Source organism: Triturus cristatus, chromosome 3_2 (genome assembly GCF_964204655.1).
Source record: "Triturus cristatus chromosome 3_2, aTriCri1.1, whole genome shotgun sequence".
In the NCBI taxonomy this organism is placed as follows: domain Eukaryota; kingdom Metazoa; phylum Chordata; class Amphibia; order Caudata; family Salamandridae; genus Triturus; species Triturus cristatus.
In genome coordinates, this window is record NC_140584.1 from 1236035574 (window position 1) to 1237189006 (window position 1153433).

The 1153433-nt window shown below is 46.6% G+C and overlaps 1 protein-coding gene and 1 pseudogene across 4 annotated transcripts; one reads left to right on the forward strand and one right to left on the reverse strand.

Moving 5' to 3' along the window:
• Positions 1-218671: 218671 nt before the first annotated feature.
• LOC146859552 (CD5 antigen-like) lies at positions 218672-940299 on the reverse strand. Of its 4 annotated transcripts, none has more exons than XM_085650250.1 (8): positions 940240-940299; positions 879893-879957; positions 839882-839932; positions 692062-692379; positions 439792-440106; positions 383532-383852; positions 350375-350407; positions 218672-219463 (listed from the first exon to the last, which is right to left on the reverse strand). In XM_085650250.1, exons 2-8 carry the CDS (start codon positions 879945-879947, stop codon positions 218934-218936), a joined length of 1623 nt encoding a protein of 540 aa, XP_085506376.1. In that variant the 5' UTR covers positions 879948-879957; positions 940240-940299; the 3' UTR covers positions 218672-218933. The 4 variants fall into 4 exon arrangements, with proteins under 4 accessions (XP_085506376.1, XP_085506375.1, XP_085506378.1 ...); XM_085650249.1 differs by lacking the exon at positions 940240-940299 and adding an exon at positions 926107-926214; XM_085650252.1 differs by lacking the exons at positions 383532-383852; positions 940240-940299 and adding an exon at positions 926107-926214.
• On the forward strand, positions 759213-759960 carry LOC146859553 (E3 SUMO-protein ligase KIAA1586-like; annotated as a pseudogene).
• Positions 940300-1153433: the final 213134 nt, after the last annotated feature.

Here is a 1153433-nt window from a genome sequence, read left to right on the forward strand (position 1 = left end):
AGGATGCAACGTACTTCATTCCTTCCTGGAATTTGGTGGTGATGGGGTCTTTGGTGAGGGAGAGGATGAGCTGGGTGCCATCGGTGTAGGATACTATGCTGAGGCTGTGCTTTCTGACTATAGCGGCACAGGGGCCATGTAGATGTTGAAGAGCATGGGGCTGGGTGACGATCCTTAGGATACCCCGCAGTTGATTTCCATGGGTTTGGAGAGAAAGGGTGGCAGTCTGATCCTTTGGGTTCTGCCAGTGAGGAAAGAGCGGAGCCAGTCGGGGGCGGTTCCTTGTATGCCAGTGTTGTGGAGTCTGGCGGTGAGTGGGAGGTGGGAGATGGTCTCGAAGGCAGCAGAGAGTTCGAATAGGATCAGGGCTGCGGTGTGTCCTTGTCCGAGGAAGATGTGGATGTTGTCTGTGGTGGAGAGGAGAGCGGTCTTGGTGCTGTGATTGCTGCAGAATCCAGATTGGGAGGGGTCCAGGATGGAGTTTTCTGCGATGATTTTTGTTAGTTCTCTCGTAGATTCCTTTCTTGAGATTATAGGTGGATAGCAGCCTAGCGAGCCATTGTTGAAACGTAGGGGTGGCTTGATCCAGCCAGGCTGAGGCAATCCAAATACACTATACCGCCATAGTTAAACAAGCATTTGCAATGCAATAGGTCTCGCATTTGTTGAAGTTGGGACTATTGGCATAGTAAACGGCAATGTTTTTAATTATGGTTTTTTGTTTGCAGTGGAGAGATTAAATAAAGAAAGAAAGTGCACACAATAACATATTATAAGCTTTTACAGCAACTGAACGGTAAAACTATGGCTATGTTAACCTGTGAATTTCAGGAAAGTGGCTAGCACCAACGAGGGGTTGGGCACATTGGGGTTTATGTTTCAGTACATACACATGCAAATGCACCATGACATGGTGTGTATGTTATTTTAATTGACCATTTAGGTGCAATGCAGATGACACACTTGGACAAATTAATAATAAATGCCTGGCGCTTAACTATACACTGAGGGTGTCGAAAGAATGAGTCAAGAGTGGTCATGTACGTGTGTCCAGCAAGTAGCTAAACAACTAAGCTACCCAAGGGCAGTATATATCACACACATGAGGCCTGCCTATCTTGTTTGCTCACATGCAAAAATGGTTGGCCATTCCTTATTATAGAAGCAGTGAAAATGATGGGAATTGGTGTATGGCGTGTTTTTTCTTTTTTATTCCACCAGCGTAAAGTTTCTGTAGTCTGGCCCCTGTTGCTGGTGGCACAGCTCATGTGATGCGCGAGTGTTGATATGGCCCTTTGGTGAAAGACCTGTAACTGATCCCTCAGTCATTGTATGTTAACAGTCTTATAGATGTGCACAACACAAGTGTGCGTACTATTAGCTAATGAGTGTGAACACTCACCCCACGTAGTACTACTGAAGCGACATTTGGTCTTTTGAACAACACAGGCGCATTGGTTATATGTTTGCAATCTTTCCAGTTTTACACTAAAGGATGTGCTGTGTGTAGTTGCCTTTCTACAAGGAAATTCGCGTATTTTTCAACAGAAAGGGTATGCCAAATCAATAAGATGTGATCAAAGAAATCTTTCTAGATGTGGCAAAAAAAATGATTCAGTTGCACACGAGGCAAAGAGAACAAAAGCAAACGCATATTTTAACCTTCAAAGCAATGCAGACTACACTTCATATTTTAATAGCAAAAGCCCCCTGTGCTGGTCCTTCTTCTATTTTCTTAGTGATTGGATTTTACATGCCAGAAATCCACTCTTGATTTCCATGCTTTATATACAAATAGCCCTTCCTTTTTTTCAGTCTGCCACTTGCCCCATGCATTTCTTATTCTTAAACAATCATCCCCAAATCCTCATTCCACTAAATAAGGGATTTCCTTTATAGCAAACCTGTCCGCCCTTCCACATGCCAGTAAAGTGTTTTTGATAAGGTGCTTCCAACCAAAATCGAACTAAAGGCTAATGATCTCATGACAAACTTCCCAACACTCCCTTGCTTACAAGATCGCATGTCAGATTTACTCCCTGCACTCTGTCATAATCATTTGTGCTCAACACGGCTCGAGTGGCCTCTTAACAACCATGAAAATAAACGGTTTAAGTTCCAGAATTCACTGACAAGATGTTACATTGGCCTCAAGGTGCATTCTACACCGGATAGATTGTAAACAAAGCAATTCAAACTGGGCGAACAGTCCATCTGAAAACTCATCGAGGCGGACTGAAATCTTGTGTACTAGGCTGCCCTGCCACAACATACATGCTGGCCCAAGTTTCTCATGTCGTAAGCCCCCTCATCCCCTCAACAACTTCATGTAAACTATCTGCTGTTCCAAGAGACGGCCCATGCCCTCTGACATCTGCGGCGGGAGCTGATAAAAGCCCTGACACCACCCCACCTCCCCCCGCTCCGCAACTCACACGAACCAGGCCCAAAAACACAGCTGTTCATAGATTGGGAGAAGGGGTTGGAGCCCAAGTCTGGCATGTGGCATATGTCATGGCATATGCCACAGCGTGCCACATTTTGTAAATATGTTGCTTGAGGTGTAATGGTGTTATAAACCCCCCAGCAAGGCTAGTTGATTATTTTAAAGATATCTCTACCATCTGGGTTTAATTAACAAAAATGTTACAAAACATTTGATATACAGAACATATGGGCCTTGAACCCTTGTCAAAAAGCATTCATAACCTCTGTTACCAACAGGTATACCATCTGTTTTCCTGAAGTAATCTTGAAGCCCAAAGCCTTTTTGTCCCATGCATTTCTTATTCTTATCCAATCATCCCTAAATTCTCATTCCACTAAATAAGGGATTTCTTTTATGGCAAACCTGTCCCCCCTTCCACATGCCACAACGTGCCATCAATGCCTGACATGCACTATGACTGAGGAGGCCATAATTCTCCCAGACACTGCTAGGGGGTGATTTACAAAGGCACAGCTTTCATTTGTGGAATTTAGAAAACAAATATAAAACAATAAAAAAAAAAGAGATTGCCCCCAGCCGGGGTTTGAACCCTGGTCAAAATGCAGTTGCAGCCTCTGTGAACTGAAACTGTACCATCTGTTTTACTAGCTGTATTTCTGCCCAAGGCTTTCTTATCATGGAAAAATTATGCTGGTCCTTCTTCTATTTTCATGGTGTTTGGATTTTACATGCCAGAAATCCACTCTTGATTTCCATGCTTTATATACAAATAGCCCTTCCTTTTTTTCAGTCTGCTACTTGCCCCATGCATTTCTTATTCTTACTCAATCATCCCCAAATTCTCATTCCACTAAATAAGTGATTTCTTTTATAGCAAACCTGTCCTCCACATGCCACATCATGCCATCAATGCCTGACATGCACTTTGACTAAGGAGGCCATAATTCTGCCAGACACTGCAAGGGGGTGATTTACAAAGGCACAGTTTTCATTTGTGGAATTTAGAAAACAAATATAAAAAAATCAATTTTCCCCAGCTGGGGTTTGAACCCTGGTCAAAATGCACCCCTAGTCCCTGTGAACTGCCCCTGTACCATCTGCCTATCTGGAAGCCTCACCTGCTCGAGGCTTTTTGATCATAAAAAGAGTGTGCTGGTCCTGTGTCTATTTTCATGTTGTTTTGATTTTACATGCCACAAATTCACACTTGCTTTTCATGTTTTATAAACAAATACTCCTCCCTCTGTTTCCCTCTGATACCAGCCCATAAATATATGTTTCTCACAAACTCTTTCTTTATAACTTCTGCCAAACCTTTACATGTATTTTAAATGCCTCAAGGACAATTACCTTTCCTCTCTTTCACTGTGCCACCAGTCCCCACCTTTTCAGTCTTAATATGTTTTTGCTTTTACTTTTCAAGTCCGTGAGCTGCAAAATTGTTATTAATTTTTCTCTATGCATTCTATACAATATGGTTTCTAAACATTTTCAATTATGTAAGAAAATCTCATTTGCAATATTCCACGGGTCAGTCTAGAACCCTGTATGACAATCAATCAGCTTTTTAGTTCCTGTATTTAGTCGAAAAGATTTTGTATGCAATAACATGACTGTAGTCCCTTTTCTATTTCAAGTAGTAGGGTAATTCAGTGATAGGCCCTCCTCTAAGCCATGCAACACCCCTGTTTAGCTTCAGTTCTTTTGTAAGGTTGTTTTCCAATATATTGCCATACAGTGGAATAATCTCCCTCATCAACTGTCCACTTCTACTAGCTTAACCAGTGAAATTTGCAGTTTGTGTCACTCATTCTGGGAGAATTGCTGACAGAAACAGGATTCTGACAAAGCCACTCCACATTTTGCCAGTAAGATAAGGTAAGCAGAAGCATGGGCTTGGATCAGAGGCTGTTTGGGTCTTAAAAATTACTGTCCAAAACCTTCCAAATCACCAAGTAGTTTCTGTGTAATATGTAATGTCCTAAATGTGATCCTATCAAAGACAGTTTATAAAACAAAAACTGAAATGTACTGGTCAGTGCTTAATTTAAGTTTATGGCATGAGGTGGTGCCTAAAGCCACTTTTTCTTTGGTTAAAGGGAAAATATTTTTAATTGGGCTTTGACCAAGATAGAAATGTGAAAATCCAAAGAAGGAAGAGAAATGCGGGAAAGAGTGAGAAAGAGAGAAAGCAAAAATCAAATTGTACCTGCAAAAGTGAGCATGAAGTGTATGTTGGTAGATGAAACAGACATGACTTATAGTTGGCAAAATCACTATAGTATGAAGAAAACCTTTGGCATTCTAGTTGCTTAGCAAGTATGCTTACATAAAAATACACAGATGAGAAGACATGGGTGCTCAGTCAGCGTAAATTAAGTATGACTACCAAACTCAATTGTTGTTTACTTCAGCTGTATTATGATGATACATGGTGCTGTACAGAAAATCATAAGGAGAGCACTAGCAGCAGCGCATAATTTGTAAAATACTGAGTGCTGGTAACCGCAACTTTTATGAGAAGCCAGTGTGACGTGCAATTAAAAGTTGGTGCGTCGAATACTAAAGCTGGTAGTCTTAACACTCATGATACATCTTTATTTCACTGACAGACATATATCTGCCCATTTATTTTACTCTTGCCTCTCCTGCGATTCCCCTTTGTGATGTTCTCATCTTTCTCTTTCTCCATCTTTCCCCTTTTTTTCCCTCTGTTCCCACTTGAAATGATAGATGTGGCAAAATAAGTGCTGGTCCCCAAAAATAAGTGCTAGTGCCTCACACCGGCAACCACCATCTCAATTGAAGCACTGACTGGTAGAAGGATAGTCTTCCTTTAGGTATTACACAACTATCATGGGGCAATGAATGATTGAGGAAAAGCAGCTCTCAAAAAGCAAGAGCTCTGTAATATACTGCCCATACATAGAACTTTATGGCATCTTACATTTTAAGGATGACACACAACAGTAGTTAGGCAGGTTTAGTATCTTATGTTGGCACACTTTGTAGTGCATGGACACGGATTTGCTAATCATTCACATTCATGATAAAGTGTGCGAATAATACACAATATATGAATGATTGCACACTTTGGTATTTTCCGAGCATTTGTATTCTACTTCCTATTTAACTCATTAAATCTAGATTGGCTGATTATTTATACCATGAGTTACGATTCTTGTCAACATATTTATGTAATTGTTTACATGTTTACAAGCCACATTCATATTGGAGCTTGTAATACTAAAGCAGCGCATTAAGATTCACACAAATACTGTCATGTTTGGAAATACAATTTCTGAAAATCAACTCTTTCGCAATAAATGCAGCATAAATACGTTTCACAGCTTGTTGTTTTCTTTGTTTAGAGTTGAAATACTATCAAGGTAAAAAATACATTGAGCTTGAGCTGAAATTCACAGGGGACAGGTGTATTAACTGACTGACTGACTGATTGTATTTAGCGCACTTATGCCGAGGCGTCTTGGCGCTAGGTAACCGAATCTGGGAGAGCACCGAGGTTGGCCTTGTAGGAAAAGCCTGGTTTTTATGGCCTTTCAAAAGACGGAACGTGAAGGCTGGAGACGGAGGGAGGACAGGGAGGGAGTTCCATAGTTTGGCTGCCAAGAGTGAAAAGCGTTTACCACCCCATCTCGCCCTCTTGATTTTAGTAGGATAGACCAGCCCGACGTCCGAAGACCGTAGACAACGCGCTGGAGTGTAGCGGGGGAATAGAGATTGAACATCTTCGGCCCCGCCTCCATAGAGGGTTTGTGTACAAGGCAGAGGGCCTTGAACTCAACCCGGCGTCTTACCGGAAGCCAGTGAAGTGATTTGATGCTCGCAGAGGTGGGATGGTGTTTCGGAAGGCCACATAGAACTCGGGCAGCAGCGTTTTGAAGAGATTGAAGTTTGGTCAGCTGTTTTACCCCTGTGCCCAAGTAGAGTGCATTACAATAGTCTATCCTTGATAGCATAAGAGCACCCACTAAAGTTTTCCTGAGGGGAGGCGGGATAAATGGGAGACATTAAGAAAGAAAGACAGTGTTGGAAATGGAGTCTCTAGTGTGCAGTGGTTTGCACCTGTCCAAGCAGAGACCATCACTCTAGTCAGGGTAGGGTGTTTACACTGCTAACATAACCCCTGCTCACCACCTTGGTAGTTTGGTGTGAGCAGTCACACTTATATCTGAGGAAATGTGTAAAGCATTTCTACATACAAACACAGTAGCACAGTGAAAACACTACGAAAGGACACCACACCAGTTGACAAAAATAACCAATATTTATCTGAATAAAACACCAAAAAGTAAAGATGTCACTTTTAAAAGGTTCCAAATCGTTCAGTGCATAGGAAACTATGTATGAGTCACTTTAAGCAGAAAGTACCTGTAATGGGCAAAAATCAAAACCGAAAACAGGCTCAGCTGAGGTGAAGCTGCTGGAGCAGAGTTTTCTGTTGAAAATGTATCGAGTTTTAAGCTCCAGTTCTGTTAATATGTTTTGACTAAAATCACTGATTTTAAAACTACTAATTATTAGTTTTGTTAAGAGTTTTGACTAATCAACATTACTAATGAGAAGAGACTACACGTGGGAAATGCATATATGTTGCTTAATAATACATGTGCGGTTTAACTAAATAAGTATCGTAAAAGTGCTATTTGTTTTGTGTTTGTGTGTTTTAAATAACGTGTGCTAATGCTTTATTGCGTTGCAGAAGGCTAGATAAGTACATACACATAAGGGTATTAGTGGGGTTTAACACTGTACAATCATTATGATGTGGTAACGTTGTTTTGTGTTTCTTTTGATTAAGATGGTCCGTTTTGGCCTAAAACAAGATGGCTGCCTTTTACAGCCTGCGCTCGAGTGATTGAATTTTGATGGGAGGCCTTGCTGAACATGGTCGAGAGTCACCTGACCACAGCTTCTGCCTGGGTGAAAGTTTTCCGTGAGGACAGCAGTTTTGGGAAAGATTCCAACTGTCCTTGAAGAAGGATAAAGCCACAATGAACAATGACCAGTCTGCGGTGGCTCTGCTAAGATATCAAGGAAGAGCATTTACAAAAGAAACATTTGCAAACTCGAGTTTCCTTCTTCCGTCTTTTTATTTTTGTGATTTTTCCTGAGCGGAGGTTTTCTAAATGTAACCAAGAGACTTCCTTTCCTGCTCGCTCTGCTCAGCGGCTCAACGGATATCTAACATTTGTTTGTTATTTTTTATTTGCTACTTTCCCTATAAATATGTTAGACTAGAGAGGGTCCAGGTTCATTCATTCGTTCGCTGGTTCATTCTTTCATCCCGTTTGGACGTTTCCTATGCTGAGGACGGCAGCTCGAGAGACTTTACCGAGAGTCCTGTCCTGACCCATTTAGCTAGAATAGGTAACTATGAGAATAACGATTTTGCTAATGATTGACTTTCCATTTGAATTTAATTTTAGATAAACAAGCATTGTTTGAATTCCAGTGTCGGGTGTTTATTCTTTGTCATTTATTGAGTTTCAAATGTATTTCTTATGTTTAAAATCATGACTCAAGGCAATGTCATTAAGGTCACATTGACCTCATTATAGATGCAGATTGGTTTAGGTTTTCTCTCCTATGTTCAGTGTGGATAGAGTAATAGAGTGAATTTAGTGTGATGGGCCCTAGCGTATGATGTGTGATTGCGCGTGTGACTGTAGATTTACTACGTCCGTGGAAGCAGGGAGAATTTAAATGCGCTGATCTGCAGCAAAGCGCAGTAAAAGCAAAGGATTGCATTGCTTCCTTACTCCCAGGGAAGGTGATGTCTCAGTTCCTTTCTGCCAGGGGATGTGATGTGTCAGTTTCTAACTGCAAAGCAGGGGAGATAATGCATTGGTTCCTCACCGTCAGGGAAGGTGATGTGTCTGTTCCTTACTGTCAGGGGAGGTGATGTGCCGAACACTGGATACACGGCCTCGGTTCCTTACTGCTGGGCCATGTTGATGAAGAACTTGGCTCATAGAGATGATGCATTGAAAATCAAGACACGCTGTGTCGATGTGGAAGAGCAGCATTGCATCGATATAACAGCTATAGCCGCGCAGCAGGGCCAGAGTCGGAGCGTGCACCACGGACATCTGTTATACGGTGCTCAGGATTCAGATTGCGGAGATCCTTTAGTAGCACGGTAGGCACTGCATCAATTCGTTGGCCGCACATCAGTGATACGCTGCTTTTTCAACCGCACCGTGGTGCTGCTGTGGAAAACCGACTGTTGAGAGTCCATGCATGGAATTTCTAGTTTCTTAGCAGCCAAACCACCTCCAAATGGCCCAAAAAGGGGAATTGGCACCCCTTGTCAGGTCAGAACTCCCAGCAGAGGAGTTCAGGGGCTACAAATGAAGTCTTTGATGACCCTGAGACTTCTTAACAGGAGGCAAGCATGCATAAGCCTTTGGAGAACCTTGGGAAGTAGGATGTAGAAAGAAAATGTCCTCTTAGTCCAGAAGCGTTCTGAAGTTATGGTGGAACAACTCCAGTACTTACGCCAGTTTCTACCTTTGAAGTAGGCAAACTTTAACAGAAAGTCTTTGTTGTGCACAGGACCCTACCTGGCTCCATACACACTACAGGGGATTGGAGACAGCTTTGTATGTGAACACACACAGTCCTATTCAGGTGTCATTGACAACTCCTTCCACCACTCTCGCTCAGGAAGACCTATCAGGCTGGTGATTGACCATCAACATATGCATATGAAGGGCACACCTCAACTCCCTTTGTGTGACAGTCTAGAGTGAATGCGCAAACAGCCCAACTGTCACCCTTCCTCAGAAGTGGATTCCACCCACAGGAACAGCCACACAATGTTAAAGCAAGAAAATATCCACGTTCTAAAAGAGGCATTTTCAAACGCACAATTTAAAAACCAAGTTCACTAAAAGATGTGTTTTTAAATTGACCCCAAACTCCAAAACTTGGTCTATTCTCAATGGTAAGTTACACTTGTACGTGGGTCGAAGGCATCTTCAATAGTAACTTATGTGACATATAGTCCTTGCAATAGTGAAAAAAGAAATCAGCAGTATTCACTTTCGGGACAAGTAAAACACTCCAATCCATGTCCTACCTTTCATCTACACTGCACCCTGCTCATTGGGCTACCTCGGCCCTACCTTAGGGGTGTCTTACATGTAATAAAAGGAAAGGTTTGGGCCTGGCAAGTGGGTACACTTGCCAGGTTGACATGGCAGTTCTAAATTGCACACACAGACACTGCAGTGACAGGTCAGAGACATGGCTGAAGGCCTACACATGTTGGTGGCACAATCAAGGCTGCAGGCCCACTGGTAGCATTTAATTTACAGGTCCTGGGCACACACAGTGTACTTTGATAGGGACTTACCAGTAATCAAATATGCCAATCACGGATAACCAATTACAGATACAATTTTACACAGGGAGCACTTGCACTTTAGCACTGGTCAGCAGTGATAAAGTCCCCAGAGTCCTAAGACCAGCAAAAATGAAGTCAGAAAAACCCTGGACTAAGGCAAAAGGTTTAGGGATAACCCTGCAAATAGGGCAGGTCCTACACACAGTGACTATTGGAATTAATTTACAAACATGCATTTATCACTAAAAAAAATGAACAAATCCTGAAGAGATGCAAATTATTTTTTGAAATACGTTGATTCCAGAATAGACAGAGTTAAAAATGTGGTTACTGGTTGACCGCAATGGAGCGTGGGCCTGTTGCAGTTCGGATTACTAAATTTCCCCCTGCTTCCACGGACAGAATGATTTCTCAGTCACACTCACATACACACATCATACGCTGGTGGGGCCCATAACACCAACATTCATTCTCTCAAACTATCCGTGCCTACAAAGGGACATCAAATCCCAACCACAACTGTTCTTTTTGATAGAGGAAAACCACTTCTTCCGAATGACCCTAACAATTCCTCCATCAAGAGGTTGATCGAATCATTTAGTTGTTATTTAGTTTAATGACACTTTTACTCTCAAACCAATCAATAAACATTTCAATGAAATAATCACCCGACACAGTAATTCAGATAATGATTTTCTTTTATCTAATTTAAATGCAGGTTAAATCTTAATAATGCAATATTATCTTTTGTCATATTTACCTGTTCTGGCTAAATGTCGTTCTCTAAGTCAGAACTGGTCCTCAATAAGTTCGTTAGAGTTTCCTATCATATAGAGTCACCGTCCACTCCGTCAGCATAGGGATCTCTGATCATCGATTCTCCGTCAGTAGCTTCTGCATAAAGTGGCGTCTAGCGAAGAGTAGCCTCTTCCCTCTCTAGTCTACTAATATTTATACTAAAATTTACATATTAAAGTTACATTTTCTCGTTTCCCAGGCCAACGATTGGCTGAATTCAAATACATCTCAATACATTAGGAAACATTTTCAAATTTTCCCATGTGGAAGAAGTCTCAAAGCAAATGTATGGGAAATACTAATCCATAGTCCTAAATGTATCAGTTCGTTGGAAACAGGTTGGGTTCGACAGTTCATATTTCCAAATAGCAACATTTGCTTCACGTTCAGGGGCATTGGCACCTCGCCCAGGGTAGTCTTCATGGGCATGGTCTGACAGGTCACACAAGGGACACGAGCGAAGTCAGTGCAGGCGCCTTTCTCCATTGTTCAAATGATGAAGTAATGTACTCTAGTTAGGTTTCAGTCGGCGGCCATCTTTTGGTAGGCCAGAATAGTCAACTTTAAGCAAAGAAACACAAAATCGTAATTAATACATAGAAATGATTAAAACAGTGTTAAACCCTTGCTAATACCCTTATGTGTGTGCATTTATCTAGCCATATGCAACATCCAAAGCCGTTAATGCTGGTTTATTTAAGCGCAAATCACATTAACACTACTCAAGCAACATTTATCGTTTTAATATGCATACAAACTTAGTTCACTTATTCATTTTGCCATGCAACGCATTCCCACGTGTATTCTTTCTGTTAATAAGGTTGGTTTAGTTCCTTCACATCATGCTATTAATGATTATAATTAATTATTAATCATTTTAATATAAACATATATAAAAGGATTGGGTATATAAAAAGAAAACATTTTACCCGCTCCATCAATCCCCCCTTTGGTGATTTTATCACCACAAACAAACCCACAAAAATCAATTTATTTCCCCTTTTATGGAAATTCGAAATGTTTTCTTGCTCAAATAAAATTCTGTTTCTCCTTCATCTTCTCTTTTTGTTTTGTCATACATACTCTCCTTCCATTCTTCCAATTCTATCTCGTTAAAATCCCTTTCTTGTTTCTTTTCCTTCTTTTTGATAATTTCTCGTCTAACTTTCTTTTTATTTCTTCTATGTCTGCAACACATACATCCTAATCTAAGTATTAATAATGTGAAAATCACACACGTTAATGGAAATAATATTTTCCCTAATATAGTACTACCTAATTTACCTAAGAAGGTTTTAATAGCAGCCATCATCATGCAGTTCGGTAATATTTTTAATATAAACCTTTAGATCTTTGCTTTCATCAGGAATGTAAGTGCAACAATGTTGAACTTTCAGCATTCCACAGACTCCATCCTCCTTTGCCAATAAGATATCAAGGGCAAGTAGATTTTGCATAATCTTAGCACGCATAGCAACCATTTCAGTATTTACCAAAAGAAATCCTCCAGCGGTGCTTGTTGACAAGCGATCCACTATGGTTGACAATTTCCGAATATTATTTGCATTCAAAGATATTCCCACTGCTGGTATCAAGGCTCCAAAAATATCACCTACAATTTCTAGCCAAGTTTCTCTTCTGCTACGCATTAGTAGGTTATGTGGTCCACTATTTTCTACTCTATCCATGTGAAAAATCTTTGGAAAGACCAGGCCAACATAACATGTGCCATACCAATGGTCGGGCAACCTGTAATAAGCCTTGTTCCCGCAAATATAGTACAGTCCAGGAAAAACTGGATCTTCTCCGCCTCTAAATCCCCATCCAGATGCAATAAAATATGTATCATGACACTCACTTGTCCCTTTATAATAATATTCATATTGGGATCTTTCCCTCATAATGCATAATTTGCCTTTCTGTGGTGAATCTATAGCTATTGTTGGTCTAGCATCACCCTTTGTCTCCTTTTTCCCATCTATTTCCCAAATGTATTCCCCTTCTTTACGTCCTTCTGCATTTTTATGTATTTTCAATCTCCTCTCTTCAACCATATCTAAAAATGTTTTCTCTTCTGTCTTCTAACTACAAGTTAAATTGTTCCTAAAAATATATTCTAAAGTTAGTTCTTTAGTCTCTATAAAAATCTCACCTAGTACATTAGCAGTTTTAGCTGGATTCAATTCATTATTCATGGGCAATTGTCCAAAAATGTTATCTATATTAGACAGATTATATTCTAATTTCCCTACTTGATAAAATATACTAGTTAAAACACTACAGGTTATTCCATAAGTTGCTGGAAGGTGATGATAAGTCACCCCTTCTGAAACAGAGGCAGGTAATTGCATACATACGTAGCAATCCCTTACATCCATTGTTCTTACATATTCATACAATAATTTTGAAAAAATATTGCTAGAAAAATTGTGCATATGCTCAGTGCTTGTTTTAAATGGAACTACCTTTTGTGAACTCTTCACTATGTTAGTCATATTCTCTGTATGTCCCTCTAATATATCTAAAGTTACTTTGAAAGAGATCAAAAGTGCGAGTACGCTCCAAAGAAGCATTAATAGTCCTGTACAACAACAACATGCCTTGCACCATCTTCTCATAAAGGTACATCTACTCTTGTTATCATCTATGTTAGCCATCTTGTTAAAATTGACCGTGTCTTTTGACTTAGCCTCTTCTACTCTGCTTCTTATAGTTTTCCTGCAAGAGCTAGGCCCTTATCAGGTGATCCAAATACTTCAATTTCTTATTCAATCCTTTTTATTTTCTACAAGGACCTTCTTGAAATCACTCAGCTTGGCCTCTCGTCGTTTTTCACTTCCTTCTCATCACCCACATACAGAATTTCCTGATCTTCCGCTTCTTCTCCGATATCGGATAGGATAACTCTCAGGATTTCCGCTGTTTCATCTTCCTTCAATACTTTCAGTAAAGCCTCCTCTGGATTTCCTTGACTATCTAACTCTTCTCCTTGTTCAGGCAGTGCCACGTACGTCCATTCAGGTGACTTATACTTCTGGTTTGGTTTTCTCGACCGTTTGTTTGCTTCAGACACTTCTGTCTCTCCCTCTTTTTCTCTGTGCTGACTTGTTACTTCATTCACTTGTTCAGCTTCTGAGGGTTTGACTCGTGTCAATCGATATCTCAATCTCTTTATTTTGTTTGGCCAAAGGTCTCCTTTAGCATTCCTTCTTGTTTTGCTGTCTTTACTGTTTCTTTCCTCGATCCAAGTTCTCTTCCTTATAACTCGACCCTCTGGTATTTCAGTTTCACTGTCTTCAGATTCTGTCTCGTTTGGTTTTTCTTTTTCAATAGTCTCTTTTTCCACCTGTGTTTGCCCTACTTCTGTCCCTCCTCGGGTCTCTGGCACGCAATCTTCCTGCTGACTACTCGTCCCTTCACCTAGCTGTGTGTTGCAGTTCCCTATAACTCCTCGGGGGTCTTCCGCAATCTGTCCCTCTCTCTCTGTGACTGTCCCTTCTTCTCCTTCCAGTATTTCCTCAGGTGGAACTTCTTCTACTCTTTCGTCTGGTGTAAATGTTACTTCTGACTGTACATTCTTTTCTTTTCTCTTCTTCTTTCTGTGCTCGCCACTGGCGTTTTGCTCGTCTCCAGACTCTGAACCATCTGATATCTGTAATCTCTTCCTCAGAATTTCTTCTCTTGGAGTTGGAACTAGTCTTGGCTCCTTTTCCCCCCTTTCAGGATTTTCTTTTGACTTTGCATACTCATTGCCTGAGTCATCACTCGATTCTGAATCATCGAAATATTCTTTTCCAATGCTATCTGCCGGATTTGGAACTCTCAAAGTGTGACTTGCATGGATCCAATTTTTCAGTCCAGCACACTTCACAGCGGTTGTTGTAGTCAATATAACTTGCCTTGGCCTTCCCCACCTTGGAACCAAGCAATTCCTTCTTCTTTGGACTTTTATTCTCCCCCAGTCACCTGGGCTCAGGTCATGAGCTGGTTTTCTTTCAAGGGTGGTGGCGTCCGCTCCAACCTGGTGAAACACAGAAAGGCCTTTACAGTAATCCAAAATCATGTCATCAGTTATTGTCATCAACTTGTTGACTGGAACAAATACGTGTCTCATGGCTCGTCCCATGATAATTTTGTGGGGACTCAAACCTGTAGTTCTGTCTGGAGTAGATCTAATTGTCATCAAGACTAGAGGCAAGACATCAGGCCATTTCATTCCTGTGGCTAAACACATTTTCCCTATTCTGTTTTTGATCGTACCATTTATTTGCTCAACCACACCAGAAGCCTCTGGTCGATAGGCACAATGTAGTTTTTGTTGTACACCCAATGCTTCACAAATCAATGCCATGATCTCATTGTAAAAGTGTCCACCTCTGTCTGATTCTATGGTTATTGGGAACCCGTATCTTGGGATGAATTCCCTCAACAAGAGCTTGGCCACTGTGATTCCATCATTTATTCTTGTTGGGTATGCCTCCACCCACCTGGAGAATAGACAAACTACCACCAGAACATACCTCAACTTGTTATAAGGGGGTATTTCAATGAAATCTATTTGCATTCTGGTGAAGGGTCCTCCCTCTCGGCCAATTGTGCCTAGGCTCACCACTGTTTTCCTTCCAGGATTGTACTGCTGACATGTCAGGCATCTTTGACAGAGACTCTCGGCAATCAACCTGAATTTTGCATTGTACCAGGTCTGCTTAAAAGCCCTTATCATGGCATCCCTTCCCAGATGTCCTTGGCCATGATACATCCGTGCCATGGTTGACATCATGCTATCAGGCATTACTGGTCTTCTATCCCGATAGACCCACACATGATCTTTCTCCCTTGGTGCACAACCTGCTTTTACCCACTGCTTCATTTCTTCATCTCCTGCTTCATCCTGCAACTGCCTTAGTTCTTCCCAAGTTCCCACCACGTTAGTAAACATTATGGAGCAAGAAAACATTTCCTTTTCCTTTGCCCTATTAATCGAATACAGATTTCGGGCACAGTACTGAGCCATGTCATTGGCATAACGATTCCCAGTAGTGATATAATCACTACCTTTACTATGAGGTGCACATTTTACCACTGACAGTTCCTTTGGCAACTGTATTGCTTCAAGCAATTTTCCCACCACTTCTGAATTCTTTATAGGAGTTCCACTTAAGGTCAGGAAACCTCTCTGCAGCCAAAGTTGGCCAAAATCGTGGACAAGTCCAAAGCAGTACTGGCTGTCTGTTATCACAGTCACTCTCACATTCTTCCCAATTTTGCATGCCCTTGTCAATGCCACTAATTTTGCTACTTGAGCGGATTTAACTCCTTTCAAGTGTGATGCTTCTATGACTGCAGTAACTGTGCATATAGCATAGGCCGCACTGAACAATCCTTCATCTGTTCTCAAGCACGACCCATCCACAAACAACACATAATCACTTTCTGGCAATGGTAAATCTTTTATGTCTGGTCGTGGTTTTGTGCAAAAGTCAAGCACATCCAAACAATCATGATCAACATCATCTCTTACCTCCACTCTTTCTGCATCAGGCAAAAGTGTAGCTGGATTCACATTCACACATCTTTCCAGACTCACATTGGTTGCACCTAGAATGACCTTCTCATACTTAGTCAGCCGACTATGTGACATGAACTGTGTTCGGCTCCTTGTCAAAAGGATTGCCACATTATGAGGTACGAACACTCCTACTGGATACCCCATCACAATTCCCTCACTCTGCTCTAGGCTTCGGCATGTAGCAGCTACTGCTTTCAGACATCCGGTCTGACCTACCGCCACTGGATCTAACAATGATGAAAAATATGCCACTGGTCTCCTTTGCCTTCCATGTTTCTCTATTAACACTGAGAGTGCACATCCATTTCTCTCACTGCAGTATAACTCAAATTCTTTCTCATAGTCTGGCATTCCCAGAGCTGGGGCTACGCAAAGACTGTTCTTTAACTGTCTAAATGCTGCCAATTCTTCTTTGTTCAGTTCAAGGGGGTCTTTAACCTCACTTTTCGTCAATTTTACCAATGGTTTGGCAATCAGGGAAAAGTTACTTATCCACTGACGACAGTAACCAACCATCCCTAGGAACATTCTCACCTCTCTTTGGGTCATTGGAGCTCTCATCCCTCTAATAATTCTGATCCTGTCTATGGTTACTTTTCTCAGCCCTTTTTCAATGGTATGACCCAAATATTGTACTTCTTTTTTACAGTATTGCAATTTTGTTGGAGATACCTTTAGTCCTCCATCTGCCAAATGATTCAATAAAGCTATTGTGTCTGTTTCACAAGCTTCGCGTGTTTTTGACGCCACCAATAGGTCGTCAATGTATTGAACCAAAACTGAATTTTCAGGCATGGTAAGACTTTCCAGAGATTTCTTTAGCAACTGATTGAAAATTGAGGGGCTCTTTGTGTACCCCTGTGGGATTCGGCACCATGCCAAAATACGCTCTCCAAACCGAAATGCAAAAATCGGCTGGCTGTCATGATGCAACGGAATGGAAAAGAAAGCATGACATAAATCAATTACTGTATACCATTCTGCATCATGGGGAATCTGATACAAAATCACTGATGGATTTGGAACAATGGGACAACATGACACAACAATTTTGTTAATCCTTCTCAAATCTTGCACAATCCTGAACTTCCCATTGGGCTTTTTCAGTCCCATTATAGGTGAGTTACATGGACTGCTCATTATTTCTCTCAACACTCCTTGTTGAATCATTTTCTCAATTAAAGGTGTCACTAGGCCTGGGCAAAATTTCCGTTCCGTTCGCGGAATTTGCGATAATTTGGCATTTCCGCGTTCCGCGGAGAGCGCGGAAATGTCAAAATTTCCGCATTCCGCAGCTTTGCGATAATTTGGTTCTTGCTCGCGCTGTAAAATAATACATTCTCGCTCGCGCGCGATCGCCTTACCTGAATCCCCGCGTTCGCCGACAAGTTTTCCCGATCCGGTCGCGTTCTCCATGAGATGTTGTATTGTTTTAGCCATTTGCGCTGTCTCGGGACAGTTCGCGTCCGCAGTGACGTCATGCGTCACGCGATCACGTCTTTCTTCTCACGATCATGCAACTGAAAACAAGATGGCCGCGCCCGCGAGCAACCGCAGGGGTAAGTTAGCGACCCGCAACCATGCAGAAAATATCGCGAACGGGCGGGAAAAAAACTTCCGCATCTTCGCGATATTTCCGCTTGTTTCCGGAGATTTTTAACATTTTCGCGATAATTTGCGAAAGTCTCTTTCGCAAATTCCGCCCACCCCTAGGTGTCACCCCTTCAATTATTTCCGGTGTCCGTCTATATAGGGGAATGTTTGGATAAACTACTCCTTCTTTCAGTGTAATCTTTACTGGATCAATATTTCTCATACGGCCTACATATTTTCCAGTAAAATCCCAGACTCCTGCCTTCTCTGACTGCTTCAATTCTTTGGGTAATTCATCTGGGTTAAATACTGCATAAGTTCCTTTAATTTCAGTTTCTTGGTTGGCTATTGTCATTTTATACAGTACATCCTCATCTGGTGTCTCAAATACTATTCCATCTGGAGTAGAGAATATGAGTCAATTCATTTTGCACAGTAGGTCCCTTCCTAACAGATTCACAGGACTAGTATCGCACACCATGAATCGGTGCATGTCTGTGAATTTCCATATTGTAACCTTTACCGGTTCGGTAAGGTAGGTCCTAATCTGGGTGTTTGACACACCAACTACTTGGATTGTTTCATCCGAGAGAGGAAGATTTTTCACATCTGCTGATCTGACAGTAGACCGCGTAGCTCCAGTGTCTACTAGAAAAGTAATGTTTTCATCAGTAACTTTCCCATCCACAAATGGTCCTGTCTGATCTATTTCAGGAGTTGCGCCAAGTAAGCACCCTTCTTCCTCTCTTCGGCACCGTCAATAAATCTCCTCTGACTCACTCTCGTCATTTCGCAGCCAATATTGTGACACAGCTCTTGCGCGTTGCGGTTTGTTTACCTGTTCTTCATTTTAGAATCCCGCTTCTTTGCTATATCTTTGGGTGTTTCTGCTTTGCGGTAATGGCGGTTTTGGCACCTGATTCTGTGGATTTACAGCCTTCTGCTGTTGCGGCGGGGGGCCACTCACCTCACACTGCACCTGTGGATTCAATGATGGATTTTCATTATTAATACTTGGTGGATATGTATACTCGGATTTCCAATGCCCTAACCTTCCACAATTGTGGCACGGAAACTTCTTTTTAGCTTCTTCTATATTACCCTTTCCTTTTCCTGGGCCAAATCTCGGTTTAATGCCTAGATTATTGGCTTGTTCAACCAGCTGAGCTTCCTGTCTCTCTGCGACTTTCACTTGAGCCCACATTGCCTTTTCTTTTAGTTTTCGCTGCTTTGCCTCAATCTCATCACTAAAGTATTTAGCATGCCTTAGGATCTAATCTATTTTCTTGCTCTGCCAGTCTACGGTATGCTGCTTTATCATTTCCTTAATTTCGGAAAGTAAACCATGCACAAATCTGTACACAAAATAACTTAGGTCCTTTTCTCCCAGATTGTCATCTCCACTAAACTGTTTGAAAGGTAATATTAGCCTTTCATAGTATGCGTGAACTGATTCTTTCGCTTCCTGATGTGTTCGATCTATTTTAACCCAGTCTGTTTCTTTGGGAGGCACTTTGTTTTTCAAAAACACCATAACTTGTTCATATTTCTTCATTACCTCAGGGTCTGGTGCTCCTGTTTTGAGATCTCTCGGGTTCTTTAGATGGCCAATCTATGACTATCTGTCAGGATCCCTAACGTGAGTTCCAAGACGAAGCGCAAGGGATTAAGTTCAAGAGGCGCTTTGGTGTGGAATAAGCTTTAATAGTCGAGTTGGTGGCATGCCCGCAATTCCAAGATGGCCGCTAAGGCGCTGGGGTCTGCGGTCTAGTTGTTAGGAAATTCAGAGAGACTGTGTGACGCGCGCACGCCTGAAGTATTGCACACTTCACTAAGACATTCCCTCAGAGAAGTCAGGTTCCGCGAGTGTTCCCAGTTTTGAAGTGAATTCTTTAGAGTAGAAGTTTTCTTGAGAGCAACCCTTGGTGAATCATTCTTAGACAAGAATCCGATACTTACCGAAGAAGAAAGGAAGACGCTTGGAATCCGAGAAGGACTACTTACCGGAGTCGAGTACGGAGTCACCTCGTCTCTTCAGAAAACGAGTGAAGACTTCAGCCGCGCCCTGAAAAAGAACAAGTAGAAAGCTAAGTGAATTATAGGAAGAATTTACAGGCACATTAATGTCAAATAATGTTTAGTGATGAAGAACCGCTAATAATAATTAAAGACTTACTGTCGTGAGCAGCGATAAGCGTTCAGAGTCCTGTAAGAGAAAAAGAGAACATTTATGAATATTGTGAAAAAGGCCTAGAGAGATGAAAAGACAACAAACAGACAAAGAAAAGTAAACTAGAGAAGAAACGAGATAGTCTCACCTGAGTTAACCCAACACAGTGATAACCTGAGGAGAGAAAACACAGGAAGAGATTATCAAAAAGACGACGGCTTAGAATATAAAAGAAAAAGCAGAATAAAGAAAAAACTACGAGAGGAAAGAGAAAGCTACCACTAAATTAAAACAACTGGTAGGTTTTAAAAAGAGAAAGAGTAGAAGCATAACACATAAAATATTGAAAAGTTTGACTAATAGATGCATGTTTTACAGATAAGTAGCAACAGCAATAACAAGAAAAGAAGAAGTCAGAGTCTGACAGGAAGAGCAGCACAAAGTTCAGGATTCTGGGTAGGTAGCGAACACACAGAGAAAAGAAAGGAAAAAGATACGATAGAGTAGAGAGGGAGAAATAATACATTTTTGTGTGTTTAGTTACCTTTAGGAGTCTTCAGTAGCAGACCGAAAGCACAAGAAGAATTCCAGATAGGAAACCAGAAGGTCCAAAACCAGTCTCTTCTTATTGTTTATTATTTTATCCATTTTCCCCCTTCCCCCTCACTAATCAGTTGGCGCCAAAGCATATCTTGGGGCCGAGTGGTTGGTAGGTGGAGTCGGGAAGCTAGCGACTTCTGTTCCTGTGCAAGACAACAGTAATCAGCGAGAAGCTTAATAATGCAATATTATCTTTTATCATATTTACCTATTCTGGCTAAATGTCGTTCTCTAAGTCAGAACTGGTCCTCAATAAGTTCGTTAGATGTTTCCTATCATATAGAGTCACCGTCCTCTCTGTCAGCATAGGGATCTCTGATCATCGATTCTCCGTCAGTAGCTTCTGCATAAAGTGGCGTCTAGCGAAGAGTAGCCTCTTCCCTCTCTAGTCTACTAATATTTATACTAAAATTTACATATTAAAGTCACATTTTCTCATTTCCCAGGCCGATGATTGGCTGAATTCAAATACATCTCAATACATTAGGAAACATTTTCAAATTTTCCCATGTGGAAGAAGTCTCAAAGCAAATGTATGGGAAATACTAATCCATAGTCCTAAATGTATCAGTTCGTTGGAAATAGGTTGGGTTCGACAGTTCATATTTCCAAATAGCAACATTTGCTTCACGTTCAGGGGCATTGGCACCTTGCCCAGGGTAGTCTTCATGGGCATGGTCTGACAGGTCACACAAGGGACACGAGCGAAGTCAGTGCAGGCGCCTTTCACCATTGTTCAAATGATGAAGTAATGTACTCTAGTTAGGTTTCAGTCGGCGGCCATCTTTTGGTAGGCCAGAATAGTCAACTTTAAGCAAAGAAACACAAAATCGTAATTAATACTTAGAAATGACTAAAACAGTGTTAAACCCTTGCTAATACCCTTATGTGTGTGCATTTATCTAGCCATATGCAACATCCAAAGCAGTTAATGCTGGTTTATTTAAGCGCAAATCACATTAACACTACTCAAGCAACATTTATCGTTTTAATATGCATACAAACTTAGTTCACTTAATTTTGCCATGCAACGCATTCCCACGTGTATTCTTTCTGTTAATAAGGTTGGTTTAGTTCCTTCACATCAAGCTATTAATTATTATAATTAATTATTAATCATTTTAATATAAACATATATAAATGGATTGGTTATATAAAAAGAAAACATTTTACCCGCTCCATCAAGCCGGCTACAGGGACCTCGTTAGGCCAACTGAACATAGTACTTTAAATCCTGGTGTTCATTGTGTGCGGCTTTGTTTTGCACGGCTTCACATTGTATGAAATCTGTTCTGATGAAGCCGTACAGCGATGCTTTGTTGGGCTTTGCTTTGCTCTCACTTAAATGAGGCTGGCAACTGTATGGCGAGGATTTGTGGAGCTTCGTGTCGCTCTGTGTTGTTTCTGATGGGCACCACACCTGAGCTGGTAGAATTCCTTCAGGTCTACTCCCAAGGAGACGCAGCGCCTGACAGCGGGGCAGTAAGCAGCAGCAGTACGCGAGTGGACTACAAGTCCCAGGAGCCTAAGGGGACTCACCTGCAATTCCGGTCCCGCCTCTTACCTGTTGGGGGCTATTTGAAGACCTCGCACCTCCCGATTCGCGGGAGACGCAGCGCCTGACAGCGGGGCAGTAAGCAGCAGCAGTACGCGAGTGGACTACAAGCCCCAGGAGCCTAAGGGGACTCACCTGCAATTCCGGTCCCGCCTCTTACCTGTTGGGGGCTATTTGAAGACCTCGCGCCTCCCGCTTCGCGGGAGACGCAGCGCCTGACAGCGGGCAGTAAGCAGCAGCAGTACGCGAGTGGACTACAAGCCCCAGGAACCTAAGGGGACTCACCTGCAATTCCGGTCCCGCCTCTCACGTGTCAAGGCATTGATAGAAAGCAGCCCCTTTATGCCACGCTGAACGCGCGCGGACGGCGCCGGACGAAGCCCGGACAAAGGGCGGGCCGTCTGTGGCCGTCCGGGGCCGAGGGAGGCCGGGCTGGGCCATGGACTTTGGTTCTGTGAGTTAAACGATCTGAGACTCCTTATGTGTTGTGCAATTGAGACACTTTGTGGGATTATTGCTTGTCCTCCTGTTGGAGTGATTATACTAGGTTTAATTTGACAATACTTTTTGGTGATATTCCTTTAGTTTGCTGTTATTAGCATCTGGTATATTCTTTACTGCTAGTCCTTATATGCCAAATCCGATTATGCCTATTAGCAAACAAGATAAAGTTATAGCTGGTTCGGGTCCAATTGACAACTATTTGGTTAAATTTGTTAGTAAAATTAACAATGATCGGAGAGCCTCACTTGGTAAAGGGAGTCCTCCCGCCCCTCTCGACTCCACATTTAGTCCCTCGACTGAAAGCCTAAGAGCCGATATAATAGGTTAGAGTAATAGGGTGGATACAATGGTGGAAGTGCAGGTTCACTCTGAGCCTTTAGAGGAACTTTTTGACACCTCCACTATTGATGTAGAGGAGGCCCTACCTATTTCTAGACCAGTAAGAGCTTGTAGGAAACATCAATATAAGCGGGGGGGTAAGCACACTAAAAAAAGAGGGGAAACTAACCACCAAGTTCTAAACAGTTCTGTCTCTGGATCTGTTTTGCAGGAAGAGAATAGTACAGCCAGTTTTAACTTATCACCAGAGCAGTTTGCCCTTTTGGTATGTACTATAGAAGCCAAATTTGAGACCAAGTTAGTTGAGCATACCCAATCTTTAGTACTCCAATTAGATTCTGTTAAATCAGAAGTTAAGAGGCTTGGTGATTTGCTAGAGAATCATTTGGCCACGATTGTAAGGGATAAGGTATTGGCTATGGGCTCTACTGGTGCCCCACGGGACGCAGCTCACACTACTAAGCAGTATCCCACCCAGCTTCCTATTGTAACAGAAATAGTCCCCCCCGACCCTACTCCATTAAATGGTTTACCTAAACAATCTTCTTCGGGCCAAGAGGAATTACTAAGTTTTAGACAGGGAAGAAATAATTGTTTTATTAATCTTCCCCCTGAATGTGCGCCATACGTGGTTGTGCTAACTAATGTGCCTATCCTTGATAGTCATACCGCACAGCCCCACGAGGAGTCGCACGAGTCCTTAAAAAATAAAACAGTGTCTTGGCTGAATAGAAAATGCTGCTTCCCGATAAGATTTTCAGATCAAATCTTATCCACTAGAAGGACTAACTGGGTTGGCCCGTCCCGTAAGACCTGTAATGGGGACTGTATAATTGTAAATTTCAAATATCCGCAACACGCGGCCACAGTTCTGCTACGTGCAGCTTCACTTGTCCACGAAGCAAATAATGTCTGTGCGCGCCCGCTGGGTTATTTTTATTCACATCTAATTAAACCCCCCCTGAATCACGCGAGACTCAGACCTTTCACCTTTAGTGAGTCCCAGATCCCTGTAGCCCCTGGAGTCTATAATGTTAATAACTATAGTGGGTTTGGTTCAAAGATCTCCACCCATAACAGATTTGGGGCACTTTCGGGCCTGGAGGCCTGTGACTGATGCGAAGACACGGTGGGGCAGGAAAGTGTTAGCTTGGTTAAACAGGGTCCCATAGAATTAGCACCGGTAACATTGAGTACTGGTACCCCACAACCCATCTTTATCTGTTCTCCTAATAGCACAGGGGAAAAGGTAAGAATGTTAAGCTGGAATATTGCGGGCTTGCGGACCAAAAAGAATGATAGTGGATGGCTAAATTTTGTGAAGCAATACGATATAGTAGCCTTGCAAGAGACTTGGGACAAGGTCTGTGATTTTTGGATTGACGGATATACATCCTACTTTGTTCCAGCCCTGAGATCGACAGCAGGGAGAGACAGAGGTGGTCTCATGTTTCTGATCTCAGTAACCATTACAGGAAGGATCAACAAGGTTGCATGTACTTCTCAGAACTGTCTTATACTGGAAGCTTGTTTGACAAATAATACCAAATTAATTCTTGTCAATTGCTAAAATTCACCGGAGGGGGAGTCCCCAAATGAGCATATTCTTTGGTTATCTAATTTTTTAGAATCTTATAAGGCAAATCAATCCACTTTTTGCTATTTTATTTTGATGGGTGATTTTAATGTGCATCTATGTAATCTTAATTGTCAATATAAAGATACTGATGGACCGGATTTCACAATCCCCCAACACTTTGAACATAATTCTAAGGGTGAAGCTCTGGAGACTCTGCTAGCCAATAATGAGTTGTATGAAGCTGGGTTTTTTGATAAGAGCAGCCGTGTTCCCACTTATCAAGCTAGGGATTGTGAATCCATTATAGATTATATATTCTTATCCCCAGGACTTTTAAGATATGTGTTTTTTTACAATGCTATTCGTTCTTCTTTTAGTGATCATAATCCGGTGGCAATAGTGCTTGATAACGAATTTTGTCTTAAGGGAAAAACTGTTCTGCCTCTTGCTCTAATGGATGTTAAAGCTAAAGACCAGGGAAGGAGGCTGAATTGGAGTAAGGTTACCCCTGGAGATTTTTATGATACACTCACTGCAAAGGTTGGTTCAGATTTAAACATATGTACAGACCCGCCATACTTGGGTGGAGAAGTAATTACGTCATTTGTAGCTATATGCCTCCAAGTGGCAAAAGAACTTACTATTAAGGGTCGAACTGTTAAAAATATTTCTGCACTTGGTTGGTTTGACCATAACTGTACCAAAGCCCATAAATTACTTAAAAAGGCTCTTAATGATAGTCCCAGGAATAAAGGGTTAGTTACTCAACTAAGGAAAGAGTATGCACAAGCAGTGCAGGCGCGGAAAAGGGAAATTAAGCAAGAAGCCTGGGCTGCTTTGTTGGATAAGGCTACTCTGAAAGATAGCTCCAAATTCTGGAAAATCATTAATACTCCTCTGTGATCTGGCTCGCAGAATTCTGTTTTAGAACTTAACATATCAGAAGAGGATTGGTTAAGCCATTTTGAAAAAATCTATGGGAGTAATCTTGAGCTGGATACCTTTGAGGTACCTACTTCTAATCCTCCGATGTCCCCTGTTATCTTTAATATTGAGGAGGTGAGAAAAGCGATTGAGGGAATGGCTGGCCGCAAGGCCCCAGGCCCAGATGGGGTGCCCTCGGACCTGTTTAAAGCCAACCCTGAGTACTGGGCAAAAATGTTGATGAATGTTTTTAATACTGTGGCTGTAGCTGCTCCCCCAGAGTCATGGTCCCGTTCGATCATAATCCCCGTGTTTAAGAAGGGCCAAAGGGGAGACCCCAGATGCTACAGACCCATATCCCTGTTGGATTCTTCTATTAAAATCCTAGGGAAGGTTATCTTAGGCAGGCTGACGAGCTGGACATCTGAGAAAAATATAATAACCGACGTTCAGTACGGATTTAGATTGGGACGGGGCACAGAGGATCAATGCCTTAATTTACATTTGATTGTCTCTAAATATACAAAATCCACAGGGGGCTTGATTTATCTAGGCTTTATGGACCTGTCCACGGCCTTTGACCTGGTCAACAGGTCAAAGCTATGGTCTATTTTACTGGATTTGGGACTTGACAGGCCCCTTGTGTACTTCCTGGCTGATTTACACAAAGACTTGAGTGCCTCTATAAGGATGACTCAGGCGGGAAAATGTACAGCTAGTTTTAAGTCTGGCAGAGGAGTGCGCCAAGGTTGCATTCTTGCACCTATGTTGTTTACATTGTATATAAATGCCTTGGAAGGAAAATTGTTATCGGCCACTCCTGAGGTATTCCTATACCTGTACTCCTCTACGCGGATGATGTAGTTTTACTGGCCCGGACACCTCTTGGGTTACAAAGATTACTGGATTCTTTTGGGGATTTTATGAATTCCATGGACCTCGTGGTTAATAATGGCAAATCACACATTATGTCATTGGGTAAGGGGAAAAAGAACCTTAAAACCTTCCATTGTAACGGTGAAGTCAATCAATCAATCAATCAAAGCATTTGTATAGCGCTGGGGGGGGGGGGGGTGCCATTACTGCTCGAACAGCCAGGTCTTCAGCTTCTTCCTGAAGGAGAGGTGGTCCTTGGTCAGGCGTAGGTCGGTCGGGAGGGAGTTCCAGGTCTTGGCAGCCAGGTAGGAGAAGGACCTCCCTCCTGTTGTCGCTCTTCGGATGCGCGGGACGGCGGCGAGGGCGTGGCTGGCTGATCGGAGGTGGCGTTTGGGAGCGTAGAAGTTGATTCGGTTGTTGAGGTAGATCAGGCCTTGGTCGTGGAGGGCTTTGTGTGCGTGGGTGAGGAGACGGAAGGTGATTCTTTTGTTGACGGGGAGCCAATGCAGGTCTCTCAGGTGTCCGGAGATGTGGCAGTTACGTGGGATGTCGAGGATGAGTCTGGCTGAGGCGTTCTGGATCCGCTGGAGTCTCTTCTGGAGCTTGGCGGTGGTCCCGGCGTAGAGGGCGTTGCCGTAGTCCAGTCGGCTGGTGAAAGTGTGAAAGTGTTCACATATCTGGGAGTTGTTTTTGATGATAAAGGTAGTTGGGGCCCGTAACTCTCTATTAAGGTGAATGCTGTCCGCAGTTCTTCAGCTGCAATATTGGGTTTCGCGAAAAGATTGGAAGGAAAACCATACGCAGCCATTTTAGCCATACATCAGGCTAAACCTGTTTCAATTGCTAGATATGGGGCTGTAATATGGGGACATATTAAATCTGACCCCATACAAAGAGAAGAAAATAAATTTTTACGTGCTCTTCTCGGCCTCCCTCAATCCACTGCGATCTTTTCGATCCATCTTGAGTTAGGGACAGGCTATATCCCAGATATTATAAAAATAGCGCCTATCCTGCTGTGGATCAGAATTTGGACAAACCCGAATCTTAAGTTGAATCATAGAATCCTGAAGGACTGTATCAATTTGGACAATATGAAGGAAATCGAGTGGCTGTCCTATATTACAATGTCGACTAAGAAAATTGGGCGGCCAGAGATTTTCACCAATCCTGAAGGTCTAAGTAAAGCCGACCTAAAATGGGTTAAAACAAATTTTAATAAGCACTGCGAAGTTGAGCGTGAATCCCAGGAGTTAAGTAAACCTACTGTAAGGGCTCACTTCTTGCTTATCATGTCTTTGACCATGCATCCATATTTGTCTATAGTTATGAATCCTTATCACAGATGGCTACTGACAAAATTTCGTTTTAACCAGATTCACTTAGTATTAAGTGATCTACAGGGTTGGTTTAGACCGGAAGATGAGGCCCCCTGTAAATGTGATGATTTTTCTCCCCAAGACACCACGCATTTTATGCTTTTTTGCCCTTTTTACCATGAAGCTAGGAAAAAGTTCATTTGCCCTATTTTGAAAGAGAAAGCTTTTGTTCAAATTAAACCTGCTTTATTGTTTCTTCAACTAATGGAATCCCCTGTAACCATGTTTTGTGTTGCTAGTTTTCTTGTGGCATCAATTAGGTCTATGAAGAAACGACAGGTGGCCACACAGGAGGAACTAAATTTGCTTTTATTATTGCTGACTGTGATATATTATTTTTAATAATGGAAACGTTTTAATGTTTTTAAATTGTTTTTATATATTTTGTATACTTTTCTGATTTTAAGTAATCGAATAAAGTGGATTTGATGATGATGATGATACTCCCAAGGATCTAGGACTGGAGTCCCACCACATGGTGCGCAGGGCTTACAGCAATCAGAGGATAGGTCCGGTTTCAAGTTCATCTCTGTCCCTGAGGCTAAGATTAGGAGGTCAGCCAACTAGCTCTAGTAGTCACTCTTGTGGTCCTGCTTTCAAGATGTAGATCAAGACATCTTCTCCAGAAGCAGGGCAACAGGCACCAGGGCAGCCGGGCAACAGAGTAGCAGTCCTTCTTGCAGAGCAGCACCGCAGTCTTTCTGACCTTTTCACAGATCCAGAGGTGTACTGAAGAGTTAGGTGTGAGGGTTCAATATTTATGTATGTTTCCCACTTTCAAGTTGGAAAAGTTTCTAGATAATTCCCTTTTCAAGTCCTTAAATTCTCAGCCTCTCCTGTCCTGCCTCCAAACTGGCTGCATGAACAATGCAGTGATGACACGTACTTTGGGGTCATTTACGATCCGATTCAGAAGGGATCCAAATTGGATTCGGGTTTGCTGAATCCGATTCAGAACCCTTGCTTCCGACCGAATTGTACACAGTTGCGAATCACCGATTACGATGCTCTGAATGCACAAATTGGTTACAAAAGGCCTTCGGAAAGGTCGACCCTTTCAGAGCCGATTCGTACAGCTCTATGCACACGGTTTCTGAGCGAGCGATTACGATGATCGATTCGGACAGCCGTTCCATTTGTTTTGCCAGAAATAAAACGGCTGTTGGAATCTGTCTTTGGGGGCCCGTGTCAGGCCCCTCTTAACCTGGGGCCATCCAAATCGGGCCCTTAGCGGTACCCATGGGTCCCTTCTTCCGAACCATGCACAGTGTGGCAGGCACCATGGGGTGCCCAACACAGGGTGCACAATTTTCCCCAGCCAACCCTTCCTTCAATGGGAGCCTGTGTTCTTGTTCGGAACAAAGGCTTCTATTGACGTCAATTGGAGTCCTGACCAAATGGTATCCAGAAGCATCCGGAGGCATCCAAATCGCTTGGTCGGCCTTCACCTATCTGAGTAGTCCGGAAAGCATTCCGTAACCAAATTGTTCGGAATGCTTTCAGGACAAGATTGTAATCGGCCCCTTTTTTGTGAAGGCAGGGCATAGTCTGTTTAGTTCCAAATGAGTCTGTGACCAGGTCCGTCCCCATCCTGCCAATTTGTGGCTCATCCTGGTTCACATAATCCCTCTATTGTGTGACTATCTGGGAGGAATAAACAAAGTCCAGCTGCCAACTACACCCATTTACATGGCCCAAGAGGAGGCAGCAGGCATCAAATTCTGCAGAAAAATGCTGTGTTTCGAAAAGTTAAAGACACACAGATGACAGACGGAATGCAGAGCGAATCGAACATTCTCTCCCAGTCAATAGATCTGGGTTAAATCCATTGTTCTTTTGCTCACTGTGCCACCCCAGTTTGTACCCATCCAAATGCAAATCAGTCTTGACCCTGTGCTTCATGGGAACAGTCCAGCATGAACTGCCAAGCCAGGTCCTCCCTGGACGAGAAACAAGCCTCCTGGGACCAGTTTCGGGGGTTTCACCCCTCATCAGCCAGGCTAGCTTGAAGCCAGTGGCACAGTGAGCCCAGGACCCACGTCTGGGCATAGCCGGTGCACTTAGGGTGAGCCAAAAGACACACAGATCATGGCGAACAGCTGGTAAATTGGCACGGGTAGGAGCCCAAGACCTCTAAGTCCTGTTGGTGTTGGGCAGGACGACCGTGGCCCAAGTACTCTGCTGTGGTGTAATCCAGACAACTGCACAAAGGGAGGCACTCCATTCTCGGATGTGGGTTGATGCTGTCACATGGCAAGGGCACGGTCTTGAGGTGAACCACAGCGTACTAGGCCCCTTGTGCCTGGACAGCATGGAAGCTGACATCGCGAACAAGACTGTGTTTCCGAAGCCCAGTAGGGTGAATAGGGGCAGTTGACAAGCCTCCGGAAGTCACTCTGGAGGCAATTCTTTGTGCCTTGCTTGCAGGGCAGATGTCAGTTGGCAGGAGGGCGGCCCCACAAAGCAGGACAACAGTTCCTGGGAATAGTCAGGCACAGCAAAGAGGCGATCCTTCCCACGCAGCAGCCTTTACTCTAGCAGAGTTTCGTGCAGGTCCAGTTGTGTCACACAGATGTGGGGTCAGGTCCCTATTATTATTCCCTGGTGCCCAGGTACTAGAAGGGAACAGAAGCTATTGGAGAGGGCTTTGAAGTTTTGGGGGTTCCCTGTTCCACCTGTCTTGTCTGAACTGACAAAGCAAAGTCGTTTCAGATGTGAGTGTGAATCACTAATCCCTCCTCTCAGCCCAAGAAGGCCATCAGTATGTTGATGTGGCAGCCCTTCCTGTATTTGGGGGAGTCTAGGGAGTATGCAAGTATAGGACTGCTACCCTGGGCCAGACGTGGATTGGGGCACACAGTTTATGGAAGGACAGAGAAATATCCACTTTCTGAAAGTGTCAATTCTGCCAGTAAGGGTAAAACCCAATGCACCAACAGGGAGGATTTCCCATGATGAATCTAACCATACCAAACATGATATATATCTACACCTTACTATGCAGGAGTTATCACTTAAAGGGATATAAGGGCATTTCTATGGTGGGGTCAGCACCACTGCAATGGCAGAGGCCTGATGCAGGATGCAGGTTTGCCAACGTCACCATATTTTAGGGGACAGCACCTGAACCTTAGCAGTGGTAAGGTACCCAGAGTCCTAAGTCCAACAAAACGGGATAGTCTAAAGTTGGAGGTGATAGGGCAAAAGTTAGTGGGAGACCAGCCTAAGGCTGATAGGTCTAACAAATTTCTCAGACACAAAACATGAAAAGTCTTACTCTTCCCAATCAAAAGTTAGCATTTATTACATGTAATAAGGCAACCCTATGTTATCCTTTAAAAGAGGTATGCCTCACAGTAATGAAAATTGATTTTAGGAGTTTTTTACTACCAGGACATGTAAAATGTAAAAGTACATATCCATCCTAGCAATTATAATGAACCCTCCCCTGTGGGCTATCTAGGGCCTACTTTATGGGTTATTTATATGCAATGAAAGGGGAGTTTAAGGGTAGACAGGGCTTATAAAACTGCAATCAGGCTGCAATGGAAGGCCTGGGACATGTTTTAAGAGGCTACTTAACTGAGTGGCACACTGAGAGCTGCAGGTCCTTGTAGCTAGAATGTGGATTTACCATCAAAATTAAACACAAGAGGCATTTGGCAAAAAAGGAAGAGTTGTTTTAATTAAACGCAGCAGCAAGAAGCAGCAGCAAAGTTGGGGTCTGAAGCACTCTGAAAGTACATTGGTGTTGGCCGTTATTTTATACATTTTACAACTTGTCATGAAGCAATTTGTACATTATTTTTTAACAGGAATTGCTGGACTAGTCACAGGACTGTATACTTGATCACCTGATAAGGAGTACAGCTGGGTCTCAACCTTGCATGGACACAATGCGGGCCAGTGGGTAACATGACGAGATGCCCATCACGGTAAGCGCATGTTCACTGTGTGCAGTGTAAATACGGTGTTCTGATTGGCTGAGTGTTCCTAACTACATGTGGCATTTAACTGTTTGTTTTTTTGGGAATTCGCATCCCTCCGGCCAAACAAATGCTATTGGGGCCAATCTTCTCAGACCTTTGTGGTGTTGCTACCTTCTGGCAGACTGATCGCGGTTGTCCCTGTTCAATCCTTTGTCTATGGGCTACGTGTCACACCACCTGTGATCTGTCATTCAGTTCATCCAGACCTTGGTCGCAGGGCCTTCCTGAACATGTATTTCTGACTCAGGGCTGATGGGGAGGTCATAATGGGTAGATTTGATGACAGCAATGTGAGTTTGCTGTTATACGTAAATATATCATGGCATACATTGGCATCGTATTTTTCTTTATTGACATTATCCTAGTAGCATTTCATTTACAGGCTTTAGGTATATGGTATACAAATTTACTAGTGAATTATCAGTAAATTAAATTTGACAATCAAGGGACTCCTGGCCTCTACCTAGCCAATAGAGCTAAAGGTCCCAGGAGTATCCATACCCACGTTTGTAGCAGTTCACTCAAATGTGGTTGTAGAGGCTACTTCTCTCCCACTGGGATTAGTGTCTGGTTTATAAGATGTACACAAGAGGGGGCAGACCAAGTGTTATCTACCTCTGCCTGTGACATGGTAAACCTCCTGGTAAACCTCCTGGAAGACTATTAGGATCAGAGGCGCAACCCAGGTGGTCATCCTGTTAAAGGCACAGAACACTTTCCCATGTACAAGGTATTTGCTTCCGCTTTGGGAGGAAGTTCACACTTCATCAAGGGGCTATTCAGCTCCTGGTTCGAAGCACATGCAAATGAGCTTCTAGAGGGTTTTTGTCAGGGAAGCTGTACTAAAGTACCTTTCCCAAAATTGTTGTCACTACTTTGACTTTACCAGTGAACTGACATTGTGATAATATTTTTGATAGTCCAAAAATAAACTTTGCAGCTGTTTCCTCTGCTGAGGTAACATGATTAAATGTAGTATTACATTACAATGCTTTCCCATGGAGCAGCTAACACTGCTAATGTAAAATATGGCTTTTGAGCCCTTTTCAACATAAGGTCATGTTTGAAAGGTAATGTTTACATGTCCTGACTTAAATTCATGCACACTGGCTAATGGGCATTACAGCCTAGTTAGGGGTGATATTTATATTTAAAAGGCATGGTTAGGCCTGTCAAGTGGGGTTATTCAGTTTGGAGTTAAAAAAATGTCCAGACAGGCTACAGTCGTAGGCCTGCTATTGTTTACAGTGCTACTGTAGTTGGGTGGAACAATGTGTGCTTCAGTCCAGTAGTGACATTTACCAAGGGCCCAGGAACACATTGTACCACATACTTGGGACTTATAGGTATGTTTTAAATTCTAATTTAGAGTACACCAATTCAATATATTTTAGAGGTCATAGCACATTCACAGATGCCTGCTTAGCAGAGTCCCCATACACAGAATAAAATAAAATAGTGCTGGACTGTGTCCTTTCTGCAGTGTCATATATTTTTGCCTTCCACATCCTTTTGCTCTTTTTTTTTCTGTCCTCATCTCACCAATAAGCTTCTGCACATCTTACAAAGCCGTTGTTTTCCAACTGTGCACCCTACGGCTTACCGCTCTTACTTAGGTCGACCAGACCGGCTCCATTTGATAGGAGATTGGTGTAATCATTGGACCGGCTATATTGATCTCAGGCCTCGACCCCAGCTCATAAGGGGCTGCCAGATATTTATCGGACTTTCCCCAGCTCCGTCCTGATCTAAACGAACCATAGCAAATATGGCTTTGAGCCAGTCTTTGCTCTACGGGGCAGAGGGTCTTTTCATTTCTTCCAGATCTCTCTCCAAGTAACACCAAGTATAGCAACAGCCCACTATAAATCTGAGAAGCATTCAGACTGAACAAACCATCATCACCAAAAAACACTAATGACAGGGTAACCTCGATGTTTACTTTGAAAATGCCACAGAGGATGTTTCCCACCCCCTTCCGAAAGGTTATTAATTTGGAGTATTCATATAAGATGTGGATGTCATTGTCATCGGGAGTCATACACCTGGGACATTTTGGGATAGGTAGTGGGGCGAACTTGGCTATCTTGGCCGGTGCGTAATAGTCTGTTGATAAAAAAAAAGTGGTTCTTCTTTAGGCTCACTGGTTTAATAAGTTTGTATAATAACTTCAAGGAGGGCTCAAACAGGGCATCTATGTTGGGCTCAAGGGGGGATTGATTCCAAACCGCGGACTTTGGTGGAAATTCCAGGTCTTCTACTTCTAAAAACTTATTATACCAAATAGAAATCTCTTTCTTTTTTGGATCCACCTATTTCGGGCAGTGCTCCGTTTCCCAATCTCCTCTTACATCCCCCTTTTCTGCTTCAAACCAGGAAACAAGTTGTAGGTACTTAAACCTGGAAAACCCTGTACCGATATTGGCCCTTAATGACTCCCAAGGATGGATCCCTTCTGCATCTAACAAGTCAGACCAGATGTTAATGCCTGCTTTCTTAATTGGTACAGCCAAACTATCCCTAAGACATGGAGGTGTTCCGGGGGAATCCCAAAATACCTCGGAGCCCCAAACTTGTATAAAAAGCCTTCTCCGCCTCCTCCACCCTCCGTCAGAGCCATTTTACCCAACAGCCTTCCCCACGCTGACTCCTCTGGTTTTAAGAGTAACATCCGGATGCCTTTGAATTGGAATGCGACTGAGTACCAGCCAATATCTTGAAGAGCCAAACCCCCTTTGATAAGCCTACGCCTCAACATCTTCCAAGACAACCTTACTCCCTTGTCTCCCCAAATAAAGCTCCCGATCTTACTCTGACCCTTACGAAGGCGGTCTATTTTCTTGATGACTTTATTCAAATTGATCAGGGGGATTTTTATCCAGATCTTTAACAATGTATATAACCAAATATCTGAACTCTTTGCTGGTTGTGCCCTCCCATTGGTCGATGTTCCAACACTTCATCTTGGTTTTTGAAGTGTTAGCTAAGTAGCCTGAGATGGAGCAAAATTCTTCCTGAAGGGCTTCGACCCGTGGGATAGCCGCCTCTGGGTTACTGGTGAATAACATTAAGTCGTCAGCGTACAGGGCTAGCTTACATCGATAAAGTTGAGACTTAAAAGAATGGATTGAGTCATCTAGTCTGATAGCTTGCGCTAATGGCTCTATGTAGATGTTAAACAGGAGGGGGTAAATAGGGCAACCCTGTCGAGTTCCCCTCTGGATGTTAAAGCTAGAGGTCAACATACCATTCAGGAGGATCCTAGCAGAGGCTCCTTGATAACATTTCCTCAAAGTTTGAATAAAAATGGGGCCAAAGTCCATTACCTCTAGTACTTCCCAGAGGTACACCCAGCAGTCACTGTCGAAGGCCTTGGCCGCATCCAAAGCGGTACAAAAGGGGGTGGTGATGGACGGAGCATCAGAACCAATCAAACACTCACACCCAGACAACAGATCTGGGTTTGATCAATCACCGTTCTTTATCCCACTCTGCCACCCCAGTTCAGACATGGCCATATGCAAATCAGTCTGACCCTGTGCCTCATGGGAACAGTCCAGCCGAACTGCCAAGCCATGCCTTCCCTGGACCGAGAACAAGCTTCCTAGGACCGGTTTCTGGCATTTCAGCCGTCTTCAGCCAGGATTGCTTGAATCCAGTGGCAAAGTGAGCAAGGGACTCACGTCTGAGCATACCCTGCCAACTTATGGCGAACAAAGCGGTACAGAAGGGGGTGGTGATGGACGGAGCATCAGGACCAATCAAACACTCACACCCAGTCAACAGATCTGGGTTTGATCCATCACCGTTCTTTAGCCCACTCTGCCACCCCAGTTCAGACATGGCCATATGCAAATCAGTTTGACCCTGTGCCTCATGGGAACAGTCCAGCCCGAACTGCCAAGCCATGCCTTCCCTGGACCGGGAACAAGCTTCCTAGGACCGGTTTCTGGCATTTCAGCCGTCTTCAGCCAGGCTTGCTTGAATCCAGTGGCAAAGTGAGCAAGGGACTCAAGTCTGAGCATACCCTGCCAACTTATGGCGAACAAAGCGGTACAAAAGGGGGTGGTGATGGACGGAGCATCAGAACCAATCAAACACTCACACCCAGTCAACAGATCTGGGTTTGATCCATCACCGTTCTTTAGCCCACTCTGCCACCCAGGTTCAGACATGGCCATATGCAAATCAGTCTGACCCTGTGCCTCATTGGAACAGTCCAACCCGAACTGCCAAGCCATGCCTTCCCTGGACCGGAAACAAGCTTCCTAGGACCGGTTTCTGGCATTTCAGCCGTCTTCAGCCAGGCTTGCTTGAATCCAGTGGCAAAGTGAGCAAGGGACTCACGTCTGAGCATACCCTGCCAACTTATGGCGAACAAAGTGGTACAAAAGGGGGTGGTGATGGACGGAGCATCAGAACCAATCAAACACTCACACCCAGTCAACAGATCTGGGTTTGATCCATCACCGTTCTTTAGCCCACTCTGCCACCCCAGTTCAGACATGGCCATATGCAAATCAGTCTGACCCTGTGCCTCATGGGAACAGTCCAGCCCGAACTGCCAAGCCATGCCTTCCCTGGACCGGAAACATCCTGGCTGAAGAGGGGTGAAACCCCGAAACCGGTCCTAGGATGCTTGTTTCCAGTCCAGGGAGGACCTGGCTTGGCAGTTCGGGCTGGACTGTACCCATGAGGCACAGGGTCAAGACTGATTTGCATACAGCTGGGTTCAAGCTGGAACGGCATGGTGAGCAAAAAAACGATGGATTTATGCCCAGATCTCTGTACTGGGGTGAATGTATGACATTGTTCTGCATTCTATCCATCACTGTGTTGTTTTTTTTTTTTTTTGCATTGGCCGCATCCAAGGCCACTATGGCCAGAATATCCGATCTTTCCACGGCCAACTTGATATTACCTATTAACAGTTGTGTCTGCTCCTGGATGTACCTCCCAGTTACGAAGCCCTTTTGATAGATGTGAACCAGGTTAGGGACCAATTTAGCCTCCCCGCCAAAATACCCATAATGATTTTATAACCGGCATTCAGTAGGGAGATTGGATGATAAGAGTCAGCTTTTAATGGGTCCTTTCCTGGTTTTAGAATCAATACGATGGTAGCCTCCTTCCATGACCTGGGGACTTGACCTGTTGGGCAGTATACTGAATTAAACATGGTACCCGGTACCGGTGTCAATTCCTCTGCTAGGAGTTTGTAAACTTCATTCGGGAGTGCATCCATTTTTGCTGGTTTTTTGTTTATACATTTCTATATTTGATCTTTGATCTCTTCAGGGGTGATAGGGGCATCTAAGATATCACGGCTATCATCCATTAGAGTTGGCAAAGATTTACTCCTCAGCCAAGTTTGTATTTGACCAAGGGAAGGGGCCAAGTCCTCTTTATAGAGGTCTGAAAAAAGGGAAAGCAGGCAGGCTTGCATGTCCTCAACACTACTTGACTTATCCCCATTGTTGTTTATTTTCAATTCATTAATGTTATTTTTGGAGCGCTCAGCTCTTGCTTTCCAGGCCAGTAAAGCGCCCACCTTCTCCCCATACTCAAAGTTTTACATACTCTTAGTGAGCCATTGTGCCCTGCAATTCTGGTCTAGTTTGCCCCTATACTCCTGCCTAGCGCCTTCAAGGTCACCCTGAACTTGTGTCAACTTTCCTGGGCTCTCCCTTGGCTAAGTCGATTCCTCTCATTCTCTAACTGCAGTATTCTCTCCTCGATGATATGTAGCACCCAGGCATCAGCCCTATTCTTAGAGCATATGAGGCCAAACGAAATCCATGGTCGTAGAGCCCATGTTTAATGAAATACATTCTAGGGAGGATAACTTAATGGCCTAAATGATCTCAGGATCCAACAACATGGCTCTATTAAGCATCCATCTAGGTTGTAACATATAAGTTTTACTATGGTAAGAAAAAAAATGGAGCATGGTCCGAAAGGTGACTGGGTAAAACTGAGATCCCTGTCAGGCCAACCAGAGTGGACCTATCAGTTAGAATGTAATCGATCCTAGACAATATTTTGTACTACTAAATGTAAATCCCTGAAGGTCTCCCCTCTTTGCCCTCCAGACGTCTACCAGGTCCAAGTCATGCAACAGGTTTTTCATTGCTCGACGGATTTGAGGTGCCCCTACGTAATGACTCTGATTAGACCTGTCTTTTAGGGGATCCAGGAGGATATTAAAATCACCACCTATGATCAGGGGGGTTTGCCGTCATTAATTTAGATTGTAACTTGCAGATATAAGTCGGGTCATCGACATTAGGTCCATAGAACAAGGCACAAACTAACTCTGAGCCTCCAAAGTCCAACTGTGCTACTATCCACCTCCCTGTCTGGTCAGTCTGCACAGATTTAATAGAACAAGAGATCCCCTGCTTTATCAGAATTGCAACACCTCTACTATTGATCGTCTGTTGTGAGGTACAATAACATTTTATACAGGGGACTCTAGAGAGGATTAAACGACTTTCTGCTGAACTTAAATGCGTTTCCTGCAAAATACAGATCTGAGCTGCGGAGAGTTTTAAATACTTTGGTATCAGCCTTTGCCTACGGGGGCATCTTAACCCGTACATTCCAGGAAATAAAGCTGACCTTGCTATCCTTTAATCAAGTACCTGCCATCGGCCTGCAAACCTTCGATGCCAACTAAACTGACCTTCCTTAAAATTGAAGTGAGATGAGTTTTCTATTTTTTATTTTACCCACTGCTCCCCACCCAGTGCACCCCTACCTTCTCCCTCCACCCTGTGACCCCTTTCCCCATGAGGAACCCGCCCTTCCAATAGGCTAAGCCTATTCGATCTCAGCTCCCTCGGGAATTATAGGAAATACTCAAATATAACAGTTAAATCTAGGGTCTTGTAGCCTAAGAGCTCCCATTACCTCAACGGCCACCCTCTCTACCCCTCAAATCCTTTTTGATTTTAACAATAAGGACATCTACCTCCTCGATTGTGCGGATCTGATGCATATGATTGTTCCACATTACGCAAAGTAATGTAGGAAACTTTAGCTGAGCCTTGGCCCCCAGGTTATTTAACTCCTCGAGCCTCTTCCACAGCTCCCACTGTTTTGTTGCAGTGATGTGGGAGATATTGTATCTTATATAGAAGGAGAAGGGGTTAAGACCCGCGGATGTTACGATGCCTTCCTTGAGAGCAGAGGATAACATTCGCTCCTTAAGAGAATATGACAAAAAGTTAACCAAGATATTCCTAGGTTTTTGCCTAGTTAAGTTCCTCTTGAAGGGGTCGCGGTGCACCCTTTGTATCTCCTGTACGAGATCTACGCTGTGTGAGTTCTTCAACACTGTCCCTTGTAATAAGGAGATCACAAACCCCTTTATGTCCGACCCCTCCAGAGCTTCAGGTACATTTAGAAGCCTTTATTTACATTTAATCTTCCTGGAGTGGTTCTCCAAATGTTCAAGGTCATCTTTAAGTTCTTTGTTCTGTGCCGATAGTTTTGCCAATTCCACTGAAGTAGTATGCATAGCTTCTTTAATTTTGCATCTGTTCTTATAGTGACTTCTTCCAGTTTCTGAGCCAGCACCTCGCAGGAAGCTTGAATGGCTGCCTGTTTTGCCTCTGAAACGGAAAATCTACTAGCCATTTCGGCCCTGTTCATCTCTGACACAGCGAACTTACTTTTCATCTTGTCCTTCAGGGCGAGTAGTATATCTGCCAATGAGCGTGTCATGGAGTCTGTAATTACACAATCATATTTGGCCTTAGAAGCATATTGCGGCGTTTCCTGGGTATCTTGAGTTGCCAAGACAGAAGATCTATTAGAAAGGCTCAGTGCTGGGTGAATGGCTGATGCACCATCAGGACTTATGGCTGGATATTCCAGAGGGGCAGGGTATCTTTGCCCCTTTGGGTTACTCTGCGGGACACTAAGCATTCCATCAGGTGCTGTGCTATTTCCGTCTGGAGGTTTACTTATGCCTACGACTGGGAAACTTAGTGACTTATGCACATCCACCGAAGGGCTGTCCTGACCAATGTGGAAATATGGATTTTTATGATCAGTTATGTCCCCTATCTTGGACCCCAACGGTTTCATGTATAAATCACAAGTACATGTATGTTCCCTCCAGTTCCAGTTATGAAGACGCAAACACTTGTGCGTCCACCGTCAACATGTCCTCTTTCAGATCCACCATGAATGGGCCGGATATTCTATTTCTAAGTATGAAAGGCCACCGGCTTTATATGGTTCATTTATCCCATTTTTCAGTCCAGGCGAGTAGGCCCTGATTCTGTCATCAAGCCTTTTCCTGCCTTCTGCCTCTGAGAGCTCCAGTCTGAGCCTGCATCTGTATCCATGAACTTTGTCCTCATTCTCTGCGCAGCTAACAGTGCCTGATCCAGCCCGTCGCCTGCCAAGAACTGTATTTCACCTTCAAGATTATCTCCTCCGTCCCTGCCCAATGCATTCCTGTCTAGTAGTTTAAGTAAACATCCTGCCAGCTACCGAGCAAAGGGCCCGGCTTCTCTGTCTTTATGCAAGTAATTCATAGCCCTGTTACCATGGAATATTCCTACCCCCTCGCATTTAGTGTAGACACTTAGACGCTTGTACACGCACTAGTCAGTATAGTCAGTATAGAATAAGATTCTATCCTAAGAGACCTCTCTTTTTGGATAACACAGTTCTTTAAACATAGGATGTTAGATATGATTTGGGATTAGGTTGACATAACCCCAGACTTTTGTCTCCACATGTAGAGCTAAATGTCAAGTCCCTTTCTCCCTCTAGTTGCACGTCTATCACACGTCATGCGACTGCGCACGCATCTCTGCCAAATATTTCTGCTGACATTGCAGGATTCTCCAGGTATCCACCCACACATGACAAATTACCCATTATCATCAAGTGGACGCCCACATGGACGCCCACCTTCACGCCTACTTACACGCCCACATGCTCTTATCTCATTCTCTCTTGCTCTCTTGCTTACGTACAATTGAGAAATGTATATATACTGTACTCTGTGAATAATGTTTTGAGAATATTGAGAATACTTTTCAGTCCCTTCCAGATCCTTTTTTGGTGATGGAAATATTCTCCCTTTGACTCGAGTTATTGGAATAAAGCCCTTTTAGAACCTGATACCACAGACTCAGCCTCTTGCTTTATGCATGATCTTATTGATATTATGAAATTATGAGAGCGTGATATTTTATTTACCACAGAATGGCGCCCGAACAGTTTAATCTCTTTCCCCACACGCCGGAGATGAAGGTCCAGTTTTGCCCCCTTCCATAGCCGTGATGGACTTCAAGCGCGCACGTCGCGGGTCTTCCCGCCAACTCCCTCAGGCCAACGAAAGGGACAGACTGCGACCAGGCATCCATACGAGGCGGTGAGGAACGCAGATTGTCCTACCCAGAGCCCACCTGCGAGAGAGCTGTGTCCGAGGTATACAGAGGCCCACCAGATTCCGAAGTTTCCGAAGTTTTCGAGTCGAGTCCAGTCCGGTCCAGTTCAGTTCAGTTCCGTTCCGAGGCCTTCCGTTCCGAGCTACCCGGTGAGTACCATTACTGGGGAGGCGTTCTGGAGTGCACATAAGTTGTGCCGATCCAGACGGGTTTGGGTACACAAATCCGGTCTGCACTGTTTTAGCAGTGTATCTGTACTGTTTAGCAGTATATCTAGTATATCAAGTATATAAATTCAGAATAATTTCCGTTAATGTCGAGAATTATGTTTTATGATTAAGTTTTCTTAGATCATCAATAGCATCGCTGTTCATTAAATGTTAAATGTTAAATGTATTGATATGTCCTGCATATTGTGGTATGAATGACTGTTCATTATTGTGTTTTATTGTATTAAGTTTGTTCAAAACCAAGTATCAGATCAGTTCTCAATATGCCGCTCTTTTCGAAACTAAGACAGATCACAACTAGAAAAGGGGTACTCGAAGAAGCTGTTCCCATTCCTCCTAGGGACACTCCAGGGTACTTCATGTATCATAAACATGGCCTAGACGCCATATTATTTCTTGACCTATGGGTAGACTACACTAAGGAATTACCAGAAAGTCAGAGGTGGCCCGCAGCTGGGACCTGGGATGCAGATTGCATCGTGAAAGTAGAGGAAGAATTATGGAAAAGGAAAGCTAGACAATTAACAGAAAGACGCCATTGAATTATGGCGAAAAGAATTGTATAGACGTACGGAAAAAGCACGTAGACAGGAAGAGAAGAGTAAGGAGAATTCAAATAAAGTTCGAGAAAATGTGTTAGTTGAGGAAGGTATCCGAGTAAAAGCAGAACAAGTAGATGGACAACGAAACACTCTTATGAAAGAGAAAATGTAGACCAGCTTGGAAGGATGCCATTGAGTTTTGGCGCAAGGAGTCACATAGTAGGTCAGAGTAAGTGTTTCACGAAGCAGAGAGGAGTAGACTGGAGTCTGGAAAAGCCAAGGAACAGATGTTACAGGAGATGTTACAGGAGTATACATATAATAATGATATAGTAGCCCGAAGGTTCTTGAACCACCCACCAATTGAACAGCGCATAGCTGGTGTTTACATGGTCCAACATTTGACTACGTTGTCAATAGGAAATTGAGAGGGGTGTAGCTAGAGAAGGAGCAACACCTGTGATTTGATGACACCCCTAATGTACAAAGTGCTAACGAAAAAGTAATTTTTGAATAGTTTAGCTAGAAAAGAAAAAAAAAAAAAAAAAAAAAAAGAATTGTGGGTATTTCGAATTTGCAAATTGTTCAAGAATACAGGTTTGTGTTCTTGGTGGTCCAGTGAGCCAATGTGCTGGGTCAAGTCGGTAAGATTATGACCCCCTGAGTGCAAATTGTATGTAAAAATAATTTTTCAATTGAGCGAATTATTGCAGTTTTTATGGAATTGAGTAGTCTTTTTGTCTTTGACAGCTTCAGAGTGAGGAGAAGGTGGGGGCTGTGTAGAGCAGTATGTGATACAGAAATCGGAGACAGATTCTGACCTTGTAGCCAGTGTAGGTGGGGGCCGGTGAGAGGAGCAGAACAGAGGCACTGCTTAGAAAGCTTCTCTGACATCGCATCTGTGTAATGCCTGCAGCCGGAACAACAAAAAAGTTGGCTGGCAGCCCAGGCTCAGGCCGCGCTGAGGGGCTATTTTTAACTTCTCTGATAAGACAGGGCAGCTGAGAAATGTAAGTCGAGAAAGATTCCCTTGTTCTATTCTGTGCAAAACGAGTGCCCCGAGGAAATGTCTATGGAGAAGATTTGTTTTATTTTTTAGAAAATGCTATATTGCTTCTGGCCAGAAAGTAAAATGTTGCTCTTGCTTGGAATTTTAAGGGCTATGTGCCTATATAAAAACGATTTTCAAATTCAGACATTTTTGAATTGTGGCCACAAGCTGCCACCAGTTGCATTGGATAAATGATCCAGTGGTTAAAAGTCTGTGAGGAGAGATGAGAGGTGCGTCTTCGTCTGGGACATTAGGGTACATTGTGTTGACGAAGATGCATAGCTCATTTTTATAAAAGAAAACAAACAGGTTTGTGTGTTCTTCGTTTTTGATTATTATTGCTGATTCTGTTTTTATAAAAGAAAACAAACAGGTTCGTGTGTTCTTCGTTTCTGATTATTATTGCTGATTCTGTGTGTCAGACTTGACACGGTGATTTCAGAGGGGGGTGTATAGGGCAGGTAAATGAATTATTGATTATAAGCCTGACAAATTAAGCAGGCCAGAATGTTCGCCTCTGAGCTGTAGGTACTGTAATTGCGCATCGCTGCTCATTTATATATGTTAGTGCAATTGTCTATGCTTTCTGTGCTTGGTATACTGATGGCTTGGCATATGTATTTTATATATGTTTTGTTTTTGTGTTGTATTGACCAGTCTGTTTAGCGTTTAATACCAAGTTCTCCTGTGCAAGTACAGAGATAGTCGTGACGACGGCGATCTTTGCACAGCGCTTGGCTGGAACTTGTTCACAATTACTAAATTTCACAGACGTGATATTACCTTTATCATGCTGTCAAAATAGCAGACAACACGTTATCAGTGTATGTCTAATTGGTGTTGGAGATGAATGAAATAAAAGGAAAAATTATGCAAGACTAAAATATTTTTCACATGACTGCCTTTCTCTTATAGACAGGCAGCCTCGGTCATATGTTTCCAGATTGGACATTAAGGAACAATTATGATCTGTACACTCGCATCTTAACTCTTGAAAGGCCTGTTTTAAATAAGGACTGCCACCACAGAGTGACAAATAAGGCTCGGTATTTAGGGTAATGAGAAAATATCTGACAGGATTTCCTTTTTAAAGTTTGCTTTAGTAAGCTCATTCTTGTAAGTGGTGGCCCCAAAAGTTGACTTGTTTTTAAATTAGGCTATTTATTGTATAGGTGGAAATTATTGCAAAATGACTGATTTCTTTAGCAGATAAATTATTAATTATCAACATTAACAACTGTTCTTAAACTTGGTTTTCCGAATATTTAGGTAATTTAGCATTCCTATTAGGGCCTACTAGCATTAATATTGACTTCAGGTTGGTGTAGGTTCATGTAATAGGGACATTTGCATATGAGATGTCATTTGGCCAGCTTATGAGCTAACACAATGAGGTTTGTACATTAATTTGAAGGATTTCTCGCCGTTTCAAATACGCTGTGTATCTCCTATAATTTTGCTTACGCCCAGTAGCTACACACAGGGATTAATAGTGTTGACAAGACACAGGGTTTGATAGTGTTTGACAGCAGTGAAATCTGTTTCAGATTTCCTCCTGTCAAAAAGGGGGGGAAGGAGGAGAATATTGGCTTTCTGCTGGCCCCTGAGGAGGTTCGCTTCCCGCTAGCCCCTTAAGAAATTAAGCCCCTTAGAAATTAGCCCCCTTAGAAATTAAGTCGAGGAAATAGGTATGGTGCTTTCCCCTTTTTCTCATGTTTTATTGTGATCTTTCAGGGGAATTAGTTGTGGGCACCGGAACGTATTCAATTGATTTCTGGTTTTTTCCCAGCCCAAGACACAAAAAGACTAAAGTCCTCAAGAACACACTGTGGCATTTGAAGAATTAAAGAGAGCTTTATGTCAAGCACCAGTTTTAGCAAACCCTGATTACAACAAATCGTTTATGCTTTTTGTGACAGAGCGGGATGGAACAGCACTATCTGTCCTAACACAAGATCATGCAGGAAAACACGAGCCCTGTGCTTATTTTTCTAGTACATTAGACCCAGTAGCACAGGCTTTGCCTGCGTGCCTAAAATCAGTTGCAGCAACGGCCTTAGCCATAAGACAAAGTGACTCGATAGTGCTGGGCCACCCTCTGACAGTACAAGTACCACACGCAGTAGAGGTTCTCTTGAACCGGACACAAACACAACACCTGACTGTAGCTAGACTGACAGGCTATGAGCCAACGTTATTTCAACCACACATAGAGATCAGACGATGCAACATACTGAATCCTGCTACCCTTTTGCCCTCCAGTACAGAAAGTGTTTCATCACACGACTGTGTTGAAGTAATACATACCGTGACTAAACCAAGACAAGACTTGACAGACGTTGCACTCCCAGACCCCGACCTAACACTATAAGTTGACGGCTCATGCATGAGGACAGGGGCGGGAGAATTAGTGGCAGCATATGCAGTGACTACTGATACTGTAATAATAGAGACTAAAAGAATAGACATATTGTCAGCACAAGCAGCAGAGCTCATCGCCCTGACACAAGCGTGCATAAGAGCTAAGCACCTGAGAGTAAACATTTACACCGATTCTCTGGCGAGAAAGAGGTTTCTTGACCTCTCATGGGGCCAAGATACAGCATGGCCCCCATATTCAAGCCCTACTGGAAGCAATACATTTACCAACAGCCATAGCTATCCTAAAATGTAAAGCACATACTAGAGCCACAGATACCATTTCCCAAGGCAATGATCTGGCAGACCGAACTGCTAAACAGACAGCTCAGACCCCACTAGACATGACAAAGTTACAGGTTCAATAAGTGTCCAAAGCCATGACAGTTAGGGATCCTTCCAAGGATGTACAAGACATACAGACACATGCTACTATGGACGAATTAAAGAAATGGTCGGAACAAGGAGGGGTACTGACTGATCAGGGTTGGATGAATAAGGGCAAATCCATATGGTTTCTTCCTGATTCTATGGTACAAGTGATTATAAATACCGCACATAGTCCTGCACACTTAGGAGAGAAAGCAATGATAGATAGCTTACAGAATATATGGTTCAACAAGCACCTGCGTGCAGCAGCGAAACAAAAGGTCAGAACATGTATGATCTGTTGCCAATTCAATCCAGGTAAAGGCATTCCGATGGAACAAGGTGGATTCCATCCACCTGACCACCCTTTTGAAGTGCTCCAAATGGATTATATCCAAATGAACAGATGTAGAGGTTACAAATATGTCCTGGTACTAATGAAGCAGGTGTCCCTTCTGTTAGGGTATACCTGGAAATTCCATTGTGTGCGACATCCTGAAGCAGCAGGCCTTGTAGAAAGACATAATCAGACATTAAAAATTTGCGCAGACAAAGGTGTAGATTGGATGGTAGCCCTGCCGGTTGCCCTCTTTTACATGCGAATGGTAGCTCATTCTAGAACAGGCTTATCTCCCTATGAAGTGGTCTTTGGTAGACCACCAAATATGTGGGGCACTCCAATGCCTAAAAGATTACTGATGCTGACAGATTACCTGGCTTCCTTGATGTCTGCACTACTCTCTTGTTGTTCGCAGGTTGCTGCCGCCTTCCCTGACAACACCCAGGTCAAAGAATACTCCATCGCTCCTGGATGAAAGGCGCCAAAGTCAGTGCTCTGGACCACGGGGACGGCCGTTAAAGTCAAAGTGCACCTTCACCACTCTTTTACAAAGGAAAAAGACTTTAAACTTGGATTTTGGATTTTGAACACCATTTTCTAGAGGAGACTCCCCAGAAGTTTCCACAAAGCTAAACTTTGATCTAAGAAGTCAGAACCCGTTTGATCAATTAAGTCCACTAGGTGGTGAAGCGGTTGAACATGTATTCTGGCTTGCATAAGATCTTGGACAATAATATTGATAAGAAAAAGCAAGATGTGCATCACGATAATATGTATCAGCTTAATACTACATGCTATTTTTCCTCCTATTGCCTCACTCTTATACTCCTCCACTAATGATACCATAAAGCACACATTTAGTGATCTGCCATCCTATGAGCTATCATATCGACTTGCCTTACGCAACAATACCTTTATTCAGATGCTGCACCATTCACATCTGACTAGCAATGCTACAGACTGCTGGGTCTGTGGCCGACTCCCCCCCTATCAGAACTATAAGGGAGTTTTGCCCCTCTTTCTCTATCCGTTCACACACAATGGCTCCTGTGGAGCATGGTTTAGTTTGATTAATTCCCTAGATTCGAATTCCGCAGTTTATCAAGACAACTGGGTATGGGGAAACCTGAACTTAGTTTTGCTTAAAGTCTGCTACCCTAACAAGGAGGGACTTCCCAAAAGAACAGGAACTGATCTAAGAAATGAAGTATATGGATTAGGTAATTTTACACTTAACCTCATGATCCTGAACGTTGAATCTGAAGCTACACCAATCTTGCCCGCCATGTCCGTATTCCCAGTAAAAGGGGAATTATGTATAAGAAAGAATGGCTCCATACACATGGGCCATAGTAAATGCACCACTGTAATAAAATTCAGTGATCAAGGCAAGTCTACATTTAGAGCTTCTCGTCATTCCTACTTTATATGTGGCCAGACCGCATATATACGCCTACCTCTAGATTGGGATGGTACCTGTTACATAGCATTCCTCCTACCACCTGTTTTCCTAGCTCCTCCTGATTATCATAGAAATACTCATTTAGTACACAATAGACAGCAGAGAGATCTCCCAATTGTCGATTACACTAAAACAGCATGGGAAAAATACACAGATTTCAATAAAGGTTTCTTTCCCTATATAGGTACAGTTACCAATAGTAAGCTGATACGTAGATTAACCAGAACCCTTGAAGCAGTAGTGAACGAAACTATTTCCGCCTTAGGCAATTTAACAGAAGAGCAGTCTGCTATGCGGATTGTTGTGCTTCAAAATAGTCTTGTCCTTGACGTTATCCTGGCCGATAGGGGCGGAGCTTGTAGGGTCATCAAATCAAGCTGTTGCATTTTTCATACCAGAAAATTCGCCATCTGTATATAAAGCCATAACTCGCCTTCATAAGATTGTAAGCCAGATACACCAGAATCCAGGCACCTGGACTTGGTCCGGTTGGTTTTGGAGTGTATTATCTACCTTTGGATGGAGGGTCCTATCCTTCCTAGGTATTGGCTTTCTCATACTATTCAGTTGCTGCTTATGCCTACAATGTGGACCAGCGATTTGTGGTCTGTGTGCCACATCGTGTATTCCACCACCAAGATTTCGTTCATCCCAGAAGAAAAAAGAAGAGCAAATGATGCTATATGAACAGATCAACGGATTGATGAAGATTGATATCTCTTAACGGGCAAGTAGGGGACAAGGAGGGAATGTGGAAATATGGATTTTTATGATCAGTTATGTCCCCTATCTTGGACCCCAACGGTTTCATGTATAAATCACAAGTACATGTATGTTCCCTCCAGTTCCAGTTATGAAGATGCAAACACTTGTGCGTCCACCGTCAACATGTCCTCTTTCAGATCCGCCATGAATGGGCCGGATATTCTATTTCTAAGTATGAAAGGCCACCGGCTTTATATGGTTCATTTATCCCATTTTTCAGTCCAGGCGAGTAGGCCCTGATTCTGTCATCAAGCCTTTTCCTGCCTTCTGCCTCTGAGAGCTCCAGTCTGAGCCTGCATCTGTATCCATGAACTTTGTCCTCATTCTCTGCGCAGCTAACAGTGCCTGATCCAGCCCGTCGCCTGCCAAGAACTGTATTTCACCTTCAAGATTATCTCCTCCGTCCCTGCCCAATGCATTCCTGTCTAGTAGTTTAAGTAAACATCCTGCCAGCTACCGAGCAAAGGGCCCGGCTTCTCTGTCTTTATGCAAGTAATTCATAGCCCTGTTACCATGGAATATTCCTACCCCCTCGCATTTAGTGTAGACACTTAGACGCTTGTACACGCACTAGTCAGTATAGTCAGTATAGAATAAGATTCTATCCTAAGAGACCTCTCTTTTTGGATAACACAGTTCTTTAAACATAGGATGTTAGATATGATTTGGGATTAGGTTGACATAACCCCAGACTTTTGTCTCCACATGTAGAGCTAAATGTCAAGTCCCTTTCTCCCTCTAGTTGCACGTCTATCACACGTCATGCGACTGCGCACGCATCTCTGCCAAATATTTCTGCTGACATTGCAGGATTCTCCAGGTATCCACCCACACATGACAAATTACCCATTATCATCAAGTGGACGCCCACATGGACGCCCACCTTCACGCCTACTTACACGCCCACATGCTCTTATCTCATTCTCTCTTGCTCTCTTGCTTACGTACAATTGAGAAATGTATATATACTGTACTCTGTGAATAATGTTTTGAGAATATTGAGAATACTTTTCAGTCCCTTCCAGATCCTTTTTTGGTGATGGAAATATTCTCCCTTTGACTCGAGTTATTGGAATAAAGCCCTTTTAGAACCTGATACCACAGACTCAGCCTCTTGCTTTATGCATGATCTTATTGATATTATGAAATTATGAGAGCGTGATATTTTATTTACCACACCAGCACTCTTTAAAGAATCACAGGCAGTGGTGTTTGATGAGGACATAACTTTGTAATATGTTTTCAGTGAAGGGGAGATTTTCACTTTTACAGGCGATGGCTTCTTGCCCCTACCCCTTCCCTTACCCTTACCAGCCTCTTTCCCCTTAGAGATAACTCCATCGTCTGTCGTATCCCCTCTCCGCTGATGCTGCTTAACTGATGCTCTGACACTCAGTGATAGCTGGGGAAACTCGGGGTAGCAGGATAGGCTGGGTGATATCAATGTTGAAGGAGGTATGTGCCACTCTTGCTCGCAAGGTATACATGTTAATTTTAGGTGGAGAGGCTCCCGCTTTCAATGTCTCACTTGTCTCCATACAGTTGAGGTGGGCCCCTCCCTCCGCCAGTAGCTTAGTAATTACAATAACCCTCTTGTGGTAGGGCAAAAGCACATTGCCGTTTAAACTGGCTGAAGAAAACGTGTGTCCCCTCTTAGCTTTGTCCAAGCTAACAGAGCTTGCGTACTCAAGAAAGATGTAACTCCAACTCCGATTCCGACTCCCTACCTGGGGGCCGGATTCTGCTGCCCGATCTTTATTGCTCCCAGAGCCAGTGCTAGTGGTGGCCCTGCCTCCGGCGATCCGGAGCTGGAAGCAGGCAGAATTCTGACGCTGCCGCTTCCGTGCGGCCTCCTCCCAACGCCAGTCACCTGTTCCCAGCAAGCTGCTGCAAGCATCCGGGTCCGTGGGCCCGTCGTGCTGGAAAAAAAGGAGCTCACCGCACACAGCACCCCTAAGGTACGAGTGGAGGGAGGGGGTAGCCTAGCTTCGATAAAGGGAGGTCGGGATTCCCGCGGCAAGACCCATCGAAGGACCCGAGGGAGCAGGACCGCGGCCGTGTATGTGACCTGCATGAACATAACACATTTTCAGAGGCCTTCCTACACCCACCGAGCTGACCATCTCCAACTAGATATGCCTGAGCCCTGTTGCTGGCATCTGCAGGAGTCAGTCAAGATCCTCAAGAGGTGCCTTCCAGGTAATAGAGTGTTTGCTAGCATTAGAGAGAGATCTTCCCTGTCTAAGTGAAAGATTTATCAGATTAACAGTGAAGCTTCGTAGAGCATAGCTGAGTAGTTTAGCTTCCACTTGAAGAATTCAACACATCTGACCCCAAGTGATGCAGAGCCCTGTAGAGCACCACTGCACAGCTGAAAGTGCATTAGCTTGTACTCCAATAGATGCAAAGCCGTGCAGCGCCATGCCATACCATCCCATCGGAAAGCTGGACCACAACAAGTGCAAACCGATGCAAGGTCCCACAGAGATGCCCCACTCCTGCCTGAGGGCTTAACTGGATCCGTCATCGATGGGTCTGAAGCCCTGTAATGCCATGAAACACACATCTGTATTGGATCTTAGACCAAGCAACATGAATCAATGCAAAGCAACTCCGCATAGAACTTGCATTATTGGCATATATTTTTGGGATATTAATGTCTATCAGACTTTTGGAAACAGAGCAATATCACAGCTTCCACTTATTTTTGTGAAATTGAATAATCGCATAACTAAAATAGAAAAAAACAAAGCTGTTTCTATTTGGACAAAAGTTTTACACATTCTCTGTGTCTCTGTGTCACATTCTCAGATAACTGACATTTTCCTTCAATTCCAGTATTATTGTTTTTTTAATGAGTACCACGTATAGTTCATATGGTTCAACTTCAAAGAAAACTTGTTTGTTTAAATACCAAATTGATGCAGTTTGGATGTCATTTATTTTGCTGCCTCTACAATACAGTCCAGGTACATATTCTCATGCTCATACTATATGGGAGAAACCAGTTCTTGCTATAATGATATGGTAAGATACATCAGAATTAAACATTATAAAAAATAACTTAAATGTTACGAAATTGATGATGGTACAGGCTTCAAAAATTGAACTTTGAGATTGAAATTAAGATTTTGTATACCGGCTATAACTTTGTACTCTTGAAATGGACACAACAAATCAAATATTGTTGTCTTTGTGTGTCAATCAGAGATAATTCAGTAATAACAAAGGCAGAGTATTTGTTTTCTCATTGTGCCGTAGGTTTATTTCGGTATTTTCCACCAATGACAGGATTAAGTGCCTTGAAAGAAGCTAGAAAAAGAATAATATGAACAATAATGCGTTATAACAATTACAATACAGATCATGTATATCTGGAGAACAAAAACTCTATGAAGGAGAAGACAGGTGTAAAGGAGAAGAGGGAGAGAACACCACTGCTGCAAATATTTGTGGTACTTCACCAGGTGAATGCTACTGTAAAGATCGTATGTTCTTACAGAACAAAGTATAGATTTTTGTAGTGGTTCAATAGGAATGACAAACATGAGCTCTCATGAGACATTAGATTTACCTCCAAGTGGCAGGCTGTAAATATCATGGACCTTACCAAGATATTCTCTCCAAGTCAGGAGGGCAGGAAGCAGCAGGGTAAATGCCACAGGGAACATCAGTGGGATAAAAAATCAACTACATGAATGAAATACAAAAGGTGTGCCAATAAAAATAAAGCTGTTAAAACACTGACCTGAAGTAACAGAGAGACCCAGGAACCTTAACTTAGGAAGTGTGTTGCTTGGCACCAAGTAATTCCAGCTGCTTTTACTCAAATACCACTGGAAGTGCCTGTCCCATCCTGTGACCTGAAAGGGAAATTCTTTTTGTTCCTTATGCTCTGCAGTATGTATTCCTTGGTCTCAGCCACCATAAGCATATTCTCAAATCTCTTCAACGTGGTCCTATTATTTTCTCTTTGTACATTTCTTTATATAACTATCAGATTCCTGATTAAGTGGCACTGTAAATCTACAAGGCTCCGACTTCTCCAAAAGTAGAGGTTCCCTTGGTGGCCAATTAACCAAGGAACCAATAGGTTTGAATTATGGTCATCCTGCACTATTAACTGCAGGGCGATTATCAATCATTTTCTATACCTATATTTGATGTATGACGCACCGTGGGTATGTGTAAGAAAAATGAATAATGGCCTGGATGGCCAGGGAGCAAATTCGCTGGTATCATGGCCATTAGGTTATTTTTATCAAGAAATAAACTACTGCTATGGCATTTTGTTTTTTTAGAATTGTTTTGGGGTGGAGTGAAGCTTTAATTATTGTGTCCACTGTGAAAAAGCAGTGCTATGAATGGTATCATCACTGTGGTTGCTCCCTTCACAGCTGACATAACCCCTTCAGGCAGTGAGGATCTCTCATTATGGTGGACATTTCTCTAGCTCTCTGGAAAACTGGTGGATCATTTGGCTTAATGATCTTCTGAAGATTAATCAGGATGGTAATTCAAAGGCTACATGGATTCTTTTAAAATACATGAGTTTTTATATGTTTGAACTGTAGTATGTTTTTGTCTCATATTGTTTTGTTGTATGTTTGAAGCAGTTACATTTGTATTGGCAGGGAGGTCCCGACTTAAAAGGTGCTATTGAGTGTAAAAGATTTACTGCATCACATTGGCCTCCGGGTCTTGACATAACATTTTAATATTTAATTCTTTATTTTGATTTTCACATTTATTTATTGCCCAGCACTACAGCTTTCCAGTTTTTTTATTTCATCATTATGTTAATTATCACGCATATTTGTTATAAGGATGGTAGAGAGGTAAATATTAATTATCTATCTTATTATTATCTCAATTAAAAGAAAAACTGAATGGACATGAAGTTCCAATTTTCAAGCAAACAGGAATTTTTCCTCAACTGCAGTGAAAGTGATTTTTGTCCTTATTGCCCAAAGAAAATAAAATGCACGGAACATCATCTTCTTACAAAGCACTAGAAATGGGCAACTCTTCTTACTACTGGATCTGAAGGTATTGTAAATTTTAATGTATATGTACAGAGCCTTACCAATGTCATGCTTGCAAGGAGAATGTCTTACACCAAACAAAAATGAGAATGCAGCATGGAGGACAACATTAGGTAGGAAGATCTGCGTAATTTCTGTGCATAAATAATAAAAGACAGAGCACGTTTACAAAGAGGAATATATTTATAATTTTTTTTCTGGGAGCAATTTTTGTAAACTTTGTAAATGACATCAGAGATTATGTGACATATGAGCAGATTCCAAAATTTAGCATCAAATGCAGTAGCTAGAGAATTCCATAGATACACTTTACTCTTCAAGTTCCAATTTTTATTACAGTTTGTTGATGAATTGGAAACAATACTAAGCAACTTAACTCTAATGATTGACTACTGTTAGCTGCAGTTTCAATAAAACATGTTTCCCAACCTACTCTTTCTAAGAATACAGGTTATATATAAAAATTCATAAAACATAATATGTTCAAAAAGGTCTTATATTGAAATCATGAGGTTCTGGTAATATTTAATATTCACTTGTCTATCTGGCTTTTGGTTTAAGATGTCAGAAGAACCCCAAAACATATGAAATGTAATACAAATTGATAAATGTGGAAAGGTAACATGACTCATGACAGATGAAGCCTAACTTTTTGAATGAAGCTCCTCAAATGCCATCCCAAAAATTTGGAACATATAACACTTTGTTTGTCTGCATGAATAGTTTAAGGCATTGCTCTTTTTGTGTTCATATGTTAAACAAAAATTTAAAGAGTGATTATGTTTGTGCAGCAAGATAAAATCAAATTGATGAGGCCTTCTGGTTCTTAGGAGGGTTGTTCCCCAAAGTGAAGTTGCTGTGAATGCAATGAGTGAGGTAGAAAATATTTTTAACTTGTATCACTGTAACTGTGATATGGTAATAAAATGAAGCTCTAATGGACAAGCAACAATACATTTGATTTTACACATGCACTAAATAATGTGTTATTGATGCACGTTTTTGCATCCCCAGCCAACTCCCTCAAACCTTTTTCAGCATACAGTATTAGTACAAAAGCTTAGTTGTGGCTTTATGGTGGTGCGACCTGTCTAGTCGTACCGGGCTCGAGAGTCAATGGAGCACCCTCTGCATAACATTCAGAACCGAGATAAGAACAGGCCGGAGAGATGTTTGTATGCATAGCATTTTTCAAGGGTTAGTTACAAAAGCATGATAAGTCTGGTGGTCACTACACTTGTTGGCGAGGTTTGTGGATAAAGGGTTTAATGTCCCTGCTATAAAGCACAGTATGCGACATGCAGATCAAAGACTTGTATTTTATGTAGATCAGCAACATCACCGAAACGTAAAAGATATGGTGCAACTCTGCTCTTTTTCAAGCAATGTAGCACACCAACTTTGTTTGTTATGCATTTAAACAATTTTATTAATCTGTCCCTTTGTTGCTCCACACAGTATGTTTAATGTAACTCCTAGCCATTGTATTCTCATTGGCTTGAGTACATTTTCCTATAAATTGATTTACACACTTGTATGGCTCATTATCGATTTATAATATGTTTTGAATGAAAAGCAGTTTGAAAATATAAATTTGGGATAAGTAGTGCTATAAAAAAATAAACGTCAGAAAGGGGCGAAAGAAAAAAGAGGGGCATCATTAGTGGATGGTTGTCAGGGAAATCCATGCAGAAGGAAGTCATGGGGTTGTGCTAAACCTAGGTAAGAGCGTCCCTACAAGAGCCATTTGCACCCTTTCCTGCACATGGTTCCTGTGTGTAGGAACTAGCTGTACAACACCAAAATATCCCCCCCATAGAGGCACAGAACTACATTTTGAGAGTTTGATGTCTTATAGACTACATGTTTTTTCATTTTTCTCTACAGATAAATACCTAATTCCATGTAATTGTCTACAATTACAATCCAGCTCATCTAGAAATCATTGGCACTGTCCTGTTTGTCTGATACTTATAACCCGTTCATTAATCTTCAAAGGCCATATGGATAAACAACAAGGTATGTTATTGTTTAATGATATGGATTATAGTTCTTGCTATAATGATATGGTAAGATACATCAGAATTAAACATTATAAAAAATAACTTAAATGTTACGAAATTGATGATGGTACAGGCTTCAAAAATTGAACTTTGAGATTGAAATTAAGATTTTGTATACCGGCTATAACTTTGTACTCTTGAAATGGACACAACAAATCAAATATTGTTGTCTTTGTGTGTCAATCAGAGATAATTCAGTAATAACAAAGGCAGAGTATTTGTTTTCTCATTGTGCCGTAGGTTTATTTCGGTATTTTCCACCAATGACAGGATTAAGTGCCTTGAAAGAAGCTAGAAAAAGAATAATATGAACAATAATGCGTTATAACAATTACAATACAGATCATGTATATCTGGAGAACAAAAACTCTATGAAGGAGAAGACAGGTGTAAAGGAGAAGAGGGAGAGAACACCACTGCTGCAAATATTTGTGGTACTTCACCAGGTGAATGCTACTGTAAAGATCGTATGTTCTTACAGAACAAAGTATAGATTTTTGTAGTGGTTCAATAGGAATGACAATCATGAGCTCTCATGAGACATTAGATTTACCTCCAAGTGGCAGGCTGTAAATATCATGGACCTTACCAAGATATTCTCTCCAAGTCAGGAGGGCAGGAAGCAGCAGGGTAAATGCCACAGGGAACATCAGTGGGATAAAAAATCAACTACATGAATGAAATACAAAAGGTGTGCCAATAAAAATAAAGCTGTTAAAACACTGACCTGAAGTAACAGAGAGACCCAGGAACCTTAACTTAGGAAGTGTGTTGCTTGGCACCAAGTAATTCCAGCTGCTTTTACTCAAATACCACTGGAAGTGCCTGTCCCATCCTGTGACCTGAAAGGGAAATTCTTTTTGTTCCTTATGCTCTGCAGTATGTATTCCTTGGTCTCAGCCACCATAAGCATATTCTCAAATCTCTTCAACGTGGTCCTATTATTTTCTCTTTGTACATTTCTTTATATAACTATCAGATTCCTGATTAAGTGGCACTGTAAATCTACAAGGCTCCGACTTCTCCAAAAGTAGAGGTTCCCTTGGTGGCCAATTAACCAAGGAACCAATAGGTTTGAATGATGGTCATCCTGCACTATTAACTGCAGGGCGATTATCAATCATTTTCTATACCTATATTTGATGTATGACGCACCGTGGGTATGTGTAAGAAAAATGAATAATGGCCTGGATGGCCAGGGAGCAAATTCGCTGGTATCATGGCCATTAGGTTATTTTTATCAAGAAATAAACTACTGCTATGGCATTTTGTTTTTTTAGAATTGTTTTGGGGTGGAGTGAAGCTTTAATTATTGTGTCCACTGTGAAAAAGCAGTGCTATGAATGGTATCATCACTGTGGTTGCTCCCTTCACAGCTGACATAACCCCTTCAGGCAGTGAGGATCTCTCATTATGGTGGACATTTATCTAGCTCTCTGGAAAACTGGTGGATCATTTGGCTTAATGATCTTCTGAAGATTAATCAGGATGGTAATTCAAAGGCTACATGGATTCTTTTAAAATACATGAGTTTTTATATGTTTGAACTGTAGTATGTTTTTGTCTCATATTGTTTTGTTGTATGTTTGAAGCAGTTACATTTGTATTGGCAGGGAGGTCCCGACTTAAAAGGTGCTATTGAGTGTAAAAGATTTACTGCATCACATTGGCCTCCGGGTCTTGACATCACATTTTAATATTTCATTCTTTATTTTGATTTTCACATTTATTTATTGTTCAGCACTACAGCTTTCCAGTTTTTTTATTTCATCATTATGTTAATTATCACGCATATTTGTTATAAGGATGGTAGAGAGGTAAATATTAATTATCTATCTTATTATTATCTCAATTAAAAGAAAAACTGAATGGACATGAAGTTCCAATTTTCAAGCAAACAGGAATTTTTCCTCAACTGCGGTGAAAGTGATTTTTGTCCTTATTGCCCAAAGAAAATAAAATGCACGGAACATCATCTTCTTACAAAGCACTAGAAATGGGCAACTCTTCTTACTACTGGATCTGAAGGTATTGTAAATTTTAATGTATATGTACAGAGCCTTACCAATGTCATGCTTGCAAGGAGAATGTCTTACACCAAACAAAAATGAGAATGCAGCATGGAGGACAACATTAGGTAGGAAGATCTGCGTAATTACTGTGCATAAATAATAAAAGACAGAGCACGTTTACAAAGAGGAATATATTTATAATTTTTTTTCTGGGAGCAATTTTTGTAAACTTTGTAAATGACATCAGAGATTATGTGACATATGAGCAGATTCCAAAATTTAGCATCAAATGCAGTAGCTAGAGAATTCCATAGATACACTTTACTCTTCAAGTTCCAATTTTTATTACAGTTTGTTGATGAATTGGAAACAATACTAAGCAACTTAACTCTAATGATTGACTACTGTTAGCTGCAGTTTCAATAAAACATGTTTCCCAACCTACTCTTTCTAAGAAGACAGGTTATATATAAAAATTCATAAAACATAATATGTTCAAAAAGGTCTTATATTGAAATCATGAGGTTCTGGTAATATTTAATATTCACTTGTCTATCTGGCTTTTGGTTTAAGATGTCAGAAGAACCCCAAAACATATGAAATGTAATACAAATTGATAAATGTGGAAAGGTAACATGACTCATGACAGATGAAGCATAACTTTTTGAATGAAGCTCCTCAAATGCCATCCTAAAAATTTGGAACATATATCACTTTGTTTGTCTGCATGAATAGTTTAAGGCATTGCTCTTTTTGTGTTCATATGTTAAACAAAAATTTAAAGAGTGATTATGTTTGTGCAGCAAGATAAAATCAAATTGATGAGGCCTTCTGGTTCTTAGGAGGGTTGTTCCCCAAAGTGAAGTTGCTGTGAATGCAATGAGTGAGGTAGAAAATATTTTTAACTTGTATCACTGTAACTGTGATATGGTAATAAAATGAAGCTCTAATGGACAAGCAACAATACATTTGATTTTACACATGCACTAAATAATGTGTTATTGATGCACGTTTTTGCATCCCCAGCCAACTCCCTCAAACCTTTTTCAGCATACAGTATTAGTACAAAAGCTTAGTTGTGGCTTTATGGTGGTGCGACCTGTCTAGTCGTACCGGGCTCGAGAGTCAATGGAGCACCCTCTGCATAACATGCAGAACCGAGATAAGAACAGGCCGGAGAGATGTTTGTATGCATAGCATTTTTCAAGGGTTAGTTACAAAAGCATGATAAGTCTGGTGGTCACTACACTTATTGGCGAGGTTTGTGGATAAAGGGTTTAATGTCCCTGCTATAAAGCACAGTATGCGACATGCAGATCAAAGACTTGTATTTTATGTAGATCAGCAACATCACCGAAACGTAAAAGATATGGTGCAACTCTGCTCTTTTTCAAGCAATGTAGCACACCAACTTTGTTTGTTATGCATTTAAACAATTTTATTAATCTGTCCCTTTGTTGCTCCACACAGTATGTTTAATGTAACTCCTAGCCATTGTATTCTCATTGGCTTGAGTACATTTTCCTATAAATTGATTTACACACTTGTATGGCTCATTATCGATTTATAATATGTTTTGAATGAAAAGCAGTTTGAAAATATAAATTTGGGATAAGTAGTGCTATAAAAAAATAAACGTCAGAAAGGGGCGAAAGAAAAAAGAGGGGCATCATTAGTGGATGGTTGTCAGGGAAATCCATGCAGAAGGAAGTCATGGGGTTGTGCTAAACCTAGGTAAGAGCGTCCCTACAAGAGCCATTTGCACCCTTTCCTGCACATGGTTCCTGTGTGTAGGAACTAGCTGTACAACACCAAAATATCCCCCCCATAGAGGCACAGAACTACATTTTGAGAGTTTGATGTCTTATAGACTACATGTTTTTTCATTTTTCTCTACAGATAAATACCTAATTCCATGTAATTGTCTACAATTACAATCCAGCTCATCTAGAAATCATTGGCACTGTCCTGTTTGTCTGATACTTATAACCCGTTCATTAATCTTCAAAGGCCATATGGATAAACAACAAGGTATGTTATTGTTTAATGATATGGATTATAGTTCTTGCTATAATGATATGGTAAGATACATCAGAATTAAACATTATAAAAAATAACTTAAATGTTACGAAATTGATGATGGTACAGGCTTCAAAAATTGAACTTTGAGATTGAAATTAAGATTTTGTATACCGGCTATAACTTTGTACTCTTGAAATGGACACAACAAATCAAATATTGTTGTCTAAGTGTGTCAATCAGAGATAATTCAGTAATAACAAAGGCAGAGTATTTGTTTTCTCATTGTGCCGTAGGTTTATTTCGGTATTTTCCACCAATGACAGGATTAAGTGCCTTGAAAGAAGCTAGAAAAAGAATAATATGAACAATAATGCGTTATAACAATTACAATACAGATCATGTATATCTGGAGAACAAAAACTCTATGAAGGAGAAGACAGGTGTAAAGGAGAAGAGGGAGAGAACACCACTGCTGCAAATATTTGTGGTACTTCACCAGGTGAATGCTACTGTAAAGATCGTATGTTCTTACAGAACAAAGTATAGATTTTTTCCATGTAATTGTCTACAATTACAATCCAGCTCATCTAGAAATCATTGGCACTGTCCTGTTTGTCTGATACTTATAACCCGTTCATTAACCCCTTCAGCGCTGCGGGAATTCCCCCGCGGTGCTGAAGGGTTCGAGCGCGGGCGGGCCCATGACGGAACAGTTCCGTCATGAGCACAGCGCAACCGATGCTCATGACGGAACCGTTCCGTCATTGGCATGGAAGGGGTTAATCTTCAAAGGCCATATGGATAAACAACAAGGTATGTTATTGTTTAATGATATGGATTTTAAAGGTAAAAAAAAAATGCATTATTAACTTCTTTTTTTCAGATTTTTGAAATACCCAATATGTTATAAATCTCATTTTTCTAAGCTCAAAGGCATGGTGTTAGTATGTGGTTCCAAAATATCTAAACTTTATTAACAAAAGGACTATACCAGTTCTCGGTACATGTTTATAACATTTCTTACTGCTGTGCTGAAAAAGTGAAATTAAATATGGTTAACAAAATACTTATCCTGTATAATGTTACTGATTTTCGGATCCAATTACTTTTTAGGTTATATAGTCAAAGAAAATCAGAATACCGAAGGCAAGATTTTTTTCGATTACTTTTTTTTAACTAATATTAAGAAAGGGTTATTTGATATAGTATGTAATGACAAGACAATATAATAATTTACTTTAATAGCTTTCCAAAATTATTTTATTCGTATTCAAAAAGGGTAAGCCACTAAATGGTCTAGTGGTATTTAAATGTATATTGCATATGTTCAGCAGCATATTAAAGTTGATGGCCATGCCAATAAATGTTTAGCTTTCAAATAACATTATTATCCTCTTTATTTTAGTGAAGGATATAAAGAAATTAGATCAACCACTTTAATTATTACCCACTGCTGGTGTGAGAAATTAGGATATTTCAAAATCAATAAAGTGTAGTATTTGCAGTTCCACGTTTGTAAATAATTCACCACTACGGCGTCATCAACAAAAATATTCACAGCATTTTTTTCAATTCCAGTGTATTGTGTGGATTGCAAAAATGGAATATATTTTATGCCCCGTTGTAAAAATGGAAAAAGAGCTCCTATTCATGTTCAAAAAACTATTTCTAAACAACAATACAATTGTGAAATTGCTCGCTGTAGGGAATTTATGGCAATGACTAGCCGCAGTGGTCACCCAGCACTCAAATGCTAACACCTAGAAATGGCCAAAAATGCTAAACCATTTCAATTTCCAAATGAACTTCAAGAGTCATCACTAAATCAAATGCTACAGAAAAATTTGATTTCTTTAACACGAAAAATCGAATGCAAAGAAATAATTGAATCTGCTTCAAAAGCAGGTGTTTGTGCAGTATATCCAGTGTTTCTTTCAGAACGTGGTTTTTCAGGAAGATTTGTATATTTTTCTGTATACACTGGCAAACAGGACTACTGGTGTCTTTTCTTAAGGACACGTGTTACTTTTGATATAAAATCAGGACAATGGCATTGCCAATGTAAGGGCAGCCACAAATCATGGATATGCACTCACAGATATCTTTCAATGTGGAGGATATTTCAAGAACGCCCCAGATTGTTACAAAATGAACTTTTAGAACAGGAAGAAACCAACATATTTAAAGAGGGCAGTTTTGATATTTCCAGTGACTCAGAGTTTGAAATGTCTCCAGCAGCACTCGTGGAAGTGAGTGAGTATCCACCAGACAAAAATCATGTTAGAAAAATGGTGGAATACATACATGCTAATAGGCGTATTCCAGAATACATTCCTGAAAAATTGACCATGGAAGACCCAAAAATTCCACAAACTTTCATTCCAATTGAAAAACATTGTCCTCACTGCCCTGGCCCCACACCCCATTACTGGGTGAACCTAAATTAATCTAAAAAATGCATTAGTGTACGGCATGTATAGGATTCATAAAGGTGAGTTTGAAATAACTGTGTTTTAATTACTGTCACCATAACTACCACTTCATGTTGTTTCACTAATTTGTAATATTTCTTGAATATATAGTTATGATTAGATTACTATTTGAAGTCTGTGAATTTGGCAGCTTTCATGAGGTGCTCAGCTTTCTAACAATCACATACAATAATGCGTATTGTGCATTCATCAATATTATGCCCTTATGTATAATTTTGGCTACCTTAATGTTTTCTCCTAGACCAATATATGATTTCCAACAGTAATAATTCTTCCACTAAAGGTTCATTGAGAAATGTTAGTGTATTCTAACCAAGTTCTCTCTCTCTGTTTTTATATTGTCAAGTACACATGTTAGTTTTAATTCTTTAATTGTATATAGTGTGTGAATTGCTTCATAATTGTCATCAATATCACAAGTTGCCTTTGATTACACAAATACCTACCTTAAACATTATATACTCCTGGTGTGATTTTATTTGTAGTTAAGGTCATTTACAAGTGTGAATTTATATTAAAAAAACAAACAAACATACAATTATAATCATAACGTGGTTTCCCATCTCCCCTGTGAATTGTGCCTAGTACAATCTAGGTAAGTTATTGAATTTTAGTTTATCATTTTATAGCCTTTTTGCATGTGAAATTTAACACATTGACATTGTTTTAGCAAACCTTTTGATTTTTATATATTTAAATAATAGGTATATTTTATAATGCTTTCTTTTCTTTCAAGGTACTAATGAGATGCACTGTACTGAGGCATATTTACCACAGAGTAAATTTGACTCCCAATTTACTGCTACTATGCAGTAAATCCAGTGGTGGTGAACAGTTCTCAAAAAGGTGGTGCTGGTCAGTGGCATGATGTCACTAAACTCATAGGCTGTTTAGAAAAACCATTCTGGTTAACAAAATTATCTAACAAATGATAAAATCCCCTGCAGTAGGAAAGTGTGGTAAGGCCTTCACATCCATCTTTGGAAAACGTTGACCCAATTGTGTATCTTGAAGAACATTTTTCACAATATAATGGTAAGTCATGAACACGTTTCATGGTATCTTTTGTTTCTTTATAGTGAGTACATTAAACATCAACTTTGTGTAGCAGTGAAATTTAGTCTAAATGGAAAGTCTTTGTTGTGATAACTTATATCTGTTTATTGGAAAGCTACGCATGGGAACTTTGATTGCTCCCATAAAAGAATTGACATAGATTCAAACAGAAAATTACTGGGCCATAAATAACATATTGATAATAAATGGAGTACGTTTGTTTCCCAGATGTTAGTTCCATTTTTAAATTGTATGAATGAACAAACATAGTATGAAAACTGGTTGTTTAAAGATATAGCCTTGTGCAAAATGTTATTTTGGAGCAAATACCCTTCAGACTATTTACTACTATGCTAGTACTCCAAACGATGGATGCAGGTGTGCCCTGTCTTCTTTTTTGTGCATCAGTGCAATAATTCTAAAGTAAGGTCCATAATATGGATCTTATGAACTTATCCAAAAGTCACAATGTTTGATAAACCACTGTCACTATAAAATCATAGTTTCATTAAAGAAAAGATTAGTGGCCATTTGGTACAGCAGAAGGGGTTTTTAACATACACTAATACACTCTTAACTTGGTGTAAGAAATCTCAAAACACATACAGTTACGTTAAATAATATTTGTATGGAAGGTGTTTTGCTTTAATTATCCCTATCCAAACATAAGAGTAATGAATATAATATGTTTTACATATAATCTAAAACTATTTTTTCTAAGCACTGTGATCCTGAAAACTACTATAGCAATTCTGGCTGATGAAACTGTGTAAACTATACAGAGACCATTCTTTGGTACTGTGCTCTATACAAAGTTAAGTGTGCCTATACACCACTTCTCAGAAAACACTATACCCCTCACAGAAAGTAAGATGAATACCACAAACAAAACTATTTTTCAATTAATTAGCAATAGGACACACGAAAACAAGGCGTAGCATAGCGCACCATGAACAGCTCTGCAGGCCCCTTTCTGCTATTTCTTATATTCATAGTCTAATTAGTTGTTTAATGTACTACAATATGCATCTTCAAATATTTTGTTTAAAGTATACAATCATGATCAGGCATATTTTAAAGGAGAAGATTGTGAAGACCTGCTTGGATGGATATTGTTAATATTTAACATCTGATTGTCATTGTGAGATGTCAAGGAGCAGTTGTATGTAGCCAGTCTGACCCGTAGTGGTGTTCTATATTACATTCCTATATAGGCCCATGACATGTGGCAGAGCTGTTTAGTTATTCCACGCCTGTTTAGTAGGTAATGGGTGGTTAATTGTTGCAGACTGGTTTAGTAATGGGGGAGGGACATGACCCCTAGCAGTTTCATTGTATGTGAATGTAAGAGTGTCAAGCAATGAAAGTGCATTTTTATACAGCCTGTATGACCTAAAATTGACTGACTAGACCGATGAGTCTATGGTATTAGTATTATTGTGAGTATATATCTTTTATTGTATTGCAAATGGATTTATATAGTACATTCTACAGCTGACATGGCTCTGTGGCTTTTTGGAATAGGCAGGACGCTGCTCGGTCATCTGGGCTAGTGCGGTTAATGATTGGCCCTCTCAGAAAATATCAAGAATGTGGTTTTATGGTATTTGCTACAGCCAAATCAACATACAATTCTACTGTGTGGACTTACTGCACTGTAAAGTAGCTCTTTTAAAATACCCAACGTGAAATAGGCAGAGCAGTATTTAATCATGTCATTCTGCTTCTTCAGAATAATAAAACAGGCCTAATTATCCTTACTAGCTCTTGTCTCTGTTACAAATCAGGGTTCATTGAGCTCTTAAATGCCCTTGTTCAAAACCTTTTTGGACCTATTATTTTTCATAGCCCATCTGTGTATCTATGATTGCAGTTTTCAATAGAATAATTGGTTTTTAAGATAGGGGTGTGTATAATAATTTATATATTATTTTTCCCCTGTGAATCAGGAATATATGTTTATGTAAAGATTTGTCCAATTTGTGCTAGCCCGGTCTGGTATCAAGAATATATGTCAGGATTTCACAATTTTAATGACAAGACATTTTTGACGATTCCTCCATGTGTTCTTATGACCTCGTCATTTCAGGTACTGTGTGTGTGTGTGTTTGTGTATATGTGTCCTTGTGTGTGCATGTGTGCCTCTGTGTATGTGTGTGTTTTTTCACTAGTTGATAATATTCGAAGGCTTCAACAAATACATGCTCATTTATTTAAATTTTACATTGTGAGGAGTAATACTATTTTTCAAAATTAATGGACGATTTAACTTTATAACAATTGTAGTGATTGCAATATGTTTACATATGCACTTAATTCACTGTGGACAGGATTCCCATCCTCTGACTCAACATTGGTACTCTATTGAAATTTCGATTTGGCCAAACTGTACATATGTTTAGTTCATCTGCTTATAGGTTTTATGATAATACTGAATATAGTAATTTTTGCCTCTGTAAAATTAGTCATTCAACATGTATAAAATGATTAGACACAATTTAACTACTTAAAATTTGATTCAGTTTAATGTTCTAAAAATCAATTTCTCTCTTGTTGCAGAATCATTTGTTTGTTATAAACATTCCCAGCAATATTATTACAAGCCAAATAGATTTAGAGCACTCTTTTATGAAAAAAATTAGGGGAAATTGATTGTGGTACTCAACTTTATTTTCTCTTTAATAAAGCAAAAGCATTAAGTTAGAAAGGCGTTTGGCAAATACTTCAAACCATGCTCATCAAGACGCTGATTGTTGTGTGTCATCAACCGTTAAAGATCAAAAAGTTCTTATTAGGAGGCAATAGTTTTATCTTTAATTCAAAGGCAAAAACCTTTGCATTATCCTTCAATATGTTGGTGAGGATGTGCGTGATAATTAATACATTTCATTACTTTTGTTTTATTTAATATTAAAGTGTGAAAGTCTGTGGTTACATTTAATAAAATATGAAAAATACTAACAGATTATGTTAGTAATATTCACAATGCTTTATACTCAATAGAACCACACAGCAATTGGACGTTTCTTAACTAGAATGGAAGATTTCATGGGGATGAAATTTCATCATGACACTCTTAGAAAGGCATTCTTTCATTTCTCAGCAATGAGGAAATATTCTTACGACTTCTATTGCATATTCTATTGGACACCATCCAGCAATTTTAGTTGGTGATGCAAACTGGAAGCTTTCATTTGATATTCCTAGTAAGTAATCATTTATTTTCCCAAAAGCCATTGTTAATAGTAAAAATTCTCAGTTCTTCCTATTTCTGGTATTCTATAATTTTCTGTGAAAGAAGCACTGTCAGTTATCTCTCTTCTGTTCTCTTCTGGGCACTACTCATGTTGACTGCCCGTATCAATTTGGCTATTTCTGTATCAATTTAAAAATGAAAGCAATAAAATTTGTTATCAAATACAATCAAACGGAATTTGCATTACAGATCATTGTTCAATTAATGGCTTGGTCATTCAATTTCATGCTACCTTTTTATTCTGCTCATTTAACATAGTTTTCTCTATTATTATTAAAGGCCAGCCTGCAATTTACATTGCATGTCATGCACGTTTCACCCAGGCAATAAAACTATATACATGGTCAGTTTATGGAGTGTGACTTGTGTACCTTAAAATATGCTCACTCATTTGTTGTTAATATTTATACTATGATTTTAAAGCTAGATAGAAACAAGATTTGGTGTTACAAGACATTTCACTTATCTAGAACTTTTCTTGTTTATGCTGAAATTCCAATTTTTAAGGAACACTTTGATCCTCATAAACATCTGATCCATTCCTTGTGAATTGACCTCACATAAATATAATGAATTCTACACTATTGGAGTTCATTTAAAGTGCAAAAACTACTAATAAATGAAACATTGAATATAATGTTCTAAATTTAGTCCCAGTTCATCTTTTGAAAAGACCCATACTGCATGATCAAAAAGAGGAGGAATTACAAGTAGACATTGAAAATTCTTGGCAAAAAACAAAGTACAGAATTATTGCTAGCGGCATTTGTGAAGGTAAGTATTTTCTTGTTTTAGTCTGATAAGATGCATATTTCAAACAACTACTTAGAATATAGTTTTCTCAAGATAAAGGTAGGATCTCTGCTGTTATTTTCAATAAGTGTTACTGTACCTGTCATAGCACAAGAACATGCATCCTATGCATTGGGCAACATTCACAAAGGCAAATCTCAATGTGAGATTCTCTGTACGCATACAGTGGTGCCTATGCATGTCCCATATATGTAAATTTCACACTAAATTTAATTTGTTAACTCTAGATAGAGTTGTATATTTACTGCTATGAATGTATTCCTTCTAACATAAGGGTCAAGTGATAGATATAACTTAAAATTCATCATACATTTACTACAATTCACTGTACAGGTGTATTTTGGACATTAACATGCAAACAGTAGTTCTATAGACAATAGGCAGAGTTATCAACTACTCTACGTAGAACTATGAATTGGTAAAACTAGGGAAACATGCATTTTCTAATGAAAAAAATGCGCACCTCACAAATAATTTTGGAGCAAATAAGAAGAGTGCACACCTTGGGCTACTGTGTCTTCCCTTTGTGATGCATAATGCGATGGAACCAGATATCTTAAACAGTGTGTATCCATGTTCAAGTATTGGTTTTAGCACACCTTGTGTTTTGATTACTATTCAAATGGGTTATTAGGACTTTTACATTGGAGAGGTGTATCTTTTATAATTTTTTTAAGTTTCAATTGATTCATTTGTTGTGTTTATATTTCTGAAATTAGATTTATATGAGGGTCTTTAATGTCCAAAGCTATATGTCCTTTATAAATATATAATTCTTTTTAATATTTTTGTTTTGTGTTAACGACAATGTGATTTAAAAGGGCATTTGTACTGCTGAAAGTTAATTGCCCATTTATTTTCATTTTAGTAGGTTCCACTATTACAAAAAAAATTTAGTACTACATGTTGTCGAATATATCATAGTCATTGCTACATTCCACCGTTCGAAGCCATTGTATCAACATCATTTCCTACACAGATGACACCCAGCTCATCATCACGCTTTCAGAAAAACCTCCACCAGCACCAGATACCACAAATGCTTGACGAGCATCACCGACTGTATAAAGACCAACTGCCTGAAGCTCATCATGGACAAGACAGAATTGGTGATATTGTGAAACAACAATTCCCAGTGGAATGAAACCTAGTGGCCTGTTGAACTTGTACCCACACCTCCACCAAAAGACCACCTCCATAATCTTGGCATCATCCTGGGTAGATAAATCACAATGAAATGCCAGATCAACACAGCCTCCTCCTCCCTCAGCTTCAACACCATGCACATGCACCGAAAGATCTTCCAATGGCTCGATGTACATACTAGGAAAAAGGCCATCCAAGCACTAGTCACCAGCTGGCTTTACTACGGCAACACACTCTACGCAGGAATCACCACCCAGCTCCTAAAGAGACTCTAGATGATCCAGAACTCAGTGTCCAGACTCATCCACAGACTTCCCAAATGGACCCATATCATCCACCACCTCAGGTACCTCCATTGACTACCATCGAAATGAGATACCAATTCAAGATGCTGATATATGCATATTAGGCCTTTACGACCAGGGACCAGCATGCATTATCAACCACCCTGAACTACCACCAGCCATCAAGCCACCTGCGCTTTGCCTCCATCACCCTTGCTTGCACTCCCGGCATCTGCTGAAGATGCATCAGAGGATGCTCCTTCTCTTACCTTGTTGCCACATCCTGGAATGGACTTTACTTCCATCACCGTACAGCACTCTTTCTCGTGGAATTCAGAAGGAAGTCAAAAATAGCTCTTCAACTGATTGCAGCATGATCCTAGTGCCTGGAGGCCCTCATGGTGATTAACCTTGCTCTAAAAATCCTGATTGATTAATTAATTGATTGATTGATTGATTTGTGCACATTTTTAAATTCATTTATAATAAGCACCACTGCAACAATTATTATTTTTAGCTCTTCTGTGGTCTTCTGTAGGATGCATTTCAGTTCTGTTATTATAACTATATCATTTTGAATAAAACTATTGCTATTTTGACTTTATCTTCTATATTATACCAAGATAATAACTTACTGGAGTTATAATAAACTTGAATCAATATGTTTGATTTGAATTATTTCTTATAAACCAAAAATAGTTTGTTTTATATTAAATATTTGTTATTGCCTACTAATGTTTCAGGAAATGACCAGAAAAACCCTTATTGTACACAACTGGACTACTCAAACGTTGTGCCTTGGGTGGGTAGTGCAACCAGGGTGGGCCCTAAAGTGCCAAAAAGTGAAGTGAAGAAATGGTTGCCATTGAGGTGCAGAGATGAAAATGTTAATAAAGAAAAAGACAAAACAATTAATGAAGATAAAATCCTGCTACTTCTGGAATCAACACAGTTATCAATTTAAATGTGTTATAGACTTTTCAAAGTCAGAGACTTGACATGTTGGTATAAATGGTTTATCAAAATCATTGATCATGCTGTATGGTATCATAATTTCCACAGTGTATGTTTTCATTTGTTTTTCCGATTTACTTACAAAGTAGGTAATACATATTGTAACAACTTTGTTTCAAGGGGTTCTTAGAAATGTATTGTTTCAAAGTTCATCTAAGTGCACTGTAGAACACTTTAAAATTATTTGTCTGGCACAACGAAGTCTAGATTGCTTTAAGGTGTTTGTAAAGAATACAGGATAATTGTATCTCTTACATGATTTCCATAGCTAATTAAATTATTTTATTAACCTGGTTTTAATCACAGGTTCAACTATGAGCTAATTAGTGCAATTGAGGGTCTAGCAGGTACAGCTCAGAAATGTTAAATGTAAAACTAGCCCCTTATGAAAAAATAAATACATGAACTGTAATTAGAAGATGCAGTGGTGGGAATGAGGTTTAAATTGTTAGTTAATAAAAATATTTCTTTATTTCAACAATACAAAAGTTATTTTCCATTTTACCTGTTATTTGATGACCACTGGAGGTAATAGTCACCGGGTTTCGTCTACAATTGTAAATCTAATTGAACATCTACACCCATTAAAGACTTAGGGCCTGAGTTATACATTGGTGGCAAGGGTATTTCATTGCAATGCAGACGGAGTTCTCTCCCTGTTACTATAGTGGTCCGCCCACCAAGTTTAATTGCTGTCAGACCATAAGTTTGGCCATGGCAAAGACTACTCTGTTTCTGCTATAGGCAAAACGTCTCCAACTGACCCGTGCAGTGAGGGCCGTTTGAGAACAGGCAACATGTCTGCCAGCACAATTTAGGTGGGCAGACATGTAGTGACTTTTTTTTACTGATGTTCATCGGCAGGTAAAACCAGGCGGTAAGGGAAAATAAACCATTATAATGCTTACCTCTGCCATGGGAGAAGACTCACACATTATAAGGGGAGTGTTCGATTTTTTATTTTTAAAAAGCAAATCCCACTTTAAATTTTCTTTTTGAAAATGAAAAAATGAATACTGTTAGCTACAGGGCTGTGTCATTGCCAGATAGCCCTGTAGCAAACTGTAAAATGCATTGGCAGTAACCACCATGAGTGTGCATCCTGCTAATGCCCCTATACATGACCAACTGCTTGGCAATCATGTGGGAATTAGGTTGTGGCCTCTCCACCATAGGGACAGAGTAATTTTTGTCTCCATGATGGATCCACGGGCTGTCCTCAGAGATATTACATACTTTCAGGTTATACTACTTTTTCTTAAGATGTTTGTTGTTAATAGGTTTTCAGGTTTATTCATGGAGGCTTAATTGACAAATGAAGAAATATTAGGGATTTCATGTGAAATGTGCATGTAGTGTACCCTACTCTCAATTTTAATTCTGATTATTAATTTGGAAGAATTTTGTTGATCCTCTGCATTGTGCCTTTACCATATTACATGTGTGTGTTATATGAAGGGGAGCTATGAGAAAGAGTACATCTATGTGTGCTCCACTCTGCAAAGGTCATATGCACAAGCAGATGTGGCTGCCACAATACTTGTCTGCCTTTTTCTTCTTCTGACCTTGGTGCGTTGCCAGTTTTTCAAATGACTTCATTTCTAAGCTAAATGTGCTTTTATCCAAACTGCATGTATGACGGCATAAAATTTACAATTTACAATTCAAGAAATACATCTTTGTTAATTGAACAATTCTTTTTGATTTTGTTCTATGTTGAACCAATGAAAATGTTGTGCATTTATTAATTACAATCTGAAGAGGATAAATGTAAGTGCAATGTGTTATAGGTTATATGTCTTTGGGACATATAAAAAGAGCAACCACATGTCTATGAACTCCTTAAAATATTTTAATTACAATTAGCTGTTATATTATGGTAGTTGGAGTTGATTTTCATTATTATAATCAGTCTTAACACACAGTATTTTCATAGGCTACAAATGATGGTACTGATTAATCCGTGCCAAAGTTTGGGTGTTTCTGGAATTGGATCACAATCAGATCTCATAAACAGGCTTCAAGAGCTTGTCCTCTATAAAGAAATTTACCCTAAGATGTTTACAAAACTACAGAAAACCGGAGATATGATATTGAAATGAAATACTTAAGTTGCAATTGTGTGATATAACCTCAGTATTATAAAACAATTGCGTTCGCATAGAATGATGGGAGAGTTTCCATGACATAAAGTTATATAATAATCAATTAACAGTCTGCGTTGGTGTGTTTCTGGTAATATTAATAATATATGCCAGTGTCAGCATTTTTTAATTTTAAATTTTACACTAATGCAATTGCTTTTGTTTTTTAATATCCACTTTTGGGAAACAATGGAATTTCAATTGATAACTTTACATGGTTTTCGTATACCTTTATTCAATTTCACTAGTGTCTAATATTCCCATTTAAAAACATCAATGTTAATTTCTGACAATATATAAGTACTTACAACTGATGTTGTTCACCCAATGTATAAAAAAAGTGACAACATCATCATATACAAATAATATATATGAGTTTCAAAAATATTTTTGCACTAATGCAAATAAGTAATCATTTATATGTATGAAAAGCTAAAAATGTGTTAATTCAAACTCTTTGAACAAATCTAAATCCACAATCCATAACAGCTTCTTCAAGATCAATCGGTGAAAAGACATCAATATTTCATTGATTCTCATATGGAAACAGTGTGAGTTGGTCATGCTACGTGTTCCTATCATAAACTCCAGTCATGACTTGACATCTGGCAAGTTTAAGAGAATAAGCAGCGCACATTTTTATTAGTAACACAAGGACCGATTCATCAGCAAAGTGGCGTATGTCTGATTTTTTTTTTGTAAATTCTTTTTATTAAACATCTTGCACGTTATGACAATAACTTTACATCTTTGCATCATACGAACTGCATTGTTACATCTTCAATATTGGCATTCCTGTATTTCTTGTCTTTCCCTCCTGTTCCTTCCTTGTTTGTTAGTCTTACAGTCTGTTAATCCCCATCCCCTTATGTGCAACCCATCTACTCTGCTGAGTCACTATCCTCTGAGTCTAGGTCATCAGACTAAGGGGGTTCACAAATATTCCCTCGGTACTCATTCCATCCACCCCAGACCTTCTCCCACTTTTTGGGGCACCTCCGATGAATGCATACTGACTTTTCTGCCATCATTGCCATGTCTTTATACCATTGAGCCAATGTGGGGCAGATACTGGATCCCCACAGTTGGGCAATGTTGCGCTTAGCGATCGTCATGCCCAGCGTCACCCAATCTTAAGCCATCGCAGTCAAATCTGTAGGTTCCCATATATTGAGTAGGCAGCACCTCGGGCTTGGAAGTGTCCCAATATGCGTGACCTGGGACATTGTACGCATTACCGCAGCCCAGGACCGCACTATCTCAGGGCATAACCAGACAGTGTGGTAAAATGTGCCTATCTCCCCGCACTGCCTGAGACAGAGCGGTGTGTCAGCCCTGTGTATTTTATGTAGAAGCTGTCTAGGGTAATAGGTACGATGCAGTATCTTTAGTTGGACTAGCCTCAATCTCGATGGGATTGCCGCCTCTCTAGGGGAGGCAAGCGCCTCCCTCCAGTCCGCCTCATCAATTTCCCCCAATTCGTGCTCCCATTTCACTTTGAGCGCAACCATTGGGTCCTTTCGGTTATTCACTATTTTCTTATATGTCAGTGAGATCGATCTCCTATGAAGGTGGTCCGTCAAGAATCTGTCCTCTAGTGGAGAGGCCTCTTCAGGCCTTGTGCCTCGCGGTATCAGGGACTGTAACGCATGCCGAACCTGCAGGTATCGGTAAAATTCCGTCTTGGCCATATCATACGTCTCCTGAAGATGAGCAAAGGAGACCACCTCACCCTTTCACCACAGGTTCCCCACTCTAGATATGCCAATCAGATCCCAGCCACAGAATCCCTTCATCCTTCCCAACTTCCCTAGTCACTTGGTCTCCCATAATGGCATCGCCAGTGTGACCACCCCGTCCGAGCCTAGTGTTTGTTGCGCCTCGTGCCTTATTTGCAGTGTGTGCCCTGTGGGCCCTGTACTAGTCCTTTGTAATTTTTTATTATATAGGGCACCCATTAATCCTGATGGTTCTAGCCTAAATGCAGGATCATCCCGTGGGATATGCAGCCACTGATTGACTGCGACCAGCTGAGAGGCCCAATAATAGATCTTCAGGTCCGGGAGGGCTATTCCGCCATCGTACCAACAGCTGGTGAGTTTCTGTTGAGCTATTCGAGGCGTTTTCCCGTCCCATAGCAGTGATGTGACCTCCGCCTTTACTGCCGTGAAGTATGCATCAGGAACCCGAAATGGCGTATTTTGCAAAGCATATAAAAACCGGGGGAGCGCCATCATTTTAAATAGGGCCGCTCGTCCCAGGAGCGTTAAGGGTAGGGTGCGCCAAACTTGACGTCTTTTTTGAACCGCGCCAGGGGCTGGTTCAGATTCCTTTCCATGAAAAGCGCACGGTCATGTGTCACAAACACTCCTAAATACTTAAAGCCCTCCGTGACTATTTGTAGTGGGCAGCCTCTCGGGAGCCGCGGCGGCGGGCCGTGGAGTATATATAGCAAAGACTTTCCCCAATTAATGGTGTATCCCGACATCCGGCCGTACGCGGCACAGATATCTAAGAGACAGTTAATGGACCATGCAGGGGACGTTGAGTATAGCAGTATATCATCCGCATATAGCAAAATGCGATCCTCCCAACCAGCGGCCCATCGCAACCCTCGTATTGAGAGGTCTTGCCTAATCCAAGCCGCCAAAGGCTCCAGGACCATCGCAAATAGGAGCGGTGACAGTGGGCAGCCCTGCCTGGTACCTCTACCCAATGGGAATTCATCCGATAAGTGGCCGTTTACTACAACCTGTGCCACCGGTTGCGTGTATAGCAAGCGTATCCATGCGCAGAGTTTTGGCCCAAACCCCATATGTTTAAGGACTGCAAATAGGAAGGGCCATTCCACCAGGTCGAAGGCCATCTGTGCATCTAACGATAGTATGACAGCGTCTTCTTCTATTGTTGCTTTATGCTCTATCACTCCGTGTACCCTTCTGAGATTCAGTGCTGTGTTGCGGTTGGGCATAAACCCAGATTGGTCTGGATGGATTATTGCCTCGAGATAGGGCTGTATCCTCGATGCCAGTGTCTTGGCAAGTATCTTTGCCTCCGCGTTGAGGAGGGAGATTGGTGTGTATGATCCGCACTTGTGCGGCGGTTTCCCTGTCTTATGTATCGCCACTATAGTGGCAAGTCGTTGCTCTTTGGGCAGTATTCCTCTATCCAAGCTTTCAGTGTACATGGCGAGGAGATGGGATGTTATCTGTGTACTTGCTAGCTTATAAAATTCCACTGGTATTCCATTGGGCCCTAGCGCCTTTCCTGCATGAAGTGCTCTAATGGCTTGCGTCAGTTCCTCTGTCGTAATGTCTGCCTCAAGTGCAGCCATTGCAGCTCCATCCAGCATGCGTATATCTCGTAGGAATGCTAAGTGTTCTGCCTCTATTTCTGTGGCCACCAGTGTATATATAGCCTCATAATGCTGTGCTAGTGCCTCTGCTATTAGGCGTGATGCCGTCACTAAGGTCCCATCCCTAGCTTCAATCTGGGTTACCCAGTTGCTCGCCCTTTCCCGCTTCCCAAGCCAGGCCAGGAGTCGTCCCACCTTATCCCCCTGCTCATAGATTGTATGTTGTGTCCTCGTCAGTTTAATTATAGCCTCTTCTCGTGTGTATGCCCTGTATTCCGTCTGCACCATATGGAAATCATGCAGCGTGTCGTCTGTAGTGTCCGTCGCCAGGGCCGTCTCCGCCCATAAAGGTTCTTCCTCTAAGTCATCTATGTGCTTTCGGTGGTCCCTCTGCTGCCCTACTATCAGTGACATGGCCTGCCCACGAACCACAGTCTTAAACACCTCCCACAACGTTATTGGAGAGGTGACCAAACCTGAATTTTCCTCAAAGTCTCTTTTTGTCACCTTAAGGAGGCCCTTTCTTATCACACGATTCTGGAGGTGTCCTGGCCTGATAGGGAACAGTCTTCGGGTCCGCAGAGTGCATGCAGCATATGTGACTAGAATCGGTGAGTGGTCTGATATGCCTCTGGGTAAATGTCTAATGTCTGTCATGCTCATCATCCATGTTGCCAATGTAAAAATATAGTCTATTCTAGAGAGACTGCGGTGGGCCCCCGAGTGAAAGGTGTATTGCCTCTCGGTTGGGTGCCTAACCCTCAGGCATCCAGCAGCCCAAGCGCTTGAGCAAAGTCTATAAGTCAGGCTGCACGGGTCCCGAGAGGGGTGCCGGTCCAGGGTTGTATCCATGGCGGCGTTAAAATCCCCACCAATTATCAAATCCCCCTCCGGAAGTGCCAGTAGTAGGTTCCCCAGATCTGTGAGTGCAGACTGGTGCAGCGCCGGGGGGATGTATACTGACACAATATTGTATGTTCTGCCCTCCCACTGGCCCGTGATGGCCGCAAACCTCCCCTGATCATCTTTGTGTGTCATCGTGACCGTCAAAGGGAAGCCTTTATTCAGGAGGATCCCAACCCCACGCGACCCTGAGGTGAATTCGGAGTGGACTACCATTTTATACCCCAGGCGATCTAATGCCTTGACTGCCGTGCCTTGCAGGTGCGAATCCTGAAGAAGTGCCACCGCCGGTCTCCGTCGTCTGAGGAATTGCATCACCAGCCCCCTTTTAATTTTTTCTCCCAATCCGTTAACATTCCAGGACATGACAGTCAATGGGGGCCCTCTTATTTGATCATCCTCTTGGTTTCTATCCGTTCTCTCGGTGGTGAACTAGGACTGTACCCTTTGCTATCCCTGTTGTGCCTACCACTATGCAGCTCGTAATTGCCTGTGTCACTACTGTGTCAAGAAGTGTCGCTCCTGTACAGAAACCCCCCCTCCGAGCCCCTTCTTAAACTGACCCCGACCCCTGTCCCCCCTCCCTGCCTCCCTGCCTGGCGGATGTGAAACTACCCTCCTCCCCAACTTAGCAGAGTGCTTTAACTCTCTACCCATGAACCTACTTGCAGGGGAAAAAGTCCCCCTCGGCCCCCCGATTCCCCTTTTCAAAAGAGTTTTATGTGGCTATGGCAGACACTTTGTGTCCAGTGGCCTTCGCCTATCGGGTCTCTGACAGTATACCTCACCAGCAGAAGGAGTCCACGCCTCTCTCTTCTGTAGCTGCCTCTGCTGGCCCCGTCCATTGTTTGCTGCTTTACTTCAACACTTGCAATCCTTTCCTGGACCTCTACGTAATATCGTATCTAGGCCCCATCAGTGTTTCAAGACTGCAGTCCTGTCTCCATATCCAGGGGTTACCCTTCAAAGTCTCCCTCCGTGTCGTGTCCAGATCTCTCCGCGACCGCCGGGCCACCCCCTTCTTCTCCTTGCTCTTCCTGTCGGGCCGACTGTCCGGGTCGTCTGTGCCCTTTCTTCTCCCATGCTCCCTTGTCTCTGGTAGGGCACCAACCCTCCAGCCACTCCTGCGCCTCCTTCGGGGTGGCAAAGAACCAGCTTTTGCCCTCCGCTTCCACCCGCAGCTTCGCCGGGTAAAGCATTGAGTATTTCAGTTCTCTACTTCGCAGTTCACGCTTGACCTCCGTGAAAGTGCACCGCTTCTTCGTGACTGCTTCTGTATAGTCCGGATAGAGGGTTACCACGCTGTTGTCCACCCGAATCGGTGGCCCCACTCGAGCGGCTTGCAGGATTGCGTCCCTGTCGTGAAAATTGAATATCCGTGCCAAGATCAGTCTCGGGGGAGCGCCCGTTCTTGGTCGACCCCCCGGCACCCGGTGTGCTCTTTCTACTGAGAAGAATCTCGAGAGTCTGCGGGGCTTTAGCTGGTCCTGGATCAGTCCCTCCACAAACAACTCAAGTGCCGGGCCTGTAACACTCTCTGGCACCCCAACCAAGCGCACGTTATTGCGTCTTGCGCGCCCTTCTTGGTCATCGATCTTTTCCAGCATCTGCTTGTTAGCCGCCTCGAGCTGCTGTACCTGCCTCTGGAGAGTCTGCGTATCCACTGACAGGACCGTTGTTGTGGCCTCAACTTCCGCCATTCTCGTTCCCAGTTTCGACATGTCAGCCCGAAGTAGCGTCACATCACAGGAAATAGTACCGATGGAGGCCTGCATCTGCTGCAAGGTGAGTATCACATCACGGAGCGTTATCTCCTTTTGCCCCTCCACCTCCGGGTCCTGTAGGGTTCCAGGCGTTGCCTCCGGCCCGCCATGCCGATCCTTGGTGGTGGCGTACTTGTCTATGCCGTTACTTTGCACCGTTTTGGGGCCCCTGCCACTCATGGCGTTGTTAAGAGCGCCGTGTGCGCGCTTCGCACCTCCGACCCACCTCTGGCGTCGCACCTTGGCCACCGCCAATCGCCTTCCGTTACCTTGGCCTTCACTCTGGGCAGAACAGACCGCAATCTGACTTCGTCACTGACGCTCAGCTCGCCACGGGGGGACCAGGCACTGGCCCCAACTAAGACCCCCTGGGTCCACCAGCCATCCTCCGCTATGGTCTCCACTGATTTCCCTCCACCAGCCCTTGTACAGTATTCAATCATCAGGCAGCGATGTCTCTCACCGTCCCCCTTCCTCTCTCCTCGGCGTGTCTATGACTGCTGCTGTTTTATTTGCACCTGGCCCTTCTCGTTCTGGCGTGGGGCCTTCACCTCCCCCGACGGGGGTCAAGCCATGGAGCCCCGTTCCGGCTGTCGCGTAGCTCCTCCTGTCAGAAGCTGTGTCGGAATTCCCACGGAGGCAGAACGCTGCTAGCTCCCAATGCCCACCTCCCGGAACGCACTGTTGAATACAATGGCTCCAGGCAGGGGGAAAGGGGAATGGGACAAGAAGAGACACTCGAGCTTTTCTGGACTCCTTTTCTTTCTGTTCTTGATATTGTTGTCTGGAGTACCTAATGCACAGAGGGAGAAATCACTTAACTCTTATGGACTCTAAATACCTGACTGCTTGTGTTCTCGCTTGTTGTTACCTTCCCTACCCAGGTTTGCTGGAGTTTGAGCTCCTCTTCTGATTCAGCTGACTACTTCTGACATGTGTTTCTATCAACCTAATGCACAAAGAAATATTATTCAGTCAGGTGATTACCTATTCCCTCCTCAGGTCTCTTACTCCTTCGCCTCCCCTTCTATTCTCTTACCTTGTGTAGTCTGACTGAATGATTATCAAGGGGGTTCTATAATTAGCGAAGACTGCTCTGCTCTTGGTGCTTAGTGGGATGATCGCAGAGTCTAAATGGACTATAGTTCTGCTTCTGGTGATGTAATCCACAGGCAATTCTTGGCATTCAAATGGAAGCGCGCAAAAAGGTAAGTAAAAGGAAAGTTTGGGAGGAGAGAATAGGGAAGAACGCAAGCGGGGGGATTCGAAGGGGGGAAGTTCGCCTGGCAGCGTGGTCTCTTACTTTCAGCAAATGAGTACCAGTTCTAGTCTTTTTACAGCTGACCTTACTTGTTTCTGGAAGTCTGGACTTGAATACTTAAACTCCCTCAAACTCGACGACTTTCCGCAGAGCAGAAGGGCTGCTAAGTTCTTCTGGAAATATTGCTGCTTCTTTCTCTTCAATCACTGAAGATTCTCGGACGCACTGTGAAGGAATATTCCTATATGACTGGAACTCGGAATTTCCCTCTTCACAATGCCTCTTCTGAGTTTACGAAAGAATTCGCCACTACCTGTGACGCACACTGGAATTCACTCAAAAACTACGGAGTTTACCCAAAACACAACTTCTCTCACTGAGGACTAAATTGAAGTGCGCATGAGAACGCTCTTCGCTGACGCACGAAACCTCATATCTCGCGAGATACCGTGTGTCAAACAGTACTTAAATTGTTCTGATGAGTCAAGCGGCCATCTTGAAATGGTGCGCTTGATCTCTAATAGGCATTTGTCCAAACATTACAGCAGGAGGGTTTAACCGTCACTCGAGATCTTTTCTGAGGCAAATTGAGGGTAGCGACGGTTCTTGCTTCCCTGACAGTACCCCCTCTCAAAGACCGATTTATCGGTCCTGGCTTTAATGGGTAACGCAAGTGAAACTGTTTAATTAGTCTTGGGGCATGCACATCTTTAGCTGGTACCCAGGTTCGTTCTTCTGGCCCATAACCCTTCCAGTCAATTAAATAGACTAACTGGCCTCTAACCCTCTTAGAGTCTAGTACCCCCTTTACCTCATATTCCAGGTGTTCTTTGATCTGTAAAGGGGGTGGCGGTTTGTCTACTCTGAGATTAGGAGCAGTCTTTTTTAAGAGGGACACATGAAAAACCGGGTGAATCCGCAACTGCTTGGGTAGCTTGAGTTTGCAGGTAACTGGACCCAGAACTTTTTCAATAGGAAATGGGCCTAAAAATCGAGGTTGAAATTTTCGATTTCCCTTCAATCCAAGATGTCGAGAAGATAACCACACAGAATCTCCCTTCTGATAAGGTGGGGCTTTTCTTCGATGTCGATCGGCCTGTTTCTTGTAACTTTCTTTTGCTTTCAACAGATTAGATTCCGCAGCCTTACGAGCAGAAGCCAAATCCATTAGCAAGTTACTAACTGCTGGAACTTCAAAATCTCCCTGATTACAAAAGGGGTTTGGATGTCTCCCAAAATTTAAAAAGAATGGTGAGTAACCTGTTGAAACGTTCTTGGCGTTGTTGTGTGCAAATTCCGCCATCCACAAAAAATCTGACCATTCACCACCCCGATCCAGAAGAAACAGACGCAGATACTGCTCTAGCTCTTGGTTTACTCTTTCAGTCTGGCCATCTGTCTCTGGGTGGTAGCTGGTAGAATGGCGGACTTCTACACCCAACCCTCGCATAAACGCCTTCCAAAAGTGGGATACAAATTGAGGGCCACGGTCTGAAATCAGGATCTTTGGAACCCCATGAATTTTTACAACATTTTCTCTGAAAAGCTTAGCCAACTCAGGGGCTGACGGGACTCCTTTTGCTGGGATAAAGTGGCTCATTTTGGTGAAGGTGTCTACCACTACTAATACTGTATCATAACCCTTACTCTGAGGAAGATCTACAATCAGGTCTAACGTGACCGTATGCCAGGGATGTTTTGCTGTGGGTAACGGTTGCAAGAACCCCTGAGGAGCCTGTCTACTGGATTTCCCTCTGGCACAGAGCCCACAAGACTCCACATATCTCCTGATCCGCGACCTCATGTCTGGCCACCAAAAATAGCGCTGGATTAAATCAATTGTCTTTAGAGTTCCTTTTCTTCCTTGCTTAAAGGCCCACGAACGGATCCTATCTGCATGGGTTCACTTTCTGCAGCTCCTCCTGGACCCTTACTCGTATCCGACCTTGCTCTGTCAAACCGGGGAAGGTTCCAGCGAAACTCTCTTGTTTTCCTTTCTCCTCTTCTTTCTGAACTTCGAAAGTCAATTTCCAGAACTAGATCTACCAACTCAGAGAATTCTGTGGGTCTGTTAGGAATCTGTGCCAGAGTATCCTTAATCTCATCTCGTAAACCCCGATAGAATAGGGCTGACCTTTTCTCCTCGGGCCAATTAGTTTCCACCAATAATTTATTAAATTGAGTTAGGTAAGTAAGAAGATCCCTGTTCCCTTGACGCAATTCTAACAACTCATTATCTGTAGCCTGGGATATTCTGCGTCTATCAAAAATCCTAAGGAATTCTGTCTTGAAACGTTCAAAATCATATAGGAAGGGGTCATCTCTGGAAACTAAAGGCATGGCCCAATTCGCTGCCTCACCCCCCAAATAGGATAGAATGAAGGCTACCCGTGACTGAGCATCAGGGAAAAGGGTGGAGCGACACATGAAATGCAAAGAACATTGGGTTAGAAAAAGTTGAGCCTTTTGAGGGTCTCCATGAAATCTTTCGGGAGGGGCTAGTGGAATCAAGGGGGAAACCGAATGAATTACTTGAGCTACAGTGTGTGGGTCTTGAGCTGGTTGGGCACTACCAGAAAAGGTCGAGGCGGGAAGTGTTCCAGTGGAAATCTCACTAACTCTCTGGGACAGTTGTGTGGTTTCCTGTCGGGAAATTAACAGCTCCTGTCTTAAATTCTTATTTTCTTCATTTAGGGCTCCTAATTCCCGTTGAATTCCCTCCAACATTTCCCCTAATGCCTTCAAACTAAAACCTTCAGCCATTCTGCCCAAGTGGGGAAATTAGGGCACTTCAATCTGTCAGAAGCTGTGTCGGAATTCCCACGGAGGCAGAACGCTGCTAGCTTCCAATGCCCACCTCCCGGAACGCACTGTTGAATACAATGGCTCCAGGCAGGGGGAAAGGGGAATGGGACAAGAAGAGACACTCGAGCTTTTCTGGACTCCTTTTCTTTCTGTTCTTGATATTGTTGTCTGGAGTACCTAATGCACAGAGGGAGAAATCACTTAACTCTTATGGACTCTAAATACCTGACTGCTTGTGTTCTCGCTTGTTGTTACCTTCCCTACCCAGGTTTGCTGGAGTTTGAGCTCCTCTTCTGATTCAGCTGACTACTTCTGACATGTGTTTCTATCAACCTAATGCACAAAGAAATATTATTCAGTCAGGTGATTACCTATTCCCTCCTCAGGTCTCTTACTCCTTCGCCTCCCCTTCTATTCTCTTACCTTGTGTAGTCTGACTGAATGATTATCAAGGGGGTTCTATAATTAGCGAAGACTGCTCTGCTCTTGGTGCTTAGTGGGATGATCGCAGAGTCTAAATGGACTATAGTTCTGCTTCTCGTGATGTAATCCACAGGCAATTCTTGGCATTCAAATGGAAGCGCGCAAAAAGGTAAGTAAAAGGAAAGTTTGGGAGGAGAGAATAGGGAAGAACGCAAGCGGGGGGATTCGAAGGGGGGAAGTTCGCCTGGCAGCGTGGTCTCTTACTTTCAGCAAATGAGTACCAGTTCTAGTCTTTTTACAGCTGACCTTACTTGTTTCTGGAAGTCTGGACTTGAATACTTAAACTCCCTCAAACTCGACGACTTTCCGCAGAGCAGGAGGGCTGCTAAGTTCTTCTGGAAATATTGCTGCTTCTTTCTCTTCAATCACTGAAGATTCTCGGACGCACTGTGAAGGAATATTCCTATATGACTGGAACTTGGAATTTCCCTCTTCACAATGCCTCTTCTGAGTTTACGAAAGAATTCGCCACTACCTGTGACGCACACTGGAATTCACTCAAAAACTACGGAGTTTACCCAAAACACAACTTCTCTCACTGAGGACTAAATTGAAGTGCGCATGAGAACGCTCTTCGCTGATGCACGAAACCTCATATCTCGCGAGATACCGTGTGTCAAACAGTACTTAAATTGTTCTGATGAGTCAAGCGGCCATCTTGAAATGGTGCGCTTGATCTCTAATAGGCATTTGTCCAAACATTACAGCAGGAGGGTTTAACCGTCACTCGAGATCTTTTCTGAGGCAAATTGAGGGTAGCGACGGTTCTTGCTTCCCTGACACCTCCGGCCCTAATCAGCGAGTCCCCTACCAACAGTCACAGATCCGGAGTGGCCAGGGCGTACCTCGAGGCCGGTCCCGCCCCCGCCACTCCACCGGGCGTCTCGCTTCCTCCCGACGTGCCCTCAGCCGGAGCTCTCCTCACGTTGCTGGCCGCAGCCGCTACTGCAGCCCCCAACTTCTCTCCCGAGGTTAGGCCATGTGCTTCGGTTTTCGGCAGTTTCCGGGTGCGCCGCGTTTCGCCGGTCGCGTCTTCCGATGCCGCTGGCTGCGCTACTTCTCCGCCGCCGCTTTTCTGCCGCCCACTACAGGATAAATGTCCGGATTTTCGGGGGTTATCTCGGCGCCCACGGGAGACTCCTTAGGCTGCGGCCATGTTCTTCGGTCGCCGACTGCACCGTATGTCTGATTTTTAAGTAAGTGTATATTATCTACACGGCGGTCGCCAGTAGATAGTTATAGTTAGGACCGAGTTCCCATAGAAAATCTCAAAATTCTATTTTGAATAACTTTGGCGCCGGTTGACTTATCTTCATGAATGTTTCAAAACGAATGGGGCGCTCTGCTCAGCTCCTACCCTGAAAGTCTCGGGGTGATTCGTCAAGCGGGGGCTGAGAAAAAAGGGGGGTCCCATAACGCGTTTTCCCCATGCATTTTCCCATAGGACCTTTATTCGAAGGTACAGCCCGAACGGCTGAACAGAATTACTTGAAATTTGGCAAAGAGGTAGTCCTCAGTTCAGACTGGTGCCTTTTGCTTAAATGGTGTAAATCCGTTCAGTAGTTCCTGAGAAAATCAAAAGTAAAATCACATATATATCTGGGTGCAGCCTAACCACACATCTCATCGTGAGATCTGAATGGCTGTCAGCACTTCATCCAAGAAGTGTTGTCAGCCATCTTGGGACCAATATACATGATAGCACATCATTAAAAAGCAGTTAATAGAAGGTTTTAAGACTTTAGGAATTGTGGTGTGTTCTAAGGTGATTTTACCATGTGGAGAGGTGTGGCTCACTGGTTAGAGGTGGCCGACCCGTAAGCAGAGAATCGGCCAGGGACCAGGGTTCAATTCCCGACGCGGCAGGGTCATGGACCAGGGTCAAAACGGACTCAATAATTCTCACCTCAGTACCTACTCTAACCAGGAACACACTTGGCAACTCTGGGCATTAAGCTTGCCTCATCTCTACAACGGCCCCCCCCAGACGCCGGGGATGCCTGGTTTCACCTTGGAGATACCCAGCAAGGGACCATCTCACAGGGAAAACCAGGACGGGTTCCCCAGCGGTCTTCAGCGCCAGGATACTCCATGGAGTCACAGTGCGCTTTACAAGTACACCCACATTTACATTTACATTTACATGTGAAAAAACCTTCTGCTGTGATATCATGAATCATGTTTGAGAGAAAACAATTTAGGACATGTGCTTTTTTCTGCTTCTGAAAACTATAAGGAAAATGTGTCAGACTTTTACAGTAATTATCACTTGCACAAAAATAGTAGTAAATGTGCTTTCAAATTGCCAATCAAATTTCGTTTTCTGCCTAGAATCACACCATGAGTCTCTGTACACATAGGAATTGTTCTCAGAGATTTAATTCGTGTTGGTTTTATTGTGTTTTTTACTTGTAGGAAAGGGGTAGATAGTATTATAAGATATGAATAGCTCAAAAAAATATAGTAATATATTTAAATTACATAAAGGTATTTTTTTTTAGTTTCTTTCAGGTATTGCTGAACAACAGTGAAATAAATCAAAGATGCCTATAAATTTAAGAAAGAGAAAAGAACAGAAAAAACATCTATATTTGAAGACAACTGGAGGACCCAAATTAGTTGAAGATCCTCATGTTGGAAAAAAGAAAATGTCTTCTGGTAAGCAGACTAAGGATTTTTTTAAAAATATCTTCAAGAAAAGAAAAAATTAAAAAAATGTCATGCTTCTCCTGTAAGCTTGTGATATTCTATTTTGTTCTCATGCTCCACTGGTAACATTAGCAAGCGATGTAAGGTAATTCCTTTTATATTATATGCTGCTAACCCAGTTGGAGCAGTAACAACACAAGACAAAGTTGAATCTGTTTTTTGCTGTAGGTAGCTTCTGATGACTTTAATTAGGAAACTTTTTCCAGTTCCAGCTTGTCCACTCACATGCATCCTGATTGGTTCAAATGATGTGCATGTGCACTCTTTATTTTCATGTAGTAATCCGTGATCAATTTTTTTTCTGACTTCTTCATAAATTTGTTGTTGTTCCTCATTCAGTTGTTGTTCCAAATTTGGTAAGTCTATTAAATCTTCTTGAGCTTGATTAATAGCTGTTTCCACTTCATTCATGGCTATTGCAGCTTCATTTTCTACAATTGGTTGTCCTAGGGGATCTTGACTGAGCGTTTCAGAACTTTGGCTGTCTTGAGAACTGTCTCTAGCTACTTCAGCTGCAATTGTTGCTTCCTGTTCAATTTCTTCATTTAACATTTGCACATAATTTATGAAAGTACTGCATTCAATCGTATCTTTACATGCATTGAATGAATCCTCATAGCTTTCAAATTCTCCAAGTAGTTCGTCCTCTGTACGCCATCTTTTAAACAGCTGTAAAAGTGCCAAGTAGTAAAATTCCTTTTTGTCAGTAGTGTCGCAACTCACCTTCCTATGATTAATCAAACTTCCTTTTGTTTGCTTCTCCAAACATCCTTCCTCACCAATGACTTTATATTTTCCATTTTTGATGTCTTCTGTGGCTTTCCGTGAAAAAATGTAGTTCTGCAGCACTTCATAGAGACACATGTTCTCAAGATGACAACTTCTTTTTGGGTAATACGTGTCCAACATGTTTGTTTTCAAAATATCTGTACTTTCCGGGTCGTTCTCGGCCAAATATTCAATTTCTGCAACAGATTTCAGTACCCGATTTCGCATTGTTGCAAGGCCTAAACTTACCCAAATTATTCTTCTGGATTTCGAGTACAGTCTTGCAGATGATAACCTATTGGAGCATTCGTAGGATCCAATTTCTCGATGCGATAACATCTTTAAACTGAAACTGTATAGTTTCTTACTGACAGTTTTCTCGTGAGAAATCTCTTCCCACATTTCCTTCAATTCCATTTTCTCAGATTTAGTAATGTACGATGTGACATACCGAGCAACAGCAATTGAATTGTCTGCCACATACTGAATATCCACATGGATAAAATGACTGGGTTGTAGTCATTTATATACTTTGACTCTTCTTTTCTTCTTAGGTTGTACGTATTTTTGGGAGATTTTCTTGTAATGGTATGTCGCACAGCTGACATAAAACTGTTGACTCTTCCTTTTGAAAGAACAGGTCGTGGAAATCCAAATCAACATTTTGTGTAGAATTTATCTTTACTCTTGTACTTCCGTCGACAGTATTTTCCACACCGATGACTTTGGAAACGTAAAACTTGGTCTTTTAACTTTTTCTCTTCTGTGCTTTTAGGTATAGCACATGTTGCATATTCTTCGATGAAACATAAAACTGCTTCATCAGCATCTGTTCCAAATTTTGGGGCATCCTTGATCCACAACACCATATGAATATGAGGAGCACCTCTTGCTTGGTACTCTTTTCTCCAAAAGAAATCCACAACTTCTCCAAGAGGTGGATTTTTTTTATTGCAGATGAAGGACATCATAGCCTCAAATCTATGATTGAAATATCTGCAAACATTAACCGGATCCAATGAGCACAGTTCTCCTGCTGTCTTGTATTCGATGTTTTTAATGTTTGAATTTGCCTCTCGTAGAAAATCCAGGAGATCATCCCAAGCGTACTCAGCCCAGCTTAGGGTGAGAAACCATATAGGAGTTCCTAAATTCCGTAACATGCACTTCAATTCTCCATGGCGTCGGTACCAATATTAATTCGTCCCACGCTGACAAGCCATCAGATTGATCAATTGTGATTCCAAATGATCATCTCGCTGCTGCACTTTGTTCATAAAATCCTTAGCAGACACATTATGTAGATGTACTCCACTTTTTAAAATGTGATTTACTGCATAAGATAGTGCAGACAAGTCACTTTCAAATAAAAGATGGAACAAATAAGGAATACTTTGACGAAATATGGGATCTTCTGCATATAATCTTATAGTCCGATACTCCGAAGCAGGAATCTGTACTGGACGTTCATCATATCGTCCACCTTCTCCTGTAGGAAACAGCTGGGGAAAACAACGAGCTTCCAAACTCTCCTCCCATACACTTACGGGAGTTCCTTTGGCTTTTTTCATCTGAAATAGATCAATGGTGTTTGCCATAACTTCTTTTGAATGAAGAGGATGGGTGCTGAAATGTTCATAAATTTCTTCTTCTTTTGACTTGTCCACTTTTTCAATTTGCCCAGTTGGTGTGTCTGTGTCTCCTACTAAATCTTCTTCATCTTCATCTATATAAATTGATTCATACCATTTATTATTCCTTTTCAAATATAAATTTGCTCTTTGTACTTTCCGTACATCTACCAGCTCCTGCCAAATTTTCTTACTCTTTGTAGGTACACCATTAACCAGAATAACTAATGGTTCAGTTTCCAAAGTATCTGTATCAATAGTTTCCATATTTTTTTTCAAATCCAACGGAAAATAGACAACTCTTCCTTTTAAACCTCTCTGTAAATCTGAAGGAGGTAATTTGCCTGTTTTTGGCTCCATACGTACTATGGTCTGGAACGGATGAACACATTGAATGAGTATAGACTCATACGTATTTAAATCAGAAAGTTCTGCAGGAACTTCAACCAATTCTAAATTATTATGTACAGCTCTAGCTGGCATTTTATTTTCTTCTAACTTGTTGTAACAGTATTTACAAATACGATGATCTTCACCCAAATCAAAACAATTTTCAAGAAATATATATGTTGCAAAATCCTTCCACTTATAATTATCTTCTTCTTCACTTTTTTTGTAGAGATCAACATTCCATGTTTGGATTTTATAATGGCTTCTCCGGCAACAAATACAAGTAATATTTGGTCTTTCATTAGAGATGATAGCAAATTTAGTTATTTGATCTTCAAATTTCTTATTTACTGAGGGTTCTACATTCTCTTCCACATTTTCCTCAATAACTGTTTCATTCCCTGCACTTTCTTGTTCCGGACCAAAGTAACTTAACTGAATTTCATCAGTAACCTTCTCAACATCTGATACAGTTCCACGGAACAGAGCCTTCTTCAACTCATTTAACTTTATTTCTGGACTTTTAGCAAAATACAATCTTCTCACAAATTTTCTAATTTCAGTATGATGAACTGCCAGCATCCTAAAATGGTGAAAAACACTTTGACAAACTTTTCTAGATAGACAAGCCAGAGAGTGTCCTTGCAAACCAGTATTCTCTCTCACTCTGCATGGATCTAGTCCTTGAAGCACCTTAATCTTCTGTTTAACACTCTTTTTACTATATTCTCTTAAAAACTCACGTAATTTATCAATAGATTCCTGTCGCAAAGTACAAATACTACTACAATTCCAAGTATACACTGGGGCTTTAGGACGTCTCCCCATAACCTCATCCGCAATCACTTCTTCCTCATTTCTTGGAACAATTTTCTCCTTTTCCATTATACAACCATCTTTTACTTCATAAGCTCGTCCAGTGGTGTCAACTGCATGCAGCAAACTATTACTTCGAAGATAACTCTCTTCATTAAAAAATGGTTCAGTACTTGAACTATGCATCCATTCTCCTAAAAACACTTTACAAAAGTTATTTCTTTTCACTACTGTTTTCTTTTTGCTTTGTAACTTCATTACAGTGACTATTTTTTCTAATGTACGCATCCTGTTCAAAATTAAAATGAATAGTTTTCTTTTTAATTCTAAAGCCTTAGCTACAATGGCTTCAATATCTTTTTTTCTCTTGTAAAATGTAGCTCTTTTCTTATATTTTTTCACATCCTTTAGCAAATTGCACATCACTCTTCTCTGAAACATTTTCCTACGGATCTCTTTAAATTCTGATTTTCTTTTCAAATCAATTTTTATTGCTTCTGCTTGTACATTAGCATTTAGTAAATTCTCACTATTGTCCTGTTGTTTTCTACTTGAAACAGTTTTTCCAATGGGGAAATTTTTTAAATTTTTCCTTTTTTTGAATATATTTTTAAAGAATTCCTTTGTCTGCTTACCAGAAGACTTTTTCTTTTTCCCAACATGAGCATCTTCAACTAACTTGGGTCCTCCAGTTGTCTTCAAATATACATGCTTTTTCTGTTGTTTTCGCTTTCTTGATTTTATAGGCATCTTATATTTCCTTCACTGCTCTGCAGCAATACCTGAAAGAAACTAAAAAAAATACCTTTTTGTAATTTAAATATATTACTATATTTGTTATGATCTTTTATAATCTTATAACACTATCTACCCCTTTCCTACAAGTGAAAAACACAACAAAACCGACACAAATTTAATCTCTAAGAACAATTCCTATGTGCACACAGACTCTTGGTGTGATTCTAGGCAGAACACGATATTTCATTTGCAATTCAAAAGCACACTTACTTTTTTTTTTTTGCAACTGTTAATTACTCTAACAGTCTGACACATTTTCTTTATAGTTTAGAGAGGCAGAAAAGAGCACATGTCCAAACAGCTTTTTCAGAGCATGTACATGTGTAACCTGGCTGACCGACTACACTCCAGCAAAGATAATGAGCCTTGGTGATGTTCAATGCATTAGCGTTCCTCACTCCTACCTAAAACACCACCCAGTGCTGATTAGTAAGCATGAGTGTACAGGAAAAACAGCTAGCTCTCCGCTAAGAGTGTGGTTCTGGAGACTGTCTACTGTCAGGTGCAAGAGAGACTTGAATGGACCCTTACATAACTGCTTAAACACTGTAAACATGTATGTAAGACTACATGTGTGGTAAGGGTTAATATGAGTTTTTAGCATGTAGCAACTACATGACCCATTGTAAGAGTGGAAGAACAATCTACCATGTTGATTTCAAATATGTTAGCAATTGCCTCTTATTTGAGATACTGTTTTGGGCTGAATGCTAACCATCACATTTCCAGAAAACAAACTTCCCCTTTCATACGAATGCAATTCTAAATGAAGCAGAGTGTCACAAAATAGATCTCTGAGAACAATTCCTGTGTGCTCACAGACTCATGGTGTGATTCTAAGCAGAAAACGAAATTTGCTTGCCAATTTCAAAGCACACTTACTACTGTTTTTTTCTGCAAGTGTTAAGTACTCTAACAGTCTGATACATTTTCATTACAGTTTTCAGATACAGATAACAGCACATGTGCAAACAGCTTTTTGAGACCATGAACATGTGTGACCTTGGTGACTGACTACACTCCAGCAAAATAAATCAGCCTTAGTGATGTTGAATGTATTAGCGTTACTCACTGCTACCTGAAACACCACTCACTTGTGAATACTAAGCATGATTCTACAGGATAAACTACTGTGTGTGTGCTAAGAGTCTGCTTATGCAGACTGTGTATTTTCAGTTACAAGACACATATGCATGGATACTTCCAAAAAGAACCAGAGTGACACGAAATACATCTCTGACAACAATTCCTGTGTGCTTACAGACTCATGCTGTGATTCTAGGTAGAAAATGAAATTTGCTTGCCAATTTCAAAGCACACTTACTACTGTTTTTTTCTGCAAGTGTTAAGTACTCTAACAGTCTGATACATTTTCATTACAGTTTTCAGAAACAGAAAAGAGCACATGTGTAAACAGCTTTTTGAGACCATGAACATGTGTGACCTTGGTGACTGACTACACTCCAGCAAAAGAAATCATCCTTAGTGATGTTGAATGTATTAGCGTTACTCACTGCTACCTGAAACACCACTCACTTGTGAATACTAAGCATGATTCTACAGGATAAACTGCTGGGTGTGTGCTAAGAGTCTGCTCACGCACACTGTGTATTTTCAGTTACAAGAGACATATGCATGTATACATCGAAAAAGAACCAGAGTGACACGAAATACATCTCTGACAACAATTCCTGTGTGCTCACAGACTCATGCTGTGATTCTAGGCAGAAAATGAAATGTGCTTGTCAATTTGAAAGCACACTTACTGCTGTTTTATTCTGCAAGTGATAAGTACTCTAATAGTCTGATACATTTTCATTACAGTTTTCAGAAACAGAAAACAGCACATGTGCAAACAGCTTTTTGAGACCATGAACATGTGTAACCTTGGTGACTGACTACACTCCAGCAAAAGAAATCAGCCTTAGTGATGTTGAATGTATTAGCGCTACTCACTGCTACCTGAAACACCACTCACTTGTGAATACTAAGCATGATTCTACAGGATAAACTGCTGGGTGTGTGCTAAGAGTCTGCTAATGCAGACTGTTTATTTTCAGTTACAAGAGACATATGCATGGATACATCCAAAAAGAACCAGAGTGACACGAAATACATCTCTGACAACAATTCCTGTGTGCTCACAGACTCATGCTGTGATTCTAGGCAGAAAATGAAATTTGCTTGCCAATTTCAAAGCACATTTACTACTGTTTTTTTCTGCAAGTGTTAAGTACTCTAACAGTCTGATACATTTTCATTACAGTTTTCAGAAACAGAAAAGAGCACATGTGTAAACAGATTTTTGAGACCATGAACATGTGTGACCTTGGTGACTGACTACACTCCAGCAAAAGAAATCATCCTTAGTGATGTTGAATGTATTAGCGTTACTCACTGCTACCTGAAACCCCACTCACTTGTGAATACTAAGCATGATTCTACAGGATAAACTGCTGGGTGTGTGCTAAGAGTCTGCTTATGCAGACTGTGTATTTTCAGTTGCAAGAGACATATTCATGCATGCATCCATAACAGCTTAAACATTGTAGTAATGTATGTAAAAGTACATGTGTGGCAAGGTTTAATTGCAGTTTTGTATATATATGACCAAGCTCAGCAATTGCATGATTAGAAGCAAAATCTGCAATATCAATTTCAAATGTGTTATCATTTGCCTCCCATTTGTGTCTTATTGATTTATGCTGAATGGAAACCATCATATTTACAAAAAGAAAGCTGTCCCTTTCCTACAAATGCCATTCTTACAGAACCGGACCATCACTATTAAAATCTCTAACAACAATTCCTGTGTGCACACAGACTCATGGGTTGATTCTAGGCACAAAACAGTATTCCTCAGTACCAGTACACCTTAACTTATGGTAAAAACACACTCCATAATATTTAACTAGTTAAAGACAGTTAAATATCTCCCAAACCACAAAATGTAAAACATAACTTTTAAAGAAGAATCACAATTCTAATATTTATATCAAAAATCACCACATACATCCTCTCTCAAACTCATATCTCACCTTTAAAATTAGTTAGTTGAGAAAGAAATGTGGCACTCAAACAGCAGACTATCAGAGTCAGAATATCAGAGCTCTACACCTCTCTCCTCTCTCCAGAACCAGTAAATGGCAATGTTTCCCTCTCTTTTTTCACACATATACATAGTAATTACAAATCTCAGTGCTTTCCACATTTTTTTCAAATGAAATCACACATTTCTATTGGTTGAAAACTTCAACCCTTTTCCAAATGTACCCTTCCCCCAACTTGACTTCTGCCTGCTACCATAGCAACAGCTCATGGAACACTGCTGTGAGGAGAGAGGTCAGAAGTTCAGCACACAATGTTTCAAATCCAAAGAGCAAGAGTGCTTCACCTGTCAAACCTAACAGCAAATCCAAATTAATTTTCTGTGGGAACACAATTTTCTGAACCAATACAAAACATGCTTCTAAAAATGTACACATACAGCCTACTTTTTACTGTAAAAAGATTTGAATCAGCCAATGAGTTATTTTTATTTAAAACAAATATGTATGTCTCCATTTTACAACTGTCTTTCATCTCATATTGCCATTCTACTGAAAGACACCTTCTGAGTGCATCCAGATCTCCTTGGAAGATGTTCACAGTATGGATTGTAGGTCACAGCTATGTCTTCTGGAGTGAAAAGTATGCAGAAAAAAGAGGTATGGTGAGAGACCTTGCTTTGCCAAATGTAGACATTAAATGGATTGGTCAGAGAGGGTTAAAGTGGCACCAATTATTGCCTTTGGTGAAAACCTTTCAACATCTCCCACAGCCTAACCTTATTATTGTGCACTGTGGTGGAAATGACCTAGGCACTTTAACTGGGGTAGGTCTGGAAATGCTTATTAAGGACACCTTTGTGCAATTGATGTCGCTTTTTCCTCAATCTGCCTTTGTATATTCTAACATATGCCAAAGGCAAAAGTGGAACTGGTCCAACCATTATTGTCCGCAGATTGACAAAGCAAGAAAGCACGTCAACAATCTATTTCTGCTTTCCTCAGAGACTATGGTATGGGTTCTATATACCACAACAACTTGCATTACAACATGCAAGGCATTTATAGAGGAGACGGTGTACATTTCACTGATGAAGGCAACAGAGTCTTCCTCTTGAACTTTAGACTCTGCATCGGTACTTACTTGTAGGTACCGAAAAACACTTCATAAACACAACGGCTCTTTTTAGAGCCCCCTAATATCTAAACACTTAAATTTGTTTTTTACTTCTATTTTTTTAATTGTTTTTTTCTACCATACCCGTACGGTAAGTTTACCGTTCGCGCACCCCGCGATTTTTAAAAAAAAATGATAAATTTATTTTTCATACTTTTATGACCTTCTTGGACCCCCTGACAAACGCAAGAGGGTCTGCAACTCTCTTCGTTGCCCCCTTTCCACGTTCTCCACCTTTGTTTATCAGTGTGAGACACACAAAATGGAGGCCGACACTTCCTGATTTCGACCGATTCGAATGTTTACAGTCATGTAACCACCAATCAGAATTAAGCTCGCGCACGGCAGCGTGCGCGTACGGTAAGCTTACCTTACGCGCTCGGAGCGCGCTTATAGATATATATATTGATTTAAATGCTATTTTCTCAGCAAATACTGAACACATTTACACCAGACCTGCAAAAGGCACTTCCCTGACCTGAGGACTACCTCTCTGCCAAATTTCAAGTAAATTCTGTTCAGCCGTTCGGGCTGTAGCTTGGACTAAAGGTCCTATGGAAAAATGCATGGGGAAAACACGTTTTGGGACCCCCCCTTTTTCTCAGCCCCCGCTTGACGAATCCCCCCGAGACTTTCAGGGTAGGAGCGGAGCGGAGTGCCCCACCTATTTTGAAAATTTCGCCAGGATTCGTCAATCGGCGCCAAAGTTATTCAAAATAGAATGTTGCGGATTTCCTATGGAAACACGGTCCTAACTATAACTACCTACTGGCGACCGCCAGTAGGTAATATATATATATATATATATATATATATATATAATTTTAAATTATACCTCTGGCAATATGTAAAGGTCAAATATGAATGATGAATACATTTGGCAGATGTACATCTATGTATGCATGAATTTTTTTCAAAAAGTAAATGTCATTTTTACAAAACAATTCAACATTTGGAGATAGATGATGAGCCTCATTTACAAGGATCTTGCGATGCTGGCACAGTGTGGTGGCCTATATTACTTTGCCAAGCAAATTCACGAAGCGTGGCTTTTCCTTACCTTGTAAATATGTTCTTCTTTCACGCATAATTCATGGGCCGTACCATGTTTGTTGCAGTGGATTTTCCCATGTTATATCCATGAATTCTAATGGATTTCCAGATTTACAAGGTTTCATAAACCTCGGAATGCGTCAGTTTTTATATGCCGCTCCACAGGAGGCACAGGAGTTCCCCAGCGAGGAGAATACCTTTGTTTCTCCTCATTGTGTCCTGTTTCAGCAACAACAGGAATTATCCCTGTGACACAGGCACCCTTGCACCATGGCGCAAGGGTGCCTGCGTTGGTGCACGACAACCAATTGTGCACTAGTGCTGTTAAAAGCACATGGATGCATTCTATTTATGTAAATATGATGCATCCATGTGCTTTTAAATGTTGCAAGAAAATGGTTTGCAGGGCTTGGTCATTTTGTTGTAATTTTGGCCCTGTTTATCAATCAGGAAAAAAGTTTATAATGTATGACCTTTAATTTGTAGGGTCTTTGCACCCATTGCTAACAACGATATGAACTTTTTCCTGCTCTGCAAACTACTACATCCCTTTAAAATCATTCTACTAGTTGAAAGTCCCCTACCTTCCACAATGAGGAAATTTATATAACACATATATTTAAACCATACTTGCGACATTTTCCATATTAATACATTTATGTGAGTGTTTATTAACATTGTCTAAACAATGAAAATGATTCTACACTTGCAAATAAATCCATTTGCTCAACCTAAAGCAAGGATTTTTTGGGTGGCATGATAATGTAAGTCAGGCTATTGTTCGTAGGTTCCGATTGTGTAAATCTTCACCTAATAGAATACAAAATGAAGCAACACATTTGCTGTGATCTTCTTGCTCAAATAAGTGTTATTCTAGATGATGTTATGCAGGTCTAACATCTTTAAGTTAATCCATGACCATTAAAATACAAATTGTACTTCATTCTATAGAAATGTATAAATGACGGTTGCATCTTAGCACAACGCTTGAATGCTCCAGGTATAATGTGTTTTTGTTCACTATTCATTATAAAGCCATGTTTTGTTAGTTTAAAACATTCTCCATCATAAATGTATATAATACTCATTCATAGAACTATTAATTGATGTATATGTTGTTAACATCTTATCACATAAAATTTGGAGCAGCCCCAAATGTGTTGTGTTTTCTTAATGCTGAAACAGTAATGAAGCAACACAAATTGTAATATGTGCTTCTTATTTTTCAGGAGGTGTTCTACACATGGGCTGCACACATTCCGTCATTTATTACAGTTCGCCACTGTGGTGGCAAGAATCTGCACGTGATCATGCAGATGGGCTGCTAGGTTTTTTATACCCACCATCAATCTATATATCTGATATTGCTGGTCAGGTTGCTAGACACACCAACAACCGAACAGAGCAAAAATTCTTTCAACCCTATGATGGAAGACTATGTGGAGCAACTGAGGAGAATATCCAGAAAGCCACAGAGAACACCCTGAAGATTGAAATTCCTTGGCTGAAAAATGTATTATCTAATGATCTAATGGAATCCATGAAAATGTCTGAGAAGGAATTTTATCAGAGACAGCATCCCATATCTGGCACACACGAACGATTGTCTTTGTATGATCGATTTCACGAACAGAATCAGAAAAGAGCAGAAGAAAAATTAAGGAGCATTGCTTTAACTCCAGACTTGCTTGGATACATAAACACTGCTGAGGCTGAGCAAGTGAATCGTGCTCTTGCTTCGAACCATTACTTTGTCTGCGATATGAAAGAGTTGCATTTCTTATTTTCAGTTCGTCTTCTATTTCATTTAAACAATGAAAAAATTAACAAAACATTTGAAAAGCAAATGAAGAAAATTACATCAGCCAATTTCACTGATGGAAAGATTGCACTTGAAGGAGCAGGTAAGATTTATAATAAAATTCTATTTTTACATGAGTTTATATTAATAAAACTATAAAAAATTACGTATGAACTATAATTCAACAGTCCCACATTACAATACTCATTAATGCGATTAACAATTCATACACTTGCTTTTTATTTACTTGAGAAGGTGTATTACTTTATAACATATATTTATAAAAACTACTTTTATTTGGTAGATGTAAAGGAGAACCACAGAAAGAAATCCATGAAGCTCATTAAAACTGAACTAAAGCAAGAGCTAACTCACAAACAAACATTGAAAGAGAATATGATTTACAGGTTTTCTCTTGGACATTTTCTGATCAATTCAAGTGATGAGGTGAATAGAAAAAGGAAGGTAGTATTTAAAAATTATTATATTTGATACTCTGCCGCAGGTATGATTGACTAATATTGATGAATTCTGGAATGATGCATTTCTTTTTTTTAAAACCAATGCTTATGATATAATCGAAAACCGCTTTTTGTAAATATGTTTCTACAAGAAAAATGATTATTAGTTGAAGTGGATGACTACTCACCTTATGATTAATCAGGGTATAACTCCCACTGTTATTAAAGTTACCAAATCTAAAACCCTTAATAGTTATGACACAGAACAGACAAGCTTAACTTAGAGCAATGTGTGAAGCATGTATTTGCACCAAAAGAGTAATATATTAAAAAGAAAACACAATAAAAATCAGATTCAGAAAGTACATTTTAATAAATACAATTACACTAAAATTTTAGCAGTCTATTTTTGGCAGCCATTAGACATGAATCTTTCCATTTCTTGGAAAAAAACACTACTTGTCAATGTGGAACAACTGGTAGTGGAACACTAAAAACGTACTCCTGATTTCAGGCTGCCCAAGATACTGGACAGTCGGATACAGAAACCAAGTTCAACATGGAAAGAGGTTTAATCTTGGGTCCTAGTCTCAAGAATGGAAGTCAAAATATTTCATCAGGGCAAGACAACAGGCTATATACAAAAAGGTTTCCACTATATAGGATAGCCATTAAACTAGATCTGCATGATGCGATTGGTTTATTCATGAAAAGCTCAGAGTGGAAAAATATCATTTTGCACCCAGAGAACTTTTCTAATTGCCAAATGCCTTTGCACCTTCACAAAATCAAGATTTCTGAATTGGTACTCATGCCTTTCTTCAGAGCTCAGAATCCTTCAGGTGGTAAGGCTGTGGATTGTGTCTGATGATGGCTCCAAGATGGCTCCAAGAAATTGGTCTCTGCATTATAAAGCTGAATCACATTTGATTTCGGTGAAAAGTTTTGAGCAAAAGAAGTTTTTTTCTTCAGCCCAACAGCAACACAACCTTGACGGATTAGCTTGGCAGTTTTGTCCTGGCACTCTAGAGTTCTTCCAGTCAAAATCATTGCTAAATCACAGGTTTTTATTTATGCAGTAGAAGTCTATTGATTCACTGCCAAAGCTTCCAGGACATCAGGTAAATCAATTGGGGTGCAAGAATCAATCCATCAGAGGCCACCAGCAGGGTCTAGATCATCTATGTATCTCCAAAAGCTGTAGGTAAAAGTAGATTTCATAAAAAGACAGGCTGTACGGTCTAGTAACAAGATGTGGGTAAATACTCTATACCTTTCATCAGAGAATAGTGGGCATAGTGAATCTATCCTAAAGAAAGGCACCAAGTTACAAAACAATAGTTTGTCTATAAAGAGTGAATATGTTTGTCTGATCTGTCATGGCCCTAATAAAACTCCCAATATCATTCATTACAAAAAAATCCATACAAGAAGATAGTCGAGTTAATGTTAAATTTCATACGGGGTGTAATGACCAAGAATGTGTTCAAACCGAAAAGAAGTCTCTGACACCCCAAAGTTGAATAAACCGCATGTGTAGATGTTTCTCAAAAAAATCCAACGTGGAGCATGCACTGTTTTAATGGAACATGGACATCATGTCAGTATTAAAGAACCAATCAATATTAGTTGAAATATGTCAAGAGAAGCACATCAATCTATCAATTTTACCCCTACATATAATAATTACTAACCACTTTGTCAGAGCACTCAACTAATGTAATGTGTCCGTTCATGGTGACGTGTTCATAAGGATCATATCAGTGTAACAACTTGCACCATAGATGTACTACTTATTAACCAACAATGGCAAAAGCAAACAGCAGCCAATACAGTACCACTTCATCAACCATTATCAACGTGTTGCACTGTAGGAGAGTCAGATAACAAAAATATGTTAGCCCTTATTCTAAAATATTTACAAGACATACACCAAACCACAATCTAACTCGAAAGAAATAACTTACGTCTTTCAAAATGGTTTGGCATGGTAGCACAGAGACCCTCAACCTGTCATGAAAGTAAAGACAGGCAGGAATAAACTATTTTAGATAGTTGCTGAAATCCATAACTTATAAACTGTCTAGCCCTACTTATGACTATAAGGTCACCATCTTGGGGTGTAGTGTTCACCTCTAAGGAAAATGGGAATCTCGGTTAACTTAAATTGTTGTCAGTCTTGGTATAGAAACAGCTGACAATTATAAAACATAAGACGTAGAGCAAATGTTCATGTGTATAAAACCAAGTCCCAAGCACACGTTGAAATCTGACAATGCAATAAATAACAGCAGTAGCTATTGTAAGTCACAATAGCTATATATACAGAAATCAAAGTTATTTCCTTGATCTTTTATTCCTTCTCATGAATTCTTCAAACTCGGATCTTTAAACCAACACGTATTTTGTCGCCTCAGTAATATGTACATGCAGATTTTTCATGGCTGTGCAGTTTTCTGTTTTAATTATTTGAAGTGTGGTGATAACTCCATCACACGCTGTCCTTCGGCGTGTGTTAAGCAGAAACGATGCGCTCTTCAATACTGGAGTTAGGTCACGTCTCAGAATTCCTGTAAATGTCCTGAGTCCACATGACGAGTTCTCGTGTATGAGCTTGAATTATGTTGTATTGTACCTTAGGCCACAGGATTTGGGGAGGCCGGTGGTTCTCTCCACCCTACAGCACCGTACTAATTGAGACTATTCAATCAATATTTACTGGATATACCCGCTCAGGCACCATTTCCCTATTACCCAAACCACCATTCCTTCCTGTGTGTACAAAACCGGTTTAAGATTACGCTGTAATGTCTGAAGTCTAATCTTGATCAATGGACCAATGAAATTTATTATTATCAGCATTTGTTAATCACATAGCTACCCGGAGGCATCCCAGCGCTACCAGCAACAGACAGGGCAGAAGCTAGGTGGTTTATGGGATGGTGTTATGGAACAACCAGGTTTTGAGGAGCTTCCAAAAGGGGGGATGGAGGGTCACTGAGAGAAGATGTGGAGGGAGAGTGTTCCGCAATCTATAAGTGTTATACTAAAAAGGAACTGCCAACACAACTTACCTCTGTAATTTTAGTGATTGAGGCTAAGTATAAATTAGCCGAGCAAAGGCATTACCTGGGACGGAAGAAAGTTATGAGAGAGCGATTAATTGGGGTCGCTTTCCCCCCAGAGGGACTTATGGGCTATGTAAAGAGATTGAAATGTAATCCATTTATTAATAGGCAGCCTGTGTAGGGTCTTCAAGGCCGGATTAGCGGAATGGATTTTTTTTAATATTAAGCAGCATCCATGCAGTAAAATTCGGCACAACTTGCAATTTGCTTATCGTTGACTTTGGGGACCCAAGATAGAGGGAGTTTCTGTAGACAGGCAGGAAAGGATCAGAGCTTGGATCATTATTCTCCTTGCCCTAACGGAAAGGAGAGGTAAGACTTTCTGAAGCAATCTGTTGCATTGTCTGCCATTTTTTCCCCCTGCTGCTGCCCCTGCAGCCCACCCCCTGACCCAGCCGAAGGCTCGCCTAAGGCAAGCCCGTCTGCGACCATCCGCGCCAGGACCACGCCCAGCACCAGACCCCTGGCCCCCGCGAGTGCCACAACCAACTCTGTTATGACGCCAACACCCTCTGCGCACTCAACACGGGCCAATCCTCTACCTGCTTCCAGGCCCCCCCGAAGTTCACCCACGGAACCTTCACCTGCCGAAACTGCAGCTACACCTGCCAGCACACATGGGTACATCCTGCACACCCCACCAAAGCAGACCACAACCACTCAGATGCATACTGCTCAACACCCACTCCGTCCACAGGCACACCGTCGAACTCTGGGACCTACTCGACTTATCCTCCCTGGACGTTGCTTTCCTGATGGAGACCTGGATGAACTCAACATTGACACCCGACATAGCCATAACCATCCCGGTTGGATACAAGATCACCCACAGGGACCTCACCAACAGATCAAGAGGAGGAATCGCCATCGTCCACAAAAACACCCTCAGAATCTCGACCAACACCAAAGACACCATAAGCACTGCCGAACACCTGCACTTTTCCGATCCATATTGATCCCAACACCACCCTTAGAGGAACACTCGTGTACAGACCCACCGGACCCAACCACAGTTCATCGACTCCATCACAGACACCATCAGCACGCACGCTCTGGCCCCCACTGCTTACATCCTCCTCAGAAACCTGAACTTCTACCTTGAGAACACCACTGATAGCAACTCCACCACACTACTAGACAACCTCGCCAACCTCAGCCTCAAACAGCTCATCACGACACCCACCCACTCCACCGAACACACGCTCGACCCAATTTTCTCTGCCAGCAGCAATGTCTCCATCAGCCACACCACTGAATTCCACTGGAATGACCACCGCTGCATCCACTACTCCTTCAAGAAAACCACCGCACACAACCACCAGCAAAGAATCCCCCACCGCAGCTGGAACAAGGTCACTGAAGACCAGCTAATCACCACCCTCGCCCGAGACCCACCGACCGACCACACCGACACCAACACAGCCACCCGCAACCTCAAGCAATGGATTGATGACTGCACCAACACTCTCGCCCCGATCAAGAAATCCACAGAAGACCCATCTGGTTCACCACCTACCTCTAGACATCCAAGCAGACCCGTCGAAAACTAGAGAAGAAATGGCGCCACGAGCAAACCCCAGATAACCATGCAGACCTCAAGAACGCCAGCCGCAGACACCACTAACTCATTCGTATGGCCAAAAAGACCTCCTTCAAGGAACGCATCAACAACAACGCACACAATAACAAAGAGCTCTTCAACATTAGGAAGGAACTCGCCAACTCCAGCTCCAACGACATCCCGCCGTCACAAGACCTATGTGACTCCCTAGCACCCTTCTTCCACTGCAAGATCACAGACATCCACAACAGCTTCAACACCCACACCTCCCCAACAGCAGCCGACACCACAGACTCACCGGCCCCCAGTCACACCGGCCGCCTGATCTCCTGGAACCACGTCAACGATGAAGACACCATCAAGACCATGAACACCATCCACTCCAGCTCACCATCTCAATGCTGCCCCCACCACATCTTCAACAAAGCGAGCTCCATCATCGCACCCCAACTCCGCAAGATCTTCAACAACTCATTCAAGACCGCCACCTTTCTGGAAAGCTGGAAACACGCAGAGATCAATGCCCTGCTCAAGAAAACCAATGCCGACCCAAAGGACCTCAAGAGCTTCAAGCTCATCTCCCTGCTCCCGTTCTCGGCGGAAGTCATCGAAAAGATTGTCAAAAGACAACTGACCCAATTCCTCAAAGAAAACAAAACGCTGGACTCATCCCAATCCGGATTCTGCAGCAACCATAGCACAGAAACCTCCCTCATCGCCGCCACCGACAACATCAGGGCCGTGCTGGACAACAGTGAAATCACAGCCCTCATCCTCGTGGACCTTCAGGCTGCCTTCGACACCCTTTGCACACGCCTCTACAACGCGGGGATCCACGACAAAGCCCTGGACTGGATCACCTTCTTCCTCACCGACAGAACCCAGAGAGTCCGCCTCCCACAAATTCTGATCCGAAGCCACCAAGATCACCTGCGGCGTACCCCAAGGATCATCCCTCAGCCCGACCCTCTTCAACGTCTACATGACACCACTCGCCAACATAGTCCGATCGTACGTCCACAACATAGTCGCGGATGACACCCGCCTGATCCTCTCCCTCACCAAAGACCCCACCAACGCCAAAAACTACTTCACGCAGGGATGAAGGCCGTCACCGAATGGATGAAGAGCAGTCACCTGAAATTGAACTGGAACAAGACGGTGGTCCTCATCCTCGGCTCCACCACTTCTGCCTGGGACGACTCCTGGTGGCCAGCTTTTCTGGGAGCCGCACCAACACCCACCAACCACACACACAACCTGGCGTTCATTCTGGACTCCTCTCTGTCAATGACCCAACAAGTCAAAGCCGTCTCCTCCTCCTGCTTCTACACCCTCTGTGTGCTTTGCAAGATCTACAGATGGATCTCCTTCGAAAACCTGGAATTTTCTGTCATCTAAAAAAGTCTGACCTAATAATAACCTAGTAAGTAGATCAGAATAATAGAATAATAATTCAGGGTTTTCTATCCCACTAAATAATACATCAACATTTTATAGTTTCAATTGTCAATGGTGCCACCTTTTGGGTCATGTTTCATCACCTCCACCACCTGCCAATTCATCTTGTCATTTGCGTGGCCTATTTCAGTGTCTAACCTGGGAGGCATCTTCCACTTTCCACTTGATCATGCTGCGGTATCGGCTTTTTCAACTCGCATATAACTGGCATATAACTCGCGCGCCCACAATCCACTGCTCATGACATCACATATTACATCACTCATGACATGGTCAGTGGCATCACTCATGACATCACTGATGACATCATCCTTGTGATAGAGTGGCGGTCGCGCAAGTTATAGTTATCTGAACTAACTATAACGGGGGAATTTCATTGTTTTTTTACGAGTGAAATGTCCACCTAACTATAACATGTGTGAAACCTATGGTTTTTTAAGTGAATTTGCAAGGTTTTTTAAATGATAATTCCTAACTATAACGTGTGTGAAACCTATGGTTTTTTAAGTGAATTTGTAAGTTTTTTTAAATGCTAAGTTATGTATGTATTATTATTATTATTTTTTTTAGTTTTTTCTCTGTGCGAGCACCGTGTGCGCACCGTGCGCGCACTTCGCGATTAAAAAAAAAAAAGTTTTTTCACCCTTCGGGGTCCTTTAGGTCCCCCCTGACAAAGGCTAGGGGGTCAGGAACTCTCTACCCTGCCCCCTTTTCACGTTCGCCACCTCTCTTTTTCACTCTCGCACCCAAAACAAACAAAATGGCAGCTGACACTTCCTGATTTCGACCGATTCGAACGTTGACTGACATGTAACCACCAATCAGAATTACGCTCGCGCACGTTAGGGTGCGCGCACTGTGCGCGCATGGTGCGTGCACGGTGCGCGGCTATAGATATTTATGTGCTTTAACTGCAATTTTCTCAGGAACTGCTGAACAGATTGACACCATATATGCAAAAGGCACATCCCTGACCTGAGGACTACCTCTCTGCCAAATTTCAAGTAATTCTGTTCAGCCGTTCGGGCTGTACCTTCGACTAAAGGTCCTATGGGAAAATGCATGGGGAAATGCGTTTAGGGACCCCCCTTTTTTCTCGGCCCCCGCTTGACGAATAACCCCGAGACTTTCAGGGTAGGAGCTGAGCAGAGCGCCCCATTAGTTTTGAAAATTTCGCGAGGATTCGTCAACCGGCGCCAAGGTTATTCAAAATAGAATTTTCAGATTTCCTATGGAAACACGGTCCTAACTATAACTATCTACTGGCGACCGCCACAAGATAATATATATATATATATATATATATATATATTATCCCGTACTTATCAGCCAAAAATAATCTGGCACACACTCCAAGTTGGTAAGTGCATTTATTTTGCTGTTATATGTCCATGACACGTTTTGGGCACCAATAATGGCCTTGATTACATGATATCAACATGTAGATGTTTCCATATTGGTACGTCTACACACCCCTCACATATGTATGTATGCATGTATCTTAACATTTATATGATTATGTTTCTGTATATTTGAGCATATATCTATTAGAATAAAACATGTTTTAAATACCCACTTCAATAAAAATTTGATAGTATAACTATCATTATCGATACTAGTTAGAAAAGCAACCTAAAATGTAATATTTAACTATTACATTTTATTCTGCAAGCGGAATTTCTGAAGACAATTTTAAATGATGATGTTGATGAAGAAAAAACATTAGCCCTAGCAGGAAACAGCCTAATAAATGTAAAGGGCTTGAGGAGCCTTTGTCCAATTAACATTCAAACGAACCACAGCCAGAAGACATAAGATGGATCAGAAAACTGGCTCACTGATGATGTAAGAACATTTTTTAACTATTGTACAAAGCACTGTGCTACTTACAGATAAACTGAAACATTATTAGATTAAATGTTATTATTTTAATGGAAATATCTTTACTTTCTAGGTGCTTAATGCACGGATTTATCAAATAGTTTCAGAGCAAAGAGATATAAGTGCATTTCATCAATTTTTTTCACTATAGTTATGTCCAACTTTAAAAAAACCTAATGAACATATAAGGGATAACATTAACGCTGCCGTACATTATAAGAATAATACAAGTCACCAAGATGTCCCATAACCATATAGAGGAACAATGCCAAAGGCCAAGTTCCTTTATAAAGTTAAGGAACTCCGAGGTCACTTGCAAAATACTTAGCAGGTATACAAGGGGGTACATTTTCACGTAAAATACATTGTCCCACCATCACCTTTCCCAAAAACCACTTAAAACATTGTTTCATAGTTCTTTTATATGAGCAAGCATGGTTGCAAAGATGAAGAATAGAAATTAAACTTGTAGTGCAAAATTAAACACATCAAAAAGCTGTTTGATATTTTTATTTTAAACAGATATTATCAACCGTGCAATACTTTTTTAAATATTGCAGTAGCTTAGAAAGTAGCTTAGAAAGTGAAGAAACATGCAAAAAAAAACTAGCCTTTCTCTTTCTAATCAGTGCAAAAAATATTCTGTCTGCTTGTCACTGTAAGCTTTTAAAAAAACAACAGATGAAACAAAAGCAATGGTCCTTTTCCTGCTTTAAACAGCTACTTTAATAATGCTCCAAGACCTGTTCTGCCTTTCGTCCCAGCTTCTACCTCTAGATATATGAGACAGACATATAAAGAGAGACATATATAGTCTGAGCTAGCAAAAAACTGGCAAAACAGATGTTATACAAAAACAAGATGGATGTAATGCTTGAATTATTCTCAGCCACTGGTAACTACTCGAGCCACATCACAGTACATCGTTATCGGTCCTCCCCGCACACTCTGTCACTGGACCAAAGCTATACCTGGCTGATGAGCCCCAACAAGAGCAAAACAAGTCCTAGGTTCTTGTGCTCCTGTTTAAGGAGTACTTACCAGGTCAGTTTGGTTTAGATTGTTTACATTCGAGCAGGGTCAAGACTGATTTGCATATGGCTTGGTCAAAAAAAGGTGAATGCTATACAAAGTAATCACCATTGGCTGAGATTAATTCATGCCTTTTAATCTGGGACATTTTGCACATAAGAAGCCAGTAGAGTTGCATAGGGCAACCTATTTGTGGTTTTCTTGCTTGGTGCCGAAAGTCTGATTTCTGTGTTGCTATGTCTCATTTAACAATTTTTATAGCAATTGATAACATTTTCTAATTTAATTGCACCTTTTTTTGTGATAATGGCATTTGACAATTGTTTACAAGTAATATTCCCCAACTCAGAAGACTATATTGGTCTATTACTATCGAACGTTGACTGACATGTAACCACCAATCAGAATTACGCTCGCGCACGTTAGGGTGCGCGCACTGTGCGCGCATGGTGCGTGCACGGTGCGCGGCTATAGATATTTATGTGCTTTAACTGCAATTTTCTCAGGAACTGCTGAACAGATTGACACCATATATGCAAAAGGCACATCCCTGACCTGAGGACTACCTCTCTGCCAAATTTCAAGTAATTCTCTTCAGCCGTTCGGGCTGTACCTTCGACTAAAGGTCCTATGGGAAAATGCATGGGGAAATGCGTTTAGGGACCCCCCTTTTTTCTCGGCCCCCGCTTGACGAATAACCCCGAGACTTTCAGGGTAGGAGCTGAGCAGAGCGCCCCATTATTTTTGAAAATTTCGCGAGGATTCGTCAACCGGCGCCAAGGTTATTCAAAATAGAATTTTCAGATTTCCTATGGAAACACGGTCCTAACTATAACTATCTACTGGCGACCGCCACAAGATAATATATATATATATATATATATTATCCCGTACTTATCAGCCAAAAATAATCTGGCACACACTCCAAGTTGGCAAGTGCATTTATTTTGCTGTTATATGTCCATGACACGTTTTGGGCACCAATAATGGCCTTGATTACATGATATCAATATGTAGATGTTTCCATATTGGTACGTCTACACACCCCTCACATATGTATGTATGCATGTATCTTAACATTTATATGATTATGTTTCTGTATATTTGAGCATATATCTATTAGAATAAAACATGTTTTAAAACCCACTTCAATAAAAATGTGATAGTATAACTATCATTATCGATACTAGTTAGAAAAGCAACCTAAAATGTAATATTTAACTATTACATTTTATTCTGCAAGCGGAATTTCTGAAGACAATTTTAAATGATGATGGTGATGAAGAAAAAACATTAGCCCTAGCAGGAAACAGCCCAATAAATGTAAAGGGCTTGAGGAGCCTTTGTCCACTTAACATTCAAACGAACCACAGCCAGAAGACTCAAGATGGATCAGAAAACTCGCTCACTGGTGATGTAAGAACATTTTTTAACTATTGTACAAAGCACTGTGCTACTTACGGATAAACTGAAACATTATTAGATTAAATGCTATTATTTTAATGGAAATATCTTTACTTTCTAGGTGCTTAATGCACGGATTTATCAAATAGTTTCAGAGCAAAGAGATATAAGTGCATTTCATCAATTTTTTTCACTATTGTTATGTCCAACTTTAAAAAAACCTAATGAACATATAAGGGATAACATTAACGCTGCCGTACATTATAAGAATAATACAAGTCACCAAGATGTCCCATAACCATATAGAGGAACAATGCCAAAGGCCAAGTTCCTTTATAAAGTTAAGGAACTCCGAGGTCACTTGCAAAATACTTAGCAGGTATACAAGGGGTACATTTTCACGTAAAATACATTGTCCCACCATCACCTTTCCCAAAAACCACTTAAAACATTGTTTCATAGTTCTTTTATATGAGCGAGCATGGTTGCAAAGATGAAGAATAGAAATTAAACTTGTAGTGCAAAATTAAACACATCAAAAAGCTGTTTGATGGGAGGAGCCTAGTGCGCAACCAAGATGGCCGCGTAGGTGCGAGGCTCCCGAGGACCTCCGCAACCTCCTACGTTTATCCTGTCTTCATCCTGAATCGGTTGAGGGGACTGTGTCGGTGAGCCTGAGCCGAGGTGGTACCCGTTTTCCGTTTTCGAATTGGACCCCGGGTGCCAGAGTGAGCACCGACTGAAGTTTGCGGCCTACTTCTCTCCTGACCCCAGATTCGAGTTTGGGGGCGACCCAGTGGCGAAGTGAACAACAACGGCGGGCTGGGCCTGGCAAGTCGCGTACCCCACACTTTCACTTTAGCTTTTTAGTCCCCTTGCCATTATCGCAAGTGGGATCACAGCGCTTCTTTGTGTTGGGGTGGCCTCGCTGGGAGACCCTGCCTGCCTGCCTGCGGTGGCCCGCTCTGCCGTCCTGGGGTGGCCCCCGAGGCTCTTGGCCTTGATTGCCTGCTCTCCGCTGTGTGGCTGGTGCGGGTGCGAGATACACGACGATGGCCACGAAGCAGGATGGGGATCGGTTGAAGGCCAAGTCGACCCGGCGTGGCACCGCACATCAGGCCAACGTCATGGACCGCTACACCCTCCCGAAGGGATCTCCCGGCGGATCGCACAATTCCTCCGAGTGCCCCCCGGATGCCCCGGATTTGCCTACGGATCTGACTTTGCAAGACGTCATGGGCGCCATTGCTGAGATGAAGACCTCGGTGGGCCAGCAATTCGACACTTTGGCACACAAACTCGACGCGGTCCTCATTGATGTCACCCTTGTGAGAGCTGATCTCTCCAAGACGAATGACCGGGTCGAATCCTTGGCCCACACCGCGTCGGGCCTCACGACTGAGGTAGCGGCCCTTCAAACGGAGGTGCACCGGCTCCGTCAGGCAAGTGCGCTCATGGATCGGCGCCTGGAGGACTCCGAGTGCCGGGCCCGGAGGAATAATATCCGTATCATCGGAGTACCCGAGGGACGGGAGGAGTCGGCGGCGGATCTCTTTGTGGAGGACCTGATCTCTACCCATCTCCAGACTCGAGGACTGAGTAAATTCTTTGCTGTGGAGAGGGCCCATAGAGTTCCCGGAGGCAGACCGAAGGTCGGAGCCCCTCCGCGGCCTCTTATTGCCCGTATTTTCAACTTTCGGGACAGGAATGCGATTTTGCAAGCTTCCAGACTGCAAGGGCCGATTAAGCTGGAGAACATGGAAGTGAACTTTTATCCTGATTTCACGCAGGCGGTCCAGAAGCAGAGACTGAGTTTCCTGGGCGTCAAGCGGCGGCTTCGAGGCATGAACTTAAAATACGCCATGCTCTTCCCGGCCAGGTTGCGGGTGGAGGCGGATGGTCGCACTCACTTTTTTGACCGTCCTGAAATGGCCGGGGACTGGCTGGACACTTTGTCTGGGGGTCATGGTCGGGATGGGGGGGGGACGGGAGGAGAGTGCCCACCGGACTGGGTCTGAGGTACTGACACGGGGGCTCACTCCGGATGATGCCACTTTCGGCCAAGCTTAGGGTCTTTTGTCTGTTGTGTTTTGTCTCCCCTCCATTGGAGGAGGTGCTGGGTCTCGAGGGGGTTCTCCTTCCTCCTCTAGGGGGTCTTAGTAGTTTAAATCACATAGGGGCGACAGGCACACTGCAAGTTGGGGGGGCTGTTTGGGCTCATGCAGGGGTGCAGGGAGGGGGGAGTTTTGTTGGGGCTGTTGGGTTGGGGTTGGGTATTGTTTATTTGTACCACAAGGCAGAAGTATTGTTGTGCTATTTCTAAAGTGCTCTCTGGGGGGCGATTGATCGATTTCGGCTATGATGGGGGGTAGGGGACTGAGTCTTTTGTCCTGGAATGTTAATGGACTGGGGGACAGGTTAAACGGGGGGTGGTCCTGCAGTTCCTAAAACGAATTTCACCAGATATAGTCTTTCTGCAGGAAACACACCTCATTGGAAACTCCTTTCGTGCCATGAACAGACGGGGCTATCGCCTTATGGCCCACTCGGGCTTCACGTCTGGTTCGAGGGGTGTGGGCATTATGGCTAAGACCTCGCTCCCGTTGGAAGTTGATGAGGTTCTCCATGATGACAGGGGAAGATACACGGTTCTGGTGGGTAGATTGGAGGGTAGAGTGATTGTTTTCGTTTCTGTTTATGTCCCGCCAGGGTTGCAAACGACTACTTTTGCGGATCTGGGGCGCCTCCTCCTTGGCCTTCCGGAGAGGATTCTAGTGGTTGGGGGGGATTTTAACGCTGTGGTTTCCGGGACTGAGGATCGTCACCCTCTTAGGGATCTCCCCCGTGCCCAAGCTTGGTTGTCCGGCCTCTTGGATACCTTGGGGCTGGTGGATTGTTGGCGGTTGAAACATCCTACGCAGATACAGTACACCTTTCATTCCGGGGCTCATGGCAGTCTTTCGAGACTTGATTACGTCCTGATACCAGCGGTACAGGCGGGGCGGGTTGGGGAGGTACGACATTTGGCGCGGGGTATTTCAGACCACTCCCCGCTCCTGTTGCACTTCGACATTGTCCCGAGGGGGGAGGGGAGGGTGGTCCCGATTAATCCCTGGTACCTGCGTGACCCCACAATTCGCGCAGATTTGGTTAAATCTCTTAAGCGATATTTTGAAGACAATGTGGGGTCTGTGTCGTCTGCGGTTTCTCTGTGGGAGGCGTTTAAGACGGTACTCCGGGGGGAGGCCCTGTCCCTTATTTCCCATTCCCGGAGGCGCGAGCGGGAGGAGGTGACCCGTATTGAAACTGAGATAACCGAGTTGGAGGGTGATTTGGAGTGTGGGGTGACAGACGACAAATTGCATGCTCTCCGACTCAAGCAGGCAGACTACAAGGCCCTCGTCACGGAGGCAGCCTGGGGCCTCAGTAGAGAGCAACAGGGGAGACTGTATGATGTGGGTGATAAGGCTGGTAAACTGATTGCGTGGCTGGATAAAAAGGAGAGAGCGAGTCGAGTTGTCCCGTCGATTGAGAAATTGGATGGTGTGTGTGTCACTGAACCAGGAGAAATTGTTGATTGCTTTGCAGAATATTTCCGTGGGGTGTATTCCCCGGTATCTTCCCGCTCGGAAGAGGATTCCCATGCCCTGCTTAAAGACATAGCGCTGCCTTCCCTTTCGGAGGAGGATAAAGTGTTGTTGGACGCGACCCCAACATCTGAGGAGATTGCCCTCGCCATACGTTCGGTCGCCTCCAGCAAGGCCATGGGTCCTAATGGCCTTCCCATCGAATTGTACAAACTACGACCGGATACGCTGGCGCCGCATCTCCGTGCTATGTTCCTCGCGGCCCGCTCGGCGGGTTCCCTCCTGCTGGACCAGCGTCTGGCCACTATCGTGGTTATTCATAAGGAGGGGAGGCCGCGGGATCGGGTCACGTCTTACAGGCCCATTTCGCTGTTGAATGCGGAACCCAAAATTCTCGCCAAGGTGCTGGCTAATCGGCTGGTTGGCGTGGTGTGCGATCTGATTCACCAGGACCAGTCCGGCTTTATCCCTCATCGCAACACCGCGCTCAACCTGCGGCGTTTGCATGGGGTGCTCGCGCGGGTCCTGTTCATACGAGAGCCGGCCATTTTGGCGTCCCTGGACGCCACTATGGCGTTCGACACGCTTGAGTGGCCATATATTTGGGCGACACTGGCTAAGTTTGGTTTTGGCCCGGGATTCATTGGTTGGGTGAAACTGTTATTCTCCGGACCGCTGGCGCAGGTGGCGGTGAACGGTAGAGTGTCGGCTCCGTTTGAGCTGGGCAGGGGCACGCGGCAGGGCTGCCCGCTATCGCCGCTCCTCTTCGCGCTTGCCTTGGAGCCCCTGGCAGAGTGGCTGCGGTGGCACCCTTCTATCCGTGGTCTCTGATGGACCCCCGAGTATGAGGATCGCATATCCCTTTACGCTGATGATATTCTTTTATACCTTGCTTCCCCGCGTAAATCGCTGATTGTACTAGTGGATGTTTTGCATTCATTTGGCCGCAACTCCGGCTTAGTCATCAACTGGGCTAAATCCTGTGTGTATGTCCTTTCCGGGGAGGCTCCTATCCTTCCGCGGGGTTGTCCTATCCAGATCGCTCCGCAGGGATTTAAGTACCTGGGTATCTTCATTACCCTGGACGCTGAGGCCCGATATAAACAGAACTTGCTCCCCCCCTCCAGCGCCTGAAGGAGGACGTGGCGCGTTGGAGGCGCTTGCCGCTCTCACCACTCGGCCGTGCGGCATTGTTTAAGATGATGTCGCTGCCACGTTTCCTATACGCTTTACAGAACACGATGGACGTTGTCCCGGCGCGCTACTTTCGCGGGGTGGAGAGTCTGCAGCGACGCCTGTTCTGGGAGGGTAGGCCGCGTATCGCCCTTGCAAAGCTGACGCTCCCGTGGTACGACGGGGGGGTCGCCCTCCCAGACATCAAACGATATTACTGGGCCTCCCAGCTGGCTGCTATAAACCACGGCCTTTATGGGCCCGCTCTTAACCCAGCCTTTGAAATGGATAAACTATTACTACCGGGTGGCGACATTAATCGGGCGCTTTATTCTAGATCGCTCGACGCACGTCTGACGGGCCCTACGCGGGTCGCGGTACGGGTATGGCACGCGGCAAACTCGGTGATGGGGTGGAAGGATCGGTTGACCCGGGCGACGCCGCTGTATGCATCTGAGCGGCTGGGCTCTCTGTGAACCTCGAAGGGCTTTGAGAAGTGGGACATGATAGGCATCAGCAAGGTGGGCGATCTCTGGACGAGGGGGGGATTCAAAACGTTCGATGTGCTGCAGACTGAATTCCAGTTGCAGGACAGGGAGTACTTTCGATATATCCAGGTCCGTCACGCGCTGTGCTCCGTATTCCCGGATGTTGCCTCCATCCCGGAGTATTCCCCTCTGGAAGATAGAGTGCTAGATGGGCATGTACCGGACGGCACGATTTCATTGATTTACAAAAAGCTCATCAACGATCGCTCGGGACTGCTGACTAGCCTTCGTGAGGTGTGGGTGGCCGATGGATTGGAACTGGATGACGAGGATTGGGTGTCTGCGGTGGCCTCCCCGAAAGAGGTGGCCATACCGGCTCGCCTTCGCTTCGTCCAGCTCAAGATACTCCATAGGGTGTATGTTACGGGGCCGGGTCTGATGCGTATGGGATATGCCGTGGATGGGTTGTGTAAGCGTGGGTGTGGTTCTTTAGGGACCTTCCTCCATATTTTGTGGGAATGCCCGGAGGTGGCGCGGTTCTGGCGTGATGTGCATGCGGTGTTGCAGGCGGTCACGCATGTGACGCTGCTTCCCGAGGCGAGGAGATGTCTGATAAATGTGTGGGAGCCGACTGACTACTCAGTGCCGCAGACGTGGTGGGTGACTCTGGGATATATGGTGGCCAAGCGTGACATTGCGCAATTGTGGGGTTCCCAGAGGTTGCCAACGGTCTCGGCGTGGAAAGACAACATGGATTGGTGTATGTTTCGGGAAAAGGTAGTGTATGTTGCGAGAGGTAAGCCTGGGAAATGGGTGAAAGTGTGGGGCCCCTGGAACGCCTACCGTGGCGGAATTTGTACCCCGCCGCTGACGCCTGATCTGGCACTGGCCCCGTCTCCTTAGTCTGCTTGTCGCCTTGGTTCTGGGCTTTGAGTCCACTTTGTCTCCTATCCCCCCCGCTATTCCTATGGATCGGTAGGGTCCTCCCCAGGGGAGCTCATACTGTTGCTTTGACTTTTGGCTGCCTTGTGGATTTGTTTGTCGTTTCTTATATAAAAATGGAACCGCCATGTGGGGGGTCCGGACGGTGTGGCCGCCAACGCTTCTTTCAACTCCTGTGACCTCTCTCATGCTGCAGCGACTGTTTACTGACTGTATTCTATGCTCTTACTGTTTGTTAGCGGCCGGCCCGAAGGTTGTAGGCCCATCTTTGTATATCTTTTGAATTCTGTAATAAAGGTTTCAAAAAAAAAAAAAAAAAAAGCTGTTTGATATTTTTATTTTAAACAGATATTATCAACCGTGCAATAATTTTTAAATATTGCAGTAGCTTAGAAAGTAGCTTAGAAAGTGAAGAAACATGCAAAAACAACTAGCCTTTCTCTTTCTAATCAGTGCAAAAAATATTCTGTCTGCTTGTCACTGTAAGCTTTTAAAAAAACAACAGATGAAACAAAAGCAATGGTCCTTTTCCTGCTTTAAACAGCTACTTTAATAATGCTCCAAGACCTGTTCTGCCTTTCGTCCCAGCTTCTACCTCTAGATATATGAGACAGACATATAAAGAGAGACATATATAGTCTGAGCTAGCAAAAAACTGGCAAAACAGATGTTATACAAAAACAAGATGGATGTAATGCTTGAATTATTCTCAGCCACTGGTAACTACTCGAGCCACATCACAGTACATCGTTATCGGTCCTCCCCGCACACTCTGTCACTGGACCAAAGCTATACCTGGCTGATGAGCCCCAACAAGAGCAAAACAAGTCCTAGGTTCTTGTGCTCCTGTTTAAGGAGTACTTACCAGGTCAGTTTGGTTTAGATTGTTTACATTCGAGCAGGGTCAAGACTGATTTGCATATGGCTTGGTCAAAAAAAGGTGAATGCTATCACCATTGGCTGAGATTAATTCATGCCTTTTAATCTGGGACATTTTGCACATAAGAAGCCAGTAGAGTGGCATAGGGCAACCTATTTGTGATTTTCTTGCTTGGTGCCGAAAGTCTGATTTCTGTGTTGCTATGTCTCATTTAACAATTTTTATAGCAATTGATAACATTTTCTAATTTAATTGCACCTTTTTTTGTGATAATGGCATTTGACAATTGTTTACAAGTAATATTCCCCAACTCAGAAGACTATATTGGTCTATTACTATAGACATAAGAATGCCTTTTTTACTTATATGAAAGAACAGATTTTAATATTACCATGGCCATGATCTTAACATAACTACTAAAAGCAGATAAGAGCAGCTCTTAAATAGACTTTGGAATTTAGAATCTAGTCTTCAAACTAACCAAAGAAAAGTAGCATAGCGGAGTAAAGTTTTGTGTCATACTGTATAATAATATACACTAACTTTGATAATGTTTGTATTTCCGTCCTCAAGATTCTCAAGTGTAAAACTGAAAACAGAAGAGCAAACTCTATATATATATATGGTGCAAAGCTATGGCAGTCTTCTCCAACAAGTAGCTCGTGAGCCAGTGGTGGCAACCCAGCTACTTGTAAATAGCTCTCCAGTATGGAACCCAGCCTACTAAATTTGAAGCTTTTGCTTGGTTGTTTCAATAAATATATACCAGTTTTGAAAACTGTGTATTTGAGATGCAAAGCTAATGTTTTTATGAATTTATAATAATAGTAGCTCAGGAAGATTTTCTTTGAACATAGGTAGCTCCTACAAAAGAAAAGGTTGAAGATACAGATTTTTGTAACTTTAAGATGTGACATTAAATATAAAGTGTTTTTAAAGTATCAAATTGCTAATTACATAGCATTTTTGTCTGTATAATAAATAACATTGGCTAGACTTCTATTTATTTATACCTGGATGTTTAATTTGTTGACATCTATTTGTTCAGTGCCTTTAAATGTCATGTATTCGGGTCAAATACAATAAATGATAGGAACTAAAACTTACTCCATTACTACAGGGTATATATAAATTATGGCAGAAATCAAGTGTCTTTTTGTTTTTTATAACTCAGTAATGTTTTCAAGCACATATGGGATCTTCAACAGTGGAAAATTGAATACTTAATAAAATGGAAACAGACAGACAGTGAGAGTTGTGGTGAATTTGTCTGCACTGTAAGTTTCAATAGAAATCTTTATTCATTGTCTAATATTAATTTCCATGGATAACCCACAACTGTTTTATTTTGTTTTTCAATTAATAGGCAGCTGATGTAGTCAGTCGTGGTATCTTAATGTCATCCGAAGAATTATCAGCGACTAATATGCAGCACCTAAGAAGATACCATGCTTCAAAACTCATGCTGATTCTTAGAAAACAGGTATGTTAATTCTTTAATCAATTAGATAATAAATACTAGTAAAATCTTTAAATTTTTTCCTAGTGAAATAAAAAAAAAATCATAATGAAATGGGTTAACATCATACATCCAATTATGATGTGGGCACACATATTATTTATTTAACTGATTATTGATCAATATTGATGTGCATTTTATGCGGCAAGGTGAAAATATGGACTCTCAGTTTGTGGAAAATACATGCAAAGGACATACTTGATGTAAGTTGGATGGTGGATATGAGATCATCAACTGTTCTCAGAAGTTATAAGCATATATGCTATTGTACTGTTACTCCTTACTTAGGAGAAACTGGCTCCATGCATCAGCTTGTCATGACAATACATTGTCATCCAATTTACCCTGCCATTATTTGTCCTTCTGTTACAATACAATTGGAAAACGTTATGACTGTAATTTTCTTTTTAAAACATGCATTTGTTCATCCAAATATGATAGTATTCAAATACAGCTGAATGTTTAAAGCCATGATGTGCACATATGTCAAGTCCACCTAAGACAATGTATCAAAGTAAAATGTCAACCTAAATCAACTTTTTATCTAACTGTAGCTCTGTCTGAGTTTGATGTTGTGGATTGTATGACAATCATCTGATTGTTACATCCACAACAGATTTAAAACAAAGTATCATACACAATTAATGAATTCCGTTACATTATGTCCAATTATTCCAGTTTTTTAGATGTGTTTAGATTATTTTGTGCCATGATTTATCAATTGTATGTTAGTATTTTATGTAGTTGCTTCTAAGTTAAATTAGCAAGCATTAATGTTGTTAATGTCTTACCTGAAAATTTTCATTTTCATAAAACCAATGAAGTAAAGTACTGCTATTTTGTTCAAACTCTAATCTTGACAGTCACACTTTCCTGAGACCGGTTCTTGAATTGTGTTGTGAATTCTTACTCAAATGTCAAAACATTTTCACATGCAAACATATAGCACATATGCATTTATGTCCGCATGTTGTGTTGCGCCATACGCAATTGGACTCACTATATTTTTTTACCATTAAAGAGAATACTTTGTCTTGGGCTGAAAACCATTTCCATGACAAACAACTATGAGAAAGTAAAGTGCATGCTTTCCTAAGTTCAACCTAGGTGCACAAATACCTTTGGGAAAATGGTCCTTATTCATGGTATTCATGGTGTAAATTACAGCTATGCAGTAACCTCACTGAACATAAACAATTGCAAGTATATTGTTCTTTTATAGGGCATTGAGAAGGAGAATGTAGCCTCAGTTTCCAAAGAGACTGGTCTGAACACTAAACAGTTAATGCAAAAAGAAGATACTGCAGGAGCAGAGCAAATTGTTGTCCAAAAAAGAGAGACAGGAAAGAGCCTAGTTTGTGGGATCAATGGCACAGAATGCATTGCAGCAAAAGAGCTGGTCTGCCTATACCAAGAGAGTGCTGATTTAAAAAAAAAAGTAAGTTAAGTCATGTCTGTTTATAATATAACTATATATTATATAAATATTAGTTTGTGACAGTGAGAAGTACTAGGATGTCTTCTAAAATCAAAACCTGCAACTAATTTAATAATTGTTTTTTACAGGGAAAGTTATGCAACTGAATCTATAGTGATCTTGTTTCATGTTATAAATAAATAGCAACTATCCTAAGCCGGAGAAAAATGAGAGCACACTTCAATTTTTTTTATTGACATTGTGATAATGCAAATAAGTACTTTTGCCTGGAGAAGTGATGCAAAAGATGCACTTTGTATTTTAAAAATTAACTTTTCACTGTTGTAAATGTCTTATCACAATATATTTGCATGAGCAGGTCACTATATCCCAAAGAACAAAAACTGGAATGGATAGAGTACGAAAAGTACAAACAGTGGTTACATTCTGATTGTGCAGATGTACCAACACCAGAACAGTTTGTGGACACTCCATTTTATTGCGGATGCCACAAAGAAGTTCCACTTGCATTGGACAGGTAAATATGCAGTTAAAAATTGAATATATGTATTTATTTGACCTGCTTCTTGAAAGGAAAGGTGCAAAACTATAAGCCACAGTAAACTTGGATGATAGATAAGGCAGTTTGTACTGCATATCTCCACATTTATATGTTATGAGTGATTCAAGTGATACCTTTACTGTTCCTATTACCAATTTTGCATGGGGGAATCCATAATAAATGATTAGGTGTAGATATATCTTGCTATATAATTGAACACCACATTGATGGAAATTATGAGCAGTTGAAAATTCGGCAAAGTAAATTGTGATACTTGAAATTCCCATCATTTGAAGGCCAATAGAAAGTCACCAGGTGAGGTTAAAGAAGGAACATTATGATAATTAGTTGAGGTTTAGAGGTCGGATGTTCTAGTAAGAGAAAAATATGCCAGAAGTTGATGATAAAACCTTTTAGCAATTACACTTGCTACATTTCCAAAAATGTAAATGGTTGCAAATATAAATTATTTGAAATTCCAGCAGCATTCCAGAATTACTGATATTAATCTGTAACTGACATACATTATATTGAGTATTCTTAGAATTCTTCATAGCTTTGAGAAACGTTATTCAAGAATTCACAATAAACTAGTCTTTATGAGATGATATTTCAAGCTTTTATAAGCAATAGAGCATTATGTAATTCACAAGTAAAAAACTATTATGTTTAAATTTAGTCACACAATTAGTGAATTTTTTTATAAAAAATGCACAAGAAGAACTTCAAAATGTCTGATGTTGTTAAATGCATTGTATTTATTGGTTTCTAATTTTTAAATTAGAGTCATAAATGAAAACATTTAAAAGAGTTTTTAAGAGTAAGGCATTACTGTTTTTTTATTATTCTGAATAAGTATTCCTTAAAAGAGTTATACATAGACTTTAATTACATTCAATGATTATGTTTTTAGAAAAATAGGTGAAAATGTCAGGCAATCAATTAATATGTAAATATTGATTTTTAGGCTAAATAAAAACCTGGAAGACAGAGGCATCGTGAATTTACTTACTGAAGATGAGATAAAGGCTTGTATCAAATAATGAGTATTTCTATGAATTTTCCATTTTGTGTGTTTAAAACATGTATTTCATAACACAAACGTACTGAATGGAACTACCTTCCTCATATTAATGTAATGTGTTCAAGAGCCATGACACATAAAAGGAGGTTGCATGCAGTTTGAAGATTAGTGAAAACATGGAAAAATCTTAACTGTATTATTTTCTATCCTCTTTGAAAACATTTTTTTAATAACAACATAATTTTTTAAGTGTTTATGTCCCTACTAGCCATTTATAGACTTCTTGTAAAATTCTCATTTCCTTAATTACATAGATTTCTCATAAGATTTTTTAACATGTTGACTGTGTTCTCTGGCTGAATTAAATATACTAAAACTCATGGTCCGGGTTCAACATGCAACCTTGGTGCGAATTAGTGGCAGAACATGTGGATAAGGGGTAATATAAACATGTAAATGACTCTTAAAAAAATCTAGGTCTGAGCTACGTGAAGAAACAAACATTTTCCTAAATAAGGAAATAATGTGAAGTACTTTGGTGAATGCTTTTATCAAAAAAGAGCATATTTCTGACCCATGATGTAAGAAACATAACGTACAACAAGACCCAGAGTTACTAAAGTTTGATGCAAACCCATGTTCAGCACTTACAGGTCTATTTAGAAACAGCATTTAGTAATATTACTATAGTACTACTAACAATCTATAAAATGCTATTTACAAACTTACTGTACACCTATCCTATATTTTCTGCTGTGGAGATCTCTGTCCAACTGCGGACCATCTGCATACGTAGGTATAAGTTAAAGTAGTAAATATGGAGGGTTTTGAGGGGAGGGGCTGGAAAATAGGGAACAGTTATGATTAAAGTGAGTGGGTTTGGGGAATAATGAGGGATTTACGGAGGGTCAAGAAATGTGAGTGATGGGTTTAGGAACCCACAAAAGAGTAAGACTATTTCTCTAAAAAAAATCACTTATGTAGTTACTACAGCCCAAAAGAGCTCCGAAACAGTAGGAAATCAGTCAATCTCAGAGATGAAATAAGTTCAGAACCACCCATGGTCAACAAATGATAATACAACACCCTCCTATACAAAATAAAGGTGATAGGAACTTAGATTAAAAAACCATGGGAAATCATCTTACATTAAGATAAATTAAAAGAAACAGTTACAAATTTAAATGAATACGTTTTAATTTGAAAGCTGACATGTAAAAATGTTACTTTTGTATATAATTATAGAATATGTTATTATGTATTTTCATGTACAAATTAATGTTACAGTATTTATTATTAAAATCAAATTACATTATTTATGATTTATTCTGTTCCTCCTCTTTAATAACTATTAAAGCACACAAAATCTTTCTTCTACATTAGGTGGAAATTGATTTTTTTCATTTAAAATTACCCAAAATTATTTAAATTTATTTTTGTTTAGATTATTATTATAGAGTTATATTAATGGTCTAAGATGATGTGAGAATTGAACATGGCTCTCTAGGAGTAGTTAGTTTGGAGTGTGTTAGAAATTGGGTTACTGGATGGCAAAAGTATGTGCACTGTACATGGAGTAACCACATTCATAGTCAGGGTAAGTCAGAAACACACTGTGGAATTAACCTGTGCTCAAACTCTGGTGGGTTGGGACAGAGCTGTCAGGTTTAACTTAAAAGGCAATATGTGATGTATTTGTGCTCCACATCAAACAGTAATACAGTTAAAACTCCTCCAAAAATCCACACAGTTAAGAAAAATAAAGACTATGGTCCCAATTCATATCTCGCTAGTAATGCCCTACGTACAACTCGGATCCATAGGGCTTTACGAGCAATTCGTGCAACTGGAGTCCAAACGAGCGAGTATGATGCATTCTTATGCTTACGGACTCGGTTTGCTCAGACTCCCATTGAAGTCTATGGGATCAATTATACTGGACGCGTGCACAGGCTCCCATAGCAAAAAGGGGTGAATGGGGAAAAACGTACACCCTGTGGTGGGCACCCCATGGTGCACACCACACTGTGCATGCATGGGAAGAGGGGACCCATGGGTAACCCCACATGTCTGAATCAGAGGGCTCCAAGTGACAGTAGGCCTTCTAAGGGCCCCAAAAGAATGGTTCCGGCAGATTTTTTGATCGCGACATACCGAAACGTGAAGGCTGTCCGAATCATGCATAGTACTTGCTCGCTCAGAAACAGAGTCCAAAGAGCTGTATGAAGCATTTGAGTACGAGTCATATGAACTGGATTGGGTTGGAAGATGATTCACTTGAAGCGTACTTGAACTTTGCATCGTACTTGGTCGTTCGGACCAGTCTACAAAGTGGTCGGGAAAAGGGCTACGAAACCGATCCGTTAAAGCCAAATCCGATTCCTAGGCCTTCCGAGCGAGATCGGTATCGACCCCTAAGTCAATGGATTAAACAAGATCAAAACATTAAAAAAACAAATGTGTAGCAGTCAAGGCATTAATTTTTAATGATTAAACGCAAAAATAGTGCTTAGAAGCAGTTATTGCCTAAAGAGATATTTGGTCATACCAGACAGGGACAAAGTTAAGAGTGCAGGCAGACTGCGATGGAGCATGGGTGGGAATCGGGGATCCACCTGGGCCTATTAAACAAAAGTACCTTAGTCCTTGGTTTGCATAGATAAAGAAGTGGGGTGCAGCCGAGCGATATGTCAGTGATCCCCACGCAGTTGTAGTGTTGCAAATCATGCTTCCATGCAATTGCGGTAAAGCATCAGTTCCATGAATGAGATGCCAGGTCTGAAGTGCAGTGGTTCTGAGTGTGATGCGCTGGGGTTTCTCCACTCTGTAAAGATGATTTGTCGATCTACTCCACACAGTGGCAGAGATGCATTGGTTCTGAAGTGGTGGTTCCGGAGGCGATGGGGAGGTTGCGAGTGCAATGCACTGACCTGGCTTCAACACAGCAGTAATGCATCACCCCAAAGCTCACTACAGGGGATGTGTTAGTTCTGATCAGTGCAACTGCCTCGATGCAAGGGTTTTTGTTGTTGTTGCAGCACTTTATGCTAACTTTTAAGAGCCCTGGACTGGGTTGATACCACTTAGACGTACAAATGTGATAACAGTTCCTAAAGAAAACAGTGCCGATATGGTCTACTGTGGGATGGGGAAGAGGTAGGGCAGAGGGAGAGTTGTGGGTGAGGTTCGAGGATGAAAATGTAGTGAAGACCAGATACTCCTGGATGGTACTAGAAGTGCCCTCACACACCCTTGCGTGTGCAAAGCATCATCATCGGGCGGTGCTCCTCGTGGGGGTGGCGCTGCAGTCCCTCACGGGCCCTCAGGAGGGCTCTCTGTTGGAGATCTTTTGATGGAGCCGCCGTAGTTGTTCGTGCGGGTGTGTGGGGTAGGAGAAAGACAGTGTCGTAGTAAAGCTAAAAAGACCTTGTGGTACCCTAACGGTTTATTGGTGGGTCCAGAGGATCTAATAAAAAATAACGAGGGATAGTGTATAATGACACTCTGAGTAGGGGAAAGCTGGATGTAAATAAGTCCCACTGCTCTCGTCCCGTTAGAGTGAGGGTTAAAATGAGAGAGAGGGTGTGAAAAGGGTGGTCAACATGTTTCGCGCTGCCCGCGGTCCCTAGTGGATCCTAGCGCTTCGTCAGGACCTAAGTGAAAATTAAATCATAAGGGGGAGGGGATTTAGGAAAAAAGGAGAGTAACCTATAATCCCAAAACATAGAAAAAAGGAAAACGGGTTATTCGTGTCCTTGGCGTCGAACCTGCAGGGAGAGGGAGAGAACAGAGAGGTTAAAAGACATGAGGGGCTTCTCTCGGACTGGGACTGAAGTATCGTACACCAGTGGGGAGAGCATTCCAGCCAAAATTGTGCTGGGGTGAGTGGTTGTACCACGTGTCAGGAAGGAGGCAGGGTAAGAGTACAACCGTGCCCAAATGGGGGTCGGAAGGAGACACAAATAAGCTCAATTCATAATGTGGAAGTAACAGATATCCATCCAAGTGAGGCATGCCACACTGGATGAGTTCATAGGAGTGAGGCTACACATGCTAGATGTGTCGTGAAACTATGGAAGGTCAAAGATACCACTTAGCACATCAAGACTTGCAGCAAGCACAGTCCAGGTGCTGTTTATTGGTTGAAAAGATGTCTTTGATATCTCTTATACTTCAGAAACTGGATGCAAGCCAACAAGCCCTTGGAGATACTTAGGCTCAGGGATGTTGAGATGCAGATCCAGTCCTTCTCACTCCCAGGCAAAAGGACAGCAGGCAGCAGGCAAAGACATCAAAGTAGTTCAGCAAACTGGCATTCCATCCAGCCGCAGCACAGTCTTCCTTTTTACTGATATCATGTCCTCAGTTCTAGAAGTGCTCTCTGTTGGTGGATTCACCACCTATACTCTGCTGGGCCTTAGAAGTGGGGAGACTACAAATAGATGCCTTTTAAGTCACTGCCTTTTTTGCCCTGTCTCCAGACTCAATAATTGCAGCCATTTGTGTGGGGTCAGTGCATATCGCTTTCAGGTTAAAGTGTCAGCACCTTGTTTTCATTCTGCCCGGGATAGGCCCTCAGGATGTGGATGACCTTTTAGTCACACCTATGCTCCCTTTGTTTGTAGCTGTCTAGAGGTAATGAAGAAAGCCAGCTGTCACCCACCCCAGACGTGTATGCAAAGACACATAGAAGGCACCAAATTGTTACAGTAAAAAAGTAACATTTTAGGAATTTCAGTTTAAAATCCATCTTCATCATAAGTTGTGTTTTTAAATTGTGATTCCAGAGAGACCTTAATTTGAGGTTCTCATCTCATCCCATTTTGAAATTATACTTTTGAAATGTAATAAAGCAATCCTAACTTATCCTATGGGAGAGATATGCCCTGCAGTAGTGAAACAAATTTAAGAGTATTACAGAAACTAAAAACTAAATATTTCCTACTTTTGAAATACACTGAACCCTGTCCATGGGCTGTCCAGGGCCTAATGTAGGGGTGACCTATGTGTATTAGGGAGGAAGCTTTGGATCAGGCAAGTGGGTTAACTTTCCATGTAAACATGGCAGTTTAAAACTGCACACACAGACTTTGCAGTGACAAGCATGACACATGTTTAAAGGGCTACTTATGTAGGTGGTACAATCAGTGCTGCAGGCCCACTAGAAAAATTAATTTACACGCCCTAGGCACATGTAGGACAATTTACTAGGAAATCATAAGTAAATTAAATATGCCAACTGTGGATAAGCCAATGTTGCCATGTTGTCAGTAAAGCACAGCTGCACGTTAGCACTGTTTATCATGGTTAAAGTACCCAGGCTACTAAAGACATCAAAAGCGAAGTCAGCAAAAACATGAACTCTGAAGGGAAAAGGCAGGCTAAACCATGCCAAGGATGTCAGGTCTAACAGTGTCCATAGTTAAAAAGAAGAGAAAGTAAGCAGACGTGAATGAAAGAAGGTATATTCACCCCAAACTTTTGTGAGTCCCTTGGCAAATAGTAGTTTCATAGCCTTAATTAGGTCTATTGAGCCCATCTCATAGTTCAATCATCGTTTTTGCCTTCCTAACTGGACACATATTTTGCCTTGGTCTGGTGAGGCCAAAACTCCTAATTCTCTCTAATATTGTTCCAACAATATAGGCTTGCCTGACAATAACTTAGGCACACACATTCAAAGACCCCAGTAGGCTAGCACATACATATAAGCAAGCATAGAAACAAATTAGAATGACACGCTCAATAACATACATGCTGGCTTACACTTATTACAGAAAGAGGTATATGTAGAAATGTGTCTCTACCTTAGTTTCATAATCATTTAAGAGTTACCTGCTGGGCAAAAGTGGTAAATACCTCCTTGTTGCATGTTGCAAAGGCAACAGGTAAGTGTAGGGTAAGGCTGTGGCACTTGTCATATTGTGGAAATCTTCAAAAGGGGTCAAGAGAGCTGCAGCTCTCTGTCTCCTAAAATCTGCTGGACATGATCATGAACAAAAGAACATTGAGTTAGGTGAAGGTCAGGGAAGGGCCAGAGATGGGCCGATATGAAATTGGAGGAGAATTGCCTTAGACTGGTCCCTTGAAACATCAAAAGAAATCTGAACCTGAGATTATAGAGGAAGGATTCTTGCAATGGTGAGTACAGGAATTGACATGCATCAGTAGCATCCTTTAAACGTGTCCCTCATAGAGCCCACCTGCTAACGTCACTGTTGTGACAATTTAAAGAATGTGTGAATATAGATTGGATAGATCTAGAGGACTCTGCAAAGAAAATGTCTGCCTTAGAGCGAGTTATGGCAAAATAACCCCTATTAGAATCACCAGCCATTCTTCGCCGGTGCCTTGAACCAACACCTAATGAACTTGCAAGATTGGGGTATCACTGAAGACAAACAAATAACAAGTATGTGCCACTGCCACGCTCCAATGCCCTTTAACTTCAAGGATCCCCACTGGGAGGATATTTGGCTATCGGCACATATTGTCAATCCCTTTCTCACCCCTTCTCAATGACTGAAGGGAACCACCCATAACAGACACATTGACAACATGTGCCAAATGTAAACAGATTTCTTATATAAATATATATTGTTGTATAATTCATGATCACTTTATGGGTGGTTTATGTGCAGACACCTGGCTTACCTCTGCCCAAAGACAAACTTAAAAGCAAAGGAGATGCAATTATCATCTTTTGTCAAGAAAGCCATGACATTATTATTGAAAAACAACAAAAGGTCATGAGTTAACTGTTGTGTTACAAAAATGTGTTTCTAGACTTATAGGAAAGGGAATGTGATTGGTGCAGCCACTCTTTCAGTGGCAAATGTGTATAACCATTCAAGACGTGTTAGAATTAGATATTTGGAGCGAGTGGGACCGAAAACAAGAGTTCAAAATAAATAGTTGGTGGAGCAAAGACCTGTACTAGGGTGCGCTTAGAAAGGAAGAGCAAACAACTAAGCTAGAAGCCCTAATATGGCTAGGGTTAGATAAAGTTGAAAGTCTTTCATCCAAGACGGGAGAGACAGGTATGGCGAGAACAGATACAAGCTAGTTTGTTACCTTGTAAGCATTGCATAGGCAGATTTGGACACCATAGCGGAATCAGGGTCTAAATGTTACGCATTAGGTGAAGTTGTAAACAGAGCAGATAGCAGAGCAGCCATCATCATCATCCAAAATAAGAAAACAAGAGAGAATCTAACCGATCAATGAGGTTGATAAATGACCTAAACATATTTTAGGCACTATGTAGATAGCATTTGTAAGACAAATAGGAGAATGATCACGAAGACACGGCAGTACTGGTTGCTAATGCCAGCTGAATTTTGAAAAGACTAGTTAAGCCATCAGTATAGTAATAGAATATGAAGGTACGACCCATGAAATAGGGTTAGTCAGAAAATATGAGAATGAAAGGGAATCACTCAGAAATTCAAACTGAGACAAGAGGTTAACAGGATAATGTATGCATACTTTTAGAAATCAATAGCAGGGGAGAAAGCAGTAACTAGTATGAAAATAACTTTAGGTAATAAATTAATTGAACTAAGCAGGTGAACCCAAAAGACATATTATTAGGAAGCCAATCTTAATCCATAAAGGTAATGGTTAGCTAACAGCATTAAATCTTTAGTGTACAATGCTTCTTGAAGAGTTTCATTATTTGCTTATAATCCAATTTTTATATTACATAAATGTGTGGAATTGGTACCGTAACTTTATGATTTTCATCTTTACTATATGGCAAAAGGAAATGAAATGACAAGCTATATAATAAAATACGCATTTTAAAACAAAATTAATACTGTCACAGATTAGACCTTTGTAGTTCCACTGATTTTTATTAAATTCCCATGTGGTACAAAATACATTGTAGGGTGCATCAACTGTCATACAGAATAAATTTAAGATACATTTGAGATATTACCGAATAATTCCATTAAGTTATATAATTGTTAATATAGTAACATACCCAGCAGGATGTCAACAAATAGCAACATTATTAGGGTGGGATTGGTATCTGGGTGTCTGGTGCAATTGTGTTGCTATTCCTTCAGCACAGTTTAGAAAAACAGGTACTCACTTATATTGAGTTACAACAACTTTAAAATGTATATATTAAACGTAAAAGTGACTTAACAGAAAAGATAAAGAGGACAATTGGAATATAGTTGCGACCACCATGGCTCAGGAGTGGGTGGGGTCAAATTTAACTTACCTGTACGCCGGCCGGGTCCAGCATCTTCTCTGCTCCTGCCTCCGGCAGAAACAGGAACCAAAAGCAGGCAGCCAGGCTCCCGCCAATAAACCAATCACAATACTGCAAGCAGCATTTCGATTGTTTCAGATGCCACCCAGCCAGCGGCTTATGGGGAGGCCATGTTCACCATGCAAGCTGCCTTGCAGCCTGCATGGAGCAGGGCAGAGTGCACATGACTAGTTTGGGTTGCCCCAGGGGGCCGACGAAACAGTCTTTGCAGACTAAGTAGTGCGCAGGCACACCGCTCCTCCCCTTCATTTTGCAGAGCAGTGCTACCAACACACCCACCCACAACCAAACATAAAATACTAATGACAGAAAGTCATTACCATTTTATGTTTCTGCTTCTTGCACTGCGAGAAAGCAGTAAGGCAAAGCTCCTCCTCCCTAGTGGAGGAGCCGCCTCTGTTAGAATAGGCGTACATTTTCATCAGGACTGATACACAAAACCTTTGCTATGATTATATGTAGACTATTATTGCAACACCCCTGGTTTACTCTTGAGTTAATGTATAAGTTGTTTTACTCCTAACATACTCCATGTGTGGGGAAGTCAAGAATACAAGAGGACATTTGATCATGATCTTTGTAGCTTGCGCTCATATTAAATAAAGATGATTCTTTACAAATCTTTTCAATAAGTAAAACGATGTAGAGATGACTGTAGTTAAAATGTATGAGGTTGGTTAGTTAAAGACAGCTGAAAACAAACATTTTGGACATTCTCAGCTACTTGCCATGTGATAATAAGGTCGAAGTTGAGAAACATTGATTTGCTAATTGGTGATTTGTCTTTTATCGTTAATAGGAACATGCAAACAATATTATCAAGGGCAAAAAGAAATCCAATCGAATGTTCCTTTTCTCAAACCCTACATTTATGCCAAAATTAAAACAAGAATTAAATAGGAGGATGACAATATTCAATGAAAATGATGCGATTAAAATATATTATTTATCAACCACACTTTGTAATTGATTCAGTAAATTAAACTATGTCGCTAATACCAAAACCGTTATATTATGATTATTTTTTATTGCAGGCAAGAAGTCTAATGGAACAAATTAAAAAAGTTCTACATTTTTCACTAAGTAGCCGAAAAACATCACTCATGATTGATGTATTATTACCAGAGGTGAGAGTTTACGTTAATGAAATAATCACTGCTTTTCTAAATAGTGATTTCTAATAATCAATTAATCAATCAATCAGTCATTTGTGAAGCACACTACATTGGTTGTTCTTCGGATGCCTGGGACGGTGGCGAGTGAGAGGTCGGCGGAGCGTAGCTGGCATTTGTAGAAGGAGAGCCGTCTGTTGAGGTAGGCTGGGCCGGTCTTGTGGAGTGCTTTGTGTGTGTGGATGAGGAGCTTGAAGGATATCCTCTTGTTGACGGGGAGCCAGTGCAGGTTTCTTAAGTGTGGGGTGATGTGGCCGTGTCGTGGTACATCGAGGATCAGTCATGCCGAGGCGTTTTGGATGCGTTGTAGTCGTTTGATGAGCTTGGTCGGGGCTCCCGCATAGAGGGCGTTTCCGTAGTCGAGTCTGCTGCTGACAAGGGCCTGGGTGACTGTCTTTCTTGTATCTGTCAGGATCCATCTGTAGATCTTGTGGAGCATGCAGAGGGTGTTGAAGCAGGAGGAGGAGATGGCGTTGACTTGCTTGGTCATAGAGAGCGTTGAGTCGAGGATGATTCCCAGGTTGTATGCATGGTCAGTGGGTGTCGGAGCTGCCCCCAGTGCCGTCGGCCACCAGGAGTCGTCCCAGGCTGAAGGGTTAGAGCCGAGGATGAGGACCTCCGTTTTGTCCGAGTTCAGCTTCAGACGGCTGATCTTCATCCAGTCGGTGACGGCCTTCATTCCTTCGTGGAGGTTGGCTTTGGTGGTGATGGGGTCCTAGGTGAGGGAGAGGATCAGTTGAGTGTCGTCGGTGTAGGAGATTATGTTGAGGTCGTGCTGTCGGGCGACGTCTGCGAGCGGATCCCTGGGGTACGCCGCAGATGATCTCGGATGCTTTGGAACGGAATGGGGGAGGCGAACGCTCTGGGTTCTGCAGGAGAGGAAGGAGGTGGTCCTTTCCAGAACCTTGTCTTGGATCCCTGCAGCGTGGAGGTGTGCATGTATTGTGCGGTGGCAGACGGTGTCGAAGGCGGCGGAGAGGTCTAAGAGGATGAGTGCTGCGGTCTCATTGTTGTCCAGCAGGGTCCTGATGTCGTCGGTGGCGGTGATGAGGGCAGTCTCGGTGCTGTGGTTGCTGTGGAACCCTGACTGGGAAGGGTCCAGGATATAAGAAATAAATACGTTCAAACTGCTTTTAACACTTTTTTGTGGCTAAGTATACAAACTATAAGTAAATACATATAAAATACAAATAATAAGGAGTTACATTATTAGCCCACACAAATGACAAATCAGTAGTGAATGAGTTGATTTTATGATTAGACATGTTAGATTTTATAGCACCATCATAACTAGCAGTCGTGTGAAAAAATTAACACATTAACATGAGGATTGCATTGCACCATCATCAGCATTGCCCAAATTGTGTATATTCTTATTTAGTGACAGAAATGTCATAAAAACTATCTAAGAAAACAATATTAATACAATGGGAAGATATTAACGACTGCAATTCAAATTAAGTACTGCAGATAATTACCATCTTTTCTGTGGTTCTCCCAAATGTAAATGTAAATGTAAATGTTGTAGACTTGTAAAGCGCACAGCTGCCCCAGCAACGGGGCGTCCCGGCGCTGTAGACCGCTGGGGAACCCGTCCTGGCTATCCCTGTGAGATGGTCCCTTTCTGGGTATCTCCAAGGTGAAACCAGGCATCCCCGGCGTCTGTGGGGGGCCGTTGTAGAGATGAGCCAAGCTTAATGCCCAGAGTTGCCGAGTGTGTTCCTGGTTAGAGTAGGTACCGAGGCGAGAATTATCGAGTCCGTTTTGACCCTGGTCCACGACCCTGCCGCGTCGGGAATTGAACCCTGGTCCCTGGCAGATTCTCTGCTTAGGGGTGTGCCGCCTGTAACCAGTGAGCCACACCTCTCCACAAATGTGTACCCAATGTCTTTTGCTGGATTTCAACCTATATGCACATTATCGCAACTTAAAAAACTAAATATCTGTGCTTTAATTTTTAACACATGTATATGAGTTTATCCTTAACTTAAAGGACTTATTTAACTTCCCTAAAAGGCTCTAGTATAGGGTTAGAAAATGAACCCAGGGCCTGGAAGTAAAATTCCACCCGTGGAATACTCTAAAGATTGTGCGATCCACGGATGGTCCTTAAAAAAATGATTTAGGCCTTCCATATATTGCCAGACTGTAGCAGCTTAAAATGTTTTCCATTACACGTCACTATAACCCTTTTGACAGGAAGAAAACCTAGTTTTTAAATATTGATAATTCACTTCTAAGTACATCTTGCTGCCCATATGGTAGGGTACTGGAATTTAAAAGTAGAATATGTGCAAAATAATATTGGCATAATCCGCCTGTGAGTGATAGGCATTTGAATCCCACATTGTTTAATTTATACATCTCCCCTTTAAATAGGCTGACATAGAGAGTTGGCCTTTGCATTATAAAATACTCAAACAATTCACAAATTGTAGACACCTTGATAGCTGAATCTACATCTGGGATTACTTTTCATGCATGTATGGTTTATGTGAACCAGGGGTTGTGAAAAAATGCCTTGAAATTTAATAGGGCTAAAACACAACTTCTGGCTTAGAACCTTTGTCAATAACTTAAAGTAGAAACTGGTGCACTTCCAAATTGCAAGGGGCTCCTACACCGGCACCTTCTGATGGAACACTATGGGCCATATTTAGGAAGCCAAATACTGGTCGGTAACGGCCGAAATTCGGTAAATATCCCGTTACCGACCGGTATTGAGGCACTTGAGATGTAGGTGGCTGATTTCTGGATTCGGTATTTACCGAATCGGAATTTTAAGAAATCGGTAAAATACCGATTCGGTAAATACAGAATCCAGAAATGCTATGTAGGGGGCACTCAAGTGAGTGCATAATTGGTGTCTGGATTCGTTATTTACCACCAACTACAAGTTGATGGTAAATGACGAATACCTTTAAAAAAGCATTTTTGTGAAATTTGTGAAGTGCCATGTGGCAGACATACATGCCCTTAGGGCATGTATGTGCGCCACATGTGCACACATGCACGAAACAGGGGTGCAACAGGGTGTCAATGTGACACCCTGCCACCCATGATAATGCCTCCCCTATTACCGATTCGGTATTTACCGAATCGGTATTAGTAACTGGCTTCCCATTCATTCCTATGGGCCTCCAGGCCCTTAGGAATCAATGGGAAGGGATGCATTATTACCGATTCGGTAAATACCGATTCATAAATACCGATATTTACCGAATCGGTAATGATTACCGATTAATTACCTACATACTATTTACCGATTCATAAATACCGAATCGGTAAAATTCGGTATTTATGAATCGGTAAATGTTATGCTACCTACATATGGCCCTATGTGTCTTCATTAACATTTAGGTCACTTTCTAAAAGCAAGTAAATGCAAATTTAGTGTGCTGTTTTTTCTTTTTGGGTTGTTAACATAGGTGTGAAACATAGTCCTACCATTCTTTCCCGGGTAGACTACTGTAATTCACTACATTTTTGGCTTCCTTCTTTAAAAATTTGGCCCTGCTTGCAACATGTTCAGAAAAGGGCAGTTACGATTCTGCTTGCTGTGAATTCAAACAACACGGTCACCCAGACATAGTCTACAGTTTACACTGTCTGTCATTAAATAAGATACATTCCAAACCGATCTTTAATATCTGCTGATGCTCTCCTACTTGATGTTTCTCAACTTAAGTATGCGCGTAAGGTGAGGAGATCATTTGCTTTTCTCACCTATAAGGTATATAATACCATTACACCTGCAGAGTGAGCCCAATCACCTACACATGTTTAAGTTCCTGAAAACTTGTATCTTCAAAGAAGTAGTTGTGTCTATCGTCCCAGGCATTCTTTACTGGGTATATGTTGGCGATAAAACATTTTCTCCACTAACAAGGCACCAGCAGAATCCTAGAAAATGTCAAAGTAAAGATGATATACTTTAATTTGTAACTATTGACAGGTAATTAGTACTAAATTCATGCAAAGATGTTCCATGTTTTTAAAAAAAAAACACAAATACATTGATAATACCTAATACATAGCAAATATTTATTTAAAGTAATCTATAGAAAGTTACCTGTTCCCTGTCTAAAACTCTGGGATGCTAATTTGCATTTGCTCTACAGCAGATGTCAAGCGACTCCTTGGTCTTTATAAACTGTGAAAACTGCTCCCAGTGCAGTAATAATGGCCTTGCTCTGTAGAGGTGTTGTTCTTCCCCTTACCGGAAGGCTAGTAGGGTTGGACCAAAAATGTACCTAACAAGTAAATGAACGGTGGAGCCTGGAGAAGGCTGCCCTTTGTCAACCAGCCACGTTTGCACAAATACAATGTTGGAGGGAATCTCATCCCTGTAATGGTTTAGAGTGAACACAAAGAAGAGTCATGCTGAGTTCCCTAACTAGCCCCATGTGTAGGTAAATAGGATCTGCACAAAGGAGGATGAATGAGAACAATCTCAAGCTCCATGCAGATAAGACCAAGAGCATGCTGTTTGGTAAAGCCTCTTCCATCTGGGCAGCTGATTGTTGGCCTCATCAACTGGGTGCCACTCCTATGCCCAATCAAGCACTAAAGAATCTTGGGATAAAACTAGACCAAACCTTAATTATGAGAGAGCAAATTATGGCCACCACTGGCTCATGTCACCACAACCTACGACTACTGTGCAGAATTTTCCCTTACCTCCCTATTTCCTCCCGGAGTACTTTTGTTCAGTCCATCGTAATCAGCAGACTGGATTATGGCAATGCCATGCTGTCAAACGTTAGCGAAACGCTGATCTCTAAACTTCAGGCTGTTGAAAATACGGCAGCGAGGCTTGTGATTAACTGCCCTTCTATCACTTCTTTGGAGCCGTTGCTGAAAGAACTATACTGGTTGCCCGGTTGCCTGTGAACAAACACTGTAATTTTAAAATATTGTGTCTCACATATAATGCCTTAAAGGGCAAAGGCCCACTTTATCTTCAGAAAATAATAAAAGCATATGCTCCCTCCTGTATTGCAAGATCTGGCTCGGAAGACCTGTTGTGGGTGCCCCCGCATTCGTTTAACACACAGCACTGGAAAGGCTTTTTCATATCTCACCCCTGTGTAATGGAAAAAGCTTCCTCTTCTTGTTCATTCATGTCCAAATTACTGTAAATTTAGGAAACAACTCAAAGCCCACTTATTTTAATCACCCTCATCGACTCTTGTTTTTGGTTCGTAACAGCGCCGAGATGCCCTAGGGTATCAAGTCAAATTAACATAACATCTTGAATTTTATTGTTAATGGGAGACAGAGAATGGCCACTGCAAAAATGGGACTTAGAAAACATTTGGACTTCCAGACCTCTGAAGGACTGGGACCTACCACCATAGCAAAACTCGTGAAAATGTGACCTTCCTGGCATGGAAAGTGTGTCCGATTCGTCCGGAAACAAGGGTTTCCGGATCTGATTCGGCAAACACAAATCCGATTCAGAGCCCTTGTGAACGACTTCAGAATTGGGCCCCTAGGCCCCATTTCCTGTTGGAGTTCTTGATGTCTCCGCCAAGGACCATAATATTTACCTTGCTCAGGTTGGCCTACAATAATTTATTCTTGTTGTAGATTTAAAGGGAATTCAATGCCCTTTGCAGGCCTATCGGATACAGGATAATTAGATGAACTATATAATGTGATATTTAAATATGTTGATTGTCAAAGTTTGGGGTGAATACTCAGCCCTGAAGTAATGTTATACCAATGCCACCTTTATAGAGAGAGAATAGACAGCAGCCTTGTATCCAACATCTGTTAGTAGGTCCCTGGTTAGATATTCAAGTGCCACCACCTACTTCAATTATGACCCAAATGGTGTTGAGAACGGAAAGGATTTCACTGAGTAACTGTGTTTGGAATTCCTCAATCTTTCAAATTAAACATAAAATTCTTCTTTAAACAACAATAAATGCGACAGTATATTCAATAAAACATACATATAAAAAAATGCATTGCTTGTCAATACAGTGATAGACATCAGGATAAGAGCTATAATATTATCTTCATTGCAGCAATTTTGCCCAAACCATTTTTGATAGAAAGAGATATTCTGTTTCTCCTCATCCCAGTTTTTAAGATCAGTGAGTGGATTGGATTCAATCCATTGAATCCTAGCCTGGGACTCATTTTAATCCAATATTAAAAGGGGCAATTGGGTGCTAATTACATGGATTGGCTCTGTGTTCCGTTTTAGAAAAAACGTGTAAGATAGAGCCTTCCCATGTGTCAGGGACAGAGCTCAATTGAAAGCAGGCGTTAAGTACTGGGTGTGACCAAAAGACCAAGAATTCTGTATCATATTTACAAACTAAGTTGGATGATGGTGCATCATTGGATGTAATTTTCTGATTGCTTAGATGGATAGTAAACAGGTAAAAAGATAATTTAAAGAAATGGAGGATGTAAGACAAGTAAAAAAAATTGACCTTCGTTGTTGTGTTATAAAAAAGAGGGCATCCCTCGACTTGAGTCTGATTGGTATTTGTATGCGGCAGGGAATTCATTGTAATAAAAATCAGTGTTTTTGTTCAGTAATTCATGTTCCATTTTTTCTGTCAGGGCTATTGATATCATCATGTTGATTTCTAAAATGACAGAATTTGTTGTGAGTGTAAATTAAGACCAATATTTGTGTAAAAAGTACCTCTTTGGAGCCTCTATATTTTTCTTGTAATTTTGTTTATCATTTGTACTAAATTATGTGCAAGTGCTTCATACCTGTGGCTTATTTACTATTGTTGTTTATCACTATTAACTGCACTCATTCCTTGTCTCAGTGAATCTGAGAACCAATTATTTCCTACTTGGGGTCTAAGTCATCCTATATGCTGGTCTGTGCTAGCTAGATTCTTTTTCAAGGAATTATGACACTCAGCCATATTAAATAAATGTAGATAAATGTATCCTGGCTATCAGGATGGTTCACAATCTAGGGTCAGGGTGGATTCCTACCAATGTTTACATTTATCAGGGACTAAGGAACCTTTTGATCATATTTAATCATAAAAACATTTCGTATTTCCAATATGTGGCTAATAAGCAACATATGGGATTTCACATGACATTGTGCAAGAATATGGAGGTGGTCAATGTTGTTACTCTGAACCACAGTACATTGAGAACAGAATTAATATAGTGAACATGAACCAAATATATAATCTTGTGTGGGCCAGCTACAGGGGTGAACAATTAAATGAGGGCTGCCATTTAAAGGAAAGGGATTCGAGGTGTGAAAGAGACCTACAATTTCCATGCCCTCTGTCTTATAATTTTTACTGGGGGATCCCCTATTTAATTATAAGTAGTAGCATGAGTGTAATCATTATAACATTTTCCCTTTATTTTTAAATACATTTAAATTAAAATCCACCGCTGTAATCAATGTTGCTCCAAGACATATGGTTTTCAATCTGTCGATATTCCTAAAAACAAATATTTAAATAAAATGTTGTGGACGCTTTCATAAATAGTTAGATTGACAATTATACTAATAAAATGTGGGATATTTTTCCTAATATACTACATTTATACAAAAAATCTGCTTTGAAATCAATTCAGAATTATTTTATTGTGTAATAGTGATATGGATAGCTGTAGATATGTAAATTGAAAAACTAGGTGGGGAGGGACCATGTTTACATGTCATTGTATCCAGGAAGAAGGTTTTATGGTAGCCATTTACGGCATGAGATTTTGTGCTACAAGTCTTATGCAAACATAAAATATACCAGTTTATTTAGAAGGAAATTATAGTGGGTTGTTGAGAAAATCTCCTTCGATCCGATGCATTGTAGGAGATTAAGGAATATGATAGTTGACTAGGTATATCTAAGAATTGATACACGTTAGTAGGAGTGTTGTTTGAGCTGATCCCCAAAAATGTTTATGAGCCACGGTCAACTTGTTATCAAAGCCTATGGAAATTAATATTGAATGTCTATGGTATGGGAAAAGGTTTGAGTCTCCTATTTTTCCAATTGATGCTGCAGGGGCCTAAATTAAAGATCTTGGTCTGTGTACAGTATTCCTAACAATGTATGGATATTTTTTACATTATTTGTACAGCACATCTATGCCATAAGTATGACCGTTTGTGATTAATGGCAACTTTTTCTTATTATGTTTGCAATGGCATAATGAAGTTAAATACTGCCTAAATCAGACTTCCGCAAACTATTGGATAATGGCAGCTTTAAATGCCACATTGTTAGTAATCATGGTATATTTGTGGCCATTTGTCACATCATTCTGGCTATTCTTGGAATAATAATGTCTATGACTGACATGTTGTGAAGGTTCCTAGCACTATGGTGTACATCCATTGAACAGTTGTGTCCCTGACAAAACAGTGGGCTTCCTTGCATAAAGTAGTCATATTTAGCATTATGGTAAGCAAATCTGGAATGTGATAAACAAAACCTGGTCAGGCTGAGCAGAATATTCCAATGAGATTCATTGGCATTAGGAGAATCACAAGGGGGCATGTAGGGGCTATGCTTGAAAAAAAATTTTGAAGTAAAAATTTAGTTTCCTTTTGAGACAGATTTTTTTTTATTTGAGTGTGTTTACCCATTATAAGAAGTTCATATATAAAAAAATAAAAGACATGCATTCTTCTTAAAAGGGCTAAAACTATGGGTTGATGTTTAGTCATCTTCTGTGATCAAGTGGCCAGAGTGAAAACGTGGGCATGTGATGCAGGAAAATGTGGTTATACACTTGCAGAGGGTATTGTAAAAATGTACATAAAAATAGACACAAATGAGTAAGCCCTTCTCTTTACAACACATACCATATAATTTGGCATTATTCATAAAACTGCAAATAATTCATTACATATCACCAAAATGAAATTTCAACTCAATCAATCAATCAATCATAGGCATTTATAAAGCGCACTACTCACCCGGAGGGTCTCAAGGCGCTAGGGGGGGGGGTCTGCTACTGCTCGAACAACCAGGTCTTGAGCTTCTTCCTGAAGGAGAGGTGGTCTTGGGTCAGGCGTAGGTCGGTGGGGAGGGCGTTCCAAGTCTTGGCGGCCAGGTGGGAGAAGGATCTTCCTCCTGTTGTCGCTCTGTGGATGCGGGGGACGGCTGCGAGGGCGTGACTGGTCGAGCGGAGGTGGCGTTTGGGAGCGTAGAAGTTGAGGCGGCTGTTGAGGTAGGTCGGGCCTTGGTTGTGTAGGGCTTTGTGTGCGTGGGTGAGGAGCCGGAAGGTGATTCTTTTGTTGATCGGGAGCCAGTGCAGGTCTCTCAGGTGTCTGGAGATGTGAGTTCGTCTGGGGACGTCGAGGATGCGTCTCGCCGAGGCGTTCTGGATCCGCTGGAGTCTCTTCTGGAGCTTGGCGGTGGTACCGGCGTAGAGGGCGTTGCCGTAGTCCAGTCGACTGGTGACGAGGGCCTGGGTGACCGTTTTCCTGGTCTCGGTGGGGATCCACCGGAAGATCTTACGTAGCATGCGCAGGATGTTGAAACAGGACGAGGAGACGGCGTTGACTTGTCTGGTCATGGAGAGGGAGGAGTCCAGGATGAAGCCCAGGTTTGCGTGCATGGTCTGTCGGTTTGGGTGCGTTGGCCAGGGCGGGGGTCCACCAGGAGTCGTCCCAGGCGGAGGGTGAGGAGCCCAGGATGAGGACTTCCGTCTTGTCTGTGTTCAGTTTCAGGCGGCTGGTCATCATCCACTCGGCCACGTTTTTCATCCCTTCGTGTAGGTTGGCTCTGGCGGTGGCGGGGTCGTTGGTCAGGGAGAGGATCAGCTGGGTGTCATCGGCGTAGGAGATGATGTTCAGGTTGTGTTGGCGTGCGATGGCCGCAAGGGGGCTCATGTAGACATTGAAGAGGGTGGGGCTGAGCGAGGAGCCCTGAGGGACGCCGCAGATGACTTCCGTGGCTTCTGATCTGAACGGGGGCAGGCGGACTCTCTGTGTCCTTCCGGTGAGGAAGGAGATGATCCATTCCAGTGCCTTCTCCTCGATCCTGACGTTGCTGAGGCGCTGCACTAGGGTGCGGTGGCAGACAGTGTCGAATGCCGCAGAGAGGTCCAGGAGGATGAGGGCCGCTGTTTCTCCGTTGTCCAGCAGGGTTCGGATGTCGTCGGTGGCAGCGATGAGGGCGGTCTCGGTGCTGTGGTTGGCCCGGAAGCCTGACTGGGAAGGGTCGAGGGAACCAGTCGTCTCGAGGAAGGCTGGCAGTTGCTTGTTGATGGTCTTCTCGATGACTTTGGCTGGAAACGGGAGGAGCGAGATGGGGCGGTAGTTCTTGAGTTCGGTGGGGTCCGCCGTTGGTTTCTTTAGTAGAGCGCTGAGTTCGGCGTGCTTCCAGCTCTCAGGGAAGGTGGCGGTCTCGAGGGAGGTGTTGATGATGTCCCGCAGGTGGGGTGCGATGACAGCGTCGGCCTTGTTGAAGATGTGGTGAGGGCAGGGGTCGGTTGGGGATCCGGAGTGGATGGAGTTCATCGTGCTGATGGTGTCTTCGAGGTTGATCGGTGTCCAGGCGTTGAGGGTGGTGGTGGGGGGCGTTGGTTTGGTCGTGGGGGGCGTTGGTTGTGTTCTGAAGCTGTTGTGTATGTCAGCGATCTTGTTGTGGAAGTAGGAGGCGAGGGAGTTGCAGAGGTCTTGCGATGGGGTGATGTCGTTGGTTCCGGCGTTGGGGTTGGAGAGCTCTCTGACGATGTTGAAGAGTTCCTTGCTGTTGTGTGCGTTGTTGTCCAGCCGGTCCTTGAATGCTGTTTTCTTGGTGGCGTGGATCAGTTGATGGTGCATTCGGGTGGCGAGCTTGAGGGTAGTCATGTTGTCCGGCGTTGGGTCTCTTCTCCAGGCTTTCTCGAGGGCTCGGCAGTTCTTCTTGGAGCTCTTGAGTTCGTCGGTGAACCACGGGGCCTTCTTGCTTCCTGGTCTGCTGGGCGGGGTCCTCAGAGGGGCGAGCTCGTCCGCGCAGGTGGAGATCCATTTCGTGAGGTTGTCGGCGGCTTGGCTGGGGTTCGGTGAGCTGGCGGGAGGGTGCTGGCTCAGGGATGCGGTGAGTTGTTCGGCTGTGATCTTGTTCCAGCTTCTTCGTGCAGCCTGTTGCTGGTGGTGGTGGACCGTGGTTCTTTTGAAGGTGAAGTGGATGCAGCTGTGGTCCGTCCAGTGGAGTCCAGTGGCGTGGCTGAAGGAGATGTCTTTGCTGGACGAGAAGACGGCGTCGAGTGTGTGTCCGGCGAGGTGGGTGGGGGTGGTCACCAGCTGCTTGAGTCCGAGGGTGGCGAGGTTGTCAAGCAGGGTGGTGGTGTTGCGGTCGTTGTTGTTCTCCAGGTGGAAGTTGATGTCCCCGAGGAGGATGTAGTCGGCAGAGGGGTGGGCGTGCGGGCTGATGAAGTCGGTGATGTCTTCGCTGAATTGAGTGCGTGGTCCCGGGGGTCGGTAGATCAGGGTGCCTCTGAGGGTGGTCTTGGGGTCGGTGTGGATCTGGAAGTGCAGGTGTTCGGCGGTTGTCAGGGTGTTGTCGGCGTTGGTCGAGATACAGATGGTGTCCCTGTGGATGATGGCGATGCCTCCTCCAGTCTGGTTGTCGCGGTCTCTCCGGATGATCTTGTAACCCTCTGGGATGGCGATGGCGATGTCGGGCGCTGAGGAGTCGTTCATCCAGGTTTCCGTGAGGAAGGCAACGTCAGGAGCTGTGGTGTCGAGGAGGTTCCAGAGTTGAACGGCGTGTCTGTGGACGGAGCGAGTGTTGAGCAGGATGCACTTGAGGTGGTTGCTGCTGGTGCTCGGCTTGGCGGGTGCTGGTATGGGGCAGGTCCGGATGCAGGTGAACTTGCAGGTGAGGCAGCTGAAGGGTCCGTGGGTGCGTCTCGGAGTGGCTCGGTAGCACCCGGGGGGTCGGCCGGTGTTGAGTGCATTGAGGGTGGCGGCATCGTAAGTCCGGCGGGTGGGGTGGCCTCTGCGGGGGCCAGGGGGTCTTGCGCTGGGCGCGGTCCAGGCACGGACGGGCGCAGACGGGCTTACCTTTGGCGCACCTTCGGCACTCAATCGGTGCTCCCGCTGTGCGCGTCCGCTGCGCGGTCGCTCTGGGGGCGTCATAAGAGGGGAGCCGGGAGGTAGGGTCTGCGGGGAGGCGGGGAGCGCGGGATCCAATCGGCGGGCGGGGGGGCGGGGTCTCGTGGGAAGCGGCGGGAACCTGGGGGCTCGGTGGTGGCTGGGGCGGCGCTCGGCGGCCCTGTGGCGGCTGGGGCGGCCCTGTGGTGGCTCAGGCGGCAGGCGGCAGCAGGAGGCCCAGCAGGTAAGGAGCAGGCGGGAGGTGTGGGGGCGACCAGGCCGAGGGCACAGTGGTCACACCTGGGGCAGAGGAGAGGGTCCCCTTAAGAGGGGAGCCGGGAGGGAGGGTCTGCGGGGAGGCGGGGGCGCGGGATCCAATCGGCGGGCGGGGGGGCGGGGTCTCGTGGGAAGCGGCGGGAACCTGGGGGCTCGGTGGCAGCTGGGGCAGCGCTCGGCGGCCCTGTGGTGGCTGGGGCGGCGCTCGGCGGCCCTGTGGTGGCTCAGGCGGCAGGCGGCAGCAGGAGGCCCAGCAGGTAAGGAGCAGGCGGGAGGTGTGGGGGCGATTAATAAACTCGAAATTAAAATTTGCTATTTAAAAATGTATGCACATAAACCTGAAAGAATGTAGGGTTTAACTCATCAGCGAAAAACTGTAAAACATTGAAAATTGAAATAACCATACATTTTTCAAGCGCAAACACAATAGGCAAACGGATATCCTTGTATGTTTAGATTGGGTAAAATCAGACAACTTGTAACACGTTCACAAATGTAGGTAGCAAGGGTAAAGATAATTATAAAAATGAGGTAAGACAACAAAAGATGAGCCATATTTACAATCCTAAATAGTTGTACATTTAACTGTGTGTTTTCGTATTACATGAAATAAAAATGTTTCCATGGAAAGAATAAAAGGTAAGCAGCTTATCATATTGGAAAATGCTCATTTAAAACATCAATTGCGAATCAAACTTTTGAAAATATAAAATAAGTGTACACACTACACACCTGACAATAAATCCATCTGATAAACGTACACTACTGAAAAATCAAATAACAGAGGACTGTAATTCTTTTTTTTTTTTTTTGTCCTCATACTGCCAAAAAAATAAGTCTTGATGGGATTCCTCCAATCAGTCCATGCCATCCTGTTTCCAGCCCTTAGGAGAGGCAGATGGAGAGAAAAAAAGGAGCTTTCCCTCCAAGATAGTACCGTTACCTTCTCCCACAACTGTTCACATCTCATGGGGCACCAGGATGTTACTTAGGAGGCCAGGACCGACGGTACATTGGTTTAATCATGGGACCCACTCTCAATGTCCCTGCAGTCTAATAGAGCTGCCCAAATCTTGCCTTTGCTTTTTTTATCGCAAGCCATATCTGATCCCTAACATAGATAATACTCTTCAAGCATTCAGCAAAGGTCGGGGGATTTCTGATTTCCATGCCCTGCAGATTTCCCTCCTTGCAAGAATTACCACATAGAACGCAAATTTGGAAGCAGATGCATTCATGAAGTCATCGTTCGGTAGACCGAAAAAGATCATACTAGGACTTACTTCTATCCGTTGATGCAGCACGGCTTCCACAAAATCACATAGCTCCATCCAATAATGTTTAATTCTTGAACATTCCATGAACATATGAATATCGTCGGCTGCAGGGTACTTACATCTAGGGCAGCTATATTCATTACCTGTCACTTTAGATAGCTTTTTTGGGGACCAGTAGACTCTGTAGGCGGTATACAGATGCAGTTAGTTTGACTATAGCAGGGGTCTCCAACCTTTTCTGTATTGAGAGCTACTTCAGCTCAAGGAAAGTCCTGTTGAGCTCCTCGCAAATTTTATCACTGTAAAATATTAACAGCACATGTAAACATTACACTATGACCACCCTAAGCAGGATGGTCACAGTGCCACCCAAGTATTCCAGGTGATAGTACCAGAAGAAATGCTAGGGAAACAATTATCAATATTAAATGCCCCCACCTGACTGATAAAGTAATTTTCAAATCTTCACATGCCTTGTGGCACAAAGGACATAACCACAGCAATAAGTCTCCTCAATTCAGCTTGACATATCTTTCAAGTATCAACTTTAAATGTGGTTTGGAATTGAAACCTTCATCAGCATATCAATTTCTGAAAATATACAGATTTTTCTATCACCACTTTCCATTTTGGGCAAACAAACTAAATTTTCCTGAAGAAAACCCTTGTTTTTTTTCATTTTTAGGAAATACATAGTCCGCAAACATCAGCTAGTCATTTTAATTGAGCACTCACCTGTACAAATGCCTCATATGGACAGACTGCTTCAAATGCTCAGGTATTACAGTCCTAATCCATGGCCCCATAGCACCGAGGACGACTGTATAATGCCAATAATGCCCACCAGTATAAATTGTGCCAAGTCTGGACACCATAAGGACCAGGATGGCCACCATATTATTAGTCATGGTCCTTATTATGCAAGGGGCAGCCACAATTATATCAGCGACACCTAAATATAGTGCAGTCATGCTCTTAATATGTCATTGATGGCTGCCAGTGTACCATAACTAGGGGTGGGCGGAATCTGCGAAATCCACTTTCGCAAATTATCGCAAAAATGTTCAATGTTTTTTTACCGCATGTTCGCGAGATTTTCTGCATGGTTGCGGCTCGCCAACTTACCCATGTGGTTGCTCGCGGGCGCGGCCATCTTGTTTTCAGTTGTCTCGCGGTGCATGATCGCGAGAAGAAAGACGTGATCGCGCGACGCATGACGTCACTGCGGGCGCGAACTGTCGCGAGACAGCGCAAATGGCTAAAAACAATACATCTCATGGAGAACGCGACCGGATCAAGAAAACTTGTCGGCGAACGCAGGGATTCAGGTAAGGCGATCGCGCACGCGCGAGAATGTATTATTTTACAGCGCAAGCAAGAAACAAATTATCGCCAAGCTGCAGAATGCGGAAATTTTGACATTTTCGCGCACTCCGCGGAACGCGAAAATGTCAAATTATCGCAATTTCCACGAACGGAACAACATTTTCGCCCAGGCCTAACCATAACTAGACCACGATTACCCAAAATAGTAAAGGATGGCCATAATTATGTCATTGGGACTATTATGCCATGAACTGACACAATTGTGCCACAGACAAAACCCATATTATGGGGGATAGCGAGTCCTTGACACCAGGTGTAGCGTACAAGAAGCAACAGTGTTTATAATGGATGCAAACATGGATGAATGCAGATGAGGCTCTTCATTTTCTCTGCTCAGGATCATAGCTTTCCTCAGCTCTTGGCTGCTCATGCACCCAACTGAAACATTTTCACTCTGACTCCTGAAGTCCCACACTTTAGTGGGTCAGCCCTGATTACTGCTCAGGCTACCACTGGCACTCTTCATTTATGGCCCCCTGTTCACACACATGGTGAAATTGATAGACCAGGGGACTACCACATGGCTAATCACCTTGTGACTTAGTCTGAGACTGGATAAAGCTGACCATGTGACAGACTCAATAGGCCGACACAGTGTGTGTTTGATTGTTAATATTAGCCCCTGCCATAGGCTGGTTGGCTAAAGATCTTCAGATGAGAAGTGCTGCCTTTTTTTAAATGCTGAGAGTCTCTTCATAGACTCTCTGAATGAGATACTGGGATTGACTTCACCTCTGAGAGCTACTTTGAGGGTACTAGCGAGCTACCAATAGCTCCCGAGCTACTTGTTGGAGACCCCTGGACTATAGCCTGCAACATAAGAAAAGAGTCAGACCATGTTTTATACACATCATTTACTCTGTCTCCAAATACTTCGCCCCACAGTCTCATGACTTCAGACTCCCCATCCTCGTCGGCTTCCAGGAGGGCCCAGTACCAAAACGAAACTTCCCTTTTTCATATGCCTGTTCTAGAAACTAGATCGAACTTCCAGTTTGCCTCCTCCTTGCACCAGGTCTGCGTCGCCCACCAGGAGGATAACTGATAAAACTTAAACCTTGTCAGTGACCCTCCAGTTAATCTGCTAAGCACCTCCCAACTTATTAACTTTGAGTCTTCTTGCAGGTCACCCCAGCGTCTTATACCTCCCATTTTTAGCGGCTGACAAAGTTGATCTTGTAAGCATTCCAGAGTGCCGGGGGAGTCCCAAACTGGAGCCTGAGCTGCATAATATGGAATTTTCATTTTTCTTCTAATATACATCCAATTCTTTAAAGCAGCCCCCAAAATCTTTAGTCAAACTTTTTTATAGAACTTCGGGTCTCCGTACTTATATAGAAATAAATCCTGCCCTTGCACCACATCCCTTGACATTGCCAGGAACAATATACCTAATGATGAAGAATCGGTTTTGTTAGCCAACATCCTAAAAAATGTTCAATGGAAAGCATAACAATAAGTGAGTAGGTCTGGTAGCGCTAACCCACCCACTGTAAGGCCTCTCCTTAGCTTTTTCCAAGCTATCCTGGGATTTTTCGTAGCCCAAATGAAGGTACCAATTTTACCTTGTAACTTAGCTATATCCTCTGCCCTAAATGGCAATGGGATTGAGTTATATAGGAAGGTAACTTTGGGCAAAATTATCATTTTGACAAGGTTAACCCTCCCATAGATGTTTAAAGGGAGGTTTGCCCATCGTGTTAATAAACTGACAACCTCTTTGGAGACCCTCTTCCAATTAACTTTGGGGATATCATCTAGATTCTGGGGCTAACTGAACCCCTAGGTACCTCATTTGACTTTTTACCCCCTCACTAGCAATGACTTGGTTCCATTCCATTATTTCTGTTTTTTCCTTATTTATTTTATACCCTGAAACTTCACCAAATGTTTCTGCCTCCTCAAATAACCTAGGTATTGCCTCTGCTGGATTTGATGTAAACAGAAGCAAGTCATCTGCATAAAGAGCAAGTTTTAGCTCTAACTCTGCGATCTTGAAAGGGTGAATGATAGGGTCTGTCCTAAGCCAACTGACAAACGGCTCAATGTACAGGTGGAATAAAAGTGGTGACAGGGGGCACCCCTGCCTAGCGCCTCTTGAGATAATAAACCAATCTGTCAGGGCCCCATTTACCAAAACCTTTGCTTTTGGGTTTATATATAGTAACTTCACCGCCTGGACAAAGTTGTTAGAAAAAACAAAGCTTTTTAATGTCTCCCATAGATATACCCAGTTGACCTGGTCGAAAGCCTTTGCGGCATCTATTGCTACGATCGTTAGAGGGACCTTCTTTGCTTCTGCTACATCTACTGCCCCCGTTACCTGAAAGGCAAGCTCATTTAGCTGTCTCCCAGGTATGAACCCTCTTTGATCTGGATGAACTATAGACTTAATAACTTTTGCCACCCTTGCTACCAATATTCCTGCAAAAACCTTATGATCTGAGTTTAATAAAGATATTGGTCTATAAGACTCAATCTTCTGTGGGTCTTTGTTTGGTTTTAAGATCAGAGTCACTGTTGCTTCTGCCCATGAACCTGGAGTACATTCCCCCTCTATGTATATTTTGTTAAACAGATTTCTTAACACTGGGACCACCTTATCTAAAATAGCTAAGTATACCTCAATTGGAAGCCCATATGGGCCTACATCCTTACCCCTGGACATTTTTTTAAATTTTGCTCGTCCGTAATACTGGCTTGCAAGGATGTCTTATATTCTTCTGTCAACTGAGGGAGAGTTATTAACTTTAACTATTCCTGGACTCCCTCTAGTCCTGATGTGGTGTCTTCCTTATACAGGTCCTTCATAAAAAGTCTAGCCTCCTCCCGGATTTTATCATCCTCATATATCAACACTCCAGACCCTCTTTGGATTAGGTTCTTTATCAGGTTCCTTGCCCTATCTATTTTTGCCTTCCAAGCTAATAGAGAGCTACATTTCTCTCCGTATGCAGAATGCTACAGCTTGCTAGCTTTCCACCTATCCATAAGTTTTTTTTATCTAAATTGGCTTGAAATTCTGCCTGTAAGCCCTCCAGCTCTTTTTCCAGACGTGATACTATACTCTGCCAATGATGCCTTCTGCAATTCTGTCTCTTTTTCCTTTATCTTAGTCATCTTATCTGTTTCTTCTTTTTTCAAAGCTTTCCTTTTACTTATCATTATCGAACAAAGTAACCCTCTTATATAAGCTTTGAAGGTCTCCCAGACTATCTGATCTTTAACTGTGCCAATGTTGAACTTAAAATACTCATCCGTTTTGTCTCCTAACTCCAATATCGCTAACATGGTCCTATCAAGAGTCCACCTTCTTTGAATCTCTTTTTGCTTAAACCCCAATGTCATTGCCACTGCTGAATGATCTGATACGATTGCAGGGATATGAGTTATTGACTCAACTTCTGAAAACATTGCCTGATCAACAAGAAAATAATGGATTCTCAAATGATGTTTATTCTTCTTACTGTAAAAGTTAAAATTCCTAGTTTTCCCATTCTTACATCTAAATATCGAGCAGTTTAAAATCTTTAATCCAACTTTTCATCGCAGCAGACATTTTTGGTGGGCTGTTGTATTTTGCTTTTGAGGTACGATCTATCTCTTTATTTAACACCAGGTTAAAGTCTCCCGCAATTATAATTGGTGCGGTCGTGTTCAGCAAACTAGCCTCTAGTTGTAAGAGCGCTCCTGGATTGTCTTCATTAGGCCCGTAATAAGCTACAAAGACTAAACGGATACCCCAGACTGTTAAGGTGGCTGCTAACCATCTCCCTGACTTATCTGTGTCTTGTTTTACTACTTTTATGCCTACATTACCTCTGATAATTAGAGCGACTCCCCTTGTAATACCTTTTTGGTCTGAGCAAAGCACCTCTTGGATCCATCTAACCTTACTGAAACCCTGTTTGCACTCATGTACTGTTCTTCAGGAATTCAATAAACCGTGACAACTTCCTCCTACTTCTGAATCCATTTACGTTCCAAGTTATTAATTTAACTTTATTTGGCCTGTTCATTTTCACCGCACCCTAAACTCTTCTCTCGCAACTCTAAAGCTTTAAGATTTGTATGAGGACTACATTTTTAATTTTTTCCCTCTTGCTCCCAACACCCTGTGATTTTAACGGATCGGAATCGGCACCAGAATATTATTAAACAATTCCAAAAAAGATATTCTTTTAATAAAGAATCAGAATCATATTGTACATCATTTTTTGGTTTGTGGAACATAGAAATGAAAATGACTACCATACGTGCAATTTTAAAAGTTGAATTCTACATCAACTACAATTTCATGTTATTACTAATTTAAACTGATATTAATTTAGAATGCACTTAATTGCTGTGTAGATGTTTGCGAAATGGCAGGAAAATAAATGTCATGTCTGTCAAAATTAAAAAGGACAACAAATTTAGTGGACTTTATGGGAAGAAACAGTTCAGGTAAAAGAAAATAAATATCTGTGATTTATCTTCGGGAAAAGAACATCTTTTGCATTACATATACCCAAAGTCTTGCCATATCTGTTACTGCTGGGTGTAGAACTCTCTATACGTTACACCTGACCCGCCTTTCAATATGATGAAATTGGTATATTGTAAATTGGCATATTTAATCTTACTTCTAAGCCCCTAGTCTTGTGCACAAAGTGTACCCAAGGCCTGCAAGTTAAATGTCACTGTTGGACTGTAGCACCGAGTGTACCATCCACTAAACTGATGGTGTTGAACAAGGCTTCGGGACTACCTGTAGAAATATTATGGTTGGGGAGCCTTACCTTGTAATATTATATTTATGCCCCAAAGATGGTCCTTGAATTCACAGTAATACTTCATTTTTTTGGTCCTAGTAAGTAGAGTGGCTAAAAGAAATCAGGCTTTACTAGAGGAACATGTAAATAACACAACTTGTAAGAAATTCAGCATCAATCTATATAAAGTAAGGGTAATATTATCTTAATGTAGAGACCAAAATTAATAGAATAGCATACTTATAATTTGAGTTATAGATTTTTAAAGCAATAGTAAATCAGTGCAGAAAAATACAAAGACAAAATAACATTGAAGTCAATTGCAAAATCCACTAGTGACAATAGGTCACTTGCAGGTCGAGTCAGCGGCGGCTCCTCCGCTGAAGCGGGACAGAGTCCCCCCACTGCTCGTTGAGCAGCGCAAAAAACAAAAAAGAAAATAGTAATAACTCAATGTTATTATCAGTTATTTTTCAGTGCAAACTAAGAGCCAGGTTAGGGTGGGCGGGGCTGGGCTGGGCTGTCAGAGCCAGTGGGAGGAGAAAAGATGTCTAACATTAGTGCACATGTCAGTTTGGCCAGCCAGGGGGAGAACGGTCCTAGTCTTCCAGGCACTGCCTGAGCAGCCAAACAGGAAGCTCAGACTAATCACGACGCTGATGTCTTGTTGGTGACAGCAGAGTTGTGATTGGCTTAGGGGAGTCTGGGAGCCTGTGTGCTTCTGTTCCGTGATGCCAAGAAGACAAGAAGAGAAGAGGATGGAGGAGAGGCAATGGCCGTACACAGTTTAGTATTTTTTCTTCCCCCCAACACCCCAGTTCCGCAGCAGCCGCCACTGGGTCGAGTTACTTGGAACCATGATAAATTTAAGGTCATGCGGGCACCAGGACTGGGACCAGGCCACAACAGTCAGCTACATTTTACATAGCCCCAGGTGCATAGTTGTCCTGGCGCTTCCTTGGTACAGAACAGTACCCTCTGTGTTACCCCTGATTTTACCGCTTACACGGAGCAGCAAGAAGCAAAATGCAAAAGCACAACAGGCACACAATGCTGATGTCGGATGTTGGTTGCACACTGTTCTCTGTAGATACAGCGTCATCTGTTCGGGTTGGTTTACAGATTGGTGACTAACATGTCTTGGCTGCAGTGAACACAATGAAAAGCTTCAGGAACCTCATTGGGTCAGTAACATAGTGGTGTGAAACTTTAGGGCAGGTGAGACAACATCTCCCACAATGCACTCGACCACCTTGTTTTGGGCAATCCCTCAGAGGGACCAATAGCAAAGAATTATTCTGAGTCAGTGAGTCTTTTTAAATGCAGTTTGTAGGGGAGTAGTTTTTCTAGTCCAGGGTAGACTGAGGGTTCGTCTGGCTTCCACAGGGCGGGGGTCATTCAATAAGTTCCAATTCTGTTGCCATTTGATTTTTGCTGGTGGGCAAAGTTCTGTTATAGGGAACACGGGTCTCCTCTTGGGCCTTTTAAAAGAAATCTTTTCAGATCTAAGTCTCTGGTGTCATGGGGGGTCCCTGAAATCCTAGATTTAGGGAATGTAGGGATGAGTGAGCTAGGAGCCAATGCGTAGCTAGCCTCTGCAGCTAGTCTGCCCTTGTAGTGACCTCATCCGGTGGTGGAGGTCACCTTTTCTACCCAGAAAACACTATTTCTGCCCTCCTAAAGATGAAAGAATTTAATTTTAGGTGTACATACCAGTTTGCCCAAATGAGAGGTATGGCCAGCCTTCATCTATGTGATTGCCTCCTGCATAGCTAATTTCCAAGCTTTCCCCCTTGCAAGTGCGCCTGGGGCAAGGGGAGTGTTCTTTCCTCCCAGATCCATATCAGAGGAGGTGCAGCCTTTGAAGCTCACTGCTCTGATGTGCCAATTCACTAGGCTGCTGTCTTAGCTACATCAGGCACGAGAAAGCGCGGGTTGGTCAGCCAAAGCACAGTAGAGCTGGGGGTAAACTCTAAGGTGCCACATGGGTGCTTGCCACATCACCCAGGGCACAAGAATTGTGTCCACGGTGAGAAGGCACTTTGTTTGATACCAAACATGACTTATTCTAGGGGCATCAAAAATGAAACAGCCAATCTTGATATGTCCGGTTGACAGCCCATGTTATCCTATTGACCGCTAACATATATGCTAATTTATAATGGGGAATGCTACTATAGGGACATATAGGCTTTCCCTTATTTGTTCACACCTTTAATATAATGCAACCTGATGCCTGGGCTGAGGGGTCCTACATTAAGGAGTGTCTTAGATACAGTAAAGGCTGTGTAGGTGACTGTGCCACACATTGTGAGGGCACAGTAGAGTTTGTGAAGTTTGCACTGCTTCTGCAATGACAGGCCTGCTGTCTTTAGTTTACATAGGTCACCCAGGGTGGCAAAAAATGTTCTGAAGCCCTGGTGACTCCTCTACTACTAATGCCCTGGGTACGCCGTGTACCATATGCTTGAAACTTATAAGGTGGTAAAATGTTTGCCAATTTGGGATTACCAAGTGGAAGATAGCAGTTTTAGGAGAGAGGACAGGCACTGGTGTATAGGCAGCAGCCTTTAGAGCAATGAGGGGGGTAACTATACAGAAAGCGGCACTTCCCTGCACTGCCATGATAGCCTCATTGTGGCAGTTTAAATATTACAGTTCAACCTATCAAAGTTACCCCTTTTTACCGGTCCGAACTTTCTTTCTAAATATTTACACCTCACGCCTATGAAGGCCATTCTGCCCATAAAAAAAGTGTATTGGCAGATTTTCATAAAAAATGCACACAACATAATGCAGCAAGAGAAGTTGCTGAGCTGTGATACAAGAATGGAAAAGAACAGAACAGTGCCACATTGCAAACATATGGCGCATTTCAGCTCCCTACCTACGCTGGTGAACTTGCACCAACTCAGGCAGACTTGCACCAGGATGCAAAGGTATATATTATGGGCAGTTGTTGTTTTTCTATAGGAAGGCATACCTCCCAGCAGAAAAACAATACTTAGAGGCATATTCCTTGTAATATGTGTGCTGCAGAATAAAGCACAAATGCAAAGAGGAAGTAACAAAGCAAAATGAAGCTTTTTCTCCCTGTTACTGCTCTGCCTGGCAGGTGCGCGATTGTCACTGTAAATCAGGTTTACTACCTTCAGTATTGCAGGAATGCGTTAGAATACAAGGGTGGGTGTGTGGGAATGCTCGTGGTCCACCCATTGTAAGGTCAGCCCTTCACAGTGTAGCCAATGAGATTGGCCCTTGAGTGGCTTTCAAATCTCAAATTGCATTTTAAAGTCTGAGCCAAAACTTCTAAGTGCTGTCCGTGAGGTCATGAGACACTTGGTTGACTTCTGCTGCAATCTCTGAAAAGTTGGGACAGAAAATGGCTTTGATTTTCCAGCCATAGGAGAACTGAGACCAACCATCTGAGCCAATCCCACAAGAGTGCGGCGTCACTGGGCTGAAGAATACGGTTTCTTGTGCAAGGAGCTTCTCTGCAGCAGCAAATCTGTTTCAGCTGGTCCTCTATGAGAAGGTATCCAGGCCCCAGGTTTCCAGACTCATCATCAGATAGAACCTTTAGCCTTGTCAGATGGATGATTCTGACCTCTGAGAAAAGAGACTTAGGGATTGATTATGAGTTTGGCAGATTTGTGGACCACCAAACCCACAGTGGCAGTGCAGTAAGCACCACACCAGTGGTCCGACTGCCGTATTACAAGTATAGCATTCAGCTCACCATAGGACTGCCACAACCACCAGGAATATGCAATCCCTAGGGGTTGATCAGTAGTCTGAGGGCCGCAATAAGCTGAAAGTACCACTGCAGCACCGCCAAGCATGTTACTAGTTTCCTCACATCCAACCTTTTCATGGTGGTGCGTCCCCCACAAAAATGGTGGCAGTGAGAAAACCTAGAGGGCCTTACAGGGCCCCCTGTTCCCACTGGGTCATGGGATGCAGACATGGGGGCACATGGTGTGCCCCCATTTCTGCATGCACTCCCTTTCCTGCAAAGCATGGACTTTACAGTATATGCCGTGAATGAAGGGGCGTTGGCATTGCCATTGCTAGGCCTTTTTTATAGGCACCACCGTGGCAATCGCAAAGGACCACCTGCCAGACTACAAGATAACTCTTAATCTTGCGGGTGGCCGCCGGTAATGTATGGCAGTGTGGGAGGGGGCTGGTGTGATGTCTTGCTCTCACACCACCAAACTCATAATCAGGCACTAAGTACAAACTTATAAATCTTGAACCGCCTAACAAAATTACTTGCACACAAAATTCTAACATCTCCCACCTAGGCCTTTTCCCTCCAAAACCAACAACTTCAGCAGGACCTCGTCCTAAAAACTATCTGGCTTCCAGAAAACTTCCTCAGGTATGGTCTGCAACCTTAGCACAGGCAAGGATCTCCACTTTCATTTCTAAGTCCTAAGGTAAAACCTTCAATCTGACTGTACCCATTTGCTATATCTGACTGCATTTTTTCTCAGTTAGCCTCAAATTACACCTAGGTCCAGGTCCCCCATGAACAGTCAATTATTCTTAACACACTTTCTTTTGAAAATATAATATCTCAGGTTCCCCTTATTGGTATTTCATTATTTAGAAGTAAATCTGTTTATTCAATTTTAAATTATATTTGCAGATTGGAGTTAGATTACTAGTGTGTTGTGTTTTAAACTTTTAAGTGTTTTGAATATTTTAAATGATTTACACATTTTCTGTAATTTAACAGTGTTTGCTCTGTGCTATATCTAGCAGGGGCTTAGTTTAGGTTTAAATTACTAAAATATGTTTGTGACTTTCTTACTTTGCTGACCTACCAACCACCCAAAAGTAATAATTGATTTTCTTACTGGTACCCTATGGGGTTCTTTTCTACACTACATTCCCTCACCCTGCTATGCAACTGCTGGATTCTCAGAGATGCATACAATCTCAGAGTTTGTAAAAGTTTAAAATAGACTGTTCTAAATAATGCCTAAACACACACCAGTGCATTGCAACTTTAAACTCTTCTGTAAAACAACAAAGAAGTTAGAAGCTTCAATACTTAAGCAAGAGCACATTACAGGCTCCTCAGAGTTCAGGGCTTACACCTGGAATGAAGTATTAGCATCCAGTCTAAAAAGATTATATTCAACCCATTTGGTGTCAGTGTCTTTCAGTGCAGAACAAATTATAAATAAAATGTTGCATGATGTTAGAACAAAACTAGAGTAAGATCCCTAAACTTTAAGGGCGCAATTTATAGTTTGATAGGCAGTAGTCTGTCAGTCAGGGTGGTGGAGGAAATTTCATAGGCCACTATGATGTACTACAGCACACCGGATTTAGAGTTACCCTCAAGCCCAGCAATGATTTTTGTACCTTCAGGGGAAAAGCTGTAACAATGGGTCCCATGACGGTACAAAAAGCTTTGTGAACAGCAGACATCATTTTTGACAGCCAGCTACCAAACTCCAAAAAGCTTTCGGGGCTCATGACGATGTTGGACAGAATCACTTCTGCCCGATACTGACTCAGTCATGGGACCTACCGACGCCCAGTCGTTGGCCCTGACCGCCCTATTATGATGCGAACAGACATTGTTCTGTTGCATTCCTATATTTTACTATGGGAGCATACCTTCCGGCCATAAACCGGCCATAGTAAAATGGGAGTTGCAGTTCATCCCTGCAGCCCATGGTAGGCAAATATAGGTGTTTTCTCAACCTCAAACGGGAGGCTGTGCACCAAAGGGGGCCCTGCTGGGGCACCCTAACACGCGTTTCAGCATGGTTTCCATCTCGGACAGACTAGCATGGAAACCATGTCGGAAACCATGATCGTAATCTCAAGGGCGGAAAGAGCCACACTTTAGTTTACAGGCCGCATTCCGACTGGCAGACAGGCTCTCCAAGCCAGTCGGGATAAACGGGCAGAGTCCATTTCGACCCCCTCCATCAAAATGAGGTGGTCGGAAAGAAATCCAAACGGCCCATTACGATGTGGCTCGCCTTCCGAGCTATATCGTAATGGGCCCCTTAGTGTCATGGCTACGGTGTTGTCGACCCGTCAGACCATATGCTAGTGAATAAAGTGACACAGATTACATTGTGGAACTTGACACAGACTTGTGCACCCAGAACCTTTTAATAGCAGTGTCACCTAACTGGTGATGCATGTGATGGACGGGTGTGGGTGTCAATAAAGCCGCTAAGGAACGGTAGCTAAGTTCTGTGTTCAGCAGAACACTACAATAGCTAAGTTACTAATATGTGATTTATCCTGTTTCATAGGATAACCTATCTTTCAAAGTCTCCCTTAGCTGTTGGGATCCGTGTGGCAGTGTTTCTGACCCAGAGACAGCCATGACCGGAGAGTTTGCAGTGGCTACGGTGGTGAGCGGCCTCGGAGGCCAAGTGGGCAAGAATCAGGTGGAGCCTTCTGGGCGGCAGCAGAGCTGAGAACGACGGGCGCAGCAGCGCCAGAGTGCTCCAAGGGTGGAAGGGCTGGCCAAGAGCAGAATTGGCTTCTGGTCTCTGGCCTGGCGTGTGTGTTGTGGCAGCAACAGCGTATATGTGACCGGGAGGTCCCCAGTAGTGACCCGGTAAGTGTTTTTGCTCATCTCCCCTCCACCCACCTTCTACATTGATTCTAGAGGTCGACCGGGCCACAGGGAGGGGGTGTCCCGCTGACTCACCGGGGGCCCGGAGTCGAGTGAATTGCCTGCTGGGGTCCGGACAGCCTGTGGGGGGCCATTGGGACTGTGCAGGGCTCAATTGGAGGTCCGTGGGCCGGCTCACGTGACCCTGCTTCCCGGCGGCTGTAGCATTGGGGCCTGCAGCATGGGGACTGGCACGGGAGCTGTTGGGCTCCACAAGCCATATATATCCACTCAGTGGAGGGACGCTGTGCCCTTTTTATGTACAATAGTGTTACGGCTTGAGCACTGGGATGTATTGCCCCTGACTGCAGGGGAAGAGCGCCATTGGAGGCACTAAATAGAGCCCTGTGCAGCAGTGAACAGCCCTGCATGGACATATGTGGTTCTTCTGACGGTGGCAAATAGTGAACCTGCGGCATGAAGGCGGCTTGTGATTGCTGGACCCCATATATGCTACTGACTTTTACCAAGCAAGGAGCCAGGTCAAGGCTTCATGCGCAATGTGGAACCCAGTGCGGGGGGTGAGATATTCTACCCTGGTCGGCTGGAGGCAGCGCTTGAGTGGACAGGGTGACACCGAGTAGGGGGGACACAACTGTCTGTGGAAGCAGACGGGTTAGCACTCGGGCGGCTTGTGGGCAGGAGGTCTCCACCCAAGTCCCGATATTCAAAGCAGCGACAGATATCGACAGCCAAGAGTGCAAGGGGGAAGATCTATGTGCCACAGGCTGTGCAGTTGTGGTTCGTATGGGAGGCCAGTCTGAGTGGTTATAGAATCGCCATCATGAGGGATAAGCTTCAAGATTGCACCATGACAAAAGATAAAACGGTAGGCAGAACTGCTAAGCACAGCATGCTGGACTGCTACACCGGAACATGGGCCTCGACAACCCACCAGGGAGGTACACAGGGAGGCATTCCAGACAATGCTGCATTCATGGCGACCATCACACAGTCCAGGGACACATTAGAAGAGAAGATTGGAGAGGTGGGCTCCGATGTCATGCTCCTAAGACAGGATCAGCGGAATGAGGGTGGAGCGCATTACTGAGACCGAGACCAGGGTCCAGGGTGTGGAGGATTCCATCACTACCTTGCAGAAAAAAGTTGCGTCACTGGAGACGATCACCAGGTGTCTGCCCTCGTGGGTGGAAGACGTGGAGGGGAGGGCCAGGAGAAAAAAACTACACTTTGTGGGATTCCATGAAGAATGTGAATGGGGGGACATGGAACAGTTCCTGACTAAGTGGCTTGCGGGCTGGCTTCCTCCATAGTTGTTGTCCTATTACTTTGTTGTTGAAAGGGCGCACAGGGACATGATGCAGAAGTCGCCCCCAGAAGCATGACCAAGGCCTGTCATTGCAAAGATTTTGAATTACCACAACAGGGACATGATTTTAAAGCAAGCCAGAATCAAAGAACCCCTGATGTTTGAAAACACTTGCATCCTCAAATTTCATGACTACACAAGACTAGTCCAGCAGAAGCGACAGTGATATATGGCAGCCAAGGCCCACCTTCGTGAGCTGAAACTTCCCTATGCATTGCTGTATCAAGCCAGGATGAGGGTGGTGTACCAATCCTGTATGCTATTCTTTGAGTCGCCAGAAGATGTAACTGGACGGATGAAACACTGAAGATCCGGCCCACACGCCGCTAAGGTTGGAATCAGATTCCTCATCCAGTGAGGTCATCCACAGCCCACCCAATCACAAAATCAAAGGAACTAGGAGGTTAAGATCTAGACGCCAATACTGCAGAGATCCCAACAGATCCACTTTGGTGCCCCGGCAGGGGTCTTCAGCCTCATAGGTACGTCAGGACTCTCACGGGTGGGAGACTGTTGGTGAAACTTGCTCAGCATGAGCAGGGACTAGTACCTTTGTTCGACTCTCAATAGTTAAGGGGAATGTCGGTTGACAATAGGCAGGTTATTGGGGAACCAATTGCGGGGGCGGGCACGGGGCTCCCATTGGCATCCGCAAGCCACCTACGCCGCGACAGATACTTCAGCAATTTTGAGGAATAGGGGGGGTTTGGAGGAAGTTGGGGTACATATGTTATATGTTTGCACTGCCTCACTGCTACTCATGGCAACTATTCGCACACTGGCTTATAGTTGTCCCACACATCAAAGTCACGAGACTTTAAGATGGTAGTCACTATAGATAGGGCGTGACTCCAGGTGGGGGACCTCCGAAGAGTGAGTTGGAACGTCAGAGGAGCACTAGATAAAGTCAAAAGAGGGGCTATACTCCAACAGGCCAAACGGTACCGAGCAGACATCCTAATGCTTCAGGAGACGCATTTAATGGGTACTACAGCATTGCGTCTCCTCCGCTATGGCTATGTTTAAGTGTACCACTCTGGCTTCACCAGGGGGTCCCGTGGGGTTGCAATTTTAGTTCATGGTAGTGTCTCATACCAGCATATCAAGACATGGACAGACATCCAGGGGAGATGCGTATTTATATGTATATGTTTTGAGTTGTCTCGCGGTGCATGATCGCGAGAAGAAAGACGTGATCGCGCGACGCATGACGTCACTGCGGGCGCGATCTGTCGCGAGACAGCGCAAATGGCTAAAAACAATCCAACATCTCATGGAGAACGCGACCGGATCAAGAAAACTTGTCGGCGAACGCAGGGATTCAGGTAAGGCGATCGCACGCACGCGAGAATGTATTATTTTACAGCGCGAGCAAGAAACAAATTATCGGCAAGCTGCGGAAAGCGGAAATTTTGACATTTTCGCGCTCTCCGCGAACGGAACGAAATTTTCGCCCAGGCCTAGTCAAGCGTCTAACGACCCTGTGGGCGGTTATACCGGAAGGATTAGCAATAGTAGGCATTGACTTGTGCTAGATGGCGTGCTAACATTAGAAAAGCGTAATTTACTATTCCAACTCCAGTCCACTTGACAGTAGGGAGGGTGTTGGGATAGTAAACTACACTATTTGTAATGTTAGCATGCCATCTAGCGCAAGTCGATGTAAAGACTTGCGTTGTAATGGCATCGCGTGGTTACATCGCGTTCGTTGTAACAACCGCGATGTAACAGCATCGCGGTGTACTGACTGCGATCTTAACGATGTTTCCATACCATACTGTATTTGGCGCCTTTACGCTAAGGTGGTATTCTAGGTGTGGAAACAGTCCCTCTGCGGGATGGGGTGGTGGAATAAGTTGACTTGGGAAACCCCACTGTGGCACAACGGTCATTTGCCGCAGCTAGCTGCGTTATCCGGATATCGAGGGTGGGATAATATACAAGTCTTCACATTAGGAGACGTATTGCGAGGCTTGGTTCTGAAATCCTTCCAAGATCTTCAACAAGAGTACCAGATGCCAAAAACTACATTTTATAAAAATCTTCAATTTTGGCACACGATTTATACCAGTATCTCAGGGTTAGAGGCTCTTCCCAAATTCAGTCAGATAGAAGACCAGTTGCAGGACCATAAAATCTTGAAGATCTATCAGTCACTGGTGACCAATAGCTCCACTACATTGGATAAACTTAGAGAAGCATGGGCTGGTGATCTTGGACAAATAGACGGAGATGATTGGATGGACAGACTGTCCTTCCCTAGGGGAGCAGCAATAGTAATACCGCTGCATCTTATTCAATTTAAATACCTTCACCGGGTTTACTATGCCAGGCTCAGGCTGTGGAGGGCGGGCCTAGAGTCATACCCTATATGCCTGAGGTGTGGTCAGGAGGAGGGGTCCCTAATACAGACTATTTGGTATTGTACAGTACTCACAAAATTTTGGAGACTGGTTCTGGCCTGTCTTGCAGAAGTGTTGGGGTGAGAGCTCCCCTCCTCAACAAGATTGACAATTTTACATATCATGGAGGGTATAGGAGGTAAAGTATAGAAGAGTCAGTTGTTATTGTTGGGGCTGACATTGGCTAAAAGGAATGTAGCAAGGCTGTGGAAGGCAACGGCCCCATTTTTTTTCTCGGCATGGAAAAATGGGCGTTTGAATTTTGCATGGGGTTAGAGATCCCTATATTCAAGGCCAGGGGTTGCCCAGAAAAGCACCCCAAAATCTGGAAAAGATGGGCAGACAACCAAGGCCTCAATTTGGACCCGGTGCCCCCAATTGATGCATATGTATCAATGTTGTTATGCGGGCCTCTTAGGTAAGGGACCAGCTATATGGTGATGGTGATGTATTTGTTGGGGTGAAATGAAATGCAGTAGTGGTTCAATGCATTTATGTTATATTCAAATTCAATTCAATTCAAATAATCTTTTTTCGGATACTTAATATTCATAAAAACACAGGTCACGTTAAAAACTTTTTCGATAAAAAATCAATAAATGACAATAAATAACAAGGACTTGTATATATAGCATAATCGGAATTATAAATATTCATATTGCAACCGAGCGGCAAATATATGAGCCGACCACTCCTTTAAGTGGCTCAGTTAATCTTGACAATAGCAGCATAGAGTAATAAGTGCAAATAACAAATTAAATTAATATGCGGGCAATCAGAAACAGACAAATAACAGCACAGCGTAATATGTTAAAATACTGTAAGAAAATAGCAGCATGAATATATTATATTAAAGTGCATACAGGTATTAGCTATATTTGATAAACCATAATATGCAGGGCAAAGATATCTACAAGATGCCACAAAACATTAGAAATTATGGTTCACAACAAGTAACAGCTAAATGTAATCATGTGAAATCTGATGTTTTTAAGGAGTGCTCATTGAAACGCGTGAGCGAACTGCCGCCTTCATAAAAGAGATTATTCTAAAGGTTAAGTCTACACTTTTAAGGTTAAGGATTTCCGTGTAGGCTATTCTGAAGTCAGCAATGGTAGTTGCCTTAAAAAAAGGGATAAAAAATTGTTTAGTATATTACAAATAAAAATCACAAAAAAATAAGAAGTGTAGCGTTGATTGGTTGCTCCGATTGCCACAGGGGCAAGGCATTTGCCCAAGGTTGGTATTAAAGCCTATAGGGAAGCACAATAGATATTTTAAGGTGCCTGCCCTGAGGCGGAACAGCAAGCTTCTCTCCCAGCGACTTAAATTCAGTAGGAGATAACTGGATGGCAAATGGCATGGAGGGCAGTTAGTAGATGCCAGGGACATATACCTTGTGACTGTTGGCTTAACAAGTTCCATATCGTACCTTAAATTACTATATTGATCATATAGGGCCTCTTGTAGAGTCTTTTTAGTTATGCCCTCCATATTGTTTGAGGTCAGGAAAATGTGATCAAGGTTCACGCTGATCAGACTATTTCTGACAGCGGACAGCCACAGTATGTCTCCTTCCTTGCTGCATTTGAGGCAATCCTTTATAATTTCTCTAGTTAGTGACGCTGCCGAATTTTGCCAAACGTTTAACCAAAATATGGCCGGACGGGACCTGATGTAATCCTCATTATAAGGCAGCTGTAATTCCTGATGGCAAATAAAATTTGGAGAAGAAATTGGGATCCCCAAAAGTTTTCGACAAAATAGATTTTCTTCTCCCTGGATAGTGCTACTTTTTGCATAGCCCAAAACTTCAGAGCCATAAGTAGCTAAAGGTATGCACTGTGCTTTATAAATTTTAAATATTGAGAGCACTACCTCAGTCTTTTTTGGTTGCGGTAGGCATAAAATTGAGTTAATCACCCTTAGAAATTTATTGCTACTATGGGCCAACCAATGTCTGAAAACATTTGTCCTAAGTACGGGAAAGTGCAAGTGCATAGAAGGCGTTCAGGTCCTGAGGTAATTGCGTGAATAAAGTGCTTTTTGGGGCTACAACACATTATAAACGATTTCTTAAAATTAGTGCAAAAATCAACAAAGCCTCTAACTAAAGCGTGAAGTGCATTTGGGGTGCGGCCCATTAGGACTGCATCATCTGCATATAGTAAAACGGGGAGTATATTGCCATGATTTTTGGAACATCGGGAGTAAGTTCCGATAAAACATTGTGCAAATCATTAATATATAGAATGAACAAGAGAGGGGCCAGTACGCACCCCTGCCTGACCCCTCTGACGATATTAATGTTCCCAGAGACCTCTCGCCTTGCCAATCCTCACCCGTGCTTTCAAGTCCCTGTGTTAAAAAGCTAAAAAATGCACTAAAACCTCATCCAACCCATACTTTAAAAGTACTGACCATAGACGTGACCTATTTGCAAAGTCAAAGGCTGAGGAGAGATCCGGGCTATGATATATTTACCGACAATCAGGTTAAGATTTAAACATTGTTCAACTGTTCCCAGTTTACTTCTGAACCCTAGCTGGCATTTATTTAAAATCTGTCCCTCCTCAGCCCAAGATCTCATTTTATTAAACAGGATCCTCCCAAGTATCTTAAGGGTGTTATCAATTAGGGAGATTGGTCTATAGCAGCTAGGGTTGGATCGGTCCCCTTTTTTAAAAATCGGGACGATAGTACTAGTAGACCATGTGCTTGGTATAAAAGTATTTGCTAAGTTGTTAAAAATATTAAGTAAAAGAGGCGCCCAGAACTCAGGTTTGTATTTAATGAGGTCACTGGTAAGCCACCGGGCCAGGTGCCTTATTACCCAATCTTTGGTCGATTGCATCCTCGACTTCTGTTATTGATATCTGGACGCGTGCTACATTCGAAAAATCCAAGGGCTCCTCACTCTGGGGGGGGGGACTGCATACATTTTAGAGAAATTAGCTTCCCAGGCCTCACTTGTTATATTACAACAGCTGCCCAAAAGTTGTTTCCATTGTTGAGACTAGCAGCGTAGGCAAGCTTGTCCCAGTGTTCTTTTAAGGCCTCCTCTTTCCGCTGCCTTATCACTTGTTTATAATGCTGTCTCAGGGATCCAACAAGGGTTGCATCCATGGGTACCGCGGCTAGTGCTAAACGAAGCTCTCTATTTGATCGAGAACATGCGTTAATAAACCATCAGGGATTCGAATTAGTGTTAGATACAAGCTTCGAAATTGATCGTTTGATACCAGCACATAGGTGGCAAAAAGCGTTGGCCTCCTCTGAGTTTGGATCATTAGACAACAGACAAATCTCAATAGAGGGTAAGTATGCGGTTATCATTTTGGAAAACAGTTTGCCATTATCAATGCCCTTCCAGACTATCCTCAAGTTTTCCATCGAGTGTGTTAAATTTCTTGCACCAGGCTCTTTAGTAAAAACAGGTCTGGGTGCAAACCTAATTGTTGTTAAAATAGGGTTGTGGTCGCCAAACACAGTGGGTAAAACCTCGGCTTGTACTACGACATCTTCTAACGAGGCAGAGATGAAGATGTAATCTATTGTCAAGGCGCAACCACAACCCCTATAAGTCGGAATGGGACTGTTGTTATGATTTATATTGGCAATATCAATCACATTCAGTAGATTGTGATTTAACAGATGATCCAGCAATTCTTTCCCTCTTTTACATGTGTGTGTGTCTGAAATTGGTGCTGTGACTACAACATTTGCCCTCACCATCTTAGCATTAAAATCAGCACCCAGGCAAATTCCTGCAAGCTTACCAGACTCAATTTGATTTTGTTAGGCAGAAACAAAATAAAGTAAATAAATATAATTCCTATTTGGTACATTTGTAAAATCATTATTATAAAAATTACTAAAACAAATTGAGATCTCTTGTGTGTAAATACAGCTTGAAAATTGTTGTCGTTTGTGGCAAGGATTTTGACACCACCACCTGAAGAGATATTGACCCATATAGAGAGACCGCCAGATGGGCGGCCTTGTTTGGGAGTGGGTACAATAATGTTAAAGCATTCAAACCCCTCCAAGTATAAGTCCATTGTTGCCCAAATTTCCTGAAACATGAGAATGTAGTATTTTCTGACTAAATTTGCCCAGTCTTCAGAACTTATTTTGAAAGCTAAGCCGGCGATGTTCCAGCTTAGAACACTCAGATTTGGGTCATGTGGTTCTATTGTGTCATGTTCTATAAAGGTGGTCTTTGGATCATGTAGTTGTAAAGTAGCAAGTACTAGACAATTGGGCATAGGTCTCTGGAGGATGTGTTCAGATGGTGTTCGAGTGGGCGGTAATCAATGCAAGCTATCCAAACCAGGCAGAGCAGAGAATCTGTAAAAATCTGTAGGCAAGACGAAAGTAGGTATGTTTGGCCCAGGGGTAGGTTTATAAAGGGTACCCAGGGGTAATGACCAAACAAGAGTGGGAATGATGTTGTTGAGTTCTTGTGTCATTAGTATTGATCTAGCTAAAGCTGGACGACGGAAGTTAATAACAACGTAATCTCCCTCTATGTTCTTTACTGAAGAGCCAACCCACCCTACCCTGCGCACCATTATGATATCACTTACATTTGTCACCTTAAAACCTTTTTGTTTAATTAGCCAATCGGCACTTTTATTACGCAGTTCTTACCATGTCTCGGTCTGATTTTTCCTTAAGGGTGGGAAGCCTGCTAAGACTAAGACATAGGGACAAGCAGCTGGAGGTAGGCTAAGGTTTTCTTTATTGGCCACCACAGACTCACTGGCATTATTCACAGAGGGGAATTTTGCTCTCTGGGTGTTGCTAACTAGAGTAGTATTGTTTGCACGGTTCGTGTTGGCAACATGGGTGACTGAGTAAACTGATTGGTGTGCATTATTTATAGCACTAGACGTTACTGGTTCGTTCTGTGCGCCGGTGGGTTTATGTGTCAAACATTCCCTTATTTTATAACAGGTGACACAATCACTAGGGGTACTAGTATAGGGGGGTTGTGTGAACGTCGACATTTGCTGTGGTAATTAGAGCTGGTTACGCTGGGTGCATTAGAAACCTGTGAATTGAGAGTCTCCCCCTGTTGTGAGGTCTGCTTATGGATGTTGTTATTAAAGCATGGTTAATTCACTAATGACTCTAAACGATCTAGGCGTTTCCAAAGAGCTGCAAAACTCTTATCAACAAGTGCTTTAATGCGTTCGTACACAGAGTCTGCTATAATGTCAATTGCAGTATCGCCAAGTTTGAAGCAAGATGAGGGGCCTATCAAGGGCTCAGTCTGGGTATAGGTAGATTGATTTGATGCTACAGATACTGTTAAGTCAACAGTGGCAGTGGTGTTAGTTGAGCTCAGAGCCGCAGGTACCACTGCGCCTTGGATCCATGAACTCAGGGCCGTACATTGTTTATTTGAACGAGGTGGTTGTTTTCTTTTGGTGCTCACAGGTTTGGTTAACTTCCTTTTTCTTTTTGCCCCGGTGACTACTGAATTTGGAGAGACATTCATATCAGATACGATGTCATTATTGCTTATTGCTCCAAGAAGATCACCGTCAGCGACAGCCCCATTGGCCCCGTTGACCCCGTTCCTTTCCTCATTGTGAGCAAATTCCAAAGTTTGAGTGTCCCTGACAAGAGTAGATGGCAAGCTTAGTGTCTGGGGCAGGCTGATACCATCACTGTCCACAATAAAGGGAGCAATCCGAGGAGTTGTGAGTCCCAATGACAGATGCCTCTCAGTTAGCTCTATCTCAGTGGCAACGATATTCACAGCTCTTTTCAGAATACTGTCTATAGCGTCTATAGCAGTAGAGGTACAAGAACTTGGTATAGTGGTGCGTTTTCCCTTAGCGTATTGCGCCTTTGCACGTAGTAATAATAAGAAAATGGATGACTCACCACAATGGATGGATAAGGGATGGTGCTTGTCAGAGGGGTGGCCCTGCCCGGCCTCCTTCGGGTGCAGACAGGCCCACCCTTGGCGCTGCGGAAGGCCCTGGGAGCTTTTCAAAGCGCTTCCTTGCGCACAGGCAACGCTGGCAGCAGCGCAACGGCACCACAGCCAGCAATGGATGCTGGGAAATGGAGTCCTTGCTCCCGTCCGTTCTGCTCACCACCACCACTGTCTCCCGGTCTGTTGCCCCCAACAGAGGGTGAAGCAAACTGCTGCAATTGGGCGTCTCACCAGCAAGAAGTCACGTGGCGTCAAATGCCTCCGGTGCACAAAGCCGGCGGAGCACAGCGCATCTGCCTTCTCTTTCGGGATGCCAGCTCAGGAGTAGAGGGCCCCTCTACACCTCCCCCACATCTCCACGGAGTTGGCCGCAGCACTCCTCAGGCCTTCAAACACAGCTCCTTATGCTGGGGCACTCCAGTCTGCCAGGGAGGGGGCGGTTGCCCTGTTTTTAGTCCAAAAGCTCCACTTTTGGGGCCTGACACAAGCAGACAGGCACCAGGACCCTCTCCACTCCCCTCGGTGCAGCAGCAGTGGGGGCTCTACATGGCTGGCATCAGGGAACTCATGGTTGTTCCTCCGGTGTGCACGATCGACACAGGGTGCCGCCGCAATAAAGTAAGGTTTAAAGTGGGCACACCTCCCGGGGGTGGCGTCCCTCTCCTTCTAACACTCTCGATATCCTTGGTGCTCGCAGGATATTACCGCTGCTGCCAGGGATGCCGTACCGATCACAGGGCGCGGCCGTACAACGCAACCCACGTCACCTGAGCGATCGCCGCAGTTTTGTCAGGGGTTGTGGTGGGGGACCACCTCACCGTCTCTTCTTCATGCCCCGCAAGCTCGGGTATTCACAAATTACCTTCTTTCCCCTACTCAAATGCTTCAGAGAGGGTTCAGCGCTCACTGGTCACCATTGGCTCTTCACTGGAGGACTCCGCCTGCGCAAGATTGGAGCACGGTGACACGCCACAATCCAGCGTGTACCGAGGCAGGATCTGAATGCAAAACGCTCTTCCGTCTGTGGTATTCAAAAATTTAATTCTCAGGGTAATATAACAAAGAACTTGGCAAAGAAGCTGAAATATGAAAAGACATCTTTATTAAACTCAAATGAGTGAGGCTACGTCACCCAGGAGCACCTAAAGCAACTGAATGAGGCAGCCTCCAGAATGGTCTTAGCTCAGACCTTTTATACCATTTATTATGCCCTAGACATACAAGGGAGTTGTACCAGTCACATTCCTAAGCAAATGAAAAAGCTAGAGAGGCAACATTATAATTACAGGGTTTCATAAAGGTTACAGTTGACAAAGGTAAAAAGCCGGACAAAACCAACATTCTTCTTTAGACAAGCTGGATAAACCCATAATAAAAATGGTCACCTCCCCATCGTAAATAGACCATAAAAGCAGGAACAGAAACAGATGAGAGGCAGGATAAGGGGTGTGTATGTGCATACCAAGCTTTACAATCTCCTGTTCTTTGATCTCTATCTGACCAGCTGCCTAACAAGGAACTGGCTCAATGAGGTCAGCTTCAGGCAACAGGGTCAGTTCACTCAGGTCATTCAAAAGTCAGCTAAAGTCATCAGCCTATGTGAGGGCAACCACAAAATGGCTGCTATGCTCAAAATGGAACCCATGGTTCAGAACAAAATCTCCAAATACACAGTGAATCCATCGGTGTACCATGACGAAAACACTCATGCATACCGCACTCATCATTTGCGGTTCGCTGATACCAAAATCGTCCTGATACGACGATGTTTATAATACGGGTCCAGAATTTTCAGTACCACAGACCCTCCTTTTGCCCTTACATAGGCAATAACCTAAACTCAGGTCAATCCGAATCCAAGTCTATATTCATCAGATCATAAAGATGTTGCTGGAGCAAAATCCTAGTACTTGGCAACTTTCTCTGGACAGGTCTCCTCGAACATGAAGAAGCACAAAGGCCACATATGGCAGGACAAAATAAGAAATACCTCTATCTGTAGTAGGTGGCATAAGATCACACACCCAACAATTAGTGATGTTCACTACTAACTGGTGTTGATGCAGAAGCTGTACAAAAGAATTGCTTACGAATTCTGATCTTCTAACCTGCTCATGTTCAGGAAAAGGGTGAAAAGAGTGCAAAGAAGCAGTAGTAGGAAAAGACATAGGTTGGGAAGTGGGTGCAGAAGTCAATTGAGTAGAGAAAAACGATCCCACCCATAAATGACAACGTCATGTTTAAAAAGACACTAGAAAACACGTTATTAAGAACATATAGACAACGGGAGAAAGTAGTGACCACTATTACAAATGAAATAATAATTTTTCACAACCCTAAGCAAAAAGCAAATCCTAAAATTATCTACTAACATTTTTAGGGCTCCTATGCATTTCAGTAATTTTTGTATGTTCAGGTGAAACAGTGGTGACCCCCATCAATGCTCTGAGGTGAAAAGGGGGTACTCTTCCACAGAAAATGGACTTTATTCTGCTTTTGCTAAACAGAATAGTACTTTAAAACAATGCCAGCAAAACAATCAGTCTCCTAACACTTAGTCTATACAATCACATGGAAACCTCTTGTGAAACTAACTATGCCCAGAGTCCGTTCAAAAAGCCTCTCTGGCAGGCTTCTATTGTCCATCAAATCTTCTTTTGTTGTTTTCTTTCGCATGGGCCTCTTCATTCAAGCCTTTCATGAGAAAAAGTACTGCTTAGTTGGAGTGCCCTCCTGGCAAACACCCACAGCTCACTCGAAAGTCTCAATGTCTCAAGGCAGTGCACCAGTGTCTCTCCTCTGCGGCAAACACTACAAATAATATGCTCTTCATTGGTCATGGGCACAGATCATCTTGTGCAGACCCGGGACCATTCTCAGGCTCCAACACTCATCATTCAGTGTCAGAGGACACTCAGGCTGATCTTTCATGGGCACCAGAATGTAGTGCCTTTTGTCAATCTTGGATCCGCCGGTGCACTGCACTTCCATTGGAGCAAAGGGAAAAAGGGGGGGGGGGTGTGGCCAAAAACTCAGGCCAAGGGGCTCAAGGGATTGCACACTGTCAGAGGTTACCAGCACATGACAGGCGCTCTTTTCACTGAAATTCTGGTTCTGTGGCAAAACCAGCTCCTCCTTCTTTTCTGATGGTGAACGCCTTCTGATGAAGCAAGTGCGATGCTTTAAACAGTTCATTGTATAACAAGGGGACTGCAAACAGGTGGCCCGCGATCTTCAAAGGAGTGGCCACACGCCATGGGATAATTTTGGTCTAGAATACACTGTCATTCTCAAAAAGCAATACAAATATAAAGGCAGTAGGCAAAACAGTGCCTCTAAGCTTTTCAATTGGGTTTCCGTGTGAGAGCCTCCATCGTCTAAGGCGAGAATTCTATCTAAATGGATGTCTTCACATATGGTGGCATTGTCTAATGGGGCAAACACATTTTTTTTTCTCAATGATTACATCTAGGTGTTCCTAAATTTCTTATCTAGAACATCTCAATAGAGAAATCACATGGTACAGATTATCATGGGCATGTAGAAACCTCCCTTTAAAACTGTGCATCAGGTGCACTTGTGTCAGGTGGCGAGAACCGGGAGCGCGCCGCCCGCATCACCGCCACGCAGGGGGAACTACGTTTCCCAGGACGCCCGGCAGAACACGCCCCACGTGTCCGGCGCCGAGCGCGACAGCGGTTAAAGCCGCCAACAAACAAACGAGCGGTGCCGATGATTCCTGCCAGTCCAGTTCGCACTCTTGTTCCGGAAGCAACGTTCCAGCCCCGCGTCCTCGGCCTCACCCTCGTCCTTGTATCCAGACTCTCCGACTCCAGCGGTGTTACCTCGCCGCCTTCTCTGACGCGAGGAAGACCGCGGGGAGCTCCCAAGCCTCAACGTTCCAGACTCCCGGGAAACACCATCGGTGCTCCTCTGCCCAAGGATTACCGTGTCCAGAGTAGTAGCGCGAAGGTGAAAACCTCGCCGGTGAGCCCCGACGCTGGTACGCGTCTGATAAAACCTTCCACGTTCCTGTTTTCTTCCCTCGCCCCTCTCAAGCGCTCCTCTGCCCACGGAGTTCCGGGTTCAGAGTAGCAGCGCGGACTGGTGCGCTCCTCTGCCCTTGGAGAACCGGGTCCAGAGTGTAAGCGCGAACTAGGGCGCTCCTCGGCCCATGGAGTTCCGGGTTTAGAGTAGCAGCGCCCGCTCCTTTTTCAGCACTGCACAACTGTGAGTACTGTTCTTTCCTTTAGCCTTCAGGGAGGCGATTTCTTCGTTCTTTTGGGAGTGACCCTGATCCGGGACGCGCTCTGGGGGGCATCAAGTACTGCCGTACAAGTGCTGGTCTTTGCTCCCAGTAGGCAGCGCCCCTCTGCCCTACCGGACCCATCCCAAGGGTCCGCCCTGGCTCTGCGGTAGTACATCAGTGCTAACCTCAACTTAGCTTCACGCAGGCCAGGCCGGAGAACCCTCAGTAACACGGATTGGAAGGTAGCAGGTGAGGAATCACTGCGAAGTGGGGGGGAGGCAACGAGTGGGTCACTACTGACGGGTGTCTTATGGTGTGCTTGTTTCGTTTCAGGTCCCTCTCCCAGCTGCTCCTTCCCTTCCTTCCCTCGCCCACCTGTCTCCATAGTCCGCGTGTGTTACACGTTCTCCGGACTGGGGACGGATGGGAGGTGGACCCCATTAAGCATCAGCGTCATCCTGAGGAGAGAATTCCCCGGCCATCGTGACAGAATCATCGGCCCACGAAATACCGCTCCTCCCGATCACGCTGTCATAGGGGATGACCACCTTAGAGGATGTGGTGGCGGCCCTGGCTCTTGTCCAGGGTGAACTAGCCGCCTCACGTCAGGAAACTGCTGCCCTACACTCCCGGATGGACCGTATCCAACGGAATCCCTTTGATGCCGGGATTATAGGCCCAGCCTCCACGCCCCAGGTAGTGGTAGAGATGCCCGCGTGTAACGTCCTGGCTTTCTCGGGGTTGGGACAAACAGACGACGGACCAGAGAAATGGAGGTTTAAGGATGATTTAATAAACAGATAAACAACTACAGACAACAAAGAATACCGGTACTGGAATCACCAGTTAAAGTACGATACCCATTCACAGCTCGTCTAACCATCCTCCGCATGCACACCGGACCCGGTATGCTCCAACGGAGGGCACAGTGCTAAGCAGTGGCCGACAATGCCACTCGACCGCTGTGAAGGGTAGTTCCAAGGTTGTGGAATCTACGGGGGGCACGTGGGAGTCACCCGGCCGGGCTCTCTACCACCTGGGAACAGCCGCTCTACCAGTATCCCCCAGAGTGCTGCCACAACACAAAGACGCTGGGAACACCTCCTGGTGTGCGTCTCTTGTATCCGGGTTTAAGTGATGATACCCAAGGTGGCGCAGAGAATGGATGGGAGCAGCCGCTCTACCTATCCCCGTTCTCCTACGAGTGTCGATGGCTAAGACGCGGAAACACCTCCTGGATAGCGTCTTAGCTCTAAGCGTGTGTTTACCCAAGGAACGAGGGTTGGGTGCTTCGGCTCGCACCAACCTCGTTTTCTCCAAATTGTCAGGCCGTTGGGAGCTTCGGCTCTACCAACGGGACTTGTGCCCAATGACGTTGAATACGGCTCTCAGAACGGGACAGGACACGGGCAGGAAGCACACGCCAGCACCTCTCCTCCGCTCCTTAGAATGTTCCTTCCGCCGCTCAACTCACCAACGGGTCCGTGTACCTCAACCAGGTACTCCGGCAAAGATCAGAATATCCGACGCCGAGTCCCAGTGATCTTCTCCTTAAGTAGTACTCTCAGCGTTGTATAACCATGACTTTTGAGTTGCATAACAGGAAAACTAGGCGTTACCCTTGGTGTTATGTAACCAGAACTCTTGAGTTGCATAACATGAAAACTAGGCGTTCCCCTTGGTGTTATGTAACCAGAACTCTTGAGTTGCATAACATGAAAACTAGGCGTTCCCCTTGGTGTTATGCAACCAGAACTCTTGAGTTGCATAACATGAAAACTAGGCGTTTCCCTTGGTGTTATGTAACCAGAACTCTTGAGTGGCAAAAGGCAATTGTTGCCGGAGGGAATTCTGGGAGTTGTAGTCCGCTCTCCTCCAAGCGCACCAGGTTCACGGAAGTGGCATCGTGGGAGGGAATCCATGTGCGGGAGGGGATTCCTGACAGTGCGAATGTTCCCCTGGCCCCTCCTGAACGGTTCCATGGGGATATACATAAAGTACAGGTCTTCATGACTCAGGTCCTCCTAAACTTCCACTGTAAGCCCAAGCTGTTTGCTACTAACCAGGCTAGGGTGGCGTTCCTCATCTCGTACCTGTCAGGAGAGGCGGCCCAATGGGCGGTTCCTATAGTCAGGAGGGACGACGCCCTGCTCTATGATTGGGATACGTTCCGTGAAGAGTTCGAGAAAACCTTCGACCGACGAGCCGACACCTTCTCCGCGGACCGTGATCTTCTCGACCTCAAACAGAGCAGTTCCGATTTTCTCGGATACCTCAACAGTTTCAGGAGGCTGGTAGCGGAAACAGACTGGCCTGAAGCAAAACAGTCAGCCATCTTTTACCGGGGATTGACGGAAGAATTGAAGGACGTCATTGCACAAATAGACCCCCAACCACGCACCTGTGCCGCGATGATGGAACTTGCCTCGCGGTTGGAATACCGCCTCCGGGAAAGGAAAGGAGACCATCGGAGAAAGGAAAGACCCCCTCCGTCCTCGGACCTGGCGCGAGCACCTGATCACGGGCAGGCCCGGCCCGAACCCATGGAGATAGGGGCAGTGAGAGCGTCCCTAACATCGAGTGAGAGAGATTACCGCCGGAAGCAGGGCCTCTGTCTGTACTGTGGCAAGAAAGGCCATTACCTCCGAGAATGTCCCGTTCGACCTAAGGTCGGGAGGCCTCGCGCAGGCCAAGCCGCGGCAGTGACGGGAGATGGGGAGGCGGGAAATGCCCAGGCTTGAAGGACCTCGAAGGGAAGCCTTCAAGCTACCACTCCATCCCTTCAGTGGAAGCAGATGCTGAGGCAGAGCCGGATCACTTCTTCCTCACGCTTCAAGTCGTGATAGATCATACCACTCGGACCATTCGGGCCATGATCGATTCTGGTGCCACAGGCTGCTTTTTGGACGAGACCGAAGCCCAGAAGTTGGGGGTCACTCTTCTCCCCAAACACACGCCTGAACTCGTCTATGCAGTAGACGGGAAAGAGTTGGACTCGGGGCCCATCCGTTATGTCACCCCAGCCCTCTGGATGACCATCGGGAAGACCCACGGCGAATGGTTGGCCTTGAACATCATCAAAGCTCCCCGGTGCAAGCTCATTCTGGGGCTACCCTGGCTAAGAAAACACGAGCCTACCATAGAGTGGTCCGCGAACACCATTTCCTTTTGCTCCACCTTTTGCCGTCAACACTGTGCGTTGCCCGAATCGCCACCAACCCCTCCGTTGGTCTCTCAGCAACATATCGCGACGGCAGCGGAGAAAGACGTGGTGCTCCCGGCATGATATAGCGCCTATTCGGACGTCTTCGACAAACGGAAGGCCGAAGAGCTGCCACCCCGAAGGGCATATGACTGTCGCATCGACCTGGAACCTGGAGCTGTCATACCCTGTTGCCGTGTCTATGCCCTCACAGGACCTGAAACGAGCCACCTCCGAGAGTACCTGGACACATACCTCGCGTTGGGTTTCATTCGCCCCTCTCGATCGCCCGCAGCCTCTCCGCTCTTCTTCATCCCGAAGGCCAACGGCGAGTTGCGCTGCTGCATTGACTATCGCGCGCTCAACGCAGTGACAATGAAGAATCAATACCCCTTGCCGTTGATCCCGGTGCTGCTCGAACAGGTCAGGGAGGCAGCCCTGTACACCAAGCTGGACCTACGTGGGGCGTACCACCTGGTTCGGATGAGAGAGGGGGACGAATGGAAGACGGCCTTCAAGACGCGGTATGGGTTATTCGAGTACCTCGTGATGCCCTTCGGGCTCTGCAACGCCCCTGCCGCCTTCCAGTTCTTCCTCAACGAGGCCTTAAGAGACTACCTGGATAAATCCGTCATAGTATACATCGACGACATCCTTATCTATTCGGCCAACTCGAAGGAACACGTCGTCCACGTGAGACAGGTCTTGCAAGCCCTCCGCGCGCACCGTTTATACTGCAAGCTCACGAAGTGTGAATTCCACGTGACGACAGTGGAATTCCTGGGCGTTCTCCTGACCCCCGCCGGACAAGTCATGTCGGATCGGAAAGTGCAAGCCGTGGTGAAGTGGCCGCCACCCACAACTGTCAAGGAAGTACAAAGCTTCCTCGGCTTCTCCAACTTCTACCGGCGCTTCATCCACCATTTCTCCCACCTGGTGGCACCTCTTACGCGACTGACTCGCAAAGGCGTTCCATTTTCCTGGCAACCCGAGACGCAGAGAGCGTTCGAGCAGCTCAAGACCGCATTCACCACCGCCCCGGTCCTACGCCACGCCAAACCTGAACTCCCGTTCATTGTGGAGGCGGACGCTTCTGACATCGCAGTCGGGGCGGTTCTGTCACAGAGACATCCAGACACCGGCCACCTCCATCCAGTGGCCTACTTGTCCCGAAAACTCAACCCCGCCGAAAAGAACTACACGATCGCCGAAAAAGAACTGCTGGCCATTCGGGAAGCCTTCCTGGAATGGAGACACTGGCTGAAGGGGGCGCAACACCAGGTAACGGTCTATACCGACCATCGCAACCTCCAGTTTTTGCGATCTGCTCGGCATCTCACCCCCAGACAACAACGGTGGATGCTCTTCTTCGCGGAGTACCACTTCCTCGTCACGTTCCGACCGGGAACCCAGAACCGAAAGGCGGATACCTTGTCCCGCCAAGGTATGGCCTGTCTCCCCATGGCAGACGCAGAACGAGCCATCATAACCCCCGACAAAGTGGTGGGGGGAGTGGAAACCGGATCGTTCCTCGACGAAGTGAAACGGGGTATCAGATCGTTCGCCTGGTCGTCCTGGTTGCGCAGCCACAGGGAGTGGCGTTTGTTGCAAGGCATCCCTCTGTGTGGATCCCGGGTTCTGGTCCCTACACTCCGCCTCCGAAAACTCGTGTTCGGCTGGTGTCACGACGCCCCCAGCGCCGGTCACATGGGTGGCTCCAAAACCCTGGAAAAGGTACTGCGACAGTTCTGGTGGCCATCGGTTCGGCCGGATATCTTGCGCTGGGTCAAGAACTGCACCGTCTGCGCCCAGATGAAAACCGACCACTGCAAGCAACAAGGCCTCCTGCGTCCATTACCAACCCCTATGACTCCGTGGGAAAAGATCTCCGTCGATTTCGTAGCGGGACTACCGAAAGATCAGAACTGCACGGCTATAGTGGTCGTCATCGATTACCTCACCAAAATGGGGCATTTCATCCCGTGCAAGCAAATACCCACAGCAGGTGCCTTGGCGAAACTCATGTTGAAGGACATCGTGAGGCTCCACGGCCTTCCCTTGGAGATCGTGTCGGACAGGGGGTCCCAATTCACCGCCCGCTTTTGGAAGGTCTGGTGCACCGAGCTGGGGATTCAATCATCCCTGTCCACCAGCTTTCATCCCCAATCCGATGGTAAAACCGAGCGCCTCAACCAAACCCTGAAGCAGTACCTCCGTTGCTATGTGAACAAAGCCACGGAAGCCTGGGTGGAGTGGTTATGGGTGGCTGAGATAGCTTACAACAGCACCGTCCATGCATCCACAAAACACACTCCCTTCTACCTCTCCTCTGGGTTTCACCCTCGTTTCACCCCTTTTTTGCTCCCTCGCTCTGGCGTCACTCTGCCCGATCTACAACACCAGCTCGCGCAGATACGCTCGACCCTCACAACGGCCCGCGAAAACCTCCGCTGAGCAAAAGACAGGTACAAGGCGCAGGCCGACAAGCACCGTAGGCCCAGTCCCGTGTACCATAAGGGGGATAAAGTATGGTTGTCCACAAAACACCTCGCCTTCAAAAAACCCAGTGTGTTCAACCCCAAGTTTATAGGCCCCTATGCTGTAGTTCGTCACGTCAACCCCGTGGCTGTGCAGCTCCGTCTCCCAGCACACATGCACATACACCCAGTGTTCCACGTCTCGTTGCTCAAACCCTCATTTTGTTCTGTGAAACGAGTCCCTCCTCCGGTTTGGGTGCAGCATGAGCGGGAGTACGTGGTGGAGAGGGTGCTGGACTCCAAGCTGGTGCGGGGCAGGGTGTGGTACCTCCTGGCGTGGAAGGGGTATGGTCCGGAAGAGCATTCCTGGGAGCCGGCGTCGACGGTCCACGCCCCCCGCCTGGTGGCTGCCTTCCACCGCCGTTGCCCCGAGAAGCCCTGTGCTCCTCGCGGCGCTTGACTCGGTGGGGAGGGGGGTCTACTGTCAGGTGGCGAGAACCGGGAGCGCGCCGCCCGCATCACCGCCACGCAGGGGGAACTACGTTTCCCAGGACGCCCGGCAGAACACGCCCCACGTGTCCGGCGCCGAGCGCGACAGCGGTTAAAGCCGCCAACAAACAAACGAGCGGTGCCGATGATTCCTGCCAGTCCAGTTCGCACTCTTGTTCCGGAAGCAACGTTCCAGCCCCGCGTCCTCGGCCTCACCCTCGTCCTTGTATCCAGACTCTCCGACTCCAGCAGTGTTACCTCGCCGCCTTCTCTGACGCGAGGAAGACCGCGGGGAGCTCCCAAGCCTCAACGTTCCAGACTCCCGGGAAACACCATCGGCGCTCCTCTGCCCAAGGATTACCGTGTCCAGAGTAGTAGCGCGAAGGTGAAAACCTCGCCGGTGAGCCCCGACGCTGGTACGCGTCTGATAAAACCTTCCACGTTCCTGTTTTCTTCCCTCGCCCCTCTCAAGCGCTCCTCTGCCCACGGAGTTCCGGGTTCAGAGTAGCAGCGCGGACTGGTGCGCTCCTCTGCCCTTGGAGAACCGGGTCCAGAGTGTAAGCGCGAACTAGGGCGCTCCTCGGCCCATGGAGTTCCGGGTTTAGAGTAGCAGCGCCCGCTCCTTTTTCAGCACTGCACAACTGTGAGTACTGTTCTTTCCTTTAGCCTTCAGGGAGGCGATTTCTTCGTTCTTTTGGGAGTGACCCTGATCCGGGACGCGCTCTGGGGGGCATCAAGTACTGCCGTACAAGTGCTGGTCTTTGCTCCCAGTAGGCAGCGCCCCTCTGCCCTACCGGACCCATCCCAAGGGTCCGCCCTGGCTCTGCGGTAGTACATCAGTGCTAACCTCAACTGAGCTTCACGCAGGCCAGGCCGGAGAACCCTCAGTAACACGGATTGGAAGGTAGCAGGTGAGGAATCACTGCGAAGTGGGGGGGAGGCAACGAGTGGGTCACTACTGACGGGTGTCTTATGGTGTGCTTGTTTCGTTTCAGGTCCCTCTCCCAGCTGCTCCTTCCCTTCCTTCCCTCGCCCACCTGTCTCCATAGTCCGCGTGTGTTACACGTTCTCCGGACTGGGGACGGATGGGAGGTGGACCCCATTAAGCATCAGCGTCATCCTGAGGAGATAATTCCCCGGCCATCGTGACAACTTGTGGTACACAGGCTAATGATCAAATGTGGAAACAAAAGACAAGAACTAGAGAGTCCTGATATTTGCATGATTAGAACACATCTGATCCCACCAAAAATTAAAGCAGCAGGAACAAAAGGGTAAAAAAAAAACACATTAAAAATAGGCATTGAAAATTCGTTATGTTCAAAAAGGTAAACGTAGGATATCTCCTATTGGGATGGAAAACTTGTCTTACTATAATATTGAGTCAGTTAACCAGTCTATCGCTACCCTGACAGTCAGGCTGGAAAACATTGAAGCAGGCCTAAGGCAAATTCTTGAAAACCAGTCTGGTCATACAAAAGGGAATTATACATAATATGGGGGTTCCTGGTACATCACTGCAGTCTGGAAGTGTGTACCTGAACAATACACCTACAATAATAAATGGGCTGACTGGTGAAAGGAATACGGAAAAGGGAATTGGAACTAGGATACAACAAAAATCCCCAATAACTAAGCATGATGCGACATCAGTCAGGGAAGAAGCAACAAAAGAAAAAAAATCTATAGGAAGAACAAGAATTTTACTTGGGTGATAGTCAGGCATGGGACACAACACCAAGAGTACGGGTGATACACAAAAGGCCAAAGTTACACAAATTTTAACTCTACCGTTGGCGACTACACCATATACGGTAATCCTGGGTAATGTTCCAGTTCCTTCTTCAGGGAAAAATGAAAACCTGGATTTTCTTTTAAGGAACAAAATCCATAGGCTACTTAGGAAGCAAAACATCATTAACTAATGTAATATAGAAATTAGGCCACCTTGAGTCACAGATATATAATTTCATCCTTAGGTCCAATCAAGGATACATAAATGTAGGGCTGCCTGTTCCTTTAAGGGAAGGGGCAGTAACGTGACTAACTGCAGGTGACACACTTCGATCCTGTATATCTCTTTTTATTTTCCTTCAATACCATTATAGCCAAATAGACATGCACTGGTGAAGTGTTGTCTCTCATGTTCACAGCATGAAATATCATTATCTGTGGAATTTAGTAACCAGAACAAGTTCAACCAACTGTTGCGTAGCGATGGGCATCGTCATGACCATCCCCTCACAACACAGGTAAACTTGTAATAGTATCAAAAGCAGCAACAGAAAAAACAAAAAAAAATAATAAAAACGCACAAAACGTCAAGCCATCAGATATACTTGCTGTATATCAAGAACAAGAAGCATAGACAAAACAATAGCATATGTGAATAAGCGGTGGCACACAGACACCATGTCATGTACTTTATGCACTGTAAACCTGCAGCCCAAAACCCAATATACGGGCCTGTTTAATTTGTCAGGTTTAAAATCCTTACCCTCCTTTGGACAGTAGATCACCAGGCAATGGAAATCCGCTGTCAAATATAACTTTACTGTCTCTCTTCTAACATACAGGACCAGCAAGAACAATTCATGATAGGACCAAATACACAAAAATAAATTTCCATTACTTATCTCTTACCCTCTTGTCAGTTACCTCGCAACATCAAGTCACCTTAGTTTTACCTTTCTAAAAGTAAAAATTGTTACACTGACACTTAATATTAATTTGGCACCTACAATTTCCACTGTGAAAAATAAGTCTTAATTGGCAATTCGTTCTCACTGAGGCATGTAGCCTTCAAAATTTTAGAAAAGGGCTGCATCTTATTTTCTGTCTAAGACTTAATGCAACACTTCGTTTTCTGTCAAATAAAAGAAACTAACAGGCATTATTTTTTTATTTTTTTTCGAGCCGAGACACAAATGTATCAGTTCTGTAGAGCATTTAACATGATGTTTGGACTTTGAAAGAAACCCTTTTTCTATATTTTTCCCTTTGGAATTAAGTTCTTTAGTTTTATTGATGTTCTTATGGAATAACCAGAAACCCCACTTTTAGAGGCCCGTAAGGTCATTCTGCATTCCACAGAGACAAGGCCCTAATTTAAAAGGTCATAAATGTCAACGTGACAGCCTACTCCATTGTTTACGGGAAAACTAAAGATAGCATCTCAGCAGCGTAACTTGAGCCAGCCTCTGCAGCTCTCCTAGCCCCCAGCTTCTGCCACTCTGAATTTGTCAAAGCCAGAAGGCCTTCCTAATTCCTCCTAACTTGCAATAATTCACTCTATTTTGAAAAATAATTTCTCCTTTTTAGGCGCTAACATTTTTTTATCTCTATTCCCAGATTATTAAACTACATTTACTGTGAATAATTCACAAAACTTAATAACACACATACCAGTTTTTAGAATAAATGCTTGTTGCAATCCTATGCAATGGTACACATTTCATCAACCTTAAATGAATGAACGTCTCAGTAGGCCCAGCTGAAGTTAGAACCTTCAACCCTGGTATTAAAACAAGCCTTTGTACTGGCACATTGACTCATTGAATCATAAGAAGGCACAACCTGTAAATATATATCAAACCTAAATGTATGCATTTACTGAAGCCTGAGACACTTTAAAAAGTACTCTGAATGGAAGAAAATGCAGTTTAAACAGTGTTTTTTACCCAAATTCGACTTTGATATTTTAGGCATTAAAAAATGAATATCCTACAATTTTCTTGCATAAAATGCATTACCAGAATGTCTATTACATAACCCATGAGTCAGGCTTTGGAAATAATAACGTATACTTTATAAAAATGAGCTTGTTTGCGCCTGCACCAAGGGAAAATTGTACACATGAATGCTTGTCATTTTAGTGATGCAACACAACTTAAATCAAATTTTAATGCTAGGAGGTCATAGTATGAGTATTAAGCTTTATAAATATTAAAAAACGATTTTGAAAAGCACTTATTTTTAAAAAAAAAAAAAATTTCCATGATTAATAATTTTCTTTAAAAACAAAAATCATTTTCTTTAAAAAAAAAACAATTATTAGTTTTTGTGATAATTCCACATATAAAAAGCAAGCTGCATCCCTTGCCTATCATTTTGGACACATTACCTCACAAGCCTAAGCACATAAGCCCAACTTGAAACGCGTCACATTTTTGCACCACTTTCATTTAAAAGGGCGGTTATATGCAAAATTCCACCCGTGTTTAACTGGGAAAGTGCTGGCTGAATGAACATTCCTATCAAATATACTGCAGCTGAAAAGTTTGCCTGTGAACATCTAATACAATGCATCTAAGAAAAACGCTGTAAATTTATTTATTTTTGCAAAAATAGATAATTTCGTTTTTGGGGCCTTATTTATATCTATTGAATGTGTTTTCTAATTTTATCCTTTAACCCCTTGTGTGCCCCGCCCTTTCCCCGCCCTGTTTCGGGCGTTGAATTAGCGGGCGGGGTTCATGACGAGATAGTCTCGTCATGGGCACAGCGCAACCGCGGCCCATGACGAGACCATCTCGTCATGGGCACTCAAGGGGTTAAGCATTTAACGGCAGTTTTGTATATGTGCACAATTGCTCATTCTATAAATTAAAGAGCAACATATAGCTATTTTAGCACATCACATGGTTCATTTCTGGATTTTTTTCTAAGTTTCTACTTAATATTAATTAACCAACATTTTACTTAACAGACTGAAAACATCAAGAAGACCCACAAACACACATTGAGCTCATTTCAGACATAAACAGAAAGGGGTCAAACACTCAGGACACAAACTACAGCGCGCTTTAGCCATTTTTCATAAATAGCGCCGTCGCAATTTACTTACAGAAGTTACACAAATAGGAAAAAAAAAAACACAAACAAAATAGACATTCAAACACACATTTTAACCCATAAGCCAACACTTAGGACAGAAACAAGGGACAGCCCACAGACTGTGCTTAAACCAAACCATTTGTTACTATTTGTCATATTTACAAGAAAAAAAACTTTTTTTTTCAATAGTTTTCTAAAAAGCTGCAAAAACAGCCTCACAGACCTTTATTTCCAAGAATAGAGGACCCATACTTTATTAAACGTGATGGGGCCCACGCCGTGTTTAAAATAGAGCTCATAAGTTGGAGTTCCAATCGGAGGTATCAGACATGAATCCTTCAATCGGGAATCCCTGTTGCAACAAAAAAACAAACCAAGTACCAAATTTGCTACGATTAGGCATCTTCGCTCACTAACCGAGCTTCAAACTTCAAGGGGCTATCTCTATCGATACACTCGTAAATGTACGAGACACTCGGTTTTTGAAAATCGCAATCTTCAAATAAAACTAAGGACCAATACTAAGAACCAATACTAAGGACCAAAGAACCAAATTAAGAACCACAATACAGAACCAAGAACCAAAAACTAAGAACCAAAGGAACAAAGAACTAAGGACTGGGAGCGACCCACTTATACTTCAACTAAAGCAGATGGAGAAAAAGTCTCTTCATTACCTGCCTACACAAATTGCAATTCGCGTATACAAACCTATACAAACCTATCAAAGCTATACCAAACAAATAGTTGTCCAAATTCTAATTGCCAAGTTCTAACTCCCAAGTTCTAAATGACCTAACAGTCTTTTTTTTAAAAAATTCTTGCGCTAAAAAACTTACGCCAACAAGGTTCTCAGTCAGGAGTGACATCTTTTGGAGAGTCAAAGTCAGAAACATCAGAGATATACTGGGCTGCAGAGACGAAGAATCCCCCAGAACCTCTGTGCACACAGTACCTGCTTAGTGAATTTCTGTCCTGCTCTCCCCAGTAGTTTTCTGTCCTCTGACAAGATCACTCCTCCAGATAGCCACTTCTGATGAGGCCCCGCGTTGGGTGCCAACTGTGGTATTCAAAAATTTCATTCTCAGGGTAATATAACAAAGAACTTGGCAAAGAAGCTGAAATATGAAAAGACATCTTTATTAAACTCAAATGAGTGTGGCTACGTCGCCCAGGAGCACCTAAAGCAACTGAATGAGGCAGCCTCCAGAATGGTCTTAGCTCAGAGCTTTTATACCATTTATTATGCCCTAGGCATACAAGGGAGTTGTACCAGTCACATTCCTAAACAAATGAAAAAGCTAGAGAGGCAACATTATAATTACAGGGTTTCATAAAGGTTACAGTTGACAAAGGTAAAAAGCCGGACAAAACCAACATTCTTCTTTAGACAAGCTGGATAAACCCATAATAAAAATGGTCACCTCCCCATTGTAAATAGACCATAAAAGCAGGAACAGAAACAGATGAGAGGCAGGATAAGGGGTGTGTATGTGCATACCAAACTTTACAATCTCCTGTTCTTTGATCTCTATCTGACCAGCTGCCTAACAAGGAACTGGCTCAACGAGGTCAGCTTCAGGCAACAGGGTCAGTTCACTCTGGTCATTCAAAAGTCAGCTAAAGTCATCAGCCTATGTGAGGGCAACCACAAAATGGCTGCTATGCTCAAAATGGAACCCATGGTTCAGAACGAAATCTCCAAATACACAGTGAATCCATCGGTGTAACATGACGAAAACACTTATGCATACCACACTCATCATTTGCGGTTCGCTGATACCAAAATCGTCATGATACGACGATGTTTATAATACGGGTCCAGAATTTTCAGTACCACACGTCCTCTCCCGAAAAGACCACAAACAGCAACACCGGAGGGAGAACACACCGCGTCCGGACCACCTCAGCACGTACAATGGACAGAGAGAAAGAACCTCTTAGGTAAGGGACCAGCTATATGGTGATGGAATCTATTTGTTGGGGTGGATTATGTGGTGGCAAATGAAATGCAGTAGTGGTTCAATGCGTTTATGTTATATTGCTTTAAAAAACTATGATAATGAAAATGTATAAACTAATTTTCAATGACAATAATTTGCAATGTCTATAATGACAGATGTTTCCTGGGTTAAGGGGCTCTGTACTGTACTTGACATTTGACATAATAAAATATGTTTTAAAAAAAAAAAAAAAAAACACTAATAATTGATATATTGTGGTCAGGGTTAACCCATTAATTTGGAGCCTTTGCTTATTTCTCAAAGTCTTGTATTACCCATGTGAAAGTGATGCCCTTGGAAATCACCAACTGGCACAGTGTGAGAGGTTTGTTACATGATTAGATACAAGAAAGCATGTCAGAAATATATTACATGTACTCGATTAGTGTGAACGAGATTGCTTTATTGGTGGAATGGTTTATAATGCTAAAGTTTGATAGAAGTAGACATCTGGGGCTAGTGGTAAAAAAATGAGTATTGGTTAGTTCTCTTTGAATCCTTAAAGAAAATTGAGCATTTGTGCCATGTAGGACAAAATCAGAATAGTAGGAAAAGCAGAAATCATGAAATAGGGTCTTTGTAGTGTCTTCCCAACCCAGTTACTAGCCAATGAATATGCCACACAGGGAGATTTATTAGTACACGTGCAACTGCAACTCACCATACTGAAACAGCGATCGATGCATTACGCTCTAACACAAACGTCACATTTCTAGGGAGACCTTCAGGACCAAAAGCGTTCCATCACTATTGACTTACAAGATACTGTAGTCTGTTCAAGTACATTTGGCTAGAATGTATGCACTATAAACTGCTAGATTTATGTAAAATGTAATTTATAATACAGCTTTTTGACCATCCGAGGGAGATCTGAGTTTTGTTTTGTGTAAGAAAACAAAATGCATGGGGCAAGTGCCAGAGTGAAAGACAGGAAGGGCTATTTGTATATAAAGCATGTAAATCAAGAGTGGATTTCTGGCATGTAAAATCCAAACACCATGAAAGAAGAAGGACCAGCACAACTTTTTATAGACAAAAAAGCCTCGGTGGGAGAAAGGTCCAGCATGCTAGATGGTACAGTGGTAACTAAAAGGGGTGATGAGTCCATTTTGACCAAGGGCATACCACAGCTGTGGAAAATCGAATTTTATTTTCAATTATTTTTTAAATTTCCACAAATGAAAGCTGTGCCTTTGTAAATCACCCCCTAGCAGTGTCTGGGAGAATTATGGCCTCCTTAGTCATAGTGCATGTCAGGCATTGATGGCATGCTGTGGCATGTGGAAGGGGGAACAGGTTTGCTATAAAGGAAATTCCTTATTTAGTGGAATGAGAATTTGGAGATGATTACTGTGCGACACCCCTTCTCTCTCCTCTTAATGGAGGTGATGACAGAAATGGCTGGGCGAGGGAAGTCCGCTACGGTGGAGTTCCACGCCTCCACGTAGCACCTGTGCCTGGTTCCCTTGCCCCTCCCTCTCCTTCCATGAGGCTGAGGCTGATGGCAGCGGTTGCGGCGGCGGTGGCGGCCAGAGGATTCTCTTCCTTCTATTAATACTGCGGCTCGTGCTACTTTGAAAAGAGCTTACCGAGTTGGTCGTGCTTTCTGGAATCAGCAGTGAATTTCTGCGTTGCTTTTGGAATTCGTTTCTACTCGAAGTTATCAGCACGGTGGCCTACCTTCTCCAATAACGCTGGTTCACACTTTTCAGGGAGAGAGCTGCTGATGCTGTAATTTTTTCTCGCCGACCCTGGTAAGGGATTTCTGTTGTCTTAAGCTGCTGTGATTGACTGATACTCTTCCTTACTGGGCACCTGTCCACGAAGATTTGCGCGAACTTTTCTCCTGCTGGTAATAGCTGGGCGGTATGACAGGACTACAAATCCCAGCATTCATTGTGAAGGATTATGAAAAAAGGATATGCGCAGTTATTTTTACTAGCAGTGAGTTAATTGATAGATAATTGTCTCTGCCTACGCTCCATCATTCGGACAGATTGTCAGTCCAGCCGGTTTGAGTTGTCTGCCCCGCTGCCGCAGCCTAATATCTTGCGCTGCAGCCGCTGTGGGGGTTAGTCTTTCGGTCTCTGGGCTGAATTCTGTATTTACTGCAACTCACAGTATTGTTGCCATCTATATTCGACGCTGATCAGATATACGCTGCTACCAGCCTTAATAATGGGCAAGCAACTGACGGCCAAGGCTAAAGCCAAAATACGACGCCAGCAGCTAAAGGAAAATTCCGTAAGGGCCAAGCGGGCTGGATCAGCCGCAGAGAGAGAAATCTCCTCTGTTGAAAATTCGGAGAGCTCAGGAGAAGGCGAGGACGCTCCCTCGGGCGGTAGCCCGATTCAAGTTCATCATCAGAATCCTTGTAAATCCGTTGTCAGTGCGGCAGAGGAGATAATTGAGTCACCCCTGGGGGGAATAGATACGGCCTTATTAGGATCAGAAGTTAAATTATCTGAGACAGTTTCGGCATCTAAAGAGGCTACGTTAGTCTCTGCTCTCAAGGTGTCTAAACAATTTCCGCTATTTGAGCGAAAAGGAGCAATATATGTCTCTACTAATACAGCTGGTTCTCAAGCAGTGTTATCAGGGGGTCCAACCCCTTCAATCCTCTCTACCTCTCCAATAGTTATTCCTCCCATCGAAAATTCTGCTTCAATTGGTGATCCAGGTTTCACAGACTCTCCACCTTTAAATTCAAGACTCACATCTCTCAGTGACAAAGATCCTTCGACTCTTCCCATTCGTACTCCTACGATTTTTTCCAGTGGGCTTACTTTGTCTCAGAGTCCGATTATGGGGATGGATACCGAGACCACTGGGGATTTTCAGATCTCAGTTAAGGATATGCTGAACTTGATTCTGCAAGAAATAAGAGAGATGAAGCAATTTCAAAAGATGGAAATGGAGGTGATCTGCAAGCGTCTGGACAACATTGAAGATTCAATGACCTCACTTTCAAATAGACTGCAGGAGTCTGAGACTAGAATTTCTGGGGTGGAGGACAATTTGACTATTATGCAGAAAGAGATCACCACTGCTTCTAAATTTTCTAAGGCTTTCGAATCCAAACTGGATGAATTAGAAAATTATAATAGAAGGTCAAACCTTCGAATAGTGGGTGTACCGGAGAATATCGAGGGGTCGGACATGACGAAATGGATCACTTCTTTTCTTTCTCAAGAGGTTGTCCCTGAGTTTAAGGGTGACTTAACAATCACTAGGGCGCATTGAGTTCCAGCTCGTCCATTCCCCCACTCTCCGTTTCCTCGAACTATTATTGTCAATTTTGCAGATGTTCGGGTTAAAGAAATGATCCTATCTCAGGCCTTCAAGCAAAGACAATTTCACGTCAATCCCACTACCAAGTGCCGGATTTTCTTTGATATGTCAGCCGCTGCTGCTAGACGGAGAAAAGACTTTGTAAAGATTCTTCAGTTATTTAAGGATAAAGGGGCCCAAGCATCGATTGCACAGCAATCAAAGTTAAAAGTTCTGATTAAGGGCAAATTTTACCTATTTACAGATGTTGATGAGGCACGTGAGATGCTTGATAAGTTGGTCCAGGGCTAGGCTAATGCTGGATTGCGATCTGATTTGCCTTGATGGTTACTGAAGATTTTTCTTTCTTTTCTTCTCTTTCTTCTTTTCTCTTTTCTTTGTGTATTATTACTTCGGGGGAGGGGGGTTGCGGGTGGGAGCTAGGGGTCATGGGGAACAGGGCGCACTACCAAGGCGCCCTTATGAGAGGGGTTAGTGCCATGTGGCCAGCGTGGGAGTAAGATATAGGTGTAGTACAGGGCCACGGGACTAGGGTTAGGGGGGCAGCACTTGGGTGGAGGGAAGAGCACCTGGGTGGGAAGGGGGGGGTGGGGGGCAAAAATGGAAAATGGAAATTCTTGTGGTTTGTGATACAAATATGTTGGCAAGAAGTTATTCTTAATAATTAATGTCTATTGGAGGGGTTAGAGTTATCTCTTTCAATGTTAAAGGATTGAATAATAAAAAAAAAATGCGCACTATCGAGCTTTGGATTAAAACAGAGCGCCCAGCAGTTGTGATGCTGCAAGAAACTCATATTTCTGTGGATAAAATTAACTCTTTTTCCATGTTTAAAAATTGGTCTTCATATCGTGGGTTCTCATGTGCTCAAGATTCTCAAAGGGGAGTCGCGCTTTTTATTAATCGCAATTTAGATGCAGAAATTATCCAGTTTGAAGATGGAGGAGCAGGGCGGTGGTGTTGGGCTACCTGCGTAATAAAAGACAGGAATAGGCCGATTACCTTTGTTAGTTATTATGCCCCAGTGGAAGATAGTGCCCCCATCTTTGAGGAGTTATTTCAATCACTACTATTGGTCAGGGGAGATATAGTTATAGGGGGGGATTTTAATATTCTTATTGATATAAAACTAGATTCTACTGGTCTCTTAAAGAAACAATCTAAACCAAAGTCATTAAGGTCCATTATGAAGAACTCCGCATTACTCGATCTTTGTGATCCATGGCGATTAAAATTCCCTCATAAACAAGAATTTACTTATTGGTTGGGAAGACATAGATCCTCCTCCCGTATTGATTTCTTTTTGGCCTCTAGTTTATTAAAATTTTCATATCAGAAATTTTTGCGTAATGGCTTTTCAGATCACGCAATGCTGGTAATCGAGTTTAAAGTAGGGGAAGAAATTAGGCCCCACCAGAGATGGATATTTAATAAAATGCACCTACAAGATAGTAATTGGGTTTCCTTTTTAAAATCGGAAATTGTTGATTTTATTGCCCGTAATTCATATACGGCTCCACTATATATTATCTGGGACTCACTAAATGCCTTTATTCGTGGTATCATCATCGGTAAAGACGCAGAAGAATGGCGTACTATTAAACAAACTAGGACCTTACTCTACCAAAGAATCTGCTCACTAACTCGGCTTCGACAATCCAATTTTTCTAGTCTCGCGCAAAAAAAATTAAATGAGGCCAAACGTGAACTTAGTACGCTTTTTGCTACACAGAGTGAACAGCAATTTCTTACACAATCTCAAAGGAGTTATGAGGAGAGTAATTTTTCTGGCAAACTCCTTGCGTGGCAGGCTAAGGAGCAAGCTGCTGCAAATTTAATTCGTACTTTGAAGTCTCCTACCACCTTGATAGACACATCACAGCCTGATGTCATTGGCACTATAATGCTCTCTCACTATAAACAGATATATAGTCATCATCAGGAAATAGACCATTCTAGTCTCTTAAATTTTTTTGCAAGATATGATATGCCTTCTCTATCTCGGGCAGACAGTGGAGCAATGATGCGCTTATTCTCAAAGTCAGAGCTGGAATTAGTGGTAAACAACCTCCCAATTGGCAAGGCCTGTGGCCCGGATGGCCTCCCTGCTGAATTTTTTAAGGTTTTCTTCTGCGCCTTTTCTGGTTTATTATTACAATTAGTTAATTATATGTTAATGGGTGGGCAAGTTCCAGATTCTTTCGGGGAGGGCACAGTTGTTAGTTTTCTCAAAAAAGGCAAAGATCCCAAAGATCCCAACTCATATAGGCCCATCACATTACTCAATACTGATTATAAGATCCTTACTAAATTATTATCAATACGTTTCAATCACATTGCCAAGGATCTTATTCACCCGGATCAGAATGGCTTTGTTGCAGGCCGACAATTAGCTACTAATACACATTTTCTTACTGAGGCTTTAGATTATTTTCAGACAAACAAAATTTCCGCTTTAATTCTATTATTAGACGCGGAAAAAGCTTTTGATTTGGTGGTATGGACAACTTTATTTGTTATTTTAAAGCACTTTGGAATTCCTCCACAGATTATTAGTTTAATTCAGAATTTGTACACGGGTGCCAAAGCCAATATAATTATTAATTCAGTTATGGTTGGTAAAGTATCGGTTCAGCGGGGCACCAGGCAAGGTTGCCCCCTGTCCCCTATTCTTTTTGCATTTTTTATTGAACCATTAGCCACAGCTATTCGGGAATCCATAAATATCTCTCCTCCTATTCCTTCTATGGCAAAAATCTAACTATATGCCGATGATATTTTACTACTGATTAAGTCGGATATTCGATCTCAAACTGCCGCTCTTCAGCTTTTCGAAGAATTTGAACATCTGGGTGGTTACGGAATTAATAAAAAAAAAACTGAAATATTAGTTTGTGGTGGGGGCGAGGTTGAGCTACACACTGATTTACTTGGCTGTATTATTTCAAGACCGAAGAGGTATTTAGGAGTTATGTATTCTGTTTCGGTTTCCGATCTAGTTATGTTGAATTTTGATCCTCTTCTACGCAAGGTTCAATCTTTATTTAGTAGATGGGACTCGCTGCCATTTTCCATCCTGGGGCGAGTGGCACTTATAAAGATGTCTATTCTTCCGTTATTTAATTTTTTATTTTCTGCCATTCCCTGTTTTTTGCCCAGCGTTTTTTTTTCAAAAGTACAATCATTATTCTCAGGCTTTATATGGGCAAAAAAAAATCCCAGGATAGCAATGCGGATTCTTTACGCCGATACGGAATTGGGAGGTTTAGCCGTACCCAATGTTAAAGATTACTATAGCGCATATTTTGCCCAATATTTAGAGCGAGTCAAATCTGGAATGTAGACCCCAACTGTGTTTATTAATTTTCTTTTTGACAGAATTTGTCATGAGGTTCAGATCCCATCTCCGCTACATATTCCTAAACTACCGAAACTTACTCGCTATAAGACGATGTTTTGGTTCTTTAAGCGTCTTGATGTCTTTCTCACAAGATATTCTCTCCCGCAATTTAATATTAGAACCCCCTTAAGAAATGCTCTCCTTTTTTTGGGAATGAAAATTGGAGTCGATATTGCACTACAATGGGCACGTCTGGGATTCCATTCTTTGTCAGATTTCTTAAGGGAGGTGACATGGCTGTTACCTGGAGAGATGCAGCTTATTATTCCAGGGAATTTCATGTTACTTGGCTCGTATGTTTCAATCTTTAAAACGTTGGTACAAGTGGAGCCAATAAGCATTGGTTCCTCCAATCAGCTATGGGACGATTTGTTTATAACTTCTAGGACGAGGAAGCCAGGGGTATGGAAAAGTTTTTTAGCACAATACACTGAGGACGATCTTAGCCAAAAAGCAATTAAAAAATGGCAAGAACAGGAGAATCACGTACTTACTATCAACACTTGGAAAATTTTAAATAAACTGAATTTTAGTGTTCTTCGAGGATCGAATTGGAAAGAATGCTATTCTTCAGTAAATGGCTTCTGTATCGTACTCCTGCTGCCATTGCTAAAATGTTTCCTAACACTACTGCCACCTGTTTTAGATGCCAGCAATATACTCCCGCAAACTGGTCCCACACTATAGCTTACTGTGTTAAAATTATGCCTTTTTGGAATGAGTTATTCGAATATTTGCAAAAGTATTGTGGGATTCTAATTACTTATAATGTTAAATTAATATTGTATGGATACGATTCCGATCTTGGCTTGACAGAACAGATGGTCAAACTAATATTTATTGCAATGGCAGTTGCAAGGTCATTGGTTTTGCAGAACTGGAAGTCAAATCAAGTTTCTCTTTTTAATGTCTGGCTCCAAAAAATTAGGAATGTTAGAAAGACTGAAATGCGATATGCACAGCGAATAGGTGGGATTATGAAGTTCAATAGAATTTGGAGTCTTTACTTTGAGTAATGGTCGATTTCCGCATTTCGTAAATTATTTTCTTCCTGTTACTCTGTATTTTTAATTTCTGCTTGCCAATTTATGTAAATTAGTTTCTTCATGCCATTTTTATATCTTTATTCTCTGTTCGCCAACTTATGTTATTGTTAAATCGTAACTCTGACACAAGAATTTCAATAAAAAAAAATAAATAAAAAAAAAGAGAATTTGGGGATGATTGAGTAAGAATAGGAAATGCATGGGGCAAGTGGCAGACTGAAAGAAAGGAAGGGCTATGTGTATATGAAGCATCGAAATCAAGAGTGAATGTGTCTCATGTAAAAGCAAAAGATCATGGAATTAAAAGTAGGACAGCACCCTTTTGTATGACAAAAACCCTTTTGGGGAAAGATTTCAATAGCAGAGCCCATGGTATAGTGGTAGATAACAGGGGCTATGTGTACCATTTCACACGGGTTGAATTCAAACCCCAACTGAGAATTTTTTTTTTTTATATTGTTTTTTATTATTATTTATTTATTTATCTTAGTAGAGTGAAAGATAGAGCTTTGAAAATTATTAACTGTCATTATCTCCAGTTAATCATGAAAGAGAATGTAAAAAATCTGTGGCACATGTAACATGAGCTGTGGCATATGCCACATGACAGAATGACACGTGTCACATGCCAGGAATGGGCTCCAACTCTTACTGGAGGCCAGCCCACATCACTGAATGTGTGTTGAGCCACGCGTTTTCTTTGCAGAATTAACTTTAAAATCAGAAGATACTGCTCTGTACTTGCACAACTTTTGTGCACGCTCGCGGGCAGCAAGCTCTGCCCGGTATCAGCTGTGCCTGGTATCAGCGGTGCCCGGTGTCAGTTCTGCCCGCTATCAGCTGTGCCCGGTGTCAGCTCTGCCCGGTGTCAGCTCTGCCCGGTGTCAGCTGTGCCCGGTACCAGCTGTGCCTGGGCAAGATAAAGGCCGAGCAGGATGGGGTGACACTGCGCTGTTCTCACCCTTTCCTGCTCTCTGGAGGCTCCTTTATTCCCTACAAATGCAGGCTGTGTCTCTGTGTCGACAGTCGCGGAGGCCCCAGGCCTTTAGAAGCAGGGTTCACCCAGGAATATTTACTGTTTGTGGCATCCCTGGCGCTGCTAAGCATGGATCCGGGGCATGTGTTATCCCTCTCAGGTATGTAGTTCTCCAATCTACGAACAGCTGTGTTTTTGGGCCTGGTTCGTGTGAGTTGCGGAGTGGGGGGAGGTGAGGTGGTGTCAGGGCTTTTATCAGCTCCCGCCGCAGATGTCAGAGGGCATGGGCCGTCTCTTGGAACAGCAGATAGTTTACATGAAGTAGTTGAGGGGATGAGGGGGCTTACGACATGAGAAACTTGGGCCAGCATGTATGTTGTGGCAGGGCAGCCTAGTACACAAGATTTCAGTCCGCCTCGATGAGTTTTCAGATGGACTGTTCGCCCAGTTTGAATTGCTTTGTTTACAATCTATCCGGTGTAGAATGCACCTTGAGGCCAATGTAACATCTTGTCAGTGAATTCTGGAACTTAAACCGTTTATTTTCATGGTTGTTAAGAGGCCACTCGAGCCGTGTTGAGCACAAATGATTATGACAGAGTGCAGGGAGTAAATCTGACATGCGATCTTGTAAGCAAGGGAGTGTTGGGAAGTTTGTCATGAGATCATTAGCCTTTAGCTCGATTTTGGTTGGAAGCACCTTATCAAAAACACTTTACTGGCATGTGGAAGGGCGGACAGGTTTGCTATAAAGGAAATCCCTTATTTAGTGGAATGAGGATTTGGGGATGATTGTTTAAGAATAAGAAATGCATGGGACAAGTGGCAGACTGAAAAAAAGGAAGGGCTATTTGTATTTAAAGCATGGAAATCAAGAATGGATTTCTGGCATGTAAAATCGAATCACTATGAAAATAGAAGAAGGACCAGCACAGGGGGCTTTTGCTATTAAAATATGAAGTGTAGTCTGCATTGCTTTGAAGGTTAAAATGTGCGTTTGATTTTGTTCTCTTTGCCTCGTGTGCAACTGAATCATTTTTTTTGCCACATCTAGAAAGATTTCTTTGATCACATCTTATTGATTTGGCATACCCTTTCTGTTGAAAAATACGCGAATTTCCTTGTAGAAAGGCAACTACACACAGCACATCCTTTAGTGTAAAACCGGAAAGATTGCAAACATATAACCAATGCGCCTGTGTTGTTCAAAAGACCAAATGTCGCTTCAGTAGTACTACGTGGGGTGAGTGTTCACACTCATTAGCTAATAGTACGCACACTTGTGTTGTGCACATCTATAAGACTGTTAACATACAATGACTGAGGGATCAGTTACAGGTCTTTCACCAAAGGGCCATATCAACACTCGCGCATCACATGAGCTGTGCCACCAGCAACAGGGGCCAGACTACAGAAACTTTACGCTGGTGGAATCAAAAAGAAAAAACACGCCATACACCAATTCCCATCATTTTCACTGCTTCTATAATAAGGAATGGCCAACCATTTTTGCATGTGAGCAAACAAGATAGGCAGGCCTCATGTGTGTGATATATACTGCCCTTGGGTAGCTTAGTTGTTTAGCTACTTGCTGGACACACGTACATGACCACTCTTGACTCATTCTTTCGACACCCTCAGTGTATAGTTAAGCGCCAGGCATTTATTATATATTTGTCCAAGTGTGTCATCTGCATTGCACCTAATTGGTCAATTAAAATAACATACACACCATGTCATGGTGCATTTGCATGTGTATGTACTGAAACATAAACCCCAATGTGCCCATCCCCTCGTTGGTGCTAGCCACTTTCCTGAGATTCACAGGTTAACATAGCCATTGTTTTACCGTTCAGTTGCTGTAAAAGCTTATAATATGTTATTGTGTGCACTTTCTTTCTTTATTTAATCTCTCCACTGCAAACAAAACAACATAATTACAAACATTGCCGTTTACTATGCCAATAGTCCCAACTTCAACAAATGCGAGACCTATTGCATTGCAAATGCTTGTTTAACTATGGTGGTATAGTGTATTTGGATTGCCTGAGCCTGGCTGGATCAAGCCACCCCTACATTTCAACAATGGCTCGCTAGGCTGCTATCCACCTATAATCTCAAGAAAGGAATCTACGAGAGAACTAACAAAAATCATTGCAGAAAACTCCATCCTGGACCCCTCCCAATCTGGATTCTGCAGCAATCACAGCACCAAGCCCGCTCTCCTCTCCACCACAGACAACATCAACATCTTCCTCGGACAAGGACACACCGCAGCCCTGATCCTACTTGAACTCTCTGCAGCCTTCGAGACCATCTCCCACCTCACACTCACCGCCAGACTCCACGACGCTGGCATACAAGGAACCGCCCGACTGTGCACTGGAGGCTAAGACCCCATGACTTGGTTACAAAATGTTATTGTCAAAATTCATCATTTGGAAATGTTTCTTAATTTTCATCCGTCTACCAAATTTATATAGATCTATTTTCAGATCACAAATATCACCGATACTGTTAGGGCCAAAACTCATCCCCTTAGTCAGAACAGATGGAGCATCATCTGAAAAACATTTGCCAGTCAAATTCACCACATTTATGTCATCTATTTCTTCTCGTTCCGCTCCTCTCCCTGAGCCCCCTCTCTTTCTCCTCATTGTTTTGCCACCGGTGCGGAGTGCCTGCTCTCTCTGTTGCCTTTCTTTATTCTCTGAACCTCTTGCAAAAAATGATTCTCGCTATTAGGAGCATTGTTAGAGCCCTCCCCCCTGTCTGACTCACTGCCACTGGTCAGCACAGTATCCAATGACGTGGAACTTGAACTGATTGTCCCTCCTTATGTCTCTGCTGATTGTCTTTAGGCACTAAAGGGCATAAGTATCAACATCTCCATTTGCGATTCTCAAATAGCGATTTTTTGAGAATCACTATTTGAGAATTGCAAAACGGGATGTATTTAAAAAATTGCAAAACTTTTGCGATTCCTTAAAATTCCTTAATTGCGATTAGCAAATTGCGAAATCGCAATTAAGGAATATCTTCCCATTCATTCCTATGAGCCAGGAGGCCCATAGCAATGAATGGGAAGTCCTTCTCAATTTGCGATTCGCTATTTGCTAATCGCAAATTGAGAATAATTTCAAAGGTGCAAGGGTGTCATGATGACACCCTGATGCACCCCTGAAATCAGCATCTGTGCACATATGGCGCACATACATGCCCTAAGGGCATGTATGTGCACCACATGGCACTTTGAAATATGCAAAAAAGTGCATATTTCAAAGAAATCGCAATTTACCACCAACTTGAAGTTGGTGGTAATTTGCGATTTCTTAAGGAGAAATCGCATAACTTGGGTACGTGTTACATTGCATTTAAGAAATCGCAATTTGCGATTTCTTCAATGCTTACGCAAACTTAAGAAATCGCAAATTTAGCGATTCCTTAAGATTGCGAGTCTGAAATGCCTCATACATCCCCTTTTGCGATTTTGTGTTCGCAAACGCTGTTTTTTTGCGATTTGCAGCATTTGCGAATACAAAATCGGTTGATACATATGCCCCCATGTGATCGTACTTCTTAGCTAAAATGAAGATCCTGCCGTTTAAATAATCTTGCTCATCCCTCCTTAGTTTTCTAGTTTTTCGCTGTTTAATGTCAGATAGATGACGTCATCGTATGTGGGTATTATTTGTGACCTTAAACCCCCGGAAATTCTCTTCACCTTTATGTATTGTTTTAAAGTAGCAGCGCCCCAACACTTGGAAATTTCACTCTTCCTCATCCTCTTCAACCTAATGAATTTCTCCCCTAGACCCTCTTGTCAAAGAGGCTGTCCACCCTGTGCTGACAAAGTTGTGGCATTGCTACCTGACACATTATTAAAAGGATCCTCTGCCTCTCTCTCCCTGTCCGTCCTTTCACTTGTAAAGGTTGTCATCGTGCCTCCTGGGCTGCCACCTATAGCACTTAATGATCTTTGAATGGGCAGTGGTATTGAGCTAGGTGAGAGGGCGCCACTCAGGAAAATCGCACTTATATTAATAGATCCTAAATTCTGGATGGTGCTGTAAGGTGAGGAGCCATTACAAAAATGGGGTGACCCAGTAAATTAAGGACCTGGGTAAAATCTTGGTACAAACGACAATGGTCCTAAATTAATGATTCATACAAAGTGGCAAAGGCACTTACATTAGTGAATTGATCTGCTAAGTCATGAGCTGGGGAAGAAAAACAATTATAGAAAGCTCACAATGTTCAATCTAACATTTGAATATAAACCACAACATCCAAAATATAAATCACCAAATCTTTACTTCATTTGGACAATTCAATTACAATTTTTAATACAGTGTTAGACTCAAGGTTGCTCCAGAGGGAACGTGCAATAGGTGCAAGTGCTAAAGAGTGAGTATAAGAGGAAAGGAATAATAGAGCATAGTTGTAAAAGATATTCTTTGGATTCACAGAGGTGACCGGTTTATAATTCACCGTCACGAACAAAACCTGGTCACGTACACAATTTACAGCAATTCATGTTACATAATTAATTAGAGACAATTCAATTGTCTGGCACGAAGAAAAATGGCGTGTCCCAGGTAGGAAGGGGGCGTCGACGTTTCGACCCGACTAGGGGGCCTGGAGGGAGATTTGAACCTCGCCCATGCGGGTCTTCATCAGGACCAGAAGGGCAACCTGAGTGACTCCTAGAAGCAAGAAAGTGCCTAGGGAAATTAAAAACAAAAGGGGTGATCAGGATGTTGGGCAGAGTTAAGATGAGTTATTGAAAGGGACCTGAAGGCCGCTTACCTGAATTATCAGGGGCCCGATATAGTTAGGGGCATGCGAGATAACAATTCCAGACGTCCCTCGTGATTTAGAGGTGGGTTGTCTGCAAAAATATATAATGTCACTTAACAAATGCGTCTCATTTCCAATATCAGATTGTCGGTAAGGAGGAGCAATAATTACCTGGGTTCTTCTCTCAACAGGGTATGAACCTCTTTAGTGGATCAGGTTCAGGGATGAACTGTCAATGAACAAGAGGAAGCATTAGCTTATCAAAAGGATGACAAGCAGGGTGACCGACTAAAAGAGTTGACGGAATTCAGGTAAAAGAATTTAGCCAAGGGGTATTCATCAATAAGTTGTATAGTTTGCCTCGTGTCCCTAAGGTAAGTTATGGTATCCTCAGCGATAGGTTTGAGAAATACGTCAATGTATTTGCACAATGGTTCCAGGATAGAACCAGAAGTTGTGGTTCTATCCTTTGATCCTGAAACTCATGTACTTGCGACCATGGATATAACTGCTCTTTATACTAACATCCCCCAACAGCCAGCACTCAGATGTATGGAATTAGCACTTAACACTAGATCTGCAACGCACCCAGTCCCGACTGAGTTCATTATTGCACTACTTGAAATTGCTATGACCAAAAATGTTTTCACTTTTCTGGGTCAGTTTTATATGCAAACCAAAGGTGTAGCGATGGGGGCAAGCTTTGCCCCAAATCTGGCTATTATCTATATGACCGAGTTTGAACATCGTTTTGTCCTGGGTGAATTGAACCCTTATTGGGATCGTATAGAATTGTGGCGTCGATACATCGACGATGTGGTCTTGATCTGGCGAGGCAGAGAGGAGGACCTTCAGAAATTCCATTTATGGTTGAATACATGTTCTACAGATATTCAATTCACCATTGAACATAACAGAGCAACCATCAATTTCCTGGACATTACTATAAAATCTGAGTCTGGCAAATTATACACTAGCCTTTACAGGAAGAGCAGTGAACGCAATACCCTATTGCGTTACTCTAGCCATCATCCCCGCAACCTCAGGGATAATCTACCCTTTGGACAATTCCTGAGGTTGCGTAGGAATTGTTCAAAAAAGGAAGACTTTTTCAATGAATCAGCGGGCCTCCTCGCTAGACTTGTCGAACGTGGCTACTCTGTGCGCCTTTTGAAAAAGGCACGGAAACGGGCCTGGCATAACCATAGAGAATTGCTTCTGACCCCCAAAACCAATGCTAAACCTAAAGAAGAAAGGCTGGTATGTGTAACCACATTTAACACAAAAAGCAACATCATTAAAAAGGCCATTAATCAGCACTGGCACCTTGTGTCTGATGAACTGGGCAGTATACCAACCCCACTTCATGCTTTTAAAAAAGGTAAGAACATAAGGGATCATTTGGTGAAATCCCTTTTACCCTTTTCCAAGACCCCCACTCAAACCACCTTATGGGGTATTCCGTTAGTCAGGGGACACTACAAATGTGGCTCATGTAAAGCCTGTCTTCTGACTAGGAACATTCAAGAATTTACTCATGATAACCAGACATATGTCCTTAATGAGCACAGCAACTGCAATACATCAGGAGTGATCTATGCGATTGTGTGCCCGTGTGAGTTGATGTATGTGGGACAGACAATCCAGAGGGTGAAATGCCGGATTCTGCAACATTGCAGCCGTATCCGTTGCAAGACACCGGGGGCCCCCCTGGTAGAACATTTTTTGAACGCTGAACACAATGCGGACAGTCTGAGGTGGTGGATTATTGAAAAAGTCAAGCCCAACCCCAGAGGGGGTGACTTCGCTGCTATCCTCAACAAACGTGAATGTAGGTGGATACATTCTTTGGACACAATTGCTAAAGGTTTGAACTCATTTGAGGAGATTACCAAACAAGTGGCCATTATCAACAGTAGATAATACATCTTCCTTCTTGCTGTATGAACCCAGGTTTTCCTACTTCTGCATATCCACATATGATTATTGGAGTTACCAGTATGACTGCATGTATACACACTTACTTTTTCTCCTGGATATGAGACTATGTAATTGGATGAAATGCTTTCACAATGTCGTTTTTGTTATTAATATATATTTTGTCCATCAAAAGTTTTTGGTATGTATTGTCATGTGACATACGTGCCTTGTCTATTGTTGCAGATGTTCATTGTATAAGAATATTTTAAATGTAATTATACGTGCCACACATGGTACGCTGAATTTAATTATATATATTGAGCCAACACACTATTCCTTAGGTTACTTTGATGTACAGCTATGGTACTATCCACGGAGCACCAAGCCGTTGCCTGCCAAACCACAATATAGTCTTTTTACTCTTTCCCCCGCGCATCTAAATATCACGTTGCCGGTTGCTCCGGTAACCGACGTCCTCGCGGTCCAGCGCGGAGTCAGCTACCTGCGCGTTGAGAGGTTTCTACACACCGATTCATTCGGCGTTTGGTAAATGGCTAAATTCTTTTACCTGAATTCCATCAACTCTTTTAGTCGGTCACCCTGCTTGTCATCCTTTTGATAAGCTAATGCTTCCTCTTGTTCATTGACAGTTCATCCCTGAACCTGATCAACTAAAGAGGTTCATACCCTGTTGAGAGAAGAACCCAGGTAATTATTGCTCCTCCTTACCGACAATCTGATATTGGAAATGAGACGCATTTGTTAAGTGACATTATATATTTTTGCAGACAACCCACCTCTAAATCACGAGGGACGTCTGGAATTGTTATCTCGCATGCCCCTAACTATATCGGGCCCCTGATAATTCAGGTAAGCGGCCTTCAGGTCCCTTTCAATAACTCATCTTAACTCTGCCCAACATCCTGATCACCCCTTTTGTTTTTAATTTCCCTAGGCACTTTCTTGCTTCTAGGAGTCACTCAGTTTGCCCTTCTGGTCCTGATGAAGACCCGCATGGGCGAGGTTCAAATCTGCCTCCAGGCCCCCTAGTCGGGTCGAAACGTCGACGCCCCCTTCCTACCTGGGACACGCCATTTTTCTTCGTGCCAGACAATTGAATTGTCTCTAATTAATTATGTAACATGAATTGCTGTAAATTGTGTACGTGACCAGGTTTTGTTCGTGATGGTGAATTATAAACCGTTCACCTCTGTGAATCCAAAGAATATCTTTTACAACTATGCTCTATTATTCCTTTCCTCTTATACTCACTCTTTAGCACTTGCACCTATTGCACGTTCCCTCTGGAGCAACCTTGAGTCTAACACTGTATTAAAAATTGTAATTGAATTGTCCAAATGAAGTAAAGATTTGGTGATTTATATTTTGGATGTTGTGGTTTATATTCAAATGTTAGATTGAACATTGTGAGCTTTCTATAATTGTTTTTCTTCCCCAGCTCATGACTTAGCAGATCAATTCACTAATGTAAGTGCCTTTGCCACTTTGTATGAATCATTAATTTAGGACCATTGTCGTAAAATTGTGGCAGAGGCCACTGAATACACAAAGGAAATTCTCAGCACACGTCTGTAGTGTCTCTAAACAATTATCTGCACATTGTACGCATAAATAATAACACAGTATTGTGAGTTTGTTGTATTTCTTTATTTATTCTTATGGTTTTTCTTCAGCCGACACGTTATTTGTCACATAGACTGGGAAATCGTCCTGCGACTTTCTCAAGGCTGCAAAAGACCGATGTAACACCATAAATACACTGATGTACATTATCACATTAGAAGTTCCCCATATCACGAGGTATAATTATACACCTCTACCCTGCGCCCAATGGGAACAGTCCAGCCCAAAATGCCAGGCCAGGTGAGCAAAAGAACGATGGATGTAACCCAGATCTTTTGACTGGGGGAGAATGTTTGATTTGTCGGCATTCCACCCAACATTTGTTTGCTGTAACACTTTTTGCCCTAAGTGGTATGGGTATGCCAAGGCATGGATCCCTTGCTCACTGTGCCACTGGATTCAAGCTAGTCTGGCTGATGAAGGGTGACATACCCTTAAACTGGTCCCATGATGCTTGTTTCCGGTCCAGGGAGGAACTGGCCTGGCAGTTCGGTCTGGACTGTTCCCATGGGGCACAGGGTCAAGACTGATTTGCATATGGCTGGGTCCAAACTGGGGTGGCATAGTGAGCAAAAGAACAATGGATTTACCCCAGATCTTTTGACTGGGGAATAATGTTTGATTTGTTGGCATTCCATCCATCATATGTTTGCTGTAACACTTTTCGCCCTAAGTGGGCTAGGTATGCCAAGACGTAGATCCCTTGCTGACTGTGCCACTGGATTCATGCTAGCCTGGCTGATGAAGGGTGACATACCCTGAAACCGGTCCGAGGATGCCTGTTTCCAGTCCAGGGAGGACCTGGCCTGCCAGTTTGGGCTGGACAAAGGAGATCCCTACTCGAAGCAGGCAGGGAAAGAGAATAAGCTGGCACCTGTAACAGCACACAGCAGTGCTAGCCTTGTGGGAGGTAAAGCATTAAAAACAGTAGAATGTAAATAAATGAAAAAAATGTATTAAGCGCAAATCTTCACCTGGAAGTGTCTCGGCGTTGTTCAACAGGACAAAGAGTGAGATACTAGAGGGTTGACTAGGATGGCGGGTGGACTTTGGTCTGCCCACAATCCATGTGGTACTGGGACCGGCAGCCAGATGTGCGGCAGTTCCACACCGCTAACTAGGATGCAACCGCCACCCTGGCGGTCGCATTCCGGATTGTTGACATTGCGGCAGGTGCTGCTTACAGCAGCGCCCGCCGCAAAGCCAAATTGCCATGGTGTGCATTCCCATGCACAACATTGCAGGCACCGCACAGTGCCTGCTACCTTGTGCATGGGAATGGAGGGGGGTGCCATGGGTACCCCGCACCCTCCTACCCCCTGGGGGCCGCAACATGCCCCCATTGCAAATCCCCACCAGCCTTTAAAACCCAGCATCCTAATATGCAGGCACCGCTACCATATTGAGGCCCAAGTCCGCCCGGCCGGCAATTTGAATGCATCCACCGCGATACCCCCGCCATTTTAATATGGCTGGGGTAAATTACTGTACGAAGGCAGGTGGCGATCCACCCGCCATCGTAATCAGCCCCTAGGCTCCTTATTTTATTCAAAGATCTGTGGATTCAAAGATTTCCTTAAGGCCTTGTTGCATGGTTGCTGGGGACATTGTCAAGATCACTAAGTTAGCATGAGCCCTGCAGCCATGATGTGGCTTTTGCGCACGTTACTACATGACTTTATTTAGCAAGCCTCTGTTTAGGCCTTTCACATGAGAACTGTCTGCTCTGTTCATTCTCTGCCTGTTCCTGGAGTTTAGTCTGAACATTGTGAGCAAGGTTGATAAACAATGCCCCTTGTTATTCTGGTCTGGTCAGACCCTAGCACCTAGACACAACATACCAATGCAGCTGCTGCTGAAAACGTGTATTTGGATTTATGGGAATGCATGTTTAGGTAACACACCTTTGGAGAGGTACCTTTCCAGGGAGAAGAGCAATACGAACCTGTGATGTAGACATACCATCTATGCTCTAAGGAATGGGGTCTGCTGACAAAGCCCAGAGATCTTGATGGTAAAATAATACTTCTTCTAAGCAAGGGGAGGGTTGAGAGATACAATAGTACATTCTCTATTGTCTTTTTATAATGACATCTCCCTTCATGATGTATGGCCGAGCTGCAATGCTAACTATTTCAGTGTTATGCATTTTTCTGCTTATTGTGGCTCGTATACTGCATATTGGAGAAGGTTAGTTGAAATAAATATTTTAAACTAGTTTTGTGTCTCTGTCAGATCTTATTGTGGACAGGTACGAGAGTGTGCGCAAAAAGGAGTGTCTTGTTATAATGATTCCTGAGAGATGTGGGAGTGTTGTGTTCTGGGGTGTCTCAGCATTGGCATCTCCGTATGAGTGTAGGAGAGCAGATGTTTATTATCAAAGAATGACATTAGCCATTGGTTGAGGACTTACTCCACCAGTTTTGCTTGAAAGGGAGCCTGGAGATGAGTCAAAAAATGTTCAGGTCTTTGGTATTGAGGTTAGCTTTTTGTAATAGAGGTAGAACTGAAGCTGATTTCCAAAGACCTGGAAAAGCTCCCTCTTTGAATAATACTACAAAGATGCTAGCTAGTTTGAGCGCTAAGGGTTCTATCGCCATATGTATTATCCTAGGAGGACAAGGATCTTGCGGGGAGCCTGATTTAATGGTTGGGATGAGTTTCTGTGTGCCGAGGAATCACAAAATTCTTGACTATTTGTTGCTGCATTATTAGTTACAGGAAGTGTAACTTGAAAAAGAGTTTTATTAGCATCACATGCCGATCTCATTTGTTCTATGTAGTATGCTGACTTTGTAGGTAGAAATTTTTTTTTGTGCTACATTAATTTAGCCATATAGATGGTTCTCTCTTCCGTTTCATAGTTTTCCCGCCACTTTAAGTCTAATCTATGACACTCTTGTCTCGATTCCTTAATAGTCTGACGATACAGTGGTTGAGATTTTTTTTAATTATAGACTTTGGTTTAATGGGGACTAAGGTGTCTAAAGTATCATGGACCCACTCCGTAAAGTTCTCTGCTATTCGATCTAGATCATCATATTTGGAGCTGAGTCTGTCAGCAGTGAATTTAAGTCTGAGCCAGGCTCTGTAAGAGTGTAGAGAATTTGCTGGACCCCGCCAACAATTTGTCCTGAGAGGACATCTGCCAGGTTAGTGTGCAGTGATCCTTCCAGCTTAATGGGATGGTTATTGGATCACAAATATATGGTTTGTTAGAAAAAAAAACATCTAGCATATGTCCTGCTTGGTAGGTAGGTCCTCTCATTTTTAACAACAGTCCAAGCCCATTCATGGACTCTGTAAGTCCGTTGGCTTCTAGATCTGAGCTGTTTTCCAAGTGCAAATTTAGATCACCCAAAACCTAAAAATTAGAGTTTGAGATGGGCGGTTCAAATAGGGTGCAAAGTCTGTCCACAAAACTAGTTCTAGGTCCTGGTCGACGATATACCAATAGACCATTGAAAGATTGTGTTTTAAAAAGTTCTATAGAAAACAGCTTTGAAACCGACCCTTGATTCTGGAGTGAAAGTCATGTGGAGGTGGTCAGGATTAGGCACCGCCCTTTTTTTCCCTTTGTCTGTCTAGGCGGACCATAATATACTCAAGGGGGACAGCAGGAGACATTACATTCAATCCTCCATTGTTCTCCCATAAAAAGAAGAAAACCCTAAATGACCATTTAGTTTGGGCCACTATAGGACATGACAAGTGCAGCCAGTGCAGCGTGTACCACACACACCTGAAAAGCATCCTCAGACCTTTATTGGTCATTGGATACGTCTGCCATTGACAGGACATGACAAGTGCAGCCAGTGCAGCGTGTACCACACTCACACCTGAAAAGCATCCTCAGACCTTTATTGATCATTGGATACGTCTGCCATTGACAGGACATGACAAGTGCAGCCAGTGCAGCGTGTACCCCATTCACACCTGAAAAGCATCCTCAGACCCTTATTGATCATTGGATACGTCTGCCATTGACAGGACATGACAAGTGCAGCCAGTGCATCGTGTACCCCATTCACACCTGAAAGGCATCCTCAGACCTTTATTGGTCATTGGTTACATCTGCCATTGACAGGACATGACAAGTGCAGTCAGTGCAGCGTGTACCTCACTCACACCTGAAAAGCATCCTCAGACCTTCATTGATCATTAGATACGTCTGCCATTGACAGGACATGACAAGGGCAGCCAGTGCAGCGTGTACCACACTCACACCTGAAAAGCATCCTCAGACCTTTATTGATCATTGGATACGTCTGCCATTGACAGGACATGACAAGTGCAGTCAGTGCAGCGTGTACCACACTCACACCTGAAAAGCATCCTCAGACCTTCATTGATCATTAGATACGTCTGCCATTGACAGGACATGACAAGGGCAGCCAGTGCAGCGTGTACCACACTCACACCTGAAAAGCATCCTCAGACCTTTATTGATCATTGGATACGTCTGCCATTGACAGGAGATGACAAGTGCAGCCAGTGCAGCATCTACCACACTCACACCTCAAAAGCATCCTCAGACCTTTATTGATCATTGGATACGTCTGCCATTGACAGGACATGACAAGTGCAGCCAGTGCATCGTGTACCCCATTCACACCTGAAAAGCATCCTCAGACCTTTATTGATCATTGGATACGTCTGCCATTGACAGGAGATGACAAGTGCAGCCAGTCTGCGTGTACCACACTCACACCTCAAAAGCATCCTCAGACCTTCATTGATCATTAGATACGTCTGCCATTGACAGGACATGACAAGTACAGCCAGTGCAGCGTGTACCACACACACCTGAAAAGCATCCTCAGACCTTTATTGATCATTGGATACGTCTGCCATTGACAGGAGATGACAAGTGCAGCCAGTGCAGCATCTACCACACTCACACCTCAAAAGCATCCTCAGACCTTTATTGATCATTGGATACGTCTGTCATTGACAGGACATGACAAGTGCAGCCAGTGCAGCGTGTACCTCACTCACACCTGAAAAGCATCCTCAGACCTTTATTGATCATTAGATACGTCTGCCATTGACAGGACACTACAATTGCAGCGTGTGCCAGTTTTGAATAGAATCTAAAGTCTTCTTAATATTTAATAACATTAAGATATTGCTTAAGAGTTTCTCTAACTGCAACACCTGTAACTTGAATTAGAGTAAAACTTGCCCATGTGGAAAGTTATCTATTTGCGAGAATACCAGAGAGTAGAGCTCCAGGTCCTTACAGCCCCTTTCACTATTGAAGGCCACACAGAGAACAATATAAGAGGGCAGGTTAACAAAATTGTAATACTACAAAAAAGAGGCGACAATCTGGAACAGCTGCTGAACAAGGAGGAGTTCAATTGGATCCTCCGAATGGACACGATGAGGACCGGTTTGAACCATCAAGCAGATTGGACAAATGTAATCGGAGTGTTCAAGTGTACGTGGAATGCCTCTTTATGTAGAGAAGGCTTTTCTCAGCCAATGAAGAGTGAGTTGCTAATATGAGTTTCATGGATCGTGATTTGGATTATGTAGTAGTTCCATGTGCCTTGTAATCTAATGGAATATATTGCTTTGTTTTTCATAGTTGGTCTTTTCCTTGTGTTTCCAAACCGTGATTGTATTTATGTTATCTCCATTCTGTAAACTCTTTGGTCCCTTCCTCGTGTATTTTATTCTCCATGGTATCCTTCCAAGATGGTGGCTGCCAATCCCATATCTTTCCATTCGGTCCTTTACTGTTTTTGCTAAACTCTTAGGAGAGAGTCTCTCTACTGATCATATGCAGCGGCTTACTGCATTTTCAATGCCCCTTTATAAATACAGCTCACCAATGGGACAGTCTTTGGACTTTCGGCAAACGAGGCAGTACGGCTCCTTTATTTTTGAGATTGATTTGTTGTGGTGCTCCAGCGCTGTACTTTTTAGGAAGACCCGCTCACGATGGCAATTCCAGCGTAACATACGGCGGAATCGCCTGCCCAATGCAGTTCATTCTGGACAGCCCATAAGATATCAATGGATATGCCTCGCAGGCCAGGACAGTGGCAGAAACATGCTTTAGCCTTTTGAAAGCTCTTGTTAGAAATGAGGGGGCTCTGGTTGACGCAGGTGTGAACCCACAACAAGCAGGGACCCTTTACTTCTTGTCAGGGCGAAGGATGACTCCCCAGAATAACCCCTGCTCACCCTCTAGGTGCGTGGCGCGAGCAGTCTAGGCTAAGTCTCAGGTGTACACGGTTAAGCAAATGCAATTACACATACAGTAAACCCCTTGCATGCACCACAAACGGACACCAATCAGGAAGTATATAAAAATAAGCTTTTATGTAGATTCAGCAGATTCAAATACAAGGCCCAGTAACGTTGAACTGATGGGGCCAAAATTCTTGGAAATACGGTCAAGTTCTCTTTGTTTTACGGAAAGTTCTTTAGGCGGGCACAAGGTAACTGTAGGCCTCAGCGCATTTCGTGCTGAGGCAGCGCCCAGGGAGCACACAGCAGATGACAGGGAAGTAAGAACGTTGCGGACCCTGGATCCGATGCGAGCTCGCGGTCGAGTTCGTAAGTACAGTACCTTGCTTCTTGACGTAATGGCGGGTGCGGGATTTCAGCGGCTCTTCGACAGAAGAGCGAGGCGGCGTCCGGGGCTCCCACACTTCACGAGGGTGTCTGATCTTCAGGCTCACGACAAGAGCAGGGTGTTGCAGGTGGCGGGTGAACAAAGCGGGGCAGCCGGGCACGCAGATGCGTCCGGGCCGTCCGAGGCTTGGAGATGCTCACAAACGCCGATTCCGGCGGGAGGGTGAAGGTGCACAGCGAGCCTCCAACGAGCGAGGTGACGGGGCAGCCCAGCACAGCGTAGGGGGAGCGGCTCCGATCGAGCGAGGCTCTTCCCAAGGCGGGGGCGGCTAAGCAGTCCTGGTCACGGCTCAAGGAGGGACTAGGGCACGAGGGTCACAGCTCCGGCGAGGGAAAGGACACCACAGTCCAGCAGCAGGCGAGTGAAGATCAGGTAGAGCCCAATGGTCCTGGGGCTCAGTTCAGGGGGCAAGCTCAGTTCCAAGCCCTTGGAGATCTTTTTGGAAAAGCACAAGTCTTGAAAGTAAAAGTAAAGTGAAAGTCTTCAGCAACTGTTTCTCTTCTCTCCCTTGGCAGCAAGGTCACCACTGCAGGCCAATCCCCCAGGATAGGGACAGTCTTCCTCCTACAGCTTTCCCGGTGCCTCCTCCTCAGGCAGAGATTCTTCTTGGTCAAAAGCGGATCTAGTTTCTCAGGAGCAGGGCTCCTCCATTTATACAGCAAATCTTTTGTTCTCCCAGGCCAGGGGGGCCCTTGCCTAGTTCAGTCCGGTTTCTGAGCACTTTGTTTACGCGATGCAGGCTTCTTCTTTCAGAGTGCAGGGCAGAGTCATCAGATGCTCCACAGGGGGCGGAGCCGGCATTGAGGTAGCAGAGCACTGTCCTATTCAGAGCCTAGGAGCACTCCTCCCACCCATCCACCTGTCGATCGTCCTATTCATTACCAGGCTACCTAGCCCTGCCCATCTGGGTTCCCCCAGCCCTGTCACTCATACCAGCCAGACATCAGATACACATCACGCAGAGGCGGCTGAAAGGTTTAGGCAAGCAAAGGCCAACTTTCTAAAAGCGGCTTTTGCAAACCCGGAATATTAAAATAAACCTTGCGAAAAGATGTACCTTACTATTCCGAGTTCAGGCATACTAAACTCGATCTTCTACCAGGTTCCCTGGGTCGGTTAGGATCATAGGGTGTAACAATCCAGGCCGCCCATACTGGCCTATGAGAACAGGGTAGCCTTGCAGTAGTGAACAACAAGATGGCCGTCATTCACTACTAGGACATGCCACGCATCCAGGCTTGTCCTACCTTAGGCTTACAACGCACCCTGCCCGTGGGCCTACCAGAGGGGTGACTAACATGCAGCTAAGGGAAGGTTTTAGGGACTGGCAAGTGTGGGCACTTGCCGGTCAGCATGTCAGTACCAGACTGCACGCAGGTTCTGCGATGGCAGACCTCAGACATAGTTTACCGGCCGCTTCTGTGGGTGGCACAACCAGTGCTGCAAGCCCACCAGCGGTGTTCGCATTTACATGCCCTGGCGCCCCTGGCGCACTTTACTGGGGTCTGACAGTAAATCAAACAATCCAATCATGGAATCCAACCAACATATACAATTTACATAGGGAGCACTCGCACCGCGACACTGGTTGGCAGTGGCACAGCGCGCTGAGCGGCCAACACCATAAAAACACATGAGGCACAGCGACAAAAAGAGGAAGGGAGACTCACGCCAAAGTGCCAGGTCTAACACGTGTCCCCTCCAGCTGAAAAGTGGGGAGAACTACCCTACCCCAGGGAGTTCCTCGTCACTAAGGCGGAAAAATCTGGACAGACCGTCAGCATTGGCGTGATCTGTACCAGGGCGATGTTCCACCGTGAAATCCATACCCTGTAGGGAAATGGACCACCTCAACAGCTTTGGATTCTCACCCCTCATATGCATCAACCATCTGAGGGGCCTGTGGTCCGTCTGAACCCGGAAGTGAGACCCAAACAAGTAGGGTCTTAGCTTCTTCAGCGCCCAGACCACAGCAAATGCCTCACGCTCAATAGCACTCCACCTTTGTTCCCGTGGAAGTAACCTCCTGCTAAGAAAGGCTACGGGTTGATCTAGGCCCTCCTCATTAATCTGTGAAAGAACAGCCCCCACACCATGCTCTGAAGCGTCTGTCTGAACGATAAACTCTTTGGAGAAGTTGGGAGCCAAGAGCACGGGCGCCGTGCACATAGCAGTTTTCAAGGCCTCAAAAGCTTTCTGACAGGTGTCAGTCCAAATCACTTTACTGGGCTGCTTCTTCGAAGTCAGCGCTGTCAAGGGGGCAACCATGTTGCCATACCCCTTGACAAACCTCCTGTAGTACCCGGTGAGACCTAGGAAGGCTCTCACCTCCGTCTGGGTTTTGGGCGCCTCCCAATTCAGGATGGTTTCTATCTTGGGCTGAAGGGGTGCCACCTGGCCACTCCCAACTTGGTGTCCCAAGTACACCACGGAACCCTGCCCGATCTGGCACTTACTCGCCTTGATCGTGAGGCCTGCCTTGCGCAGCGCCATCAACACTTCCCCGAGGTGACGCAAGTGTTCCTCCCAAGTGGAGCTGAACACTGCGATGTCATCCAGGTAGGCTGCACTGAACGAATCCAGCCCAGCCAACACCTGGTTGACCAATCTCTGGAAGGTGGCAGGGGCATTCTTCATCCCAAATGGCATAACCCAAGACTGGTAGTGCCCATCTGGGGTGGAAAATGCTGACCTCTCTTTGGCCCCCTCGGTCAAGGCGATCTGCCAATACCCAGATGTTAAATCAAACGTGCTGAGGTAGTTGGCAGCCCCTAGCCGATCGATGAGCTCATCAGCTCTGGGGATGGGGTGGGCGTCTGTCCTAGTGACCGAATTGAGTCCTCTGTAGTCCACACAGAACCGGAGTTCGGGTGTGGCTCCCGGCGCTGCAGCCTTTGGGACCAAGACCACGGGGCTGGCCCAAGGACTGCTAGAAGACTCAATTACCCCGAGTGCAAACATCTTGGAGACCTCCTCCTTGATGCATGTCCTCACCCTGTCAGTCACCCTGTAGGCCTTGTGCCGCACAGGTGGACTATCCCCAGTGTCCACATCATGGACGCACCAATCAGTGACACCAGGGACCAGGGAAAACAGGTCAGAAAACTGTCCCAGCAACTGGCGACAATCATTCTGTTGCTCAGGGGTCAGGGTGGAAGAGAGGATGACACCATCCACTGACCCATCTTGCTCCTTGGCTGACAGGAGGTCAGGAAGAGGTTCTGTCTCCTCTTCCATTCCAGCATCTGTTGCCAAGAGCATGCCCACTTGGGACCTCTCCAAGTGGGGCTTGAGGCGGTTGACATGTAGGACCCTTAAGGGGTTCCTAGGAGACTTCAGGTCCACCACGTAGGTAACAGGACTCTTGCGCTCCACCACCTCAAAGGGACCGGTACACTTATCCTGGAGCGCACACGGCTCCACGGGGGCCAAGACCCATACTTTCTGTCCAGGCTGAAGCTCTACCAGAGTGGCATTCTGGTCGTACCACCGCTTCATCTCCTCCTGGCTGGCTTCCAGATTTGCTTCAGCAAGTTGCCTGAATCGCCTAGTCTGATTCCTGAAGGCCAGCATGTAACTATATACATTCTGGGGAGGCTTCCTGGGAGATTGCTCCCAGCCTTCCTTGACCAGACTTAGAGGTCCTCTGACTGGGTGGCCATACAGAAGCTCAAAGGGACTGGACCCCAGAGACTTCTGTGGCACCTCACGGTAAGCGAAGAGAAGGCATGGTAAGAGGACGTCCCACTTACGCCTCATGGCTCCTTCTAGGCCCATTATCATGCCTTTGAGGGTTCGGTTGAATCTCTCAACCAACCCGTTTCCTTGGGGGTGGTAAGGGGTGGTGAACTTGTAGGTTACACCACACTCTTGCCACAGAGATTTCATGTACTTGGACATGAAATTGGTACCTCGGTCAGACACCACTTCTAGAGGGAATCCCACTCGGGAGAAAATTCCCATCAGTGCCCGTCCCACCACGGGGGCCGTCACTGTCCTTAGAGGAATGGCTTCCGGGTACCGGGTGGCATGGTCCACCAGGACCAGGATGAACCTATTGCCCATCGCTGTCCTGGGGTCCAGTGGCCCTACAATGTCAATCCCCACTCACTGGAATGGGGTACCGACCACAGGGAATGGCTGGAGTGGAGCCTTCTGCTTCCTTCCACTCTTTCCACTTGCCTGGCAAGTCTGGCATGTCCTGCAGTGAGTATCTGAACTCCTGCGCATTTGAGGCCAATAAAAGTGGGTGACAAGCCTTTCAAAGGTCTTGTCCTGCCCCAAATGCCCTGCCAATGGCACATCGTGAGCCAGCCCCAGTAGGAAGGCTCTGAAGTCCTGGGGTACCACCAGCGCACGGGCTGACCCAGGCTCAGCAACCTTAGGCTCTGTATATAGGAGGTCGTTCTCCCAGTAAACGAAATGTGATCCTGACTGATCACCTGCGGCCTGGTCTGCAGCCTGCTGCCGCATACCCACGAGAGAAGGGCACTCCTTCTGTGCCTTGCAAAAGTCCTCCCTGGTGGGACCCCCTTCCTGCTGCCAATGGGTCAGCTCCGGCAGGTCTCCCAGTTCAGCTATCTGCTCCCCTGTAGGCTCCAGGGCATCCCCCTCAAGGTCTGCTCCCTCCTGGACCGTGGGAACTTCAGGGGCCGGCTTCCCGCGCCCCTTGCTCCTTCTCTCTGAGGCCGGTTCCTGGGCCTCCCTCTCAGGCTCCAGGACCTCTTGAGTACCTCTACTGGCTGCCATGGACCGTGTGGTGACACACGCCCAATCCGGCATACCCAACATCTCCAGGTGAGCACTCCGCTCCACCTTAGCCCAAGGTGAGCTCTCCAAATCGTTCCCTAACAAACAGTCTACAGGCATGGCGGGCCTCACAGCTACCTGAAGAGTACCAGAGACCCCCCCCCACTCAAAGGGAACCTGAGCCACCTTGCAGTGTCTCTCTGTGTTGTCAGCGGCAACAACGGGATAGAATGCATTGGGGACCACCTGCTCCTGAGACACCAGGTGACACCTGACAGCTGTCACACTGGCTCCTGTATCTTTAAGAGCTTCCACTCTATGGCCATTTATGGTCACCCACTGCCTGTACTTCTTAGTGTTCTCAGGCAGCTGGGTTGGAGGGACCACTTCACGGTCTCCTAGCGAGACCAGGGACATTTCTGCGGGACCCCACCCACCTTGGACATCCCTCTCCTCCCCCAAGGCTACACTAGTCACCTGCCGGGATGGAGCACCAGTGGGTGCTGGTTTACCAAACAATGGACACTTTACATCAGAGGCAAAATGCCCCAAATTGTTACACCTGTAACATCTTACGGGCCCCTTTTGAACAGGAGGACCTGTCGGGGCCCCGGTCGGTTTCTGGGGTGGGGGAGGCTGAGAACCCTTCCCTTGGTTCCCTTGGGGACTATTTTGGGGCCCTTTTTGGAACTGCTTCTGTTTACCCCTGTCCCCCCCACTCTTCTGCTAGGGACCCTGCCCACCTTTGGCGGAATCTCCCACGGTACCCTTGTGGACCCTGGTACTGACCCAGCGGTCCGCCTCCTCAGCAAGCTTCCTAGGGTTAGTCAGCCTACTATCGATCAGGTGCTGGCGTAGCTCAGGAAAACAATTACTGGACAAGTGCTCCCATGCCATTAAATCAAGAAGCCCTTGATAATCATTCACCTTACTACCCTTTACCCAACCATCCAGCGCTCTGCAAAAGAAAGTCACATACTCCACATACGTACTATTGGGAATCTTAGTGCAACCCCTAAACCTCTGTCTATATAACTCAGGGGTCAACCCATACCTAGCCATCAATGCTTCCTTCATATGGGCATAAGAATTATGAACATCAGCAGGTAAATCTAACAGTGTGTCCCGCCCTTCACTCAGGAACCGTCCCCACAACCCCGCTCCCCAATCTTTCTCAGGGACCCGGTGGGAAGACATGGCTACCTCGTAGGCTCTGAACCACTGCCCGATGTCGTCATTCTTGAAGAACTCCTTCACTACATCCTTGGGAATATAAACTCTTGGTTCCGCCGGTACTGGCGGTGTGCTGCCACCAGAGGGATTAAGCTCCAAACTTTTTGCTTTCAGCTCCAGCTCCCTCAGCTTCATGTCATGCTCTAATTGTAGTTTCTTTTCTTCCATGGCTAGTCTTTGTTTTTCCATATCCATCTGCCCATGAAGTTTTGCCATCTCCACCTCGTGTGCCCGGGTTGCTGCCCTGTCTGCCAATTCTTCTGGCGACAGGCCTCTGCCAAACTCATGGACACTTTCTGGTGGAACCACTTCCACCTGATTCTCTGGTGCCTTTGACTCATACCAGGCCCTCAGCGCCTTCACGAATTGGGTCTTGTTTTTCAATCCAGTTTGGGCAATTCTGAACTTGGAGCAAAAACCTTTCAATTCTTCATTGCTATAATTCCGAAGTGCGCTTTCTTCCCAATCTATGTCCTCAAATCCAGAGATTATAGAAGCTGCCCTTCCAGCGGGAAGTGAACCAGGCATGGTTCTAACAACGGAGATTCTTGGCAAAACAAAAACAAATTCTAGTCTTGTGGCTTTGTTACTGGTCTGCTCTCACTACGTGGTGATCAGTGATTCACTATACGCAAACCACAAATGCAAATCCGTAAATCCTCACCGCTGCCACCAATGTTAGAAATGAGGGGGCTCTGGTTGACGCAGGTGTGAACCCACAACAAGCAGGGACCCTTTACTTCTTGTCAGGGCGAAGGATGACTCCCCAGAATAACCCCTGCTCACCCTCTAGGTGCGTGGCGCGAGCAGTCTAGGCTAAGTCTCAGGCGTACACGGTTAAGCAAATGCAATTACACATACAGTAAACCCCTTGCATGCACCACAAACGGACACCAATCAGGAAGTATATAAAAATAAGCTTTTATGTAGATTCAGCAGATTCAAATACAAGGCCCAGTAACGTTGAACTGATGGGGCCACAATTCTTGGAAATACGGTCAAGTTCTCTTTGTTTTACGGAAAGTTCTTTAGGCGGGCACAAGGTAACTGTAGGCCTCAGCGCACTTCGTGCTGAGGCAGCGCCCAGGGAGCACACAGCAGATGACAGGGAAGTAAGAACGTTGCGGACCCTGGATCCGATGCGAGCTCACGGTCGAGTTCGTAAGTACAGTACCTTGCTTCTTGACGCAATGGCGGGTGCGGGATTTCAGCGGCTCTTCGACAGAAGAGCGAGGCGGCGTCCGGGGCTCCCACACTTCACGAGGGTGTCTGATCTTCAGGCTCACGACAAGAGCGGGGTGTTGCAGGTGGCGGGTGAACAAAGCGGGGCAGCCGGGCACGCAGATGCGTCCGGGCCGTCCGAGGCTTGGAGATGCTCACAAACGCCGATTCCGGCGGGAGGGTGAAGGTGCACAGCGAGCCTCCAACGAGCGAGGTGACGGGGCAGCCCAGCACAGCGTAGGGGGAGCGGCTCCAATCGAGCGAGGCTCTTCCCAAGGCGGGGGTGGCTAAGCAGTCCTGGTCACGGCTCAAGGAGGGACTGGGGCACGAGGGTCACAGCTCCGGCGAGGGAAAGGACACCACAGTCCAGCAGCAGGCGAGTGAAGATCAGGTAGAGCCCAATGGTCCTGGGGCTCAGTTCAGGGGGCAAGCTCAGTTCCAAGCCCTTGGAGATCTTTTTGGAAAAGCACAAGTCTTGAAAGTAAAAGTAAAGTGAAAGTCTTCAGCAACAGTTTCTCTTCTCTCCCTTGGCAGCAAGGTCACCACTGCAGGCCAATCCCCCAGGATAGGGACAGTCTTCCTCCTACAGCTTTCCCGGTGCCTCCTCCTCAGGCAGAGATTCTTCTTGGTCAAAAGCGGATCTAGTTTCTCAGGAGCAGGGCTCCTCCATTTATACAGCAAATCTTTTGTCCTCCCAGGCCAGGGGGGCCCTTGCCTAGTTCAGTCCGGTTTCTGAGCACTTTGTTTACGCGATGCAGGCTTCTTCTTTCAGAGTGCAGGGCAGAGTCATCAGACGCTCCACAGGGGGCGGAGCCGGCATTGAGGTAGCAGAGCACTGTCCTATTCAGAGCCTAGGAGCACTCCTCCCACCCATCCACCTGTCGATCGTCCTATTCATTACCAGGCTACCTAGCCCTGCCCATCTGGGTTCCCCCAGCCCTGTCACTCATACCAGCCAGACATCAGATACACATCACGCAGAGGCGGCTGAAAGGTTTAGGCAAGCAAAGGCCAACTTTCTAAAAGCGGCATTTGCAAACCCGGAATATTAAAATAAACCTTGCGAAAAGATGTACCTTACTATTCCGAGTTCAGGCATACTAAACTCGATCTTCTACCAGGTTCCCTGGGTCGGTTAGGATCATAGGGTGTAACAATCCAGGCTGCCCATACTGGTCTATGAGAACAGGGTAGCCTTGCAGTAGTGAACAACAAGATGGCGGTCATTCACTACTAGGACATGCCACGCATCCAGGCTTGTCCTACCTTAGGCTTACAACGCACCCTGCCCGTGGGCCTACCAGAGGGGTGACTAACATGCAGCTAAGGGAAGGTTTTAGGGACTGGCAAGTGTGGGCACTTGCCGGTCAGCATGTCAGTACCAGACTGCACGCAGGTTCTGCGATGGCAGACCTCAGACATATTTTACCGGCCGCTTCTGTGGGTGGCACAACCAGTGCTGCAAGCCCACCAGCGGTGTTCGCATTTACATGCCCTGGCGCCCCTGGCGCACTTTACTGGGGTCTGACAGTAAATCAAACAATCCAATCATGGAATCCAACCAACATATACAATTTACATAGGGAGCACTCGCACCGCGACACTGGTTGGCAGTGGCACAGCGCGCTGAGCGGCCAACACCATAAAAACACATGAGGCACAGCGACAAAAAGAGGAAGGGAGACTCACGCCAAGGTGCCAGGTCTAACAGCTCTTAGGAAAACAATTCAGTGGCTCCCTATGGAAACCATAAAGACAATCATCCAAGGCTTTATGTTATCACGCCTGACTATGGGAATTCTCTTCTTCAGGAAAGTCCCTCCTACATTTTCTTTTTTTTTGCAGAGTTTTATATAGCGCAAACTTGACCCGAATCCGAATCAGGTATCAGCGCGCTTTACATAGCACCAGTTACGTTACATGAGGACACACATTCAATTTTTGTTAGGCACAGGGAGATTAAGTGATTTACCCAGAATCACAGGAGTGTTCAGCGTCATTACAGAGACTCAACCCAGTTCCCCAGGTCTGAGGTCGAGCGCCCTAGCCGTTAGGCCAACTCCTCTCCCCATCATAAAAAAGCTGCAACTCAAACGCTGTGGCCCAAGTTAGGTCTTCCCAATTAGGATTCAGTGTGTCCTGCCTTTGCTAAACTTCACTGGCTGCCAATATCCAAAAGAACACAATTTAAAGCGTTATGTATTGCTCACAAGCTAAAACATGCAACCAACACCAATATCTTTCAGCATCTCAGTTTCCCTTACAAAGGTGGCAGAGAGCAGAGATCTAACAACCTCTCCCTGTTAACGCTCCCCAGAATCAGGAGAGAAAGAAGTGGTGGTTGTTCCTTTGCATATCAGGTTGCAAATTCATGGAATTCCCTACCCCTTGGTCTGAGATGTAGATTGTGCTTTAGGAAAAAAGTGAAAACACATCTGTTTAAGTGAAATTGTATATGTCTCACTGGGTCCTATTAGTGCTGCGAAGCCCAGTCTTGGGTAGCTATGCACTCTACAAAATCCTAGCCATAGACCTGCTCTTTTTGTTTTTCTTATAACTTTACCTCCATTTATTTCTCTGCTTGGTTTCTCAATAATTTTCATTCATATATTGTGTCATGCATACTTGTCTTACTAGGAATAGGGATGGAATTAATTCCAGCCAAATTCGATCAATCGCTGCATAGCAGAATTTTCTCTTGTGCTCGGCTTCCGAATGGTAAGTTGCTGAGCACAATTGAGATTTGGCATCCCACAGTGTGATTTCCAGTCGCTAGGAAGACATCCAGAGATATTTTTGTAAGACAGGCATTCGTAGGCGGTCGTGATCATCCACGATCAAAAGGCTGCAGCTGGAGTAAAAAATCTACTTTAGTGAATTAACTTGAGTAGCTGCGCTCTCGAGCGCAAATTGCTGTGCCGTTGTGCTAAGTTTTCAACACAGAAAGCGCTACCGCTGCTAATTCGCAGCCCGAGCAGTGCAACGTGTCTATTTCTGCCCGTTGGTGGAACTTCACAGAATCTTGCAGAATTTTTATGTAACTCAACAGAATTCTGTGGAGTCAAATTCTACAAGTTCTACCCAGCCCTAACTATGACCTTTGAGATTTGGGGTTGCTCAGTTCTCCTAAGTGACTATTCACGTACAATTGTCAGACAACATTCATTCCAGAGACTATTCACCTGAATTTTTCCTCCTCTTTTTTCGAACAATGGGTGCCTCTGTCTTTTTTGGAAGCCTCTTTGCTCTTCCATCTGTAAGTACAATACTACACGTCCTGAATCTAACACTTTGACACTATGGGCCTAATTACAATGTCGAATGCTTTCAGACAGGCATTGTAGGTTCAAAGTCCCACCGCTGTCATTATAATACATTATAATACATTTAAACCGGCTGGGGAATCCGACACAGTTCCGACGACCTCAAGGAGCCTGTCGGCCAGACGGAAAGGCCTCATAATCCATTAAGGACAGCGTTTCTGCAGTTGGGATTATGATGGTACTTTCCCACAGCATGGAACTGCTGTCGGAAAGTGTCTTTGGATGGTGCAATTACAATGGGATTCAGCGAAGTGAACTGCAGCAAGGTCCGTCCATCCCAACTTATAATCTCCCTAAAGCCTACGGTAAATGGATAGCACTCATGACGCCTGTGGCCCATCGGTGTAGGAGTGCGTAGCCAGCATTGCCTTTGCCTGTGCTCTCTTCACCAGGTGCACAGTAAGAGAGATAGGTGGTGACGTGCAGCCCTCGCTAAACCCTAAGCAGAACCATACAAAAGACCAATGAAACGGCAACATGTTGGTAAAGAGGGCAACCTCTGTACTCCTTGACTGAGAGCTGAAACCAATGGATGTTTGATGGATGCTGATGGGGTGAGCTCTTCCCCTCTCTCGCACTGAGGGTGAATCAATGGATGTTTGATGGATGCTGATGGGGTGAGCTCTTGCCCTCTCTTGCACTGAGGGTGAATCAATGGATGTTTGATGGATGCTGATGGGGTGAGCTCTTCCCCTCTCTCGCACTGAGGGTAAATCAATGGATGTTTGATGGATGCTGATGGGATGAGCTCTTCCCCTCTCTCGCACTGAGGGTAAATCAATGGATGTTTGATGGATGCTGATGCGGTGAGCTCTTCCTCTCTCTCGCACTGAGGGTAAATCAATGGATGTTTGATAGATGCTGATGGAGTGAGCTCTTCCCCTCTCTGAGGGTGAATCAATGGATGTTTGATGGATGCTGATGGGATGAGCTCTTCCCCTCTCTCAGGGTGAATCAATGGATGTTTGATGGATGCTGATGGGGTGAGCTCTTCCCCTCTCTCGCACTGAGGGTAAATCAATGGATGTTTGATGGATGCTGATGGGTTGAGCTCTTCCCCTCTCTGAGGGTAAATCAATGGATGTTTGATGGATGCTCATGGGATGAGCTCTTCCCCTCTCTCACACTGAGGGTAAATCAATGGATGTTAGATGGATGCTGATGGGGTGAGCTCTTCCCCTCTCTCGCACTGAGGGTAAATCAATGGATGTTTGATGGATGCTGATGGGGTGAGCTCTTCCCCTCTCTGAGGGTGAATCAATGGATGTTTGATGGATGCTGATGGGGTGAGCTCCTCCCCTCTCTCGCACTGAGGGTAAATCAATGGATGTTAGATGGATGCTGATGGGGTGAGCTCTTCCCCTCTCTGAGGGTGAATAAATGGATGTTTGATGGCTGCTGATGGGATGAGCTCTTCCCCTCTCTTAGGGTGAATCAATGGATGTTTGATGGATGCTGATGGGGTGAGCTCTTCCCCTCTCTGAGGGTGAATCAATGGATGTTTGATGGATGCTGATGGGATGAGCTCTTCCCCTCTCTTGCACTGAGGGTAAATCAATGGATGTTTGATGGATGCTCATGGGGTGAGCTCTTCCCCTCTCTGAGGGTGAATCAATGGATGTTTGATGGATGCTGATGGGATGAGCTCTTCCCCTCTCTCGCACTGAGGGTAAATCAATGGATGTTTGATGGATGCTGATGGGGTGAGCTCTTCCCCTTTCTGAGGGTGAATCAATGGATGTTTGATGAATGCTGATGGGATGAGCTCTTCCCCTCTCTCGCACTGAGGGTAAATCAATGGATGTTTGATGGATGCTGATGGGGTGAGCTCTTCCCCTCTCTCGCACTGAGGGTAAATCAATGGATGTTTGATGGATGCTGATGGGGTGAGCTCTTCCCCTCTCTGAGGGTGAATCAATGGATGTTTGATGGATGCTGATGGGATGAGCTCTTCCCCTCTCTGAGGGTAAATCAATGGATGTTTGATGGATGCTGATAGGGTGAGCTATTCCCCTCTCTCGCACTGAGGGTAAATCAATGGATGTTTGATGGATGCTGATGGGGTGAGCTCTTCCCCCCTCTCGCACTGAGGGTAAATCAATGGATGTTTGATGGATGCTGATGGGATGAGCTCTTCCCCTCTCTGAGGGTGAATCAATGGATGTTTGATGGATGCTGATGGGGTGAGCTCCTCCCCTCTCTCGCATTGAGGGTAAATCAATGGATGTTTGATGGATGCTGATGGGGTGAGCTCTTCCCCTCTCTCGCACTGAGGGTGTGCACTCGCCCAAATAGATAAACCCATCTCATCCATAAGGGCTCAGTGATGTGAAGCACGGACTCATCCAGAACATTTCAGAGCCGGGAAGGGAGGCACCGCTATTGGCATCATTTGAAGATTTTAGCACCTACGTCATTGCAGGGTTCACTCCCAAAACAGTGCTGTCTAGTGGGCAGGATCTTGGTAGCTGGTCTCGTGTGACTGCCAACATGAGCAGGGGATTTTATCCCTCAAATAAATGGAAGTACAACTCGCGGAAGCCACTATGTCCTGCAGGTTACAGACCCGACTATGCAGCAGGTGTTTGACCCAGGTCACTGTTCTACCACCTTAAATTTTAGTGTTGAGCATAAAATGAAGAGATCTGTAGGACTGAAAGTGAGAGGCCTGAGAATATGGGAGGGGAGGAGCGAGTAATGTGAACAGACCTGCAAGCCATGTAAACTGGCACATAATTTATTTTAAAGATTCAAGTGGCAGAAAAAAATATATGTTAATTGTATACATTGTTTCATGCACTTCCAGCAGGTACCAGCAAACATGAGTTATTCAAATCCAAAATCCTGTGTCTTTACAAATGGAAACTGCTGCCTTGAAATACATCAACCAGTTCGGAACATGATTTTCAGCTTTTCTTCTGCTAAGGAAGTGAATTATAAAAATGATCAAAGATATACATTGACAGGCCTGCCCCTCTACAATTTAATTCAGCTCAATAGTTGAAGAATAGAAGATACAAACAAGAGGGTAGACCTTCTCTGTGAAGGTGGCTGTGTAGGTGAAGAGGTGCTCTTGGGTCTCAGCCCTGTAGAAGGACACCAGACCACCCTCGTAGTCCAGGTAAACTCCAATGTCTCTTACAAATGGCAGATGTTTCGCAAGGGTAACAGGCTTGGTGTGAATCGAGGGAATTAATAAATTGCGCTCCAAAACCCAGAAGCCATTCTCAGGCTCCATTAGGTGACTGAATTTATTTATAGTAGCAGACTCCGTGGCCACCCCTATCTGCCAAAATGTGTAAAATTCAGGTTGAACAAAGCGAGGGGGCACCGTCAGCTCCCAGTAATGCTTCCCAGAGGTGAAGCCCACAGTTCCTCTGGCACAACCCACACGCACATATGTCTCATCATTCTTGGTAATATGTTTTGAACTAGTGCGGCGCGTGACTCGCTTCCCATCTGCGGAGATGTTAAGTGAAGGATCAGCTGTGTTCGGATCCAGGAACAGAGATTCTGAGGAGGAAAAGAAAAGAGAAGGTTAATGTATATCAGTCAGTCTGTCCAGCTCTCCGCTCCTCCTGTCTTGTCTCTCTTCCCCAGTCTAAGCCCAACAGCTTCTTTCTGTCATCCATCCTTTCATCTCCCCACAATCCCTTCAGTATGTCCATCTGTAAACCCGTCTGCCCAACTCTCTTACTTCTTTGCTGCAGTTCAAATGAAAGAGATGCTTTTGAAGGACGTGTGTCCTGAAAGACCACCAGTGAGATGACAATGGGATCTGGAACTGTCCTCAGTCATGTCCTTGAAGACAAAGGGCCTCATGTATGGGATTTGGGCATAGGGCAGCATAGTAAGGTGCCTTTCTGTGCTGCCCTACTTCAGAGTGAAAGGCAGGAATGTACTGTATTTTTGCAACACAGTGCACTCCTGTCCTTTCTCCCTGCACTGGTGCCATTTTAATCAGCCTAGCACCATTATAGGCACCCATACACCATGGTGCAAGGGAGCCTGCTTTGCAGGCAGGATTGTGTTTGTGCAGGAAGAGGCACTTTTCTGCACAAAAACAATCCTACAAAGCGTTTTCCTCTTTCTATGTGTGCTGCACGATGAAGCACACATGAAGAAAATACGAGCAGAAATGAACATACTTCTCGTTACTCCTTACCTCTGGAGGCGTACGGAATTGGACTTGCCACTTCTCCAGGTTTACATGGTTTTCTAAATTTGGGAGAGTGTCAAAGTCAATAGGTGTTGCGTGGGAATTTTCACCACAACTCCCATAGAACGCCTCCCAGCCGCAGAGTAAGGCAACACAACAATTTGTGCTGCAACACCGTACTCATGATTTATGAGGCCTCTCAAAGTGACCCAGGGCAGCTTTGCATGGCTTCATAAATCTGACTCAAAGTCTTCAATCACGCATGTGCCACTTTACATGGCGCAAAAGTGATCATTACACAGCCCCAACCTATCTCCAGTTATACTGTGATCGAATGTGTCACTGTGATGTTTTCCTTGTTCAGAAACAAACTTCCTCTCTTTCAAGTCAACAATGAGTTATCAAGAGATCTCTGGGCACATCCAACCTGGGCCACCTCACTACTATCTCGACTTGGCTTCACAAAGAATTCAGAATAGGAACAAAGACTGTAGGAACTAGCAGGATGAATATGTCTAGAATTTCAGAAACACACTATTTTGAAACCACTGCTGAAAGGTCTCTATTGGTTCTTGTGGAGGTCAAATATTGTAAAGTCGATTAGGGGTGTAGGTCTACACCTAGTAATATTAACACAATAGGTCAATTTAGGCTCAATTTAAACCTGAGTTCAACCCCCGGTAGATGTAGCATAGCGCAGGCACGCTTAAATTTGGAGAACTGTTTATTAACAGCACAGAAAGAGTTGAAAACAGACCACAGTAAAAATCCCAGTCCAATTTATGAAAATAAAGAACATGTTAATGAGCAAATAGACACAAAATTGATAAACATATGATGTAGGACACTGCAGATAGAATTTGGTAATATTTTATTTGTTTCTGGTGCCAAAAAATGTAAAGCACCACCCGTAGATATTTGGTTGTGCAAGACCGGGTTCAAGTCAATAGTTACGTCCAACAGGGACGGAGCGTAGGTCGGATACAGGGAAGCGAGCAGTCCAGTAGACAATGTAACTTTCTAATTCAGTCTAAGGAATGGAAGGCAAAAAATCCCCGCAGGAGAAGGCAGCAGGCTATGAGCGAAATGGGGTTCATGAAGTCAGATAGCGATCAGACACAGTTACGGTGAAGCCATTTACTTTTGGCAGGAGGGCTAAGAGCCGCAGAAATTCAAAATCCACACCAAAGGAAGGTCACTCAAAGGCTGGATATTTTTGGTGCCTTCTGCTGGTGAAGATTTCTAACTTTATACTTCACATCATTTGCAGAAGTTAAGCTTCGTTCAGTGGAGCAAACCAGCAAGCTGAGTCCGTCCAGCAGTAGCCTCTGGTTTCTTTTATAATTGTTTTGAAAATGTTTTCAACTGTTCAGCTTTGTAGATCGTGATGGGGGCACGTCCAATCTTTGCCAGCCTAGGGTCCAGGAAGTTTTGGATACCACTTGAGGGGTTAGGACTCAATCTACTAGTAGCCACCAGCAGGGAACAGGGCAAATCCAGTTGATACTGGTCAGCTGGATTTAGCAGAAACTTGGCCTCCATGCAGCTTTTTTGCTCCTCAATGATAACAGGAGGTTAGCCAAGTAGCCCTTGAAGATCACGCATCAGTCCTGGAAACAAGTGAGAACAGGCCAAGCACATGGGGGTACAGTGGGTTCAGCCCACTTTCTGAAGTCCAGATTTCAACAGGTGTCTTTCTTCTTTTGTCTTCTACAGGTCCAGAGATGTTCCGAAGACGGTACCCAGAGTGTTGAGACAGAATATCAAGTGACATTCATTTTGTGTCAAGACTATCGTGATAGCAAAAGTCACACAATTGATGGATGGAATGCAGAACAAATCAAAACATTCACTTCCAGTCAAGAGATCTGGGTTAAATCCATCATTCTTTTGCTCACCATACCACCCCAGTTAAGACCTGGCCATATGCAAATCAGTCTTGACCCTGTGCCTCATGGGAACAGTCCAGCCCGAACTGCCAAGAATATTGTGATAATATCGAGGTAAGTAATATCGATGTCAAGAATAGAGAAAATAGATTTAGTTTGAAATATCTATATTAAAAATATTAATGTTATAGTTGTAAAGAATATCGATTTTTTTTTAGAAATGGTATTTAATATGTTGTAAGTGTTCTTTATTTTATTTTAATAATTTTTTTAGCAATTGCTAGTGTTGTATATTAATTATAATGTTAATAATAATATAATTTTTTGTAAAATATATTTTTTTGGAGCAGGATGTTGGGTTTATGCGGGGTAAGGGGGGAGTAGTTTTAAAAAAAATGGAATTAAATTTATCATTTTAAAATTATTTTATATGTAAATTTAAGAATGTTAACCGTTTTAGGAGCGGGAAATTGGGTTAATTTCCTGTTGCGGGCACTAGGCTTACCCACACAAGTGAGGTACCATTTTTCTCAGAAAACTTTGAGGAATGTGGGGTGGGTGAAATTTTGTGGATCCACGCAGATCCCAGAACTTTGCAGCACAGAAATGTGAGGAAAATATGTTTTTTTTAAACTAAGTTTGAGGTTTGCACGGGATTCTAGAGGCACACAAGTCACCCCATCCTGGATTCCCCTTGGTGTCTAGCTTTAAAAAATGTATAGGTTTGCTAGGTGAATGCACTGATGCAGACCTCAGCTGTGACTTTACTTACAGTAACAGGGCTGAATGATGACACACACTACTCTCAAACTCATAACATTAATATGGATGAAGATGTCTCAGTTTCACTGACTTACAACTTTGTGCAGACTGCAGACAGACAAGTAGTGTCTGTGCAGTAGTGCAACTATGCAGAGCTTAGCAGCTGTAACTTTACTTACAGTACAGGCTAAATGATGAATGATGGACGACAAAGGTATGGAAGCTGAAATGTATGATGGAATAGCCAGAGGAGATGGGCTAATGATAGATAGGCAGTGAGTGAGTCTTTAAACTCTGGATCCGGTCACGTGAGACTGACTGTGGGGGAGTGATTCATTTGCAGCTAACAATCAGAAAGTAATTAATTGGGCGACATGCTGTTGGCGATTGCTTGGATTTAGTTTGTTACCAAAAATAGTGAGCTGTGCTAAGGGGCCAACAATGTTTCCAAGAAACTTCCAGAGATTTGTTCACAACATGCTGTCACAATTTGATTTCATGTTGTTCTAATCCGAGAATTATGTTTATCCCAGCTATTCAACTGTTGCCTGTTTACAGGGGGGGTCAATACTTGTATTCTGAGTGCTCTTGCAGGCCTTATGCATTCACTGGAAGAACATCTTACGGTATGGGCTCAGGTTTAAAGGTTTCTGTGAGGAATGCTATGCTTACTCTTTGTAGCCTGAGACAAGCATTTGCCTTCATTAAATAAAAGTGCATTTGGCACATGTAGTGTGACACCAGAACAACATTAAAATTAGTATATAAGCCTAAATTCCAATTTAGTTCAATCGAAAACAACTTAACAACTACAAAGTCAGAAGTAAATCTGGTGTAGCGATCAGGCAGTATTAAAAAAAAATTACTTGTGTGTTTTGTAGTAAGTCTTGTTGCAGGGATTCTGCTCAGGAACAGAACTATGCTTGGGACCATAGGACATAGGTATGTAGGGACTGAGTCACCATACCACCTCCTTATCCTTGAGCCACCGTCCGACTAGATATAGTGTCTCACTTGCCCTCCTACTCATATCCAGAGGAACAAATACCACCAGCATCTACTTATAAAATACCACTGGCAGCTATCACAGTTGATGCGACCAAGGCCTTTGACCGGGTAAACTAGCTTTACCTCCAAAAAATCTTAAGGCTATCCAATTTAGGGGAGAATTTTTGTAGGGTAATATAATTATTGTATAAAAACCCTACAGCTAAAGTATTAGTAAATGGAAATATCTCAAGAGTTTTTAATATATATCGGGGCACGAGGCAAGGGTGTCTGTTATCTCCCCTCCTTTTCAATTTATACATTGAACCCCTAGCGGAGAAGATACGAAAACATGACAGTATACTCCCTTTTAAATTTCGGTGCTAGGAGAAAAAAGTAGGACTATACAATGATGACTGAGTGGTATACACCTCAGAGCTCAACACAGCATTACCGGTAGTGTATGAGCTGGCATCACAGTTTGGGCGGATCTCAGGATGTGAGATTAATGAGAGCAAAACGATCATAATGACTTGGAACATCAACTCACAACTGAAGTGTGTTAAAGAGGAAATGGAATACCTAGGTATCAAAATTGTCCAGAAAAAAGAACAAATCCCCGAAACTAACTTTCAGAAGATCAGCAAGGAAGTGGAGAAATTTCTACTTAGTTGGTCTTATCTCCCTTTGACAATTTATGGTAGAGTCAATCTTGTGAAAATGTCAATTCTCCCTAAGTTTACTTTCTTATTTCAGAATATGCCCATGGCTTTTAAGGAAGAATAGCTCAGAAAAGTTCAGTCAAAAACTACCAGCTTTATTTGGGCCCAAAAGGTGCTCGAATTTCGTGGTAAAAAACAAGAGGAGCAAAGAATCTAGTTCAACGATTTGTTCATTAGTAGAGCTTTAACTTCCCTTTTGAAGGCAAGTGTAGAGGGAATCAGTCTTGTATCCACTGGAAGAGAGTTCCAGATTCTCGGGGCGATGCCAGAGAATGTTCGATGGTAGGTTTTAAGGTTCTTAAATTTCTTTGGCTTGAGCAGCAGTGTGCTAGTGCTCCTTGTGGACTTGAAGCCACCAGAAAGTTCCAGCTTGTTTGTCAGGTAGAGTGGGGTGTTGAAGTGTAGTGCCCTATGGGTCATACAAGCGATCTTTAGTTGTATCCTTGCCTCAACGGGAAGCCAATTGAGCGATTTCATCTCCGGCGAGATGTGGTTGGTCTTCTTAGAACCCGTGATGAGTCTAGTAGCAGCATTCAGAGATGCTCTGATAGGGGCTAAACTGAGTTTTGACAGTCTGCCTTGAGTAGCACTGCCGTATTGTAGTCTAGAGATGACAAGGGCTTGCACCGCTGATTTAAGGTCCTCTTGGGGAAGGTAGGGTTTGAGTTTTCTTAGGATGCAAAGTTGGAAGTTAGATCCTTTGGTCGATGATCTGATGTGGTCTTGCATGTTTAGGTTTATGTCTAGCACAACTCCCAGTGATTTAGTGGAGTTAATGATGTGTGGTGAGCTGTTGAGTGCGGTGAGGTTACACAGATATTTCACCACAGTGGTGGTTTGCCTAATGGGTGCAATGAGGAGGAATTCTGTCTTGAGGGCATTTAATTTGAGATGGTTAGAGGTTAGCCAGTTTATGGTTTTGAGGAGGGTTCCGTTGAGAGATTTGATGTAATCGGGGGGAAGAGATTTTCATGTAGAGTTGAGTGTCATCCGCATACATGTGATATTGGATGTTGGAGGCTTTAAAAATTACAGTCAATGACTCAAGGAAAAGGTTAAAGAGTGTGGGGGAGAGTGAGGAACCTTGGGAGACACCAAGTGTGCAGGGACTAGGGTTGGATAAAGACTGGTTGGATTTGACTCTTTGTGCTCTGTTGTTGAGGAAAGAGAAAGACTATTTAAGGACCATGCCTGAGAGCCCCATCCTTCATTCTAAGAGTAGATTGTCATGTTTGACTGTGTCGAAAGCAGATGAGAGATTGAGCAGAATTAAAAGACAGGCTTCATTTTGGTCAAGTAAAGTGAGAGCGTTGTCCACTATGTGAGTGATGGCCGTTTCGGTGCTGTGGCCGGTACAGAAGCCCGATTGGAATAGGTCGAGAAGCTGGAATTGCTTAATGTGTTTGTGTAGTTGTTCCTGAACACATTTCTGCAGAAGTTTTGCCAGGGCGGGTATGTTTGTGATTGGTCGGTAGTTGTTCAGGTCAGCAGGGTCAGTCGAGGGTTTTTTGAGACTAGGAGCACTAGGCTGGCCTTCAGGCAGTCCGGGATCTCACCTTGAAGAAGTACAGCGTTGATGATCTTGAACCAGAGCGGTGCTAGTGAACCTATCATTTCTATGAAGAATTTGGGGTGGAGGGGGTCATTGAAGTGATTAGAGGGTATAAGGTTTGAGAGAATATTAAGGATGGTAATATCATTGAGGGGAGTGAATTGACTCTATGAGGCATTGGTTTTGAGGAAGAGACCATGAGGCGATGGCGAGGGCGAGGGCGAGGGTGTGGAGACAGAGGAGTCAAGAGATTGAGTACAGCAGACATAAGATCTGATTCAAATTTATTTGTCTTTACAAGGAAGAATTCTGCAACCGCTTCGCAGTTTGGTTGCGGGTGAGAGAGGTGCTGAGATTGGGTAGAGGTGTTGTTGGATTGTGATTTAATGAGCTCAAAAAGTCGTTTTGGGCAATTTTTGGCTTTGTCAAGTTGGTATTTGAAGAAGTTGGCTTTCATCATTCTAATGAGTTTGTTGTATCTACTCCTTTTGAGTCTTAGAGTTTTTAGAAGCTCCGTGGAGGGAGTGGATCTCCAATTGCGTTCAGCTAGTCTTAGGTTGCGTCTGTCCGCATTTAGTCTGTTATTGAACCAAGGTTTGTAGTCTTTTATGGGAATTCTTTATAGTTGAAGGGGGGGCGTATCATTCAAGGCAGCTAGCATGCGTTGTTATAATGTTCAGTGAGGTCGTGAACATTGTTCATGTTTCCAGGCATCAGAAGGGAGAAATTGCAGCGCTCTATGAGCTCATTAATGCTTATGTTATGGAGAGATCTTTTCCAGTGTTTTAGTTTTAGTGGTTGTGCACTTTTGTGGTTCCAGCTTTCAAGTATCAGGAAGTTGATATAATGACGGTCAGACCAGTCACAGGGTAGAATGGATTCAAGATGAATGGAGTTGGGGTTGGAGATGATTAGATCCAGTGTCTAAAGGCAGTGTCAGCCCAGGTTGGAGGAGATGGTTTCCATGATTTGTTCAATTAGATGGAGGTTATCACTTGGGGGTGGGAGAAGATGTGAAGGCTGCATAGGCGTCTGTGTGTGCTAGTGATATCTATGCATAGGTATTTACGGGATGAGAGATTAGCTGAGGGGGACTGTTTTATTGTTAGAGAGTTGCAGAAGATACAGGCTATGCCACCTCCTGTTTTCTTAACTCGGTTGAGTCTGATAATGTTGTGAATTGGGGGGACTAATAGGTCAAGGATAGGGCCAGAGGAGTCACTGAGCCATGTTTCTGTGAGGATAAGGAGGTCCAGTTCTTGGGCAAGGATGAGATCAGCAAGGTCTGTGGCATGTTTCACCACTGATCTGCAGTTAAGTAACATGCATTTCAGGTGTGCTTTGTGCATGGTGTCTGTGAGAGTGGGCTGTGTAGTGGGGATCTGCATGAGGCTATTAATGTTTATGGAGTTGGCATTGAGTCTGGGGGCTCTATGATGGTTGGGTGTTATGCTTTGGATAGGTTCCACATTACCAGGTTTAGGGAATGTTGCACTAGGGGCATTTAGTGGGGTTGTTTGTGAGGATCTAGCAGGGACTGAGATGGCCGAATGAGGAGAGGTGTACTCAAGAGGGAGGAGAGAATATCAAGTTCTGAAAATGGATTATTGGATCTAGCAGGTCTAGATGGGGCGTTAGGGTAGGGAGTGGTATTCCAAATCTGGGCAGGAGGTTTCGGCTGGATCATATGCGGGATCTCATGTGATGTCAAGTTGGAAGAAAGATGAGGGATCTCAAGTGTGGACATGTTGTAAGAGATATCAAGGGCTAGCTCTTTGGTGGACTTAAGGAGTTTTTGGATGACAGTTTTGAGAGTTAGAAGTTCCTGGTTTATTTTCTTGAACTTAGAAGCAGGATCTGAGTGTGGATAATGGGTCACGTGGAGGGGAGGCGGAGGCTTGTTCAGTGGGGAGGGCAGAGGGGAGACCAGGGAAGGTGAACAGGAGGGAATGGGGAAATCCGCTAGTGGAGAGTTCCATCTCCGATGTACGGGCGCACAAGGCGAGTGGGTGATGGAAGGAAGGTTAGGGGACGGGAGGTTGCAAGAGTTCCTGTTGGAAGCCCGCTGTCGAGTGAGGGAGTTATATAGGCAAGGGCTAGTGGGAGAGGGGGTGGTGTAAGTGTCGGAGAGGTGGACGGAGCGAGAGATAACAAATGCTCCGTGATCACTGGCAAACGTCTGGTCAGGTCGTGGGTGAGTTAGGGGAGCTTGGGGATGGAGAAGCTGTGGTCCTGTGTGTGTTGATCAGGGTAGGAGAGGCATTACTCAGGTTGTGGTCCATTAACGGTGGATCAGGGACCTCCAGAGACGGGGTAAGGGGAATTCCATACCTAGATTGAATAGGGGATTCGCTAGTGACCAAAGACTTTTTAAAGAGGGCAAATCATTAAAGATGTCCAGGTTGTGATCCGTGGGCTGAATTAGTATAGTCCCATTGTTGTAGATGGATATTGTTGCATTTGCTCTAAAAGTGGGAGACTTTGTAGCCAAAAGTCGCAGACCGTGAGGGAATTTTGTGGCCGAGGTGATTCTGAGTAGGGAGGGTAACATCAATCTCCACTGAGCTCTTCTTTTAGGTTAGAAGATCAGGTCACTTATAATATTAACTATTTTTGGACAGAGGTAGGGGTCAGAGATAAGGGTTTCCGGGTTGGTTTTGAGCAGTCTATGTTTCAGAGTTTTAGTCACATTTTTGGAGAGATTGGTTGGACTTTTTAAGTCTGGAGTACATACTGCGTAAGGGTGGTCATGGAGGAGAGAGCTTAGTAAACAAGGTAGGATTGAGCAGGAGTCCACAGAGTGATCCACACGGGTTCGTCTCTTCATGGTGCTATCAGTTCTAGAGAGAGAACAGAATTATTGGGGAATTGGAGTGAAGCAATCGACCCAGTTATTATAGTGAGGAGCGGGGTCGGCCGTTTACAGCCCTTAATATCCGGGAGCCTCCTATTGGAGAGATCAGGTCTATGCTGGATGGTGGTCATGTGCTAGGTCCCATTACAGTGTTCCGGATAGTGTGGTGCTGGGGTCATGAGTCAGGTCAGCTATAGAACTAATGAGCATGTGGCGGCCATTTTGGAGAGAGGGTACTTGAATAATGGTAGTGGGGTCAAACAAGCTACCAGTTAATTAGGAAAAACGCAGGGGTCGACCATTTAGAGAAGGTGTGGTGCTGAGGTCATAAGTCAGGTCAGCTATAGCACTAATGAGCAGGGGGTGTCCATTTTGGAAAGAGGGTACTTGAATAGTGGTAGTGGGGTCAAACAATCTACCAGTTAATCAAGATGAGCGCATGGGGCGGCCATCTTAGAGAGTGTGAGGAATCCTTAATAGAAGACAGGGTCATGCACTCTACCCAGATATTCCAGAGAGGCGGGGCGGCCATTTTAGAGATTTCAATAATGTAAGGAGATGGGGACCAGAAGCCCTTCATGGGGCACTTACCCCAACGTCAGCGAGTAGAGGGTAATTTCGAGGATGTGGCCAATAATATCCGATCCTCGGAGCAAGAGTAGACAGCTCTCTGCGTTGGAGATGCAAGATCCGTGATTCCTCAGTAGCAGAAGGCGGGAGTGATCGTGGGTACCATAGTCTCAATGCAGATGCCCAGGGCCCCACAGCACCTCTCGGTAGCGGCCGGAAGCACGCCCGGGGGCTGGGGGCTCAAGGAAGCATAGTTATACCGGCGTGGTGGCAGTAGTGGGCGGGGTCATCTGTGGGCACAGTGCTGTCTTTGTGACCCAGGGAATAAACACGGGAAGGGGCTGGGGGCTCAGAGTCTCGACATGTGTGGGGCAGAGGGAACACAGGGAGTGGAGTGTCGCAGGGATGTTCCAGGTGTCCATTCGGAATATGACCATTCGGTGTTGTGAGCGCTGACGGCCTCGGATCGCGGTGAGGGGTAGGGTCATGCTTGAGAGCATAGACCAAAAGCTGCCTCTTATGAGAAGCTGAGGGTCGGGCCGCATCTTGCTAGTCACTGAGTGATCCTCGGCCTCAGCTTCGATGTAGAGGAGCACAGGGGGAAAAAAGAAAATCCAGAGCTGCCCCATGCCTTGGGCAATGTATAGGGTCGAGGTAGAAGAAAGCAGTGACTGTCTCCAGACTGCCGAGAGTAGCAGGAAGTCAGCAGGTAGCTGTGTCACAGATGAGCCGGGATATCAGCGGGAGCCTGGGCCAAGAAGACTATAGAGTCAGGGAGATCAGCTCGGTTGGTGACCTACCTTGCCATGCCTGGCGAGGAGCTGCCCTGCTCCAGGAGCTACAGACTGACTGACCCAGTCGTAGGCCAATATGGTGGCGGATCTCAGTCACCGGGAGTCGGAAAGGAACGGGCAAATCCGTTGGGTTACTCCGTACAGCACAGGCAGGGTAGGAGCAGGCCGGCAGGGGACAACTCAACCTGCAGATTCGACTACGCCATGGCTGCCGCAGACCCAGGTCCCAGAGAGAGCTCCAGTCAACCGGCCCAAGTCGAGGTCCAGAGGGTGGCATCAAGGGAGACCCCAGAGCACAGGTTATCATCTTTTGTCAACTTGGGCAAATGAGGAAAAAAAAGAAAAAAAGAGGAACAAATGAATTGATACCCCAGAATACAACACTCCTGACCCTCTTAGGAATTGCAGTGGTAGGACACTCCCTTCCACTCACACACTCATACTCGTCCACAATAAGATATGAAAGAGACACTATATTTATTTAAACTATCATGCTCTGAAACGCAGTATACGTGCCACAATAAGAAAACAACTGCCTAGCAAAAATACCATCAGCATTGTCAATAAACCATAGATTAATAAAAGCCCTGTCATATTATACATACATATGGCTGGGCATACACTGGATCTTCTATTTTCTAAAATCAAGGATACCAACATCTCTGAGGTCACACCTCTGTCATGGACTGATCACTTCCTAAACTCCTTTTCCATTAACCTGCCAATTAAGCTAACAAAGGCGCCCACACCAACGACAACAACAAAAAGACCATGGAACCCTATTACCCCTGAGTTGTTTGCGTCTCATTTTCTGGCTTGCGACCAAAATATTGAGAAAACACTCTCTGCCCAGGCTGAGGCTGGACGTTTGCATAATGACATCCTTAAAGCATTGGACCTGTGTGCCCCTAGAGTAGTAAATAAATCTAGCAGGGAAATGCCATCTGAGAAATGGTATTCTTTAGAGCTAAAATTACAAAAAAAGGAGATGTAAAACCCTAGAACACAAGTTTAGACTATCAAAAGAAAACAATGATAGACTGCTCTACAACGAGGATTTAAAAATCTATCATAATTAAGCCTAGGCGAAAATTTTGTTCCGTTCGCGGAAATTGCGATAATTTGACATTTTTGCGTTCCGCGGAGAGCGCGAAAATGTCAAACTTTCCGCTTTCCGCAGCTTGGCGATAATTTGTTTCTTGCTCCCGCTGTAAAATAATACATTCTCGCGCGCGCGCGATCGCATTACCTGAATCCCTGCGTTCGCCGACAAGTTTTCTTGATCCGGTCGCGTTCTCCATGAGATGTTGGATTGTTTTTAGCCATTTGCGCTGTCTCGCGACAGTTCGCGCCCGCAGTGACGTCATGCGTTGCGCGATCACGTCTTTCTTCTCGCGATCATGCACCGCGAGACAACTCAAAACAAGATGGCCGCGCCCACGAGCAACCACATGGGTAAGTTGGCGACCCGCAACCATGCAGAAAATCTCGCGAACATGCCGTAAAAAAAATTCCGCATCTTCGCAATATTTCCGCTTGTTTGCGATAATTTTAAACATCTTCGCGATAATTTGCAAAAGTGGATTTCGCAAATTCCGCCCACCCCTAATCATAATGCCCTTCAAAGTGCAAAAAAACTCTATTATGCAAAAAGAATTGAAGATAATTGTAACTCTTCTAGAGAACTATATAAAATAGTGAAAGAACTCTTTAAACCAGCTGGTATGACCCACGCTATGACCCCTTCTGATGATAATTGCGAGATAATCACAACTTCCTCTTTGATAAAGTCACTAAAATGTGCTCCTCCTTCAATAGACAATTCACTGTCTATAAATCAGATCGCAAGACATCAGCACCACACCCCAAAGCACAGGCTGATTTAGGCCACCCGGCCCCTTTTTCAGAAGAAGAAGTTACAAAAGCTCCGGCCTCAGCTTATTTTCTCAAAACTTGCCTCTGTCCTGAGCCCACATGTCACTCGCATTTTTAATAAATTTCTAGACTCAGCATCCTCCCGGACACATGGAAAGAAACCACAGTGTTCCCTTTATTTACAAAAGCTGGTCTAGAACTTTACAACCCTGCTAGTTACCGGCCGATCTCTCAATTACCTTACCTGTCCAAGGTGTTGAAAAAACTGGTGAACAATCAGTGGGTAAACTTCCTTGAAACTAATGAATTACTAGACCCTTTCCAGACCGGCTTTAGAGCTAATAATAAAACAGAACCGACTCTACTTGCAGCATCAGATAACATCAGGACCTTGATAGATCAAGGGAAAGCCGCTGCACTGATCCTTCTGGAGCTAACAGCGGCTTTCAATACTGTTTCCCATGACCACCTGCTACATATTCTGTACAAAAAAGGAATATATTCAAAAGCCCTTCAGCGGTTCACCTCTTTTTTATCCAATAGAAGACAAAAAATCCAAATGGGCCACCACTCTTCAAGCTCACAAACTATCAAGCATGGAGTACCACAGGGGTCCTCTTTCAGCCCCACTCTCTTTAACATCTATGTCTCCTCCCTGGCGGAGAGCAGTAGGAAATGGGGTTTCAATAGTTGCTCTTACGCTGCAAATTGCCTTTGAAGACAGGCATGAAAATACCAAACACAACCTAATCAACTGTCTTACAGAAACAGCAACTTTGAAGATGGAACACAGCCTGAAACTAAGCGCAGAAAAGTCTGAGATCTCACTTTTTGGTGGAACACACTTAGGTGCCGATTAGGATCCTGGAAAAATTTTCCCCGTACGACTCGTATCCGGTCTTTTTACCGTTCGAATCGTACAAGTGCCGTACAAACTGCCAAGTACGATTCGCATGGGAAAAACTCCATACGAATCGCATTGGGAATAATTCCCCACACGTCCTCGGGTCGGAAAATGTGTCCGACACGTCCCCGGACGATTTACCGTACAAACGTGAAAATTGAAGTCCGACCGCGCAAGTACGATCCATCCCGTGCGTCCGATGTCACAACCGTATGGAGAAAACATCGTCCGCACCGAACTCCCATAGCAACCATGGAGACATGTGCCCACATACGCGCCGAACACCCCCCCAGCCCCCGTATGTACGCGCCAAACCACCCCCCCAGCCCCTGTATGTACGCGCCGAACCCCCCAGCCCCCGTATGTACGCGCCGAACACCCCCCCAGCCCCCGTATGTACGCGCCGAACCCCCCCAGCCCCCGTATGTACGCACCGAACACGCCTCCCAGCCCCCGTATGTACGCGCCGAACACCCCCCCAGCCCCCGTATGTACGCGCCGAACCCCCCGTGTATGTACACCCGTGTACGTACGAGTCGAACCCACACCCGTGTATGTATGGTGCGTACCCCCAGCACGTAGCGCTGGGGGTACGCACCGTACATACACGGGTGGGGGTTCGACTCGTACGTACACGGGTGTACATACACGGGTGGGGGTTCGACTCGTACGTACACGAGTGTACATACACGGGTGGGGGTTCAACTCGTACGTACACGGGTGTACATACACGGGTGGGGGTTCGACTCGTATGTACACAGGTGTACATACACGGGTGGGGGTTCAACTCGTACATACACGGGTGTACATACACGGGGGTTCGACTCGTACGTACACGGGTGTACATACACGGGTGGGGGTTCGACTCGTACGTACACGGGTGTACATACACGGGGGGGTTCGGCACGTACTCACGGGGGCTGGGGGGGGTACGGCGTGTACCGGGCCCACTAATCTGGTCGTTTCACGGCGTACTTCGCTTTTCCGGCACTTTTTGGGTGCCGTAAAAATATTGCCGTCCGGACTGCTGTCGGTTTGATTCGTACTTCCTGGGTCGTGAAACGCTGCCTGAAAGCGTCCCGACCTCAAGTCGGAGCATTCCCGGATCACATTCGTATGTATATTTTCATCGGTCGGTGTTTTGTACGACTCGTACGGAAATGGTGTTTCCGTGCGAATCGTACTTCCATGTTTGTAATGTTTTTGTCCCGGGTACGAGTCGGACGGAGAAAACGCTCCGACCGACGGTTCGTACCCGGTTTTTCCAGGATCCTAATCGGCACCTTAATCTAGGACAACACCTGGTGGCCCAAGGCTCTGGGGGCTGCCCCAGAACCCAAGTGAGTGGCAAAGTAATTGGGCATTCTCATTGACAATGCTCTAACAATGCAAGACCAAGTTCTAGCACTATGTGGAAAGAGCTTCGCTCTGTTGAAACTATTGCGTTTACTCTTTTCATGGATTCCCTTAAACTGTAGAAAATTGATTACTCAGTCACTACTTTCTAGCAGACTAGATTATGGGAACGCGCTCTATGTGGGCATGTCTGTCTACCTTTTCTACCGATTACAGGTGGGCCAGAATACTGCTGCTAGATTGATCTGCAACAAAAGCAAGTACAGCTCAGCATCTGAAAGTCTGAAAGAATTACACTGGCTGCCCATTTGCCAAAGGGCTAAGTTCAAACTCCTGTGCTACGCTCACAGAGCACTACATAAAACGGGCCCTCGAATCGTAGGAGATAACATTTAATTTTATATGCCCACACAAAATCTGGGATCCAGAGTAACTTTTTTAACATGCGAAGCTTGATAAAAACAAGTACTCAGCAATGCATGGACTTGGGATCTCATAGAGAGGGCACTATTGATGTTGATGCCACGGTTTTTTAATGTGGTTTGGGCTGAGAGGGGGGATAACTCCACAGGTCACCAATGCCCCAGTTGCTCATGAAAGGCAGGCCAAAAAATACAATCTCTGATTGGTCAGGGTTTAATTTAAGCTGCTTTGCCTTGAGCCAATTAAACACCTTTGTGAGACAAGATCTGATTCCACCCCCATCAAACTCTGAACCCCTGTCGCAGGTGAAGATCAGCTGCGTATCATCATCACATAAGATTATCTTAGTGCCAAAAAGAGTCTGGCTAAGGATGGAGCCCTGAGGGACTCCTACTTTCACACAGGGCATGCGGGACTCAAAAGGGGCATCCATATTTCCTAGTTTCTATTCTCCAGGAAGGATGCTCTCCATGCTAGTGCAGCACCCCCAATGCCTACGTTCCTCAGTCTATCGAGAAGTCTCTCATGTGGGACCATTTTGAACGCTGCCGACATGTCAAGTAATATGAGGATAGCTCTGCCCCCCCAGTTAAGCTGTTCTTTAAAGTGCTCCATCACTTCCAACAGAGCTATCTCAGTGCTGTAATTGGTCCTAAAGCCAGATTGAGTTATATGCAGTAGATTGTGAATTTCTGTATAATCCTAGAGTACCTTAGAGAGAGCCAGGAGGAGGGAGATAGGCCTTTGGTTTGCAGGAGCATTCGGGTCCTAGGACAATTTTTTACGGAGCGGCAGAATTTTTGCCTGCTTCCAAATGGACGGCACAATGCCGGTGGAGAGGGATGTGTTTATCACCTTAGTCACATGCTAAAAATGCTAACAATTTAGCAGGACATGCATCGACCGGAGACCCAGACTTAAGTCCCTTGAGATATGTAAGAGATTTGTCAAGTTGCACAGCCGGAAATTGTAATAGTGTCGGAGGTTGCTGGGGACCAGATTCTCTGCCCAGTATCTGATGTGGGGTCAGGACCTCCCTTGTATCCAAGGAAAAAGACTGTTCGATCATGATAATCGTATTGTGGAGGGATAGGGCCACCTGGCTGGTCCATTCAGCCGAGTGAGGAGATTCCCAAGCTGCCGCCTTCGGGAAGGTGAACGACTTCACTATGCTAAATATCTCCTTGCCCTTATTGCTAGCGATTTCAATCTTAGCCTGCAGATCCTGCTCAACTTAACTCCACTCACCAGAGATGGCTCACTCAGGACCATTGAGAGCATCCACTCCGGAGCCCCAATGGACCTTTGCCCAAATCACACCTTCCATAGTGCAGCCACCTCCATCGCTCCGAGCTTTGCCGCACCATAAACTGCTCCATCAAGATTGCCACCTTCCACGATGACTGGAGACACTCTGAGATCAACCCATCAGCTGACCCAACAGACCTCAAGAACTTCCGGCCCATTTTCCAGCTTCTCTTCCCAGCTAAGGTAATTGAGAAGGCCATCAATGCCCAACTCTCTGAGTTCATTGAAGGGAACCACATCCTGGACATCTCCCAATCCGGCTTCCGAAGCAACCACAGCACCGAGATTGCACTCATCCTGGGACCCACCCCCTCAGCCTGGGATGACTCCTGGTGGCCTACCGCACTGGGAACCCCCGACACCCCCATAGACCATGCACATATCCTCGGGATCATAATGGACTCCTCTCTCACAATGAATCTCCTGATCAACACTGTATCCTGATCTTGCTTCCACACACTCCCCACAGAATCCAGAAAGACGGTCACCCATGCACTCATCACCAGCAGACTAGACTACGGCAACACATTCTAAACCGGCATCACCCAGAAACTCCTCAGGAAACTACAGAATGTTCAAAACGCCTCAGCCAGACTAGTCCTCAAAATCCCCCACTGCATCCTCATTACTGCATACCTTTGAAAACTACACTGGCAACCAGGCAACATAAAAATCACCTTCAAGCTCCTCACACATGCCTACAAAGCTCTCTACGATGCAGGATCAGCATATCTGAACCACTGCCTCTCATGCCACTTACCCGCCAGACACCTTTGCTTTACCCAACTGGCCCTCGCAACCGTCCCATGGATCCACAAGCCAAAAACCAGAGGAAGATCCTTCTCCCACCTCACCACCAAGACCTGGAACAGCCTGCCTCCCCACCTCAGGCAATCCCTGTTGCTGACCCAATTCAGGAAGGATCTCAAGACCTGGCTCTTCGACTGAACTCCTGTGCCCAAGCAAATCAGCACCCCCCTCAGCACCTTGAGACCCTCATGGGTGAGTATCCGCGCTATATAAACCCCCAATTGACTGTTTGATAGTTTTCCTACCCATCAGTCTTCAAAATAGTCCATTAGGGGAGTTAATTTTGTTTCATTTGCTTGGTAGAAGGGACTTTCTATTAGTAGGTTGTAGTGGTTTGCTACTTCAGCGATGAGGACGTAGGCTAGGGCTAATAATCTTTTTTACTTGATCTGCAAAATTACTATTTGCTGCATATTCTCCACTTAAGGTAGACTTTTGTAGATTGCGTCATATACTTTGGTTAAAGTGATAGTAGAATCCTTGTATTGCTGTGTGGGGACACATTTTTAAAATTGCTTTTATCTTTGCATGCTCAAAGTCGATTATAATTTTTTGGGGGTAGTAATCATTAGTTTGTTCTTTAATTTGTGTTAGGAGTTCTATGTAAGTCATACATTTTGTATTAGATAGTAATGCGTATATAAAAGCAATATTGTTGTTGTGGTTTAGGACATATTTTAAATGTTGTCCCAGTTTTTGTACATTAGCAGGTGTGGCAAAGACACTCATTCTTTTTTCATGACTTTTGTTGTCATAAAGGAGGAACTATTCTTTTTTGTGTGTAATTGTGAATTCAGGTAGGATTCTGCTTCTCTAAATGTTTTTGGGGCTGGTGGTGTTTCGTGCAATTTGGCATTTTAGTATTGGGATGAAAGGCAAGTGACCAGTTACGTGCTCTGGGACATTGGTTAGATATCTTTTAATGTTTTCTAAAATGTCCCTGACTTCTATTTCAGTGACGTTGGGGGGTGGTTATGTTCTTTTACATTTATCACTGTGGTTTCCCTGGTTGTTGCCCTCCCATTGCAGGAATTAGAGTAGTATTTGGTACATTTCCAATGAATATGCTTAGATAATGTTCGTTCCTGGCTGTAAGTGTGGTCTGTGTAACAGAGCAAAAAGTTTCCCTTTTTGAGAGGATATGAATTTAGCCACTTCTGACATTTTCTGAGCTATATATAAGCATAAATTAATAAACATAATGGCTATATTTTCACTGTTACATTTTTATTACTTAAAACACTTACATATATGCTGTGTTTGTATTTTCTTCATTTTCTGTTAAGTCCTCTGTTGTTTTTTCCTGCTTTAATGTTCTGAGTGAAATGTTATTAAAGTTGAGTTTAGTTCAGGATAGTTAGTATTGAGCGGCTTTTCTTTTTAAGTTTATTTGAAATAATACTCGCTATTTTGGGTGGATACTTCTGTTTATTTATTGTAGTTTGAATATTTGCAGTTGGCGAGGACTGTAGAAAAGAGGAAAAAAGTCAGAAACCATTTATTTGTTTCATTTGTTAGGGCATTTAGCATTTAAGATTATTTAGCTACATTTTAAAATTAATTAGCAGTTATACTTTTTTTGTTTTATAGATGAATAGTTTATTTTCTTGCTTCAGTAATATGCCCAGTTTGTTTTCTCTGTTGTATTTCTTTTTGGTCAGATTTGTTAATTTAAGGTGTTTAAATCTGTAGAAAGGTGTAAACAAATGGGCATACATTTATTTATTTTATTTGGCATGCTTTACTGCTTTTTAGGTTGTTGAAGTGTAAAAGTTTTAAAGGTCTTCAGTTGTGGCAGCAATTCAGCAGAGTTTTGTCCTTTTCCAATCTTTGCAGGTTGTGAGGCAATTTTTTGTTAATTAATTGGCTTCTTTTATACTTGTTTTAATTAGTTGAATGTTTCTATTGGTTTTTGTTGTTTATGCTTTTATTTCATTGGTTGTTATAGCTTCTTTTTAATTAATTTGGCAGTTATGTGTGTAGTTAGAAAACACATTTATATGTGAGAAGCTGGGATTCAAGCCTGCATTATTTAGCTTAGAATCAGTAAGTTCTACTGAACTTAGGGTTGGGTAAGTCATGGGTATAGCACATCCTTTCTCTAACCTCAGAGAGTTTAGTTCCCACTTGGTTAGGTAGGTTCAAAACCACACCACACTTCGGGCCCGATTCCGTTGTAGGAAGGCCTCTGAATCAGCTTGGCTTTCCCGGATTCGATTCATAACCCTAGTTTCTGACCAAATTGTACACAGATCCAGAAAACCAAGTACGATGCAAAGATCGGGTACGCATCGACCAAATGGTTCTCGAACCAGATCCTGTCCGTACGACTCGTTTGTAGCTGAATCGTGCGGCACAATGGAGCCTGATTCCGACTAAGCGAGTATGATGCGCGATTCGGACAGCTGCATCGACTCGGTCTAAGCGAGATGAAACAGCTATTGGAATCGGACTTCGATGGGCGTAGCAGGCCCCCCTTAACCCGGGGCCCTCCAAATCTGTCATGGGGAGTGCCCATGGGTACCCCCCAATCCCAGCATGCACAGTGTGGCACCACAAGATGTACGCTTTTCCCCACCCACCCCTTTTTGCTATGGGAGCCTGTGTATGCGTACGGTATACAGGCTCCCATAGACTTTAATGGGAGTCAGAGCAAACCGAGTCAATGCTGGCTCAGCCTCCGTATCTTTATTGAGCAATGTTTCGGTTAGGAAGAGGATACCAGGTACCTCATCCTGGATTAATTCATAGACCTCAGCAAAGTGTTTTATGAGCGAGCAACAGTTTAGACTGAGGAATTTAAAAGTGGATGGGGAGAAGGTTTAGAGGTTACAGATACAATGGTTTTGAAACCGCAGTGTGTGCAATGGAAGGTGCCATGTGATGGGCCCAGTTCTAATTTACACATTGACTGATCCCTGTTCTGATGGAGACCAGGTCGTCCCATGAATAGGGCTGTCTTTGGGGGTACAGACAAGCAGCATGTCTTGCGTCTGGCGCCATCCAGGTGCGGGCAAGCGCAGACGGGCTTGCCTTTGGCGCACCGGTGGAGCGTCAGCGGCGTGTGCGCGCTATGGCCGGCTTAAAGTAGCTGGGGAGCACAACTGGCTCCTCCCAGTCTAGCTCCTGATTGGTTGGAGACCGCCAATCTGTGCTGTACCAGGCTGTAACGGGAAGCGGGAAGTGAAGTTAAAACAGAACAGCTAAAATATTATTAGACCCCGTAAATGATAAAACAATTCAAATGCAGGCAAAAAGCAGCAGAGAAGTGGCAGGTAAGATTCAACTATTAGCATTGAAGTCTGCGCATCCGCACTATGGCCGGCATAAAGTAGACATGGGGCACAACTGGCTCCTCCCGGTCTAGCTCCTGATTGGTTGGAGACCTACAATCAGCGCTGTGCATGACCGTAACGGGATGCAGGAAGTGAAGTCAACACACAACAGCTAAAATATCAATTAGACCCCGTAAACGATAAAAACATTAAAATGCAGGAAAGAAGCAGCAGAGAAGCAGCAGGTAAGGTTCAACTATTAACAATGAAGTCTGCGTGTCTGCGCTATGGCCGACATAAAGTAGCCGGGGGGCACAACTAGTTCCTTCCGGTTTAGCTCCTGATTGGTTGGAGACAGCCAATCAGCACTGTCCCCGGTTGTAACGGGAAGCCAGAAGTGAAGTTAACACACAACAGCTAAAATATCAATAAGACCCCGTAAATGATAAAAAAATTAAAATGCAGGCGAGAAGCAGCAGAGAAGGGGCAGGTATGGTTCAACTATTAGCAATGAAGTCTCAGTGGCAGCTATCTTGTGGCTCTCCTTTGCTGACAAAGGTAGAGATAAGCTCCTCACTGTTAGAGAAGAGGATGCTGATAATTATTCGGTTTTGAACAGTGCTCTCATTGGTGGGTTTGGCTTAACCACTGAACAATACAGCATTAAGTTCAGAGACACTCAGAAGACACAGACTCAGGACTGGGTAGATTTTGTGTATAGTGCCATTAAGGTTGCATGGCAGCAAAGTGCTTGACTACCACGGATTATACAGTTTGATTATGGGAAGCAGATCCTTAAGATTTGTCAGAACCATCTTTTGCATCAATACCTGGTGGACTCAAATCTGACTTCTCCCCAAGAATTGGGAAAGAAGGCCGATAAATGGGTCAGAACCAAAGTGAAGCAGATAAATCAGAACAGTGGTGGTTACCAGAAGAATCACAGGATAAGTGTCGGGATAAGAAAGAGTCTTCTCAAGGGCCCCAAAAATCTGCATCAGGGGGGGAGACACAATCCGCCAAGAAAGGCAAAAAGAAACCTTGGTGCAATATCTGAAAGGTAAAGACCCATTGGACAAAGGATACTGATTGTCCAAAGGCCAAGGAAACTACTACTACCACTGCCCCTAAGGCAACTGCACCCCCTAGCTCCAGTACAAGTGGTAGTACTGCAACCAAGGGATTAGTAGGGTTAACCTTGGGTTCTGAGATGGGTTAGTCAGGACTCCAGATCAGGCAGTTTTTGTCTGTGATGGTGGCATAGATCTTGCCACCTTGCTTGTCAGTCCCAGTAGTCTGGGCAAGTATAGGCAATAGCCTTTAATTAATGGAAAAGAGGCTATGAACTACAGGGACACAGGGGCCAGTGTCACAGTGGTGACAGAGAAAAATGTGTCTCCTGACTGGTTCATACTTGGACAAATGTACCAAGTGACTAGTACTAGCTATGTAAGGACTGACCATTCATTGGCAGTTGTGAATCTCAGCTGGGAGGGGTAACTGGACCTAAAAAGTTTGTGGTATCTTCAGACCTACCTGTAGATTGTTTGTTGGGCAATGATTTGGAAACAACAGGATGGTCTGAAGTTGAGTTCAGGACTCAGGCGGAAACATTTCCCATCTCTGCAAGTCACAAGCCAAACATCTTTCCACTGAACAGGCCTTGTATCCTCGTACAATGGACCAGGTGCCTTCCAAGAGAGGGAGCAGGAGGGGAAAGGCTGGGCCTTCCCCCCAGACTCAGAGTAGGGATCAGTCTCTTGAGGGAGATGATCTTAGCCCCTGTGAAGGAACTGCCCCAGATTAACTTGAGCCAGATCAGGTTGGGTTTTTGGGGCAGGAGGCCCTTCAGAGCAGATTTCAGTTTGGAGCAGCAAACCTGCCCCTCTCTTGAGCTCCTCGGATAGCAGGCTGCTGTTGAGGCTGCTGGGAATGCCAGTGCGTCAGTGCGTCCCATAGGATCTACTGCGATGATAGATGTCTTTACTCAGAGGGTAGAGACCACAAGGCTGGTACCACCAGGAGGTTGGTTATACCCCAGAAGTTTAGAGGTTTCCTACACACCCTTGCACATGACATTCCCCTGGCAGGAAACTTAGGGCAAAGCAAGACTAGGGACAGGCTTGTCCCTCACTTTCACTGGCCCCATATGTCTGAGGGCACACAGGAGTTTTGTTGCTCCTGTGCCACTTGCCAAGCTAGTGGCAAGTCAGGTGGCATCACAAAGGCCCCCTAATTCCACTACCAATGTTTGGGGTTCCCTTTGAGAGGGTTGGGATTGATATAATTGGTCTCATGAACTCTCCTACAGCATCTGGGCACAACTGTATTCCAGTAGTGGTGGACCATGCCACTAGATATCTAGAAGCTATTCCCCTTAGGACCACTACTGCTCCTGTGGTGGCAAGGGCCCTCTCAGGACTTTTTTACAGAGTGGGCTTCCCTAAGGAGGTCTTAGCTGACAGAGGTACAAACCTCATGTCAAGTTATATAACTGCAATGTGGAAAGAGTGTGGAGTTAATTACAAATTCACCACACCCTACCATCCTCAATGCAAGGCGTTAGTTGAAAGATTCAACAAGACCCTAAAGGGTATGATCATGGGCCTCCCAAACAAGCTTTGGCGAAAATTGGATGTCCTTCTACCCTGCCTTCTCTTTGCCTGCGACGAGGTCCTTCAGAAGGGGGTCGACTACAGCCCTTTTGAACTTCTGTTTGGGTATCCAGTTAGGAGTCCCTAGTTCTGGCTAAGGAGGGATGGGAGTTACCTCTCAAACCTTCCAAACAGGAAGTAGTGGACTATGTACTTGGTCTGCGCTCCCTCATGGCTGTATACAAGAAGAAGGCAAGCAAACTTCTAGAGGACAGCCAAGAATTGCAAAAAGCTTGGCATGACCAAAAGGCTGTCCTGAATGTTGACCAGCCAGGTCAAAAGGTGCGGGTGTTGAAGCCTGAGGCCCTAGCAGCTCTCCAGGACAAATGGAGTGGACCCCTCACCATACTTGAACAAAAGGGTGAGGTAATCTACCTGGTGGACCTTGGCCCTCTCAGAAGTCCCCATAGGGGACTTCATGTGAACAGGCTAAAGCCTTTTGTTGACAGGGCTGACATGGGCTTGCTCATTGCAACTGATGAGGGACAGGAGGATGAGAGTGACCCTCTCCCTGATCTCTTCTCACAGAACCCTGATGATTGATCATTATATGGAGTGGCCTTGGCAGGCAGCCTCTCTGATCAACAGCAGATTGATTGCAGGAAGGTCATCCATCAATTCAGGCATATGTTTTCTCTGACACCCAGTCAAACTACCTAATGTACCCATGAAGTGGACACAGGTGAGAGTCTACCTGTTAAGAATAACATCTACAGGCAGCCTGATCATGTCAGAAATTGCATCAGGACAGAGGTCCAAAAGATTCTGGAATTAGGAGTAACTGAGCCCTCAGATAGCCCTTGGGCTAGCCCAGTAGTCCTAGTACCTAAACCTCACGCCAAGGGTGGAAAAAGAGAGATGAGGTTTTGTGTAGACTGCAGGGGCCTCAATGCACTCACTAGGACTGATGTTCACCTAATTCCCAGGGTAGATGAGCTTATTGATAGTTTGGCCTCAGCCAAGTTTCTAAGCACATTTGACCTGACTGCTGGCTACTGGCAAATCAGACTAGCTGAGGATGCCAAACCAAAAACAGCATTTTCTACCCCGAGTGGGCATTATCGATTTATTATAATGCCCTTTGGCTTCAAGAGTGCACCTGCCATATTCCACAGGTTTGTGAACAAATTTCTCACAGGCCTGGAAGCCTATAGTGCAGCACATCTAGATGATGTAGCTGTCTTTAGCTCCATCTAGGAGGACCACCTGGTCCACCTGAATAATGTTCTGGAGGCTCTGCAGAAAGTAGGCCTCACTATCAAGGTAACTAAGTGCCAGATAGGGCAGAGCAAGGTTTTGCACCTGGGCAACCTTGTAGGTGGAGGCCAGGTTCAACCACTTGAGAGCAAAACCCAGACCATAATGGAATTGATTACTCTAACTACTTAGACTCAGATCAGAACTTTCTTGGGCCTGACTGGGTATTACAGAATATTTGTAAAAGGTTATGGATCCATTGTGACTCCATTGAATGACCTTACTTCCAAGAAAATGCCCACAAAGATTCAGTTGACAGCTAGCTGTCAAAAGGCATTTGATGATCTCAAGCAGGCCATGTGCACTGCTCCCATTCTGCAAAGTCCTGATTGTTCTAAAATGTTAATTGTGCAAACAGATGCATCTGAGGTGGGGGTAGGGTCTGTGTTGTCACCTTTATACAGAGGGCCAGGATCAGCCAGCAGCTTTTATCAGCAGAAGGTTGACCCCAGAGAGAAACGTTGGTCAGCTATTGAGAGGAAGGCCTTTGCTGCGGTCTGGGCCCTGAAGAAGTTGAGGCCATACTTGGTTGGCACTCACTTCATTTTTCAGACAGACCATAAGCCCCTCTTATGGCTTAAACAGATGAAGGGTGAAAACCCCAAACTTTTGAGACGGTCCATTTCCCTACAGGGGATGGATTATGCAGTGGAACATAGACCTGGGAGTAACCATGCCAACGAGGATGGACTATTAAAATATTTCCACTTAGAAAATGAAGAATCAACTGGGCAAGGTTAGTCACATCTCCTTATGTTTGGGGGGGTGGTTGTGTAGGAAAGTAGGATCTGCTTCTATGGTTACCTCCACTTTTTGCCTGGTGCTAAGCTGTTATTGGCTGTCTGACTGGGATCCTGCTAATCAGGACCCCAATCTATCTGCTTTCTCTGTAAATTATTATGTTCAGTACTTAGGTACACCCCAGATTGGATACTGGGGTACCGTTATCAGTCCCTAGGATATGTTACTAAAGTACCCAGGGCATAGGTACACCAGAGGTCCCCCATGGGCTTAAACATGCATTATGCCACCCATGGGAGACCATTTAAGATGGAACTAGATGGTTGCCATTGCAGCCCATGTAAGTTGGTGCTAGCACCACTTTCTAAAGATATAGGTTTCCTATATCTTGGATCCCTGCACTTAAAACCTATAAGTTACCCCTCTAGCACGCCTCTGCAATCCTGAAAGTAGGGTGATTGGGTCTAAGTGAGAAGGTGCCCCTGCATGAGCAGGACACCCCTACAGCCTACAGAGTCCATTCTCTCAGGTTGTCAGTGAAGCAGCCATATATTATATGGAGGGCACCACGTAATTACGCGATGACCATCTTGAAAGTGGCTGCAACGTATTCTATCATGTTTGGTATGAAACATGTTGGAATCATGATTCCAAACACTGGGAGAGCCCTCCGTTAGGCTCTCAGTCTCAGTCTCAGCCTTCCAGTCCTATGGTGAGCAAAAGAACGATGGATTTAACCCAGATCTATTGACTTGTGGTGAATGTTCGATTTGCTCTGCATTCCTTCCATCATCTGTGTGTCTTTTGCTTTTTCGCACTATGAGTGTCGGGTATGCCCAGACATGGGTCCCGGGCTCACTGTGCCACTGGATTCAAGCTAGCCTGGCTGATGAGGGGTGATGCCCTGAAATCGGTCCCAGGATACTTGTTTCCGGTCAAGGGAGGACCTGTCTTGGCAGTTCGGTCTGGACTGTTCCCATGAGACATAGGGTCAAGACTGATTTGCATACGGCTTGGTCTAAATTGCGGTAGCATGGTGAGTAAAAGAACAATGGATTTAACCCAGATCTATTGACTGGAGGTAAATGTTTGATTTGCTCTGCATTCCGTCCATCATCTGTGTGTCTTTTGCTTTCTAGTCCCGGACAGCACAACATTGTTGCTGCTGACCAGAGACACATTTCTGCCCTCCTGCTGCTGAGCCAAGCTTGAGCAGGGGAAGGCAGAACAATAGGTATCCTATCACAGGGAGGTGTGACCACCTCCCAGACAGGATTTAGTGTATTGGGGCTGGGTGGGAACGCTTGCCAGTGCCACCAAGTCTGCATAAGGGGCACATTTGGTTTCCCTGTGCATAGTCCAGTTTAAACCAGTCTTGGGCACCGTTGGCTCCCACTCTGTTGCGGAACTGGACAAAGGACATTGGAGTAACCTCCCCCCATCCAGACCCTCCTCTTGGAGGGTGCCCTGAATTGTCCCAACACTTTCCTTAGGGTACTTAAGGGCTAACCTGAGTGTAGGGCCCTAGATGCATCATGGGACAAGATTCAGATCAAACACCACTTCTTCTTTTACCGTCTGTGCACTCTAGACTTTGCTGGACTTTGTTTGGGCTCGACTTCGTCTTTCCTTCCAGTCTGCTGCATAATCTGTGCCTGTGCATGATACAGGAACCTTCCAAAGCCTGTGAAGCATCGAAGACACCTGAAGGAATCTCCCTTGAAGTGAAGGAGTCACTTTCCTGCATTCGCAGGCACCGCAACTAAGTTGACCGGCCTGCTCATCCTGGGCTCCTACGGACTCCAAAAGGTTCTGCAACACAAGTGGTGGTTTTCCACAGCTCTAGAGTCCTGACCTGCCATCTCACCAAGTTTGAGGCCAGTATCCCTTGCGGGGGCTGCAATAACCGAATCCCTGTGCACTGCATCCACTTGCAATTGCAAAGGTTTCTTGGCTTCCATCCAGCTAGATCTTTGGGCTCCAAGTAGCCCCAACCTAAAGCACCTCCAGAGACCAAAGTCTGTGTCCACATCACATCATGTGCACTGTGGCCTGCATCTTATGGTGAGCTGCTGGAGGTCCTCTTGTGACTCAAGTGCCTTCGGCCTGTGGCTCCTTTTGAGGGTCCCCTTTGTATCTTTTGGGCTCCCTTGATTGCTTGGAGCCTGGTCTGACCCGCCTGCATGTGGTGAGTCCCCTTGACCTTTCCGGTCCCGACATTGAACCTTCTTCAGCTTCTGCATTGGTTTCATTTGCCAAGGCTTGTTGGTTCTCCCGACGGACATCGACCCCTCAGCACTCAACATCCTTCATGGGACAGCTTGTGCATGGCTCCGGGTCTTCCTCAGCATCGCCTGGTCCTCACAGCTGCAGAGTCAAGTTCCTTGTCAACCATCCCGCAACACCCGACATCGGAGGGCATTCGTCTTCTAATTCTCCTGGTTACTCCTGAGTGACATAGACTCTGTCCCCTCTGCTTGTAGGTACCTCTCAACATGATCCAATCTTTGTATTCCACCAGACACTTTCTCCTTCCTCCACAGCGGCACTTTCCTGAAGTCCTCCTTTGGGTTCGATGGCGGTTTCTGACACCACTTCAGACGTTTGCACCCGGCTTCCTTGGTGTAGGTAACGTGGGTACTAGGGTATCCACGGGTGGGGTGGCTCACCAACATTCTGTTTTCCACAGGGTTTCTTCAGGGTCCACTGGAAAGGGTCCTTAATCCTTATGAATCCAACCGCGACTTACACGTTGAAGTGTACGGATCAGTCGTTCAAGTTCACACATGCTCTCCATGGGTTCCCTATCTACTTACCTTGGGTGGTTTTGTGAGTCCCCAGCAATTCTACATCCTCTCGACTTTGTCCTGACTCGAGTCGTGGTTCTTATACCACCAAGTCTTGAATATCATCTGAGGAATTCTCCTCCTTTTTCGCTGACAAAGCCAAAGCCTTAGAAAATGAACTTAGTGCCGCCACATACTCTCTACTCCTTCCTGACCTGCCTCCTCTCCCTGCACTGCCCCCACAGACTTCACCTAAAAATCAAGCACTCTGGACTGATTTCAAACTCTATGACGAAGACTCCGTCTCTATAATCCTATCGACCTTAAACCCGAACAACCATTTTAATGACCCTCTCCCCCAACTGTCTAGCGGCCGCCGCCCGGTCCATTATTCCTAGCTGGACTGCAATAATTAATGCCTCTCTGCGGCAGGGATCCATTCCTGACTCTCTGAAAGCCGGCCAAGTCCTACCCATTTTGAAAAAGCCATTGCTGGATCCAGCTTCCCCCGACAACTTCAGACCTATCTCCAACAGCCCTCTCTTAGCTAAAGTGTTGGAGAAATGTGTACAACAGCAACTAAGTCAACACATCAACAACTTCCGCCTACTTGATGACTTCTAATCTGGATTCAGACCCGTGCACAGCACCGAAACAACCATGCTCCACATTGTTGATGATGCTGTGCAAGCACTCGACCAAGGGAAAACTTGCCTCATAATCCTCCTAAATGTATCCTCAGCCTTCGACATGGTCGTCCATGTAAAACTACTCAAACGCCTCAAACTCAGGATGGGATTGGATGATTCTGTTCTAGTATGGTTCAGGTCCTTCCTCCAAAACCGATCACGGAGATTCCTAATCAACGGCAACCTATCGGCTCCCTCTCCGGTCACGATTGGAGTCCCTCAAGGACCAACCCTGTCCCCTACCCTCTTCATCCTTTACCTTGAACCTCTTGTCAAAGTTCTAAGCACATTAAATATCTCCTACCACATGTATGCTGATGACACTCAGATCTACATCAAAACCTCATCCCTCAAGGAGATTTTCTCCCTGAATAAGACCCTGAAAGTGAGTGTCCAATGGCTCGCCTCCAATCAACTCAAACTCAAAGCAAAGATAACTGAATTTCTCCTAATTTCCCCCCAAAAAAACAATCCAAAGATAGAGACATGGATTAAGGCTATCACAGCCTTAGATTACCCACCGACCATCGTGGACAAATCTCTGGGAATTACCCTGGACAGCAATTTGAACATGCGGGACCACATCAACGCGCTGGCCAAATCAGCCAGGTTTCACCTGAGCTACCTTAGGAAACTGAAACCCTTCCTCGACACTGCCGACCTAAAAATGGCAGTCCAAGCACTTGTCATCTCCAGACTGGAATATGGCTGCTCTACCCTCTCGGTTTTACCTAAGATCTTCCTGGCACCTTTAAAAGCCTGCCTCAACACTGCCACCAGACTTCTTACCAGCTCAAGAAAATTCAACCACATTTCTCCACACCTGAAAGCTTTGAACTGGCATCCTCTTGAGGCTAGAATACAGCTTAAACTGGCCTGCATCACACACAAGGGCTTATACTCAAACCCCCTGCTTATCTTGCACAGAAACTTGTGGTATCCAGAGGAATCAGAAACTCCTGATCCGCCAGAGACCTCCTGCTACAACCTGCATGCTTCCGGAAAAAAAATCCTTAAAATCGGGCTTCCTCTGGGGCCGCTCCAAGAATATGGAACTCTCTCTCGCCCGCCATCAGAACAATCCCGACTTTGGCATGCTTCAAAAAGGAAGCCAAAACCTTCCTTATGGGTAAATTCCTCGGTAAAATGTTGCCTCCAACCAGCACAGAGACCCTGATCAACTCCCGACTAGCGCCTCCCCTCGGATTACCTAGTCACCTCTCCTAGAAACTCGGGGACTTGTCTTGAGTAACTATAAAATGCAAACTGTACATACGTGTCCTCTATCCTTCATATATCCTGCACCCTGCCCCTCTTTACCTTTAGTATATTTTTGTGATTCCAAGCCTGTTGTACATTTCTATGATTCCTGTAAAGCGCTCTGATACCCTAACGGGTCAAGTTCGCACTCTATAAAACACAAAAATAAATAAAAACAACGTATTAGTATGTGATTTGCTCCCCCGCTGGGGTCCACTGTGTATTTTGTGCTATTTACTGTGTTTCTGTGCAAAGTATTGTGTGCATTGTGCATATCTTCGGGTAGAGATATTTCTATGTGTTAGAGAGTATTATATAATAAATACATATTTTTATAAAGTTACGTTTATGAAGTGGCTTCGTGGATGAAACACTCTTGCCTCAAGCTGAATGGCAAAAAAACAGAGCTGATGCTCCTGGGTAATACCTTCGGATTAGACCTCAAACACATCTGGCCCAATTGCCTGGGGCCTGTCCTGATTCCAAAGTCCAAGATAGAAAGCCTGGCATCTGCCTGGACAGTGCCCTTAATTTCAATGACCAAGCAGTAAGAGTAGCTGGAGCCTGTTTTGGCGCTATTAGACTACTTCGCAAGGTTCTCTCCCTCCTTCCAATGAGTGCAAGGAGGACCCTGATACAGGCCCTGCTCCTATCATGCTTGGACTACGGAAACTGTCTCTACCTTGGAGCACGGAAAGCAACTTTAAGGAAAGTCCAAGTTGCACAGAACTGTGCTGTTAGACTATTGCTGGGGGTGCCAAAAAAGAAGTCAGCCAAACCGGCCCTGAAGATGCTTCACTGGCTACCTGCCTCTGAAAGAGCTAAATTTAAGGCTCTATGCATAGCCCATAAGGCCTTTTGGGGTATCGGCCCGGCTATCAACAAACCTCTCATTACCCCTACTATCCTGGAAAATGCCTCCCCTCAACTAGTCTCCATCTTGCAGAGGGCTTATATTCCAATTCTTTTAGAGAAACCATGGATATTTCTACACCCTTAGCAATTTTGATAGTCTCCTTTAAGGACGCATTGCTCATAGCTAAAAGCTTTTGCCTTATTTGTTTTTCTTTGCACTGACAGACAAATTGGTCATGAATCAACTGATCAGTGAATCCCTCAAACTGACATGAAGCAGCTAACCTCCTTAGAACTGAAATGTATGCGTCTACATCTTCACCCTCACTTTGTTTTCGCTTGAAAACCGTTTGCCAAAGAACGATGAGACTAGGTTGTTTGTCGAATCTATTTTACATTTTCAGAATAGTCTCTTGGTACTCGTCCTCACCCTCAGTTTGTGGGATATCCGGTAGATGGACCTCCCCTCAAAACCAAGTGAATGAAGCAACAAGCACTTTTTCCATTCTAAACAAAATCTAGATGCCCCTATGGCCCCCAAATATGTCTCAAAGGCATCTAACCACACTTCCATCTTACTGGTGGTTCTCCTGGATTGTCTAGGAATGATGGTGGCGGTGTTACAGCATGCATAGTACACACAAGCAAAAAAAAACAATGAACTGGAAAAGGGTAAAAGGCAAAACTCTTTACAGGTGATGGAATTATTAGAGAGTGACTAACAGTGATCCGCTGTGTTCAAGAAGTAAAGTGAGTCAATAGTCGTTAGAACTATGTATTAGAAAAAACAAATATGAGGTGTGCGGATCACCGTGGTCCACAATACAAGTTTTGAGAGGAAGAAGAAAAAGAAATATACAAAGATGCACAAAAAAGTAAAGAAAAACTGTACTATGATGTGGTAAAAGTACAAAACCTTGGCAGATTGTCCAACATATATGGCCTCCGAAATAGCATTAAAATGATAATGTAAAGTGGAGTTCAAAGTGTGCACATCACTGACATGCAGAACTGGATCTGTCAAACCACATAAGTGTGCACATCACTGACATGCAGAACTGGATCTGTCAAACAACATAAGAGTGCACATCACTGACATGCAGAACTGGATCTGTCAAACAACATAAGAGTGCACATCACTGACATGCTGGATGATAGGAAGGTTGCCAATAAAGAGATGAGCAGCTTGAGGAAATTACTGATGAAGTTACAATGTAGTCCGATAGAGTGTGCACGTCACTAATGTGCTGCCCAAACATAAATGGCCACTGGGATTGGAATTACAGGCAGAGAATGTAGCAGACCTGAAAACGTCAATGTCTCGCGCAATGCTGGAGCGCAGAGTAAGGCACGAGGCAGCTAAAGATGTTGTGAGCGGTGCTCGAGTGCAGAGCGAAGCGCGAGGTAGCAAGCGATGACGTGAGTGAAACTTGAGCCCAATGCGAAGCATGAGGAGCACCACCATGGGACACCCAATAGCATAGAAAATAAACAGAAGTACCTGAAGGTATGGCCAGACTCAATCTGGGGACACAGAGGAGTCACAGTCTCTCCCGCAGGAAGAATAGTTTCGTTGAGACGGTGCGTGAGGTCACCCAGGGCCTTCGTGCTGGAAAACGAGGAGGAAGGCGTATACACAAGATCTCTCACTGGGAAGCGAGGAAGCAGTTGGAGATGAAATTGAGTGAGCTCAGTTTGTTGTGTTGTCGCAGGAAATGTAGAGACGTCAAAGCAGGATTCTGGTTGCTATGGGATGAACCGAAGAAAACAGCACACTGAAGGTTCGTCCATTCAGTGGTCCATGTCCTGCTTCTAATAATAAAATTAACCGTGAAGAGTTGTCCATTCTCATCCGCTTCACTTTTTCAACCATAGTCCTCCAATTCTCCTTTTAGAGCTTTTATTGCACAGCTACTGCTTCAAATTGACACCAACCATATTAGCAGTGCAGCCATATTCATCCATTCGGGTCAAACTTTACTTGGAATACTTCCCTGTCCAGCGATCATAATTTGCCATGTGGAGCATTTACTGTTCAGCCCTTTTCGAGACACATCAGCCGTGCAGAGTTACCTATCTGTTCTGCTTTGCAGTTTCTAAATACAGTCTTCGAATAAAAATTTGAGAAAATTCCACGTCTAGCGCACGTAAGAGAGCATGTTGCGTTAGCAGTCTAGTTGTTTCGAGACACGTGTGCATCCTCACTTCACTCACTTCCGGTGACACATGCACGCTGCGCGTTTCACCATATGTTCCCGCTCTAGTGCTCTAGTGTGAAGGTGTTCTCAATCTCCTCTCCCAGCCCCCGCCCAACTTAGTGTATATATACCTATGCATCGGGCACAATGGCGTTCATCACTATCCAGTGGATGCCGAAACAGGTTGATCAGCTGAGGAGCTCTGAGACAAAAGTAAGAACTTTCCATGTTTTACTATTGATAAGTGGTTAACGCTGTTATCACATCTCTTCCTTGCGCTGACTTGATTTTCATCCACGCTTAATTTTTCCTTCCTCTCTTTTTAAAACCTCTTCTCATAGAGTACCTAATAGGAGCTCTTCCCGCCCTGGATACGATTGACATGGAATTCTATGTCAGGACAGGAGGCTCCGATTATGCTTTCTCATTTCTTTATTAGAAATGCCCAGCAGCCAATCAGAACCGTTTGTGAAACGAAAAAACTACAGTACCCATGAGCACCAGGGTACCACGTGACCAACCATAGAGTCTCTCATATAAAAGATACTGTAGGAGAAAGTACGTCCTCTTTCTTTGCTGCTCCGCAGCCAGTTAAGTGCCTTTATTTATTTCTCTTGCTACTTTGTTGCATTATTCTTTGTTGCGATACCGCTTTGACGCGCTCGCTTGTATATTGACTTCTTGTTTGCTAACTTGAATTGCTACTTTGTTGCGCGCTGTCACACGCTGTTTTAGGTCTCCGCTCGGTTTCCTTTCATCGCGCGGTGCACATTCTGGGAGCGTGGTCGCACCTCCCGAGGTCAAGACGCTCGTCGGAGCGTCTGTGTACTTTCTTTTGGTGGAGTGGGAGTCCTGGGGCTGAGGAGCTCGCGCTAGCGCGCGAGCTTCTCTTTTCACATTAATTTTGAGGCGGCCGTTACCGCGCATGCGCGGCGGCCATTTTGTTTGTTTATGTTCGTGTTTTCACACGGAGCTTTGCCTGAATCGGATGTTTCTTCACACCGCTGCCCACAGCCTCAGATTTTCTTCAGCCCCGTCGACGCCCTTTGCTTATTCAAGGCTTGGGGCTGTATAATAACGCATAGGCACTGCCTAGAGTGACTGTCAGCAAGCCCTCCCTCCACAATTAATTTATTTATTTCTTTGGTCAGGTTTTTCTACCTTTCCCTGTGGCTTGCTGTGGGGTTTTTCACTCCCCCTGAATTGTGCCTTTGGCATATATATATATATTGACATTGGAGTGTCATTTTGTGGGCATTAATTTCACTTTACTGTGATACAAGAAAAAATGGAGGAGTATTTTGATGACGATGATTACTCCTTTGAGGATGATGGCTCTAGTTTCCTAGAGCAGGATTTAGTGGAGGCTCTGGACCAAGGAGTTCAGCACTCCGTTAATAAAGCCCTGGTCCACGCTATCAATCCTCTGAACCCTCATTTGACGAACTACGCCAAACAACAGGGTTGGTTGCCTTCTTCACGTTCTTCTAAGTCCCCAGTTAATCCGCATAGGTCGGATTTTAAACGACTGGCTAAATCTTTAGCCTCAGAAAAGGCTTCCTCCTTGCCATCGGTGGGCGCTTCTACCTCTGCTGGATGTCTGACTGACACTGAAGGTCCTCCTTCCTCTTCCTCGGACCAAGATGTTCCGCCACCATGCAAGAAGTCTCGTAAGGAGCTCCTTCTCACCCTCAGGTCCTTACCTTTGAACCTTCTGAACTTTATCACCCTCATTCGTCTTCCTGGCTTCCTTCTCCTGCGGTGGCGGACTATGTTCAGGCGCACATTCGACAGCCCTTTGAGAAGGATGTTAGGGCTCGCCTCCGCTCCGAGTGCCCTCGCCCGGATCTCGCTGATCACCTGGCAGACACTCCTGAGATTGATCCCACAATGCTTTCGTACCTAAAAAAATTCGCGAAGGATCCAAAGAAGGGTCTGGACAGATCCTGGCGTTCCTGTCAGGATAAAATGCTGGATTTATTGGGTCCCCTCTCCAAGATTCTTGATCTTGGCTTTCAAGCCAAGGAAGCTGCCTCCCTTGTAGATCCGGATGACCTCATAGAATGGGCTCAGAGGGCTATTTGCCAGTTAGGCAATGCAAATTGTGCGATTTCGAGTGAGCGCCGTCGCTCTATTCTTCTCAAAATTGATCCAAAGTTGGCGGAACTTTCTACTTCCGAATCTGGTCCAGTGGCTCAGGGTCTTTTATTCGGCCAGCCATTTCTTAAGGAACTAACAAAGTTTGTTGCGACCTTCAGCGGTCTGGATAAAGCTCAAGCTTCCATCAAGCGTGCACTTCGTCCGGTTTTTGCCAGGGCCGGACGACATAGGGGACGCTCGTTCGGCCGTGGCTCCCATAATCCCTCCCAGAGGGGTTATCAGTCCCAGAGAGGCAGTGGTCAGGAGTCAGGCTACAACTCCCGCTCAAACTTCTATCCTTCCCGCAAAGGGAGAGGTCAATTCCGGAAAGGCCGTTCCGGTGGAAACCAAGGTGCCTATCACGACTCTAACACCTCAGGTGAGTTTGATTCCTTTTTCCGAGGTGGTTCTGGGGGGCAGAATACGTTTTTTTCTCCAGAACTGGCGTCAAATCTCCAACGATGCTTGGGTTCTGCAAACTGTTCAAGGTTTCAAAATAGAATTCTATCAGACCCAACATCAATCCCTCCCTCCAACTCCTCTAAATTTTTCTCTTCAAGACCAAGGGTTTATCTCGGCGGAGATAGAATCCCTTCTCGCCAAAGGGGCTATTATTCCAACTATTCCCCACCCACAGGGGTTCATCAGCAATGTTTTCTTGGTTCAGAAAAAAGGGGGTGGCAATCGTCTGGTCCTCAATTTGAAAGATTTCAACGGAAGTGTCGTTTACAGACACTTCAAAATGGAGGGGATCCATCTTTTGCGCGATCTTCTTCGCGAGGGGGACTGGATGGTTCGGCTCGACCTCAAGGATGCGTATCTTTCGATTCCCATTTTCGAGCCTCATCGTCGTTTTCTTCAATTCAGTTGGCAGGGGATTTGGTACGAATACACGGTTCTCCCATTCGGCCTCTCGTCAGCACCTTGGTGCTTCACGAAACTTCTGAGGCCCATAGTAGAATGTCTGCGTGCTCGGGGTGTCCGCTTAATAATATATCTCGACGACATTCTTCTCATGGCGGACAGTCCCCTCACAGTCTTAACACACCTGGAGTGGTCTATCGACCTTTTACAATCCCTGGGTTTTCTAGTCAATCCTCAGAAATCTATCTTGAACCCTACGCAGGTGATCGAGTTTCTGGGTTTCCAGGTGAATTCCCTTTCCTGTCAACTTCTATTACCAAACCAAAAGATTCGGTACATCAAGAGGGAATTGAGGTCTGTTCTTTCCAGACAGACTTTGTCGTTGAGATCGTTAGCACGTGTTGTCGGTCTATTGGCGTCCTCCATTCAGGCGATATTCCCGGGCCCTCTGCACTACAGAGCACTTCAAAGGTTGAAGATTCGTCATCTCCAAAAAGGTCTTCGCTATTCAGATCTGATTCCTCTTTCCGAGGATGCGAAGAGCGAGATGCAATGGTGGTTAGACCACATGGAGGCCTGGAATGGACGAGCCCTGTTCGGCTCCTCTCCGGATCTGGTGATAGAATCCGATGCCAGTCTATGGGGTTGGGGAGCCCGGTGCGGTCCCATCTCGACAGGGGGTCGATGGTCCCCCCAGGAACTGTCTCTTCACATCAACTGTCTAGAGCTTCTAGCGGGTTCCTTTGCGATCCGGTGTTTCTCTCCTCTTCAGACCAATTGTTGTATTCTTCTCCGCATGGACAATGTTTCAGCGGTCCGGTATGTCAACAAGTTAGGGGGAACACGATCCAAGATTTTGGCGGAGATCGCCAAGGATTTTTGGCACTTCTGTCTTCAACAGAAGATCACAGTTATTGCCGAATATCTTCCCGGCTGTCGCAATCAGATTGCGGACTGGAACTCTCGCCATCTTCGCGACTTCAGCGATTGGCGCCTTCATCCGCACATTTTTCGCATTCTCCGTCGGACTTGGGGTCAATGTCACCTGGATCTGTTTGCGTCTCGCCTGAATACTCAGCTCCCTCTATTCTTCAGCTGGAGGCCGGATCTGAAAGCCCTATCCACAGATGCATTTCTTCAGACTTGGCCGCCCACTCTGTGTTACGCCTTTCCCCCGTTCATGATGATTCCCAGGGTTCTGGCCTACTCGAAACGCTTTCAAACAGAGCTAGTTCTCATTGCTCCGCTGTGGAGAGCTCAAGCGTGGTTCCCGGTTCTTCTGGAGATGTGTTGTGCGGTCCCGTTCCTTCTTACCCAGAAGTGGAATCTGTTGTTGGATCCCCTCGGCAATCCGCATCCCCTTGTTCTATCTGGCAATCTCCTTCTGTTGGCGTGGCGAATTTCGGGGATCGCTGGTCGCTCCCAGGCCTTTCATGCGACGCTTCCAAATTCATCAGTGACGCCTGGTCTCCCAGTACTCACAAACGATATAGAGCCTCATGGAAACGCTGGTGTGATTGGTGTGTTCAGCGGGAAGTTGATCCCGCTTCCGCAGATGTGGCTATGATTATTAATTTTCTAGCCTCTCTCGCTTCCTCTGGTTTGGCTTATCGCACGGTCAACAACTTCCGTTCCGCCATCTCCGCGGCTCATGTTCCTATCAATGGTAAACCTGCGGGTGAACACCCCTTAATTTCCAAATTGCTTAAGGGCATTCGTTTGGCGAATCCTCCGTGTCCTAAATATGTCTCGCTTTGGGATGTCTCCATTGTTTTGAAATTTTTGGAGGCTTGGCCTTCTAATTCATTGCTTTCCCGCAAGCAACTCTCTGCCAAATTGACTATGCTGTTATGTCTCGTTTCTTGCAAACGAGTTTCTGATGTGCGTGCGTTAGACTTAGCAGGTCGCAGTTTTACACCCGAGGGTGTCACTTTTCTTATTTCTAAACGCACCAAAACGGCTACCTCTTCGGTTACCTATCCTTCCTTTCCTCATCATCCCAACCTTTGCGTTGTTCAATGTGTCAAGGATTATGAGGTATGTACTGCCCCTTTACGTTCTGATACACAGGGTCAACTTCTTATTGCCTTGCAGAAACCTTTTCGTCCTGTTACTCCTGCTACTTTAGCTCGCTGGGTTAGATGGCTCTTGTCTGAGGCTGGAATTGATGTTTCCATTTTTGGTGCTCATTCGGCTCGCGGGGCTATGGCCTCTAAAGCGTTCTCGATGGGTGTTTCATTATTGGACATCATGAAAACCGCAGATTGGTCTTCTGACTCTATGTTCAAAACTTTTTATTACAAACCTATCGAACATATTGCTTCTGTAGTGGTGGATCAGCTTTGAACAAGCATAATCGGAGCCTCCTGTCCTGACATAGAATTAAAAAATTTGCAAACATTTGTGACAAGAATTTTCAATTCTATTAAGGACAAGGAGGCGAGGATTATCCCACCCAAAGTCATGATTGGTTCTCATGTTTTCAATGTTATAGTTGCATTTGATTTATGCTGATGCATTGGTTTCTCTCTCTTTTTACCCTCCCCTTTTTTATTGCCTTCACTCTCTTTATCGGATGAGTATTACGGCTGTACTTTCTTTTCAGGTTCTGACCCGAAATAGTGGCCCTACTGTTCCTCCTGCTTACTCCGCTTGTATGGTGTGCTGCCTCCTCTGTTCGGCGATTGCTGTGTTTCTAACGTCAGGGTGATCACCGGCTGTTGCTGATGGACTCTGTTACCTGGCATTCATCGTTTTTCCATTGGACTTCCTGTTTTCTGTGAACTGTTCCTTGCCAAAGAAAGAGGACGTACTTTCTCCTACAGTATCTTTTATATGAGAGACTCTATGGTTGGTCACGTGGTACCCTGGTGCTCATGGGTACTGTAGTTTTTTCGTTTCACAAACGGTTCTGATTGGCTGCTGGGCATTTCTAATAAAGAAATGAGAAAGCATAATCCTCGCCTCCTTGTCCTTAATAGAATTGAAAATTCTTGTCACGAATGTTTGCAAATTTGTAATTCTCGTGAAATTACATAATTACATACAGTAGCTTATTATTTCTGTCTTGTGCTAACGGATCGCCATATATTACAGCGTTTTCAGTCTCACGCATTATTGGGGGCAGTATTTAAACGCCCTTAGAATACGAGTGTGTTTTGCAATCCCTCACCCCGCCTTGTTTATTATTAGCAAACGTGGGTCTACCAAGCGCACACATGTTGCCTGCTCTCACTACGGCAGTGGTCTATTGATGCTGCATGTAGTCATGACCTGCGCACTCCACCAGCATGTTCACCAGCTTTACGAGCATGCAATGATTCCAATAACAATCGTGAATGATTTAATGAATGTTGTTACACGTTTGAGTGACACTGGCTGTGAATATAACCACAGGGGGAATAACCAAGGGGATAAAACTGTAATTTACACATCATGTTTTCTATGTTACATGTTGTATTGTTTTGTCAATTTTTTCTACCTGCAGGATATATATATTTTTTTACTATCGCTGAATCTCAAAGGTCAGTTGAACTTCGCGTGGGAAGCACACCTTAGCGAGTGTGTATATTTGCACTACACATGTGGTTTATTTTTACCACTCACTTCTTCACTCTTTCACACTATTCACTTATTTAATAAGTCCTGAAGAAAGCTCCAACATTTTTTTCAACCAAGCTGAAACATGTCGACCTGACCTAAGGATAATCCAGACGCACATTTATTGTTCTTTTAAATTATCCACTGCATTTTTTAAGCATACCATGGGCCACTGGGAATAAAGTATCATATAGTGAGTTTCCCATAGTGTTAGAAGGGCGCCCTCCGGGAGCCCGATGGTGTCGGACTGACCACCCCGAGGGCCACCGTTCCGTAGGCGAGTAGCCGAGCGCCGCTGAGGAGCCTCCTGGGCGAGGTCCTTCTCCTATGATCGTATCAGCCAAGCAACCCCACCACCACAAACGAACACAACCAGGGTATCAATTCTCATAAGTCTTTATCGGTAACCAACGCAGATTTCTGTGGTAATATTTACAGGTGGATTGAGGGATCCAAAAGAGTCTCAAAGTCTTGTAGGGATGGGGTAGCGGGACAGTCTCAGTATTAGCCTGGTACTGGAACACCCTGCGCCTAGCTCTCAATCCTCGAGCCGGGGGGTTCCGGGAGCCGGGACGTCGTCCGCAGGGCTCGGGGGATTACTGCGGTGAGGTCGAGCCGCGACAAGGTCAGCAGGGCTCCGATGGTTTACTTCTGCAAGGTCGAGCCGCGACGAGGTCAGCAGGGCTCCGATGGTTTACTTCTGCGAGGTAGAGCCGCGACGAGGTCAGCAGGGCTCCGAAGTTCCGTGAGGGTCTTCTTCTCAGCCAGGGGGGAGCCGCGACGCAGTCAGCAGGGCTCAGAGTTCCAAGTTCCAAGTAATGAGTCTTTCTCCGTAGGGTCAGCCGCGATCCGATCAGCAGGGCTCTCGACTCCAGGATACAACTGCCATCCTGGTTTGAGGCTGCCCCAGATATAGGTCTGGAACCCTTTGATGTCCGGACCTTTGCGCCTGGGGGGCGGAGGGGCCGGGATGGGAGAGGCCAGACACCCAGCGGGAGAGGCGCCAGCGCCCAGGAAGGCCAGAGGGCGATCGAAACCTGGCGTTGGGGGACGGTTGGGGGTCCCATCGAAACTCCCCTCCTCCGGGATCGGTGGAGTGGCCACTTGGTGCCCCCTGGCCGGATCTTGGTGCCTCGATGTCGGGGCTTCGCTGGGGCCGAGGCCGGGGCGAGCCGTGTCGTGTCGGCTGGTGCGGGTAGCAAAGTACAATCCGGAGGGACCCCGAAGGGTGGGGGCTGCCCCCGTCGGGTCGGGTAGGAAGGTTCGGGACCACGCCACGAGGCCGGGTCCAACACATAGGTATTTTTAATATTCACCACTTTCACTACTTCATCACACATAAAACAAACCAAAACCCGCTCCACTGTAATCAGGTGTCGCAGCACAGTTGGGTAGCATTCGGCTACCCAACTGGGAACCCAATGATGACGCATGACACCAACCAGGTTGGTGTGTGAGGTTCTTTTGAACAACCTCTGTGATGTTTTGACACCATACTTCAACATTATACATTCAGAAATAATGTCATTCAAAATATAGAAGAAGGAAAACTTGCTGTGGCTGGATGTAAAGGATGAATGGTGAAACATAACAAAGGAAATTTAATCAACCATCAAAAAGCTAAGCTGCCAAAATGCAGACAAAAAACAGTTTTTGGTAATTAGCCCTGTTACAGTTGTTTAAGCCATGGCAAACTGAAAGTGGGCTACTTGGAGAATTTGACTGTTATGAAGACTCATTCAACGCTGTCAAAGACAGCGTTGATTGCTCTGTGTTCCCAGTGTATCTTCAAATGTTGAGAGAAGAAATTGAACAAGAAGAAATAATTTCTGATGAAAATAGCAAGAGAGAGTTCTCATAATAGTCAAAGTTCAGCATCTGGAAGTCAAGATCCTCGTGGACAGCCAATCATTGAAAATGAAGCTGCATTAGTTATGAATAAGGTGGAGAATGGAATGCAGCAAGAAAGAGAGGAAACTGTGGATCTAGAACTACTAATACAGCAATTGAATGCATATCAGAAACACATTTTTGAAGAGATGAAAGGTAAAGTAGAACATGGATGTCTGCGTGAGAATAAAAAGTGTTCATGTTGTACATATAAACCAGTTCTATTGTACATAAGTGGTCAAGCTGGAACTGGAAAAGGCTTCTTGATTAAAGTACTGACAAGTTGCCTACAGAAGAGAACAGATTCCAATTTGTCGCGTGTAGTCACTACACCAACAGAGGTAGCTGCTCATAATGTTAAAGGAGTTACCCTTCATCAATTATGATTGCTGCCTGTATAACATGACAACAAATTATAATACAAAAAAGTATCTGCTGATGCTTGTCAGGAAGTGGTTAGAGTATTAAATAAATTAAAGCTACTAATTATTGATGAAGTCAGCATGGTGTCTAACCTAATGCTAGCTTTTATACATTTAAGAATGCAGCAAATATTAAAAACTGACTACGATGTAATATTTGGAGGAAAACACTAAGGGGCCGATTCCGATCCTGTAAAACCCGGGTACGAATCGTCGTATGGAGCGTATTCTCCGCACGACTCGTACCCGGGAAGTCCACCGTACAATGCAGCAAGTACGATCCGTACAGAAATACCATTTCTGTACGAATCGTACGAAAAACCGTACAGCAAAAAAATACCTACAAGTCTGATCCGGGACGGCGCGTACGCAACGTCCGTACGGAGTCAGGCAGCGTTTTACGGACCAGCAAGTACTATCCGTCCCTACGTCACTCCCCACGGCTTTTTTTTTACGGCAGCCAAAAACTCCCGGGAAATTGAGTACGACGCGAATACGGAGCACCGGTACGCGATGGACAGCCATGGACCCCATCCTACGTTTCTTCCCGGCCCTCCTAGCCTACGACCTGGTGCACCACAACCGCCCCGTACGCCGCAGAAGGTCAGAACAACCCCCAGGAGCAAAGGGGGGGCGAGGGGCAGGAAACATAACCCCTACCCAATTAAAAACATAATATATTCTGGACATATATTACCTCCAGGGTCTGGTCACTTGGGGGGGGCATCTCCAACAATCTCGGTGTCCCGCAACAATGGAAGTAGACGTGGACGTGTACCCCTACGGCAACACTACATTATTGATACGCACCATACAAACACATCCATAGCGTGGGTATGGTCCGTATCACCATAGTAGTGGTGTCTTAGGAGTACGCGTGGTACGGCCCGTACACGCGCTCTCAGAGCGGGTGTACGGTCCGTATCACGCGTACCCCTACGGCACCACTACAATAGTGATACGCACCGTACCCACACATCCAGAGCGTGGGTACGGTCCGTATCACTATTGTAGTGGTGACATAGGAGTACGCGTTGGACGGACCGTACACACGCAATCAGAGCGGGTGTACGGGCCGTATCACTATAGGAGTGGTGCCGTAGGAGTACGCATTGGAAAGACCATACACACGCTATCAGAGCGGGTCTACGTTCCGTACCATGCGTACTCCTACGGCACCACTACAATAGTGATAGTGACCGTACACACGCTCTCAGAGCGTGTGTATGGCCCGTACCACTATTGTATTGGGGCCTTAGGGGCACACGTGGTACGGGCCGTACACACCTTCTGAATGCGGGGGTACGATCCGTATCACACGTACCCCTATGGCACCAGTACACTTGGGACACAAGGCGTACACACGCCACAAATGGTGTTGTATGGCCTGGTGCAGCATATCACCATTATCTTGGTGTGTGTGGAGGTCAAGGAGAGCAGTGTACAGCACCAAGGGGGTGGGTGGGTGGGTGTGTGGCTGCATAGGATTCCCAGCAGTGGACAGACATGTGAGGGGTGGGTGCATATCACTCCCAGCAGTGGACAGACATATGTGGCTGGGTGCAGAGGACCCCCAGCAGTGGACAGATATATGTGGGTGGGTGCAGAGGACTCCCAGCAGTGGACAGACATATGTGGGTGGGTGCAGAGGACCCCCAGCAGTGGACAGACATGTGAGGGGTGGGTGCATATCACTCCCAGCAGTGGACAGACATATGTGGGTGGGTGCAGAGGACCCCCAGCAGTGGACAGACATATGTGGGTGGGTGCAGAGGACCCCCAGCAGTGGACAGACATGTGAGGGGTGGGTGCAGAGGACTCCCAGCAGTGGACAGACATATGTGGGTGGGTGCAGAGGACCCCCAGCAGTGGACAGACATGTGAGGGGTGGGTGCAGAGGACTCCCAGCAGTGGACAGACATATGTGGGTGGGTGCAGAGGACCCCCAGCAGTGGACAGACATATGAGGGGTGGTTGCAGAGGACCCCCAGCAGTGGACAGACATGTGAGGGGTGGGTGCATATCACTCCCAGCAGTGGACAGACATATGTGGGTGGGTGCAGAGGACCCCCTGCAGTGGACAGACATATGTGGGTGGGTGCAGAGGACCCCCAGCAGCGGACAGACCTGTGAGGGGTGGGTGCAGAGGACTCTCAGCAGTGGACAGACATATGTGGGTGGGTGCACAGGACCCCCAGCAGTGGACAGACATGTGAGGGGTGGGTGCAGAGGACCCCCAGCAGTGGACAGACATATGTGGGTGGGTGCAGAGGACCCCCAGCAGTGGACAGACATATGTGGGTGGGTGCAGAGGACCCCCAGCAGTGGACAGACATGTGAGGGGTGGGTGCAGAGGACTCCCAGCAGTGGACAGATATATGTGGGTGGGTGCAGAGGACCCCCAGCAGTGGACAGACATGTGAGGGGTGGGTGCAGAGGACTCCCATCAGTGGACAGACATATGTGGGTGGGTGCAGAGGATCCCCAGCAGTGGACAGACATGTGAGGGGTGGGTGCAGAGGACTCCCAGCAGTAGACAGACATATGTGGGTGGGTGCAGAGGATCCCCAGCAGTGGACAGACATATGAGGGGTGGGTGCAGAGGACCCCCAGCAGTGGACAGACATGTGAGGGGTGGGTGCAGAGGACTCCCAGCAGTGGACAGACATATGTGGGTGGGTGCAGAGGACCCCCAGCAGTGGACAAACATGTGAGGGGTGGGTGCATATCACTCCCAGCAGTGGACAGACATATCTGGGTGGGTGCAGAGGACCCCCAGCAGTGTACAGACATATGTGGGTGGGTGCAGAGGACCCCCAGCAGTGGACAGACATGTGAAGGGTGGGTGCAGAGGACTCCCAGCAGTGGACAGACATGTGAGGGGTGGGTGCAGAGGACCCCCAACAGTGGACAGACATACGTGGTTGGGTGCAGAGGACTCCCAGCAGTGGACAGACATGTGAGGGGTGGGTGCAGAGGACCCCCAGCAGTGGACAGACATGTGAGGGGTGGGTGCAGAGGACTCCCAGCAGTGGACAGACATGTGAGGGGTGGGTGCAGAGGACCCCCAGCAGTGGACAGACATGTGAGGGGTGGGTGCAGAGGACTCCCAGCAGTGGACAGACATATGTGGGTGGGTGCAGACGACCCCCAGCAGTGGACAGACATGTGAGGGGTGGGTGCAGAGGACTCCCAGCAGTGGACAGACATATGTGGGTGGGTGCAGAGGACCCCCAGCAGTGGATGGACATGTGAGGGGTGGGTGCAGAGGACTCCCAGCAGTGGACAGACATATGTGGGTGGGTCCAGAGGACCCCCAGCAGGGACAGACATATGAGGGGAGGGTGCAGAGAACCCCCAGCAGTAGACAGACATATGAGGGGTTGGTGCAGAGGACCCCCAGCAGTGGACAGAGACATGGGGGTGTGTATATCATTCGCATATGCCCACAACTCCATGGGTGTACGTACGCATCCCTGAGTTTTGACTATGATGATAGTGCCATAACAACACATCACTGACAGCAGTGTCCCACTCCCAGGAGGATGGATGTCTTTCCCCCACTGCATGACACATCGCATGTGGGTGTGAGGACAAATGACACATGCATACACACCCCTGGCGGATGCAGCACAATACACACACTGAGATCATGCCACAAGACTGTATAGTCATGTCACTGCCTACTAAACTAAGACAGCCAAAGGGAACACACATTGTCACGCACATCCCAGAAATGATAGGAATGTACAGGTGCTTGGCCAGCCTCCAAGATGTCACCTCTCATGGATGGAATAGGGTGAAGTTTCCACAGATACAATGCCCACAATTGTGAGTCAGGTGCCCAAATACACTGCAGAACAAGTACCATATGTGTGCTAGGCCGGGATTACACACATGCATAGTGCAGAAAAGGGAGGATTTCTCCATGAAGGCCTTTCAACATACTCAATACATGTTGGACCCGGCCTCGTGGCGTGGTCCCGAACCCTCCTACCTGACCCGATGGGGGCAGCCCCCACCCTTCGGGGTCCCTCCGGATTGTACTTTGCTACCCGCACCAGCCTACGCGACACGGCTCACCCCGGCCTCGGCCCCAGCGAAGCCCCGACATCGAGGCACCAAGATCCGGCCAGGGGGCACCAAGTGGCCACTCCACCGATCCCGGAGGAGGGGAGTTTCGATGGAACCCCCAACCGTCCCCCAACGCCTGGTTTCGATCACCCTCTGGCCTTCCTGGGCGCTGGCGCCTCTCCCACTGGGTGTCTGGCCTCTCCCATCCCCGCCCCTCCGCCCCCCAGGCGCAAGGGTCCGGACATCAAAGGGTTCCAGACCTATATCTGGGGCAGCCTCAAACCAGGACGGCAGTTGTATCCTGGAGTCGAGAGCCCTGCTGATCGGATCGCGGCTGACCCTACGGCGAAATACTCATTACTTGGAACTTGGAACTCTGAGCCCTGCTGACTGCGTCGCGGCTCCCCCCTTGCTGAGAAGAAGACCCTCACGGAACATCGGATCCCTGCTGACCTCGTCGTGGCTCGACCTCGCAGAAGTAAACCATCGGAGCCCTGCTGACCTCGTCGCGGCTCGACCTCGCAGAAGTAAACCATCGGAGCCCTGCTGACCTCGTCGCGGCTCGGCCTCGCAGAAGTAAACCATCGGAGCCCTGCTGACCTTGTCGCGGCTCGACCTCACCGCAGCAATCCCCCGAGCCCTGCGGACGACGTCCTGGCTCCCGGAACCCCCCGGCTCGAGGATTGAGAGCTAGGCGCAGGGTGTTCCAGTACCAGGCTAATACTGAGACTGTCCCGCTACCCCATCCCTACAAGACTTTGAAACTCTTTTGGATCCCTCGATCTACCTGTAAATATTACCACAGAAATCTGCCTTGGTTACCGATAAAGACTTATGAGAATTGATACCCTGGTTGTATCCCTTTGTGCTGGTGGGGTTGCTTGGCTGATACGATCATAGGAGAAGGACCTCGCCCAGGAGGCTTCTCAGCGGCGCTCGGCTACTCGCCTACGGAACGGTGGCCCTCGGGGTGGTCAGTCTGACACCATCGGGCTCCCGGAGGGCGCCCTTCTAACATTGGTGGCCAGCGGTGCGATCCGAGCCCGACGCAGATCGTACAGCGAGTAACTCACCCACTACCTACCTAGACACAAGGTAACCATGAACGACCAACAGACCACCCCAACCGCGAAGTTCCAACAAGAACGGTTGGAGGAATATACCCATAAGGAACTAAAACAGTTTTGTAAAGACAAAGGCATTGCGACCACCGGATTAAACACAAAAGAGGAACTGCAAAAAGCCCTAAAGACCTGGGTAGAGTCCAAAGCGGCCTCCCCCCAAACCGAAGAAAACCCGGTGCCAAACGTACACCGGCAACCAACCGCAGCCCCGGCAGAGGGGATAACAACCAGCATGGAGACCGGCCTCTCCCCGGAAGAGATACGAGAACGGGAGAGGGTCAGGACCCACGAGTTGGAGCTCGCCCGACTCCGCCTGGACGGCGAACTCCTACTAGCCGAAAAGAAATTGGCCCTAGAGCAACTGCGGCTGCAAGAAGAAATAGAGGAGAAAAAGCGGCACCGAGAACTGGAAGAGAGGAGGCTAACCCTCGAGCATGAGCGGGGCCTTAAAGAACTTGAAATCAAGTCCAGAAATGGAGAGACCGGCACCCCCAGAAACCGAGACACCCCTCCGCCGGCCGAGGCGAAAGTACATATCCCCAAGGATGTCGTCAAAGAGTACTACAAGAACGACGACATCCAGCAATGGTTCAAGGCCTACGAGGTAGCCATGACCGCCCATCGGGTACCCCGGAAAGATTGGGGTGCCGGCCTATGGGGACGGTTCCTCAGTGAAGGCAGAGACACCCTGCTACAGCTCCCAGATGCAGTGATGACCTCTTATGACCATATGAAGGAGGCCCTGCTCACCCGCTATGGGCTCACCCCAGAGATGTACCGCCAACGCTTCTGGGACTGCAAGAAGCTCCCCCATACCACCTGGGTGGAATACGTAGACTTTTTTAGCAGAGCCCTGGAAGGTTGGATCAAGGGCAGCAAGGTCACCCCCTACAAACAACTGTTCGACCTCATTGTATGGGAGGACCTCTCCAACTACTGCTTCACCGAGCAGAGACAGCACCTCCTCGACAGCAAGCTGACCGAGCCAAGGAAGCTCGCCGCCGAGGCCGATCGATGGGTGAACACCCGGGTCCCTCGGAACTCGATGGGGGAGTACCAACGGAACACCACAGGGCTCGAACAGGAACAGAGACTTTCCGGCGTGCCCAACCTGGAGTCCTCCCCAGGGACCGCCCTCGAACCGCACGTCCCCATCCCTCGCCCGAAGAGGGGCCCCCCCAGCCCGACCAGGGCCTCGACCGATGGTAATGTGCTACAACTGCCAACAGCCAAGGCACTATGCCAGTGACCCTACCTGCCCCGTGAACCGACGGGCGGGGACCACCGGGCCACCCCCCCGCCAGTTGGCGGCCGCTGCCCTGGGGGAAGGGGGAGAAGAGGAAGAGAACTACGACGCCGGGCCAACCGCGTGGGAACCCGCCGCCATGACATTGGTATGCCTGGGCAGCCGGGAAATGGTACCCCGGGCTCCCATCCCGAGCAACACCCAGAAGTACCAACAGTGGGTCACCATTAATGGACGCCGGGCCGAAGCCCTCCGATACACCGGAGCCAGCATGACAGCCGTCCGCTGCCACTTGATGACCCCCGAACAGATCTTGCCTAATGTACTGTGCCCCGTCCGGTCGGCAGACAACACTGAGAGCTTGTGCCAGATGGCCCAGATCCCCTTCGAGTGGGGGGGAGTGTCGGGCATGCTGAAGGTAACCGTCTGCGACGACGCCCCCGTGGACTGCCTCCTCGGGAACAACCTGGAAAGTTCCCCCTGGGCCCACGTCGAGCGCTGAGAGCATCTGGGGATGCTGGGACTGCCCGAGTGGGTCTGCGCAACCACCCGGTCCACGACCGCCCGGGCCACCCGATCGAGCGTAGAGGCTCCCCCCGAAGAGCCGGAGTGGCCCGAACCACCACCTCCCTCCGTCGAAGAAGAAGCCGACACCGAGGCCGGGCCGCCAGAACTCGCCCCGGACGATGTAGCCGCGCTCGGCGACCTCCCCGAACTCGCCCAATGGTGCCAAGAGGGTGGCCCCACAAGGGAGCAGTTCCACCAAGAACAGAAGACCTGCCCCTCCCTCGAAGGGACCCGACAGCAAGCAGCCGCCCAGGCCGCCCTAGACCAGACGGGGACCCACTGGGTCTATTGGGACAATGACCTCCTCTACAGCGAGCAGAAGACCGCAGAATTGGGGGCCAGCTGCGTGCTGGTGGTCCCCCTCAGATTCCGGGACTTCCCCCTCAATCTGGCGCATGATGTGCCCCTCGCCGGGCACCTGGGGCAGGACAAAACATACAGCCGCCTGGTGACTCACTTCTACTGTGGCCCCGAATGCGGAAGGACGTGGACAATCATTGCCGGACCTGCCCGACCTGCCAAGCCAGCGGGAAGAGCGGGGGCAGGGTCAAAGCCCATCTCCAGCCCTTTCCAATAGTCAACACCCCGTTCGAGCGAGTGGGGATAGACATCGTGGGGCCCCTGGACCCCCGAACCTCCCAAGGACATCGCTTCATCCTCGTCCTGGTCGACCATGCCACCCGATACCCCGAGGCCATCCCTCTCCGAACAGTGACGGCCCCCGTGGTGGGCTGGGCCTTGATGGGAATCTTCTCCAGAGTAGGTTTCCCCCGGGAGGTTGTGAGCGACCGAGGCACCAACTTTATCTCGAAGTATATGCGATCCCTGAAGCAACAGTGCGGGGTCACCTACAAATTCACCACCCCGTACCACCCCCAGGGGAACGGTCTAGTCAAACGATTTAACCGGACGTTGAAAGGAATGATCAAAGGCCTGGAGGAGCCCCTGAGACGCAAGTGGGACGTCCTGCTGCCCTGCCTCCTGTTTGCCTATCGAGAGGTCCCGCAAAAGTCTCTGGGGTTCAGCCCCTTCGAACTCTTGTACGGACACCCTGTCGGAGGCCCTCCCAGCCTGGTCAAGGAAGGCTGGGAGACCACCATCCAAGATGATCCCCCCGACGTCTACCGGTACCTCCTGACCCTGCGAAACCAAACACGGAAGTTCAGGGAACTGGCTGAAGCCAACCTCGAGGCCAGCCAGGAGGAGATGAAACGCTGGTATGACCAGAACGCCTCCTCCATCGAGTTCGAGCCAGGCCAGCAGGTCTGGGTCATGTCGCCCGTCGACCCCTGTACCCTCCAAGACAAGTGGACCGGGCCCTTCAAGGTGGTCGAGAAGAAAAGCCCCGTCACCTACCTGGTCGACCTGGAATCCCCCAGGAACCCCCTCCGGGTCCTCCACGCCAACAGGCTCAAACCCCACTTTGCCCGAACAGAACTTAGCCTGTTGATGGCTATGGACGATGGGGCCGAGGACGACTCCGAGCCCCTACCCGACCTCCTGAAAGCCTCCGAAAAGGACGGCTCCGTGGAGGGAGTCATCCTCTCCGCCACCCTGACTCCCGATCAGCACCGAGATTGTCAAGGACTGCTGCACCGCTTCGCTGCTCTCTTCTCCCTCACTCCCGGAGTCACCCGATGGTGCGTCCACGACGTCGACACCGGGGACAGATCCCCCGTGTGACACCGAGCCTACCGGGTCCCCGAGCGAGTGCGGGCCTGCATCCACACCGAGGTCGCCAAGATGTTGGCCCTGGGGGTCATCGAACCCTCCGACAGTCCCTGGGCCAGCCCTGTGGTCCTGGTGCCGAAAGCTGCCGCCCCCGGCACCACCCCGGAGCTCCGGTTTTGCGTGGACTATCGGGGATTGAATGCCGTCACCAAAACCGATGCCCATCCCATTCCTCGGGTGGATGAACTGATCGACTGCCTAGGAGCAGCCCGCTACCTTAGCACCTTCGACCTCACCGCCGGATACTGGCAGATCGGGCTCACCCCCGGCGCCCAAGAGCGTTCCGCTTTCTCCACCCCCGATGGCCATTACCACTTCTGCGTGATGCCCTTCGGCATGAAGAATGCCCCGGCGACCTTCCAGAGGCTGGTAAATAAGGTACTGGCCGGCCTAGAAGCTTTCAGCGCCGCCTACCTGGACGATATTGCGGTGTTCAGCAGCCACTGGGCCGAGCAGCTGAGGCACCTCGGGGAGGTCCTGACCGCCCTCCAAAAGGGCCGGACTTACCGTAAAAGCCAGCAAATGTCAGATAGGCCAAGGATCAGTAACCTATCTGGGACATCAAGTGGGGAGCGGCCATGTGGCTGTCAGGCGGCCTTCGAGACCCTCAAGACAGCGATGTGTACCGCTCCCGTGCTACAAGCCCCCGACTACAGCAAGGAGTTTGTGGTGCAGACGGATGCCTCGGAGTACGGAATCGGGGCTGTCTTGTCCCAAGTGAACTCTGAGGGGGTTGACCAGCCGGTGGCCTTCATCAGCCGGCGCCTGCTGCCCCGGGAGCAGAGATGGAGCACCATTGAACGGGAGGCCTTCGCCGTGGTGTGGGCGCTCAAGAAGCTCCGGCCCTACCTCTTTGGCACCCACTTTCGGGTCCAAACCGACCACCGACCCTTGCGGTGGTTAATGCAGATGAGAGGCGAGAACCCGAAGTTGTTGCGATGGTCCATCTCTCTGCAGGGGATGGACTTCACTGTAGACCATCGGCCCGGCAACGACCACGCCAACGCCGACGGCCTGTCTCGCTTCTTACGCCTCGGCGAGGAGAACCCCCAAGATGATGGGTGTCTCTCCCTTCCTTCAGCTGGGGGGACGCCTGTTGGACCCGGCCTCGTGGCGTGGTCCCGAACCCTCCTACCCGACCCGACGGGGGCAGCTCCCACCCTTCGGGGTCCCTCCGGATTGTACTTTGCTACCCGCACCAGCCTACGCGACACGGCTCGCCCCGGCCTCGGCCCCAGCGAAGCCCCGACATCGAGGCACCAAGATCCGGCCAGGGGGCACCAAGTGGCCACTCCACCGATCACGGAGGAGGGGAGTTTCGATGGGACCCCCAACCGTCCCCCAACGCCTGGTTTCGATCGCCCTCTGGCCTTCCTGGGCTCTGGCGCCTCTCCCGCTGGGTGTCTGGCCTCTCCCATCCCGGCCCCTCCGCCCCCCAGGCGCAAGGGTCCGGAAATCAAAGGGTTCCAGACCTATATCTGGGGCAGCCTCAAACCAGGACGGCAGTTGTATCCTGGAGTCGAGAGCCCTGCTGATCGGATCGCGGCTGACCCTACGGAGAAAGACTCATTACTTGGAATTTGGAACTCTGAGCCCTGCTGACTGCGTCGCGGCTCCCCCCTTGCTGAGAAGAAGACCCTCACGGAACATCGGAGCCCTGCTGACCTCGTCGCGGCTCGACCTCGCAGAAGTAAACCATCGGAGCCCTGCTGACCTCGTCGCGGCTCGACCTCGCAGAAGTAAACCATCGGAGCCCTGCTGACCTCGTCGCGGCTCGACCTCGCAGAAGTAAACCATCGGAGCCCTGCTGACCTCGTCGCGGCTCGACCTCACCGCAGCAATCCCCCGAGCCCTACGGACGACGTCCCGGCTCCCGGAACCCCCCGGCTCGAGGATTGAGAGCTAGGCGCAGGGTGTTCAAGTACCAGGCTAATACTGAGACTGTCCCGCTACCCCATCCCTACAAGACTTTGAAACTCTTTTGGATCCCTCGATCCACCTGTAAATATTACCACAGAAATCTGCCTTGGTTACCGATAAAGACTTATGAGAATTGATACCCTGGTTGTGTCCCTTTGTGGTGGTGGAGTTGCTTGGCTGATACGATCATAGGAGAAGGACCTCGCCCAGGAGGCTTCTCAGCGGCGCTCGGCTACTCGCCTACGGAACGGTGGCCCTCGGGGTGGTCAGTCCGACACCATCGGGCTCCCGGAGGGCACCCTTCTAACAATACACAAGTACAGTGAGTACCAAGGATGGCAGAGACGATGCAGCCGGAGACATTGCTGAGCAGGCATGGCCATAGTTGAAGGGATCCGTCACCAACAAAGGAAATGAAGACACAGGTCAGCACAACAATTGGGCAACTCTTTGCAGGGAAGATGTCAGGTGCCACAGAGGAAGGAACACTCCTTGGGACAATGTCTCAAAACCACAATAACACACACTACAAATGATTCTTGGCAGAGACCTTGTGATGGTACGCAGATACCATGGTCAACCTCATCACCATCAGACTAGAACATTTCTCAGAACAATAACACATTACCACCACACCAACTCCTGGAGCCTCAGATCCAAAATCAATAACTGAAATGTAATACTGTTCAAAGGAAAAAAAATGCTTTATTCACCATTAAAACAAAGGAACTGATAAGTCTATATACAAAGGCCAATGGCCAGTCCATCATATGAGTCCTTGGGGGGACACTGGGGCACATGTCTCCCCTAGCTTGCCTGCACACTGGAACCCTCAGATTTGTCGACCGGGGGGGGCATCATGTGGAGAAGGACCAGGCACCGCAGGGACAGGAGGGGGAAGGGTAGGTGGGGTGGGTGCAGGGCTGGACGTGTCCACCACAGGGGGTGAGGCAGCGCCGAAGGTGTTGGTGAGTTTGGTGCTGCACACTGCTGCAAGGGCATCCAGAGGAACCCCTGCACCCGAAGAAACACCAGGGACAACGGAGGGGGTTGGGGCGCAGGGATGGGGTGCAGCACTCCTGGGGGAGGGGGTGGACATGGGGGTGGACTCAAATCCCCTGCCCGGGGACTTCCTGGATCGCTTGCGGGGTGTTGTCACAGTGGGGGCAGGGGAGTCAAGGGGAGTGCTGGTGGAGGGACTGGGTTGTGAGGCATGCGTACTCAGACTGTGGGTGCATATATGGCTTTGTGCCCCAGACCCAGTGGGTGTGCCTATCTCCCCCTGAGTGTGCGTGTCAGGATGTGTGCGCTTGCCCTGTGTTGGTGGTGTGCTGGCTGTGTCTGGTGTGGTGCGTGCGTGGGAAGGTCTGTGTGTGCATGGGACAGGTATGGGAGAGGGAAGTGTGGATGGGCTGGGGTGGGGGGGGATGAAGCGCCACAGGAGAGACAATGCTACCGTCAGTGATGAGTCCATGGACTGCAGAAACCGGCGTTGGTCAGACATCGCTGCTGCCATGCCCTCCATGAACGACACCATCTGTGTCAGCAGTGTGGTGTGGCCATGGAGGACACGCAGCATCGATACCTGCACAACCTGCAACTGCCACTGGATGTCCACAGACTCCTCACTGAGGGCAGCAGGGGTGACAGGGGCAGGGGGTGGGGTGCCTGGACCAAAGGAGACATGCTGGTGGTCAGCACGGACAGAAGGGACCAGAGCAACTGGGAGGGCGGTGATGGGAATGGAGGAGGCGGGACCAGATGTAGTGCTGCTGCAAGGTGTAGTGGCAGCCTCTACCCCCTCGATGAGGTCAGCCTCGGACCCGTCTGCATCGTAGTTGATGTCGCCACCAGACAGGTCCTCTGACTGACTCTCCTTGCCATCCGTGCCACTGGCTCCCGATGACTCGCCAGCACTGGTGGCACTGGTGCTGGGTCCCTCCTCAAGGTCCGTGCTGGTGTCTCCCTCGGTTACCGATGATAATGCTGTGGGCAAGGTGAACATACAGAAAAACATCAGTCACCTGTATACATCTGACACATGAGTATCAAAACAATAGGTCACAGTGCATATCCAGCAATGCTTCATGAGTAACAGCTACATTACTCCGCACATTTGTAAGCCCTGGACTCCCCAGTTGGTAGACCCACCATGGCACTTAGACACAAGGAAAAATAGGACAAACCAGCCCAAAACTAGACAGAGAAATATACTGAGAAGCTACTGATTGGGAACAGGTGAGCACAGCAATACAATAAAGTCAGGCCACCTCTTGTTTACCCAGAAAGAAACACGAGTGCTGCACCACTGGCTGGAATCCCCACCTCCGGCCCGGAAGCCCCGCCTCCGGGCCGGAAGCTCCGCCTCCGGGCCGGAATTTCCGGCCCGAGTGCGGACGTAAAGTTAGTAGTCTTAAATCCATTCTGTGAATAGCAAAAGTAGTAAGTTTATTCTGTGAATCGCAAAAGTAGTAAGTTCATTCTGTGAATACCAGAAGTAGTAAGTGCATTCTGTGAATACCAAAATGGTACTAAGTTTAGGATTTTGTCTTAAGTTTGTTCTGTGAATCGGGCCCCATGTATTTAAACTATTGACACATGCTGCTACACACAAGCATTAAACCCTGCACAACATGACTGGGTCAATGCAGGTTGAGTCTCTGTCAAGCCAATTATTGCACACAGGTCAGACCTGGCAAGGAGACATAAGGTTTGGCCATGTAGGCCTTGCCCGCACGAACACCCCAGACCTGAGAAAATGTGAATGAGACAGATCAAGAAATGACACCTCTTAATCATTGATTCATGAATTTAGCAGAAATTTTACACAAATGTACTCCACATCACCTCGTGAGGCTGCCAACACATATATGTGCTAAACAACTATCAACAGATAGTTGTGAATAGACACACAGGCACTGCCCAGTGTGAGTATGCACAAGCCAAATGGGGTCTCCCTGTCCAGTGAACACATGTAGCACACTTTGGATAAATACTAATAAGGCCAGGGAACAATGCCACAGAGGCCAACCAATACTGAACACACAGAGAATGGGCACCGTGTTGGATGACACATATGATTACGAGGCAAGGGTGTCTCAGGGGACTGTCGTGGGCACACTGCTCCTTGTTCCTGGAATGATCTGACTGTAACATGAGCAACCGTCCTGGCACCATGCATATCTCCCACTCTTGCACATCATGTCTGAGGCCACAACATTGGTCTTGCATGCTGCAAGTTATTTCACAGGAAACCTCACACTCCTATGGTGAGACTCATCATCAGTGCCAACAAATATGGACCCTCAACTGAGTGAAGAGGACAGGGCACAGGCAAGATACCAACACCATGTCACAGACCACCTACACACAAATCAATGTGCACTTGGATTAACTGGCAGCCTAGATGACCATGTGCAATAGTGATTGCACACAGACCAGGGGACACATGTCAAGGAGGGGAAGGGATGAATAAGAGCACTGTTTGACTTTGGGTAACAGAATATGCACTGCACATATAAACCTTGGCAGTGTATACAGGCGACAGAGCACTCCCAAAAGCTGGTGACACACAACACAACAAACACACATGTACCTACCCGCTCCTTGCTGCTATCTCTCCTGTAACTGCCTATCCAGGCCAGGGAAGACCACCGCCAGGACAGGCTTCATGTGGGGGGTCAGGCGTCGGCGCCCGCCGTGGGGGCGTGGTGGTGAGAGCTCCAGCTGGACCCGGGCGATCCGCCGGGTCCAGCACCGGATATCCTGCTAGCGTTTGCGGACTTGGGCCAGGCGCCGACTGCAATCCCCCGCCGTCCTCACGGCCCTGACGATTCTCTTCCAGGTGACCCCCTTCTCGTAGGCAGTTACCTGTGAGGATGACAAAGGGAGACAACATCACTACACATGCTCCATGTCACAGAGACACACATTTTAACATCTTTGACATGTTGGACAGGGCATAGGATGCTGGCAAGGAATTCATTATTTCTCATATGTCCATTGGCCGCTGTGGAATCCCCAATGCACTACATGGCATTGAAAGTACACAGGTGGCAGGAGGGGGGCGACACACTCCCTGATCATGGCACACACTCTGCATCCCATGCAACACCAGGCTGATGGACAGCACCTCTAAGCAGTTACATGCCCTAGGCTACTGACACAACCTCAGCAGAGTCCACAGACACACACAGGCAGAGATTAATCATCGGCAATTGGCAACAGTGGATACAAACATCACTCTGCACATGTGCCACTTGCCTGTGGGTTGTCACAGGTGTCAGGCTACCTCATCAAGTCAGACACACAGCACGGCTTACCTCTCACATCATATGGGTAGAGCAGTTGCCTCCTCCATGCAGCTGTGGTGCAACACTTCACATACACACTCACCCACATGACAAGGAACATTCACACACATCAATGACCATGGGGCGTACACATCACTTGGACACTCTCACCACACCTCCACTCAACTCACACACATCTGTGGGTACAGTCACCTGTCACACCGGGGGACCACTGAATCACCTCAGGACAATAGGAAAAAAGGCACCAAGGATTTGCCAGGCTGAATGTGTCATGCACTATGCAGTGACTGTCACAGTAAGCACAATGCAAGTGAGGAGTGCACACCTGAACTACATCATGCTCTGCATGAGAGACATAAGCCTCCCCTTTCCCCTGAGACCCACTCTAAACAACATTGCATGTCTGTCACACCTGGACACAATGGCAGAGGTGACAGTCACAAAAAAGGTGCACAGTCAAAGGGACTGGAGTCAGCACTCACCTGTTCCCCTGGTCTCCCATACAGGCTGGGGTACTGTGGGAGGAGCACATCCAGCAGGGCCTCGTTCTCCTCCTGGGTGAATGGCTGTGCCCTCTCCACAGTCCTTGACATGGTGCCAGAGGAAACACAGACAGCAGCAGTGGTCGACAGTAAAGTTGTGCAGGCAAGTGCCCTCTCATGGGTTCTGCCTGACTCATATCTATCTTGCTGGTGGCTTTCATTTACAGGAGTACAGAGTGATTGGTCAGACTCATTTGCATCCTACGTTTCCTCTAATCCCTTTAAACATATACCAATTACAGGATTTTGCATGGTTCAAAATGTGTGCATTATAGCAAGGCAAAACACACTTTGCAACATTGTAATTTTTGGGCCAACTGACTCTTCCAGCCCACATGATGTGCCCCTTGCAACTTAAATCTCAGTATCCATGACAACCAGCATCCATTTTAGGCCTAATACTTGTCCAATATGTAGTTTTTGAGTAAAATAAACAAGTACGGTGCGTTTCACACATACCCGTACACCTACGGCACCACTACAAAAGTGATACGGACCGTACACACGCTCTCAGAGCGTGTGTACGGTCCGTATCACTATAGGACTGGTGCCGTAGGAGTACACGTGTGTGTACGGAGTGCACACACACGCGTACTCCTACGCACTACTCCTATAGTGATACGGACTGGACCCACGATGTGTGTATGGTCCGTACCACGTGTACACCTACGGCACCACTACAATAGTGATACAGACCATACACACGCTCTCAGCACGTGTGTACGGTCCGTATCACTATAGGAGTGGTGCCGTAGGAGTACGCGTGTGTACGGAGCGTACACACATGCGTACTCCTACGGAACCACTACAATAGTGATACGGACTGTACACACGCTCTGAGAGCGTGTCTACGGTTCGTATCACTATAGGAGTGGTGCCGTACATGTACGGGTATGTGTACGGAGCGTACACACACGCGTACTCCTACGGAACCACTACAATAGTGATACGGACCGTACACACGCTCTCAGAGCGTGTGTATGGTCCGTATCACTATAGGAGTGGTGCCATATGTGTACGGGTATGTGTACGGAGCGTACACACATGTGTACTCCTACGGAACCACTACAATAGTGATACGGACTGTACACAAGCTCTCAGAGCGTGTGTACGGTGCATTTCCTAGGCTTACACTGGTGATAGGATGCGCACACAATAGGAATGGAGGTATCAGACTCGCACAACGCTGTACATCAAGTCATTGTCATTGCAGACTTTTGTGTGCAGGGCCTAGGTGTGTCAGGCAGTGAAATTGCACATGTCTCCTCATGTAGTTGCACAATTGATGTGTGATGACCTGTGTACACATGTCATGTGGGATGGGGCACTATGTGGCACACTTCCTCTTCATACTTTGCACATGTGTGCCTGTAGTCCAAACGTGTCAAGCACAGCATCAATGGCATGGCACAGTCACCACCACCCGCAACTGTCCCCTGATACCTTGGACAGGGACACTACCAACTGACATTTCACGAGCAGCGTGCCCCGATGTGACTATGTCATGTGTGTGTCATGTGTTCCCATGAGCTTGCTGTTAGTGTTCCGTCAACTAAATCTGCTGTTGCTGCATCCAACATGTGTCTTTGTGGAGATGGGCATGGCACACATCTGCACACACCATGCCACATGTGGATTCCCACGTAAGCAGGGTGTGTATGCATCGGACATGACATTTTCACATGAGGACATATCAGCGTCGTATCAATGTCTGTGGTTTCTGTTTTCACGTGTACCCCTTCATTGCAATGTGTTTGATATGTACATTTGACATTCCATGTGACCTGTGCGTCGACGTCGAGGTTGCCGTCACCTGTCTGTATGAGATGACATCCTTTAAATGTCGCTATGTGGATGTATGTCACTCCTGTGATGTCTCGGGCTGTTCACTCAGACTGGCCCCAGGTCGTTTCAGGGCATGTCATGTCGACTTGCCAATCAACGGTTGTATCTTGTTTTTTGTATGAGTCTCACCAGGCTGGCATGTGTGTCCTGGATGTATTGCACAGACCAGACTCTGTTTTCATCTGATGTGAAGTAGCAGTTTAGCATGTGCTCTGTTCATTGACATTGATGATGTCATGCTCAAAATCTTCATTATTCTATTCCATTTTCTGCATGGCACCGCATGTCCTCCGACCAATGCCAGACTTGGGTGCCATGAGGGAACATGACTGCATCCGACGGTACAGATTCACACCACAGTTGATTGAGGACTTGACTGTCAAGCTGGCACCACACCTCCAACCGCGACACAGCTATCCTACTGTGCTGACCCCCAAGATGAAGGTGATGGCAGCCCTACATTTTTTTGCCACCGGTACGTTTCAATTCACCATAGCTGATGTTGGTGGCATGTCCAAGACAATGTTCAGCCGTGTCCTGCGTGATGTTTTGGCAGCCATGTTGGAGCACCTGGATTAATTAATCCATTTCCCTACTCCTGAGGAGGTGACATGTGTCAAGGGTGAATTCTATGCCCTGGGAGGGATGCCCCATGTCATTGGCTCCATTGATGGGACACATGTCGCTTTGGTACCACCACAGGCACAGGAGGTAGCCTATCGCAACCAGGTCAGCACACAATGCCCACATCATGAGGCGTAGCAGGGTGCCAGAAATGATGCTGCGGCTGCACAACGAACGAGCATGTCTTGTTGGTGGGTATACTCTGTTTGGCCTGTGTGTTGCGGTATATTTGGTTCATACGGCATCTCCTGAGCCACTTTTTGACATGATGTTTCCATGTAGGGGACTCTGGATATCCCAACATGCCATGGCTGCTGACACCTCTCCGCAACCCAAGATCAGCTGCAGATCACCGCTACAACAACGCACATGGGCAGACCAGGCGAGTGATTGAGAGAACTTTTGGACTCCTGAAGAGCCGATTCCGGTGCCTTCACAAGACAGGCGGGTCCCTCCCATATGCACCGGTGAAGGTCTGCCGAATCCTCCTTGTGTGCTGCATGCTGCACAACATGGCAGTGGAGAAGGCAGTGCCACTCATCCTGGATCCAGATGAGCAGGAACATCCACCCGTGGAGGATGAAGGGCTTGGTCACGAGGCAAGTGACGAGAGGAGGAGGAGGATATCCAGAGTCAGCTCATACGCAACTTCTTCTCATAATGGTGAGTCACTGGGTCTGAGGGTGCATGCTTGTATCCTTGGGTGGCATGTGTTTCAATGTGTGTGTGCAGCTGACTGTATGCTAAGTGACTTAGATGTGTGTTCTGATGTGTCACTCGAGTGAGGATGTCATTCCACACATTTTTGCAGAGACACTTTATTTAAAATTATCATGGGGACAACATTGCCAGGTTTAGTAAATGACCACGTATGCGTAGCAAAATCGTTGCGCTCACTTCTTGTGTGTCTGTCATTCACAGGTACTTGAGCATGTTGTCTGCTAGTGTCATCGTTGTCCTCCTGCTATTCCTCATGAGTATTGCAATGTGTGGTGAATCAGCATTCCATTCACGGACACAGGGATATGTCATTTTGGGTAAGGATTGAAGCAAGGCTTTTTTGTGGTGGTACATGTTTGGAGTGTGTGGGGACTGCTCCTGTGCATGTTGTGTTCACATGCATACATGTCGACTCACCATGGGGCACTCACATGTAGCATGACTCCCATGAATTGATAGTCACCCTTCCTGACAGTCATCTGTAATGGGTGTAGGATTCAGGTGAAGGCATCAATGTGTGTAAACATTCCCTCTGAAACCTATGGGATGCTACGGGTGGACATAGTGTGGGACATCCCCATAACAGGCTCAATGGGGAATTGCAGCCTCTCCGTGTGCAGCATGAGGTGTTTTGCTCATCCCCTTAACTTGTGTGCCAGTTAATTAGGATTTACAACATCCGTGTTGTGAAGGGGGTGTCCAGCGTAGGTCCCACATGTTCAGTCAATTGACCTGTGAGTCTGTTCACATAGATGCATTTCCCTTAGTGTGAGTTTGAGTAATAAAGGTGTTCCTCACACACATAAGTGCCTCATCTCTGTCAATGCAGGTCTCTTGCCACTTTGCATGCGTCATCTCTGGCATGGTTGTCAAAGATTGTGCCTATGAGTGTATGTGTATTTCGGACACATGCATGCAGTTCTTCATGTATAATGATCTCTATTTAGCATGGAGTCCATGTTTGTGTATGTATTTTTGCAGGTTGCTTACCCCAACAGTCCGGCCACGCCTGCTGAGTGTGTGTCTCCTGTGCGCAGCTGGGCCTTCTGTTTCCTGATCCTGTGTCAGTCATCTTTGGTGATTGTTCTTCCATTTCTCTGGGTGAGCCATGACTAACCTGACACTCCCTCCTTTACGTACGCCTGTTGCAATTGTTGTCCTTTCTGACCTCCTTGGCTCTGTGTGCTACTTTCAGCCTAGTTTCCAGTACATTGTGGAAATATGGATTTTTCTGGTCAGTTATGTCCCCTATCTTGGACCCCAACGGTTCTATGTGCATGTTACAAGTACATGTATGTTCCCTCCAGTTCCAGTTATGAAGACGCAAATACATGTGCGTCCACCGTTAACATGTCCTCTTTCAGATCCGCCATGAAAGGGCCGGATATTCCATTCCTAAGTACAAAAGGCCACCGCCTTTATATGGTTCACTTATGCTATTTTACAGTCCAGGCAAGTAGGCCCTGATTCTGTCATCAAGCTTTTCTTGCTTTCTGTCTCTGAAGCTCCAGTCCGAGCCTGCATCTGTGACCATGAACTTTGTCTCATTCCCTGCGCGGCTCACGAAGCCTGACATCAGCTTGCTGCCTGCCAAGAACTGTATTTCACCTTCGAAATTATCTGCTCCGATCCCTGCCCAATGCATTCCTGTCTAGTAGTTTAAGTAAACATTCTGCCAGCTACCGAGCAAAGGCCCGGCTTCTCTGTCTTCATGCAAGTAATTCATAGCCCTGTTACTATGGAAGATTCCTGCCCTCGCATCTAGTGTAGACACTTAGACGCTTGTACACGCACTAACAGTCAGTATAGTCAGTATAGAATAAGATTCTACTCTAAGAGACCTCTCTTTTGGATAACATAGTTCTTTAAACATAGGATGTTAGATATGATTTGGGATTAGGTTGACTTGACCCTCCAGACTTCTGTCGCCACATGTAGAGCTAAATGTCAAGTCCCCTTCACTCCCTAGTTGCACGTCAATCACACGTCATGCTGCTATGCGCGCATCTCTGCCAAGTATTTCTGCTGACATTGCGAAATTATTTCATAGGTCCACCCATATGTGACATCATAACCAATGACGTTTTCCTTGTTACTCCCAATTACGCCTTTTTTCAGCTACGCATGTGAAATGTTATCTTTGCTATCAATTGTTACGCCTCTCGCATTTACTTCACTGTAATGCCTATTGTATAAATGTGAATAATTAACAATAATGTATGTACTTCACTTCCTGAACCTTCGTGGTGATGGAACTTGGAGCAACCGATTATAATCGACCATTGGAATAAAGCCCATTCCGAACCTCTAATACCACGGATTCTGCCTCTTATTTACTGAGCTATTTTTGTTATGTTCTGTATCAAATTAAGTCCCGGTAATTAAATTATTTACCACATAAATGGCGCCCGAACAGGGACACTTTCTCATCTCACGCGCCGGTGGTGCGTTGCAGGCCCGGTCTCCTGCCACAGCTGGACGGACAACAACGCGTACCAGCAGGATTTCCTGTATCTCCCTCCGGTCAAGCGGGGGCGACTGAGGCTGCGATCAACACCCAGACGAGGCGGTGAGAAGTGCGAAGTATCCCGACCAGAGCCTAGCTGAGAGAGCAAGATCCGAGGTATACAGAGGCCCACCAGTTTCCGAAGTCCCAAGTCGAGTCCGGTTTCCGAAGTGTTCGAGTCGAGTCCAGTCCGGTTCAAGTTCAGTTCAGATCCGTTCCGAGGCCTTCCGTTCCGAGCTACCCGGTGAGTACCATTGCCGGGGAGGCGTTCTGACGTGCACATAGGTTGTGCCGGTCAAGACGGGTTTGGGTACACAAATCCGGTCTGCACTGTTTTAGCAGTGTATCTGTACTGTTTAGCAGTATATCTAGTATATCAAGTATATAAATTCAGAATAATTCAGTTAATGCCGAGTATTATGTTTAGTGACTAGTTTCTTAGATCATCATCATCATTGTTGCTCATTTAAATGTTAAATGTTAAATGTGTTAATACGTCCTACATATTGTGGTATGAATGACTGTTCATTATCGTGTTTTATTGTATTAAGTGTGTTCAATAATCAGGTATCAAATCAATTCTCAAAAAGGGGTACTCGAAGAAGCTGTTCCCATTCCACCTAGGGACACTCCAGGGTACTTTATGTATCATAAGCATGGCCTAGATGCCGTATTATTTCTTGATTTATGGGTGGACTGCACCAGGGATTTACCAGAAAGTCAGAGGTGGCCCGCAGTTGGGACATGGGATGCAGATTGCATCATGAGAGTGGAAGAAGAATTATGGAAAAAGATAGCCAGACAGTAACAGACAGATGCCATTGAATTATGGCGTAAAAGCCCGAGAAAACGTGTTAGTTGAGGAAGGTATACGAGTAAAAGCAGAACAAGTAGATGGACAACGAAACACTCTTATGAAAGAGAAAATGTAGACCAGCTTGGAAGGATGCCATTGAGTTTTGGCGCAAGGAGTCACATAGTAGGTCAGAGTAAGTGTTTCACGAAGCAGAGAGGAGTAGACTGGAGTCTGGAAAAGCCAAGGAACAGATGTTACAGGAGTAATTGGAGTAGGTAAAATGAGCGCAGGCTGACAGAGAAAGAAATACTGACGTTGCTGGTATTTATCCCGTCCTTTCAGAGGACCTAGCAAGAGTGGCCCCAGTAGAAAGACCAGTTAGAGTGCCACCGCAAGTACCGCAATACATATAATAATGATATAGTAGCCCGAAGGTTCTTGAGCCACCCACCAAATGAACAGCGCATGGCTGGTGTTTACATGGTCCAACATTTGACTACGTTGTCAATAGGAAATTGAGAGGGGTGTAGCTAGAGAAGGAGCAACACCTGTGATTTGATGACACCCCTAATGTACAAAGTGCTAACGAAAAAGTAATTGTTGAAAAGTTTAGCTTGAAAAAAAAAAAAAAAAAAAAAAAGAATTGTGGGTATTTCGAATTTGCAAATTGTTCAAGAATACAGGTTTGTGTTCTTGGTCGTCCAGTGAGCCAATGTGCTGGGTCAAGTCGGTGAGATTATGACCCCCTGAGTGCAAATTGTATGTAAAAATAATTTTTCAATTGGGCGAATTATTGCAGTTTTTATGGAATTGAGTAGTCTTTTTGTCTTTGACAGCTTCAGAGTGAGGAGAAGGTGGGGGCTGTGTAGAGCAGTATGTGATACAGAAATCGGAGACAGATTCTGACCTTGTAGCCAGCGTAGGTGGGGGCCGGTGAGAGGAGCAGAACAGAGGCACTGCTTAGAAAGCTTCTCTGACATCGCATCTGTGTAATGCCTGCAGCCGGAACAACAAAAAAAAAGTTGGCTGGCAGCCCAGGCTCAGGCCGCGCTGAGGGGCTATTTTTAGCTTCTCTGATAAGACAGGGCAGCTGAGAAATGTAAGTCGAGAAAGATTCCCTTGGTCTATTCTGTGCTAAACCAGTGCCCCGAGGAAATGTCTATGGAGAAGATTTGTTTTATTTTTTAGCAATTGTTATATTGCTTCTGGCCAGAAAGTAAAATGTTGCTCTTGCTTGGAATTTTAAGGGCTATGTGCCTATATAAAAACGATTTTCAAATTCAGACATTTTTGAATTGTGGCCACAAGCTGCCACCAGTTGCATTGGATAAATGATCCAGTGGTTAAAAGTCTGTGAGGAGAGATGAGAGGTGCGTCTTCGTCTGGGACATTAGGGTACATTGTGTTGACGAAGATGCATAGCTCATTTTTATAAAAGAAAACAAACAGGTTCGTGTGTTCTTCGTTTTTGATTATTATTGCTGATTCTGTTTTTATAAAAGAAAACAAACAGGTTCGTGTGTTCTTCGTTTTTGATTATTATTGCTGATTCTGTGTGTCAGACTTGACACGGTGATTTCAGATGGGGGTGTATAGGGCAGGTAAATGAATTATTGATTATAAGCCTGACAAATTAAGCAGGCCAGAATGTTCGCCTCTGAGCTGTAGGTACTGTAATTGCGCATCGCTGCTCATTTATATATGTTAGTGCAATTGTCTATGCTTTCTGTGCTTGGTATACTGATGGCTTGGCATATGTATTTTATATATGTTTTGTTTTTGTGTTGTATTGACCAGTCTGTTTAGCGTTTAATACCAAGTTCTCCTGTGCAAGTACAGAGATAGTCGTGACGACGGCGATCTTTGCACAGCGCTTGGCTGGAACTTGTTCACAATTACTAAATTTCACAGACGTGATATTACCTTTATCATGCTGTCAAAATAGCAGACAACACGTTATCAGTGTATGTCTAATTGGTGTTGGAGATGAATGAAATAAAAGGAAAAATTATGCAAGACTAAAATATTTTTCACATGACTGCCTTTCTCTTATAGACAGGCAGCCTCGGTCATATGTTTCCAGATTGGACATTAAGGAACAATTATGATCTGTGCACTCGCATCTTAACTCTTGAAAGGCCTGTTTTAAATAAGGACTGCCACCACAGAGTGACAAATAAGGCTCGGTATTTAGGGTAATGAGAAAATATCTGACAGGATTTCCTTTTTAAAGTTTGCTTTAGTAAGCTCATTCTTGTAAGTGGTGGCCCCAAAAGTTGACTTGTTTTTAAATTAGGCTATTTATTGTATAGGTGGAAATTATTGCAAAATGACTGATTTCTTTAGCAGATAAATTATTAATTATCAACATTAACAACTGTTCTTAAACTTGGTTTTCCGAATATTTAGGTAATTTAGCATTCCTATTAGGGCCTACTAGCATTAATATTGACTTCAGGTTGGTGTAGGTTCATGTAATAGGGACATTTGCATATGAGATGTCATTTGGCTAGCTTATGAGCTAACACAATGAGGTTTGTACATTAATTTGAAGGATTTCTCGCCGTTTCAAATACGCTGTGTATCTCCTATAATTTTGCTTACGCCCAGTAGCTACACACAGGGATTAATAGTGTTGACAAGACACAGGGTTTGATAGTGTTTGACAGCAGTGAAATCTGTTTCAGATTTCCTCCTGTCAAAAAGGGGGGGAAGGAGGAGAATATTGGCTTTCTGCTGGCCCCTGAGGAGGTTCGCTTCCCGCTAGCCCCTTAAGAAATTAAGCCCCTTAGAAATTAGCCCCCTTAGAAATTAAGTCGAGGAAATAGGTATGGTGCTTTCCCCTTTTTCTCATGTTTTATTGTGATCTTTCAGGGGAATTAGTTGTGGGCACCGGAACGTATTCAATTGATTTCTGGTTTTTTCCCAGCCCAAGACACAAAAAGACTAAAGTCCTCAAGAACACACTGTGGCATTTGAAGAATTAAAGAGAGCTTTATGTCAAGCACCAGTTTTAGCAAACCCTGATTACAACAAATCGTTTATGCTTTTTGTGACAGAGCGGGATGGAACAGCACTATCTATCCTAACACAAGATCATGCAGGAAAACACGAGCCCTGTGCTTATTTTTCTAGTACATTAGACCCAGTAGCACAGGCTTTGCCTGCGTGCCAAAAATCAGTTGCAGCAACGGCCTTAGCCATAAGACAAAGTGACTTGATAGTGCTGGGCCACCCTCTGACAGTACAAGTACCACACGCAGTAGAGGTTCTCTTGAACCGGACACAAACACAACACCTGACTGTAGCTAGACTGACAGGCTATGAGCCAACGTTATTTCAACCACACATAGAGATCAGACGATGCAACATACTGAATCCTGCTACCCTTTTGCCCTCCAGTACAGAAAGCGTTTCACCACACGACTGTGTTGAAGTAATACATACCGTGACTAAACCAAGACAAGACTTGACAGACGTTGCACTCCCAGACCCCGACCTAACACTATAAGTTGACGGCTCATGCATGAGGACAGGGGCGGGAGAATTAGTGGCAGCATATGCAGTGACTACTGATACTGTAATAATAGAGACTAAAAGAATAGACATATTGTCAGCACAAGCAGCAGAGCTCATCGCCCTGACACAAGCGTGCATAAGAGCTAAGCACCTGAGAGTAAACATTTACACCGATTCTCTGGCGAGAAAGAGGTTTCTTGACCTCTCATGGGGTCAAGATACAGCATGGCCCCATATTCAAGCCCTACTGGAAGCAATACATTTACCAACAGCCATAGCTATCCTAAAATGTAAAGCACATACTAGAGCCACAGATACCATTTCCCAAGGCAATGATCTGGCAGACCGAACAGCTAAACAGACAGCTCAGACCCCACTAGACATGACAAAGTTACAGGTTCAATAAGTGTCCAAAGCCATGACAGTTAGGGATCCTTCCAAGGATGTACAAGACATACAGACACATGCTACGATGGACGAATTAAAGAAATGGTCGGAACAAGGAGGGGTACTGACTGATCAGGGTTTCTTCCTGATTCAATGGTACAAGTGATTATAAATACTGCACTTAGTCCTGCACACTTAGGAGAGAAAGCAATGATAGATAGCTTACAGAATATATGGTTCAACAAGCACCTGCGTGCAGCAGCGAAACAAAAGGTCAGAACATGTATGATCTGTTGCCAATTCAATCCAGGTAAAGGCATTCCGATGGAACAAGGTGGATTCCATCCACCTGACCACCCTTTTGAAGTGCTCCAAATGGATTATATCCAAATGAACAGATGTAGAGGTTACAAATATGTCCTGGTACTAATGAAGCAGGTGTCCCTTCTGTTAGGGTATACCTGGAAATTCCATTGTGTGCGACATCCTGAAGCAGCAGGCCTTGTAGAAAGACATAAACAGACATTAAAAATTTGCGCAGACAAAGGTGTAGATTGGATGGTAGCCCTGCCGGTTGCCCTCTTTTTCATGCGAATGGTAGCTCATTCTAGAACAGGCTTATCTCCCTATGAAGTGGTCTTTGGTAGACCACCAAATATGTGGGGCACTCCAATGCCTAAAAGATAATAACATGCTGACAGATTACCTGGCTTCCTTGATGTCTGCACTACTCTCTTGTTGTTCGCAGGTTGCTGCCGCCTTCCCTGACAACACCCAGGTCAAAGAATACTCCATCGCTCCTGGATGGAAGGCGCCAAAGTCAGTGCTCTGGACCACGGGGACGGCCGTTAAAGTCAAAGTGCACCTTCACCACTCTTTTACAAAGGAAAAAGACTTTAAACTTGGATTTTGGATTTTGAACACCATTTTCTAGAGGAGACTCCCCAGAAGTTTCCACAAAGCTAAACTTTGATCTAAGAAGTCAGAACCCGTTTGATCAATTAAGTCCACTAGGTGGTGAAGCGGTTGAACATGTATTCTGGCTTGCATAAGATCTTGGACAATAACATTGATATAAAAAAAAAAAAAGAGAGCAAGATGTGCATCACGATAATATGTATCAGCTTAAAACTACATGCTATTTTTCCTCCTATTGCCTCACTCTTATACTCCTCCACTAATGATACCATAAAGCACACATTTAGTGATCTGCCATCCTATGAGCTATCATATCGACTTGCCTTACGCAACAATACCTTTATTCAGATGCTGCACCATTCACATCAGACTAGCAATGCTACAGACTGCTGGGTCTGTGGCCGACTCCCCCCCTATCAGAACTATAAGGGAGTTTTGCCCCTCTTTCTCTATCCGTTCACACACAATGGCTCCTGTGGAGCATGGTTTAGTTTGATTAATTCCCTAGATTCGAATTCCGCAGTTTATCAAGACAACTGGGTATGGGGAAACCTGAACTTAGTTTTGCTTAAAGTCTGCTACCCTAACAAGGAGGGACTTCCCAAAAGAACAGGAACTGATCTAAGAAATGAAGTATATGGATTAGGTAATTTTACACTTAACCTCATGATCCTGAACGTTGAATCTGAAGCTACACCAATCTTGCCCGCCATGTCCGTATTCCCAGTAAAAGGGGAATTATGTATAAGAAAGAATGGCTCCATACACATGGGCCATAGTAAATGCACCACTGTAATAAAATTCAGTGATCAAGGCAAGTCTACATTTAGAGCTTCTCGTCATTCCTACTTTATATGTGGCCAGACCGCATATATACGCCTACCTCTAGATTGGGATGGTACCTGTTACATAGCATTCCTCCTACCACCTGTTTTTCTAGCTCCTCCTGATTATCACAGAAATACTCATTTAGTACACAATAGAGAAAGGAGAGATCTCCCAATAGTCGATTACACTGAAACAGCATGGGAAAAATACACAGATTTCAATAAAGGTCTCTTTCCCTATATAGGTACAGTTACTAATAGTAAGTGTTGGACCCGGCCTCGCAGAACGGCCCTCCGTGCACCCGCACCACCGAAACCTGGTACCTGCAGCCCCAACCACCCGGCCCAGCCGGTCCTTCCTACCAGAACACCCGCACCCGGCCCGGACATCCTCGTCCATGGCCTCTCTCCTTTCGGCCACCCCGGGCCCGCATGCCCCCTTCATGCGTCCAGATGGCCGCCCGGCCCCAGCGCGACCCTGGCCTAGGGGCGCCACTCCGGCTGGAGGACATCACACTCCCAGGGGGATGAGAGAGGGAGGAGCAGTTTCTATCGCACCTCTGGACTCCCCTGGGACGATGGGTTTCGATCGGCCCTCCGGCCTCCCTGAGAGCTGGCTCCACGCCTGCTGGGTGTCTGGGACTCCTCCCGCCCCGGCCCTGAACGAGATCAAAAGACAATAGCAGGAAACCCCGACAAGCGACCCCCAGGTGACAAGACCCCTGCCTCCACCGACCCCGGACATCAAAGAGGGGTCGACCTATAACAAGGGGTGCTCTGGGTCGGTCCGGCAGATTCGACGCTGGAACAACGTAAGCCTGCTGAGTGACTCGCGGCTCCTGGAAGATCGTAACACCTCTGAACTTGCGTCTAAGCCTGCTGAGTGACTCGCGGCTCCTGGAAGATCGTAACACCTCTGAACTTGTGTCTAAGCCTGCTGAGTGACTCGCGGCTTCTGGAAGATCGTAACACCTCTGAACTTGTGCCTAAGCCTGCTGAGTGACTCGCGGCTCCTGGAAGATCGTAACACCTCCGACTTTGCGCCTAAGCCTGCTGAGTGACTCGCGGCTCCTGGAAGATCGTAACCTCTCCGAACTTGTGCCTAAGCCTGCTGAGAGACTCGCGGCTCCTTAAAGATCGTACTCCTCTGAACCCGTACCTGAGCCCGCTGAGTGACTCGCGGCTCCCCCAGACTCTCACGGTCCCGCCGGACCCCGACTACGACCCCGTATCCCCCGGCTCGAGGATTGTGAGCTGTGCGCCGGATACGTCCCTGCTTGAACTTTTGCCCAAGACTGTCCCGCTACCCCCCTACCTTTCCGAGACTCTTGAGCCTGTGCACATCTTGTACATATTTGCCGTGATAACCTACTTGATAAAGATTGTTTCTGAGAATAACCGGTGTGGTTACTCTGTGTCGTGTGGTGCCAGAAGGACGATCCTAGCTGCGAGATTCCTCCCCCTGGGGAGTCTCCCGCCAGTGCCCGGCTACGGTACTTCGAGGGCGGGTCTCAGGGTAGTCAGGACCCCCTTCCGGGCTCCTCTGAGGTCACCGTCTAACAGTAAGCTGATACGTAGATTAACCAGAACCCTTGAAGCAGTAGTGAACAAAACTATTTCCGCCTTAGGCAACTTAACAGAAGAGCAATCTGCTATGCGGATTGTTGTGCTTCAAAATCGTCTTGTCCTTGACGTCATGCTGGCCGATAGGGGCGGAGCTTGTAGGGTCATCGGATCAAGCTGCTGTGTATTCATACCAGAAAATTCGCCATCTGTATATAAAGCTATAACCCGCCTTCATAAGATTGTAAGCCAGATACACCAGAATCCAGGCACTTGGGCTTAGTCCGGTTGGTTTTGGAGCGTGTTATCAGCCTGGGGATGGAGAGTTCTATCCTTCCTAGGTATTGGCCTTCTCATACTATTCAGTTGCTGCTTATGCCTGCAATGTGGACCAGCGATTTGTGGTCTGTGTGCCACATCGTGCATTCCACATCAAGATTTTCGTTCAAAATCCCGGAAGAAGAAAGAAGAACAAATGATGCTATATGAACAGATCAATGGATTGATGAAGATTGATGTCTCTTGACGGGCAAGTAGGGGACAAGGAGGGAATGTGGAAATATGGATTTTTCTGGTCAGTTATGTCCCCTATCTTGGACCCCAACGGTTCTATGTGCATGTTACAAGTACATGTATGTTCCCTCCAGTTCCAGTTATGAAGACGCAAATACATGTGCGTCCACCGTTAACATGTCCTCTTTCAGATCCGCCATGAATGGGCCGGATATTCCATTCCTAAGTACAAAAGGCCACCGCCTTTATATGGTTCACTTATGCTATTTTACAGTCCAGGCAAGTAGGCCCTGATTCTGTCATCAAGCTTTTCTTGCTTTCTGTCTCTGAAGCTCCAGTCCGAGCCTGCATCTGTGACCATGAACTTTGTCACATTCCCTGCGCCGCTCACGAAGCCTGACATCAGCTTGCTGCCTGCCAAGAACTGTATTTCACCTTCGAAATTATCTGCTCCGATCCCTGCCCAATGCATTCTTGTCTAGTAGTTTAAGTAAACATTCTGCCAGCTACCGAGCAAAGGCCCGGCTTCTCTGTCTTCATGCAAGTAATTCATAGCCCTGTTACTATGGAAGATTCCTGCCCTCGCATCTAGTGTAGACACTTAGACGCTTGTACACGCACTAACAGTCAGTATAGTCAGTATAGAATAAGATTCTACTCTAAGAGACCTCTCTTTTGGATAACATAGTTCTTTAAACATAGGATGTTAGATATGATTTGGGATTAGGTTGACTTGACCCTCCAGACTTCTGTCGCCACATGTAGAGCTAAATGTCAAGTCCCCTTCACTCCCTAGTTGCACGTCAATCACACGTCATGCTGCTGTGCGCGCATCTCTGCCAAGTATTTCTGCTGACATTGCGAAATTATTTCATAGGTCCACCCATATGTGACATCATAACCAATGACGTTTTCCTTGTTACTCCCAATTACGCCTTTTTTCAGCTACGCATGTGAAATGTTATCTTTGCTATCAATTGTTACGCCTCTCGCATTTACTTCACTGTAATGCCTATTGTATAAAAGTGAATAATTAACAATAATGTATGTACTTCACTTCCTGAACCTTCGTGGTGATGGAACTTGGAGCAACCGATTATAATCGACCATTGGAATAAAGCCCATTCCGAACCTCTAATACCACGGATTCTGCCTCTTATTTACTGAGCTATTTTTGTTATGTTCTGTATCAAATTAAGTCCCGGTAATTAAATTATTTACCACAACATGCCACCTGTTGACCGACTTTCCTGTGACGAACATCAAGATTTACGCCACCTGTGACCAGGCACAGCTAGTGGACTCATACACGTCTAGCAGGACTATTGTGCACAGCTTTCAACACAAATAACCATCAGTGTCCTTACAAGCCGGGAAAACGGCACACACATTCATCACCATGTCATCAGCAAGGACAATTGGAGAGCCTTCAGACGGTGCAGAGGCAAACACAGCGCACAACGTCAAGGAGCTCTTCTGATTGTCAGTGAACTGACATCAGCTATACATCCACAAGACAGCCCACCCTTGCAAGGCTTAGCCAATTTCTTTCTTTTTTTTGTACCACTGCAAACTAATGGACATACACGCAAGCCTTGGCACATAGAGGCAGAACACACAATTATACGCGGGACCTACCACCCTCAGGTTTAGCACTTCCATCATAAGGAGATACAACACCCGGCTCATGTGCAACATCCACAGGGGATCTCCATCATGCCCCTTCCAAAACAACATCTCAACCACATCATTCCCCATCCTTGTAGCCCCCGTCCAGCACGTCCTGTATGTATCATTGGAGTTAGCCACATTCCATGGTAGATAGAGGCATGCAGTGACCCAGGCCCTTCGTAGCCAACGGACGGCAGGAACGTAGGCTCTCAAGGAACATCACCGTGCTTCCCTAGCCAGCAAATGTCATCATGAAGACAGGCGATGAGTGACTGACAGACTTCCTCCACGCAAAGAGCTCCAGGCAACCTGCACAAGGCCATCTTCCACTGTAATCACACCACTGCAACCGTCATCATTACCACCACCAACGACAACTTTGCGATGCTCAATAATGGTGAGGCCACCCCACTTGAGCTCTCCACAGCATTAGACACGATGTGCTCACACACTGTCAGCTCACACATCTCCAACACTGGTATCCCGGGTATGGACCCTGATGAAATCACCTCGTAGCTCACCAGCAAGGCCATGAAAGTGGGACTCATGCGTTACGCATGTAGTACAGTGGCGTCACCTGGCACATGGCCAAGGGCTCATCTCTCAGCTTGTCAATCTTCAATGTGTCCATGACCCCCCTCTCCACCATCAAATGCGCACACAACCTCATCATCATCTCGTATGCCATTGACAGCTAGCTGCTCCTCACCCTCAACAAAGACACAGCCATTGCCGGTTCAAAGCTTCAAGAAGGCATGTTGCCCGTTGGTGAATGGGTGAGCATCAGCCACATGAGGCTGGACTTGGCCAGGACTGAGGTAATCATCTGAGCATTGTCCCCTTACAGCTGGGTCAACTCCTTTTTTCCCACCCGCCAGGACACTGCACCAGCACCCAGTGGCCACGCACACAAGATGGTGTGCATCCTGTACTCGACGCTCCAAATTGCCATGCTACTCACCAGCATCTGTTCTTCATGCTGCAACACCCAATGCATGATGCACATGATCCACAGATAGATCCACTCCAAGGCAAGACAGACCGTCACCCAGGTCCACGACACCAGCTGTGTCAACTACAGCCACGCACCCTACAGAGCAAGTATAGTCAAACTCACGGCACAGGTGTCCACATCCAGGGTGCATCTGCACACCTCAGCTTCAACATCCTGTGCACCAGCCACATCAACGTCCACCTGAGATAGCTGCAAGGGATCACTGTGTGCTGCAGGATGACCTTCACACTCCTCACCCACACTCAGGAGGCAGTCCACAACCCCAGACCCCTAAATCAACCTTGTACGTCTGATATCCAAGACTCCGTTGGGCCAACTCTATGCATCCAAACTTGCCCTGGCCACCATTCTTCACATCCACAAGACTCCAGCATGAAGGAGATGGTTCTCCCACCTGGCCAAACATACCTGGGACTCCCTCCCCGGGAACCTGCACATGAGCCATGCCCTCTAGGCCTTCATCATACTCTTCTTAATTGGTCTGTCCGCACAGTATTGCAAGCCACCACTCAGCATCTTGAGGCCATCACAGGTGAGTGTTGGGCTCCCAGTCTGTATTGGATGATACATTGTGACCCATGTGTGTCCTGTACCGGACTCAGATCCCAGGGTATGGATGGCTGGAGTTAGTTCAACACTCAGGCATAGTTTGACATTTCCCCTCACGTATGTTGTGGACTAATGCAAAATGACAGCAACATCTAATAAAAATACTTTATTTTTTATTCTTGGTGGTGGGCGTGTTTTGATAGAAAAATATAAGGTGCTCTACCGGGTGCATGGCATCCAAAGTTCACAGGGGGAGATGGGATCCTTGCCATTTTAAGTCATCTGTGTCCAGACCACAGTGTTTGGAATCATTAGTCAGACTGTGACCAGCTAGTCCATGTGGCAGAGAATGTCATTGGATGAGGTGCTGCTGTTGCGCATGAAGGCCAGGTGCCAGGCCAGGTGACCTGGGAGATGTGGATGGTCCGCTGCCTCTCACGGTCTTTTCTGTGGATGACCCACCTTCCTCGGGGGACCCTCAGATGCAGGCCTTGCCGATGCTTGGGACGCTCGATCGGACGAATCCTCCTCCTCCTCCTCCCTCCTTGTGGCTGGTGTTAGTCTTCGCCTGGTGGCACAGGGAGGGTTGCCCATGTTGTCAGCAATCCTATGGAGTGAACGGCTTATGTCCGTTTGCACCGCCAGGAGCTCAGCCAGTCTTGCCTCCATCCGTCCTTGGTGTTGTTGTTGACTGGTGTGTTGCTCGGCCTGCTGATTCTTAATCTCTGTGAGGGTCTCCACTACCTGAATGATGGCCCTGGTGTCACGCCGGTATGCCTCCATGATGTTGCGTACGTGTGACATACCGGTCCCTTCAGCTGGCTGGTCAGGTTCTCGCCTCTGCCTGCCTCCACTCCCACCACCCCTGCCCACACGAGCCTGGCCTGCTGTTGTGGGCACATCGGGTCTACGGGACCCCTGAGGGCTAGCAGTTGCGGGGTTGTCTGCCTCCTCCTGGGTGCCCGGCGATCCTTGTCCCTCCAGGTCAGACTGGCTCAGTTGTTCAGTGCATGCAGGGGTCCTGGGTGTCTCCTGGGATGTGGCAGGAATGGGGGTGGTGGTTGGCACAGATGTACCTGAAGCAGGTGCTGCAGGGGCTTGGACACCAGAGGGTCCAGGTGGGTTGGGGTCGTCCGCGGAGTGTTGAGAGGTGTTGCTGCCAGTGGGATCAGGTTCCTCCCGAGCCTGGGACTGTGGTTCTTTCCCCCCATTGTTGGGGGCATATCCATGACGTTGCCCTGTGTGTGAGAGAGAGGCAATGTTAATGCTGTTTAATGTGACATCCATGTTTCATACATATTCACGTTGGCACAGTTCCTCCAGGTATTTGTATGTGCCTAGCATTCCCCTCAATGTTCACTTGTGGATGGGTATGTTGCAGGGGACAGATTGAAATATTCTCCAGAGCGTTTGACATGTCGATTTTGTGCTTGGATACTTCTTTGGCTATAGATTGATCTTGTTGTTTCACATGTCCATTGTGAGAGTGGGTAAATCCATTGGCTGACCCGAGGGTGTGTGCTTGTGTAAGGGGTGTGTGCTCATCCCTCAGCCCGACGCTGTTCAACATCTACATGGCCCCCCTCGCACAAGTGGGCAGCCACCCCAACCTCAACATCATCTCCTACGCTGACGACACCCAGCTCATCCTCTCCCTCACCAAGGACCCTCACACCGCCAAAACCAACATCCACGAGGGTATGAAGGCCATCGCAGACTGGATGAGGAGCAGCCATCTGAAGCTGAACTCGGACAAGACGGAGGTCATCATCCTCGGACTCACTCCCTCAGCCTAGGATGACTCCTGGTAGCCGACCACTCTGGGGACAGCACCGAAGACCACCGACCATGCACGCAACCTATGATTAATCCGCGATTCCTCCCTCTCCATATCCAAGCAGGTCAACGACGTCTCCTCCTCCTGCTACAACACCCTACGCACGCTCTGCCGAATCTACAAGAGGATCTCGATGTAAACAAGAAGAACAGTGCCACAGGCCCTCGTCAGCAGCAGACTGGACTACGGCAACACACTCTACGCAGGTCTCCCAGCCAAACACCAACGGCGGCTACAACGCATCCAAAACGCCTCCACACGACTGATCATCAACGCCCCCCACTGCAGCCACATCACGCCCCTTCTGAGAGACCTGCACTGGCTCCCCATCGACAAGAGGATCACCTTCAAGCTCCTCACCCACGCACACAAGGCACTCCACAACGCCGGACCAGCCTACCTGAACATCAGACTCAGCTTCTACACCCCCATCCTCCAGGTCCGCTCGGCCAGCCTCTCCCTCGCAGCTGTCCCCCGCATCCAAAGTACATCCGCCGGCAGAAGATCCATCTCCTACCTCGCCGCCAAGACCTGGAAAACCCTCCCAACCCACCTACAACAGAGCCAAGACCTACTTGGCTTCAGATGACTCCTCAAGACCTGGCTCTTCGAGCAGTAGCGGCACCCCTCCCCCTCAGCGCCTTGGGACCCTCACGGGTAAGTAACGCGCCTTACAAGTACCCTGATAGATTGATAGATTGATTGACGGTGCCTGCTGTTGGGTTTAGTGTGATTTGGCAGTGGGTCTCCCAAGTGGTGTATCAGTCCCCCCATGGAGCATGCTGCCATGTCAGTGATTGTGATTTCCTGTCCTAGATATCTGAGCTTGTTGTGTCTGTGTTTGAGTTTGCAGTGGTCACAGGAGGGCCTTGTGCTGCCTACATCAGGGCCAAGTGTCAGCTACCTTGTCAGTACTTAGCCAGGCCCTATGCATTGAGCATGGTGCATGTGTATGTACCTGGGCCATATGGGCTGAGGGCAATGGTGTCTGTTTCTGAGTTGTACAATGTGTTTTGTGACCCCCACCCTCCCGCATCCCGGACATCCAGTCTTGGGTTTGTGGTTTGTGCAGCCTGGGACATGGCATGGCCTTGCTTTGTGAATGGGGCATACACATGTTAGTGGCATGAGCGTTGTTTTTGAGTGTGGTTGTGTCCGGTGAGGGCTTGGGGTCATTGAGTGCATTTGGTGTAGTTGGGGTGTGGATGCCATTCCCCCCCATGTTACGTAAGTTGTTTGTGTACTCACCAGGCTCTGGAACTCCTTTGACTCTGTGTACTCCCACCGGCGGGAGCAGGGCCATCACCTTCTCCTCCCAGGGATTGTAATGTACCGGTCTGCAGGGCAGCCCACCTCCAGTGATGTTGCTCTGGGCGTAGGCTTCATTCATCTTCCTGTTGACTGTCCTGCGCAGATTGTACCACCTGGCTTGGCATTCATTCCTGGTCCTTCTGATGGGCGCAACAGCATTCACCCGATCGACGATCCTCTGCCACATGCGTGATTTTTCTGCTATGCTGGTCTGTCTGACCAATGTTCCAAAGAGCTGTGGCTCGACTCTGATGACTCCGCTGACAAGTATGTCCAGCTCCTCCCTTGTGAACTTTGGATTCTTGTCTGTGGGGATGGTGTGGGGTGAGGGTGTGGATGGTTGTGGGTGTGTGGGTGTGAATGTGAAGGTGTGTGTGTGAATGTGTAGATGGGGTATGTGTGAAGGAGTGTGTGTGAAGGTGTATATGTAAAGGTGTATGGGTGCAGTTGTTGGGGTGTGATCTGTATCTGCATTGAGTCTGTCGGTAAGGCTCTAGGTTTGTGTGTGAGGGCCATTTTTATTGGTCCATTTGTGGGTGTGCCTGAGTTTGAAATTGGTGTGGGTGTGTTTTAAGAGGTGGTTGTGAGTTTGGGCCTCTGTTTGCCTGTTTGGATGTGCCAGGTCAGTCATTTATATGTTTTTTCTCCTGTAGAGGTATTTTGCGGTGTTGTGCAAGTCGAATTGACCCTCCTTGTGCTGTTTTACAGTGTCCTGGTTCAATACGAGTCATTTTAGCGTATGTACGGTGCGTACAGACGCGATGCTGGTGTACGGGGCTGGGGTACGGTGCGTCCAAGTAGGGGGCTGGTGTATGGGGCTGGGGTACGACGTGTACAAGGACACGGCTGGTGTACGGGGCTGGGGTACGGCGCATACAAGGATGGGGCTGGGGTACAGGACTGGGGTACGCCACTTACAAGGATGGGGCTGGGGTACGGGGCTCAGGTACGGCGCGTACAAGTACGGGGCTGGGGAAGGGCGCGTACAAGTACAGGGCTAGGGTACGTCGCATCCAAGTACGGGGCTCAGGTACGGCCCATACAAGTACGGGGCTGGGGTATGGCGCATACGAGTACGGGGCTGGGGTACGGCGCCTCCAAGTATGGGGCTGGGGTACGAGGCTGAGGTCCGGCATGTACAAGTACAGGGCTGGGGTAGGGCGCGTCCAAGTACGGGGCTAGGGTACGGCGCGTCCAAGTACGGGGCTGGGGTACGGCACCTCCAAGTACGGGGCTGAGGTACGGGGCTGGGGTACGTCGCGTCCAAGTATGGGGCTGGGGTACGGGGCTGACATACGGGAGTGGTACGGTGCATACATACGGGTACGGGCGGCCATACGCGGGGAGGGGGGCTGTACGACTCGTATCCCGGGCACAGGTTTAACCGGGATACAAGTGGTACGGAGTTCGCTCCGTACGGGACTTTTTACATACGGTTGTGTATTGGGAAGGGTGGTACGGATCGTACTTGTGCGCTCGGACTTCAGTTTTACGTATTGTACGTAAAACAGTCCGGGGACGTCTCGTAGACATTTTCCCGACACGAGTCGTATGTATTTTTCACATACTTCACCGGTGGGACAGCACTTGTACGATTCATACGTGAAAATATACGGATACGAGTCTGTTGGACCCGGCCTCGCAGAACGGCCCTCCGTGCAACCGCACCACCGAAACCTGGTACCTGCAGCCCCAACCACCCGGCCCAGCCGGTCCTTCCTACCAGAACACCCGCACCCGGCCCGGACATCCTCGTCCATGGCCTCTCTCCTTTCGGCCACCCCGGGCCCGCATGCCCCCTTCATGCGTCAAGATGGCCGCCCGGCCCCAGCGTGACCCTGGCCTAGGGGCGCCACTCCGGCTGGAGGACATCACGCTTCCAGGGGGATGAGAGAGGGAGGAGCAGTTTCTATCGCACCTCTGGACTCCCCTGGGACGATGGGTTTCGATCGGCCCTCCGGCCTCCCTGAGAGCTGGCTCCACGCCTGCTGGGTGTCTGGGACTCCTCCCGCCCCGGCCCTGAACGAGATCAAAAGACAATAGCAGGAAACCCCGACAAGCGACCCCCAGGTGACAAGACCCCTGCCTCCACCGACCCCGGACATCAAAGAGGGGTCGACCTATAACAAGGGGTGCTCTGGGTCGGTCCGGCAGATTCGACGCTGGAACAACGTAAGCCTGCTGAGTGACTCGCGGCTCCTGGAAGATCGTAACACCTCTGAACTTGTGTCTAAGCCTGCTGAGTGACTCGCGGCTCCTGGAAGATCGTAACACCTCTGAACTTGTGCCTAAGCCTGCTGAGTGACTCGTGGCTCCTGGAAGATCGTAACACCTCCGAACTTGTGCCTAAGCCTGCTGAGTGACTCGCGGCTCCTGGAAGATCGTAACACCTCCGACTTTGCGCCTAAGCCTGCTGAGTGACTCGCGGCTCCTGGAAGATCGTAACATCTCTGAACTTGTGCCTAAGCCTGCTGAGAGACTCGCGGCTCCTTGAAGATCGTACACCTCTGAACCCGTACCTGAGCCCGCTGAGTGACTCGCGGCTCCCCCAGACTCTCACGGTCCCGCCGGACCCCGACTACGACCCCGTATCCCCCGGCTCGAGGATTGTGAGCTGTGCGCCGGATACGTCCCTGCTTGAACTTTTGCCAAAGACTGTCCCGCTACCCCCCTACCTTTCCGAGACTCTTGAGCCTGTGCACATCTTGTACATATTTGCCGTGATAACCTACTTGATAAAGATTGTTTCTGAGAATAACCGGTGTGGTTACTCTGTGTCGTGTGGTGCCAGAAGTACGATCCTAGCTGCGAGATTCCTCCCCCTGGGGAGTCTCCCGCCAGTGCCCGGCTACGATACTTCGAGGGCGGGTCTCAGGGTAGTCAGGACCCCCTTCCGGGCTCCTCTGAGGTCACCGTCTAACATTGGTGGCAAGCGACGGGATTCGGGCCCATCACCTAGAGATCGTACCGTGAACAACGGACGCACTACCGACAGGGATGGCAGAAGGAAGCGCCATGAGCCCCGCAGAAACCAACGCCAACAGGGTGTTCCAGGTGGAGCATCTAGAAGAATATACACACAAGGAGCTGAAGCAATTTTGCAAAGAACTTAAAATCGCTACCACTGGTCTCAACACGAAGGAAGATTTGCAGAAAGCACTGAAAACTTGGGTGGAGACCGGGGCCTCCCGCCCGGAAGGCACGGGGGAGCGCCCCGACGAAACCGAACCTCCCCAAAGTGAAAGCAGCAGCAATCAGGTGCGAGGAGGCGTACCAGACGGGGGCTTCTCCCCAGAAGAACTCGCGGACAGAGAGAGAAGCCGCAATCATGAACTAGAGCTGGCCAAACTCAAAATTGAGGGCGAATTGAAGTTAGCGGAAAAAAAGCTAGCGGTAGAACAAATGCGTGTACAAGGCGAACTGGAGGAGAAAAAGCTCCAACGGGAGCACGAAGGAAGGAAGCTCCAGCTGGAGCACGAACGCAGCTTAAAGGAACTCGAGCTCAAGGCCCGAAACGAGGAAGGGAGGCCCCCAAGTAACCAAGAGACGGCCTCCCCAGCGGAACAGAAGGTCCACATCCCGAAGGATGTGGTCAAGGAATATTATAAAAACGATGACATTCAGCAATGGTTTCGGGCCTACGAGGTCGCCATGACCTCCCATCGGATCCCGCAGAAGGACTGGGGGGCGGGGCTGTGGGGGCGGTTTCTGAGCGAAGGAAGGGACACCCTGCTCGACCTACCCCTCTCCCTGCAGACCTCCTACAGCCACATGAAAGAGGCTCTACTCACAAGATACGGCCTCACCCCAGAAATGTACCGTCAACGGTTCCGGGACTGCAGGAAGATCCCGGGCACCACCTGGGTGGAATATGTAAACTTTTTCAGTCGGGCCTTCGATGGGTGGACCAAGGGCAGCAAGGTCACCACCCTGGCCGAACTCACTGATCTCATGTTGTGGGAACATCTAGCTGCGAACTGCTTCGTAGAACTACGTCAGCATCTGCTGGACAGTAAGCTCACAGATCCCCGGAAGCTGGCTGTGGAGGCCGACCGCTGGACCAACACCCGGGTCTCCCGGGGCATGGTAGGAGAGTACCCCCGAACCAGTCAGGGACCACCCCGCCAGAGAGGAGGAGGGAACCAGGGAGGGCCGAGAGAGTCCCAGCCTAGCCCCCCCGAAGACACCACCTCCACCTTTCCCGGCGCCCCCTCCACCAGTAACCGGGCCCCCTGGGAAACGGGGACACCGGGTGACCGTCACATGTTTTCGCTGCCAGAAACCCGGGCACTACGCCAATGACCCAGAGTGCCCCATGGCCACCCAAGTCCCCCCGACGAGACAGATAGCCAACGTAGCCCTGGGGGAGGGGGTGGAGGAAGCCGAAGAGTGGGAACCCGCAGCAATGGCCCTAGTATCCCTGGGAGATAGGGAGATGATCCCTGGTAGCCTCCTCCCCTCCAACACCCAGAAGTATGGGCAGCTTGTCAAAATCAATGGCCACCAGGTAGAGGCCCTGCGAGACACCGGGGCCAGTATCACCGGTGTCCTCAGGCACCTAGTCCCCGAAGAGCAGATCCTCCCCAACGTCTTTTGCCCTGTAATATCCGCAGACAATAGAGAGAGCATGTGCCAGGTAGCCCTGGTGCCATTTGAGTGGGGAGGGGTGATAGGCAAACTCAAGGTGGCCGTAAGAACCTCCCAGCCGGTCGACTGCCTTTTAGGGAACGACCTAGAGAGTTCCCCATGGAAGCACGTAGAGCGTAAGGCCCACCTGGGAATGATGGGACTCCCCGAGTGGGTGTGCGCCACCACCCGATCTATGTCCGCCCGACTCACTCCCCAGAGGGAAGTCGAGAGCACCCCGATCGAAGAGATCAGAACAGTCCCCGCCGAGGGTCCTTCCGTCCCCCCATCAGAAGGGTCCGCCGCTAGCGATGAACCCACACCATTCGACCCTGACCCGGTCCCTGAGTTAGGCGATCTACCCGAGTTGGCCCAATGGCGCCACGAGGGCGGACCCACTCGGGAGGAGTTTTGCAGGGAGCAAGCCACTTGTCCTTCCCTGGTCGGGCTGCGGCGCCAAGCCGAGGGCCAAGCCGCAGGTGACCAGACCGGGACGCACCGAATATATTGGGAGAATAGCATCCTGTACAGTGAGCAGAAGTCGGTGGAGCTGGGATCTGGACGGGTACTGGTGGTACCCCTCCGCTTCCGAGATTTCCTCCTGGGTTTAGCCCACGACGTCCCCCTCGCGGGTCACCTGGGACAGGACAAGACTTACAACCGTCTTGTGACCCATTTTTACTGGCCTAAGATGAGAGCAGCGGTAGAGGCCCATTGCAAGTCCTGCCCCACGTGCCAGGCTAGTGGAAAGAGTGGAGGGAAACTCAAGGCTCCCCTCCAACCCTTCCCGGTCGTCAGTACCCCCTTCGAACGGGTCGGGATCGACATCGTGGGACCACTGGACCCCCCCACCTCCCAAGGCCACCGTTTTATCTTGGTCCTGGTGGACCACGCCACCCGCTACCCGGAGGCTATCCCCCTGCGCACCATTACGGCCCCTGTAGTGGGCCGGGCCCTGATGGGGATCTTTTCCAGGGTGGGGTTTCCCCGCGAGGTCGTGAGCGATCGCGGCACTAATTTTATCTCAAGGTATATGACGTCCCTGTGGCAACAATGTGGGGTGTCCTATAAGTTCACCACCCCGTACCATCCCCAAGGAAACGGCCTAGTAGAAAGGTTTAATAGGACTTTGAAAGGGATGATCGCTGGCCTAGAAGAACCCCTCCGGCGGAAGTGGGATGTCCTGCTCCCTTGCCTATTGTTCGCGTATAGAGAGGTCCCCCAGAAGTCCCTAGGATTCAGCCCGTTTGAGTTACTCTATGGGCACCCCGTCCGAGGTCCCCTCAGTTTGGTAAAGGAAGAGTGGGAGGCGGCACCCCAGACCACCCCCCGAGATGTGTTCCAATACGTCTTGGCCCTCCGGAACCAGACCAGGAAGTTCCGAGAACTGGCCGAGGCCAACCTGGAGGCGAGTCAAGAAGAGATGAAACGCTGGTACGACCAGAATGCCACTCTGGTTGAGTTCCAGCCGGGCCAGCAGGTGTGGGTCATGGCCCCCGTGAAGCCTGGCGCCCTCCAGGACCGATGGACTGGGCCTTACAAGGTGGTTGAGCGAAAGAGTCCAGTTACGTACTTGGTGGACGTCCAGTCGCCCCGGGACCCCCTCCGGGTCCTGCATGTGAACCGACTCAAGCCTCACTTCGTGCGGACAGAACTGAGCCTCCTGCTGGCCACCGATGACGGGGCCGAAGATGAGTCGGATCCCCTCCCGGACCTCCTGTGTGTCAAGGAGCAGGATGGCTCCGTGGAGGGAGTGAACCTTTCCCCAGCCCTCACTGCCCAGCAACAAGCGGACTGCCGCCAGCTCCTGAGACAATTTGCCGACCTCTTCTCTCTGACCCCCCGGGTCACCAACTGGTGTGTTCATGACGTGGACACCGGGGACAGCCCGCCGGTGAGACACCGAGCCTACCGGGTTCCTGACCGGGTCCGGTCCTGCATTCAAGATGAAGTCTCGAAGATGCTGACCCTGGGGGTGATTGAGCCCTCTGACAGTCCCTGGGCCAGCCCCGTGGTCCTGGTCCCGAAGGCAGCGGCCCCCGGTGTCGCCCCCGAGCTCCGATTCTGCGTGGATTACCGGGGGCTCAATGACGTTACCCGAGCCGATGCCCACCCCATTCCACGAGCCGACGAACTCATTGACCGACTAGGGGCAGCCCGGTTCCTCAGCACATTCGACCTCACCTGCGGATACTGGCAGATTGCGCTCACCGAAGGGGCCAAGGAGCGGTCCGCTTTCTCCACCCCCGACGGGCACTACCACTTCCGCGTGATGCCCTTCGGGATGAAAAATGCCCCGGCCACTTTCCAGCGACTGGTGAATAAGGTCCTGGCCGGGTTGGAACAGTTCAGCGCGGCATATCTAGACAATATCGCCGTCTTCAGTTCAGAGTGGAGTGAGCACCTCCAGCACCTCCGGAGGGTGCTAACCGCCCTGCGCCAGGCGGGCCTCACAGTAAAAGCTAGCAAGTGCCAGATCGGGCAAGGCTCCGTAGTCTACCTGGGGCACCGGGTCGGGAGCGGCCAGGTAGCCCCTCTACAGCCAAAGATCGACGCCATCCTGGCCTGGGAACCACCCATCACCCAGACGGAGGTCCGAGCCTTCCTGGGACTCACAGGATACTACCGACGCTTCATTCGGGGATATGGCAGCCTGGTCGGCCCTCTCACCGAACTCACATCTAAAAAGCAGCCAAAGAAGGTGCAGTGGACGGCTGCCTGCCAGGAGGCTTTCGATGCTCTAAAAAAGGCCATGTGCACTGCTCCCGTCCTCCAGGCTCCCGACTATGCCAAGGAGTTCCTAGTCCAGACCGATGCCTCCGAACATGGCATTGGGGCCGTCCTGTCCCAAGTGAATGACCAAGGCCTAGACCAGCCCGTCGCCTTCCTCAGTCGGCGGCTGCTGCCCCGAGAACAGAGGTGGAGCACCATAGAGCGCGAAGCCTTTGCCGTGGTCTGGGCACTCAAAAAGCTACGACCCTACCTGTTCGGCACGCATTTCAGAGTCCAAACTGACCATCGGCCCTTGCGGTGGCTCATGCAGATGCGAGGGGAAAACCCCAAGCTACTGCGGTGGTCAATCTCCCTCCAGGGGATGGATTTCACCGTAGAGCACCGCCCTGGTACGGACCACGCCAACGCTGACGGCCTCTCCCGGTTCTTCCGCCTCAGCGAAGAGAACCCCCCAAGATGATGGGCAGTTCTCTCCGGCTTTCAGCTGGGGGGGACGCGTGTTGGACCCGGCCTCGCAGAACGGCCCTCCGTGCAACCGCACCACCGAAACCTGGTACCTGCAGCCCCAACCACCCGGCCCAGCCGGTCCTTCCTACCAGAACACCCGCACCCGGCCCGGACATCCTCGTCCATGGCCTCTCTCCTTTCGGCCACCCCGGGCCCGCATGCCCCCTTCATGCGTCAAGATGGCCGCCCGGCCCCAGCGCGACCCTGGCCTAGGGGCGCCACTCCGGCTGGAGGACATCACGCTTCCAGGGGGATGAGAGAGGGAGGAGCAGTTTCTATCGCACCTCTGGACTCCCCTGGGACGATGGGTTTCGATCGGCCCTCCGGCCTCCCTGAGAGCTGGCTCCACGCCTGCTGGGTGTCTGGGACTCCTCCCGCCCCGGCCCTGAACGAGATCAAAAGACAATAGCAGGAAACCCCGACAAGCGACCCCCAGGTGACAAGACCCCTGCCTCCACCGACCCCGGACATCAAAGAGGGGTCGACCTATAACAAGGGGTGCTCTGGGTCGGTCCGGCAGATTCGACGCTGGAACAACGTAAGCCTGCTGAGTGACTCGCGGCTCCTGGAAGATCGTAACACCTCTGAACTTGTGTCTAAGCCTGCTGAGTGACTCGCGGCTCCTGGAAGATCGTAACACCTCTGAACTTGTGCCTAAGCCTGCTGAGTGACTCGCGGCTCCTGGAAGATCGTAACACCTCCGAACTTGTGCCTAAGCCTGCTGAGTGACTCGCGGCTCCTGGAAGATCGTAACACCTCCGACTTTGCGCCTAAGCCTGCTGAGTGACTCGCGGCTCCTGGAAGATCGTAACATCTCTGAACTTGTGCCTAAGCCTGCTGAGAGACTCGCGGCTCCTTGAAGATCGTACACCTCTGAACCCGTACCTGAGCCCGCTGAGTGACTCGCGGCTCCCCCAGACTCTCACGGTCCCGCCGGACCCCGACTACGACCCCGTATCCCCCGGCTCGAGGATTGTGAGCTGTGCGCCGGATACGTCCCTGCTTGAACTTTTGCCAAAGACTGTCCCGCTACCCCCCTACCTTTCCGAGACTCTTGAGCCTGTGCACATCTTGTACATATTTGCCGTGATAACCTACTTGATAAAGATTGTTTCTGAGAATAACCGGTGTGGTTACTCTGTGTCGTGTGGTGCCAGAAGTACGATCCTAGCTGCGAGATTCCTCCCCCTGGGGAGTCTCCCGCCAGTGCCCGGCTACGATACTTCGAGGGCGGGTCTCAGGGTAGTCAGGACCCCCTTCCGGGCTCCTCTGAGGTCACCGTCTAACAGAGTCGTACTGGAAGTTTTTTTTGACGGATCGGAATCGGCACCAAATTTGGATATCTGGGCATATGTAGTAATTTTGTTGTACCTTAGTATATATGTTTAAAAATAATAAACTTTTAGAAAACACTAACAATCACTGATGATGTCATCAGTGAAGTCATGAGTAATGTCACTGACCATGTCTTGAGTGATGTATTATGTGTGGTCATGAGCAGTGCATTGCAGGGGCGTGAGTTAAACTGTGAATTTCTCTGGCTTTCGAATGGTGAAACCTGAGGCTAACACTAACGTCTCTGTAACCTTTGTTTTTTTCAGTGAATTTCTAATTTTTTTTAAATGTATTTCCTAACTATTATGTCCCTGTAACCTTTGTTTTTTTTCTGTGAATTTCTAAGTTTTTATTATATGCTAATTCCTAACTATAATTTCCCTATAACCTTTGTTTTTTTCAGGGAATGTCTGTTGTTTTGTACCTAGAAGTCATGTTTGCCGAGTGGTGCAGAATGGGGGCTGGGCCTCTAACCAGCTATCAGGAATTGTACTGTGTAGGACTTACAGTAGGTAACAGGAGGGTTTCTTGGCCCCCAAGGTCCCTCAAGAGTAAAGTGGAGTTCATCCCCCTACCAGTAGTGCAGCATGAGCCGTGTTTACAGAGTGGTGGAGAAAGGGAACGTGGCCTCCGAAGACCGCTTAGCAATCCCTCCGTATGGGAATTATTGGAGGTAACAACTTATTGGAGGCACTCCGCGGAGCTTGCGGAGTACGGAAACTCCGCTTCGTGTAGTGCAGCATAGTTTTGTCCCCGCTCGCGATCGCTGTTGTTGATGGTTATCCGAGACATTGGCGTGAACTATGCTGCTGTAACTATTCGAATGCAGCTATTTATAGGGCAACATTCCAAACACTTCCTACTTTGAAAGAACATTGGGGCATATTATCAAGACAGGCTATACAATTATCGCTGCTGAAACAGCGATAATGGGCTTGATAATATGCTCTATGGAATTCCAATTGAAGCCCATGTTAGATTGGGGGGTGGGGTGTCTGGAGGGAATGTTCGTCAACCTAAACAAATGATGACAAGCTGTTTATTTATCCCAGCTAAAACCATGAAAGAGCTTTGATTGCCCAGGAAAGAACCACACGCTTTGGTTACTATCAGCTGGCAATCTTTTAATAAAGGGACCCTCTATAAATAAGGACTTAAATTAGCAACTTCCCTCATTTTTGTTTGCTTTTTGCCCTAAAATAAGAACTAGTCTTTTCAGGTTTGTTTCTGATATACCAAATACTGGTAATTATAACCTTTTCAGATATTCTATCCATCCTCTCAAAAGTTATGATGTCTGTTAAAAACATTCCGCTCTCTACCTTAAGTTTAAGGTTGACATGTTATTTTTATTCTAGAAAAGACTTATTAAACACATTTGTCTGTATACTTCCTGCAGTGGAGGAGCTGTTTATGACACTGCTCAAGGCCTACGCCTGAGGAGGGAAGCAGGTACAACTCTAGCCGAAGAGATGGCGATGAGTGCCAGAGAAACTACACAAAGCTGCAAAGTATCCGCTCTGGAGCACTACTCAGCATTGACTCTTCACAACACAATTATATGCGTTTCTGTACTATTTCACTGTTCTAGGTCTCTCCAGCCCAGATGAAGGCCCGTTGTTTTGACATCAGTGTTGAAACAGGATTATTACCATTTCTTAAAAATGCCATAGCGCACACTAAATAGCAGTTTCTCTCTTAATACTACAGTACATTTTTTCCAAATAGAACCAAGCCTCTTCAAAATCTAGTGACCCCAGGGTAACCCTCCAGGTGACCTCCCAGATTGCCACAGTCTCACTTCCCAGTAACAAAAGTCTAACACCCAGTAAATGCTGAGTCTCACTCTCCCACACACCCCACAGTGACAGATGTACGAGCACCCTTGCTCTGCAGCCAAAAAACCCATACTCTCTCAATCAGTGATCTTATAGTTTCATCTCTACTAATGCTATTGGTTCACTCTCTGGTAGTAATGTGATCGTCCCAGTTCTCAGTTAATAACTTTCAATCAATTTCCCCAGTGTTCACAGTCTCACCCACTAGTAACAAAGTATCACACCCACTGACCAAGGTCTCATTCCCTCCCACTCCCGTGACAAGTGACCGTGGTCTACCTCAATCTGTGGGAGTCCCATCCACCAAACTGACCACAGATTGTTGTTCTTGCACCTGTATGGTCAAAGTCCCACCCACTCCATGACCCTAGGATTTTGAGTTTTCGTCAGTGGCTATATTCTCACTTCACAAAACCCCCCAAAATATCTCCCGGATAAACACAAAATTGTACTCCAGTTTACCACTGCCTCACTCCCTAAATGGCCGTAGACTAACCACTCAGTGACCATAAAGTCTTACAACCATCCCTGGCAAGTGATGCATAAAGTGTCCCCCCACGACCAAACTTTCATTTGCCCACCCACTCACTGCTGCCGTCAGACCCTCAATTATCCAGCTTCACTTGCTGTTCACTCTACAGTGTAATAACCCGAAGTGACCCCATTCCCCTCTTTGCAGCCTCACCCCCACACTCACCCACAGCTCGCTGCCCCAGTTCATAGTCGCTCCTGGCTCCTCTGGAGGTGCGCTTGCCCGAGAATGACGTGCGTGGGTGCTCCGAAGATAACGACCTCCCGCTTCACATGGGGGTCGGCTGCTCACCACAATCTTCAGACTAAATCACGGAGACAAGAAGTGATTCCAGGGAAGAGTCACAGAGCCAGCAGGAACAGGCCCGGCCTACAGCCCGAAACCATGTCCATAACCGATGACCAGCCCTGCCCATTTGTCAAATCAAGGCCCCTGTAGTACTGGGCCCCACCCACCAACTAGACATCTCAGCAGGGCACGCTCATTTCATATCGACCCGCCCACATAGAGAAGGTAACATCAAACTCCGCCACTTAGTCCCAAAACCACAACAAGCATTTGCAATGCAATAGGACTTGCATTTACGCAAGACCTATTGCATTGGAAACGGGTGTGCAGGCGGGAAGGCACGAATGGGAGTGGGGCATCTAGGGGGGTGCTGAGAAGTCACAGACTGTGGGAGAGGGTGGGGGGGACAGGGAAGAAAATAGTGTTCGGAGTAAAGGGGCCAGTAACCATGGAAGGATACAAATGATGACATGGCCGTCATGAGGAGAGACTAACAAGCCTAAAATCAATCAGAAGGCAACATTTAGGACCTAAGCCAATGAAGAAGATGGGAAGAGTGTGGGCGGAGCTTCCACAGAGCTTCCACACTATACGGAATACTGCATGCCTCGTAAAGCGGCAGCGCATGCGCTGCAACGCTAGACTCGACCTAAAAATTACTATACTCCCCCGCATTTTATATATTTTCCAGGCGCTTTCCTTGACCACTCCTCCTAAAGCTATGTGAAACTTGCAATTAGAGATATATAACTTCTTGTGGAATGGCAAAAGATATCATCTCCATCAAGGGCTACTTCATCATCAGAAAAAGGACGAGCGCCTAGCGGTACCAATGGTGCTTCCATATTGTCAGGGGGGACTACTCTGTTTCCTGGTGGAATGGAGCCACCCAATTTTTGAAAAAAATTAAGGATCAAGCAGTTGCAGGCTCTAATATCTGGAAAGAGGTCTGGTTAGCATGTAAGCACAGAGCCAAGGGCATATACTCCTCCCGATCACTAGCTCCATGCTCAAAGTATGGCATTCGGTGGCGGAATGATTTGACGTCACTTCATTTCCGTCTTGGATGAAACCAGTTTGAGATAATCTGAATTTCCCTCCACGGCTGGCACTGGGAATGTTTTAACAGTGACATGAATGGGGTTGCAAATGAATGGGATCTCTCTTTGACCAGAATGGGCTTATGCCCTTTAATCAATTATAAGCTGACTACTCTCTTACAATGGCGGAGCATACTCAATATTTAAAGCTGAGGCACTGGGTGACCTCCTCTGAATATCAGACGGGTGAGGGCATCCTCTGACCCCTTTCGAGAAAAGGCTAGTGCTGTAAAAAGATGATAAACATCTCATATTTTTTCACAGAGTTCACCATTCAGCAAACAATAAGGCTTACAAGATCACCTCTAACTGGTATCTAACACCATATTGTATATATAGATGGTACTCAGGGTATTCTGGGAATTGCTCATGGGGGTGTGGAAGTCCAGGGACTCTCCTACATCTTTTATGGCATGTTTCGAAATGTACTACATTTTGGGACAAATGTCTCTCTGATGCTGACATTGCTTTTCACACCTCCATCCCTAGATGTTCTGCATACACTTTCTTAGGTGTGCCGAATCCTCAGACCTTTCCATTACGTTCCCTTCAGGGTAGTCAGATGGCACTGCCCCTAGGTGCTGCCCCCAGGTGTTGGCACCAAACTTCTCAGCACATTAAACCCACACTGATGCCAGTGTGGTATTTAATGAAAAATGCACAGAGAGGGCATATTAGAAAAGCCCCCTGAAAAATGACCTACCACTAGTGTCCAGGCTAAGTGGCTGCTTTCAGCTTCCACCACCAGACATGTTTCTGGACCCCTCGGTAGAGAGTCTGCCGCTCTCGGGGGACTGAAACATTGCAAATAGGTGCCACGGCTCCTCCCCCAGGATGGGCAGGGTCCACGAAGGGGAAGCTTCAAAGGCTTGTCACCTTTGTGAGCTTCTCCAGGCCACTTGCTGATTTCAGCTTCTGGTCCCCACTGGTTCTGACCCCCACTTTGGGTGGGAGAACCGGTGGGAAAAACAAGTGAGGAAGAGACGTGTGCCCACCTCTGCCAACTCCACCTCTCAGATGAGGAGGCGAGGTGAAGCACAACTCTCAGTCCCTGCCATCTTGCAGATGAGGGATGCATCCAACCAGGGAAAAGCTTATGCACCCCTCCCACTGGAGGGTGGCATAATAGGGGATATACCCACCCCAGAGAAGTGACCCATTGGTCCCAACCTTTTTACTTACCTGTAACACCCCTAAATATAGCATTTAGGGGCACCCCTGAACCATGCTTCCTTAGGCAAGAACCAACTACAAGAAAAGAAAAGAAGGACCAAACAGCCATGCCAAAGCAAACAAGATGAAGATGCCCATTGACTTGGCCCCAGCCCTACAGGTCTGTCTCCACCTTGAACCTGGTCCTGAGAAATCCCGGTGTGTCCTGCAGGCACCAACCTCGAAAACCCCGGAGGACCTGCATGCCTTCAACCACAAAGACTGTGTCTCCCGTGAACACCGGATTTGTTCATCAACAACCTCTGGCCCCGTCTGGAAACTGTGAATCCACACAACTCTGCACCCGCCATCTACGGCAGGACCTCGAGTGGGAAAACACAAGTAGGAGGTCTCCCCGGTGATCCTGACCTGAGATCTGGTGACCCCTGACCTGCCTCAAGCCTCCAGCCAACACCTACAGCCTCAAACCAGATGGTCTCCCCAACAGCAACCAGGAGCTGGTAAGAACATCCTACCCTAAAAGGCACCCCTGCACCCGATGCCTCACGGCCTTGGGTGGCCCAACCGACAGTGCATAACCTACCTCCAACAACCCAACTTACCTCTCCAAGTGGTGGTCGCACCCAGAAGACCTTCGTCCCCGAGACTGCAGTTCTTTTGCAAAGCTACAAGGCTTCCGACGCCAAAACAGCACGCTGCACCCGGCCTCCCCAGTGTCGCCGAGGGTGCAACTTTTGTGCTGGCCTAAACACCCATTTGCCCTGAGCTTAAGTCTAGGAGCTTTGCTCCCACAACCCAGTGGCCTGCTCGTCAGCAGCCACCAACCTGAGGCCCCCAATCACCCATTGGATAACATTGGGCCTCAGCACTCTGCACCCAGCCGCCCTAGTGCCGCTGAGGGTGTAACAGGAGTGCATCCTTCACCCTGAGCGATTCCTGAGTCTAACCTCAGAATACCAACTCCCACAACAAAGTACTTACCTTTAAATCAATAACACTTTTTCCTCCATAGGATAACATTGACTGTTTTTCTATGAAAAGTTTCTAAGTGTGAAGTTGGAAAACCCAAAGAAATTCTTTAAAATTGTACTAACTAACCAAAACTCTTTTACTTACCAGTTTACAGGAAATGTCCAAGTGCAGTATCTAGGCATACTGCACTGTGTAAGAAAAGTAATATCAAAAGTGACTTACCTGTAATTTTGCTAAAAATCCTATACAAAGTATATGTACTGTATCCTGAAAAGCATTGCATTATCGGTAACACTATTGTGATCAAATCAAAGTACATTTACCATTGCAATTCAAACTGTGTTAAATCTGTATATTTAATGCGAAGTAGTTATAACTTACCTGTGAAAAGCTTGTTTGGTTCTAGGAAATCAAATAAATAAAAGAGTATTTTTATACAAAAACAATTGGTCTCAAGTCTTTGAGTATGTAAATTAATTTGCTGACTGAGTGTGTACAGCAAATGCTTAACAATGTCCTCTGATAAAGCCTTACTGCTCGCCCGCACTACCACAAATAGAGAATAAGGTGCTATCTAACTTTACCTCTGCCTACCTTTGGGGTGCCACTGGACTCTGTGCACACTATACCTCACTTTCGTGTAGTATACACAGAGCCAGCTTCCTACACCAAGGAGTAGCCCCAGGAAGACCCATATCACGGGCACAGCATCACAAGCATCCTTCAATATCTTTAGCATCCTGTATCCCTTGCAAAAGTAGCACTAAATTGAAATGTATGTCTACATTTAGGGGGTGATGTGTATTTCACAGCTATTCTTGTTTTTTTTCCTCTGTTGAGGAAATCTAAGCATGCGTGCTGTATGTGTCTAATAATCTCCTATAACAGAAATAACACCAATGGCAACACATTCATCTTGATAGATCCTATGTGCCCCTGTCATGAAAGCACAACACTAAGGCAACTTTGTAAATTCCTCTAAATCTCCCACACCATTGTTAGGAAGGTTGCAATGTGGACCACAAGTATTTAATGGTTACTCTTACTACTTGGAAAGGGGAGTGTTCTTGTTCCCAACGCCAGACATCGGTTACTAAGATAAGACCAAAGCATTTAGACTTGACCACATTCAGCTTAAATCTTTGCACCTCACAAAGGCTTGTCAACCTTTCAGAAGGGGGTCTAGAGAGACTCTTGGGCCGGTCAGTAATCCTGATCCCTCACAAAGCCTTGTAAGTCTTTCAGAAGGAGGGTCTAGGGAGGCTCTTGGGCTGGTTGGTAATTTTGATCCATCACAGAGGCTTGTAAGTCTTTTCAAAGGGGGGTCTAGGCAGGCTTTTAGCCTGGTCGGAAATCTGCATCCTTCACAAAGTCTTATAAGTCTTTCGGAAGGAGGGGTCTAGGGAGGCTCCTGGTCTTGTAGATAATCCTGATCCTTCACAAAGGCTTGTGAGTCTTTCGGAATGGGAGTCTAGGGAGGATCATGGGCTGGTCAGTAGTCCTGATCCCTCACAAAGCTCGTAAGTCTTTCAGAAGGAGGGATCTAGGAAGTCTCTTGGGCTGATCAGAAATTCTGATTACTCATAAAGACTCGAAAGTCTTTCGGAAGGGGGTCCAGGGAGGCTCTTTGGCCTGTCGGTAAACCTGACACCACACAAAGGCGTGTAAGTCTTTTGGATGGCTGGTCTAGGGAGGCTCTTGGGCTGGTCGGTAAACCTGATCCCACACAAAGGCATGTAAGTCTTTTGGAAGGGGAGTCCAGGGAGGATCTTGGGCCGGTCGGCAATCCTCATCCCCGACAAAGGCTCCTACATCTTTTGGAAGGGAGTAAAATGAGGCTCTCTGTCCAGTCAGCAATTCTCACCCCCCACAAAGGTTCCAACGTCTTTTGGAATCGTGTCTCAGGAAGCTCTCAGACCGGTCGGCAATACTATTCCCCCACAAAGGCTCCGATGACTTTAGGAAGGGGGTGTAGGGAAGCTCTTGGGCCAGTCAGCAAACTTCTTCCCCCGCAAAGGCGTGTATGTATTTTGAAAGGGGGTCTAGGGAGGCTCTCTGGCCATGCGGTAATCCTGATCTACCCCAAAGACTCGTAAGTCTTTCATAGGTGGTCTAGGGAGTTTTTTGGGCGAGTTGGTAATCCTCATTCCCCACAAAGGCTCAAATGTTTTTCCAAAGGAGGTCTCAGGAGACTCTTGGGCCAGTTGGCAATCCTCATCCCGCACAAAGGCTTCTACATCTTTCGGAAGGGGGTCTAGGGAGGCTCTCGGGCGGGTCAGCAATCCTAATCCCCCACAAAGTCTCCTATGTCTTTTGGGAACGGGGTCTAGGGAGCATCTCGGGTGGGTCAGCAATACTAATCCCCCACAAAGTCTCATATATTTTTTGGAAAGGGGTCTAGGGAGGCTCTCAAGCTGGTCAGCAATCCAGACCCCTTGCAAAGGCTTGTCATTCTTTTGGAAGGGGGGGTCCAGGGAGGCTCTTGGGCAGGTCGGAATCCTGACCACTCACATAGGCTTATCATTCTTTCGGAAGGGGGATCCAGGGAGGCTCTGGTGCTTGTAGGTAACCTGATCCCTAATAAAGGCTCATTGGTCTTTCTTAAGGGGGGGTCTAGGGAGAATGTTGGGCTGGTCGGTAACCCTGATCCCTCACAAAGGCTTGTAAAACATTTGGAAGGGGGGTCTCGAGAGGATCTTGGGCTGGTCAGAAATCCTGACCACTCAAAAAGGAACCTCAGACTTTCATAAGGGGGTCTGGGGAGGCTTTTGGGCTGGTCAGTAATGTCAGTAATCCCTCACAGATGGTTGTAAACTTTTGGAAGGGGGTCTAGGGAGGCTCTTGGGCTGGTCGGTAATCCTGATCCCTCACAAAGGCTTGTCATTCTTTAGGAAAGGGGGGGTCAAGGGAGGTTCTTGAGCTGGTAGGTAACCTGATCCCACACAAAGGTTTGTCATTTTTTTGAAAGGGGGGTCCAGGAAAGCTCTTGGGCTAGTCGGTAATAGTAGTCCCTCACAAAGGCTCGTCAGTCTTTCTGAAGGGGGTCCAGGAGTGCTCTTGGGCTGGTCGGTAATCCTGGGCCTTCACATAGGCTCGTGCAACTTTTGGAAGGGGGGTTCAGGAAGACACTTGGGCTGGTTGGTAATCCTGACCCCTAACAAAGGCTTGTACATCTTTCAGAAGGGGACTCCAGGGAGGTTCTTTGGCTGGTCGGCAATCCTGATCACTAACAAAGGCTCGGTCTTTCAGAGCGGGGTCCAGGGAGGCTCTTGGGCTGGTCAGTAATCCTGAACCCTCGAAATGGCTCCTCAGTCTTTCAGAAGGGTGGTCCAGGGAGGCTCTTGGGCTGGTCGATAATCTTGACTGCTCACAAAGGTTTGACAGTCTTTCAGAAGGGGGATCGGGGGAAGCTCTTGGACTGGTCAGTAATCCTGACCCCTCACAAAGGCTTGTCAGGCTTTTGGAAGTGGGTTCCATGGAGGCTCTTGGGTTGGTCAGTAATCCTGATCCCTCATAAAGGTTTGTCAGTCTTTTGAAAGGGGGGTCCAGGTAGGCCCCTGGGATGTTCGGTAATCCTGATCCCTCACAAACGCTCAGAAGTATTTTGGAAGGGGGTCCAGGGAGGCTCTTGGGCTGATCAGCAATCCTCATCTCTCACAAAGGCTTGTAATTCTTTTGGAAGGCTGGTCTATGGAGGATCTTGGGCCAGTCGATAAACCTGATCCCTCACAAAGGCTTGTACGTCTATCAGGAGTAGGGTACAGGGAGGGTCTTGGGCTGGGCAGCAATCTGAATCCCTCAAAAAGGCTCAAAGATTTTCAATAGGGGGGTCTAGGGAGGCTCTTGGGTAGGGCGGCAATACACATACCTCACAAAGGCCCCCAAGTCATTCAGAAGGGGGTCTAGGGAGGATCTTGTGCCGGTCGGCAATCCTCATACCCCACAAAGCCTTGTATGTCTTTCGGAAGGGAGTCTAGGAAGGCTCTTGGTCAGGTCAGCAATCCTCATTCCTAACAAAGGCTTCTACATTTTTCGGACGGGGGTCAAGGGAGGCTCTAAGGCCAGTCGGCCCTCTAATACACCACAATGGCTCCTACGTCTTTTGGAATTGGGTCTAGGGAAGCTCTCAGGCCGGTCGGCAATCCTAATCCCCCACAAAGGCTCCTATGGTTTTAGCAAGGGGGTGTAGGGAGGCTCTTGGGCTGGTCGGCAATCCTCATCCCCCACAAAGACTCAAATGTCTTTGGAAGGGGGTCTAGGGAGGCTCACAGGCCGGACAGCAATTCTTTTCCCCCACAAAGGGTTGTACGTATTTTGGAAGGAGGTCTAGGGAGGCTCTCAGGCCGTTCGGTAATCCTGATCCCCCACAAAGGCTCATAAGTCTTTCAGAAGGGGGTCTAGGGAGGGTTTTGGGTGGATTGATATTCCTCATTCCCCACAAAGGCTCAAATGTTTTTTGTAATGAGGTCTAGGGAGGCTCATGGGCCGGTCTGCAATTCTCATTCCCCACAAAGGCTCAAACGTCTTTAGAAGGGGGTCTAGGGAAGCTCTCTGGCCAGTTGGCAATCCTTATCCCCCACAAAGGCTCTTACATCTTTCAGAAGGGGGTTTAGGGAGGCTCTCGGCGGGTCGGAAATCCTAATCCCCCACAAAGTCTCCTATGGCTTTTGGACTGGGATCTAGGAAGGCTCTTGGGCTGGTCGGCAATCATGACCCCTCAAAAAGGCTTGTCATTCTTTTGGAAGGGGGTCCAGGGAGGCTCTTGGGTTGGTTGGAAATCCTGACCACTCACAAAGGAACATCAGTCTTTCGTAAGGGGGTCTAGGGAGGCTTTTGGGATGATCGGTAATGTCAATAATCCTGATCCTCACAAAGGTTCATACATTTTTTGGAAGGGGGTTAAGGGAAGATATTGGGCTGGTCAGCAATCCTGATCCCTCACAAAGGCTTGTCATTCTTTTGGAAGGGAAGTCCAGGGAGGCTCTTAGGTTGGTCGGAAATCGTGACCACTCACACAAACTTGTCATTCTTTCAGAAGGGGGGTCAAGGGAGGCTCTTGGGTTGGAAGGTAACCTGATCCCTCACAAAGGTTTGCCAGTCTTTCAGAAGGGGTGTCCAGGGATGCTCTTGGGCTGGTCAGAAATCCTGATCCCTCACAAACGCTCCCATGTCTTTCGAAAGGGAGGTCCAGGGAGGCTCTTGAGCTGGTCGGCAATCCTGATCACTCAGAAAGGCTTGGCAGTCTTTCAGAATGGGGGTCGAGGGAGGCTCTTGGGCTGGTCGGAAATCCTGAGCACTCACAAAGGTTCATCAGTCTTTCAGAAGTGGGGTCCAGGAAGGTTCCTGGGCTTGTCGGTAATACTCTTCCCTCACAAAGGTTCATTAGTCTTTTGGAAGGGGGTCCAAGGAGGCTCTTGGGATGGTTGGTAATCCTAGTCCCTCACAAAGGCTCATACGACTTTTGGAAGGGGGGTCCAGGAAGACTCTTGGGCTGGTCGGTAATTCTGACCCCTCACAGAGGCTTGTACGTCTTTCAGAAGGGGAGCCAATGGATGCTCTTGGGCTGGTCGGCAATCCTGATCACTAACAAAGGGTCATCAGTCTTTAGAAGGGGGTCCAGGGGGGCTCTTGGGCTGGTCAGCAATCCTGATCCCTTGCAATGGCTCCTCAGTCTTTTGGAAGGGTGGTGCAGGGAGGCTCTTGGGCTGGTCGATAATCTCAACCCCTACCAAATGTTTGTAAGTATTTCAGAAGGAGGGTCCGGTGAAGCTGACCACTCACAAAGGAACATCAGTCTTTCGTAAGGGGGGTCTAGGGAGGCTTTTGGGCTGATCGGTAATGTCAATAATCCTGATCCCTCACAAAGGCTCATAACATTTTTGGAAGGGGGGTCTAGGGAGGATATTGGGCTGGTCGGTAATGCTGATCCCTCACAAAGGCTTGTCATTCTTTTGGAAGGGAAGTCCAGGGAGGCTCTTAGGCTGGTCAGAAATCGTGACCACTCACAAAGGCTTGTCATTCTTTTGGAAGGGGGTCCAGGGAGGCTCTTGGGTTGGTTGGAAATCCTGACCACTCACAAAGGAACATCAGTCTTTCGTAAGGGGGTCTAGGGAGGCTTTTGGGATGATCGGTAATGTCAATAATCCTGATCCTCACAAAGGTTCATACATTTTTTGGAAGGGGGTTAAGGGAGGATATTGGGCTGGTCAGCAATCCTGATCCCTCACAAAGGCTTGTCATTCTTTTGGAAGGGAAGTCCAGGGAGGCTCTTAGGTTGGTCGGAAATCGTGACCACTCACAAAAACTTGTCATTCTTTCAGAAGGGGGGTCAAGGGAGGCTCTTGGGTTGGAAGGTAACCTGATCCCTCACAAAGGTTTGCCAGTCTTTCGGAAGGGGTGTCCAGGGATGCTCTTGGGCTGGTCAGAAATCCTGATCCCTCACAAACGCTCCCATGTCTTTTGAAAGGGAGGTCCAGGGAGGCTCTTGAGCTGGTCGGCAATCCTGATCACTCAGAAAGGCTTGGCAGTCTTTCAGAATGGGGGTCGAGGGAGGCTCTTGGGCTGGTCGGAAATCCTGAGCACTCACAAAGGTTTGTCATTCTTTCAGAAGGGGGTTCAAGGGAGGCTCTTGGGCTGGTAGGTAACCTGATCCCATACAAAGGTACATCAGTCTTTCAGAAGTGGGGTCCAGGAAGGTTCCTGGGCTTGTCGGTAATACTCTTCCCTCACAAAGGTTCATTAGTCTTTTGGAAGGGGGTCCAAGGAGGCTCTTGGGATGGTTGGTAATCCTAGTCCCTCACAAAGGCTCATACGACTTTTGGAAGGGGGGTCCAGGAAGACTCTTGGGCTGGTCGGTAATTCTGACCCCTCACAGAGGCTTGTACGTCTTTCAGAAGGGGAGCCAATGGAGGCTCTTGGGCTGGTCGGCAATCCTGATCACTAACAAAGGGTCATCAGTCTTCAGAAGGGGGTCCAGGGGGGCTCTTGGGCTTTTCAGCAATCCTGATCCCTTGCAATGGCTCCTCAGTCTTTTGGAAGGGTGGTGCAGGGAGGCTCTTGGGCTGGTCGATAATCTCAACCCCTACCAAATGTTTGTAAGTATTTCAGAAGGAGGGTCCGGTGAAGCTGACCACTCACAAAGGAACATCAGTCTTTCGTAAGGGGGGTCTAGGGAGGCTTTTGGGCTGATCGGTAATGTCAATAATCCTGATCCCTCACAAAGGCTCATAACATTTTTGGAAGGGGGGTCTAGGGAGGATATTGGGCTGGTCGGTAATGCTGATCCCTCACAAAGGCTTGTCATTCTTTTGGAAGGGAAGTCCAGGGAGGCTCTTAGGCTGGTCGGAAATCGTGACCACTCCCAAAGGCTTGTCATTCTTTCAGAAGGGGGTCCAGGGAGGCTCTTGGGTTGGTTGGAAATCCTGACCACTCACAAAGGAACATCAGTCTTTTGTAAGGGGGTCTAGGGAGGCTTTTGGGATGATCGGTAATGTCAATAATCCTGATCCTCACAAAGGTTCATACATTTTTTGGAAGGGGGTTAAGGGAGGATATTCGGCTGGTCAACAATCCTGATCCCTCACAAAGGCTTGTCATTCTTTTGGAAGGGAAGTCCAGGGAGGCTCTTAGGTTGGTCGGAAATCGTGACCACTCACAAAAACTTGTCATTCTTTCAGAAGGGGGGTCAAGGGAGGCTCTTGGGTTGGAAGGTAACCTGATCCCTCACAAAGGTTTGCCAGTCTTTCGGAAGGGGTGTCCAGGGATGCTCTTGGGCTGGTCAGAAATCCTGATCCCTCACAAACGCTCCCATGTCTTTCGAAAGGGAGGTCCAGGGAGGCTCTTGAGCTGGTCGGCAATCCTGATCACTCAGAAAGGCTTGGCAGTCTTTCAGAATGGGGGTCGAGGGAGGCTCTTGGGCTGGTGGGAAATCCTGAGCACTCACAAAGGTTTGTCATTCTTTCAGAAGGGGGGTCAAGGGAGGCTCTTGGGCTGGTAGGTAACCTGATCCCAAACAAAGGTTCATCAGTCTTTCAGAAGTGGGGTCCAGGAAGGTTCCTGGGCTTGTCGGTAATACTCGTCCCTCACAAAGGTTCATTAGTCTTTTGGAAGGGGGTACAAGGAGGCTCTTGGGATGGTTGGTAATCCTTGTCCCTCACAAAGGCTCATACGACTTTTGGAAGGGGGGTCCAGGAAGATTCTTGGGCTGGTCGGTAATTCTGACCCCTCACAGAGGCTTGTACGTCTTTCAGAAGGGGAGCCAATGGAGGCTCTTGGGCTGGTCGGCAATCCTGATCACTAACAAAGGGTCATCAGTCTTTACAAGGGGGTCCAGGGGGGCTCTTGGGCTGGTCACCAATCCTGATCCCTTGCAATGGCTCCTCAGTCTTTTGGAAGGGTGGTGCAGGGAGGCTCTTGGGCTGGTCGATAATCTCAACCCCTACCAAATGTTTGTAAGTATTTCAGAAGGAGGGTCCGGGGAAGCTGACCACTCACAAAGGAACATCAGTCTTTCGTAAGGGGGGTCTAGGGAGGCTTTTGGGCTGATCGGTAATGTCAATAATCCTGATCCCTCACAAAGGCTCATAACATTTTTGGAAGGGGGGTCTAGGGAGGATATTGGGCTGGTCGGTAATGCTGATCCCTCACAAAGGCTTGTCATTCTTTTGGAAGGGAAGTCCAGGGAGGCTCTTAGGCTGGTCGGAAATCGTGACCACTCACAAAGGCTTGTCATTCTTTCAGAAGGGGGTCAAGGGAGGCTCTTGGGCTGGAAGGTAATCTGATCCCTCACAAAGGTTTGTCAGTCGTTCGGAAGGGGTGTCCAGGGATGCTCTTGGGCTGGTCAGAAATCCTGATCCCTCACAAACGCTCGCATGTCTTTCGAAAGGGAGGTACAGGGAGGCTCTTGAGCTGGTCGGCAATCCTGATCACTCAGAAAGGCTTGTCAGTCTTTCAGAATGGGGGTCGAGGGAGGCTCTTGGGCTGGTCAGAAATCCTGAGCACTCACAAAGGTTTGTCATTCTTTCAGAAGGGGGATCAAGGGAGGCTCTTGGGCTGGTAGGCAACCTGATCCAACACAAAGGCTCATCAGTCTTTCAGGAGTGGGGTCCAGGAAGGTTCCTGGGCTTGTTGGTAATACTCTTCCCTCACAAAGTCTCATTACTCTTTTGGAAGGGGGTCCAAGGGGGCTCTTGAGATGGTTGGTAATCCTAGTCCCTCACAAAGGCTCATACGACTTTTGGAAGGGAGGTCCAGGAAGACTCTTGGGCTGGTCGGTAATTCTGACCCCTCACAAAGGCTTGTACGTCTTTTTTAGGGGGCGCCCATGGAGACTCTTGGGCTGGTCGGCAATCCTGATCACTAACAAAGGGTAATCAGTCTTTTGGAAGGGTGGTTCAGGGAGGCTCTTCGGCTGGTCAATAATCTCAACCCCTACCAAAGGTTTGTCAGTATTTCAGAAGGAGGGTCCGGGGAAGCTCTAGGGCTGGTAGGTAATCCTGACCCCTCACAAAGGCTTGTTAGTATTTTGGAAGGGGGTCCATGGAGGCTCTTGGGCTGGTCAGTAATCTTATCCCTCACAAAGGCTTGTCAGTCTTTTGGAAGGGGGATCCAGGACGGGCTTGGGTTAGTCAGTAATCCTGATCACTCACAAAGGCTCAGAAGTATTTCGGAATGGGGTCCAGGGAGGCTCTAGGGCTAGTCGGCAATCCTCATCCCACATAAAGGCTCGGAAGTGTTTTGGAAGGCTTGTTTAGGGAGGCTTTTGGGCCGGTCGGTATACCTGGTCCTTCACAAAGGCTCGTAAGTCTTTCAGAAGGGGGTCCAGAGAGGGTCTTGGTCTGGGTGGCAATACTCAACCCTCACAAAGGTTATTTTTCAGTAGGAGGTCTAGAGATGCTCTAGGGCCGGTCAGCAAACCTGATCCCTCACAAAGGCTCGCAAGTCTTTCAGAAGGGGGGGCTAGGGAAGATCTTGGGCTGGTCAGCAATACTCATCCCTTACAAAGGTCCCTAGGACTTTTGGAAGGGGGTCTAAGGAGGCTCTTGGACCGGCCTGCAATCCTAATCCCCCACAAAGGCTCCTACATCTTTCGGAAGGGAATCTAGGGAGGATCTTGGTCCAGTCGGCAATCATCACAATGACAAAGGCTCCTACATCTTTTGGAAGGGGTTCAAGGGAGGCTCTTTGGACAGTCAGCAATTCTCATCCCCCACAAAGGCTCCTACGTCATTCAGAATTGGGTCTAGGGAAGCTCTCAGGCAGGTCAGCAATCCTAATCCCCCCACAAATGTTCCTACGTCAAAGGCGTGCACTTCTTTTGGAAGAGGGTCTAGGCAGGCTCTTGGGCTGGTCGGCAATCCTAATCCCCACAAAGGCTCCTACATCTTTCAGAAGGGGTCTAGGGAGGCTCTTGGGCTGGCCGGCAGTCCTGATCCCCCACAGAGGCTCATAGATATTTCGGAAGAGAGTCAAGGGAGGCTCGTGGGCCAGTCAGAAATCGTCTTCCCCCACAAAGGCTTGCACATATTTTGGAGGGGGGTCTAGGGAGGTTCTCGGGCCATTCGGTAATCCTGATCCTCCACAACGGCTTGTAAGTCTTTCAGAATGTAAATGTAAATGTAGTTGAGCTTATATAGCGCACAGCTACCCGCAGTCGGTTTCCCGGCGCTTGCTTAGGGAATCCGTCCTGGTATTCCCCTGTGAGATAGCAGGGTATCCACAAGGTGAAAGTCAGGCATCCCGCCGCGAGGGGCCGTTGTGGAGATTAAGCAAGCTATTGCCCAGAGTCGCAGAGTGTGAACCCGTGAGTCGAGGAGGCACCGGGGCGAGAATTATCGAGTCCGTGGAATTTTTAGCCCAAGACCCGCTGAGGCGGGGAATTGAACCCTGGTCCAGGACCGATCTCAGCTTCCGGGTCTGCCGCCTCCAACCCACTGAGCCACACTTCTCCACAAGGTGGTCTATGGAGGATTTTGCACTGTTCTGCAATTCTGATCACCCACAAAGTCTCAAACGTATTTTGGAAGGGGGTCCAGGGAAGCTCTCAGGCCAGTTGGAAATCCTCATCCCCTACATAGGCTCCTATGTCTGTCAGAAGGGGTCTAGGGAGGGTCCCAGGTGGGTTGGCAATCCTAATCCCCCACAAATTCTCCTGTCTTTCGGAATGGGATCTAGGGAGGCTCTTGGGCTGGTCGGCAATCCTGATCCCTTGCAAAGGGTTTTAAGTCTTCCAGAAGGGGGGAATAGGGAGGCTCTTGGGTCTGGTTGATAATCCTGATCCCTTGCAAGGGCTTGTAATTCTTTCTGAAGGGGGTCTAGGAAGGCTCTTGGGCTAATCAGTAATCCTGATCCGCCGCAAAGGCTAATAGGCTTTTAGGAAGGGAGGTTCTAGGGAGGCACTTGGGCTGCTCAGTAATCCTGATCCCTCACAAAGGCTCGTAAGTATTTGGGAAGGGGGTCTAGGGAAGCTCTTGGACCAGTAGGCAATTGTCATACACTACAAAGGCTCCTGCATCTTTTGGAAGTGGTTCTAGGGAATCTCTCGGTCCGGTCAACAATCCTCATCCCCAGAAAGCCTCATTTGTATTTCGGAAGTGGGTCTAGTGAGGCTCTCGGGCTGTTCGGTAATCCTGCTCCCCCACAAAGGCTTGAGTGTAATTCGGAAGGGGATCTAGGGAGGGTGTTAGGCTGGTCGATAATCCTCATCAGCCACAATGGCTCAGAAATCTTTGAGAAGGGGGCCTAAGAAGGCTATTGGGCTGGTCAGCAAGTCTGATCCCCCACAAAGGGTCAGAAGGGGGTCAAGGGAGATGCTTGGGCCGGTCAGCAATCTTGATCCCTCACAAAGGGTCATACATCTTTCAGAAGGAGGGTCAAGGGAGGCACTTGGGCTTTTTGGCAGTCCTCATCTTTCACGAAGGCTCATAAGTCTTTCAGATGGGGGTCAAGGGAGGCTCTTGGGCCAGTTGGCAATCTTCATCCTTCACAAAGGCTTGCACGTCTTTCGGAAAGTGATCTATGGAGGATCTTGGGCTGGTTGGCAATCCTCATCCCTCACAAAGGCTCGGACATCTTTCGGAACGGTGTTTAGGGAGGCTCTCGGGCTGGTCCGCAATCCTCATCTCCCACAAAGGCTCCTATGTCTTCCAAAAGGAGGTCTAGAAAGGCTCTCAGGAGGTAAGCAATCCTCATTCCCCTTAAAGGCTTGTACATTTTTTGAAAGAGGGTCTACAGAGACTCTCAGGATAATCGGCAATCCTCATCCTCTACAAAAGCACCTACGTCTTTCGGAAGAGGGTCTAGTGAGTCTCTTGGGCTGGTCGGCTTTCCTCAACCCCAACAAACATTTGCAGTTCTTTTGGAAGGGGTTCAAGGGAGGCTCTTGGGCTAGTCAGCAGTCTTCATTCCACCTCAAAGGCTTGTATGTCTTTTGTAAGGGGATCTAGGGAGGCTCTCAGGCCGACCGGTAAGCTTGATCCCCCAAAAAGACTCCTAAGTCTTTCGGAAGAGGATCCAGGGAAGGTTTTTGGGTGGGTCGATAATTCTCATCCCTACAAAGTCTAGTAAGTCTTTCAGAAGGGGTCAAGGCAAGCACTTGGGTTGGTCGGCAATTCTCATCCCCCACAAAGGCTCCTTTGTCTTTCCGAAGGGCGTCTAGGAAGGCTCTCAAGCCGGTCAGCAATCCTCATCCACCACAAAGGTTCATATGTCTTTCGAAAGTGGGTCTAGTGAAGCTCTCAGGCAGGTCAATAATCTTCATCCCCAAAAAAAGGCTTGAAAGTCTTTCAGAATGGGGTCTAGAGAGGCTCTTGGGCCGGTCTGCAATTCTGATCCTCCACAAAGGGTCGTATGTCTTTCTGAAGGGGTTCTAGGGAGGCTCTAGGACCGATCACAAATCCTGATCCCCCACAGAGGGTCATATGTTTTTTGGAAGGGGGATGTAGGGAGCCTCATGGGCCGTTCTGCAATCCTGATCCCTCACATAGACTTGTAAGTCTTTAGGAAGGTGAGTTTAGGGATGCTATTGTTCCAATCAGCAATGCTCATCCTGGCAAAGGCTCATACATCATTCAGGATGGGCTCTATTGAGACTCTCGGCCCGTTTGGCAAACCTCATACCACACATAGGCTCATAGTTTTTTTGGAAGGGGGTCTATGGAGGGTTTTGGAAAGGTCGATAACCCTCATCACCCACAAAGGCTTGCAAGTCTTTTGAAAGGTGTGTCTAGGTAGGGTCTTGGGATGGTCGGCAATCCTGATCCCTCAAAAAAGGCTCATAAGTCTATCAGAAGGATCGTCTAGGGAGGCTCTTGGACTGGTCGGTAATCCTGATTTCTCACTAAGGGTCATAAGTATTTCAGAAGACTTGTCTAGGGAGGCTCTTGGGCTGGAGGGCAATCCTGATCCCTCACAAAGGTGTGTAAGTCTTTTGGAAGGTGGGTCTGGGGAGGCTCTTGGGCCAGTCGGCAATCATGCTCCCTCACAAAGGCTTGTAAGTCTTCTTGAAGGGGGGTCTGGGGAGGCTCTTGGGCCGGTCGGTAATACTGATCCCTCACAAAGGTTTGTAAGTCTTTTGGAAGGGGGTCTAGAGAGGCTCTTGGGCCTATCAATAATCCTGATCCCACACAATTGCTCGTAACTCTTTCGGAAGTGGGTCTAGGGAGACTCTTGGGCCAGTTGGCAATCCTGATCACTCACAAAGTCTCATACATTGTTCAGAAGGGGTTCTTGAACTGGTTGCCAATCCTGATCCCCCATAAAGGCTTGTATGTCTTTTTGAAGGGGGTCTAGTGAGGCTCTGGAGCTGGTCAGCAATCCTCATCCCCCACAAAGGCCCGTAAGTCTTTCAGAAGCGGGCCTAATTGTGCTCTGGGTCTGGTCAGCAACCCTAATCCCTCCCAAATGCCTGTAAGATTTTTCAGAAGGGGGTCTATGGAGGCTTTGGGTCTGGTCAGCAACCCTGATCCCCGCCAAATGCCTGTAAGGTTTTTCAGAAGGGGGTCTATGGAGGCTCCGGGGCCGGTCAACAATCCTCATCACCCACAAAATCCCGTAAGTCTTTTAGAAGTGGGTCTAGGGAGGCTCGTGGGCTGTCAGCAATCCTAATCCCCCTCAAAGGCTCATAGGTCTTTCAGAAGAGGGTCTAGTGAGGCTCTTTGGTTGGTCAGTGAGATCAAGATTTCATCAGTGAAAAGGAATAGTTTTAATTCTCCCTACATTTAAAATAATGTCAAAGTCCTAACTTACCTTTTTAAGATATATATAAGTCACTCCTAAGGCAGGCCTATTGAGCCCTGAGGCAGATTGCTCTACATTACACAAGGTGGGCATTTGTTTTTACATGTCCTGGCAGTATAAACCCCAAATTGCCATTTTTTTATAACAAGGCTATTAGCCCCAATGTGTTACACACTGACCACTCAGCTGTGATACTGCTGAATGGATCTACTAGAGATGGTACTTCTTGGTATCAAAATATTTGTTGCCCAAGTCAAATTGAATGTAACTTTTATGAAAACCTACCATGGCCGTGGACTGAAGAGTGGTCCCAGGAAGACTCTTGTTACCCAGTCATCATTCTCTAGACTCTTGTTACCCATTCATCATTCTCCATACTCTTGTTACCCCGTCATCATTCTCTATACTCTTGTTACCCAGTCATCATTCTCTATACTCTTGTTACCCAGTCATCATTCTCTAGACTCTTGTTACCCAGTCATCATTCTCTAGACTCTTGTTACCCAGTCATCATTCTCTATATTCTTCAGCATCCAGCTCTCACCCTTGCATCAGGGCCACTCAATTGAAGTCTATGGCTGTGCACCCAGAGAACCTGGTACTGGACTGGAAACTCCTTTGACTGCAAGATAACCTACCTGCCAAGCCTCATTGGCCCTTGTGACTCTTTCCCTGCTGAAGTTAATCACCCAGTCACCCAAAGTGGACAAGATTAGTACTTTGAAACTTCATAAAAGTTTTACAAAGTTTCAAATTTAACCACTAAGCACAGTAGTTGCCAATTATTGTTTACAATTTGAGTGAAAAGCAGTAATTTATTGTTTAGTTGATGATTCATATCTTCGGAAACCTTTGGTTTGCATCATGTTTCTTTCTTATTGAACTATTTTGATATTTTTAAACGATTTTCAGTAATTTCTTTGACAAAGCCTTACTGCTCGAAGAGACATCTACTAAGGGTACAGCTAAGGTTTACCAAATGAGCAAGACAGGTTTCTGAGTTTGTTGCATGGTGAGGTTGCAGGACAACACCATACACTAGACTGTTTTTCTCACACTGTGCTTATCCTTGGCCAGCACCATAATCACTGATCCATCCACCCATTCAATAAACTGCAGCACTCCTCTGGACACTCAACCCAGAACTCTCATCCCATTGCTGCTGCCGTACTGCACCGTACAACAAGGAATGAAGTAGACTTTGATTGCATCAAGTGTTTCTTCACATGCAACAACCCAACCACCGTGACAAAATATACTAGCACTCACCGAGCCTGCACACAGCACAACTCCCACTCCCACTAGCAAATACTAAGATAAACTATCATGTATATTCCTCAACACCTGCTCACTCAGCAAACACGCCACTGAAATATTTTACATCCTGCACAACAATGCCCTGCACCTCATCTTCCTTCAGGAAACGTGGCTTACCACCAAGTCAGCACCCAACATTGCCACAGCCATCCAGGCAGGACACAAGATTACACAACAGGAACACAAACTTGGAGGAGGAAACACGATAATCTTTAAAAAAAAACATACATTTTATCACAGAGAACGCAGCACTCTTCCTGGAGTAGCCGGATTGCAAACTGAATCTTAGCAACTTACACCACGAACAGAACCCTCATTTACTGGGCACCTAGACCACAAGTTGCCTTTGGTGACAACATGACAGATTTGTTGCCCCCCTTCTATCGAATCCGAAGCCTACATTCTACTAGGAGACCTCAACTTCTACCTTGAAGACCAGAACATCCCCAGCTCAACCAAACGTTCCGAAAGCCTAGGAATTTGTGCATCAACACATGGCACCAAACCCACACACTCCTCCAGATACATCCTCGGCCCCGTCTTCACCAGCTTTAAGTCCATCAAAATCACTACAACCTTGTCTCTCACCTGGACTGACTATGCCATCTTCCACCTCCAAATCAACATCCCACGCCAAACAAAATCCGCTACTACCAGCCTGGCCTGATGCAGCTAGAGCAGCACCGTGGACTGCAATTAGTCCCACACTCTGGAACTTACCTAGCCCAACTCCACCAGGGACCTAAAGAGTGACATTCAAACAGCTTGACTCCTGGATCACAGCGAGCCAATTTCCTGGCACCCCATAAACACAACAAAAGAGAACTCAGATGCAGGCTAGCTGGTACACTGAGAAACTCAGCTCAACCCAACAACACGTCAAACAACTGAAAAGGAAATGAAGAATGAACCACAAAGAAACTGACAAGGGCACTTACAGAGCAGCAATGAGACACTACCACCAGCTGATCAAGGAAACCAAGACGAATGACCTAGCTGAGCCCTTAGATAACAGCTCAAATAGCTGAAAAGAGTTTAGCTGAGCACATAGAGAACAACTTGAATAGCTGCAAAAGAAATCTCTGTGACCTTCAAAACCTCTTCATCACAACTTCCACCATAAAAAGCATTACCTCATTGTGAGAAGTTGGCCTGATATAGGATGTCACTAGTTCTAGTGTACACCTTGTATCAGTCCAAACAACCCTTATGGTGATTGGTTGTAAAGTCAACCTTATAGACCAGGTATCCTAGTGGTAGCATGGATGTCAGATGCCCCACAAGACTTACCTCTGCTTGTGAAGCAATTCCGCAGAGACGACAAGAGCACCCGCCCCTGTACCCACCTGACCCTTGTGGAATGTAGGACCCAGCAGGGATGAGATGGACGCAGGGAAGGGAGCCTTAAAAGAATGTAAAGGCTTGGTGTGTGGTGTGGAGCTTGCGGGGTATCTCGGTGCCAACTGGAAAACAGGAAGGAACTAGATCAGTAAAGAACCACACCTCCCGCTTTCTGAGCAACCCTTAAAACACACACAGAAAATGTTCTCCTTCTGGGGACTCACCAGTGCTTCTGTAGACCACGGTACCAGAAATCATTGCAGCTCCAAAGAAGGATAATCAAGGTGAGGCACTCCTGCGCAAAGGTACCCAAGCAACACCAAGGGAAAGCGCTCCTGCGCAATGTGCAACAAACAAATGTCAAACCAGAAGGCAAAGCGTTCCTGCGCGTACTGCATAACCAATTCTTAGTCACAACTAAAAATGTGGCATCCCTGGAAGGCAAATGTAAGCTATGAACAACGCTCAAGCTCTGTGGAGCTATACCCCAATGCAGCGGTCCTGCGCGATGGGAAAACAAAACAACTGTGAGGAAAACCCAAAGTAAAGCACTCCTGCGCAATAACCCTTAACCCCCGTACACCGCACCTGCGTGGCAAGGGTTAATGTAGGCAGAAAACGAACTGCCCTGGATAGCGCTCCAGCGCAGAGAGACCAAAGGAAACCAAACAAGCGCTCCTGCGCGAGTACAACATAGAACAAACAACAGCGCTCCGGCACGGCAAGGGTTCACAGGTCGGGGAAAGGTTCAATACCTCGACTTGCGCTCCAGCGCGGCGAGGAAAGCAAACAAACAGTGCTCCAGCGCGGAGTAGAACAGCTGATTCCTGTCGCGTCTCAGGAGAATCCGGAAGGAATTCGAAGCACGGAGCCGGCGGGAAACGCGATGTATAAGCGTTTCCCCGGAAGTGCTTCTGTAGACTAAGGTCAGCTGCCAAGGACTAGACCGGTACTCAACTTCCGCCCGGAAGTGAGTATCCCGGCATATCTGTGTGTGTTTAGCGGGGAACATGACAATGGACAAGAGCAGTCTTAGGCTAAACTCTGTATGGCATGTGAAGCCAGCTGTTATACCACATGTAATCCCTTGAATATCAAATGAAAGGACACCACAACAGATATATATAAAATAAAGTGTATTTATTCTAGTCAAAACACTCTCAGCACTCTTTATGAGTTTAGAGGTAAGTACAACACAGTCTTATTTAAGCATACATAAGTTACACAGGTAAGTAATACAGTTAGGCCCTAGGGGCCACGCAAACCATATACTAAGTAAGTGGCATAAGAACCACTGTCACAAACACAGGATAGGCCTAGGCCTAGGGAATCGCTGGGGCTACACTACACTACCAAGGGTTAGGAAGTTGGAGGCCCACGGGATTCAGGTGCAGAGTGGAAACACTCACGCGTAATGCGTATAAGTCGATAGAAATAGTGATAGTTACAAATTAAGAGATTAAGGACACTTCTAAGATAGCTAGGAGTTCGAGACTTGGAAACTAGACCCTAGGATAGTCAATACCCTTGTGAGCACCGGAGTACTCAAGTTACCTAGCCCACGGGCTGCGGGTGCATAGGTGTGAATTTGCGTTGGGTTTCGTCGTCGACTCCTATGGATGCCTGAAGAAAAGATGCTGACAAGCAGTCAGTGAAGAGTGTCCGGTGGATCCCAAGATTGGAATCAGGAAGAAGGAGACCTGCAAGCAGAAGGGACAGAGTCTAGGTCACCAGCCAGGAGCCAGGAAGGAACCAGGAAAGAACCAGGCGATGTCGTGAAGTTGCAGGTGAAGAGGTGAAGCTTGTCACAGCAGCCATGGGTACCAGGAGTCGTCGAGGATGACCAGAACCAGGAGGTGAGCTGTCCCACGAAGGCTCTTGCTGATAGGTACACATGTGTCTATATATAAGGTAGGTATAGGAATACTACACCTAAGCAAGGGGTGATTATACGACCTTGCCCCAGCTGAGTGATCAGCCAGTTGTGTCATAATGGAAGGCCAGCCAGGGGTGGCATAATACATGCTGCAGCCCCTGGTAGGCCTAGGGTACACCTATGCCCTGGGTACCTAAGGTACACTGTACAGGGCCCTAGAAGGTGATCCTTACCAATTGGGTTATGTACCTAAAGTACATGGTATGAATTTAGAGAGAGAACAGCCGGGCTGTGGGTCTGATTAGCAAGCCCACAGCCACATCTAAGTCGAAAACCAGTGGAGCTAAAGCAAAAAGTGGGGGTGGACATATAAAGCAGACCCTACTCTCCTACACCCATCACAAGACCAATGCAATAACCAATCAGAATGTTTCAGCAACAAAATCAACCATCAACCAAACCATTTCAGGATCACCTCCATCTTACCCATTAAAAATCATTGAGACACACTGACAAGTGAAACAGTCAGCATGGAAGGAACAGCCAACATCATGGGAACCATCTACTTTAGGACACTGACGGACGGCTGGCTCCACTACCGCTACAAATAGGTGCAACCCCAATCAGTGAAATATTCATCTGTATCCTAACCACCTTCATAACCAACTCAATGTTCACAGAGGCCTGAAAACACACAGCGGTTAAAGCATTTGAAAAGCCTCCTTCGTCAGACTCCACACAGCCAGCAAACTACTGCCCAATCTCCCTATTATCCTACTCAGCCAAGGTCATGAACAAAGCCATCAACAAGCAACTCGCCTACTACCTTAACACACACCAACTCCTAGACACCATTCAATTAGGTTTTTGGCCCAATCATAGCACAAGACTGCCCTCATTGCAGCAGCAGATGACATCAGTATAATCCAAAAACAGTAAACCTCATCCTGCTCGACCTCTTAGCGGCCTTCAACACAGTCCTCCACTCCTGATGAGAAGACTACATAAAATAGGCATCCAAGGACCAGCCTGCTATTGGATCTGCTTTTTCCACACTGGAAGAACACAAAGAACACAAAACGTCAGCATACCACCGTACAGATTGGAACCCAAGAACCTCATCTGTCTGAACTTCCTCATCACCTCTTGAGTTTTGTAAGAAGCTGGAGACTTGGTTTTTTGAACAATCTCACCTGGGAGACAGCTGCCTTCCCACCTGCAAAGCACTTGGATACCCTCACAGGTGATTAGCATGCTCTACAAATAGACATAACATAACATAAGACAACTTAATAAAACATCATATCTTTATATGTATCGCTGCAAGCCGTCTTGCTCAACAGATTTGACATGTGAATCATCAGCCGTAAGTTTATTTTAATTTTCTCCGTTCACCCATAAGCAGCCTGTGGCCTGTATGCTTTCTTTACCCACCACAGGATCTTTAGAATCCAGGGGTACCTTCACACCTGGCAGTTCTTTGTCTGCCAAATTCACACTTATAGTCCTCCTCCTCTTTAGATTTGTGATTTCTGCCTTTTCTTTTCAGCCCTTATTTGTAACTGAACTGCTTGGAATATTTACAATTCCATTGATGGTAATTTTTAGCCTCAAAGCTCTTCTTAATATGTCCATTTGGAACTCAAATCTTTTCGGGGATTCATCCACGGACTGGCCCTCCATCACAGTCTTGTTAGTCTGGGCGGATACATTTTTTGGTGCACACTTAGACAAAAACAAAGATCTAAATAGCCTGGAATACAAATTTAAACATCACTTATAAATCTTAGCCAACGGTAACTCGTAATACTTTGTTATTGCAGGTTTGCATTCCTCTATCAGAGTCCAGAAGTTCTGTCATATAATATCCCTCACGAGAGTGCAGGACTTTAAATAGCATATCAGATCTTTGTTCCTGTCCACTTAACAGTTTTATTGCAACAATTAAATACCTTATATCACTTTGCTAGCAAAAAGCTTGTTATCATAGTGCCTCAGTTGGCATATTTCTTATTTCAAACTGTTGCATTCTTTCTTTTCTTCCTTTTGCATGCTGGTTATGTCACGCTTTAAGTATTCCATGTGCATGCATTTTTTATCTGGTACTTACTGTTCTAGAACTGCTTAATGGCAGATTGTTATACTTGCTTACTCTGGCTGGTTTGTTCTGTACCGCTCTCTTTAAAATCTTTGTAAGCTCACCTACCTGGCATCCATCGATCCTTACAAGTGGCGATAAGTGGAGAATACTACTCCTGCTACTTCATCTTCAGCGGCACAGGTGCGGTCTTGTCTTCTGGACCCAGTTGTTTTTTTTCAGGGCTTCGATGCCCAATCAGAGCTTTGGAGCTTTATCCGAACTTCTGCCTTCAATGGTGGTTACTTCTTTGAAGATCCGGTGTTCCTCTGATATTCCTTGCCCTTTTTGTGTATTTTCGGGCACTTTTGTTGTATCTCGACAGCAGTTGCATGGCTGTGACGACGCTCTCCTGCAACGCTGCTACCTTGTAAACCCAGGCTGTGTTTGTGACGACGCTGTCCAGCTAAGCTCTCATCTTGGAAATCTAGCCTGCCACGACGCTCCATAGCAACGTGTGTGTGACTCTACTATGTTTGGAAACTCTATCACGCGACGTGCGTTACGGCCACAGTGCTCTTACAATCACACTTAGGCATCATCACGCCGGCGGCCATATTGGATTGGGCTGCCTAAACAAGCTGACTTCGACACTGAAAAGGAGTACAGCAGCCACTGCTAAGTACTTTGCTTAATATGTCCCATCAAGGCAGCTCTGATGCAGCAACTGCCACAACAGTATAATCTGTGTTCCACGCAGGGAACCAACAACCAGGAATCAATCCAACATTCCAATGCAGATCCACAACACACCCCCCTTCCTTCACAATATAACAAAGAAAAAAAAACTGAAACAAATATAACTAACAGGGCAACTCAACATACTCAATACATAACATAATCATGAAACTTAATATGGGCAGCTCTTACCCTGGAAGGAAAACTCCTGGAAGTGGTGCGATCTAGACAAAACACCCTTTCTGGAAGGGAATTCATTAGCAGAAGACTAACCAGAATGAACAGGAGTCGCACTAGCAGTAGAGGAACCTGAAATAGAGCGACCTGAATGAGCAGGAGAAGCGTAACCAGAATGAACAGGAGTAGAGGAACCTGAATGAGCAGAAGTAGCATTGGTAGTAACAGGAGTAGAAGCATGATCAAAATGAACACCCAACTTCCCTCCAACGTACACAGTCTTGGATTGGGGAATGACGGAAATGGCACATTTATTCCATATTTTCCCATTCTCTAACAACACCACACTGTCCTTCACCTCTTTCACTTTTGCCGGAGATGAGAACCAAGAAGTCCCTTTGTGAACAAAACCGGGCTTCTTGATACTCACCCAATCACCAACACAAACAGGAGAAACTTTCCTAGAAGCAGTAGCATACTTTGATTGTACAGTTGCTCTCACATCCGCTACTTTGCCAAGTTTACGCTGATCAACCTCTTTCCTAGACATCCAATCTTTGTTTAACTTGGAACCAGCAACCCTCCCCCAGAGAAGAGTGAAGGGAGAAATGCCGGTACTGATATGAGGGGTAGACCTGACTGCCCTCAGCATGTCAGCAATGGCCATTCTCCAGTGCAAACCATTTACCAAAGCCAATTGCAATTGATCTTTGATAACACAATTCATGCGTTCAACAAGACCATTGCTGCGGGGGTGATAAAGAGAAGTTAAAAAGTGTTTGATGCCATGTTCCCTAAGAAAATGTTGCATTTCCAAGGAAACCAACTGGGTGCCATTATCAGTCACCAGTTCCTCTGGAAACCCTTCATGGAGGTACACTTCTTTGAAAGAATTAATGACGGATGAGGAATTAACACACTCCACAAACTTCACCTCAGGCCACTTGGATATGTAGTTCACCAAGACTAGTGCATACAAGGGAGAACTCCCAGTGATACCAAAAGAACCCACAATGTCAAAAGCTAGTTTGCATCAAGGTGAATCCTTCACAACAATGGGGTCAATAGGAGAGGGATGAGTTACCTGTGACTTGTCACTCAAAACACATGCACAACAGTCCCTAACATAATGCTCAATGGATCTGTCCAACCCGGGCCACCAAAAGTCCTCTCTGACTCTGCGTTTCATGGCACGAATACCAAGATGACCTAGGTGGGCAGGTCTAGAATTTTCTTGTGCATGCATACCAGAACAACCAAAAGAGCACCCCTATGTAATATTCCTTCCACCATGGACAACTCTTTGCAAACTCTTTTAAAAGGAATAAGTTCAGAGGAAAAATTCTTGTTGATGGGCCATCCATTAACCAGATAGTCAACAACCATCTTAATTTCGTTGTCTTCAGATAGAGCCTGTAACCACTCACACTCAGAAAGTGCACCCTTCACAGTATCTACGACAGCACCCACAGCACACACAATGTTGAGATCTTCCTCTGGAAATTCGCTGACATTTTCAACAAGGGGTAACCAGGATAAACAGTCAGCTATGCTGTTTTTAGCACCTGCCACATACATCAAATGATAATTAAATTCCTGTAATCTGTATTGCCATTTAGCTATCCGTGGTGTGGTACGGTCGCCACCCTTTTTGGTAAAAAGGTCGACTAGGGGCTTGTGATCTGTAATAAGAACAAATTCATTCCCCCACAGAAAATTTTGAAAATACTGAACATCCCACCATACGGCTAATGCCTCTTTCTCAATGGTGAAGTCAGTGCTCTCAGCACCTGGAGGCAAATGCAATGGTTGCAACCATCACTTCTCTTTTGAATAAGAACAGCACCCAACCCCACGTTGCTGGCGTCGGTAGAGACAATGCACAGGTCATTACTGTTAAATATTTTCAGGGGGCGTGCCAGCACAATTTTCTTTTTGAGAAGTTTAAACTGATCATCACATTTGTGTCACCACACAAACCTGGCATTTTTCTTGAGGAGCTCATGCAAACTGGAGGTTTTATCATCAAAAATTCCCACAATTTTGGCATAGTACTCCACTAACCCTAGAAAGGAGTGAAGTTGATCTTTATTTCTAGGTGCCGGTACATTTTGAATGGCATCTAAAATTTTCACCTCGGGTTCCACTCCATTAAAGGAAATGGAGTGACACAGATAATCCACACTCTCCTGAAAAAACTTACATTTGTCCCTCCTTAAAGTCAGGCCATGCAACTTTACAGTATCCAGAACGTGTTTGACTCTGCAGTCATGCTCCAACTCAGTTTGTGCATAGACGAGGATATCGTGTTGATAAAAAACAACTCCCACAGTGTTTTTGAAGAAGTTGCCCATGATGCGCTGAAACACTGCAGAAGCTGAAGCCAAACCAAAGGGCATGCGTTTGTAATGGAAAGGTCCTTCTTGTGTCACAAAGGAGGTAAGGTGTCTGGAGTCTTTGCTTAGCTCAACTTGGTGAGAAGCTGAGGAAATGTCAAATGAAGAAACATACCTGGCTCTATCTAATGTTCCCAACATTTCCTTTATGTTGTGCAACGATCAGTGATCCACCCAAATGTTGGCTTTGAGATCGCTCAAGTCCACACACATCCTAAGGGATTTGTCAGCCTTGCGTGCTAAAACTATAAGGGCTAACCATTCCGACCCCTCAATGGGCTCAATTATGTCCATGACACACAAACGTTCCAGTTCACGCTTAAGTTCAGAACGCAGACTCGTGGGTACCTTGCGCACCTTGTGTATAACTGCCTTTGCACCATTTTTAAGGATAATGCGGGCTCATAAGTAAGCCATTAAATAGAAAGCTAACGCCCTGCTGACAGCCATTTTTACTCTTAGGAGGTCTCTGAGTCGAATGACGCTGGAGCTTATGGTTAAAATATTGAATGGCAAGCCGCTGCCAACCCTAACTTATGACTGCAAAGTTTTTTGTGGCAAAGCGGCAAATTGTATGGACATGATTGTAGCTAATATTTATAGTCAGGTTTTTCATCTTCCAAAATATTCTTCCAAAATATTCTTCACCTGCCCAAATTTAAAGTATGTTTCCTTTTAAGCTAAAGGCTGCTGACCCCAATTCCCAGGACTACACAAGCTGGACGGAAAAATCCACTGAGAATAGAACTTCTTCCTTTGGGAAATGTTTGGACGCAGCGTTAGATTAATTCAATTATGAGATTTGCGGGCTATGCCGTTTCATTTCAAGAATTCAAAAAAATAATTAAAACAGTCATGCAACGGCTGTCAAGAGCACAGGGCAAGAATCCTTTATCTAAACTCTACTATGCATGGATGATTTTTAATGATTATATATTTAATAACAGGCTACCTTACTTGTGTGCCATTCAATCTTTTTGAAAAGAAAGTGTATGCACTTTAAATCCGTGAGTCTGCCAATGCATGACTTGGCTCCACCATTGATGAGATCCAAGCCTCGCAGGGTCTGTAGGCGATGACATTCAGCGACGGAGACTACTATTCACAACGTGTGCATTTGTTCCCGTCTACTAGTTGAACGGAGATCCTTGTTGATGAAATAGTTTAACAAACAGGGTATTCTCTCCTGTAGAGAGGCAACCACTGGGTACTTGGACCCTAACAATCTGCATTTCCATATCCGCTTTACAAAGTTTTTGATACTGGTAGAGAAAAGATCAGCGAAGGACAACCACTGGCACACTTAGGGGCAGATTTACAAGCCCCTTGCGAGACATTTACGCCGCCGTTGCGTCCCTTCTGTGACGCAGCGGCGGCGTAAACCATGCGCCATGTTGCGCCTTATTTACAACGTGACACATCTAGGGAGATGCGTCACGGTGTAAAGCCCTGCGCTATATTAAACCTGCGTCAGGTTTAATGTATGCAGGTTGGGCGTTCCATCGGAAAAAGCCTCGGAAATGTGACGCAGTGAAATCTACAAGATTTCACTGAGTCATTTTTCCGACGCTGCTGCGTCAAAACCCTGCGCCTGCTTGAAGCAGGCGTAAGGCATGACGTAGCATGTTAGGTATGGGCAGCCCCTAAACATTGCTGGAGTTGCGTCGTGCTTGCGACACGACTCCAGCAATGCGCTGCCCTTACGCCATCAGAGGCGTCACGCACCTGTTTATCCTTGCGCCACGATGCGCTGCATTGTAATTGCGGCGCATCTGTGGTGGCGCAAGAGTAAACTTGCGTGACACATCTTTCCTGGCGCATCCCTGCTGATTTGCAGGGATGCGCCAGGAAACATAAATCTGCCCCTTAATTTGGTCACACAGTCAACTATAACACATTAGTGGGATTATAACTAGGTTATTTTTTAGACTCGTCTTTGATCATGTCTTTTTAAGTGATTATTGATTTACTGCATCAATTAATATTATTTTTTCAAATAACTGTTTTTAACGTTTTTATCAGCCATACATGATGAAATGTTCTGTTAGGTATTGTTGTCTGTTGCTGCTATATTATTGATCAATTACCTGATTTTTAGATTCTTAATCAACCAGTTTGTAATGGTTTTAATGACCATACAAAATAAATTATTTCATTCAATATTCAATTCAATAAACTTTATTCGGTTTTATAAATAAAACCATAAAAGTCATACTAACAACAATAAAACAACGTCCAGGTTACAGAATGACAAATAAGATACGTCCCAGATAATCTAAACACAAGTTAAAAAGTACACGAGTTGCAATAAAAAGATTAATCGCGGATTGCCCTAAGTCTGACGGCAACCCGAAAAAAGTTAAGAGTATACAGAACAGTGTCACTAGAAAGGAGTTGTAAAAAGATAAAAGCTGGTCTCACCCTCCTAAAACCCATTTTTTTAGGGTGGGAATAATAAATAACTTTCTAGGAACAGCATAAAAAGTACAAAAGATTAAAACTTGCATCATGTCCAGAGGAGACTCTCTGTCGCAGCCACAGGGCATGAGGCACTGACCTCTGTGGGAGCCACGGGGATGTGCCAAAAGATAGTAAAAATGGTCGAGCCAAAACGTCGTCAATAAAAAACGATTGTGAATACTTTTGAGCCCTAAAAGATATGGCTCAGTGGTTGGCAGTGTTTTCAACACAATGTAATTACGCATGCTAGGCTTACACAGTTCTTTTTCCTCTCTTTCACAGTGGCACCTTCTTAAGAAGCACTCTTTGGCCCAAACAAGGTCCCTCTTACTTGTGCACTCTGGTTCGGTAAAGAGATCAGCTCTGCATAGCCTCGAGAGGCAGACTCTTATGTATTGTAGCCACCCAATGTGCAAAACATGGTCGAGAGATAGACAATCCCTTAGGATGTGGTTGCTAAGTGAGTTCTCTTGCTTAGCCCAGATCTTAAGCCACAATGCCAAGGGACGGAAGGCCAGTTCATCTGAGAGGAAAGACATCCCCAACTCTTTGTGCACGACATAGGAGGGGTGCTTTGCGGAACGGAAAGGACCCGTCGCAGGAAAGAGTTTTCAGCAGGTTGCATGGTCCCTACCTCAATGCGGCCCCATATCCCGTTCCCATAGCTGACCATTGAAATACATTTGGCTTGATAAATCTTCAAAAGAGCCCCTATTGGTTTCCCTCCCACTCTGCTGGCAAAGTTAAAAACAACTGCAGAAGCTTTCACTAATTCTCCTTTCTTCCACGTAAGCAGGGGGCACCAACTACAGGTGTTGTCAAACACTACTCCCATGTAGGAGAAAACATTAGTCTTTTGGTATCGACGAGAGTCTGAGCTTGAAGGTAGACTGCTTAGCCTTGCGGGGTCCCACCTGAGATTTGGAGTGATTAATCGACAGGTTCAGGTCTTCCATAAATAGGGCAAAAGAGTTCACGAGAAGTTGTAGATGCCTAGCTGTCCTCGCCAAGAGGACTGCATCTTCCGCATATAAGAGGACAGGAAGGTTATGTTTGCCTACCTGGGGACAGTCAGCTTTTGTGTACAAAAGGGCCTTCTCTGAAGGAGTTTATATATAAATTAAAAAGAAAGGGTGTAATTCAGTCATTCATTTCACTACTGTGTGATCTAATTCAGCAATAGGATAAATTTGGGCTGCATTATTACACTTAATAAGGTCTAACTTTGGAATGGGAAAATGTGACCTGTTCATGTTTGGTGTCTTTTGAATTGTAATTAAAAATCCTCTTTAATGGTAAAGTCATATTCTAAAATACAATTTTGAAAATACCAATTTTATAAAGGTGTCATTTTCCAGCCATTAGCAATTCAGTGCCTGCAGCCTGCCCCTGTCTCATATGACTGGGTGTCATTGGCAGTTGTACTTTGTGTATTCCTCCTAAACAGCCACATACAATAGTGAGCTTAGGTGTGCCTGGATGGGACATCACTGACAGAATGGGGGAGTACAGCCCCACTTGAAACTGAATGGGCTGTGTCCTGCTTTTACACAAAGGATTGCATACTCCCTGTAGATAGGCTGGAGTCAAGGCAGGGGAGGCTGGAAAGCTGAGCGCTTCATTCTCTCGAAATCTCTCCCACTTCAAAGAAGGCACTGGGTTTATATATTGAACTTCAGGCACCACCTCTTCAGTACATGTCTGATCCTGTGGAAGACTTTGCCAAGAAGAAGGGTTGATGTGCTGCTGAAAGGACTACCACTAGGCTGGGCTGCTCCCCTGCAGGCTGCTCCCCTGCTGGACCGCTGCCTTGCTGCTCTGCTGACCACCTGTCTGAATGAGAAGTACTGGACCTGCACCTTAAACTCAGGACCACCAGAGTGACACAAAGGGCTAGAAGGCTGGCTTCCTGATCAGAACCTCAAGGTCAGAACAGGCTCCTGAACCCAGGGCCTAGACTCATTATTCTGTGAACCCTTCTATCCCAAGTGCTGCCACCCCAGTCCTGAGCCCTTGGAAGTGGTCCTGAAGGTGCTCTCCCAGTCCAAGTCTGGACACAACAGAACCAAAGCACCTCTTTTGCTGTGCGGCACAAACCCATCATAACCGACGCATCTCCTCTGCTGCATGGCATCCCAGACATAAGGACTTCGCATTGCAGTCCATCGGAGCGGCCACTGCAACGTTTTCTTTCTGTCACTTGACACAATCGTCGATTTACAAAAGCAATAAACCATTTTACTCGCGAGACCGTCCTGATTGTGGTGATATATGGTGTTTTCAGGTTGTCCAGAGCCAACAACTGAGCCCCGCCTTACAGTGATCTTTCATTGTGCGCTGAGAATAGAGCAACTCATATGGGAAAATATTAAGAGTGAAAAATGGGTATCAAAGAAATCTACGTATTTCTAAAATGTGCAGCAAATACTATGCATGGAAGAAGTGGGTATTTGTACACCTCTGAATTTGTGGGTACCCATACTGGCATATGATTAAGAGGGCATTTTTCAAAATGTCTTATTTCTCACACACTGGCTTATCTTTTGCCCAATTACATTTGGGTAGAAGGTGTGCCTGTAGGAGAGTAGGATCTGCTTCTTATAGTTACCCCCACTTTTTGCTGATGTTTCACTGTTTTTCGACTTTAGTCTGGCTGGGGCCCTGCTAAACAGGACCCCAGCCTAGCTGCTTCCTCTCTAAATTGATTACCAGTACTTTAGGTACACTCCAGATTGGATCCTGGGGTACCCTTATAAGTCCCTAGTATATGGTATACTATATACCAAGGGCATAGGTATGCCACCCCTGGGAAACCTTCCAAAATAACACAACAGAACTGTTACAGCAGCCTATGTAAGGTGGTGCATGCACCCCTTACTGAGATATAGGTTCACTATATCTCACCTATCACTGCACATAAAAACCTATCAGTCACCCATATGGCAGGACTTACCAATCCTGAAGGCAGGGTGCTGGGTTTTATGTGAGAGGGTGCCCATGCATGAGCAGAGCCCCTCTGCAGCCTTTGTATCCTTTATTCCGGGGTTGTTTGTGATGCAGCCAAAGCCATGTACTCTTAAGTGCATTATAACCGAACGGTTAATGCTAACTTTGGACTGGCTGCATGGAAACATGTTGTGTCTCGTGTCAAACACCTTAGAATCATACCCCCATACCAGTAACTGGAGTGGGAGTATGGTCCCACATTTCTAGAGGGAGAAACATTATTGCACTGGTATCACCCGGTACCACCTTAACAGAGCCCTGGCATCACAAAATCGATGCTGCTGCCACAGACACGGGTCTGCCCTCCTGCTGCTGGATGAAACTCTGGCAGGGGCGGCCTGGACAATAGGTTTCCTGTCACAGGGAGGTATAACCACCTCCCAGACAGGCTTTAGTGTATTGGAGCTGGGTGGGTGTACTCCAAGAGTGCTTTGAAGTCTTTCCTAGGGGCACATTTGGTGTCCCTGTGCATAGTCCAGCTCAAACCGGGTGCAGGGGCTACCAGCCCCTGCTTTGGTGTGAAACTGGACAAAGGAAATGGGTGTAGCCACCCCTCTTTCCTGACCCTCCCATGGGTGGGTCCCTAGAGTTTGTCCCGCCCCTTCCTTGGGTACAAGATAGGAACCCCTGGCTACAGGATTTTAGATTACACCTGGACGAAACTCTGATACTGAATCCTGGAACTTCGACGATCTACATTGAACTAGATGACTGAAGAATCTCCCTTGGAGTAAAGGAGTTGCTCCTTTGCAAGGCAGACCCCAAAGACCCATCTGACCGGTTTGCATGTCTGAAGCTCCTGAAGACTCCTAAGAACTTTGCAACACAGGAGGTGGGTTTCCATGGTCTTAGAGGTTGATCACTGCCCACAGCATGTCTGAGGGCCGTATCCCTCGTGGCGACTGTGCAACCCCAACCCCTGGACACTGTGTCACTTTGCAGAAGCATCAGCTTTCCAATGACTCCTGCCACTGAGCTTTGGGTTCCTTGTATCCCTGACCCCAAGCAGCACTTCAACCAAAGATTGCCCACCTACACTCCACGAGTGTTATGTGAGCTGGCCCTTTGTGTTTTCTCTCAAGATCCCTTTGCGATCCCTGGTCTGTCAACTGGTGGGTCCCTGTGAAGGCAACTTTAATTCTAATTGGGCTTACCTGATTGCTCCAGATGTGCCCTGACTCTCCATTGCTTGGGGAGTCCCCAGGACTTTGATAGTCCGTACCGAAGCATCATTTCTCTTCCTGCATGGGTTGCTGCTGCCAAGGCTTGTTGGGCTCAATCCGAGCACTGACATCGCAGCACTCATTATCCTTTGTGGTACAGCTCGAATCCAGATTCTGGTTGTCGTTAACACCTCCTGGTCCTCGTGGGTGCAGAGTCAAGCTTCACCTCTTCGCACCTGAAACACCTGACATCGGTGGGCATTCGTCTATCGTTCCCCTGCTCACTGGCAAGTGACCCAGACTCTGTCCCCTCTGCTTTCAGGTCCTTCTGAACTTCGATCCAGGCTTGGATCACCCCGGACACTTTTCTTCTTCCTGGCAGCAGCACTTTGCAGCAGATCGCCATTGAAATCAAGCACGGTTCCAGACACCATTTGACACCTATGCACCCGGTTTCCCTGGGTGAGGTAACTTGAGTAATCTGGTTCTCCTGTGGATGTTGGCCCTAGTACCCCCTAAGTCTAAAGGGATTTGCTCAAAGTCCTCTCCTAAGTGTCCTAAACTTGTAAAATTCCAACCGCGACTTTCCCCATAGAATAGAACAGGAGCTCGCGGCTGTGTTCACACACTGCAAGCGTCCCCCGTGGGTCCCATGTGTCACTACCTTGGGTGGTTCCTTGGGGTCCCAGCGATTCTACGTTCTCTAGTCACTGTGTCTAGTCAAGTCTTGGTTCTTATATCACTTTCTTAATATATGGTTTGGTCCCCCCCCCGGGGCCCAGTGTATATTCTGTATTTGTTGTTGTTTTAGAACTGTATTATTGTGTATCTTGGACTCTAATCTCATAAAGAGGTTAGTAGATAGTGTTTAGAATTAAATACATATATTTTATATATACCTTGTGTGGTTCTCCTTTCACTTAGTAATTGAAGAGGTTATAATCTGGTAAACCAAGATGCTTTATACTCCTTCAAGACTTAGCCTGAAGGGTGCTCTCCATGGCTACCACTACGTTAGTTTTCAATAAAGGTTGTCTTTAAACCTCTTCATCAATAAGGGTTGCTTGTACTGGTACAAGGTGCCCACTATAACTCGTGGACAGCATGTACCAGGCAATCTTCTCACAGTGCCAATGACAGGTAAGTGCCTAACATTCAACATTGACATCTCATATTTTTTCTCGCAATGTGGGTAACTGTGGATTTTTGAGCTTGGTATTTGGACCCTAGCTCAGCCGGCACCTAAGGGAAACCCACTAAACCTACACATTTTGGAAACTAGACACCCAGGAATTACCGGGTGGTGTACCTTGTGTGGCACTCACCCGGTTTTCTTACCCAAAATTCCCAAAATGGTCTGCAAACTTCACCCTTTCCTAAAACCACACATTTGTCTTACATTTCCGTGATGGAAACTTAAAAAATCAATAGGAATCCACAACATTCCTACCACCCAGTAATGCCACACATGTCCAAAACAAATGCTGCCCCAATTGTGTGGCTGGGCCTAGTGCCACAACAGGAATAACTCAAATGAAGGTCAAAGGAAGTTGCAGACATTGTGGGTAAGAAAACCTTGTTGGATCCATGCACGACACACCACCCTGAAATCCCATGGGTGTCTAGTTTTCAAAAAGGTCTGTGGTTGGTAAGCACGGCCACAAATAATATTTGGGGCGATGCCTACCATACACCAGCTACCCATATTATTGATCTTTTTACATGATTTAGGGTGTTATGTGTGGCGGTCTCTTGGCTCACTCACGCAAGTGAGGTACTGTTGTGATCGGGAGACAGTTGGGAACCCGAAGTGGTAGGAAATTTGTGGATGACTATAGATTCTTAACTTTCTTGCACAAAAATTTGAGAAGAATGTGTGTGTTTTTTGCCAAACTTTGAGGTTTGCAATGGCGTCTGTCATAAGGGCCAGTGAAGTTAGGACAATGGGCCACACAGCATCACCCCTGATACCCAAGGGAGATGCATAATTGTTGGTTGTTTTTGCAACCCACTGATTTCGATGAGACACTTTTTCATTAGAACGACACAATAAAAAATTCATTCACTCACTCAATGCATAGACATTAACCGTCAAGCTGGGTGTTGCAGGTTATGCTAGAGATGTCGACTGGGCTGGGGACATTTGAAAATTGGAGGAATCTTTACCCACCAAAGGGTAAGGAACCCTTAACTCCATAGCCTCGAAAGAGTAAAAACACATTTGACCAATTGTTATCTTGGCCTATCTCTTAGCTCTTTAGTACTGATTTGAATCACATTCATTATGAAAGGCTCCCAGAGTTGTTTCAGGATGGAATGTAGGGACAGTGTTAATTCTCCTCCAGTCACCAATGACAACAGACTGTGAACCTACATAAAGGCCATAACCCAACTAGCAGCTCAAGAGAAAAAAGTATTGACCAGCTGCTCCCGCACCTGCATGCCCTGCCCTCTGTTTGCAACAACACCCCAGTTTCCTGGATTTTGATGTTGGTGACAATCTTTTGGAGGTGGGTGAGGACCGTCTCAAATCCCTCAAAGACACTCTCAATATAGCTCATTACTTCTCTCTATTCCCCTCACATTTCATCCACATTTGCTGGCATTTGTCACCCAAGTTGCTTGTGTTCCTCACCCATCATGTACTCCAATGTATAGGTAAATGTTCCCACACTCTGCTGTTTTTATGTGAACTGCACACATGTGCATATGAAACAGGTGGAGGCTTGAGATTGCAAATATTTGGCATTTTCTACTACTATTTGCAGTACTACAAATATACTACATGATGTGGTATCTGATTCAGGACCTATGTGCAGTCTTGCACTCCCATTTGTCCTATCTCTTTCTGTGGGGAGTGCTCCGTCCGAAGTGTGGATTCTATGCCCCAAGAGCGGAGACTCCAGGGCCCAGATTCTCAAAGGTTTAGTGATGGGTTAGAGTTACTTTTTTAATGCTAACCCTTTGCTAAACCTTTCTGGGGATTAACAAACCAATGCTAATTGGTTGTAGCATTTGTTTGTATTGAAAACTAACGTCAAGGGAGCATTACATGGGTAGTGCATGGGCGTTCCCATGCAACCACCCATGCTTTTTGACGCTAAACCCTATCTACTAACAAATTAGTAGACAGTATTTAGTGGCAAAAATTAACGCCGCTGAAAAGCATGTGTCAATTTCTCCTTTATTTTCCAACTTTGCATGCGTATTGCACTGCGCAGCACGCATACAAAGTAGGAAAAGCTTTGAAGTGTGTACCCTTCCAGTACAAAACCCATGCTAGACTCTGGCACCCACCCTAGCACTAAGCTTTGAGCCTGGTGCACGGCAGCATACATTAGCACGGCAACAAGGAAAGGGGAGGAGAGGGCCATATCTCTGTGAATATGGTGCCCTCCTGCTCTCTCCCTGTCACGCAACGCAGCACAGCGCAGCCTCTCTGGAGGCGGCGCTGCATTCCAGTTTTCAGAATATGGGCCCAAGTCTCCGCCACGAGTGGGGAGACTCACCAGTCATAAAGATACTACTCGTAAAGACCTTTGTGACGACCAAAAAGTAGTAAAGTTACAACAAATTGTTAGTTTACCTTCGTGAATCAGGAGCAAAAATAATCTGACACCCAATTATAAAAATAGGTTGTACTTTTATCTTTAAATAAAATTCTTAACAGCAAAAAACCACAGGGGTATTTGGAGACATGAATTTTCAAGGAAATGATTAATCATTGCGTTTATTTCTCAGATGCAGTAAATCCTTGAAATGGACCGAGATCGCTGTAAAAATGTTGAGCTTTAATAAAGTTTTAAACGACCATGCAATCACACTTGCCATAATGTCTGGATGCACAGTTACCTTGCCAGCAGGTTTAGGGTCTCTAAATCCATCATGGATCAGGTCACAAAGGGCCATAAGGCCTGGATGCACAGTTACCTTCCCAGCACGCTTGGGATCACTAAACCCATCATGGTTCTGGTCGCAGAGGGCCATAAGGTCTGGATGCACAGTTACCTTCCCAGCACGTTTGGGGTCTCTAAATCCATCATGGTTCTGGTCGCAGAGGGCCATAAGGTCTGGATGCAGTTACCTTCCCAGCACGCTTGGGGTCCCTAAATCCATCATGGTTCTGGTCGCAGAGGGCCATAAGGTCTGGATGCACAGTTACCTTTCCAGCACGCTTGGGGTCTCTAAATCCATCATGGTTCTGGTCGCAGAGGGCCATAAAGGCTGGATGCACAGTTACCTTCCCAGCACGCTTGGGGTCACTAAATCCATCATGGTTCTGGTCACAGAGGGCCATAAGGTCTGGATGCACAGTTACCTTGCCAGCACGCTTGGGGTCGTTAAATCCATCATGGTTCTGGTCGCAGAGGGCCATAAGGTCTGGATGCACAGTTACCTTGCCAGCACGCTTGGGGTCTCGAAATCCATCATGGTTCTGGTTGCAGAGGGCCATAAGGTCTGGATGCACAGTTACCTTGCCTGCACGCTTGGGGTCACTAAATCCATCATGGTTCTGGTCGCAGAGGGCTATAAGGTCTGGATGCACAGTTACCTTCCCAGCACGCTTGGGGACGTTAAATCCATCATGGTTCTGGTCGCAGAGGCCATAAGGTCTGGATGTACTGTTATCGTCCCAGCACGCTTGGGGTCTCTAAATCCATCATGGTTCTGGTTGCAGAGGGCCATAAGGTCTGGATGCACTGTTACCATCCCAGCACGCTTGGGGTCTCTAAATCCATCATGGTTCTGGTTGCAGAGGGCCATAAGGTCTGGATGCACGGTTACCATCCCAGCACGCTTGGGGTCTCTAAATCCATCATGGTTCTGGTCGCAGAGGGCCATAAGGTCTGGATGCACAGTTACCTTGCCATCAAATCAGTCTCCAGTTGAGGTCCAGGCTCTATGGGTGAACTACCATAGCCTTTAATGGACTGATCCTAATGCAAGGGATGGAGGATCCTGAAGATGCTCAAGGACCCTGAGGATGCTGAGCTGGTGACAAGGGGAATCATTGGAGTGGTCCTGATGCAAGGGATACAGGATGGTGAATATGCTCAAGGATACTGAGGATGCTGAGCTGATGAGAGGGATTATCTTGGGGCCACTGATCAGTCACAAACACAGTGATAAGACCTCAGCCACAGGGTTCGATGTCTGGGTGAAGCCCAGACAAAAAACTGTTGCCACTGGTCTACTGGTCTCCACTTACAGCGCATCCAGTGGTTCCCTTTAACTAATGGTAACATCCTTGCTGTGTGATCACACTGCATTCCGATGACTCTCCCAGGTATATCATGCTCGGGTGCAACTTCTGAGCGGTTGGGACTCTGTCTCCCAAGCTAAACGTTGGCACTCAATGGTGATCAGGCGTCTTTGGCTACCAACTCACAAAGGCAGGCTTCTTCAGCTTCTGTGGCCTTGTACAAATGACTGGACATCAGCCAACTGACTATTGGAGTCACATCTCCAGTCTGGTCCTTGGGGATGACTTTTCTTTGCGTAGGGCATCACAGGCACGATTCTCTCTTTGCTGGCCCAAGGAGCAGCAGGTGCAGCTCAGTCTTTTGTACAGTCTCTCTTTGCCGGGTCCCGGGAACAGCAGAGCAGTCCTTCTTTGTTCCTTCCTCTAGTACAGATGTGATCCAAGGTCTGGGTGCCACTTTTAAGCCCAGTTTGTCCCCTGGAGGGATGCAGCAATGACTGGCCAATAGGCTATCGGGTCACCTCCCACCTAGTGATGACTTCCTGTGAAGTGTGGCATGTGGCTAGCTCAAAATGCAATATTCTGTCCAGTCTAAGCATGTCAGAACCCCTATCTATTTGTGTGGCCTTCCCTAGCCCATCCCAAAGATGCGACTATCTGGAAGCCCAAAGAAAAGCAGTTTAGCAGTGGCTTCTCTCAGCCTGTCCCTGATGCCCCTGATGCCACCCTGTCTGCAAGGAACAAAAGAGAACCCCCTCTTGCTTGTTTCTCATCAAAGGTTGCTTTCCCTTTGAAGTTCAACTTTTGGGCTCACAGCCAGTTTGGCCTTCCTGCAGGGGAGAGGTCACACCTCCTCCAATGTCAGGCCCCTTGTATTTCTTCCTGAGAGTCATTCATAGCTCCCCCCAGGAGGACAGAAGGCTGTCTTGTGCCCGGCAACCATAAATGGTCACTGGATAACGGAGGGCAACAAAGTAACAACTTTCTAGAGTTGCTATATATGCAAACGTTATATTAAATTCGAATTGAGCATCACGTCAGGTTTAATGTAGCAACTATTTTAATGTCTTGAAGTATCAATTTTAGTAGTCCTATGCAGGAGTTCGCACTGTTGGGTTGTCAGCTGTGACCCTGCACTCCCCAATGTGGCTACTAGCTTTTCCACAGCAAAATGCCAATTTGTAAAAACAAATATTTATAAAAACATGTGGAGTTAGCAGAGTGAAACTGTCCTACCCATCTGCAGTGATTGGTTCGGAGACATACATTTGCCTCATCAAAATCAGGGAGACACAATAACTGCTGCAGCCCATGAGGGATACCTTAACTCACAGACCCTGAGTTCACTTGGTACCACATGCTAGGTACTCATAAGTAAGTTAACATATGCCAGTGGTGGTAGAGCTCCTCAGACAAAGACCTCACTGGCACTGAGTACACCTCACTCACCAGAGCCAAAAACCATCAGCATCAGTTCAAAACATTGGGAGTGATCATGCAAAAAGAGGTATTTCCCTACATGATATATATGAAATACATACACAAAGATCCTAATTAAAATACATGCTATATGAATTGCATGTCTAATTATCTGCATACATTGTTAAAAATGCATTACCTTTGTAGATCTGGGGGCGCAATTTCCGATTCTCTGTAAAAAAAATCAATTGAAGATAAGATCATTGATCTTTGTTTTAAATAGAAATAAAACTCCAAACAACAAATTGTACTACTACAGACTACATCAAAAGCGGCATCACAGCGTGGTGAGACATGGAGGATACAGGCATACAGTCTGTGTTGAGACGTTCCCAAGTTTGCACCACCAATTAAGTAAGTTTGAGGGTGAAAAGGAGCTTGTTCCTGAGTCTCAATCTATAAACAGGGAAAAGGCTCTGAGGGGATTCAGCCCCTGAGAAAGTATCCCTAGCTGGAAACAGGTCCCACGGGAAGCATGTGCTTGTAAGTACAGTTGCCCTCATTCACCTGAAGGTGGCATGCTTCATCATAGGGCGGTGCTCCTCGCCAGGCCGGTGCTGCAATGCCAGGCGGGCCCCACAAGAAGGTTCTTTGTCAGAGATCTGTTAATAAATATGCCAATTGAGCACCTTAGAACAAGGAATGGGGTGTCCTACAATGTGAGAAGATCGGTGAATGGTGTGAAGATAAAATCAACTGTCAACCAGATGCCAACAAAATATTTAATGTGATATCCCCGATAGATCTTGAGCTTAAAAAAGAAGACAGAGACACTTAGGATACTATGGTCTGTGTCTCTTCAAGTGAGAGTGTTGAAGAACCTGGTTTTTAGAACCCAGCGGTGCCAGGGGCACGCCCAAAGTCTTCGGGTTCACCTGTCTTAGAATACAGAGTCACAGGATACTTCTTGGTGGCGTCAGAGATCGAGTTTATTGGCTGCAGCCAGTAACAGAAGTCCTAGAAGTCATCACGGTATGAGTTCTCAGGAGACTGCTCAAATTTACAAAGCAAGTCATCCCTTTTTATGCCAGAAACATCACATTCCAGACAAACACCCATTATTTTACAAATTGTCCAATCGCATGTAACCACACCAAAAGTATCGCATGACGGTAGAACCAACTTTTCAGTTGTCCGGCCCACGATCAATCATCGAACAATCCCAACATTCTTCTTTAGACAAGCCGGACAGACCCATAATAAAGAGACCACAACCCACATCGTAAATGGATCATAAAAGAAGAAACAGAAACAGATAGAAGTAGGATGGCGCATGTTTGTGTGCAATAAAACTTTACGAGATCCCGTGCTCTGACCCTTAATCAAGATCAGCTAGCGGGCGGGAACGGGTTTGGCAGGGTCGGCCTCAGGCAACGAGGTCAGTTCACTCGAGTCATGTAGGAGTCAGCACAAACTCGAGCAAAATGGCTACCATGCGCAAAATGGAACCCAGGGTTCTGAACGAAAACCCTAAATACGCAGTGAATCCATTGGTGTAATGTGACGAAAACACACGTACTAGCTGAACTCACTAGTTACGGTTCGCGGTTACCAAAATCGTAACAGAACCATGATATTTATTACGCAGATTCAGATTTCACGGAACCTCAGACCCTCCTTTTGCCCTTACATAGGCAATCTCAGTCTGCATCTGAATTGATGTTGATATTCATCAAATCATCAAGGTGCTGTTGAAGCATCATCTTATCTCTCTGTACCTTTCTCAAGACAGGCGGTCTCCTAACACAGGTAGTAGCACAAAGGCCACACATGGCAGGACCACACTGTACACAGAGACAACACAAGAAAAGAATCGCTAAAACCACACCAATGATCGACAGAATCCTCCATCCCCAAGCTGATAACAGTTCCCAAAACCATCCAGTTAACGACCAATCTCCTCCGTCCGTATGTATTGACTCGGAGATCTTATGTAGCCTGGAGATGGCCTCGTATACTGTCAGAGCATTATCTGGAATGAAAACGCAGCAACTCGATTGGATCACTTTACATACTCCACCTCGATCTGCAAGTATGACATCTAAAACCATACGATTCTGCAATGTCATAAGGCGATCCGCTTGAAGCTCAGCTGTCAAATTACTAAGGGCACCGGCAGTTTAGTTTATGGTGGATTCAATCACTCTCGTCAATTGCCGCAAGCTCCTACTGTTAACCATAGGTCCCCAAAACGGTAGGAAACCCTTAAAGAAGTCTCCCACTTCTTGTCCAGCGGTATCTTCCGAATCGAAGACACCCCTGACAACTCTCATCTTGTGGTAATCTGCGGCAGCAGTATACGTAGGAGGCAACAAATATCCAACATAACACGTTCCCGAAAAATCAGGGGCAACCATGTATATGCTCTGTTGTAGCAAACAAAATACGTACCCTTGGCTGCCAAAAACGGCGGGGAAGACTGAGACGTAAAAACGTACGTCTGAGTACAAACACTCTTCCCTAACTGAGCTTTCGGATTCCTGCCAATACCTTGCAGACAAAAATGAACTCGGTGGGGTACGATCCAAATCGGGGGTGACCCCTTTCGTCTCTGCTTTTCACTCAGGCTAACACTGTATCCAGTCGCATTCCAGCCAACATAAGCTAGTAACTCATCTTTGGGAATAGTCCTATACGTATCGATATCCCTACTCATATTCGCAATTCCCTTCACCAAGGCTTTATTACTTGAGTTATCTCTTATGGAACGCAGGGGATAGACTTCGATAGCATAAATGAACATCGTCTGGAAAGCCCATAAAGACCCATTCTGACTAATTGGCAGTACCAGATAGGGAATACCTCTATCCGTAGTGTGTGGCATAAGACCACACACCCAACAATTAGTGACGTTCACCACCAACTGATGTTGATGCAGAAGCTGTACAAATGAGTTATTTACAAATTCTGACCTTCTAATCTGCTCGTGTTCGGGTAAGATATGAAAGGAATGCAAAGAAGTAGTAATAGGAAAAGACGTAGGTTGGGAAGTGGGTGCAGAAGTCAATTGGGTAGAAAAAACAATCCTACCCACCAAAGCTAATGTAATGCTAAGAAACATCATAATACATGTAATCGGAAAACATTTGAGATGCATTATCCTGCATAGTTTCATCTTAAAGTTTGTTTTCTCAACAGCTCTCTTGACCTCAAAAAAATTCCATCCTCTCACCGTGCTGTTCGCGGCAGTTGGTTTTCTTCTGCTAAGGAGTGCGTCTGTCAGTCCAGGGAACGCCCTAGGACCAACCAGAACCATTGACCTTGTGTCTACACGGCTGCAATCCCAAGTCTTTACACCGCGACCTTACAGCTGAACCCGGATGGTGGTTCGAAAAAAAGAAAAAAGGATCAAAACTGTTTCTCGGCTGAGAGAGTGCTGTTCTCAAAATGAAAGGAATTATTTGTTCTTTATTAGTCCATTGTCTCTAGACCGCAGGTTATAACGACTTTTTCCAGGCTCTGTCTGACTTTGAAACAACAGTTCAGGTTCAGTGGTGTCCAATCTTAAAGGTGAAGGCACAGCTGCTTGCAAGACATCGTCATCTCCTTTCTCAGACCTTGTCCACACCAATTCAGCGTCGCTAAACGGTGTGAATTTCGGTAATCTCTCAGTTTCGGTGTCTGCGATGCCTTTGCGGATCCACTGGTCGTACGGAAGTGGTAAAGGTACCCTCTTACAGTGTACGCCGTGGATCCAATTTCTTTTTCCGAAGACTTTTACAGATGTCCTTGTAGATAACAACACCTGGTGAGGGCCCGTCCAACGGGGCTGATCGTTCTTAGTCCTCTGAAAATTCTTTACCAGGATCCAATCACCAGGATTGAGAGTGAGTGGATGCTGGTGATTGATAGTATGACCTGGGTCCACAGATGCTGGTGGCAAGCTATCATGAACCTGTTGATGCAAGACACGCAATTTAGCCATCAGGTCATACAAATAGTCCACCAACACAGGAAAATCGATGTCACTGAATTTCGTTGGTCTCGGCACTCCCCACACATTTGCCGGTCGACCAAAAACAATTTCATATGGACTAAGTCCAATTCGGGAATGTACTGTAGTTCTAGTTGACAAAAGTGCCAATGGCAAGGCATCGGGCCATTGGAGACCAGAGCTCGCCTGAACCTTGGCTAACTTCAGCTTCAGAGTGCCATTATAGCACTCCACTAAACCAGCTGATTGGGGATAATTTGCAGCGTGGAATTTCTGTTTTATACCCAAACCCTCACATACTCTCTTCATGATCCTGCCCACAAACTCACTTCCGTTATCACTCCACACCATCCTTGGCAACCCGAACCTAGGGAAATATTCTTTGAGCAAGACTTTAGCTGTGGACAAGGCAGTATTATCTTTTAGGGGGTATGCCTCGACCCATCTAGAAAAGGCACAAACAACTACAAGGACGTATTTCAAATTGTTGCATCTTTCCATGTGGATAAAATCCAATTGCAAAACCTTGAACGGATATGTCGGAGGCGCGAAGTGACCAGCTGGAGTTCCCTTACCAGGATTATACATCAGACACACCATACAGTTTTTGACCACATTCTCCGCACACTTGGGAATTCCTCCATTCTCCCACACTGGAGCCAACAGCTTACAAATCCCTTTCGCACTGATGTGAGACATTCCATGTGCCATCGTAACCACCGCAAGCACATACGCATTGGGTAACATCCATCTTTGGTGTTCCGACAACTCAACCCAACAAACAGTCGAATCCAATCTACCCGTAGTTTCTCTCCACACGTTTTTTTCACTCTCCGTAGCTTCGTCCTGAATCGATTTCGCACTCTCAATCGTATCCTCACACATTCCAGCCACGCCAATCCATCTCGCAGGGCCTGCAACATACATTCGACCTATCATATTTTTCGCTGTTTCTTTCGCAACTTCGTCCGCAAATGCGTTACCACGGCCAACATCGTCCGTAACCTTTCGGTGAGCACTACACTTCACAATCGCGACTTGCTTCGGCAGAGTAAGTGACTCAAGAAGCTCATTCACCAACTGTCCATGTTGGATTTTAATCCCATGCGACGTAAGAAATCCTCTCTCTCTCCACAAGCGTCCAAAACTGTGTGCTACACCAAAGGCATACTGACTATCGGTATATACATTCACTCTCTTTCCTTCAGATAAGACACACGCTCTTGTTAATGCGATCAATTCCACTGCTTGTGCTGAATTATAGCTCACTCGTGCAGTTTCAACAATCATACACAATGTCATCACGGCATATGCCGCAGTCGTATCACCATTCGGGAGCTTGTAGCATGACCCATCAACCCATCGCGTACCATCTGGATTTGAAAGAGGAGTATCTTTTAGATCAACTCTACCCTTCGTTTCCTCTTCTGTCCTAAGAAAGCAATCATGCTGTTCCTGACCATCCCTATCCACAGAAATCGGCAACAATGTCGCTGGATTCAATACGTTACACCGTTTAATGTGCATGTGACTGGCCAAAAGCGTCAACTCATAACCCGACAACCTTGCAGTAGTAAGATGCTGAGTCTTTGTTCTGTTCAATAAAGTATCCGCTGCATGTGGAACCATCACCACCAACGTATTATCCATCACCAACCCAGCAGACTGTCGGATGGAAACGGCCGCTGCTGCTGGAGCTCTCAAGCAACTCGGCAATGCTCTAGCTACTGGATCCAAAGTCGACGAGAAATACGCACATGGACGCTGCTTCTCACCAAACTGCTGCGTCAAAACTGACAATGCACATCCCTCTCTCTCATGAACGTAGAGTATAAAAGGCTTACTGTAGTCAGGAGTACCCAACACCGGAGCAGAACACAACGCGTCACGCAATTCAGAAAAACTTTTATGACAATCGTCAGACCAGGGAAGAGGACTCGGTGTATCCTTACGAGTCAAAGCCAACAAAGGTTTTGCCAACAAGGAGAAATTCGGGATCCACTGTCTACAGTACGACGTGATACCCAAGAAAGCGCGTACCTCTCTCTGCGTACTAGGCACAGTCATTTGAGCAATCGCTTGGATTCGTTCTGGGGTCAATCTTCTTCCCTCCTTCGACAAGAGATGACCTAAGTAGGTCACTTCTTGGCGACAGTACTGTAACTTTGAAGGTGACACTTTATGATGCAAATCAGACAAATGTTGTAACAACGAAAGAGTAGTTTCTTTACAAGTTTCCTTATCATCAGCCGCCACTAACAGATCGTCAACATACTGAATAAGAGCAGCACCCGCAGGCAACACAAAAGTATCAAGCTGAGTTTTCAAAGCCTGACTATAGATGGACGGACTTTCGCAATAGCCTTGAGGAGCGCGCTTAAACCGGAAGCTTCGTCCTCCCAAAGAGAAGCCAAAAATATCTCTACTTTCTTCGGCGATTGGAATACTAAAGAAAGCGTTCTTCAAGTCTATGACGGAGAACCAGGCAGCTGAAGCTGGAATCAAAGTCAACAAAGCAGTAATGTCCGGAACAACAGGAAACTGGGGCACCACAATCTTATTAACCTCTCGAAGGTCAATCACAAACCGATACTCAGGCTGCTGAGAAGAATCAGTACGCTTTAAGACAGGCAGAACAGGACTGTTACACACGTTACCTCTCGTCTCTTCAATCACACCTTTCTCAATTAAATCATAGATGATCGCTAAAAGCGCTCTTTCACCATCACTCGAAATCCGATATTGGGGAATACGTGGCAATCTAACATTCGATTTGAGCGTCACAACATATGGTGGAATCCCCAAAAGACCCACATCATTAGGACCAGTAGCCCAAAGAGTATCAGGGAGACAACGCAATTCCAGTGGAAGCTGATCTCTAGACAGATACATCGGAGAGGTCACTCTCTTTCCCAATGTAAGGTGTACTCCCGAAGGAGAACAATACAATGTTGCGTGCAGTCTCTTTAACAAATCCAGACCCAACAAATTCTCCAAATTCTCACCACAACCTGTCGTTAAAATAAGGGGTGCTTCCAATTCACAAGGCCCAATAGAAAGAGACAAGGGACTAGAAACTGGATTACGAACCGGGGCGCCAGAAAATCCCACTGAAATATTCGTTAAGCCAGACAAAGGTGCGCCTGGGAGTTTAGAGTGTATGATAGAACTCTTCGCTGCACCAGTATCCAAAAGAAAAGGCTCTACCACACCTGATGTAACCACTGCAACATAAGGTCCATCTTGGTCTACTGGAACTGACACTACTCCCTCTCTTTGTCCTTGGCTGTCCTAGCAATCATTATAGCCAGTACTCTCACTCTCAACGTAGCAATCATCAACATAATATTGCGGAGATCTGCCAGTCTGTATGTTCTGCTGATCAAAAAAATTCATAGATGTCTGTGGGGGAAAAGAACGTTCGTTCTGAGGGAACGCGCCACGTCCTCTACCCCTAGACACCTGCTGGAAACTACCACGACCTCTTGGAGCCAACATACCACTCGCACGTTGTCGTAAAACTGGGCACTCATTCTTGTAATGACCTTCCTCTCTACAATACGCGCAGTGATTCAGACCCAAAGGTGGACTTGGAGGAAAATACTTGGGTTTCTGTGACAGTCTCTGAAACGATGGAGGTTGCTGAAACTGTAGGCGTTGCTGTGATTCCTGCTGACTCGAGCGAGGCGGATACGCCTGCTGCAGAAGAACCTTCGTTTTTATGTCTTTTGTCTTTTTCTCTAATCTATCTTTCTCATCCTTATCCCTATTCTCGTAGTACTGTGCAGTCGCCAATATCTGGGCCGACGAAGAGACAGCCCAAGAACTCTCAGAATCTTTCAACTTATTACACAGTTTGGGAAGTAAATTAAAGACAAACTTATCTACAAACAGTCTCTGGCCACCTTCCGTACTCATATCTTGACCGCTATGATCTATAAAAGTCTCTTCAAACCTGGTGAAGAAGTCAGACACACTTTCGTCCTTCTTCTGCTTACATGCTGTCAACTTGTCCCAATTCACTCGTAACGCTGGCATCATCGTTTTCATCATATTAATAATTCTACCGGGTAAATCCGCTATTAGAGGCTCAGGTTTAGCTCCTCCTACCTGTCTAGCATCTGCAGCCGCAATATTCACCCATGTATCACCTAATTCTACCGTATGATCCTCATGGCGAATCTTCGCCCACAACGGTTGAGGGACTACATTACCCAATAACATATCCACATCAGCTAGATTCATAATGCATGCGTCGAATGTCTGGGACAACTCCTTCTAATACCCCGCCGTATACTTACGGGGGTCGGGTAAGGTTTGCTTAGGAGCCAAAACCTCAGTTCTCTTCCAAGGGACATGTATCCAAACTCGTTGGAAATGAGCCAAAATAGGTGGATTAGCGTTTGCGTCTCCCGCTCTCCAAACTGGAGGAACCTCTCTCATTGGATATTGTCGTACCTTCTTTCTAACTGAGGCATCAGGCTCAAACAATGGCTGGGGAGGAAGTGCAGACCTATATGTAAGAAGTGTCACTACCGCATCCTCGACACCAGCTCCCACTATCGTCCCTTTGGCGAACTCACTCTGAATATCAAGCAATCCAACAGGAGCCAACTCCAATTCATCATCTACCCATTGTTCCCGAAGCAAAGTACACATCATATCAAAAACATACCACTGCGTTGGCTCTTTCCACTGTAGGAACGTATTCAGAACCACTGCCGGATCATACCTAGAAACATTCGTAACCCACCTACGAGCCAACGAATCCAACACTCCACGCTCCAAAGAACCAGGGAGCTGACTACGTCTCTGTCTGTCATCAGAAACGAGGGTCGTGACTAGCGACCCAGATAGAGGAGTTAAGAAATTAGCAACAGTGTCAGCCACTCTCCGACGAACAGAAGGGGAGCAAGCAGTCATAAGAACAGGAGAAAAGGTACCTTGCGATGGTAAAGAAAAAGATGCAGAATTGGAGGAAGTCGAAGGGACAGGAGCAAGAGGCACAGCAGTCTGAGTCCAGGCAGGCAAAGGTAAAGTAGGCAACCCAGGAAGAGGGGGTGCCGGAGGAACCTGAACCAACTGTGTAACAGGAAAAGGGGGTTGCGGAGGGACTAAAGGCTGACCAGCAACCTGTTGTACAACAAACGGTAATATTGGTGCAGTAGCACCTTGCACGTAAGGGGGAGGTGACTTTAACAAATAAGACATTAATGGATCCTTTTCGGGATCCTTAACAGGATTCTCAGGAGGGGGTGACAAAACTGGATAACATTTGTCGATAGCCATATGATGTTGCCTATCTGACACCTCAATTGCTTTATCTTCTTCATCTTCTTTAAACTGCCTAGCAGCTTGCATTATCGATACACCCTTTTCTCTCTTATCTCTTTTAGCTTGTTTTATCTCTCGTTGTCTGGCTTCTTTGCGCCAAAGGCGGAAGGAGTCGAACATTGCCGGCAGGGCTTTCTTCCTAAATAATTTCGCTTCCAAATTGTCTAAAATCTCTGTATCAAAACTACCATGTTGGGGCCATCGTAAGACGCCATCTTTCCTAGTGTAGCGGACCCATACTTCATTGAACGTAATGGGGCCCATGCCATGTTAAGAATAGAGCTCATAAGTCGGAGTTCCAACTGGAGGTATCGGACACGAGTCCTCCAATCGGAACTTCCTGTTATAAGCACAACAAAACCAAGTACCAAATTTGCTACGATTAGGCATCTTCGCTCAATAATCGAGCTTCAAACTTCAAGGGGCTATCTCTACCGATACACTCGTAAATATACGAGACCCTCGGCTTTGGAAATTGCAATTTTCAAATCAAAACTAAGGACCAAACAAACTAAGAACCAAACTAAGAACCAAGCAAAACCAAGAACTGCTCAAACTAAGGACCAAGTAAAACTAAGAACCAAACAAATTAGTGGGAGCGACCCACTTATACTTAACCAAGTCGTCTGCTACGCCACCCAGAAGATCCGTCAATCGTCTCGCCTTACGAAGTTTCACAAAAAGGGGGGGGTGTCCAAGACAGGGCGACAGTCAGGGCAGCGGTCCTTACGTAGCCGTCAGAAGGGGGGAAATCTCATGGAAAAAACCTTTGGTCCACGTTTTCGACATGCAGGGGTCGCTGAAGTGGGGGCCCTCCTCCAGAGTTTCCTCACGAAGTTCCTCTCGATCCTCGGGCTTGGACCGGTACCGCTTGATGTCGCCCCGTGTTGGGCGCCAACTGAAGAACCGGGTTTTTAGAACCCAGCGGCGCCAGGGGCACGCCCGAAGTCTTCGGGTTCACCTGTCTTAGAATACAGAGACACAGGATACTTCTTGGTGGCGTCAGAGATCGAGTTTATTGGTGCAGCCAGTAACAGACGTCCTAGAAGTCATCACGGTAAGAGTTCTCAGGAGACTGCTCAAATTTACAAAGCAAGTCATCCCTTTTTATGCCAGAAACATCACATTCCAGACAAACACCCATTATTTTACAAATTGGCCAATCGCATGTAACCACACCAAAAGTATCGCATGACGGTAAAACCCACTTTTCAGTTGTCCGTCCCATGATCAATCATCGAACAATCCCAACATTCTTCTTTAGACAAGCCGGACAGACCCATAATAAAGAGACCACAACCCACATCGTAAATGGATCATAAAAGAAGAAACAGAAACAGATAGAAGTAGGATGGGGCATGTTTGTGTGCAATAAAACTTTACGAGATACCGTGCTCTGACCCTTAATCAAGATCAGCTAGCGGGCGGGACCGGGTTTGGGAGGGTCGGCCTCAGGCAACGAGGTCAGTTCACTTGAGTCATGTAGGAGTCAGCACAAACTCGAGCTAAGGTGAGCCTGACCAAAGAGCTCGTTTAACCACAGTCATCGGCCTATGTGAGGGAAACCACAAAATGGCTGCCATGCGCAAAATGGAACCCAGGGTTTGGAACGAAAACCCTAAATACGCAGTGAATCCATTGGTGTAATGTGACGAAAACACACGTACTAGCTGAACTCACTAGTTACGGTTCGCGGTTACCAAAATCGTAACAGAACCATGATATTTATTACGCAGATTCAGATTTCACGGAACCTCAGTGTAAATCTGTCACCTATAGACCGGCTAGCAAGCTCTGGTCTAAGTTATAGGTCAACATATTTCATCCCTAAGGTAGTTGTGGAGCGATCTAGGGTTATTTTGTCAGGGCCAACAGTATATGATGTGACCTACTCTTCTCAGTAGAGTGAGGCGCTCTTTAACTCAAATGCGTGGGTGATAAGGTGCTGGCTGACATCTTATCACAACTTTCGAGCACTGTACTAATAAAGCACTTGGTTTAGGATAACCTGCATAAAAATAAAGTGAAAAGTGGATATATAAATTCGCAAGATCAAAAATATCTGGTGAAAGTGTCATTAAAAATCAAGCATGAGCGCACCCCCCCCCCCATCTACCACTAGAAAAAGAGTAGTGTTCTGCCCCAACATAACCCATACTGCCAAAGTGGTCGATGCAAACATGTGCATAGGTAAAGTCTACGGGCCGTGGATCCCTTTGTGAGAGAAAGGTGGATACAGAATCCCCTCGGAACAGTATAGTGGTATTTGACTTTGGTTGTTTGGTGGTGAGTGTATTCTGGACCGGTCCTCTTTTTTGATAGATACAGAGAAAGCCTGTTGATGTCCGTTTTCTCTGTAAGACTTTTGGATTTTCTGTCTGATCATGAATGTTCCTCTCGTAGTTCATTTGAATCTGTAAACATTGAGTTAGAGGCCAGATAGCAAGGTTTACTTGAATGGAGAGTACTCAAGATCAAACTACAGACTGTGTAACGGATTCTGTCAGGGAGAGGGACCCAATGCAGTTCTTCCATTGTAAGGGAGTTTCTCTCAAAGTCTATTGGCTGAACAATATTTATGCTACTGACTGAAGAAAAGCTTTGCTTGGTGTAAATTAGGGCCAGCAAGTACTGTGTTGCATCCGTCAATGTATGATAAGGCGAGTGCATGACATGAGGGGCACAAAATTTGAGGAAGAGCAAAAGGCTGGATTCTGCAGGACAGTGTGGGCTGGATCAATTCTCTTTGGCCTTTCCTTGATACGGTCTTTGAGGACAGAGTTCAGAGGCAAAGACCAAAGATTTAGGTCACAACATGATGGTGTGAAACCTAAATCTGATCTAATTAATACAATTCAAGAGATGAGTTTACTGTCCAACAAAAGTGAACTCACGAACTGTTTAGGGGTAGTTGAATACTATTCGAAATTTGTAAAGAAGTTTGCTAATTGCGCAGCAAATATAAGATACTTAAGAAAGGCGTGGATTTTTAATGGACTGAATGTTGTGAAAAGGAGTTCATTGATATCAAGGAAAACTTAAAGCAGCACCTTCTCTTGCTAGTTGTAACCCTATGATCAAACCCATACTCATCACTGATGCAAGTGAAAAGGGTCTGGGAGCTGTTTTGCAGCAGAAGGGTTCCTTTGGGATGCAAACCATTATGTGTTTGTCACAAAGTCTCAAAGATCCTGAAACTAGATATTCATTTGTGGAACGAGAGTCCCTTGCAGTATTTTGGGCTATAAAAAAATTAAAAAAGTTCCTGGGATGTTGATTTCGAAGTGAGAACTGATCATAAGCCCCTGGTGGAGATATTTAGTAAAAAGGGCCTCGATGCCATATCCAGCAAAATAACAAAGTGGGTGATAGGGCCACAAGAATATAATTTCATGATAAAATACATACCAGGAGTTGAAAATAACGTAGCAGATGTGCTGTCACGTCTCACACCCAACACTTTGTCTGATGAAAATGATTGGGAGGATTCTGATGAATTGGTTTGTATCATTGATCATTAGTGAAAAAAGATGGTGTGATGAAATGGCACTGGATGTGGTTCTAAAGGAAGTTTTAGATCTGATTAAGAAGGGTTGGAACAGCAACAAGGAAGAATCTGAGAGTACTAAAAATGTTAGTCAGTGGGTAATGAATTATCAGTGGACAATTATCTGTTTTTTCGGGGAACGAGGTTAGTTCCTCCATGCAGTTTTAGGAAAGAATTCATAGATCTAGTCCATTCCTCACATGCTGGTATTACAAAATGTAAGGAACGATTGAGAATGTCATATTGGTGGCCAGGCATGGACATAGAAGTGGAACGTGCAATACGTGATTGTATCCCATGCACATTGAGTGACAATTCCAAGAGCACTCGTGTCCAGCCAATGGTCTGACAGAGACGTCCTTTAAATCCCTGGCAAGATATTGCTTTAGACATTCTTGGTCAAATTCATAGTAATGGCTCTTAAACTTTTGTAGTGGTTGTAATTGACATGTTCTCGTGATGGCCTGAAGTTTTCTTTTTATCAAGCATTGATACAGGTCACATAATTAAATGATTAAAAACGTGTTTTCTAAAGAAGGAATACCTGAATCCTTATTAACAGATAATGGAGCTCAGCTAGTGTCGGAAGAGATGAAAAACTTTTTAGCATCTACAGGTATTGTACACAAGACGTGTTCTTTCTATCATCCCGAGGCCAATGGAATGGTGGAGAGACTTAACAGTGTGATTAAAGAGACAATTGCTTTAGCTAAATCTATGTCTCTGAATTGTACAGATGGTCTTCTCATTCCATCACTGGTAAGACACCTTTTCTTTTATTCAGAGGCAGAGTTCCAAACACCAATGTTGAACCTACATGGGTTAGTAAGAATGAGTTGAGTAAGGGCAAGGGAAAAAAATGTGACAATGCCATAATTCAAAAAAGAGAAGAAGAAAAAGGAAAACAGAGGAAATGTTATTTTGATGCTAAGAACAGCAAAAGTGTTGGTTGGGGATTTGGTAATGATCAAACGTCCTGGCTTGATGGGTAATTCTGTTGCAAAGTTCATGAAACCTATAAGAGTCATTAAGGTATTTAAGAATGCTATAAAGACACAGGATCATAGCATTTGGAACTTGAAAAGAGTAGTGGTTGTAAAAGGGAGAGTAAATGATAGTCTTGAGAAAAGTGAAGATGGTATCTATCGAAGAAAAACTGGAAATGATGAAAATCGTTCTTCATCCAGAATTTGTCGAAAACCATCTTATCTTTCTGATTATGTATATACTTTTGTACATTTGTTTTTTGTGTGTAAAGAAGGGAGGTGTGTAGTATGTTAATGTACTGACATAAATTTTATCTGCCTTATGTTATTATTAGATGTCAGGTTAGGAATGATAGTGGTGTCATCTGTGATGTCACCGTATTCTATGTGAGAAGATTTGGAAGTAAACATGTTCAGTTGCTGTTGATGCCTGCTGCTGCATGGATGGGATCTCTATGGAATAAACCTAAGATGAAACAGTTATTTAACAGGAATGCTTCAATCTGGCTCTTCAACTAACCACCCACATGACCCTTTTTCCTATACACCTGCTCCAGCATCTGCAAACCTCATCCGGTGAAAAACTGTGCGATACAAATCCAGTTCACATAACTTAACCAATGAAAATAAAAGTTTTCATAAACAATGGCAAAGCCCTCTCTGCCTCATCTCCAGGCTTCTTATGACAGAAGGAGGAGGGTGGGGTTGCGGGGGCTGAGGCAAGATCCTTGTTTGAAAAACACTCTGTATCTGAATGTCTGGATTGCACATGTCTGAGGGGTGTATTTCTACAATGTCCTCCACACACAGGGAAAAACTATTTTATTTGGCAGACATACTGCACATGCCTCAGCTTGCAAGGAATATCTGTTAAAAGGTGGTTGTCAGGGTTCACATTAGTGTATCCCTGATGCCAATGAAAAGCCACACAGAGGAGCAGGGGCAGGGTCCCCAGCACTGTGCCATCTTCTGATAGGGCGGAGCTTTCCATCCTCTCAAGTACTGGGAGAGAGATTGAGGTGGGTCCTCCCCTTTCAAACCTGCCCTTGCTGCTCCATCCTCAGCACTGTGCAGGCTTCTGATAGGGCTAAGCTTCCAGTCCTCTCAAGTACTGGGAGAGGGATTGAGGTGGGTCTTCCCTTTCAAACCTGCCCTTGCTGCTCCATCCTCAGCACTGTGCAGGCTTCTGATAGGGCTAAGCTTCCAGTCCTCTCAAGTACTGGGAGAGGGATTGAGGTGGGTCCTCCCCTTTCAAACCTGCCCTCTGAGGGAATAATGGCTTGCAATGCCCAGCAATGATTTGAGTTGCCAGCTAGGTAAGCAAGTTAAGTAAACTGAAAATGTCTCTCTGCATGTGTGGCTGTGATTATAAGTGCATTTGTGAGTCACTGAGAGTGAATAGAATTGATTGATTGAAAGTGTGTGTGCAAGTGTGTTTGAGAGTATCAATGAGAGTGAAAGTGATTGTGAATCAAAGTTGGAGCGTTTGTATGAATAAGTGAAAGTGAGTACAAGGGAGTACAAGGGAGTGAGTGAAGGAATAGGAGTGTGCTAGAACGAATGATTGTAAGTTGTGAGATGAAGCAGAAGTAAGTCAGGGCATAGCTTTCAATGATACAGTTCTACGAGGCCCATATTCAGTGAGTGTGTATAAGGAGAACCTCTAAAGGAAGCCATGCTCCAGTGGGCTGGAAGTATAAGAAAGTAAATAGATGAAAGGAATTTAAGAGATGAGTGGAGATTGAGATAATGAGTTGTGCTTCATACATTTTTAGCACTTAACTTTATGCACCAAATGTGGTGGGTGTTTCAGATGTTAGTAATGAGGGCATATGTACTTAGAAGCATTTGAATTTAGCTGCACCTTCCCTGATGAAGATTGAGAACACTGGGTGGAGGTAGGGGAGAGGTTACCTTCATATGTAATATTTATCTTAAACCCTGGGCTCTTCGCACCTTGCATAACAAAGACTGAGAATACTGGGGCAGTGGTGGGGGAGGGATTACCTGCATGAGTCATTTTTACCTTAAACCCTGTGCTCCTTGTACCTTGCATAATTAAGACAGAGGACACTGGGCAGTGGTGTGGGAGGGATTACCTGCATGTGTAATATTTATGTTAAACCCTGGGCTTCTCACACCTTGCATAATGAATACCAAGAACAGTGGGGTGGTAATGGGAGAGGGGTTACCTACATGTGTAATATTTACCATAAACACTAGGCTCCTCCCAACTTACATAATGAAGACTGAGATCACTGGCGGTGGTGGTGGGAGAGGGGCTAACTATGTGTGTAATATTTATCTTAAACTCAGGACTCCTCACACCTCACATACAGACAATTGAAATAAATGGGGCACAGGAAGGATGGGGTTACCTACATGTGTTATATTTACCATAAACACTAGGCTCCTCCCAAGTTACATAATGAAGACTGAGATCACTGGGGGTGGTGGTGGGAGAGGGGCTAACTATGTGTGTAATATTTATCTTAAACCCAGGACTCCTCACACCTCACATAAAGACAATTGAAATAAATGGGGCACAGGAGGGATGGGGTTACCTACATGTGTAATATTTACCTTAAGTCCTTGACTCCTCACACCTTCCTTAATGAAGGCTGAGAACACTGGAGAGTTGGTGGGGAAGGGGCTGACTACATGTGTAATATTTACCTTAATCCCTAGGCTTGTCACACCTTCCATATTGAAGAATGAAAACATGGGACGTTTATGAAAGAGGGGTTGCCTACATTTGTTATATTTTTCTTAAACCCTGGGCTCCTCACACCTATCATACTGTGGACTACGTGCACTGTGGTGGTGGTGGGAGAGGGGCTACCTATGTTTCTAGTCTTTATCTTAAACCATGGGCTCCTCACACCTTCCATAATGAAGAGTTATAACACTGAGGCAGTGTTGAGGAGAGGGGTTATATACATGTGTAATATTAATCTTAAACCCTTGACTCCTCCCACCTTCTAGAAAGTAGAATAAGAACAATGGGGAGGTGGTGTGGGAGCGGTTACCTACATGTGAAATATGATCTATCGTAAGCCCTGGGATCCTCACACCTGGCATAATGGAAACTGAGAAAATCAAATCTGTGGTTGGGGAGGGGTTACCTACATGTGTAATAATTATATTAAACTCTGGGCTCCTCACTCCATGCATAATGAAGACTGAGAACACTGTGGTAGTGGTGGGAAGGGTTATTACATGTAGAATATTGATGTTAAAACCTGGACTCCTCAAACTTTGCACAATGAAGACTGAAACCACTGGTATGGTGGTAGGAGAACAATTACATACATGTTTCATATTGATCTTAAACCATGGGGTAATCCCACCTTGTAAATTGATGACTGATATCACTGGGATGGTGGTGGAAGATTAGTTACCTACATTTGTAATATCTACCTTAAACCCTGGGCTCCTCACACCTTGCTTAATGAAGAGTGAGAACCATGGGCAGTGGTGGGTGAGGGGATATCTACATGTGTAGTAGTTATATTAAACCCTGAGGTCAATGAGGCGGTGGTGGGGGAGGGGGGTACCTACATATCAAATATTTGCCTTAAACCCTGGGCTCCTCACATATTCCGTAATGAAGACAGAGAACACTGCTGCAGTTGTGTTGTAGGGGTACCTACATGTGTTATATTTAAATTAAACCCTGGGCTCTTCACACCTTAACTAATGAAGACTGAGAACACAGGGACAGTGATGTGAGAGGGGGTTAAACACATGTGCAATATTTATCAAACGCCCTGTGCTCCTCACAACTTGCATAATCAAGACTGAGAATGCTGGGGCGGTGTTGGGGAGTGGGATTACCTGCATTTATACATTTTATCTTAAACCCGGGCTCCTCACAGCTCCCACAATGAAGACTGATGACGCTGGGGCAGTGGTGGGAGAGGGGTTACCGACATTTCTGATATTTACTTTAAACCCTGAACTCCTCACAACTTACATAATGAAGATTGAGAACACTAGGGCAGTGGTGGGGGAGAGGTTACCTACATCTGTAATATGTATGTTAAACCCTGGGCTCCTCACACCTTCCCTAATGAAGACTGAGAACACTGGGGCAGTGGTGGGGTTGGGGCTACCTACAGTTGCAATTTTTACCTCAAGCCCTGTGCTCCTCACACCTTCCATAAAAAACACTGAGAACACTGCGGTGGTGGTGCGGGAGGGATTACCTACATATGGAATATTTATCTTAAACCCTGGCTCCTTACATCTTGCTTAATGAAGACTGAGAACCCTGGGGTGGTGGTGGAAGAGGGGTTACATACATGAGTAGTATTTATATTAAACCCGGACCTCTTCACACCTTGCATAATGAACACTGAGATCACTTGGACGGTGTTGGTAGAGGGGTTATCTACATGTGTAATATTTATCTTAAACCCTGGGCTCCGCACACCTAGCATAATTAAGACTGGAAATTCTGAGGTAGTGGTGGTGGAGGGGTTACCTACATCTGTAATATTTCTCTTTAAACCTTCTCCTCACACTTTGCATAATGAAGACTGAGAACAATAGGGCGGTGGTGTGGAAGGGCTAACTACATGTGTTGTGTTTACCTTAAAACTTGGGCTCCTCACACCTTAACTAATGAAGACTGAGGACACAGGGACAGTGATGTGAGAGGGGGTTAAATACATGTGCAATATTTTTCAAACGCCCTGTGCTCCTCACAACTCGCATTATCAAGACTGAGAATGCTGGGGCGGTGTTGGGGAGAGGGATTACCTGCATGTATACATTTTATCTTAAACCCGGGCTCCTCACAGCTCCCACAATGAAGACTGATGACGCTGGGGCAGTGGTGGGAGAGGGGTTATGGACATTTCTAATATTTTCTTTAAACCCTGAACTTCTCACAACTTACATAATGAAGATTGAGAACACTAGGGCAGTGGTGGGGGAGAGATTACCTACATCTGTAATATGTATGTTAAACCCTGGGCTCCTCACACCTTCCCTGATGAAGCATGAGAACACTGGGGCAGTGGTGGGAGAGAGGTTACCTACATCTGTAATATGTAGGTTAAACCCTGGGCTCCTCACACCTTCCCTAATGAAGACTGAGAACACTGGGGCAGTGGTGGGGAAGGGGCTACCTACAGTTGCAATTTTTACCTCAAGCCCTGTGCTCCTCACACCTTCCATAAAAAACACTGAGAACACTGCGGTGGTGGTGCGGGAGGGATTACCTACATATGTAATATTTATCTTAAACCCTGGGCTCCTCACATTTTCCTTAATGAAGACTGAGAACCCTGGGGTGGTGGTGGAAGAGGGGTTATATACATGAGTAGTATTTAAATTAAACCCGGACCTCTTCACACCTTGCATAATGAACACTGAGATCACTTGGACGGTGTTGGTAGAGGGGTTACCTAAATGTGTAATATTTATCTTTAAACCTTCTCCTCACACTTTGCATAATGAAGTCTGAGAACAATAGGCGGTGGTGTGGAAGGGCTAACTACATGTGTTATGTTTACCTTAAACCTTGGGCTCCTCACACCTTAACTAATAAAGACTGAAAACACCGGGGCAGTGGTGTAAGAGGGGTTAAATACATGTGTAATATTTAGCTAATGCCCTATGCTCCTCACAACTTACATAATGAAGACTGAGATCACTGGCGGTGGTGGTGGGAGAGGGGCTAACTATGTGTGTAATATTTATCTTAAACCCAGGACTCCTCACACCTCACATAAAGACAATTGAATTAAATGGGGCAAAGGAGGGATGGGGTTACCTACATGTGTAATATTTACCTTAAGTCCTGGACTCCTCACACCTTCCTTAATGAAGACTGAGAACACTTGGATGGTGGTGGGAGATTAGTTAACTACATTTGTAATATCTACCTTAAACCCTCGGCTCCTCACGCCTTGCTTAATGAAGAGTGAGAACCATGGGCAGTGGTGGGTGAGGGGATATCTACATGTGTTGTAGTTATATTGAACCCTGGGGCGGTGGTTGGCGAGGGGTTACATATATGTATAATAATTATCTTATACCCTGGGCTCCTTACACCTTACACCTTGCATAATTAAGACTGAGAACGCTGGTGCGATGGTGGGGGAGGGATTACCTACATGTGTAATTTAAATGTTAAATCATGTGCTCCTCACACATGTCATAATGCAGACTGAGGACAGTAGATCAGTGATTGGGGAGAGGTTACCTACATGTGTAATAGTTATCTTAAACCCTGGGCTCCTCACTCCTTGCAAAATCAACACTTGGAACACTAGGCAGTGGTGGTAAGGGTTACTGCATGTGGAATATTGATCTTAAACCCTCGGCTTCTCACATCTTGTATAATGAAGACTAAGATCACGTGATGGTGTTGGGAGAGGTGTTCCCTGCATGTGTAATATTTATCAAAACGCCTGGGCTCCTCACACCTTGCATAGTGAAGACTAAAAACAATGGGACATAGGTGGTATAGGGTTTACATACATGTGTAATATTTATCAAAAACCCTGTGCTCCTCACACCTTCCATAATGAAGATTGAAAACACTGGGATGGTGGTGGGGGAAGGGATATCTATATGTGTAATATTCATCTTAAACACTGTCTCCTCACACCTTGCATATTGAAGACTGAGGTCAATGGGGCGGTGGTGGGGGAGGGGTCACCTACATGTCAAATACTTGCCTAAAACCCTGGGCTTCTTACAGTTTACATAAATGAAGACTGATAATGCTGGGTTGTGGAGGGAGAGGGGTTACCTACATTTGTATTATTTACCTTAAACTCTGTGCTCTGTACACCTTCCATAATGAAGACTGAGAACACTGGGGCGGTGGTGGGGTAGGGGCTACCCACATGTGTAATATTTACCTTAAACCATTTGCTCCTCACACCTTCCCTAATGAAGACTGCGAACAATAGGCCGGTGGCATTGTAGGGCTACCTACATGTGTTATGTTTACCTGAACCCCTTCGCTGCTAGGACTTTCCCCCCCCCCCTGTGCTAAGGCTTTTTTGGGCTTTTTGGGGTAGTACGAGCTTAGGCCCCTGTAACGTTTTGACCACATAAGGTATCCATGTCAAATGTGCGTCCTTTTCTTCCAACATCATGGGTATTCTAAAGGTACCCATGGTTTGTGGATTCCCCCAGAAGGGTCCCAGAAATTAGCCAAAATACAGCAAAATTTAGTTTTTTTTGTGCAAAATGGGAAAAACGGTCTGTGGGTTTGTGGGGCTGAAATCACCATTTCCCCAGCTTTTAGGCAATGACAGACTTTTGTCAGAAAACCAACATTTTTTGCACAGTTTTGGCATTTTTCTGGGACATAGCCTATTTTTGATATTTTTTGTGCTTTCAACCTCCTTCCAGTTAATGGCAGAAATGGGTGTGAAAGCAATAATGGATTCTGGAAAGCTATACATTTTGAAGAAGTAGACAAAATTCTGAATTCAGCAAGGGGTCATTTGTGTAGATCCATCAAGGTTTCTTTATAGAAACTAACAGTTAAATGAAGGAAAAATTGAAAATTAGTTGAAAAAAACAGCCTTTTGTGTCAACGTTTTCACCTGTAACTTCTTCTAATTATGACAGCTCTTTGAAAGCAATATACCGTTGCATCCGCTGGACCTTCCTGGTTGCGGGGATATATAGGACTTGTAGGTTCACCAATAACCCGAGGAACCAAGAGTCAAAAACTGAGCAGCGATTTGCAATGGTTTTTTATTATGTTCCGGGTATTTAGCAATTATTGTGGGAAAATGTATACATGGAAAAATCGGTATGAAAGACACCTATGTATTTCTGAAATGGGAACAAATTATAGAGTTTAGAAACAGTACATATTTGCACATTTTTGAAATTGGGAATACTCATACTAGCATGAGAATTATCAGTAGTTTTTCAAAATGACTATTTTTTTACACAATGTCTTTAATTTGGCAGGCAGAAATGCATCAAAAATCAATAGGTAATTACAGTTGCTTTACAAATCTGAATTACCCTAATCCTCCCAATAAAAATGGTACCTCACTTGTGTGGGTAGGCATAGTGCCCATGACAGGAAATGGCTCAAAACCCAACATGAACACACCACATTTTCACAATGAAAATGTAGCCTTTTTTTGAGAAGTGTCTAGCTGCAGTTTTTGAACCCTAGCTCTGCGGGCACCTTAGGAAACCTAGCAAACCTATACATTTTTTAAAACTAGACACCGAGGGGAATCCAGGATGGGGTGACTTGACTGCCTCCCACAGGTTCTGTTACCTAGAATCCCTTGCAAACCAAATAATTGTAAAACAAAACCACTTTTCTGTGGTGGAAAAACCTGGAATCTGCGTGGATCCACAAATTTCCACCCGCCCCGCGTTCCCAAAGTCTTCCGACCTAGGGAAACCTACCAAACCTATACATTTTTGAAAACTACACACCCAGGGGAATTCAGGGGGCAGATTTATGACTTTACAACGTAACGCTTCTCCATAGATGCGTCACGTTGTAAATAGCCCGCAGCATGGCGCTGGCATTGCACCGCCGCTGCGTCACAAAAGTGATGCAACGGCGGCGCAAAAGTGGCGCACGGGGCTCATAAATCTGCCCCCAGGATGGGGTGACATAGCTGCCTCCCACCACGTTCTGTTACCCACAATCCCTTGCAAACCTAAACAATTGTGAAAAAGACACATTTTCCCCACATTTCTGTGGTGGAAAGTTCTGGAATCTGTGTGGATCCACTAATTTCCGCCCACCCACGTTCCTCAAATTCTTCCGAGAAAAATGGTACCTTACTTGTGTGGGTCGGCCTAGTGCCCGCTACAGGAAACGGTGCAAAACGCAACGTTGTCACACCTCAATTTCGCAGGGAAACATGACCCTTTTTTAGTAAAGTGCCTAGCTGTAGTTTTTTAACCTTAGCTCTGCCGGCACCTAGGGAAACCTAGCAAACCTATACATTTTTGAAAACTAGACACCGAGGGGAATCCAGGATGGGGAGACTTAGCTGCCTCCCACCACGTTCTGTTACCCAGAATCCCTTGCAAACCTAAAAAAAGTATGAAAAAAAATACTTTTCCCCACATTTCTGTGGTGGAAAGTTCTGGAATCTGCATGGATCTACTTATTTCCACCCACCCCGCTTTCCTCAAAGTCTTCAGAGAAAAATGGTACCTCACTTGTGTGGGTCGACCTAGTGCCTGCGACAGGAAACGGTGCAAAACGCAACGTTGTCACACCTCAATTTCGCAGGGAAAAATGACCCTTTTTTGGCAAAGTGCCTAGCTGTAGTTTTTTAACCTTAGCTCTGCCGGGACCTAGGGAAACCTAGCAAACCTATACATTTCTTAAAACTAGACACCCAGGGGAATCCAGGATAGGGTGACTTAGCTGCCTCCCACCACGTTCTGTTACCCACAATCCCTTGCAAACCTAAACAATTGTGAAAAAAAAATAATTTTCCTCACATTTCTGCGGTGGAAAGTTCTGGAATCTGCGTGGATCCACTAATTTCCACCCACCCCGCATTCCTCAAAGTCTTACGAGAAAATTGGTACCTCACTTGTGTGGGTCGGCCTAGTGCCCGGTACAGGAAACGGTGCAAAACGCAACGTCGTCACACCTCAATTTCGCAGGGAAACATGACCCTTTTTTGGCAACGTGCCTAGCTGTAGTTTTTTAACCTTAGCTCTACCGGCACCTAGGGAAACCTAGCAAACCTGTACATTTTTGAAAACTAGACACCCAGGGGAATCTAGGATGGGGTGACTTGACTGCCTCCCACCAGGGTATGTTACCCAGAATCCCTTGCAAACCTAAACAATTTTCAAAACAAACACATTTTCCCCACATTTCCGTGGTCACACCTCAATTCCCCAGTGAAAAATTAGCCTTTTTTGGCAAAGTGCCTAGCTGTAGTTTTTGAACCCTAGCTCTGCCAGCACCTTGGGAAACTTAGCAAACCTATACATTTGTTAAAACTAGACACCTATAGGAATCAAGGATGTGGTGACTTGACTGCCTCCCACCAGGGTCTGTTACTCAGAATCCCTTGAAACCTAAAAAATTGTCACACAAACCACATTTTCCCCACATTTCTGTGGTGGAAAGTTCTAGAATCTGCGTGGATCCACAAATTTCCACCCACCCCGCATTCCCCAAATTCTTTTGAGAAAAATGGTACCTAACTTGTGCAGGTCGGTCTAGTGCCCGCGACAGGAAACAGCACAAAACACAACGTGGTCACACCTCAATTTCGCAGGGAAACATGACTCTTTTTTTGGCAAAGTGCCTAGCTGTAGTTTGTGAACCTTAGCTCTGCCGGCACCTAGGGAAACCTAGAAAACCTATACATTTTTGAAAACAAGACACCCAGGGGTATCCAGGAAGGGTAACTTAGCTGCCTCCCACCAGGTTCTGTTACCCAGAATCCCTTGCAAACCTAAACAATTATCTAAAAAAACACATTTTCCCCACATTTCTGTGGTGGAAAGTTCTGGGATCTGCGTGGATCCACAAATTTCCACCCACCCCGCGTTCCTAAAAGTCTTCAGAGAAAAATGGTACCTCACTTGTGTGGGTCGCCCTACTGCCTGCGACAGGAAACGGTGCAAAACGCAACGTTGTCACACCTCAATTTCGCAGGGAAAAATGACCCTTTTTTGGCAAAGTGCCTAGCTGTAGTTTTTTAACCTTAGCTCTGCCGGGACCTAGGGAAACCTTGCAAACCTAAACAATTATCTAAAAAAACACATTTTCCCCACATTTCTGTGGTGGAAAGTTCTGGGATCTGCGTGGATCCACAAATTTCCACCCACCTCGCGTTCCTAAAAGTCTTCAGAGAAAAATGGTACCTCACTTGTGTGGGTCGCCCTACTGCCTGCGACAGGAAACGGTGCAAAACGCAACGTCGTCACACCTCAATTTCGCAGGGAAAAATGACCCTTTTTTGGCAACGTTCCTAGCTGAAGTTTTTTAACCTTAGCTCTGCCGGCACCAAGGGAAACCTAGCAAACCTATACATTTTTGAAAACTAGACACCCAGGGGAATCCAGGATGGGGTGACTTGACTTCCTCCCACCAGGGTCTGTTACCCAGAATCCCTTGCAAACCTAAACAATTGTCAAAACAAACACATTTTCCCCACATTTCTGTGGTGGAAAGTTCTGGAATCTGCGCGGATCCACAAATTTCCACCCACCTCGCGTTCCCCAAAGTCTTACGAGAAAAATGGTACCTCACTTGTGTGGGTCGGCCTAGTGCCCGCGACAGGAAACAGCGCAAAACGCAACATGGTCACACCTCAATTTCCCAGAGAAAAAATAGCCTTTTTTGGCAAAGTGCCTAGCTGTAGTTTTTTAACCCTAGCTCTGCCGGCACCTTGGGAAACTTAGCAAACCTATACATTTTTGAAAACTAGACACCCATAGAATTCAAGATGGGGTGAATGGTCTGCCTCCCACCAGGGTCTGTTACCCAGAATCCCTTGCAAACCTAAAAGATTGTAAAAAAAAAACACATTCCCACCGCATTTCTGTCGTGAAAAGTTCTGGAATCTGCATGGATCCACAAATTTCCACCCACCCCGCATTCCCCAAAGTCTTACGAGAAAAATGGTACCTCACTTGTGCGGGGCGGCCTAGTGCCCGCGACAGGAAACAGCACAAAATACAACGTGGTCACACCTCAATTTCGCAGGGAAACATGACCCTTTTTTTGGCAAAGTGCCTAGCTGTAGTTTGTGAACCTTAGCTCTGCCGGAACCTAGGGAAACCTAGCAAACCTATACATTTTTAAAAACTAGACACCCAGGGGAATCCAGGATGGGGTGACTTAGCTGCCTCCCACCAGGTTCTGTTACCCAGAATCCCTTGCAAACCTAAACAATTATTTCACAAAACTCATTTTCCCCATATTTCTGTGGTCGAAAGTTCTGGGATCTGCGTGGATCCACAAATTTCCACCCACCCCGCATTCCGCAAAGACTTCTAAGAAAAATGGTACCTCACTTGTGTAGGTCGGCCTAGTGTCCGCGACAGGAAACGGTGCAAAACGCAACATGGTCACAAGTCAATTTCGCAGTGAAAAATGACCCTTTTTTGGCTAAGTGCCTAGCTGTCGTTTTTTAACCCTAGCTCTGCCGGCACCTAGAGAAACCTAGCAAACCTATACATTTTTGAAAACTAGACACCCAGGGGAATCCAGGATCGGGTAACTTGATTGCCTCCCACCAGGTTCTGTTACCCAGAATCCCTTGCAAACCTAAAAAACTGTCAAAAAAACCATTTTCCCCACATTTCTGTGGTGGAAAGTTTTGGAATCTGCATGGATCCACAAATTTCCACCCACCCCGCGTTCCCCATAGTCTTAAGATAAAAATGGAACCTCACTTGTGGGGGTTGGCCTAGTGCCCGCAACATGAAACAACGCAAAACGCAATGTGGTCACACCTCAATTTCGCAGTGAAAAATGACCCTTTTTTGGCAAAGTGCCTAGCTGTAGTTTGTAAACCCTAGCTCTGCCGGCACCTAGGGAGACCTACCAAACCCACACATTTCTGAAAGGTAGACACCGGGGGGCTTCCAGGGAGGTATGGCTTGTGTGGATCCCCTCAACGTTTCCCTACCCATAATCCCCTGCAAACCTCAATTTTAGCTGAAAAAATCACTTCACACAGAAAGTTGTGGCATCACCGGGCTTACACAAATTTCCCACCACCCAGCATTCCCCCAGGTCTCCTGAAAAAAATAGTGCCTCAATTGTGTGGGAGGCCCAAGTACCAGCGACAGGCAAGGGCCCAAAACGTAGTGAGGCGACATAAAAATTGCCAATCTCAAAACCACCTGGGTTTGCAAGGGGGTCACCTGGGTTTTTGGCCCCGTGCTCGGCGGCCATCTAGTGAAACCTACCAAACCCACACATTTCTGAAAACTAGACACCCGGGGTCTTCCAGGGAGGTATGGCTTGCGTGGATCCCCCAACGTTTCCTTGCCCAGAATCCCCTGCAAACCTCAATTTTAGCTGAAAAAATCACTTTTTTCACACATTTTTGTGTGGGAAAGTTGTGGCATCACCGGGCTCACACAAATTTCCCACCACCCAGTGTTCCCCGAGGTTTCCCCGATTAAAATGGTGCCTCACTTGTGTGGGAGGCCCAAGTACCCGCGACAGGCAAGTCCAAAGGATTTCCATAGCTACAACTAGGATACTTTCAATAAAGGTTGTCTTTAACCTATCACCATAAGGGGTTGTTTGGACTGATACAAGGTGCCCACTAGAACTAGTGGACAGCATATATCAGGCCATCTTCTCACATTGGTGTACAGTGTGTGGGATTCCAGCTTGCTATTGTTTTACCAGATAATCTCAATTGAATTGATCAACTGAAAACCACTAAAGGTACCTAAGGTACATATAATATCAAGTTTAGCTAGAGTAAGTTCTACTGAACTTAGAGTTGTGTGTTAAGGGATAGAACACCCTTTCTACAACTCAAGAGAGTTTAGTAGGCCACACTAGTGTAGGTAGTGCAATACACCACACTACATTAGTATTGTCTAACCGGCTAGGCACCAGTGGGTCCCTACCAGGAACCAGTGAGCTCCTTCCCTATAAATATGAGGATCTCACCTTTGGTCAGCTTAGGGCCTTATGTTCCATTAGGAAGCTGAAGACAGGCAAAAGTCCATCAGCCCAGCATCTCATAAAGATACTGAAACTGGATGATATCACAGGGCCTAGTGGGCCTGATGATTTAGACAGTGTGGGTGGGGCAGCACCTGAGGGTGGGTCTAGGGGTGGAATCTCCCCTGAACCTAACTCTAATGCTGACCAGACTGGTGACAATGACCAGACTCTGGTGAACACTGACCACCAGGATGAGGATGAGGAGGATGGCAATAATGCCACTTCCTCCTGGTAGGCCTGACAACAGGGCTAGAAGGGATAGATCTCTGTCAAGGGGATCTATCCAGTCTAACTCCTCTATAGGAACCTCTGTTTCTTCTCACAGAGGGAGGGAAACCTCCCAGGAGAGGAGAGAGAGACTGCTGAAGTATGAGCAAGACAAGTTCAACCTCAGAAAGCAACAGATGGCCTTAGATAGGGAAGCCCTGGAGCTCTACAGAGTTAGTAAAAAGGAAGGACTAGAGTCCCTTGGTGGCAGCAATTTCCCTAGAGATAGGGAGAGGTCTTATGACCATAGAAACCTAAGTAAGATAGTCCCTCCCTACCAGAGTGGGGATGACATCCACAAATGAATAACTGCCTTGGAGAGGGCCTGTAAAGTACAGAAGGTCCCTCAAGGTCAGTGGGCAACAATCCTATGGCTCTCCTTTGCAGACAAAGGTAGAGACAAGCTCCTCACTGTAAGAGAAGAGGATGCTGATGACTACCAAGTCTTGCAAAGTGCACTGATAGATGGGTTTGGCCTAACCACCGAACAATACAGGTTGAAGTTCAGAGACACCCAAAAGGCACAAAATCAGGACTGGGTTGACTTTTTTGACTGTGCTGCTAAGGCTCTGGAAGGTTGGTTATTGGGCAGTAAAGTGTGCGACTTCATAGGATTCTACAATCTGATAATGAGGGAGCAGATTCTTAATAACTGTCAAAATCAGCTGCTGCACCAGTACCTGGTAGACTCGGATCTGACCTCTCCCCAAGAATTGGGAAAGAAGGCAGACAAATAGGTCAGAACCAGGGTGAGGCAGAAGGTACAGAACCAAGGTGGTGACCCAAAGAAGCAAGATTCTAAAAGCTCTAACAGCGGTGGGGACAAGGGTAAAATCCAGAAGTCTTCTCAAGGGCCCCAAATATCTTCTTCAGGTGGGGATTCACAGTCAGGAAAACGTAAAGGCCAAAAGAAACCTTGGTGTAAAATCTTTAAACAGAAGACTCACTGGACTAGTGACTGCACCAAGGCCAAAGAAAATACTCCAGCCCCCACCAATGCACCTAAGGCACCTGCTCCCCCAGTGCATTTGCAATTGGTAGTGGGAATACACAGAATAAAGGTGTGGTAGGGTTGACCCTGGGTTCTGAGATGGACTCTGGCCTAGTCAGAGTACCAACTCAGGCTGTGCTTGTCAGTGATGGGGGCATGGATATGTCCCCCTTTGTGAGTCCCAGTAACTTGGGCAAATACAGACAGCAGCCTTTAATTAATGGAGTAGAAGCTTGGGCATTCAGAGACACAGAAGCAAGTGTCACAATGGTGACAAAAGATCTTGTGGATCCTGGGCAGATTATACTTGGTGAAATGTACCAAGTGACCGATGCTAGCAATGTCAGAACAGACCATTCTCTGGCGGTTGTTAACTTCTCCTGGGGAGGGGTAACTGGCCTTAAGAAGGTTGTGGTAAGTGCGGACCTATCAGTACAGTGCTTGCTTGGCAATGATCTAGAAACTTCAGCTTGGGCTGAAGTGGAGCTTAGGACACATGCAGAAATGTTATGGATCCCTGCACATGTCTTTGCTGTGACCAGGTCACAGGCAAAAATGTCAAAAGCTGGACAGGCCCTGGATTCTGGAATAATGGACCAGGTGCCTCACAAGAGGAGGAGCAGTAGGGTTAAGGCAGAGCCTTCCCACCTGTCTCGGGATGCTGATCAGTCTCCTCAGGGAGACGATCTTGAGCCTGAAGAAGGATCTGTCCCAGAGGAGCTTGAACCTGACCAGTTTGAGTTCTTGGGGGCAGGGGGCCTTCCAGGTCTGATCTGAGCCAGGAGCAGATAACCTGCCCCTCTCTTGAAACCCTCAGACAGCAAGCTGCTGATGAGGCTGCTGGGAATGCTAGTGGCACCCATAAAGTTTATTGGGATGATGGACTCCTATACTCAGAGAGTGGAGACCCCAAGCCTGGTGCATCCAGGAGGTTGGTTATACAACTGAAGTATATGTGTTTCCTATTGACCCTAGCCAATGATATTCCCCTAGCAGGACACCTAGACCAGAACAAGATTTGGGACAGAATTGTTCCTCACTTTCACTGGCCCCACATGTCTGAAGACACAAAGGAGTTTTGTCGCTCCTGTGTAACCTGCCAAGCCAGTGGCAAAGCAGGTGGCACTACAAAGGCCCCTCTGATGCCACTACCTGTGGTGAGGGTGCCCTTTGAAAGGATAGACATTGTTGGTCGCATGGATCCCCAAACAGCATCTGGGCACAGATTTATACTGGTGGTAGTGGATCATGCCACCAGATATACAGAAGCAATTCCCCTAAGGACCACTGCAGCACCTGTAGTGTCAAGAGCTCTCTTGAGTGTGTTCTCAAGAGTAGGCTTTCCTAAGGAGGTAGTATCTGACAGGGGTGAAAACCTCATGTCTAGTTACTTGACTGCTATGTGGAAGAAGCGTGGAGTAAACTACAAGTTCACCACACCCTATCACCCACAATGCAATGGTTTATTTGAGAGATTCAACAAAACCTTAAAGGGCATGATCAAAGTACTCCCAGAGAAGCTTAGGCGAAAATGGGACCTGCTCTTGCCCTTCCTTTTATTTGCATACAGGGAGGTGCTTCAAAAGGGGGTTGGCTACAGCCCATTTGAACTTGTGTTTGGACACCCTGTCAGGGGTCTATTGTGTTTGGTGAAGGAAGGATAGGAGTTACCTCTCAAGCCCCCAAAGCAAGACATAGTGGACTATGCACTTGGTCTCCGCTCCAGGATGGCTGAGTACATGAAAAAGGCAAACAAAAACCTTGAGGCTAGCCAGGAACTGCAAAAAGCCTGGCATGACCAAAAGGCTGTACTGACTGTTTACCAGCCAGGACAGAAAGTGTGGGTGTTGTAGCCTGTGGCCCCAGCAGCTCTCCAGGACAAGTGGAGTGGACCACTCACTATTGTTGGACAGAAGGGAGAGGTAACTTATTTGGTAGACCTAGGAACTCCCAGGAATCCCCATAGGGTTCTCCATGTCAACAGGCTAAAACCATATGTGGACAGGGCTGACATGGGCTTGCTCATGGCAACTGATGAGGGACAGGAGGAAGAGAGTGACCCACTCCCTGACCTCCTCTCACAGAACCCTGATGATGGGTCAGTTGAAGGTGTAGCCTTGGCAGGCAGCATCACTGCCCAGCAACAAGCTGATTACAGACAGGTGCTCAATCAGTACAGACACATGTTCTCACTGACTCCAAGTCAGACTACCTGGTGCACTCATGAAGTGGACACTGGGGACAGTCTGCCTGTTAAAAAAAAGATTTATAGGCAACCTGACCATGTCAGGGATTGTATCAGGACAGAAGTCCAGACAATGTTGGATTTAGGTGTTGTTGAACCCTCAGATAGCCCTTGGGCTAGTCCAGTGGTCCTTGTTCCAAAACCTCACACCAGTGGTGGAAAAAGAGAGATGAGGTTTTGTGTGGACTACAGGGGTCTCAATGCAGTCACTAGGACTGTTGCCCATCCAATACCAAGGGCAGATGAGCTAATAGATACCCTGGCCTCAGCCAAGTACCTTAGCACATTTGACTTGACAGTTGGCTACTGGCAGATCAGACTAGCTGATGATGCAAAGCCAAAAACAGCATTTTCTACCCCTAGTGGGCACTATCAATTTGTGGTAATGCCCTTTGGTTTGAAGAATGCACCTGCCACTTTCCAAAGGTTGGTGAATACAGTTCTCACAGGGCTGGAAGCCTTCAGTGCAGCATATCTAGATGATATTGCTGTCTTTAGCTCCACCTAGGAGTATCACCTGGTCCACCTAAGGAATGTTTTGGAGGGCCTGCAAAAGGCAGGCCTAACTATCAAGGCCACTAAGTGCCAGATAGGGCAGAGTCAGGTTGTGTACTTGGGACACCTTGTAGGTGGAGGCCAGGTTCAACCATTGCAGAGCAAAATCCAGACCATAATGGACTGGGTTGCTCCCACTACCCAGACTCAGCTGAGAGCCTTCATAGGCCTGGCTGGGTACTATAGGAGATTTGTCAAAGGGTATGGCTCAATAGTGACACCCTTGAATGACTTAACTTCTAAGAAAATGCCCAAAAAGGTTCATTGGACAGCTAACTGTCAAAAGGCATTTGATGACCTGAAGCAGGCCATGTGTACTGCTCCCATTCTGCAGAGTCCTAACTACTCCAAAAAATTCATTGTTCAAATTGATGCATCTGAATTGGGGGTTGGGGCTGTACTGTCACAATTGAATGAAGAAGGTCAGGATCAGCCAGCAGCTTTCATAAGCAGAAGGCTGACCCCAAGAGAGAAATGTTGGTCAGCCATTGAGAGGGAGGCCTTTGCTGTGGTTTGGGCTCTGAAGAAATTGAGGCCATTCTTCGTTGGTACTCACTTCCTTGTTCAAACAGACCATAAGCCCCTCTCATGGATAAAAAAAATGAAGGGTGAAAACCCCAAACTGCTTAGGTGGTATATTTCCCTACAGGGGATGGACTTTACTGTGGAACATAGACCTGGGAGTAACCATGCCAAGGCAGATGGACTCTCTAGGAATTTCCACTTAGAACATGAAGGCTCAACTGGTCAAGGCTAGTTTAATGTCCTTGCATTGGGGGGGGGGGGTTGTGTAGGAGAGTAGGATCTGCTTCACATGGGTACCCCCACTTTTTGCTGGTGTTTCACTGTTTTTCGATCTTAGTCTGGCTGTGGCCCTGCTAATCAGGACCTCCGCCTAGCTGCTTCCTCTCTAAAATGGTTTCCATGTACATTAGGTACATATCTAATTGGATTCTGGAGTGCCTTATAAGCCCCTAGTATATGGTATACTATGTACGTAGGGCATAGGTACCTCAGAGGCCTACCAGGGGCTGCAGCATATATTATGCCACCCCTGGGAAGCACTGCAAAATGGCACCACAGGTCTGCTACTGCAGCCTGGGTAAGGGTGTGTTTGCACCCCTTACCGTGGTATAGGCTACCTATATCCACACCTATATACAGACACATATAAACCTATAAGCCACTCCTATGGCAGGCCTTGACAATCCTGAAGGCAGAGTGCTTGGTTTTATATGAGAGGGTGCCCAAGCATGAGCTGAGCCCCTCTGCAGCATTCGGAAATACTTCCTTATGGCTATTCTGTGATACAGCCATACCATATACTCTTAAGTGCCTTATAACCTCGCCGTAAATGCCAACTTTGAGATGGCTGCATCTAAACATGTCGTGTTTGGTGTCAAACGCTTTGGAATACTACCCCCGCCAATTCTGTCGGCGGGGGTAGCATTTCACCCTTCTAGAGGGAGAGACATGTTAACACTGGCTAAACCCGGTAGGACTTTCCTGAGCCCTGGCATCACAAAATGGATGCCTCTGCCACAATCAATGAGTCATCCTGCATCACACTCTGGGATACCCAAATGGTTGTGAATCACCAAGTGATAGACCTGGAGATGAGGTAACACCATATACCCACTGCACCCAATTAGCGCTGTCCAATTCTTCAGCAATCACAACATTACTACATTCTTATTGTTCATTATATTAGTTTTCATAACTGAATATTTCCCTTTGTGCTCCTTTCTCTCACCTGAACATTGCACTCCAGCATCACGTCTGATGTGACAGGGATTATGTCCCCACGCATCATGAGGACAGTCGAAGAAGGACGCCTCTGCTCCTGTGCATCGAATCCGACTCAGCCACACTCGGTGCCATCCAGCTCCAAACACTTCATTGCCACTTAGTGCTCTGAAAGCTGATCCGCATCCAAGATGTCTACAGAGCACCTCAGCATCCTTCTTATCCCAGTGAGTATCGCAGACCGTCCCCCATCGCTTCCCATGCCTGACCTCCACTCTCCCGTTGCAGGCATCACCAGCATTGACCAAGCGGATCTCATCGGCACCACCTGTGACCAGTGGAGAGAATGGAACAGATATTGAGTACATTGACCACCTCCAGAAGGGAAACATTCAAAGGTGAGTAAAGAGGTACAATATCTCATCAGCACCACCTGTGGCCAGTGGGAGACAAGGGAACGGATATTAAGTACATTGACCACCTCTAGAAGGGAGACATTTAAAGGTGAGTAAAGAGGTACAATATCTCATCAGCACCACCTGTGACCAGTGGAAGAGAAGGGAACAGATATTGAGTACATTGACCACCTCTAGAAAGGAGACAATTGAAGGTGGGTAAAGAGATACAATATCAGCAGTCAGCAGGTTTCACTGCTTCTCCTCCCTGAGCTCACAGATGGACAAACAGATCTGAGAAGCTGAGCATTGTCTCTGTAAATCCTGAATTTATATACCTAATATGATCTAGCAATAGTCTTTAAATAAATAATGCCATTTCGAGATTCTAGCATATTAGCAGAAGCTCACCATTAAATACATAAGCATATTAATTGTGTACAAATAGACTGTTGATAATACATGATGCAACCTTAGTTACTAGTGTTTCACAATCAAGTGCATCTGCAAAAAAAAATCAGTTCCACAGGAGTTTTTAGAAGCATACCTTTAACAACATTAGAGTCTATCTTAAAAGAACATTAAACAATTAGACTATAGAATTGTACAGTGTATGACTCCACTTCTTAGGGCCCAATTTAGATTTTGGCAGGTGGAGTGAAGGCAGTCAGGGTGGTATGTCCGGCAACACTTCACCCACCCAATTTAAAGTTCACTGTCGGCCCTGAGGGAACTCTTTGGGTTTGTATGAACCACTATCTCAACGTTTTATACAAAGTTATTTAGAGTGGGAGTTTGCTTTGGCAAAGTAACAATGAATAGCCCCAACACCAGTGGAGTTTTCTCCCATGGTGTAAAGATAGTTTTTATTTTATAGTTTTATTTTAACATTCCCTCACCTCCAGGATATTCATGGATTTGGTAGACAGTATAAAGACATCTGACTCCCCATTCTAAATAGTGTAGAATGGCTTACCGCTGACGCTCCATATTCTCTCTGGCCTTCGGAGGAAGGTTTACGCTGAATGGGTACATTTTGCTCTATCGGTGTAAACCTGGTGGTCCACCAGACTTTAAACTGGGTGAGCTGACTGAGTGTTAGGCAGCCAAGGTACTCTGTTACTGTTGCCCTTAATGATTCCTTTGTTTATAGCATTTCATCCCATACATTCTTTCATTCCAGGTGTTGTAAATACCAAGGTTTACAATTACTTTGTTTATTTGTACTCAAATTATTGACCGCAGAACCTGAGATGCTGAGTTCCAAGCTCTGAGCTCATGATGTGCAGGACACAGCAGATGTCAGAGGTGAGCATGAATCCATTACTGGGTGCTTCCACCTAAAGATAACACTCACTATGAGTCTACAAAGTTAGAACATTGCAATTAGCCCTTGTACAAGCCCTTACCAGTGGGACAAGAACATTAGGCCTGGTTGGGCGAAGGTTTTACAACCAGACCTCAATGGACCCAGTACAGGTAGTGAGTTTATTACACGGTGAGGTCACACAACCACACTAGATATAGAAAAACGCTTTAAAGCAAAGCAAGCTCCCAAAGGCCAAGTAATCCATTGAGGGCCTGGTTTATATGTTGGTGGGCAGGTTACTCCATCACAACGGGGAAGGATATTTCATCTGCAGAAATATAAATCCCATGGAATATAATCGAATGCATGTTTCCGCCGACGGGATATCCATCCCCGTTGTGACATAGTACCCTGAATGCTGCAATATAAATCAGGCCCTTCTTGCACCCGAGTGAGCCCATACTGGGGGCACCTCGAACAGTCTGTGCAGCAGCAAGCCATAACCCCTAAAATACAATATTCCCCTCAGCTTCAAATACAACAACGAGAGCTGCTTGATAAACTGGCAGATCAACAAGCTGTGTCTACTATAACCATATTAATTCAACACAGAATACAAGCTCTTCTATTAAAATGCAATTTACTTGTACATCTATTTTAGATGTTATCAGAAACATGCACTTATGATAGCTTTCAATTGACCATTCCAATGAAGGTTTAAAACATTGAACATATCAGAGTCTCACATCTCATTTCAGCAACCTTTCGAGAAACTAACAGCTAGGATCCAGGCACCGAAAGCATGCCCGAAAAAGCACCAGTTCCTAAAATACTTACTTCAGATTAAAACTTCTCTGATGGTCACTCTTGCAGAGCCCAGGATCCTGAGGGTGGCCACTCCCGTTTAGGCCTCTTGGGGCACTGGAGTCCAATGTGCATTTATTTGTGAGCACCTGACCCTAATGTGGCATTTTAAATCAGCTACTCGAGGCGGGTACATTCTTCCTTTTCTCCATCTTTCTGTTGTGCCACTAGTGGGCCTTATTCTTACCAGGAGTGGGTGCTCCTACTGCACGTATAGGGCACCCGCATTCTTCCTCCAAAGACTACATGGGTTCCTAAGCCTGCGCAGTCAGGTTGGCTCCTACCTACCAGGCATTTGCTCTTTTGCTGGTGGGGGCCAGCTGCTGGGGTCCTTTCTCCCCCCGTCCCAAGTCTCCTTCTCCCAGCATGGCTCTTTCATTTATGAAGAGAGAGCCAGGGGACAAGCAATCATTGGGCAACCATCTGCCTCACCGGATGCTCACTCAGGCTCTGAGGCTACCTGGATTGTGGCAACAATTAGCTCCTCCCACCTGGGGCAAAAATGAATCATTCGAGCAACACTCTGCTTGTGGATGGAGGGCCGCCCTAGGCACTAGTCTTGCCTGACGGCGAACATGTCATTCACTGTGATGGGCCTGGCTTCTGCTAGTTTCTGTTGGATATTGTTCCTCCTCTCTGGAATACTTTGAGAGGGGAAGTTTGGAGCATTGTGCACTCTTTCTGTGCTGGAGTCCTGAGATGCTGCACACCCATGGATGCACTTAATAAACATCGAGAACTGGGGCACATTTCTACAGTCCAGCAACCTGGAAAAGGCCACCTAAAAGTGGTATGATTATTATAATTAGAGATCTTAGGCCCTGCTGGGCCTTTTCTTATTGGATTCATTTGCGTTTTTCCTCAGGTATGTGCTCCAGCCAGTATATTATCAATGTAGGGCCTTCTGGTTTCTAATTTATTGCTGATTCCTTTACTGACGTCATTTCCACACCTAGCCTTTTCATCGAGGTACAGAAGTGTCTGTCCCAAGCTGTCTGCCTGACATTTGAAAAACTCAATAGGGAGGACATTGAGGCCTGAAAAACTCTGAGTTGAAATCTGGGAGATAGCTTTCGCCACTTCATCCGGTGAGATGGATTTACCAATATTAGATGCTTGGTCAGGAGTACGTCATGCATATTGGACGTCTGTTACGCAGCTATGTCTGCCACCCATTGATACAGGTGATGAATTTCTATATAATGTTACATAGTAATGAGCAATGGTCTCCACTATGCCAGCTGGTCCCTGATGGAGGATGCCATACCCATTCTCAATTTTAACTATATGTGTGAACTTCTCATTACTTGGTCTTAATCAGTGCAATAATTTCCCAGTTTTATTTCCATGCTCATAATAGTAACATTGAGAGGCCTTCACAATATCTTGGACTAATCAAATAAATGTGTTTGGGTTCAAGCGTGACTTAATATGTAATTTATAAGAACTGTGTTGCAGGACAATGGAGGCGGGTAGGTGAGACCACACAGTATCAAACGCCGACAAGTGACCCTCAAATTGACCGGGACCCTCCATCTTGCCTCTGGATGATTACTTTGCCTCTCTTGAGGTGGAACCATAGGCCAGCAAGCATTTAGGGGTAGACCGGTGTACATTGTTAGGTCATCCCTTGATAAAAGGGAGACCTGAAGCCCAAGATAGGGGCATAAATGTATTGAATGTATTGATTTTTTGGTCCTGACGAAGTGCCGCCTGATCCTTGGGCTGTCGAGGCACGAAACATGTTGACCACACTTCACTAGCAGCCATCCTGGTACTTGATGACTACATCATAGCATCACTGTTTGTATCTAGTCCTGGTACCCTTCTCCTAAAAGATTGGTTTTAAGGATACTAGAGACTATTTTAGTCACCACTCATTCACACCACTAGTTACACGGTTAGTTAGGTTCCTCACTTGCACTCATCGATACGGCATTTTTTGGATAAAAAGATCTCTGACAAAGATCCCCCAGGCCCATCAGGCATTGCAGCGCCCCCTGATAAGGAGCACCCAATGCTGAAGCATGACACCCTAACAGCTGTGTGACGGCACCAGGATCTGACCTTCAGGTCTTCCTGCGACAGGACTACCAGCCACTTGGATCAATGTTTGGTGACCATTTTGACCAAGGAGGAACTACCCCAACCTTGATAATTGTTGATATATCAGATCTATTCAGTTGATATTCACACTCTGCTTCGTGGCGAGAATTCTTAGACTATAGATTTTCTGTTATTTTTCTTTTTTTTGGAAGGCCAACTTCAAAACCACATCTCCCCCAATCCCGCTCCGTATGCCTTCCAGTTTGTCTCGGGAGACCTAACAGACCCCATGTTGATCTGGAAATATTTTATGGAAATGTTCCTAAGGCTATCTCTAAAGACTTTTTGTGCATTAGTTCTCCATGGTGGAGAAGAATGGAAATGGGTGTTTCATATTTGAATTACAAGGCTGCATGATTGGACAGTTCTCTTAAATGTACTGTCATGCTGACAATCTAGTTCAATTAGGCATGTAGCAGAAAGAAGTAATCAGGTGAGCAAATGACTTATGCACCCCAGAAAAGAAAGAGTAACCCCAGTTTCTAGATTATGTTTGCACCACGCCTCACTCAGGACAAGGGCTGCAACAAAAGGACTCAAGCAAAGTGTGAGATTGAGTGGCCACCAGCAGGGACCCAACTCTGTTGACTGTTGCATCCACAAGGCCATTGAGGTTGCCTCCAATGATTGTAAATCCCGAATAATGGACATGGTACAGCAGAGGAGATGCGTTGGTTCTGCTGGGATTTGCGTCATGCAGCAGAGGTGATGCATCAGTTCTGCTGAGACCACAGTTGTGCTGACAGAGCACCTTCAGACTCACTTCCAAGGTTCCAGGACTGGGCTGGCACCACTTTGGAGGGCAGGCTGCACAGAGGCCAGAGGCCAGATTCTGGGTTAAAGGTTGTTGGAGCCTGGTCTGTTCCTAAGGCTCTGATCAGGAGGCCTCCCAACTAGCCCTTGGACTCACTCTGGCACGAGGGAAGCAGAGCAACAGGACAGTAGGGCAGCAGTCCTGCAGAGCAGTAGTCTATCAGTGTGGCAGTTCTTCAGCAGCACTGCAGTCCTTCTTCCTGGTAGAGTCCTCCCCAGGTCCAGAAGTGGACTGAGTGGAGAGTTGGTGTCTGAGGTCCAACATTTATACCTGATGTCTTGAGAGAAGTTTCTAGAGAATTCCGTATGAAGTGCAAAGGGTTCATGGCTCCCCTGTTCTGGCTCCAGCCTAACTACAGGGGGTATGCAATCCTTTATGTGAAGGCAGGACTCAGTCTATTCAGTTGCAAGTGGGTCTGTGCCCAGCCGCACCCTTCATCCTGGTCCATCCAGGCATACACAAGCTCTTGATTATGTGCAGCTGTCTGGGCAGAATACACAAACTCCAACAAAAATCGACTTCCGGGGCACTCCTAGCAGCGCGAGAGCAGGTTGGTTGGTTGTCCCCATCCAAGACCCCAGCCACAAAGGACGGCTACGCTTGACACAGCTCAGGGATCCTGCACTCCCTGACACCTTGCATACTTTAAATGCAAAACTTTCCTTCAGACAAACTCCGAGCACTCACCATGCTCCGGGATAACGGGAGCGAGATCCCCCCTCCCCTCAAGCCTCCACCCCGGCTCTCTCTGGGCAGGACGTGGCTGTGTCAGTCCCCAGTGCTCTCGGTGTGTGCTGGGGTTTGTGTAACAGGGAGTGGGGTGAGAGGGGCACCGGGGATTCTTACTTGTTCCCGTTTCTAGGCCATAACTTTGGGAAGGGCAGAGTAACGGGACATGCTAGCACAGCTGAGCGAGGTGCAGAGACCTGCCAAGAAGGGACGGGGTGTGAGGAGGGAAGGCAAGAAATGGTGGCGGGAGAGGAGACGATAATGAAGAGTAGGAGAAAAATGGGGACGAGAGAGAAGAGAAAAGAAGAAGCGCAAAGAAAACCGGAGGAAGGTGAAGCGCAGAGAGCGAGAGAGTGTGAGGAAAGAGAGAAAGAGAGAAAGAGCAATAGATGGAACAGAAACGTACAGACACCTAGGAAGAGAAGGGACAGGGGAAGCGAGAGACAGAAGGCGACAGAGCCGAAGGAAAGGTATGAGTGTGCGCATATTTATATTTAACTGTTAATGTATCGATTCGATAAAGTTTATGTGTAAATATCATCTGTGAATACAAGGTTTGTTTGTGTAAGGACTGTTGCCTTGTGTTCGATTTTTTAAAATTCCAAATAAGTCATAATCAAGTGATCTGTTTTGTTATTTTATGTTATAATTATTTGGCATCGGGCTGTTAAGGGTATTGCCTTATAAACCCCACTGCGAACGGTTTCTTGTCACCTTCTTTTAAAGGATTTCATGGCAGACTGGATCTTTCAGTGCTCATGCCAAGTGGTGTGCGCAGTCAGTGTGACAATGTTTGATTGTTGATAATGATATGTGTTGTCCGTTTCCTGGGTGTGGCCGAAGGTCTATCTACCAGGCTTATGCGCCAACTGGTGACCTGGTTTGTTTATTATCATACAAGTTTGCATACGTGTGTATTAACTTGATGTTGTGGGTGCTGTTTGTGAACTTGGATAGCCAACTGATGCCTTTCGTGGGCTTTGTTGTGTGGAGTTAAGGAGCTCTGTTTACACACATTCTGTTGTATGATGGTGGGTCCTGATGGTGTGTGCAAGCGCTGTTGTGGGCACAGTAATATACATCTAGGTGGTACATCTGTGCAGTGCTGAAAGTGTGTTAGGTGCTCCATCTAATATTTTGTATTTTATGATGCTCTGCGCTATTTAGAGCTGTTGTGGGCGCACTGACACCCGTGACTCTACGACATATGTATATCTGACCTGGTGTTTGTTTGCCCAGAGTTCTGTCTAGCTCAGTATAATATTTTGACTAATTAATAACATGGCGTTACTGAGCGAGGAATACCAGGTTGAAGACATTCCGCCCAACCAAGGCAGTAACCAGATGGAAAATAAACTATCCCCACCCCCTTTCCCACTTTGAACCAAACGTTTCAGGGATGGGGAGTCGTATACAATATCTTCTTCTGCAAGGAATCAATCAATCAATCAATCATAGGCATTTATAAAGCGCACTACTCACCCGGAGGGTCTCAAGGCGCTAGGGAGGGGGGGGGTCCGCTACTGCTCGAACAACCAGGTCTTGAGCTTCTTCCTGAAGGAGAGGTGGTCTTGGGTCAGGCGTAGGTCGGTGGGGAGGGCGTTCCAAGTCTTGGCGGCCAGGTGGGAGAAGGATCTTCCTCCTGTTGTCGCTCTGTGGATGCGGGGGATGGCTGCGAGGGCGTGACTGGTCGAGCGGAGGTGGCGTTTGGGAACGTAGAAGTTGAGGCGGCTGTTGAGGTAGGTCGGGCCTTGGTTGTGTAGGGCTTTGTGTGCGTGGGTGAGGAGCCGGAAGGTGATTCTTTTGTTGATCGGGAGCCAGTGCAGGTCTCTCAGGTGTCTGGAGATGTGAGTTCGTCTGGGGACGTCGAGGATGAGTCTCGCCGAGGCGTTTTGGATCCGCTGGAGTCTCTTCTGGAGCTTGGCGGTGGTACCGGCGTAGAGGGCGTTGCCGTAGTCCAGTCGACTGGTGACGAGGGCCTGGGTGACCGTTTTCCTGGTCTCGGTGGGGATCCACCGGAAGATCTTACGTAGCATGCGCAGGATGTTGAAACAGGACGAGGAGACGGCGTTGACTTGTCTGGTCATGGAGAGGGAGGAGTCCAGGATGAAGCCCAGGTTGCGTGCGTGGTCTGTCGGTTTGGGTGCGTTGCCCAGGGAGGGGGGCCACCAGGAGTCGTCCCACGCGGAGGGTGAGGAGCCCAGGATGAGGACTTCTGTCTTGTCTGTGTTCAGTTTCAGGCGGCTGGTCGTCATCCACTCGGCCACGTTTTTCATCCCTTCGTGTAGGTTGGCTCTGGCGGTGGCGGGGTCGTTGGTCAGGGAGAGGATCAGCTGGGTGTCATCGGCGTAGGAGATGATGTTCAGGTTGTGTTGGCGTGCGATGGCCGCAAGGGGGCTCATGTAGACATTGAAGAGGGTGGGGCTGAGCGAGGAGCCCTGAGGGACGCCGCAGATGACTTCCGTGGCTTCTGATCTGAACGGGGGCAGGCGGACTCTCTGTGTCCTTCCGGTGAGGAAGGAGATGATCCATTCCAGTGCCTTCTCCTTGATCCCGACGTTGCTGAGGCGCTGCACTAGGGTGCGGTGGCAGACAGTGTCGAATGCCGCGGAGAGGTCCAGGAGGATGAGGGCCGCTGTTTCTCCGTTGTCCAGCAGGGTTCGGATGTCGTCGGTGGCAGCGATGAGGGCGGTCTCGGTGCTGTGGTTGGCCCGGAAGCCTGACTGGGAAGGGTCGAGGGACCCAGTCGTCTCGAGGAAGGCTGCCAGTTGCTTGTTGATGGTCTTCTCGATGACTTTGGCTGGAAAAGGGAGGAGCGAGATGGGGCGGTAGTTCTTGAGTTCGGTGGGGTCCGCCGTTGGTTTCTTTAGTAGAGCGCTGAGTTCGGCGTGCTTCCAGCTCTCAGGGAAGGTGGCGGTGTCGAGGGAGGTGTTGATGATGTCCCGCAGGTGGGGTGCGATGACAGCATCGGCCTTGTTGAAGATGTGGTGAGGGCAGGGGTCGGTTGGGGATCCGGAGTGGATGGAGTTAATCGTGCTGATGGTGTCTTCGAGGTTGATCGGTGTCCAGGCGTTGAGGGTGGTGGTGGGGGGCGTTGGTTTGGTCGTGGGGAGCGTTGGTTGTGTTCTGAAGCTGTTGTGTATGTCAGCGATCTTGTTGTGGAAGTAGGAGGCGAGGGAGTTGCAGAGGTCTTGCGATGGGGTGATGTCGTTGGTTCCGGCGTTGGGGTTGGAGAGCTCTCTGACGATGTTGAAGAGTTCCTTGCTGTTGTGTGCGTTGTTGTCCAGCCGGTCCTTGAATGCTGTTTTCTTGGTGGCGTGGATCAGTTGATGGTGCGTTCGGGTGGCGAGCTTGAGGGTAGTCATGTTGTCCGGCGTTGGGTCTCTTCTCCAGGCTTTCTCGAGGGCACGGCAGTTCTTCTTGGAGCTCTTGAGTTCGTCGGTGAACCACGGGGCCTTCTTGCTTCCGGGTCTGCTGGGCGGGGTCCTCAGAGGGGCGAGCTCGTCCGCGCAGGTGGAGATCCATTTCGTGAGGTTGTCGGCGTCTTGGCTGGGGTTCGGTGAGATGGCGGGAGGGTGCTGGCTCAGGGATGCGGTGAGTTGTTCGGCTGTGATCTTGTTCCAGCTTCTTCGTGCAGCCTGTTGCTGGTGGTGGTGGACCGTGGTTCTTTTGAAGGTGAAGTGGATGCAGCTGTGGTCCGTCCAGTGGAGTCCAGTGGCGTGGCTGAAGGAGATGTCTTTGCTGGACGAGAAGACGGCGTCGAGTGTGTGTCCGGCGGGGTGGGTGGGGGTGGTCACCAGCTGCTTGAGTCCGAGGGTGGTGAGGTTGTCAAGCAGGGTGGTGGTGTTGCGGTCGTTGCTTCGGAATAAGATGCTTCCAAATTACTTTACCCTTTTACTGCCATGTAGTGAGTAGACCGATTAGGGCAGCGTTCCCATTATATCAGTTTAACAGCATCTTTCATGATGCCGTGGCTCCTGTTCTATCTGGGTCTGGATTCTTGCAAGGTTCTCACTTTGCCACCTTTCCACAGCACTGCATACAGGGACTAGAAGTAGGCAGGAAGCGCTAGTTCCTGGTTTGGAATGCCCCATGAGGCTGTGCACACCCATAAACGTTCATGTTAAAGGGTATTCACTAACTACCCTGCAATGTATGGCATCACTCAGCAATTGCATATGACTTTTTTAGCGTGGCACACCGGAGTGAATACACTTTTTAGAGATTCAGCGAGCAACACTAAATTAACGCATTTCACTTAATTAAGGAGAGCAGAGGCTGCCAGAACAAGGACCACAGTTTATAATTTTGAGGTTAAGACATCTCTAATTGAATTCCTCCACACTCTTTACTAAGTTGGCCGGCCTGCCATATTTTCAGAGCTTGCTTTATAATAATAAATTCCAGCGTATAAATCATTAAGGCCCATATTAGCTCTCCGTACATCCAGTGGTCTCTCTGTATATGTGTTAGCCTGTCTTCTGATCTATCAGACCATGCGTCAGCTTCATTGTATGTTTCTATTCCTCCAGGTCTGTGTCCTGGTCCGTGGTAGACAGTGCACGCGCTGATGTAAAGCATGTTGTGGGGTTTCTAAGGCCATACATTAGCTCAGAGCCCTCCCACTGATAACAACTGATTGGATCTCCTGCCGTTCTCTTTTGAGGAACAGAGGAAGGCAAACTCTGAAAAGGAAAGCTGACAGCGATTCCATCTCACACCCCGCAGGGTTTGGTAACTGCCCCCTCCCAGTGATTCTGGTGATAATTATACATCTAGGGATTTCTGGAGGAAAGGAAGGAAGTAAATCAACAGAACGTATAAAGATCACCCCCTCTCTATGCTCCTTCTTTAAGGTTCAGTCCAAAATGTGAGAAGCACATAACTCCATATCCCTTGAGGGCTGTCCCTCAGTATCTGCTTTTCTTCCCCCATTCACACCTCACTCCTTTGCTTCCAGTGGCTGCTGGTGACATTGGAAAGTGGTGGGGCGTAACATTATTGTCGTACTGCACTGTGGCAAGCGAGCGAGCGAGCGAGCTCGAACAACCTGCGGGTGGTTTGGGGGTATACTCTCCCAATAAAATTTTGAAAAAAGGAGTAGACAAACAGTGCATTTTTAAGCAAATTTGAGGAAGCAGGAAGGTTAATAAAACAATTAGTGCTGAGCATATTAAACATAGATCGGTCACTGCACCTCCCTCCCCTTGCTCACTCACAGGTGTACACACACCTCTCTACTGGGGATTGCCAAGTAGACAGACAAATACACAACTAACAAGCAGACACATCTCAGCCTTGAAACTGTAAAACAGAGACACCGCAACGGATCTTATAATAGGAATTAAAATTATATTATTATATTATTCTTATTATAATGTTCAAGCTTGTACATCTGAAACACCACGTTGCATTCTAAAAGTCAGGAAGTAGTTAGGCGTATGAGGCTTTAAAATATGTTTAAATAAATACAACCATTACTTTTCTATCAACAGTCAATACAGGTACAATCCCTTAAGTCTGCCTATTTCCTGCCCATTCTCTGCTACAGGGTTACACCAAATCACTCCACAAACACCGGCAAATATGAAACATTATGCGATTGTATCAGGATCACACCTTGCATCAATGGGATGGTGTCGATGTACAACTTGTTAGCATCGCAAATAGCAAACGTACTTTGTACAACGACACAGGTGCACAAAGTAAAAGTCCTCTCAAGGAACAAAGTCAAAGATTTTATAAGGGTAAGTAATGCAATGCTAAACCAGTTTAGAATTACGTTCCTATCAAGCAACCACAGCGGTGCCAGATAAAAGTGATAAAAATAGCAGGTGTTGTTAAACTGTTTACTGAACAATCAATCACGACAGAATGGAAACCGAATGCGCAAAAAAACCTTGTCAATAATACATTAGCAAATATTTCACAGACCCTGTAGTGTGTGTAATCCACGTGTGTCACTCTGTGCCCTCTTAGTAGCCTTCATGCTCCCTCTGCCCCCAAGGTGCACACTAACAAATAACCAGTGACTGGCCCAGAACACCAAGAAATGGTCTCTCACCTCACCTAATGCAAGAAACTGATACAATAACTAGAAACCAACACACACCTGTTAGACAGGCTGCAAGAGAGGAACACCAAGGTGTTCAGGTTTTATTAAAAGTGTTCCTAGTGTACTGACCTTGGCCCAAGAGGCAGCGAAACACTGTGCACAAGCCAACAAGGGCTAGTATTATACATTCTAACTTGGAAGATGATGTATTTTTAAGAGCTGCTGCAAAGCGCACTTCTGCTTCATAGCGCTTTTGAAGTCTAGGCGCACTCTGCGAGTTGGTTCTGAAAGATATTTTATTAGCTTTTCCCAAAATTAAATTCAACGAACGTGTTTTACAAATACCACATCAAACTTCAAGTAGGACGAAAGACTGCCTGGGCATTTCTTCCACCGACCGACCACAGTACAATTGGTTGCTAACCCTGAAATGACGCAGCTTTCGCTCTTGTTGAATCTTCATTTGTGCTGGTTTACCTACAATTTCGTTTGATCTGCTAATTATTTGTTTTATTTAAATTGCATTTTATTTATTACCGTCGATTTTTGTTCATTTCAATTGTTTTATAATGTCTGTTGGCGTCACGTGCTTATTTGTAATTATTTGTCTATTCTTTCTAGTTGCATGGATTAATCAAGCGAAGGTCAATGCCGCTTAACATTTGGGGGCATATTTATAATAACTGACGCATCCCTGCATATCAGCAGGGATGCGCCAGTTATTTTGCGCCCCAGCTCCGCCATCATGGATGCGCCGCATTTATAATGCGGCCCACCATGGGGCAAAAACGGCACAGATGCGTCACGCATCTGTGCCGTAAAAGTGGCGCATTGCTGGAGTTGCGTCGCAAGCGCGACGCAGCTCCAGCAATGCTATGGGGGGCCCTATCTGCACAATGCTGCGTCAATCCTTACGCCTGCTTCAAGCAGGCGCAGGGTTTTGACGCAGCATGGGCTCAAAAGTGACTGAGTGAAATCTTGTAGATTTCACTCAGCCACTTTTAGGAGGCGTTCCTGCGCCGGAACGCCCCCACCTGCCCTGGAACGCCTACATGTGGCGCAGGGCTTTACAACGTGACGCATCTCCCAGATGCGTCACGTTGTAAATACCCCGCACCAAGGCGCAGGATTTGCGCCGACGCAACGGCGGCGTAAATGAGGGGCAAGTCAAACATAAATCTGCCCCACGGAGACTGCAGTCCGTGTAGCCGAGGAGAGCAGATTCTCGAACCCTCCACACATTGCGAGTTTCGAAATGGGAGAAAAATAATATTCGCCATTTGCGCAGCACACAGCGCAAACTATTTTATTTCCTTCTTACTTTTTTACAGTGCTACTTGATGTATCCACAAGAGCGATAAACTAACCCTCGATCTGCAGTTAAAACACACGCAGGCGCTCAACTATTTAGCTGTATTATTTTAATACCCAGACTATTGAACATGCACAATGGGGTTACAGGATGACAGAATGGGATATAATATGTAGTAAAATCCTTTCCTCTGTCTCAGCGGCGGCCGGCATGCTCGCGGGATGGGGGGGGGTACAAAACGTGCCTTACTGCCAGGAGTGCCGGCCCGGGTACCGCGCCGCCTCTGCTCCTGGCCAGTCACGTTGGTGCAGCGGCAGCAGGGTCCGCGTGTTCCTGCTTCCGGAACAAGAAGTAACCTACAGGTAGCTTCCCTCCCCTACCCAAGCCAATCACAATGCTGCAATGGTGGGGCACATCGGGCAATTTTCTCTATGTGGCAGCCTACATAGTTAAAAGGGGGGAGTGCGCATGACTGGGGCCGACCAAACAGGCAGTACCGCCCACCCGCCTGCCCCCAATCAGGCACAGATGCACTTCTGCTTTCTCGCACTGCGAGATGGCAGAAACATACACTGTAGTTTTTACCGTTTATGTTTCTGCCTTCTCGCACTGCGAGAAAGCAGTGTGGCGACGCCCCCACGCCCCAATGGGGGAGCCGCCACTGTTTGCTTCTCTCCATTTTTCCTTCACTTTCTGGCCTACGTCCACGTCTTTGCAATATTACACTGTCATTATTCCCTCTGTCCCTGCTTCATTCATTACCTTTCAAACTCACATACATTCCCTTGACCTCCTTTCTTTCCTTCGTCCCATCTTTTCCCTTTTTCTCTTCATGCGCCCCTCCAGCCATACCTCCTTTCTTCTTTCCATTCTTGCTTCCATACATCCTCATTCATTCCCCATCCTTCCTCCCTTGGTGCACTTTTTCCTTCATTTATTCCTTACTTTCTTTTTTCCCTTCTCCGTCCTTCACCCCATTCTTTAATTTCTTCCTTTCTTATCCTCAAACCTTCCTTCTGCTCTTCTTCCTTTCTTCTTTCTATTTATCCATTACAAATCGTTCACTTCTTTTCTCGCACTATTCCTTAATTTCTTCCTTTCACTTTCTTTTCTTAATTTCTCCTTCTTTCATCCATTACTTATTTGTTTCCTCACTCCAGTACTCCCCTTCGCGCCTGCATTTGTTTCTGCCTTCTTTAATGTCTTTTGTGTCCCCCATCACTGCAGTCAAGATGTTGTGAGCCCCGTAGGGTGTATCCCTAAAACAAATCCCCATAGAACAAGTAAATAAAGAAAAGATTGATTAAATAAGAATAACAAGGGGTCATGGCTCCATTAAACAAAATTAAAGAGCAAAGTGAGACTTCCCAGGGTATGAGTTCTGGAGAATAAACATGCCTCAGGAAGCAAGATCAGAGCAGGCCAAAGCAAGACAAGTGTGTTTCTGTCACCTCAACCACAGCAGTCCAATGCGGACCATCTTCTTTATGAGGCCTGTCTCCGCATGATATCCAGTTCTGCGTCTGACTGAGAGGAGAGTGAAGCCCAATCAAGTGGGCGTAACAAGGATTTTCCATCGTGGTCCTGAATCTAAGCATTCCATTGTCACATATTCCCTGAGAGATGATTTGGATGGGTAAGCAGCGTCTTTATCCTGATATTGTCCTTGAAATACTTGTTGTGGACACTTGCCACGTTGCCATTTGTGTCTGTCCTATCATTTATCTTTCTTATGGTGCATGTCGCTCTGGATTGCTATTCCTCTCTCCAACTCCAGGACAGTTTGGGAGGGTCACAGAAGAGGTATTTTGAGTGGTGGAGTACTTTAAGCTTAGCGGGACATTGGCCTGAGTTTCTGTTTCACGGCGTCAAATGTACTTCGCTGTTTCTTTACAAGTTTAGTATTATCTGGGAATATCATTACATTTTAGCAATCATATTTGATATCATTCCTAGTCAGTACCTCCTTCAGGATCTAATCCTCTTTAGAAATCTGGCAGTCAAGCCATAGAGTCCATTAGCAGGAGGGAGCAGCGGCAGGATTACCACTATACTGGGCAGCGCTCCAGACCAGAAGCGGTTGAGTCCGTCAGCAGGAGAGAGCAGCGGCAGGATTACCACTATACTGGGCAGTGCTCCGGACCAGGAGCTGTAGAGTCCGTCAGCAGGAGAGAGCAGCGTCAGGATTACCACTATGCTCGTCAGCGCTCCGGACCAGGAGCTGTAGAGTCCGACAGCAGGAGGGAGCAGCAGCAGGATTACCACTAATCTCAGCAGCGCTCCGGACCAGGAGCTGTAGAGTCTGTCAGCAGGAGAGAGCAGCATCAGGATTACCACTAATCTCAGCAGCGCTCCGGACCAGGAGCTGTAGAGTCCGACAGCAGGAGAGAGCGGGTCAGTATTTCCACGATACTGGGCAGTGCTCCGGACCAGGAGCTGTAGAGTCCGTCAGCAGGAGAGAGCAGCGGCAGGATTACAACTATACTGGGCAGTGCTCTGGACCAGGAGCTGTAGAGTCCGTCAGCAGGAGAGGGCAGCGGCAGGATCACCACTTTGCTCGGCAGCGCTCTGGATCAGGAGCTGTAGAGTCCGTCAGCCGGAGGGAGCAGTGGCAGGATTACCACTATACTGGGCAGCGCTCCAGACCAGGAGCTGTAGAGTCCATCAGCAGGAGGGAGCAGCGGCAGGATTACCACTATACTGGGCAGCGCTCCAGACCAGGAGCTGTAGAGTCCATCAGCAGGAGAGAGCAGTGGCAGGATTACCACTATACTGGGCAGCGCTCCAGACCAGGAGCTGTAGAGTCCATTGGCAGGAGGGAGCAGCAGCAGGATTACCACTATACTGGGCAGCAGCCCGGACCAGGAGCTGTAGAGTCCGTCAGCAGGAGGGAGCAGCGGCAGGATTACCACTATACTGGGCAGCGCTCTGGACCAGGAGCTGTAGAGTCCGTCAGCAGGAGAGAGCTGCGGCAGGATTACCACTATACTGGGCAGCGCTCCAGACCAGGAGCTGTAGAGTCCGTCAGCAGGAGAGAGCTGCGGCAGGATTACCACTATACTGGCAGCACCCCAGACCACAGAGCAGTTGATCTTAAGGGAAAGCAGGACGGCACTCCGGACCACAGAGCGGCAGCAGCGTTCCCGGCTTACACGGCTGAACAAAGCTTAGGCACTGTGGACCATCCGAGGTGGAAACCAAATATCCAAAAGGTACGGCAGGAAACTTCAAGAGCAGAGCCAGAGTCCAACGGCTCTTAGAGATTGACCTGCTCTCTCCGGGAGAGGGACTTATATAGGCAGCCCCAAACCCCGGAGAAGATACTGTAGTTGCCCCCTGCATCTTGGATCTTGTCGTTCTTTCCTTTATGCCTCAGTCATCATGCATTCACACCGCCCTATGCCTCCCTGCTTTCTCGGGTGAAGCTGTTTCCCCTTCTCACATGGAGGATCATGACTGTACCCTTCTGCAATGACCGCCATCCCAGCGGACATCCTGGTTTGGAAGAGTGAAGAGCATGGAAAAGCCGGAGGAGATATGGGCAATCCAGGTTTTGAACCGGTTCCCATGTAGGTCTTCGGGCCAAAACCTTTCCAATCCACGAGGTAGTAAACCCTTCCCCTCCTTCTCTTGGAATCTAGTATGCTTTGTACTTCGTACTCCAGTTCACCGCCCACTTTAACAGCTACAGGAGTGCTAGACAATAGCGTGTATGGTGGGCACAGGCGCAAAAGGGAGAAATGATAAACAGGATGGATATGCCATGACAGCGGCAGATCCAGTTTCATGGCTACGGGATTGATGAATTTCACGATTGGGTATGGCCCCATACTTTTAGGTTTTAGCTTGTTGGCTCCCTTTATTTAAATGCAGATTCTTAGTGGCTAACCAAACCTTATCCCCCACCAGGTACATATGCTCTTTAGACCGTTTCTTGTCAGCAAAGTGCTCACCAGCTTCTTGGGCCTTGGCTAACAGATTATTTGCTTCTAGAAGTACCGCACAGAGACCCGCATGATGTTCTTGGATACAAAGATGTTTTGTTACCACTGGTCAGTCAAAGGGAAGCATGTTGGGATGATATCCATACAAACAATAGAATGGAGAACACCCCAACGTGGTGCGTTTTCCATTGTTGTAAGTGAATTCAGCAGTCTACAAAAGGGTACTTGATTTTGTTTCATGGAGCACTGAGAGACATTGTAAGTACTGTTCCAGTGCTTGGTTCAAACGCTCAGTCTTTCCATCGGTTTGCGGAGCTAAGCAAGCACTGACTTTCACAGTTTTGCAGAGTTCTTGCCAGAATCGTGAAGTGAAATGAGTTTCTCTATCCGTTATAACCACCGATGGTATACCATGTGCCCTTACCACATGCTGAAAGAATACACCTACTAAGATGGAGGACGTAGGTATCGACTTCATGGGAATGACCCATGTTGGTCAGATGCTCCACCAACACCAGTATCACTGAGTGTCCATTGCTAAGTGGCATCTCTATGATGAAGTCCATAGAGACAGTGTGCTATGGAGTGGGTTGAATAGGGATAGGACACAGAAGTCCAGCAGGTTTGGTATGACTGGGCTTTCATCAATCCCTCCCAGCTACACACCCCGATTTGTCATCCACAAATCTTCAGGCATCAGTACATTCCTTGATGTATTGCTTAACGGCCTCTCACAACCCAGGCCACGAGAAATGTCTTTCTACGAGCACAATAGTTTTCTAAATACCCATGTGTCCTCCCAAGGTGGAACCGTGTGCCTGCTTAAAGACTTGTTCCTGTATTCCTGCTTCAGGAGGTACAAAGCGTGGTGACGGTACAGCAGATCCTTTTACTTGCTTCTATTGGCAGGGTCTTCTGCCACCCGGTGCTGTTTGTCCACAGCTGATAGATATACCTTTAGGTCTTCCAAAAAGTCTTCCTCAGAGATTAGGTCTATTTCTTTTTCCATCAATACAGCCTTATGTAAGATGTGAGGAGGTACTGCAGCAGGAGTTTCCTCTTCCATTAAGACAACTTCAGTTGTGGATAATGCGTCTGCTTTGCCATGTTGGGGCCCTGGTCGGTATTTAATGATAAAATCGTAGTCCGCAAAGGAAAGGAACCAGCGCAGCTGCTGTGACGTGAGAGCCCAGGCCATCTTCATAAACAACAAGTTACGATGGTCTGCTTAGATCTGAACTGCATGCTTGGCACCGAGTAGATGGTGTCTCCGCTTTTCACATGCTCATTTTGTAGCCAGTAGCTGTAGGAAGGTGGAATCTGACAACATGGTTGCCCCCACTTTTTTCCTGGTGTTTTTCTGGTTTTTGACTTAGTTTGGCTGGGTCCTGCTATTCAGGACCCCAGACTACCTGCATTCCCCTTACAATTGACTACCAGTACTTTAGGTACACTTCAGATTGGATTCTGGGGTACCCTTATAAGTCCCTAGTGTATGGTACAACAGGACTGCTACAGCAGCCGGTGCAAGGTGGTGCATGCACCCCTTACTGAGATATAGGTTCACTATATCTCTCCATATCACTGCACATATAAACCTATCAGTCACCCCTATGGGAGGCCTTACCAATCCTTAAGGCAGGGTGTTGGATTTTTATGTGAGAGGGTGCCCATGCATGAGCAGAGCCCCTCTGCAGCCTTCGGAACCTTTATTCCGGGTTTGCTTGTGATGCAGCAAAAACCATATACTCTTAATTGCAGTATCACGAAACGGTTAATGCTATCTTTGGGATGGCTGCATAGAAACATGTCGTGTTTGGTGTCAAACACCTTGGAATCATACCCCCATACCAGTAATAGGTTTCCGTGGTCTTAGTGGTCGATCAGTACCCACAGCGAGTCTGAGGCCCGTATCCCTCATGGCGACCATGCAACCCAAACCCCTGGACACCGCATCACTTTGCAAAAGCATCAGCTTTTCAGTGAATCCAGCAGCTGAGCTTTGGTTTACTTGTAGCACTGACCCCAATCAGCAATTCCACCAAAGATTGCCTGCCTACACTCCACAAGTGTTCTGTGAGATGGCCCTTTGTGTTTTCTCTCAAGGTCACTTCGCACGAACACTAGAAAGGGACGCCACACAAGTAGTTATAAAAAATAAGTATCTTTATATAGAGACTTAACACAAGACCAATAACAGTAAAAATCCACAATACTAGAAAATAGGGTTACTCTTAAAATGCTGCAAAAATAGTTCAAGGTGTGCAAAGAGGAGTTCATTTCAAGACAGTGGTCTCTGCGATCCTTTTATTCACAAGATACCTGGATTCTGTAGCAAAGCAACAAAAATGTCGCTAAGGAGTTGTAACGATGATTTTCCTCACGCTAACCAGCGATGCGTTGAATCCTTGCCCCAAGGGAGGATGATGCGCTGGTTTGTGGGCAGGACAAAGCAACAAACTTCTGCACGCTAAGCCGGCGATGCTATAAAATCCTTGCCGCGAAGGGAGGATGATGCGCCGAGCCTGTTGCGTGTGCGATCTTGTTGCGATGAAAGAAAATGGCGCTCCGCAAGCGAGCGACGATCCTGATGCGATGCGATGAAAATGGCAAACGCTCGCCGTCCACTCTGCGATGTCATGAAGCGATGAACTCGATGCGATGATCTTTGGTTAGCGAGCATTTTGAGGCCCGCAAACATGCAATGCGATAATCTTCAGGTTAGCGAGCGTTTTCAGGCCCGTAGACAGGTGATGCGATGATCTTTGGTTAGCGAGCACTTTCAGGCCCGCAGACAGGTGATGTGATGATCTTTGGTTAGCGAGCACTTTCAGGCCCGCAGACAGGTGATGCGATGATCTTTGGTTAGCGAGCGCTTTCAGGCCCGCAAACATGCAATGCGATAATCTTCGGGTTAGCAAGCATTTTCAGGCCCGCAGACAGGTGATGCGATGATCTCCGGTAGCGAGCACTCGACGGCACCAGAGCGATGATTTTCCTTACGCTCTCCAGCTGCAGCGGCTCGCTAACGGGCGTTAGCGACGATTTTCAGCACTCTCTTCTCCACAGTAGAACTAAAGGCCCTGGAACTCACAGAGGCCTCACCTGCAGATAGAAATCCTCGCTGGGAGAAAACAGGAGGCTGTTGGTGGAGTTTGATGTGCCTGAGACTCCTTCAGGATTCTAGCCCTTGGGTGACTGCTGTAGTAAAAATAAAAGTTCCTTCAAAGTCCTTTTCCTCTTCTTCCAAGTCCAGTAGTAACCACTGCAGGCCAGTCCAAGAAACAGCACACAAGCACAAGGACAGTCCTTCTCCTGCAGATTCCTGTAGTTACACGGACAGAGGCTCTTCTTGTTGTCCAGGAGCAATACGAATTGTAGGGGTTTCAGCACAGATATTTATACCCCAAAAGTCTTTGTTCTCAGAAGCTACAAGTCACTGAACCCAGCCAGAACCAGTTCTTCCCAGCCCTGGAGCACTTTGTTTACCAGGCTGCATCCTTCCTTTCAGAAAGAGGGGCTCTGCCATCAGACGCACAGTGGGAGGTGGAGCCAGCATTTACCTTGCCAGGCACAGCCCTATTCAGGTCCAGGAGCTACACCTCCCCATACTCCAATGCAGATCTCTCTATTCAACCCAGGTCTGACTCAGCCTGCCCTGTCCCTCCAAAACCAGACAGCCAATACACATAACAGCAGAGCACACTGGAAGGCTTAGGCAAGAAAATACCTACTTTCTAAAAGTGGTATTTTCAAACACAGAATATAAAAATAAACTTCACTAAAAGATGTATTTTAATATTCTGAGCTCAGGTATACTAAATTTGTTTTTCTACCATGTTCTGTGGGTCAGTTAGGACTATAGAATGTAATAGCCAAACCTCCCATTCTGGCCTATGAAGAACAGGTAGCCTTACAGTAGTGAAAAACGAAATTGGGTGTAATTCACTACCAGGACATGCTACATACATCAGAGCATGTCCTACCTTACACATACAATGCACCCTACCATAGGGGTGGCTTACATGATGCCAAGGGAAGGTTCAGGGGCTGGGAAGTAGGTGCACTTCATAGCCAAGATGGCAGTTGTGGACTGCACACAGACACTGCAGTGGCAGGTCTGAGACACCCTTTACAAGCTGCTTCTGTGGGTGGCGCAAACCAGCGCTGCAGGCCCACCAGCAGCATTTGGTTTACCAGCCCTGGGCACACACAGGCCACGCTACTGAGGACTAACAGGTAAACCAAATAAGCCAATCATGGATATACCAATTCACATGTCATCTTCACACAGGGAGCATTTGCGCTGTGGCACTGAATGGCAGTGGCACAGAGCCCAGAGCATCTATTACCAGCAAAAACAGAGGAGACACAGCGAAAAATGGAAGGGAGACTCACGCCAATGGTGCCAGGTCTAACAGTCTTCAAGCCCTGAAGCCACTGGCTCCTTGTCATCCAAGTATGACGATCTCAAATGCACGGAATTGAGAAATATGGGTACAGCTAGGAAGCTGAAGACATAGAGGAGTGCAAACAGTCAACGCCTCATGGAGGGTCTGCTGTTAGATGATCTCAGAAAGACCCCAGGGTCTGATGAGACAGGCAGGTTGGGTGGGGCAGCAGAAAAAGAAAGGCCAAGAGGTGACAACACCTACGACCTGGACTCTGATGCTGACCAGGAGGATCAAAATGATTCAAACCTGGAAAATACAATCCATCCTGAAGGGGAGGCAGAAGGCCTCAGTGACCCTCACTTTATCCCATCTGGAAGGGTTGGTGGTGCGCCAAGAAGATCAAGATCTCCTTCTCAGGAGTCTAATCATTCTGGTGCATCTGTAGGGATCACTGTCTCTCATAGGACCTCTGCTCCTCTGAACAGGGAGTCCTCCTATGAACGAAAATGCAGACTGCTTGAGTTTGAGAAAGCTAAGCTTAGGATCCAGAGAGAGCAGTTGGCATTAGATAGGGAATCCCTGGAGCTCCAGAGAGCTTTACAAAGATGGGAGCTAGAGCCCCATGGTGGCAGCAACAATATCCCTAGCGGGAGAGTAAAGACTCATGACCATAGGAACTTGAGAAAGATTGTCACTCCCTACCAGAGTGGGGATGACATCCACAAATGGATAACTGCACTGCAAAGGGAATTTAAAGTACAGAGGGTCCCCCAGGAGCAGTGAGCAGCAATCTCGTGGCTCTTCTTTTCAGACAAAGGTAGGGACAAGCTCCTCACTGTTAGAGAAGAGGATGCTGACAATTACAAAGTCTTGGGGGCATATTTAAAAGCTGGCGATAAAAAATTATCGCCGCTTTTTCGGCCGAAAAGCCGCGATAATTTCATCGCCTAATTAGCAAGGCCACGCTAACGCGTGAAACCTTGGTTTAGCGTGGGGATTCCTAACACTCAGCTTTGCATCTCTAATGAGATGCAAAGTGGGCGTCCCTGACCTAAAATGACAGGAGAAATGTCGCTAAGCGACATTTCTCCTATCATCAAGCCCCACGCTATGAAGCATAGCGTCAGGAAAAGTAGCGATAACCTCTGTTATCGCTACTTTCCTTACGCCTGCTTCAGGACTAACTTAGCCATGATAGCCTATGTAAGGTGGATATCATGGCTAAGTTTGTAAGTCCCTATCAGCAAGCTAACGCCACACTACGTGAGATTATCGCTGGGTTTCCAGCGATAATATCACGTTAGGCAGTTAGCGCTAGGATTTTTATCGCTGAGGAGATAAGCGTTGCTAATAGCACGCTATCTCAGCGATAAAAATCCACGTTACCTGGCGATAATTATCCCCACGCTAAGAGCGCTGAGCGATAATTATCGCCGGTTGTTGCTGATATGCCCCTTGAAGAGTGCACTGATTGACGCGTTTGGCTTAACCACTGAAGAGTACATGTTGAAGTTCAGAGATACCCAAAAGGCACAGACTAAAGACTGGGTTGACTTTGTAGATTGAGTTACTAAGGCTCTGGAAGGTTGGATACATGGCAGAAAAGTGCATGACTTTTTAGGATTGTACAATTTGATTATGAGTAAGCAGATCCTTAATAATTGTGAAAAACTGTTTTTACACCAGTACCTGTTGGGATGAAGGAACATCTTCTTTGCCCCAGACTATAGGTAAAGGTCAGCCTCCTCAGGGAACTGATCCTACCCCTAGTGAAGGAACTGCCCCAGAGGTAGTCAAGCTTGTCATGGCAAATCCCCTGATGGCAGGGGACCCTTCCAAGGTGATACCCTGTCTGGAGCAGGTAAGCTGCCCCTCTCTACCCTGCCTCAGTCATCCCAGGGCTGCAGAGGTCATGGAGGTCAGTGGACCCCACAGGGTCCCCTGTCCAGAGGAACTCCCCACCGGTAGATTAGGGGCACCCAGTCTGGTAGCCCTAGCCAGGTGAAAATTCCTCAACACACTGAGGGATCCCCCTTACCTTTGTGTAGGGACCTCCCCCGTATGGACTCTGTTGGGCAAAGGCAAACTTGGGACCAAAAGGTTCATAACCTACCATGTCCCCCCAGTGCTTCAACCAATGGGACCAAACCCCCAGCTGTAAACAACCAAAGGTTGACCCATAGGGCCAGATACAACTCAGGCATGGAAAGAAAGGCCTCCATGGTGACCAGTGATCTGAGGAAGCTGAGGCCAACTTTTTTAGGGCCTCACTTCTCTACTCAGCCACCCCACCAGCCTTTTACTTTGCCAAAACAAACTACAGGTAGTAACTACAAATGGTCGAGATCATCCCATACCCTTGGGGTTAGGGATTGCTTTGTGGACCATAAGACAGTGGGTAACCATGCTAGCGCAGGTTCTTCCTTATATGGCCACATAGTCAATAAAGGCTCAACTGGCCAATGTTAGCCTTATCTCCTTTTGTTTGGGGGGGTTATGTATGAAGGTGGAATCTGACTACATGGTTGCCCCCACTTTTTTCCTACTTTTGCTGGTTTTCAACTTAGTTTATCTGCTTTCCCCTTAGAATTGACTACCAGAACTTTAGGTACACTCCAGATTGGGTTTTAGGGTACCCTTATTAGTCCCTAGTATATGGTATACTATTTACCCAGGGCACAGGTACCCCAAGGCCTACCAGGGGCTGCAGCATATATAATGCAACCCCTGGGAAGCCTTCCAAAATGACACAACAGGACTGCTACAGCAGCCTTTGTAAGGTGGTGCATGCACCCCTTACTGAGATAAAGGTTCACTATATCTCTCCATATCACTGCACATAAAAACCTATCAGTCACCCCTATGGCAGGCCTTACCAATCCTAAAGGCAGGGTGCTGGGTTTTATGTGAGAGGGTGCCCATCCATGAGCAGAGCCCCTCTGCAGCCTTCGGAACCTTTATTCCGGGGTTGTTTGTGATGCAGCCAAAACCATGTACTCTTTAGTGCATTATAACCAAACGGTTAATGCTAACTTTGGGATGGTTGCATGGAAACATGTTGTGTTTGGTGTCAAACACCTTGGACTAATACCCCCATACCAGTAACTGGTGTGGGAGTATGATCCCACCCTTCTAGAGGGAAAAACATGATTGCACTGGTATACCCAGTACCAACTTAACAGATCCCTGGCATCACAAAATGGATGCTGCAGCCACAGACACGAGTCTGACCTCCTGCTGCTGGATGAACCTCCAGCAGGGGAGGCTTGGACAATAGGTTTCCTGTCAGAGGGAGGTGTGACCGCCTCCCAGACAGGCTTTAGTGTATAGGGGCTGGGTGGGTATACTCTAAGAGTGCTTTGAACTGGGGGCACATTTGGTGTCCCTGTGCATTGTCCAGCTCAAACCGGTTGCAGGGGCTACCAGTCTCTGCTCTGGTGCGAATCTGGACAAAGGAAATGGGTGTAGGAACTTCGATGATCTACATTGAACCTAGATGACTGAAGAATCTCCCTTGGAGTAAAGGAGTTACTCCCCTGCAAGGCAGGCACCGAAGATGCATCTGACCCGTTTGCATCTCTGAAGCTCCTGAGGGATCCGAAGAACTTTTCAACACAGAAGGTGGGTTTCTGTAGTCTTAGAGGCCGATCAGTGCCCACAGCAAGTCTGAGGCCCATATCCCTTGTGGTGACAGTGCAATCTGATCCCCTGGACACCGCGTCACTTTGCAGAAGCATCAGCTTTCCATTGACTCCTGCAGCTGAGCTTTGGGTTACTTGTAGCCTTGACCCCAAGCAGCAATTCCACTGAAGATTGCCCACCTACACTCCACGAGTGTTCCATGAGCTGATCCTTTGTGTTTTCTCTCGAGGTCCCTTTGTGATCCCTGGTCCGTCAACTGGTGGGTCCTTGTGAAGGCAACTTTAATTCCAATTGGCCTTACCTGGTTGCTCCTGATGTGCCCTGACTCTCCATCACTTGGGGAGTCCCCAGGACCTTTCTGGTCCACACCGAAGCATCTTTTCTTTTCCTGCATGGGTTGCTGTTGCCAAGCATTGTTGAGTTCAATCCAAGCACCGACACTTCAGCACTCGAAATCCTTCATGGGAGAGCTCGAATCCAGCTCCGGGTCATCATCAACACCTTCTGATCCTCATGTCTGCAGAGTCAAGCTTCACCTCTTCGCACTTGAAACACACAACATCGGTGGGCATTCTTCTATCGTGCCCCTGGTGACTGGCAAGTGACCCAGTCTCAGTCCCCTCTGCTTTCAGGTTCTTCTGATCTTCGATCCAGGCTTTAATCACCCCGAACACTTCTCGTCTTCCCGGCAGCAGCACTTTGCAGCAGATCGCCACTGAAATCAACAACGATTCCCGACACCATTTGACACTTATGCACAGGGCTTCCCTGGGTGAGGTAACTCGAGTACTCCGGTGATCCCATGGGTGTTGGCCCTAGAACCCCCTAAGTCTAAAGGGGTTGGCTCAAAGTCCTCTCTTAAGTGTCCTTAACTTCTAAAATTACATCCGCGACTTTCCACATAGAATAGAACGGGAGCTAGCGGCTGTGTTCTCACACTGCACCCGTCCCCCGTGGGTCCCCTGTGTCACTACCTTTGGTGGTTCCTTGGGGTCCCAGCCATTCTACATGCTTTAGGCCTTGTGTCTAGCCAAGTTGTGGTTCTTATACCACTTTCTTAATATATGGTTTGGTCACCCCTGGGGCCCAGTTTATATAGTGATATTTATTATCGTTTTAGAACTGTACTATTGTGTATCTTGGACTCCAATGTCATAAAGAGATTAGTAGTGAGTGTTTAGAAATAAATACATATATATTTTATATATACCTTGTGTGGTTCTCCTTTCATTTAGTTTTTCAAGAGGTTATAATCTGGTAAACCAAGCTGCTTTGCACTCCTTCAAGACAGCCTGAAGGGTGCTCTCCATAGCTACCACTAGGATAGCTTTCAATAAAGGTTGTCTTTAAACCTATTCATCAATAAGGGTTGTTTGGACTGGTACAAGGTGCCCACTATAACTAGTGGACAGCATATACCATGCCAACTTCTCACAGTAGCTCTTTATCTGAAATGTTATAGTTCATTTTGCAGGGGGTGAGTTTTTTAGAATAAAAGCCCATAGAATTTAAGTGGCCTGTCTCGGGATGTCTCTGTGATAGTATACCCCCCAAAGCATGGTGTGACATCCTTGTTTCCAGTACAAATGGTATTCGAGCATCTGGATGTCATTCTATGGGCGCTTGGGTGAAACAGTATTTCAGCCTCTGGAAGGCTGCCTCTTCTTGGTCCGTCCAAATGAAGGACACCCCTTTTTTCAATAAGTGGGTGAGAGGTTGTATATTCTTAGAAAAGGCCTTGATGAACCCCCTGTAGAAGTTGGCAAAGCATATAAAGCTCTGCAAGGCCTTGAAACTCAAAGAAGGCTTCCACTGTGTGATCGCATCCACCTTCCTGGTGTCCATCCGTATACCCTTGGCGTTTATGACAGAACCCAGGAATTCTACATCAGAGGCATGGAACAAACACTTTTCCAATTTGGCATTCAATGAGTTCTTCTGCAGTCTCTCCGGTACAGTTCTTACGTGTGTCACATGCTTCGTTAGGATGGAGGAGTAGATCAGGATGTTGTCAATGTGTAACATGAAAATAACGGCTAGGAGTCCCTGAAGTATCTCGTCCATGTAGTACCAAAAAGCCGCAGGAGCGTTACAGAAGCCAAAGGGCATAACCTGGTAATTGAAGAGCCTGAATTTCATCGGGAATGTATTCTTCCACTCATCTCCCTCTTTCATTCTCACGAGATGATAGGCACCACGGAGATCCAACTACGAAAAGACAGACAAACCATTCATCTAACACTGTAATAAGAGGCATGGGGTACCGGTTTTTTATGATGACTCTATTGATAGCTCTATAGTCAAGAAAGATCCTCAAATTGCCTTCCTTCTTCGGGATGAAGAAGAGAGGAGAGCAAGCAGAGGAAGACGAAGGACGCATGAATCCATTTGGTAGGTTCTAATTGAGTCTCCAGTTCCATCAAAGCGTAAATACTACTACACCAGATCGTTGCTACTGGAGTCAGATCGATCTTGCAATCATACTCCCTGTGGGGAGGGAGGCGACTCGCTTCCTGTTTATCGAATACGGAGCGCTATCTGTTATTCTAGGGGGTAACAACATCACACAACCTAGCACCTGGTCTTCACATCCAGCGGATAGGAGATGTGCTTGGAAATCCGATGGTTTCAGCGGCACTGCTCGGTTCTTTGTACAATGCTCTCTGCAGAAAAGGGAATCCATCGTCACTGAACAACTGGCCCACCCTACCGTGGGGTCATGCAGCGTCACCACGGCATCCCCAGAATCAACCGGAAGTGCGGAGCGTGTATCAGATCGAATTGTATACTTTCATAGTGCTCCTTTCCAAACTGCATGACTACAGGTTGTGTATGATACCTGGCGGGTCCAGTTGCTAACACTGTTCTATCTACTACCATCACAGGTTCGGGCATCTCTTTCTTTTGACAAGGCCTTCCAATGTCTTTAGTGTATGTCCTATTGATGAAATTAACCGTTGCCCCTGAATCCAACAAAGCTGGTATTTGCGATAATATTCCGTCCTTCAACCACAGAGACACGCATACATTTAATTGTGGAACCAAATGTTGCAGGGTGTTCAGAATCATGGGAGAAACCTCTTTGTCCTTTTTCCCCCAAGCTAGGGATCTCATGCTGGCTCGAGGTCGCTAGTTTTCTGACTTTTCACTTCTATTTCTGTAATACTACCTGAGTCTTGGACAGAGGTGCTCTTTCCGAAGACCTAACTTTGACCTTGCAATCTTTGATGAAGTGTCGTCCGTTTCCACAATAGAGACAGAGTTGGTGCTTACATCTCTTTTCTCTTTCCTCAACAGTGAAGGGTCCTCGTATTCCATTTATTTGCATGGTTTCCGCTCCTTCTGGAGCTTTTGTTACTTCTCCGGGAGCTGGACAACCTCAAGGAACGAAGTACTTGAAGTCACTTCGGCTTTTGTCAGTCTTCCTTTCCTGCATCTGGTGATCGAGCTGTATGGTAAGTTCAATCAGTTCTTCACATTTGTGAGGCAGGTGGATCACTTGAGCAAGAACATCCTTTAAACTCCCCACGGAGCCCTTGATAATACAAGGTGGTTCTCTTTTCTTGTTTCCAATCCGTTTCCACCAAGAGGCGATTAAACATGGTGATATATGTAAGCAGGTCCTGAGATACTTGTTTGAGACTTATCAATTTGCGATCTGAGGTTAGCAGATGTGATTTCCTATTGAATAACTTGTGCATCTCTGTGCAGAAGTCGGTAAAGCTATACTATATGGGATTGTCTCTTTCTATCAGGGGTATCGCCTAACTGGCTGCATTCCCACCCAAGGAGGACATCAGAAAAGCAGTTTTGGACTCGTTATCAAGGAATATCATAGGATTGCACAAAGAATGCAACCAACATTTACTGAGGAAGATTCCAATCTTTTTTGGATCTCCATGAAAATGTTTGGGGGCTGCCAAGGGAATTTGTGGGCACTGGATACCTGGAATGGCTGCCGGCCCTCATGCCAAAGATGGGGAAGAATAGGGGTGCTAAAATACCTGTGGGAATGGGTGTTGATGGCCCTAAAGGACCGCCTGTTTGCTGGTGTTGTTGTGGAGGTAATGTCCATTCCATAATGTAAGACCCCCCCACCATGCTCGGGCTTGCCCTTTCTAACTAGTCCGGCCACCTCTCTCCATATAGAACCCATTTCTTTAATGAGGTCCTGCTTCATGGTTCAAAAAGCATTAACCTTCATCTGCATGGCAGACATAGTCTCTAGAATAGAGGTGAGGACTGCATTGATCTCCATCGCCCAGGCTGGGTATGCTACTCGGGCTTGTCAATCTGTCAGATTCAGATTGGTTACCAGCACACGAGCCGCTAACCTTCAGTAACAGATCCAGCAGGGGGATGTACAGTTCCTCCTTGCACTACTCCCCAGGGAGCATATAATACCCTACCCTGCACAGTAGTATGCAAGGGAAAAGGGAAAGGGATAAAATAACAAAAGGTAGCGGTCCACCAAATCTGGGACTCTTTGGTCCTTTTCGTAAATAGGAGCAACCCTTCTTACTTAGAGTATCATGCAGCAATGGCGGTACCATGCATACAAAAGAAAGCACAGCCATTACTACCGTCAGACAACCTGCTATGCACAATCAGTGCAAAGGGAAGTAGTCATAAATTCCACCAGTACAAACTTACATGCCGTTCACCCAGAAAGGCGTTATCTGAAAGCAGTTGTAACTAATGACAGCACCCAATAGGGCTTGACCAAGTAGCCAAGCTGTGATCCAAGGAAACTATCCAAAAGATACAAAGATCCCAAAAGTAATATGAGTATTTGAGTGTGCGCGAGCCTCACTGTTAAGGTTGTAGTCAAGAATAAGGAAAACACATAAGCCAAGTGTGAGATGTCCCACATGTTACTAAATGAAGAGAAACATTAGGCAGATGCAGAGAGCGATGGCTTTTCATCTCCATAAAACAAGGCAAGTTCCCCCCAATCACGGCTGAAATCAAAAGAGAAGTGTCTTCCCCTTCCAAACAAGCGTTCTGCAATGGAACGCACTAGAAAGTTTCCTACTCTGCGGAGCTGCTGGGTGACTACGCTTCTATTTGCAGGCGCATGCTTTGCTCGGCATGGTGCTCTGGACCAGAAGCGGTTGAGTCCGTTGGCAGGAGAGAGCAGAGGCAGGATTACCACTGTGCTGGGTGGTGCTCTGGAGCACAGAGTGGTTGATCTCAAGAGAAAGCGGGAATGTGCTCCAGACCACAGAGCAGCTGTCTGGTCTGACCATTCTTTGATTAGTTTTTTAATTCAGGGCAGAAGTAAAACATCTTATATGAACTCAGACCACCTTAGGCACCCCAGAAGACCTTTGCATAAAATTACCTCTGAGAATCTTGCTCAAGCGCTTCACGAATATCCCTGTATCCTATCCGGCCATCTGGAGAGGGACCTTGAAACTTTCCAGGAATGGTTAGTTGAAAGGCTTGATGATCTTGCTCCTTTTTCTACCCCCTCTTCATCTGTCAAGCGCAGTTCGTCTCCTTGGTTCTCTAAGTCACTTGCTCTGGCACGGCGTAACTGTAAGTTAGCCGAAAGACTCTGGCGGAAGCAATATGACCAAGAAGCTAAGTCTGCCTATAAACTATCTATTAAATCTTACCACTCTGACATTCTTGAGGCCAAAAAGAACTATTTTGCAAATAGAATTGAGTCTGCGTCAAATTCCAGTAAAGAAATTTTTACCATTGTCAAAGAGTTTATCTCTCCCAAATCTAGCATAGTCCAGCATAAGTTCTCCGAATCTTGGGTAAAGGAGCTGGCCATCTTCTTTAATACGAAAATCAAATTGATTCAAGAATCTTTTCCACCAGCTGCCCCAAATGCATCATTGCATGACTCCAATCTGACGACTTTACCTCCTGATTCCTGCCCCATTCTATCGGAGTTTCCTCCTTTATTGGAATCTAATTCTCTGGATCTTTTACTCAGGATTAAATCTGGCTCTCCGCTTGACCCGTGTCCGGCGAGCTTTTTAGCCAGGACTGCCAAGATTCTGAATTCCCTAATTTCTCCTGTTTTGAACCTATCTTTGTCCTGCGGCATTGTTCCGCCAGCCTGGAAGAAGGCAATGGTCGTTTCCCTTCTAAAAAAAACCAGGCCTTGACCCAGAGATACATGCTAACTATAGGCCCATTTCTCTCCTGCCCAGTTTGGCTAAGATCGTCGAGAAGCACGTCCACTCTGTGCTTTCTTCCTTCCTTGAAGACCATGGGTTACTCCACTCCACCCAATCTGGCTTCCGCTCCAACTTGAGCACTGAGACCGCTCTTTTGGAAGTTAATGAAGCCATTAAGGAAGTTCTCGACACAGGTGGAAGAGCAATGCTGGTGATGTTGGATCTGTCGGCGGCCTTCGACACCGTCCCGCATGAGGCCCTCTTGAGAAGACTTCACGAGATCGGTCTCAGAGGGACGGTGTTTAGCTGGCTGAGATCTTACCTAGCGGGTCGTCGACAAGTGGTCTGGGCCCCCCCGTACTCCGCCGAGGTGCCGCCTATGGATGTCGGAGTCCCACAAGGGTCGGTGCTGAGCCCGACCCTTTTTAACATCTTCATGACTCCATTGGCGGTACTGGCGGAGTCGATGGGTGCCCAGATCATATCATACGCTGACGACACCCAGCTCCTCTTCACCTGCAAGAAAGGCATGGAGTTCGACGGGGAGAGCATCCGTGGTTGCCTTGGGGCTGTCTTCAACTGGTTTCAGCGGAGCAGCCTCAAGTGCAACCCTAATAAATCCGAGGTGCTCTTCTTCGGCTGTCAGGCAAAACCCCCCTGGCAGGAATGGTGGCCGGTTTGCATGTCCCCCCCTTCCTCTTCCTCTTTGGTCGCTAAAAACCTTGGGGTCAAAATCGATAACACCCTGGCTTTGAAAACACAGATCACAGGTCTCACGGGTACCTGTTTTGGTCTGCTAAAAATGATGCGTAAATTCCTTCCTTTGCTCCCTTTAGCCCACAGGAAGCTGACAGTACAAGCTCTGATTTGTTCCAGGCTTGATTATTCAAATGTCCTCTACCTGGGTTTGCCGGATTATCTCTTGCACAAACTCCAGGTTGTACATAATTCTGCCTACCCCGGCAAGCCAGATCATCGGAGTTGCTTTCCTCCCTTCACTGGCTTCCGATCAAGAAGCGAATCACATTCAAAGCTCTTACACTGGCCCATAAGGCACTCCATTTGGTGGGGGCCTCCTACACTCAGAAACGGCTTTCTTTCTACAAATCCACCAGATCTCTCCGGTCGGAAAGTCTTGGCCTGGCAATGGTGCCTCCCATTAGGAAAGTCAGAATAGGTGGACGTTCCTTTAAATATCTCGCCCCCAAACTATGGAACTCCCTTCCTGTTGATCTCCGCCGCATTCCCAACCTGTTTGCCTTTAGAAAGGCCTTGAAAACCTGGCTTTTTAATCAGTAATTCTGTTATGTTTCTGTTGTCTTTTCTCCTTTTCTCAGTAATGGGTCAGAAAGCGCCGGGACACTCCTTGGAGTAGCCGTGCGCTATATAAGTCACCCATTAACATAACATAACATAACAGCAGCAGCATTCCAGGCTTACATGGCTGAACAAAGCTTTGCCACTGCGGACCATCCGAGGTGGAAACCAAATATCCAAAAGGTACGGCAGGAAACTTCAAATACAGAGCCAGAGTCCAACAGCTCTTAGTGATTGACAAGCACGTGCTCTCTCCGGGAAGGGGCTTATATAGGCAGCCCCAAACCCTGGAGAAGACATGGTGGTTGCCCTGTGCATTTTGGATCTTATGGTCTTTCCTTTATGCCTCAGTCATTACCCATTCACACCGCCCTGTGCCTCCCTGCTTTCTTGGGTGAAGCGGTTTCCCCTTCCCATACTGAGGACCATAACAGTATGGCCACAATGGTTTCCAGACAATTAGTTAGGAAGTGTCTAAACTCAGTACCCTCTGCCCCCACAGGCAACCCGATAAAGCATAAATTATTGTGGCAGGTGCATCGTTCAGCATCCTCTATGCACAGGGTCAAATCCTTGGATTTGTCTGTAATGTGAGTCATCATGGATCAGAGCTACCTGATGGTGTCAGCCTGCATCACCCAATCTACTGTGTTGCAAAGCTTTTGCCACAAAAAAGCAACTTCAACCCCTACCTCTCCCATATTTAGTTCAAGTGCCATTTTAGAATCTTGTAAAGCCTGATAGATGATTGATGTTGAGGTGAGGAGCTGAGTATATTTGGAAATGTTTCTTTTTTAGGTCATCCTTGAGCTTTATTTTAAGTAGGAGGCATCTACCTAAAGTCAATGCTGCTAAGTAAGTATTAAGGAGAAAAGGGTGCCAGGCCTAATCAAGGGTGTAGTCAATGCCCCAGCCTGTCTACTGAAATTCTGGGGGTACACAGGCATCCAGGGCCTTTCTTTTCTACATCTCTCTGGAGCCACTTCCAAGGCATTGCACTGATCACCAGTCTGTGGTCGTAGACTTTCGTCTACGCCACTCCAGTATTCAGTGGCACCCCCAGGCCTGCCAGGCTCCGTTCACAGGGAAGTCTGCAATTCCACTATTGATTGTGCTCCCAGCAGTAGTGCTGTGGATAATTCCTCCCTGACTGGTTTTGGGAAGACCCCAGGGAACCTCACCTCACAGGATTGTGTAAAATTGCAGGTGCCGAAGCCAGAGTGTTAGAAAAACATGTCCGCTAAGTGGGGCTGCCAAGCCATGCCCCAAATGATTATTCAAAGACAGCCTGGCTTCAAATGTCTGAAGGCCTCTTCTGACCAACGCCAGGTTATTCTTGTAACATGGTGTTTACTGTACCTTTCTATGGCTCAAAAGATAACACATTTTACAGCCTGATCCCTGTGACACTTTTTAGGAAACAGGAAAGAGTGAAAGAAGTCAGCTGCAGTTTGTCAATGTTTTATATCACACATCATTTGAAACATCTTCTTGCGTATTGCAGAAAATGACAGCAGCATTAAAACACAGTGGTGCTCATTATTAGAGGTGGGCGAAACATTCCGCCCGACGGAAGAGTTTGTGGAGTTTTGCCCCACTCTGAGTTCCGCATGGAACGCAGAGTTCCAGCAAAACTCTGCCACCCGCTGCATGGTGGAGTTTTTTGTCATGCGCGGCTTGCCAACGTTGTGTTTGCTAACAAGAATTTGAATCCCCTGGAGATATTTTCAGGCATTAGACCGCCTCCCGGTGAGATTTCCCAATGTGGACGGTCACTGCATGTTACAACCGTTCACATTGAGAAAGCTGCTACTCGAGTAGAAAATCTACTCAAGCAGCAGAAATAAGCAGCACCCGCTGGCACGCCACGTGGTTCCATTTGTGCTGGATTTACAGTGCGGAACAAGCTCCAAATGCTAAAAATCAGCAAAAGCAACACAACATGCTGAAATCCACCCTTCTCGCTGAACTTCTCAGAATCCATCAGAGTTTCTAGGTGAAACTTGAGTTCTGCCCACCCCTACTCATTATGAAACACACCGTATGTGAGGTGGCAGTGCCCGAGAATATGTTATAGGATTCGGTGGGTATACAATCAGTGCCAGCTACCTTCCCTTCTGGAAGGCTGGTCTTTGCACCAAGAATATCCTACCAAAAGGGGGGACTTTCAAGTAGCTCTTGTTCCTCCCAAGTCAATGGACTCAGGAAAATTGAGTCAAGATACTCATCCATAGCCTTTTATATTAAGTTAGCGTCTCCATCTGTACTCTCTGAGAAAGGTGCCTTAAAGTACTTTTGAAAAGTTGCCCTTATCTTATCCCTAATAGACCATGTCTCATTATTTGTTGTTTGCTGCCTTGTTCTTAGTGCTAAGTGCTAAGTGCTTGTTCTTAGTGCTAAGTAAAGCACTATTTTATCACTATATTTATAGGATCTTTCTCTAAAAGCTGACAGCTTGGACTAGCTTTCTTGGCAAAAATTTCCCCAATTGCTGCTTTAACAGTCATCACCTCCATTTAGGCTATATCCACTCCACTCCCCTGCTGGACTGCAAATATGAGTTTCTCTTCTGCAAGAGTCATTTTCTTTTGACACTCCTGTAAAAAGCATTTTTCATTTTTTCCCGGCTTACAGCACCAAGCAAGTGAAGCAACTCATTTCAACTCTTCCCCAGAAGAGCTCTGTTCTCTCTGCCATCCAAGCAGCTATCCATTTATTCTTTCATCCATCCACCCATCCACCTTTTCACCTTTACATTCTGTCATCCATTCATGCTTTCATCTATCATTTATTCTTTCCCCATTCCGTCCATCCATCTGTCTGTACATCCATATCCAAACCTATGTTATGTTATGTTATGTTATTCTGAATTTATTAAGCGCACGGGCACCCAGAGGTTTCATGGCGCTGATAGTGAGGAAGGAATGAAAAACAGTTAACGTATCCCGAAGCTGGCTTGAATAGCCAGGTCTTCAAGGCTCCCCAGAACTCCATAAGATTGGTACATTTCCTGAGCGAAAGGGGGAAAGAATTCCACACCTTTGGGGCAAGAAAAGCAAATCGACACCCGCCTTGACGCTTCCGTTTGAAGAAGGGTAAAGTGAGAAGGGACTGATGAGCAGAACAAAGATTGCGGGTGGGCACATGTTTGATTATTAGGTTGTTAATGAACATGGGACTTTTCCCGTGAAGAGCCTTAAAGGCCAAACATCCTACTTTAAATATTGCCCGTTGGGCTATGGGTAGCCAGTGAAGAGTGGCCAGCAATGGTTTCGCCGAACTCCCACCACGGTTCTTGAAGATTAATCTGGCCGCTTGATTTTGCACAGTTTGCAAGCGTTTAAACAAGAACAGGGGGATGCCTAAATAAATAGAATTAGAAAAGTCTAATCGGGACAGGACCAAGGCGAGTACCACTTGAATGAGGGCAGAGTGAGTGAGTAGATGAGCAATTTTTTGATTTTGCGCAATTGATGGAAGCTGGACGAGATCACCGCTCCTACCTGGCTATTCAGGGAGAGATCAGAGTTAATGGTAATCCCGAGGCTTTTCACCGAGTAAGAGGGGGAAGGAGGGGATCCCATTGTTGACGGCCAGAAATGAGGGCCCCAGCTGATCGAGCTTTTGCCCGGGAGTACCAGCTCGGTCTTTCCGGGATTAAGTTTTAAATGATTCAACTCCATCCACCGTTGGATGTGTAACATGGTTGCCTGGAATTCCACGGCGGAGTCAGTTGAGTCCAGTGGGAAAATTAGCTGCAGGTCGTCAGCATAGTTATAAATCGTAACCCTCCTGTTTTTTAAGGAATGTAAAAGGGGTTTGAGATATAGGTTAAATAGAAGGGGGGACAATGACGAACCTTGCGGGACACCGCAGGTGGTAAATAATTTGGGCGCTGTAAAGTTCCCGAGTTTAACTGCCTGGGTCCGGTTGCTCAGGAATGACTTCACCCAACCGAGGGCCAATCCTCGCAGACCAGCTTGTTCGACACGGTGTAATAAGATGGTATGGCCCACCGTGTCGAACGCTGCTGACAGGTCCAGAAGCACCAAGGCCTGATGTATACCCCGGTAGTGGGCGTGGCCTGTGTGCTCTGGGGAAATGTCGGCAAGAAGAATTGTGACCCGCGGCAGCGCCACGATCCGCTGCGCGGGGATGCCCAGCACGTGAAATACGTATGAATAAGTGCCCAGGGAGAAGGGGCTGAGTAAGTAAAAACACAATATCACAATCAAATTTTTAAAAATATTGCAAGCGTTTCTCCCGGCTTTCGCCTCAGGAGATAGGTATCCTCTGGTTCGCGCTCGTAGTCAGGTCGTCTTAAGTAACCTTCAGTGCGGGAGGGGCGTGGCCAGATAGTAGTGGGCATGGCCTATGTGCTCTGGAGAAATGGCGGCAAGAAGAATTATGACCCGTGGCAGCGCTACGATCCGCTGCGCGGGGATGCCCAGCACGTGAAATACGAATGAATAAGCGCCCAGGGAGAAGGGGCTGAGTAAGTAAAAACACAATATCACAATCAAATTTTTAAAAATATTGCAAGCGTTTCTCCCGGCTTTCGCCTCAGGAGATAGGTATCCTCTGGTTCGCGCTCGTAGTCAGCGCGTCTTAAGTAACCGTCAGTGCGGGAGGGGCGTGGCCAGACGGTAGTGGGCATGGTCTGTGTGCTCTGGGGAAATGGCAGCAAGAAGAATTGTGACCCGCGGCAGTGCTACGATCCGCTGCGCGGGGATGCCCAGCATGTGAAATACGAATGAATAAGTGCCCAGGGAGAAGGGGCTGAGTAAGTAAAAACACAATATCACAATCAAATTTTTAAAAATATTGCAAGCGTTTCTCCCGGCTTCCGCCTCAGGAGATAGGTATCCTCTGGTTTGCGCTCGTAGTCAGCGTGTCTTAAGTAACCTTCAGTGCGGGAGGGGCGTGGCCAGACGGTAGTGGGCGTGGCCTGTGTGCTCTGGGGAAATGGCGGCATGAAGAATTGCGACCCGCGGCAGCGCTACGATCCGCTGCGCGGGGATGCCCAGCACGTGAAATACGAATGAATAAGTGCCCAGGGAGAAGGGGCTCAGTAAGTAAAAACACAATATCACAATCACATTTTTTAAAATATTGCAAGCGTTTCTCACAGCTTCCGCCTCAGGAGATAGGTATCCTCTGGTTCGCGCTCGTAGTCAGGTCGTCTTAAGTAACCTTCAGTGCGGGACGGGCGTCTCCACAGTTATCCATCCATCCATCCAACCATCCATCCACCCTTTAAGCCATCCATCCCTTCATCCTTCTTCCAGTCATTTATCCCTCTGACTACCCTTTCAGTTATCCATTCTTCCATCTAAACTTTCCCTCATTGATCAATCCATCAACCCTTTTACTCATTCATCCTTTCTCTCCTCCTTTCACTCACCCTTTCACTCCATCCATCGTCCATCCTCCATCCATTCATTCATCCTTTCATCCATACAACCTTTCTCTCATTGATTCACCCTTCCATCCACTCACCCTTTCATCCACTCATCCATCTATCCTTTCACTCTCTTATCTATCCTGCCACCCTTTGACACATCCATTCATTCACCCTTTCGCTCATTAATCCATCAATCGTGCATCCACCATCCATTTCACTCATCCACCCATTCGTTCATTCATCCATCCTTACATCCATCCTTTCACACATCCATCCATCCACACTTTTACCCATCTACCCATCCATCCACCCTTTCGTCTGCAAAGGAATTCCCAAATTAAAATTCCCTTCTTAGGTCTCGCCTAGCGTTGCAGTGCAAATGCATTGCCATTACTTTGCGAGGCATGCAGTATATACTGTAAAGTGGAAGCTTTGTGGAAGCTCCGCCCACTCTCTGCCCATTGGCTTTTGTCTTAAATGCTGCCTTCCGATTGGTTTGAGGCTTGTTAGTCCCTCCTCATTCATCATTTGTATCCATCCAGGGCCCCTTTACTCCTAACATTATTTTCTTCCCTGTCTCCCCACCCCACCAACCCCTTCCAAAGTCTGTGACTTCTCACCCTCCCCTGCCCCCACAATCCCATTTGTGTTTTCTTGATTGCCGGCACTTCCGTTTTCTTCTTCATTATTGCCACCTTGAAATATGCGAGTTCAAGATGAGTGCTGTACAAAAACTTCTCGTGTTTAATGAACTAGATTTTAATGTTACTCTAAATATAATAAGACTCTATGCAACATTCGGGGTGCGCATGGTAACTGACGCCTCTTAGTTCACAAATGGCATTGTTGTCGGGCGGGAGGAGCGGCAGTGTTTTAACTCATGCTTAAAACAAGCACTTTAAATAAATTCCCCTCAATTCAGTGCTATAATCTTGTGTACTGAGGTGACGCCCTAAAGAAATGCACTTTTTTGAATTCTGAAGAGACATTATCGCACATTTACAGCATGTTTACTGTATGATTAACATGCCGATCATTTTCACGGCTCGCCCACTGGCCCGCATACGCTTGGCTCGTCTCCTGCTGGCTCTACCTGTTAATTAATATATTGGCTCACGCACCTCTAACAAAGAGAGATGAATGGATACATGACAGTGAGCCCGGTAGATGGTAGAGAAATAGACTGGTGCAGACAAACAGACAAAGTCAGTCTCCATTGCCTCACGTCAGAATCATCACTTTCAATCACCTGGAAATCTGCCGGCAACTCCCACATGCCCCAACCTCATCCCCCTCACCTATTCTTAGCAGAAGCGGCAGAATCTGAGCTGTGCCCTGCTGGTGCAGAGGAGCACGGCAGAGTCTGTAGAAGCGCTGGGATCCCTAGCCTCTCCGGGTGGGCACCTAAGCCTTCCGGGTGCCTTCACACTCAGGATACATGAATACATTTTGTTCTGTGCTTTAGTCGCCCCTCTGTGAGCACTGTCTGGTAGATGGAGCGCTGTGTTAATAAACACATTCAGAGAGGTGGTTGTGTACAAATAAACAACAGCCACAATACCGTACGTTTTGAACGTGTAGTTAAATACCTGCTCATCGAGTACCTCATTGGCTGATCATTCCATGGCACCATCAACATTTGGATACATTTGCTCAACTGTAAAACACTCCCTTCTAAGGGTCTTTTAACAACTCAGGCTTTGGGGTTAGGTAACCTACTTTGGATGCTGTGTAAAAGAGTGAATACAAAAACTGATGCAGTGAAAATAAGCATCCAGTACTGTCTAAAACACTGTGATAACTGACACGCATTCTGGCATTTTGTTAATGTAGAGTTTCTCATAGATGCAGGTAAAGCAATCTTAATATCTTAATGACATCTGCACACTTTTAACTAATAGCACCGGGTAACCTTTGACAACCAGGCAATTAATGCATTTTCATGTATCCCCAAAGCCCTCCTACCCCCCCCTTGGCAAACTTTATCGCCTCCCAGTGTTTGGGGGATAACCAAGACGCAGGAGAATGAGTCAAATACTCTAGAAAATGAAAGAGAAACCAGGATTCGGTCCCATGCTCCAATCCTGATCGCGTTAGTTAGTCTGTAAGCACTACTTTTATTAATGAGTTTCGCATTAGTAAAGCACCACGGTGTGCATGTGTGGCAACACTTCACCCATGAGGTACGTGCCAAGCAATTCTTGACACAATCCCCACTTTGCGTCTTTTTCAATATATTTATTACAAAGTGCAGGACCTTTCCAAGGGATTTTGCACACTACATATATTTACTCCAAAAATAAAACGTGTAGGTAAAAAACATTGCCATTTTCAACATCAATAGCTCTAACTCACAAATGCGAGACCTATTTGCATTGCAAATGCTTGTTTTTAGCTCATACCCCCTTTTTAGCATTAATAGACTTCTCCAAATTCCCTATTGACAATAACCCGGCCAACCAGTGTGAAAATAATGGATTAGTTGGATCAATCCAGACAGAGGTTACACAGAGCCTGCAAACAGCCATTGGAGCAAAAATTAAGGCCCCACCTTCCCTTCTGCTAATAGAGCCACAAATCCCCAGCAGGATGGTCGTGGGGGTTAGCAAAACGTCCCGTGCTGCTACTTTATTTAAAAAGGCTTGTATTTGGGTGATGAAGGGCCCTAATTCTATACACAAAGCAAACATATGCACAGAGTCTGCACTATATTCAGCACATCGGGGATAGTACATACCTTTGCCTGTCCCCCACTCGGCAATTCTGCTTGGCGTATAATAAAGGAAGAACAGGTTTTATAAAATTGTGCTTTTAAGTTGGCCGATAGAAGGTCGCTCTGTGCGTATTGAAAGGCTAGATGAAAGGTATTGTCTGAAATATCCAATTTCTGCTGCCATTTGTTAGAAATTGAGGTCATATCATCAGGCATAAGTCTATTTGGCAAAGCGTAGATGGACCCTAGCCAGGGAACACAGGGTGCAAACAATCTCTCTACGAGTTCGTGTATCACAAAACCCAAGGGTCCCCCGGCTTTCAGTGAAAGAAAGTCCCTAATTGCATAATACTTATAAATCCCGTTCTGGCTCAGATTAAATCTTGACTGAAGCTCTTCAAAGGCCAAGACCCCACTGGGCGCGTACAGGGCCCCTAGTGTTTTTATCCTCGAACTATACCATTTTTGGAAGTAAGAACTCTCGAAAATTCCAGGCAAATTGAAGTTGTTATTAGTGGGGGTGTAATAATTAAGTCTATCCAGCCCAAGTAGTTTACGCATGGCCGTGAATACCTTTTAAGCTCCGATAAGGGACTTAAATCTTACCCTCTTAAAGTACCCAAACTCTAATTGGCGCCACAGACATCTTTAGCCTCGGAACCCATCAATAATTCAAATGGTGATGGGAGCTTTGTGTGGGAGGTAGAAATTGATCTTGGAGCAATATGGCGCACCCTTGTAAAGCCGCAGCCTAATAATATAATTGCAAGTTTGGAATGGCCCAACCCCCTCTCTCAAGAGGAAGAGCAAGAAATGCAAGTGATCTTCTGGGCTGAGAATAAGCGCAAATGAATTGGGAGAACATGCGTCCAATTTCTGTAGAGCTTGCTCCGTAAACTCAAGAGGGATACTTCTAAAATAGTAAAGAATTTTGGGAAGAACATCAATTTGATAACCCAGCCCACGATAGTCAAATGTAAGTTGCTGAGCCTTTTTGGTATCTGCAGCAGGAGGCTCCAAGTTCTCGTTCACTATTAAACCGGTGTCTGCCAGGATATTTACCCCTAGGTATTTGGCCTTTTTTACCACTCTATGATCAGCCCAATTGATCTGCCTATACATGACAATCTGGGTTTTTCCCTTGTTTAGCGAATACCCCGATATCTTCCCAAAATCCTGTGCTTCATGCTCTACGGCTTTATTGGCCCTCTCGGGATCGGGCGTGATGAAAGCAAAGTCATGTGCATAGGCCATAATTTTAGTGTGCAGTCCGTGTCTGTTTATAGCCGGGATTTCTAAATTGTTAATGAGCTTTCTGATAAAGGGGTCTATATAAATAGCAAAGAGCAGCAGGGAGCAGGGACAGCCCTGTTGGGTCCTGTGAGTGATCTCAAATTGCTTGGTTTATTGCCCATTTGTTAGAACCCTAGCGGTAGGGTTGAGGTATAAACCTTTTATGGCTTGAATGGCATTAGATCCAACGTTCATCCTTTTCATGACGTGCCACAGAAACAGCCAGGAGACCCGATCAAATGCTTTTTCGGCTTCAAGTAGTATAAGCGCAATCGGGTCTCCTGAATTCTGTGCTGCGTTGAACAGGGTGATGGTTCTCCAAATATGATCGGTAGTACCCCTCTCCGGAATGAAACCGTATTGCCGTATGGATTCCGGATGTTCAATTTTGGTAGATAGTCGGGAGGTGAAAATGTTAGCATAGATTTTAAGGTCACCATTTATGAGTGTAGTTGGGCGATACAAGCCCATTTCTAAGGGGGATTTGTCCTTTTTAAGGAAGATAATTAACTTGGCTGTCACCCAGGAAGCTGGAGTTCTACCAAAGCCGTAAATATTCCACTAATCTGAGTGGAGAAAACTTTATAGAAGTCCAATGGGATGCTGGCAGTACCCGCCGCCTTGCCGTCTGGTAGGTTTGTCAGGTCATTAGCTATTTCCTCCCGGTCGGGGGGATCTTCTAATTGCCTACGGTCCTCTGTGTCTAGATGTGGCAATGACACTGCGTCTAGATATTTATCTATCTCCTCATGTCTGATATCTTGAGAATAATTACCTTCTTCAGTATATAATCAAGAGTAGAAGTCGCAAAAGGCCGTCCTGATCTCGCTAGGCTCGCTAGCGACATCCCCTGTGGGAGTCTGTATAGAGTGTATCCCGTTTGTAGTAAGTAAAAGTACAAGTTCTACCTTTTACATACACAGACAGCGTCCAGCCTTATTAGCTACCTAGGGCCAACCCTAGGGTGACTTATATGTAATAAAAGGGATGTTTAAGGCTTGTGGGGGTTTTAAATGCCGAGTCGACATGGCAGTGTGATACCACCTTCATGCTGCAATGTCAGGCATGGGACAAGTTTTACAGAGCTACCTATGTGGGTGGCACAACAGGCATTGCAGGCCCACTGGTAGTATTTAATTTACAGGCCCTGGGTATATGGTTACATTCAAGTCCCCACACAGAGAGTGTTATAATAGTGATGCTCAGGTCCCTGCAGTGATGGTCGGTTATTATAGTCATACCCAGTTGCTTGCACAGATTATAGTCTTGCTCAAGTCCTGCAGGGATTGTTGTGTTGTATGATGATAGTGAAGCCTAGGCCCCCATGGAGATAATGTGTGATAATAGGGATGCCCACATCCCCACAACAATAGTGACTGCAGACCTGCAGCGAAAGTGTGTGACAACTGTCAAGAACAAGTCTCTCTATAGAAAAAGTATATGAGAGACACGCTCATGTCCCTGCAGAGATAGTGTGTGATGATAATAATGTTCAAATTTCCACAAAGCAGAAGTGTAATTAAATTGATGCCCAGGTCCCAACAGAGACACTGTGTGATTATACACATGGCAAGGTCACCAGTGAGATAGTGTGTGATGATAGCCATGATCAATTCCTCAAGAAGATAGTGTGTGATGAATTATATTGATGTCCAGATCCCCACAGAGATAGTGTGTGATTTTGAGGATGTCTAGGTCCTCACTGAGATGGTGTGTGAGAATGGTGTTACCAGGTTCCCCACAGAGAAAGTGTGTGAATATTGGCAGGTGCAGTGCCCTGCTGCAAAGATAGCAAGTTATTGTTTATATTGATGCCCAGGTCCAAACAAAGATAGTGTGTGATTATTTTGATGGCCAGGTCCCCACAGAGACAATGTGTGATTATAGGTATGCCCAGGTCCCCACAGAGATAGTGTGTGATTATAGGGATAACAGGTCCCTACAGAGATAGTGTGTGATTATAGGGATAACAGGTCCCTACAGAGATAGTGTGTGATTAAAGGGATAGTCAGGTCCCCAAAGAGATAGTGTGTGATTATAGAGATGCCAGGTCCCTACAGAGATAGTGTGTGATTACATAAATGCCAGGTTTCCACAGAGATAGTGTGTGATTATAGAGATGCCTGGTCTCCACATAGATGGTGTGCTTTATTATAGTATTATAGAGATGCTCAGGTCCCCACACAGATAGTCTGTGATTATAGGAATGCCATGTCCCCACAGAAATAGTATGTGATTATATTGATGGCCAGGTTTCTACAGTGATAGTGTGTGATTATAGAGATGCCAGGTCTGCACAGACATAGTGTGTGATTATAGAGATGCCAGGTCTCCACAGAGATAGTGTGTGATTATAGAGATGCCAGGTCTGCACAGACACAGTGTGTGATTATAGAGATGCCAGGTCTCCACAGACATAGTGTGTGATTATAGAGATGTCAGGTCTGCACAGACATAGTGTGCGATTATAGAGATGCCAGGTCTGCACAGACATAGTGTGTGATTATAAAGATGCCAGGTCTCCACAGAGATACTGTGTGATTGTAGAGATGCCTGGTCTGCACAGACATGGTGTGTGATTATAGAGATGCCAGGTCTCCACAGAGATAGTGTGGTATTATAGGGATGCTAAGGTCCCCAGAGAGATGGTGTGTGATTATAGACATGCCTAGGTCCCCAGTGAGATGGTGTGTGATTATATGGATGTCGCGGTCCCCACCCTGATAGTGTGTGACCATAATTCAAGTCTCCACAATAATGTGTGCAATGATGCTATGTTGAAGATGCCAAACAGATTATATTAGTCAGATGGATCTGTACACTCATGTATTCACTTGAAAGATCAGTGTTTGACCTCCCACTCACAGCTGGAATCCTGGTGTTTCCACTCAGCTCAACTTATAATTACTTGAGGTAACTATAACTGGTGAATTGCAGGGTTGTTTTTAGTTTCAAATGGCATGTTTTAACTGTCTTTTTCACCTAAGTATAATGTAGCTTTAGCCTTTGGTTTATTCAGTGAATTTCTAATGTTTTATTTGTTTAATGTAAAGTAAGATATAATTACAAGTCCTAATGTCCCTTTAACCTTGTTTTTACATATATTTATGTGTGTGTATATGTGTGTTAGAAATTGGGTTCCTGGTTGACTGGGGTCAGGCAGCAATCAATCCTAGTCCACGTGCGAAATGAAACTTGAGGGGGCCCCCCTGCATGGTACATGGAGGGGCCTCGCCTTTGAATTACTCCAGAGCTCCCAGGCCAGAGTACTGTGCTGAGGGGGTTCCCTGCAGCTCGGGGGCCCCCGCACCACCGGGGCTGCGGGCGCCTGTGTTACGCCACTGTCCTAGTCAGGGTAAGCCATCAAGGTACCTTAAAAGTAGTCTTTGCTCATCGTCTGGTAGCTTAGCAAAGAACGGGCAGGCGTAACTTAAGAGGCAATGTGTAAACCATTTGTGCAACACTTCAAACAGTGACATAGTGTAAACACCACAAAAAGATGAAACAAGACCAAAATGACAAAAATCCAATAAATATAACATGAGATATGAATTTTAAAAGAATGAACTGCAAAATATCACTTAGAAATAATAAGCACCTATTTGGCATATCGGGTCGCACCGGACCAGGACAAAGTCAAAAGCTCAGGCTGACCGCGATGGAGCACAGGCCGGATACAGGGACCTCCTGAGGCCCACTGAACAAAAGTACTTTGATCCCAGTTGCGACAACGAAGGTGAGGGGTGCAGCCAAGTAATGCATCAGTGTTGATCCTGCAGTCGTGGTGATGCATCACTTTTCTCCACCCTGCACTGGCTATGCATCAGTTCTGTAAACAATGCACCATTTTGGAAGTGTGATGTTCCAAAGGCGATGCACTGGGTTTCTCCACGCTGCTGCAATTGTTTCTATGCAGTGGCGGCAATGCAGTGGATCTGACAGCGAAGCGCTGGTTCCGAGTGCAATGCACTGGTCGTGTTCCTGCAACAGTGGCGATGTCCGGATTCTGCTCTCTCAGCAAAGGATGCTTGGGTTCCCCTGGAGCAGTCCCGTATGCCCACTTCCAATGATTCAATTGGCGCAGGGTAGTTGGAATTCTTTTATGTCCCTGAACCTTCAGTTGAGCAGGCTAGTCAGCAACCCCTTGGAGTCACTCTGGATCGAATTTGTGTTGGTCCAATCTTTAGCACCTAGGCAACCGAGAGTAGCAGGGCACACAGCAAGGCAGAAGTTCTTTCAGAGTAGCAGCCCAGCAGAGTAGCAGTCCTTCAGCACACCAGTTCATCTTCTTACAGAGTGGTTACAGGTCCAGAAGTGTAATGAGTGGGTGGTGTCGGAGGTCCAGTACTTATACCCAGTTGTGTCTTTGAAGTGGGGCAGACTGAAGTGCACCGAGGTCTTCCCTTCCTGCCCTGTCTCCAGACTCAGTATGGGGGATATGCAGCCCTTTGTGTGTGGACAGTACACAGCCTATTCAGGTGTAAGTATGAGACTGTGCCCAGCTCCTTCCTTCCATCCTCCCAGGAAGACACATTCAGTCATACCTAAGCTCCCTTTGTGTGTGGGTATCTAGAGGGAGTACACAAAGCCCAGCAGTCATTCAACCGATACACTGATCAGAGACAGGCAGCAGACACCAAATGGCTAAGAGCAGAAAAATGCCTCTCTAAAAGTAGCATTTTCAAAATACTAACAATAAATTCAACTTTAAAGAGGATTTATCATTACCATTCCATCGGTACTAAGCAGAGCCAGATAAACAAAGTCTCCTCCGCCTACTTCCTCACCTCCGCCTGCTTTGTAAGATCTTCGAATGGCTCCCTGTACCCACCAGATGTACCATCACACAAGTCCTCATCACCAGTCGCCTGGACTAAGGCAACACTCTTTATGCCGGAATCACATCACACCTCCTTAAGAGACTTTAGACCATCCAGAACTCAGCAGCCAGACTCATCCCTACCTCTCCAGACAGACTCACATCACCCCCACCTGAAGAAACTCTACTGGCTCCCTGTACACAAGAGATGCCAATTCAAGATCCTGACGCACGCCTACAAAGCCCTTTACAACCAAGGACCAGCATACATCAACCACCACCTGAGCTTCAACCGTCCCTCAAGACTATTGTACTCTGCCTCTCTCTCCGCCACCACACCCCTGCATCAGCTGCAGCAACAGTGGAATTTGTTCCTTCTCCTACCTCACAACAAAATCCTGGAACAGACTCCCCATTTACCTGAGGACATATCACTCCCTCCATCCAGGAATTCAGAAGGGGATTCCAGACCTCGCTCTTCAACTGAAATCCCAAGCAGACTGGATCTAACGCTTGGAACCCTCACAGGTGATTAGCATGCACTGCAAATCCATGATTGATTGACAAATCAACCTTTTCTCTATTAGGAATTACAGCTTAATAAATGTAATCAGGAATCCTCAATTTTATCCTATGAGAGAGGTAGGTCTTACAGTAGTGAAAAATGAGTTTGGAGGTTTTTCACAACCAGGCCATATAAAATTTAAAATCATATGTGCTACCTTTTAATTACATAGCACCCTGCCCTATGGGCTACCTAGGGACTACCTTAGAGGTGACATATGTAATAAATGGGGTGAGTAAGGCTTGACAAGGAGTTTTAAATGCCAAGCCTACATGGCAGTGTAACACTGCCTGCAGGCTGCAAGAACAGGCCTGGGACTAGGTTTAAAGGGCTACCAGGTAGGTGGCACAATCAGTGCTGCAAGCCCACTGGTAGCATTTGATTTACAGGCCCTGTGTATTTGGTATACCACTTTACCAGTAATTTACAAGTATATCAAACATGCCAATTAGGTATATATCAAATAAACTATGTTTAGGGCGGAATCACAAGCACTTTTGCATTGGTTAGCAATGGTAAAGAGCACAGAGTCCTAAGTCCAACAAAAACCAATTCAGCAAAATTGGAGGTAAGCAGGCAAACTCCTTGGGGAAAGACCACCCTAAGGCTTTCAGGTCTAACACGTGCCCCTCCCAGGTGAAGATGGAGAGAGTTACCTAAACTCCTGGACGTTCCCTTCACTAAGATGGAATATTCCTGAGAGACCATAATTATTGGCATGGTCTCTCCAGGTCAGAGTTCCACAGTAAAGTCCATTCCCTCATTAGTGACATTTACAGCACTAGAGATTTCATCAGCAGGGGGGCGCTAGAGGGCGCCAAGCAAGATGGCAGCACTTCTGTTGCAGCTCGGCCGATCTCTCATCCGCCTAAAATCCGCCTAATATTGCATCATCGAAGCCTGTAAACGGCTGTCCCGCATCGCGCTAGCACCCTGCAACCTGCCGAGGAATCCTGGGTATCTGCTGGCAGCATGACGGCTGAAAATTCGATTTTCGTGTTCTGCCTGATGAGCGACAAGATGGCAGCCGCCGCAGCCTGACAAAAATTCTCCCCACCGCAACAACTCTACGCGCAGCTGGCGAGGGGTTAATCTGCCGGTGACGATCCTGCCGATCAGAGGGTGCTGGACCGATCGCCAGTGTGGCCCGAGAACCGAGGTGTGGACTACTCACTTTCGAAACCAGGGGCCTTCAGCGGAGCGCGCCAGCCAGCCGAGTCCTGGGGCTGCTGCCACTGCTGCAGTGCGCATTCACGGAGCCCAGGATGGTGAAGATTATTGCTATACTCACTTGCTGTGCTGTGAGGGGGGGGTGACCCGGACTGCAGCTGCTGCGCTCTAAGGCACCTGAAGATCTGTGGCCTACCTCGCTGCATAGACTGATGCCGACTGAGCCGGGTACTTGCCTGGAGTTGCGTCGGACCCCCGCTGTGTTTGCGCCTGAGGACTGGAAGGCTGGTGGAGCCGACTGCAGGCAGTGCTGAGAGGGGAGCGGCTGGGCTCCTAGTCCTCAGCTGCGGTGGTGGGTGAGGGATGGAGCGTATGGCGGCACTCGGCATGCTGCAGCCTGTGACTGTGGCTGAGGCGGGGTGGCGCTCGTGTCTCCCTGCACGCCCTGCGATGGCATCCATATTGCGGATAGATCTGGGAGGCCCCCCCTCATGGTGTGCTCTAGCTGATTTCTCTTTGGACTCTCCATACCATCCAGACCAGGTACCCTCTGGGCCTTCTGTGTGGCTGAAGGTACATCTAGTTGTGCCATTGACTCTGGAGGTGTAGCAGTTCTGATACACACAGCAGCTGTACCTTGTAGGCGGCATTGTGGATGGGCTACTCTGCGTTGGATCGCCTCTCAGGGCTGATAATTCCCGTGCCTGGTGCATGTTGTATATCACCTGGGACTGATTCGCTGTTGAGCCCTTTCTTTACACCTTTGGCTGACCATGGAAACATCCTGAGCCCTTTCTTTACACCTTTGGCTGACCATGGAAACGTCCTGAGCCCTTTCTTTACACCTTTGGCTGACCATGGAAACGTCCTGAGCCCTTTCTTTACACCTTTGGCTGACCATGGAAATGTCCTGAGCCCTTTCTTTACACCTTTGGCTGACCATGGAAAAGTAGCGCAAAGCAGCGCGAAAAACTGTTTCTCGTTACTTAGCGCCAAGGGGGCATTACATGGGTGGTACATGGGCATTCCTGTGCAACCATCCATGTCTTTTGACGCAAAACCCTATCCACAAAGAATTGTAGACAGGGTTTTGCGCTGAAAGTTAACGCCACTCCAAGAGAGCCGCTAACAAAAGAAATGTCTAGCTTGGTATGTTGTATAAGAAGGGTGCCCTTCCTATACAAAACCTATGCTAGACTCACGCACACCCCTGGAACTATGGCACTAAAGTGTGTGCGTGGCACTCAGTAGCTGAAATCAGCACTGGCACTAGGGAGAGGGGAGGAATCAGCCATATCTCCAGGGCTTTAAGTGGGCCGGGTCTCACCGGTGCTGAGCAACAAGCAGTTTTTTAAGGGGGGCTTCGAAACGGGTCTCTATCAGTCTCTGTTTCGTGCCCTGGCACAGGCCGTCTGTTTTTCCTGGACTGCAGTGACAGCAGCACATCGATGTGCGCGTGCACAAACTGCTCACTTCTCACTAGTGGAAAGTTACGGCATGACGTCATGCCACGTGAGCGTTCTAGGGGAAGGGAAATCCTTTAAAGAGAGTCATTTTCTCTCCGGATTTCCCTTTTCTGTTTGAAACTCGGGAGTAGCAACATTGTCGTTGTGTCACCAGGGCTTTAAGTGGAAGGTTTTTCAATATCATATACAAGTCATAGTTTCTGCTTATTTATCTTATGCAACTAACAACCATTTACAAAGCCAATAGTCCCGACTTATCTGACTGCAATAACAGAAACAGCAAAATACAAGTTAGGTGCTACACTATGCAAAGCACAGATTTGAAGCTTAAGTCTTTTAGGCCACGCCCTTAATTACAGTGGCCCTGCCCCTTTAAGGGACCCCGGCAGATATTTCATCCCACTTCAAGCCCTGCATATCTCTGAAGATATTGTGTTCTCCTTCTCCCTCCCTGTCACGCAACGGAGCACAGCCTCTTTGGGTGCTGCATTACGTGTATTTTTTTTAATCTGCTCATATGGATAGATTTTCAAACATTTTGCACTGGTTTAGCATCACAAAAGTGACACTAACCAGCAAAAAATGTTTTTGGGGAAAGTTACTTTCCAGCGCAAAACTTAGCGCCAAGGGGGCCTTACATGGGTGGTACATGGGCATTCCCATGTAACCATCCATGCATTTTGACGCAAAGCTGTATACACAAAGAAGTATAGACAGAGGTTTGCACCAAAAGCTAACGCCACTTCAGAGGAAGTGCTAACGGGATAATTAATTGTATTTTTCCTTTCTTTTCTGACTTTGCATGCCTGCTGTACTGTGCAGCACACCTACATATGTTTGGTATTGTGTACAGGAAGGGTACCCTTTCTATACAAAACCTACGCTAGACACAGGCGCGCACCCTAATGCTATGACGCAGCACAAAAGTTTTTGGAGGGGAATTTACTTTCCTCCGCAAAACTTGGTATGTGCTGGAAAGTACCCTAAAAGTGGCGCAAATCCGCGAGAAGCACTACTTAGCTTTACTTAGCACCAAAGGGGCGTAACATGGGTGGTACATGGGTATTCCCATACAACCACCCATGCCTTTTGATGCAAAACCCTATCTACAAATAATTGCTAAAAGTTAACACCACCACAAAGGAGACGCTAACAGGAGAAATGTTTTTATTTCTTCTTTTCCGACATTGCATACGTGCTGCCCTGTGCAGCACACATACAATGTGGGAAAAACATTTAAAATTGTCTAGGCATCGTGTTTTGTACAGGAAGGGTACCATTTCTGTATAAAACGTATGCTAGACTCATACACACACCCTAGCGCTATGGCGCTGAGGTGTGTGCTTCGCACTCAGCAGCTAAAATCAGTGCCGGCGCTAAGGGGAGGGGAGGAAATAGCCATATAAAAGATATGGAGATCTCCTGCCCCCTCCCTGTCACGCAGCGTACTGCAGCCTCTTTGGGTGCTGCGCTTCATTTCATGTATTTTTTTAAATCTGCCCCATAGGGTATATTTTCTTCTGGACCAGTCCATATGCACTTTGGGGATTGGCTGCCAATAGAGAATCTTCAAGCGGAAATAAGCCCGCCACAGGAATGGTACGGCGTGGCAATTCTGCTGCTGCATCAGGCGCAGCTCCAGGATTCCACATCTCGGAAGGCTGTGAAGAAGCCTGGGCGGGCCATGAAGATACATGGGGGAAGCCAGAAAAATTAAACAAATTATTTTGAGATCGCTGTTTAGACGCTGACAAAATCTTTCCAAAATATACATGTCTAAGAAAGAAAAGTAACATATGTTTAGTAATGTTCAATCTAGTGGGTTGATCTGTGGCCATGCCCCGGACCCGTTTTCCTGTCTTCGACTTAAAACTACCTTCTAACGGGAGCTTGCATTCTCTGTCTTTGGTTGCAGTGGGGTATTGTGACAAACCGAACTAATAGTTTCTGAATGGGTGATGGATATGATAGCATCAGATTTCCTGCAAAGGGAATTCAAATCTATCCACACAGAAGACTACTCAGAAGAGTTCGAAGGACCCCGGTGAAAGACTATTTTTAGGCATATTTAATTTGGGAAGAGGTGTGGTGCCGCGGCCAGGGCGACTGACTTCAGAATCTGGGGATCATGGTTTGATCCCCGGCGCCGGCGGCAGATTAGCCCAGCACCATGTGACTCTGGGCAATAGCTTGCTTAATCTTCCCGACGGACCCCAGCGCCTAGAGACCCTTACGGGTGATTGTTCACGCTTTACAAATGTTGATTATTATAATGAGGCATTCAGCTCTTCCATCATGAGCCAGGAATCTAACATTTCTCTGTTCACCCATGAGGCAAGGAAGATTGATTTTGCCTAGATTATCTTAATAATTAATGATTTTTGGGGTGATTGGTGCAAATTCAGTGTCTGAAAAGTCTTGAAAACCCTGATTATGGGCAGGTGACTCTACTTATAATTTTTTCATTGCCATACATTTAGTTGAACTGTAGAGTAAAGAATAATAAACCTATAATTACCTATATATGCTTGACCTTTGATATTTCTGTCCATATTTGTGCTTCAATATTAAGATAGGACAATATGTAATTATAACATTTTAGTACCCTACCCTATTACTTTTCATGTAAAAATGTACACTCAGCTCCTCTTTAAGAATTGATTGGAAGGCGCAATCCCCAGGGCCTCAACTCGGAGTCATCATCTGGGTACATTAGGTTAAATGGGAATGACACAGTCCTGCCCGAATTCTCCATTCCAACACACTAGTCAGGTTTCTCCCTACTAATAAAAACCCGGTCAATCCTTGTAGATGATCGCTGTGGTACAGAGTAAAAACAGCATGTACCACGTCCTGGGTTTGCAGGAGATAAACATTGACAAGATCACTCTGCACTGGCGTCTCGTAATTGTTTCACTAACCAAGTGTGAGCATTCTTCATCGGCGGGGTCCGATCCTGAACCTTTCCTGTCACGCCATTGAAGTAACCGGCCCAAATTGCAAGAATAAGTATAGAAGGTTTCACAACATCCTTTAACTTGACGAATCCACCACTGCCGGTGCCTATGGATTCAATAAACACTGTTTTCTTCCATCTTTGATTAGATTGGGTAGGAGGCCGAGTAGAGTCTTCTATGAATGTTTTCAGTTTCTTCTGGCTTTAAGTGCATTTCTTGCAGAAAAAATATTTTAACATTCCTATGCTTCTTGAGTGAGACTACTGTATCTTTTTGTGCAATTATTCAGTCTGTGTGTTTAAACTTTCCTGTAAAAGTAAGTAATACATAAGGTTTCATCTGGACCCTACAACGAAGTAACATATTTATCTGGATTGCAATCCCTCCCCAGGTCCTAGCATCATCCAGCCTGTTGTCACTTCATGTGTCACACCACAAATACAATCTTCTCCATGCTCACGTGCTGAGATTGTTGATATAGTGTTTGCCTGGATACCAAGGTTGGCGAGACACTCTGATACAAGGTGAAGGTGCATCACAATCCATTGCTGAGGGAGGGGACTTAGCACCCAACCGGCAAGTAGATCATTTGGTAACCTGTTGCTGTATGAAGGTTTTCATCGATGCTGGTGATCTTGTTTCTTGTTTGTGAAGAATGAGGACAGCTGGGTGCCTAGGTCTTGAGAGGAGGTTACATTGGTGCAGCTTGCTGCCGAAGTGGTGAAGCATTTACCTATGGGAAAGATGTCCTTGTCTTCTTGGAGTTGCTTTCAATGAGGTCGGTGGCCATGGAGCGTTCGGTGGTTCTGATTGGTTGATAGTAGCATCTGAGGACGGATTTGTCGATGCTCTTCTAAGTGACATCCTGCCTTCATGTTTTTTGCAGTGGCATTTGGTGAGCCTGAGCTCTTATGTTTTCCAGCTTGCTTGTGGTCTTGTTGTTGTGGCTTTGAGAGGCACCAGGGTATCCGCGCAGGCGGTGATCTAGGTGTTGAAGTTAGAGATAGATTTGGGAAGTTTGCTTTTGTGTTAAGGCTGGTGGTGTAGGAGTTCATAGAGAAAGATGTTTCTGAGATATTGTGATGGGCTTGTGAAAGAACCCCGTTCAGAGGGCCATGGGGCAAGCAGGGGTTACCGGGCCTAACCAAGGTGGTTGGTCCATTTTCTCCTGCTGTCCTGGGGCCCACCCTACTATGGATCCCACTCAGCTGGGTCATATGCCTCCTTCTTTACCTGACTCTCAATTGGTAAGATAGCCTGAGCAGGAGGGAATTGTAGATACAGATTAGTAGACAATTACCTCGATGTGCACCCAGCGCCCACAATAAATTAATGTCCAGTCAAATATTCTTTTTTATGAAAGAAGTATTTTAATTCTAATTCTACACATGCAAAGTTATGATGATAAAAAGATCTGGTCACTACTTATAAACATCACAGGGTATGCTGCCACTACTGCACTTGTGCTGTTTACCTACTGTTGAAGACAGAAGCCTTCCACCACTATAAGAATAGTGCTTTAAGAGCCCCTCCCGGTCCAACATGAGTGCACACCATGAGACAGGCCTATGTTCTGGCGCACATACATGATCCATGTTTGGCTATAAACACACCCCTTCCAAGTTGTGATTCGTAATGTATTTCTAAACACATAATCGCTAAATGAGTTTAGTAAATTTGTAAAGACTATTTAGCAGTCACAAACCATGTGGTGTATCAAAAAGCAGGGTTTGTGACCACTAAATGGCATTGTGCAAACAGATGAAACAGGAGTTCATCACCATTTTCTTTACCCAGATCAGCCGGGTTGGAATTATCACCGGCGGAGCAGTGAGAACTCCTTTTTCAACAACTTCTCCGTATCCCTTTCAGGTAGTCTTCTTTCCCGCCGAGTTTGCCTCGCTCTCTGTCTGTCTTCCTTACCCTGTTAACCGTTTACCTCTATGATTCAGTCACTGTCTCGACCCTTTTCCTTCAGACGGCGCTATAATATCCTGTACCGATAACTACTCCATTTCCAATTGTGGTTTGTAGTATGGTCAGAATATCACTATTTAAGTTGTGTATTGTTTCCCTTTCTATTGTTGTTGATGTTACATGTACAGCATGCTGTATTTCGCTTTCTTAGGTTGGATAACATTTACATGCCTATAATGCTTTATCACTAACTATCCCACATCACCCATCACCACAATAAGCTTTGCTGTTTGTTATTTCTGTACCGCTCCCTCCGACTCTCTCCTCTTATTTGTATCCTTCTCTCAGTGCCCCAAAAACAGCAACCTTACCTTTAATAACAGCTCTACAAATGCTCAGAACCTCAACAAACATTGTTTTTTATCATTCAAACGTGTTCCCAGGACTCGGCTTTTCAGTAACTTGTGTGGGTTTACATCCACATACTTATACGGGGGTTATAGGGTATTTCCTCCGACCTGGTAGCACCGTGCAACACACACACTACAACCACCATACGCACACACAGCAAATCGCCACTCTTCCTGGCATATCCAAAACCCTACTTCCAGACAAATCTAGCAGCTATGTGCAGAATGCTGTTCAGTAGTGCCAAATCTGTGTTTTGATGCTGGCAAGCGAGTGCTCTGTTTATTCGGTGCAGAAATGAGAGTCGGTGCCACAGTGCCGGTGTCAGGGTGTCTGCTGCCTCTAAGTTCGATGCGAATCTGTGAGTTTTCAGAGGGTAGCCAGTCTAGAAGTTACATCTGTTGTTATTGCAGTCAGAGTATATTGCTTGTTGCAATCTTTCACTTTGCATCTAGCCTCAAATATGTGTTTACAGTGTACGTTCATTACATTTCTAGAGAAAAGATAACTTTATTTCACTTGGTTTCCATTCCTTACCTGTGCAGGTCACCCCAGCGTCCCTTCCGGTAGGACAGGTATTGTGTTCCCAGCCTTGTTGTGGGCACTTCCATAGAGCAGCCTCATCTCCTCTGCATTGGACATTACTCATGAAAACAGGCAGAGAACTCTTTCCGAATGTTGGATTGTACTCATGTTCTTCCGCTGAAATACATCCGAGCTGTCTGCAGACGACTGAAGCTTCATTCAGATCCCAGGAATCATCACACACCGTCCCCCACACACCATTGTGCCTGACCTCCACTCTTCCAGAGCAGAGAGAGGCGCCGTTCACCAACCGGACCTCATCAGGACCTGGAAACAGCATAAGTGGACGGATATCAAGCAAGAGTCGCACAATCAGGTAATGTGTCAACATTATACATATGTTTGAAAGGTTCATGGTTCTTTATTTTTGCACGATTAATCAAAATCATTGCCAATCATGAGATAAAACACTACATGTACAATGGGAAAATATCAATACAAATGTCAAACAAAAGTAACATCGGCCCAGTCTCTTTGTGGTTCATTGTGAACAGATGAATAAATAGAGCGAAAACAGCTGCAAAATGTAATTAAATTCACAGTCTATTCCAGCTCAGTTGAATTATAACTAAATAGTAAGAGTGCGGCATCCCATAATGATAGTATGAGTGAAGCATCCCACAATGATAGTAAGAATGTGGCATCCCACAATGATAGTAAGAATGAAGCATCCCACAGTGATAGTAAGAGTGCGGCATCCCACAAGGATAGTAAGAGTGCGACATCCCACAGTGATAGTAAGAGTGCGGCATCCCACAGTGATAGTAAGAGGGCGGCATCCCACAATGATAGTAAGAGTGCGGCATCCCACAATGGTAGTGAGAGTGTGGCATCCTACAATGATAGTAAGAGTGTGGCATCCCACAATGATAGTGAGAGTGTGGCATCCCACAATGATTGTAAGAGTGTGACATCCTACAATGATAGTAAAAGTGTGGGATCCCACAATAATAGTAAGAGTGTGGCATCCCACAATGATAGTAAGAGTGTGGCATCCCACAATGATAGTAAGAGTGTAGCATCCCACAATGATAGTGAGAGTGTGGCATCCCACAATGATTGTAAGAGTGTGGCATCCCACAATGATAGTAAAAGTGTGGCATCCCACAATAATAGTAAGAGTGTGGCATCCCACAATGATAGTAAGAGTGTGGCATCCCATAATGATAGTAAGAGTGTGGCATCCCACAATGATAGTAAGAGTGCGGCATCCTAGAATGACAGTAAGAGTGTGGCATCCCACAATGATAGTAAGAGTGCGGCATCCCATAATGATAGTAAGAGTGTGGCATCTCACAATGATAGTAAGAGTGCGGCATCCCACGATGATAGTAAGAGTGTGGCATCCCACAAGGATAGTAAGAATGCGACATCCCACAATGATAGTAAGAGTGCAGCATTCCCTCAATGATAGTAAGAGTGAAGCATCCCACAATGATAGTAAGAGTGCGGCATCCCAGAGTGATAGTAAGAATGCAGCATCCCACAATTATAGTAAGAGTGTGGCATCCCACAATGATAGTAAGAGTGAAGCATCCCACAATGATAGTACGAATGTGGCAACCCACAAGGATAGTAAGAGTGAAGCATCCCACAATGATAGTGAGAGTGTGGCATCCCACAATGATTGTAAGAGTGTGACATCCCACAATGATAGTAAAAGCGTGGCATCCCACAATAATAGTAAGAGTGTGGCATCCCACAATGATAGTAAGAGTGTGGCATCCCACAATGATAGTGTGAGTGTAGCATCCCACAATGATAGTGAGAGTGTGGCATCCCACAATGATAGTAAGAGTGTGGCATCCCACAATGATAGTGAGAGTGTGGCATCCCACAATGATTGTAAGAGTGTGACATCCCACAATGTGTTACGGGGTTGTTTGCGGCACGTTGTCAGGTTCACCGGAACTACCCTACCCAGCAGCCAGTGCGGCGCAGTGCTCGCGCGCTGACGTCACTTCCGACGCATTGCGTCGTGTTCCGGCTTTACGCGCCGTGAAAAGAAGGACGGAGGAACCATGGCGCTGTCGGATATTCCTACTTTGGTTCCAGTCTTGCGGTGATTATAGGAGGCGGAGGTCGGGTAAGGGTGCATCTGCACCAGTCAAGTCTCGGAGATATTTAGAGTGTGGAGGCAGTGGGTTCGGGGAAGCCGCTACGTTACTAACTGCATCGTGGGCGTACCGCTTCCCAGGGCATTTGTGTTGGGACCTGTGATACGAGAAGGGTATCAAGCATATGGGTGCCCCTCAAACCTGGAGAGAGCAGAAGTGCGTGTGAGAGCGAGAACATCGCCGTGAGGTAACGGCTCTGTTCCTTTTGAGAGAGAAAGAGAGAGTGACAAGACACGCCGTGAGGTGAATGGCTCTACTGTTGTATGAGAGAGAGAGCGTGAGAAACACCGTGAAGTAAACGGTACGTTTATAGAGAAAAGATAGCTCACGTGAAGAAGTCCTATCTTCAACTTTGGGAAAACGAAACCCTGTTGGCTCGAACATTGGGAGCTGGGGGGGAATTTGGAGGATATCTCTTCCCGGGGGGAGCACTGAGGGCCGAAGCCGGGTTGAGAACCGGTAACTGAAGTGCACGAAATCTATTGGCCGAAACCGTGTTGAGAAACGGTGGAGTTCAAATCATATGGAGCTATGAATATCAATCCCTGTTGTTTCTGGTGCTGTTAACGCTTACTGTGTTCAATGGAGTAACAAAAACTATAGGCTCCAAACAAACCCCTGATACAAGACAATCACAGAGATTTGAATAGTATATGCCTTTTGAATTATGTTCATAATTCTTTTCTTTACAGGTAATGAAAGCTTCTCACAGGGTACATTCCCAGGCTTTATGTAGTCAGGTAGAGATGAAGTATAGATAAAGTTTAATGGTCTATGTTTATGTTTTACAGGTCTCCCTCCCCGCTGTTCCCATCCTTTCCTTCCCTCACTTGATCCGATCTATCTCTTGTGCTGTAATAGCAATCAGAGAGGAAACGATCAAGAGGTGGAACCCTTTGTGCAACGAACCAACTCCGAGGTGGTCATCGGACTCTACTTGAAGCTATCAGAGCTGACAGAATATCCGACCCTTAAAATTTTACTTCCCAGTTGGTTCGGGGCGCAATGGCCACCCTAGATGAGATTTTGGCAGCGTTACAATTAGTGCAGACCGAGGTAGCAGCCTCCCGAGCAGAAACAGCGCTGTTGCAGGACCGCGTAGACCGGATACAGCGTAATCCTTTTGATGCAGTTGGAAGCAGAACAGTTAGTGGAGGTAGTTGGGTAGGGGGAGCTCCCACAACACCGTCCACTCCATTTACGGTGGAAATACCCACCCCAATTCCCTTAGCCGCTCCAGAACGGTTCCATGGGGACGAGAAGAAAGTACAAGTATTTCTGACACAAGTCATGCTTCATTTCACGTGTCGCCCCAAGGTATTTAGTATCAATCAGGCTCGAGTAGCCTTTCTAATCTCATATTTGGCAGGAGATGCAGCGCAATGGGCGGTCCCCTTAGTACGGAAGGATGATCCCTTATTATATGATTGGGATGGGTTTCGGGAGGAGTTTGAAGGTATTTTTGACCACAGAGCTCAGTCCTATTCTGTGGATAGAGAGTTGTTGGAGTTAAAGCAAGGGAACCGTGAATTATTGGTATATGTCAATGCGTTTCAGCGATTAGTAGCAGAGACGAATTGGCCTGAAGAAAAGCAAGCAGCGGTCTTTCACCATGGGTTGCGGGATGAGCTGAAGGATGTGATTGCTCAAATCGATCCACAACCGAGGTCCTGTGTAGATCTCATTAACTTAGCGAGACGTTTAGATCACCGTCTCATGGATAGAAAGGGAGACAGAAGGAAATATGATCGTCCTTTTGTGAGGAATGAAAGACCACGCTCACAGGGAGTCATGTCCGGCCCAGCGGTGGAACCTATGGAAATAGGCACCGTGAGAGCGGCCCTTACACAGGAAGAAAGGGAAGTAAGGAGGAAGCAAGGCTTATGCATGTATTGTGGGAAGAAAGGGCATTACGTAAGAGAATGCATGGCAAAACCTAAGGCTAAGGAGAGCGGATTTATACGGGCTCCTCCATTGACAGTAACTAAGGCGGAAAACTAGCAGGCCCCGGGATTGGGGGAGGAAATTCCATGGGCCAATATGAAATACCTTCGGTGATAGGACAGAAAAAACATTTTTTTTTAAACTTCAGATACATATCAAAGGGAAACCAGTTGAAGCAACTGCCCTTTTGGATTCAGGCGCTACAGGTATCTTTATGGATGAAGAAGTAGTACAGGAGTTGGGTATCTCAAGAGTAGCTAAGAAACAGTTGGAAAATGTGTTAACGGTGGATGGTAGGAATCTAGCTTCCGGACCCATAGGATTCTGTACCCCTTCCCTGAAGGTTGGATGTGGGGAACAACATAGTGAATGGTTGACATTTAATATCATCAAGACACCTATGTATGGGGTAATTTTGGGGTTACCGTGGTTAACCAAACATAACCCAACCATAAATTGGATGAATCACAGTATAGTTTTCGCATCCCCGTTTTGTAAGCAATGTTGTGGGATGGAGAAGAAGCAGACGGAAGATCCTCCTTCACAGGGGTATACCATAGCTACAGCGGCAGAAAAGGACATCAAATTACCAGACATATATAGAGAATATCTAGAGGTCTTTAATGAGACGCAGGCTGATAGGCTTCCTCCCCATCGCTCTTACGACTGTCAAATAGATCTGGTTCCGGGGGCGGTGGTACCATGCGGGAGGATCTATGCTCTCTCGGAAAGAGAAAACGAGCATTTGCGAGATTATCTCGAGAAGTACCAAGCAAACGGGTTTATTAGACCATCAAAGTCCCCAGCAGCATCGCCACTTTTCTTCATTCCCAAGGCTAACGGCGAGTTAAGAACTTGTATAGACTTTCGCGCCTTGAATAAAGTAACAATCAAAAATAGTTACCCGCTACCTTTGATCTCCGTCCTGTTGGACCAAGTGAAGAAGGCAGTAATCTATACCAAACTGGATTTAAGGGGCGCTTACCACCTTGTCCACATGAGACAGGGTGATGAGTGGAAAACAGCTTTTCGCACTCGATATGGGTTATTCGAGTATCGAGTGATGCCGTTTGGGCTTTGCAATGCACCTGCAGCATTCCAATTCTTTCTAAACGAAGTCTTGCGAGAATATTTGGATCGGTTTGCAATTGTCTACATAGATGACATCCTCATCTATTCAGAAAACGACCAGGATCACCCACAACATGTAGGGAAAGTGTTAGAGGCATTGAGAACCAATAATTTGTACTGTAAACTCAGTAAGTGTGAGTTTCATGTAGATCAGGTTGAGTTTCTGGGGGTAATGTTGTCAGCTCAGGGACAAACCATGGCGGAAAGAAAGGTTTCGGCAGTACAGAAGTGGCCAACCCCTACAAATGTAAAGGACGTGCAATCCTTTTTAGGATTTGCCAACTTTTATAGGCGGTTTATTTCTCAATTCTCAGATATAGTAGCCCCAATAACACAACTCCTCCGAAAAAAGGTTAAATTCAGTTGGACTCCGGAGGCACAACGGGCGTTCAGTCAACTCAGAGAAGCGTTTACCACTGCGCCGGTGCTGGCCCACCCTGATCCTGACAGACCATACCTGGTAGAGGCCGATGCCTCTGAAGTTGCAATTGGTGCGGTACTATCCCAGAGGGATTCTCAGAATGGGCTGTTACACCCCATCGCTTTCATGTCTAGAAAACTCAGTGGACCAGAGATTAACTACACAATAGCAGAAAAAGAGCTACTCGCTATACGAGACGCTTTCAAGGAGTGGAGACACTATTTAATGGGGGCCAAACACATGACCACTGTATATTCCGACCATCGGAATTTACAGTATATGACTTCAGCTCGCCTCCTCTCACCCAGACAACTAAGGTGGATGCTATTTTTTGAAGAATTTCGTTTTGTGCTCACCTACAGACCTGGAAGTGCAAACAAAAAAGCAGATGCCCTTTCACGGCAGGAAAGTACACCCACGCCCTCCGACCCAATTGCGAGATCCATCATACATCCTGAACAGGCAATATGCGCAGTGCAATCCGAACAATTCCTCACGAAAGTGAAAATAGAAATGAGAAAACCTAAATGGAAAAGATGGCTGGTGGAGCATAAAGAGTGGAAGGTTCGAGAAGGCCTCCCTATGAAAGGAAAACAGTTATTCGTACCTACCCCCAGCTTACGCCAGGAAGCATTACATTGGTGTCATGCGTCACCCACAGCTGGACACAACGGAAGGGAAAAGACCCAAGACAGGCTTCTTAGACAATTCTGGTGGCCCACACTGTCCAGCGATGTAAGAGTGCTAGTACAAACATGTCAGGTCTGCCTGCAAACCAAACCTGATCGAGGTAAACCATATGGGCTGCTTCGGCCATTGCCCACCCCAGACACACCTTGGGAGCACATATCGCTGGATTTCATTGTAGGATTACCTAAGGATAACGGATGTACCACGATCCTGGTGGTGATCGATAGTTTGACTAAGATGGGACACTTTATTGCATGTGCAAGTCTCCCTACTTCCGGACAAGTAGCCAAACTATTACTGACTCATGTAGTACGTCTACACGGCCTTCCCAAGACTATCATAACAGACAGAGGCACCCAATTCACGTCTCAGTTCTGGAGAGTATGGTGTTCCGCCTTGCAAATTAAGTCTAACATGTCAACTAGTTTTCACCCACAAACAGATGGACAGACGGAGAGGTTAAATCAAACATTGAAACAATATTTGAAAGCCTACGTCCAAAGCACTACCGAAAGGTGGGTAGAGTGGTTATGGCTAGCGGAAATAGCCTACAATAGCGCTCAACACAGTACCACAAAACTAGCACCGTTTTTTGTTACTTATGGATTTCATCCCCGGTTCCTCCCGTTTCTTCTGCCCAAGGACACAAGTAAGGTACCAGAAGTACAAACAAGAATCCACAGAATCCAAGGCATCTTGAGGAACACCCAAAGAAAAATACAGGAAGCGAAGACCAAGTATAAAGCACAAGCCGATAAACATAGGAGGCCCGAACCTTTGTATAAGAGCGGAGATGTGGTATGGTTATCCACCAAGAATATCCGCTTTCGACGCTATAGCATCTTCAACCCTCGATACATTGGTCCTTACAAAATACTCAAAATCATCAACCCGGTAGCGGTCAAACTAGCGTTACCAAATCACATGCGGATTCATCCGGTCTTCCATGTTTCTTTGTTGAAACCAGCCCACACTCCTGCACTCAGACACCCAAAGCCAATTCTCATTGACAATGAACCAGAATTCGAAGTACGTGCAGTGGTGGACTCCAAGAAAAGAGGAAGGAAGATATGGTATTTGATATCCTGGAAGGGATACGGACCGGAGGAAGATTCTTGGGAGCCTGCGGAGGATGTACATGCTCCGCGTCTGATAAAAAGATTTCACGCTCTGAATCCATTAAAACCAAAACCCTGACAACGTCCCGCTGGGGAGGGATGTACTGTTACGGGGTTGTTTGCGGCACGTTGTCAGGTTCACCGGAACTACCCTACCCAGCAGCCAGTGCGGCGCAGTGCTCGCGCGCTGACGTCACTTCCGACGCATTGCGTCGTGTTCCGGCTTTACGCGCCGTGAAAAGAAGGACGGAGGAACCATGGCGCTGTCGGATATTCCTACTTTGGTTCCAGTCTTGCGGTGATTATAGGAGGCGGAGGTCGGGTAAGGGTGCATCTGCACCATTCAAGTCTCGGAGATATTTAGAGTGTGGAGGCAGTGGGTTCGGGGAAGCCGCTACGTTACTAACTGCATCGTGGGCGTACCGCTTCCCAGGGCATTTGTGTTGGGACCTGTGATACGAGAAGGGTATCAAGCATATGGGTGCCCCTCAAACCTGGAGAGAGCAGAAGTGCGTGTGAGAGCGAGAACATCGCCGTGAGGTAACGGCTCTGTTCCTTTTGAGAGAGAAAGAGAGAGTGACAAGACACGCCGTGAGGTGAATGGCTCTACTGTTGTATGAGAGAGAGAGCGTGAGAAACACCGTGAAGTAAACGGTACGTTTATAGAGAAAAGATAGCTCACGTGAAGAAGTCCTATCTTCAACTTTGGGAAAACGAAACCCTGTTGGCTCGAAGATTGGGAGCTGGGGGGGAATTTGGAGGATATCTCTTCCCGGGGGGAGCACTGAGGGCCGAAGCCGGGTTGAGAACCGGTAACTGAAGTGCACGAAATCTATTGGCCGAAACCGTGTTGAGAAACGGTGGAGTTCAAATCATATGGAGCTATGAATATCAATCCCTGTTGTTTCTGGTGCTGTTAACGCTTACTGTGTTCAATGGAGTAACAAAAACTATAGGCTCCAAACAAACCCCTGATACAAGACAATCACAGAGATTTGAATAGTATATGCCTTTTGAATTATGTTCATAATTCTTTTCTTTACAGGTAACGAAAGCTTCTCACAGGGTACATTCCCAGGCTTTATGTAGTCAGGTAGAGATGAAGTATAGATAAAGTTTAATGGTCTATGTTTATGTTTTACAGGTCTCCCTCCCCGCTGTTCCCATCCTTTCCTTCCCTCACTTGATCCGATCTATCTCTTGTGCTGTAATAGCAATCAGAGAGGAAACGATCAAGAGGTGGAACCCTTTGTGCAACGAACCAACTCCGAGGTGGTCATCGGACTCTACTTGAAGCTATCAGAGCTGACACAATGATAGTAAAAGTGTGGCATCCCACAATAATAGTAAGAGTGTGGCATCCCACAATGATCGTAAGAGTGTGGCATCCCACAATGATAGTAAGAGTGTAGCATCCCACAAATGATAGTGAGAGTGTTGCATCCCACAATGATTGTAAGAGTGTGGCATCCCACAATGATAGTAAAAGTGTGGCATCCCACAATAATAGTAAGAGTGTGGCATCCCACAATGATAGTAAGAGTGTGGCATCCCATAATGATAGTAAGAGTGTGGCATCCCACAATGATAGTAAGAGTGCGGCATCCTAGAATGACAGTAGGAGTGTGGCATCCCACAATGATAGTAAGAGTGCGGCATCCCACAATGATACTAAGAGTGTGGCATCCCATAATGATAGTAAGAGTGTGGCATCTCACAATGATAGTAAGAGTGCGGCATCCCACAATGATAGTAAGAGTGCAGCATTCCCTCAATGATAGTAAGAGTGAAGCATCCCACAATGATAGTAAGAATGTGGCAACCCACAAGGATAGTAAGAGTGAAGCATCCCACAATGATAGTGAGAGTGTGGCATCCCACAATGATAGTAAGAGTGTGGCATCCCACAATGATAGTAAGAGTGTAGCATCCCACAATGATAGTGAGAGTGTGGCATCCTACAATGATAGTAAGAGTGTGGCATCCCACAATGATAGTGAGAGTGTGGCATCCCACAATGATTGTAAGAGTGTGACATCCCACAATGATAGTAAAAGTGTGGCATCCCACAATAATAGTAAGAGTGTGACATCCCACAATGATAGTAAAAGTGTGGCATCCCACAATAATAGTAAGAGTGTGGCATCCCACAATGATAGTAAGAGTGTGGCATCCCACAATGATAGTAAGAGTGTAGCATCCCACAAATGATGGTGAGAGTGTTGCATCCCACAATGATTGTAAGAGTGTGGCATCCCACAATGATAGTAAAAGTGTGGCATCCCACAATATTAGTAAGAGTGTGGCATCCCACAATGATAGTAAGAGTGTGGCATCCCATAATGATAGTAAGAGTGTGGCATCCCACAATGATAGTAAGAGTGCGGCATCCTAGAATGACAGTAGGAGTGTGGCATCCCACAATGATAGTAAGAGTGCGGCATCCCACAATGATAGTAAGAGTGTGACATCCCATAATGATAGTAAGAGTGTGGCATCTCACAATGATAGTAAGAGTGCGGCATCCCACAATGATAGTAAGAGTGCAGCATTCCCTCAATGATAGTAAGAGTGAAGCATCCCACAATGATAGTAAGAGTGCGGCATCCCAGAGTGATAGTAAGAGTGCAGCATCCCACAATGATAGTAAGAGTGTGGCATCCCACAATGATAGTAAGAGTGCGGCATCCCATAATGATAGTAAGAATGTAGATCCCTCAATGATAGTAAGAGTGCGGCATCCCAGAGTGATAGTAAGAGTGCAGCATCCCACAATGATAGTAAGAGTGTGGCATCCCACAATGATAGTAAGAGTGCGGCATCCCATAATGATAGTAAGAATGTAGATCCCACAATAATAGTAAGAGTGTGGCATCCCACAATGATCGTAAGAGTGTGGCATCCCACAATGATAGTAAGAGTGTAGCATCCCACAAATGATAGTGAGAGTGTTGCATCCCACAATGATTGTAAGAGTGTGGCATCCCACAATGATAGTAAAAGTGTGGCATCCCACAATAATAGTAAGAGTGTGGCATCCCACAATGATAGTAAGAGTGTGGCATCCCATAATGATAGTAAGAGTGTGGCATCCCACAATGATAGTAAGAGTGCGGCATCCTAGAATGACAGTAGGAGTGTGGCATCCCACAATGATAGTAAGAGTGCGGCATCCCACAATGATACTAAGAGTGTGGCATCCCATAATGATAGTAAGAGTGTGGCATCCCACAATGATAGTAAGAGTGTAGCATCCCACAAATGATAGTGAGAGTGTTGCATCCCACAATGATTGTAAGAGTGTGGCATCCCACAATGATAGTAAAAGTGTGGCATCCCACAATAATAGTAAGAGTGTGGCATCCCACAATGATAGTAAGAGTGCGGCATCCCACAATGATAGTAAGAGTGCAGCATTCCCTCAATGATAGTAAGAGTGAAGCATCCCACAATGATAGTAAGAATGTGGCAACCCACAAGGATAGTAAGAGTGAAGCATCCCACAATGATAGTAAGAATGTGGCAACCCACAAGGATAGTAAGAGTGAAGCATCCCACAATGATAGTGAGAGTGTGGCATCCCACAATGATAGTAAGAGTGTGGCATCCCACAATGATAGTAAGAGTGTAGCATCCCAAAATGATAGTGAGAGTGTGGCATCCTACAATGATAGTAAGAGTGTGGCATCCCACAATGATAGTGAGAGTGTGGCATCCCACAATAATAGTAAGAGTGTGGCATCCCACAATGATAGTAAGAGTGTGGCATCCCACAATGATAGTAAGAGTGTAGCATCCCACAAATGATGGTGAGAGTGTTGCATCCCACAATGATTGTAAGAGTGTGGCATCCCACAATGATAGTAAAAGTGTGGCATCCCACAATATTAGTAAGAGTGTGGCATCCCACAATGATAGTAAGAGTGTGGCATCCCATAATGATAGTAAGAGTGTGGCATCCCACAATGATAGTAAGAGTGCGGCATCCTAGAATGACAGTAGGAGTGTGGCATCCCACAATGATAGTAAGAGTGCGGCATCCCACAATGATAGTAAGAGTGTGACATCCCATAATGATAGTAAGAGTGTGGCATCTCACAATGATAGTAAGAGTGCGGCATCCCACAATGATAGTAAGAGTGCAGCATTCCCTCAATGATAGTAAGAGTGAAGCATCCCACAATGATAGTAAGAGTGCGGCATCCCAGAGTGATAGTAAGAGTGCAGCATCCCACAATGATAGTAAGAGTGTGGCATCCCACAATGATAGTAAGAGTGCGGCATCCCATAATGATAGTAAGAATGTAGATCCCTCAATGATAGTAAGAGTGCGGCATCCCAGAGTGATAGTAAGAGTGCAGCATCCCACAATGATAGTAAGAGTGTGGCATCCCACAATGATAGTAAGAGTGCGGCATCCCATAATGATAGTAAGAATGTAGATCCCACAATGATAGTAAGAGTGCGGCATCCCAGAGTGATAGTAAGAGTGCAGCATCCCACAATGATAGTAAGAGTGTGGCATCCCACAATGATAGTAAGAGTGAAGCATCCCACAATGATAGTAAGAATGTAGATCCCTCAATGATAGTAAGAGTGTGGCATCCCACAATGATAGTAAGAGTGTGGCATCCCATAATTATAGTAAGAGTGTAGCATCCCACAAGGATAGTAAGAGTGTGGCATCCCATAATGATAGTAAGAGTGAAGCATCCCACAAGAATAGTAAGAGTGTGACATCCCAAAATGACAGTAAGAGTGCGGCATCGAACAAGGATAGTAAGAGTGCGGCATCCCACAATGATAGTAAGAGTTCAGCATCCCTTCAAAGATAGTAAGAGTGAAGCATCCCACAATGATAGTAAGAGTGTAGATCCCTCAGTGATAGTGAGAGTGTAGCATCCCAAAATGATAGTAAGAGTGCGGCATCCCAGAGTGATAGTAAGAGTGCAGCATCCCACAGTGATAGTAAGAGTGTGGCATCTCACAATGATAGTAAGAGAGCAGCATCCCGCAATGATAGTAAGAGTGTGGCATCCCATAATGACAGTAAGAGTGTGGCATCCCACAATGTTAGTAAGAGTGTAGCATCCCACAATGATAGTAAGAGTGTGGCATCCAATAATGATAGTAAGAGTGCGGCATCCCACAATGATAGTAAGAGTGAAGCATCACACAAGGATAGTAAGAGTGCGGCATTCCACAATGATAGTAAGAGTGAAGCATCCCACAATGATACTAAGAATGCGGCATCCCACAATGATAGTAAGAGTATGGCATCCCACAATGATAGTAAGAGTGTGGCATCCCACAATGATAGTAAGAGTGCGGCATCCCATAATGATAGTAAGAATGTAGATCCCACAATGATAGTAAGAGTGCGGCATCCCAGAGTGATAGTAAGAGTGCAGCATCCCACAATGATAATAAGAGTGTGGCATCCCACAATGATAGTAAGAGTGAAGCATCCCACAATGATAGTAAGAATGTAGATCCCTCAATGATAGTAAGAGTGACCACAGCGCCTTCGGCCTGGTCACCCCCACGCTCCTGTGCCTGCTGCCGCTCCCGCTGCCCCAGCCTCCCGAGGGCCGCCGAGCCCACACCTGCTTTTCCCGCCGCCCCAGCCCGTGGCCCCGCCCCCGACAGCCGATTGGACCGCGCTCCCGCCTCCCCGCAGACCCTCCCGACCGGCTCCCTTCTTAAGGGGAGCCAGACCAAGATCTAGGGAGTGACCACAGCGCCTTCGGCCTGGTCACCCCCACGCTCCTGTGCCTGCTGCCGCTCCCGCTGCCCCAGCCTCCCGAGGGCCGCCGAGCCCACACCTGCTTTTCCCGCCGCCCCAGCCCGTGGCCCCGCCCCCGACAGCCGATTGGACCGCGCTCCCGCCTCCCCGCAGACCCTCCCGACCGGCTCCCTTCTTATGACGTCCCCAGAGCGACCGCGCAGCGGACGCGCGCAGCGGGAGCACCGATTGAGCGCCGAAGGTGCGCCAAAGGTAAGCCCGTCTGCGCCCGTCCGCGACCGGATCGCGCCCAGCGCCAGGCCCCCTGGCCCACGAGGACCCCGACCGACCCGCCTGACGTACACCGCCGCCACCCTCATCGCACTCAACACCGGCCGATTCCCAGGATGCTACCGAGCCACACCACGACGCACCCACGGACCCTTCAGCTGCCACGCCTGCAAGTTCACCTGCATCCGGACCTGCCTCGCACCAGCACCCGCCAAGTCGAACACCAGCAGCACCCACCTCAAGTGCATCCTGCTCAACACCCGCTCCGTCCACAGACACGCCATCGAACTCTGGAACCTCCTAGACGCCACAGCCCCGGACGTTGCCTTCCTCACGGAGACTTGGATGAACGCCTCTTCAGCTCCCGACATCGCCATCGCCATCCCAGAGGGCTACAAGATCACCCGGAGGGATCGCACCGCCAACCAGATGGGAGGAGGCATCGCCATCATCCACAGGAACACCATCCGTCTCACGACCAGCACCGACAACACCCTGACCACTGCCGAACACCTGCATTTCCAGATCCACACCGACCCGAAGACCACCCTCAGAGGCACCCTGATCTACCGACCTCCGGGACCACGCACCCAATTCAGCGAGGACATCGCCGACTTCGTCAGCCCGCATGCCCTCCCCTCCGCTGACTACATCCTCCTGGGGGACCTCAACTTCCACCTGGAGAACAACAACGACCGCAACACCAGCACCCTGCTCGACAACCTCGCCAATCTTGGACTCAAGCAGCTGGTGTCCACCCCCACCCACCTCGCCGGACACACACTCGACGCAGTCTTCTCTTCCTGCACAGACATCGACTTCAGCCACGCCACAGAGCTTCAATGGACGGACCACAGCTGCGTCCACTTCACCTTCAAAAGAACGACGACCCACCACCACCAGCAACAGGCTGCCCGCAGAAGCTGGAACAAGATCACAGCCGACCAGCTCGCCACCTCCCTGAGCCAGCACCCTCCTGCCAGCTCAGCGAACCCCAGCCAGGCCGCCGACAACCTCACGAAGTGGATCAGCAACTGCGCGGACGAGCTCGCCCCGCTGAGGACCCCGCCCAGCAGACCCGGCAGCAAGAAAGCCCCATGGTTCACCGACGAACTCAAGAGCTCCAAGAAGAACTGCCGAGCCCTCGAGAAAGTCTGGAGAAGGGAACCTACACCGGACAACAGAACCTCCTTCAAGCTTGCCACCCGGAAGCACCACCAGCTGATCCGCGCCGCCAAGAAAACAGCATTCAAGGACCGGCTGGACAACAACGCACACAACTGCAAGGAACTCTTCAACATCGTGAAAGAGCTATCCAACCCCAGCGCAGGAAACAACGACATCACCCCATCGCAAGACCTCTGCAACTCCCTCGCCTCATACTTCCACAACAAGATCGCGGACATACACAACAGCTTCAACAACCAACCAACGCACACCACGACAGAACAACCACCCCCCACCACCACCCTCCACGCCTGGACCCCGATCAGCACCGAAGACACCATCCGCACGATGAACTCCATCCACTCCGGATCACCGACCGACCCCTGCCCTCACCACGTCTTCAACAAGGCCGACGCTGTCATCGCACCCCACCTGCGAGACATCATCAACACATCCTTCGACACCGCCACCTTCCCCGAGAGCTGGAAGCACGCCGAACTCAGCGCTCTACTCAAGAAACCCACAGCGGACCCCACCGAACTCAAGAACTACCGCCCCATCTCGCTCCTCCCGTTTCCAGCCAAAGTCATCGAGAAGACCGTCAACAAGCAGCTGGCCGCCTTCCTCGAGACGAATGGATCCCTCGACCCCTCACAGTCTGGCTTCCGAGCCAACCACAGCACCGAGACCGCCCTCATCGCCGCCACCGATGACATCCGAGCCCTGATGGACAACGGAGAAACAGCGGCCCTCATCCTCCTAGACCTCTCCGCGGCATTCGACACTGTCTGCCACCGCACCCTAGTACAGCGCCTCAGCAACGTCGGAATCCAGGACAAGGCTCTGGAATGGATCATCTCCTTCCTCGACGGAAGAACACAGAGAGTCCGCCTACCACCGTACAAGTCAGAGGCCACCGAAGTCATCTGTGGCGTCCCCCAAGGATCCTCGCTGAGCCCCACCCTCTTCAACGTCTACATGAGCCCCCTCGCGGCCATCGCACGCCAACACAACCTCAGCATAATCTCCTACGCCGACGACACCCAGCTGATCCTCTCCCTGACCAACGACCCCGCCGCCGCAAGAGCCAACCTGCACGAAGGGATGAAAGAGGTAGCCGAGTGGATGACGACCAGCCGCCTGAAACTGAACTCAGACAAGACGGAGGTCCTCATCCTGGGCTCTTCACCCTCCGCCTGGGACGACTCCTGGTGGCCTCCCGCCCTGGGCACCGCACCCAAACCGACAGACCATGCACGCAACCTGGGCTTCGTCCTGGACTCCTCCCTCTCCATGACCAGACAAGTCAACAACGTCTCCTCGGCGTGCTTCAACATCCTACGCATGCTACGGAAGATCTTCTGGTGGATCCCCACCGAGACCAGGAAGACAGTCACCCAGGCCCTCGTCACTAGCCGACTGGACTACGGCAACGCCCTCTACGCCGGTACCACCGCCAAGCTCCAGAAGAGACTCCAGCGGATCCAGAACGCCTCAGCCAGACTCATCCTCGACATCCCACGAACCAGCCACATCTCCGGACATCTGAGAGACCTACACTGGCTCCCCGTCAACAAAAGAATCACCTTCCGCCTCCTCACCCACGCACACAAAGCCCTACACGACCAAGGCCCGAGCTACCTCAACAGCCGAATCAACTTCTACGCTCCCAAACGCCACCTCCGGTCAGCCAACCACGCCCTCGCCGCGGTCCCCCGCATCCGAAGAGCGACTACAGGAGGAAGGTCCTTCTCCTACCTGGCCGCCAAGACCTGGAACTCCCTCCCGACCGACCTGCGCCTGACCCAAGACCACCTCTCCTTCAGGAAGAAGCTGAAGACCTGGCTGTTCGAGCAGTAGCGGCACCCCCCCTACCCCCAGCGCCTTGAGACCCTACGGGTATGTAGTGCGCTTTAGAAATGTCTTTGATTGATTGATTGATTGATTGATTAAGAGTGTGGCATCCCACAATGATAGTAAGAGTGTGGCATCCCATAATTATAGTAAGAGTGTAGCATCCCACAAGGATAGTAAGAGTGTGGCATCCCATAATGATAATAAGAGTGAAGCATCCCACAAGGATAGTAAGAGTGTGACATCCCAAAATGACAGTAAGAGTGCGGCATCGAACAAGGATAGTAAGAGTGCGGCATCCCACAATGATAGTAAGAGTTCAGCATCCCTTCAAAGATAGTAAGAGTGAAGCATCCCACAATGATAGTAAGAGTGTAGATCCCTCAGTGATAGTGAGAGTGTGGCATCCCAAAATGATAGTAAAAGTGCGGCATCCCAGAGTGATAGTAAGAGTGCAGCATCCCACAGTGATAGTAAGAGTGTGGCATCTCACAATGATAGTAAGAGAGCAGCATCCCGCAATGATAGTAAGAGTGTGGCATCCCATAATGACAGTAAGAGTGTGGCATCCCACAATGATAGTAAGAGTGTAGCATCCCACAATGATAGTAAGAGTGTGGCATCCAATAATGATAGTAAGAGTGCGGCATCCCACAATGATAGTAAGAGTGAAGCATCACACAAGGATAGTAAGAGTGCGGCATTCCACAATGATAGTAAGAGTGAAGCATCCCACAATGATACTAAGAATGCGGCATCCCACAATGATAGTAAGAGTATGGCATCCCATAATGATAGCAAGAGTGTAGCATCCTACAAGGATAGTAAGAGTGTGGCATCCCATAATGATAGTAAGAGTGTGGCAGCCCACAATGACAGTAAGAGTGTAGATCCCTCAGTGATAGTAAGAGTGAAGCATCCCACAATGATAGTAAGAGTGTGGATCTCTCAGTGATAGTAAGAGTGCAGCATCCCACAGTGATAGTAATAGTGCGGCATCCCACAAGGTTAGTAAGAGTGCGGCATCCCACAATTATAGTAGGAGTGCGGCATCCCACAATGATAATAAGAGTGTAGATCCCTCAGTTATAGTAAGAGTGAGGCATCTCACAATGATAGTAAGAGTGTAGATCTCTCAGTGATAGTAAGAGTGAGGCATCCCACAATGATAGTAAGGGTGCAGCATCCGACAGTGATAGTAAGAGTGCAGCATTCCACAGTGATAGTAAGAGTGTGAAAATCCCAAAGTGATAGTAAGAGTGTGGCATCCCACAGTGATAGTAAGAGTCCAGCATCCCACAGTGATAGTAAGAGTGCGGCATCCTACAGTGATAGTAAGAGTGCAGCATCCCACAGTGATAGTAAGAGTGCAGCATCCCACAGTGATAGTAAGAGTGCGGCATCCCACAATGATAGTAAGAGTGCAGCATTCCCTCAATGATAGTAAGAGTGAAGCATCCCACAATGATAGTAAGAGTGCGGCATCCCAGAGTGATAGTAAGAGTGCGGCATCCCACAAGGTTAGTAAGAGTGAGGCATCCCACAATTATAGTAAGAGTGCGGCATCCCACAATGATAATAAGAGTGTAGATCCCTCAGATATAGTAAGAGTGAGGCGTCCCACAATGATAGTAAGAGTGTAGATCTCTCAGTGATAGTAAGAGTGAGGCATCCCACAATGATAGTAAGAGTGCAGCATCCGACAGTGATAGTAAGAGTGCAGCATTCCACAGTGATAGTAAGAGTGCGACATCCCACAGTGATAGTAAGAGTGTGGCATCCCACAGTGATAGTAAGAGTCCAGCATCCCACAGTGATAGTAAGAGTGCGGCATCCTACAGTGATAGTAAGAGTCCAGCATCCCACAATGATAGTAAGAGTGCGGCATCCCACAATGATAGTAAGAGTGCAGTATTCCCTCAATGATAGTAAGAGTGAAGCATCCCACAGTGATAGTAAGAGTGCGGCATCCCACAATGATAGTAAGAGTGCAGTATTCCCTCAATGATAGTAAGAGTGAAGCATCCCACAATGATAGTAAGAGTGCGGCATACCAGAGTGATAGTAAGAGTGCAGCATCCCACAATGATAGTAAGAGTGTGGCATCCCACAATGATAGTAAGAGTGCGGCATCCCACAATGATAGTAAGAGTGCAGCATCCCCTCAATTATAGTAAGAGTGAAGCATCCCACAATGATAGTAAGAATGTGGCAACCCACAAGGATAGTAAGAGCGAAGCATCCCACAATGATAGTGAGAGTGTGGCATCCCACAATGATAGTAAGAGTGTGGCATCCCACAATGATAGTAAGAGTGTAGCATCCCACAATGATAGTGAGAGTGTGGCATCCTACAATGATAGTAAGAGTGTGGCATCCCACAATGATAGTGAGAGTGTGGCATCCCACAATGATAGTAAGAGTGTGACATCCCACAATGATAGTAAAAGTGTGGCATCCCACAATAATAGTAAGAGTGTGACATCCCACAATGATAGTAAAAGTGTGGCATCCCACAATAATAGTAAGAGTGTGGCATCCCACAATGATAGTAAGAGTGTGGCATCCCACAATGATAGTAAGAGTGTAGCATCCCACAAATGATGGTGAGAGTGTTGCATCCCACAATGATTGTAAGAGTGTGGCATCCCACAATGATAGTAAAAGTGTGGCATCCCACAATATTAGTAAGAGTGTGGCATCCCACAATGATAGTAAGAGTGTGGCATCCCATAATGATAGTAAGAGTGTGGCATCCCACAATGATAGTAAGAGTGCGGCATCCTAGAATGACAGTAGGAGTGTGGCATCCCACAATGATAGTAAGAGTGCGGCATCCCACAATGATACTAAGAGTGTGGCATCCCATAATGATAGTAAGAGTGTGGCATCTCACAATGATAGTAAGAGTGCGGCATCCCACAATGATAGTAAGAGTGCAGCATTCCCTCAATGATAGTAAGAGTGAAGCATCCCACAATGATAGTAAGAATGTGGCAACCCACAAGGATAGTAAGAGTGAAGCATCCCACAATGATAGTAAGAATGTGGCAACCCACAAGGATAGTAAGAGTGAAGCATCCCACAATGATAGTGAGAGTGTGGCATCCCACAATGATAGTAAGAGTGTGGCATCCCACAATGATAGTAAGAGTGTAGCATCCCACAATGATAGTGAGAGTGTGGCATCCTACAATGATAGTAAGAGTGTGGCATCCCACAATGATAGTGAGAGTGTGGCATCCCACAATAATAGTAAGAGTGTGGCATCCCACAATGATAGTAAGAGTGTGGCATCCCACAATGATAGTAAGAGTGTAGCATCCCACAAATGATGGTGAGAGTGTTGCATCCCACAATGATTGTAAGAGTGTGGCATCCCACAATGATAGTAAAAGTGTGGCATCCCACAATATTAGTAAGAGTGTGGCATCCCACAATGATAGTAAGAGTGTGGCATCCCATAATGATAGTAAGAGTGTGGCATCCCACAATGATAGTAAGAGTGCGGCATCCTAGAATGACAGTAGGAGTGTGGCATCCCACAATGATAGTAAGAGTGCGGCATCCCACAATGATAGTAAGAGTGTGACATCCCATAATGATAGTAAGAGTGTGGCATCTCACAATGATAGTAAGAGTGCGGCATCCCACAATGATAGTAAGAGTGCAGCATTCCCTCAATGATAGTAAGAGTGAAGCATCCCACAATGATAGTAAGAGTGCGGCATCCCAGAGTGATAGTAAGAGTGCAGCATCCCACAATGATAGTAAGAGTGTGGCATCCCACAATGATAGTAAGAGTGCGGCATCCCATAATGATAGTAAGAATGTAGATCCCTCAATGATAGTAAGAGTGCGGCATCCCAGAGTGATAGTAAGAGTGCAGCATCCCACAATGATAGTAAGAGTGTGGCATCCCACAATGATAGTAAGAGTGCGGCATCCCATAATGATAGTAAGAATGTAGATCCCACAATGATAGTAAGAGTGCGGCATCCCAGAGTGATAGTAAGAGTGCAGCATCCCACAATGATAGTAAGAGTGTGGCATCCCACAATGATAGTAAGAGTGAAGCATCCCACAATGATAGTAAGAATGTAGATCCCTCAATGATAGTAAGAGTGTGGCATCCCACAATGATAGTAAGAGTGTGGCATCCCATAATTATAGTAAGAGTGTAGCATCCCACAAGGATAGTAAGAGTGTGGCATCCCATAATGATAGTAAGAGTGAAGCATCCCACAAGAATAGTAAGAGTGTGACATCCCAAAATGACAGTAAGAGTGCGGCATCGAACAAGGATAGTAAGAGTGCGGCATCCCACAATGATAGTAAGAGTTCAGCATCCCTTCAAAGATAGTAAGAGTGAAGCATCCCACAATGATAGTAAGAGTGTAGATCCCTCAGTGATAGTGAGAGTGTAGCATCCCAAAATGATAGTAAGAGTGCGGCATCCCAGAGTGATAGTAAGAGTGCAGCATCCCACAGTGATAGTAAGAGTGTGGCATCTCACAATGATAGTAAGAGAGCAGCATCCCGCAATGATAGTAAGAGTGTGGCATCCCATAATGACAGTAAGAGTGTGGCATCCCACAATGATAGTAAGAGTGTAGCATCCCACAATGATAGTAAGAGTGTGGCATCCAATAATGATAGTAAGAGTGCGGCATCCCACAATGATAGTAAGAGTGAAGCATCACACAAGGATAGTAAGAGTGCGGCATTCCACAATGATAGTAAGAGTGAAGCATCCCACAATGATACTAAGAATGCGGCATCCCACAATGATAGTAAGAGTATGGCATCCCACAATGATAGTAAGAGTGTGGCATCCCACAATGATAGTAAGAGTGCGGCATCCCATAATGATAGTAAGAATGTAGATCCCACAATGATAGTAAGAGTGCGGCATCCCAGAGTGATAGTAAGAGTGCAGCATCCCACAATGATAGTGAGAGTGTGGCATCCCACAATGATAGTAAGAGTGAAGCATCCCACAATGATAGTAAGAATGTAGATCCCTCAATGATAGTAAGAGTGTGGCATCCCACAATGATAGTAAGAGTGTGGCATCCCATAATTATAGTAAGAGTGTAGCATCCCACAAGGATAGTAAGAGTGTGGCATCCCATAATGATAATAAGAGTGAAGCATCCCACAAGGATAGTAAGAGTGTGACATCCCAAAATGACAGTAAGAGTGCGGCATCGAACAAGGATAGTAAGAGTGCGGCATCCCACAATGATAGTAAGAGTTCAGCATCCCTTCAAAGATAGTAAGAGTGAAGCATCCCACAATGATAGTAAGAGTGTAGATCCCTCAGTGATAGTGAGAGTGTGGCATCCCAAAATGATAGTAAAAGTGCGGCATCCCAGAGTGATAGTAAGAGTGCAGCATCCCACAGTGATAGTAAGAGTGTGGCATCTCACAATGATAGTAAGAGAGCAGCATCCCGCAATGATAGTAAGAGTGTGGCATCCCATAATGACAGTAAGAGTGTGGCATCCCACAATGATAGTAAGAGTGTAGCATCCCACAATGATAGTAAGAGTGTGGCATCCAATAATGATAGTAAGAGTGCGGCATCCCACAATGATAGTAAGAGTGAAGCATCACACAAGGATAGTAAGAGTGCGGCATTCCACAATGATAGTAAGAGTGAAGCATCCCACAATGATACTAAGAATGCGGCATCCCACAATGATAGTAAGAGTATGGCATCCCATAATGATAGCAAGAGTGTAGCATCCTACAAGGATAGTAAGAGTGTGGCATCCCATAATGATAGTAAGAGTGTGGCAGCCCACAATGACAGTAAGAGTGTAGATCCCTCAGTGATAGTAAGAGTGAAGCATCCCACAATGATAGTAAGAGTGTGGATCTCTCAGTGATAGTAAGAGTGCAGCATCCCACAGTGATAGTAATAGTGCGGCATCCCACAAGGTTAGTAAGAGTGCGGCATCCCACAATTATAGTAGGAGTGCGGCATCCCACAATGATAATAAGAGTGTAGATCCCTCAGTTATAGTAAGAGTGAGGCATCTCACAATGATAGTAAGAGTGTAGATCTCTCAGTGATAGTAAGAGTGAGGCATCCCACAATGATAGTAAGGGTGCAGCATCCGACAGTGATAGTAAGAGTGCAGCATTCCACAGTGATAGTAAGAGTGTGAAAATCCCAAAGTGATAGTAAGAGTGTGGCATCCCACAGTGATAGTAAGAGTCCAGCATCCCACAGTGATAGTAAGAGTGCGGCATCCTACAGTGATAGTAAGAGTGCAGCATCCCACAGTGATAGTAAGAGTGCAGCATCCCACAGTGATAGTAAGAGTGCGGCATCCCACAATGATAGTAAGAGTGCAGCATTCCCTCAATGATAGTAAGAGTGAAGCATCCCACAATGATAGTAAGAGTGCGGCATCCCAGAGTGATAGTAAGAGTGCGGCATCCCACAAGGTTAGTAAGAGTGAGGCATCCCACAATTATAGTAAGAGTGCGGCATCCCACAATGATAATAAGAGTGTAGATCCCTCAGATATAGTAAGAGTGAGGCGTCCCACAATGATAGTAAGAGTGTAGATCTCTCAGTGATAGTAAGAGTGAGGCATCCCACAATGATAGTAAGAGTGCAGCATCCGACAGTGATAGTAAGAGTGCAGCATTCCACAGTGATAGTAAGAGTGCGACATCCCACAGTGATAGTAAGAGTGTGGCATCCCACAGTGATAGTAAGAGTCCAGCATCCCACAGTGATAGTAAGAGTGCGGCATCCTACAGTGATAGTAAGAGTCCAGCATCCCACAATGATAGTAAGAGTGCGGCATCCCACAATGATAGTAAGAGTGCAGTATTCCCTCAATGATAGTAAGAGTGAAGCATCCCACAGTGATAGTAAGAGTGCGGCATCCCACAATGATAGTAAGAGTGCAGTATTCCCTCAATGATAGTAAGAGTGAAGCATCCCACAATGATAGTAAGAGTGCGGCATACCAGAGTGATAGTAAGAGTGCAGCATCCCACAATGATAGTAAGAGTGTGGCATCCCACAATGATAGTAAGAGTGCGGCATCCCACAATGATAGTAAGAGTGCAGCATCCCCTCAATTATAGTAAGAGTGAAGCATCCCACAATGATAGTAAGAATGTGGCAACCCACAAGGATAGTAAGAGCGAAGCATCCCACAATGATAGTGAGAGTGTGGCATCCCACAATGATAGTAAGAGTGTGGCATCCCACAATGATAGTAAGAGTGTAGCATCCCACAATGATAGTGAGAGTGTGGCATCCTACAATGATAGTAAGAGTGTGGCATCCCACAATGATAGTGAGAGTGTGGCATCCCACAATGATTGTAAGAGTGTGACATCCCACAATGATAGTAAAAGTGTGGCATCCCACAATAATAGTAAGAGTGTGACATCCCACAATGATAGTAAAAGTGTGGCATCCCACAATAATAGTAAGAGTGTGGCATCCCACAATGATAGTAAGAGTGTGGCATCCCACAATGATAGTAAGAGTGTAGCATCCCACAAATGATGGTGAGAGTGTTGCATCCCACAATGATTGTAAGAGTGTGGCATCCCACAATGATAGTAAAAGTGTGGCATCCCACAATATTAGTAAGAGTGTGGCATCCCACAATGATAGTAAGAGTGTGGCATCCCATAATGATAGTAAGAGTGTTGCATCCCACAATGATAGTAAGAGTGCGGCATCCTAGAATGACAGTAGGAGTGTGGCATCCCACAATGATAGTAAGAGTGCGGCATCCCACAATGATAGTAAGAGTGTGACATCCCATAATGATAGTAAGAGTGTGGCATCTCACAATGATAGTAAGAGTGCGGCATCCCACAATGATAGTAAGAGTGCAGCATTCCCTCAATGATAGTAAGAGTGAAGCATCCCACAATGATAGTAAGAGTGCGGCATCCCAGAGTGATAGTAAGAGTGCAGCATCCCACAATGATAGTAAGAGTGTGGCATCCCACAATGATAGTAAGAGTGCGGCATCCCATAATGATAGTAAGAATGTAGATCCCTCAATGATAGTAAGAGTGCGGCATCCCAGAGTGATAGTAAGAGTGCAGCATCCCACAATGATAGTAAGAGTGTGGCATCCCACAATGATAGTAAGAGTGCGGCATCCCATAATGATAGTAAGAATGTAGATCCCACAATGATAGTAAGAGTGCGGCATCCCAGAGTGATAGTAAGAGTGCAGCATCCCACAATGATAGTAAGAGTGTGGCATCCCACAATGATAGTAAGAGTGAAGCATCCCACAATGATAGTAAGAATGTAGATCCGTCAATGATAGTAAGAGTGTGGCATCCCACAATGATAGTAAGAGTGTGGCATCCCATAATTATAGTAAGAGTGTAGCATCCCACAAGGATAGTAAGAGTGTGGCATCCCATAATGATAGTAAGAGTGAAGCATCCCACAAGAATAGTAAGAGTGTGACATCCCAAAATGACAGTAAGAGTGCGGCATCGAACAAGGATAGTAAGAGTGCGGCATCCCACAATGATAGTAAGAGTTCAGCATCCCTTCAAAGATAGTAAGAGTGAAGCATCCCACAATGATAGTAAGAGTGTAGATCCCTCAGTGATAGTGAGAGTGTAGCATCCCAAAATGATAGTAAGAGTGCGGCATCCCAGAGTGATAGTAAGAGTGCAGCATCCCACAGTGATAGTAAGAGTGTGGCATCTCACAATGATAGTAAGAGAGCAGCATCCCGCAATGATAGTAAGAGTGTGGCATCCCATAATGACAGTAAAAGTGTGGCATCCCACAATGATAGTAAGAGTGTGGCATCCAATAATGATAGTAAGAGTGCGGCATCCCACAATGATAGTAAGAGTGAAGCATCACACAAGGATAGTAAGAGTGCGGCATTCCACAATGATAGTAAGAGTGAAGCATCCCACAATGATGCTAAGAATGCGGCATCCCACAATGATAGTAAGAGTATGGCATCCCACAATGATAGTAAGAGTGTGGCATCCCACAATGATAGTAAGAGTGCGGCATCCCATAATGATAGTAAGAATGTAGATCCCACAATGATAGTAAGAGTGCGGCATCCCAGAGTGATAGTAAGAGTGCAGCATCCCACAATGATAGTAAGAGTGTGGCATCCCACAATGATAGTAAGAGTGAAGCATCCCACAATGATAGTAAGAATGTAGATCCCTCAATGATAGTAAGAGTGTGGCATCCCACAATGATAGTAAGAGTGTGGCATCCCATAATTATAGTAAGAGTGTAGCATCCCACAAGGATAGTAAGAGTGTGGCATCCCATAATGATAATAAGAGTGAAGCATCCCACGAGGATAGTAAGAGTGTGACATCCCAAAATGACAGTAAGAGTGCGGCATCGAACAAGGATAGTAAGAGTGCGGCATCCCACAATGATAGTAAGAGTTCAGCATCCCTTCAAAGATAGTAAGAGTGAAGCATCCCACAATGATAGTAAGAGTGTAGATCCCTCAGTGATAGTGAGAGTGTGGCATCCCAAAATGATAGTAAAAGTGCGGCATCCCAGAGTGATAGTAAGAGTGCAGCATCCCACAGTGATAGTAAGAGTGTGGCATCTCACAATGATAGTAAGAGAGCAGCATCCCGCAATGATAGTAAGAGTGTGGCATCCCATAATGACAGTAAGAGTGTGGCATCCCACAATGATAGTAAGAGTGTAGCATCCCACAATGATAGTAAGAGTGTGGCATCCAATAATGATAGTAAGAGTGCGGCATCCCACAATGATAGTAAGAGTGAAGCATCACACAAGGATAGTAAGAGTGCGGCATTCCACAATGATAGTAAGAGTGAAGCATCCCACAACGATACTAAGAATGCGGCATCCCACAATGATAGTAAGAGTATGGCATCCCATAATGATAGCAAGAGTGTAGCATCCTACAAGGATAGTAAGAGTGTGGCATCCCATAATGATAGTAAGAGTGTGGCAGCCCACAATGACAGTAAGAGTGTAGATCCCTCAGTGATAGTAAGAGTGAAGCATCCCACAATGATAGTAAGAGTGTGGATCTCTCAGTGATAGTAAGAGTGCAGCATCCCACAGTGATAGTAATAGTGCGGCATCCCACAAGGTTAGTAAGAGTGCGGCATCCCACAATTATAGTAGGAGTGCGGCATCCCACAATGATAATAAGAGTGTAGATCCCTCAGTTATAGTAAGAGTGAGGCATCTCACAATGATAGTAAGAGTGTAGATCTCTCAGTGATAGTAAGAGTGAGGCATCCCACAATGATAGTAAGGGTGCAGCATCCGACAGTGATAGTAAGAGTGCAGCATTCCACAGTGATAGTAAGAGTGTGAAAATCCCAAAGTGATAGTAAGAGTGTGGCATCCCACAGTGATAGTAAGAGTCCAGCATCCCACAGTGATAGTAAGAGTGCGGCATCCTACAGTGATAGTAAGAGTGCAGCATCCCACAGTGATAGTAAGAGTGCAGCATCCCACAGTGATAGTAAGAGTGCGGCATCCCACAATGATAGTAAGAGTGCAGCATTCCCTCAATGATAGTAAGAGTGAAGCATCCCACAATGATAGTAAGAGTGCGGCATCCCAGAGTGATAGTAAGAGTGCGGCATCCCACAAGGTTAGTAAGAGTGAGGCATCCCACAATTATAGTAAGAGTGCGGCATCCCACAATGATAATAAGAGTGTAGATCCCTCAGATATAGTAAGAGTGAGGCGTCCCACAATGATAGTAAGAGTGTAGATCTCTCAGTGATAGTAAGAGTGAGGCATCCCACAATGATAGTAAGAGTGCAGCATCCGACAGTGATAGTAAGAGTGCAGCATTCCACAGTGATAGTAAGAGTGCGACATCCCACAGTGATAGTAAGAGTGTGGCATCCCACAGTGATAGTAAGAGTCCAGCATCCCACAGTGATAGTAAGAGTGCGGCATCCTACAGTGATAGTAAGAGTCCAGCATCCCACAATGATAGTAAGAGTGCGGCATCCCACAATGATAGTAAGAGTGCAGTATTCCCTCAATGATAGTAAGAGTGAAGCATCCCACAGTGATAGTAAGAGTGCGGCATCCCACAATGATAGTAAGAGTGCAGTATTCCCTCAATGATAGTAAGAGTGAAGCATCCCACAATGATAGTAAGAGTGCGGCATACCAGAGTGATAGTAAGAGTGCAGCATCCCACAATGATAGTAAGAGTGTGGCATCCCACAATGATAGTAAGAGTGCGGCATCCCACAATGATAGTAAGAGTGCAGCATCCCCTAAATTATAGTAAGAGTGAAGCATCCCACAATGATAGTAAGAATGTGGCAACCCACAAGGATAGTAAGAGCGAAGCATCCCACAATGATAGTGAGAGTGTGGCATCCCACAATGATAGTAAGAGTGTGGCATCCCACAATGATAGTAAGAGTGTAGCATCCCACAATGATAGTGAGAGTGTGGCATCCTACAATGATAGTAAGAGTGTGGCATCCCACAATGATAGTGAGAGTGTGGCATCCCACAATGATTGTAAGAGTGTGACATCCCACAATGATAGTAAAAGTGTGGCATCCCACAATAATAGTAAGAGTGTGACATCCCACAATGATAGTAAAAGTGTGGCATCCCACAATAATAGTAAGAGTGTGGCATCCCACAATGATAGTAAGAGTGTGGCATCCCACAATGATAGTAAGAGTGTAGCATCCCACAAATGATGGTGAGAGTGTTGCATCCCACAATGATTGTAAGAGTGTGGCATCCCACAATGATAGTAAAAGTGTGGCATCCCACAATATTAGTAAGAGTGTGGCATCCCACAATGATAGTAAGAGTGTGGCATCCCATAATGATAGTAAGAGTGTTGCATCCCACAATGATAGTAAGAGTGCGGCATCCTAGAATGACAGTAGGAGTGTGGCATCCCACAATGATAGTAAGAGTGCGGCATCCCACAATGATAGTAAGAGTGTGACATCCCATAATGATAGTAAGAGTGTGGCATCTCACAATGATAGTAAGAGTGCGGCATCCCACAATGATAGTAAGAGTGCAGCATTCCCTCAATGATAGTAAGAGTGAAGCATCCCACAATGATAGTAAGAGTGCGGCATCCCAGAGTGATAGTAAGAGTGCAGCATCCCACAATGATAGTAAGAGTGTGGCATCCCACAATGATAGTAAGAGTGCGGCATCCCATAATGATAGTAAGAATGTAGATCCCTCAATGATAGTAAGAGTGCGGCATCCCAGAGTGATAGTAAGAGTGCAGCATCCCACAATGATAGTAAGAGTGTGGCATCCCACAATGATAGTAAGAGTGCGGCATCCCATAATGATAGTAAGAATGTAGATCCCACAATGATAGTAAGAGTGCGGCATCCCAGAGTGATAGTAAGAGTGCAGCATCCCACAATGATAGTAAGAGTGTGGCATCCCACAATGATAGTAAGAGTGAAGCATCCCACAATGATAGTAAGAATGTAGATCCGTCAATGATAGTAAGAGTGTGGCATCCCACAATGATAGTAAGAGTGTGGCATCCCATAATTATAGTAAGAGTGTAGCATCCCACAAGGATAGTAAGAGTGTGGCATCCCATAATGATAGTAAGAGTGAAGCATCCCACAAGAATAGTAAGAGTGTGACATCCCAAAATGACAGTAAGAGTGCGGCATCGAACAAGGATAGTAAGAGTGCGGCATCCCACAATGATAGTAAGAGTTCAGCATCCCTTCAAAGATAGTAAGAGTGAAGCATCCCACAATGATAGTAAGAGTGTAGATCCCTCAGTGATAGTGAGAGTGTAGCATCCCAAAATGATAGTAAGAGTGCGGCATCCCAGAGTGATAGTAAGAGTGCAGCATCCCACAGTGATAGTAAGAGTGTGGCATCTCACAATGATAGTAAGAGAGCAGCATCCCGCAATGATAGTAAGAGTGTGGCATCCCATAATGACAGTAAGAGTGTGGCATCCCACAATGATAGTAAGAGTGTGGCATCCAATAATGATAGTAAGAGTGCGGCATCCCACAATGATAGTAAGAGTGAAGCATCACACAAGGATAGTAAGAGTGCGGCATTCCACAATGATAGTAAGAGTGAAGCATCCCACAATGATACTAAGAATGCGGCATCCCACAATGATAGTAAGAGTATGGCATCCCACAATGATAGTAAGAGTGTGGCATCCCACAATGATAGTAAGAGTGCGGCATCCCATAATGATAGTAAGAATGTAGATCCCACAATGATAGTAAGAGTGCGGCATCCCAGAGTGATAGTAAGAGTGCAGCATCCCACAATGATAGTAAGAGTGTGGCATCCCACAATGATAGTAAGAGTGAAGCATCCCACAATGATAGTAAGAATGTAGATCCCTCAATGATAGTAAGAGTGTGGCATCCCACAATGATAGTAAGAGTGTGGCATCCCATAATTATAGTAAGAGTGTAGCATCCCACAAGGATAGTAAGAGTGTGGCATCCCATAATGATAATAAGAGTGAAGCATCCCACGAGGATAGTAAGAGTGTGACATCCCAAAATGACAGTAAGAGTGCGGCATCGAACAAGGATAGTAAGAGTGCGGCATCCCACAATGATAGTAAGAGTTCAGCATCCCTTCAAAGATAGTAAGAGTGAAGCATCCCACAATGATAGTAAGAGTGTAGATCCCTCAGTGATAGTGAGAGTGTGGCATCCCAAAATGATAGTAAAAGTGCGGCATCCCAGAGTGATAGTAAGAGTGCAGCATCCCACAGTGATAGTAAGAGTGTGGCATCTCACAATGATAGTAAGAGAGCAGCATCCCGCAATGATAGTAAGAGTGTGGCATCCCATAATGACAGTAAGAGTGTGGCATCCCACAATGATAGTAAGAGTGTAGCATCCCACAATGATAGTAAGAGTGTGGCATCCAATAATGATAGTAAGAGTGCGGCATCCCACAATGATAGTAAGAGTGAAGCATCACACAAGGATAGTAAGAGTGCGGCATTCCACAATGATAGTAAGAGTGAAGCATCCCACAATGATACTAAGAATGCGGCATCCCACAATGATAGTAAGAGTATGGCATCCCATAATGATAGCAAGAGTGTAGCATCCTACAAGGATAGTAAGAGTGTGGCATCCCATAATGATAGTAAGAGTGTGGCAGCCCACAATGACAGTAAGAGTGTAGATCCCTCAGTGATAGTAAGAGTGAAGCATCCCACAATGATAGTAAGAGTGTGGATCTCTCAGTGATAGTAAGAGTGCAGCATCCCACAGTGATAGTAATAGTGCGGCATCCCACAAGGTTAGTAAGAGTGCGGCATCCCACAATTATAGTAGGAGTGCGGCATCCCACAATGATAATAAGAGTGTAGATCCCTCAGTTATAGTAAGAGTGAGGCATCTCACAATGATAGTAAGAGTGTAGATCTCTCAGTGATAGTAAGAGTGAGGCATCCCACAATGATAGTAAGGGTGCAGCATCCGACAGTGATAGTAAGAGTGCAGCATTCCACAGTGATAGTAAGAGTGTGAAAATCCCAAAGTGATAGTAAGAGTGTGGCATCCCACAGTGATAGTAAGAGTCCAGCATCCCACAGTGATAGTAAGAGTGCGGCATCCTACAGTGATAGTAAGAGTGCAGCATCCCACAGTGATAGTAAGAGTGCAGCATCCCACAGTGATAGTAAGAGTGCGGCATCCCACAATGATAGTAAGAGTGCAGCATTCCCTCAATGATAGTAAGAGTGAAGCATCCCACAATGATAGTAAGAGTGCGGCATCCCAGAGTGATAGTAAGAGTGCGGCATCCCACAAGGTTAGTAAGAGTGAGGCATCCCACAATTATAGTAAGAGTGCGGCATCCCACAATGATAATAAGAGTGTAGATCCCTCAGATATAGTAAGAGTGAGGCGTCCCACAATGATAGTAAGAGTGTAGATCTCTCAGTGATAGTAAGAGTGAGGCATCCCACAATGATAGTAAGAGTGCAGCATCCGACAGTGATAGTAAGAGTGCAGCATTCCACAGTGATAGTAAGAGTGCGACATCCCACAGTGATAGTAAGAGTGTGGCATCCCACAGTGATAGTAAGAGTCCAGCATCCCACAGTGATAGTAAGAGTGCGGCATCCTACAGTGATAGTAAGAGTCCAGCATCCCACAATGATAGTAAGAGTGCGGCATCCCACAATGATAGTAAGAGTGCAGTATTCCCTCAATGATAGTAAGAGTGAAGCATCCCACAGTGATAGTAAGAGTGCGGCATCCCACAATGATAGTAAGAGTGCAGTATTCCCTCAATGATAGTAAGAGTGAAGCATCCCACAATGATAGTAAGAGTGCGGCATACCAGAGTGATAGTAAGAGTGCAGCATCCCACAATGATAGTAAGAGTGTGGCATCCCACAATGATAGTAAGAGTGCGGCATCCCACAATGATAGTAAGAGTGCAGCATCCCCTCAATTATAGTAAGAGTGAAGCATCCCACAATGATAGTAAGAATGTGGCAACCCACAAGGATAGTAAGAGCGAAGCATCCCACAATGATAGTGAGAGTGTGGCATCCCACAATGATAGTAAGAGTGTGGCATCCCACAATGATAGTAAGAGTGTAGCATCCCACAATGATAGTGAGAGTGTGGCATCCTACAATGATAGTAAGAGTGTGGCATCCCACAATGATAGTGAGAGTGTGGCATCCCACAATGATTGTAAGAGTGTGACATCCCACAATGATAGTAAAAGTGTGGCATCCCACAATAATAGTAAGAGTGTGACATCCCACAATGATAGTAAAAGTGTGGCATCCCACAATAATAGTAAGAGTGTGGCATCCCACAATGATAGTAAGAGTGTGGCATCCCACAATGATAGTAAGAGTGTAGCATCCCACAAATGATGGTGAGAGTGTTGCATCCCACAATGATTGTAAGAGTGTGGCATCCCACAATGATAGTAAAAGTGTGGCATCCCACAATATTAGTAAGAGTGTGGCATCCCACAATGATAGTAAGAGTGTGGCATCCCATAATGATAGTAAGAGTGTTGCATCCCACAATGATAGTAAGAGTGCGGCATCCTAGAATGACAGTAGGAGTGTGGCATCCCACAATGATAGTAAGAGTGCGGCATCCCACAATGATAGTAAGAGTGTGACATCCCATAATGATAGTAAGAGTGTGGCATCTCACAATGATAGTAAGAGTGCGGCATCCCACAATGATAGTAAGAGTGCAGCATTCCCTCAATGATAGTAAGAGTGAAGCATCCCACAATGATAGTAAGAGTGCGGCATCCCAGAGTGATAGTAAGAGTGCAGCATCCCACAATGATAGTAAGAGTGTGGCATCCCACAATGATAGTAAGAGTGCGGCATCCCATAATGATAGTAAGAATGTAGATCCCTCAATGATAGTAAGAGTGCGGCATCCCAGAGTGATAGTAAGAGTGCAGCATCCCACAATGATAGTAAGAGTGTGGCATCCCACAATGATAGTAAGAGTGCGGCATCCCATAATGATAGTAAGAATGTAGATCCCACAATGATAGTAAGAGTGCGGCATCCCAGAGTGATAGTAAGAGTGCAGCATCCCACAATGATAGTAAGAGTGTGGCATCCCACAATGATAGTAAGAGTGAAGCATCCCACAATGATAGTAAGAATGTAGATCCGTCAATGATAGTAAGAGTGTGGCATCCCACAATGATAGTAAGAGTGTGGCATCCCATAATTATAGTAAGAGTGTAGCATCCCACAAGGATAGTAAGAGTGTGGCATCCCATAATGATAGTAAGAGTGAAGCATCCCACAAGAATAGTAAGAGTGTGACATCCCAAAATGACAGTAAGAGTGCGGCATCGAACAAGGATAGTAAGAGTGCGGCATCCCACAATGATAGTAAGAGTTCAGCATCCCTTCAAAGATAGTAAGAGTGAAGCATCCCACAATGATAGTAAGAGTGTAGATCCCTCAGTGATAGTGAGAGTGTAGCATCCCAAAATGATAGTAAGAGTGCGGCATCCCAGAGTGATAGTAAGAGTGCAGCATCCCACAGTGATAGTAAGAGTGTGGCATCTCACAATGATAGTAAGAGAGCAGCATCCCGCAATGATAGTAAGAGTGTGGCATCCCATAATGACAGTAAGAGTGTGGCATCCCACAATGATAGTAAGAGTGTGGCATCCAATAATGATAGTAAGAGTGCGGCATCCCACAATGATAGTAAGAGTGAAGCATCACACAAGGATAGTAAGAGTGCGGCATTCCACAATGATAGTAAGAGTGAAGCATCCCACAATGATACTAAGAATGCGGCATCCCACAATGATAGTAAGAGTATGGCATCCCACAATGATAGTAAGAGTGTGGCATCCCACAATGATAGTAAGAGTGCGGCATCCCATAATGATAGTAAGAATGTAGATCCCACAATGATAGTAAGAGTGCGGCATCCCAGAGTGATAGTAAGAGTGCAGCATCCCACAATGATAGTAAGAGTGTGGCATCCCACAATGATAGTAAGAGTGAAGCATCCCACAATGATAGTAAGAATGTAGATCCCTCAATGATAGTAAGAGTGTGGCATCCCACAATGATAGTAAGAGTGTGGCATCCCATAATTATAGTAAGAGTGTAGCATCCCACAAGGATAGTAAGAGTGTGGCATCCCATAATGATAATAAGAGTGAAGCATCCCACAAGGATAGTAAGAGTGTGACATCCCAAAATGACAGTAAGAGTGCGGCATCGAACAAGGATAGTAAGAGTGCGGCATCCCACAATGATAGTAAGAGTTCAGCATCCCTTCAAAGATAGTAAGAGTGAAGCATCCCACAATGATAGTAAGAGTGTAGATCCCTCAGTGATAGTGAGAGTGTGGCATCCCAAAATGATAGTAAAAGTGCGGCATCCCAGAGTGATAGTAAGAGTGCAGCATCCCACAGTGATAGTAAGAGTGTGGCATCTCACAATGATAGTAAGAGAGCAGCATCCCGCAATGATAGTAAGAGTGTGGCATCCCATAATGACAGTAAGAGTGTGGCATCCCACAATGATAGTAAGAGTGTAGCATCCCACAATGATAGTAAGAGTGTGGCATCCAATAATGATAGTAAGAGTGCGGCATCCCACAATGATAGTAAGAGTGAAGCATCACACAAGGATAGTAAGAGTGCGGCATTCCACAATGATAGTAAGAGTGAAGCATCCCACAATGATACTAAGAATGCGGCATCCCACAATGATAGTAAGAGTATGGCATCCCATAATGATAGCAAGAGTGTAGCATCCTACAAGGATAGTAAGAGTGTGGCATCCCATAATGATAGTAAGAGTGTGGCAGCCCACAATGACAGTAAGAGTGTAGATCCCTCAGTGATAGTAAGAGTGAAGCATCCCACAATGATAGTAAGAGTGTGGATCTCTCAGTGATAGTAAGAGTGCAGCATCCCACAGTGATAGTAATAGTGCGGCATCCCACAAGGTTAGTAAGAGTGCGGCATCCCACAATTATAGTAGGAGTGCGGCATCCCACAATGATAATAAGAGTGTAGATCCCTCAGTTATAGTAAGAGTGAGGCATCTCACAATGATAGTAAGAGTGTAGATCTCTCAGTGATAGTAAGAGTGAGGCATCCCACAATGATAGTAAGGGTGCAGCATCCGACAGTGATAGTAAGAGTGCAGCATTCCACAGTGATAGTAAGAGTGTGAAAATCCCAAAGTGATAGTAAGAGTGTGGCATCCCACAGTGATAGTAAGAGTCCAGCATCCCACAGTGATAGTAAGAGTGCGGCATCCTACAGTGATAGTAAGAGTGCAGCATCCCACAGTGATAGTAAGAGTGCAGCATCCCACAGTGATAGTAAGAGTGCGGCATCCCACAATGATAGTAAGAGTGCAGCATTCCCTCAATGATAGTAAGAGTGAAGCATCCCACAATGATAGTAAGAGTGCGGCATCCCAGAGTGATAGTAAGAGTGCGGCATCCCACAAGGTTAGTAAGAGTGCGGCATCCCACAATTATAGTAAGAGTGCGGCATCCCACAATGATAATAAGAGTGTAGATCCCTCAGATATAGTAAGAGTGAGGCGTCCCACAATGATAGTAAGAGTGTAGATCTCTCAGTGATAGTAAGAGTGAGGCATCCCACAATGATAGTAAGAGTGCAGCATCCAACAGTGATAGTAAGAGTGCAGCATTCCACAGTGATAGTAAGAGTGCGACATCCCACAGTGATAGTAAGAGTGTGGCATCCCACAGTGATAGTAAGAGTCCAGCATCCCACAGTGATAGTAAGAGTGCGGCATCCTACAGTGATAGTAAGAGTCCAGCATCCCACAATGATAGTAAGAGTGCGGCATCCCACAATGATAGTAAGAGTGCAGTATTCCCTCAATGATAGTAAGAGTGAAGCATCCCACAGTGATAGTAAGAGTGCGGCATCCCACAATGATAGTAAGAGTGCAGTATTCCCTCAATGATAGTAAGAGTGAAGCATCCCACAATGATAGTAAGAGTGCGGCATACCAGAGTGATAGTAAGAGTGCAGCATCCCACAATGATAGTAAGAGTGTGGCATCCCACAATGATAGTAAGAGTGCGGCATCCCACAATGATAGTAAGAGTGCAGCATCCCCTCAATTATAGTAAGAGTGAAGCATCCCACAATGATAGTAAGAATGTAGATCCCTCAATGATAGTAACAGTGCAGCATCCCACAATGATAGTAAGAGTGTGGCATCCCACAATGATAGTAAGAGTGCGGCATCCCACAATGATAGCAAGAGTGCAGCATCCCCTCAATGATAGTAAGAGTGAAGCATCCCACAATGATAGTAAGAATGTAGATCCCTCAATGATAGTAAGAATGTGGCATCCCACAATGATAGTAAGAGTGTGGCATCCCATAATTATAGTAAAAGTGTAGCATCCCCCAAGGATAGGAAGAGTGTGGCATCCCACAATGATAGTAAGAGTGAAGCATCCCACAAGGATAGTGTTAGACCTGGCACCTTGGCGTGAGTCTCCCTTCCTCTTTTTGTCGCTGTGCCTCATGTGTTTTTATGGTGTTGGCCGCTCAGCGCGCTGTGCCACTGCCAACCAGTGTCGCGGTGCGAGTGCTCCCTATGTAAATTGTATATGTTGGTTGGATTCCATGATTGGATTGTTTGATTTACTGTCAGACCCCAGTAAAGTGCGCCAGGGGCGCCAGGGCATGTAAATGCGAACACCGCTGGTGGGCTTGCAGCACTGGTTGTGCCACCCACAGAAGCGGCCGGTAAAATATGTCTGAGGTCTGCCATCGCAGAACCTGCGTGCAGTCTGGTACTGACATGCTGACCGGCAAGTGCCCACACTTGCCAGTCCCTAAAACCTTCCCTTAGCTGCATGTTAGTCACCCCTCTGGTAGGCCCACGGGCAGGGTGCGTTGTAAGCCTAAGGTAGGACAAGCCTGGATGCGTGGCATGTCCTAGTAGTGAATGACCGCCATCTTGTTGTTCACTACTGCAAGGCTACCCTGTTCTCATAGGCCAGTATGGGCGGCCTGGATTGTTACACCCTATGATCCTAACCGACCCAGGGAACATGGTAGAAGATCGAGTTTAGTATGCCTGAACTCGGAATAGTAAGGTACATCTTTTCGCAAGGTTTATTTTAATATTCCGGGTTTGCAAATGCCGCTTTTAGAAAGTTGGCCTTTGCTTGCCTAAACCTTTCAGCCGCCTCTGCGTGATGTGTATCTGATGTCTGGCTGGTATGAGTGACAGGGCTGGGGGAACCCAGATGGGCAGGGCTAGGTAGCCTGGTAATGAATAGGACGATCGACAGGTGGATGGGTGGGAGGAGTGCTCCTAGGCTCTGAATAGGACAGTGCTCTGCTACCTCAATGCCGGCTCCGCCCCCTGTGGAGCGTCTGATGACTCTGCCCTGCACTCTGAAAGAAGAAGCCTGCATCGCGTAAACAAAGTGCTCAGAAACCGGACTGAACTAGGCAAGGGCCCCCCTGGCCTGGGAGAACAAAAGATTTGCTGTATAAATGGAGGAGCCCTGCTCCTGAGAAACTAGATCCGCTTTTGACCAAGAAGAATCTCTGCCTGAGGAGGAGGCACCGGGAAAGCTGTAGGAGGAAGACTGTCCCTATCCTGGGGGATTGGCCTGCAGTGGTGACCTTGCTGCCAAGGGAGAGAAGAGAAACTGTTGCTGAAGACTTTCACTTTACTTTTACTTTCAAGACTTGTGCTTTTCCAAAAAGATCTCCAAGGGCTTGGAACTGAGCTTGCCCCCTGAACTGAGCCCCAGGACCATTGGGCTCTACCTGATCTTCACTCGCCTGCTGCTGGACTGTGGTGTCCTTTCCCTCGCCGGAGCTGTGACCCTCGTGCCCCAGTCCCTCCTTGAGCCGTGACCAGGACTGCTTAGCCGCCCCCGCCTTGGGAAGAGCCTCGCTCGATCGGAGCCGCTCCCCCTACGCTGTGCTGGGCTGCCCCGTCACCTCGCTAATTGGAGGCTCGCTGTGCACCTTCACCCTCCCGCCGGAATCGGCGTTTGTGAGCATCTCCAAGCCTCGGACGGCCCGGACGCATCTGCGTGCCCGGCTGCCCCGCTTTGTTCACCCGCCACCTGCAACACCCCGCTCTTGTCGTGAGCCTGAAGATCAGACACCCTCATGAAGTGTGGGAGCCCCGGACGCCGCCTCGCTCTTCTGTCGAAGAGCCGCTGAAATCCCGCACCCGCCAATGCGTCAAGAAGCAAGGTACTGTACTTACGAACTCGACCGCGAGCTCGCATCGGATCCAGGGTCCGCAACGTTCTTACTTCCCTGTCATCTGCTGTGTGCTCCCTGGGTGCTGCCTCAGCACGAAGTGCGCTGAGGCCTACAGTTACCTTGTGCCCGCCTAAAGAACTTTCCGTAAAACAAAGAGAACTTGACCGTATTTCCAAGAATTGTGGCCCCATCAGTTCAACGTTACTGGGCCTTGTATTTGAATCTGCTGAATCTACATAAAAGCTTATTTTTATATACTTCCTGATTGGTGTCCGTTTGTGGTGCATGCAAGGGGTTTACTGTATGTGTAATTGCATTTGCTTAACCGTGTACGCCTGAGACTTAGCCTGGACTGCTCGCGCCACGCACCTAGAGGGTGAGCAGGGGTTATTCTGGGGAGTCATCCTTCGCCCTGACAAGAAGTAAAGGGTCCCTGCTTGTTGTGGGTTCACACCTGCGTCAACCAGAGCCCCCTCATTTCTAACATTGGTGGCAGCGGTGAGGATTTACGGATTTGCATTTGTGGTTTGCGTATAGTGAATCACTGATCACCACGTAGTGAGAGCAGACCAGTAACAAAGCCACAAGACTAGAATTTGTTTTTGTTTTGCCAAGAATCTCCGTTGTTAGAACCATGCCTGGTTCACTTCCCGCTGGAAGGGCAGCTTCTATAATCTCTGGATTTGAGGACATAGATTGGGAAGAAAGCGCACTTCGGAATTATAGCAATGAAGAATTGAAAGGTTTTTGCTCCAAGTTCAGAATTGCCCAAACTGGATTGAAAAACAAGACCCAATTCGTGAAGGCGCTGAGGGCCTGGTATGAGTCAAAGGCACCAGAGAATCAGGTGGAAGTGGTTCCACCAGAAAGTGTCCATGAGTTTGGCAGAGGCCTGTCGCCAGAAGAATTGGCAGACAGGGCAGCAACCCGGGCACACGAGGTGGAGATGGCAAAACTTCATGGGCAGATGGATATGGAAAAACAAAGACTAGCCATGGAAGAAAAGAAACTACAATTAGAGCATGACATGAAGCTGAGGGAGCTGGAGCTGAAAGCAAAAAGTTTGGAGCTTAATCCCTCTGGTGGCAGCACACCGCCAGTACCGGCGGAACCAAGAGTTTATATTCCCAAGGATGTAGTGAAGGAGTTCTTCAAGAATGACGACATCGGGCAGTGGTTCAGAGCCTACGAGGTAGCCATGTCTTCCCACCGGGTCCCTGAGAAAGATTGGGGAGCGGGGTTGTGGGGACGGTTCCTGAGTGAAGGGCGGGACACACTGTTAGATTTACCTGCTGATGTTCATAATTCTTATGCCCATATGAAGGAGGCATTGATGGCTAGGTATGGGTTGACCCCTGAGTTATATAGACAGAGGTTTAGGGGTTGCACTAAGATTCCCAATAGTACGTATGTGGAGTATGTGACTTTCTTTTGCAGAGCGCTGGATGGTTGGGTAAAGGGTAGTAAGGTGAATGATTATCAAGGGCTACTTGATTTAATGGCATGGGAGCACTTGTCCAGTAATTGTTTTCCTGAGCTACGCCAGCACCTGATCGATAGTAGGCTGACTAACCCTAGGAAGCTTGCTGAGGAGGCGGACCGCTGGGTCAGTACCAGGGTCCACAAGGGTACCGTGGGAGATTCCGCCAAAGGTGGGCAGGGTCCCCCGCAGAAGAGTGGGGGGGACAGGGGTAAACAGAAGCAGTTCCAAAAAGGGCCCCAAAATAGTCCCCAAGGGAACCAAGGGAAGGGTTCTCAGCCTCCCCCACCCCAGAAACCGACCGGGGCCCCGACAGGTCCTCCTGTTCAAAAGGGGCCCGTAAGATGTTACAGGTGTAACAATTTGGGGCATTTTGCCTCTGATGTAAAGTGTCCATTGTTTGGTAAACCAGCACCCACTGGTGCTCCATCCCGGCAGGTGACTAGTGTAGCCTTGGGGGAGGAGAGGGATGTCCAAGGTGGGTGGGGTCCCGCAGAAATGTCCCTGGTCTCGCTAGGAGACCGTGAAGTGGTCCCTCCAACCCAGCTGCCTGAGAACACTAAGAAGTACAGGCAGTGGGTGACCATAAATGGCCATAGAGTGGAAGCTCTTAGAGATACAGGAGCCAGTGTGACAGCTGTCAGGTGTCACCTGGTGTCTCAGGAGCAGGTGGTCCCCAATGCATTCTATCCCGTTGTTGCCGCTGACAACACAGAGAGACACTGCAAGGTGGCTCAGGTTCCCTTTGAGTGGGGGGGGGGTCTCTGGTACTCTTCAGGTAGCTGTGAGGCCCGCCATGCCTGTAGACTGTTTGTTAGGGAACGATTTGGAGAGCTCACCTTGGGCTAAGGTGGAGCGGAGTGCTCACCTGGAGATGTTGGGTATGCCGGATTGGGCGTGTGTCACCACACGGTCCATGGCAGCCAGTAGAGGTACTCAAGAGGTCCTGGAGCCTGAGAGGGAGGCCCAGGAACCGGCCTCAGCGAGAAGGAGCAAGGGGCGCGGGAAGCCGGCCCCTGAAGTTCCCACGGTCCAGGAGGGAGCAGACCTTGAGGGGGATGCCCTGGAGCCTACAGGGGAGCAGATAGCTGAACTGGGAGACCTGCCGGAGCTGACCCATTGGCAGCAGGAAGGGGGTCCCACCAGGGAGGACTATTGCAAGGCACAGAAGGAGTGCCCTTCTCTCGTGGGTATGCGGCAGCAGGCTGCAGACCAGGCCGCAGGTGATCAGTCAGGATCACATTTCGTTTACTGGGAGAACGACCTCCTATATACAGAGCCTAAGGTTGCTGAGCCTGGGTCAGCCCGTGCGCTGGTGGTACCCCAGGACTTCAGAGCCTTCCTACTGGGGCTGGCTCACGATGTGCCATTGGCAGGGCATTTGGGGCAGGACAAGACCTTTGAAAGGCTTGTCACCCACTTTTATTGGCCTCAAATGCGCAGGAGTTCAGATACTCACTGCAGGACATGCCAGACTTGCCAGGCAAGTGGAAAGAGTGGAAGGAAGCAGAAGGCTCCACTCCAGCCATTCCCTGTGGTCGGTACCCCATTCCAGCGAGTGGGGATTGACATTGTAGGGCCACTGGACCCCAGGACAGCGATGGGCAATAGGTTCATCCTGGTCCTGGTGGACCATGCCACCCGGTACCCGGAAGCCATTCCTCTAAGGACAGTGACGGCCCCCGTGGTGGGACGGGCACTGATGGGAATTTTCTCCCGAGTGGGATTCCCTCTAGAAGTGGTGTCTGACCGAGGTACCAATTTCATGTCCAAGTACATGAAATCTCTGTGGCAAGAGTGTGGTGTAACCTACAAGTTCACCACCCCTTACCACCCCCAAGGAAACGGGTTGGTTGAGAGATTCAACCGAACCCTCAAAGGCATGATAATGGGCCTAGAAGGAGCCATGAGGCGTAAGTGGGACGTCCTCTTACCATGCCTTCTCTTCGCTTACCGTGAGGTGCCACAGAAGTCTCTGGGGTTCAGTCCCTTTGAGCTTCTGTATGGCCACCCAGTCAGAGGACCTCTAAGTCTGGTCAAGGAAGGCTGGGAGCAATCTCCCAGGAAGCCTCCCCAGAATGTATATAGTTACATGCTGGCCTTCAGGAATCAGACTAGGCGATTCAGGCAACTTGCTGAAGCAAATCTGGAAGCCAGCCAGGAGGAGATGAAGCGGTGGTACGACCAGAATGCCACTCTGGTAGAGCTTCAGCCTGGACAGAAAGTATGGGTCTTGGCCCCCGTGGAGCCGTGTGCGCTCCAGGATAAGTGGACCGGTCCCTTTGAGGTGGTGGAGCGCAAGAGTCCTGTTACCTACGTGGTGGACCTGAAGTCTCCTAGGAACCCCTTAAGGGTCCTACATGTCAACCGCCTCAAGCCCCACTTGGAGAGGTCCCAAGTGGGCATGCTCTTGGCAACAGATGCTGGAATGGAAGAGGAGACAGAACCTCTTCCTGACCTCCTGTCAGCCAAGGAGCAAGATGGGTCAGTGGATGGTGTCATCCTCTCTTCCACCCTGACCCCTGAGCAACAGAATGATTGTCGCCAGTTGCTGGGACAGTTTTCTGACCTGTTTTCCCTGGTCCCTGGTGTCACTGATTGGTGCGTCCATGATGTGGACACTGGGGATAGTCCACCTGTGCGGCACAAGGCCTACAGGGTGACTGACAGGGTGAGGACATGCATCAAGGAGGAGGTCTCCAAGATGTTTGCACTCGGGGTAATTGAGTCTTCTAGCAGTCCTTGGGCCAGCCCCGTGGTCTTGGTCCCAAAGGCTGCAGCGCCGGGAGCCACACCCGAACTCCGGTTCTGTGTGGACTACAGAGGACTCAATTCGGTCACTAGGACAGACGCCCACCCCATCCCCAGAGCTGATGAGCTCATCGATCGGCTAGGGGCTGCCAACTACCTCAGCACGTTTGATTTAACGTCTGGGTATTGGCAGATCGCCTTGACCGAGGGGGCCAAAGAGAGGTCAGCATTTTCCACCCCAGATGGGCACTACCAGTTCCGGGTTATGCCATTTGGGATGAAGAATGCCCCTGCCACCTTCCAGAGATTGGTCAACCAGGTGTTGGCTGGGCTGGATTCGTTCAGTGCAGCCTACCTGGATGACATCGCAGTGTTCAGCTCCACTTGGGAGGAACACTTGCGTCACCTCAGGGAAGTGTTGATGGCGCTGCGCAAGGCAGGCCTCACGATCAAGGCGAGTAAGTGCCAGATCGGGCAGGGTTCCGTGGTGTACTTGGGACACCAAGTTGGGAGTGGCCAGGTGGCACCCCTTCAGCCCAAGATAGAAACCATCCTGAATTGGGAGGCGCCCAAAACCCAGACGGAGGTGAGAGCCTTCCTAGGTCTCACCGGGTACTACAGGAGGTTTGTCAAGGGGTATGGCAACATGGTTGCCCCCTTGACAGCGCTGACTTCGAAGAAGCAGCCCAGGAAAGTGATTTGGACTGACACCTGTCAGAAAGCTTTTGAGGCCTTGAAAACTGCTATGTGCACGGCGCCCGTGCTCTTGGCTCCCAACTTCTCCAAAGAGTTTATCGTTCAGACAGACGCTTCAGAGCATGGTGTGGGGGCTGTTCTTTCACAGATTAATGAGGAGGGCCTAGATCAACCCGTAGCCTTTCTTAGCAGGAGGTTACTTCCACGGGAACAAAGGTGGAGTGCTATTGAGCGTGAGGCATTTGCTGTGGTCTGGGCGCTGAAGAAGCTAAGACCCTACTTGTTTGGGTCTCACTTCCGGGTTCAGACGGACCACAGGCCCCTCAGATGGTTGATGCATATGAGGGGTGAGAATCCAAAGCTGTTGAGGTGGTCCATTTCCCTACAGGGTATAGATTTCACGGTGGAACATCGCCCTGGTACAGATCACGCCAATGCTGACGGTCTGTCCAGATTTTTCCGCCTTAGTGACGAGGAACTCCCTGGGGTAGGGTAGTTCTCCCCACTTTTCAGCTGGAGGGGACACGTGTTAGACCTGGCACCTTGGCGTGAGTCTCCCTTCCTCTTTTTGTCGCTGTGCCTCATGTGTTTTTATGGTGTTGGCCGCTCAGCGCGCTGTGCCACTGCCAACCAGTGTCGCGGTGCGAGTGCTCCCTATGTAAATTGTATATGTTGGTTGGATTCCATGATTGGATTGTTTGATTTACTGTCAGACCCCAGTAAAGTGCGCCAGGGGCGCCAGGGCATGTAAATGCGAACACCGCTGGTGGGCTTGCAGCACTGGTTGTGCCACCCACAGAAGCGGCCGGTAAAATATGTCTGAGGTCTGCCATCGCAGAACCTGCGTGCAGTCTGGTACTGACATGCTGACCGGCAAGTGCCCACACTTGCCAGTCCCTAAAACCCTCCCTTAGCTGCATGTTAGTCACCCCTCTGGTAGGCCCACGGGCAGGGTGCGTTGTAAGCCTAAGGTAGGACAAGCCTGGATGCGTGGCATGTCCTAGTAGTGAATGACCGCCATCTTGTTGTTCACTACTGCAAGGCTACCCTGTTCTCATAGGCCAGTATGGGCGGCCTGGATTGTTACACCCTATGATCCTAACCGACCCAGGGAACATGGTAGAAGATCGAGTTTAGTATGCCTGAACTCGGAATAGTAAGGTACATCTTTTCGCAAGGTTTATTTTAATATTCCGGGTTTGCAAATGCCGCTTTTAGAAAGTTGGCCTTTGCTTGCCTAAACCTTTCAGCCGCCTCTGCGTGATGTGTATCTGATGTCTGGCTGGTATGAGTGACAGGGCTGGGGGAACCCAGATGGGCAGGGCTAGGTAGCCTGGTAATGAATAGGACGATCGACGGGTGGATGGGTGGGAGGAGTGCTCCTAGGCTCTGAATAGGACAGTGCTCTGCTACCTCAATGCCGGCTCCGCCCCCTGTGGAGCGTCTGATGACTCTGCCCTGCACTCTGAAAGAAGAAGCCTGCATCGCGTAAACAAAGTGCTCAGAAACCGGACTGAACTAGGCAAGGGCCCCCCTGGCCTGGGAGAACAAAAGATTTGCTGTATAAATGGAGGAGCCCTGCTCCTGAGAAACTAGATCCGCTTTTGACCAAGAAGAATCTCTGCCTGAGGAGGAGGCACCGGGAAAGCTGTAGGAGGAAGACTGTCCCTATCCTGGGGGATTGGCCTGCAGTGGTGACCTTGCTGCCAAGGGAGAGAAGAGAAACTGTTGCTGAAGACTTTCACTTTACTTTTACTTTCAAGACTTGTGCTTTTCCAAAAAGATCTCCAAGGGCTTGGAACTGAGCTTGCCCCCTGAACTGAGCCCCAGGACCATTGGGCTCTACCTGATCTTCACTCGCCTGCTGCTGGACTGTGGTGTCCTTTCCCTCGCCGGAGCTGTGACCCTCGTGCCCCAGTCCCTCCTTGAGCCGTGACCAGGACTGCTTAGCCGCCCCCGCCTTGGGAAGAGCCTCGCTCGATCGGAGCCGCTCCCCCTACGCTGTGCTGGGCTGCCCCGTCACCTCGCTCGTTGGAGGCTCGCTGTGCACCTTCACCCTCCCGCCGGAATCGGCGTTTGTGAGCATCTCCAAGCCTCGGACGGCCCGGACGCATCTGCGTGCCCGGCTGCCCCGCTTTGTTCACCCGCCACCTGCAACACCCCGCTCTTGTCGTGAGCCTGAAGATCAGACACCCTCGTGAAGTGTGGGAGCCCCGGACGCCGCCTCGCTCTTCTGTCGAAGAGCCGCTGAAATCCCGCACCCGCCATTGCGTCAAGAAGCAAGGTACTGTACTTACGAACTCGACCGCGAGCTCGCATCGGATCCAGGGTCCGCAACGTTCTTACTTCCCTGTCATCTGCTGTGTGCTCCCTGGGCGCTGCCTCAGCACGAAGTGCGCTGAGGCCTACAGTTACCTTGTGCCCGCCTAAAGAACTTTCCGTAAAACAAAGAGAACTTGACCGTATTTCCAAGAATTGTGGCCCCATCAGTTCAACGTTACTGGGCCTTGTATTTGAATCTGCTGAATCTACATAAAAGCTTATTTTTATATACTTCCTGATTGGTGTCCGTTTGTGGTGCATGCAAGGGGTTTACTGTATGTGTAATTGCATTTGCTTAACCGTGTACGCCTGAGACTTAGCCTGGACTGCTCGCGCCACGCACCTAGAGGGTGAGCAGGGGTTATTCTGGGGAGTCATCCTTCGCCCTGACAAGAAGTAAAGGGTCCCTGCTTGTTGTGGGTTCACACCTGCGTCAACCAGAGCCCCCTCATTTCTAACAGATAGTAAGAGTGTGACATCCCAAAATGACAGTAAGAGTGCGGCATCGAACAAGGATAGTAAGAGTGCGGCATCCCACAATGATAGTAAGAGTGCAGCATCCCTTCAAAGATAGTAAGAGTGAAGCATCCCACAATGATAGTAAGAGTGTAGATCCCTCAGTGATAGTAAGAGTGTGGCATCACACAATGATAGTGAGAGTGTGGCATCCCAAAATGATAGTAAGAGTGCGGCATCCAAGAGTGATAGTAAGAGTGCAGCATCCCACAATGATAGTAAAAGTGTGGCATCTCACAATGATAGTAAGAGAGCAGCATCCCGCAATGATAGTAAGAGTGTGGCATCCCATAATGACAGTAAGAGTGTGGCATCCCACAATGATAGTAAGAGTGTAGCATCCCACAATGATAGTAAGACTGTGGCATCCAATAATGATAGTAAGAGTGCGGCATCCCACAATGATAGTAAGAGTGAAGCATCCCACAAGGATAGTAAGAGTGCGGCATCCCACAATGATAGTAAGAGTGCAGCATCCCCTCAATGATAGTAAGAATGAAGCATCCCACAATGATAGTAAGAATGCGGCATCCCACAATGATAGTAAGAGTATGGCATCCCATATTGATAGCAAGAGTGTAGCATTCCACAAGGATAGTAAGAGTGTGGCATCCCATAATGATAGTAAGAGTGTGGCAGCCCACAATGACAGTAAGAGTGTAGATCCCTCAGTGATAGTAAGAGTGAAGCATCCCACAATGATAGTAAGAGTGTAGATCTCTCAGTGATAGTAAGAGTGAGGCATCCCACAATGATAGTAAGAGTGCAGCATCCCACAGTAATAGTAAGAGTACGGCATCCCACAAGGTTAGTAAGAGTGCGGCATCCCACAATTATAGTAAGTGTGCGGCATCCCACAATGATAATAAGAGTGTAGATCCCTCAGTTATAGTAAGAGTGAGGCATCCCACAATGATAGTAAGAGTGTAGATCTCTCAGTGATAGTAAGAGTGAGGCATCCCACAATGATAGTAAGAGTGTAGATCTCTCAGTGATAGTAAGAGTGAAGCATCCCACAATGATAGTAAGAGTGCAGCATCCCACAATGATAGTAAGAGTGCGACATCCCACAGTGATAGTAAGAGGGTGGCACCCCACAGTGATAGTAAGAGTCCAGCATCCCACAGTGATAGTAAGAGTGTGGCATCCTACAGTGATAGTAAGTGTGCAGCTTCCCACAGTGATAGTAATAGTGCAGCATCCCACAGTGATAGTAAGAGTGCGTCATCCCACAATGATAGTAAGAGTTCAGCATTCCCTCAATGATATTAAGAGTGAAGCATCCCACAATGATAGTAAGAGTGCGGCATCCCAGAGTGATAGTAAGAGTGCAGCATCCCACAATGATAGTAAGAGTGCAGCATCCCACAGTGATAGTAAGAGTGCGGCATCCCACAAGGTTAGTAAGAGTGCGGCATCCCACAAGGTTAGTAAGAGTGCGGCATCCCACAATTATAGTAAGAGTGCGGCATCCCACAATGATAATAAGAGTGTAGATCCCTCAGATATAGTAAGAGTGAGGCATCCCACAATGATAGTAAGAGTGTAGATCTCTCTGTGATAGTAAGAGTGAGGCATCCCACAATGATAGTAAGAGTGCAGCATCCGACAGTGATAGTAAGAGTGCGACATCCCACAGTGATAGTAAGAGTGTGGCATCCCACAGTGATAGTAAGAGTCCAGCATCCCACAGTGATAGTAAGAGTGCGGCATCCTACAGTGATAGTAAGAGTGCAGCATCCCCTCAATGATAGTAAGAGTGAAGCATCCCACAATGATAGTAAGAGTGCAGCATCCCAGAGTGATAGTAAGAGTGTGGCATCCCACAATGATAGTAAGAGTGTGGCATCCCACAGTGATAGTAAGAGTGAGACATCCCACAGTGATAGTAAGAGTGTGGCATCCCACAGTGATAATAAGAGTCCAGCATCCCACAGTGATAGTAAGAGTGCGGCATCCTACAGTGATAGTAAGAGTGCAGCATCCCACAGTGATAGTAAGAGTGCAGCATCCCACAATGATAGTAAGAGTGCAGCATCCCACAATGATAGTAAGAGTGCAGCATCCCAGAGTGATAGTAAGAGTGCAACATCCCACAATGATAGTAAGAGTGTGGCATCCCACAATGATAGTAAGAGTGCGGCATCCCACAATGATAGTAAGAGTGCAGCATCCCCTCAATTATAGTAAGAGTGAGGCATCCCACAATGATAGTAAGAGTGTAGATCTCTCTGTGATAGTAAGAGTGTGGCATCCCACAGTGATAGTAAGAGTGAGGCATCCCACAATGATAGTAAGAGTGTAGATCTCTCTGTGATAGTAAGAGTGAGGCATCCCACAATGATAGTAAGAGTGTCGATCCCTCAGTGATAGTAAGAGTGCGGCATCCCACAATGATAGTTAGAGTACAGCATTCCCTCAATGATAGTAAGAGTGAAGCATCCCACAATGATAGTAAGAGTGCAGCATCCCAGAGTGATAGTAAGAGTGCAGCATCCCACAATGATAGTAAGAGTGTGGCATCCCACAATGATAGTAAGAGTGTAGCATCCCACAGTGATAGTAAGAGTGAAGCATCCCACAAAGATAGTAAGAGTGCGGCATCCCACAATGATAGTGAGATTGCGGTATCCCACAGTGATAGTGAGAGTGTGACATCCCACAACGATATTAAGAGCGAGGCAATGATAGTGAGTGTGCGGCATCCCACAATGATAGTGAGAGTGCGGCATCCCACAGTGATAGTAAGAGTGCGACATCCCACAACGATATTAAGAGCGAGGCAATGATAGTGAGTGCGCGGCATCCCACAATGATACTGAGAGTGCAGCATCCCACAATGATAGTAAGATTGCAGCATCCCGAAATGATAGTGCAGCATCCCACAATGATAGTGAGAGTGCAGCACCCCACTTGGAGGTAAGATGCGCTGTAGGGTGAGGTATAATCACACTGAATGGAAAGGGAAGAAGGGTTGTAGGAGGAGCTGTCATCCCACTGATTGGAAAGGGAATCAGCTGTGTTGCAGGAGGTGCAATCACACTGGATATAAATGAAGGAAGGGGTGCAGGAGGAGGTGTAATCACACTGAATGGAAAGGGAAGAAGGGGTGTAGGAGGAGGTGTAATCACACTGAATGAAAAGGGAAGAAGGGGCGCAGGAGGAGGTGTGTGCAAAAATCTTCCTTTTTGCCCTAATCGCTCCCACATTTTGCTTGATACTGGTGGTAACCGACTCTGACTGTGCATGGGCTTTGCTTACCAGCCCCAGGGCCAGTGCTCTGGTTACAAGACATATGGCAATTAGGTAAGTTACAATTGGTGCTGGCAGATAGGTTTAGAGGCCCAGTAGACTTACGGCACATAAGTGTGCACTACTGTGTTTCCTGCTGTCATTTTAAAAGCTATTATGCAAATTCGACTTTGGATTTAAAGGTGCTTCCAAAGTCTCCAACTACCTTAATTGTACATATAAGCCACCCCTAAGGTCTCCCCTAAGTGCCTCATGTGAAGGGTGCCTTGTAACTATAAGCAGGGACTTTATAAAATATGTTTTATATACCCTGGCGAGGGAAAACTGGCAATTTCATTTTCCCCATTGAAGAAAACTAGCTCCATAGGCTAACATAGGAATATTTCATTTTTGGGTTTTTTAAGAGTTTAATATAGCGCAAACTAGACCCTAAACATTGGGTATCAAAGCGCTTTACATGAGCACCAGTTTCGTTACTGATGAACACATTAATTTTTTTAGGCACGGGGAGATTAAGTGATTTGCTCAGAATCACAGACGCTGAGCGTCATTGCCAACCTCGAACCCGGTTCTCCAGGTCCAAGGTTTACCGCTCTAGCCGTAAGGCTACATCCTCTCCCCAGTATAAGTATAAATATTGACAGGAGGGAGCTAGAAATGTCAATGATTTAAAATGATAGTTATGATAAGTCCAACAACTTGGCACTGTTATATTTATAATAAATATTACAGAAAAGAAGTTGCAGAACTTTCTTTTCTGTAAGCCAAAGTCCAGCCTTCCAGCTGCCATCTTCTGATTGGCCTCCCTCTGCCAGGCGAAGCCAAACTTTCTTAATGAGGTGTGAAGTGGCCCACTAGTGAGACAAAGGATTTCCTGTGGGTGGAGAACTGCAGCTGCAGAAGCACAAGGCACGATGGGGGTGCAGTAGCCAAACTGGTATTAAAATGAAGAATAACGCTATATGACAACACACGCTCTCCCCCACCACCTGCCTCCCCAGCCACGCAGGAGCCCCTGTATTTAGATTAATGAAGGGACAGGAAGGGGTGTGTCAAAGAATCTTAGCCACACCAGTGGGTTGGCATAGACAGATCTATCCCTTCAGGAGAAATGTTCGCCATCTTGGATTTTGGGAGAGAAGTGATTTTTGGGGCAAGAATATACTGAACTTTGGAGGAAGTGGTCATACCTGAGTGTGGCACCCTGCTTCCCATTGGTCAGGTTTGTCCCCCTGCTTAATACCCAGGAACACTGCATAAATATGGAAGAGTTGCCAAGCAACTCAGATCTAACGCCGGAAACAAGGAGAAGAAGGACTATCATGCTGGAAATGTGATCTGCACCTAAAGGACTGCACTTTGAAGGATTTCACCTGCTGCACTCTCTGATACTACAGCCCTAAGGAATTTGTCTGGCTTCACAATGATTTAGGAGTGGACTCCTTCCAAACTACAGGTTACCAGAGCTCACCTGCATCATCTCCACCAAGAAGCCTCCATCCTGGAGTGCGTCCAGTGGACTTTTAAAGATTTGGAAAGGTGCATTGTGCGAATTGTAGCCACAACATTCCAAGGACCATCTCAGAGCTTCTAGACCACTGGATTGATGTTTTGGGCACTTTGAACCCTCAACAGCAATTTCAGGAAGAAGTTCCAGACGTTTGAGCAAGTCTTGGAAAAAGCTTAATAAGTGACTGACCTGATGTCGATGGTAAAGCCGTCTACGTCGAACTGCAACCCTGCCTGGATATCAGGTTCTCCCAACGAAAGTTCCGGAGCCCAAGACTTCCAGGAGCTGACCGTGGCCTCGCGGAGAATCAAGCCAACAACATTGATGCGGATCCGGCTTGAAGAAGAGTCTCACTCCACGTTGAGGAAAAATCCTCCAGAAAAGTGTCTAAGTGCAAAGGTAAAGTTTTGACTGAGGCTCCCGCTTAGTGTATCTCACCAGGGCCCCCTTACGGTTGACATAAAACAGTGACTTTTTCCCGGTCAGTTGAGACTAGATGCCTCAATTTGGCTCTATTGGTTTTTGAAAACTGGAAAGCATTTATTATTTAAAAAATCATACCTCTGGTTCCCTATATTAAATGTATGTTGTTTTGGTGTCTATTTTTATAAATTGGTGCATTGTGTCTTACTTATTTAATGTATTGGTATCTTTTACATGCTTTACACACTTGTCTCCTAAGCTGCACCTGCCTGCTCATTGCCAGCTACCAAGGGATGAAAAAGGAAATCATATACTGAGACCTTGACTAACCCTTTTATTGTATTTGTGGCCTTGTTATTAGTGGTAGGTCCCTACGTGTCATTAATAATCAAACACTTTCCAATGAGGTGTAATCACAATGATTGAAAGGGAAGAAATGTTGTAGGAGGAGTTGTAATCACACTGGATGTAAATTAAAGAAGTGCTGCAGGAGGAGAAGGTGAATCACACAGGAAGGAAAGTTAAAAGGGGTGTAGGAGCAGGTGGATGGAAAGGTAAGATGTGTTGCAGGAGGAGATGTAATCACACTGGATGGAAAGGGAAGAAGTACTATAGGAGATGTAATCATAATGGATGCAAAGATTAGAAGGGTGTAGGAGGAGAAGGTGTAATCACTCTGGATGGAAAGTGAAGAAGTGGTGTAGGAGAAGGTGTATTCACTCTGATTGGACAGAGAACAAAGGGTGTAGGAGGAGAACGTTTAATCACACAGGATATAAAGTTAAGAAGGGGTATAGGAACAGGCTTAATCACACTGAATGGAAAGGGAAAAACTGGTGCAGGAGGATGCGGTGCAATCACACTGGATGGAAATTAAAGAAGTGCTGTAGGAGAAGGTGTAATCAAACTTGATGGAAAGATAAGAAGTGCTTTAGGAGAAGGTGTAATCACACTGGATAGAAAGATAAGAAGTGCTGTAGGAGGAGGTGTAATCACACTGGATGGAAAGATAAGAAGTGCTGTAGGAGGAGGGGTAATCACACTGGATGGGAAGAGAAGAAGTGCTGTAGGAGAAGGTGTAATCACACTGGAAGGAAAGAGAACAAGGGGTGTAGGAGGAGAAGGTGTAATCACACTGGATGGAAAGAACGGAAGTGCTGCAGGAGGAGGTGTAATCACACTGGATGGAAAGATAAGAAGTGCTGCAGAAGGAGGTGTAATAACACTGGATGGAAAGATAAGAAGTGCTGTAGGAGGAGAAGGTGTAATCACACTGGATGGAAAGGGAAGAAGTGCTTTAGGAGGAGGTGTAATCACACTGGATGGAAAAATAAGACGTGCTGTAGGAGGAGGTGTAATCACACTGGATGGAAAGATAAGAAGTGCTGTAGGAGGAGGTGTAATCCCACTGGATGGAAAGATAAGAAGTGTTTTAGGAGGAGGTGTAATCACACTGGATAGCAAGGGAAGAAGTGCTGTAGGTGGAGGTGTAATCACACTTGATGGAAAGGGAAGCAATGCTTTAGGAGGAGGTGTAATCACACGGGAAGGAAAGAACAGAAGTGCTGCAGGAGGAGGTGCAATCACACAGAATAGAAAGGGATGAAGTGCTGCAGGAGGAGAAGATATAATCACACTGGTGTAAAGGGAGGAAGGGGTGCAGGAGGAGACGATGTAATCACTCTGGTGTAAAGGGAGGAAGGGGTGCAGGAGGAGAAGATGTAATCACACTGGATGGACAGGGAGGAAGGGGTGCAGGAGGAGAAGATGTAATCACACTGGATAGACAGGGAGGAAGGGGTGCAGGAAGAGAAGATGTAATCACACTGGTGTAAAGGGAGGAAGGGGTGCAGGAGGAGAAGATGTAATCACACTGGATGGACAGGGAAGAAGGGCTGTAGGAGGAGAAGATGTAATCACACTGGATGGACAGGGAGGAAGGGGTGCAGGAGGAGAAGATGTAATCACACTGGATGGACAGGGAGGAAGATGTGTAAAAAGAGATGTAATCACACTGGATGGACAGGGAGGAAGGAGTGCAGGAGGAGAAGATGTAATCACAGTGGATGGACAGGGAAGAAGGGGTGCCGGAGGAGAAGATGTAATCACACTGGATGGACAGGGAGGAAGGGGTGCAGGAGGAGAAGATGTCATCACACTGGGTGGACAGGGAGGAAGAGGTGTAAAAAGAGGTGTAATCACACTGGATGGACAGGGAGGAAGGGGTGTAAAAAGAGGTGTAATCACACTGGATGGACAGGGAGGAAGGGGTGCAGGAGGAGAAGATATAATCACACTGGATAGACAGGGAGGAAGGGGTGCAGGAGGAGACGATGTAATCACACTGGTGTAAAGGAAGGAAGGGGTGCAGGAGGAGAAGATGTAATCACACTGGATGGACAGGGAGGAAGGGGTGCAGGAGGAGAAGATGTAATCACACTGGATGGACAGGGAGGAAGGGGTGCAGGAGGAGATGATGTAATCACACTGGATAGACAGGGAGGAAGGGTTGCAGGAAGAGAAGATGTAATCACACTGGTGTAAAGGGAGGAAGGGGTGCAGGAGGAGAAGATGTAATCACACTGGATGGACAGGGAGGAAGGGGTGCAGGAGGAGAAGATGTAATCACACTGGATGGACAGGGAGGAAGGGCTGTAGGAGGAGAAGATGTAATCACACTGGATGGACAGGGAGGAAGGGGTGCAGGAGGAGAAGATGTAATCACACTGGATGGACAGGGAGGAAGAGGTGTAAAAAGAGATGTAATCACACTGGATGGACAGGGAGGAAGGGGTGCAGGAGGAGAAGGTGTAATCACACTGGATAGACAGGGAGGAAGGGGTGCAGGAGGAGAAGATGTCATCACACTGGGTGGACAGGGAGGAAGGGGTGCAGGAGGAGAAGATGTAATCACACTGGATGGACAGGGAGGAAGGGGTGCAGGAGGAGAAGATGTAATCACACTGGATGGGCAGGGAGGAAGGGGTGCAGGAGGAGAAGATGTGATCACACTGGATGGACAGGGAGGAAGAGGTGCAGGAGGAGAAGATGTCATCACACTGGATGGACAAGGAGGAAGGGGTGCAGGAGGAAAAGATGTAATCACACTGAATGGACAGGGAGGAAGAGGTGTAAAAAGAGGTGTAATCACACTGGATGGACAGGGAGGAAGGGGTGCAGGAGGAGAAGATGTAATCACAGTGGATGGACAGGGAGGAAGGGGTGCAGGAGGAGAAGATGTAATCACACTGGATAGAATGTTGGAAAGGGGTTTAAGCAGAGGTGTAATCTCACTGGCTGGTGATGGAGCAGGTAAAGCAACATTTTGTATACCTCCTCTATTTTGCATGTGAAAATTAATTATATAACCTACTGATTATAATTTACTAACGGAGTGTAGTGTGAGACTAATTCAACCACTTGCATACACCAATTATACGTGGGAAATTGCTATTTGCGTGGCAAAATAACTCTATTAACTAAAATCTGTACGCATATTAATAGACACCAATTACCCTGTAGCTAGGCATTTTGCCATTATGCACCACAGCAATAGGGACCTTCTACAGTACTTTGGTCTGGATCATGTACCCACGAATATCAGGGGTGGTGATAGGGTCCAAAGATTACGTAGATTAGAATCCCGCTACATCATAGATCTGTATACAAAGGCCCCACACGGTCTTAATAGTGGGGAAGAATTGAATGTACACCTGGGCAGATGAACATACTACAGGCCACTCGTGGTGGTGTGATTCTGGTTTTATGAATATAGGTAGGCTTTCCTGTTTTCAGTTTCTATTTTTGGTAAATTCTGGTGGGGTTTTTTCAGTGTTTTCCAGTGATTTCAATACCTTAAAAAAACAGTGGTTATCAGTGGTTACATATTTTCGCGCCATTAAAAACTACACAAACAGTGTTTTACCGGTGTTTATGGAACGTTTCGCTTTTATTATTGCTTGCTTTCTGCGCATGGTATATAGACATATGTTAAACTTATTGTAGTTACACCATACAATACTTCTTCAGTGATTCTTTGGTCATGTGCGCTCGCTCTTTCCTACCCATGTAAACTTCTGTGAAAAGGCCCTCTCAACATTCGCACTTGAGATGGGCAACTCAAAAACAGCCAGTACACAATTTGTTAACTCTGGCCACTGACATAGCTTTCCATGCCAATACTGGTTCACTTGAAGATTGGGATTCTCAGGGCAGGTTCTGCAACATTTGCGCTGATCTGGCCCGGCGCTCATGCCCTCAGAGTTATTGAAGCAGTCAAAAATGAAGAGGCACTTTTGAAACTACAAAGGAAATTCCCCTTTACGGAAGGGATCTAGAACGGAGTATCACAGTGAGGTTTCATTGACTTCAAATGCCATTGGCGGTGAAGGGACTTTTCTAAGCATCATTGCAAGCCATTTCTCATACATTGTAAAATAAAAGTTCCTTAATTGCTCTTCACCATTGCTTTGCTTACCAAGTGGCAAGCACTCTAACATGGAACATGTTGCAGTGCCAAAGTCACTAAAGGTGTCGCCCAGCCTACTCTCAAGGAGATGTTTGACATCTACACCAATTATGCTGAACACTTTGCAGGCAAGGGTGTTTTCAGACTGTAGTTTTTTATTATGTCCACTACAGCAGTCATGTTTTCCTGTAAAAATCTAAGAATGCAGTAGAGTGTACTTTTTTCACATCACTATCAATATGTGACCAAAGATCCTCACATTTCTTGCCTTTGGCATCATCACTCAGCAAAAATTCTGTAAATGGTTGCCACATGGATAATATAGAATTCATAGCCTCTTGGACTGAGAACCATAAGCTAAGTGACACAGTTGGGATGACTCTTTCTTTGATGCCACACAAAGCACAAAATGATAAATATTTGCGTTTTAGTTCCTGTGCATATGAAAACAGTGCACCAGAATGCACTAAAAAAGTCAATACCATTCCTCATTAACTCTGAAGATTGTGAAGATGCTTTCAGCATACCATCTAGCAAGTGGCAAGGATCTCTTACAGGAAAGCACTTAAGCTCAGGTGTCAATTTTGACAGGTCATCACACAACTTTTTAATATACGTAGCTGAATCACTGCAAATACAAACAATATCACTCAAATCTTTGTTGAACTTGGAAAGAACCTTTTTTGCAGAGCATTCCAAGTGACACTGCGTTCCGTGTTTTCCAAAAGTCTGGTGTCCTGTTTTAACCACTATCCCAGATGCTTGGTGATAGCACTCTTTTCACATATACTTGTCATTATACCTTGCATTGAATGTTTAAAGCCTGAGGTGTTGGTAATTTGCTTACTATCGATACTGACTCACTAGTAATTAGGGGCTGATGTTTTAAGGGTTTTTACCCATTCTCTGTGGGTAAATGTTATGACACATATTAGGAAAGATTCTTATGAAACCAGCCATTTTGCCTATTAGTGAAAGAATCAAATACAGCCAAAAAATCAAATATGATTTTGATATTTCCTGATTCTCTACAGTTTATAAAATAATTAAACAAGGCCTAAAACATGCTTCTAAACCCTGTATCTTTAGACCAAAGACCACAAAACTGTAAAAAACAAAAGGAAGAAGAAACAATATTTTAGTGGCCTCCCTAACCAACAAAAAAATGACCCTTTCACTCTCTTCTTCCTTTCTTTGAATGGCATTTAGTTTGTGGTGGTGCAGGTGTTTTTTCAGTGTTTATATGTTTTCACTGGTGAGGGCTATTTCTCTTTCAGTGGGGTTTTATCAGTTATTATAGGTTTAAACCTAAAACCGGACAGCCTAAATATAGGCGATAACATACTTTGAATGATTATGAATTAAGCCGAAAACTAGAATGCATAAATGTGTGTGGCTGTCGAGCCATTCCTTGGCTAGTCAAAATATCGGAGACCCCTGCAATTTCATAGCATTGATATTATGAACTTTGGAAATTCGTTTGATTCCCTACATGTGATGTTCCCATTTGTTACACTGTCTCTACTTCTCTATTAGTTGTCTATCTCGCACCTTTTTCCCCTTCTTTTCTCTCCTTCCCCTTTTTTTGCTGTCCATTCTCCGTCTCTTTTAATAACAGGGAGCAACAGCCAATACATGGCGTTATACCGACTTCCACACATGTGAATATCATATACTTTTTACATGACGAATCGTTGATTACAATTCATTTCATTGTTCAGCAACATTTTATGAACTATTTCAAACATGATTATTGTTTGCATAATGGCTCCTTGGATTAAGAGACTTATATTGTATGGACATTAGATGTGTGAATCTTTCACTTTAAGATGGCCGCCCCACTAGTAATGGAGAGCGTGGGACTTTAGCCATCCTTTGTTTCTGTTGTTGTTTTGTGAATTTGTTCACGCTGTCGCGCAATACATGACGTAATGTGTATTTAAAGTAGGCGCGCGGTCTCATCAATGAGACACTGATGAAGATTTATTCGAAACGCGTCTGTCTTGCTATTTGATTTCTGCCAAAATAAAAGAATAATCGATACGGAAACCCTCCTGTGAGTGCTTAACTCTGTTTGATAAACGAGAGTTTTGGGAGCTGCATATTAATAGTAGTACATGCGGTAATAGAAAATCGCATGATTTGTGTTGCTTTTGTGACGTTTGCATTCTCGTGGAGGACCGTAAAGTTAAATATATTGCTTTAAATGTCGTAATATGCTAGGAAAATACTAATACATAAAGGGATTAGTGAGGGTTTAACATTAGAATGTTCATTTCTTTGTATTAATTATTCATTTGTGTTTGTTTTGCTTAAGGTGGCATTTGGGCCTATCTAGAAAATGGCACCCGACATGGAGTTCAGAAGTGGCCACCGTCTCGTGAGCGCGATGTCTACTGCACAGACTCGGATGGCTCCGTGAACTTCTTGATGACCTCAGCTCACCATGTCCTCAGTCAAGGATAGGAACTTGGTGGACTGCCAAACTCCGCACAAGTAAAAAACTGGTTTAAATGAACAATTGGATCATACAAGCAAAACCTAAAACATTGTGAACTATTCTGATGTAAAATCGGACGTTTCCAATCAGCCAATAGTGTACTTTCTTGGTCTAAAATTGTTTCATGTCATCCTGAAACTTATTATAAAAGAGTAGTAGAATAGCGAGGGGTCTGCTCGCTGCCACTGGACCACTGAACTGCTGCTCGGATCTGATCTGAGATGCTGATGCTGCTTTTTGCTCTATGACCGCAAACCTACTGATGACAGATGCTTGCACGATTCTCTGGTCCTTTTGAGATCTTTGGGACTGTAGCGTGCGGAGCAAAGAACCTTTTGACCTATAGCTTTGGCCTGCTTTATTGGGACAATTGGCAGCTAAATTCGGTTATGCAGAGCCAAGTTAACTAGAGAAAATCCAGATAGCCAGAATAGGTCAATAGAAATGTCCAGCAATCTGTATTAATTGACTACATTCCTAAACTTTTATTAATTATAAATGTTGGGACTAAATTAAATATTATTTAGATAAAAATTAATGATTAACAGAAGTTTAGAGTTTGTGCTTTATTCAAATGAAGAGAATAAATGATTCTGAGTCTTAAATGTGTTGTAGCTGGTTCTAAGTCACCATCAACCAATCCAACTAATTGGTCCGTCGACCGAGTGGTGGAGTGCCTTGATGTTTAGGATTAAGAATCTATAGGTGGCGGATGCTAATGTATATTTTGTAGCATAACTTTTCTTCCGTATAGGTTACAAGGTACCCCCCACATGTCCAGCGCTTGAATCATTCATCCCTCCTGTGTGCAGACTCGTGAATGGTGACGTATGAGAGTTGGTGTTATGGGCCCCACCAATGAAAGCATGTATGAATGAGCTAGTATGATAACGGGTCTGCGACGCAGGGAAGATATCTCTCTGTATATTCCTTAAGTCCCAATCTTGCGCTGGATCAATGGAAAGGGAGGAAGAGGTGCAGGAGCAGAAGATGTAATCCCATTGGATGGTTCGTTCGGAAAGGGTGTAACATGGAGGTGTAATCACACTGGATGGAAAGGGAGGAAAGGGTTTAGGAGGGGAAATGAAGAGAAGCAGTGAAAGAGAAGGCACAAGCAGAAAAAAGCATTCAGAAAACAGGTGAAGGTGGGAGAAAGCAGTAAAAATTAGGCAAAATCAGGAGAACACAATGCAAACAAGCATTGGCATAGCCAATAGGCCTCGCCTTTGGGACCTTATAAGTGTTTAGCCATGTGCCACAAATTGCCTTATTGTCATTTAGCCCAAGGAACTGTCCTATGCAGCTTTGGTAGCAGTCTCACAAAAGCCAACCATGGAAGGGAATGCAATGCCTGCTTCCAGTGGACAGCGCAACCAAGACGCAGTATCTAACTGTGTGTTGTAGATTTATGTATTAAGTATGAATTGTGCAGGTACACAAATCTTGGGTGCGGTTGTGTTTTTTATGCAGTATTCTGTGCATCCCTCGAGTTTTCCATGCTTTTAGAAATATGCACAAGAGTGCATGGGTGAAAAAAAGGCCCTGATCAGAACGCAAATTAGCCCTGTAATCAATGAAGTCTGGTGAATATGGCCATAAGATCGATCAGTCAAAGGCGCACCTACAGCAGATATCTGTGAGAAAACTCCAAAGCACTTATTCTGAAGCCCAAAGGCACACCAGGTCCTCCTGGAGACAAACCGTCACCGCCTTTAGCTTCTTTCCATGAGGTGACTTTACCATTCTGAGTTTAAATGGGAGTGTAATTTTAGTTTTACTGCATGTAAAACAATGCATGTGTTCTCTCATCCCAAGATGCAAACCTTATAATGGAGACGTTTCTATGGTGTACTACCATTAATTACACTGTACGCAGTGCATTGGTTGTCATTACAACGAAAGTAAATATTGCCACATTTACAGCCAATCCACACATTGGCGGAAATGAGCCCCCAGCCCTCTCCTGCCTTGTAATTCCAGGGGCTCTGTGTTGTGATAGCTTGGCTAGCTGGACCTTAACACGTCAGCGCCAGTGCCTTGAAAGAAACACAGGGGCATATCAGCAAGGCGAGGTGATAGAATTATCGCCGCTTTTGCGGCCGTTTTCGGCCGAAAAGCAGCGATAACTTTATCGCCTAATTAGCAAGCTCACGCTAGCGCGAGAAAACGTGCGTTAGCGTAGGAATTCCTAACACCCAGCTTTGCATCTCTAATGAGTTGCAAAGTGGGCGTTCCTGACCTGACATGACAGGACGACATTTCTCCTATCATCAAACCCCACGCTATGAAGCATAGCGTCAGGAAAAGTAGCGATAGCCCCTGTTATCGCAACTTTCCTTACGCCTGCTTCAGGACTGACTTAAACATGATATCCTATGGAGGGTGGATATCATGGCTAAGTTTGTGAGTCCCTCTCAGCAAGACAACGCCACATTGCGTGAGATTATCGCTGGGTTTACAGCGATAATCTCACGGTAGTCAGTTGGCGTGAGGATTTTTATCGCTTTTGAGATAAGCGTTGCTAATAGCACGCTATCTCAGCGATAAAAATCCACGCTAGTCGGCGAAAATTAACCTAGCACTAAGAGCGATGAGCGATAATTTTCGCCGGTTGTTGCTGATATGCCCCACAGTCTCTTCATACCTGCTAAAGACATAATCCTGAGCTCCATAAGGCCTTACTACTGGCCTGAGGGCCCCCCCCCGCACCGCAGGGTATGTGGGGGCCTGTGTTACGCCCCTGCTTGGCTAGCTGGACCTTAACACGTCGGCGCCAGTGCCCTGGAAGAAACACAGTCTCTTCATACCTGCTAATGACGTAATCCGGAGCTCTATAAGGCCTTACTACTGGCATGAGGGGCCCCCCCGCACCGCAGGGTATGCGGGGGCCTGTGTTACGCCCCTGCTTGGCTAGCTGGACCTTAACACGTCGGCGCCAGTGCCCTGGAAGAAACACAGTCTCTTCATACCTGCTAAAGACATAATCCGGAGCTCTATAAGGCCTTACTACTGGCCTGAGGGGGCCCCCCGCACCGCAGGGTATGTGGGGGCCTGTGTTACGCCTCGGCTTGGCTAGCTGGACCTTAACACGTCGGCGCCAGTGCCCTGGAAGAAACACAGTCTCTTCATACCTGCTAATGACGTAAACTATGATTTCGGGGGCAGAATAGTTTTCCAAGCCCTGTAAGAGATATGCATGAACTTTCAGAAGGCCGGACATATCTGCCTGAATGAGGGATTACACTCATGACCATTTATATAGGACTCAGAGGCATACAGATATTTATATAGGACTCAGAGGCATACAGATATTTATATAGGACTCAGAGGCATACAGATATTTATATAGGACTCAGAGGCATACAGATATTTATATAGGCCTTAGAGGCATACAGATATTTATATAGGACTCAGAGGCATACATATATTTATATAGGACTCAGTGGCATACAGATATTTATATAGGACTCAGTGGCATTCAGATATTTATATAGGACTCAGAGGCATACAGATATTTATATAGGCCTTAGAGGCATACAGATATTTATATAGGACTCAGAGGCATACAGATATTTATATAGGACTCAGAGGCATACAGATATTTATATAGGACTCAGAGGCATACAGATATTTATATAGGACTCAGAGGCATACAGATATTTATATAGGCCTTAGAGGCATACAGATATTTATATAGGCCTTAGAGGCATACAGATATTTATATAGGACTCAGTGGCATACAGATATTTATATAGGACTCAGAGGCATACAGATATTTATATAGGACTCAGTGGCATACAGATATTTATATAGGACTCAGTGGCATACAGATACTTGCTCCGGAAGCAGGAGCCGTGTGTGCCATCTCCGCGAAATACACATATGTCCCTCGCATGCCACACGCCATGCCTTGCAACAGGCACATTAACCCTCTGTGCTACTTTAGGACTAGTCAGACCTGTGGTTCGACTGCACACACATCTCTCGAGCACGTGCATGGTGTGCATCGCGCCATCTTAGCATGTTATGTTCAGACAGCAGAACAATATGTGGAATAACCTAACAACAAGGTCTGTGTGATTGGCAGGTCCCGCCCACTGCTTCCGGCTCCTCCCATCATGAGATTCTGATTTCAGCTCCTGTGTCAGCATCCCCCTGGGTGAATGATCATCTCTGTCCAGCGGCTGGCAGATGTTGGAGCGGCCTCTGATTGGCTGGCCGGCGCCCGCCCCTATCAGTCAAAACCAAAGGGCAGCGGTAGACAGGCGCTGCACACATACATTACAGTAGACAGGCGCAGCACACATACATTACAGTAGACAGGTGCAGCACACATACATTACAGGGAATATTTGATGTGAGCAGCAGCATCTCAACCATGACCTGTTGCGGAAAACACAATAGTTGGGATTCTGGGGAAATCACATACTCTCCCCGTGCCTAACAAAAATTGTATGTGTTCTGTCCTAGTGTAACATAACTGGTGCCCATGTAAAGTGCCCCAATACCTTTGGGTCTGGTTCGCGCTATATCAAACTCCAACAACAACAACAAAAAACAAGCATTGGAATTGCAATAGGTCTCGCATTAGTTGGAGTTGGAGCTATTTGCACTGTAAATGGGAATGTTTTTTACTTATGTAATACTTCTTGTATTTGTTGGCTCTATTGGTGTTGTAAATGGCAATATTTCTAACTTATGTGTTATGGAGTATAAGTATATGGCGTGTTGTGGATTTATGTGGCTTGAACTAGTTAGCTGTGTAATTGTGTGGCATGGAATTGTGTGGAGTAGATTTATGTATTGGAATTATGTGGCATGGTGTGCTGTGGAATTATGTGGATAGTAATTAAGTGGTATTGAGTGTATTGGAATTTTGTGGCGTGGAATTCTGTGGTTTGGAACGTAATTATGTGGAATGGTACTTTGTGTTGTGGAGTGGTATGTAGTGGAGTTTAATGATGGGGTGTGCTGTTGAGAGCTGCCTTCCATGGCACACAAATGCCTGTAAATAATATTTTTTAAATTACACGATGTAAATGGCCAAACATGAATGCACTTGGTAAGGATATGCCCTCCCCACCTGCTGGTCTCCTTTCTGCAGATAAATAATGGGAGACACAAGGATGAGAGGGGCAAGTAACAGGTAGCCAGACATTTCATAAATGTGGACATGGTGGGTCCAGGACAGTGAGATAATTTGAGATCAAGACGTTGTTTGTTGCCCCTGTGTAGAAAGACACCTGAGTGGGCGAGGCACAGCACTGCGCTGCGGATCTCTGATGCCGTCTAAAGACAACAGGTTCAAAGCCCGTTGGAACCGGCGCACTCCTTATTTCCTCCTCCAATTCCATCAAGTAAATAAATCAGATCGGATGACTAGCGCGAACTATAAAACCACCGAGAAAAATTGATATTGCCGCCATTTAAATATGCAGTCCTTGTAAACAGTAAGGCGCCTTTATGAAAAGTGCACAATATGAGGCATATGTACAAGCCCCTATCGCCACAGAAACGTCACTTTTAGTGATGTTTCAGTGGTGACAGGGGCTTCTCCTTATTGACAATGCAGCGTTAATCCACTTAGCATGGCTTAACGCCGCCTTCTAAATAAGGCCCCTTTCATGCTATGCTTAGCGAGAAAGGGGTGGGCAGTGGGTGTTGCTGTAGGCGTTCCACCGCAACACACATTGATTTTGATGCTGCCCCAAATTTACGAGGGCAGTGTAAATAGGAGGCAGCACCAAAAATAAGACCAGGGAAAACCTGATCTTAAGTGGTGAAACGAGTAGAAAAACTATATTTCTCCTCGTTTTTAGGTTTCGCCTGATCCAGCGCATGCGCTGGTCTGGCCGAGACATTTTGTATACGGCTTTTCAAAGTGCTGCCTGTGGCCTAAAGTTTGCGTGCACATGAGCGTGCATGTGCGCAGCGCCATGTGTCTTTCCTCTGCCAGCGCGCGATCGCAATCGCGATCACTTTCACTTTCGCGGCCGGGTGGCCAATGATTGTTTATTTTAAATACTTTTGTCATTCGCGGCCGCGTCACTTTCGCGGCCTCATGGACAATGCTTGTTTTTGGACTGATCTCGGAATCTGAGGGGTTACTTATACGACACTTAAAATAGTGTGTGTTAACGCCTCATGGGGGTTAGTCTGGCAGAAGAAACATTAAGGTATACCCAGAATTAAGTATTCCAACTGACAACGTGTCTTTCATATAAAGAGGATTTAAATAAGGCGCGTAATACATATTAAAATATATTTAAAATCATATTTCCTAGTGACTGTGAAGTGCAATGCTTGCTTAAGAACCATTAAATGTACCCTAGATGCGCAGCAGAGGATTACAGGATTTTATCAGAAGCACGGGACCCATTTGTGCCTTTAAATACATATTTTGTATACAGCTCTTCCTCGGCGTGTGGAAGAGTTCTCCATCTTGTTTGTCCCACAAGGATGCCGTCAGTCAATATACATAGCTCCTTTGAATCCGTGGACAGTCAGTGAGCGGCCCAGCCTTCGGTTCTAACGTAAACAAAAGGTCTAGGCATACATTGCTGGGGCTGGCCAGGCTGCTGCTCCAAAGGTGAGTTCGAGGTGTTTCGTGACAGAGGAGCCAGCTCGGGTTTCAGACATACACTACAAGCCTGGCAGCCACACATTATCCCCGGATCGGGTTACCCTTTTTTTAATGCTTTCTGCACCGAGTGTGGCTTGCTGTCTGTTTAGGAATGATAAGTACTTTTCTTGCTATGGCATTTTTAAAAGCTTCATGGCTCCCCCCGCTCGCGCAAGGGCAAGCAGACGGTTGGTCCCAGCTCCGCATTAGGTTAAAAGCGGGGCCTCGACGCTTGTGTGGTAGCCGAGCATCTGGTAGTGGTTGGGGGGCTGATAAGGGGAGTTGACGGTAGCCCTTTGGGATCATCGCTCTGATAACTGGGAGCCTCGGCTTATCCAATCAGGGAATTACACGCTGTAGCGTTTCAAACGCTCTAGATTGCATAGCTGCGCAACAGCGCTAAATAAGACACAGGAGCCGGTACTTTTTGGTTATTCACGCGGCTCCGACTGCCGCGCCGAGGCCACGCCTCTTTATTTAAACCAGCTAGCATCTGACGTCACGCGTCAGCGCTAGCGCACCCCGGCAGCGCGGAAGGCTAGAACGCCTCGCGCGCGCCGAACACTACACTCCTTCCAACCTTTATAAAACATTGAGCAAAACATAAAACCAGAAAAACCAGATGAGTCTGTTACCAGTCTGCCAGTTCTTACAGGTTACACCATATAGTCCGCCAGCTGGGATGACGGTGCCGGGTTCTTTCTCAGGTTGTAGCGGGATGGGCCGCCTCTGGAAAGGGCCACATCGGGGGTTCTGCGCCTTGGGGTGTTAGGCTCTACCCGGGATGGGGAGCCGCCAGGCGGGTTACCCCCCGGGGTGGCTGGGATGGACTGGGAACCACCATCCTCACTCCGACCGTCTTCCCCCTCCTGATCTCCGCTCAGCTGGTCGGGGTCCGGCCCCTCGGGCTCGGCCCCGGGACGTGAAGATGTTCCTGGGTGGACTTTTTTGAAGAAAGACACATCTCGTGTGACCGTTTCAGCACCTCTTTGAGCGGTCACCATCGTGCCTGTCCAGCGGGTGACAACCCATGGTTGGGGTTCGAAAGGAAGTCTGAACTTGCTGCCTGGGTAACGGTCCTTCACGTACACTCGAACCTGCCATTGTATCTTGGACTCCTTAGCTCCCCTTCGCCGGCTGGCGAGGTCATTCGAGCGCATCCGGTTGGCTAGGGTCTGTTCATTGGTGGCTTGTGCCGGAACCCAAGTAGGGTGGTGTGGGATCGTGTCACTTACGATTCTTCCCATGGTGGCTGTTCCTGGTGCTGCCTCGGTTGTGACATGGGGGGGTCATCCGGTATTCCCTCAGGAAACTGTATATCGCTCTCTCCAGTGGAGATCCATCAGACATGGCGATGCGAATGGTTTTGTTGAGTGTCCTCATAAACCTCTCCACCTCTCCATTGGTTTGGGGCCACTGTGGTGTTACTTTGCGGTGATAAATCACCCAGCTCTTGAGATACTCTGCAAACTCCTGCCCCTGGAAAGGTGGTCCGTTGTCGGTCTTGACCACCCCGAATATGCCATGAGTGGCGATTTCTTCTCGAACTTCGCTATTACTTCCGTGGCTGTCTGGCTCCCCACGATTTCGACCTCTGGGTATTTGGTGAAATCATCGATAATGACTAGCGCATACCATCCATCGGGGAGATGTCCGAAGTCGGCACTCACACACTCCCACGGTCTCAGGGGATTATCTTCGGTCGCCACCGGGTGAGGGCGTTCCGGCTGTCCTGCGGCTTGGCACCACGTGCAGGTTCTCACCGTCTGTTCCGCCATCGCATCCATGCCTGGGAACCATACTTTGGCTCGGAGCCTGCTCTTCGTCTTCACCATTCCTTGATGCCCCCGGTGGGCGAGGTCCACCGCCTGTTGAGCGAGGCTGACCGGCATGACTAGCCTCGAGCCCCGCAGGAGACATCCGTGGGCGTCAAAGGACAGCTCACTTTTCACTTTCAAGAATGATTCCAGTGTCAGCTTGGCTTGGGGCGTCCTCCTGTTGAGCGAGTTTTGGATTGTCCTCCAATCTCCCGACCTGACGGCCTCCGCCGCTGCTCTCACGCATTCATCACCTTCTGAGGCTTCTGTGATTGCGGCCAGGCTCATTGGGAGGAGTCGTGACCGCTCCGTCACATACCGGACGTACTCCTCTGTATCCTCGGCCTCCTCCTTCTCTTCCGTTGTGGCTTTCCTCGGGTGCCGTGACAGATAGTCTGCCGGGTTCGTGGCCCCTGGTTTGTACTCCACCCGGTAGTCGTACCCTTGTAGTTGGAGTATCCACTTTTCAATCCGGGGTGGCGGCTTCGAGGACGACCCTTGGAATAGAGGTATGAGTGGCTTGTGATCGGTTGTTACCGTGAAATGATGTCCATACACATACACGTGAAAATGCCGGCAGGCCCAGTGGATGGCGATGGCTTCTCGCTCGATTTGCGAGTACCGCTGCTCCGTTTCGTTCAGGGACCTGCTGGCATAGGCAATGGGGGCCCACTCTTCGTTGTTCTAGAGTTGTGTCAATACCGCTCCCAACTCAAACGGGCTTGCGTCGACCGCCACGTTGGTGGGCTTTGACGGGTCGAAGTACGAGAGGGTCGTGTCCGCAGACAGGGCCGCCTTCGTTGCTTGGAACGCTTGCTCTTGTTCCGGGCCCCACTGCCATGTGGTGGATGACTTGGTCAACTCCCTGAGGGGTTTGGTGAGGTTGGAGAGGTCCGGAATGAAGCGGCCGCAGAAGTTGACCATGCCCAGGAAACTCCGGGCCTCCGAGATGTTCGTCGGAGCTGGGGCATCTTGGACATCCTTCACCTTGTCCGGGTCTGGGGCCACCCCTTGGTCCGAGAAGGTGTATCCGAAGAAACTGATCTTGTTCTGCATGAACTGACACTTCTCCCGGTGCAGGGTCAGGCCTGACTCCTGAATCCTTTTGAGGACCCCTCTCAACCGCTGGTGGTGTTCCTCTATGGTTGACGCATATATGAGCAGGTCGTCACTCACATTGAGCACGCCGGGGAGCCCACTGAGTACCTCTCTGATGGTATTTTGGAATACCTCAGCGGCACTCGAGATGCCGAAGTTCAGGCACCGTACCGTCTGAGGCCCACAGCACACACACCATAGGTCTTCTTGGCGCTGTCAAGCATTTTGCCCAACCCCATGGTTCAAACAACAGTTGCGCCATACACACAGGCTCTATGGGAGATGGGTGGGGCCGGTGGGCTGAGCTGGTGTTTTCAAATATTTTATATGGTAGGTTAAAAACATACAACTTGAGGTGTTAAAAAAACACCAACAACATATCCTTAAAAGTAAAAAGGAGAAAAATTTAGAAAAAAGATTTTTTTAAACTAGTTCCTAGGGGGGCACTTGTTATCTTGGACAATCTAGTAGTGGGCAGACCTGCTTGTCACAGATAAAAAATTATCTGCTTACACATGCCGCAAAATAGTGCTTTATCCAGGTAAGCAGGGTTGTCAGCTTGTGCACTTAGAACCTGTGCAGGCACAGTGTCTCCCAATCAAAAGATGTTAAGGCCTCCGTAGAGCTGTCAAGCTTTGCAGCATGGGACAGCTCTGCAACAGCTCACCTTTGCAGATGCATACATCTGAGGAGTCTCCACATGCCTGTGGTACTCATGCTATACTCTTTATTTCTGCTCCCCTGGTTCCTTCTTGCAAAGTTTACAGATTACATGCTTTGCAGAATCTGTCTTGCCACCTGGCCACATGTCAAAGATCTGCCACTCCAAGGTATTCCTTGAGAGGCTGAGATGACTGAGCTGGTGCACATGCCCCCCGTTGTTCATCGCTTTCTGATGAATACTTCTTTGAGATAAAAGGCAAACAGGAAAGGAGAGCAAGGCAAATATGGCTACTTTCACCAAAATCCAATAGTGGAATGAAACAATATGGATGGAATCTTCTTCTTCTAAATAAAGACGGGCCATATTAGCCAATCACGATGAGGTGGCATAGCTTGAGCAGCCATGACTGCTGTTGCTCTCTAGCAGAGCTTTGCACTGTAACTCCTTAATCCATCGTTAATCCTCCACCAAGCTTGCCATCCATCACTCTGCCAGCATGGGAGCACCCAGCTTGACACTGGAAGTCTGGCTGGGCCATTTCTGAGACGGCCTGATCAGTAGTGGCACCAGATAAGGGATTCAGCCGAGGAGGTGAGCAATAACACACAACGTGGGCTGGCATGAATGCGCTCCATATGGGAGCTGATGCCCTGGGCTTGACTGGTAGTGCTGAGCTCTGGGGGAGTACTCCCTCCTTTATCCCTCCCTCACCAGCAGTGGAGTTGAGTGGCGGCAGGTGCTGAGGGATGTGGGGGACAGGTGTACCACACATACTGGCGTTGGGAGGCCCAGGAGCATGCAGTGCTATGCCACTGGCCTTGCACTGCAGCCACAGAGCCCACATATACCATTGCGATTGGGGCATGCCCCCAAGGCCCATGCATTGAGTCAAAGGCCCACATCCACCTGCAGTCATCAGCGAGCCTAGGTATGAGATGCACCTTTGAAAGCTACGCTGACTAGGACCCACAAAGGGACTACTGCTCTTGGCACCTTTGCCTCCTCCTTTCCCCTCCTCCAACCGACCGGATGACCAGCAGGCCCACTTGGACCTCATTATTCTCCTGCATCTTGTGGCCTTGTAGAGAGGTGACCCAATGAGGGACTAGGGGATGTACTAACCTCCTCTGAGTGGACAGTTGAGCTGACACTTACCACCACTTGCCTAACTTTACAGTTTGTGGCCAGGTGCCTATACCTGGGTCTCCCCCCTATAAAATACCACTGCTGCCCGAATGAGGACTACTGCTTGTGGGATTGGGGGAACTCGTGCTCAGGAATGAACCACTGTCCTGCAAGTGCTATGGAGCTGCACGTGCTGCACCTCCTTCGGTTAAAAGCAAAGGAACAAATGATGGATGGAATGCTGAACAATGCAAACAATCATCCGCAGTCACAAAGATCTGGGTTTAATGCATCGTTCTTTTACTCACCACGCCACCATAGTTTGGACCTAGTCATGTGCAAATCAGTCTAGACCCTGCTACTCATGGGAACAGCCCAGCTCGAACTGCCAAACCAGTTCCGCCCTGGACCGGAAACAAGCTTCCTGGGACTGGTTTCCGGGCGTCACCACTCATCAGCCAGGCAAGCTTGAATCCAGTGGTGCAGTGAGAATGGGACCCACGTCTGGGCACACCCTTCCCACTTAGGGTGACAAAAGCAAAAAAAACAGATGATGGATGACCTGCTGAACAATGAAACATTCCTCACCATCGATTGGCTAGCCGGATGTGCAAGTGAGCCCCACTGGATGTTTACTCTTCTTTACCAATTTGATGTGACTAGCCTACAACGATCATATTTATATAATCTTCATCGAGCTCTGTCCGTTGCCACACACTGCTGGGTACAGAACCCCGATTCCATAGAATTGTGGACTGGGTTGCTCATTCTGCAGTGTCACATATGTTTCTCTGAACACAAGCAAGCGGGTGCATCTCACTACGAGTCTTGTTCCCTTCTTCTAGCCATGGTGAATACTGCTCACCACGGGTCGTCTATGGTCCGGTACTCATGAAACCTCCACAGTCTCAACCATTGCACCTCAGGAGGGCTGGTCCCTGGATCATACTGAGGATTCTCTAACTAAATAATGTAAAATGGACATTGTCCTGGGGCAAAAGAGAACGCATGTGTCTCTTCGGAACACAAAATAGACACTGTGGTGGCAGGCCTTAGCTTATTATATGTGGATCACCACAAACTAGCAGATAAAGTCCAAAACGCAGAACAAACAATCTCCATAGCACAGCCACAGGCTGGTGAAATGGATAAAGCACTGCATGCTTTACAGGAGCGGGTCTGAATCTTGGAGGAGAGAGATGAAGATGCCGAAGGCCGGTCCCAAAGGAATAATATTCTCATTGTGACCCTTCTAAACAGCATAGAGGCACAGGATGCGGTCTCTTATGCAGAACATCGGTTATGCAGTATTCGCCCACAGCTGCTCTATCCCCCTTCTTTTCAATTGAAAGAGCACATCAAGTCCTGGTGAGAAAACCCCACTGGGGCCGACCGCAAACTGATGGAGAATTACCTACTGCACTGTCAGTATCGCAATTTAATCCTGAAAAAGGAACTAGTGGTCGACAATGTCCGTGTTATGATATGGTATGATATACCCTGGAGGTGCAGCGCCAGCGGAATTCGTTCCTTGCAGTTAAGCGCTGCCAGTGTGATTTGGATGTTAGATACTCCCTCCTTTTCCAGGCATGCCTCTGTGTTGGCAAAACACATTTTTCCTAGGACCTCAAGGAGAACTGCGGATGGATTGACCGCCCGGGCTTGACACCCTCTGACTCTGATCGACCTGAGTACGTGGCCTTGGCTACCCTCGTGGAGGTTGGACGTTGCGGCCAATGCTACTGAGAGGAATGCTTCCAGCAACTTCAAACATCTCTGGATCTGGAACAGATGATACAAGAGAGATAGAAGGTACTCCATGCGGCTGTCATTTCAATAAGGAGCCCTAGAGGGAAACAATCTGCCACTCAATATGTATCAATCCAACAAGGATCTGGCAGATATAGGCACTTGCTTAAATATGTCTAAAGGAAATCTATGAGGGAAGATATTTTTATCTAAAACCTCAGCCTACTAACATTACAGCGGTTCACCGATCGGGATCTCCTTGGGAGCGATAAAATAACAAGCAACATAAGTACTGTCTTTTAGGGATAAAAAGGTGTATATGATACACATCCCTACGCCATAGTGGGAGCTGGTATGCGGGCCTGCAGCTCCTACTAGTCACACTCTTTTTTTGTGATGTGAGATGTCCAGGGAGGTGACTGTTGACCCCGGTCGCCCTGATGAATTTGCAATAAGACAATTGGCAATGAAACATGTTGGCCGTCATCAAAGTGGTTTATACCATGCTATGCTTTTAACTTGGTGTTGACTCACAGTTTGGAATAAAAGTAACCAGTTGTTGTGAGTCCAATTTTAACGTGAGATATTCTGTGTCTCACTATTTTCACGGGGTCTCTATCTTTTAGCACTTCTTTCTTTACTTGACACACTATATAAACATTTTTTTCATGGAGAAAGTTATCAATGATGACATAAACGTGGGCAAGCTGGTGAGAACCAACCAGTAGCTCCTCTGGTGGTGCGCACGTGAGATTCTTTCTCTTTTCTCTACACTTTTTCTGAGCACATACAAACTGTTAGTTGGGGGTATGTGTTCTTTTGAGTGGACTGACTGATTGTTGTTTTGTGTTTCCTTCTTGTCCTGCAATTGTATAGATGATGGGCACTGAGGATACGGCCCGATTATGCTATAATGTTAGTAGGCTGAGGTTTTAGATAAAAATATCTTCCCTCATCGATTTCCTTTAGACATATTTAAGCAAGTGCCTATATCTGCCAGATCCTTGTTGGATTGATACTCCATGCGGCTGTGACAATGTGGGACACCGCCAGCCTGACAGACCTGGATGAACAGACAGACAAATCCTCAAAAGATGATGGCCCTCTAAACGGGACTCTGTCATGCCACCCCATGTGACTCCTCAAACCGCCAACAACCCTGGATGAGTTCCCACTAAAACACTGATGCTATGCCTACTGTACATTTGCTTTGTTTTTATAACTAATGATCCCCCCAATCACTTGCAACATGTCTATTCCTCTATTCTTCTTTTCCTCCATTGTGAACATCTTATGTTTTAGCCCGCCTTTCTAAAGGTAGTGTATACAATTGTACCCCATACAGCACACACTTTACTTATTGATAATGCACGCTTAGATTTCACTGTGGTTGTTCCTTACAGGGGTTTATGTGTCCCTGTCTCACATATGCTAAACCACCCCCTTGGATAGCTTGAGACTATTGGCTTGCATGGTTATTCAGTTTGGGTGGATACACGTTGTCCCTCTGCCCTCATGGTATTCTTCATTTGATCTTTATCTTTTACACCACCTGTGTTGTTTTGTGATTAGCTGCCTGTTCCCACTTCTAACTGACATGTTGTCCCCCCCACTATACCAAGTCATCCTACATTCACCGTCTAGAGATATGACCAAGTTTAACATACTTACCTAGAACATAAGAGAGATGCAAACTCCTTCTCACAGAAACACTTTTTATTCTGCGCTGCCGCTCAACACATATAGCACTAATACAAGAATTCCACTTACTGCTAACTGAGATTGCGAGATTACAGCGGCACTGGCGTGGACAAATATATTCCTAGAATTACTCCGCCTATGCGATAGATGCTCCGGTTTGGATCACGGTGAGCATTCCCTTCACTACATTTTCTTTGCCGGGTGCCTAGAAGCACACTGCATGCTCCATGGCTTTATATACACCCCCAAATCTGACCAAACAAGATTCCTAACCAAATTATATGGGGTACTTTTGTGATAGGGTGGGATCCCATGGCTCCTTGGAGGGGACTTTAATAGTGTACTGACTGTTGTTTTGGATTGATCCTTTACCCCTCTCACTCAAACAGTGGCCATCTCCAATGCCCAGGTACTAGCTGACTGGAAGCTATCAGACATATGGAGCCTGTACAATACATACACCAGAGTCTACTCCTTTTATTCACATTAACACGGCCACATAGATTGTCTGGCTGGCACCCCGGACATCCTTCCTCACATAACCCATATCGACTACCTATGTCACACACATTCAGAATGCAATGCTCAGCACCAACATCTGAATTTGGATGCTGCACCCACCCCTCAATCCCAACGTGAAGTTACATCCATCAGCATTGGATGATCTTCGGTTTTGCGCCTCATTGGTCACCTCCATTGCATAAAACGTCAATGCTGATATAGCCTCAAACTGACACATTGAGTGGGATGCCTTCAAGGTCGCCATCAGGGGCCATTGCCTGGGTTATATATGGAATGTCCACCAGAAGCTTGACTGAGATATCGCTCAGAGAGCGTGTGAACTGCTAAGCTATGAATCACAAGCTCTCCTGGCCCCTGAGTTCAGGGATTGTCTGCTCAGTGCACAGGGGTAGCCTAACGAATTATTGCAATGCCTCTGCTGGCTTGCTTGAATCCAATGGCAAAGTGAGCAAGGGACTCACGTCTGAGCATACCCTGCCAACTTATGGCAAACAAAGCGGTACAAAAGGGGGTGGTGATGGACGGAGCATCAGAACCAATCAAACACTCACACCCAGTCAACAGATCTGGGTTTGATCCATTACCGTTCTTTAGCCCACTCTGCCACCCCAGTTCAGACATGGCCATATGCAAATCAGTCTGACCCTGTGCCTCATGGGAACAGTCCAGCATGAACTGCCAAGCCATGCCTTCCCTGGAAACAAGCTTTCTAGGACCGGTTTCTGGCATTTCAGCCGTCTTCAGCCAGGCTTGCTTGAATCCAATGGCAAAGTGAGCAAGGGACTCACGTCTGAGCATACCCTGCCAACTTATGGCGAACAAAGCGGTACAAAAGGGGGTGGTGATGGACGGAGCATCAGAACCAATCAAACACTCACACCCAGTCAACAGATCTGGGTTTGATCCATCACCGTTCTTTAGCCCACTCTGCCACCCCAGTTCAGACATGGCCATATGCAAATCAGTCTGACCCTGTGCCTCATGGGAACAGTCCAGCATGAACTGCCAAGCCATGCCTTCCCTGGACCGGAAACAAGCTTCCTAGGACCGGTTTCTGGCATTTCAGCCGTCTTCAGCCAGGCTTGCTTGAATCCAATGGCAAAGTGAGCAAGGGACTCACGTCTGAGCATACCCTGCCAACTTATGGCGAACAAAGCGGTAGAAAAGGGGGTGGTGATGGACGGAGCATCAGAACCAATCGAACACTCACACCCAGTCAACAGATCTGGGTGTGATCCATCACTGTTCTTTAGCCCACTCTGCCACCCCAGTTCAGACATGGCCATATGCAAATCAGTCTGACCCTGTGACTCATGGGAACAGTCCAGCATGAACTGCCAAGCCATGCCTTCCCTGGACCGGAAACAAGCTTCCTAGGACCGGTTTCTGGCATTTCAGCCGTCTTCAGCCAGGCTTGCTTGAATCCAATGGCAAAGTGAGCAAGGGACTCACGTCTGAGCATACCCTGCCAACTTATGGCGAACAAAGCAGTACAAAAGGGGGTGGTGATGGACGGAGCATCAGAACCAATCAAACACTCACACCCAGTCAACAGATCTGGGTTTGATCCATCACCGTTTTTTAGCCCACTCTGCCACCCCAGTTCAGACATGGCCATATGCAAATAAGTCTGACCCTGTGCCTCATGGGAACAGTCCAGCATGAACTGCCATGCAATGCCTTCCCTGGACCGGAAACAAGCTTCCTAGAACCGGTTTCTGGCATTTCAGCCGTCTTCAGCCAGGCTTGCTTGAATCTAATGGCAAAGTGAGCAAGGGACTCACATCTGAGCATACCCTGCCAACTTATGGCGAACAAAGCGGTACAAAAGGGGGTGGTGATGGACGGAGCATCAGAACCAATCAAACACTAACACCCAGTCAACAGATCTGGGTTTGATCCATCACCGTTCTTTAGCCCACTTTGCCACCCCAGTTCAGACATGGCCATATGCAAATCGGTCTGACCCTGTGCCTCATGGGAACAGTCCAGCATGAACTGCCAAGCCATGCCTTCTCTGGACCGGAAACAAGCTTCCTAGGACCGGTTTCTGGCATTTCAGCCGTCTTCAGCCAGGCTTGCTTGAATCCAATGGCAAAGTGAGCAAGGGACTCACGTCTGAGCATACCCTGCCAACTTATGGCAAACAAAGTGGTACAAAAGGGGGTGGTTATGGACGGAGCATCAGAACCAATCAATCACTCACACCCAGTCAACAGACATTGGTTTGATCCATCACCGTTCTTTAGCCCACTCTGCCACCCCAGTTCAGACATGTCCATATGCAAATCAGTCTGACCCTGTGCCTCATGGGAACAGTCCAGCATAAACTGACAAGCCATGCCTTCCCTGGACCGGAAACAAGCTTCCTAGGACCGGTTTCTGGCATTTCAGCCGTCTTCAGCCAGGCTTGCTTGAATCCAATTACAAAGTGAGCAAGGGACTCACGTCTGAGCATACAATGCCAACTTATGGCGAACAAAGCGGTACAAAAGGGGGTGGTGATGGACGGAGCATCAGAACCAATCAAACACTCACACCTAGTCAACAGATATGGGTTTGATCCAGCACCGTTCTTTAGCCCACTCTGCCACCCCAGTTCAGACATGGCCATATGCACATCAGTCTGACCCTGTGCCTCATGGGGACAGTCCAGCATGAACTGCCAAGCCATGCCTTCCCTGGACCGGAAACAAGCTTTCTAGGACCGGTTTCTGGCATTTCAGCTCTCTTCAGCCAGGCTTGCTTGAATCCAATTGCAAAGTGAGCAAGGGACTCACGTCTGAGCATACCCTGCCAACTTATGGCGAACAAAGTGGTACAAAAGGGGGTGGTGATGGACTGAGCATCAAAACCAATCAAACACTCACACCCAGTCAACAGATCTGGGTTTGATCCATCACCGTTCTTTAGCCCACTCTGCCACCCCAGTTCAGACATGGCCATATGCAAATCAGTCTGACCCTGTGCCTCATGGGAACAGTCCAGCATGAACTGCCAAGCCATGCCTTCCCTGGACCGGAAACAAGCTTCCTAGGACCGGTTTCTGGCATTTCAGCTGACTTCAGCCAGGCTTCCTTGAATCCAATGGCAAAGTGAGCAAGGGACTCACGTCTGAGCATACCGTGCCAACTTATGGCAAACAAAGCGGTACAAAAGAGGGTGGTGATGAACGGAGCATCAGAACCAATCAAACACTCACACCCAGTCAACAGATCTGGGTTTGATCCATCACCGTTCTTTAGCCCACTCTGCCACCCCAGTTCAGGCATGGCCATATGCAAATCGGTCTGACCCTGTGCCTCATGGGAACAGTCCAGCATGAACTGCCAAGCCATGCCTTCCCTGGACCGGAAACAAGCTTCCTAGGACCGGTTTCTGGCATTTCAGCCGTCTTCAGCCAGGCTTGCTTGAATCCAATGGCAAAGTGAGCAAGGGTCTCACGTCTCAGCATACCCTGCCAACTTATGGCTAAAAAGCGGTAAAAAAGGGGGTGGTGATGGACGGAGCATCAGAACCAATCAAACACTCACACCCAGTCAACAGATCTGGGTTTGATCTGAAGTACTGGGAATTTTAAGCCCAGCGGTGCAGGGGAACACACTCTATGACTTCGGGTTCTTCCTGTTTCAGACCTACAGAAACACAGAGTCTTCTGTGTGAAGTCAAAGATCAGTTTATTGGCTGCAGACCAATTACAGGTATCCTAGAAGTACAACAGCGTGTATGTTCTCAGGAGACTGCTAAACGTTACAGAAACGGGCTTCTCCTTAAATACAAAATATCCTGCTTCAGGCATACATTCCTTGTTTTATGGCATGGTCATTTATATGTATACATTTCAAACGAAAAGGCAGAGTCATGATGACCATCCCACATTCCAGTTAAGCCAGCCCGTAATTATTTACCCAGCAAGGCTCAGATCCCACATCAGATATCGATAGGCCCCAATAAACATGAGCATCTCCTGTTTGGAAAACAAGCCATAAAGCAGGAACAGTCATGTGTGAAAGAGATTAGCTGGAGGCTCGTGTAGGATGAAAAGGCTTTATGGTGTGTCAAGCCCTGATGCTAATCACAGGTGGCCAGAGGACGGGGAGCTCTTGAGACCGGACTGACCTGGGGCAGCGGAGCCAAGCTGCCCAGGTCACAGAGAAGTCAAAGGAAGGCACATGTGCTCTAAAAGGCCCGTGTTTGCTTCATGTTATGTAGCCTATGTGAGGGCAACCATAAGATGGCCACCGCTCTAAAATGGAACCCACGTAGTGATGTATAATAACGTATACACAGTGCATTCATAGCTAAAACGTTATACAAAGCACTTGTACATACCGCTTTGACCATTCGCGGTTCACTAATACCGGCATAGACAGGGGTAGGGCCCTGCCTCCTATGCGGTCCCAAATTGCAAAGTACGACAGACCCTCCTTTTGCCCTTACATAGGCAATAACTATACTCATTTCAATCCGAGTCTAGGTCAATATTCATGAAGTCATGGAGATGTTGCTGTAGCATCATCCTATTACTTAGCTCGTCCCTCGATACAGGTTTCCTTACACATAATGTAGCACAGAGGCCACATACCGCAGGAGCACACTGTATGCACAGACAGAACAGGAAAAGGATGGCTAAGATCATTCCAATGACCATCAGAACTTTCCAACCCCAGGCAGATATCAGTTCCCAGAACCACCCCACCAGTGACCAATCTCCGTTATCCACGTGTATGGACTCAGATATTTTATGCAGTTTGGAGATGGCTTGATAAACTGTTGGAGCGTTGTCTGGTATGAAAATGCAACAACTAGATTGGATAACCTTACATACCCCACCGCGGTCTGCAAGTATAACGTCTAGAACCATGCGGTTCTGCAAAGTCATGAGGCGATCCTCTTGGAGCTCAGCTGTCAAATTACCAAGGGCACCAGCCGTAACATTAATAGTGGATTCAACCACACGAGTTAGCTGTCTCAGGTTCCTACTATTAACCATAGGTCCCCAAAATGGCAGGAAACCCAAAAAGAAATCTCCCGCTTCCTGACAGGCAGTATCCTCCTTACTAATCACACCTCTCACAACTCTGGTCTTGTGATAGTCAGAGGCGGCAGTAAATGTTGGCGGTAGCAGATTTGCAATATAACATGTGCCCGAGAAATCAGGGGGCAATCATGTATATGCTCGGTCATTGCAGATAAAATATGTACCCTTGGCAGCCAAAAACGCAGGGGAAAACTGTGACGGAAAAGTGTACGTTTCAGTACAGTCACTTCTTCCCAGTTGAGCTCTTGGATTCTGACCATTACCTTGTAAACAGAACCGACCTATGTGGGGTACGACCCAGATTGGGGATGAGATTTTTCGCTGTCTTTCACCCAGACTAATACTATACCCCGTCGCGTTCCACCCTACATAAGCTCTCAACTCTTCTTTGGGAATAGATGAGTATGCATCGATATCTCTGCTCATATCGGCAACTCCTTTCATTAGGGCTTTATTATTGGTGCTAGGTCTGATGGAACGCGGTTGTCGCGGGGAGTACGCATCTAGTGCAAAGAGAAACATGGTCTGGAATGCCCATGACGATCCATTGTAACTAAACGGCAGCACTAGATAAGGAATACCCTTATTAATGGTATGTGGCATTAAACCACACACCCAGCAATTGGTTGTATTCATAACTAGTTGGTGCTGGTGCAGGAGCTGAATAAATGAGTTGTTTACAAATTCTGATCGTCTAGCTTGTTCATGTTCAGGCAGAGGGTGAAAAGAGTGTGAGGAGACAGTAGGAGGAGGTATAGGCTGTACAGTGGGTGCAATGGGCTCTTGAGAGTAGAAGAATACAAATCCTACAGTAAACACTACCATAGTACATAATACAAACAAGCATAAAAATACAAAACGTTTGCTCTTCATTATTTTACACATTCTTGCTTTAAAGTTCATTTCCTCAGCGGGTCTCTCCATCTTGAAAAACTCCATCCTCTAATCGTGCCGCTCGCGGCGGGTGAGTATCTTCTGCTAAGGAGTACGCCTGTCAGTCCAGGGAACGCCCTAGACCAACCAGAACCGTTGACCTAACGTCTTCGGCCTGTACCCCAAAGTCTTGGCACCGCGACCCTGCGGCTGAACCCGGATGGTGGTTCGAAAAACAAAAATCAAGAAAGTCCTTCAGATGGGAGAGCTCTGGTTATCAAAAAATAAAAAGGTAAAAGAAAAAGAATATTTATTTGTCCATAGGCCTTGGTCTTAGATTATAGTGGAGACGGCCAGGTACTGTTTGATCTTGAAACAAGAGTTCAGGCTCTGTGGTGTCCAATCGAATTGACGGTGGCACAGCTTATTGCAAAATATCGTCACTCTGTTGTGCTGAAGTTGTGCCTTTTATGCGTGCATCACTGAACGGCACAAAATGAGGTACAGTGTCTGTTTCAGAGTCTGCGATACCCTCCTGGACCCACTGGTCATACGGCAGAGGGAAAGGGATCCTTTTAACGTGGGCATCGTGGATCCAGTTCTTCTTCCCCTTTACTCGAACAGCTGATCTTGTAGACAGAAGTACGAGATGAGGGCCGATCCAACGAGGCTCATCGTTGCTTTTGCGCTGAAAGTTTTTGACCAGAACCCACGTGCCAGGGTCGATAGGGTGTCCTGGAGCTTCAGAGGCCTGGGGAAGAGTATCGTGCACCTGTTGGTGTAAAACACGCAATTTAGCCGTCAATTCGTACAAGTAATCAAGCAGTACTGGATGTTCGATTTCACTGAATTTCGCCGGTCTTGGCACACCCCATACATTGGCCGGGCGGCCAAAAATAACCTCGTATGGGCTAAGTCCCACTCGTGAGTGTACGGTCATTCTGGTGGACAGGAGTGCTAGAGGCAGAGCGTCAGGCCATTTAAGACCGGAGCTCGCCTGGATTTTGGCCAGCTTGAGTTTTAGAGCGCCATTGTAGCGCTCTACTAATCCAGCTGATTGGGGGTGATTTGCAGCGTGGAACTTCTGCTTGATCCCTAATCCCTCACACACATTCTTCATCACTTGACCCACAAATTCACTCCCATTATCACTCCACACCATTCTTGGCATTCCAAACCTAGGGAAAAATTCCTTCACAAGGGCTTTGGCTGTGGATAGAGCAGTGTTATCTTTTAGGGGATAGGCCTCTATCCATTTTGAAAAATCGCAGACAACCACCAATACATATTTCAGGTTGTTGCACCTTTCCATGTGGATAAAATCTAGCTGCAAAACTTCAAATGGATATGATGGAGGCGCAAAATGACCAGCTGGAGTTGGGGTTCCCCTACCAGGGTTGTACTTCAAGCATACCATACAATTCTTGACCACATTCTCTGCACACTTGGGAATTCCAGCATTCTGCCATACTGGAGCCAACAACTTACAGATTCCTTTCATACTGATATGTGCCATTCCATGTGCCATAGTAACCACTGGAAGCACATATGCATCAGGTAACAACCATCGCCTATGTTCTGACAAATCAATCCAACAACCATTCTCATCCAACTTACCCATACTTTCTCTCCACTTGCTCAACTCTTTCTCGGTGGCTTCAGCTTGAAGGGACTTTACACTCTCTATTGTGTTTTCACACATTCCAACATCACCAACCCATCTGGCAGGGCCTGCAACATACATTCGAGTCTTCACATCTTTTGCTGTTTCTTTCGCAACTTCATCAGCAAACGCGTTACCACGACCAACATCATCAGTGATTTTCTTGTGCGCACTGCATTTCATAATCGCAACTTGTAACGGTAAGGTCAGTGACTCAAGGAGATCATTCACCAACTTGCCACTCTGAATCTTAGTTCCATGCGAAGTCAGGAACCCACGTTCTTTCCACAATCGCCCAAAACTATGAGCAACGCCAAAGGCGTACTGGCTATCCGTATATATGTTCACTTTCATTCCTTCAGACAACACGCATGCTCTCGTAAGGGCAATCAATTCTGCTGCTTGAGCCGAATTTTGTGGTACACGTGCAGTTTCCACAATTGTGTGCAAAGTCGTGATAGCATATGCAGCAGTCGTATCACCAATGCATGTGGGAAGTTAGCCTGATATGTAGTGCTCACTATTCTAGTGATCACTGTGTATCATTCCAAACAACCCTTATTGATGATTGGTTGTAAGTCAACCTTATAGACCAGCTATCCAAGTAGCGTGGATACGAGCAGTCTTAGGCTAAACTCTAGAGGGCGTGTTAAGCCAGCTGTTTACCATCACATATACCCCTTGAACACCAAGTGAAAGGACACCACAAAAGACTACCCTGGCTCTTTATGAGTCAGGGAGCTAAGCACAATACAAAACTCTTAGGAAAATACTTCTGGTTGCACAATTTACACAAATGCCCGAGGGCACGAAACCATTACACTGCAAGTGGAAGGGGAGAAGTTTAGAAAGTCTAAAATGACTGATTCCGGAGTGATCCGATCAGTGGGACTAAACGTAAAAGGAACTGGACACTTGTAAAGCGAACCTGCGATGGAGCACCGAAATGCTCGAGTTACCTAGCCCAGAGGCTGCGGCTGTGGAAGGTTCGGCAAGATGTCTGAAGTCCTCGTTGTAGTCTCAGGAGCCTGAAAGAAGAGTTTCTGGCAGGCGACCAGTGTCGATGTTCAGCGAGATCCAAACCTGGATCGGTGATGAAGGAAACCTGAAAGCAGAGGGGACTCAGTTCTCAACCGCTAGCCAGCGATCGTGAGGGTACCAGGGAGGTACCGGCTGTAGTCACCTCGACCAGGTGAGTGGATGACGTCGGACTCGGCTGTTCCTCGGACCAGGAGGCGCGGCGGCGACCAGGATGGAGGGCGAGCTGCCCCACGCAGGTGTCTGCTGTCGATGATGCTGGGCCCAGGAATGGGGCAGCGGATCTTGGCATTGGCAAACCCACGCGGTGGAGTCAAGATGGCGTCTGGAGTGGACCAGGAGGGTCCGTGGTACTCCTCTGTTGAAGGGGAGCAAGAGCCAGTCTGGAGCAACCAGGCTAGTGATGAAACAAACGTGGTGCGTCGTGAAGAGGGCCACAAGCCGGTCGGCAAGTGGTCGCACAACGCGGTGAACAGCAAGGAGCGGAAGGGCCCCCACGCAGATCTCGTCGATCCTGGGGGGGCAGACTTCGGTGCTGGAGCTGCTCAGGGTTAGGGCTTCTCAAACCCTAGGTGCACTCACTCGAGGGTCCCTCGGTGGGCGTGCTTAGATAAGTGTCGTGCAGGTTCTGAAGATGGCCGGTCCCGCAGGTCTCGTCACACCTACGGCTCTCAGCTGGGCTGATGAGGTAGGTAAAAGGTCAGAGATGGCGGGGACTCGGGTCTCGTCGAGCTGGGCAGTCTTGATCCGTTGGAGAGACTTACAGCAAACTGTAAGCGCTTAGGTGGTGCCTGCTGGTGCAGGGTGGCTACTCCTTAGCCACAAGGGAGAGTCTTCAGAAATAGTCAAGAGTTCCTTTCGTGGAAAGTAGTTCAAGATTCAGAATTATCCAATTTGGGAAGGGGACTCGCTCCTACCTTTATTCTAAGAAAAAGGGGCTGGCCCGTGACTAGGTTCTACCTATGGGTGGAGCCAGGAGGGGGGTGGTTACACCCCTTTCCTTTGTCCGGCTTCGCCCCGGCTCAGGGGCTGGTGTGCCCCCGAAACTGGTTTGAGCCGGGCTATGCACAGTGAGCACCGGGGTGCCACTGGCAATCACCTTTCTTTCAGCCCTGCCTACCTGGGATACACAACCCTGTTTGGGATGGTGCTAACACCGCCCTCGACAGGAAACCCTTTGTCCAAGCTCCCCTCGCTGGAAGGTCTCCCAGCAGCAGGAGGTCAGACTTGTGTCTGGTGGCAGCATCCATTTTGTGAGGCTGAGGCTTGAGTCAATTTTAACCGGGGTTCAAGGTTACTTCCATGTCGTGCCCCTCTAAAAGGGGGGAATGCTAACCCCATCGCCAGAACTGGCGAGGGGTTCGTATTCCAATTCGTATGACACCTTACTCGACATGTGTAGGTGATGCGATGCCAAAGTTAGCAAATAACCGCGAGGATTATAATGCATTTAAAAGTAGTTGGCCCGCGTCACCATGGAACGGCTATTAGGACTTGGTTCCGCAAGCCGTCGACGGGCTCAGCTCGCGCCAGAGCACCGTCCCACATGATTCCCTGCACTCTGCCTTCAGGATTGATAAGGCCTGCCATAGGAGTGACTGATAGGAATGCATGTGTCCATTTTAGGGTTAGGTGTAGGAATACTACACCTACAGCAACGGGTGATTACACCACGTTGCCCCAGCTGTCGTGCAGCCAGTCGTGTCAGATTTGGGCGGCCATTCCAGGGGTGGCATAATACATGCTGCAGCCCCTGGTAGGCCCTGGGTACACCGATGCCCTGGATACCTGTGGTATGCTGAGACAGGGACTGACAAGGCGGCCCAGTTCCAATTGGTGGATGCACCTAATGTATATGTGTTTATTTTCGAGAGAGAACAGCTAGGATGTGGGTCTGATTGGCAGGCCCACAGCCGGGGAAAGTCATAAACCAATGAAGCAAAAGCAAAAAATCTGGGTGATCATAGGATTGCAGACCCTACTCTCCTACATGACCCCCCCCCCCAAACTTTGGGACAATAAGCTAACCTTGACCAGGTGAGTCTTCTTGCTCTAAGTGGAAATACCTGGAGAGCCCATCTGCATTGCAATGATCAGTGCCAGGTCTATGCTCCACTGTGAAGTCCATCCCCTGTAGGGAAATGGACCACCTAAGTAGTTTGGGGTTTTCACCCTTCATTTGATTTAGCCACAAGAGGGGCTTATGGTCGGTCTGAATCTTGAAGTGAGTGCCAAACAAGTATGGCCTCAACTTCTTCAAGGCCCAAACCACAGCAACGGCCTCCCTCTCAATAGCTGACCAATTCTTCTCTCTGGGGGTCAGCCTCCTGCTAATAAAAGCTATGGGCTGGTCATGACCATCAAAATTCAGTTGAGATAGAACAGCTCCCACACCCAGCTCCGAAGCGTCTGTTTGGACAATGAATGGTCTGGAGTAGTCTGGACTCTTTAGGATAGGTGCTGTGCACATGGCCTGCTTTAGGTCATCGAATGCCTTCTGACAGCTTGCTGTCCACTGAACTTTTTTTGGCATCTTTTTACTTGTCAGGTCGTTTAGCGGGGTCACAATGGATCCATAATTTCTGACAAACTTCCGGTAATAACCAGTCAGGCCCAAGAAAGCTCGAACCTGAGTCTGGGTGGTTGGAGGAGCCCAGTCCTGGATGGCCTGTATTTTGCTCTCCAATGGTTGAACCTGGCCTCCACCTACAAGGTGGCCCAGGTATACAACCTGTGTCTGCCCTATCTGGCACTTAGTGGCCTTGATAGTGAGGCCTGCCTTTTGCAGGGCCTCTAACACTTTCCTCAGGTGGACCAGGTGATCCTCCCAGGTGGAGCTAAAGACAGCGATATCGTCCAGATACGCCGCGCAGAAGTCGTCCAACCCAGTGAGAACTCGATTCACCAGCCTTTGGAAGGTGGCAGGTGCATTTTTCAAACCAAAGGGCATTACCACGAACTGATAATGCCCACCCGGGGTAGAAAATGCTGTTTTGGGCTTGGCCTCCTCAGCTAGCCTGATTTGCCAATACCCAGCTGTCAGGTCAAACGTACTTAAGTAGCTGGCCGAAGCCAACCGGTCGATAAGTCCGTCTGCTCTTGGTATTGGGTGGGCGTTAGTCTTAGTGACTGCATTGAGACCTCTGTAGTCCACGCAAAACCTCATCTCTTTCTTACCGCCCTGGGTGTGAGGTTTCGGCACGAGAACTACGGGACTAGCCCAGGGGCTGTCCGAGGGTTCAATGACTCCCAGCTCCAACATTTTCTGCACCTCCGTCTTGATGCAGTCTCTGACATGATCAGGTTGCCGATAGATTTTACTCTTTACGGGCAGACTGTCCCCAGTGTCGACCTCATGGGTACACCAATTGGTCTGACTGGGCGTCAGAGAGAACATATGTCGAAAGGATTGAAGAACCTGTTTACAATCCTTTTGTTGATGTCCAGAGAGGCTGCCACAAAAGACAACACCATCTACTGACCCATCGTCAGGGTTCTGAGAGAGCAGGTCCGGGAGAGGGTCACTCTCCTCCTCCTGTCCCTCGTCTGTGGCCATGAGCAAGCCCATGCCCTCCCTGTCGACATATGCCTTGAGCCTGTTTACATGGAGCACCCTGTGGGGGTTCCGGGGAGTTCCCAGGTCTACCAAGTAGGTGACCTCTCCCTTTTGCTCAATGATGGTGTGGGGCCCAGACCATTTGTCTTTGAGTGCTGCTGGGGCCACTGGCTCCAGCACCCACACCTTCTGTCCAGGCTGGTACACAGTCAGGACAGCCTTTTGGTCGTGCCAAGCTTTCTGTAATTCTTGGCTCGCCTCAAGGTTTTTAGACGCCTTTTCCATGTACTCCGCCATCCGCGAGCGGAGACCGAGTACATAGTCCACAATGTTCGATGCCGGCTTTCTGAGAGGTCTCTCCCATCCTTCCTTTACCAAACAAAGGGGTCCCCTTACAGGATGTCCGAACAGAAGCTCAAAAGGGCTGTAGCCAACCCCCTTCTGCGGGACCTCTCTGTAGGCGAACAAGAGGCAGGGTATCAGGACATCCCATCTCCGCCGAAGCTTTTCAGGTAGTCCGTGAATCATCCCTTTTAGGGTCCTGTTGAATCTCTCAACAAGCCCATTGCATTGTGGGTGATAGGGTGTGGTGAACTTGTAGTTGACACCACACTCCTTCCACATTGCAGTCAGATATCCCGACATGAAGTTTGCACCTCTGTCTGAGACGACCTCCTTAGGGAAGCCCACTCTGGAGAACACTCCAAGTAGGGCCCGTGCCATCACAGGTGCTGTAGTGGTCCTAAGTGGAATAGCTTCAGGATACCTAGTGGCGTGGTCCACCACCACCAGTATAAACTTGTGCCCTGATGCTGTCTGGGGTTCCATTGGTCCGACAATGTCGATCCCCACTCGTTCAAAGGGTACCCCCACCACCGGTAGTGGAATGAGGGGGGCCTTTGTCGTGCCACCTGACTTACCGCTGGCTTGGCAAGTGACACAGGAGCGGCAAAACTCCTTCGTATCTTCGGACATGTGGGGCCAGTGAAAGTGTGGAACAATTCTGTCCCAAGTCTTATTCTGGCCTAAGTGACCTGCAAGGGGAATCTCGTGGGCCAAGGTAAGAAGGAAACCTCTCAGAGACAAGGGGATGACCAGCCTCCTGGTCGCACCAGGTTTGGGGTCTCTTGCCTCGGAGTACAGGAGTCCATCGTCCCAGTACACTTTGTGGGTACCTGTGGCGTTCCCTGCAGCCTCAGCAGCAGCCTGCTGTCTGAGGGGTTCAAGGGAGGGGCAGTCTAACTGTGCCTTCCCCAAGTCTTCCCTGGAGGGTCCCCCTGAGCCCAGAAACTCAACCTGACCAGGTTCAAGCTCTTTCGGCTCAGTTTCCCTCGGTTCTTTAAGGTCAGCCTCCTCAGAGACTTGATCCACGACCTGGGGCAAGGGGGAAGGCGAAGCCTTACCCTTACTGCTCCTATTCTTGGAAGGTGTCTGGTCCATTCTTCCAGGATCTAGCACCTGTTCAGTGGGGCACCTTTTGGCCTGTGACCTGGTCACAGCAAGGACATGTGCTGGCAAGCCTAACATTTCCATGTGAGTCCTCTGCTCCACTTCTGACCATTGTGACGTTTCCAAATCATTGCCCAACAGACATTCTACGGGGAGGTCTGAACTAACCACATCCTTTTACGGGCCACTTACCCCTCCCCAGGAGAAATCAACAACTGCCATACTGTGATTGGTAGTGACGTTGCTGGCATTGGTCACTAGGTAACTGGTACCTAGCATGATCTGTCCAGGGTCCACAAAGTTAGGCGTCACCATGGTGACACTGGCACAAGTGTCCCTGTAGGCCTGAGCCACTTTTCCATTGATCAAAGGTGTCTGTCTGTATTTGCCCAAAGTATTGGGACTGGCATCAGGGGACATCTCCATATCCCCTGTACAGACAAGGACGGCCTGAGTGAGTGTGCCGACTAAGTCGTCACTCCCCTCGGTTCCCAAGGTTAACCCAACTAATGCCTTGGGAGGCGCACTACCACTGCTGACTGTACTAGGGGGTGCAGGTGCCTTAGGGGCTGCAGTGGCAGGAGTTTGCCCTCCTTTCTTGGTGCACTCACTAAACCAGTGAGTCTTACTTTTACAGTATTGGCACCACCTTTTTGACTGGCCTTCTTGAGTCTTCTTCTTCTGTGAAGCCTGACCCCCACCCTCTTTGGTTTGTTGGGGACCTGTCGAAGACTTCTGGTCATTTTGTTCGCTTTTGTTACTACCCTTCTGGTCTGCTTTCTTCTGACCACCCTGGTTCTGGTTCTGGTTCTGCTTGACCCTTGTTCTGACGCATCTGTCTGCCTTCTTTCCCAATTCTTGGGGAGAGGTCAGATCCGAGTCGACAAGGTGCTGATGCAACAATTGGTTCTGACAGTTGTTTAAAATCTGTTCTCGCATGATAAGATTGTACAATCCTGTGTAATCAGTAACCTTGCTACCCAGCAACCAGCCTTCCAAAGCCTTAGTGGCACAATCGACAAAGTCAGTCCAATCCTGAGACTGAATCTTCTGGGTGTCCCGGAACAGCACCCGGTACTGTTCCGTGGTTAAGCCGAACCCATCAATCAGTGTGTTCTTCAGGACTTGGTAGTTGTTGGCATCCTCAGCTCTAGTAGTGAGGAGCTTGTCTTTTCCTTTACCTTCAAAGGAAAGCCACAGTATAGCTGCCCACTGACTTGGGGGGACGCACTGGACAGTGCAGGCCCTCTCCAAGGCAGTTATCCACTTGTGGATGTCGTCCCCTTGTTTAAAGGGGGGCACTATTTGACTCAGGTGTCTAGTGTCTATACCCCTGTCTTTCTCTCTATTGAGAATGCTGCCACCAGTGGGATCTAACCCACTTAATTTCTGCTCTCGGGCCAGGGCAAGTCTTTCTTTGGCGAGGGCAAGTTCTTCCCGCTCGATCCTCAGATTGACTTCCCTCATCTTCGCTTCATGCTCCCTTCTCTGAGGGGACGTCATTCCTCTCTGAGAAGATGCCTGAGAGACATTTGTGTGAACCGATCTGCCAGAGCCTCTGGAGAGAGACCTAGCTCGTCCGTTCCCAAGGTTAGGCCTGCTTGAGCGTGGGCCCGGGGCTCCCCCAGTTCCATTCTCATGCCTGCTTAAGTTGGTCCTTGTAAGCCTGCCGACTACCACGGGACCTTTGTCTGCCTCGTCTCCTGATAACTCCTCCTCGTCCTCCTCCTCTGTGTGGAGGCCGAGGTCTGGGTCACTGAGGGTTCCCTCTAAGGGAGGCATGTTCCCATCAGCATCGGGGGGACCTGTGTTGGAGGACCTCCTTGCATCGTACGTCTCTAAGAGACCTATCAGAAATGCGATGGTAGGGTTAGAACCCTGGTTTAGCTTCCTGGAGGCACACAGTTGTCTCATCTCCTTGAAGCTAAGAGCTGCATATCGTGACACGACCTGTGGAGGGTCACTGACCACTAAGGGAGTCTGCGAAGACTCTCCGTGGACCGACATGCTTTTCTTAGTGAGGTGTAAGTGATGCACCTACCTACACTATGTGTTTACCTACTGATCCCTTGCTAAGAGTTGTAGTCAGGGTGTGCTAAGCCCTGTTACACTACAACAGCCGGTTCAGTAGAACTCGGAGTATTCTAAGTTAAGTTATATGTACCTGGGTACTTATGTGATCTTTCACTGCGATATTCTTAGGATATGTGTGTGGTAAAACAACAGCAAGCTCAAATCCCAACCGCTGCTCACCAATGTGGGAAGTTAGCCTGATATGTAGTGCTCACTATTCTAGTGATCACTGTGTATCATTCCAAACAACCCTTATTGATGATTGGTTGTAAGTCAACCTTATAGACCAGCTATCCTAGTAGCGTGGATACGAGCAGTCTCAGGCTAAACTCTAGAGGGCGTGTTAAGCCAGCTGTTTACCATCACATATACCCCTTGAACACCAAGTGAAAGGACACCACACAAGTTGTTATGAAAATAAAGGATATTTATTTATAACAAGACTACCCTGGCTCTTTATGAGTCAGGGAGCTAAGCACAATACAAAACTCTTAGGAAAATACTTCTGGTTGCACAATTTACACAAATGCCCGAGGGCACGAAACCATTACACTGCAAGTGGAAGGGGAGAAGTTTAGAAAGTCTAAAATGACTGATTCCGGAGTGATCCGATCAGTGGGACTAAACGTAAAAGGAACTGGACACTTGTAAAGCGAACCTGCGATGGAGCACCGTAATGCTCGATTTACCTAGCCCAGAGGCTGCGGCTGTGGAAGGTTCGGCAAGATGTCGGAAGTCCTCATTGTAGTCTCAGGAGCCTGAAAGAAGAGTTGCTGGCAGGCGACCAGTGTCGATGTTCAGCGAGATCCAAACCTGGATCGGTGATGAAGGAAACCTGAAAGCAGAGGGGACTCAGTTCTCAACCGCTAGCCAGTGATCGTGAGGGTACCAGGGAGGTACCGGCTGAAGTCACCTCGACCAGGTGAGTGGATGACGTCGGACTCGGCTGTTCCTCGGACCAGGAGGCGCGGCGGCGACCAGGATGGAGGGCGAGCTGTCCCACGCAGGTGTCTGCTGTCGATGATGCTGGGCCCAGGAATGGGGCAGCGGATCATGGCAGTGGCAAACCCACGCGGTGGAGTCAAGATGGCGTCTGGAGTGGACCAGGAGGGTCCGTGGTACTCCTCTGTTGAAGGGGAGCAAGAGCCAGTCTGGAGCAACCAGGCTAGTGATGAAACAAACGTGGTGCGTCGTGAAGAGGGCCACAAGCCGGTCGGCAAGTGGTCGCACAACGCGGTGAACAGCAAGGAGCGGAAGGGCCCCCACGCAGATCTCGTCGATGCTGGGGGGGCAGACTTCGGTGCTGGAGCTGCTCAGGGTTAGGGCTTCTCAAACCCTAGGTGCACTCACTCGAGGGTCCCTCGGTGGGCGTGCTTAGATAAGCGTCGTGCAGGTTCTGAAGATGGCCGGTCCCGCAGGTCTCGTCACACCTACGGCTCTCAGCTGGGCTGATGAGGTAGGTAAAAGGTCAGAGATGGCGGGGACTCGGGTCTCGTCGAGCTGGGCAGTCTTGATCCGTTGGAGAGACTTACAGCAAACCGCAAGCGCTTAGGTGGTGCCTGCTGGTGCAGGGTGGCTACTCCTTAGCCACAAGGGAGAGTCTTCAGAAATAGTCAAGAGTTCCTTTCGTGGAAAGTAGTTCAAGATTCAGAATTATCCAATTTGGGAAGGGGACTCGCTCCTACCTTTATTCTAAGAAAAAGGGGCTGGCCCGTGACTAGGTTCTACCTATGGGTGGAGCCAGGAGGGGGGTGGTTACACCCCTTTCCTTTGTCCGGCTTCGCCCCGGCTCAGGGGCTGGTGTGCCCCCGAAACTGGTTTGAGCCGGGCTATGCACAGTGAGCACCGGGGTGCCACTGGCACTCACCTTCCTTTCAGCCCTGCCTACCTGGGATACACAACCCTGTTTGGGATGGTGCTAACACCGCCCTCGACAGGAAACCCTTTGTCCAAGCTCCCCTCGCTGGAAGGTCTCCCAGCAGCAGGAGGTCAGACTTGTGTCTGGTGGCAGCATCCATTTTGTGAGGCTGAGGCTTGAGTCAATTTTAACCGGGGTTCAAGGTTACTTCCATGTCGTGCCCCTCTAAAAGGGGGGAATGCTAACCCCGTCGCCAGAACTGGCGAGGGGTTCGTATTCCAATTCGTATGACACCTTACTTGACATGTGTAGGTGATGCGATGCCAAAGTTAGCAAATAACCGCGAGGATTATAATGCATTTAAAAGTAGTTGGCCCGCGTCACCATGGAACGGCTATTAGGACTTGGTTCCGCAAGCCGTCGACGGGCTCAGCTCGCGCCAGAGCACCGTCCCACATGATTCCCTGCACTCTGCCTTCAGGATTGATAAGGCCTGCCATAGGAGTGACTGATAGGAATCCATGTGTCCATTTTAGGGTTAGGTGTAGGAATACTACACCTACAGCAACGGGTGATTACACCACGTTGCCCCAGCTGTCGTGCAGCCAGTCGTGTCAGATTTGGGCGGCCATTCCAGGGGTGGCATAATACATGCTGCAGCCCCTGATAGGTCCTGGGTACACCGATGCCCTGGATACCTGTGGTATGCTGAGACAGGGACTGACAAGGCGGCCCAGTTCCAATTGGTGGATGCACCTAATGTACATGTGTTTAATTTCGAGAGAGAACAGCTAGGCTGTGGGTCTGATTGCAGGCCCACAGCCGGGGAAAGTCATAAACCAATGAAGCAAAAGCAAAAAATCTGGGTGATCATAGGATTGCAGACCCTACTCTCCTACAATGCGCAACCATCTTTCTCATGAACATACAATGTAAAAGGCTTGCTGTAGTCAGGGGTACCCAACACAGGAGCTGAACACAATGCATTACGCAATTCCAAAAAACTTTTCTGACACTCTTCAGACCATGGAATAGGATTCGGTGTGTCTTTACATGTTAATGCTAACAAAGGTTTTGCCAACAAGGAAAAATTGGGAATCCAATGCTTACAGTATGAAGTAATGCCCAAGAAAGCATGTACTTCTCTCTGTGTTCTTGGCACACTCAACTGTGCAATGGCTTGAATTCGTTCTGGGGTCAGTTTCCATCCCTCCTTCGATAAGAGATGACCTAAGTAGGTCACTTCTTGTCGACAATATTGCAGCTTTGAGAGAGACACTTTGTGATGAAAGGCAGACAAATGACGCAACAATGACAAGGTAGCGTTTTTGCAAATCTTTTCAGTATCCGCGGCGATTAGTAAATCGTCAACGTCCTGAATAAGAATAGCGCCACTGGGTAAAACAAGTGCATCAAGCTGCGCTTTTAAAGCCTGACTGTATATTGATGGACTTTCACAGTAGCCCTGGGAAACGCGTTTAAAGCGGAAGCTTTGGCCTCCTAAACTAAAGCCAAAAATGTCTCTGCTCTCCTCTGCAATTGGGATGCTAAAGAAGGCATTCTTCAGATCGATCACTGAGAACCATGCAGCGGAGGCTGGAATCATGGTTAACAGGGCAGTTATATCAGGGACAACTGGAAACTGTGGTACAACAATCTTATTAACCTCTCTAAGATCAATCACAAATCTGTAAACAGGTGGCTGTGAAGGGTCAGTTCGTTTTAAGACAGGTAAAACAGGACTATTGCAAACGTTGCCTCTTGTCTCTTCAATTACACCCTTTTTAATCAAATCACTGACAATTGCTAACAACGCTTTCTGACCTTCATTGGAGATCTTGTACTGGGGAATGCGTGGCAATCTGACATTGGCTTTTAAAGTGACCACGTATGGCGGTATTTCCAAAAGACCCACATCATTGGGACCAGTAGCCCAAAGGAAATCCGGAAGGGATGATAATTCAGGTAGCATTGCATTTTTAGACAAATACATTGGGGAAATCACTTTCTTACCTAATGTAAGTTGTACTCCCGAGGGAGAACAACATAACGTTGCATGCAATCTTTTTAGCAAATCTAATCCTAGCAGATTTTCACCACATCCTGTCGTTAGGATGAGGGGTGCTTTTAGCTCACAAGGTCCAACAGAAAGTGACATAGGACTAGAAATCGGGTTCCTAACTGGGGCGCCAGAAAAACCTACTGAAACATTCATTTCGCCAAAGGCGCGCTAGGGAGTTTTGAATGCATGATTGAACTCTTTGCAGCACCAGTATCCAGCAGAAAGGGCTCCGTTACATTTGCTGTAGTTACTTTAACATAAGGATCCGTTCTGATCCACTGGCACTGAAACAACTCCCTCTCTCTGTCTACGGCTGTCCTAGTAATCATTATCTTCTACATTGTCATCTTCTGCATAATAATCATTATTGTAGTACTGAGCTGTATTACCAGTCGCGTTGGCTTGCTGATCAAAGCTATTTATGGTATTTTGAGGCGGAAGAGGACGCGCGTTCTGGGGAACATTTCCACGCCCTCTGCCTCTATGAGCTTGCTGACCACCTCTACCTCTTGCGCCATACGCATTACTGTTACGCTGCATTAATTTAGGGCAACTATATTTAAAATGACCTTCCTCTTTGCAATATGAACATTGGTTGGGACCTACAGGGATTCGTGGTTGATAATACCCATTCATTTGCTGACTATTCTGAAACTCTTGGGGTTGGTGATAGACACCTTGTGTTTGCCTATAGTTATTCTGTCCTCCACGTGGCGGATAAGCCTGCTGCAAGAGGACCTTTGTTTTCAGTTCTTTCGTTTTCTTATCTGTTCTATCCTTCTCATCTTTGTCTCTATTCTCATAATGCTGTGCAGTAGCCAGTATTTGCGCTGAAGAGGAAACAGCCCACAAATTTTCTGAGTCTTTTAATTTTTTACACAACTCGGGAAGTAGATTCTGCACAAATTTATCAACAAATAACCGTTGGCCACCTTCAGTGCTCATGTCTTGACCACTGTGGTCGATAAACGTTTCTTCAAACCTGGTGAAGAAATCAGACACTGTCTCATCTTTCTTCTGCTTACATGCGGATAATTTATCCCAATTTACGCGCATCGCGGGCATTATAGTTTTCATTTAGGTAATAATTCGACCAGGGAGTTCTGCTACTAAAGGGTCAGGTTTCGCACCACCAACTTGTCTAGCATCTGCAGCAACGATATTAGCCCATGTACCCCCTAGTTCTGCCGCATGATCCGTATTACGGATGGATCCCCATAAAGGCTGTGGAACCACATTCCCAAACAACATATCTATGTCAGCCAGATTCATTACACACGATTCTGCAGTTTGGGATAACTCCTTGTAATATCCTGTAGGGTTTTTACGGGGGTCAGGCAATGTCTGCTTGAGCGCTATTACTTCAGATCGTTTCCAAGGGACATGCACTCAAACACGCTGAAAATGTGCTAAGACAGGTGGAACAGCATTTGGATCAGCAGGTCTCCAAACTGGGGGAACCTCACGCATCAGGTATTGGCGCGCTTTTACCTTTTTCCCCACAGGGAGTTCCTGTTCAAACAATGATTGCTGACAATCACCATTTCTGAGGGACAGTAAAGTCGCAACTGCTTTATCTACATTGGGGCCCACAATTATACCTGTTTCAAAATCAAATCGCACTCGACACAATTCCTGTGGTTTTGGGTTTGCACCATTATCCTCCAATTCCTCACAGAGGAATTCACACATCTTATCAAAGACATACCTCTGCTTTGGGGCATCCCATTGGTGAAAAACGTTAACAACTGATTCCACATCATAGAGTGAAGGGAAACCAATCCACCTACGCGCCAGATGATCTAACACCTCTTTCTCGTCGGGACCAGGCAGCTGACTACGCAATTGCTTATGCTGTAAACCAGGAGTCGCACTAGATGACCCAAAGAGAGGCGACATTAAACTAGTAACTACATTAGCTAGACGTTGTCGTGCTGAAGGAGAAGTTGAGGCGAGAACGGGGGGATAGACAGAGGGAAGAAAAGCGGAGTCAGATACAGGTACTTGGGTAGTGTAAGAAGGAGCGCCAGGGGAAGCCGCTGGCGTGCTAGGCAAAGTCGCAGGAAGCGCGAGGGTAACAGGTAACAAAACTGACGGCCCTTGAGAGGGCTGCACTGCAGGGATAGGAGCCAGCTGAAGAGGAGTTGGCAGCTGCGGGAAGGCTTGCGGCATATTTACTAGAGGCTGCACATTTACAAGCTGTGGAGGTGCTGTGGCATTTTGCGCATACGGGGGTGGCGAACTTAGCAAATGGGACATTAGGGAATCTTTTTCTTTATCTTTTGTCTCATCTTGCACAAGGGGTGACAAAACAGGGTAACATTTATAAATCCCTAGTTTGCGCTGTCTGTGCAATTGCTCATTCATTTGTTCCTCCTCATTATCTTTAAATTGCACAGCTGCTTGCATCACTGACATACCTCTTTCTCTCTTATTTCTTTTCGCTAGCTTAATTTCCTTTTGTTCGGCTTTTAGCCCACTCTGCCACCCCAGTTCAGACATGGCCATATGCAAATCAGTCTGACCCTGTGCCTCCTGGGAACAGTACAGCATGAACTGCCAAGCCATGCTTTCCCTGGACCGGAAACAAGCTTCCTAGGACCGGTTTATGGCATTTCAGCCGTCTTCAGCCAAGCTTGCTTGAATCCAATGGCAAAGTGAGCAAGGGACTCACGTCTGAGCATACCCTGCCAACTTATGGCGAACAAAGCGGTACAAAAGGGGGTGGTGATGGACGGAGCATCAGAACCAATCAAACACTCACACCCAGTCAACAGATCTGGGTTTGATCCATCACCGTTCTTTAGCCCACTCTGCCACCCCAGTTCAGACATGGCCATATGCAAATCAGTGTGACCCTGTGCCTCATGGGAACAGTCCAGCATGAACTGCCAAGCAATGCCTTCCCTGGACTGGAAACAAGCTTCCTAGGACCGGTTTCTGGCATTTCAGCCGTCTTCAGCCAGGCTTGCTTGAATCCAATGGCAAAGTGAGCAAGGGACTCACGTCTGAGCATACCCTGCCAACTTATTGCGAACAAAGCTGTACAAAAGGGGGTGGTGATGGACGGAGCATCAGAACCAATCAAACACTCACACCCAGTCAACAGATCTGGGTTTGATCCATCACCGTTCTTTAGCCCACTCTGCCACCCCAGTTCAGACATGGCCATATGCAAATCAGTCAGACCCTGTGCCTCATGGGAACAGTCCAGCATGAACTGCCAAGCCATGCCTTCTCTGGACCAGAAACAAGCTTCCTAGGACCGGTTTCTGGCATTTCAGCTGTCTTCAGCCAGGCTTGCTTGAATCCAATGGCAAAGTGAGCAAGGGACTCACGTCTGAGCATACCCTGCCAACTTATGGCGAACAAAGAGGTACAAAAGGGGATGGTGATGGATGGAGCATCATAACCAATCAAACAATCACACCCAGTCAACAGAGCTGGGTTTGATCCATCACCGTTCTTTAGCCCACTCTGCCACCCCAGTTCAGACATGTCCATATGCAAATCAGTCTGACCCTGTGCCTCATGGGAACAGTCCAGCATGAACTGCCAAGCCATGCCTTCCCTGTACCGGAAACAAGCTTCCTAGGACCGGTTTCTGGCATTTCAGCCGTCTTCAGCCAGGCTTGCTTGAATCCAATGGCAAAGTGAGCAAGGGACTCACGTCTGAGCATACCCTGCCAACTTATGGCAAACAAAGCGGTACAAAAGGGGGTGGTGATGGATGGAGCATCAGAACCAATCAAACACTCACACCCAGTCAACAGATCTGGGTTTGATCCAGCACCGTTCTTTAGCCCACTCTGCCACCCCAGTTGAAGGACTGGGTTATTCTAAGACCCAGCGGTGCCAGGGAACAACACCTGAAACCTTCGTGGGTTACCTGTTCTGGCGTACAAAACACAGAGACACGGGACACTTCCAGCGACGTCAGAGATCAGCGTTTATTTACTGCAGGGATACAGAGGTCACAAGAAGTACACAAAGTGTAGGTTCTCGGAGACTGCTTCGATTTGCAAAAGTGGATCGCTCCTTTTATACACATTTTTGCCATTGCACAGTATGGCGAACAAAGATTACAACTCAGTTCCCACAATAAACTTCAAAAGAGTCGGGCTCATGTTTCAGGAGGCCGGAACATAATTATAACGACATTGCCGGTTCCCAACTGTAAAAACTTATCTTTTCTGCAATAAAACACATTCCATCCTGACCGTGAACACATTAGAAAAAGGGACGAAAACAAATGCAAAGAAAGGACAAGGATGCACATCAGATTAGGAAAGAGTGTTGGGAGTAATAAAGGAAACTTGATAACGGGATCAAAGACCTCGTGTCCAATGTATGCATGACTGAAACAATAGACCGGCACGGCAAAATGAGCCTCGAGCGGGGCCATCTGCCTTCGCCGTGTCATTTCCCTCATCGTAAAAAGTCACCCTCAAAGAAACACGTGTCCCTCGTGTAAGCTTGGGAATCCCAGGGTCACGAAGCGGACAAAGTCCGTTCGCTGGCTACTTGAGGGCAAGAAACTAAATGGATGCTGTATCTAAAATGGAACCCGAGGGTTCGGATGAGCAAACCCAAAAATAAGACGAACCATACGTGGTTGCATAGCGAAACTGCGTACACCCACTATACTCGTCATTTGCGGTTCATAGACACCAAACTCATCCATATTCGTCACCACTCAAAACTGTCGTTCCGTCCCACACGGAACCTCAGACGCTCCTTTTGCCCTCATGTAGGCAAGCACTAGTCAAGATCGAAATCTATTTCAATATTCATCAGATCGTTCAGCTGCTGCTGAAACATCATTCTATTCATCAACGTCTCCTTGGTAACAGATGGCCGTCTTATACACGTTGTAGCACAGAGGCCTCATAAGGCAGGACCACACTGTACACAAAGACAACACGTGAACAGAAACGTTACAACAACCCCTACGATCATCAGAATCTTCCAACCCCAAGTTGACATCAGGCCCCAAAACCATCCTAGAAGCGTCCAATTACCTTCGTCCACGTGTATGGACTCGGAAATCTTGTGCAACTTCGAGATGGCTTGGTAGACAGTTGGAGCATTATCAGGAATAAAAATGCAACAACTCGAATGGATAACTTTACACACACCACCTCTATCTGCAAGACCAACATCTAGAACCATACGGTTCTGCAACGTCATGAGTCTATCCGCCTGAAGTTCAGCTGTTAAATTACCAAGGGCACTTGCAGTAATATTAGCAGTCGACTCAACTACACGGGTCAACTGTCTTAGGTTCCTACTATTAACCATAGGTCCCCAAAACGGCAAGAAACCCTTAAAGAAGTCTCCTGCTTCTTGACCGGCAGTATCCTCTTTGCTAATAACGCCTCTCACGACTCTAGTTTTGTGATAGTCTGAGGCAACTGTGAAGGTCGGTGGTAAAAGATTCGCAATATAACAGGTACCCGAAAAATCACGGGGTAACCATGTATATGCGCGTTCATAACATACAAAATAAGTGCCCTTAGCGGTCAGAAAAACAGGGGAAGAGAGCATCGGTAGAACATACGTGTCAGTGCAAGCACTGTTCCCAAGTTGTGCTCTCGGATTTCGACCCAAACCTTTCAAGCAGAAATTACCGAGGTGTGGTACAATCCATATTGGGGACGAGCTCTTAAGCTGTCTATCACCCACTGACGTACTATACTCAGCCTCGCTCAGATCCTTATAGGCCTGCACCTCTTCATCTGGGATAAGCGATGCATCAAAACATCTCTATCTAAATCCGCTATCGCTATCGCCAAAGGCTTGTGATACGGCCCAGGACCAAAATTGACAGAACGTGGCTCTCGACTGGGGTAGGAATCTAGTGCACTACCGAACATAGTTTGGAATGCTCGAGCTGAGCCCTGGGAGCTGTAAGGAAGGACCAAATACGGAATACCCCTATCCATGGTATGTGGCATTAACCCACACACCCAACAATTGGTAGTATTCATCACCAACTGATGCTGATGTAGAAGTTGAACGAAGGAGTTATTCATAAATTCCGCACGTCTAACCTGTTCATGTTGAGGCAAAGGATGAAAAGAATGTGGGGAAACAGTGGTGAGGGAGCTTAGTTTGGGAGAAAGAGTAGGTGGAACAGAAGGTAATAACAACGGTATTCCAAAATACAGTCCACCCACCAATAGCATAGATACGGTCAGAAACAGTAGGAACACCTGAAACAGAAAACATTTTGTTCGTACAACCCTCCGTAACTCTAATCTCTGCGCCGACATCCTTTCTACTTCCAACAGCTTAGAGAATGCCATCCTCTACAAACCGTCCGTGACGTACTTGACGCACTTCGTTCTGAGTAGCGATTATCAATCCCCAGGAGTTCCCAGGAATCGACAAAAGTAACCGACCTAGCGTCAGAAACCTGCTAACCAGAAAGGAGTACCCGCACGGCCCTACGGTAACCCGGATGGTAGGGTTTCCTCAAAACGTTCAGTTTTATTACAAATCTCTTAGCAGTGAAAAGCACATAAGAACTCAAAAAGAAAGGATATAATTGTTCATAATACTCATAGCATCAAAAAGCAAATATACAACTAATTTTCATTAGTCCTTGAACGAAGCAAATATCGACTTCTTCCAGGTCGAGTTTGCTCTACAAACAATTGTTCAGCTGGCGCAACAGTGTTCGATGAAGTGAACGACGAGTCAGACCTTGGGTTCTCTGCTACCGATGACTCCACATGTGGGTTTGGCAGTGACAAATCATCCCCTACAGGTTGAGCATCACTAAACGGCACAAAGTGTAAAGGAGTCTCAGTTTCCGTTGCCAAAATCCCAGTTCTCACCCCACCGTCTGTTGGTAAGGGGATCGGTACCTTTTTCGTGTGGCTAGCGTGGACCCAGTTTTTCCGGCCCTCCAGTCGAACCGCAGTCCTCGTTGTCAACAAGACTTGAAAGGGTCCTACGAATCTTGGCTCCAAGTTACGTTTCCGACCAAAATTTCGGGTAACGACCCAGTCGCCTGGCTGGAGCTGATGTCCAGGACCCTCTGTCTGCGCCGGTAGAGCTTCAAAGACCTGTTGATGGATTAACCGTAGTTTAGTGGTCAAATCATGAAGGTAATCAATTAGCATTGGATACTCAAGACTATCAAAAGCCTTAGGTCTCGGGACTCCCCAAATGTTCGCAGGGCGGCCGAACACAATCTCATATGGGCTAAGCCCTACTCGAGAGTGTACAGTCGCTCTGGTTGATAGGAGAGCCAGAGGCAAGGCATCTGGCCATGATAGACCAGTCGTAGCTTGTATCTTTGCGAGTTTCAGTTTCAGGGTACCATTGTACCCTTCAACCAAACCCGCTGCCTGAGGATGATTAGCACTATGGAATTTTTGACGAATTCCAAGGCCGTTACACACATTCTGCATTACACTTCCCACAAACTCGCTTCCATTATCCGACCACACGATCCGTGGCATTCCATACCGAGGAAAGTATTCCTTCAGCAGGATTTTCGCTGTGGACAGAGCAGTATTATCCTTAAGAGGATAGGCCTCAATCCATCTGGAGAACGCACAAACCACAACCAAAACATACTTCAGGTTATTGCATCTCTCCATATGGATAAAGTCCAGTTGGATAACCTCAAAGGGACAGACAGGAGGAGCAAAATGACCAGGTGGAGTGGGGGTGCCCTTGCCAGGATTGTGCATCAAACACACCATACAATTCTTAACCACTCTCTCGGCACACTTATCAATACCCTCATTCTTCCATACAGGGGACAAGAACCTACATATTCCTGGTAACATCCACCTCTGACATTCCGTCAGGTCAACCCAACATCCATGCATGTCCAACTTTCCCGTACTTTCTTTCCACTTGGTCTTTTCAGCTTTAGTAGCTTCGTTCTGAATTGCTTTCACACTCTCAACAGTATTTTCACACATACCAGTCTCCGTCAGCCACCTCACTGAACTCGTAACATACATTCGGGTCGTAAAATCCTTAGCCGTTTCCTTAGCAATCTCATCCGCAAACGCATTACCACGACCAACATCATCCGTCACTTTCCGATGTGCACTACATTTAACGATCGCCACTTGTTTAGGCAATGTAAGCGCATCCAAAAGGTCATTCACGAGCTGCCCGTGTTGGATCTTCGTACCATGCGATGTCATAAATCCTCTTTCTCTCCACAGTCTTCCAAAGTTGTGCGCAACGCCGAATGCGTACTGACTGTCGGCAAACACATTCACTCGCTTTCCTTTAGACAAAACACACGCTCTTGTCAATGCAATCAATTCTGCCGCTTATGCTGAATTCTGATTCAATCTCGCAGTTTCCACAACCGTGCTCAACGTCACTACAGCATACGCAGTCGTCACATCGCCATTCGGCAATTTGTAGCAAGAACCATCCACATACAAAGTACCATCAGGATCTGTCAAGGGAGTGTTTTTCAGGTCCACACGACCCTTTGTTTCTTCCTCAGTTCGTAAATAACAATCATGTGGCGGTATATCATCTGATTCCATATTAATCGGCAACAATGTCGCCGGATTCAGTACATTACAACGTTTGATCTGTATATGACTTGCCAAAAGGGTCAGCTCGTACCCAGACAACCTTGCACTCGTCAGATGTTGAGTTTTTGTCCGATTCAAAAGAGTGTCAACCGCATGCGGAACCATCACCATGAGCATATTATCCATGACAAGACCTGCGGACTGCCGAATAGACGCCGCTGCTGCCGCTGTCGCCCTCAAGCAACTTGGCAACACTCTGGCTACCGGGTCTAAGGTCGAGGAAAAATATGCACACGGGCGCTGCTTGCCACCAAATTGTTGCGTTAAAACATTCAACGCACAACCTTTCCTCTCGTGGACGTATAGTGTGAATGGCTTGCTGTAATCAGGAGTACCTAACACAGGAGCCGAACACAATGCATCACATAGTTCAGAAAAACTTTTCTGACATTCCTCCGTCCATGGCAAGGGAGTCGAAACATCCTTGCACGTGAGAGCTATCAATGGCTTCGCTAACAGTGAAAAATTTGGAATCCACTGTCTACAGTATGACGTGATACCTAAAAAGGCACGCACATCTCTCTGAGTCGTCGGCACAGCCATTCGAGCAATTGCTGCGATTCTTTCAGGGGTCAACCTTCTTCCCGCCTTTGACAATAAGTGACCTAAGTAGGTAACTTCTTGACAACAATATTGTAGTTTAGAAGGTGACACTTTGTGGTGTAAATCACAGAGATGCTGTAACAGTGACACAGTAGCAGTCTTGCAAACTTGTTCAGTGTCTGCAGCTACCAACAGATCGTCGACGTACTGAATCAAAGCCGCACCGGTCGGCAGCACAAATGCATCCAGTTGACTCTTAAGAGCTTGGCTGTAGATCGATGGGCTCTCACAGTAGCCTTGAGGTGCACGTTTGAACCGGAAGCTGCGACCTCCTACTGAAAAGCCGAACAAATCACGACTTTCCTCAGCAATCGGAATGCTAAAGAACGCATTCTTCAGATCGATTACCGAGAACCATGATGCAGAGGCTGGAATCAGAGTCAGTAAAGCTGTAATGTCGGGTACCACAGGAAACTGCGGGACAACAATTTTATTTACTTCCCGTAAGTCAATAACTAGACGGTACACGGGAGGCTTGGAGGGATCAGTTCGCTTCAGAATAGGCAACACGGGACTATTACACACGTTACCTCGTGTCTCCTCGATAACATCTTTATCGATCAGATCATAAATGATCGCTAATAGTGCCCGTTCACCATCAAGGGAGATACGATACTGTGGTATGCGTGGTAAGCGCGCATCAACTTTCAATTGAACAACATAAGGTGGTATATCCAGCAGGCCCACATCATTGGGACCTGTCGCCCACAAAGAAGCCGGAAGAGAACTCAATTCCGGTGGGAGCTTATTGATCAATAGATACATAGGAGAAATCACCCGCTCACCCAATGTAAGCTCCACACCTGTAGGAGAGCAGTACAAAGTCGCATGTAACCTCTTCAACAAATCCAAGCCCAAAAGATTCTCACCACAACCAGTAGTCAAAATCAAAGGAGCTTCTAACTCATGAGACCCAATCGTAAGGCGCAAGGGGCTAGAAACTGGATTGCTAACGGGGGCGCCAGAGAATCCAACGGAAACATTCGTTAAGCCAGACAAAGGTGCGCCAGGGAGTTTCGAATGCATAATGGAACTTTTCGCTGCACCAGTGTCCAACAGAAAAGGCTCAACGACGCCCAATGCAGCAACTGCAACATAAGGCCCTCTCTGATCAACCGGAACTGATACTTCTCCCTTCCTTTGTCTATGGCTGTCCTAGTAGATACCATCCGTATCAACATCACGCTCGACGTAATAGTCATCCACATGATACTGTGCAGATCTACCAGACGAGAGGTCGCGTCGATCGAAACAATTCTGCGAGTCTGAGGAAGTGGCAAGACGCTCGGCCTGATTCTGAGTAACTCCACGACCTCTACCACGTGAAGCTTGTTGAGGACCACTACGACCTCCTCGAGCTGACACACCATTGTTCCTATCACGGAGAACTGGACAATTAAACTTCAAATGGCCCTCCCCTCGACAATACGCACACTGATTATATCCCAACACAAAACGAGGTGCGGGAGAGTCATTTCGCGTCTGCGACCTGGAAAACTGTGATTGTGATCGATTTGGCTGTTGCGAGTCACTAAAATTTGAGCGCGGAGGATACGCTTGCTGCAATAAGACCTTAGTTTTAAGATCCTTCGTTTTCTTATCTGCACGTTCACTTTCTTCCTTTTCTCTATTTTCGTAATATTGGGCCGTAGCCAATATTTGAGCAGTGGTAGAAACAGCCCACGAACTCTCAGAATTTTTCAACTTGTTATTAAGTTCGGGCAACAAGTTCGATACAAACTTATCAACGAACAACCGCTGACCACCCTCCGAACTCATGTCCTGACCACTATGATCAACAAATGCGTCCTCGAATCTTGTAAAGAAATCGGAGACGCTTTCATCCCTCTTTTGCTTGCACGCGGACAACTTGTCCCAATTGACGCGCATCACTGGCATAAGCGTTTTCATAAGGGTAATTATCCTCTGGGGCAGCTCCACAATAAGCTGTTCAGGTTTAGCCCCACCAACCTGCTGAGCGTCTGCCGCCGTAAGGGCAGCCCAGTCACCGCCTAACTCGGCCGCGTGATTCTCGTGACAAATTTTCGCCCAAATCGGCTGAGGCACTACATTGCCAAACAACATGTCAATATCAGCAAGGTTCATAACAGTAGCATCCACTAATTGGGACAGCTCCTTATAATAACCTGCAGGATTTTTACGAGGATCAGGCAAAGTTTGCTTCACCTGTAAAACTTCCGATCGTTTCCAAGGGAGGTGTATCCACACTCTCTGAAAACGGCCTGGGACAGCAGGGTTAGCATTAGGATCACCTGGCATCCACACTGGAGGAACTTCCCGAATAGGATATTGACCAGGTTTCGCCATCCACTCTGCGGTCTCTTCTTTAAACAATGCTCGAGGTTGCACTGTACACCGAAAGGATAACAGGCGTTCTAGAGCATCTCGAACCTTATCACCTACAATCACGCCAGTCGTGAATTGATGCTGGAGCTCAGAAACCTCAGACGGTACATTATCAAACACATCATGATCCCACTCCTCCCTCAACGATTTACACATTTCCTCAAACACGAGTCGTTGCGTGGGCGCATTAAACTGAGAAAATGTTTCAAACACTACACGCGAAGTGTATTTAACAGGATTACAAATCCATTTACGTGCCATTTTTACCAATGATTCACGTTCCCTACCATCAGGAAGCTGGCTGCGCCTCTGGGCAACATCTGAAAGAGTTGAGCCGAGTATTGGCCCAAAAAGCGGAGAATAAAGAGTAGCAACAGCAGTCAGGAGACGGCTACGAACAGAAGGAGAAGAGGAAGAAGGTGCAGGCGCAGCGACAGTAGGAGTGGAGGCAGTAGAAGTAGACGCGGCACCAGGAGTAGCGGGAACGACAGACTGAGGAGGGACTTGGAGAGGCGCAGTAGGAAGGAAGGCCGGTAAAGGAGGATGAACGATCTGCGGCACAAGAGGATTCGGGAGAGCGGGAGGAACGGCGGGCTGACCAGCAGCCGCCAAAACAGCAGGTTGAGGAAGAGGTAGAATCACAGGACCCACAGTATCGGGAGCATAGGGAGGTGGTGATTTCAACAAATAAGATAGTAGCGAATCCTCTATCGCTTCTTCTCCCGTCTTATCGGCATTAGACGGTAACACCGGATAACATTTATCCACCGCCATATGATGAAGTCGAGCACTAATTTCTTGCTCTTTCTCATCTCTGTCTCGCTGATACTGTTCTGCATTTCGCATCACCGTAATGACACCTTCTTTTTTATTTTTCTTACTCTGTTTGATTTCTTTCTGCTTGGCCTCTTTCCGCCATAACCGGAAGGAATCAAACATGGCCGGCCTAGCCTTCTTTTTAAACAGTTTAGCTTCCAAATTATCTAAGACGGCAGTTTCAAAACTACCATGTGATGGCCAACTAAGAACGCCATCATTTTTGGTGTAGCGGACCCAATATTCATTATATACGATAGGACCCACGCCATGGCGACTATAGAGCTCATAAATTGGAGTTCCAACCGGAGGTATCGGACACGAATCCTCCAGCCGGGAATCCATTCTGCAACATTTGAAAAACCCAAACAAAGTACTACGGCCAGGCATCGTGCACACTAACCGAGTATACAAACTTCAAGGGCTATCGAATTATGATGTCCTCGCACAAAAAATGCAAGACCCTCGGTTTTTGGCAATTGCAATCGTCAAATAAAATCCAACAACTAAGAACCACAAATGCTATGGAACCATGCAAACAACAAAGGAACACTGGGAGCGACCCACAAATACTTAACTGAGAGAAGAATGGCGTCACCAGGAAGGCCCGTCTATCGTCTCGCCGTACAAAGGACTACGCCAGGCGCCAAAACAGGTCGACAGTCAGGGCATCAGTCCGTCGCAGCCGTCAGGAGGCGGGGATCTTCGCGGGAAAAGTCTTCGGGCCACTTATTTCGACAACTGGATCGATGAAGCGGGGTGCACCTTCCCTCGGAGATTTCACACGAAGCTCCTCACGATCGTCGGGCTTTGGACCGGTACCGTTGATGTCGCCCCACGTTGGGCGCCAACTGAAGGACTGGGTTATTCTAAGACCCAGCGGTGCCAGGGAACAACACCTGAAACCTTCGTGGGTTACCTGTTCTGGCGTACAAAACACAGAGACACGGGACACTTCCAGCGACGTCAGAGATCAGCGTTTATTTACTGCAGGGATACAGAGGTCACAAGAAGTACACAACGTGTAGGTTCTCGGAGACTGCTTCGATTTGTAAAAGTGGATCGCTCCTTTTATACACATTTTTGCCATTGCACAGTATGGCGAACAAAGATTACAACTCAGTTCCCACAATAAACTTCAAAAGAGTCGTGCTCATGTTTCAGGAGACCGGAACATAATTATAACGACATTGCCGGTTCCCAACTGTAAAAACATATCTTTTCTGCAATAAAACACATTCCATCCTGACCGTAAACACATTAGAAAAAGGGACGAAAACAAATGCAAAGAAAGGACAAGGATGCACAACAGATTAGGAAAGAGTGTTGGGAGTAATAAAGGAAACTTGATAACGGGATCAAAGACCTCGTGTCCAATGTATGCATGACTGAAACAATAGACCGGCACGGCAAAATGAGCCTCGAGCGGGGCCATCTGCCTTCGCCGTGTCATTTCCCTCATTGTAAAAAGTCACCCTCAAAGAAACACATGTCCCTCGTGTAAGCTTGGGAATCCCAGGGTCACGAAGCGGACAAAGTCCGTTCGCTGGCTACTTGAGGGCAAGAAACAAAATGGATGCTGTATCTAAAATGGAACCCGAGGGTTCGGATGAACAAACCCAAAAATAAGACGAACCATACGTGGTTGCATAGCGAAACTGCGTACACTCACTATACTCGTCATTTGCGGTTCGTAGACACCAAACTCATCCATATTCGTCACCACTCAAAACTGTCGTTCCGTCCCACACGGAACCTCACAGTTCAGACATGGCCATATGCAAATCAGTCTGACCCTGTGCCTCATGGGAACAGTCCAGCATGAACTGCCAAGCCATGCCTTCCCTGGACCGGAAACAAGCTTCCTAGGACCGGTTTCTGGCATTTCAGCAGTCTTCAGCCAGGCTTGCTTGAATCCAATGTCAAAGTGAGCAAGGGACTCACGTCTGAGCATACCCTGCCAACTTATGGCAAACAAAGCGGTACAAAAGGGGGTGGTGATGGATGGAGCATCAGAACCAATCAAACACTCACACCCAGTCAACAGATCTGGGTTTGATCCATCACCGTTCTTTATCCCACTCTGCCACCCAAGTTCAGACATGGCCATATGCAAATCAGTCTGACCCTGACCTCATGGGAATAGTCCTGCATGAACTGCCAAGCCATGCCTTCCCTGGACCGGAAACAAGCTTCCTAGGACCGGTTTCTGGCATTTCAGCCGTCTTCAGCCAGGCTTGCTTGAATCCAATGGCAAAGTGAGCAAGGGACTCACGTCTGAGCATACCCTTGTTGAAAACTAAAACAGCGATGGTTAAGCATTTACTAAAGACATTAACTTTCCTGCCTTAGAAAATGTCTGTTGTCTTATGTTGACTAATGTCTGGACTTCATTTTGTATTGTCATGTCTCCACGTGCTGTGCACGAGATGAGTCCTTCCTTCTCGCTAGTTGCTCTTGTAATCTGCCTAGTAACAGACTATAAATAGCTCCTTTGTCCGTCTGGCACATGCCCAGACTTGACCACATCTGTTATCAGTTAGTCCTTGCTTGACCATGTTTTCGCGGGCTCATGAAATTGGTTACTCCGCCCACATATTGGTTCTGTATCGAAAATGTCCATAAAAGGTAAAAATGTTCGCCTCATGATGTATCCACCCACTTATGAGCCCCTCTGTTGTGTATAAAAGGGGACCATGTACGCAAGTTCTTTGTACTACTCTGTGCAATGCTGAAGAGTGTTGTATAGGTTGTAGGACCACCCTTAAGGGTTAATAAACTTTGTCTTTTTATTTGCAGCTTCCGTGCCAACTTCCTTCTAACCTTTGTTACAGGAGAGCGAACAATTGTATTCTACGGGCCTAGCTGGGGCTTGTATTCTTCACCCTGCCAACTTATGGCGAACAAAGCGGTACAAAAGGGGATGGTGATGGACGGAGCATAAGAACCAATCAAACACTCACACCCAGTCAACAGATCTGGGTTTGATCCATCACCGTTCTTTAGCCCACTCTGCCACCCCAGTTCAGGCATGGCCATATGCAAATCAGTCTGACCCTGTGCCTCATGGGAATAGTCCAGCATGAACTGCCAAGCCATGCCTTCCCTGGACCGGAAACAAGATTCCTAGGACCGGTTTCTGGCATTTCAGCCGTCTTCAGCCAGGCTTGCTTTAATCCAATGGCAAAGTGAGCAAGGATCTCTCGTCTGAGCATACCCTGCCAACTTATGGCTAACAAAGCGGTACAAAAGGGGGTGGTGATGGACGGAGCATCAGAACCAATCAAACACTCACACCCAGTCAACAGATCTGGGTTTGATCTGAAGTACTGGGAATTTTAAGCCCAGCGGTGCAGGGGAACACACCCTATGACTTCGGGTTCTTCCTGTTTCAGACCTACAGAAACACAGAGTCTTCTGGGTGAAGTCAAAGATCAGTTTATTGGCTGCAGACCAATTACAGGTATCCTAGAAGTACAACAGCGTGTATGTTCTCAGGAGACTGCTAAAAGTTACAGAAACGGGCTTCTCCTTAAATACAAAATATCCTGCTTCAGGCATACATTCCTTGTTTTATGGCATGGTCATTTATATGTATACATTTCAAACGAAAAGGGAGAGTCATGATGACCATCCCACATTCCAGTTAAGCCAGCCCGTAATTATTTACCCAGCAAGGCTCAGATCCCACATCAGATATCGATAGGCCCCAATAAACATGAGCATCTCCTGTTTGGAAAACAAGCCATAAAGCAGGAACAGTCAGGTGTGAAAGAGATTAGCTGGAGGCTCGTGTAGGATGAAAAGGCTTTATGGTGTTTCAAGCCCTGATGCTAATCACAGGTGGCCAGAGGACGGGGAGCTCGTGAGACCGGACTGACCTGGGGCAGCGGAGCCAAGCTGCCCAGGTCACAGAGAAGTCAAAGGAAGGCACATGTGCTCTAAAAGGCCCGTGTTTGCTTCATGTTATGTAGCCTATGTGAGGGCAACCATAAGATGGCCACCGCTCTAAGATGGAACCCACGTAGTGATGTATAATAACGTCTACACAGTGCATTCATAGCTAAAACATTATACAAAGCACTTGTACATACCGCTTTGACCATTCGCGGTTCACTAGACAGGGGTAGGGTCCTACCTCCTACGCGGTCCCAAATTGCAAAGTACGACAGACCCTCCTTTTGCCCTTACATAGGCAATAACTATACTCATTTCAATCCGAGTCTAGGTCAATATTCATGAAGTCATGGAGATGTTGCTGTAGCATCATCCTATTACTTAGCTCGTCCCTCGATACAGGTTTCCTTACACATAATGTAGCACAGAGGCCACATACCGCAGGAGCAAACTGTATGCACAGACAGAACAGGAAAAGGATGGCTAAGATCATTCCAATGACCATCAGAACTTTCCAACCCCAGGCAGATATCAGTTCCCAGAACCACCCCACCAGTGACCAATCTCCGTTATCCACGTGTATGGACTCAGATATTTTATGCAGTTTGGAGATGGCTTGATAAACTGTTGGAGCGTTGTCTGGTATGAAAATGCAACAACTAGATTGGATAACCTTACATACCCCACCGCGGTCTGCAAGTATAACGTCTAGAACCATGCGGTTCTGCAAAGTCATGAGGCGATCCGCTTGGAGCTCAGCTGTCAAATTACCAAGGGCACCAGCCGTAACATTAACAGTGGATTCAACCACACGAGTCAGCTGTCTCAGGTTCCTACTATTAACCATAGGTCCCCAAAACGGCAAGAAACCCAAAAAGAAATCTCCCGCTTCCTGATCCGTATCCTCCTTACTAATCACGCCTCTCACAACTCTGGTCTTGTGATAGTCAGAGGCGGCAGTAAATGTTGGCGGTAGCAGATTTGCAATATAACATGTGCCCGAGAAATCAGGGGGCAACCATGTATATGCTCGGTCATTGCAGATAAAATATGTACCCTTGGCAGCCAAAAACGCAGGGGAAAACTGTGACGGAAAAGTGTACGTTTCAGTACAGTCACTTCTTCCCAGTTGAGCTCTTGGATTCTGACCATTACCTTGTAAACAGAACCGACCTATGTGGGGTACGACCCAGATTGGGGATGAGATTTTTCGCTGTCTTTCACCCAGACTAATACTATACCCCGTCGCGTTCCACCCTACATAAGCTCTCAACTCTTCTTTGGGAATAGATGAGTATGCATCGATATCTCTGCTCATATCGGCAACTCCTTTCATTAGGGCTTTATTATTGGTGCTAGGTCTGATGGAACGCGGTTGTCGCGGGGAGTACGCATCTAGTGCAAAGAGAAACATGGTCTGGAATGCCCATGACGATCCATTGTAACTAAACGGCAGCACTAGATAAGGAATACCCTTATTAATGGTATGTGGCATTAAACCACACACCCAGCAATTGGTTGTATTCATAACTAGTTGGTGCTGGTGCAGGAGCTGAATAAATGAGTTGTTTACAAATTCTGATCGTCTAGCTTGTTCATGTTCAGGCAGAGGGTGAAAAGAGTGTGAGGAGACAGTAGGAGGAGGTATAGGCTGTACAGTGGGTGCAATGGGCTCTTGAGAGGAGAAGAATGCAAATCCTACAGTAAACACTACCATACTACATAATACAAACAGGCATAAAAATACAAATTGTTTGCTCTTCATTATTTTACACATTCTTGCTTTAAAGTTCATTTCCTCAGCGGATATCTCCATCTTGAAAAACTCCATCCTTTAATCGTGCCGCTCGCGGCGGGTGAGTATCTTCTGCTAAGGAGTACGCCTGTCAGTCCAGGGAACGCCCTAGACCAACCAGAACCATTGACCTAACGTCTTCGGCCTGTACCCCAAAGTCTTGGCACCGCGACCCTGCGGCTGAACCCGGATGGTGGTTCAAAAAACAAAAATCAAGAAAGTCCTTCAGATGGGAGAGCTCTGGTTATCAAAAAATAAAAAGGTAAAAGAAAAAGAATATTTATTTGTCCATAGGCCTTGGTCTTAGATTATAGTGGAGACGGCCAGGTACTGTTTGATCTTGAAACAAGAGTTCAGGCTCTGTGGTGTCCAATCGAATTGACGGTGGCACAGCTTCTTGCAAAATATCGTCACTCTGTTCTGCTGAAGTTGTGCCTTTTATGCGTGCATCACTGAACGGCACAAAACGAGGTACAGTGTCTGTTTCAGAGTCTGCGATACCCTCCTGGACCCACTGGTCATACGGCAGAGGGAAAGGGATCCTTTTCATGTGGGCGCCGTGGATCCAGTTCTTCTTCCCCTTTACTCGAACAGCTGATCTTGTAGACAGAAGTACGAGATGAGGGCCGATCCAACGAGGCTCATCGTTGCTTTTGCGCTGAAAGTTTTTGACCAGAACCCACGTGCCAGGGTCGATAGGGTGTCCTGGAGCTTCAGAGGCCTGGGGAAGAGTATCGTGCACCTGTTGGTGTAAAACACGCAATTTAGCCGTCAATTCGTACAAGTAATCAAGCAGTACTGGATGTTCGATTTCACTGAATTTCGCCGGTCTTGGCACACCCCATACATTGGCCGGGCGGCCAAAAATAACCTCGTATGGGCTAAGTCCCACTCGTGAGTGTACGGTCATTCTGGTGGACAGGAGTGCTAGAGGCAGAGCGTCAGGCCATTTAAGACCGGAGCTCGCCTGGATTTTGGCCAGCTTGAGTTTTAGAGCGCCATTGTAGCGCTCTACTAATCCAGCTGATTGGGGGTGATTTGCAGCGTGGAACTTCTGCTTGATCCCTAATCCCTCACACACATTCTTCATCACTTGACCCACAAATTCACTCCCATTATCACTCCACACCATTCTTGGCATTCCAAACCTAGGGAAAAATTCCTTCACAAGGGCTTTGGCTGTGGATAGAGCAGTGTTATCTTTTAGGGGATAGGCCTCTATCCATTTTGAAAAATCGCAGACAACCACCAATACATATTTCAGGTTGTTGCACCTTTCCATGTGGATAAAATCTAGCTGCAAAACTTCAAATGGATATGATGGAGGCGCAAAATGACCAGCTGGAGTTGGGGTTCCCCTACCAGGGTTGTACTTCAAGCATACCATACAATTCTTGACCACATTCTCTGCACACTTGGGAATTCCAGCATTCTGCCATACTGGAGCCAACAACTTACAGATTCCTTTCATACTGATATGTGCCATTCCATGTGCCATAGTAACCACTGGAAGCACATATGCATCAGGTAACAACCATCGCCTATTTTCTGACAAATACCCATACTTTCTCTCCACTTGCTCAACTCATTCTCGGTGGCTTCAGCTTGAAGGGACTTTACACTCTCTATTGTGTTTTCACACATTCCAACATCACCAACCCATCTGGCAGGGCCTGCAACATACATTCGAGTCTTCACATCTTTTGTTGTTTCTTTCGCAACTTCATCAGCAAACGCGTTACCACGACCAACATCATCAGTGATTTTCTTGTGCGCACTGCATTTCATAATCGCAACTTGTAACGGTAAGGTCAGTGACTCAAGGAGATCATTCACCAACTTGCCATTCTGAATCTTAGTTCCATGCGAAGTCAGGAACCCACGTTCTTTCCACAATCGCCCAAAACTATGAGCCACGCCAAAGGCGTACTGGCTATCCGTATATATGTTCACTTTCATTCCTTCAGACAACACGCATGCTCTCATAAGGGCAATCAATTCTGCTGCTTGAGCCGAATTTTGTGGCACACGTGCAGTTTCCACAATTGTGTGCAAAGTCGTGATAGCATATGCAGCAGTCGTATCACCATTTGGAAGCTTGAAACACGAACCATCCACCCATAAAGTACCATCACATTCAGTCAGGGGAGTATCTTTAAGATCTACTCTTCCTTTCGTCTCTTCTTCTGTTCTGAACAGACAATCATGTTGCTCAATCTCATCTAGGTCTGCTGGAATTGGCAATAGTGTAGCTGGATTCAACGTGTTGCATCTCTTTATGTGTATATGGTTTGCTAACAGTGTCAGCTCATAACCAGATAATCGCGCACTAGTTAAGTGTTGTGTCTTGGTCCTGTTTAACAATGTGTCCACAGCATGTGGAACCATAACAATCAATGTACTATCCATTACTAGGCCAGCAGACTGTCGAATATACATAGCTGCGGCGGCTGCGGCTCTCAGACAACTTGGCAATGCCCTCGCTACCGGGTCCAAGGTTGACAAAAAATATGCGCATGGACGCGGTTTATCGCCAAAAGGCTGTGTTAACACTGATAATGCGCAACCATCTTTCTCATGAACATACAATGTAAAAGGCTTGCTGTAGTCAGGGGTACCCAACACAGGAGCTGAACACAATGCATTACGCAATTCCCAAAAACTTTTCTGACACTCTTCAGACCATGGAATAGGATTCGGTGTGTCTTTACATGTTAATGCTAACAAAGGTTTTGCCAACCTGGAAAAATTGGGAATCCAATGCCTACAGTATGAAGTAATGCCCAAGAAAGCACGTACTTCTCTCTGTGTTCTTGGCACACTCAACTGTGCAATGGCTTGAATTCGTTCTGGGGTCAGTTTCCTTCCCTCCTTCGATAAGAGATGACCTAAGTAGGTCACTTCTTGTCGACAATATTGCAGCATTGAGAGAGACACTTTGTGATGAAAGGCAGACAAATGACGCAACAATGACAAGGTAGCGTTTTTGCAAATCTTTTCAGTATCCGCGGCGATTAGTAAATCGTCAACGTACTGAATAAGAATAGCACCACTGGGTAAAACAAGTGCATCAAGCTGCGCTTTTAAAGCCTGACTGTATATTGATGGACTTTCACAGTAGCCCTGGGGAGCGCGTTTAAAGCGGAAGCCTCGGCCTCCTAAACTAAAGCCAAAAATGTCTCTGCTCTCCTCTGCAATTGGGATGCTAAAGAAGGCATTCTTCAGATCGATCACTGAGAACCATGCAGCGGAGGCTGGAATCATGGTTAACAGGGCAGTTATATCAGGGACAACTGGAAACTGTGGTACAACAATCTTATTAACCTCTCTAAGATCAATCACAAATCTGTAAACAGGTGGCTGTGAAGGGTCAGTTCGTTTTAAGACAGGTAAAACAGGACTATTGCAAACGTTGCCTCTTGTCTCTTCAATTACACCCTTTTTAATCAAATCACTGACAATTGCTAACAATGCTTTCTGACCTTCATTGGAGATCTTGTACTGGGGAATGCGTGGCAATCTGACATTGGCTTTTAAAGTGACCACATATGGCGGTATTTCCAAAAGACCCACATCATTGGGACCAGTAGCCCAAAGGCCATCCGGAAGGGATGACAATTCAGGTGGCATTGCATTTTTAGACAAATACATCGGGGAAATCACTTTCTTACCGAATGTAAGTTGTACTCCTGAGGGAGAACAACATAACGTTGCATGCAATCTTTTTAGCAAATCTAATCCTAGCAGATTTTCACCACATCCTGTCGTTAGGATGAGGGGTGCTTTTAGCTCACAAGGTCCAACAGAAAGTGACATAGGACTAGAAATCGGGTTCCTAACTGGGGCGCCAGAAAAACCTACTGAAACATTCATTTCGCCAGACAAAGGCGCGCCAGGGAGTTTTGAATGCATGATTGAACTCTTTGCAGCACCAGTATCCAGCAGAAAGGGCTCCGTTACATTTGCTGTAGTTACTTTAACATAAGGATCCGTTCTGATCCACTGGCACTGAAACAACTCCCTCTCTCTGTCTACGGCTGTCCTAGTAATCATTATCGTCTACATTGTCATCTTCTGCATAATAATCATTATTGTAGTACTGAGCTGTATTACCAGTCGCGTTGGCTTGCTGATCAAAGCTATTTATGGTATTTTGAGGCGGAAGAGGACGCGCGTTCTGGGGAACATTTCCACGCCCTCTGCCTCTATGAGCTTGCTGACCACCTCTACCTCTTGCGCCATACGCATTACTGTTACGCTGCATTAATTTAGGGCAACTATATCTAAATGATCTTCCTCTTTGCAATATGAACATTGGTTGGGACCTACAGGGATTCGTGGTTGATAATACCCATTCATTTGCTGACTATTCTGAAACTGTTGGGGTTGCTGATAGATACCTTGGGTTTGCCTATAGTTATTCTGTCCTCCACGTGGGGGATAAGCCTGCTGCAAGAGGACCTTTGTTTTCAGTTCTTTCGTTTTCTTATCTGCTCTATCCTTCTCATCTTTGTCTCTATTCTCATAATACTGTGCAGTAGCCAGTATTTGCGCTGAAGAGGAAACAGCCCACGAATTTTCTGAGTCTTTTAATTTTTTACACAACTCGGGAAGTAGATTCTGCACAGATTTATCAACAAATAACCGTTGGCAACCTTCAGTGCTCATGTCTTGACCACTGTGGTCGATAAACGTTTCTTCAAACCTGGTGAAGAAATCAGACACTGTCTCATCTTTCTTCTGCTTACATGCGGATAATTTATCCCAATTTACGCGCATCGCGGGCATTATAGTTTTCATGTAGGTAATAATTCGACCAGGGAGTTCTGCTACTAAAGGGTCAGGTTTCGCACCACCAACTTGTCTAGCGTCTGCAGCAACGATATTAGCCCATGTACCCCCTAGTTCTGCCGCATGATCCGTATTACGGATGGATCCCAATAAAGGCTGTGGAACCACATTCCCAAACAACATATCTATGTCAGCCAGATTCATTACACACGATTCTGCAGTTTGGGATAACTCCTTGTAATATCCTGTAGGGTTTTTACGGGGGTCAGGCAATGTCTGATTGAGCGCTATTACTTCAGATCGTTTCCAAGGGACATGCACCCAAACACGCTGAAAATGTGCTAAGACAGGTGGAACAGCATTTGGATCAGCAGGTCTCCAAACTGGGGGAACCTCACGCATCGGGTATTGGCGCGCTTTTACCTTTTTCCCCACAGGGAGTTCCTGTTCAAACAATGATTGCTGACAATCACCATTTCTGAGGGACAGTAAAGTCGCAACTGCTTTATCTACATTGGGGCCCACAATTATACCTGTTTCAAAATCAAATCGCACTCGACACAATTCCTGTGGGTTTGGGTTTGCACCATTATCCTCCAATTCCTCACAGAGGAATTCACATATCTTATCAAAGACATACCTCTGCTTTGGGGCATCCCATTGGTGAAAAACGTTAACAACTGATTCCACATCATAGTGTGAAGGGAAACCAATCCACCTACGCGCCAGATGATCTAACACCTCTTTCTCGTCGGGACCAGGCAGCTGACTACGCAATTGCTTACGCTGTAAACCAGGAGTCGCACTAGATGACCCAAAGAGAGGCGACATTAAACTAGTAACTACATTAGCTAGTCGTTGTCGTGCTGAAGGAGAAGTTGAGGCGAGAACGGGGGGATAAACAGAGGGAAGAAAAGTGGAGTCAGATACAGGTACCTGGGTAGTTCAAGAAGGAGCGCCAGGGGAAGCCGCTGGCGTGCTAGGCAAAGTCGCAGGAAGCGCGGGGGTAACAGGTAACAAAACTGGCGGCCCTTGAGAGGGCTACACTGCAGGGATAGGAGCCAGCTGAAGAGGAGTTGGCAGCTGCGGGAAGGCTTGCGGCATATTTACTAGAGGCTGCACATTTACAAGCTGTGGAGGTGCTGTGGCATTTTGCGCATACGGGGGTGGCGAACTTAGCAAATGGGACATTAGGGAATCTTTTTCTTTATCTTTTGTCTCATCTTGCACAAGGCGTGACAAAACAGGGTAACATTTATCAATCCCTAGTTTGCGATGTCTGTGCAATTGCTCATTCATTTGTTCCTCCTCATTATCTTTAAATTGCACAGCTGCTTGCATCACTGACATACCTCTTTCTCTCGTATTTCTTTTCGCTAGCTTAATTTCCTTCTGTTTGGCTTTTAGCCCACTCTGCCACCCCAGTTCAGACATGGCCATATGCAAATCAGTGTGACCCTGTGCCTCATGGGAACAGTCCAGCATGAACTGCCAAGCCATGCCTTCCCTGGACCGGAAACAAGCTTCCTAGGACCGGTTTCTGGTATTTCAGTCGTCTTCAGCCAGGCTTGTTTGAATCCAATGGCAAAGTGAGCAAGGGACTCACGTCTGAGCATACCCTGCCAACTTATGGCGATCAAAGCAGTACAAAAGGGGGTGGTGATGGACGGACCATCAGAACCAATCAAACACTCACACCCAGTCAACAGATCTGGGTTTGATCCATCACCGTTCTTTAGCCCACTCTGCCACCCCAGTTCAGACATGGCCATATGCAAATCAGTCTGACCCTGTGCCTCATGGGAACAGTCCTGAAAATATCAAAATGGGGTAACCCAGTATCCCTCAGAACCTGGGCGGATAATCAAAATAATTACAAACGGTTCTGTCGGGTAAACAATATTGCTTCAAGAGAAATCATCATTTTTATGCATATACGAACACACATAGAGACCATAAGTAATTTTTAAAGAGGCTTTATGAATTGCATCATTCATAAACAACTAAAGGCAATGGCTGTCAATTGTAAAACGTAATTGCGACAAAGTGGCATGAAGTGACATAAAGTGCTCAGTGCTCTGGTGAAAAGTGCGTAATATATACAGTGTAATTTTTGCAGGATACGAATAATTTGCAAAGGTCAGTCTGAGCGAATGATCAAAACAAACTGCAAGTCGATTAAATCAGTCTTTTGTGCAGAGTATTTCAACTGATCCTTCAATAAGTGTCGACGTTTCAACCCAAGATAGCGTGGTTCGCTAGTCAAAGCGGGTCTTCTTCAGGACGGGGATAGACAGCCAAATTACGCAAACCCAATGTTCCTTGGGGGGCGATGTGAAATGGAGAGGCAAGAGCAGAGGTATCCTGTTCTCCTTGGAAGTCTGCGTGAGTTCCGTTCAAAATTGGAACGTGTCCGCGTAGGGAAAAGGATCGTCCTTTGCGGGAGTTTGGTATTCAGATGAATGATTTACATCTAGTTTCTGTAATTCATGTACGATCAGAGGCGCGCAGGCAAACGTCCTGTCATTCGCGAGGTCATGACAGACCTCGCGAATGACAGGACGTTTGCCTGCGCGCCTCTGATCGTACATGAATTACAGAAACTAGATGTAAATCATTCATCTGAATACCAAACTCCCGCAAAGGACGATCCTTTTCCCTACGCGGACACGTTCCAATTTTGAACGGAACTCACGCAGACTTCCAAGGAGAACAGGATACCTCTGCTCTTGCCTCTCCATTTCACATCGCCCCCCAAGGAACATTGGGTTTGCGTAATTTGGCTGTCTATCCCCGTCCTGAAGAAGACCCGCTTTGACTAGCGAACCACGCTATCTTGGGTTGAAACGTCGACACTTATTGAAGGATCAGTTGAAATACTCTGCACAAAAGACTGATTTAATCGACTTGCAGTTTGTTTTGTGATCATTCGCTCAGACTGACCTTTGCAAATTATTCGTATCCTGCAAAAATTACACTGTATATATTACGCACTTTTCACCAGAGCACTGAGCACTTTATGTCACTTCATGCCACTTTGTCGCAATTACGTTTTACAATTGACAGCCATTGCCTTTAGTTGTTTATGAATGATGCAATTCATAAAGCCTCTTTAAAAATTACTTATGGTCTCTATGTGTGTTCGTATATGCATAAAAATGATGATTTCTCTTGAAGCAATATTGTTTACCCGACAGAACCGTTCATGGGAACAGTCCAGCATGAACTGCCAAGCCATGCCTTTCCTGGACCGGAAACAAGCTTCCTAGGACCGGTTTCTGGCATTTCAGCCGTCTTCAGCCAGGCTTGCTTGAATCTAATGGCAAAGTGAGCAAGGGACTCACGTCTGAGCATACCCTGCCAACTTAAGGCGAACAAAGCGGTACAAAAGAGGGTGGTGATGGACGGAGCATCAGAACCAATCAAACACTCACACCCAGTCAACAGATCTGGGTTTGATCCATCACCATTCTTTAGCCCACTCTGCCACCCCAGTTCAGACATGGCCATATGCAAATCAGTCTGACCCTGTGCCTCATGGAATCAGTCCAGCATGAACTGCCAAGCCATGCCTTCCCTGGACCGGAAACAAGCTTCCTAGGACCGGTTTCTGGCATTTTAGCCGTCTTCAGCTAGGCTTGCTTGAATCCAATGGCAAAGTGAGCAAGGGACTCACGTCTGAGCATACCCTGCCAACTTATGGCGAACAAAGCGGTACAAAAGGGGGTGGTGATGGACGGAGCATCAGAACCAATCAAACACTCACACCCAGTCAACAGATCTGGGTTTGATCCATCACCGTTCTTTAGCCCACTCTGCCACCCCAGTTCAGACATGGCCATATGCAAATGAGTCTGACCCTGTGCCTCATGGGAACAGTCCACCATGAACTGCCAAGCCATGCCTTCCCTAGACCGGAAACAAGCTTCCTAGGACCGGTTTCTGGCATTTCAGCCGTCTTCAGCCAGGCTTGCTTGAATCCAATGGCAAAGTGAGCAAGGGACTCACGTCTGAGCATACCCTGCCAACTTATGGCGAACAAAGCGGTACAAAAAGGGGTGGTGATGGACGGAGCATCAGAACCAATCAAACACTCACACCCAGTCAACAGATCTGGGTTTGATCCATCACTGTTCTTTAGCCCACTCTGCCACCCCAGTTCAGACATGGCCATATGCAAATCAGTCTGACCCTGTGCCTCATGGGAACAGTCCAGCATGAACTGCCAAGCCATGCCTTCCCTGGACCGGAAACAAGCTTCCTAGGACCGGTTTCTGGCATTTCAGCCGTCTTCAGCAAGGCTTGCTTGAATCCAATGGCAAAGTGAGCAAGGGAATCACGTCTGAGCATACCCTGCCAACTTATGGTGAACAAAGCGGTACAAAAGGGGGTGGTGATGGATGGAGCATCAGAACCAATCAAACACTCACACCCAGTGAACAGATCTGGGTTTGATCCATCACCGTTCTTTAGCCCACTCTGCCACCCCAGTTCAGACATGGCCATATGCAAATCAGTCTGACCCTGTGCCTGATGTGAACAGTCCAGCATGAACTGCCAAGCCATGCCTTCCCTGGACCGGAAACAAGCTTCCTAGGACCGGTTTCTGGCATTTCAGCCGTCTTCAGCCAGGCTTGCTTGAATCTAATGGCAAAGTGAGCAAGGGACTCACGTCTGAGCATACCCTACCAGCTTATGGCGAACAAAGCGGTACAAAAGAGGGTGGTGATGGACGGAGCATCAGAACCAATCAAACACTCACACCCAGTCAACAGATCTGGGTTTGATCCATCACCATTCTTTAGCCCACTCTGCCACCCCAGTTCAGACATGGCCATATGCAAATCAGTCTGACCCTGTGCCTCATGGGATCAGTCCAGCATGAACTGCCAAGCCATGCCTTCCCTGGACCGGAAACAAGCTTCCTAGGACCGGTTTCTGGCATTTCAGCCGTCTTCAGCTAGGCTTGCTTGAATCCAATGGCAAAGTGAGAAAGGGACTCACGTCTGAGCATACCCTGCCAACTTATGGCGAACAAAGCGGTACAAAAGAGGGTGGTGATGGACGGAGCATCAGAACCAATCAAACACTCACACCCAGTCAACAGATCTGGGTTTGATCCATCACCGTTCTTTAGCCCACTCTGCCACCCCAGTTCAGACATGGCCATATGCAAATCAGTCTGACCCTGTGCCTCATGGGAACAGTCCACCATGAACTGCCAAGCCATGCCTTCCCTGGACCGGAAACAAGCTTCCTAGGACCGGTTTCTGGCATTTCAGCCGTCTTCAGCAAGGCTTGCTTGAATCCAATGGCAAAGTGAGCAAGGGAATCACGTCTGAGCATACCCTGCCAACTTATGGTGAACAAAGCGGTACAAAAGGGGGTGGTGATGGATGGAGCATCAGAACCAATCAAACACTCACACCCAGTGAACAGATCTGGGTTTGATCCATCACCGTTCTTTAGCCCACTCTGCCACCCCAGTTCAGACATGGCCATATGCAAATCAGTCTGACCCTGTGCCTGATGTGAACAGTCCAGCATGAACTGCCAAGCCATGCCTTCCCTGGACCGGAAACAAGCTTCCTAGGACCGGTTTCTGGCATTTCAGCCGTCTTCAGCCAGGCTTGCTTGAATCTAATGGCAAAGTGAGCAAGGGACTCACGTCTGAGCATACCCTACCAGCTTATGGCGAACAAAGCGGTACAAAAGAGGGTGGTGATGGACGGAGCATCAGAACCAATCAAACACTCACACCCAGTCAACAGATCTGGGTTTGATCCATCACCATTCTTTAGCCCACTCTGCCACCCCAGTTCAGACATGGCCATATGCAAATCAGTCTGACCCTGTGCCTCATGGGATCAGTCCAGCATGAACTGCCAAGCCATGCCTTCCCTGGACCGGAAACAAGCTTCCTAGGACCGGTTTCTGGCATTTCAGCCGTCTTCAGCTAGGCTTGCTTGAATCCAATGGCAAAGTGAGAAAGGGACTCACGTCTGAGCATACCCTGCCAACTTATGGCGAACAAAGCGGTACAAAAGAGGGTGGTGATGGACGGAGCATCAGAACCAATCAAACACTCACACCCAGTCAACAGATCTGGGTTTGATCCATCACCGTTCTTTAGCCCACTCTGCCACCCCAGTTCAGACATGGCCATATGCAAATCAGTCTGACCCTGTGCCTCATGGGAACAGTCCACCATGAACTGCCAAGCCATGCCTTCCCTGGACCGGAAACAAGCTTCCTAGGACCGGTTTCTGGCATTTCAGCCGTCTTCAGCCAGGCTTGCTTGAATCCAATGGCAAAGTGAGCAAGGGACTCACGTCTGAGCATACCCTGCCAACTTATGGCGAACAAAGCGGTACAAAAGGGGGTGGTGATGGACGGAGCATCAGAACCAATCAAACACTCACACCCAGTCAACAGATCTAAGTTTGATCCATCACTGTTCTTTAGCCCACTCTGCCACCCCAGTTCAGACATGGCCATATGCAAATCAGTCTGACCCTGTGCCTCATGGGAACAGTGCAGCATGAACTGCCAAGCCATGCCTTCCCTGGATCGGAAACAAGCTTCCTAGGACCGGTTTCTGGCATTTCAGCCGTCTTCAGCAAGGCTTGCTTGAATCCAATGGCAAAGTGAGCAAGGGAATCACGTCTGAGCATACCCTGCCAACTTATGGCGAACAAAGCGGTACAAAAGGGGGTGGTGATGGACGGAGCATCAGAACCAATCACACACTCACACCCAGTCAGCAGATCTGGGTTTGATCCATCACCGTTCTTTAGCCCAGTCTGCCACCCCAGTTCAGACATGGCCATATGCAAATCAGTCTGACCCTGTGCCTGATGGGAACAGTCCAGCATGAACTGCCAAGCCATGCCATCCCTGGACCGGAAACAAGCTTCCTAGGACCGGTTTCTGGCATTTCAGCTGTCTTCAGCCAGGCTTGCTTGAATCCAATGGCAGAGTGAGCAAGGGACTCACGTCTGAGCATACCCTGCCAACTTATGGCGAACAAAGCGGTACAAAAGGGGGTGGTGATGGACGGAACATCAGAACCAATCAAACACTCACACCCAGTCAACAGATCTGGGTTTGATTCATCACCGTTCTTTAGCCCACTCTGCCACCCCAGTTCAGACATGGCCATATGCAAATCAGTCTGACCCTGTGCCTCTTGGGAACAGTACAGCATGAACTGCCAAGCCATGCCTTCCCTGGACCGGAAACAAGCTTCCTAGGACCGGTTTCTGGCATTTCAGCCGTCTTCAGCCAAGCTTGCTTGAATCCAGTGGCAAAGTGAGCAAGGGACTCACGTCTGAGCATACCCTGCCAACTTATTGCGAACAAAGCGGTACAAAAGGGGGTGGTGATGGACGGAGCATCAGAACCAATCAAACACTCACACCCAGTCAACAGATCTGGGTTTGGTCCATCACCGTTCTTTAGCCCACTCTGCCACCCCAGTTCAGACATGGCCATATGCAAATCAGTCTGACCCTGTGCCTCATGGGAACAGTCCAGCATGAACTGCCAACCCATGCCTTCCCTGGACCGGAAACAAGCTTCCTAGGACCGGTTTCTGGCATTTCAGCCGTCTTCAGCAAGGCTTGCTTGAATCCAATGGCAAAGTGAGCAAGGGAATCACGTCTGAGCATACCCTGCCAACTTATGGCGAACAAAGCGGTAAAAAAGGGGGTGGTGATGGACGGAGCATCAGAACCAATCAAACACTCACACCCAGTCAACAGATCTGGGTTTGATCCATCACCGTTCTTTAGCCCACTCTGCCACCCCAGTTCAGACATGGCCATATGCAAATCAGTCTGACCCTGTGCCTCATGGGAACAGTCCAGCATGAACTGCCAAGCCATGCCTTCCCTGGACCGGAAACAAGCTTCATAGGACCGGTTTCTGGCATTTCAGCCGTCCTCAGCCAGGCTTGCTTGAATCCAATGGCAAAGTGAGCAAGGGGCTCACGTCTGAGCATACCCTGCCAACTTATGGCTATCAAAGCGGTACAAAAGGGGGTGGTGATGGACGGGGCATCAGAACCAATCAAACACTCACACCCAGTCAACAGATCTGGGTTTGATCCATCACCGTTCTTTAGCCGACTCTGCCACCCCAGTTCAGACATGGCCATATGCAAATCAGTCTGACCCTGTGCCTCATGGGAACAGTCCAGCATGAACTGCCAAGCCATGCCTTCCCTGGACCGGAAACAAGCTTCCTAGGACCGGTTTCTGGCATTTCAGCCGTCTTCAGCAAGGCTTGCTTGAATCCAATGGCAAAGTGAGCAAGGGAATCACGTCTGAGCATACCCTGCCAACTTATGGTGAACAAAGCGGTACAAAAGGGGGTGGTGATGGATGGAGCATCAGAACCAATCAAACACTCACACCCAGTGAACAGATCTGGGTTTGATCCATCACCGTTCTTTAGCCCACTCTGCCACCCCAGTTCAGACATGGCCATATGCAAATCAGTCTGACCCTGTGCCTGATGTGAACAGTCCAGCATGAACTGCCAAGCCATGCCTTCCCTGGACTGGAAACAAGCTTCCTAGGACCGGTTTCTGGCATTTCAGCCGTCTTCAGCCAGGCTTGCTTGAATCTAATGGCAAAGTGAGCAAGGGACTCACGTCTGAGCATACCCTACCAGCTTATGGCGAACAAAGCGGTACAAAAGAGGGTGGTGATGGACGGAGCATCAGAACCAATCAAACACTCACACCCAGTCAACAGATCTGGGTTTGATCCATCACCATTCTTTAGCCCACTCTGCCACCCCAGTTCAGACATGGCCATATGCAAATCAGTCTGACCCTGTGCCTCATGGGATCAGTCCAGCATGAACTGCCAAGCCATGCCTTCCCTGGACCGGAAACAAGCTTCCTAGGACCGGTTTCTGGCATTTCAGCCGTCTTCAGCTAGGCTTGCTTGAATCCAATGGCAAAGTGAGAAAGGGACTCACGTCTGAGCATACCCTGCCAACTTATGGCGAACAAAGCGGTACAAAAGGGGGTGGTGATGGACGGAGCATCAGAACCAATCAAACACTCACACCCAGTCAACAGATCTGGGTTTGATCCATCACCGTTCTTTAGCCCACTCTGCCACCCCAGTTCAGACATGGCCATATGCAAATCAGTCTGACCCTGTGCCTCATGGGATCAGTCCAGCATGAACTGCCAAGCCATGCCTTCCCTGGACCGGAAACAAGCTTCCTAGGACCGGTTTCTGGCATTTCAGCCGTCTTCAGCCAGGCTTGCTTGAATCCAATGGCAAAGTGAGCAAGGGACTCACGTCTGAGCATACCCTGCCAACTTATGGCGAACAAAGCGGTACAAAAGGGGGTGGTGATGGACGGAGCATCAGAACCAATCAAACACTCACACCCAGTCAACAGATCTAAGTTTGATCCATCACTGTTCTTTAGCCCACTCTGCCACCCCAGTTCAGACATGGCCATATGCAAATCAGTCTGACCCTGTGCCTCATGGGAACAGTGCAGCATGAACTGCCAAGCCATGCCTTCCCTGGATCGGAAACAAGCTTCCTAGGACCGGTTTCTGGCATTTCAGCCGTCTTCAGCAAGGCTTGCTTGAATCCAATGGCAAAGTGAGCAAGGGAATCACGTCTGAGCATACCCTGCCAACTTATGGCGAACAAAGCGGTACAAAAGGGGGTGGTGATGGACGGAGCATCAGAACCAATCACACACTCACACCCAGTCAACAGATCTGGGTTTGATCCATCACCGTTCTTTAGCCCAGTCTGCCACCCCAGTTCAGACATGGCCATATGCAAATCAGTCTGACCCTGTGCCTGATGGGAACAGTCCAGCATGAACTGCCAAGCCATGCCATCCCTGGACCGGAAACAAGCTTCCTAGGACCGGTTTCTGGCATTTCAGCTGTCTTCAGCCAGGCTTGCTTGAATCCAATGGCAGAGTGAGCAAGGGACTCACGTCTGAGCATACCCTGCCAACTTATGGCGAACAAAGCGGTACAAAAGGGGGTGGTGATGGACGGAACATCAGAACCAATCAAACACTCACACCCAGTCAACAGATCTGGGTTTGATTCATCACCGTTCTTTAGCCCACTCTGCCACCCCAGTTCAGACATGGCCATATGCAAATCAGTCTGACCCTGTGCCTCCTGGGAACAGTACAGCATGAACTGCCAAGCCATGCCTTCCCTGGACCGGAAACAAGCTTCCTAGGACCGGTTTCTGGCATTTCAGCCGTCTTCAGCCAAGCTTGCTTGAATCCAGTGGCAAAGTGAGCAAGGGACTCACGTCTGAGCATACCCTGCCAACTTATTGCGAACAAAGCGGTACAAAAGGGGGTGGTGATGGACGGAGCATCAGAACCAATCAAACACTCACACCCAGTCAACAGATCTGGGTTTGGTCCATCACCGTTCTTTAGCCCACTCTGCCACCCCAGTTCAGACATGGCCATATGCAAATCAGTCTGACCCTGTGCCTCATGGGAACAGTCCAGCATGAACTGCCAACCCATGCCTTCCCTGGACCGGAAACAAGCTTCCTAGGACCGGTTTCTGGCATTTCAGCCGTCTTCAGCAAGGCTTGCTTGAATCCAATGGCAAAGTGAGCAAGGGAATCACGTCTGAGCATACCCTGCCAACTTATGGCGAACAAAGCGGTAAAAAAGGGGGTGGTGATGGACGGAGCATCAGAACCAATCAAACACTCACACCCAGTCAACAGATCTGGGTTTGATCCATCACCGTTCTTTAGCCCACTCTGCCACCCCAGTTCAGACATGGCCATATGCAAATCAGTCTGACCCTGTGCCTCATGGGAACAGTCCAGCATGAACTGCCAAGCCATGCCTTCCCTGGACCGGAAACAAGCTTCATAGGACCGGTTTCCGGCATTTCAGCCGTCTTCAGCCAGGCTTGCTTGAATCCAATGGCAAAGTGAGCAAGGGGCTCACGTCTGAGCATACCCTGCCAACTTATGGCTATCAAAGCGGTACAAAAGGGGGTGGTGATGGACGGGGCATCAGAACCAATCAAACACTCACACCCAGTCAACAGATCTGGGTTTGATCCATCACCGTTCTTTAGCCCACTCTGCCACCCCAGTTCAGACATGGCCATATGCAAATCAGTCTGACCCTGACCTCATGGGAACAGTCCAGCATGAACTGCCAAGCCATGCCTTCCCTTGCCTGGAAACAAGCTTCCTAGGACCGGTTTCGGGCATTTCAGCCGTCTTCAGCCAGGCTTGCTTGAATCCAATGGCAAAGTGAGCAAGGGACTCAAGTTTGAGCATACCCTGCCAACTTATGGCGAACAAAGTGGTACAAAAGGGGGTGGTGATGGACGGAGCATCAGAACCAATCAAACACTCACACCCAGTCAACAGACATGGGTTTGATCCATCACCGTTCTTTAGCCCACTCTGCCACCCCAGTTCAGACATGGCCATATGCAAATCAGTCTGACCCTGTGCCTCATGGGAACAGTCTAGCATGAACTGCAAAGCCATGCCTTCCGTGGACCGGAAACAAGCTTCCTAGAACCGGTTTCTGGCATTTCAGCTGTCTTCAGCCAGGCTTGCTTGAATCCAATGGCAAAGTGAGCAAGGGACTCACGTCTGAGCATACCCTGCCAATTTATGGCGAACAAAGCGGTACAAAAGGGGGTGGTGATGGATGGAGCATCAGAACCAATCAAACACTCACACCCAGTCAACAGATCTGGGTTTGTTCCATCACCGTTCTTTAGCCCACTCTGCCACCCAAATCAGACATGGCCATATGCAAATCAGTCTGACCCTGTGCCTCATGGGAACAGTCCAGCATGAACTGCCAACCCATGCCTTCCCTGGACCGGAAACAAGCTTCCTAGGACCGGTTTCTGGCATTTCAGCCGTCTTCAGCAATGCTTGCTTGAATCCAATGGCAAAGTGAGCAAGGGAATCACGTCTGAGCATACCCTGCCAACTTATGGCGAACAAAGCGGTAAAAAAGGGGGTGGTGATGGACGGAGCATCAGAACCAATCAAACACTCACACCCAGTCAACAGATCTGGGTTTGATCCATCACCGTTCTTTAGCCCACTCTGCCACCCCAGTTCAGACATGGCCATATGCAAATCAGTCTGACCCTGTGCCTCATGGGAACAGTCCAGCATGAACTGCCAAGCCATGCCTTCCCTGGACCGGAAACAAGCTTCATAGGACCGGTTTCTGGCATTTCAGCCGTCTTCAGCCAGGCTTGCTTGAATCCAATGGCAAAGTGAGCAAGGGGCTCACGTCTGAGCATACCCTGCCAACTTATGGCTATCAAAGCGGTACAAAAGGGGGTGGTGATGGACGGGGCATCAGAACCAATCAAACACTCACACCCAGTCAACAGATCTGGGTTTGATCCATCACCGTTCTTTAGCCCACTCTGCCACCCCAGTTCAGACATGGCCATATGCAAATCAGTCTGACCCTGACCTCATGGGAACAGTCCAGCATGAACTGCCAAGCCATGCCTTCCCTTGCCTGGAAACAAGCTTCCTAGGACCGGTTTCGGGCATTTCAGCCGTCTTCAGCCAGGCTTGCTTGAATCCAATGGCAAAGTGAGCAAGGGACTCAAGTTTGAGCATACCCTGCCAACTTATGGCGAACAAAGAGGTACAAAAGGGGGTGGTGATGGACGGAGCATCAGAACCAATCAAACACTCACACCCAGTCAACAGACATGGGTTTGATCCATCACCGATCTTTAGCCCACTCTGCCACCCCAGTTCAGACATGGCCATATGCAAATCAGTCTGACCCTGTGCCTCATGGGAACAGTCTAGCATGAACTGCAAAGCCATGCCTTCCGTGGACCGGAAACAAGCTTCCTAGAACCGGTTTCTGGCATTTCAGCTGTCTTCAGCCAGGCTTGCTTGAATCCAATGGCAAAGTGAGCAAGGGACTCACGTCTGAGCATACCCTGCCAATTTATGGCGAACAAAGCGGTACAAAAGGGGGTGGTGATGGATGGAGCATCAGAACCAATCAAACACTCACACCCAGTCAACAGATCTGGGTTTGTTCCATCACCGTTCTTTAGCCCACTCTGCCACCCAAATCAGACATGGCCATATGCAAATCAGTCTGACCCTGTGCCTCATGGGAACAGTCCAGCATGAACTGCCAAGCCATGCCTTCCCTGGACCTGAAACAAGCTTCCTAGGACCAGTTTCTGGCATTTCAGCCGTCTTCAGCCAGGCTTGCTTGAATCCAATGGCAAAGTGAGCAAGGGACTCACGTCTGAGCATACCCTGCCAACTTATGGCGAACAAAGCGGTACAAAAGGGGGTGGTGATGGACGGAGCATCAGAACCAATCAAACACTCACACCCAGTCAACAGATCTGGGTTTGATCCATCACCATTCTTTAGCCCACTCTGCCACCCCAGTTCAGACTTGGCCATATGCAAATCAGTCTGACCCTGTGCCTCATGGGATCAGTCCAGCATGAACTGCCAAGCCATGCCTTCCCTGGACCGGAAACAAGCTTCCTAGGACCAGTTTCTGGCATTTCAGCCGTCTTCAGCTAGGCTTGCTTGAATCCAATGGCAAAGTGAGCAAGGGACTCACGTCTGAGCATACCCTGCCAACTTATGGCGAACAAAGCGGTACAAAAGGGGGTGGTGATGGACGGAGCATCAGAACCAATCAAACACTCACACCCAGTCAACAGATCTGGGTTTGATCCATCACCGTTCTTTAGCCCACTCTGCCACCCCAGTTCAGACATGGCCATATGCAAATCAGTCTGACCCTGTGCCTCATGGGAACAGTCCACCATGAACTGCCAAGCCATGCCTTCCCTGGACCGGAAACAAGCTTCCTAGGACCGGTTTCTGGCATTTCAGCCGTCTTCAGCGAGGCTTGCTTGAATCCAATGGCAAAGTGAGCAAGGGAATCACGTCTGAGCATACCCTGCCAACTTATGGCGAACAAAGCGGTACAAAAGGGGGTGGTGATGGACGGAGCATCAGAACCAATCAAACACTCACACCCAGTCAACAGATCTGGGTTTGATCCACAACCATTCTTTAGCCCACTCTGCCACCCCAGTTCAGACATGGCCATATGCAAATCAGTCTGACCCTGTGCCTGATGGGAACAGTCCAGCATGAACTGCCAAGCCATGCCTTCCCTGGACCGGAAACAAGCTTCCTAGGACCGGTTTCTGGCATTTCAGCTGTCTTCAGCCAGGCTTGCTTGAATCCAATGGCAAAGTGAGCAAGGGACTCACGTCTGAGCATACCCTGCCAACTTATGGCGAACAAAGCGGTACAAAAGGGGGTGGTGATGGACGGAGCATCAGAACCAATCAAACACTCACACCCAGTCAACAGATCTGGGTTTGATCCATCACCGTTCTTTAGCCCACTCTGCCACCCCAGTTCAGACATGGCCATATGCAAATCAGTCTGACCCTGTGCCTCATGGGAACAGTCCAGCATGAACTGCCAAGCCATGCCTTCCCTGGACCAGAAACAAGCTTCCTAGGACCGGTTTCTGGCATTTCAGCTGACTTCAGCCAGGCTTCCTTGAATCCAATGGCAAAGTGAGCAAGGGACTCACGTCTGAGCATACCGTGCCAACTTATGGCAAACAAAGCGGTACAAAAGAGGGTGGTGATGAACGGAGCATCAGAACCAATCAAACACTCACACCCAGTCAACAGATCTGGGTTTGATCCATCACCGTTCTTTAGCCCACTCTGCCACCCCAGTTCAGGCATGGCCATATGCAAATCGGTCTGACCCTGTGCCTCATGGGAACAGTCCAGCATGAACTGCCAAGCCATGCCTTCCCTGGACCGGAAACAAGCTTCCTAGGACCGGTTTCTGGCATTTCAGCCGTCTTCAGCCAGGCTTGCTTGAATCCAATGGCAAAGTGAGCAAGGGTCTCACGTCTCAGCATACCCTGCCAACTTATGGCGAACAAAGCGGTACAAAAGGGGGTGGTGATGGACGGAGCATCAGAACCAATCACACACTCACACCCAGTCAACAGATCTGGGTTTGATCCATCACCGTTCTTTAGCCCAGTCTGCCACCCCAGTTCAGACATGGCCATATGCAAATCAGTCTGACCCTGTGCCTGATGGGAACAGTCCAGCATGAACTGCCAAGCCATGCCATCCCTGGACCGGAAACAAGCTTCCTAGGACCGGTTTCTGGCATTTCAGCTGTCTTCAGCCAGGCTTGCTTGAATCCAATGGCAGAGTGAGCAAGGGACTCACGTCTGAGCATACCCTGCCAACTTATGGCGAACAAAGCGGTACAAAAGGGGGTGGTGATGGACGGAACATCAGAACCAATCAAACACTCACACCCAGTCAACAGATCTGGGTTTGATTCATCACCGTTCTTTAGCCCACTCTGCCACCCCAGTTCAGACATGGCCATATGCAAATCAGTCTGACCCTGTGCCTCCTGGGAACAGTACAGCATGAACTGCCAAGCCATGCCTTCCCTGGACCGGAAACAAGCTTCCTAGGACCGGTTTCTGGCATTTCAGCCGTCTTCAGCCAAGCTTGCTTGAATCCAGTGGCAAAGTGAGCAAGGGACTCACGTCTGAGCATACCCTGCCAACTTATTGCGAACAAAGCGGTACAAAAGGGGGTGGTGATGGACGGAGCATCAGAACCAATCAAACACTCACACCCAGTCAACAGATCTGGGTTTGGTCCATCACCGTTCTTTAGCCCACTCTGCCACCCCAGTTCAGACATGGCCATATGCAAATCAGTCTGACCCTGTGCCTCATGGGAACAGTCCAGCATGAACTGCCAACCCATGCCTTCCCTGGACCGGAAACAAGCTTCCTAGGACCGGTTTCTGGCATTTCAGCCGTCTTCAGCAAGGCTTGCTTGAATCCAATGGCAAAGTGAGCAAGGGAATCACGTCTGAGCATACCCTGCCAACTTATGGCGAACAAAGCGGTAAAAAAGGGGGTGGTGATGGACGGAGCATCAGAACCAATCAAACACTCACACCCAGTCAACAGATCTGGGTTTGATCCATCACCGTTCTTTAGCCCACTCTGCCACCCCAGTTCAGACATGGCCATATGCAAATCAGTCTGACCCTGACCTCATGGGAACAGTCCAGCATGAACTGCCAAGCCATGCCTTCCCTTGCCTGGAAACAAGCTTCCTAGGACCGGTTTCGGGCATTTCAGCAGTCTTCAGCCAGGCTTGCTTGAATCCAATGGCAAAGTGAGCAAGGGACTCAAGTTTGAGCATACCCTGCCAACTTATGGCGAACAAAGTGGTACAAAAGGGGGTGGTGATGGACGGAGCATCAGAACCAATCAAACACTCACACCCAGTCAACAGACATGGGTTTGATCCATCACCGTTCTTTAGCCCACTCTGCCACCCCAGTTCAGACATGGCCATATGCAAATCAGTCTGACCCTGTGCCTCATGGGAACAGTCTAGCATGAACTGCAAAGCCATGCCTTCCGTGGACCGGAAACAAGCTTCCTAGAACCGGTTTCTGGCATTTCAGCTGTCTTCAGCCAGGCTTGCTTGAATCCAATGGCAAAGTGAGCAAGGGACTCACGTCTGAGCATACCCTGCCAATTTATGGCGAACAAAGCGGTACAAAAGGGGGTGGTGATGGATGGAGCATCAGAACCAATCAAACACTCACACCCAGTCAACAGATCTGGGTTTGTTCCATCACCGTTCTTTAGCCCACTCTGCCACCCAAATCAGACATGGCCATATGCAAATCAGTCTGACCCTGTGCCTCATGGGAACAGTCCAGCATGAACTGCCAACCCATGCCTTCCCTGGACCGGAAACAAGCTTCCTAGGACCGGTTTCTGGCATTTCAGCCGTCTTCAGCAAGGCTTGCTTGAATCCAATGGCAAAGTGAGCAAGGGGCTCACGTCTGAGCATACCCTGCCAACTTATGGCTATCAAAGCGGTACAAAAGGGGGTGGTGATGGACGGGGCATCAGAACCAATCAAACACTCACACCCAGTCAACAGATCTGGGTTTGATCCATCACCGTTCTTTAGCCCACTCTGCCACCCCAGTTCAGACATGGCCATATGCAAATCAGTCTGACCCTGACCTCATGGGAACAGTCCAGCATGAACTGCCAAGCCATGCCTTCCCTTGCCTGGAAACAAGCTTCCTAGGACCGGTTTCGGGCATTTCAGCCATCTTCAGCCAGGCTTGCTTGAATCCAATGGCAAAGTGAGCAAGGGACTCAAGTTTGAGCATACCCTGCCAACTTATGGCGAACAAAGAGGTACAAAAGGGGGTGGTGATGGACGGAGCATCAGAACCAATCAAACACTCACACCCAGTCAACAGACATGGGTTTGATCCATCACCGATCTTTAGCCCACTCTGCCACCCCAGTTCAGACATGGCCATATGCAAATCAGTCTGACCCTGTGCCTCATGGGAACAGTCTAGCATGAACTGCAAAGCCATGCCTTCCGTGGACCGGAAACAAGCTTCCTAGAACCGGTTTCTGGCATTTCAGCTGTCTTCAGCCAGGCTTGCTTGAATCCAATGGCAAAGTGAGCAAGGGACTCACGTCTGAGCATACCCTGCCAATTTATGGCGAACAAAGCGGTACAAAAGGGGGTGGTGATGGATGGAGCATCAGAACCAATCAAACACTCACACCCAGTCAACAGATCTGGGTTTGTTCCATCACCGTTCTTTAGCCCACTCTGCCACCCAAATCAGACATGGCCATATGCAAATCAGTCTGACCCTGTGCCTCATGGGAACAGTCCAGCATGAACTGCCAAGCCATGCCTTCCCTGGACCTGAAACAAGCTTCCTAGGACCAGTTTCTGGCATTTCAGCCGTCTTCAGCCAGGCTTGCTTGAATCCAATGGCAAAGTGAGCAAGGGACTCACGTCTGAGCATACCCTGCCAACTTATGGCGAACAAAGCGGTACAAAAGGGGGTGGTGATGGACGGAGCATCAGAACCAATCAAACACTCACACCCAGTCAACAGATCTGGGTTTGATCCATCACCATTCTTTAGCCCACTATGCCACCCCAGTTCAGACTTGGCCATATGCAAATCAGTCTGACCCTGTGCCTCATGGGATCAGTCCAGCATGAACTGCCAAGCCATGCCTTCCCTGGACCGGAAACAAGCTTCCTAGGACCAGTTTCTGGCATTTCAGCTGTCTTCAGCTAGGCTTGCTTGAATCCAATGGCAAAGTGAGCAAGGGACTCACGTCTGAGCATACCCTGCCAACTTATGGCGAACAAAGCGGTACAAAAGGGGGTGGTGATGGACGGAGCATCAGAACCAATCAAACACTCACACCCAGTCAACAGATCTGGGTTTGATCCATCACCGTTCTTTAGCCCACTCTGCCACCCCAGTTCAGACATGGCCATATGCAAATCAGTCTGACCCTGTGCCTCATGGGAACAGTCCACCATGAACTGCCAAGCCATGCCTTCCCTGGACCGGAAACAAGCTTCCTAGGACCGGTTTCTGGCATTTCAGCCGTCTTCAGCGAGGCTTGCTTGAATCCAATGGCAAAGTGAGCAAGGGAATCACGTCTGAGCATACCCTGCCAACTTATGGCGAACAAAGCGGTACAAAAGGGGGTGGTGATGGACGGAGCATCAGAACCAATCAAACACTCACACCCAGTCAACAGATCTGGGTTTGATCCACAACCATTCTTTAGCCCACTCTGCCACCCCAGTTCAGACATGGCCATATGCAAATCAGTCTGACCCTGTGCCTGATGGGAACAGTCCAGCATGAACTGCCAAGCCATGCCTTCCCTGGACCGGAAACAAGCTTCCTAGGACCGGTTTCTGGCATTTCAGCTGTCTTCAGCCAGGCTTGCTTGAATCCAATGGCAAAGTGAGCAAGGGACTCACGTCTGAGCATACCCTGCCAACTTATGGCGAACAAAGCGGTACAAAAGGGGGTGGTGATGGACGGAGCATCAGAACCAATCAAACACTCACACCCAGTCAACAGATCTGGGTTTGATCCATCACCGTTCTTTAGCCCACTCTGCCACCCCAGTTCAGACATGGCCATATGCAAATCAGTCTGAGCCTGAGCCTCATGGGAACAGTCCAGCATGAACTGCCAAGCCATGCCTTTCCTGGACCGGAAAGAAGCTTCCTAGGACCGGTTTCTGGCATTTCAGCCGTCTTCAGCCAGGCTTGCTTGAATCTAATGGCAAAGTGAGCAATGGACTCACGTCTGAGCATACCCTACCAACTTATGGCGAACAAAGCGATACAAAAGAGGGTGGTGATGGACGGAGCATCAGAACCAATCAAACACTCACACCCAGTCAACAGATCTGGGTTTGATCCATCACCATTCTTTAGCCCACTCTGCCACCCCAGTTCAGACATGGCCATATGCAAATCAGTCTGACCCTGTCCCTCATGGGATCAGTACAGCATGAACTGCCAAGCCATGCCTTCCCTGGACCGGAAACAAGCTTCCTAGGACCGGTTTCTGGCATTTCAGCCATTTTCAGCTAGGCTTGCTTGAATCCAATGGCAAAGTGAGCAAGGGACTCACGTCTGTGCATACCCTGCCAACTTATGGCGAACAAAGCGGTACAAAAGGGGGTGGTGATGGACGGAGCATCAGAACCAATCAAACACTCACACCCAGTCAACAGATCTGGGTTTGATCCATCACCGTTCTTTAGCCCACTCTGCCACCCCAGTTCAGACATGGCCATATGCAAATCAGTCTGACCCTGTGCCTCATGGGAACAGTCCACCATGAACTGCCAAGCCATGCCTTCCCTGGACCGGAAACAAGCTTCCTAGGACCGGTTTCTGGCATTTCAGCCGTCTTCAGCCAGGCTTGCTTGAATCCAATGGCAAAGTGAGCAAGGGACTCACGTCTGAGCATACCCTGCCAAATTATGGCGAACAAAGCGGTACAAAAGGGGGTGGTGATGGACGGAGCATCAGAACCAATCAAACACTCACACCCAGTCAACAGATCTGGGTTTGATCCATCACTGTTCTTTAGCCCACTCTGCCACCCCAGTTCAGACATGGCCATATGCAAATCAGTCTGACCCTGTGCCTCATGGGAACAGTCCAGCATGAACTGCCAAGCCATGCCTTCCCTGGACCGGAAACAAGCTTCCTAGGACCGGTTTCTGGCATTTCAGCCGTCTTCAGCAAGGCTTGCTTGAATCCAATGGCAAAGTGAGCAAGGGAATCACGTCTGAGCATACCCTGCCAACTTATGGCGAACAAAGCGGTACAAAAGGGGGTGGTGATGGACGGATCATCAGAACCAATCAAACACTCACACCCAGTCAACAGATCTGGGTTTGATCCATCACCGTTCTTTAGCCCACTCTGCCACCCCAGTTCAGACATGGCCATATGCAAATCAGTCTGACCCTGTGCCTCATGGGAACAGTCCAGCATGAACTGCCAAGCCATGCCTTCCCTGGACCGGAAACAAGCTTCCTAGGACCGGTTTCTGGCATTTCAGCTGTCTTCAGCCAGGCTTGCTTGAATCCAATGGCAAAGTGAGCAAGGGACTCACGTCTGAGCATACCCTGCCAACTTATGGCGAACAAAGCGGTACAAAAGGGGGTGGTGATGGACGGAGCATCAGAACCAATCAAACACTCACACCCAGTCAACAGATCTGGGTTTGATCCATCACCGTTCTTTAGCCCACTCTGCCACCCCAGTTCAGACATGGCCATATGCAAATCAGTCTGACCCTGTGCCTCCTGGGAACAGTACAGCATGAACTGCCAAGCCATGCCTTCCCTGGACCGGAAACGAGCTTCCTAGGACCGGTTTCTGGCATTTCAGCCGTCTTCAGCCAAGCTTGCTTGAATCCAGTGGCAAAGTGAGCAAGGGACTCACGTCTGAGCATACCCTGCCAACTTATTGCAAACAAAGCGGTAAAAAAGGGGGTGGTGATGGACGGAGCATCAGATCCAATCAAACACTCACACCCAGTGAACAGATCTGGGTTTGATCCATCACCGTTCTTTAGCCCACTCTGCCACCCCAGTTCAGACATGGCCATATGCAAATCAGTCTGACCCTGTGCCTCATGGGAACAGTCCAGCATGAACTGCCAACCCATGCCTTCCCTGGACCGGAAACAAGCTTCCTAGGACCGGTTTCTGGCATTTCAGCCGTCTTCAGCAAGGCTTGCTTGAATCCAATGATAAAGTGAGCAAGAGAATCACGTCTGAGCATACCCTGCCAACTTATGGCGAACAAAGCGGTACAAAAGGGGGTGGTGATGGACGGAGCATCAGAACCAATCAAACACTCACACCCAGTCAACAGATCTGGGTTTGATCCATCACCGTTCTTTAGCCCACTCTGCCACCCCAGTTCAGACATGGCCATATGCAAATCAGTCTGACCCTGTGCCTCATGGGAACAGTCCAGCATGAACTGCCAAGCCATGCCTTCCCTGGACCGGAAACAAGCTTCATAGGACCGGTTTCTGGCATTTCAGCCGTCTTCAGCCAGGCTTGCTTGAATCCAATGGCAAAGTGAGTAAGGGGCTCACGTCTGAGCATACCCTGCCAACTTATGGCTATCAAAGTGGTACAAAAGGGGGTGGTGATGGACGGAGCATCAGAACCAATCAAACACTCACACCCAGTCAACAGATCTGGGTTTGATCCATCACCGTTCTTTAGCCCACTCTACCACCCCAGTTCAGACATGGCCATATGCAAATCAGTCTGACCCTGACCTCATGGGAACAGTCCAGCATGAACTGCCAAGCCATGCCTTCCCTGGCCTGGAAACAAGCTTCCTAGGACCGGTTTCGGGCATTTCAGCCGTCTTCAGCCAGGCTTGCTTGAATTCAATGGCAAAGTGAGCAAGGGAATCACGTCTGAGCATACCCTGCCAACTTATGGCGAACAAAGCGGTACAAAAGGGGGTGGTGATGGACGGAGCATCAGAACCAATCAAACACTCACACCCAGTAAACAGATCTGGGTTTGATCCATCACGGTTCTTTAGCCCACTCTGCCACCCCAGTTCAGACATGGCCATATGCAAATCAGTCTGACCCTGTGCCTGATGGGAACAGTCCAGCATGAACTGCCAAGCCATGCCTTCCCTGGACCGGAAACAAGCTTCCTAGGACCGGTTTCTGGCATTTCAGCTGTTTTCAGCCAGGCTTGCTTGAATCCAATGGCAAAGTGAGCAAGGGACTCACGTCTGAGCATACCCTGCCAACTTATGGCGAACAAAGCGGTACAAAAGGGGGTGGTGATGGACGGAGCATCAGAACCAATCAAACACTCACACCCAGTCAACAGATCTGGGTTTGATCCATCACCGTTCTTTAGCCCACTCTGCCACCCCAGTTCAGACATGGCCATATGCAAATCAGTCTGACCCTGTGCTTCCTGGGAACAGTACAGCATGAACTGCCAAGCCATGCCTTCCCTGGACCGGAAACAAGCTTCCTAGGACCGGTTTCTGGCATTTCAGCCGTCTTCAGCCAAGCTTGCTTGAATCCAGTGGCAAAGTGAGCAAGGGACTCACGTCTGAGCATACCCTGCCAACTTATTGCGAACAAAGCGGTACAAAAGGGGGTGGTGATGGACGGAGCATCCGAACCAATCAAACACTCACACCCAGTCAACAGATCTGGGTTTGGTCCATCACCGTTCTTTAGCCCACTCTGCCACCCCAGTTCAGACATGGCCATATGCAAATCAGTCTGACCCTGTGCCTCATGGGAACAGTCCAGCATGAACTGCCAAGCCATGCCTTCCCTGGACCGGAAACAAGCTTCCTAGGACCGGTTTCTGGCATTTCAGCCGTCTTCAGCAAGGCTTGCTTGAATCCAATGGCAAAGTGAGCAAGGGAATTACGTCTGAGCATACCCTGCCAACTTATGGCGAACAAAGCGGTACAAAAGGGGGTGGTGATGGACGGAGCATCAGAAGAAATCAAACACTCACACCCAGTCAACAGATCTGGGTTTGATCCATCACCGTTCTTTAGCCCACTCTGCCACCCCAGTTCAGACATGGCCATATGCAAATCAGTCTGACCCTGTGCCTCATGGGAACAGTCCAGCATGAACTGCCAAGCCATGCCTTCCCTGGACCGGAAACAAGCTTCATAGGACCGGTTTCTGGCATTTCAGCCGTCTTCAGCCAGGCTTGCTTGAATCCAATGGCAAAGTGAGTAAGGGGCTCACGTCTGAGCATACCCTGCCAACTTATGGCTATCAAAGTGGTACAAAAGGGGGTGGTGATGGACGGAGCATCAGAACCAATCAAACACTCACACCCAGTCAACAGATCTGGGTTTGATCCATCACCGTTCTTTAGCCCACTCTACCACCCCAGTTCAGACATGGCCATATGCAAATCAGTCTGACCCTGACCTCATGGGAACAGTCCAGCATGAACTGCCAAGCCATGCCTTCCCTGGCCTGGAAACAAGCTTCCTAGGACCGGTTTCGGGCATTTCAGCCGTCTTCAGCCAGGCTTGCTTGAATTCAATGGCAAAGTGAGCAAGGGAATCACGTCTGAGCATACCCTGCCAACTTATGGCGAACAAAGCGGTACAAAAGGGGGTGGTGATGGACGGAGCATCAGAACCAATCAAACACTCACACCCAGTAAACAGATCTGGGTTTGATCCATCACGGTTCTTTAGCCCACTCTGCCACCCCAGTTCAGACATGGCCATATGCAAATCAGTCTGACCCTGTGCCTGATGGGAACAGTCCAGCATGAACTGCCAAGCCATGCCTTCCCTGGACCGGAAACAAGCTTCCTAGGACCGGTTTCTGGCATTTCAGCTGTCTTCAGCCAGGCTTGCTTGAATCCAATGGCAAAGTGAGCAAGGGACTCACGTCTGAGCATACCCTGCCAACTTATGGCGAACAAAGCGGTACAAAAGGGGGTGGTGATGGACGGAGCATCAGAACCAATCAAACACTCACACCCAGTCAACAGATCTGGGTTTGATCCATCACCGTTCTTTAGCCCACTCTGCCACCCCAGTTCAGACATGGCCATATGCAAATCAGTCTGACCCTGTGCTTCCTGGGAACAGTACAGCATGAACTGCCAAGCCATGCCTTCCCTGGACCGGAAACAAGCTTCCTAGGACCGGTTTCTGGCATTTCAGCCGTCTTCAGCCAAGCTTGCTTGAATCCAGTGGCAAAGTGAGCAAGGGACTCACGTCTGAGCATACCCTGCCAACTTATTGCGAACAAAGCGGTACAAAAGGGGGTGGTGATGGACGGAGCATCCGAACCAATCAAACACTCACACCCAGTCAACAGATCTGGGTTTGGTCCATCACCGTTCTTTAGCCCACTCTGCCACCCCAGTTCAGACATGGCCATATGCAAATCAGTCTGACCCTGTGCCTCATGGGAACAGTCCAGCATGAACTGCCAAGCCATGCCTTCCCTGGACCGGAAACAAGCTTCCTAGGACCGGTTTCTGGCATTTCAGCCGTCTTCAGCAAGGCTTGCTTGAATCCAATGGCAAAGTGAGCAAGGGAATTACGTCTGAGCATACCCTGCCAACTTATGGCGAACAAAGCGGTACAAAAGGGGGTGGTGATGGACGGAGCATCAGAACAAATCAAACACTCACACCCAGTCAACAGATCTGGGTTTGATCCATCACCGTTCTGTAGCCCACTCTGCCACCCCAGTTCAGACATGGCCATATGCAAATCAGTCTGACCCTGACCTCATGGGAACAGTCCAGCATGAACTGCCAAGCCATGCCTTCCCTGGCCTGGAAACAAGCTTCCTAGGACCGGTTTCGGGCATTTCAGCTGTCTTCAGCCAGGCTTGCTTGAATCCAATGGCAAAGTGAGCAAGGGACTCAAGTTTGAGCATACCCTGCCAACTTATGGCGAACAAAGCGGTACAAAAGGGGGTGGTGATGGACGGAGCATCAGAACCAATCAAACACTCACACCCAGTCAACAGACATGGGTTTGATCCATCACCGTTCTTTAGCCCACTCTGCCACCCCAGTTCAGAATGGCCATATGCAAATCAGTCTGACCCTGTGCCTCATGGGAACAGTCTAGCATGAACTGCCAAGCCATGCCTTTCGTGGACCGGAAACAAGCTTCCTAGAACCGGTTTCTGGCATTTCAGCTGTCTTCAGCCAGGCTTGCTTGAATCCAATGGCAAAGTGAGCAAGGGACTCACGTCTGAGCATACCCTGCCAATTTATGGCGAACAAAGCGGTACAAAAGGGGGTGGTGATGGATGGAGCATCAGAACAAATCAAACACTCACACCCAGTCAACAGATCTGGGTTTGTTCCATCACCGTTCTTTAGCCCACTCTGCCACCCCAGTTCAGACATGGCCATATGCAAATCAGTCTGACCCTGTGCTTCCTGGGAACAGTACAGCATGAACTGCCAAGCCATGCCTTCCCTGGACCGGAAACAAGCTTCCTAGGACCGGTTTCTGGCATTTCAGCCGTCTTCAGCCAAGCTTGCTTGAATCCAGTGGCAAAGTGAGCAAGGGACTCACGTCTGAGCATACCCTGCCAACTTATTGCGAACAAAGCGGTACAAAAGGGGGTGGTGATGGACGGAGCATCCGAACCAATCAAACACTCACACCCAGTCAACAGATCTGGGTTTGGTCCATCACCGTTCTTTAGCCCACTCTGCCACCCCAGTTCAGACATGGCCATATGCAAATCAGTCTGACCCTGTGCCTCATGGGAACAGTCCAGCATGAACTGCCAAGCCATGCCTTCCCTGGACCGGAAACAAGCTTCCTAGGACCGGTTTCTGGCATTTCAGCCGTCTTCAGCAAGGCTTGCTTGAATCCAATGGCAAAGTGAGCAAGGGAATTACGTCTGAGCATACCCTGCCAACTTATGGCGAACAAAGCGGTACAAAAGGGGGTGGTGATGGACGGAGCATCAGAAGAAATCAAACACTCACACCCAGTCAACAGATCTGGGTTTGATCCATCACCGTTCTTTAGCCCACTCTGCCACCCCAGTTCAGACATGGCCATATGCAAATCAGTCTGACCCTGACCTCATGGGAACAGTCCAGCATGAACTGCCAAGCCATGCCTTCCCTGGCCTGGAAACAAGCTTCCTAGGACCGGTTTCGGGCATTTCAGCCGTCTTCAGCCAGGCTTGCTTGAATTCAATGGCAAAGTGAGCAAGGGAATCACGTCTGAGCATACCCTGCCAACTTATGGCAAACAAAGCGGTACAAAAGGGGGTGGTGATGGATGGAGCATCAGAACCAATCAAACACTCACACCCAGTCAACATATCTGGGTTTGATCCATCACCGTTCTTTAGCCCAATCTGCCACCCCAGTTCAGACATGGCCATATGCAAATCAGTCTGACGCTGTGCCTCATGGGAAAAGTCCAGCATGAACTGCCAAGCCATGCCTTCCCTGGATCGGAAACAAGCTTCCTAGGAATGGTTCTGGCATTTCAGCTGTCTTCAGCCAAGCTTGCTTGAATCCAATGGCAAAGTGAGCAAGGGACTCACGTCTGAGCATGCCCTGCCAACTTATGGTGAACAAAGCGGTACAAAAGGGGGTGGTGATGGACGGAGCATCAGAACCAATCAAACACTCACACCCAGTCAACAGATCTGGGTTTGATCCATCACCGTTCTTTAGCCCACCCTGCCACCCCAGTTCAGACATGGCCATGTGCAAATCAGTCTTACCCTGTGCCTCATGGGAACAGTCCAGCATGAACTGCCAAGCCATGCCTTCCCTGGACCTGTAACAAGCTTCCTAGGACCAGTTTCTGGCATTTCAGCCGTCTTCAGCCAGACTTGCTTGAATCCAATGGCAAAGTGAGCAAGGGACTCACGTCTGAGCATACCCTGCCAACTTATGGCGAACAAAGCGGTACAAAAGGGGGTGGTGATGGACGGAGCATCAGAACCAATCAAACACTCACACCAAGTCAACAGATCTGGGTTTGATCCATCACCATTCTTTAGCCCACTCTGCCACCCCAGTTCAGACATGGCCATATGCAAATCAGTCTGACCCTGTGCCTGATGGGAACAGTCCAGCATGAACTGCCAAGCCATGCCTTCCCTGGACCGGAAACAAGCTTCCTAGGACCGGTTTTTGGCATTTCAGCTGTCTTCAGCCAGGCTTGCTTGAATCCAATGGCAAAGTGAGCATGGGACTCACGTCTGAGCATACCCTACCAACTTATGGCGAACAAAGCGGTACAAAAGAGGGTGGTGTTGGACGGAGCATCAGAACCAATCAAACACTCATACCCAGTCAACAGATCTGGGTTTGATCCATCACTGTTCTTTAGCCCACTCTGCCACCCCAGTTCAGACATGGCCATATGCAAATCAGTCTGACCCTGTGCCTCATGGGAACAGTCCAGCATGAACTGCCAAGCCATGCCTTCCCTGGACCGGAAACAAGCTTCCTAGGACCGGTTTCTGGCATTTCAGTCGTCTTCAGCAAGGCTTGTTTGAATCCAATGGCAAAGTGAGCAAGGGAATCACGTCTGAGCATACCCTGCCAACTTATGGCGAACAAAGCGGTACAAAAGGGGGTGGTGATGGACGGATCATCAGAACCAATCAAACACTCACACCCAGTCAACAGATCTGGGTTTGATCCATCACCGTTCTTTAGCCCACTCTGCCACCCCAGTTCAGACATGGCCATATGCAAATCAGTCTGACCCTGTGCCTCATGGGAACAGTCCAGCATGAACTGCCAAGCCATGCCTTCCCTGGACCGGAAACAAGCTTCCTAGGACCGGTTTCTGGCATTTCAGCTGTCTTCAGCCAGGCTTGCTTGAATCCAATGGCAAAGTGAGCAAGGGACTCACGTCTGAGCATACCCTGCCAACTTATGGCGAACAAAGCGGTACAAAAGGGGGTGGTGATGGACGGAGCATCAGAACCAATCAAACACTCACACCCAGTCAACAGATCTGGGTTTGATCCATCACCGTTCTTTAGCCCACTCTGCCACCCCAGTTCAGACATGGCCATATGCAAATCAGTCTGACCCTGTGCCTCCTGGGAACAGTACAGCATGAACTGCCAAGCCATGCCTTCCCTGGACCGGAAACGAGCTTCCTAGGACCGGTTTCTGGCATTTCAGCCGTCTTCAGCCAAGCTTGCTTGAATCCAGTGGCAAAGTGAGCAAGGGACTCACGTCTGAGCATACCCTGCCAACTTATTGCGAACAAAGCGGTAAAAAAGGGGGTGGTGATGGACGGAGCATCAGATCCAATCAAACACTCACACCCAGTCAACAGATCTGGGTTTGATCCATCACCGTTCTTTAGCCCACTCTGCCACCCCAGTTCAGACATGGCCATATGCAAATCAGTCTGACCCTGTGCCTCATGGGAACAGTCCAGCATGAACTTCCAACCCATGCCTTCCCTGGACCGGAAACAAGCTTCCTAGGACCGGTTTCTGGCATTTCAGCCGTCTTCAGCAAGGCTTGCTTGAATCCAATGATAAAGTGAGCAAGGGAATCACGTCTGAGCATACCCTGCCAACTTATGGCGAACAAAGCGGTACAAAAGGGGGTGGTGATGGACGGAGCATCAGAACCAATCAAACACTCACACCCAGTCAACAGATCTGGGTTTGATCCATCACCGTTCTTTAGCCCACTCTGCCACCCCAGTTCAGACATGGCCATATGCAAATCAGTCTGACCCTGTGCCTCATGGGAACAGTCTAGCATGAACTGCCAAGCCATGCCTTCCCTGGACCGGAAACAAGCTTCATAGGACCGGTTTCTGGCATTTCAGCCGTCTTCAGCCAGGCTTGCTTGAATCCAATGGCAAAGTGAGTAAGGGGCTCACGTCTGAGCATACCCTGCCAACTTATGGCTATCAAAGTGGTACAAAAGGGGGTGGTGATGGACGGAGCATCAGAACCAATCAAACACTCACACCCAGTCAACAGATCTGGGTTTGATCCATCACCGTTCTTTAGCCCACTCTACCACCCCAGTTCAGACATGGCCATATGCAAATCAGTCTGACCCTGACCTCATGGGAACAGTCCAGCATGAACTGCCAAGCCATGCCTTCCCTGGCCTGGAAACAAGCTTCCTAGGACCGGTTTCGGGCATTTCAGCCGTCTTCAGCCAGGCTTGCTTGAATTCAATGGCAAAGTGAGCAAGGGAATCACGTCTGAGCATACCCTGCCAACTTATGGCGAACAAAGCGGTACAAAAGGGGGTGGTGATGGACGGAGCATCAGAACCAATCAAACACTCACACCCAGTAAACAGATCTGGGTTTGATCCATCACGGTTCTTTAGCCCACTCTGCCACCCCAGTTCAGACATGGCCATATGCAAATCAGTCTGACCCTGTGCCTGATGGGAACAGTCCAGCATGAACTGCCAAGCCATGCCTTCCCTGGACCGGAAACAAGCTTCCTAGGACCGGTTTCTGGCATTTCAGCTGTCTTCAGCCAGGCTTGCTTGAATCCAATGGCAAAGTGAGCAAGGGACTCACGTCTGAGCATACCCTGCCAACTTATGGCGAACAAAGCGGTACAAAAGGGGGTGGTGATGGACGGAGCATCAGAACCAATCAAACACTCACACCCAGTCAACAGATCTGGGTTTGATCCATCACCGTTCTTTAGCCCACTCTGCCACCCCAGTTCAGACATGGCCATATGCAAATCAGTCTGACCCTGTGCTTCCTGGGAACAGTACAGCATGAACTGCCAAGCCATGCCTTCCCTGGACCGGAAACAAGCTTCATAGGACCGGTTTCTGGCATTTCAGCCGTCTTCAGCCAAGCTTGCTTGAATCCAGTGGCAAAGTGAGCAAGGGACTCACGTCTGAGCATACCCTGCCAACTTATTGCGAACAAAGCGGTACAAAAGGGGGTGGTGATGGACGGAGCATCCGAACCAATCAAACACTCACACCCAGTCAACAGATCTGGGTTTGGTCCATCACCGTTCTTTAGCCCACTCTGCCACCCCAGTTCAGACATGGCCATATGCAAATCAGTCTGACCCTGTGCCTCATGGGAACAGTCCAGCATGAACTGCCAAGCCATGCCTTCCCTGGACCGGAAACAAGCTTCCTAGGACCGGTTTCTGGCATTTCAGCCGTCTTCAGCAAGGCTTGCTTGAATCCAATGGCAAAGTGAGCAAGGGAATTACGTCTGAGCATACCCTGCCAACTTATGGCGAACAAAGCGGTACAAAAGGGGGTGGTGATGGACGGAGCATCAGAACAAATCAAACACTCACACCCAGTCAACAGATCTGGGTTTGATCCATCACCGTTCTGTAGCCCACTCTGCCACCCCAGTTCAGACATGGCCATATGCAAATCAGTCTGACCCTGACCTCATGGGAACAGTCCAGCATGAACTGCCAAGCCATGCCTTCCCTGGCCTGGAAACAAGCTTCCTAGGACCGGTTTCGGGCATTTCAGCTGTCTTCAGCCAGGCTTGCTTGAATCCAATGACAAAGTGAGCAAGGGACTCAAGTTTGAGCATACCCTGCCAACTTATGGCGAACAAAGCGGTACAAAAGGGGGTGGTGATGGACGGAGCATCAGAACCAATCAAACACTCACACCCAGTCAACAGACATGGGTTTGATCCATCACCGTTCTTTAGCCCACTCTGCCACCCCAGTTCAGACATGGCCATATGCAAATCAGTCTGACCCTGTGCCTCATGGGAACAGTCTAGCATGAACTGCCAAGCCATGCCTTTCGTGGACCGGAAACAAGCTTCCTAGAACCGGTTTCTGGCATTTCAGCTGTCTTCAGCCAGGCTTGCTTGAATCCAATGGCAAAGTGAGCAAGGGACTCACGTCTGAGCATACCCTGCCAATTTATGGCGAACAAAGCAGTACAAAAGGGGGTGGTGATGGATGGAGCATCAGAACAAATCAAACACTCACACCCAGTCAACAGATCTGGGTTTGTTCCATCACCGTTCTTTAGCCCACTCTGCCACCCCAGTTCAGACATGGCCATATGCAAATCAGTCTGACCCTGTGCCTCATGGGAACAGTCCAGCATGAACTGCCAAGCCATGCCTTCCCTGGACCGGAAACAAACTTCCTAGGACCGTTTTTTTCTGGCATTTCAGCCGTCTTCAGCCAGGCTTGCTGGAATCCAATGGCAAAGTGAGCAAGGGACTCACATCTGAGCATACCCTGCCAACTTATGGCGAACAAAGCGGTACAAAAGGGGGTGGTGATGGACGGAGCATCAGAACCAATCAAACACTCACACCCAGTCAACAGATCTGGGTTTGATCCATCACCGTTCTTTAGCCCACTCTGCCACCCAAGTTCAGACATGGCCATATGCAAATCAGTCTGACCCTGTGCCTGATGGGAACAGTCCAGCATGAACTGCCAAGCCATGCCTTCCCTGGCCTGGAAACAAGCTTCCTAGGACCGGTTTCGGGCATTTCAGCCGTCTTCAGCCAGGCTTGCTTGAATCCAATGGCAAAGTGAGCAAGGGAATCACGTCTGAGCATACCCTGCCAACTTATGGCGAACAAAGCGGTACAAAAGGGGGTGGTGATGGACGGAGCATCAGAACCAATCAAACACTCACACCCAGTCAACAGATCTGGGTTTGATCCATCACCGTTCTTTAGCCCACTCTGCCACCCCAGTTCAGACATGACCATATGCAAATCAGTCTGACCCTGTGCCTGATGGGAACAGTCCAGCATGAACTGCCAAGCCATGCCTTCCCTGGACCGGAAACAAGCTTCCTAGGAGCGGTTTCTGGCATTTCAGCCGTCTTCAGCAAGGCTTGCTTGAATCCAATGGCAAAGTGAGCAAGGGAATCACGTCTGAGCATACCCTGCCAACTTATGGCGAACAAAGCGGTACAAAAGGGGGTGGTGATGGACGGAGCATCAGAACCAATCAAACACTCACACCCAGTCAACAGATCTGGGTTTGATCCATCACCGTTCTTTAGCCCACTCTGCCACCCCAGTTCAGACATGGCCATATGCAAATCAGTCTGACCCTGTGCCTCATGGGAACAGTCCAGCATGAACTGCCAAGCCATGCCTTCCCTGGACCGGAAACAAGCTTCATAGGACCGGTTTCTGGCATTTCAGCCGTCTTCAGCCAGGCTTGCTTGAATCCAATGGCAAAGTGAGCAAGGGGCTCACGTCTGAGCATACCCTGCCAACTTATGGCTATCAAAGCGGTACAAAAGGGGGTGGTGATGGACGGAGCATCAGAACCAATCAAACACTCACACCCAGTCAACAGATCTGGGTTTGATCCATCACCGTTCTTTAGCCCACTCTGCCACCCCAGTTCAGACATGGCCATATGCAAATCAGTCTGACCCTGACCTCATGGGAACAGTCCAGCATGAACTGCCAAGCCATGCCTTCCCTGGCCTGGAAACAAGCTTCCTAGGACCGGTTTCGGGCATTTCAGCCGTCTTCAGCCAGGCTTGCTTGAATCCAATGGCAAAGTGAGCAAGGGAATCACGTCTGAGCATACCCTGCCAACTTATGGCGAACAAAGCGGTACAAAAGGGGGTGGTGATGGACGGAGCATCAGAACCAATCAAACACTCACACCCAGTCAACAGATCTGGGTTTGATCCATCACCGTTCTTTAGCCCACTCTGCCACCCCAGTTCAGACATGGCCATATGCAAATCAGTCTGACCCTGTGCCTGATGGGAACAGTCCAGCATGAACTGCCAAGCCATGCCTTCCCTGGACCGGAAACAAGCTTCCTAGGACCAGTTTCTGGCATTTCAGCTGTCTTCAGCCAGGCTTGCTTGAATCCAATGGCAAAGTGAGCAAGGGACTCACGTCTGAGCATACCCTGCCAACTTATGGCGAACAAAGCGGTACAAAAGGGGGTGGTGATGGACGGAGCATCAGAACCAATCAAACACTCACACCCAGTCAACAGATCTGGGTTTGATCCATCACCGTTCTTTAGCCCACTCTGCCACCCCAGTTCAGACATGGCCATATGCAAATCAGTCTGACCCTGTGCCTCCTGGGAACAGTACAGCATGAACTGCCAAGCCATGCCTTCCCTGGACCGGAAACAAGCTTCCTAGGACCGGTTTCTGGCATTTCAGCCATCTTCAGCCAGGCTTGCTTGAATCCAATGGCAAAGTGAGCAAGGGACTCACGTCTGAGCATACCCTGCCAACTTATGGCGAACAAAGCGGTACAAAAGGGGGTGGTGATGGACGGAGCATCAGAACCAATCAAACACTCACACCCAGTCAACAGATCTGGGTTTGATCCATCACCGTTCTTTAGCCCACTCTGCCACCCCAGTTCAGACATGGCCATATGCAAATCAGTCTGACCCTGTGCCTGATGGGAACAGTCCAGCATGAACTGCCAAGCCATGCCTTCCCTGGCCTGGAAACAAGCTTCCTAGGACCGGTTTCGGCCATTTCAGCCGTCTTCAGCCAGGCTTGCTTGAATCCAATGGCAAAGTGAGCAAGGGAATCACGTCTGAGCATACCCTGCCAACTTATGGCGAACAAAGCGGTACAAAAGGGGGTGGTGATGGACGGAGCATCAGAACCAATCAAACACTCACACCCAGTCAACAGATCTGGGTTTGATCCATCACCGTTCTTTAGCCCACTCTGCCACCCCAGTTCAGACATGGCCATATGCAAATCAGTCTGACCCTGTGCCTGATGGGAACAGTCCAGCATGAACTGCCAAGCCATGCCTTCCCTGGACCGGAAACAAGCTTCCTAGGACCAGTTTCTGGCATTTCAGCCGTCTTCAGCAAGGCTTGCTTGAATCCAATGGCAAAGTGAGCAAGGGAATCACGTCTGAGCATACCCTGCCAACTTATGGCGAACAAAGCGGTACAAAAGGGGGTGGTGATGGACGGAGCATCAGAACCAATCAAACACTCACACCCAGTCAACAGATCTGGGTTTGATCCATCACCGTTCTTTAGCCCACTCTGCCACCCCAGTTCAGACATGGCCATATGCAAATCAGTCTGACCCTGTGCCTCATGGGAACAGTCCAGCATGAACTGCCAAGCCATGCCTTCCCTGGAACGGAAACAAGCTTCATAGGACCGGTTTCTGGCATTTCAGCCGTCTTCAGCCAGGCTTGCTTGAATCCAATGGCAAAGTGAGCAAGGGGCTCACGTCTGAGCATACCCTGCCAACTTATGGCTATCAAAGCGGTACAAAAGGGGGTGGTGATGGACGGAGCATCAGAACCAATCAAACACTCACACCCAGTCAACAGATCTGGGTTTGATCCATCACCGTTCTTTAGCCCACTCTGCCACCCCAGTTCAGACATGGCCATATACAAATCAGTCTGACCCTGACCTCATGGGAACAGTCCAGTATGAACTGCCAAGCCATGCCTTCCCTGGCCTGGAAACAAGCTTCCTAGGACCGGTTTCGGGCATTTCAGCCGTCTTCAGCCAGGCTTGCTTGAATCCAATGGCAAAGTGAGCAAGGGAATCACGTCTGAGCATACCCTGCCAACTTATGGCGAACAAAGCGGTACAAAAGGGGGTGGTGATGGACGGAGCATCAGAACCAATCAAACACTCACACCCAGTCAACAGATCTGGGTTTGATCCATCACCGTTCTTTAGCCCACTCTGCCACCCCAGTTCAGACATGGCCATATGCAAATCAGTCTGACCCTGTGCCTGATGGGAACAGTCCAGCATGAACTGCCAAGCCATGCCTTCCCTGGACCGGAAACAAGCTTCCTATGACCGGTTTCTGGCATTTCAGCTGTCTTCAGCCAGGCTTGCTTGAATCCAATGGCAAAGTGAGCAAGGGACTCACGTCTGAGCATACCCTGCCAACTTATGGCAAACAAAGCGGTACAAAAGGGGGTGGTGATGGACGGAGCATCAGAACCAATCAAACACTCACACCCAGTCAACAGATCTGGGTTTGATCCATCACCGTTCTTTAGCCCACTCTGCCACCCCAGTTCAGACATGGCCATATGCAAATCAGTCTGACCCTGTGCCTCCTGGGAACAGTACAGCATGAACTGCCAAGCCATGCCTTCCCTGGACCGGAAACAAGCTTCCTAGGACCGGTTTCTGGCATTTCAGCCGTCTTCAGCCAAGCTTGCTTGAATCCAGTGGCAAAGTGAGCAAGGGACTCACGTCTGAGCATACCCTGCCAACTTATTGCGAACAAAGCGGTACAAAAGGGGGTGGTGATGAACGGAGCATCAGAACCAATCAAACACTCACACCCAGTCAACAGATCTGGGTTTGGTCCATCACCGTTCTTTAGCCCACTCTGCCACCCAAGTTCAGACATGGCCATATGCAAATCAGTCTGACCCTGTGCCTCATGGGAACAGTCCAGCATGAACTGCCAACCCATGCCTTCCCTGGACCGGAAACAAGCTTCCTAGGACCGGTTTCTGGCATTTCAGCCGTCTTCAGCAAGGCTTGCTTGAATCCAATGGCAAGGTGAGCAAGGGAATCACGTCTGAGCATACCCTGCCAACTTATGGCAAACAAAGCGGTACAAAAGGGGGTGGTGATGGACGGAGCATCAGAACGGATCAAACTCTCACACCCAGTCAACAGATCTGGGTTTGATCCATCACCGTTCTTTAGCCCACTCTGCCACCCCAGTTCAGACATGGCCATATGCAAATCAGTCTGACCCTGTGCCTCATGGGAACAGTCCAGCATGAACTGCCAAGCCATGCCTTCCCTGGACTGGAAACAAGCTTCAGAGGACCGGTTTCTGGCATTTCAGCCGTCTTCAGCCAGGCTTGCTTGAATCCAATGGCAAAGTGAGCAAGGGGCTCACGTCTGAGCATACCCTGCCAACTTATGGCTATCAAAGCGGTACAAAAGGGGGTGGTGATGGACGGAGCATCAGAACCAATCAAACACTCACACCCAGTCAACAGATCTGGGTTTGATCCATCACCGTTCTTTAGCCCACTCTGCCACCCCAGTTCAGACATGGGTATGCAAATCAGTCTGACCCTGACCTCATGGGAACAGTCCAGCATGAACTGCCAAGCCATGCCTTCCCTGGCCTGGAAACAAGCTTCCTAGGACCGGTTTCGGGCATTTCAGCCGTCTTCAGCCAGGCTTGCTTGAATCCAATGGCAAAGTGAGCAAGGGACTCAAGTTTGAGCATACCCTGCCAACTTATGGCGAACAAAGCGGTACAAAAGGGGGTGGTGATGGACGGAGCATCAGAACCAATCAAACACTCACACCCAGTCAACAGACATGGGTTTGATCCATCACCGTTCTTTAGCCCACTCTGCCACCCCAGTTCAAACATGGCCATATGCAAATCAGTCTGACCCTGTGCCTCATGGGAACAGTCTGGCATGAACTGCCAAGACATGCCTTCCGTGGACCGGAAACAAGCTTCCTAGAACCGGTTTCTGGCATTTCAGCTGTCTTCAGCCAGGCTTGCTTGAATCCAATGGCAAAGTGAGCAAGGGACTCACGTCTGAGCATACCCTGCCAACTTATGGCGAACAAAGCTGTACAAAAGGGGGTGGTGATGGACGGAGCATCAGAACCAATCAAACACTCACACCCAGTCAACAGATCTGGGTTTGATCCATCACTGTTCTTTAGCCCACTCTGCCACCCCAGTTCAGACATAGCCATATGCAAATCAGTCTGACCCTGTGCCTCATGGGAACAGTCCAGCAGGAACTGCCAAGCCATGCCTTCCCTGGACCGGAAACAAGCTTCCTAGGACCGGTTTCTGGCATTTCAGCCGTCTTCAGCAAGGCTTGCTTGAATCCAATGGCAAAGTGAGCAAGGGAATCACGTCTGAGCATACCCTGCCAACTTATGGCGAACAAAGCGGTACAAAAGGGGGTGGTGATGGACGGAGCATCAGAACCAATCAAACACTCACACCCAGTCAACAGATCTGGGTTTGATCCATCACCGTTCTTTAGCCCACTCTGCCACCCCAGTTCAGACATGGCCATATGCAAATCAGTCTGACCCTGTGCCTGATGGGAACAGTCCAGCATGAACTGCCAAGCCATGCCTTACCTGGCCTGGAAACAAGCTTCCTAGGACCGGTTTCGGGCATTTCAGCCGTCTTCAGCCAGGCTTGCTTGAATCCAATGGCAAAGTGAGCAAGGGAATCACGTCTGAGCATACCCTGCCAACTTATGGCGAACAAAGCGGTACAAAAGGGGGTGGTGATGGACGGAGCATCAGAACGGATCAAACACTCACACCCAGTCAACAGATCTGGGTTTGATCCATCACCGTTCTTTAGCCCACTCTGCCACCCCAGTTCAGACATGGCCATATGCAAATCAGTCTGACCCTGTGCCTCATGGGAACAGTCCAGCATGAACTGCCAAGCCATGCCTTCCCTGGACTGGAAACAAGCTTCATAGGACCGGTTTCTGGCATTTCAGCCGTCTTCAGCCAGGCTTGCTTGAATCCAATGGCAAAGTGAGCAAGGGGCTCACGTCTGAGCATACCCTGCCAACTTATGGCTATCAAAGCGGTACAAAAGGGGGTGGTGATGGACGGAGCATCAGAACCAATCAAACACTCACACCCAGTCAACAGATCTGGGTTTGATCCATCACCGTTCTTTAGCCCACTCTGCCACCCCAGTTCAGACATGGCCATATACAAATCAGTCTGACCCTGACCTCATGGGAACAGTCCAGTATGAACTGCCAAGCCATGCCTTCCCCGGCCTGGAAACAAGCTTCCTAGGACCGGTTTCGGGCATTTCAGCCGTCTTCAGCCAGGCTTGCTTGAATCCAATGGCAAAGTGAGCAAGGGAATCACGTCTGAGCATACCCTGCCAACTTATGGCGAACAAAGCGGTACAAAAGGGGGTGGTGATGGACGGAGCATCAGAACCAATCAAACACTCACACCCAGTCAACAGATCTGGGTTTGATCCATCACCGTTCTTTAGCCCACTCTGCCACCCCAGTTCAGACATGGCCATATGCAAATCAGTCTGACCCTGTGCCTGATGGGAACAGTCCAGCATGAACTGCCAAGCCATGCCTTCCCTGGACCGGAAACAAGCTTCCTATGACCGGTTTCTGGCATTTCAGCTGTCTTCAGCCAGGCTTGCTTGAATCCAATGGCAAAGTGAGCAAGGGACTCACGTCTGAGCATACCCTGCCAACTTATGGCAAACAAAGCGGTACAAAAGGGGGTGGTGATGGACGGAGCATCAGAACCAATCAAACACTCACACCCAGTCAACAGATCTGGGTTTGATCCATCACCGTTCTTTAGCCCACTCTGCCACCCCAGTTCAGACATGGCCATATGCAAATCAGTCTGACCCTGTGCCTCCTGGGAACAGTACAGCATGAACTGCCAAGCCATGCCTTCCCTGGACCGGAAACAAGCTTCCTAGGACCGGTTTCTGGCATTTCAGCCGTCTTCAGCCAAGCTTGCTTGAATCCAGTGGCAAAGTGAGCAAGGGACTCACGTCTGAGCATACCCTGCCAACTTATTGCGAACAAAGCGGTACAAAAGGGGGTGGTGATGAACGGAGCATCAGAACCAATCAAACACTCACACCCAGTCAACAGATCTGGGTTTGGTCCATCACCGTTCTTTAGCCCACTCTGCCACCCAAGTTCAGACATGGCCATATGCAAATCAGTCTGACCCTGTGCCTCATGGGAACAGTCCAGCATGAACTGCCAACCCATGCCTTCCCTGGACCGGAAACAAGCTTCCTAGGACCGGTTTCTGGCATTTCAGCCGTCTTCAGCAAGGCTTGCTTGAATCCAATGGCAAGGTGAGCAAGGGAATCACGTCTGAGCATACCCTGCCAACTTATGGCGAACAAAGCGGTACAAAAGGGGGTGGTGATGGACGGAGCATCAGAACGGATCAAACTCTCACACCCAGTCAACAGATCTGGGTTTGATCCATCACCGTTCTTTAGCCCACTCTGCCACCCCAGTTCAGACATGGCCATATGCAAATCAGTCTGACCCTGTGCCTCATGGGAACAGTCCAGCATGAACTGCCAAGCCATGCCTTCCCTGGACTGGAAACAAGCTTCAGAGGACCGGTTTCTGGCATTTCAGCCGTCTTCAGCCAGGCTTGCTTGAATCCAATGGCAAAGTGAGCAAGGGGCTCACGTCTGAGCATACCCTGCCAACTTATGGCTATCAAAGCGGTACAAAAGGGGGTGGTGATGGACGGAGCATCAGAACCAATCAAACACTCACACCCAGTCAACAGATCTGGGTTTGATCCATCACCGATCTTTAGCCCACTCTGCCACCCCAGTTCAGACATGGCCATATGCAAATCAGTCTGACCCTGACCTCATGGGAACAGTCCAGCATGAACTGCCAAGCCATGCCTTCCCTGACCTGGAAACAAGCTTCCTAGGACCGGTTTCGGGCATTTCAGCCGTCTTCAGCCAGGCTTGCTTGAATCCAATGGCAAAGTGAGCAAGGGACTCAAGTTTGAGCATACCCTGCCAACTTATGGTGAACAAAGCGGTACAAAAGGGGGTGGTGATGGACGGAGCATCAGAACCAATCAAACACTCACACCCAGTCAACAGACATGGGTTTGATCCATCACCGTTCTTTAGCCCACTCTGCCACCCCAGTTCAAACATGGCCATATGCAAATCAGTCTGACCCTGTGCCTCATGGGAACAGTCTGGCATGAACTGCCAAGACATGCCTTCCGTGGACCGGAAACAAGCTTCCTAGAACCGGTTTCTGGCATTTCAGCTGTCTTCAGCCAGGCTTGCTTGAATCCAATGGCAAAGTGAGCAAGGGACTCACGTCTGAGCATACCCTGCCAACTTATGGCGAACAAAGCGGTACAAAAGGGGGTGGTGATGGACGGAGCATCAGAACCAATCAAACACTCACACCCAGTCAACAGATCTGGGTTTGATCCATCACTGTTCTTTAGCCCACTCTGCCACCCCAGTTCAGACATAGCCATATGCAAATCAGTCTGACCCTGTGCCTCATGGGAACAGTCCAGCAGGAACTGCCAAGCCATGCCTTCCCTGGACCGGAAACAAGCTTCCTAGGACCGGTTTCTGGCATTTCAGCCGTCTTCAGCAAGGCTTGCTTGAATCCAATGGCAAAGTGAGCAAGGGAATCACGTCTGAGCATACCCTGCCAACTTATGGCGAACAAAGCGGTACAAAAGGGGGTGGTGATGGACGGAGCATCAGAACCAATCAAACACTCACACCCAGTCAACAGATCTGGGTTTGATCCATCACCGTTCTTTAGCCCACTCTGCCACCCCAGTTCAGACATGGCCATATGCAAATCAGTCTGACCCTGTGCCTGATGGGAACAGTCCAGCATGAACTGCCAAGCCATGCCTTCCCTGGCCTGGAAACAAGCTTCCTAGGACCGGTTTCGGGCATTTCAGCCGTCTTCAGCCAGGCTTGCTTGAATCCAATGGCAAAGTGAGCAAGGGAATCACGTCTGAGCATACCCTGCCAACTTATGGCGAACAAAGCGGTACAAAAGGGGGTGGTGATGGACGGAGCATCAGAACGGATCAAACACTCACACCCAGTCAACAGATCTGGGTTTGATCCATCACCGTTCTTTAGCCCACTCTGCCACCCCAGTTCAGACATGGCCATATGCAAATCAGTCTGACCCTGTGCCTCATGGGAACAGTCCAGCATGAACTGCCAAGCCATGCCTTCCCTGGACTGGAAACAAGCTTCATAGGACCGGTTTCTGGCATTTCAGCCGTCTTCAGCCAGGCTTGCTTGAATCCAATGGCAAAGTGAGCAAGGGGCTCACGTCTGAGCATACCCTGCCAACTTATGGCTATCAAAGCGGTACAAAAGGGGGTGGTGATGGACGGAGCATCAGAACCAATCAAACACTCACACCCAGTCAACAGATCTGGGTTTGATCCATCACCGTTCTTTAGCCCACTCTGCCACCCCAGTTCAGACATGGCCATATGCAAATCAGTCTGACCCTGACCTCATGGGAACAGTCCAGCATGAACTGCCAAGCCATGCCTTCCCTGGCCTGGAAACAAGCTTCCTAGGACCGGTTTCGGGCATTTCAGCCGTCTTCAGCCAGGCTTGCTTGAATCCAATGGCAAAGTGAGCAAGGGACTCAAGTTTGAGCATACCCTGCCAACTTATGGCGAACAAAGCGGTACAAAAGGGGGTGGTGATGGACGGAGCATCAGAACCAATCAAACACTCACACCCAGTCAACAGACATGGGTTTGATCCATCACCGTTCTTTAGCCCACTCTGCCACCCCAGTTCAGACATGGCCATATGCAAATCAGTCTGACCCTGTGCCTCATGGGAACAGTCTGGCATGAACTGCCAAGACATGCCTTCCGTGGACCGGAAACAAGCTTCCTAGAACCGGTTTCTGGCATTTCAGCTGTCTTCAGCCAGGCTTGCTTGAATCCAATGGCAAAGTGAGCAAGGGACTCACGTCTGAGCATACCCTGCCAATTTATGGCGAACAAAGCGGTACAAAAGGGGGTGGTGATGGATGGAGCATCAGAACCAATCAAACACTCACACCCAGTCAACATATCTGGGTTTGTTCCATCACCGTTCTTTAGCCCACTCTGCCACCCCAGTTCAGACATGGCCATATGCAAATCAGTCTGACCCTGTGCCTCATGGGAACAGTCCAGCATGAACTGCCAAGCCATGCCTTCCCTGGACCGGAAACAAACTTCCTAGGACCGGTTTCTGGCATTTCAGCCGTCTTCAGCCAGGCTTGCTTGAATCCAATGGCAAAGTGAGCAAGGGGCTCACGTCTGAGCATGCCCTGCCAACTTATGGTGAACAAAGCGGTACAAAAGGGGGTGGTGATGGACGGAGCATCAGAACCAATCAAACACTCACACCCAGTCAACAGATCTGGGTTTGATCCACCACCGTTCTTTAGCCCACTCTGCCACCCCAGTTCAGACATGGCCATATGCAAATCAGTCTTACCCTGTGCCTCATGGGAACAGTCCAGCATGAACTGCCAAGCCATGCCTTCCCTGGACCTGAAACAAGCTTCCTAGGACCAGTTTCTGGCATTTCAGCCGTCTTCAGCCAGGCTTGCTTGAATCCAATGGCAAAGTGAGCAAGGGACTCACGTCTGAGCATACCCTGCCAACTTATGGCGAACAAAGCGGTACAAAAGGGGGTGGTGATGGACGGAGCATCAGAACCAATCAAACACTCACACCCAGTCAACAGATCTGGGTTTGATCCATCACTGTTCTTTAGCCCACTCTGCCACCCCAGTTCAGACATGGCCATATGCAAATCAGTCTGACCCTGTGCCTCATGGGAACAGTCCAGCAGGAACTGCCAAGCCATGCCTTCCCTGGACCGGAAACAAGCTTCCTAGGACCGGTTTCTGGCATTTCAGCCGTCTTCAGCAAGGCTTGCTTGAATCCAATGGCAAAGTGAGAAAGGGAATCACGTCTGAGCATACCCTGCCAACTTATGGCGAACAAAGCGGTACAAAAGGGGGTGGTGATGGACGGAGCATCAGAACCAATCAAACACTCACACCCAGTCAACAGATCTGGGTTTGATCCATCACCGTTCTTTAGCCCACTCTGCCACCCCAGTTCAGACATGGCCATATGCAAATCAGTCTGACCCTGTGCCTGATGGGAACAGTCCAGCATGAACTGCCAAGCCATGCCTTCCCTGGCCTGGAAACAAGCTTCCTAGGACCGGTTTCGGGTATTTCAGCCGTCTTCAGCCAGGCTTGCTTGAATCCAATTGCAAAGTGAGCAAGGGAATCACGTCTGAGCATACCCTGCCAACTTATGGCGAACAAAGCGGTACAAAAGGGGGTGGTGATGGACGGAGCATCAGAACCAATCAAACACTCACACCCAGTCAACAGATCTGGGTTTGATCCATCACCGTTCTTTAGCCCACTCTGCCACCCCAGTTCAGACATGGCCATATGCAAATCAGTCTGACCCTGTGCCTGATGGGAACAGTCCAGCATGAACTGCCAAGCCATGCCTTCCCTGGACCGGAAACAAGCTTCCTAGGACCGGTTTCTGGCATTTCAGCTGTCTTCAGCCAGGCTTGCTTGAATCCAATCGCAAAGTGAGCAAGGGACTCACGTCTGAGCATACCCTGCCAACTTATGGCGAACAAAGCGGTACAAAAGGGGGTGGTGATGGACGGAGCATCAGAACCAATCAAACACTCACACCCAGTCAACAGATCTGGGTTTGATCCATCACCGTTCTTTAGCCCACTCTGCCACCCCAGTTCAGACATGGCCATATGCAAATCAGTCTGACCCTGTGCCTCCTGGGAACAGTACAGCATGAACTGCCAAGCCATGCCTTCCCTGGACCAAAAACAAGCTTCCTAGGACCAGTTTCTGGCATTTCAGCCGTCTTCAGCCAAGCTTGCTTGAATCCAGTGGCAAAGTGAGCAAGGGACTCACGTCTGAGCATACCCTGCCAACTTATTGCGAACAAAGCGGTACAAAAGGGGGTGGTGATGGACGGAGCATCAGAACCAATCAAACACTCACACCCAGTCAACAGATCTGGGTTTGATCCATCACCGTTCTTTAGCCCACTCTGCCACCCCAGTTCAGACATGGCCATATGCAAATCAGTCTGACCCTGTGCCTCATGGGAACAGTCCAGCATGAACTGCCAAGCCATGCCTTCCCTGGACCGGAAACAAGCTTCATAGGACCGGTTTCTGGCATTTCAGCCGTCTTCAGCCAGGCTTGCTTGAATGCAATGGCAAAGTGAGCAAGGGGCTCACGTCTGAGCATACCCTGCAAACTTATGGCTATCAAAGCGGTACAAAAGGGGGTGGTGATGGACGGAGCATCAGAACCAATCAAACACTCACACCCAGTCAACAGATCTGGGTTTGATCCATCACCGTTCTTTAGCCCACTCTGCCACCCCAGTTCAGACATGGCCATATGCAAATCAGTCTGACCCTGACCTCATGGGAACAGTCCAGCATGAACTGCCAAGCCATGCCTTCCCTGGCCTGGAAACAAGCTTCCTAGGACCGGTTTCGGGCATTTCAGCCGTCTTCAGCCAGGCTTGCTTGAATCCAATGGCAAAGTGAGCAAGGGACTCACGTCTGAGCATGCCCTGCCAACTTATAATGAACAAAGCGGTACAAAAGGGGGTGGTGATGGACGGAGCATCAGAACCAATCAAACACTCATACCCAGTCAACATATCTGGGTTTGATCCATCACCGTTCTTTAGCCAACTCTGCCACCCCAGTTCAGACATGGCCATATGCAAATCAGTCTGACGCTGTGCCTCATGGGAAAAGTCCAGCATGAACTGCCAAGCCATGCCTTCCCTGGATCGGAAACAAGCTTCCTAGGAATGGTTTCTGGCATTTCAGCTGTCTTCAGCCAGGCTCGCTTGAATCCAATGGCAAAGTTAGCAAGGGACTCACGTCTGAGCATGCCCTGCCAACTTATGGTGAACAAAGCGGTACAAAAGGGGGTGGTGATGGACGGAGCATCAGAACCAATCAAACACTCACACCCAGTCAACAGATCTGGGTTTGATCCATCACCGTTCTTTAGCCCACTCTGCCACCCCAGTTCAGACATGGCCATATGCAAATCAGTCTTACAATGTGCCTCATGGGAACAGTCCAGCATGAACTGCCAAGCCATGCCTTCCCTGGACCTGAAACAAGCTTCCTAGGACCAGTTTCTGGTATTTCAGCCATCTTCAGCCAGGCTTACTTGAATCCAATGGCAAGGTGAGCAAGGGACTCACGTCTGAGCATACCCTGCCAACTTATGGCGAACAAAGCGGTACAAAAGGGGGTGGTGATGGACGGAGCATCAGAACCAATCAAACACTCACACCCAGTCAACAGATCTGGGTTTGATCCATCACCGTTCTTTAGCCCACTCTGCCACCCCAGTTCAGACATGGCCATATGCAAATCAGTCTGACCCTGTGCCTCATGGGAACAGTCCAGCATGAACTGCCGAGCCATGCCTTCCCTGGACCGGAAACAAGCTTCCTAGGACCGGTTTCTGGCATTTCAGCCGTCTTCAGCCAGGCTTGCTTGAATCTAATGGCAAAGTGAGCAAGGGACTCACGTCTGAGCATACCCTGCCAACTTATGGCGAACAAAGCGGCACAAAAGGGGGTGGTGATGGACGGAGCATCAGAACCAATCAAACACTCACACCCAGTCAACAGATCTGGGTTTGATCCATCACCATTCTTTAGCCCACTCTGCCACCCCAGTTCAGACTTGGCCATATGCAAATCAGTCTGACCCTGTGCCTCATGGGATCAGTCCAGCATGAACTGCCAAGCCATGCCTTCTCTGGACCGGAAACAAGCTTCCTAGGACCGGTTTCTGGCATTTCAGCCGTCTTCAGCTAGGCTTGCTTGAATCCAATGGCAAAGTGAGCAAGGGACTCACGTCTGAGCATACCCTGCCAACTTATGGCGAACAAAGCGGTACAAAAGGGGGTGGTGATGGACGGAGCATCAGAACCAATCAAACACTCACACCCAGTCAACAGATCTGGGTTTGATCCATCACCGTTCTTTAGCCCACTCTGCCACGCCAGTTCAGACATGGCCATATGCAAATCAGTCTGACCCTGTGCCTCATGGGAACAGTCCACCATGAACTGCCAAGCCATGCCTTCCCTGGACCAGAAACAAGCTACCTAGGACCGGTTTCTGGCATTTCAGCCGTCATCAGCCAGGCTTGCTTGAATCCAATGGCAAAGTGAGCAAGGGACTCACGTCTGAGCATACCCTGCCAACTTATGGCGAACAAAGCGGTACAAAAGGGGGTGGGGATGGACGGAGCATCAGAACCAATCAAACACTCACACCCAGTCACCAGATCTGGGTTTGATCCATCACTGTTCTTTAGCCCACTCTGCCACCCCAGTTCAGACATGGCCATATGCAAATCAGTCTGACCCTGTGCCTCATGGGAACAGTCCAGCATGAACTGCCAAGCCATGCCTTCCCTGGACCGGAAACAAGCTTCCTAGGAACGGTTTCTGGCATTTCAGCCGTCTTCAGCAAGGCTTGCTTGAATCCAATGGCAAAGTGAGCAAGGGAATCACGTCTGAGCATACCCTGCCAACTTATGGCGAACAAAGTGGTACAAAAGGGGGTGGTGATGGACGGAGCATCAGAACCAATCAAACACTCACACCCAGCCAACAGATCTGGGTTTGATCCATCACCGTTCTTTAGCCCACTCTGCCACCTCAGTTCAGACATGGCCATATGCAAATCAGTCTGATCCTGTGCCTCATGGGAACAGTCCAGCATGAACTGCCAAGCCATGCCTTCCCTGGACCGGAAACAAGCTTCCTAGGACCGGTTTCGGGCATTTCAGCCGTCTTCAGCCAGGCTTGCTTGAATCCAATGGCAAAGTGAGCAAGGGACTCAAGTCTGAGCATACCCTGCCAACTTATGGCGAACAAAGCGGTACAAAAGGGGGTGGTGATGGACGGAGCTTCAGTACCAATTAAACACTCACACCCAGTCAACAGACATGGGTTTGATCCATCACCGTTCTTTAGCCCACTCTGCCACCCCAGTTCAGACATGGCCATATGCAAATCAGTCTGACCCTGTGCCTCATGGGAACAGTCTAGCATGAACTGCCAAGCCATGCCTTCCCTGGACCGGAAACAAGCTTCCTAGAACCGGTTTCTGGCATTTCAGCTGTCTTCAGCCAGGCTTGCTTGAATCCAATGGCAAAGTGAGCAAGGGACACACGTCGTAGCATACCCTGCCAACTTATGGCGAACAAAGTGGTACAAAAGGGGGTGGTGATGGACGGAGCATCAGAACCAATCAAACACTCACACCCAGTCAACAGATCTGGGTTTGTTCCATCACCGTTCTTTAGCCCACTCTGCCACCCCAGTTCAGACATGGCCATATGCAAATCAGTCTGACCCTGTGCCTCATGGGAACAGTCCAGCATGAACTGCCAAGCCATGCCTTCCCTGGACGGAAACAAGCTTCCTCGGACCGGTTTCTGGCATTTCAGCCGTCTTCAGCCAGGCTTGCTGGAATCCAATGGCAAAGTGAGCAAGGGACTCACGTCTGAGCATGCATTGCCAACTTATGGTGAACAAAGCGGTACAAAAGGGGGTGGTGATGGACGGAGCATCAGAACCAATCAAACACTCACACCCAGTCAACAGATCTGGGTTTGATCCATCACCATTCTTTAGCCCACTCTGCCACCCCAGTTCAGACATGGCCATATGCAAATCAGTCTGACCCTGGGCCTCATGGGAACAGTCCAGCATGAACTGCCAAGCCATGCCTTCCCTGGACCGGAAACAAGCTTCCTAGGACCGGTTTCTGGCATTTCAGCCATCTTCAGCAAGGCTTGCTTGAATCCAATGGCAAAGTGAGCAAGGGAATCACGTCTGAGCATACCCTGCCAACTTATGGCGAACAAAGCGGTACAAAAGGGGTTGGTGATGGACGGAGCATCAGAACCAATCAAACACTCACACCCAGTCAACAGATCTGGGTTTGATCCATCACCGTTCTTTAGCCCACTCTGCCACCCCAGTTCAGACATGGCCATATGCAAATCAGTCTGACCCTGTGCCTCATGGGAACAGTCCAGCATGAACTGCCAACCCATGCCTTCCCTGGACCGGAAACAAGCTTCCTAGGACCGGTTTCGGGCATTTCAGCCGTCTTCAGCCAGGCTTGCTTGAATCCAATGGCAAAGTGAGCAAGGGAATCACGTCTGAGCATACCCTGCCAACTTATGGCGAACAAAGCGGTACAAAAGGGGGTGGTGATGGACGGAGCATCAGAACCAATCAAACACTCACACCCAGTCAACAGATCTGGGTTTGATCCATCACCGTTCTTTAGCCCACTCTGCCACCCCAGTTCAGACATGGCCATATGCAAATCAGTCTGACCCTGTGCCTGATGGGAACAGTCCAGCATGAACTGCCAAGCCATGCCTTCCCTGGACCGGAAACAAGCTTCCTAGGACCGGTTTCTGGCATTTCAGCTGTCTTCAGCCAGGCTTGCTTGAATCCAATGGCAAAGTGAGCAAGGGACTCACGTCTGAGCATACCCTGCCAACTTATGGCGAACAAAGCGGTACAAAAGGGGGTGGTGATGGACGGAGCATCAGAACCAATCAAACACTCACACCCAGTCAACAGATCTGGGTTTGGTCCATCACCGTTCATTAGCCCACTCTGCCACCCAAGTTCAGACATGGCCATATGCAAATCAGTCTGACCCTGTGCCTCATGGGAACAGTCCAGCATGAACTGCCAACCCATGCCTTCCCTGGACCGGAAACAAGCTTCCTAGGACCGGTTTCTGGCATTTCAGCTGTCTTCAGCAAGGCTTGCTTGAATCCAATGGCAAGGTGAGCAAGGGAATCACGTCTGAGCATACCCTGCCAACTTATGGCGAACAAAGCGGTACAAAAGGGGGTGGTGATGGACGGAGCATCAGAACGGATCAAACTCTCACACCCAGTCAACAGATCTGGGTTTGATCCATCACCGTTCTTTAGCCCACTCTGCCACCCCAGTTCAGACATGGCCATATGCAAATCAGTCTGACCCTGTGCCTCATGGGAACAGTCCAGCATGAACTGCCAAGCCATGCCTTCCCTGGACTGGAAACAAGCTTCATAGGACCGGTTTCTGGCATTTCAGCCGTCTTCAGCCAGGCTTGCTTGAATCCAATGGCAAAGTGAGCAAGGGGCTCACGTCTGAGCATACCCTGCCAACTTATGGCTATCAAAGCGGTACAAAAGGGGGTGGTGATGGACGGAGCATCAGAACCAATCAAACACTCACACCCAGTCAACAGATCTGGGTTTGATCCATCACCGTTCTTTAGCCCACTCTGCCACCCCAGTTCAGACATGGCCATATGCAAATCAGTCTGACCCTGACCTCATGGGAACAGTCCAGCATGAACTGCCAAGCCATGCCTTCCCTGGCCTGGAAACAAGCTTCCGAGGACCGGTTTCTGGCATTTCAGCCATCTTCAGCAAGGCTTGCTTGAATCCAATGGCAAAGTGAGCAAGGGAATCACGTCTGAGCATACCCTGCCAACTTATGGCGAACAAAGCGGTACAAAAGGGGGTGGTGATGGACGGAGCATCAGAACCAATCAAACACTCACACCCAGTCAACAGATCTGGGTTTGATCCATCACCGTTCTTTAGCCCACTCTGCCACCCCAGTTCAGACATGGCCATATGCAAATCAGTCTGACCCTGTGCCTCATGGGAACAGTCCAGCATGAACTGCCAACCCATGCCTTCCCTGGACCGGAAACAAGCTTCCTAGGACCGGTTTCGGGCATTTCAGCCGTCTTCAGCCAGGCTTGCTTGAATCCAATGGCAAAGTGAGCAAGGGAATCACGTCTGACCATACCCTGCCAACTGATGGCGAACAAAGCGGTACAAAAGGGGGTGGTGATGGACGGAGCATCAGAACCAATCAAACACTCACACCCAGTCAACAGATCTGGGTTTGATCCATCACCGTTCTTTAGCCCACTCTGCCACCCCAGTTCAGACATGGCCATATGCAAATCAGTCTGACCCTGTGCCTGATGGGAACAGTCCAGCATGAACTGCCAAGCCATGCCTTCCCTGGACCGGAAACAAGCTTCCTAGGACCGGTTTCTGGCATTTCAGCTGTCTTCAGCCAGGCTTGCTTGAATCCAATGGCAAAATGAGCAAGGGACTCACGTCTGAGCATACCCTGCCAACTTATGGCGAACAAAGCGGTACAAAAGGGGGTGGTGATGGACGGAGCATCAGAACCAATGAAACACTCACACCCAGTCAACAGATCTGGGTTTGGTCCATCACCGTTCTTTAGCCCACTCTGCCACCCAAGTTCAGACATGGCCATATGCAAATCAGTCTGACCCTGTGCCTCATGGGAACAGTCCAGCATGAACTGCCAACCCATGCCTTCCCTGGACCGGAAACAAGCTTCCTAGGACCGGTTTCTGGCATTTCAGCCGTCTTCAGCAAGGCTTGCTTGAATCCAATGGCAAGGTGAGCAAGGGAATCACGTCTGAGCATACCCTGCCAACTTATGGCGAACAAAGCGGTACAAAAGGGGGTGGTGATGGACGGAGCATCAGAACGGATCAAACTCTCACACCCAGTCAACAGATCTGGGTTTGATCCATCACCGTTCTTTAGCCCACTCTGCCACCCCAGTTCAGACATGGCCATATGCAAATCAGTCTGACCCTGTGCCTCATGGGAACAGTCCAGCATGAACTGCCAAGCCATGCCTTCCCTGGACTGGAAACAAGCTTCATAGGACCGGTTTCTGGCATTTCAGCCGTCTTCAGCCAGGCTTGCTTGAATCCAATGGCAAAGTGAGCAAGGGGCTCACGTCTGAGCATACCCTGCCAACTTATGGCTATCAAAGCGGTACAAAAGGGGGTGGTGATGGACGGAGCATCAGAACCAATCAAACACTCACACCCAGTCAACAGATCTGGGTTTGATCCATCACCGTTCTTTAGCCCACTCTGCCACCCCAGTTCAGACATGGCCATATGCAAATCAGTCTGACCCTGACCTCATGGGAACAGTCCAGCATGAACTGCCAAGCCATGCCTTCCCTGGCCTGGAAACAAGCTTCCTAGGACCGGTTTCGGGCATTTCAGCCGTCTTCAGCCAGGCTTGCTTGAATCCAATGGCAAAGTGAGCAAGGGACTCAAGTTTGAGCATACCCTGCCAACTTATGGCGAACAAAGCGGTACAAAAGGGGGTGGTGATGGACGGAGCATCAGAACCAATCAAACACTCACACCCAGTCAACAGACATGGGTTTGATCCATCACCGTTCTTTAGCCCACTCTGCCACCCCAGTTCAGACATGGCCATATGCAAATCAGTCTGACCCTGTGCCTCATGGGAACAGTCTGGCATGAACTGCCAAGACATCCCTTCCGTGGACCGGAAACAAGCTTCCTAGAACCGGTTTCTGGCATTTCAGCTGTCTTCAGCTAGGCTTGCTTGAATCCAATGGCAAAGTGAGCAAGGGACTCACGTCTGAGCATACCCTGCCAATTTATGGCGAACAAAGCGGTACAAAAGGGGGTGGTGATGGATGGAGCATCAGAACCAATCAAACACTCACACCCAGTCAACATATCTGGGTTTGTTCCATCACCGTTCTTTAGCCCACTCTGCCACCCCAGTTCAGACATGGCCATATGCAAATCAGTCTGACCCTGTGCCTCATGGGAACAGTCCAGCATGAACTGCCAAGCCATGCCTTCCCTGGACCGGAAACAAACTTCCTAGGACCGGTTTCTGGCATTTCAGCTGTCTTCAGCCAGGCTTGCTGGAATCCAATGGCAAAGTGAGCAAGGGACTCACGTCTGAGCATGCCCTGCCAACTTATGGTGAACAAAGCGGTACAAAAGGGGGTGGTGATGGACGGAGCATCAGAACCAATCAAACACTCACACCCAGTCAACAGATCTGGGTTTGATCCACCACCGTTCTTTAGCCCACTCTGCCACCCCAGTTCAGACATGGCCATATGCAAATCAGTCTTACCCTGTGCCTCATGGGAACAGTCCAGCATGAACTGCCAAGCCATGCCTTCCCTGGACCTGAAACAAGCTTCCTAGGACCAGTTTCTGGCATTTCAGCCGTCTTCAGCCAGGCTTGCTTGAATCCAATGGCAAAGTGAGCAAGGGACTCACGTCTGAGCATACCCTGCCAACTTATGGCGAACAAAGCGGTACAAAAGGGGGTGGTGATGGACGGAGCATCAGAACCAATCAAACACTCACACCCAGTCAACAGATCTGGGTTTGATCCATCACCGTTCTTTAGCCCACTCTGCCACCCCAGTTCAGACATGGCCATATGCAAATCAGTCTGACACTGTGCCTCATGGGAACAGTCCAGCAGGAACTGCCAAGCCATGCCTTCCCTGGACCGGAAACAAGCTTCCTAGGACCGGTTTCTGGCATTTCAGCCGTCTTCAGCAAGGCTTGCTTGAATCCAATGGCAAAGTGAGCAAGGGAATCACGTCTGAGCATACCCTGCCAACTTATGGCGAACAAAGCGGTACAAAAGGGGGTGGTGATGGACGGAGCATCAGAACCAATCAAACACTCACACCCAGTCAACAGATCTGGGTTTGATCCATCACCGTTCTTTAGCCCACTCTGCCACCCCAGTTCAGACATGGCCATATGCAAATCAGTCTGACCCTGTGCCTGATGGGAACAGTCCAGCATGAACTGCCAAGCCATGCCTTCCCTGGACCGGAAACAAGCTTCCTAGGACCGGTTTCTGGCATTTCAGCTGTCTTCATGAGGAAATATGAATTTTGTGATCAGTTATGTCCCCTATCGTAGACCCCAACGGCTCCATGTACATGCTATGAGTACATGTATGTTCCCTCCTGCTCCAGTTTTGAAGACGCAAATATATGTGCGTCCACCGTCAACATGTCCTCTTTCAGACCCGCCATAAATGGGTCAGATATTCCATTCCTAAGTATGAAAGGCCACCGACTTTATATGGTTCACTTTCCACATTTTACAGATTCAGGCGAGTAGGCCCCGAATTCTGTCATCAAGCCTTTTCCTGCCTTCTGCCTCTGAAAGCTCCAGTCTGAGCCTGCATCTGTATCCATGAACTTTGTCCTACTCCCTGCGCGGCTAACGGTGCCTGATCCAGCCAGTTGCCTGCCAAAAACTGTATTTCACCTTCAAGATTATCTGCTTCACTCCTCATCCGATGCATTCCTGTCTAGTAGTTTAGGTAAACATTCCTCCAGCTACCGTGCAAGGGGCCAGGCCTCGCTGTCCTCGTGCAAGTAATTCATAGCCCCGTTACCATGGAAGATTCCTGCCCCCTCGCATCTCATGTAGACACTTAGACGCCCGTACACGCACTAACAGTCAGTATAGAATAGATTCCGTCCGAGAGACCTTTCCTTTTGGATAATACAGTTCTTTAAACATAGGATACTAGATATGATTTGGGATTAGGTTGACATAACCCCCAGACTTCTGTCTCCACATGTAGAGCTAAATGTCAAGTCCCCTTCACCCTCTAGTTGCACGTCAATCACACGTCATACGGCTGCGCGCGCATCTCTGCCAAATATTTCTGCTGACATTGCAGGATTCTTCTATGGATCCACCCACTTGTGACATCATGTTTAATGACGTATTTTAGTTACACCCATGTTTACGCCTTTATTAGTTACGTATGCACAGTTTTTCTGTATTATCAGCTGTTACGCCTCTTGCATCTGTTTCACTGTAATGCATTTTCTATAAAACTGCTCATCTGTCAATAAAATATGCCCCCTTCCTTCCTGAACTTTCGTGGTGATGGAATAGAAGGCCCACAATTCGAATTGTGTTCCTTTGTATAGGAATAAAGCTTTTTAAAATCTCTAATACCACGGATTCTGCCTCTTATATTTACTGAGTTATTCTTAATAGACTTTACCGCATAAAAAATAGTACCGGTAACGAAATATTTACCACATAAATTGGCGCCCAAACAGGGACACTTTCTCATCTCACGCGCCGGCGGTGCGTTACAGGCCCGGTCTCCTGCCACAGCTGAACGGACAACTACGCGTACCCGCAGGATTTCCTGTATCTCCCTCCGGCCGAGCGGGGGTGACTGAGGCTGCGATCAACACCCAGACGAGGCGGTGAGAAGTGCGAAGTATCCCGACCAGAGCCTAGCTGAGAGAGCAAGATCCGAGGTATACAGAGGCCCACCAGGTTCCGAAGTTCCGAGTCCAGTCAAGTCGAGTCCAGTCCGGTCCAGTTTCAGTTCCGTTCCGAGGCTTTCCGTTCCGAGCTACCCGGTGAGTACCATTACCGGGGAGGCATTTTACGTGCACATAGTCTGTGCCGGTCAAGACGGGTTTGGGTACTCAAATCCGGTCTGCACTGTTTCAGCAGTTTATCTGTACTGTTTAGCAGTATATATAGTATGTCTTGCATATAAATAAGTATTACCTAGTGTCAGTATTATGTCAGTAACTAGTTTTCTATTAGTTATCATTGTCCGTTAAAAACTGTTAAATGTTAAATGTTTAAATACGTTCTATACATTGTGGTGTGAATGACTGTTCATTATTGTGTTTTATAAAGTGTGTCCTAGTAATAAGGTCTAAAAAAAATGCCGCTCTTTTCGAAATTAAGACAGATCAAAACTAGAAAAGGGGTACTCGAAGAAGCTGTTCCCATTCCACCGAGGGACACTCCAGGGTACTTTATGTATCATAAGCATGGTCTAGATGCCGTATTATTTCTTGATTTATGGGTGGACTACACCAAAGAATTACCAAAAAGTCAGAGATGGCCCGCAGCGGGGACCTGGGATGCAGATTGCATCATGAGAGTAGAAGAAGAATTATGGAAAAAGAAAGCCAGACAGTCACAGAAAGATGCCACTGAATTATGGCGTAAAGAATCATACAGACGTACAGAAAAAGCACTCAGACAGGACGAGAAAGGTAGAGAGAATTCAAATAAAACCCGAGAGAATCTATTAATTGAGGAAGGTATCCGAGTAAACTCAGAACAAGTAGATAGACAAAGAAACACTCTTATGAATGGTATGTATCCTCTTCTGGCCGAAGGGTTACCCAAGGCTACCCCGGAAATACCAAAGGATTTAACTCCTCCATTGCTCCCGATAAAAGCACATCCCAAAACACATCCCAAAACAGCAAAGGACGTTTTCCTTTCCTCTTATTTAGATGACGTAGCTCCCGAGTATGCTAATGCCATACCGCACATACCGCTTGCCGATGGTGTTCAACACCAAGAGCATCCGTCTGTATCCCCGCAACTACAAACTCCTACGCAAGTTCCCACAGGTCCGTCCGTTTCTACAGTTTTTCCCGCATCCACAATTTCTATCCTACGTCCAACGAATCCTTTCGTGCCTAGCGCCTCAGATGGTGCTACAGGAGGTACGACAGACATGTTTGCCACCCCGCCGCGAAATAAACAGACCCTTAGAGATTTAGCACTCCAACGTACACCCCAATTAGCGACATCCGACATGTTTAAAGAACAACTTGTGGATTGTAGATACGACCCAGTACCCGGTAGACAGGATAAATTGCTCATATCATCACTACGTATAAGACGAGCTACATTATATTTAATGACGATACCAGGAATGGGTGAACACCTAGACGAAATATATCGCTTTGTCCAAACAGGGCGAGGTCCAGAAAGTATTAACGAAGCTATGGAATATCAGAAAGTGGATGTCCAAAGACAACTACTAAGTTTTTTCATAAATTGTGTAATTAGGAATCAAGACAGGCCCGGGGCAGATCACGATACCATGCAAAGACTTGTCAAATGGGGTCAGAACATATCAGAAGAGAAACACGATAGACAGGCGTGTATAATCGTCATGAGTCGAAAGATCCGCAAGGAAGTAGAACGAATACATAAAGAAAGACGAGAAACAGACAGAGTAGAATCAGAAGAGGAGGAGGAGCAAGAATCAGAACGAGTCGAAACAATAGCTTATGTAGGTAGAGGAAGACCCCATAATAATACTAGAGACTTTAACGACCCGATACGTCCAATACGTCCAGAATATAATAGACATTTTCCAAATCCTATGTTAAATACAAAATCCCCCGAACACCTATTCCAAGCCGTTGATAAATTACTCCGAGATCAAAGGGGGTACCATATGCTCGATTCCATGGACGAACAAGAATTAGCTAGGTCAGCAGTACTATGGGCTGACAGTCCCAGCGAATACAATGATGATGTACTTGCACACACGTTTCTGAATCTTGACCCATACGAACAGCGTTTAGCTAGTATATACATGATTCAACACCTCCTTATATTATATAAAAGTCAACACTCCGATCCAGGACCCTTACCTGACATATTGACAGAACTGCTCACGAACATATGGAGAGGGTCAGGTACTGATTTGATCAAAGAAATTCTAGAATTCCGAAACCAATATTTAAATTTCGTATGCCCAGAACACGTTCCAGTTCCCATCATGGGAAGAAAAATGTATCACATAGATAGACAGAACCCGTTACGCGAAGTACACCCAATCAGAGGTGACGGTAATAACTTTACACGCGTGTTTGTGTACACGCCTATAACTAAACTAGAATTATTGGAAATGAAGAAAGTAGTACCCAGCCATGACAAGGATCCAGCAGGTTTCCACCGTGAAATAAAGGACATGTTACTCATGGGAGAGTATACCTACCCCGACATTATGAAAATATTAAAAGTCCTATTACCCTCTGGTGTTTATGAGAAACTCAAAGAAAAGGAATGGGAGGTGGGAGACCAAAAGATAGATTGGACAGCATTAGAAAACGAAGAAAGGGCCCGAGCTGCAGGAGCAGGACTTGGGGAAAAGACTACAGCACTAGCAGGACTACTAGTGCAGGTACTGCCACGTTTATTAACTACGAAAAAGGAGGACTGGGGTGCAATCTCAGCCTGTAAACAAAAACCAGATGAAGACACTAGTGATTTCTATTCCCGATTTGAAAAATGTTTTGGTATAAATAGTGGTATAAAAGCCAGTAGTGAGTCATATCCACATCTGTTTGTGACAAAATTAGTTGAAAATTCTCTGCTGCAAGTCAAGAATAGAGTATTGAAATTCGAAAGTACCTGGCAAGGTAATACCCCATCACAGATGTTACAGATGTTACAATATCACCACAATAGAATTAGAGAAGAACAAGAACATGAACAAAGACGTATGAAAGATACAAAAATGAAAATGCTTGTTGCCCAGTCAGTCCCAGTTACTGGTCATCAAAAGGGTGATTTTGCAGGTCCAACGAAAGGGACATGCAACTATTGTAAACAACAAGGTCATTATATACACGATTGTCCAGTCCTGAAACATAATATTGCTACAGGTAGAACCCAGGAGAGACCACGTCCACCTAGACAGGATCAGAATCAACAACCAATCCCTCAGCATGCACAACCTAGGTTAGCTCCGCAACAACTAGCTCCGCAACAAGGAGCTCCACCACAGAACGTAGCACCACCACAAGCGCAGCTTATTGCTGCAACACAAGCAACAACACAACAAATGTATCAGTATGCACAAGCAGATTATCCCGATTATCAGCGATACTCATGAGATAGCCTAGAGAGGGAAGTTGGCTTACCCCTTATTGAGGTTCCTGTACACCAAGAGGGACCTTATGTACATAGTAAACTATTAGGGGAAGACAGAAAGTTTTTACTTGATACAGGGGCAAGCAGAACAACTATAAGACGCAGTGAAGTTCCAGGGGCACCCCTCTCAGGCTCACAGAATATTTCCCTTGGATTCTCAGGAAAACCTATAATAAATGACGTAACACAACCTCTTCCACTTACGATTGGTCCATTGACACGTACTACAGATTTATTGCTTACTAAATCATGTCCAGAAAACTTGTTAGGTATAAAAACGTTGAAAGCTCTAGGAGCTATAATATGTTGTTCTCCGGAAGGAGTACGACTATTTTTACGTGACTTTAAAGGTCACTACGTGTCCAGAGACATGGATCACCGACTGCAGAATTTACCTACACATTTATGGGCACAAGGCCCCACTGATGTTGGTTGCATGAATATTACACCATATCGTGTCACATTAAAAACAGGAGTAATACTACCACGAATACGACAATACAAATTACCACCCGATGCTGTTGTGGCTTTACTGCAAATCATTGACGAGCTCATTACACAAGGAGTGGTTGTCGAAACTGACTCCAATGTATGTAATTCCCCGATAATTCCGATTCTTAAAAGAACGGATCCAAAAGCACCACCAGTATATCGATTAGTTATTGACCTGCGCGAATTAAATAAATGTATTGTACCACGATACCCTGTGGTCCCAGATATCTCGTCATTACTAACAGCTATTGATTCAGAAGCAACGTTCTTCACTGTAATTGATCTCAAGAATGCTTTCTTTAGCGTCCCAATCGATCCGGAAAGTCAATACTTGTTCAGATTCAGTTTAAATGGACGAAGTTTTAAATTCACACGCGCACCTCAAGGATTTACAGAAAGCCCTAGCATCTATAGCCAAGCACTGAAACGAGAACTCGACAGTATCCACATGCCAGTTAACACTGCCTTGCTTCAATATGTCGATGATCTGCTGATCACCGCCCGAAGCGAACCTGAATGTGAAACAGCGTCACTGACGGTTTTACAATTTCTGGCCGACAAGGGGCACAAGGTGTCCCCTTCTAAGCTGCAATTCTGTGTCCAGCGAGTTGTTTACCTTGGGCACTCGCTGTCCAAGGAGGGAAGGCAGCTTACACCCGACCGCATCCAGTTAATCGCTAACATGCCACCACCCAAGACACAAAAGGAGGTGCGGGCTTTTATAGGCCTCACTTCATACTGTAGGCAGTGGATCCCCCAATATGCATTTCTAGCAAAACCACTCATCCAGTTAACAACACAGGAGGCAGCCACATCGACTGTCCTCCCTTGGACTCAAGAACATACACATGCCTTTGAAAGCTTAAAGAAAGCTTTATGCCAAGCACCTGTTTTAGCAACACCATGTTACAGTAAGCCTTTTACACTCTTTGTTACAGAACGCGAAGGTACTGCCTTGTCAGTACTCACTCAGGAACAAGCAGGATCACACAAACCATGTGCTTATTTCTCTAGTACATTAGATCCAGTAGCTCAGGCTCTTCCTGCGTGCCTGAAATCAGTGGCAGCAACAGCTTTAGCTATCAGACAAAGCGATGCCATAGTGTTAGGACATCAATTGACAGTACAAGTACCACACGCAGTAGAGGTTCTCTTGAACCGCACACAAACACAACACTTGACTATAGCGAGACTCACCGGTTACGAACTGACATTGTTTCAGCCACACATAGAAATCAGACGTTGTAATACATTAAATCCTGCCACACTGTTACCAGTGGGCGGAACAGATCCATTGGCACATGATTGTGTCGAAGTCATTACTATCACGACGAAACCCAGACAAGACTTGACAGATATCCCTTTGTCAGATCCAGACTTGACATTGTATGTAGATGGGTCATGTATGAGAACAAGTACAGGAGAGTTAGTGGCCGCTTACGCAGTCACAACAGACACTAAAGTCATTGAAACAAATCGTATTAACACTTTGTCAGCTCAAGCAGCAGAGCTCATCGCTCTGACACAAGCCTGTATTCAAGCCAAAAATAAGAAAGTCAACATATACACAGATTCACGTTATGCATTCGGAGTCGTCCATGACTTCGGCGTACTGTGGCGAGAGAGAGGTTATTTAACTTCTCACGGTGCCCACATCCAGCACGGACCCCTCATTCAAACCCTATTAGACGCGATTCATCTACCTACTGCAATATCGATTATGAAATGCAAAGCCCATACAAAAGTTACCGATATCATTTCTCAGGGTAATGACCTAGCTGACAGAACAGCTAAACAGACTGCTCAGAATCAGACTCACACAACTGACATGACAAAGACAATAGTTCCGACACCAACACATTGCATGACAGTTAAGGATCCCGCCCTTGATGTAATTGACATACAGACACATGCTACACCAGAAGAAATAAAGAAATGGACTGAATTAGGAGGGATCCACACGGATCAAGGATGGATGACGAAGGAAAAATCTATATGGTTTCTTCCCGACTCCATGGTCCAAGTTATCATTAATACAATACATAGTCCAGCGCACCTAGGAGAAAAAGCTATGCTAGACAGCATTCAACACATTTGGTTCAACAAACACCTGCGAACAGCAGCTAAACAAAAGGTTCGTACCTGTATGATATGTTGTCAGTTTAATCCAGGTAAAAGCATCCCCGTAGAGCAGGGTGGATTTCAACTTCCCGATCATGCTTTTGAAGTCCTCCAGATGGATTATATCCAGATGGAACGATGTCGAGGATTCAAATATGTCCTCGTAGTTGTCTGTACTCTTTCCCGTTGGACAGAAGCATACCCGGTTTCAGATTACACTGCTCCGACTACTGCCAAACAGTTAGTTCGAGAATTCTTCCCACGGTACGGTTTACCACGTGTTGTCTACTCAGATAACGGCCAGCCGTTCTCATCCGAACTAATGAAGCACGTGTCCCTTTTGTTAGGCTACCAATGGAAATTCCACTGTGTCCGGCATCCCGAGGCCGCAGGTCTCGTGGAACGCCATAATCAAACTCTGAAAATTAGATTGTCCAAAATATGTAGGGAAAAAGGTGTCGACTGGATAGTAGCCTTACCAGTTGCGCTCTTTTACATGAGAATGGTAGCACATTCTCGAACAGGGCTATCCCCGTATGAGGTGATCTTCGGTAGACCACCAAATATGTGGGGGACGCCTATACCTCGCAAAATAACTGATGTTGACTGTAATATGCTGACAGATTACCTGGCTTCCTTGATGTCTGCACTACAATCTTGTCGTTCACAGGTAGCCGCAGCTTTTCCCGATAATACTGAGGTGAAGCCCCATGACGTGGTTCCTGGTGACCTGGTTTTGGTCAGGAATTTCGACCGGAAGACCCAACTGGATCCTAGGTGGAAGTCGCCTAAGTTGGTTCTACTGACTACAAGGACTGCCGTGAAGATTGAGGGTCGCAAAGGGTGGTTGCACTCGAGTCATATCAAGAAATTTTATGGACTACCATCCAGTGTCAATACTGAACCCTGTATTCCCTCACAGACAGACTCAAAGCTCCCCTTGGTTGAAAAATCAAAACCAGAACTTTATAAACTAAAATTGAGGTCTAGCAAGTCAGACAATTTGATTGTTTAAGTCCTCTCCAAGGTGAATCGGTTGAATTTGTCTCTGACATGTATCCTCTAGACCGGAATAGAGAAAGAAATCATCAAATGCAGCTGAAAAAGCATGCGTATTGTAAATCACTTCGTAGTCACTGCACAGTAACCCTATTAATTTTGTTTTTTTTAAGTCTTCTGATCATCGTTTTCAGCGTACTATTGCATATGTATTATCCTATTTCTAAACGTGCTTACAATGTAACCGCAGAACATTCTTTTAGTGAATTTCCTCCGCATGAGTTGTCCTATAGATTTGCGCTGCGCAACAACACATTCATTAGTATGTTACATCATTCCCATCAGACCAGCAATGCTACAAATTGTTGGATATGTGGCCGACTCCCTCCCTATCAAAACTATAAGGGAGTTTTGCCCCTCTTTCCATATCCGTTCACACACAATGGCTCTTGTGGAGCATGGTTTAGTTTGATTAATTCTCTAGATTCAAATTCCGCAGTTTATCAAAACAACTGGGTATGGGGAAACCTGAACCTAGTTCTGCTTAAAGTCTGCTACCCTAACAAGGAGGGACTTCCCAAAAGAACAGGAACTGATCTAGAAAATGAAGTATATGGATTAGGTAATTTTACACTTAACCTCATGATCCTGAACGTTGAATCTGAAGCTACACCAATCTTGCCCGCCATGTCAGTATTCCCAGTGAAAGGGGAATTATGTATAAGAAAGAATGGTTCCATACACATGGGCCATAGTAAATGCACCACTGTAATACAATTCAGTGATCAAGGCAAGTCTACTTTTAGAGCTTCCCATCATTCCTACTTCATATGTGGCCAGACCGCATATATATGTCTACCTTTAGATTGGGATGGTACCTGTTACATAGCATTCCTTCTGCCACCTGTTTTCCTAGCCCCGCCTGATTATCACAGAAATACCCATTTAGTACACAATAGACAACAGAGAGATCTCCCAATTGTCGATTACACCGAAACAGCGTGGGAAAAAGACACAGATTTCAATAAAGGTTTCTTTCCATATATAGGTACAGTCACTAATAGTAAGCTGATACGTAGATTAACCAGAACCCTTGAAGCAGTAGTGAACGAAACTATTTCCGCCTTAGGCAATTTAACAGAAGAGCAGTCTGCTATGCGGATTGTTGTGCTTCAAAATCGTCTTGTCCTTGACGTCATCCTGGCCGATAGGGGCGGAGCTTGTAGGGTCATCGGATCAAGTTGCTGCATTTTCATACCAGAAAATTCGCCGTCAGTATATAAAGCCATAACTCGCCTTCATAAGATTATAAGCCAGATACACCAGAGTCCAGGCACATGGACTTGGTCCGGCTGGTTCTGGGGCGTGTTGTCAGCCTGGGGATGGAGAATCCTATCCTTCCTAGGTATTGGCTTTCTCGTACTATTCAGTTGCTGCTTATGTCTACAATGTGGGCCAGCGATTTGTGGTCTGTGTGCCACATCGTGTATCCCACCTCCAAGTTTTCATTCAAAATCTCGGAAGAAGAAAGAAGAACAAATGATGCTATATGAACAGATCGATGGATTGATGAAGATCGATATCTCCTGAGGGTCCGTAGGGGACAAGGAGGGAATGAGGAAATATGAATTTTGTGATCAGTTATGTCCCCTATCGTAGACCCCAACGGCTCCATGTACATGCTATGAGTACATGTATGTTCCCTCCTGCTCCAGTTTTGAAGACGCAAATATATGTACGTCCACCATCAACATGTCCTCTTTCAGACCCGCCATAAATGGGTCAGATATTCCATTCCTAAGTATGAAAGGCCACCGACTTTATATGGTTCACTTTCCACATTTTACAGATTCAGGCGAGTAGGCCCCGAATTCTGTCATCAAGCCTTTTCCTGCCTTCTGCCTCTGAAAGCTCCAGTCTGAGCCTGCATCTGTATCCATGAACTTTGTCCTACTCCCTGCGCGGCTAACGGTGCCTGATCCAGCCAGTTGCCTGCCAAAAACTGTATTTCACCTTCAAGATTATCTGCTTCACTCCTCATCCGATGCATTCCTGTCTAGTAGTTTAGGTAAACATTCCTCCAGCTACCGTGCAAGGGGCCAGGCCTCGCTGTCCTCGTGCAAGTAATTCATAGCCCCGTTACCATGGAAGATTCCTGCCCCCTCGCATCTCATGTAGACACTTAGACGCCCGTACACGCACTAACAGTCAGTATAGAATAGATTCCGTCCGAGAGACCTTTCCTTTTGGATAATACAGTTCTTTAAACATAGGATACTAGATATGATTTGGGATTAGGTTGACATAACCCCCAGACTTCTGTCTCCACATGTAGAGCTAAATGTCAAGTCCCCTTCACCCTCTAGTTGCACGTCAATCACACGTCATACGGCTGCGCGCCCATCTCTGCCAAATATTTCTGCTGACATTGCAGGATTCTTCTATGGATCCACCCACTTGTGACATCATGTATTCCGTACCTTCGTTAATACTTTCTGGACCTCGCACTGTTTGGACAAAGCGATATATTTCGTCTAGGTGTTCACCCATTCCTGGTATCGTCATTAAATATAATGTAGCTCGTCTTATACGTAGTGATGATATGAGCAATTTATCCTGTCTACCGGGTACTGGGTCGTATCTACAATCCACAAGTTGTTCTTTAAACATGTCGGATGTCGCTAATTGGGGTGTATGTTGGAGTGCTAAATCTCTAAGGGTCTGTTTATTTCGCGGCGGGGTGGCAAACATGTCTGTCGTACCTCCTGTAGCACCATCTGAGGCGCTAGGCACGAAAGGATTCGTTGGACGTAGGATAGAAATTGTGGATGCGGGAAAAACTGTAGAACCGGACGGACCTGTGGGAACTTGCGTAGGCGTTTGTAGTTGCGGGGATACAGACGGATGCTCTTGGTGTTGAACACCATCGGCAAGCGGTATGTGCGGTATGGCATTAGCATACTCGGGAGCTACGTCATCTAAATAAGAGGAAAGGAAAACGTCCTTTGCTGTTTTGGGATGTGTTTTGGGATGTGCTTTTATCGGGAGCAATGGAGGAGTTAAATCCTTTGGTATTTCCGGGGTAGCCTTGGGTAACCCTTCGGCCAGAAGAGGATACATACCATTCATAAGAGTGTTTCTTTGTCTATCTACTTGTTCTGAGTTTACTCGGATACCTTCCTCAATTAATACATTCTCTCGAGTTTTATTTGAATTCTCTCTACCTTTCTCGTCCTGTCTGAGTGCTTTTTCTGTACGTCTGTATGATTCTTTACGCCATAATTCAATGGCATCTTTCTGTGACTGTCTGGCTTTCTTTTTCCATAATTCTTCTTCTACTCTCATGATGCAATCTGCATCCCAGGTCCCCGCTGCGGGCCATCTCTGACTTTTTGGTAATTCTTTGGTGTAGTCCACCCATAAATCAAGAAATAATACGGCATCTAGACCATGCTTATGATACATAAAGTACCCTGGAGTGTCCCTCGGTGGAATGGGAACAGCTTCTTCGAGTACCCCTTTTCTAGTTTTGATCTGTCTTAATTTCGAAAAGAGCGGCATTTTTTTAGACCTTATTACTAGGACACACTTTATAAAACACAATAATGAACAGTCATTCACACCACAATGTATAGAACGTATTTAAACATTTAACATTTAACAGTTTTTAACGGACAATGATAACTAATAGAAAACTAGTTACTGACATAATACTGACACTAGGTAATACTTATTTATATGCAAGACATACTATATATACTGCTAAACAGTACAGATACACTGCTGAAACAGTGCAGACCGGATTTGTGTACCCAAACCCGTCTTGACCGGCACAGACTATGTGCACGTAAAATGCCTCCCCGGTAATGGTACTCACCGGGTAGCTCGGAACGGAAAGCCTCGGAACGGAACTGAAACTGGACCGGACTGGACTCGACTTGACTGGACTCGGAAATTCGGAACCTGGTGGGCCTCTGTATACCTCGGATCTTGCTCTCTCAGCTAGGCTCTGGTCGGGATACTTCGCACTTCTTACCGCCTCGTCTGGGTGTTGATCGCAGCCTCAGTCACCCCCGCTCGGCCGGAGGGAGATACAGGAAATCCTGCGGGTACGCGTAGTTGTCCGTTCAGCTGTGGCAGGAGACCGGGCCTGTAACGCACCGCCGGCGCGTGAGATGAGAAAGTGTCCCTGTTTGGGCGCCAATTGGCAAAGTGAGCAAGGGACTCACGTCTGAGCATACCCTGCCAACTTATGGCGAACAAAGCGGTACAAAGGGGGTGGTGATGGACGGAGCATCAGAACCAATCAAACACTCACACCCAGTCAACAGATCTGGGTTTGATCCATCACCGTTCTTTAGCCCACTCTGCCACCCCAGTTCAGACATGGCCATATGCAAATCAGTCTGACCCTGTGCCTCCTGGGAACAGTACAGCATGAACTGCCAAGCCATGCCTTCCCTGGACCGGAAACAAGCTTCCTAGGAGCGGTTTCTGGCATTTCAGCCGTCTTCAGCCAAGCTTGCTTGAATCCAGTGGCAAAGTGAGCAAGGGACTCACGTCTGAGCATACCCTGCCAACTTATGGCGAACAAAGCGGTACAAAGGGGGTGGTGATGGACGGAGCATCAGAACCAATCAAACACTCACACCCAGTCAACAGATCTGGGTTTGATCCATCACTGTTCTTTAGCCCACTCTGCCACCCCAGTTCAGACATGGCCATATGCAAATCAGTCTGACCCTGTGCCTCATGGGAACAGTCCAGCATGAACTGCCAAGCCATGCCTTCCCTGGACCGGAAAGAAGCTTCATAGGACCGGTTTCTGGCATTTCAGCCGTCTTCAGCCAGGCTTGCTTGAACGCAATGGCAAAGTGAGCAAGGGGCTCACGTCTGAGCATACCCTGCAAACTTATGGCTATCAAAGCGGTACAAAAGGGGGTGGTGATGGACGGAGCATCAGAACCAATCAAACACTCACACCCAGTCAACAGATCTGGGTTTGATCCATCACCGTTCTTTAGCCCACTCTGCCACCCCAGTTCAGACATGGCCATATGCAAATCAGTCTGACCCTGACCTCATGGGAACAGTCCACCATGAACTGCCAAGCCATGCCTTCCCTGGCCTGGAAACAAGCTTCCTAGGACCGGTTTCGGGCATTTCAGCCGTCTTCAGCCAGGCTTGCTTGAATCCAATGGCAAAGTGAGCAAGGGACTCAAGTTTGAGCATACCCTGCCAACTTATGGCGAACAAAGCGGTACAAAAGGGGGTGGTGATGGACGGAGCATCAGAACCAATCAAACACTCACACCCAGTCAACAGACATGGGTTTGATCCATCACCGTTCTTTAGCCCACTCTGCCACCCCAGTTCAGACATGGCCATATGCAAATCAGTCTGACCCTGTGCCTCATGGGAACAGTCTGGCATGAACTGCCAAGACATGCCTTCCGTGGACCGGAAACAAGCTTCCTAGAACCGGTTTCTGGCATTTCAGCTGTCTTCAGCCAGGTTTGCTTGAATCCAATGGCAAAGTGAGCAAGGGACTCACGTCTGAGCATACCCTGCCAATTTATGGCGAACAAAGCGGTACAAAAGGGGGTGGTGATGGATGGAGCATCAGAACCAATCAAACACTCACACCCAGTCAACATATCTGGGTTTTTTCCATCACCGTTCTTTAGCCCACTCTGCCACCCCAGTTCAGACATGGCCATATGCAAATCAGTCTGACCCTGTGTCTCATGGGAACAGTCCAGCATGAACTGCCAAGCCATGCCTTCCCTGGACCTGAAACAAACTTCCTAGGACCGGTTTCTGGCATTTCAGCCGTCTTCAACCAGGCTTGCTGGAATCCAATGGCAAAGTGAGTAAGGGACTCACGTCTGAGCATGCCCTGCCAACTTATAATGAACAAAGCGGTACAAAAGGGGGTGGTGATAGACGGAGCATCAGAACCAATCAAACACTCACACCCAGTCAACAGATCTGGGTTTGATCCATCACCGTTCTTTAGCCCACTCTGCCACCCCAGTTCAGACATGGCCATATGCAAATCAGTCTTACCCTGTGCCTCATGGGAACAGTCCAGCATGAACTGCCAAGCCATGCCTTCCCTGGACCTGAAACAAGCTTCCTAGGACCAGTTTCTGGCATTTCAGCCATCTTCAGCCAGGCTTACTTGATTCCAATGGCAAAGTGAGCAAGGGACTCACGTCTGAGCATACCCTGCCAACTTATGGCGAACAAAGCGGTACAAAAGGGGGTGGTGATGGACGGAGCATCAGAACCAATCAAACACTCACACCCGGTCAACAGATCTGGGTTTGATCCATCACCGTTCTTTAGCCCACTCTGCCACCCCAGTTCAGACATGGCCATATGCAAATCAGTCTGACCCTGTGCCTCATGGGAGCAGTCCAGCATGAACTGCCAAGCCATGCCTTCCCTGGACCGGAAACAAGCTTCCTAGGACCGGTTTCTGGCATTTCAGCCGTCTTCAGCCAGGCTTGCTTGAATCTAATGGCAAAGTGAGCAAGGGACTCACGTCTGAGCATACCCTGCCAACTTATGGCGAACAAAGCGGCACAAAAGGGGGTGGTGATGGACGGAGCATCAGAACCAATCAAACACTCACACCCAGTCAACAGATCTGGGTTTGATCCATCACCATTCTTTAGCCCACTCTGCCACCCCAGTTCAGACTTGGCCATATGCAAATCAGTCTGACCCTGTGCCTCATGGGATCAGTCCAGCATGAACTGCCAAGCCATGCCTTCTCTGGACCGGAAACAAGCTTCCTAGGACCGGTTTCTGGCATTTCAGCCGTCTTCAGCTAGGCTTGCTTGAATCCAATGGCAAAGTGAGCAAGGGACTCACGTCTGAGCATACCCTGCCAACTTATGGCGAACAAAGCGGTACAAAAGGGGGTGGTGATGGACGGAGCATCAGAACCAATCAAACACTCACACCCAGTCAACAGATCTGGGTTTGATCCATCACCGTTCTTTAGCCCACTCTGCCACGCCAGTTCAGACATGGCCATATGCAAATCAGTCTGACCCTGTGCCTCATGGGAACAGTCCACCATGAACTGCCAAGCCATGCCTTCCCTGGACCAGAAACAAGCTACCTAGGACCGGTTTCTGGCATTTCAGCCGTCATCAGCCAGGCTTGCTTGAATCCAATGGCAAAGTGAGCAAGAGACTCACGTCTGAGCATACCCTGCCAACTTATGGCGAACAAAGCGGTACAAAAGGGGGTGGGGATGGACGGAGCATCAGAACCAATCAAACACTCACACCCAGTCAACAGATCTGGGTTTGATCCATCACTGTTCTTTAGCCCACTCTGCCACCCCAGTTCAGACATGGCCATATGCAAATCAGTCTGACCCTGTGCCTCATGGGAACAGTCCAGCATGAACTGCCAAGCCATGCCTTCCCTGGACCGGAAACAAGCTTCCTAGGAACGGTTTCTGGCATTTCAGCCGTCTTCAGCAAGGCTTGCTTGAATCCAATGGCAAAGTGAGCAAGGGAATCACGTCTGAGCATACCCTGCCAACTTATGGCGAACAAAGTGGTACAAAAGGGGGTGGTGATGGACGGAGCATCAGAACCAATCAAACACTCACACCCAGTCAACAGATCTGGGTTTGATCCATCACCGTTCTTTAGCCCACTCTGCCACCTCAGTTCAGACATGGCCATATGCAAATCACTCTGACCCTGTGCCTCATGGGAACAGTCCAGCATGAACTGCCAAGCCATGCCTTCCCTGGACCGGAAACAAGCTTCCTAGGACCGGTTTCGGGCATTTCAGCCGTCTTCAGCCAGGCTTGCTTGAATCCAATGGCAAAGTGAGCAAGGGACTCAAGTCTGAGCATACCCTGCCAACTTATGGCGAACAAAGCGGTACAAAAGGGGGTGGTGATGGACGGAGCTTCAGTACCAATTAAACACTCACACCCAGTCAACAGACATGGGTTTGATCCATCACCGTTCTTTAGCCCACTCTGCCACCCCAGTTCAGACATGGCCATATGCAAATCAGTCTGACCCTGTGCCTCATGGGAACAGTCTAGCATGAACTGCCAAGCCATGCCTTCCCTGGACCGGAAACAAGCTTCCTAGAACCGGTTTCTGGCATTTCAGCTGTCTTCAGCCAGGCTTGCTTGAATCCAATGGCAAAGTGAGCAAGGGACACACGTCTGAGCATACCCTGCCAACTTATGGCGAACAAAGCGGTACAAAACGGGGTGGTGATGGACGGAGCATCAGAACCAATCAAACACTCACACCCAGTCAACAGATCTGGGTTTGTTCCATCACCGTTCTTTAGCCCACTCTGCCACCCCAGTTCAGACATGGCCATATGCAAATCAGTCTGACCCTGTGCCTCATGGGAACAGTCCAGCATGAACTGCCAAGCCATGCCTTCCCTGGACGGAAACAAGCTTCCTAGGACCGGTTTCTGGCATTTCAGCCGTCTTCAGCCAGGCTTGCTGGAATCCAATGGCAAAGTGAGCAAGGGACTCACGTCTGAGCATGCATTGCCAACTTATGGTGAACAAAGCGGTACAAAAGGGGGTGGTGATGGACGGAGCATCAGAACCAATCAAACACTCACACCCAGTCAACAGATCTGGGTTTGATCCATCACAGTTCTTTAGCCCACTCTGCCACCCCAGTTCAGACATGGCCATATGCAAATCAGTCTGACCCTGTGCCTCATGGGAACAGTCCAGCATGAACTGCCAACCCATGCCTTCCCTGGACCGGAAACAAGCTTCCTAGGACCGGTTTCTGGCATTTCAGCCATCTTCAGCAAGGCTTGCTTGAATCCAATGGCAAAGTGAGCAAGGGAATCACGTCTGAGCATACCCTGCCAACTTATGGCGAACAAAGCGGTACAAAAGGGGGTGGTGATGGACGGAGCATCAGAACCAATCAAACACTCACACCCAGTCAACAGATCTGGGTTTGATCCATCACCGTTCTTTAGCCCACTCTGCCACCCCAGTTCAGACATGGCCATATGCAAATCAGTCTGACCCTGTGCCTCATGGGAACAGTCCAGCATGAACTGTCAAGCCATGCCTTCCCTCGACCGGAAACAAGCTTCCTAGGACCGGTTTCTGGCATTTCAGCCGTCTTCAGCCAGGTTTGCTTGAATCCAATGGCAAAGTGAGCAAGGGACTCACGTCTGAGCATACCCTGCCAACTTATGGCGAACAAAGCGGTACAAAAGGGGGTGGTGATGGACGGAGCATCAGAACCAATCAAACACTCACACCCAGTCAACAGAACTGGGTTTGATCCATCACCGTTCTTTAGCCCACTCTGCCACCCCAGTTCAGACATGGCCATATGTAAATCAGTCTGACCCTGTGCCTCATGGGAACAGTCCAGCATGAACTGCCAAGCCATGCCTTCCCTGGACCGGAAACAAGCTTCCTAGGACCGGTTTCTGGCATTTCAGCCGTGTTCAGCAAGGCTTGCTTGAATCCAATGGCAAAGTGAGCAAGGGAATCACGTTTGAGCATACCCTGCCAACTTATGGCGAACAAAGCGGTACAAAAAGGGGTGGTGATGGATGGAGCATCAGAACCAATCAAACACTCACACCCAGTCAACAGATCTGGGTTTGAACCATCACCGTTCTTTAGCCCACTCTGCCACCCCAGTTCAGACATGGCCATATGCAAATCAGTCTGACCCTGACCTCATGGGAACAGTCCAGCATGAACTGCCAAGCCATGCCTTCCCTGGACCGGAAACAAGCTTCCTAGGACCGGTTTCTGGCATTTCAGCAGTCTTCAGCCAGGCTTGCTTGAATCCAATGGCAAAGTGAGCAAGGGACTCACGTCTGAGCATACCCTGCCAACTTATGGCGAACAAAGCGGTAGAAAAGGGGGTGGTGATGGACGGAGCATCAGAACCAATCAAACACTAACACCCAGTCAACAGATCTGGGTTTGATCCATCACCGTTCTTTAGCCCACTTTGCCACTGTTAGAAGGCGACCTCAGAGGGGCCCGGAGGGGGCCCTGACTGTCCTGAGACCCACCCTCAAAGTATCGTAGCCGGGCACTGGCGGGAGATTCCGCAGGGGAGGAATCTCGTATCTAGGATTGTACACTCGGCACCACACGACAAAGAGACACCACACCGAGGGTTCTTAGGATTCAAGCTTTATCAAATCGAAGTGGTAGGATCTTTATGATCAGCAAGGCAGATATTTACAAGCAGAGCGTGGGCTCACAGAGTCTTGGCAGGGGTAGGAGGTAGCGGGACAGTCTTTGGGGGGATATGGATCAAATGCAGGAGCGTACCCGGCGCACAGCTCACAATCCTCGAGCTGGGGGATACGCTTGTCGTCGTGGGGCCGGCGGGACCAAAGAGAGTCTGGGGGAGCCGCGAGTCACTCAGCAGGCTCAAGCATAAGTTCGGAGGTCTTACGATCTTCAGGGAGCCGCGAGTCACTCAGCAGGGCTCAAGCACAAGTTCGGAGGTCTTACGATCTTCAGGGAGCCGCGAGTCACTCAGCAGGGCTCAAGCACAAGTTCGGAGGTCTTACGATCTTCAGGGAGCCGCGAGTCACTCAGCAGGCTCAGGTACCAGTTCGGAGGTTTTACGATCTTCGGGGAGCCGCGAGTCACTCAGCAGGGCTCAGATGTTCCAAGGCGACTCTGCCGGACAGTCCCAGAGCACCCCTTGTTATAGGTCGACCCCTCTTTGATGTCCGGAGTCTGTGCAGGCAGGGGTCTTGCCACCTGGGGGTCGCTTGTCGAGGTTTCCTGCCATTGTCTTTTGATCCTTTCAGGGCCGGGTCGGGAGGAGTCCCAGACACCCAGCAGGCGTGGAGCCAGCCCTCAGGGAGGCCGGAGGGCCGATCGAAACCCATCGTCCCAGGGGAGTTCAGAGGTGCGATAGAAACTGCTCCTCCCTCTCTCATCCCCTGGAAGCGTGATGTCCTCCAGCCGGAGTGGCGCCGCTAGGCCCGGGTTTTGCTGGGGCCGGGCGGCCATCTTGGTGCATGAAGTGGGCACGCGTGCCCGGGGTGGCCGAAAGGAGAGAGGCCATGGACGGGGAGGCCCGGGTCGCGGGTGTGTGTTCTGGTGGGAAGGATCGGCTGGGCCGTGTGCTTGGGGTCCCAGGTACCAGGTTAGGTAGTGTGAGGACAGGAAGAGCCATGCTACGAGGCCGGGTCTAACACGCGTCCCCCCCAGCTGAAAGCCGGAGAGAACTACCCATCATCTTGGGGGGTTCTCTTCGCTGAGGCGGAAGAACCGGGAGAGGCCGTCAGCGTTGGCGTGGTCCGTACCAGGGCGATGTTCTACGGTGAAATCCATTCCCTGGAGGGAGATTGACCACCGCAGTAGCTTGGGGTTTTCTCCTCGCATCTGCATGAGCCATCGCAAGGGTCGATGGTCGGTTTGGACTTTGAAATGGGTGCCAAACAGGTAAGGGCGCAGCTTCTTGAGGGCCCAGACTACGGCAAATGCTTCGCGCTCAATGGTGCTCCACCTCTGTTCTCTGGGCAACAGCCGCCGGCTGAGGAAGGCGATGGGCTGGTCTAGGCCTTGGTCATTCACCTGGGACAGGACGGCTCCAATGCCATGCTCGGAGGCATCGGTCTGGACTACAAACTCCTTGGAGTAGTCGGGAGCCTGGAGGACGGGGGCCGTGCACATGGCCTTCTTTAGGGCATCGAACGCTTCCTGGCAGGCAGTCGTCCACTGCACCCTCTTGGGCTGTTTTTTCGATGTGAGTTCGGTGAGGGGGCCAACCAGGCTGCCATACCCCTGAATGAATCTTCGGTAGTAGCCAGTGAGGCCCAGGAAGGCTCGGACCTCCGTTTGGGTGGTGGGTGGTTCCCAGGCTAGGATGGTGTCGATCTTTGGCTGTAGAGGGTCGACCTGACTGCTCCCGACCTGGTGCCCCAGGTAGACTACTGATCCTTGCCCAATCTGGCACTTGCTGGCTTTTACTGTGAGGCCTGCCTGGCGCAGGGCGGTTAGCACTCTCCGGAGATGCTGGAGGTGCTCACTCCATCCGGAACTGAAAACGGCGATGTCGTCTAGATAGGCCGCACTGAACTGTTCCACTCGCTGGAAGGTGGCCGGGGCATTTTTCATTCCGAAGGGCATTACGCGGAAGCGATAATGCCCATCTGGGGTGGAGAAGGTGGACCGCTCCTTGGCTTTCTCTGTGAGCGCAATCTGCCAGTATCCGCAGGTGAGGTCGAATGTGCTGAGGAACCGGGCCGCCCCGAGTCGGTCAATGAGTTCGTCGGCTCGGGGGATGGGGTGGGCATCGGCCCGGGTGACGTCATTGAGCCCCCGGTAGTCCACGCAGAATCGGAGCTCGGGGGCGACACCGGGGGCCACTGCCTTCGGAACTAGGACCACGGGGCTGGCCCAGGGACTATCGGATGGCTCGATCACCCCCAGGGTCAACATCTTCGAGACTTCGGCTTGAATGCAGGACCGGACTCGATCAGGGACTCGGTAGCCTCAGTGTCTTACTGGCGGGCTGTCCCCGGTGTCCACGTCATGGACACACCAGTCGGTGACGCGGGGGATCAGGGAGAAGAGGTCGGAGAATTGTCCTAGGAGCTGGCGACAGTCCGCTTGTTGCTGGTCAGTGAGGGATGGGGAGAGGTTCACTCCTTCCACGGAGCCATCCTTCTCCTTGACACACAGGAGGTCCGGGAGGGGATCGGACTCATCTTCGGCCCCGTCATCGGTGGCCAGCAGGAGGCTCAGTTCTGTCCGCACGAAGTGAGGCTTGAGGCGGTTCACGTGTAGGACCCGCAGGGGATCCCGGGGCGACTGGACGTCCACTAAGTACGTGACTGGACTCTTCCGCTCAATCACTTTGAAGGGCCCGGTCCACTTGTCCTGGAGGGCGCCAGGCTTCACGGGGGCCATGACCCATACCTGCTGGCCCGGCTGGAACTCGACCAGAGTGGCATTCTGGTCGTACCAGCGCTTCATCTCTTCTTGGCTTGCCTCGGCCAGCTCTCGGAACTTCCTGGTCTGGTTCCGGAGGGCCAGGACGTATTGGAACACATCTCGTGGGGTGGCCTGGGGTGCTGCCTCCCACCCTTCCTTAACCAAGCTGAGGGGACCTCGGACGGGGTGTCCATATAGTAATTCAAACGGGCTGAACCCCAAGGACTTCTGTGGGACTTCCCGGTAAGCGAACAGGAGGCAGGGGAGCAGGACGTCCCACTTACGCCGGAGGGGTTCTTCTAGGCCGTTGATCATCCCTTTCAGAGTCCGGTTAAACCTTTCTACTAGGCCGTTCCCTTGGGGATGGTACGGGGTGGTGAACTTATAGGACACCCCACATTGTTGCCACAGGGACGTCATGTATTTTGAGATAAAATTAGTGCCGCGATCGCTCACGACCTCGCGGGGAAAACCCACCCGGGAAAAGATCCCCATCAGGGCTCGGCCCACCACGGGAGCCGTGACGGTGCGTAGGGGGATCGCCTCAGGGTATCGGGTGGCGTGATCCACTAGGACCAGGATGAAACGGTGACCTTGGGAGGTGGGGGGATCCAGGGGCCCCACGATGTCGATTCCGACTCGTTCGAATGGGGTACTGACGATCGGGAAGGGTTGGAGGGGAGCCTTGCACTTCCCCCCACTCTTCCCACTAGCCTGGCACATGGGACAGGACTTGCAGTGGGCTTCTACAGCTACTCTCATCCTAGGCCAGTAAAAGTGAGTCACGACGGCTGTAGGTTTTGTCTTGACCCAGGTGGCCGGCGAGGGGGACGTCGTGGGCCAAGCCCAGGAGGAAGTCTCGGAAGCGTAGGGGTACCACCAGCACCCGGCCGGATCCTAGCTCCACCGACTTCTGCTCACTGTACAAGAGGTTATTCTCCCAATAAACTTGGTGCGTTCCGGTTTGGTCGCCTGCGGCTTGGCCCTCGGCCTGGTGCCGCAGTCCGACCAGGGAAGGACAGGTGGCTTGCTCCCGGCAGAACTCCTCCTGGGTGGGCCCGCCCTCGTGGCGCCACGGGGCAAATTCGGCCAGATCGCCTAACTCGGGGACCGGGGTGGTGTCGGACGGTGAGGGTTCGTCGCTGGCGACTGACCCTCCCGATGGGGGGACGGGAGGACCCTCGGCGGGGACTGCTCTGACTCCCTCGGTCGGTGAAGTACTGGGTATTTTAGACCCAGCGGTGCAGGGGCACACACCCTATGACTTCTGGGTTCACCCTGTTCCAGACCTACAGAAACACAGAGTCTTCTAGGTGAAGTCAAAGATTCATTTATTGGCTGCAGACCAATTACAGGTATCCTAGAAGTACAACAGCGTGTATGTTCTCAGGAGACTGCTGATAATCATAGAAACGGACTTCATCTTAAATACACTTTTTCCTGCCTCAAGCATACATTCCTAGGTTTTATGATACGGCAATAAACAAGTGTACAGTTCAAAGAAAAGAGCAGAGTCATGATGACCATCCCACATTCCAGTTCGGCCAGCCCACAATGATTTACACAGTAAGGTTCAGATCCCACATTGGATAATCAATAGGCCCCAATAAACATGAGCATCTCCTGTTTTGGGAAACAAGTCATAAAGCAGGAACAAGCAGGTGCGAAAGTGATTAGCCGGAGGCTTGTGTGTGATGAAAGGACTTTATGGTGCGCTGAGCCCTGATGCTAATCACAGGTGGCCGGAGGAAGGGGAGCTCGTGAGACCAGTTTGACCTGGGGCAGCAGAGCCAAGCTGCCCAGGTCACAGAAGAGTCAAAGAAAGGCACATGCATTGCAAGGCCCGTAGTTGCTTCATTATAGCCTATGTGAGGGCAATCACAAGATGGCCACTGCTTCCAAAATGGAACCCGCGTAGTGAAGCAGAATAACGTGTACACAGTGCATTCATAGCTAGAACGATATATAAAGCACTCGTACATACCGCATTAACCATTTGCGGTTTGCTAATACCAGGATAGACAGGGGTAGGGCCCTGTCCCCTACGCGGTCGCAGAGATTAAAGTACGACAGACCCTCCTTTTGCCCTTACATAGGCAATCACTATACTCATCTTAATCCGAGTCTAGGTCAATGTTCACAAAGTCATGGAGATGTTGCTGTAGCATCATCCTATTACTTAGCTCGTCCCTCGATACAGGTTTCCTTACACATAAGGTAGCACAGAGGCCACATATCGCAGGAGCACACTGTATACACAGACAGAACAGGAAAAGAATGGCTAAGATCATTCCAATGACCATTAGAACTTTCCAACCCCAGGCAGATATCAGTTCCCAGAACCACCCCACCAGTGACCAGTCTCCCTTATCCACGTGTATGGTTTCAGATATTTTATGGAGTTTGGAGATGGCTTGATAGACTGTTGGAGCGTTATCTGGTATGAAAAAGCAACAACTGGATTGGATAACCTTACATACCCCACCGCGGTCTGCAAGAATAACGTCTAGAACCATGCGGTTCTGCAAAGTCATAAGGCGATCCGCTTGGAGCTCAGCGGTCAGATTACCAAGGGCACCAGCCGTCACATTGACAGTGGATTAAACCACACGAGTCAGTTGTCTCAGGTTCCTACTATTTACCATAGGTCCCCAAAACGGCAGGAAACCCAAGAAGAAGTCTTCTGCTTCCTGACCGGCAGTATCCTCCTTACTAATCACACCTCTCACAACTCTGGTCTTGTGATAGTCAGCGGCAGCAGTAAATGTTGGCGGCAGCAAGTTCGCAATATAACATGTGCCCGAGAAATCAGGGGGCAACCATGTATATGCTCGGTCATTGCAAATGAAATATGTGCCCTTGGCAGCCAAAAACGCAGGGGAAAACTGTGACGGGAAAGTGTACGTTTCAGTACAGTCACTTCTCCCCAGTTGAGCTCTAGGATTCTGACCATTACCCTGTAAGCAGAACCGACCCATGTGGGGTACGACCCAGATTGGAGATGAGATTTTTCGCTGTCTTTCACCCAGACTAATACTATACCCCGTCGCGTTCCACCCTACATAAGCACTCAGCTCTTCTTTGGGAATAGATGAGTATGCATCAATATCCCTACTCATATCGGCAATTCCTCTCACTAAGGCTTTATTATTTGTACTAGGTCTGCTGGAACGCGGTTGTCGCGGGGAGTAAGCATCTAGAGCATAGAAGAACATGGTCTGGAATGCCCATGACGATCCATTGTAACTAAAGGGCAGCACCAAATAGGGAATACCCTTGTTAATGGTATGTGGCATTAACCCTCAGACCCAGCAATTGGTCGTATTCATTACTAGTTGGTGTTGGTGCAAGAGCTGAATAAACGAGTTATTTACAAATTCTGATCGTCTGGTCTGTTCGTGCTCAGGCAGAGGGTGAAAAGAGTGAGAGGAGGCAGTAGAAAGAGGTATAGGCTGTACAGTGGGCGCAATGGTCTTTTGAGAGGAGAAAAACACAAATCCTACGATGAACATTACTATACTACACAGTGTAAATAGGCACAAAAATACAAAACATTTACTTTTTACAATTCTACACATCCTTGCTTTAAAGTTCATTTCCTCAACGGGTCTCTCCATCTTAAAAAACTCCATCCTCTAATCGGGCCGCTCACGGCGGATGAGTTTCTTCTGCTAAGGAGTACGCCTGTCAGTCCAGGGAAACGCCCTAGACCAACCAGAACCGTTGACCTAACGTCTTCGGCCTGTACCCCAGAGTCTTGGCACCGCGACCCTGCGTCTGAACCCGTATGGTGGTTCGAAAAAAAAAATCAAGAAAGTCCTTCAGATGGGAGAGCTAAAATGTCAAAAAGGAAATAGTAAGGAAATCTTCATTTGTCCATAGGCCTTGGTCTCAAATTATAGCGGAGACGGCCAGGTGCTGTTTGGTCTTGGAACAAAAGTTCAGGCTCTGTGGTGTCCAATCGATTTGATGGTGGCCCAGCTTCTTGCAGAATATTGTCACTCTCTTGGTCTGAAACTGTGCCTTTTATGCGTGCATAACTGAATGGTACAAAACGAGGTACAGTGTCCGTCTCAGAGTCGGCGATACCCTCCTGGACCCACCGGTCATATGGCAGGGGCAAGGGAACTACCTTGCAGTGGGTGCCGTGGATCCAGTGTTTCTTCCCCTTCACTCGCACCGCTGATCTTGTTGATAAAAGTACAAGGTGAGGGCCTATCCAGCGAGGCTCGTCGTTGCTCTTGCGCTGGAAGTTTCTAATCAGCACCCATGTGCCAGGGTCGATAGGGTGTCCAGGAGTTTCAGAAGCTTGAGGAAGAGTATCATGTACCTGTTGGTGCAAAACACGCAGTTTAACAGTCAAATCATACAGGTAATCGAGTAGTACTGGATGCTCGATCTCACTAAATTTCGCCGGTCTTGGCACGCCCCATACATTAGCCGGGCGGCCAAAGACGACCTCATAGGGACTAAGTCCCACTCGTGAGTGTATGGTCATTCTGGTGGACAGGAGTGCTAAAGGCAGAGCATCAGGCCATTTAAGACCGGTGCTCGCCTGGATTTTGGCCTGCTTAAGTTTTAGAGCACCGTTGTAGCGCTCTACTAATCCAGCTGATTGGGGGTGATTTGCGGCGTGGAACTTTTGCTTTATACCTAGCCCTTCACACACATTCTTCATCACTTTACCCACAAACTCACTTCCATTATCACACCACACCATTCTTGGCATTCCAAACCTGGGAAAAAACTCCTTCACAAGAGCTTTGGCTGTGGACAGGGCAGTGTTATCTTTCAGAGGATAAGCCTCTATCCACTTGGAGAAAGCACAAACAACCACCAACACATATTTCAGGTTGTTGCACCTTTCCATGTGAATAAAGTCCAGCTGCAAAACTTCAAATGGGTATGATGGGGGTGCAAAATGACCAGCTGGAGTTGGGGTTCCCCTACCAGGGTTGTATTTCAAGCATACCATGCAATTCTTGACCACATTCTCTGCACACTTGGGAATCCCAGCATTCTGCCATACTGGAGCCAACAACTTACAAATTCCTTTCGTTCTGATATGTGCCATCCCATGTGCCATTGTAACTACTGTAAGCACATATGCATCGGGCAACAACCATCACCTATGTTTTGTCAGATCAATCCAACAACCATTCTCATCTAACTTACCCATACTTTCTCTCCACTTGCTTAATTCTTTCTCTGTAGCTTCAGCTTGAAGCGACTTCACACTCTCTATTGTGTTTTCACACATTCCAACATCATCAACCCATCTTGCGGGGCCTGCAATATACATTCTAGTCTTTACATTCTGTGCTGTTTCTTTCGCGATCTCATCAGCAAACACATTCCCACGTCCAACATCATCTGTGATTTTCCTGTGCGCACTGCATTTCATGATCGCAACTTGCAACGGTAGGGTCAGTGATTCAAGGAGATCATTCACCAACTTGCCATTCTGAATTTTAGCTCCATGCGACGTCAGGAACCCACGTTCTTTCCACAGTCGTCCAAAATTGTGAGCCACGCCAAAGGCGTACTGGCTATCCGTGTATATATTCACTCTCATTCCTTCAGACAACACGCACGCTCTCGTGAGGGCGATTAATTCTGCTGCTTGGGCCGAATTATGTGGCACTCGTGCAGTTTCCACGACCGTGTGTAACGTCGTGATAGCATATGCAGCAGTCGTATCACCATTAGGGAGCTTGAAACACGAACCATCCACCCATAAAGTACCATCACACTCAGTCAGGGGAGTATCTTTTAGATCTACTCTCCCTTTCGTCTCTTCTTCTGTTCTGAACAGACAGTCATGTTGCTCATTCTCATCTAGGTCTGCTGGATTTGGCAATAACGTAGCTGGATTCAGCGTGTTGCATCTCTTTATGTGTATGTGATTTGCTAACAGTGTGAGCTCATAGCCTGATAATCGCGCACTAGTCAAGTGTTGTGTCTTGGTTCTGTTCAATAATGTGTCTACAGCATGTGGAACCATAACGATCAATGTGTTGTCCATTACCAAACCAGCAGATTGTCGGATAGACATAGCTGCAGCAGCTGTCGCTCTCAGACAGCTTGGCAATGCCCTCACTACAGGGTCCAAGGTTGATGAAAAATATGCGCATGGGCGCGGTCTGTCACCAAAAGGCTGTGTTAACACTGACAACACACATCCATCTTTCTCGTGAACATACAATGTAAAAGGCTTACTGTAGTCAGGGGTACCCAACACAGGAGCTGAACACAATGCATTGCGCAATTCCACAAAACTTTTCTGGCACTCTTCAGACCATGGGATAGGATTCCGTGTGTCTTTGCATGTTAAGGCTAACAAAGGTTTTGCCAACAAGGAAAAATTTGGGATTCAGTGCCTACAGTATGAGGTAATGCCCAAGAAAGCACGCACTTCTCTCTGTGTTTTTGGCACACTCAACTGTGCAATGGCTTGAATTCTTTCTGGGGTCAGTTTCCTTCCCTCCTTCGATAAGAGATGACCTAAGTAGGTCACTTCTTGTCGACAATATTGCAGCTTGGAGAGAGACACTTTATGATGGAAAGCAGATAAATGGCGCAACAATGACAATGTGGCTTCTTTGCAGATCTTTTCAGTATCCGCGGCGATTAGTAAATCGTCCACGTACTGAATCAGGATAGCGCCACTAGGTAAAACAAGTGCATCAAGCTGCGCTTTCAAAGCTTGACTGTATATGGATGGGCTCTCACAGTAGCCCTGGGGAGCGCGTTTGAAACGGAAGCTTTGGCCTCCCAGACTAAAGCCAAAAATGTCTCTGCTCTCTTCTGCAATTGGGATGCTAAAGAAAGCATTCTTTAAATCGATCACTGAAAACCATACAGCAGAGGCTGGAATCATCGTTAACAAGGCAGTTATATCAGGGACAACTGGAAACTGTGGCACAACGATCTTATTAACCTCTCTAAGATCAATTACAAATCTGTAAACAGGTGGCTGTGAAGGGTCCGTTCGTTTTAAGACAGGTAAGATCGGACTATTGCAAACGTTGCCTCTTGTCTCTTCAATTACACCCTTATTAATCAAATCGCTGACAATGTCTAACAATGCTTTCTGGCCTTCATTAGAGATCTTGTACTGGGGAATACGTGGCAGTCTGACATTAGCCTTTAAAGTAACCACGTATGGCGGTATCTCCAAGAGGCCCACATCATTGGGACCAGTAGCCCAAAGGACATCCGGAAGGGATGACAATTCAGGCGGCATTGTATTTTTAGACAAGTACATCGGGGAAATCACTTTCCTGCCTAATGTAAGTTGTACCCCTGACGGTGAACAATACAGTGTAGCATGCAATCTTTTCAACAAATCTAACCCTAGCAAATTCTCACCACAACCTGTTGTTAGAATCAGGGGTGCTTTCAGCTCGCAAGGTCCAATAGAAAGTGACATGGGACTAGAAATCGGGTTTTCCAACTGGGGCGCCAGAAAAACCTACTGAAACATTTATATCGCCAGACAAAGGTGCGCCAGGGAGTTTGGAATGCATAATTGAACTCTTTGCAGCACCAGTGTCTAGCAGAAAGGGCTCCGTTACATTTGCTGTAGTCACCTCAACATACGGTCCGCTCTGATCCACTGGCACTGAAACAACTCCCTCTCTCTGTCTACGGCTGTCCTAGTAATCGTTATTTTCTGCATCGCCGTCCTCTGCATAATAATCATTATTGTAATACTGAGCTGTATTACTAGTCGCGTTAGCTTGCTGGTCAAAACTATTGATGGTATTTTGAGGCGGCAGAGGACGCGCGTTCTGGGGAGCATTTCCACGCCCTCTGCCTCTAGGAGCTTGCTGACCACCCCTACCTCTTGCGCCATAAGCATTACCGTTCCGCTGCATTAATTTAGGGCAACTATATTTAAAATGACCTTCCTCTTTGCAGTATGAACATTGGTTGGGACCTACAGGGACACGTGGTTGATAATACCCATTCATTTGCTGATTGTTCTGAAATTGTTGGGGTTGGTGATAGACACCTTGGGGTTGCCTATAATTATTCTGACCTCCACGTGGCGGATAGGCCTGCTGCAAAAGGACCTTTGTCTTTAATTCCTTCATTTTCTTTTCTGTTCTATATTTCTCGTCTTTATCTCTGTTTTTATAATACTGTGCAGTAGCCAGTATTTGCGCGGAAGAAGAAACAGCCCATGAACTTTCTGAATCTTTTAACTTTTTACACAGGTCAGGAAGTAAATTCTGCACAAATTTATCCACAAATAACCGTTGGCCACCTTCAGTACTCATATCTTGCCCACTGTGATCAATAAACGTTTCTTCAAACCTGGTAAAGAAGTCTGACACTGTTTCATCTTTCTTCTGCTTGCATGCAGATAGCTTGTCCCAATTTACGCGCATCGCGGGCATTATTGTCTTCATATACGTGATGATTCTACCAGGGAGTTCTGCTATTAAAGGCTCAGGTTTTGCGCCACCAGTTTGTCTAGCGTCAGCAGCGATGATGTTAGCCCATGTGTCCCCTAGTTCTGCAGCATGATCCATATTACGAATGGATCCCCACAAAGGCTGTGGAACCACATTCCCAAACAGCATATCTATATCAGCCAGATTCATTACACAGTATTCTGCAGTTTGTGACAACTCCTTATAATAACCGGTAGGGTTTTTACGGGGATCAGGCAATGTATGCTTAAGTGCTAACACCTCAGATCTTTTCCATGGAACATGTACCCAAATACGCTGAAAATGTGCTACGACAGGTGGATTAGCATTTGGTTCAGCAGGTCTCCAAACTGGGGGAACCTCACGCATCGGATATTGGCGTACTTTTACCCTTTTTCCCACATGGACATCAGGTTCAAACAACGACTGTTGACAATCATCATTCCTGAAGGATAATACAACCGCAACTGCTTTATCTACCTCGCGGTCCACAATTGTACCAGTTCCAAAATCGAACCTCACTCTACACAACTCCTGCGGGCTCGGGTCTTTACCACTATCCTCCAATTCTTCACAGAGAATTTCGCACATTTTCTCAAACACATATCTCTGTTTTGGGGCATCCCACTGATGAAAAACGTTGACAACTGATTCCACATCATACAGTGAAGGGAGAACAATCCATCTACGCGCCATGCGATCTATTACCTTTTTCTCATCGGGGTTAGGCAACTGACTACGCAGTTGCTTACGCTGTAAACCAGGAGTCGCACTAGATGACTCAAAGAGAGGCGACATTAACGTAGTAACCACATTAGCTAAGCGCTGTCGCGCTGAAGGAGAAGCTGAGGCAAAAACAGGGGGATAAACAGAGGGGAGAAAAGAGGATGCAGAAACAGGTACTGGAGTGGTGCAAGGAAGAGTGTCAGGGGAGGCAGCTGCTGAACTAGACAAAGTCGCAGGAAGTGCGGGGGCAGTTGGAAACACAACTGGCGGCCCTTGAGAAGGCTGCGCTATATGGATAAGAGCCGGCTGCGCAGCAGCTGGCGGTAGCGGCAAGGCTTGCAGTATATTGACTGGAGGTGGCATATTCACAAGCTGGAGAGTTGCCCTGGCATTTGGAGCATACGGGGGTGGCGAACTCAACAAATGCGACATCAGGGGATCTTTCTCCTTTTCTTCTAACTCATTCTGCTTAGAGTGTGGTAAAGCTGGGTAACATTTGTCGATCCCTATCTTACGCTGCCTGTGCAATTGCTCATTCATCTGCTCCTCCTCATTGTCTTTGAATTGTACAGCTGCTTGCATTACTGTCATACCTTTCTCTCTCTTATTCTTTTTCGCTAGCTTAATTTCCTTCTGTTTGGCTTCCTTTCGCCATAAGCGGAAAGAATCAAACATCGCCGGCCGGGCTTTCTTTTTAAACAATTTAATTTCCAAATTATCTAAAATATCGGTATCGAAACTACCATTTTGGGGCCATTTTAAAACACCGTCTTTTCTGGTGTAGTGGATCCATACTTCGTTATATGCAATAGGGCCTACGCCATGTTTTACATAGAGCTCATAAGTTGGAGTTCCAACCGGAGGAACCGGACATGATTCCTCCAGCTGGAAATCTCTTCCACAACCCAAACAGAACAATCTACCAAATATTCTAGAACCAGGCATCTTTGCTCACTAGTCTAGATCTAAACGTCAAAGGATTATCGATTACGATAGTCTTGTGAATACACGAGTCCTCTGGCTTTGGCGTTTGCAAACTCCAAATTTCCAAATCAAAACGATCCCGAGGGATACCAAACAAATGGGAGACGCTCCACTTATACTTAACTGAATATTGCTGATCGATGGCGTCACCAGAAGACTCTCTCGATTGTTTCGCTCTCTCAAAACTCGTCAAGGGTCCAAAACAGGTCGATTAATCAGGGCAGCAGTCCTTCGTAGCTGTCGGGACGCGGAGAACCTCGCAGAAAAGACTTTCGGACCACGTCGACATGCAGGGGTCGATGAAGTGGCGGCCTTCCTCCAGAATTTCCACACGAAGCTCCTCACGAACCTCTGGCTTGGACCGGTACCGCTGAAATCGCCCCACGTGGGGCGCCAAACTGAAGTACTGGGTATTTTAGACCCAGCGGTGCAGGGGCACACACCCTATGACTTCTGGGTTCACCCTGTTCCAGACCTACAGAAACACAGAGTCTTCTAGGTGAAGTCAAAGATTCATTTATTGGCTGCAGACCAATTACAGGTATCCTAGAAGTACAACAGCGTGTATGTTCTCAGGAGACTGCTGAAAATCATAGAAACGGACTTCATCTTAAATACACTTTTTCCTGCCTCAAGCATACATTCCTAGGTTTTATGATACGGCAATAAACAAGTGTACAGTTCAAAGAAAAGAGCAGAGTCATGATGACCATCCCACATTCCAGTTCGGCCAGCCCACAATGATTTACACAGTAAGGTTCAGATCCCACATTGGATAATCGATAGGCCCCAATAAATATGAGCATCTCCTGTTTTGGGAAACAAGTCATAAAGCAGGAACAAGCAGGTGCGAAAGTGATTAGCCGGAGGCTTGTATGTGATGAAAGGACTTTATGGTGCGCTGAGCCCTGATGCTAATCACAGGTGGCCGGAGGAAGGGGAGCTCGTGAGACCAGTTTGACCTGGGGCAGCAGAGCCAAGCTGCCCAGGTCACAGAAGAGTCAAAGAAAGGCACATGCATTGCAAGGCCCGTAGTTGCTTCATTATAGCCTATGTGAGGGCAATCACAAGATGGCCACTGCTTCCAAAATGGAACCCGCGTAGTGAAGCAGAATAACGTGTACACAGAGCATTCATAGCTAGAACGATATATAAAGCACTCGTACATACCGCATTAACCATTTGCGGTTTGCTAATACCAGGATAGACAGGGGTAGGGCCCTGTCCCCTACGCGGTCGCAGAGATTAAAGTACGACATTGGGGGGTCCTCGACTTCCCCCAGGGGGGTGAGTCGGGCGGACATAGATCGGGTGGTGGCGCACACCCACTCGGGGTGTCCCATCATCCCTATGTGGGCCTTGCGCTCAACGTACTTCCAGGGAGAGCTCTCCAGGTCGTTCCCTAAGAGGCAGTCGACCGGCTGGGAGGTTCTTACGGCAACCCTCAGTTTACCTATCACCCCTCCCCACTCAAACGGCACCAGGGCTACCTGACACAGACTCTCTCTATTATCTGCGGATATTACGGGGCAAAAGACGTTGGGTAGGATCTGCTCCTCGGGGACTAAGTGCCTGAGGACACCGGTGATGCTGGCCCCGGTGTCTCGCAGGGCTTCTATTTGGTGGCCATTGATCTTGACGAGCTGCCCGTACTTCTTCGTGTTGGAGGGCAGGAGGCTACCAGGGACCATCTCTCTATCTCCCAGGGATACTAGGGCCATAGCTGCGGGTTCCCACTCCCCGGTGTCCTCAACCTCCTCCCCCAGGGCTACGTTGGCTATCTGTCTAGCGGGGTTTGCAGCAGGGGGGACCTGGGGGGCCATGGGGCACTCCGGGTCATTGGCGTAGTGCCCGGGCCTCTGACAACGGAAACAAGTGATGGTTACCCAGTGCCCCCGTCTCCCGGGGGGTCCGGAGACTGGTGGGGGGGGCGCCAGGAAAGGTGGAGGTTGGGCCTTCGGGGGACTCGACTGGGACTCTCTCTGCCCTCCCTGGTTCCCTCCCCCTCTCTGGCGGGGTGGTCCCTGACTGGCTCGGGGGTATTCTCCTACAATGCTCCGGGGGACCCGGGTGTTGGTCCAGCGGTCTGCTTCCACAGCCAGCTTCCGGGGATCGGTGAGTTTGCTGTCGAGCAGATGCTGGCGTAGTTCCACAAAGCAGTTCGCCGCCAGGTGTTCCCACAACATGAGGTCGGTGAGTTCCTCGAGGGTGGTGACCTTGCTGCCCTTGATCCACCCATCGAAGGCCCGACTGAAAAAGTTTACATACTCCACCCAGGTGGTGCCCGGGATCTTCCTGCAGTCCCGGAATCGCTGACGGTACATCTCTGGGGTGAGGCCGTACCTAGTGAGGAGAGCCTCTTTCATGTGGCTGTAGGAGGTCTGCAGGGAGAGGGGTAGGTCGAGCAGGGTGTCCCTTCCTTCGCTCAGAAACCGTCCCCACAGCCCTGCCCCCCAGTCCTTCTGCGGGACCCGATGAGAGGTCATGGCGACCTCGTAGGCCCTGAACCATTGTTGAATGTCATCATTTTTATAATATTCTTTGACCACGTCCTTGGGGATGTGGACCTTCTGTTCCGCCGGGGAGGCCGCCTCTCAGTTCCCCGGGGGCCTCCCTTCCTCGTTTCTGGCTTTGAGCTCGATCTCCTTCAAGCTGCGTTTGTGCTCTAGTTGGAGCTTCCTTCCTTCGTGCTCCCGTTGGAGCTTCTTCTCTTCCAATTCGCCTTGTACGCGCATTTGTTCTACTGCTAGCTTTTTTTCCGCTAATTTCAATTCGCCTTCGATTTTGAGTTTGGCTAACTCGAGTTCGTGATTGCGACTTCTCTCTCTGTCTGCGAGCTCTTCCTGGAAAAGGCCCCCGTCTGGCACGAAGCCTCGCACCTGATTGCTGCTGCTTTCGCCTTGGGTGGGTTCTGCTTCGTCGTGTCGCTCCCCCATGCCTTCTGGGCGGGAGGCCCCGGCATCCACCCAAGCTTTCAGTGCTTTCTGCAAATCTTCTTTGGTGTTGAGACCGGTGGTAGCGATTTTAAGTTCTTTGCAGAATTGCTTCAGTTCTTTGTGCGTGTATTCTTCTAGTTGTTCCACCTGGAACACCCTGTTGGTGTTGGTTTCTGCGGGGCTCATGGCGCTTCCTTCTGCCATCTTTGTCGGTAGTGTGTCAGTCGTTTAAGGTACGATCTCTAGGTTATAGGCCCGAATCCCGTCGCTTGCCACCAATGTTAGAAGGCGACCTCAAAGGGGCCCGGAGGGGGCCCTGACTGTCCTGAGACCCACCCTCAAAGTATCGTAGCCAGGCACTGGCGGGAGATTCCGCAGGGGAGGAATCTCGTATCTAGGATCGTACACTCGGCACCACACGACAAAGAGACACCACACCGAGGGTTCTTAGGATTCAAGCTTTATCAAATCGAAGTGGTAGGATCTTTATGATCAGCAAGGCAGATATTTACAAGCAGAGCGTGGGCTCACAGAGTCTTGGCGGGGGTAGGAGGTAGCAGGACAGTCTTTGGGGGGATATGGATCAAATGCAGGAGCGTACCCGGCGCACAGCTCACAATCCTCGAGCTGGGGGATACGCTTGTCGTCGTGGGGTCCGGCGGGACCAAAGAGAGTCTGGGGGAGCCGCGAGTCACTCAGCAGGCTCAAGCATAAGTTCGGAGGTCTTACGATCTTCAGGGAGCCGCGAGTCACTCAGCAGGGCTCAAGCACAAGTTCGGAGGTCTTACGATCTTCAGGGAGCTGCGAGTCACTCAGCAGGGCTCAAGCACAAGTTCGGAGGTCTTACGATCTTAAGGGAGCCGCGAGTCACTCAGCAGGCTCAGGTACCAGTTCGGAGGTTTTACGATCTTCGGGGAGCCGCGAGTCACTCAGCAGGGCTCAGATGTTCCAAGGCGAATCTGCCGGACAGTCCCAGAGCACCCCTTGTTATAGGTCGACCCCTCTTTGATGTCCGGAGTCTGTGCAGGCAGGGGTCTTGTCACCTGGGGGTCGCTTGTCGAGGTTTCCTGCCATTGTCTTTTGATCCTTTCAGGGCCGGGTCGGGAGGAGTCCCAGACACCCAGCAGGCGTGGAGCCAGCCCTCAGGGAGGCCGGAGGGCCGATCGAAACCCATCGTCCCAGGGGAGTTCAGAGGTGCGATAGAAACTGCTCCTCCCTCTCTCATCCCCTGGAAGCGTGATGTCCTCCAGCCGGAGTGGCGCCGCTAGGCCCGGGTTGTGCTGGGGCCGGGCGGCCATCTTGGTGCATGAAGTGGGCACGCGTGCCCGGGATGGCCGAAAGGAGAGAGGCCATGGACGGGGAGGCCCGGGTCGCGGGTGTGTGTTCTGGTGGGAAGGATCGGCTGGGCCGTGTGCTTGGGGTCCCAGGTACCAGGTTAGGTAGTGTGAGGACAGGAAGAGCCATGCTACAAGGCCGGGTCTAACACGAAGGAGAGAGGCCATGGACAGGGAGGCCCGGGTCGTGGGTGTGTGTTCTGGTGGGAAGGATCGGCTGGGCCGTGTGCTTGGGGTCCCAGGTACCAGGTTAGGTAGTGTGAGGACAGGAAGAGCCATGCTACGAGGCCGGGTCTAACAGCCACCCCAGTTCAGACATGGCCATATGCAAATCGGTCTGACCGTGTGCCTCATGGGAACAGACCAGCATGAATTGCCAAGCCATGCCTTCCCTGGACCAGAAACAAGCTTCCTAGGACTGGTTTCTAGCATTTCAGCCGTCTTCAGCCAGGCTTGCTTGAATCCAATGGCAAAGTGAGCAAGGGACTCAAGTCTGAGCATACCCTGCCAACTTATGGCGAACAAAGCGGTACAAAAGGGGGGGGTGATGGACGGAGCATTAGAACCAATCAAACACTCACACCCAGTCAACAGACATGCGTTTGATCCATCACCGTTCTTTAGCCCACTCTGCCACCCCAGTTCAGACATGGCCATATGCAAATCAGTATGACCCTGTGCCTCATGGGAACAGTCCAGCATGAACTGCCAAGCTATGCCTTCCCTGGACCGGAAACAAGCTTCCTAGGACCGTTTTCTGGCATTTCAGCCGTCTTCAGCAGGCTTGCTGGAATCCAATGGCAAAGTGAGCAAGGGACTCACGTCTGAGCATACCCTGCCAACTTATGGCAAACAAAGCGGTACAAAAGGGGGTGGTGATGGATGGAGCATCAGAACCAATCAAACACTCACACCCAGTCGACATATCTGGGTTTGATCCATCATGGTTCTTTAGCCCACTCTGCCACCCCAGTTCAGACATGGCCATATGCAAATCAGTCTGACCATGTGCCTCATGGGAAAAGTCCAGCATGAACTGCCAAGCCATGCCTTCCCTGGACCGGAAACAAGCTTCCTAGGACCGGTTTCTGGCATTTCAGCCGTCTTCAGCCAGGCTTGCTTGAATCTAAAGGCAAAGTGAGCAAGGGACTCACGTCTGAGCATACCCTGCCAACTTAGGGCGAACAAAGCGGTACAAAAGGGGGTGGTGATGGACGGAGCATCAGAACCAATCAAACACTCACACCCAGTCAACAGATCTGGGTTTGATCCATCACCATTCTTAAGCCCACTCTGCCACCCCAGTTCAAACATGGCCATATGCAAATCAGTCTGACCCTGTGCCTCATGGGAACAGTCCAGCATGAACTGCCAAGCCATGCCTTCCCTGGACCGGAAACAAGCTTCCTAGGACCGGTTTCTGGCATTTCAGCCGTCTTCAGCCAAGCTTGCTTGAATCCAATGGCAAAGTGAGCAAGGGGCTCACGTCTGAGCATACCCTGCCAACGTATGGCTATCAAAGCGTTACAAAAGGGGGTGGTGATGGACAGAGCATCAGAACCAATCAAACACTCACACCCAGTCAACAGATCTCGGTTTGATCCATCACCGTTCTTTAGCCCACTCTGCCACCCCAGTTCAGACATGGCCATATGCAAATCAGTCTGACCCTGTGCCTCATGGGAACAGTCCAGCATGAACTGCCAAGCCATGCCTTCCCTGGACCGGAAACAAGCTTCCTAGGACCGGTTTCTGGCATTTCAGCAGTCTTCAGCCAGGCTTGCTTGAATCCAATGGCAAAGTGAGCAAGGGACTCACGTCTGAGCATACCCTGCCAACTTACGGCGAACAAAGCGGTACAAAAGGGGGTGGTGATGGACAGAGCATCAGATCCAATCAAACATTAACACCCAGTCAACAGATCTGGGTTTGATCCCTCACCGTTCTTTAGCCCAGTTTGCCACCCCAGTTCAGACATGGCCATATGCAAATCGGTCTGACCCTGTGCCTCATGGGAACAGTCCAGCATGAACTGCCAAGCCATGCCTTCCCTGGACCGGAAACAAGCTTCCTAGGACCGGTTTCTAGCATTTCAGCCGTCTTCAGCCAGGCTTGCTTGAATCCAATGGCAAAGTGAGCAAGGGACTCAAGTCTGAGCATACCCTGCCAACTTATGGCGAACAAAGCGGTACAAAAGGGGGTGGTGATGGACGGAGCATCAGAACCAATTAAAAACTCACACCCAGTCAACAGACATGGGTTTGATCCATCACCGTTCTTTAGCCCACTCTGGAACCCCAGTTCAGACATGGCCATATGCAAATCAGTCTGACCCTGTGCCTCATGGGAACAGTCCAGCATGAACTGCCAAGCTATGCCTTCCCTGGACCGGAAACAAGCTTCCTAGGACCGGTTTCTGGCATTTCAGCCGTCTTCAGCCAGGCTTGCTAGAATCCAATGGCAAAGTGAGCAAGGGACTCACGTCTGAGCATACCCTGCCAACTGATGGCAAACAAAGCGGTACAAAAGGGGGTGGTGATGGATGGAGCATCAGAACCAATCAAACACTCACACCCAGTCAACAGATCTGGGTTTGATCCATCACCGTTCTTTAGCCCACTCTGCCACCCCAGTTCAGACATGGCCATATGCAAATCAGTCTGACCCTGTGCCTCATGGGAACAGTCCAGCATGAACTGCCAAGCCATGCCTTCCCTGGACCGGAAACAAGCTTCCTAGGACCGGTTTCTGGCATTTCAGCAGTCTTCAGCCAGGCTTGCTTGAATCTAATGGCAAAGTGAGCAAGGGAATCACGTCTGAGCATAATCTGCCAACTTATGGCGAACAAAGCGGTACAAAAGGGGGTGGTGATGGACGGAGCATCAGAACCAATCAAACACTCACACCCAGTCAACAGATCTGGGTTTGATCCATCACCGTTCTTTAGCCCACTCTGCCACCCCAGTTCAGACATGGCCATATGCAAATCAGTCTGACCCAGTGCCTCATGGGAACAGTCCAGCATGAACTGCCAAGCCATGCCTTCCCTGGACCGGAAACAAGCTTCCTAGGACCGGTTTCTGGCATTTCAGCCGTCTTCAGCCAGGCTTGCTTGAATCTAAAGGCAAAGTGAGCAAGGGGCTCACGTCTGAGCATACCCTGCCAACTTATGGCGAACAAAGCGGTACAAAAGGGGGTGGTGATGGACGGAGCATCAGAACCAATCAAACACTCACACCCAGTCAACAGACATGGGTTTGATCCATCACCGTTCTTTAGCCCACTCTGGAACCCCAGTTCAGACATGGCCATATGCAAATCAGTCTGACCCTGTGCCTCATGGGAACAGTCCAGCATGAACTGCCAAGCTATGCCTTCCCTGGACCGGAAACAAGCTTCCTAGGACCGGTTTCTGGCATTTCAGCCGTCTTCAGCCAAGCTTGCTTGAATCCAATGGCAAAGTGAGCAAGGGGCTCACGTTTGAGCATACCCTGCCAACTTATGGCTATCAAAGCGTTACAAAAGGCGGTGGTGATGGACGGAGCATCAGAACCAATCAAACACTCACACCCAGTCAACAGATCTGGGTTTCATCCATCACCGTTCTTTAGCCCACTCTGCCACCCCAGTTCAGACATGGCCATATGCAAATCAGTCTGACCCTGTGCCTCATGGGAACAGTCCAGCATGAACTGCCAAGCCATGCCTTCCCTGGACCGGAAACAAGCTTCCTAGGACCGGTTTCTGGCATTTCAGCCGTCTTCAGCCAGGCTTGCTTGAATCTAAAGGCAAAGTGAGCAAGGGGCTGACGTCTGAGCATACCCTGCCAACTTATGGCGAACAAAGCGGAACAAAAGGGGGTGGTGATGGACGGAGCATCAGAACCAATCAAACACTCACACCCAGTCAACAGATCTGGGTTTGATCCATCACCATTCTTTAGCCCACTCTGCCACCCCAGTTCAGACATGGCCATATGCAAATCAGTCTGACCCTGTGCCTCATGGGAACAGTCCAGCATGAACTGCCAAGCCATGACTTCCCTGGACCGGAAACAAGCTTCCTAGGACCGGTTTCTGGCATTTCAGCCGTCTTCAGCCAAGCTTGCTTGAATCCAATGGCAGAGTGAGTAAGGGGCTCACGTCTGAGCATACCCTGCCAACTTATGGCTATCAAAGCATTACAAAAGGGGGTGGTGATTGACGGAGCATCAGAACCAATCACACACTCACACCCAGTCAACAGATCTCGGTTTGATCCATCACCGTTCTTTAGCCCACTCTGCCACCCCAGTTCAGACATGGCCATATGCAAATCAGTCTGACCCTGACCTCATGGGAACAGTCCAGCATGAACTGCCAAGCCATGCCTTCCCTGGACCGGAAACAAGCTTCCTAGGACCGGTTTCTGGCATTTCAGCAGTCTTCAGCCAGGCTTGCTTGAATCCAATGGCAAAGTGAGCAAGGGACTCACGTCTGAGCATACCCTGCCAACTTATGGCGAACAAAGCGGTACAAAAGGGGGTGGTGATGGACAGAGCATCAGATCCAATCAAACACTAACACCCAGTCAACAGATCTGGGTTTGATCCCTCACCGTTCTTTAGCCCAGTTTGCCACCCCAGTTCAGACATGGCCATATGCAAATCGGTCTGACCCTGTGCCTCATGGGAACAGTCCAGCATGAACTGCCAAGCCATGCCTTCCCTGGACTGGAAACAAGCTTCCTAGGACCGGTTTCTGGCATTTCAGCCGTCTTCAGCCAGGCTTGCTTGAATCCAATGGCAAAGTGAGCAAGGGACTCAAGTCTGAGCATACCCTGCCAACTTATGGCGAACAAAGTGGTACAAAAGGGGGTGGTGATGGACGGAGCATCAGAACCAATCAAACACTCACACCCAGTCAACAGACATGGGTTTGATCCATCACCGTTCTTTAGCCCACTCTGGAACCCCAGTTCAGACATGGCCATATGCAAATCAGTCTGACCCTGTGCCTCATGGGAACAGTCCAGCATGAACTGCCAAGCTATGCCTTCCCTGGACCGGAAACAAGCTTCCTAGGACCGGTTTCTGGCATTTCAGCCGTCTTCAGCCAGGCTTGCTTGAATCCAATGGCAAAGTGAGCAAGGGACTCACGTCTGAGCATACCCTGCCAACTTATGGCAAACAAAGCTGTACAAAAGGGGGTGGTGATGGATGGAGCATCAGAACCAATCAAACACTCACACCCAGTCAACAGATCTGGGTTTGATCCATCACCGTTCTTTAGCCCACTCTGCCACCCCAGTTCAGACATGGCCATATGCAAATCAGTCTGACCCTGTGCCTCATGGGAAAAGTCCAGCATGAACTGCCAAGCCATGCCTTCCCTGGACCGGAAACAAGCTTCCTAGGACCGGTTTCTGGCATTTCAGCCGTCTTCAGCCAGGCTTGCTTGAATCTAATGGCAAAGTGAGCAAGGGACTCACGTCTGAGCATACCCTGCCAACTTATGGCGAACAAAGCGGTACAAAAGGGGGTGGTGATGGACGGAGCATCAGAACCAATCAAACACTCACACCCAGTCAACAGATCTGGGTTTGATCCATCACCGTTCTTTAGCCCACTCTGAAAACCCCAGTTCAGACATGGCCATATGCAAATCAGTCGGACCCTGTGCCTCATGGGAACAGTCCAGCATGAACTGCCAAGCCATGCCTTCCCTGGACCGGAAACAAGCTTCCTAGGACCGGTTTCTGGCATTTCAGCCGTCTTCAGCAAGGCTTGCTTGAATCCAATGCCAAAGTGAGCAAGGGAATCACGTCTGAGCATACCCTGCCAACTTATGGCGAACAAAGCGGTACAAAAGGGGGTGGTGAAGGACGGAGCATCAGAACAAATCAAACACTCACACCCAGTCAACAGATCTGGGTTTGATCCATCACCGTTCTTTAGCCCACTCTGCCACCCCAGTTCAGACATGGCCATATGCAAATCAGTCTGACCCTGTGCCTCATGGGAACAGTCCAGCATGAACTGCCAAGCCATGCCTTCCCTGGACCGCAAACAAGCTTCCTAGGAATGGTTTCTGGCATTTCAGCCGTCATCAGCCAGGCTTGCTTGAATCCAATGGCAAAGTGAGCAAGGGGCTCACGTCTGAGCATACCCTGCCAACGTATGGCTATCAAAGCGTTACAAAAGGGGGTGGTGATGGACGGAGCATCAGAACCAATCACACACTCACACCCAGTCAACAGATCTCGGTTTGATCCATCACCGTTCTTTAGCCCACTCTGCCACCCCAGTTCAGACATGGCCATATGCAAATCAGTCTGACCCTGACCTCATGGGAACAGTCCAGCATGAACTGCCAAGCCATGCCTTCCCTGGACCGGAAACAAGCTTCCTAGGACCGGTTTCTGGCATTTCAGCCGTCTTCAGCAAGGCTTGCTTGAATCCAATGGCAAAGTGAGCAAGGGACTCACGTCTGAGCATACCCTGCCAACTTATGGCGAACAAAGCTGTACAAAAGGGGGTGGTGATGGACGGAGCATCAGAACCAATCAAACACTCACACCCAGTCAACAGATCTGGGTTTGATCCATCACCGTTCTTTAGCCCACTCTGCCACCCCAGTTCAGACATGGCCATATGCAAATCAGTCGGACCCTGTGCCTCATGGGAACAGTCCAGCATGAACTGCCAAGCCATGCCTTCCCTGGACCGCAAACAAGCTTCCTAGGAATGGTTTCTGGCATTTCAGCCGTCTTCAGCCAGGCTTGCTTGAATCCAATGGCAAAGTGAGCAAGGGGCTCACGTCTGAGCATACCCTGCCAACGTATGGCTATCAAAGCGTTACAAAAGGGGGTGGTGATGGACGGAGCATCAGAACCAATCAAACACTCACACCCAGTCAACAGATCTGGGTTTGATCCATCACCGTTCTTTAGCCCACTCTGCCACCCCAGTTCAGACATGGCCATATGCAAATCAGTCTGACCCTGACCTCATGGGAACAGTCCAGCATGAACTGCCAAGCCATGCCTTCCCTGGACCGGAAACAATCTTCCTAGGACCGGTTTCTGGCATTTCAGCAGTCTTCAGCCAGGCTTGCTTGAATCCAATGGCAAAGTGACCAAGGGACTCACGTCTGAGCATGCATGGCCAACTTATGGTGAACAAAGCGGTACAAAAGGGGGTGGTGATGGACAGAGCATCAGAACCAATCAAACACTCACACCCAGTCAACAGATCTGGGTTTGATCCATCACCGTTCTTTAGCCCACTCTGCCACCCCAGTTCAGACATGGCCATATGCAAATCAGTCTTACCCTGTGCCTCATAGGAACAGTCCAACATGAACTGCCAAGCCATGCCTTCCCTGGACCGGAAACAAGCTTCCTAGGACCAGTTTCTGGCATTTCAGCCGTCTTCAGCCAGGCTTGCTTGAATCCAATGGCAAAGTGAGCAAGGGACTCACGTCTGAGCATACCCTGCCAACTTATGGCGAACAAAGCGGTACAAAAGGGGGTGGTGATGGACGGAGCATCAGAACCAATCAAACACTCACACCCAGTCAACAGATCTGGCTTTGATCCATCACCGTTCTTTAGCCCACTCTGCCACCCCAGTTCAGACATGGCCATATGCAAATCAGTCTGACCCTGTGCCTCATGGGAACAGTCCAGCATGAACTGCCAAGCCATGCCTTCCCTGGACCGCAAACAAGCTTCCTAGGACTGGTTTCTGGCATTTCAGCCGTCTTCAGCCAGGCTTGCTTGAATCCAATGGCAAAGTGAGCAAGGGACTCACGTCTGAGCATACCCTGCCAACTTATGGCAAACAAAGCTGTACAAAAGGGGGTGGTGATGGATGGAGCATCAGAACCAATCAAACACTCACACCCAGTCAACAGATCTGGGTTTGATCCATCACCGTTCTTTAGCCCACTCTGCCACCCCAGTTCAGACATGGCCATATGCAAATCAGTCTGACCCTGTGCCTCATGGGAAAAGTCCAGCATGAACTGCCAAGCCATGCCTTCCCTGGACCGGAAACAAGCTTCCTAGGACCGGTTTCTGGCATTTCAGCCGTCTTCAGCCAGGCTTGCTTGAATCCAATGGCAAAGTGAGCAAGGGACTCACGTCTGAGCATACCCTGCCAACTTATGGCGAACAAAGCGGTACAAAAGGGGGTGGTGATGGACGGAGCATCAGAACCAATCAAACACTCACACCCAGTCAACAGATCTGGCTTTGATCCATCACCGTTCTTTAGCCCACTCTGCCACCCCAGTTCAGACATGGCCATATGCAAATCAGTCTGACCCTGTGCCTCATGGGAACAGTCCAGCATGAACTGCCAAGCCATGCCTTCCCTGGACCGGAAACAAGCTTCCTAGGACCGGTTTCTGGCATTTCAGCCGTCTTCAGCAAGGCTTGCTTGAATCCAATGCCAAAGTGAGCAAGGGACTCACGTCTGAGCATACCCTGCCAACTTATGGCGAACAAAGCGGTACAAAAGGGGGTGGTGATGGACGGAGCATCAGAACCAATCAAACACTCACACCCAGTGTTGGACCCGGCCTCGTGGCGTGGTCCTGACTTCCCTGGGTTGGGCCCGTTCCCCGCCCTTGCCTCCACGGGCCACCCGTTCGAGCCGCACGAGGTCGCATACACCTCGGGGCTCCACCATTTTGTTGCCTGCCACGTGACCCTGCACACCAGTCCACCTGACTCCGCTCAACCCGGCCTCGGCCCCAGCGAGGCCCAGACATTGAGGCACCAAGAACTGGCCAGGGGGTATCACGTGAACACCTCATCGCCCTGGCAGAGGGCAGTATCGATGGGACCCCAAACCGTCCCCACACACCGAGGTGCGATCGGCCTCCATCTCTCCTGGGCCCGGCGCCTCTCCTGCTGGGCGTCTGGCCGCTCCCAACCCGGCCTCTCCGCCCCTCCGGGCGCAAGGGTCCGGATTTCAAAGGGCTCCAGGCCTATATCTGGGGCAACCCCACAACAGACCGGCAGTTGTATCCCGGAGTCGAGAGCCCTGCTGATTGAATCGCGGCCGACCCTACGGAGAAGAACTCTTGCTTGAAACCACCACGAGCCCGGCAGACTGCGTCGCGGCTCCTTCTTGCTGAAACCTTGAAGCCCCCCGGAACATCGGGGCCCTGCTGACGCTGTCGCGGCCCAACCTCGCTGAAACCTCCCTCGGAGCCCTGCTGATGACGTCGCGGCTCGAGCTGAGCGGAAACCATCTTGAGAGACCCGCTGACCTGGTCGCGGCTCTCCACGAACTGAACGCCAGAGCCCTGCTGACGCCGTCGCGTCTCGACCCCTCCGAGTTCCCGGAGGCCCTCCAGCTTGAGGATAAGAACTGGGCCCCAGGTACCCTCGTACCAAGCTCCTGCCAAGGACTGTCCCGCTACCCCTTCCCTTCTAAAGAGACACTGAGACCTTTGTGGATCCCTTGATCCCCTTTCGTGTAAATATTGATCCCGTAAAGTGCTGATAAAGAATTGCTCGTCTTGAGACAACCTCCTTGAATCCTGTGTGGTGGTGTTACTGTGCTAGTACATAATAGGAGAAGGATCTCCCAGGAGGCTTCTCTGCAGCGCTCGGCTACTTCGTACAGTGTGGGGGGCCCCTCTGGGTGGTCTCTCCGACTCCCCGAGGTACGCCTTCCAACATTTGGTGGCCAGCGACGGGATCCGAGCCGAATGCAGTACGTACCAGCCAGTAACCCACTAGCTACCCATCCAGACAAACAAGTCATGAGCAACCAAGGAAACAACGCGACCACGGAGTTCCAGCCCGAACGGTTGGAGGAATACACGCACAAAGAATTGAAACAGTTCTGCAAGGACAAAGGCCTTGCAACCACCGGCCTAGGTACCAAAGAGGAGATGCAGAAAGCCCTAAGGACCTGGCTGGAGGCCGAGGCAGGCCGTTCCCAGGAAGAAGGTCCCCTGCCCCTGACGGTGGCCACATCAACCGCACCGACTCCGGCAACCGGAGGAGGAAAGAGCCTAGAAACCGGCCTCTCCGAAGAGGAGATACGAGAGCGGGAGAAGGTCCGGAACCACTAACTAGAGCTCGCACGACTGCGGCTGGACGGCGAACTCCAGCTGGCGGAAAAGAAACTGGCCCTAGAGCAGCTACGGCTACAAGAGGAGATAGAAGAGAAGAGACGGCACCGAGAGTTGGAGGAAAAAAGACTGACCTTGAGCACGAGCGAAGTCTCAAAGAGCTCGAAATCAAGGCAAAGAACGGGGGGACCGACACCCCCAGTAATAGAGACACCCTACCGCCTGTCGAGGCCAAGGTACATATCCCGAAAGATGTCGTCAGGGAGTACTATAAGAATGACGACATCCAACAATGGTTCAAGGCATACGAGGTGGCCATGACCTCCCATCGGGTGCCCCGAAAGGACTGGGGCGCCGGCCTGTGGGGTCGGTTCCTGAGTGAAGGTCGAGACACACTGCTTCAGCTACCAGAGGAGGTGATGACCTCCTACGACCACATGAAGGAGGCCCTGCTCACCCGCTACGGGCTAACCGCGGAAATGTACCGCCAGCGGTTCAGAGACTGCAAAAAGATCCCGGGTACTACCTGGGTGGAATATGTGGACTTTTTCAGCCGGGCCCTAGAAGGATGGATCAAGGGTAGCAAAGTCACCACCTACGGGCAGCTGGTCGACCTCATTGTTTGGGAACATCTCTCCAACAATTGCTTCGTGGAGCTAAGGCAACACCTCCTCGACAGCAAGATGACCGACCCACGAAAACTCGCCGTCGAGGCCGATCGATGGGTCAACACCCGAGTCCCCCGGAACTCGATGGGGGAGTACCAGAGGAACCCCACCGGACCTCCCCGCCAACGCGGTGGAGGGGGAGGGCCGAACAGGAACCGGGACCCCCCCGCCGGGGCCCCCAGGAGCCCACCTCGAGGGCCGCTGCAGCAACCCCTCTCCCCGAGCATAGCCCGAAGAGGGGCAACCCCAGCCAGAACCGGACCACGGCCACCAGTAACATGCTACGGCTGCCAACAAACCGGACACTATGCCAGCGATCCGGTCTGCCCCCTGAACCGAAGAAGCGGGGCCGGCGGGCCCCCGCCCCGACAGCTGGCGGCCGCCGCCCTGGGGGAAGGAGAAGAAGAAGAAGAGACCCTCGACCGATGAACCAACCAAATGGGAACCGGCGGCCATGTCCCTGGTCTGCCTGGGCAGCCGAGAAATGGTGCCCCGCACCCCCATCCCAAGCAACACCCAGAAGTACCGGCAGCAGGTCACCGTCAATGGACAACGGGCCGAAGCCCTTCGTGACACCGGCGCCAGTGTCACCGCTGTCCGCTGCCACCTGGTGACCCCCGAACAGATCCTACCCAATGTACTGTGCCCCGTCCGGACGGCCGACAACAGCGAAAGCCTGTGCCAGATGGCCCTGGTCCCCTTCGAGTGGGGAGGGGTGACAAGCCTACTAAAAGTGACTGTCCGCGATGATGCCCCAGTAGACTGCCTCCTGGGGAACGACCTGGAGAGTTCCCCCTGGGCTCAAGTGGAGCGACGAGAGCACCTCCAAATGCTGGGACTATCCGAATGGGCCTGTGCCATCACCCGGTCCATGACCGCCCAGGCTCCCCGCTCGTCCCTGGCCCCCGGTGCCGCCCAGCCCGAGGGGCTCGCACCACCCCCCGCCTGCAGCGAGGGGGAGGCGGACACCGACACTGGACCTACTGAACCCTGCCCCGAAGAGATTGCTTCCCTCGGCGCCCTACCAGAACTTGCACAATGGCGCCACGAAGGGGGCCCCACCCGTGAGCAGTTCCAGCAAGAACAGCAGTCCTGTCCCTCTCTCGAAGGGGTCCGACAACAAGTGTCCGCACAAGCCAACGGGGACCAGACCGGCACCCACTGGGTCTACTGTGCCGAGGGCCTGTTGTACAGTGAACAGAAAGTGGCAGAACTCGGGGCCAGCCACGTGTTGGTGGTCCCCCTCCGCTTCCGGGAGTTCCTTCTCAACCTGGCACATGACGTGCCCCTCGCCGGACACCTAGGGCAAGACAAAACTTACAGCCGTCTGGTGACCCACTTCTACTGGCCCCGGATGCGGAGAGACGTGGACAACCACTGCCGGTCCTGCCGGACCTGCCAAGCCAGCGGGAAGACGGGGGGTCGGGTCAAGGCCCCCCTCCAGCCCTTTCCAGCCGTCAGCACCCCGTTCGAACGGGTCGGGATCGACATCGTGGGGCCCCTGGACCCCCGGACCGCCCTGGGCCACCGCTTCATCCTGGTCCTCGTGGACCACGCCACCAGGTACCCGGAGGCGGTCCCGCTAAGAACTGTAACGGCCCCCGTGGTAGGCCGGGCCTTGATGGGGATCTTCTCCCGAGTGGGATTCCCCCGCGAAGTGGTGAGCGACAGGGGCACCAACTTCATCTCCAAGTACATGCGGTCCCTGTGGCAGCAGTGCGGGGTCACGTACAAATTCACAACCCCCTATCACCCTCAGGGGAACGGGCTGGTCGAGCGCTTTAACAGAACCCTGAAGGGGATGATTCAGGGCTTGGAAGAGCCCCTCCGGCGGAAATGGGATGTCCTACTACCATGCCTCCTGTTCGCCTATCGGGAGGTCCCGCAGAAGTCCCTGGGGTTCAGCCCGTTTGAACTATTGTACGGACATCCGGTCCGCGGACTGCTCAGCTTGGTCAAAGAGGGCTGGGAGACGAAGCTCCAAGGCGCCCCTCCTGACGTCTACCGATACCTCCTGACCCTACGAAACCAGACCCGCAAGTTCCGAGCCATGGCCGAAGCCAACCTCGAGGCCAGCCAGGAGGACATGAAGCGGTGGTACAATCGGAACACCTCTACCATCGAGTTCGAGCCAGGCCAGCGAGTCTGGGTCATGGCCCCTGTTGAGCCCTGCGCCCTCCAGGACAAGTGGACTGGGCCCTTCAAGGTGGTGGAAAAGAAGAGCCCCGTCACCTACCTAGTTGACCTAGAGTCCCCCCGGAACCCCCTCCGGGTTCTACATACTAACAGGCTCAAGCCCTACTTCGCCTGGACCGAACTGAGCCTGCTGCTGGCGACGGACGAGGGGGGCGAGGACGACTCCGAGCCCCTACCCGACCTCTTGCAGAACGACGTCCACGACGGATCCATCAAAGGTGTCCAGCTCGCCTCCTCCCTGACCCCAGAACAGCGCATCGACTGTCAACAACTGCTGCAGGACTACGCAGCCCTCTTCTCCCTCACCCCAGGGGTAACCCACTGGTGCGTCCACGACGTCGACACCGGGGACAGCCCCCCCATGCGACACTGAGCCCACAGGGTACCCGACCGAGTACGGGCATGCATCCAGGCCGAAGTAGCGAAGATGTTGGCCCTCGGGGTCATCGAGCCCTCTGACAGCCCGTGGGCCAGCCCTGTCGTCCTGGTACCAAAGGCCGCAGCCCCCGGCCATCCCCCGGAGCTGCGATTTTGTGTAGACTACCGGGCCCTAAATGCTGTGACCAAGACGGACGCCCATCCTATACCCCGGGCCGACGAACTCATCGATCGCTTGGGGTCCGCCCGCTACCTGAGCACGCTGGACCTCACCGCCGGGTACTGGCAGATTCAGCTTACCCCCGGCGCCCGAGAAAGATCCGCCTTTTCTACCCCTGATGGGCATTACCACTTTCGGGTGATGCCCTTCGGCATGAAGAATGCCCCGGCCACTTTTCAGAGACTCGTAAACAAGGTCCTGGCCGGGCTCGAGGCCTTCAGCGCGGCCTATTTGGATGACATCGCCGTGTACAGCCACCACTGGGCTGAGCACCTAGTTCACCTCAAGGCCGTCCTGGCCGCCCTCCAAAGGGCTGGGCTCACGATTAAGGCCAGCAAATGCCAGGTCGGCCAAGGATCGGTGACCTACCTGGGCCATCAGGTGGGAAGCGGTCAGGTGGCCGCCCTCCAGCCAAAAGTCGATGCCATCCAGGCATGGGAACCTCCCACTACTAGGGGTGGGCGGAATTTGCGTAATCGCGTTACGCAAATCTCCGCGAAACGGTAAAAAATCTCCGCGAACATGCAGAAATTCCGCGAACACGCGGATTTGCTTGTTCGCGATGCTTTTTTCCTGTTCACAGTTGCTGTTTGCGTGCTCGGGGAGAAATATCTCGCGAACACGCATTTTGAGAACGCGAACAAGAAAAAATTTCGCGAAGTCGCGGAAAGCAGAATTTTGGGCAATTTCGCGTTCTCCGCGGAACGCGAAATTACCGAAATTCCGCAAATTCCGCGAGCGGAACGTCATTTACCGCCCAGGCCTACCCACTACCCAGACCGCTGTGCGGGCCTTCCTTGGCCTCACCGGATACTACCGGCGGTTCATCCGGGACTATGGGAGCATTGTGGGGCCTCTCACAGAACTCACCTCGAAGAAGCAGCCCAAGAAGGTGCACTGGACTCTCCGCTGCCAATCAGCTTTCGAGACTCTCAAGGCCGCGATGTGCACTGCCCCGTGCTCCAGGCCCCTGACTACAGTAAAGAGTTTATCGTACAGACAGACGCCTCCGAATATGGGATCGGGGCCGTCCTGTCTCAGGTTGATGAGAAGGGACTCGACCGCCCAGTGGCCTTCATCAGACGACGGCTGCTGCCCCGGGAGCAACGATGGAGCACCATCGAGCGCGAGGCCTTCGCGGTAGTGTGGGCCCTTAAGAAGCTCCGGCCCTATCTCTTCGGTACCCACTTTCGGGTCCAGACCGACCACCGGCCTTTGCGGTGGTTAATGCAAATGAGAGGCGAGAATCCCAAGCTGCTGCGATGGTCCATTGCCCTGCAAGGGATGGACTTTTCGGTTGAGCACCGACCCGGCAATGACCACGCCAACGCTGACGGCCTGTCCCGCTTCTTCCGCCTTGACGAGGAGAATCCCCAAGAAGATGGGTGACTCTCCCTGCCTTCGGCTGGGGGGGACGCCTGTTGGACCCGGCCTCGTGGCGTGGTCCTGACTTCCCTGGGTTGGGCCCGTTCCCCGCCCTGGCCTCCACGGGCCACCCGTTCGAGCCGCACGAGGTCGCATACACCTCGGGGCTCCACCATTTTGTTGCCTGCCACGTGACCCTGCACACCAGTCCACCTGACTCCGCTCAACCCGGCCTCGGCCCCAGCGAGGCCCAGACATTGAGGCACCAAGAACTGGCCAGGGGGTATCAGGTGAACACCTCATCGCCCTGGCAGAGGGCGGTATCGATGGGACCCCCAACCGTCCCCACACACCGAGGTGCGATCGGCCTCCATCTCTCATGGGCCCGGCGCCTCTCCTGCTGGGCGTCTGGCCGCTCCCAACCCGGCCTCTTCGCCCCTCCGGGCGCAAGGGTCCGGACTTCAAAGGGCTCCAGGCCTATATCTGGGGTGACCCCACAACAGACCGGCAGTTGTATCCCGGAGTCGAGAGCCCTGCTGATTGAATCGCGGCCGACCCTACGGAGAAGAACTCTTGCTTGAAACCACCACGAGCCTGGCAGACTGCGTCGCGGCTCCTTCTTGCTGAAACCTTGAAGCCCCCCGGAACATCGGGGCCCTGCTGACGCTGTCGCGGCCCAACCTCGCTGAAACCTCCCTCGGAGCCCTGCTGACGACGTCGCGGCTCGAGCTGAGCGGAAACCATCTTGAGAGCCCCGCTGACCTGGTCGCGGCTCTCCACGAACTGAACGCCAGAGCCCTGCTGACGCCGTCGCGGCTCGACCCCTCCGAGATCCGGAGGCCCTCCAGCTTGAGGATAAGAACTGGGCCCCAGGTACCCTCGTACCAAGCTCCTGCCAAGGACTGTCCCGCTACCCCTTCCCTTCTAAAGAGACACTGAGACCTTTGTGGATCCCTTGATCCCCTTTCGTGTAAATATTGATCCCGTAACGTGCTGATAAAGAATTGCTCGTCTTGAGACTAAGGGTGGGCGTAGTTCGCGAAGTAGCACTTCGCGAAGCTACGCAAAGTGAAATTCGCACTTCGCGAACTGCGTAGTAACATGTTCGCACTGTGCAAGATGTTGTTTTCAATGATTGCACAGTGCGGACAAGCAACCGGCACTGTGCAATCATTGAAAATGGCATCTTGCACAGTGCGAGCTGTAGTTTTCTGCTGCTCGAGTAGATTTTTACTCGAGCGGCAGCTTTCTCAACGCGAACTGGTAGTTTCTCATCACGAACGGTCGCTAGCATACGCGACCCATCGCAATGAGAAACCTGACGTTGGGAATCTCGCCGGGAGGTTTATTTTCCATGCTCGCGATCGCGAACAAGGAAAAAGTCTCGCCAGGATGTCATTTTGCTTGCTCGCGGTCGCCAACTTGACGTTGAGGACCGCGAGCAAGCAAAAAATGACCGCAGCACTACGCAACACTACGCTACGCGTGTTCGCACTGTGCTACGTGCAGTTCGCGTAGTGCGAAGTAGCGCGAACTTCACAAACTACGCGAGCGTAGCGTAGTACTTCGCCCAGGCCTACTTGAGACAACCTCCTTGAGTCCTGTGTTGTGGTGTTACTGTGCTAGTACATAATAGGAGAAGGATCTCCCAGGAGGCTTCTCTGCAGCGCTCGGCTACTTCGTACAGTGTGGGGGGCCCCTCTGGGTGGTCTCTCCGACTCCCCGAGGTCCGCCTTCCAACACCCAGTCAACAGAACTGGCTTTGATCCATCACCATTCTTTAGCCCACTCTGCCACCCCAGTTCAGACATGGCCATATGTAAATCAGTCTGACCCTGTGCCTCATGGGAACAGTCCAGCATGAACTGCCAAGCCATGCCTTTCCTGGACCGGAAACAAGCTTCCTAGGACCGGTTTCTGGCATTTCAGCCGTTTTCAGCAAGGCTTGCTTGAATCCAATGGCAAAGTGAGCAAGGGAATCACGTTTGAGCATACCCTGCCAACTTATGGCGAACAAAGCGGTAGAAAAGGGGGTGGTGATGGACGGAGCATCAGAACCAATCAAACACTAACACCCAGTCAACAGATCTGGGTTTGATCCATCACCGTTCTTTAGCCCACTTTGCCACCCCAGTTCAGATATGGCCATATGCAAATCGGTCTGACCGTGTGCCTCATGGGAACAGTCCAGCATGAACTGCCAAGCCATGCCTTCCCTGGACCAGAAACAAGCTTCCTAGGACCGGTTTCTGGCATTTAAGCCGTCTTCAGCCAGGCTTGCTGGAATCCAATGGCAAAGTGAGCAAGGGACTCACGTCTGAGCATACCCTGCCAACTTATGGCAAACAAAGCGGTACAAAAGGGGGTGGTGATGGATGGAGCATCAGAACCAATCAAACACTCACACCCAGTCAACATATCTGGGTTTGATCCATCATCGTTCTTTAGCCCACTCTGCCACCCCAGTTCAGACATGGCCATATGCAAATCAGTCTGACCCTGTGCCTCATAGGAAAAGTCCAGCATGAACTGCCAAGCCATGCCTTCCCTGGACCGGAAACAAGCTTCCTAGGACCGGTTTCTGGAATTTCAGCTGTCTTCAGCCAGGCTTGCTTGAATCCAATGGCAAAGTGAGCAAGGGACTCAAGTCTGAGCATACCCTGCCAACTTATGGCGAACAAAGCGGTACAAAAGGGGGTGTTGATGGACGGAGCATCAGAACCAATCAAACACTCACACCCAGTCAACAGACATGGGTTTGATCCATCACCGTTCTTTAGCCCACTCTGCCACCCCAGTTTAGACATGGCCATATGCAAATCAGTCTGACCCTGTGCCTCATGGGAACAGTCCAGCATGAACTGCCAAGCTATGCCTTCCCTGGACCGGAAACAAACTTCCTAGGACCGGTTTCTGGCACTTCAGCCGTCTTCAGCCAGGCTTGCTAGAATTCAATGGCAAAGTGAGCAAGGGACTCACGTCTGAGCATACCCTGCCAACTTATGTCAAACAAAGCGGTACAAAAGGGGGTGGTGATGGATGGAGCATCAGAACCAATCAAACACTCACACCCAGTCAACATATCTGGGTTTGATCCATCACCGTTCTTTAGCCCACTCTGCCACCCCAGTTCAGACATGGCCATATGCAAATCAGTCTGACCCTGTGCCTCATGGGAAAAGTCCAGCATGAACTGCCAAGCCATGCCTTCCCTGGACCAGAAACAAGCTTCCTAGGACCGGTTTCTGGCATTTCAGCTGTCTTCAGCCAGGCTTGCTTGAATCCAATGGCAAAGTGAGCAAGGAACTCACGTCTGAGAATACCCTGCCAACTTATGGCAAACAAAGCGGTACAAAAGGGGGTGGTGATGGATGGAGCATCAGAACTAATCAAACACTCACACCCAGTCAACAGATCTGGGTTTGATCCATCACCGTTCTTTAGCCCACTCTGCCACCCCAGTTCAGACATGGCCATATGCAAATCAGTCTGACCCTGTGCCTCATGGGAACAGTCCAGCATGAACTGCCAAGCCATGCCTTCCCTGGACCGGAAACAAGCTTCCTAGGACCGGTTTCTGGCATTTCAGCTGTCTTCAGCCAGGCTTGCTTGAATCCAATGGCAAAGTGAGCAAGGGACTCACGTCTGAGAATACCCTGCCAACTTATGGCAAACAAAGCGGTACAAAAGAGGATGGTGATGGACGGAGCATCAGAACCAATCAAACACTGACACCCAGTCAACAGATCTGGGTATGATCCATCACCGTTCTTTAGCCCACTCTGCCACCCCAGTTCAGACATGGCCATATGCAACGAAGTCTGTCCCTGTGCCTCATGGGAACAGTGCAGCATGAACTACCAAGCCATGCCTTCCCTGGACCGGAAACAAGCTTCCTAGGACCGGTTTCTGGCATTTCAGCCGTCTTCGGCCAGGCTTGCTTGAATCCAATGGCAAAGTGAGCAAGGGACTCACGTCTGAGCATACCCTGCCAACTTATGGCAAACAAAGCGGTACAAAAGGGGGTGGTGATGGATGGAACATCAGAACCAATCAAACACTCACACCCAGTCAACAGATCTGGGTTTGATCCATCACCGTTCTTTAGCCCACTCTGCCACCCCAGTTCAGACATGGCCATATGCAAATCAGTCAGACCCTGTGCCTCATGGGAACAGTCCAGCATGAACTACCAAGCCATGCCTTCCCCGGACCGGAAACAAGCATCCTAGGACCGGTTTCTGGCATTTCAGCTGTCTTCAGCCAGGCTTGCTTGAATCCAATGGCAAAGTGAGCAAGGGACTCACGTCTGAGCATACCCTGCCAACTTATTGTGAACAAAGCGGTACAAAAGGGGGTGGTGATGGACGGAGCATCAGAACCAATCAAACACTCACACCCAGTCAACAGATCTGGGTTTGATCCATCACGGTTCTTTAGCCCACTCTGCCACCCCAGTTCAGACATGGCCATATGCAAATCAGTCTGACCCTGTGCCTCATGGGAACAGTACAGCATGAACTGTCAAGCCATGCCTACCCTGGACCGGAAACAAGCTTCCTAGGACCGGTTTCTGGCATTTCAGCCGTCTTCAGCCAGGCTTGCTTGAATCCAATGGCAAAGTGAGCAAGGGACTCACGTCTGAGCATACCCTGCCAACTTATGGCGAACAAAGCGGTACAAAAGGGGGTGGTGATGGACGGAGCATCAGAACCAATCAAACACTCACACCCAGTCAACAGATCTGGGTTTAAACCATCACCGTTATTTAGCCCACTCTGCCACCCCAGTTCAGACATGGCCATATGCAAATTAGTCTGACCCTGTGCCTCATGGGAACAGTACAGCATGAACTGCCAAGCCATGCCTTCCCTGGACCGGAAACAAGCTTCCTAGGACCGGTTTCTGGCATTTCAGCCGTCTTCAGCCAGGCTTGCTTGAATCCAATGGCAAAGTGAGCAAGGGACTCACGTCTGAGCATACCCTGCCAACTTATGGCGAACAAAGCGGTACAAAAGGGGGTGGTGATGGACGGAGCATCAGAACCAATCAAACACTCACACCCAGTCAACAGATCTGGGTTTCATCCATCACCGTTCTTTAGCCCACTCTGCCACCCCAGTTCAGACATGGCCATATGCAAATCAGTCTGACCCACTGCCTCATGGGAACAGTCCAGCATGAACTGCAAAGCCATGCCTTCCCTGGACCAGAAACAAGCTTCTTAGGTCCGGTTTCTGGCATTTCAGCTGTCTTCAGCCAGGCTTGCTTGAATCCAATGGCAAAGTGAGCAAGGGACTCACGTCTGAGCATACCCTGCCAACTTATGGCGAACAAAGCGGTACAAAAGGGGGTGGTGATGGATGGAGGATCAGAACCAATCAAACACTCACACCCAGTCAACAGATCTGGGTTTTATCCAGCACCATTCTTTAGCCCACTCTGCCACCCCAATTCAGACATGGCCATATGCAAATCAGTCTGACCCTGTGCCTCATGGGGACAGTACAGCACGAACTGCCAAGCCATGCCTTCCCTGGACCGGAAACAAGCTTCCTAGGACCGGTTTCTGGCATTTCAGCCGTCTTCAGCCATGCTTGCTTGAATCCAATGGCAAAGTGAGCAAGGGACTCACGTCTGAGAATACCCTGCCAACTTATGGCGAACAAAGCGGTACAAAAGGGGGTGGTGATGGACAGAGCATCAGAACCAATCAAACACTCACACCCAGTCAACAGATCTGGGTTTGATCCATCACCGTTCTTTAGCCCACTCTGCCACCCCAGTTCAGACATGGCCATATGCAAATCAGTCTGACCCTGTACCTCATGGGAACAGTCCAGCATGAACTGCCAAGCCATGCCTTCCCTGGAGCAGAAACAAGCATCCTAGGACCGGCTTCTGGCATTTTAGCCGTCTTTAGCCAGGCTTGCTTGAATCCTATGGCAAAGTGAGCAAGGGACTCACGTCTGAGCATACCCTGCCAACTTATGGCGAACAAAGCGGTACAAAAGGGGGTGGTGATGGACGGAGCATCAGAACCAATCAAACACTCACACCCAGTCAACAGATCTGGGTTTGATCCATCACCGTTCTTTAGCCCACTCTGCCACCCCAGTTCAGACATGGCCATATGCAAATCAGTCTGACCCTGTGCCTCATGGGAACAGTACAGCATGAACTGCCAAGCCATGCCTTCCCTGGACCGGAAACAAGCTTCCTAGGACCGGTTTCTGGCATTTCAGCCGTCTTCAGCCAGGCTTGCTTGAATCCAATGGCAAAGTGAGCAAGGGACTCACGTCTGAGCATACCCTGCCAACTTATGGCGAACAAAGCAGTACAAAAGGGGGTGGTGATGGACGGAGCATCAGAACCAATCAAACACTCACACCCAGTCAACAGATCTGGGTTTCATCCATCACCGTTCTTTAGCCCACTCTGCCACCCCAGTTCAGACATGGCCATATGCAAATCAGTCTGACCCTCTGCCTCATGGGAACAGTCCAGCATGAACTGCAAAGCCATGCCTTCCCTGGACCAGAAACAAGCTTCCTAGGACCGGTTTCTGGCATTTCAGCTGTCTTCAGCCAGGCTTGCTTGAATCCAGTGGCAAAGTGAGCAAGGGACTCACATCTGAGCATACCCTGCCAACTTATGGCGAACAAAGCGGTACAAAAGGGGGTGGTGATGGACGGAGCATCAGAACCAATCAAACACTCACACCCAGTCAACAGATCTGGGTTTGATTCAGCACCATTCTTTAGCCCCCTCTGCCACCCCAGTTCAGACATGGCCATATGCAAATCAGTCTGACCCTGTGCCTCATGGGAACAGTACAGCATGAACTGCCAAGCCATGCCTTCCCTGGACCGGAAACAAGCTTCCTAGGACCGGTTTCTGGCATTTCAGCCGTCTTCAGCCATGCTTGCTTGAATCCAATGGCAAAGTGAGCAAGGGACTCACGTTTGAGCATACCCTGCCAACTTATGGCGAACAAAGCGGTACAAAAGGGGGTGGTGATGGACGGAGCATCAGAACCAATCAAACACTCACACCCAGTCAACAGATCTGGGTTTGATCCATCACCGTTCTTTAGCCCACTCTGTCACCCCAGTTCAGACATGGCCATATGCAAATCAGTCTGACCCTGTGCCTCATGGGAACAGTTCAGCATGAACTGCCAAGCCATGCCTTCCCTGGACCGGAAACAAGCTTCCTAGGACCGGTTTCTGGCATTTCAGCCGTCTTCGGCCAGGCTTGCTTGAATCCAATGGCAAAGTGAGCAAGGGACTCACGTCCGAGCATACCCTGCCAACTTATGGCGAACAAAGCGGTACAAAAGGGGGTGGTGATGGACGGAGCATCAGAACCAATCAAACACTCACACCCAGTCAACAGATATGGGTTTGATCCATCACCGTTCTTTAGCCCACTCTGCCACCCCAGTTCAGACATGGCCATATGCAAATCAGTCTGACCCTGTGCCTCATGGGAACAGTCCAGCATGAACTGCCAAGCCATGCCTTCCCTGGACCGGAAACAAGCTTCCTAGGACCGGTTTCTGGCATTTCAGCCGTCTTCAGCCAGGCTTGCTTGAATCCAATGGGAAAGTGAGCAAGGGACTCACGTCTGAGCATACCCTGCCAACTTATGGCGAACAAAGCGGTACAAAAGGGGGTGGTGATGGACGGAGCATCAGAACCAATCAAACACTCACACCCAGTCAACAGATCTGGGTTTGATCCATCACCGTTCTTTAGCCCACTCTGCCACCCCAGTTCAGACATGGCCATATGCAAATCAGTCTGACCCTGTGCCTCATGGGAACAGTCCAGCACGAACTGCCAAGCCATGCCTTCCCTGGACCGGAAACAAGCTTCCTAGGACCGGTTTCTGGCATTTCAGCCGTCTTCAGCCAGGCTTGCTTGAATCCAATAATATGTGGGGCAAGATTGCGTCCAAGAGAATCCACCGCTCCTTCATCTCCCGCAGCTAGTCCTCGAGTTACTAAACATGTGAAGATTTTCGGAGCAGGCGTTTTGGGTCACGGCTACCTCAGTGGACCGGCTACCTCAGCGGACCGACACTGACTGATTGTTCGGAAGTCGACTCTTTTGCATCTGGTCTCTCAGCAGGTGCGTCCTTTGACTGCAATGGCGGGGGCGCGGTGGCAAAGGTGCTAAACAATGGGCTGCCCTCCCGGCTCCTTCTTTATCGACGATAACTGGCCAGCCTCCCCATGGCCTGAGACAGCGACAGGGAGTCGGACCAGTGGCACGATGTGCTAAACGTAAACGTAAACAAAGCAGGTAGTGATTTACATGAGTCCTCTTGTATTGAAGACACAAAAAGACACAAACGAGAGTGGGGAGGCGGGGGCTGAGAGGTCCCTTACTGAGGAAGGGGGCGGGAGGGGCCTGGAGGGGGAGACAGGGAAGAATTTGTGCTGCATCGCTAGGCGAGACCTAAACACACAATGCCACTTCCATCTATATTGATTTGGGGCTCCTCTTAGCAAAAACGTTTGATCACCCAGAGATGGAAGTCACCCACCCGCCCCACAATTGCTGCCTGAGAACATTCCATGAAAACGTGGGATCAAGCCACAAGCGCTGCCCTCCGCAGAGAGGATAGGACAGGATTGCGCAAATACCTTCTTGCATCCTGTTGGGGTGCCATCCTACCTGACTCCCAAGCTGCCCTGTTACATGCTGCTGATTCACCTAGAGGGGCCCTGACTCCTGCGGACACTGGAGGCTCCCCAGATGCACCTTTCCATTACAGCACTCTGACTGCTTCTCCCTCATTGCACCTGTTATCCATTGTGTCGCTACTCAGTAGATGTCCACACATTCACAGTGCAGTAGTGTAGTTCCTATAGTACCCATGCAGGACCTGCGCTTTTGGATAACATAAACTGTGGGATTGGTGGCAGACTAACTGTGAGCACCCCCAACACATATGTTAGCCTCTTTGCATTAGCTAGCTCACAGTGCCACTAGAACCTCCTCTTATCGGGGAGAGATTAGTTACTGGCAACCTCAGAACATGACAACCCTGATTCCTCAGAGTCATGGAAAAAATTTACTAATTTTTCCCTCAGTCACTCGTGCTCACTTCGTTTCTGTCTCACAGAGTTACATAGAAGAAACAGTCGGGCGTGTTACAATAAGGATTTATTGCACAGTTTTTCTTCTAGTGTAAAATATATGTGCTGCTACAATCGTGAGGCAGTAGAAGAGATATATGATCAGCAGTACAGTGAATATAAAAGGATAGTACAGTTCTAACATCTTGCAATAATCATGAAAATATAGATGAATATGAAATGCATTTTATAAACGTGTGCGTACTCCTATGATACCTATCTAGATGTACCTAAGTGTACCTAGCATATGAGTAGGTGTGAAAGCCAAGAATCCCTCTAGGATTAGTCTAACCCCATTACCTGAATAGAGAGAGTGTGGGACCCGTCCTAGTCTCGAGTTGGACACCCCTCAAGGGATGTTCAGACCACTGTCAGCTGGAGCTACTGCATGCAGGAGCCTCAGCGTCTCTGGTCAGTGTGGCGGCCTGGAAGTCTTGGTTCCCTCTGCCTAATGTTAGCAAGAGGTGCTGTATTTATACAGAAAGTATATAGAGTCCCTTTGTCCTTTGTGTCTTGTGTTAGCCCTTGTTGGGTATGAGGATGACATATGGGATGAACTGTGTATGTAGATGTTATGCAGGTGGATTGTCGCCCCTGCCTGGTTTCCAAGAACCCCCATGAATATTCATTCATACTGTATGAGCACATTGGAGATGTTATAGGAGGCCTTTGACTCGCTCCTCTCTCTCGGGCTGAGTGGTCGCTCCCAGTGTCCCTTGGAGACATTTGGTATCGTTGTGCTGCATTGCTACCTAAAATTGCCAATTAGTATTGCCTGCTATCTGCCTGGTTGTCGCTTTGCTTCATTTGCACTTTTATCATTTAATACTGTGTTTTTACTCTGTTTGCGCGTTTGCCCCTAGCGCTCCGCTGTGCTCCCCCCTCCGTCTCCATTTTGTTTGTTGTTGTCGTCCTCGTGAGCCCGCCCCGCCTCCCAGCTGAGCCGCCCTCCCACTGACTAGAAACAGCGCTCCCCTACCTGAAAGCGCCGTGACTCGCTCCTCTCTCTCGGGCTGAGTGGTCGCTCCCAGTGTCCCTTGGAGACATTTGGTATCGTTGTGCTGCATTGCTACCTAAAATTGCCAATTAGTATTGCCTGCTATCTGCCTGGTTGCCGCTTTGCTTCATTTGCACTTTTATCATTTAATACTGTCTTTTTACTCTGTTTGCGCGTTTGCCCCTAGCGCTCCGCTGTGCTCCCCCCTCCGTCTCCATTTTGTTTGTTGTTGTCGTCCTCGTGAGCCCGCCCCGCCTCCCAGCTGAGCCGCCCTCGCCCCTCCCCTCCACTATCCATATACGACAGTTGCTCCCGCGCGCAGCGTTCACGCGCAGCGATCGCGCCCCATTCGCGCCGAAGGTGCGCCAAAGGTAAGCCCGTCTACGCCCGTCCGCGCCTGGACCGCGCCCAGCGCCATAGCCCCTGGTCCTCGTAAAGTCCACCCCTCCCGCATTACCTACAATGCCACCACCCTCCTAGCCCTTAACCCCGGCCGCTCCACCAACTGCGTCCAAGCCGCTCCTGGACACACCCATGGACCTTTCTCATGCTACTCCTGCAAATTCCTCGGTACCGTCACCAACTCCACTACGATCACACCCCAGATTCCCGACCCCAACCACCTACAATGCATCCTGCTCAACACCCGATCGGTCCACAGACACGCCATCGACCTATGGAATCTACTAGACACCATCTCTCCGGACGTCGCCTTCCTAACAGAAACATGGATGAACGCTTCCTCCACCCCAGACATCACCATCGCCATCCCAGAAAATTATAAGATCATACGCAAGGACCGTACCGGCCACACAGGAGGAGGAATCGCTATCGTCCATAAAAAATCCATCCACATCTCAACCAGCTCTGACGTCAATCTCGCCAACTCTGAACACCTTCACTTCCAGATCCACATCGACCCCAAGACCACACTCAGAGGCACCCTCCTTTACAGGCCACCAGGACCCCGCGCACAATTCAGTGAAGACATCACGGACTTCATCACCCCACACGCGCTCCCCTCCAAAGATTACATCCTTCTGGGAGACCTCAATTTTCACCTTGAAAAGAACAACGACCGCAACTCCACCACCCTCTTGGACAACCTCGCCAACCTCGGACTTAAACAACTGGTCACCTCCCCCACCCACATCGCAGGTCACACACTCGACCCTATCTTCACCTCCAGCAATCATGTCTCCTTCAGCCACACTACGGCTCTCCTCTGGACTGACCACAGCTGCGTTCACTTTACCTACAACAAGCCCAAACCCATCAACCACCCCCAACCAACTCTGCAAAGAAACTGGAACAAAATCACCATCGACCAGATCTCCTCATCGCTCCTTCTAAACACCCCAGCCCACTCTTCAAACCCCGACCAAGCCGCCACCAACCTCACCCTATGGTTATCCAACAGCGCCGACATCCTAGCACCACTGAAAAAACGACAAAGCAAACTTGGCAGCAAGAAGGCCTCATGGTTCAACGATGATCTCAAGAAGTCCAAGAAACTCTGCCGCTCCCTTGAGAAGGCCTGGAAAAAAGTCCCAACCACCAGCACCAAGGACGCCTTCAAAAACGCCACCCGCAGTCACCACCAACTAATCCGAAAGGCCAAGAAAACCGCCTTCAAGGATCGACTAGATAACAACTCCCACAACAGCAAGGAACTATTCAACATCGTCAAGGAATTTACCAATCCCTCGGCCAACTCCAACGACATCACCCCCTCTCAAGCCCTCTGCGACTCCCTAGCTTCATTCTTCCACAACAAAATTGCAGACATCCACAACAGCTTCGACAACCAACCCGGAGACCAACCCACCCAACCATCTGCTGAACCTTCACCCCCCTTAAACATGAACATCCTTAATGACTGGAACCCAATCTCCACTGAGGACACCATCCGCCTGATGAACTCCATCCACTCAGGATCCCCAACAGACCCATGCCCTCACCACATCTTCAACAAAGCAGACTCCATCATAGCACCGCACCTCCGAGACGTCATCAACTGCTCCTTCAACTCCGCCACCTTCCCGGAAAGCTGGAAACACGCTGAACTCAGCGCCCTTCTGAAAAAACCCACAGCGGACCCCACCGAACTCAAAAATTACCGCCCCATCTCGCTCCTTCCATTCCCGGCCAAAGTCATCGAGAAAGCTGTCAACAACCAGCTCGCCGCCTTCCTCGAAGCCAACAAATCCCTCGACTCCTCACAGTCCGGCTTCCGAGCAAAACACAGCACTGAGACCGCCCTCATCGCAGCAACAGACGACATTAGAACTCTACTGGACAATGGAGACACAGTCGCCCTCATCCTCCTCGACCTCTCCGCAGCCTTTGACACAGTCTGCCATAGCACCCTTCTACAGCGCCTCAGAAATATCGGAATCCAAGGCAAAGCACTAGAATGGATCATCTCGTTCCTCACCGGAAGAACCCAGAGAGTCCGCCTTCCACCTTTCAAATCAAAGGCCACTGAAGTCATCTGCGGTTTACCACAAGGATCCTCACTCAGCCCCACCCTCTTCAACGTATACATGAGCCCCCTCACGGCCATCGCCCGCCAACACAACCTCAACATCATCTCCTACGCGGATGACACTCAACTGATCCTATCACTCACCAATGACCCTAGCACCGCCAAAACTAACCTTCACGAAGGAATGAAAGAAGTTGCCGAATGGATGAAGCACAGCCGTTTGAAACTGAACTCAGATAAAACAGAAGTCCTCATCTTAGGTACATCCCCCTCCGCATGGGACGACTCTTGGTGGCCAGAAGCCCTTGGAAAAGCACCCATCCCGACAGACCACGCACGGAACCTAGGCGTCATCCTGGATTCCTCACTTTCAATGAACAGACAAGTCAACGCCGTCTCCTCATCCTGCTTCAACATTCTGCGCATGCTCAAAAAAACATTTCGTTGGATCCCCATCGAAACTAGGAAAACGGTCACCCACGCTCTGGTCACGAGCCGACTGGACTATGGAAACACCCTCTACGCCGGTACTACCGCTAAACTCCAGAAAAAACTCCAACGAATCCAAAACGCCTCAGCCAGGATCATATTAGACATCCTGCGTAAAGAACACATCTCTGGTCACCTGAAAAACCTCCACTGGCTTCCCGTCAATAAGAGGATCACTTTCCAGCTCCTAACCCACGCACACAAAGCACTCTACAAAATCGGACCAGAATGCCTCAACACACGACTGTCCTTCTACACCCCCCCCCCGGCAACTACGATCTTCCAACCAAGCCCTCGCCACTGTACCTCGCATCAACAAAACCACCATGGGAGGTAGATCCTTCTCCTACCTAGCAGCTAAAACCTGGAACTCACTTCCCACTTACCTTCGCCTTACCCAGAACCACCTAGCATTCAGAAAGCAACTTAAAACGTGGATATTTGACAAGTAATCCCCCACCCCTCCCTAAGCGCCTTGAGACCCTCTGGGTATGTAGTGCGCTATATAAATTCTCTGACTTGACTTGACTTGACTTTGTTCGGGAAAAACCCTCCTTCTGTACCCAGACCACAGACTATTTAAGGTTCAACACTCAGAACTCGTTATTGTGTAGTATAGGGATCTAATGTAGGTGAAAGAGCATGCCTATATAAGGGCGTCTAAGATCATTCCTATATTAAGGCATATAGAATCATGTCTATATTAAGGCATCTATATGATATATAACACCCACTCCTCTTCCGAATAGTCAACAAAAATAAAAACGCTAGCAACTACTAATTTTAATAGGTAGTAGCGCATAAAAACTATAATTGGAGCTATGTTAAATTATTTCTAAAATATTTAAAAGCATTTTAAAAACATTTTTTAGATGGGAAAAAAATTCTGAAAGTCAGTATTGGAATTTTCACTTAAGCACAAGCTCTAGTTGAGTTTGTTTATACAATTCAGATCTCTGTAAGCGTTTACAAAGCCATGCTTTTGCAGTGAAAGGGTACATTTTTAGGAAGTGTTCCAAATTTAGTCAAGTTTGAAGAGAAACAAACAAAAATCCAAATTCTTTCCCAGCACACAATGAGCCAATTATAGATTAATGGTCCTGACTGGGATACGCAAAATCGCCGTTGCTTGCTGCCGCAGGGAACGGACCATGTGACACCTCGCATAGTACGTCAATAGAGCACAGATTAAATCCAGTACTGCCAATAGCTGGTGTAGAGGCAGCTGGTGTTGTAATTGATATCTGGGTGCAAAGAATGAGCTGATGCTCAACTCATTTGTAGCAAAAGGCACCTGCGTGATTTCAAGGAATGCAGCCATCAGGATAGGAATATGCTGGGGACATTCCCGAGCGTGGGACCGCAGTGGTTCCAGCTTGGTGTTTAAATCCGTAGGCATCTCTGTTTCAAGTGTCAAACAGATGTCCAACACACATTTTTCACTGCAAAACAGGCATCGAAGAACAGGTAAGATGCAGGCCATCCAGACTGGTCTAAATGATAGGAACCAAGAAGCACTCAGTTCCCGTAGGTGAGGTGTGCCCAGATATTGTACCATGCGCTCACTGTATTTATGCTCCAGAAGAGCTTTTGCCATCTCGTTGGTGATTGGGCCATCCATAGCGTATCAGGTAAATCAGAATCAGGATTCCCGCTACCAGGAGCAGTGTTAGAGGTAAATCTCCAAAAATGCATCCGAATACGGAGTGTATAAAATTTAGAATAACTCCGAGGGTAGTCTGAAAGGTGGTTAGAAATCCTGACCCTATGGTCTTAAATAGGTGTACAATACCACTCTTATCAGACATGTTAAAGATATGACCTACCATTTCTATGAAATGAAAGGAGCAGTTTGTACGTATAAGTGATTGTATCTCAGTCGAGGTCCTTGTGATTTGAAGATCAAAGGTCTCTCGAGTGGAGGTTAAGGGTACAGTTTGCTGTAAAAGCATGGCTTTCAGTCTGCTCAAAGTATCAAGATGTATAAAAGAAACATTCAACAAAGGCGATAACAGCGCTTTCCTGACTGTAGTTGTTGGTGAAAACAATACTTGCATACAGCAAGTAACCCTGGAGTTCACATGACCAGATAGGCAATGCCCGGAAGCATGCCACAGCAACCTTGATCGTCCATCATCAAGTAACTCCCATTCGAGAGTAGCTCGAATACTGGCGTAATCACAGCAGCTGGAGTCCCTTTCATGTGGCAGGACAAGTTTGCTACTGAACCATTGCATGCTCCGTGTAACGACATGTCCTGGCACATGAGAGAACCGCTTAAGGCATTCTTGAAGTTTATACCACTAAGAAAAACTTCCCAATCCCCACTCCGGCAACGGAATCTATATGGTTATTCTCAGGATTCCTTAATGTATTCTTTTCCCAATTTTTCATATTTTTCTACCTTCCTTTGCTCAAGGCAATATTGAAACTGAAAGGTCGTGACCGGTATAGTTATGTGGCCATGGATTAGCCAGATGGTGATTCTGCTATTGTGAATGGTAATCTATCCAGTTTTTCAATACGCAGCATTGTATATTTTGTTCTCCTTTGTGCAATTTCAACCTGTTTATCTGTTAGATTATATTCAGAAAACAGTGATACGCTGTTTATAAAACGCCAAGGCACATAGCCTGCATGCAAAGATTGCACCGTCCAGCTCAATAACATAATAGAACGTAACTGAGATTGCCTGTGTTTTAATATGGCCAAATCGTGTTCCAGTATGTCTATCGCAGAAGATACAATGTTGCCTAAGGAATATATCCGGGAGTTCAAAGTTAACCCATTGTTCACTACAGCTAATGCTTTTTCTAGATTATTCCGGTCTAGTTCCCGTATTCTCTCAGCGGCCTCTTGTTGTAATATTTTCCAGTTTTCATTATAGGCAACATAAATGCCAGCATATATGAAATGTTTCTGACGTTGTTTGCTAGGTCCCTATAAAAAATCCCTAAGATCCATGTCTTTACATCTCCCTGGAAGCCCTACAGGAAGCTTATGCCAGTGCTTCAATAACTTGACTGTTTCATTCAGTAATGGGGTGTAATTTAGAGTAATAATTTGATCTATTTTGGCTGAAATCTTAACTCCAAGGTACGTGGCTGTATTGCATACCCCCGTGATTGAAGATTCTGGTTTACAATTGATAAGCACCTGTGTATTATTAATGTTTAGCTTATAACCAGATATAGAACCAAACTTATTTGCTGCTATTTCTACGGCTGAAACAGTTTCAGATGGGTTGGTGGAAAAGATCGCAAGATCGTCAGCATATGCCGTAATCATGAGTCTACTAGTAGTGATCACTAACGGTTTTATTTTTGTGCATGCTTGTAATGTGCGAATAAATGGCTCGATATAAAGAGCGAATAATAATGGGGAGAGGGGGCAGCCCTGTCTTGTTCCACAAGAGATATCAAATGAAATTGGTTATAAGACTGAGTATATCAACTTAGCCTGAGGTTTGTAATATAAGGCTTGTACCCATCATCTAAACTGCCCACCAAGGCCGAGTGTACTTAATGTAGCCCAGAGAAATTACCACCCAACCTTATCAAAGGCCTTTTCGGCATCTAAGAGGATCATACCAAGACCCATCTTCTCTTTCTCAGCATAATCGAAAGCCCCAATGCCCATATTAATGTGGGCAGCAGTGAATCTGCCAAGTATAAACCCGTGTTGGTTCTCAGACACCAATCCTGGCATCATTGGAGCAAGACGATTTGCTAGAATTTTCGAAAAAATCTTGGCATCCGTATTTATAAGAGAGAGGAGTCTGTCTGATCTGCAGTGTGTGGGTGGTTTACCTTATTTAGGGAAAAATACAATCTGGGTCATAATACACAAATCAGGCGCCTTCCCGGTAAAACTGCTATGATGGATAACCATACTAAACGGTATGAGTAATGTATTTTTAATAACCTTATAGAATTCTATAGGTATTGAGTCTACCCCTGCTGTTTTCCCTGAGGGTAATGTCGATATAGCCAGTACTATCTCTTCCAGCAATACTGCACTATCTAATAAAGCTGCATCTGCCTCGTTCAGAGTTGAGAGGTTACAATCCGTAAGATATTGTGCCATATCGTCTTTATCAGGTATGATAGTAGAAGAATAGAGCTTCTGATAAAAAAGCGAAAACTGTTCCAAAATAGCTGAAGTGTGATTGTGTAAGATACCGTCTGCTCCCTTTATAGCTTTTATCTTAGTTTGAGGTTTAGCCTCTGCTGTCTGATAAGCTAAAGTTTTGCCAATATGTTCTCCATATTCATATTGCTCCATATGGTGCCCATTGTAGTTGGCTGCTATTTTTTCCCTAAAAACCTTTTTAACTACTGCTCTTGCATCTACCAAAGTAAGCAATAGGTGATCCGGAATTCTCTGATCTTGTGCTACGGCATCAACATGTTGTGCTTCAATATCACATAAGGCTGTAAGTAGTGTCTCCATTTCATTCTTCCTTTGCTTATTTTGCTGCCATATATATTGCTGTGTGATGCCTCTAACAAAAGTGTAGAAATAAAAGGAAGTCCCGTAGACAGTGTCTTGTAGTCGTTGTTTATTCATTAGTATATCCTTACAAGTTCTTTAGTAAGACTATAAGTTAGCCCCACCAGGAGCAGCCTCCTGGCTACTCAGCCCATCTCTCCAACTGTCTTCTTTCAGGAACCAACATCCCCAACATTCTACATGACATCACCAGCATGGGAGAACAGCAGGGCAAGGGAAATGAACTACATTAAAAGCAGATTACTACATATCTCCCCCCTTTAAATATTAATAAAATGAAATAGAATACAATTCTATAAACACAGGACAAGAAGATAAACATTAAGCAAAAAAATACACTGTAAATATAATAATAAAATTCACAAAAATGAATTATCATACAATTCTATAAGCATAGTAAAAGGAAGATAAACATCTAGCAAGAAACCTACTGTAAATATAATAATAAGTAAGTGTAATCAAATAACAAGAAATATCGAATTCTATGTAAAAGGGGAATCCTCCTCCCTTTACAAATAGCAGGACCAGGGAGTCTTACAACCCTCCTACTGCATACAAACTTCACCAACTGGACAGGGGGAATCCACCTCCCTATACTCTTAACCACCTCCGAACACAATGTAAAGGGGGAATCCACCTCCCTATACTCTTAACCACCTCCCAACACAATGTAAAGGGGGAATCCTCCTCCCAAAACAAATGGCAGGACCAGGGAGAGTATTACATGCCCTCTACTGCATACACACTTCACCGGGATCCTCCTCCCGATACATATCGACCATATTTGAACACAAAGTTAAGGGGAATCCTCCTCCTTAAACAAATAGCCACTTCCGAACAAAATGTAAAGGGGGAATCCACCTCCCCATAAACCACCACACAGCAACCTTCCAAGGGGGAATCCACCTCCCTATAAACCACCACACACAGTAACTTTCCAAGGGGGAATCCACCTCCCTATAAACCACCACAGCACAGTAACTTTCCAAGGGGGAATCCACCTCCCTATAAACCACCACAGCAACCTTCCAAGGGGGAATCCACCTCCCTATAAACTACCTCGCACAGTAACCTCCCAAATCATTGTAAAGGGGGAATCCTCCTCCCAAAACAAATGGCAGGACCAGGGAGAGTATTACATGCCCTCTACTGCATACACACTTCACCGGGATCCTCCTCCCGATACATATCGACCATATTTGAACAATGTAGAAATAAAAGGAAGTCCCGTAGACAGTGTCTTGTAGTCGTTGTTTATTCATTAGTATATCCTTACAAGTTCTTTAGTAAGACTATAAGTTAGCCCCACCAGGAGCAGCCTCCTGGCTACTCAGCCCATCTCTCCAACTGTCTTCTTTCAGGAACCAACATCCCCAACATTCTACATGACATCACCAGCATGGGAGAACAGCAGGGCAAGGAAAATGAACTACATTAAAAGCAGATTACTACAAAAAGCTTTCATTGTGTCCCAGACTATCAGTGGAGGCACTGTGCCAGTATTTTCCGTAAAAAACACCTCAAGTTGTTGCGTAGTGTTAGAACTATATTCATTATCAGTGAGAAGGTGTCTAAGTAATGAAAATGGCGTAATCTTTTTATCTTCATCTGTAGCCATAAATGTTAATAGGATAGGATTATGGTCAGATGTCACCCGGGGGCATATTACCGTATCTAAGTCTAATATTAGGCTATCAGAGACCCAAGCCATGTCAATTCTTGAATATGTCTTATGAGGCGCAGAGTAGTACATATAGCCTGGAAGAGCTGGATACTTTTGTCTCCAGGCATCTTTTAAAAATTGTAGTCTCGCTATTTCTCGTATTGCTGCCCGGGTCTTGCACATTCTGCGAGTACCCCCCTTCTTGTAGAATCGATACTGTAATCCATAGGGCAGTTGAAATCCCCCATTAGCAATCTTTCCCCATCCCAGTTTAGCAATTCCAGATTAAGGAAATCAAATATTGCGGGGTCATCTATATTTGGCCCATATATTTCACATATTACATATTTTTCACCTCGAATGTCTATCTGAACCACTATCCAACGACCTCTCTGATCAGTCAGAGTCTTAGTTATTTTACACATAAACCTTTTATCTTTTAGTATAGCGACTCCTTTCATTGATATTGTTTGTGTTGTACATGCTACTGTCTCACACCCCAGATGTTTTAACAAATGTCGATCCTTGTAAGCCAGATGAGTTTCGGTGATTAAAACTATGTGTGGTTGGTACTGCCTTAATTCCTCCCAGACTAATTGCCGCTTATTGGCTTTGTTAAGACCAGCAACGTTCCATATCATACATTTAACCCTTGCCATAATTCCTTATCATCAAATCAGCTTTATGTATAATTAGCATTTGAACTCTTGCTAAATATTTTAGAATACGTAATCTAGTAACTAGCCCCCTAACAAAACCTTGATATGCCCCAGTGATGACTTTTTTTCCCCCTCTGCATACCTCCCAACTCTTCCACATCCCACCCTGTCCCAGAGAATCTCTGGGAACCCACCCCCCACCCTGTCCCTTGAAGGAGAAGTCCTTCCCTTTAACATGTTGCTGCTGATTGGGCAACACAACAGAAACACATCCGCAACGGTGGCTACCCTCACACCCCCAAGAGCTGCTCTCAATGTGAAAACCACGAGTAAAAAGAGGAAGAATTGCCCTAACATAATTATACTAAATTATCTTTAATAGTTTCTAATAGCTGTAATACAAATCAGAATGAAAATCGAAACCAAAATCTAAAAAAAACAGTACCAATTCTATGTTTCTTAGAGCTAAGCACATAGAGCAATGCCGCCTTACGGCCTTTTATACTAAGTCCTCTATTTTGTTACAGTGTGCCATTTTACAATTGCTAATTTAGCCCCTTGTTCATCTGTAACAAAATGAGTGCGACCGTCTTGAAATACCTTTAAACGTGCTGGTTCTTGAAGGTAAACTTGTGCCCCAAGAGACTTTAATGGATGTATTAATTGACGGAGTTGCCAGCATCTATCCACTGTTATTTTGCAGAGATCTGACCTGACAAAAAATGTAATCGATTTCACTGTTACTGGAGAATTAGGACGGGCCTTCAAAGCTACCGCCTGTCTAAACAAAAAATTGCCCCAGAAAATCTGAAAAGGGCAGGGATACCGAGCATCCAAATTATGCTGACCCATTGGCAATCTATGCACTCTTTGTAGCTGGGAATCCAATGCCAGTCAGATAAGTCCGGGAATGCCTTTTGTAATAGCTGTACAAGGTATGCACTGGGATCTGCCCCTTCTGCTCCTTCTGGAATGCCAAATAGTCGTAAGTTATGTCGTTGTTGGCGATTTTCCAAATCTTCTAGTTTGAGATTAATAGTTGAGATCTGAGTGGCCTGTTTCTGCACCAAAGTATCTGTATGACTGGCCAATTGTTCAGTGTCCCCGACCCTCTTTTGAAGCTCTGATACATCCTTAGTAAGACCTCCAATTTTTACATTCATTTCTTGCAATGTCTGTTGCATTATGTTATTGTCTGTTTTGACCTGTGTGTAATAACGTTGAGCTTCTGATCTGTGGTCTTCAAAAAACTGTAATATCAGGGCCAATGTAGGCTCAGTACTTGTTCAATCAATCAATCACTGCATTTGTAAGCGCGCTACATACCCGAGAGGGTCTCAAGGCGCTGGGGAGAGGGGGTGCTACTGGTCGAAGAGCCAGGTCTTGAGGAGTCTTCTGAAGGCCAGCAGGTCCTGGATCTGTCGTAGGATGGTGGGGAGAGTGTTCCAGGTCTTGGCGGCAAGGTAGGAGAAGGATCTGCCGCCGGCAGTGGTTTTTCGGATGCGGGGGACTGTGGCGAGGGCGAGGTTGGCTGAGCGGAGGCTTCGGGTGGGGGTGTGGAAGCTGAGTCGGTTGTTGAGGTAGGTGGGTCCGGTGTTGTGCAGTGCTTTGTGTGCGTGGATCAGGAGCTTGAAGGTGATCCTTTTGTTGACAGGGAGCCAGTGCAGGCCTCTCAGGTGGAGTGTGATGTGGCTGCGGTGGGGGACGTCGAGGATGAGTCGGGCCGAGGCGTTCTGGATGCGTTGGAGTCGTCTCAGGAGCTTGTTTGTAGTTCCTGAGTAGAGGGCGTTCCCGTAGTCGAGTCTGTTGGTGATGAGGGCCTGGGTAACGTTTTTTCTCGTGTCGAGGGGCATCCATTTGAAGATCCTGCGGAGCATACGGAGGGTGTTGAAGCAGGACGCGGAGACGGTGTTGACTTGCCTGGTCATGGAGAAAGTGGAGTCGAGGATGACCCCCAGGTTGCGTGCGTGGTCCGTGGGTTCCGGGGCTGTGCATAGTGACGTGGGCCACCAAGAGTCGTCCCAGGCTGATGGGGTGGGTCTGAGAATTAGGACCTCCGTCTTGTCTCCTTCATCCAGTCGGTTACGGCCTTCATTCCTCTGTGGAGGTTAGCTTTGGTGGTGTGGGGATATTCGGTGAGGGATATAATCAGCTGGGTGTCGTCGGCGTAGGAGATGATGTTGAGGTTGTGTTGTCGTCCGACGTGGGCGAGGGGGGCCATGTAGATATTGAACAGCATCGGGCTGAGGGAGGATCCCTGTGGGACGCCACATATGATCTCGGTGGGTTTGGAGCAGAAGGGTGGGAGGCGGACGCTCTGGGTTCTGCCGGAGAGGAAGGATGTGGTCCAGGCCAGGGCCTTCTCTTGGATACCGGCGTCATGGAGGCGTGCTGATAGGGTGCGGTGGCAGACCGTGTCAAAGGCTGCTGATAGGTCCAAGAGGATGAGGGTGGCTGTTTCTCCTTTGTCCATCAGGGTCCGGATGTCGTCAGTGGCGGCGATGAGGGTGGTCTCGGTGCTGTGGTAGCTGCGAAAACCGGATTGGGAAGGGTCCAGGATGTTGTTAACTTCGAGGTAGCGGGTCACCTGTTTGTTGACAATCTTCTTGGTCACTTTTGCCGGGAAAGGGAGCAGGGAGATGGGCCGGAAGTTCTTGAGGTCCTTGGGGTCCGCCTTGGGCTTCTTCAGAAGGGCGTTGATCTCGGCGTACTTCCAGCTTTCTGGGAAGGTTGCTGTCTCGAAGGAATAGTTGATTGTTTTCCGGAGGTGGGGCGCGATGGTTGCGCTGGCTTTGTTGAAGACGTGGTGAGGGCAGGAGTCCGATGGGGATCCGGAGTGGATGGAGTTCATGGTTTTGATGGTGTCTTCGTCGCTGATGCTGGACCAGACGGTCAGGCGACTGGTGCGCGTGGTAGTCAGAGGGGTGGTGCACTCAGTGGTGGGTGCAGGGGGCTCGGAGTTGAAGCTGTCGTGGATGTCGGTGATCTTGCGGTGGAAGAAGGTGGCCAGGGAGTCGCACAGGTCTTGAGATGGCGGGATGTCGTTAGTGTTGGAGCTGGGGTTGGAGAGTTCTTTCACGATGCTGAAGAGCTCTTTGGTGTTGTGTGCGTTGTTGTCTAGGCGGTCTTTGAAGGCGGTCTTCTTGGTGGTCCTGATGAGTTGGTGGTGTCTGCGGGTGGCGCTCTTGAGAGCTGTGTGGTTGTCTGGTGTTCGGTCGTGGAGCCATTTCTTCTCCAGCTTCCGACAGGTGTGCTTGGAGATCCGGAGGTCCTCGGTGAACCAGGCGGCTTTCTTGTTGGTGTGGTTGGTTGTAGAGGGTGTTGGCGCAGTCGTTGATCCACTGTGTGAGGTTGGTCGCGGTGGTGTCTGGGTCGGTGGGGTCAGTGGGTGGTCTAAGGGCGAGGGCGGTAGTCCGTTGGTCCTCGGTGACCTTGCCCCAGCAGCGGAGTGGTAGCTGTTGGGTGCGGTGGTGTGTGGTGGGTTTTCTGAAGGTGAAGTGGACGCATCTGTGGTCGGTCCAGTGTGGTTCGGTGGTGTGGTTGAATGAGACGTGGGGGCTTGCGGAGAAGATGGGTTCGAGCGTGTGTCCAGCGGCGTGGGTAGGTGTCGTTACGAGCTGTTTGAGTCCGAGGTTGGCGAGGTTGTCGATCAGGGCTGTGGAGTTGGCGTCGTTGTTGTTCTCGAGGTGGAAGTTCAGGTCCCCGAGGAGGATGTAGTCCGTGGAAGCGAGGGTGTGGGTGCTGATGAGGTCGGCGATGGTGTTACTGAACTGTGGGCGGGTCCGGGAGGTCTGTAGATGAGAGCTCCTCTGAGAGTGGTGTTGGGGTCGGTGTGGATCTGGAAGTGCATGTGCTCGGCGGTGGTGAGGGTGTCATCGGTGTTCGTTGAGATTTTGATGGAGTCTTTGTGGATGATGGCGATTCCTCCTCCCACTCCGTTGGTGCGGTCTCTGCGGGAGATCTTGTAGCCCTGTGGGATGGCTATGGCGATGTCTGGTGCTGAGGTGGCGTTCAGCCAGGTCTCCGTCAGGAAGGCGACGTCGGGGGTGGTGGAGTCTAGGAGGTCCCAGAGTTCGATGGCGTGCTTGCGAGCGGAGCGGGTGTTGAGGAGGATGCAGCGGAGGTGGTTGGGTTCTCTGGCTGGTGGTGTGGAGGATTGGATGCTGGTGAATCTGCAGTTCCGGCAGGTGAAAGGCCCCTGGGTGCATTTCGGGGTGGCCCGGTAGCAGGGGTGGTCTCGTCTGGTGTTGAGTGCGTGGAGGGTGCTTGTGTCGTAGTGCAGTCTGGCATTGCGGGGGGTGCGGGGTCCAGGGGTTCTGGTGCTGGGTGCGGTCCAGGAGTGGACGGGCGCAGACGGGCTTGCCTTAGGTGCACCTTCAGCGCGCCAGACGCGCACCCGCAGTGCGCATCCGCTGCAAGGCCGCTTCGCGGCCTCCATATGAGGGCAGAGGGAGGGAGGAGCAGCTGGGAGGTGGGAGCGGGGCGGCCAATGGGAGTGAAGGTGGCGGGCCGCAGGGGCTCAGCGGCGGTGGAAAACCCAGGGAAAAAACAGCGGGAAAAGACGGAGGGAGAGGGACAACAGAGCACAGGGGTACAGAAAGCAAAACACAGGGGCACAGAATGAAAAAAACAAAGTGGCACAGAAAGCCAAGCGCAGGGGTACAGAATAAAAAATGGAGCGAGCAGTCAGGCGGCAAAAGCGGCAACGGAGGTTCAACCCACAGGGGGCTACGTGGCGGATGGGGGGAGCGACCTGCCAGGTGACAAAGTGTTGGTAGACAAATACGCTGCTGAAGGCTGGATTGATGGGTCCCTTATATCAGCAGAATGTGGTAGAAGCTTCTGAGATTGTTTTCCTATAGAAGGAGAAGGACCTATAGAAGGAGGGACCTGTTGGGGGCTCCCTCCATTCTCCATTTGATTTTCTCAGTTTTCTCTGCTTTGTCTAGGACACTCATTTACCGAGGAGCTCTCAGTTGGGCTATTGCTAGTTATTCGGGATACCATGCTCTTGACCCCTCCTTTTGCTTGTACCCATCGACGGAGGGGGCTGTCTTCCGCATTACTCTTCCCACGTGCGAGCGGCAAATTTGCTGTACAATGCTCTGCCACAGATAGTCAGGCCCTTGGGGTGTTTTCCTTTTTGTTTTGTTTTTTGTTTTTTTAACCCCGGGAGGTGTTTTGTATATTTTAGTGCTAGTCTCTGCTACTGCCTCATTATCTGTGGAGAAAGCCATCTCTTCCCACTCTTCCAAGGCAGATTCCGTGCCATCATTACTCACAGTCATCTGTACATCTCCCGAGCCCTCTGTGACATCTGAGCACCCTAGGGTACTGGCTGCAGAAAGTTTATCGTTAATTTCTATTAAAGATGCTGAGTTATCCACTGCAGAGAGTTGGCTCACAAGTTCAACCGGATTTGCTAGCTCTGCCGGTATAGAAATAGGTTGTCCACTGAGCACCTCTGTGTCCGCAATCTTCTCAGTTCTAACACCTTTGTTGCTACTTAATATCCTCGACTGGGAAAACTCCTTAGATGTATTGTAACAATCTGGAATGGCTTCCAATAATGTATCTGACAGCTCACTACCAGTCATTGTTTGGTTAGCAACCCCATTAACTAAAAGTTCAGCTACTTTTACCGTTTGAAAAAGACGCAGAATCGGCTTACCGACTATCGATGCATTGCTCTTTACTGCCGGTAACAATAGTGTCAGTATCTCCCCCTGTGGCGTCTGCAAGAACTCGTCCAGGCCGTGTTCCTCTTGGAGCATTTTTTGGTGGAGCAATTCCTCGATCAGGATCAGAAACGAACACCGATGTCGGCGTTTCATAAAAAAATCATTAGGTGTAGGGAGCTCATCCGTGCGGTGGTACTCTGCGGCGGCGTCAGTCCGCCATCTTGCTCCTCCGACCGTCCATTCAGCTTTTCCAAAGACCGCTCAAGCATCATGAATATAAAATGCATTTATAAAAGTATGCGTACTCCTACGATGCATATCTAGATGTACCAAAGTGTACCTAGCATGTGAGTAGGTGTGAAAACCAAGAATCCCTCTAGGATTAGCCTAACCCCATTACCTGAATAGGGAGAGAGTGGGACCCCGTCCTGGTCTCGAATTGGACACCCCGCAAGGGTTGTTTAGACCACTGTCAGCTGGAGCGACTGAATGCAGGAGCCTCAGCGTCTCTGGTCAGTGAGTGTGTTTGCCTGGAAGTCTTGGTTCCCTCTGCTTAATGTTAGCAAAATGTGCTGTATTTATACAGAAAGTATATAGAGTTCCTTTTTCCCTTTTCCCTTGTTTTAGCACTTGTTGGGTATGAGGATGACTTATGAGATGAACCGTGTATGTAGATGTTATGCAGGTGGATTGACGCCCTTGCCTGGTTTCCAAGGGGCATATCAACAACAACCGGCGATAATTATCTCTAAGCGCACTTAGCGCCAGGATAATTATCGCCGGGTAGCGTGAATTTTTATCGCTGAGCTAGCGTGCTATTAGCAACGCTTATCTCAATAGCGATAAAAATCCTCACGCTAACAGGCTAACGTGAGATTATCGCTGGGTTTCCAGCGATAATCTCACGTTAGCCTGTTAGCGTGATGTTGTTGATAGGGACAGGCAAACTTAGCCATGATATCCTCCTTCCATAGGATATCATGGCTAAGTCAGAAAAATACCAGATGTAAAAAAGCAGCGTTAACCGCGGTTAGCGCTGCTTTTTTTGTCTCTAACAGGGTTAGCGACATTCTTGATAATAGGAGAAATGTCGCTTAGCGACATTTCTCCTATTATTTTACTCTGGTACGCCCCCTTTGCATCTCATTAGAGATGCAAGGGGAAGCGTAGAGTAAAAGGGTGCTAACATGCAAATTTGCATGTTAGCACCCTGTTGTTGATAGGGCGCTAGTTTTATCTCTCCTTTTTTGGCTTTTAAAGCCAAAAAAGCAGAGATAAAGCCCTTGTTGATATGCCCCCAAGAACCCTCATGAATGTTCATTCATACTGTATGAGCACATTGGAGATGTTATAGGAGGCCTTTGTTTGGGAAAAACCCTCCTTCTGTACCCAGACCACAGACTAGATAAGGTTCAACCCTCAGAACTCGTTATTGTGTAGTATAGGGAACTAATGTAGGTGAAAGAGCATGCTTATATACGGGCATCTAAGATCATTCCTATATTAGGGCATCTATATGAAATATAACACTGCAGACACTGGAGGCTCCCCAGATGCACCTTTCCATTACACCACTCTGACTGCTCCTCCCTCAGTGCACCTGTTATCCATGGTGTCCCTACTCAGTAGATGTACACAAATTCACAGTGTGGACTGGTGCGCTCTTGTTACATTGTTTAACCCGTTCGCTGCGTGCGTCGGCCAACGGCCGTCGCGAGCACTACCTCTGTAGTGCTGCGCACGTCCGTTGGCCGACGCGGTCCCGCCCGCACACGGAAACGCCTGCACTGTGGCGGATTTTACGCCGTGGTTAACGGGTTAATGCATGTAGTTTTTACATATTTTTATAGGTTCTAAGTTTAATCTCCCTGTGACCATATAACCGTACTGTTGAAAATATGATTCAGTGATTATTAATATGAGAAACCTGGAAAATACTCAATAAACAGACTCAAACAAAAAAATGAACCAATCACAGTCCTTCCCTATAGTGTGCTTCCTGTTCCAAGCCTCTCACTAGAGTCTTGCAAATGTCTTGCAAGAATGTAAAAAAAAGAAAAGTACTTGCTTTATATGTTCCATAGAACAATACATAATTCATTTTTCTAGCTTAGTCAACATGTCTAATGTTCTTCTTTCTTCAAATTTACAGGAAAACACTGTAATTAACGTAATTCTAAATAAACAATCTTGCTAGTATGTTGTGAAAGCCAAACAGGAGGTACCGCTCCCTTGGAGTCCACGAAGGGGATTGTGCCTCTAGCTCCAGCAAGCGTCTCGCGAGAGCCATCACTAAATCACTATTCTATTATAGACTGACATTAAATAATAAATGAAAACATGATAAAGAACTGTATATAATAGATCACAATGAAAGTTAGAACTCTATAATCTCGCAAGTGTCCTGCGAGCATCTCACAAGAGTAATGACACCTTAAAAATAGATTGTTGGTAACATGTCTCGATATGAGAGATACAAGAACTGAGCAAATACACTATCTGTACTTAAATATAGAAAATGTATCTGTTTACTACTCATAGATATTTTAGAAACATTTTGCAAACTGTGAACCATATCCCGTTAGGTTACAATAAAAAAAGTATTCTTTCAAAATAATGTCTGCACACTTATAATATTATAAAGTCTTTCTATCTTATATAATCTCACTTAACAAATTGATTTACTTTCTTTTTAAACTTAGAAATTCACAGAAAAAAACAAAGGTTAAAATAACAATATAGTTGGGGTAATAAAAAGATCAGTTTTCAATTAAAAAAACACCTTAGCAATTCACTGGAAAAACAAAGGTAAAAAAGTAATGTTATATTTAGGTGACTTTCTCAGTGACATCATAAATGTTTTTAACTAAAATAAACCACATAAACTCAGCAGTTATAGTTAGCAGCCCTATCTATAACATGCGAACCCCGCCATGCACTGCTTTGACCTCACATGACATCACTGATGATATGTTCTATGACACAATTTATGACATCACTATCGATTTTTAATTCAAAATGTTAATGTTGTCACTGAGAAAATCACCTAACCATACCAATAGATGTAACTGGAGTGTATGAATAACAAGCTTTCTGTAAATAACTGGTCTTACTGGGTCACATTAGGTGCACACACATTATAGTTTGTGCACATATCATAGAGTTCTCACATAGTTTTAATTGTTTCAGCATACCGTCACCTTCTCCATGGTCAGACCTTGGGAGTCCAAATGTTCCCAATAACCCAGGACAAGGGCATTACCATGGATTGTTTCGTAGAGGTCATGACATACATAACCAACCATGAAGTATGGAAGTAATGAATAATTTGTTAACTTATAGACTGATATTCCCTAAACATTCCAAGAAAATGAATGTCCTAAAGGGATATGAAGCAAAGATTGAAAGAGAGGGTTAAAAACAGACTGAAATAGCAGAGACGGAGAACAATCTTTCATGAAGCATAGATTATTTGAGCAGGTATAGACCTTCTGTAGCAGCCTATTGTAACTTTACCTAGTAACGGAACATGAAGGCAAACTGTTGTGTGTTTTTCCTTATTTCTGCTTTTTGGGAACTCTTATACAATTCATGTATTCATTCAATATACATTATATAAGTTTACCTTCGACACAGTAGAACTGTCCAGATGGATTGCCAAGTGCAAACTCAAGCTCAATGAAGACAAGACTGAGCTTATGATACCGGGTAATAACCTCAGTAAGAAAGTTCCAACTCCACTGCCTGATTGTCTGGAGGGACTCCCCACTCCTAAAGGGGGAGAAAAAGAGTCTCGGAATGTGGCTAGACTCTAGTCTTGCCAAGGAGTGCACAGCAAAAAAACTTGTGGCAGGTTGCTTTGGTATCCTTAGACTTTTAAGAAAGGTTTCAAACCTGTTCCCTTTTTTAGCTAAAAAACGAATTGTCCAGGCCCTCAGCATCTCTTGCCTCTATTATGGCAATGCTCTTTACCTTGGGTCACCTCAATATGTGACGATAAGGCTACAGACCACATAGAATACGGCTGCTTGGCTTCTTATGAATCTTACTAAGCGATACCAAAGGGGATGATGGACGGAGCGTTTGAGCAAATCAAACACTCACCCCCAGTCAACTGATCTGGGTTTAATCCATGATCCTTCTTTAGCTCACTCCATCACCCCAGTTCAGACATGGCCATATGCAAATCAGTCTGACCCTGTGCCTCATGGGAACAGTCCAGCCCGAACTGCCAAGCCATGTCTTCTCTGGACCGGAAACAAGCATCCTGGAACTGGTTTCAGGTTCATAACTCTCATCAGCCAGGCTATCTTGAATCTAGTGGCAAAGTGAGCAAGGGACCCACGTCTGGGCATATCCTGCCAGCTTAGGGTGAATAAAGCGATACCAAAGGGGATGATGAATGGCGCAGCAATGCATACTTCTAATAAAGGAGGGTAAGCTTAAACACCTGATCTAAAATGCTTATTTTAACACGAATCCTGCCTGCTGTGGTGACAGAATCTGCCCGTCTTCAATCCATTCATGTAACTTCATTAAAACCTGTCCAGCAAAGACTTTTTGTAAATTGTTTATCAAGCTAATAGGCCTATAGTTAACTGGGCAGCCTGTGTCTCCCTTTTCAAACACAGGAATTATTGCTGTCCCTCTCCAACAATCGAGGATCCACCCCTAGCTGAGATTGCATTTGACAACAGATTAACATATCAAGCCGAAAGCTTGGGTTCAGCTTTATAAAGGTCTCCCGGTGTGTAATCTGGTCCATGTACCTTTTGGGATTTTAAGCTGTTAACAGCTAAAAGGTTCTCCGCCAAACTAAAAGAAATCTTAGTGCAAGGACCGCAATCTAGTTCAATCCGGTCATAGCTGGGATCCTCCTCATTATAAATTAAAGTAGGTTCCTCTTGCCTAACTTTTGAGTAAAGTGCCATAACATTTCCTAGCATTTATCAGGCGAAAAATGCTATTGCCTTGAACTTTGGTGCCCAATATTCCAGTGAGTAATAATTGACTAAAAAGTATGGTTGTCTCTGACTTTGAGATCCTGGAGCATGTCTTTCGACCTGTTATCCTCCCATTCTCTCTTGGCTTTGTCTAGCATTACCTTATGCCTCTGATGGGAAGTCACAAATTCATCACAGTGACATCCCCTGGCTGCTGTGTTCATAAACCTCTGGGCCTGCTCACATTCCTCTAAGAACCACTTAGGATCTTTCTTAGGGCACTTGAACTTGTTCTTATGTTTCCTATAAAAGATGGATTTTAGTCTATTGAAAAAACATTAATGAATATTTAAGATAATGAAGGATCCACACTCTCAATGTCAACACCAGACATGAAATGTAAGAACAGATGATACGTTTCAGCTTGTGTTTTTGATCTGACATTACACTAGGCCAGGAGATCCTTCAGCCATTATTATCTAGAATGGGTTCAGGAGCCATCGCAAGGTTAAATGGAGGTGATCTATTAAACTCTGACCCTGATGAAATAGTAGTGAGGGGATAGTGATTACTATTGTCACGTTGTCAACCTTCATGTCCCTTAATGATGACCATAACTTTACGTCTAGTAGGATGTAATCGATGGTACTGCTCTGTCCACCTCTCCTGAATGAAACTGCCCCATTTATATCAAGAGGAGTTTGCCCCTTACATGCCCCCAGACTACGGCCAACAACTACTGAGGCCACTTGTAGGGTAGTGATTATAAAAGTACGATGTGGGCTCCCTATCAGATTGGGGATCCGGCAGTATTCGGTCTCTTCTTCAGTTACCAAACTAATTGTTGATGAGGGCTCAAAAGAAGTGTTAAAGTCACCTACAACAAATATTTTAGCTACCTGTTGACATAATTCAATCAACTCATCCAGCATGGTCAAAACTTGTGAATCACAGTTGGTGGGCATTTGACGTGAACAAATGTTCAACTAGATCAAATACATGCCCCTTAAAAAATCAGTTTAATGCCCATTATATCAAGAGAATCTATACTTAAGAGCTCTTGAATAAAAGCAACATCATTTTTTACTGGGATCAACAGACCACCCATTCTCTGCCCTGAATTTGCTGGAGGGATTGCTTCCACACTGCAGGCAGCAAATGCATCCCGGAATACCTTCTTGTTAGCCCAGGTTTCCTGAAAAAGCCATACATCATACGTCCCCACGAAATCTATCTAGTCTTGGTCATCCAATTTGGCTTTTACCACAGTTTTAATCCACGAGATCAAGGAAAGGTCAGTTCTGAACCCTGGTGCCTGCTGAACAGGAGATTCAATTCTTTGTTCTCCATGGATGAATACACAAGGTTTAATTGTTGTTGTTTCAGAATGGGTCATCTCTATAGGGTCAGTAGTTGCAGAATTTACAGAAGAGACCATCTCTGAGCTGCCAGCTGCTAGCACAAGCTCTCTTTCATCCCTGTTTAGTTGTTTATAACACAGTCAATCTATTTCATGAAGATTGGAGCACCCTTCACTGACAGGCGTGGTTTGAGTACTTAAGGGCTCTGTCATAAAATTAATATGATCTGATTGCACCTTTGAATCTATTGTCTCTTGAATTTGTGTTGTTTTGGTGTGGTTCTAATTATTACATGTTACCCTACTATTCCAATCTTACATTTTTATTGCTTGGTGTTTTGACTTCACTACTCTTTTTGTGCTGCAGAAATACTTTGCTCCATGAACTATGCTAAGCCTCCCTACACGGTGCCATGGCAACCAGGGGGCTGAGCTCAAAGTTAATTTAGTGACTTTGGGGGTTCAGCCTGATTAGGGTTGAGACTTTTCCTTGAGGTGGGCAGTCACCAACCCGGCGTTCTTGTGTGTGCTTCCTTGAGAGGAAAGGTGTTCCAATAATTCAAAAATAAATACAATTTATTGTTGAATGTCTCTGTCAGGATTATTGATGATGATGGATTACCTGATACACATAATCTCCTGCTAAAATGTGCAGATGTGTGGGTTAAGTAAGATCTATGTGGCCGCATTTAAAGGTGGACCTATACAAAACTAACACAAGGAAGCCAAGCAAGATACTGGCAGGTGTCTGGTTTGGGTTGAAAATGCTGTGGTTGTGTGGATTCTGTGATATATTTTCTAACCACACAAAATGCTAAGGCTATGCCTCAACAATGAGGACTGCATCCCAGTGTTAACAAACCTCTCTGCTATGATCTTTCCGAAAAGACCTCTAGTCTTGAAAAAACATAATCAAAATGTAATTTCACTATAACAGTGTGATCTGAAAATCCTGTACTAATGTCTACATTCCTCCCAACTTAAACCTGAGTTCACAGCCTCTGGTTACAAATCAGTCCTCTTCACCACCTTCTCTGTGACCAGCCTTCCTCCTCGAGCCTACTCTCCACACTGTAATGCTCTCCAGTGTAATGTGCAGCACTCTGTTACTTTGTTGTTAGGTTTGCTTTCCAAGATGCAGATACATTGGTCACAGTTCGTGCCAGGAACTGAGATCTCATAATCCTGATTGTTTCTTACCTGTGCAGCGCACTCCTGCAGATTTTGTGGAGTCGCAGTCCCGAGGTACCTTATTAATGAAGGGACACTCTGAGAGCCAGCGTTCACTTCCCTTGCACTGTACATCTGTTATCAGTACTGCTTCATGTGTATTTCGAATAAAGGAAGATCCGGTTGTTGCTGAAACTGGAACTCCACACCCCAGCTCTCTACAGACCACTGCAGCATCCTTCATGTCCCACTGGTGGTTACACACTCTTCCCCATCTCCAGGTTTGAATCCGCAAAAATCCAACACAGGGATTCTTGTAATGTGTTAGTACAACCTTCATGGGGGGAGCTGCAGAAACAGAAGAAATGCACATTGTTACATTCTGTAAACCCTTTCACCCCCTGTATATTTGCAAACCCCTGTGCCAAAGTGTTTGCTAAAATATAAGCATTAGAATTCTCCAAGCATGGATGCACACAATACACTCATAAAACAGTATATTTTTCATTACATTCAGGGCTGCCTGTTGGTGTATAAACCCCTCAATAATATCTCTTTGCGCCCTTCAGTTTTCCTCACACAGGAACATATCTCTGCCATGGCATGACCCAAATCAGAATTTGCCTGGATTCTCAGAGTGTGGTTTTCCATGTGTTTGAGCAGGAATCCACACTAAACACCCGGGAATGTTTTAAATACGGGGTTAGTTCATGGGGAACACCAGTGGCATAACATTAGCCCCTGCGATGTAGGGGACCTGAGCTCCAGGGGGCCCCTCTGGCACTATGTGCATTCAGCGGACCCTTTGCCTGAGAGCACCCGACGGGTCTAGAGCATGGGGGGTCTTCACGTTACACCACTGGGGAACACCGCACTATTTTGGTTCCGGGGTCTGCTAACACTGAGGGTACCTACCAACTGCAGACATTTCCACACACTTGGCAGAGAGGAATTGATGCAGATGGTGCTCACAGAAGCCAAACACGTTATGTTATACAGAATTCCTGTAAATTTCAAAACTACATGTAAATATATCACACTTTCTTCACTTTTGAGTGACAAAAACTCCAGAAACTCAATCAAATGCCTCCCATCAAATATTCCTTATTTCTTTCTGCTAAGAACAGTACCTGCATGTGTAAGAGGGTCTCTTGCATGAGGTAGGAATATACCAAAATGATGACCATCTCAACACCACATTGAAGTACACTGACTTCACATTGTCACAGATTTGATCTTTTCCTGTGTGTTATGATTTGCCTCGATGTGCAGAAATGGACACTGGTTGGATAACTTCTCAGACTAAGAAAAAATCAAATCACCATTGAGCTCCTCATTGGGGCACAGATGTGAGTCCCACTGGATGAATTCACTCATAGAATAAGAAAACCATACATTAAATTACATATCATTTCCAATCTAAAAGCACCCGTCTCATGAGGCACATAGAGATTAAAGCCCTTGCTCCACTATATAATGCAGTCTCCTTGTGTCAGTTCTCAGGATTCTCATGGTGAAGCTCTGTTGAGACCCCCCTGACAGGTGGCATAGTGGGACAGTCCATTTATGGTGCACAGCAGAGTATGCACTGCAGATAAATAGCACATGTTCCACCGTCTCATTTAAATATGTATTATATATGTATAGCAATTTGCATTGAAGAATGAGTGGATATATAAATATAAATATCTAGATGGAAGATTTAGTAGCAGTGTGACTGACTGTTTACTTGACTAATTTATAGTGTCTCACTAAATATATTGGATAGTGACTAAACTGTGTGAATATCTGTATCGCTTTGTAAGTTGTTGTGCACCAGTTGGTTACTAGCTATGTGAAAGCCTATATTATTGATTGATTAGTTAACTGAGTATTTGTATGGGAAAGTGAATGCGAGTGTGGTTCGGTGGGGGGTGTGTGACTGAACAAAGATGTGTGAATAGTTGATTCAGTAGGTATATGAAGTCAAAACTTCACGTTATAACAGTTGTTTGGGTGAGTGAATATCTTTATGGGTGTGGTGATGAGCCAATACATGTCTCAATGGTACATGTCCAACAAACTAGGAAAATAAAAGTCAGTGTATGTGTCTGTTGTTGTATATAAATAAGTATATATATGACTCAGTGATTGTATGAGTGACTGTATGGATAACTGTATTCTTCTAATAGTGTTTTTATAACACGCTTAGTATGATTTATTATCTATATGAATAGATGAAGTGGTGTTTTTATAAGTGTATAGGTAAATAAAAGTAAGTATGATCCATTGTTTGTATAAGTGAGTAGGATGACTTCATAAGTGATTAGGATGTGTGCTGGTGTGTAATGTCGATATAGGTGTATAAGTGATAGTGTTCTATTGATCATTGACAGCATGTATGAGTGAATCTATAGGTAAGTGATTAGATGTGTGTATAGATCTAGGAATCACTGAGTGGGTGTTTAGAAACTTGTATTGGTGTGTCAATGGTTTTAAATCTGGCACTCTGTATTTTACAGTGAGTGATGAAAGGTTATACTATTGTATGATGAGGTGTATCTGATTGTCACATGGATGATGACATCAGTGATGTCATCAGTGATGTCATTTGAGATGTCATCAGTGATCTCACTGACCATGTCATGAATGATGTAATATGTGACATCATCAGCAGTGGGTTGCAGGCGCGCGAGATGTAGTTAGTACAACTAACTATATCAGAGTAATTTCAATGGTTTTGTTCGAGTGAAATGTCCAGCTAACTATAACACCCCTAAAACCTATTGTTTTTTCAGTGAATTTCTAAGGTTTTTTTAAATGCTAATTCCTAACTATATCAGGCCTGAAAACTATGGTTTTTTCAGTGAATTTCCAAGGTTTTTAAAATGATAATTCCTAACTATATCAGGCCTGAAACCTATGGTTTTTTCAGTGATTTTCAGAGATTTTGTAAATGACAATTTTTAATGTATTAATTGTTATACTGATTTTTTTGATACTGATTTAATACATTTTTTAAACTATTTATTTTTAGATATTTTTTTTAATTACATTATAATTACATTATACATTACAATACACAATATACTTTCTCAGAATGAATTACTTTAGTTTAAATACTTGGCAAATAAGCAACATACTTTTACAGTAGTTACAGTTGTTGCAATGGGCAACACAATTTCAAACACAAAGCAACATTGAGCTCAATGTGCATTTCTAGTTAAATGCAATTAGTTACTTTATGGATTACTTTTCTAACCACAGGACTGGATCCTAGATTCATTCCTTGGACATCTCCTGTAAACAGTTGAGTAAAAGCGTTTTGGTTACAGTAGTAATTTTTAAGGAATATTATTGTATTTTAAAAGTTGACACTTAGAAAATGTTTCACATAGAATCACCAATTTTATCCTATGGCAGAAAATTCACTTAGCAGGTAAGTAGTGTTATCGTTACTTTTTCTTACTCAGTGGTGGATCCTGGACCCAGCACTGTCCAACCTCCTGTAAACAGTTGAAAGAATGTGTTTAAGTCATACAGACGATTTTTTAGGAAGATTTTTAGTCTGTGAAACTTTTCTGCTGAAAACCACACAATGGATTCCTATGGAAGGAATTTCAAGTTACTAGTAAGTACGCTTAGAATTTCTTTTCAGGGTCAGTGCTGGTCTAAAAGATGCAGCACTGGGTTCTCTCCTGATTACAGGTGAGTAAATCGGAATTCGTAGTTCGGCTGATTTTAGAGGAATATTTGTACGTTTCAAAAATGGACACTTTGAAACTTTTCTGCTGAAAACCACACAATGGATTCCTATGGAAGGAAATACAAGTTACTGGTAAGTACGTTTAGAATTACTTTTCAGGGTCAGTGCTGGTCTAAAAGATGCAGCACTGGGTTCTCTCCTAATAACAGGTGAGTAAATCGGAATTTGTAGTTCGGTTGATTTTAGAGGAATATTTGTACGTTTCAAAAATGGACACTTTGAAAGTTTTCAGGAGGATTATTGCACCCATATTATGCAGTGGTGGCGTTATATTGATGATGTCCTTATTATTTGGAAAGGGGATGAGTTAAGTGCAAAAAACTTTATTGACAAAATCAATAATAATATCTATAACCTCAAATTTACTTCACATTTGAGCACAGTACAAATAGATTTCTTAGATGTCAAAATCTATGTGAAAGAGAAACGGCTGGCTACTTCCCTGCATAGGAAATCTACAGCAGGGAACACTACGTTACACGCCAGTAGCGCACATCCCCACCATACAATCAGAAGCATACCTCTAGGTGAACTAACATGCCTAAAACGTATTTGTAGCACGTCTGAGGACTACGAAATATGTAAGCAAGAGGCACTGAGAAGATTTCGCACTAGAGGGTATAAGGAATCCATCCTTAATGAGGCAATCTCTAAAGTAGATTTAAAACCTAGAACTACACTTTTATCCTCCAACAGTCATTCGGAAGTCAAGGATAATCTGAATAATATTCCCAGACTTATCACGGCGTTTAACAGACAGGAAAGACAGATTAAGGCAATTGTCAAGCGCAATTGGCCTATCATTATGACAGATGGTGTATTAGCTCCCATGTTGCCGACACAACCCATGATTACCCATAGGAAGGGCCCTTCCATGAGAACACAGATCGTGAAATCTTTCCCTGAACTAGCTGCTGCAAGACCTTGGCTACAACTTAAATTGGGGTTCATTAAATGTTCCTCTTGTAGAGCCTGTAAATTCGGAGTGAACACAGATACATATTCCACCCCTTTTAGCCCTAACTTGGTAAAAATCCAGGGTAGATTCACTTGCAAAACAGAATTTGCAGTGTATGTTCTGACGTGCACCTGTGGGCTCAGATATGTGGGCAGCACTAAGCTACAGGTGCACGTCAGAATCCTACAACACTTGCGAGCCATAGTCAATAATGATTCTTCCTACCCAGTGGCTAGGCATTTCAAAATGGTGCACAATAACGATCTGAAATGTTTGGCGTACTATGTAATAGCAAATGTACCCAAATTGCGACGTGGGGGAAGCAGGGAAAGAATTTTAAGGCAACTGGAATCTAAAATGATTGTTGAATTAGATAGCAAGACCCCTAATGGTTTAAATAACACAGATGAGATGTATCATTTTTTGTAAGTACTATAGTGTTACACATTTGGGCTTACTCAGGATAGAAAACATTTTTACATTTTTGGATTATGAATAATAATAATAATAATTTTTATCGATTTACTAATTTTTAACTAATCTTTGGGAACTCCCGGTAGTGTGTTATTGGTTGTTTGATCTTTGATCATTCAGTTAAGATGACTGTGATTCCTCTTCCCTTTTCAATTTGCACATGAAAACATCAAAAGGTTTTAGTTAGGTTTTAGCCCGAATTTTAACTTTGTTGAATGTGGGTTTTAGCCTTCTTTTACCTGTTTTCTTGATGTTCTTATATGTTTAGATGCACACATTTTTACAGTTTTTTATTGCACTTGCACTTTGTGGTGATCCATGGATGGATCAGATAGTTAGCACTTTTAACTTAGGTGTGTAATACTGCATTGATCTGTCTGTCAATATAAGATTTAGTTGAATAACATAGCATTTAGGCTGACATTTTTTACTTGTTGGGACATATATACGATCATAAGACTAATACTGTTCTATCCTCTTAAATTGTTGCATTTTGGTCATATATTTATTCACCAAAGGCTTTGACAATTTTAACATACTTTGAGGTTTAAATGTGTTTTTTAATATATAAATAATTTTTTATAAAAAACTTTATTTATTAACATATTTATTAGCTTTTAGAATTAGCTTTTAGAATTATTTTGAGTATTTATGTCTCTTTTTGGTCGTAAAATGTAACACAACTGTTAATTTATAAGCATTTAAGCAGCAATGATTCAACATATGTGGAGACAACAGACTTTGCGTAATACCAATGTTGTGCAGTATCTTACCCACTTTCTATGTCTATGCACCATGTGGTGTGGACACTCCAATCACTGTTTAGCATTTAAAAATAATGACGAAAGTGTTACAAGCTGACTTGTGAGCAAGGACTTCTGAAGCCCGAAACGCGTCAGGTTCGAGGTTGAGAAAGGAATAAACATCATCTAACCTCATTCATTTGAGTTTGCGTCTCTGTTCGCCATTGCTGTGGAGGTGCATGGAAACCTTCGTTGTATATATATATATATTACCTACTGGCGGTCGCCAGTAGGTAGTTATAGTTAGGACCACGTTTCCATAGGAAAACCTCAACATTCTATTTTGAATAACTTTGGCGCCGGTCGACGAATCCTCGCGAATTTCTCAAAATAGGTGGGGCGCTATGCTCCGCTCCTACCCTGAAAGTCTCGGGGGGATTCATCAAGCGGGGGCTGAGATAAAAGGGGGGTCCCAAAACGCGTTTTTCCCATGCATTTTTCCATAGGACCTTTAGAACGAGCTACAGCCCGAATGGCTGAACAGAATTACTCAAAATTTGGCAGAGAGGTAGTCCCTAGGTCAAGGAAGTGCCTTTTGTAGGTTTGGTGTAAATCTGTTCAGTAGATTCTGAGAAAATAGCCTTTAAATCAATATATATATCTGAGCCCGCTTACGGTACGCTTACCGTACGCTTACGGTAAGCGTACGGTGGCGTGCGCGAGCGCGATTCTGATTGGCTCTTAGATCTTAGTAAACATTCGAATCGGCCAAAACCAGGAAGCGGCGGCCGCCATTTTGTGTATTTCACTCTGAAAAAAAAGAGTGAAAACAAGGAAAGGGGGCAATGAGGAGAGTTACAGACCCCCTAACATTTGTAAGGGGGTCAAAGAAGGACAGAAAAGTACAATAAAAACATTTATTGATTTTAAAAAAAATCACGGGGTACGCGTACGGTAAGCTTACGGTAAGCGTACGGTAAAAAAAATAAAAATAAATAAATGAAAAGCAGATTTAAGAGTTTAGAAATTAGGGAGCTCTAAAAAGAGCTGTTGTGTTTATGAAGTCATTTTTTTAGTGGTACCTACAAGTAAGTACCGATGCAGAGTCTAAGGTTCAAGAGGAAGACTCTGTTCCCTTCATCATTGAAGTGCACACCATCTCCTCTATAAATGTCTTGCATGTCATAACGCAAGTTGTTGTGGTAAATGGCACCCATACCATAGTCACGGAGGAAAGCAGAAACAGATTTGTTGACGTGCTTTCTTGCTTTGTCAATCTGCGGACAGAAATGATTGGACCAGTTCCATTTTTGCCTTTGGCATATGTTGGAAAACACAAAGGCAGTTTTAGGGAAAAGTGTAAACAGTTGTGCAAAGGTGTCCTTCATAAGCATTTCCAGACCTACCCCAGTCAAAGTGCCTAGGTCATTGCCACCACAGTGCACTATTATGAGGTCAGGGTGTTGGATTTGAATGAAGGATTTTACCAATGGCATCAATTGGTGCCACTTTAACCCTCTCTGACCAATCCATTTAATGTCTACATTTGGCAAAGCAAGGTCTCTCACCATATCTGTTTTCTCTGCATACTTTTCACTCCAGAAGACATAGCTGTGCCCTACAATCCACACTGTGAACATCTTCAAAGGAGAACTGGATGCACTCAGGAGGTGTCTTTCAGTAGAATGGCAATAAGAAAAGAAAGACAGTTTGGAAATGGAGGCATACATATTTTTTACAAATTAAAAAGAACTGATTGGCTGTTTCAAACCATTCCAGAATAAAAACTAGGCTGTATGTGAAAATTAATAGAAGCATGTTTTGTATTGGTACAAAAAAATGTGTAACCAAAGAACAGTACTATGGATTTGCTGTTAGGTTTGAAAAGTCAAGCACTCTTGCTCTGTGGAATTGAAACATTGTGTGTCGAACTTCTGACCTAACTGCACACAGCAGTGTTCCATGAGCTGTTGCTATGGTAGCAGGCAGAAGTCAAGTTGGGGGAAGGGTACTAGGCAGAAGTCAAGTTGGGGGCAGGGTACTTTTGGAAAAGGGTTGGTTTTCAACCAATAGAAATGTGTGATTACATTTAAAAAAAAGGGGGAAGCACTGAGATTTGAAACTTACATGTATATGTGTGGAAAAATAGAGGGAAAGTTTGCCATTATCTGGTTCTGCTGAGAGGAGACAGGTGAACACAACAGAGATCCTGGCTCTGATAATCTGCTGTTTGAGTGTCACATTTCTTTCAGAACTAACTAATTTTAAAGGTGAGTTTACAGTTTGAGAGGGTATGTATGTGGTAACTTAAGAAATGAATAATAGAAATGGGAATTGTTTTTGTTGTAGTTACACATGGTGGTTTCATAATGTGTCAGTGTGTAAAAGTGATTTACATTTGCCCCTGAAAAAATAAAAGAGCAGTAAGTGTGCTTTGAAATTGGCAAAGAAATTTCGTTTTGGCACTAATGTGAAAACATGACTCTGTGTGCATAGAAGAATTATAGACAGAGATTTATTGCGTCTTGCTCTGGTGATTTCACAGTTGCATTAGATGGAAAGGGGGAGCGAATTTTTGGGGGAAGAAGCAGAGGCTTAGCACACACCCATGTCCTTGCCGTGTATAGTCATGCACAGTATGTACAAGCCAGTGGGGTTTTCAGGTTTAAGTCTGTAATGCAAATACATTCAGCATCACTAAGGCTGGTTGCCCTTGGTGGAGTGTAGGCAGTCACAGAGAATGCACATGGTGGTGGTCTGAAAAAAAAACAGCTTGGACACGTGCAATTAAATAAAGCAAAAATAGTGGTTTCATAATGTGTCAGTCTGTAAAAGTGATTTCAAATTGTAAAAAGAGATTTTCACTTGCCCCTGAAAAAATAAAAGAGCAGTAAGTGTGCTTTGAAATTGGCAAAGAAATTTCGTTTTGGCACTAATGTGAAAACATGACTCTGTGTGCATAGAAGAATTATAGACAGAGATTTATTGCGTCTTGCTCTGGTGATTTCACAGTTGCATTAGATGGAAAGGGGGAGCGAATTTTTGGGGGAAGAAGCAGAGGCTTAGCACACACCCATGTCCTTGCCGTGTATAGTCATGCACAGTATGTACAAGCCAGTGGGGTTTTCAGGTTTAAGTCTGTAATGCAAATACATTCAGCATCACTAAGGCTGGTTGCCCTTGGTGGAGTGTAGGCAGTCACAGAGAATGCACATGGTGGTGGTCTGAAAAAAAAACAGCTTGGACACGTGCAATTAAATAAAGCAAAAATAGTGGTTTCATAATGTGTCAGTCTGTAAAAGTGATTTCAAATTGTAAAAAGAGATTTTCACTTGCCCCTGAAAAAATAAAAGAGCAGTAAGTGTGCTTTCAAATTGGCAAAGAAATTTCGTTTTGGCACTAATGTGAAAACATGACTCTGTGTGCATAGAAGAATTATAGACAGAGATTTATTGCGTCTTGCTCTGGTGATTTCACAGTTGCATTAGATGGAAAGGGGGAGCGAATTTTTGGGGGAAGAAGCAGAGGCTTAGCACACACCCATGTCCTTGCCGTGTATAGTCATGCACAGTATGTACAAGCCAGTGGGGTTTTCAGGTTTAAGTCTGTAATGCAAATACATTCAGCATCACTAAGGCTGGTTGCCCTTGGTGGAGTGTAGGCAGTCACAGAGAATGCACATGGTGGTGGTCTGAAAAAAAAACAGCTTGGACACGTGCAATTAAATAAAGCAAAAATAGTGGTTTCATAATGTGTCAGTCTGTAAAAGTGATTTCAAATTGTAAAAAGAGATTTTCACTTGCCCCTGAAAAAATAAAAGAGCAGTAAGTGTGCTTTGAAATTGGCAAAGAAATTTCGTTTTGGCACTAATGTGAAAACATGACTCTGTGTGCATAGAAGAATTATAGACAGAGATTTATTGCGTCTTGCTCTGGTGATTTCACAGTTGCATTAGATGGAAAGGGGGAGCGAATTTTTGGGGGAAGAAGCAGAGGCTTAGCACACACCCATGTCCTTGCCGTGTATAGTCATGCACAGTATGTACAAGCCAGTGGGGTTTTCAGGTTTAAGTCTGTAATGCAAATACATTCAGCATCACTAAGGCTGGTTGCCCTTGGTGGAGTGTAGGCAGTCACAGAGAATGCACATGGTGGTGGTCTGAAAAAAAAACAGCTTGGACACGTGCAATTAAATAAAGCAAAAATAGTGGTTTCATAATGTGTCAGTCTGTAAAAGTGATTTCAAATTGTAAAAAGAGATTTTCACTTGCCCCTGAAAAAATAAAAGAGCAGTAAGTGTGCTTTGAAATTGGCAAAGAAATTTCGTTTTGGCACTAATGTGAAAACATGACTCTGTGTGCATAGAAGAATTATAGACAGAGATTTATTGCGTCTTGCTCTGGTGATTTCACAGTTGCATTAGATGGAAAGGGGGAGCGAATTTTTGGGGGAAGAAGCAGAGGCTTAGCACACACCCATGTCCTTGCCGTGTATAGTCATGCACAGTATGTACAAGCCAGTGGGGTTTTCAGGTTTAAGTCTGTAATGCAAATACATTCAGCATCACTAAGGCTGGTTGCCCTTGGTGGAGTGTAGGCAGTCACAGAGAATGCACATGGTGGTGGTCTGAAAAAAAAACAGCTTGGACACGTGCAATTAAATAAAGCAAAAATAGTGGTTTCATAATGTGTCAGTCTGTAAAAGTGATTTCAAATTGTAAAAAGAGATTTTCACTTGCCCCTGAAAAAATAAAAGAGCAGTAAGTGTGCTTTGAAATTGGCAAAGAAATTTCGTTTTGGCACTAATGTGAAAACATGACTCTGTGTGCATAGAAGAATTATAGACAGAGATTTATTGCGTCTTGCTCTGGTGATTTCACAGTTGCATTAGATGGAAAGGGGGAGCGAATTTTGGGGGGAAGAAGCAGAGGCTTAGCACACACCCATGTCCTTGCCGTGTATAGTCATGCACAGTATGTACAAGCCAGTGGGGTTTTCAGGTTTAAGTCTGTAATGCAAATACATTCAGCATCACTAAGGCTGGTTGCCCTTGGTGGAGTGTAGGCAGTCACAGAGAATGCACATGGTGGTGGTCTGAAAAAAAAACAGCTTGGACACGTGCAATTAAATAAAGCAAAAATAGTGGATTCATAATGTGTCAGTCTGTAAAAGTGATTTCAAATTGTAAAAAGAGATTTTCACTTGCCCCTGAAAAAATAAAAGAGCAGTAAGTGTGCTTTGAAATTGGCAAAGAAATTTCGTTTTGGCACTAATGTGAAAACATGACTCTGTGTGCATAGAAGAATTATAGACAGAGATTTATTGCGTCTTGCTCTGGTGATTTCACAGTTGCATTAGATGGAAAGGGGGAGCGAATTTTTGGGGGAAGAAGCAGAGGCTTAGCACACACCCATGTCCTTGCCGTGTATAGTCATGCACAGTATGTACAAGCCAGTGGGGTTTTCAGGTTTAAGTCTGTAATGCAAATACATTCAGCATCACTAAGGCTGGTTGCCCTTGGTGGAGTGTAGGCAGTCACAGAGAATGCACATGGTGGTGGTCTGAAAAAAAAAACAGCTTGGACACGTGCAATTAAATAAAGCAAAAATAGTGGATTCATAATGTGTCAGTCTGTAAAAGTGATTTCAAATTGTAAAAAGAGATTTTCACTTGCCCCTGAAAAAATAAAAGAGCAGTAAGTGTGCTTTGAAATTGGCAAAGAAATTTCGTTTTGGCACTAATGTGAAAACATGACTCTGTGTGCATAGAAGAATTATAGACAGAGATTTATTGCGTCTTGCTCTGGTGATTTCACAGTTGCATTAGATGGAAAGGGGGAGCGAATTTTTTGGGGAAGAAGCAGAGGCTTAGCACACACCCATGTCCTTGCCGTGTATAGTCATGCACAGTATGTACAAGCCAGTGGGGTTTTCAGGTTTAAGTCTGTAATGCAAATACATTCAGCATCACTAAGGCTGGTTGCCCTTGGTGGAGTGTAGCACTGTGGACATGGGCTTTTTAAAAAATCTGAAAAGTGGTTTCATAATGTGACAGTTTGTAAAAGAGATTTTCACTTGCCCAAAAAAAAGAGCAGTTTGTGTGAATTCAAATTGGCAAAGAAATTTCGTTTTGTGACTATTGTGAAAAGAAATTTAGTAATATATTTAAATACAATAACGGATTTTTTTTTTAGTTTTTTTCAGGTATTGCTGAAGAACAGTGAACAAAATTTAAGATGCCTACAAAATCTCGAGTTCAAAAAACGCTAAAAAAAAAACTATATTTGAAGACAACTGGAGGACCAAAGTTAGTAGAAGATGCTGATGTTGGGAAAAAGAAAAAATCTTCTGGTAAGCAAAAAAAACAATTTCTAAACAAAATATTCAAAACAAAGAAAAATGTACAAAATGTCTGTTCTCGGAAAAATGTAACAAAAAATAGAGAACAGCAAAAAATTGAGAATTTAGTTAATGCAAATATACCTTCTGCAATTGAAAAGTTTAACATAAACAGAAAAACAGCATTTAAAGAGATACGTAGAAAAATGTTTCAGAGAAGAGTTATGTCCAATTTGATAAAGGATATAAAGAAATATAAGCAAAAGGCAAAATATTACAAGAGAAAAAAAGAAATTGAAGCCATTGCAGCAAAGGCATTAGAATTAAAAAGGAAACTATTCATTTTAATTTTGAATAGGATGCGTACATTAGATAAAATGGTTAATGTACTGAAATCACAAAGCAAAAGCAAAAGAGTAGTGAACAGAACAAACTTTTGTAAAGTTTTTTTAGGAAAGTGGATGCATAGTTCAAGTAGTGAACCTTTTTTTAATGAAGAGAGCTATTTTCAAAGTAATAGTTTGCTGCATGCAGTTGACACCAGAGGTCGTTCATACGAAGTAAAAAATGGTTGCATAATGGAGAAGGAGATAATGGTTCCAAGAGATGAGGTACAAGTGATGGCAGATGAGGCAATGGGGAGACGTCCTAAAGCCCCAGTGTACACTTGGAATTGTAGTAGTATTTGCACTGTGCGTCAGGAATCTATTGACAGATTTCGAGAGTTTCTAAGAGAATATAGTAAAAAAAGTGTAAAACAAAAGATTAAGGTGCTTCAAAGTCTGGATCCATGCAGAGTGAGAGAGAATACTGGTTTGCAGGGTCATTCTCTTGCTTGTCTATCTAGAAAAGTGTGCAATAGTGTTTTCCATCATTTTAGGATGCTGGCTGTTCATCATACTGAAATGAGAAAGTTTGTGAGACGGTTGTATTTTGCCAAAAGTCCAGCAATAAAGTTAAATGAATTGAATAGGGCTCTGTTCCGAGGAACGGTATCAGATGTAGAGAAGGTTGTTGATGAAATTCAGTTTTGTTACTTTGGTCCTGAACAAAACATTGCAGAGAAGGACACAGTAAATGAGGCAGAAGTGGAAGAGAATGTAGAACCTTGTGTAAGTAAGACATTTAATGATCACATAACAAAATTTGCAATAATCTCTAATGAAAGACCAAATGTTACTTGTATTTGTAGCCGCAGAACTCATTATAGAAAACAAACTAGGAATGTTGATCTCTACAGAAAGAGTGAAAATGAAGATAATTATAAGTGGATGGATTTTGCCACATATATATTTCTTGAAAATTGTTTTGAATTGGGTGAAGATCAGCGTATTTGTAAATACTGCTACAACAAGTTAGAGGAAAATAGAATGCCGACCAGAGCTGTACATAATAATTTAGAATTGGATGCTATTCCTGCTGAACTTTCTGAATTAAATACATATGAGTCTATACTCATTCAATGTGTTCATCCGTTCCAGACCATAGTACGTATGGAGCCCAAAACTGGTAAATTACCTCCTTCAGATTTACTGAGAGGTTTAAAAGGTAGAGTGGTGTATTTGCCCTTGGATTTGAAAAAAAATATGGAAACTATTGATGCGGATACTTTGGAAACTGAACCATTAATTATTCTGGTTAATGGTGTACCTACAAAGAATAAGAAGATTTGGCAGGAGCTGGTAGATGTGCGGAAAGTACAAAGAGCAAATTTGTATTTGAAAAAAAATAACAAATGGTATGAATCAATTTATATAGAAGAAGAAGAAGAAGAAGAAGAAGATTTACAAGGAGACACAGAAACACCAACTGGACAAATTGAAAAAGTGGACAAGTCAAAGGAAGAAGAAATTTATGAACATTTTAGCATACATCCTCTCCATTCGAAAGAAGTTATGGGAGACAATATTGATCTCTTTCAGATGAAGAAAGCAAAAGGAAATCCCGTGAGTGTATGGGAGGAGAGCTTGGAAGCTCGATGTTTTCCCCAGCTGTTTCCTAAAGGAAAAGGAGGACGATACGATGAACGTCCAGAACAGATTCCAGCTTCAGAGTATCGAACTACAAGACTATATGCTGAAGATCCCAGATTTCGACAAAGTATTCCTTATTTGTTCCATCTTTTATTTGAAAGCGACTTGTCTGCACTGTCTTATGCAGTAAATCACATTTTAAAAAGTGGAGTACATTTACAAAATGTGTCTGCTAAGGATTTTATGGAGAAAGTGCAGCACCGAGATGATCATTTGGAAACACAACTGATCAATCTGATGGCTTGTCAGCGTGGGACAAATGAATATTGGTACCGACGCCATGGTGAACTAAAATGCATGTTACGCAATTTAGGAACACCAACATGGTTCCTTACCCTAAGCTGTGCCGAGTACGCTTGGGATGATTTACTGGATTTTCTACGAGAGGCCAATTCAAACATTAAAAACATCGAATACAAGACAGCAGGAGAACTGTGCTCATTGGATCCGGTTAATGTTTGCAGATATTTCAATCATAGATTTGAGGCTATGATGTCCTTCATCTGCAATAAAAAAAATCCACCCCTTGGAGAAGTAGTGGATTTCTTTTGGAGAAAAGAGTACCAGGCAAGAGGTGCTCCTCATATTCATATGCTGCTGTGGATCAAGGATGCCCCAAAGTTTGGAACAGATACTGATGAAGCAGTGTTATCTTACATTGAAGAATATGCAACATGTGCTATACCTAAAAGCACAGAAGAGAACAAGTTAAAGGAGCAAGTTCTACGTTTCCAAAGTCATCGGTGTGGAAAATACTGTCGACGGAAATACAAGAGCAAAGAAAAATACTACACTAAATGTCGATTTGGATTTCCTAGACCTGTTCTTACAAATGGAAGAGTCAACAGTTTTATGTCAGCTGTGAGACATACTATCACAAGAAAATCACCTAAGAATACCTACAACCTTAAAAGAAAAGAAGAATCAAAAAATATAAATGACTACAACCCAGTCATTTTATCCATGTGGAACGCTAACATGGATATACAGTATGTTGCTGACAATTCCATTGCTGTTGCTCGATATGTAACGTCTTACATTACGAAATCAGAAAAAACAGAATTGAAGGAAATGTGGGAAGAGATTTCTCACGAGAAGATTGTCAGTAAGAAGCTGTACAGTTTCAGTTTGAAGATGTTATCGCATCGAGAAATTGGATCCTACGAATGTTCAGATAGGTTATCTTCTGCAAGTCTCTACTCGAAGTCAAGAAGAATAATTTGGGCAAGTTTAGGCCTTGCAGCAATGAGAAATCGGGTACTGAAATCTGTTGGAGAAATTGAATATTTGGCTGAGAATGACCCAGAAAGTACAGACATATTGAAAACAAACATGTTGGACACATATTATCCCAAGAGAAGTCATCATCTGGAGAACATGTGTCTCTATGAAGTGTTACAGAACTACATTTATTCACGGAAAGCTGCAGAAGACATCAACAGTGGAAAATATAAAGTTGTTGGTGAAGAAGGATGTTTGGTGAAGCAAACCAAAGGAAGTTTGATAAATCACCGGAAGCTGAGTTGCGACACTACCGACAAGAAAGAATTTTACTACTTGGCTCTTTTACAGTTGTTTAAACCATGGCGTACAGAGGATGAACTACTGGGAGAATTCCAGAGCTATGAAGATTCTTTTAATGCTTGCAAAGACAGCATACAATGCAGTACATTCTCAACTTATCTGCAAATGTTAAATGAAGAAATTGAACAGGAAACTACAATTGCAGCAGAAATAGCTAGAGACAGTTCTCAGGACAGCCAAAGTTCAGGAACACACAGTCAAGATCCCCTAGGACAACCAATCGTTGAAAATGAAGCATCAATAGCCATGAATGAAGTGGAAACGGCTATGAATCAAGCTCAAGAAGAATTTATAGACTTAGAAAATTTGGAAAGACAACTGAATCAAGAGCAGCAACAAATTTATGAAGAGATCAAAAACAAAATTGATCACGGATTTCTACATATCAAAAAAGAGTGCTCATGCACATCATTTCATCCAATCAGGATGTATGTAAGCGGACAAGCTGGCACTGGAAAAAGTTTCCTAATTAAAGTCATCAGAAGCTACCTAAAGCAAAAAACGGATTCTACTTTGTCTTGTGTGGTTACTGCTCCAACTGGGTTAGCAGCATATAACATAAAAGGAATCACCTTACATCGTTTGCTAATGTTACCAGTGGAGCATGAGAACAAAATACAATTCAACAAGCTAACTGGAGAAGCATCCTTGGAAGTTTCACGAGTATTGAAGAAGATGCAAGTTCTCATTATTGATGAGGTGAGCATGGTATCAAACTTAATGCTTGCCTTTGTGCATTTAAGAATGCAGCAAATTTTGAAGACAGACTATGACGTGTTATTTGGTGGAAAACACGTCATAGTTTTTGGGGATCTTTTGCAACTTACTCCAGTTAAAGGACAACCAGTGTTTAATACTGTGACACATGAAGACACAAAGAAGTCATTGGGAAGCATTGGAAATACAAATATTTGGTCCTTCTTTGAGTACAAGGAACTTACAACTAATATGAGGCAAGCAAACGATGAAGAATATGGAAGTATTCTGAAAGATATCAGGATTGGACTACTCACAGATGTTGGGAAAAAAGCATTACAGAGTCGGCTGCTACATAATTTATTTCCAAAGGAAGAAATAGTTGCAGAGAAAATATACAAGAATATTGCAGAAAACAAAAGTGTCATCTGCTTAATGCCAACTCTACGTGAATGCTCAATATTTAATGAGGAGCTTTTGAAATTGGAAAAGGAAGACATCAGGAAATTGGAAGCAGTGGACAAAATTGAGGATGGAAGAATTACAGTCACAGTAACAGGCAAACTGAAAAATAAATTGGACTCACTAGAGAAGAACATCTCCAAAACAGCAGGATTAGAAAAAAATCTTTATGTTTGCATGAACTGTAGAGTGTTTTTAAGGAGAAATTTGGATGTTGAGAAAGGCTTAGTGAATGGAGCGATGGGAAGAGTTGTGGGTTTTATTAATTATCAGAAAAAAGAAGGAATTGAATGTTTACAGATAAAATTTGATCAGATAGAGGAAGTTAAAGACATTTGTCGTTGTTCAGTTCGTTTCATGCTTGTGAAAGACTTATATGTACGTAGGAAGCAGTTTCCGTTTTCACTAGCATATGCTGTAACTATCCACAAGTCTCAAGGATTGACTGTAGATTGTGCATTTGTGAACATTGGTTCAACTGTGTTCAAAGAAGGTATGGCATATGTAGCTTTGTCACGAGTCAAAACATTATCAGGTTTATTCATGATAGACTTTGATGACTCAAAAGTTAGTGCTGATACAAACTGTGTAAAGGAGTATAATAGATTAAGAAGAAGCTATGCTCCTCATTTAGGTCAGTATCCTGTGTTGGAGAAACGTGTAGTTTCTCGTAAAAGGAGAAATGAGAATATCTGTAATGAAGATGTAGAGAAGAGGAAAAAAAAGAGGAGTGATGTAATTGCAAGCAAAAAGAATAAGGAAAATGAAGAACAGGTTGTAGGATGTCATTTTGAAAATAGCTCTGGTGTCAACTGCTACGCTAATGTAGTGCTGAATGTTGCATTTTATCTGGAAAGTTTGCAAGAGCAGATAATAGTAAATCAGGGAAAAAGATTCTGTTCAGAGCTCAGTCTCCTTTTTCAAAAGCTGAGTAAAGATAAAACTCAAATAGAAAGTGCTACTGAAATTAGAAAACTTTTAGATGTATGTTCAGGACGAACACAGTTTTCTCAAAATGAACAGCAAGATGCACACGAATTTTTGATGTATTTTCTTCAGGTAGTGGAAGAAGAAGGAGTTCCCATTGACATTTTTTTTGGTCTCTCTTATAAATGGGAACATAGTTGTGATAATTGTTATAATATATGTGGCTCTATTGTTGATAATGAAAGGTTTATTTATTTGACATTGCCAGAGAGTAAAACAGTCACTTTTGCAAAATTAGTTAAAGATGCTAATCATAGCATGAAATGTGGTGAGTGTAATTCTGACATGTTTTCAACATTAATTTTAAGGGAATACGGACAGTATGTAATTTTAATGATGCAACGATGTAGAGCTGATGGATCAAAATTGGATACTTTAATAAAGAAGTTTACAGGACAGCAATTATCAATTTCAGGAAAAACTTTTGTAACTGTTGCAATAATTTTCCATGATGGACCTACTGTTACTTCTGGACATTACACAGTTTATCTAAAATGTGAAAAAGGCTGGACACTGTGTAATGATTCCCAATTGATTTTCAAACAACGTTTGCCTTTTGATTTAGCAAATTCCTATCTAATCTTCCTGAAACCTAAATTTTAGAGAGATTTGGCAAGATCTGGACAAAATAATTTTACCATTTTACTGCATTACCATTGCAATTTTGTAGAAAAAAGATTTTTAAAATTATCATTTGGCCTAAAGGAAAGATAACCAATTGTAATGTGGACTTTTTTAAATTTTAATGCAATTTTCAAAAACCAATAATTTAGAGATAATCGGTAACTTCTGCACATTTTAAATTATGGAATGCTATTGGACTGCCATTGGAATTTTTTTCAAAAATGATTTAAAAAATTACTATTTGGCCATGTGGAAAAGTAAGCAATTCTATTGTGGACTAAATAAATTATTCAAAAAATTTTCGTGAACCAAAATGTTACAGAGAATTGGTGAGATCTGGACAGATTAAACTTTAGAATTTTAATGGTTTTCCCTTGGAAATTTATTCCAGGAAAAAAAAAAAATACTATTTGGCCTAAAGGAAATAAAATCAGATGTATTTTGGAGTTATTTGAGATATAATATTGTGATTATACTTCTGAAACAAACATATCAGACGGTATTTTAAAGAAAAAAGTATTGTTTTTAGATGATATTTTTTTAGAATAATATGCATTTCTGTAATGATAAGTTTAAGTGAGAAGACATTCTGGGCTTTTTTAATACAATCTTTGTGATTGTTAATTTTTTTTGCCCGCTGTAAAATGATGAATGCAATTGCTTTCACAATTAATAGTGAAATGCAATATATTCTGAAAACAGCAAAAATAAGGCAAAAATATTTTTTTGTAAAAAATGTAAATATGTGTATTGTATTATAAAATGGATAAAAAATATTAATACTTTTTTCTTTATTTTCAGATCGATATAGAAAATTTTCGGAAACTACAACCATTTTAAAAACTATTTTTTAAAAAAACAAATGAATAAATATTTTTTTGAGTGAGTATGGTAAGTTAAAAATAAAAATTGTAGTCTCTCAAGGACTTTGTAATGAGATAAATGATTTTTAGTGTTTTTTTTTAAAAAATAAAAAAAAGGTACGCTTACCGTACGCGTACGGTAAAAAAAAAAAAAAAAAGTTTTTAAAAAAAAAGAAAAAAAAAGATGAAAGATAAGGTTGGCTCTTAAAAGAACCGTTGTGTTCATGCAGGGACAGAGGAAAGAAAGATTGGGAATATTAGACGGTACGACAAGTGTGCTGATCTATTTTACTGTTCACCAGGGAAACACTGGTCTCCCTATAAGTAATTAGATCGTGACAAGTGGCGCACCGTACTTCAACCCTCGCAAACCGAGGGTTAATTTCCAGAGGGCCAGCAAAAGGAGATTCTCCCCCCACAGATGAAGGGCTCACCTGACCTGCAGAAGAAGGAGTCTGCCCTGCAGATGATGGTCCAGGCTGAGCTGCTGTGGATGTACTGGCTCGTCTTTCTGAAGAGTTACCTCCAAAAAGATGACCATGTGTCCTTCTGTGTACTTCCTGGAGGTGTCTCTTCATGGTGTGATTCCCAAAGGAATACTTCCTGTTAGGATTACCTCTAGAAAGTACACGCTTACACAGCTTGCAAGTAACTAAGGGTGCATTCACCTTTTGCTGGCCTTCTGGAAAAGTAAAATACTCCCAAACGTAAGAAGGCTTTACTTTCCTCGCTCTCTGCCTCAAGACAGTGCTGCTGGTGCTAGCCTCACTCTCAGAAGAGCTCTGCTGTTCTGCCATCGTATCCCAAAGACAAACCAGCTCCTTCTCCCAAGGGATCACAAGCAGAAATGAGGGGAATGGGTGTGGTGTAGGAGAGTTCTAGAACTGAAAGTAGTTTCAACCAATCAAAAGTTGTGTTTCAAGATCACATGACCTACCGTACGCTTACGGTACGCTTACGGTACGCTTACGGCAAAAAGTACGCGTGCGCGTAAAAAAGACACGCGCTTGCGCGCATGCGCATAACAGTCACTCCCCGGCACTTCCGCGTAACGTGCGCGTGTTGCGTAAGCGCGCACGCGTCCCACGCGCAGTACGCGCGGCTACGCAAAGTACGGAACTATACGCAAGCAGCGTAGATAGATTACGGGCGTTGCGTAAACCGTACGCTTACCGTGAGCTTACGGTACGCGTACTATAAAAAAAAATAAAAAAAAAAAAAAAAAAACTGGAAATAAATTTTACATGTTTAAAAAATATATATAAAAAAAATATTTAAGGATTTTAAAAATTTAAGCATAGTCTTTATAAAAGATAAGAAAATTAAATTAAAAATATGTTTGAAAAAAATGAAGAATAAAAAAAAAATAGCATTTAAAAAACCTTGCAAATTCACTGAAAAAACCATGGGTTTCACACACGTTATATTTAGGAATTAGCATTTAAAAAACCTTTCAAATTCACTGAAAAAACCATGGGTTTCACACACGTTATAGTTAGGAATTAGCATTTAAAAAACCTTAGAAATTCACTGAAAAAACCATAGGTTTCACACACGTTATAGTTAGGAATTAGCATTTAAAAAACCTTAGAAATTCAGTGAAAAAACCATAGGTTTCACACATGTTATAGTTAGCTGGACATTTTACTCGTAACAAACCAATGAAATTGCCCCGTTATAGTTAGTTCAGCTAACTATAACTCGCGCGCCCGCAATGCACTGCTGATGACGTCACATATTACATCACTCATGACATGGTCAGTGACATCACTCATGACATCACTGATGACATCTCAAATGACATCACTGATGACATCACTGATGACATCATCCTTGTGATAGAGTGGCAGACCTCCTCTCACCTTAATATAAGCTTTGATACACACATTCAAAAATAGAGACTAAAAATTTCAAAACAATGGACATACCAATACCAGTTACAACAACCTCTTCAGTAATTCTAAGATCCACATACACATCCACTCATTCACCAACAGTCCTATACAGTCACTCATACATGTACTCACTCATCATATGTACTCATACATCTATACATCCTGTTACACAATGCCACTCATCCATAGAGTTACTCACACACATAGTCACTCATGCTAATAAAGAATAAAACATACATTTACTTGCATATACAGTAATACACACACCACCATACTTACTTCTACGGAAACTTACACATACTTAGTCTTTTAAACAATCACTTATAGAAACACATACTTATTCATACAGGAACTCTTTCAATCTCTCCCTCTCACATATACTCACATATATACACCAATAGTCACATATACTAGTTAAAAACATATGTAGTTACTCCTGAAGACACTATTGAGACAGTCATTCACTCAATAACACACCCATACACACACTCATCCACACATACAGTCCTGCACACATGCTGTCTTCAACACATACAAACAGTGAGTCACTCATTCATGCATCTATGCACTACGTAATACCCCCCACCGTACCATACAGACACTCAGACTGATACTCAAAAAAACAACTAATAACCTATATAGACACCCATGTAGCTACTCACCAACCCATGCAGCCACTTATACACAAAGTGAGAGATACACTTAATCAGTCAGTAACACAATCAATTTTTCAAAAACAAATCATCCATTTAGACACTTATATACCCATTTATTCTTCCATCGACCTTGAGATACACATATATAAAACATATTTAATTTTCAGAAAAACACACATTCACTGGATGATGTCATCAGTGATGTCATCAGTGATGTCATTTGAGATGTCATCAGGGATGTCATGAGTGATGTCACTGACCATGTCATGAGTGATGTAATATGTGACGTCATCAGCAGTGCATTGCGGGCGCGCGAGTTATAGTTAGCTGAACTAACTATAACGGGGCAATTTCATTGGTTTGTTACGAGTAAAATGTCCAGCTAACTATAACATGTGTGAAACCTATGGTTTTTTCACTGAATTTCTAAGGTTTTTTAAATGCTAATTCCTAACTATAACGTGTGTGAAACCTATGGTTTTTTCAGTGAATATATATATATATTCAGTGAAAAAACCATAGGTTTCACACACGTTATAGTTAGCTGGACATTTCACTCGTAAAAAACCAATGAAATTTCCCCGTTATAGTTAGTTAAGCTAACTATAACTCGCGCGCCCGCAATGCACTGCTGATGACGTCACATATTACATCACTCATTACATGGTCAGTGACATCACTCATGACATCACTGATGACATCTCAAATGACATCACTGATGACATCACTGATGACATCATCCAGTGAATGTGTGTTTTTCTAAAAATTACATATGTTTTATATATGTATATCTCAAGGTCGATGGAAGAATAAATGAGTATATAAGTGTCTAAATGGATGATTTGTTTTTGAAAAATTGAATGTATTACTGACTGATTAAGTGTATCTTATTGAATACATGGCTAAGTGAGTAATGTTTAAATGTGTAAATACCTGTATCAGTCTCTCACTTTGTGTATAAGTGGCTGCATGGGTTGGTGACTAGCTACATGAGTGTCTATATAGGTTATTAGTTGGTTTTTTGAGTATCAGTGTCTATATGGTTCGGTGGGGGGTATTACGTAGTGCATAGGTGCATGAATGAGTGACTCACTGTTTGTATGTGTTGAAGACAGCATATGTGCAGGACTGTATGGGTGGAAGAGTGTGTGTATGGGTGTGTTAGTGAGTGAATGGCTGTCTCAATAGTGTCTTTATGAGTAACTACATATGTTTTAAACTAGAATATGTGACTATTGGTGTATATAAGTGAGTATATGTGAGAGTGAGAGATTGAAAGAGTTCCTGTATGAATAAGTATGTGTTTCTATAAGTGATTGTTTAAAAGACTAAGTATGTGTAAGTTTCTGTAGAAGTAAGTGTGGTGGTGTGTGTATAACTGTATATGCAATTAAATGTATGTTTCTTTCTTTATTTTCATGAGTGACTATGTGTGTCAGTAACTCTGTGGATGAGTGGCATTGTGTAACAGGATGTATTGGTGTATGAGTACATATGATGTGTGAGTACACGAATGAGTGACTGTACAGGACTGTTGGTGAATGAGTGGATGTTTATGTGGTTCTTAGAATTATTGAAGAGGTTGTTGTAATTGGTATTGGTATGTCCATTTTTTTGAAAATTTCAGTCTCTATTTTTGAATGTGTGTATCAAAGGTTATATTAGGGTGAGAGGAGATCTGCCACTCCATCACATGGATGATGTCATCAGTGATGTCATCAGTGATGTCATTTGAGATGTCATCAGTGATGTCATGAGTGATATCACTGACCATGTCATGAGTGATGTAATATGTGACGTCATCAGCAGTGCATTGCGGGCGCGCGAGTTATAGTTAGCTTAACTAACTATAACGGGGAAATTTCATTGGTTTTTTACGAGTGAAATGTCCAGCTAACTATAACGTGTGTGAAACCTATGGTTTTTTCACTGAATTTGCAAGGTTTTTTAAATGCTAATTCCTAACTATAACATGTGTGAAACCTATGGTTTTTTCAGTGAATTTGCAAGGTTTTTTAAATGCTAATCCCTAACTATAACATGTGTGAAACCTATGGTTTTTTCAGTGAATTTGCAAGGTTTTTTAAATGCTAATTTCTAACTATAACGTGTGTGAAACCCTTGGTTTTTTCAGTGAATTTGTATGGTTTTTTAAATGCTAATTCTTACCTATAACATATGTGATTCCCATATTTTTTTTTATTGATTTTGTATGATTTTTTTATTATAAATTCTTATCTTAAATGTGTTTTTTTTTTTTAAAAAAACAAGTTTTTTTTAACTTTTTATTCTCTTAAAACACTATGTTTTTTTAAAAAAAAATATGCAATATATCAAGTTTTCTCTTTTTTTTTTTACCAAACAGGTAAGATATATTAGTATAACATAGAAAATATATATATTTTTTTTTTTTTTTTTTTTTTTTAGTGCGCGTACGGTAAGCGTACGGTAAGCGTACGGTTTACGCAATGTCCGTAATTTATCTACTCTGTTTGCGTATAGTTACGCAATTTGCGTAGCCGCGTGTACTGTGCGTGGGGCGCGTAGGCGTGTACGCTACACGCGCACGTTACGCGGAAGTGTTGTGGAGTGACTGATTTGCCCATGCGCGCGAGCGCGTGTCTTTTTTACGCGCATGCGCACTTTTACTGTAAGCCCACCGTAAGCGCACCGTAAGCGTAACGTAAGCGTAACGTACGCGCACGGTGGGTCATGTGATCATGAAACACAACTTTTGATTGGTTGAAACTACTTTCAGTTCTAGAACTCTCCTACACCACACCCATTCCCCTCATTTCTGCTTGTGATCCCTTAGGAGAAGGAGCTGACTTGTCTTTGTGATACGATGGCAGACCAGCACTCTTCTACTGAGAGTGAGGCTAGCAGCACCCCCATCAGGCAGAGAAAGAGGAAACAGAAGAGCTCTTTCATATGGGAGTATTTCAGTTTTCCAGAGGGTGAGAAAAAAGTCAATGCTGCCTTGGTGACTTGCAAGCTGTGCCAGCGTGTACTTTTGCGAGGTAATCCCAACAAGAAGTATTCCTTTGGGAATCACACTATGTTGAGACACCTTGAGGATGTGCATCCTAGGACACATGCACGACATACTAGGGGCAACCCTTCAGTAAGTCGAGCAAGCACATCCACAGCAGCTCAGCCGAGTCCTTCTTCGGAAGCTCAGCAGAGCCCTTCATCTGTGGGGGCACAATCACCTTTTTCAGAACCTCTGGAAACGAACCCTCGGTTTGGTAGGGTTACTATGCGGTGTTCATTTTGCCATGATCTAATTGTTCATAGGGAGACCAGTGTTTCCCTCATTAACAACAAAATAGATCAGCACAAATGTCCAACCAGCTAATGTTCCCATACTTCCTTTCCTCTGTCCCTGCATGAACACAACGGCTCTTTTAAGAGCCAACCTTACCTCTCAACTTTTTTTTATTTTTTCTTTAAAACGTTTTTTTTTTTTTTTACCGTACGCGTACGGTAAGCGTATTTTTTTTTTTAAAAAAACACTAAAAATCAATTACCACATCTCAAGATCCTTGAGGAATTAATAACTAAATACTAAAAATCTTTTTGAGATAAAGTGGAAGAAAGAGACCTTCTAATTTCTCAGTTACCTGTCCCACCCAACAATTTAATTTTTAATTAAAATGTAATTGAAATTACTTGAAAAAAAGGTTGGTTTTTTTTGAAAATGTTCTTTCACAATCTGAAAAAAAAGAAAAAAGTATTACTATTTAATAAATCAATATATTACACAGTACACGCATTTACATATTTTTCCCCCAAAATTTTTTGCCTTTTTTTTGCTGTTTTCAGAATATATTGCATTTCACTATAAATTGTGAAAGCAATTGCATTCATCATTTAACAGCGGGCAAAAAAAAAATAACAATCTCAAAGATTGTATAAAAAAAGCCCAGAATCTCTTTTAACTTAAACATAACATTATAGAAATGCATAATATTCTAAAAAAATATCAACTAATATCAATACTTATTTCTTTAAAATACCGTCTGACATTTTTGTTTCAGAAGTATAATCACAAAAATATATCTCAAATAACTCCACAATACATCTGGTTCCATTTCCTTTAGGCCAAATAGTAATTTTAAAATTCTTTTTTGATTAAATTTCCAATGGTAATCCAATAAAATTCTAAAGTTTAAATTGTACAGATCTCACCGATTCTCTGTAACATTTTGGTTTCCGAAAGATTAATTAATAATTAAATAAGTCCACAATACAATTGTTTACCTTTCCTCATGGCCAAATAGTAATTTTAAAAATCTTTTTTGAATAAATTTCCAATGGCAATCCAATAACATTCCAAAATTTAAATTGTGCAGATGTTACCGATTTTGTCTACATTTTTGTTTTTCCAAAGTTTCATTAAAAATTTAAAAAGTCCACATTACAATTGGTTACCTTTCCATTAGGCCAAATGATAATTTGAAAAATCATTTTTTTTGAAAATTCCAATGGTAATCCAATAAAATGGTAAAATTGTTTTGTACACATGTTGCCAAGTCTCTCTAAAATTTAGGTTTCAGGAAGATTAGATAGGAATTTGCTAAATCAAAAGGCAAACGTTGCTTGAAAATCAATTGGGAATCATTACACAGTGTCCAGCCTTTTTCACATTTAAGATAAACTGTGTAATGTCCAGAAGTAACAGTAGGTCCTTCATGGAAAATTATTGCAACTGTTACAAAAGTTTTTCCTGAAATTGATAATTGCTGTCCTGTAAACTTCTTTATTAAAGTATCCAATTTTGAACCATCAGCTTTACATCGTTGCATCATTAAAATTACATATTGTCCGTATTCCTTTAAAATTAACGTTGAAAACATTTCAGATTGACACTCACTGCATTCCATGTTATGATTAGCATCTTTAACTAATTTAGCAAAAGTGACTGTTTTATTTTCTGGCAATGTTAAATAAATAAACCTTTTCAGAATCAACATTAGAGCCACATGTATTGTAACAAGTTTCACAACTATGTTCCCATTTATAAGAGAGACCAAACAAATTTTCAATGGGAACCCCTTCTTCTTCCAGTACCTGAAGAAAAAACATCAAGAATTCCTGTGCGTCTTGCTGTACATTTTGAGAAAACTGTGTTCGTCCTGAACATACATCTAAAAGTTTTCTAATTTCAGTAGCACTTTCTATTTGAGTTTTATCATTACTCAGCTTTTGAAAAAGGAGACTCAACTCAGAACAGAATCTTTTTCTCTGATTTACTATTATCTGCTCTTGCACACTTTCCAGATAAAATGCAACATTCAGCACTACATTAGCGTAGCAGTTGACACCAGAGCTATTTTCAAAATGACATCCTACAACCTCTTCTTCATTTTCCTTTTTCTTTTTGCTTGCAATTACATCACTCCTCTTTTTTTTCCTCCTCTCTACATCTTCATTACAGATATTCTCATTTCTCCTTTTACGAGAAACTACACGTTTCTCCAACACAGGATACTGACCTAAATGACGAGCATAGGTTCTTCTTAATCTATTATACTCCTTTACACAATTTGTATCAGCACTAACTTTTGAGTCATCAAAGTCTATCATGAATAAACCAGATAATGTTTTCACTCGTGACAAAGCTACATAAGCCATACCTTCTTTGAACACAGTTGAACCAATGTTCACAAAAGCACAATCTACAGTCAATCCTTGAGACTTGTGAATAGTTACAGCATATGCTAGCGAAAACGGAAACTGCTTCCTACGTACATTAAGTCTTTCACAAGCATGAAACGAACTGAACAACGACAAATGTCTTTAACTTCTTCAATCTGATCAAATTTTATTTTTAAACATTCAATTCCATCTTTTTTCTGATAATTAATAAAACCCACAACTCTTCCCATAGCTCCATTAACTAAACCTTTTTCAACATCCAAATTTCTCCTTAAAAATACTCTACAGTTCATGCAAACATATAGATTTTTTTCTAATCCAGCTGTTTTGGAAATGTTCTTCTCTAGTGAATCCAATTTATTTTTCAGTGTGCCTGTTAATGTGATAGTAATTCTTCCATCCTCAATTTTGTCCACTGCTTCCAATTTCCTGATATCTTCCTTTTCCAATTTTAAAAGCTCCTCATTGAATATTGAGCATTCACGTAGAGTTGGCATTAAGCAGATGACACTTTTCTTTTCTGCAATGTTCTTGTATATCTTCTCTGCAACTATTTCTTCCTTTGGAAATAAATTATGTAGCAGCCGACTCTGTAATGCTTTTTTGCCAACTTCTGTGAGTAGTCCAATTCTGATATCTTTCAGAATACTTCCATATTCTTCATCGTTTGCTTGCCTCATATTAGTAGTAAGTTCCTTGTCCTCAAAGAAGGACCAAATATTTGCATTACCGATGCTTCCCAATGACTTCTTTGTGTCTTCATGTGTCACAGTATTAAACACTGGTTGTCCTTTAACTGGAGTAAGTTGTAGAAGATCCCCAAAAACTATGACATGTTTTCCACCAAATAACACGTCATAGTCTGTCCTTAGAATTTGCTGCATTCTTAAATGCACAAAGGCAAGCATTAAGTTTGATACCATGCTCACCTCATCAATAATGAGAACTTGCATCTTCTTCAATACTCTTGAAACTTCCAAGCATGCTTCCCCAGTTAGCTTGTTGTATTGTATTTTGTTCTCATGCTCCACTGGTAACATTAGCAAACGATGTAAGGTGATTCCTTGTTATAGGCTGCTAACCCAGTTGGAGCAGTAACCACACAAGACAAAGTAGAATCCGTTTTTTGCTGTAGGTAGCTTCTGATGACTTTTATTAGGAAACTTTTTCCAGTTCCAGCTTGTCCACTTACATACATCCTGATTGGATGAAATGATGTGCATGAGCACTCTTTTTTTTCATGTAGAAATCCGTGATCAATTTTGCTTCTGATCTCTTCATAAATTTGTTGCTGCTCTTCATTCAGTTGTCTTTCCAAATTTTGTAAGTCTATAAATTCTTCTTGAGCTTGATTCATAGCCGTTTCCACTTCATTCATGGCTATTGATGCTTCATTTTCAATGATTGGTTGTCCTAGGGGATCTTGACTGAGTGTTCCTGAACTTTGGCTGTCCTGAGAACTGTCTCTAGCTACTTCAGCTGCAATTGTAGTTTCCTGTTCAATTTCTTCATTTAACATTTGCAAATAAGTTGAGAATGTACTGCATTGTATGCTGTCTTTGCAAGCATTAAAAGAATCTTCATAGCTTTGAAATTCTCCCAGTAGTTCATCCTCTGTACGCCATGGTTTAAACAGCTGTAAAAGAGCCAAGTAGTAAAATTCCTTTTTGTCAGTAGTGTCGCAACTCAGCATCCTGTGATTTATCAAACTTCCTTTTGTTTGCTTCACCAAACATCCTTCCTCACCAATGACTTTATATTTTCCATTGTTGATGTCTTCTGCGGCTTTCCGTGAATAAATGTAGTTCTGCAGCACTTCATAGAGACACATGTTCTCCAGATGATGACTTCTCTTGGGATAATATGTGTCCAACATGTTTGATTTTGAAATATCTGTACTTTCTGGGTCATTCTCGGCCAAATATTCAATTTCTCCAACAGATTTCAGTACCCGATTTCTCATTGCTGCAAGGCCTAAACTTGCCCAAATTATTCTTCTTGATTTCGAGTAAAGACTTGCAGAAGATAACCTATCTGAACATTCGTAGGATCCAATTTCTCGATGCAATAACATCTTTAAACTGAAACTGTACAGCTTCTTACTGACAGTCTTCTCGTGAGAAATCTCTTCCCACATTTCTTTCAATTCAGTTTTTTCAGATTTAGTAATGTAAGACGTTACATATCGAGCAACAGCAATGGAATTGTCAGCTACATACTGTATATCCATGTTAGCATTCCACATGGATAAAATGACTGGGTTGTAGTCATTTATATTTTTTGATTCTTCTTTTCTTTTAAGGTTGTAGGTATTCTTAGGTGATTTTCTTGTGATAGTATGTCTCACAGATGACATAAAACTGTTTACTCTTCCATTTGAAAGAACAGGTCTAGGAAATCCAAATCGACATTTAGTGTAGTATTTTTCTTTGCTCTTGTATTTCCGTCAACAGTATTTTCCACACAGATGACTTTGGAAACGTAAAACTTGCTCCTTTAACTTTTTCTCTTCTGTGCTTTTTGGTATAGCACATGTTGCATATTCTTCAATGTAAGATAACACTGCTTCATCAGTATCTGTTCCAAACTTTGGGGCATCCTTGATCCACAACAGCATATGAATATGAGGAGCACCTCTTGCCTGGTACTATTTTCTCCAAAAGAAATCCACTACTTCTCCTAGAGGTGGATTTTTTTTATTGCAGATGAAGGACATCATAGCCTCAAATCTATGATTGAAATATCTGCAAACATTAACCGGATCCAATGAGCACAGTTCTCCTGCTGTCTTGTATTCGATGTTTTTAATGTTTGAATTTGCCTCTCGTAGAAAATCCAGTAAATCATCCCAAGCGTACTCAGCACAGCTTAGGGTAAGGAACCATGTTGGTGTTCCTAAATTCCGTAACATGCATTTTAATTCACCATGGCGTCGGTACCAATATTCATTTGTCCCACGCTGACAAGCCATCAGATTGATCAGTTGTGTTTCCAAATGATCATCTCGGTGCTGCACTTTCTCCATAAAATCCTTAGCAGACACATTTTGTAAATGTACTCCACTTTTTAAAATGTGATTTACTGCATAAGATAGTGCAGACAAGTCGCTTTCAAATAAAAGATGGAACAAATAAGGAATACTTTGTCAAAATCTGGGATCTTCAGCATATAGTCTTGTAGTCCGATACTCAGAAGCTGGAATCTGTTCTGGACGTTCATCGTATCGTCCTCATTTTCCTTTAGGAAACAGCTGGGGAAAACATCGAGCTTCCAAGCTCTCCTCCCATACACTCACGGGAGTTCCTTTTGCTTTCTTCATCTGAAACAGATCAATATTGTCTCCCATAACTTCTTTTGAATGAAGAGGATGTATGCTAAAATGTTCATAAATTTCTTCTTCCTTTGACTTGTCCACTTTTTCAATTTGTCCAGTTGATGTTTCTGTGTCTTCTTGTAAATCTTCTTCTTCTTCTTCTATATAAATTGATTCATACCATTTGGTATTCCTTTTCAAATACAAATTTTCTCTTAGTACTTTCCGTACATCTACCAGCTCCTGCCAAATCTTCTTATTCTTTGTAGGTACACCATTAACCAGAATAACTAATGGTTCAGTTTCCAAAGTATCCGCATCAATAGTTTCCATATTTTTTTTCAAATCCAAGGGCAAATACACCACTCTACCTTTTAAACCTCTCAGTAAATCTGAAGGAGGTAATTTACCAGTTTTGGGCTCCATACGTACTATGGTCTGGAACGGATGAACACATTGAATAAGTATAGACTCATATGTATTTAATTCAGAAAGTTCAGCAGGAATAGCATCCAATTCTAAATTATTATGTACTGCTCTGGTCGGCATTCTATTTTCCTCTAACTCGTTGTAACAGTATTTACAAATACGCTGATCTTCACCCAATTCAAAACAATTTTCTAGAAATATATATGTGGCAAAATCTTTCCACTTATAATTATCTTCATTTTCACTCTTTCTGTAGAGATCAACATTCCTAGTTTGTTTTCTATAATGAGTTCTGCGGCAACAAATACAAGTAATATTTGGTCTTTCATTAGAGATTTTTTCAAATTTTGTTATGTGATCATTAAATGTCTTACTTACAGAGGGTTCTACATTCTCTTCCACTTCTTCCTCATTTACTGTGTCCTTTTCTGCACTGTTTTGTTCAGGACCAAAGTAACAAAACTGAATTTCATCAACAACCTTCTCTACATCTGATACCGATCCACGGAACAGAGCCCTATTCAATTCATCTAACTTTATTGCTGGACTTTTAGCAAAATACAACCATCTCACAAACTTTCTCATTTCAGTATGATGAACAGCCAGCATCCTAAAATGATGGAAAACACTATTACACACTTTTCTAGATAGACAAGCCAGAGAATGACCCTGCAAACCAGTATTCTCTCTCACTCTGCATGGATCTAGACTTTGAAGCACCTTAATCTTCTGTTTTACACTTTTTTTTACTATATTCTCTTAGAAACTCACGAAATTTATCAATAGATTCCTGACGCACAGTGCAAATACTACTACAATTCCAAGTGTACACTGGGGCTTTAGGACGTCTCCCCATAGCCTCATCCGCCATCACTTGTACCTCATCTCTTGGAACCATTATCTCCTTCTCCATTATGCAACCATTTTTCACTTCATAAGCACGACCTCTGGTGTCAACTGCATGCAGCAAACTATTACTTTGAAAATAACTCTCTTCATTAAAAAAAGGTTCACTACTTGAACTATGCATCCATTTTCCTAAAAACACTTTACAAAAGTTTGTTCTGTTCACTACTCTTTTCCTTTTGCTTTGTGATTTCAGTACATTAACCATGTTATCTAATGTACGCATCCTATTCAAAATTAAAATGAATAGTTTCCTTTTTAATTCTAATGCCTTTGCTGCAATGGCTTCAATTTCTTTTTTTCTCTTGTAATATTTTGCCTTTTGCTTATATTTCTTCACATCCTTTATCAAATTGGACATAACTCTTCTCTGAAACATTTTTCTACGTATCTCTTTAAACGCTGTTTTTCTGTTTAAGTTAATCTTTATTGTTGCAGAAGGTATATTTGCATTAACTAAATTCTCAATTTTTTCCTGTTTTTTTCTATTGAAAACATTCTTTCCAGTACAGACATTTTGTACATTTTTCCTTTTTTTGAAGATGTTCTTTAAAAAATCTTTTGTCTGCTTACCAGAAGATTTGTTCTTTTTCCCAACATGAGCATCTCCAACTAACTTAGGTCCTCCAGTTGTCTTCAAATATAGGTTTTTTTTGTGGTCTTTCTTTAGTCTGGATTTTGTAGGCATCTTAAATTTTGTTCACTGCTCTTCAGCAATACCTGAAAAAAACTAAAAAAAAATTCCTTTATTTTATTTAAATAAATTACTACATTTTTTATGATCTTTTCAAATCTTAAAATACTATGTACCCCTTTCCTACAAGTGAAAATCACAATAACACCATCACAAATTAAATATCTAAAAACAATTCCTGTTTGCACACAGAGTCATGGTTTGAAATTAGGCAGAAAACGAAATTTCTTTGCCAATTGCAAAGCATACTTTCTACTACTTTTTTGGCAAGTGATAAGTACTTTTACAGTCTGACACATTTTGAATCCACTTTTCAGATTCTGAAAACAGCACATGTCCAAACAGCTTTTTCAGACCAGCAACATGTGTAACCTGGGTGACTGACTACACTCCAGCAAGGGCAACCAGCCTTAGTGATGCTGAATGTATTTGCATTACTGATTAAAACCTCAAACCCCACTCGGTTGTGAATACTTTGCATGATTCCACAGGATAAGCAGCTGGTTGTGTGCAAAGAGTCTGCTTCTGCATAAAAAAATAGCTCCCCCTTTCCATCTATTGCAAATGTAAAATCTCCAGAGCAATACCAAACACCTTTCTGAGACCAGCAACATGTGTAACCTGGGTGACTGACTACACTCCAGCAAGGGCAACCAGCCTTACTGATGCTGAATGTATTTGCATTACTGACTGAAACCTCAAACCCCACTCGGTTGTCATTACTATGCATGATTCCACAGGATAAGCAGCTGGCTGTGTGCTAAGAGTCTGCTTCTGCACAAAAAAATGGCTCCCCCTTTACATCTAATGCAAATGTAAATTCACCAAAGCAATATGCAATACATCTCTGCCTGTAATTCCTATTTGCACACAGAGTCATGTTTTCATATTAGTCACAAAACGAAATTTCTTTGCCAATTTGAAAGCACACTTACTACTCTTTTTTTTGGCAAGTGATAAACACTTTTACAGACTGACATATTTTGAATCCACTTTTCAGATTCTTAAAAAAGCACATGTCCAAACTGCTTTTTCAGACCAGCACCATGTGTAACCTGGGTGACTGACTACACTCCAGCAAGGGCAACCAGCCTTAGTGATGCTGAATGTATTTGCATTACTGACTGAAACCTCAAACCCCACTCGGTTGTGAATACTGTGCATGATTCCACAGGATAAGCAGCTGGGTGTGTGCTAAGAGTCTGCTTCTGCACAAAAAAATGGCTCCCCCTTTCCATCTAATGCAAATGTAAAATCACCAGAGCAATACGCAATAAATCTCTGCATGTAATTCCTATTTGCACACAGAGTCATGTTTTCACATTAGTCACAAAACGAAATTTCTTTGCCAATTTGAAAGCACACTTACTACTCTTTTTTTGGCAAGTGATAAACACTTTTACAGACTGACACATTATGAATCCACTGTTCAGATTCTGATAAAAGCACATGTCCAAACTGCTTTTTCAGACCAGCACCATGTGTAACCTGGGTGACTGACTACACTCCAGCAAGGGCAACCAGCCTTAGTGATGCTGAATGTATTTGCATTACTGACTGAAACCTCAAACCCCACTCAGTTGTGAATACTGTGCATGATTCCACAGGATAAGCAGCTGGGTGTGTGCTAAGAGTCTGCTTCTGCACAAAAAAATGGCTCCCCCTTTCCATCTAATGCAAATGTAAAATCACCAGAGCAATACGCAATAAACCTCTGCCTGTAATTCCTATTTACACACAGAGTCATGTTTTCACATTAGTCACAAAACGAAATTTCTTTGCCAATTTGAAAGCACACTTACTACTCTTTTTTTTGGCAAGTGATAAACACTTTTACAGACTGACACATTATGAATCCACTTTTCAGATTCTGATAAAAGCACATGTCCAAACTGCTTTTTCAGACCAGCACCATGTGTAACCTGGGTGACCGACTACACTCCAGCAAGGGCAACCAGCCTTAGTGATGCTGAATGTATTTGCATTACTGACTGAAACCTCAAACCCCACTCGGTTGTAAATACTATGCATGATTCCACAGGATAAGCAGCTGCCTGTGTACTAAGAGTCTGCTTCTGCATAAAAAAATACCTCCCCCTTTTCATCTAATACAAATGTAAAATCACCAGAGCAATACGCAATAAATCTCTGCCTGTAATTCCTATTTGCACACAGAGTCATGTTTTCACAATAGTCACAAAAAGAAATTTCTTTGCCAATTTGAAAGCACACTTACTACTCTTTTTTTTGGCAAGTGATAAGTGCTTTTACAGACTGACACATTATGAATCCACTTTTCAGATTCTGATAAAAGCACATGTCCAAACTGCTTTTTAAGACCAGCACCATGTGTAACCTGGGTGACTGACTACACTCCAGCAAGGGCAACCAGCCTTAGTAATGCTGAATGTATTTGCATTACTGACTGAAACCTCAAACCCCACTCGGTTGTGAATACTATGCATGATTCCACAGGATAAGCAGCTGGCTGTGTGCTAAGAGTCTGCTTCTGCATACAAAAAAATGGCTCCCCCTTTACATCTAATGCAAATGTAAAATCACCAGAGCAATACGCAATAAATCTCTGCCTGTAATTCCTATTTGCACACAGAGTCATGTTTTCATATTAGTCACAAAACGAAATTTCTTTGCCAATTTGAAAGCACACTTACTACTCTTTTTTTTGGCAAGTGATAAACACTTTTACAGACTGACACATTTTGAATCCACTTTTCAGAATCTGAAAACAGCACATGTCCAAACTGCTTTTTGAAACCAGCACCATGTGTAACCTGGGTGACTGACTACACTCCAGCAAGGGCAACCAGCCTCACTGATGCTGAATGTATTTGCATTACTGAGTGCAACCTCAAACCCTTAAAGTATTCCTTATTTTTACCAGTACACCTTAAATTTTCGTGAAAACATAGTCCATATTATTTTACATGTTCCTCACATTTAAATTTCTCCCAAAACAGAAAATAATAAACACAACTTCAACAAAAGGAATTCCAATTCTATTATTCATTTCTTAATTTACCATATACATCCCCTCTCAAACTCTAAACTCACCTTTAAAATTAGTTAATTGTAAAAGAAATGTGGCACTCAAACAGCAGATTATCAGAGCCAGGATCTCTGTTCTGTTCACCTCTCTCCTCTCAGCAGAACCAGATAATGGCAAACTTTTCCTCTCTTTTTCCACACATATACATGTTAATTTCAAATCTCAGTGCTTCCCCCTTTTTTTCAAATGTAATCACACATTTCTATTGGTTGAAAACCAACCCTTTTCCAAAAGTACCCTTCCCCCAACTTGACTTCTGCCTAGTACCCTTCCCCCAACTTGACTTCTGCCTGCTACCATAGCAACAGCTCATGGAACACTGCTGTGTGGAGTTAGGTCAGAAGTTCGCCACACAATGTTTCATTTCCAAAGAGCAGGAGTGCTTGACTTTTCAAACCTAACAGCAAATCCATAGTACTGTTCTTTGGTAACACATTTTTCTGTACCAATACAAAACATGCTTCTATAAATTTACACATACAGCCTAGTTTTTATTCTAGAATGGTATGAAACAGCCAATCAGTTCTTTTTTTTATAAAAAAAATATGTATGCCTCCATTTCCAAACTGTCTTTCATTTCTTTTTACCATTCTACTGAATTACACCTCCTGAGTGCATCCAGTTCTCCTTTGAAGATGTTCACAGTGTGGATTGTAGGGCACAGCTATGTCTTCTGGAGTGAAAAGTATGCAGAGAAAACAGATATGGTGAGAGACCTTGCTTTGCCAAATGTAGACATTAAATGGATTGGTCAGAGAGGGTTAAAGTGGCACCAATTGATGCCATTGGTGAAATCCTTCATGCAAATCCAACACCCTGACCTCATAATAGTGCACTGTGGTGGCAATGACCTAGGCACTTTGACTGGGGTAGGTCTGGAAATGCTTATGAAGGAGACCTTTGCACAACTGTTTTCACTTTTCCCTAAAACTGCCTTTGTGTTTTCTAACATATGCCAAAGGCAAAAATGGGACTGGTCCAATCATTTTTGTCCACAGATTGACAAAGCAAGAAAGCACGTCAACAAATCTGTTTCTGCTTTCCTCCGTGACTATGGTATGGGTTCCATTTACCACAACAACTTGCGTTACGACATGCAAGACATTTATAGAGGAGATGGTGTACACTTCACTGATGAAGGGAACAGAGTCTTCCTCTTGAACCTTAGACTCTGCATCGGTACTTACTTGTAGGTACCAATAAAAAATCACTTCATAAACACAACGGCTCTTTTTAGAGCCCCCTAATATCTAAACACTTAAATCTGCATTTCATTTCATTGTTTTTTTTGTAGGTTTGGTGTAAATCTGTTCAGTAGATTCTGAGAAAATAGCCTTTAAATCAATATATATATCTGAGCCAGCTTACGGTGCGCTTACGGTGAGCTTACCGTACGCGTAACCCGCGATTTTTTTTAAAATCAATAAATGTTTTCTTTGTACTTTTCTGTCCTTCTTTGACCCCCTTACAAATGTTAGGGGGTCTGTAACTCTCTTCCTTGCCCCCTTTTCAAGTTATCACCCTTTTTTTTCTGAGTGAAATACACAAAATGGCGGCCACCGCTTCCTGGTTTTGACCGATTCGAATGTTTACTAATATCTCAGAGCCAATCAGAATCGCGCTTGCGCACGTCACCGTACGCGTACGGTAAGCGCACCGTAAGCTGGCTCAGATATATATATTGATTTAAAGGCTATTTTCTCAGAATCTACTGAACAGATTTACACCAAACCTACAAAAGGCACTTCCTTGACCTGAGGACTACCTCTCTGCCAAATTTCAAGTAATTCTGTTCAGCCGTTCGGGCTGTAGCTGTGTCTAAAGGTCCTATGGAAAAATGCATGGGAAAAAACGTGTTTTGGGACCCCCCTTTTATCTCAGCCCCCGCTTGACGAATCCCCCCGAGACTTTCAGGGTAGGAGCGGAGCGTAGCGCCCCACCTATTTTGAAAATATCGCGAGGATTCGTCGACCGGCGCCAAAGTTATTCCAAATAGAATGTTGCGGATTTCCTATGGAAACAGGGTCCTAATTATAACTACCTACTGGCGACCGCCAGTAGGTAATATATATATATATATATATATATATATATATATATATATATATATATATATATATACACTGAAAAAACCATAGGTTTCAGGGGTGTTATAGTTAGCTGGACTTTTCACTTGTACAAAACCATTGAAATTCCCCCGTTATAGTTAGTTCAGCTAACTATAACTTGCGCGCCCGCAATGCACTACTGATGACGTCACATATTACATCACTCATGACATGGTCAGTGACATCATTCATGACATCACTGATGACATCTCAAATGACATCACTGATGACATCATCCAGTGAATGTGTGTTTTTCTGAAAATTAAATATGTTTTATATATGTATATCTCAAGGTCGATGGAAGAATAAATGGGTATATAAGTGTCTAAATGGATGATTTGTTTTTGAAAAATTAATTGTGTAACTGACTGATTAAGTGTATCATAGTGAATACATGGCTTAGTGAGTAATGTTTAAATATGTAAATATCTGTATCAGTCTCTCACTTTGTGTATAAGTGGCTGCATGGGTTGGTGAGTAGCTACATGGGTGTCTATATAGGTTATTAGTTGTTTTTTTGAGTATCAGTCTGAGTGTCTGCATGGTTCGGTGGGGGGTATTACGTAGTGCATAGGTGCATGAATGAGTGACTCACTGTTTGTATGTGTTGAAGACAGCATGTGTGCAGGACTGTATGGGTGGATGAGTGTGTGTATGGGTGTGTTAGTGAGTGAATGACTGTCTCAATAGTGTCTTTTTGAGTAACTACATATGTTTTAAACTAGTATATTTGACTATTGGTGTATATAAGTGAGTATATGTGAGAGTGAGAGATTGAAAGAGTTCCTGTATGAATAAGTATGTGTTTCTATAAGTGATTGTTTAAAAGACTAAGTATGTGTAAGTTTCCGTAGAAGTAAGTGTGGTGGTGTGTGTATAACTGTATGTGCAAGTAAATGTATGTTTGATTCTTTATTAGCATGAGTGACTATGTGTGAGTAACTATGGATGAGTGGCATTGTGTAACAGGATGTATAGGTGTATGAGTACATATGATGAGTGAGTACATGTATGAGTGACTGTATAGGACTGTTGGTGAATGAGTGGATGTGTATGTGGATCTTAGAATTACTGAAGAGGTTGTTGTAACTGGTATTGGTATGTCCATTGTTTTGAAAATTTTAGTCTCTATTTTTGAATGTGTGTATCAAAGGTTATATTATGGTGAGAGGAGGTCTGCCACTCTATCACAAGGATGATGTCATCAGTGATGTCATCAGTGATGTCATTTGAGATGTCATCAGTGATGTCATGAGTGATGTCACTGACCATGTCATGAGTGATGTAATATGTGACGTCATCAGCAGTGCATTGCGGGCGCGCAAGTTATAGTTAGCTGAACTAACTATAACGGGGGAATTTCAATGGTTTTGTACAAGTGAAAAGTCCAGCTAACTATAACGCCCCTGAAACCTATGGTTTTTTCAGTGAATTTCTGAGGTTTTTTAAATGCTAATTCCTAACTATAATGTGCCTGAAACCTATGTTTTTTTCTGTGAATTTCAAAGGTTTTTTAAATGCTAATTTCTAACTATGCCTACAGAGATAGGACATGTGAAGAAAGAAGAAAAAATGCACAGAAAGAAAAAAAAGAAGTGCAGAAAGAAGCAACAGAAGTCCTCAAAGACGAAGAAAAGTGCAGGAAGAAGGATAACGTGCAGAAAGAACAAAAAGAAGAGCAGAAAGAAGCCTTGTTGCAAAATCATCCTGTACCCTCAACTTTTTCAGACGGATACTGGTGGTAACTGAGTCTGACTAACCAGTCCTAGAGCCAGTGCTATGTTAAAAGACACTTAGAATACAGTGAAAACACCTACATACACTAGGGAACATTATGCGTTGGGGTCCCCCTGTGATTAGCATGACCTCCTCTGTAAGCCCCTAGTATATAATAGGGCAGGGGGATTAAAACTACCTCTTAAAACGGGCCACAGGGCGTTTTTGCACACGTTAACTCAGGCCCCGTCCCCTCCCTTCACCACTGTGTAAACACGCCCTGTGTCCGATTTTAGTTGGGAGATTAAGTTCATTTGAATCCTTAGGGTCCCTAGGGTCCAACTAGCCCACTAGGTACCTCCAGTAAGTGCCACAGATCTGTGTTGCAGAGAGGTGTAAAAAGTGGCACGGCCTGGACCACCTCTCTGCAATGCAGCTCAGTGGCGCTTACTGGAAGCACTTGGTGGGCTAGTTAGCCCCCAGGGGCCCTCAGGATTGAAGGGAAATTATATCCCCAATTTAAAACGTGCCATAGTGTGTGTTTGCACACGTCACCTCAGGCCCCGTCTCCTCCCTTCACCACTGTGTAAACGCGCCCTGTGGCTGTTCTGAGTTGAGAGATTAAGTCCCCTTGAATCCTAAGGGTCCCTAGGGTCAAACTAGACCACTAGGTACCTCCAGTAAGTGCCACAGAGCTGAGTTGCAGAGAGGTATAAAAAGGGGCTTGGCCTCAGAACACCTGTCTGCAGCGCAGCTCCCTGGCGCATACTGGAGATGCCTGTTGGGCTAGTTGGCCCTCAGGGACCCTCAGTATTGAAGAGGAATTAATTCCCCAACTTACAACTCGCCAGGGGGAGTGTTTGCAGAGTGCTGCAAGGAGGGGCGTGGCTTCCGGCACGATGCCAGTCTTTTATTTATTTTATTTTTTTAAGAAGGGGGGCTGTGTGGTTCCCCTTCTTATTCTAATTTATTGGCCCTGAGGACCCCATCCCCCAGGGCCTGTCTCCTAATTATTTTTTGGGGAGAAAAAAAATTTGGAAGGGCGCCGCGTGGCCCCCCTCCTAAGGCCTTAATCGGCCCCAGGGACCCCAATTTCCAGGGCCGGCCACTGTTTTTTATTATTTTAAAAAAATATATATTTATAGACACACCTAGGACATGCTGGACAAACCGTACGTACCTATCACCATGACGATTTGCGTGATATTCATTAAAAGGCGACTATGCATACAATGAATCCACATGGAATGTATTTACACCACTAGTGAAGCTCTGACATGTCTGATGCCCTACGTGCCTAATCCCGGTAGACACCCATGTCATTTATTTATACAAACATGGTTAGCTATTGACGGGCACATTTAATACACATGCACACCAAGCCATTCAAAGGGGATTCGACAAAAATTCGACCAAAACTATGAAAGAAACCCCCCTCACGGTTAATAAAACACACATCCACTGCCGGATGTGTAATACTTTTTATTTTACTCTCTGGAAAGGGGACGAACATCACTTGAGAGTCACAGCGCGCTCCTGGCAGAGCCCAATGCTGTGTTACACCCACCATTGCCTGCCGAGTGCCACACACCTCTGTGTTGTATTCCACTAGCTAGTGCATATGCGATGACACTCTCTAGCCCATGTGCACTGTAACACCACCCCGTGAATATGTCATGCCACACTTGTCCTTGCACGGGTTATATTGCCCCATCTAACGTGCCTTGCTCGATGCCTATGTTATAACGCACAGCGCTATGCCATACATATTACAATCTGGGATCCATATCTTTGTCACAGTGCATATGCAACGTTCCACTACCCACAACATATTTTATATTACAACTTTAGAGACTAGTTAGGTTACACAACACTGCCCTGTGCATATTACACTCCAAGGCGCATATCGCATAGCACGCGCTAGTGCCTGTGCTATCTCGCGCTCTCCAATAAATCTGTCATTCCGCACAATCTATTGCATATTATATTTCACGCCTGGTTCATCTTATATCACACTTTTTGGTGCATAGTTTATACCATACACTATATCTAGTTTTCATTTTCAATTGTGCTCTCAGGACTATGTTCTATATAACACTGTGTTCACCTACCCTTTTCACGGGCATTACATTTTCCGATAGGGGGTGGAGGGTCAGGGGGTGTTTCTGCCAAGTGAGCCCGGAGTCACAGTCACAAACGTCCTCTTCTTCCTGAATAAAAGTGAGATTAATCTGCATACTTGTTCATATTTTAAGTAGTTCGCACAGCCACACATTTTAAAAACAATAAAGTTCCTAATACCCACCTTCTCTGAACAGTTAGCTTGCTGCTCCATCCTCCTCTTCCCTATCCTCTGTTGTCTGAATCCATGGACTAGCCTCCTCCCTCCTACCATGCATGGTCTGATGTGCTGCCACTGCCCTCCATTTAGCATGATTAACCAGTCCACTCCTCCCTCCCTCCATTGTCCAATTCTATGGCCCATCATTGACCTCCTGCTTAGCCTCTGTGATTAGCTTACTGCCCCTATTCTCCTTCCCCCTGCCCTCCGATGTCTTTGTGCATGCCCCTGTTCCATCCTTTTTGCCCACCATGTTCCATGGACCTGCCACTCCTATCTACTCTGAGTGTTCTGTTGAGCTACCACTCCCCTCCCACCTGCCTAGCGTTGTCAGATGACTGTAACCTGTCCCTGCCACCTCCACCCTGCCTGTCCACATGCCATGCCCCTATCCCCTTCCTCCTGTCCTCCATGGTCCATTTTACTGCCACACCCTTCTGCCCTCCCTGGTCTGTTGTGCTGCAACTGCTCCTCCTGCCTGCCCCGCGCGGTATGTAGTGAGGCCCCCTCCCCTGAACTTTCTTGTCTGTGGCCAGGTCCTGACCCTCCCTTCTATCTTCCATGGTCCTTTGTGCATGCCCCTGCACCCTCCTTCTTGCCCATCATAGCCATTGTGCTGCCACTAACCCTCCCGCTTGCCATGCATGGTCTTCTGTGCTGCCATGGCCCCTCCCACCTTCCCTGTGTGGTCAGCTAGCTGCCCCTGACCCCCTCCCACCTTCCCTCCATGGTCTGTGTGTATGCCATCATAGTCTTATTGTTGCTCTCCATGGTGTGTCTTGTTTCTAGTGCCCATCCTGCCTGACCTCCATGGTCATCTTGCTGCTCCTGCCCTGCCCTCTTGCCCCAGTCCTCTGTTTCCATGTGCAGACCCCTATTCCCTCCCTCCTGGCTTGTCTGTTCCATTGTAATGCCCCTGATCCGTCCCTCCTGCCCTTTATGGTCTGTTATGCTGCAGCTTTCTCTCCTGTCTGTCCATTACGGCAGCTAGCTACCATTGCCTCTTTCCCCTCTGTTCTCTGTTGTCCATGTGCATGGTCCTGTCCCCTCCCTATTGCTTTCTATGGATTGTTGTGCTGCACTCCCGTCCCACATGCCCTGTGTGGTGTATTGTGCCGCTGCAAACCCTGATGCCTGCCCTGTAGGGTCAGTTTGGTGCACCTCTCTATGTCCCTCCTGTCCTCTGTTATCCAAGTCCATGTCCCTACCCCAATTCCTCCTGCCTACCATGATCTAATGTACCATACTTGCGAACATTTTGAACTTGGTAAGAGGGAGATTTTGCAAAAAAACTTGGGTTTTAATTTTCCCCTTTGAGTTACATTGAAAAAGAGGAGATTGTAGAAAGGAGACAGATCAAATAAAGCCCATTTGAGCTTAAAAACATTGGACGTTTCCTGGCGGAAACGGGCCTGTTGGCATATGTGGTTGTACTACCACTGAAACTGAACTCGGACAAGACGGAGGTTCTCATCCTGGGCTCTTCACCCTCCGCCTGGGACGACTCCTGGTGGCCTCCCGCCCTGGGCACCGCACCCAAACCGACAGACCATGCACGCAACCTGGGCTTCATCCTGGACTCCTCCCTCTCCATGACCAGGCAGGTCAACAACGTCTCCTCGGCGTGCTTCAACATCCTACGCATACTTCGGAAAATCTTCTGGTGGATCCCCACCGAGACCAGGAGGACCGTCACCCAGGCCCTCGTCACCAGCCGACTGGACTACGGTAACGCCCTCTACGCCGGTACCACCGCCAAGCTCCAGAAGAGACTCCAGCGGATCCAGAACGCCTCAGCCAGACTCATCCTCGACATCCCACGATCCAGCCACATCTCCGGACATCTGAGAGACCTTCACTGGCTCCCCGTCAACAAGAGAATCACCTTCCGCCTCCTCACCCACGCACACAAAGCCCTACACGACCAAGGCCCGAGCTACCTCAACAGCCGAGTCAACTTCTACGCTCCCACGCGCCACCTCCGATCAGCCAACGACGCCCTCGCCGCCGTCCCCCGCATCCGAAGAGCGACTACAGGAGGAAGGTCCTTCTCCTACCTGGCCGCCAAGAACTGGAACTCCCTCCCGACCGACCTGCGCCTGACCCAAGACCACCTCTCCTTCAGGAAGAAGCTGAAGACCTGGCTATTCGAGCAGTAGCGGCACCCCCCCCCCCCCCAGCGCCTTGAGACCCTACGGGTATGTAGCGCGCTTTATAAGTGTCATTGATTGATTGATTGACTGCCTCTTCCTTCTGCCCACAATGCTCTATTATATTCCCACAGTCTCTCTTGCCAGTCCTGTATTGTTGTTTTGTTGCCCCTGCCCCCCTTTCCACTGCCCTCCATAGTCTGTTGTGATGCCACTGCCCTTCCTGCCTGCCCAGTGTGGTCAAATTGTTGCCTCTGCACTCTCCTACCTGCCTTCAATTTTCAGAGTCTGTGCCCCTGGCCTCTGCCTCTCAACAGTATCCCAATGAACAACTAGATTGCTAACAGTCTATATTTATTACAACAGTGTGGAACGCCTGACGTAATCTTGATGTAATCAAAACTGTAATACCTAGAGCATTTCCTTTAGAAATTACATATATGAGAGGGTCTTATTTGCATCAAAATTATGGTTAGTGCTCTAAAAAACAAAAATGAGGACATATTTTCTGAGTTTTCAAATAGCGACAAAGAACTTTTACATTATTTGTAATCTTTATGTTTTTTATCCAGTTGACCACTTGATTAAATGTTGCACCTAGTGAAGTACTGGGGTTTTTAGGACCCCAGCGGTGCCAGGGGTAGCACCCTATGACTTCGAGTTCTTCCTGTCTTGGACCACAGAAACACAGAGTCTTGTGGTGGCGTCAAAGATCGATTTTATTATGACTGCAGCCAGTAACAGGTATCCTAGAAGTACACACGAGTATGTTCTCATGAGACTGCTCAAAGTTACAAAACCAGTCTTCTCCTTATATACAAAATATCATGCTTCAGGCACACATTCCTCGTTTTACGATATGGTCATTCATATGTATTCATTACAAACGAAAAAGCAGAGTCATGATGACCATCCCACATTTCAGTTCGGCCAGCCCACAAGTATTTACCCAGCGAGGCTCAGAACCCTCATCAGATATCAGCAGACCCCAATAAACACGGGCACCTCCTCCTCCTCGTAAAACAGGCCATAAAGCAGGAAGCAGAGTCAGGTGTGAAAGAGATTAGTTGGGGGCTTGTGTGGGATGAAAGGCGTTATGGTGTGTCAAACCCTGATGCTAATCACAGGTGGCCGTCGGAAGGGGAGCTCGTGAGACCGGACTGGCCTCGGGCAGTGGAGTCAGTCCGCACAGGTCACAGAGAAGTCAATAGAAGGTACATGTGTTCTGAAGGCCTGTGGCCTGTGCATGTCCTTAATGTGCAGCCTATGTGAGGGCAACCATAAGATGGCTACCGCTCTAAAATGGAACCCACGAAGTCAATGTGTAATATCGTATACAAAGTGAATTCATCGATGAAACTTTATGCAAAACACTTGTACATACTGCATTAGCCATTCGCGGTTCGCTGATACCGAAATAGGCATGGTAGGGCCATGCCTCCCACTTGGTCCCAAAATTTAAAGTACCACAGACCCTCCTTTTGCCCTTACATAGGCAATAACTATACTCATATTAATCCGAGTCCAGGTCTATATTCATAAGGTCATGGAGATGTTGCTGTAGCATCATCCTAATGCTTAGCTCGTCCCTCGATACAGGTTTCCTTACACATGATGTAGCGCAGAGGCCACATATTGCAGGAGCACACTGTACACACAGACAGAACAGGAAAAGAATGGCTAAGATCATTCCAATGACCATCAAAATCTTCAATCCCCAGGCAGATATCAGTTCCCAGAACCACCCCATCATTGACCAATCTCCTTTATCCACGTGAATAGATTCGGATATTTTATGCAGTTTGGAGATGGCTTGATAAACTGTTGGGGCGTTATCTGGTATGAAAATGCAACAGCTAGATTGGATGACCTTACATACCCCACCACGGTCTGCAAGTATGACGTCTAGAACCATACGGTTCTGCAAAGTCATGAGGCGATCTGCTTGGAGCTCAGCTGTCAAATTACCAAGGGCACCAGCTGTTACATTAACAGTGGATTCAACCACACGAGTCAGTTGTCTCAGGTTCCTACTATTGACCATCGGTCCCCAAAACGGCAGGAAACCCATAAAGAAGTCTCCCGCTTCCTGACCGGCAGTATCCTCCTGACTAACAACACCTCTCACAACTCTGGTCTTGTGATAATCAGAGGCAGCAGTAAATGTTGGCGGTAGCAAATTTGCGATATAACATGTGCCCGAGAAATCAGGGGGCAACCATGTATATGCTCGGTCATTGCAAACAAAATATGTACCCTTGGCAGCCAAAAACGCAGGGGAAAATTGTGATGAAAAAGTGTACGTTTCAGTACAGTCACTTTTCCCCAGTTGAGCTCTTGGATTCTGACCATTTCCTTGTAGACAGAACCGGCCTATGTGGGGTACGACCCAAATTGGGGATGAAATTTTGTGCTGCTTTTCGCCCAGACTAATGCTATACCCCGTCGCGTTCCAACCTACATAAGCTCGCAATTCATCCTTGGGAATAGATGAATATGCGTCGATATGCTCATATCAGCAACTCCTTTCATTAAGGCCTTATTGTTCGTGCTAGGTCTGATGGAACGCGGTTGTCGCGGGGAGTAGGCATCTAATGCAAAAAGAAACATAGTCTGGAATGCCCATGATGATCCATTATAGCTAAACGGCAGCACTAGATATGGGATACCCTTATTAATTGTATGTGGCATTAAAGCGCACACCCAGCAATTTGTGGTATTCATAACTAGTTGGTGCTGGTGCAGTAGTTGGATAAATGAGTTGTTTACGAACTCAGACCGTCTAGCTTGTTCGTGTTCAGGCAGAGGGTGGAAAGAGTGTAAGGAGACAGTAGGAGGAGGTATAGGCTGTACAGTGGGTGCAAATGGCACTTGAGAGGACAAAAATACATATCCTACAGTAAACATTACCATACTAAATAGAACAACCAGACTACAAAACATTTGCTATTCATTATTTTACATATTCTTTTCTTAAAGTTCATTTCCTCAGCGGGTCTCCCCATCCTGAAAAACTCCATCCTCTAATCGTGCTGTTCGCGGCGGGTGAGTTTCGTCTGCTTAGGAGTACACCTGTCAGTTCAGGGAACGCCCTAGACTAACCAGAACCGTTGACCTAACGTCTCCGGCTTGTACCCCAAAGTCTTGGCACCGCGACCCTACAGCTGAACCCGGATGGTGGTTCGAAAAAGAAAAACCAAAAATAAGAAAGTTTCTCAGATGAGAGAGAGCTGTACTGTCAAAAATATCAAAGAAAAAGAATTTATATTTGTCCATAGTTCTAGGCCTCAAGTTATAGCGTTCTCGTCCGGGTACTGTCTGATCTTGAAACAAAAGTTCAGGCTCTGTAGTATCCAACCGGATTGATGGTGGCACAGCTTCTTGCAGAATATTGTCACTTTCTTGCTCAGAGATTGTTCCTTTTACTCGCGCATCGCTAAAAGGCGAAAAACGAGGCACGGTCTCAGTTTCAGAATCAGCGATCCCCTACTGGATCCACCGGTCATATGGCAGAGGCAAAGGGACTCTTTTGCAGTGGGTGCCGTGGATCCAGTTCTTTTTTCCTTTCACTCGAACAGCCGATCTTGTAGAAAGAAGGACGAGATGGGGGCCGGTCCAACGGGGCTTATCATTCTTTGCCCGTTGAAAATTCTTCACCAGCACCCACGTTCCAGGATTGATAGGGTGTCCTGGAGCTTCAGAGGCTTGAGGCAGGGTATCGTGCACCTGTTGGTGTAAAACACGCAATTTAGCCGTCAATTCATATAGATAGTCAAGCAGTATTGGATGTTCGATTTCGCTGAGTTTTGTGGGCCTTGGCACTCCCCATATATTGGCCGGGCGGCCAAACACTATTTCATATGGACTAAGTCCCATTCGTGAGTGCACAGTCATTCTGGTTGACAGGAGTGCTAAAGGCAGAGCGTCAGGCCATTTAAGACCAGAGCTCGCCTGGATCTTAGCCAATTTAAGTTTTAAGGTGCTGTTATAGCACTCTACTAATCCAGCTGATTGGGGGTGATTTGCAGCGTAAAATTTCTGTGTAATGCCTAGCCCTTCACATACTTCTTTCATCACTCGACCCAAAAATTCACTCCCATTATCACTCCAGACCATTCTTGGCATTCCAAATCTAGGGAAAAGTTCTTTGACGAGGGCTTTAGCTGTGGATAAGGCAGTATTGTCTTGTAAGGGGTATGCTTCTATCCACTTTGAGAAGGCACAGACAACAACGAGTACATATTTTAAATTGTTGCACCTTTCCATGTGGATGAAATCTAGCTGCAAAACCTTGAACGGATACGTTGGAGGCGCAAAATGACCAGCTGGAGTTGGGGTCCCCCTACCAGGATTGTATTTCAGACACACCATGCAATTCTTGACCACATTCTCTGCACATTTGGGAATTCCAGAATTTTGCCATACTGGAGCCAACAACTTGCAAATCCCTTTTACACTAATATGGGCCATTCCATAAGCCATTGTCACCACTGCAAGCACATACGCATTGGGTAACAACCAACGCTGATGTTCTGACAAATCGATCCAACAACCTTTTTCATCCAGTTTACCCGTACTTTCTCTCCACTTGCTTAATTCTTTCTCTGTGGCTTCAGCTTGAAGGGACTTCACGTTCTCTATCATGTCTTCACACATTCCAACATCACCAACCCATCTTGCAGGGCCTGCAACATACATTCGATTATTCACATTCTTTGCTGTTTCTTTTGCGATTTCATCAGCAAATGCATTACCACGACCAACATCATCGGTAACTTTCTTGTGCGCACTGCATTTCACAATCGCAACTTGTAACGGCAAGGTCAGCGATTCAAGGAGATCATTCACCAACTGACCATTCTGAATTTTAGTTCCATGCGAAGTCAGGAACCCACGTTCTTTCCACAAGCGCCCAAAACTATGGGCCACGCCAAAAGCATACTGACTGTCAGGATATATGTTCACTCTCATACCTTTCGACAACACGCATGCTCTTGTACCATCACACTCAATCAAGGCAGTATCTTTAAGATCCACTCTCCCTTTTGTTTCTTCTTCTGTTCTAAACAGGCAATCATGCTGTTCAATCTCATCTGTGTCTGCTGCAATCGGCAATAAGGTAGCTGGCTTCAATGTGTTGCATCTTTTTATGTGTACATGACTCGCTAATAGTGTCAACTCGTAACCTGACAATCGAGCACTAGTTAAGTTCTGTGTCTTAGTCCTGTTCAACAAGGTGTCCACTGCGTGCGGAACCATCACAATCAACGTATTATTCATCACTAACCCAGCAGACTGTGGAATAGAAACATCTGCTGCCGCTGTGGCTCTCAAACAACTTGGCAATGCTTTGGCCACCGGATCCAAAGTCGATGAAAAATATGCGCATGGACGCTGCTTGTCTCCAAAGGACTGAGTCAGCACTGATAATGTGCAACCTGCTTTCTCATGAACATAAAATGTAAAAGGCTTGCTGTAGTCGGGAGTACCCAACACAGGAGCCGAACACAATGCATTACGCAATTCAGAAAAACTTTTCTGACACTCTTCAGACTATGGGACGAGATTCGGTGTATCTTTACATGTCAATGCTATTAAAGGTTTTGCCAGCAAAGAAAAACTCGGGATCCACTGCCTACAGTAGGAAGTAATACCCAAGAAAGCCCGCACTTCTCTCTGTGTTCTTGGCACGCTCAATTTTGCAATGGCCTGAATTCTTTCTGGGGTCAGCTTCCTTCCCTCCTTCGAAAAGAGATGACCTAAGTAGGTCACTTCTTGTCGACAATATTGCAGTTTTGAGAGAGACACTTTGTGATGGAAGGCAGACAAATGACGCAACAATGACACTGTAGCTTCTTTACAAATCTCCTCAGTATCCGCGGCGATTAGGAAATCGTCAACATACTGAATGAGAGTAGCACCACTAGGTAAAACAATTGCATCAAGCTGCGCTTTTAAAGCTTGGCTGTATATTGATGGGCTTTCACAGTAGCCTTGAGGAGCGTGTTTAAAACGGAAGCTACAACCTCCTAGGCTAAAACCAAAAATATCCCTACTTTCCTCTGCGATCGGGATGCTAAAGAAGGCATTCTTTAAATCAATCACTGAGAACCAAGCAGCGGAAGCTGGAATCATAGTTAACAAGGCAGTTATATCAGGGACAACTGGAAACTGTGGCACAACTATCTTATTTACCCCTCTAAGATCGATCACAAATCTGTAAACAGGTGGCTGTGAAGGGTCAGTACGTTTTAAAACAGGCAAAACGGGTCTATTGCAAACGTTACCTCTTGTCTCTTCAATTACATCCTTTTCAATCAAATCATAGATAATCGCTAACAACGCTTTTTCACCTTCATTAGAGATCTTGTACTGGGGAATGCGTGGCAGTTTAACGTTGGCTTTCAAAGTTACCACGTATGGCGGTATTTCCAAGAGACCCACATCATTAAGGCCAGAAGCCCAAAGAGCATCCGGAAGAGACAACAATTCAGCTGGCAGTTTCTCCTTTGACAGATACATTGGAGAAATCACTTCCCTACCCAGTGTAAGTTGTACTCCCGAGGGGGAACAATGTAATGTCGCATGTAATCTCTTTAACAAATCTAATCCTAACAGGTTTTCACCACAACCTGTCGTCAGGATAAGGGGTGCTTTCCAGGGCTTAATTTGTGCCGGTGCTTGCCGGTGCTTAGCACCGGCACTTAATTGACAGGGCCGGGTCTACGCATCTCGCCCGGCCCGTGCCGTGCGTCATTGATGTTTTTTTCGAATTTAGAAATGTACACTCAGTCTCATCAGCGTGTGCGTGACTGCGTGTTCAATCATGCAGCCTCACCTGGCAGAGCCTGCAGGTAACAGGAGTTCAGTGCGGCTGACCGGCTGTGTGTGTGAGACTCACTGAGTTCATCGACATTCGACACTAGTGACTCATCCTCCATCGATCATGGCGGCAGAGAGGCCGCAGCCTGGTGGTGTAACAGTTTCACTTTCGCCGGTTTAATTGTTTAAATTTTAGTCAGTGAGTGGGGTGGGTGGGCTCAGTGGGCCATGCCTGCGGCGTGCGTGCCCGTCACACTGGTTTGTTTATTGGGGCGCCAAGGGCGGGCTGGATTTGTGGGTCGGACTACTCGGTTCTGTTGAGTGTTCTGATGGGGGTAGGGGGCGGGGCCGCTGTACGCGCAGCGCGTGGCAGCTTTGCCCACGCGCGCCACCGCCGCCACGCCCCAGCACAACTGCAGCCTACCAGTGCCCACTGCTAACGGTGCTAACCAGTCCGGGAGTCACACTGCGGTGAATCGGGAACCGTTCGGTGCACCGTGCACCACGCCTAAAAAGTTATTCCTGAGCCGGACTGCCCATGGCCCACCCGACTAACACGGTAAGAAAGATTGAAGGAACGGAACGGCATTTTTTTGCCACTGGCACTACTGTGATACCGTGTGTCCGTGGTGCGGCCTGCGTTCGTGGCTGCCTCAGTCCTGGGCTGCCTATTGTCTCAGTCTCACTCTCGTGACGTGTGCGGGAAATTATGTTTCACTTTCCGTTTCCCCAAAGATGATCACCCGGTGCGGGAGTAGTATGTACAACAAAGCAGTTTCAGTCAGAGCTAGAAGAATGGTGATTGATTAGTGCTGACGTGTAAAGAGGTTTGGGATGTAAAATAGCCGACTGGCAATTTCTATTTTAAAGAAGCTACTTGTTTCATTTATACGTTTATTCTTTGTGACTGGATGGGGGGCAGACGGCAGTAGTTAATGTCTTCTAGCAACAGCTCTGGTCATTGATTATGTAGAATTTGCAGGATAGTTTCCTGCAGCAATATTGTTAAACACCAGGAACTGTCGAGGTAGTGAAAAGCCAGGGCACGCTTTGACATTCTTAAGCAACTTGGTCGTAACACCTTGAGCTCGAGTTTTTCCTGGAAACTCTGAGGTGAAACGTACCCCTGCTGCCCCTATAATGCACCCCCACAGGAGACCCTCCATTCAACCTAAAATGTATATCTCACATGTGAGACATCAGAAACTCAGACGATCCACTCTGCAATGTGTAGGTAAACCCCTTATTTTGCTCAATGTCACTGTAGAATGAAGCAGTCCAGGAGCACAGTTTCTGGAGACAATGAGCAGAGAAACGCAAGGCAACCCAGTAGCATTACAGCGCTGAACTGCAAAGCCTGTTATCCCGCCATTGGCAACCTGTATTGGTTGGGATGCTTTTAAAGTGAAATTGGGTGTGTGAGTTTGGATGGATGGATGTATGTGTGGGTGGGTTGCTTGGGTGGGCTGGGTGGATCGATGACGGTTCTTATACTAGGACCTAATTCCGAGTCTCTCGGGATTACAAAACTCGCAGAAACACCATTGCTCATGATTCTTTCACAAGAAAATGTTTCTTACTCAAAGCAGGCGAAATTTGTGGCGAAAAAACGCTGTGAATTGAAGAGAAATAGGAAGGAATTGGTGCATAAACGCCTATCCCCTCATGTTAGTCTCCCATCATCTCTGAATCTGGATTTATTCCCCCTGCCTGGAATTACAGATGGCGATGGCATCGGTGATTGTGTGGTGTGAGAACTCTGGCCTTATTTTTGGTTCACTTTTAATCGGTGCCTACACATCCTTTGTGATGCCCCTTGGGGGGCGCTCCTCAATGCAGGGGTTTAGTTGATGCTACCTGTATAGGAGAATGTACATTTCCTGGTCCATGTGCTAAGCAATCCATAGTGACATGACATCTTTAATGTAAATCCAAGTGCCTCCATTTGGGCTTGAGGGTCCAGGACTCCCGACATCATATATTTTAGAAATTAAACATTCTCATAAACCAGGTTGGTCCTATATTTTCTTTTGCATTTTTATACAGAACGAACCTCGACCTGAATGTATTGGAGCGCTATACAAGAGCATTAGTTACATTACACAAGGTCACATTAATTTTTGTTTATTTTTTTTTGTGTTTTTTTGGCATGGGAAGATAAAGTGATTTGACCAGAATCACAGGATGTTGAGTCGAGGACAAAACTCGAACCTGGTTCCCCAGTACCAATGTCGGCCTCTCTGACCGTATCGCCACATCCTTGTTCTACTCTGAAGGTTATTCACAGTCATTGGCACAAATGAGCAAAATATAAAGAAAACACCACCACGAATGTCCAGTAAGCTGGATACACACATACACCTAAAGTACATTCACTGAATCAAACTACTCCTCTCACTCTTGTAGCCCTAGAGACTCCCTGGCACCAATGAAGTAACATCTCTCCACTCCATCTCATTTACAACCTTCCCTGAGTAGTGGATATCTGCCCAGAAGTGGCCCACACCTACTCCTGGGAGTGAAAGGTAAACTGGAGAGCAAGTCTTCATGGACGTAGGTGTCGGGATTGGTCTCCCTTTCAGCCGAACGTAAAGTACTGGGCTTTGATGGTGATCCCTAGCTTGGACACTACAGATGTGTGTGGCAATGTCCGAGGTCAATATCTGTGAGTAGGGTAGGAGACCCTTAAGGATGTTTGCCCCACCCAGTGCTCGGTACCTTGCCCACAAGGGTGCTGTCACTTGTTTAGATCTACCGACTGCCCATTCAGGAACTGTGGGTCCATGTCCAGGGCCAGTAACTCCCCTTAGTCTTCTGTGCTTCCTGCCTGATGAAGGCGTGCTCCATGGCAAAGCGAAGCTATGAGAATCTGCCCACCAGGGCTTACAAGATGAGGCCTAGTGCCTGGCCATCCAGACCTTCCGCCCCATCAGATGCAGTCCTTTCCATCAGACTGCAGGACCATCAGTGACACTCCTTCCTTCAGAGATGATGATGGTCCTGGAATTACAGAGCAGAGGTCCCACAGGGCTGCCTCAGTGTCAGCTCTAACAACTGCTACCCAGCCAGCTCCCTCCAGAAGCTAGCTCTTAGGCATCTGTACTGCTACAAAGCAGTTTCAGAGCTAGAAGAAACCAAGTTTGTAGTAGTGATTTTGTGAACGTGGTGCTTTCTATTGCAGAGTTCCTCCCCTTCCACACCACACACAATGAGTTTAAAAGAACCCCTTTTATAGACACGATGTACAGACTTTTTATATCTTTCCCACATGTCAGAGAGACTAGAGACGGAAAGAGATATTTAAGAGCATTCTTTTCTTTCGTCACTTCATTAGGCAATGAAAATGTCTCTAGCCCATTATGATCAAAGCAAGACCTTGCCTGTGAATGACATTTGACCATAATTATTAAAACTGCAGACACTTTTTTGTGGTTGGTCTCATCCCGGATCTTGGTTGCTGCGCTGCACCTGTGTGTATTAAGGTCTCCGTCAAAAAACACACCCCTTAAGGGGCACATTGGCAACAATAAGACGTGTAGGGAATGTTGAGGACGCTAGCACAGTTACTGTCGTGTCCTCGCTGTCCTACCAATAACGACAGACACGATAGATTCTCTTTGTGCTCTTTATTTACAACCGTTCACAAGCGTGGCCCTACTCTCACTGTCCTCACTCGGCTCCGGTCCGCCCTTTCCTGCTGGCCAGTCCTCCTCTTCCCCCTCCCACTACGCTCCACCCTCGAAACCACTAGACCACCTCATATCTCTACATCTCCCCCTTTGTTAGCAAACGAAATGAGTCACTAACGAGTTACATTTCTTCAATTAGCCGCTTGGGCTGGCGGATTGTCTGTCGGGGTCTAAGCGATCGTCCTTCAAGCACTACAGTGGCGCTGGCACCGAGTTCCTGGCCCGGGTGGGTGTCGTCTTTGCCTTGCGCTTCCGACTGTCGAACTCTTGGTGGCGTCATTCGCGACTCGAGCGCCTCTTGCAGAGCTGGACTGCACTTCTGAAAGTGAGACACGTTTCGGGTGACGCGCCTGTTGTCCGACTCCGCTGTCAGCATGGTGCCTTTCTGTCGAATGACTGTCAGAGGTTCCGCTCTGAACTTGCTATCCGTCTTCTTGCATTGCTCCTGCTTGACTACCACTCAATCTCCTTCATGGAATGAGAGAGAGCGAGCTCGTCTTCTGCCATCCGCATACGTCTTCATGCTTTCTTTGCGAGCTTTGTCGGTGGCTTCCACTTCCCGATGGACACGGCTGGGGGATATTGGTCGTAGGGCTCCCTCCCAGGTGGGTATCCGTGTCCTGACCGGGCGCCCCAGCATGAGTGTTGCTGGACATTTGCCTGTGGTGGCGTGCGGCGTCGTCCGGTACGCTCGGAGTACGTCGTTGAGTGCCGCCTGTGGGTCTTTCTTGTCAAGAGCGGCCTGCTGGAATGTCTTTTTGAGGGTGGCCATGAACCTCTCAGCTGTGCCGTTGGCCTGCGGCCATAGTGGTGTTATCCGTCGGTGTCGAACATTCATTAGTGTCATGAAGTCACTGAATTCCCGGCCGTTGAAAGGAGGACCATTGTCCGTTTTCACCTCTGTGGGTATTCCCCAGGCTGCAAAGACTTCATCCAAGATAGTGAGTGTGGCAGCCGCGTTAGTGGATGTCACAAACCGGGCGATGGGGAATCTCGAGTATTCATCTATTATTACCAACACATATTTGCCCGACGGCATGGGGCCATAGAAATCCATCGCTAGTTCTTGCCACACTCCTGGCGGTAGGGGCGTCATCTGGAGTGGGGCTGGCGGGTCTCCTCGCCTTACCACTTGGCACTGTAGACAGTCCTTCAGAGTGTGCTCTACCATTTTGTCCAGGAAGGGGAACCAAACGTGCTCACGAAGGGCCCTTTTCGTTGCGACCACTCCTCAATGGCTTTCGTGCGCCAAGTTGACGACTCCTTGCCGCAGTTGCTGGGGGATGACAATTCGGTGATCCCTTAACAGCAGGCCATCTGTTGTGACAGATAGTTCCTCACACATGTTCCGGAACGCTTGCCACTCCTGACGCATTGTTGGGTCACCGCTTTCATCCTCCGAGTCTTCATGCCGCCACCGGTTTGTTTGAACTCTGCGAATCACCTGTTGCAGCATTGTATCCTGCGAGGTGGCGTCCTGGATGACTTCTAGGGGGACCGCTGGTGGCCGCGCCTGATCCACTACAAAGTGGATGTATTCGTCTGCAACAGATGGTGTGGGGCGCTGGGAGACCTCGGGGTGACGCGACATATAGTCAGCTGGGTTGGCTGCCTTCCCCGGTTTGTGCACAATGGTGAACGTGTATTCCTGCAAGCGGAGTCCCCACCGTTCGATGCGGGGAGGCATTTTGGACCGTGGATTGCCATAGATGGTGATGAGTGCTTGGTGGTCTGTCACCATAGTGAAGTGTTTGCCGTAAATAAACACGTGGAAGTGTTCGCACGCCCACACCACCGCGAGGCTTTCCTTTTCAGGTTGAGAGTAAGCCTTCTCTGTGTCGGAAAGGCTCCGGCTGGCGTGGGCCACTATGTGGCGTTGGTCCGTGTCTTTATCATATTGGGCCAGGATGGCACCTAGCCCGACGGGGCTCGCGTCCACGGTGATTTCGGTCTTGCGGTCTGGGCTGAAGTATGCCAGGCTCTCCACCGTGCCCACGGCCCGTTTTATTTCCTGAAATGCTCGCTCACACTCCGACGTCCACTCAAACACTTGTCCCTGTTTGGTCAGCGTTCGAAGGGGGTGGCTGAGTGTGGCGTAGTCCTTAATGTACCTTGAGCAGTAGCTCGCCATGCCCAGGAAAGACCGTACGTCACTGACGTCTTGTGGACTCTTGGTGTTGTTCAGAGTGCTCACCTTGTCAGGGTCTGGCTTCATCCCAGCTCCAGAGAAGATGTGGCCAAAGAATTTCAGTTGCGACTGGTGAAACTCACACTTCTCTCTGTTGAGCGTGAGGTTTGCTTCTAGGAGGGCATGGCAGACTCTGTCCAAGGCCGTGTCGTGGTCCTGGATGTTTGCCCCGTAGACTAAAATGTCATCGCTGTAATTCAGCGTGTTAGGGATGTGATGGTTTGTTTGTCTGATAGCTTCTTGAAATATCTCTGCGGCTGATGAGATGCCAAAATTCAGTCTCTTATATCTGAACAGCCCCAGGTGCGTTGCAAACGTTGTGATATATCGGGAGCTTTCGTGGAGTTCCAACTGGTGGTAACCTTTGTTAAGGTCCAATTTAGAAAACACCCGCGCCGCATTTAGAGCAGCTATCATGTCACTTAAGTGGGGCCCTGAATGGCGCTCCCTCTCGATGGCGGTGTTGGGCACCCGCATGTCCACACATAGTCGGACTTTCCCTGGTGTTCCTTTCTTCGGTACGACCACTACTGGAGATACCCACGGCATGGCGCCTTCTGTCCGTTCGATGATATCAGCCTTCAGCAGATCTTGTAGCTCGTCTTCCACTGCTTGCGGGAGGTGGAAAGGTACCTTCCGTGGATGCTGGGCAACTGGGCGGACCTGGTCATTTATGTGGAGGCGAATTTGGCCTCTGTTCATTTTGCCGAGCCCGGAGAACAGCTTCGGGAACTTGTGGATGGTATCGTTGTCACTGCTGACACGGTAAAGTATCTCTACCAGTTTTAACCGTTCAGCCGTCGGCAGGCTGAGGAGACAGTCTGCTTCAGGCCCCTCGATGACATGTATCACGGCTGGGACAGATGGTGTTTGGTGCCTCAGCGTCGTCGAGAACTTCCCAAGACATGGGAGCGGTTTCCTGGACATCCAGGTGTAGACACGGACATGTGCAGGGTTTAGCCGAGGCCGAGGGTTCATCTTCTTATACTCTGTCACTGGGATGTAGTTGAGGGATGCCCCACTGTCCATTACAAACTTTGTGGGATGCGTGCCTACACTGATGTCCAGTCGGGGGTATTTTTTTAGCTGGTCTGGATCAGCAATCATGTTTGCATATTCCACGGAATATTCTCGTTCGCTTGATGGTGACCCAGAGTCTCTAGACGGTGATCTTCTCGACCACCTTGAGGATCGTGACTCCCTGCTAGACTGGGAGGATTTGGACGATGACTTCCGACGGTCATGTACTGCTCGCGCATGGTGTCGGCGCGTCTCGCCTCTTGGCATCCTTGTTGTATCTTTGTCTTTCTCACGGCGGTACTCCCCGCACATGGTCTCAAAATGATTATTTCGGCCACACTTGTGGCACCGCTGCCCCAAGGCGGGGCATGCTCCGCTGTGCGGGAAGTCGTACCCACATCTGTAGCACCTTCGCACTGGCGTCTTCTTCCCATGATCCTGGCGCCTGCTCCTCCTCCCCGAGTCTGGCCGTCGATGTCCAGGGCGGCGGTGTCTCGACGGCGGTCGGGCGTGCCGCTCTCGTTCTCTCGATCCCCGGCGGGGGCGTTCGGTGCGTACTTGACAGACTAGTTCCTTGCGCTCTGTACGCCCTGCCTCCATGGTCTTGGCCTGTTCCTCTGTTTGGTCGTGTAGCCTCGTGAGTTCCTCTATTTCATCTAAGGTGTGGCTCTTCTTCAGTAATTTCCTGCGAAGGGACTCTGACTGACAGCCGTCAATCACACGCAGCCGTATTGCATCATCCGTCGAGAATGCTTCGAAGTTGCAGTGGCGCGCCAATCGCCGTAGTCGCGTTATGTACGAGCCCATTACCTCATCTTTCTCCTGTCGCGCTCTCTGAAACACATACCGTTCGTAGTCCACATTCTTATGCAAAAACTTCTTATCCAGGGCCTCTCGCACCTTGGCATATGTTCCCGCGTCTGCGGCGGGGATTTCTTTTATCATCTTGCTGATATCCTTCCCCACGAGATTTCGAAGTGCGATCAGTTGGTCTTCATCCCCTATTACCTTGGAGCCTTTGATATAGTCCTCGAAATCTTCTATCCACTCTTCCCAGCGAGGGCCCATGCTACTTCCGACCACGAGCGCCAGGGGCTCTGGAGGGCGCAGATGCGACAGTCCCACGACGATCGGTTTTGCTTCTTGGCGGACCGGGGATCCCTGTTGCGACATCGTGTTTCACGTGGCGTTAAATCTGCTTCGAGCACTTGTTTTCCCTGTGTTTGTACGTTAGATGCTCTGTTATGTATTTATTTTATTATTATTTTTTTTTCCTTGAGTTGTCTGTCCCTTTTATGCTTGTGTGGGCTTTGCTTTTGCTCGTGCTTGTTTATTTCTTGTGGCGCCTGACTTCAAAATGGCCGCCGGGTCTTCTTGCATGGGACGTCTTGTACTTCGCCTGACTTCAAGATGGCCGCCGGGCTGATAACGTGCATGGGGCTTCACACGTGCTGTCGTGTCTGAAGCTTCATTCATTTCCAGTCCGCGCACTGCTCATTCGGCCTCCTCACGTCCTCTGCTTCACTCGGGGCTTCACAACGGGCGGGTGAGTGAAAGGGTCCTCACGCTGGGTTCTAACCTTAAGACGCGCGTGTCAGCGTCATCACTTTTCTTCCTGTACTTCGAGCGCTGGCCCTCTTCCGATGCAGGGTGTGTTCCGCGTTCTCGCTCCTCACGCTGCTGGGCTCTCCTCACGCTCGGGGTGCGTTCTGCGGGTGGCGATGCTCCCGCCGTCTTCTCCCGCGTCCAGTCCTTCAACAGTCTCGGTTGCACGTTAGTGTTCTGGGAGAGCATTCAGCTCCATCCCACCCTCGTCGCCAGCTGTCGTGTCCTCGCTGTCCTACCAATAACGACAGACACGATAGATTCTCTTCGTGCTCTTTATTTACAACCGTTCACAAGCGTGGCCCTACTCTCACTGCCCTCACTCGGCTCCGCTCCGCACTTTCCTGCTGGCCAGTCCTCCTCTTCCCCCTCCCACTACGCTCCACCCTCGAAACCACTAGACCACCTCATATCTCTACAGTTACCTCTCTTTCTCTTTTGGGGGAGATTTCCATTCTCTTGTCTCCAAGGGAAAACGGTGTGTGTGTATGCCATGGCACTGGCAGTGGAAACAAATGTGGGCCAAAAATACCTTATTTAGTGCAACTGAATGCATAAACAACATTCACACATTTATCACTGTAGCGCACTGCAGACATCAAACTGCTTGCCATTAAAAACGTACAGTAAAACTGATATGAGAAAAATAGTTTATTGCACAGTGAAATTACGGGGCCTCTTCCAAAATTACATTCTGCCAGTGCCATGGTATTAATTGTTCCCGAGAAAAGGCCTCGCTTACGTGGGCAAGAAAGGGTGTCCGTGTCCTCGACCTCCCCTCGCTTGAATCTCTTTGGTTGGGGGCTTGGGGCCCACCCGGGTGTGGGTGTGATTCATTTGATTCCCTTTCTTTGCATGTTTAAGTTTAACAGACGCACAGCAGATTCTGTAGCCTTTGGCTTTGATACATATATCCAAACTCCATCCTAAAGCAGCGTTCATAATTTCTATAAGAAATCTGGGACCGTTTGGGAAAGGCCGGTTGCAGCATCAAGTGTGCCACTGTTTCTTCTAATCCACTTTTTATTTTCCTGAAATGATTGGATAGCTCATCTAATTTAGTGGTTTAATCTTCCTGCGTCAGAACATTCTGATTAAAAGGCAGGTCACAGATTACAAATCAGCTCAACCTTTCATTGTTTTTGAGATGGCTAAACTCTGCCACCACTGACTGGGATAATGGTTAAAACTATGGAATCGTATCCTATGAATATATTAAGGTATTTACATATTCATAACTGAACTATAAACCAAGTGTACATCACACACTGTGCAATGTGGAAATGGATACGGTAATATGAACCACACACATGACGACAACATGTGAGTCAGCTATTATGGCAATCTGGCTTTGCAAACAGGGCAATGTGGAAACTGTCACAGCAACACGTGCTACATAAATAGGGGGGTGTGCAAACTCAAGGCAACAAATGCTTTACGTACCGGGAACATCTGGCAACTATGATATACATACAGCAGTATTCTGGAAATGGTTATGGCTGTGTAAGCTTTACATAGAGAGGCAATGTAGAAACTGGAATCAAGAATTGCCTGCTGGGCTGGCACGTTTACCAGATCTCAGAAATGTAAACAATAGTACCCTTGTTGGTTTGGCACACTTAGCATCGTTTTCTGAGCAGTATAATAGTTAGCATTCTAGAATATTTTAGCGACATGAATAGATATTTCATTTTTGAGGGCATTTTTTTCTGAAAAAGGAATGTTGATGGGCTATTAACTAGCACAGCGTCAATGATGTCGTGGCAGACTTTAAAGCTGGTGTCTTTCCCCTCATTTTGGGAAATGAAAGCTCCTGTACATGGTTCTGGAGAATGTGTACCCCTGCTTCAAATTCAGCACAAGTTGAAGTTTTTTGACGCATCCCTGAGCAAACATGATGACCACGCTCATGCATGTGCGCGGGAAGTTTTTTTGTCACACAAATTGTGACGCAAAGCAGGTGTCTGTGCTCAGGAGAGGCACACAATGTGCACCCTTTTGTCAGTGCATCAAGCAGTAAAGGACTAACTGTGGTGGCTGTGATACAATTCATACCTAAGATGGAGGGTTAGAGAGGTCCCAGAAAGCAGACATGAATTGTAGGGCTCTCTCCAAAACATTTAAGGAATCCTCTCTTGTTGGTCAAACGGAGGAGTATGAAGAAAAGGAGACAGAGGGTACTTGTAAAATACAAAACATTCCCCCTGTCCTTTCACAGTCCATCGTTCTCTAGAAGCCAGGGCTAACCCATAAATTAACAGATAGTTAGGTAGCTCAACCTGCCTTGATTTTCGCTCTTCTTTTGGGTTCCCTTCCCTGAAAACTCTCAGCGTCACCCCACAGGCCTGCTTACACCTTGTGTTAAAGACACTGGTTCTACCAGTATCAGTGGAATTAGCAAAAAGGGCATGACTGCCCAAAACTGCTCTCAAAACTGACTGTTGGACTACACAACTGCCGTAAGCAACTTTAATATAAAGATGGGCACAAACCTTCAGCAAGCGTGCCAACATTTTTCTACCAGATGTAAGGGTTTTCAAGCCACTAGTGATGAGAAACTTTTAGGCTTGAGAAATATACCACGATATCCCCTTGCCCGATTCAACAACAGAAACGGAGGATCTTCTATTTAGACGACCAGGAAGAGCTACCAGGACTCTCTTTTGAGTGACAGAGCGGACCGATTGCTCAGTAGATGTCTCCGGCACACTGGATGTATCCCCTGTCAATGGTCATTAGAGTTACTGATAAACCAAGCAAACTGACTAATAAACATTGTGAAACCTTTGGGGACTGACTCCTTCAACCAGTGACTGTGTGCTACTACCTACATGATCAATGCAAGATCATAGCAGGGCAGGCCAGGGGTGTCTTCCACAGAAATCCTCACAAAGCTGTGCCAGGCAGTTTCTGTTTGTTTACTTCACTAAGTTTTATCCAACCATAGTCTTTGCTACACAGATGTGGCAGTGAACGGCGAAAAGTTAGAAGAGCCCTCTTGGCAGGGCCGGACTGAGAACACAAATGAGCCCTGGTGATTTTATTGGACCGGCCTCTGGGTAGAGGGGGCACAGGACGGATTGGAAGTGTAGATCACTGCTGCCTAAGCAGCCCCCAGTACTGCTGCTTTTGTTACTGGGGGGCGATAATTGAATACTGCAGCAAAACCGTCCACGCAGGTCCACCAGAAACAAAACTGTCCCTCCCCCACCATTCCAAAACCGCCCCCACCCTTCCAGCCCCTGGGGGAAATGCCCAATGCCCGCTATGGCATCAGCCAACTACTGAAAACAGATTATAGTCAGTGCTGTGGGAAGAGAGAGGAAGATTCATAGGCTACTCCCAAATAAAAAAGGGGAGGCTCTATCACCCCTGGGCCCTGACCCTCTAGACCCTGGAGTCCACCTCTTGAGATAACTGTGGGGGGAGTTCAGGAGTGTTCAAGAGCCGCCACCTCTCAGGTTAAACAACAAGGTACATGGGCAGCCTCAATTGAGCCCTCAATTTTGATTAAGAATCCACCCACAGGAATCCCAAGATGGATTTCTGTGCCCAGTTAGCCAAGCACACATGATCCACACTCACTTGACCTCAAACTCCAGGCACTTTGGGTGCCCCTCCTGACCTCAAAGCGATTTTCTAGGTCGTAATTCATCAAATGGGAGGCAAGATTGTCATGTTCTTGGAGGCAAAACTCAGGAAGGCTTCATGACATCCGGTGACCTTACCAGCAGTATAACATAGGGCAGGCTAGCATGCTCTCCAGCGCCACGGAGGGGACATTTCTGCCCCAAAAGAATTAAGGAACGCACACTATCCGCTGTGTAAAATTGATTGTGGGGCCGCATCAAATAATTTAACCCCAGACAGACATCATATAAAAGTCTCTGACAGCCGGGCCCGATGGTAGTGAGAGCTCAAGTATGTATGAGATGCTCGCTTACAGCAGCAATGGGCCGAGGAAGTCACGTCACCGCTTGGATTAATTACGGGGATTCACTTTCGTGACAGATCTCATTGTCGTTCTTGGAAGGTTCACTTGAGTGATTTGAATTGTATGAATTCATCACGGCATGGATGCTTTGCGTCACGTGGGGTGACAACCGAGTTTGGTGTAATGGAAAGGGGAACGCGGTCATGCTCACTCTCGCTGTAAAGGAGATTAGGCGAAGAACGAGATGCTGACATCTGTGTGATTGATTAGTATAATATCATGGCATACATATTAGTATAAGACCGTGGCATACATCAAAGGGTGTGTTAACAGTGCTTGGAGTGAGAAAAGTAAGTGCAGGTACTCCCCTTCCCAGCGTACCTGTCTGCTACTGAGAAGTGCTGGTACTCTCCAAGTCAAAGTTTTGCACCCTTGCTCAAAAGTTCATTGACTTTTTCTTTCCAATTAAGAAAAAGTTAAAGTACTCCGTACCGGATAATGCATGCCCATTTAAAAGCATTGGTATTAATGATAGTAGTTCTGGGAATGGAACGAATGGACTCCGGTAACCTCCTTTTTGGAAGTAGATTGACCGCAAACTAAAGAGGTGTCATGAGCAGAAGCAGAATAATATGGTCTTCCGGTGCATTTGCATTATTTTTACAAACTCCGCCGTCCGAAGAATTAGACAAGGAAAAAAGTCAGTAATGTTGTTCAAGGTTACTTTGCCACTAACCGGATGCAGTTTAATATAGCTTAGGCAAAATGTATAATAAAGAGATGTATGTGTATATCCAGCAAGTCTCGCTGTAATGTAGCTACGATGGTTTAGGTAGTGAATGCATCCCTGAAGCTATTTCTTTGTAATCTCTGGTCACACGTTTGAATCGTCATAAGAAGCTTAGAAGGATAATGTACCTGCTGCAGAGGGTTGCGGCTTGCGTGTAAGGTAAATCACATAGTTGCCTTTATGTAGCATAGCGCAGTATGTTTTATTTTGTACTATACAGGTGGTCATAATTAGTAAATTCAAACTCCTTTGACCGTTTCACTGTGGTCTAAGTACTTATGGGTGAAATTTCCATGGTTTATGGCCTGGGTGCTTATGTGTGACATTTCCACGGTTTATGGCCTGGGTGCTTATGTGTGACATTTCCACGGTTTATGGCCTGGGTGCTTGTGTGTGACATTTCCACGGTTTATGGCCTGGGTGCTTATGTGTGACATTTCCACGGTTTATGGCCTGGGTGCTTATGTGTGACATTTCCACGGTTTATGGCCTGGGTGCTTGTGTGACATTTCCATGCTTTCTGGCCTGGGTGGTTGTTAGGTCATCATTTGCAATTTACTATGCTTTGAAACTTAATACAGCGAAATATGTACTGTAAAATGTGTTGTGCGCAATTTTTGTCTTTCTTTTTACAAAATGTTATTGAGAGTAGAATTCTCATCCAAACATCTCTAGCAGTCTTTAAGCTTGCTGCGCTTTCTTGCTGCACCCCGCTGGTGGTTTAACAAAACTTGCCAGGGCTGCTTTGGGTTCCCAGTCTATCCCTGAGTGTTGATTAATCAATCTTTTTTGTGAATCACAGTGTGTAACTAACTCTGCACACTGCCACCTCACCCTGCTTTTGTATTAATACCACCAGAGGCCAAAAATTAAAAGTGAGGCAAACTTTACAGACTTTGTATGTCTTTTGGTGAGCGCTGCAGGGCAGGCAGGTGTATGTGTGAGTTGGAAAAAGCCTGAATTTGGGTAGTCAAAGTAGGATCCATTTGGGTTGTTCTTATAATCAGTCATGGTAATACCTGTACAGATGCAGAGATAAATGTCTTTGTTGCAAACAGCAAATAAATATTAATTACCTAGATGAATTGACATCACACTTCGCACATGTCTAGCGTGTTTTCTTTCACTTTGCTTCCCTAGAATGTCACATACTGGACAGAAGAAGATTTCAAGCTACTTCACAAAAGTCAAGCCCCAAGATGATGAGGAGCCTGCTAGCAAACTTGCTAAAAAAGATCATGAAGTGCGAGCGAAGGCACTAGATGAGAGTGACACCAATGCTAGCAGCAGCGTGATCACCCCTACAGAAGAAAAGACACAAGCTAGTCCTCTTAGAGATGAGCAGCATCATGCTGTGGAGATTGGTACAGACACAGAGGAAACACCAAGCACTAGCAAACAGTTTGACAGATCACTTAAGCCACATTCAGACAGAGTTTTTAGGAAAGGCATTCTCCCTAAAGGTTGGAAACATGACCAAAAAATGTATTTCCAACGCAAGCATCCGTGGCTAATTGTTAAGGGACCTAACCTTGGCTGTTCTGTGTGTCGCCAAGTCCGTGATCTTGGTGCTGAAAAATCCAGGGGAATGAAATTGTCCAAAGAATGGACTGAGTCTACTGTAAAGGCATATGGCACCAATAAAGACGAACAGCAAAAATCATTGAAGAAAAAGATTGGAGAACATGCACAAAGCAAGGCTCATGTTGCAACTTTAAAAATCTTAGAAAATGCAAAAAAAGATCCTTTATTGCAAGTAACTGCAAAGGCGCAATCTTTACAAATGTCAGCAACAGCTAGAATATTCCGAGTAGCTTATAAGGAAGCAAAGCGGAACAGACCAGCGTATGGTTTTGAAACCGAGATAGACTGTCACCAGTTGAATGGACTTGATATGGGGCGAATTTTGCACTCCAATGTAGCTTGCTCAAACATACAGCGCCACAAAGCCTCAGAAATGAAGAGGAAGATATTTGCCAAAGTTATTGAACTTTCCCCAAAAGTAAGTCTTTTACTAGATAAAGCCACTGCATTAAATAGGAAAAGTTCCTTAATTGTGTACATGCGAATGCAGCTACCTGGCATGGACTCCCCAGCTAATATTTTTGTTGACCTCATTGAGCTGAGTGATTTGTCAGCTGACGGCACTAAAACAAGAAACAGTTAACATCAGTGAGGATTTCTCTCCAAATGCCTGGTTTCAGTTGCCTGTGATGGAGCTTCTGTGATGTTTGGCCTCCACAGTGGTGTTGTTAAGAGGTTGCACTGCTCAGCACATCGCCTGAAACTTGCCGTTCATGATGTCATGAAAGATATTGGCGCTACAAATCATTTCAAAAACTTACTTGATAAGCTCTATTCTCTATTTGCCACATCTGTAAAAAACCGTTTGGAGCTAAAAGAATGTGCAGAAGCCCTTGACATTCAGCTTTGCAGAATAGGTCGAGTGTTAGATACTCATTGGGTTGCATCAAGCTTCAGAACAGTAGAGGCTGTTTGGAACGCTTACCCTGCTCTCTACAAGCACTTTACTAGTGCAGCTGATGATGGTTCCCGTGACAGTTCCACACAAAATATGTACACAGGCCTAGGAAGGCAGTTATCATCTATACAGTTTGTTGCTAATCTTGGCCTCATGTATGATGCTCTTCAGGAGTTATCGGAGTTATCACTCGAGTTACAGAAGCGTGACTCTACAATCATTGATGCTCATCGAGCTATTTGTCGGCAAATTGCAGTGTTTGAGGCAATGGTAGACAGGCAAGGGAAGCACTTCTCACAGTGTAAAAAGGGCATCGAAGAAAATATATTCCAAGGTGTGATGCTGCACAAAGGAAAGACCACTGACAAAATCATTGAACAGGGACAGTTTTTTCGTAGCCTTGCAGAAAATCTAAGAAATCGTTTGTTGTCTACAGGAGGTACTAATTCTACTGACAAAAAGGCTGAGTATGATACACTGATTAGCAAAGTGAAAGTTTTATACAAACAGTACTGGTCTGATGAGCTACCCGTTCTTTATGGTGAAAGTGAAATTGAGTCTCTATGTAAAAGATTCAACATTGCCAGTTGGAGAAACCATACGTGCTGACAGAGAGTTTAAGGAATCTGGAGGAAAAGAAATTAAAAGGCAGTTCAAGGAGCTTTTGATGGCCTTACACACTATTGCAATCAGTACTGCAGAATGTGAGCGGGGCTTTTCTCAAATGAATCTCATTTGCACATCTACAAGAGCATCGTTGCTGACTGAAACAACATGTTCTTTAATGTTTTTAAATCTTGTTGGCCCACCATTGAAGAGATTCAACCCCATCCCTTATGTTCAGTCATGGCTTGCAAAAGGACGAAGGGCAGCTGATGACACTAGGAGTAAAGCAAGGAAAGAGGAAGACTTATGCACAAGCAATTTGGACTGTTTGTGGACTTTTCTAGAAAAATAGATGCTAGCCAATTCCAACTGACAAAACGGGTCATTGCAATGTTTTGAAAAAGTTAGGCAGCGGGCTTTACTGTGTTTGGATATTTAATTATTGTTCTAGTTTATATAGGTTATTTATTTGCATTTATAACACTTTGTTGACAGTGTCAGTTTATATAATATTTTGATATATTTATGTCTCTTCCTTGTTTGGATGTTATATTTATTGTTCTATTTTATATATGTTATTTATTTTGTTTTTATAAGACAATACTTTTTCATTTTTCCATTTTACAACATGTATTTATTTGACGGTATTTATCTGCATTTTAGTTTTAGTTATTTTGTCTTTATTTATTATTTGTATGGCACGATAGCCATTTTGCACTGATAGGTATGACTTGAGACACTGCCCAGCCAGCAATTACCTATTCTTTTGGCTTGTTTACCTATAGGACTTTTTGGGGTTAATTACATTTTTCTGTGCTTTGTTAAGATACAAATCTTTTAATAAAAAGTAATATTTTGAATAAATGCCTCTTTTCTCATCTCTCTTGTCTGTGTGCTACGGAACTACATTTGGAAACGCCAGTTAGGTTCCATCTTTTTTACTATTCTGAATGTCTAATAAATGCACATATAGCTCCATGCCAGGGAGTAAATTATAGTAACATGCCCAATTGTTAATCATCTTTTTTAATTGTTTCTCTAAAAGTAATTGCTGTAACAGAATACTAACTCTGCTATTTAGAAATCCCTTCATTCAAGTGTATTTCATGATTTTATTCCGCTTATCTGTTTAGACTAGTGTTTTCACAACATTTTGGTTTATTTTGTCACATAAGCTATGTAAAAGTTGCATCTTTTGGAACTCTTAGACTCACTCAGTCACTGCATAGACTCGCTATCAACAAGGGCATCCCTACCCAGTATTGTCCTTTCCCCAAATCAGCACGTAGAGAACTGGAATTGTCCCTTTTCAATGCATTAGTGATCTCAGCTAATTTATTCCAAACTTGTGCTTTAAACTCACTTTTGATTGAATCTGTTTCAAAATGTTCACAGGGCAGGGAAACCTCCTATCTAAACCTTACTATGAGGAAGGCTCCCTTTCTGAAATTCATCTGTCTTTTCGCAGTGCCAGTTGACGATGTGGGTGGAGCTAATAGAGGAAATGGGTGGAGCCAATGGAGGAAGTGGGTGGAGCCAGAGAAAAGTAGGTGTGGCCTCCAACAAAGATTTGAGCACCTGCACTTCATATTTTACAAATTAAGCACTGGTGCTTTCAGCTCACAAGGTCCAACAGTCAGGGGCATAGGACTAGAGATCGGGTTCCTAACCGGGGCGCCAGAAAAACCTACTGAAACATTCGTGTCGCCAGACAAAGGCATGTCAGGGAGTTTTGAATGCATAATTGAACTTTTTGCAGCACCAGTATCCAACAGAAAAGGTTCTGACACACCCACTGTAGTCACCTTGACATATGGTCCAGTCTGATCCACAGGCACTGAAACAACTCCCTCTCTTTGTCTGCGGCTTATCCTAGTAATCATTACTTTCTGCATTTTCATCCTCTGCATAATAGTCATTGTTATAGTACTGAGCTGTCCTACCAGTTGCATTGCCTTGCTGATCAAAACTGTTAATCGTATTTTGAGATGGAAGAGGACGCGTGTTCTGGGGAACATTCCCGCGTCCTCTACCTCTAGGAGCTTGTTGGCCACCCCTACCTCTGGTGCTAAAAGTGCCATTAGCGCGCTGTAGCAGAATAGGACAACTATACTTGAAATGACCCTCTTCCTTGCAATATGAACATTGATTAGGACCTACAGGAACGCGCGGTTGAGAATACTCGTACCTTTGCACGTTTCTCTGAAACTGTGGCTGTTGCTGATAATTACTCTGGCCACCACGTGGCGGGTAAGCCTGCTGTAAAAGGACCTTCGTTTTTAACTCTTTCGTTTTCTTGTCTGCTTTATCTTTCTCATCCTTATCTCTATTTTCATAATACTGTGCAGTAGCCAGTATTTGCGCTGATGAGGAAACAGCCCAAGAACTCTCTGAATCTTTTAACTTCTTACACAACTCGGGAAGCACATTATGCACAAATTTATCAACAAATAATTGTTGACCACCTTCTGTACTCATATCTTGACCACTGTGGTCGATAAACTTTTCCTCAAACCTGGTGAAGAAATCAGACACTGTTTCATCTTTCTTCTGCTTACACGCAGACAATTTATCCCAATTCACACGCATTGCGGGCATTAAAGTCTTCATGTAAGCAATGATTTTAGCAGGGAGTTCTGCTACCAAAGGGTCAGGCTTGGCACCACCATCTTGTCCATCATTAGCAATAATAATATTAGCCCATGTGTCACCTAACTCTGCAGCATGATCTGCATTACGAATCAATCCCCACAAAGGCTGTGGGACAACGTTTCCAAACAACATATCTATGTCAGCTAGATTCATGATACATGATTCTGCCGTCTGTGATAACTCCTTATAATATCCTGCAGGGTTTTTACGGGGATCAGGCAATGTCTGTTTAAGCGCTATTACTTCAGATCGTTTCCAAGGGACATGCACCCAAACACGCTGGAAATGAGCTGGAGCAGCAGCAATGCCGCGACCGGCATCAGCCGCAACGGCTTCCTTCCAAACCGGAGGGACTTCTCTCATAGGGTATTGTCGCACTTTTCCCTTTTTCCCTACAGCGAACTCTTGTTCGAACAGTGACTGATGACAATCCCCATTCCTGAAGGACAACAATGTCGTAACTGCTCTATCAACGTTGGGGCCCACAATCGTGCCTTTGTCAAATTCAAACCGTAGGCGACACAAACCCTGCGGGCTTGAGTCCAGACCATGATCTTCCAATTCCTCACAGAGGAAGTCACACATTTTATCAAAAACATATCTTTGCTTTGGTGTTTCCCATTGACGAAAGACACTCATGACAGACTCCACATTATACCTTGATGGATGAACAATCCAGTTACGTGCCATGTGGTCTAATACTTCTTTCTCTTCAGAACCCGGCCGCTGACTACGCAACTGCTTACGCTTTGAGTCAGGGGTCGCACTAGACGACCCAAATAAAGGCGATATGAAACTAGTGACTGCACTAGCTATTCTTTGTCGTGTAGAAGGAGAGGGTGAGGCAAGAACAGGGGGAAAGACAGAGGGAAGCACAGTAGGTGTAGATGCAGATGCAAGGACAGTATCAGGGAGAGTGCCAAGGGAGGCAGTTGGTGCAGCAGGCAAAGTTGCAGAAGGCAAAGGGGAGGCAGGCAGCAAAGTCGTCGGCCCTTGAGGGGGCTGTGCCACAAGAGTAGGCGCCGGCTGAGGAGGAGCTGGCGGCTGCAGGAAAGCTTGCGGCACATTAACTGGAGGCCGTACATTTAAGGGTTGCGGAGGTGCTGTAGCACTCTGCGCATACGGAGGTGGCAAACTCAGCAAATGTGACATTAGGGAATCTTTCTCCTTTTCTTTTAACACATCTTGTTGAAGGTGCGGTAAAACTGGGTAACATTTATCGATCCCTAGTTTACGCTGTCTATGTAACTGCTCATTCATTTGTTCCTCCTCATTATCTTTAAATTGTACAGCTGCTTGCATTATCGACATACCTTTTTCCCTCTTATTTCTTTTTGCTAATTTAATTTCCTTCTGTTTGGCTTCCTTTCGCCATAGGCGGAAAGAATCAAACATCGCCGGCCGGGCTTTCTTTTTAAATAATTTAACTTCCAAATTGTCTAAGATATCTGTGTCGAAACTACCATTTTGGGGCCATTTTAAAACACCATCCTTCCTGGTGTATCGGATCCATACTTCATTATATGCAAAGGGGCCCACGCCATGTTTTACATAAAGCTCATAAGTTGGAGTTCCAATTGGAGGAACCGGACACGAATCCTCTAATTGGGAATCCGTTTTACACCCCAAACAAAACAAGTTTCCAAATATACTAGAACCAGGCATCTTTGCTCACTAGTCTAGTTACAAACTTCAAAGGATTATCAAAACGCGATAGTCTCGTGAATACACGAGTCCTTCGGCTTTGGCGCTTGCAAGCTCCAAATCAAAGCGATCCCTAAGGGATACCAAAACTAAGAACCAAACTAAGGATTAGGAGACGCTCCACTTATACTTAACGGAGGTATCGATGACGTCACCAGAAGACTCGGTTAATCGTTTCGCTCTACCAAATTATCAAGGGTCCAAAACAGGGCGATAGTCAGGGCAGCAGTCCTTCGTAGCCGTCGGGACGCGGAGAACCTCACAGTAAAGACTTTCGGACCACGTCGACATGCAGGGGTCGATGAAGTGGCGGCCTTCCTCCAGAATTTCCACACGAAGCTCCTCACGAATCTCTGGCTTGGACCAGTACCGCTGAAATCGCCCCGAGTTGGGCGCCAACTGAAGTACTGTGGTTGTTAGGACCCCAGCGGTGCCAAGGGTAGCACCCTATGACTTCGAGTTCTTCCTGTCTTGGACCATAGAAACACAGAGTCTTGTGGTGGCGTCAAAGATCGATTTTATTATTTCTGCAGTCAGTAACAGGTATCCTAGAAGTACACATGAGTATATTCTCAGGAGACTGCTCAAATTTACAAAACCAGTCTTCTCCTTATATACAAAATATCATGCTTCAGGCACACATTCCTCGTTTTACGATATGGTCATTCATATGTATTCATTACAAACGAAAAAGCAGAGTCATGATGACCATCCCACATTTCAGTTCGGCCAGCCCACAATTATTTACCCAGCGAGGCTCAGAACCCTCATCAGATATCACCAGACCCCAATAAACACGGGCACCTCCTCCTCGTAAAACAGGCCATAAAGCAGGAAGCAGAGTCAGGTGTGAAAGAGATTAGTTGGGGGCTCGTGTGGGATGAAAGGCTTTATGGTGTGTCAAACCCTGATGCTAATCACAGGTGGCCGTAGGAAAGGGAGCTCGTGAGACCGGACTGGCCTCGGGCAGTGGAGTCAGTCTGCACAGGTCAGAGAGAAGTCAATAGAAGGTACATGTGTTCTGAAGGCCTGTGCATGTCCTTAATGTGCAGCCTATGTGAGGGCAACCATAAGATGGCTACTGCTCTAAAATGGAACCCATGAAGGCAATGTGTAATATCGTATACAAAGTGAATTCATCGATGAAACGTTATGCAAAACACTTGTACATACCGCATTAGCCATTCGCGGTTCGCTGATACTGAAATAGGCATGGTAGGGCCATGCCTCCCACGTGGTCCCAAAATTTAAAGTACCACACTAGGGGAGAGGATGTGGTGTTACTTCTAGAGCTGCAGACTTTGCAACTGGGGAACCAGGTTGGAGTTTCTGCTTCAGCTCAACATTCTGTGATTCTGGTCAAATCACTTAATCTCCCCATGTCTACTACCAAAATGAATTTGATCTTGTGTGATGTAACCAATGCTCATGTAAAGCACTCCAATATCTGACAAGTCTGCACTATATAAAACTGCAAATACACAAAAAATAAGTGTTTTGCACACTTCTGTCATTGGGTTACATGTGGGCTACATCTGGGTGATATTTGTGCTGCATTTGGGCTCTTTTGTCTCTGGTGGCCATCTTGGGAGATTTATTTGTTATGAAGTTGCCTAATTTCCTCATTTACTGCAGTATCCTCAGTAGGAAATGCTTTCCGTTTTTTACTTTGACTCCTTCAAGAAGGTATTCAGATATGTCACATTTACCATAAATTCTGAATGTTAGCACTCTAGTTGCTCATTAGATCACTGTAGTAAAGCTACTGCTCACCACGGAAGTCTGCTGCTGGTATTAAAAGTGCATGTTTCAGTCTGCATATCAGAATTTTTTTAATGAAATAGAAGAGGATTTGAGAAGTCACTCAAAATGTGCCCTAATTTTTCTTTTTTCAGCATTAATCATAATTTCTACCGAAAATTGAACCCCCTCATTGTGTTCCTTTTTAAATTAAATGTTTTAAGTGTTACCAGTTTATTCCAATCAAGATGGCTTCAGGTGTGCCATACTTTTGTCATAAGTAAGACAGTAAGCGCTCTAGTTGTTCTTAAGAACACTCTGGGACATTCTGTCATTGGGCTATACTTGGGCTACATCTGGGTGATATTTGGGCTACATTTGGGCTCTTTTGTCTCTGGTGGCCATCTTGGGAGATTTATTTGTTATGAAGTTTCCTAATTTCCTCATTTACTGCAGTCTCCTCAGTAGGAAATACGTTCAGTTTTTTATTTTGATTCCATCAAGAAGGCATTCAGATGTGTCACACATTTGCCATAAATTCTGAATGTTAGCACTCTAGTTGTTCATTAGATCACTGTAGTAAAGCTACTGCTCACCAGGGAAGTCTGCTGCTGGTATTCAAAGTGCATGTTTCAGTCTGCATGTCAGAATTTATTTATGAAATAGAAGAGAATTTGAGAAGTCAAAATGTGCCCTTATTTTTCTTTCTGCAGCACTAATAATAATTTCTATGGCAAAATGAACCCCCTCATTTTGTTCCTTTGTAAATTAAATGTTTTAAGTTTTACCACTTTATTCCAATCAAGATAGCTTCAGGTGTGCCATACTTTTGTCATAAGTAAGACTGTTAGTGCTCTAGTTGTTCATTAGAACACTCTGGGACATTCTGTCATTGAGCTATATTTGGGCTACATCTGGGTAATATTTGGGCTACATTTGGCCTCTTTTGTCTCTGGTGGCCATCTTGGGAGACTTATTTGTTATGAAGTTTCCTAATTTCCTCATTTACTGCAGTCTCCTCAGTAGGAAATACTTTCAGTTTTTTACTTTGGTTCCATCAAGAAGGCATTCAGATGTGTCACACATTTGCCATAAATTCTGAATGTTAGCACTCTAGTTGCTCATTAGATCACTGTAGTAAAGCTACTGCTCACCAGGGAAGTCTGCTGCTGGTATTCAAAGTGCATGTTTCAGTCTGCATGTCAGAATTATTTTATATATAATATATAAACTTCTTTATTCGGTTTTTACAAATTGTAAAACCATAAAAGATACATTTCAGAAAAAAACAAATACACATGCACATTAAGACAAAAAATCATACTAGGAAATAAAATTTACAGAAGTGCAAAGTCAAATATTTTTGGAAGAAAATATTCTCATAATATCGGTACCGTATCTAGAAGTGCGTCTAACATACATTTTACAGATTTTCCTATGCTTTATAATACATTTTAAGAAGTTAAGGACGCGATAACAAACCAGTTCGGATTCTAGCAGTTGGAGACGTAGCATAGCTGGACGACACTGTCTAAGTCCCCATTGCTTTAACAAGGGTAGTAGCCAAACCCTCCTATGTGGATGATGGAATTTACAAAACAGGATTGTGTGTAAATTAGATTGTATTGATTCCTCATCACAAGGACAAATAGGGAGAGTTGGTTCCCAGTTTTTTCTCTCCGGGAAGGATACTAATCTGTGGAAAAGATCTAATCTGAATCTTGTCAGTAACATTCTATCATAGGTACTGATCTGTAATGTTAGATAAGGCTGGATAAAAAACGTGAGCTGAATCATATTGGCATGGAAGACCGAAGATTTTGTCGACACGGATGTCAACCTCAGTGACTCTAAGTGGGTCAGAGCCAATTGTTTCAATGATCTCTTAGATACTTCGGTAATGTTTTTAGGTTCAAGATAATATTTCTCCAATCCAAGATCATTGAGGAAATTTCTGATATACCGAAGCCATTTGATTTTTAAGGATTGGTCAAGGATCATTGAATCTGCCACAATTTCCTGGGTTAAAATGTTTTTATTTGAAGACCAGATGCGCCGCCAAAGCATTAGTGGTTGAATCCTTAGTAGGTCCTCTAAGTAAGGAATTCCAAGTTCCAAGTGGGAGGCGTAGATTGAGGTACTACGTGGTGTTGCTAAGAGGAATCTAAGGAAAGTGTTTTCGGCCACCTGTAGGGCACTAACATCTACATGTCCCCAGACTCCCGCCCCATAGAGTGCAATCGCCTGACACTTGGCTATATAGATTTTTAATAAGTCCACTGGGGGCCTTCTCCCTAGTCTCTGGGAAAAACTCATCAAGGAAATTATGGCTCTTTTGAAAAGGTAGCATCTGGCCTCTACTGCTGGTCTCCAGTTAAGTCTTTCGTCTATCATGATACCCAGGTAGCAGTACTGAGTGGTTACCTCAAGTTTTTGATCTTTGAGGTTGATATTCTTTAATCGTTTTTTCCCGCTACCTGCTACCATGACGAATGTCTTTTTAACATTTACTTGTAGGTCCAGTTCACCCATAAAGTCGACATATCTATTCAGAGGCCTCTGCAGTTCTCGCGGCGTACGTGCCAAAATGACAGCATCGTCTGCATAAAGCAGAGCCGGAATCAGGCGCTGTTTTACTCGTGGAAGATCCTGGGCCCCTCTCAACATCTCTCCCTCCAGTCCATTTGTGTACAGGGAGAAGAGGAAAGGGGCCAGGACACATCCCTGTCTGACTCCACGCTCTACTGCAAAAGGTGCTGTCAGCTCCCCCCTCAGTCCAAATCGCACCCTTGCTGATGCGTTTGAATATAACTCTCTTAAAAAGTCTAAGAGTGGGGGGTCCACTCCCATATTGGCCAAGATCATCCAAAGTTTTGCGTGTGAAACGCAATCGAAAGCAGCGGACAGGTCCACATAGACCATGTAAACCGTGTCCTTCTTTGCTTGGAGATATTTGCCCACTATCAAACTGAGATTAAGGGCCTGCTCTACCGTTCCAAAACCCTCCCGAAATCCAAATTGGAGATCTGAGATAATATCTCCCTCCTCAGCCCAAAGCCGGAGTCGTTCAAGCACGACTCTGCCAATGACCTTTCCTCAAGAATCTAATAGAGAAATCGGACGGTAGCATTTCACGTCCTGACGGTCGCCCTTTTTAAAAATTGGGACCATGATCGATTTTTTCCAAGATTTTAATAGACCCAACTTCACAGCTGCCGTACATACTCTAGTAAGGATGGGGGACCAGAGATCTAGGTTGAATTTAAAAAGGTCCACTGGGACCCCATCTGGGCCTGGGGCTTTCCCACTTTTACTTGCTTCCAGGGCCACTATAATTTCAGAAATGTCGAAGTACAGAGGGATTGGATATACGGCTATTGGAAGTGAGGATTGTGTCCCTAGCGATGTTACTGTGTTTTTAAAAATCTTATTGCCACTTCTATCTTTGGACCGTCTTTATCCAGTAAAAAAGGGTTTTTTACAGTTCGCCAAAAAGCGACACTGTTTTTGGAAACGGCACTGGAATGTAAATCATTCCATAATTTCTCTTTTAATTCTTTAATTCTTTGCTTGCGTGCCCTTCGATATTGACATCTCAAAGATTGAATCTGCTCCCGGTCTCTATCGGTTTTATTTAGCGCCTCCTTTAACTTAGTTAGCGCCGTGGTGCAACTGTGGTTAAACCACCCTTTAGTAGTTGGATTTGAGTTATTTAAAGTTACTGTGAGAAGTCCCTTAATTTTCTCTAATATTTGCGAGAAATTATTTAGGACTTCTGCGTCTGATGCTCCTAAATCCAAACACTTAATTATGTTTACGTATGCCTCCTTTACCAATTTTCCTGTGGTTTCTTCTGGATTTATCGACCCCCATTTTAATGTATAACCATTTGGCCTTCCTAACTCTATGTTGTTTTGTACGAGGGTCTTTGCTATGGCAGCGGCGGGAGATGGAAGATCAGTTACATAAAAATCCATCCTAAGAGCGGAATGATCACTGAGATCATTTGTCAGGACCTCAAAGAACCTAGCTCGGGGCAACAGTCCTGTTGACAAGAGGATGTAATCTACTGTCGTTTTGTAGCCTCGACCCACATATGTTGGTTGCAAGGAATTTGAACCTGGACTTGGCTCGTTAGCAATTACAAGTTCCAGGTCTAATAAGACATTATTCATTGTGGTCCCCCCCCTGCTATGAGAAAAGTGCATAAGGGGAATATCATTTTCATCCACAATCCCACAACGATTTTTCCCAACATGTGGGCATGGGTGTGGATTCAGATCTCCTCCCCATAAGAGGTGTACTATCCCTTTTCCTGTCCTTAGGTTATGGGTTAACTTTTCTTTGATGTTGGAGAGAAGAATCAAGAATTTTTCCTCCTCTAGATTATTATAAAGATTGAGCAAGAGGATCGACTCTTTATTATTTAACACAAGGGAAAATAGCTGAAAATTTGGGTCTGACGCTACTACAAATACTTTTAGGAAATTGACTGTGTTTGCAATGTATGTGATCAACCCTCCCTTGGGTCTGCCTACCCCAGTACCCAGAGCAGGGATAAAAAATGTTTTATAGCCCGGAAGATGAAGCTCGGTCATGGACCATGTCTCCTGAAGGCATATAATTTTTCCCGACTCCAAGAAGGATGCAGCCGTCCCATCCTCAATTTTGGATCGAAGGCCCGCTACGTTCCAGAAGAGGATAGGTAGGGGCTGCGATTCCATATTAATCGGCGCTTCATTTACTACGTCAATCATTTTTTCTTTGTGCGCTCGATAGCGTATCTTGGGGTTAGTTGTTTCTAGGTTAGTCACGGGTTCATTTATTGGACTAATTGTTTTTTCCTTGGACATTGGATGACATGACTTAGAACTAGTCGTTTCTGTCGTCACTAATGGTCAGTCGACCGTTTCAAGGACACTATACCTACTTGCCGTCGGGACACTGGACCAAACGTCCCTTTGGGGTGGCTCTCTATATGCCATACAAATGCCCCGTTCACCCCGTCCACCACCCCAATGTCGAGGCCCCGATAGGTGCCAGGGACCATCATAGTCATGATAGCGGGGACCCGCTACTTGCCATTGGTTGGGTTGATTCCCGTGGCGTAAATCTACTGCTTCCCATGGGCGGGCAGAATTATTAGGAATCCCTTTATAGAGGCCGAAAGGATAAAAAAAGGAAAGTCTCCTAGCAAATATAATTTACCACACTGGGATCTTCGAATGTAACCAAAATGCAGTCCCCTGGTATTGTTTTTCTGCTATTTCCTACCCAGGGAGTCCTACGTACCATCAGAATTATACAAGTCCAATTTGCTGGAACAGGGCGATTTGTATTTAACCAGTATTGGACCTTGTTTTTCAGTGACCACGTAGGTTCTGCGTTTGGATCCTCTATTTCGGGGACGCCTGTCATTACGACTACAAAAGGACTTGCTTCTGGCGGCAGATAAACAGCCAGACTAATTTCAGAAGGTTTCCTTGAGTCACCTCTATTGGTATCAGGCGCCACGGTTTTTGGGGCAGTTTTTTTTGGGGACAAGGTTTTTGTATTAAGCAGCAGTTTCTTGGGTGCCCTAATTATCGGGACTGGGTTTTTTTCTATCGAGGCGTTACCCTGGGGCAAAGTTATACTAGGATTTAGGGTAGATTCCACTGCTCTGTTGGTGTTTCGTACTTTAGAAAATTGTGACTTAGATGTTGCTTTTAAAGGTAAAATTTCAGGAACTTTATTTTGTCTATGTGCTGGCTTTTGAGGGGGCGTCTTGGCTCCTTCCCTACTTTGATCCCCATAAACTTGCTTAAATTTCATGATTTCTATCAAGTTCGATAGCTGATACTCTATCTGTGTTAGTCTTGTTTTGAGTGGAGCAAGGGAAGATTTTAGGAGGGCTGTGATATTACTAATCAGTTGTTGATTTTCGATATCCCTTATTGTTTTGCTTGATGGTAAATGCATAGGGGCCTCCTTCCTCCCTCTTGATTGTCTCAGATCATCCGGTGTTAATTGGGGAATCAACTCTGGGGTCCTCTCTAAATCTAGACTTAACTGAAAGTCAGATAGTTGGGAAGCCGATAGGTCAACATTGTTTGGTAGGCTGCGCCTGCCCTCGCAGAGCGACCTACGCCCAGTAATGCTGGACGTTTCCGGAGTTTTCGCATCCCTTAGGTTACCTATAGACGATCTCTTAGCCAAAGCTAAGTCCAAAGACACCCCGCCTTCTATTAGACTGATACTTTGGTCAATAAATGTATTAGCCTTGACTATAAAATCGTCCATAGGACCTGAAAGCATACCCCGCCCCCCTTGACTTTAGTTTTTTTCCTTCTGGTTAGTACCATATCTCCTAGAGGCCAATGGAAAATAGGTAGGAACTTTAGTGCACGAATTTATAAGATATATTCAGTCTTTAAAAAGATATATATGCAGTGGTAATAACATAAAATTACGTGTAATAATACGTACACAGTTCTCAGAGATTTTTGAGCGTTAAGGGGGTGGCCCGGTCCGGTCTCTTCCGTTCTCTAACGGCCTCAAACGGCCCGCCCTTTGCCCGGGCGTAGCCCCGCGCGCGTCCCGCTTGCACGCGGAAACAGGGCTGAGCTTTGAGGACTGTGGGAGGGAGGGGAGGGGCCGGGAAGAGGAGACAGCTGCAATCACCGCCAAGCAGCCTGGTCCTCGCAGTCCCGGAATGGTATGCTCAAAGATAAAAGTTAAAACATCCCCCAATCAGCAAAGCGTCCTCGGAAGGGTCCTCGGTGAGCCACGGTCAAGCAACCAAGTTCAGGAAAGATGTAAGCAGTCACAAGCCTGCGAGCGGCTCCCGCGAAGTGGGGGCCGCGAGGCGTTAAGAGGCTGCGGAGGGAGGGGCCGGGAAGAGGAGACAGCTGCGATCACCGCCAAGCAGCCTGGTCCTCGCAGTCCCGGAATGGTATGCTCAAAGATAAAAGTTAAAACATCCCCCAATCAGCAAAGCGTCCTCGGAGGGGTCCTCGGTGAGCCACGGTCAAGCAACCAAGTTCAGGAAAGATGTAAGCAGTCACAAGCCTGTGAGCGGCTCCCGCGAAGCGGGGGCCGCGAGGCGTTAAGAGGCTGCGGAGGGAGGGGCCGGGAAGAGGAGACAGCTGCGATCACCGCCAAGCAGCCTGGTCCTCGCAGTCCCGGAATGGTATGCTCAAAGATAAAAGTTAAAACATCCCCCAATCAGCAAAGCGTCCTCGGAGGGGTCCTCGGTGAGCCACGGTCAAGCAGCCAAGTTCAGGAAAGATGTAAGCAGTCACAAGCCATGAAATAGAAGAGGATTTGAGAAGTCAAAATGTGCCCTAATTTTTCTTTCTGCAGCACTAATCATAATTTCTATGGCAAAATGAACCCCCTCATTTTGTTCCTTTGTAAATTAAATGTTTTAAGTGTTACCACTTTATTCCAATCAAGATGGCTTCAGCTGTGCCATACTTTTGTCATAAGTAAGACTGTTAGCGCTCTAGTTGTTCGTTAGAACACTCTTGGACATTCTGACATTGGGCTATACTTGGGCTACATCTGGGTGATATTTGGGCTACATTTGGGCTCTTTTGTCTCTGGTGGCCATCTTGGGAGATTTATTTGTTATGAAGTTTCCGAATTTCCTCATTTACTGCAGTCTCCTTAGTAGGAAATACTTTCAGTTTTTTACTTTGGTTCCATCAAGAAGGCATTCAGATGTGTCACACATTTGCCATAAATTCTGAATGTTAGCACTCTAGTTGCTCATTAGATCACTGTAGTAAAGCTACTGCTCACCAGGGAAGTCTGCTGCTGGTATTCAAAGTGCATGTTTCAGTCTGCATGTCAGAATTATTTTATGAAAAAGAAGAGGATTTGAGAAGTCAAAATGTGCCCTAATTTTTCTTTCTGCAGCACTAATCATAATTTCTATGGCAAAATGAACCCCCTCATTTTGTTCCTTTGTAAATTAAATGTTTTAAGTGTTACCACTTTATTCCAATCAAGATGGCTTCAGCTGTGCCGTACTTTTGTCATAAGTAAGACTGTTAGCGCTCTAGTTGTTCGTTAGAACACTCTGGGACATTCTGTCATTGGGCTATACTTGGGCTACATCTGGGTGATATTTGGGCTACATTTGGGCTCTTTTGTCTCTGGTGGCCATCTTGGGAGATTTATTTGTTATGAAGTTTCCTAATTTTCTCATTTACTGCAGTCTCCTCAGTAGGAAATACTTTCATTTTTTCACTTTGTTTCCATCAAGAAGGCATTCAGATGTGTCACACATTTGCCATAAATTCTGAAGTCTGCTGCTGGTATTCAAAGTGCATGTTTCAGTCTGTTTGTCAGAATTTTTTTATGAAATAGAAGAGGATTTGAGAAGTCACTCAAAATGTGCCCTCATTTTTCTTTCTGCAGCACTAATCATACTTTCTATGGCAAAATGAACCCCCTCATGTAATGATGTACTCTCCCCCAATAACTCTCTGGGGACGTGTAGGAGTTGGTCAACTGTATTTATTATCTTAAGTTGCTCTACAATGAGAGAGCGCCGGGCAGGACGCTCCGTACGCTATTAGGCTTTCCGCGCGATTAATCGGGCATAGGCAGTAGCCTCTAAAATGGCCGCCGCACGCCTATGCGTGACTACGTAGCCTTATTAAAGTTCACTCCAGTTCAAAGTCTTTAAACTTTGATGGTCTCACCACCTCTCTGCCCGCTCGGGTACGTCTTACCGGGTTCGTGCGCTCTTCCTGCCCACCGTTTTCATTGGTGCTTTCCCTTCTTTCTTCTTGAGTACTTGTTCTTTCTCTTCCTCCTTTCTCACTTTCTACCTGTGGTGGTTTCTCCATAGTCGGCTCTTTCCTCTCACTTTTCCCTTTGCTTGAGGCAGCATCTCCGTCCTCCCCTTGTGAAGCGTCTACCTCATCTCTCATGTCCTCCTGTTGTGTTGTTCCTTCGTTGTCTTCACGGGGCCACTGTAGAATTTTATTGCATTTTGACATGCGGTCTTGGGACCATACCTTTACGTCGCCCGGGTGGCCTGGGATACCATTACTTTAGACTATGCCAAGGTGGAATTCAGCGCACCGGACCCTTACATATATTATGTGAGTGCTCAGGCACAATATGCTTATTACTGGTTCAACAAACATGACTTCATACCTCATGTAGTGGTCAAAGATGGAGAGGCTTCTCTGGTCCCTCTCCGTAGTATCATCACTCACACACGGCGGGACACCCCTAAAATGGAAATGAACATGATAGACACCACAATAGCGGCGTGGCAAGCTATTGGGCAGCTCACTGATAAATTTCCTCTATATGCTCCAGCGATGCAATTGGAACACCATGTGGCGCTCTCTGTAACACAGGAAACTGGCCCAATGCGCCTGCTTCGGAAAGCGGGACTGAGTACCATGCAAGATCTTTACCCGGGTGGCACCTTCCTCGCCCCTGAGGATTTTACAGTATATTACTAATCCCACACTGCTTTTCCGGTTCACTATACATTTGCTAAGGCACGCTATAAAATCGCACTACTACACATATCCGGCCGAGCCACCGGCTCTCCAATCCCCACAGATACTATTGACTACTCCCACACAAAAGAAATTAATTACAAAGTTATAAAGGGCAATACGGGCTGAGAAAGTTAGTGGGCCAGATAGGAGCTTTGTCCGTTGGAACACTGACATTCACCCCACCTATGACATTGGCAGAATGGGAACATGTGTACAGCCTCACTAGCAAACTTGCTCCTAATGGGAACCTCCGCATAATTCACTTTAAATATTTACATCAGACATACTACACGCCCCTTCGCTTACACAGATACGGTTTGAGAGACAACAGTAGATGTAAACGCTGCGGTCAGATGGAAGCTGATTTTATGCATCTTGCTTGGGATTGCGGGAGGGTGGCATGCTATTGGGAGCGAGTGGTGCAAAATATACAGGAAGTGTCTGGGTCGGAAATCCAATGTACACCACTGGTGTGTCTTTGGAATTATATTCCTCATGTAAAAGGGGTCTTGGGAAAATTTGTACGCAAAATCATGCTCATGGCTAAGCGTAGAGTTGCTATAACATGGGAAAGTACACAGACACCAAAAGTTGTGCATTGGATCAGAGACATGGTCTACTGTAAAAAAAACTTGGAATTATATGCGGAGGAACTGCCGATATGATAAAAAACCAGAGACATATGGGAGCCACTGTGTCAGTTCCTACAGAGGCAATCCACGGCTGATTAGCAGGTTGGGATGGATTGAACATCATATATGCAAGTGCCTTGTCAAACTCAGAGTGCACTGGACTTAACAATCTGGGGGTGAGTGTCTGAAAAGTTTTAGCACTATGTCCATCATCTCCTGGTGTTTGCTTTGTTGGCTCTAAGTTGGCATGGTATGCCCAGACATGGGGCTCGTGTTCCCTTTGCCACTGGTTCCAAGCTAGCCTGGCAGATGAAGGGAGATACCAAGAAACCGGTACCAGGATGCTTGTTTCTATTTCAAAGAAGACCTGGCTTGGCAGTTTGGGCTGGACTGTTCCCATGAGGCACAGGGTCAATACTGATTTGCGTATATCTGGGTATATACGGAGGTGGTGAAGTGAGTGAGAGAATGATGATGGATTCAACCCAGATCTGTGACTGGGAGTGATGTCTGAAAAGTATCAGCACTCCGTTCATCATCTTCTTCTGTTTGCTTTGTTCTCCCTAAGTTGGCAGGGTATGCCAAGACATGGGTCCCTTGCTCACTTTGCCACTGGATTCAAGCTACCCTGGCTGATGAAGGGAAATACCCAGAAAACGGTACTAGGATGGTTGTTTCCTTTTCAGGAAATACCTGGCTTGGCATTTTTATGGTGGACTGTTCCCATGAGGCACAGGGTCAAGACTGATTTGCATATAGCTGGGTTTAAACTAAGGTGGAGACATGAGCTAAAGAATGATGATGGATTCAATCGAGATCTGTGATTGGGGGTGAGTGTGTGAAACTTTTCAGCGCTCCGTCCATCATCTCCTTGTGTTTGCTTTGTTCACCCTAAGTTGGCAGGGTATGAACAGATGTGGGTCCCTTGCTCACTTTGTCACTGGATTCAAGCTAGCCTGGCTGATGAAGGGTGTTATCCATAAACCTGTCCTAGGATGGTTGTTTCCATTTCAGGAAATACCTGGCTTGGCAGGTTGGGCTGGACTGTTCCCATGAGGCACAGGGTCTAGACTGATTTGCATATAGCTGGGTCTGAATAGAGGTGGTGAAGTGAGCCAAAGAATGAGGATTGATTCAACCCAGATCTATGACTGGGTCTGAACAGAGGTGGTGAAGTGAGCCAAAGAATGAGGATTGATTCAACCCAGAGCTATGACTGGTGGTGAGTGTCTGAAAAGTTTCAGCACTCCATCCATCATCTCCTTGTGTTTGCTTTGTTCGCCTTAAGTTGGCAGGGTATGCCCAAACATGGGTACCTTGCTCATTTTGACTCTGGATTCAAGTTAGCCTGGCTGATGAAGGGTGTTACCCAGAAACCTGTCCAGAATGCTTGTTTATGTTTCAGGGAAGACCTGGCTTTCCAGTTCAGGCTGGACTGTTCCTATGAGGCACAGGGTCAAGACTGACTTGCATATAGCTCGGTCTGAACTAAGGTGGTGAAATGAGTTAAAGAATGATGATGGATTCAACCCAGATCTGTGACTGGGGGTGAGTGTCTGAAAAGTTTCAGCGCTCTGTCCATCATCTTTGTTCACCCGAAGTTGGCAGGGTATGCCGAGACCTGGGTCCCTTGCTCACTTTGCCACTGGATTTAAGTTAGCCTGGTTGATGAAGGGTGTTACCCAGAAACCTGTCCAGGATGCTTGTTTCCGGTTCAGGGAAGACCTGGCTTGGCAGTTCAGGCTGGACTGTTCCTATGAGGCACAGAGTCAAGACTGATTTGCTTATATCTGGGTCTGAACTGAGGTGGTGAAGTGAGTTAAATAAAGATGATGGATTCTACCCAGATCTGTGATGGGGGGTGAGTGTCTGAAAAGTTTCAGTGGTCCGTCCATCATCTCCTTTTGTTTGCTTTGCTCTGCAAATGTTGGCTGGGTATGCCTAGACGTGGGTCCCTTGCTCACTTTGCCACTGGATTCAAGCTAGCCTGGCTGATGATGGGAGTTACCTGTCTTTTAATTTGAAGGGCTTCGATATCATATTGTTTACAACTATACTTCTCTCCGCTATTATGGTGATAGTGGCATTCCTGACTCTTGCTGCTCACTTTAAGATCTTTTTTAAGAATAGGTTCCTTGAAGACCTCTACACTTCTTGCTCATTTGAAACGCTGAAGCGTGCCCAAGATGCCACCCCGCTTTGGTGATTGATGAGTAACACTCCTGAGAGTCCTGCTTCAGTCACTTTAGATCCATCCCTCCTGGGTACTGGGAGACCCATCCCCTCCGCTGCCTAGTTGCCGCTTTTAATCACATAGTGCCCTACCCTACCAACATGTTGCGTCCTGGCCTGACCGGGACTTGGGAAAGCTTTTAAACTTTGGTCTACCCCCCAACTTCTCCAAAACAGCTGCTAAATCATTCAAGCACGCCGCCCTAAAAAGCAACCCTGAGATGCTGATATCCAACCTCCTTTTCAGCGCTGACACCGGCATAGTCATTAGTGACCTTATATTCTATTCGAGAAGTACCACCACCTGGCGCAAAACCTTTGCACACCTTCTTAACGTTTGCTCAACCAGGAACATTTCATACGGCACCAACGTCACAATTGCACCCTCTTCAACCCTGCGAGCGGACCTCACCATCACCCTCTACAAAAATGACATTGTTCTGATCCATGCCTCAAACAATAAACTCAATAAATTCACAGACCTTTTTACCCTCCTCAGAAACCATGTGCATGACACCGATAGGGTAATTTACAACCGCACCAATGACCCGCCAACCTGCCAGCCTAATGTGCCTAGCCACCCACATACCCCCCCAAGGGCTACCATCGCAGTTCATCCTACCCTCCCCAGCATGTCTCCTGACCCTGACTACATAATCTCCCTCACATCTTTGATCTCCTCTCACCGAGCCCCCCCACCCACTGGGAGACTGGTACTTTCCCAGAGACCCCTGATTTGGATGGAGCTAGCCCCCTAAGTGTTCCCAACACTGATCGCCCTAACCTTTAGCGCACGTCCCCCGGCACCTCCAACAGAGTTGCCCCTAGACCTCTGATCACCTCCCCGTCAGCCATCCACCCAAACCGCGAGCTTGGCACGCCTCCAAAGATCCTTGATTCGGCTCAATCCAACCATTCTCCCCTTCCATCTATACAGGCCACTTGTACTGCTCCTGAACCTCTGCCCCCTGCCCCCCATCACCTCCCGCTTATATGGATCTCGAAACTCTGCATTCCAGAGTGGCCAAACTAACCCAGAGCATCCATAACTCCATTCTGGACCTTACGAACCTCCTTCACCTTGATGAACTCTCCCTTGCTAATCTCAAGCCACTGCTGATATCCACCCCCCCACAGGTCACAGAGCCTACCAAGCAGCCACTATCGCTATCCTAGAGACATCTTCGCCCACGCAAGCAACCTTGCCACCTTTCAGAGGTGGAATCCCAAGCTCTTGCCCTCTCTTACAACTCTACCAATACCACCTCAATTTCACTAGACCCCCGGGAAACTAAATCCTAGCCATTCTCCAAGACCACAACTCTGTCCAAGTCATCCCTTGTCCACTAGATGCGAGTCCCGAACATGCCATCAGCACGGTCACCATCAACCCCAAAAGGCCAGCTACCCACCGTAACAGAAGTGTGGTTAAAAACAACCTTGCGCCTGTACTCCTGTCTGCCCAGACACCTGACACTCCCCCAGACTCCCCCATCTGGTCTCTTAATCAATTGCTGATCGGCAGTTAAGCATGCCGCTGATATTGCTGACCTCATCTTGAGCAAAAATTTTAGACCTAGCTATACTAACCGAATCATGGCTCAATAAATACTCTTCCCCGTACCTGGACCTATTAGTCCCTCCTAACTACAATATTGCTAGGCTGGACAGACAAACCAGCAGGAAAGGAGGAGGCATCGCATGCATCTACCGATCTCCTTGTCACGGAACTCATGGCGGACACCACTGACTCCTGCGAATACCTCGCCCTCTCCATTTGCAATAATTCATTACATCTGTGCAACTTGCACATCTTTTACCACCCCCCAGGTTTGAATGACTTTTTCACCGATCACCTCTTGGAAATTATCACAACTAAGATTTCCTCCAATGCTAAACAGATTTTCCTTGGTGATTTCAACCTGCACTGGAACAACCCTAAGGATCCCTACGTCAACGCCATCAAAGACCTCCTAACCAATCAAGCCCTGACTCAAGCCTGCTCTCTGCCAACTCACTCAAAAGGAGCCACCCTTGACTGGATCATCTCTAAGGAATCTTCAATCAAGCTTATCTCCATACACCCATGTGACTGGCCCTACCACCACGCCATTGCCTTCCTTTTACCCGGGACCCACAAGACAAAGGCACCGCAACCGGCGATTCCCAAACGCTGGATCAGAGATACCAAGAACCTTGACCACATGAAACTGGAGGCTCGCTGCAAATCTGACCTCCCCCCCTCGCATATAACTACGGTCAGTGACCTCAATGAACATTACTCGGTGACTATTTAGAACATTCTGGATGTCCTTGCCCCACTAAAACTAAAAAGAACACAAATCAAAGACAGAAACCCCTGGTTCACTGGATCCCTCAACATGGAGAGGAGATCCCTCCGGCAATCTGAAAGAATTTGGAGACAGCACCCCTCTGCTGAGCATCTAAAACTTCTCCGCCAGGCGAGAAACTCCTATAACAAGAACATCCTTAATTGTAAACACGAATACTTCAGATCGGAACTGGGGTGTGCCAAGATTAGACCCCGCAAGCTCTTTGAACTGGTCAAACACCAATCAAATAAACTGGCTAAAAACACCGAAAGAGTCTCCTGAGTCTCTAATATCATATGAGGAATTTTCCTCTTTTTTCGCTGATAAAATCACGGCATTAGGAAATGAACTCAGTATCACCACATATTCTCAACCCCCTCCTGACCTGCCCCCCCCCTTTCTGCACTACCCCCAATGGCCTCACCTAAAAACCAAGGACGCTGGTCCGACTTCAAATACTATGACGAAGACTCCGTCTCTAAAATCCTCTATACATTAAACCCAAATAACCACTTTAATGACCCGCTACCATCCAACTGCCTCGCTGCTGCCTCCCAATCCATTGTTCCTATCTGTACTGCAATAATCAACGCCTCTCTCCAGCAGGGATCGATTCCGGACTCCCTGAAAGCTGGCCAAGTCCTCCCTACTTTAAAAAAAAGCATCACTGGATCCAGCCTCCCCTAAACTTCAGACCTATCTCCAATATCCCTCTGTTAGCCAAAGTGTTAGAGAAGTGTGTACAACAGCAACTAAATCAACACATCAACAACTTCCACCTACTTGATGACTTCCAATCTGGTTTCAGACCGGGGCACAGCACTGAAACTACTAGGCTCCACATCGTGGACGATGCCCTCCAAGGCCTAGACCAAGGCAAAACCTGCCTTCTAATCCTCCTAGATCTATCCTCGGCCTTCGACACGGTCAACAATGTAAAACTACTCCAACGCCTTAAACTCAGGATGGGTTGGGATGGCTCTGTCTTAGAATGGTTTTGGTCCTTCCTCCACAACCGATCACAGAGATTCCTAATTAACGGCAACCTATCAGCTCCCACCCCGGGTATAATCCTCGACAGCAACCTGAACATGCGGGACAACATTAACTCGATGGCTAAATCAGCCAGGTTCCGCCTGAGCTACCTATGGAAGCTGAAAACCTTCATCGATGCTCCTGACTTAAAAATCGCAGTCCAAGCACTAGTCATCTCTAGGCTGGAATATGGCTGTTTGACCCTCTCGGGATTACCCAACATCTCCTTGGCACCTTTAAAAGCCTGTCTCACCGCAACCGCCAGACTACTTACGGGCACTAGGAAATTCGACCACATCTCACCACATCTGAAAGCTCTGAACTGGCTCCCCTCGAGGCCAGAATACAGCTGAAACTGGCATGCATTACTCACAAGGCTCTATACGCAAACTCCCCTGCCTATCTGGCACAGAAACTAGTGGTATCTGGAGGAAGCAGGAGCTCCCGGTCCGCCAGACACCTCTTGTTCCAACCTGCCCATTTTTGGAAAAAAAGAACCTACAATCGGGCATTATCCAGGGCTGCACCAAGAATTTGGAACTCTTTCCCACCCGCCATCAAAAGAATCCCGTCTCTAGCACGCTTCAAAAATGAGGCCAAAACTTTCCTCACGGGTAAATGCCTCGTCTAAGTTCTGCCTTCAACCACCACAATGTGAATACCTAATCTAAGACTATTACTGTGAGAAGTTGGCCTGATGTATGATGTCACTAGTTCTAGTGTACACCTTATATCAGTCCAAACAACCCTTATGGTTATTGGTTGTAAAGTCAACCTTATAGACCAGCTATCCTAGTGGTAGCATGGACAAGAGCAGTCTTAGGCTAAACTCTGAATGACATGTGAAGCCAGCTGTGATACCATATATAATCCCTTGAATACCAAATGAAAGGACACCACAACAGATATATATATAAAATAAAGTGTATTTATTCTAGTCAAACCCTCAGCACTCTTTATGAGATTAGAGGTAAGTACAACACAGTCTTATTTAAGCATACATTAAGTCACACAGGTAAGTAATACAGTTAGGCCCTAGGGGCCACGCAAACCATATACTAAGTAAGTGGTATAAGGACCACTGTCACGGAAATAGAATAGGCCTAGGCCTAGGGAATCGCTGGGGCTACACTACACTAGCGTTAGTTAGGAAGTGGGAGGCCCACGGGATTCGTGTGCAGAGTGGAAACACTCACGCGTAATGCGTAAAAGTCACTAGCAATAGTACAGTTTAGAAAACGATAGATTTGGGACACTTCCGGAGTAGCTAGGAAGTCGAGACTGGAAAACTAGACACTAGGATAGTCACTATCCTGATGAGCACCGGAGTACCCAAGTTACCTAGCCCACAGGCTGCGGGTGCATAGGGGTGAAGATGCGTCGGTTTTCGTCGTCGACTCCTATGGATGCCTGAAGAAAGATGCTGACAGGCAGTCAGTGAAGAGTGTCCGGTGGATCCCAAGGCTGGGATCAAGAAGAGAGGAGACCTGCAAGCAGAAGGGACAGATTCAAGGTCACTAGCCAGTGACCACGTGGAACCAGGAAGGAACCAGGCGATGTCGTGAAGATTGCAGGTGAAGGTGAAGCTTGTCGCTGCAGCCAGGAGGACCAGGAAGCGTCGAGGACGACCAGGACCAGGAGGCGAGCTGTCCCACGAAGGCTCTTGCTGTCGGCGGCGTCGAAGTTGGACTAGGACTCACCAGGCCTTGGCAAGCGGAACCCTCTGGCTACCTAAAGCTGGAGGCTGGGTCCCTTTTGTGGGCTTACTGGAGGGACATGTCAGGTTTGGGGCCCTAAGGTCCCAGGTTTGCCTGTGCCCAACAGAATCCCTCTGGGGGAGGTCCCTAACTACCTGTAAAGGGGATCCATCAGGAATGTTTTTACCCATCACCTGGCTAGGGCTACTAGCCAGGCAATCCTCATTCTTTTGATGGGGGGGTTCTTGTGGATAGGGGCCCTCTTGGGGTCCACTGGCCTCCCTGACCTCTGCAGCCCTGGGCTGACTGAGGCAGGGTAGAGAGAGGCAGGCTACCTGCACCAGACTGGGTCCCACCTTGGAAGGGGCCACTGACATCAGAGGCTCTGCCAGGCTACCTCTGGGGCAGTTCCTTCACAAGGGGTGAGGTCAGATCCCTGAGGAGGCTGACCTTTTCCTAATGTCTGGGGAGAGGGAGACTTTTCTTCCTCCCCACTACTCTCTGTTTGTGTGGAGTGATCCGTAGTTTCAGGCTTCACTACACCTATGTCAGTCTGAGTATGGGCTGAGACCATTACAGCCTTGCCAACCTTTTCAGGGAGGCACTCAGTTTGGGTTTGAGCTGTGACTGTCACAGCTCTGCCAGTCTCTACAGGGAAGTCTGTCTTTGCCTGGGCTGTGGCTACCACTGCCCTTCCAACCTTTTCAGGGAGGAAATCTACTTGGACAGGGGTTGTGGCTGGCACAACCCCACTACCCTTTTGTGAAAGGCCTACCATTTTAGAATGGGTGTCTTGTTCAACTTCAGCCCAAGCTGAGAGTTCTAAGTCATTCCCCAGTAAGCAGTCCACAGGCAAGGTTGGAGACACTGCCACCCTTTTAGGGCCAGTGACCCCTCCCCAGCTGAGACATACCTCTGCCATGGGATGACTGTTCTGTTTGCCATCAATGTTAGTTACCTGGTATGAGAAACCAGGCAAAAGCTGCTCAGAGGGAACTAGCCTATGGGCCACCATAGTGGTGCTAGCTCCAGTGTCTCTGTAGGCCTCAGCTTTTCTACCATTGATGTAGGGCTCCTGTCTGTACCTACCCAAAGTCTGGGGTGCTTCTCTTTTGCAAAGAAGCGGGAGCCAGTCTGGAGGAGCCAAACCAGCAGTGAAGATTTCAAGGTGTGTCGTCACAAAGGCCGCTAGCCAACGGGCAAGCAACCGGACAGACGCGGCAAGCAGGAAAATGCAGAAGGGCCCCACGCAGGACTCGTGGAGTGTGGGGGGCTGATCTTCGGTGCTGATGATGCTTGGGGTTTGGGCTTCTCAATCCCCGGTGCACAACTTCGAGGGTGCCTCAGAAGCTGCGCTGGAAGATACTCGCCACTTTTCCCAGGTAGCCGGTCCCACGTCTCTCGTCACCTCCACGGATCTCAGCTCGGCTGTGGATGTGGATCAGGGTCGGAGAAGTCTGGAAGTCAAGGCTCTGGTCAGGCTCTGCAGTCGGTCCCTCGTAGACCTTCAGCAAAGCAAAGGGTAAGTCTCTTGATGGTGCCTGTTTGCACAGGGTAGCCACTCCTTGGCCACAAGGGAGATTCTTCAGTCTTCTTCTTTCGTCGAATGTCGAAGGTCCAGAGTTTCTGTTCAAGTTGCAGGTTCAGGATAATCTAATCTCCTGGGGCCCAGCTACCACTCTTATACCAATCTGGGGGGCTGGGTTTCCTGCTAGGTCACGCCTTATGGAATGGGATGGGGGTATTATTCCAAAGTGTTAGACACCTTACACAACATGTTTTGATACAGCCAAACCATAGTTACCATAACCGTTTAAGATTATAAGGCACTTTAAGAGTATATGGTAGGCTATATCATAGAACAGCTATAAGGACATGGTTCCGAAAGCTGCAGACAGGCTCAGCTCATGCTAGAGCACCATCTCACATGTTACCAAGCACTCTGCCTCCAGGATTGTTAAGGCCTGCCATAGGAGTGGCTGATAGGTACACATGTGTCTATATCTAAGTTAGGTATAGGAATACTACACCTAAGCAAGGGGTGGTTACACGACCTTGCCCCAGCTGAGTGATCAGCCAGTTGTGTCATAATGGAAGGCCTGGCCAGGGGTGGCATAATACATGCTGCAGCCCCTGGTAGGCCTAGGGTACACCTATGCCCTGGGTACCTAAGGTACACTGTACAGGGGCCAATAAGTTGATCCTATCCAAATGGGTTATGCACCTAAAGTACATAGTATTAATTTAGAGAGAGAACAGCAGGGCTGTGGGTCTGATTAGCAGGCCCACAGCCACATCTAAGTCGAAAACCAGTAAATCAAAAGCAAAAAGTGGGGGTGAACATAGAAAGCTGACCATACTCTCCTACAATCACCTTTCCCACAGTTACGGATTCTAACTGTAATTGTAACCATACACTTGTGTCCTACTCTTTCCCTTACAGGTCTAGCACCCCTGCCCCTCGCAAACCGTTTTGTATATTTCTGTACTTCTAAGCCGTTTGGTTGTTCAGTTCAGTAAACCTTGTAAAGCACTCTGATACCCTCATGGGTCAAGTTCGCACTCTATAAAACACTATAAATAAAAAATAAAGAAAGAAATAAAATAAAATAAAAGTTACCCAGAAACCGGTCTCAGGATGCTTGTTTCCGGTTCAGGGAGGACCTGGTTTGGCAGTTCGAGCTCAACTGTTCCTATGGGTCACAGGGTCAAGACTAATTTGCATATATCTGGTTCTGAAGTGAGGTGGAGAAGTGAGCTAAAGAATGATGATGGATTCAACCCAGATCTGTGACTGGGGGTGTAGGAGAGTAGGATCTGCTTCAGATGTTTACCCCCACTGTTTGCTGGTGTTTCACTGTTTTTCAACTTTAGTCTGGCTGGGACCCAGCTATTCAGGGCCCCAGCCTAGCTTCTTTCTCTCTAAATTGATTGCATATACTTTAGGTACATCACAGATTGGATCCTGAGTTACCCTTGTGAGTCCCCAGTATATTGTATACTATGTACCCAGGGCATAGGTGCCCCAGAGGCCTACCAGGGGATGAAGCATGTATTATGCCACCCCTGGAAAGCCACCCAAAATGACACCACAGGTCTTCTACTGCAGCCTGTGTAAGGTCTTGCATGCACCCCTTACTGAGGTATAGGTTCACTATACCTCACCTAACACTGCACATACAAACCTATCAGTCACTCCTATGGCAGGCCTTAACAATCCTGAAGGCAGAGTGCTTGGTTATAAGTGAGAGGGTGCCCAGGCATGAGCTGAGCCCCTCTGCAGCCTTCGGAATCTCTTTGCCGGGGTTGTCAGTGGTTTAGCCTAACCATATACTCTTAAGTGCATTATATCTTAAACGGTTAATGCTAACTTTGGACTGGATACACGGAAACATGTCGTGTTTGGTGTCAAACACCTTGGAATCATACCCCCACATCAGTTCTTGATGTGAGGATATGATCCCACCCTTCTAGAGGGAGAGACATGGCAGTACTGGTATACCCAGTAGAAATCTAACAGAGCCCTGGCATCACAAAATGGATGCTGCAGCCACAGACACGTGTCTGGCCTCTTGCTGCTGACCTACACTCCGGCAGGGGTGGCCTGGACAATAGGTTTCCTCTCACAGGGAGGTGTAACCACCTCCCAGACAGGATTGTGTGTATTGGGGCTGGGTGGAAGCACTCTCTGAGTGCTTTGAAGTCCTGCACTGGGGGCACACTTGGTGTCCCTGTGAATAGTCCAGCTCAAACCGGTTCAGGGGCTTCCAGTCCCTGCTCTGGCATGAAACTAGACAAAGGAAATGGGTGTAGCCACCCCTCTTTCCAAACCCTCCCATAGGTGGGTCCCCAGAGCTAGTCCAACCCCTTCCTTAGGTATAAGTAAGGAACCTCTGCAACCAGAACTTTAGATATCCCTGGACGAAACTCTTAAACTGAATCCTGGACCTTCGACGCTCTACTAAAGACTAGAGGACTGAATAAATCTCCCTTGGGGTCAAGGAGTGACTCCCCTGCTTGGCAGGCACCAACAAAGCATTTTGCCGGTCTGCAGTTCTGAAGCTCACTCCGGACTGCGAAGTATTTGCAGCCCAGGAAGAGGCTTTCCAGACATCTCAGAGGCTGTCCTGAGTCCCCAGCAAAACTGAGGCCCGCAGCCCTTGTGAGTAGCGTGGAACCGGAACTCCTGTTCACCGTGCACTTTTGCAAGTGCATTGACTTCTCGACATCTCTTGAAGTCATGCTTGGGTTACTTGTAGCCCCCACCTCGAGCAGAAGATCCACCGAAGATTTTCAGCCTAGTCACCCCGAGTGACCCATGGGCCACCATTTTGTGTTTCCTCTCGAGGTCCCTTTGGGATCCCTGGTCCATCGACTGGTGGTCCCTGAGGGGGTTAGTTTGAATTTCCTTGGGCTTCCTTGTTTGCTCCAGACGTGCTCTGACTGCATCAAAGCATCTTTCTCCTTTCTGCGTGGTTTGCTGTTGCCAAGGCTTGTTGTGTCCAATCCGGGCACAGATGCTGTAGCACTCGACATCCTTTGTGGGACAGCTCGAATTCAGCTCCTGGTCATCCTCAACGCCTCCTGGTCTTCGTGGCTGAAGAGTCAAGCTTCACCTACTTCACCTGAAATCACCCGACATCGGTGAGCATCCGCCTATCACCTTCCTGTTCACTGGCTAGTGACCCAGACTCTGTCCCCTCTGCTTTCAGGTTCTTCTCATCTTTGATCCAGTCTTGGATCTCTTCGAACACTTCACATCTTCCCGGCAGCAGCACTTCTTTGCCAGCTCCCATTGAAATCGACGACGCGACCAGACACCATTTGACACCGATTCCCTCGGTGAGGTAACACGATTACTCCGGTGCTCCCATGGGTGTTGACCCTAGATCTTCTTAAGTCCCAAAGGGTTTGGTCCTAGTTTGTTTCTAAGTGTCCCGAATCTTTAAAAAACTAACCACGACTTTCCCCATAGAAGCTAACGGGAGCTAGTGGCTGTGTTCACACACTGCACACAGCCCCCGTGGGTCCCCTCTGTCACTACCTTGGGTGGTTCCTTGGGGTCCCAGCGATTTTATAGGCTCTAGGCCTTGTGTCTAGTTAAGTCGTGGTTCTTATACCACTATTTTAGTATATGGTTTGGCTCTGCCCTAGGGCCTGATGTGTATTTGTGCTATTTTACTGTGATATTTGAAGTGTAACTTATGTGTTTTGACCCCTAGTCTCATAAAGAGACTAGGAGGGTGTGTTTAGTAATAAATACATATATTTTATATATATACCTGATGTGGTTGTCTTTCATTTAGGCACTCAAGAGATTATGGACTGGTAAAACAAACTGCTTTACATTCCTTCAAGACTTAGCCTGAAGGCTGCTCTCCATAGCTACCACTAGGATAGCGTTCAATAAAGGTTGTCTTTAACCTATAACCAAAAAGGGGTTGTTTGGACTGGTACAGGATGCCCACTATAATTAGTCAACAGCATATACCAGGCCAACTTCTCACAGGGGGTAAATGTCTGAAAACTTTCAGCGCTCTGTCCATTATCTCCTTGTGTTTGCTTTGTTCGCCCTAAGTTTGCAGGGTATGCCCAGACGTGGGTCCCTTGCTCACTTTGCCTCTGGATTCAAGCTAGCCTTGCTTATGAAGAGTGTTACCCAGAAACCGGTTCCAGGATGCTTGTTTCCGGTTCAGGAAAGACCTGGCTTGGCAGTTCGGTCTGGACTGTTCCCATAAGGCACTGGGTCAAGAGTGATTTGCATATAGCTGGGTCTGAACTGAGTTGGTGAAGTGAGTTAAAGAATGATGATGGATTCAACCCAGATCTGTGACTGGGGGTGAGTGTCTGAAAAGTTTCAGCGCTCCGTCCATCATCTCCTTGTGTTTGCTTTGCTTGCCCTAAGTTGGCAGGGTATGCCGAGACGTGGGTCCCTTGCTCACTTTGCCACTGGATTCAAGATAGCCTGGCTGATGAAGGGTGTTACCCAAAAACCAGACCCAGGATGCTTGTTTCCTGTGCAGGGAAGACCTGGCTTGGCAGGTCGGGCTGGACTTTTTCTATGAGGTACAGGGTCAAGACTGATTTGCATATAACTGGGTCTGAAATTAAATGAAGAAGTGGGCTAAAGAATGATGATGCATTCAACCCAGATCTGTGACTGGAATGAGTGTCTGAAAAGATTCATCTTTCCATCCATCACCTCCTTGTGTTTGCATTGTTCTCCCTAAGTTGGGAGGGTATGCCCAGATGTGGGTCCCTTGCTCAATTTGCCACTGGATTAATGCTATCCTGGCTGATAAAGGTTGTCACCCAGAAAAGGGTCCCAGGATGCTTGTTTCCAGTTCAAGGCAGACCTGGTTTGGCAGTTCATGCTGGACTGTTCCTATGAGGCACATGGTCAAGACTGATTTGCATATAGCTGGGTCTGAACTGAGGTGGAGATTTGAACTAAAGAATGATGATGGATTCAACCTACATCTGTGACTGGGGGTGAGTGTCTGAAAAATGTCAGAGCTCCGTGTATCATCTCCTTGTGTTTGCTTTGTTCTCCCTAAGTTGGCAGTGAATGCCCAGATGTGGGTCCCTTGCTCACTTTGCCACTAGATTCAAGCTAACCTTGCTGATTAAGTGAGTTACACAGAAACCGGTCCCAGGCTGCTTGTTTCCAGTTCAGGGAAGACCTGGCTTTGTAGTTTGGGCTGGACTATTCCCATGAGGCACAGGGTCAAGACTGATTTGCATATAGCTGGGTCTGTAATCCAGTGGTGAAATGAGCTAAAGAATGATGATGGATTCAACCCAGATTTGTTACTGGGCTGAGTGTCTGAAAAGTGTCAGCGCTCCATCCATCATTTCCTTGTGTTTTCTTTGTTTGCCCTAAGTTGGCAAGCCATGCCCAGACGTGGGTCCCTTGCCCACTTTGCCACTGGGTTCAAGCTAGCCTGACTAATGAAGGGTGTTACACAGAAACTGGTCCCAGCATGCATGTTTCTGGTTCAGGGAAGTGCTGGTTTTGCAGTTCGAGTTGTACTGTTCCTATGAGGCACAGGGTCAAGACTGATTTGCATATAGCTGGGTCTGAACTGAGGTGGAGATTTGAGCTAAAGAATGATGAAGGATTCAACCTACATCAGTAACTGGGGGTGAGTGTCTGAAAAATTTCAGAGCTTCGTCTATCATCTCCTTGTCTTTTCTTTGTTCTCCCTAAGTTGGCAGGGTATGCCCAGACATGGGTCCCTTGCTCACTTTGCCCCTGGATTCAAGCTAGTCTGGCTGATGAAGGTTGTTACCCAGAAACCGGTCCCAGGATGCTTGTTTCCGGTTCAAGGAAGACCTGGCTTGGCATTTCGGGCTGGAGTGATCCCATGAGGCACAGGGTCAAAACTGATTTGCATATAGCTGTGTCTGAACTGAGGTGGTGAAGAGAGCTAAAGAATGATGACAGATTCAATCAAGATCTGTGACTCTGGGTGAGTGTCTGAAAAATGTCAGTGCTCTGTCCATCATCTCCTTGTGTTAGCTTTAGAGTAAGGACATTTATGACATATCCTGAAATGTTTATTTCCCCTTCTAGTTCTTCCTCAACTCCTGCACCCGCACGTAATGCTGGGGCAGCATTGCCTTCTTTAGTCATTGTTGAAAAAGTTACAACTTTCAAGGGAAAGTTTCAAGGAAACTGAGATGTGTTTATGCACAATAGGAACTCTGTATCCTTCAAGCTTGATAAACCTACAGCCAATACATAGGATATTCCTACTCAGCTGTGGCGGATTGTTCCCTTCCCACTCCAGACGTCTCTGGGGATATGTGAGTAGGGGTCTCTGAGAACAGCACGACTGAACTACTCAGATTTGACTGTTAAATAAGTACTAAACCAACATTGGCGGTGTCATGTCGTCTAGTTCATATAAACCTATACAGGATCTGCGTGTTTAGGCAACATTCACTGTAGGATTGTTGTCCAGGCTGATTCTAGACACCTCCACCGGGTATGTTAGCCTGTATACCAGCTGTTGGACTTGGCCCTTTTTCCCTAAATTTTTTCATTTTTGTAGTGTTAAGGTGCAGGTGCTCCCTTCACCCAAGAGGGCTGCCACAGGCCCCTGCTACTGCAGAGTGGCCTGTTCTAGTAGCACCCTAGCCGCCAGGAGCTGGCTGGAACCCCACAACAATGTTGCAACACCAGCCCGCCTTTTTGTCCCATAGGTAGAGTGGGGAAGCTCCTGGAATGTGCTGGAACCTTCTGGAAGGGAGGTGGGGTTTTACTTTTGCCGCCTTGGCTAGAGGTCACCTGATCTAGGGCTATTTAAGTGAGGGAGGGAACTTTTTGTGGTGAGTTGGCCAGAGGGGTGAAGCAGAGCTGGAAGAATCCACCAGGAGTGTAGGCGGTTGTTAGAAAGCGACCTCAGAGGGGCCCGGAGGGGGCCCTGACTGCCCTGAGACCCACCCTCGAGGTATCGTAGCCGGGCACTGGCGGGAGACTCCTCAGGGGAGGAACCTCGTATCTAGGATCGCACACTCGGCACCACACGACAGAGAGACACCACACGAGGAGTTCTTGAGAGCAAATCTTTATCAGATCGGAGTAGTAGGATCTTTATGATCCGCAAGGCAAAATATACACAAGTAGAGCGCGGGCTCACAAAGTCTTGGAGGGGGGATAGGAGGAAGCGGGACAGTCTTTGGGGATATGGATCAAATGCAGGAGCGTACCCGGCGCACAGCTCACAATCCTCGAGCTGGGGGATACGCTTGTCGTCGTGGGGTCCGGCGGGACCAAGAGAGTCTGTGGGAGCCGCGAGTTACTCCGCAGGGCTTGAGCACAAGTTCGGAGGTCTTACGATCTTCAAGGAGCCGCGAGTCACTCAGCAGGGCTCAAGCACGAGTTCGGGGGTCTTACGATCTTCAGGGAGCCGCGAGTCACTCAGCAGGGCTCAAGCACAAGTTCGGAGGTCTTACGATCTTCCGGGAGCCGCGAGTCACTCAGCAGGGCTCAAGCACAAGTTCGGAGGTCTTACGATCTTCAAGGAGCCGCGAGTCACTCAGCAGGGCTCAGGTGTTTCCAAGGCGAATCTGCCGGACCGTCCCAGAGCACCCCTTGTTATAGGGCGACTCCTCTTTGATGTCCGGAGTCTGTGCAGGCAGGGGTCTCGCCACCTGGGGGTCGCTTGTTGGGGGTTTCCTGCCATTGTCCTTTGATCCTTTCAGGGCCGGGTCGGGAGGAGCCCCAGACACCCAGCAGGCGTGGAGCCAGCCCTTGGGGAGGACGGCGGGTCGATCAAAACCCACCTTCCTAGGGAAGCGCAGAGGTGTGATGGTAACTGCTCCTCCCTTTCTCATCCCAAGGGGAGCGCGATGTCCTCCAGCCGGAGTGGCGCCTAGAGGCTCGGGTCGCTCTGGGGCCGGGCGGCCATCTTGGTGCATGAAGTGGGCACGCGGGCCCGGGGTGGCCGAAGGAGGAAGGCCACGGACGGGGGAAGTCCGGGTCGGGTGTGTGTGTTTGGGTGAGAAGGATCGGCTAGGCCGTGGGCTCGGAGCTGGTGTGAGGTGCAGGGGTCAGGTCTGACTAGGTTACGAGGGCCGGGTCTAACAGCGGTAGGGCCTAGCCAGAGACTTATGCCTCTGAGAGTGACAGGATTTAGGTGCTGCCTCTTAAGTGAGTGAGGGACCCTGTGAAACCCACTGATCTTGCCCAGCAGTAGGAGGACCCAGAGAACCTTTGCCCAGCCTGACTAGGAAGGACCTAGTCGCCTTCTCCATCCCTACCCCCCAGTAACAGAACCCCTGAAGGGCGCTAGATACATCTGCGCCAACAAGACTTCATCTCACATCTGAGAACAGAAACTTATCTGCCAAGCGCTGAGACTGTGTGTCCAGATTGAACTCTAAACCTATATGTCAAGCGCTGAGACTGCGTGTCCAGACTGACCCCTGAAGCCGTATGCAAAGCAGATTGAAGAGCCACCGGGGATCGAACAGGTATTAGCGCTGTGACCCCTGCGCTGCCTGATCTGGCCTGGGACCCCCGGCAGCGTGCTCCGCTGAGCGCGGAACCCCCATCCTTAACTTGAGCACCCCCCTGTGACGTGGAAGCCAGCGCGCTCACCGCCGCGGCCCGGAGGCTGGAAGAGGCGCCCTGCCTTGTCGCGAGGCCCGTGGAGAAGCCCGGGGCCCCGCCGCTGCCGTCGCAGCTGCGTGAGAAGGTGCGCGAAGCCAAGGCCGAGGTCCCCCCATCATCGCTGGAGCGGACGCCTTCCGACGTCGAGAACGAGGTAAGCCCGGAGGCTGGGATTGTCCCTGGTGCGCCCCCTACTGGTTGGGAGCCACATCGCACCCTCAGCCTGGGTCCCCCTCTCCGTGGGAGTCCCCCTTGTCATCGCGACAGAGAGACCCTGCCGAGGGATCCCTTCCTGGTGCCCCCGTGACTGCACTGAAGCGCGGTGCCCTACGAACTGCACCGGAGCCCGAGAGACTCGCTCCGCAAGTCCCGTGCGCTCCCTGCGGACAGCCCCCGTGTGAAGCATTGACTGCCCCTGAGTACGAGTAGCACTCGGATAGCCCTGTTCAGACCTGAAGTGCTAAATATCCGTACTCACGAATAGCTCTATGTTACCTATGCTCCGCAGTGAAATGCTCAATGTCATCGCGTACAAGTAGCGCTATGTTATCTATGCTCCGCAGTGAAATGCTAAATGTCATTGCTTATGAGTAGCGCTCTGTTATTCATGTGCCATATTGAAGTGCCACACGCTATTGATTACGAGTAGCGTTCTCTTATTCCTGTTCCATGTTGAAGTGCTACGTGCTATTGATTACGAGTAGCGCTCTGTTATTCATGTGCCATTTTGAAGTGCTACGTGCTCTTGATTACGAGCAGCGCTCTGTTATTCAGGTTCTATATTGAAGTGCTAAATGCCATCGATTACGAGTAGCTCTCTGTGCCCCGTTCTGAGGTCGTCACCACTTAGCGCGCCTAGCGCCATCATCACCCCCCTAAGGCGCTACAGGAAAGCGAAGCGCGCTTGTACCTCTATGTGAAGGGTAGTTGTACCTCAGGCAGTACTGATATGTCATGAATGTCATTTATGGTATGACCAGCATTTATAGATTCTGACTGACATGTACATATCTAGGAATGGTATTATCAGCTTATGAAATGTACTGCTACCTCATGAACTGCATCTAACGTGATCTGCTTGGATAAACTTGAGTATTTACCCAATTCCAACAGCGTGGCGTCACTTATTGTGTGTGTTCCTCGTCCCATGTGAGGTGCGTGTTGTATGGTTGCTTTACACACAGACCTTCGGTGGCCCGACCGCTCGTGTCACGTTACCGCCCCATAGGGCCTGGAGACCCCAGGTCCTACATTGTTGGTGAGCGGTGGGTTCCTAGGACCTGTGACCATACAGCACCCTTCCGTGAGGCGGAGGGCGCCACAATTAAACGCCTATTTGTTCTAGAGCTCTGAAACCATTGATTACTGCATTGTTATTTCCACTGTCCACGTTGAGAGTGCAAGAGTCCTGGTTAGCTGATAACTGTTACCTATACCCTAGGACATTTTCTCCTTAGTGTCTAGGTCCCCACCTGCCAGAATGGAGTTCCGGTTAGATGACCTCGAGGGGTACACTGTAAAGCAACTGAGGGAGTTCGGGCAGGGGATGGGAGTGCCTGGGATGCGGAAGGCCAAAGGACCGGAACTCCGCACCGCCATTAGGGCATGGGTAGAAGCCCACCCAGAAGGGAGAGGGGATGAGGGACAGGAGGCACCAGATGCACCTCAGGAGGAGAGCGCCCAAGAAGTGATCGACATATTAAATGTAGATGTGTCTGAAAATGTGCCCCCAGAGAGACGTTCTGGGGCCAGTAGTAGGACAGGGTCTAGTAGGAGCGCATCTCCGAAGGAGTATGAGGACAGAAGGTGAAGTACTGGGTATTTTAAGCCCAGCGGTGCAGGGGAACACACCCTATGACTTCGGGGTTCTTCCTGTTTCAGACCTACAGAAACACAGAGTCTTCTGGGTGAAGTCAAAGATCAGTTTATTGGCTGCAGACCAATTACAGGTATCCTAGAAGTACAACAGCGTGTATGTTCTCAGGAGACTGCTGAAAATCACAGAAACGGGCTTCTCCTTAAATACAGAATTTCCTGCTTCAGGCATCCATTCCTAGGTTTATGGCATGGTCATTTAAAGTTTGCATTACAAACGAAAAGGCAGAGTCATGATGACCATCCCACATTCCAGTTAAGCCAGCCCGCAATTATTTACACAGCAAGGCTCAGATCCCACATCAGATATCGATAGGCCCCAATAAACGTGAGCATCTCCTGTTTTGGGAAACAAGCCATAAAGCAGGAACAGTCAGGTGAGAAAGAGATTAGCTGGAGGCTTGTGTAGGATGAAAATATTTTATGGTGTGTCAAGCCCTGATGCTAATCACAGGTGGCCAGAGGACGGGGAACTCGTGGGACCAGTTTGACCTGGGGCAGCGGAGCCAAGCTGCCCAGGTCACAGAAAAGTCAAAGAAAGCCACATGTGCTTTAAAAGGCCCGTATTCGCTTCATGCTACATAGCCTATGTGAGGGCAACCATAAGATGGCCACCGATACAAAATGGAACCCACGTAGTGATGTATAATAGCGTATACACAGTGCATTCATAGCTAAAACGTTACACAAAGCACTTGTACATACCGCATTAACCACTCGCGGTTCACTAATACCGGGATAGACAGGGGTAGGGCCCTGCCTCCTATGTGGTCCCAAATTGCAAAGTACGACAAAGGGAAGAGAGGCAGTTAAAGTGGGAGCTGACCAAATTGGAACACGAAAGAGAAAGAGAAAGAGAAAACAAGAGATGGGCAATGGAGGAAAAGAGGATGGCGCACGAGCTTCGGCTGAAAGAGTTGGAGCTGCGTGCCCTCCAGATGAATGTGTCCAGTGAGGACACTGGTGGCAGCATACCGAAAGCTCCACAGGAGCTGGAATTTTATTTACCCCCGGATGACATCCCCAGGGTGTCTGAGGAGGCATTGGTGGGTGACCCTGAAGGGGGTGGTGCAGGGCTCTTCCAACCCAGCGAGGTGGGGGAGGTGGCAGATAGCCCAGCTAGGTCCCAGGGAGAGAGGGTTGTAGGGCCTCACGACCTATCCATAGGAAGGAGTGAGACGGGGAGGTGTCCCGAGGTGCCCCAACCGCAGTCTCAGGGCCTGGAGAGTTCCGCAAGGGAGCCCCACTTTGGGAGCCTAGGCTGTCCCGATGTGCCGCCCGAGGAAAGGGAGCCCCTAGTGTCAGGAGGACCCAGGGCGACTTTAACCAGTGTGCCTGATGTTCTGGGGTTGGCCCAGTTTCAGGGTTTAGATCCTGGGGTGCCAGGTTCAGGGGTTGCCTGACCTGGCGGGTGGGACGTCTGTTAACCGTGTCCCCCCAGGCTTGACTTCCAGGGGTACCTTTCCAGGTGGGAGGGTGCGGAACTCTGGAAGGGGGTGCAGAGGGAGGAAGGCCTCGCCTCGGGCACCGGCTCAGCCTAAGGGTTTAAACCCTAGGGTGAGAAAGCAGTTGAAGGGTCAAGGCCCTGTACTGAGGAGACAGTGGTGGTCTGAGGGTGCCTCGCAGAGTAGGGTGAGGAACCCCAGAAGGAGAGGCAGGGGGAGGAGAGCCTCGCCCCTGAAGGCTGGTCAGCCTAAGGGTGTGGACCCTAGGTGGAAGGACCAGAGGCAGTTTAGGACTGCAAGGAAGAGTAGGAGATTGGTCATCGGGCACTACAGGCCTGGGGCTACTGCCCCCCACTCTGCGAGACCACGAGGGCCAGAGACATCTGGATGGCCCAGGGGCCGGTCCTGGCCACAACTAGCTAGGGAGCCCCAGTGGGGTGGTTTCGTTGGTCCAGGAAGGATTGATAGGGAACCATCGGGTTCCAGAGTGATAGAGAATCTGCAGTTGCGGGCCTGCGTCCACCTTTTCTCGCCCCAAGCAGGGAAGACCATCAAGGCATTGATCGGTCTACCCTGGCTTTTGGCTGGAAGGGGGTTATGTTGGACTTGGCCCTTTTTCCTTGAATTTTTTCGTTTTTGTAGTGTTAAGGTGCAGGTGCTCCCTTCACCCAAGATGGCTGCCACAGGCTCCTGCTACTGCAGAGTGGCCTGTTCTAGTAGCACCCTAGCTGCCAGGAGCTGGCTGGAACCCCATAACAATGTTGCAACACCAGCCCGCCTTTTTGTCCCATAAGTAGAGTGGGGAAGCTCCTGGAATGTGCTGGAACCTTCTGAAGGGAGGTGGGGTTTTACTTTTGCCGCCTTGGCTAGAGGTCACCTGACCTAGGGCTATTTAAGTGAGGGAGGGAACTTTTTGTGGTGAGTTGGCCAGAGGGGTGAAGCAGAGCTGGAAGAATCCACCAGGAGTGTAGGCGGTAGGGCCTAGCCAGGGACTTATGCCTCTGAGAGTGATAGGATTTAGGTGCTGCCTCTTAAGTGAGTGAGGGACCCTGTGAAACCCACTGATCTTGCCCAGCAGTAGGAGGACCCAGAGAACCTCTGCCCAGCCTGACTAGGAAGGACCTAGTCGCCTTCTCCATCCCTACCCCCCAGGTAACAGAACCCCTGAAGGGCGCTAGATACATCTGCGCCAACAAGACTTCAGCTCACATCTGAGAACAGAAACTTATCTGCCAAGCGCTGAGACTGTGTTTCCAGATTGAACTCTAAACCTATATGCCAAGCGCTGAGACTGCGTGTCCAGACTGACCCCTGAAGCCGTATGCAAAGCAGATTGAAGAGCCACCGGGGATCGACCAGGTATTAGCGCTGTGACCCCTGCGCTCCCTGATCTGGCCTGGGACCCCCGGCAGCGTGCTCCGCTGAGTGCGGAACCCCCATCCTTAACTTGAGCACCCCCCTGTGACGTGGAAGCCAGCGCGCTCACCGCCGCGGCCCGGAGGCCGGAAGAGGCGCCCTGCCGTGTCGCGAGGCCCGTGGAGAAGCCCGGGGCCCCGCCGCTGCCGTGGCAGCTGCGTGAGAAGGTGCGCGAAGCCAAGGCCGAGGTCCCCCCATCATCGCTGGAGCGGACGCCTTCCGACGTCGAGAACGAGGTAAGCCCGGAGGCTGGGATTGTCCCTGGTGCACCCCCTACTGGTTGGGAGCCACACCGCACCCTCAGCCCGGGTCCCCCTCTCCGTGGGAGTCCCCCTTGTCATCGCGACAGAGAGACCCCGCCGAGGGATCCCTTCCTGGTGCCCCCGTGACTGTACTGAAGCGCGGTGCCCTACGAACTGCACCGGAGCCCGAGAGACTCGCTCCACAAGTCCTGTGCGCTCCCTGCGGACAGCCCCCGTGTGAAGCATTGACTGTCCCTGAGTATGAGTAGCGCTAGGATAGCCCTGTTCCGACCTGAAGTGCTACATATCCGTACTCATGAATAGCTCTATGTTACCTATGCTCCGCAGTGAAATGCTCAATGTCATCGCGTACAAGTAGCGCTATGTTATCTATGCTGCGCAGTGAAATGCTAAATGTCATTGCTTACGAGTAGCGCTCTGTTATTCATGTGCCATATTGAAGTGCCACACGCTATTGATTACGAGTAGTGTTCTATTATTCCTGTTCCATGTTGAAGTGCTACGTGCTATTGATTACGAGTAGCGCTCTGTTATTCATGTGCCATATTGAAGTGCCACACGCTATTGATTACGAGTAGCGTTCTATTATTCCTGTTCCATGTTGAAGTGCTACGTGCTATTGATTACGAGTAGCGCTCTGTTATTCATGTGCCATTTTGAAGTGCTACTTGCTGTTGATTACGAGCAGTGCTCTGTTATTCAGGTTCTATATTGAAGTTCTAAATGCCATCGATTACGAGTAGCTCTCTGTGCTAGATGCCCCGTTCTGAGGTCGTCACCAGTTAGCGCGCCTAACGCCATCATCACCCCCCTAAGGCGCTACAGGAAAGCGAAGCGCGCGTGTACCTCTATGTGAAGGGTAGTTGTACCTCAGGCAGTACTGATACGTCATGAATGTCATTTATGGTATGACCAGCATTTATAGATTCTGACTGACATGTACATAGCTAGGAATGGTATTATCAGCTTATGAAATGTACTGCTACCTCATGAACTGCATCTAACGTGATCTGCTTGGATAAACTTGAGTATTTACCCAATTCCAACAGTGTGGCGTCACTTATTGTGTGTGTTCCTCATCCCATGTGAGGTGCGTGTTGTATGGTTGCTTTACACACAGACCTTCGGTGGCCCGACCGGTCGTGTCACGTTACCGCCCCATAGGGCCTGGAGACCCAGGTCCTACACCAGCTAACTCACAGTGCCACTAGAAACCCCTCCTACCAAGGAGAGAATAGTTCTTGGCAACTATCGATTATGACAACCCTGATCCCTCAGGATCGTGGAAACAGTGCAATACTTTTCGCTCAGTCAATCATTCTCACTTTGTCTCAGAGAGATACACAGAATAAACGGTGGGGACGTTTTTCAATAAGCATTTCCCGAACTAGTATCATTCTAGTGTAAAATAGGAGTGCTGAAACAACCATTAGGCAGAAACAGATATAAATGATTATAAGCACTAACAGAGTAAAGGGGAAGTAGATTCCTACCATCGTGCTAAAACAATGAATATAGGCAAGTATATAAAATACATGACAATAACAAATGTGTACTCTTACAATGCGACCCTAACTAGTTGTACCCAAGTGTACCTATCATGTATATGGGTATAAAGTAGGCCTGGGCGAAGCACTACGCTACGCTCGCGTAGTTTGCGAAGTTCGCGCTACTTCGCACTACGCGAACTGCACGTAGCACAGTGCGAACACGCGTAGCGTAGTGTTGCGTAGTGCTGCGGTCATTTTTTGCTTGCTCGCGGTCCTCAACGTCAAGTTGGCGACCGCGAGCAAGCAAAATGACATCCCTGCGAGACTTTTTCCTTGTTCGCGATCGCGAGCATGGAAAATAAACCTCCCGGCGAGATTCCCAACGCGAGGAGGTCAGGTTTCTCATTGCGAGGGGTCGCGTATGCTCGCGACCGCTTGCGATGAGAAACTACCAGTTCGCGTTGAGAAAGCTGCAGCTCGAGTAAAAATCTACTCGAGCAGCAGAAAACTACAGCTCGCACTGTGCAAGATGCCATTTTCAATGATTGCACAGTGCCGGTTGCTTGTCCGCACTGTGCAATCATTGAAAACAACATCTTGCACAGTGCGAACATGTTACTACGCAGTTCGCGAAGTGCTACGCGTAGCTCGCGTAGTGCGAACTTCACTTTGCGTAGCTTCGCGAAGTGCTACTTCGCGAACTACGCCCACCCTTAGTATAAAGCCAAGAATCTCTCTAGAATAAAGTCATCCTCATTACTTGAAGTGAGAGAATGTGGGACCCCATCTTGGTCTCAAGATGGACACCCCGCAAGGGATGTCAGACCACTGTGATCTGGAGTGTCTGCATGCAGGCGCCTGAGTGTCTTGCGTCAGTGTGCCAGCATGGAAATCCTTTTCTCCTCTGACTACCTGAGCAAGATATGGTGTTAATATACCCAATGTGATACCCCTAGGGGATATTCCTTGCTGTGTCATGTCGGACTAGGATGATGGAAGGAGTGACCCTTGTACATAGTTATTATCCAGGAGATGGTGTCTGCTGTGTCCTGCTGCGATTCCAAGAATCCTCATGCACAATGAATGAGGCTAGGTTTCAGAGAAAACCCCATGTCATTTAGGCATTACTGTAACTAGGTAAAAGGTCCGTCCCAAGAACCGTTATGTAGTGTAATGGCAGAGGAAATATAGGTGAAAGTTCGAGTTGCTACCTCAGCCTATATTGGGCACCTGTGTGAAACATAACACTTCTAGGGAGATTATTTAGTGCACGTTGAACCCCATTCAAATAAATCAGCCAACCCCTACCAGTACCTAAGACTCTAGCTGTCAGAGATTGCTTTAATTCACGGTGCAAAGGCTGAAGAAGCTGGAAGCCAGCTGAAAGAGGAAAATGGGGGTTGTATCAAGGTGTAAAGCGGTTTGATACGCTGGGCATAATCAGGAATGTATGTTCTCCCAAAGTTTAAAAACCCCAGCAAGGATTGCAGTTTTTCAGTGTAGATGGAGGTTGCAATTGGGCACATTTTTCCAGAAAGTTGGGGGCCAACTCCCTACCTTCATTATTGAGCTCGTAGCCCAAGAAGATGACCACTGTTGTGGGGATTCTGCACATACACAGAACTATGCACAGGAAAACAGGACCTCGGTGTATGGGTTTGTACCTTCCTACCACCTTAGCGCCCAAAATCCCAGAACGGACTAGCTATAGTGTCTCATTTGTTCTCCGACAAAATCACAAAGCTACAAATGATTAGAAAACCCCGAACACAAAACTGCCGACTCTCAGGAATCACGGTAGCAAGACGTACCCTTTCGCTCACTCACTCGTACTTGTCCACAATGAAGATTGTCAGACTCACTTTATAGTTAAAAAAATTATATTTTAACTATCTTGCTCTATAATGCAGTATCTGTGCCACTACCATCAGTAAAATGCATACACCTAGCATAGTTAGAATTGTTACAATACCATAGAACATAAAGGTGGATGTCAATATATATACTCAGTGGAAAAAGGACCATAAGGCTTAACCATCCTCCCCTTGGTAAGTTGAGGTTAATTATATAAAGGAAGATCTCTGGGCTTTGTCAGCAGACCCCATACCTTAGAGCCTAGATGGTAGCTTTACATCATAGGAACAACAAAGCTCTTCTGCAAGGGAAGGTTTCCCTCAAAGTGTGTGTGAACAACATGCAACTCGTAAGAGCCCTCTAGCATTGCAGCTGTGTGTAGCATGTTTTGTCTAGGTAATAGGGACTGACCAGAACAGAATAACAAGGGGCTTCTGCTGTTGCTGCCTCTGAATTCTATTCCAAGCCTTTTTAGGAAAGCCTGGACTCCCCTTCTTTTCAGGCAGGGGCTTATTCTGTGTATGAGTAAAAGGTCTAATTCACAGATTATTGCGCCCCAAAGATTTATACACGTTCGCTGCTTCACCTGTAAGCGTACCACTTCTCTCTTGACGTTAGCAAGAATCATGTCAGAGACGATAGGGAACATGCCAAACAATCTCATTCCCAACTCCAGGGCAGTCTCCACCCCGTGTTTATCTTGAAACTTCTTAATAACCGACAGGAACACGGTCATGGAAGGGGTGCCAAAACACAGCCAATAAACCGCTGCAAACACCTTCCCCCAAGTGGTGCAATCAGCCAGATTGGGAACAAGTCCATTATGTAAGCTCATTGTGAGGATCCTGTGTTTATCCACAGGAGAAGTATGTGGAAAAACAGCTTCGAGTTGCTCAAACTTTTCAGCCAACCAGAAGGGAAATTCATCCCTCTTCTGCGGGTGCTTCCCCATCACTGAATTAATCATGATAGGACTTATAACCACGCCACCGTGCCCTGGTTGTTGAGCGGCACAAGCTGGAGCCGCCGGTATATTACAAGATAAATTTTGTATGATACCTCTGTGTATATGAATAAACGATGTGTGTAAAACACGTAGCTTCCCGTGTGAAACCCCAGGATAATTTGGATGTGGTGGAAATCCCACCAAAATGGGCTATGTGGCCCCGTCGACCGATTACAGGCCTAGATGGACCACTGAAACAGGGTGAGGAAGGGCGCCATTAAACCATATGGTATGCTCCCAAGCTTATAACGGAACTTCAAGTAAACATTATTGACGATAAACTTGTGGAACCACACCACATTCATATTCATGAAAGAAGTTATCGTTTCCATCAAACGCAGGAAACTTAACCCAGGAGTAAAAAACTTTTAAGCGGAAAGCTGCATCTGCCTCTGCCACAAATATAAAATTTGCTCCCACGACTGGGACTCCATATCGAGTAAAATGAGCAGTAACCGCGGCGCAGTTTGGCACAGAAATATTAATCGCCATTACTGAAACGATAGCGTAACACTGGGTCAAATAAGAAAAAAATTAATCCTTTTAAAATTCAAGCTTGAAAAACCTATAAAAACTCTAATGTAGGAGGTAAACCCCACTCACCACGGACGTCTCCGAAACTGATGAGAGAGTATTGTGGACAAGCACAAGCGCTACGCAAGGTTCTCGTGTATATGTACCAGACCAAAAATTGGGCACCATGTTACAGGGATTCTGCACATACACAGAACTATGCGCAGGATTATGGGACCTCGAAGTATGGGGGCTAAGCCTTCCTACTACCTTAGTGCCCAGGAGCCCAGTACAGACTAGTTATAGCATCTCACTCGCTCTCCTGCACACTCACGAAGAAGCAAATGATAAGACACCCCAGAACACAACACTCCCGGATCTCTGAGGAATCGCGGTAAAAAGACACACTTTTTCGCTCACACTCTCATACCTGTCCACAAAAAGATCTGCATGAGACAAAAATATAGTTTAAAATGTTTTACCTATTGAGCTGTAACATACAGTATACGAGCCACAGCAAGCAGAAAAATGCATACAACTAATATAGTTAGCATTGCAGCTAGACCATACATCATAAAGGGAGATGTCATTTTACAAAGACAACGGAGAAAGGAATATAGTGCCTAACCTCCCTCCCCTTGATAAGAATAAGTATTTTTATATAATGGAAGATCTCTGGGCTTTGCCTGCAGACCCCATACCTTAGACTATAGATGGTATTTCTACATCGTAGGTGCGTGTTGCTCTTCTCCCTTGAAAGGTCCCTCTCAAAGTGTGTGTCTCCTAACCATGTATCCCCCTAATATCCAAAGGACGAGTCTCCAGAAGCAGCTGCGTTAGTATGTTGTGTCTCGGTGCCACAGCCTGTTCAGAGTAGAATAACAAGGGGCATTGTTTATCCACCTTGCTCACAATGTTCAGACTAAACTCCAGAAACAGGCATAGAAAGAACACAGCAGACAGGTCTCATTTGAAAGGCATAAACTGAGTATTGCAAAAATAAAGGCATGTAGTAATGTGCGCAAAAGCTGCATCATGGCAGCAGCATTACAACAAACAAATGATGGACAGAATGCTGACAATGCAGACATTCTCCCCCAGTCAAGAGATCTGGGTTAAATCCATCGTTCTTTTGCCCACTACGCCACCCCAGTTTAGACATGGCCATATGCAAATCAGTCTTGACCCTGTGCCTCATGGGAACAGTCCAGCCCGAACTGCCAAGCCATGTCTTCCCTGGACCGGAATCAAGCATCCTAGGACCGGTTTCTGGCTATCAGCCGTCATCAGCCAGGATAGCTTGACTCCAGTGGCGTAGTGAGCACGGGTCCCACGTCTGGGAATACCCATCCCACTTAGGGCGAATAGCGTTACAACAAACAAATGATGGACGGAATGCTGACAATGCAGACATTCTCCCCCAGTCAAGAGATCTGGGTTAAATCCATCGTTCTTTTGCCCACTACGCCACCCCAGTTTAGACATGGCCATATGCAAATCAGTCTTGACCCTGTGCCTCATGGGAACAGTCCAGCCCGAACTGCCAAGCCATGTCTTCCCTGGACCGGAATCAAGCATCCTAGGACCGGTTTCTGGCTATCAGCCATCATCAGCCAGGATAGCTTGACTCCAGTGGCGTAGTGAGCACGGGTCCCACGTCTGGGAATACCCATCCCACTTAGGGCGAATAGCGTTACAACAAACAAATGATGGACGGAATGCTGACAATACAGACATTCTCCCCCAGAAACCGGTCCTAGGAAGCTTGTTTCCGGTCCAGGGAAGACATGGCTTGGCAGTTCGGGCTGGACTGTTCCCATGAGGCACAGGGTCAGACTGATTTGCATATGGCCATGTCTGAACTGGGGTGGCAGAGTGGGCTAAAGAAGGGTGGTGGATTAAACCCAGATCAGTTGACTGGGGGTGAGTGCTTGCAATGTTCAACACTCCGTCCACCATTTCCTTTGGTTTTGCTTTGTTCGCCATAAGTTGGCAGGGTATGCTCAGACGTGAGTCCCTTGCTCACTTTGCCACTGGATTCAAGCAAGCCTGGCTGAAGACGGCTGATATGCCAGAAACCGGTCCTAGGAAGCTTGCTTCCGGTCCAGGGAAGACATGGCTTGGCAGTTCGGGCTGGACTGTTCCCATGAGGCACAGGGTCAGACTGATTTGCATATGGCCATGTCTGAACTGGGGTGGCAGAGTGGGCTAAAGAACGGTGGTGGATTAAACCCAGATCAGTTGACTGGGGGTGAGTGCTTGCAATGTTCAACACTCCGTCCACCATTTCCTTTGGTTTTGCTTTGTTCGCCATAAGTTGGCAGGGTATGCTCAGACGTGAGTCCCTTGCTCACTTTGCCACTGGATTCAAGCAAGCCTGGCTGAAGACGGCTGAAATGCCAGAAACCGGTCCTAGGAAGCTTGTTTCCGGTCCAGGGAAGACATGGCTTGGCAGTTCGGGCTGGACTGTTCCCATGAGGCACAGGGTCAGACTGATTTGTATATGGCCATGTCTGAACTGGGGTGGCAGAGTGGGCTAAAGAACGGTGGTGGATTAAACCCAGATCAGTTGACTGGGGGTGAGTGCTTGCAATGTTCAACACTCCGTCCACCATTTCCTTTGGTTTTGCTTTGTTCGCCATAAGTTGGCAGGGTATGCTCAGACGTGAGTCCCTTGCTCACTTTGCCACTGGATTCAAGCAAGCCTGGCTGAAGACGGCTGAAATGCCAGAAACCGGTCCTAGGAAGCTTGTTTCCGGTCCAGGGAAGACATGGCTTGGCAGTTCGGGCTGGACTGTTCCCATGAGGCACAGGGTCAGACTGATTTGCATATGGCCATGTCTGAACTGGGGTGGCAGAGTGGGCTAAAGAACGGTGGTGGATTAAACCCAGATCAGTTGACTGGGGGTGAGTGCTTGCAATGTTCAACACTCCGTCCACCATTTCATTTGGTTTTGCTTTGTTCGCCATAAGTTGGCAGGGTATGCTCAGACGTGAGTCCCTTGCTCACTTTGCCACTGGATTCAAGCAAGCCTGGCTGAAGACGGCTGAAATGCCAGAAACCGGTCCTAGGAAGCTTGTTTCCGGTCCAGGGAAGACATGGCTTGGCAGTTCGGGCTGGACTGTTCCCATGAGGCACAGGGTCAGACTGATTTGCATATGGCCATGTCTGAACTGGGGTGGCAGAGTGGGCTAAAGAACGGTGGTGGATTAAACCCAGATCAGTTGACTGGGGGTGAGTGCTTGCAATGTTCAACACTCCGTCCACCATTTCCTTTGGTTTTGCTTTGTTCGCCATAAGTTGGCAGGGTATGCTCAGACGTGAGTCCCTTGCTCACTTTGCCACTGGATTCAAGCAAGCCTGGCTGAAGACGGCTGAAATGCCAGAAACCGGTCCTAGGAAGCTTGTTTCCGGTCCAGGGAAGACATGGCTTGGCAGTTCGGGCTGGACTGTTCCCATGAGGCACAGGGTCAGACTGATTTGCATATGGCCATGTCTGAACTGGGGTGGCAGAGTGGGCTAAAGAACGGTGGTGGATTAAACCCAGCTCAGTTGACTGGGGGTGAGTGCTTGCAATGTTCAACACTCCGTCCACCATTTCCTTTGGTTTTGCATCATGGCAGCAGGGCTCATGCGGAAGCGCAGTGGACGTGCTCAGCGGGCGCGCCGCTGGTGCGCTGGAGGCGCGCCAGAGGCGAGCCTGTCTGTGCCCATCTGCGCCTGGACCGCGCCCAGTGCCAGAGTCCCTGGACCACGGGTTCTCCACACCGCCGGACTGCGTCACGACGCCAACACCCTCCGCGCAATTATCTCTGGCTGAGACCACCGCTGCTTCCAGGCCGCCCCGAAACACACACACGGACCCTTCTCCTGCACACCTGCAACTTCACCTGCGACAGAACCACCAAACCCCCAAGGACCGGACCCAACCACCTCCGCTGCATTCTCCTCAACACCCGCTCCGCACGCAAACATGCCGTCGAGCTCTGGGACCTGCTCGACAACACTGCCCCAGACGTTGCCTTCCTGACCGAGACCTGGTGGAACGACTCCTCGGCACCGGACATCACCATAGCCATCCCGGACGGCTACAAGATCACCCGCAGAGAATGCACCAACGGGATGGGAGGAGCAATAGCCATCGTCCACAAGTCCACCCTCCAGGTCCACACCCTCTCAGGCAAGTCCATCAACTCCGCCGAACACCTTCACTTCCGGATCCACACTGACCCCAACACCACCCTAAGAGGAACACTCATCTACAGATCCCCCGGGCCCTCTTCAGCGACTTAGTCGCCGACCTTGCCAGCACCCACACACTCGCCTCCACAGACTACATCCTCCTCGGGGACCTGAACTTCCACCTCGAAAACAACAACGACGCCAACTCCACTGCCCTGACCGACAACCTCGCCAACCTCGGCCTCCGACAACTCGTCACCTAACCCACCGCCGACGCCGGCCACACGCTCGACCCCGCCTTCTCCACACGCACCCACATCACCTTCAACCACACCACCGAACTCCACTGGACGGACCACCGATGCATTTACTTCACCTTCACGAAACCAGCCACGCACTATACGGCACCCAACAGTTGCCCCGCCGCTGCTGGAGGAAAGTCACCGAGGACCAGCTGACCTCCACCCTCACCCAGAACCCACCCACCGACCCCACTGACACAGACGCTGCCGCCCATAATTTCAGTGGATCGACGACTGCGCCAACTTCCTCGCCCCGACGAAGAAACCCGCCGCCAACCACCCCAGCAAGAAAGCCACCTGGTTCACCAAAGAACTCCAGATCTCCAAACGAACAAGCCGGAAGCTGGAGAAGAAATGGCTCCACAACAGCACACCAGACAGCCACACACTCACAAGGACGCCATTCGCAGACACCACCACCTCATCGGAACAGCCAAGAGATTGTCCTTCAAAGCCCGACTAGACAACAACGCCCACGACAGCAAAGAACTTTTCAACATAGTGAAGGAACTCTCCAACCCCAGGGCCAGATCTGTGCGACTCACTGGCCACCTTCTTCCATCGCAAGATCGCCGACATCCACGACAGCTTCAACTCTTCATCCGCCCCGACCACAACAAAACACACCCCGAACGCCACCTACACCAACCAGCTGACCTCCTGGTCCCATGTCAACGACGAAGAGACACGCAAGGTCATGAACTCCATCCACTCAGGATCTCCGTCAGACCCCTGCCCACACCACGTGTTCAACAAAGGGGACGCAACCTTCGCTCTCCAACTGCGGAAGATCATCAACATCTCCTTCGACACAGCAACATTTCCGGAAAGCTGGAAGCATGCCGAAATCAACGCCCTCCTCAAGAAGCCCAAAGCGGACCCCAAAGACCTCAAGAACTTCCGGCCCATCTCCCTGCTCCCCTTCCCAGCGAAAGTCATCAAGAAAATCGCCAACATGCAACTGACCCGCCACCTCGAGGACAACAACATCCTCGACCCATCCTAGTCCGTATTCAGACGAAACCAGAGCACCGAGACTGCCCTCATCGCTGCCACAGACGACATCAGGCGCCAACTAGGCAATGGCGAAACGTCAGCCCTCATTCTCCTGGACCTATCAGCCGCCTTCGACACAGTCTGCCACCGCACACTAAGAACACGCCTCCAAGAAGCCTGTATCCAGAAGAAGGCCCTAGACTGGACCACGTCCTTCCTCTCTGGCAGAACCCAGAGAGTCCGCTTCCCGCCCTTCCTCTCCGAAGCCACCGACATCATCTGCGGCGTACCCCAGGGCTCATCCCTCAGCCCGACGCTGTTCGTCTACATGGCCCCCTTCACAAAAGTGGCCCGCCAGCACGACCTGAACATCATCTCCTATGCCGACGACACCCAGCTCATCCTCTCCCTCACCAAGGACCCGCACACCGCCAAAACCAACCTCCACGAGGGAATGAAGGCTGTCGCCGAGTGGATGAGGAGCAGCCGCCTGAAACTGAACTCGGACAAGACGGAGGTCCTCATCCTAGGTCCCCCCTCTGCGTGGGACAACTCATGGTGGCCGACCACACTAGGAGCGGCTCCAACTCCCACAGACCCCACACGCAACCTAGGGTTCGTCCTCGACTCCTCCCTCTCCATGTCAAAACAGGTCAACGCCATCTCCTCCTCCTGCTATAACACCCTCCGCATGCTTCGCAATCGAAACAAGAAATACAGTGACCCAAGCCCTCGTCAGCAGCAGGCTGGACTATGGCAACGCACTCTACGCAGGAATCCAAACACCGGTGACGACTACAACGCATCCAGAATCCCTCAGCCTGCCTGATCCTCAACGTTCCCCGCCACAGCCACATCACCTCCCACCTCAGAGACCTGCACTGGCTCCCCGTCAACAAGAGGATCACATTCAAACTCCTCACCCACGCACACAAAGCTCTCCACAACACCGGACCAGCCTACCTGAACAACAGACTCAACTTCTACACCCCCGCCGGCCAGCTCCGCACCGCCAACCTCGCCCTTGCCACCATACCGCACATCCAACGAACAACCTCTGGCGGTAGATCTTTTTCTTTCCTCGCCGCCAAGAACTGGAACACCCTCACCACCCATCTACGACAGACCTGCTCACCTTCAGAAGGCTCCTCAAGACTTGGCTCTTCCAGCAGTAGCAGCCCCGCCCCCCCAGCGCCTTGAGACCTTCACGGGTAAGTAGCGCACTTTACAAGTTCACTGATTGATTGATTGATTGACTTAATGATGTCGACAATGTCCCTATCGGCCATGTGACACCATAATGACTGGCATTTGAACTCCGCACAGGCTAATATTCACGTCTTGTTTTTACCACCTACAATATATGGAAAATTTCGGCGACAGTCTCACTTTCAAAATCACTTGCTTGCGTCTATGACATAGACCATACCTATCGATGTGCTATCAATTGTATAACTATACTTCCATTCTATTTTTGCATGTCACACTATTCTTGAAATACGTAATGACTATGCTTTGCGACCGATGAAGCGCCAGTACCTCGACTCGCACTAAGTCACTGATTCACCATTTTGGCGCCACGCACCGATCTACTCGCCCATATTAAGTCTTAACTAATGCTAACTTTCCTCTTTTTTTCTCGTGCCTGACCGGGCCACCTTGATGCGCATCCATACTGTAAACAAATCAAATCAAATCAGTGTTGAGAGTAATGCAGGCATACGCATGCTTTGAGCTGATATGGTGAGCAATTGCAAATGGAATATAGAGCGGGATCAGGATTCCCTTACCAGGTATTCGCGGAAAGTGGTATCTTGGTACAAGGGTATGCAAACCCAAAGATTCTAAAAATAAGGAGAAAGGACAAGGAAGAGCAAGCTTATTGAAGCGTAATAGCGGGCGGGAGTCTGGTAGTGCATCGGAGAGGGAGGGGGGGGCGGGGGTTTTTTGGGGTGGGTATCTCTTACCTCTGGTCTCGGCTAGTGCCAGGTGCTGTCGGTGTCCGTGTTATTTGGTGGTAATGACAGACGGTAGCAGGGAGCGGTGAAATAGGAGTCGTATGTAAGAACTTCCGGTTTGTGACCCGGAAGTGGCAAGGTGCCTTCGCTGAGCGCCATATTGGATTGGGGTATAAACCGAAAGGAGAAATGCAAGGGGGTGAGCGGGATGGTAATAGCGTTCATCATCTTAGAAAGTGGATTAGCGTTTTGGAAGAGATAAGTAGGCTGGTGGAGGTATGAGGAAGTTTGACACTTAAGAAAAAACCGCACAATGCGTAATGCAAATAACATATAGATACATATTCGTGGGGTCTGTATTAACAGCACATATGACAAATATCTCTGAAAAGCTAAACATTTCAAAGAGTTAGAAAAAGGGGGCACAAATATGTTCCAATTTACATAATAGTGCCATGTGGTCATAGGGTTTGCATCTTGGTATGGATACATATACGAATGAGGGGGGACACACTGTATATTCTCCGGTTTCCTAAGGAGAGCCTCGAGTGAGAGATCTTGGGAGAGGCAGGTAGTGGTGTCATTTGGTTAAGGATGGCGGTTAAGACAGTATGTGGGAGCAACTAATGATCTCCCAACCATACATGCATTTCTGCATCCTTATTGAGCCCCAGATTTGTGGTTCTGTAGTTCATTATCAGTTCGCTTTCTCGTCTTCGTAATTTGAGTTCACGATCTCCCCCTCTTTTTGCTTGGTGTACAACCTCCAAGCCAAAGAAGCGGAAGTCCTTTTTGTGAGGATGACTGTCTTCAAAGTGTTCAGTGAGTGGGTGGCCTGAATGGTACTTATGGATGTTACGGTAATGTTCGGTAATGTTCCTGAATCCTGGTCCGTAGAGGTCTGATTGTACTACCGATGTACGGAAGGTTGCATGGACAGATTATCACGTAGATGCAGAATTTACTGTTACAGTCAATCCATTCTTTTATTGTAAATTCTCGCCCTTCCGTTAGCGGGACTCTTGTAGTTTTGTTACAGCTGAGTTTGCAAATGCTGCAATTTTTGCAGGTATGGAATCCTGGGGGCCTGTCCAGGAATGTAGTGACCATGTTCCGTTTGTCTACAAATTCTGATTTGCACAGCATATCCTTCAGGTTAGGTGCGCGTCTAAAAGTCATCTCTGGGTATGTTTTTAGATCATGAGTGAGGTAACAAGTGCCAATGTTTCTTGAGGCTTTTTCTGATTTGGTGATGGCCGATATTGTAATCAGTTATAAAGCGTATTGCTGAATCGCTCTTTTTTGTAGAGAGATTAAACGCTACAGAGCATTACGAGGAATTTCGGTTTGTTCAACCTAGAGCGCATACGGTCCTCTGATCTTGGGGTTTAAGCCATCCATCAGGACGTGCAAATGCTTATAGAAAGGTTGTTACACGATGTGGGGCCTAATGATTTCTTCCAACTACGCTTCCAGGGTAAGTGCATTGACAGCCCTTTGTTCACCAGACAAACACCTTGCGACATGTGTGACGCTGTGGAATTTCTAGAACCCTCTCTAGTCTTTTATAAAGTAAGGCTGAAATGCCGTCTATGGCACCTTCAGAGTCATTGCCCTCATTGTACAAGGTCATGAGGGTGGTGTTCCCAGGCCTTTCAAGAGTGTACTTACAGTAAAATCACTGACAAGAAACAATTGTCTGGCAGCCAGCATCATAGGGCTACTGCTGGATTGCAGTGCCCCAGATGCTGTCATTTGTCTAGAGCGGATAAAGCTCATGCAGGCTTGAAATACTGCCCGACTTCCTGGTTGGCTTTGGGGACCTAGGTCTTTTTGAGAACTATTTTGTCAACACGGTAAAAGTTCATTATCACAACCGTTCTTGGAAGTACTTTACAACCGGGGAGTGTGTGAAAAAACAGACCATATATGTTCTCCACCATGAAAATCACTTTTATGGTATCTTGTACCGTAAGGGATTTCTAGGAGCCAAGTGTAGGAGAGTAGGATCTGCTTCACATGGGTACCCCCTCTTTTTGCTGGTGTTTCACTGTTTTTCGACCTTAGTCTGGCTGTGGCCCTGCTAATCAGGACCACAGCCTAGCTGCTTCCTCTCTAAAATGGTTTGCAAGTACATTGGGTACATTTCTAATTGGATTCTGGAGTGCCTAATAAGCCCCTAGTATATTGTATACTATGTACCTAGGGCATAGGTACCTCAGAGGCCTACCAGGGGTTGAAGCATTTATTATGCCACCCCTGGGAAGCACTCCAAAATGGCACCACAGGTCTGCTACTGCAGCCTGGGTAAGGGTGTGCTTGCACCCCTTACTGTAGTATAGGCTACCTATATCCACATATATATACATACACATATAAACCTATAAGACACTCCTATGGCAGGCCTTGACAATCGTGAAGGCAGAGTGCTTGGTTTTGTGTGAGAGGGTGCCCAAGCATGAGCTGAGCCCCTCTGCAGCTTTTGGAAATACTTCTTTATGGCTGTTTGGTGATACAACCATACCATAAACTCTTAAGTGCAATATAACCTCGCGGTAAATGCTAACTTTGGAATGCCTGCATCAAAACATGTGGTGTTTGGTGTCAAACGCTTTGGAATACTATCCCCCTTCCAGTTCTGGTGGCGGGGGTAGCATTCCATCCTTTTAGAGGGAGAGACATGTTCACACTGCTCAAACCCGGTAGGACTTTCCTGAGCCCTGGCATCACAAAATGAATGCCTCTGCCACAGACACGGGTCTTTCCTCCTGCTGCTGACCAAAACTCCAGCAGGGGAGGCCTGGACAATAGGTTTCCTGTCGAAGGGAGGTGTAACCACCTCCCCAGACAGGCAGATGTGTATTGGGGCTGGGTGGGAGCACTCTCTGGTGCTTTGAAGTCCTGCACTGGGGGCACATTTGGTGTCCCTGTGCATAGTCCAGTTCAAACCGGTTGCAGGGGCTATTTGCCCCTGCTCTGGCACGAAACTGGACAAAGGAAATTGGTGTAACCACACCTCTTTCCAAACCCACCCATAGGTGGGGCCTTAGAGTTAGTCCATCCCCTAAACTTGGTATAAGTATAGGAATCCAGTCCCTAGGACTTTAGATTACCCTATACGAAGCACTGCAACATATATCCTGGACCTTCGACTTTCTATCACGACTAGAAGATGGAAGGAATCTCCCTTAGGGTCAAGGAGTGACTCCCCTGCTTGGCAGGCACCAAAGAAGCAACTGACCAGTCTGCATTGCTGAAGCTCCAGCCGGACACCGAAGTCTTTGCATCACCAGAGGTGGATTTCCAGACTTCCCCGAGAATACCCTGAGTCCACAGCAAAGCTGAGGCCCGTGGCTATCGTGGGTGATGTGGAACCGTGACCCCTGGACACAGTAAACATTTGCAGCAACACAATCTTCCTGGTCCTCCTCGAAGTTGTGCTGTGGGTTCCCAGTAGCCCCAGCCTTGAGCACCTCCTGCACTGAAGATTGTTGGCCTCCACTAAACGAGTGACCCATGGGCCAGCTTCAAGTGCGACCACTCAAGGCTCCTTCGCGATCACTAGCCCGTTGGCTAGCAGGTCCCCATGAAGGCAACTCCTCTTCTACTTGGGCTTTTCTGGTTGCGCTGAATGTGCCCTGACTTACCCTTGCTGGGTGAGTCCCTCAGACTTTGCTGGTCTGCACCGCAGTCCTTTCTCTGAATTCCAGTGACTTGCCATTGCCAAGGCTTGTTGGGTCCATTCTGGTTGCCGACACCGCAGCATTCGACAGACTTTGTGGGACAGCTCAAATCCGGTTTGTGGACTTCGTCGATGCCTACTGGACCTCCTGGCTGAAGAGTCATTACACCCATCAACTCACCTGAGGCACCCGACATCTGTGGGCATTGGTCCATCCTGCCCTTGGTCATTGGTTAGTGACCCAGACTCTGTCCCCGCTGCTTTCAGGTTCTTTTCATCCTAGATCCAGGCTTGAATCTCTTCGGACACTTATCCTCTTCACGGCAGCAGTTCTTTGCAGGCTTCCATTGAAATCGACATTGCGACCCGACACCATAAGACTTCTATGCACCCGGCTTCCCTGGGTGAGGTAACTCGAGTACTTCGGTGCTCCCGTGGGTCTTAAGTCCAAAAGGGTTTGGTCCTTAATCGATTCTAAGTGTCCCTAATCTTTCAATTTCCAACCGCGACATTGCCCATAGAAGCTGACAGGAACACGCGGTTGTGTTTACACACTGCATACAGCCCCCATGGGTCCCCTGTGTCACTACCTTGGGTGGTTCCTTTGGGTCCCAGCGATTCTACAGGCTCTAGGCCTTGTGTCTATCTCAGTCATGGTTCTTATACCACATTTTTGGTATATGGTTTGGTATGCCCCTAGGGCCCAAACGTGTATTCGTGCTATTACTGATAATTGCTAACTTGTAAACAAAGTACTTCGAACTCCAGTCTCATAAAGAGACTAGAGGGGTGTGTTTTATCCTAAATACATATATTTTGAATATATACCTGGTGTGGTTGTCCTTTAGTTTGATCATTCAAGAGATTATAGACTGGTAAAACAAGCTGCTTTACATTCCTTCAAGACTTAGCCTGAAGGCTGCTCTCCATAGCTACCACTTGGATTGCTTTCAATAAAGGTTGTCTTTAACCATTCACCATAAGGGGTTGTTTGGACTGATACAAGGTGCCCACTAGAACTAGTGGACAGCATTTATCAGGCCACCTTCTCACACCATGTATGTGTGCGCACATTGCGATCACATCTACAACACTTTGGCAAATCACCAGTGTGAAATTCACTGTAAGATGTGTCAAAAGGATGGCTGCGTCATAGACACTGCCCAGAAGGCGAAATGTTGCACTTGTAAACTAATTTGTCGCTCGCAGACCTGCTTGAGCATACACAAGAGGGATGTTATGTGCATCCTTAAAAGAGATTATGTGGGGTGCAAGCACTTCATTTAACAAGATCACAAATGCAAAGGCATACAATGACCCCAGGTGTCAGGCATCTTTTCAAGCTGGAAGACAACACCAGTGATACATGGCTAAAGGACAACCAAAGACCAAAACAGAAGACTACGTAGTGTTCGACATAAAGTGTGCACAAGAGACAGGTCTACCCAAGTCTAAATATATTTGCGCTCACCATCTAACTTCCGATGGCAACTGGGTATACCATGATGGCACATAACTGAAAAGCGTATGACTCTTTCTTTATTTTGCAAAATGTGATTTGTGAAAAGATGGCTGTAGAACTTATTACCCCGGACTCCAAACTGATGTTGTGAACAGCTGGACAATTACAAATAAGGTTCATAGATACCTTGAATTTTCTGCCCATGATTTTGAGCACGCTGCCAAAAGCCTGTGGTTTACACCGGTGTTAAGGTTGTTTCCCATACTTTTTTAACACCTGGGGAAATTAGAATTATATGGGCCCCATGCTGCTGCCCCACAGCTATGGTGTTAAGTATATGATGCCGGTGATGAAAAAGCAAAACACACAAGATGATGGACGGAATGTTGCACATTGGCAAAATATTCACCCCAGTCACAGATATGGTTTTAATCCATCGTTATCTTGCTCACCACGCCACCCCAGTTCAGACACGGCCATATACAAATCAGTCTTGACCCTGTGCCTAATGGGAACAGTCCGGCCCGAACTGCCAAGCCATGTCTTTCCTGGACCAGAGTCAAGCATCCTAGGACTGGTTTCAGGGTTTCACCCCTCTTCAGCCAGGATAGCTTGTCTCCAGTGGCGTAGTGCGCACGGGACCCACATCTGGGCATTCCCTTCCCACATAGGGTGAACAGAAAAACACACAAGATGATGGACGGAATGTTGCACATTGGCAAAACATTCACCCCCAGTCACAGATCTGGGTATAATCCATCGTTATTTTGCTCACCACGCTACCCCAGTTCAGACACGGCCATATGCAAATCAGTCTTGACCCTGTGCCTCATGGGAACAGTCCAACCCGAACTGCCAAGCCATGTCTTCTCTGGACCGGTATCAAGCATCCTAGGACTGGTTTCAGGGTTTCACCCCTCTTCAGCCAGGATAGCTTGTCTCCAGTGGCGTCGTGAGCACGGGACCCACGTCTGGGCATACCCTTCCCACATAGGGCGAACAGAAAAACACACAAGATATTGGACGGAATGTTGCACATTGGCGAAAACGATGGATTTAGGCCCAGATCTCTGTACTGGGATGAATGTATGACATTGTTCTGCATTCTGTCCTTCAATAGTTCTTTTTGCATTTGTCGCCCCGGGTGATGAAAGAGAGCTTTCTACAATGGCATAATGAAAACCGCAGAAATAATTTTCACTTTCAAACAGTTTTGAAAGTTGAAAGTTTATTGCCAGGAAGCCTGAGTTTGAAACCCAACACTCCCAAATGACAAAATCCATAGAATACATAGACCCTTTTCAAAACATCGTGCTTGCTTGCATGTGTATGTCTATCTACAAACACTTGTTTTTAATACCTGAAAGCATCGCTCTAGTATTGCCAGACCTGTGTAACCGTAACCAGAAACATTATTGAACCCCATCTATCCAATGGGTCATGTACGTGTCTGCCAAGGAAGCATACACATTCAAAACGCCTTACAGGGTGGTGAATATCGCATGGGTCCTTATTACCTAGATGGGTAAGCAGTAATTAAGGGTGTGCCAACTGCCTTTGAATACAACAAATGTTTTTACCATGGTTGTCCTTGTTGTTACAAACCCGACAAGTTTAACCGACCGTTGGATACCAAGTTGAACACCTACACAGACTTACTCTGATGAAGACCCAATATGTTGAAAACTGTGGCTTTGTTACGAGATCCCTCTGGGAGCATGAATGATTACATATGCTAACATCCGATACGGAACTCTGCTCTATCATTAACAGTCGAGAGTTGCCAGAACCTTTTAGAGCCCCTCAAAGCCTTATTGGGGGGTTGTACAAATGCTATACAGCTGTACAGGGTAATAGGAGAGGGTGAGAAAATACATTAACTTGTTTCTCAGAGACAAACAGGAGGCATCTGGGTATCCAGAATGGTGCACTAGCCAGGATGCAAGGCAAAAGTACATCGATGACTACTACGCTCACGAGGGTGTATGCTTACGGCCCCACCAGAAGACAGTAAGCCAAACTCTGTCTCAACTCCTTATGAGGAAATTTAACACAGCATACAAACCTGTTAAACACGACCATAATCACAGATCCTGAGGAATTGTTTAAGTACCTTTTTGCACCATTTTATGAGGTGTCCAGCTACGAGTTTATCGATGATGAGACCGCAGCTTTGTGTTGTAAATTCACAAAAGACTGCCCCACAACATGTAACAACATAAACATCTTCATAGCATGCTTCAAAACCACTCACACATTTTTAGAGCTTTACGAGGTTATGGAAAAACTACAGGGCTGTTGATTGTATCACAATACTTACTCAGTTATTTTTGTTAAAAAATTGGGGATAAAAAACCTTCACTAGGTGATTATCTCCACGATTTGACTAGCAAACTTGATAAGGATGAGTATATCATTGCACTCATCTTATCTAGGCCCAAAACATATTCTCACAAAATGACGAACAGCGCAGTATGTTTGAAAGTCAAAGGCATAAAATTAAATGTTAACAACACCTTGAAAAGACCCAATTCTTCTATTTTTATGATAAATATTACAAATGCGACTTTCTGCCAGTCTTTCTATCATCTTTTTATCAAATTACGTACACAACCCCATGCCACAGAGTTTTAAGCATGGTTCGCTGGAGTATATGATCTCTTTGAGCGCCGATGACAAGATCTTAATCATATCAGGCTGAACATATTTCTTTTCCTCGGATAGCCAATACACCACCCATAACAGTTTATATTGCTTGTACGGGTCCAACAAACTACGTATATGATGGATTGTTCTTGATCTGCATGAGTTGCACAAGCACTTGTGACCCTACTGTTGACGATCTGTAATTTTATGTCTGTAACAAAGGCTGTAATATTCATGTATGACACATGCGAGTACAACAGCAGCCGCAAAACCTTTAACAGGCAATATGGCATCATAGGGGATGCCTGGAGTTTCCATTTCAAAATTGACGTTCTTAGAGGCACAGACACGTTTATAGAGGAACTCATTGTTTTGGCTTGTGGAACTCTCAGTCTGTTTTGAACACCACAAGCAGTAAAAGTGTAAGTCATTAATTTTTAGATGGCTGTCCCCCTCCGCCCTGGTTCTTTCTTGGTGAGGCTTTCCAAGATTCAAAAGAAGATAGAGAAACATTCAATGCTGCAGTACACACATTAAGTGTCTATAATGTTTTTACTAACCTGGTCATTTTCACAGCACTCAGCACTCAGCGACTGTTCTGATACTCTTGAGAGTCGCACAGGTCCATTGAAGCATCACCGGCCTCAGAGATTGCGCCTGGTTGTTGCACGGTGACCTCCTTAGGAGCAGGCTCCTTCAAAAACCCTATATCTTCATAGAGGGATGAGTTAGGATGAACTATTGATTCTTCAACTTCTTCCATGTCAAAGAAATTGTTTACAATATTTATGATGTTACTCGAGGCCTCATTGCAGCTGGTGTGAACCTTAATCGGGGATACCAGCTGAGACCAATCCTTGAGACCGAGTACTTCCATCCAATGGCCGAGGTCCTTGTGAAAGGAGCTTCCTCTTGCACGTTCTCGTCCAATACCACAGATGTTAGGCTATGATACTATCTATCAAGAGTGGCCTGGCTGCCAACCGATGTTGTCCTTTTGATGAGGGGGCTGTATCTCTTCATATTGATAAGTGTCTATCTTGCTGTAGACGGGCTCCTGGTTGCTGTTCATGTGGCTTAAGAGTGCCTAATATGCATTATAATCACACACATCACATTATGGCCACAGGTTCCCCATGGTTTCTGGTTCGCTGAGGTCTCCTGCATGGCTCTGCCCCTATGTGATCCCACCCCCAGGGACTCATGACCCCTACGTCAGTTCCGGGGCGGTACTCCCAGGGTACCAGAAGTCCCAGTCAATGATCATGTCACTTACAGGGTGGGACAACTGTCACTTTTTGGATGATGAGTAAAGGTATCCCTTTCGACTACTCCAATCATACTGGTAAGGTAATTAGTGATTGAAGAAACAGTTTTAGCAATCTGAACTTTCTGCCCCATAGGGTTAATTGATCTCCTCATACACATTTCATCCGCTATTCATGATCCCTCCAACAGCGACCACAGAGGTGCAGAATTCCTGAAGCACTGCACAGAGGGGTGGCCCAGTCCAGCATCCCACAGGCTCTGATGTGCTCAGGTGGTCCTGCTCTTGGCCCGGTCTTTACATAAGCCATGCCTGGGCATGTCCCGTATGCGTCCTGCATGTGGTCATCTGCTGCATACTAAATCCCACTCCTCCCATGGGCCCGCCTTCTCTCCGGGGCACGGGGTTATAAATGATGAAGTTTGCAGAGTCCTGGTGTAACTCCACTCACAATTTGTATGACTGTTCCACCATCCGGGGGTTATGGGTGGAGGTGATGGCCATGCAGTGCCAGACATTGCCTCTTCCCTCTCTGCTTTCTCTCCAGGCAATGCTACTGCATGACTTTGCTTGCACCCCCTATGACATCCCATGAGCACTGGTTCTTAGCCATGACTCTGACCATGGTGAAGCTGTGTTTCCTGCACATTGGTGCTCCCCAAATGCCTCTTCTCATGCAGAATGCCTCACTGCAATGTTCTGGACAGCGTCCTCTGAGAAGATAATTGAACTTCTTACCGACAAGCTCAATATCAACACTTTTGGACCCCATTCATGCAGGTCGATGCTTGATGAGGCGGTGCCTTGCCCGGCCTGCTATGTACCTGGAATCATGGACCCCCACCTATGGGTGTATCTTCTCTCTACAGTCACCTTCCTCTCTGCCCTACCCTTAGCCTCCTCCTCTACCTTCCTTTAACCCCACTTCCCCTACTTTCTTCCTTCCCGTACCCCCTTCTCTCTTTTTTGTCTCCACCTGTGGTTCGGTGGTGGCCCCTTATCTATCTTTCACTGCATATGCACTGCTGAGGTCCTACCTCCCCCCCTTTCTTCCATGGCCTTGGCCATCACCTTCCCTCTCCCTTCAGTTCTATTTTGTGTTCCAGAGTAGTTAACACAGCAGGGGTCCCCCATCGCCCCCTCCCTTCCTATCCTTGGTCTTGTTTCTAATATAGTTTATCTTCTCTGATGCCATTGATCAGTAGAGCCTGTATTCTCTATCTTATGATTTCTATTGTTCTCAATATGAAATGAAAATAACGTTTACAAAAAAGAACCTATCATCCCAGAAGAATAAGCACGAGACTGTGTAATGAATGAATTATTTTATTTGTGTGGTGCAGGAGAGTAGGATCTGCACTTCTGTAGCTCCCACTTTTTTCTGATGTTAACACTGGTTTCTGGCTATAGTCTGGCTGGGTCCCGGCCAATCAGGGCCCCAGTCTCTCTGTTCTCACTAAACAACTTGGAGTGCATATTAGATGCACTAATGATTGGATACTGTGGTACCTTATGAGCCCCTAGTATATGGTACCTTAGGTACCAAGGGCATAGGTACTTCCAGGCCTACCAGGGGCTGAAGCATGTATTATGCCACCCCTGGGAAGCAGACTAAATCTGACACCACAGGCCTGCTACTGCAGCCTGGGTGAGGTGGTGTTAGCACTCCTCAGTGAGGTATAGGTTCCCTATATCTCACCTTACAAACACAGTCACCCCTAAGGCAGGCCCTAACACTCCTGAGGGCACGGTGCTTGGTTTCCAAGTGAGAGGGTGCCTCTGCCTGAGCAGGGCCCCTCTGCAGCTCTCAGAGCCCATTCTCTGTAGCGGTTTGTGGATGCGGTTAAAGCATATATTCTTAAGTGCATTATAACCTAGCGGTAAATGCTAACTTTTGGATGGCTGCATCAAAACATGTCGTGTTGGGTGTCAAATGCTTTGGAATCATACCCCCACACCAGTAACTGGTGTGGGAGTATGATCCCACCCTTCAAGAGGGATAGACATGTACCCACTTTGGATACACAGTAGAATCCTGAAAGAGCACTGGCATCACAAAACGGATGCCACCAGCACAGACACTGGGCTGCCCTCCTGCTGCTGACCGAATCTTGCAGTGGAGGAGGCCCAACAATAGGCATCCTGTCACAGGGAGGTGTAACCACCTCCCAGACAGGGTATAGTTTATTGGGGCTGGGTGGATGCACTCCTAGAGTGCTTTGAAGTCCTGCACTGGGGGAGCAGTAGGCTCCTCTGTGCATATGCCAGCTCAAACTGGATCAGGGGCTATCAGCCCCTGCTCTGGCGTGAAACTGGACAAATGCAAGTGGGTGTAGCCACCCACTCCCCTGACCCTCCCATAGGAGCAGTCATAGAGCTAGTCCCTCCCTTCCTTGTAGTATAAGTTAGGGAACCCTTGCCAATGCAAACTAGATATCCCTGGACGACACTCTGAAGAAGAATCCTGGACCTTCAACGTTCCACTACCTCTGGAAGACTGAAGAATCTCCCTTGGAGTCAAGGAGTGACTCCCCTGCTTGGCAGGCACCAAAACTTTGCATCAACTGTCACAAACTTTCCCGCTCCCGCCGGAGCTTGTGCTTTAGACCACGTGTGGTCCAAGCCTCCAGCAGGATTTCCTTCAAAGATGAGAGGCCTACCTCGTCCCGAGTGGCCATGGGCTATTGGTGAGTGATTCCTCCTGAGGCATCTTCGCGATCCCTTGCCGGTTGGCTTGTGGGTCCCCAGAAGACTTTTCTACAGACCCAAAGGGCTCTTCTGGTTGCCCCAGTCCTGCCCTGACTTACCCTCACTGGGTGAGTCCCCCAGACCTTGCTGGTCTGCACCGCTGACTTTCTTCACTTTCCACGAGTCTTGCTGTTGTCAAGGCTTGTTGGCTCCAATCCAGTTGCAGACACCTCAGTAAGCTGCAGACTTTGTGGGACATACAGAATCCAGCTCCTGGACATCGTCAACACCTCCTGGACTTCGTGGCTGAAGAGTCAAGACACCTGTGATCACCTGAAATCACCCGACTACTGTGGGCATTCAGCTTCCTGGCCCCGGGTCACTGGCAAGTGACTTTGAACACTGTCTCCTCTGCTTTCACGTCTTCTTTCTTCTGAATCCAGCCTTGGATTCCACCGGACACTTCTCCTGTCTTCACAAGCAGCAAGTCTTCTTTGGCTCCCATTGAAAACGACGCCGCTTCCCTGGGTGAGGTAACTCCAGCACTATGGTGCTCCTGTGGGTGTTGGCTCTAGAACTACTTACCCTGTAAGTGACTTGCTTGTAGACTCTCCCTAAGTATCCTAAAACTTTAAAATTCCAACCGCGACTTGCTCCATTGAAGTCTATTGGGATCCGCGGCTGTGTTCTCACACTGCATGCGTCTCCCGTGGGTCCTTTACTTACCTGCCTTGGGTGGATTAGTGAGGCCCCAGTGCTTCTACAGGCCCTAGGCCTTGTCCCCTCTCAAGTCGATATTCCTAAGTCTCTTTTTTAGTATATGGTCTGGTACGCCCCTAGGGCCCCAGCCATATTTGTGCTTAACTTGTTGTGAAATGTTGATTTGTTCATATGTCCTTGACTTCTAATCTCATAAAGAGATTAGTAGAGTATGTCTAGTAATAAATACATATATATTTTATATATATACCTGTGTGGTGTCCTTTCATTTAGTAATTCAAGAGATTATAAGGTAAAACAAACTGCTTTACATTCCTCTAAAGACTTACCCTGAAGGCTGCTCTCCACAGCTACCACTAGGATAGCTTTCTTTAAAAGGTTGTCTTAAACCTATCTACCATAAGAGTCGAATTGTACAGGTGCAAGGTGGCCACTTTAACTAGTGACCAGCATATATACCAGGCCAACTTCTCATATGTGGTTACTTAAAACCATCACGAATTACAACTTTAAAAAACATTTAAAGATCGAAAAATAAAATATATGTGCAGGACATTCTTAAAATCAGTTTTTCTTTTGTTTGTGGTTTTTTTTGTGTGCTTCTTTTATTTTAAACCTGTGACATAGGGACGGGATTTTAAGGCTAAATGAGCCCAGATGTAAGTCAGTTGTTCAGTGATGGCCGGACCTCCGAGACGGTGACCCTGACGTGTTAGGGTCTGCCGGGCTGTTCGCTTCACTCAGCCTGTGGAGACTTGTCCTTCAATGTTGTGCAGGTATGGTAAACACATTTTCCAAAGTTAGCCATGTGCTTTAGAATGTCCAGAGTGCAAAGCTGTTGGAAAGCCTCCTTTTCTGTGCGGGTGCCCATTTTGAGAAGAATGGGTCTGAGATAAATTATGTGAACTAGCCACAGGGCAGGGATGCAAAGTAAGATGTGTGCCCGGGACTCTCTTCTGTAATTGCAGAGGTGACACTCCGTAATGCCCAGCTGGGCATTCCCTGTTGGATATAATTCTTTTAGGGGAAGCGGATGTAGTCTGGCTGTGAGGATCCGATGTAGAGCTTGTCTCCCCACGGGCTGCGTGAGGTGGAGCTTGTGGCTAAGCAGTATGTGAGGGTGACATTGAGTTTCATTAAAATCTCTGGCTCCAAGGGTTCCGTGTCCAGACTGCGAGAATGTAAGCGTAGTTGCATTTTTATTGTTGTTTTGATGGTAGCATTGTTGATTATGCTAGGGTCCCAGTTCTCTGTCGCAAGTTGCAGAAGATCTTTGGCTGTAGCAAGGCAGGCAGACCAAGGGTTACTTGGTTGTAAGAAAATGAATTATATGATGGCCTTCATGGTGTTCTCCGGAGCCACAGTTGTTAGATAGAAGTATTTCGTCAGCGCAGCCAGCTCTTCCAATTTTTTGGGGTTAAGATTAATTTTCAGGCAAATTAAGATGTTCCTAATACAGGCTGGTAAACAAAATATCTTTTTAAACGCTGTGCAATGTATTTGTTCCAAGTCCTGCGCGAACCTCCCTGGAAATGCCTGTTGCGTCTAGTTTAGGAACGGCAGTAATTTAGCCCTCAGTACTCTTTGAATGGCCATAGTTGTTGGACTATCTTAGATGACGTATAATTTGCAGAGGGCGTAGGTGACTATCTTTCCTTTGTGCCGCAGTTTGTGCAGTTGGACCTGTGGACAACCTGTTTTAGCTGAACCAGGCTCCAAGGTAGGTAAAGGTTTGTACACAGTCCAAAATCAGGGGACCCAACCTCCACTTCGCCAGTTTTTTCTTCAGGTAGTGGCCAAAAATCACTATTGTAGACTTGCTTAGGTTAGTGACCAGCTTGTTTTCGGCGTTATGTTTAGAGAGGACGGTAAGAGTTTTTTGACAACCTATTTTGGTGTGGTCCAAAAGAACAAGGTCATCGGCATATTGCATCAGCTGGATCTTTGCATGGCCGATCTTAGCGGTAGCTAAAGTAGCTCTGTGCAGTGCTCGGCCCATATCTGCGGTGTACAAATTAAAAAGCATCGGTGCCAGGACGCATCCCTGCTTTAGCCCCCGATCTGTAGCAATTTTCTCCATGGCAGACTCCCTGGAAAGTTTGACCCTTACCTAGGTTTGAGAATACAGCGATCTAATTGCTTGTAATAATGACGGGCTGATGTTCCAGCGTGCCACTTTCTTCCAGAGAATGTTGTGGTCAGCCCCATCGAAGGCTGCTGAGTAGTCAAGGAAGCAGGCGAAGAGTGGCAGGGAGCAGTGAGCTCCGCTTGTTGGTCTAAGTATGACAGGGTAGTAATGTTATCTACATTAGAACCCCCTGGTCTGAACCTAGTCTGGTTCAACTAATTCCTGCTAAATTGTACTTGCGTAGGCCTTGCCCTCAATGTCCAACAGGGCTATCATCCAGTAGTTCCTGGAGTCGGTGTTTGACCCTTTGTTTGCATATTGGTTGCAGCAGTGAGCCCCTCCAAGAATCTGGGATGTCCTCCCAAAGCCTACCAAAGCCTACATTCTCCGTATAGCTGTGCAAGGTTATAGGACCAAACCTTACCATGAAGGTATATATACCTCTGTCAGTCTTAGAGTTATATCTGACCAACTGACAATATGGACTCAATCAAAACGTTTGGGTTTAGTGAAGAACAATTTAACAAAATTATAAATATGAGTACCAAAAATGGTAATAAAGAAAGCATACCGGCCTGGAATGGTCTGCGGTGTTTGCCAAGCACGCTGCAGGTATTGCACGAGCTGAAATATTTATCCGTGAAGATAGCAGGATGACGATATCGGGCCAAGCTGAAACGCGAGGGTGAGCAAGCTCTTCCGATGTCTACGTCCACAAGCAGGCGAGAGCACGGAATAAGTGACAAGCCCCGAGCCGAGAGAGGGCGTGGCTTAAATAGTCCGGCTAATGATCGCTCTAGGTCTTGTGGGAGACGTAGTGCCTTGTGTAGCTGTCAACCGGGGTTGGGATTTTCTGCTCTTTGTACCTGCCTTTTCCTAGTCATGACAGAGTCAAATTACCCCTATTTAGGGAAAGATATTTATCAACAAAAACGGGAACAAAATTGGGAAAGACCGCCTTTTCATAAAGCAATTTCCTCAAGAGGCGGCAGACAAGGTATTACCTTTTCAGAAACCTCTGGCTCTAGCAGCGAAGATGAGGGCACGACTAGACCTGAACATGGTGGTAATCACCAAAATCAGGAATATGGAGCAAGTACTTCCACTTCCTCTTTTTTAGCTCAATGCCCCAGGAGAGGTATAAGAACAAACAGGAGCTACAGAAGAGGACAAAATGTTAGCAATCCTCCTCAAGAAAAATTCCTCCAGACCAGGAACCAGAGAAACTGGCGCTAAATAAATTCCCGATTATCAATCTTTCCAAAAGAACTCTTAACAAAATAAAATTCGAAGTCTTGGCAAAAGGTTTTAGCTTTACACCCACAACTTATGTTAATACATTTTTGTTAGAAAAAGATATTAAATCATTCTTGTGAGAAGTTGGCCTGATATGTAGTGCTCACTATTCTAGTGATCACTGTGTATCATTCCAAACGACCCTTATTGATGATTGGTTGTAAGTCAACCTTTTAGACCAGCTATCCTAGTAGCGTGGATACGAGCAGTCTTAGGCTAAACTCTAGAGGGCGTGTTAAGCCAGCTGTTTACCATCACATATACCCCTTGAACACCAAGTGAAAGGACACCACACAAGTTGTTATGAAAATAAAAGGATATTTATTTATGACCAGACTACCCTGGCTCTTTATGAGTCAGGGAGCTAAGCACACTACAAAACTCTTAGGAAAATACTTCAGTTGCACAATTTACACAAATGCCCGAGGGGCACGAGAAACCATCTACACTAACAGTGAAATGCGAATGGTTAGAGTCTGGAGATACTGATTCCGGAGTGATCCGATCAGTGGGACTAAACGAAAAAGGAACTGGACACTTGTAGAGCGAACCTGCGATGGAGCACCGAGATGCTCGAGTTACCTAGCCCGGAGGCTGCGGCTGCGTGAAGTTCGTCAAGATGTCGGGAGTCCTCGTGTAGTCTCAGGAGCCTGAAAGAAGAAGTTGCTGGCAGGCGACCAGTGACGATGTTCAGAGCGATCCAAGCCTGGATCGGTGGTGAAGGAAAACCTGAAAGCAGAGGGGACTCAGTTCTCAACCGCTAGCCAGCGATCGTGTGGGTACCAGGAGGGTACCGGCTGAAGTCACCTCGACCAGGTGAGTGGGTGACGTCGGACTCGGCTGTTCCTCGGACCAGGAGGCGCGGCGGCGACCAGGATGGAGGGCGAGCTGTCCCACGAAGGTGTCTGCTGTCGATGATGCTGGGCCCAGGAAGGGGCAGCGGATCTTGGCAGTGGCCACCCAGGCGGGGGAGTCAAGATGGCGTCGGGAGTGGACCAGGAGGGTCCGTGGTACTCCTCTGTTGAAGGGGAGCAAGAGCCAGTCTGGAGCAACCAGACTAGTGATGAAACAATCGTGGTGCGTCGTGAAGAGGGCCACAAGCCGGTCGGCAAGTGGTCGAACAACGCGGTGAACAACAAGGAGCGGAAGGGCCCCCACGCAGTTCTCGGGGATGCTGGGGAGGCAGACTTCGATGCTGGAGCTGCTCAGGGTTAGGGCTTCTCAAACCCTAGGTGCACTCACTCGAGGGTCCCTCGGTGGGCGTGCTAGATAAGCGTCGTGCCGGTTCTGAAGATAGCCGGTCCCGCAGGTCTCGTCACACCTACGACTCTCAGCTGAGCTGATGAGGGAGGTAAAAGGTCAGAGATGGCAGGGAACTCGGGTCTCGTCGAGCTGGGCAGTCTTGATCCGTAGGAGAGACTTACAGCAAACCGCAAGCGCTTAGATGGTGCCTGCTGGTGCAGGGTGGCTACTCCTTAGCCACAAGGGAGAGTCTTCAGAAATAGTCAAGAGTTCCTTTCGTGGAAAGTAGTTCGTGATTCGGAGTTATCCGATTATCTGATTATCCAATTTGGGAAGGGGACTCGCTCCTACCTTTATTCTAAGAGAAAGGGGCTGGCCCGTGACTAGGTTCTACCTATGGGTGGAGCCAGGAGGGGGGTGGTTACACCCCTATCCTTTGTCCGGCTTCGCGCCAGCTCAGGGGCTGGTGTGCCCCCGAAACTGGTTTGAGCCGGGCTATGCACAGTGAGCACCGGGGTGCCACTTGCAGTCACCTTCCTTTCAGCCCTGCCTACCTGGGATACACAAACCCTGTCTGGGACGGTGCTATCACCGCCCTCGACAGGAAACCCTTTGTCCAAGCTCCCCTTGCTGGAAGGTCCCCCAGCAGCAGGAGGTCAGACTTGTGTCTGGTGGCAGCATCCATTTTGTGATGCTGAGGCTTGAGTCAACTTTAACCGGGGTTCAAGGTTACTTCCATGTCGTGTCCCTCTAAAAGGGGGGAATGCTAACCCCGTCACCAGGACTGGCGAGGGGTTCGTATTCCCATTCGTATGACACCTTACTCGACATGTATAGGTGATGCGATGCCAAAGTTAGCAAATAACCGCAAGGATTATAATGCCTTAAAAGTAGTTGGCCCGCGTCACCATGGAACGGCTATTAGGGCTTGGTTCCGCAAGCCGTCGACGGGCTCAGCTCGCGCCAGAGCACCGTCCCACATGATTCCCTGCACTCTGCCTTCAGGATTGATAAGGCCTGCTATAGGAGTGACTGATAGGAATCCATGTGTCCATTTTTAGGGTTTAGGTGTAGGAATACTACACCTACAGCAACGGGTGATTACACCACGTGGCCCCAGCTGTCGTGCAGCCAGTTGTGTCAGATTTGGGCGGCCATTCCAGGGGTGGCATAATACATGCTTCAGCCCCTGGTAGGCCCTGGGTACACCGATGCCCTGGATACCTGTGGTATGCTGAGACAGGGACTGACAAGGTGGCCCAGTTCCAATTAGTGGATGCACCTAACGTACATGTGTGTTAATTTCGAGAGAGAACAGCTAGGCTGCGGGTCTGATTGGCAGGCCCACAGCCGGAGAAAGTCGTAAACCAATGAAGCAAAAGCAAAAAAATCTGGGTGATCATAGGATTGCAGACCCTACTCTCCTACATGACCCCCCCCCAAACTTTGGGACAATAAGCTAACCTTGACCAGGTGAGTCTTCTTGCTCTAAGTGGAAATACCTGGAGAGCCCATCTGCATTGCCATGATCAGTGCCAGGTCTATGCTCCACTGTGAAGTCCATCCCCTGTAGGGAAATGGACCACCTAAGTAGTTTGGGGTTTTCACCCTTCATTTGATTTAGCCACAAGAGGGGCTTATGGTCGGTCTGAATCTTGAAGTGAGTGCCAAACAAGTATGGCCTCAACTTCTTCAGGGCCCAAACCACAGCAAAGGCCTCCCTCTCAATAGCTGACCAATTCTTCTCTCTGGGGGTCAGCCTCCTGCTAATAAAAGCTATGGGCTGGTCATGACCATCAAAATTCAGTTGCGATAGAACAGCTCCCACACCCAGCTCCGAAGCGTCTGTTTGGACAATGAATGGTTTGGAGTAGTCTGGACTCTTTAGGATAGGTGCTGTGCACATGGCCTGCTTTAGGTCATCGAATGCCTTCTGACAGCTTGCTGTCCACTGAACTTTTTTTGGCATCTTTTTACTTGTCAGGTCGTTTAGCGGGGTCACAATGGATCCATAATTTCTGACAAATTTCCGGTAATAACCAGTCAGGCCCAAGAAAGCTCGAACCTGAGTCTGGGTGGTTGGAGGAGCCCAGTCCTGGATGGCCTGTATTTTGCTCTCCAACGGTTGAACCTGGCCTCCACCTACAAGGTGGCCCAGGTATACAACCTGTGTCTGCCCTATCTGGCACTTGGTGGCCTTGATAGTGAGGCCTGCCTTCTGCAGGGCCTCTAACACTTTCCTCAGGTGGACCAGGTGATCCTCCCAGGTGGAGCTAAAGACAGCGATATCGTCCAGATACGCCGCACAGAAGTCGTCCAACCCAGTGAGAACTCGATTCACCAGCCTTTGGAAGGTGGCAGGTGCATTTTTCAAACCAAAGGGCATTACCACGAACTGATAATGCCCACCCGGGGTAGAAAATGCTGTTTTGGGCTTGGCCTCCTCAGCTAACCTGATTTGCCAATACCCAGCTGTCAGGTCAAACGTACTTAAGTAGTTGGCCGAGGCCAACCGGTCGATAAGTTCGTCTGCTCTTGGTATCGGGTGGGCGTCGGTCTTAGTGACCGCATTGAGACCTCTGTAGTCCACGCAAAACCTCATCTCTTTCTTACCGCCCTGGGTGTGAGGTTTCGGCACGAGCACTACGGGACTAGCCCAGGGGCTGTCCGAGGGTTCAATGACTCCCAGCTCCAACATTTTCTGCACCTCTGTCTTGATGCAGTCTCTGACATGATCAGGTTGCCGATAGATTTTACTCTTTACGGGCAGACTGTCCCCAGTGTCGACCTCGTGGGTACACCACTTGGTCTGACTGGGTGTCAGAGAGAACATATGTCGAAAGGATTGAAGAACCTGTTTACAATCCTCTTGTTGATGTCCAGAGAGGCTGCCACAAAAGACAACACCATCTACTGATCCATCGTCAGGGTTCTGAGAGAGCAGGTCCGGGAGAGGGTCACTCTCCTCCTCCTGTCCCTCATCTGTGGCCATGAGCAAGCCCATGCCCTCCCTGTCGACATATGCCTTGAGCCTGTTTACGTGGAGCACCCTGTGGGGGCTCCGGGGAGTTCCCAGGTCTACCAGGTAGGTGACCTCTCCCTTTTGCTCAATGATCGTGTGGGGCCCAGACCATTTGTCTTTGAGTGCTGCTGGGGCCACTGGCTCCAGCACCCACACCTTCTGTCCAGGCTGATACACAGTCAGGACAGCCTTTTGGTCGTGCCAAGCTTTCTGTAATTCTTGGCTCGCCTCAAGGTTTTTAGACGCCTTTTCCATGTACTCCGCCATCCGCGAGCGGAGACCGAGCACATAGTCCACAATGTTTGATGCCGGCTTTCTGAGAGGTCTCTCCCATCCTTCCTTTACCAAACAAAGGGGTCCCCTTACAGGATGTCCGAACAGAAGCTCAAAAGGGCTGTAGCCAACCCCCTTCTGCGGGACCTCTCTGTAGGCGAACAAGAGGCAGGGTATCAGGACATCCCATCTCCGCCGAAGCTTTTCAGGTAGTCCGTGAATCATCCCTTTTAGGGTCCGGTTGAATCTCTCAACCAGCCCATTGCATTGTGGGTGATAGGGTGTGGTGAACTTGTAGTTGACACCACATTCCTTCCACATAGCAGTCAGATATCCCGACATGAAGTTTGCACCTCTGTCTGAGACGACCTCCTTAGGGAAGTCCACTCTGGAGAACACTCCAAGTAGGGCCCGTGCCACCACAGGTGCCGTAGTGGTCCTAAGGGGAATAGCTTCAGGATACCTGGTGGCGTGGTCCACCACCACCAGTATAAACTTGTGCCCTGATGCTGTCTGGGGTTCCATTGGTCCGACAATGTCGATCCCCACTCGTTCAAAGGGTACCCCCACCACTGGTAGTGGTATGAGGGGGGCCTTTGTCGTGCCACCTGACTTACCACTGGCTTGGCAAGTGACACAGGAGCGGCAAAACTCCTTCGTATCTTCGGACATGTGGGGCCAGTGAAAGTGTGGAACAATTCTGTCCCAAGTCTTATTCTGGCCTAAGTGACCTGCAAGGGGAATCTCGTGGGCCAAGGTGAGAAGGAAACCTCTCAGAGACAAGGGGATGACCAGCCTCCTGGTCGCACCAGGTTTGGGGTCTCTTGCCTCAGAGTACAGGAGTCCATCGTCCCAGTACACTTTGTGGGTACCCGTGGCGTTCCCTGCAGCCTCAGCAGCGGCCTGCTGTCTGAGGGGTTCAAGTGAGGGGCAGTCTAACTGTGCCTTCCCCAGGTCTTCCCTGGAGGCTCCCCCTGAGCCCAGAAACTCAACCTGACCAGGTTCAAGCTCTTGCGGCTCAGTTTCCCTCAGTTCTTTAAGGTCAGCCTCCTCGGAGACTTGATCCACGACCTGGGGCAAGGGGGAAGGCGAAGCCTTACCCTTACTGCTCCTTTTCTTGGAAGGTGTCTGGTCCGTTCTTCCAGGATCCAGCACCTGTTCAGTGGGGCATCTTTTGGCCTGTGACCTGGTCACAGCAAGGACATGTGCTGGCAAACCTAACATTTCCATGTGAGTCCTCTGCTCCACTTCTGACCATTGTGACGTTTCCAAATCATTGCCCAACAGACATTCTACGGGGAGGTCTGAACTAACCACAACCTTTTTCGGGCCACTTACCCCTCCCCAGGAGAAATCAACAACTGCCATACTGTGATTGGTAGTGACGTTGCTGGCATTGGTCACTAGGTAACTGGTACCTAGCATGATCTGTCCAGGGTCCACGAAGTTAGGCGTCACCATGGTGACACTGGCACACGTGTCCCTGTAGGCCTGTGCCACTCTTCCATTTATCAAAGGTGTCTGTCTGTATTTGCCCAAAGTATTGGGACTGGCATCAGGGGACATATCCATATCCCCTGTACAGACAAGGACGGCCTGAGTGAGCGTGCCGACTAAGTCGTCACTCCCCTCGGTTCCCAAGGTTAACCCAACTAATGCCTTGGGAGGCGCACTACCACTGCTGACTGTACTAGGGGGCGCAGGTGCCTTAGGGGCTGCAGTGGTAGGAGTTTGCCCTCCTTTCTTGGTGCACTCACTAAACCAGTGAGTCTTACTTTTACAGTATTGGCACCACCTTTTTGACTGGCCTTCTTGAGTCTTCTTCTTCTGTGAAGCCTGACCCCCACCCTCTTTGGTTTGTTGGGGACCTGTCGAAGACTTCTGGTCATTTTGTTCGTTCTTGTTACCCTTTTGGTCTGCTTTCTTCTGACCACCCTGGTTCTGATTCTGGTTCTGCTTGACCCTTGTTCTGACCCATCTGTCTGCCTTCTTTCCCAATTCTTGGGGAGAGGTCAGATCCGAGTCGACAAGGTGCTGATGCAACAATTGGTTCTGACAGTTGTTTAAAATCTGTTCTCGCATGATAAGATTGTACAATCCTGTGTAATCAGTAACCTTGCTACCCAGCAACCAGCCTTCCAAAGCCTTAGTGGCACAATCGACAAAGTCAGCCCAATCCTGAGACTGAATTTTCTGGGTGTCTCGGAACAGCACCCGGTACTGTTCCGTGGTTAAGCCGAACCCATCAATCAGTGTGTTCTTCAGGACTTGGTAGTTGTTAGCATCCTCAGCTCTTGTAGTGAGGAGCTTGTCCCTTCCTTTACCTTCAAAGGAAAGCCACAGTATAGCTGCCCACTGACTTGGGGGGACGCACTGGACAGTGCAGGCCCTCTCCAAGGCAGTTATCCACTTGTGGATGTCGTCCCCTTGTTTAAAGGGGGGCACTATTTTACTCAGGTGTCTAGTGTCTATACCCCTGTCTTTCTCTCTATTGAGAATGCTGCCACCAGTGGGATCTAACCCACTTAATTTCTGCTCTCGGGCTAAGGCAAGTCTTTCTTTGGCGAGGGCAAGTTCTTCCCGCTCGATCCTCAGATTGACCTCCCGCATCTTCGCTTCATGCTCCCTCCTCTGAGGGGAACTCATTCCTCTCTGAGAAGGTGCCTGAGAGACATGTGTATGAACCGATCTGCCAGAGCCTCTGGAGAGAGACCTAGCTCGTCCGTTCCCAAGGTTAAGCCTGCTTGAGCGTGGGCCCGGGGCTCCCCCAGTTCCATTCTCATGCCTGCTTAAGTTGGTCCTTGTAAGCCTGCCGACTACCACTGGACCTTTGTCTGCCTCGTCTCCCGATAACTCGTCCTCGTCCTCCTCCTCTGTGTGGAGGTCGAGGTCTGGGTCACCGAGGGTTCCCTCTAAGGGAGGCATGTTCCCATCTGCACTGGGGGGACCTGGGTTAGAGGACCTCCTAGCATCGTACGCCTCTAAGAGACCTATCAGTATTGCGATGGTAGGGTTAGAACCCTGGTTTAGCTTCCGGGAGGCACACAGTTGTCTCATCTCCTTGAAGCTAAGAGTTGCATATCGTGACACGACCTGTGGAGGGTCACTGACCACTAAGGGAGTCCCTGCAGACTCTCCGTGGACCGACATGCTTTTCTAGTGAGGTGTAAGTGTTGCACCTACCTACACTATGGGTTTACCTACTGATCCCTTGCTAAGAGTTGTAGTCAGGGTGTGCTAAGCCCTGTTACACTACAACAGCCGGTTCAGTAGAACTCGGAGTATTCTAAGTTAAGTTATATGTACCTGGGTACTTATGTGATCTTTCACTGCGATATTCTTAGGATACGTGTGTGGTAAAACAACAGCAAGCTCAAATCCCAACCGCTGCTCACCAATGTGAGAAGTTGGCCTGATATGTAGTGCTCACTATTCTAGTGATCACTGTGTATCATTCCAAACGACCCTTATTGATGATTGGTTGTAAGTCAACCTTTTAGACCAGCTATCCTAGTAGCGTGGATACGAGCAGTCTTAGGCTAAACTCTAGAGGGCGTGTTAAGCCAGCTGTTTACCATCACATATACCCCTTGAACACCAAGTGAAAGGACACCACACAAGTTGTTATGAAAATAAAAGGATATTTATTTATGACCAGACTACCCTGGCTCTTTATGAGTCAGGGAGCTAAGCACACTACAAAACTCTTAGGAAAATACTTCAGTTGCACAATTTACACAAATGCCCGAGGGGCACGAGAAACCATCTACACTAACAGTGAAATGCGAATGGTTAGAGTCTGGAGATACTGATTCCGGAGTGATCCGATCAGTGGGACTAAACGAAAAAGGAACTGGACACTTGTAGAGCGAACCTGCGATGGAGCACCGAGATGCTCGAGTTACCTAGCCCGGAGGCTGCGGCTGCGTGAAGTTCGTCAAGATGTCGGGAGTCCTCGTGTAGTCTTAGGAGCCTGAAAGAAGAAGTTGCTGGCAGGCGACCAGTGACGATGTTCAGAGCGATCCAAGCCTGGATCGGTGGTGAAGGAAAACCTGAAAGCAGAGGGGACTCAGTTCTCAACCGCTAGCCAGCGATCGTGTGGGTACCAGGAGGGTACCGGCTGAAGTCACCTCGACCAGGTGAGTGGGTGACGTCGGACTCGGCTGTTCCTCGGACCAGGAGGCGCGGCGGCGACCAGGATGGAGGGCGAGCTGTCCCACGAAGGTGTCTGCTGTCGATGATGCTGGGCCCAGGAAGGGGCAGCGGATCTTGGCAGTGGCCACCCAGGCGGGGGAGTCAAGATGGCGTCGGGAGTGGACCAGGAGGGTCCGTGGTACTCCTCTGTTGAAGGGGAGCAAGAGCCAGTCTGGAGCAACCAGACTAGTGATGAAACAATCGTGGTGCGTCGTGAAGAGGGCCACAAGCCGGTCGGCAAGTGGTCGAACAACGCGGTGAACAACAAGGAGCGGAAGGGCCCCCACGCAGTTCTCGGGGATGCTGGGGAGGCAGACTTCGATGCTGGAGCTGCTCAGGGTTAGGGCTTCTCAAACCCTAGGTGCACTCACTCGAGGGTCCCTCGGTGGGCGTGCTAGATAAGCGTCGTGCCGGTTCTGAAGATAGCCGGTCCCGCAGGTCTCGTCACACCTACGACTCTCAGCTGAGCTGATGAGGGAGGTAAAAGGTCAGAGATGGCAGGGAACTCGGGTCTCGTCGAGCTGGGCAGTCTTGATCCGTAGGAGAGACTTACAGCAAACCGCAAGCGCTTAGATGGTGCCTGCTGGTGCAGGGTGGCTACTCCTTAGCCACAAGGGAGAGTCTTCAGAAATAGTCAAGAGTTCCTTTCGTGGAAAGTAGTTCGTGATTCGGAGTTATCCGATTATCCAATTTGGGAAGGGGACTCGCTCCTACCTTTATTCTAAGAGAAAGGGGCTGGCCCGTGACTAGGTTCTACCTATGGGTGGAGCCAGGAGGGGGGTGGTTACACCCCTATCCTTTGTCCGGCTTCGCGCCAGCTCAGGGGCTGGTGTGCCCCCGAAACTGGTTTGAGCCGGGCTATGCACAGTGAGCACCGGGGTGCCACTTGCAGTCACCTTCCTTTCAGCCCTGCCTACCTGGGATACACAAACCCTGTCTGGGACGGTGCTAACACCGCCCTCGACAGGAAACCCTTTGTCCAAGCTCCCCTTGCTGGAAGGTCCCCCAGCAGCAGGAGGTCAGACTTGTGTCTGGTGGCAGCATCCATTTTGTGATGCTGAGGCTTGAGTCAACTTTAACCGGGGTTCAAGGTTACTTCCATGTCGTGTCCCTCTAAAAGGGGGGAATGCTAACCCCGTCACCAGGACTGGCGAGGGGTTCGTATTCCCATTCGTATGACACCTTACTCGACATGTATAGGTGATGCGATGCCAAAGTTAGCAAATAACCGCAAGGATTATAATGCCTTAAAAGTAGTTGGCCCGCGTCACCATGGAACGGCTATTAGGGCTTGGTTCCGCAAGCCGTCGACGGGCTCAGCTCGCGCCAGAGCACCGTCCCACATGATTCCCTGCACTCTGCCTTCAGGATTGATAAGGCCTGCTATAGGAGTGACTGATAGGAATCCATGTGTCCATTTTTAGGGTTTAGGTGTAGGAATACTACACCTACAGCAACGGGTGATTACACCACGTGGCCCCAGCTGTCGTGCAGCCAGTTGTGTCAGATTTGGGCGGCCATTCCAGGGGTGGCATAATACATGCTTCAGCCCCTGGTAGGCCCTGGGTACACCGATGCCCTGGATACCTGTGGTATGCTGAGACAGGGACTGACAAGGTGGCCCAGTTCCAATTAGTGGATGCACCTAACGTACATGTGTGTTAATTTCGAGAGAGAACAGCTAGGCTGCGGGTCTGATTGGCAGGCCCACAGCCGGAGAAAGTCGTAAACCAATGAAGCAAAAGCAAAAAAATCTGGGTGATCATAGGATTGCAGACCCTACTCTCCTACAATTCTTTCGAAAAATAAGACTGAAACGTTTCTTTGAGAATAGAGAGTGTCCCAATGATAATAGCATTACTGGTTTAGGACCAACATCTACTTTTACTCCTAATGTTGGTATGGTTAGCAAGAACAGTGACATTTCTGAACAAATAGTATAACATCTGGGACAACCCCCCACCCACTAATAACAATACAACTAAACCTCTCAGGGAAGCCATGATATCGCTTACAAATGATGTATAGATTACTATCAAGCCTGCAGGCAAGGGTTTGGGGGTTGTCATTTTTGACACCCTAGACTATGAACAGAGGATTCTGAACCTGCTTAACATACAAGAACATTACCGTAAGGTTCCTATGAGATGTTGGTGAAGTCTGAAAACCAAAGTGATCGATCTTTTAGCCTCAGCGAAAGAAAATTAACTCATCAGGGCGAGTGAATATACATATTTAACCAAAAGTAAGGACACGATACCAGCCATTTATGGCCTACCAAAGATTCACAAATGCGAGAATAACCCCCAGTTTAGACCTATTGTTAGCTGCATTGGTTCACCTCTGGAACCACTAAGTAAATATAGAGACAGCTTTTTAAGACCGGTAGTGCAAGCCCAGCGGTCTTATATCAAAGACTCTGCCCACATGATTAACATCATTGAGGGATTTACTTTTAATACACAATCCCAATTGCCCTCTACACCAACATCCCCCAGGATGATACAATATCAGTTGTTCAACACATCCTGGGGAATGATGCTGTGTGTAGAGTGCTGGGTTTATTTTAGAGTGCACTGAATCAGTATTGAAAGAGAATATGCTCCTATTCAAGGAGGACCTGTAAATTTAATTAAAGGGGACCAGCATGGGTGCCACATGTGCCCCCAGTCTGGCCTGCTTATATGTTGGCCAGTTTGAAGACCAACATGTCTTCAACGAAGCTGCTCCCTTTTATGAAAATGTGCCACTGGCCGGAATCCCCACCTCCGGGCCGGAAGCTCCGCCTCTGGCCCGGAAGGCCGCTTCCGGGCCGGAAGCTCCGCCTTCGGGCCGGAATTTCCGGGACGAGTGCGGACGTAAAGTTAGTAGTCGTAAATCCATTCTGTGAATACCAAAAGTAGTGAGTTTATTCTGTGAATCGCAAAAGTAGTAAGTTCATTCTGTGAATACCAGAAGTAGTAAGTGCATTCTGTGAATACCAAAATGGTACTAAGTTTAGGATTTTGTCTTAAGTTAATTCTGTGAATCGGGCCCTTGGATTTTTTGACAAAATTGGGTCAAAATACGGGTCTATGTATAGAGTTAGTGCCCCGGGTTTACATCTTTACCCAAAACAATCCTTGAGTGAAGGGAAGTTTTAATATTAAGTTCTTAGCTGTAGGAAGGCCTCTATATACAGGAGAATCTCCAACATACAAATTATTCAATTTGGTTGCAGCTTTTTATAATTACGACCTGCATCTAAATATTGATCTGTACAATAGGAAGGACACAGCAGATGTGGGGAGTACCCGATGTGCATTGATTTACTGGATGTGGCACCGGCCGGCATAACATTGGATCATTGTATATGGGACTCTCATTCTATCTCAGAAATCAGCTTTGTTCCAATAATTCTCATATTTTGCCAATTAGCATTAAAACATAAAAGCCCCTTGGCTTATGTAGTTATTATTTGTGGCCACGAGATAGAAGCTGCTGTTTTGAGTAGTGGCTGGCTATTTTAAAAAAAAACATTTTTTATATATCATCTATTCGTTTTAAACTCAATTTTAACAAATTTACTGGCAAAGGATATAGGAGCATATTATCAAGGGACATAACGCTGATTTTTCGGCCGAAAAAGCGGCGATTTATTTATCGCACAATTATCAAGGCGGCGCTAACATGAATTAGCGCATGTTAGCTGCTATTTCCCTGACGCTTTGCATCTTAGCGATATACATCGCTAATTAGATGCAGAGTAGGCGTTCCTGCCATGAAACAACATGAAAGATGTCGCTAACACGACATCACAGTATTTACAAGGCGACCCCGGAACCGCGTTGCGATTTAAAAGTGTCAGGACCAGCAGGCCATATTCTAAAAAGAACCTTACGGTTAGGACGAATGTCCTGCTCCCCAGCATTCAACACTGTACAGTAAAACAAAATAAAGGCAGACTAGAATCTAAGACGGCCGCTACATTAGGAACGATTGAGCAGCAGGTTAGCGCTCTAGCGCTCCATAGGAATCATCAGGATCCAGGTGTCAGCCCATTGGAGTGGTGCACTTCACCAGAGCTTTGAGGAGAGGAGGTCAACCAGATTTGCGTCGCGAAGTTTAGTGAGGGAAAAGTTTTTTCGTCGAGTATTTCCAGGAGTTCAAGTTCCAGGTTCCTGACATAAGTAAGACTGTTCCGCATTTAGAGTTTCCTGCGCGCTTGCGGTTCAATTATAAAAGGCATTTTTTTTTTAGCCTTGCGTGTCTGGAAATAAACACGCAAACACTACCCCAGAATTATTGTTCATTGCGTCTTATGCTGACGATAACTAAAAAGTAGTTGTCTTTAATGAGAAAGTCAGTAGGAAGCGAGCGGCAATTACCGAACTCTCAGTCAGCCGCGTAACTCACAAGTTTCAGTTACTAGCAGAAGCATCAGCACATCGTATCAATAGCGGTGAATGGAAGGGTCAGCACAGGCAGCAAGGGGAAATACTTCACCACAGAATAGTGCATACCAGCAGCACTGCATACAGTATTGAAGTCTTAGTAAGGACAACTCGAACGAGTGTAGGTAGTTTTAAGGCTTACAGTTCAGAGTCCCCTTAGTTAAGAAAGGTCTACGGAGAGCAGAGAATTATGACTATGAAAAAGGATTGAGAGATACATAGAGGTTTGATTTAGGATGTTTTAGGAAGAAATCCTACTTACCAATCCAGAATCCAGTTAAGGCATCATTGGTTGAATCTTGGGTAAGAGAACCTGTAGGAATAAGATAATAAGGAGAATCTGTTAAAATAAATAGAAGGCAAAACAAGTCTAAACTAATTGTTGCATTACAGCAGATGACACACCAAGACAACCCCCAACCAGAAGAGGAGCATTGGTCACATCTAGACAGGGTGGGTATACAGAGAAAGAAGATCACACACGAATATAAACAGGGTAGGGTGTAGGAATAGACCAGACCACAACTAAGGTGAATACTTCTTTTGCAGTATAAACACATCTGTCACCAAAAGAGAAGATAGAAAGAACGACAACACTCAAGAAAGAAAAAGACGCAAGTGACTGTCTCTTCTCTGTCCCATCCCCTTTCACCCTCTTAGGTTATTAGGGCGAACTTGCATTAACAGGTGCGTTGCCCGGAAAGCTGGGAGGGGCATGGGGAACTAGCGACATTCTGCTCCCGAGCGATTCTGAAGAGCACCATCCCCTACCAAAATTTCCGTGCAAACTGCGGTTATTGCCGGATTCTTACACCTGCTTGAAAGTTGACTTAGCCATATTTTCTATGGGAGGTGGATCGTCTGGTTACGTCCACACTCCCCTATTATCAATCTTTTCATTATCGTGTGAAATCATCGCTGGATTTCACACGCTAATGAGGATTATCGTACATCGCCTGGTGGCAGAGCATTGTTAATACTCCGCTAACACAGCGATGTAAACCAGCGATAGACGGCGATAATCAAATTTGCGCTAAGCGGGATTCGCGATATTTACCACTACCCGTTGATGATTTGCCCCATAGTCTGTCTGTGTCTCAATATATATCAAATCAGATTTAATTTTAGGATAGTTTATTTCCACATTCACATCCTGAACACGCGTAGTATTTCGTGTATGTTCGTGAGTGTGGGAGAACACGTCGTGAACTGACGTGTTGTAACTGGGCAGGCTCGTGCCTCCCAGGTGATGCTCGTAAATGGGGTAGAATGAGGATTTGAACAGCCTCCCACCCAGACATTAGACATTCCCCGATTGCAGAGCGGGGTCGGATGATAGCAAATATGAGAGGCGAGCCAGGGGACACCGGGAACTTGCCCCGGGTGGTGGCGATAGAACGCGACCGCCCGAGAGTCTGGCTCCTAACTGAGGGAAGGCCAGGGGCACGTGCTTGAGTTGTTATATAATTTAATGGCGATACACGTAGGTACCGTTTGAAATCGGTTTTGAACAAATCACGAAAGCAGACGTGCAAAAGAAGACTCCATTTGCATACATTATACGATGTGAAGGTATGCTAAATTAATTGAATTTGTCCTTCACATCCAACATGGGCTTCAAATGGAATTCCATAGAGCATATTATCAAGCCCATTAGCGCCATTTTAGAATCAGTTTTCTGCCGTTAAAACGGCGAAATCTTTATCGCCTGTCTTGATAATATGCCTCAGAGACTTTACAAACCCGGGGGCTTATCAGCAACAACCGGCGATAATTATCGCTAAACGCACTTAGCGCTAGGATAATTATCGCCGGCTAGCGTGGATTTTTATCGCTGAGATAGCGTGCTATTAGCAACGCGTATCTCAAAAGCGATAAAAATCCTAGCGCTAACTGCCAAACGTGTGATTATCATTAGAAATCCAGCGATAATCCCACGAAGTTTGCCGATAGCTTGCTGATAGGGCCTCCCATACTTAGCCATGATATCCACCTTACATAGGATTTCATGGCTAGGTCAGTTTCAAAGCAGGCGCAAGGAAAGTAGCGATAACAGAAGTTATCGCTACTTTTCTTGTCGCTATGCTGCTTTGCATGAGGCTTGATAATAGGAGAAATGTCGCTTAGCAACATTTCTCCCATTATCCTGGGGAGGAACTCCCACTTTGCATCTCATTAGAGATCCAAAGATGGGCGTTAGGAATTCAGGCGCTAAGGCAAGATTTCACGCGATAGCGTGACCTTGCTGATATAGCGATAAAATGATCGCCGCTTTTCGGACGAAATTTTATATCGCCGCCTTGTAGATATGCCCCCCAGAGAATAAGCTAAATATTTTACGGATTTTAATCTCGGGATGACCTATCGAGGGTGTCTTGAACAAGAAAGACGTTAAAGTAGGCACCATTAGATTGATGTTATGCTGCCCCCGTGTGGCCTTTAGTTTAATTTGAATAAATATATCATTCAGCTAACTGTCTCGGAGGGCTCATATGGTTCCCTTTTTGTATACATATTTTTTCCATATCTTTACAGCACGACCTTTTCCCTCATGTTAGGTGAAGCAGCCGTTAATACATAATCACACTATATCAGATGTGGTAACCTAAAGATTTGTAGTATTATTAGTTAATCTATCTACAATATGCGGGCTTTGGCTCACCATGGGGCATATCAGCAACAACCGGCGATAATTATCGCTAAGAGCACTTAGCGCTAGGATAATTATCGCCGGATAGCGTGATTTTTTATCGCTGAGATAGCGTGCTATTAGCAACGCTTATCTCAAAAGCGATAAAAATCCTAGCGCTAACTTCCTAACGTGAGATTATCACTGGAAACCCAGCGATAATCTCACGAAATGTGACGTTAGCTTGTTGATAGGGACTCACAAACTTAGCCATGATATCCACCTTCCATAGGATATCATGGCTAAGTCAGTCCTGAAGCAGGCGTAAGGAAAGTAGCGATAACAGGGGTTATCGCTACTTTTCTTGCCGCTATGCTTCATGGCGTGGGGCTTGATGATAGGAGAAGTGTCGCTTAGCGACATTTCTCCTGTCATGTTAGGTCAGGAACGCCCACTTTGCATCTCATTAAAGATGCAAAGCTGGGCGTTAGGAATTCCTGCGCTAACGCAAGGTTTCACGCGTTAGTGTGAGCTTGCTAATTGGGCGATAAAATTATCGCCGCTTTTCGGCCGAAAACAGCCGCAAAAGTGGTGATAATTTTCTATCGCCGCGTTGTAGATATGCCCCCATGTTTATTGTTTCTATTTAGACAACCCAATGTCTATTTAGAAGAACCTTAAGGGAAAATCAAACAGACATTAAGATCTGCCCTTTAATATCCATTTTCTTAGGTATGTGCATCTACACTTGGCTTGTTTATGAAATGTAATCTTAGATGTTTTCATGAAAAACACTTACATAATTAAGTTGGCCAGAAGTCGGAAGATATAACTGATGTAAGAAATTGAGACCGGATTATTGAATTCCTATACTCGGTGGTTAATTGTATTTATGACAGATTATTTTTGATTTAATGGTATGGAATGTGTGCTGTTACATAGAACCGATTTTCGACAACCCTGCTATAATTATAAATATGATGCAATGTCCTGTGGAATGTTTAATAATTTAGGGAACATTGTAGTAACAGAATTCTGTAAAATGTTTTTGTTTATTACTTTTGATGATAGGCACATTGTTTATATAATATTTGACATATGTATTTTATTCATTCTTAATACAGTCACACATGATTATGTGCTATTCCTTATAAAGAACCAATTTTCGTCAAAAGTCCCGATAAAGGTGGTGCTATAGTTGCTTGCACACCGAAACGCGTCAATGCTTCAGGGGTGTTAAATTTGAGGAACTATTGAGTCAAAAGATTTTCTATATGATATGACTACGATATAGATTCAATCGAATTAACTGTTTTCTGATGATTTTTAATATGTCACTTGTTGTTCTCTCTTTATTTTGTTGATGGATTTGCCATATGAAATATTTTTATGAATTGTGGAAGGTGTTTTGCTGTTTTTTAAGAATTGTATTATCGGTCTTTGTTTTTGTACATTAAATACATTTTTGTGATTTTCATATATATTTTGTGTATTTTTATAATTATACGTGGGATTGTCGAAAGTATACACTTATGAAAGGATCTTGCCTGATGGATGGTTGTATGTGGTTTAAAGGTTGGTAGTTAGTCCAAGGGAAGATTTTTCATTGTTACTATATAGGACCAAAAGCCCATGTCCTCCCTGAAGAGCGGCCGGGCGCTCCATTATGCCAAATCTTTTTAAGGGCGGTACGAACTACTGCCTTACCTGGAACAGTTAGATCAACCGGGGATCTGGTGGGCTCTGCTGTGATGTTATCCATTCCCCCCCATGGTACTGTGGAACTGTTTGGAGAAGTTACTTTCAAGTCGACCGTGTACCGAGATTTCACATGAGCTACACAAGTGTCCACATCAAGTGGGTTCTCTCTGCTGTAAGTCCTGTGGATTAGACTATTTAGATATTGCCAGAATTCTTGGGACTTGCACAGAGCCAACAACGCAAAGATCTTCAGCCATTTTGCCTCTGTGGATTCACGTTTTGCCTTCCAAACCTGTTGGGAGTGGGTCTTTGCTGCTAATTTCAGTTGCTTTTTGGCAGACTCCGACCCATTCTTTTCATACTCCCTTCGTTTGGTGTTTAGTTGTTTGGCACATTGCTTGATCGCTGGAACTTGACCCAGGGAATGTGTTGGATTAATTGCTATTCTGTAGGTGGTGCTTCCTCAGAACAACAAAGGTAGTTCGTATGCAAGTTTGTCCCATTCACCTATAAGGTCCAAGTTATTTGGGCCGGTCTGCCAGCCAGTCCATGTCGATTTCCATGAGTCAAATTTGTTGGTTGACATCCGGCCCCATTTAATTCTTCTGAGGATCTTCACTCTTGGACGCTCCAATAGGGCAGAGGGTATGACGGGATTTCGCTGTGATGGTTAAATGTAGCAGTACGGCGGCATGATCGCTTTCGCTCCGTGGGAGCACTGCATAATTTAGCATATCTTTTCGTAGCCTCTCACTTAATAAAATGTAATCTATGGTAGTGTGGTTGTTGTAGGTAGGCGCATGGATTAGCCCTGGCTTGGATGCTATACATAAAGAATGAGTTGTTGCCAAATTATATGTCCGAAAAAGGACATTAAATCTCCCGGTACCCTTAGAAGGGTTGCCATCAGATGACTGCTCCCCTACATTGTGCGTAAAAGTCCCCAAGAATGATGGGCTCCATGGATGCAAATTGTGTGAGCAGGGTTTCAATTTGTGTAATCAGCCGAATGAGCTTATCCATGGAGTTCTTCCCATGGGGATTATAGTCTACATTGATTAAAAATATTGGTAATTAGACGTCTACCATGTTGAGGCCTTTCAGAGTACCAGCAAGGAACATGTCAGAGGGATTCTTTATCTCTGTGAATTGTAGTTTCAGGGCATGCTTAATGTATATGGAGATACCCCCGGCGGGTCTCCCAAATACATTTCCTTGGTTTCAGGTTTGAAGTATTCTGCATTGCCTGCTAATGGGATGGATGCGATTGCCCATGTTTCTTGGGCCCAGGTTAAATCGGCCTCTTCAAGGAATGTGATCAATGATGGGCTTTGCAGAACCTTGATCATCCCAGCAACATTCCAAGTCATGATGCTTAATGGTTGGGGGCGAGCTGATGTGCATCCATGCTGGACAGACACATTTCTTGGAGAAGACCTGAATTTTGACGGTCAAGGTTCCTTACTTGATGGGGGCCTGAATTTTGTCGGCCAAGTTGGAGGCGACCCAGCCCCAATAGGCCGAATTTGGGGAGGGTGGAGCGCAAAAGGGGGAGAAGGCGTGGAGAATGGAAGTGACCTGTCTCCCCCGCATGAACCATCACCCTGCACTGGATGTTCATGTTTGCTTGTTCGAGGGTGCACTCTACTCGGCGGGTCCACCTTAGTATGCTAATCGTGGGCATGTTCTTTGTGGGTGCCTGTAAAATTAATGTCGATTCCCCATTCTGCAAATTGTTCTTTTTCAATGTAACGCTTGTGTCTATGTCCGGGTTGGCCCAAGTTACAATAGTTTGTTCCTTCCCTGTGATGGAGCAAGGTTCCGAGTGAAACTTGCTTGTATGCAATTCTCCCGATAGATATATTAACTGTACTAATAGAATTGTGGTTTTAAACAAACAAATGCATTTCACGAATTATAAACGGGTAAGAAGACGCTTGCAAATGACTAAACGCAACTAATAGACGCTTAACATGAGCAATGTCGCTTTGAACGGAACATTCTGTCTGCGCATGCGTCAGTCCGACTGACGTGTGTCTGACGTAGCTTAACTGGTGGGAAAACATGCGCATATGCAATAACGCTTTAAATGGCGTCTTGCCGACTCGCATGCATGGCACCTGCTGACTCTGTATGCTGATTAGAAGAAGATTTGCGGAAGAACACTCGAGGAGGGAGAGAGCCTGGAAGAGAGGGTGCGGCGCAGGTCGTCGGAAGAGTAGAAGAGGTCCAGCTGTCCTATCCTGTCCTGTCCTGATCCTGTCCTGAGTCCTTTGCCCCCGGAACTTTTTACTTGGGAGGCCCCACTAATACCTAGGCCTGGGGATTGGTTTTCCAGCATCCTACTTGGGTAATATATTTTTCTAGAATTAAGCTAAATGATTTTTATATATGTACTTTTGTCTTCTTCTCTATCCACTCTATATTTTAGGTGACACGTACTGACTGATGTGATGTAAGATCTGCTAACCCATTTTTTGTTCCATGAGTATTCACACTGTATTATACATTTACATTTTACAAACTTTAGATAAAGATTGAAACGACAAACAGAGTTTGTGGTCATTAGCGTCTGTAATTATTTCGTAAGAATAAGTAAATGTTATTATAGCCATGAACACTTAGTGAACTAATTAGGATTTATCGACAGAAAGGATTCTTCTATTTCATGTATGGCTCGGGTAAGTAAAATAACAGATCTGGGACAAAAAGTAAGAATAGTTCAATCTGAGCATGAAGGCATGAGAAAAGGGGTGTAGTTCTGGTAAAAATTCATCAGAGGGGATGTTTATGGTTTCACATGCAGAGCGAGGAAGGGCCCAGGTGATTATCTGCTAAGGTGACCATTTGTCTCCGGTGGTTAAGTTATAGGTGGTTTCCAGCTACTACCCGACACCCCTGATTTCTGCTCCAACACCTGTTTGTGAGGGCGAGGGGACAAATTGCACCCTGACAATATTCCTGCTTTTAATATGGGACAATGTCTGTGTATGTTGGAGGAGTGTCAGAATATTTGTTCTATTAAGAGTATCAAGGTTCCCCTTTGAAATGTACAATGGGTCATGCTCATTTTTGCCAGGTAACCTCCACCTAGGGCCAGCGTATTTGACCTGAAGATGCAGTCATTATGGAAGGGCCTTTGTGCTGTTGAAATTTTGTCCGTATGGTTCAGCGTAGACTGATAAACTTGCGGGAAGCCAACTTCAGTCCTTCGGTGCAAACTCGAAGGTTCTGTTCTCATGGAGGTGGTGATGGCCTGATGAGGCTGTGGTGTTGGTTTTCCATTGACGTTACACAGGCTTTTTAGTAGAGTTTTTCCGTGCCCAGTATCACTCTGGATTCTGATGGGTTGAGGGCCAGGTGGTAACGATAATCCCAATCAAAGGGCCTCCCCCTAAGTCAGCCCCACCACACTGCCCTCCCTATCGTTGTTCGCAGTTAGGCTGGTGGGCGCGGGTGGGCAGTGCTGAGACAGAGTTGGATCAAGACCTGCTGTTGCAATGTCCCCAGGCATGCTACTCCCTGTCTGCCTGGAAGTGCCCCTTTGGCAGCCTCCACATTTGATGGCAGATTGTTTGTATGCGTAGTCGATGGGGCTGGTACTGATGGTTGTTTAACATGGGGATTCTTGCAGAATATGGGGAAAAGAGATTGATTGTTTTCCAGTTTGATTGTCAATGCCTGAGTTGCTGATTCTTTTTTTTTTACAAGGCTGTTCAATTTCACTGGGGGGTTCACAAAAGTAGTCTCTTAGCTTGCTTTTTTTTCTTTTTAAGATGTTTCTTCTCCCTCCGCGTTGTTGGCGGGGCAGACTGAGATACTTCCAGTGAGATTATGACGCCTATGTTGTTGGGGGCAAGATCTGCTGTGTGGTTGCTCCCTCCCGTCCTTCCCTCTGGTTATGAGTGGGGTAACGGCTGGGTTTCTGTTTTTAGTGATTGGTGGGGTTGGATTGATTCTAAGTCTGCATCCCTGGCCACTACAGTATGGTCCTTTATGCTCTTCTCCAGGCTCGCAGGGTCTGAGCGTGTTCTGATGCTGAGTTTTAATTCCTCCACCAGCGAGGAAAGTACGGTCAAGAGCGATGACAGTTTGTCAATTAGAATATGGCACAGACATTCAGGAGAGGGAGTTAGCAGGGTTGGATTGCTAATGGTTGCAGCCAACTTATCGATTATCTTGGCCATCTCGGCCATTTTTGTTGCCATGACTTGGAGGGTGTCCATTTGTAGTTCGAGCTTCTCCGATTGCCATGTTAGCAGGTTAATGGGAAGTGCTGACTGACCTTAGCAGGTTGTCCTGCGCGCATGAAAGTTCAAACGACAGGAGCGATGGCGATCTGTGTAGGAAGTCACTTGACTAAGGCTCAAAGGATGAGCCTATGGTGATACATGATCCATCCGTACTCTTATGAGTAGTTACGCCTTGTAACAATGCACCGTTGTCCATTTCTTTTTTTGCTGTATGGAAGTTGTCAGCCGAAATTGTTGGATTTTTACACAAACTACCGGGGTTATCCAGTGACCCCCCAGCTGTTGCAGTGACCAGGTCCCTTTCCAGATTTGCTGCATAGTTTTGATGTGTGAGAGTTGAGTAGAGCTGGGGAGGCTCCAAGTTATGGCAAGACTGGGACTTTCTCTTCCTCCTCATAGGTGATGTAGATATGATGGACCGGTGGGGTGGCTCCATTCCCATTGATAGGGGAATTGGTCCTATTTCATCCTCGCCTGTCTGGATGATAGCCTTTGGGCGTGCCTCTTTTATGGTTGTGGAGGTTGTTGTGACTATAAAAGGTTCAGAGCCCTTGGGGGCCTCATTCTCCTCTTGCATAAGTGTAGAGGTTCAAAACCCTTGGAAATCTCGTCATCCACGTTTTCGGCTTCCTCGTTTGTCCACACTGGGCTGCTCTCTACAGATTCTGGCTCCTTACCCAATTGTGCAGATAATACAATTTGCCAACCTTGGGCTGGTGTTTGGGCTGATCGGATCCCCCCCATAGCAACCTTGTTTGTAAGCATGTCCACAGCTGTGAGTGTGGGGTTCTGTTTTGATGTTGGCAATCAGGTGCTTTTTTAAGACATTACAGCACCTGTAGCCGACCTCAGGAAGAGGGAAGGAGGAGGGGTGACAGTGGTCCTGTGAGTAGGGATGTTATGTGGAGGGATTCTCAAGGGGCTTAGAGGGGTGGCCAGAGGCTGGTAGGCGGGAGGATCGTTAGAACAATTCGAAGATGAGGCAGGCTGGTGGGCCGGGTATTGTAATGTAAGACAGATGTACTGAGCAGCCCCTTCTGACCCCGTGGCACAGCCATTGCCCTGCCCACTCCGCACCTCGGGGTATGTGCTAATGCTCACTGGCCACCAGTAGGAGGAAGGGTTCCTAGTTCCTGGTTAAAGTCCTGGTCAAAGACTGCGCCCCAGGAGCGAGGGGGAGCCAGCCAGTCCGAGAGTGTGTTTTTTGGATTCCGGGGTCGACGGGGGCGACAGGTCATATGTCCCCCAGTCCTTTTTCATAATTGCCTATTGGGAAAGTGTAGTATCCTGATGGATACAGTCTAGTGTTTTAGATGCTGGTCACACACACTAAACACTCACCCACCACAGGAGTCACCAGTCAGGTGACCCTGATAATAAAAGGGTCCGAGTTACCAACTATACATCCAGTGTCAGTGTGCTCATTTATAAAGTATGTGGGCCTAGCGCCCCCACTACTTTACAATGGCGACGAGTGGGTCTTATCCCACATGTGCGGAGGCCTCACTTCCCCGGTTCCTGGTGGGGGAAGTGTGAGACAATAAAGACGGTGACCGGGAGCACATCCCGCACCGTCACAAAGACCTGCGGGCGTGCAAAGTGAGAAGGCGAAGTGACCGGGAGCCCACCCCGCACCTCATGCACCTGCTGAAATCGGCCCCCACGTGGAAGTGCCGTGGGGGAATAGTGCAAGCCGAGCGGAGCCCAACCGCATCGGCCACGACCGAGGACTCCAAACGTGAGGGAGCGGGTGACCACCCCGCAAGTGATGTGAAACACGCGGAGCCCACCCGTGGGGAGGAGGAGGCCTGCCGGCAGGAGGTGCAGCCGCAAATCGGGGACCTGATGTGGGGCCAAGCTAAGTAAGAAAACTGCCCCAAGCATGATGAGGCCTACGGGAGCCAACCCCACACTGGCGTGAAGACCCGCGGGGCGTGTGGAGTGCCCCGGAGGTGAAGGTGACGAGGTCGGGAGCCCACCCCGTCTCGGAAATGTATGCAGATGACCGGTCCAGCGTGACCATAAGCCGGTAATGGCGGAAGCCCAGCGCGAGCAAGGCCGGACTGCCCAGATGCCGGCCAACGCTGCTACTACCGCGATGTGAGAGTGCGGGTGGAAGATGAGCCCCAACTGAAGCAGAGCCCACCTGCAGTGACTGGGCTCAATCCCCGCATCAGCTCCTGCCCCGCCCCACATATAAGCCGTGAAAGGCCGCGGCGGCACGGGAACACATCGAAGACAGCGTGCAGTCCTTGGCCGAGGACTACCAAGGATAAGGTGACCTGCGCCGCCAGCGAAGCGCGGTGAGCCACGATAGTACTGCGGTGTCCCCAGGGGCAGCGCGAGTCGCGCGTAGCCCTTGCAGCAAGCAAAATAACTTCCAATAGCCCACAGCCCCAAGGGAAAGCAACTAAAAGCGGAGCCCACCCGCAGCGACCCGAGCCCGCCCCACCCCCCAGGAGAACGAGGCCCGAGCGCCAAAGGGGCGGCAAGACTGCAGGAGAGTGGCAGGAGCAGCCGCGAGCACAAAGTGGCAGCAAGGCGAGGTCTGCAGCGAGGGTAGAGCTGCTAGGGCCTGTCTGAACACTGCAGAGATAAGCTCAGCTCCTGCGGCCTTCAAAATATTAACTGTGTGAGTGCAAGAGGGCTACCGGGTGCATAAGTGACTGTGGCTGAGAGGCGCCCAGATCATATGTGCACTGAATGAGAAAAAAAACTTCAAACATTTCATATAGACAAGTAAGACGGCGAATAAAGTGCCCACCTGGTTTGGAGTGCCTGTGCCGCGACAGGGAGGAAATCCTGGTACCGGCAAATCTGGAGGAGTGAAACAAAGAAACGTGTGGCCGATGAGCAGTACTTCACCTCCTAACTGGATAACAAGATGATAGCAAAGACAGCCCGGGCATAGAAACAACACTAAAGTGAGAAGGACTGGGCATGCCTGCTGCACCAGTCTGAAGGCCAAGGAAATACCAGCTGCAGCACAGGACCGGCTGTTGCAGCACAACACAGTTGAACAGCAAAGTGCATCTGTGACGTGAAAGAAAGGACCTACTTGGCAGAAGCCCAGGAAGGACTACCTAATGCGCAAAGGTGAGCGCACTGGAACGCTGCTATGCAACAGTGGCGCTAAATCACCGCAAAGGGACGGCGCAGGAACGTGCCAGAAGTGCAGGAAGCAACTACCCCGCAGATAAGGTGACACGGTGAAGGAGCCCTAAGAAGAGAAGCAGAGCGAAGACACAAGTGCGCAAAAGGGAGTAACCAGGAGCAGGTCGACAGAGCGGTGGCACAGACCACCAGAAGCACGGAACTGAGCTGAGGCCGAGAGAGAGCGCAGCGGTACCTAGTGGCCACAGGCTGTCACTGCTGCTGTAGGAAGGAGAAGGAGCACCACCAGACAAGCAAACGGGGACTCAAGAGCTCAGCACCAGGCAAGGGCGAAGACGTGCAAGAACAGACACTGCTCCAGGGATGGAGGAAGATGAGGTATGCGCAGCGAGTGCACCCAGTAAGGTAACGAAAGAGCGCCATCAGAAGTGCGCTACAGCAACGTGATTGGGGAGAAGAGGAGGTGGTTGCGCGAACCACCAGAAGCACAAAGACCCGGGAGAGGGAGTAGAAACCGACCAGCCAGATGGTCGCCAGCGAAGAGAAGCAGCCGATCAGCCAGATGGTCGCCAGTGAAGAGAAGAAGCCGACCAGTCAGATGGTCACCAGTGAGAAAAAGAAGCCGACCAGCCAGATGGTCGCCAGTGAGAAGAAGATGGTCGCCAGTGAGAAGAAGAAGCCGACCAGCCAGATGGTCGCCAGTGAGAAGAAGAAGCCGACCAGCCAGATGGTCACCAAAGAAAAGAAGCGGACCAGCCAGATGGTCGTCAGAGAGGAGAGGCCTGACAAGAGGTCTGATCAGAAGAATGGAGAAGTCTGTGATGTGAAGAACGAAGAGGATGTCCGCAAAGGGGACCCCAGGAAAGGTCCACGAAGAGGACCAGAAAGAGACGGACAAGAAATTCAATATCAGTAACTAGAAGCTAGAAGGGATCAAAGGAAGAAGGTTGCGATGACCGGTCCAGTCACAGATTGAAAAGAAGACAGTGTCCCATTGCTGGGACAAGACCAGAGGGAAACGTGTTGAGTGCACACTACAAGGAGAAGCCTGGTTAGGAGGAGAAAGAATGCGAGAGGACCAGACCGCGTCGCAAAGGAAGAAATGAAGAGAAGGAGAGTGAGTGGCAAGACACCATGAAGAAAGAAGAGGATGGCAGGATGTCAGCCTACTAAGGATGAAGGTACAGTAGCACCGCGCCACGTGCAGACAACCAACACAGGCGTGCAAGGGACAATGATGCGAAGTGACCGGGCAGAGTACTCGCATCATCATAGAAGAGAACACCCAGAGACTTCGGACCGCCGCCTACTGCCCCATCAAAGAATAATGGTGAAGTCATCAACACCATCAAGGAGCAGCACAACACCTAAGGGAATCCACACACTCCAGGCAACCAGAGTCCAAGAAGGCAGGCTGCCCAGGAACCGTCTGTGCACCCCTGTCAGCCTGCAGCGTACGGAAGTAGAGCACAACCGAACATTAGAAGATCCACCCCTTGGGATAAAGTAAGACTAGGCCGTTGATGAGTACAGGCCCCAGCTAGGCCCGAAAATACAAGGGTTCGCCCTCCTGTGTACGAAAACTAGAAGGAAGTTGGCACGTAAACTGCAAATACAAAGACAGAGTTTATTAACCCTTAAGGGTGGTCCTACAACCTATACAACACTCTTCAGTATTGCATAGAGTAGCACAAAGAACTTGCGTACACGGTCCCCTTTTATACACAACAGAGGGGCTCATAAGTGGGTGGATACAACATAGAGCAAAATTCATTACCATTTATGGACATTTTCGATACAGGATCAATATATGGGCGGAGTTAACAATTTCCTGAGCACGCGAAAACATGGTCAAACAAGGACTAACTGATAACAGATGTGGTCAAGTCTGGGCATGCGCCAGACGGACAAAGGAGCTATTTATAGACTGTTACTAGGCAGATTACAAGAGCAACTAGCGAAAAGGTAGGACTCTTCTCGTGCACAGCACGTGGAGACATGACAATACAAAATGGAGTCCAGACATTAGTCAACATAAGACAAGAAACACATTTTGACTGTAGAGAACTCATGTCTTCAGTGAATGCTTAATCATATCGCCGTTTTAGTTTTCAACAGACAATCCTTTCAGCATTTACTGAAGACATTCGGCTTATTAGGATAATCATCATATATGTCAATTTTCATCATCTCTTCCACCTCCTTGTTTAAGTTTTTCTGATAGGTGACATTGGCAATAGCTTTCTTATCAGGAATACAAAATGACACACATAAAGAACAGAGTAAAGGACCACACTGAACACACATGCAGCAGGAAAACAGAACTGCTACAATAATACAGAGACCAGTTAAAACTTTCCATCCCCATGTAGTGATCAATGCCCAAAACCATCCAGAAAAGATCCAAGTGCCATTTTCTGTATGAATCTCAGCTGCGATTTTATGCAATTTATTAATAGCGTTATAGACTGACGGCGTGTGGTCAGGAATGAATACACAACAGCTACTTCCGATAATCCTACATGCTCCACCTCTGTCTGCTAACATAACATCTAATACCATACGATTCTGTAACGCAACAATTTTAGTGATTTGTAATTCTTCCGTAAGATTCCCAAGAGCAGCAGCAGCTTGATTCGTTACAGCCTCTACAACTCTTGTTAATCGTCGAACTTTCCTACTATTTAGGGCAGCTCCAACAAAGAAAAACAATCCTAAGTTAAAATCAACATACTGCTGTAAGCTAGTGTCGGTTTGGTCAACATCATCAATAGATAGAGTACGTTTATACCTATTTACAGTTACATTGTTCAATAACTTCAAGTCTTTATGATAGGATGCAGGTGCTAAGAGTACAGGGGGTAATAGGAACGCTACATAACATACTCCGGACCAGCCGGCTGGTAAGCGATAATAACCTTTATTCCCACATACGAAATATGTATTATGGGAAGCTAAAAAAGTACTATTATTTAATCCATCTATATTCAAAACAATAATACAGTCACTAATACCAACAGGAATATAACCCACACTCTGAACACACAGGACCGCTTGAGCTTGTGCCACTTGAATTACAAATTTCTCATTTCCGACAATGTCTCTAGTGTTCGTGAAGATGTAGGGGATTGATTCATTATCTGGTCGATATTCTTCCCACTCCCATATTGTCCCATTCGCTTGTGGATAGCCTTCTTTATCTTGATGACATTCCCTACTAAGTCTAAAAAGTAGTCGTCCCACTGTAGGTTTCCGTGTGGCAAAAAGCAAAGTGTATCATGCTCTACAAGAGCCATTATGAGAGAAAGGAAGAGGTATAAACGGCGTTCCTCCTTTCTTCTGATGAGCTGGCATCATACCACATATCCAACAGTTCGTAGCATTTGTAGCAACATGGGTATGATGCAACATCTGGATAAAAGTATTATTCAAATAAGACTGACGATGCTTCAATTCTTGCTACGGAAGGGTGTAAAAGTAATGCTCCTCAGGCACTGGAGTAGTCAAAACAAGCAACTCAAGGGCAGGAGTCACATCCTCAAAAAACCACGTGGTTATACCAACAATAGCTACAATGATAATAAAACTTGTCAAACAAAACATCTTCTTCTTCTCCATTTTGTAATAAAAGTCAATCTCTTCCTGAAACTAAAAGATTGTCAGAACTCTTCACCTTAAGCAGCCGTTGATTTCTTCACCAGCGGGCCAAGACGGGTGTCGCTACACCAATGCAGGGCTGATCCCCCCCCCCTTGCCTCATTGGCTCTCCATTTCACTAACCTAAGGGCCGTTCTGACAACGTGTCCTGATACAGAAAGAAATCACTTCCTCGGTCTGAGATGATATCTTCTTCCTCCAGGAATCGCTTGGTCGGGGAAGAGCTCCTCAGTGTCGTTCGGATCCACAGCACGGCCTTTCCCTGCAGTCAGGATTTCTTGATGGTCGGTCAATACAGCAGGCTCCACTAATCCAGGTGGCACTTTACGACAGTGTAAGGAGTGGATCCAGTTCTTCCGATTGGAGACCCGCACAGCTGTCCTCGTCGCGAGCAAGACTTGCTCAGGACCAACCCACCTCGGCTCCAGACTGTTCGTCCTTTCAAACACCTTGATCATAAAATGGTCTCCAGGCCGGAGGTTATGTCCTTCACCTGTGGACGGATCAGGGAGCGCTTCTCGAACCTGTTGATGAATAGAAACCAAATTATCCGTTAACTGTGCCAGATAATCATTCATCATTACACAAGGTACATCATACACTGACTTCGGTTTCGGTGGACCCCAAATATTCATTGGGCGTCCGAACACGATCTCATATGGCGTGAGACCGGTCCGAGAATGCGGTATCGATCTAATTGACAATAATGCCAGCGGTAAAGCATCTGGCCAAGTCAAAGAAGTCGAATCTTGGATCTTAGCGATCTTAAGCTTCAAAGTACCGTTATATGTGTCAACCAATCCCGCAGACTGAGGGTGAAACACTGCATGAAATTTCTGGGTAATTCCCAGTTCTTTCAGGACATACTTGATAACGTCAATTGTCTTTCGTAGGGTATGCCTCAACCCATTTACTGAAGGCACAAACCACTACTAGAACATACTTCAGATTGTTACAGCGCTCAAGCTGAATGTAATCCATCTGCAAAACCTCAATGGGTGCAGTAGGTGTTGCAAATCCTCCTGCTGGAGTTCGTGTACCCTTTCCTAGGTTATACTTCAGGCAAATCATGCAAGTCTGCACTATCCTCTTTGCCGTACTAGCGATCTCCGGATGCTCCCAAACTCGTGTGAGTAATTTTACAATTGCGGAAGCTCCGACATGCGCTAGTCCATGTGCCATCTGAACCATAGGTTGTACGAAAGCTGTGGGTAACTTCCATTTATCCATCTGCTTATTTCTCCAACACCCTTCATCGTCTAATTCTCCATCATTGGACCATTGCTCCCGTTCCTTATTGGAAGCGGTCCTCTGTATCTCCGGCACTTCTCTCCTAGCATCGTGCCATCTTTCTGCCTGTGACTTCACAACATACATTGCAGTAGAGTCAGGCTGCATCGCAGTCTCTCGTGCCACCCGGTCTGCCAAAGCATTCCCTTCTCCAACTTTATCAACCACCTTTTTATGGGCACTACATTTAACTATAGCAATCTTCTTTGGATGTGTTAATGCAGTCAAAAGGTTGTGAACTAACTCTCCATACATTATCTGCGCTACATGAAACGTTAGAAACCCTCTCTCCTTCCAGAGTAGGCCAAAATCGTGCGCTACTCCGAAGGCATAGCGGCTATCTGTATAAACATTCACACACAATCCTGCACTGAGCTCACATGCTCGTGTTAATGCTATCAGTTCCGCTGCTTGAGCTGATTTCTGCGGTATGCGTGCTGTCTCCACTATTGTTTGTAATGTGGTAATTGCATACGCTGCTGAAGTCGTACCATCTGGTAGCTTCAGGCATGATCCGTCCACCCATAGTTCTCCATCTACATCTGTAAAGGGCGTATCCTGGAGATCAATACGACCCTTTGTCTGTTCCTCAGTCACAAGAATACAGTCATGTGCTTTTCGTGCTTCAGACTGAGTTTCCGGGAACGGCAACAATGTGGCTGGATTTAACGTTGCACACCTCTTCAACGTAATATGAGGAGCCAAAAGCGTCAACTCATATCCTGTTAAACGAGCACTGGTCAAATGCTGCGTCTTTGTCTGATTAAGCAGGGCATCAACAGCATGGGGAACTAATACCAACAGCTTATGAGATAACACAATTCCCTCACTTTGGCGTATTGACACAGCTGTCGCCGCAACCGAGCGAAAACAACCAGGCAATGCTCGGGCAACAGGATCAAGTACGGCCGAAAAATATGCACAAGGGCGCTGCTTGTCGCCGTGCATCTGCACTAAAACTGATAATGCACATCCATCTCTCTCATGTACATACAATGTAAAAGGCTTCGTATAATCAGGAGTACCTAACACTGGTGCTGAGCAAAGGGCTTGTCGCAATTGCTGAAAGGCAATTTCACAACTATTTGACAAGGGAAGAGGAACTGGGGTATCTTTTGTCAAAAGTGCTAACAATGGCTTAACTATATGTGAAAACCCCAATATCCATTGCCTACAAAAAGAAGCAAGACCCAAAAATGCACGCATGTCCTTCTGTGTGGAAGGTACTGGCGTGTCCAAAATTGCTTGAATACGATCTGGTGTGAGTGCACGCCCCTCCTTAGACAAAAGGTGACCCAAGTAAGTCACCTTTGGTCTACAAAATTGCAATTTCTTCTTCGACACTTTGTTATTGTGAGATGCCAAAAAGGAAAGCAAGGATAACGTGCACTTCTCACATAGCTCAAGAGTGTCGGCCGCCAACAATATGTCGTCGACATATTGTATAAGGGCTACACCATCAGGCAGAACAAAGGAATCCAATTGTCTTTTCAATGCTTGACTGTAAATGCTAGGACTCTCTGTATAACCCTGAGGGACTCTACAAAATCTGTAGGACCGATTATTCAAAGTGAAGCCGAAAAGATACCGGCTATCAGGATGAATAGGAATCGAAAAGAAAGCATTTTTCAAATCGATAACCGAAAATGTGGTCGCCGTTGGCGGGACCAGAGTAAGCAACGTCGTGATATCAGAAACCACTGGATACTGAGGTATCACTATCTTATTCACCTCCCTTAAGTCAATAATAAAACGATAAACCCTAGTATCAGTGTCTTTTTTCAAAATGGGTAGAATAGGACTGTTGCAGACATTGTATGGAACTTCCTCCACTACTCCCACTTTAATCAAATCCTGCACTATCTGTGTGAGTGCCTCCCCCCCCTCCTGGGAAATACGATATTGAGGGAGGCGTGGTAACACAGCACCCTCCTTGACACTAATGTGTACAGGCGGAATCACCATCTGTCCCACATCAGTATCCAAAGTGGCCCACAAAGTACGCGGGAGAGAAGCTAATACAGTATCCTCTGCAACCACACACATCCGTTCTGTCATGGGGTGATTGTCATTTAATATCACACGTACTCCAGTAGGGGAGCAGCGGATCGTAGCTCTGAAGTGCTTAAGCATATCAAGACCCATAATGTTGTCAGGCGTGTTTGGAGCAAGCAAAAACGGGCAGGGTGCAGAAAGTTGGTCAGCATGAAATGCAAGGGGTTGGGATAGAGGGCTTCGAGAGAGTATACCATCAAATCCTACCGATGTAACCATTAAGCCAGATGGGGGAGCCCTCGGAACCAATTGTTTGGACAGCGCACTGCGAGTAGCTCCTGTATCAACTAGGAACCGATCAGTAGAACCCAGAACATTTGCTGTAACATAAGGACCCCTCTGATCAACCGGCACTTCAACTGATTCCAACCCCCACCCAACGCAATCCTATGCATGCTGCGAATCATGGTACCCAGGGCGGTCATTCCCAGACATTTGATACTGATGTTGCCGATCAAATACATTAGGTCTATCTCGTTGCTGCACGTTAGGCTCAAATCGAGCACGATCATTGGAATTCCCTCTGAAGTTCGAAAAGCCCCCTCTACGTCTCGGCGGTCCCTGACCACGTCCCTGATGAGATGCATATAATACCGGACAATCCCTGGCCCAATGACCCAACTGTTTGCAATACGCACATTGATTTCTATTACCATCCGACCGACCCGAAGGGGAACCATAAAATCCTCCTCTACCTCTCTCAACACCCCGACGAGGTGGACCATACACTTGTGCTAACATCACCTTAGTTTTCAAATCTTTCGATTTCTTTTCCTCATGCCCCTTCGCTTCTTGTTCCTGACGCTCATAATACTGAGCCATAGTCAGGAGGGATGCCGGAGACGAGGTGGACCAAGAACTTTCACTCGCTTTTAATCGAGCTGCTATTCCCGGTAATAAATTCGCCACATATTTATCAACAAAAAGATGTCGACCCGTATCATCTGTAAGTGACTGACCACTGAAATCATGAAATGTTTCCTTAAAGCGCGTAAAGAAGTCTGAAACTGATTCATCAACCTTCTGTTTACACGAGGCTAACATATTCCAGTCAATCTTTTTAGGGGGAATAATCGTTTTCAACTTAGTCAAGATAGCAGCAGGAAGATCTAAAATAAGCTGGGGCGGTTTTTGCGCAGGCTTTCTCTCCCTATCCTCATCCTCAATCTCAGACCATTTGGCCTTAAAAGCGGCTTGATCATCCACCTTCCGCACAGATCGCCACATATCCGGCGGTAAAATAAGCCCAAAGAACAAATCTATATCTGCTAATGTCATAGTACAAGAATTCAAGGCCCCTTCGACCTCTTCATAAAAGGCCGCTGGATTCTTGCGGGGGTCAGGTAATGTATTCTTCAATGCCATAACATCAGTCCTATGCCAGGGAGTATAAACCCAATTATGCACGAAATATCCCCTACCATCGGGGGAAGACATGTCTGAACTAGTTCCCGCTCATTTAGGAGGAACATACAAAGGTGCCGCCTCTCGCATCGGATTAGCATGCACTAGTTCACTCTTATCTGAATGGGAGGTAGACGACTGTTTCCCGCCGACGTGTGGATTCGATTGCTCCTCCTCCCCTGTCTTTTGGCGCGCTTTCTCTTTAAGTTCAAACATCGCGTCCCGCAATGCAAACAGCCGTCGGACCGCATCGGGTACTTTAGAGGGAGAAAAAACACCGTTACGTAATGCTTTAGAATCTAATACTTTATCATCAGGCTCAAAAACATCAGAATATTTCCGAAAGGCAGTAACCACTTCATCAGAAAAAGTTTCAACAAAATATAACTTTTCCCTATTCTGCCAACTGTCCAAAAATGCCAATAATTCAGTAAGAGATAGCTTGCCCTTAAGCGCACGAAAAGAAATTTTCCGAAGCTCACCCATACGATCAGCTGATAACATGGACCGCGTGTCTACCTTATCCGAAACCGATCCAGAATCATGTGACCTCGGGGCAGACGCGCCAACATAAGGGGGTGGAGAGCGATCTAATAAATGAAAATCATCTTCAAGATTAGTAAGGACAGGATAAAGTGGCTGGCGGACAGCATATTGACCCGATACTTGCAACCTACGCTCTTTCTCTTGTCTCTCCGCCAGTTCTCTTTCCTCCCGACGCTTCCTGCGCTCTCACATAATCATTTTTCCGTTGCTCTTTATCAATCAGCGCTTTCTCACATTTCTCCCGCTCACGCACTTCCTTCACCGATAACCGTACACATTCAAACATGTCTTGCCGAGCACGCCGTTTACACATACACTGTTCCACATACTCAATCTTACGCATATCAAACGATCCATACAAAGGCCAGCGCAACTCAGGATCCTTTTTGGTGTATTTCCTCCACACTGTGCTGTACATTATAGAGGAAAGACCATGCTTCACATACATATCCCTATAAGGAGTCGCCTCTGGGGGGGCTGGAGCAGATTCCTCAAGATTTATCCGGTTTCCAAAGCAGCAGCACCACTTACGGAGTGCGCTAAAAGCAGGCATGCTCAAAAATAATGCAAAATATGCAGTATTATCAAAAATGGCACTTAAACGTTGCGCCGTTCAAATTTAAACAACTCCGGAGAAATATCTCCACATTACCTGCCTATATGTGTTGCAACGCATATATTCTCACAGTAATCAATACAAAATATGACCGGTCATCACAAATCAAACTGAAATAGCCAACCCAGGCTTCAAAAACTCGGAGCAAGTACCGTACAACGTTTCTTACCAATCAAGAGCGTCCAAATTCCAACTGCCAAGTTCCAAAATTCGCCCAAACGGCTATCACACGGCAAACCGACAGAAGAGGTCTCAGTCCAGGACCGGCGCCACCCAGATGGTCAGCTCGGAAGGGAAGGAAGAAAAACCTCGGGATGCCAGGACTAAGAGACGCCGCTGGCAGTGATCCCATCCCCGGCCAAATTCCTCACCTTCGTCACGACCAGTCCTTCGAGCATCCGAGTCGCCGATGAGCCCCACGTGACGGGCACCAATTGATGAGTACAGGCCCCAGCTAGGCCCGCAAATACAAGGGTTCGCCCTCCTGTGTACGAAAACTAGAAGGAAGTTGGCACGGAAACTGCAAATACAAAGACAGAGTTTATTAACCCTTAAGGGTTGTCCTACAACCTATCCAACACTCTTCAGTATTGCATAGAGTAGCACAAAGAACTTGCGTACACGGTCCCCTTTTATACACAACAGAGGGGCTCATAAGTGGGTGGATACAACATAGAGCAAAATTCATTACCATTTATGGACATTTTCGATACAGGATCAATATATGGGCGGAGTTAACAATTTCCTGAGCCCGCGAAAACATGGTCAAACAAGGACTAACTGATAACAGATGTGGTCAAGTCTGGGCATGCGCCAGATGGACAAAGGAGCTATTTATAGACTGTTACTAGGCAGATTACAAGAGCAACTAGCGAAAAGGTAGGACTCTTCTCGTGCACAGCACGTGGAGACATGACAATACAAAATGGAGTCCGGACATTAGTCAACATAAGACAAGAAACACGTTTTGACTGTAGAGAACTCATGTCTTCAGTGAATGCTTAATCATATCGCCGTTTTAGTTTTCAACACCGTGGCCCTGTTGGGAGTTCTGAAGCGACCCCTACGTGCAGCCTACACGAAGGCCCGCACAGCCCACATAGTCAAGTGGAAATCCAGGGGCAAGGGGCCTCAGCGGAATTCCAGTGAAGTTGGAGTCCGAATGGGAGAGATGTTCGACAGCAGCTTCTCGACATGCGCAGGATGCACGGAGGCCGCAGACTGAGACTGGTTGCCCTGCGACCCTGAGAGGAAGACACAGAACCGGATTCCTGATGGCAAAGACACGGAGATGGAGACATCACCCTTGGCGGACACATGAGCGACTAGGCTTTGAGTCCCGTTGGCAGTTCGGAAGCGACGCCGTAGCGCAGCCCACGTGGAGCCTGCACGGTCCACACGGTCCCATGACCCCCCAGCAGGAAAGCCCACACGGAGGTGCTGGTGAGAGAGGTGCCCAAGTGAGAGAGACAAGTCGGAAGAATCTTGGCCGTCAAGGTACTGGAACAGCTAGCACGTCACCTCCAGGTGGAAACCTCATGCCAAGAATCATCATAGTGGATCTCATCACAGCTCCCAAATCCTGATGAAGGACTCATGTACATAGACATTGTTACTGATAGACCAGATGAGTCTCAATTAGGTGGCCAAGATGAACCCGAACGTCACGAACAATGAGGGTCCAAGAAAACCAACACCGCCGGACTGCGGCCTGAAAATAAGGCTACTTGTGATTTATTTTGGGGAGTCTGTTTTCTTTACAGGTTGGACTTTATGTATTTCCTTTTATCCAAAGTTGGGAGGGATGTAGTATCCTTCTGGATACAGTCTAGTGTTTTAAATGCTGGTCACAGACACTAAACACCCACCCACCACAGGCGTCACCAGTCAGGTGACCCTGATAATAAAAGGGGCAGAGCGCACGTGCTCCTGGCCAGTTACCAACTATGCATCCAGTGTCTGTGTGCTCATTTATAAAGTATGTGGGCCTAGCACCCCCACTACTTTACAGAGAGTGGCAGATGATGGTGGAAGGGATTCGATGAAAGCCTTGTGGAAGGCGAGCAACTATGATACACACGGGGGGGCAAGTGGGGCTCGCTGGGTGCGATCGCAGGCTGCACCCAAACCTAGTTGGGCTCACTCTTGCCGCAGCCACCTGCTAATGGAGGCTTCGCTTGCCCCATCACGGGCACCTACTGTTGCCTGCCGCTGTCCGTTTTTGGTGGTGGCATAAAATAGGAGCCGCTTCACGGTGAGAGCCCGCACCTCCCAGCCCCTGAAGGAATGATCTAGCGTTGAACTGCCCAGGCTCGGCTCAGTGTCCCACGTGGCGCCCTGCTTCTGTGCGCTGCTTCTGCTGTCTCTGCCCATCTGTATCTTCGGCTCCGGACCAGTAGCAACCTTTTGGGGGTGCCCAGGCCAGATTGTGATCCCAATCTGACCCTGGGTATGTGGCACTGGACCAACAGGAACCAGGGGAGTCAGAGCAGAGCAGGCAAGAATGCGGCAGGGGAACAAGCTGCAAAGCGGGTGGTGGAGACGAGAGTGATTCCGAGCCTCTCGCCACCACTGCACAGCACTACTCACAGTCTCCCATTAGCGATGCTGTGGCCCACTCCTGACTGGCCTCAGTAGTCGAGAGGCTCACTGGCTCGACTCTTCCTGTCCCTCATCTTTCTACCGGCTTCTGACACCGGGGCCAGCACTGCGGCCGACTCCTACTCTCCTCGGTCTCGCACCAGCTGAGCACACAATGAGCCTGGGCCATGCCTCACTTGCCGCACTGGGAGTTGCACGTGGCTGAGTACAACCCAGGACAACCCCTTGCAATGCCCCCAGCCCCCAGTAGATTGTGGTTGGCTTCCAGCAGTCCTTTCCACTAAGAGCTCATCTGACTGAAACAGGGGGAACATAAGGGCAGGATCTGAATCAGGGCTTGTGTTGAAAATATCTTCATGGTTCCTGGGTGCCCGGACTCAAAAGATAAATCATTATAATCTGATTTACTACTTACAAACCTTTCAAGTTCCTATGTTGCAGGAGGCTTGGGCTCTGACTTCAGTGCCTTTAACTGGATTTGTACGATATATGAGCCAGGCAATAAAGACTAACAATAGAGGGCACCGAAAAAAGCTTCTTTGTGACTTATATAAGGTGTGGGTTACATCTACTCTCCCCCCTGTCAAGTTGTGAAAAGTGAGCCAAAAGTAAGAAGTCCAAGATTCTTGGACAGGTTCAATCATACATCCAGTGGCAGATTTAAAAGCCCATTGCATCACTTTTGCACCGTTGTTGCATCACTTTTGTGACTCAGCGGCGGCATAAAAGTTGCAGCCCATGTCCAGCATGACCAGATAGCCCATTTAAGCAATTATTTCTTCTAAGCGAAATTTTGCATTTATTATATAAAAATTAATATCTTGACTTCTATGTGTTGGGTTTTTGTCATTTTAGTCTTGTTTATCATAATTATTTTTCTAATCTGGAGTGCAGTCTTTTTGTGGTGATTTCGCTGTGTTGCTGCTTGAAGTATTGCACAAATACTTTACACATTGCCTCTTAAGTTAAGCCTGACTGCTCTGTGCCAAGCTACCAGCAGGAGAGCACAGGTAACGTTTTAGTGTGCATCTTACCTACCATGACCAGGACTGTGGTTCCTGTTGGACAGAGAGCGTATCTCTGCCAACCACAAATCCAATTCCAACACAAAGCAATTGTAATATTTACCATTCAGGAGTGGAATGTGATAGGGAAGAATGCTTGCCTCTTGATTGGTTTTGTGGCCAAAATATACAAATCTGTTTAGGATGGCTTCCCCACACAAGTACACCTAGAGTTTGTCCTGTTAAATCAAGCAATAGCGAAACAACAAGTATTTCTTACGTTGTGCCAAAAACTAAGAGCCCCTAGGCCTGGAACCCTGGATAATCTTAACTGGCAAGAGATCAGAACCAGTACAAGTAATTCTTTGCAACTTTAGTTCCCGAACATGTCTTTAGATACATTTACCAGGCAAGGAATCTGTGGGACCAGGAGGTGGCTCAGGTAGGTTTAAAACATTTGTTTCCATCAGCGCTCACAAGGTTAGCAAACTAGAGGACAAGAGCACGTTAGCACCGTGAAGGCATGCCTGGATGGTGATAAACAGATACAATGCAAAGGTTCTTCAGGTATTTCTGAGAACAAGTTATTCAAATATGTTAAATTGAAGTTCATGCACCATCGATTTGGAGTTTTTCTAAACTTGGACATTTTTCCCAAGTGGTTCAGTTTGCCCGTAGACTCCACCTGCAGGCTCTCCAATTCCCGAAAAGAACCCTTATGCATGCAGATATTTTTGTGCACAACACTTTACAGAGAATGCAGAGAGCTCTTGCACAGAACCTTTTATATTGTTAGTGTGCAGACTTGCAGACAGGCCATTCTGGTGACTCTGAATCCCTTCAACATCCACTTGAACATTAGGCTGGTAAAGCTTTTATCCTAGTTCATTGAACTCCCTGACCCTACACACGCTCAGGAAGGACCTCGAGACCTGGCTTTTTGACTGATCAGGAGCTGCAACCCCACTTGTGAACCTGACAGGTGAGTAGCGCGCTTTATAAACCCCCTTATTGATTCATTTATTGATTGAAAAGCTCAAATATGATCAATTGCATCTAATACTTTCAATGGTCAAAATATATTTATACTTTAATTTGAACTGTATTTATTTATATCGCACTTCACAATATGCACTACACGGCGAACTGTGATCTACCAAACATATTGTTGAAAACTTATCTGGGCTTAACAATATCTGAGTTTATCTTTGGCAACTATGCGCAACCATCATCTTGCATAAAAACCAATGCAAGCTCTCTCAATAGATCCATAATAAAAGAGAAATAAGACAAGGGTGTCTACTCTTGCCCCTGATTTTTACTTTCTCAAAAAAGCTCTAATTAAAAAATAAATTATAAACAAGCACTAAAAGGATTTACTACTAAAAATAGAGTTTATAAAGCTGTCCTTTTGCGACTGTATACCACAATTCTTTACAAACCAGGTAGGTAACATTACCCTTTGTGTAAGTTACAATTTTGTTTGCTATTCAGGAACTCCGATTTAATAGTAAGTTTAGGACTGTGGATAATCTGCAGTCAGGGAGGAGGGAGGACATAAAGGATGGGACAGGCCTATATTTGTACGTGCAGAGTTCTCCACCCTGACTGCAGAATCTCCACATTTGTAAACTTACTGTTTAATTGAAGTGCGTGAATAGCAAAAAAATGGTAACCATACACAAAAGTACACAAAAGTGTAAATGTATCTTTGAGAATCAGGTCCCAGTTACTTCTATTGCTAAACTGACTTGAGAAATTGTTTAATGTGTCTGGGTTCAAGATTAATTACCAAACATCTCACAGCATAGGAATACCTGACCCCTCTCTTACTACTCACATCCACTTTTAAAGACTTAGGGATATAAGTATCAATCAATCGATAACTTTATTTCGGTCATAGACCATAAAAGTGCAAGTAAAATACATACAGAAGTGTACGAATCATTAAAACAATAAATAACAGCAAGTTGATATAGAATTTAAAAAAAGATTAAACTGTAAAGTTATCAGAGAGTGAATAATAAGAAAGAGGCTATATTTACTCAAAGCTTTTCCTCCTTAAAAAACGAGAGACAGCAAAAACAATAGGGGGATGGGTATAATATATTAAAACCCTACATGCCTGTATACAATGTCTAAACCCAAGATTCCTACATAATGGGATCAACCAATGTTTTCTTATCGATTGGTAGGCAGGGCAGAAAAACATAACATGGCATACATTTTCTCGATTGTAATTACATGCCGGGCAAGCAATGTTTTCTGATTGTGCCCATTTATGAGTAAATGCCCTAAGTAGTAAGCTGCCATGTCTTAGCTGTACATAAAGCTTCCTCGCAAGCGGTGGATGAATTACGTCTAAAAAGACTTCTGCTCGCGGGTCAGCTTTTACTAAGAGATACTCTTTAGAAAGTCTCCCCAGGGTACTTGATCGATGTAGGGCAAGTAATTTCTGTTCCCTCAGCTGACTTATAAGTTCTTGTTTCGGTAACCCTAAACAGGACACCTCCGGGGACTCCCAAAGGTTAATCCGGCCAATCTTTATGCTGAGGTTCTTAATGTGGTGTAATCACGAGATATTCTTATTTTTTATAAGAGCCCAGACCTCTAGGCCCATAGGAATGAATGAAAAGACATTCGCAATTTGCGATTACCAAATAGGTAATCACAATTTGAGAATGCAATATCAAGGGTGCTGAGGTTCTGCAGCGATCCGAACCCGTGTATTCGGTATCGTAGTACTGACACGATTTTGGTATCAATGAACCGTAAATGATCCATTTAATATATGACAGTGTTTTCGCTGCGCTACGAGCATGAATTCACTGAGAAATAGGGCATTCTGTTGTAAAGCCATGGCATCCATTTTAGATACGGCACCCATTTTGTTTCTTGCCCTCACATAGTCAATGGACGAGCAATGACCCCGGCAGAATCACCTTGTTAAGGACACGTAAGCCCGAGGCCGAGGAAGCTGACGCTGCGTGACTAGGCAGAATCAAGCTGCCTCCCCTGCCTGAGGCCAGCCCTGCTATACTGGTTCTCGTGTCCATTGTCCTGATTGAGAGGCCAAAGACGGTAGCCATGCCTGTTTATGATCCATAAACACCTCTTATCCTACTTTTCTATCCCTTACACCTGGCTCTGCTCCTCTCCTTCTGGGCTTTTACAATGGGGAGGATACGATTTTTATGATGGGGAGGATAGGTCAAAGAATGGGAAACTGACAAAGAGACTTGATCGAATACTGAAAACCTACGACTAATTATTGTTTGGTGTATGTTTATTGTCTGTTTGGGATACCGGGTTGGGCATGAAAGATATTCGTGTAATGTTGCCTGAAGACATATTTTATGTATTTAAGGAGCAACCCACTTTTTGCAAATCGAACAGTCTCGTAGATTCTGCCTTTGTGTGGTTCCTATGACTTCTGTGTCCCTGCAGTAAATAAATCTTGGTCTCTGACGCCACCATCGAGAAGCCCGCGTCTCTGTTTATTTGTGCACCAAGGCAGGAAGGAACTCAGGGGTCTTTGGGTGTTGTTTCCCTGACACCTCTGGACTCTTAAGAGTCCAGAACCTCAAATTGGCGCCCAACGTGGGGCGACGTCATCCGGTACCGATCCAAAGCCTGAAAATTTCGAGGAGCTTCGTGTGAAGATTCCGGAGGGAGGTACCCCGCTTCATCGATTCCTGTATGTCGTAAAAGTGGCCCGACGATCTCTTCCACGAGGTTTCCCGTTCCTAGACGGCTACAGAGGACCGCTGCCCTGACTGTCGCCCTGTCTTGGACCCGAGGTGCAGACCTTAGTACGGCGAGACGTAGACGGGTTCTCCTTGGTGACGTCTTCCACATTTCAGTTAAGTATTAAGTGGGTTGCGCTCAGTTTGATTGTCCGTTGTTGCTTTTGTTTTGCTCTCTGGATACGTTTGTTTTTGAATTCGTAGATTATCATTGGTTGCTCTTGTTAAGATAATCTTTGTTTTGGTATTGGTTCATTTGGTAGGCCTAAGTTCTTTGCGCATTTTTGTTGGAATCTGTCCTTAGTTTATAATGACTAACAGTAGTAATTGTTTCCTGTCCTGGTTAAGTTGCAACGGGGATTCTCGGTTGGAGGATCCGTGTTCGGTTCCTCCAATTGGAACTCCTACATATGAGCTCTATTGTAAACACGGTGTAGGTCCTATCGCTTATAATGAAGTATGGGTCCGTTACACCAGGAAAGATGGTGTCCTTAGTTGGCCACCGCATGGTAGCTTTGAAATCGAAATTCTAGACAATCTAGAAATAAAGTTGTTTAAAAAGAAAGCCCGGCCGGCAATGTTTGATTCTTTTCGCGTATGGCGTAAAGAAGCTAAACAGAGAGAAATTAGGAAGATGAAGAAGGAACAGAAAGAGAAAGGGTTGACATTAATCGAGTCTGCTAGACAGTTGCATGTCAACGAGACTGAGAAAACAATAGAGATGGCGAATAGAAAACATAATTTGGCGATTGATAAATGCTACCCTGTCTTGCCATCTTGTCCTGCTAAGCCGATAGAGGACTGTGAAAAGGATCCTCTGTTGTCTTATCTGTTGAGATCACCTCCACCGTATGCACAGGGTAATACAGCACCACAGTTACTACCTGTTGTGAAGCCAGCTGCTGGTCAGCCTGGAATAGTTGCTCCACTTCCTTTGATTCAAGCTCCTGTCCTTCCTGTGGTAAATGTTCCCTCGGCACCCCCTCTTCCTGGGTTGCCTATTCCGCCTGTGCCTGTCGTTTCGCAAACTGCTTTATCTGCTACTCCCACCCTTACCATTTCATCTGCTCCAGATTCCCTGTTCCCGAACTCTGTAAACATTCTGACTCCGCTTTCTGTTCGTCGGAAAATAACCGACTCTGTAACTAATATCCTAACTCCTCTCTACAGGTCTTTAATTGGGACCCCCGTTTCTGACTCTACACAGAGACGTAGCCAGTTTCCTGGTCCCCAGGAATGAGAAATGTTAGATTCAACAGCTCTTAGGTGGATATCGAAAGCTGCGAAGTATGATGCACGAAGAGTGTCAGATACATTTATGCAATGGAATGAACCAACTCAGCGTTATGTCTTTGACGTGATGTGTTCTCTTTTGCGTGAGGAATGGGATGATGATGACTCAGATTCCGGCCCCTCTGATTTGATAAATATTCAGCAAAAGTTCGCCGCAGGAATGGTGATAGGTTCAGAAGTAAGGGAAGCGTTAGAACTGATTTTAGCTTATAGGGATGATTCTCCTCTTCGGTCTGCAATGGGTTCTGATGGTTCTCCGATTACTAGGAAAAGACGAGGTCAGTATCCGATGAGGGAAGTTCCGCCGATATGGCGCGAAGCAGTTCAAGCTGATGCGGCTAATGGTATTGCAGCTGCTCCGGAGCATTTCCATAGAGTGTGGATACACATCCCTTGGAAGCGGGCAGAAGTATTAGCAGTAAAACAGGCATTGCCGGACCCGCGTAAGAATCCTGCTGGTTATTATAAAGAGTTAACGCAGACAGTTCAAGCGTGTGTCATGAATTTGGCAGACATCGAAATGCTATTTGGCAATGTAGTGCCACAGCCTATATGGGCCAAGATTCGGCAAGAGAACCACCCAGTCGCCTTAGGAGGTGATTGGCCAGCTATAATAGCGGCAGACGCGCAACAAGTTGGTGGTGCTAAACCTGAGCCTCTGATTGCTGCTTTACCTAGCAGAATAATTAATCTGATGAAAACGCTGATGCCAGTGTTACGGGTCAACTGGGATAAACTATCAGCATGCAAGCAAAAGAAGGACGAAAGCGTCTCTGACTTCTTCACTAGATTTGAAGAGACCTTCGTAGACCACAGTGGGCAAGATATGAGTACTGAAGGAGGTCAGAGGTTGTTTGTCGACATGTTTGTGTTTAATTTACTGCCTGAGCTTAGTAACAAGTTCAAGGATTTTGAGAGTGCATGGGCAGTGTCGACGACAGCACAGATACTTGCAACTGCTCAGTATTACGAGAATAGAGAGAAAGAAGAGAAGGAAAAGTCAGAAAAGAAGACAAAAGATTTAAAAACTAAAGTTCTTTTGCAACAGGCATACCCGCCTCGCTCAATTCAGTCAGATTCACAGCAGCGACCCCAGTTTCAGCAACAGCCACAATTCCAGCAAGGGACGTCCCAAAGATTTAATTATGGTTTTCCCCGACAACAGTTAGCATGGAATCAGTGTGCCTATTGTAAAAAGGAGGGCCATTATAAGAACGAGTGTCCAGTACTGCACACACAAACCAGTGGTGTCCCAGCTCATAGAGGTAGTGGTGGGTTTATGCAAGCTCCTAGAGGTAGAGGACGTGGTACAATGACTCCACAGGCTGATCGCCCATCAAATTATTTCGATCAGCGAAATGTACAATCTACGCAACCAGGTAGATCTCCACAGTATCATGTTGAGGATTACTATGAAAATAATGAAGAGATTCAGAAAAGTGAGTACTAGGACAGCCACAGGCAAAGAGAGGGAGTAGTATCAGTTCCAGTTGATCAGAGTGGACCTTATGTCGCAGTAGTTACATCAGGCATGGTCGAACCGTTTCTGTTGGATACTGGTGCGGCAAAAAGTTCAATTATGCATGCGAAACTCCCTGGCGCACCTTTGTCTGGCTTAACAAACACTTCAGTAGGTTTCTCAGGCGCCCCTGTTCACAATCCTGTTTCTAGTCCTTTGTCAATTTCTGTTGGGCCATGCGAACTAGAAGCACCCTTTATTCTAACAACCGGTTGTAATGAGAATCTGCTTGGTTTAGATCTGTTGAAACGCCTGCATGCGACACTGTACTGTTCTCCTTCGGGAGTACAGCTCACATTGGGTAAGAGAGTCATTTCTCCAATGTACATGTCAATGAATAAGCTCCCACCGGAGCTGCGTTCTCTCCCTGATACTCTTTGGGCGACTGGTCCTAATGATGTAGGTCTTTTGGAAATTCCCCCTTATGTGGTGAGTCTGAAAGCGAATGTTAGATTCCCCACAGTATCGGATTTCGAATGAAGGTGAACGTGCACTTTTACTGATCGTGAAAGACTTAATACAGAAAGATGTGATAGAGGAAACTAGAGGAAATGTCTGCAATAGTCCTGTTCTGCCGATTTTGAAACGCACTGACCCTTCCAAACCTCCAATCTACAGATTTGTGATTGACCTCAGAGAGGTTAACAAAATAGTGATTCCACAGTTTCCTGTGGTACCAGATATCACTGCATTATTGACGTTGATTCCTGCCTCAGCCTCATGGTTTACAGTGATAGACTTGAAGAATGCCTTTTTCAGCATCCCCATAGCCGAGGAAAGTAGAGACATTTTTGGTTTCTCCTTAGGTGGTCGCAGTTTCAGGTTCAAGCGCGCTCCACAAGGTTATTGTGAGGGCCCTTCAATTTACAGCCAAGCATTAAAAAGTCAATTAGATGCTCTTGTACTTCCTCCTGGTGTTGCCCTGATCCAATACGTAGATGATCTTTTACTGGCTGCTGATGACAAGGAAACTTGCAAAACAGCTACAATTTCTTTATTACTTCATTTGTCAGACTTACATCACAAGGTTTCACCTTCTAAACTGCAATATTGTTGCCAAGAAGTGAGCTACTTAGGTCATCTTTTGTCAAAGGAGGGAAGAAGGTTGACCCCAGAGAGAATCAAAGCAATTTCGCAGATGACTGTACCAAGCACACAGAGAGAAGTGCGTGCGTTTTTGGGTATTACGTCATACTGCAGGCAATGGATCCCAAATTTTTCTCTCATGGCAAAACCATTGGTAGCCCTGACTGGAAAAGGTGTTCCGAGCCCTTTGCCATGGTCTGATGAATGTCAACAGAGCTTCTCCGACTTACGTGATGCGCTGTGTTCAGCTCCTGTGTTGGGTACTCCTGACTACAGTAAGCCGTTTACTTTATATGTCCATGAAAGAGAAGGTTGTGCGTTAAGTGTTTTAACGCAACAATTTGGTGACAAACAGCGACCTTGTGCATATTTCTCATCCACATTAGATCCGGTAGCCAGAGCATTGCCAAGTTGTTTGAGAGATACAGCAGCAGCTGCAGTGTCTATTCGACAGTCTGCTGGACTAGTCATGAACAACATGTTAGTAGTCATGGTTCCACATGCTGTGGATACACTCATGAATCGAACGAAAACTCAGCACCTCACCAGTGCTAGACTATCAGGCTATGAGCTGACGCTTTTGGCAAGTCACATTCAGATCAAGCGATGCAACATATTGAATCCAGCAACGTTGTTGCCGACTACTCAGGAGTCGAGTGATTCAGAGCCCCATGATTGTTGTTTTAGAACTGAGGAAGAGACAAAAGGTAGGATTGATTTAAAAGATACTCCGTTACTAGATCCAGATGGCACTTTGTACGTCGATGGGTCATGTTTTAAACTACAGAATGGTGATGTGACGGCCGCGTATGGAGTTACGACTTTGAGCACGATTGTTGAGACCGCAAGAGTAAGTCAGAATTCTGCCTAAGCTGCAGAATTAATTGCATTAACAAGAGCGTGTGTTTTAGCTGAGGGAAAGATAGTGAATGTGTTTACCGATAGCCAATACGCCTTCGGCGTAGCACATAGTTTTGGACGTCTGTGGAAAGAAAGAGGTTTTCTCACGTCCCATGGGACTAAGATCCAACATGGACAGTTAGTCAATGACCTGTTGGAATCTCTGACCTTACCGAATGAAGTTGCGATTGTGAAGTGCAGTGCACATCGAAAGATTACGGATGATGTTGGCCGCGGGAATGCGTTTGCTGATGAGGTCGCCAAAGAGACGGCCAAGAACATGATGAGTCGAATGTACGTTACAACGTCTGCGAGATGGATTGCTGAATCAGGAATGTGTGAGAATACAATTGAAAGTGTGAAGGCAATCCAGAATGAAGCAACTAAAAATGAGAAGAATGAATGGAAGGAGAAAACGGGTAGAATGGATTCAAGTGGATGTTGGGTTGATTTGTCTGAGCAGCGGCGTTGGATGTTACCTGATGCGTATGTACTTGCGGTAGTCACGATGGTGCATGGAGCGGCACACATTAGTTCGAAAGGGATATGTAAGATGTTAGCTCCAGTATGGAAGAACGATGGAATTACTAAGTGTGCGGAAAGAGTGGTGAAAAATTGCATGATATGCCTGATGCATAATCCTGGCAAGGGAACCCCAACCCCAGTTGGTCACTTTGCTCCCCCTTCTTGTCCCTTTGAAGTGATTCAGTTGGATTTTATCCACATGGACAGGTGTAATAATCTTAAATATGTCCTAGTGGTAGTCTGTGCCTTTTCAAGATGGATTGAGGCGTATCCGTTAAAGGATAACACTGCTATGTCTACTGCAAAAATCCTCCTCAAAGAGTACTTCCCCAGGTATGGTATGCCACGGATTGTTTGGTCAGACAATGGAAGTGAGTTTGTAGGGAAAGTTATGAAGAGTGTGTGTGCGGGTCTGGGAATCACCCAGAAATTCCACAGTGCGAATCACCCACAGTCAGCAGGTTTGGTTGAAGGGTACAATGGTACCTTGAAGCTAAAACTTGCTAAAATTCAAGCTTCCACTGGTCTATCGTGGCCAGACGCACTGTCTTTAGCTTTACTGTCCACCAGAGCGACTGTACACTCTCGAGTAGGGCTTAGCCCATATGAGATTGTGTTTGGTCGTCCTGCTAATGTTTGGGGAGTCCCTAGGCAAAAGGAATTCAAACAGATCGAATATCCAATGTTGATTGATTACCTTTTTGACCTGACTGCTAAATTGAGCCTTATTCATCAACAGGTATTTGAATCCTTGCCTAAACTGCCAGAGAGTCCAGGCCACACATTGAAACCCGGTGATCAAGTTGTGGTGCGGAATTTTGAACGAACCCGGAACCTCCAGCCAAGATTCGTAGGCCCGTTTCAAGTGCTCCTGGCCACAAGAACTGCTGTACGCCTAGCTGGAAGGAAGAATTGGGTGCACGCTAGCCATACGAAGCGTGTCCCTCTCCCACTCCCCTACGACAACTGGGTTAGACAGGGATTTGGTGTATCCGAGTCAGAACCTGTTCCTAGGCTCATCCCCTTCAGTGATGCAGAGTACATAACGGACAAACGAACTGAAACGCAGAACTCTGACACCCCACCAGGAACTGTTCCTTCGAACCCTGAACAGAGTGTTGTACAAAGTGAACATTTGTCACCTGTGGATTCGAACATTACTGCACCTGTAGACCAGCTATTTCAAGATCAGACAAGACCCGGAAAGTACAGATATAACCTACGTTCTCATTCTATGAACCAATAACATTGCATAATTACCTTTCTATTTGAAAACTGCTTTGATCTTATCACATTTCCATTCAGTCAGGAAGTTTGCTCTATAATTTTTTTTTTTTTGTGTTGTTCTCTCACCTTGCCATCTGGGTTACCGTAGGGTCGTAACGTGTGCCTTGTTTTAACTTGCAGGGAACCAGACACAAGGTCGGTTTCTTCTGTTTATTTTGGGAACTCCCAGGGTAGACAGAGGCAATTTTTAACTGGTACAAACCATCCGTTGCGAACGGTTGTAGAAGATGGAGCTTCCTGAACTGCGACGGGCTAACGTCATAAATGCTCGCAAGACAAAACTGTATGAAATATTGTATAGCAAATGTTTCCTAATGCAATGTGCTCTGACATTTCTGATTGTTTTAATAACTCTGGTAGGCGGAATTATTTTTGGTATCCAACTGATCTTTGCACCTGTTACATCTACGGTATCTCCCCATGTTTCTGTTTCTCCGACTATTGTTTCTGTTCATTCTTTCCATCCTTTTCCTGCACATGAGCAAGCTCGACGCTCTGAGTTTATAAATAACACTTTCATTCAGCTCTTGCACCAACACCAACTAGTGGTAAACACAACGAACTGCTGGGTGTGTGGCTTGATACCACATACCATGGACAAGGGTATCCCTTATCTGGTTCTGCCCTTTAGTTATAATGGATCATTCTGGGCATTTCAGACCATGTTCGTCTATGCTCTAGAGACCTATCCCCCGCGACCTCCGCGTTCCACTAGGTATAACTCCGCTAATAGAGCCTTGGTAAAGGGAATTACTGACATGGTTAGAGATGTCAATAACACTCCGTTTATTCCCAAGGATGAATTGCGAGTTTACATGGGTTGGAATGTTACGGAATATGGCATTACTTTGGGTGAGAACAAACGTAAAAGCTCGACTCCGATCTGGGTCGTACCTCACCAAGGTCAGGTCTGTTTGCAAGGAAATGGGAGAAATCCGAAAGCTCGACTAGGGAAGAGTGACTGTACCGAAACATACGTTTTCACGTCACAGTTTTCCCCTGCATTCTTAGCTGCTAAGGGCACCTATTTTGTTTGCAAAGACAGAGCATATACATGGCTGCCTGCTGACTTTTCAGGCTCATGTTATATCGCTCAACTGTTGCCTCCGACATACACTGCTGCACCGGATTATCACAAAACTTGAGTTGTGAGAGGTGTTTTCAATAAGGAAGACACTGCTGGCCAAGAAGCAGGAGACTTCTTCAAAGGTTTCCTTCCGTTCTGGGGGCCTATGGCCAACAGTAGAAACTTACGTCAACTAACACGGGTAGTTGAATCCACTATTACCGAAACTGCGGGTGCCCTTAGCAACCTGACAGCTGAGCTTCAAGCGGACCGCCTCATGACGTTACAGAATCGTATGGTCCTTGATGTATTACTTGCAGACCGAGGTGGGGTATGTAAGATGATCCAATCGAGTTGCTGTGTTTTTATCCCAGATAATGCGCCAACGGTATATAAGGCCATTTCTAAGTTACACAAAATCTCTGACTCTATTCATGTAGAGGAAGGTGACTGGTCACTAATGGGATGGTTCTGGAATCTGTTATCTGCGTGGGGATGGAAGGTTCTGATAGTCACTGGTGTTGCGTTGGTATTTTTATTCTCGTGCTGTCTCATTGTTCAGTGTGGTCCTGCCTTATGTGGCCTTTGTGTTTCAACATGCGTAAGAAGACCACCTGTTCTTGGAGATACGCCACAGGATAGAATAATGTTCCAGCAACATATCAGTGACCTGATGAACATAGAGATGGACTCTGACAAGACTGAGTAAGTTATTGCCTATGTAAGGGCAAAAGGACGGTCTGAGGTTCTGCAGCGATCCGAACCCGTGTATTCGGTATCGTAGTACTGACACGATTTTGGTATCAATGAACCGTAAATGATCCATTTAATATATGACAGTGTTTTCGCTGCGCTACGAGCATGAATTCACTGAGAAATAGGGCATTCTGTTGTAAAGCCATGGCATCCATTTTAGATACGGCGCCCATTTTGTTTCTTGCCCTCACATAGTCAATGGATGAGCAATGACCCCGGCAGAATCACCTTGTTAAGGACACGTAAGCCCGAGCCCGAGGAAGCTGACGCTGCGTGACTAGGCAGAATCAAGCTGCCTCCCCTGCCTGAGGCCAGCCCTGCTATACTGGTTCTCGTGTCCATTGTCCTGATTGAGAGGCCAAAGACGGTAGCCATGCCCGTTTATGATCCATAAACACCTCTTATCCTACTTTTCTATCCCTTACACCTGGCTCTGCTCCTCTCCTTCTGGGCTTTTACAATGGGGAGGATACGATTTTTATGATGGGGAGGATCGGTCAAAGAATGGGAAACTGACAAAGAGACTTGATCGAATACTGAAAACCTACGACTAATTATTGTTTGGTGTATGTTTATTGTCTGTTTGGGATACCGGGTTGGGCATGAAAGATATTCGTGTAATGTTGCCTGAAGACATATTTTATGTATTTAAGGAGCAACCCACTTTTTGCAAATCGAACAGTCTCGTAGATTCTGCCTTTGTGTGGTTCCTATGACTTCTGTGTCCCTGCAGTAAATAAATCTTGGTCTCTGACGCCACCATCGAGAAGCCCGCGTCTCTGTTTATTTGTGCACCAAGGCAGGAAGGAACTCAGGGGTCTTTGGGTGTTGTTTCCCTGACACCTCTGGACTCTTAAAAGTCCAGAACCTCAGTGCACGGGTACCAAAAGGACACCCTGTTGCATCCCTGAAATATGCATGTGTGCACATGTTGCGCACATACATGCCCTAAGGGTTTGTATGTGCGTCATATAGCACATTAAAAAAAGTAAAAATTACAGCTTGAAGTTGGTGGTAATTTGCGATTCCTTCAGGCCAAATAGCAAATTTCTGGTCCTTACAGAATTGCAATTCCTTAATTTCATTTGCAAAATATAGAATCGCAAATTTTGCGATTCTCTATTTTGCAATGGTCTTTTGGGATGACACATCCCAAAAGGCTTTTTCCCATACTGAGAATCGGCCTGTTTGTAAACGGGAAAAAGGCTTGATACATCTGGCCCTTGGTCCCGTATATGGGGTCATTATCACGAAACAAATTTGAACGCTATTACAATAACAATGTTGCCCCGCTACTGGACATTCTCTTCAAGGCCCTAGCATTATTCTACTCCTGCCCGGGATATTAATATATTACACAGTGGCAGTCATCACTGTATACTTACAGTTACGTCATACTTTTCATAGTAAGTGAGTTTATTCGCTAATAACTTTGGTGTCACTTTGGAAATATTCATGAAGCTTTCCTGAACATAGATCCCCCTCCCCCCAGCTCCTTCCTCTGAAGGTTTCGGGGTGATCCATCAAGCAGGGGCCAAGTAAAAGGGGGGTCCCAAAATGCAGTTTTCTCATGCACTTTCCTTAGGAAATGTTATACAGTGCCAAAGCCAAAAAGGCTGATCAGAAGTAAACCATAAAGCGGCCTTTTTGTGATTTGGTGTAAATCAGTTCAATACTATTGGAACAATCAAAGTTAAAAATGAATACATTTATTGACAGTTGGGCTGAAGAAAAAGAATGCAAGCCCTTATATAGACTGAGGGGCTTTTTGGAGTGAACTCTCCTATTGTGCTTTACAAATACATTTTATCTAAAGTTACATTTTAATGTAATGCACCTAGACAACATCCTGGGCACCCTAGAAATGCATGTACATCATGTGACAGCTGTGCTACCACCTAAACAAAGTCTTTATTCTGTAGATTAAATTGTGAGATTCAAGTGATAGAAAGACTAATTCCTGGGCTTTATACAATAATGCCCCGTCTGAAACAATCACAAAGGCCTTTAACAAACAGCATCAGTGCTTGTTGGGTTCAAGATTCTTGCATGAATCAGGCTTTTCATTGAAGATTGAAGCTTGCCTTGTAAACCATTGTCTGCAGTGGGCCTTAGTGGAGAGGTGCTCTCAGAAGGTGTTAGAGTATTGTTTACACCAACAATAAGACCTTGGCATAACTTGTGTAGAAAGAGGCAGTGTAGGTGTGTGTGCTGGTGGTGGTACACCTCAGACAGTGATGGGCAGCTTTTACATGCCTTTAAATGGTTCTTGGCTTCTCTGGGACCACACCTCACAGACACCCCCTCACACCAGCCATCTGGGCTCTCAGATGCTTAACTGCGCATGTCCCACTGAATCTGCCCAGTCTCCTGATCTCTGGGAAACACTAGGCAGCACTGGGCATCCTCAGATTTGTGTTCTAGTTTCATAATTCCCACAGCTATGTAGAAAGAGATACTCTGTGCAGAAGTAATCCGTCCTTTAGCAGGAATGCACAAGTTCTATATCTCTTACTTCCCCTATTCCCAAAAAATCTATTGCTTTTTCCTATATTCTTTTTCTATCTCTAGAATCTTCTCTCTCTCTCCTACTCTCTCCGTCACTGTCCCTTCCTTTCTCTCTCTCATACTGCCCTCTCTCCCTCTCGTTCACTCTGTCCTCCCCCTCTCTCTCCCTCCCTCTCTTTCTCTCACTCACTCTGCCCTCCCCCTCTCTCTCTCTCACTCCCTCTCTCTCTCTCTCTGTCCTCCCTCCCTCTCTCTCTCCCAATCTCTCTGCCTCTGTCCCTTTCTTTGTCTCTCTCACTCTACCCTCTCTCTCTCTCACTCTGCCCTCCCTCTCTCTTTCTCTCTCTCTCTCGCTCTCTCTCTCTCTCTCTCACTCTGCCCTCCTCTCTCTCTCTTTCTCTCTCTCCTTCTCTCTCTCACTCTGCCCTCCCCCTCTCTCTCCCTCTTTCCCTTTCTCTCTCCTACTCTCTCTCAATCTCTCTCTCTCTCTCTCTCTCTCACTGCCCTCTCTATCTCTCGCTCACTCTGCCCTCCCCCTCTCTCTCTACCCCTCTCTCTCTCGCTCACTCTCTCTCTCTCTGACACTGCCCTCCCCCTCTCTCTCTCTCTCTCTCCTCCTCTCTCTCACTTTCCCAGAAATGGCTGTCACAGCAGGGAAAGATAAAATATCTTACAGAATAATCTTAAAATACAGAAGTAGAAAAGAAACACACTCACGGATAGCAAAACAGGCACAGAGCACTTGAAGGTGGAACAAAACCTTCAGCAACATTTTCAAGATTCTGAAAATAGGAAAAGACAATTTAACATCAGTGTCACTTAGGTTCAAAGGTTTCTTTGACTTACACAGAGCACTTGAGTATATCTTTACTTTTTACACTAATATTTCCCCGGTAGATTCTCTGTGGGTTCATGAAAGACAGCTCATTATTGAAGTACTGGGTATTTTAAGCCCAGCGGTGCAGGGGAACACATCCTATGACTTCAGGGTTCTTCCTGTTTCAGACCTACAGAAACACAGAGTCTTCTGGGTGAAGTCAAAGATCAGTTTATTGGCTGCAGACCAATTACAGGTATCCTAGAAGTACAACAGCGTGTATGTTCTCAGGAGACTGCTGAAAATCACAGAAACGGGCTTCTTCTTAAATACAGAATATCCTGCCTCAGGCATACATTCCTTAGTTTACCCTATGGCCATTACATGTATACATTTCAAACGAAAAGGCAGAGTCATGATGACCATCCCACATTCCAGTTAAGCCAGCCCGCAATTATTTACACAGCAAGGCTCAGATCCCACATCAGATATCGATAGGCCCCAATAAACATGAGCATCTCCTGTTTGGAAAACAAGCCATAAAGCAGGAACAGTCAGGTGAGAAAGAGATTAGCTGGAGGCTCGTGTAGGATGAAAAGACTTTATGGTGTGTCAAGCCCTGATGCTAATCACAGGTGGCCAGAGGACGGGGAGCTCGTGGGACCAGTTTGACCTGGGGCAGCAGAGCCAAGCTGCCCAGGTCACAGAAAAGTCAAAGAAAGGCACATGTGCTCTAAAAGGCCCGTATTCGCTTCATGCTATATAGCCTATGTGAGAGCAACCATAAGATGGCCACCGATACAAAATGGAACCCACGTAGTGATGTGAAATAGCGTATACACAGTGCATTCATAGCTAAAACGTTACACAAAGCACTTGTACATACCGCATTAACCATTCGCGGTTCACTATTACCGGGATAGACAGGGGTAGGGCCCTGCCTCCTACGCGGTCCCAAATTGCAAAGTACGACAGACCCTCCTTTTACCCTTACATAGGCAATAACTATACTCATTTCAATCCGAATCTAGGTCAATATTCACAAAGTCATGGAGATGTTGCTGTAGCATCATCCTATTACTTAGCTCGTCCCTCGATACAGGTTTCCTTACACATAATGTAGCACAGAGGCCACATATCGCAGGAGCACACTGTATGCACAGACAGAACAGGAAAAGGATGGCTAAGATCATTCCAATGACCATCAGAACTTTCCAACCCCAGGCAGATATCAGTTGCCAGAACCACCCCACCAGTGACCAATCTCCTTTATCCACGTGTATGGACTCAGATATTTTATGTAGTTTGGAGATGGCTTGATAAACTGTTGGAGCGTTGTCTGGTATGAAAATGCAACAACTGGATTGGATAACCTTACATACCCCACCGCGGTCTGCAAGTATGACGTCTAGAACCATGCGGTTCTGCAAAGTCATGAGGCGATCCGCTTGGAGCTCAGCTGTCAAATTACCAAGGGCACCAGCCGTAACATTAACAGTGGATTCAACCACACGAGTCAGTTGTCTCAGGTTCCTACTAATAACCATAGGTCTCCAAAACGGCAGGAAACCCAAAAAGAAATCTCCCGCTTCCTGACCGGCAGTATCCTCCTTACTAATCACGCCTCTCACAACTCTGGTCTTGTGATAGTCAGAGGCAGCAGTAAATGTTGGCGGTAACAGATTTGCAATATAACATGTGCCCGAGAAATCAGGGGGCAACCATGTATATGCTCGGTCATTGCAGATAAAATATGTACCCTTGGCAGCCAAAAACGCAGGGGAAAACTGTGACGGGAAAGTGTACGTTTCAGTACAGTCACTTCTTCCCAGTTGAGCTCTAGGATTCTGACCATTACCTTGCAAACAGAACCGACCTATGTGGGGTACGACCCAGATTGGGGATGAGATTTTTCACTGTCTTTCACCCAGACTAATACTATACCCCGTTGCGTTCCACCCTACATAAGCTCTCAACTCTTCTTTGGGAATAGATGAGTATGCATCGATATCTCTGCTCATATCGGCAACTCCTTTCATTAAAGCTTTGTTATTAGTGCTAGGTCTGATGGAACGCGGTTGTCGCGGGGAGTACGCATCTAGTGCATAGAGAAACATGGTCTGGAATGCCCATGACGATCCATTGTAACTATACGGCAGCACTAGATAAGGAATACCCTTATTAATGGTATGTGGCATTAAACCACACACCCAGCAATTGGTTGTATTCATGACTAGTTGGTGCTGGTGCAGGAGCTGAATAAACGAGTTATTCACAAACTCTGATCGTCTAGCTTGTTCGTGTTCAGGCAGAGGGTGAAAAGAGTGTGAGGAGACAGTAGAAGGAGGTATAGGCTGTACAGTGGGCGTAATGGGCTCTTGAGAGGAGAAGAATACAAATCCTACAGTAAACGCTACCATACTACATAGTATAAATAGGCATAAAAACACAAAACGTTTGCTTTTCATTATTTTACATATTCTTGCTTTAAAGTTCATTTCCTCAGCGGGTCTCTCAATCTTACAAAACTCCATCCTCTAATCGTGCCGCTCGCGACGGGTGAGTATCTTCTGCTAAGGAGTACGCCTGTCAATCCAGGGAACGCCCTAGACCAACCAGAACCGTCGACCTAACGTCTTCGGCCTGTACCCCAAAGTCTTGGCACCGCGACCCTGCGGCTGAACCCGGATGGTGGTTCGAAAAACAAAAATCAAGAAAGACCTTCAGATGGTAGAGCTCTGGTTATCAAAAAATAAAAAGGTAAAAGAAAAAGAATATTTATTTGTCCATAGGCCTTGGTCTTAGATTGTAATGGAGACAGCCAGGTACTGTTTGATCTTGAAACAAGAGTTCAGGCTCTGTGGTGTCCAATCGAATTGACGGTGGCACAGCTTCTTGCAAAATATTGTCACTCTGTTGTGCTGAAGTGGTGCCTTTTATGCGTGCATCACTGAATGGCACAAAACGAGGTACAGTGTCTGTTTCAGAGTCTGCGATACCCTCCTGGACCCACTGTTCATACGGCAGAGGCAAAGGGATCCTTTTCATGTGGGCGCCGTGGATCCAGTTCTTCTTCCCCTTTACTCGAACAGCTGATCTTGTAGACAGTAGCACGAGATGAGGGCCAATCCAGCGGGGCTCATCGTTGCTTTTCCGCTGGAAGTTTTTGATGAGCACCCACGTGCCAGGGTCAATGGGGTGTCCTGGAGCCTCAGAGGCCGGGGGGAGAGTATCATGCACCTGTTGGTGTAAAACACGCAGTTTAACCGTCAAATCATACAAGTAATCAAGCAGTACTGGATGCTCGATTTCACTGAATTTCGTAGGTCTTGGCACACCCCATACATTGGCCGGGCGGCCAAAAACAACCTCATAAGGACTAAGTCCCACTCGTGAGTGCACGGTCATCCTTGTGGATAGGAGTGCTAAAGGCATTTAAGACCGGTGCTCGCCTAGATTTTGGCCAATTTAAGTTTTAGAGCGCCGTTGTAGCGCTCTACTAATCCAGCTGATTGGGGGTGATTTGCAGCGTGAAACTTTTGCTTTATACCTAATCCCTCACACACATTCTTCATCACTTTACCCACAAACTCACTTCCATTATCACTCAACACCATTCTTGGCATTCCAAACCTGGGGAGAAATTCCTTCACAAGGCCTTTGGCTGTGGACAGAGCAGTGTTATCTTTTAGAGGATAGGCCTCTATCCATTTTGAGAAAGCGCAAACAACCACCAATACATATTTCAGGTTGTTGCACCTTTCCATGTGAATAAAATCTAGCTGCAAAACTTCAAATGGATATGATGGAGGCGCAAAATGACCAGCTGGAGTTGGGGTTCCCCTACCAGTGTTGTACTTCAAGCATACCATACAATTCTTGACCACATTCTCTGCACACTTCGGAATTACAGCATTCTGCCATACTGGAGCCAACAACTTACAGATTCCTTTCGTACTGATATGTGCCATTCCATGTGCCATAGTAACCACTGGAAGCACATATGCATCAGGTAACAACCATCGCCTATGTTCTGACAAATCAATCCAACAACCATTCTCATCCAACTTACCCATACTTTCTCTCCACTTGCTCAACTCTTTCTCTGTGGCTTCAGCTTGAAGGGACTTTACACTCTCTATTGTGTTTTCACACATTCCAACATCACCAACCCATCTGGCAGGGCCTGCAACATACATTCGAGTCTTTACATCTTTTGCTGTTTCTTTCGCGACTTCATCAGCAAACGCATTTCCACGACCAACATCATCAGTGATTTTCTTGTGCGCACTGCATTTGATAATGGCAACTTGTGAGGGTAGGGTCAGTGACTCAAGGAGATCATTCACCAACTTGCCATTCTGAATCTTAGCTCCATGCGAAGTCAGGAACCCACGTTCCTTCCATAATCGCCCAAAACTGTGGGCCACGCCAAAGGCGTACTGGCTATCCGTATATATGTTCACTTTCATTCCTTCAGACAACACGCATGCTCTCGTAAGGGCAATCAATTCTGCTGCTTGAGCCGAATTTTGTGGCACACGTTCAGTTTCCACAATCGTGTGCAAAGTCGTGATAGCATATGCAGCAGTCGTATCACCATTCGGAAGCTTGAAACACGAACCATCCACCCATAAAGTACCATCACACTCAGTCAGGGGAGTGTCTTTAAGATCTACTCTCCCTTTCGTCTCTTCTTCTGTTCTGAACAGACAATCATGTTGCTCAATCTCATTTAGATCTGTTGGAATTGGCAATAATGTAGCTGGATTCAACGTGTTGCATCTCTTTATGTGTATGTGATTTGCTAACAGTGTCAGCTCATATCCAGATAATAGCGCACTAGTTAAGTGCTGCGTCTTGGTCCTGTTTAACAATGTGTCCACAGCATGCGGAACCATAACAATCAATGTATTATCCATTACTAGGCCAGCAGACTGTCGAATAGACATAGCTGCGGCAGCTGTGGCTCTCAGACAACTTGGCAATGCCCTCGCTACAGGGTCCAAGGTTGATGAAAAATATGCGCATGGACGCGGTCTGTCGCCAAAAGGCTGTGTTAACACTGATAACGCGCAACCATCTTTCTCGTGAACATACAATGTAAAAGGCTTGCTGTAGTCAGGGGTACCCAACACAGGAGCTGAACATAATGCATTACGCAATTCCAAAAAACTTTTCTGACACTCTTCAGACCATGGGATAGGATTCGGTGTGTCTTTACATGTTAATGCTAACAAAGGTTTTGCCAACAAGGAAAAATTGGGAATCCAATGCCTACAGTATGAAGTAATGCCCAAGAAAGCACGCACTTCTCTCTGTGTTCTTGGCACACTCAACTGTGCAATGGCTTGAATTCTTTCTGGGGTCAGTTTCCTTCCCTCCTTCGATAAGAGATGACCTAAGTAGGTCACTTCTTGTCGACAATATTGCAATTTTGAGAGAGACACTTTGTGATGGAAGGCAGACAAATGACGCAACAATGACAAGGTAGCGTTTTTGCAAATCTTTTCAGTATCCGCGGCGATTAGTAAATCGTCGACGTACTGAATGAGGATAGCGCCACTAGGTAAAACCAGTGCATCAAGCTGTGCTTTTAAAGCCTGACTGTATATTGATGGACTCTCACAGTAGCCCTGGGGAGCGCGTTTAAAGCGGAAGCTTCGGCCTCCTAAACTGAAGCCAAAAATGTCTCTGCTCTCCTCTGCAATTGGGATGCTAAAGAAAGCATTCTTTAGATCGATCACTGAGAACCATGCAGCGGAGGCTGGAATCATGGTTAACAAGGCAGTTATATCAGGGACAACTGGAAACTGTGGTACAACAATCTTATTAACCTCTCTAAGATCAATCACAAATCTGTAAACAGGTGGCTGTGAAGGGTCTGTTCGTTTTAAGACAGGTAAAACAGGACTATTGCAAACGTTGCCTCTTGTCTCTTCAATCACACCCTTTTTAATCAAATCGCTGACAATTTCTAAAAACGCTTTCTGACCTTCATTGGAGATCTTATACTGGGGAATACGTGGCAATCTGACATTGGCCTTTAAAGTTACCACATATGGCGGTATTTCCAAGAGACCCACATCATTGGGACCAGTAGCCCAAAGGACATCCGGAAGGGATGACAATTCAGGTGGCATTGCATTTTTAGACAAATACATCGGGGAAATCACTTTCTTGCCTAATGTAAGTAGTACTCCTGAGGGAGAACAATATAGCGTTGCATGCAATCTTTTTAGCAAATCTAATCCCAGCAAATTTTCACCACAACTAGTTGTTAGAATGAGGGGTGCTTTTAGCTCACAAGGTCCAACAGAAAGTGACATAGGACTAGAAATCGGGTTCCTAACTGGGGCGCCAGAAAAACCTACTGAGACATTCATTTCGCCAGACAAAGGCGCGCCAGGGAGTTTTGAATGCATGATTGAACTCTTTGCAGCACCAGTATCCAGCAGAAAGGGCTCCGTTACATTTGCTGTAGTTACTTTAACATAAGGTCCGCTCTGATCTACTGGCACTGAAACAACTCCCTCTCTCTGTCTACGGCTGTCCTAGTAATCATTATCTTCTACATTGTCGTCTTCTGCATAATAATCATTATTGTAGTACTGAGCTGTATTACCAGTCGCGTTGGCTTGCTGATCAAAGCTATTTATGGTATTTTGAGGCGGAAGAGGACGCACGTTCTGGGGAACATTTCCACGCCCTCTGCCTCTAGGAGCTTGCTGACCACCTCTACCTCTTGCGCCATACGCATTACTGTTACGCTGCATTAATTTTGGACAACTATACTTGAAATGACCTTCCTCTTTGCAATATGAACATTGATTGGGACCTATAGGGAAGCGTGGTTGATAATACCCATTCATTTGCTGATTATTCTGAAACTGTTGGGTCTGGTGATAGACACCTTGTGTTTGCCTATAATTATTCTGTCCTCCACGTGGCGGATAGGCCTGCTGTAAAAGGACCTTTGTTTTCAGTTCTTTCGTTTTTTTATCTGTTCTATCTTTTTCGTCTTTATCTCTATTTTCATAATACTGTGCAGTAGCCAGTATTTGCGCTGAAGAGGAAACAGCCCAAGAACTTTCTGAGTCTTTTAATTTCTTACACAACTCAGGAAGTAGATTCTGCACAAATTTATCAACAAATAACCGTTGGCCACCTTCAGTGCTCATGTCTTGACCACTGTGGTCGATAAACGTTTCTTCAAACCTGGTAAAGAAATCAGACACTGTCTCATCTTTCTTCTGCTTACATGCGGATAGTTTATCCCAATTTACGCGCATCGCAGGCATTATAGTTTTCATGTAGGTAATAATTCGACCAGGGAGTTCTGCTACCAAAGGCTCAGGTTTTGCACCACCAACTTGTCTAGCATCTGCAGCAACGATATTAGCCCATGTACCCCCTAGCTCTGCAGCATGATCCGTATTACGGATGGATCCCCATAAAGGCTGTGGAACAACATTCCCGAACAACATATCTATGTCAGCCAAATTAATGACACACGATTCTGCAGTTTGGGATAACTCCTTATAATATCCTGTAGGGTTTTTACGGGGGTCAGGCAATGTCTGTTTAAGCGCTATTACTTCAGATCGTTTCCAAGGGACATGCACCCAAACACGCTGAAAATGAGCTGGCATAGCAGCAATACCATGAGCGGCATGAGCCGCAACAGCTTCCTTCCATACCGGAGGGACTTCTCTCATAGGGTATTGTCGCGCTTTTCCCTTTCTTCCCACAGGGAAATCTTGTGTAAACAACGGCTGTTGACAATCATCATTCCTCAAAGATAATAAGGTCGCAACTGCTTTATTCACATCGGGGCCCACAATCGTGCCTTTTCCAAAATCGAATCTCACTCGACATAACTCCTGCGGGCTTGGATCTCTACCATGATCATCCAATTCCTCACAGAGGATTTCACACATTTTCTCAAACACATACCTCTGTTTCGGGGCATCCCATTGATGAAACACGTCAACAACTGATTCCACATCATAGCATGAAGGGAAACCAATCCACCTACGCGCCAGATGATCTAACACCTCTTTCTCGTCAGAATCAGGCAGCTGACTGCGCAATTGCTTACGCTGTAAGGCAGGAGTTGCACTTGATGACCCAAAGAGAGGCGACATTAGACTAGTAACTACATTAGCTAGTCGTTGTCGTGCTGACGGAGAAGTTGAGGCAAAAACGGGGGGATAGACAGAGGGAAGAAAAACAGATTCAGATACAGGTACCTGGGTAGTATAAGAAGGAGCGCCAGGGGAATCCGCTGGCATGCTAGGCAAAGTCGCAGAAAGCGCGGGGGTAACAGGTACCAAACTGGCGGCCCTTGAGAGGGCTGCACTGCAGGGATAGGAGCCAGCTGAGGAGGAGCTGGCGCCTGTGGGAAGGCTTGCGGCATATTTACTGGAGGCTGCGCATTCACAAGCTGTGGAGGTGCGGTGGCATTTTGCGCATATGGGGTGGCGAACTCAACAAATGGGACATTAGGGAATCTTTCTCATTCTCTTTTGTCTCATCTTGCACAAAGGGTGACAAAACAGTGTAACATTTATCAATCCCTAGTTTGCGCTGCCTATGTAACTGTTCCTTCATTTGTTCCTCCTCCTTATCTTTAAATTGCACAGCTGCTTGCATCACTGACATACCTCTCTCTCTCTTATTTCTTTTCGCTAGCTTAATTTCCTTCTGTTTGGCTTCCTTTCGCCATAGGCGGAAAGAATCAAACATCGCCGGCCGGGCTTTCTTTTTAAACAATTTAACTTCTAAATTATCTAAGATATCTGTATCGAAACTAACATTTTGGGGCCATTTTAAAACACCGTCCTTTCTAGTATATCGGATCCATATTTCATTATATGCAATGGGGCCCACGCGATGTTTTACATAAAGCTCATAAGTAGGAGTTCCAATTGGAGGAACCGGACATGAATCCTCTAACTGGAAATCCCTTCCACAACCCAAACAAAACAATCTACAAAATACACTAGAACCAGGCATCTTCGCTCACTAGTCTAGTTTCAAACGTCAAAGGATTATCGAATACGATAGTCTCGTGAATACACGAGTCCTCTGGCTTTGGGACTTGCAAGCACCAAATCAAAATGATCCCGAAGGATACCAAATTCAAACTAGGAGACGCTCCACTTATACTTAACTGAATATTGATGATCGATGGCGTCACCAGAAGACTCTCTCGATTGTTTCGCTCTACCAAAAAATCGTCAAGGGTCCAAAACAGGGCGATTAATCAGGGCAGCAGTCCTTCGTAGCCGTCGGGACGCGGAGAACCTCGCAGAAAAGACTTTCGGACCACGTCGACATGCAGGGGTCGATGAAGTGGCGGCCTTCCTCCAGAATTTCCACACGAAGTTCCTCACGAACCTCTGGCTTGGACCGGTACCGCTGAAATCGTCCCAAGTTGGGCGCCAACTGAAGTACTGGGTAATTAAAGCCCAGCGGTGCAGGGGAACACACCCTATGACTTCGGGGTTCTTCTTGTTTCAGACCTACAGAAACACAGAGTCTTCTGGGTGAAGTCAAAGATCAGTGTATTGGCTGCAGACCAATTACAGGTATCCTAGAAGTACAACAGCGTGTATGTTCTCAGGAGACTGCTGAAAATCACAGAAACGGGCTTCTTCTTAAATACAGAATATCCTGCCTCAGGCATACATTCCTTAGTTTACGATATGGCCATTACATGTATACATTTCAAACGAAAAGGCAGAGTCATGATGACCATCCCACATTCCAGTTAAGCCAGCCCGCAATTATTTACACAGCAAGGCTCAGATCCCACATCAGATATCGATAGGCCCCAATAAACATGAGCATCTCCAGTTTGGAAAACAAGCCATAAAGCAGGAACAGTCAGGTGAGAAAGAGATTAGCTGGAGGCTCGTGTAGGATGAAAAGACTTTATGGTGTGTCAAGCCCTGATGCTAATCACAGGTGGCCAGAGGACGGGGAACTCGTGGGACCAGTTTGACCTGGGGCAGCGGAGCCAAGCTGCCCAGGTCACAGAAAAGTCAAAGAAAGGCCCATGTGCTCTAAAAGGCCCGTATTCGCTTCATGCTATATAGCCTATGTGAGGGCAACCATAAGATGGCCACCGATACAAAATGGAACCCACGTAGTGATGTGAAATAGCGTATACACAGTGCATTCATAGCTAAAACGTTACACAAAGCACTTGTACATACCGCATTAACCATTTGTGGTTCACTATTACCGGGATAGACAGGGGTAGGGCCCTGCCTCCTACGCGGTCCCAAATTGCAAAGTACGACATTATGTTCCTGCTCACCCTGGATCTCTTAACTTGTCTTGGATCCCACCCTGTACCTGAATCTCTTCAGTGCAGATAATACAGAGCAGGTGACAATCTAGAACCAGCATGAGGGTGAATGAGGCCCACTGGGGTACCCTGGCCCTGTCAGGGCCTCTGTCTTCTCAATCTAGGACCAGCATGAGGGTGAATGAGGCCGACTAGGGTACCCTGGCCATGTCAGGGCCTCTACCTCCTCAATCTAGGACCAGCATGAGGGTGAATGAGGCCCACTGGGGTACCCTGGCCCTGTCAGGGCCTCTGTCTCCTCAATCTAGGACCAGCATGAGGGTGAATGAGGCCCAATGGGGTACCCTGGCCCTGTCAGGGCCTCTGTCTCCTCAATCTAGGGCCGGCATGAGGGTGAATGAGGCCCACTAGGGTACCCTGGCCATGTCAGGGCCTCTACCTCCTCAATCTAGGACCAGTATGAGGGTGAATGAGGCCCACTAGGGTTCCTTGGCCATGTCAGGACCTCTACCTCCTCAATCTAGGACCAGCATGAGGGTGAATGAGGCCCACCGGGGTACCCTGGCCCTGTCAGTGCCTCTGTCTCCTCAATCTAGGACCAGCATGAGGGTGAATGAGGCCCACTGGGGTACCCTGGCCCTGTCAGGGCCTCTGTCTCCTCAATCTAGGACCAGCATGAGGGTGAATGAGGCCCACTGGGGTACCCTGCCCATGTCAGGGCCTCTGTCTCCTCAATCTAGGACCAGCATGAGGGTGAATGAGGCCCACTGGGGTACCCTGGCCATGTCAGTGCCTCTGTCTCCTCAATCTAGGACCAGCATGAGGGTGAATGAGGCCCACTGGGGTTCCCTGGCCCTGTCAGGGCCTCTGCCTCCTCAATCTAGGACCAGCATGAGGGTGAAAGGCATTGTTTTCATTTCCCTCTAAGCTTTGCCCCTGTAGGGAGATTTGCACAACATTTTCTAATTTCCTAGCTCAGTCAGCTAAAGTCTGGGTTGGATTACATGTGCAGATCCGTGCATGGGGAAAACGTAATTTCAGCTCTTGTAAGACATTTTGCTTGTGCCTACAACCTCTGAATAGATTTACACCAAACATGGAATGAAAGTAGAACGTTAATTAAAAAGGTTTGATTTTGTTGGTTTGGTGTTAATCAGATCAGGAAGTAAGTATGTTTAATGTATAGTTAATAGAAACCATTACAAAAAAAGTTCCACAAATTTAATTGAATCATCCCATCATAATTTGCAAACATTCTGATAAAACATCTGGATTAAAAAAATGAGTCTATTGCTGGTGGCAGACAGTGTGCAAATGCAAAGAACTAACAGTCCATATTTGTTTAAAGTGCTTTGCCTTTCTGGACTCAGGAACAATGGTGTCTGTTGCTTATTGTTCTTTTCCAGCGTGCTGCATGAAGTGAATGCGCATTGTGCAAATTTATGTTATCTTTTTCCTTTTATAGAACTTTTAGTTTCTACCTGACCATTGAGCCGGAGTGATACCCGCTGGAGGCCATCACATCCTCATTACATTTCCAATAAAGTGAGAGTGTGTTGTGCACTTGAATGATCTCTTCTGTCTTAGAACGCCATACAGAGCCATCTGAATCATAGGTTTTTCCAAGCCGATCATTTTCAAGTCTCAAAGATTTTGTTCCCTGGCAAGCTAGGGGTATTGAGGCTTGCCTGCAGGAGCGAAAACAAAGTTACACAAAGATTGGTTTGAGTAGCTTTCTTCTTTGTCCCAAGACAGCTGGGCAAGTGCCAAGGAAGAGGGTAAAACTGGTGAAAAGTTTGTGTTTAGATATGCTCGGGGCTTCAAGCTCTGGTATGTGTTAAGAACTGTCCAAGCATGTCGTCTTTTTGCAAATGTTTCTTATCCTGTAGGAGAGACAAAAACTTTACTGAGCAGTTACTAATTCGAAAGGAAGCTGCTGTGTCTTTGGGACTCCCTCAAGCTTCTTTAATCCTAAGGTCTTTAATTTCAGATCCTAAGTATCTCCCCAAGACATTTGAACTTTTCTTGTCATCTGCGCTTCAATTTAGGACTTGTACAAGCTGTTCAGGGAGCCACTCGCCGGAGCTCAAAATGTCCAACAAAACTGGCATCTGAATCTGCACTGGTGAAGATGATTGTGGCCGACTAAAGACGGCCTTGTAGGCATTCGTTTGCAGTAAATTCAGCCTGGCCACTTCCTTTCCATGCAGGATGTGCAGGCCATTTGCTACTGTGGGAGCCAGTTGGGCTGCCATGATTGTTAACAGGTGATCATGCGACGGGCAGTGAGTGCGCTTTCGCCCTCAGAGAAGTACGACGGTGTTTAAAGGTCCTGTCCTGTTCCGTGTGTAAATACAGGTGCTTATTGAGGATAGCACCTCAAATCGATTTCCTCTAATGTGACTTAAAGTTGGAGTCTCCAAGGCAGACTACTTTTGTCCACTCAAACTCAAATCTAGGCCTTTTCTGCTTGTTATATCCTGCTGATGGTTTGATGGACCTTTGGAGCCCTATAGGTGTTTGACTCAGAATGACCACGTCCTCAGCATATTGCAAGAACACAATTATCTCTGGTGCCGATGTGTGGTGGAAACCTCTGCTTGTGACAGGAAGAGGTTCAAGTTGGCCGGGTATGGCTGAAATAAACATGGGCTTAAAAAACACACCCTTGTTTCAAGCCATTGTTTGTTTGGATTTGTGATGTGAACCTTCTGCCATTTCCAACTTTGACCTGTGCCCGTGTCTCGCTGACCCAGAGGCAGATTTTAGATTGATGAAACATATGAATAGACGTGCTTGTTGCTGTATCGCCTTTTCTGCTAAGATGGTAAGTGTGGACAGACTTATAGTGGTCCCCATACCTGACCCGAAGCCTGTTTGTGTTTAAGGCTATAAGATTTCTTTTTTGACCAAGGCTTGGAGATCTTGCAGAATGCAGGAAGCGTATAGTTTGGCTTCTATGACTATTTATGCTATAAGCCTGTAATTGAGTGGAGATGACTGGCTGCCATTCTTCTAGATGGGGTTACAGTGATGTTTACCAGCCTTGGGATACTTTGGCTCCTCTCACTTGTCTGTCTACCTGTTGAAGTAGAGTACATTTCACAGATGTGGGCCTTTCTGTGTCCCTTCAGCTGTTTTTCGGCAGTGATGTTGCCGGCCTTGGAAAACTTTGTCTCTTCTCACTCGTTGGTCGATTAGTTGGTGTGGATACATTTCACAGATGCTGTTTTCCTGTATCCCGCCAGCTGGCTTTGACAGTGATCTTGCCGGGCTTGCGATACTTTGTCTCTTCTCACTCGTTGGTCTGCTAGTTGGTGTGAATACATTTCACAGATGTGGGCTTCCTGTGTCCCTTCAGTTGCCTTTAAAAGTGATATTTCAAGCTTTAGGACACTTTGTGTCTTCTCAGTCATTGGTCTACTCGTCAGTGTGGATACATTTCACAGATGTGAGCTTCCTGTGTCCCTTGAGCTTCCTTCAAAAGTGATATTTCTAGCTTTAGGACACTTTGTGTCTTCTCACTCGTTGGTCTACTCATCAGTATGGATACATTTCAAGGATGTGGACATTCCTGTGTCCCGTCTGCTGACTTCTACAGTGATGTTGCCAATGTTAGGCCACATTGGCTCTTCTCATTCGCTGCATCACTTGTTGGTGTTGGCTCCTGTATCCTGTCATCTGCCTTTGGCAGTGATCTTCCTGGCCTTAGGATACTTTGTTTTTTCATCTCATCTGTCTGCTTGTTGATCCGTGCAGTAGCTTTTGTATTATTGGCATTTTAGAAAGTATTCATGTGTGCTTTAAAAAGTTAACAATGTAACTTGTGAGTCATGACTCTCAAATTGTGTCAATAACATTTTGAATTCTTGAGATATGTGATTGGCTGCTTAGGAGCATTGAAAATTTTTCTGGCCATCTTGAAACTGCTTGAAATTACTTGGAACACCGACTCATGAAATTGTCTCTGTGGAATAAAAATATTATACAGCCCTGGGTGGCCACTAATATAGGTGACTAATCCCAGGGCAGTGCTCAGACTTTCCCAAAGGTGTAAAAACACAAGGCACCTGGCAGAAAAATAGCAGAAAAATACTGTACGCCTTGGGAGTCAAAATACATTGTTGTGAAACATTGTGAGTCAGACTTGTGAATCTATAAAGGTAAAATAAAAATAAGTCAGACAACATATATGTGCGAGATATAGTGATGTTTTTTTAGCTGGTGATAGCTACCCCAGTGCGCATCAGAGCCTGGTCATAGGTCAGCCTTACACTGCCCCCGCCTCACTGTGCACCGCCAAAGATAATGCACAGGCCCACCCCATTTAAAATGACCAGTTATGGTGATCAAAGTCCTCTAAACACGCCATAACATGTGCCAACCAACAATCTCAAGACAGTGTTTTTGTGCGTTCGAACCTGCTTTGATGAATCTGCACAAAGCTTTCCCTAAAAACTACATTTACCTCAGTTCCTTTTGGATATTTTCTGGGTGATTAGCCAAGTGGGGCTAAAAAAAGGGGGGGTCCCAAAGCTTTGATCTCCCGTGGTAATTCCTATGGGAAACATATGTTGAAAAAAAAGATCATCTCCGTCAGCTTCTTCCATTGAAGTATTCGGGGTGATTCATCAAGCAGGGATCTAGTAAAAGGGGGGTCCTAAAATGTAATTTTCCCTCTCGCAACTGTAGAAAAAGTGGCTGAACAGATTCACCCCAAATTTGGAAAAAAGTTAGAACTTTGCTAAGATTATATATATAATTTATGTATTTATAGAGGCTTTGAGCCATCTATGTTCATCCATTGGTCTGTTATTGTGTCATTCATATTCTTCCTCTGCCCACTTCAGCATACAGCATTGGGGAATGGGTCAGCCCACTTCTGCTACTGGCTAACGTCTTTGTGAGTGACTGCATTCTGCCTACTACAAAGCGCTCAGCTTCACACAAAGTAGGTACCTTCAGGTCCAAGGACTACTATGACAGTGCGTGCTGTATGTAGCCAAAATATAGCTGGGAGCTCCCTCTACAAGCTCCTGAGAGCAGGGATCACCTTTGGGTGTGTATCCCTTGCATGCCCATGCCCGCGTCATCCTCCCAACGTCTGTGCTGGAACTGAACTAAACTTGTCAGAATTGTCCCTCGGGACTGCTTCTTGACTCCTGCTGCCCACTACTGGGACCGTGCTGTCTGGAGTCAGCTGTCCTGATCCTACCCCTGTTGGCGCTGGATCAGGGCTCTAGATTTTGTTGTCGTTGATCTGCCCTTTCATTCACCTGCGGTCTAGCGGCGACTGCGGTTTGACTTCCACTGGTGGGACCGTGCGGTCCAGAGTCTGCCGTTCTGATCCTAACCCAGATGACACTGGATTTGAATATTCAATTTTGGGGCCTGGGATCTGCCGGCTGATTCCTCCGCTGCCTCACGGCACGCCCCGGGCTGAATGTTTCAACTGTGAGCAGCATGCTGACTGTGGTGGCTCGACTCTCTCTTTCTGCTGCAGATCCCACCGATGCTGGATTGTGGACTGAATGGCCTGGGAGAGGCTGCTGCTGCCTACAGAGGTGTGACCTCTCTGATGCGGAGCTGCATCTCCCTCCGCTTCTACTGCGGCTCGTGAGGCTAGTTGGAGGGGCCTCAGTGAAGGTGGGGTTGCCCAATTGATGCTTTCCTGTCAGCCCTACTCATGGCCCAATACAAGACACTCTGGCACTCACCTCACGCTAGCTCCATTTGTTCATTGTTGATATTTACTGCCGATGTTGCTGTGGCTCCCCCTGCTGTGAGCTTCACGCTTGCGGCAGGCTGGAGCCAGATGGCCATGCAGGATCCTCAGACTCACATCATTTTCCCCTGAGGTTTTGTAAATGTCCAAATGTAAATGTCCAGTATTTGTAAAGTGTGAATAATTTCCCGAAGGTGTCAAGGCACTGGGGGCCATCGGGAAGATTAAGAAAGCTATGGCCCAGAGTCACATGGTGCTGGGCTGATTTGCTGCCGGCACCGGGGACCGAACCGTGAGCCCCCGGGTTCCAGAGTCATCCTCCATGGCCTCTGCACAACACCTCTTGCCTTGTGTGGACTGCTTCTGCATGGATCCATTTGTGCGCAGGGCCCTTTTTGTGTCTACCGGCGCATGGCATCCATTTTGTGATCCTAACTCAGTTAATAGAAATAGATGACGTGTACTCTGTTCCCCTGATCCTTACACTGTTTGAAATTAACTGCTCAATCCTCCACATATGGTGGCCATCTTGGACTGGTTAGTTTACCTTAACACTACATTATTGAACACTTAGGTTTCCCTTATGTCTTGTTTGTAATCCCATTTTCATAATAGGACAATATTCCCTATCGGAAGCACCTAAAGTCTCCTAGCCTCCTATCTTATTGGCCCAGGATAGATGGCCTCACATTGGATTAGTCAGCATTATTGAATATGATCGCTCTAGGTGGTCAATAGGGACAGTTTGGTCACTTGCCTCACCTTTCCCTCTTCTGTGTCCCTAATCACCCCCCACAGCCCACTCGGATCCATTTGCTAGCTGTACTGTTCTCTGTCTGACCTCTAATATTAATTTGTCCGTGAAGACCTCTTCAATTCACCCATCTCTTACGCAATTGTTCTGCCCCGGGAGATTCCCCAATTACTCCCCTGCCCCTTGACCCGGTCGAGGCCGTCACATCCAGACTGTAGCCTGTGCCTCGAACCTATACTCACCACCTTGTCCACACCCTTCATAGGTGCTCCTCTAGCTGGTATATTGTATTCATAAGCCTCCTCTCCTATCACTATCTGGTCCCATTACCCAAGTTATTCACTCTTTCGATGCCACTAGCTGAGTTTAGCTTTGACATGGACACAAAGCCCTCAAGCTCCATCTCTCCTAATCAGGAGCCATCTGGCCAGAATGCTTTCACAATTAAATATCCCCCTAACCTTTCAAACAAGCATTTGCAATGCAATCGGTCTCGCCTTTGGGGCCTTACAAGTATTTAGCCATGCAGCATATTGTCTGCACCTGGGGCCAGTAGCAGTTCCACCGGGAGGTGAACATAAAACACAAAGCTAACTGCAGTGTGAAGGAGTTTTGAGTGAGGGAGTGAGGGAGGGAGCGCAGAGGTAAGATTCAAGATTGTTTACAGTCAGGCAGAATGTTCGAGGGGAGCAGAGCCTGTGCTCACTGAAGGGGTAGATCTTTGGACTGCGCCAGTTCTGATGTTGAGGGGGTGCTGGTCCAAAACCTGGGAGTCTAGATGGAGCAAGTTGCTCTTTGCGTTTTCCCTCTTCCTTTTGCACTCCACACTATGACACTCCCGTTTCTTGTTTGAATTTTCCTGACCACTATACAAAACGGAACAGTACATAATTTCCTGCTCTCTGCTCAAACCCAAGCAGATCTCAAGGTCCAAGAGGTCTCCATCTCAAAAGGGTAGAAGAATCGCGCAGTCTGTGGACCGTGGATACGTAATACAAGACTCGCTTTTTATGAATTTTCCTTTTTATGCAAAACTCAGAGTCCAAGGCTCCTTGACGTTGTTTATTCAGTTTATCATTCATTTTGAAGTTAACACTTGAGGGTTGTTGCCTAATTTCTGAAGCGAACTTTACACACGGGCGATAGCTCATTTGCACTACACCTGCTGCCCTTATGACAGTGCAGAAATGCAATCACACTTCTGAAACAACGTCAAAGTGTTGACCACAAGTTCAAGGATGCAGATACCTGAGGGGCTCTGTGGACACCTGAGGCCCCGCCCCCTGCCACCGGGGAAACGTACAAGTGCTGCTCGAGCCTCCCGTAGTGCGGGAGACGCTTCGATTTCGGTGCAGGACAAACGCACCTGACTTCATCAGCCATCCTGCCCCAGGAGCCGGAGGGGCTCTGTGGACACCTGAGGCCCTGCCCCCTGCCACTGGGGAAACGTACAATTGCTGCTCGCGCCTCCCGCAGCGCGGGAGACGCTTCGATTTCGGTGCAGGACAAACGCACCTGACTTCATCAGCCATCCTGCCCCAGGAGCCGGAGGGGCTCTGTGGACACCTGAGGCCCCGCCCCCTGCCACCGGGGAAACGTACAAGTGCTGCTCGCGCCTCCCGCAGCGCGGGAGACGCTTCGATTTCGGTGCAGGACAAACGCACCTGACTTCATCAGCCATCCTGCCCCAGGAGCCGGAGGGGCTCTGTGGACACCTGAGGCCCCGCCCCCTGCCACCGGGGAAACGTACAAGTGCTGCTCGCGCCTCCCGCAGCGCGGGAGACGCTTCGATTTCGGTGCAGGACAAACGCACCTGACTTCATCAGCCATCCTGCCCCAGGAGCCGGAGGGGCTCTGTGGACACCTGAGACCCCGCCCCCTGCCACCGGGGAAACGTACAAGTGCTGCTCGCGCCTCCCGCAGCGCGGGAGACGCTTCGATTTCGGTGCAGGACAAATGCACCTGACTTCATCAGCCATCCTGCCCCAGGAGCCGGAAGGGCTCTGTGGACACCTGAGGCCCCGCCCCCTGCCACCGGGGAAACGTACAAGTGCTGCTCGCGCCTCGCGCAACGCGGGACGCGCGCAGGCGGCGCCGGGCGAAGCTCGGGCAAAGGGCGGGCCGTCTGAGGCCGTCCGAGGACGGAGGAGGTCGGGCCGGGCCCCCCCCTAAAACGAGTTCATTGACGTCCCTCAACTGACTAAGATCAAAGGTACTGTACCCCGCTAAAAGGATTCTTATCGTTTTTGACATTGATGTTCTATTATTATTAAGACTTTTACAAACTGGTGTGTGTTGCCTCTGTGTCTGTGGTGATCCCCCTCGTTGTTGGGCTTGTACTATGGGTAAAAGGAAAGCTGTTGAAGGAGGATCCATGGCTAGTAGTAAAAAGGGTAAAAAACCCAAGAAAAGCATTCATGCTGCCATGAATTGTGCCCTGGCAAGAATTGAGGAGATCGTCAATGACTGTGAGGATTCGTTAGTTGGTGGGCAGGCGGAGGATCTACTAACTAAAACTGCTTCAAACTCCATTCGCACGATTCCATCTATGTTTCATACCCAGTGTTCGATTAAACATCAAAGTATTATTCCAGCCCCCGACACAACGTCTTCTGACCCTCAAATTACATCTGCACAGATTGTGGGCACTATGAATGGCATAGAAGGGGACCTAGCTACTCCTGATTGTGCCCCCAAATCCATCTTATGCTCTAACAGGTTCGCCCCCCTTGATCCTGATTTATTTCAAGCAACTAGCTCTGCTGCAAAACCCGCTGACGACCCTGTGGCACCTGTCAGATCTGATGTTGATACCTTGGTGACTCTTTTTGAGAGAATTAAGAAATTAGAGGAGTTAGTGGGGGTCCTTAATAAGAGGGTCGAGAGCCTTAGTTTAGGTCAAGCACCCTCTTCGATTTCTCTTCTTCAATTACCATCTTCTGGGGCAGTTCCTGTAAGGATGAAGCCTGCACCCTCTAAGCTAACCCCTGCCAAAACTATAGCCGGTCATGTACATGGGGGGGCTCATAATGAGGATAATACAATCAGAATAAACGGCCATATTAAATCATATGCGGACATGTCAAGATGCCCTGACCCAGCAAGCACACCGAATGCAAAGTCTCCTATTACACGCCCTCCTAGTTCTTTCCTATCCCATAGACAGGGCAATAATAACCAATCACTCCATACCCCAGTTTATTCGGCCAATCTCCAACCCGTGTATGCCAACCCCTCTGTCTTTATGACCCATGTTCCAAAATTGTCATCACGGTCTACCTTTGAAAACAGTGTATCTCTTCATAATAAAGTTATACACTGGTTGAGACATGTCAGAGGGTGTAGATCGATCATTAGAGAGGACATCATAAGGACAAAAAGGCTATCACGGGTGGATGCTTTCACGGATTGTGTCGAGATTGTGTTTGGGGATCCTGTCCTAGCAGAAAACGTATTATTGCTCGAGTTTAGGTCATCTCCCCCCGCCCACTCTTCAATCCAGGTCCGTAGGCTCCCCGTATGGTCTGACCCGAGGGAGGGACAGGACTCGGGCTTAAGACAGGTGGATTGACTAATCAATTCCCATAGGAGTTCCCCTGTACACCTTCCTATAACTTACTCTAATGAGGGGTTGGATTTAAACATCATTCCCACCTCAAACCTGTCCTCAAATGACTTGGGTGAAAATGTCGATACTTTGGTAACTAATGAGGGATGCCAAGATAGTCAGGCGGTGGACATGAGGATCTCCCCAACTCCTGCTCCTTCGGGTGTTATCAATTTTCTATTGTGGAATATTGCGGGGCTTAGGAGGAATCTCGCAGATCCTGTTTGGAGTGATTTCATCGATAAGTTTGATGTTATCCTCTTTCAGGAAACATGGAGTTTGGTCCCCCGGTATAGATCAGGGTTTATTACCCATTTTGTCCCCGCAATTAGGTCCACACGAGGATGGCCCTCTGGGGGCCTCCTAATTCGGGTTAACATCAACTTGAACTGGGCAGTTAAGAGGCATGTAATTACATCTCATGACCTCCTCCATTTATCCATCAACGGGGTGGACCATCAATCCCCGCTTGAAATATTTACCATCTATGCTAGGGGGACCCCTGGAGCACGGGAAAGCCCTGCTGTATCGGCTCTCGAATCCGAATTAACAGCAATCACTACCAAGGTGGATGTCGTCATTGCCGGGGACTTCAATTGCACTTTTGAGCCCCTGAGCAGCGACGATATCCTGGGCATTGGAGATGCCGATTCTAAGCAAGGCATACCTCAACTCACCCTCCCGCCAATAAAGAAATGGTCTAAGAGGGCTCTGCAACTTAATGCGCTAACATTGGAGTTCAACTTGAGGGCCACAAATGGACGAACCCCCTCAGATGGCCAGGGAGCCCCCACTTTTACGAGGACTAGAGCTCCCTCGCGCATTGATTACATTTTGTTGGGCATTGAGCTCTGGCCAGATCTTATCGACATGGAAGTGATCAACAGGTGTGAGAGCGATCACAGCCCGCTGTCTTTGAAGCTCAGGAGCGAGTTGGTTACTACCTCCATCGAGCCCTTCAACAAACAGAGGCCTGGGGCAAGAGAGGTTGTCCCGACCAATTGTAATAGGCGTCTTAAGTGGCCAAGGGTGGTAAAGCGCGAGATGGACCTGGAAAAAATCAAAAGGATAGTGAAAGAAGGCTCTTCAGCCCTGGATATGCCCACGGGCTGCTTCCCACAGCCCCCTTCACCCCAATACTTTTTAGAGGTCTATCATCAAACAGTGACTAGGGTGGGGAACTTTTTTGTGATGCAGGAAAAGGGAGACCATAAGCACCCCCCCTCAAACCAGAAAATCTTTTGTTCTCACAGGACTGTAGGGAAAAGAGACAGACCCTATCTGAAGCCATAAAACATAAGGTCCAACCAGCCATAGTTAAAGCCCGAAAAACTTATTACGAAGCCATTAGGAAGACGAAGAGACTGTGGGAGGAAAGTCACTGGCAGGATTTAAAGGCCGCAGCTTTACAAAAAGACTCAGCTCCCTTTTGGAGCCTCATAAATGTCAGCACTAGGGGAGGGGCTGACCCAATCCCAAATCATATAACGGGGAGTCAATGGCACCAGCACTTCTCTGACCTTTACTCATTTGGGGAAAGAACGGCTCCAGAGAACCTAACCCCGGTAATTGAGAACTTGGTACCCCTGGAAATGGAGGCCGCGTTTGGACTATCGGAGGTCCTCTCTGCAATCAATATGATTGCTCCGGGAAAGGCAGCAGGACCTGATGGTCTCCCGGGCGATCTCTTGTTACACGATAAAGATCTATGGGCAGAATTTATTCTCCGTATTTTAAATAATTTAGCCTTGGGATGCCCGGTTCCGGATTCTTGGAAGGGGGCGGAGGTGGTGGCCATTTATAAAAAAGGGGATAGGGGGGACCCTGCAAACTACAGACCGATTAGTTTAATCGATGTCTTACAAAAAGTGGTTGGCAGAGTCCTCCTTACCAGAATCAAGGCCTGGATAGATGAGGAGGGCATCCTGAGCCATTTTCAAGCTGGTTTCAGGGAGGGAGTTGGCACCATTGACCAGGTTTTTAGATTCTGTACCATACATTGGAAATCTGTGGTCATTGAAAAAGGCAGCCTGTATTTGGCTTTTATTGGGGAATGCCCCTTCCTAATAGTGACTCGCAATTCCAAAATAGCAAGTCAGAAAATAATTGAGACCCGTTTGCGCGTGCAAAAACCGTCGTACACCTGGCCCACAATGTCAAGCATTAACCCCTTCAGTGCGGCGTGGATTACCGCGCTGTGCTGAAGGGTTTGTGAGCGGGAGGGGCCATGACGGAGCAGTTCCGTCATCCGCACAGCGCAACCGATGCGCATGATGGAACTGCTCCGTCATGCGCATCGAAGGGGTTAAATCCTCCCCCTCCCTCGGAGCCGCTAGTTCCTCAGAGATCCACCAGCCTCCTCAAAGTTTACCATTTCTCATCCTCGACTCCTCTTGGCTTCCACTTAAGGACCACAATACTTACCCTGGCCGTAGTTCGCATAGTAGCGCTACACGTAGCTACGCAAAGTGCACTTCGCACTACGTGAGCTACACATAGAACCACACTGTGCAATCATTGCAAACAAACTGGGCAACCAACTTGTCTCCTATGACCCCAATATTCCACAGACCTACCTTGCTTCCAAAGGTGCCCTAGGGTCAATATCCGCCATACCCCTCTTCCCCTAACTCACCTTCCCATCCTAGCCCCCAGTCCCAAGGCCATGAATCCCGCCCCACCTTGCAGTCACAGGCTCTTCAAGGCATTTCGATACCATCTTCCTCTAGTTTTCCCACTTAGCAGGGTCCCCTGCACCAAGCCTTGAAAACCCTCTCCCACACCTCATTGGAAGCTAGACTAGATGCTTCCAACAACTTAATGCAGAGGTTCAAAGTCTATTACATGTCACCACAGAGCTGTCCGTTAATCTGAAGCTAAGCGGGTCCACAAACAATAACCGCCTCAACCTTGTGCCCCCATCTAACTTGGGCACCATGCTTCCTGCTCCCCCCACCAGCTAGGTTGTCATCAAAAATGGCAACTCGTCCCTTAGTTGGAAAACCGCTCCCTACCCTAATGACCCCTCGTGGCCCTCTAGATTTAAAGACCCACTGTCTGGCAAAAATATTCATTCCCGCCTACTCTCATATGATCCTTCACCATCCGCCACCTCTACTAACTTTCACCAAATAGAAGCAATCCTTTTGGACCCTTTCAGGGAATCTAGGGTAAACACCGGAGCCTAAAATGAGACTAAACTTACAAAGGTCACCTCCACTCTTTCTAGCATACTGGACACAAATCCAAAACTTAAATGCCTGCTTCTCAACTGCAGATCGGCAGTAAGACACGCTGCTGACATTGCTGACCTCATCCGTGCACATCCATGCACATGACCTTGATATTGTAATGTTGACTGAATCCTTGCTAAACAACTCATCTGCACCCATCCTGGACATACTAGTTCATCCTAACTACGATACCATTAGGTTAGATTGATCTAGCAGACATGGTGGCAGCATCGCTTGAATACATCGCAGCAGTCTATCAGTCAAACAATCACAATCGGCTCTCCTGCCGTCTTGTGAACACCTGTGCATTGAGGCGGCTTATATCAATAATCATCCATGCAAATTGCACACGTTCTTCCACCCTCCATGAAACAATCTTCCCTTTATAGAACAGGTCATGAATATCATCACATCTAACGCAGATCTGCATGGCACTCAGAACTTCTTGGGAGAGTTCAACCTCCACTGGAACAACATGAATGGTGTGGCTGTCAATAGCCTTAAATCCTTCCTTGTAGACCTTAACTTAATCCAAATCTGTGACAGCCCTACTCACATTAAAGGAGCTACCTTAGATCTAGCCATCGGTTAGCTCAACTCCATTCACCTTGAATCTATTATTGAACCGATTGGACTGACCACTACTGCATCACCTTCCTGATCTCAGATTCTGTGAGAGCTACCAGAGTTCTGCCTAAGTACCCCAGACACTGGAAAAGATGTCTACGAAACATCGACTTGCATGATCTGACTGCTCTCTGTGATAACACCCTGCCTCCACTAGTGGATATGTCCGACGTTCATGACCTTACGGACCACTATAACACTTCCAAGACAAGTGTCCTAGACCCGCTGGCGCCTCTGCAGCTAAAAAGACCGTCCTCCAAAGTCTCCAAGGCTTGGCACAACGATAGTCTAAATACTGAAAGACGGAATCTGAGACTAGCGGAAAGACTGTGGAGATCCTCTCCCTTCCTTGAACGTCTCAATCAGCTGAGATATGTAAGAAATATTTATACCAAACCTATCAGATGCTATAAAGCCACCTTCTTCAGAAAACAATTAGAGCAAGCAAAAAAAGTCCCAAAAAGCTGTTCGAGCTCATCAAGCAATCAAACGGTCAACCTAACCTTTCCTCACTGTGTCTAGGTCTGCACTCCAACTGTGAAGAATGCACTTACTTCTTCTCTGATAAGAATACTAAGATTGAAGTATAACTACGGTCCGCCTTGGAGCACCTTTCGATCGCACCTCCTAACACCCTCCTTCCTACTTGGTCAGATGACATCCTGCCCGGTCGGCTCTGTGCTCCCAAAAAAAATGTTCTTGGAGCATTTTCAAAACTTTGGATGAAAGTACTATACACAAAACTCTAGCTACTCTGAAACCATCTTACCACTTCAACGACCCCTTGCCTTCGAACTTCTTCTTTGAGATCAGAGCCTCCTTACAACCACTCTGGACGAAGATTGTCAGTGCTTCACTTCCGCAAGGTGCTATCCCAGACTGCCTAAATCTGGGCAGGTTACCCCTATTCTAAAGAAACCATCCGCAGATCCCTCTGACCCACACAACTTCCGCCCAATTTCCAAAATCCCCACATTGACAAAGCTCCTGGAAAAATGTGTGCATGTCCTGCTTTGTGACCACATTGATCAATTCCAACTCCTGGACCAATTTCAATCCGGTTTTCGCCAGGGTCTTAGCACAGAAACTGCTCTCACTCACATTGTGGATGATGAACTAAGATTGCTAGATCAAAACAAATCTTGCCTACTGATCCTCCTCGACCTCTCATCAGCTTTTGATACTGTTAAACACGTCAACCTAATTGACCTCTTGGAACACAAGATGGGGCTTTCTGGGCTTGTACTAAACTGGTTCTCCTCATTTCTCCACAATAGAACCCAAAGCTTCAAGGTGAACCAGTCCCTGTCTCATCCCTCAACGGTCACCCTGGGGGTTCCACAGGGATCTGCGCTCTCACCCACGCTCTTCAACCTGTTCATGGAGCCTTTGACAGAAATCCTGAAATCATCCAGCATTCACTATCACATGTATGCTGATGATACTCAACTATACCTGAAGATCTCCTCCCCTGAGGATATCGGGTCCCTCAACTCAGTCTTATTGAAAACACAAAGCTGGCTGACACCGAACACCCTGAAGCACAACGCTCTTAAAACGGAATTCCTCCTAATTGCACCACCCAAGCAGTCTCAAGTCATCGAGTAATGGATGAGTCAACTAACAGCTCTTAACTGCACGCCACACATCATTGATTCCACAAGCTCATTGGAATAAAGCTAGACAAGAGTCTGAACATGCAGAAGAATATTAGTACACTCACCAAAGGAACAAACTTCCAACTAAGCCTCTTGAGGAAAATAAAACCTTTCCTCCTTTCACATGACTTGAAGGTTGCGGTGCAAGCCCTAGTGATCTCTAAGCTTGCGTATGGAAGCGTAAACCTGTGCGGCCTTCCTTGAGTGAATACGGCCCTTCTCAGGGCTACCCTCATACTGCTGTGATGCTCGTAACGGGCTCGAAAAGAAACAATCATATCACACCAGAGCTGATATCCCTAAATTGGCTCCCTTCCGAAGCTAGGATTCAAAACAAAATTGCATATATGGCACATAAAGCCATTAATTTCAATACCCCAATGTACCGAGCTCAAAATTTGGAGCTCTCGGTTGGAGCTAGTGCTGCAGATCAGAACATATAAATTCTCCCTACTTCCACGGAAGGAGTAATTCCACAGTCATGCGCACATACACTCATCATACGCTAGGGCCCATCACACTGACATTCATTCTATTACTCTATCCGCACTGAATATACAAGAGAAATCCTAAACAATCTGCGTCTAAAGCGAGGTCAATGCAACCTAAAGAAACTGTCTTGAGTCATGATTTTAAAACATTAGAAATACATTTGAAACTCAATAAATGACAAAGAAATAACCACCCGACACTGTAATTCAAACAAAGGTTATCTTTATCTAAATTAGTTCAATTGAAAGTCAATCAATAGCAAAATCATTATTCTCATAGTTACCTATTCTAGCTAAATGTCATGAATGGGTCAGGACAGGTCTCTCAGTAATGTCTCCCAAGTCGCCTTCCTCTCAATCAGCGTCGATGCTCAAGAGCATAGGTTTGGGAAGAAGTGGCCTTAGACCCTCTCTAGTCTAACAAAATTTATAGGGAAACTATCAAATTGAAAGTAACAAACAAACTCTAAACGTCCGTTGAGCCATTGAGCCGAGCTAGCAGGAAAGGATGTTGACTTGCAACATTTAGAAAATCTCCGCTCTCGAAAATCACAAAAATAAAAACACGGAAGAAGGAAGCTCAAACTAAAAATGTTACATCCATGAATGCTCTTCCTCGGAATCATAGTGAAGCCACCGCAAGTTTATCAAAGTTCATTGTGGCTTTTATTCTTCTCCAAGGGCAGCTGGCAGCAAGCCTGGAGCTGCTGTCCTCACGGAAACTTTTAATACAGTCAGAGGCCGAAGTCAGGTGGTTTCCAACCATATTCAGCGTGGCCTCTCGTCGTATTTCATCTACTCAAATGCAGGCTGTAAATATCGGCCATCTTGGATTAGGCCAAAACGGACCATCTTCATTAAAAGAAATACAAAACAACGTTACTACATCGTAATGATTAAACAGTGTTAATTCCCACTAATACCCTTATGTGTATGTAATTATCTATCCATCTGCGACATATAGAAGCATTAAAGCACGTTATTTTTTAAGCGCAAACACGAAACAAATAACACTTTTGCAACACTTATTTAATTAATTTGCTCACCAACTTAGTTCACGTATTAATAAAGCAACATGAATGCAAACCCGCGTGTAATTCTTTCATTAGTAATGTTGGTTAATCAGAAACTTCAACAAAAATTAATAATTAGTAATTAATTATCAGTAATTTTAATAATGACATATAAACACGAACTGGAGTTTAAATCTCAATACATTTTCAATAGAAAACCCTGCTCCAGCAATCCCCCCTTTGGTGATATATATCACCACAAAAACCAACCCAAAAAAAAAAATGTAGTCCCCATTTTTAGGAGAAATTGAAATGTCTTTCATAAACAACATTAAACACCGGACTCTCTTTCATCATCCCTCTTTGAATCCAGGAACACACTCTCCCTAAATTCTTCTAATTCTATTTCTTGTGGGTCTCTCTTTGACCTCTTTTGTTTCTTAACAGAATTTTTTCTCATAATTTTCTTTTTCCCTCCCCTGTTTTTACAACACAAACACCCTAATCTAAGTATCAATAGAGCAACAATTACACATGTCAAAGGAAATAATATCTTACCAAAAATGGTACTACCTATCTTAGCAATAAAACTCTTAACAGCAAGTAACTTATTAGCCATTTTAGTCCAGATGGTACTAATTCTTCATGCAAATCAGTAATATTTTTGATATAGACCTTTAAATCTTTGCTTTCGTCAGGAATGTAAGTGCAACAATGCTGAACTTTCAGCATTCCACAGACTCCACCCTCTTTGGCCAATAGAATATCAAGGGCAAGTCGATTTTGCATAGACATGGCGCGTAAGGCAACCATCTCTGTATTCACCAATAGAAACCCTCCAGCGGTGCTTGTCGATAAGCGATCCACCACTGTTGACAGTTTCCGAATTCCATATGCATTTAATGAAATTCCCACTGCTGGAATCAAAGCTCCAAAAATATCTCCTACAATTTCTGACCAAGTTTCTCTCTTAAAGCGTGTTAGTAGATTAATTTGTTCTACATCTTCTATTTTATCTATATGAAAAATCTTTGGAAAGACCAGGCCAACATAACACGTGCCATACCAATGGTCAGGCAACCTGTAATAAGCCTTATTCCCACAAATATAATACACTCCCGGGAAAACTGGATCTTCTCCACATTTGAAACCCCAACCTGTTGCAATAAAGTATGTATCATGACACTCACTAGTCCCAACAAAGTAATTATCATATTGGGATTTCCTTCTGGTAATGCATAGTTTACCCTTCTGTGATGCATCTAAAGCCAAAGTTGGACTGGCCCCATTCTTCAACTCCTTTCCCATCTCAATGTCCCACACTGTCTCACTCATTTTATATTCTCCTGCCTTTTCATGCATGCTCACTCTCCTTTCCTCTACCATATCCCGGAAAGCTTTTTCTTCTTCTTTTAAACTACAAGTTAAATTGTTTCTAAAAATGTAATCTAATGTTAATTCTTCTGTCTCAATAAAAATGTCACCAAAAATGTTAGCTTCTTTAGCAGGATTTAGTTTCTTATTCATAGGTAATTGCCCAAAAATACTATCTTTGTTAGACATCTCATAATCTATTTTCCCTAACAGATAAAAAACACTACTTAGCACACTACATGAAATCCCATACGTAGCTGGTAAATGATGATAAGTAACACCCTCTGAAACAGACGCAGGCAATTGCACACAAACGTAGCAATCCCTTACTTCCATTGTCTTTACGTATTCGTACAACAATTTTGAAAAAACATTACTAGAAAAATCATTAATCGATCTATCTTTATGTATGTAAATGTTACTAATTCTAGTTGGCACTACTTTCTGTGAACTCTTCCCTATATTAGTCATATTCTCAGTATGTATTCCAAAAGTGTCTATTGTAACCCTAAAGGTAACTAATAAAGCTAGTACACCCCATAACAGCATTAATAATCCTGTACAGCAGCAGCACATTCTACACCAACTTTTCAAGAAGGTACATTTACTTTGGTTATTCTCTGTGTTAGCCATATTATTACTCTGGCAGTATCTTTTGACTTAGCCTCTACTACTCCACTACTGAATTTCTAGAGCTCTAAATTATTTCGAACAGCTAAATTTAGATTTTCTTCTTTTCACTCTTCTCCAAGTGACTCCTTAAGTTCACTCAATTTGGATTTTCATCACTTTTCACTTCTTCTTCAGCAACATCAAATTGTATCAGATCTTCAATATCCTGAGCATCTGACTCTTCTCCAATGTCAGTCAAGATAACTTTCAGGATTCCAACGGTTTTCTCCTCCTCAACCACTTCTCGTAAGGTCCCCTCTGGATTTCCTTGGCTTTCTGCCTCTTCTTCTTCAGACAGTGCCACATACGTCCATTCCGGTGACCTATACTTCTGGTTAGGTTTTCTGATCCTCTTGATCTCCTCTGGTTCTTTTGAGACCTTTTGTTTATCACCCTTTGCTTGATTCTGACTGGACACCTCGTTCACCTGTTCAGCTTTCGATGAACTTGTACTTGCACTTGCTCGTGTTAGTCTGTACCTTAGCCTCTTTATCTTGTTAGGCCAAAGAACTCCTCTTACACTCCTTTTTGGTCTCACTTCTTTATTATTTCTTTCTCCAATCCAAGTTCTCTTCCTCAGAACCCGACCCTCTGATTTCTCATTCTCACTCTCATCCGATTCTGTCTCATATGCCTCTTCTTCCCCACCGATTGAGATTTCCCTGTTACTGTCCCTCCTCGGGTCTCCGACACGCAATCTTCTTGCTGTCTACTTGTCCCTTCACCTAGCTTATCAGGAATGTTCCCTACACCTCCTCGGGGGTCTTCCGCAATCTGTCCCTCTCTATCTTCTTCTGACCCTACTTCTTCAGAAATAATCTCAGGTGGATCTTCAACCTCCTCATCTGATTCAGGTGTAGTTTCTGTGGAACTGCTCTTTTCTTTCCTTTTTCCTCCACTGCTTGTTGGAACAACTTCAGGCACTCTTACAGAATCTGAACTCTCCTCTGAAGCTCTCAATGTTTCTCTTGAAGCTTCTCTTGGTAAGAAAAAAGAATCACCTGACTCTGACTCTCTTTCTCCTTCCCCCCTTTCAGGATTCTTTTTTCTTCTCACTGGTTCAGTTTCTGCATCATCACTGGAATCTGACTCTTCAAAATACTCTTTACCAGTCCCATCCTTTGGATTCGGAACTCTTAGAGTATGACTTGCATGAACCCAGTTTTTCACACCAGCACACTTCACAGCTGTTGTCGTAGTCAGAATGACTTGTCTTGGCCTTCCCCACCTTGGAACCAAGCAATTTCTTCTTCTGTGCACCTTTATCCTCACCCAGTCACCTGGACTCAGATCATGGGCTTGCTTCTTTTCAAGTGTGGTTGCGTCTCCTCCAACCTGGTGAAACACAGAATGAACTGCGTCAGCCAGGCCTTTACAATAATCCAAAATCATGTCATCAGTTATTGTCATCAACTTGTTGACAAGCACGAAAGCATGTCTCATCGCACGTCCCATCAATATTTCATGTGGACTCAACCCTGTGGTTCTATCTGGAGTAGATCTAATAGTCATTAGCACTAGAGGCAAGACATCAGGCCGTTTCATTCCAGTGGCTAAGCACATCTTGCCAATTCTGTTTTTTATTGTGCCATTCATCTGTTCAACAACACCAGAAGCCTCTGGCCTGTATGCACAATGTAGCTTCTGCTGTATGCTCAATGCTTCACAAATCAAACCCATCAGTTCATTGTAGAAGTGTCCACCTCTGTCTGACTCAATTGTCACTGGGAACCCGTACCTAGGAATCAGCTCTCTTAGCAGCAACTTTGCCACTGTTATTCCATCATCTCTCCTAGTCGGATAGGCCTCCACCCATCTTGAGAACAAACAGACTACCACTAGAACATACCTCAATCTATTCACTTGGGGCATTTTAATGAAATCTATTTGCATTCTGGTAAAAGGACCTCCTTCTCTGCCTATTGTTCCTAGGCTCACCACTGTCTTTTTCCCTGTATTGAACTGCTGACAAATCAAACATCTTTGACAGATGCTCTCTGCAATCAGCCTGAACTTCGCATTGTACCAGGTTTGCTTAAAGGACCTAATCATAGCGTCCCTCCCCAGATGTCCCTGGCCATGATACATTCTTGCCATTGTTGATAGCATCGAGTTAGGCATGACTGGTCTTCCATCTCTATAGATCCAAACATGATCTGTCTCTCTTGGGGCACAACCTGCCTTGATCCAATCTCTCATTTCCTCATCTCCTGCTTCATCCTGCAACTGTTTCACCTCATCCCATGTTTCTAGAATATCAGTAAACATCACAGAACAAAAAGACATTTCCCTTTCTCGTCCCCTATTAATCGAATGATTGTTCTTTGCACAATACTGTGCTATGTCATTAGCAAAACGATTACCAAGAGTAACAAAATCATCTCCTTGTCCATGAGCAGCACATTTCACAACTGCTAGTTCTTTAGGCAGCTGTATCGCCTCAAGCAACTTTCCAATCACTTCAGCATTCTTTATTGGAGTTCCACTCGACGTCAAGAAACCTCTCTGAAGCCAAAGTTGTCCAAAGTCATGAACCACTCCAAATCCATACTGACTATCAGTCATCACAGTCACTCTCAGATTTTTCCCAATCTTGCAAGCTTTTGTCAATGCCACCAATTCAGCCACTTGAGCAGATCTAACTCCCTTCAAAGGCGAAGCTTCCATAACTTCTGAAACCTTGCACACTGCATATGCTGCACTCAGCACACCATCATCAGTTCTCAGACATGATCCATCCACAAACAACACATGATCACTCTCAGGTAATGGCAAATCTCTTATGTCTGGTCTGGGTTTTGTGCAGTAATCAAGCACATCCAAACAATCATGATCAACATCATCTCCCACATTCACATTTTCTGCATCTGGCAACAGAGTTGCTGGATTCACATTCACACATCTCTCAAGAGTCACATTTGATGCTCCCAGAATGATTTTCTCATATTTAGTCAGCCGACTGTGTGACATATATTGAGTCCTGCTTCTTGTCAAAAGAATTGCCACATCATGAGGTACGAATACCCTTACAGGATATCCCATTATTATACCCTCACTCTGTTCCAAGCTTCTGCATGTAGCAGCTACTGCTTTCAGGCAACCTGGCAAACCCACAGCTACGGGGTCAAGTGTCGATGAGAAGTACGCAATTGGCCTCCTCAGTTGTCCGTGCTTCTGAATTAACACTGAAAGTGCACAACCATTTCTCTCACTGCAGTACAACTCAAACTCTTTCTCATAGTCTGGCATTCCCAGAGCAGGAGCTTCACATAATCTGCTCTTTAATTCTTCAAATGCTGCCATTTGTTCTGCATCCAATTCCAATGGGTCTTTCACTTCACTTTTGGTCAATTTAATTAGTGGCTTTGCTATCAGGGAGAAATTACTTATCCACTGACGACAATAACCCACCATTCCCAGAAACATCCTCACTTCTCTCTGGGTCATTGGGGCTCTCATTCCTCTGATAATTTTGATCCTGTCATCAGTCACCTTTCTCAGACCCTTTTCAATATTGTGTCCAAGATAATGCACCTCTTTCTTGCAAAATTGTAATTTGGCTGGAGATACCTTTAACCCTCCATCTGCCAGATGATTCAGTAAAGCTATGGTATCTACCTCACAAGCTTCACGCGTCTTTGATGCCACAAGTAGGTCATCAATATACTGTACTAGTACTGAGCTTTCAGGCATGATCAAACTCTCCAATGATTTCTTCAAAAACTAATTGAATATCGAAGGACTCTCTGTATACCCCTGTGGGATACGGCACCATGCCAAAATACGCTGTCCAAACCGAAATGCAAAAATCGGCTGGCTGTCATGATGCAATGGAATTGAAAAGAAAGCATGACACAAATCAATCACCGTGTACCACTCAGCATCATGAGGAATCTGATACAAAATCACTGACGGATTTGGCACAATGGGACAACATGCCACCACAATTTTGTTAACTTTTCTCAAATCTTGTACAATCCTGAACTTTCCATTAGGTTTCTTTAGCCCCATTATCGGTGAATTACACGGGCTACTCAGTAACTCTCTCAAAACACCCTGTTGAATCATCTTGTCAATTATAGGGGTTATTCTCAATTATCTCTGGTGTCAATCTGTACTGTGGGATATTAGGGTAAGTGATTCCCTCTTTCACTGAAATCTTGACTGGATCTACATTATTCATCAATCCCACATCTTCTCCAGTAAAATCCCAAACCGCTGTTTTTACTGTGTGTCTCAACTCTTGAGGCAAATCATCCGGATTAAACACAGCATACGTACCAACAATCTCACTCTCTCTATTATCTAGAGTCATCCTGTACAGAACATCCTCATCTGGTGTCTAAAAAGCTATTCCATCCGGAGTACAAAAAATTGTGCAATTCATCTTACACAATAAGTCCCTACTTAACAAGTTCACTGGACTAGTGTCACAGACTACAAATCTGTGCATGTCTGAAAATTTCCCTATTCTTACCCTTACTGGTTCGGTAAGACGAGTCTTAATCTGTGTATTAGCTACACCAACCACTTGGATTGCTTCGTCCGAGAGAGGAAGATTTCTAATATCTGCTGACCTGACAGTTGATCTCGTCGCTCCTGTGTCTACCAAAAAAGTAACACTCTCCCCATTTATTTTCCCATCTACAAATGGTCCTGCCTGGTCTATTTCTAGAGTTGCACCAAGTATGCACTCTTCCTCCTCTCTTCGGCACCGTCAGTAGTCCCCTTCAGACTCACTCCCCTCATTTTTTAACCAGTACTGCTGTACCGGGTTAGTACGCCTCAGTTTGTTTACCTGCTCATCATTGTAGAATCCTGAGCCCTGGTTATACTTTTGTGACCCTCTATTCTGCGGCAAGGGCGGTTTTGGCTCTTGACTCTGCTGTATGACAACCTTCTGCTGTTGTTGCTGATGATTAAACCCCTCATTCTGCACCAGTTGATTCAATGATTTATTCTCATTACTCACTAATGGTGGATTGGTACACTCGGATCTCCAATGCCCCAATTGTCCACAGTTGTGACACGGGAACTTCTTCTTGGCCTCCTCTAAATTTCCCTTTCCTTTTCCTGCACCACATCTGGGCCTATTTCCTGGATTATTTGCTTGTTCCACCAGCTGTGCTTCTTGTCTTTCAGCAACCTTCACCTGTGCCCACATTGCTTTCTCTTTCAGCTTCCTCTGTTTTGCCTCAATCTCATCACTGAAGTACTTTGCATGTCTCAAGATTTCATCAATCTTTTTACTCTGCCAATCAACTGTGTGCTCTCGAATCCTTTCACTGATTTCAGGTCTCAAGCCATATACAAATCTGTATACAAAATGACTCAAATCCTTATCACCCAGGTGTTCATCTCCACTGAACTGTTTAAAAGCCAGTATCAGCCTTTCATAAAAAGCATGAACTGATTATTTTGCTTCCTGATGTGTCCGATCTATCATAACCCAGTCTGTCTTTTTCGGGGGTACCTTATTTTTCAGGAACACAATAACCTGCTCGTATCTCCTCATAACCTCCGGGTCTGGAGCTCCCATTTTCGGATCTCTTGGGTACTCCTTAGCAGGCCAATCTACAACTATCTTACACTCTGCCCACAAGTCTGCTGGAACAATTATATCAAACAGACTATTCAGGTCAATCCACAGCACTTTTGACAATTTCACAAACCTGTCTACCTGCCTATACCACTCGACTGGCTTTTCTCTTAATCGAGGGAAATCATTTGTATATGATAAATATCCTGTCTAGTCCATGGGACATGTACATATCCTCCTCCAGGAATCTCTCTCATAGGATAAGCATCCACTGTCTTTTCCTTTTCTCTCATGGGAAATGCTGAGTAAGTCCTGTCCACTGAATCTTCCCTTTTCTTGTACCACCTATCCTTCCATTTTTCCACATCACCCCATTTTCGCAATAAGGAAATCATTTCCTTAATCTGCCCTGTTCTGCCAATATCATTTAGATTCTCAATGTCCTTATCAGAGAAATCCACCCTGTAAGGCTTCTGCAAAGCTTTCACCTTATCCATGTCAACTCCTAGTTCACTCGCTATTCCTTTTAACCTGTCATGTATACTCATAGCACTCCAGGTGATACTCTTGCACATGAATAACAACTCTCCATCACGATGATTTTTCAACATTTCTGTAGGAATTGTCCCTGCTATGAGTTCCTCCAGTTCTATGCGCAACCTGGCTACATCCACTGCCTGTGAATCTTTATCCTTCTTTTGGAGAACTTTCAACCAATCATTCAAATCCTCAGCTGTTATTTCTGTAGACCTTTTCACTGTAGTCACTCGTTCTGCCATCCTCTGTGGTTCTAAAATCGATCTTTCTAAACAACCAGTATTCAGTCCTGAATTAGGCTGTACATCTGACCCTCCACCACATGTGTCATGTCTCAGCTGTCTCAAATTATTTTCTCCCGTCCTCATTCCTGATTCCTCCAAAGAACAAGAACCAACCAAACCATTTCCTACATAGGGAACCGTCAAACCATTTTCACCCATTCTTTGTTTATCAAAAATAGGCATAACCGGACCAATGGTTAGAGGTACTGTAACAGCTTCTAGATTTTTCGTCAGCTCTCTAATTTTCTCAGTCAGTTCAGATGTGGTTCTGGCTAATTCTCTTGTTTTCTCATCACCGATTTGATTCTCTCTCTCTCGCTCTCTCTCTCTCTCTCTTTCCGTAAAAGAGCTACCACTTTTCACATCAGGTGTCACAACCTCTGTTTTAATGATCTGCAAAGTATCTCTTATTGGAGTAGCAACTGGTGTTCTCACTTCTGGTTCAGATCTATATGGAGGTGGTCTTTTATAAATCATGTCATCCATGACTTCATCCTCATAATCATTAGCCCCATACCTTCTCAATTCTGCATCAGGTACCTTTTCTACACCTTTTCTCCCTTCTGCTTCTTCAACAGTTCTCATTGGATATAATCCTTCTGACATACTAGCATCTCGCCATCTCCTCATTCGATCATGATGAGTTTCACGATCATATTTCCTCCCAAAAATATACCTATAATTGCCTCCACTCCTCTGCTTTTCTTGCTCATGCACCTCATCTTCCCATTCCACCAATGCCTCAAACTGTGTCGGCCTAGGTCTAGGCTCTAAACACATCATCTTTTCCCGTAAATTTCTCAACACGGCCAGATTAAATGAACCATGTTCCGGGAACGCTAAAACACCATCCTCCTTAGTGTACTTAGCCCAGTTGTCTAACGAAATACAGGTATGATACCCATATTTCACAACCATGAAGGATGCAGGAGTTCTTGTCGGAGGTAGCAATTCACCTTCTCTAGTTATTATGTCCTTATCCTTGTCGAACCATCTTTTAATTTTGCCGAACAAGGATTTCTTCTTCTTTTCCTCCGGTTGATAATACTTTTTCGCGTTTACTACAACCCTCTAGTCCTTTCCGCAACTGTACGATCTTTTGTCCAATAACAGCGCGACTCACACCAACGCACCAATACTGGAGCGTTACGTCACCCTGTACTCCTTCCAATCCCTGCGCGGCTCACACCAACGCACCAATCCCAGCGCGAGCACTGTTCTAATCCACTGTCCAATCACAGCGCGGTTTGTCTGACGTCAGTAGTCGCTGCAGTCGCTTCTACTCTGTCTTCTGTCACTCGTCTACCCCTCCTTTACAAATCCTTCTCAGTAGACTTCGTTTCAGATTCTACAAAATCTATTAGTTACAACATATAAACATCTCCATTGTCTGCTTCGCTAACCACAGAATAGTAAAGAAAAGTCTTTTTCACAAGAATCCCGCTTCTCTCTAGAACAGCGCTTGCCTCTGCTCTACCACGGAATTATTACTTTCGTTGACACAGTAGCACATCCCTCTACTCTGCCCTTCTAACATGCATCCAATAACTGTTTCCTCTAGGAATGCTCCAAAGAGTCTCGCAATTAACTAAATGCTCATACATTCACGCACTTTCACACCAGAAAATGTAGTACATCCACACAGAATCCTGCCTTTCCCGAGAACAGCGAACAGTCTGTCCCACTACAGAATTATAACACACGTTAACCAAGCAGCGCTTACCTCTGCCTAGTCCTTCAGACAAGCTCAGAGAATACCTATTACTTCTCCAGCGATAAGCTTTAACGGCAAACCTTACGGATCCCTGAGACTTAAGACCAAAGTTTCACAGATAACCTTCGCTACCATACACACTCCTCTTATACTGGAAATATGTCTCTAATAGTAACACACGACGATGTCACTGATTCCGAACCCAGACAATGTGACGCGCAACTTCAATTGTCACACGCTTTTCCCCGCATACCTACAGGGTCAACAATCCCGTCTTTCCCGAGAGCAGCACTCACTTCCTTCAGCCCTACTACGGAACCGTCACCAGCTCCCTACGTTCCAGGAGCCGTACACACTACATATAACTCAATACGATGACTTCAACATATAGTATTAGTACATATTCCAACATCAATCAATAAATCAATGAATCCAAAAGCCTATGTACAAGCAATTTATCAGATCAAGACAATAATCTTAACCATCATACTGCTACCAGGAAACTGCTGCAGATCAGAACATATAAATTCTCCCTACTTCCACGGATAGAGTAATTCCACAGTCATACGCACATACACTCATCATACGCTAGGGCCCATCACACTAACATTCATTCTATTACTCTATCCGCACTGAATATACAAGAGAAATCCTAAACAATCTGCATCTAAGGCGAGGTCAATGCGACCTAAAAGATCTGTCTTGAGCCATGATTTTAAACATTAGGAATACATTTGAAACTCAATAAATGACAAAGAAATAACCACCCGACACTGTAATTCATACAAAGGTTATCTTTATCTACATTAGTTCAATTGAAAGTCAATCAATAGCAAAATCATTATTCTCATAGTTACCTATGCTAGCTAAATGTCATGAATGGGTCAGGACAGGTCTCTCAGTAATGTCTCCCAAGTCGCCGTCCTCTCAATCAGCGTCGATCCTCACGAGCATAGGTTCGGGAAGAAGTGGCCTTAGACCCTCTCTAGTCTAACAATATTTATAGGGAAACTATCAAATTGAAAGTAACAAACAAACTCTAAACGTCCGTTGAGCCATTGAGCAGAGCTAGCAGGAAAGGATGTTGATTCGCAACATTTAGAAAACCTCCGCTCACGAAAATCACAAAAATAAAAACACGGAAGAAGGAAGCTCAAACTAAAAATGTTACATCCATGAATGCTCTTCCTCGGAATCATAGTGAAGCCACCGCAAGTTTATCAGAGTTCATTGTGGCTTTATTCTTCTCCAAGGGCAACTGGCAGCGAGCCTGGAGCTGCTGTCCTCACGGAAACTTTTAATATAGTCAGAGGCCGGGGTCAGGTGGTTTCCATGGATGTATGTCGTTACAACGCACACTTTTACAACGCATGCACTTACAATGCATTTTTTACAACGCAAAATCCACTACAACGCATTCCATTACAACGCAGGACACTACAACGCATTTTTAAAAACTACCTTTACAACGCATTCCATTACAACGCATACTACCTTTACAACGCATACCATTACAACGCATAATATTACATTGGATTTAAGGTAAGTATTGGATAGTATAGGGGTAAAAATTACTATTCTTACTCCAGGGGGTGCAACAGTAGGGTAAGTGTTGGATAGTATAGGGGTAAAAATTACTCTTCTAACTCCAGGGGGTGCAACAGTAGGGTAAGTGTTGGATAGTATAGGGGTAAAAATTACTATTCTAACTCCAGGGGGTGCAACAGTAGGGTAAGTGTTGGATAGTATAGGGGTAAAAATTACTATTCTAACTCCAGGGGGTGCAACAGTAGGGCAAGTGTTGGATAGTATAGGGGTAAAAATTACTATTCTAACTCCAGGGGGTGCAACAGTAGGGCAAGTGTTGGATAGTATAGGGGTAAAAATTACTATTCTAACTCCAGGGGGTGCAACAGTAGGGCAAGTGTTGGATAGTATAGGGGTAAACTCCAGGGGGTGCAACAGTAGGGCAAGTGTTGGATAGTATAGGGGTAAAAATTACTATTCTAACTCCAGGGGGTGCAACAGTAGGGCAAGTGTTGGATAGTATAGGGGTAAAAATTACTATTCTAACTCCAGGGGGTGCAACAGTAGGGTAAGTGTTGGATAGTATAGGGGTAAAAATTACTATTCTAACTCCAGGGGGTGCAACAGTAGGGCAAGTGTTGGATAGTATAGGGGTAAAAATTACTATTCTAACTCCAGGGGGTGCAACAGTAGGGCAAGTGTTGGATAGTATAGGGGTAAACATTACTATTCTAACTCCAGGGGGTGCAACAGTAGGGCAAGTGTTGGATAGTATAGGGGTAAAAATTACTATTCTAACTCCAGGGGGTGCAACAGTAGGGTAAGTGTTGGATAGTATAGGGGTAAAAATTACTATTCTAACTCCAGGGGGTGCAACAGTAGGGCAAGTGTTGGATAGTATAGGGGTAAAAATTACTATTCTAACTCCAGGGGGTGCAACAGTAGCGCAAGTGTTGGATAGTATAGGGGTAAAAATTACTATTCTAACTCCAGGGGGTGCAACAGTAGGGTAAGTGTTGGATAGTGTAGGGGTTTTAATGTAAAATTATGCGTTGTAATGGTATGCGTTGTAAAGGTAGTATGTGTTGTAATGGAATGCGTTGTAAAGGTAGTTTTTAAAAATGCGTTGTAGTGGCCTGCGTTGTAATGGAATGCGTTGTAGTGGATGTTGCGTTGTAAAAAATGCGTTGTAAGTGTAGTGCGTTGTAAAAGTTGCGTTGTAAAGGTTGTATACCGATTTCCAACCATATTCAGCGAGGCCTCTTGTCAAATTTCATCTACTCAAATGAAGGGTGTAAATATCGGCCATCTTGGATTAGGCCAAAACGGACCATCCTAATTAAAAGAAATACAAAACAACGTTACTACATCGTAATGATTAAACAGTGTTAATTCCCACTAATACCCTTATGTGTATGTAATTATCACCTTTCCATCCAACCAAATGGGCAGGAGCTAAGCTCCAGATATGTGTTTGTGAAAATATTAAATTGGGAAATAAGTGGGTTTTTTTTGGGGGGAGGGTGGTTGTATAAAAGATCTGCAGGTAATTATACACAATACATATAGTCCACATTTACTGCAAAATTGTGATGGTGAAATCCGCCAAATTGAAAACCTGGATTTGGAAATTAGACTAATTTATTATTTAAAATGCTGGTGAGGCTCCTAAGTGCATTTATTATTAGATATGACGCGCTCTGAACAGAGAACCAGACCCGACGACATGTCTCCCCTGTTTGTATTTTGAAATTAAAAGAGGGTGTGTCTCCTAGGCACAAGCAGCTCTAATAATGCACCCTATTCCATAAATAAGGCTTGTTTTTGTTCTATTTTATTTATTTTTTATTTTTATTTATAAAGTTTTATATGGCGCGAACAAGATCCCAGGGGATATCAGAGCGCTTTACATTCAAACTAGAACAGGACACAACCACAGGAAAAAAAAAAAAAAAAAAACACAAATTAACCGTAAAGTGCACGAAAGTTCACCTTGAAGTTAAGTTAAACAAAGTACAGTGTAAGGACAGCAGAACAAAGAGTCAAAGAAAAAAGAAAAAAAAAAAGAAAAGTTTAATAGATGTTGACACAATGGAGGAAGGAACAATGTCAATGGGCCAAGGTGGGTTGCCCAATTACTGAAGGAGTCTTTTGACTTTCAGTTTGAACACCGTTGTACTGGTGATTCTGTGTAATTCTGGAGGAAGCAAGCCTTACATCCACTCTCAGTGCACCTCAAAACTGATGTGGCATGTTTGTGGGGTGTTGCTTGTTAAGAAGTCTGTGTTCATTATTGGAGACTCATAGAGTGCTTTTGAGTTCCCACTGCTTGTTTGGCGTTCTAGTGATTGATGCGCGTGCCTTGTTCTGTTTTCATTTGTTCTGTTGGCCTGACCTGTGCAGCGCATCAGCAAGAGATTGTGTAATTTCCATGCTTTGGCCAACATTACCATTTGCGCTGATGCAGACGAAACACAAATGGTTTCAAAATTAGACACATGTATGTCTGAAGGTGTAAGGATGGCAGGGCAATGTGGACTCTGCGTGGCTATGGAGCATCTACATCAATACCAAAATATTGCAGTAACTCCCCCTGCTGAAGATCTTTAATGTAAGCTTGCTACTCACTCTCTACTATTCACTCTCTACTACTCTCTACTACTCACTCTCTACTACTCTCTACTACTCACTCTCGACTACTCTATTACTCACTCTCTACTACTCGCTCTCAACTACTCACTCTCGACTACTCTATTACTCACTCTCTACTACTCGCTCTCAACTACTCACTCTCTACTACTCTCTACTCTCTACTACTCATTCTCTACTACTCACTCTCTACTACTCTCTACTCTCTACTACTGCACTACTCACTCTCTACTACTCACTCCCTACTACTCTACTACTCACTCTCTACTACTCTCTACTACTCACTCTCTACTACTCTCTACTCTCTACTACTCACTCTCTACTACACTCTACTACTCACTCTTGACTTCTCTATTACTCACTCTCTACTACTCTATTACTCACTCTCTACTTCTTTACTACTCACTCACTACTCTCTACTACTCACTCTCTACTCTCTGCTACTCACTCTCTACTACTCTCTAATACTCACTCTCTACTACTCTATTACTCACTCTATACTACTCTCTACTACTCACTCTCTACTACTCTATTACTCACTCTCTACTACTCGCTACTACTCACTCTCTACTGCTCTACTACTCACTCTCTATTACTCACTCTCTACTACTCTCTACTACTCACTCTCTACTACTCACTCTCTGCTACTCTATTACCCACTCTCTACTACTCTACTACTCACTCTCTACTATTCACTCTCTACTACTATATTACTCACTCTCCACTACTCACTCTCTCCTACTCTATTACTCACTCTCTACTACTCTATTACTCACTCTCTACTACTCTCTACTACTCTCTAGTCTGTACTACTCACTCTCTCTACTACTCTCTACTACTCACTCTCTACTACTCACTCTCTACTACTCTCTCTGCTACTTTCTACTACTCACTCTCTACTACCCTCTACTACTCACTCTCTACTACTCTCTCTACTACTTTCTACTACTCACTCTCTACCACCCTCTACTACTCACTCTCTACTACTCTATTACTCACTCTCTACTACTCACTCTCTACTACTATATGACTCACTCTCTACTACTCACTCTCTGCTACTCTATTCCTCACTCTCTACTACTCTATTACTCACTCTCTACTACTCTCTACTATTCTACTACTCACTCTCTACTACTCTACTACTCTCTACTCTCTACTACTCACGCTCTACTACTCTCTCTACTACTCTCTACTACCCGCTCTCTACTATCTCTACTACTCTCTACTCTCTACTCACTCTCTACTACTCACTCTCTACTATTCCCTCTCTACTACTCTCGCTACTACTCACTACTACTCTCACGATTGAGTTCTTTAAGTAAACATAATGATCGACGAGGCATCCCTATCTTCTTCCAGTCCGCCCAAAGTATTTCATGATTCACCTAATCGAAGGCCGCCTAAAAATCTACAGAACAGCAAAAAAGATTTTCTTTCAAATCAGTTGCCTCCCTTGCTATGTCAAAAGAGTGAACACCTTTAAATGCACCTTTCTTTACGGATATCAATTCTTCATCATCAGTGAAGTCTTTCAATATTATTAAGATTAATTTATTTAAGACTTTTTCCCCACATCCATTTAACTTAGCATCTTATAAGCCTTTGAATAAAGGTAGGGGCCCTTTTTTATGAATGGTTTAGAATAGATATGTAGGATAGAAGGATCTTTCTGGCATTGAGACCCCCATTTTTTCCCAGTTGTCAATGTGCTTTGCCTGTAGTTCACTGGGATCCTGCTAACCAGGACCCCGGGGGCATTGCTCTCCTCTCTAAATGACACGGTCAGTGCTTTGTACATCCCAAAATTGGCATACTGGGGTACCCTTGTAAGTCCCTAGTATATGATACTGAGGTACCCAGGGCATCGGTACTCCAGGGGTCTCCCATGTGTCTGCAGAGCTGCGATTGCAGTCTGTGTGAAATTGCGCTTACACCTTCATTTTCGATATAAGGTTTCCTTTATATGCAGTCGAGACCCTTTTAAAATATAAGGAACTAACTTAAAGAAAATGCTTATCATTGTTGCAAGTATCTGATTTTTTACAATAACTCTCTCATGAACCTGAAAAGAAGAAGAATATAATCAAAATGTCTAAATTATTTCAACTTTTGTAGTATTTACCTAACACAGGAAGTAGCCCGGGGAGTGTATTGATTAATAGTCACTTCAGCCGAAATGAGTAATATATTCATTTGTAAATACAGAGATCTTTAACAAAACACAAACTCACACACTCAAAAATATATTTATAATGCTTACACAATAAGTGAAGAATAGAAAAGAAGTGACATTTGTGACCCCAGATTTACCAAGCCACAGGGTTGGCTTCACTCGACTTTTCTCTCCTTACCATTATACTATCCCCCTGCCGCTCACCCCGCCCTCCTCCAAAACCTCAAGTGAATCCCCAGAATCTCATCATCACCTTTGTACCCAAGTGAACATCCATCCACATCCCTCATTGCCTGCAAAAGAACAATCCTGCCTTCAATACAGGCACCGTTGCCCCATGGTGCAAGCGTGCCTGCGTTGGTGCTGGGCTGCAGATTGTGTGCCAGTGCAGCCTGTAAAACAGGCACCGTTGCTCCATGGTGCATGCGTGCCTGCGTTGGTGCTGGGCTGCAGGTTGTGTGCCAGTGCAGCCTGTAATACAGGCACCGTTGCTCCATGGTGCGAGCGTGCCTGCGTTGGTGCTGGGCTGCAGATTGTGTGCCAGTGCAGCCTGTAAAACAGGCACCGTTGCTCCATGGTGCAAGCGTGCCTGCGTTGGTGCTAGGCTGCAGATTGTGTGCCAGTGCAGGCACCGTTGCTCCATGGTGCAGGCGTGCCTGCGTTGGTGCTGGGCTGCAGGTTGTGTGCCAGTGCAGCCTGTAATACAGGCACCGTTGCTCCATGGTGCGAGGGTGCCTGCGTTGGTGCTGGGCTGCAGATTGTGTGCCAGTGCAGCCTGTAAAACAGGCACCGTTGCTCCATGGTGCAAGCGTGCCTGCGTTGGTGCTGGGCTGCAGATTGTGTGCCAGTGCAGCCTGTAACACAGGCACCGTTGCTCCATGGTGCAAGCGTGCCTGCGTTGGTGCTAGGCTGCAGAATGTGTGCCAGTGCAGCCTGTAAAACAGGCACCAGGGCTCCATGGTGCAAGCGTGCCTGCGTTGGTGCTGGGATGCAGATTGTGTGCCAGTGCAGCCTGTAAAACAGGCACCGTTGCTCCATGGGGCAAGCGTGCCTGCGTTGGTGCTGGGCTTCAGATTGTGTGCCAGTGCAGCCTGTAAAACAGGCACCGTTGCTCCATGGTGCAAGCGTGCCTGCGTTGGTGCTGGGCTGCAGATTGTGTGCCAGTGCAGGCAGAGATCGGGAATGCACCCTATCTTGAGAGATATGTCACTTTTCTGCCCTCTGAATTTTAATCAGCGCTGCAACTTGCCTTGCTGCATTGTGTGAACATCTGTCCTTCTGGGTGGAGCTTCAGGTGGACATTTGACCAATACTGCTTTGGGTGTTTGCACGTTCTGTTGGACAATCAACCACATCTGCACTAGCACAGCAACACAACAGCTAACAGCACCTGAAACCAAATTAAAATCCTAAAGAAACCAAACATTTAATTTATGACTTCAAACTGTGACACACTCCCTGGTCCTGTCCTCTCCCAGATTGACTATATTTTTTGTTTTTTTGCTTTCCGGAGTTTTATATAGCGCTAATTTGACCCGAAGGTATCAGAGCGCTTCACAAGAGCACCAGTTGAATTACACAAGGACACATTAATTTTTTTAGGCACAGGGCGTTTAAGTGATTTGCCCAGAATCACAGGATCTTGAGCGTTGTTGCTGAGACCTGAACCTGGTTCCTCAGATTTGAGCTTGACCGCCCTAGCCGTTAGGCCACATCCTCTCCCCAAATCAATGTGGGGCGACTATGGAAACTCCCTTCTGGCCATCACCACCAAGGTGACTTTTCTCCAATGAAGCTGCCACTCAATGCCTCAGTGAGACTGGCAAATGGAAGGAAAAGGGCTGGGTTCATTAATAAAGCCCCCTGCTGCACAACCCATGCTTAATGACATTAAAAAGAAACACAGGACTGTCTCTGAGGTGCTGTGGGAAACCATCTACTCTCTGTGAATCTAAACCCAACCTAAAGAGATGAGTGGAGCGCAGTGCACTTGTGAATATGTGAATGTAATATCATGACACAGGACCTGATTCATGTACACAACTGTATAGTTTCCAGGTCCCAGATTAATGGACATTGCTATGTTGCTAGTCGGCTGGGTTCAAGCCTCATTAACACGGCTGCGCATAAAATGCACGAGAGATTCAACTCCCTGCTTGGCACAGAATGAACACAGAATTGAGAAATGACCTTTAACCTGTGATATCCAGGCTGCTTACCTCTGGGACAGTCACAAACGCCTTGTGTGGGTGCTGGTTCGGTCGATGCTGCCCTGGGAGAGCTTCTCCTGTGTTCACTGTGCACTTACTTCAGTTTTCTGAAGGAGTGCGTCATACCTTAAGGAGGGAACACAACCCCCCTACAGCTCTGACGCTTTGAGGGCGGGGCCATCATGGGACAGACAGACAGAACAAACACGAGCCTCCCCACACCTGGTTCTTCCACAAATATCTTTTCAACGTTTGCGCTACAGGACGTGGATCGACTCCAGCAGCCTTTATTTACTTTGCGTCATCTTCAGGGCACCCATCCCCGGGGGGGGGGGAATAACGCGTGACAGCCGCGCTGATCACTGTGCGACTTAAAAACAAATAACAACAATGGTGGACGCAAAAAAGACCTGAGGGGTGAAATGTTATCTACTCTAGAAACAGCAGCACCCCAGCTGGACTTTCTCCCACCATCAATCCCATAGGAAAAGGCCAACACCCAGCCAGTGGGGCCACCTGTGACCCTGGCTTCTTTGCAACTCCCATAGGAAAGGCCAACACCCAGCCAGTGGGGCCACAACTGGCCCTGGCGTCTTTGCAACTCCGATAGGAAAAGGCCAACACCCAGCCAGTGGGGCCACCACTGACCCTGGCTTCTTTGCAACTCCCATAGGAAAAGGCCAACACCCAGCCAGTGGGGCCACCTGGGACCCTAGCTTCTTTGCAACTCCCATAGGAAAAGGCCAACACCCAGCCAGTGGGGCCACCTGTGACCCTGGATTCTTTGCAACTCCCATAGGAAAGGTCAACACCCAGCCAGTGGGGCCACCTATGACCATGGCTTCTTTGCAACTCCCATAGGAAAAGGCCAACACCCAGCCAGTGGGGCCACCTGTGACCCTGGCTTCTTTGCAACTCCTGCCTGAGCCTCTGTGACCCCTGCCTTAGAGATCACAAAGACAGCCCCACCAAACAAGCATTTGCAATACAATAGGTGTCGCATGTGCTAGAGTTAGAGCTCTTGACGTTGTAAATGTAAATGTTTTTACTTCTCTGTTTTGGACTGAAGTAGATGCATGTGGAATGCAGTAGAAAGGTGTGCAGTGGAATTATATGGAAAGCAATTATCCATGCAGCGCCCGAATTGGCCATACAAGAGGAAAAATGGAAAAACGGCAGGCCTACCCACAACTTTGCAATGAAAAACTCTTAAAATGTTTAAATTAACCTTTTTTTTTTAACAGGTCGTCAGCAAACCCGAGATGTACAGAATGGGACAAGTTGCCACACAAATAAGGGCTCAATATTTCAACAACTCGGCTAACATTGCTTTATCAAAATGTATTTAAAACATGATCTTATCACATGAGACATTTTGATATATTGTTTTATAGTTGCAATGGTCTTAAATAATCGCACAATAAAGGTTGATCGATTGATTCATTGGATAGTATTTATGTGGTACTTTATTATGTGGAGTGAGATCTTGTGTTATAGACAGTAAACGGTATAGGATTTTGTGTTGTGGATTGCTATGTCGAGGATTTGAATTATGTTGTGTGCTATTGAATTTTGTAGTGTGATGTGGAATTATGTGGTGTGGATTGTATATATGTGGTGTGTTATGTTATTGTGTTGCTGATTTATAGAATGTTTAACTTTAAGTTTATGTTTATTTATTTTACATAGTTATTGAAAACCATTGCAGTATTTGCTTTAAAAAGATGCAATAAAATTATTGTTAAGCAATAATAAAAACCATAAAACATAAAACAGAAGCTAACATTATTATACATTATACAAAGTTAGCTGCTTTATATTATGTGGTTTCTTGTTGAATTATGTGGTGTGTAATGGAAACATGTTGAGTTGATTTGAGGGCCATGGAACTATGTAATGTTGAGTGAAAATAATCTGAGTGGAATTATGTGGCATGGTATGGAGTATATATATTTATTTATGTGGATTGTTGCTAAATGTTATATATTGGTTTTATACTGGTTGTATTCATGTGCTAGTGAGAAAATATATGAACTCTCATGCAGTGCTTATGTCAAGAAAAAAGCAGTTCTTTAAAAGGAAGCAATGTTATGACACCAGTGAATTAGGAATGCTTAAGAGAGTAACAGACACAAATGGAAAAGGCAAGCCATCGATTGAGAGTGATTGTAAACTCAACCAATGGTAAGCAGTGGGTGGGCTGCAAGCCCCTTCACGTGTTGGTAACACCACAATGAGGCAGCTGTATGAGGAGGTATGTTTGACTAAATATATTTACAAGTGCAAACCCATATTTTATTAAATCCATGAATTTACAATTGTAAAAACATTATGCGAGAGTGGTACACATAGAATAATATTTTAAAAAGTAGCTTTTAATAATATAGAATGCTCTAGGGTGAGGTGAAATAGCACGTGAGAAGGATGGAGATATTAAATTAATTAATGCAAAAGAATAAGCAGTGTGCATAATACGCCAGGTCTGGTGACTTAGTGGAACAACGTCGCCACTATGAAAATATGTGCTTGGCCTGTCTCAGAGGTTTAAAAACTACAGGGTGGTCACAGCCTGTTATCCTTTGGAGGTCGGTTTAATAAGTACCATTAACATACGTACGTAAGAAAAAGCACCTGTGATTGTGCTCGAGAACGCCTCTAGAGCTCAGCATGTGACGTTCAATTACAAGTGTTATTAACAAAAATGTTCTAGCTTATGTATAAAAATGAACTGATCTCTATTTAATTTGATTTTAACAGAACACACGTCAATGGTAATAAGATTTTAAACTTTGTGTGAAAAAAATATTAACAGACCTAGTAGGGTTGCAGCATATTTGATGTTTTTGTAAAAAGCAGCATAAGGACTGGTACAAAGAGGCCCAAATTCAATTGAAAATGCAGGTCTGGTAAGGGGCAGCTCCTGCCAACACCCTGAAAATAAAATATAAAATAATAAAAAACTCTTGTTAATTTTCATTGTATTTTTTTCGCTTGGAGCAAGGGCTTGGGGGTGGGGCCCGCGAGATGTCTGGCTGGAGGGGCAGTGTTGGGCACTGTTCATTCTGGGACCCTGTGCCTGCAGAGGAGAGGGGCACAACGCAGCAACGCAGTGAGGCGGCAGGTGCATGTTTTTCTTATTTTTCTTTATTTTTGTCTCGCCCCCCCCCTCCTCTCTAAACTCCCCCCACCCACCACTCTGTAAACACACCGGCCACGCATGGGTCTGGTAATGACAACATGACAAACACAAGGAGATGATGGACGGAGCTCTGAAACTTTTCAGACGCTCACCCCCAGTCACAGACTTGGGTTGAATCCATCATCGTTCTTTAGCTCACTTCACCACCAAGTTCAGACCCCGCCATATGCAAATCACTCTTGACCCTGTGCCTCATGGGAACAGTTCTGCCTGAACTGCCAAACTAAATCTTCCTTGGACCGGAAAGAAGCATCCTGGGACCGGTTTGGGGTAACACCCCTCATCCGCCAGGCTTTCTTTAATCCAGTGGCAAAGTGAGCAAGGAACCCACGTCTGGGGATACCCTGCCAACTTAGGGCAAACAAAGCAAACACAAGGAAATGATGTGTGGAGCACTGAAATAACAACATAACCCAGCAGTTCAATAAAATAACAAAGACTAATTGTGTGAAGCTGAACAGACAATATTTTCAAGAAGACAAAACATTAGTAAAACACACAAGTGTGAGGTTAAGAAGAAGCATCAAGAAAAGAAGTCAATAGAAGCAATAGAACTCGAGGCTCAGATCTTCGGAGAGGTCTCCGGATATGCATTAAATAAGGGAAAACCCAAATAATTGTGAACTACAAAATTTAACTGGATAGACAATAGAGTCGTCACCAAAGCTAGATATCTTGGTGTGAATATCGTGGCCAATACTGATTTGATAGTTAGGGAAAATTTAGTCCCATTAGTTTCAGAGATGAAGAAGGCATTGCATCAACTAAATAACTTACACATGTCCTTAGTTGGCCGGTGCATCGTTCTCACAATTATTTCTTTCATAAAATGTATACTTCTTCAGAGCTATCCATCTCGAATTTAACAATTCAACGCTAAAGAAATTTGACATTCTTTTCTCGCAGGTTATATGGGCTCATTCGCAGCCAAGAACGTCCCTCAAGTAGCTGTCTCTTCCTCGGGAGAGAGGTGGCTGGGTGCTTCCAAACCTAAAAATATATTATTTGGGCCACCATCATGCAGATCTGTCCTGTATTGCTACAAGACCGGCCTCAAGTGTAAATTACGGATCTACCCTCCCCGTTCGAGCTGTTACTTGGCCGAGAAGCTTGGGGATGTTTATGGCATCAGCTTGAATATGGGTACTATAACAAAGTAAGGTTCAAGACCCTTGTGGGAACCTGTAAGGCCTTCACCGCTGTCCGTAAACTATTAGGGATTGGGAGAATGAACCACTATAAGTCTATAGGTAGCAACGAGAATCTGCCAGATATATTCGGGGGCTCTTACTTTTCAACTTGGCTTAATTTAATGCCGGTATCAACAAACTGGGGGTCCTGTATTCTCCTGAAGGGGTCTTGGCATTTGAAGATCTTAAAACACAATTTGGTGTAAGCCATAAAGAGGTTTTTAAATACAAAGCTATAAGGATTTTTTTATCATGGAAGGCAGGTGGGCCCTCAGGGTTTGTTAAATGCAAATTTATAGAAAGACTGACCGATCCAAATACCCCTCGAATCGTGACCATCTATGGCATTCTAATCAGCTTAATGCTGGATGATTTGGCTAGGATCTCCGGGAAATGGCAAATAAAAACAGACATAACTGACAATGTTTTGCAGTCAGCTCTTCCATCAGCTCAAAGCGATATACTATCGGCCAACTTGCAAGCCCAGCTCTACAACACGTGCTTTTTTCTATATTATGCCACAAGTAAAATTACAAAATGGGGAACCAGCAGAGGCACTCGATGCCCCCGGTGTCCTAAATGGAGCACAGACTCTACACATATGTTTGGCATGTGAGAACCTTGGCCATCTGTTGGAAGAGATTCAAGGCTTCCTCAATGCAGTTCTATCTCGAGATGTGCTGCTAACTCCTACCACCATTTTATTGTTTCTTTTAATTAACAATTGTATCTGCTCCACTACCACTACCACTATGTGTACTTGTTAAGGCTTACTTTTTTACGTGCTCGTAATCCCAGTAAAAGGACATGGTTCTCGTTGTGCAATGCATAGATTACATGGCAGGTAGCCAAACTTTGGTACATGTGTGATAGTGTACCACTTAAAATATGTCAGCTGCTTTCACTTGATGTGGTGCCTGATCAAGGTGTTGGATTGTGAACTGTGAAACTGTAGTTGACTTTTAGTGCAAGCAGGCTGACCAGTAATGAATTCACAGTACCTCATTTTCTCCATTTCATAACATGTGTCCTTTACATTTGTTCAAATGTAAAGGACACATGTGGATTCAAGCAAGCCTGGCTGAAGACGTCTGAAATGCCAGAAACCGGTCCTAGGAAGCTTGTTTCCGGTCCAGGGAAGGCATGGCTTGGCAGTTCGGGCTGGACTGTTCCCATGAGGCACAGGGTCAGACTGATTTGCATATGGCCATGTCTGAACTGGGGTGGCAGAGTGGGCTAAAGAACGGTGATGGATCAAACCCAGATCTGTTGACTGGGTGTGAGTGTTTGATTGGGTCTATTGCTCCGTCCATCACCACCCCCTTTTGAACCGCTTTGTTCGCCATAAGTTGGCAGGGTATGCTCAGACGTGAGTCCCTTGCTCACTTTGCCACTGGATTCAAGCAAGCCTGGCTGAAGACGGCTGAAATGCCAGAAACCGATCCTAGGAAGCTTGTTTCCGGTCCAGGAAAGGCATGGCTTGGCAGTTCGGGCTGGACTGTTCCCATGAGGCACAGGGTCAGAATGATTTGCATATGGCTATGTCTGAACTGGGGTGGCAGAGTGGGCTAAAGAACGGTGATGGATCAAACCCAGATCTGTTGACTGGGTGTGAGTGTTTGATTGGTTCTGATGCTCCGTCCATCACCACCCCCTTTTGTACTGCAGTTGTTCAGTGTGGGCAGGGCTCCTCGGGGTCTCCTGGGATGTGGCAGTCATGGGGGTGGCGGTTGGCACAGATGTCCCTGAACCAGATGCTGCAGGGGCTTGGACACCAGAGGGTCCAGGTCGGTCGGTGTCATCCGCGGAGTGTTGAGAGGCGTCGCTGCCGGTGGGGTCAGGTTCCTCCAGAGCCTGTGACTGTGATTCTTCCCCCCCATTGTTGGGGGGATGTTCATCACGTTGCCCTGTGTGTGAGAGACAGACAATGTTAATGCTGTTTCATGCTAAATGCATGTTTCATATACATTCAAGTTGGCACTGTTCCTCCAGGTAGTCGTATGTGCCTAGCATTCTCCTCAATGTTCACTTGTGGATGGGTATGTTGCGGGGGACAGATTGATATGTTCTCCTGAGTCTTTGACATGTCGAATTGCGGCTTGGGTGCTTCTTCGGCTATGTATTGGTCTTGTTGTGTTGCATGTCCATTGTGACAGTGGGTGAATCCATTGCCTGTCCTGATGGTGTTTGCTTATGTAAGGGTTGTGGGTGACAGGGCCTGCTGGTGGGTGTAGTGTGATTTGGCACTGGGGCTCCCAGGTGATGTAGCTGTCCCCCCATGGAGCATGCTGCCATGACAGTGAGTGTGAGTTCCTGTCCTAGCTATCTGACCTTGTTGTCTTGGTGTTTGTGTTTGCACTGGTCACAGGAAGGCCATGTGCTGCCTACACCAGGGCCGAGTGTGCGCTATCTTGTCAGTACTTTCCCAATCCCTGTGCATTGCGCATGGTGCATGGGTATGTAGCTGGGACATATGGGATGAGGGCAATTGTGTCTGATTTGGAATTCAAAAAAGCGTTTTGTGCCACCCACCCTCCCTGCATACCGGACATCCATTCTTGGGTTGGTGCTTTGTGTAGCATGGGACATATCATGGAATGCTTTCTCGATGGGGCATACACATGTTATTGGCATTAGGATTGTTTTTGACAGTGGTTGTGGCCGGTGATGGCTTGGGGGTAGTTGCATGCATTTGGTGTAGTTGGGGTGTGGATGCCATTCCCCTCCTGTTACGTAAGTTGTTTGCGTACTCACCAGGCTCTGGAAGTCCTTGGAGTCCATGTACTCCCACCGGCGGAAACATGCCCATCACCTTCTCCTCCCAGGGATGGTAATGTACTGGTCTGCGGGGTGCCTCACCTCCAGTGATGTTGCTCTGGGCGTAGTCCTCAGTCATTTTTCTCTTGACAGCCCTCCGCAGATCGTACCACTTGGTTTGGCAATCGTTTCTGGTCCTTCTGATAGGTGCAACAGCATTCACCCTATCGACAATCCTCTGCCACAGGCATGATTTTTCAGCTATGCTGGTCTGTCTGACCAATGTTTCAAACAGCTGTGGCTCGACTCTGATGACTTCATTGACAAGGATCTCCAGCTCCTAACTTGTGAACTTTGGATTCTTGTCAGTGGGCATGGTGTGGGGTGAGGGTGTGGATGGTTGTGGCTGTGTGGGTCTGAATGGGACGGTGTGGGTCTGAATGTGAAGAGGGGGTATGTGTGAAGGAGGATGTGTGAAGGTGTGTAAGTTAAGGTGGATGGGTGCAGTTGTTTGTGTGTGCTGTTTATCTGCAGTGAGTCTGTTGCAAAGGCTCATGGTTTGTGTGTGTTGGCCCTTTTTATTGGTCAATTTGTGGGTGGGGCTCAGTTTGAATTTTTGGTGGGTGTGTTATAAAGGGTGGTTGTGAGTTTGCCCCTCTGTTTGCCTGGTTGGTTGTGTCCAGGTAAGTCCTTTCCATTTTTTATGCAGTGTAGACGTGTTTTGTGGTGTTGTGCGAGTCAAATAGACCCTCCTTGTGCTGTTTTACAGTGTCCATGGGTCAGTACGGTACAGGGGTATGAGTCGTACAGGCACACCCCCCATGTGTTGTGTATGTACGGTGCGTACACCGGCATCGCTTATGTACGGTGCTTACACCGCCATTGCTATGTACGGTGCATACCCCGCCATTGCTAGGTACGGTGCGTACACCGCCATCACTTATGTACGGTGCGTACCCCGCCATTGCTAGGTACGGTGCGTACACCGCCATCGCTTATGTACGGTGCGTACCCCGCCATTGCTAGGTACGGTGCGTTCTCCGCCATTGCTAGGTACGGTGCGTACACCGCCATCGCTTATGTACGGTGCGTACCCCGCCATTGCTAGGTACGGTGCGTACACCGCCATCGCTTATGTACGGTGCGTACCCCGCCATTGCTAGGTACAGTGCGTTCTCCGCCATTGCTAGGTACGGTGCGTACACCGCCATCGCTTATGTACGGTGCGTACCCCGCCATTGCTAGGTATGGTGCGTACACTGCCATCGCTTATGTACGTTGCGTACCCCGCCATTGCTAGGTACGGTGCGTACCCCGCCATTGCTAGGTACGGTGCGTACACCACCATCGCTTATGTACAGTGAGTACCCCGCCATTGCTAGGTATGGTGCGTACACTGCCATCGCGTCTGAACATTGCGTACTCCGCCATTGCTAGGTACGGTGCGTACACCGCCATCGCTTATGTACGGTGCGTACCCCGCCATTGCTAGGTACGGTGCGTACACCGCCATCGCTTATGTATGGTGCTTACACCGCCATTGCTATGTACGGTGCGTACCCCGCCATTGCTATGTACGGTGCGTACACCGCCATCGCTTATGTATGGTGCTTACCCCACCATTGCTAGGTACAGTGCGTACCCCGCCATTGCTAGGTACGGTGCATACACCGCCATCGCTTATGTATGGTGCGTACCCCACCATTGCTAGGTACGGTGCGTACACCGCCATCGCTTATGTACGTTGCGTACCCCGCCATTGCTGGTTATGGTGCGTACACTACAATCGCTTCTGTACGGTGCGTACCCCGCCATTGCTAGGTACGGTGCGTACACCGCCATCGCTTATGTACGGTGCGTACCCCACCATTGCTAGGTACGGTGTGTACACCGCCATCGCATGTAGAAGTCATTCCCCGTGTACGAGATGGACGTTTTCCATACAAATCGTAATTCGGCAAGCCGGTCCGGAACGTACTTGTACGTTCCGACTCTATTTTTACAATTTGTATGGAAAAGTGTCCGGGTCCGTGTCGTACAACTTTTCCAGACTCTAATTCGTACACATGGGGTGGATTTGTATGTATTTTTCACATACGAATCGTACTTCATGGGTCGGACGGGACTCGTACGTTTCGTATGGAAAAATTTACAGATCCGAGTCGTATGGGGGAATAAAATATAGGATCGGAATCGGCCCCTTAATATTTAATTTACCATAATTAAATTACTTCCCACCCTATTCCCCTATAAACCCACAACCCGCTACGGAATTAAATTACGCAAAAATTAAATTACATAACATTCATTAGTTTAAAACAATTAAACATACATTACAAAAATAATACATAATTTTAACACATATACTACCATACATAACACTAAAAAAAATGATATTATGGAAATCTATATTTTTAAATTCTATATTATGGAAATCGATGTTTCATACCCCAATTTCGATATTCTGTCCTATCTATATTTTGATAATTCGATATTCTGTCCTATCTATATTTTAGAGTCGATATTCTGTCCTATCTATAGTTTGATAATTCGATATTCTGTCCTATCTATATTTTAGAGTCGAGATTCTGTTCTGTCTATATATTGGATTCTATAATTTGGCCGTTCACCGCCTGAGGTAGCTTCTCCATCAAGCCATGACTGCCCAATTAATCTAGATGATATGCAAAAAACAACCCTGAACGAAGATATACGCAAAGAAATCTTTAGAGGCAAACGAGTAGGTGCACCGGGACCGAACGGCATACCACCGTTGCTATATAAACAGGACACTGAGTTCTGGAGCTACGCACTAGTCCCAGTAATAGGGTATGCTATAAGAATAACAGAAATCCCAGAGTCATGGCGAGGCTCTATCATCAGTCCCATATTCAAGCAAGGTGCGAGATCCGACCCAAACAACTATCGGCTGATAGCCTTGATTGACACCGAGGCCAAATACTATGCAGGTATTTTACTTAAAGATCTGGTCGCCTGGTCCACAAGAAATAGTATTATACCAACGACCCAAACAGGTTTTCATCAAAGGGCAAGAAACTATAACTAATATTATGGCCTTAACCATGCTCATGGATGCAGCAAAGCAAGGCAAACACCCCTTGTATCTTTGCTTCATTGACTATTCAGCGGCCTTCGACCACGTAGATTGATCCGAACTTTGATCAAAGCTGAAAGAATGGGGGATTACATCAACCCTCCTAGACCAACTTATACAGCTGCACACCGACTCATGGGTCAGAATCAAACTAGGCGCTGGAAGGCATCTTTAAAAAAAAATTACAAGAAAGGGCTTAAACCAAGGATGTGTCCTGGCCCCTATACCCTTCAGCCTCTTCCTGGAGGACTTGCCGGCAGAACTGGATGCTCACAATCCCCGAAGCTAGGCGCCATGGTACTGACAAATTTACTTCATGCCGACGACCTAGTGCTGATTAGCAGAACACAGATGGGACTTCAGCACCTTTCTGATGCCACCCATAATTTCTAATATCGGAATGCATTAAAAATAAATTTAAAAAAAACGAAAGTAACTACCAACAAGTTTTTGGGTGTACTTTTAGATAAAAATAATTCTTTTAAACCACAGCTTGAAGCCTTATGAAGGAAGGGAATAATGACCTGTTTGGCAATAAAGCCCCTGAAGAAACTGCTGCCAGACTGAACTCTAGACCCCCTTTTAAAAGTCCTATGAGCAAAACTACAGCCAGTCATCATCTACGGGAGCGAAGCCATGACAGAAAAAGATGCTGCCACTCTTGACAGTATATTCGCAACCTCCTATCGGGCAATATTCCAGCTCCCTAAATATGTTTCACCAGCTCAAAGAAGGCTGGAATTTGGAATCCAGAAACAGGAAATAGAAAGGTGGAAAGCTTTCTTAAAGAGTTGGTACAAAATTAGAGCCGGCGAGACAGGGTCCTTGAACAATCAACTTTGGCAAGAGCTGTCCCGCACAGGAAAATTGCCAGCTAACATCTACCTTCAGAATTCCTTGCAGGCCATCGGTCTGGCAGACGCCTGGAACATTTCAATGAGCCATTTGGTCTTCAAAAACAATGGTAAAAAAATTGACTAAGCTCATATCGGATATCGAGGACAAGAAATCGGTATCCAAGAGAGCTCATGGCTGGGTCGTGCTTAACAACTATGAAGTTCTAAAACCTCAGCCCTACCTCAAGGTTGGAACCAAGCTGGTGAGCAAAGAAAATCTTTTAAGGCTACGGCTGGGTGTCGGCCCGATTAACCCGTTTATGCCACCGTGGGAAAGAAGAGGGGCCGCCGCCTCGTCCACTTTCTGTAAAGAGTCTTTGTGCTCCCTCAGTGATCGCTTGAGACTCCCTTCCTACTCACAAGGATAGAGGGGTAGTCATCTTCATCCAGAATCCAGGAGAAAGTACCAAAGATAGATGATAGATGATCAGGGCGGAAATCAGGGCTGAAAAATAAAAACAGAAGAGAGACTTCACCTAGATCCTGGAGCTCCTTGGGCTGAATGTGCCTCCATGGGCTGTGAGTAACAAAAATGTGATAGTTGGTCAGCCAAAACCAAGGCCAAAAATGAGGCATAACCTCATTCCCCCCTCACGCTGCCAACCCCCTGAGGGGATAAGACATAGCGGGGAGAAGAGCCCCTGGCTGCCTGACAACAGATGCCCAACCATAAGACACCACAAATCACCTGGCCAAAGATGCTGAGCCCTAGATATAAAATATATTTTTTTAAACTTTGGAGAGATACCCAAATGTCCGGAGTGAACACTCATGGTACCACCAAGGCACAAACCAGATACAGTCTCCGCCACCTTGGGGTGTCTTCACTCTGCACCGTGGTACCGTTTCACACCAGTATCAACTGGGGTCATCTTCTCGGGCACCATATACCACCAATCCAGTCAGGTTCTCCACCGCCACTGTCTCACGCGGTCTACTGCATTATAGAGAGGAAAAAAACATACCCTAGTTTTTCAAGACAAATTCAATAGGGACAAACGACTTCCTATGACAAGACTTGGACGGACCTACACTAGTGTGCGGTCATTCGTGCTAAATAGCGATTGAAGCCTTGAAAAAGTTTCTATGAAACGAAACACGTGTCGGCTGCCGGTTCAACGCTTGGAAGGAGGATAGACACACTAAGCTGATCATCCTGATTATATTACTAATATTTTTTCAATCTTGTAATTTTGGAACATATTTATATTAAACTGATACGGCAAGAAGGACTTTGATGTCCTGCTCGTACTTTGAATCGATAGACTTGAATAACTCTATGAATTGATATATATTTGATTAGGAGTGCAGAGGTTTATTTCTGTTTTACAGCCCAATTTACCATTATTCTTGCTAGTGGGTCGCTGTAAAAAAGGGTCACCCATGCCCAAAATCGTGGTCTGAAACCCAATCTAGTCAATACCGTGATTAGGTATGGCCACTCAATACTGTTGAATGCCATGCGGGCATCCATCACCACTATAGCAGCAGCCGTTGCAGGTCTAAGTGCTGTTTCGTACATAACTCCAAAGAGCCTCTGAAGGTTTAGCCTGGTGCTTCTTTGAGGTATGAATCCCGACTGATTAGTGTGGATTATTGTTGAGTATCATCTGTATCCAATTTACTAGGGCCTTTGCCAATACCTTTGCTTCAAAGTTAAGTAACAAGATGGGTCTGTACGAGCTGCATCATGCTGGGAATTACTGCGATGGTAGCCATTCTTAGATCTTCAGGCAGATTTACACCTTCTAGATCAGTTGTGCTACGTTATCTGCCACACATTTGTACAATTCAGAGGGTAGTCCATTCAGGCCAGCCACTTTACCGGAATGTAAATATCATATGGTTCCTGCTATTTCTTCCTCTTTCAGATCCCTGTCTATATCGTCCCTGTCTTCCATTGACTGTTCCGTTAGTCGGAGATCCCTCTAGAGCTCTGCGCTGTTGTCTGCCGTTCTGGCTGTGACTGACTTGTATAGTGCTTCATAGTAAGTTGCAAAGGCTTCAGCTATTTCTCTGCTTGATTTGCTTATAGAGCTGTCAAATTTCTGTATTTCTACGGCTCAGTTGCGACATTTATCTCTCATCTCTAGCCACGCTATTAGTTTGTTTGCCTTTTCATCCACAACGTACGTACGCCTTTGTGTGGCTATTGCATGAGATCTGGCTGTGCTCTCTAAGCCCGTATTGCTGGAGCCGCAGTTTGTGCCCTGGGGTGTGGTCGAGTATGTCCTCTCACCCTATTTGTTTCTCAAGATCTGTTATCTTCTACTCCAACTTCTCATACATGTCTCTGTCATGAGTATTCGGATATCCACCCATGCTGTGCCCTCTTCCCTCCATCTATATTGTGCCCTTAAGGAATCTTGATCAGACTGTCTATAATCTTTTAAGTACTATTGAGGTTTAGTATAGCAAATTGGAATGTCTATAATCTTTTATTACTATTGAGATTTATCAAACTGGTCAACTGAATCTTGTGCAGAAATCGTCTTTCTACGTTAAAATAAATACTCAGGCACGAGGAAAGAACTCATGGATAATTTCAGGCACCTGTTAACTGTCAAAGCATAGGCACGTTCTGCTAACTGGTTGAAATCAGCGTTTCACGTGCCTTTATTTAGAATCTCTATTTGCGCTACACGCGTGAACGTTGAACTTTAGCATGCACGTGTTGTCAGCAACACTCCAGTCTCACGTGGCATGCGTGAGCAGCAGTAAGGGTATTTAAGCCGCGCGAGCGGCAGTAAGGGTATTTAAACCGCGCGAGCGGCAGTAAGGGTATTTAAACCGCGCGAGCAGCAGTAAGGGTATTTAAACCGCGCGAGCGCCAGTAAGGGTATTTAAACCGCGCGAGCGCCAGTAAGGGTATTTAAACCGCGCGAGCGCCAGTAAGGGTATTTAAACCGCGCGAGCGGCAGTAAGGGTATTTGAACCGCTCGCGTACAGCTGGCAGTGCTTGGTCTCGTCCAGGAAAGCCCTTACCTGTTTCACCAGCGGCTCGTCTTCAGCCTCCCTCATCGGCTGCTTTCCCTTCAGCTCCTTGCTGGTTCTTGACGCGACGCCTCCCACTCCATCCAGCCGAGGATCTTCTTCCGGGTCTCTGGATCTGCATGAAAACTAAACCATGAAAAAAAGATAAGTGATCAGTGAATATACAACCTGGCGAACGCTCGTTGAGAAAAAACCTTCGGTGAGTTAACTTCACTTATTTGAAATACCAGAGTTTTATTATAGTTTATGGAAGCGCTAAAGATATCGTTTGACTTATGTGAAACCCTGAGCTTTACAAGAGTTTAAGGAACGCTAAAAACATTGTTTAAAGGGAAGCAAGAAACAAGCATTGGATTTGTGAGTGCTTATAAAGACTGCCAAAAACAATGCTAGGATAAAAATCTTTTCAAGTTGTTGGTCACATATATTAAACCAATATTTGTATATTTGAATTTACTAAATTAGTTGTAAGAGTAATTACCACTTCAAAAGGGTAAAGGGCATTGTGTAAGAAGACAATAATCAAAGCCATTAATAAGCATTTGTAGGAACTGTAGTTAAATATTACGTTTACTATTTTACAGGGCGAAAAGAAAGCTCACAATGCTAACTAATAGACACTCTTACTAACAAGTAGGAGTACAACTAATGACGTTTAGGTAATAACGAGAAAATGCTATTGTTTATTTCATTGTGTGTTTATTGACAAATCTTTCATTGATATTATGGTCTAATGAATGGTCTATTTGTTAAATAGATTCGGGCCGCAGAAACTCAGGAGCAGTTTACTCGCTACACTGAATACGGATAAGGGCGAAGAGTCGCCAGAACAGGTCCTGTCCCAAAAATACAGAGAGTGTCTTAATTTGTCCTTTTAATTCCAAACCCCCTTTCCACCTGGGAACTTCTCAGATTTCAGAGTGAACTATTACCTCTGCGATTAGGGGAGTTGCAGGGGAGAGTGGGGTTCAGTCGTCATTCAAGAAGAGCGTGGATAAACAGGTGAGTGGCTACCGTGACAGTCTCGCCTTTCTTTCCTTTCGCTCCCAACATGTCCCCTAGCCACTGCCTTAATGCTTCACACAGAGTACACTGGGAGCTGACAGTCCCCATATTGTCTTTGAAGTATTGTTCTTTTCTTTCCCTGAATTTATCCATAAACTCATTGTCCCTGAATTGCAGGATTGTACACGGGGCATCAGAGTGTATCCCTAACGGGGCCCTGGAGCACTACCTCCACTGGTGAGTGGTCTGATATGCCTCTAGCTTTGTGTTGGGCATCCTTGAAAAGACCTGCATGTATACTGTGTGTAAATATATAGTTCAGGCAGGACCCTCTGTTGTGTACCACTGAGATATGTGTGTATTGCCTAGTGTTAGGGTTATGAGCTCTCCATAAGTGTGTTAGCCCCATCGCCACTGCGAATGTGTGCAGCAGGCCTGGTCTGGTGGCTCTATCCTTGTGCTTCTGTATGTCTCCGGGGACGTTATAGCGTTCATGTCACAACCCAGTATTAGGATTGCTAGGAACATATGAAGTAAGGTTTTGTTGAGCTCTGAAGAGTCTCTGAGTTAAGTTTTGGTGGTATATAAATGGAGCACACATTGAGAATTCAGCCCTCCCATGTCCCAGTTGGAGCCACATGTCTGCCCTCGGGGTCACACCATGCGTGGCCTGTCATGAAGGGGGTTGTGTTTATACTTAGTATTGCCACTTCCCTTGAGCAAGATGTAAATACCTTGTGGGCTACTAATATGTAGCCGTATCAATTCAGTGCTAAGTAATGATTACAATTTAGATGTGTCTCTTGAAGCAATATTAGGTCTGGGGAGTGTCTACGCAGGCATTGGAGGACCGTTGTGCATTTAATTATGTTACCTAGACCATTGATATTCCATGACAAGATCGTCATGGTGTTGAGTGAGCGTGATGCCATTGCTTATATGTCTCCACTCCCCCATGATGTTCCCACCCCCGTTCCACTATGTCTGTGGTTGATGTAGTGTGCTCTTTGGAGACTCTAATCATAACTCGAGCATATCACGAATTATACATACTAAACAGGTGAAAAAACAACAAAAACATTCCCTTTTGTCAATCTGCCACCCTGTGCTGTAGCTCTAAAGCTAAAACTGCCTAAACTTGTAGTGCGCCTGTCGCCCAATCATAAACATTCTACTTATTGGGGTCGGTTAACACTGCGCCTCTTGTTTCAATGCTGTCCCTCCCATCCCACCCCTCTCTCCAATCCTATCATGTATGTCCCAGCTTATGTCTCTTTATGTTCGCAACTTACAGGACTCGTGCCTGGGGGGACATCCAGGTCCAGTTTCCGATCTCACCCCCCTCAGTGTCTGTCCGGCCCAGGAATCATTACAGTGTCACATTGTCGGTCCCGTTCCAACTATAGCGATCGTGCTTTCCCTATTTAATAGCTGGATGCATATCTGGCGGACCTTGTCCATGCATAGGTCCGATGTCCACAGTAATTTCTTGCCCTTCACCAGTCGGGTTGTCATCTTGTTCCCCTTGGTGCTTCCTGTCCCAGTTTTGGTGTCATCGTGTTTCAGCTACTCTTTCCCTTTCAAGCCAGTCCCACACTTCTTCTTGCAAGGTGAAGTACCACGATTTGCTTCCCTCCATAACTCTAAGTTTAGCTTGGAACAACATCATGTATTTGAGATTCACTTCTCTTAGTGTTCTCTTGACCTCGTCAAAGGTCTTTTGTTGCTGCTGCACCAGCACGGTAAAGTGAAGGAAGAACCTTATCATTGCATTCCTGTGAAGCAAATCACCCCTGATCCGGGCACCCTGTAAGATGGTGTCACGATTACAATAGTGTAAAATCCGGGCTATTGAACGCTGGGCTGTTACGGGTGTCCTTGGTGCAGTCGCTCTTGGGTTATCCCGTGTCTTCTATCTGGTCCCCGTTTAATCCCAGTCATTTCCTGGCGTAACCAGCTTCCTGGAATTCATATCCTCTCCTCGCTGGCCTTTCAGGAGTTAACTTGGTTCCGCTCGGCCTATTACTTCGGCCACTCCTTGTGATTGTACCACCCCAAGTGTCCCAAGCATTCAGCTGTTCCCGATCCTCTGCTGCCCTCACTCAGTCTCTTTAGGCACGTCCCCTTATCTTTTCTGTTTTCAACCAACGTATATCCCTTCTAGCCTTATTTTGGCCAAGGCCCTGAGTTTCTGAACTCGATGTCTGGGGCTCAGGCTCTATCCTGTCTATTTTCTAGGCTGTTCTCCTTTCTCAAACTTTTGGGGTTATAGGTTCTGATCTTGCTTTCTTTCTTGTTGCTTTTATTTGTCCCCCCTTCTCTGCTTCCTTGTGGTTCCCCCAGACGATTTCATCTGTTCTTCATCCCACCGCACCCGACTTACCATCCACGTTCGTCTGCAGCGTGCATGCCTCGGTGGGCACGTTGAGGATTGGAACAGAGCCTCCTTTTTTGTTCTGAGTTATGACGCCTTGTGACGTTCAAGAGGGAGTACCACAGTCTTCCAGCAGCTTCTAGCTATGCCACCAGATCGATGAATGGAAGGATTTTCATTAATACTTTGAGTAGGAGAAAGCAACAAGTCCAATCAAATATTATGTGTAAAAAACTCTTTGCAGTCTGAGTAGAGCAGCGGCCAGTTCTTCTGCCTCTAGTTAGAATTTCAGATTGAAGAATTAACAAAAAGTGAAGCTTATGGTCATTGGATTTAGTTTTAGGTAATTACTAGATAACCGTTGTGTCCCCATTTATATTAATAGTCAATTGAGTGTCCTCTCCCTATGTATAACAAGAGTAGTCCAAGGAACAGACAAGTCGCCAAGAGAGTTACTGAAGCAGAGTTCTGGCCAGGGACCAGAGTTCGATTCCCGCCTCGGCGGGGCTCGGGCTCAATTTCCTCGGACCTGTCTATTCTCGCCTCGGTGCCTATTCTAATCATGGGCCGCACGCTGCAACTCTGGGCAATAGCTTGCTTAGCCTCCACACCGTCCCCAACAGCGCTAAGGATGCCTGGCTTCACCCTGGGGGTGCCCAGGAGTGGACACTTCACAGGGAAAGCCAGGAGGGGTTCCACAGCGGTATGAGTATCAGCGCCAGGAAACCGCAAAGGTGACACCGCAAGGTGGCCGTCTGGTGACAGTGCGCTCTATAAGTACCTTGACATTTACATTTACATTTGACATTTATGTAGTTCACAAAGTTACAGAGTAAATAGGGTCGGGTCTGTGATTATGACGGAGGTGGTTTGTGGTGATAATAGGGTCGGTCTAGGAATATGAGTTGGTGTGTCTGCTCAAAGTGTGTCCATATCATGAAGGGTGAGTGGGTGTGTGGATGAGGATGTTTTGCTTCGTTGTAGTGGATGTATGTATGTTGGTGTGTAATTCTTTTTTTTTTCGGTCAAGCCTGGGAGTGCATGTGCTAGCGTATACGCTTTCACTTGTCAGACTCTTGTATGTAATAATGGGCTTGGAAACCACCCACACCTTACCATTTATTTGCATCAGTGTCTCTCTTCTTTGCCGTCTTTTCATTGGACAGCACTTGCCATGCATCACTTCCTTTGCTTCGTGGAGAGCACAGCCCAAGAACACATTCATTTTCTTCGACTACTCCCCCTCCGCTGATCATCTGCTGCTTGCCCTGGAATCCAGGTACTATTTCTGAGCTATGACACGGTTAACACTGGCTGCGTCAATTTCTATTTTTCACCTTATTTAACTTATTCGGAACATCCCTTGTTTCTTCTCCCCTCTCTCCTGTCACTGTCTTTGCTAACGTCTTCCACCTGCTGGGTCTATTGTTTTTTTTCATTTAACTTATCCCCATCCACTTTCTAATTCTATTCATCCCGTCCCTTGTACTTCTCCCCCTCAAGCCATGTTCCGGCTCTCCAAAGTCAATCTAAAAAGCACTATGAAGCAGCCGGCATATGCACTTTGATTTGATTTGATTTTGAGATTTGTATAGCGCATGGCTGACCTGGGGCTTCCCCGTGCTGATGATGAGTGCTCTGGTAAGAACGGAGCCCATTAATGGTTTAGGGGAAACAGCCAGGTCTGAAGTTTTTTCCTGAAAGCCAGTTCTTTTGACAACACTCTTAGGTCCTGAGGGAGCTCGTTCCACAGTTCGGGAATCAAGTGTGCAAAGGATCGTCCTCCCCATCTTGATCTTGATTGTGTGGAGGAGGTGTCGATTGGTGGACCTAAGTAGTCTGGTGGGGGCATGAGCAGATATCAAATTTCAGAGTTTTTCCGGGCCTCTGTTATTTACTGCCCTGTGAGCAGCACATAGAGATTTGAACTTGGCTCTCGCTACAATTGGCGCCAATGGAGCTGTTTAAGGTGTTCTCTTACCAATACGTGGCTAGGGAGTTTGAGCAGGAGCCTTGCCGCCATGTTCTGCACAGTCTGACGTCTCTTTAGCACATACTTTAGAGAGCCTAGGTAAAGAGAATTACCATAGTCCAGGTGTGAGACTATAAGGAACTGCAGGACGGTTTCCATAGCTGCTCTGGGATGAGCTCCAGTATCTTGCTGAGCATTCTTAAGAACCCAAAGCAGATACCAGACAGTTTGTTTGCCTGTTGATTCATTGCAAGGAAGCTATCCAATCAGATACCTACCTTTTTAAACAAGTTTAAGACCGGTGGGTTTCCCATGCAGGATGGCCAATTATTCAGTGGCCTAGGAATGGCCATGTTACCTAATATCATTAGTTCTGTCTTCTCTCTGTTCAAAAGTTCGCCATCCAATGGGTCAATTTGTTTAGGCAGGGAACCAGTTGTTGGTTTCCTTGATTGGGGCCATTTGACAGAGACAATCAACTGGGTGTCGTCAGCATACGAGCCACCCGAGATGCCAAACTTCTCCATGATAGAGACAAGCTGTTTTCTGTATATATTAAATAACGTGGGCTGAGCGAAGAGCCCTGTGGCACTCTGTATTTAATTGGCAGATGGTCCGAGAAACATTCCTTTTCATCACTTGGAAGGACCGATCTTCCAGAAAAGAAATAAGCCAGTACATTGCTTTGTCCTGGATACCTATTTCTCTTAATCTGTCTATTAGTATGGCATGGTTGACGGTATCAAGCGCCACGGTTAGATCGAGGGGAATAATGGTGTCAGACCCTCCATTAACTAGTAGAACTTTAAGTTCCTCGGTAACTGCCAGGAGAGCTGCTTCAGTGCTGTGTAGGGCCCAGAAGCCCATCATATATCTCCCAGCATTAATGCATGCTCCACAGGGCATTATCATTGAGATATTTTCCCATTCTCCATCCTGGTGCACGTCACCTCGAACTCCATGTGAATAATTAGATGCCATCTGGACCTTTCATTAATGCGGTAAGTGTTACACTCGTGTGTGCCCAACCTTCTGTATCTCAACAATGTATAGAATATTGATTGACAGGTGTCGATGTATACATAATAGAACCAAGGGATAAACAGTATCTTCGTGCAGGTTTCATTTTGTGGGACATTATTTTGACATATCCTTTGATCTCCTGAGGAGACTGCTTACATCACACCAGCAGACAGACGTGACGCCATCTTCCTCCCTCCAGACGAGGCCCGCAGCCGTCTCTACAGAGCCTTCAGTTGATATTTACTTTGAACAGCTTCAGCACACATGGCACTTTCCTGGCAATGACTGAGGCATCACGTTCCAGTTTACAGTATGTGGCATTTCCACAGCATCTTAGAAGCTCTTGGGCTGTGCTTGCCTCAGAGTGACATGGAGCTTTCCAGTTGCCATTTTGTAAAAACGAAGGCAGAACGAACAACACATGTAAATGTCATTGGTCATGGAGCTTGTTCGCCTTTTAGCAAAGTAGATACATTACGATAATACTCTGAGCAAGAGCTTTATTCCATCAACAGCAGACACAGCTCAGTCACAGCATTATTGCTTATTCACCCACCGGCTGCCCACTAACTCTCTCGAAATGCCACCAGTTACTATTGTACCCTTGGAGCATCTCTGGATGGATCATCAGGCCAGTGATATTCCAAGAGCAAGACACACCCATCTCCCTCAATGGAAAGTAAAGATCCACTCCTCACAATTTTGTACAAGACTGAGCAAGAAAAATAAAAGTCAAAACAAGGAAACAAAAGCATAACAGAGGAAAAATGGAAATGGCAAATAACAAGTAAATCCTTTAAAACTCACTCTATACAATGAAAAGGTAAACAGAAAAATGCTTTAAAACTCATAGTGCAGTTTTGTAAATATAAGATTGCAATAAATACAGCTCTGGTTTAACATTGTAATGAATACATCTCTGTTTTACTCTCTCTACCGACTATTACCAAAGTCATAATCCATCAAGTAGGAGGGTGTTTTCCTCAAAGGGAAACTGCAATGGTTCTCTTCAGCGCCATCATTGTCTTCATCACCAGATACGTTTACATTGTCACTATTCTTCCCTCTTCCATCACACCTTGCCAACCTCCACACACCACCATCACACAATACAACCGCATTTGAATTCACGCAGACAATGCGGATTTCAATATTGCAATTTCCCCTTGGGTGCCCACCATGGTCAATATGTAAGCACATAGGGCCCGATTCACAATGGCAATCTGATACAAAAGTCTAACTTCACGACTTTTGGTGTTCACAGAGGTCACTTGCGAGTTGTATCTTTATGTACGCAGTCAGGCCAGAATTTCCAGCTCAAGCCGAACTCTCTGGCTCGATCCATACTCCCCTGCTCAGGCTGTACTCTCAGGCTTGTGCTGGAATCTCCAGCTTGGGCCGGGAGATCACAAAAAGGAATATTAAGAATGTGAGCTGATGGTAGACGAGGTCATGACAGTCCGGGCAGGGAAAAGTGTGTGGCCAGACTCTACATCACATCCCAGAAACGTTTGCTCCTTTGAATCATGGTTCATGCAGTCCACAATCTGTGCTCCCCTCAGTGTTGATTGTACTGTTACACCAAAGTTTAGTGTCACACTACAGTCAACACTGTGTGTGGTATAGCACTGCTGATTTTCATGACCTCTTCTACTTTTATTCTCAAGTTCCTAATGTTCCTTTTTGTAAAAATTGCATTCCGGCCCATTGATTACACCACATCCGGCCTGACTGCGGACGTAAAGATACGACTCATAAATGACGTCTGTGAAAACCAGAAGTTATAAAGTTAGCCTTTTGTCTCAGATAGTTTTTATGAATCGGGCGCATAATCGGCCACAAGTAAATGTGTTTCACTTACATTGTGTTTGACGTAAAAGAGCTGCGTGTATGTATTATTATTATTTGAGGATTTATACAGCGCAACAGCTACTGAAAGAGTGTTTTAGCACTAACAGTAAAATCTATCTGAACAAATGAAATAACAAATAAAACAATGAAAAGTCTTACCCAAACAGCAATGTCTTGAAAATTTTTCTTGAAGAGCAATATGTTCCCTGTGGCAATGAGTTGTTCTGGAAGAATGAGATTGTGCCTAGTCAACTATGTGATAGCCTGGCAACCTTCTTTGAGGATAAGATTAGTAATATCATTGATGGACTCAAATCGGATAATACACCCAAGGAATCAACGCCTGCAAAACGGGCAGGAGTGGACAACTCTCACTCCCTAGATCATTTTAACACACTTTTTGCGGAAGAATTCTATAAAATGGCCATGGGGGTATCATCAGGCTCCCCTCTGGATCCGCTACCACATAAAATCTGGAAGGAGCTGGCCCCTGAACTCTTCCCGGCACTACAGCAAATTTGCAATCAATCACTGACCAGTGGTTCTGTGCCAACTTGCTAGAAACAGGTGATGGTAACGTCCCTTCTGAAAAAAGCATCACTTGACCCGGCATGTCCGAAAAGCTATAGACCGATTTCTCGTCTATGCTACCCAGTAAAAATGTTGGAACAATTAGTTAGTAAAGCACTTTCCCAGTTCTTATAAACAAACAATGTATTGGACAAGGTTCAATTCGGATTTTGGCCATGGTACCGAGACTGCCTTGGTGACCGTCATGGAAGATCTACGTATGCGTGCAAACTGGGGACAGTCAGCTATACTGATTCTTCTTGATTTGTCTGCCACATTCGATATGGTAAACCATGAGATTCTTCTGTCCAGGCTTCAAGAGGTGGGGGTTGTGGGCACCGGCTTAAAGTGGTTCCAATCGTATCTATCTAATAGACAACAGGCTGTAGCCCTCCCCCTTTTCACTCCAAGTTTTCCAATACCTTGCACGGTGTCCCACAAGGATCGGCGATTAGCCCGATATTATTCAATATCTATATGAGCCATTTACTTGCTGTTATAAGGGCTCATAACATTAATCTAGTAAATTATGCGGATGACAACCAGCTTATCTTGTCCTTAGAAGGTGAGCAATCTGTATCCCTCGAAGACTTCCATTCCTGTCTGCGGGACACAGCACTTTGGCTTAGGGAGAAATCTCTTCAATTTAATTCTGACAAAACAGAAATCCTACACTGTGCAGCAGATAGAATTCCCCCTACACTCACATCTGACTTCTGGCCTACCCCCACTACCACTCCATTGGTTCCCAGCAACTCTGTACGCAATCTCGGAGTCATGTTTAATAATAAACTGACACTTGAAAATCATGGTAACAAAACAGCCGGGTGCTGCTTTACCTTGATTAGAGTATTCTGAAATAGTTTCCCAATGTTCTCAACGAAGGCCAGAACACTGATAGTCAGACGCACGATCCTCAGTAGACTGGACTACTGCAGCGCTCTGCCGCTGGAATCACCGAAGTATCGGATTGAGCGATTACAGCGAATGCAGACCAGGACTGCCAAGCTGGCATTGGCTCCTCCACCTCCCAGGCACTCTCAGAGCTTCACTGGCTTCGAATCTCGCAGAGGATACATTTTAAGGCGTTGTGCATTGTGTTCAACGCCTTGCATGACTAATCGGACACAAATCACTGCAGGACAACCTGGGGAAGATGCCTAGAGTCTGGAAAACTAAACCAGGAGGCAGGGCCTTTAGTACGGCAGCCTCATGCCTCTGGAACAAACTTCCGCCTAATATTAGACAAATAGACGATCGCCTGCAATTTAGAAAAAGGGTAAAAACCAGGCTCTACCCTCAAGTCGGCTTCTTTACATCCTGCTAATTTTCTTTACAGTAAGTGCTTTCCACTGGTATTTACACTCAGCCAGGCATTCGTATCACAGCACCAGGGTGCCCGTAGGGTGTTAGTTGCGCTATACAAATGCTGATAATAATAATAAGAGCATTCCACTCCTTGGCAGCAAAATAATAATACGAGCTACTACCCCATTTTTTCCTTTTAAATCAAGAGATGACCACCAGCAAGCCATTGGAGCAATGAAGTGACCTAACCGGTGGATACAGAATAAATCTGTTGGATAGGTAAGGAGGGCCTTTGTGATAAAAAGCTCTTTGAGATAGAACTAGACCTTTGAACCTGACACTTTCTTTAACAGGCAGAGAGTGCAGGTGTTTTAGAGCTGGTAGGATGTGAGCTCTGCAGGGTAGCAGCAGCAAGATTGAGCGGCAGCATACTGCACTAGTTGTAGTCTCCTCAGGAGGTAGGCACGCAGCCCCCAATAGAGTGAGTTGGCCTAGTGGAACCTAGAGAGGATCCAAGCCTGGATCACTGTTTTTTGCTGTGCGTGGAGAAGCAGACACAGAATGATGTCTAACATTTTTATCGGGCAACTGAGGAGCAAAATATGCGGTGTTAACAAAATTCACCCCGGATTACTCGCTGCAATGACTTGGAGGATAGAAGGGGGATATCCTATATCCAAGGGCCATTGTCTCAGATGGGGAGGGAGACCCAAAGAACAGTATTTATGTTTCGCTGGTGTTACATTGGAGGCTGCTGTCATGCATCTATTGGAATATGGCGGTCATACATGCCTTAAAATTACTCAGAGCATTGGGGGTTTAATGGGCTAAAGTGAGGAGAAGTTGTGTATCATCAGCGTGGAAAACAATTTGTACGCCAAACATTTCTAGAAGAGTCACGAAGTAGGGTCATATACTCATTGATTAGTGTGGGGCTCATTGCAGACCCCTGGGAACTCCAGAACCTAATGACTTGAGTTCTGAGGTGAAACAGCTTGAGATATCTCTGTAAAGAAGGAATGCAGGCCCGCAAGGCTGGACCACCAGTGCCTATTGTACCAAGATGCTGCAAGCGAGTGAAATGCAAGACCGTATCAAAAGCTGTGGATAGATCTGAAAGAACCAGTGGAACCTGCTTCCCTGATCCACCACTAGCCTGATTGTGTCTGCCACCTCCAACAATGTTCTCTTGGTGATGAAGCCCAGACGGAAGCCCAGCTGAGAAGGATGGAGTAGCATATTCTGCTCTAAAAAGGCAGAGCGAAGTCTGTTGATAAGCTTCTCTTATATCTTGGCGAAGGGAGGAAGCAGAGAGATAGGGCGATAGTTGGCAAGAATGAATTAGTTGGCCAGTGGTTTCTTTAGAAGTGGAATCAGCTTAGATTGTTTCCAACCACTAGGCACTGTGGCTATTTGAGTCAACTGATTTAGAAGCTGATTAAGGAGTGTATTTTTTTTGTTGTAAATCTTTATATTGATGACAGGTTTACACATTTTAATCACTATACAAACATTAATGTTCAGGGATACAGTCTTATCGCTACGGTGTAATACAAGCCCCAAATCATTCACACTCTTTGCCAATTCCATGTTTGGCCTTTTTCATCGTGAGTTACCCTGGGTCCATCTCCAGCTGCATCTGCAGGGCTCACAGATTCCTCCTCTATAACCATTCCATTTCTCCTAAATCTGTAACCACTTCTTAGGGCATCCTCTGCATTCATATAGTGTCTTTTCTGTACCCATGCACCAGTCCATATCCCTCTGATTTAGGAGTGGATAGAAGCAGCACAGTTGGAAACTTAGATATGAAGGAACAAGGGTTATCGTGTGACCCGGATTTGCAAGATCTTAAGACATGGGCAGAGTCCTATAGTGAGATGGGAGAACATTCCTACAATCATTGGCCATCGATTGGCAATAAAACATCAATTTTAAAAGACCTCACAAATATTGTTATTTGATGAGTCTATCTTTGCTCCAAGTCTCTCCACCACTACAGAATTTACCACCATCACCGCTCCTCACACTTCACCCAGGCTTGATTGAGTTTGGACCCAGCGAGCCATCTTCTCGGGCATTGGAAAGATGAAATCTTGGTTGGGGGGGATTGTGAATATGATGGCGGTGTGTTAATATTGCCAATATGAAGAACAATATATTAAAGTGTAAAAATGAAATTGCATTTAATTAACAAATTTACCCGTTGTAAACCCCACCTCAATATTGACTTTAAAATACATATTCAGGCTCTTAGACGTAGTCCTGAGGTTACTGACTGATAGGTCACAGGTAGGATGGCACGTAGCTGGCAGTCAAATACATGAACATGAAATCCCATATCAATCCCACAGATAGGTGCAGTGACACCACAATGATCCAGAGAGATTGTTCCTAATAAGGAACACATGACCGGAGAGGTACATGTGCTTCTAAAACCTCATAAAGTCAGATGTCACATAAGTTGGGAACATACAGCCAATCTGGACACAGCACATGCAGTGATCACATGCTCCACATGCAAGACATCTGGGCATGATTCCCACTGACCACTTTGTGTCCAAGCAAGGTCGAGGCCCACCTGGAGTTTCCATCGAACACTTAATATACAACTCCAAAGGAAGCGACATACATTCCATACCATACAAGAATCGCCAGAACTGTTTATGGCATAAAATGGACTGTATATAAGCGCATCTCAGATCAATTGTAAGATGAGACAGTCCTCAGACCCAATGCCTGTTATTGTTCTTCCGGCCACAATGTTTAATTAAACAACTGTTCCTGTTTGCCAAACACCACTTGTGTCTTGTTTTTTCAAGGTATTTCATGTTCAAGCTACAGAAGGTATGTGGAGATAATGGAGTCTGTCTAGGAATGTGATTATGTGTGTCTAGGGCTAAAAGGGCTTGGACTCCCCCCCCCGTTGTGCTCTAGAAGCCGGCATCGGAGAAGAGACTTCATTTTCATATGGTTCAGTACAGATGCAATGCACATCTTTAGTGTCAGAGGGAACCTCTGCAAGCGTCAGTACAAGCGTGACTTATATTTTGTAAAGATGAAAAGAGAAAGAACAACAATGACCCCTCCAAAAAACCTCCCTCCCACCTCCCTTGTAGCAATAGCTATGCAACGACCAATTTCTTGGGTTCTGAGTGTAGGTCATTCATTGGGTGCCGTCTTTTCTTTCATCTTGGGCTGAGTCTGTGACTCTTACTAGTCATAAGTAGCGGGGGCATGTCAACTCTTGAAATTCCTGAGCATAGCTCAGAAGGGTCGCCATATGGTTCTAAATGTGTCATCCCGGGCTCTGAGCATAAGGGTTAAGCTTCTCCATCCCCAGAATGCCTCACAGATGATGCAGCCAACCCAGGTGTGTCGGTGTGGAAGCCGACCCCCAGAGCAACAGGATGGTCTGATGGTGGCTCCCAGCGAAATATCTATTTGATGTCCCCTGCGGGATGTGAGGGGGTAGGTTAGTGGGTTAGGGAGGCCCAGCAATTTGTACGAAGGAAATTTAGGGAGCTGAGTTAAGAGGTGGGTGTCTATGTCATCAAGGCCTGAGTCCCATAGCGAGGTTATCTTTGGACAGTCCCAGAGTAGATAGATAGTTGTATTCAATCAATGATGATCATTCACATTAAAAACAGCTCACATCATACATTAAGACATTAGAATAAAAACAGTAATATTTCCATCATAAAAAGCTTCATGGTTCTGAACATCATTAAAACGTTATATAGAAAGTGTGTATCTGGCAAAAACTTAATTGAAACCTCATAAAACAATTTAAAATGGTCATTTAGAGACCTCCAAAGGCGCATCAAGTCAGTTCAGGTACATCTTTATGTGCAATGTTCCCCAGGTTTTAGCGATGGACCGTTCCTCTCTGCATTATGCATACACATGACCTAATAGATAACTCACGACTTAGACATGAGCCACCAAGCATTCAGCAAGTATCTCGGTAATGTAAACCCAAGCCACCTTGTTGTGTCCAAGCTAAACTCACGTAGTGCATGTACGGATCGCGTAAGTGACAGCAAACAACAAGCAGGGATGATCCACCTTTTTCTAATACGGACATAGTGAGGACAAATGGACGTAACATGTTCAATGGTTTCAGGGCTCGTTCCGCACACAGGGCACAGTGGGGTTACATTAGCATTCGCCCAGCTACTTGTCATAGCATTCAGGGGAAGAGCCCCAGTCCTAAATTGTATATATGTGCTTGTGCTTGAGGAGGTTCATCTCTGTCCATGGAGTTATCAAACTGAAAACAATTTTTTAAAATTAAGAATCTATCAGTTAAAGTGCCTGGCGCCGTGACATTAGTATATATAGACTCAACATAGACCCAATATCTACATTTTAAGAATTCACAGGGTTTGAGGCAACTAAGACTGCACCTATCTGAGTCTTGTGAACGTGTAAGTCAAGTAATGGAGCACAGGACTGGAGGTTCAATACCCCTAAACCACCCTCGGTTAAGATACCCTTCAACAGTAAATTCATCAAATTCGACTAGCGAGACTTCGGGACGATTTTCTTCTCATCACTTCATATTTTGAAATGGATAATGGGACAGCACCAATTGTAATGTGATGCTTAGGATATATAGACTGTATGATGCACCGACATTTCCATGAGTACTTCCTTCACTTGATGAATTGGCTCTAGGGAACACCAAGCATTAAGAGGTTAAAATTATACCCTCTAAAAGAATCAAATAACTTTCTAAGCCTGTAGTCAAGACAGGAGAGTAGCATTGAATGCCCTGAAGAAGTCCAAGAGGAAAACATGTGTTGGCTACGTTTTATATCAAATTGTGATGAAGAAGAGTCAAGAATAAAGGTTCATAATACAGACCTGCTGGATTGGTGTTGAATCCATATAGTTTAAATTGTGTTTTGCTGAATTCAACGACTCATATATGCAACAGTGATTCTGGTTACAATGATGAGTGCTGGACCAAATTGATGAATTTATAGTCCCAATATCTTATTTTGAGCAGGGGAAGCATTTTTTTAGTCATGGACTTTGGGTCGTTCCACAGAGTCCATAACCCCAGTTTGAATAGCCACTGCCTGACCTTTCTACACCAACCCAGTCACTGACCTGTCTCTCAAGGGTTAACAGTTCTTCCACTGTATCCTTAACCGGGATCTGGGTACTGCTCGTCCAAATTCTCACGCAAAACAAACAAAACATGAACTCCTTGAAGGCAGCAGAATGATGGACTATATGCCAGGATTAAGGTGTACCGCCAATAATGGGATGTTAATTGGTAAGTTTAGAATTGATCTTAAAAATGAGTTTTCCACAACCTGTACTTGATTTAGTTGTTCCAGTCCCCATAATTCCGCACCATAGAGGGCGTGCCCAACCCTCTGGCCCGATGTATTTCTACTGCAGGGGGAATTGGGGGGAAAGCTGATAGGCGTTAGCGTCTCTCAAAAGGCTGCAGTGTGAGAGTGCTCCTTTGTGCCTGGGATGACCATGCCAGGTTGCCAGTAAGTCTAACTCTGAAATTATTAAACACCTACACCTGATCTAAGTAGCTTGGGCCCAGCATCAGCTTCCCGTTGAAAGATTAATGAGGATTAAAAGCCATGAACTTTGATTTAAAACAATTAATTTCAAGGCCCCGATCCTCACATGCTGAAAGCCCATTGGGGTTTTTGAAATAAGCAGCGTGTCATTTGCAAATAAGAGAGTGGTTATGAGTTTGCCGGCTAGTTTAGGGGATCACCTCCACAGCCATGTGATTTGTTGATAAGCCCATTCATATATAGGGTAAAAAGGGTTGGGGGCAAAACACACCCCTGTCGCACCCCTTTTGAGACAATTATAGTATTGGTTGGTGCAGTTGGACCAGAAGTTAAAGCAGGCCACCAGGCAGCCCAAGATCCCTAAGAGCAGCCCATAACTTGGAACGATCAATAGAGTCGAATGCTGATCTAAGATCAACAAACACAGCGTACAGGTGTCCCTTCTTGATCATAACTTCCTTCCAAATAAGCATAAGGAAGCAGAACACCTGATCCAGACTGCTTGTAGAAGCCCTAAAGCACGCCTGCAGATGAAAGAGTATACTGTTTTTCTCTATCGAACATTGAAGATATGTCAGAATCATTTTACTAAAAACTTTCTGTGTAACATCTATAAGGCTAATAGGCTTATAGTTTGGGGGATCCCCTGGGTCCCCTTTCTTATATATGGGGATTATTTCTGCATCCTTCCAGGTCTCAGGGATGTCCCCGCCCCGTGTTATGGCATTGAAGAGTAACAGGCCCCATATATTTGTCTCGGAGCGATATAAATCTCCTGGTATTGGATCCAGCCACAGTGCTTTCCCAGACTGTAGTGTGCTAATTTCAGTCACATTGTCATCTAGGGTGAAACTGACTATGTCCCCTACTACTGGCTCTAAGGGGCAACCCCCCTACCAGTGCGTTCTCAGACTCACGCTCCCAGTCATCTCCAGGATATAACTTCTGAAAGTGATCTTCCCTGACATGGGGCTGTATGTAAAAGTTCACTTCTTTAACCAAGAGAGTAAATGCCGAGTTTATTATTACCAAGGCTGGGGAAAAGACGGCTCCAAATCCTTCAGTACGCTGATGACATTGTAGTAATGGATCATAAGCAGACAGGCCTACAGAAAGCCCTAAACGCCCTACATAGGTATAATCAAAAGAACAACCTTCTGACGAATCAGGAGAAGACCAGGATACTCATCTGTGGGAAGTACCACGGAAAGAAAACAGCACAATGGCGCCTATGCGGACTGCAACTTAAAACATGTACAAGCTATAACTACTTGGCATCTGGCTATCGGAAGGGGTAAAACCAACAGTCCATCGGAAACATTTAAGAAGTAAGGGGGCCGGCATTTTTTACAGTCTGAGACATTTAAATCAGCGGCTTCACAGTCCGACAGCAGAACCTATTCTGAAAGTTCTGAAAGCAAAACTTGTTCCATTTTTTAACTATGGTCACCTGGTCTTTCCTGGTGCCTACAACAAGCTCCTCATGAACCTCCAAATCTCTGCCTATAAGAAGGTTCTGGCTCTCCCACGTCAGGCCAGGAGAGCCAGAGTAAGGCTGGAGCTGAGACTCACTCGTCCGGATATTACTTGCTCGGGGGATACATTAAAATACTATATTAGCACGCTGCGTGCCCCTGCATCCTCACTGAAGAGAAGCATCAGACTTGTGCTTCTCTGATAACACCGTGCAAACCATGGCCCGACTAGGGAAATTCACTGATGCAATTTTGGCCACACTGACACAAAACATTAAAGACATAAGAAGTAATCAGTCGGTCATTAAACAAGAGTGACTATGAGTAAACATCTCCCAAAGTTCGAGGCACCAGCACTTTAGTTACAGCTCGGATAACAGTTTTTAAGGTTTTAATTTTCTGTTTAGTTTTTTAGTAAACCCTGTGAGTTTTAACCTCTTCTCTTTTCTTCTTTATAGTAGATTCTAATGATGGCATATTGGCATATTGTAACGATTTTAATTAATTGAACAATAAAGTGCAATACAAATCATAGAGAATCAACGCCAAATTAACTGGCAGTCCTTCAGTCTGGAAGCCTCCACTAGGGTACACCAGTTCTTCACCTCCCAGTTCCTATTTGCCTCGTCCTTCGTCTTCCTATAGATTTTTATTCTCCCTATTATTGTGCTCCTAATTCCCTTCTTTACAGCTGCAGTTAACTGTATTCTAGCTTGCATACCTCCTCATCATACCAAGATGCAACATTTTGCCTATTTTTATTGATTTTACACTGACTGTTGAAGAGGCACTTTATTATATTTAATAAACTGGAGAAGCTAATCATGATGCTTCCATCATTTAAATTAGAATTTCCCAAAAACAGTCAGAGTTTCAGCCATCTCGGTATAAATGCCAGAAAAGGACATCCCATCAGCGGCCACTTAGGTCCATTTAATTCTCCTTTTATTATTGGTCTTAACAATAGGAGCCGACACTGGGTTGATGAGGGAGGGCAAGATTGGGATACCAGCCACCCACAGGATCAGTCCGTTGTAGTCACTATCCTGGCGATTTAAAACAACCATATCATAAATTTTAGGCCAAAGGTCCAAGTCCACCATAATAAAATCAATCCTAGTCTTGGCATTTCCACATTTAAAGGTAATATCAGCTTCTGGATCTGAGGGTGTCCGCCCATTACAAGTGTGCACCCCATGAGTTAGTGTAAAGGTCAAGACTTGTTGACCAACCTTTGTTCTTAAAATGGGTGATATCTCTAATCTTTTAATTCCTCTAGCTAACTACTCCTCCTGCACTATTTCATGGACAAAGTCTATGGGTTTATATGCTGTATTAAAATCCCCAGCCTCTATAAAATAGTACCCTTTTTTTGAGCTATCCAGGAAACTGGTATTGTGTCTGAGACCTAGTTGCCGATTCCGATCCGTTACAAAAAATTACCGTACGACTCGTATCTGTATTTTTTTACGTACGATTCGTACAAGTCCCATACAACCGGTGAAGTACGATTCGTACGTGAAAAATACATACGAATCGCTTTGGGAAAAGGCTACGAGACTTCCCCGGACAGTTTTACATACAAATCGTAAAACTGAAGTCCGAGCACGCAAGTACGATCCGTACCGTCCTTCTGAAAACACAAGCGCATGGAAAAGGCCCCTTACGGAGTGAACGCCGTACCACTCGTATCCGGATAAACTTGTGCCCGGGATACGAGTCGTACAGCCCCCACCTCGCCCCCCATATGTCAGCACCGTACCCCCCATGTCCGCACTCTAGCCCAGCCCCGTACGTGTACACGCCGTACCCCACCACCGTAGCCCAGCCCCGTATGTGTACGCACCGTACCCCACCACCGTACCCCAGCCCCATACATGTATGCACCATACCCCACCACCGTACCCCAGCCCCGTACATGTATGCACCGTACCCCCAACACCGTACCCCAGCCCCGTACATGTACGCACCGTACCCCACCACCATACCCCAGCCCCGTACTTGTACGCATCGTACCCCACTACCGTACCCCAGCCCCGTACTTGGACGCACCGTACCCCAGCACCATACTTGTATGCACCGTACCCCAAGACCGTACCCCAGCCCCGTACTTGGATGCACCGTACCCCACCACCATACCCCAGCCCTGTACATGTACGTATCGTACCCCAATACCGTACCCCAGCCCCGTACATGTACGCACCGTACCCCACCACCGTACCCCAGCCCCGTACTTGTATGCACTGTACCCCACCACCATACCCCAGCCCCGTACTTGGACGCACCGTACCCCAGCACCGTACTTGTATGCACCGTACCCCAAGACCGTACCCCAGCCCCATACTTGGACGCTCCGTACCCCACCACCGTACCCCAGCATCGCGAATGTACGAACCGAACAACAACATCGCGTATGTACGCACCTTACATACACTAAAACGACTCGTACAGAACCAGGACACTGTAAAACAGCACAAGGAGGGTCAATTCAACTCGCACAACACCGCAAAACACATCTACAGTAGAAAAAACATCTAAAAGACTGACCTGGCACATCCAAACAGGCAAACACAGGCCCAAACTCACAACCACCTCTTATAACACACCCACCAAAATTTCAAACCCAGCCACACCTGCAAATGTACCAATAAAAAGGGCCCACACTCACAAACCATGAGCCTTTGCAACAGACCCACTGCTGACAGACACCACACACAAACAACTGTACCCATACACCTTAACTTACACACCTTCACACAACCTCCGTCACACAGACCCCCTCTACACATTCACACACAAACCTACACATTCACACCCACACACCCACAACCATCTACACCCACACCCCACACCATGCCCACAGACAAGAATCCAAAGTTCTTAAGGGAGGAGCTGGACATCCTTGTCAACGAAGTCATCAGAGTCGAGCCACAGCTCTTTGGAACATTGGTCAGACAGACCAGCATAGCCGAAAAATCACGCCTGTGGCAGATGATCGTCAATAGGGTGAATGCTGTTGCGCCCATCAGAAGGACCAGGAATGAATGCCAAGCCAGGTGGTACGATCTGTGGAGGGCAGTCAAGCGCAAAATGAACGAGGACTACGCCCAGAGCAACATCACTGGAGGTGGGCTGCCCCGCAGATCGGTACATAACCATCCCTGGGAGGAGAAGGTGATGGCCCTGCTTCCGCCGGTGGGAGTACACGGAGTCGAAGGAGTTGCCGAGCCTGGTGAGTACACAAACAACTTACGTAACTTGGGGGTAATGGCATCCACACCCCAACTACAACAAATGCACTCACCTGCCCCCAAGCCCTCCCCGGACACAACCACACTCAAAAACAACGCTCATGCCACTAACATGTGTATGCCCCATTCACAAAGCAAGGCCATGCCATGTCCCAGGCTACACAAACCACAAACCCAAGACTGGATGTCCAGGATGCTGGGAGGGTGGGGATCACAAAACATATTGTACAACTCAGAAACAGACACTATTGCCCTCAGCCCATATGGCCCAGGTACATATCCATGCACCATGCTCAATGCACAGGGATTGGCAAAGTACTGACAAGGTAGCTGACATTTTGCCCTGCTGTAGGCAGCACAAGGCCCTCCTGTGACCACTGCAAACTCAAACACAAACACAACAAGCTCAGATATCTAGGACAGGAACTCACACTCACTGACATGGCAGCATGCTCCATGGGGGGACAGATACATCACCTGGGAGACCCACTGCCAAATCACACTACACCCACCAGCAGGCACCGTCAATCAATTAACAATCGATCAGGGTCCTTGTAAGGCGTGCTACCTACCCGTGAGGGTCTCAAGGCGCTGAGGGGGGGGGTCCACTACTGCTCTAAGAGCCAGGTCTTAAGGAGTCTTCTGAAGGCAAGTAGGTCATGGGTCAGTCGTAGGTGGGTTGGGAGGGTGTTCCAGGTCTTGGCGGCGAGGTTGGAGAAGGATCTGCCGCAGGCGGTCATACCTTGGATGCAAGGGACAGCTGCGAGGGTGAGGCTGCCGGAGCGGAGCTGGCGGGTGGGGGTGTAGAAGCTGAGTCTGATGTTCAGGTAGGCTTGTCCAGCGTTGTGGAGTGCCTTGTGTGCGTGGGTAAGGAGCTTGAAGGTGATCCTCTTGTTGATGTGGAGCCAGTGCAGGTCACTCAGGAGGGGGGTGATGTGGCTGTGGCGGGGGGCGTTGACGATCAGTCATGCGGAGGCGTTTTGGAAGCGTTGTAGCCGCCGTTGGTGTTTGGATGGGAGTCCTGCGTAGAGTGCGTTGCCCTAGTCCAGTCTGCTGCTGACGAGGGCCTGTGTCACTGTTCTACTTGTTTCAGTCAGGATCCACCTGTAGATCCGGCGGAGCGTGCGTAGGGTGTTGTAGCAGGAGGAGGAGACGGCGTTGACCTGCTTTGACATGGAGAGGGAGGATGCAAGGATCAATCCTAGGTTGCGTGCATGGTCGGTGGGTGTCGGTGCTGTCCCCAGAGTGGTCGGCCACCAGCAGTCGTCCCAGGCTAAGGGTGTGGGTCCGAGGATGAGGACCTCTGTCTTGTCCGAGTTCAGTTTCAGATGGCCGCTCCTCATCTAGTCGGCGATGGCCCTCAGACCCTCGTGGATGCTTGTTTTGGCGGTGTGAGGGTCCTTGGCGATGGAGAGGATGAGCTGGGTGTCGTCGGCATAGGAGATGATGTTGAGGTTGTGGTGGCAGTCCACTTGTGTGAGGGGGGCCATGTGGATGTTGAACAGCGTCGGGCTGAGGGATGATCACTCACCCCTTACACAAGCACACACCCCCGGGGCAGCCAATGGAGTCACCCACTTTCACAAAGGACATGTGACACAACAAGATCAAGCTACAGCCAAAGAAGCATCCAAGCCCAAATTTGACATGTCAAACACCCTGGAGAACATTTCAATCAGTCCCCTGCAACATACCCATCCACAAGTCAACATTGATGTGAATGCTAGGCACATACAACTACCTGGAGGAACTGTGGCAACTAGAAAATGTATGAAACATGGATGTTGCATTAAATAGCATTAACATTGTCTCTCTCTCACACACAGGGCAACGTCATGGATCTCCCCCCAACAATGGGGGTGAAGAACCACATCCCAGGCTCGGGAGGAACCTGATCCCACCGGCAGCGACACCTCACAACAGTTCGTGGATGACCCCAACCCACCTGGCCCCTCTGGTTCCAAGCCCCTGCAGCACCTGCTTCAGGTACATCTGTGCCAACCACCACCCCCATTACTGCCACATCCCAGGAGACACCCAGGAGCCCTGCCCACACTGAACAACTGAGCCAGTCTGACCTGGAGGGACAAGGTTCACCGGGCACCCAGGAGGAGGCAGACAACCCCGCAACTGCCATCCCTCAGGGGTCCTGTAGACCTGATGTGCCCACAACAGCAGGCCAGGCTCGTGTGGGCAGGGGTGGTGGGAGTGGAGGCAGGCGGAGGCAAGAACCTGACCAGACAGCTGAAGGGACCGGTATGTCACACATACGCAACATCATGGAGGCATACCGGCGTGACAACAGGGCCATCAGTCAGGTAGTGGCGACCCTCACAGACATTAAGAATCAGCAGCCCGAGCAATACGCCAGTCAACAACAACACCAAGGTCAGATGGAGGCAAGACTGGCTGAGCTCCTGGCAGTGTAAACGGACATAAGCCGTTCACTCGGTCGGATCGCCGACAACATGGTCAACCCTCCCTGTGCCACCAGGCGAAGACCAACACCAGCCACAGGGAGGGAGGAAGAGGAGGATTCGTCTGACGGAGCGTCCCAAGCATCGTCAAGGCCTGCATCTGAGGATCCCCGGAGGACGGTGGGTCGTCCACGGAAAAGACCGTGAGAGGCAGCGGACCATCCACATCTCCCAGGTCACCTGGCCTGGTACCTGGCCTTCATGCGCAACAGCAGCACCTCATTCACTGATATTCTCTGCCACATGGACTTGCTGGTCACAGTCTGACCAATGATGACCAACAATGTGGTCTGGACTCTGATGACTTCGAATGCAAAGGATGCCATCTCCCCCTGTGAACTTTGGATTCTATGCACCCAGTAGAGCACCTTATTTTTTTCTAACAAAACACGCACCCCACCGAGAATAAAACTATTTATTAATTATTAGATATTGCAGTCATTTTGCATTAGTCCACAACATACATGTGGGTAAATGTCAAACTATGCCTGAGTGTTGAACTAACTCCAACCATCCATACCCTGGGATCTGAGTCCGGCACAGGACACACATGGGTCACAATGTATCATACGATGCAGCCTGGGAGACCAATACTCACCCGTAATGGACTCAAGCTGCTATGGGGGGGCTTGCAATACTGTGCGGACAGACCAATCAGGAAGAGGATGATGAAAGCCTAGAGGTCATGGCTCATGTGGAGGTTCCCGGGGAGGGAGTCCCAGGTATGTTTGGATAGGTGGGAGAACCATCTCCTTCATGCTGGAGTTTTGTGGATGTGAAGAAGGGTGGCCAGGCCAAGTTCGGATGCATAGAGTTGGGCCAACGGGGTCTTGGATGACAGACGTACAAGGTTGATTTTGGGGTCTGGGGTTGTTGACTGCCTCCTGAGTGTGTGTGAGGAGTGTGAAGGTCATCCTGCAGCACACAGTGATCCCTTGCAGCAATCTCAGGTGGACGGTGATGTGGATGGGGTGCGGGATGTTGAAGCTGAGGTGTGCAGATGCACCCTGGATGTGGACAAGTTTCCTGTGAGTTTGGATGTACTTGCTCAGTAGAGGGTGGGGCAGTAGTTGACACGGCTTATGTTGTGGACCTGGGGGATGGTCTGTCTTTCCTTGGAGTGGATCTATCTGTGGATCATGTGCATCATGCAGAGAGTGTTGTAGCATGAGGTACAGATGCTGGTGATTTGCATGGCAAATGTGAGTGACAAATCCATGATGCACACCATCTTGTGTGCGTGGCCACTGGGTGCTTGTGTAGGGCCCCTGCGGGTGGGATACAAGGAGTTGAGCCAGCTGTAAGGGGACAATCCTCAGATGATTACCTCAGTCCTGTACAAGTCCAGCCTCAGGTGGCTGATGTTCAGCCATTCATCCACGGACCTTATGCCTTCTTGAATGTTGGAACTGGCAATGGCTGCGTCTTTGAGGGTGAGGAGCACCTGGGTGTCAATGGCATACAACATGATGATGAGGTTGTGTGTGCATGTGATGGTGGAGAGGGGGGTCCTGGACACATTGAAGATTGACACGCTGAGAGATGATCCCTGGGCCATGTGCCAGATGACGCCACTATACTAGATGCTGAAGGCTTGAGTCCCACTCCCATGGCCTTGCTGGTGGACGGAGCCGGTGTGGAGTAGGAGGGACATGATCTAGTTGCTGTGACAGGGCCTGGAAGGCAGGGCAGCGCTGTGTAGGCAGTTGGAGTTGCACACTCAGCATGCAAAGGTGTTGTGTGTGCGCTTAGGGTATGCCTGAGAGCAGGCAGTTGATTTTCGGATGGACATTGCTTGGAGGGTGGCTGCAACATCAGACTGTAGTGTGATGTGGGTCATACAAGGACATGAGGGTCGTGCAATGTGCACGTTGCATGTGCTGACGGTCCTGCCTTTTGACCCGCGTGGCCGCAACAGTGGCACATACAAGATGATGACAGCCAAATGAATGGGTGGAGGGAGGCAGGGAGGGGCATCTTTGAGGCGTGTGTGTTGCCGAATCCCGCTACTTTGTGTGCCCAGCAGCAGGCGGCATGTCCTGGAAACTATGCCAAAAGTAGCACACAAAGACAAGGATGTCAGAAAGGACAACTGCAACAGGCGTTTGTAAAGGAAGGAGTGTCCGGTTACCCATGGCACACCCAGAGAAAATGGATGCACAGTCACCAAATATGTCTGACACAGGATCAGGAAACAGAAGGCCGAGCTGCGCACAGGAGACACACCCTCAGCAGGCATTGACGGCCCGTCGTGGGGACCAACATGCCCAAATACATACACAACCATGGACTTCATGCACAATAGAGTTTCTAACCCATGAAGAAATGCATGCATGTAGCCAAACTACACATAGACTCATATGCACAATCTTGGACAACTATGCCAGAGATGCTGCATGCAAAGTGGCAAGAGACCTGCATTGACAGAGATGAGGCACATTGGAGGGTGAGGAACACCTTTATTACTCAGGCTCACACTAAGGGAAATGCATCAATATGAACAGACTCACAGGTCATTTGGCTGAACATGTGGGACCTACACTGGACACCCCCTTCACAACACAGATGTTGTAAATCCAAATGGCCTGGCACACAAGTTAAGGGGATGAGCCAAACACCCCCTGCTGCACATGGAGAGGCTGCAATTCCCCATTGAGCCTCTTATGGGGATGTCCCACACTATGTCCACCCGTAGCATCCCGTATGTTTCTGAGGGAAGTTTTACACACATTGATGCCTTCATCAGAATCCACAAACCATTACAGATGACTGTCACGAAGGTTGATTATCAATTCATGGGAGTCATGCTACATGTCATGTGCCCCATGGTGAGTCGACATGTATGCATGGTAACCCAACATGCACAGAAACAGTCCCCACACATTCCAAACACGTAACACCCCCAAAATGCCTTGCTGCAATCCTCACCCAAAATGACTTGTCCCCATGTCCGTGCATGGAACGCTGATTCAGCACATGTTGCAATACTCATGAGGAATAGCAGGAGGCCAACGATGACACGACCAGACAACATGCGCAAGAACCTGTGGATGACAGACACACAAGAAGTCAGCTAAAAGATTGTTATCCTCATACATGGTCATTTACTCTACAGGAATAATGATGTCACCATGTGAATTGAAAATGTAGTGTCTCAGCTAAAATGAGTGGAATGACATCATAACTCGAGTGACACATCAGAACACACATCTAAGTCACTTAGCATACGGTCAGCTGGACACACACATTGCAACACATGCCACACAAGGCTCCAAGCATGCACACTCATACCCAGTGACTCACCATTATGAGAAGAAGTTGCGTATGAGCTGACTCTGGATATCCTCCTCCTCCTCCTCACTTGCCTTGTGACCAAGCCCTTCATCTTCCACAGCTGGATGTTCCTGCTCATGCTGCTCCAGAATGACTGGCACTGCCTTCTCCACTGCCATGTTGTGCAGCATGCAGCACACGAGGAAGATTTTGCAGATCTTTGCCGGTGCATATGGGAGGGACCCGCCTGTCTTGTGAAGGCAACGGAATCGGCTCTTCAGGAGGCCAAACGTCCTCTCAATCACTCGCCTGGTCTGCCCGTGTGCATTGTTGTAACAGTGATATGCAGCTGATCTTGGGTTGCGGAGAGGCGTCATCAGCCATGGCATGTTGGGATAGCCAGAGTCCCCTACATGGAAACATCATGTAAAGAAGTGGGTCAGGAGATGCCGTAAGATACAAAGATACTGCAAAACACAGGACAAACAGAGTATACCCACCAACAAGACATGCTTGTTCGTTGGGCAGCCGCAGCATCATTTGTGGCACCCTGCTACGCCTCATGATATAGGCATCGTGTGCTGACCCTGGAAAACGTGCACAGACATGTGAAATCAGCATGTTAGCAAGACACACCACAAGGGCATTTATAGAGTGGTAATGTTTACGGTTGCGATAGGTGACCTCCTGTGCCTGTGGTGGTACCAAAGCCACATGTGTCCCATCAATGCACCCAATGACATGGGGCATCCCTCCCAGGGCATAGAAATCACCCTTGACACCTGTCAACTCCTCAGGAGTCGGAAAATGGATGAATTCTTCCAGGTGCTCCAACATGGCTGCTAAAACATCATGCAGTACACGGCTGAACATCGTCTGTGACATGCCACCAACATCAGCTATGGTGAATTGAAACGTACCTGTGGCAAAAAATTGTAGGGCTGCCATCACCTTCATCTTGGGGGTCAGCGCAGTAGGATACCTGTGTCGCGGTTGGAGGTGTGGTACCAGCTTGGCGGTCAAGTCCTCAATCAACTGTTGGGTGAATCTGTAACGTCGTATGCAGTCACGTTCCCTCATGGCACCCAAGTCTGGCATTGGTCTGGGGACAGGCGGTGCCCTGCAGAAAATTGGAATGAATAACGAAGAGTGAGAACATAACAACATCAATGTCAATGAACTGAGCACATGCTCAACTGCTAATACACGTACATGTACTACCAGTGCCTACACGTACGTGTTCTACCAGTGCCTACACTTACATGTAGGCACTGGTACTACCAGTGCCTACACGTACGTGTACGCACTGGTAGTACACGTACCCATACGTGTACTACCAGTGCCTACACGTATGTGTACTACCAGTGCCTACATGTACGTGTACGCACTGGTAGTGCACATACCCGTACGTGTACTACCAGTGCCTACACGTACGGGTACGCGCTGGTAGTACACGTATGGGTACGTGTACTACCTGTGCCTACTCGTACGTGTAGGCACTGGTAGTACACGTACTTGTAGGCACTGGTAGTACACCTACGGGTACGTGTACTACCAGTGCATACACGTACGTGTAGGCACTGGTAGTACACGTACGTGTAGGCACTGGTAGTACATGTATGGGTACGTGTACTACCAGTGCGTACATGTACGTGTCAAACGCACTGTGCAACTGGTGCCGTAGGGGTATGTGTGAAACGCACCGTAGCTGTGTGTGGATTTGAAAATTACATAGGGGACACATAAGGGACAAGTATTAGGCACTAAATGCATGCTGGTTGTCATGGATACAGTTTTCAGTTCAAATGTTTCCATCAGGTGTCCTGGAAAAGTCAGCTGGACATAAAATACAATGTTGCAAAGTGGTTGTTGACTTGACATGATGCTCAAAATTTGAACAATGCAAATGCTGCCACTGGTGTATGTGGAAAGGGAATGGAGTAAACGTAAGATGCGAATGAATCTGACCAATCACTATGTACTCCTCCAAATGAATGCCCCTCAGCAAGACAGATATAAGTCAGCCAGAACCCATGAGAGGGCACTTGCCGGCACAACCTTCCTGTTGACAACACTGCTGCTGTCTGTGCTTCCTCTGGCACCATGTCAAGGTCTGTGGAGAGGGCCCAGCCATTCACCCAGGAGGAGAATGAGGCATTGCTGGATGTCATCCTCCCACAGTACACCAGCCTGTATGGGAGACCAGGGGAGCAGGTGAGTGCCGACTCCACTACCTTTGACTGTGCACCTTTTTTGTCACTGTCACTTCTGGCATTGTGTCCAGGTGTGACAGACATGCAATGTAGTTTAGAGTGGGTCCCAGGGGGGGAATGGCTTATGTCTCCCATGCAGAGCATGATGTAGTTCATGTGTGCACTCCTCACTTGCATTGTGCTTACTGTGATATTCACTGCATAGTGCATGACACATTCAGCCTGCCTAATCCTTTGTGGCATTTTTTGTCTATAGTCCTGAGGTGATTCAGTGGTCCCCCCGGTGTGACAGGTGACTGTACCCACAGATGTGTGTGAGTTGAGTGGAGCTGTGGTGAGAGTGTCCAAGTGATGTGTACGCCCCCTGGAAATTGATGTGTGTGAATGTTCCTTGTCATGTGGGTGAGTGTCTATGTGAAGTGTTGCACCACAGCTGCATGGAGGAGGCAACAGCTCTACCCATCTGATGTGAGAAGTAAGCCGTGCTGTGTGTCTGACTTGCTGATCTAGCCCCACACCTGTGACACCCCACAGGCAAGTGGCACCTGTGCAGAGTGAGGTTTGTATCCACTGTTGCCAATGGCATGTGATTGATCTGTGCCTGTGTGTGTCTGTGTACTCTGCTGAGGTTGCGTCAGTGGCCTGGGGCATGTAACTGCTTGAAGATGCTGTCCCTCAGCCTGGTGTTGCTTGTGATGCACAGTGTGTGCCATGATCATGGAGTGTGTTGCACCCCTCATGCCACCTGTGTACTTTCAATGCCATGTAGTGCATTGGGGCTTCCACAGAGGACAATGTCCATATGACAAAGATGCTATTCTTTGGCAGCATCCTATGCCCTGTTCAACATATCAAAGGTGTTCAAATATGTGTCTCTCTGACATGGAGCAGGTGTAGTGATGTTGTCTCACTTTGTCATCCTCACAGTTAACTGCCTACGAGAAGGGGGAGATCTGGAAGCAGGCCGTCAGGGCCGTGAGATCGGTGGAGGGTTGCAGTCGGCGCCTAGCCCAAGTTCGAAAATGGTGGCATCCGGTGCTGAACCCGGAGGATCGCCCGGGTCTAGCTGGGGGACTCACCTCCACGCCCCCACGGCGGGCGCCGACGCCTGACCCACCAGATGATGCGTGTCCTGGCGGTGGTCTTCCCTGACATGACTAGGCAATTACAGGAGAGACAGCAGCAAGGAGGGGGTAGGTACATGTGTGTTTGTTGTGTGTCACCAGCTTTTGGAAGTGCTCAGTCGCCTGGATACACTGCCAGGGTTTATATGTGCAGTGCATATCCTGTTCCCCTAAGTCAACCGGTGCTGTTCTTCCTCCTTTCCCCTCCTTGACATGTGTTCCCTGGTCTGTGTGTAATCACTATTGCACATGGTCATCGAGGCTGCCAGTTAATCCAAGTGCACATTGCTTTCTGCATCATGTGTGGGGGTGGTCTGTGACATGTGTTGGTACCTTGCCTGTGCCCTGTCCTGTTCAGTCATTTGGGGGTCCATATTTGTTGGCACTGATGCTGAGTCTCAACATAGGAGTGTGAGGTTTCAAATGAACAGACTTGCAGCATGCATGACCGATGTTGTGGCCTCAGACATGATGTGCATGAGTGGGAGATATGCATAGTGCCGGGACGGTTGCTCATGTTACAGGCAGATCATTCCAGGACCATGGAGCAGTGTGCCCACTACAGTCCCCTGAGACACCCTTGCCTCGTAATCATGTGTGTCATCCAACAATGTGCCCATTCTCTGTGTGTTCAGCATAGGTTGGCCTCTGTGGCACTGTTCCCTGGCCTCATTTGTATTTATCTAAAGTGTGCTACATGTGTCCACTGGACAGGGTGACCCCATTTGGCGTGTGCACACTCACATGCATGTGTCATTTGTCCTCACACCCACATGTGGTGTGTCATGCAGTGGGGGAAATACATCCATCCTCATGGGAGTGGGACACTGCTGTCAGTGATGTGTTGTTATGGCACTATCAACATAGTCGAAAATTAGGGATGCGTACATACACCCATGGAGTTGTGGTCATCTGATAATGATGTACACACCCCCATGTCTCTGTCCACTGCTGGTATTTGTCTGCACCCACCCCTCACATGTCTTTGTTCACCGCTGGGAGTGATAGGCACCCACCCCTCACATGTCTCTGTCCACTGCTGGGAGTGATAGGCGCCCACCCCCATGTCTCTGTCCACTGATGGGAGTGATAGGCACCCACCCCTCACATGTCTCTGTCCACTGCTGGGAGTGATAGGCACCCACCCCTCACATGTCTCTGTCCACTGCTGGGTGTGATAGGCACCCACCCCCATGTCTCTGTCCACTGCTGGGAGTGATAGGCACCCACCCCCATGTCTCTGTCCACTGCTGGTATTCCTCTGCACCCACCCCTCACATGTCTCTGTCCACTGCTGGGAGTGATAGGCACCCACCCCTCACATGTCTCTGTCCACTGCTGGGAGTGATTGGCACCCACCCCCATGTCTCTGTCCACTGATGGGAGTGATAGGCACCCACCCCTCACATGTCTCTGTCCACTGATGGGAGTGATAGGCACCCACCCCTCACATATCTCTGTCCACTGCTGGGATTCCTCTGCACCCACCCCTCACATGTCTCGGTCCACTGCTGGGAGTGATAGCCACCCACCCCCATGTCTCTGTCTACTGCTGGGAGTGATAGGCACCCACCCCCATGTCTCTGTCCACTGATGGGAGTGATAGGCACCCACCCCTCACATGTCTCTGTCCACTGCTGGTATTCCTCTGCACCCACCCCTCACATGTCTCTGTCCACTGATGGGCTCTGCACCCACCCCTCACATGTCTCTGTCCACTGATGGGAGTGATAGGCACCCACCCCTCACATGTCTCTGTCCACTGCTGGGAGTGATAGGCACCCACCCCCATGTCTATGTCCACTGATGGGAGTGATAGGCACCCACCCCTCACATGTCTCTGTCCACTACTGGGAGTGATATGCACCCACCCCTCACATGTCTCTGTCCACTGCTGGTATTCCTCTGCACCCACCTCTCACAAGTCTCTGTCCACTGCTGGGAGTGATAGGCACCCACCCCATGTCTCTGTCCACTGATGGAAGTGATAGGCACCCACCCCTCGCATGCCTCTGTCCACTGCTGGTATTCCTCTGCACCCACCCCTCACATGTCTCTGTCCACTGCTGGGAGTGAGAGGCACCCACCCCCATGTCTCTGTCCACTGCTGGTATTCCTCTACACCCACCCTCACATGTCTCTGTCCACTGCTGGGAGTGATAGGTACCCACCCCCATGTCTCTGTCTACTGCTGGGAGTGATAGGCACCCGCCCCATGTATCTGTCCACTTCTGGGAGTGATAGGCACCCACCCCCATGTCTCTGTCCACTGATGGGTGTGATAGGCACCCACCACTCACATGTCTTTGTCCACTGCTGGGAATCCTAGGCAGCCACCCCTCACATGTCTCTGTCCACTGCTGGGAGTGATAGGCACCCACACCTCACATGTCTTTGTCCACTGCTGGGAATCCTAGGCAGCCACCCCTCACATGTCTCTGTCCACTGCTGGGAGTGATAGGCACCCACACTGTTAGAAGGCGACCTCAGAGGAGCCCGGAGTGGGCCCTGACTATCCTGAGACCAACCCTCGAGGTATCGTAGCCGGGCACTGGCGGGAGACTCCTCAGGGGAGGAATCTCGTATCTAGGATCGTACAATCGGCACCACACGACAAAGAGACACCACACCGTGAGTTCTTAAGAACAAATCTTTATCAGATCGGAGTCGTAGGATCTTTATGATCAGCAAGGCAAATATATAGAAGTAGAGCACGGGCTCACAGAGTCTCGGGGGGGTAGGAGGTAGCGGGACAGTCTTTGGGGATATGGATCAAATGCAGGGGCGTACCCGTCGCACAGCTCACAATCCTCGAGCTGGGGGATACGCTTGTCGTCGTCGGGGTCCGGCGGGACCAGGAGAGTCTGTGGGAGCCGCGAGTCACTCAGCAGGGCTCAAGAACAAGTTCGGAGGTCTTACGATCTTCGGGGAGCCGCGAGTCACTCAGCAGGGCTCAAGCACAAGTTCGGAGGTCTTACGATCTTCGGGGAGCCACGAGTCACTCAGCAGGGCTCAAGCACCAGTTCGGAGGTCTTACGATCTTCAGGGAGCCGCGAGTCACTCAGCAGGGCTCAGGTGTTTCCAAAGGCGAATCTGACGGATAGTCCCAGAGCACCCCTTGTTATAGGTCGAATCCTCTTTGATGTCCAGAGTCTGTGCAGGCAGGGGTCTTGTCACCTGGGGGTCGCTTGTCTGGGTTTCCTGCCATTGTCTTTTGATCCTTTCAGGGCCGGGTCGGGAGGAGTCCCAGACACCTAGCAGGCGTGGAGCCAGCCCTCGGGGAGGCCGGAGGGCCGATCGAAACCCACCTTCCCAGGGGAGCTCAGAGGTGCGATGGAAACTGCTCCTCCCTCTCTCATCCCAATGGGAGCGCGATGTCCTCCAGCCGGAGTGGCGCCTCTAGGCCAGGGTCGTGCTGGGGCCGGGCAGCCATCATGGTGCATGAAGTGGGCACGCGGGCCCGGTGTGGCCAAAAGGAGGAAGGCCACGGACGGGGAAGTCCGGTTGGGTGTGTGTGTGGTCTGGTGGGAAGGATCGGCTAGGCCGTGTGCTCAGGGGCTGCATGAGTTGCATGGGTCAGGTTATGTGGTGCGGGGACAGGGATGGCCATGCCACGAGGCCGGGTCTAACACACACCTCACATGTCTTTGTCCTCTGCTGGGAATCCTAGGCAGCCACCCACCCACCCACCTGCACCCTTGGTGCAGTACACTGCTGTCCTGGGCATACACACACCCCAATATACTGGTTATATGCTGCACCAGGCCCTAAGCCAACATTCGTGGCGTGTGTACGCCTTGTATCACAAATGTACTGGTGCCCTAGGGGTGCGGCTGATGCAGACCGTACCCCCGCATTCATATGGTGGGTACGGTCCATACCACGCGTACCCCTACGTCACCACTACAATGGTGGTACGGACCGTACCCACACTCTGAGTGCGTGGGTATGGTCCGTACCACGCGTATCCCTATGTCACCACTACAATGGTGGTACGGACCGTACCCACGCTCTTAGGGCGTGGGTACGGTCCATACCACGCGTACCCCTACAGCACCACTACAATGGTGGTACGGACCGTACCCATGCCCTCAGAGCGTGGGTACAGTCCGTCCCACCATTGTAGTGGTGACGGGAACGCGTACACGTCCACTTCCATTGTTGCGGTACGCAGGGATTGGTGGACACGCCCCCCGAAGTGACCAGAGCCAGGAAGTAATGTATGTCCTCCATATTGTAGGTTTTAATTTGTTTAGGGGGTATGTTTCATGCCCCTCACCCCCCCTTGACCCATGGGTGTTGTTCTCACCTTCTGCGGCGTGTGTGTCGGGTTCGGTGCACCAGGTCGTAGGCTAGGAGGGCCGGGATGACACGTAGGATGGGGTCCATGGCTGTCCGTCACGTACCGGTGGTCCTTATTTGCGTCATACTGAATTTCCCGGGAGTTTTTGGCTGCCATAAAAAATTAGCAGTGCGGAGTGACGTAGGCACGAATCGTACTTGCTGGTCCGTAAAACGCTGCCTGACTCCGTACGGACGTCATGTACGTGATGTCCCGGATCAGAATTGTGGGTATTTTTTAGCCGTACGTAGTTTTGTATGAATCATACGGAAATGGTATTTCTGTACGAATCGTACATACTGGTTTGTAAGGTGGATCTCCCGGGTACGAGTCGTACGGAGAATACGCTCCGTACGACCATTCGTACCCGGGTTTTACAGAATTGGAATTGGCACCCTAGTGTTAGCTACTAAAATGATTATATAAATTAATTATTCTTATATTATAATTTTCTTTAAGGGGTACCAGATTTATTCCCAATATGTCCTGTGAGCCTATTTCAAGCCTATTTATTTTGCCTGCCAAGCTAGTCTTAATCCAAATTATTAAGTCTCCAGCGGGTATACCAGCGGGTGATGGTCTGGCTGCAACACTAAATGTATTATACCCCACCCCATGGACTTGCTTGGGTGCCCACGTTTTTTGGAACATGCATATGTGGCTGCTATCCACCACTCCGGGTCATTTAATTTGAACCTTAACCCAGCCACATTCCACAAGATAATTTTAACTTGTTGATCATCATTTACAGTTCCCTGAAATGAGTATCCTGCTGTTTGGTTATGTCTACCTAAGGTTTGGTCAGAAACAAGTTGGGCATGCGGGGAGACTGAGCTTTGGGTCTTATCTTCTATCGTAGTGTTATTATACATGGTGTCCCCCCAAGCTAGACCAATTAAGTCCATGACAGGAATTACCACAGATTCAGTATTTACCTGGCTTAAGTCATTCTGGATTATGTAGCTCAGTCAGTGCTTGATATCTATTGCTTTGCTATGTAGGCATCGGATATGGTTGGTGCACTTGAGAACGTAAGGTGGCTATAATAAAGCCCCTGATCAGATACCACCCGAGTGGTCTTTCCCCATTTTTAATCAATATTTCTGCTAAAGCTGTGGATCTACAGTTAATCACTATGCAATCCCCATATATAGATTTGCGTAGGGGGCCAATCCATCCCACTCTTCTGACAAACGAAACGTCATGATAACTGGAATTTGTGAAATCAGGTTTGCGAGATAGCCAAACTCACACTTTATTTTTCAGTTGGCTTGTGGTTTCTTTATTGATATCCGCGAGCTTAGGGGCATTTGTTAGAATTGCCACATAAGGGCAACACTCAAGTGGAAGATCCACATTCACCTGATTAGGGTTGTCAAGTGTGTCAGTGGCTAATGTGTTCAACTGTCCATGGTTTGATTTATCATTTGCACTCGGGGGGGCATCCACCCTTGCCCTCGATCTACTGAAGGTTCACCCACCTACTGCTGGTTGACAGTCTTGCTGCAAATCTCTATCTTCAGCCAGACACTTCCCAGGTCTAAGACCCTTTTTTAAGTGGCATTTTCTGGTGTCGGCCTTATAGGTGTGGAACGGTCTAACAGAGAGAGTTGGTAGTGCCGCCATTACTCTAGCTCAGTGCATACTTGCTTCAACAGTTATCAATAGTTGACAGCATTTGTGCACTCCAGAGTCAGACATAGCTGAACCCTCAAATATGGAATGGATTCAGCTGCCCAGCCAATTGTCTAGAATTGTTCAAAAATCTCAACTGTAGCAGAAGAAACTGAGATGTTGAGGCCCTCTGACTTATGAATGTTCATGCGGATCCCAGACATCCCCTCAAATTCCTCCATCTCTTTTAGGAAGTGGGGTAGGCTCTCATGAGGGTCCTCTAACTTGTTCATTATGTCATCTGCGTACAGGCTGATTTGGTGTGCCTCCCCACCAAGAAGACTTCCCTTGATCCCGGGATCATTTCTCACTCGCTGCACAAAGGGTTCGATGTATAGAGCTTAGAGGAACGGTGAGAGAGGGTAGCCCTTCCGGGTGCCCTGACGATTGGGAAACTCTCACAACTATGACCGTACTGCAGCTACTGAGGACCCATAGATGTTCAGGAGCCAGGATCGAAACCTTTCCCCTAACAAGAAGTGCGCCAATGTCGCTGTCAATTTGATACCTGTCCAACATTCACATTTGAACAAAAACCAAAGACAAAGTATTTGGAAGGGATGGGACTTCCAGCTCAGTCCTCGCCAACATGTGGAGTCCATGTTAGCCATTTGTGTCCATGAGGGGTTGCTTCCCCTTCTCGGCCACGGATGGCGTCAGTCTTGTACCCATGATTAAGATTTAACCTCAGTCTCTCAGTCTGTGTTTCCTTGGGTCAGGTCTCCAGCTACGCTCTCCAATACTGCCTTTCTGTCTTGGGCCATGATGGCTGAGTCTGTCCCTGCGAGGCATCTGCCCTGAGATCTCATTTTCCATTGGGAACGTCGACTGGGTCGGGTTCCTGATCTCGCCTTGCTCCCAGGAGACCCCTCTGGTGGTCCAATCTGAGGAAGGTCGCATGCTGCTTTGATGGCGCACAGTTGGTGGGATTTCCTCTTCCCAGTTAAAGATCAGAAGGAAAGGGTGACCCCATGAATATGAGGTATTGTATTCTCAGAGGTAGGCAGTCAGTGGGCGAAATTCCCTCCGCTTCTGCAGTGTGATCGCTGAGAGGTCCTGGAAGAGTTGAAGTGGATGGCCACGAAAGTGTATCGTGTTGGTACCTCTGGCCTTACAAGGAATGCGCTCCTTCAGAGGGAAGCTATGAACATACGCCATAAAGTCTAGGGGGGTAGGTGCACTGCATTTGGTAGGGGTTACCCGGTGAAGTCTGTCTAATCTAATGTCGAAGGCATGTGTATCCCCCAAGATCTGTGCAAAGAGCTCCGCAACATATTCATCCACATTCCCTGCCTCTGCAGCTGTTGGGGCATTCCTGATTCTGATATTGTTCCACCTTGATCCGTTTTCGAGATCCTCCACATGGGCATGAAAGTCTATCTGTTGATTCATGAGGCAAATTAGTTCCTGTCTGAGCTGCTCAATTTCTTCATCCCTAGTGATCTCATGGTCTTCTATGGCATCCACCCTGTCTCCTAAGTCTGAGATCTTTTTCCGTATCCCCTGCAGCTCTTGTGCCAGTTCTCTCTTGATCAACTTTAAGTCCTCCCTCAGAGAAAAAAAGAAGGTCTCAATGTGTCCTGGTGACCGGTGCTTCTCCCCTTTCTTTATCTCCCAGAGGCCGAGGGCCAATGGAGAGGCCAGGGTGGTCCACCTAGGGGGGGCATGTTGTTTGGCAAGCATATCCTTCAGTAAGTGATCTTTCTTAGCGGGGGCACTGCCATATCCACTCCTGTAGATGCAGGGCTGCAGTTGCAGCAACACTGCCATGTTTGGATGTTCCCTGCTGCTTGCTCCCCAGTGTTCAACAGTGTGGAAGCTCAGTGGGGTAAGTCCCAACGCCAGTGAGTCAACGGGTGAGTCTGTTTAGGCAGACCCAGGTGCAGCAGGCCCTCTGGTCATGGCTATACTTGACGATATCCCTTCAATTAATCCTAATGGAGGGGAAACATGCTGCCCTCTTTGCTACATGCTATGGTGGTTATGCCTTGGCTTTGTACTTGCACCCACCTGCCTGCCCTCCACAGCTGTTCAGCGAGCACCACTCAACAAATACTGGCATACCTGGGGTAGTTCATGTGGGCCCCAGTGGTTCCCCTCTGAGTGCCAGTTCTTCCCGAAGTGGTGTGGGCCCCAACAGACTATGGGCGATAACACCCCTGGCACCTTTCATCCTCTTCAAGCTCTTCTGTGGATCTCACCTTGCTTTCTGGGTAAGTACCTCCCTGCGTGCACCTCTGTGGGGTGCTGAATGCCAAGTAGGGACCATGATGCCATGTGGGGAACTTTCTTTGCCCGCTAGACTCCTTGGGCCTTTCTCTCATCAGGGGGAGTGGCCCTCACACTCTCTGCTGCCTGGATTTGCCACCCTTTGCTTGGTGAACACCACCTTCATGGCCTGTTCTTAAGTCCTGAGTGCTTTCAGGTGGGACCTCAGGCTTCAGCGCCTCACGACACCATCTGTGAGTGTGTCTGTAAGGGCCTTTCCGCTGCATGGCCCTGCGCATCAATCACGCTTGCCACTGCGCCCTCTCTCTCCTTCTACGTAAAGGCGCCTGGCAGGGCTGCCCGCTCTCAGTGCCCCTCTGTCATCTGATGGGGTCGGGGTGCTTGTGCGGCCACTGACTTGCCCATCTTAGAATTGGGCACTCTGCTCACCTGCCACCCAATGGCACCAAGTTCGCTTGCCTCCTTCGGCCTTAGGGTTTGATTGTGCATGGCGAGCACCACCCTCCATGGTTGTCCCCACAGACCGGGTGCCTCTGCAAGGTCCTAGAGCTCCTTAGGGCTTTGGAACTTTAAATGCCCCTCCGGGGGGCTTGGGTGCAAAGGATTCACTGAGCTTTTGCCAGCGCTGGAGCGGAAGGACTGCAGTGCGCGTCTGCTCAATCCCCCATCTTGGCCATACCCCTAACCAACTTCATTTTTTTAAACAACATAGCGAGGACCCGCAAGTGTATATGTGTGTGGGAGGGCTGAGTTAGGCACATACACAGCCTGCTTATACCTGCATAAGGGTTCACTCATGCTGCAATGCCATGTGAAGTCTGATGGGCTAGGACAGCTGACTCGAGCAGGCTCTAGAGCTCTTGGACAACCAAAAGGGCATGACTGCAGCACCAGTTGATCATCAGGCAACAAAACTGGCCGCATCCTGTTATGTCATCCTGCGAATGCTCCGCAAAGTTCTTCTGCTCCTCCCCTTCTCAGTAAGGAGATTCATGGCCCAGGCGTTAATCCTCTCTGGCCTAGACTATGGAAATGCTTTGTATCTTGGAGCTCCAGGGGCGACCACAAACAATCTGCAAGTCGTTCAGCACTGTGCTGCACGTATGCTTTTTAAGATCCCCCAACAACCTCTCTGCAAAACCTGCCTTAAAAACCTTGCATTGGCTCCAGATTGCGGGTAGGATTACATTCAAGTCCCTATGTATTGCTCATAAATCCTTCTGGAAAAAAGGCCACCCCATCCTCCAATCCATCATCTCCCCTTACCGCCTAAACAGATGCCTCCGCTCATCCGGTCTCTATCTAGCCTTGGTTCCCAAAAGCAATAGAATGAGAAGTGGTGGCCGGTCTTTCTACTACACTTCTGCTAAGCTTTGAAACACTCTTCTCCTCCATTTATGTTCAGAAGCCAAACTCCTTCCCTTCTGTAAACTTTTGAAAACGTGGTTTTTCCAAAACCCCACCTACTAAGCTGCTGTGACCTGCCTTGCCCTGTCTTTCTGCTAGTGCTGGGACGCCTTTGGGTAGCCATATGCTCTACAAATACTCCTAACAATAACAGTGTTCTGTCACCAGAATTGATCTGCACCTAGCCATGTGCCCGTAAGAACTGATAGTGAGGAGCAGTGGGGCAGGCCTTGGGGTGGAGCTGTAGCTATTTCCCCACCACCCCCCATAGTGAACCCAAAGGTTAATGGCCAAAGAAAACACACACACAAGTGCAAATCTCATGTAGGACAGGGGCAGCATCACACTGTGTGAGAAGCCACCGCAAACTGCTCACCTGAAAATTTCTGATGGGATGCTGCCCTACCATAAAACAACAAACACGTCAATCAGAAGCTGGAGGCGGGCTGTAAGCCCACAGATTGAATACAGCATGTGGAGAGACAGTTCATGTGCTGCCAAGGCTCGACCTAAAAAGACAGGTTCAGCGACTTCTGCTGCTACAAAATGTTTTCTCAGCAATGTGTGGCAGAAACTGGTGATTCAATATATCCTAGGGTGCAGACCTCATGCTGATGGCTCTTGCTGTGTAGAGCAATGTGTTTGAGCCTTCACTATTTGTTTTCAAAGGAGAGCTAATGGTTGCCTATTAGCACTACGATAAAAGAGACCATCTGCACTTCAAAGCTGATCTCTGCTCATTCCATCTTGACTGACGCTCTTTGAATTATTCTAAGAAAACAAGGCAGAAAATGACAAATTGAATTGTGTTGAATTGCATTTATATATAGCGCTTATTACCTATTAGGAGCATCTGCAAGCATTATATAAAAGCAATAAAGGGGAGAACTTTTTTAATAGGTTTGCAGCGGTTCAGTATCCACCAGACAGTCCAGACTTTTCTGTAAATACCATTGTAGCTTGCATTCTGTTGGGGCAGAGGAGCTTTGAGTTTTTCCCCTAAGATATGTATGTAGTGGCTAAAAGAAAATATCCTGGAAAGTGGTTTTAGTATATAGGGTTATGGGCAGCACTTTGTTTCAGTGGTTGCTGGTGAGAGGCACCAGCACTTATAAACAGAGGGGCATATCTACAAGGCAGCGATATAAAATTATCGCCGCTTTTGCAGCCGTTTTCGGCCGAAAAGCGGTGATAATTTTATCGCTTTATTAGCAAGGTCACGCTATCGCGTGAAACCTTGCCTTAGTGCCTGAATTCCTAACGCCCAACTTTGCATCTCTAATGAGATGCAAAGTGGGCGTTCCTCCCCAGGATAAACAGAGCCAGTGGAATTATATAGCAGTGGATGACCACATTTTACAGCAAGGTTGGCTAAATTATGCGGCAAGAGTAGGAATACTATGCCATGTAATGTGGCACATTTTGTGATAGTATTACTTCATTATTTCATCATTCTTATACATCTGGACTAAGATTTGACTTCACTAGTACTACTCCACATCCAAATAAAAGAATAAGTAACGACTGATGACAAGTTATCATTTGCGTAAGGCCTTCAAATGTTAATCATCACATGTTGCTGCATTTTCAGTAACTCATGACCCATTCAATCTGGAAACATATTTTTCTGGTTAAATCTGTATTATGCGGCAAATGCAAATCCATAAGAATGCAAAAAAGACTGGGGCCACATCCTTTCATAATTCCAGTGGCATTACTTATTAGTGGGGATAGGCGTATTTGAAAAATGGTACCACATGCCACAGGAAGCTGTTCAGACATTCTGAGTAAAATATGCCAGGCTTACTGCTCTATCTCCGAAGGAAGGCCGGCTAAGACACAAGCACTGATTATTATTATTATGCAAGATTTGTAGTGTGCACAGCTACCCTGAGGGGTCTCCCACTGCAAGAAAAGACAAGATGAGAACCTCAGTGTACAGCTAGAAAAGACATCTTCAATTTCTTACGTAAGGGTAAGTAAGGAGTTGCAGTTCCTGAGAGCAACCAGAAGAGAGTACCAGAGATTCGGGCCCAGATGGGCAAACAAGCGTCCCTTCATCCGAGCCAGGCGATACCTGGGTGTTGCGAACATAGACTGGTTGGAAGATCTCAACTGCTGAGTAGGCACATAGGGTGTCACTAGATCTTGAACATGTAAAGGGGTCGAACCAAGTCGGGAGCTGAACATGTAGCACAAGGCTTTGAATTAATACCCGGATCAATCCTAATCCAATGCAGTTCATGCAGCAGAGGAGAGGCCAAGGCATTTCTAGGGAGCCGGAAAAGTAGACGAGCAGCCGCGTTCTGAATGAGCCGCGTTCTGAATGAGCCGCGTTCTGAATGAGCCGCGTTCTGAATGATTTGTAAATGATAAATCGAATATTTATCAGTGCCAAAGTACAGTACATTGATGTAATCCAGTCTAGACATCACCAGAGCTTGGTTTACGTTTCTTTTGGGAGGCCGGAGTAATTAGCCAAAGGATCGTTTTAAGTCAATTGAGAACAGAGAAGCAGGTGGGAGTGACCTTGGAAGCTGTGGTTTCAGGGTGAGCTTGTTGTCAATAATGAAGCCAAGATTCTTGACCTTGGTCGCAGGAGTTGGTATTGGCCCAAGTGAATCCGGCCAATAATTAGATCCCCAGAACTCCGGGTTGTTTCCCAGAATCAAGACCTCAGTTTTAGCACTTTTAAGCTTCAGTGAGCTATTATTCATCCAGAGGGAAACATTCCTCAGGCCCAGATGGAGTAAGGAGATATATTGATGTTGAGCAGCTGATAACGAACAGACAATCTGGGTATCATCAGCGTATGAAAAGAAATGAGCCCTGACTTCTCAACAACATCTGCCAACGGACGAACATAAATGTTGAAGCACAGTAGGCTCTAGATAGATCCCTGAGGAACACCCAAGGATAGAGCTGAAGTCTTAGATCTAACATTGGCCGAGAAGACCTGGAAGGTGAGAGGACACCCACCTCAGGGCCAGGCCTTCTACACCCAAGGCTTCAGGTCTACCTGTCAGAATGGAATATGACACTGTATGGAACGCTGCACTTAGATCAAACAAAATGGAGCAGCCGTAGCACCAGAGTTGAGCTGTTGCCTAAGACATTCTGTGACCCCAAGGAGAGTTGATTCGGTGCTGTCTGCAGCCCGAAAACCAGACTGTGACAAGTAGAGCATCTGATGAGACTCAAGAAATGAGGAGAATTGTCAAGCCATCACCCTGAGCTAATACTGTACAACAGACTCACAAACAACATCAGTTGTAACTTACTTTACTGAGAAAAGTAGTAACTCCCAACATTGTCAGGAGATTCTTTTTAAAGTAGTAAATGAGCTCTCGGCAGCTAGCACACTCTGCCTCATCTACTCTTACTCAATATCTTTGTGACGAGTTAACTAGGTTCTTTCATAACAAAGTTGATACCATTCACCATCTACTAGCTGCAGACACCGCAAACGTGCCCTCTATCTTGCCCTCAAATCCTGTAGTCACTCTCCTCGCTCCTCCTGCTGCTGCCTCCCCTCCTGCTCCCTGTCATCCTCCCTTTTCATTCCCACTTCATAAATTTCACTTTTGTCTTTTTATTTATTCACTGCTTTCTCCTCTGCCTCTACTTTTCAGCTCTTTCTAAATTTCCTCACTGCAAATGTAGTCCAAAAATAATGTCAAATTGACATAAAAGCAAGGTGTAGAAAATAGTGCACAAAAATGAAATACACTGTGTAGAGTGTACAGTGGTTCCCTTATTGGTTAATAGAGGTAACACAGATAACACTAACGCTCTATTTTGTGGTAGTGTGGGTGAACAGTTAGGCTTATGAGAGGACAGAGCTGAGCATTTATTGCACTCACAGAGGCAATACATGGGCCACACACTTAAGAATGAATTTGAGACCAACATAGAAAAATAACAAGCCTTTTATATGTGTATTTTTAACTGAGAGCTTGATTTATAGGCAAGCATGCAGTATGTTAGCAGTTTATCAATGTACAGTGGTCAGCAATTATGCACAATGCATTCCTATGGGAAGAACAGCAATTCGCAATAAAGCACAGTGCACTTGGATTCAGGGGTTCACCTTCAGTAATCGGAGTAGTATGGAGCCAAGGTACAAAGTTCCACCAGCAGAGTTTCAGAAGCCTCCCGGATTTAACCGGTAGCAGGGGGGTGGGAGAGTTAGACGTTGGCACTAAGAAGAAGGGGGGACATCTAAAAACAGGCTGCACTGGGAGACAAGTGCAAGGGCACTCAAAAGAGTGTAGAGGTCACCAGAATCTTAGGATCATGGGAGCAAAGTGGTTAGTCATTAATCAGCCAAGGCAGGCTGGGTGCTGAGTAGGTATGTCGTCTTGGCTGAGTGCACAAAATGCACATTGAGGTCAGGGGCTTGAATGGCCACTCTCGGAATAGATCTCAGGGGAGATGATATCACCGAACAAGTTCTTGCTTCCCGGGCAGTTGGAGTCCCATCTGGCCTCTTCCTGGTCGATCTTGGTTGCAGGGCATCTGGCACCCCAGGGCTAGTGCTGCATGGACCTGGTTGGTCCTGGTGCCTCCAAACTTTGTGGCGAGGCATATTTGTCCTTCCAGTGCACAACTACCTTCTCCTGAGCATCGGCGAGGCCGAGCAGCTGCAAGTGAAGAGTTCTGACTCTGCGGGTTTGGTGTGTGTCATTGCAGGAGAGTAAGCTCCTCTACTCCAAAGAAGTTCTTAGGTAGTTTTGCGCAGTGCTGGTGGGTCCTTGATGTTTGTTGATATCTCTCAGCTGCAGCTGCAAAACAAGACTATTGTCCTCTATTGTTGAGTTTTTAGGCGGTCGGCAGTTCGTATTGCAGCTCTTCTTTGTCCTTGCTGTGAGAAGTTGGCCTGGTATGTGCTTTCCACTAGTTATAGTGGGCACCTTGCACCAGTCTTATTTATGATAGGTTAAAGACAACCATTATTGAAAGCTATCCTAGTGGTAGCTATGGAGAGCAGCCTTCAGGCTAAGTCTTAAAGGAATGTAAAGCAGCTTATTTTACCAGTCTATAATCTCTTTAATGACTAAATGAAAGGAAACAACACCAGGTAAATATATAAAATATATGTATTTATTACTAAACAAACCCTACTAGTCTATTTATGAGGCTAGAGGTCAAAACACATAAGTTACACTTCAAATATTACACAGTAAAGTAGCACAAATACACGTTAGGCCCTAGGGGCGAGCCAAACCATATACTAAAATAGTGGTATAAGAACCATGACTTAAATAGACACAAGGCCTAGAGCCTGTAGAATCACTGGGACTCCAAGGAACCACCCACGGTAGTGACACAGGGGACCCACGGGGGCCGTTTGCAATGTGAGAACACAGCTGCGAGCTCCCGTTAGCTTCTATGGTGAAAATCGCGGTTAGATTTTTAAACATAAGGGACACTTAGAGATGGACTAGGACCAAACCCTTTTGGACTTAGACAGTTCTAGGGTCAACACCTACGGGAGCACCAGAGTACTTGAGTTAACTCACCCAGGGAAGCCGGGTGCATAGGTGTCAAATGGTGTCGGGTCGCGTCGTCGTTTTCAATGGAAGCTGGCAAAGAAGTGCTGCTGCCAGGAAGATGCGAAGTGTCCGAAGAGATCCAAGCCTGGATTGAAGATGTGAAGAACCTGACAGCAGAGGGGACAGAGTATGGGTCACTTGCCAGTGACCAGAGTCACGATAGACGAATGCCCACTGATGAAGGGTGTTTCAGGTGAAGAAAGTGAAGCTTGACTCTTCAGCCACGAGGACCAGGAGGTGTCAAGGATAACCAGGAGCTGGATTCGATCTGTCCCACAAAGGATGTCAAGTGCTGCAGTGTTGGTGTCCAGATTGGGCACAACAAGCCTTGGCAACATCAACCCACGCAGGAAGGAGAAAGATGCTTCAGTGCAGACCAGCAAGATCCGAGGGACTCCCCCAGCAAGGGGGAGTGAGGGCAAGTCTGGAGCAACCATAGAAGCCCAAAGAAGGTCAGAGTTACCTTCACAGGGATCCACCAGTCAAAGGACCAGGGATCGTGAAGAGACCTCGAGAGGAATTACAAAATGGCAGCCCACGGGTCACTCGGGCTGACAAGGCTGACAATCTTCAGTGGATCTCTGTGCTCAGGGTCTGGGCTACAAGTAACCCAATGCACAGTCTCAGAAGACGTTGAGAAGCTGATGTACTTGCAAATGTGCACGGTGTCCAGGAGTTCTGGTTCCACTGTACCCACGAGGGCCATGGGTCTCAGCTTTGTTGGAGACCTGGTTCTGCCTCTGGGAAGCCAGGAAATCTACCTCTGGGGTTGCAAAGTCTCTGGCGTCCAGGGGGAGCTTCAGAGATGCAAACCGGACAGAGGCGTCTTTGGTGCCTGCCAAGCAGGAGAGTAACTTCTTTACTCCAAGGGAGATTCTTCAATCATCTGGCATTGAACAGATCATAGAAAGTTCTAGGATTGAGTTTCATCCAGAGATGTCTAAAGTTCTGGTTACAGAGGTTCCTTCTTTATACCCAAGGAAGGGGTTGGACTAACTCAGGGGACCCACCTATGGGAGGGTTTGGAAAGAGGGGTGGCTACATCCAATTCCTTTGTCCAGTTTCATACCAGAACAGGGGCTGGTAGCCCCCGAACCGAGTTGAGCTGGACTATGCACAGGGAAACCAAAAGTACCCCCAGTGCAGGACTTCAAAGCAATCTCAGAGTGCACCCACCCAGCCCCAATACACTGGGTAGAGGAGTTGGCCTAATGGTTAGGGCGCTTGACCTCGGACCTGGGGGAACTGGGTTCGAGTCTCGGTAATGACACTAAAAATCCTGTGATTCTGGGCAAATCACGTAATCTCCCCGTGCCTAACAAAAAAATTAATGTGTGTCCTCATGTAACTTAACTGATGCTATGTAAAGCGCTCTGATACCTGATTAGATTCGGGTCAAGTATGCGCTATATAAAACTCTGCAAAAAGCCTGTCTGGGAGGTGGTGAAACCTCCCTGTGACCGGAAACCTATTGGCCAGGCCTCCCCTGCCGGAGGTTTGGTCAGCAGCAGGAGGCCATACTCGTGTCTGTGGCTGCAGCATCCATCTTGTGATGCCAGGGCTCTTGGAAGTTGGTACCGGGTATACCGGTGCTGTCATGTCTCTCCCTCTAGAAGGGTGGAATCATACTCCCACACCAGTTACTGGTGTGGGGGTATGATTCCAAGGTGATGACACCAAACACAACATGTTTCCATGCAGTTAGACCAAAGTTAGCATTTACTGTTTGGTTATAATGCACTTAAGAGTATATGGTCAGGCTGCATCACAGACAACCCACGAGAAGAGATTCCAAAGGCTGCAGAGGGGCTCTTCTCATACATGGGCACCCTCTCACACAAATCCAAGCATCCTGCCTTCAGGAGTGATACGGCCTGCCATAGGGGTGACTGATAGGTTTCTATGTGCAATGATAGTTGAGATATAGTGAACGTATATCTCTGTAAGGGGTGCATGCACCCCCTTACCAGGCTGCATTAGTAGACCTGTGGTGTCATTTTGGAGGGCTTCCCAGGGGTGGCATAATACATGCTTTAGCCCCTGGTAGGCCTCTGGGGTACCTATGCCCTGGGTACATAGTATACCATATACTAGGGACTTATAAGGGCACCCCAGAATCCAATCTGTGGTGTACCTAAAGTACATGGAATCAATTTAGAGAGGAAACAGCTAGGCTGGGGTCCTGATTAGCAGGGCAACAGCCAGACTAAAGTCGAAAAACAGTGTTACAGCAGCAAAGAGGGGGATAACCGTAAGAGGCAGATCCTACTCTCCTACACAACCCACCCAAACACAGGGACATTAAACTCACCTTGACCAATTGAGTCTTCATGTTCTAAGTGGAAATATCTGGAGAGTCCATCTGCATTGACACGGTTACTCCCAGGTCTATGTTCCACTGTAAAGTCCAACCCTTGTAGGGAAATGGACCACCTTAAAAGTTTGAGGTTTTCATCCCCTATCAGTTTTAGCCATAAGAGGGGCTTAGGGTCCGTCTGAATAATGAAGTGAGTACCAAACAAGTATGGCCTCAACTTCTTCAGACCCCAAACCACAGCAAAGGGCTCCCTCTCAATGGCTGACCAACGTTTCTCTCTGGGGGTCAGCCTTCTGCTTATGAAGCTGATCCTGACCTTTATCATTCAACTGTGATAGTAGAGCCCCTACCCCCAACTCAGATGCATCTGTTTGCACAATTAACTTCTTGGAGTAATCAGGACTTTGCAGAATGGGAGCAGTGAACATGGCCTGCTTCAGGTCATCAAATGCCTTTTGACAGCTAATTGTCCACTGAACCTTTTTGGGCCTTTTCTCGGAAGTAAGGTCATTCAAGCGGGTGACAATGGATTCAGAACCTTTTAGAAATCTTCTGTAATACCCAGTCATGCCTAAGAAGGCTCTCACGTGAGTCTGGGTAGTGGGAGCAACCCAGTCCTTTATGGTCTGGATTTTGCTCTGCAATGGTTGAACCTGGCCTCCACCTACAAGGTGGCCCAGGTACACAACCTGACTCTGTCCTACCTGGCACTTAGTAGCCTTGATAGTTAGGCCTGCCTTTTGCGGGGTCTCCAAAACATTCCTCAGGTGGACCAGGTGATCCTCCCAGGTAGACAACAATATCATCTAGATATGCTGCACTATAGTCTTCCAGGCCTGTAAGGACTTGATTCACCAATCTTTTGAAAGTGGCAGGTGCATTCTTCAAACCAAAGGGCATTACCACAAATTTATAGTGTCCACTAGGGTCAGAAAATGCTGTCTTTGGCTTTGCATCATCAGCTACTCTGATCTGCCAGCTGTCAAGTAAAATGTGCTTAGAAACTTGGCTGAGGCCAAATTATCTATAAGCTCATCTGCCCTTGGGCTGGGATAGGCATCAGTCCCAGTGACTGCATTGAGACCCCTGTAATCCACACACAACCTCATCTCTGTCTTGCCATCTTTGGTGTGAGATTTAGGCACAAGGACTACTGGACTAGCCCAAGGGCTATCTTAGGGTTCAATGACTCCCAAATCCAACATCTTTTGGACTTCTGTCCTCATACAGTCTCTGACATGATCAGATTGCCTGTAGATCTTATTTTTCACAGGCAGACTGTCCCCTGTGTCGACTTCATGAGTGCACCAGGTGGTCTTACTTGGAGTCAGAGAAAACATATGTCTAAACTGGTTGAGAAGTTTTCTGCAGTCAGTTTGCTGCTGGACAGTGAGGCTGCCTTCCAAGGCTACACCATCTACTGATCCATCATCTGGGTTCTGAGAGAGCAGGTCAGGGAGTGGGTCACTCTCTTCCTCCTGTCGCTCATCAGTAGCCATGAGCAAGCCCATGTCTGCCCTGTCAACATAAGGTTTTAGTCTGTTGACATGAAGTACCCAATGGGGAATCCTAGGGGTTCCAAGGTCTACCAAGTAGGTGACCTCCCTTTTCTGTTCAACAATTGTATGGGGGCCACTCCATTTGTCCTGGAGGGCTTCTTGGGCCACAGGCTCCAACACACACACCTTCTGCCCTGGCTGGTAAACTGTCAGCACAGACTTTTGGTCATGCCAGGCCTTTTGCAATTCCTGGCTAGCCGCAAGGTTTTTAGTTGCCTTTTTCATACACTCAGCAATCCTGGAGCGGACACCAAGTACATAGTCCACTATGTCCTGTTTAGGGGGTTGGAGAGGTAACTCCCATCCCTCCTTCACAAGACACAAAGGACCCCTAACAGGATGCCCATACAAAAGTTCAAAAGGGCTGTAACCAACCCCCTTTTGTGGCACCTCCCTGTAGGCAAACAAAATGCAGGGCAAAAGGATGTCACCTCTGCGCCTAAGCTTTTCATGGAGACATTTGATCATGCCCTTTAAGGTTTTGTTGAATTTTTCAACTAAACCATTGCATTGTGGGTGATTGGGTGTGGTGAATTTATAATTCACTCCACACTCCTTCTACATTGCAGTCAAGTAACTTGTCATGAAGTTTGCTTCCCTGTCGGATACTACCTCCTTAGGAAAACCCACTCTTGAGAATACACCCAAGAGGGCCCTTCCCATCACAGGTGCTGTAGTGGTCCTAAGGGGAATGGCTTCTGGGTACCTAGTGGCATGGTCCACCACCACCAGGATAAATCTGTACCCAGATACTGTTTGAGGATCCATGGGACCAACAATGTCAAACCCAACCCTCTCAAAGGGAACCCCCACCACAGGTAGTGGTATCAGGGGGGCCTTTGTGGTTCAGCCTGCCTTCCCGCTGGCTTGACAGGTTACACAGGAACAACAAAACTCCTTAGTGTCTTCAGACATGTAGGGCCAATGAAAGTGAGGAACAATTCTGGTACAAGTCTTGTTTTGGCCCAAGTGTCCTGCTAAGGGAATATCATGGGCTAGGATGTATGACGTTACAACGCATGCTGTTACAACGCATGCTGTTACAACAAAAGTTTTACAACGCGAGTGCATTGACAACGCAGGACATTACATCGACTTGCAGTAGATGGCGTGCTAACATTAAAAAAGTGTAATTTACTATTCCAACTCCAGTCCACGTAACAGTAGGGAAGGTGTTGGGATAGTAAACTAATGTCCTGCGTTGTCAATGCACTCGCGTTGTAACAGTTTTGTTGTAATGGTAGTGCGTTGTAAAAGTTGCGTTGTAAAGGTTGTTCCCCCATGGGCTAGTGTCAGTAGGAAGCCACGAAACTTCAAAGGGATTACTAACCTCCTGGAAGCACCAGGCTTGGGGTCTGTACACTCTGAATAAAGAATTCCATCGTTACAATAGATTTTATGGGTGCCACTAGCATTCCCAGCAGCCTCATCAGCAGCTTGCTTCTGAGGGGTTCAAGAGAGGGGCAGGTTTGCTGCTCCTGGCTCAGATCTGCCCTGGAATGGCCCCCTGTCCACAAGAACTCAATCTGGTCAGGTTCAAGCTCCTTTGGGACAGTTCCTTCTTCAGGTCCAAGATCATCTTCCTCAGGAGGCTGATCTGTATCATGAGTCGGGGGGGGGGAAGGCACTGCCTTAACCCTACTGCTCCTCCTCTTGGGAGGCACCTGGTCTAATCTTCCAGTGTCCAGGGCCTGTCCAGTGTTATACATGTTGGCCTGTGACCTAGTGTTAGTTTTGGGGGTCTCTACATGGCACAGGTAGTTACTTGTGACAAAGAGGGACCATTGCCTCTTGTCAGGGTATGGGGGTACACTCCTAAAATAACCCCTGCTCACCCCCGTGGTAGTTTGGCACGAGCAGACAGGCTTCTCTCAGAGGCAGTATCTAAAGCATTTATGAACACATACAGTAATCCAGTGACAATACTACAGATGGACACCACACAGTTGTATATTAAAAATAAATATTCTTTAAATAGATTTAACACAAGACCATAAACAACAAAAATCCACAATACTGTTACTTTAAAATGGTAGAATTTAGCTTAGTTCTCTTTTGATCTTAAATGTGACACTTTGATTCAATGTACCTCAAGATGCGATGCGCAGGGCAACGAAAGCGTTGCAGGGAAGGTGAAGCGGTAGGTCCTTACACGCAAAGGCGGTGATGCATTGAAGATCTTGTGCAAAGAAATAAAGATGGCTTCTTCTTGTTGATGCGACACGCTTCTCCGATGTTGCGAGATGTCTCCGCTCACTGCATCAGCTGCAGCGGCGACACCCTTGTCCAGTGATGCGAAGACAGCGCGTTTGGCGGTGACACTCTACTCCAACGATGCGAGATGCTTCCGCTCGATGCGACAGTTGCAGCGGCGACACCCTTGTTCAGTGATGCGACGACAGCGGCTGCGACGGCGGCATGCTTCTCCGTGGATGCGAGGTGCTTCTTGTGATGCGGTGCAATGCGACAGCTCCAGCAGCGACACCCTTGTTCAGTGATGTGACGGCAGCGGCTGCGACGGCAACACGTTTTTTCGGTGTTGCAAGACGCTTTTCGTGATGCAGTACAATGCGACAGCTATAGCGGCGACACCCTTGTTCAGTGATGCAACAGCAGCGGCTGCGACGGCGACACGCTTCTTCGGTATTGCAGGACGCTGCTCGTGATGCGGTGCATTGCGACAGCTACAGCGGCGACACACTTGTTCACTGATACGACGGCAGCGGCTGCGATGGCGACACGCTTTTTCTTCTTGAGTCGCACTTCCAGCTCCTTGCGACACGCAGTCCCTCAGAAGACCCAAATACAGTTGCAGGCACTTCCAAAGAACCCTTGGGGAGCTGGTGGTTGAAGTCTGTTGTCCCTGAGACTTCAGCAGGAGGCAAGCTCTTTTCTCAGGGCCTTGGAAATCCTTTACAAGTTGAATAAAGTGCACACAAAGTCCTTTCTCCTTTCTTTGGCAGTCAGGCAACCACTGCAGGCCAATCCCCCGAGCAGCACTTCAGCTTAGGGATATTCTCTCATCAGTTTCTTCTGGTTCCTCTCCTCAGCAAAGGTTTCTTCTTGTTGTCCAAAAGTGATCTAAAGTTCTTGGGTTTGGGTCTCAATATTTATTCCATGTTTCTCTTTGTTCTCTGAAGGCAAGAGGCCTTTGCCTAGTCCAAACCGGTTCTGGTCAGTCCTGGAGCACTTTGCTAATATGACTCCTTCTTTCCTTTCAGAGAGCAGGACAGAGACATCAGACGCACCACAGATGGTTGAGCCAGCATTGTGGAGGGAAGGCCCAGCCCTATTCAGGTTCCAGGTGCAACTCCTCCCTCCCATCTAGATTCAGATCTCTCTATTCACCACTGGGCTGACTCACCCTGTCTCCTGGAATCCTCCAGCCCTGTCACTCAAACTCCAGACAAGGAATACACAGCCTAGCAGAGGCAGGGTTGAATGGTAAGACAAGAAAATATCTACTTTCTAAAAGTGGTATTTTCAAACACAGATTATTAAAAACCACTTCGCTAAAAGATGTATTTTATCATTCTGAGTTGAGGCATACTAAATTCGAATTTCTACCATGTTCCCTGAATCAGTTAGGATTATAAGGTGTAATAATCCAACTGCCCATTCCGACCTATGGGGAACAGGTAGCCTTGCAATAGTAAAAAATGAAAATGGCTGTATTTCAATATTAGGACATGCCACATACATCAGGGCATGTCCTACCTGATACTTACAATGCACCCTGCCTTTGGGCCTACCAGAGGGGTGTCTGATTTGAAGAAAAGGGAAGGTTTAGGGACTGGCAAGTGGGTGCACTTGCCCAGTCAGCATGACAGTACCAGACTGAACGCAGGCTCTGCAATGGCAGGCCTTAGACACTCTTTTACAGGCTGCTTCTGTGGGTGGCACAACCAGTGCTGCAAGCCCACCACCAGCATTTGGATCTACAAGCCCTAGGCACTCCTGGTGCACTGTACTAGGGTCTGACAAGTAAACCAAATCAGCCAATCATGGAATCACTAATCCATACATTAATTTACAAAAGGGAGCACTTGCACTGTGGCACTGGACAGCAGTGGTACAGTGCCTAAAGCATCTAACACCAGCAAAAACACATGAGGCAACATCAAAAATGGAAGGGAGATCCACGCCAAGGTGCCAGGTCTAACACGTGTCCCCTCCAGCTGATATGTGGGGAGAACTACCCTCCCTCCTGGGAGTTCTCATCACTAAGGCGGAAAAATCTGGACAGACCATCAGCGTTGGTGTGTTCTGTACCAGGGCGGTGTTCCACCGTGAAATCCATCCCCTGTAGGGAAATGGACCACCTCAACAGCTCTGAATTCTCACCCCTCATCTGCATCAACCATCTGCGGGGCCTGTGGTCTGTCTGAACCCGAAAGTGAGTCCCAAACAGGTATGGTCTCAGCTTCTTCAATGCCCAGACTACAGCAAATGACTCACACTCAATAGCACTCCACCTCTGTTCCCATGGATGTAACCTCCTACTGATGAAGGTTATGGGTTGATCTAGGCCCTCCTCACTCATCTGTGCCAGAACAGCCCCAACACCATCCTCTGAAGCGTCTGTTTGTACTATGAACTCTCTGGAGAAGTTGGGTTCCAAGAGGACGGGCGCCGTGCACATAGCAGTTTTAAGGGCCTTAAAAGCTTTCTGACAGCTGTCAGTCCAAATCACTCTTTCAGGCTGCTTCTTGGAAGTCAGCGCGGTCAAGGGTGCAAAAATGTAGCCATAACCCTTGACAAACCTCCTGTAGTAACCTGTGAGTCCTAAAAAGGCTCTCACCTCTGTCTGGGTTTTGGGCAGCTCCCAAGCCCGAATGGTTTCAATCTTGAACAAATACATGTGCAGGGATCCCTAGCATTTCTGCATGGGTCCTGAGCTCCACTTCAGCCCACGCTGAAGTTTCCAGATCATTGCCAAGCCAGCATTCAACAGGGAGGTCTGCACTTACCGCAACCTTTTTGAGGCCAGTTACCAAGGAATGGTCTGTCCTGACCAGTGAGTTTTCTGCTTACAGATCTTGCCCCATGGTTTCGTTTGGCCTTTTCCTTTATTGGATTGGGATTCCCCCCGAAGAAGATTTTTGGGTACCATATGATGACTTCTGGTCTTTACCCTTCTCCCCACCGTTGTCAGAGTTCTTTGAATCTTGATTCTTCTGGTCACCACCTTGGTTCTGAACCTTCTGCCTCACTCTGGTTCTGACCCATTTGTCTGCCTTCTTTCCCAATTCTTGGGGAGAGGTCAGATCAGCGTCCACCAGGTACTGATGCAACAGCTGATTTTGATAGTTATTAAGGATCTGCTCCCTCATAATTAAATTGTACAATCCTTGAAATTCATGCACCTTGCTGCCAAGTAACCAACCCTCCAGAGCCTTAGTAGCACAATCTACAAAGTCCACCCAGTCTTGATTCTGTGCCTTTTGGGTATCTCTGAACTTTAACCTATATTGTTCAGTGGTTAGGCCAAACCCTTCAATCAATGCACTTTTCAGACTGGAGTAATCATCAGCATCCTCCTCCCAAACAGTGAGGAGCTTATCTCTACCTTTGTCTGCAAAGGAGAGCAATACGATTGCTGCCCACTGCTCTTGGGGGACCCTTTGAACTTTTCAATCCCTTTCCAGCAATCCATTTGTGGATGTCATCCCCACTCTGGTAGGGAGGGGCAATCTCATTTAGGTTTCTATGGTCATGAGACCTCTCCCTTACAATAGAGATTTTGCTGCCACCATGGGACTCTAGTCCCATCTTTTGTCAAGCTCTATGGAGCTCTAGGGATTCCCTTTCTAGGGCTATCTGCTCTCTCTTAATTTTCAGCTGAGTTTACTCTAGCTGGAGCAGTCTCTCTCTCCTCTCCTTGGAGGTTTCCCTCCTATGAGTAGAAATAGAGGTCCCTAGGGATGAACCAGAATGGTTAGACTCCACTGAGGGAGATCTGGACCTTCTAGGCCCACCACCAACTCTTCCAGGAGGGACAAAGAGAGGGCCCTTGTGGTCCTCTTCCTCATCTTCCAGGAGAGCTGGGTTTTCCAGGTCAAGATCATTGTCATCTTCCTGGTCAACATCAGAGATCTGGTCATGGGGAAATTCACCCCTAGGCCCTTCCTCATCTGCTGCCCCACCCACTCTGCCTACCCCTTCAGACCCTATAGGTCTTCTGAGATCATCCAACCGAAGTACGTCTATGAGGCGTTGTGTGTTTGCGCTTTTGCCTGTCTTCAGTCTCCTGGTACTGCATAATGCTCTCAATTCCAAGAATGGGAGATTATCATACTTGGTTGGAAGAAGCCCAGTGGCTTCTGGCAGGGACCCACTTGTTCCTGGCCTTGAAGACAGGTGTAGTGTATGCACTACCTACTCTAGTGTGGCCTACCAAAGTCTCTTGAGTTGTAGAAAGGGTGTGCTAAGCACTTGACAAACAACTCTAAGTTCAGTAGAACTTACTGTATTCTAAGCTTGTATTATATGTACTTCAGGTACCTTTAGTGGTTTTCAGTTAGTCACTCAATTGAGATTATCTGGTAAAACAATAGCAAGCTGGAATCCCACACGCTGCACACCAATGTGAGAAGTTGGCCTGGTATATGCTGTCCATTAGTTATAGTGGGCACCTTGCACCAGTCCAACCAACCCCTTATTGATGATAGGTTAAAGACAACCTTTATTGAAAGCTATCCTAGTGGTAGCTATGGAAACCCGACCGGTATTAGGCTACCTACATATGGCCCTATTTCACTATTAAAAAGAGGGAAAGCCCCGGGTCCAGATGGATTTACCATTGACTTTTACGCTCACTTTGCAATTCATTTGATCCCTCATCTCTTATCACTTTACAACACCTTTATCTCTAGCGGTTCGTCGTCTGGGACCTTTCAAGAGGCCATGATTTGTTTAATACCTAAAGAAAATAAAGATCCATCTCTATGTAAAAACTATAGGCCAATTTCTCTAGTCAATCTAGATTATAAGATTTTTGCTAAAGTTCTAGCCCTTCGCATTGACCCTATTTTACCTACTCTTGTTGGCTCTGAACAATCGGGCTTTGTAAAGGATTGCCTATCTTCTGACAATTCTAGAGTCTTTTTTAATATCCTTAGCAACGCGTCTTCTCTTGAATACTCCATTGCTGCTATAGCATTAGACGCGGAAAGGCGTTCGACAGAATTGGTTGGGGCTTTATGTTTCAGGCATTAAAATGGATAGGATTTCCCCCTAAACTAATATCTCATATTGCTATACTATATTCTGGTCCCAAAGCTTCTATTTTTGTAAATGGCAAAACATCAGATTATTTTGCACTTTTTTGGGGAGTGTGTCAAGGATGTCCCCTCTCTCCTCTTTTATTTATAATAGCCTTAGAACCTTTTTTAACTAAGATTAGATCGGATGAAAAAAATTACTGGCTTCCAACTCGATTCCTCTCATGTCAAAATGTCCCTGTATGCGGATGATATTCTTTTGTACTGTTCCAACCCGACAACCTCCCTCCCTTACTTTTTATCTCAGGTTGATATTTTTACTCGAATATCGGGGTATCGTCTGAATTCGGATGAAGTGAGGTCTTGCCTCTAAATGTTCTATGTCTCAAACAAGACTTCATACAAACAGACTTTTCCTGGCAAACCTCTAAGATTAAATATTTGGGCTTGTGGTTTTCCTCCAACATCCCTGAAACTTTAAAGATAAATTTTGATAGCATTATAAAAACCTTAGCAGACTCTTTTGAACGCTGGCACCCACTTTTTCTTTCTTGGTGGGGACGTTTAGATTCCATCAAGATGATGCTCTGCCCTTTGATTTTTTATCTTCTCTCTATGATTCCTCTTCACATTCCTTTTTTTTTTTTTTTTTTGCAAAAATTACTTACATGGTTAATTGCAGAGAAGGAAATTTACGCTAAACATTGGACATATAAAGTAAAATACTTGCAAACCAGTTACAGTTAAAAAAAAACAAGTGGATCAATCCATAGAACTAATGTGAATATAACTTAAACATATTACAGTCATACATTTGCGTTGTTGTTCTTCCAGGTTTCTATTGGTTCCCAAATCTTATTCCCTAAGGCTCTCGCTTTTTTACCTTTACATGCAAAGATAGCTTTCTCCTGGTTATACATAGCGAGTAGCCTAGCTAGCCAAACCTGGAAGTTGGGAGGATCTGTGTCCTTCCAGTGGGCTGTTAAAATTATCCTGTAGATCGCAGTCCCTAGGAAGAGACAGATTTCCTCTTTCTTTGTATGCCCGAGTGTATTATCGTAGCCCAGCATGTATAGGGTGGGGGATTCAGGTATCGAATGTCCGAACACGTTCTGCCAAAAACCAGCTATCAGATCCCTAAGGGGGGAAAGTTTAGTACACTCATAGAGCATGTGGAGCAAATGTGCCCCGCTTTCACCACACCTTGGGCATTCTGAGTTCACCCTTTTCCCCCAAGAGTAGAGCTTCGACGGTGTAAAGTAGAGATCATATATGGTCTTGTATAGCTGAGCTTTGAGGTTAGATGAGACGAATAACTTCATTGAGAGATATAAAGACATATCAATGTCCACATTGGGATTATTTAAATTAGATGACCATCTCCTTTCCGTTTTTTCCATATCATCCTGCTGGTTTTCAGCTAATATTGTATAAACCGTGCCAATCTTGGTTGAAGATTTGGCCAAGCATTTAAATATGGGGATGTTACTCGGAGAAAAGTTGGAGCTCCTAAGTTTTAAGATTGTGTTAATCTGAATAAATTTAAATATATTATTGTCCGGAATAGAAAATTTACTTTGCAGGACTTGGAATCTGTTAGTGTTACCTGATAGCAAAAAATCCCCTAACGTTAGAACTCCCAAGTATTCCCATCTTCTAGCCATAGTATCATATATATGTGCTGGTAGAGCTGTCGAGTGCCACAAAGAAATATACTTGTTATATTTAGGTATATTGAGGTGTCGCATTATTTTCCTCCAAGTGGCCAAAGCACTAATTATAATCTTGAATTTAGTTTTCTTATAATAGGAGGGTTCCAACTGTTTTACTAGGAGGCCATTAGCCTTATCCCCTATAGGAAGTTCGTAGATTGATGGTATGTGTTTGCCCCCTATTTCTTCTTGTGGTATTTTGACAAAAAGTAGCATGGTCATCTGTTGAATCAAAGTGGCCCATAAATAGAATCCCAAATTCGGAATAGAGAGACCGCCTCTCATAGTTGGTAGGGAGAGAAAGCGACTTATTTTCCCGTACCCCCAGATGAATCTAGCCATCTGGGATTCCATAGCTTTGATAATTTTATCGTCAACTAATATCGGAATTGCACGAAATAAATATAAGATCCTCGGTAATATATTCATTTTAAGGAAATTCCCTCTTCCAATAATTGATAGATGCAACCCATCTATCCTTTTTAAATCGTTCTTAATCTTTTGGAGGAGAGGGTCGTAATTGATTTTAATTATTTCCTCTATTTTTGAGGATATCCGGACTCCTAGATAGATTGCACTATCAACTCTACTTGAATCAACAAATTGAGTATTGTGAGTGCAGATAACCATTGTTTTGTCTCTATTTAGAGAATATCCAGAGAGGCGGCCATAACCCTGTGTAATCTGTTCAATGGTAGACAGAGCCTCAGCGGGATGAGAGGTTATTATAGCCACATCATCGGCATAAGCGAGAATTTTGGTGTCAAATGGGCCTATAGTGACAGGTTTAATAGACTCTGTTTTTAACAATTTCAAAATTAGAGGGTTTATATAGAGGGCAAAGAGAATCGGAGAACATGGGCATCCCTGATGAGTGCCTCTAAATATATCAAAGTAGCCAGACTCAAGACCCATTGCAAGAACCCTAGCTCTTGGCATATAGTACATAGCCTTGATGGATTTCATAAGACACGGCCCAATTTTATTTTGCTCGAGTATCGCCCATAGGAATGCCCATGAAACCCTATCAAAGGCTTTCTCCGCGTCCAGGAGGATCATCGGCATCCGGCCACCCGAGACCCCCATGGCCTCAAACAGGGCGATAGCCCGGCGGATATGGTCCGTAGTGCCCCTACCCGGAATGAAGCCATGCTGCCAGGGGGAGACCAGGCACTCGACGATCCTCCCGAGGCGATTTGCTAGAATTTTAGAATAGAGTTTCGAGTCTGTGTTTATAAGAGAAATCGGGCGGTACGATGTAGTTAGATTGGGCGGTTTATCTTTTTTAGGAAAGACGACTATATTCGTTTCCCTCCAAGAGCTAGGAGGAATGGCGCGCACCTGGATACTTATAAATAAATCTAGAAGAAGTGGCGTTATAATGTTCGTTCCCAAGAATCTTATATAGCTCCAAAGGTATTTTATCTGGGCCTGCGGCCTTGCCTGGAGCAAGCTCTGCAAGGGCTGTTTGTAGCTCTATTAGGGTTATGTCTGTTTCTAGATCTTGTCTAGTAGCCTCCTCTAGTCCTGGGTTCCCCGTCTGCTCAGTTGCCCACCTAGCCAATTCGTCCTTAATTTTTAAAGAGTCCAGCGTATCCTCATTTTGGTAAAGTTTCTGATAATATTTTTGAAAAGCTTCTAGAATGGCTTCAGATGTTATGTGGTCTTGACCATCTGCCTAATACTGGTGATTACATTTAGGGATTGTTTTTGTCTCGTACGGAGAGCTAATTGCTTGCCAACCATCTCACCCGCCTCATATATCTCGTTGCGGTGAGATTGATAGATCTCTGCTGCTCTCTTGGTTAGCCTGCTATTAATTGCCATTTTAAGAATCATCATTTCATTTAGAATCTGCCCTCCATCACCACCTTGCATTATTATCGCGGTATGTTTCTCCTCCTTCCTAGCTAGTTCTAGTAGAGCAAGCACGTTGGCTCTAACCAACTCCTTCCTCTTCCTGGCCACATAGCTTATTGTTTCACCACGAATTGAGACTTTAAAACAATCCCAGACCACATCCCGTGGGGCACTATAACGATTAGCGTCTATAAATCTTTGCGCCCATACTTTAATATATTCTACATAGTCATTATCAACTAATAATTTTCTATCAAAAGACCAGCTTGATCGCGGTCTTAGAATATTATTAGTCCTTAATAGGAGCACTAAGGGATTGTGGTCTGAGATGATTTTTGGCAGTTTATTTATTTGTACCTCATTAGACCAACTACTTGTCGTCCAGATATAATCAATGAGGACATATTTATTGTGTGGGTATGAAAAATAGGTATATCCCGGATCTTGATGTTGTTTCATATCCCACACATTGACTAAACCTAGGCTTTCTTTTAATTGTAATATAGCTCTGTATACCTTCGGTTTATACCCCACATATTTAAATTGCTCGTGATTACTAATCAGGTCCCGATGAGTCAAAGAGATGTTAAAATCACCACAAAAAATTAATGTAGATGGCCAGGATGCTAATTCCAATTCTAGATTGAAAAAAAAAGATGGATCATCCTGGTTAGGTGCGTAGATAGAGCATATAGTGATACCTACTTTAAGCTCGACAATCACCCAGCAGCCTAAAGGGTCAGTTGCCTTACGTGTGGGTGGTCCTAAGAAGGATTTTGCCAAGATAGCTACTCCTCTTGTTCTAGTAGTGTGGGAGGTGCTTGCCATTAAATCAAACCCAGGGACCCTTAGTATATTTCTTTCTGCCCAAGGAATGTGTGTCTCTTGAAGACAAATTATATCGAACGTATTTTGGGAGATCACTCCCCACATTCGATCCCTTTTCCCCTTATCATTGAGGCCCGCTATGTTCCATGAACATAATTTTAAACTAACCATACTTGATTATATCTATTAGCCAGTCAGATTTTACTATATGACCAATGTTAGCGATAATAGTTTCATGAAATCCATTTCCATCTCTGCTACCATTTTTATTTCCATTCCTGCAATTACATTTTTTATATATTTTCACCCCCCTGAGTCCCAACCCATTCCCTATTCCCTTACCCTCCCTCCCTCCACCCACTCCCCCATTACTAGGGCAAATAGACTCCATAAGAGTCTGTAGTGATGGACGTGCAGTGAGACCAGAGAGGCCAGTGCTCTCTATTAAATCAATACCCCACCTTAATAGAAAATCTTTTAGACAACCTTATCCCCCCCTCATCATATTCTAGAGCTTAAGGCCAAAAAAAAGCAGGAATGTCAGAGGGATAACATTGATTAACCAAGAGCACAAAACTAAATTTCAGCCCTAGAGAGTGTCCAGATATTCCTTGGCTTTTATCTCAGAAGTAAAGAACTTGGTCTGATTACCATTAATAACTTTCAAACAGGCCGGGTTATTCAAGAATGCCTGAAGTTTTTTTTCTTGAAATGGTCTAATGAGTTGGCGGAGACGCCACCTCCGCTCAACCGTTACATGACAGAAATCGGGGCGTACGAAGTAGGTTATGTTGCCGCTAGTTTTTTTTGCTTCAGGTCTAGCTTTTTCCCATATCGCCTGTCTCAACAGAAAATTACCAAAGTATACCAATACTGCTCTTGGATATGCTCCAGGTTTGGGGGTGCCTCTCACGTTAAGGGGTACCCGATGGGCACGTTGTATCTCAATATCCCATTTCCACGTTGACAGCTCTGGAAGGGAATCTTGAAACAGTTTAACCATAAAAGAGCGGACATCCCCCCCTTCAATCCCCTCGGGGATTCCCAGGACTCGTAGGTTACTTCGCCGCTGGCGATTTTCCATGTCCTCGAGTTTCCACATCATGTCTGAAAGTTCTTTATCATGCGCTTCAGTCTTCTCCCGGTTTAATGCGGTTTCCGTTTCATTGAGCAATAGTTTTGACTCCATCTCATTCATGCGATCGTTGAAGGAATCAATTTTCTTCGAGAGCTTACGGACCACACCCTGCACCTTACGTAGCTCTGCTTGGGCCTTGCGGCCATCATGAGAGGTCTCTTCCCTATGCGCAGCTATAGCTAACAGAATCGTTTCTAACGATGGTGCATTCGTGTCTTGACTGGTACTCTTATTTAATGAAAATTGACTCTCTTTTAACCAAGTTCCTTTGGAAAAACAAACCTTCTCGAATTGCTCTACCTGCCCTAAAAGCAGACAAGTAATCTGGAGGTGTTAAATTTCCTGACTTTAAATCATATCAATATGCCTTTTCTCTAAAACAATTCTCTCGCTGGCTCTCTGAAGATCAACTTGTTCATCCTCCTATCTGGTTGAATATAGAAAAATATTTTGTATCCCCTTTTGAATTCAAAGAATCACTTGCCTTTACCATCAACATGGTGTTGTCCAACTCAGTGTGCAGTGTACAGAGTGAGTTCACATTCCATATTCATAATGCAATGGATCGGCCTGCAGTAGAAGTACAATTTTGTTATTAAAAAACAAGGAGGGAAACATTGACTTGAGTTACTTTTAGTGTGTAGATTAAATAATAGTACACAATGAATTCACTTCATGCACAACAAACAACAACACAAATCACTCAGTCAGCGTCCAATACATGCCATCATTTATTACCTGTTCCTTCTCATCTTAAGTTAAGGGGCAGTTTCTCTCGGCTCAGAAAGGAGGATAGCTATAGAAGTCATCATGTTCCACTTAGTTATTTTGGAGGGAGTCAACAAGGCAACATTTTCTTTTTTCTTCTATTATACATCCAACCGTCATCTGTCTGGACTCGGAGGAGTGGACTTCAGTGAAATACAGAAAGCTGCAACTGCAATATGGCAATAAAAAGACTAGAAGATGGTGGAGATGGATTTGTTGTGATTCAAAGTTTCTAACTAGAAAGACAGCCACACACAAATAAAAGTAAATAAGGGAGGAAAAAAGTAAGAAGTTCAAGCCCAGTTGTCAGGGAAGTATAGCTCATCCTCAAACTCTGGGGATTCAACCAGAAGTAGGTAATCATCATCTAACACACTACTTCCATCACCCAAGTTGCTGTCCTCATCTTACTGCATTGATTCATGTATTGTGTAATTCTGTGGTATAAAGTGCTGATTCATTTTGATCATGGTTAACGTCTCCACATTTTTGGGCGAGACTGGTCCTTTTCACTGTTACAATGGCACCAGCAGCACTAAAAACACGTTCAGAAGAGACACTTGCAACAGGGCAAGCCTAATAGTTTGTCGCCAGCCTGCTCAGCACTGGCCATTTGTTCCTTCTCCCATACCAATACCGCAATGGGTTTTGATCAATGTAGACCTCTGTTGGGTCATCAAGATAGGTCTGGACCATCCGCTCCATGTTCATTAGTGCCACAATTTGTTTGGCCTCTTTTGTCTTTGCATCTCCACTGGACCTAGCAAGCCCTTGCTGTAAATACCAATCCTGTGCAGATTTTACTGGGGCTGATGATCCGGTTCTTGCTGTTGTTGTCGATAGTGGAACTTGATGCCGGATGCCCTGCTGCAGTACTTGTTGTGGGTTTGAGTAGCGGGCCTTTAATTGCCAGCCGTTCACTTTTACAGTGACTTTTAAAGTGACTGGCTACCTCAGTTATCCAACTTTTGTACTGGGCAACGTCCACTTCTGAAAAAGGATTTAATGTCTTACTGTTCAGTGCTGATTTTTCCTGTGGATCCAGAATTTGTGGCACAAATGTAATGTTGTTCTGACACAATCTTAGTTTTCACCCTTGTATTTCCAGCTAAGTGACAGGATAAGCTCTCCACCAACTCATATGCTTCTTTTTTTCCCTCCACACCTATGTACGCTTCAGACACCTCTTTCAGCTGTTGCTGTAGCATGTGCAACAATGGGATAGCTCGGCCCATAGTACAATCCTCCTTGCTGACTTCACGTGTGAAGACCTCGAAATGAAGAAGCATCTCTGTCAGGCATTTAACTGGGCACCATTGGTCCATCTGAAGGGTCGTGCTTTTCACAGTAGCATCCCCTCTTCGCATGACATATTCATTGATTGGCCTGTACTGCTCAAACAGACGGTCAAGCATGTAATAAGTTGAGTTCCAACATGTTGCCACCTCCTGGATGAGTGCTTTGACTGGCATTCTATAGTCACGTTGAATGATACTCAGCTGCTTCCGAGCTTTAAAAGAATGGCTGAAATTAGTGCATATTCTTCGGAAGGTGGTCAGTAAGTTGTTGACTATGGCTTCTTTTTTCAGAAAGTCTTGAACAATAATGTTAATGCGTTTCGCCAAACACGGGACCCTGAAATATGCACCATCCTCCATGGCCTTAAGTACATTACTGCCATTATCCGTGGCAACAAAACTGATGTTAAGCCCTCTATGGAACAGCCTTCCAAACACCTTGCTGTTAAACTCTTCCAAAATGTTTGCAGCCGTATGAGATTTACCATGACGAACATGGCTACAGTTGCATGTTTCCGAGTAACATTAAAAATCTCAGCAGTGTCAACAAGACCTGCTTCAGATATATTTTCTCTAAACCCCACAAAAGATATCCAGTGTGCAGTGATGCACATGTAATCAGTGGCTTGGAAACTGGTCCACATGTCTGATGTCAGGTGGCTATTGTGAACAGCTCTCTGCTGCAAAGCTTGTCCAAGCAATTCCAGCACATCATGATGTAGTGCTGGAACAGCAACTCTGGCCAAATAGGATCGGCTGGGAACCTTCCATTTAGGGCAGATGGCTGACAGAAATTCAAGGAAACCCACCCCTTCCACAAAGGAAAAAGGGAGAAGGTCCAACGCTAACATTTTAGCCAGCTTTGCACTGTACAAACGTGCCGTTGGGTGGTTTATTTATTTATAAAGTTTTATATAGCACGAACGGGACCCACAAGGGTATCAGAGCGCTTTACAGTATACAGTATAAAACATAAACAAATGAGGTAGTATACAAGCATTTGAAATGTGTCATTACGTACAAAAGAGATATATAATATATGGATAACAAACATAGGTGACCCAGAATCAGCCGGACATTGCACAATATACAGTTATTGAGCATTAGGAGGTGGTGCTAATAAACATACAAATAATATTCTCCTTCGATTCACCATGGGTATGAAGTATATGGATAATATAGGAGACCCATGGCCAACAAAGCTTTACACTAAATACAGTTATTTAGCATTAAGTGGCTGTGGTAATAATCTTACATATAATGATCTCATTCATTCCACCAGAGGTAGGCAATGATATGCGGGATCGTATAGGTGACTCGGTGTCAGCCTAGAATTAAGACTTGGGACGTGAATTTGTTCATTAGTAGTATTTTTACTTCTTGTTTGTTTGTTTTGTTTGCATTAACTTATTTTCAATCTTCAAGAGATTCCACGCACCACTGGAGGTAAGGAGTTCCAAATCTTTGGTGCAATTCATGAGAAAGCTCTGCAACCAGTTCTCTTCTTATGGAAGGATTGTGGTTTCAGAAGTAAAGTACTCACACTTTGAAGTTGTCTGCAACCTCCCCACATTTCTAGATTTAGAGCTAAGTAACTGGGTGTATTGTTATGTAGTACTTTATGGGTCATCTTTAGGTGTATTCTTGCCTCGTAAGGCAGCCATTTTGGGCTTTCAGGGTCAGAGAGATGTGGCTATTTCTTTTAGTTCCGGAGACCACTCTAGCCACAGCATTAAGTGATGCCCTCAGCTGAGCCAGCTTGTATTTTGGGAGACTGCAAAGAGTGGTGCTTTCATAGTCTAATCTTGCATTGCCATTTATAGGTCGGCCTGAGGGAGGAAGGGTTGGAGTTTCCTTAGTATACTCAACATGTGATTAGCTCCCTTGGTGGCATTAGAGATGTGCGACTGCATATTCAGGTGTTTGTCTATGGTGATTCCTAGGGATTTTGCTGAGTCAATGATGAGGGGAGCACAGTCAAATGAGGTTAGGTGTTTTAACCATAGGTCTATCTTAGGTGTGTGATTCAGTGGAGAGATGAAAATGAATTCCGTTTTTTGGTATTCAGCATGAGGTGGTTGTTAGTGAGAATCAAACAACAAGAGAGAGAGGGTCAAGAAACACACTCTTCGTCCCCCTAGAATACTAATAATAAACAACAAAAGAGTATGGGACAATTATTACTGAAAGAAAGGGGAAAGCACCTAAAGTGCCACAAAACAATCAAAATTTGTTCAAAGAGTCCTCACTCACCAACCTAGTTGGTGACATGCTTCATCATTGGACTCCCACCAGGGAGGTCTAGCACCTCCCCGGTGTGCTACAACGCCTGATTACAGCGGAGCGGGTGATTGATGTGTCACGTGTGATAGTGCAGGTGTTGTGCAGAGTGAATGTAAAAAATGTCAGGTTTCAACCAAAAACCTTTATTGTGGCAAACCTGGCATTGATTAAAAAGGGTATAATAACTAAGTACCAAATTTTGGTTAGTTAACCCTAGTAGTGGGAAGGATAAGATTTGGTCAACATGTTTCTGCCATTAATAGTTGATTCACCAGGCATTCGTCAGGACCATACTGCCCCGGTGGTATGCACACGCTAAGGTGCACCCAACCGTTAGCAGCGTTGTTACTTAAAAACTCACGGTTCTTGTTACCGGAGAGTCTTCAGGATTTCTGAAGAAAGGAAGGTGTCTGTAAAAATAAACAGAAACAACATACGACATAAAAAGAACATTGCTTCGTGGAATTGGCAAGCATTTATATGTTTTCAATCGGAGGAAAACCCCTTTCACTTAACAAAATCGTTAATTAGTGCACACGAAATTTCATCAGGAACTACTATAGTGTGCAGGAAGCTATAAGTATTTAGCAATGTGCGTAGCATTTGTTTCGTTTCTGAAGCAATTCGCAGCTATTCAACTTCCTCTTATTTAGGAATGTACTTCTTGGCCAGAAGGCCAGTTTCTCATAAACAAAGAACTCCAATATTACCGGACCTGTCAGGGCCCCAATGGGAATCAACAGAGGACAAACAAGGTCTCCTAAGGCTTAGTCATAATCATGCCTTATATCAGCACTCATTCGTAAAAAGACTTACTAATGGCTAAGATCAGCCTCACACCATGGACCCAGGGAGGGGGATGCGCACTTGTAGTCACACACTGCGAAAAAACAATATTCAAAACGTTACCATCCGGTAACAGAAAAAGGTTTTTTGAGATAGATTATGCAGTTGCGAGAGACCACTTACTTCGTCAAAGCGCCGCACCCACCGGAACACCTAGCGTTCCCTCCAATTTGGATCCCGTAGGTATCGCAACTGATCAAGGTAAGAGGTTAAATACCCTCGACATCCAATCAGTAAAACAAACAGAACGGGTGTTGCTCGTTTCTCAAAGGCGGAAGCCTCACAATGCGTGTTACGTCATGGGACGTCTTACTAGCCAATCAGGGAAAAGAAGGCTGGGGGAATCGCTAAAAGACTAGAGCGTTAAACCCACTAAACGGTCCAGCCATCCTAACGAACCTGTCGAACAGGATACAAAAGGCGTCACCACACCACAGAACTGCATCACATGAATGCAGACAATAAACAACCACAAATGCCATAATTCTTCATTAAAAATATGAAGTCAAAATAAATCGAAAAAAATCGAAAAAAAGGGGGGGGGGGAATTACCTCTTTTTTCAAAGCGTTTTTTTTTAAATCAAGAACTTTATTTAATGGCACTCGTGGACATTCCAGCTAAGGTTTCATAAAGTTACGGCCCCTCTTTTTTCATATGGTGACCACACTAGCCTACCAAAAGCCTGAATGAAGATTCAGTGCTGCATTACACTATTCCAGGGTATATTATCGTTAAGGCCTGAGGTGTGAGTGGCCAGACGATATACCCATCGTTGTTCTTTCTCAAACAGTCTCTGGGTTATATTATTACCTCCTTGTAGATGTTCAATGATGGTCCACATTAGGTCATCAATTGTGTGGTTGAAACAGAGAAAGTGTTCAGTGAGCTTGGTAGTATTGCGTTTGCACCTTATATTGCTCCGATGTTCACACATTCTTTGCTTAATTTTTCTCGTGGTCATTCCTATATATCTTAGCCCACATGGGCAGGTAATAAGGTAGACCACGTTGTTGGTATTGCAATTAGTGTGTTGTCTTTGCGTCCAGACTTTGTCGCTTTCCAGGAGCAGGATCTTACTTGTTTTTGTTAGGTGGCAAACACTACACGACCCACATGGGTAGTGTCCCATTATTCTAGGCAGGCCCCAAGCATTACAGAGGGTGTTTTCACCTTGCATAGTTGTGTTCTTGGGACGAGTATGTACTAAAGCATCTTTGATGCTTCTTGCCTTCTTAAAAGAAAACAGGGGTTTCTCCCAATTCCTGTTGTTACTGACCAAAATACGCCAATGTTTGCGTATAGAGTTAGTAACAGCATTGGCCGCGCTATAGGTTGTTACGCACGTCAAGGGGATACCCGTGTCTGTCTTTACTGTATCTTCAAGGAGAGCTTCCCTTGGTTGATTACGGGCTCTTTTGCAACTTTTTGTAAGAAGTCTCTTGGGATAACCTCTATTACTCAGTTTTTGGGTCAAATCCTCTGATTATTTACGAAAAACAGCCACCTCACTGCAATTACGTCTTAGACGTAAATACTGGCCATATGGTAGGTTTTCACGTAAAGTACGTGGATGGAAACTCGAAAAAGCCAGTAAATTGTTCTTGGCTGTGGGCTTATAATGGGTACGTGTTGTTAGTGACCCATTGGATTTTGTTATCACCAAATCAAGAAAAATCATCTCTGTATGGTGATAAGTATACGTAAACTTGAGGTGTCTGTCGCAAGTATTAATCCAATTGAAAAAATACAAAAGGCGACTTTCCGTGCCCTGCCAGATAATGAACACATCATCAATGTATCTGCGCCACAAGGACAGATGCTGTCCAAACGGGTTACTGTCATGTAAGATGTATTTGCTCTCAAAATCAAAGACGTATAAACCCGCTACACTGGGGGCAAAAACACTGCCCATAGATGTGCCTGTGGTTTGTAAGAACAAATCTCCTTGATATTCAAAAAAGTTCTTTTTTAATGCTAAAGTGGCGCATTCAATCACAAAAGACCTGGGAGTATTGTAGTCCCATTGTGCTGTATCTAGGACCTCAGTAAGGACCCTAATCGTTTCATCTTGAGGTATACTCGTGTAAAGGCTCTCTATGTCCAGTGAGACCAAAATAGTGTTATCATTGTCCACATTCAGTGTCTGTATAAGGGCCAAAAGGTTTTTGGTATCCTTCAAATATGTGGAAGTACCTTGTACCAAGGGTTTCAAGAATTCGTCGCAGTACCTGGAGAGAGGTTCTAAAAGTGACCCAATCCCGGACACTATAGGACGTCCGGGAGGCGGAGTCCTATTTTTATGGGTTTTTGGCAGAGTGTAAAAGTACGGTACCACCCCTGCACTAGTGGTTAAAAATTGTGCCTCCTGTTTGGAAATATGCTCGTTACATTCTGCTGTGTGAACCAGGTTACATATAACCTCTTTTAGATCCATGGATGGATCCTTGGTTAGACGGGTATAACTGACAGAATCATTCAGGAGTCGTCTACATTCCTTATCGTAATCATCGGCATCCTGTATCACCACCCCACCGCCCTTATCTGCAGGTTTTATTACAATTGCAGTGTTATTTTGTAATGACTGTAATGCCTGGAATTCTGTTGTGGTCATATTTTTGAAGACCTCTCTATCCTCCAAAGCTTCCACATCCAGAAAAACTGCACGTTCAAAGGCAATTATTTCAGCTGGTACTGTGTGGGGAGGGGGATTGAAGGTAGACTTGATCCTAAGGTCAGTATCACTGGTATTTTCAGGTCTTCAAAAATATGACCACAACAGAATTCCAGGCATTACAGTCATTACAAACTAACACTGCAATTACTTAAGTACTTTACTTCTGAAACCACAATCCTTCCATAAGAAGAGAACTGGTTGCAGAGCTTTCTCATGAATTGCACCAAAGATTTGGAACTCCTTACCTCCAGTGGTGCGTGGAATCTCTTGAAGATTGAAAATAAGTTAATGCAAACAAAACAAACAAACAAGAAGTAAAAATACTACTAATGAACAAATTCACGTCCCAAGTCTTAATTCTAGGCTGACACCGAGTCACCTATACGATCCCGCATATCATTGCCTACCTCTGGTGGAATGAATGAGATCATTATATGTAAGATTATTACCACAGCCACTTAATGCTAAATAACTGTATTTAGTGTAAAGCTTTGTTGGCCATGGGTCTCCTATATTATCCATATACTTCATACCCATGGTGAATCGAAGGAGAATATTATATGTATGTTTATTAGCACCACCTCCTAATGCTCAATAACTGTATATTGTGCAATGTCCGGCTGATTCTGGGTCACCTATGTTTGTTATCCATATATTATATATCTCTTTTGTACGTAATGACACATTTCAAATGCTTGTATACTACCTCATTTGTTTATGTTTTATACTGTATACTGTAAAGCGCTCTGATACCCTTGTGGGTCCCGTTCGTGCTATATAAAACTTTATAAATAAATAAACCACCCAACGGCACGTTTGTACAGTGCAAAGCTGGCTAAAATGTTAGCGTTGGACCTTCTCCCTTTTTCCTTTGTGGAAGGGGTGGGTTTCCTTGAATTTCTGTCAGCCATCTGCCCTAAATGGAAGGTTCCCAGCCGATCCTATTTGGCCAGAGTTGCTGTTCCAGCACTACATCATGATGTGCTGGAATTGCTTGGACAAGCTTTGCAGCAGAGAGCTGTTCACAATAGCCACCTGACATCAGACATGTGGACCAGTTTCCAAGCCACTGATTACATGTGCATCACTGCACACTGGATATCTTTTGTGGGGTTTAGAGAAAATATATCTGAAGCAGGTCTTGTTGACACTGCTGAGATTTTTAATGTTACTCGGAAACATGCAACTGTAGCCATGTTCGTCATGGTAAATCTCATACGGCTGCAAACATTTTGGAAGAGTTTAACAGCAAGGTGTTTGGAAGGCTGTTCCATAGAGGGCTTAACATCAGTTTTGTTGCCACGGATAATGGCAGTAATGTACTTAAGGCCATGGAGGATGGTGCATATTTCAGGGTCCCGTGTTTGGCGAAACGCATTAACATTATTGTTCAAGACTTTCTGAAAAAAGAAGCCATAGTCAACAACTTACTGACCACCTTCCGAAGAATATGCACTAATTTCAGCCATTCTTTTAAAGCTCGGAAGCAGCTGAGTATCATTCAACGTGACTATAGAATGCCAGTCAAAGCACTCATCCAGGAGGTGGCAACATGTTGGAACTCAACTTATTACATGCTTGACCGTCTGTTTGAGCAGTACAGGCCAATCAATGAATATGTCATGCGAAGAGGGGATGCTACTGTGAAAAGCACGACCCTTCAGATGGACCAATGGTGCCCAGTTAAATGCCTGACAGAGATGCTTCTTCATTTCGAGGTCTTCACACGTGAAGTCAGCAAGGAGGATTGTACTATGGGCCGAGCTATCCCATTGTTGCACATGCTACAGTAATACTTTACCTGATAACGATTTTAGCAGCCTACACAGCAACCCTACACACTTTCCTACTCCCTGCTGACGAGAGGCAAGTACCTCGAAACACTTGTCCAGGGATGGCTAACGCTACACATACTTGCATGCATTACACGGGCATAGGCGTACTCGCCAACGCTGACCTCAGGGACCATTTTTCATTGGGGTAACACGCTTGGTAGGTGGAGCAGTGTGCGACCAATTAGACTTAACTTTATTTTCAGGCTCCCTTGAGCCGGTGGAGCCGACGGGCTCATGGTTACGCACCTGCGCGCTACGTGAGGTACTTTACCTGATAACGATTTTAGCAGCTTACACAGCAACCCTACACACTTTCCTACTCCCTGCTGACGAGAGGCAACTACCTCGAAACACGTGTCCAGGGATGGCTAACGCTACACATACTTGCATGCATTACACAGGCATAGGCGAACTCGCCGACGCTGACCTCAGGGACCATTTTTCATTGGGGTAACACGCTTGGTAGGTGGAGCAGTGTGCGACCAATTAGACTTAACTTTATTTTCAGGCTCCCTTGAGCCGGTGGAGCCGACGGGCTCATGGTTACGCACCTGCGCGCTACGTGAGGTACTTTACCTGATAACGATTTTAGCAGCTTACACAGCAACCCTACACACTTTCCTACTCCCTGCTGACGAGAGGCAACTACCTCGAAACACGTGTCCAGGGATGGCTAACGCTACACATACTTGCATGCATTACACGGGCATAGGCGTACTCGCCGACGTTGACCTCAGGGACCATTTTTCATTGGGGTAAACTGCTTGGTAGGTGGAGCAGTGTGCGACCAATTAGACTTAACTTTATTTTCAGGCTCCCTTGAGCCGGTGGAGCCGACGGGCTCATGGTTACGCACCTGCGCGCCACGTGAGGTACTTTACCTGATAACGATTTTAGCAGCTTACACAGCAACCCTACACACTTTCCTACTCCCTGCTGACGAGAGGCAACTACCTCGAAACACGTGTCCAGGGATGGCTAACGCTACACATACTTGCATGCATTACACGGGCATAGGCGTACTCGCCGACGCTGACCTCAGGGACCATTTTTCATTGGGGTAACACGCTTGGTAGGTGGAGCAGTGTGCGACCAATTAGACTTAACTTTATTTTCAGGCTCCCTTGAGCCGGTGGAGCCGACGGGCTCATGGTTACGCACCTGCGCGCTACGTGAGGTACTTTACCTGATAACGATTTTAGCAGCTTACACAGCAACCCTACACACTTTCCTACTCCCTGCTGACGAGAGGCAACTACCTCGAAACACGTGTCCAGGGATGGCTAACGCTACACATACTTGCATCCATTACACGGGCATAGGCGTACTCGCCGACGCTGACCTCAGGGACCATTTTTCATTGGGGTAACACGCTTGGTAGGTGGAGCAGTGTGCGACCAATTAGACTTAACTTTATTTTCAGGCTCCCTTGAGCCGGTGGAGCTGACAGGCTCATGGTTACGCACCTGCGCGCTACGTGAGGTACTTTACCTGATAACGATTTTAGCAGCTTACACAGCAACCCTACACACTTTCCTACTCCCTGCTGACGAGAGGCAACTACCTCGAAACACGTGTCCAGGGATGGCTAACGCTACACATACTTGCATGCATTACACGGGCATAGGCGTACTCGCCGACGCTGACCTCAGGGAACATTTTTCATTGGGGTAACACGCTTGGTAGGTGGAGCAGTGTGCGACCAATTAGACTTAACTTTATTTTCAGGCTCCCTTGAGCCGGTGGAGCCGACGGGCTCATGGTTACGCACCTGCGCGCTACGTGAGGTACTTTACCTGATAACGATTTTAGCAGCTTACACAGCAACCCTACACACTTTCCTACTCCCTGCTGACGAGAGGCAACTACCTCGAAACACGTGTCCAGGGATGGCTAACGCTACACATACTTGCATGCATTACACGGGCATAGGCGTACTCGCCGAAGCTGACCTCAGGGACCATTTTTCATTGGGGTAACACGCTTGGTAGGTGGAGCAGTGTGCGACCAATTAGACTTAACTTTATTTTCAGGCTCCCTTGAGCCGGTGGAGCCGACGGGCTCATGGTTACGCACCTGCGCGCTACGTGAGGTACTTTACCTGATAACGATTTTAGCAGCTTACACAGCAACCCTACACACTTTCCTACTCCATGCTGACGAGAGGCAACTACCTCGAAACACGTGTCCAGGGATGGCTAACGCTACACATACTTGCATGCATTACACGGGCATAGGCGTACTCGCCGACGCTGACCTCAGGGACCATTTTTAATTGGGGTAACACGCTTGGTAGGTGGAGCAGTGTGCGACCAATTAGACTTAACTTTATTTTCAGGCTCCCTTGAGCCGGTGGAGCCGACGGGCTCATGGTTACGCACCTGCGCGCTACTTGAGGTACTTTACCTGATAACGATTTTAGCAGCTTACACAGCAACCCTACACACTTTCCTACTCCCTGCTGATGAGAGGCAACTACCTCGAAACACATGTCCAGGGATGGCTAACGCTACACATACTTGCATGCATTACACGGGCATAGGCGTACTCGCCGACGCTGACCTCAGGGAACATTTTTCATTGGGGTAACACGCTTGGTAGGTGGAGCAGTGTGCGACCAATTAGACTTAACTTTATTTTCAGGCTCCCTTGAGCCGGTGGAGCCGACGGGCTCATGGTTACGCACCTGCGCGCTACGTGAGGTACTTTACCTTATAACGATTTTAGCAGCTTACACAGCAACCCTACACACTTTCCTACTCCCTGCTGACGAGAGGCAACTACCTCGAAACACGTGTCCAGGGATGGCTAACGCTACACATACTTGCATGCATTACACGGGCATAGGCGTACTCGCCGACGCTGACCTCAGGGACCATTTTTCATTGGGGTAACACGCTTGGTAGGTGGAGCAGTGTGCGACCAATTAGACTTAACTTTATTTTCAGGCTTCCTTGAGCCGGTGGAGCCGACGGGCTCATGGTTACGCACCTGCGCGCTACGTGAGGTACTTTACCTGATAACGATTTTAGCAGCTTACACAGCAACCCTACACACTTTCCTACTCCATGCTGACGAGAGGCAACTACCTCGAAACACGTGTCCAGGGATGGCTAACGCTACACATACTTGCATGCATTACACGGGCATGGGCGTACTCGCCGACGCTGACCTCAGGGACCATTTTTCATTGGGGTAACACGCTTGGTAGGTGGAGCAGTGTGCGACCAATTAGACTTAACTTTATTTTCAGGCTCCCTTGAGCCGGTGGAGCCGACGGGCTCATGGTTACGCACCTGCGCGCTACGTGAGGCACTTTACCTGATAACGATTTTAGCAGCTTACACAGCAACCCTACACACTTTCCTACTCCCTGCTGATGAGAGGCAACTACCTCGAAACACGTGTCCAGGGATGGCTAACGCTACACATACTTGCATGCATTACACGGGCATAGGCGTACTCGCCGACGCTGACCTCAGGGACCATTTTTCATTGGGGTAACACGCTTGGTAGGTGGAGCAGTGTGCGACCAATTAGACTTAACTGTATATTCAGGCTCCCTTGAGCCGGTGGAGCCGACGGGCTCATGGTTACGCACCTGCGCGCTACTTGAGGTACTTTACCTGATAACGATTTTAGCAGCTTACACAGCAACCCTACACACTTTCCTACTCCCTGCTGATGAGAGGCAACTACCTCGAAACACATGTCCAGGGATGGCTAACGCTACACATACTTGCATGCATTACACGGGCATAGGCGTACTCGCCGACGCTGACCTCAGGGACCATTTTTCATTGGGGTAACACGCTTGGTAGGTGGAGCAGTGTGCGACCAATTAGACTTAACTTTATTTTCAGGCTCCCTTGAGCCGGTGGAGCCGACGGGCTCATGGTTACGCACCTGCGCGCTACGTGAGGCACTTTACCTGATAACGATTTTAGCAGCTTACACAGCAACCCTACACACTTTCCTACTCCCTGCTGACGAGAGGCAACTACCTCGAAATACGTGTCCAGGGATGGCTAACGCTACACATACTTGCATGCATTACACGGGCATAGGCGTACTCGCCGACGCTGACCTCAGGGACCATTTTTCATTGGGGTAACACGCTTGGTAGGTGGAGCAGTGTGCGACCAATTAGACTTAACTTTATTTTCAGGCTCCCTTGAGCCGGTGGAGCCGACGGGCTCATGGTTACGCACCTGCGCGCTACGTGAGGCACTTTACCTGATAACGATTTGAGCAGCTTACACAGCAACCCTACACACTTTCCTACTCCCTGCTGACGAGAGGCAACTACCTCGAAACACGTGTCCAGGGATGGCTAACGCTACACATACTTGCATGCATTACACGGGCATAGGCGTACTCGCCGACGCTGACCTCAGGGACCATTTTTCATTGGGGTAACACGCTTGGTAGGTGGAGCAGTGTGCGACCAATTAGACTTAACTTTATTTTCAGGCTCCCTTGAGCCGGTGGAGCCGACGGGCTCATGGTTACGCACCTGCGTGCTACGTGAGGTACTTTACCTGATAACGATTTTAGCAGCTTACACAGCAACCCTACACACTTTCCTACTCCCTGCTGACGAGAGGCAACTACCTCGAAACACGTGTCCAGGGATGGCTAACGCTACACATACTTGCATGAATTACACGGGCATAGGCGTACTCGCCGACGCTGACCTCAGGGAAAATTTTTCATTGGGGTAACACGCTTGGTAGGTGGAGCAGTGTGCGACCAATTAGACTTAACTTTATTTTCAGGCTCCCTTGAGCCGGTGGAGCCGACGGGCTCATGGTTACGCACCTACGCGCTACGTGAGGCACTTTACCTGATAACGATTTGAGCAGCTTACACAGCAACCCTACACACTTTCCTACTCCCTGCTGACGAGAGGCAACTACCTCGAAACACGTGTCCAGGGATGGCTAACGCTACACATACTTGCATGCATTACACGGGCATAGGCGTACTCGCCGACGCTGACCTCAGGGACCATTTTTCATTGGGGTAACACGCTTGGTAGGTGGAGCAGTGTGCGACCAATTAGACTTAACTTTATTTTCAGGCTCCCTTGAGCCGGTGGAGCCGACGGGCTCATGGTTATGCACCTGCGCGCTACGTGAGGTACTTTACCTGATAACGATTTTAGCAGCTTACACAGCAACCCTACACACTTTCCTACTCCCTGCTGACGAGAGGCAACTACCTCGAAACACGTGTCCAGGGATGGCTAACGCTACACATACTTGCATGCATTACACGGGCATAGGCGTTCTCGCCGACGCTGACCTCAGGGACCATTTTTCATTGGGGTAACAGGCTTGGTAGGTGGAGCAGTGTGCGACCAATTAGACTTAACTTTATTTTCAGGCTCCCTTGAGCCGGTGGAGCCGACGGGCTCATGGTTACGCACCTGCGCGCTACGTGAGGTACTTTACCTGATAACGATTTTAGCAGCTTACACAGCAACCCTACACACTTTCCTACTCCCTGCTGACGAGAGGCAACTACCTCGAAACACGTGTCCAGGGATGGCTAACGCTACACATACTTGCATGCATTACACGGGCATAGGCGTACTCGCCGACGCTGACCTCAGGGACCATTTTTCATTGGGGTAACACGCTTGGTAGGTGGAGCAGTGTGCGACCAATTAGACGTAACTTTATTTTCAGGCTCCCTTGAGCTGGTGGAGCCGACGGGCTCATGGTTACGCACCTGCGCGCTACGTGAGGTACTTTACCTGATAACGATTTTAGCAGCTTACACAGCAACCCTATACACTTTCCTACTCCCTGCTGACGAGAGGCAACTGCCTCGAAACACGTGTCCAGGGATGGCTAACGCTACACATACTTGCATGCATTACACGGGCATAGGCGTACTCGCCGACGCTGACCTCAGGGACCATTTTTCATTGGGGTAACACGCTTGGTAGGTGGAGCAGTGTGCGACCAATTAGACTTAACTTTATTTTCAGGCTCCCTTGAGCCGGTGGAGCCAACGGGCTCATGGTTACGCACCTGCGCGCTACGTGAGGTACTTTACCTGATAACGATTTTAGCAGCTTACACAGCAACCCTACACACTTTCCTACTCCCTGCTGATGAGAGGCAACTACCTCGAAACACGTGTCCAGGGATGGCTAACGCTACACATACTTGCATGCATTACACGGGCATAGGCGTACTCACCGACGCTGACCTCAGGGACCATTTTTCATTGGGGTAAGACGCTTGGTAGGTGGAGCAGTGTGCGACCAATTAGACTTAACTTTATTTTCAGGCTCCCTTGAGTCGGTGGAGCCGACGGGCTCATGGTTACGCACCTGCGCGCTACGTGAGGTACTTTACCTGATAACGATTTTAGCAGCTTACACAGCAACCCTACACACTTTCCTACTCCCTGCTGACGAGAGGCAACTACCTCGAAACACGTGTCCAGGGATGGCTAACGCTACACATACTTGCATGCATTACACGGGTATAGGTGTACTCGCCGACGCTGACCTCAGGGACCATTTTTCATTGGGGTAACACGCTTGGTAGGTGGAGCAGTGTGCGACCAATTAGATTTAACGGTAATAGTACATGTCTTCCCATTCATTGCTATGGGCCTCCAGGCCCATAGGAATGAATGGGAAGGGATGCATTATTACTGATTCGGTAAATATCGATTCATAAATACCGATATTTACCGAATCGGTAATAATTACCGATTGTTTACCTACATACTATTTACCGATTCATAAATACCGAATCGGTAAAATTCGGTATTTATGAATAGGTAAATAGTATGTTCCCTACATATGGCCCCTAGTATCTTGTGCCATAGATTGTTGGAGAGCCTTCTTGGATTGGATGTCAAGCTCGATGGCCTTAGTCTTTTCGCGGAAGAAATTGGCAAGCACATCACAGGTAGGTGTAGCCAGGTCATTTTTGTCCCTAGAGTTAGTCGTGTTGCATGGTTGTTGCTTTACAATTTCAAATTGTTTTTTTGGATGGTTGATTGCCTGGTTCAGCTGGGTTCTGAAAAAGTCTGCCTTTGCCTTAAGAATCTTCCTGTTGTATGAGTTCCTTAACCTTCTAAGGTGATCAAGGTTATCAGTGGTGAGAGCTGATTTTCATAGTCACTCCACAATTCTTAGTTTGCGTCACTCTGAGTTCAGGGTCTCATTGAACCAAGGTTTGGAAATTTTAAAGGAGTCATTTTTTTCTTGGAGGGGCGCTGTAGAGTCCAGGATTTCAAGCAAAGTGGAATTGTAGAAGGTTGTGATGTCATGTACATCAGTCATGTCCACCATGTGGGTCAGGGCGGAGTTGCATTGGTTTACCAAGGTGATGTGGTTGACATTTTGTAAGTTCCTTTTCCATTGTCTTGTTTTTGAGGGTTGGCCCCTTTTTTGAGTTACTTCGATATTGATGGAGAAGAGTAGGCAATAATGATCAGACCAATCGCATGGGGTGATGGATTCTAGTAGGACGATGTTCGTTTTTGCAATGATGAGGTCCAGTGTCTCTCCCTTGTTGTAAGTTGGGCTGTCACAGAATTGATATAGCGCCTGGTCTGACAGAAACTCTTTAAGACAGCCTACACCATGATCGTTTGCGTTGTTCCAGTGGAGATTAAAGTTAACCAAGGAAATTTGAGATACTTCTGAGTTAATGTTGGATAGAATGACCTCCATTAGCGCGCCAATAAAAGTCAAGTTATCACCCGGGGGGTGGTAGAATATATGAAGCTTGCTGGTGATGCGCTTATCATCAGAGATATTAATACAGAAATAATCGCAGGAGAATAGTCCGATGGAGTCTGCTTGCTTGCTTGACTGAGATTGAGTTACTCTAAATTCAGGCTACCCCGTCTCTGTCTAGGCAAATTAGGTCATGAGTAGGAGGAACCAGTAAGTCAAGGATGGGAGAGAATGAACTATTTAGCCATGTTTCGGTGAGGACAATAATATCTAAATCATTCTCTAGAATGAGGTTGAATATGTCAGGAGCATGTTTTCTAGCAGATCTGCAATTAATGAGCCCACACTTCTTCTTGTTAATAGAGTGGATTAGGGTAATCTGCTCTATGTTGATATTTGTGAGGTTATCTCAATTTACGGATCTGTTGTTGTGAGTCGGTTCTCTGAGGGAATTGTTTACAATGGATTGGATAGTGCCACATTGCGACTTACTGTTATCTGTTGCCCGGGTATAAGATGGGAGGAGGTCATCTATGTCTCTGTCAGATAGTTCAATACTTGCCCTCCTAGGCCAAGATGGGGAAGGTAAATTACCCTGATTAGTGTTTCCGGGGTGTAAGAACGTGGGTATGTGTCTACTAGGTTGGACACTGATTTGGATATTCTGACTAGTGTTCTCGGGGTGTGAATTCGTGGGGATGTAATTTCTCGGTTGGAGACTGATTTGGTTCATGGTGTCGTTGGTGGATCGGTGTATGTTTAGAAGTTCTTTAGTGATATTAGATAGGTTATACATCTCACCCTTGAGATGGGATAGGCCTGTGGCTAACTTATTGAGGCGTGTGATTCAGACGGAGTTGGGAAAGTAGAAAGTAAGTGTGGTTGTATGATTAGTTTTGGAGTGCGATCCGCCAGTAGGGTCTGTTTGCATGATCACGTTCTCCAATTGCTTGGGGATACCTTCATTAGGTGTGGGTGTATGATCAGTTATGGAGGGCGATCCACCGATAGGGTCTGTTTGTATGATCACGTTCTCCAATTGCTTGGGGATAACTTCATTAGGGGTCAATGTGAGAAGGTGAACCGGGAGGTTTGTTGTTGGTGTCATGTCAGTGAGTGGTATTGTATATAGGCGAGGCAGCTGGATAGGGGATGCCGCATGAGGTTGGGGAATGGTCATTGTGCGCTGTGATTGGATAGGTGGGATGAGTGTAGCGGGTGTTAGGGTCCTCTTGGATATCAAGGAGGACAGTGGGTGAGGAGGGAATCTGCTTTGGATGAAAGGGGGAGAGGAGGTTGGTGTGGGTGGCATCCCGTTTGGTGCCATCCTACTCGTACGTCAGGGATAACATTGGTGTGTCTGCCATGAAGAGATCGGTAGTTAAGACTAACCCTGTCCCTTCTGGACTGGGGGATCCAGGTGTGGAAGCGACCAATAGGACTGGGGGTAGGGATTACTGGGGGTTTCTGTACTGCTGAGGTTGGTGGCTAAGTACAACCCTGTCTCACCTAGGCCAGGGGACCCATGCATATTTGGATCTGATGTGTCTGGGGGAATGGGCATGATGTCGGTGTCAGCATTTGTCGATTTGGAAGAGTTTGATGTGGTATTGTAGTGGAGCCGGAGTTCCATGTACACACATTACTATGTTAGCATAAGCGTCTTACATGTAAAACGCCATATTGTCACTTTTTGCTGCTTTTGCACACAACACTGCAGGTAGCTGTTGTTATATTTTTATAAGAAAAACTGCTTATTTGCTTTTTCTTCACATGAAAACGGTCTGTTGTTCACATCCCTAGACTTGCACCGCGACCTTAGTCTGAACACTGTGTGCAGAAGCCATCAAGGTGAAATAACAGTGTATGCTTTTGAATTCATGTTGATTGGCCCACGCTCTTGCCATAACATGCACACAGCTGCAAACATCTGAGACTCTGGTGCCTTTAATATTGCATTTTGCATGCATGATTAGGACATTTTGGAGAAGATCTTTTCCAGACACCGAGCAGAGCTGATCCTGTGATGTGATTGACTTAAGCTGATATTTACGGTATGGGGTTCCCCATTCAAACCTAGAGACCTTCTATTAGTTTCATAATACTAGCTTACTTGTGAAGCGAGGGTGGCTTTATTCCATTATCATTTATAACATGATTTCTCCCTTCATTTTCTATGGTATTGTAACAATGCTGATGGTCTTTTTTGTAATCATTTGTCTGCTTATGTTAGCCAAAGTACTGCATTTTAGGGAACGTAGTTAAAAATAAACATTTTAAACTTTACCGTGTCTCTGATTACTCTTGTTGTGGACTGATATGAGAATAATAATGAAAAGGTGTTTCTGATTCCCACCATTCCTGAGAGTACTCTAAGTCACTTGTTCTGGGTTGTCTAATCAATGGTAGCTTCGAAATGATACGGAGAACGAATGAGACACTGATGCTAGTCGGATAGGGGTTCTGGGTACTGAGGTGAGTTTTTGGTACATCACCAATCACTGAGGTCCTGGTTTCCTGCGCATAGTTCTATGCATGAGCAGAATACCTGCAACAGTATTTTGAAGAGGAGTTAGGCATGCGGTGAGTGTGCTATTCTTACTGTTTACTGCTTTCTTGAGAGTAGGGAAGACCCTGTCTGTGGTATCGAGATTAGAGTTGGAGGCTTGTATAAGGATATTACCGTTGTTGTAGATAGTAATTGTGGCATTTCGCTTTGGAGATTCGGAGCAATGCGTAAAAGATATTTCTCCATTGGGCACGTTTTTTTGTGTGAAAGATAAGGTCGTTGGATATTATTCCTTTATTAATGCAGAAGTATGGGTCTGAAATAAGAGTCTCAGGATGGTTTATCATAAGCCTGTGCTTGAACTTCTTTGTAGCATTTTTGGAGAGGTTGGGAGGGTAGAGAATGGTGAAGGCGTTGCAACCTGAGGGTTCAAGGTCTATATCGATTTTTTTTCCTTTTTATTTTTCTTCTTCATTTCCTACCTTCCCCCATCCATTGTGGGTAGTTGTAACTTTCAGATTAATTAATTAATTAAGCTTTGTCCTACCAATTTATTTGATATCCCACTTTTCTGAACACATCTTTGTGATTGTTAAATGAGGAGATAGGGGTGTCAGCCCTTCAATATGAATCAGATCAAAATGGCCACTCTGTATACACCCTCAATCTATCTCTGCAGTGTGTTCCCCTTTTTATTTCCTTTTCATTAAGTCTCTTTGTCCTAGACCTGTCTCTGCTGTGTGTTTCCGTTGAGAGGACTTCCGTGAGTGTAGTCCTGTTTCCCTGTTTATCAGCAGTTTAGGCGAGAGGCCGGGTGTTGCTGCCTTCATTTTTATTTTTTTTAATTTTATTTAGCGTCTCTACCGGGCACCATTTTAAAGTCAGGCGCCCGGCTTCAAAGCTCTTTGCCGCCTTTCAGGTCCTCAGTGATAACTTATATTCCGCTTCCCAGGCTTAAATTATATCCCCGTGCAACTTGCTAAAGGTTCCAGGCAGAAGAGCTTATCTAGGGCCAAGAGGAGGGGCAATCGAGTAGGAAAGATTTAAAAATGGTGCCCATCCATTGCGTCCACCGGGGATGGTCAATTTGGCTTCATGGGTGTCCCCTTAGTTCCGCGATCGGGCCTCTGGAGTGGACGGGCGGTGGACGCGACTCACCCCAGTTGCTCCCGCCTCCAGCCGGAATTCAGTGCAGATTCGGGGCGATGCACAGTGGGTATGCGAATGCCCAGTGTATCCTTCATAGGTGTGCATCCGTAGAGTTGTGCAGTACGATCCAGGTGTAGGTGGGTGGTGGGCCGGTGGTACGGTTTTTACAGGGATATCTACCAAAAGGTAATCCCAAAAACCGGTTGCTCCTGTGGGAGGCTCCTACTCGGCGGCCATCTTTTCTCCCTTTTCTGGTTGTGTTCGTACTGCCCCTGCAACCTAAGCATGCTGTCAATGGTAGGAATGTTTTCCTTGTGGTGCAGCTGTCTTCTTGAACCCAGTTACGCTCAATGATACACTTTTTTTCATTGCAGTACTCTGTTTCCTTGGTGTCTCAGTCTCAGCCTGACTCTTACTATGGTGCCACTGAGATGTTGCTGCGGATGTGGGTGGTGGGACAGGGCTAGAAATGTCTCCCTGTTGTTCACCTTCCACCACGATCATATCTTCTTCTATTTCTTCATCCCCACCAACAGCAATGGGTGCAGTGTTACTTTTTTGTAAGCAAAGTAGGTGAGCCTCCCACTGGATGAAGTGGTGTTTTTTTAAATGACTTTTTTGGCCTCCGGTGCCATAGATTGTACCAAGTTGACACCGCCTAACAGCTTGTTGACAAATTGAGCATATAGCAATGTTCTTCTCCATACTGCTAACCGAAAAGAAGTCCCAAACTGGGGAGGTGTACTTTTTGGTACTGCTGGAGGTGCCACTTTCAATGCCAGATGAACTGGAGGGCCTTAGCAAATGCAAATATGGAAGCTGGAGCTGGTGTTACCTGTCTTGGTGGTATCTGTGCTACATCCCTCACAGAGATAGAGGAATAATGTTGGTCTCCATCTCCTCTGGGCAGGGAGTGATGTTTGTGATGACTGGCTCATCATCATCATCCCCCTCTTCTACATCTACCTTCATAACTCTAAGGCTTTCTGGAACCTTCCTTTTCACTAGCCTTGTCTTGTGGCGTGCATCACTCTCAGACTGATCTGGTGGATTCCAAGTGGCATCTAGATCATCAGAAGCAGGGCTTGAAGAAGAAGTTGATGGACTAACCCTCCTTTTCCTTGCAGGGGATCTGGAAGACAATGGATCTTCTGAAAGAGTGGCTTGCTCTACTTCGTCTATTGGAAGCTCGATTTCCTGAACTGCCCCTACTTCAGGAGGAACAACTACCATTGTGGGCTGTTGTTGTTACTCTTATTACTGCTGTTGTTGCGGATGCTGTTGCGGCTGTTGTTGTGGCTACTGTTGGGGCTGCTGTTGCGGCAGTTGTTGCAGCTGTTGTTGCCCACTTATCTGCTGACTTTCTGCCTGCGTTGACTGGGTACTACATTGCGATAATGAAATTTCAACATCACTGCTCATTAGTAGACTGGCTACCTCTGCCACACTCATGGGCTTGGGCCTAGGTCTGTGGGGTGGGCCCACTGATGCGGAGAGCTGCTCCCGGCTTGATCCCCGCCGGACAACGCTGCCGCTTACCAAAAAATCAACGAGGGCGGCACACCAGTTTTGGCAAGTGCCACTTGCTTCTTCTCTTCCTTCTTCTCACAGGGCAACTTTCTTGGTACTGGAGGACCTGGTAACTTTCTTTGAGGCCATCTTCTTCAGATGTCAGCAGAACGCTGTTGCACAAGTTGTTAGCAGAGCTGTCTGTGGCCACACGTCACGTGATGTTGTGAGCAGCAGGACTTCTGTCTGGCAGTACAACGGGTGATGATGATGACACCTCTTTTTGTGCACCTAAAAGCAAAGAAGCCAGAAGAACATTAATAAAATGTTGCATTTGTTGTTGTGGTTTAATTACTTCTAGTACAAACAAACAAATATGTTATATAACTTAGTGTGTGGTGGTCACACTTGTTAGTGTTATATGGATGAAAGGCCTGTTGGCAGACTAGGCCACAAGCTTGCAGGCCTATAGCAAAAGCACAGTGCCTGGCTTCAAAATGGCCACCTGCCACATGGCCAGGCCCACAAAACAAGAAGCCTAGGCCAAAAAGAACCAAAGGAAACACATGCAGGCCTATATGGCAAAAGCAGCACATTTATATTACTACCACCACAAAATGGCCACCAGCCACATGGATACTAACAGTCACAAGCAACAAGCAGGAGGCCTGGAATACAATGAACTGAAACAGGCCTATAACCAGGCAAAGGAGGCATGCTAAACAAAATAGATTTTATGCAATAAAATGCAAAAACAAAAATCCACAGAGCTAAACAACATGTGCAAGGAAGGTGCACAACACACACACACACACACACAACAAAGGCATTTATTTCACACACACAAAAAGGTGAAATACCCCCAAAAATACACATTTTGCAATTCAATCCAATGCCATCCGTGCACTAAATAATGTTTAAATTCAACAGAACACACAGAAACAGTTGTTTCATGCACCCATGACTACCTCTGGGCCTACTGGATGAAAGGCCTGTTGGCAGACTAGGCCACAAGATTGCAGGCCTATGGCAAAAGTACAGTGCCTGGCTTCAAAATGGCGAACAGCCATATGGCCAGGCCAACAGCAACAATGAGAAAGCGAAGAGAGACAACGCAGGCCTACGTCAAAAGCACACTGCCTGGCTTCAAAATGGCTGCCAGCCACATGGCCAGGCCCACAACAACAATAAGCATAGGCCAAAAAGGAACAAAGGAAACACATGCAGGCCTATACGGCAAAAGCAGCGGATTTATATAACTACCACCACAAAATGGCCACCATCCTCATGGACACTCACAGTCCCAAGCAAAAAGCAGGGGGCCTGGAAAACAATGAACTGAAACAGGCCTATAGCCAGGCAAAGGAGGCCTACTAAACAACACAGCTTTAATTAATGCAATAAAATGCAAAAAGAAAATTCCACAGAGCTAAACAAGGTGTGTAAGGAAGGTGCACAACACACCACACACACACAACAAAGGCATTTATTTAACACACGCCAAAAAAGTGAAATACCCCCAAAAATACACATTTTGAAATTCAACCCAATGCCATCCATGCCCGAAATGATGTTTAAATTCAACAAAACACACAGAAACAGTTGTTTCATGCACCCATGACTACCTCTGGGCCTACTGGATGAAAGGCCAGTTGTCAGACCACAAGCCTGCAGGTCTATGGCAAAAGCACAGTGCCTGGCTTCAAAATGGTCACTAGTGGCCAGGTCCACAGTAACAACGAGAAAGCGAAGACAGACAATGCAGGCCTATGGCAAAAGCACACGGCCTGGCTTCAAATGGCCATCAGCCAAATGGCAAGGCCCACAGCAACAAGACGCCTAGGCCAAAAGGAACAAAGGAAATATATGCAGGCCTATATTGCTAAAGCAGCACACTTATATAACTACCACCACAAAATCGCCACTAGCCACATGGACACTCACAGTCACAAGCAACAAGCAGGAGGCCTGGAAAATAATGAACTGCAACAGGCCTATAGCCGGGCAAAGGAGGCATGCTAAACAACACAGCTTTAATGCAATAAAATGCAAAAATGAAAATCCACAGAGCTAAACAAGGTGTGCAAGGAAGGTGTACAATACACCACACACACACAGAAAACAAAGCCATTTATTTAATAAACTGAAATAACCCCAAAAATATACATTTTGCAATTCAATCCTATGCCATCCATGCCCTGAATGATGTTTAAAATAAATTCAGCACACACCAAAGGAACAGTTGTTTCATCATGTACCCATGACTAGCTCTGGGCCTACTGGCTACCCACAATAAAGTTTATTAAAAAAAATGATGAAAAGTTCCAAAATTGTAGTTGCAGCAACTGCAATGCCCCAATCAAACAAACAAGAACACCATCTTACTTGTAAAATCTCAAATCCAAAAGTCCTCAAATCCAATGATATATGATGCAGCAGACACACAAGGTGATCCTTCCAGCTAAAAATCCAAATGAGAAATGAACAGGAGATGGACAAAGCACTGGGAAGAGACTTCTGGAGAGGAACAGGATGTTCGAGACACTGTGGCACTTCCTTCCTCTCCTCCTGAAAAGTTTTTGTTAAAAAGGACTCTTTGCACAAAAAAGTACAGCCAAATGTCAATCTGAGGAGTAGTTTTCATCCAAATCATCATTTTAGAGAAGGTTTATGCTGTTGGAGTCATTATTCTGCTCCAGATTGTAAGTGTTGTGTGTTTGGTATCGCAAGCTTCACCAAACTTCTGCCGGATGACCGATGGCGACTCTGAATGACATGCTCGCAATAGCACACTTCTTTGGGACGACGCGGCCGGCTACCAAAATCTCGTGGCGCACACGAACGGATGGGAAACTTGTCGGCAAAAACAGGGATCCCAGTAAGTCGCTACCGTATGCGCGAAAACACATTTCTAAAGCGCAAGCAAGGAAATAATTCTGCTACGCCGCAGACCGCGTTTCTTTTGGTAATTCAGCGTTCTCCGCGGAATGCAAAATTGCCAAAAATCCGGTAATTCCACAAGCTGAGCAGATTTTAACGCCCAGGGTTAGTCATGACAAGTATCAAGCCCATGTACTTTCTATGGCTTCCCTGTTCACTCACAATATCCAAGAATGAATTTAGATACTGTAGGGCCATATCTTCTCTAGCAGTCAAAATCATATCAGCAACAGGCTAAAAGTAGGGGGCTACCATGTCGAAAAGAGGCATTTCCTACACATTGACTGTCAAGACGACATTCACAACAAAGCCTGGATGGTGAAGAAGAGGTGGGAGGAAGAGAATGCAGTAGACAGTGGATAAGAGGTAAATATAGATGAGAGGTTCAGCTGTAATGGAACACATCACATGTCTAGTGTGTTGCTCCACAACTTACCAAACAAAGGTTTAGGACTGCTTGGGATGGAGAAGCACATTTCAGTGCCAGTTTTATTATTATTTAATTATTTAAAGATTTGTAAAGCGCCTGGTGACCCGGAGGCATCCCCGCGCTGTGAGAGCTTGAAATTGGCCAAGAGGGGAGGAAAAAGCAGAGTTTTGAGCTGCTTGCGAAAACGCAAGTAGCAGGGTTCCAACCGCAAACTGCGGGGAAGCAAATTCCAGCGTATGGCTGCCTTTACGGAGAAGCGACGGCCTCCAGTACGCACCCTCCTAAACTTGGGGACATTTGCCAATCGCTCATTGTCCGAGCGCAGAGATCTCGAGGCTTTGTACGGGGTAACCATATCTCCTAGGATCGAAGGGCCTTGTCCATTGAGGAGCTTGTGAGCGATGCACATTGCCTTAAACTCGATCCTCTCTCGCACTGGCAGCCAGTGGAGAGCCCTAAGCGCAGGTCTGGCAGAGGTTCTGGAAGGAAGACCCATCAGCATCCGGGCAGCCGCATTTTGGGTTCGTTGTAGCTTGCCCAGAGTAGCTTCAGGGGCTCCTAAATAGACAGCATTGCTGTAGTCCAATCGTGCAAGGACCAGTCCTTGAACCAGGAGTTTCCTGGATTGAAGGGGAAGCAGAGGAAGGATCTTGCGGACTGACCGCATAAGTCCAAAGCAGGTTCCAGCTGTTTTAGTTGCCTGGGTTTTCATTGAGAATTAAGGAGAAAAACTTAAAACCAAAGCGGATTACTCGTGTTGAGATAGGCATGAACATCTAGTAGACATGAATGAGTTCCTTCACTGATAAAATTAGTTGCTGCATATTCGGAAAGAGTGACAGTCTATCACAAACAGGTCCCATCTTCTTGTAGAGCTGATCTGCAACACAGACACTGTTGAGTCCCTGCACACAGTGTTGACCTGTTCACAGACTGAGCAGAGTTCAAGTACAGATGGAGCAGAGGTCAATTGAATATTTTGTTGGGATCCTTTACAAACAGTTGATTTCCTGCATCAAACTAGAACTCATTCCCTGGTGTACTTAGAGAGCCAGTTTACAAGTCGAGTTGTGCTATCTCTTTACTCCGTCCAAAAAATAAAGGCTGATCTCGGTGGGAATTCAGATACTTTGCACCAGGGGGGGCGTGGCTCGACGCACGGCAAGATGGTCACATAGTAATGCAGCTCTGCCAGGCCAACGACACAATCCTCCATCTTTCCTGTCATCTCTCAGTCATCGAACCTGCCAAAGCCGAGGCGTCTGCCACATAGACATCGGGCGACAGAATTGCGGCGCTAGCGGAGGATGAGTGGGCCTGAGAAGGGAGAAAGCAGCTACTTTGCTGACACCGTGCCCAGGGCAAAATGTCCACCCTCCACACTACAATGCAATGCGATGGGCCCGGGAGAGATGACACGGCTGTGGTGTCCGGATCTCCCCTGGCTGACACCCCTGTTGTGTCGAGCTGACTCCGGGGGCACAGTCGGCTGCTCGCCTGCTTTGGAGACCCCGGCGCGGCAGACACTGGGGAACTGCTGGCTGACGGGCCTGCTGGCAAGGAAATCAGAGGACTGAAGGTCACGTGACTGGTGCCACTGGGACTGGGGGGGTGCTGCGAGACCAGCGAGATGCTGCGCAGTGCGACTCTGGCACTGTGAACACCGATTCTACAGCGCCACGAACATTAAGGAGGTGAGAGCTGGGAGTTCAGTCTTTAGCGGCGGTCACAGGATACCCTGTGCCACGCTCTAGATGGACACAGTGGGGGCCGCTGAACATCCAAATAAGGAGCGGATATAGAGACACATGAGCAGGGGAGTGCTCTCCATGTTACAGTGCTGAGGGGGGCTGCAGTAGGATATGAACGATCACTGCGCACTAGCTGGCCGAGACTTGTTTACACCAGGGGGCCCGCAGTAGTATATTCCAGTGATGCGATCACGGCTTCTGCGATCCATTGTGCCCGGCAGTGCTGCAATACCGTGCCGGATGGCAGGAGACCTGTGCCGGATACGGTGGGAAACGCCGATTGACCACGGACCAGTGTTGATTTGCAGCGAGGACCGGGAGGCTCAGCTACTGCACTGTACAGGCCCATACTGCAATGATCTAGACTGGTGGGTCTCTGTGTGCTTGACTGGACTGCTCTACCTCTTGCTGTGTTGCTGTTGCACCTCTCATCATCTGGAGAGCTACTGACCCCTGCATGGTTCCTGGTCACATCTACTGCAACTGGATCTGGCTCTGCATGGCCTGACGAGGTTTGACCCGACCTTGGCTTTCTGCAAATCCTGGCATCTGCAATAGGCGGTAACCCTGGCAAAGGTGACCCCTCATATACCCTTGAGACTCGACGGGTACCGGCCTGTACCGGAGCCTGGGCGGACTGAATACTGAGCAACATACTCTGCTGCCGCAATTGTAAAATACAGGTTCATATTGCACTCTGCTGGTCTAGTGACCTGGGAAAGACCAGCAGTATTGGTACACCCATTGCTACTCTACCTCCACAGACTTTGGCCAGTAGCACCATGTGCACGTCCGCCATTCACCATGGGCAAGTCCGACAAACACCAGCCACGTCTCACTTTTGAACTGCGCAAATCCGGCAAGTCTCAGCAAACTGCGGCTTCAGACTGAGAATTACACAATGCTACTTTGGCCCCGACGGTGCCGCCATTCAAATAAGTCTACAAAACATAAATGAGAATATGGAGCCCTCAACGGTCGCATGGATAGCATATCAGCTAAACTTGACAGACAAGGAGTGCGCATGGGTGAGGCAGAGCAGCGTATATCGAATGTGGAGGACGGTCCACAGAGAGTCGAGAAGAAAACATCTGACATTGAGAAACTTCTGGCGGTTATTCAAGACAAGAATGAAGACCTTAAAGCGCGCTCATGGTGCAATAACATACGCATCTTAGGCCTGTCGTTATCGACCAACGTGGGGTGCCTGGAAATGTATGTAGAAAACCTTATAAGGGTGATGTGCGGCAACGACAACCTATCTGGTATGTTTATCGTGGAGCAGGTAAATCTTTCCCTGGCTGCATGCCCGCCCCCAGGAGCACTGCCCAGGCCGATCATCACCCGATTGCTCAACTACAGGAACAGAGGTGTGGTACTCCGTGTCTCCAGACAAAAGGCCAATATCAGCTACCAAGGTAACACCCTCTCCTTCTACCCTGACTTCAAGGCAGCAGTACAAGCAACGTGGAAGGAATTCAATTGGCAAAGAAGATTCTGATTGCTGAAAGCATCCCATATGCTATGCTTTATCCAGCACTTCTCCGTATAGGGTCCGATGATAAAGCTAAGATCTTTGCCAACCCCAAACATGCCCTGGATTTCGCCAAATCTATCTGTCACAAAAAGAAAATGTCTCCCACAGATTCGGACAATGAGGACTGACCAGTATGCTCCTCCACTTATAGGACAGCATTTCTACAAAGTGCTGATGCGGATGTCTTTCCCAGTACTTCCCCGAGCGCTCCTTGTTCGAGACCTCACCATGTTGAACTCCCAACCTGTGCAGCCAGCCTGCCTCAGACAGAATGCACTCCTTATATCCTTTTTGAACGCAGGTTCTTGTTACCTTGTTACCAATGTAAACATTTCAATGCACGTAGTAGTGGCACGATGAGTAAACTTTCTTATTTCAAGGATAGACTTGATGACTCTGGGAACACAGCAAAAACCAAAGGAAATGATGGAAGTGTTGAACATTGCAAGCACTCACCCCCAGTCAACTGATCTGGGTTTAATCCATCACCGTTCTTTAGCCCACTCTGCCACCCCAGTTCAGACATGGCCATATGCAAATCAGTCTGACCCTGTGCCTCATGGGAACAGTCCAGCCCGAACTGCCAAGCCATGTCTTCCCTGGACCGGAAACAAGCTTCCTAGGACCGGTTTCTGGCATTTCAGCCGTCTTCAGCCAGGCTTGCTTGAATCCAGTGGCATAGTGAGCAAGGGACTCACGTCTGAGCATACCCTGCCAACTTATGGCGAACAAAGCAAAAACCAAAGGAAATGATGGACGGAGTGTTGAACATTGCAAGCACTCACCCCCTGTCAACTGATCTGGGTTTAATCCATCACCGTTCTTTAGCCCACTCTGCCACCCCAGTTCAGACATGGCCATATGCAAATCAGTCTGACCCTGTGCCTCATGGGAACAGTCCAGCCCAAACTGCCAAACCATGTCTTCCCTGGACCGGAAACAAGCTTCCTAGGACCGGTTTCTGGCATTTCAGCCATCTTCTGCCAAGCTTGCTTGAATCCAGTGGCAAAGTGAGCAAGGGACTCACGTCTGAGCATACCCTGCCAACTTATGGCGAACAAAGCAAAAACCAAAGGAAATGATGGACGGAGTGTTGAATATTGCAAGCACTCACCCCCAGTCAACTGATCTGGGTTTAATCCATCACGGCCCTTTGGTCCACTCTGGCGCCCCAGTTCAGACATGGCCATATGCAAAACAGTCTGACCCTGTGCCTCATGGGAACAGTCCAGCCCGCACTGCCAATCCATGTCTTCCCTGGACCGGAAACAAGCTTCCTAGGACTGGTTTCTGGCATTTCAGCTGTCTTCAGCCAGGCTTGCTTGAATCCAGTGGCAAAGTGAGCAAGGGACTCACATCTGAGCATACCCTGCCAACTTATGGCGTTCAAAGCAAAAACCAAAGAAAATGATGGAGGGAGTGTTGAACATTGCAAGCACTCACCCCCAGTCAACTGATCTGGGTTTAATCCATCACCGTTCTTTAGCCCACTCTGCCACCCCAGTTCAGACATGGCCATATGCAAATCAGTCTGACCCTTTGCCTCATGGGAACAATCCAGCCCGACCTGCCAAGCCATGTCTTCCCTGGACCGGAAATAAGCTTCCTAGGACCGGTTTCTGGCATTTCAGCCGTCTTCAGCCAGGCTTGCTTAAATGCAGTGGCAAAGTGAGCAAGGAACTCACGTCTGAGCTAGGCCTGGGCTAAAATTTTGTTCCGTTTGCGGAAATTGCGATAATTTGACATTTTTGCGTTCCGCGGAAAGCGCGAAAATGTCAAAATTTCCGCATTCCGCAGCTTAGCGATAATTTGGTTATTGCTCGTGCTGTAAAATAATACATTCTCTCGCGCGCGCGATCGCCTTACCTGAATCCCTGCGTTTGCCGACAAGTTTTCTTGATCCGGTCGCGTTATCCATGAGATGTTGTATTGTTTTTAGCCATTTGCGCTGTCTCGCGACAGTTTGCGCCCGAAGTGACGTCATGCGTCGCGCGATCACGTCTTTCTTCTCGCGATCATGCACCGCGAGACAACTGAAAACAAGATGGCCGCGCCCGCGAGCAGCCACATGGGTAAGTTGGCGAGCCGCAACCATGCAGAAAATCTCGCGAACATGCGGGAAAAAAACTTCCGCATCTTCGCAATATTTCCGCATGTTTGCGATAATTTTTAACATTTTCGCGATAATTTGCGAAAGTGGATTTCGCAAATTCCGCCCACCCCTAGTCTGAGCATACCCTGCCAACTTATGGCCAACAAAGCAAAAACCAAAGGAAATGATGGACGGAGTTATGAACATTGCAAGCACTCACCCCCAGTCAACTGATCTGGGTTTAATCCATCACCGTTCTTTAGCCCACTCTGCCACCCCAGTTCAGACACGGCCATATGCAAATCAGTCTGACCCTGTGCCTCATGGGAACAGTCCAGTCCGAACTGCCAAGCCATGTCTTCCCTGGACCGGAAACAAGCTTCCTAGGACCGGTTTCTGGCATTTCAGCCGTCTTCAGCCAGGCTTGCTTGAATCCAGTGGCAAAGTGAGCAAGGGACTCACGTCTGAGCATACCCTGCTAACTTATGGCGAACAAAGCAAAAACCAAAGGAAATAATGGACGGAGTGTTGAACATTGCAAGCTCTCACCCCCAGTCAACTGATCTGGGTTTAATCCATCACCGTTCTTTAGCCCACTCTGCCACCCCAGTTCAGACATGGCCATATGCAAATCAGTCTGACCCTGTGCCTCATGGGAACAGTCCAGCTCGCACTGCCAAGCCATGTCTTCCCTGGCCCGGAAAAAAGCTTCCTAGGACCAGTTTCTGGCATTTCAGCCGTCTTCAGCCAGGCTTGCTTGAATCCAGTGGCAAAGTGAGCAAGGAACTCACGTCTGAGCATAGCCTGCCAACTTCTGGCGAACAAAGCAAAAACCAAAGGAAATGATGGACGGAGTGTTGAACATTGCAAGCACTCACCCCCAGTCAACTGATCTGGGTTTAATCCATCACCGTTCTTTAGCCCACTCTGCCACCCCAGTTCAGACATGGCCATATGCAAATCAGTCTGACCCTGTGCCTCATGGGAACAGTCCAGCCCAAACTGCCAAACCATGTCTTCCCTGGACCGGACACAAGCTTCCTAGGACCGGTTTCTGGCATTTCAGCCATCTTCAGCCAGGCTTGCTTGAATCCAGTAGCAAAGTGAGCAAGGGACTCACGTCTGAGCATACCCTGCCAACTTATGGCGAACAAAGCAAAAACCAAAGGAAATGATGGACGGAGTGTTGAACATTGTAAGCACGCACCCCCAGTCAACTGATCTGGGTTTTATCCATCACCGTTCTTTAGCCCACTCTGCCACCCCAGTTCAGACATGGCCATATGCAAATCAGTCTGACCCTGTGCCTCATGGGAACAGTCCAGCCCAAACTGCCAAACCATGTCTTCCCTGGACCGGACACAAGCTTCCTAGGACCGGTTTCTGGCATTTCAGCCATCTTCAGCCAGGCTTGCTTGAATCCAGTAGCAAAGTGAGCAAGGGACTCACGTCTGAGCATACCCTGCCAACTTATGGCCAACAAAGCAAAAACCAAAGGAAATGATGGACGGAGTTATGAACATTGCAAGCACTCACCCCCAGTCAACTGATCTGGGTTTAATCCATCACCGTTCTTTAGCCCACTCTGCCACCCCAGTTCAGACACGGCCATATGCAAATCAGTCTGACCCTGTGCCTCATGGGAACAGTCCAGTCCGAACTCACAAGCCATGTCTTCCCTGGACCGGAAACAAGCTTCCTAGGACCGGTTTCTGGCATTTCAGCCGTCTTCAGCCAGGCTTGCTTGAATCCAGTGGCAAAGTGAGCAAGGGACTCACGTCTGAGCATACCCTGCTAACTTATGGCGAACAAAGCAAAAACCAAAGGAAATAATGGACGGAGTGTTGAACATTGCAAGCTCTCACCCCCAGTCAACTGATCTGGGTTTAATCCATCACCGTTCTTTAGCCCACTCTGCCACCCCAGTTCAGACATGGCCATATGCAAATCAGTCTGACCCTGTGCCTCATGGGAACAGTCCAGCTCGCACTGCCAGGCCATGTCTTCCCTGGCCCGGAAAAAAGCTTCCTAGGACCAGTTTCTGGCATTTCAGCCGTCTTCAGCCAGGCTTGCTTGAATCCAGTGGCAAAGTGAGCAAGGAACTCACGTCTGAGCATAGCCTGCCAACTTCTGGCGAACAAAGCAAAAACCAAAGGAAATGATGGACGGAGTGTTGAACATTGCAAGCACTCACCCCCAGTCAACTGATCTGGGTTTAATCCATCACCGTTCTTTAGCCCACTCTGCCACCCCAGTTCAGACATGGCCATATGCAAATCAGTCTGACCCTGTGCCTCATGGGAACAGTCCAGCCCAAACTGCCAAACCATGTCTTCCCTGGACCAGACACAAGCTTCCTAGGACCGGTTTCTGGCATTTCAGCCATCTTCAGCCAGGCTTGCTTGAATCCAGTAGCAAAGTGAGCAAGGGACTCACGTCTGAGCATACCCTGCCAACTTATGGCGAACAAAGCAAAAACCAAAGGAAATGATGGACGGAGTGTTGAACATTGTAAGCACGCACCCCCAGTCAACTGATCTGGGTTTCTTTTATCCATCACCGTTCTTTAGCCCACTCTGCCACCCCAGTTCAGACATGGCCATATGCAAATCAGTCTGACCCTGTGCCTCATGGGAACAGTCCAGTCCGAACTGCCAAGCCATGTCTTCCCTGGACCGGAAACAATCTTCCTAGGCCCGGTTTCTGGCATTTCAGCTGTCTTCAGCCAGGCTTGCTTGAATCCAGTGGCAAAGTGAGCAAGGGACTCACGTCTGAGCATACCCTGCCAACTTATGGCGAACAAAGCAAAAACCAAAGGAAATGATGGACGGAGTGTTGAACATTGCAAGCACTCACCCCCAGTCAACTGATCTGGGTTTAATCCATCACCGTTCTTTAGCCCACTCTGCCACCCCATTTCAGACATGGCCATATGCAAATCAGTCTAACCCTGTGCCTCATGGGAACAGTCCAGCCAGCACTGCCAAGCCATGTCTTCCCTGGCCCGAAAAAAAGCTTCCTAGGACCGGGTTCTGGCATTTCAGCCGTCTTCAGCCAGGCTTGCTTGAATCCAGTGGCAAAGTGAGCAAGGGACTCACGTCTGAGCATAGCCTGCCAACTTCTGGCGAACAAAGCAAAAACCAAAGGAAATGATGGACGGAGTGTTGAACATTGCAAGCACTCACCCCGAGTCAACTGATCTGGGTTTAATCCATCACCGTTCTTTAGCCCACTCTGCCACCCCAGTTCAGACATGGCCATATGCAAATAAGTCTGACCCTGTGCCGCATGGGAACAGTTCAGCCCGAACTGCCAAGCCATGTCTTCCCTGGACCGGAAACAAGCTTCCTAGGACCAGTTTCTGGCATTTCAGCCGTCTTCAGCCAGGCTTGCTTGAATCCAGTGGCAAAGTGAGCAAGGGACTCACGTCTGAGCATACCCTGCCAACATATGGCGAACAAAGCACAGGGTCAAGACTGATTTGCATATGGCCATGTCTGAACTGGAGTGGCATGGTGAGCAAAATAACGATGGATTAAACCCAGATCTGTGACTTGGGGTGAATGTTTTGCCAATGTGCAACATTCCGTCCATCATCTTGTGTGTTTTGCTGTTCACCCTATGTGGGAAGGGTATGCCCAGACGTGGGTCCCGTGCTCACTACGCCACTGGAGTCAAGCTATCCTGGCTGAAGAGGGGTGAAACCCCGAAACTGGTCCTAGGATGCTTGATTCCCGTCCAGGGAAGACATGGCTTGGCAATTCGGGCTGGACTGTTCCCATGAGGCACAGGGTCAAGACTGATTTGCATATGGCCATGTCTGAACTGGGGTGGCGTGGTGAGCAAAATAACGATGGATTAAACCCAGATCTGTGACTGGGGGTGCATGTTTTGACATTGTGCAACATTCCGTCCATCATCTTGTGTGTTTTGTTGTTCACCCTGTGTGGGAAGGGCATGCCCAGACGTGGGTCCCATGCTCACTACGCCACTGGAGTCAAGCTATCCTGGCTGAAGAGGGGTGAAACCCCGAAAACGGTCCTAGGATGCTTGATTCCCATCCAGGAAAGACATGGCTTGGCAATTAGGGCTGTACTGTTCCCATGAGGCACAGGGTCAAGACTTATTAGCATATGGCCATGTCTGAACTGGGATGGCATGGTGAGCAAAATAACGATGGATTAAACCCAGATCTGTGACTGGGGGTGAATGTTTTGCCAATGTGCAACATTCCGTCCATCATCTTGTGTGTTTTGCTGTTCACCCTATGTGGGAAGGGTATGCCCAGACGTGGGTCCCGTGCTCACTACGCCACTGGAGTCAAGCTATCCTGGCTGAAGAGGGGTGAAACCCCGAAACTGGTCCTAGGATGCTTGATTCCCGTCCAGGGAAGACATGGCTTGGCAATTCGGGCTGGACTGTTCCCATGAGGCACAGGGTCAAGACTGATTTGCATATGGCCATGTCTGAACTGGGGTGGCGTGGTGAGCAAAATAACGATGGATTAAACCCAGATCTGTGACTGGGGGTGCATGTTTTGACATTGTGCAACATTCCGTCCATCATCTTGTGTGTTTTGTTGTTCACCCTGTGTGGGAAGGGCATGCCCAGACGTGGGTCCCATGCTCACTACGCCACTGGAGTCAAGCTATCCTGGCTGAAGAGGGGTGAAACCCCGAAAACGGTCCTAGGATGCTTGATTCCCATCCAGGAAAGACATGGCTTGGCAATTAGGGCTGTACTGTTCCCATGAGGCACAGGGTCAAGACTTATTAGCATATGGCCATGTCTGAACTGGGATGGCATGGTGAGCAAAATAACGATGGATTAAACCCAGATCTGTGACTGGGGGTGAATGTTTTGCCAATGTGCAACATTCCGTCCATCATCCTGTGTGTTTTGCGACTCTGGGAACACACCTGTGTAATCAATGGCCACCTCCCTAGTTCACCAGGGAGTTGATTGTGTTGCGATGCCCCTCCAAATGGGTGTACCCCACATTGCTGCACTAATGTGTCTTTCATTGTTGGGGTATTATGTGGGTATTGGGTATGGCTTTTGCAGTTTTTGGGTGCTAAAGTTGGAGTGGGTGGGAGGGTTCTGTATTTTTGTTCTAGAGTCAGTTCAATGTGATTGTATTGATACACGAAACAAGGTTGCGTCTAACATGACATGCACGGTGATAGTCAGTGGACCACCTTTAATGAGGCTACAAGCACATAGGCGCTGTGATGGGTGAGAATTACAAATGTTTAACATGGAATGTTCGCGGCTTGAACTCCCCCCAAAAAATGTGTCAAGTATTTGCATATCTAGACCGGCATACTATTCAGGTGGCTCTTTGCTGGAGTCGCATCTGACTAGGTATTCCGTAGCCAGAGTCACGCTTAAATGGGCGGGATACAAGTTGGCATCCTCCTACTCCTCTTGTGCCAGGGGGTTTCTCATTCTGATCAATAAAGGCGTTCCCTTTACACCAATCAAAACCTATACAGATGATGGAAACCGGTATGCCATGGTTAATGGTAAGCTTGGAAATTCATAAATTCATATATGCCTATTGCGGATGAGCCAGAGGTATTTCAGCGCATGTATGCAAGAGAATGGCCAGACACAGCGATACCCTGGGGGGGGACATTAACACACATCTAAACCCCAATTTTGACAAATCCAACCCGCAGGGTGCTCACACGCCAAAAGTGACCTGTAGCATTAATGATGCACTGCTGGAGTTTGGGCTGGTGGATGTGTGGAGACTTCAAAATGAGGCAGCGAGGAAGGATACACACGCCACGCCAGTGCACAACAGTTGGTCCAGATTGGACTATTGGCTTACTAGTGAAGGGATAGCCGAGTGGGTTTCACATGTCACCTTTCTTCCACGCACCCTCTCTAATCACAATCCGATACAACTGAACTTTAGCATCCCAAACACAGTACACCGCCCATTCACGCTTCCGATCTGAGGCTTTACTTGACCCCTTTTAAATGGACATGATTCCGAAAGCCATGGTGCAATACTTTGAGATCAATCTGGGTACCATTGATAGTGCCGCACCCTAATGGGAGGCCTTTAAAGTCACGATACGAGGGGTCTGTAGCAGTACCACTGCTGGAATCTTAAGAGACATCAGAGGCCAACTGACCAAGATAGAGACCTCCCTTTCAGGGCTTGAGACTGCCTATGCTGCAAGGCCAACTGACCAAGATAGAGACCTCCCTTTCAGGGCTTGAGACTGCCTATGCTGCAAGGCTGAACCAAGAAACGCTTTCTCGCATCAATGAACTGATTCATGAATACGACGCATTAGCGGAGTCTGAGATCCACTATCTATCAGGTAGACATGTAGTCCGGGCATACAGGGAGGGCGGCAGAGCTAGTAAGAATCTGGCAATTAAACTCAAAGCCCGAGCCGAATATCATCATATAGATATAATAACTGATTCACAAGGGGTGGAACACTATTCTCAGTTAGAACAAGTGGAGCAATTATGTGACTAATTTACCGAAATGTACAGATCACGAGGGAACGTACCTGGCTTAGACATTGCAGAATATTTGACAGATATTGCATGTGTGTGGTTAGCGGATGGGCATTGTGACTATCTATCTCAACCAATTGGGGAATCGGATATCAAAGCGGCAATCCATGATTTACCTAACAAAAAAGCTCCAGGGCCTCAGGGCTGAATTTAATAAGGAATTTGTGGATTTACTCACGCCGCATTTTTTAGAAATCTATGCGGAGGCACACGAGTCGGGTATTCTGCCACCGTCACTTCGGCAGGCATTTATTATCACTCTGCTAAAAAAAGATAAACTACCTGACAGATGTGAGTCATATAGGCCGCTATCTCTGATAAACCTAGATGCCAAAATACTTGCACAAATTCTCGCTGCAAGAATTCAACCATTGATGTCCTCGTTGGTCCTTTCGGACCAATCTGGCTTCATTCCGGAGAGATCCACTTCTCACAACCTCAGAACCATCTTTGCAATGATGCATGTTCTTGACCCGAGCCTGCATGCAGCGGTGGTAATGCTAGACGCTGCTGAGGTGTTTGACTCTATAGAGTGGAAATACATGCTTGCCATTCTACAAAGACTGGGATTTCCATTGTTATATCTGGGCTGGGTGCGGCTGCTCCATAATGACCCATCTGCACGGGTAAGAGTGGGGGGCTTAACATCAGAACCGTTCGTGATTAACCGTGGCACCAGGCAGGGCTGTTCCTTATCGCCCATAATGTTCACTCTGGCAATCAAGCCCCTGGCTTGGGTGATCCGTCAAAGACATAGGGAAACGGCACTTAACTTCATCCACCGGCTGGTGGGTATATCCCTCTACACTGAAGACATGTTCTTATTCATTAGGGAGCCAAATCGGTACCTGACGCAAGTACTGAGAGAATATATTAGATTTGGGCTCCTCTCTGGTCTTGCTATAAATTGGGACAAGTCTGTGGTTATACCCTTGACAGCCATTACTTCCCCGCCAACTATGGAATACCCTTTAGTATGGACTTCAAATTCTGGTAAATACTTGCAAGTTTGGGTTCATCGAGACCCAGCAGTTGTCATAAAAGAAGATTATGGCCGAGCGTGTGCCGCACTTGATCAACAAATTGTGAGGTGGATCACTCTGCCGCTATCTCTAGTCGATCAAATCGCAATTATAAAGATGCTCATCCTCTCGAGATTTTTGTACCTCTTCTCCAATATCCCAATAACACTTCCGCAACATTTCTTCAACACTACGCGCACAGCCTTGCTCAAGCTAATTTAGGGCGGCAAGCAAGCACGCGTGGGCTGGGCAACCCTACACTTGACTATCCTAAGGGAGGATTCAGCGCACCGGACTTGTATACATACCATCTAAGCGCTCAAGCACAGTATGCATTTGACTGGTTTAACCCACACGCTTACACTCTGCTCGTGGAAGTGGAAGATGGTGATACTCATCCGCCCCCCTATCAGTTATCCTCACTCACACTCAACGTGATACCCCCAGAACTGAAATCAACACAATAGATACCACAATCGCTGCATGGCAGTCCATAGGTCGACTTGCCTCTAAACTTCCCATCTACGCCCCGCGCTGCCTATAGCACACCATGACGCTATATCAGTGACACAGGAAGATGGCCCAGTGAAGGCCCTAAGGGAGGTAGGATTTGTTACTATGCATGACCTCTATCCAGATGGCAAATTCCTCACAGTAGATGATCTTCAGTACATCACCAACCCCACACCTCTATTCCAATTCACTGTCCACAGACTTAGAAATGCTGTTAAATCACACTACACTATGTACCCGGATGAACCCCCTGCACTTCAATCTCTACAGGTAGTGGAACCTGTTCCTTCATGGCCCAAGCTGGTCACCAAACTATACAGGGCAATACGGGCTGAAACAATGGGTGTCAAGAGCCTTGCTCGCTGGAACAAGAAACTGCCCACCCCCTCACACTTCCACAATGGGAACATGTATGCAATCTTACCAGTCAACTCACGCCTAACAGCACCCAACGCATCATGCTTATTAAGTATCTCCACCAGATATATCACACACCTCTCAGACTATACAAATGTGGATTAAGGGAGTCTAGCAGATGCGCACGCTGCATTCAACTAGAGGCGGATTTCTGGCACCTTGCATGCGAGTGTGGCTCTGTAGCCAGATTCTGGGGCTATGTGGTGCAGCACATACACCAAATGGCTGGGATAGAGTTGCAATGTATGCCATTGATATGGTTGCTGTGCTTTGTTCCACATGTGAAGGGGACTCTGTGTAAATTTGTAAGAATTGCAATATTGATGGCTAAAAATTGGGTCGCTATAACATGGGGAGGGACGCAAGTGCAGAAAATTGCACACTGGCCCAAAGTAATGTTTTATTGCTGAGGAAATGTGGATTTTCCTGATCAGTTATGTCCCCTATCTTGGACCCCAACGGTTCTATATGCATGTTACAAGTACATGTATGTTCCCTCCAGTTCCAGTTTCTAAGACGCAAACATATGTGTGTCTACCGTCAACATGTTCTCTGTCAGATCCGCCATCTATGGGCTGGATAGTCGATTCCTAAGTAGGAAAGGCCACCGACTTTATATGGCTAAGTTACTCCATTTTTACAGTTCAGGCAAGTAGGCCCGATTCTGTCCTCAAAGCCTTTCCCTGCTCTCTGTCTTTGACAGCTTCAGCTTGAGCTCGCATCTGTATCCATGAACTTTGTCCTACTCCCTGTGCAGCTAACGGTGCCTGCCTCGGCCAGTTTTCGCATGCCTGCCAAGAAGCTGTATTTCACCTTCGAATTATCTATTTTGCTCTTCAGCCGATGCATTCCTGCCTAGTAGCTTAAGTAAACATTCTTCCAGTTACCAAGCAAAAGGCCCGGCTTCTCTGTCTTCATGCAAGTAATTCATAGCCCTGTTGCCATGGAAAGTTTCTGCCCCTTGCATCTCATATAGACACTTAGACGCTTGTACACGCACACAGTCAGTATAGAATAGATTCTATCCGAGAGTCCTTCCTTGTGGATAACATAGTTCTTTAAACATAAGATGTTAGATATGATTTAGGATTAGGTTGACTTGACCCCCCAGACTTCTCGTCTCCACATGTAGAGCTAAATGTCAAGTCCCCTTCACCCCCTAGTTGCACGTCAATTACACGTCATGCTGCTGCGCGCGCATCTATGTCAAGTATTATCTTATAGAACCACCTATATTTGATAACGTTAACCAATTATGTTTCTTTTTACTCCTTATTACGCCTAGTTTCGATTACGTGCCTGTTTTGTCACTTTTCTTATCAAATGTTACGCCTTCTACATTCGTTTCATTGTAATGCACTTATTATAAAAATACATGTATGTCAATAAATTATTGTACTTCACTTCCTGAACCTTCTTGGTGACGGAACCTGAAGGCCGCTACTCGAGTAGGCCATTTTTGGAATAAAGCCCATTCAGAAACCTCTTATACCACGGATTCTGCCTCTCATTATTCTGAGCTATTTGTTTAAAGTCCTAGCATGAAATTCCGATCGATAATGGATAAATATATTTTATTTACCACATAATGGCGCCCGAATAGGGACACTTTCTCATCTCACGCGCCGGCGGTGCGTTGCAGGCCCGGTCTCCTGCCACAGCTGGACGGACCATAAACGCGTACCAGCAGGATTTCCTGTAAGCTCCCTCCGGTCAAGCGGGGGCGACTGAGGCTGCGATCAACCCAGACGAGGCGGTGAGAAGTGCGAAGTATCCCGACCAGAGCCTAGCTGAGAGAGCAAGATCCGAGGTATACAGAGACCCACCAGGTTTTCCGAAATCCCGATGTCCAGAAGGTCCGCTGTCCGCAGTCGTCGAGTCCAGTCCATTCTCTGAGGCCTTTCGTTTCAAGGAGCTACTCGGTGAGTACCATCGCCGGGGAGGCGTGTTGACGCGCACATAGGTTGTGCCGGTCAAGACGGATTTGGGTACACAAATCCGGTCTGCACTGTTTAGCAGTGTATATGTACTGTTTAGCAGTATATCAAGTATTCCGAAGTATTCAGTTATTGTCAAGAATTCAGCGTGGTGATTAGTTAGGCAGACTGTCATCATTGTCGATCATTGTTAAAATGTCTAATGTTTAATGTTTAAAGGTGTTTAAAGTGTTGTAGTATGAATGACTGTTCATTGTTCACTGTTTCATTTATTGTGTTTTTCGTATTAAGAGAATTCAAGAGTAAGGATCAGATCAGTTGTCAATATGCCGCTCTTCTCGAAGTTAAGACAGATTACTACCAGAAAAGGGGTGCTTGAAGAAGCAGTTCCTATTCCTCCTAGGGACACTCCAGGGCATTTCATGTACCATAAACATGGCTTAGATGCCATATTGTTTCTTGATCTATGGGTAGATTATACCAAGGGATTACCAGAAAGTCAAAGGTGGCCCATAGCGGGAACCTGGGATGCAGAGTGCATCATGAAAGTGGAGGAAGAGTTATGGAAAAGAAAGGTCAGACAGTCACAGAAAGACGCTGTTGAGTTATGGCGTAAAGAATCTCATAGACGAACAGAAAAAGCACGTAGACAAGAAGAGAGGAGTAAAGAAAGTTCAAATAAAGTTCAAGAAAATCTATTAATTGAGGAAGGTATCCGAGTGAAATCAGAACAAGTAAATAGACAAAGAAATGCTCTTATGAATGGTATGTATCCCCTTCTAGCCGAAGGACTACCTAAAGCTGTTACAGAAATACCAAAAGACTTGCCACCCCCATTATTTCCAATTAAGGTACATCCAAAAGGGCATCCCAGAACCGCAGAAGATGTTTTTCTTTCCTCATATCTAGACGACGCAGCTCCCGAGTATGCTAACGCCACACCACATAGACCGTCTGGTGTAGGGGTTCAACGTCAGGATCAGGTATCTGTCCCCGTGCAACAGCAAGTCCCGACACAAGCTTCGGCAAGCACATCTGTTTCCGCATCTGTCTCCGCAGTCGACTCTACAGGGGTATCGACACCCATAGTTGCTGTGTCACGTTCAACGAACCCATTCACACCCGACGCCCCAGATAGGGCCACGGGAGGTGCTAGCAGTACTTTTACACCACCTAGAATAAATAAACTTGTCTTTCAAGAGTCAGCACATTCACGTACACCAAAATTCGTAAGTGAACGTACGCTTAAGGAACTCCTTGTAAATTGTAGATATGACCCCGTGGTCGGTAAAGAGGACGAAATGGTCCTGGCATCATTACGTATCAGGCGAGCCGCAGAGTATTTAGCAAGGTTACCAGGGATGACTACGCATCTAGATAACATATATCATTTTGTTCAAACAGGACGAGATCCAGGATGTATTAACAGAGCTATGGAATTCCAGAAAGTAGAGATACAGGGGGAACTGTTACGTTTCCTCATAAACTGTGTGATCCGAAATCAAGATCGTCCGGGGGTAGACCCGAATGCAATGCTTATTCTTACAAGATGGAGTCAGAATATATCAGAAGGGAGACACGATAAACAAAATTGTATAATAGCCATGTGCCGAAAAATCCGTAAAGAAATAGAGCGTATTCATGAAGAAAGATTGGGAACAGACGAGTTTGAGCAAGATGAAGTGTCCGAATCAGGGAATTCCGCAAGACAGTCAGAGACCATAGCCTATGTAGGCAGAGGAAGATCTTGTGACAATGCTAGATGTTTTCCTGATCCAATACATTCTGTATGCACAAATAATAGCAGAACGTATCCGACGCCTGTAATAAATCTGAAGTCTCCTGAACATTCGTTTCAAGCCGCAGATAAGATACTACGAGAACGAAGGGGCTACCACCTCCTCGATTCCATGGATGAGCAAGAATTAGCCAGATCAGCCGTTCACTGGATTGTTAGTCCTGAAAAATACGGTGATGAGACCGTAGCACACACGTTTCTCAATCTCAGTACAGATGAACAACGCTTAGCTGGAATCTATATGATTCAGCAACTCCTCATATTATATAAGAGCCAACATGCTGATCCTGGTCCTTTACCTGATATATTAACGGAACTACTCACAAACAGATGGAGAGGTTCTAGTAACAAGCTAATTAAAGAGATATTAGTGTCACGTAAACAGTATGTCCTTTTTGTAAATCCAGATTCTCTCTCCCTGCCCCCCAGAGAAAGAGCACCGTACTACATGGATAGACAAAATCCTTTACGAGAAGTGCACCCAATAAAAGGCGAAGACAATGAGTTTCACCGTGTATTTGTTTACACACCCATATCAAAAATGGAATTATTAGAAATGAAGAAAGTAGTACCTAGTCATGACAAAGACCCAGCGGGTTTCCACCGAGAAATTAAAGACATGTTACTGATGGGAGAGTACACCTTTCCTGATATTATGACGATATTAAAGGTGCTTTTGCCTGCTGGCATTTATGAAAAACTGAAAGAAAAAGAGTGGGAAGTGGGTGATCAAAAGATAGACTGGACAGCATTAGCAGAGGAAGAAAGGGGCCGAACTGCAGGTTCGGGGCTCGGGGATAAAGTTAAACTGTTACCAGGTTTATTAGTACAGGTACTGCCACGTTTATTAACTACAAAAAAGGAAGATTGGGGTGCAATCACAGCCTGCAAACAAAAGCAAGATGAAGACACAAGCGATTATTATGCTCGATTTGAAAAATGTTTTGGTATAAATAGTGGTATAAAAGCAAGTAGTGACTCATATCCACATCTATTTGTGACAAAATTAGTGGAAAATGCATTGCCTCCAGTGAAGAATAGAATATTGAAATTCGAGAGTACCTGGCAAAGTAACACTCCGTCGCAAATGCTACAAATGTTACAGTATCATCACAATAGAATTAGGGATGAACAAGAACACGAGCATAGACGTATGAAGGATACAAAAATGAAAATGCTAGTTTCTCAGACAGTACCAGCAGATGGTCACAAAAAGGGTGTGACACATTCTGGTGATTCTGCAGTTCCTGTAAAAGGAACCTGCAATTACTGTAAACAATTAGGCCATTATGTACACGATTGTCCAGTCCTGAAACGTAATATAGCTACAGGTATTGCAAAGGAGAGACCACGATTAATTAGACAAGATCAGAATGAACAAGGAGCCATGCAGCATGGACAGTCCATGCCAGTTCAGCAACAGTCCATGCCAGCCTCACAGCAACCCATACAGTTTGTGCCAGCTGCACCACCGTTGCCTGCTACTGCCACACAAACCACAACACGACAAATGTATCAGACTGCACAGTATGAATACCCTGAGTATCAGCGTTACGCATGAACCAGCCTAGAGAGGGAAGTCGACTTACCGCTTATCGAGATTCCTGTAGATCAAGAAGGACCTTATGTACATAGTGAATTATTAGGACAAGATAGAAAATTCTTACTCGATACAGGGGCAAGTCGAACAACCGTAAAACGTAGTGAAGTTCCAGGGGTACCCCTCTCAGGCTCTCAAAATGTTTCCCTTGGTTTTTCAGGAAAACCTATTGTTAATGAAGTATCACAGCCTCTACCACTTACGATAGGACCTTTGACACGAACTACAGATTTATTGCTTACTAAATCATGCCCAGAAAATCTGTTAGGAATTAAAACTCTGAAGGCACTAGGAGCCATAATATGTTGTTCTCCGGAAGGAGTAAGGTTGTTTTTGCGTGATTTTAAAGGTCACTATGTGTCTAGAGACATGGATCCCCGACTACAGACTTTACCAGTACATCTATGGGCACAAGGCCCTACGGATGTTGGCTGCATGAACATTACACCCTATCGAGTTACATTGAAAGCAGGAGTGGTACTACCACGAGTGCGACAATACAAGTTACCGCATGATGCTGTAGTGGCTTTGTTGAAAATGATTGATGAGCTAATTGCCCAGGGAGTAGTTGTAGAAACAGACTCCAATATATGTAATTCACCGATAATTCCGATTCTTAAACGAACTGATCCTACTGCTCCACCAGTATACCGATTGGTTATTGATTTACGTGAACTAAACAAGTGCATTGTGCCACAATTTCCTGTGGTCCCTGATATATCATCATTGTTAACAGCAATTGATTCCGAAGCAACATTCTTTACTGTAATTGATCTCAAGAATGCCTTTTTCAGCGTCCCAATAGATCCGGAAAGCCAATACTTGTTCGGATTCAGTTTAAATGGGCGCAGCTTTAAATTCTCACGCGCTCCCCAAGGATTCACAGAAAGCCCCAGCATCTACAGCCAAGCACTGAAACGAGAACTTGACAGTATCCACATGCCAGTCAATACTGCACTGCTTCAATATGTCGATGATCTGCTGATCACCGCAAGAAGCGAGCTAGAATGTGAAAAAGCTTCTCTGACAGTTTTACATTTCCTAGCCGACAAGGGGCACAAGGTGTCCCCTTCTAAGCTGCAATTCTGTGTTCAGCGAGTTATTTATCTTGGTCACTCGCTGTCCAAGGAGGGAAGGCAGCTTACACCAGACCGCATCCAGTTAATTGCTAACATGTCAATACCCCAGACACAGAAGGAGGTGCGAGCTTTCATAGGCCTCACTTCATATTGTAGGCAGTGGATCCCTCAGTACGCATTTCTAGCAAAACCACTCATTCAGTTAACCACACAGGAGGCAGCCACATCGACTGTTCTCCCTTGGACTCAGGAACATACACAAGCTTTTGAAAGCTTAAAGGAAGCTTTATGTCAAGCACCTGTTTTAGCAACACCATGTTATAGCAAACATTTTACACTCTTTGTTACAGAACGCGAAGGTACTGCCTTGTCAGTACTCACTCAGGATCAAGCAGGATCACGCAAGCCATGTGCTTATTTTTCCAGTACATTAGATCCCGTAGCTCAGGCTTTGCCTGCATGTCTGAAATCAGTGGCAGCGACAGCTTTAGCAATCAGACAAAGCGATGCCATAGTATTAGGACACCCATTGACAGTACAAGTACCACATGCAGTAGAGGTTCTTGTGAACCGAACACAAACACAACACTTGACCATAGCAAGACTTACCGGTTATGAACTGACATTGTTTCAACCACATATAGAGATCCGACGATGTAATACATTGAATCCTGCTACACTATTACCTATAATTGGAACAGACCCACTAGCTCATGATTGTGTTGAAATCATTGAAATAAAGACGAAACCTAGACAAGACTTGACAGACGTTCCGTTGTTAGATCCAGACCTGACGTTGTATGTAGACGGATCGTGCATGAGAGCAAGTACAGGAGACTTAGTGGCCGCGTATGCAGTCACAACGGACACTGAAGTTATTGAGACAAGTTGTATAGATACTTTGTCAGCCCAAGCAGCAGAACTTATTGCTCTAACACAAGCCTGTATTCAAGCCACAAATAAGAAAGTTAATGTATACACTGACTCACGTTATGCATTCGGAGTTGTACACGACTTCGGCGTGCTGTGGCGAGAGAGAGGTTATTTAACTTCCCATGGTGCCCACATTCAGCACGGACCCCTCATTCATGCTTTGTTAAACGCAATACATCTACCCACTGCTATATCGATTATGAAATGTAAAGCACACACGAAGGTTACTGATACCATTTCTCAAGGCAATGATTTAGCTGACAGAACAGCTAAACAGACTGCTCAGAATCGCACATTAGACATGACAAAGCCAATAGTTCAGACACCAACACAGTGTATGACAATTAAGGATCCCGCACTTGACGTAATTGACATACAGACACATGCTACAGCAGAAGAAATAAAGAAGTGGACTGAACTAGGAGGGATCCAGACAGATCAAGGATGGATGACGAAGGAGAAATCTGTATGGTTTCTTCCTGATTCCATGGTCCAAGCCATTATAGCTACAGTTCACAGTCCAGCACACTTAGGAGAGAAGGCTATGCTAGACAGCATTCAGCACATTTGGTTCAACAAACATTTACGAGCAGCAGCTAAACAAAAAGTTCGTACCTGTATGATATGTTGTCAGTTTAATCCAGGAAAGAGTGTTCCCGTAGAGCAGGGTGGATTTCAGCCTCCTGACCATCCTTTTGAAGTCCTCCAGATGGATTATATTCAGATGGAACGTTGTCGAGGATTCAAATATGTTCTCGTAGTTGTCTGCGCTCTCTCCCGTTGGACAGAGGCGTATCCTGTATCAGATTACACTGCCCCGACTACTGCCAAGCAGCTAGTTCGAGAATTCTTCCCACGGTACGGTTTACCACGTGTTGTATATTCAGATAACGGTCAGCCTTTCTCATCCGAATTAATGAAACATGTCTCACTTTTGTTGGGATATCAGTGGAAATTCCACTGTGTCCGACACCCCGAGGCAGCAGGTCTCGTAGAAAGACATAACCAGACACTGAAAATCAGACTGTCCAAAATATGTAGAGAGAAAGGTGTCGACTGGATAGTAGCATTACCAGTTGCACTCTTTTACATGAGAATGGTAGCACACTCTAGAACAGGGCTATCCCCGTATGAGGTGATCTTTGGTAGACCACCGAATATGTGGGGGACGCCTATACCCCGTAAAATAACTGACATTGACTGTAACATGCTGACAGATTACTTGGCTTCCTTGATGTCTGCACTACAATCTTCTCGTTCACAGGTAGCTGCAGCCTTTCCCGACAACACTGAGGCGAAACCCCATGACGTTGTTCCGGGTAATCTTGTCTTTGTGAGAAATTTCGACAGGAAAAGTCAACTGGAGCCCAGGTGGAAAGCACCCAAGTTGGTCCTGTTGACCACAAGAACAGCCGTGAAGATCGAGGGACGCAAAGGGTGGATTCATTCAAGTCACGTCAAAAAATTTCATGGACTACCTTCAGATATAGACACTGTGCCCTGCACTCCCTCACAGACTGATTCAAAACTTCCTTTTGTTGAACAGAATGACTCTCAGTGCTATAAATTAAAACTTAGGCCCAAACAGTCGAGCAATTTGATTGTTTAAGTCCTCTCCAAGGTGAAGCGGTTGAATTGTCTCCGACATGTATCCCTTGGACCTGAGTAGAGAAAATACCCGAGAAATGTTGAAACGACAGGCGTATTGTAAATCACTGCGTAACCACTGTATTGTGACTTTATTAATTTTGTTTTCCTTGAGTTTTTTAATAGTTACTGCAAGTATATTGTTGCATATGTATTATCCTGTTTCTAAACGTGCTTCCAATATAACTGATGAACATTCTTTTAGTGAATTACCCCCACATGAGTTGTCCTATAGACTTGCGCTGCGTAATAACACTTTCATTAGTATGTTACATCATTCCCATCAGACTAGTAATGCCACCAATTGTTGGGTGTGTGGCCGACTCCCTCCCTATCAGAATAACAAAGGAGTTATGCCTTTCTTTCCACATCCGTTCACACACAATGGTTCCTGTGGAGCATGGTTTAGTTTATTAAATTCCATAGACCCAGACACAGCAGTTTATCAACAACATTGGATATGGGGAAATCTGAATCTAGTTTTATTCAAAGTCTGTCACCCTAATAAGGAGGGTCACCTCAGTAGAACAGGGACTGATTTAGAAAATGAAGTGTATAAATTAGGTAATTTTACGCCTAATCTTATGATTTTGAAAGTCAAATCCGAAGTTGAACTAATTCTGCCCACTATGTCAGTATTTCCAGTTAAGGGTGAATTATGTGTAAGAAAAGTTGGTTCCATACATATGGGCCATAGCCAATGCGTTACTACCGTAGAATATAGTGATCAAGGTAAATCTTCATTTAGAGCTTCTCGCCATTCTTACTTTATATGTGGTCAGACGGCATATATGCGTCTGCCTCTAGATTGGGATGGTACCTGTTACATAGCATTCCTTCTGCCACCTGTTTTCCTAGCTCCTCCTGATTATTATCGAAATGTTCATTTAGTACACAATAGAGAGCGTAGAGATCTCCCAGTTGTCGATTATACTGAAACGTCATGGGACAAATATGTAGATTTCAATAAAGGTATCTTTCCCTATATAGGTACAATATCAAATAGTAAGCTGATACGTAGACTCACCAAGACTCTTGAAGCTGTAGTAAACGAGACTATAGCCGCCCTAGGCAATCTGACAGAGGAACAATCAGTGATGAGAATTGTTGTTCTCCAGAATCGTCTTGTCCTTGACGTCATCCTGGCCGATAGGGGCGGAGCTTGCAGGGTCATCGGATCCAGCTGCTGCATATTCATACCAGAAAATTCGCCATCTGTATATAAAGCTATAACACGACTTCATAAGATTGTAAGCCAGATACACGAGAATCCAGGCACTTGGACGTGGTCCGGGTGGTTTTGGAATATGATATCAGCCTGGGGATGGAGAGTTCTATCCTTCCTAGGTATTGGCCTTCTTATGCTCTTCAGTTGTTGTTTATGCCTACAATGTGGACCAGCAATTTGTGGTCTGTGCGCCACATCATGCATTCCATATCACAGTTCTCGTTCAAAATGCCGGAAGAAGAAGGAAGAAGAAATGATGCTCCATGAGCAAATCGATGGAATGATGAAGATTGATATCTCTTGAAGGGCAAGAAGGGGACAAGGAGGGAATGAGGAAATGTGGATTTTCCTGATCAGTTATGTCCCCTATCTTGGACCCCAACGGTTCTATATGCATGTTACAAGTACATGTATGTTCCCTCCAGTTCCAGTTTCTAAGACGCAAACATATGTGTGTCTACCGTCAACATGTTCTCTGTCAGATCCGCCATCTATGGGCTGGATAGTCGATTCCTAAGTAGGAAAGGCCACCGACTTTATATGGCTAAGTTACTCCATTTTTACAGTTCAGGCAAGTAGGCCCGATTCTGTCCTCAAAGCCTTTCCCTGCTCTCTGTCTTTGACAGCTTCAGCTTGAGCTCGCATCTGTATCCATGAACTTTGTCCTACTCCCTGTGCAGCTAACGGTGCCTGCCTCGGCCAGTTTTCGCATGCCTGCCAAGAAGCTGTATTTCACCTTCGAATTATCTATTTTGCTCTTCAGCCGATGCATTCCTGCCTAGTAGCTTAAGTAAACATTCTTCCAGTTACCAAGCAAAAGGCCCGGCTTCTCTGTCTTCATGCAAGTAATTCATAGCCCTGTTGCCATGGAAAGTTTCTGCCCCTTGCATCTCATATAGACACTTAGACGCTTGTACACGCACACAGTCAGTATAGAATAGATTCTATCCGAGAGTCCTTCCTTGTGGATAACATAGTTCTTTAAACATAAGATGTTAGATATGATTTAGGATTAGGTTGACTTGACCCCCCAGACTTCTCGTCTCCACATGTAGAGCTAAATGTCAAGTCCCCTTCACCCCCTAGTTGCACGTCAATTACACGTCATGCTGCTGCGCGCGCATCTATGTCAAGTATTATCTTATAGAACCACCTATATTTGATAACGTTAACCAATTATGTTTCTTTTTACTCCTTATTACGCCTAGTTTCGATTACGTGCCTGTTTTGTCACTTTTCTTATCAAATGTTACGCCTTCTACATTCGTTTCATTGTAATGCACTTATTATAAAAATACATGTATGTCAATAAATTATTGTACTTCACTTCCTGAACCTTCTTGGTGACGGAACCTGAAGGCCGCTACTCGAGTAGGCCATTTTTGGAATAAAGCCCATTCAGAAACCTCTTATACCACGGATTCTGCCTCTCATTATTCTGAGCTATTTGTTTAAAGTCCTAGCATGAAATTCCGATCGATAATGGATAAATATATTTTATTTACCACATTGCAAAGAAAAGCGGGAACTGTATGCATAGGTTACCAATGTCTTCCAAGCCCAAAGATATTTGGGAACCCCTGCTTACCATATATAGTAACTTGACACACTGTATAATTGTGCGTCATTATTGTGAATCTATTGTGGTTGCTGACTGGATAGCTGTAATACACAAACCCTTGTACCGATCAATCACATGTTGTTTATGTTGGTTCTTTTTACTGAGCTACCTTGCATGGTAGCAGCGATGTTTACCACCATCATTAAAACGCAATAAGAAGAGTTTAAAAAAAAATAAGATAGTTTGCACCACCTCATATTCAGTGGAAGTACCACAGACGTTAGTCATGGCCGATGTCTAATAGGAAGTGAGGAGAAGGTGGGAAGGAGGATGAGAGTAAGAGAAGGGATTGATGGAAGAGATAGTGGAATGAGATAGAGCAAAGCGATAGATAATAGTGCAAAAGAAGAAAGTGAATGTGTGAGAGAATATGGAGGGAAGAGAGCAGAAAGAAATCAGAGGAGAATATGACTGAGATAGCAAAGAAGAAAGGAGGAAGACACGGGAGATGGAAGAGTGAGTGATTTGTGAGCAAGAAGCACAACAATGATGAAAAGGCGGATTATACAGCATATTTTAACAATTCATTCTGCTCCCTTCTTCACTAGTCGTGTGGATGTCACCTCTCAGTGGGGGGTACCTGCGATGGCAGTGGATACTGCAGGAACCAATCTCCAACAAAACATTCTGGACACCAGTCCCTTGACTCCTGGGGACCTGGCTTTGGATCCAGCTTGGCCCTTTGATAGAAACTTCTGCAGTTCTGGGCAAATTCCTTCATCTCACTGAGCCTAATCTTTAAATATGTGAGATGCCAGTGCAATCCTGTGTATTTCAAAGATTTAAGGCCCTATTTGAGATCACGCCTCATAATGTATCGTGCTCCAGGGCTAGCGACTTAGGTCTGTTGAATATAAATATCAACACATGCTTGTGATGACGTTGTGAACAGATATTTCACTTATTCTACTTTGTGAAGGCCCCTATTGTTTGAGCTCTTAGTGACCCATCCTCCTTTTGTGAAAGCCAGATTTAATGCCATATAGTGTTTTAAATCTCAGTACATGCTTCACATCGCTAATGGGATTCATATCAATCTACTCCTCTGTGTGTGGGAGCTCATTCATGTGCTAATGGGAGATCCTCCCACAAATATCTTTTTCCTTGGAAGCTCTTGTTTATGATGCAGATTATGTTGCTTTTAGTAAGAAAACACACCTTTCCAGTAAGACTTCAGTGTTTTCATTTCTTTGTGTCAGACATGAAGACCAGACACAAGGCTCCCTTGGTACCATCTTGCAAAAACATCTGATGCTCACAGGTCTGTAGAACACTCTTGAAGCACTTTGCCAACTTGTGCACTGTCGTCTCGAACTCAAAGTGCACCATTAGATGCTCCCTGGACCTTTCATTAATGCTGTATGTATTATACTCAGGTGTGCCCACCTTCTGTATCTAAACAATGTATATATGATTGACTGACAGATGTTGATGTATATGTAATAGAACTACAAATGAACAGTATCTTTGGGCGGGTTTCATTTTGTGGGACCGTTGTTTGACATATCCTTTGCTCTCCTGTGGAGACTGCTTACATCACACCAGCAGACAGACGTGGCACCAACATCCTCCCTCCAGACGAGGCCCCGCAGCTGTATCCTCAGAGACTTCAGTTCATATTTACTTTGAACAGCTTCAGCACACAAGGCACTTTCCTGGCACTGACTGGGGCAGCAGGTTCCATCTTATAGTGATGTGGCATTTCCACAGCATCTTCAAAGCTCTTGAGCTGTAATTGAAAAGGTGCCTGCCACAGAGTGACGTGGCGCTTGTCAGCTGCCATTTTGTAAAAATAACGTCACAGGTAAATGACACTAGTCATGCAGCTTGTTTGCCTATTAGCTCAGTAGATCCTTTTGGGACCATTAAATAGTATTTTATACCTCTATTTCTATTTTGACACAAACCTTAGTGATAACTAAAATGACTCCAGCTACTAAGGCCGAGCCTGCGAGAGCATGCACCTATTTAACTTATCCACCCTCTCTGTTTCCACTCATCCCACACCTGGTTCTTCTGAAGCTGTGTTGACCTTAGCAACGGATGCATCTTTGGACACTGAGAAAGCTCTATTTCGAAGTGTAAGCTCCCGGTGTCAGTGAAGGTCACGGTTTGACCTTTATAGAACACTATAGCCAAAATCCTTAATTGACCTGTGTACCATTGGTTTTTTCTCACAGACTTTTCTAGATTTGTAGCGTTTTGAACCAATCAATCAATCAATCAATCAATCAATCAATCAATCAATCAATCAATCAATCAATCAGTCAATCAGTCAATCAATATATCAGTCAGTATCAGGGCCGTTTCTAGGTGTTTTGCCGCCCTAGGCGAGAATTGAAAAATGCCGCCCCTCCCTTTTATTACCATCACTCACTCCCCCTGTCATCCAGGCTTTTCAAAATAAAAGTAAATATTTAAACAGCGTATTTTTGGGGTGAAAATGGCCTGGGAGCTCGGGACTGGAGCTCTGTGAGGACTGAGGCTGCTAGGGGACGGGGGCTGTCAGAGGGCTGGGACTGCTAGAGGACGAGGGTTGAAGGTGCTGAGGCTGCTAGTGGATGGGAGGTCTGAGGGACAGAAAGCTCTGGGACAGGAGCTAAGAATGCCGAGGTTTCCGGGGAAGGCCCGGGCTGCTAGGGGGTAGGGAGTTCTTATACAACTGGAGCTTCTAGAGTGTGGCACCTTTAACGGACAGGAGCTGTATAGACAAAAAGGGTTTTGAGAAGACCAGGACTGCTTGAGGACAGGAACTAAGAGGACGGGGCTGCAAGGAGACATAGGCTCTGGGTGGACTGGGGGGCGCAGCAGCTAGAGGAAGGGGTCCGTGAGAGGGCTGGTGGTTGCTCCGAGAGACTCCCCCAGGGCACTGGGTGGTCCAAGGGTCAGGGGGCTGCTAGAGGCAGCGAGCTCCAAGAAGGCCAGAGCCACTAGGCGATGGGAGGTCTGAGAACACAGGCTGGGTGTTAAGGAGAGTCTCTGAATGTACCGTGTCTCTGCCTCTCATGGGCTGAGATTTGAACTCTCAGTGCGGCCTAAGCCCTGTTACAGAGTGCTTGTTCTCCAAGGAACCTGTTCCTACTTTCAAGGCCCTACTGCAGAGATGATGGACAGAATGCAGAACAAATTAAAACATTCACCCCAGTCAAGAGATCTGGGTTAAATTTGACGTTCTTTTGCTCACCGTGCCACCCCAGTTTAGACCCACCTATATGCAAATCTGTCTTGCCCCTGTTGGGAACAGTCCAGCCCGAACTGCCAGGCCAGGTCCTCCCTCGACCAGAAACGTGAAGCCTGGGACCGGTTTCGGGGTTTCACCCCTCATCAGCCAGGCTAGCTTGAATCCTGATCTGTGACTGGGGGTGAATGTTTGATTGGCTCAGCATTCCATCCATCATCTGTTCTTTTTGTAATTGTCACCCTAAGTGGGAAGGGTATGCCCAGACGTGGGTCGCATGCTCGCTACGCCACCAAATTCAAGCTTGCCTGGCTAATGAGGGGTAATGCCCTGAAACAGGTCCCAGGATGATTGTTTCTGGTCCAGGGAGGACCTGGCCGGACAGTTCGGGCTGGACTGTTTCCATGAGGCACAGGGTCAAGACTGATTTGCATGTGGCTGGGTCTAAAGTGGAATGGCGTGGCATGCAAAAAAAAATTTGATTTTACCCAGATCTGTGACTGACTGGGGCAATGTTTGATTGGCTTAGCATTCCGTCCATCATCTGTTCTTTTTTGCAGTCGTCAGATTAGGTGGCAAAGAGTGTGTGCACCTACAACATCTGAAGCCACATCCCACCGGCGTGCTTTCACTCGCCCATATCCCTCCTTCCTCCTCGGCCCACCGACTGGGCCCAGATCACACAGAGCGCACTCCACGCGACGGGAGCTGTTCTTTTTGACAACCCTACCCTATCTGAAACAACAACAGTAGGAAGCAAAACCTGTCTCTGTCTGAAATATACACAAGGCTCCTACATAAAAGGTTGCAGTTAAAGTTCTCTGACTCAAAAGGATTGGTGGTATTTTACAGATGATAAAGAATGTAATTACATATTACAGAACTTCATGTATTAATGTTGGAAGTAACTCAGGTTTTATTGTAGCAGGAGACCTGTAGAGAACTGGAATTCTATTACTAAAAAGAGTTAAAGAACGAAGGGCACAATATTCCTTCTGTAAGAATGTGCAAAGGTTTCCTTGGCGACCAAAGTAAGCATTTCTGCTTCGTAATGTGACAAAGGTAAATATTCTTGTCTGGAGTGTTGATAAAACATGTCCTTTTAAGCATGTTTTGTGGTATCTGATAACTAAGGATGTGTGCATGAGGGCTGTGAGTTATGCTGAGGGCACTGTGGGTGTCTGTGTGTGTGGAATAGGTGAACACTAGGAAAACAAAAACAAACAGGTAAATAAGTAAGAGGCGAACTGATGGGGTAACAGTCAGGGACACCCAGGAAAGGTATGGGGTAGATATGAAACCCAGAGCACAGGCCAAGGAGGCAGGACATGGGGACAGATGGCCGTGGTGGGCTGTAGTGAGGGGGCGGGAGGTGTGTGCAAGCACCCCTTCTGTAGCATATTCATGGCAAATGAAACTAGAGGGCGACAAATGTTATTCGATGAGAGATAGGATCAGACTTTTAAAATCCGACCACTAACTTTGGGGAAAATAGGAAGGTGACAATAAAATAATGACCGGGGGTCCGTGTTTAGTTCTGGCTTGTCGACATAGCTGTCTCTACAACCATTGATAGTCATTCTTTAAAATACCCATTAAGTAAGCTTCAGTCAGAGAAGTCTTTCTCTCAACTCATGCTATTGGATGTTTGCTGTATCCTTTCCCTCCTATGTCACGTTTGCTTTGCAATGCATAAGGGACTATTTCACATCTCTGAATCATGTCACATTAAATTATTTTTCTCCTAAATACATTGTATAAGAAAATCAATCGTTTTTTCTTTGTTTTGCACTACTATAGGCATTTTAAAAATACATTAGTCAGGTTTCAAAATGCAAGCCACACCCATTGGCTTTGCCAATGCTTGCTTTATTAAGTAGGAAGGGGACTTTCTGTGTCTCAAGGTAAGGCTTTGGCGGAGTGGATGATAGAGTGAAACTCTGCATTGCTGCTATGTAGTGTTCGCATCTCAGGAGGATCAGAGATTGTAGGGAAACAAGGGAGGCTGACAAAGGTTGTGTGAGTCAAAAGGGGAGAACTGAAGACTCGGCAGTAGAGAAGAAAAGATACTAACGAGGGGGGTAGTAATGGTGAAGGATTTTAATTTTAAAGAGAAGCCAGAATAATCCTTATCTGATTATGTGAATTAGACTCTGGCTCATTGTGGGGGGTGGGTGAGGGCACTGAGCGAATGATGGGACTGACGGCAGGTTAGGATGAGTGCACGAAGTCAGTCAAAGTGAGATCTATCTTGCTGGCTCGAGAGCTGCTGTGAGGCTGAGAAGAATAAACCAGCAGGCGGAAGATGTCTGTGATGCCGGGTTATCTTGTCTTGCGCAGGAATGAGTGGACTGATGATTAGATGGCATTAGTGCCCTCAGAGGCGAAGAGTGAGTGGAGTGAAGAGTGAAGCGGTGGAGAGGGAGCCGAGGGGGGGGGGGGGGTGGGGGGGTGTTCGCACAGTTATGAGACGGTTGCCCAAATTAAGCATCCGCTGTAAAGATTACATCAATATCACAACAACGACAAAGTTTGCCGCCTACTGTGTGCCTGAACTGCATGTTAGGAGTGCAGGAAAAGGCAGCCGGCCTCCTGATCTCTTATTGAATGTCAGCTGGTCCAATTCGGCAGATTTGAAAACCCCTTTTGCCAATGAACATCACCCCACCCCCCCCTGCGCCCAGGCCCTTTCAGGTGCCAATATTTGGACAGCAGCGCACACAGGCCGAGGCGGTGTAAGAGAGGCCTGGGCAGGACCCACCCTTCTGGGAACAGCTTGGCCCCTCTAGGCGCTGGGAAGAAGCATGCGGTGACAGGCTGCTCCATCCACCCCCCTCTCCTGACCCAAGGCCAGGGCCCCCATTCATGCCCATCTCTTCCTCCAGGGATAAATCACCGACTGTCTCATAGGAGCAGGGTGGGGGCGTCTCACCCGTGAACCTCATGCACTGGGGTCTGCTGCTATGTCTCATTCTGGCACGAACGTCACTGGCCCCCAATTAAGTCCCTCATTTGAGCCATTCAAAGAAGGCGCTGCTTTGTTTTAGGCTCTCTTGGGCGAAGATCACACAAGCAGTCACATTGGAAGTCAGAAATGTCTCTGTGACCCCAGAGCCTCTGGAGTCTTGGGCCAAACTCATGTCTTTTGCCGCCCTCCCCCTTTTGCCGCCCTAGGCGGCCGCCTAGTCTTGCCTAATGGTAGAAACGGCCCTGGTCAGTATTTATCGAGCGCAACTAATCACTGGTAACAGTTGAAATAGTCTATAGTGTTTCCCCCTAGAAAACACACCATTAGCTAGTTGGAAAGGAGTTCCAGACACCTTCTGTGTTTAGTTTAGTTGTGCTGTAGCATTAAGAGCTGGATAAAAAGAAAGACTAGGTTAATTTTAACGTTTCCCTAAAAACGATACTTATGTTTTCTGAGGTTTAGGTGCCTCCTTGTAACTTTCAGGATAGGAGAATAGATAAAACAGGGTTGTAAATAAAAACGTCTTAAATCTTCAGTGCCTCAGCTTGTAGAAACAGGATGAGGATGAGCTGGGGGAGAGTAGTCACACTGACTAGGTCACTGGCAAGAAGAGCAAAACCACTGACCTGGGCAGTGTGACTGCTCTAACCAGCGGAGCACCACTAGTGACTGTTTCCCTCTTCCCTCAGAGCCCCCTGAGCTCTCCATTTTCCAGGTGTTTGGGGCACTCCTCCACCCGCAGGCTCCTGCCTGCACCTCATCCCTGGTGGTCCAGAGTGAGAGCACTCTTCTGCTCTTAGGCTGTTCTGCCTCTCCTGGCTTTTTCTGTGTCTTTTTTCCTATTTATCTCGCTCTGCTCTCTTTTCTCCCTTTTTTTCCTTTTGTCTCTCCTCTCCCTCTTCTCTGTACCCGCATTGTCCATGTCTTTGCTGCCCCCGCGGCTCCTCACCCCGACCCCTACTGAATGGTGGTCACGCACCAAAGATGTGCCAAAGGCAAGCCTGTCAGGACCTGTCCGCAACCCAACTGCAACCAGTTTCAGGGACACTGGTCCCCGACCCGCTATAGCCAAGCAACCTCCACACTCTCAACTCCGGATGCAGCAAAAACTGCTAGTTTTCAATGCCGAGCAATACCAAAGTTCTGATATCCTGTTGACACTGCTGCTGCAACTTCAGCCACCTCTGGATCCCAGCAGCAGCCCCCAGCCTACTGGACATCACCGCTCACAATCCACTCAACTGCACCCTCCTCAATGTGCGCTCCCTATACAAGCACGGCATAAAAATCTGGGCCAAATTCATCAGACATAAACCCGACGTCTCCTTCCTTACAGAAACCTGGTCCAATGCCAACTCTGCACCCGACATCGCCACAGCCATCCTCGATAGATACAAGATTGTGCTGAAAGACCAACACACCTGCCCAGTAGGAGGCATCGCCATCGTCCTCAAAAGCAACCTTCGCATGACAACCACTGTCCTGGCAACACTACGAACCCCACGGAGTATTTCTACTTCCAGATACATACCAACCTAAAACGCCCCTCCATGAAACCCTCATCTACAGGTCGCATGGCCCCTGCACAAATTTCATTGAAACCATCACTGACCTCATCGCAGCCCACACTCTCGCTCTTGCCAAAGAAGTTCTACAATCACAGCGCTGCTGCACAGCCCCTGAAAGCCCCCCTAAAGTTTGCATGCAACTCACACATTTTTGAGACAACACGATCAAAGAAATAGTTGAGGCCTTAAAGGTTTCTGTTCCTTTAATATCTAAAACGCGAAGGGGCACATTTATGAAAGCATTGCGTCATGTTTCTACCACGCAAAGAGGTACATGCATGAAAACAAGGCTCTGAGTCAGACTTATGAAGCCACACAAAGCCACATTGTGTGGCTTTCAGTGACCTCATAAATCTTGAGTAAGGCAACTTAGTGCAAATTGCTATGGTGCCCTACTCTGTGCAAGGGAGGCGTTCCATGGGCACTGCGGTGGATGTTTCCACGCAACTCCCAATGGTTTGGATGTATTTCCCAGATTTACAAGGACTTGTAAACTATGGAATGCGTCAAAATCTTACTCCTACCCAGGGAAGGCGTAAGGAGGAGAAATATGTGCATTTCTTCTCGTTTTGTCCTCTTTCAATGTGCGCTGCACCTTCGATACCATTAAGGTCCCGGTGGACCAGGGGAAGCAGGTGTCACTCCTGCTTTTGGATCTATCGGCGGCATTCGATACGGTCTCCCATACTATTCTTCTTCAGCGACTGAGTAACATTGGGATAGTTGGGGCCGCCTTGACATGGTTTAGATCATTTCTATCTGACATTGTTTCTATCTGACAGAAGCCAGTCAGTTTAGATGCAAATTTTAGCTTCTGACCTTAAACTTTTACGATTTAAAGTCAGTGAGTGCTCTGCCCAGAGTCCTAACTAATATGAGTACATGACTCCCCTAGTAGTTCTAATAAAATCATTTGGGGTTCAGGTTGTGTCCTACGCTAATTGCACATGAAAACTCCACATTTTGGACACTAAGACTCCCAACGTGCAGGATAGATTTTAGCGTCTGTCAGCAGAATTTCATTATATGGGACTGAGCAATCTCCAATGCAACACTAGAAAGATGCAGGTCTTAGTCTTCAGGACCACCCCATCCTTCCTGAAGAGGTATGGTGCAGCAGCCAGGGCCACTGCCTCCAGAACACAGGGCACGTGGTTCGATACCCGGTGGCAGCGGCAGGTTAGACCAGCACTATATTACTCTGGGCAAAAGTTCGATTAATCTTCCCTGGTGCTATGAAACCCTTTGGGGTGATTAGTTTGTGCTTTACAAATACCGGGTTATTTACTTCTGGCCTAGATCTGCTCCTTCTACCCCCCGTCATAGTTGCTCGTAATCTGGCGGTAAAATCTGACAAGTAACTATCATTTAGTTCCCAGGTGGACAGTCTGGTAGGAATTAAGCCCAGGGTAAACTCCGTTCCACTCCACTCATGGAGTTTCCAGAATTCAGGAAATTCCTGAATTCTGCCTTTCAGGTGCGCAGCAGAGGTTGTTTTTCCATTTGCGCTCTCGAGCGTGAGCCCAGGACTCTCGGGACGCTTGCATTTGCATCCGAGACTTCTCAGACCAATAGTGAGCTCCGGCAAGACTTCGCATTCACTTGCACAGCTTCCAACCGCAACTTCACCAATCTAGCATTCTTAGTGCCGATCGTGATCACACGTGGAGCGGTCGAGCAGCATTTCTGCTTGAGAATGCAGCTGAGAGGCATTTGGAGTGGATTTCCTTATGAAACTGGCTGTTGGAGTTTTTTTGTGTGAGAAGCTATTTTTTTTATTTTATTTTTTCAAACCAGAACGAAGTGTCCCATAGACTCCAAATTCCTCTTCCTGTCTTTTCCCTCTTGTGGTCACTTTTTATTGGGATTTGGAGCTAGAAGGATCAATTTCCTTGTCTGCTGCGTATATACCATTAGATTTAAGGACTTTGTTTTTATGATATCAGAAGTAAGTTGAAAAACTGGTGTATAAGGGGGTTGGTTGATTGAGGGCATGCACCTGGATCTATTTGTGCTTTTATTTGACTTTTTAAATTTATTGTGGTAGGTGGCCTGCAGTTTTAGTAGGGGTCTAGGTATTTTTTTCACATCTGATTTTTCTTCTTTTGTGATGGAAAAATAGTTGCACAGTTTACTACATTTTCTCCCCGTTTTTTAATAAATTTGAAATATTGATTTAATTCACTTTGTGGCCTTGTCTGCCAATGGGTGTTCCGGCCAGTAGGCTCAGTACTATTCACGGGTGCATGATACAACTGTTTCTGTGGTGTCTGCAGAATTGAAACATCATTTAGGCCATGGATGGCATTGGATTAAACAACAAAATGTGTTTTTTGTAGTATTTAACATTTTTTTCACTGCAAAAAGTGGTTAGATGGGCTAATGCCTTTGGAGGATATGTGTTGTTGTAAACATTTTTAGCCCTGTAAATTTTTGTTTTTGGCATTGCTGAATTAATGCTGTGTTCTCAGTGTTACCATGCCTCTTTTGTCTGGCCAATGTGTGTGTATGTGTGTTTGCCACAGGCCACCATTTGTCTTTGTTGTTCATTATGCCATGTGGCCATGGTCGATTTTGTATAGTCAGTGTCAACCCTAGACCTGCATGTGTTTTTGTGTTTCCCGGGACTCTTGCTTTTTGTTCTGACCATGTGGTCGGCAGCAATTTTGTATATCCAGCCAGTGTGCTTTCCACATCGGCCTGCATGTAATTTTTGCTGGTTGTTGTGGTTGTGACCATGTGGCTGCCGGCCATTTTGTGTAGCCAGCCAGTGTGATTTTCCCATAGGCCTGCATGTCTTCCCTGTTTTTACCAATGTCTCCTTGCTGGTTGTTGTTGTTGTGACTATGTGGCTGGTGGCAATTTTGAGTGGCCAGCCAGTATGCTTTCCTCATAGGCCTTCATGTCTTCTTTGTATGTGGCCATGCCTCCTTATTCGTTGTTGCTGTTCTGACCATGTGGCTGGTGGCCATTTTGTGTAGCCAGCCAGTTTTCTTTTGCCATAGACCTGCCTTCTCTGTTGTGACCATGTCACCTTGCTGGTTTTTGTTGTTGTCTTACCATGTGACTGGTGGGCATTTTGTGTATCCAGCCAGTGTGCTTTCCCCATAGACCTGCATGTCTTCTTTGTGCCCATGCATTCTTGCTGGTTGTTGTGACCGTGTGGCTGGCAGCTATTTTGTGTAGCAAGCCAGTGTGCTTTTGTCACAGGCCTGAATGTCTTTCCTTTGTTCCCAATGCTTCCTTGCTTGCTGCTTGACCACGTGGCAGGTGGCAATTTTGCGTAGGCATCCCTCTTGCTTTTTCCATAGGCCTGCATGTCTTCTCTTTTGTGAGTGACCATGCCTCCTTGCTGGTTGTTGTCGTTCTGACCATGTGGCTGGTGGCCATTTTGTGTAGCTTGTCAGCGCGCTTTTGCAATAGACCTGCATGTCTTCTCTCTGCTCCCCATGCCTTTCACTTTTCTTTTTTTTGTCCCCATTCGCCCTGGAAAACAGAAAAAACTCCAGGGCACCTTGATTAGCACATGTGTTAGATATTTGTTTAAAGCTAAGGATAGTTCAAGTCCCATAGCAACCCTCCTTCCGTTGGCTGCTCCAACCAAAAGGCTGCCTGCAAACCACACCTGAGAAGAAGAGAGGACCAATAGTGAAGAAGCATAATCCACAGACTATAATCTACCCCAACAGCAATGTGAGTGGTGTCAGTTCCTAAGGAGGACGGGGAGGATATAAACAGCCAAGTAGGCTGTAAGACAATGTCAGGTGTCTCCAAAAAAAGTTTGAGTGTGCCAAGAAAGTGAAAAAGTACTCCTGTGTGGATCTAGAAGTGCCCTCACACACCCTTGCGGGTGTTTAGCATCATCATCGGGCAGGTGCTCCTCGTGGGGGTGGCGCTGCAGTCCCTCACGGGCCCGTTTTACGGGGCTCTCTGGTGGAGATCTTTTAGGAGTTTGCCGCACTTGTGCATGGGGGTGTGTGGGTCAAAAAAGTGGTGATGAGTGAAATATAAAAAGAGCCAAAGGACACTAACAGTTTATTGAAAAGGTCCTTTGAGTCTGAATAAAAGAGATCACGGGGATGGAGACGCAAACTTTTTGCCTATTTGAGAGGGGAAACTGAACAAATAAGATCCCACTTCTCTCAACCCGTGTAGTGAATATCAGAAAAAGTGTGTAGATGTATCATGGGGTCGACATGTTTCGCACTAATTAGTGGTCCCTAGTGGATCCTAGAGCGCTTCATCAGGACCAAAGAAAAGGGTATAAGAAATGGGAATGGGAAAAAGACGCCCTATTGCCCATGAGTCCTACTTAAAGGGTAAGGACTACAGGTATTAGCTGTGGGACACGTCGTTATGCGTGTCCCTATGTATGGCCCTCCCTCGCTGAAGGATGGACCTCCTCAGCATGGCCGTGGGAAGGTAGAGACAGTTAGTGCTCTTCCTATGAGTGCGGGATAACCTACGCGGTTACCATGGCTGCTGGACAGCCAATACCTCTAGTCCTTACCCTTTAAGTAGGACTCATGGGAATTTAGGGCATCTTTTCCCCATTCCTTATACCCTTTTCTTTTCCATATTGGAGCGAACCCACTATAATAGGCAAGTTTTATCTCCTTTCTGATCTGATACCATGTCAATGCTTGGCTCTGTAGGATCTTAATCACTTTTTTTTAAATATCTGGGACCTCTGAATTGATACATGAAACCTTGCTCTCCGCCCCCAATGTCTGAGCCATCTGGTTAATTTAAAAGCATCCTCCCATTTCTTAATAAAAATGCCCATGCATAGTAGGAAAGTGCCGGCAAACATAAACTACACTTGTCTTTCTTCCTTCGTAGCTTTTTCCAGGCAATCTGAGATCCCTTTGAAGCACAGATAAAGCTTCTAATCTTAGCCGGCATTTTTTTGAGCCACTCCTCTATGAAACTTTGAGGAATCGTCTGGATTAGGAAAGTTAATTCAGGGAGGATTGACATTTTCACCAGGTTCACTCTTCCAAGAATCGTCATCGGTAAGAGTGACCAACCTAACAATAAATTACATGTTTCCTTGAATACCCTGAAGATGTCTACTTCCGAGATTTTCTCAATTTCCTGTGTGATCCTAATGCCTAAATATCTTGGGGCAGATTTACAAGCCCCTTGAAAGACATTTACGCCGCCGTTGCGTCACTTCTGTGACGCAGCGGCGGCGTAAACCATGCGCTATGTTGCGCCTTATTTACAACGTGACGCATCTGGGGAGATGCATCACGTTGTAAAGCCCTGCGCTACATTAAACCTGCGTCAGGTTTAATGTATGCAGGGTGGGCGTTCCACGGAAAAAGCCTCGGAAAAGTGACGCAGTGAAATCTACAAGATTTCACTGAGTCACTTTTCCGACGCTGCTGCGTCAAAACCCTGCGCCTGCTTGAAGCAGGCGTAAGGCATGACGCAGCATGTTTGGTATGGGCAGCCCCTGAGCATTGCTGGAGTTGCGTCGTGCTTGCGACACCAGCTCTGCGCCGCCCTTATGCCATCAGATGCGTCACGCATCTGTTTATCCTTGCGCCATGATGCGCTGCATTGTAAATGCGGTGCATCTGTGGTGGCGCAAGGGTAAACTTGCGTGACGCATGTTTCCTGGCGCATCCCTGCTGATGTGCATGGATGTGCCAGGAAACATAAATCTGCCCCCTTATCTCTCTTTGAACAGTGTAATGATTCATAGCTAAGTTCCAGGCCATTATCTCTGTTTTTTCCCTATTCACTGCATATCCTGCAAAGCGACCAAACTGTAATGCTAAATAGTTTATCAGCAGAACAGAAACTTGGAGGTCTGAAGTGTATACCATTAGATCGTCTGGATATAGGGCCACCATTTTCTCCCAGCCCTCGTACCTAAAGGGGGGACTCCATTTTCTTTCCTGATCTTAGTTGCCAGTAGTTAGATGTACACATTGAAAAGCAGAGGAGATAGAGGGCATCCTTGTCTAGTTCCTCTTGAGATATTGAAAGGCGTAGAGAGATTGCCATTCACCAAAACTCTGGCTCTTGGTTCTCGTTATATTATTGCTCGGGTCCTACGAAAGTTCTCACCAAAGTTACACATCTTAAATATTGTCTGAAGTTAGGCCCAGTTAACTATGTCAAAAGGGTTAGTGGTGTCTATTGTCATGACAACAAAGGGGACCTTGAAAAGAGTGGCTATATCAATTGCCCCAATCAAATTAATGTTAGCCCATGGATCCCCCATCCCCTGACAAAACCTTTCTGATGTAACAGCAGAGTGATATAACAGATGGGCTCCAACATACTTAATGTCCTGCACACATTCTTTCATCTCCTGATCAATTATAAGTAAACCAATTCTCAATTGATACTCATATTTGTTGTTATTATAGGTGAATTCTTTTCTGGCACCCATCTTCTCCCTCCATACATCACACCATCCTAGCTGTTGGATTGAAGCGTTTTAATTAAATACAGCATCCTATTATTTGCCCCTGCTCTACTGTTAACCACTGTCTAAAATAACATTAAAATCTCCAGCACATATGACCTGATCCAGGAAATTCAACAGTTCTGTCAGCAGTTTTCTTAATTTGCTAGGGTTGTCTATGTTTGGGTACATTTTTGGTAATGGCATTATATTTTCACAATGACCCATCTACCTACCTTATCTACTCTACTATCCTCTATGGTAATATACAGATTTTTTTAACCAGGATAGACATTCCCTTTTAGTCAACTGTTGAGTGGTATAGACACCCTTTTGAATCCATCATCTAAACTTGAATAGTTTCCTCATTTCACTGTCAGTCAAGTGTATTTACTGTAGGATAATAATCTGAGTGGGGGCATCTTTTAAGAATGGCAGAATGTTTTCCCTCCTAGCTTTTCCTCTTAGACCATTTACATTCAATGATAGCTTCTCAATCTGACACTAATACAGGAATGCAGAACACACTAAATAAGGTAAGTAAATAAAAAATAAAAAAATAAATATAGTGTAAATATGTTGTATAAGACAAAAAAGGGGGAGAGTTCAGCAGGAAGAGAAGGGGGAAATGGGGGTAAAGCAGTCTTTTAAACCTGAGAGTAACTCACCACTCCCTCATACCTGATGTTCTCATCTCTCATCCCTCTCTAACTGATCCCAGCTTCAGAGATGGTTTTTATGAATTTCCTCCAGTCGCGGAAAATTCTGCATTTTATTCCTTATGCATCACTCGCAGTGTAGCAGGGAATTTCAACTGCGCCGTGGTGCCTAAATTCCTCAATGGTTCAAGCAGTTTCCCTAGGTCCTGTTTCAAAACTGACTCCATCGATCTAAACCATCTTCAGATTCAACGCCTTGGAGAGGATGTTTTCTTTTATTTTGTATGTTTGAAAGCGAGGACATAACGAATGGTCCTAAAGAATGCTAAGAACCTTTTTGGTCTATTGAGGCAGAAAAATGTTGACCTTATCCTAATAGGGAACATCTCTATCCCTATTATCACAGAGCATATTATAATCTATCCACTGGGAACATCAATAAAGGATTGACCCTGTCAACCAGGAGTTAGTTTTAATTTACATTTTAAGAATTGTTTTGTACTCTGCCCTACATTGGATGACATAAAACACCTCACGCTCCTCTCCTGTGTGGGAATTGTAGCTCACATTGGGTACCTTGCGGCCCCAGTGTGCAAAAGGGAGCCCAGTGATAAAGCATGTCACCTTAGGGTGAGTGAGGGTTCTCGTCTTAACACAGGTGTGCGTCGGTCCCTTCCCCCCTCACTTTGATTCTTTGGTGAGTAGCTTGGGTCCACCATACGGTGACCTTTTTGTGAGTTCAGATCATATGGAGTGGTACCGTGGATGGTAATAATTCCTCCCTCTAGAACCCCTATAGTGAGGTTGTATCTGTACTCATTCCTTTGTTTCCTTCTAACAACAGACTGATGGCGAATGATGTGCGGCTGCTTATTGCCCAGATGAATGTTGGCCGTGTGTTGTAGTGTTTGTCTTTGTCAAACTTTTCCCTAATCCCATTACTCATCCATTCACCAAACCCCTAACCCTCTCCCCCCGAGTTGTTTTATTTATTGAGCTGTGGCTTAAATTACACCATCAGTGGATCACACACTTGATGCGGCAGATGTGGTGAAAGCAACACCAACCTGCTGTAGAATCTTCAAAGCAGCCGCCCAAACCAGCCCGTTACCAACTTCCTCATTTCCATATTTGTTTAGAACATCAGTAGTCAGCACGATCATCATTCAGGCCTAACCTAAGCTTGTTGACTCCAGACTTTAATTTAACTTAGTAAGAAATATATTAACGGCTACTGTTTTTTTCTAGATATTTCAGAATTTCAACACAATATAGGTCATCACAGCAGCATTCCTCATAGTGGTCAAGATAGTTAGAGAAGTAAAATCCTAGACCCTGTAACTAAGTGGTGCCTTCTCTCTAAAGTTACAAGCACATAAATAGGCTTCGTAATACTCCGTGAAGGCAGCAGTGCAAAGTAAAAGTAAAATAAACTACTTCAGACATTAATTTTCATCAGAAAAAAATAGTTGACCCATTTATTTATTTACAGCTCAACCCACCCTCTCTACCCAAATAGCATGCCGATTCCTCTCTCAAACATAAGTGACCCAAGCCCCAAAACTAAAAATGTCCAAGAATGTCTCTCCAGTCCCAGCTGCCTTTGCACCCTCACCACCCAGCCCCAACAAACAACAAATCCTTCCCACCAAAACAAAAAAATCAAAAAAGGTTCAAAAGAGGGCTTTATGGACTTCGGCCTGGAGCTGGTCCACGATCAGCTCCATCGAGGTGAGCCGGTCCTCAATAGTGTCCAGCCGCTGCAGGATGCTGCACAGCAATGGCGTGTTGCTTTTCTGGCTGGGAATTGGCAGCAGTTGGCTGGCGGCAGCACCGGCAATAGGATATCCGGGAGGCTGGAGGAGACTGGTTGTTCTATATTCATGTCCTTCTCCTCCTCTTCCAGGACCACCAGCTGCTGGTATTCCTGCTGGATATACTTCGGCCTCTGCAAATGGCACCCCCTCTCCTGGCTGTCGGGGGGTCTAGCTGGACCGACAGGAGCAGCTATTTTGAGAAAAACAAAAAAGACAAATTGTAAATAATGCTCTGTGTAAAACATTGTTTTAAATAAATGGGTGGCACAGTAGCAGTACATTGCTGGTCCCTTACAGCCATTTGAATTTATTTGATGTGATTATGATTAGGAGAGTCACAAGGACAATTTTATGTTTTAGCCACACATGTTGCCAAATGTAAAAAAGCACTAACTGTGTGGCAGAAAGTAACAGGGGAGAATAACATCGCAGGATTAAAAAAAGAGTGATTTTATTTATATTTTTTCTAATGGCTTTTCAAGTAACTATGAACAGAGTCTGACACTTTGAGTTGAAAATAAAGGACTTCCCATAGATGAGTAGAAGATGATGCATTATATGGGGTACACGTTGTGTGTGGTGCTAAAATAGCAGACAGTAGCAAACTAGCCAGTGCCTCTGCGAGTCTGCCACTGTCTGCAGCTGTAGGTGACAGGTATTCATTTCTAATTCCAATGGCGCTTCCAATGCATTTCTCTTTCCACCCTCTCTCCAATGAGGCAGATGAACAATAAACAAGATCCTGCATCAGTCACACATGTAATATGTATGAAATGCAGATATTAATATATTATTATGTCTTCCGTAATTAGACGTTGAGGAAAATCCATCTAATGGACTGCGCTACAGGTAAAGGAATGGACTATATGGATTTTATTTGGCACATTCCTCACTGTGTATCTCATGTGCCAAACTTGATATCACATCATGCCCTTACTCCTACTTCACTCTGTGGCCGCTCCCGCCACCACGTTTTCTAACAGATTCATTTGCTCGGCAGTAAACAAGGAAAGGAAGCTTGATTTCCTCTCCTGCAGGGGGCAGTGTAGAGGGATCAGACAGGTAGGGCAGGACTTTGTTTTATATACAGAAGAGGGACCACTGCACTGAACATCGACCCATCATCCTTGGCTCATTCATTCCGGGTTCAATTCAAAGGGAAGAATCTGAACAAGTGTAAAATAAATCTGTTATGGGAAACCATCAAATATGTTCTGGAGTCACTCCACATGGGTGTTGCATGTTTAAATGTGGCACCACCCCCTTTTGTACTGCTTTGTTCGCCATAAGTTGGCAGGGTATGCTCAGACGTGAGTCCCTTGCTCACTTTGCCACTGGATTCAAGCAAGCCTGGCTGAAGACGGCTGAAATGCCAGAAACCGGTCCTAGGAAGCTTGTTTCTGGTCCAGGGAAGGCATGGCTTGGCAGTTCAGGCTGGACTGTTCCCATGAGGCACAGGGTCAGACTGATTTGCATATGGCCATGTCTGAACTGGGGTGGCAGAGTGGGCTAAAAAATGGTGATGGATCAAACCCAGATCTGTTGACTGGGTGTGAGTGTTTGATTGGTTCTGATCCTCCGTCCATCACCACCCCCTTTTGTACTGCTTTGTTCGCCATAAGTTGGCAGGGTATGCTCAGACGTGAGTCCCTTGCTCACTTTGCCACTGGATTCAAGCAAGCCTGGCTGAAGACGGCTGAAATGCCAGAAACCGGTCCTAGGAAGCTTGTTTCTGGTCCAGGGAAGGCATGGCTTGGCAGTTCGGGCTGGACTGTTCCCATGAGGCACAGGGTCAGACTGATTTGCATATGGCCATGTCTGAACTGGGGTGGCAGAGTGGGCTAAAAAATGGTGATGGACCAAACCCAGATCTGTTGACTGGGTGTGAGTGTTTGATTGGTTCTGATGCTCCGTCCATCACCACCCCCTTTTGTACTAAATGTGGCACATGCCAAGAATGGATTTTCCAGTTTGGTAGGCTAGGACAGAAGAATTTAGGAAAAATAACGGAGTGAAGTACTAAGAGACGACTGCCTGGGCGAAGTGACAACACACCTTGCGTGCATCAAAAACATTGTAAATGCGGCATTAACTGAAGCAGACACACATTACACAGCCAACACTGCTCTTACAAACTGATTGCCCCATACTGCACTGGGGCCATAGGGGGCAGAAATGTCAAGAGCGCGGAGGGGGAATGATGAATGATAGGTAGGATAGATCTGGCTCACTTAACAAATACACAAATCCAGGAAGTAGAATAAATGAATAACCCCACTTACAAGAATCATATCTCTGAATGTCACTCCTCTGGTCTACTTGGCCAAGGACTTGGGGGCTAAGGTGTTTGCCTACGCAGATGATACCCAGCTCCTTTTTACCTGGGAGAAGGATGCGGACTCTGTATCCTCTGCCTATCACTGCTTGTCTTCTGTCTTCAAGTGGCTTGCTGCCGCTCAACTTAAATGCAACAAAGACAAGTCGGAGGTTCTCCTCTATGGTAATTTCCACCCCAGTTTCAGAGGGCCCAATTCACAGAACTAACTTAAGACAAAATCCTAAACTTACTACCATTTTGGTATTCACAGAAGGCGCTTACTCATTTCGGTATTCACAGAAGTTAGGAGTCTTAACTTTAGGACTCCTAAATGCGTTTCTGTGAATACTGAAAGTCTCAAAGTTCGGATTTTTCTCAGTTTAGGAGTAGTAAAGTTAGGACTGCTAACTTTAGGACTCCTAAATGCCTTCTGTGAATACCGAAATTCTTAAAGTTAGGATTTTTCTCTGTTTAGGAGTAGTAACGTTAGGACTCCTAACTTTAGGACTCCTAAACTGAGAAAAATCCTAACTGTAAGACTTTTGGTATTCACAGAACGCATTTAGGAGTCCTAAAGTAAGGAGTCCTAACTTCTGTGAATACCAAAATGAGTAAGTGCCTTCTGTGAATACCAAATTGGTAGTAAGTTTAGGATTTTGTCTTAAGTTAGTTCTGTGAATCTGGCCCAGAGACAGGATCTGGCCTCCTGGGTTCCCTCTACCAACATCTAATGGGAAATCTGCTAAGAACCTGGGAGTATGGTTGGAGGACAATCTTTCCTTTTTACCCAGGTTAAGAAGTTTTCAGGTAGCTTCTTTGGTCTCCTTAAAACCTTAAGGAGATTACTTCCTCTTCTCCCTAGGCCTGCGAAAGACACGGTCATCCTTGCTTTGATTCTCTCCCGTTTGGATTATGCCAATGCCTTGTATGTGGGAATCCCAGGGTACTCATTGACTAAACTCCAGGTCGTCCAAAATGCATCCGCCAGGCTTCTCCTTGGAATTTCCAATAGGAGTAGCGTGCGTGAATATCTACGTTTACTTCACTGGCTTCCTGTAACTGAAGGGGTCAAATTTAAATTTCTTGTAATTTCCCATCATGCCCTACATCGTCATGGTCCCGCCTATTTGCGGAAGCGGTTTTCCTTTGATGTCACGCTGAGAAAATTACACTCATCAGCACTTCTTCTAGCTCAAGTGCCCCGCTTCATGCACCACAGGCTGGGCAGCTCTTCCCTTGCTGTGAAAGCCGCCCAGGCATGGAATGCTTTTCCTTTTGCACTTTGCAATACCCAAGACCCTCTGGCCTTTAAGAAACATCCTTTTCGTCTAGTGTTAGTGTGTTGACTCCTCTTGGTTTTGCGTCGGGACACTCTTTGGAGTAGCTGCGCGCATTATAAAATAATATAACATAACAGAAAAATGATAGTGATCACCCTATATAAACCAAGTAAGCAGAGTAGGTCAGCAGCAGCACGTCCCTCATGAGTAGAATTCATCCTTTCATTCTAATTCACCCATATTTACCATGATTAAGCTTTACTTTCTCCCATCCACCCATTCAATACATAGCAACCCTCTTTTCAAACCCTCCTTTCGCCCATCCACCCTTTCACTCATATACCATTTCCTTTCTTTTAAGTTACCTTCTGCTCTTTCATGTATCCCTCAAGCCATCAAAGCTCATTATGTGAGACTTTGCTGCATTGCAGATAGAAGATGGCATAATAAAAAATCATCCACCGCTGTGTCTGGTAAAGCTGTGGGGTCACTTCGCGGTCATTTTTTATGCCGAAGAGCGAAGCCACGGCAATAGCTAGTGAGCATTGTAATTACAAGAAATGATGTCACTTACCAGTACCCGTCCCTGCTGCTGCTTCTCCCCCTCCAACTGACCCATCGCCATCTCTACCTGCAGCGGCACTGGAGCTGGCATCACCAATGCTCTGTGGGGCAAGAATAAAACATTACGCATAATTTAGATCCCAGGTACACAACCCCAAATACAACAGCAGTGCAATGTTACGTTTCGACCGCGAGTAACACACTCATTACATTGTGTGACTCGAAACCCCCCTTTTTTAACAATACCCGCCACAGGGTTTGATAAAGTTTAAGTTCCTAGTGGCCAGGTATTTTTTAGATTTTACAATTTAGAAATAAAACATTGCGCATAATTTAGATCCCAGATACACAACCCCAAATACAACAGCAGTGCAATGTTACGTTTCGACTGCGAGTAACACACTCATTACATTGTGTGACTCAAAACCCCCCTTTTTTAACAATACCCGCCACAGGGTTTGATAACGTTTAGGTTCCTGGTGGCCAGGTATTTTTTAGAATGTTTTTATTACTATCTGACCCTTCCACTCCTACTCTAGTAATATAACCCACATCTACAAAAATAAGTGCTCCCACATCTCCTTCGGTCGCAGCATGCCCGTCCTGCAGCGGGGTGGAAGAACCCAATGATAAAGCATGCCACCAAGGGGCCTTTTGGTGGGTGAGGGTTATTTTAAGAAAATTACTTCTTTCCCTTAGTGATCACTGGGGTATCTGGGAAGATATCATTTGGAATAGGTTTCTCTAGAGGACGTCTTTTGATTAAGATATGATATGGGAGGCAAGGTCCACTACGTACCTCTCTCTTCCCCCTTTTGATTAACCACATGTTTCATAGGGTATACCAATTAAGGCTTGAGTAGGCCCCTAACCTGTCACCTACATTTACCGTACCATTACACTACACAATGGGTTTTGGTATTTTCCTTTTGCCTAGTTAAATGCTGCATAAATGTTGTTTGGTTTTCCCCATAAAATAGCTTCATTAATTATGCTTGAAGATTCTCAGAATCACTGCAGGATTACCATCTTCTGCATAAAAACTATGAATAAGGGTCAACCCCTCCGTCATCCTCAACCGCAAGGTAGATTTCCCTAAGGGTACCTTTTGGGTATATATATATATATACCATATCTTTGCTGGGGCAGGCAGCAGAGGAAGACTTCCATGCTGACACACCGACGCGAGACGCGGAGGTTCCAGAGGTTCCTGCACACAGACACTCCAGCTCGCAGTGCTCTGACATCACTCACGGGGTGTCCATCTTGAGACTCAGACAGGGGCCCAAAGTCCCTCAATACAGGAAATGGGGTTGGCTTCAGCCTAGGGGGATTCCTGGCTCTACACCTACATACATGCTAGGTACACCTAGGTGCATCTGGTTAGGGTCGCATCATAGGAGTACGCATTTCATTGTCATGTATTTTTATGCCTGCCTGTATTAATTGTTTTAGCACTATGGTAGAAATGTACCATCCTGTTACACTGTTGGTGCTTATAATCATTTATATCTGTTTCAGTCTAATGGTTGTTTCAGCACACCTTTTCTACACTAGAATGACTCTGGTTCAATAAATGCTTATTGAAAACATCCCACCATCTATGCTGTGGACCTCACTGAGACAAGTGAGCACGAGTGACTGAGGGAAAAGTACTGTCTCCACGGTCCCTGATGGGGCAGAGCTGTCATGTTTGATAGTTGCCAGGAACTATTCTCTCCCTGGTAAGAGGAGTTTACAGTGGCACGGTGAGCTAGCTGGTATACAGCGAACATACCCGGTGGGGGGGAATGGAATCAGTATGGACACCAATCCCACAGTCTATGTGTCTAAACGTGCAGATTCTATATAGGTTTATAGGAACAACACAAAAGCAACACTACAGCTCAGTTTCCATGTCAGTGTCTTCCAAATATCACTCTGGGCATTTGAATGGTTAGTTTTCAAGGTTAGACAAGCCGGGTGTGTCATAAAGGTCAGTGAAAGACATATGGTGTTGGATGGCAAATGCAATGGGAGTTGGACCTCGTTCTTTTTTTCCAGCCTTGCGCCACTGTTTCAGGGATTCTGCACAAACATATAACTATGCATAGGATTATGGGACCTTAGTATACAGGGATTAAGTCATTCTACCACCTTAGTACCCATGAGTCTATGACCCACTAGCTATAGTGCCTCACCTGCCCTCTTACTCCCTCACACAGGAACAAGTGATTAGACACCTCAGAACACAACACTCCCGGCTCTCTCAGGAATCGTGCTTGCAAAACACACCCTTTCGCTCACACTCTTGTACTTGTCCACAATATGATCTGACAGAGATACAAACAAGTTTAAAATATGTATTTTAACTAACATGCTCTAATATGCAGTATACGTACAACAATAAGCAGAAAAATGCATAACACAAACACGGTCAGCATAGCAAGTAGTCCCTAAATCATAAAAGGAGCTGTCATAGTGAAAGACAGCATGGCCTAACCTCCCGTCCCTTCTATAGAAGCAGGATGAATATATTTTGGAAGATCTCTGGCCAATATCTGCAGACCCCGTACCTCAGTCTATAGATGATGGATCTACATCATAGGTGCTGTCATGCTATTCTCCCTGGAAAGGTCGCTTTCCAAGTGTGTGCTCCCTATCCGTGTGTTCCAATATGACCAAAATACGGAGTCCAAAAAAAAGCTGGATCTATATGTTTTGTCTAGGTGCTAGGGCCTGTACAGAACAGAATAACAAGGGGCATTGTTGTTCGACCTTGTTCACAATGTTCAGACTAAAGCCCAGGAACCTGCAAACCGTGAATACAGCGGTAGGATCTCATGTGAAAATATCAAAAGAGCATACACAAGGAGAAGCCAGATGGAGCGCTGAAACTTTTCAGACACTCTGGAAAGTCTGAAAAGTGTCAGTACTCTGTCCATCATCTACGTGTGTTTGCTTTGTTCATCCTAAGTTGTCAGAGTATGCCAAGACGTAGACCTCTTGCTCACTTTGCCACTGGATTCATGCTAGCCTAGCTAATGAGGGGTGTTACCCTAAACCAGTCCTAGGATGCTTGTTTCTGGTCCAAGGAAGAGCTGGTTTGGCAGTGTGGGCTGGACTATTCCCATAAAGAACAGGGTCAAGTCCGATTTGCATATGGCTGGGTCCGAACTGGGGTGGTGAAGTGAGCTATAAAACGATGATGGATTCAACCCAGGTCTGTGAGTGGGGGTAAGTGTCTGAAAAGTTACAGCACTCCGAGCATCATCTCCTTGCGTTTGCTTTAAAATATCAAAAGAGGTATTTCAAAAATAAACTCATGTTGTACCGTGCTCAAAGCTGCGGACAGTCTGCAGCGTACAAATGCTAACTGAAGGATGACGAAAATGTCCCCTTGGGCCATGTGACAGCACTGTCATGGGAAATGGCTGATATAGTGTAAACATAAATGATCGGGTCTGTAGCACACTACATTGGGGGGATGGGATGTGATCCATGATGACAATGGTCACTGTCTCGTGAGCTGAACTGTATTAGAACTAGGCATGAGTAGGAAAAGGACAGCCCTCTCAATAAATAATCATGGTGATTTGTGTTTCCAATGCTAGCTTACTTGGGCCTGCAATCTGAACTTTCATGAATCATGATAGATAACATCAACATTCCAATAGACAAATACCCCAAGATTCTATGACTCTACCCTAAGAAGTTCACAACAATCATAAAAGGATTTACTGGAAACAGCAGAGCCCTCGGCAACTGCTCTGGTGGTCTGCGCCGGCTGACCAGCTTGTTCTGGACCTTTCCAATTCACCCCTCTTCTTGGCCTTGGGTGCTGATGAAAGAAATTAAGAAGATGTATAAAAGTAGATTAGTGATTCTTTTAATAATTTCCACAAAATGTTTTATGAAAAGCAAACAGTCCATAAAACAGATCACCTATAGTACGACTAGTTTTGACTCAAGTCTATCAACTGTTCTTAAATCCATATTCCAAATTGCCTTAACAAAAACTACATTTGGAACTAATGGATTGCAGGGAATGATCTTAGATTTAATTATATTCCCATTTGTTACCACCCTTGATGAGTCATCTCAGTTTCCTTTTTTGCAATGCATAGATGCAAACTTCTCATCATCACTTTGAATTCAAATAAATAACCTGGCACTGTACGAGCGACATAAACAAAGTCACAGAGAGAACGCGCTACCCCTAGTAGGACTAGACTCGTAAGATCCCTGATGACGTGCTCATAGCCTTAATGGCTGTAATATGCCAACGCACTGCACTGGGGCCTACTAACATGTCAACTCAAGAGACTGTAGTTGGTGCAGAATGCTGCTTTCTGACTTCTCCAAAATCTCTGAAAATATGACCATATTCATGTTCACATCAAGGATCTGCATTGGCTATCTATCTGCCAAAAAGTTAATTTCAAATGCCTTGTGATGGCTTACAGAACTTTCTAGAAGGCTGGCCCAGTTCTTGCAACCTTCAGCTGGAATGCACTTCCCATACGGACCACCAAAGACAAGAGCTCGTTCAAACGTTGCCTGAAAACCTGGCTGTTCAGCCAGGCCTTTTAGCCATCACCTTCATCCGACTAGTGTTTAGTGGACCTTAGCAGCAGGAAAATCAAAACACGTATTACGGAGCATCGGAGCCACATAAGAAGTAAGACACTCTCAAACAAACTGACAAATCATTTAATTGAACAAGGCCACACCGCTAATGACTTGCACTGGATGGTTTTACTAGCAACAGTTCAAGATATGTCCAAGTTCCTTTTCAAAGAGCAAAGCTGGGTGTTCAGGCTGTGAAGCCACAAGACTAGTCTGAATGAAGAAATACAGAGGACCTGCGCACCTTAGCACTCTTATTTCCTATGTTACACGCATGATGTACTCAATCCGACTCCTCAGATTTCCTGTGCTCCCAGTGACAGTGACACTTGCCTGTTGGGCTTGAACACTTGATATTGTGTGGAGCTCACCCTTTCATTCCTCCCACAATACTAGCAGTCCGGCATCCTCCCTTATGCTGTGTCAATCTCCTCAGGGAAGAACTCCTTTTACTATGGTTCCTTAACCAAGGTCCTTGCAGTGTAACATCTCTTTACCATGTCAAGGTATACCACTCATGGCCACATAGACACGTTTTGTTGCTGTTTAAACTAATGTCATTTCATGCTTAATGTGGGACAGTATCAGTTTGCATATATATATATATATATATATATATATATATATATATATTATTATGTTATTTTTAGACAAGAACATGTTGTGGCCACATCCTCTGGGCCACCTACCCTTTCATTGCAGCTGAACAACTATGGGACATATCAACAAGGGCATTATCGCCGCTTTAGCGCCAGTTTCCGGTGATAAAGCAGCGATAATTTGCCCTATCAACAAGGCGACGCTAACCCCTGTCAGCGTTACTTTTCCAGCGATAGCGACCGGAAATTTATCGCCTTTCAAGCCAGCGATAATCAACGCTAATGACATGCAAAGTAGGTGTTCCTGACTGAAATCCCACGAAAAAAGTCGCTAACACAGCTTCTCACTAAGGATATCGCCAAATCACTTAGCTGCAAAAAAACGCACGCTAACTCCAGTTATTAACACCTGATAAAAACCTGACATACACTGGAGATAAGTGGGTGTATATAAGGGAGAATCGGCCCGAGCTTCCCCAGAACAGCCACAGAAGTCATGGAGGTAATCAACCTGCAGATTGGAGTCCCACCAATGCAGCAACAACAACAACCACCGCCAATGCCACCACCACCAGGACCAGCACCACCCATGCAGCGACGAAGAAGACAGCGGGCACTGCACAGACGTGTCTACCTCGCAGATTTAAGGCCAGAGGCCAGAGAAAGTCATAGCCCACTACAGGCTCAAAAGGACATCCATCCAGCACATCCTGACCCTTATTGCACACAGGCTGACGCCACCAACAGAGCGGAAAACCAATATCCCCCCGCAGACAAAACTGCTCGCTGTGCTGCACTTTTTGGCCTCTGGGACATTCCAACCAACAACAGCCAGAGTCGGTGGAGTATCACAGGCATCCTTCTCAACCTTCCTCCCCACTATCTTGAATGCCATGCACAGCCTGATTCCGCAGCACCTATACTTCCCAACACTGTGCAGGAGCAGTTTGCCATCAAGCAAGGATTCCATGACATTGCTGCCATACCACAGGTGATCGGTGCAATTGACTGCACACATTTACCAATTGTGCCCCCTGCGGACAGCAAACATATCTAACGCAACAGGAAGCACACACATTCAATGAATGTGCAGGCAATAGTGGACCACCGCGGACTGTTCACAAATGTCGTTGCCAAATTTCCAGGGAGTGTGCATGATGCATTCATCTTCCGACAATGCATCATAAACCAGCGCTTCCAGGATGGATTATATGGAAATGCATTGCTTGTGGGTAAGTACCAACTGAACACACAACATGCACAAAAAACACAATCATGTTGACCCATCAAGAGGGAGGATGTAAATACATTGCCTAGGTACTGATTGGGGGGTGGGCACAAAATGCATGGGCACATGCTGATGTATTGTGTACGAGGATGAGGTTTACAGGCTCCACTGCGTAGAGCACGGGTACTCACAGTATGGCCCACCTGCTGCCAGCGGCCTGGCAAGACTTTCTTGTTGGGCCGTGGACCTTGCAGACATTGTACCTGTGTGCCATGTCTGCAGATTTCATAAGAGTGCCACCAAACACTGCCGCACCAGCGCAGACTCTGAGAGACTCTGCACCATGGGGGCTGTGCGAGTCCAGCAACAGTCAGAGTGGCGATGCATGTGCGCCAAGAGGTGAAATATAACAAAAACTCGTTAACAAATAAATGGTCCATGAAAGACCTGTGAAGTACTGGGGTGTGGCTTTGTGTGTGTGCCCAGGAAGCTGTCCCAGCCCAGGCTGCCAGGGGGGGAGGGGACAGAGGGTGAGAGAGGGAAAGCGACAGAGGGAGGGAGACAGAGGGTTGGAGACAGAAGGATGAGGGCGACGGAGGGAGGGAGACCGAGGGCGACAGAGGGAGGGAGACAGAGGGAGGGAGAGATAGAGCAAGGGAGGACGAGATAGAGCAAGGGAGGGAGACAGAGAGAGGGAGGCAGAGAGAGAGAGAGATATGTGTGTATGCCAGGCCTGGTGGCTCAGTGAACGAGGGTTTCCACACCAGGGGCCTGTGTCCAACCACATGGTCAGTTTCCTTTCTCACTAGCTCTGCCCTCTTCCCCACTGACCCCGCCCCTACCCGTGCGGCACACTGCCACAAACCACACTGCAAATTTGGGACCAGAGAGAAAGTATGTGAGTACCCATGGTGTAGAGTAACCCGCAGTACCTGGCCATCTATGTACCTAATCAAAGTCATCCTCACTGGTATCCCAGTCCGGTGTGTGGTCGCATTGTTGATGAAGATGCTCATGTTGCAGTTCTTGTTGCTGGTGACCTATTAGGGTGACTCAACGTTGCATAAGTACTCACGCATGTACAACCAGTGTGTCAATTCAGAGGTTTGTCATGACCAAGGTTGTAACACTGCACTTTGATTGTAGGAAGTGCAGAGTGTGGCAAATGTGCATGCTTAGACCGGAAAATGTGTTATGAAACCACCATACAGCGCCATTGGTGTTGACTGCAGTGTTGTTGGTACTGCTGTTAATGGTGTCTCGTAGCATCTCCTCTCTCACTCTGCCACACATATTTCTCATTCTCACCCCTGTGATATGGTGTGTTATGTGGTTTCCCGATGAGTAAGTGGATGTCTATTCGGCCACTACTTGTGTGTTGAAATAGATAGGTCAAATGCTAAACAATTACAAATGCTAAGAAGTGTGCAAAGGTGAGCCATGCCATGTGTATCAGCATGGTGAAGTGTGTGGCCAGTCAGATCTGGTCAAATAAACCACATAGTGTAAATGATTTGGAGAAGTGGTGTCATGTGAGTTTCATGCCCTGCTAGTGACAGATGACCCAGGCCATGAAGTTTAAGTTGTGTCAAAAGTTATTGTTGATGATGTTTTCAAACCTTCACGGTCTCCAGTGGGCCCTGCAGGTGAGGTGGCTGCAGACTGTCCCTCGTTATCTCACGGAAAATACAATTGCATGGCTTGTGTGGTGTCACAGGCCTGCCATCAGCATGAGATGCATGTCTGAATGTGAGCTGTGTCATGCGTGGCCAATGTCATTTTACCATTCACATGGCAGTGACTGCGAGGAGTGTGGATCAGTGCCCTGGCTAGATGTCAGGAGAGCCAGTTTGCCTGTTGGTGTCTGTGGTTTTAGGGCAGGACTCAGTTCCATTGTGTACATTTGTAGTGACACGTATGCAACTGTGCAGCAAACACAAGCTAAATGGCTGGTTGGATGATCAACACTGAGGCAATGTACTCAGCATTGATGCTGCTAAATAGCCAGAAGCAACACATGTCTAACCTAAGTCTAAAAATTGCTAAAATCACAAGATAATAAACTGTCAACACTGCCAACATAGTATGCCTAATGAATCATTTACCCATCTATCCCTCACATGTCATAGGTGATCAAGGATATGCTCTCTGCCCGTGGATGATGACCCCCATACGAAACCCCACCACCCAGGTACAGAGGCAGTACAATGCTGCACATCGACGCACACGTGGTATCGTGGAGCGTACATTTGGCGTGCTCAAGTCACGTTTCCGTTGCCTGGATATTACAGGTGGTAAATTGCTGTACAGACCAGAAATGGTGAACAAAATCATACTGGCATGTTGTGTATTGCGTCGGGCGATGAACAGGATGATGACGAGGATCAGCGAGGTGGCCCACACCCCACAGCCATTGCGGCTGGATTTGCCCGAAGGGACAGGATCATAAATAATTTCTTAACATGAGCACATCAGATTGTAAATGACAAAAGCAAATACATGTATGAAGAAAAGGACCTCAATTAGTGTTTGTGACAATAAACAAACTCAACACACATACCCTGTCTGCAAGTTACTCTCCTGCATCAGTATAGCACTATGAAATGTTACCATTGTACAATAATTGCAAGTAAGAGTACCAAAGTAAAATCATGCTGTGTATGTTTCATCATCCCAGAGAGTTGCAATAGTGCGTCAAGCGTGTACAAGCTGACTTTAAAATGGGTAAAATCGGGAACACAACTCACCAATGGTTGTGTCAAATACTATGTAATTCACGATTCACAGGGTGTACTTGACATGATAATTTATAATGTATGGTCTATGAACTGATAAAAAATTATTTCATTGGTTAATTCATTGTTAAATATAACTGTTAAGGCCGTGAAAAGGGGGCCAAATCAGAAAACTGGGTGTGGAATGGGGGCACTATCCTGAGATGTGGGTGTGGAATGTGCCCAATGTGGAGAAGTGGGTGTGGAATGGTGCTCAAATCTGAGAAGTGGGTGTGGAATGGTTCTCAATTATGAGAGGTGGGTGTGAACTGTGTGTCCCAGCAGAAAAATGGGTGTGAATTTGGTGCTCAATTTGGTAAAATGTGTCCTAAATTGGGTGCAAATCTTAAAAGTGGGTGTGAACTGTGGGTCTAAGCTGTAAATTGGGTGTGAAATGGTGTCAAATGGGGGAAAGAAACTCTTCATGCATCCAATACATTGAATGAGCTAACAGCAAGGCTCACATGCACACCATCCCTAGACACCTTCATGAAAACCGTCAAGACCGGTCACGATGTTTAACAAATTGGCTCATTGGCAGTATGACCCAACAGACAAGATGAACTATCTGGCCATCTCCCTGCAACCCGTGGTGGACAAAGTCACTGAGAGACCCATAAACACCCAGATGACTTGCTACATTGAAGAGAACTCCATCATGGACCACTCCCAGTCTTGTTTTGGCATCAAGCACAGCACCAAGAACGTACACCATGCTGACAATGATTAAATATGCATGCCACTTGACGTGTGTCACATTGCGGACAACACATCCTACTACACCTCTATGCAGCCTCAAATGCCCTCTCACACACCACACCCCAGATGCCAGACACCACCACAAGGGGATACGAGGAACAGCCCTCACCTGAGTCCACTCCCTTGAGGAAATTCGATTTTCGATCGTGATCGTATCGACCCGCCATTTTGTGCTCCGCCGCCATTTTGTGTTGCCCTCACTCAGGCAGCACGGCGAACAAAGTCTTTTCTGCTTTTCCTGCAGCATCATGTCGAAATAAGCCTTCTGCCTCTATTTACAGAGCTGGTGTTAGGACTGGCCGAGTACACTAATCCCCGTCTGGTTTTCCTAATCCCTGTCTCAACTATCTGTTGGTTCACACTATTCTCTTCTGACATTATCTTATCGTCTGGCCTTCGCTGTCCTCTGCTCATATTCTCTCATTTCACAACTGTCCTCCAAAACATATAAAGGTGTCTCGCCATCTGCAAGTCAGTTACAAATCCGTTGATACATTAACCTGTGGGGAGGGGTGACAAACACAGTTGGAGGAGAGGCTTCTTCGGGTTACTTGATACTTCTGTTTTTCAACTTTTCCTATTGGTTCTGTTCTGTTTTTCATCTTCTCTTATTGGCTCCTTTTATATGTTTTAGGTGTGTTCTTGGTTAATGTATATGTCACCTATGTACTATATAAGATTGTGCGCCACGGAGTGAAGTGGCAGTCTCCCGAGAACCTACCTTCTGTACTTCTGGGATAACTGTACTAGCTGCAGCTAATAAATCCGATCTTTTACGCCTAACAGATTGTCCCGTGTCTCTGTGCAGCTAAGCAGGAGAACCCCGGAGATTTTAGGCGTACCCTGCGCCGCCAGGCCCATAAGGTTCTGGTTCTTCAACTGGCGCCCAACGTATGGCGGCTTCAGTGGTAGTGGTTCTACCTGAAGGTCGTGAGGAACCCCGCAAGAAAATTCCTGAGAAATCGCGAACCACGTCAAGCGACCCCTGAATGTCGAAGTGGTCCAAAGGTCTTTTGCAGCGTGGTTACTCCTTCCTGATGGCTACTGACGACTGCTGCCCCGACTGCCGCCCTGCCTTGGCCCTTCTTTTGGTGATTTATGGTAAGGCGAGACGATAGACGGGCCTCTGTTGGCGTAAGAAGACGTCCTTAGTTAAGTATTTTGGTGGGTCGTGCCCACAATTTTGGTTGTGTAACGAGTTTACCCCCTTGAAGTTTGTGAACATTCCGGTGAAATCACGAGATGCCTGGTCTGACTAAGTTTGGAAAACTTTGTTGCTTTGGTTGTAATAGGGATTCCTGGCTTGAGGACTCTTGTCTGATTCCTTCGGTTGGATCTCCCACTTATGAGCTCTATTCAAAACATGGTGTTGGCCCCATTGCCTTTAACGAGACATGGACCCGATACACGAAGAATGATGGTGTTTTAAAATGGCCAGAAAACGGTAGTTTTGAGCCTGATGTGCTAGATAATTTAGAAGCAACGTTATTTAAAAGAAAAGCCCGGCCGGCAATGTTTGACTCTTTCCTCCTTTGGCGTAAGGAAGCCAAACAGAGAGAAATTAAACAAGCAAAACGAGATAGGAAAGCACAGGGTATGACAATTATACAGGCTGCCCAGCAATTCAAAGATGACGAAATAAATAATGCGATGGAAATTTCAGAAAGACAGTATCGTATGGCGATAGATAAATGCTATCCAGTATTGCCTGTTTCCCCACCCGATAACAAAAAAGACTTAGAAGAAGATCCCCTGAAGTCTCACTTATTGAGATTGCCTCCGCCCTATGTACAAGGTGCTAATGCACCCCTGTTGTTACAGCCTGTTCAGCCGCCAGCAGTATCTCCGCCTGCTCCGGCTCTTCCAAATTTGCCCCTTCCAGTATTACCGCCTCTACCAGCTTTACCTTCAACTTCGATTTCTTTGCCCTCATCTCCCGAACTTCGATCTCCTTTGCCTTCTGCTCCTCCTGCAATTACAGGTTCTCCTTCAGTCAGTTGCCTAATACCTTGTCCCCTATCCTTATGTCTAATTCTCCGTCTGTGCGTAAGCGACTCACAGACACTGTCACTGGTATTTTATCTTATTTTCTTTGAAGCCTTAAATGTGTCTCCGGCTTTTGCTTGAAGACAATCTCGTAGTCAGTTCCCAGCTTCTGAAGTACGAGAAAAGTTGGACTCTCTCGCACGCAAATGGATCGAGAGAGGTCCCCAATATAGTGTGCCCGATATTATGCCTACCTTTTCACAATGGAATGCGCCTACGCAGAGATATGTTTTCAATGTAATGTGTGAAATTCTTGCTAAAGAATGGGAGGATATGAATTTGAGTCCGGTTCCACAGGGTCTGTTAGATGTTCAGACTGATTTTGATAAAGGACTTGTTGTGGGTTCTAAGGTTGAGAAAGCAGTGAGGACACTTATTACCTTTAGAACCTTATTGTCCTCTCAGACTTTCCTTGACTCCGATCCTTCGGTTAGACTGACACTGAAAAATTATCCTATAAGAGAGGTTCCCCCAGTATGGAAGGAAGAGGTTGCAGCTCATGGTAATAATCCAGCTATTCCTGCTCACTTCCAACGTATATGGGTACATGTCCCCTGGAAGAGATCTGAAGTTTTAGCACTTAAACAGACTCTACCGGATCCTTGTAAGAACCCTGCAGGTTATTATAAAGAATTATCACAGACTGTTGATGCTTGCATCATGAATCTAGCTGATATCGATATGTTGATGGGAAATGTAGTTCCACAAGCATTATGGGCTAAGATTCGTAGAGAGGATCACGTTCAAGCAGTAGGTGGTGATTGGAATGCTATAATTGCCGCAGATGCAGCTCAAGTGGGTGGTGCTAAACCTGAAGTTTTGATCTCAGAATTACCCGGTAGGATTATTACATTAATGAAAACGATGATGCCTGCCTTGAGAGTTAATTGGGATAAACTGGCAGCATGCAAACAAAAGAAAGATGAGAGTGTCTCCGATTTCTTCACTCATTTCGAGGAGACATTTATCGATCACAGTGGTCAAGATATGGCTACAGAGGGTGGACAGCGATTATTTGTAGACAAATTTGTATTCAATTTGCTTCCTGAACTGTCACACAAATTGAAAGATTCTGAAAGTTGATGGGCTGTTTCTTCTTCTGCCCAGATATTGGCTACTGCACAATATTATGAAAATAGAGATTAACCCCTTCGACGCGCATGACGGAACGGTTCCGTCATGCACGTCGGTTGGGCTGTGCTTATGACGGAACCGTTCCGTCATGGCCCCGCCCGCGCTCAGAACCTTCAGCGTGGCGCGGAAATCCGCGCCGCGCTGAAGGGGTTAAGAAGAAAAAGAAAAGCAAGAGAAAAAGACAAAATAATTAAAAACAAAGGTTCTCTTGCAACAAGCTTATCCTCCTCGTTATGCTCAGCCTCAGTTTCAACAGCCTCCGCAGTTTCAAAGGGTGTATCAAAAGCCTGAGCCATATATTCCGCAACCTTTGTTAGGTCCTAATCAATGTGCCTATTGTAGAGAGGAAGGTCACTTTAAGAATAGTTGTCCGGTTTTATTGCAGCGCAATGTAGCACTATCTGCTCCACGAGGTCGTGGTGGCCTCCAGTCAGCAAACAGAGGTAGAGGTCGAGGTGTGTTGACTCAAGAACAGCGTCCCCTTCCTCCTCCTAATTCTGTGAATTACTTTGATCAACAAAGTGTTAGATCTACACAGTACTACAATGAAGACCCTTATATTGATGGTGAGAATGAAAGTCTTCATGCTAACTAGGACAGCCATGGACAAAGTAAGGGAGTTGTGTCGATTCCAGTAGATCAGAATGGACCTTATGTTAATGTCACTACAATGGGTGTTTCAGAGTGATTCCTTTTAGATACTGGTGCAACGAGAAGTTCTATCATTCATTCTAAACTCCCTGGGGCACCTTTGTCTGGCTTAACAAATGTATCTGTAGGATTTTCTGGCGCCCCAGTTCGTAATCCGGTTTCTTGCCCTTTGCCTATTTCAATTGGCCCCTACGATTTGGAAGCTCCGCTTCTTTTAACAAATGGTTGTGGCGAGAATCTGTTGGGCTTAGATTTGTTGAAAAGAATGCATGCTACGATATATTGTTCTCCTTCCGGTATATATCTTACTTTAGGACAGAAACTGGCTTCTCCAATGTATTTGTCTAAAGATCAATTTCCACCTGAGTTGCTCTCTCTTCCTGCAAAGCTTTGAGCTACAGGTCCGAACGATGTGGGTTGTCTTGAGATCCCACCTTATGTTGTTACTCTCAAGCCTAATGCTGAATTGCCACGTATTCCGCAATATAAAATTTCCACTGAAGGTGAAAATGCGCTTTTGGAAATCATTCATGATTTGATTCAGAAGGGTGTGGTTGAAGAAACGAGAGGGAACATATGCAATAGTCCTATTCTTCCTGTTCTTAAACGCACCGATCCTTCTCAACCTCCTGTATATCGTTTTGGAATTGATCTTCGGGAGGTAAACAAAATTGTTGTACCACAATTTCCGGTGGTCCCAGATATCACTGCTCTGTTGACAATGATACCTTCCACAGCAAATTGGTTTTCTGTCATCGATCTAAAAAATGCCTTCTTTAGTATTCCCATTGCAGAAGAGAGTAGGGATAGTTTTGGCTTCTCTCTTGGAGGCCGAAGCTTCCGGTTCAAGCGTGCACCACAAGGCTATTGTGAAAGTCCCTCTATTTACAGTCAAGCTTTGAAATGTCATCTTGATGCTTTTCATTTACCGTCTGGTGCTACCCTTATCCAGTACATGGATGACTTGTTAATCGCTGCTGATTCAGAGGATATTTGCAAGAATGTGACTGTTGCATTGTTACGTCACTTGTTTGATCTGAATCATAAGGTTTCACCATCCAAATTACAATATGTTCGTTGAGAAGTTACTTAATTGGGTCATCTCTTGTCAAAGGAGGGACGACGATTAACCCCAGAACGAATTCAAGCGATTGCTCAAATGTCTGTGCCAACCACACAAAGAGAGGTACGTGCCTTTCTGGGCATTAGTTCTTATTGTAGGCAGTGGATCCCAAACTTTTCCTTGATGGCTAAACCTCTGTTGGCACTCACTTTGAAAGATACACCTCAGCCCCTTCCGTGGACTGACGAATGTCAGAAGAGTTTTTCTGACTTACGTACTGCTCTGTGTTCTGCTCCTGTGTTGGGTAATCCCGATTACAGTAAGCCTTTCACGCTCTATGTCCATGAAAGAGAGGGTTGTGCATTGTCAGTTTTAACGCAGCGTTTTGGCGACAACCAGCGGCCATGTGCCTATTTTTCGGCTACGTTAGATCCAGTAGCTAAAGCATTGCCTAGTTGTCTTAGAGCGACAGCAGCAGCATCAATTTCTATTCGACAGTCTGCTGGAATGGTGCTAGATAACACTCTTATTGTTATGGTGCCACATGCAGTGGATACTTTGTTAAACAGGACGAAAACGCAGCATCTTACGAGTGCTCGTTTATCTGGATATGAGCTGACACTCTTGGCTAGTCATGTACACATCAAACGATGTAACACTTTGAATCCAGCTACTTTGTTGCCTCTACCAGTAGATAAAGGTGTTCAAGAACAGCATGATTGTTTCCTCCGTACTGAGGAAGAGACAAAAGAAAGGATTGATTTGAAAGATACACTGTTAGAAAATCCGGATGGAATTCTATGGGTGGATGGTTCTTGTTTCAAGCTTCCTAATGGAGAGACAACTTCAGCCTATGCTGTAACTACGTTACATACAGTTGTAGAAACTGCACGTATTAGACACAATTCAGCCCAAGCAGCAGAATTGATAGCTTTGACTAGAGCATGTGTGTTGTCGAAAGGAAAAAGAGTGAACGTGTATACTGACAGTCAGTACGCGTTTGGTGTGGCGTTCAATTTTGGGCGTCTCTGGAAAGAAAGGGGATTCCTTACTTCGCATGGCACTAAAATACAGCATGGTCAGTTGGTGACTGACCTTCTTGAGTCACTTGTTTTGCCTGCTCAGATAGCGATTGTGAAGTGTAGTGCACACAAGAAGATTACAGATGATGTTGGCCGAGGGAATGCATTTGCAGAAGAAGTAGCGAAAAAGACAGCGAGAGATGCTACAAGTCTAATGTATGTTGCGGGTCCTGCGAATTGGGTTAGAGAGAGAGGAATGTATGAGGATACAGTAGAAAATGTAAAATCGATTCAAGAAGAGGCTACAGAGAAAGAATTGAGGAAGTGGAAAGAAAGTACAGGAATGTTAGATGAGATGGGATGTTGGGTGGAATTGTCTGAGCACCAACGTTGGCTTTTACCAGACGCTTATGTATTACCAGTAGTTACTATGGCGCATGGTCCAGCTCACCTAAGTGCGAAAGGCATATGCAAGCTTCTAGCTCCAGTGTGGCAAAACGAAGGAATTCCGAAGTGTGCAGAAAATGTAGTAAAACATTGTATTGTCTGTCTGATGTACAATCCGGGAAAGGGAACTCCAACTCCAGCAGGTTACTTTGCTCCTCCGACATATCCCTTTGAAGTGTTGCAAATCGACTACATTCACATGGAGCGGTGCAAAAACCTTAAATATGTTCTGGTGGTAGTGTGTGCCTTTTCTAGATGGATAGAAGCATACCCTCTAAAAGACAACACAGGTTTATCCACAGCCAAAGTTCGACTAAAAGAATTTTTCCCCAGGTTTGGTTTGCCGCGCATTGTCTGGGGTGACAATGGGAGCGAATTTGTGGGACAAGTTATGCAGAAAGTTTGTGCGGGTCTTGGTATCAAGCAAAAGTTCCATGCGGCGAATCATCCACAGTCAGCGGGTTTAGTAGAATACTACAATGGTACACTCAAGCTTAAGATTGCGAAAGTGCAAGCTAGTACAGGACTTAATTGGCCCGATGCTTTACCATTGGCTCTTCTATCCACCAGAACTCTCGTTTGGCACTTAGCCCTTACGAAGTGGTTTTTGGACGCCCAGCTAATATATGGGGAGTCCCTCGCCCTAAGAAATATTCAGACTTGCCATATCCAATGTTGATTGATTATTTGGTCCTCCTAACTACTAGAACAGCGGTGAAAGACGAAGGAAAGAAAAACTGGATTCACGGCGTGCATTGCAAAAAAGTGCCTTTGCCTTTACTGTTTGATCAGTGGGTACGTAAGGGCATTAGTGACTCTGAGAGCGAGAAAATTCCACGATTTGTACCTTTCAGTGATGCACGCCTGAATGGAACATTGTCAGAGAAAGAGGACGACGACATTCTTCATGAAGCAATACCACCACATCGTTGTTTGAACACTACCAATCCACGAACATTTTTCCGAAACCAAACTGCACCTGACAAGGAAAATTATAACCTAAGACCTAGACTTAAGAACATTTAAGATTTTCTCTCCTGTGTAGTTCTCTAACCCGGTTGCAGGGTCACGGTAGGAGTCTTAGTTGTGACCTGAGTAGTGGCAATAGGCCTGCAGGACTTGCAGTGTCAAAGGACGGCAGACAATCGTGACTAAGTGATTGAGGAAGATTGCCGTGAGTATCCACTTAGAAAGATGGAGACTACGGGGCATATCAACAAGGGCTTTATCTCTGCTTTTTTGGCTTTAAAAGCCAAAAAAGCAGAGATAAAACTAGCACCCTATCAACAACAGGGTGCTAACACGCAAATTTGCATGTTAGCACCCTTTTACTCTACGCTTCCCCTTGCATCTCTAATGAGATGCAAAGGGGGCGTTCCAGAGTTAAATAATAGGAGAAATGTCGCTAAGCGACATTTCTCCTATTATCAAGAATGTCGCTAACCCTGTTAGAGACAAAAAAAGCAGCGCTAACCGCGGTTAACACTGCTTTTTTACGTCTGGTATTTTTCTGACTTAGCCATGATATCCTATGGAAGGAGGATATCATGGCTAAGTTTGCCTGTCCCTATCAACAAGGTAACGTGTGATTATCGCTGGGTTTCCAGCGATAATCTCACGTTAGCCTGTTAGCGTGAGAATTTTTATCGCTATTGAGATAAGCGTTGCTAATAGCACGCTATCTCAGCGATAAAAATTCACGCTAGCCGGCGATAATTATCCTCACGCTAAGAGCGCTGAGCGATAATTATCGCCGGTTGTTGTTGATATGCCCCCAGATTAGGGAATAGAGAGAAAAAGAATAAAATGAGAAAAGAATCCTGTAAAATAATGTACAGTCGTTTTAGTATAGCTTTATGTATTTTTATATCATTGTGTATTCTTTTGGCGTGTATAAGTTGGATTATTTATGCTCTGCAGCGAAAAGTTGTCCCTCCTTCTATCTCTTTGTCTTCTACTATCTCTCCACATCTATTTCATACACTTCCTCAGCATGAACTCATTAGACGAACTGAGTATTACAATAATTCATTTATCCAGTTGTTACATCAACATAAATTAGTAATTAATACAACCGACTGTTGGGTATGTGGACTTGCTACAAACCGCAGAAAAAGGGATGGATGCATAGCGGGAGGGAAAATGTAGATTCTTCCACGCATTTAATATGTATGTCAATTTGAACACATGGTGTCCCACCCCCGTGCACTCACACAATTGCAAGCCTTCATTAATAAGTCTGTCAGAGAGGGCAAGCGGACTTGCCTCTCACTTGTGCAGCTTACATGCCTGAAAATGCAAGGTGGCCTGGGATTGCCCCTCATTGGTGGCTACTACCAAGCCACATGCCTTTGATATATAGTGGAATGGAATAGGCTGCTATCGGAGAAGCACTGGAACTTCATGGATGAGTCTGTGGTGGGCAAAAACATCTGGATATAACTGTGGCTAGCCCATAAGCACTGGCCCTGGGGCTTGTACTCCTTGCCGGTTAGGGCGCCCACCCAAAGGTCTTGGACAGGGTGGCAGTACGGAAGGGGTGGACCTCTTTCCCCCTCACCGATGAACTACAGCGTGGATAACCCGGACTTGCCCCCAGGTCAGGAATCAGGGATATTTCATCGCTGGTGAGAACAGGGCTGCAAGAGCATAGGGTCTATCTTTGATCCAGAAGGGCTTGTGCCATATCTGCCGCCCCTACAGGATTATGATCTGCCCGCTGCAGATGTGTATTCATAACGCCAAATAACACACTGGGTCACGGGACTCGACATTGGTTACGTCATATGAGAAGTGGTTAGCGCGTAAGGAGGACAAACATTCCCTCATATCTGAGCTGTACAAAATGCTATTTTCACCAGTCCGAGTGGTCAGTGCACAAAAGCGCAGGTTTTGTGGGAAATGTAGCTGGTGAGGCCGATTACCTCCAAGGAATGGGAGCGTAATCAATCAATCAATCAAAACACTTGTATATCGCGCTACACACCCGGAAGGGTCTCAAGGTGCTTGGGGGAGGGGGGCCGCTACTGCTCGAACAGCCAGGTCTTGAGTTGTCTCCTGAAGGCGAGGTGGTCCTGGGTCAGCCGAAGGTGGATGGGGAGGGAGTTCCATGTCTTGACCGCCAGGTAGGAGAAGGATCTGCCTCCGGCGGTGGCTCTTCGGATGCGTGGTACGGCGGCGAGGGCGAGGCTAGCGGATCGTAGCTGGCGGGTGGGCGTGTGGAAGGTAAGGCGGTCGTTGAGGTACTTGGGGCCCAGGTTGTGGAGAGACTTGTGTGCGTGGGTGAGGAGTCTGAACGTGATCCTCTTGTTGACGGGGAGCCAGTGCAGGTTCGTCAGGTGGCTGGAGATGTGTCTGCGTCGAGGGATGTCCAGGATGAGTCGGGCGGAGGCGTTTTGGATTAGTTGTAGTCTTTTCTGTAGCTTGGCTGTGGTTCCGGCGTAGAGGGTGTTTCCGTAGTCCAGCCGGCTGGTGACGAGGGCCTTCTTCCTGGTTTCGATCGGGATCCATCGGAAGATCTTGCGGAGCATGCGGAGGGTGTGAAAGCATGAAGAGGAGATGGCGTTGACTTGTCTAGTCATCGAGAGGGAGGAGTCCAGGATGAAGCCCAGGTTGCGTGCTTGGTCTGTCGGCTTGGGGGCGGTGCCCAGGGCTGGGGGCTACCAGGAGTCGTCCCAGGCAGAGGGTGATGGTCCAAGGATGAGGACTTCCGTCTTGTCTGAGTTCAGTTTCAAGCGGCTGTTCTTCATCCACTTCGTGGAGGCTGGTTCTGGCGGTGTCGGGGTCTCTGGTGAGGGAGAGGATCAGCTGGGTGCCGTCGGCATAGGAGATGATGTTGAGGTTGTGTTGGCGTGCGATGGCAGCAAGAGGTCTCATGTAGACGTTGAAGAGGGTGGGGCTGAGTGATGATCCTTGCGGGACGCCGCAGATGACTTCGGTGGTTTCGGAACGAAACAGGGGGAGGCGGACTCTCTGTGTTCTTCCAGCGAGGAACGAGATGATCCACTTCAATGCCTTCTCTTGGATGCCGGTGTTGCTGAGGCGTTGGACTAGGGTGCGGTGGCAGACAGTGTCGAACGCGGCGGAGAGGTCCAGGAGGATGAGTGCTGCTGTTTCCCCGTTGTCGAGAAGGGCTCGGATGTCGTCGGTCGCTGCGATGAGGGCGGTCTCGGTGCTGTGATTGGCTCTGAAACCGGACTGCGAGGGGTCGAGGGATCCATTCGTCTCGAGGAAGGCGGCAAGCTGTCTGTTGGCGATCTTCTCGATGACTTTGGCAGGAAAAGGGAGGAGCGAGATGGGGCGGAAGTTTTTGAGGTCGGTAGGGTCCGCTGTTGGTTTCTTCAGTAGGGCGCTGAGCTCGGCATGCTTCCAGCTCTCTGGGAAGGTGGCGGTGTCGAAGGAGGTGTTGATGACGTCTCGGAGTTGGGGTGCGATGGTGGAGTCGGCCTTGTTGAAGACGTGGTGGGGGCAGGGGGCAGTCGGAGAACCGGAGTGGATGGTGTTCATCGTGCGGGCTGTGTCTTCGGTGGTCACTGCGGTCCAGGTGCGGAGGGTCGTGGTGGGGTGCGTTGGTTCGACGGTTGGGTGCGAAGATGGTGTGCCGAAGCTGTTGTGGATATCGGCAATCTTGCGGTGGAAGAACGAGGCGAGGGAGTCGCAGAGGTCTTGTGAGGGGGTGATGTCATTGTTGCCGGTGCTGGGGTTGGAGAACTCCTTGACGATGCTGAAGAGTTCCTTGCTGTCGTGGGCGTTGTTGTCCAGTCGCTCCTTCAGTGATTTCTTCTTGGTGGTGCGGATGAGATGGTGGTGCTTGCGGGTCGCGTGTTTGAGGGCGGTCATGTTGTCAGTGGTCCGGTCGAGTAGCCAGGCTTTCTCGAGGGTGCGGCAGGTCTTTTTGGAGTCCTTGAGTTCGTCGGTGAACCAGGGGGCCTTCTTTCCTCTTGCCTCTGGGTTTGCTGGGAGGGTTCTTCAGTGGTGCGAGGTCATCGGCGCAGGTTGTCAGCCATTGCGTGAAGTTGCGGGCAGCTTCGTTGGGGTCCGGTGTGCTGGCAGGTGGGTTCTGGCTGAGGGAGGTTGTGAGCTGGTCGGCGGTGATCTTGCTCCAGCTTCTGGTTTTGGTGGAGGGGTTTCTTTTCTCCCTTGTTCTTGATTGTTTCACTTGTCTGTTTTACATGGTTATTCTTTGGAAAATGGAAGACGCTCTTAGTGGCTTGTTCGCTCTTCCGGTATGCGGCTGGACTCCGGGTTGCGGCTTAAACGCTGTGTAAATGCTCACAATGCTTGCACATGGCTGCACATGTGCATTGTACTTTTGATGCAGCTGTCTGTCACAGGATGGGAGAGGGTTGTGGTGTGCACGTAGGGGTTATGCCTTCCGAATGAAGTCAATTGCACATGTCACCCAGAGCCCGGTTGTCCAATGGTGCCATGTTTGTAGCGTGTCATTAGCTTTCAGTTGTGTCAGTGCATGTACCATGCCATGCACTGTCATGTCAGTCTCCACAGCATGTAGTTATTGAATCATGCTTAGACATTGGGTTTAACAGGTCAGCCTTTGACGTAACAGGTTGAAGCGGGTGTGTTGCCTCCCATTTTGTTTTTAACTTGTGATACAGATATCATGTTGGATGGTTACATAATGTAGGGGACAGAAAACTGACATAGATTTATTTTCTTTCAGACAACATGACCCCTCAGGAGCAGCACAAAGTCCAGGTCGCCAAGGACTGATACCTCCATGTGAGGAAGGTCCATAAGGGATTTCGAATGATGGCAAGGAGGTACCGGGCCGAGAAGAAGGCAGGGACCTGGAAGTTGCTGCCGGAATGTGTCCTGACTGGCAGCCGCAACATACCCTCAACCTCAGGTGCCAGTGTGGGCTCCCAACCAGTCAATCCCCTTGCCGCAACACCCGCACAGGTGCCAGGCCACCATGCGCCACCACCTGCACCAGCACCTGCACCTGCCCCCATGGATCCGGCACTGTCCCAACTTATCCAGATGGTACGCAACAACACCAACATCCTGACTGACATTTGCAGGGAACTTCTGTACCTGAACCGGCATCGCCACGAGATCCGGACTCAACTTGGACTGCAATGAAGACTGCCCCAGTTCTCACCCATCCCCCTCTTCTCCCTTCCCACAATGTCCCTATTTTTGTAATATGGTTTGTTATGTCATAGTTGTGTGTGTTAGTTAGAATAGTTTTAGTGTAGGCTTAGTTCGTAGTAGATTTAGACTTTTTTACTTATTGAATGTTATAGGATTTGGGGATAGGTTTCATTTAGCTTTGGGTGGGGGTTGATGTCTTTATTCATTTTCTGTGTTTGCAAATAGTTAGGTAAGATAGCTTTTGTTAGTAAAAATATTTGTAGTTAGTTTAGGGCTAGAGTTAGGGTCATAGATTAGTGTAGGGTTTTTGTATATATCATATTGTTGAATAAATCTTGTTAATTTTAGATTTCTGCTAGCACTTATATCATGACTGATGCAGGGGAGTGGGGCTTGCCCCATTGTGTGCAACTCATACCATCACTGGAGTAATCATTGTATGTGTAACTATGGTCCTGACCTGTCACTCTGCAGGATGGATTGAGGCCAGATATCTTAGATGTGAGCACACTGACCTTGCATGTCTGATAGTTTAGCAATTATGGTTTACGGCCTACTCTGGTGACAGTTCACTGTGACCTCCCACATCTCACATGTTGCTAGGCATGGCCAATCGATCTCCATTCCATGCATGCTGTTGGTCATTTGTGGGTCCATTGTTAACGTCACTTGGCACAACAGTGTTAGTGAGTCACATGAGTTATATGAGACTGAGTAATGAGTTTGGAATAGAGGTCACTCACAGGTGTCTTGGAGTATTAGCACTGTCCGGAATTCAGACTTAACTTCGAGTTTCTTGCTTTTGTGACACACTTAATCATTAGAGTTTTGCTTTTGGACCTGATGATGTTTGGTTGCAGGCACACAGTTCTGCTACACACAAGTGGTAACATGCTGCATTACTCCCTGTACCAACAGTGCCACAGCCACTCATCCCAGCTGTAACTTTCGCATTGGCTCATAGTGATGACACCCTTGTAATCTTGCCACTGATTCAGACTATATGCTAAGTGCAGTTCAACTGACATCCGTGGGCACATTGGCCAATATGTAAGCACTTCATGGCAGTGCTCAGAAGTTTGTTTAGCATTGTTTGTGCACAGGTAGGGGCTGACTGACGCTATGCACTTTGGCTTCAGTAACTATTGTGGACTCAACTTCAGTGTGGCTTACTTTGTAGTTCCATGTATGTATGTTAGACCTGTGCCCTTTGGTCTCATCAGCAATGTGAATTGTTGTGAACACCTAGAGATGTGACATGCAATGTGCTACATCACAACAATCTTTGACCAACACCTCCTGTGTAAGGCGATATGCCAGGAGATTATGCTTTGCTATCCTTCTTGGTAACACTACTTGTGTCCTGCAACAGATTTGTACATGTTGTCACACATGCATATTGTGATAAAGTGGCTCTGTATATACTGTTCCCAAATAGGTACAGTGTGTACAGAGTCCACAGTTCCCAGAGGTTTGGCAGAGGTTAAAGTTAGATATAACCTTACTCTCTAAAGTGGTAGCTTGGTCGAGCAGTAAGGCAGTATCAGAGGACAATGTAAAGCATTTGTTGTACACACTCAGTCAGCAAATGGTTTCACACACTCAAATACTAAACTCTAGGCCAATGGTTTATATAAAAAATATATGGTTGTTTAATTTTAGAACTAACAATAGGTATCAAAATATACGTCCTCAGAATGAGAGGCTTTAGTTACATACTTTTGCAATATGCAATTGACTTTGGTAGGTAATAGTTACAAGTTGTTGCAATAGGCAACACAATTTCAAACACAATAATACATTGAGCTCAATGTGAGTTTGAAGTTATTTGCAATAGATTACTTCCAGGATTACTTTTCTAATTCAAGGACTGGATCCTAAATTCGTTGTAGTTACTGTTGTGATTTTTAGGCAATATTTTGCTATTTCAAAAGTTGACACTTAGAAGAAACTTAACATAAAAAAATGGCAATGATTGCCTATGGAAGAAAATTGTGTTATTGGTAAGTACGGTTGTGAGTGCGGGTGCAGAGTGAGTTCGGCCCGATGTTATCCTATGGGAGGCAGGGTGGCCTTGGCTGGTGGCTGCTGACTAGCAGGCCATGCGGCTGTGGGAGCTGGGCTTCTGGTCACTTGCTCAGGGAAAATGGGGAAGTAGGTAGGAGTAGAAGTTACACTGCCAGGGCCACTCGGGCGGCGGGGTTGTTGTAAATTGGCAGCGATTGGCTTAGCATTAGCAGAATCCATCTTGTATTTAGAGGCTATCTTGTCCATTTTGTGGAATCCATTTTGTATTTCTGGCAGCCATTTTGTTTGCCATGTGCTGCCATGTGCTCACCATGTGCTTTGTCCTCCCTCAGTGTTGACTGCTCTTGTAATCTGCCTAGAAACGAACTATATTTAGCATCTTCCACCTTTGCACATGCCCAGTGAGTTTTCAGCTGTCCTTGCAGCTGTTAGTAGTATGTAACTGTCAGGATGTGTTTACTAGCATTGGCAAACTGTTAACTCCTCCTACTTGTCGACTGTGCATTTCTATATGACCTTATATGTACATAAAACCTTCTCCTGTACTTGTACCACCCTCTTTTAAGCCCCTGTGTGGGTATAAAAAAAACATGCTAATCTGTTCGGTGTGCTACTTTCATGCATTACCGAAGGGTGCTGTGTGAATGTAGTTCCACCTCATGAGGTTTATTAAACTTTGTATTTTCTATTTCAGTTTCTGTGCCAACTTCTTCCTATTGGTCTGAGGACTCTGTGCAGAGAAGGGCGAACCGTGCACTGGTAGGCCTAGCTGAGGTCCACTTCTACAAATTGGCGCCCAACCAGTGGGGCTCATCGGCGACTCGGATGCCCAAAGGATTGGTCGCGACGAAGGATTGGAATCTCGCTCTGGACGCGATTGCTGCCCGATGAGACATGAGTCTTGGCAACCACGGTGTTTTTCCTTTCTTTCTGATCTGACCATCCAGGTGGTGCCGGTCCTCGACTGAGATCTCTTCTGTTGATTCGCCATGCAGTGACCATTTGGTCGATTTTAGAACTTGGCAGTTGGAATCTGGACACCAAGTGATTGGTAAGTGTCATTCTGCAGCGCTTACTGTTGGTTTTTATGCCTGGGATTGGTAAGGTAGTTTAGTAACACTTACTGCGGCTTTTGTATTTTGGAATTTGTGTTGGCCAACTTGGATTTCTATGTGACTAATATATAAATTGCAATTTATATAGGCAGGTAATGAGGAGAATTTTCTCTATCTGAATTGATTTGAATGGCACATCGTACTAAAGGTACCTTAAGTGCTACTTTGATTATAATACTGCATATTCTGCACTGTTTTTGGCATGCCTGTTTTTAGCACACTTCGTAAGATGTGTTGCTTTTGTAGTGGTACCAATTTGAGACTCGATGAAGCACAACCGACCCCCCCCGGAGGGGACGCCTAATAGGGATATGTATATTAAGTATGGTCTTTCTTCTATAATGTACAGCACATTATGGAATAAATACACTCGTAAGGATCCTGAGTTGCGTTGGCCTATGCATGGGTCATTTGATTTACGAAAGATTGAGTATGTGGAACAATGTATGTTTAAGCGAAAGACTAGGCAAGATATGTTTGACTGTGTACGAATGTGGGAGAAAGAAGTGCGTGAACAAAGCAGTGTGAGCAAGCCTTGATTGAAAAAGAACAGCGAAAGAACATTTATGCAAAAGCATTAGAGTTGAAAAACAAAGAAATAAAAGAGAGAGAAGATAGGGAGCGCAATTTACAGGTATCTGGCCAATACGCTGTTCGGCGGCCCCTTTATCCTATACTTAATAAACCACAAGATGATTTCTTATTATTAGATCGTCCTCCACCTCCGTATACTGTTCCTTCTGCCCCTCATGAGTCAGATGAGGACTCCAGTTCAGAGCACCAGAAGGCACCAGAAACTCGTTCAATGTTGACCGCTGAGCGTGTGTCCCAGCTTAGATCTGCTGCTCGTAAAGCAGTTCGTAGCACTGCCCCCGCCTCTGAACTTTTAGATAGTATGAAAGGGTGGAAGGAAAGGGAGCAGCTGTATTTTACTGAGCTGTTTGTCGCAGAGGTCCTTGAGCTGTTTAGGAAATATTCTGAGGAGTTAGAGCCCGAAGATATAGCAGATAATTGTAAGCAAATGCGTGATGGTCTTTTTGTTTTCTCCCAGGTGACTGACACAATCAGGCATTTGGTTAAACGGCGTGTTGATGCAGTCCGTTTGCGAGAGGCGAAAAAGGTTGCAGACGTAGCTGCACAGACACCTCAGACCGGCATGGCACAAGCTTCTATCTCCGGAACAGATAAGACTATGATAGTTCATGCGAAACCTATGCGGGAGGCCGCGCCTTTGTATGTTCCTCCTAAAGGACAGGGTACAAGTGATGATAAGGCCTCTATTGATGCAAAGGGTTATTTTATTTATAATTGTGTTTACACTCCTTGGAATAGGACGGATGTCATGGCACTTAAAACTGCGTTGCCTGATCCGCGGAAAAATCCAGCCGCTTTTTATGAGGAAGTTGAGGGCGCTATTAGCCCTTGTACTGTGACTTTGCCTGATATTGATTTATTTTTCGGATTGATATTACCACCTGATATGTGGAGAACTGTTCGTAAAATTGATGATCGTGCAGCTTTTGGGGCGTTATGGAAAGACTTAGAACAAATGGATGTAGAAAGGGAACCCGCACAGAAGCCATGTCAGTTAATTTTAGATCTTCCCGCAGCTATATTAGTTAAGTTAAAAACGATTATTCCCCTAAAAAGATAGATTGGACTGTTTTAGCATCTTGTAAGCAAAAGGCAGATGAATCGGTCTCTGATTTATTTACACGTTTTGAAGAAGCATTCCACGATTTTAGTGGCCAGTCATTGACAGATGACACGGGCAGACATCTGTTTGTCGATAAATATGTTGCTAACCTTTTGCCAGGAATAGCTAGTCGCCTAAAAGCCAGTGAGAGTTCATGGACTACCTCTTCTCCGGTTTCTCTCTTGACTATGGCTCAGTATTATGAACGCCAGGAATTAGAAGCAAAGGATAATGAGAATAAAAAGACTAAAGAATTAAAAACGAAGGTTATGTTGGCTCAGGCTTATGGTCCGTCTTTTAGAGGTAGTGATAGAGGTGGACGTGGATCTTATGGTTCGTGTTTCCCTTCTTATACTCGTTCGAATTTGTCTGTTGACCAGTGCGCGTACTGTAAGAAACTTGGGCATTGGGCTTCCGATTGTCCAGCACTGCGTGCTCAGCAGTGTCCTTGTGGTCGGGGACAAATGAGAAATTTTCAGGGCCTAGAGGAAGCACAGGTGATCGTGCTAGGTTTGATGCTAATATACGTGGGCAGGATGGGTTTAACACTTTTGATAGAAGGAACCAATATCAAATGTCCAACTATGTGCCGTCTGATTCTCAAGATTCTGCTTATGCATAGGATTGCCTAGGATGGGGTAAGGAATCAGTTGAAGTTCCAGTAGATCAGAGGGGTCCCTATGTTACAGCAAATGTTTTGGGTTCCACTGATAAGTTTCTGGTTGATACAGGTGCTACTCGTAGCGCCTTGTCTAAACAATTGGTTCCAAGGGCTCCCCTGTCTGTCTTAACCATTACATCGATAGGCTTCCCTTAGCCCATTGTCACAACCACTTGCATTCCATGTGGATAAATTTACTGCTCCGTGTCCATTTTTGCTTTCCCCGAATATACAAGCGCTTCCAAGGAAAAAGATATTTGTAGGAGGATCTCCCATTAGCACATGAATGAGCTCCCGCACACAGAGGAGTAGATTTATATGAATCCCATTAGAGATGTGAAGCATGTACTGAGATTTAAAACACTATATGGGATTATATCTGGCTGTCACAAAATGAGGATAGGTCACTAAGAGCTCAAACAATAGGGGCCTTCACAAAGCAGAATAAGTGAAATACCTGGTCACAAGTTACGTCATCACAAGCATGTGTTGATATTTATATTGCACGGACCTAAGTCGTTAGCCCTGGAGCACCATACATTATGAGGCGTGATCTCAAATAGGGCCTTAAATCTTTGAAATACACAGGAGTACACTAGCATCTCACAGATTTAAAGATTAGGCTCAGTGAGATAGAGGAATTTGCCCAGATCTGCAGAAGTTTCAGTCAAAGTGCCAAGCTGGATTTAACCCCAGGTCCCCAGGAGTCAAGGGACTGGTGTCCAGAATGTTTTGTTGGAGGTTGGTTCCTGCAGTATCCACTGCCATCGCAGGTACCCCCCACTGAGAGGTGACCTCCACACGACTAGTGAATAAGGGAGCACAATGAATTGTTAAAATATGCTGTATAATCTGCCTTTTCATCATTGTTGTGCTTCTTGCTCACAAATCACTCACTCTACCATCTCCCGTGTCTTCCTCCTTTCTTCTTTGCTATCTCAGTCATATTCTCCTCTGATCTCTTTCTGCTCTTTTCCCTCCATATTCTCTCAAACGTTCACTTTCTTCTTTTTTTACTATTATCTATCTCTTTTCTCTATCTCAATCCACAATTTCTTCCATCAATCCCTTCTCTTACTCTCGTCCTCCTTCCCAACTTCTCCTTACTTCCTATCAGACATTGGCCATGTTGGAGACTAACCTGGGCGATACATCTGTGGTACTACTACTGAGAACGAGCTGGTGCAAACGATCTTATTTTTTAAAACTCTTTTTATTGCGTTTTAATGATTGTGGCAAACATCTCTGCTACCATGCAAGGTAGCTCAGTAAAAAGAACCAACATAAACAATATGCGATTGATCGGTGCAAGGGTCTGTGTATTACAGCTATCCAGTCAGCAACCACAATAGATTCTACAATAATGACGCAAAATTATACAGTGTGTCAAGTTACTATGTATAGTAAGCCACGTAGGTCTTGTTGATTTCACTGTTTTTCGACCTTAGTCTGGCTGTGGCCCTGCTAATCAGGACCACTGTCTATCTGCTTCCTCTCTAAAATGGTTTCCATGTACATTAGGTACATATCTAATTGGATTTTAGAGTGCCCTATAAGCCCCTAGTATATGGTATACTATGTACCTAGGGCACAGGTACCTCAGAGGCCTACCAGGGGCTGCAGCATGTATTATGCCACCCCTGGGAAGAACTCCAAAATGACACCAAAGATCTGCTACTGAAACCTGGGTAAGAGTGTGCTTGCACCCCTTACTGTGGTATAGGCTACCTATATCACTACCTTATACAGACACATATAAACCTATAAGCCACTCCTATGGCAGGCCTTGACAATCCTGAAAGCAGAGTGCTGGGTTTTATGTGAGAGGGTGCCCATGCATGAGCTGAGCCCCTCTGCAGCATTCAGAAAAACTTCCTTATGGCTGTTCTGTGATACGGCCGTACCATATACTCTTAAGTGCATTATAACCTCCCGGTAAATGCTAACTTTGGGATGGCTGCATCAAAACATGTCGTATTTGGTGTCAAACGCTTTGGAATACTACCCCCCCCCTGCCAGTTCTGGCGGCGGGGGTAGCATTCCACCCTTCTAGAGGGAGAGACATGTTCACACTGGCTTAACCCGGTTAAATCCTTTCAAAGCCCTGGCATCACAAAATGGATGCCACTGCCACAGACACGGGTCTGGCCTCCTGCTGCTGACCGGAACTCTGGCAGGGGAGGCCTGGACAACAGGTTTCCTGTCACAGGGAGGTGTAACCACCTCCCCAGACAGGCTGATGTGAATTGGGGCAGGGTGGGTGCATTCATAAAATGCTTTTGAGACACTGCCTGGGGCACACAAGGTGTCCCTGTGCATAGCCCAGTTCAAACCGGTTGCTGGGGCACTCAGCCCCTGCTCTGGCGTGAAACTGGACAAAGGGGAAGGGTTGTAACCACCCCCACCCCAGGCCCACCCATAGGTGGATCCTTAGAGTTAGTCCATCCCCTAAACTTAGTATAAGTATAGGAATCCAGTCCCTAGGACTTCAGATTACCCTGGACGAACCTCTGAAACATATATCCTGGACCTTCGACTTTCTATCACGACTAAAATACGGAAGAAATCTCCCTTGGGGTCAAGGAGTGACTCCCCTGCATGGCAGGCACTAAAGAAGAACTGACCAGTCTGTATTACGGAAGTTCCCACTGGACGCCGAAGTCTCTGCATCCCCAGAGGTGGATTTCCGGACTTCTTCGAGGCTACCCTGAGTCCACAGCAAAGCTGAGGCCCGTGGCTATAGTGGGTAATGTGGAACCGTGACCCCTGGACACCATGAACTTTTGCAGCAACAACACCTTCCTGGTCATCCCCAAAGTTGTGCTTTGGGTTCCCAGTAACCTCAGCCTTGAGCACCTGCTGCATTGAAGATTGTTGGCCTCCACTCCACGAGTGACCCGTGGGCCAGCTCCAAGTGCGACCGCTTGAGGCTCCTTCGCAATCACTAGCCCGTTGGCTAGTAGGTCCCCACAAAGGCAACTCCACTTCTACTTGGGCTTTTCTGGTTGCTCCAGACTTGCTCTTACTTACCCTTGCTGAGTGAGTCCATCAGACCTTGTTGGTCTGCACCGCAGTCCTTTCTCTGATTTCCTGAGAATTGCCGTTGCCAAGGCTTTTTGGGTCCTTTCTGGTCGCCGACACCGCAGCACTCGACAGACTTCATGGGACAGCACGAATCCACCTCATGTGGACTTCGTCGACGCCCCCTGCACCTCGTGGCTGAAGAGTCAAGACACCCATCAACTCACCTGTAGCACCTGACATCTGTGGGTATTGGTCCATCCTGCCCTAGGTCACTGGCAAGTGACCCAGACTCTGTCCCCTCTGCTTTCAGGTTCCTTACATCCCAGATCCAGGCTTGGATCTCTCCAGATACTTCTCCTCTTCACGGCAGCAGCAGTTCTTTGCAGGCTTTCATTGGAATCGATGACGCGACCCGACACCAAAAGACATCTCTGCAGCCGGCTTCCCTGGGTGAGGTAACTCAAGTACTGTGGTACTCTCGAGGGTGCTAGCCCTAGAACTGTCTAAGTCCAAAAGGGTTTGGTCCTAGATCGATTAGAAGTGTCCTTAATCTTTAAAAATCCAACCGCGACATTCCACACAGAAAGTAATTGGAACCCGCAGTTGTGTTTCCACACTGCATACGGCCCCGTCGGTCCCCTGTGTCACTACCTTGGGGTCCCAGCGATTCTAGAGGTAATAGGCACCTTGCCTATTTCAGTCGTGGTTCTTATACCACTATTTTAGTATATGGTTTGGTACGCCCCTAGGGCCCAAACGTGTATTTGTGCATTTACTAATGCTTAAACACTTGTAACTGGAGTACTTCGAACTCCAGTCTCATAAAGAGACTAGAGGGGTGTGTTTGATCTTAAATACATATATTTTGAATATATACCTAGTGTGGTTGTCCTTTCATTTGATCATTCAAGAGATTATAGACTGGTAAAACAAGCTGCTTTACATTCCTTCAAGACTTAGCCTGAAGGCTGCTCTCCATAGCTACCACTAGGATAGCTTTCAATAAAGGTTGTCTCACACAAAGCACAGCAACCATATCAATGGCGTACATTGCAACTCTATCCCAGCCATTTGGTGTATGTGCTGCACCACATAGCCCCAGAATCTGGCTACAGAGCCACACTCCCATGCAAGGTGCCAGAAGTCCTCCCCTAGTTGAATGCAGCGTGCGCATCTGCTCGACTCCCTTAATCCATATTTGTATAGTCTGAGAGGTGTGTGATAAATATCTGGTAGAGATACTTAAAAAGTATGATGCATAGGTTGCTATTAGGAGTGAGTTGACTGGTAAGATTGTATACATGTTCCCATTGTGGAAGTGTGAGGGGGTGGGCAGTTTATTGTTCCAGCGGGCAAGGCTCTTGTCCGGGACACCGATTGATTTGGCCCTTATTGCCCTGTATAGTTTGATGACCAGCTTGTGCCGTGAAGGAACAGGTACCACTATCTGTAGAGATTGAAGTGCAGAGGGTTCATCCGGGTACATAGTGTAGTGGGATTTAACAGCATTTCTAAGTCTGTGGACAGTGAATTGGAATAGAGATGTGGGGTTGGTGATGTTCTGAAGATCATCGACTGTGAGAAATTTGCCATCTGGATAGAGGTCATGCATAGTAAAAAATACTACCTCCCTTAGGGCCTTCACTGGGCCGTCTTCCTGTGTCACTGATATAGCGTCATGGTGTGCTATAGGCAGCGCGGTGCGTAGATGAGAAGTTTAGAGGCAAGTCGACTTTTGGGCTGCCATGCAGCGATTGTGGTATCTATTGTGTTGATTTCAGGTTTGGGGGTATCACGTTGAATGAGTGAGGATAACTGATAGGGGGTCGGATGAGCATCAACATCTTCCACTGCCACGAGTGGAGTGTAAGCGTGTGGGTTAAACCTGTAAAATGCATACTGTGCTTGAGCGCTTAGATAGTATGTATACAAGTCCGGTGCGCTGAATCCTCCCTTAGGATAGTCAAGTGTAAGGGTTGCCCAACCCACGCGTGCTTGCTTGCCGCCCCAAATTAGCTTTAGCAAGGCTGTGTGCATAGTTTTGAAGAAATGTTGTGAAAGTGTTAATGGGATATTGGAGAAGAGGTACGAAAATCTCGAGAGGACAAGCATCTTTATAATTGCGATGCGATCGGCTAGAGATAGCGGCAGAGTGATCCACCTCACAATCTGTTGATCAAGTGCGGCCCATGCTCACCCATAATTTTCTTGTATGACAACTGCTGGGTCTCGATAAACCCAAACTCCCAAGTATTTAACAGGATCTGAAGTCCATACTAAAGGGTATTCCATAGTTGACGGGGAAGTAATGGCTGTCAAGGGTATAACCACGGACTTGTCCCAATTTATAGCAAGACCAGAGAGGAGCCCAAATCTAATATATTCTCTCAGTACCTGCGTCAGGTACGGATTTGGCTCCCTAATGAATAAGAACATGTCTTCAGTGTAGAGGGATATACCCACCGGCCGGTGGATGAAGTTAAGTGCTGTTTCCCTATGTCTTTGACGGATCACGCAAGCCAGGGGCTTGATTGCCAGAGCGAACATTAGGGGCGATAAGGGACAGCCCTGCCTGGTGCCACGGTTAATCACGAACGGTTCTGACGTTAAGCCCCCCACTCTTACCCGTGCAGATGGGTCATTATAGAGCAGCCGCACCCAGTCCAGATATAACAATGGAAATCCCAGTCTTTGTAGAATGGCAAACATGTAATTCCACTCTATAGAGTCAAACGCCTCAGCAGCGTCTAGCATTACCGCCACTGCATGCAGGCTCGGGTCAAGAACGTGCATCATTGCAAAGATGGTACTGAGGTTGTGAGAAGTGGATCTCTCCGGAATGAAGCCGGATTGGTCCGGAACGACCAAGGAGGACATCAATATTTGTAGTCGTGTAGCGAGAATTTTTGCAAGTATTTTGGCATCTAGGTTTATCAGAGATAGTGGCCTATATGACTCACATCTGTCAGGTAGTTTATCTTTTTTTAGCAAAGTGATAATCAACGCCTGACGAAGTGACGGTGGCAGAATACCCGACTCGTGTGCCTCTGCATAGATTTCTAATAGATGCAGCGCGAGTAAATCCAAAAATTCCTTATAAAATTCAGCCCTGAGGCCCTGGAGTTGTTAGGTAAATCATGTATTGCCGCTTTGCTATCCAATTCCCCAATTGGTTGAGATAGATAGTCACAATGCCCATCCGCTAACCACACACATGCAATATCTGTCAAATATTCTGCAATGTCTAAGCCAGGTTCGTTCCCTCGTGATCTGTACATTTCAGTAAAATAGTCACAGAATTGCTCCACTTGTTCTAACTGAGAATAGTGTTCCACCCCTTGTGAATCAGTTATTTTATCTGTATGATGATGTTCGGCTCAGGCTTTGAGTTTCATTGCCAGATTTTGACTAGGTGTGCCGCCCTCCCTGTACGCCCGGACTACATGTCTACGTGATAGATAGCGGATCTCAGACTCCGCTAATGTGTCGTATTCAAGAATCAGTTCGTGGATGCGAGAAAGCGTTTCTTGGTCCAGCCTTGCAGCATAGGCAGGTTCAAGCCCTGAAAGGGAGGTCTCTATCTCGGTCAGTTGGCCTCTGATGTCTCTTAAGATTCCAGCTGTGGTACTGCTACAGACCCTCGTATCGTGACTTTAAAGGCCTCCCATTGGGTGGCGGCACTATCAACGGTACCCAGATTGATCTCAAAGTATTGCACCATGGCTTTCTGAATCACGTCTGTTTAAAAATGGTCAAGTAAAGCCTCAGATCGGAAGCGCCACGTGAATGGGCAGTGTACTGTGTTTGGGATGCTGTCCTATAAGTGGAGGAGCGTACTGGTCAGTCCTCATTGTCCGAAGCTTTGGGAGACATTTTCTTTTAGTGACGCAAAGATTTGGCGCAATCCAGGGCATGTTTGGGGTTGGCAAAGATCTTAGCTTTATCATCGGACCCTATACGGAGACGTGCTGGATAAAGCATAGCGTATGGGATGCTTTCAGCAATCAGAATCTTCTTTGCCAATTGGAATTCCTTCCACGCTGCTTGTACTGCTGCCTTGAAGTCAGGGTAGAAGGAGAGCGTGTTACCTTGGTAGCTGATATTGCCCTTTTGTCTGGAGACGCGGAGTACCACATCTCTGTCCCTGTAGTTGAGCAATCGGGTGATGTTCGGCCTGGGCAGTGCTCCTGGGGGCGGGCATGCAGCCAGGGAAAGATTAACCCGCTCCACGATAAACATACTGGATAGGTTGTCGTCGCCACACATCTCCCTTATAAGGTATTGTACATACGTTTCCAGGCGCCCCACGTTGGTCGATACCGGCAGGCCTAAGATGTTATTGCACCATGAGCGCGCTTTGAGGTCTTCTTTCTTGGCTTGAATAACCTCCAGAAGTTTCTCAATATCAGATGTTTTCTTCTCGACCCTCTGTAGACCGTCCACCGCATTCGATATACGCTGCTCTGCCTCACCGATGCGCACTCCTTGTCTGTCAAGTTTAGCTGATATGCTTTCCATGCGACCATTGAGGGACTCCATATTCTCATTTATGGATTGTAGACTTATTTGAATGGCGGCGAGAGTTTTCTCCAGCGCGGTCGGGGCCAAAGTAGCATTGTCTAATTCTGAGTCTGAAGCCGCAGTTTGCTGAGACTTGCCGGATTTGCGCAGTTCGAAAGTGAGACACGGCTGGTGTTTGTCGGACTTGCCCATGGCGAATGGCGGACGTGCACATGGTGCTACTGGCCAAAGTCTGTGGAGGTAGAGTAGAAATGGGTGTACCAATACTGCTGATCTTTCCCAGGTCACTAGACCAGCAGAGTGCAATATGAACCTGTATTTTACAATTGCGGCAGCAGAGCATGTCACTCAGTATTCAGTCCGCCCAGGCTCCGGTACAGGCCGGTACCCGTCGAGTCTCAAGGGTATATCAGGTGTCACTTTTGCAAGGGTTACCGCCTATTGCAGCTGCCAGGATTTGCAAAAAGCCAAGGTCGGGTCAAACCTCCTCAGGCCATGCAGAGGCAGATCCAGTTGCAGTAGATGGGACCAGGAACCAGGCAGGGGTCAGTAGCTCTCCAGATGATGAGAGGTGCAACAGCGACACAGCAAGAGATAGAGCAGTCCAGTCAAGCACACAGAGACCCACCAGTCTAGATCATTGCAATATGGGCCTGTACAGTGCAGTAGCTGAGCCTCCTGGTCCTCGCTGCAAATCAACACTGGTCCGCGGGCAATCGGAGTTTCCCATCATATCCGGCACAGGTCTCCTGCCATCCGGCGTGGTATCGCAGCGCTGCCGGGCACAAAGGATCACAGCCGCCGTGATCGCATCACTGGAAGATACTACCAAGTGACCCCTGGTGTAAACAAGTCTCGGCCAGCGAGGGCGCAGTGATTGTAGAATCGGTGTTCACAGTGCCATAGTCGCACTGCGCAGCATCTCGCTGGTCTCGCAGCACCCCCCCAGTCCCAGCGGCACCAGTCAAGTGACCTTCAATCCTCCGATTTCCTTGCCAGCACGCCCATCAGCCAGCAGCTCCGCAGTGTCTGCCGTGCCGGGGTCTCCAAAGCAGAGCAGCTGACTGTGCTGCCGGAATCAGCTCGACACAACAGGGGTGTCAGCCAGGGGTGATCTGGACACCACAGCAGCGTCACCTCTCCCGGGCCCCGTCGCATTGCATTGTAGTGTGGAGGGCAGCCATTTTGCCCTGGGCACGGTGCCGGCAAAGTAGCTGTTTTCTCCCTCTCTCAGGCCCGCTCATCCTCCGCTAGAGCCGCAATCCTGTCGCCCGATGTCTATGTGGCAAACGCCTCGGCTTTGGCAGGTTCGATGACTGAGAGGAGACAGGATAGATGGAGGATTGTGTTGTTGGCCGGCTGAGCTGTGTTACTATGCGGCCATCTTGCTGTGCATCAAGCCACGCCCCCTGGTGCAAAGTATCTTAATCCCCACAGGGATCAGCTCTTAATTTTTTGGAAGGAGTAAAGAGATAGCACAACTCGACTTGTAAACTGGCTCTCTAAGTACACTAGGGATTGAGTTCTAGTTCAATGCAGGGAATCAACTGTTTGTAAAGGATCCCAACAATATATTTAATTGACCTCTGCTCCATCTGTACTTGAACTCTGCTCAGTCTGTGAACAGGTCAACATTATGTGTGCAGGGACTCAGCGGTGTCTGTGTTGCAGCTCAGCTCTACAAGAAGATGGGACCTGTCTGTGACAGACTGTCACTCTTTCCGAATATGCAGCAAATAATTTTATCAGTGTGTGAACTCATTCATGTCTAGTAGATGTTCATCCCTATCTCAAGACGAGTAATCCGCTTTGGTTTTAAGTTTTTCTCCTTAATAAAACTGGCACTGAAATGTCCTTCTCCATCCCAAGCAGTCCTAAACCTTTGTTTGGTAAGTTGTGGAGCAACACACTGGACATGTGATGTGTTCCATTACAGCTGAACCTCTCATCTATATTTACCTCAGCTTCTTATCAATCAATCAAGCAATCAATCATAGGCATTTATAACGCGCACTACTCACCCGGAGGGTCTCAAGGCGCTTGGGGGGGGGGGTCCGCTACTGCTCGAACAACCAGGTCTTGAGCTTCTTCCTGAAGGAGAGGTGGTCTTGGGTCAGGCGTAGGTCGGTCGGGAGGGCGTTCCAAGTCTTGGCGGCCAGGTGGGAGAAGGATCTTCCTCCTGTTGTCGCTCTGTGGATGCGGGGGACGGCGGCGAGGGCGTGACTGGTCGAGCGGAGGTGGCGTTTGGGAGCGTAGAAGTTGAGGCGGCTGTTGAGGTAGGTCGGGCCTTGGTTGTGTAGGGCTTTGTGCGCGTGGGTGAGGAGCCGGAAGGTGATTCTTTTGTTGATCGGGAACCAGTGCAGGCCTCTCAGGTGTCTGGAGATGTGGCTTCGTCTGGGGACGTCGAGGATGAGTCTCGCCGAGGCGTTCTGGATCCGCTGGAGTCTCTTCTGGAGCTTGGCGGTGGTACCGGCGTAGAGGGCGTTGCCGTTGTCCAGTCGACTGGTGACGAGGGCCTGGGTGACCATCTTCCTGGTCTCGGTGGGGATCCACCGGAAGATCTTACGTAGCATGCGCAGGATGTTGAAACAGGACGAGGAGACGGCGTTGACTTGTCTGGTCATGGAGAGGGAGGAGTCCAGGATGAAGCCCAGGTTGCGTGCGTGGTCTGTCGGTTTGGGTGCGTTGCCCAGGGCGGGGGGCCACCAGGAGTCGTTCCAGGCGGAGGGTGAGGAGCCCAGGATGAGGACTTCCGTCTTGTCTGTGTTCAGTTTCAGGCGGCTGGTCGTCATCCACTCGGCCACGTTTTTCATCCCTTCGTGTAGGTTGGCTCTGGCGGTGGCGGGGTCGTTGATCAGGGAGAGGATCAGCTGGGTGTCATCGGCGTAGGAGATGATGTTCAGGTTGTGTTGGCGTGCGATGGCCGCAAGGGGGCTCATGTAGATATTGAAGAGGGTGGGGCTGAGCGAGGAGCCCTGAGGGACGCCGCAGATGACTTCCGTGGCTTCTGATCTGAACGGGGGCAGGCGGACTGTCTGTGTCCTTCCGGTGAGGAAGGAGATGATCCATTCCAGTGCCTTCTCCTTGATTCCGACGTTGCTGAGGCGCTGCACTAGGGTGCGGTGGCAGACAGTGTCGAATGCCGCGGAGAGGTCCAGGAGGATGAGGGCCGCTGTTTCTCCATTGTCCAGCAGGGTTCGGATGTCGTTGGTGGCAGCGATGAGGGCGGTCTCGGTGCTGTGGTTGGCCCGGAAGCCTGACTGGGATGGGTCGAGGGAACCAGTCGTCTCGAGGAAGGCTGCCAGTTGCTTGTTGACGGTCTTCTCGATGACTTTGGCTGGAAACGGGAGGAGCGAGATGGGGCGGTAGTTCTTGAGTTCGGTGGGGTCCGCCGTTGGTTTCTTTAGTAGAGCGCTGAGTTCGGCGTGCTTCCAGCTCTCAGGGAAGGTGGCGGTGTCGAGGGAGGTGTTGATGATGTCCCGCAGGTGGGGTGCGATCACAGCGTCGGCCTTGTTGAAGATGTGGTGAGGGCAGGGGTCGGTTGGGGATCCGGAGTGGATGGAGTTCATCGTGCTGATGGTGTCTTCGAGGTTGATCGGTGTCCAGGCGTTGAGGGTGGTGGTGGGGGGCGTTGGTTTGGTCGTGGGGAGCGTTGGTTGTGTTCTGAAGCTGTTGTGTATGTCAGCGATCTTGTTGTGGAAGTAGGAGGCGAGGGAGTTGCAGAGGTCTTGCGATGGGGTGATGTCGTTTGTTCCGGCGTTGGGGTTGGAGAGCACTCTGACGATGTTGAAGAGTTCCTTGCTGTTGTGTGCGTTGTTGTCCAGCCGGTCCTTGAATGCTGTTTTCTTGGTGGCGTGGATCAGTTGATGGTGCATTCGGGTGGCGAGCTTGAGGGTAGTCATGTTGTCCGGTGTTGGGTCTCTTCTCCAGGCTTTCTCGAGGGCACGGCAGTTCTTCTTGGAGCTCTTGAGTTCGTCGGTGAACCACGGGGCCTTCTTGCTTCCGGGTCTGCTGGGCGGGGTCCTCAGAGGGGCGAGCTCGTCCGCGCAGGTGGAGATCCATTTCGTGAGGTTGCCGGCGGCTTGGCTGGGGTTCGGTGAGCTGGCGGGAGGGTGCTGGCTCAGGGATGCGGCGAGTTGTTCGGCTGTGATCTTGCTCCAGCTTCTTCGTGCAGCCTGTTGCTGGTGGTGGTGGACCGTGGTTCTTTTGAAGGTGAAGTGGATGCAGCTGTGGTCCGTCCAGTGGAGTCCAGTGGCGTGGCTGAAGGAGATGTCTTTGCTGGACGAGAAGACGGCGTCGAGTGTGTGTCCGGCGAGGTGGGTGGGGTGGTCACCAGCTGCTTGAGTCCGAGGGTGGCGAGGTTGTCAAGCAGGGTGGTGGTGTTGCGGTCGTTGTTGTTCTCCAGGTGGAAGTTGATGTCCCCGAGGAGGATGTAGTCAGCGGAGGGGAGGGCGTGCGGGCTGATGAAGTCGGCGATGTCTTCGCTGAATTGAGTGCGTGGTCCCGGGGGTCGGTAGATCAGGGTGCCTCTGAGGGTGGTCTTGGGGTCGGTGTGGATCTGGAAGTGCAGGTGTTCGGCGGTTGTCAGGGTGTCGTCGGCGTTGGTCGAGATACGGATGGTGTCCCTGTGGATGATGGCGATGCCTCCTCCAGTCTGGTTGTCGCGGTCTCTCCGGATGATCTTGTAGCCCTCTGGGATGGCGATGGCGATGTCGGGCGCTGAGGAGTCGTTCAACCAGGTTTCCGTGAGGAAGGCAACGTCAGGAGCTGTGGTGTCGAGGAGGTTCCAGAGTTGAACGGCGTGTCTGTGGACGGAGCGGGAGTTGAGCAGGATGCACTTGAGGTGGTTGCTGCTGGTGTTCCGTTTGGTGGGTGCTGAAGCAGTGCAGGTCCGGATGCAGGAGAACTTGCAGGACTGGCAGGTGAAGGGTCCGTGGGTGCGTCTCGGAGTGGCTCGGTAGCACCCGGGGGTTCGGCCGGTGTTGAGTGCGTTGAGGGTGGCGGCATCGTAAGTCCGGCGGGTGGGGTGGCCTCTGCGGGGGCCAGGGGTTCTGGCGCTGGGCGCGGTCCAGGCACGGACGGGCGCAGACGGGCTTACCTTTGGCGCACCTTCGGCGCTCAATCGGTGCTCCCGCTGCGCGCATCCGCTGCGCGGTCGCTCTGGGGGCGTCATAAGAGGGGAGCCGGGAGGGAGGGTCTGCGGGGAGGCGGGGAGCGTGGGACCCAATCGGCGGGCGGGGGGGCGAGGTCTCGTTGGTAGCGGCGGGAAACCTGGGGGCTCGGCGGCGGCTCTGAGGTGGCTGGGGCGCCGCTCGGCGGCCCTGTGGCGGCTGGGGCGGCGCTCTGCGGCCCTGTGGTGGCTCAGGCAGCAGGTGGCAGCAGGAGGCTCAGCAGGTAAGGAGCAGGCGGGAGGTGTGGGGGCGACCAGGCCGAGGGCGCAGTGGTCACTCCTGGGGCAGTGGTGAGGGTCCCCTTAAGAGGGGAGCCGGGAGGGAGGGTCTGCGGGGAGGCGGGGAGCGCGGGACCCAATCGGCGGGCGGGGGGGCGGGGTCTTGTTGGTAGCGTCAGGAAACCTGGGGGCTCGGCGGCGGCTCTGAGGTGGCTGGGGCGCCGCTCGGCGGCCCTGTGGCGGCTGGGGCGGCGCTCGGCGGCCCTGTGGTGGCTCAGGCAGCAGGTGGCAGCAGGAGGCTCAGCAGGTAAGGAGCAGGCGGGAGGTGTGGGGGCGACCAGGCCGAGGGCGCAGTGGTCACTCCTGGGGCAGTGGTGAGGGTCCCCTTAAGAGGGGAGCCGGGAGGGAGGGTCTGCGGGGAGGTGGGGAGCGCGGGACCCAATCGGCGGGCGGGGGGGCGGGGTCTCGTTGGTAGCGGCGGGAAACCTGGGGGCTCGGCGGCAGCTCTGAGGTGGCTGGGGCGCCGCTCGGCGGCCCTGTAGCGGCTGGGGCGGCGCTCGGCGGCCCTGTGGTGGCTCAGGCAGCAGGTGGCAGCAGGAGGCTCAGCAGGTAAGGAGCAGGCGGGAGGTGTGGGGGCGACCAGGCCGAGGGCGCAGTGGTCACTCTCTACTGCATTCTCTTCCTCCCACCTCTTCTTCACCATCCAGGCTTTGTTGTGAATGTCACCTTGACACTCAATGTGTAGGAAAGTACCTCTTTTCGACATGGTAGCCCCCTACTTGTAGCCTGTTGCTGATGTGATTTGACTGTTAGAGCAGATATGGCCCTACAGTATCTAAATCCATTCTTGGATATTGTAAGTGAACAGGGAAGCCATAGAGAGTACATGGGCTTGATACTTGCCATTACTAACCCTGGGCATTAAATTCCGCTCCGCTCGCGGAATTTGCGGATTTTTGGCAATTTCGCGTTCCGCGGAGAACGCTGAATTACCAAAAAAAACAGCGATCTGCGGCGTAGCGGAATTATTTCCTTGCTTGCGCTTTAAAAATGTGTTTTCGCGCACAAGGTAGCGAATTACCGGGATCCCTGTGTTCGCCGACAAGTTTCCTATCCGTTCGTGTGCGCCACGAGATTTTGGTAGCTGGCCGCGTCGTCCCGCGGAAGTGTGCTATCGCGAGCATATTATTCTGACTCGCCATCGGACATCCGGCGGAAGTTTGGTGAAGCTTGCAATGCCGAACACGCAACACTTACAATCTGGAGCAGAATAATAACTCAAGCAGCATAAACCTTCTCTAAAATGATGATTTGATTGAAGTAAACTCCTCAGATTGACATTTGGCTGTACTTTTTGTGCAAGGAGTCCAACATCCTGTTCCTCTCCAGCAGGCTACTCCCAGTGCTTTGTCCATCTCCTGCTCATTTTTCATTTGGATTTTCAGCTTGAAGTATCACCTTTTGTGTCTTCTGCATCATATATCATTGGATTTGAGAACTTTTGGATTTGAGATTTTACAAGTAAGTTGGTGTTGTTGTTTGTTTGATTGGGGCATTGCAGTTGCTGCAACTACAATTTTGGTACTTTTCATCATTATTTTAATAAAATTTATTGTGGGTAGCCAGAAGGCCCAGAGCTAGTCATGGGTACATGATAAAACAATTGTTCCTTTGGTGTGTGCTGAATTTTTTTTAAACATCATTTAGGGCATGGATGGCAGAGGATTGAATTGCAAAATGTGTATTTTTTGAGTTATTTCAGTTTTTGGGTGTCTGTTAAATAAATGCCTTTGTTTTGTGTGTGAGTGTTTGGTGTGTTGTACACCTTCCTTGCACACCTTGTTTAGCTCTGTGGATTTTCGTTTTTGCACTTTATTGCATTAAAGCTGTGTTGTTTAGCATGCCTACTTTGCCTGGCTATAGGCCTGTTTCAGTTAATTATTTTCCAGGCCTCCAGCTTGTTTCTTGTTGCATATGACTGTGAGTGTCCATGTGGCTAGTGGCCATTTTGTGGTGGTAGTTATATAAGTGTGCTGCTTTTGCCATATAGGCTTGCATGTGTTTCCTTTGTTCCTTTTTGGCCTAGGCGTCTTGTTGCTGTGGGCCTGACCATGTGGCTGGTGGCCATTTGATGCCAGGCAGTGTGCTTTTGCTATAGGCCTGCATTGTCTCTCTTCGCTTTCTCGTTGTTGTTGTGGGCCTGGCCACTGGTGACCATTTTGAAGCCAGGCACTGTGCTTTTGGATGGAGGAGTAGAAATAGCCGGTAAAGAACGGAGATACTGGGAAAGAGAGGAGCAAAGTAGAGCATATTTAGCCTTACAAGAGGGGGGTTAAGAGAATTTTGATTGTAAATCTGAAAAGGATATAGGGATGTTATTGATTAGTAATTGGGAGATCCAAAGTAACCCCTTGAGCCTCCACGCTTTCCAATAAATGGTACGATTATTAATACGTATTGAATTATTATACCAAATGGGTTGCTGATCTAACGAAGATGAGGAAGGATAAGAAGAAGGAAGGAGAGGGGCAAGGATTTTACATGTATGGGAGATAACTGAAGAGCGGAAGAGAGTGTTATTATTGGTAATTCTTTTAATTCAAAAGGGGATAAAAAATATTTTTCTATATTCAACCAGATAGGAGGGTGAATAAGTTGATCTTCAGAGAGCCAGCGAGAGGATTGTTTTCGAGAAAAGGCATATTGATATGATTTAAAGTCAGGAAATTTAAGACCTCCAGATGACTTGTCTGCTTTTAGGGCAGATAGAGCAATTCGAGAAGGTTTGTTTTTCCAAAGGAACTTGGTTAAAAGAGAGTCAATTTTCTTTAAATAAGAGACAGGAATGTGAACAGGAATCATAGAGATAAGATAATGAATCAAAGGGCAGAGCATCATCTTGATAGAATCTAAACGACCCCACCAAGAAAGAAAAAGTGGGTGCCAGCGTTCAATAGGGTCTGATAAGGTTTTTATAATACTATCAAAATTTATCTTTAAAGTTTCAGGGATGTTGGAGGAAAACCACAAGCCCAAATATTTAATCTTAGAGGTTTGCCAGGAAAAGCCTGTTTGTATGAAGTCTTGTTTGAGACATAGAACATTTAGAGGCAAGACCTCACATTTATCCGAATTGAGCCGATACCCCGATATTCGAGAGAAAATATCAACCTGAGATAAAAACGAAGGGATGGAGGTTGTCGGTTTGCAACAGTACAAAAGAATATCATCCGCAGACACGGGCATTTTGACATGAGAGGAATTGAGTTGGAAGCCAGTAATTTTTTCATCCGATCTAATCTTAGTTAAAAAGGGTTCTAAGGCTATTATAAATAAAAGAGGAGAGAGGGGACATCCTTGACGGACTCCCCTAAAAAGTGGAAAATAATCTGATGTTTTGCCATTTACAAAAATAGAAACTTTGGGACCAGAATATAGTATAGCAATATGAGATATTAGTTTAGGGGGAAATCCTATCCATTTTAATGCCTGAAACATAAAGTCCCAACCAATTCTGTTGAACGCCTTTTCGCGTCTAATGCTGTAGCAGCAATGGGGTATTCAAGAGAAGACGCTTTGCTAAGGATATTAAAAAAGACTCTAGAATTGTCAGAATATAGGCAATCCTTTACAAAGCCCGATTGTTCAGAGCCAACAAGAGTAGGTAAAATAGGGTCAATGCGAAGGGCTAGAACTTTAGCAAAAATCTTATAATCTAGATTGACTAGAGAAATTGGCCTATAGTTTTTACATAGAGATGGATCTTTATTTTCTTTAGGTATTAAACAAATCATGGCCTCTTGAAAGGTCCCAGACGAAGAACCGCTAGAGATAAAGGTATTGCAAAGTGATCAGAGATGAGGGATCAAAAGATTTGAAAAGTGAGTGTAAAATTCAATGGTAAATCCATCTGGACCCGGGGCTTTCCCTCTTTTTAATAGTGAAATAGTGCGCAAAATTTCGGATGTAGTGATATCTGATTCTAAGGAAGAAAAGTCTGTGTCATAGGGCAAAGGAGGCTCAATAGACTGAAAATAAGTAGAGAGATCTGTCTGGGTTGGTTGTTGTTCAGGGGTATATACATTTTTATAAAAAGAAACTAATTCATTTAAGATATCATTATCTTTAAAGGAAGATAAACCAGAGTCGTTTCGTATAGATTCTGTTTTGGTCCGTTCACGTCTGATTTTCAAGTAGTTCGCTAACAATTTTCCCATCTTATTTTGGCCTCCATAGTATCGGGCACTACTTTTTAAAAGATAAGTGGAAGCGGCTTCAGTAGATAGCTTATTAAATTTGAATTGTGCTTCAATAAGATTCTTTAATGCAGATTCAGAGTTCGAATGGTTTTAAGCATATTCAAGGTGATTTTAGCAAGTAACTGGGAATTCTTCTCTTGAAAAACTTTTTTTTTGTGTGAAACAAATTTTATAATAAAGCCTCTGGCGGCAGCTTTGAAAGAATCCCAAATCATTACATGGGAAGAGTCCGGGATAGAGTTAAAAGAAAAGAATTCAGAGGCAAAGGAGGTGAATTGGCCTGTGAAGTTCGGATCTGTTTAAGTGAGGTGATTCAGCCACAGCTGTGTTCGCGCGCGCTCAACGATTGCGCTGCGCACTTCAACTGAAGTTTTCTGAGGGTCGGAAGCGTTTCTGTAGTTCACTTCCCCTCAGTTCCAGAACATCCTGTTTATTTCCTGAACCTGGGTTAAAGAGTAGCTTTCTCAGCGAGCGAAGGAGTTTTCCAGCGAGGCTAATTTGTCATGATTTGGTGAGAGCGTTCTTGTTTTGTTATTATTATCTGAGGGAGTTTGAGTGAGGAGGTTTTGCAAAATTCCAGTTCTAGAATACTGCTCCAGGGATATAGTTAATAGTCCTAGTAAGTTTCATAGCAATAAGGGTCTCCATAGCTACCACTAGGATACCTTTCAATAAAGGTTGTCTTTAACCTATCATCAATAATGGGTTGTTTGGACTGGTGCAAGGTGCCCACTATAATTACTGGACAGCATATACCAGGCCAACTTCTCACATTGGTTTGCAGCGTGTGGGATTCCAGCTTGCTATTGTTTTACCAGATAATCTCAATTGAGTGACTAACTGAAAACCACTAAAGGTACCTGAGGTACATATAATACAAGCTTTAGAATACAGTAAGTTCTACTGTCACGTGCTTAGCACACCCTTTCTACAACTCAAGAGAGTTTAGCAGGCCACACTAGAGTAGGTAGTGCATACACCACACCTGTCTTCAAGGCCAGGAACCAGTGGGTCCCTGCCAGAAGCCACTGGGCTTCTTCCAACCAAGTATGATAATCTTCCATTCTTGGAATTGAGAGCATTATGCAGTACTAGGAGACTGAAGACAGGCAAAAGTGCAAACACCCAACGCCCCATAGACGTACTTCTGTTGGATGATCTCAGAAGACCTATAGGGTCTGAAGGGGTAGGCAGAGTGGGTGGGGCAGCAGATGAGGAAGGGCCTAGGGGTGAAATTCCCCATTACCAGACCCCTGATGTTGACCAGGAAGATGACAATGATCTTGACCTGGAAAAACCAGCCTCTCTGGAAGATGAGGAAGAGGACCACAAGGGCCCTCTCTTTGTCCCCCCTGGAAGAGTTGATGGTGGGCCTAGAAGGTCCTTCCCTTAGTGGAGTCTAAACATTTTGGTTCATCCATAGGGACCTCTATCTCCGCTCATAGGAGGGAAACCTCCCAGGAGAGGAAAGAGAGACTGCTCTAGTATGAGTAAGCTCAGCTGAAAATTAAGAGAGAGCAGATAGCCCTAGAAAGGGAATCCCTAGAGCTCCATAGAGCAATACAAAAGATGGGACTAGAGTCCCATGGTGGCAGCAAAATCTCTATTGCTAGGGAGCGGTCTCATGACCATAGAAACCTAAACAAGATTGCCCCTCCCTACCAGAGTGGGGATGACATCCACAAATAGATTGCTGCACTGTAAAGGGATTGAAAAGTTCAAAGGGTCCCCCAGGAGCAGTGAGCAGCAATCTTAAGGCTCTCCTCTGCAGACAAAGGTAGAGATAAGCTCCTCACTGTTTGGGAGGAGGATGCTGATGATTACTTCAGTCTGAAAAGTGCATTGATTGAAGGGTTTGGCCTAACCAATGAACACTATAGGTTAAAGTTCAGAGATACCCAAAAGGCACAGAATCAAGACTGGGTGGACTTTGTAGATTGTGCTACTAAGGCTCTGGAGGGTTGGTTACTTGGCAGCAAGGTGCATGACTTTCAAGGATTGTACAATTTAATTATGAGGGAGCAGATCCTTAATAACTGTCAAAATCAGCTGTTGCATCAGTACCTGGTGGACTCTGATCTGACCTCTCCCCAAGAATTGGGAAAGAAGGCAGACACATGGGTCAGAACCAGAGTGAGGCAGAAGGTTCAGAACCAAGGTGGTGACCAGAAGAATCAAGATTCAAAGAACTCTGACAAGGGTGGGGAGAGAGGTAAAGACCAGAAGTCTTCACAAGGTCCCCAAAAATCTTCTTCGGGGGGAATCCCAATCCAATAAAGGAAAAGGCCAAAAGAAACCATGGGGCAAGATCTGTAAGCAGAAAACTCACTGGACTAGTGACTGTACCAAGTCCAAAGGCTCAACTCCATCCACCATTGCCCCTAAGGCAACTGTTCCCCCTAGTACAGCTACAATTGGTAGTGGTAATGCCCAGAATAAGGGTGTAGTAGGGTAAACCCTGGGTTCTGAGATGGACTCTGGCCTAGTCAGAGTTCCACCTCAGGCTGTTCTGATCCGTGATGGAGGCATGGACATGTCCTCCTTTGTGAGTCCCAGTAACTTGGGCAAATACAGACAGCAGCCTTTGATTAATGGAAAAGAGGCTTTGGCATTCAGGGACACAGGAGCAAGTGTCACAATGGTGATAAAAGATCTTGTGGATTCTGGGCAGATTATACTTGGTGAAATGTACCAAGTGACCAATGCTAGCAATGTCAGGACAGACCATTCCTTGGCAGTTGTTAATTTTTCCTGGGGAGTGGTAACTGGCCTCAAAAAGGTTACGGTAAGTGCAGACCTCCCTTTTGAATGCTGGCTTGGCAATGATCTGGAAACTTCAGCGTGGGCTGAAGTGGAGCTCAGGACCCATGCAGAAATGCTAGGGATCCCTGCACATGTATTTGCCCAAGATTAAAACCATTCTGGCCTGGCAGCTGCTCAAAACCCAGACAGAGGTGAGAGCCTTTTTAGAACTCACGGGTTACTACAGGAGGTTTGTCAAGGGGTATGGCTACATTGTTGCACCCTTGACCGCGCTGACTTCCAGGATGCAGCCTAAAAGAGTGATTTGGACTGACAGCTGTCAGAAAGCTTTTAAGGCCCTAAAAACTTCTATGTGCACGGCGCCCATGCTCTTGGCACCCAACTTCTCCAGAGAGTTCATAGTACAAACAGACGCTTCAGAGCATGGTGTTGGGGCTGTTCTGGCACAGATGAATGAGGAGGGCCTAGATCAACCCATAGCCTTCATCAGTAGGAGGTTACTTCCATGGGAACAGAGGTGGAGTGCTACTGAGTGTGAGGCATTTGCTGTGGTCTGGGCACTGAAGAAGCTGAGACCATACCTGTTTGGTACTCACTTCTGGGTTCAGACAGACCACAGGCCCCTCAGATGAATGATGCAGATGAGGGGTGAGAACCCAAAGCTGTTGAGGTGGTCCATTTCCCTACAGGGGATGGATTTCACGGTGGAACACCGCCCTGGTACAGAACACGCCAATGCTGATGGTCTGTCCAGATTTTTCCGCCTTAGTGATGAGAACTCCCAGGAGGTACGGTAGTTCTCCCGACATATCAGCTGGAGGGGACACGTGTTAGACCTGGCACCTTGGCGTGGGTCTCCCTTCCATTTTGGTGTTGCCTCATGTGTTTTTGCTGGTGTTAGATGCTTTAGGCACTGTGCCACTGTTGTCCAGTGCCACAGTGCAAGAGCTCCCTATTGTAAATTAATGTATGAATTAGTGATTCCATGATTGGCTGATTTGGTTTATTTGTCAGACCCTAGTACAGTGCACCAGGAGTGCCAAGGGCTTGTAAATCCAAATGCTGCTGGTGGGCTTGCAGCACTGGTTGTGCCACCCACAGAAGCAGCCTGTAAAAGAGTGTCTAAGGCCTGCCATTGCAGAGCCTGTGTGCAGTCTGGTACTGTCATGCTGACTGGGCCAGTACACCCACTTGCCAGTCCCTAAACCTTCCCTTTTCTTCATATCAGACACCCCTATTGTAGTCCCAAGGGCAGGGTGCATTGTAAGTATAAGGTAGGACATGCCCTGATATATGTGGCATTCCTAATAGTGAATTACAGCCATTTTCATTTCTTACTATTGCAAGGCTACCTGTTCTCCATAGGCCAAAATGGCAGTTGGATTATTACACCTTATAATCCTAACTGACTCAGGGAACATGGTAGAAATTCGAATTTAGTATGCCTGAACTCAGAATGATAAAATACATCTTTTAGTGAAGTTGTTTTTCACATTCTGTGTTTGAAAATACCACTTTTAGAAAGTAGATATTTTCTTGTCTAACCATTCAAACCTGCCTCTGCTAAGCTGTGTATTCCTTGTCTGGAGTTTGAGTGACAGGGCTGGGGGATTCCAGGAGACAGGGTGAGTCAGCCCAGTGGTGAATAGAGAGATCTGAATCTAGATGGGAGGGAGGAGTTGCACCTGGGACCTGAATAGGGCTGGGCCTTCCCTCCACAATGCTGGCTCCATCTCCTGTGGTGCATCTGATGTCTCTGCCCTGCTCTCTGAAAGGAAAGAAGGAGTCATATTAGCAAAGTGCTCCAGGGCTGACCAGAACTGGTTTGGACTAGGCAAAGGCCTCTCTGCCTTCAGAGAACAAAGAGAAACTTGGTATAAATATTGAGACCCAAACCCAAGAACTTTAGATCACTTTTGGACAACAAGAAGAAACCTGTGCTGAGGAGAGGAACCAGAAGAAACTGAGGAGAGACTATCCCTAAGCTGAAGTGCTGCTTGGGGGATTGGCCTGCAGTGGTTGCCTGATTGACAAAGAAAGGAGAAAGGACTTTGTGTGCACTTTATTCAACTTGTAAAGGATCTCCAAGGGCTTGAGAAAAGAGCTTGCCTCCTGCTGAAGTCTCAGGGACAACAGACATCAACCACCAGCTCCCCAAGAGTTCTTTGGAAGTGCCTGCAACTGTATTTGGGCTTTCTGGGGGACTGCGTGTCTCAAGGAGATGGAAGCGCGACTCAAGAAGAAGAAGCGTGTCGCCATCGCAGCCGCTGCCATCGCATGAGTAAACAAGGGTGTCGCCGCTGTAGCTGTCGCATTGCACCGCATCACGAGAAGCTTACCATAACACCGAAGAAGCGTGTCGTCGTTGCAGCCGCTGCTGTCGCATCACTGAACAAGGGTGTCGCCACTGTAGCTGTCGCATTGCACCGCATCACAAGAAGCGTCTTGCAACACCGAAGAAGCCTGCTGCCGTCGCAGTCGTCGCATCACTGAACAAGGGTGTCGCCGCCTGAGCTGTCGCATTGCACCACATCACAAGAAGTACCTCAAATCCACGGAGAAGCGTGCTGCCATCGCAGCCGCTGTTGTCGCATCACTGAACAAGGGTGTCGCCGCTGCAACTGTCGCATCGAGCGGAAGCATCTTGCATAGTTGGAGAAGTGTTGCCGCCAAACCCGCTGTCGTCGCATCACTGGACAAGGGTGTCGCCGCTGCAGCTGACGCAGTGAGCCGAGATATCTCGCAACATCGGAGAAGCGTGTCGCATCAACAAGAAGACGCCATCTCTGTTTCTTTGCACCAGATCTTCAACGCATCACCGCCTTTGCGTGTAAGCACCTACTGCATCACCTTTCCTGCAACACTTTTGTAAGGTACATTGAATCAAAGTGTCACATTTAAGATCTAAAGAGAACTAAGCTAAAGTCTACCATTTTAAAGTAACAGTATTGTGGATTTTTGTCGTTTATGGTCTTGTGCTAAATCTATTTAAAGAATACTTATTCTGTGTGGTGTCCATCTGTAGTGTTGTCACTGGATTGCTGTATGTGTTCACAAATACTTTAGATACTGCCTCTGAGAGAAGCCTGTCTGCTCGAGCCAAGCTACGAAGGGGGTGAGCAGGGGTTATTATAGGAGTGTACCCCCTTACCCTGATTAGAGGCAAGGGTCCCTATTTGTCACAAGTACCTAGCTGTGCAACTAGAGACCCCCAAATCTAACACTAGGTCACTGGCCAAAATGTATAACACTAGACAGGCCCTGGATACTGGAAGATTGAACCAGGTGCCTCCCAAGAGGAGGAGCAGTAGGGTTAAGGCAGTGCCTTCCCCCCGACTCAGAATACAGATCAGCCTCCTGAGGGAGATGATCTTGGACCTGAAGAAGGAACTGTCCCAGAGGAGCTTGAACCTGACCAGGTTGAGTTCTTGGGGACAGGGGACCCTTCCAGCGCAGATCTGAGCCAGGAGCAGCAAACCTGCCCCTCTCTTGAACCCCTCAGAAAGCAAGCTGCTGATGAGGCTGCTAGGAATGCTAGTGGCACCCATAACATCTATTGTGATGATGGGCTTCTTTATTCAGAGTGTACAGACCCCAAGCCTGGTGCTTCCAGGAGGTTGGTAATCCCTGACGTTTAGGGGCTTCCTACTGACACTAGCCCATGATATTCCCCTAGCAGGACACTTGGGCCAAAATAAGACTTGGAACAGAATTGTTCCTCACTTTCATTGGCCCTACATGTCTGAAGACACTAAGAAGTTTTGTTGTTCCTGTGTAACCTCTCAAGTCAGTGGGAAGGCAGATGGAACCACAAAGGCCCTCTGATACCACTACCTGTGGTGGGGGTTCCCTTTGAGGGGGTTGAGTTTGACATTGTTGATCCCATGGATCCTCAAAGAGCATCTGGGCACAGATTTATCCTGGTGATGGTGGACCATGCCACTAGGTACCCAGAAGCCATTCACCTTAGGACCACTACAGCACCTGTGGTGGGAAGGGCCCTCTTGGGTGTATTCTCAAGAGTGGGGTTTTCTAAGGAGGTAGTATCTGAAAGGGAAGCAAACTTCATGTCAAGTTACTTGACTGCAATGTAGAAGGAGTGTGGAGTGAATTATAAATTCACCACGCCCCATCACCCACAATGCAATGGTTTAGTTGAAAAATTAAACTAAACCTTAAAGGGCATGATCAAAGGTCTCCATGAAAAGCTTAGGCACAGATGTGACATCCTTTTGCCCTGCATTTTGTTTGCCAACAGTGAGGTGCCGCAAAAGGGGGTTGGTTACAGCCCTTTTGAACTTTTGTATGGACATCCTGTTAGGGGTCCTTTGTGTTTGGTGAAGGAGGGATGAGAGTTACCTCTCAAACCCCCTAAACAGAACATAGTGGACTATGTACTTGGTGTCCGCTCCAGGATGGCTGCGTATATGAAAAAGGCAACTAAAAACCTTGAGGCTAGCCAGGAATAGCAAAAGGCCTGGCATGACCAAAAGGCTGTGCTGACAGTTTACCAGCCAGGGCAGAAGGTGTGGGTGTTGGAGCCTGTGGCCCCAGCAGCCCCCCAGGACAAATGGAGTGGCCCCCATACAATTGTTGAACAGAAAGGGGAGGTCACCTACTTGGTAGACCTTGGAACCCTTTTCAAAAGAAGGGAGGGTTTATTATTATGCCAGATGGTTTCAGGTCGCTCTCTTTACGATACATTGATAGAATATTACATTTGCTAGGTGTATATCTAAACGGTGCTACAGGAGAGGGATAAAACCCCTAAACCCTCTAGTAGTGGGCCACGGCTCACTATACAAACAAAACAACACTGTGCACACGTAAAAGTCTGTATGGCATGCGTAATAGCAATTCGTTTACAGTTGATTCAATAATATAACGGAAGACATTAAAGGATCACAATGTTCTGATTTTCTGTTTAATCCTTCTGTTTATGATGGGTTTGTATTGATAGCCAGCCAACACGTGTTTCGTCACGGGGCCAAGTCGCCCCTGACTTCTTCAGGGCTTCTCTATGTATTTCAGACACATCAGACCTTAAACCTGGTTATAATTCCGACCCAGCGGGTCCTATAGTCGATTGATTCTGAGGTAGACGGTGAGAACAATATCCAAAGAAGTGTATGATGTCCTAATAAGTCGGTCGTAGTGATGAATACAGGCCCCAGCTAGGCCCGCAGGACACAAGGGTTCGCTCTCCTGTAATGGAATCTATAAGGAAGTTGGCACGGAAACTGCAAAGTACAAAGACAGCATTTATTAACCCTTAAGGGTGGTCCTACAATCCACACAACACTCTTCAGTATTGCATAGAGTAGCACAAAGAACTTGCGTACACGGTCCCCTTTTATACACAACAGAGGGGCTCATAAGTGGGCGGATACAACATGAGGCAAGGAATGTTACCTTTTATGGACATTTTCGATACAAGATCAATATGTGGGCGGAGCTGACACACTCCTTGAGCCCGCGAAAACATGGTCAAGCAAGGCTAACTGATAACAGATGTGGTCAAGTCTGGGCATGTGCCAGATGGACAAAGGAGCTATTTATAGACTGTTACTAGGCAGATTACAAGAGCAACTAACACAGAGGTTGGACTCTTCTCGTGGGGAACACGTGGAAGCATGACAATACAAAATGGAGTCCAAACTTCGGTCAACATAACGGAGAAAACATGCTCTAACGGAAAGGAACTAATGTCTTTAGTAAATGCTTAATCACATCGCTGTCTCAATTTACAACAGACGACCCTTTCAGCATTTACTGAAGACATCCGGCTTGTTAGGATAATCATCATGTATGTCAATTGTCATCATTTCCTCAACTTCTTTAGCTAAACGTTTCTGGTGAGCAACATTGGCAATAGTTTTCTTATCGGGGATACAAAATGATACACATAATGAGCAGAGTGAGGGACCACATTGAACGCAGATACAGCATGAAAACAGAACCGCTACAATAATGCAGAGACCAGTTAGAACCTTCCATCCCCAGGCAGTAATTAACGCCCAAAACCATCCAGAAAAGGACCAAGTGCCGTTTTCTGTATGGATCTCAGCTGCAATTTTATGCAGTTTATTGATGGCATTATAAACTGATGGCGTATGATCAGGGATAAACACACAACAGCTACTTCCAATAATTTTACATGCTCCTCCTCTGTCAGCTAGCATAACGTCTAATACCATACGATTCTGCAATGCAACAATTCTAGTAATTTGCAATTCCTCCGTAAGATTCCCAAGTGCAGCAGCGGTCTGATTTGTCACCGCTTCTACCACTCTTGTTAATCTTCGGATCTTCCTACTGTTCAGGGCAGCTCCAACAAAGAAAAACAATCCTAAGTTAAAATCAATATACTGCTGCAGACTGGTATCAGTCTGATCTACATCGTCAAGTGATAAAGTACGTTTATACCTATTTACAGTCACATTATTCAATAATTTCAGATCCTTATGATAAGAAGCGGGAGCTAGGAATACAGGAGGTAATAGAAATGATACATAGCATACCCCAGACCACCCAGCCGGCAGACGGTAATAACCTTTATTTCCACACACAAAGTACGTATTATGGGAGGCTAAAAAGGTACTATTGTTCAACCCATCAATATTCAGAACAGTAATACAATCACTAACACCAACAGGAATGAAACCCACACTCTGGACACATAGGTCCGCTTGAGCTTGTGCTACTTGAATCACAAATTTGTCCTTTCCCACAATGTCTCTTGTGTTCGTGAAGATATAGGGAATGGATTCATTGTCTGGTCGGTACTCTTCCCACTCCCAAATTGTCCCATTCGCTTGTGGATACCCATTTTTGTCTTGATGGCATTCTTTATTGAGTCTGAAGAGCAATCGTCCCACTGTCGGTTTCCGAGTAGCAAAAAGCAAAGTATACCATGCTCTACAAGAGCCATTATGAGAGAAAGGAAGTGGTATAAATGGCGTTCCTCCTTTCTTCTGATGAGCTGGCATCATCCCACATATCCAACAGTTCGTAGCATTCGTAGCAACGTGGGTATGATGCAGCATCTGGATGAAAGTGTTATTCAAGTAAGACTGTCGATGCTTCAACTCTTGATACGGTAATGTATAAAAGTAGTGCTCCTCAGGCACCGGAGTTGTCAACACAAGAATCTTCCGAGCAGGAGTTACATCCTCCACGAACCATGTGGTTATCCCAACAATGGCTACTGTCAACATGAACCCTAATGCACAAAGGATTTTCTTTTTCTCCATGTCAAGGTAAAAAATGAAACCCAATATCTTCCTGAAACTAAAAGTCTGTCAGAACTCTTCCCCTTGGGCAGCGGTTGATTTCTTCACCAGCGGGCCAAGACGGGTGTCGCTACACTAATGCAGGGCTGATCCCCCCCCCTTGCCTCATCGGCTCTCCGTTTCACTAACCCAAGGGCCGTTCTGACAGTATGTCCCGGTACTGGAAAACTCACTTCCTTGGTCGAAGATGATATCGCCTTCCTCCAGGAGTCGCGTGGTCCGGAAAGAGCTCCTCGGTGACGTTTGGCTCCGCAGCACGGCCTGTCTCTGCAGCCAAGATTTCTCGTTGATCGGTCAGCACGGCAGGTTCCACCAATCCGGGCGGCACCTTCCTACAGTGCAGGGAATGGATCCAATTCTTTCTGTTGGAGACTCGCACAGCCGTCCTCGTTGCGAGGAGGACCTGCTCAGGACCCACCCATCTCGGTTCCAAGCTGTTCGTCCTGTCGAAAACTTTCACCATCACGTGGTCCCCAGGCCGGAGACCATGTCCTTCACCGGTAGACCGATCAGGGAGCGCCTCTCGGACCTGTTGATGGATAGAAACCAAGTTATCCGTTAACTGTGCCAGATAATCCCTCATCATTACACAAGGTACATCATACATAGCCTTAGGTCTTGGTGGACCCCAAATATTCATTGGGCATCCAAAAACAATTTCATAAGGTGTAAGGCCAGTTCGAGAGTGTGGTACCGATCTAATTGACAATAACGCCAGTGGCAGAGCGTCTGGCCAAGTCAAAGACGTTGAAGCTTGAATTTTAGCAATCTTAAGCTTCAGTGTACCATTATACTTCTCAACTAGGCCTGCAGACTGAGGGTGAAACACGACGTGGAACTTCTGAGTGATGCCTAGGCCCTTCAAGACATACTTTATAACATCCGCTACAAAGTGAGGGCCGTTATCACTCCACAGAAGTCTACAGACGCCATATCGAGGGAAGAACTCTTTCAGCAGCAACTTCACAGTAGTCATTGCAGTATTGTCTTTCGTAGGGTACGCTTCAACCCATTTGCTGAAAGCGCAGACCACTACTAGAACATACTTCAAATTGTTACAGCGCTCAAGCTGGATGTAATCCATCTGCAAAACCTCGAAGGGTGCAGTAGGTGTCACAAACCCTCCTGCTGGAGTTCGAGTGCCCTTTCCTGGGTTATACCTCAGGCAGATCATACAGGTCTGCACCACCCTCTTCGCTGTGCTAGCAATCTCTGGATGCTCCCAGACTTGGGTAAGCAATTTCACAATTGCGGAAGCTCCAACATGTGCTAGCCCATGTGCCATCTGAACCATAGGCTGTACAAAGGCCGTGGGTAATTTCCATCTATCCATCCGCTTATTTCTCCAGCAACCCTCGTCATCCAGTTCTCCCTCACTAGCCCATTGTTCCCGCTCTTTGTCAGAAGCGGTCCTCTGCATTTCTCGCACTTCCTCCTTCGCATCATGCCATCTTTCCACCTGTGACTTTACTACATACACGGCAGTAGCACCGGGCTGCATCGCAGTCTCCCGTGCTACTCGATCTGCCAACGCATTCCCTTCTCCAACTTTATCAACTACTTTCCTATGGGCGCTACACTTAACGATGGCAATTTTCTTTGGGTATGTCAATGCAGTTAAAAGATTGTGAACTAACTCTCCATGCATTATCTGTACTCCATGTGACGTTAAAAACCCTCTCTCCTTCCAGAGTAGGCCGAAGTCATGCGCTACTCCGAAGGCATAGCGGCTATCTGTATAAACATTCACACATAGTCCTGTACTGAGCTCACATGCTCGTGTTAATGCTATCAGTTCCTCTGCTTGAGCTGATTTCTGTGGTATGCGTGCTGTCTCCACTATCGTTTGCAATGTGGTAATCGCATACGCTGCTGAAGTCGTACCATCTGGTAGCTTCAGACATGATCCGTCCACCCACAGTTCTCCATCTACATCTGGAAAGGGCGTATCCTGGAGATCAATACGACCCTTTGTTTGTTCCTCAGTCACGAGAATACAATCATGCGCTTTCCGCGCCTCAGGCTGGGTTTCGGGGTATGGCAACAATGTTGCCGGGTTTAACGTTACGCACCTTTTTATCGTAATATGAGGAGCCAAAAGCGTCAACTCATATCCCGTTAAACGGGCGCTGGTCAAATGCTGCGTCTTCGTTTGATTGAGCAGGGCATCGACAGCATGGGGGACTAATACCAACAGCTTATGGGATAACACAATTCCCTCGCTTTGGCGTATTGACACAGCTGTCGCTGCAACCGAGCGAAAACACCCCGGTAATGCTCGGGCGACAGGATCAAGTACAGCCGAAAAATATGCACAAGGGCGCTGCTTATCGCCGTGCATCTGCACTAAAACTGACAATGCACATCCATCTTTCTCATGCACATACAACGAAAAGGGTTTTGCATAATCAGGGGTCCCTAACACTGGTGCTGAACAAAGGGCCTGCCGTAGTTGCTGAAAAGCAGTATCACACTCATCTGACCAAGGGATTGGGATAGGCGTGTCCTTTGTCAAGAGGGCTAACAATGGCTTAGCTATGTGCGAAAACCCCAAAATCCACTGTCTGCAAAAAGAAACAAGACCCAGAAATGCACGCACATCCTTCTGTGTGGACGGTCTCGGTGTATCCAGAATTACTTGGATACGATCCGGTGTGAGTGCACGTCCCTCCTTAGACAAAAGGTGACCCAAATAAGTCACCTTTGGTCTACAGAATTGCAATTTCTTCCTAGATACCTTATGATTGTGGGATGCTAAAAAGGAAAGTAAGGATAACGTACTTTTTTCACACAACTCCAGGGTGTCAGCCGCCAGCAAGATGTCATCGACATATTGAATGAGGGCGACACCCTCGAGCAGAGCAAAGGAATCCAATTGTCGTTTCAAAGCCTGACTGTAAATGCTAGGGCTTTCTGTGTAGCCCTGGGGAATCCTACAAAAACGATAAGATCTATTATTTAATGTAAACCCAAAAAGATATCGGCTATCAGGGTGAATAGGAATGGAAAAGAAGGCATTCTTCAAATCAATCACTGAGAACATGGTTGCCGTAGGCGGGACCAAAGTAAGCAACGTCGTGATATCGGAAACCACTGGGTACTGAGGTATCACGATCTTGTTCACTTCTCTCAAATCAATTATAAACCGATAAACTCTGGCATCCGTATCCTTTTTCAGTATGGGAAGAATCGGACTGTTACAAATGTTGTAGGGGACTTCCTCCACTACCCCTACCGCCATCAAATCCTGCACTATCTGTATGAGAGCCACCTCGCCCTCCTGGGAAATACGGTACTGTGGGAGGCGTGGTAACACCGCCCCCTCCTTGACGCTAATGTGGACCGGTGGAATCACCATTTGTCCCACATCAGTATCCGAAGTTGCCCACAAAGCACGAGGGAGGGTAGCTAACAGCGCATCCTCAGACATCGTACACATCCGTTCTGATCGGGGGTAATTGTCATTCAATATTACCCGTACACCAGCAGGGGAACAACGGATCGTAGCCCTAAAATGCTTTAACATATCAAGACCCATAATGTTGTCCGGTGTGTACGGGGCAAGCAGAAACGGACAGGGTGCAGAAAAAGAGTCAACTTTAAACATGAGGGGCTGCGAAAGAGGGCTTCGGGAGAGTGTTCCGTCAAACCCTACCGATGTGACCATTAAGCCGGATGGGGGAGCCCCCGGAACCAATTGCTTAGACAGTGCACTACGTGTCGCTCCTGTATCCACTAGGAACTGATCAGTAGAGCCCAAAACCTCAGCCGATACATAAGGGCCCTTCTGATCGACCGGCACCTCAACTGATTCTAACCCCCATCCAACGCATTCCTATGCATGCTGAGAGTCATAGTACCCCGACCGGTCAATCCCCGACGCTTGGTACTGATGCTGGCGATCAAAAACGTTTGATCTATCGCGGTGCTGCCCAGCAGAGTCAAAACGAGCCTGTTCGTTAGAATTCCCTCGAAAATTCGAGAAACCCCCTCTACCTCGCGGGCCACCATAGGTATGCCCCTGACGCGATGCATGCAACACCGGGCAGTCCCTAGCCCAATGACCCGATTGCTTACAATACGCACATTGGTTCCTATTTAAATCAGATCGGCCCGAGGGAGGACCATAAGATCCTCCCCTACCTCTATTACTACCCCGCCGGGGCGGGCCATAGACTTGTGCCAACATCACCTTTGTTTTCAAATCTTTCGATTTCTTTTCCTCCTGGCCCTTTGCTTCTTGCTCCTGACGCTCATAATACTGGGCGATAGTCAGGAGGGCCGTCGGTGTAGCGGTAGACCAAGAACTTTCACTCGCTTTTAGACGGGCCGCAACTGCCGGCAGCAGATTTGCCACATATTTATCCGCAAAAAGGTGGCGGCCCGTATCGTCAGTAAGCGACTGGCCACTAAAATCATGAAACGTCTCCTCAAAGCGCGTAAAGAAGTCCGCAACTGACTCGTCAGCTTTCTGTTTACATGCAGCTAACATATTCCAGTCAATCTTTTTAGGGGGAATAATTGTCTTCAGCTTAGCCACAATAGCAGCAGGGAGATCTAAAATACTCTGGGGCGGTTTCTGCGCGGGCTTCCGTTCCCTATCCTCATCCTCAAGGTCAGACCACCGGGCCTTAAAGGCAACTGTATCATCTACTTTTCGGACAGATCGCCACATATCCGGTGGTAGAATAAGGCCAAAGAACAGGTCTATATCTGCTAAAGTCATAACGCAAGAATTCAAGGCTCCCTCGACTTCTTCGTAGAAGGCCGCTGGATTCTTGCGGGGGTCAGGCAGCGCATTCTTTAATGCCATCACATCAGCTCTATGCCACGGAGTATAAACCCAATTATACACAAAATATCCCTTAGCATCGGCGGAGGTAATGTCCGAGCTAGTCCCCGCTCCTTTGGGAGGAACATACAAAGGCGCCGCCTCGCGCATTGGCTTAGCATGCACTAGATCGCTCTTATCTGATTGAGAGGTGGATGAGTGGCCTTCTGTAGTACACGAATCCGACTGCGTCTCCTCCCCTGCTCGTTGGCGCGCTTTTTCTTTATGGGCCAGCACCGCGTCCCGCAAGGCGAATAGCCGCCGAGCCGTATCAGAAGCCTTAGAGGGAGAAAAAACACCATCATGTAATGCTTTAGCATCCGATGTCACTTCTTCAGGCTCAAAGACACTAGAATATTTCCGAAAAGCAGCAATCACTTCCTCAGCGAAATGACTCAAAAAATACAATCTCTCTCTATCCTGCCACGACCCCCAAGTATGGAACAATTCATCCACGGACACCTTACCCTTAAGTGCACGGAAAGAGATTTGCCGAAGCTCAGCCATATGCTCAGCCGATAACATGGACCGCGTATCTACCTTACCCGGACCCGGGACAGAATCTTGCGGCCTCGGAGCAGATGCGCCAACATAAGGGGGCGGAGAGCGATCTAGTAAATAAAAATCATCATCAAGATTATTAAGGACAGGATAGAGTGGCTGCCGAACAGCATATTGACCCGAAACTTGCAGCCTACGCTCTTTCTCTTGTCTCTCTGTCTGTTCTCTGTCTTCCCGACGCTTCGCTTCCTGGGCTCGCACATGATCATTCTTCCGTTGTTCCTTATCAAACAGCGCTTTCTCGCGCTTCTCTCGCTCACGCACCTCCTTCACCCACAACCGTACACACTCAAACATATCCTGACGAGCACGCCGCTTACACATACACTGTTCCACATACTCAATCTTACGTATATCAAACGATCCATACAAAGGCCATCGCAACTCAGGATCTTTTTTTGTATATTTCCTCCATACTGTGCTGTACATTATGGAAGAAAGACCATGCTTCACGTACATATCCCTATTAGGAGTCCCCTCTGGGGGAGCTGGAGCAGATTCCTCGAGGTTCAACCGGTTTCTAAAACAGCAACACCACTTACGGAGTGCGCTAAAAGCAGGCATGCTCAGGAATAATGCAAAATATGCAATATTATAGAAAAATGGCACTTAATCGTTGCGCCGTTCAAAGTTACACAGCTCCGGAGAAATCTCTCCACATTACCTGCCTATATATGTTGCAACGCATATATTTTCACAAAGACAAATACAAAATATGACTAGTCATCACAAATCAAACTCAAATAGCCGGACCAGGCTTCAAAAACTCGGAGCAAGTACCGTACACCGGTTCTTACCAATCAAGAGTCCAGATTCCAACTGCCAAGCTCCACAATCGCCCAAACGGCGTTCACGGCAGGACCGACAGAAGAGGTCTCAGTCGGGGACCGGCGCCACCCAGACGGTCAGCTCGGAAGGGAAGGAAGAAAAACCTCGGGATGCCAGGGCTAAGACGCCGCTGGCAGTGATCACGTCCCCGGCCAAGTTCCTCACCTTCGTCGCGACCAGTCCTTCGAGCATCCGAGTCGCCGATGAGCCCCACGTGACGGGCGCCAATTGATGAATACAGGCCCCAGCTAGGCCCTCAGGACACAAGGGTTCGCTCTCCTGTAATGGAATCTATAAGGAAGTTGGCACGGAAACTGCAAAGTACAAAGACAGCATTTATTAACCCTTAAGGGTGGTCCTACAATCCACACAACACTCTTCAGTATTGCATAGAGTAGCACAAAGAACTTGCGTACACGGTCCCCTTTTATACACAACAGAGGGGCTCATAAGTGGGCGGATACAACATGAGGCAAGGAATGTTACCTTTTATGGACATTTTCGATACAAGATCAATATGTGGGCGGAGCTGACACACTCCTTGAGCCCGCGAAAACATGGTCAAGCAAGGCTAACTGATAACAGATGTGGTCAAGTCTGGGCATGTGCCAGATGGACAAAGGAGCTATTTATAGACTGTTACTAGGCAGATTACAAGAGCAACTAACACAGAGGTTGGACTCTTCTCGTGGGGAACACGTGGAAGCATGACAATACAAAATGGAGTCCAAACTTCGGTCAACATAACGGAGAAAACATGCTCTAACGGAAAGGAACTAATGTCTTTAGTAAATGCTTAATCACATCGCTGTCTCAATTTACAACAGTAGTCGGACTAGTTCTAATCTCTCGACGAGTACATCGATGTATCACGGTCTGTATTTCCACGCGTCTGGTTCCATCTGTGCGTTATATTATTGAATCAACTGTAAACTAATTGCTATTACGCATGCCATACAGACTTTTACGTGTGCACAGTGTTGTTTAGACCTTGGAACCCCTAGGAGTCCCCATAGGGTACTTCATCTCAATAGACTAAAACCATATGTTGACAGGTCAGACATGGGCTTGCTCATGGCTACTGATGAGCGACAGGAGGAGGAGAGTGACCCACTCCCTGACCTTCTTTCTCAGAACGCTGATGATGGATCAGTAGATGGGGTAGCCTTGGCAGGCAGCCTCACTGTCCAGCAGCACACCGACTGCAGAAAACTTCGCAGACAGTTTAGACATATGTTTTCTCTGACTCCAAGTCAGACCACCTGGTGCACTCATGAAGTCGACACAGGGGACAGTCTGCCTGTGAAGAATAAGATCTACAGGCAACCTGATCATGTCAGAGACTGTATGAGGACAGAAGTCCAAAAGATGTTGGATTTGGAAGTCATTGAACCCTCAGATAGCTCTTGGGCTAGTCCAGTAGTCCTTGTGCCTAAATCTCACACCAAAGAGGGCAAGAGAGAGATGAGGTTTTGTGTGGATTACAGGGGTCTCAATGCAGTCACTAAGACTGATGCCCACCCCATCCCCAGGGCAGCTAATAGATAATTTGTCCTCAGCCAAGTTTCTAAGCACATTTGACTTGACAGCTGGCTACTGGCAGATCAGAGTAGCTGATGATGCAAAGCCAAAGACAGCATTTTCTACCCCTAGTGGGCACTATCAATGTGTGGTAATGCCCTTTGGTTTGAAGAATGCACCTGCCACTTTCCAAAGGTTGGTGAATCAAGTCCTTACAGGCCTGGAAGACTATAGTGCAGCATATCTAGATGGTATTGATGTCTTTAGCTCCACCTTGGAGGTTCATCTGGTTCACCTGAGGAATGTTTTGGAGGCCCTGCAAAAGGCAGACCTAACTATCAAGGCTACTAAGTGCCAGGTAGGGCAGAGTCAGGTTGTGTACCTGGGCCACCTTGTAGGTGGAGGCCAGGTTCAACCATTGCAGAGCAAAATCCAGACCATAAAGGACCGGGTTGCTCCCACTACCCAGACTCATGTGAGAGCCTTCTTAGGCCTGACTGGGTATTACAGAAGATTTGTGAAAGGTTATGAATCAATTGTCACCTTCTTGAATGACCTTACTTCCAAGAAAATGCCCCAAAAGGTTCAGTGGACAGTTAGCTGTCAAAAGGCATTTGATGACTTGAAGCAGGCAATGTGCACTGCTCCCATTCTGCAAAGTCCTGATTACTCCAAGAAGTTAATTGTGCAAACAGATGCATCTGAGTTGGGGGTAGGGGCTGTACTGTTAAAGTTGAATGATAAAGGTCAGGATCAGCTTCATAAGCAGAAGGCGGACCCCCAGAGAGAAACGTTGGTCAGCCATTGAGAGGGAGGCCTTGGCTGTGGTTTGGGGTCTGAAGGAGTTGAGGCCATACTTGTTTGGTACTCACTTCATTATTCAGACGGACCATAAGCCCCTCTTATGGCAAAAATTGATGAAGGGTGAAAACCCCAAACTTTTAAGGTAGCCCATTTCCCTACAAGGGATGGACTTTACAGTGGAACATAGACCTGGGAGTAACCATACCAATGCAGATGGACTCTCCAGATATTTACACTTAGAACATGAAGACTCAACTGGTCAAGGTGAGTTTAATATCCCTCCTTTTGAGGGGGGTTGTGTAGGAGAGTAGGATCTGCCTCTTACGGTTATCCCCCTCTTTGCTGCTGTAACACTGTTTTTCGACTTTAGTCTGGCTGTTGCCCTGCTAATCAGGACCCCAGCCTAGCTGCTTCCTCTCTAAATTGATTCCATGTACTTTAGGTACACCACAGATTGGATTCTGGGGTGCCCTTATAAGGCCTTAGTATATGGTATACTATGTACCCTGGGCATAGATACCCCAGAGGCCTACCAGGGGCTGAAGCATGTATTATGCCACCCCTGGGAAGCCATCCAAAATGACACCACAGATCTGCTAGTGTAGCCTGGGTAAGGTGGTGCATGCACCCCTTACAGAGATATAGGTTCACTATATCTCAACTATCACTGCACATAGAAACCTATCAGTCACCCCTATGGCAGGCCTTATCACTCCTGAAGGCAGGATGCTTGGATTTGTGTGAGAGGGTGCCCATGTATGAGCAGAGCCCCTCTGCAGCCTTTGGAATCTCTTCTTGGGGGTCGTCTGTGATGCAGCCTGACCATATACTCTTGTGCATTATAACCAAACAGTAAATGCTAACTTTGGGCTAACTGCGCGGAAACATGTTGTGCTTGGTGTCATTACCTTGGAATCATACCCCCACACCAGTAACTGGTGGGGGAGTATGATTCCACCCTTCTAGAGGGAGAGACATGACAGCACCGGTATACCCGGTACCAACTTCCAAGAGCCCTGGCATCACAAGATGGATGCTGCAGCCACAGACACGAGTATGGCCTCCTGCTGCTGACCGAACCTCCGGCAGGCGAGGCCTGGACAATAGGTTTCCTGTCACAGGGAGGTGTCACCACCTCCCAGACAGGCTTTAGTGTATTGGGGCTAGGAGGGTGCACTCTGAGAGTGCTTTGAAGTCCTGCACTGGGGGAACATTTGGTGTCCCTGTGCATAGTCCAGCTCAACTCGGTTCAGGGGCTACCAGCCCCTGCTCTGGTGCGATACTGGACAAAGGAAATGGGTGTAGCCACCCATCTTTCCAATCTCTCCCATAGGTGGGGGAACTTTCGATGATCTGTTCAATGCCAGATGACTGAAGAATCTCCCTTGGAGTAAAGAAGTTATTCCCCTGCTTGGCAGGCACCAATGAAACCTCTGTCCGGTTTGCATCTCTGAAGCTCCCCCTGGACGCCAGAGACATTGCAACCCCAGAGGTAGATTTCCTGACTTCCCAGAGTCCGAACCAGGTCTCCAGCAAAGTTGAGACCCATAGCCCTAGTGGGTACCGTGGTACCAGAACCCCTGGACACTGCGCACATTTGCAAGTGCATCAGCTTCTCAACATCTTCTGAGACTGTTCATAGAAAAAGTGAAGGCTCAAACACATTGCTCTACACAGCAAGAGCCATCAGCATGAGGTCTGCACCCTAGGATATATTGAATCACCAGTTTCTGCCACACTTTGCTGAGAAAACATTTTGTAGCAGCAGAAGTCGCTGAACCTGTCTTTCTAGGTCGAGCCTTGGCAGCGCATGAACTGTCTCTCCACATGCTGTATTCAATCTGTGGGCTTACAGCCCGCCTCCAGCTTCTGATTGACTTTTGTTATTGTACTTTGAAAAATGTTTCTAATTGGATAATAAATCCTGCTTGTCTCACCATTTTTCGGAATTGTTGACTCCCATGGATCGCCCCTAGGATTTGTCCTCTTCCACTTGTTCTATTTTACTTTAAGCTCTGGAAGTTTTTATTTTATTTTGACAAGCTCTTCACATATGTGAACACTTGCTCACTCTCCTCGGGCTGCAGCTGCCTCCTCCTCCCTCCTGCTTGTCAGGTTCTTTTTTCCCCTGCAGCCCCTGCGGCGGTGCTGATCCCCACCCCTTGTTTATTTTTGATATGTGAATGCTTGTTTATGTTAAGTCATTTGCCCTGCCATTTAAGTTCACTATTAATGGTAACTCTTCTCTTGGATAAATTCCTGTTCCCTATGCCCACCTATGTTTATTTACTGAAATAGTCTGGGATTTTTTGTTGGCAGCATGGCATGCTGCGCCTCATCTTTATATTCATGGTGGTTGCGTGCCTTTCTTTCGTTCTGCATGGCTCCCCACCTCTATTTACTTACTTTTGTAATTTTCCTGTTCTCTTTTGAAGGGCTTCTAGACCAGGGGCAGCAGGGGTTGTTTTTAGAAGCAGCAATGTGCCCATCGGCCCCTATTCATTGGGCCACTCCTTTGTTGTTTTATGGTAGGGCAGCATCTCATCAGAAATTTTCAGGTGAGCAGTTTGCGGTGGGTTATCACACAGTGTGATACCGCCCCCGTCCTACATGAGACTTGCATTTGTGTGTGTGTTTTCTTTGGCCATTAACTTCTGGGTCCACTATGGGGGGTGGTGGGGAAATAGCTACAGCTCCACCGCAAGGCCTGCCCCACTGCTCCTCACTATCAGTTCTTACGGGCACATGGCTCGGTGCAGATCAATTCTGGTGACAGAACACTGTTATTGTTAGGAGTATTTGTAGAGCATATGGCTACCCAAAGGAGTCCCAGCACTAGCAGAAAGACAGGGCAAGGCAGGTCACAGCAGCTTAGTAGGTGGGGTTTTGGAAAAACCACGTTTTCAAAAGTTTACAGAAGGGAAGGAGTTTGGCTTCTGAACGTAAATGGAGGGGAAGAGTGTTTCAAAGCTTAGCAGAAGTGTAGTAGAAAGACCGGCCACCACTTCTCATTCTATTGCTTTTGGGAACCAAGGCTAGATAGAGACCGGATGAGCGGAGGCATCTGTTTAGGCGGTAAGGAGAGATGATGGATTGGAGGATGGGGTGGCCCTTTTTCCAGAAGGATTTATGAGCAATACATAGGGACTTGAATGTTATCCTACCCGCAATCTGGAGCCAGTGCAAGGTTTTTAAGCCAGGTTTTGCAGAGAGGTTGTTGGGGGATCTTAAAAAGCATACGTGCAGCACAGTGCTGAACGACTTGCAGATTGTTTGTGGTCGCCCCTGGGGCTCCTAGATACAAAGCATTTCCATAGTCGAGGCGAGAGAGGATTAATGCCTGGACCATGAGTCTCCTTACTGAGAAGGGGAGGAGCGGAAGAACTTTGCAGAGCATTCACAGGATGAAATAACAGGATGGGGCCAGTTTTGTTGCCTGATGATCAACCGGTGCTGTAGTCATGCCCTCTTGGTTGTCCAGGAGCTCTAGAGCCTGCTCGAGTCAGCTGTCCTAGCCCATCACACTTCACATGGTATTGCAGCATGAGTGAACCCTTATGCAGGTATAAGCAGGCTGTGTATGTGCCTAACTCAGCCCTCCCACACACACATACACTTGCAGGTCCTCGCTAGGTTGTTTAAAAAAATGAACTGGGTTTGGGGTATGGCCAAGATGGGGGATTGAGCAGACGCACACTACAGTCCCTCCGCTCTAGCCCTGGCAAAAGCTCAGTGAATCCTTTGCACCCAAGCCCCCCGGAGGGGCATTTGAAATTCCAAATCCCTAAGGAGCTCTAGGACCTTGCGGAGGCACCCGGTCTGTGGAGACAACCATGGAGGGCGGTGCTCGCCTTGAACAATCAAACCCTGAGGCCGAAGGAGGCAAGCGGACTTGGTGCCATTGGGTGGCATGTGAGGATAGTGCCCAATTCTAAAATGGGCAGTCGGTGGGGGCACAAGCACCCCCAGCCCCATCAGATGACAGAGGGTACTAAGAGCGGGCAGCCCTGCCAGGCGCCTTTACATAGAAGGAGAGAGAGGGCCTAGTGGCAAGCGTGATTGATGCGCAGGGCCATACAGCGGAAAGGCCCTTACAGACACACTCACAGATGGTGTTGTGGGGTGCTGAAGCCTGAAGTCCCACCTGAAAGCACTCAGGACCTAAGAACAGGCCATGAAGGTGGTGTTCACCAAGCCAAAGGGTGGTGAATCCAGGAAGCAGAGAGTGTGAGGGCTGCTCCCCCTGATGAGAGAAAGGCCCAAGGAGTGTAGCAGGCAAAGGGATCGCCCCACATGGCATCATGGACCCTACTTGGCATTCAGCACCCCACAGAGTTGCACGCAGGGAGGTACTCACCCGGAGAGCAAGGTGCGAGCCACAGCAACAGCAGAGCTTGAAGAGGATGAAAGGTGCCAGGAGTGTTCTCGCCCATAGTCGTTTGGGGCCCACACCACTTCTGGAAGAACTGGCACTCAGAGAGGAACCACTGGGGCCTACAAGAACTACCCCAGGTGTGCCAGTATTTGTTGAGTGGTGTATACTGAACAGCTGTGGGGGCAGGCTGGTGGGTGCAAGTACACAGCCAAGGCATAATCACCACAGCATGCAGCATAGAGGGCAGCATGTTTCCCCTCCATTAGGATTAATTGAAGGGATATTCTCAAGTATAGCCATGACCAGAGGGCCTGCTGCACCTGGGTCTGCCTAAACAGACTCACCCGTTGACTCACTGGGTTTGGGACTTACCCCACTCAACATCCACACTGTTGAACACTGAGGAGCAAGCAGCAGGGCACATCCAAACATGGCAGTGTTGCTGCAACTGCAGCCCCGCATCTACAGGAGCGGATATGGCAGTGCCCCCACTAAGAAAGATCACTTACTGAAGGATATGCTTGACAAATAACCTTCCCCCCCTCAGTGGACCACCCTGGCCTCTCCACTGGCCCTCGGCCCCAGGGAGATAAAGAAAGGGGAGATGAACCGGTCACCAGGACACATGGAGACCTTGTTCTTTTCTCTGAGGGAGGACTTAAAGTTCATCAAGAGAGAACTGGCACAAGAGCTGCAGGGGATACGGAAAGAGATCTCGGACTTAGGGGACAGGGTGGATGCCCTAGCAGACCCTGATATCACTAGGGATGAAGAAATTGAGCAGCTCATACAGGAACTAATTTGGCTCATGAATCAACAGATAGACTTTCATGCCCATGTGGAGGATCTCGAAAACGGATCAAGGTGGAACAATATCAGAATCAGGAATGCCCCAACAGCTGCAGAGGCAGGGAATATGGAGGAATACGTTGTGGAGCTCTTTGCACAGATCTTGGGGGATACACATGCCTTCGACATTAGATTCAGAGTTCACCGGGTAACCCCTTCCAAATGCAGCGCACCTACCCCCTAGACTTTATGTCGTATGTTTATAGCTTCCCTCTGAAGGAGCACATTCCTTTTAAGGCCAGAGGTACCAACACGGTACACTTTCGTGGCCATCCACTTCAACTCTTCCAGGACCTCTCAGCGATCACACTGCCGAAGCGGAGGGAATTTCGCCCACTGACTGCCTACCTCTGAGAACACAATACCTCATATGCATGGGGTCACCATTTCCTTCTGATCTTCAACTGGGAAGAGGAAATCCCACCAACTGTGCTCCATCAAAGCAACATGCGACCTTCCTCAGATTGGACCACCAGAGGGGTCTCCTGGGAGCAAGGCGAGATCAGGAACCGGGCCCAGTCGACGATCCCAATGGAAAATGAGATCTCAGGGCAGAGGCCTCACAGAGACAGACTCAGCCATCATGGCCCAAGACAGAAAGGCAGTATTGGAGAGCGTAGCTGGAGACCTGACCCAAGGAAACACAGACTGAGAGACTGAGGTTACATTTTAATCATGGGTACAAGACAGACGCCATCCATGGCCGAGAAGGGGAAGCGACCCCTCATGGACACCAATGGCTAACATGGACTCCACTTTTTGTCCTGCTCCAGAAGTGGCAAGGACCAAGTTGGAAGTCTCATAACTTCCAAATACTTTGTCTTCGTTTTTTGTTCAAATGTGAACGTTAGACAGGTATCAAATTGACAACGACATTGGCGCACTTCCTGTTAGGGGAAAGGTTTCGATCCTGGGTCCTGAGTGTCCATAGGTCCCCAGTAGCCACGGTACAGACATAGTTCTGAGAGTTCCCCAATCATCGGGGCACCCGGAAGGGCTACCCTCTCTCACCATTCCTCTAAGCTCTATACATCAAAGCCTTTGTGCAGCGAGTGAGAGATCATCCAGGGATCAAGGGAATTCTTCTTGGCGGGGAGGAACACCAAATCAGCCTGTACGCAGATGACATAATGAACAAGTTAGACGACCCTCATGAGAGCCTACCCCACTTCCTAAAAGAGATGGAGGAATTTGGGGGGATGTCCGGGTTCCGCATGAACATTCATAAGTCCGAGGGCCTCAACATCTCAGTGCCTTCTGCTACTGTTGAGATTTTTGAACAATCCTAGACAATTGGCTGGGCAGCTGAGTCCATTCCATATTTGGGGGTTCAGCTATGTCTGACTCTGGAGTGCACAAATGCTCTCAACTATTGAATACTGTCGAAGCAAGTATGCACTGAGCTGGAGCAATGGCGGCACTACCAACTCTCTCTGTTAGGCCGTTCCACACCTATATGGCCCACCCTAGAAAATGCCACTTAAAAAAGGGTCATAGTGTCTGGCTGAAGATAGAGATTTGCAGCAAGTCTGTCAACCAGCAGTAAGTGCATGCACCTTCAGTAGATTGAGGGCAAGGGTAGATGCCCCCCCAGAGTGAAAATGATAAATCAAACCATGGAGAGTTAAACTCATTAGCCACTGACACACTTGACTACCCTAATCAGGTGAATGTGGATCTTCCACTTGAGTGTTGCCCTTATGTGGCAATTCTAACAAATGCCCCTAAGCTTGCGGACAACAATAAAGAAACCGCAAGCCTACTGAAAAATAAAGTGTGCCATTGGCTATCTCGCAACTCTGATTTCACAAATTCCAGTCATCATGATGTTTCGTTTGTCAGAAGAGTGGGATGGATTGGCCCCCTATGCAAATCTATACATGGGGATTGCATAGTGATTAACTATAGATCCACAGCTTTAGCAGAAATATTGATTAAAAGTGGGGAAAGACCACTCGGGTGGTATCTGATCAGGGGCTTTATTATAGCCACCTTAAGTTCTCAAGTGCACCTGCTGGAGCAGAGTTTTCTATTGAAAATTTATTGAGATTTAAGCTTCAGTTTATGTTGTTTGTCATGATTAAAATTACTAATTTATAATCATTAATTATTAACTTTGTTAGAAGTCTTGACTAATCAACATTACTAATGAGAGAAAATTACACGTGGGAATGCATATATGTTGCTTTATTAATACGTGAACTAAATTGGTGAGCAAATTAATAAAATAAGTGTCGCAGAAGTGTTATTTGTTTTGTGTTCGCGCTTTTAAATAACGTGCTCTAATGCTTCTTTGTGTTGCAGACAGCTAGGTAATTACATACACATAAGGGTATTAGTGGGGATTAACACTGTATAGTCATTACGATTTCTTTGTCATTTATTGAGTTTCAAATGTTTTTCCTATGTTTAAAATCATGACTCAGGACAATTTCTTTATGGTCGCATTGACCTCGCTTTAGATGCAGATTGGTTTAGGTTTCTCTCATATATTCAGTGTAGATAGAGTAATAGAATGAGTGTTAGTGTGATGGGCCCTAGCGTATGATGAGTGTATGTGCGTGCAACTGTGGATTTACTCTGTCCGTGGAAGTAGGGAGAATTTATATGCGCCGATCTGCAGCAGTTTCCTGGTAGCAGTATGATGGTTTTAGATTATTGTCTTGATCTGATAGATTGCTTGTACATAGGCTTTTTGATTCATTGATTTATTGATTGATGTTGGTATATGTACTAATAATATATGTTGAAGTCGTCGTATTGAGTTCTATGTAGTGTGTATGGCTTCTGGAACGTGGGGAGCTGGTGACGGTTCTGTAGTAGGGCAGAGGGAAGTGAGTGCTGCTCTCGGGAAAGACGGGATTGTTGGCCCTGTACGTATGCGGGGAAAAACGTGTGACAATTGAAGTTGCGCGTCACATTGTCTGGGTTCGGAATTGGTGACATCGCCGTGTGTTACTACTAGAGACATATTTTCGGTATAAAAGGAGTGCGTATGGTAGTGAAGGTTATCTGTGAAACTCTGGTCTTAAGTCCCAGGGATCCGTAAGGTTTGCCGTTAAAGCTTACTGCTGGAGAAATAATAGGTATTCTCTGAGCTTGTCTGAAGGACTGGGCAGAGGTAAGCGCTGCTTGGTTAATGTGTGTTATAATTCTGTAGTGGGACAGACTGTTCGCTGTTCTCGGGAAAGGCAGGATTCTGTGTGGTTGTGCTACATTTTTCTGGTGTGAAAGTGCGTGAATGTATGAGCATTTAGTTGATTGTGAGACTCTTTTGGAGCAGTCCTAGAGGAAACAGTTAATGGATGCATGTTAGAAGGGCAGAGTAGAGGGATGTGCTACTGTGTCAACGAAAGTAAAAAATTCCGTGGTAGAGCAGAGGCAAGCGCTGTTCTAGGGAGAAGCGGGATTCTTGTGAAAAAGAATTTTCTTTACTATTCTGTGGTTAGCGAAGCAGACAATGGAGATGTTTATATGTTGTAACTAATAGATTTTGTAGAATCTGAAACGAAGTCTACGGAGGAGGCTTTGTAAAGGAGGGGTAGACGAGTGACAGGAGACGGAACAGAAGCGTCTGCAGCGGCTGCTGACGTCAGGGAGTCATACAGACCGCGCTGTGATTGGGTAGTGGATCAGAACAGTGCTCGCGCTAGGATTGGTGCGTTGGTGTGAGCCGCGCAGGGATTGGAAGGAGTACAGGGTGACGTAGACGCTCCATGATTGGTGCGTTGGTGTGAAGAAGGTCCAGCGCTAACATTTTAGCCAGCTTCGCATTGTACAACCGTGCCGTTGGGTGGTTGCGTTGGAACTGCCCCTCCAACCTAAACATGCTCTCAATGGTAGGCTGGATTACTTTCCTTTGTGGTGCTGTTTTCATTAACCCACTAAGGATCAACGACACAGATTGTCTCATTGCGGTACTCGGTCGCCTTGGTGTCTCAGGCTGACTCAGAGTATGGCTCTTATTGCGGTGCCACTCTGATGTTACTGAGGAGGGTGAGGGCGGTACCACTGCAGTACTGGGGACAGGGCTAGAAATGCCTCCCACTTCTTCACCTTCCACTGCAATAATATCGCTCCCTGATTCTTCCTGACCAACTTTAATGGGTTGAGTTTTTCTACTTTCTTTTAACTGAAGTAGGTGATTCTCCCACACGATAGTGTGGTATATTCTGAGATGACTTGCTTGTCCTCCGGTACCATCGTTTGTACCAAGCTTACCACGCCGAACACCTTGCTGACAAATTGAGCATATAGCAACGTTCTCCTCCTTGGGGCTAACAGAAAAGAAATCCCAAACTGGGGAGGAGAACTTTTTGGCACTGCTGGATGTGCCACTTTCAATTCCAGATGAACTGGAGAGTGTGCTTGAAATGTGACCCTGTGTACCTAGACTGTGACTTTTACTACCACTACCCACTGAGATGGTTGAGCTGGATGTAGGTCCCTGCCGGGCCTTGGAAAATATGGCAGCTGAAGGTAGTGGTGGTGTAACCTGTGTTGGCTCAGTAGCAGCCTTTCTGGATAGGGTGAGAATGTTGGTCTTCAATCCCTTTGGGATGGGAGTAATGTGCGTGATGACTGGCTCGTCTTCATCAACATCATCACCCCCCTCTTCTACATCTACCTCCATAACTCTAAGTTTTTCTGGGACCTTCCTTTTCAGAAGCATTGTCTTGAGGCGTATATCACTCTCAGACTGAGCTGGTGAGAGCCAAGTGGCATCACGATCATCAGAAGCGGGGCTTGAAGAAGAAGATGATCGACTAAGCCTCCTTTTCCTTGCTGGTGGTCTGGAAGACAATGGATCTTCTGAAACAGTGGTTTCACTTTGCTCCACTTTGTCTGCAGGAAGCTCGATTTCCTGAAATATCCCTATGTCAGGAGCAACAACTACTATTGTGGGCTGTTGCGGCCACTGCTGTTCTTGTTGCGGCAGCTGCCGCTGTTCTTGTTGCGGCGGCTGCTGCTGTTCTGGTTGCGGCGGCTGCCGCTGTTCTTGTTGCGGCGGCTGCTGCTGTTCTTGTTGCGGCGGCTGCTGCTGTTCTTGTTGCGGCTGCACACTGATCTGCTGAGTTTGCACCTGCGTTGAACTTGATTGTGTACTACTTTGTGGTAATGACATTTCTTCAACATCGCTGCTCGTTAGTAGACTGGCTACCTCTGCGACACTAAAGCCCTTGGGCGTAGGTTGGTGTGGTTGGACCGCTGTGCTGCTCCCAGCTTGGTTCCCGGACAACGCTGCTGCAGGCGTAACTTTTTTGGTGCCAAAAAAAACATTGGCCGGCACACCACCAGTCGTGGTTAATGGCACTTCCTTTTTCTGTTCCTTCTTCTCACCGGCAACTTTCTTGGTACTGGACCTGGTACCTTTCTTTGGGGCCATCTTCTTCAGATGTCAGGTAGGATGCAGATGCACAACAAGTTCTGGTCACACGTGGACGTGATGCACAGCAGGACGTCTGTCTGGCTGGCAGTACAACGGGTAGCCGGGTAATGCTGATGACACCTCCTCCTCAGTCTTTTGTGCACCTAAAACCAAATAAGCCAGGAGAAGAACATCAGTAAAATGTTGCATTTGTTGTTGTGGTTCAGTTACTTAGTACTGTACTAGTGCAAACAAAAGATATAGTCTAGCCATTTATGACTTTTTTTTAACAAGGGCTATGTTATACTACTGTGTACAGTGACACACTACACTCTCAGGAAGGATAAGAAAGTTAATAATAACCACCAAAATAAAAATGTAATGGAAGTGGGGTGGACCCTATTTGCCATTAAATTATTTGAGCGTCTCAGCATCCATGGAGCTGCTGTTTGCAAAGGGGGTGGATGGATGGAAGCACTAAGCCAAATAGACAATAGGAAAACCACGCAGGCCTATGGCAAAAGCAGGACACTAATAACTCCCAGTCCAAACACAAAAAAAGGCCACCAGCCACATGGACACTCACAAATCACAAACAAGCAGGGGGCCTGGGAAACACCAGGAGCTGACAAAAGGCCTATAAAAGCCAGGTGAAGGATGCATGCTAAAGCACACTGCTCTGCCTTTTTAATGCAACAAAATGGAAATAAGAACATTGACAGGCCCCAAAAAGGTCTGCATGGTGCATGCATTGCACACCAACACACCAGACACATACAACAAAACACACTTCCCCAACTCAATCCAATGCCATCCATGCCCTAAATGATGTCTAAATTCAACAGACCAAACAGAAAACACTTGATTAATAAAGCTGTGGCTCCCTGCTTTGATCCTAGTGGATGAAAAAGCAGGCCTGTTGGCAGACAAGGCCAGGCAAGCTTGCAGGCCTAGGCTTCAAAATGGCCACCAGCCACATGGCCAGGCCCAACAACATCAGAAAGACCACCCTAAAAAAAAACACTTCCCCAACTCAATCCAATGCCATCCATGCCCTAAATGATGTCTAAATTTAACAGACCACACAGAAAACACTTGATTAATGAAGATGTGGCTACCTGCTCTGATCCTAGTGGATGAAAAAGCAGGCCTGTTGGCAGACAAGGCCAGGCAAGCTTGCAGGCCTAGGCTTCAAAATGGCCACCAGCCACATGGCCAGGCCCAACAACATCAGAAAGCCCACCCCAAAAAAACACACTTCCCCAACTCAATCCAATGCCATCCATGCCCTTAAATGATGCTTGAAAATGAAATACATTAAAAAAAACACCAAAGGAACAGTTGCTTCATCATGCACACACCCATGAGGCCATGCCCATAACTAGCTCGGGCCTACCACTGACTACTACCCACAACATTTTTAAAAAAAAGGAATGATGATAGTTACCAAAAATACATTTTAGTAACAACAACTGCAATGCCCCCAATCAAACAGACACAACGACCGCTTACTTGTAAAATATCCAAATAAAAAAATCCTCAAATCCAATTGCAATGATGCAGCAGACAAAAAGAGTGATCTTTCCAGCTCAAAATCCAAAGGCAGAATGAGAAGGAGATGGACAAAGCACTGGGAGGAGAATGCTGGACAGGAACAGGAAGTTGGAGATTCTGTGTCACTTCCTCCCTCTCCCCACCTTTTTAAAAAAGGACTCCTTGCACAAAAAAGGACAGCCAAATGTCAATCTGAGGAGTTGTTTTCATTCAAAATCATCATTTGCAGAAGGTTTCATGCTGCTAGAGCTGATATTCTTCTGCAAATTGAAAATGTTACATGTTCGAGTTCTCGAGCTTCACATTACTTCCGCAGGATGTCGATGGCGTGTCGAAAATGACTTGATCGCTTTCTCTCGCTCCCTGTCGCGTTTGATATGACGTGTTCAGGGTCTCTTTCTCCTTTTCGCGTTCGATTAGACGTGCCCGCGTCCTCACTCTCTCGCTCGCGGTGGAGAATGACATGTTCGAGATCTCAATCTTCTCATACTCGCGCGGTGCATGATCGCGAGAAGAATGACGTGATCGTGCGACAAATGACGTGATCGCGCGTGACAATAATGCGAGCGCAAACTGTTGCGAGACAGCGCAAAATGGCTACCAACAATCCAATATCTCGTGGAGAACGCGACCGTGTCGGGAAAACCTGTCAGCGAATGCGTGGATTCAGGTAAGGCGATCGCGCGCACGCGAGAATGTATTTTTTTACAGCGCGAGCAAGAAACAAATTATCACTAAGCTGCGGATTGCGGAAATTTTGACATTTTAGCGCTTTCCGCGGAACGTGAAAATGCCAAAGCCAGTATCAGCCTTTCGTAAAAAGCATGAACTGATTCTTTTGCCTCTTGATGTGTTCGATCTATCTTAACCCAGTCTGTTTCTTTCGGGGGTACCTTATTTTTCAGGAACACAATTAACTGATCATATTTCTTCATCGCCTCTGGATCTGGTGCTCCTCTTTTCGGATATCTTGGATACTCCTTAGCAGGCCAATCTACAACTATTTTACACTCTGCCCGCAAGTCTGCTGGAACAATTATATCAAACAGACTATTCAGGTCAATCCACAGCACTTTTGACAATTTCACAAACCTGTCTACCTGCCTATACCACTCGACGGGCTTTTCTCTCAGTCGAGGGAAATCATTCGTAAATGACAAAATATCCTGTCTAGTCCATGGGACATGTACATATCCTCCTCCAGGAATCTCTCTCATAGGATAAGCATCCACTGTTTTTTCTTTTTCTCTCATAGGAAAAGCTGAGTAAGTCCTGTCCACTGAATCTTCCCTTTTCTTGTACCATCTATCCTTCCACTTTTCCACATCACCCCATTTTCGCAATAAGGCAATCATTTCCTTAATCTGCCCTGTTCTACCAACACCATTTAGATTCTCAATGTCCTTGTCGGTGAAATCCACCCTATAAGGCTTCTGCAAAGCTTTTACCTTATCCATGTCAACTCCTTGTTCACTCGCTATTGCTCTTAACCTGTCATGTGTACTCTTAGCCCTCCAGGTGATACTCTTGCACATAAATAACAACTCTCCATCATGATGGTTTTTCAATATTTCTGTAGGAATTGTTCCTGCAATAAGCTCCTCCAATTCTATGCGCAACCTTGCTACATCAATTGCCTGTGAATATTTATCTTTCTTTTGAAGAACTTTCAACCAATCATTCAAATCTGCAGCTGTTATTTCAGTAGACTTTTTCACTGCACCCACTTGTTCTGCCATCCTCTGTGGTTCCAAAATCGTTCCTCTCAAACAACCAGTATTCAATCCTGAATTAGACTGTACATCTGATCCTCCACTACATGTGTCATGTCTCAGCTGTCTCAAATTATTTTCTCCTGTCCTCATTCTTGATTCCTCCAAAGTGCAAGAACCAACCAAACCATTTCCAACATAGGGAACTGTCAAACCATTCTCACCCATTCTTTGTTTATCAAAAATAGGCACGACCGGACCTATGGTTACAGGCACTGTAACAGCTTCTAGATTTTTCGTCAGCTCTCTAATTTTCTCAGTTAGCTCAGATGTCGTTCTCGCTAATTCTCTTGTTTTCTCGTCACTGACTTGATTCTCTCTCTCTCGCTCTCTTTCTCTCTCCCTTTCCGTGAAAGAGCTACCACTTTTCAGATCAGGTGTCACAACCTCAGTTTTCACAATTCGTAAAGTATCTCTTATTGGAGTAGCAACTGTCGTACTCTCTTCTGGTTCTGGTCTATATGTAGGTGGTCTCTTGTAAATCATGTCATTCAAGACCTCATCCTCATAATCATTAGCCCCATACCTTCTCACTTCTGTATCAGGCACCTTTTCTGCACCTTTCCTCCCTTCCATTTCCTCAACTGTCCTCATAGGATATAATCCCTCTGACATACTAGCATCTCGCCATCTCCTCATTTGATCATGATGAGTTTCACGATCACATTTCCTCCCGAAAATATACCTATAATTGCCTCCACTCCTCTGCTTTTCTCGCTCATGCACCTCATCTTCCCATTCCACCAACGCCTCGAACTGTGTCGGCCTTGGTCTAGGCTCTAGACACATCCTCTTTTCCCGTAAATTTCTTAACACGGCCAAATTAAATGAACCATGTTCCGGGAACGCTAAAACACCATCACTCTTAGTGTACTTAGCCCAGTTGTCTAACTATATACAGGTATGATACCCATACTTCGCAACCATGAAGGATGCAGGAGTTCTTGTCGGAGGTAGCAATTCACCTTCTCTAGTTATTATGTTTTTATCCTTGTCAAACCATCTTTTAATTTTACCGAACAAGGATTTCTTTTTCTTTTCCTCCGGTTGATAATACATTTTCGCGTTTACTACAACCCTCTAGTCCTTTCCGCAACTGTATGATCTTTTGTCCAATAAATGCCTAAATTTACATACCAATCGTGTAATGATTGTACTCGGCCTAATGATCCAGTTATTGTTGCTGTGGTCGATAGTGATGGTGAGTGTTGTGATCCAAACGCACTGCCCTCAGCCGACGAAGTTGCACTTGATCCTGCATGCCCTGCTGCAGTATTTCTTGTGGGTTGATATTGCGGGCTTTTAATTAGCAGCCGTTCGTTTTCCAACTTACTGGCTGCTTCAGCTATACAAGTTTTGTAGCGGGCAACATCAATCTCGGAAAAAGCAAAGAATGTCTCCAGTCCAAATTTTGCACGTGGATCCAGAATTGTGGCACAAATGTAATGTTCTTGTGACAACATTTGATTTTGTATCCTTACATTTTCAGCTAAGCGACGGGATAAGCTCTCCACCAAGTCATGGGCTTCCCTTTTGTCCTCTACACCTTTGTATGATTGAGACACATTCTTCAGCTGATGCTCTAGCATTTGCAATAATGGGATAGCTTGGCCCATTGTACAGTCCTCCTTGCTGACTTCACGCTTGAAGACCTCAAAAGGACAAAGCATCTCAGTCAGGCATTTAATTAGGCTCCATCTCAAGGTTCATGCCTTTAACAGTAGCATCCCCTCTTCTTTTCCAGACATATTCATGGAGTGACCTGTACTGC

Bases quoted from the DNA above. Each gene is read 5' to 3' on its own strand.
- LOC146859552 (XM_085650250.1), bottom strand. From the start codon at position 879,947: ATGTTGCTGAAGGTTTTGTTCCACCTTCAAGTGCTCTGTGCCTGTTTT. The intron at 839,933-879,892 runs GTGAGTGTGTTT...TTATTCCTACAG, and splicing joins CTGTGCCTGTTTTGCTATCC to GTTCTCTTACCCAAGATTCA. The intron at 383,853-439,791 runs GTAAGGAATGGA...CACTGGTCACAG, and splicing joins CGCTGGGGTGACCTGCACAG to GTGGTGCCGATGAGATCCGC.